A 927,243-nucleotide genomic window follows, 5' to 3' on the forward strand; every position below is an offset into this window, starting at 1 on the left:
AAATAGGTTCATTTTGTACCATCTTTTTAGATTCCACATATAAGTGATATCATGATATTTGTCTTTCTCTGTCTTTACTTAGTATGGTAATCTCTAGGCCCATCCATGTTACTGCAAATGGCATTATTTCATTCTTTTTAACGGCTGAGTAATATTCCATTATATATATGTACCACATCTTTATCCATTCCTCTATCAGTGGACATTTAGGTTGCTTCCATGTCTTGGCTATTGTAAATAGTGCTGTAATGAACATTGGGGTGCACGTATCTTTTTGAATTATGGTTTTCTTTGTATATACGCCCAGGAGTGGGATTGCTGGTTCATATGGTAGTTCTGTTTTTAGTTTGAGGAACCTCCATGCTGTTCTCCATAGTGGTTGTACCAATTTACATCCTCACCAACAGTGTAGGAGGGTTCCCTTTTCTCCACATCCTCTCCAGCATTTACTGTTTGTAGACTTTTGGATGATGGCCATTCTTACTGTTATGAGGTGATACCTCATTGTAGTTTTGATTTGCATTTCTAATAATTAGTGTTGTTGAGCATCTTTCCATGTAGCAGAACATTTTAAATGTAAGAATGTATGACCAATTGGACTGTGATTGGTTGACTATTTTTTTTTTAATTTTATTTTTTTGGCTGTGCCACATGGCATGTGGGATCTTAGTTCCCCTACCAGGGATTGAACCCATGCCCCCTGCATTGGAAGCGTGGAGTACCTGTGGGAAGTCCCAGTGATTGGTTGACTATTAATAACAATTCAGAATTTGATTTAAAAGAATAGTTTTGTTGGATTTCATTGAAACTTAGGAGGTTTAATGTTTGGTGAGTATCAGAATTATATCTTAAATATGTATCTGAACCAAGATACGAGCATTTGTTACCCTTATTCTGACCTTCATTATAGAACAGAAACCATTGGTCTCACATATTATGGAAAGGAAATAAGCCAAAATGAGATTTTTTTATATCAACTTTTTAATGTATTTTTACTTTTTTATTGTGGTAAAATATAAAATTTATCATTTTGTCAGTTTTAAGTGTACAGTTCAATGACATTAACTACCTTAACATTGTTATATTAGAACTTTTAAGGAAACACGTTTTGTGACATGTATTTCTGGTTATAAATTTTTATTGCAAATGTTTTGATCTCTTTTGCTATTATCCAATTATGAAAATTAAGAGAATTCAAGATTTATGGCCAAAATAAATTAACTGACTTGATACCTGACTGATTTTTTCAACATGCTCAGAAATAAATTATTCCTCAGGCGAAGAGAAGCCTACCAACATACAAACAAAAACACCGCTGGTGTATACATTGGACATTTCTCAATCTTATCTAAACTGTCATTGGATTTCTTGGTCCTTTGGGAAAAATTTTTAAATTCAAAGTCTTTTTATAATACAAATATCCACACATTACTACTACTATAAATAATGATTGTACTGCATTAAATCCTGTCAATAAGGCCTTTTCTATTATGAGTTCTATAAATTACTTTGGAAGAAAAATTGCCCTAGGAAGTAGATGCTATATTAAGATGAGCAAAACCCATAATAGCTCTGAGGTTTTACATTTTATGATAGCTTTTTAGTTTTATTTACCTTAGGTTTACATTCACTGTTATGTGTTTTCATATGTCCTCTTTAAGTTCATATCAGTGTAACGAAATGTTAACATTTGCTAGGTGCCTATGGTTTTCAAAGTACTTACGTACATATATTGTATTATTAGAGCCTTTTAGAAACCTTTCAGTTGGGGAGGAGGGGCCATTCTCAGAGTTTTATAGATTAAGATATTTAACTTGCCTGAGGTCATTAGGGGAGATTGATTAGTTCCTGAATTTTCAGGGCCTTTTTCTATTTCCTAACAACACATGAATACCCTTTCCCCCTAGATACAGTCACCTAGGGCTGTAGTGAGGGGCCCACCAATACCTGGTCGTGGGGGCAGGTATGAGACCTAAAGCACAGGCGGTTAGAGGCTCCCTTTTTGCAGCATGAACAATGAGATTGCTAGAGGCTGAGGTTACTCCATCTCAGCAGAGGCATGTCTTGATTTGACTGTTCCTGCTGAGAGCACTGCAGAACTTCCAGCTTCCTCAATCTGAAGTGGCCTTGCTTCCTCTTTTCCAGGTTCTGAAGCCTCCTGGAGACTCTGGGAGTCCCTGATATCCTTTCAATAAATTCCCTTTAGTTTGAGTTTGCTGGAATCTCTTTCTGTTGCTTGCCACCCCAAAACCAACACAAGATCATTCCCAGTGTCAGTGTGGTAGAAATCATTGCTTGGACCCAAATATTCCCTCATGATGTTCCATCAAATATTGGTTCTTTTAAAGCATATTATTAAAGCTAATTAAAACAATTGCTTATCCTTTTAAAAAAAGATTTCCAATTAATTGTTATATTTTTAATATTTAATTCCCATTCCTTTTCCCCCTTTCCATATGCCCTTCTCACCAAAGAAAAGTTTTTAGTCTTTTTAGAAACTTAAATTTTTTTTTTTCTTCAGGCCCTCTGCTGACAGTAACAGAGCATGATAAAGAGAAATGGTTCATCTAGTGCAGGCAACTAATGTGTTTTGAAGTGAAAATTAAAAAAATCTTACCTCAAAGTTGAGGTAAGTCAATGGTTAGATAGAGATGGGTGTGAAATTGTTTGATATTTGGATTTCAAAGTAATCATGTCTCCTCCTAAACTATGAAGTCATTTTCTTAGAGTACTTCTTGTTTACATGTCCATGTGAGATAAAAGAACCCAGCATGCTGTGTTCTTTAATATTTCCATTTTGTTGGCACTTTACTTCTTTTATGCCCTCTCGCATGTGTTTCTAATACCTGTTTCCTGTAGATTCTTTATCCACTAACTTAGATTAGGACATTAATGTCATAGGATTATGAGGTAATACTTTGGAATACCAAGTCATTTATTCAGTCACTATTGAGTGTTTATGGGGTGGGAATTGTGTTAGTGTGGGTAGATATCTTTCAACAAATGGACTATTCACTGAAAGATTTGAACAGGGACTTCACAAAGGAACATATAGAAATGGCTAATAAACACACGAAAAGATGCTCATTATCACTAGTTTATCTGGAAAATGTAAATTAAAACCGCAATGAGATACAACTACACACCAAACAGAATGACTAAATTAAGATTGACAGTACCCAATTTTGGTAAGGACATAAAGCAAGTGAAACTCCCATATTTGTTACTGAGAATATAAACAGATACAGCACTTCAGAAAACAGTTTGACAGTTTCTCATAAAATTAAACATACACTTACCATATTTTGCTGTCTTCCCTACAAAAATATCACCCCCCAAAGACTATCACTTGAATGTTCATAGCAGCTTTATTTGTAAGAGCCTTAAACTGGAAACACCCCCAAATGTCCACTAATAGGTGAATTAATAAACAAATTGTGGTATATCCATATAATAGAATATTTAGCAATAAAAAGAAATGAATTGATATATAAAATTGCATGGTTAAATCCTAAAAATATGTTGAGTGAAAGAAGGAAAGAACAGAAGAGTACATATCGTATGCTCTCACTTATATGAGATTCCAGGAAAAAAAAAATCGATAGCAGAGCAGGGGTTGCCTAGGGATGGGAGTTAAGGTGTTTGGGAAGGGGGCACAAGGAAGCTTGTGGGGGTGGTAGAAATGTTTTGTATCTCACAGTGGTAGTTTCCCAGGTGTATAATTTTGTTAAAACTCATTGACATGTACTTTTAAAATGAGTGCATTTTATTGTATGTAAGTTATACCTCAATAACACTGGCAAAATGTAGGTGGATACTGTCTTTTTGTTTTACAAGCCAATTTGAAATATGACTAATTAAAATGGAAACATCACAAGGCACTTAATTGTTATATTTTTAAAAGTATAGTGCTTTTTTGAGAATTTTAAATCAAAATTCCCATCTATTTACAGTAATACAGGATGGGGAAGTTATCCAAGAAACCAAATATATTTTCCACTATTAAATAATCTTTTATTATGGAACAAGAGTTAGACAAGTCCTCATATCTTTAAGTAGCTTGTGCTACTAGTTTGGGGAAAAAATGTTAAAACAGCAACAGCAAAAAAATTTATGCTAGGTGGTAATAAATTGTCAACCAATCCAAACTCATTTATCAAATATAAAATGATAATTTTAACATACTTAACTCAATATTTTATTATGTTTTATTAAAATGGTAAGAAACCATGTGTTAATTTCTCCCCTGCTTTCTTAAACACCTGCTTTAAGTTATGTGTTGTGAAATCGTCTCCATGGACTTGTATCTTTTAACAGGTGCCAAACAAATCCCAAGCAATACTTTGATTCTGTAGGTAAAATGACTAGGTTCTTTCTTTGTGAAATAAAAGCATATTAAAAACGCGTTTATTGGTATGGTGATACTCAGCCTTCCTGTCAGCTAATAGAAAGTAATACCTTAGCAAAAAAAAAATCATTGGGATATTATAACAGAATTATTAAATGTTTTCCTGAGGCCTCAGGTAATAATAGAAATTCAGTGTTCTACCATCTGTTCTTTTAATGCAATTTCAAAGTAAGTTTTTCAGGAAACAGTCTCCTCACAATTCCTTTAAATTTTTACTTTTCTAACATGATTTCATTTTTAGTGCTTATATTTTTAAAAATCCATTCACTATAAATCTAGAGAGGCTATTATAGGTGAGAACCTCACAAAGAGTCTCTTGGATACCCATTTGGGAGAGGCAGGGTATAGAAAACTCTCCCAGTGAGGCAGCAGTAGAAAGTAGGTGAAGCATTTTGTAAGCTGGAGTCAATCAACTTCCACATTAAGAGTTTAATGGCCATACGTAGCAGTGGAGGTTTATAATTTAAGTCTGTTTGCATTTTTTTTAATAGTTCTGAAACTTGAATGTTTACCTCCTTAAAAGCATATTTTGGTAGCACCCTTAATACTTCTATTTATAATTTAGGAAAAAGTTTTTCTTATTAGGTTGTCTTTAACAGGTCTAGATAAGTAGAAAAATATTTTTTATATGTTTGAAGAATAATAATTAGATAATTATATCATATTGAAACTTAATTATGACTGTATCAGTTTCTTGTGGCTAATATAACAACCACAAAGACAACAGAAATTAATTTTCTTGTAGTTCTGGTGACCAGAAATCTGAAATTAGTATCACTAGCCGAAATCAAGGTGTCAACAGGGCCGTACTTCCTGCAGAGTCTTTAGAGGAGCATCTGTTCCTTGTCTTTTCCAGGTTCTGGTGGCTCTAGGCATTCCTTGGCTTGTGGCCACATCACTCCAATCCTTGCTTCCATGGCCATGTTCTCTTCTGTCTAGGTCAGATTTCTCTCTGACCTAGACAGACTTGTGACTTCATTTAGGGCCCACTCAGATAATCCAGAATCACATCTGCAACGACCCTTTTTTCAAATGAGGTAACATGTACAGATTCCAGAGATTAATTAGGACCTCATATCTTTGAATGTCATTATTCAGACTACTGCAAAGACCTAAAAAATGAAGCTTGCTATGCCGATTATATTGCTCTTTTTCCTGTCATTTCAAAGCACATATGGTCTTTCCTACACATTTAGCAGTTTAAATATATTACTTATTTACCCCAAAAAAGACTATTTCTGTTGTATAACACACTGTCTGTTGTCATTTACAATAATCAGAAGAATCTTAGGTTTTCTCTGCCTTATGAGTTAGTGTCCTGTGTCTCCATTACAGTAGTAAAGATTTTGAGCACAAGACCTATGTGATACTATGCCGTGTATTGTGAACCTGAGAATTTCACTGATAGTATTAATTTAAAATATTCAGTCCTGTTGTTAACCAATGTGTTTATTACATGCTAAATTTTTGATTCAGAAAATGTGATTGCTGTATACAGACCATCTGATAGAGTAGAACTTTTAAAAATATCTGTTCAAGAGAATAACGGCATTTCAGTTTTTTAAAGCTAGTTCACCATATCCCATGTCTATTTTTTTTCATTTTGGGAAAGGAAGTAAAAAGGTAATCAATGAATAAGCTGTTAAGAGTGGCAATATCAACTCTGTTTCACAACATAAAATGATAACAGCCTATTGTTATGATGAAATGATTCTTGTAATAAGGCATTGATGTAGGAAAAAAAATCCATCATATTAAAATTTCATTTCCATGGTTTCACTTAGATGCTGACATCTTCCCTCAAATGGTATAATATTTTTTTTCATTTTAACAATGTCTGTTAGCCTTGTAGGCCACAGAACATGCTGCTTCTGTGTGAGAGGTCAGAGCTACCCTATACATCATAAAGAATGGAGCTACACCAATTGCAGTACAATAGGACAAATTAAATTTTATTTTTACACAGCAAAATTAGAAGGTTATATTTCAGTTTAGCCTTATGAATATTACAAAGCAAAGGGTCATTCTTGGGAAGCCATTTTTAGAATAGTGTCCATCGATGAGGTGTGGTGAAGTACCGAAGAGTGAAAAGTGAGCAGACAGTATACAAGCCAGTGAAGAGTATGCACTATTCATTCATCCATTGAGCAAATATAAAGAGCCCTGTACAAGGTTGAGAGGCTTGTTAAGGGTGTAGTTTGGGGGGCCTGCCCGTATGCATACAAATCACATTGTGACTACTTACTAATTTTATGACCTTGAGAAAATTATTTAATCTCAGCTACCAAAGTCTATTTTCTTCTCATCTATAAAAAAGAAATAGAAATTATCTCATACTTTTAAAAGTTAAGTTAGATGAACTGTAAGAAGCACTTAGGACTGGCACATACTAAATGTTTAACAATATGAATTACTGATTTTCAGGGTCTGAACTAGATATAAACCATATAGGAGATAATAGCCAGTTTGATGAATTTAAGCCATGACCACACTCATACAAATTAATAAGTAGGCCATATTCAATGCATATGACCAACAAAAGTTTTTCCTTCACTGTGGATCAGAGTTTCTTTGCAACTTCCAAACTGGCCCTCAAATTCCTCACATCAAACCTAATCATTTCTCTAAACCTGCAGCCCTAAAGTCTGAGTTCTAAAACTCCAGACCACTTTATTGTCTTTGAGTTCAGTCCTTGATCCCTCAATCAATACCATTATTTCCGTTTTTAAAGAGGACTAAATACCTCGAAACAAAGTCCCCTAATCCAATGGAAACTGTTTGTTATGGTTCATAAAGGTAGTGACACAAATGACGTGACTGTAACAAAAACGGTGGAACAAAACAAACACATTTGGGTTGTGTTGATTTCAGGTCACTCTAAATATCTGGAGAAGTTTCAGCTACAGTTTTTCCATGGACAGAATTTCCATTTTCTTTCTGTCAAAACAAAACTAATTTTTGCTTCCTGTGTATGTGTATTTATGTGTGGTGTGTGTTGTATTTTTTCTCTTGGTAAATTGATGTAAATGGTTTTCTTATTTAGGAAGGCAGGCTCTAGCTAAATGCTGATGTTGGAAATGTTTAAGTTAATTCTCTGATGTTTTCTTCCCTTGGAGTTACCCCTTTCTAATATATCTGAATGTTCTCTTATTCCTTGAGGAAAATTTTGGTCTACTTTTACTTACATTTTTCTTTTCTACAAACTATATCTCTGTAGACAGAGGCCATATTGTGTGCCTTCTTCCATGCTCTACATTCATCTCTTTAATTCAACAAATAGTAAGCACTGCCTATATCCCAGGCATTGTGCTAGGTGCTAGGAATACTACAGTAAACAAAATAGACAAGGTTGGATCTTTTTTTTATAAGGGGAGCTATTTACCAACTTCTTACTGTGTTAAAATAATGACACTGTATTCAGTAATGGAAGGCTTTATTTTTCTTGTTTTCCTCTGTTACCTTTTGAGTATTTATGCACTTAGGTGTGAGGCAATGAAGAATAGGTACAGAGATTTTTTCTTAGCCTTTGGCATCCTTTAAAATATATTTTCGTCTTGAATATGTATTAGTTGTCATCTGCCAACTATTAATTACTGTTCTTTGAAGCATGCCTGGTACAGAGAATAAAGACAAATAGAGTTGATAATTTTGCATAGCACTGTGAAAAAAGGAATCATCAGAAGGAGATGAAATGCATAAAAGGACATTTTTGTTATAAAGCAATTATAATTAGATCTCAGTATGTACAAAGCAAACAAAATTTTTCCAACAGAGCTCTCTGAACTTATGGTGGTTAGAGTGGTTTAAGCTTACTTTTGTCCTCCTCTCATTTTCCAAAAGGAAAAGACACAAATCTATTTGTATAACATTGACAGGCAGGAAAAAAAAATCCATGTTTATGGTTGAAGTTTCAGGATAAGATCTTGTTTACATGGAAAGAAAACCTACCAATTATCTACTACTGTTGAACTACCTCTGGGAATTGGGAGGATGTGAGCAGCTGGTTTGTGTCTCCACCTATTCTAAACCCAACGTCTAATGATTATTTGTGCCCTTTCCTAAATTCCTAGAATTTAGCACAGGAGGAAAGATCCTATTTCTTTTTGACTTTGTATATTCCACTGGGCACAGGACAGGGCCATACATATGGTAAGGAAGTGCTAATTTCTAGTAGACTCAGAATGAAGTTGTTTTTATATGATGGTAGAATCTATGTTGACAGTAAGACAAGGAGTAATTATCACTACATTTGCCAGTCGACAGATATTTACTAGTAATTAGATAAATATACCAAGTGTGGAGGATATGAAGTCAAATGAAAAGAAACCTCCAATTTAGAGGTTCCCACAGTTTAGGTGTGACCCATGCATGTTAATTATAGTACAATACAGGAATACCAACATGTAGATATGTACAAAGTACTGCAAGAGCTGGAAGGGTCACGTACCAATGCTGCCTGGATAAGTTGGAGGGCCTTACAAAGCACAGAGATATTTGGTTTAGGCCTAGAAAGATTTTCTAGGTGTCGAACACGACAAGGGCCGATGAATCTATTTTGTGGGGAGGTGGCAGAAATTGAGGCAGGGTAGTTAGATAGGATGCGTCTTGGGGGTTGTGTGAAAAAGTTCAGAATTCAGTCTCCATACAACGAGGAGCCATTGGAGGTTCTAAGACGACCAGTGGCATCATTTTAAGACACCCATTGGTCAGTTTCGAGAACAGGCTGGAGGAGAGGAAGAGACTGATACAGCTAAAGCCTTCAGAAGGTGATAGCACCAGTCCAGTCAAGAGATGACCAGGATCTACCTGACATAAGGACAAGAAAGGGAGGAGAGATTTAAGATTTCATAAGGTAGCTTTGAAAGAAATTGGTGAGTAATTGAATTGTAGGAAAGGGAGTGATGAAAGATGGGTAAGAGAAAGGCAACTGGAATAATTTCAAAGTCAGAATATTCCCATGTTATGCTACGTTGCTCAAGTGGAATGCATCTGATTAAGGTTGATATTAGCTAAATTTATTTCCTAATGAAAGTCTATTAATGTAACAAACAATCATTGAACACCTGTTTATTTCTTATGTGTTGGACACTCTTTTATCCTTAAAAATCCAATAAGAAAAGCTAGCATTATTGAGCTACTACTTTGTGTTAGGCATGGTGCTGCACACTTAGATGTTTCTATCTAGATATCTTAGATATCAGATGTTTCTATCATTCTCACAGTCACCCTGGGTTGTGTGTATTATGGTCCTAATTTTATATATAAGGATGCTGAAACTCTGATATCTAGTTTTCTGTGTAATTGAACTTATAAGAGGTTTACTAGTTGAACAAAAACTGGACATTTCTGATTCTAAAACTGTTCTTTTCATTAGCTTACTCTGCTTCTCTGTCAGAATTTCATATACCCTGCATTTTCAGGATTTTGAAAGGAGAAATATTCCCAGTTGGTCATTAGGAAGCACCAACTTGCTGACATGCTCTAAATTCCTTTAAGTCTTATTCCTGTGGGTTCCTAATTCTTATTAGGAAAATGCACGTGTCCTTTATCCTATAGGAGTCTGTGGGGTTCCATAAGTCCTACCTCTTTGGATCGCATCTCCCGAAGACTTTGTGGTGATAACTGCTTCATACTTGCCTTACTAGTGGTATAGAGCTATAGGAGTTATACCGCCTGGGTTCAGACCTCTCCTCTGTCATTCATTAGCTATGTAACCTCAGTTCCGTTCTCTCTGCATCCATTTACTCACTTATCAAATGAAGGTTATAGTTTTACTTCACAGGACTGTTGTGAAACTTAAATGAGGTAATGAATGTGAAAGGATTAGTAGAGTAGTACCTGGCAAAAAGCAAACACTAAAAAATGGTAGTCATTATTAACATTTTTTCAACTACCTACGCATGAAGTGCTTTGTAATCTGGTCCATGGTTATCCCTCTAGCCACATTCCTCCCCACTCCCCAAGCACACTCTGTGTTCTAGCTACTCTGAGCCACAAACAGTTTCCTTTGAAACAACCAATTTTTTTGTCACTCTGCTATCTTTGCACGTGGTTCCCTTCCAGGATGGCCAAATCCTATCTCCAAATCCTCCATAGCCTCTTTCTCTAGAACAAGAGTTGGCAAGTTTTTTTTGTTTTTGTTTCTTGCAAAGGGCCAGACAGGGCCTATTTTAGGGTGTGATATGTGGTATCCATAGCAATTACTTAATGCTGCCATTGTACCATGAAAGCAGACATGACAGTAATCGAAGGAATAATTGAGGCTATATTCCAATAAAGCTTTCTCACAAAACAAGTGAGCTGGTTTTACTTGTAGGCATATTTTGCCAACCCCCTTTCTGGAAAGTTCTCTGGAAGCTCCCACTCTGAGGTGGGTGCTCTTCTAGATGAGCCTTTACCCACTCATGCTACCTGTAACCAAGCATTCTTTACCCTCAGGAAATTATTTGTCTCTCTGTCTCTCATAAGACTGAGAAATGTGAGAGCAGGGATTACATCTTGTCTTTTCTGGCTTTTTATACCTTTCCAAGGGCAGAGAAGTCTCATTAATGTTTCTTGTGGAAATGGATGAATCTCATTAACAAGATGCTGTGCACTGACTTTGTGATTCATTTGCTCTTTACAAAATCTGGCCTAACCTGATAAGATTACTGTAAGGTTCAAATTGAGGCCAAATCAGCATGGCTCATACTTTCAGAAGGCGTGGCCTCTGTCTTATAGATAACATGAAATTGGCATATACCACTCCTTTCTGTTTGCTGTAAAGTATTTTCCCTATAAAAGAGTACAACTTTCAGAGGCCATTGAAGTGAAACAATTTAATAAAAACTGTTTGTTCATTTCTTAGTAATGGGGTGATTCAGTTAAGTGCAATTTTAAATTTAATGATGTGGGGAAAAATTTGGAAAGTGAGTGTTGATTGTATGCTTTGGAAGTACCTGTCCTATAAGATTATTGAAGTAGGTAGAAGAAATACCATGGACCTTTGATACATCCATACAAGCCCTTAGGGCATCTTCAACATAGCTGACTGAGTAGGGAGGAGGTTAAAGATAGGGGTTACCAAAATTATCAAAGAATTATCTGGAGAAGATGGCAAACCAGATATCTTAAATTTGATAATTTTCTATCATTTCCAATTTCAGGAGATTGTGTACATTTCTTATTGTTGACTACTGAAGCAGCAAGGTTTTGTGGCATCTTTTCAAATTTTCATTAAGTTATCTTGACACATAAAAATGAATCCAATATCTAAAATAGCTTTGGATTTAAATTTATTTTGGCATATGTAAGCAGCAAAGTGACAGACTATGTAGACTTGCATGCTGATTCTAATTTGTGATAAGCAGTTGATGACAATTTGTTTGAGTGTTCATTTCTCCATTTCAACCTTGCTGGTTAAAAGGTGGCTGAAACAATTCTGGTATGTAGGCTAGCCATAACTTTATTGCTTACATATTGATCATGAAGGGTGTGCCCTTTTAGAACTCTTTCTCCTAGTAACCCATGAGAGTGATCTGAGGAGATAATATTAACTCGAAATTTCGATTTTTGCCTCTTCCTCCTAACGGCTGTTCAGCTGGTTAAGTCATTTACTTGAAATAATTCTTCAGTTATTCAATTGTCTGTGGTCAGATTTGAGTCTAAGCTTTATTTTGACTTAGCCTAAGGAATCTTAGGCTGTGTCAATCTTTTCAAAGACTGTTTTGAAATGACAAACAGGGGCTTTGCCTTCCTCCCCATTATAGCTGTCATCACTCAAGTTCATCTCTTTAGCACTTCAGCCTTACAGCTCATTTCCCATTCTCTGATTACTCTCTAACCACCCTGTGTATTACTTCTGCTTTCAGGATATCATTACCTGTTCCAGAATATTCAATGAATCCTTGCTATGCACATCATCAAGAGCAAACTCTTCAACTCTTTTTTTTTTTTTTTAATTAATTAATTAATTTTTTGTGGTACGCTGGCCTCTCACTGTTGTGGCCTCTCCCGTTGCAGAGCACAGGCTCCGGACGCGCAGGCTCAGCGGCCATGGCTCATGGGCCCAGCCGCTCCGTGGCATGTGGGATCTTCCCGGACCGGGGCATGAACCCGTGTCCCCTGCATCGGCAGGCAGACTCTCAACCACTGTGCCACCAGGGAAGCCCTCAACTCTGCTTTTAAGACTGCTAAAATCTAGCTCCATCCTGTCTGTCCAACCCTCAATTTTCTTTCACCTAACTTAAAGCACTATTTTTATATCTCAGCTATTGGGAAATAATGCTGCAGTGAACATGGAGTGCAGATATCTCTTGTCTAACTCATAGAAGTAGAGGGTAGAATGGTAGTTGCCAGGGCTGGCGGGGAAAAGAGAAAATAAGGTACAAAGTTATACAAGAGGAATGAGTTCTGGAGATCTAGCATACAGCACGGTGAAAATAGTTAACAGTACTGTATTGTATACTGGAAAACACACACACACACACACAATTGTAACTATGTAGAGGTAATAAGTTATTTAGCTTGATTGTGATCTTTGCACAATGTATGCATATATCAAAACATTGTTATATACCTTAAATAATATAGTATTTATACATAGAAGATATAATAAATAAAGTTGTTTTTTAAAAAAAACCCACTATTCCCAACAGATGAATTATTTACTGCCCCTTAGGCCTGCCAAAACCATGTCCCCCATCTGCTTGCCTTTTCTCTGTCTGCTCATATGAATCCTGGGTGCCCTCTGAACCCCTCCAGTTCCCCACATCCCCTAACTACCCCAGCCTACTCTGATATCCTTTTCTCATCTTTATCCTACTCTATGTCCATTTGTTTCAATTAAATGGAACTCTAAGTTCCTTGAAAGCAGAGGTTAGTGGCTATATCATTGATTCTTAATGAATATGTGATCTTTTTTTTTTAATGAAAATTAGAAACCCCTTCTTTGAATTTTTTTTTTTTTTTTTTTTTTTTGCTGTACACGGGCCTCTCACTGCTGTGGCCTCTCCCGTTGCGGAGCACAGGCTCTGGACGCGCAGGCTCAGCTGCCATGGCTCATGGGCCCAGCCGCTCCGCGGCATGTGGGATCCTCCCAGACCGGGGCACGAACCCGTATCCCTGCATTGGCAGGTGGACTCCCAACCACTGCGCCACCAGGTTATAAAGTTTGTCTTTTTCCTTGTTAAGAGCTCTGGCAAATAAAGTATAGGAGTAAAATTAACACCTGTTTTCTAATTATCTGAAGATAACATTGTTCTCACTTTAGATTTCCTTGTATTCTTTATTTGAATACATATAATACATAACATAACTACAATCACTGTGACCATATGAAATCTACAATTTATCTAGTTATTTCCACTTCGACTCTAAGCTCCTTGAAGCAGCGAGTTTGTCTGTTTACTCTCCACTCAGCTCCCAGTGCTTTGAAAATTCTCAGCTGTATGCTGGGTGTTGACAAGGACAATCCCCTCTGCTTATTTCCACATTAAATAGTCTTCGAAGTCCTGATGGTTAATGGCTTCATTATATTCCTGCTTACAATTATACTATATTATTTTAACATCCCCTGTTTTTGTGCATTTAGGTTGTTGCCATATTTTTCCTTATAAAATTGCTGCTATGAAGCTTCTTGAACACAGATGTTTCTGTACATATTTGGGTGTTCTTAAATGGTAAATATTATTGTTTTAGAATTGAGGCAAAGCTTATGGCCAAAATTCTTCTATTTAAAGGCAAATTATGGGTATTGTTAATGCCCTTGATAAATATTATCACTTTTGAGATTGTTCTCTTTCTGTTTAATGAATAAAAGGAGAATTTTAAAGCCTTCATTTCTTATTTATGAAATTGAACAGTTTCCTAACATTTATGGATTATATTATCAGTTGCCTGTTCATGCCATGTGGCCTTTGTTTTATGAGGACGTTCCTCACATTTCTCACTTTACATTTGTGTAGTGATTTACAGACTCAAAGTACAGATGGTCCCTGGCTTACGATGGTTTGACTTACAGTTTTTTGACTTTACTGTAGTGAGAAAGTGATGCGCATTGAGTAGAAACCGTACTTCAGATTTTGGATTTCGATCTTTTTTTCAGGCTAGCAATCTGAGGTACAATGCAGCTTCCAGTTAACCAATGCTATCATGGGGTCAACAACTGATATTTAGAACCATTCAGGGACTTCCCTGGTGGCCCAGTGGTTAAGAATCCACCTGTCAGTGCAGGGACACGGGTTCGATCCCTGGTCCTGGAAGATCCCACATACCACGGAGCAACTAAACCCGTGTGCCACAACTACTGAGCCTGTGCGCCACAACTACTGAAGCCTGCACGCCTAGAGCCCGTGCTCCACAACAAGAGAAGCCACTGCAGTGAGAAGCCTGTGCGCAGCAATGAAGACCCAACGCAGCCAAAAATAAAATAAAGATTCATTACTATAAAAAAAAATTCAGTTTTTCCCTTTCAGTATAGTATTCGCTAGATTACTTTCGATAATCAACAGTTTATTATAAAATGAGCTTTGTGTTGGATGATTTTTGCCCAACTGTAGCCTAATTTAAGTGTTCTGAGTGCCTTTAAGGTAGGCCAGGCTGAGGTGTGATGTTCAGTAGGTAAGTGTATTAAATGCTTTTTTGACTTTATTTTCAATTTATGATGAGTTTATTGGGATGTAACCCCATCTTAAGTCAAAGATCTGTACACATAGCACCTTATTTACTCATTGTAACAACCTTCTTGGAGAATAGGGCCATGTATGAGCCTTATTTTATATACGAAGAGAGACTCAAAAAGCTAAACTGCTTGCTCAGGGTAATGGGCTAACAGATGCAGCTGGGACCAGAACGTGCCTTTTTACTGTTATCCTAAAGCTTTTCCCTCAACAGTACTCTGGCCTAAAGAAAACCTTTTCAAAGGAGAGATCCTTGAACTTGTAAAGAAAAATTAATACTATGTGAGAGTATCAAGTGTAATTAAATGTATCATGAAGCTTATCACGACACAGACCAGTGTTGGTCAACTCAACAGTCTTATGCCAGTGCCTGACACAGGTGATGCACTTCATACCTGGTTGCTGAGTAAATAAATGGGCAGAGTCTATGTTGGATAAACTGGATAAAGTTGCTGGGAGCATGCATGTTTTGATTGAAAATCTAACCTGTTTGGATGGGAGTTTGTCTTAGTAAAGAATCCATTCTATTTATCAGGCAATGTTCAGACCTACATTTGAAAGCAATTTTTGCCAATTTAAAGAATCTGTAATGTGGAGTTGATGAGGTTTGATGGACTCAGTATTCTGGAGTATATCTTATAGGTTCTCCATCTTTTTCAGTCTTTTTCTTTATGATGTAAAAATGAGTTCTAAAAATGCATTGTAATATTAGACTCATGAGTTCAGGTCACTGCATTTCAAATTGCATAATCCTCTTCCACAATTTCATTTCAAACTCCTCTAATTTAGGTGGGCGGATTTTTTTTTAAATTTATTTAATTTTGGCTTGTTGGGTCTTCGTTGCTGTGCGTGGGCTTTAGCTAGTTGCGGCGAGCGGGGGCTATTCTTTCGTTGCAGTGCGCAAGCTTCTCATTGCGGTGGCTTCTCTTGTTGCGGAGCACGGGCTCTAGGTGCGCCGGCTTCAGTAGTTGTGTTGCACGGACTTAGTTGCTCCACTGCATGTGGGATCTTCCTGGACCAGGGCTTGAACCTGTGTCCCCTGCATTGGCAGGTGGATTCTTAACCACTGCGCCACCAGGGAAGGCCCTGGGCAGATGTTTAATGCCAGGGATTTAACTCTTTTGTCATTCCTTGTGCTTCTGAAAAAAGGTATCAGAGAACTATGGGGGACAGAGGGTTTTTTTTTTTTTTTTTTTAGGTTTAATCTAACAAACATTCATTGTGATGTTTTATGTAATAATCAACAGACCTTAGGGTATCAGAAATCAGTTATTAAGGTATGGTTTATAAGATTATTTGATTCAGAAATACTATAGAGTAAAAAGGAGAAGCAAAAATCGAAGAGTGGTTATACCTAAAGGTCTTAAAAAACAGACAGTAGAATAGTATTAGAAAATATATGCCTTATAAACAAAACCTATTATCCCTGGCCAGTACCCTCCAGATAAAGGCTGTACTCTTCTGGCTGTAAAGGAAATAATAGTAGCTTGAAAAGTGGTCCTTCTCTAAATTGAGACACATTTCATCGTTGGACGAGCATGGTTTTATCCTGGTTACCAACTGTACTATTTTATTTAGAAATATCTTATTGTACTACATGAATGTTATTGAATTTTCTACATTGGAGACACAGCTTCTATTTTATTTGTGATATGAAACTATTTTTCCTGCCTAATTAACATAAATTAGATGTGAACATTGGCAAAACAGAGCTTGTGTATGTTTTTATTCAACTGTATATGTTGAATTCTTTTTCTTACAGAAGGATTTTGTTCCAAAGATTGATTTTAATTTCCTAGACATGGTTCTTAAACATCTATCTTCTGAGCTCATACTCCTATGATTGGAATTTCCCAAGTGTAAGGGTATAATAGGATGACTCACATATAAAACTGGCCCTCTGACTTTAAAATATTCTGTCCCATAGCAACAAACCTATTGCTTTAAATGAAAACGAAATCAAAGTTTCTGTAAATTATGATTGTTTTACAGCTGTTTAAGACCAAACTGTATCACTCTCTGGACTCTTAAAAGTGGTTAAATAAAACTGTGCTTTGATGACCATAATCATTACTGATGTATAAACGTGTACCCCAAGAGTATCTTTTTAAACAATAGTTCTTAAAAACAATGTATAAAGTTAAATATAGGAAAAGTATATCTGCTAAACAGTCTGTGATTAATTCTAAATATCATGAGCCAGAGCAGAAAACAATTTGCAAAGTTATTTCTGTTACCAGCCTGCTTGAATCCATTTTATGGCTCTAGGAGTTGTTTTCCACTGGTCATGGAATTAAGACCAAATTACCAAACTCTTCTTCAACGTAATCCTCTTACTTTTGTTAACTTTTCCTATTTTCATTTTTTTTTCCATTTTTGCTTTTCTAGGTGGTCTTCCTGAACATTTTCTTCACTTGATTTTTTTTTTTTTTGGTTCCCACTCTTACCCTTGTTCATTCCCCAAATTCACACCCAGTGGAAATTGTTCCCCCTGCTTTCAGACTGTCAGCTTCTAAAAATTTACATTAATTCTGTAATTCCATTTCTCCCACTAAATCTTTACCAGTTAAAGAAGGGCATTACTTTTCCCTCCAGCTGTGTCTTTTCCAAAGCATGCAATTTCTTCTTTGTTCCCATCTTTTGCTTCAAGGCTCTCTCTCCTTGACCCCCTACTAAAAAACCTTAGGTCAATTTTAATTGGTATGAAGCTTGCCCAGCACATGAACCTAATAAGTTCTTCTGATCATAATGATAAAGAATGAACTAACCTAGAGTTTAAGACCTTAATCAAGATGTCTAATCCAAATGTTGAAGTAAGCTTTCATTAATTTTCTAGCAGCTAGAAAAATCAGAAAGGGAAATAGTTAATGTTTGATCATCTGCTGTGGTACCAGTATTACCTCAGCACAGTACTGCTATTGTCAGTTATACCAAGTTAAGGTTAACAGTTCAGCTCAACATGTGCTTGTTTCTTTAAAAATAACTCTTCCTAGAAAGTCTGAAGTTTTTGCAGTATTTGACCTTTTTCTATATAACGTATTCTGATTTGTTGACATAGAGTTTAGCATTTCCTAGATGATAGTACTCAGAATTTTCCTAGGTGACCACGCACTCAGGACCTCAAGGTTCTGTTTAGGAATGCAAAGCATTTATATATGAAGTTGTTAATCCTTATGTAAAAAACATAAGTACCAAACTGAGTACAAGAGATGGAGATACAGAGAAGGGATGCGAATGAAGTGTTTGGGGGAAGTTTCATAGAGAAGATGGATTTGGACTTGAGCCCCATAGGAGAATAAGAGTGTATGAGAAGAACACAGACAAAGGCTTAGTGTTTCTCAGTAGAAGTGCTGTTGGCATTTTGGCAGTACGGCTCTTCATCATGAGAGACCGCTCTGGTCATTGCAGGATATTTAGCATCCCTGGTCCTTGGGTACTAAATGACAGCAGTATTCCAGTTACAGTGTAATCAAAGCACCCTACACAGGTCCAAAACACTTGCATGGGTGCTGTGCTGCCCTTGGTTGGGAACCACTGTGGAACATGCCATCCTCTTATGGATGGTCCTGATTTTGGCTTTCCCAGGCAGAGTTTATGATGCCAAGTAACAGGAAGTAGAGGTTTATTTATTCACACTGTAACATATTTTAGAAGGTGTAGACTTGAGTATTTTTAAAGGATAGGTTGGATTTTTCTCTTGAAGTTATTTCGAAATGAGTTTTTCAGTCACCCAGGAGAAACCTTTTTTTAGGTTAGAGAAAATCATGTGTGAGATAGGTAGATCATACATAATTTAAAAGACTGGGATGTGTGAGGACAACATAGACACCAATAAAATATAATTTTCTGAAATTGGTGAGTTTTGGGACTAATCATTTTTGGCTGATATATCTACACAGGGAAAATATCTTCACTTTTAATTCTGGAAGCCTGTACTCTCCATGTATCTTTATAAATTATGTACACATGTACAGATTAAGTCTAAAAAGGCTAAAGCAATACATGCTTACTTAAGAAAATTTAGAGAACACCAAACATTGTGGGGAAGAAAAAACTAAAAATTATAACCTCAATAATGAGGGATATTTTCTCAATGTTTTCTATGGTTCATACATACAATGTAGTTTCCTGCTTTTTTCCCACTTAAAGTTCTGATGAAAGTATTTTACATATATATTGAACTCTTCATAAGCATATTTGTCATGCATCAATAGAATATTTAATATGAATGATTGAGTCAGTTGTAGTACATTTTGTCTATTATCAGTTCTATGAAACCTCTCATGTTAAATGAATCCTGGCAAGTAGGTGTCATTGATTTTTTTTTTTCTTTTAGCAATGGTTCTTAATTTCTTGCATCCTACATCTCTTTGAGGGCCTAAGGAAGTCAGTGGATCTCCCCTCAAAAAAAGGCATATATGTATATGCTCAGAAAATTTCTAGACCACCTGAAGACTCTCTGTGGGTCCTTTAAGGAAATATAAATATTGGATTACAAACTCCTATTTTTCAGCATAAACTTTCTCTCAAATGTGGGAAATGTCAGGGGAAGAATGAATGCCACTGTTGAGATGTCTGTCACTTGGTGGTCTCAGTGGAACTTAATGACATGAGTGTGGTGTGCTATTGCCAACTGTTCTGAACCCTGAGGCCATCTAGAGTTCGCTTTTTCCAGGCCATTGTACCAGAACCTGTTTATTGATGGAACTGGCTGTGTAGTGTTGGAAGGGATATGAAGAGTCTCTAAGTTATTAACGTAGGAAGAACTGAAGTCCACATTTCCAAAGAGTCTAGAGATAAGGCTTTTTCTCTGAGCACTGCTTATTTGCTGCAGAATTGGGTAGTATCCAGATTTTTGTTGGTGACTTCCCACTTTTCCTTCAGGTGTTTTTGTTCCTTCTGTTTGACATTGCATCCTTAAGTTAAGCTCTATTGCAACTCTCCCCCCCAAACACCCTTAAGTAGCACTTACCAGCATCTCCTTTTTCATTTCTTGCCCCATCACAATCTCATCTGTTTTATTCTTTTCAACCTAGGCCAAATTCTGGAACACAAGAATGAAAATGGATACTATTTTCTCAATACGTGGAGCATTTCACCCCATATTATGCTATTCAGTATCTATAGAAATACCTAGAAAGTGGTGTTCTCAAACTTAACTCTGTGCTTCCCCTTGGCTGTTTTATTGCCATAGAAACTTTAACAGATTTAAAAGTTAATTCATTTATCTCACTCCCTTGGCTTGAATCTGTCTCTCCTTTTCTTACTGCTACATTATTTCAGTCCCCCCAGGCTCAACTGCCCGGTCATCTTTGACACCTTCATCTCACTGGCCGTTTAGAACTATGGTATCCTAATTCCTCCTAGAAAACAAATCACTTCCTCCTTTTAATTCTGATTACTACTGGCCTAATTCAGGACAATAATTTATGTCCTAGATTGGTTTCCTTTCTGTATTCTATATTCCTACCAAATCATGTTCTACAATATTACTTTGACCACATTACACATGTACTCTAAAACGCTTAATGGCTTTCCCATTTCCTAGAGGGTAAAGTGCTTTCAAGTGAATAATTATTCAACTAACATGTCTTAAATGCCTTTCTCCATGCTATATAGCGTACAAATGTGATATAGATATAGTCACTCAAGAAATTGTTCAGTAGGAAAACCAAGATGTGCATAGTTAACTATAATGCTAGATAGAAGATGCTCTAAATTTTGAGAGGTAGAAAGTTATAGTGAATTTGAGAGGAGAGTGCTGATGTTTCCCTCTGACTGAGAGAAGTAAGGAAGGCTTGTTAAAGCCAGAACTGAAAGAATGAATGGGATATAGATGAGGGAGAAATGGGGCAATATGCTTTGAAAACAGGGAGAATAAGAATAAAGACTGACACTGAGCCAAGGCACATTTGGGGAAATTCAAGTTGTAGTTTAAACTTAGTCTTGGATTGAGGGCCTTCCAGACCTTGGCTCAACCGTCTTTCTGGTTAACTTAACTCCTTTCATGTCCTTAAATGCACTCTTTGTTCTAACGAAATTGGCCTATACTTTATCCTATGACAAATGCCTTGATTTCCCTGTCTTCATGTCTTTGCCTTTGTGTTTCTGTTAGTAGGCTCTTTCCCATTTTCTCCATAACCAAAGTTCAGACTATCAGTTACAGGTCCTGACTCACTTCTGAAGATATGTCTTGTTTAGCAGGTACAATGTTTGTTTTTAAATTAAACTTGAATGCCTGAATGTGGGGCACATATGCTCTCATTCACTGCAGTTCCCCTAAATTCTCTCATCATATTTTTTTAAAAAGGCTTTTCCTTTTAGTTCCCACCCAGGCCCTTGTCAGCATTTGAGTTTGCAATCCCTATGAACTTGTTCAAATCCCACTGATTTTTTTCTTTAATGATTTTCCAAATTACTCTAGCCCATGGAAATGACTTATATCTTTAAATTCTCTTCCTTCTCTGACCTTACTGTTTTATCTCCTTCAGTTGGAAATTAGGTACTGCTTTAAAATGTCTATGGATTTAATGATTAAATTTGCAAAGATGTTTAACTATTATACCCAGTATCTTCAGCACTGGGTATGTAGGAGCTAGAAATGTTTTACAAGTTCTTCATGCCACATGAGTGGCATTCAGCATGAGTGCAACAAATATTAGGTTGAACCATATGAAATTGTTATTTGTGTTGGTCCAAATGGTTGAATATTAACAATTTCAAACAGTTCAACATAAGAAAAATCAAATTTGATTTTTAAATTTGCAAACTTATGAAACTTCCTAAAATGAATTTTTTAATTGTATAGGTTGATTTATTTATCATCCTTCATGTGGAAAAATTCCAGTAACACTTAATAAAGCTTGACCATTATATTCATGAATTAGAATTTTAAAAAGTCATTTTAATCTAAGTATATGCATAATAACCATTATTAACCTATACTTATAATAGGAAAAGTTTTGAGGAAAGGTAATATCATAGGAGAATCACTTTATATATTTTACCTATGTATAAATTTTTTTTCTTCAAGAAATAAAGAGGTAGATAGATGTAGTTGCTTTTGTATTATTGTAGAATCAGTTATCTGAACTTGATTTTGGGTTCTGAACAAGTCACTTCATCTTTTTAACCTCAGTTTTCTACTGTATGAAATAGAAATAATGGTAATAATACCCCTCACAGGTTTGTTGGGAGGATCAAATAAGAGAATATACATCAAGAGGCCAAGGATGGTGCCTAGCGTGTAATAGATGCTCATGTTGGTTTCCTTCCTTTTGATCTTCAGGCAGGGATGGTCTTAGGGAGGATGTTGATGATAAATGAGGGTAATTTGTAGTCATCAAGGCTATGGGGAATGTTTGCTTTTTTATTTATTCATATGTTATTCATTTGGATCTGCCGAATCTCTCTGGCCTTGTGTTCAACACCTTTTACCTCTTCATTATACTGCTGTTCCCTCTGTTCTAGCCAACTCGAGGTTATCTTTTAATCTTTGCTCGAACTATAGTCTTCCCCATACTCAATGAGGACAGTTCTCCCAGGACTCTGCTTTCTCCTTCGTAGCATGTAACCACAACTGCAGTGAAAAGCAATCATGTACTTCAGTGTTTATTATCTCCTCCTTCACTAGATTTAAATCTCCAGTACCGTGACCATGTCAGTTTAATTTACCACCATCACTACAGGGCCAAGCATGGTACCTGGTCCATAGTAGGGTAGCGTTCAGTGTATGTTTGCAGAATCTATGACTGACTGACATCTAATTAGTGAATGTCTAGATCTAAAGTGGTGCATGTACAATCAGGATGGAGGAAGAGTCTGTTAGGTGGTCACCTCAAGGTAATTTGCCAGCTTAAACTGTGTCTAAAAGAGGACTACTGATTCTTATTTATGGAGCTGGTAGAAAGGAGAGTCCTGTCTTTAGCCAAACCAATGATTGTGTTCTGCATTTCAAATGGTCAGAATTTAAAGATATGCAAGTGACTGAAGCTGAAATTTAGACAACTCCTAGAAATATAACTGCTGCTCAGATGACAACAGCCAAGTTCAATTGTTGATTGAGATGAAGAAAGTTATTTAGTTGTTTGTTATGCACATAAACAAGGGAAACTTAATACTCTCGACATAGTACACTCATTCCTTTCTCCAGGACACTCATTCCTTTCTCCCTCTCATTTCCTTTCTTCCTTTAAATAAATGGGCTCCTAATAGTTTTACCTCTTGTTCTCTTCTGTGTGCCAGTGAGATCTATTTATCCATCTCATATGGAGAATGTAGATGAATGTATGTATGTGTGTATACATGTCTATCTGTGTGTGTATACATGTCTATCTGTGTGTGTGTATATATAGTCAATGCTGTCTTGTCTAAAATATTAAGTCTTCTAGATGGGTTGTTTGAATTTTATATAGGGTTGAGATTATCTCTTATTTTTATCACATAACATTTTGTTCTCCTTTTTTGCTCTAAGAAGCTGTTGCTTTGCTATAGTTCTTACAGCACGATAAGACTTTTCAAGTGGCCAAATCTATTCACAGCAGTTCAAGTCCCCAGAATCCTCATTTTGATTTCTCTGAAAAACAGTAGACTGTTGATCCCTGGGCTCTGGACTTCAAATGTGCATTTCCTCAAACTGTTAAGAGTAATCTCTCCTGGGGAGCTGAAGCCACATTAGGGAAATTAAAGACACAAATTCTTTTTTTGTTCTTGAGTTTTAAATGACTTTGCTCTGAAGATAAAGTCTCCCTTGACTGGTATATGTGGAGAATTTAGAGGCTAGTAAAATGTGCCTGTAGACCCTAATATACTGTGTCAGCTATTCTCTAGGCTGAAATAGGTGGATGGGGCAGGAGCATGGATTAATTTCTGCTTCAGCGGCAAATGACTTACATGTTCCTTAAGGGATTTTTCATACTGCCATTGGCTTTCCTACACATATCCCATATTATGAGGCCAAGATAATATACCAAGTGCCATGTATGTACTCTAAGGTTTTATCTCAGAAATTTTGTGGGGAGGGATTTGTGGCAAGCTTTCCTTCTCATTTGTTCAATTTTTATTTTAAGTCTTTCTCATAGCCCAGACTTAATTTGATTCTCTCAGACAGACATAATTAAATAGCCAGACTTTATACTTTTCTTGAAAAAAGATGATGCACTTTGACTTTTTTTATTCCTCTAAATTTTGTATACCTATCTGTGTTTCTGTTACCTCTGCCCCTCTGAATGTATCCTCTTCCTGTATTCTCTATTTTAGGTAGTAGTGTACCACTCTTCCCCTTTATCCCCACCAACCCAGAAATCTCAGTCATTCTTAGTTCCCCTCTTTCCCTTGTAAGTTCCAAGTGGTGGTAGTGCAATCAGCCACCATTTCTTACTGATTTATATGCCTATATATTCTAAGAATTACTTAAAAATAACAGATAATCTGTGAATGTCAGTGTAGTGACGAGTATGTTTTTATTGTAGATAGGGCTAGTCATTTAACTTGAGCATCACAGTTTGGTTGTAAAGTGATTGGGAATGGCAGGGATTGTGGCAAACTGAATAGTAGCCATGCAGAAGTGCAGACTCCGAGTTTTCAGATATTCCAGTATTTTAAGAGAAGCTGGAAATCTGAATCTTTGTGTCAACTCCTGATTTTTAAATGTAAGCTTCTAGTTTAAATAAAGAATATGCCAGGCTAGTTAATAAACTCTGTAAATCCAGTTTATCCTCTGGGTTGCCACCTTTAGATCTATGCATATAGATCATGTTGGGTACTATGTTTCATATACATTCAAATTGGGTTTTTTCCTAAATAGTTATTAAAGAAATAACTTCTTTTTCAGAAAAATTGATTTTTCTAGATTGATATTTTGAGAATACTGCAGAGACAAATGTGGAGATAATATTCTACCTCCTTATATTCTGGAACCATTCTCTGGGACTTCAAGGACAAACTTCCATAATCCAAATTTAGGGCTCTCCGTGTGCTGCTCAAAGTTTTTAGATATTTTCTTTGTCTTTCCTTTTATCAAAGGAAGAGTTTAGTTTCACTCTCGAAATGGAATGGGCGATAACTGTGTCCCCATTATCTCAAGAGATTCAAAATTTTATAATTCCTTGGTTACATTTTGCCAAAGGGGTTAGACTTCAAATTCTATTATATCAACTTTTCTTCTCCATTATTCAAGAGATTTTTATTAACTGGAGAATTAATACCTTTTATAACTGTTGATTCTTCTTAAATGACATTATAAATCTTCTATTTAACAATATTGAGAGCTCCTGAGCAGTTTTAAGGCTCACCTGGGATTGTATTAAAATGAATTCTTGCTCATACTGTGTTCATTGCACAGCATTCAATGACTAAAATTGTTACATTTAGGTACAAGATACCAACAGTGTTTTTTCTTTGTTTTCTTTTTATTTATTTTTTCTTTCTGGCATTACCAGAAAGCCCTAAGACTGCTAAAGCCTAAGAAAATCAGAGCGGAAAATTCAGTGGTATCTATGGGAGAGTCAAGGAATAGAAAGGCTAGTGACTGGCAGTTTCCATGGCAACAACGGAATTTTCGGGCTAAAAAGATGTGTACGCTACACCATCAAATGTGCCAGAGATTGGTCTCCATGACGACAGCACTGTGAATGGGGAAATGTACACTCATGAGATTTTGTTTTAAAAGCCTGTTGGGTTATTTTAGAAGAAAATCCTTGCCAAATCAATATATTTTTCTATTATTATTTCCCTAAAAAATACATAGTCAAAATAAGGAATTCCATTTGTTCCAATATTTGAGAAAGTAACATTCTTGAATATTGGTATTACAAAAGGGGTTACTGACGTACAAATAACTCCTTTGGCAGCATGTCTGAGATAAAGAACCCGAAGAGTACAGATTTTTCGAATGTATTTACTTTTAAATTTCAACATTTATTTCAGAGAGCAGTGCCTCCAAATGTGAAAATAACTACAGTTATTTAACTTGTTTCTGAACATAAATCAACAGCCAGAATGCATGATGTATTAAAGCTTTCCTCCTGTTGTATCAGAGAGACAGGATTTATTACAGCAGTCATAGAATAAAAGAATGCTCAAGACTAATTACTACTCAAGTTCTTATGCTTCGATTTCTAAGAGCTCTTGGCGAATTTTCCTTGTTGCTGCATTTTGTAATCTCTAATGTAAGCACTAGGGAAACAGACCATGCGGTTAGTGTGTTGTGTGCATAATTAAGGACTCATATACATAGTGTTAGTTAAGGATCGATTCAACCATAGAAAAAAACACTGGCTTTCTGCCTAAGGTTTAAAACACTTGGTGAACACATTTTGTTTTCATTTCATGGGCAGATGCTTATGTAACCATTTTTTGAGACCTGCTTGGTAAGATTGATTTGTTTGTATTAGTGAGGAAATGTAAAATTTATGAAACTGTAAACAGGGTTGAGGAAAAAGGGATAGTATTCTCTGGGCTGGTACTAGCTGGAAGCATTTAGGCTAACCAGGACAAGAAGGCAATCCCAGAACTTGGAGAGAGGAGCTGCTGCACTTTTGTAGAGGGACACAGATAACTAACTTGGAGCAGCCTAACAGAGCAGGAGCTGAGAGTAAACACCCCGAACGCATTTTCCACCCTTCTCAATCTCTCATTCGTGTTTCCCATCGGCTGATCCCAACAGAGGTCAGAAGGCAAAAGTAGCAAATAGTCTCTGAAGGTCAATTGCCAACGGCACAGAACAGGGAAAAGAAGGGTGGAAAATGAATCTGGAGGGGCAAATACAAGATATCCAGCACTACCAGAAGTGAGACATTTAAAAGTGTCAAGAATAAAAATTAGCTTGATTTAAAAATATCACAACATACATGTATGTATAGTAGTTTGGGTTAATAGTGTTGTAAATATTGATGTAAAATGTTAGAGAAATCTTTTTATGCTCTGTTTTTTTAAAAAAGCAAAACTGAATAGTAATACAGAATATTGATGAATGTCTTTTTAAAATGAGTTCTATTTCATCATTGTTGATAGTCATTTATCTAGTATCCATATATAATATACAATATTATTTGGGGTTTATACAAAGTAAGCTAAAAAAGTCCCCTTTTTTAAAGATCAGTACTGTAGAACTGAAAAGGATTATCAGACACTATTTTCATGTTTGTTCTCTACTTTGAGACAATATGTAATATCAACTCTCAGTGAATTGATAAATAAAATGCATATGGTCATTTCTGAGTAAAGGTGAAAAAGGAAGTATGAAACATTGCTTTGTCCTTTAAAGAGCTAAAGATTTAATTGAGAAAGAAAAATGTGTATTCGAGAGACTAAAGGACATTAAAAGCAATATGGGATAAACTGCAAAAACTATGGCTTTACAGACATAAAAGTTCCATAACTGTTTTGAGGTGGTTTTTTTTTTAAGATTTTCAAACAAGAAAAATCAGGATATCACTCATTTCAGGGTTCATCTGGTGCTTTTGCTGGGTCTACGCAAGGCAAGCATTTTCTGTTAGTTCTCCCTTATATAGTCTTATGTGTGGATTTTTTTTCCCCCTCTCTTACTGTTTAAATTCAATTCTAAATACCATGGTACTTAGAGTAAAAAGAACAAAAACACAAATTCACATCTTGGTTTTACCATTTTCTTGTAGAGTGGTTTGGATTTTTAACATTAGCGCCTCAGTTTCCTTATCTGTAAAATGTGAACTTAGAAGAAAATAATAAATGGAAAGGTTTTTCACATGCAGCTGTTGCACAGTAAACCCTATAAATGAAGTGGAGCCTGTCCTTTTATTTATCAGTTAAGCACTCAGTCAGGTTTTTATGGAGGGTTAGAGAAGCAACCATTTCAAAAGTTTAATTAACTAAAATTCTCATTGACTTTTCTAGTCCATGACTCATTTCCCCCTAGGTGTGAAGCAAGTAGTTCCTTTCAAGGACTCAGTTTAATAACTGAATCTTTAGATTGGCTCCATGAGTTATACATACTTAGCTTCTTGTAAACTTACACAAGTATTTCGAGTTCCAAGTCTATAGAAACTATGAATTGGTTTTCTTGAATTCACTGACCAGTGTGGTAATTGTGTACATTCATGAACAGTGAGAAAGGTGGACATTTGTTCATGTTCAAACTTGTTAGTGCTTGTGCCTAGTGGCACGGAAACGCAGGTCTGTCTAGACTTTAGACCACAGGACACCACCACTTCTAACACCAGAATGACAGCAATTTATTGAGTGCTTACTCAATGTCAGATACAGCACTGAGTGCTTTACATACATGACTTCACTTAACCTGAATAGGGACCCTGTAACTCCTAGGCTTTTTGATCCTCATTTTATGGATGAATAAACTGGAGTTTTGAGAAATTACTTACACAAGGCTGCGTAGGTAATAAGTGACAGAAGTGGGATTCAAAATAAAGTCAGACACTAAAGCAATGTTCTTAACCAAAACCAGTTTCAAATACTTAATTGTGTTAAAGGGCACACATTTATTTATCCATCTATTCATTTATTCAATCAACCGTGGCATGCGTCACAGAATACTGTGATTGTTTATTTTCTCCTCTCTCCTGTGGGATCTGTCAGCACTGTGAGGTCAGTTCTAAGTAGAGAGGAGGTGCTCAGAAACTGTAGAATCACTCAGCATTTACTGAACCCAGCCTCTTCTCTAGTTGTTGGGGACAAACAGGAAGGATGAGGAACTTAGAATATTTAATAATCCCTCTGTCCAAGAACTAAAGCCATCCCAATATTAGAGAAAACCGTGTTAACATAATGAATTGCGTGGGCTCTGAAATAGACATACCTACTTTCACATTTTAATTTGCTTGTTAGAGTGAATTTGCTTGTTTCTGTGAGCCTCAGTTTCCTTACCTGTAAGTTGTGGTTAATAGCGCCTACATCATTATGTTGTCCTGAGCACTTGTATGCTGACAAATATGAAGCATTCAATAATAATAATACTTCAGTGCCATATATTTTTCAATTCAGCCACAAATATTTTTTCAACTTTGAACTTGGTAGTTGCCTAGAGTCCCACTTAATCACTGAGAGTACTAAATGACACATGGGGCCTTACCCGGCCCCATGAAATGGCCAGGTTCTGACTTGACCATACTTACAGGACTCCGGACTCCTATTTCTTCCTACTCTGTTTTCTTCGGGGATGTACTCACCTGCTCTCTTCTACCTCTGTGGTTTTGATAATATTCATCCTTATGTCTGGGATGATCATCTTCTCTGTTCCCCCATCTGACTGTTACTAGCTCTTTAAGATTTAATTCCAACTTTCATTCTTCTAAGAATTTTTTTCTATGCTCTAGTGTTTATTGATGGCTGAGTGTTCTAGTCTCTACCACATAATGCAACACTATTTTATGCTGTCTGAGGTCATCTGGTATCATTCCATATGCATGAGGCTTAAGGGCAGTGATTATGTCTTACATTTCTTTAGTCATGGTTGGTCCTTACTTCAACCTGGGGACTGACCTGACTCTACTTATCTAAACCTGTGTGTGTAACATCTTTCCAGTGGGTTACAAGATAGTTCCAGCTTTTCATTCTTCAATCTTCTATTCCCTCGTACCTAGGGGCAAGATGCATAATAACTTCTTCCCTTGTAAGTTTTAAGCAGTTCTGAGTTGAGATGTTGAGTGCTTCAGAGTCGTCTTGGCCAAAGATCAGGGGAGTGCATTCTCCCTGTCAGGCCCTAAGTTACTAAGTAGGTTTTATTTATGATGTAGTGAGTGAAAGATTTAGAAATCCAAGAGACAAAACTCAGGAAAAATGGATTTTTTTTTTTTAGTAAAGTCACTTATTTTTTATGTAATAGAATGTTCAATAATAATAACCAGATATTGGCCATACAGTACTGGTTTCTCAGCTCTTTGCTGATGAAGGTTCTTTCCCTGGGAAGAATTGTCTTTCTTAGAAGGGGGTGCTTTAGGGAGGTTGATCCATGGTTCAGCCCTGTGAACTGAAGTTGGTTACTGCTTCTCCAGGGTCAAAATGACCTGCCTCCCTCCTTAGGCAATGAAATGATTGACAAAGATGAAATAAAGTTTGAACTTTTCCATTCTTAATTGTGGTGCTGAGAGTTGGGATTCTTTGTCTTCTAGTTGATAATATTACAAAATCACAAGCATGCATAATTTCTCATAACATAGGACAAGATTTAAAGTGTTTACGTGCTATTTCATATATTCTTCTTCTGCCTTGTATGTATTATCCTTTGGGATTGGAATGGCCAAGGACTTACTGTGTGAAGCACAAAGAACATCAATGACATTTTAGAACCCTGTCTTTTCCTGGAAAGAAGAATTTCCCTAGGCAAATAACCAAGAAGACCACTGCACATTGAGGAAAAATGACAGTCCCTTCTAATTTTGGGAGTGTCAGACACTAACCTTTTAAATCAAGATTTGTACTTCTTGGGCTTCCCTGGTGGCGCAGTGGTTGAGAGTCTGCCTGCTGATGCAGGGGACAGGGGTTCGTGCCCCAGTCCGGGAAAATCCCACATGCCGCGGAGCGGCTGGGCCCATGAGCCATGGCCGCTGAGCCTGCGCGTCCGGAGTCTGTGCTCCGCAACGGGAGAGGCCACAAGAGTGAGAGGCCCGCGTACCGCAAAAAAAAAAAAAAAGATTTGTACTTCTTGAATCTACACATATTAATAAATTGACTATGTTGAAGGATTGTGAAAGCAGTGAAAATTAATGCATTGCTTTTACAAACCTGGGCAATCATTATCTTGTCTTAGAAAAATTGATAATATTTAAAATATTATTCCAAATAATGCTCTTTATATTGGCATAAGACCTGCTTGAATAATGAAGATCTGTTCTGTCATGTCATAAAGATATGATTAAGCATTTATATCATTTATATTCTCATAAATATGCCACTTGATATTTTACATTCATCTAAATTGATACAGCCACTATGGAGAACAGTATGGAGGTTCCTTAAACTAAAAATAGAACTACCATATGACCCAGCAGTCCCACTGCTGGGCATATGCATATGCATATGGCAAAACCATAATTCAAAAAGACATGTACCCCAACGTTCATTGCAGCACTATTTACAATAGCCAGGACATGGAAACAACCTAAATGTCCAATGATAGATGAATGGATCAAGAAGATGTGGTGCATATATACAATGTAATATTATTCAGCCATAATAAGGAACAAAATTGTGTCATTTGTAAAGATGTGGATGGACCTAGAGTCTGTCATACAGAGTGAAGTAAGCCAGAAAGAGAAAACCGAATATCATATATTAACACATATATATGGAATCTAGAAAAATGGTACAGATGAACCTATTTGCCGGGCAGGAATAGGGATGTAGACATAGAGAATGGGCATGTGGACAAGGTGGGGATGTGGAGGGTGGGATGAATCAGGAGATTAGGTTTGACATAAACACTACCATGTGTAAAATAACTAGTGGGAACCTGCAGTATAGCACAGGGAGCTCAGCTTGGTGCTCTGATGACCTAGATGTGTGGGGTGGGAGGGAGGGAGGTCCAAGAGGGAGGGGATATAGGTATACATATAGCTGATTCACTTCATTGTACAGCAGAAACATAATATTGTAAAGCAATTTTACTCCAATAAAAAAAAAAGAAAAGAAAAAATAATGTGCTTAGTGATTAAAAAACAAAACAAAACTCCAACATTTTGAAAAAAATTAAAAAGTCAAAATATTATTTAAGTATTATATGATAAAGAAAGAGAAACATGGTCTTATTTCCATGTCCTTTAAGTCACCCCAAGTAGTTGTAAATTTCTGTGATGCAATACTGTACCTAAAATGGAATTTAAAAAATAAGACAATTATTTTTGCTACTTAAAATTTATGCTCCTTTAATATTAATATCTTCACATTCATATCACATAGCAGTTCGAAGTTTACTATCATTAGACTTTTAAGAACAAAGATATATCTAAATTACACCATTGACTGTTTCAGCGATAGTTGTACACACTGTATATTATTATTCAGTAATATCTAATGCTGTAATAGTATCTAAAGCAAAGATGGACATGCGTAGGTTCTAGCAAAGGGAATTTTTTAACAAACAACTTGTTAAAATTTTACATAGATGGTATTTGAAGATATTCACTCAAAAGGGCATCGTTAAAGTTATAGTCTAATGTTTTGATAATTTGAATAGTGACAACATAGAAACATCGCCCAAAGTTTCCAAAGGGCAGCAAGAGGAAGCATCTCAGCATGAAAATATGAGGGAAGAACTAAGTTGGAGTCTTATATCCTCAGAACCTGGTACAATGTCTACGACTTATTAGGTATTCAGTGTTTGACTGAATAGCATTTCCATTTTGCCCAAATCAAGAAAATTATGGCAAAGGTTTTCAGTGCCTTGGATGGCTCTAACTATAGCATTATTAAATAAGGAATATTACAGATGGTGCAACTATGAACACTTTTGCTAAATAGTTTTTTAAAGTAGTTACACCAATTTACAAAGTGGTTGTATCAGCAGTGTGCCTAAATTCTAATTGTTCCATTTTCTTGCCAGTACTTGGTATTTTCAGTTTTTTTCCACTTTAGCCATTTCAGTCTGTGTATAGTAATACCTTATTATGTTTTAATTTGTATCACCCTGATGCTTAGTGAAACTGTAAGTCCTTTTGACATGTTTATTGACTATTTGCATATTTTTTGAAGTACCTGTTTTAAATCTTTTGTTCCTATTTCTATAAGGTTATCTTTTTTTTTTTTTTTTTTTTGCGGTACGCGGGCCTCTCACTGTTGTGGCCTCTCCCGAGGCGGAGCACAGGCTCTGGACGCGCAGGCTCAGCGGCCATGGCTCACGGGCCCAGCCGCTCTGCGGCATGTGGGATCTTCCCGGACTGGGGCATGAACCCATGTCCCCTGCATCGCCAGGCAGACTCTCAACCACTGTGCCACCAGGGAAGCCCTATCTTTTTATTTTTGATTTGAGTTATTCATATATTCTGGATATGAGTCATTTAGACCTGTGTATGGCAAATATGTTCGCCCACTGTGAAGCTTGCTTTTTATTTTTTGAATAATGTCACTTGACAATCCAAATATCCATTAATAATAGAATGGATAAATATATTGTGGTAATTTCATACAGTTGAATATTATATAGCAATGAAAAAAAAGGGCTGCAGCTACATGGACAACATATTGGGTTGACCAAAAGGTTCATTCGGTTTTTTTCCATAAGATGGCTCTAGTAGCACTTACTTGTCTTTAATTTCATTCGAAATAATTTTGTTAGATTGTATGCGACAGCTGTCATATCAGCGTGCATTTAAAAAAAGACATTGAAATTGGTGAATTTTTGTGTAGCCATTTTAATATTGAAGATGGAAGAAGAAAAGCAACATTTTCAGCATATTATGCTTTATTATTTCAAGAAAGGTAAAAATGCAACTGAAACACAAGAAAAGATCATGCAGTGTATGAAGAAGGTGCTGTGACTGATCGAACAAGTCAAAAGTGGTTTGTGAAGTTTCGTACTGGAGATTTCTCACTGGACAATGTTCCACGGTCGGATAGACCATTTGAAGTTGATAGCCATCAAATTGAGAACAATCAACATTATACCCTGGGAGATAGCTGACATACTCAAAATATCCAAATCAAGTGTTGAAAATCATTTGCACCAGCTTGGTTATGTTAATTGCTTTGATGTTTGGGTTCCATGTAAGTTCAGCGAAAAAACCTTCTTGACCGTATTTTTGCATGCAGTTCTCTACTAAAATGTAATGAAAACGTTCCGTTTTTAAAATTGTGACGGGCGTTGAAAAGTGAATACTGTACAGTAATGTGGAATGGAAGAGATCGTGGGGCAAGCAAAATGAAGCACCACCGCCAAGGCCGGTCTTCATCCAAAGAAGGTGATATTGTGTATGTGGTGGGATTGGAAGGGAGTCCTGTATTATGAGGTCTTTCCAGAAAACCAAATGATTAATTTCAACAAGTACTGCTCCCAATTAGACCAACTAAAAGCAGCACTCAACAAAAAATGTCCAGAATTAGTCAACAGAAAATGCATAATCTTCCATCAGGATAACGCAAGACCGCATGTTTCTTTGACGACCAGGCAAAAACTGTTACAGCTTGGATGGGAAGTTCTGATTCATCCGCCATACTCACCAGACATTGCACCTTTGGATTTCCATTTATTTCAGTCTTTACAAAATTTTCTTAATGGAAAAAATTTCAATTCCCTGGAAGACTGTAAAAGGCACCTGGAACAGTTCTTTGCTCAAAAAGGTAAAAAGTTTTGGGAAGATGGAGTTATGCAGTTGCCTGAAAAATGACAGAAGGTAGTGGAGCAAAAGGGTGAATACGTTGTTCGATAAAGTTCTTGGTGAAATTGAAAAATGTATCTTTTATTTTTACTTAAAAACTGAAGGCACTTTTTGGCCAACCCAGTAGCTGTGTCTCACAAACAAAATGTTGAGTGAAGGAAGCCAGATACAAAATAGTATGTGAATGTTATATAAATGGTCTGATACAATGCAAACAGGCAAAAGTAATCAATGGGAGACTAGTAATGTTCTGTTTTTATATCTAGGTGTTGTTCACATAAATATTGGTCATATTGGTGTGTTTACTTAGTTAAAAATAAACCTTATACTCTAATGATTTGTATACTTTTCTGTATATATGTATGCTTTTCTATATGTATGTTATAGTTCAATAAAAACTTTACATAAAAGAGGTACACACTAACCCCACTTATAGAAGGATAATATATCAAAAATAGAAACTCTTTAACAGATGAAGAGTAATGGGCGTGGTGATTTATTATAGATCTACCTTATGATGAGCTGGTTCTGGTCAGGGTCACATCAAAATTTTGGCTACTGAATACAAGCAATTCAATGGAACCAATATTTCATATTAAGCTTAAACTTGAGATTTGGTCTAAAGAAACTTAGATGAGAACCTCCATATGATTATTTCCTTCTTGTCAAATGATTATCTTTGGATAGTGGTTAATACTCCATCTCTCAGGTTAAAGAATAATTAGAATGTTTTAATGCCCATATATCTCAGGTTTATTATAATAATCTGTTACCAAAATATCTTTGGTTAATAGGAATTTCTAATAAATGGCTATTATATTTAAATATTTTATCAGTACGAGGCAGTATAGCAGGGTGGAAATAAAAAAATGACTTGGCATCTCCAAAAAGTGGTTTGAAACTCATTTCTGTCATGTATCAGTTGTTCGCATTTGTGTAATTTCCTTAATTATTTGAGCCATTTTTCAGTTGTGTAGTACTCAGAGAAACACCTTCATAGCAAATAGTAGATACATGATAATTGGTAGCTATTATGCAATTTTTATAGACTTTTGAATTTAAATTCCATTCTTTGAGAGAATCTTAATTGCAGTGATATAGATGAAGATTACATTTCATAAATAGCATTTAAAATAGAAAACACTTTCAAATTTAACTTAAAGATATATAAATTTTCAATCCATGATTCACTGTGCCTTTGTGAATAGAAACACAGAATTTCAAAATTTTCGGTTTTCTTAGCATGTCATTAAATTCAAATAGCACTGAATGTAAATCATATTACCTATTTTTGATGACTAGAACCTGGATGTATGCATTTAAATATGGAAAAAAGGAGTTATGATTCTAATGATAAAGGTGATAATGATGATGATAAAATAGCAAGCAATTATTAAGCCCTTACTATGTGGCAGGCACTGTTTTATTAATTCTATATGCATTTTCCTATTTAATCCTAACAACTTGGGTAAAATAGAACATTTATATTCCTACTGTACTGACAAGAAATGAGTAAAGTTAAGACATCATTTAAAACATGCTATAAATATAGAACTCTTGGAAAATTGCTTATGTAGCCATTTACTGATAATTATGAAACAGTGTTGTAGATTTTAAATCTTACTCTATTAAGGAGTTTCATGTAAATCACTTGGAGGGGAAAGTTGTTTTCTCGAAGTTGCAAGAGTTGGCCTTAGAATTCTGTTATATTTTGTCTGATCTCCCATAATCCTAAATGAAAATGAAATATAAAAGTTTATTTTTTCCAGATTTCATTTAGTTTAATTCAGATTTTTTACTATAACTCCCACCCACTCACCACTCAGTGTTAGAAATTACTATCTGTGAGTTTGGGGAAAGAGATTGCACTCTTGTCAGGAAGTATCTAGTTATATAATTTTTTAAAGAAATGTTTTATTGCAGTGTAATATATGTGAACAAACAACAAATTATAGGTGTAGAGACTGATTGAATATTCACAAAGAACACATTTGTGTAACCATAACCCCAATCAAGACCATTATCAGCAAGTCAGAAATCCCCCACTAGCCTACTCTAGATGTAGCACTAGTATATCCCCCTAGATGTAGCACTAGTATATTGTCTGTCTTCATTTAGTTTCTCTAAGTTTTGATTTTTTTAAACAAATGTGTCCTTTTATTTATATTTTCAAATATATTGGCATAAAGATCATAATAGCCTCTTATTTTTTAAATATATAGAGTATTATCCCTTTTTAAATTCCTGGTATTAGACTTAGTATTTTCCCTCTTTGTTGATTAGCATTACTAGAAATTTTATTAGATCTTTCAGAAAAACAAAGTTAATTTCTCTTTTTATGTTTATCCTCATTTCATTCATCTGTGTTCTCTGCTTTCATTTTCATTATTTTTTTCCTTTTACCTTTTTAAAGGATTTAATTTGTATTTCTTTTTCTAAGTTAAGATGGATAGTTTATTGATTTTTAGCTATTTTGGTAATATACATATTTTTAAGACTATATCCCCAGTAAGCATGGTTTTTTCTATATCCTACATGTTTTGGTATGTCCTATTTTTATTATTCAGTTTACCACTTTTTAAAATTCTGTTGTGATTTCTTTATTGACCTATTTTTTTGGGTGGGAATTTCTGCTTGTCATACATTTTATTTTCACTTAATATTTTATTCTGAAAAATTGAGTGGATTCAACAGAAGTCCATTATTACAAATTGTCTAGCTTGCTTGTTTTAGTATTTATCTGGTTGTTTTGTTATGGATCATATAGGAAATATTTGATTCTTTTCATGAACCAGAGCCAAAGCATTTTGTTTATTGCCTAAACTTAGGTGTGAAAGAACATTTCAGAACAGTAAATCACTAAAATTATTCGAAGCAATTACATTAAAGCTAGAGACAATTATACAACAAAGGTATTATAAATAATACCACATATTAAGCATTACCTATTTTGATTTGTTGTTTTAGAACCTTAATACTAATATGGAATAATGGAAGATTAAGCTCATTTTAGCCTGATATTGAAATTGGTGGGTATTTGGAGCTCTGCTTAGGGTACTAATGAAATTTAATTTATAAGGGACCAGAAAGAAACTTTATTTCAATGCTATGACATCTAGAAAAACATAGATTAAAATTAATATGTCATCTTTAAAGTGCTATTTAAATTTTACTAATTAAGTGAAACTTTTGGCCCCAAAAGACAGAGTGTTGAAAGTTATATTAAATGCTTTAGAGGAGCAATAATAACAGTAATTGGTGAGTCATGATCTTATATTTCTACATATCAAAGGATAGTTTAACAATTTTTATGAGGCAGTAGCATTTCAATAGTAAGAAAAATCTTAAAGGTAACCTAAAATCTTGACTCAAAATCTAGTATCATATTATATATTTTGACCTAAAGTATACAATGCCTACAATGAAGAATAACATCATTGTTAGGAAGAAAAATCAGAGGATCCCTACAACAGGGTAAAGTGATAAGACTCTAAAAACAGGTATATGGATATTCCTATAACAGCTGCATGTAGTGCATTTTCCAGTTCCTGGTGAGGAATTTGTGAATGTTCCCAAAGCAATACTCTAGGTATATGAGATAATAAAGTATACGGGAATTTTAAAAGTTGCTATTTGAGTAAATGAAAACCCTTTTTATTTTAAAAAATGTGATGTTTATTTGTACTGTATTACCAAACCGAACGTCTTTAGAATTTGATAATTATGCCTTCTTTTCTCTTAGCTTGAAATTATTGGAACTTTTTGTTATACGTTGTTAAAGGGACTTACTGATATGTCTATGCAGGTTGTACTGTAGGCTCAGTGGGTGTTTTTTTTTGCGGGGGAGGAGGAAATTTCTTAAAATTAGAGATTCCATTAAAATAAGAGAAGGCTTCCATGAAATAAAACACTTTAGCTTGTATTTAGCATGTATGAAAGTGGGAGGTGGGACCTTATAATCCTCATACTGTGTTACTTTTTCCAAAGCACTTCTTGGGGTGACCAACTATGATTTTACTTTGTTGTGTTGTAGTGAGTTGGTTTCTTCATGATGAAATGGCTTCGGTTAGTTGAACTTGTGATTCTTAAACCTCTTTTAACTTTAAATTTTCTTCTAGCTTTAAGATCCTAGTAATTAATGGGTAAAAAAAATTTTTGTCTGACCTTATTTCCCTTTTTTAAAGGACAGTGGATTAGTAAATACTACCTGAAGTCTACAAATATGAAATTTTAAAACCTTTATTTACATGAGAATATGGTTATAAATATGGTTATATAGGTTTTTATTCTCTGGCTGCCATTAGATTGTATTCCTGTGACTACTGCAAGCAGGCATTATCTAGATAGCCAATGAACTAGCAAGGTAACCAACCAGCAAATTTAGCTACTGAAATTCTTTTCAAAGAGAAAATGAAAGTGAAAGTGAAAAGAAGAAGAAAAAATAAGTGAGTCAGTTAAATCAACAGTGTGGTTTAAAGTACACAGGGCCACATATGTGTATATTTTGTGGCACCTCTTGCTAAAGATGCATGTCATGTCTGCGATACGCAGTGTAAATACTCATGCTTCCCATTGTAGTAGGTTACAACATTATGTGATTTGATTAATGCTATTAAGCAGGAAACTCCAGGACACACAGAACTTAGGACAATTGAGAGTTGTAGGAATTCCTATGATTTGTGTCTCTAAACTTTATTGGAAAAAGTCATGGCATAGATAATAAAAATATTCATGTATTATTTATGAATTACCCTAGAGTACATATGGGACTCTAGCTAGCTATAATATTTCTTTGCCTTCTTTCCTCTTTTTTCCTTTTTTTCTTTTTAGACTCAACTTATGTACTTTCAGGAGCTCTGTATAGTATAGATGCAAAGGACCCTTCCCCTAGATATACATACACATTTTATTGCAGGTCTATTCATTTATTAATTTAATAAACATTTTCCAGACCACATCACTAAATGTAGGCCTTCTGCTCCACACTGGGCAAACACAATTAAACAAGATAGACGGGGTCCTTGTTGTCAGGGCTTTCCATCTACTGGTTGGGGGCACTGCTTTACTCCTTAGGTATCAAAAAAAAAAATCCAATCATAGAACTTTTTTCCTATAGGCTTTGGGATAAAAATTTCCTTGTTGTCACTGGGGTTCACATGGGAGTTCAGGCCTGGAGTTTGGCCAGGTGACTGAGGATTATTCTAATCCTCAGTTTGTCAGTAAAAGTTTCAAGGTAGCAGTAGCTCCCCTGAGCTAATGGATAAACTCTGTAGCTGTCAAACAAGTAATCAGAAGGTCTAAATCAGCTTCTACAGTTGTACTCACAATCAGAGGGAATAGCGCTGTTGGGAGTCTTCATCACATTTTACCAAAGAAAATTATTTTAAGGTCAGAGTGGCACATCTAAAATCTTGGTTCTCTCTTTAATGGTTGCAGATCCATCCCTGGTTACGGATAGTTCTTTAGTCAGTTAACCTAACACACACGCAGACACCCACACACACACACTCAGAGGAAGATACTATGACAGCAAGTAGAAAGACCAGGTATTTAAGACATTCAAAGTAGGAGAAACATATCTATTAGGAGGATGTTAAAAAAGCAACCTCAGACCATCCTAAGAGTAACTGAACATTTGCCCAGGACCTGGGCAGACACTAATAGCACATATTCCCCAGGAGATGTGACAAATTCCCCATGGGTATTCTGCCAGTAACTTAGCAACATGGAGAAATTGCTAATTCCTCATGTCTGTTCTCATCTGTTTACAGAGCACTTTTTTTTTTTTTTTTTTTTTTTGCCGTATGCGGGCCTCTCACTGTTGTGGCATCTCCCGTTGCGGAGCACAGACTCCGGACACGCAGGCTCAGTGGCCATGGCTCACGGGCCTAGCCGCTCCGCGGCATGTGGGATCTTCCAGGACTGGGACACGGACCCGTGTTCCCTGCATCGGCAGGCAGACTCTCAACCACTGTGCCACCAGGGAAGCCCTACAGAGCACTTTTGCCTTTATCCTTTTATTTAATGGTTTTGGTGAGTTTGTACCTGCACTAGATCTTTTTGGATGAGAAAACAGGCTGGGGGAGAGTAGTGAAACTGTAACTAGAGCTCAGGTCTTCTTTCTCCTCCTATTACTGTTTTTCTGCTACGTGACTGTCTCTGATCAAAACGTCACAAAATGTTATAAACTTTTATTGTGTAAACTATAGACAGCTTATTGAACTTCAGAAAATTTCCATTTCCCTATCTTCCAAATGGAGATGAAAATAAAATCTTCATCATTGAGTTCTCCTGAGGATTAATGGCCTTATCCCCAGCACCTCGAACAGAGGCAAACACTCCAGAGGGGTCAGCTGTTATTATGCAACATGTTCCAAAATGCTTTACTGTGTGTAGTCTCTTTTCATTGTTTATATACATCCTTTTCGAGTTGTGCTCTTAGCTCTTAGGTAAAGCATTGCTAATATCCCCAGATTTTTCAAACTGTTGTTTTAAGGAAGAAAATTTGATTCTGAGATTGCACTGAATGTTTTTCTTATGATCACTTTATTTTGTTTATCCATCTTGTTAGAACAAGACAGTTCTAAAAAAAATCTGCAGGAAATCCCTTATGAATTCTATTCATCATATACAAGCTAATGCCCTCTGTCTGCCTGGCACTTTGAAACAGTCAATTAAATAGGTTCATTCGCCTTGTAAAAATCTTCCACTTCTTTCAGTTGGTAGAATCTCATCTATAAGAAGTCTATTTGAATTTGTAATGATCTTTTAAATTTCAGAATGTGCAGATTCACCACTGCCAAATTATTTCTACTAGAGAGTAATCTAATCTGCATTAGAAAGAAACTTCTTCTCATGACCCACTGCCCTATGGAATAAATTATTCGTAGGAGAATGCTCTCTTGGAGATAATACTTTAAGACAGCACCTGGCCCTGTGCCCTTAAAATACAAAGAGAATTACAGTGACTCTATAAGGTCAAGTCCTAAGCAAGTTGGTCACATAGGTGGGCTCAGGTGTGGACCCCATATTTCCTTCTGTCCTCCCCACACCACCTCAGCCTCTCTTCATGCTTGTTCCACAAGACTCCAGGCTGTCTGCTGAGCTGCTGAGCCTAACATGGTCCTTTCCTTCCTCGGCCAGTGTGTGTCTCAAGCCCCATCCACCTCCCTGCTCTTTTCCCTGGTACCATCACAAAGTGTCATTCCTTTAGGTTCTCTAACTCCATTTCTCCTGTTTTGCAAGGAAACAGTAAGAGGATAAAGCTGTCCATGGTAAGGTGCTTGTGCGTGCTTTTGTACAAGTAATAACACTTGAGTATTTTAATAACATGGGCCTTAATAGAAAAGAAATAAACTTATAGTTTTGTTCTGACACCTACTGTGTTTGAGTGCTTACTAGGTGCTAAGCGTTGACATACTAGTTCCTTTATTTGTAAAAATTTGTATAACGGTTAATCTTTGGAAAGCTCTTTTAACAGCTTTCACCTCACTTTAGTCACATTATAGTTCCAGAGTAACCTCCAAAAGACCTTCCAAAAGATTTTAGATAGCATGGCACCCTTTATCCCCCTTTTCTATTTCATTATGTTTTATATCATTTATCACATTGGTGTTATATCCAATATTGATCATATGTTTGTTAATATTCTGTCACATCAACTAAAATGGTAGTCCGATGAGGGTATGACCTTTGTTTTGTTTGCTACCATTTCCCTGTATTTATAACAATAGGTATTACATGCATATTTGTTGAATGAAGTTGGACATTATCCCTGTTTCCACAGTTGAAAAAAACTGGGCTTTGAAAAATGAGCTCAAAGTCACACACTTAGAAAGTGCATGGAAATGGGTGGGAATCTAGGCTTGTTTGGGCCCAAATCCTTCATGTCTTATTTACATCACGGTGCAACTTTTCCCACCCCCACATACCGAGGAGGGATCCTAACTAAATAAATGGCAGATGCCACTAGCTCTTCAAGAGACAATTCTTTGTTAAGTCACACCGTTCAGAATCCCTAAAATCATAATGCTTAGGTTGTTATCAATTCTACTCGTATAGCTAGCCCAGTTCATGTTTCTATTGGGGGAATTTTAGACTCTAAAGTGATGTCTTGAGTGAAATGAAGTGAAAAGTAACATTACAGGATGAGAGAAATAATATGAAGATCAATATGTCACCTGGACATTGAAAATAGAAAAAATATCCCTATGGCCTCTACATGGGGTCTGGGGTTTCCTTAGTAGGAAAACAAAACTCAAAACCATGCTATTTCTCAAGAAAGAAAAACGGAGCTGGAGGAATCAGGCTCCTGGACTTCAGACTATACTACAAAGCTACAGTAATCAAGACAGTATGGTACTGGCACAAAAACAGAAATATAGACCAATGGAACAGGATAGAAAGCCCAGAGAAATCCACGCACATATGGTCACCTTATCTTTGATAAAGGAGGCAAGAATATACAATGGAGAAAAGACAGCCTCTTCAATAAGTGGTGCTGGGAAAACTGGACAGCTACATGTAAAAGAATGAAATTAGAACACTCCCTAACACCATACACAAAAATAAACTCAAAATGGATTAAAGACCTAAATGTAAGGCTAGACACTATCAAACTCTTAGAGGAAAACATAGGCAGAACATTCTATGACATAAATCACAGCAAGATCCTTTTTGACCCACCTCCTAGAGAAATGGAAATAAAAACAAAAATAAACAAATGGGACCTAATGAAACTTAAAAGCTTTTGCACAGCAAAGGAAACCATAAACAAGATGAAAAGACACCCCTCAGAATGGGAGAAAATATTTGCAAATGAAACAACTACCAAAGGATTAATCTCCAAAATTTACAAGCAGCTCATGCAGCTCAATATCAAAAAAACAAAGAACCCAATTCAAAAATGGGCAGAAGACCTAAATAGACATTTCTCCAAAGAAGATATACAGATTGCCAACAAGCACATGAAAGAATGCTCAACATCACTAATCATTAGAGAAATGCAAATCAAAACTACAATGAGATATCATCTCACACCAGTCAGAATGGCCATCATCAAAAAATCTACAAACAGTAAATGCTGGAGAGGGTGTGGAGAAAAGGGAACCCTCATACACTGTTGGTGGGAATGTAAATTGATACAGCCACTATGGAGAACAGTATGGAGATTCCTTAAAAAACTAAAAATAGAACTACCATATGACCCAGCAATCCCAGTACTGGTCATATATACCCTGAGAAAATCATAATTCAAAAAGAGTCATGTACCACAATGTTCATTGCAGCTCTATTTACAATAGCCAGGACATGGAAGCAACCTAGTTGTCCATCGACAGATGAATGGATAAAGAAGATGTGGCACATATATACAATGGAATATTACTCAGCCATAAAAAGAAACGAAATTGAGTTATTTGTAGTGAGGTGGATGGACCCAGAGTCCGTTATACAGAGTGAAGTAGATCAGAAAGAGAAAAACAAATACCGTGTGCTAACACACATATATATATGGAATCTAAAAAAAAAAGTCATGAAGAACCTAGGGGCAAGATGGGAATAAAGACACAGACCTACTAGAGACTGGACTTGAGGACACGGGGAGGGGGAAGGGTAAGCTGGGACAAAGTGAGAGAGTGGTAGTGTATATATGGACATATAAACACTACCAAACGTAAAACAGATAGCTAGTGGGACGCAGTCGCATAGCACAGGGAGATCAGCTCTGTCCTTTGTGACCAGCTAGAAGGGTGGAATAGGGAGCGTGGGAGGGAGGAGATGCAAGAAGGAAGAGATAGGGGGATATATGTGTATGTATAACTGATTCACTTTGTTACAAAGCAGAAACTAACACACCATTGTAAAGCAATCATACTCCAATAAAAACGTTAAAAAAAAACAAACCATGCTATTATGTGATTTAATGTAAAAAAGCAATTCATTAGGAACCAGTGGTGGGACGTTTTTGGTAGACTCCATTTGCTCATTTATTCCAGGGACCCAGGGTCATGGAATGGAGTGGGAAGAGGGGTCTTTGCCTGTTGTCTGCAGTGACCTCAAGGAGTAATCAGCTCTTCTTCTCTTATACCCCCTATCAGTTAGCTTATTTTCTTCTGTACCTTTTCTTTTTCTTTTCCTTTTCCTTTCTGACCTGGTGTCACTAATACTAGGTCTTTCTTTTTTTGTCAGTAGGTCTACATTGTTAAAATGAGCAGATTCTAATGAGAAATAAGATTGTATCTTATTATTCTATTTCTTTTCTGAAAAATAGATTCTTTTCCCCCAGGCAAATGTCTATGAACATTCATGTGATTATTCAGTTAAAAAGAAGAGGGATGTATTCCTGTGTCTGAGTAGATCTTTAGTGATTCACAGTTCATGGTTTTCTTAATTGTAGCCTTCTCTGTCGTCACTTTTAGTACCCTGGGTCAGTAACTTCAGTCACCCAGGATGGTAAAAGACATTTTATTTAATGAGACCCACACACTACTCTCAAGCTGTAGGTATAAATATTCTTTTATTGTCTCATCCATAGGATCCTTACCACCTTCCCTCTCCTAGGATTTGTGAAGATTTTAAAATCACTTCTTTGTCCCAGTTTAGCTCTGAACCTCACGTTAAGTTCTAATAGGATTTATAATTGTTATAGTCCTTAGGAATAAGCAGTCGGTTCTGCGATAAGCAAACAAATTAGCCAAGCTTCTTCTAATGACTCTCTCCCTTTTGCACGGACACTGCCAAAGGCAGATGTGTTAAGGTAATCTGCCCACCACACACGTTTTACCCTGACCAATTAGTGGCTGAAAATGTTGAGAAAAATATCCCATTTAATTAGGCAAAGATAAATGATGACTGCATGTGTCTCATATCTTTGAGTGCTCAGGTTTCCTTAAGTGATTAAGGAATTAGTTTTCAATATTGTTTTTGGAATTGATGTATTCTAATAGTGGTGAACAGAAATATTAAGGCTGCCCCAGGAATGGACGATGTTCTTTTTGTATATGGGAGCCCAATACTTTATTTTTTCTTGGTCATATTCCATGTGCTCTGCTTCTTATTTATTTATTTTTTGCATAAAGATGTCTTACTATCCTACTACGAGATAGCACTAAATCTTTTTTCCAGTCCTATTATTTTTCCTGGTTGGCATTAACAAATAAACAGCTTTCAGGATTCAAATGAACTTCAGTACCACAAGGTTAGCATATTATTTCATCCATTTATTTCATAAATATTTTTGTACATTATTGTACGTGCTAGGCCTGGGCACACAGTGGGGTCTAAGCCGTGTTCAGGGTCTACTCTCACAGAGAGTAGCAGTTAATTCTGGTGTGATGTATTCTGGTAGTGCATGGGAGCTATGGGAACATGTGTCGGGGTCCTGTTCAGGGATCAGGAAAGAATTCCCAGAGGAGGTATGTTGTAGGCTGAGAAGTGATGGGTGAGAATAAGTTAGCTTAGAAAAAGAGATTGTTACAAAAATACATTTTTACTTTTTATGCTTATGAGCTTCTAGTTCCGACAAGTATATTTTATGAAGATGGCTAGGGACAGAAGAATTGTTTCAAACGAAAAGCAACTCGAGTTGAAAAAATAAAACATAATGAAACCACATGGGGCAGTGTGGTGACATGAAAATGGAATGACATTAAAATGATGGGGGCTTGGGTTCAAATCGCACCTCTGCTGTTTATTAATTGTGTGTCCCTGGACACATTAGTTAACTATGGCAACCCTCAGTTTTCTCTTCTCTACCTAGGGTTTGTTTGGATATAATAATGAGGTATAAAGTATCAGCATACAGTAGCTCTTGTCTACATGGTATCATTTTTGTTACTGATTCAGGACTCAAAGCAATCTATCACATTAAACATTTGCAAATAGGGTGAGCAAACTAGTCAACTGAAAGGCATTTGATTTGAGTGACCATTTTTGCTCTCTTATTCATGACATGGCATGGGCACCTTTTTTTAAGGATAAAATTACCCAAGCCAGGAAAGATGGTGATGATCATTGAAATTTTCTTCAGTTAGTAGTGAATACAAATGAAGTTAGCTTTACAAACACAGTGAATTTTATATGTTCTTATTGGACTTAAGAACCTATGCCAACATTTTGGAGTTGTCATTGCTATGTGGTTTTCTGGAGCACAGCTTTGGAGTTCTGTGTTTTATTCCTTTAATTTAAAAATAGATGAACTTGATGGAATCAAGAGTATTTATTTAACAAGCTCTTAATCTAAATTCTGTGGAGAGCATTTTCATGGCACATTACATTTAAGCAATATGTATGGGCATCTGCATGAGAAGCAGTCACTATAGTGCTGGGGACCAAGATTTCAGAGTTACCCTGACTGTTCTAGTTCTGGCCCTGCTACATATTTACTTGTACAAGTAAATATCACCAACCCTCTCTTTCCCCATCTCTACAGTAATAATTATAATAATAATAATAGCCATCTGATAGTAATTTCTGGGTCAATTAAGATAATGTAAGCATATACTACATGCTTAGCATAGAGCAAGGGCTCAATTAATGGTAACTATAATCTCTCAATTTGGTTTGTAACATAAAAATAAAAAGCACAACCCCAGGTCTATTGGCTGGTGGACTGCTTATATATCTAGTATAGACAGGACTTAAGACAAAATTAGTTATTCCATGATCATACCAGTAAAGGATGGTAGAATGGTGTTATTAACCTGGAAGTGATGGCAGGTATCCTCTTATTTAGCTGAGTGTTTCCCTTGATATAACTTTCCAGTAGTTAATTTAAGTTCTAGCAGAACCCACATGCAGAAATTTTGGCATATGAAAATTTTATCAGAATGATCCCTCAGGAGTAAGTAGTACAGGTAGTAAAATGAATAAAATCAACATTTCTGGTTTCTTAATCATAGTACTGGCAAGGCTTCTTGTTTTCAAAGTATTGTTCTAAAGAAGATTTTGCTTTTTTAGCTTGCTTGTTTTAAATGAAAGAATTGCTCTTTATGATCTTAAGCAATTCCAATGAAATGCCAGTGTGTTTTCCCAAACCCATGCTTACTAAGCTTAATTCCTAAGATGGTTATTATTATTATCTTTATAAATTCTGGCCTAAATTTTATGCAGTTGTTAACTAGAGCCATAATCTGTGTTCCCAAGTCACTCAGCTTTAGTAGATACAGGTACTGTTTAATTTGAAACTTTAGATCTAATTTATTATGTTAAAGAAAATGTGTTTAATTAAGTTTCAAGAATTGTTATCCATTATGTTCAGGAGGTTTATCTGTAGTCATAGAGACAGGCAGTAATATTAAAGAGAGAGGATCATTCTGGATGTTGGTAGTTTGAAACTTTAATTTCAACTCGTATTTTTAGAATGTGTGAGTACAAGGGCTACCCTTGCTGAAATTTGCTTTAAATAGATAAGAGTAAAGTCCTTCAGGGCCAGCCGCAGGGGAAATAGTCAAGTTGACAGTTTTTCTTGGATCCAGTCACAGCTTCCTGTTCTACAACTCTTCTTGCTGTTCTGAAGAAAGCCCTGAAGTGAGCACTTTTGACTTCCTATTCACTGGACCCTGCCCTTCCCAAGGTCAGTATCCTTTGTTCTGGGCTGGCTTAATGGCTACGGGCACACCTCCTCCCAGGGGAACTGGGTTTGTAATTCTTTATTCCTGAACAAGGCAACCTTTAAGAAGCCTTCTCTGAAATGAAAGATGTTCAGGCTGTGAACAGGCCTAGACGGGGGATGGAGGAACCTTGCCTGAAGTTTCTCCAGCCATCCATATATACGTGTGTGGCCTTATCCATGGGCATCATTCATGCGGTGAAGAGCACTAGGGGAGTTTGTCCAAGGCCCCATCCCAATGTGGCTTTAAGTAAGGTGTGATGATCTTGAAGGAAATCGCCTCCTAGCTGAACCTTGGATCTTTTGCCGGCAAAATGAAAAAGCTTCAACTTGAACATCCTGTGATTCTGTAATCTCTTTCATGTCTTTTTGCACACTTGCTTCCATTGGACTGCAGGAAAAAAAAACAATGAAAATGTTTTATTTTTCAAATATATTTGAAACTGATTAGGGAGAAATGACTAGTCTTTCAACTCAACAATAAATCCAGTTTAATTAGTGTCACCTTTTGGGTAGAAGTTGTAGAGTAGTGTAGACTTTGAAAAAAATTGGAAGAATTTCATAAAGAATAATTCATAGTCACTAGAAACAAAGAAAGCCATTTTTACACACCAGAATTTCTCCATTGCTGTGGCAGTGCCATAGGAATAACCACCAATAAGTAAGCAATCTGGTCAAAAGAGTGAGCTTGGGTGCAACACATATGTAAGAGAAAAACTTGCTCTCTTTTCCAGCTAGCTTGCTATACCTGAGCCCCTTGTACGTAAAACTTCTATAGCTACCACTGTCTAATCAACAATTTTGGTATGGTCAACCACAAGGACTGCACATGAACCAGTTCCTGCCATAAGTATTTCCACCTCAGGGAGGTAGTGTTTTTGGATAAATTTTTCCCGTCCCTTTTGTTTCCTCTGTCTCTAACTTGTCCCTTTCATTTTGCTGAAGATCTTTGATTGAGAGTTAAATTTATTATTCTGTGATCTTTCAAAACATCATAGGGACATTTTCATATATTTATCAGTTTTTGGAAATGCAAGGCTCATTTCAAAGTTACATTAGAGTTAAGATTTGTCAATGTCTAATTTTAAAAAAATTATTATGAAAAATTTCTAATATACCCAAAAGAAGATAGTATAATTACTCCTCACATATCTATCCTCTAGCTTCCACAATTTTAAACATGTTGGCAATTTGCTTTCTTCCTGACTATTTTTCTGGAGCATTTTTCTACAAACTCCACTGCTACAGTTAAAAGTGTTGTGATATAAAATGATGTTGTGCTGGGCTCTGGCTATTGAATCTCCTAAATTAGAAATTCTTCTAAATTAGAAAAACTCTGAATGTACAGAAAACTACAACTAGGCTGTGTTGTCTGATTCCAAAGAGATGATGTTATGATGACGCTATGCAATCATACAGTCTCTCAGAGTTGGTATATGAAACTATCCTGTTAGTGAATCATCTACTAGAATGCAAGTTTGTGAGAGCAGCTTTCTTTTTTTTTTTTAAAGTGAGTTCACAGTATTTCGATTGTGGTTTTCAATTTAGATTAAATTTAGAAATTGAATGAGCTTTTGTTACCCTTTTACATCCAACTATAATACCTAATCCAACAATTTATGGGGAAATTCTAATTTATTTTAAAGCTGATTTCAGTGAAATTAAGATACCATTTTGAAATTCATAACATTTTTATTCATTGTTTTAGCTCTTGTGATCTTTGTACCCAGAAATGTTAATAGCAAAACTGTTATATTTATCATACCATTCTATCAGTTCATTGATTACCAAAATGGTAGAGACTTGTCCAAGGTTAAATAATTGTGTGTGGTTGAGTTAGAACTGGACTCCTGATCCCTGACTCTTAGGCCAGGACATTTACCACTATCTCATAGTGCTTTCTAAAATCCAGCGGGAAATTAGAGGTTAAATAACTACCTTGTGGTTACACAGCTAGAAAGTTAAGATTAGGACAAATATGATGATAAGAACAATACTGATGAAAATAACAACCAACAATTATTCTAGCTATGTGTCAGCTACTTTTCCACCAACATTGTTCATTCTTTCTCCTTTATTTAATAAATGTGTATTGAATTCCTACTAAGTGCCAGGTACTGTTCTAGCTGCTGGAATGTAGCAATAAGTAAAGCCCCAAATCCCTGCTCTCAGGCATCTTATCTTGTAGTAGTATTCTATATAGATCATTCTATTTGAATTTATACAGCAACTTTACAGATAGCTACTCTTTATTTTTCCCATTTTATTGTTGGGGAAATTGAGTCACAGAGAGTTGAAGTATCTTAAACTCCAGGTCACACAGGTAGGATGTAACACGCAGAATCTGAATACAGATGGTTTGGTTTCAGAAACCATTATTATAAGCATCATGCCCTATCGTCTCCATATTGAGCTCCAAAGCCTTTATTTGTGATCCCTCTGCTATGCCGCACCTCTAGTTCTGCATTTCTTACTGAAGTTCTTAACTTTTTCTAAAAAGTGAAACATGGATGGCAAACAGATTTTATGTCCCTGTGATTCAACCTGTTTCCAGGGAACTTCTTTTGGAGGCAAGGGGACAGTTGTATCTCCGTACTTGTTCAGTCATTGGTATGTTATGTAAGATCCTCAATTATGATTTTTCTGATGGTAACACAGAGTGCTGGCTTCTTTCAAAATCTGAGCAGCTTTATTCCTTGGGATCAGTCTTTGAGCTGCCCAGCTGAGATGCCCTAAGTCAGTCAATATAAAATTGGATTTAGAGGGAAGGAAAATGGACTTCTTAAAATATCATTACCACATTTTAAGTACTTTTTTTTAATTTCTAAAAGATAGCTCTCCTATGGGAGAAGAAAGTAGGAAATAAGAAGAAATTTAGCATATTTCTAGTACTCACTCATAAAGAATATATCAGAACGCGAGAGACTTAGTAACCAGCCAAAGAAATGAATTAAAGCAGCCAGATATTGACAACATGGAAATTAAGAATTTGCTTTTAACAACAAAAGCATTTTCTTATAGTGTGCCTAGAAAATATGCCAACTGATGAGATGTTTGAACTTAAAAAGTAAAACAAAGGCCTTCAGAATCGAAAGTTAGGTTTGTTTCCCTATTAAAGGCTTCATACAGAGTAAGGGTAGTTTCCCTCCTTAGTGTGAGCTATTAAATATAAGTGTTAAGGACATTAAGTTGGGTCTCCAAGGCCCTAAATTGCAAAGGCTTCTATGGAAGAATCCATGGGTAGAAATAGCCATGAAGAGTTCTGAAGTGGATTAAAACCATTAAGACATCGAAGGCATTTGTGTTGTGACCAAAATCGAGGGTGGTGCCTAATTTAAAATTTTAACATCTTTCATGAGCCATCTTTTTTTTTTTTTTGCGGTACGTGGGCCTCTCACTGTTGTGGCCTCTCCCGCCGTGGAGTACAGGCTCCGGACGCGCAGGCCCAGCTGCCATGACTCACGGGCCCTGCCGCTCCGCAGCATGTGGGATTCTCCCGGACCAGGGCACGAACCCGTGTGCCCTGCATCGGCAGGTGGACTCTCAACCACTGCGCCACCAGGGAATCCCCTCATAAGCCATCTTGACACTCTTGCTTAGGAACCAAGAAATACTCCCTGTGTGCCCCTTCTATTAGCCTGAGTCCTGAAAATAATGAAATTTTCTTCTTAATGTGAAACTCTAGGATGGAAATATGCACTGAAAGAGAAAATTATTAAGAATATACAAGTTAAAATTTTAAATATTGGCATAATAAGAACTATGGGAGGTTAACCATAAAATTTGTCTCCAGCAATTAAATTGACAAGTTAATGCAGTGGGTTTAAAATTATTTATATCTTAGAATAAAAGCATTTACCTAGGTGCATTTCAGAATTTTCTGTCAAGGTTTCAGTGACTTCTGTTCAAGATTTCCTTTCTTCATGGGTGCAGCTATACTTGATCACAGATATAGCTCACAAAACAGGCATGTTTCCCTTTTTCCTTACTAACCATTTCTTGACTCTTCACCAAATGGATTGTTTAAATTCTAACAGATTTATTGCTTCACATTCAAGCACTAAGCCTCCTCTTTCTTCTGCATATTGATTGTTATCCCCTAATTCTCTTTCTTTGGGTAGAATAGGATAATTGATATAATTACTCCTCCCCTAACCCCAGTTCTTAACATTTAGGTAAATGACACCTAGCCTTCGTTTCAAGGCTCAATGAGGCACCATATCATCAAAAGAAATATGACTGTATTCTTAAACAAATGGTCAATAGAGTGATTTAAATTTATTTTGATGTATAAAAGTCATAAATTATTTTTAGAAAAATTTAAAAGGCCTGAGGTATAACTGCTGCTGGCAGAAAGTTTGGGAATTACAGGCTATATCTGTACATTCCTTTAGCAGTAGCATCTGTGTGTTACAAGCCATGATAATTCCCAAAGGTATGCAATTTCCATAAAACATAGCCTATAAATGTTCTTCTTAATGACTTGTGCATTACAGGTCTGCTTGAAGAAGTCTTTGTGACACCAAAGTCACAAATATATTCTCCTACATTTTCTTCTAGTAGTTTTTATGATTTTTTCCCCCTTCCACATTTATATCTTTGGTCTATTTGGATTTAACTTTTGAATTTGGTATGTAGTATTAATCTAATTTTATGTTCTTCTGTATATAGAACTAATTTTCCCAACACTATTTACTAAATAGTTCATTCTTTCCAGATTGACACATTCTAAGTTCCCGTGTAAATGCTTCTGTTTCTGTATTCTATACTATATTTCCTTGTTCTATTTATCTGTTATTGTTCCAGAACTGTGCTCTTGTAAATTCTGTGTATTTGTTATATGACTTCACATATGATAGGGAAAGTCTTCTGCATTTACTCCTCTTTGAAAAATTGTTTTATCTCTATATTAAAAACTTTGTTCTTCCATAAAAAAAAATTCTAGATCTGTCAGTTTTATTTCCTTCCCCTATGATCAGATACTTGGTAAAAGAGAGATGTCACATCCCAGTTTTAAAGCTTCTGCTGACTTCCCCATTCACCTTGCTTTGTTATCTGTTCTTTCTGGTCTTCTGACCACACCCTATTTTCTATTTTCAGTACCTTTACATTTAGGATCTGAAATTTGAAATATCTTGTAATTAGAGGGATTGTCAGTAGATTGTAAAACATTTCTGTTTATGGTCCATTTAATCTGAAGAGAACAGAAAGCTTGAGCAAATAGGGATGCTTGGAGCCCTTCATTTTGGAGTATATTCTAACCCACAATTTCTAGGGTAGACTCCTTTAGTTTATTTTAATCAATTTTTATTGGAATATAGTTGACTTACAATGTTATGTTAGTTTCTACTGTACAGCAAAATGAATCAGCTATATGTATACATATATCCCTTCTTTTTTGGATTTCCTTCCCATTTAGGTCACCACAGAGCATTGAGCAGAGTTCCCTGTGCTATACAGTAGGTTCTCATTAGTTACCTATTTTATACATAGTATCAATAGTGTATATATCTCCTTTAGTTGTTTTGCCTTACTGGTGGTGGGTTGTGTTCATCTACCTGTGCATCTCACTTGGCCCTGCGGGACAGATAATGCACATTTTCTAAAAGATTGTTTTAGGCTTAAGTGTCTGTGCTCTTGAAAGTGATGTAGAGTTAACAGAACCATGTGGGGATTGAGCCTATAACCTTGGCCTCATTAATCCCTACCAATGAGTGAATTGTTTAGATAAAGAAAAGAAGAAAAAGAGAAAACAACAATAACAACAAACACTGTTGGGAATTATAATGTTTAATAACAAATTAAATGGATGTTCTGGTAATTACTGAACTTTCAGACTGTTTTGCCAAAAGTGAGATTTGAGCCCAAATTTATCTAGTTTATTGAAGATAAAATGCCTGCTACCTTCTTGTCAGTAATTAGGTTCTGTTGAGGAAGTATTGTATTCTCTTAAAATACAACAAATATTTTACCTCCACTGTATTCATTTGTTTCGACACTTTTTCCTACTCCCCAAGGCCCTTGTTGCATTAGGATATGGGACAGAAATGTGGAGTGAGTAATCTAGCCCATTTTGATAAACTGAAATTTGTTTGCAACAGAGTATTATCTTTCAAATTGCTTTCCAAATGCTTTTGGAATCACTTTCCTTCATCACAGGTTCATGGGAAAAGCTTTAGAACTGAATAGTTATTTGACTCTGGATCTCTTTATAATGATTAAAAAAATTTTTTTTCTTTCAAAGATAGCATATCACTTGAGTATGAAGCAGTTAAGCCTGCTTTGAGCCTAGTTCCAGTGAACTGAGGGCATGATTTGTATTTCAGAGAAGGTCAGTCAGTTTTGGTGTGTGACATCACAATACAGACAGTGTTCCCAGTTCCAACAAAACAGCTGGCAAGTGCATGCTGTTGTTAGAGACTAGGCCAGAAAATGTTGATGGATGCAAATTCAAGCCAAAGTGAGCGCACAGTAGTGCTGTCTTTGTGAGTGACAGAGTTGTTATGAATGTCAGCACAATAAAACGTGTCTGCTTAGCTTTGCATTTGGAACTCCTGAGCTTGGTTCATTGTCATGTTACACATCTCTCACTGTTTGAGCAAGTGGCACTTGAAGAACGTGAACATGCTTTTTAGGAAATACTACATTTTGGTTTGAAGATAAATGACATGAAATTGTATCTTTACATGTACCATTTGCTTCTTTAGAAATAACAGACTACACAGAAAATATTGGTAATGCAGCAAGAAGTAAAGCTTGTGATGTTTGAAAATGAGTCAAAGAAATCAATTTTAACTGAGTAGTGTGTTCTTTTTTTTTTTTTTTGCGGTACGCGGGCCTCTCGCTGCTGTGGCCTCTCCCGCCGCGGAGCACAGGCTCCTGGGCTTCCCTGGTGGCACGGTGGTTGAGAGTCCGCCTGCCGATGCAGGGGACACGGGTTCGTGCCCCGGTCCGGGGGGATCCCACGTGCCGCGTAGCGGCTGGGCCCGTGGGCCCTGGCCACTGGGCCTGCACGTCCGGAGCCTGTGCTCCGCGGCGGGAGAGGCCACAGCAGTGAGAGGCCCGCGTACCGCAAAAAAACAAACAATTTCCTTCCATAGCAAACCTAGCATTGTGGTAATCCTAAATGCAGTGGTATGCTGGAGGGTGGGCTCTCTGTTCATATACATCCTGTTGTCCCTGTTCACTATTTTGTTTTTCACGGGTGCCATCAACAACATGGTTTGCCAGCTGCTCTGGAAGAATTTTCTTGTCTCCATTTGGTCCAATCATGTGGTTCCTGCCCTTCCACTAGCCTCTCTCCTTGGGGCTCAGGGTTGGGATACGGAAGGAGTAAGAAAGATTAAGAAATAAATATGCATGATAAACAAAGTGGTATAAAGTCTCTGGGTTTTGTGCTATGTCAAAAAGTTACATTGTTCATAAGTAACAATTGAGCATCTCAAGCATCGACTGAGAATCTACTATGTGCTGGACACTGACTCAAGCAGTTCCCATGGATTATCTCATTTAATTCCCATAGCAACCTAATGAAATTGTTATCCCCATTCTATAGCTGTGAAAACTGAGGTCTAGCCAAGTGAAGTAACATGCCCATAAAGGTGGAAAGAACCTGAGATTTGAATTCAAGTACATCTTCCTAATCACTTCTCTATGCTACTATCCTATAGTATAGACACATTAACCTCTGAATTTCCTGGGTCACAGACGTCCCATGAAAAGAGTTCAGTTAAAAGTACATGATCTTCTGGGCCAGTGTAGCTGTTTTCATTGGCTGAATGGGTAGTCACTTACTTGGCATGATTTCATGTGTGGCAGAGAGACCCACTTGCTGGTTATTGCCTGAAATTTCACAATTAGGGGTTTTCTCCAGGAGTGAGAACACATTGATGCCTAATGAGCTACTAACTGGCAGATTTTGTTTTTCCTAAAGTGTGCTTTTTCTAAGTGCCGTAGTTTAGATCATTTGGACTTCAATGTGTTAGCTCTCCATTAAAAATCTTAATTTTTTTTCAGTGTATTCTCTCCTTTCAAAGGCTTATAGTAAGTGTAGCCCATAGGAAAACCAGGATAGCCTGCATTATGCTGTGATAAAAATATCCTAACTATAAGTGGTTTGCAGAGACAAAGGTTTTGTTCAGCTCATGCTGTGTGTCCATGTCCATTGTAGGATTTTAGGGACCCATTGTATGAGGGAATGAGAGATTCTGGAGCGTCTCACATCAGCAGTAAATTGCTTTTCCTGTAAGTAATACATGCACTTCTCCTTACAGCTTATTGAAGAAAAATAGTCACATAGCCCCAAATAGCCATAAAAGGGCCATATTAGTTTCCTACAGCTGCCATAACAATTACTACAAACTAGGTGGTTTAAAGAAAGAGCAGTTTACTCTCACAGATTTCGGCTAGAAGTCTGAAATCCAGGTGTTGGTAGGATTGGTTTCTTCTGAAGGTCTGAGTAAGAATCTGCTCCATGCCTCTCTCCTAGCTTTTGGTGGTCACCAACAATCTTCTTCGCTTGTAGAAACATCACTCTAATCTCTGCCTCTGTCTTCACATGGGATTCTTCCCTGTGTGGGTCCAGAATCTGTGTCTAAATTTCCCTTTTCTTATAAGAACAGTAGTCAGTGGATTAGTGCCCACCTTAATCCAGTATTACTTCTGCAAAGATGCTTTTTCCAAATAGTCACATTCACAGGTACTAGGGATTGGATTTGGACATATCTTTTGGGAGGATAAATTCAACCCTCAACAAGGGCCATGAAGTACAATTAGACCATGAGGTTAGAAAGGAAGAGACATGGAAATATATGGCAAAGGGCACTAGCGATGGCTGCACTGCTCTTTGAAATTTGAAGAGGAGACACTTCTTTTCAGAAATAGCTAGGAGTTTAAGGAAGGTTAGCAGCTCAAAGAACTAAGACTTGACTATGGATGTTAACCATACTGACCTGCTAAGAATGTATGAATAGCAGAGGGATACTATTTGGGAAAAGAACACAAAGATATTATTTATAGTCTCAGTAGTTTGATGCCTCTGCATTTCTACCTATGTCTGCCACCTCATGGAAGGAAGTGAATCAGGGCTTTTGTGAGCATAGGGGCAGAAATAAAAACGACGTCTTTTACCTAACTGGAGCGTTTTGTGTAGGATATGTGTGTTCTCTTGGTGGTGATTATAACAGAAGATAAATTAGAAATAAGTAAGATAAGACATTTTGGTGCCAGGGATGTCTCAAGATTGAGGATTTACTACAAAGAACACAGTTTAATTACAAACAATGACTGTATAAACTAATGATAAAAAAAATTCAGGATTAATTGAAAAGTTGACAAGCTGTATCTTTTGGTTAATTAATACTCAGGTATCTTTTAAAATAAAATTGCTTTGTGATTAAATTCTGCAGTTTAAAAATGAATTATATTTGGATAAATAAGCTGTGGGAAATGCATAGAAATAAATGCCTTTGGGGTTAAGAAGGACGCCCCATCAGAAGCTTGTTTAAAGTATCCATGAGTCAGTTCCATGGGGTTTGGATCATGAGTTTAGTGTAAAGGATGACACTGAATCCATAAATCAAAGTGGTAGCAACATCACAAGAATACTGCGTACCTAACCAGTATGTGGGTGGTTGGGATGCAGGGAATACGCTTAGGATCTGCCAAGTGGCATGATACAGTCATTGAGATGGGGGCATCTGAAAACAACCTTTATCTAGGGCCATCTCTTATTATAGGATGAATCTTCCTGAACCCTCCTCTATGGCCTTCTACAGCTTGACTGTGTATTTCCCGATTGCCAATCTCCCAGTTTTGGGGGCTAGGAATTGGTGGCGATGAGAACTTTCATGCATGAAAATCTCAAATGTCAGCAAAAAATGACACAGTATTTCAGAAGTAGAGAGGGTGAAGCATGTGGAAATAACAGAAGGGCTATAGCTATGGCCTATGGTGAGTGGCCTAGATCTTAAGGAAGTCAGCAGTTAATCAAAATGAGAGGCCAGGAGATGGAGTGGAAAGACTGGGAGAGAGAAGAGCTGGGTTCTAGGCCAAGCTTTGTCACCAATCATTTATGGCTTAGGCAAATCACTCATTTTCTTTAAAATTGAAACAGGTATTTCCTAAATTCCTTTCTAGCTGTGAAGTACTATGATTAAGGGCATTTTCATCTTTCTGTTCATCAATATACGTGGTCAGTGATTCACGGCAAAGAGGCAGTCCTCAACATTGGGGGAAAGCTTTCTTTCCTAAAACTGCCAAATGTTTGTAAAGGAGGGGTATCTCAGGTTTGGTATCAGAACTGCCATACAGCAAACATAGGAAAAAATAATATATTTACTGAGTGTAAAAATAAATACTTATTAACAGACACTGTTCTGTTTTCTCTGCAATTAATCTGCATACAGTCCTAGAAAAGGAAATGGAACTACAGAAGTTGCCCGAAATGACACAGATAGTGATAAGGTGGCCTGACTGTTGAGGCTTTGTACCTTGCTCCTTTATCATAATTCCTGCCATGGATAAATACATAGACATTAGGTCAGGGGAAAAAGCCAGGGTTTCATAATGCCCTTGGACTTCACTTAAATATATGCATTCGCTTATTTACTAAACATTCATCTACTGTGCACTTGCTGAGTGCCAGTCACTGTTCTAGACACTAAAGATATAATTGTGACCAAGAGGAGCCCAGTTCCTGCCGTCACAGTATTTTCAGTGTAGTAGAGGAACACACAGAGTTAGACAGCACTTAGAATACAGTGCAAGAAGTGCTGATATGGGACCAGGTACAGTTAAGAACGTGTGTTTGTGTGTGTGTGTGTGTGTGTGTGTGTGTGTGTGTAGGGAGATCATCCCAGAAGTAACATTCAAGTTGTACATTGAAGGATGCACACCAGTGAAGGGAGAAGAAAGAAGGTAAAGAGAGAAAAGTGTTTGTAGCAGAGAGAACAAGTGAGAAGAATCTAGAGCTAGCCCTTAAACTTTGGACAGGTGCTGACGTAGCAGCTTAAGTTTCACTTGAGATTCTGATTTGGCAGGTGTGGGCCTGGGCATTCATAGTGTGAACAGAGTGGTTTGAATGTCAGGCTGGTTTGTGAACCCTTTTAGGTTTTTGGCTTCAGGAACCCCACATATTCTAAGGTCCTTCCTGGAGGTTCTGAATCATTTTGGAAAAGCGCAGGTAAAGAACCTGGTTGGATGCCAGAGATTACAACCTCCAAGGTAGCTTCCTGCTCTGGGTGGATTTGGGTCGTGTTTGAGACAGACAAAGGCTGGACCTTCTGAGGGCATTCTGGGAGTGGCTTGGACCAGCCAGAGGGCATAAGTTCAAGGAGTTGCTGAAGCAACATGAGAGGACCTTTTTTCTTCTTGTTTGAAAAACTGTATTTGGGGAAGTATTTCATTCTCAAAGACTTGTGGCAGAGTTAAGTCACATGATGAGTGGTGTTCATTTAGGTGCCCTCTCTCACATGCGAACCATGTGGCAAGTGTCTGTTAGTTTTGTTACAACATTTGTAGATATTTTGCTTTAATTTCATAGGCCAAATGCTGTGATAGCTTATCCCATTCTTATCAACAAAAAACCGTAAAGGAATATAAATGGGACCATCAGTTTTGGTTGTCTCAGTGACATCTTTATGCTATTCTTTCTAGGAAAAAGGTTCATTATGTAATCTAGTGAAAAAAATCTCTGAAGTTATACTGTATTTGAGTCACTTTCAAAGTATTCACGGGAGAAGTTCTTAAGTCACTTTTCTTTAAAAAACTTACTGATTTTTTTCTTTCATATTATGGAACTTTTCTAATATATAAAAGGGTAAAAATAATATAATGAACACCTATATGTATCCTATTCACTTTAAAAATCTTCCTGATTTCACTTCCTTCTCCCTTCTTTTTATCACCCAACCCCTCCCATAACACTTCTTACTGAACTTGGTGTTCAGTTTCAGTTGGTGTTCAATTTAAATAACGTTTTAAAATGTCCAAATTACTACATATTTTATAGTTATACCCTTACATAGTAAATGATAACATCTAGGGCATTTAAAAATATTTTTCTATGTAAGTGTATGACCCTAAAAATATATAGTAATTTGGACATTTTAAAACATTTTTAAAATCATAGCTTCCTGTACGTATCTTTCCACAACTTTTTTTTTTAGCCCAACATTACACTTTGAAGATCTATCACTATTGGTGTGTATCACTACTTCATTCATTTTCGTTGCTTTATAGTATTTCACAATCTAAAAAGACAATGATTTATTTATTCTCCTATTGATAGGCATTTAAATTAGAAACAACCTATCAAGTTCATGACTAATTATACCTATAACTTAAATTATTCAATCTTTGCCATTTATAGCTGCCTCCTTCCTCCATGTTTTCAATGATCATCTAATGTATACAGCCATTTTTCAGGAAGATTAAAGAAAAACAGACAACATTGCAATAACTAAATTTGTGTGAATCTAATTACAACTTGAACCTTGTGTGCCTAAGCTTACAATTGGAACTAATGATGACTTTCTAAATGGAGAGGAGCCAGTGAGCCATAATAAAGCTGAAGCTCTGGTCATACTCCCTAACTTAATATTTTCTAGGTCCAGTGAATTTGTTAGAGGCCAGTAAATTGGTAGGTATCTACAGGAAAATATTTTCATATCAGCTTCTTCAGGATTGCCCAGCAGATTCACCTTCATAGAATTATTTATTGTAAGAAATGGTCACCCAGTCAGATCCTGTCACACTCTGGGTCTTTTCAGTCTTGAATTCTAAATTTTAAAAAGCCTGTTTTTAGCCATTCCTAATTCAGAAAATTTTAGAAATATTTGTTTCATGAGCATGGAGATAGCTCCATATGGTGATTAGGCCATATTGATATCTATCATCCTCTCCCCAAAATATCTTCAATATCAGTTATCATTGATGTTTCAAATGGTCTCACCAGAAGACACATCCTTTCTGCTGTATGACTAAAGATAGCACGTGTTAAATTTGAGTGATATAAATGTTTGTTAAATTTGGGTGACATAAATTTTGGCAAATGATTTGTAGGTTAGATGACAGAGGTGGTAACTTCATGCACTTGAAGGAGAAACCCAAGTCAACAAAATAAAATCCCATTTTAAAAATTGCCTTGTTTCTTTTTCTCCCAGTCTGTCGGCAGCCTTTTTCATTCTCTTAATATGGTATTTTTTGCCATGTAAATCATTTTATTTGTATATAGTAGTCAAGGTTATCAATCTATAATTTTATTGAATATAGATTTTTGAGTTATAGTTTGAGAACTTTTCTTACACTTAGGTTACAGAGGAATTCACTCATTTTTCCCCTTCTAATATTGGCAGTTTTATTTTTAAAGTTTAGATCACTTATGTTTGGAGTTTATTCTAGTATGTGGTATGAGGAATTGATTCGGTAGACCCAATGTTACCTTTTTCTACATGGCTATACAATAATCCCAATACTATTTACTTGAGTATGTTTTGCCCCAGTGGTTTGAGATGCAACCTTTATAATATGCTAAATTTCCATAAGTTGTTAGGTCTATTTCAAGGCTTTCTGTTCTGTTTTATTGGTTTGTCTGTTCATGCACCAGTACACACACTGCTTTAATTTTGGAGGCTTTGTAGTATGCCTAAATATCAGGTAGAGCTAGATTTTCCTCAGAGCTCTTTTTTTTCCACTGTTTTCCCAGTTTTTATTGCATATCTATTTTTTCCACTTAAACTGTAGTGTCAACTTGTCTAGCTCCAGGAAAAAAAGATTTTTATTGTGATCAAATTAAGTTTATGAGTTGACTTTGAGAAAACTTACATCCTGATGCTATTAAGACTTTAAAACCAATAAAAGGGATGTTTTCCATTTACACAAGTCTCTGTTTATATGTTTTTTGGGTGTTTTTATAATTTACTTCATAAAGGTTTTGAAGTTAACTGGCTAAGTTCATTTCCGAGTATTTATCTTTATTGTTGCTACTGTGAATTGTTTTCTCTTCCATTTTATCTTCTTAGTTATTATTGGTTGTATAAAGGATATTGATTTTTGCTTGCTAATTTTGTATCTGCTACCTTGTCTAATTCTTTTATAATTTGAGCTAGTCTTAACATTGATTCTCTAGGTGTTTCTTGGTGTAGTGGTATGTTACTTACAAATAAAGATAGTTTTATCTCTTCTTTTCTCTTGTCTAATTGCATTAGTTAATACATCTAGTACAATGTTAAATAGTTTTGGAGATAGTGGGTATTAGAATCCTTGCTCTGTTATTGATCTTAATGGGAATGTTTATGCTGTTTCCTCATCAAGTAAAATGCTGACTCCAAGACTGAGGTAGGGATGGGTGTGTGTGTGTGTGTGTGTGTGTGTGTGTGTGTGTGTGTGTGTGTGTGTGTAAGAAAGTATCCATCCATTCTTCATCAAGGGTTTTATTAGAAATAACTGTTGAATATTTTCAAAGGCTTTTTGGCTACCAATTAAATATTTTATTTCAGACAGTGCTTTTTTTTTTTCAGTTCTAGGATTTCCATTGGTTTCTTTTATAGTTTTCATCTCTCTCCTGAAATCCCCATCTCTTTACTCATAAATTCATCTTTTCTTGGAGTTTAACATTGATCAAATGTTCTTTTTTGTTTTCTAATTCTTGTATGTTAATTCCAAAGTCTGCCTTGTCAGTGGATCTGTTTATATTGACCTTCTTTCTTTTGACGAGGAGTCATATTTTTTTCTCTGATAATATACAGGGCATTACATATGACACACTGAAGAGATTTGGGTTCTGTCATATCCCTCTGAAGAGTGTTGAGGGTTGTTCTCGCAAGCCCTTACATTACTGGCAGATCACCTTTATTTTCTGGAGGCTTGGTTTTAGGTTTTGTTGGAGTGGCCCTATATCAATTTTTCCCTTAATCTAAGGAACGTCTTAGTCATGGAATATGATTTATACTCCTCAGGTAAACTGAGACCTTCAGTGGAATGGCTGAGGTGTTTACTAAGCCCCTCTGACTTAGTATAGTAGTTCTCTCAGTATTCTGTGTTTTTTTTTTTTTTCCCTTGGGCTGTTTGGGGTCTTGCCTTTAATCATGTACAGTGCAGTTAGAAGTCACCCAAACATCTTGAGAGAAAATTTCTTTTTTTTTGAGAAAATTTTATGCAGATTTTGGGACTCTCTACATTTTAGCTCCCTCCTCTCAGGGAGTTTCCTCCTTGATTTATAGTTTTTCTGGCAACCCCAAACTCTGACATTGGACTCTTCACTTCATTAAGATTACCGTTTTCTGCTTGAGTTCTGCCCTTGCTCTGGAAAGAATGGACTGTGTTTGCAGAGGAAAAGCTGTATTCATGTGGATCTCATTCAGTGTCATTTCTTTTTTCAAGGGATGGATTCTGTCCAGTTCCTATCTATTTTTCAGCCACTTTCCAGTACCTCCAAACACGTTAAAAATATTTTACTTAGTTTTTTTATCGTTATCGGCAGGATACAATATAGTCTGATACAATGACTCTGCCATTACTTGAATCCAGAAGTACAGAACCAAGATTAATCCCAGTGGAATTAACTCCACAGTGTGTGCTTGTTCCATTTTACCACACTTCACTATTTTATTGGTACTTCCTAGGTGTGAGAAATGACTTTTATTATTTTCTGGTCATTTTTCAAAGCTAGATTGCCAGAAGTAGTCTTCTTGGAGTGTGGTAATAAGCCAACAGTTTGGCTGTTTTTTTGTTTTGTTTTTTTTTTAATTATTTACTTATCTACATTTTGGCTGTGCCGGGTCTTAGTTGAGGCCTGTGGTCCCTGGTCGGGGAACTAGATCCCGCATGCATGCCACAACTAAGAGTTTGCATGCTGCAACTAAGAAGCCCACATGTTGCAACTAAGAAGTCCGCATGCTGCAACTAAATTTGGCTGTTTTTAATGAATTGATTGGTAGTTGTTGTTTTTTTTTTTTGCAGTACGCGGGCCTCTCACTGTTGTGGCCTCTCCCGTTGCGGAGCACAGGCTCCGGAGGCACAGGCTCAGCGGCCATGGCTCACGGGCCTAGCCGCTCTGCGGCATGTGGGATCTTCCCAGCCCGGGGCACGAACCCGTGTCCCCTGCATCGGCAGGTGGACTCTCAACCACTGTGCCACCAGGGAAGCCCTGATTGGTGGTTTTGAGGAGTAACTACCTTGACTGTTTTCTCCTGTACTGATCAGTCTCACTGAACCCATGGTAATTTGCCTGACTTTGGTAAACCCCTCTCTTGATTTTATGTTGTTTATATGCAGAATCTGAAGTCAAAGAGTACCATATCTTGCCACTTCTAAAAGGGTTAAAGATATTTTGTACTGCAACCCCAAACTAGTTTACGAATGTTGTATTTGTTAGCATCTACTTGATAATAGACCTTTCCAAGATGTTCCTCATGTTTATAAATTTAATGTGAAGACTTGGAAAGTATATGGTATGTCTGTAAGAGAGAAACTCATTTAAAAAATGGTTATTTGCTTGTTCTTTCAAGTAACCCAGTTTATTGGTCCTAGAGCATAATACAGACTAACTTATGATTTCCTTCTCATTATTTCAAATGGAAAAGTGGTGAATTTAATTTTGGCAGTTGTCTTCAGAATTGTTTCATGTCAATGGTGAGGAGATACTTTCATATGCAGCTTCATCAAGTTATAAAGTGTTGGTATGAGTCATATAATGGGAAGATTATAAAAGGTGTGTTCTGGGCTTCCCTGGTGGCGCAGTGGTTGAGAGTCCGCCTGCCGATGCAGGGGACACGGTTTCGTGCCCCGGTCCGGGAGGATCCCACATGCCGCAGAGTGGCTGGGCCCGTGAGCCATGGCCACTGAGCCTGCGCGTTCGGAGCCTGTGCTCCGCAATGGGAGAGGCCACAGCAGTGAGAGGCCCGCGTACAGCGCCCCCGCAAAAAAAGAAAAAGAAATTGATTTGCCAAACTTCTACCCAGGGTTTTAGGGGAGAGTTTAGGTTCAATGAAATCTGTGATAATCTATGCTAAATAGCAAACCTTGCCAAAAAGCAGAGCTAACTACAAGTCCCCAGTGAGCCATGACTGTGACTCATGTCTGCAAACTTATTAATATGCTTTCATGTCACTAAAATTGATTATAGTTGCTGTTATCCATAATCTCCTTCCTAATATCTTATAGTTCATTTCATCCTGTTATGGTGGTTAAAAATTCAGTTGTGATTGCATTTTGTAATATGGGGCAAAATTCAATTATATTATCATCAACAATTGATATTCAGTGACATTTTAAAGAGTTCGATATTGGTATGTATGTATGTATAGTATAAATTAATAAAAGGGTGAACAGTTGGAAAGAAAAAGATGAATAGAAGAAAATGACATAGTAATTAGGGTGTTAGTTGGTGAGGGTTTGAACCCGCTGTCATTCTTGTAGAAATATAAAGGCAGTAATGTTTAAGATAATTAGATTAAAGAAATAAAATGAAGAATAATTTGACTTGGTAAGTGGATGAAAATGGCTATGGTGGAGTAGTGCAATGGGGAGGCAATTTGAGGAGAAAAATGAGTGTTGAATAAGAAATAGAATAGCTAAGAGAAAATACAATTCGAGATAAAGGATTGTAGTTTAAGGATCTGGCCAGGGATGAAATGCATATTTGAGATTCATGCTCATCGAAGTGATAGATGAAATGTTGAAAGTGAGTAAAATGGGATTAACTATCATCCATATGAAAGCAGATGATGCTATGGTAATTCTGTGGCACAAATTTATAGAAACATTCTGTCTTAAAATATTTTAGTATGACTTATATCCCTGAGTACATTTTTATATTAGAAATTGGCCTCTTTTTCCTAGCAGTTAGGAACTCATGTATATTAACCATAGTATAGGTTTTTAAATTTAAAAAGGAAAAAATAATCCCTTGGGTTTACTTTGCTGCTTGCTTATTACCATTCGGTAGAAGCACATGAGCCAAATTTTAAGCAGCTTTAATATTAGAGCTTTGACTGATTTAAGGTCTTATCAATGTGTGTTCACTTTTGGTCATCATCTCTGGCATTTCCCTTGTTAGTGTATCAGAAACTGGAAATTTGTAATCCCCTCTAGCATTCAGATGTGGCTACATATTTATCTATTAAATGAATTGGTTTTCAAGTTTTAAAAGTTAGGAGATTTCACACACATGAATCTGAATTTCCAGCTACTTTGGAAAAATTGGAAAATCTGGTGACACTCTGCATTAGCTGTTTAACGCAACAATGTTTGTTATGTCAGTTTCTGTGGGTCAGGAATCCAGGTGCAGCTTGACTGGCCCCTCTGGCTCAGTGCCTCTCACGAAGCTGTACTCAAGGTGTGTACTCGGATTGCAGCCATTGTTAAGATTCCACTGGGAGGATCATCCAGGCTCACTGCCAAGGTGGTTGGAAGCATTGAGCTCCTCAGGGGATGTAGGTTTAAGGCCTCCGTCGGTTCCTTTTCATGTGGGCATCTCCATAGGGCAGCTCATCACACGGCAGTTTGCTTCGTCAGAACAAAAATGAGAAGAGACAGAGAGAGTACCAGCAGGACTAAAGTCACCATCTTTTGTAACCTAATCTTGGAAATGCCATCCAGACACTTTTTTTTTTTTTTTTTTTTTTTTGCGGTACGCGGGCCTCTCACTGTTGTGGCCTCTCCCGTTGCGGAGCACAGGCTCCAGACGTGCAGGCTCAGCGGCCATGGCTCACGCGCCCAGGCGCCCCGCGGCATGTGGGATCTTCCCGGGCCGGGGCACGAACCCGTGTCCCCTGCATCGGCAGGCGGACTCTCAACCACTGCGCCACCAGGGAAGCCCCATCCAGACACTTTTGCTCTTTTTTTTTTCCCACTGGACACAAGTCACTATGTCCAGCCCACGCTCAAAGGGAGGGCATTACCCAAGGGAATGAATGCTGTCATGAGCTGTTTTAAAAGTCATCCATTGCTTCCTGTTCATGAGTTTTCACAATACAAGCATGTGTTAGAGCTGAGTCGCGACGGACTCCTTATGAGTGGGTCATGAACTCTCTGGTCCAGAGCTGACCTCGTCCAGTCCCCTTAACCTTTTTATGTTCCCTACTGGGATTCTACATGCAGTTGAGTTAGTGACAATGACATTAAACAGGAATCACAATCTTTTTTGTAGAGATGTTTTCCACAGTTCCAAATTCTTCCCTTCTCTGCTCTGTGGAGACAAAATAACCACATGAAGTCAGAATAGTAGATTTGAAAAGGACCAGATTTAATATAGACTAGCTGTTTAAAATATACCACTTAGTTTTTCAGAAGTTCTTTAGGTATTCTCCAAATTTTGAATTAAACTTTATTAATACAGATACTTCAATAATTTAAAAACTGTTTAAGTAAACCTACTAGAGGTATTTAGTAAAAGTTGTCACACTTAGAAACCAGTAAAGCTTCATTTGCACATACATTTTAAAGTATTCTAAATGTGTTATTAATTAGAAGCTTGTGACACTGCACTGATTTTTTTTTAAAAAGTTCTGTGAAATTCTGCATGAATGCTCAGTGGTATGAAGCATTTAGGTAGAATGGTATGAAGCAAGCTCTTCATGAAATTATGCAACTAAAATATATTAATAAATTGATGATGAAGTTGATATAACACTAACTTTAATACTCTGATTTCACATTTTGGGTTTATCAGATCAACGTATCAATGTATTCTCATTGACTTTATAAGTAAATTTTTAAAAACATGAACTTATGTTAATAAAATGCCACTTTTAGCTCAATTACAGTACTGTGTAAGAATTCACTTGAGCAAAGAGTTTCACTCCTAAAAAGCATAAACAAATAACATTCAAAGCTACTGATGTGGAATAATTTTCTTTTAGGTTAAAGAAACTTTAGCAAGAGATATTTCCAGTAAAAGCTGTATTATTCCTAAACAAAATCATAAAATAGCCATTTAGAATAAAAGATATAGTGGAGCGGCATATTTAAAATACAAACTCGGAGGTGCAGCAAGCTTCTGAAGTGTCTTTTTTAATCTCCAAGATTTAATATTCATAGTATAGTTTATACCTTGAAGAGATTATCAGTTACCCAGATGTATTATTATGTTACCTGACTACCATATTCAATTAACCAGAATTTGCTATTCCCTGACCTGTAGAGTTTATTTTATAAACACTTTGTCTACACAGTAACTTATCTAAATACTTATTTTATTTACCATGTTTATTTATTACTATTTTTAGGATATTACTTTAATGATAAACATAAAAAATATGCTTAGATCTCCTGAGATTCCTCTTAGGTATTTATCCCCCCTCCGGGTAGAATTTAGTAGAGAATTGTGGCAGCTATATGTAGTAACAATGTTAGCAAATCAAATGTTAGTTAATAATATTTATTATAAGTCTGTATTCTTCAAGGATATTTATTACTTATGCATCAAAATAAATATGTGGCTAGTTTATCCGAACATTAATGAAAAGTTTATTGTGCTTTTAAACATAGATATTTTAAGAGTTCACAGTATAACTTTTTTTGATACATTTCTGTTGCATAGTATTTGTTTTTATTTCACTCCATTTACCACTCCAATATGGAAATGGCTTTATTGTATTATCTATAGATGTGCCATGTGGTTAAGGAACCTGGTACCCAAAAGAATTTGCCTCATCCCGTCTTTCATGCTAACCCCCCTGACACTCATAAAAAGCCCCTCAGGAGGAGGCCACCACTAGAACTGGGTGTATTAGCAGCCTCCTGGTTGAAACTCTCGAGTTCTATCTGAAATGGCAGATAATTAGTGACAGGCATTTGTACATGGATATGGGAATCCAACTGCCATTTATAATCCTTTGCTACAGTAAAGTATGTTCTAAATGCTAGCTCAGAGTTGAAATTTTAGAAGCCCACCTATTAAAAGTTGAAGACTTGCTGGTACTCTGGTGTTCAAATAGGTGTGTTATTATCTCGTCAATCAATACTTCTAATACAGGCGGGATCCTATTCTCAGATTTCCCTTTTCCAATTTGAATATATTTGTTTTTATAAGAAGTTTTATAAATTCGCCTATTTGGATGGACAGTTGGGATGGTTTTCTTTCTTCTCACACTTCCCCTCCACATCCTTGTATCCACTGCAGCCTTTAGCACATGCCTCAGTGTTAGCTTTCGAGATACCCATCACCTTTGTTCCTGCTTCTATGAGATGGAGAAATCAGAAATGTATTCTGGGCTCTTTCTGTTACACCATATTGAGAATTTCCCAGTATTACAAAAATATTGGCAAGAATAAATTCTAAGATTTCAGGGATGTTGTGATCATTAGTAATATAATACTTGTAAGTGACTGGTATTCAGTAAATAATGCTCATTATCCTTCTATTAGTGCAACTAATTAGTATAAGATTCTGAATTTTGGGAATGCCATTTATGTATGAATTAATACAATGACTATAAAAAACACTTTTCTCTCATTAAAGCAGGTCCCACACTGAACTAAAAACCTTTTGTTAGACTAATTGAGTTACTGTGTGTCCTTAAGTAATTAAACTACATAACATAAAAAAATTCTGCAATTTAGTTTTTCAGAAATCCAGACTACAATTATTGCTCTGATTAGGCAACATTAGTGAGATGTTCCTGTTTGTGGTCTGACAGATGTGAGTTGCCTGCATGAAGGATGCACTAGGACTGTGCATAAAGAATGTATTTTTGGGTGCTATGTTGGGAACTGTGCTACAGCTGCTACCAGGCTATGATTTGTGAGGGGTTAGCTTTCTTCTATTGTCTTTCTAAATATGGGTCTTTTTTTCTCACTATTTTTTCCTGGTGTGCCAGCTTACCTCCAACAACTCCTTCAAATTAAAACTCGGAATATGATGCTTCCAAAAAGTTTTCTATATGTGTATAAAGGTTTATGAATACTTGTGTTTGAGGTATTGGATGATCAGCACATAGTAGGTGCTCAGGAATGCTCGTTTAAAAAATTCAGGACTATAAAACACATTTTTACCTTTTTATATAGGGAGACAGTATCCCCCAAATTCTGGGGTCGTGCATATATCTCTTTTTTTTTTTTTTCCTTGTGGTACGCGGGCATCTCACCGCCGTAGCCTCTCCCGCCGCGGAGCACAGGCTCCGGACGCGCAGGCCCAGTGGCCATGGCCCACGGGCCCAGCCACTCCACGGCATGCGGGATCCTCCCGGACCGGGGCACGAACCCGCGCCCCCTGCATCGGCAGGCGGACTCTCAGTCACTGCGCCACCAGGGAAACCCCGTGCATATATCTCTTTTCCTCAGAATGCAGGAAGAGTATAGATGAAGATCACTCTAGTATTTAGAGATAAGTGGTTTGATGCAAGATATCTAAGGTGTGTATTGATTTGTCTTTAAGGTGGCATATCATTTTGATTACCCATGGCAATGGTTTTCAACTCCTCTTTAATTCTTCCCCTTTTACCCAATTTCAATTTCATTCAGATCTCCACATTATAAAGCATATAAAATAAAGCTTCTGGAGTTGAATCTCCTTGGCCACTTTGAGCCCTTTGCTGTATCCCCAAGGCTCAGCTCAGCTATATGGCTTTGGGAGACTATGTACCCAACTCTTCTTGACCAATTGACATATTGAAGAATCATCAGATAATTAAAACTTTTTTATTCTGACTACTGTATGTTTTAACTCATATTAGATGCTGTACAAAATATAGAAAATAAGACCCAGTCATGTTTCTCCAGATGCTAACTTAAGAGATGAGATAAACATACATGAAATAAGGGTGAAAAATCAAGGCAGTAGAAATTAAGAATAACTTTATCACAGTTCTGGGGGTTCTTGCTGTTGATACTCTTCATGGATGCTGCAAAACCCAAGATAACAAATAGTGGCTAACTTCTATTCAGTAGTGTCAGGTACTTTTCTTACCTTAACCTGTTTTATCCTCATAACAGCTCTGTTGTCACCTCTCTTTTACATATGAGGAAACTGAGGATCAGAGAGGTTAATGCCTTGCCCATATGCACCAGAGCTGAGTTTTAAAACCTGCTGTGTTCAAACTATTGATAGTTACACTTTGCTGGCATTTAGAGTTGTCCATATGTGAGTATGGAAGGTCTTGGCCTCTGGGGCATGGCGATAGGGATGCATTTCTTAGTCTGACAGCGTTCAAGGTAGCGTTAAAATATAAATGAGATCTGTGCTATAATGCAATGCATGAGACATAATAAAAATAACAAATCAGCTGAATAATCTTTTGAATTTTGAAAGCAGCTTTATATACATTATCATAGATATGAATTTTTCATGATAAGCTAATGTTGTAACAGGTATTGCTATGCACATTGGAAAGATGAGGAAGTATACCAAAAGATCTTAAATGACTTGTCCTAGGTTACAGGGCTAGGAATAGATCTAGCAATAGAAATCAGTATCCTGGACTCCTATCCACCAAGGTTTTCTTCAGAATTGGGAGACAGAGTAAAAAATGGATATTTTTGTGGACTGCCTGAATATTTTTACTAATAGCAATTTTCAGTCTGTAACAATGATTCATGTTTGTCAAAGAAGTACTGGGTGGGAATTTAACATTAATTGCTTGGACATGGATATTTGATTCATACCTATTTATCATTTTTTTTTTAGTAATCTTTCAAATTCTTCTGGAATTAAACTTGAACCTCTTAATATTTGATCATATTCTTCCCCAATAGCAATTGTAGAGGAATTCAAAACCTGCTTGCATGAAACCTAATTGCAGTCACCCAGCCAGTAGTAGTTACTGGCAATCTTTAGACTCTTGTGGTCAATCAGTTCTTGAATATTAGTAAATTAGTTAAAAAGATTTTTCCCCTTGGCTCAGAATTTCAGAGACGCTCCATCTCAGTCACATGTTGAGCTCTTGATCATTTGATACCCCATGGCCTGATAGAGGTGAGGAGAAGATCAGGGTGAAATATGAGGTGTCCTAGTTAGACACCCTACTCACAAACCTGACAAGTTGGGCTTCCAGAGAGATAACAAAGATGAAAGAGAAGCCAGAATATAGATAGGGGATTGAGGACCCTTTGGCCTCTTCATTCTGGTCACTTAGGTAGTTTTTACTCAGCAAAGCATATCTTTTCCTTGGCTAATGCATCTGTAGTCATTCCCACTCTTTTTGATATTCAGAGACTCATCATCACTCCCAAATAAATCCACCTCAGTAGTGCTGTAGAGCAGCCAGCACAGCTTCAGACAGGAGGACTGCTCCTTGAAGGGCTGCATTCCCATTGTGCTACTTAATGTTAAATACCACACGTAGCTGACACTCATGAACTGATTCCCCTTACATCCTTTTTGGAAGCAGGGAAGAGATAATGATTAATACATTACAGCATTTTTAAAACATTGGTAGAACCTCTTAGGAAGATGTTAGTAGGTGCAGATTGTTTCCAAAGCAAAGCTAACTTCTGATGGGAATTTAGAGGTTGTTGGAGAGATAAAAGAAGAGTTGAGGGAACCTAGGAACAGTGTGTGTTTTCTTTAAGATACACAGAATTAAAAACCAGGCTACATTATTTAAACCTTTTGAAACACTGATTTATAGCTTTTGGTTTGGAAACCAGTGGGTGACTTGTTCTGCACTCTTCCATTTGGTTATAGTGTTAATATCATATTTCATATTTATCTGGTGAATTTTGTCTCAGAAGCTGTAAGTGTGACTCTTATTGCGGATAAAAATCCTTCTGTATCCCTGGAAGGCCAGTACATCTCTGCTGGAGGCAACATTAGCTGGGGAGGCAGAGTGTATGGTGTGGCTGATCAGTTAGCTTGTTCTAGCATGCTAGGTGCTTAGACATCCCCAGAAGTACCACCATTGGATGGTTGTCCATTGCTCTCCACACTCACCTTTTTTTCAATGATCTTTTGACCCCTGTAACATTTAAACAAAATCCCAACTTTGATATCAAATCTTCGGCATTCCCTTAGTAAAAGCTGAGACCTCCAGCCTCAGTACCACAAGAAAGCAAATGTTGTGGTCCAAGGAAGATGAAGTAGTAACATAACTACAAACAGCAGGTCCTAGTCTCAGTGTAAAATCTTGGATCTGTAACTGAGGAGAGTTTTCCATAGTAGTAGATGCTCTGCCAATAGCACACACAATTGGTCTGGCCATGCAGCCTTATCTAGAGAGGCAGTCCTGATGTCATTATGCCAGGTGAATTCATCATCAGTGTGTTGGGCACCTGGAGTGAGAGAGTTGTAGATAGCTTGTTTTCCTACTGTGTGCCCTCAGGAGGACCAGGACTTGGGAGCCACACCAGGGACACTAGCCCTGTTTCTTGTCTGCTGGGTCAGAGGAGGTCATGAGAGGGGACCCTCATCCATTACCAGGGCTCAGAGTTACTAAGGATGTGAAGATATTTCTGGGTTTGGGAAAGCTCCAGTTGTCTATTTCTCCTGTTGATCTTCCCTGTCACAAAAGAGTGTTCTTGGGCTGCTTTGCCAGCCAATCAGGAACACACCATGACAGCATCAACCATGGTAAAAAATTGCATTAAAACAACAATCATCTCCTTATTTGCCTTTGCTATAACTCATGCTTGAGGAGTTTGAGTTGCATTTTACAGATTCTTGACTCATTCAAACAATACTTAATAGCACACTCATGCTGAGTCAAGTAAGTTGTTGGGTGTTTTGGATACAAAATGAGTGAAATGCATAGTCCCAAGCTCATAGCCAGCTAAAGAAATAATTGCAATGTAAAGAGCACCCGGTAAGCATTACCAACCTGCCAGTCACCTGGGAAAGCTTTAGTTTCCTCATCTAAAATGGAAACGTTGTATAAAATGGTTTCTTGGTTCTTCTCTAGTTGGATGTTCCCTGATTCCTTCTGACCTGTTATCAATAAATGTCATTTTTAGGAATGCAGAATATTTTGTTTGATAGCCTCAGTTTGTTGGTTCAATTACTACATGTGCTCTTGCCCACAGTTACCAAATACTTGAACAACAATATTATGGTAATAAAATACAATGACTATATTTTAACACTTTAAAACCTGAGAAGTAAAGATATTTTCTCACATGGGCAAGTACTATTGAATTGAAGGAAATATATAAGTACCATGCAATATTTATCATATGGCTGGAATCTGATCTTTAGAATGGACTTCTGCTATAGTAGAAATATCTTCTGAAATGATAGTCTTAGATTCTGCCCAAGCTGGCCACAAATGTTTAAAATCCCTAAGTGAATTTGGTTATGGTTAGCAATTAAAAATATAAGCAGAGTGAGAGAGATAAAATCCCCAAGGAAAATCATCAAGTTACCATGCCCATTTTTAATGAAGTATGTGGCAGCATCTGGATCACTGTGTGCATGTATGTGTGCATGCGTGTGTGTGTGTGAGAGAGAGAGAATATGAGAATATGGCTGGCGTCTTTGAGAACAAAGAAGGGAGAAGTTGCAGCTTTGTTGACTTGGTTATTGCCATGACCTTTCTGCCTAAGCGATTCTTTCATTCATTAACAAACTTAATTACCTGTTATGTGAAAGGCAGTTCTTCAAAAATGTGTCTTGTCCTCTCTCACATACGGGCAAAGATGTATTTGAAGTTATGTGATGTTTCTTCAATTCTTAGTTTTATAACTTAAAATTTCTGTGATTCTAGACTTGACATTTGCTCTCTCTGAGCCTTAATTTCCTCACCTATGAAATGGGGGGACACTTTCCTCCCAAGATTTTTGTGAGGACTTAACAAGCATATATGTGGGAAAAAAAGGTCACACATATGCCAGTAGCCTTCAAAGATGACATGTGATAATAAACTGGTGCTCGAAGACACGTCAACACCTTTTCTTACCACATCAGCTCTGTCGATGAAAAATTAATCCGTCGATCTAAGAAAAAAATAGAAAATTTTATTTGAGCCAAATTGAGGATTATAACCCGGTAACAGCCTCTCAGAAAGCTCCAAGAACTATTCTACCCGTTAGAAGTCAAAGCACAGTTATATAAGTTTTTCGAGATGGAGGACTGTGCGTTAAATGACGTGTTATTGACAGTTCACACAATCCAGATCTGCAAGTACAAAGTGGTAGGTCATGTGACCACTTACAAGATCAAGAAGGAACATTATCTTTAAAGGAGTTGTCTTGTTGGTGCTAGGAGAATGTTGCTCTTTATGGTTGAGCAGGTATTTCTGCTGATGGGTAAGTTTGTTTGATGCATACCACAGATATGCGACGCACAATGAAGGGGAGAGAGGAGCCCAAAGGGCAGAGAAAATTTTTTGTTTAAATTTTTCTTGTCTTAGCATAAACTATGAATTTTTATTTCACAGCTCTAAATGTAGACATTGGCTTCTGTTGATATTAGTCCTGTTTCACAGTCATGTGGAAGCCTGTTTTAAAATTTTGTGCTAGGGAAGGTCTGCATTTATGGTTTGGGTTGCAGAAAATTGCATGAGTTTGGATCACATATTCAAGAGACCTGTGTTTTCCAAGACTCTTTTCATTTACATATTTTCCCTAATTATTTTCCGATTATTATTTTCCTAATTATTTATATATATAATAATTCTATTATATTAATAAATAAAACAGCAATAAATCTATATATCTCTATATAGAAATTGAATAGAAAGTTATACCAGTGAGCACATTCTGACACTATTTAAGGCTATCAAAGAAATAGATTCCATAAGGAAGAGCAGATTCACAATTTTGTGCATGACAAAGAGCTGTGGGAATAAAATCCAGAGCATGATGGTTCCAGTTAGGTCTCTGTTTTTTAGTCAAGGCAGTTTGGATTGTGACAGAGCCCACTCTAGCTAGCTTAAGCAAAGGCATTCATTGTCTCTAGTAGTCAATTTCATTGTCATCCAAGATCAGGAAGTAAAGTACAGCCAGACCTCATGGGAATCAGAATTGGAAAGCCAGGTACAAGATTCTTTATCTCTTCTAGGTTGCATGGTTCCTTTCATGTTTTCTCTCTGATATCAGTGTGTCAACTTCATTTTATTTTCTTAACCATTTTCTTTGGCTTGCTCATATTTGATATGGCTTAACAAAGTCATTTTTTCATCCTTCAGACTACAGTGTGGACTTTGATTTTTGATGCCTCATCCAACTGACAACAGTCTCTTTGTATCTTGGTTCAGATTCTCAAGACAATCTCATGGGTTGTTTGGGGTCAAATATCCATGCCTGATCAGTTTAGTAGTTTTTGTTGGGAAGGGTACAGACAGCAAACCATATCTAGTAAAACCCTTACTAGTTTAGTAAACTTGGATAAGATTCAGATAAATTTTGTCATCTGAAAAAATGTGGATAACACTACTTCCTTCAAAGTATAATGTGAGAATCAAAATCAAATATTGATAGGTAAAGTGTAAAGACTTCTGTTTAGGGGTTAATGGATATTGGGTAAGTTGAAGTGTTTGGCAGCTAGTATTCGTGAATCTACAGCTGTTCCCCTTTACATCCACTCCAACTCATTTCAAGGACTTAGGTCCCAATCGTGCTATAAGACATGAAGGCTGATGAAATGGTATCTCTGAAGAATGAATAGAGACCACAGTGTGTTTAAATTACTGGGGTGTGAAAACAGGACAAATTAGCTTGAACTGCAGAGGAGAAAAAATAACTGTGTTCCCAAATGTTGAAGTATATTTAATATACATCCAATCTTGACATTTAGAATGTATCACCTTTTTTTATTATAAAAGGCAAAAAAGAGTTAGAAATATTGCAAAAAATGTGAATGGAGTGGCAGATCTTTCTGTCAGCAAACACACTTTTTTAGATGAACTATTACCTTTAACTTGAACTACTTCTTTTTATCAAGTCAATGTACTTAATTTGTGGTTTGCCTTAAGAAAATTTTTTTTGTTTTTTGGCTTTTTTGGTTTGTTTTTTGTTTACTTTGGAAATGATGGAATCTAGGAAGAATTGCTTAACTGTGCAACTCATCATTTAGAAAATATATCAGAACTTAGAGGTCAGCCAAAAAAAAAAAAATTAACTGGTTGATATGGTGCTTTTACATGAAATCCTGGGCTAAATGTCTATCTAGTGTAGTTTATTTTTTAATCGTCTCCATTGACCTCATAAAATATAAATTGGAAAAAACTAACTGCTTTTTTTTATGGCTTCTTCCTAAAATGTTCATGAGAGAGGACTTGACATTTTCATTGTAACCACCTCACTCACATAGAACATGCTGGCATAGTCTAACTCTGCTGTAACCTGAGGTAATATGACTGGCTGAGATGTCATTTGTAGTGTAATGTATCAGGTTGACTAGCTAGTTATATATGAAGATGCTTAACAAATTTACTGCCATCTTACAAGATATTTCATCCCAACAACTATGACATGATCATCTGATTGTGTGAATCATTTGAATGATTTCTCCAGATGTGAAATATCTGGACAAATTCACAGGCCAACATTCATTTAACATATCAGTGGGTCGCAACCTTAGTGGTTGCATCGTTTGCAAATATTTTCTCCCATTCTGTGGGTTGTCTTTTCGTTTTGTTTATGGTTTCCTTTGCTGTGCAAAAGCTTTTGAGTTTGTATCAGTTTTCTGTTGCTGCCATAACAAACTCCCACTACCTTAGTGGCTTAAAACAATAAAAACTTACTACCTTAGGGTTCTGTAGGTCAGAAGTCTGATGCAGGTTTTGCTGGGCTAAAACCAAGGTGTTAGCAATGCTGTGTTTCCTTCTAGAGGCTCTAGGGGAGTATCCATTTCCTTGCCCTTTTCAGCTTCTAGAGAGCTGCCCTGTATTCCTTGGCTCATGTCCTCCTCCCTCCATCTTCAAAAATAGCAAGACAGATTCTCTCTGTAACCTCTGACTCTTATCTCAGCCAGAAGTGTTCTTTTAAGGAGTCATGTGATTAGGCTTGAGCCCACCTGCATAATTTAGGATAATCTCCCTTTCTCAAGGTCCTCAACCTTAGTTGCATCTGCAGAGTCACCTTTGCAACTAAAAGTAGCATAGTCACAGGTTTCAAGGATCAGGGCATAGACATCTTTGGGAGGCCATTATTCTGCCTCCCATAGGGTGAAATTCTAGAACAGTTAAGGACTAAAACAAGGGCAGGGAGAGATTGAATTAATGGATATGTTTTTGGAGAGTATCTATTGGTGTGGTCTTCAACAGAAGAGTCAACAAACGAAAAAAATTATCAACAGATAGAAAATCAGGCATCAGGATAGCAGTTTGAGTTAGGAGTTGCCACACTTTGCACGTAAAAAGCAATCCTCTTTGTTCAGTCAATATTTAAATAAGCTAATTACACGAATGGGCCTGTTCTGTCATCTGTTTTTTAATCTGGTAGCAGATACAACTCCATCACTTAGGTACTTGAAGTTCTGTAGCAAACATTTATGAGAATGAGTTGACAATTACTAGTGTAAAAGCAAAGCTAGGTTAATACCATTTTTAAACCTAGAGTTTCTTGCTTAGGATGTATTAAAGATAAAGAAGATTAAACATTTAGAAGATGTTTTTTACTTAAATAGATAAAACTGATATGTGAACATCAATAGGAGTGCAAGATTAGTTCTAGCTTTTAAATTAGCAAAACAAAAAAATTCCAGTTTTCACAAAACTCAGTTGATAAGGAAAGGCAGATTATACTTCAGGAATCTTTTAAAAACACTGCTGGATAATCTTTTAAAAACACTTCTTTTTGGGTTAGTTGATTAAATACCTTTAATTCCTTACAGAATCCTTTCAAACTGTATTTTTCTTTTTTAAAATTGATTTTAATAAATGGGCTGGCTAAAATTAGTATTCAATTGAATCTAATAGATAGCTGTAAATATAGCTAGATTTGATGGTCTTAAAATTAATTGTAGTTTGAAATTTAGAGCTCAGGCTATAAAATCAGTGACAGGTGAGTAAAGCAGAGATCCAGACAGAGTGGAAAGATAATTTTGTGTGTCATGGGAAATTCCTCAGCTTTAAATATGTAGAACGTTTAAAAAATGCTCTCTGATCTTTATAAGGAAAAACTGGTTTTACATATAACAAATAGCTGAACTGTGCAGTAGAACTATTTGGTCTGTTTTTTAAAGTTAACTCTATGTAGTTGTAAATCAACACCATATTTACTTGTATAACTCTCTTATTCCACCTCCTGGAGTGGGCTAGACACCTAGAAAGAATCCAGACTTTGCTTGATTTCACTCTTCCTTGAGCCTTGGAGGAGAAATGGGAAAGATTGAGTGAAGTCGAGGCCACTGGAGGCAGGGAAGGGAATGAATGCTTCTTACCACCAACTGTGTACTAGGTACACTGCTTCATGCTTTACATGTATTGCCACAACTTTAGTTATTATCCAAGAAAGAGAAATGAAACTTACAGTGGCCAAGAATTTTGTCAAACATACCCTAGGCAATAAAGCCTGACTTGAACTCACGTACACTTGACTCCAAAGGTTTGTTCTTCTCATTGTCTCTATGCTTCCTTCCTGAACCTTGAGACCCATTTTTCTGATTCCTCTCCTTAAATAGAAGGCACTGTGTACCGAAAAGAAAGGCAGCTCCCTCAAAACCGGTGACACTGACAGGTTTACAGGATTCCCCAAAGTATCCCAGGGCCCCAAATCAGAAAAGCCTTCAAGTCAAGGAGCCATTCTTGTTATAGTTGTGTGAGCCATCTACTCCTTTAACCGAAGGCCTCACTTCCAAGTTATGAATCTTCTCCAGGAACAGATGGACTTTGAAGTCAGCCATGCTCTCTGCATGGTGACAGGGCATGGTTATACTTCAGCTCGGATCGTCCTGTCTTATTGACTCCCATGCAATTTCTCGGAGGACTCCTGCTTCCCTATCTGTTGCTCCCTTCCTTATAATCATCAGGGGTTAACAGGATAGGATGTGGGGCCCAAATCATTTTTCCTTATTTTAAAAGAACTTCAATAATGTGGACTGAAGTTGAAACTAGAGAATAAAAGGAATTATCACACAGGCTACTGAAAGGGGATAAAAACCTCTTACGTGTTGTGGAGTAAGGAAGGCAGGAATATGTGGAAAATATGTTTGATGAAAAGGATGCAGATCTATGTGATCTTTGTATGTGATAAAAAATAATATAATTGTGTTCGTGGTGTATTTATCACAGATATATTTTATCTTTAAGGCCAGTATGGTATCATTTAGAAAATCACCTATGGGGGAACTTAAAATATAGGCAGGCTTTACTGTGAAAAGGTATTGATTACATCATAATGCCTAGCAACAAGAAAATGATTGTACCTCAATGTGATATCCTTAGTCTTTAACACTGATGTTTATAAAGAGTTAATAGTGATACAACAAAAAACCTTTAATATTTTAAAAACAAGATGGAAAGTTGGGGATATGATTTTTCTTAATTATGAAATTGCATAAAATTCTAAACATAACTGCTTAAATGTTAACAGTGTTTGCCTGGGGAATTCTGGTTTATTGCTGTTTTTTTTTTTCTTCTTCATTGTATTTTTTCCAACACTTACAAGCAGAAAAACAAATAAGTTTCCATGATGAGAAAAAAAAAAGCAGAAGATTTTATGAGTATTCTCAAGTGACCAGTGAGGAAACAAAAGATCTTCCTGGCCAGATGAGACTTAATATTACTACAAGTTAATTGATTCAGTGATCCTTCTGTTTAGATTAAAGCTAGTAGAAATCAGATGGTGACTGTACACCTAATTATCATGTTATTTTAACAATAGGAAAAAATAATAAGCAAAGTTGTGCAACAGTTTTTCAACTATAATGAATCAAGAAAAGGCATGTCAAGAATCATATAAGGCACATGTTTTAGACATTAAAATGTTTGTAGAAACAATCATAAGTCAATTATGTAATTTTGAAGTAAAATATGAATAGTATGTAAATGCATTTGCTATGTTCTACTTTTTGTAATTTCCTTTGATATAATATTAGCTCTGTCTAAAGAACCACACAGGTCATGTAGAAATTTGGAAACCAGCTATCAGGTGTCAGTTCATCCTTTTTAAAGCTATTAAAGTACTATATTTAGGGATTAACATCAGTAAGCAATGAGTTAGATTATGTAAATTCATAAATATATTACTTTTTAAATTCTTAGTGTTTTATTTCTTTTAAATAGACTTTGTCAGAGCAGTTTTAGGCTCACAACAAAATTGAACAGGAAGTATGGAGAGTTCCCATATTTCTTTACACCCCTTTCCCCCACATAAATACAACCTCCCTCTCCCCACCATCATCATCCCACACCAGAGTGGTACATTTGTTACAATCGATAAAGCTACATTGACACAACATTATTACCCAGAGTCCATAGTTTACATTAGGGTTCTATCTGGGTGTTATACATATATATAATGATATGTATCTACCATTATTGTATGCAGAGAAGAGTTTCACTGCCCTAAACATCCTCTGTGCTCTGCCTATTCATTGCTCCCTTTCTTTAACCCCTGGCAAACACTGACCTTTTTACTGTCTCCATAGCTTTGCCTTTTACAGAATGTTATATAATTGAAATCATACAGCATGTAGCCTTTTCACATTAATTCTTCCACTTAGTGATGTTCACTTAAGTTTGTTCCATGTCTTTTCATCTTTGATAGCTTGTTTCTTCTTGGCGCTGAATAATATTCCATTGTCTGAATGGAGCACAGTTTTTTTGTTTGTTCACCTACTGAAAGTCATCTTGGTTGCTTCTGAGGTTTGGTAATTTAAAAAAAAGCTGCTATAAATGTGTGCAGGTTTTTGTGTAGATGTAAGTTTTCAAATCTTCTAGGTAAATTCCATGGAGCATGATCACTGGATCATATAGTAAGACTATATTTGGTTTTATAAGAAACCGACAAACTGTCTTCCTAAGTGACTGTATCATCTTGCATTCTCACCGACAGTGAATGAGGGTTCTTGTTGCTCCACATCCTCATCAGCATTTGGTGTTGTCCATGTGTTGGATTTTGGCCATTCTGTTAAGTGCGTTTTAACTTGAAGTTCTTTATTGACATATGACTTGGTGCATCTTTTCAATAAGCTTTTTGTCATCGCTATATCTTCTTTGATGAGGTGTCCAGACCTTTGGCCCATTTTTAATTGGATTGTTTGTTTTCTTATTGTTGACTTTTAAGAGTTTTTTGTGTATTTTGGATAATGGCCTTTGATCAGATATGTCTTTTGCAAATATTTTCTCCCAGTTTGTAGCTTGTCTTCTCATTCTCTTAGCAGTGTCTTTCACATAACAGAAGTTTTTATGAAGCCCAGCTTATCAATTATTTCTTTCATGGGTCGTGCCTTTGATGTTGTATCTAAAAGATCATCGCTGTACTTAAGGTCATCTAGATTCTCTCCTATGTTATTTTCTAGGTGCCTTATGGTTTTGCATTTTACATTTAGTCTATGATTCACATTGAATTAATTTTTGTGTAAGGTATAAGGTCTGTGTCTAGATACATTTTATTGCATGTGGATGTCCAATTGTTCCAGCACCATTTTCTGAAAAGACTATCTTTTCTCCACTGTATTGCCTTTCCTCTTGTCAAAGACCAGTTGACTATATTTATGCAAATTTGACTATATTTATGCAAATTTGACTATATTTATGCATATTTATGGGCTCTCTGTTCTCTTCCACGGGTCAATCTGTCTATTCTTTCACTAATACCACAGTGTCTTGAAGAGATACTACTTTGAAACTAAAAGAAGGTATTAGAGTTTTTTTTTACTTGACTGTGATACATATTTTCTAAAACATAATTGTTCTTAAGAACATGTTTCTCTAATGCTGAAATTAGTTCTCATATCCTAAAGAGCTTAAATTGTGTTGAAAAAATGAATTTACAGAAAAATACACTTTCCTAGTGACAATTTGGTTTCACTGTACATATTTGTATACAAGTTTTAAACTACTCATTTGTGCAAGGATAGACATGAAATAATTATCAGAATGACATTATATTTTCTTTTGTGTGTGTGTGTGTTTTCTTTAAAGTCACTCTCCAAAAAGTATGTAAGGAAAAATAGATGAAGAAAGAAAAAGTATAACATTGTGGTTTCTGTTCACCACAGTTCCAGAGTAATTTTTCTAATAATTTTTAGTAGAAATTTATATTGAAGAATAAAACTCAATTGAGGAACAGATTGAGAAGTTAAATCAATATCAGATTAGAAACTGTTTCAATGATTTATTATAATTTCTTAAAATTTTGAAAATTGTATCTCTTATTTCACCTCTTATTTGACTGGCTCTGTGATAAAGATAAACACATCAAGCTGTTTCAGGTTTTGCCTTCCTTGGTGCCAACATTTTGGTAAAGAAAGTTATTCAAAATATTGTTCTATGCTTGAAATCTCAGAGCATGTCTGTTCAGCTAGAGGTGATACAGCCTGAAAGATTGATTTGTATTAGCCAAAGTCACAAGAGACTGATTTATAAGTCTTAATGCCCACTCATTAATTTACAGTGGGAGCTACATTTAGTACAATAACTGGATCAGTTATACAAGACACTCCCTTTGGGTGAGTAGATGTACTTTAGTGGCCAAACTATAGATAGGAAACTTTCTTGGAGGCTATGAAATTAGACCAATGGGAATTGAATATTAATAGATATTTCTTTCCAGTTAGAGGAGGCTGATAATTTGCCCTTTGCCCCTCTAGGAATTTTTCTATTATAATAAGAGATGTTGCTCAGATCTTTCCTTAAATTTTTTTTTGACCTACCTCTCCTTTCTCTAGATTGTGTAAGGTTACTGAAACATACTGTCATGAAATCATCCTTCATGAAATGTTGGTTTCTATTTCCAAGATTATAGTATTTTTCGCATTTGTTTAATTTTACTATGAGTTAGTTCTGCTGACTCCTGGAGACAGATCTTCCTCTAAAAAATAAACTATCTGAAAATAATGGTATAGTTTGCAATGAATTCCAGCTATTGTATGTTGATTCTTACCTCCATTAATTTCAGAGATTGCCATACTTTGATTTAGGGTTCTGCCTTATTCTTTTGGCTTTTTCTTGTTTCCCTGTAGCATATTGAATGATAGATTATACCTATGATCTGAATTTTAATTTTATATTTTATTTTTATAGTTAAAAATATCAGTAGTATAGCATTTTTACTATCTACCTTAATAATATGTTATACTCTTTCTTTTATGAAAGAAATTCTTTTTAAAGTTTTGTTCTCCATTATAAAGTTCTTTCATAATTTGGTTTATGGGCAGAATGATAGAAATCCTTCATTCAATTTTAAATTCCGTAAATCACCTTCAGAAAGTAAAAAAGTATGCTGAGGGAATTTTTTGCTGTAATATTTGTCAACTCTGCCATGATATTTTCATGATATTTTGATGAAAATGAATGTATATTTTAGTTGCAAATTAACATGTCAGTATAAAGGTTGTAGGAAGAATGTCATTCTAAGAAAATCGAAACAATGAATTAAATATTCAAGTTGTGTTTTCCCCTGAAGTATTATTAAATACAGTGTGTTTGTTATTCCTTTGTACATTATTTCAGAATTACAGAGTTGTAAAAATCAAGAAAATAATGACAGATCCAGCATTTGAAAAATGAAGTTTGGTGGATCTTGCCAAGCATACTTTATTTTTGAGTGATACGTGTTTACAGTGATGCCTGGAATACTTTGTGTCTACTAAGTAATTAAAATGAATTTGTCTTTAACCATTTGTGCTGGGAAATGTCTATTTTGCATTCATTGAAAATGAAAGTATTACATTGGTATCTTTATGGAAAAAATATGAAAAATGTTTATTATTACTTTGAGCCTGTTTGTATTAAGACTGTTCATGAAACAAATAGAAATTTTGCCACGAATATAACACAAAAGTGGAATATTTATTAAACTCACCTCAGAAAGTTTAGATGTCCTAAAATTATAGCTGTAAGGAAATGGGCAATAGCCTAGAGTGTTTGTTGTGAGTCCTTTTGAAAAGGATACATAATCTGAGGAAGCTATGTTATTCAATGCCCATTAAAAAATTAAAAGTGAGTTTCAGATGTTGATGTTTCTATCTCTCACACTAAGTTCTGTTTCATAAGGTGCCTCCTGTGATGCTTTGGAACATGTAGCAGGATCTTCAAATATTGACCAGACAAGAGTGCCAGTCAATCTTATAGTACGATGTCGCTTGATGCTAGAACAAAATAGTCTCTGGTAAACTTGAAAGAGAAATATTTAGGGAAGTATATAATTTAATACCAGTACAAGATCTCAGTTCATTAGAATGGGCTTCATAATCTTATGTTCCTAAAGACTGGGAAAATCGGTCTGAAGCCCATTGGTCTGTATACCTTTTCATTGAAAGTTTACCTTGGTTTTCTGCTTCTGTGGTTTCATGGTCTGTCTTTGAGCTTCAGTTACAGAGCACAGAAGTACTGTTTATGTCAAAGCCCCCCATTACTTTGCTGAAGTGTAAAATAATTTTTATTCTGAGCCAGAACAAGTCCTACCTAATCTCCAACTGGCCTCAGAAAATAAAATGACTAGGTTCTTTAATTTAAGGGTGTTAAGTACTACCTTTAGGAGAGGAATTTTAATGAAATAACTGATCATTAAATAGTTTTGACAACTATACATTCTGACTGAATGTGCTAATAAGACCAGATAAATGTAGTAATCACAAATCAGTGTTTAAATTATATGTCTAAACAACCTTATTAATCTTCCCCTCGGTTCTACTGGATTCATGCTGAGAAAATCTCAAATAATTCTCTATGCTCAGATGGTGACAATGTGTAAAAACAAGTAATCTTTTTTTTTTCTGAGATAAATATTTCTCAGTTATCGTACTTTCATATAGACTAAGTATAAATTATTTTTATTGATTTTGAGAGGCAAGGATGTTAAAGTATATTGAGGCTTACATAAACCTTAAGCATTTAATTATTAAAATATGAGTAAAAGTTTTAGATAAAAACAGTTTTAAATAAATGGTGGTCAGTTTGGGTGACAAATTTAGTTAGATGCACATTTTGTACAATTTACTACAATAATTTCCAAAGAATTAAATTAAAATAAATACATAAATAAGAAAAAATAATAAAATTGAGTGTTAGCTCTTAGTTGAAAAAATAATCTGAATTTAAAAGTTCCAGAAGAAGTTTAAAAGGAAAAAAATTAACAAATTTAATTAAATAACTTTTTAAAAAAGGTAGGCACCCTAAGGAACCAAAATAATTAGGTAACTAAGCACAATACATGAGAAATGTTAAGAGCAAATAGAATTTTTCAAAAGACAATATATTTATATTAGTAATATATAAATATATAATGTATTTATAAAATAAATGTATTATGTAAATATCTAATTTGGTAAGAAAAGTATTTAATCAAGTAGATAAAGGACCAAGTCTAACATAAGATTCATAAAAGAGGGGCTATATTGAAAAATAAACATGAAAACAGAAAGATCAAAGCATTATTATATTAGGAAAAATTAAAAGAACAAAGCTAAAAGAAATTTTTAAAAAAATAAGAAAATGGTTTCTCCTGATGAGGTTGCCATGAAACCACTAGTCCCATGTACTGCTGCAACCAGTCCACATAAAACTAACTTCAACAATTATCAATATTCACTGAAGTGTGCATAGCCTTTGGCCCAGTAATCCCACTCTGGCATCCCAGATTAATCTAAATGATGATAAAGCCAAAATCATTAGACTTAAAGATGCATGAAATGTTTAGCACAGCAACATTTATTCTAGTAAGAATATTGGTAGCAAACTAGTGAACAATAAATGAATTGTTAAATTATGTTTCATTGTAATGTCAAGGGAGTCTTTTATGGACAGTGACAGTGATACAATATAGAGAATATCAAAATATCCTTGAATAGATACTTGAAGTTTTTTTAACTATCTCTATATTTGAAAAAAAATATAGAGAAAACTTAATAGATAGTAGAATAGTGCTTATATATATATCCCACTCTGTTTGCCAGATTGGATTTTGTAATATAAAAAGAATAAACTTTAAATTGAGAGAAAAAGGGAAACTTTCCAAATTGACTATGTCTGTTTATTACTTATAAAAATATGAAACTAAGCAAAAAATGAAAAAAAGTGTTCATATGGATGTTCCTCATTCAATTCAGGTAGGGTTTTCACTGCTGAGTGGTGCCAGTTACAAATGTAGGCCCTGGAGGCCAACAGAAGTCATGGCTGTTGAGTCTAGCAAGAACTTGTAAGAAAGGAGAGATAGATGGTCCAGTCATGTAACTGGAAAGTTAACAGATCTGCATGGATTTCCTGTTCAGTCCAGAATTTAGACTGCAGGATTATGATAAGATCTCAGTAACCAGAATGTTTCTTTCCACCTTCTAAACTATAACGGACCAAATATGTTTATGGTAATAACAAGTAGCAAAGCAAGGCTCCTGTGCATTTTTGCTTAAGAGACTATGCACTTAAAACAATTATGTATATGCATGACAATCAAACATCCTTTTTATTAATGGCAACCATAAAGCCCTACAAGAGGATTAAACTATCAATTTGAAATGCAGAATGGGAATATCTAGTATACATGAGGCACTTTTCTTGGATGTTCTCCTTACAGTTAGAGAAAATTGCAAAGAGACATTCTGATCAGGAATAAGCCATGATTGCATAAAGAAATTTCCAAAAGAAATAATACTGGCATACATAAATAAGGTAAATCCTCGTAATAAGATGATACAGCTGTGAAGAATAGTCACCATGATCTGAAGAAAGAGAGAAAGCAGGACCACACTAGCTCTTTGGAATTTCTAAAACCTAGTCTGAGAGCTCATATTCTATGTCCTCACGTATTCTGTAGAATGAGTCTCAAGCCTGACTGCACATGAGCGTCACCTTAGAGTGCTTAAGAATTCCTGACACCCAGGCCATGACAGAGCAATTAAAATGGAATCTCTGGAGGTGGACCCAGGCATCATTATTTTTAAATATCCACAAGGGATATCAATATGCAGCCAAGGCTGCGAACCAGTGCCTTAATGAAGTGTCAATGGTTTAAGACAGTTATGTTTATTTGCAACCCCTATTTTATGAAATATCTATGGGGTCCTGATAGGTAGTGCAAATGAGTAAAGCTGACCAGGTTTTTTTTTCATAATTGTGTCTTCAGTAGTATTTTTTCAAAGCCAACAATTTGCTTACATATTAAATGTATAGGAATGCTTTGTTCTTCTACCCAGCCCCCTGCCAAAAAAAAAAATGTTTTCCTGTGTTTTTATTAAAATACATTTGGGTCTGTTTTTGGCTTGGGCCTATCTTTGGTTTGGCCAATTTTGATAGAGCTCAGCACAAGAAATATTTCACTTTTTACTTTATTGTATGAAAACCTAGCACTAGGGTGATAATAAAAGACAATCAACATTTGTAGACTATACCATGGCAGCTGCTCTTCAACCTTGGCCTTTGGTTACCATGCAGGAATGTAGATCCAATCATTGCCATATTTTTCGGATATTTCAGAAGACAGAGATTCAGATTTGCGTATGAAGTCACTCAGTATTTATATATTGGCAATTCAGTTTAAAAAAAAGACTCAGTGTACATCAACATTGCAAGCCAAAGAACACATCTGTGAGCTTTTTCTGCTCACAGACTAAATCTGGCCAGCAGGGTGGCAGTTCATATGTTTTGGTCTAAGGCAAATCTATTGAGGCTGCATAAGCAGTTGACCGTATTGCATCATTTCAGAAAGAATCTGTTATTGGCTATAAAATAAGCAGGGTCCGGATTCAGTTACAAAAGATGCCTTGTCTCAAAAATAAGGTCAAGGCGCTAGACTTAAGGCACGTGGTCAGATTTAGACTACTGGCCAAAGAGATTTGATAATGAGTGACTCTATAGTAACATTAAATCAGCTCTTACCAGGGGCAGGCATATTCTATAGACTCTGGCAGGGCTTAGTGGGGAAGATGAGAACTGTAGGAACTAACATCAGTCAGGTCTGAGGCGTTGGAACAGATCTTTGCACTGTTGACTCATCCTGTGGCTTGTTGATATGGAAATCTTGTCTTCCTCTTGTTACCACCATGATCTAAACAGCTCACATAATCTGCCATATGGCCTTTTCACCAAGTTGGTTCTTGGAGAGAATTTGGGGAGAAAAATATGTTCTCCTTTGGCTGGCTAGACAAAGATTGATGTTATATCTGGAGAGCAGTGGTTCTCAAACTTCAGTGCACATCAGAATCATCTGGGATGATTTGTTAAAACACAGATTGCCAGGCCCACCCCCAGAGCTTTTGATCAGTAGGTGTGGAATGGGACCTGAGAATTAGCATTTCAAACAAGTTCCCTGCTGGTGTTGATTGCTGCTGGTCTGGGAACTACATTTTGGATCCTTAGGTCTAGGATCTTTAATTCTCATTTTCCCACTAAACTGTTTTTGTACCTTTGTCTCTGATAGTGGGAAATGATGTTCTTTTGGTGTGTGTGTTAGAGTTCTCCTTTGAATAAAATAAAATACAAATGTTGAATAAATATTATAAAGTATTTTTTCATAGGGCCAGCACTGATCTTCAGGTTCTATTAATTGACAGTTGTAGGAGCCACTTGAGATCCTTATCCTTTAAGTTTTCTGTGGCAATCAATGGAAGCCGTTTCTGCACTTCCAAACTTCCTGGCATGTTGACGGGGATGGTGACTGGGGAACCCCAGAGCCTGTACCTCATATAGTTCAACACTGGTTGAGAGTGTGGTGTCTGTCTTTTCCTTGTCTTTGTGTATCTGGTGTTATCTTCTAAGACAGTTGAATCATGAGGCCCATCCTGGAAGCTGCTTATGATTTCCTTGTTATTATGATGTTACTTACTGGAGCTGCCATTTGTCAGGCATGGACCTAGTAATTGAACTCTCTGGAGGTCAGAATTACTGAGAGAGGGAAAGCATAAGTGTATTCAGTTCAGCCAGATATTTTTTCTGTATTATTTTCTGGGAAGGCTACCATTTGGAACAAATCTTAAAAGAAACAGGCCAGTGATTCTTAGCTGTGGCTGAGACATCAAAAAATCCTAGGCAACTTCGAGGTGAGAGGCTGAATGCTTGGACCCCCAACTCCCACCCCAGACTAATTAAATCTGATGCTCCACGGGTGGAACCTGGTCTTGTTATATTTTCAAATCTCCCTAGGTTAGTGGTTCTCAAATTTTGGCCTGCATCAACATCACCTGCAAAGCCTGTTGGAGATTGCTGGGTCCCACTGTTAGAATTTATGATTGAGTAAGCCTGGGTTGGGGGCCTAAGAATTTACATTTCCAACAGGTTCCCAGGGGATGCTGATGCTACTGGTTTTGGAACCATACTTTGAAGACCACTGCTTTGATGATTACAGTGTACGACTCTAGATAGCATGGCTGCTCTGGGCAGAGGTTGCCTTTTCTCTGAGCTCAGCTGTTAGCTACTTCATTAACCTCGGCTTCCCTAGCAGGCTAAATAATAACTCTCAAATCCACTGTGAACCTTCTTTTTTTTACAGACTGAAGTATTTTTTGGGGGTTGTGCTCTTAGTTACATTGGAGCCCATTAAATTATATGGCAATTTAATTTTGTTAAACAAAAACTATATTTGTATCAAATATGTCACTTTAGTTGCTCCTAGCTGTATCAGTGAGCTTCAAAGAGCTCCATCTTTGCTGATATTTTTCATTATATTTTCCTGTAATTTTATTTACCAGACCCTTAAATTGAAGAAAAATAGCAACCACAGCATAAGCAGGCCTAAAATAAATTAGATCTTTATGGGCAGTTCTCTGCATTATACTCCCCTGGTATGATAAATTCAGTCATCATTTTATGAGGCTCGCCATTCCTGGAAAGGTTATTTTTTACCAAAAATGTCTAAAGAGCATCTTCAAACCCAGTGAACCTTAGGAGTTCCCAAATCTTGGTTCTTGACCTGATCCTGCAGAATTCTGAATGTATTTTAATCATAATTATACCTTTTAAAACAGGTATGTACATTGGCTTTCTCACTGTACCAAATGTTCATGCCTCTCTTGCTAGTGTGATAAGAAGAGCAAGGCCTTCACAGACATATCTGTATTACTATTACTAGCAGAGTAGGTTGGGCAAATTGCTTGGTCACTCCCAGCCTTAGTTTTCTTATCTGTAAAATGGTTAGGAATAATCCCTGTCTCACAAGGATATTGCAAGATCAGATATGAGGAGGCCCAAGTCCCCAGCATAGTGCCTGCTAAAAAGTGCTCTATAAGTGGGAGCTGTTTTTTGTGGTGTTGATGGGGTCTAAGAAGCTCTTGGAATCCTCTGTGTGGGGAGAGGATGCCATGATCAAAACTGGATATTCACCCAAGCCACAGAACCAAATCAAACAAATCATATGTAACTCCATTGTGTCTACACATGAATTCACCACATGTCTACATTACTTTTGTACTTTATTCTAAAGTATTAAAATGTGTCAGTGGAGAACATTGCAGGTCAGAGTCCTGCTCTAAAAAAAATAACTTGTGCAAATATGATTGTTGACCTAGGTTTTAGTACTGTCTTTCATTTTTACATGGTGGCGTGATATGTCTATTAGGCACTATTTTTAATGTGGATTCTTGGCAATAATTCATTTAGGCTTAATTAAAAATGGAACTTGATTTAATTAAAGGATTACCTTCACAATAAAAGCTAGGGCGGATTTCTTTGAGGTTTGTAAATCTTCATTCTAATGATCATATGGCTGATGCCTTGTGAGACTGTGCTTATTTACAGCTTAAACCAGTCCTTGCAATACAGACTTCTCATTTCCGTGAACAAAAAGGGTTTTGGAACTTTACCCTCCATTGAATGAAGTGGGTGCACCAAGCAGGCTACTGTAGTTTTTCAAAGTCAGTGCTAGTTTGGAAGAAATAAAGTCCATGTGAAAAAACAAAACCAAAATCAAAACCACACCTGGAGAACTCTAATTATTCTTATCTTGATATGTTAATTTAACAAGGTTATGATATGATTATATAACTATATAATATCATTATGTAAATGTATAGTTTAGTTTAAGTCCATTAGGCTCAACTTGTTGCATCAATTATGTGTTCAGTTTCTTCAAGTTAGGAATTTTCTATAGTGGTTCCCAAAATGTGTGTGTCTCAGTCTTTACAGGTGTTTTGATGTGTGTGTTTTTGTATAGATCTGTGAGCATTTTGTTTGGTTGTTTTTATAATGCACAAAAACAACCCTTGAATAATCATTGTAGTATAATGACCATAAAGCATAATTTTGCTTTCCTTCAGTATTTCTGTTAAAAACCCATTTAAAATAATATAAAAATCGTTATATTCTACCTTTTCTCTTGGTCTTGATAATAAAAATTTCTGTCTCTTTTTATTTTAATAAGCTAGTGAAACAAGTTAGGCTCTTAGATTTAATTTTGCCCAACTCTAGGTAAGGGTTGAGCTTTCTTCTATAAGGTGACCATTCCTCTCCTCTCTTCCTCAAGAAGCTCATCTCTTCTTCTCACTGCTGAGCTAAAAACTTAATAGTGATATGCCAAAAAACACATGGGATTAAGACCCCTGGATGAGGATAGTCCCCACATCTTTTATATGTATCCACTGGGCTTCTTGCCAACCTTCTACTTCTCTAGAGATTCTTATTGAACATTTCTGCTACTCTCTTCCGCCAGTGTTCAAAAGTTAACCCCTAGGAAAGCACTGTCATCTATTGGGATTTACACTGTAGGATGTACATGTACAGAAACTTGACTTTGTTTTCTGTAATTGAACTCGATTTGATCATGAGCTCCCATTTCTGCTGATGGTGGGGGAAAATAAACTTTTACTTTTTCAAAATAATTTGTTTTCTTCCTTTATACAATTTTGTCTTTAGATAAGGCAGTGGGTCCTGGATTGTTTCCTACCATCCCCTTTCTCTTTCCTTGTTTTGAGAAAGAGGGGAAAGCTTATCGAACCTTATAGTAGTGAGATGGAATGGGTGGAGTGTTCAGGATGTCTTGAGTCTCCTTCTGGCCACTGTGGGTGAGGTAACCAGATTTATTCACCTCTGAGTAGTGGTCAGCACCACTGCTAGTGTCCCTGGAGTCTGTGATAGAATCAGGCCTCAAAGTTCAGCAACTCTGTAAGCGTCTACTTTAACTTCACTGTGGCCACCAGGTATTCTCCTCTCAGGGCCCCAGATAGGAGCCAGGGCACAATCCCTCTCTAACTTCCCCTTCAATCTATCTGTAGTTTATACAATTTCCCCTTGGACCGTCATCTTCACCCCAGCCAGGGTTTCTCAGGGACACAGGCGGTATCTTAATGCTAGACTTCTCATTTTACACTCTCTTCATTCTGCAATACAGCTTGTAAACAGCTTTAAAAATACCTTTTTTTGGTTAAAAAAAAATTTTTTTTTTTCCCCGTATTCTGCAGTTGACCTTATTTATCTCTGTGTTGAATATTCCAGCTTTGACTCATTGGTCCTCTGAATGCATCCTTGCAACAATGCCTGGCTCTTACAAAATAAAAGCTTTTGCTCTCAAAAGTGTCATCTTTAAAATGGACATTAAGAGCCTTTTTTGGAATTCAAAAGTAGAGTATAATTTTATTTTCTCTGCTGGATTCTGCCTTTCTCCTGAACCAACCGATACCTCAGCTTTAGGGAGCACAGACTGAGGGTTAGCAATAATTAAATAAATGAAATTATATCAAATAACATTTCAGAATTATTTGATATTACTACTTCAAATAAGCTTATATGCTGCAGATCTTACATAATGATTTTGTCCAGTATTGTTTCAGAGACTATTTTGGTGGGTTTTGGACTTTCATATCAATTAGATAGCCCTATTTACTCAAATAGTCTGTTGGCTTTTCAATTTGATCATAAAATAGTATGTAATGAGGATGCATAAAATATTTACTAATATTTATTGGCAAATTTCTATGATCCCAGACATATTAAGGAGTATCTGCAATGACCCTTATTCTCACTGTGTGATTTAAACAACTATGGTTTATTTTTTAACTGTGTAGGTTTTTAAAACTACAGTTACATAGAAAGCAATTAAAAAACCTACTATGTAGGAGTTCATTGTGACACTAAATTATATATATAAAACAAAAATAAATGTGTATTTGGAATTTGCTCTATTATTCCAAAGCTATGGCAATTATCTCTAATGGTTCATAGTAAAGAAGGGCAGAAACACACAAGCCCCTAGGGGTAAGGCAGGAATAAAGACGCAGACCTCCTAGAGAATGGACTTGAGGTTATGGGGAGGGGGAAGGGTGAGCTGTGACGGGGCGAGAGAGAGTCATGGACATATACACACTAACAAACGTAGTAAGGTAGATAGCTAGTGGGAAGCAGCCGCATGGCACAGGGATATTGGCTCGGTGCTTTGTGACAGCCTGGAGGGGTGGGATAGGGAGGGTGGGAGGGAGGGAGACGCAAGAGGGAAGAGATATGGGAACATATGTATATGTATAACTGATTCACTTTGTTATAAAGCAGAAACTAACACACCATTGTAAAGCAATTATACCCCAATAAAGATGTTAAAAAAAAAAAAAGAAACACACAAGCCATTTCTTTTTTATAAATTTATTTATTTTATTTATTTATTCTCTGGCTGCGTTGGGTCTTCGTTGCTGTGCACGGGCTTTCTCCAGTTGTGGCGAGCAGGGGCTGCTCTTCCTTGTGGTGCGTGGGCTTCTCACGACAGTGGCTTCTCTTGTTGCGGAGCACGGGTTCCAGACACGCGGGCCTCAGTAGTTGTGGCACACAGGCCTAGCTGCTCTGCGGCATGTGGGATCTTCCTGTACCAGGGCTCGAACCCGTGTCCCCTGCACTGGCAGGTGGATTCTTAACCACTGCATCACCAGGGAAGCCCAAAAATGCATGTTTCACAAGGATACAGTGAAATAATCTCAGCCCACATCCTCTTTCCTTTCCCTCTACCACTTATCCTTATTTACACTCTGATAGTGAATTTTTATGAATGATTTTTAAAAAATCTTCTCTAATATAATAATCCCATTAAAGAGGCTGTTTCACAGATTTTCTGTGGTTTAATATCACCCAGAATTTACTCCTGGAATACTGAAGCCATATCTGAACTATCCCTTTGTCTCCAGTTTTGGCATCTCCATCCTTTCTCCAGCCAGCTGCCAGGGTGATCTTTTTAGAGAGTACATCGGAATCATGTCATTCTCCTGCTTCACATCTTTCCATGGTTCCTCATTGACTATAGCTGTGGTTCCCAAACTGTGTGCTAAGGCACCCCAGGCATGGCAGTTAACTCACATCAGTACCATGGGATATTTTAAATATTTGTGGGAAACAAAGCAATCTATCCCTTAAACACCCTCTGTAATAGCTCGAGGTAGTTCAGTTTCAACATTAGATTGGCTCCATTCCTTTTGATGATGTCATATTTTACAAAGCTGAGTTTTCAGTGGTTGCTGTGATGTAAAACAAGCATTGTGTAAAAAAACAATGTAAAACAAAAAAGGTGGCAGTGTTCAATCTGATTCCAAAATCTGTGAAGATGTGCAGTGCCCAAGCAAGAATGTTCCATTGGTAAGTAATGTGGCTACTTAAGGATGAAATAAAAATGTTAATTTTCTTTTAAATTTATGTGTATTATGTTTTCAAATGGCTACTAAGTTTTAGGACATAACTATTTATTGGGTTTTTTTAGACATAACTACTTAAAGAGAACTGTTATTTATCTCTTTTGGCCTAGAGTCTCAATGAAAAAAAGTACTGACACTAAGAGTGCTGCAAACCAAAAAACTTTTCACATATCTGGTCAAAAATTAAAATTCAAACTCCATGGCAAGGTATGGCAGGCACAGTCCTTCAAAATCATTTTTCTGACCTTAAAATGAAGAAGTAGTACCATTCATGCTTATTACATTTCTAGGTTTCAAATTCCTTATCTATAAGGTTGGGATAATATTAGTACCTAATATATATTAAGAGAGTTGTTGAAATTAAATTAACATGTACTGGCACTTAGCACAGTGCCTGGCACATGGTAAGTATGCAGTGAAGTTTTGGTGATTAAATTAAGCACAATGATATTTGTTCTTAAAATTAACATCATCTCAGTCAAAACAGATACAGACTTAGAATCTGAGAGCCCTAATAGTCTTAAGAGTCCTAGTGTTGGTTAACTTGCTTAAGGTAGTTCAGCTAGTTAGTGGCAATGTGAAAACTTGAAGTCAGATATTTTGAGTCTGTCTCATCAGCCTTTCCTCTACTCTGCAAGCAAAATCAGTGGTTTTCATCCTTCAGAAGGTGTGCATTATGAAGTACCAGTCATGAGTAGAAATAAGTTTTCTAAGTTCAAGGAGGACATTAAGAAATCAAATCCAATAGTATCTTTTTATTTTTTACTTATCTTTGGACAAAGATTTATCTGGTATTACATTTGTGAAAATGGGAAGAATAAAATACTGAGTTGTTTGCCTTACCTAGAAAAGTAGGACAATGTGGGCTATAATTTGAATTGATTCTTATTCCCATATTGCTTTTTGCTTCTGTGTCTTTTTTTCCTTAAAAGGGAGGGTTCTATAAAAATACTCATATTTATTCTGCAGGTGGAAACACCTTGCTTTAGTGATGCAGATACCCTGAAGGTGGCCTGTTTTGAGCTAGAGGGAAGTGTAGAAAGATCGTAGAGGTGACATTGGAAGGTCTTTCCTGTGTTGCTACCTGCAGTTTGGTCTTGGGCCCTGGCCAAGCAGAGATAGGGCATCTGTTTAGGCTTTGAATTCCTAATATTGAGAGAAACAAAACTAAAACAAAAAGGAGTAGATGGTGGTGTCAGGATTAGTGAAGTACCATACTAAGCATTACTGCTGCTGAACAAACTTAAAACTGTGAACCCTGATTTCCTCATCTAAGTAAGAAAAAAATATATGATCAGATTATTTCTAAAGTCCTTTCTTGTTCCATGATAATTTGGAGGATCAAATTTATTGTCCACAGGGCCATAAACTCATATTCTACCCCTGGGGCTTAGAAAGGTCACTTAGCTCAGTGCATGAGTTTCCTGATCTGTTGGATTGATCCAGCTGGGTCTACGGATTATATTTCCTGATATCATGCAAAACAAACAAGCAACAAAACCAAACAAATCCTTTATTCTAGATCAAATAAGTTCAGCATATAATACATCCTATATTCCTCTTAGAGATTCATAATACATATTATTATATTGAAGACTCAAAGTATCCTTCAGTAAAGATAGGTTTATTTTACTCACTGTCTTAAAAGAACTTTTTTGGTGACACAGTTCATTGACATACCATGGACTGACCGCTCTGGACTAGAGTATTTCTAAATCCCAACTGTAAACATTTCGATGCTATGTTTCCAAAAAATAATTCGAGATCAGATGAGTTGGTAGCCAGCTCTGTAAGTCTGCTGAGCTATGCCTTTCACCTTTTATTATATGTGAGGGTCAATTACATTCTAGGTGTGCTAAGTAAACCATGAAATTATTGCAGTCAAGTGGTCCAGAATAAAGATAATGGAACCAGACTGCTTGGATTCAAAATTCAAGCCCTGCCTCTGCCACTTACTCGCCTTGAGAACTGGGACAAGTTAAGAAGCTCAGTGCTTCATTTTCTGTCATCAGTTAAATGGACATGATGATAGTACCTACATTGTAGGGCTCAGACCAGGAGCAGGGGCTGGTACATAATAAGTTTTCAACAAACGTTACTACTACTATGATGATAGTGATGATTGCTAAGGGAACCTGCAGACTTCTCTCCTGGAGATATTGAGAAGGAATGGAAAGAGTTTCATCTCAGGTTCACGCATTGTTAAATTTTTATCTCCTTAAAATTTCTCCTCTCCATAGTGTTTGCCATCTCAATAAATGGCATTAGCCTTCAGTCAGTAGTGCAGGCCCCAAACTTAGGAGGCCAATTAGTAAGTTCTTTGTCCTCTAGCTTCAAAATATCCTTCAAATTATATCTCAAAACCTGTTCTTTTGAGATATTTATTAATATTATCACAGTGCAAGCCACCACCATCTCTTCCCTGGAATCCTGCAATAACCATCTAATGATTTGTGATCCCCCATAGTCCCTTTATCAGTAGCAACTAGAGTGCTTATTTAAAACTTACATCAAATAATTTGCCTAGGGCCCCATTGCATTAGAATAAAATCCAGACATCTAACCATGATCTTCAGAGTCCCTAGCTGCCTCCCTAATCTCATCCCCTTCATTCCCAGTGCTTTGGACATCCTGGCGAAACACAGAAAGTTTGTTCTTACCTTGGTCTTTTGTATTTGATGTTCTTTTTGCCTACAGTATTCATTCCACAGATTTTTATACGCCTGGTTCCTTCTCTCTATTCTGGTCTGAGTCCAGTGTTACCTTCTCAGAAAGACAATCTGCCATCACTGTAGTAGCCCCCAACACACTATCTGAATTTTTAAATTTGTTTATGTGTTTATTTTTCCATCCTTCAACCAGAAAGTAAAGCTGCACGGGGGTAGAGATCTTGCAAGTCTTGTTCATGGGCATTTAGAATAAATTTTATTATTTCCATTTAAGTATATATTTAATGACTGAATGAAGTTTTGTTTGAGGGTCTAATGGTACCCATCTCACAAGCTTGTTTTGAAGGTTAAAAGAGAAACTACACATAAAGCAGCTGAATTCAGTACTTAGCAGATGGAAGCTGCTTAGTATCTGCCCTTAGTATTCCTTAGTATTTTTATGCCACTTCCTCATTTTCCTGTTCTGTACCCCTCAGAGGTACTGAGAAAGAGGCTCAAGAGACTCCCCTTCCCCCTAATATCTGGAGGGTGCAAAGAAGCAGAGTCAGGTCCAGGATGTCTCTCACTATGTCACCAACTTCTATGGTAAAATTTATTCAGCATTTAAGTTTTAAGAGACATTATATATATTTCATACTCCATACAAATAATTCTTTTTAAAGAGGAAGGAAACCACAAGAACAGATTTGAACCTATGATGGAATTAATTCATTATCCTGTAATCATTTAAAATGTTTAAGATATAGCTAATCATCTATATTTTTTCACCTCTTCTACGATCCAACATTTGGATTGATTTCTCATTCTATAGTGTTATACTCAGTCTACTTTAAATCCTAATGTAATTAAAATTTTTTATTTCCAAGCTGAAAGTGCTGACCATAATTATGTATCATTTTCCATACCTAATCCGTATTCTACCCTTCTGAGCTTCATGTTATTTGCATACTGAATTAGCAAGATTCATATTCAGGTACCTATGTTACTGATTAAATTGTACACAATGAAAAGTGTTGAGATATATCATATGTACAAACGTGTGTAACATGAGCATTTATATACATATATATACACATATGTATATATATGTATATATATATAGTTTAAACAATAACAAATAAGCATCTTTATTCACCATGCAGGTTATAAAAATAGAACATGATCAGTACCATTGACATTCCCTGTGTGCCCCCCTCTATTTACAGAATTTGGTAATAATCATTTCTTTGCTTTCCTTTATATCCCTAAACAATATAAGTTTAGTTCTGCCTATTTTTGTTCACTTCATACAAATGGAATCATACTGTATATATTGTTTGGTGACTTGCTTTTTCACTTTATATTATGTGTTTGAAATTCATCCATGTTGATGAATACAACTGTGATTCAGTCAGGCTCACTTTAGTACAGAATTCCATTGTGTGAATAAATCAGAATTTACTTCTCCCCCCATCTTGTTGATTTGAACTGTTTACAGTTATTTGCCATTATGAACAGGGTTGCTGTGGACAATTTCTTATGCTTGTTAGTACATGTGTGCAAGGGTTTTTCTAAGGTTTATACCTAGAATTGGATGACTCTGTCATAGGATATTCTCATATTCAGCTCTCCTGTGTTAATACCAACTTGCTTTCCAAAGTGATTATATCAAGTTACATTTCCCTCCAGTGTACACAAAAATTCACGGGGCTTTCTGTCTTCCTGAACATTGTCAGGAAGACTGTCAGGCTTTCAAGTTTTGCCAGTTTGGCAGGTGTGAAATGGTATCTCCTTGAGACTTTAATTTGCATTTCTTTGCTTACTAAAGTCACTGATCATCTTTACATATATTTATTTGACATTCCCATTTTCTCTTCTAAGAAATGTTTATTTGTGGGTTTTTTTTTTGTATTTGTCTTATTGATTTCTGAGTTCTTTTTACATATTCTAGGTACTACTTTGTCATATGTACAACAAACACCTTTTCCCAATTATTTGGATTGTCATTTCATGATTCCTTTTGATAAACAGAATTTTAAATTTTAATATCGTTGAATTTACCAGTATTTTCCTTTTCTAAAAATTGGCACATACAACATTCTCCATATTGATGTAATAAAGATATTCTCCTACCTTTTCCAAAAACCCTTAATGTTTAACTCTTCACATTAAAGTCCTTGAATAGATTTTTGTATGAATTCCAAGGAAGGAATCTTGTATTTTCATGTGAATTTGTAATTATTCAGGCATAATTTATTGAATACTGTGTACATTTCCCACAGATGTGCATTACCACTTCTATCATATATCAAGTCTCCAATTATGCATGAGTTTGTTTCTGAGCTCTCAATCTCATTTTGTTGGCCTATTTGTCTATCCCTGGGATAATGCTATAGTTTTAAAATTGCTCTAGCTTTATAATAAGTCTTAATAACTGGTAGGGCTAACCTTTTTTATCATTTTCTTGACTCCTACATGAAGATATTTAGAATCATTCTGTCAAGTCCTATAAAATGTCCCATTGGGATTTTTATTTAAATTGCATTGAAAGTGTAGATCAATTTGGGGAAGGGGGTTGATACCTTTACAACATTGGGTATTTCTATCCATAAAAATAGCATCTCTCTCCATTTATTTAACTCTCCCTTAGGGTTTTTCAATAAAGGTTTGTACTTCCTACATAAAGAATTTGCACATCTTTATATGAAAATTTTTTCTAGGTACCTCATCTTTTGGATTTGTAAATGATGTGTTTTCAAATTGTATTTTCTAATTTCTTCTATTAAAAAGCAATGTACTTTTATTAATTTTGATAATTAGGAAATGCTTAAGTTTTCTATACATACAATGATGTTATCCTGAAATAATAGAAGTTTTCTTTCTTAATTTACAAACCATTTGTTTTTTTTTTTTTTTTTTTTTACTTATTCCACTGATTCAAAAATCAAAGGTACTGTTGAATAGAAGTGATAGTGGGCATTTTTTTAATGTAAATTCAAAAGGAATGATTTTGATATTTAACCACTGAATAAGATGTTTGCTCGAATTTTTTTGTAGGTATACTTTTCAAGATAAGAAAGTTCTTTGATTTCTAGTTTTTAAATAATTTATTATGAAGGGATGCTGAATTTTATAGAGTGCTTTTACCCGTTAATCAAGATGAATATGTAGATTTTTTCCCTTTGAACTGTTAATATGAAGTATGTTTCTGATTTCTAATGTTCAACCAACTTTACGTTCTTGAGATAAACACAATCTGGTCATAAAAATTTAGGGTTTTTCTGTGCATTGCTGTGTTTGTCATACTATTTTAAATACTTTTATTATTTATTTAGTTACTGAAGTATAGTTGATTTACAATGATTAAGGTTTACAACAAAGTGATTCAGTTTTATATATATATATATGTTTGTGTGTATATATATATGTGTGTATATATTCTTTTCCATTGTAGATTATTACAAGATATTGAATATGATTCCCTGTGCTATACAGTAGGTCCTTGTTTATCTATTTTATGTAGTAGTGTGTATCTGTTAATCTCAAATTCCCAATTTATCCCTCTTTGCCCTTTCCGCTTTGGTAACCATGTTTTCTATGTCTGTGAGTCTACTTTTGTCTTGTAAATAAGTTCATTTGTATCATCCTTTTTTAGATTCCATATATAAGTGATATCACATGATATTTATCTTTTTCTGTCTGACTTCACTTAGTATGATAATCTCTAGAATACTTTTATTTCTACAATTAGCATTGGTCTGATATTTTTCTTTCCTATCTGCTTGTCTGGTTTCAGTGTCAAAAGTTACTCATAAAATTATTTGGAGATTGTTTCTTTGCTTTCTATTACCTAAAATTAATAAATACGAGATTATTGATTCCTTGAGGATTTGTAGAACTTGCTTTTAAAATGCTCTGGGTATAATGTTTTCTTGAAAAGAAGATTTTTTTTTATAGCTGTCTTTTTTTTTTTAAAGTGTTTTTAGCATTCAAATTTTCTCTCTTCTTGACTCAGGACTAATAATTTGTACAGTTCTAAGACTTTATCCTTTCTACTTTCTTTTCATATTTAATTGTATTTTGTTGTTTATAATGTCCTCTTATCTTTTAAATTGTTTCTTTTAGTCCTAAAATTGTTTATTTGTGCCTTTCTTTCTTAAAAAAATCTGTCTTTTTCTGGAGATTACTCAGTTTTATTAGCCATTAAAAACTAAAAAATTTGACTTCTCTAATCCTTTCTACTGTATCTTTTTTTTCTATTTTCCATTCTTTATTTTCTATTTCTGCTTTTAATTATGTTGTTTTTTTACTGCCAGCTTTAAAAAAATGACTTCCCTTTTTTACAACTTCTTAAATTCCTTAGCCTATTTTAACCATGTATATGTGTACATATATGCATTCTATACTTTTCCTTCTAAGTGTACTTTATAAGTTTTGATACATTGTATTTTTATCATCTTTGAGTTTTAAGGATTTCTTTATTTTCATTATGCTTTATTTTATACATGTGCTATTTAGAAGTGTGTTTCTTTAATTTCTATTTTTCTTTCTCCTCCTTATTCTATTTGCTCTTTTTGTCTTCCACCTCTTTTTATCCCTTCTATTATTTGTTTCTACCTTGTTTATAGTAAGAGAACATGATCTATATGACACTGATCCTCTGAAATATGGTGAGATTTTCTTTGTCCTACATTGTGATCAGTTTTCCTTAAATGCCTCATGTGAACTCGAGAATACATACCCTTCAATTAATGATTGTCCATCAGATCAGGGTTCTAATTATGTTATTCAAGGCTTTACTGTTTTCACCAATTTTGTTAATATTCCTTTATAGTATCAGTTATACTTCATAAGTGAAGTATATCAGAACTTCCCACTATCATGGCAGATTTGTCATTTTCATGTTTCTATATTTTTCCTTTTGTGTTTTTGAGGTTCATAGAAATTTGAAATTGTTACATATTCTTGGTAAGTTAAACAACTTACCAATAGATAGTGACAAACTTTTACCTCTGCTAAGATTTTACCTTAGTCTATTATGATTAGTAATAATAAATTGCATTAGCTTGGTTCAAGTAGTATTTTACTAATATAACTTTTGTTGCCTTTTTTCTTTTAACTTTTTATGTCTTTGTAAACACATATGTAAATTTTATCTTTTTTGAATCATCTGATATTTTTTATTAATTGGAGATTTAGTTCATTTATGTTGAATATTTCAGGTGTATTTGTCTTCATTTCTAACATATTACTTGTGTTTGTATATATTTTTTCACTTGTCTTTTTTTTCCAGAATTATTTTCTCATTCCATTATTCTCTTCCTTGAGTTTAGAATTTATGTATGCTTTGTCTATTCTTTTAGGTCAGTACACTTTAAATGCATATTTATCAGAGTCTAATGTTAATCCATATTTTATTATCCACCCAAATAATAAAAGGATTTTAGAATGATTTAGTTAGTATTTTCTTTCTGACTTGTATAATTGTCCTAGCTTATCTATATTTTGATTCTTTTAACACCAGAAATAAGGCATGCATTTTTTTTCACTAGCTTAATTAATTTATTTTTTAAAGGGATCAGTATTTTGATTCTTCCTTTTTTTTTAAGGCGTGTATTATTATTATTATTATTATATACAGTGTCACACATATGTTTGCAAATTTCCTTTCTTCATCATTTCTTGAATCTTATATATTCCTTTTGAGATCATTTTCTTTTTTCTAACATATAAGCTTTAGAAGGGCCTATAGAGAGAGTTTCTTGATTCTAAACACTGTTTCTATCGATTAGTCTGTAAATCTTTATTCCACCCTCATTACACTGGACGTTGTTGGTTGACTTTTTCTCTCTCAGTATTTTGAAAGTATTATTCCAACTACTGGTTTCCACTATTGCATGTAAAAATCATCATTCAATGTAGATTTTTATTTTAAATCTATTTTCTTTGTTTATGGTATTCTGAAATTTCACTATGACATATTTAAGTATGTATCTCTTGTTTTTTCATGGGATATCTTGAACTTCTTAAATATATAAATCACTATCTTAGAAATACTAAGTTATTATCTCTTCAAATATTTCCTCTGTCCCATTTCGTCTTTCTTCTTTTTTGTGAACTTTGAATAGATCTGTGTTGCTGTTTCTCATTCTATTCTCTAGCCTTTTAGCCTCTTTTATATTTTGCCCCTCAGTGCTACCTTAGAGTAATTTCTTTAGATTTATCTTTTAGTTTCACAAATTTTTTGTCAGCTTTGCTCAACCTCCTGTTAAACTCATTTATTAAGGTTTTGATTTCTATTATAGGTTTTTATCTCTAGGAGTTTTATTGCTTTCTTTTGCAAAACTCTATGGTTAATTGTTTTTTTAAAAAAATAAATTTATTTATTTATTTGGCTGTGTTGGGTCTTTGTTGCTGTGCGTGGGCTTTCTCCAGTTGCAACGAGTTGGGGGCTATTCTTCATTGTGGTGCGCGGGCTTCTCCTTGCAGTGGCTTCTCCCGTTGTGGAGCACAGGCTCTAGGTGCGTGGGCTTCAGTAGTTGTGGCACACGGGCTCTAGAGTGCAGACTCAGTAGTTGTGGCACACAGGCTTAGTTGCTCTGCGGCATGTGGGATCTTCCCTGACCATGGCTTGAACCCGTGTCCCTTGCATTGGCAGGTGGATTCTTAACCACTGCGCTGCAAGGGAAGCCCTCTGTGGTTCATTTTTGAAGGTCTCTTTTTCCTTTGAGATATTCTCAGTGTCATCTTCTATTTGTTGCACTGAAAGCATTTATAGATGCTAAATATTTCTGGGTTTTACAGGACTGCCCCTGCAGTTTGTGTTTTCTGCTGACTATTTGAGTCTACTGCTGCCTTACATGTTTTGTTAACTTTTTTCTTATGAGCTTCCTGTTCCTTGGAACTTCACCTGTGGAAATTCTCTCAGGCCTGGTTTTACAGTGTGTTCCTCTAGAGAGGATTTGAGTTTGCTTTGTGTGTGGTGTTAGAGACACTACTCATCTGTCCCTCTTTAAAGTAAATGTATACATTAGGGATTCTTGAGCGAATCAGGTTGTACAACAGGATGTGGGATTAGAAAGTCTCAGGGAAAAGTTTTTCTCTCGTTCCCACCTATAGTTAAGAGCATGAAGGGATGATACCCACTGTTGCCCTCTGCAGGAGGTTTTATTTTTCTCTCAAACACTTAAGAGATTCCAGCTATGTGTACACTGGTCTTCTGTCTGACCTCCCATCTACTTAGGCCTTAAGCTTTTCCCCTGTATTTTCTGGTCATGCAGTCTTCAAAAAACCAGGCTCTGGGGAGCTATGGTTTGGCTGATACTCCCAGAGTAAACACTGGCTTCAGTGCTATCTTACCTCTCTGAATTCATCCTTTCTTGTCATTTCTCTCCTTCAATGAATTCTCTTCATTTCTCCATCAACTCAGCCCTGCACTGAAATTAATTTTTAAAAATCTATCATTTTTAGTTCTGTATTATAAAGATGTCTGTGTGTGTGTTTAAAACTAGCCTGCCATACTACTGGAAGGTAAATGTGCATAGTTTTCACTAGAGAACTTCTTTTTATATTCAGATGAGCTTTATTTTTATTGTCTGTGTGTTTGTGTCTCTCTGCATATACATGTGTTTAACATATACAAATATATGTTAAACAATTTAAAGCTATGGATAAATAGCATCATAAATTTTTATTTTGCTAATAATCAAACAATTTTAGCTCTACATACAGAAAATAACATATACTATGGATGGCATTATAGATTTAGAAGTTGTTCCTGTGCTAACATGTCTTCTCCTATCCCCAAGGTATCTCTCTTTTTGATTTCATAATTTAGGTAAAATTTCAGGCATTTAGAATGAGGAATGATGGGGGGAAAAACCCTTCATTTTCAGGAAATAGCAAATCTTATAAAGTTTCCATCCAGCCAACAAAGGATAAGCCAATTTAACAAATACTTAGGATTGGACTTGGTCACAGAAAACAGACAGTTAACATAGGCCTTCTATCTGTTAGAAAGTTTAAGTTCAGGGCCATAGGTACCCATCCTTGGCAGTACCTGTAAATAAGCAAATTGGCAGAGGACTTCTCAGCAATGTGACCTTGCCTGCAGAGCTGGCTTCTAGAGTTAAAATGCCAGTTCTTATTATACAGGTGACATTGGATGCCTTTCTTAACCTCTCTAACCACCATTTCCTCATTTATTAAATGAATTTAATGAAAATAATAAATGTGTCTGTCTCATATAGCTGCTGTGAGAAATCAAATAGTTTATTCAGTTGGATATACATTTGTGATTAATGTAAAGTATTAATAGGCCAGTCTAATTTTTCTGAGTCAGTGACAACATGTTCTATGATTCTGAAATTTTAGCCTTTTTATGCACTGAAATCCAGCAACTGAATTTTGAAGGCCTTCCTGCCTATCCCCCAAATTGAGAACCTACACTTGTCATGTTCCCACTTTTCTGAGGTTGATCAGCATTCAAAAACATCTTGTCTATTACCAGGAGCACATGTAGATTTTTGTACCCAGGTTAGTGTTTTTTCTATACTCCACATAAGGTGGAGTTTGTGTGCCAACCCTATAGTGACTTCCAGTTTTAAAATCTGTTTGATATGCAGCCACGAAAGCACAATGGTGCATATTCCAAGATTTCTGAGACTCAGGAAGGAAAAGCAAGTCATCGTCTCTTCCCTGAATGCCTATAATTCTTCCTCTTGACATTTGTACAATGCATCCAGGTATTGTTTTTCTCAGTACTGTATTTCTCAAATTAGGTGGTAAATCTCTAGAGGGTGGGTATCCTGAAATGGTTTTCTTATGTTAATTATTCAATATATATTAAGTTTTTGAGAATAATCATATCCCTAATTCATTCATTTAACAAGTATTCATTAAGCACCTAAAAAAAAAAAAAAGCACCTAAAAGAAAAGTTCTAGGTCCTAGGGTATGCATGTCAGTGAACAAGAGATACAAGGCCCTGTTCTCATGGAATTTACATCTGCTTAAGAGAGACTGGAAAATAAACAAGTAAATTACAATGGATTATAAATAGTGGTAAGTGCTATGCAGTCATTAATGGATGTGGGATGGGAAGGATCACTTTGGCTAAGGTGGAGGGAAGGCCTTGGTAAGAGGTGATATTCGAGCTTTGAGTTAAACAATGAGGAGAAGCCAAGCATGTGAGGATATGAGAGAAGAACAATCAGGCAGGGGAAAGAGGTTGGCATTTTGAAAAACAAGAAGAAGGCCATTGTAGCTGGAACATAACAAACAAGGCACATAGACTGGTACTATATGAAATCTGAGAAGCTGACCAGGGCTGGATCATTTAATACGTGATTTTTACTAACAGTATTCCAGGTGCAATTGAATAGGATTTACCATATTGACTTCTGTTTCATTTTGTTTCTTCTCCCTGTAAACTTGCTGCTATTCCCTTTGCTTAAGCTATCTATGCCAGTGAAAGTCTCTTTTCCTGTCTCAGCCTTCCACACATAACTCAAATGGCCACAAAAGCTAGTTTGATTAGTAAGGGATTAAGGATTAAATGTATTAAGGTCTGGATTCTCTGGGAAGAGATTTTCCCTCTGAAAAGTGAGCTTTGCACATGAAGGGCAGATCACAGCAAGATTCTGGCTTCTTGCAATAAACAGATCACAAATCTGAATAAATTACATGTCCTCCCTTGGCTTAGCTTAATTTGAATTACTATTGTCTAATATGAGTTTCCTGAACTGTTAATCATGATTTATCAACAAGTTGATTGTGAAGCTATTAAACTATCTCTAATCTGATGACACAGCATTTCAGTGGTTACCACACCTTCCTACCCATAGGAAGAGCTTATGAAAGGGGATTCTTAGGAGCTTAGGGGACATCGTTAAACCTTCTCATAACCTTCTCATAGATGCAGGGCCCTTGGTCTTGTGGCTTATGGGTCTCTAGAAGTGTTGACATAGGGCCATTCTTTTCTGACAGTCGCATGGCTTTTTGCATTGGAAGAAATAAGTATTTGAAGGAAAATTGCAAGCAAATATGAATAATTTTGTCTGTGGCATTATCAATCTTCTGCTTTTGTAAAATGGATATGATTACTATTTTGAAATTATGGGCATAATGGTAATTTGCACCTGCAGGGTGACTGTCAAAGGGCGTCTAGTTGGCTTTGCTCCGTGAGACTTGATTTTGAAATTTGGTACAAACCCCAGCTGGGAAGTTAGGCTACAGAAAGCAGCAGGAGCAAGCTAAATGTGCATAGAAACTGGTGGTGTTGGCGCTTGTTCTCAGCAGAGAGAGCCTCGTATGATGTCTGAGCACTTGAGAGATTTGGACCAAACAGCACTGGCATTATTTGATTTTGACTAAGTAGCCCTGGGATGAAATGGCCTTTCATTCAACTTTGTTAAACTTAAGGGCATGCTGGGCCTTGCTTCACTCTGAGTTTGCCAAGGACAGGGTTGGCAGCTGCAGAACAGAGCAAGACATTTCTGCCACATCAATCTCTTGATGGCAGCTGTATGCAGTACGGTCTAATAGGCACCTTTTCAACTCTGAGAGTTAGACTGCTCAGTGTTTCCTTGCTTGTCTGGGTACACAAAAAAAGAATAGAAAGACAAGAGGCACGGAGCCTCTTTTTACATAATGTAGCTGGCGCCCTCTAGTGGGTGATGGTAAGTATGCAGGTAATTTGAACTGCAAGTCTGGAAAAATAGGATTATTTCTAGCCTTCAGATAAATGATGCATACCCAGGCAGGATTGGGTTTGGGTTAGTGGGGCCTAAAGCTTATACAACTTAGGGGCCCCTTTTAGAAGAAAATGCAAAATATCTTGTTTAAGTTTTACAAAAACCGGCAAACATGTAAACACAACTAGGATTCCTCCCTTATCACCTAAACCTCATGAAATTCATGGTAGATCCACCTCTGTATTTACTGGATTCTGTTTTTGCTGATTTTAAATAAAATATAAATTATGGAGAATATATTTTTTTAAATGTTTGGGAATTACAGCTTTTTAGTCTATAAAAGTTTGGACAATATTATAATATAGTTTTTAAGTACAATACAAAATTCAGACTTAATCCTTTCTTTCTTAGAATTAGTTAATCCAGGCTTTATAGCATTTCTCAGAATGACTATTCTTCTATTCCCTAGCTGAGTTCAGAACTATATGTGCTAAGTAATATATAACACATTAGTCTTTAACCTATAAAATCTTACTTGAGTATGGTAAAGTACAAAGTTAGTAAAGGTTAGTAAATAACTTTGCCTTCATTAACCTGAGGGGAGAGTATTTTAGTGAACAGCATATTCAACTTTGCTTATCCATTGGTAACTCTAGAAATAGATGAATCTCATAAGCAGAAATGTTGGAATTTGCAAATTGGCTTGAAGATCCGAAAAGTGGGAGCCAGAACCTGCCAAGTACAATGGAATAAGATTGATTCAGTCTTGAAGTGCAAAAACATTAACGAAAGACATTTCCCACTCAAACTAGGGCCTTAAAAAGTCCATTTTCTGAAACAAAATAAGCAATCCAGTTTTGACTGTTTCCTTGAATTAAAGGGGATATAGATTTGTGGTTTTGTGCTCAATTGCAAGCTCTTTCTTAAAAATTAAAGTGCCAAGTAAAGTTACTAAGTCACAGAGTTTTCTATACTAAAAAGTTCCTAGATAATGATTTATAGATAAATTTCCTTTTTCAAATAGTTGAATTTGTGAATGGGTTTTAAGCATATAATGTGCTTCTTTATCGCCCGAAATATGCAGTCTCACCACTCAAAAGGACCGTAGACTAATAAAACAGTAAAGAGTTTTTTGGAATCAGATTCAGAGAGACAAGAGCCGAAAAAGAACTTGTAAGGCCGTCTCGTCCAGTCTCCTTTTCCATTAGACAGGTCAGGAGTTGTGTTCTTCATGTTTTCTTCACATGTAAGGATGGCTGATTTTAAAGAAAAACTTAAATTGAACTTCTCTGTCTTCATAAACATTGAGGCAAGCTACCTGAAGTATTAAAAACCCTGGACTTTTAACCAGAATCACTAGCTATTTTTATATAGAAATATAAGTTGATTTTATTTTCTCAAAGATAATGTATTCCAATTTAAAATCTAAGGTAATAATGGCTAGCCTTTTTGTTTGGTTTTTAATATATCAGGCACTGGTCTGTGTATTACTATAGTGCTTATGCTTCTCGTGTATTATTTCCCTTTTATCCTTACGACAACCCATTGAGGCTGGTGTACTGCAGATGAGAAAACTAAGGGCCGTAAAGGTTAAAGAAATTGCTTAGGGTAATTTAGCTAGCAAGTGGCAGACCAGGGCTCATACCCAAGCAGTCTGGCTTCCTGATATATTATCTCCCTGTCAGAAGACTTTGAGGAACCCACTGGAGCATGTGACAGATTAATGCATTAAAAAAGAAGGAATACAGATTGGATTATAAAACACAAACTTCGGAAGACAATAACTGTACTCACATAGATGTTGGTGTATTAGAAAGTGCACTCAGCTTGGAATCTTAAACTTCTGAATAGTGGTGGTAGTTAAAAATGGAGTAGACAGCCATAAAAAAAAGATGAAACCTTGCCATCTGTGACAACATGGATGGACCTTGAGGGTATTACGCCAGGGTGAAGTAAGTCAGACGGAGAAAGACAAATACTGTATGATTTCACTCGTATGTGGAATGTAAAAAAACAAACATAACTTCCAAATAAATGAACAAACCAAACAAAAACAAACACATAGATACAGAGAACAGAGTAGTGGTTACCAGAAGGAAAGGGGTGGGGTGGGAGAGGGCAAAATGGGTAAAGGGGATCAGCTGTATGGTGACAAATGAAAACTAAATTTTTGGTGATGAGCACTCTGTAATGTATACAGAAGTAGAGACATAATGTTATGCACATGAAACTTAGATAATGTCATAAACCAGTGATACTTCAATAAAAATTAAATTTTAAAAATATAGGAGTATGAGAAAACCATAATTCAAAAAGAGTCATGTACCAAAATGTTCATTGCAACTCTATTTACAATAGCCAGGACGTGGAAGCAACCTAAGTGTCCATCAACAGATGAATGGATAAAGAAGATGTGGCACATATATACAATGGACTATTACTCAGCCATAAAAAGAAACGAAATTGAGCTATTTGTAATGAGGTGGATAGACCTAGAGTCTGTCATACAGAGTGAAGTAAGTCAGAAAGAGAAAAACAAATACCATATGCTAAAACATATATATGGAATCTAAGGAAAAAAAAAAAAGGTTATGAAGTACCTAGGGGTAAGACGGGAATAAAGACACAGACATACTAGATCATGGACTTGAGGACACAGGGAGGGGGAAGGGTAAGCTGGGACGAAGTGAGAGAGTGGCATGGACATATATACACTACCAAACGTAAAATAGATAGCTAGTGGGAAGCAGCCGCATAGCACAGGGAGATCAGCTCGGTGCTTTGTGACCAACTAGAGGGGTGGGATAGGGAGGGTGGGAGGGAGGGAGACGCAAGAGGGAGGAGATATGGAGATGTATGTATATGTATAGCTGATTTGCTTTGTTATAAAGCAGAAACTAACACACCATTGTAAAGCAATTATACTCCAATAAAGGTGTTAAAAGTCTATATATAGGAGTAGATACAATTTCTAAGACAGGAATTCTTGCTAAAAGTGGAAGGGTCAGAATGTGGAAGCTTAGGGAACACCAGAGAAGAGGAAAGGTGGCCTGAAAGTGACACTACAAAGGAATGGTCAGTGGGTTGGGAGGGCTGCTGTCTGGCAGTGCCCCGGGGGAGGGAACAGACACTCTCAGCAGCTGAGGGCAGATGGCAGTGCTGGCCGTCCAACACACCACACACTGCCTCCTTGAATAAGAACACCTGATGCCTCCTTGAATAAGAACACCTGAAAGTGACCTAAAGGTGTCTGGTCACATCAGCCACATTTAGAGTCTGATTATACCCTATAATCAGACGGAGTCTTAGGCTCAGTCTGAAGTACCTGAGTTACTTCACAGGGGGTGGGGGCAGGGTGTTAGTATTCCTTAGATAAGAACACTGATACAACAGGTTATAAGTTATCCTGTTGGTGAGCCTCAAACAAGAAAGAGCGGGCTGCTACTTTTGATGTTGAATTCCTATACAGATGGTGCTAACAGATGTTTCCAAGCAACAGACTTCTAAAAATCACAACTCTACTTGAGGCTTCAAACACAAATACACACAGACTTTGTAGTGCTTTGGCATACCTCTTGTTTTAAAAATAGTACCACACTCTCAACCCCTTGGGGTGAGCGGAACTCTGTATAATTACCCTTTTCACATTTAGATGTACCTTACTATGGTTGAGAATGTTCATGTACACTTAAACGTGGTTTTCCTGTCTTTTTAATGGCTTTAACGGGATATGAACAATATGATGGCTCATAGATCCAGCAAATTCTAGAATAATATGAAAAGCACACTTCCCCAGCTTAGAAAACTACAATCAAAGAGATGTAGATAACAAAAGTGACAATTAAAAAAGACTTTTTTTAAAACCTCCAGCAGGAGAATTCATGCAATCATTAAATATTTGAGTACATACCAGTTATCTATGTGGGGAGACAGCAATGAAGAAATGCATTCCCCTGGAGCTTTATTCTAGAAAATAAAATAGGTAAATAATGAATAGTATGCTAGGTGGAGGTGAGTGTTTTGGAGATAAGGGGACCCAAGTTTGTTCCTGATCCTTTAAGAGTCTCAGGGTGCTTTTTATTTTTTTAATTTATTTTTATTTTATCTGTGGTTGCATCAGCTTTTTTATTTTATTTATTTATTTATTTATTTATTTATTATTTTTGGCTGTGTTGGGTCTTCGTTTCTGTGCGAGGGCTTTCTTCATTTGCGGTGAGTGGGGCCACTCTTCATTGTGGTGTGCGGGCCTCTCACTGTCGCGGCCTCTCATTGTGGAGCACAGGCTCCAGACGCGCAGGCTCAGTAGTTGTGGCTCACGGGCCCAGTTGCTCCGCGGCATGTGGGATCTTCCCAGACCAGGGCTCGAACCCGTGTTCCCTGCATTGGCAGGCAGACTCTTAACCACTGCGCCACCAGGGAAGCCCCTCAGGGTGCTTTTGTACTCTTTTTAAAGGTCATTCTGGTTCTATCACTGTCCCTGCTGAAGTTTGCCTCTCCTCTGTCCCCTGTGTCCTGAGTTGCTGCTGCCTTCGTGGCTTCGTCTATGGTGTAGGTTAACCTGGTAAGGTTACAACAAGCCAGGATAGGTCTTTATCATATTGATATACCTCTCAATTTCTCTTTTGGGGTCCTGATTTTGTCTGTAGTGGTGCTTCTTCCCCCAGTGTATTCACTGATCATTTCAGCAGATCTATATTGAGAACACATTATATGTCAGGCACTGTGCCAGGTGCTTGGGGGCACAGTGGTAAGACATACATGGTCCTTGCCTGCATGGAGCTTATTGTCTGGATAGGGGGAAGAGAAACAAACAACATAAACATGTAACCACTCAAGTGAATCGGATAAGTTCTATGAAGGAAGCAAAGAGACTTCTGAAATAGAGAATAATAAGACATGGTGGTCAGGGGACTCCTCCTAGAAAGTGTACCATTTATCCTGAGATTGGAAGAAGGAAAGGAATCAGCCTTTTAATTTATGTGTTTGTGTATTTGTGTGAGGGGAAGATGGAGGGTTGCTTTTCAGGCCGTGAGAACACCACGTACAAAGTCCCTTAGCCAAGGGGAGTAAAATCCGGCGCCTTCACGGATCTGCACGAAAGCTTTGGCAGGACTGAGTTGGAATTGGAATACTGAGTGCCCTGAATCTGTCTCTTAAAGCAAACCTGATGGTAAAGCCTTATTTGACTCCATTATTTACTTTTTCCTACACACCCCTCTTTCAGGAACTTGGGGGTTATTTCCATCCATGCTGGGTATTGGTGCATTTGACAAAGTATGAATCAGCACTGCTCCCAGAACCACCTCTCCCTGTCTAGCTTGAGTCCCACCACCTAGACTCTGTTCTCAGAGATTTGTTTTCTGAGCATCGGGGCGACCAATACTTCCAAATGTTCCCACCGCTGTTCTTCCTAGGAAGTCACTGAGTCCCCATCAGTCTCCCGTGTCATACCAGACCTCCTCAGAGGCTTGACGCCCTTCTGAGACACTGGTCACCAACACACATGTTTGGTAAAAAGAGACAATTTTAATTTTTTTCAGTTAGATAAAGTTTTCCTTTTAAGTCTAGATTTTGGTTTTCCTTTAAAAATACTGCATTTTTCTAAAGTTCCAGGTAGACAAATATTTAACTACACTCTGAATTGCCTTGGTAAATCTCAATTAGCCAACATACCTTGGAGCTCTGTTGTGTAACTGTCCATATTTGGGGTTTTCTTTTTTTTTTCCATAGTATATTTTTTACCCAGTGGGTAACACTCCAGCTGTTGATACTTTCACAGGAAGGAGTTACCCTCTTCTGCCTGTGTGAACATTTTGAGCTTAGTAGCTGGGGCAAAGGAAATACTTGTGGTAAAGGACAATCTGTTAAAGAAACTAAGTTACTTCCTTTCATTTCCACTATGGGGTATTCAGCAATTTGGAGAAACTGGAAGAAAATAATACACAGAAATGGTCATCGGGTGTTTTTTGTGCTGAAGCGGGATAAGTTTAGTGAGAAGAAAAATCGAGAAATAAGTGTAATCTTTGCCAATCTGATGTCCAAAAAGTAGCATCTTACTGTTTTAACTTGCATTTCTTTGGTTACTATTGAGATGAACTATCTCTAGGTTTACTTGTTGTGCATAGCTTCTTCTTGTCTCTTAGCCGTTTTTCTTTTGAGGCTTTACTTTTCTTATTGATAAGTAAGATTTCTATATATGTCACATATGGATATGTTAGTATGTAATCATTAACGCTCTTGTCATATATGTTTCCATGTTCTTATTTCTGGTCAGATCTATTTCTTTATATCAAGTTGAACCATATGCTGTTGCTGTTTCTGTACTTCAATCATGGTTAAAAAATAATGTAGAAATTACAAATGGTTCAACCTAAATAGTTTATGACTTAGAGTTTGTACTCACCCCAGATTATATTGTTTCATATGTACTTTTTTTCTCATGCCTAATAACCTATATAATCCTTTAAAAATTGTGTTTTTTTGAAAATAAGTACTTTATTACTCCTTAGTGTATTAAAAACTCTCTCTTCTAACATGGACTGCTTTTATCTGATTTGGTGCCTTTTGCTTTTGTTCTAATACAGTGGTGTTCATACCCTTCCTTAACTCTGTTTAGCTTCAGCTTAGGAGTTGCCCCCTCTGGGAAGCCTCCTCTGACCCCCTTAGCTTGGTTTGGTGCTAATGTTCTGTGCTTTGGTGGGACTATGTATATCCTTCTCCCCTGAAATTTACGACATTTACTGGGATTGTTGATTTCTCCACCTCCAATCTGTGACCACATTTTGTTTACGTCTAAGTCCTAGGATCCAAGATACTGGCTGCCTCATAATAAATTTCCAATTAATGTTCCTTTTACCTGAATTAAACTACTTGAGCATGAGTTTCCCACGGATCAAGGAATAGAGTCGTTATTTTTATAGCTGACGTGATATAAACGCAAGTAGCCTTTTCAGCGCAGCACTGATACACATAATAGGACCATGAGAACAAAATGTGCTGAATTGCATTGTGATCCTGCACTCTTTCTAATTAGATCTCTCTTCCTTTTTCTTTCCTTCTAATTTATTTTCCTTTTTATATTTTCAAAATAACCTCCTTCCTTACATTGCTAGTCTCTGATCTTGTCTCTACATCCTTTTCCTGAAACCCATCTGTTGAGTGCAATGTTTAACTATTTCATGTGCATGTGTATTACACCATGATGAAGTGTTTTCCTATTTGAATATTTTACTCTTCATTTTACTTAAATATAGGCTAGATGTTTGTTGAAAAAAATGTAATTAGAAGAGTCATATCATTATATTCAGGCTGGACTGTAGGCATTTTCTATTTGGGGAGATGCTCTGCATTTTACCTGATCATAAACATATTGTAGGCCATTAACCTCATTCATAGACTTCAGAATTTCCCACTTTGTACTGTTCTTTGCTGACCACATCTTTCTTTTTCAAGCCTGTGTGAAAAAAAAAATCACCAAATCCAGTCATGCTACTTTGATTTATCACACTAACTTTTCCAAAACTTTCCTCTCATAAATGTTGTCTTTTACATCAAGTATAAATAGTTAATCATAAACTCTTTTTATTTATTTTTTTATTTTAATTAATTAATTTTTTCACATCTTTATTGCAGTATAATTGCTTTACAAATAAACTCTTTTTAGAAGGCAAAAATTTTAAAAGTTTGTTATTGAGGAATAATGACTACATATGAAAAGGCACAGGAAAACATGAAGTTTAAATCAATAAAGAAATGCATATCTCTATATACTTTACTCAAAGCAAGAAATTTATTTACCATTTCCATCTTACTCTCATCTTTTATCTGTGCAGGCCTTTGTGGGGAGGGTCATTATCCTGAATACTATTGTGTTAATTATTCCCTTATTTTTCTTGATAACTTTTAGAAAACAACCTTTCTAGGAATTCTGACATATTATATTGTTTAGTTATCTGTTTTTGTAATTTAGGTAATTACAATAAAATCATACCACATGAAGTTTTAGGTGATTTGATTCTATCATTCAACGTTATATTTTTGAAATGTATCTATTTGATGAATGCAACTTACATTCTTTCTTTTTCATGGCAACATAGTATTTCATAGTATGGATATATCACAACTATTTTTCCATTTTCTTTTGAGGAACACATAGGGGTTTTCCAGTTTTATTGCTATTTCAAGCAGCATAATTGTAAATATACGTATTTCCTGGTGCACATGTGTGAGAATTTTTTCCAGGGTAAATACCTAATAATGAATTTTCTGAATCATAGGCTAGGCAACAAGTTCAACTTTCCTACATGATTTTCCAAAGTAGTTTTACCCATTATCATACCTAGTTTCAATGGATGAGAATCCTCTGTGTATATTCATGACGACACTTAGTATTACCCTGCATTTACATTTTTGCCAACCTTGTGGGCATGAATTGTATCTCATTGTGCTTTTAATTTACACTCCCTTGATTACTGAAAAGGTTAATATCTTTCAATACGCTTTGGGGCCATTTGTTTCTTCTATTTTGAATTCATGTTCATTCCTCTTTCCCATTTTTCAATAGTGTTGTTTGACTTTGTCTTATTAATTCATAGAGTTCTTTATATACACTGCATAGTAACCCTTTGATTACGTGTTTTAAGTGTCTTATCCAAATTTATAGCTTGTATATTTATTTACATTATTCTTATATTTATATATTTATATATATTTTATATTAATTAAATTTTGTATTTCTTTTAAAAATATAATTGTATTTACCAATTTTTTCCCTTCATAATTTGCCCATTCTGTGCCTTGTTTAAGGAATAATTTTCTATCTCCTAAGGTAAAGAAAAAATAAATCTTTCCTAAATTGCTTCTAAAATCTTGTCTTTTACATTTAAGTGCTTAATTCATCAGGAATGGATTTATCTGTATGGCCTAGAAGGGGATTTTTTTTCTTCCCACATATGTAGTCAGTTGTCCCAGTACAATTTATTTTAAAAAGTTCATTCTTTCTCCACTGATCTGTATTATAATCTCAGTCATATATTTTGACTGTGCAGTCATCATTGTATTTCCAGGCTCTCTATTTTGGTTGGTTGCTCTATTTGTTAATCCCTGTTCCAATACTTGACTACCTTTATTAATATGGCTTTATAATAAAGTTTAGTATCTGGTAGTCAAGTCCCATGATATTATTCCTCTTCTTCATTAGTGTATTAGCAATTATTGGAACCTTGAAATTCCTTATATATTTTAGAATCAGTTTTTCAAGTGTCACATATAAAACACACACACACACACACACACACACACAGAGTTGAGATTTTGATTGGAATTGAATTTATAGATAAATTTTTGATCAAATAATATTTTTGCAATACTGAGTATTCCAGTCTGTTAATATAATATTTCTACTTTTTAAATTATTCTTTCATGTCTTTCAATAAAATACTATAATTTCACCATAGAGATTTTGCATGTGATTTTTTATGCTACTCTAAGTGGTGACTTATTTTTAAGTTGTCATTTTCTAAATTTTGTTGTCAGTGAATAGAAATTCAAGTTTGTTTGTGTGCACTGATTTTTATATCCAGTAATTTTGCTAAGTGTGTTAAAAGTCAGTAATTTGTTGTTTGAATCTTTTTTTTATTGTCTACAACCATTATCATATCATGGTGAATAAAGATAATTTTGTTTTTCCTTTTCTAATTCTTATGCCTTTATTTTTTCCTTGCCTTACTGCTAAGAACTTAAGAACAAGGGCAAACAAAAATAATTTTGTTTTTCCTTTTCTAATTCTTATGCCTTTATTTTTTCCTTGCCTTACTGCTAAGAACTTAAGAACAAGGGCAAACAGAAGGGGTGATAACATGCATCTTTGCCTTTCTTTGCAAACTCAAGAGATACTTTCAGTATTTCAACATTGAGAATCAGATGGGCTCTCTCTGTCTGCACTAGATCTTAATATTGTGTAGGCCCCTAAGTTGAGATAAATCACTGGAGGCAAAGGAGAGAATGCCAGCTTAAATTTATATTTCTGCCACAAAGCATATTAGGACCTTAAAGTAAAAATTAATTTCTACCAGAGAAAAATAAAATGATGTTATTTCTTGTACATCTAAGTTTGTAGACTAAGGTACATTCCCACTACATAGTGAATAGATTCAAGAAAATGATACTTTTTCCAGTGAGGAAAATACCGTCAGAGCATTTTCCAGCTCTCTCAGTGGACAATTTCTTAAGGAATTCCTTTGCAAAAATTCTCCCTATTAGAGAGCAACACAGTGGGTGACAGATTAACTAGTCATTGCAGCATTTCCTGGAGGAAGGAAGGTGACAGGGTGCTTGCAGTTCCATTTAACTGTCCCAATAAGTATATGAGGGACCTGGTTGCTCTTTAACCAGTACTTTACTAGGTAAGTGTAAGTGATAGAAAAAAAAAAACAGGACAATTGTACTACACAAATGTCTCATTCTAAAAAAAAGAAAAAAAACCCAGAGCCTCTGAAGTCTCACTCAGTAAAACCACTCAGTTCCATCCCAAATAAAAACAGAATACGTGATGCTGGTCCTGACATAAAGAAGGCTTTCTGTGTAGTAGACATTCATCCTCCTGAAATCCACTTGGAGGCTTTAGAAGTCAACCCCAGGCATAGCAAATCTAGGAGCACCTCTGGTTGACACACCCCTGTCTCAGTGAAAGTGCCCTGAGTCACAGGAGCAGCCTGTTGCTTGGGTGAATATGGACAAGGGAGATAGTTTATTCACAGCTCCAGGGAAGGAGAGGATGAACATTATACAGAAACCATTGGTTACAGATGAAGAAATATGTTGGTTGTAGCCATGGGCATATGTTATTCTTACACAATTGCTCAGAGATAAGAGATGGCATATCCAATATTGTCAGGAACTAGAGTTGAGACACACAGGTTAACTCGGGAGAGCATCTCGGGGAACAATGTGTAGGCTATAACTGGGATGTTGGTTGGCCTAGAAAACATGTTTCATCATGGCTAGTGGACGTGCCTCTTGGGCAGAGTAAGCCAGGCTTTGCTCCGGGCACAAACATGAAAAAGATGCAGAAACTTGAAATGTTTTTTTAGAGATTCATCATCTCTCCCAAGAGTTCCAAACCCATTATGGGCACAACATGCTTAATTGGCACTTTAGAGAGTAGATTAATAGTAAACATTGTAAAGTTCCCAGAATTACATAAAGTCTTCCTTTTGATATTGTAAACTTTTAATGTATAACTTTACTGACATCCTAATGACAATGCTAACAGGGAAAAATGCAAGGCATAGTGATACTTTATCAAGTTATCATTTATTGATATCAACTTGGCTTGCCAATGCTATCTCCCTGTTCCTGTGATAAGAGATGAAAGGGAATAGAAGACAGGAAAACAGGATTGGTGGTGAGAAGTCAGATGGCAGGGCCATCCTTCCTTTCTTCTGATAACGTGTTGTCATGTTTGTTGTCAATACCACAATGCAGTGATTGTGGCTTTGCTCTAGTAACCACTGTTGAAGGACTGTATAGATGGAACTGAACATGTCTCTGATGGTGAAGGGGGACATAGAACAAGTCAGATTTGATTTTTCCCTTTTAACTTTAAGATTGTGGTCATGTAAAATTATTGTTAGGGAATTAAACATGCTTCAATATCATTTCTATCTTATAAATTCATGTAAATTTTTTAGATCCTGGCTCTTTGCTTTCCTAGAAATGTACATCTGAGCTCTCTCTACATAGAGCATAATTATGAATAAATACTATGACTCTATAATAGATGATCACATAAAATGATAAAATATATAATATGAAATTTTAAATTTGTGTGATTCCTATTACAAATGGGCTAATTGCACAGCGTTAGACTTGAGGAATAAAGTCTAACCAAGTAGACCAAGCATGTGAGCTTGGTCTGCTGGATACAGGTGCATTTAATCTTTTCATTAGATTATACACTTCTGAGTCTGTTTCATCTTTGTACTTCCCAAGCTCCTTAAGTACTTATTGAATGAATAAATACATGGATGAGTTAGTAAATTAATAAATGAGCTAATACATAAGTACATAAATACATAAATACTTGGTATTTCTCTAGGAAAAGTGGTTAGTACATATTGGCTTATTTGGGCTTTGTGCACTATATTGCCAAATAGACTTTCATTATTTTTATACCCCTTACATCAGTGTACAAGGTTTTGTATTTTTAACTTAAAAATTTTTTGTTATTGTTTAGAATCTAGCTATGTGAAGTTGTAATCACCTTTTAGAAATGTCAGTTTCTTTCTATGCCACTTCTACTTTCTTGATGTCTTCATCACTGAAAATTTAAAAAGAGAGAGAGAGAAAAATCAAACACTTCTCTTCCATACCCAGGCACTGTTTGAATAGGATGCTCTCTCATTCAGTTTACTACCTGCAGGGTTCATTTGCCAAGATTCCTTTGAAGCACAGCTCTTAGCTTTCTAAGTTGTGAATTAAAAGGTATTCCCTCTGTTACCCAAAATTATGTCTCAGATGATCCAGCTGGCAAAACAAGGCTGGGATAAGTGGTACAGGTCTGCTCTTCATAAGACAATGGATGAGAGCCACTAGGGATAGAGAATGAATAGATCTTTATCCTTTTCCTCCTCCCATCACACTTCTGTTCACCCCTTTCTCTCATGTCTTTTGATAGAAGGAGACAACTTCTGTTACTGTTCATCAAGTGGAAAAATGGCTCAGTGTGTTTGGGACTTCGTTTCTAGGGCTCCGGGAGACAATAGTGACACCTCCCATTGAGAGGTGTGTTTGCCTGTTTAGTCATTTTCTGAATCAAACCAGGTCCCTCTGTGAGCCCCTTCTGATTCTTTTATTTTATTTTTGACTTTTGCTTTTGTTTTTTCCACAACCAGACACTCTTCTTCTGCCTCTTAAGTGGAACTTGTATTCCTCACTTATCATGGTCTCTTAGAAGCCCACTCTCCTTTTCCTTGTTGTAAGAATGACCTACATTTCCTTTACCCATGACCATGATAAGCTGGTGCTAAGTTGCATCCATGGTGGAGAAATCCAGAAAATATATTAAGTCAAAAGATAAGAGACCCTTTCCAACTGTGATTCTCTTAATTCAGTAGTTAAGTTTTGGAACTAAAATAGGCTTAATAATTTTGAATATAGGGAAATTCTTTGTCAACTTTGTTCTTAGGTAGGAAAAAGGGAAAAATACTCATACTTTTTTATACTTGTCAACTGGGACTCATTTTATTACTAGCACTTATTGTAAATTATAGGGTTAATATGTTTATTCAGAACTCCAATAGCTCCACTCCCTGCAAAATTTCTCTCTTAACTACATGGAAAATACTCTGCACATCAAATTTATGAGAACTGTATTTTATTTCGTCTTAAAATTTTGATTGGAATTAGACACACTGGATGGTTTGTGTCTTTGTAGGTACACGAATGCCATTATACTTCCCACTGCAGCACGATTGGGAAGTCACACACACAGGAATGCATTGCAAGTATGTGAGGGTGTGAGGGGGTATAATGTTGCTTCATTTTTGAGAGCTCTGATTAAACAGACACGTTCTGTGGCTGTGACTTTGTACAGATGGCAGGACTAAACCAGAGAGGCTGAAAGCGCTTTCTAAAATGAAGCCAAGAAACAGATCTAGTTTTCTCCACTGAAAGTTTGGGGAAAACCACATGAAAGTACATGCTATTTGCATGTGCATGCATGCTGGATGTGTGTAGATCTTTTACCCCTATTTTTGGTCATGGAATTGTATATGCCACACCTACTACCTACTGGTGAAGTTTTAAACCATATACATATTATGTAGAAGTTTAAAAAAGGATGTTTTATTTAACAGAGAAAGTGGCTGGATATAGAGCAGTTTTCCCTGCCTTGGCTCTTTGAAACTGCTTTGGACAACTTGGGTACAAATCTTTTAGAAGGTCTAAAGACAGCCAAAAGATTACCTCTATTACATTTGTTTGAATTGTTTTCCACCTCATCATATTTTTCTTTTTCCTTTTTTCTTTTTTTTTCTGATGATCATCTCTTCTACCTTAGCTCTGGTCCTCTAATATTTTCCCCAGTTGGTTCTTGCTTAAAAAAAACCTTCTTGTCTACATCATGTACATTTCTACTAGATCTCCATATTCTCTGCCCTAAAATCTTCGCTAAATAGTGGCTATCACACAAAATAAAACAAAACAAAAAATTTTACCCTTTCTGCAGTTCAGAATGTGCAGTTTTGCTCGAGGGATAACCGAGCCCCTGGTTCCTCTTCTTGGCTGGGTTCAAATACTTCTCACTCTTGGATGGAATCTGAGCCACCACATAGGTTGGGAGAAGGATTCAACTCACCAACCTCTTATATGCCTTTGGAGAAAAAAGTGAAATCAAATTTTCACAGAGGGCTAAGTTATTCTCTCCACAGGTATCTATGGAGCATCTACTCTAGTTGACCCAATTCTTGGCATAAACATTGGTAAATCGGGCAGATAAAGTTTCTGTCTTCAAGAAGCTTACATTCCAGGACTTCCCTGGTGGTCCAGTGGTTAAGACTCCCGCTTCCAGTGCAGGGGGCGTGGGTTCGATCCCTAGTCGGGGAACTAAGATCCCTCATGCTGCGTGGCGTGCCCCCACCCACCCAAAAAAAAAACCCTAAAAAAAACCCTTACATTCTAGTGATGGGGAGACAAGCACTAAACAAAATAAAAATGAACAAGACAATAAGCTATGGATAAGTGGAAGAAAGAAAATAAAATGGAGTAATTTCATAAAATGTGACAGGGTCTTATAATGTGTAGAGTCTTGGATTATATGTCAGGGGAGACCTATATGAGAAGACATAATAGTTATTATTGCTGTGTAACATATCACCCCACATCTAACAGCTTAAAAACATTTATTGTATCACATGATTTTTGTTAGACAGGAATTCAGTGATGACTAAAATGGGTAGTTCTATCTCAGGGTCTCTTAGGAGATTGCAACCATCTGAAAACTTGACTGGGGCTAGAGAATCTGCTTCCAAGATAGCTCACTCCCACTACTGTTGGCAGGAGGCCTCAGTTCCTTCCCCTGTGGATCCTTCCATAAGAGCACATGAGTGTTCTTGTGACATGTTGACTGATTTTCCCCAAACAAATGATCCAAGAGGGCAAAGCAGAGTAGCGATATATTTCTTAGCCTTGGAAGTCGCATGATACCACTTTCTGTGCTGTTGGTCACACAGTTTAATGCTGGAGGACACTACTATAAAGGTGTGAATACCAGGATGTGAGGATCATTTGTGGGGTGGGGGGACATTTTGGATGCTGGTTACCACAGGAAGGGATAGCTGAACTCAGGCCAGAATAATTAGAAAAAATCTGTTAGACGAATGCTCAGGGGGAGGGCATCCCAGCTGGCAGGAGCAACAGTTCGTATGACACTGAGGCAGAGAATACTTGGTATTTTCAAGGAATAGATACAAGGCTAGATTGAGTAAATGGGAGAGTTGCGTAAGATGAGTCCAAAGAACAAGGGCCAGATTACATAGGACCTTACAGGGGTTTGGAATATATTCTGAATGTGGGGAGAAATTGTTGGCAGGTTTTAAGCAGAGGAATAACCAAATCACATGAGTATGTGTTGAACAAAAGTACACTTTGAAGAACTGAATTGGCCCTGAAAAATTGTAATACTGAAGAGAATGAGTTTGACTAAGACTTTCGACTTTGACTCTTGATGGTCATACTGTGCAAATGCATCAAAGATGTGACGTGTATTTATTCAACTCTGTTGAGTAATAGAACAAAATTGATCCAGAGATTTAAGCATAAAGTGTGAGCGTCTCTGAATTAGCCCAAACTCTCTATTCTGTCATCAAAAGGAGGCTGTACTTTTGACCCCAACCATTTATAGGAACCAAAACCCACAGGGAATTTCAGGCAGGAATATACCTATTGAGGTATTTTATAAATGTTTCAAAGGCCAGGTTGAATTCCTGCTGAAGCAGTTGGGTGTTTTCCCCTTTGTTTGCCAGATAGAATGTCATTCACTCCGATTTCTCCAGTTCTTTTTCTTGCTGTTAAAAAGCAGGAAACTTTTCTAAAAATGTTCTCATTTTTAGAAAATTCACTTCAGACATAAAAGAATAGCTCTTTCTTCTCTTGACACCATGCCCCACCCTCTCAGCTCACTGGCCAGTGATGTCTTGCCCTTTAGAAGGTGATTCTAACCTACAGAGAAAACACAGCATTTTATTTTAAATGAGATTATTCTGCTCCGTTGCTCTGTGCGGGTGCTGAGATTCTGGCCATGGTTCACTGACTTGGAGGAGGGATGTATACAGTTTTTCTTAACTACCTGCCATGCCCCTCAAAACATTTCAACAGTAATAGAATGTATTTTATGCACATGAAAATGTTCATAGTCGGGGCGTCCCTGGCGGTGCAGTGGTTGAGAGTCCGCCTGCCGATGCAGGGGACACGGTTTCGTGCCCTGGTCTGGGAAGATCCCACATGCCGCGGAGCGGCTGGGCCCGTGAGCCATGGCCGCTGAGCCTGCGCGTCCGGAGCCTGTGCTCCACAACGGGAGAGGCCACAGCAGGGAGAGGCCATAGCAGTGAGTGGCCCGCGTACTGCAAAAAAAAAAAAGTTCATAGTCTCTGATTCTGATTATGTACACAAAATTAACCTTTGCTCCAGGTCTAATGGTTTGATGTGACATTCTTATCTCTTCACTGCTTACATTTCCTTCTTTTTACTTAAGAACAGGAACTTTTGACTTGCATATAATGTACCAGCTCCTCAAATACAAATCTACTAAATTTTGCGTGTCTTTATTAAATATTTCTAACAGTTGGAATGTACCTGCATTGTGGAACTGAAAACCCATATCTTGGTTCACTCTCCACCTGTGCCCACACCCTACACCCTATGCTGTTAGTCACCGATAAGTATGCCATGTACCTGGCTGTCTTCACTCCTTGTTCCTGTGGTTTGCTCTGCCTGAAATGTCCTCTAACCTTACTTCTGTCATGAATTTATATTTCTCTTTCAAAGTTCAATACAAATATCACTTCCCCTGAGAAGCCTTCTCTGATCCCTATAAGCAGATCTATCTCCAATTCCCACCATAAACCCACGCTAGGACATTCAGGTCTCTGCAAAGAGCATTTAGTTCTAAGTACCATAATTGCTTAATGACGTAATTCAATTCATAGTCTCTGATGTATCATAGGCTCATAAATATTTATCTTAACCAGTCAGCCCAAAATCATTTTAAGTAATCAATATAAAGTATTTCAGTGTTATCAAGCAAATATGCTTCTGTGTCCTTTGCTCATCAGAATCTTGTAACAGCTTCAAGAAAAGGAACAACTTCAGGGTGACTGATCTCAAGGGATTTTAAATCCACTGAGATGGAAAGTAATTCCTGACTTTTCTTATATACCCTACAAGCTTTGGTAGCAACAGTCAGGAAGATCAGAGGCTCATATTATTTGTGTGATGATTGTTCTCATATCATCATTTATCACCCACTGGGAACATTATCAAACATGATACTCGCAAGTTCATCTTCTGTCATGTCCATTTATTTAGATTATGTGGCTGGAAACAAATGCCGACTCACATCTCTGGGCATTCTAAAAAGTAAGTATAATTAATCACACAGAAAGAGTGAGCCTTGGCATTTAAAGTGGGATACGGGCTGTGGAGTTTTAGGTCCTCTGAGGGGAGGAATGGCAGAGATGATGAATAGAGTCTGAGTGAGGCGTCTCCCTGGGACTTTTGAATTTCTCTGTGCCTGGGGGAGTGACAGGAAGCAGCTGCAGTACAGAGTCCTTAGGGAAATTATCATGTGTTTACTTATCTGTGTATGTGTTTATTCATGAATTCAGCAATCATCTATGGAGCTCTCTCTATGTGAAGTCACTGTGCTGGGTACAGTGATAAATGAGACAGAAGCATATTACCCTCATGTTGCTTCCAGTCTAGAAGGGAAGACAAACATGATTACATGAATAATTTGTCTACTATCCTTTTGATAAATACCATAAAGTAATATTCTGGGTTGTTAGAACATGTAGTAGCGGTTAGGGTCTTAACTTCTTGCGGTACGCAGGCCTCTCACTGCTGTGGCCTCTCCTGTTGCAGAGCACAGGCTCCGGACCCAGCTGCTCTGCGGCATGTGGGATCTTCCCGGACCGGGGTATGAACCTGTGTCCCCTGCATCGGCAGGCAGACTCTCTACCACTGCGCCACCAGGGAAGCCCAGGGTGTTAACCTAGTGGGGGCCCTTAGGAGGCCTTCCTAAGGAGGTGACAGTTAAGTTGAATTTTAAAGGATAAGGTAGTCAGGCAAAGAGAATGGGACATGGGGAGAAGGACAAGTAGGCCAGGATGGGGGAGAGAGATCAAGCTCCAGGTGGGTAGAACCGCCTCTCGGGCACTCTCCGTGGATTAATTTGCCATAAAAGATGGACAGAGTTAGGTTTCTTGCTTTTTTCTAAAGTTTGAGTTATGTGGAAGTAAAATTTACTTTTGACATGACTTTGCTTGGGGAGGGAGAAAGATATGATATTCAAAGGATTCAAATTTTGTTCGTTAATAAAAATACAGAACACACTAAAACAATTTTTGTTTATGCTTCTGTGCTCATTCTGCGATTTATGGAGAGAGTTAGGAAGGGAGAAAAAGAGAGAAAAAAGGAAGGAGAGGACTCCTAGAAGGAATTACTGGAGAGACAAAGGCAGAGAAAGAGAAAATAGCAGGATAAAATACGAATAGAGTGATGCATTGTTTGTATCAGCGATTAAAAAATGATTTTGTCCTTTCTTGCTGGAACATCAAGGTTTAGATCACTATTTTTTCTCATTCCTTCATGATATAAAAGTTACAAGGTTAGTCTGTGTTTACAGCCCTCAACTTTATTTTCACATCTTCAGATAAATTATTCTCCAGGTTTCAGTGCCCAGATCGCATAATTTTGAGAGCAGGACAAAATGGAGGCAGGGCTCTAGATGGGCTTCAGGTCACTAGTCCTGTCAGTGGAATTCAAAGGGGTGAGCTAGGATATGAAAATGTCCAGGAAATAGCAAATATCTTAGGATTCTGTCTTTGGCTGCAGTAGAGTCCCTAGGTTTGAGAGGCCTGATAGGCCTCAAGCACTCACAGTGTTGGCACTATTGAGAGACAACCATTCCCTTTTCTCTAGCCTGAGAGGGGACAAGCACAGCACGTTGGTTGACACTGAATGGTATGATAAGTTACTTATATTCAAAGAGAAATCACGGTGCAACATAAGTTGATAATAACCGCAACAGTTTTGAATTTTAATTGAGTGGGTCACTTGAATTTAGCATATGGGGAAAAAATGGTGAGAGAGGAAGAGAATAGTCACTGGTTAGGAGAGGTGACCATGTAAAGGAAGAACTACAGCAGTAAATAGCCAATTAACTCAGCCAACTGTTGGGCATTAGAAAGAAAAATGTGAATACACAAAAGATGTTGTTTTTTAATACCAAGAGGATTTGTCCTTGATGCTTGAGCACTTGTAATAAACTTATGAATACCCCTAGGCTACATATCATGGAGGAGTGAAATCAGTTAAAGAGCTTTGAGCATCTTTTAAAAACATATGAGGTAGGTGAGGAGGGATTAGAAAATTAGTGAAACTGAAATCAAAGGTGTCTTGAACTCAGTTAACTTGATGTATGTACTCAGGACAATAAAGCAATAGCTATTTAGCACACACATTCACTTACACCTCCCCAAATGTCACTCATTTCAAAGAAGGCTTTTAAAAATCAGTCTTACTAATTTTTAGTTCCATCTCTTATCCAAATGATTCTCTCTTCTAAAGGATGTGAGAGAAAACAAGTTTAATAAGCTGCATGAGGAAGTTAATGTCAGAAAGATAACCCAGGATGATAGTCTGTGTGACTACCATAGGACATCTCGGTATCATTATGCTCAAAGAAAATTTAAAATTACAAAATAATTTTTTATATTTTAAAAAGACATTTTATAAGTAGCATATGAGAATGGCTTTATTAACCTTTTTCTTTGTGTCAGAGAAGTTCTAATTCATGTTTTCCCTTAATTCATATTGAAATAATAAAGATCCCACACTTGGACTTAAGAGAGCCGAGTGGGTGTGAGTGTTGCATATTATAAAAATATCTTTCTTTGCTATCATCCAAATTAAATGTATTTCTTTGTTAAAACACCTTGTGGTAAGGTTTAAACATTCTTTTCTCTAGTATTAATGGAAATGATATGCCCACACACAACCAACATACTTCTAAGAATTTTTTTTTTAATTTGGAATTAAGTGGATTTTCAAAATATACCTTACCATAGAAATCTCTGCTTTGGGACACAAAGGCTAGAAGATGGAACACTTCTATAATGTGGGAAGAAAGGAAGACAGAAATGAAGCTTAAGGAAAGGCAGAGAGGCACGATGGATATGTGTGCAGGTCTGAAGTACACTTGTCTGGATTCTTACTGAGGCTCCATTCAAGGGCAACCTTGAACAAGTCACCCAAACTTTCCTAGCCTCAGTTTCCACATCTGCAAAATGGGCGATAGTGGTTCTCCCCTCATAGGGGTTTTGTAAGGATCAAATAAGTGAATGCAAAGCTCACATAGAGACTGCACATGGTACAGCCTCATTACTGTAAGCCTCATGTATTATTTTCTTCTAAGAGGAGGGCTATTCCTATGCTGATTTGGGGACTTTCCTTTGGATCACTTAATGTGACTGTGGAAACAGCATTCACTTTGTTGTTTCCTGGGGATAGCAGGCAGTAGAGAAGGTAAGGGAGGTCAAGCCCACTTGTAGCAATATGAGTTCTCCTCTCTACCCTCTAGACCGACATACCATCCCACACTGTTTTTCCTTATTCAGCTCTTTACCCTTTTCTTTCTCACTTTTGTTTCCTTTACCTTCTCCTGTTACTTCAGAATCTTAACAGTTGGGTCAAAGGTAACAGCATTAATTGTGTGAGCCAGAACAAGGAGTTAGGGATTAGTTCAAATCTGAACAGGGGGAGAGGGTTGCATGTTTGAGATTTGGGGTGGTTATTCCCTTGGCTGGTTCTGTCACCCTTGTACATATTCATGGGCACAGTATTTCTGGACTCACTGTGATTATGCCAGAATTAACACACAGCTTTACTTATCTCTTCTATGCAGAATAATCTAAGTGCTAAGAGTATTAGAGAAGATAAATAAGACAAGATCACGTAGCCTAAGGAATGTGTCATCACAGGCATACATGTTAACTGACAGTGCCATGGAGATCTGTGATAAGGGCCATGAGAATTATGGCTCAAAGAATTGAAAGATGAAATAGATAGTTGTAGGCCCAGAAGTCATCTTATCTTTTGGGACTTTTTTTTCTCATGCTCTTGGAAGTAAATTTCAAGCAAAATATGCAGTCTTTTGACTGCATCATCTACTGCTCATTTTTAAAGTTTAATTTTATAGAATTAACCCCAAAGAAGAAAAAAATATGCATAGATTTAGTTACTGTAACTTTTATTTTTTATTAAAAAAATTTTTTAAACATCTTTATTGGAGTATAATTGCTTTACATTGTTGTGTTAGTTTCTGCTGTATAACAAAGTGAATCAGCTATATGTATACATATATCCCCATATCCCCTCGCTCTTGCATCTCCCTCCCACCCCCTAAGCGACACCTCTAGGTGGTCACAAAGCACCGACTCATCTCCCTGTGCTATGCAGCTGCTTCCTACTAGCTATCTATTTTACATTTGATAGTGTATATATGTCCATGCCACTCTCTCACTTTGTCCCAGCTTACCCTTCCCCCTCCCCATATCCTCAAGTCCATTCTCTAGGTCTGCGTCTTTATTCCTGTCCTGCCCCTAGGTTCATCAGAACCTTTTTTTTTTTTTTTTTTAGATTCCATATATATGTGTTACCATATGGTATTTGTTTTTCTCTTTCTGACTTACTTCACTCTGTATGACAGACTCTAGGTCCATCCACCTCACTACAAATAACAATTTTGTTTCTTTTTATAGCTGAGTAATATTCCATTGTATATATGTGCCACATCTTCTTTATCCATTCATCTGTCGATGGACACTTAGGTTGCTTCCATATCCTGGCTACTGTAAATAGTGCTGCAATGAACATTTTGGTACATGACTCTTTTTGAATTATGGTTTTCTCAGGGTATATGCCCAGCAGTGGGATTGCTGGGTCATATGGTAGTTCCATTTTTAGTTTTTAAGGAATCTCCATACTGTTCTCCATAGTGGCTGTACCAATTTACATTCCCACCAACAGTGCAAGAGGGTTCCCTTTTCTCCACACCCTCTCCAGCATTTATTGTTTCTAGATTTTTTGATGATGGCCATTCTGACTGGTGTGAGATGATACCTCATTGTAGTTTTGATTTGCATTTCTCTAATGGTTAGTGATGTTGAGCATCCTTTCATGTGTTTATTGGCAATCTGTATATCTTCTTTGGAGAAATGTCTATTTAGGTCTTCTGCCCATTTTTGGAATGGGTTGTTTTTTTGATATTGAGCTGTATGAGCTGCTTGTATATTTTGGAGATTAATCCTTTGTTATGGAGATTAATCCTTTGTTAGTTGCTTCATTTGCAAATACTTTCTCCCATTCTGAGGGTTGTCTTTTCATCTTGTTTATGGTTTCCTTTGCTGTGCTCTTAAGTTTCATTAGGCCCCATTTGTTTACTTTTGTTTTTATTTCCCTTTCTCTAGGAGGTGGGTCAAAAAGGACCTTACTGTGATTTATGTCATAGAGTGTTCTGCCGATGTTTTCCTCTAAGAGTTTTATAGTGTCTGGCCTTACATTTAGGTCTTTAATCCATTTTGAGTTTATTTTTGTGTATGGTGTTAGGGAGTGTTCCAGTTTCATTCTTTTACATGTAGCTGTCCAGTTTTCCCAGCACCACTTATTGAAGAGGCTGTCTTTTCTCCATTGTATACTCTGGTCTCCTTTATCAAAGATAACGTGACCATGTGTGTGTGGCTTTATCTCTGGGCTTTCTATCCTGTTCCATTGATCTATATTTCTGTTTTTGTGCCAGTACCTTGTTGTCTTGATTACTGTAGCTGTGTAGTATAGTCTGAAGTCCGGGAGCCTGATTCCGCCAGCTCCGTTTTTCTTTTTCAAGATTGCTTTGGCTATTCAGGGTCTTTTGTGTTTCCATACAAATGGTACAATTTTTTGTTGTAGTTCTGTGGAAAATGCCATTGGTAGTTTGATAGGGATTGCATTGAATCTGTAGATTGCTTTGGGTAGTATAGTCATTTTCACAATGTTGATTCTTCCAATCCAAGACCATGGTATATCTCTCCATCTATTTGTATCATCTTTAATTTCTTTCATCAGTTTCTTATAGTTTTCTGCCTATAGGTCTTTTGTCTCCTTAGGTAGGTTTATTCCTAGGTATTTTATTCTTTTTGTTGCAGTGGTAAATGGAAATGTTTCCTTAATTTCTCTTCCAGATTTTTCACCATTAGTGTATAGGAATGCAAGAGATTTCTGTGCATTAATTTTGTATCCTGCTACTTAACAAAATTCATTGATTAGCTCTAGTAGTTTTCTGGTAGCATCTTTAGGATTCTGTATGTATAGTGTCATGTCATCTGCAAACAGTGACAGTTTTATTTCTTCTTTTCTGATTTGGATTCCTTTTATTTCTTTTTCAACTCTGATTGCTATGGCTAAAACTTCCAAAACTATGTTGAATAATAGTGGTGAGAGTGGACAACCTTGTCTTGTTCCTGATCTTAGTGGAAATGGTTTCAATGTTGCTCCATTGATAACGATGTTGGCTGTGAGTTTGTCATATATGACCTTTATTATGTTGAGGTAGCTTCCCTCTACGCCTACTTTCTGGAGCGTTTTTATCATAAATGTGTGTTGAATTTTGTCAAAAGCTTTTTCTGCGTCTATTGAGATGATCATATGGTTTTTCTCCTTCAATTTGTTAATATGGTGTATCACATTGATTGATTTGCATATATTGAAGAATCCTTGCATTCCTGGGATAGACCCCACTTAATCATGGTTTATGATCCTTTTAATGTGCTGCTGAATTCTATTTGCTGGTATTTTGTTGTGGATTTTCACATCTCTGTTCATCAGTGATATTGGCCTGTAGTTTTCTTTTTTTGTGACATCTGTGTCTGATTTTGGTATCAGGGTGATGGTGGCCTCATAGAATGATACTGGGAGTGTTCCTCCCTCTGCTATATTTTGGAAGAGTTTGAGAAGGATATGTGTTAGCTCTTCTCTAAATGTTTGATAGAATTAGCCTGTGAAGTCATCTGGTCCTGGGGTTTTGTTTGTTGGAAGATTTTTAATCACAGTTTCAATTTCAGTGCTTGTGATTGGTCTGCTTATATTTTCTGTCTCTTCCTTGTTCAGTCTCAGAAGGCTGTGCTTTTCTAAGAATTTGTCCTTTTCTTCCAGGTTGTCCACTTCATTGGCATAGAGTTGCTTGTAGTAATCTCTCATGATCCTTTGTATTTCTGCAGTGTCAGTTGTTACTTCTCCTTTTTCATTTCTAATTCTAATAGTTGATTTGAACCTTCTCCTTTTATTCTTGATGAGTCTGGCTAATGGGTTATCAATTTTGTTTATCTTCTCAAAGAACCAGCTTTTAGTTTTATTGATTTTTGCTACTGTTTCCTTTCTTTTTCATTTATTTCTGGTCTGATCTTTATGATTTCTTTCCTTCTGCTAACTTTGGTGTTTTTTTGTTCTTTCTGTAATTGCTTTATATGTAAGGTTAGGTTGTTTATTTGAGATTTTTCTTGTTTCTTGAGGTAGGATTGTATTGGTATAAACTTCCCTCTTAGAACTGCTTTTGCTGCCTCCCATAGGTTTTGGGTCATCGTGTATTCATTGTCATTTGTTTCTAGGTATTTTTTGATTTCCTCTTTGATTTCTTCAGTGATCTCTTGGTTATTTATTAGCATATTGTTCAGCCATGTGTTTGTATTTTTTACAGTTTTTTTCCTGTAATTGATACCTAGTCTCATAGCATTGTGGTCAGAAAAGATACTTGATACAACATTAATTTTCTTAAATTTACCAAGCCTTGATTTGTGACCCAAGATACGATATATCCTGGCGAATGTTCCTTGTGCACTTGAGAAGAAAGTGTATTATGCTGTTTTTGGTTGTAATGTCCTATAAATATCAATTAAGTCAATCTTGTTTAATGTGTCATTTAAAGCTTGTGTTTCCTTATTTATTTTCATTTTGGATGATCTGTCCATTGGTGAAAGTGGGGTGTTTAAGTCCCCACTTAAACTATTATTTAACACAATACTATTATTGTGTTACTGTTGATTTCCCCTTTTATGGCTGTTAGCATTTGCCTGTGTATTGAGGTGCTCCTATGTTGGGTGCATAAATTTTTGCAATTGTTATATCTTCTTCTTGGATTGATCCCTTGATCATTATGTAGTGTCCTCCTTTGTCTCTTGTAATAGTCTTTATTTTAAAGTCTATTTTATCTGATATGAGAATTGCTACTCCAGCTTTCTTCTGATTTCCATTTGCATGGAATATCTTTTTACACCCCCTCACTTTCAGTCTGTATGTGTCCCTAGGTCTGAAGTGGGTCTCTTGTAGACAGAATATATAGGGGTCTTCTTTTTGTATCCATTCAGCCAGTCTGTGTCTTTTGGTTGGAGCATTCAATCGATTTACATTTAAGGTAATTATCGATATGTATGTTCCTAGTACCATTTTCTGAATTGTTTTGGGTTTGTTTTTGAAGGTCTTTTTCTTTCTCTTGTGTTTCTTGCCTAGAGAAGTTCCTTTAGCATTTGTTGTAGAGCTGGTTTGGTGGTGCTGAATTCTCTTAACTTTTGCTTGTCTGAAAAGTTTTTAATTTCTCCATCAAATCTGAATGAGACCCTTGCTGGATAATCTTGGTTGTAGGCTTTTCCCTTTCATCACTTTAAATATGTCCTGCCACTCCCTTATGGCTTGCAGAGTGTCTGCTGAAAGAGCAGCTGTTGACCTTATGGGGATTCCCTTGTATGTTATTTGTTGTTTTTCCCTTGCTGCTGTTAATATTTTTTCTTTGTATTTAATTTTTGATAGTTTGATTAATATGTGGCTTGGTGTGTTTCTCCTTGTATTTATCCTTATGGGACTCTGTGCTTCCTGGACTTGATTGACTATTTCCTTTCCCATATTAGGGAAGTTTTCAACTATAATCTCTTCAAATATTTTCTCAGTCCGTTTCTTTTTCTCTTCTTCTTCTGGGACCCCTGTAATTCATATGTTGGTGCCTTTAATGCTATCGAGAGGTCTCTGAGACTGTCCTCAATTCTTTTCATTCTTTTTTCTTTATTGTGCTCTGCAGTAGTTATTTCCACTATTTTATCTTCCCGGTCACTTATCTGTTCTTCTACCTCAGATATTCTGCTATTGATTTCTTCTAGAGAATTTTTAATTTCATTTATTGTGGTGTTCATCACTGTTTGTTTCCTCTTTAATTCTTCTAGGTACTTGTTAAATGTTTCTTGTATTTTCTCCATTCTATTATCAAGATTTTGGATCATCTTTTCTATCATTACTCTGAATTGTTTTTTAGGTAGACTGCCTATTTCCTCTTCATTTGTTTGGTCTGGTGGGTTTTTACCTTGCTCCTTCATCTGCTGTGTATTTCTCTGTCTTCTCATTTTGCTTAACTTACTGTGTTTGGGGTCTCCTTTTCACAGGCTGCAGGTTTGTAGTTCCTATTGGTTTTGGTGTCTGCCCCCAGTGGGTAAGGTTGGTTAAGTGGGTTGTGTAAACTTCCTGGTAGAGGGGACTGGTGCCTGTGTTCTGGTGGATGAGGCTGGATATTGTCTTTCTGGTGGGCAGGACCGAGTCGGGTGGTGTGTTTTGAGGTGTCTGTGGCCTTATTATGATTTTAGGCAGCCTCTCTGCTAATGTGTGGTGTTGTGTTCCTGTCATGCTAGTTGTTTGGCATAAGGTGTCCAGCACTGGAGCTTGCTGGTCGTTGAGTGGAGCTGGGTCTTAGCATTGAGACAGAGATCTCTGGTAGAGGTCTCGCTGATTGATATTACGTGGGTTCAGGAGGTCTCTGGTGGTCCTATGTCCTGAACTTGGCTCTCCCACCTGTGAGGCTCAGGCCTGATACCCAGATGGAGCACCAGGACCCTGTCAGCCACACGGCTGAGAACAAAATGGACAAAAAAGAAGAAGGAAAAATAAAGTAAAATAAAATAAAAAATTAAAAAAAATTATTAAAATAAAAAAGTAATTAAAAAAAGAGAAACCAAACCAATAAACAAATCCACCAATGATAACAGGTGCTAAAAACTAAACTAAGATAAACATATAAGTCAGAAACTAGTCAGTTGCATACAGCAAACCCCAAGTCTACAGTTGCTCCCAAAATCCACCACCTCAGTTTTGGGGTGATTCGTTGTCTATTCAGGTATTCCACAGATGCAGGGTATATCAAGTTGATTGTGGACCTTTAATATACTGCTCCTGAGGCTGCTGGGAGAGATTTCCCTTTCTCTTCTTTGTTCGCACAGCTCCCGTGGTTCAGCTTTGGATTTGGCTCCGCCTCTGCGTGTAGGTCGCCGGAGGGCGTCTGTTCTTCGCTCAGACAGGACGGGGTTAAAGGAGCAGCTGATTGGGGAGCCCTGGTTCACTCAGGCTGGGGGGGAGGGTGGGGTATGGAATGTGGGGCGAGCTTGCAGCGGCAGAGGCCAGCATGACGTTGCACCAGCCTGAGGCGCACCGTGTATTCTCCCGGGGAAGTTGTTCCTGGATCACGGGACCCTGGCAGTGGCGGGCTGCACAGGAGGGTGTGTGTGGATAGTGACCTGTGCTCGCACACAGGATTCTTGGTGGCTGCTTAGCAGGCTTAGCATTTCATGCCCGTCTTTGGGGTCCACGCTGATAGCCGCGGCTTGCGCCTGTCTCTGAAGCTCGTTTAGGCGGTGCTCTGAATCTCCTTGCGCACCCCGAAACCATGGCCTCCTGCCTCTTCAGCAGCTCCACACTTTCTCCCAGACTCCCTCCCGGCTAGCTGTGGCGCAGTAGCCCCCTTCAGGCTGTGTTCACGCCGCCAACCCCAGTCCTCTCCCTGGAGTCCGACCAAAGCGCAAGCCTCAGCTTCCAGCCCCGCCCGCCCCGGCGGGTGAGCAGACAAGCCTCTTGGACTGGTGAGTGCTAGTCGGCACCCGTCCTCTGTGCGGGAATCTCTCTGCTTTGCCCTCTGAACCCCTGTTGCTGCGCTCTCCTCCATGGCTCTGAAGCTTCCCCCCTGCCACCCCCATCTCCGCCAGTGAAGGTGCTTCCTAGTGTGTGGAAACCTTTCCTTCTTCACGGCTCCCTCCCAGAGGTGCAGGTCCTGTCCCTATTCTTTTGTCTCTGTTTGTTCTTTTTTCTTTTGCCCTACCCAGGTACCTGGGGATTTTCTTGCCTTTTGGGAAGTCTGAGGTCTTCTGCCAGCATTCAGTAGGTGTTCTGTAGGAGTTGTTCCACATGTAGGTGTATTTTTGACGTATCTGTGGGGAGGAAGGTGATCTCCATGTCTTACTCCTCTGCCACTTTGAAGGTCCTCCAGCTACTGTAACTTTTTTAAAGTGTTTTTTAATTGTGAACAAACTAAGCCCAGATGTTTGGAAGAAAGTTAACTAAGTTATAATGTCGACTAAGTGAAATAAGATGACCCATTAAAAATGATAATTATAAAAACACATGACATAATGTTAAGTGAAATCAATATTATAGTTTTAGAAAGAAGAGGAAAAAAGACAATGCTAGTCAGTGTGAAATGTAGGATTATAGTGATTTTTAGTTTTTTCCTGTTTTCCTTAAGTCCACTAAAGTTCTTACAAATGTAGTTTTAAAATAAAATTGAGCTCAGGTACCCAACTACAAGTATCACCAGGAAATAAGTTTACAAAGACACCTTGATCCCTAAAATAGTAAGAAGTCTGTAATTTTTAAAAATTGCAGTATATTTTGTTTACAATATTGTGTACAGCATAGTGATTCATTTTTCTTTGCAGATTATATTCCATTATAGGTTATTACAAGATGTTAGATATAATTCTCTGTGCTACACGGTAAATCCTTGTTGCTTATTGTCTATTTTATATATAGTAGTTTGTATCTGTAAATCCCATACTCCTAATTTGTCTCTTCCTCCCCTCACTGTCCCCTTTGGTAACCATAAGTTTGTTTTCTATGACTGTGAATTTCTGTTTTGTATATAGATTAATTTGTATTATTTTTAGATTCCACATACAAGTGATATCATGTAGTATTTGTCTTTCTATATGACTTATTTCACTAAGCCTAATATTCTCTAGGTCCATCCACCTTGCTGCAAATGGCATATTTCTTTTTTATGGCTGAGTAATACTCCATTTTATATACATACACACACACATACACCACATCTTCTTAAGCCAATCGTCTGTTTATGGGCACTTGGGTTGCTTCCATGTTTTGACTATTGTAAATAGTGCTGCTGTAATTTTTTAAGAGGACAACTTTCTGGATGCTGAGACCAGGGAAAATTTCTTTACCCCTTTGATTCTCAGATTTCTCATCTGTAAAATAATCTGTGGATGTTGGGAAGATTAAATATGATGATGCATGTAATGCAATTACCATGGTACCTGGAAGTCAGCAATCACACAAAGATCTTAATGAGTTGGTATATTTAGGAGTATTGATGTAATTAATTAAAATATAAAAACATTACTTCAAGGGATAGAAATTCAAAGTGAAAGTTCTGCAAGGTAAATACCAATTTATCGTTATCATGAAAGTCATTTATTTTTGAATAAGAAAATAAGAAATAAGAGGAAACTTTTTCTCAGTATAAAAAATCCAGATCATGGATAGATACAAAATCTAGATGGATAGATTTCCTACAATAAAAAGAATTCATGGGAACAGTGGGGACACCTGCTTGAAAGGTTAATGCTAGACAAGTACAAATAAGTGATGGCCAGGGGGTCAAGAGCTCAAACTCTTAGCCAGTTTGCCTGGGTTCAAGTCCCAACTTTGCTGCATGAACTTGGACACCCTACCTAACTTCAGTTTCACCATCTATAGAGCAGAATTAATAACAGCACCTACTTGATACTGTTATGGTAGGAATTAAATGAGTCAATACGTGCAAAGATCCGACAGCAGCACTTGGTACATTAATGAGTGCCATGTAATTTACTTAGAAAATGTGATTATGAAGTTTTAAGCCTTATTATAAGTTTGTTTCCATAATTTTAGCCATTCATCCAGTTTTGATTGGATAAGAAACCACTTACGGTATTAATAAAATAAAATATCATTCTTGGAAAATGTAAGCCTTAATGCTTTTAGATGGTGAAAATCTTCAGATGTGTGTTCTCGAGGTGTAAATACTTATTGAATGAGTATAAGCAAGTCATTCCATAGAGCAGTTTAACACATAGTGACCATATTACACTACCCCCAATTTTATGTCTCTTATAAAGAAATACCACTTCATTCTCAGAAGTGAAGCCATAAGACCTCTGGATGAAAATTAGAACAGTTCACTCAGTTGCTAGGATATTAACTGGAATGGAGGAGTATTGACTGTCAAATGATATTATCAGAAGACTCACCAGCACTCTGCTTATCTCAGATTTAAAAATCAGCAAGCATTCAGGTGCAGACTTAGTACAAATGCATTCATTTGTGATTACAGGTTTTATGAAAGTATTTCCCTGAGGATTTCTATAAATAATTTCTCTTGGTGTAAGTCAACTCCATTTAGATAAGTTTGTATATATAAATATGTAAAGAAAATATGTCTCAAATAGCTCAGTCAGACCCATACCTTTGCTATTATGACGAAACATATTTCATATGTAATAATTTAGTCATCACTGTCACATGGTATTATTGACCAGCCATTGAGCCCATGGCATGAAGGTTTTCACCACATCAGCACAAGATCATTATTTGCTCCCAACTTGCTCTTATTTCCCTCTTTTATCAGATGACCCCACCATGTATTAAGTTACCCTGTTTGATAACACAGGGTCCATCTTCTCCTCATCTTCCTTACACAGTACCCACCTCCCATCCAGTCAGTTACCACACTCTCAGAAGTCTCTCCCCTAAATCTTTTGCTATCCTATTAAAGAACTTGTCATCTTCATCTGTACCATTATAGCACTTTCCTACCTGTTTCTTCCTCTAGTGTCTAATAAATTACTTTAGAAGATGACCTTAAAGCAACTCTTCTAAAATGCAAATTTAATTACAGTGCCAGACACTTCCCATATTGCTCTGCCCATATTCATTCTGAAGGATGTTAAAGATGTTACATTTGGGAAATTCTGGGTTAAATCATGTTGAAACATGATTTTTCATCGTAAGACTTATCAGGGCTTTGGGGATTTATACATTATGATATCCAAAGGGTGTTTTAAAAAATTTTTTTATTTTAATTTAATTCAAAAAACATTTTTGGCCTTGCGGCATGTGGGATCTTAATTCCCTGACCAGGTATCAAACCCACGCCTCCTGCAGTGGAAGTGCAGAGTCTTAACCACTGGACCACCAGGGAAGTCCCCAAAATGGTGTTTTAATGTGTAATTTTTCCTAAACTGTACTGACCAAAAACTTTTTGGAGGGGGGCTGGGGTATAGTACAGAGAGGACTGATGTCCTTCGGAATGGACTTTGTGAAATACCATTTTATTTGCCTCTCTAAATCCGCATTAACCTGTAAGATAAAGCACAAATTCCCTAACATAACTTATAAGAACTTCTACGGTCAGCCTCCTGGTATCACCTTAGCTCCATTTACTGCTCTTGCACACACACTTTTTGTTCTGATCCTGTCAAACTATATTTAGACCCAGTGTCCTGTGTATTGTTATGCCTTACGTGCACTGCTCTCTCTCTCTACCTGAAATATTTTCTCTTACCTTGCCTGCTGGATGCACTCCTCTTTATCCTTCAAGATGAGGGATGGGGTACAAATGACACCTACTCTGTAAATGTTCCTGGACAGACCCAAGCAGTCAGTCTCTTTCTCCTCCATACTTGCTGGTACTTATCTCTCTTGTAATTCTAATCAAATTTTATTAAAAATAAAATATTTGTATATAGTCCCCCTTCTGTACCAGACTAGGGGTTCCTTAATGGTCAGTATTCTTTGATCCTGTGTCCTGGCATCTGGTCCATGATTGATGCTGAGTAAGAAAAGGAATGGTGCTTCTGTAGAGGTAAATGGACACCCTGTTGTCAGAGGAGAGACATACAGTGTAATCAAGTTAAGACTCTAATGAAATCACAGAGGCAAGACTGTGTTTGCTGATTAATACATGGCAACTTCAGACATGAAAACATTTTCAGCAGAAACAGCATCTGAATACCAGTGCCTTTGTCTACTAACAACGATGTCCTCAAATCAAATGGTAAGCATTTGTAACATTGAAGGTTACTTCCTACTTTTTTTCTGCTTTCCTGATCACCATATCTCTGAATAAAAGAGAAAAGAACAGAATGGCCTTCAGAGAGGCTGGAATCGTTATTGAATATGTCACATCTCAGATCTTGGAAAGAGATCAAAGGAGAAACAATAAATAGGGTTTCCCCCCTTTTGATTTAACCACTCACTCTTGCTTAGCTATATAGATCATTCATTTTTGAAATCAAGATAATTGTGGCAACAGCTCTCTGTAAGAAGCAAATAGCAGAGTTGGCTTTATCTCAGGACAAAGTATATTCAGAGAGTAAATTTACTCAGAATAATAGCATTAGAGTTTTTACAATTAAAAGGGGCAAATAGAACCCATATTATTACATGGAAGAAAATGATGCTGGAACAGGGTAAAAGACTTGCCCAGGGTCACAAGAACCAAAAATTTACTTTTTCTAAGTTGCAAAGGTATGTTTTTAGTCATGTTTAAAAATACAACTCACATAAGACTAGAGAAATAAAGCAAAGTAGACTTTAAGATCAGCAGGCAAAATCATACTGTCGAGCTTTTGTCTCTTTACCTTTCATTTGTGTAGAGCATACGTCTTTTAAGTAATTTTTACACTAACTGATGTTTTACAGAGATACATGGAGAGGGTATCAAGGAAGGATTTAGGAAGAGACGGGTGGTGTTTGTAAATTGGGGCAGGGTGGGCAAATGCTTGGCCAGCCATTGGGGGTGATGGTGGATCACCATCTTGTAAAAGTTTTGCAAGATGAATCTAAAGCATTCTTCTTAAATTTTCATTCGTTTTCGTTTCCTAGTACAGAAGACCACATATTATTGACTCACCACTTAGCATTTTCTTTAAAGTGAGCATTTAAAATTTTGTTAAAAAACAACAGAAAACTTTACCATTTATGGAAGCAGGTTAACTGAGAGATGAGGCAATGGGAAGACAGACGTGAACAGAGATGGTCACAGTAGTAGCTTCTGGTCGTGTTTGCTTAGAGCAGGCCCAGAGATGGATTGGTGGTAGCTGTAAGGACTTTGACGTAATCCTTTTGTGGACTCAGTTGGCTGGCTAAAGGAAGGGCACAACTCCAGGGCTACCGAAATCAGCCACCAGGGTGTGCCTTTGCTGGGATGAGGGCTATCTATGAAGGAGGGAGGGGCTTTCTTTTGATACTTGGGAAGCTTCAGCCAACCTTATCTGAAGGAGAGGTAGGAGGGATAGTTTATCTTTTCTCCTTGCCCTTACCTCCTCTGCACTTTAGAGGCTGCATGAGATTTGATCTTACCATTGTTAGATCAAATCCAGCAACAGTAAAAATTAAAACCAGATCAACAAAATAGTATTTGTTAATAATTTATTGTGCACATAAGAAGAGTTCATGAACTGGGAGCTTTCAAACCCCAACCTGATGTGAAGCTTACAGAATGGCTTGTAAAGTGAAAATGAGGAAGTTGGTTAACCTTTATAAAGATTGGTTATTACAGTGGGAATTTCTAGAAGGAAGGAGATTGGTTAAAAGTGTTTATCTTATACTTTAAGGAAGATGACTTTAATTTCTTTTATGATTGCCAGAAACATTTACCAGTGTTTACCTAAATTAAATTTTGCTTATGATTTAGTTTTGCTTACATGGCTTAAATGGTTTGTCTGCTCAGGGGATTTTCAAGTTGAGTCTCCACTTTATATTTTACTTTATTTATTTATTTATTTATTTTACATCTTTATTGGAGTATAATTGCTTTACAATGGTGTTAGCTTCCGCTCCACAACAAAGTGAATCAGTCACATATATACATATGTTCCCATATCTCCTCCCTCTTGCGTCTCCCTCCCTCCCACCCTCCCTATCCCACCCTGTATTTTACTTAAGCACCATCCACACATAAAGCTTTACAAACTATCTAAGGGTATACAAGGCCAGAATGCTAAAGTGCTTTTGCGTTCAACCTCTTAAAAATACTGTTTTGATAGATCATAAGACTTTGGGTAAAACCAAAGCAGCTTCTAGGAGGATAAATTTGGTGGCTGCTGTTTCATTTTAATATGTGTGAAAAGTAATTGAAACTTTAACCTAAAGGAGGATGTCTCAATCTTGGCACTAGTGACATTTTGGACCATACAATGCATTGTTGTAGGCGGCTGTTCTGTGCATTGCGTAATGTTTAGCAACATTTCTGTCCTCTACCAACTAGATGACAGTAACACAACCCCTGGCCCGCCCAGTTGTGACAACTAAAAATATCTCCAGATATTGGCAGATGCCCCCTGGAGGCCAAAATTGCCCCAGGTTGAAAATTACTGACCTAAAGCAGAATGTATTGTTTCCTGCTTACTATGAAGTGAAAACTTGCCTTTGAGTCAGGAAACGTTCAATTAGTGCTGAAATCTCTTTTTCTTTATCCATCACACATGTGTTGAACATCTTACAATTAATCAGATCCTGGGGATACAAAAATAAATAAGAAATTGCCCTTCTGGACTTACATTGTGGTAAGGAAGACAGGTATATGAAATAAATCATTACTGTATAGAGTTCGAGTGTAATTTTGTAGAGGTAAGTTGTGGTGCCACGCAAGCTCCAAGAATGCAGAACCAAGTTCGGAGTGAAGAACTCAGGGAACTTCTGTGATGAAAGGCATCTCTGGATAATTTCAGAGCTGTTTCTCCTGTGTTAGATACATTCCCTGGGAGGTGAGGCCCCTCTTAGCCCCATAGATGCAGGAAAGTCATTGATTTTAGTTATAAGAACCTGCTCCCAATAAAATTGCACAATTTTATGCTGGAAGAAGTTGGTCCTGGTGTGCGACTTTCACAGCACTGTTCTGTGTTGATGTGGCGAGTCATTGTGACAGAGGTGGTCGATATCACAGACTTTCATCATTTTGAGAAATGTGAAATAAGCAAAGTCAACATCAGGCAGTGTCATCACTTTAAAGACAATGAACTGAACTCATGTTACATAAATTCCCAAGAAAAACTATTGTTACCCTAAAATACTGTGTTTCCCTTGTTTAAAGAGCTGAGCGGTAGAGTTAATGAAAAATCATGTGTTCTACCTCCATTGACTATAATTAGAATATCTGAAAGAATAATGTTTTTCTTTTAAGTTAGAAAAGCTGACAGAATAAAGAAACTCAAAATAAAGTTAGCTTGTATCTGAGTTTTCCTTTGCGGAGGCGAACGTTCTAATTTTAAAAATTAAATTTCTGTGTTACAGTGAATTAGTATTATATGTAAAATTTTATTTAGTTAAGTATTTATTGTATAGCTACCAAGTATAAAGGACAGTATTGTGGGACTGTAAACAATGAAGAAGACAGTGTTTACTCTCAAGCACTTATCATCTTGTAGGGAAGATGAGCACTAAATAACCAAGCTAAGTCATCAGAAGGTAAGATTAGTGCTGTAATAGGGGAGTTCAGATGAGAAAGTGAAGAATTATAACTGGTGAATGAAGAAAAACGAGCATCAACCCTTTATCTTTCTGATTTCCTGAGCACAATAATATATATCAGGAATATTTGCAGGTCAAAAGTGTCATCCTTGGGCTTCCCTGGTGGCGCAGTGGTTGAGAGTCCGCCTGCTGATGCAGGGGACACGGGTTCGTGCCCCGGTCCGGGAGGATCCCACGTGCCCCGGAGTGGCTGGGCCCGTGAGCCATGGCCAATGAGCCTGCGCGTCTGGAGGCTGTGCTCTGCAACAGGAGAGGCCACAACAGTGAGAGGCCTGCGTACCGCCAAAAAAAAGTGTCATCCTCTAGTATTAGTAAAGCTGGTAGAAAGCTATGATATGGTTTTAGTAGATTGTTCTCAAATTCAGTTTTCTCTTCAAACAAAACAGTAACAGGAAACTTCCTCTAAAAATGCAAGAATACCCTCTCTTGCCTTCCATTCTTCCTTCCAATTATTCTGCCTTTTTCCCTATCTTAGGACCATTTCATATGCACCTTCAGTTCCGTCCCTCTGCTCTTGGCTCCCGCACGGCACTCTGCTGGCTCCTTCTCATGTTTTACATCACAGCTTAAATGTCACTGCCTAGAAAAGGTCCTTATTTACATTTATTCACTTCCTCCATTACACTTCAAAGCATTACGTGAAAGTAGGATCCTTGTCTATTTTGTTCACTAATATATCCTTGAACAAGGCACAAGAAATAGTGTATACTTTGAATGCGTAGACAAATACATCTCTTCAAGTGTTTATCCCTACACTAGATTACATATAAGCTTCTTAAGGGCAGGATAAATGTCTGTTTTGGTCACCGTCGTATAACCATTACCTAGATCAGTGCCCAGTTCAACGAAGATTTTAAAGAAATATTTTTTTAAAGATGGAAATGAATTAATCAAGGTCTAGTTCAGGTAAAAAGCAAAAAAGGAAAACAAGGGCAATAATAATAATAAAAACATATGATCCTACCAATAGCTTGCCAATAGGTATGGGAAGGAAAAGTAAACATTTGATTACTCAATTTTAAAAAAGTATAGCTTCAAGGTTAAATACATGTAATCATCTCAATTTGAATTTATTATGGTAAAATTCCTTAAACATCATTTATTAAAGCAGATGTAATAATTTTAAACATACTCCCTCTCCACCATAGAATTGCGGCTGATAATCCATTATTAATATTCCTTATGAATCTCTCATTACTCTAAGTTAAATAATCAGTGTTGTTAATGGGGTTTACTCTGTTAATGGCAGTGGGGAGTTACCAAGCCTTAAAGTATGGACCACGTGAAAGACCGATATTCACATTGTATAGTTTTATCAGTCTAAAATGATTCTCAATATTGGCCACCAGATGGCAGTGTATGGGAAAACTTTCCCACTTCAAAAAGAATTCTTTCTTCAGCCACTTGATGGCATCTCTTCATTGTTTTCAAGAACTCTTGACCCACTCATCTTGATTCCTTTTGTGTTCCCTGTCTGCACCGCTTTCCTCCTGCAGTTCTTCCCTATCACATGGACTCCCACGTGCAATGCTAGTCATGCATATATCCCTAAAGAGAAGGTCTTTAGGACATTCCTTTGAATGATATTCATTGTGAAAAATTTCCACTCTAATTGTTTAAAATGTACTTTAAAGAAGAATTTTTTTCTTGTATTTTAAAGGCAACAGAAAGCTGCATAGGATTCTTTAAACATTATGAGAAAATTATATATATATATATATACACACACATATATACATATATACACACACACATGCATATTTATAATGGAAAAAATGTGTGTGAGCAAATGATGTTTTTGTTGAAAGGCTTTAGGATTAGCTTGTACAATAGCATCACGTTTTTGAACTATAATATTATGATTCCATATAGGGGCTTTAAGCTCTGCCCTTCATAGGAAAATATAGACTGTTTACACCTCTTTGGCCTATTAAAAATTCCTGATTAAAAAAAAAATTAGGGTGAAATGTAGAACTACATCAGCATTCCAGTGTAATTTAGACTTTGATTTTATAGTGTTTGCAGGCAAATTAACCTTTTAAAGTATGTATATGTGTGTGTGTGTGTGTGTGTGTGTGTGTGTGTGTGTGTGTGTGTGTAGGTATTTTTAAGGGCTGGTAATTTTTCCTCTCAGGATATTTTCTCGTTAACATATTTGACTTGTCAACCAAAATTCTCATAAGGCCATTATATAAAGTGAAGCTTTGGGGTATCATACTTTCAGGGGTCACTCTTTCAAGCATTTTAAAGGTACTCCACAGGAGAGGAGAGGAGGGCATTTGCCCCACCCACTCGAGCTAAGGAAGCCTGCTGGGCTCCCAGGTCTGAGACCAGGGGTGGGGGGCACGCCTGGGCCCCTTCTGTTCCTTGAGCCTAAGCCCCACCCTCCACAGCCCCCAGGGCCTTTTCCAGCCCTGTGGGTCCTGAGCATTGGCCTCACCCACTGTCCAAACCTCGGCCTTGCTTAGGCCCCGCTCTCCACAGCCAAGGCCTTTTTATCCCCCCCCATTTTTTTTCTTCTCCCTCCTCCTCTTTTTTACTATGGTGGTACTGTTGTACCTTCCAGTTGTTGATTCATCTATATTTTTATTTTTAAATTCTTTCTAACATATCTGTTAGTTTCCTAGTCTAATTTTATTTTTTCTTTGTTATTGTCTCTCTCTCTTTTTTTTTTTTTGCGGTACGCAGGCCTCTCACCGTTGTGGCCTCTTCTGCTGTGGAGCACAGGCTCCAGACGTACAGGCTCAGTGGCCATGGCTCACAGGCCCAGCCGCTCCGCGGCATGTGGGATCCTCCCAGACCGGGGCACGAACCCGCGTCCCCTGCATCGGCAGGCGGACTCTCAACCACTGCACCACCAGGGAAGCCCTCTCTTTTTTTTTTTTGCTACCCCACACGGCTTGTGGGATCTTGGTTCTTGAGCCAGGGCTCAGGCCGAAGCTCCTGCAGTGGGAGCTCTGAGTCCAAACCACTGGACTAACAGAGAACCTCATACCCCAGGGAATATCCATCGGAGTGAGGTCTCATGGAGTTCCTCATCTCAGCACGAAGACCCAGCTCTACCCAACAGCCTACAAACTCCGGTGTTGAAAGCCTCAGGCCAAACAGCCAGTAAGACAGGAACACAATCCCACTCATTAAAAAAAAAAAAAAATGAGATGGCAAAAAAAGATGTCACAGATGAAGGAGCATCTGAATGCCTACCTTGTAGGCAAGGTAAAAGCCTACAAGACCAAATAAATGAAGAAAAAATAGGCAATCTACCTGAAAAAGAATTCAGAGTAATGATAGTAAAGATGATCCAGAATCACAGAAATAGAATGGAGGCATGGATTGAGAAAATACAAGAAATGTTTAACAAAGATCTAGAAGAGAACTAAAGAACAAACAAACAGAGATGAATAACACGATAACTGAAGTGAAAAATGCACTGGAAAGAATCAATAACAGAATAACTGAGGCAGAAGAATGAATAAGTGATCTGGAAGACAAGATGGTGGAAATAACTGTCAAGGAGCAGAATAAAGAAAAAGAATGAAAAGAATTGAAGACAATCTCAGACACCTCTGGGACAACACTAAACACACCAACATTTGAATTATAGGGGTCCCAGAAGAAGAAGAGAAAAAGAAAGGGACTGAGAAAATATTTGAAGGGATTATAGTGGAAAACTTCCCTAACATGGGAAAGGAAATAGTCACCAAGTCCAGGAAGCACAGAGAGTCCCATACAGGATAAACCCTAGGAAAAACACACCAAGACACATATTAATCAAACTAATAAAAATTAAATTCAAAGAAAAAATAGTAAAAGCAGCAAGGGAAAAGCAAAAGATAACATGCAAAGGAATTCCCATAAGGTTATCAGCTGATTTTTCAGCAGAAACTTTGCAGGCCAAAAGGGAGTGGCAGGAGATACATAAAGTGATGAAAGAGAAAAATCTACAACCAAGATTACTCTACCCAGCAAGGATCTCATTCAGATTTGATGGAGAAGTCAAAACCTTTTCAGACAAGCAAAAGCTAAGAGAATTCAGCACCACCAACCAGCTTTACAACAAATGCTAAAGAAACTTCTCTAGGCAGGAAACACAAGAGAAGAAAAAGACCCACAAAAACAAACACAAAACAATTAAGAAAATGGTAATAGGAATATACATATTGATAATAACCTTGAATGTAAGTGGATTAAATGCCCCAACCAAAAGACACAGACTGGCTGAATGGATACAAAAACAAGACCCCTATATATGCTGTCTACAAGAGACCCACTTTAGACCTAGGGACACATACAGACTGAAAGTGAGGGGATGGAAAAAGATATTCCATGAAAATGGAAATCAAAAGAAAGCTGGAGTAGCAATACTCGTAACAGATAAAATAGAATTTAAAATAAAGACTGTTACAAGAGATAAGGAGGGACACTACATAATGATCAAAGAATCAATCCAAGAAGAAGATACAACAATTATAAATGTTTATGCACCCAACATAGGAGCACCTCAACACATAAGGCAAATGCTAACAACCATGAAAGGAGAAATCGACAGTAACACAATAATAGTAGGGGACTTTAACACCCCACTTACACCAATGGACAGATCATCCAAGCAGGAAATAAATAAGGAAACACAAGCTTTAAATGACACAATAGACCAGATAGATTTAATTGATATTGATAGAATATTCCAACCAAAAGTGGCAGAATACACTTCTTCTCAAGTGCACAAGCAACATTCTCCAGGATAGATCACATCTTGGATCACAAATCAAGCCTTGGTTAATTTGAGAAAACTGAAATCATGTCAAGTATCTTTTCCGACCACAGTGCTATGAGACTAGATATCAATTACAGGAAAAAAACTGTAAAGAATATAAACAGGTGGAGGCTAAACAATATGCTACTAAAAAACCAAGAGATCACTGAAGAAATCAAAGAAAAAATTAAAAAATACATAGAAACAAATGACAATAAAAGCACAATGACACAAAACCTATGGGATGCAGCAAAAGCAGTTCTAAGAGGGAAGTTTATAGCAATTCAATCTCACCTCAAGAAACAAGAAAAATCTCAAATAAACAATCTAACCCTACACTTAAAAGAACTAGAGAAAGAAGAACAAAGAAAACCCAAAGTCAGTAGAAGGAAAGAAATCATAAAGATCAGAGCAGAAATAAATGAAATAGAAATGAAGAAAGCAATAGCAAAGATCAATAAAATTAAAAGCTGGATCTTTGAGAAGATAAACAAAATTGATAAACCCTTAGCCAGACTCATCAAGAAAACAAGGGAGAGGACACAAATCAATAAAATTAGAAATGAAAAAGGAGAAATCACAACTGACACCACAAAAATACAAAGGATTATAAGAGTCTACTACAAGCAACTATATGCCGATAAAATGGACAACCTCGCTGAAATGGACATATTCTTGTAAAGGTGCAATTTTATAAGACTGAACCAGGAAGAATTAGAAAACATAAACAGACCTATCACAAGCAATGAAATAGAAACTGTAATTAAAAATCTTCCAACAGGGCTTCCCTGGTGGTGCAGTGGTTGAGAGTCCGCCTGCTGATGCAGGGGACACGGGTTTGTGCCCCGGGCTGGGAAGATCCTACATGCCGCGGAGCGGCTGGGCCCGTGAGCCATGGCCGTTGAGCCTGCGCGTCTGGAGCCTGTGCTCCGCAGCGGGAGAGGCCACAACAGTGAGAAGCCTGCGTACCAAAGGAAAAAAAAAAATCTTCCAACAAACAAAAGTCCAGGACCAGATGGCTTCACAGGCGAATTCTATCAAACATTTAGAGAACTAACACCCATCCTTGTCAAACTCTTCCAAAAAAATTGCAGAGGGAGAAACATTCCCAGATTCATTCTACGAAGCCACCATCACCCTGATACCAAAACCAGGAAAAGATATCACATAAGAAGAAAATTATAAACCAATGTCACTGATGAACATAGATGCAAAAATCCTGAACAAAATACTAGCAAACAGAATCCAACAACACATTAAAAGGATTATATACCATGAGCAAGTGGGATTTATACCAGGGATGCGAGGATTCTTCAGTATACGCAAATCAATCAGTGTGATACACCACATTAACAAATTAAGGACTAAAAACCATATGATCATCTCAATAGATGCAGAAAAACTTCAGACAAAATTCAACACCCGTTTATGATAAAAACTCTCCAGAAAATTGGCATAGAGGGAACCTATCTCAACATAATAAAGGCCATATATGACAAATGCAAAGCACGCATCATACTCAATGGTGAAAAACTGAAAGCATTTCCACTAAGATCAGGAACAAGACAAGGATGTCCACTCTTGCCACTCTTACTCAACATAGTTTTGGAAGTCCTAGCCACAGCAGTCAGAGAAGAAAAAGAAATAAAAGGAATAGAAATTGGAAAAGAAGAAATAAAACTTTCACTGTTCGCTGATGACATACTATAAATAGAAAATCCTAAAGATGCCACCAGAAAGCTACTAGAACTAATCAATGAATTTTGTAAGATTGCAGGATACAAAGTTAATGCACAGAAATCTCTGGCATTCCTATACACCAACAATGAAAAATCAGAAAGAGAAATTAAGGAAACACTCCCATATACCACTGCAACAAAAAGAATAAAATACCAAGGAATACACCTGCCTAAGGAGGCGAAAGACTTGTACTCAGAAAACTATAGAACACTGATGAAAGAAATCAAAGATGACATAAACAAATGGAGAAATATACCATGTTCTTGGATTGGAAGAATCAATATTGTGAAGATGACTATACTACCCAAAGCAATCTACAGATTCAATGCAATCCCTATCAAACTACCAATGTCATTCTTCACAGAATTAGAACAAAAATTTTTACAACTTGTATGGAAACACGAAAGACCATGAAAAGCCAATGCAATCTTGAGAAAGAAAAACAGAGTTGGAGGAATCAGGCTTCCTGACTTCAAACTATACTACAAAGCTACAGTAATCGAGACAGGATGGTACTGGCACAAAAACAGAAATATAGATCAATGGTACAGGATAGAATGCCCAGAGATAAACTCACACACATATGGTCACCTAATTTACGATAAAGGAGGCCAGAGTATACAATGGAGGAAAGACAGCCTCTTCATAAGTGGTGCTGGGAAAACTGGACAGCTACGTATAAAAGAATGTTATTAGGACACTACCTAACACCTTTCGCAAAAGTAAACTCCAAATGGATTAAAGACCTAAATGTAAGACCAGACACTATAAAACTCTTAGAGGAAAACATAGGAAAAACACTCTTTGACATAAACCACAGCAAGATCTTTTTAGACCCACCTCCTAGAGTAACGAAAATAAAAACAAAAATAAACAAATGGGACTTAATCAAACTTAAAAGCTTTTGCACAGCAAAGGAAACCATAAAAAAGACAAAAAGACAACCCTCAGAATGGGAGAAAATATTTGCAAGTGAAACAACAGACAAAGGATTAATCTCCAAAATATACAAACAGCTCATGGAGCTCAGTATTAAAAAACAAACAATCCAATTAAAAAATGGGCAGAAGACCTAAATAGACATTTCACCAAGGAGACATACAGATGGCCAAGAGGCACATGAAAAGATGGTCAGCATCAGTGATTATTAGAGAAATGCATATCAAAACTACAATGAGGTATCACCTCACGTCAGTCAGAACGGCCATTATCAAAAAATCTGGAAGTAGTAAATGCTGGAAAGGGTGTGGAGAAAACGGAACCCTCCTGCACTGTTGGGAATGTAAACTGATACAACTGCTATGGAAAACAATATGGAGGTTCCTTAAAAAACTAAAAATAGAACTGCCATATGACCCAGCAATCCCACTACTGGACATATACCCAGAGAAAACCATAGTTCAGAAAGAGACATGTGCCACAATGTTCACTGCAGCACTATTTACAATAGCCAGGACATGGAACCAACCTAGATGTCCATTGACAGATAAATGAATAAAGAAGATGTGGCACATATATACAATGGAATATTGCTCAGCCATTAAAAGAAACGAGGGGCTTCCCTGGTGGTGCAGTGGTTGAAAGTCTGCCTGCCGATGCAGGGGACACGGGTTCATGCCCCGGTCCAGGAAGATTCCACATGCCGTGGAGCGGCTGGGCCCGTGAGCCATGGCTGCTGAGCCTGCGCGTCTGGAGCCTGTGCTCCACAACGGGAGAGGCCACAACAGTGAGAGGCCCACGTACCGCCAAAAAAAAAGAAACGAAATTGAGTTATTTGTAGTGAGGTGGATGGACCTAGAGTCTCATACAAAGTGAAGTAAGTCAGAAAGAGAAAAACAAATACCGTATGTTAACACATATGTATGGAATCTAAAAAAGAAAATGGTACTGATGAACCTAGTTGCTGGTCAGGAGTAAAGATGTAGACATAGAGAATGGACTTGGGGACACGGAGTGGGAGGGAGAAGCTGGGGCGAAGTGAGAGTAGCATCGACATGTATACACTATACCGAATGTAAAATAGCTAGTGGGAAGCAGCAGCATGGCACAGGGAGATCAGCTTGGTTCTTTGTGATGACCTAGAGGGGTGGGATAGGGAGGATGGGAGGGAGGCTCAAGAGGGAGGGGATATGGGGACATGTGTATGCATGTGGCTGATTCACTTCAGCGTACAACAAAAACTAACACCGTATTGTGAAGCAATTTTACTCCAATAAAGATTTATGTTAAAAAAAAAAGATGCTCCAGATAAGTTTAGCTATTAACCAGCAGTTTGCAAATAAATGACCAAGTTTTGCAAATGCTGTTTTTAAGTCAGAGAGTGTATTCCACATGAAACATTATTTACATTGCCTACTGTTTAAAAGCAAATCATAAACATCTTAAAGCTCATTAGAGTTGATCTGCTTTGAAATAAATCTGTTTTCATATTCTTCCCTCATGAAGATTTTATCTGTGTATCCTCAAATGGCTTTTCTTTGTACTTTGTGCTATAAGGCTCTTTTTTTCCACAATTCACAGAACTTGTATTTATGATCTTGAGGGCTCTTTCAAAATGTTGGTGTTTAGGGAAGTTGACAACCCTAGGGAGCTATGTAAGTGCATAACAATAATTGGATGTGCATTATAACACAGACCAGGGCTCTGTTAAAAGTGCCTTGGAGACTTCCCTGGTGGTGCAGTGGTTAGGAATCCGCCTGCCACTGCAGGGGACACAGGTTCGATCACTGGTCCAGGAAGATCCGACATGCCGCAGAGCAACTAAGCTCGTGCACCACAACTACTGAAGCCTATTCACCTAGAGCCAGTGCTCCAGAACAAGAGAAACCACTGCAACCAGAAGCCCGCGCACCACAACTAGAGAAAGCCCGCGCGGAGCAGCGAAGACCCAATGCAGCCAAAAATAAATTTAAAAATAATAATAATAGTAAGTTTTAAAAGTACCTTTGCTGAATGGGAGAATCAATCAGAAAATGAGAGACATTGGTAATTAGCTGAGAATAGGAGCTTTCTCCTATGCCCCGCCCCTTTAAATCAGTTAAGATGGGATTTGCTTCAACTAACAACAAACAAAAATTTAAAGTAACGTGTAAGAAAAATGTGTTATCTCATATAGAAGAGAGGGCTGAGGTGTGATGTTTCCAGGGTTGGTTAACATAGAACCTGACAGATATCCTTTCTGTCTTCCCCTTCTAGCATTCCCAACCTGTCAGCATTGTCTTCTGGCTTGTCCCCTCACGGTTAATAGATGATTGTATCTTTCCAGAAGCCACATTCAAACACCAGAATGTCCAGAGAAAAAAAGATAATGTTTAACCATACCCAGAGGTCCTGCAGGCAACTCCCTCAGGTCTCATTGGCCAGAACTTGTTGTATGTATACTCCTTTCTAAACCAATCCATTCCTGCTATTTCCTCTGCAAAGCAATTTGATTTCCATGATGGCTCAGACTATTTAGTTTACCACTGAGTCACATAGTGGAGGGGAGAATTTTCCAGTGAGAAACAGACAAGAAGGGTGGATGGGCTTAGGGTAGACAACCAATAATTTCTGGTGCCCTACCTTTTTCTCACTTGGTGGAGGTGTGGGAGAGCTTGGAAAAATTCGGTAATCAGATAAGAGGGAGAGTTTGCTTAAAATCTCAGTAGTTGTAATGTTCTTGGCTCGTGGACCCTTTGGGAATGATGATCCATTAGCCTTTGAGATTGTGCTGTCAGCTCAGGAAAAACTGGTCTCCTATTTATTCCCTCAAATATTTCGCTATTATATCAGCTTTAAAATCTTCACTCTAGCTAGTAAAATAGAGTATTTATAAAATGAAGACTTGGGATTCTGGGCCTCCTTGTTTTAAATCCTAGTTCATAAATGTTGGATTTCATATTTCTGCCAGGAATGGTGATTCTAGACCATCAGTAATTATCAGGCAGGAGAAGGGAATCTATCCTGTATTCCACTAGCCAGTTTCCCACAGCAGCTGTTCCCTCACACTGGGCTGATTACCTTGTATCCCTGAGAAAATAAAGGTCAGCTCATAGGTTGATCCTCCCTTTGTCATTTCTGAGTCTCTCCTCCTTCCCTCTCATTTTCAAGTATGGAATACCTCTCCTCCCTTCCTATTTCCTCCGCTAGTGTTTTTGATTCTTTTCTTTCCTGACTCCTTGAGCTCTGTCATTCCAGTCCTTCTCCAGGTCACCTGGGCTGGACACTTTGGACTTTGACCCCCACATGCAATGAGGTGCCAATTTCTATTCTTCTCCTCAGGTATCACTCATTCCTTCCTGCTGCCACTGTTGTCTCGTACTGAAATAATTTTAGGTTCTTGGAGCTCAGATTATGTTCCTTTAATCGAGTTGTGCAGTAGTCTGGCATTTGAAATAGAGTTTCTATTTTGCTATTTTTTATCTTTATTAAGTATTCTGAGAGGTAACCTTTTGGTGAGCTATATTTGCTTTGCAGTACACTAGAATTGCAGGATGCACATAAAACCTGAAGAGGCTGAAATGGTAGCAACTAACTACCAAGTGCAGAGAGAGCACTGATTAAAGTGTCTTACAATTAAATCTTCCTTATATTAGGGTAGATAAATTAGAACTGTGTGAATTTACAGGGGCCAATTTTGAGATGACAAAATAAATCCCATTATTATTTACTCCCTAAAATTAGATTGATAGTATTGTAGGCAAATGTCAGTTAATTTTGTGAAACCAGCTATTTGTCTAAATGGCTATTAAATAGGGCCAATTCAATTCTGGGTGCTTTTCATTAAAGCCATTGTTTACTCTTCTTTTTTTCCTTTTAGTTGAAAATCTCAATCCATTTTATATTATTGCCAAGACTGAAGGGCTTGGGGAAACATCTCATTTTCCAGAACCATATGCTAAAACGTGTAAAGGGGAAGAACCTTAAGTAATTTTATTTAGTTTGTACACAACTCTCTGTTCACTGTTCTACTCGTTTTCATTGATTTCATCCATTCACAAATCCAAAATATGATCAGTCTTATTTGCAGACATGACAAACATGCCTTTTTTCTAATTGTTTCTAAAATATAAATACTTTGAAAATTAAAAAAAAATCATTTAAGTATCTACAAACTCTAGAGAAGAACATAAAACATTCCGGCAAAACCATTTTAGTGTTAGAACTTTTATTGAATTTACTTCTCCACCTATCAGTGGATCAAGTAAAGGGTACATTAGGCAACCAAATAAGGGTCCAAATTATTCAGCAATCCATTTCCCAAACCCTCATTCAAGTCCCATAATTTTAAAAGTTTTAAAACTATTTAAAACCCCAGCCCTACTCTAATCCCTTCCTTCTTAACTGATGATCTTGGATTCTGCTTCACTGAGAAAATACGAGCCATTCTTTATTAACTTCATGAGATGTCCTTACCACTTCTTTTCTGTAAATCTCTTTTCCATTCTTTCCCTCTCTGGGGAAGTTGAGCCCTCCTCTTTTCCAACATAAACTCCAAACCCATGTATTTGATAACATTTATTCCTGTCTCCCGAGCCTTTGGCCACTATCCTTCTAGTTGTCCAGGCTACACACTTCCAAATCATTGTCAGCCCCGATTGGGAGCCCCTTATCAAGTGATTACTCATCCCAGTTTATTCAACTTCTCCATAATTCTATCAAATTCTTTGCATTTCCACCACTACTGCCCTGTGTAAAACCCAGCTCATCTGCACATCCTTGGCACTACTAATTTATTCTTCTTACGAATTCCTTCAGCTATGTTCTCAAAACAATTAAAATTACGTTACTCCTTGCCTCAACAAAATTCATCAGTGCCTCCCTGTGGTCTAAAGATAAAATTCAGATGTCTTCACATTTCATTCATACTCTTGCTTAGTCTGACATAAAACTACTTTTCCAACATCTTCTCCCAGAGTATTCTTCATTCTACCCACCTTGGACTTGCCCACGATGTACCAGTCACTCTGACTGTCCTGCCTCTGCTCATGTTGTTCTAGCAACCCAGGAAGTCCTCCCCACCAACCTGAACTACTGAAGTCCTACTTACCTTTCAAGATCCACTTCAAATGCCATCTGGAGTTTCATAAACTCCTTCTCTTGATCCTTCGTTGAGAATTAACCCAACATTCCCTGTACTCCTAAACTAAATTTCTTATAGTGCTATCAAATCACTTCACTTATCCTGCTTTTTATTGTATCCAATAGTACATTTGTATTTTCCTCCATGAATGACACATCTTTTGAAGATGGTGACTATATCTGATTTATCTTTGTAGCTATTCTCACTTCCCTGCCCCAAGCACTTAGCAGAGTGTTTTGTACAAAGCAAGAACTCAGTAACATTTGCTGGAATGAAATTACCTGTTATTCAAATAGTCTGGCTTACATTTTGATGTGATCTTTATAATTTCATGGCATTTACAATGAAAAGTAAAGCACAGTGTTCAACCTTCTAGTGTTCAATGCACTGGTTTGCCTCAAATGATCTTTGATATGTCTGAATACTGATCGTCTTAGCATTCAAGGCAGCATGACAGGGCTTAGGGTACCTTGAATGATTTACCCCAATATGCATTACAAACATTGTCATTTGCTATGTTAACTGTGATTTGAAATGGTTGTCAGAGTGCTTAAAAGCATGGGTATTGCAATCAGAATGGCTGGATTTGAAATCAAACTGCCACTCACTCTTTTAAGGCTCCAACTTTTGAGTCTTAGTTTTAGTTTTAGACTCGGGTGAGAGGGGTCCCTGCTTTAGAAAGCTCTGCTTTTCCTCTGGCCACACCTTTCTTCACAAGATGAAGAGTTCATGCGACCAAAAGGATGTTCTTACCTGGAGCCTGTATCTCCACTTTTAGAACATGCTTCTGGATTCCTGAGGCCTTTTATGCACATGACCTTGTACCCACTTCCAGGTCCTGCAAAGGCCTCTCTCCTCACCTGTCTTCCCATGGATAGACCACAGGAACAAAGTGTCCGCCAGGGAGAGCTATTTGATGGGGCAGGGACTGAGCTTGGACATGGGAGCTGCGCTGTCCACAGACCCTTGCAGTATGGGACATGGCCTAGGGTGGGAGATAAGGGAGGTAGGCTGGGGAGTGGGGGTCCAGAATGATCTTTTCCCATATCTCTGCATTCTTGTGTGGAATCCGAGGAATTAAAAAATTCAAGCCTGATCTTACGTGTTTTTGATGTTATATTGCCAAGATAAGAGTAGAGAACGTATTTTATTTAACAGTTTATTAGCTTGGTTTATAACTTTTGAGTATTTGGACTCAAAGTGTCTGGGTCCCCATTTGTCTTCCTCCCTAAGCCTTGCATATGTTATAGGCTATAAAACTGAGATAATTAACACTTCTTCCCTTACAGTCTGACACTGCAGATTAATTATGATAATGTAATCACAGCACATTGGTTCTTAGTAAGTGATCAGTAAATACAAGCTCCCATTAATAATAATTTATTCCTCCATTTGTTTGTTCAAAATATTTTTATTGAGTACTTACAATGGATTAATCACAATTTTATGTGAAAACAGACAAGATTCCTGCCCTCATGAAGTTTATATCTTAGAGAGACAGTGAAAACTTGAACAGAAAAATTGCAAGTTATGCCAAAAGCAATAAAAAGATGAGATGATAATCTAGAGAGTGATAGCACAGCACTGGGCATCCAGGAAAGTACTCCATCAGGAGGTGACATTTGAACAATGGAAATGACAGTAGCTGTCAGGAAGCTCCACCCAAAGGCTGGGACGTGAGAATTCCAGGTGGTGGGAACAGCAGGTGCAAAGGCTCTGGGACCCAAATTAGTTCAGTAAGATTGGGGGCATTGAGGGCCAGTGTACAATGAGCTGTGCCTTCCCCTGTACCCCAGCTACACTAGTGTGGTATGATATTGGTAAACAGGGACAAGATTATTCATATTTAACAGGATCAGCAGCTTGCATTTTACTTTGAGCAGATGGACAATTACTGGAGGACTTTCAGCAGAGGTGTGATAAGATCTCATTCATACTTTTTAATTTTGTTTGAATTTAATTTTTTTTTTATACAGCAGGTTCTTATTAGTTATCCATTTTGTACATATTAGTGTATATATGTCAATCCCAATCTCCCAGTTCATCACCACCACCCCTACCCCCACCACTTTCCCCCCTTGGTGTCCATACATTTGTTGTCTACATCTGTGTCTCCATTTCTGCCCTGCAAACCGGTTCATCTGCACCATTTTTCTAGGTTCTACATATATGTGTTAATATATGATATTTGTTGTTCTCTTTCTGACTTACTTCACTGTGTATGACAGTCTCCAGATCCATCCACATCTCTACAAATGACCCAATTTCGTTCCTTTTTATGGCTGAGTAATATTCCATTGTATATATGTACCACATCTTCTTTATCCATTCGTCTGTCGATGGGCATTTATGTTGCTTCCATGACCTGGCTATTGTAAACAGTGCTGCAATGAACATTGGGGTGCTTGTGTCTTTTTGAATTAGGTCTCATTCATACTTTTGAAAGCTCAGTCTGGTTGCAGTATGGAGAATGGATGATAAAAGTGATGAGGGCAATGATGGATAATGAAAGTATTAGAGTAGAGCTAGTAAAATTAGTGGGGAGGCTATTACAGAAGGCCCAGGCAAAGAGTAGTTGTGGTAATGATAACAATGGTCATAGTAATAGAAGTAGAACTAATAATAATTATAAAAAGTAACATCAGCATTAATATCAGTAATAAGAGCAATAAATAACAGCAATGATGATAATATAGAATTATCTTTCTTTGTCAGGTTCTGAATTGAATACTGTAGAATTAAATTTTTAGGTAGCCAACTTAAATTGATTTCTGTTTTTATTGAAGTATAGTTGATTTACAATATTAATTTCAGGTGTACAGCATAGTGATTCAGTGCTTTTACAGTTTACATTCCTTTGAAAGTTATTACAAAAAACATAAAAGTTATTACAAGATAATAACTGTGATTCCCTGTGCTGTACAATATATCCTTGTTGCTTATCTGTTTTATATACAGTAGTTTGTATCTCTTAATTTCATCCCCCTGTCTTGCCCCTGCCCCCCTTCCCTCTCCCCACTGGTAACCACTAGTTTGTTTTCTATATCTGTGAGTCTATTTCTGTTTTCCTATATAAATTCATTTGCAATACTCTTTAGATTCCACATATAAGTGATATCATACAGCATTTGTCTTTCTCTGTTTGACTTACTTCACTAACCATAATATTCTCTAGGTCCATCCATGTTGCTGCAAATGGCAGAATTTCATTCTTTTTTATGGCTGTGTAATATTCCTCTGTGTGTGTGTGTGTGTGTGTGTGTGTGTGTGTGTGTGTGTGTGTACACATCACATCTTCTTTATCCGTTCATCTGTCTGATGGACATTTAGGTTGCTTCCACATCTTGGCTATTGTGAATAGTGCTGCTGTGCACATTGGGGTGCATATATCTTTTCGAATTAGCGTTTTCATTTCTTTTGGATATATACCCAGGAATGGAATTGCGTCAAGATCTAAGTTCCTTCATTGAAATGTTGTTCTGTTAACAAAAGTCAGTCTTAAATGAATAGGTCATTTTCTCTATTTAACCCATTAAGGATCTAGACTTTTCAGAGCAGGGCTATACAGTTATAGAGGGTGTTTGGCTACGGGGAATCATACACTTCCTCAGCTAACTGATCATTTCACAGGGTCAGCCTTTTAGAGCTGAAACTCATCCTGTGGGTCCTGTGGATCATTTGCCAGTGAACAAACTGCCTCTGAGGATTTAGTGACCTAAGCTGGAGATGCCCCGATTTCTTTGTGGCTTCTAGTCTGTATCACAGCCACCCTCTGTACATAGCCCAGTACCTTGTGCTGCTGAAGGACAATGGAAACTTATGCCTGAAATATTGCTTTCCACATCTGTCTGCCACAAAAAAACTATTTAAAGCTGCTGAGAGGCAGTGATTTCCCAAGTTGACACATATGCAAATGTGAGAGATGCTTTTGTCTTAAAGTCTCCTTCCAAAAGCAATGTATATCTGAGTCATCCTGATTCTGTGTGCTCAGTGTTGAAATGAGCATTGCTGCTGGATGTCTGATGAAATGAATGTCCTGAATAAAGTCACATGAGATGGATTTTCGCTTAAGAATATTTTAAATCAACACTAATTTGCACAAAGTCCGTTTCTTAAACCTTTACTTTTAAAATGAGTCTGCATACATAATGTTTATTTCTATAACTTGTTTTTTTCCAGTTGAGTTTAGATTTCATAGCATATCAAATTAGTAAGCTTATGAGGCATTCATACATTGCATAATAGAATTCCAGTATATTCTGTAATGCATTTTTACATGAACCCAGGCTTCAAACCAGAATTATTTTTAAAGTGTTGAACCAATTGAATTTTCTGGCTAGATACAGTTAAGAAAAGGCCACCAGAACTATAGTGAAAAGAGCTATGAGGGTATAAGCAGAAAGAACTCTAGCAGCTTTGCCATCATTACCACTGAAGAGGATTTTAAATTTAAAGGTGTGAAACAAGAGAACTGGTGAGTGTGTGATTGCCTGAGGTTCAAGGTCTGTTTGAAGAACTGTGCATGTAGGTGAAGGAATGTATTCTGCTATTAACTTTAAATCTTACAAAGCAATCATTTTGAGGTATTTTCCTCCATTTGCATTTCTCTTGGAATCTAAGAAACTTAGAGCATTTTAAAAGCTTTTTATATCTTTGGAAATAAAAGAAATAGTTTAACAAAGACACAATGTTCAGAAAAGTTCTAATGATCAACTAATAATATAAAGCAGACTCTACATTGTAGGAAATTTTCAACCCAGAAAATTTGGTATCCTTCTAGGAACCAAAAACGTTCAATTAAAATGTTATTCCTGGCATGACCTAGATACTACTATGAATTCCTTGTAGCAGACCTAATCCTACAATGGGTAGACTACAGACTTCTGTTTTGTTTTATTTTGCTTTTTCTCAAAAATGTTGGTATTCCTCCCTCCCTTTCTCACTCTTGTGTCCTTTCTCTCTCTTTTTTCTTTACTCTATTCCTTCTCCAACTCTACCTTAAATACTAAAAATGTTTTTGTAAAAGCATTAAGCACAAGAAATTGTTTTTTTTCAAATTTGTTTTTGGTTCCAAAAATGAAAAAATACACTTGTTGTTATTGTTGTTGTTTAATTCTGGGTGTTTAATGCAAACATTTAAACTTATATTGACACTTTCAGAAACTATCTATATTAGAGTAAATGTAGACTTAGATAAAAGATGTTAAACTAATGGGTGAAGTCGTATGGTAAAAATAATGCATCCCATTGGCTAAAAGTCATGGCTAGATTTACAATGCATTTATTCGTTCACTCATTCAAGATAACACTTGTTATTGCTTACTCGGTAAATGGGATGCCAGGGATAAAAAGATGACTATGACCTAACAGGAATTTGTAATCTGGCCAATCTCTTTTCCCCTGATGGTTATTTTGAAGAGTATGACAATAACTTAACATTTCCCTAAATGAATCCAAATAATTATTCAGTGTCTATGTAGAAAATTATTTTTAAATTTACAAAATAAATTTCCAAAAAAGAATCTGAAACAGGTGCAAAAGTTGGTATATGTAAGGCTCATCCAGTTCCAATGGGAAAAAAACTTTACATTTATGTAATGAATTTCAAGATGCGCTAAATTATTCCTCTGAGCTATATTTAGATGCTATAAAGTTCTCTTCAGCTAATCCTTGACAAAAGAATGAAACCTTTTAAGCGAATAAATTCTTACATAGCAAATGTGAATAAATTCCACAGGCTGCCCTAATTAATTCCATTTTCTAAATACAATGAAATCCCTCTTCTAACAAAGATCTAAATAGGCAAAGTAATCTTTGAAAACCCCAATCCATGAGGCTGAATCTTGGTGATATTATATAGTTTCAGTGCATAACTTTTATATTTGGCATATTTAAGGACTTGGAGTTGATAAATTGCATGAAAACATATTTTCCTCTTTCCTATTTAACTAAAAAGAAAAAAACAGGCCATCAATAACTTATTCTAAGAAATGCATAGTATATTATCATTCTAAGGAATGAATAAGTATATTATATTTCCTGTTGAATTATATTCTGAGTTTATGTCAAAGGAAACATGCAAATACTTCCTGTAACTAATTCAATCCCTCTTTTGATTCATGACTTTTGATGTAGAAAGGTGATTTTGTTTTAAATTTATGCTACTTTTTAGTGAAGTTTATTTTCTTCAAAATATTTATTTGATGATTTTTGAATGACAAATTCATGGATCAGTGTAGTTATATGTTTTCCTATAGAACATTGAACTATAGTGATTGTAATTTAATATTTCAGTGATTTAGAAGTGCCCTGAAGATGTTTGAATTGCAAGAGCTGTGCACTTTGAAATGTTCATCTGTGAGAAACTTTTCAAAATATACTAATAGTAGTGGTAGTAAACCTATTCTGCCATTCTGGTATGAGAAATGCTATAAATAAAAACGTATTAATATGGTTAAATTTTACTGCATGAAATGTTAAAAATTCCACATTGGATTTGTAGCACGAGATTTGTAAAATTCTGTCATTTTTTCCCTTCTTCAAGGGAAGGAGGTAGGGAAGGCCATCTCAAGAAGAGAAGTGCATTTGACACAATACAACCATATATATTTTAGAATATTCTAATCTGAGATATTTTGTACCACATTGTACAGTTGGTAGGGGGCCATGTCAAAGAGAATATTAATATCTCTTAGAACAAGGGTTGGAAGTTTTTCAAAAGTGTTCTTCAAAAGTAACGTTAATATTTTTGAGGTGTGCTAGGGAAAAAGAGAGCCCAATACCCTTCTACAAGGAAGAGTAGATGACTGTGAGTTGTGATTTAAGTAGCACCAAGAAGATCCGCCTTTCCCTAAGTTTTCTTGACAATCTCACATACTCTCATTGCTTAAAGTTCTACTGATTAGAGGTACATTGAGTTTATGAGTAAACGGCCCTTGAAGAATAAAGATGTGTAATGCCAAATTTTATATTCATGGTACCTTCATTTAATCATAACTCCAGAAAGAGGGCTTCCTTAAACAGTCAGTAGATATTGGAGCATAGGAACTTAAGAACTGAAACCCGAGAAATAAAGGCGCAAAATGGTCAGAATTAACTGAGGACAAAATCAAGGAGGACATCAGAGCCTGGTTTCACTTTGAATGTTTTTCCTGTGGTTGAGCTGATAATTTAATTTACATCATTGTGTAACACTTGGATGGGGAGAGATAGTTGTCATTTTACCTGACTTTAGGGAATGATACATGGAGAAGGAAGCCAGACTGACTTCCTGAAATACTGGGCATCATCTTTGGCAGACATTGTTCATGATCCATGTGAGATGGAATAAAAGTAGGTTTACTGAGGAGAAAATGGTTATATTAATAATTTAATGCTGCTACTGCTTTTATTTTTCATAGAAATGTACTTTGGAAATGCAGAAAATGTGTTACTTTGAAAAACATGTTGAATTTCTGCTAACCCTTTATTGTAATGAGCCATTAGAAATTTGATAGGTATAACCTACATGTCCCAATGGGGAATATGAAGGTGAAAGATCTGCCAATCACTTTTTGGTAGTCTTCTAATCTTTTGCTTGGGAGATTCATCTTTATATTGAAAATGGCATCAAAACCTAAAGAATTAAATCCTATCAGAAGTGCCTAAAGACTTTACAATGGAGTTCATCTTCCAGACCACCTAATAAATAAAAGTATAAAATTTGGGCTTTCTATTGCTACCCATACCTCCTCCCCCAGCCACTTTGTAAGAAATTGAAGCAGGTTTCTGAAACAGTGTACCTGGATGAAGAAATACTACCTAAAATCCCAAGAGGGAAGTATTTTGAAAGGATATGATTTAGACAAATGTCAAAGTCATATTGGACATGCTCTAGAACTATGTTCACACTATCATCACCTCATTCAGAGAAAAGCAAAGAATATTTGATTCATGAATATACTAAGAAGGCTTTAGATAGGTCAAGTTCGTGAATCAGGAAGTGTGAAAACCACACAGCCTAATTGTATCCATTTCTGGTATAGCTCAGAATTAAACTATTTGAACATTTAGCAACTTTTATGTACAGAATTTTTTTTTTTTTGCTCGGAATGTACGAAAAGTTTTGCACAAAAGTTGCTGTAGGGAGAAACACATTGTCATATTGTGAACAATTATTCAGCATTCTAGTTAGGTAATTGCTATAAGACATAAGATATATGATCCTGCCTCTATCCTGAGGGGACTTAATTAATGTTTGTGACTAGGGTGTCATATATGTGGAGAGTTGAAATTATGAAAGTCATCATAGCTAATTGAATGCCACCTGCCTTTGTTTTAACAGAATTAAGAGTGCTGCTTATTTTCCTCCAATTGAACCATCAGTTGAATTGTGTATTGTATGACTACTCTTATGACATGAAGTGAGATAACTTAAACCTCCAGAAAATCTTCTAGGGATGAATTGGGAAACAGCAGTTGAAGAATGAATAGTACCTTTCTTTTGATTCTTATTAAGTGAAATAAGATTATTTGCTTATATACCACTGCTCTTCCTAAACTTTTCCAGTTACTTCTTTTTATTTATATCTGCAAATCTGAAGGTAATTTATTACATAATGATAGGTAATTAGTATAATAATTAAAGGAGAAAGGACTCACCAAGATAGCCATATTCCTTCTTGCGAATTTCAAAGTTGATCAGTGGGGTTTCATTCAGTCTGAATTAAAGGAAAAGACTTTTGAGCTTCACTGCAAAAGAAATCCGAAGCCTAGAATGACATTTAAAAGGGCTAACTGAATATTTGGTTAGGGTCTTGAAAGTTGAGGTTCTTAAAAACTCTGAAAGACCTTCTAATGCTAATAATAACACCTACAGTGTATTACCTGTAATTTAAAACACATGTTCACATGAGTTTAGTTTAATTTGGAAGGTGGCAATTATTTCTGCAATTTCCTAGAATTTGCATAGTGCTTTTCCAAAATTATCAAAGCTGCTTTCCCATGGGATGATGTATAAGATGATGTTTTTGTTTTTATGGCATAAATGATGCCTTTGCAAAGTAAAATAAGACTCTCTCCCATTTTAACATGCCTTTTACTTTTGCATATACTACTTATACCAAGAAAGGAGCAAATGAAGATATCTGCATATAATTAAAGCAGATATGTTGATTGAAATATGAGTATTTGGTATTGAAACTCAACCTGAATTATCAAAGTGTAATTTGGAGACAAATGAGATGTCTGTTGGCTGTAAGTGATTGCAGCTTTTATAAAATGAAAGCATGGAGTCTGATAAAGTTAATATGGATTGATAATGCTCCTTTTGAATTTTTTTAACATCTTTATTGGAGTATAATTGCTTTACAGTGTTGTGTTAGTTTCTGCTGTATAACAAAGTGAATCAGCTATATGCATACGTATATCCCTATATCCCCTCCCTCTTGTGTCTCCCTCCCACCCTCCTTATCCCATCCCTATAGGTCATTGCAAAGCACTGAGCTGATCTCCCTGTGCCATGCAGCTGCTTCCCACTAGTGATCTATTTTACATTTGGTACTGTATATATGTCAGTGTTACTCTCTCACTTCGTCCCAGCTTACACTTCCCCCTCCCCATGTCTTCAAGTCCATTCTCTACGTCTGTGTTTATTTCTGTCCTGCCCCTAGGTTCATCAGAACCTTTTTTTTTTTTTTTAGATTCCATATATATGTGTTAGCATACGGTATTTGTTTTTCTCTTTCTGACTTTCTTCACTCTGTATGACAGACTCTAGGTCCATCCGCCTCACTACAAATAACTCAATTTCGTTTCTTTTTATGGCTGAGTAATATTCCATTGTATATATGTACCACATCTTCTTTATCCATTCATCTGTCGATGGACATTTAGGTTGCTTCCATGCCCTGGCTATTGTCAATAGTGCTGCAGTGAACATTGTGGTACATGTATCTTTTTGAATTATGGTTTTCTCAGGGTATATGCCCAGCAGTGGGATTGCTGGGTCATATGGTAGTTCTATTTTTAGTTTTTTAAGGACCCTCCATACTGTTCTCCATAGTGGCTGTATCAATTTACATTCTCACCAACAGTGCAATAGGGTTCCCTTTTCTCCACACCCTCTCCAGCATTTATTGTTTGTAGATATTTTGATGATGTCCATTCTGACTGGTGTGAGATGTTACCTCATTCTAGTTTTGATTTGCATTTCTCTAATGATTAGTGATGTTGAGCATCCTTTCATGTGTTTGTTGGCAATCTGTATATCTTCTTTGGAGACAAGTCTATTTTGGTCTTCTGCCCAGTTTTTGATTGAGTTGTTTGTTTTTTTTCATATTGAGCTACATGAGTTGCTTGTAAATTTTGGTGATTAATCATTTGGCAGTTGTTTCATTTGCAAATACTTTCTCCCATTCTGAGGGTTGTCTTTTCATCTTGTTTATGGTTTCCTTTGCTGTGCTCTTAAGTTTCATTAGGCCCCATTTGTTTACTTTTGTTTTTATTTCCCTTTCTCTAGGAGGTGGGTCAAAAAGGACCTTACTGTGATTTATGTCATAGAGTGTTCTGCCGATGTTTTCCTCTAAGAGTTTTATAGTGTCTGGCCTTACATTTAGGTCTTTAATCCATTTTGAGTTTATTTTTGTGTATGGTGTTAGGGAGTGTTCCAGTTTCATTCTTTTACATGTAGCTGTCCAGTTTTCCCAGCACCACTTATTGAAGAGGCTGTCTTTTCTCCATTGTATACTCCGGTCTCCTTTATCAAAGATAACGTGACCATGTGTGTGTGGCTTTATCTCTGGGCTTTCTATCCTGTTCCATTGACTTATATTTCTGTTTTTGTGCCAGTACCACACTGTCCTGGTTATTGTAGCTTTATAGTATAGTCTGAAGTCAGGGAGCATGATTCCTCCAGCCCTGTTTTTCTTTCTCAAGATTGCTTTGGCTATTCGGGGTCTTTTGTGTTTCCATACAAATGGTACAATTTTTTGTTCTAGTTCTGTGAAAAATGCCAGTGGTAGTTTGATAGGGATTGCATTGAACCTGTAGTATAGTCATTGGGTAGTATAGTCATTTTCACAATGTTGAGTCTTCCAATCCAAGAACATGGTATATCTCTCGATCTGTTTGTATTATCTTTAATTTCTTTCATCAGTGTCTTATCGTTTTCTGCATACAGGTCTTTTGCCTCCTTAGGTAGGTTTATTCCTAGGTATTTTATTCTTTTTGTTGCAATGGTAAATGGGAGTGTTTCTTTAATTTCTTTCAGATATTTCATAATTAGTGTATAGGAATGCAAGAGATTTCTGTGAATTAAGTTTGTATCCTGCTACTCTACCAAATTCATTGATTAGCTCTAGTAGTTTTCTGGTAGCATCTTTAGGATTCTCTATGTACACTGTCATGTCATCTGCAAGCAGTGACAGCTTTACTTCTTCTTTTCCAATTTGGATTCCTTTTATTTCTTTTTCTTCTCTGATTGCTGTGGCTAAAACTTCCAAAACTATGTTGAATAATAGTGGTGAGAGTGAGCAACCTTGTCTTGTTCCTGATCTTTGAAGAACTGGTTTCAGTTTTTCCCCATTGAGAACGATGTTGGCTGTGGGTTTGACATGCTCCTTTTGAATTTTAAAAGAAGGAAATAAAATTGATTTGATTTGAAAGGATATCCCCTCTTATCTAGGTTTTATAGGTTTACTAGGTTTGTTAATTCAGTTGTCCTATGCTCTTTTAGGTAAGGATTATGTATCCTGTTGGAAAGTAAAGCAGGATGGTAAAATGAAGACTCTGGCTTGCCTTTTCTGGGCTACATATGGCACTTACACATGTAACCCCAGACAGAGCCTGGGGCTGGAGGCAGGCCACTCCTTGATAGAGGCTGAAGACAGACAGCTGATAGAGTCTGCTTATGGAAGCAAGGTGAACCCCATGTTCCCCCAACACAGTGGTGTGATAATGGGGGCTAGAGAGTTAGCACACCAAAGCAGAGGGGCAAAGACACTACAGTGCAGGGAGAAGAGACAAACTTAAGTTGTAGGCCAGGAAGAGAGATGGCACAAGTTAAAGAATAGGTACCTTGACACTGAATCCAATTTATAAATGCATTAGAATATGCATCAGGAAATGGACAGGGTAAGGAAAATGAACAGGCAATCTTCTCATGGTGAGTACATGGGAAGCAGGATGGTAGAGCATTGATAACATGCACATTGGAGTCATATCAGCTTCAGTTTAACCTCTGGTTCCACACTTTACTAATCAATAGTGTGATCTTGGCAGGTTGTTATACTAGTGCAACAAGATACCTAGCACAGGCCAGACTAACATGCAAGAAGTACAAACAATGTTGGTTCTAGTCTTATTCTAGATTGGAAGCTCAGATTGTTTATATTTGCTATATTCTTTTCCTTCTTAGCATCCACTCCACTTGGTATCAACATTTGCTTGAAATCCTGTTCTCTAAGGCTATTTATTTTTAATTTGTAAAATATGGTAGCTTATAACTAACAGACATCTTTTAAGTCTCCAGTGGAACACAGTGCCTTTGGAGTACTTTGAGTTGAGCTCCTTGAAAGGACTACTATAAATGTAACATTTAAATAATACCTGATTTTTAAATCTATTATTCAAATGTAATTGTGTTTATATAATATGTATGTATTAGTTTCCTATCCCTGCTGTTTGACCACCAACTTAATGGCTTAACAAAGCACACATTATTCTCTTGCAGTTCTGGAGGCCAGAGATCCTAAAATAAGTTGGCAGGGTCATGTTCCTTCTGGAGGCTCTAGAGGAGAATCTGTTTCCTTGCCTTTTCTATCTTCTAGCAACTGCCTCAATTTCTTGGCTCACAGATCGACCCTCCATCTTCAAACAGAGATGACAGCACCTTCTAATCTCACTCTCTACCTCTTTCTCTCTCACACTCTCTACCTCTCCGCTTCTATCATCCCATCTCCTTCTCTGACTCTGACCCTCCTGCTTTCCTGTAATAAGAACCCTTGTGATTACATTAGGTCTACTTGAAAAATCCAGGCTCATCCACTCATCTCAAGATCCTTAACTTCATCACACCTGCGAAACTTGTTTTGTCATGTAGAGTAACATATTTACAGGTTCTGGGGATGAAGACATGGGTCCCTTTGGTGGGCCACTATTCAGCCTACTGCAGCCCACTGACTGAAAGCAGTCAGGTGGAAGGAACTCTCGTTCTGTTCCATTCAGGCCTACAGATTTAAATGTTGATCTTTTCCAGAAACACACTGACAGATACAACCAGAATCACGTTTGACCAAATGTCTAGGTGGCCCAGTAGCCCAGTCAAGTTGACACCTAACCATCATAGTTATGAGTATAGTTCCTATTCTATCTTAATATATTTTAATTACCCATTACAATGTATGGATATAGTCTTTACTGTCCTAATCAAAACGCCTCCACACTGGAGAGGTTAAGTAGCTGCCATATTCCGTAGAAGAACACTGCTTTTTACCCTGTGTCACTCTTGGGGAAATTTAGCTAATACTGGTTAAACTGTGGCTCTGAAATCTAGTAAAACTGGAAAGCAATAAATAAATATTTTCTCCTGTTCTGCAACAAATACTTTCCTGTGATATGAGCAGTTTGAAGTTTGCCTTTCAAATGTGGAAGACAACACAGAAGCCAAAACAGAAATATGTGCTTTAGAGACACTAGGCTTGAGAAGTGACAGAACTGCATTTGCAATCCCCCAAATCTTGGAAGCTTGACTGTACCCTTAGGTTGTCTTCAGTTCATGTCCAATTTTGAATCTCACTGCCTGAAAGCCATGCTGATCAGGCCCCTAATTTACTCAGAGTAAGAGCATGAGCAATCTTGACCAAGTCAACTTTTTGAGTGCAAAATTTGGGACAGAAATTGGCTGAGTTGGTCTAGAAGCACCTTTGTATTAAGTTACTTTGCTATAATTGCCTGTCTTAATTATTGGAAATAATACATATGGGTGACTTATGGTCAGGACTCCCCACTGCCCCTCCCAAAACAATCAACCAAAAGAGTAAAGGGTGACTTCAGTTAACAGAATGTTTGCTTTTAGTCAATGGAACTTGATTTCTTTAGCTTTTGGACTCTGATACTTATTAAACTCTAAGCATCCTGGGGAGATCGAAACTATTGTCAGTCACTGAAAACTGGTTCATTATTATATTTTAAGTCATTCATGCAGACAATTTTTTATTCACTATCCATTTATCGACAGTATACTGCTTCAACTAATATATTTCAAGCACAAACTAAGGGCCAAGCACTGTGGTGGGTACCATAATCACATAAGAAGGTGAATGTAACATAGCTTTTTCCTTTCAGAAGCTAATGATCCTTTAAGGATATAACAGATGTAAGAATTATTTCAAACCTAAGTGGTAGGGAAGTGGACATTTTATTAAACTGCAAGCAACTGTGCATACACACTTACTTGTTGCAGCTCTGGGCAGCTTCGTCTTCTGGGGCTATTATGTCCCTTCATCCTTTTCCCTCAGGCATATTCTAACTTTCTTGCTTTTAATCTTGCTGGGTTTTTGTTCCTTGATTTATCTCACAGTGTCTCCCGAGTTATCCATTGCCTGACGGGGTTCGCTGAGGTAATCTGCCTATGGTGAGATCAGTGACGTGGCCAAAGTCTGATCACACAGCCACTTTTATCCTCATGATGCCACTGGCACATGTGGACCTTTAGAATGGAACTGTGCAATATGGCAGCCACACGTGGCTACTGAGTACTGGCAATGTGGCTGGTTCAAAAGAAAGTAAAATCTCTCACTAATAATGTTTAATGCTTTTAAATATGTTGGATTAAATAAAACATTAAAGTCTGTTTTACTTTTTTAATATGGCTAGTAAAATTATGTATGTTTATATAATACCTATATTATATAACATTTAAAATTGAAAACTACACTGTGTTTCTGTTGCCCTGCTCTAGGACAGAGGTCAACCAACTTTTTCAGTAAATGGCCAGATAGCAGTGCTGTGGGAGCACAGAAGGATGTGGTGTGGGCACAGGGCGGTGCCGATAAGTTTGTTAGCTTTCCCTTGAGAGCACTTTTTGATTTTGATGGGTAATCACAGATTTTTGTGTGCAAGCACATATTATCTTATTTACTCTTCAAAACCTGTGAAGTATGTTATTAAGACCATTTTATAAGGAGAGAGTGGCTGAGAAAGGCTAACGCATTGTTCAAAGGAACATAGTTTGTGAGAGGCAGAGCTGGGGTAGGAACTGGGGCTGTCTGAGACCAAAGCTCATATTCTTTTGTTGCTAAGTTGTACTGCTTCCTGTGACGGTCCTAAATGTCTGAAGTTGTGTTGAAATCTCAGAACAGGGCATAAACTAAGAAAATTTCAGTTGGCCCTTGAGTTAGCTAATAAATTAAAGGCTATTGGGAGCAGGTGGTGTGGGATCAGTTTTTCTTCCTTAACTTACCTATTTAGGTCAGTTGGTAAACTGAGTACCAAAAAAAAAAAAATCAGACTTTCTCAAAATTAAAAAGCACTGCATGATAATATTCAGGACAGTGGACAAAGAAGGAAGTAATGATATCTACTATCAATTCTCTTAATATCCCCAGGGCAGGATTTTCTAATCTCGCATAGTGTAGACATGGCCTTGATAATACGGTGGCTGGTGTCAAATGTGAGATTAGTGATTCTTCTTAAACGATGGTTGACCTTTTGTGTTCAGTTTTGGGGTTTTTTTTCCTGTTTTTTTAAAGCAATACTGGAGAAGCTTTCAAACAGGGAACTTCATGTGTATATTTTATTGTACAGTGAACCAGGCAAAAATATATACAATAAGCAATGAATTCTGAAACAATGGAGACCTGATATCACCTTCTTTCTCACTAGTGATAACTGTTAGCCTGATGGTTTTTAACCTTTTGGGGGAGGTGGAGAAAGGAAATACAAAGATTTTAATACAAATCAGTCCTGGACAAATGTAGCTTTGACCACTTACACACAGTTTTATACACAATATCAGGCAGTTTATAGATCCTTGAAGGCCACCCATAGATGGAAATTTAAGACACTCTGATGTGTGTTCATTGTCCCACATCCTCTGTTGGGCAAACTGAGTTGCTTAAATTTACCCAAGATTCCCTGGTTCCCAACTCCCACACTAATGTTGTTCACATATTTCAGAATCTAAGACACAGTTGTTGAGACTGGAAAAACGTATGTGATATCTTTTAGCATATGCTTAAATACTTGTGTCAAGAAGCATGATGGAAAAATAAGTGTGCAAGAGTACGTGATTTTTAGTTATCCTCAGTTAGTAGTAGATGACAACAGTTTCTTTTCTCAATTCGGGACAATTTTATTGGTTTCTTGGATGGCAGCTACTTTTCCCTGTCAGTGATATAAATATTTTAAGAATGACTAGGCTGGCTTAACGTATCCCTTGAAAACTTAAGCTATAGATTTAAATAGCACAGAGTATCATCAAACCCCGCTATAGCTAACTATAAAGAACATCAGAAATATGTACGCAATTTTAGAGATTAGAGAATACACTGATGTGTGCTATTTTGTGTCAAGTTGATGGCACTGTATGCATGCTCTAAATATTTTGGAAGGTGCTTAAATAACGATAATTCAGACCCATGAATTAATTTACTCTCTTACCAACATTTTTTTGACTTGGTTCATTTAAATAAATCCACTGCAAAGAAATAGAAATACAGCCTGTTCTCCCTGGAAAGTTTTGAGTGAAGTCATAACATAGCCAGGAAACCACCAGTCAATGTTTCTCATCCTTTTAGACTCGGTTAAGTTATCACTCACTGTGTAAAAGTTTCCTTGCCTTGGCAAACAGTCACCGTTTTCTGTGCTCCTATAGCACTTTGAACAGATTATGCAGCATGTATTGGAATTATGAGCCTGCCTTTCCCAGTAGATTGCAAACAGTGTTGTCCATCCTTGTATCCCCAACTCTAAGCACAACGCTTGTGTATAGTATGTGCTCAACAAATGTGTGTTTAATGAATGAGAGAATGGGTAAACCTCTATAAGAAGGACCAAAAGCATATCAGGTAGCCAAATGAAACACTGAAATATCTATGCTGGGAATTAAAATTCACTGTTGGTGATATTCCTTGGCAAATTTTATAGATGACGAAGAGCTTTAGCAGTATAACTTAGTGGTTATAAACAGGGACTCAGGAGCTAGATTGGGTGCAAAGCCTGACACTACTGCTTACTAGCTGGGTGACCTTAGGTGAGTTATTTAACTACACTACATTTCAATCTATTTATCTGGAAATGGTTATAAAAGTATATCTACCTTATACATGGTGTTGGTTATGTTACTGTTTGATTAAATGAGTCAATATTTGTAGAGTGCTGACATGTAAGAAGTACTATATGTGTGTTCTTTTTGTCGTTAGTATTAAGTCTATGTATATTTGCAGTGACGAGGAATGAACAGACAATTCACATGCCCTGTTCCACTTCTCAAAATTCCCTGGATAAGTGGGATTATGTGGATGGGGAAAGTTAGAAATGTAAATGAAATGTAAATAACCAAGTATCTCTTCTCTTATTTTGCCTTATATAAAATTTGTTAATAGATGATGAAAATCAGTTAAGCAAAGCCATCCTGTTCTTATTGGAAAAATTTATTTATAAATAATTCCAACAGTCTGTGATCCAAGTGGACTAATTTGTAGTTTGGAAAGGAAATGTTTAGATGGAAACAGTGGTTCCTCCTTTTCCAGGTTCTAGTGGCTCCAGGGTTATAAGTTAGGTGGTAGAGGGGCTGCTGTCAAGTACAGTCCAGCAGAAGAGCCCTGGAGAGGACACTGTGGTCGGGACACACTGCTGCTTAAAGCATTGTTCCTCTGACGCCAAGTGTGCTGGCTTCGTTCCCAAGTGAGCTGTCTGGCTTGGGAAGCAGAATGATCTGGCCCAAAGAACATTGGATTTAGTTAGGAGAGCTAGATTTTAATCTAAACCTCAAAACCATTGCTTTAAACCTTTAGATGTCACAAGTTTTCCATTCATCCTTAGCCTGATATGTTATTAAATGGCATTAATTAATCAATAAATGTGTATTATGCATATTATAAGAATAATAATGTACAAAATACCATGGACATAAATTCTGACTTCAGAGAGGAGTGATGAAGGTGTCTGGGCAGAAGACTGCTCTGCTTAACTCTTTACTTGATCATAGAGGACACATATGAAACATTCGTCAGTTTTCTCTCCCTACCCTTGACACACACATTCTTTAGTGCCTGTAAAAGTATAACAGGATGACTGTTGCGTGGCATGTCTTTGTTAAAAGTATGACCATGAACTCCGTTACACTGTCTAGAGTCCATAGGAGAGACAGTGTTCTAAGAGAGGCCCAAAGAATATGCATGCACAAAGCGGATCTCACAAAGTACGGCTAGGGTGTGCTTATTGAATATTTTCATGAAGTAAATTTTCTTGGGTGTCAGTGAGGAAGTATTTGCTCTTCCCCAAGGGGTAAGGCTAGAAAGCTCATATTCAGTTCAATGCTACAGACAAGTATTGAGCTCCTAGTAAGATAGAGATTCATCATTTCTTTAAAAGAATTTACAGGGAAGAGGATCTAACTAAATTTAAATATTCCATGTATACTGGGTTCAATGCAAACGTGTTCTTTGCTTAGCTCTTCACTTTCCATTCAGCCCTATAGAATAATTAACACATTAGTTACCTTTCCCTGTACACGTGTCTAAAAGGCATTATGGGCCTGTGTACTGGAATGTGAACACAAAGGTCCAAAGCATAATTTCAAGCCTTGTGCCAAAGAAAAGAGCTACACTTATTATTTTATGTAGATTAAAGTATAATAATTGGATTAGCCCTTTTAGGCAATTGCAATATGAAAGTGATTTATAATCTTTGATTCGTTTACCGTAACTCACCAAGAACTAGACAAATATGAGACAAATAAGCATAAATACCTCGGAATCCATTTTAATCTGTTTGACAGGTATCTGTGAGATCAACTCATTCTAAGATGTGCACAAATGAGTAGAAGAATGATTAGTATTGTAAGTTAATTGTTTGTAGTAATTACCTTTTAATAAAATCACATCTGTTATTAAACAACCAAGAATTTTTACAGGTCCCCTTAGCTGAGAGCAAAATTCTGTCAGTAATTTTATGCTTCAGTTACAGTCAAGGTATAAGTTCTCACTTAAAGCAATCAAATTATTAGCTTTCACGATAGATGCCCACTGGACCCTTTTTTGCAGACCTCTGCTGGCTTCAACCTATTAACTTCTGATCCATCCTCAGTATAACATGTGCCTCTACTCTCCCATCCTGTGAGCCCACCAGGGGTAGACATTCCCATATGTTACAAATAACTTTGAGGTGTCCCTGCTACTTAGCGATATTAACTTCCTTTGTTTTGCACTGAAATGCCTATTCATCCTGACATTAAAAATAAAAAAAAGAAAAGCCATGGAAAACTCTATTAAACAGTACATTAGCAAGTGCCTTATGCAATTAAAACCACCAAACAAAAGTCTTCAGTTCTTTCCCAAAGTGGAACTGAGTACTTTAGAGATTCCATTCAATTTTATTTCACACTTAAGTAAACCTGACTCTTAAATTTGCCAATTTCTTTTTCTTTTCTTTTTTTTTTTTTTTTTGCCAATTTCTTAATAGCAGTCTTACTTTGGACTACTATTTGAATGTCGAGAAAAGTTAGTGCATCCATTGGTAGTGGTCCAATAATACATTTAGTTAAGACAAGATCAAAGCAAAAAAAAAAAAATTAACTGATTGCTTCTTGAAGGAATCTCTTAAGCTGAAAAATAAGAGGCGTTAAAAAGTTCTGTAATTCCATGAATCCTAGCATTAAACTCGTGATCCTGGGCAAAAATGAATTGCAAAGCGGAGCCCCCAGTCTAACTTAACTTTGGAGGCTTTCACAGAGGAGGTGACAGAGAATGCCTATTGTAATAATACAAACAGATGCCAGGAAACAATGGTATTTGTCTTCACTGTTGGTTTATTGGCATGCTTGTTTGAAATGACTACTTTTCAATTGTCTCCTCCAATGCAAGCCAAATTCACTGTCTTAAGATACATTAAGAAGTAAGGTTTTTAAAAAAATGTTGCTTTCTAATGAAAATATGAGCTATGTTCAGGGATATTAGTCATTCAGCAGATACTTTATGAACCACAACTTTTTGTCAGGCATCTGTATTAAGCATGAATAAGGCATATTTCCTATCCTCATGGAGCTTACAGTTTTGAAGGTTTCGTGTGTGTGTGTGTGTGTGTGTGTGTGTGTGTGTTGTTGGCAACAGTGGACAGATAAATAACAATAAAATCTGTCATAAACAATGACAGACTTATGACAGTCATGAAGAGGCCAAGCTGTAGAAAAGGAAAGGTTTTTAAAGGTGGAAAGAGGTTGAAAAATAGGAAGTTACTAGCAAGGAATGCATTCTTTCAGAGAAGGTCACCCTCCAAAGGGGAACAGATTATCCTTACTAGTGCTGACTAGGTAATTCCAGGTTGATGGGTTAAATGTTACGTAACGGGAGGGACTGCAGTTAGGTTAGATATTAAGTCTTTGTTTGCTAACGTGGGATTTAGCACAAGTGACTCCATTTGGGGCCTGCTGTCTCCTTTTTCACAAGACTTAAGTTTTCAAAGTAAATACAAATTTGTACCAGGCTCTACTGTGGCAAACAGGTTCCATTGTGTGTTTGTGGTGTCAGAAAAAATGAGGCGTTCTTGACTTCTGGTCAGAATTTAAAAGTTGGAGATCTTTGTAATATCTCTTGAACGCACTCCCACTTCCTAGTAGCCTCAAGAACTGATGTTTCCCATCTGTGTCATATTCCTTTATGTTTATAAGAGTTTATAATTCATGTTTATGTAGTTATTTATTCTGAGCTTAAATGTAATAAAACAAAGAAAGAAATAAAGTGAATATCCAGTTTAGTGGTCGGCAAACTTTTACCTGTAAAGTCTCAGCTAGGAAATATTTTAGGATTTGTGCACCACACAATCTTGGTCATAACTGTTAAACTTTGCCATTGTAGTGCAAAAGCGGCCAGAGACAAAATGTTAACAGATTTACATGGCTGTGCTCCTATAAAACTTTATTGATGGACACTGACATTTAAATTTCATGCAATGTTTGTGTTGTGAAGTATTCTTTGTTTGATGCTTTTCAACCATTTTAGAATGTAAAACTCATTCTTATCTCATGTGCATACAAAACCAGATAGTGAGTGGGATCTGGCCTGTAGGCAGCAGTTTGCCTCCCCACCATGGACAGTTCCCCTCCTCCTCCATCAGCAGGTGTACTTAGCCTCTCCCACAGCTTTTGCCAAGCTCACTATTGTTCTTTGTGCGCCAACAGTACATATTTGGTAGATGTAGGGGAGCAAATAAGATGGGCTCCACTACCAGGTATTGTTTTGCTTGAGATTATTTTGAAAAAGTTTTTTTCTTTTTGTCCAGTCGATTTATATTCATGTTAGAGGAGACAATGTGTTCTTGAGATTGACAGAAAGACAATGTGTTCTTGATTCTCTTGTTCAAGAGTGTCAAATTCTCTTCCTCTCCTCTCTCCCTCTTTCTCCTCTATCTCTGTCCCTAACTCTATCTCTGTTTCTCCAGTTTAAATTCCCTTGATTTGGTTAGATGTTTTAACTCAAAAAAATTACTTTTGGAACTGGCTCCCTTAGACAAGAGTTAAAACTTAAGAAATGAATAAACTTTGCTTATGAAAATATGAATGTTCACTTCCTAATATTGAGAAATTATAAGCTTACTCCTTAAAAACACAAGCAGTTAGTTTTAGCAACCATTATGCAAAATAGAAATGGGGTATCAATTTGCTAATTATTCTTTCCCACTCTAACATCAGCTAGAATTCACTTTCTAGCTATGGCATATGAATAATTAAAAGGATTGAAGTTTCATGATTTACGTTATGTCTGGATGGGCTAAGATATATGCACTTAAATTCTTCACAAGAAAATAGTTTCAGGGACCACTACTAAAAGTCTTGATATTTTCACAACTGGACAGATTTTAGGTTTACTAGGGTTTCCAAGATATGTAATAAAACTTCATAGGAACTTTTAAATCACTGAGGGTTACATTTATGTTTATATTTTCCTGGCCATTTCAGTTTTTACCTTGGAAAATAGGACAATAAAGGGAGAACTGTAGTGCCTAGTTTAGCAGATATCATAAAAATATTTAGAGATGTTATTTTGACCATGAGATGTACTTCTATGATGGTAAGTATTTCTGATGAGATAATTAAAATTTTTTTCATGTTAATTATAGGATTAATAAATTTGATTGACTTCAAAGACCCAAGTAAATTCTTGGTTCTTTCTTGGAAACTGACCTCACAGTCAGTGTTAATGAATGCAAACCAAATTAGGCCTTTATAAAGCAATTTGAACTATTTATTCTTAACACACGCACCACCACCACCAAATGTTTCTATATCTTCTACTTGCAGTAATGTTTTCTATTGACTTTTTTTTTTTTTTTGCTGTATGCGGGCCTCTCACTGCTGTGGCCTCTCCCGTCGTGGCGCACAGGCTCCGGACGCGCAGGCTCAGCGGCCATGGCCCACGGGCCCAGCCGCCCCGCGGCACGTGGGATCCTCCCAGACCGGGGCACGAACCCGCGTCCCCTGCATCAGCAGGCGGACCCTCAACCACTGCACCACCAGGGAAGCCCTCTATTGACTTTTATTCCAGGTTTTAGGTAAAGGATGAAAGTCAAGGTCTAGCATTTCACTCAGTGTTTCCAAAACTTTTTAATACCTAAATTATTGCTATATTTTGTGAATGTTTTATTTAAAATGAAAATTTTAAACTGCAACAGTAAGTTGTGTTCTCACCTTTCCCCTTACCCCAGCAATATCATTTTGTGCGATTATTCAGTGGTCAGTTCCAGCAAAGGTCAATTACTGGTTGGATAGGCATGCTAGATCAAATTAATTAGCTTAAAATACAAATGTGTCTACGCTGTTTTTCTGGAAAAACACCAAAATTCTTTTTTCAGGAGCTCATTCCTTGTCCTTTACAGGGCTAGAAGTGGAAGAACAAAATTGAAATAATTTTGGCCTTTTCTTGTTTTGTTAACTGCCCTCCCTCCTCCTTATCCCTTCTGATATAAGATGCCTTACTCTATTGGTCAAGTGTGGACCTAAGAAAGGGAGGCTTTGGTAATAAGGAAACAATTCCTATCAAAGAATGGATCAGCATAATTTTGGAGCAGTTAAGGAAAAATAAAAATTTAAGCTATATTGGAGAACTGATGAAAATTTAAAGCACTTGACATGCATCAACTCTTTTTGTTCTTTCATAGTGATTTTTTTCAAAAGGGCAATGAAGATCTGTTGAAAGGCATTAAAATAGACCAACGGGTTTTCTGTGACATATTTAAAGATACTTTAAAGTTCATTCTCATTTTGAACAATAACTGATTCAGGGAGTTTCTGTGATTACACTATCTATTACCGTATGGAAATTTTATAGTACCACACTATAAAGTGCCAAATTTCCCACTGAAGAATTAACCAAATGGTATGTAATATTTATTACAAAATATATGTTGAATATTTCACATTTATCTTTTATGCCAAAAATCAATTTAGGGAATAATGACCGATTTGACTTAATTGGGCACACTATTGAAGCATCTCAGTATATTTTTTTCATTTAAAAGAGGTAAGATACATAAGAGATGTATTATTTATTCCAGAAAGTAGGTCTGTAATTGTTAATAGCATGTTAGATGTCTTTATAGTGTCTTAATCCTTTTACTTAAGAAAAAGAAATTTTAGCAGAAATCAGCTGTTTATTCCATAAAATTTCAAGGAAGGAAACTATCATTCCTAATCAGTTTCCAAGTATATAGCATGGATTTAAAGATCAACACTTTATTTTATACTGGTAGCTACTTCTTCAGTCTTCTTGTTTAACTTCTGTACCCATTTCAACTGCTGAAAAGAAGAACATCCCAATAAGACCATCTTTGAGATAGCTTCGGGGTCATGAATTATTCTTTGAGGTAAGTTAGAGAAACCTTTTGGTACCTACATAAACCATTTTTGCCCTACAAGGCTTTTGGCAAACTTGTGTACATTAGTTCCCCCTTATCTGCAGGGGATATGGTCCAGGACCCCCAGCAGATGCCTGAAACTGCACATAGTACCCAACTCTATACAGGTGACTCCTGAACACTGAACTAATAATAAAATAGAACCATTATAACACTATACTGTAATAGAAGTTTGTGAATGTGATCTCTCTCTATCTTTCAGAATATCTTATCGTACAAATTTAATGCGTTTTCCATCTTAACTAAGCACTTAATCACACACTGTGGCTGTAACTTGTAGTTTGAGGTGTGACAGCAAAACTAGCACAAATTTCCTTTCCCTTGAGGTGTGACAGCAAAACTAGCACAGTTTCACAGATAGAAGATTCATTCTGACCCTAGATCTTAGCAACCTCACCATACGATTTTTTTCCTTTCCTTATTAAATCAGGAACTTCCACCTTTTCACTTAAAGGAAGCACTTTACTGCTTCTCTTTGGCATATCCGAATTGCCAGCATCACTACTCTTGCGCTTTGGGGCCATTATTAAGTGAAATAAGGGTGACTTGAACACAGGTACTGTGATGCTGTGACAATGGATCTGATAACCGAGGTGGCTGGAATAGGCTGGACAAAGAGATGATTTCACATCCCAGGCATGATGGAGTGTGACTGCGCAGGATTTCAGCACTGCTACTCAGAACAGTGTGCAACTTAAAGCTTATGAATTGTTTATTTCTGGAATTTTCCACTAAATATTTTTGGATCTCAGTTGACCAGGGATAACTGAAAATGCAGAAAGTGAAACAGTGGGTAAGGGGGGGAACTATTGCATTTATTTTACTTGGTAAGCTTTCTCTTTACCCCAGCTGTCCAGTATCCTTCATCTTAAAACTCCATTTTCCTTTCAAGTTCCTGAAAGAGTGTTCTTAGAATGGAAGCCAGGGCTTCGTTTGCTGTTTCCTTCCGCTGAGGTAACTCTTTCACATTCTTATTTTTACTGAAACCGTAGTGCACAAACACAAGGATTCCTGTCATTTCTCATGGAAACTACCAGGAGATGGTTCAGTTTGTTCATTGCAGTCTTAGGTAAGAGATATTTGTTAATTCACGTGAATGAATCACTTTTAATGCTACATGAAATGTGAATTTGAGAAGGATGAGTAATTACTTCTTGAGCTGATATCGTTCAAACTACATAGTATATAGTTCAAAATGTATCAGCATATTTTTTAAGAAAATGCATAATTAGTAATATACCTTTATTTTGTCCTCAGACAATCCCTACTGTGTTTTAACGTTTCACACAGCATTGCATATAATTTTATTTTAAAAGTGTTTGCCCGACAAACGACATGGGTGCCATTCCATCTTCCTCACCCTCCTGTCCAGCCCTATTCCTCCTCAACCACTGTCTACCCCACTAAGAAAAACCTGGGCAGGACACTCATAAATTCAAGCAAAGTAGAACAAGTTAAATTCATTTTGAACTCAATGAGTAGCTTTGTTTTTAAGCTTTGAGAATAAAGACTAATATGTATTTTCATAGAGGTGATCTTTTTCCTCCTTTTATACTCAAATCTTTGAAATGGTATTAGTAACAATTCTACTGCTATCTGTGGCACCAAATTGCATTTAAGATGATGATAGTTGATGTTAGCTGATACTTTCATAATGCTCTTCACACTGTACCAAGCACTATCCAAAGTACCATAGGTGTATTAATTCCTTTAATCGCACAACAACCCTCAGAGGTAGACACAACTATAATTACTGTTTTACAGATGAGGAAACTGGGACACAGAGAGGTCAAGCAACATGCTCAAGGTCACACAGCTAATATAGTTGATAGCAGAGCTGGGATTTCAAACCAGACAATCTGTCGCCAGGGTTATTCTGCCTTTCTAATATCATTAGCACTCAGTTTTACCCAGCCCCTACTGAGACTTTGAGACGTAATTTTGGCTGAATAAACACATGAGAAGATAAACGCATAGACAGGAATTTGCGTCTGTTGCATTTTGGTACAAAATTAGGAATGGTAGGTTTGGCTGCAGCTTACTGAAACATGTTAAAAGGGAAAGGTGGGGGTAACAATAATACTGAATATGCATTATGAGCCACGATGGTCCAGTAAGGGGGTATTTTTCAGATTTGCAGATAAGGGAGAAGGAAGCCAAGAAAGGTTAATAAATGTGCCCAGAGTGACACTAAAGTGGTGAAGCCAGCATTCTAAACAGCTCTGTCCTGCTCCAAAGCTTTCTGCTTCTCTGGAACTAGACCTTCCTCAGAGAGTATGTATCAGTGTCAACCAGAGAAGCAGAACCAGCTATATATCTATACTGGCTAAACCAAACACTTCTGGGGGCCAACCTGCAGGCCACCAATTTGTAACTTGGCCTTAAATAATTGATACTGTTTTCATACAGTCACTGCAGTGGGCCTACCATAGTATTACTTGCCTATTTGGGGATTTCTCTTTTACAAAAAGAAATGCGTAATTCAATATTTATAATGTCCTTACTTAGAGAACATTTTTCGAATACCTATTATGTATCAGACACTGTTTGAAGCTATTCACATACATTTTCTAATTTAACCCTCACAACACATTTATGAGGTCAGCTATACCATTAGGTTCATCTCACAAATGAGGGTACAAAGGAGGAAAGGACATTGTCAGTGGCATAGTTGGCATTCAGATCTGAGCAGTCTGGCTGCACAGTCTGAGCTCTTAAAAATGATTCTTTGCTAAAGTGTTACAACCAAGAACTAACACATAATCCTACATTGTCCAACTGAGTACCTGGGCCCATCGGTCTTCCCCATGAGGCTTATATGTACCTGCCACGCTATACCTGGAAAGACACTCAGAGCAAGCACAAAGCAAAAGTCAGAAAGTGTTAAAAATAACAGCCTGGGATCTCTATCTGCCTATGAAGTCTGTGCCGGAAAACTCTATAACAAGATCGTTTTAAAATGTTAATAATCGAGTTCTCTTGTGAGATATACACAAGGACCTAACTGTGATCCATCCTGCCTCATAACAAAGTGCTGTGCAGTGTCACGTGTATGCATAAACAATGGTTTAATCCCCTGTTCATATCTTAGTTTTCTTTAGAAATATATAAAAGTCTTATAAGTATTATTAAATAAAATTTAAAGAAGAGGAAAGCTCCCTCTTAATGCATCTGATACTTATTTGGTTTACCAGGAATTTAATTGCCAGCTGTCAATGAGGAAACCAAATATTGGGGATGATTTGGGGTGGAGGTGGGGTGAGGTGACAGCAGCAGGATAGGTCAATATATAGGGAAAAAGGAGGCAATCTGGTGAAATACACATGACATTTGTAAACAGAAAATGTAGACTATAAAACTCCACTTATGATACTAGGGTAAAAATGTAAATATCAAATATGCACATGAACAAGGACCAAAGGATGATAAAGATTTTCAACAATGCAATTGAGGATGTGAGTATGAAGTAATTTTTTTTTTTTTTTTTTTTTGCTTTCTGTTATTTCAATACTATCTGAAATGAAGTATTAAAAAAGAAGGGAAGGGAGGGCTTCCCTGGCGGCGCAGTGGTTGAGAGTCTGCCTGCCGATGCAGGGGACGCGGGTTCGTGGTCCGGTCCGGGAAGATCCCGCATGCCGCGGAGCGGCTGGGCCCGTGAGCCATGGCCACTGAGCCTGTGCGTCCGGAGCCTGTGCTCCGCAACGGGAGAGGCCACAGTAGTGAGAGGCCCGTGTACGGCAAAAAAAAAAAAGAAAAAAAAAGGGAAAGAAAACAATTAAAAAATAAAAATAAAAGAAAGGAAAGAAACATATATTAAAGATCAAGAAATTGGGAAGCCAAATAAATACACCACAAGTAGAGCAAATAAGATACAGAACACTATTTTGTGGGAATTTTTTAAATGCATGTATCTTTTATAGTAGTCTTTAAAGTGACAGTCGGTGCCTATTATAAATTGCTTATTTTTAGTTAACTCAATGAAATAACACATAGGGTGTCAGTGTTTCTATGGGTAATATACATGTCATTGCTCCTAGTGAATTATCTACTTAGAAATTGGTTCAGGGTGATTATTCTTGGTGGTTTTTGTTTGTTGTTTTGGGGGTTTTTTTTTTGATATTGTTGTATATAGTTTGGTAACATTTGATCCCCTTTTCAAGTCTAGCTGAGTTCTCAGAACTAATTGAAATCAAAGTGTTTTCTTTTTTTTCTAAGTAACTTCAGCACACTTCCAACTGTATACTTTTAATATGATCCATATACAACTGGTCCTACTCTAAAAATATTTTCTAATGCATGTATATTAGTTAAGGTAAAGCTTGCTGATGTGGCAGATAAATTTAGTGGTTTAGCACAATAGGAGTTTCTCTCTCACACGTGTCAGAGTTCAGTGAGGGTGTCCCTGGTTGCGTACCTCTTCTCCAAACAGTAATTCAGGGCCCAGGCTCTCTCTGTCTTGTGATTTCACTGTCATCAGTTTGACACCAAGGCTCACCTTGGGGGCCATATTCACTCCAACCAGCCAATCGCCTGAAGGGGTTTTTCATGGACTGACAGGTTTTGGAAGTAGAATGCATTCTTTTGCCCAATTCTGTTAGCTAGAATTCAGCAACAGGGCCACACCTAACAGGAGGTTGGGAAACATGGTGTAGCTGTGTGTTTGTTAAGGAAGAAGAGAAGGATTTAGTGAGCACATAGTCTCTGTCACCACTGATCCTCTTGGTCACCATATCTTTATTTCACTCTTCCTCCCATACATGGAACATTCTCACCCCCTTCCCATGAGAAATCCTGAACTATTAGAGCCAATAATCACTTACTGAAAATTTCAGTGATCTGTAATTGTAAGTTCAATTTTCTAATTTAGCAGAAACAAAGTGAGGGAGAGGGGAACCTGATTCAAGCTACCGGTTACAAAAATCACAAAATTACAACTACCAAGTTACAAAAATTGCAAAAAATATCACCCCTTCAATAAAATGAGACAATTTCAGCATCAACTATACTTGTAAAATATATCTATCTATTCTTTTTCACAGTCTTTTCTATTATAGCTTATTACAAGATATTGAATATAGTTCCCTGTGCTATACAGTAGGTCCTTGTTGGTTATCTTTTTTATATATAGTAATGTGTATCTGTTAATAATGAATTCCTAATTTATCCTCCACCCCTTTCCCCTAAGTTTGTTTTCTATGCCTGAGTCTATTTCTGTTTTGTAAATAAGTTCATTTGTATCATTATTTTAGATTCTGCATATAAGTGATATCATATGGTATTTGTCTTTCTCTGTCTGACTTAACTTCACTTAATATGGTAATCTCCAGATCCATCCATGTTGCTGCAAATAGCATTATTTCATTCTTTTTAATGACTGAGTATTATTCCATCGTATATATGTACCACATCTTCTTTATCTATTCATCTGTCAGTGGACATTTAGGTTGCTTCCATGTCTTGGCTATTATAAACAGCACTGCGATGAACATTGGGGTGCATGTATCCTTTCGAACCATGTTTTTCTCCAGATATATACCCAGGAGTGGGATTGCTGGATCATATGGTAACTCCATTTCTAGTTCTTTAAGGAACCTCCGTACTGTTCTTCATAGTGGCTGTATCAATTTACATTCCCATCAACAGTGGAGGAGGATTCCTTTTTCTTCATACCCTCCCCAGCATTTCTTGTTTGTAGACTTTCTGATGATGGCCATTCTGACTTGTATGAGGTGATACCTCTTTGTAGTTTTGATTTGCATTTCTCTAATAATAAGCAGTATTGAGTGTCTTTTCATGTGCCTATTGGCCATCTGTTATAAATTCTTTTAAAGAAACTTTCATTCATTTACTAGTCTCCTTTAGCCTGGACCTTAAACTGCCAAATTGCTTTCAGAGACAGAAACCTTATGCCTTATTTCAGCCCCATCCCCACCCTGAAGCCTAGATTTGGAAGAAGAGAACATTAAAAATGCTCTAAAAAGGAGAGAATCACCATGATACCCATTGGAATTTCTGTTCAATAATTTGTGCTTTTGCTATATTTACATAAAGATTAAAAAAATAGATTTAAGATAGTGTCTTCCTTTAGCTTAGAAATAAATGTTACCGTATATTAAATACATTTTTCTTAAAAAAATTTTTTTATTCCACTACTGAAAAGTCAGCACAATAAAGTAACAAATCTATCAGAATGTTGCATTCATTTCTATGTGAGGGAATAAAGCAGTCAAAGGCACCTTCTCACCAGCCCTCCAGGTCAGAAAAGGGAAAGGTACTGTGTCTCACAGATACTGTATTACCCTGAGGCCAAGGCTCCCAGCGGCTGAATTCACACTTCAGTTCTCTGATCCTTGATGATGTGGTGGGTTCAGAAATTTGCTATTCAGTTGTTTCTTAAGGAAACAAATACAGATTAAAGTTAAAATAATAGTTTGTCCATAACAAAGGATACAATGTTTACATGTGAAAAAGAAGTGCTCCAAATTGTCAAAACAGCAATACTTACAGTTTTTATCTCATAGTTACAGGCAAGTAGTCCAGCACAGAAAATGCCTGTATCAGTTATCACTGGGGGGCCAGACATTAAGCTAGATGGTGTAAAGAATTCAAAGTTTAAGAATTAATGAGACCATGAGAATAAAAATAAGTGAAACAGAAGGACAACAAATACATAAATGTTACAGGGAATTTGTGTATTAATTATGATTTTCTAGTATAGACCATGAATTAAGGAGAGATTGAGGTGAGCTGCTAAGCATTATGGAAGAATGTGAACTTGAGAAAGGGGTTGAAGGTTGTAGGTAGGTAGATGGGCATTTCCAACATAGTCAAAAAGCAAACAGACAAAACCCACAGGATCTTGTTTTATTTATTCAACAAAAATCTATTGAGTGACTACTATGTACCCTACACCACGCTGTCACTGAGGACAGAGACAAGTGTTGAAGTCAGAAATTACAGGCCTATTCAATACAGCTTTAGGCTTAAGAAGGCTTGGAATAAGTATTCAAACACTGGCAATGTTATTTTTGTTCTGTATGGCCTTAGAAAAGTTACCTTATCATTTTAGGCTTAAGTTTCCTCATCTCTAAATATATATAAAAAAAAGAAAAAGGCTCCCTCGCAGGGCAGTTGTAAGGAATAAATGAGAAGAATAAATGAGAAGATTTATCTCAGCTATTAAACAGTGCAGGGTGTGTATGTAATAAGAGCTCAGTAAATAAGAATTGCTCTTCCCTGGATTGAAGCTTATATTTAGTGGAATAGTAAGCAATGTATCCAGGTGCTTGGTTGAGAGACAATCTGTGAAAGGATTTCAATGCCAGTCTGGGAATTTGGGCATGTTCTATAGGTTGTGGAGAGTCTTGCCCAGGGAATATCATGATCACTGTTGTGTATAACAGGTGGACTAGATCAGAGGGGCAAGGTGACTGGCTGGGTGGCTTTTTTTTCAAGCTTGATGTCCCAGAAAAATGATATTGTGGTCTTCTGTGTTTAGGTAGATGTGGAGACTTCATAAGGAAGTGCATGTTATAAATGTATGGAATATACGACATTACCTGTAGGAGTTTATAAACTGTTGAACATTCCCTTTACCCAGTCCTTCATTATCCTACCCATCCCCTCTTATAGAGAGGTCTCAGATGCCTGGAAGTCTTGAATGTTTTCAGATATTTCATACATTAAATAAAATAATTGGATGTGCAAAGAGGATTGTTGTCTTTGAGCTAATTCCATTAAATCTCTGTGGCAAGAGTTTCTTCAGTTTGATACTCGGATATGTGTGGGAGTACCTTCATTGGTGAGAATATGAAAAGGATGGGCGTTTACTCAACAGATATTAACTGAATGCTTAGTACTTAGATTTTGTGCAAGTTCTTTAGAGGTAAGCTGGACTGAGCTGCTTTGTTCAGCATATTAGATATCACTTGTAGATCCCAAGTCAAACGGGATTTCAGTACCACTGCTGCCTTGTTTATATTGAGCAACTGTGCAAAATGACATGATGTGATTACTGCTCCTGCTTTATGTACTGAACTGTCAACACAGCCAAGCCCATGTACCTTTAATACAAAAGTCAAGGCAAAGGGCAAGGTGTTAGATTTACTCTTTCAAATTCTTACGTCCCTTATGGCCATTGGGGAAATCAATTTGTAACTTAAAGTCTATAAAAATGACACCAAAATCAGTCAAGAGGAGAAAAAAATCCTCTGCTGATTTTGCAAATTCTTTCCTAGTTATTGTGGGCCACGGATGGATTTTTATGTGAATAGTGCATGTGAGTGGAAGCGCTATATATGTCTGTTGATATGTAAACTCTTGGAGATAAAAGATTTAAAAATCCTGGACACCCCAGGAATCCCAGAAATCCTGGACACCAGAGAGAGGCTGTTGCTGATTACCTGATTTTTGGAAGCATCCTTACTGGCATGGTGTTGGCACAGATTGATTTGAAACCACTTCTAGGGGACTTCCCTGGCGGTCCAGTGGTTAAGACTCAGTGCTTCCACTGCAGGGGTCATGGGTTTGATCCCTGGTCAGGGTAAGATCCCACATTCCACGTGACGCAGCCAAAAAAACAACAAAAAAAACCACTTCTAGGTATTACATGCTCAAAGTTTGGGGAAGAGAACAATCAGTCTCTTCCTTTCTTGAATTTGTAAAATAGGTCCTTTTTTTCTTGGTGGACATGTGTGCAAAAAAAGCACAGTAACATAAAAATATAAATTTTATACATTTACTGTATGCTAAGTGCTGTGCCTATTACTTTGTATACATTATTTATATAATTTAACATAAATTTTAAGAGATAAGTATCATTTATTATGTATAGTTTACAGAAGAAAAAAGCAAAGCGTAGGGATGTTGAGTAGCTTGTTCACTGGCACAAAGCTAGTGAGTAGCTACATAGATTCATGTGCAGGTGAGGTAGCATGGTGGCTCCTGGGTCATGACGGAATATACTGGGGTGTCTGCAGACCGTGCTCAGAGGTGGGCTGAGAGCAGTTCTGTAGGTGTTTGAGAGACAGGCACTTTTCCCCTAGCTCCTGGGCTCTCTAAGATCCTGTCTCCGAGCGCACTTCAAAGTCTACAATTAGGAGTTTCTACTATGCAGCGTTATAATAATAAATATCACATGGTAACATCAAAAGTATCATCTAGCAGATTAAACAAGGAGAGAAAATATGAAATTGCTTGTACAGTCTTGTTACAGGGATAGAAACCTATCGAGGGACATGGTTGGCCTATGCATGTCAACTATAGATGGCCCTGCTGTTGTGTCGATAGGATGTTTTAAATTAAGAACTTCTCTTTTCCTGATCAGATTGGAAAAGATGAAGATGTTGATGGTAGCTGGTATGGGCAAGGATGTGGGGGAACGTGCACTCTCACACTGTGCTGCCAGGAGTGTAAACTGGTATAGCTTTAGAGGTTTCTCATTAAAATTAAAATGGTGCAAAACTTTTATTCAGTACTTCCTTTTCTAGAAAGTTATTGTATAGGTATACTTGCATTTGTGTCCAAAGGAAGGTGTATACAGATGTTGATTGCAGTGGTTTATAATAGAAAAAATGGAAGCAAACTAAATGTTCGTTGAGAGAGAAATGTTAAATTATTATAACTATATAATTGAATACTGGTTAACGTAACCATATCTCTGTCTATATATATGTAAAGGTTTGTGTGTATATGGACGTGAGGAGAGATGGTATGTTCAGAGAAGAGGGTATTGTAGAATAACATGTAAAATATATTCCTTTTTGTGGTGTAAAAAGTATGTGCCCTTGTATGATCTTATATTCTTGGAAAATGCCTGAAATAACAAAATTAGGAGTGGTCCGCTTTGGGTAATGGGGAAGCAGGGAGGGGAGCTTTTAAGTTTTGCATAATATTCTTCTGTATCATTTGAGTATTTTAACTTTATGAAGAGGATGTTGCTTTTTTTTTTAATAAAAATGAACATTAGGTTTAAAAAAGTCACTTGATTTTGTTATGATTTTCTCCCTAAGACGATCTGTGTTTCCCACTTGAGTGGTACAATGTGTATATATGCCTGGTTAGGATGACCAAGAGAGCACATCTTTCCTCCTTCTCCTTCCTTCCTTCTTCTAGCCTGTAGGCCTAGAACAATAAGAGGTGAAATAAGAGGTGAGCAAGAATTTGTTGCTGTTGTGACTGGGAATTTCCTGGAGGGAAGAGGAAACTTCATACTGTGTGTTGAAAGGTAGTTCAGTTGGAGCAAACTATGTGGAAACAAAGATTGTGATGCCAGCATATAACCTCTAGCATGTAGATTGACTAATTAGAAATGAGGGAATAATTTAACTTAAATTGAACTAAAGTTTAACTTTATTTGATCTATGAGAAGAGATTTGCCGAGCACAATAGTACTGTTATAAAGATAGCCAAAGGCTTGTTTTATCTGCTCTATAGAACTGTTAACAATTAAGTGAGCTAATTATTGGTATGCAAAAGTACTAGTAATTATAAATCAACCTTATCTTTTAATTAAAACTGGCCCAGAACTGTATGCTGGCATGATAAAGTATTATGCACTATTGCAGATGATTTTTAAGAAGAGTTTTTAACTGATAGGGGAAAACATGTTTATGAGATGTGTTAAAAACCCTGTGGCATTCTCAGATTTGCTCGTAGACGCAGCTGAGGTAGAATGAGATGGTTAGACTTTTGCTAGCTCATCTTCTTATACAAAACATTAGTCAAGCAGCAGTGCATGCGAGAAAGGGTTGAAGATTTTATAGACATTCAAATCTATTATTTTTAAAAGGAGCTAAGTATACCAATTAATAGCAAATTCTGCCCTTAATATATTTCCATTTAGGAATATTACAAATTTTTATAGGATTTTAATAGATCTCATTCCTAATCTTGGTCTGGGCTGACCACATAGTTCCATGATTCGTTTATATATTCTCTCAGTCAGACATAGTTCATCATTGGACATTAATCAGTTGCCTTTCTGAGGGATGATTTGCAAACAAAATACCTTGGAGATAGGAAGTTAAGGTAGGCAAAGAACTTGCCCTCAAAAAACATACAGTCTAAAGACAGAGAGGATATGAATTTAAGGAGAAGTAGAGGCTTGGGTGGCCTTTATAATATAATTACTTAGATTTTTCTAAGTTTGCAGTTAGAAAATAGTTTAAATTCATTGGTTAGTTAATCTCTGCAATGTTGTTAATATAGTAAATAACCTAGGAACTGAAGCATTTAATTAGAATGATTTTCCCATGAATGCGAGATTGTGATGCTTTTCACATGCACGTGCTGTTTTCTCTGCAAAGTTTTCCTGATACTCAGAGTGGTTAGTGATCCCAGGGATGAGTTACCTTATCTCTATGAGCCTCAGTGTCCTAATCTGTAAAATATTTAGACTAATACCTAATGGCATATTAGTCCACACATGTAACACGGAGGATGGAGCCTGGAGCCTGGCACATGATGGATGCTTCAGAGGTACATGTGAATTCTCGTGCATTCCCTCTCTGTGAGTTGTGCAGGGCAGAAGGTTACTCCCCAAGAGCCTTTGTCTGAAGTCTGTCCTAATTAGTGTCTGAGTAAGAGAAGCCAGGTCTATGTCAGTGATTGGGTTTATTCCCCATTGGTCCAAACAGCTTAGCAGGAAGCGTAGAGGGTCTATCTATACTTCTAAAACAAGCTTCTTTGGGTTTTGTGTTGTTGTTGTTGTTTCTGTTTTTTGTTGGTGGTGGTGGCGGTGGTCATTCCACATAAAATATATAGATACTTTTGGAATTTCTACAGGTTAATATCTTTGCTTTAGGTCGGATAGGATTATGCTTTCAGTGGTGAGAAGCAGAGAAGTAAAGGGTAGAAATGAAACAGCTGTGGTGGTTCTAAGTTTTGTACCCAGGGTTGCTCTGAATTGATTTCTTTCATAATGTCTCCTCTTTCCTTACATGTACCAGTTGTACAATGAATTTTTATTACTGTAGTTGTAGCTTCCCCACAGCAAGTTTTCCCAAAAGTTCCCTGTGGTTCGTTCGAGAGCACAGTCTTTGAAAAGTCACTTGGTTTCTCTGAACATTTGTTTACCCATCAGTGTATGTACTTTCATATCTACTTGTTATGAAAGACCAACAAATCTTAAGGCAGTCATCCTGTATCTTGATAACTGCTGTTGTAATCTGTGTGTATGTTTGTGTGTGTGTGTGTGTGTGTTGACAGTCTTTTACTTTCTCCACTTTTTTTTGTGTGTGTGTGTGAGAATGAAACAAACTTCTTCATTAGAAATAGAACCTAAGTGTAGATTCTTCGGGAATGTGCAATGCATGGAATTAATTGGATGAGCATACAAAAGCTGGTGTCAGATCCTTACTTGCACTAGTGATTTTTTTTTAATGGATCAGAGACTGAAGTAAGCATAAGGATAAAGATTGGGTCAGCAAGACAGGAGGGGCTTCCCTGGTGGCGCAGTGGTTGAGAGTCCGCCTGCCGATGCAGGGGACACGGGTTCGTGCCCCGGTCTGGGAGGATCCCACATGCCGCAGAGCGGCTGGGCCCGTGAGCCATGCTCGCTGAGCCTGCGCGTCCCCTGCATCGGCAGGCGGACTATCAACCACTGTGCCACCAGGGAAGCCCTTGCTTACTTTTACTATCCTTAAAGAATCTGGGAGAAGATGAACAGGTGGTGCTGAGAATGAGAAAGCACAGTAAATGCATTGGACTTGACTTTGCAGGGCTGGTGGACTGTGCGGATCTAATTCAGGTGCACATCAATAGGTCCTGGATCCTGAATACTTATTTGATTTTGGGTCACCCAAGTGGTGAGTGATGGATAATCTCATAATATATCCTTCTATTTACTAAATTCTCTATTTACTGCCTTGCCAGGTACATTCTATCTGTAACATCACCAGATAAATAAATGTCTTTTTTTACCCCACTTGAGGAATGCGTAAAATCATTCGATTCCTTGATGGAATGAACTGCTTGTTTTAAAACTTTTCAGTAGTGAGCATTTTTGGTCATATAAGTAAGCCATTATACTATTTTGTGTTTTGTTATGTTTAATTCGATCAAATAAGCTTCAGAGTTGCTAAAAATATCTTTTAGGACAAATTGACTCCTTTATGTTTTTGATAGATATGTATAAATTTAGGACCATTTTCTTCATTGAGGTTTACCTGCCATGTTAAGATAAATTTAAAAAAAGAAATGATCAGATTTACTTGGCCATGTAGAAATATTTAAAGACTCAGAGGAATCCAGATTCCTTTCAAAGCCTTGGAATCCTGGAGAGCTACTCTTCTTCCTGTGACTATCTTTTGAGGAGGGAAATTCAATGAGACCAGAAGTATTTACATCACTATTATGTGTGGCCTGATAGATTAGCAATACTTATCACACAACCCCCCTAATAGTTGTTTTCTTTCCTATTCTCTGCTATGACTTCAACTTAATCATCTCTGAAATCTTAGTACCAAATTATATTTAGGTGTGGAAAGAAAAACAATTGAACGTTTATTTAACACACACTCAAAGTGCCTGTTATATGCTTGTCTGAGTCTGGTAAAATATGGTCCGTATAAAAAAGAAACAAGAAAGCTGAGGATGATAGGCAAAAGAGAGTACAGAGCATGAATCATGTAGATGTTGTGGATTTCATCATTCAATGTGCTTAAAAATGGCCTGTGGGGCTTGTCAAACATGCAGATCTCCATGCCCCCATTGATTCTGGTTCTGTATGAAGTGGCTCAGGAATTTGTACTTTCACAAACACATTGGGTGATTATGATGCAGGTGGTACAGGAGACACTGAGAGGGTAATCTTAAACTGTGCTTTATGTTGACCACTGTGAGATAATCTTTAAATTGTTACCTGGGGCCAGACATTTGAGCAAAAGTTATATCTAAGGATTACTCAGCAGCTAGTTCAGCTATAGCAATCCCACATGAGTGAGTGTGTATGGCAAGATACAAGAATATAGAAGTGAAAAATGACCTCTTATTGCTAAAGGACAATGGTAAGTTTGACATTTCGTTTGTAAGTTTCAGAAAGAAAAACTGATCTGTAGAAATGCAATATTATAGTATTTATCTCATAGGGAGGATTAAACATGATAGCGATTGTAAAATACTTCATATAGTATTTCACATAATGTCTAATACTAAGTTTAATAAACACGATATATTCTTCTTGTTATCATTTAGTTATTATTTAGGCTATGCATTTCCTATTCTCTGTTTTATTTTTAGTAAAGTAAGTTGACCTAAGAGCTTGTTGGTCATCTTGTGGTTTGAAGAGCTAGGTTTTTTCTGCATCAAAAGAAAATAGCAGTTACTGACTCCATTATTCTTTTGAAAAATAACAAAAGTATTTTGATTAAAACAGGAGTTGGAGTAGAAAAAATGCTTACATGCTTTTACTTATAGGGTTCCAAGTTGTAGAGGGATGTGGTAATAGAAGATCAGTTTCCATGCAATTTAAAAGAGAACCTTAGATAGTCTGAATGGTGAATGACTGGGATAATGCCTTTGTTCTCAGGAAGATCACAAGCTCTTTCTTGCTCTATAAAGTAGGAGTATTAAAAAAAAAAGGCATATTACATTAATTTTAATGGAAATGAATCCAATTTCTGAAGCATCTGGGTCCTCAGGTAAGGGCAGTCTTGTCAACCCCCTGTGACTAAATTAGCATGATGGAAGTAAACACTAGAGCCTCTATGAACTGCTTGCTTCTATTCTAGCAGCTTAATTCACAGAGGACTGAAAGGCCAAACCTTTAAAGAGTACTTCTATCCTATAATTAGAAAATCCAATATGCCAGAATTTGGGGGGAGATGAAAGGCCTCTCTAGAAGAACTATTAGTCTTTTATTTACTCTAACTGCCTAATCTTGGGATTTAGACGTTTAGCTGGGGTCAAATCTTATTTTACACAAGAGAGAAATTCCTAGGGATTTATGCTTTCTTCTTTTTGGTAAAAATTTTCAGAATTCGTTAGGCAACAAAGAGAACACGTGGTCTAGGACGTCTGCCACTCACTACTAGTTTTAGTGGGGAGCATATAGCCACTCCGCCCCCTTCCTTTATATCCAATAGGACATGTTTTCAGAAATTAATCTGACCTTAGAATGTCTGTTATGGATTCCCATGTGAGGTATTGCAACTCACATTTCTCACTAAGTGTAGTACTTAACAGAGTGTAAGTTTCTTTCTGTTGATAGAAATGGGGTCAGGTCATGGCCCACACACCTTAGGGAATTATATCCAGGTTAAATTCCTATTCAGATGAACTGAATTTGAAGTACATTGGAAATGATGTCCCTTTCTAAGAAAGATGGATGATAAGGATCTCCCCTTCTGTTGTGTAATGTAAAATCTATTATATTCTACTGAGAGAGAGATGATTTCCAACATGGTAGTTCCAACAAAGCAATCTCCTACAACGACGAACACCAGCATCCCACACACATTAATGCCATATGGTGAGTCCTGCTGCTACGGCCAGGTGAGCCACTAAAATTTACTTCCTATTCTGGGAGGCAGATTTGATTAGGAAGTCTCGTTATGATTTTAGAATTTTGTTTACACAGGATGCTTATGGAAAAAAAATTCCCCAAATGGGAATATATGTTGGTGATGTTTAATTGGTATGACAAGTAAAGCACTTCTGGATCACTACAAATCACAGCTGTCTTCAGCTAAGTCAGCATCCTGCCCCTTCGGAAAAAGTGTAGAGTCTGGTTTCCTTACTGCCTTGCCTCCTTCAGGACAATTTTGTTTTATGGTCTCAGTATTTACTAAGTAGATGCCATTAAAAACTGACTTGTTCAAAATTATCTAAACTGATCAAATTCACCAAAAATTAGCAGATTCTCCATTTTATTTCACATAATATGCATTGGGATTTGGTTCTTAATAAAGCAAAGCAACGTCAAGAACAAAAAACAGGAATATGGGGCACTCTCTTTGCCTGCAACTTTGAATGTGGTGTACATTTTGCTATTTTGCTGGACAAATAAATGTTTGATGTCGAATAACTCCCTTTAGAATCATGAATGGTGATGGCCCCTGCCTTTCCCTTTCCCTCTTGATGATAGGCTCATCCTATCACTTCTTTTAGGCTCAGTCTAACTAGTCCAGTCCAGGCCCTCACTTTGGAACTAACAATGCATGGTTAGCTGGCACACTGCATTTCACATCAAATTGTTCTCTGTTTCAAGTGTGTTCGCTTTTTCTCCTAAACTGGGTTATCAATTCCTTGAAAGCAGGGGAAATGCTGGGATTAAGAACTAAGGAAAATCAAGGTTCAATATTTTCTGGAAGTTCTCCTTTATCTAGTTCATCATTCTAATGTATGAAATTTCTATTAATAAAAGTTTAAACTGTCCTCTTAAAATATTTTTAAACAAAAGTTAATTTTTAGAATCTAGGCTCCACGGCAGCTGCAGTGTCACTGAGGGAATAAAATAGGTTAATTACCTTGACTTCCTAGAAGTAATTCCTTTGAAATAAGAAAGCAGCCTTTGCCTGTCAGGGTTTCAGAGTGAAGGATGAAGGCGTTTTTAACAGCAGCTTGGAATAGCAAGGACCAAGGGATGATGACTCTGATATAGTTATGGATGCTATAATATTTATGTCTTGTATTTATTTGGGAAATATTCTTAGAAACTGAATAAATCTTATAAAATTGCTATTTCCTCTTCATGCATATTTTCATCTTATAATTTGCCTACTCTTAAGTGATTATTTCTTTAAATACTATCTTCTAATACCAGTAACATAATGTCTAAAAAGAAAAGGTGCCTACAGTCTTACAGAGTGAGAGAAATTATATTTTGTTTTTATACTCCTTTTGATTTTATTTATTTCCAGCATTATTGACATATAATTGACACATAACATTATGTAAGCTTAAGGTATACATGTTGATTTGATACATGTAAATGTTGCAAAATGATTACCATCATAGGTTAGTTACCACCTCTACCCCCATCACATAGTTACCATCTCTTTTTCCTCATTTCACTATAAATTGCCTGGGTGTGTAACCTACTCTATACAGAAGCTTTTATATTAAACTACTATGAGAAACATATTATTATGTTTATACTACCTAAAATAAAACATATTGAATTTACATACCCACTTTCTGTAATATTCTCCACTCTGTTTTATTTTAAGCTGTAAATATGTATAACACATGCATAAGAATTCCTCCTTGCAAGTCTTATCAATATAACTGCAATAATACACTGTAAATCATATATTACCCATTGCTACATTTGCCATGTGTAGGTTTATTGCACTCTTTCTACAGTGTGGCTATATGATAAAAATCTTATCTAGAGGAAAATGAATTCCAAAAATTACCAAACTGAATAATTCTTATACTGAGTTTAAGATCATATCTTGGTTTAATATAAAACATTTTCTGTTAGCAAAGGCAGGTTAGTTAGAAGCATTTTTGTTCCAAACTATCCTTTCCATTGTGGTACAAAAATACAATCTCCCGGGGGCTTCCCTGGTGGCGCAGTGGTTGAGAGTCCGCCTGCCGATGCAGAGGACACGGGTTCGTGCCCCGGTCCGCGAAGATCCCGCGTGCTGCGGAGCGGCTGGGACCGTGAGCCATGGCCGCTGAGCCTGCACGTCCGGAGCCTGTGCTCCGCAACGGGAGAGGCCACAACAGTGAGAGGCCCGTGTATAGCAAAAAAAAAAAAAAAAAAAAAAAAAAAAATACAATCTCCCTGTTAGCTTAAGGAACTTAAGGCAACAAAAAATGAAACCTCATAAAAGTCAATTAGGATAACCCTATGTGGTGCTTCCATATGACTAAAAACTAAGCCTTAGTGTGCTAGTCCCAGAGGCAGAGGAGGCAAGAGCTAAATTCTAAAAACCCAGTGACATTTGGGGTCCGGGTTTAGTAACTTTAAGAATATTTATAATATCGTTTGGGTCTTTTTTAAGTTGAGTATTTGTGTGTGGCAATAGCTGGGTCTCCTAATGCATGAATGACACTGAATCCTGTCTATGTGTGTGAAAACTTGGGTGTTCAGTGTGCTGATTGCTTTTCATACCTTCTGGTATTTCTCCTCATGGCTTGGATTTTTAATGCCTCTCTTATCCATGTCCTTTACCTTTTGATGATTTCAATTTCTATGTTAAAAGCCATTTGATTCCTCCATCACCTGGCTTTATGCCTTCTTTGATAGCACAGCTACTTGGCAGCAGCCCAGACACTAAGTACAATGAGTATTGCTTTGCTTCAGAGATCTCTTCTTGGTCCTCTTTCTTTCCCTGTTATACCATCCTCACAGCCTACCACCACTGAGACCAGCCTGCCTGTCACATCTACATCACTGGCTGCCTGCCAGCTCATCACACTCCTCCCTCTCTTTTACCTCTAGTCTTCATTATATTAGAAATTTATTTTTTCTACCCACATTTCCCTTGGTCTGCCTCGTTGTTTCCCAAATGTACTGATAACGCCTGCAACTGTTTCAGCTTATGTTCTCTGCTCTTCTGCTCCTCAACTGCCAGGCTTGATGGGAGAGAAGCATAGAATTGTACAGACCGAGCCTATTACAGGTTCACACAAATGCAGTTTGACTATCATTGCAGCTCTGCAAGACATTTACTTCTCTTCTATGCAATCCTAACCTTACTCTCCCAGAGGCTACTTGTGACCTTTTTTCTTTTCTTTGAATCCCAATCCTGCCTTCCCTCACTTCCAAATTCATGGCTAAGATCATTACAGTCTGGCAGGAGCTGCTCTGCATCTTCCGTCATGTTTACCTCCATCGGTTGCGTCCTTCCTCCCAGTCCTCTTCTCCCTAAACTCCCTGTCCCCATGGTATTTGGCCCACCTGCCATTCTCCTAATGACTGCTTCAAGGCTCTCGGTCTCTCATCCAATCCCAGTAGCCCCAGCTGCTCCTCTTCTACTTTTAAGCAAGATTAGCCCTCAGTATCTGAAAACAAAACAGCCAAATGTGTTTTTCTTGGCCTCGCTCTCTAATCTTAGTGCTCAAACATGGCTTTGTTCCTTCTGTTGAGCTGTTAGAATGGGTGGTCCTCACCTGATGGCTGCATCACCTTCATCAGCAGCATCTCTTAATGTTCTTGGACTCTGACTTCTAAACTTGCTTTATCCAGATTCTGCCCAATAAATAGTCCTGCCCTGTTTTCCTCCTGTTACCTGATAGCTCCTTTTTACCCTTTAGACTTTAAATATAAATATATTTTTAAAAAAGTTTATCCTTGATACTTTTCCCTCCTGGTTCTTTGCTTGGCATTCCCCAGTTCCAACTATCAACTGTATTTTCATGATGCCCCAAGATATGTCTCCACACAAATCTCTCTCTAGAGTTACAACTCTATTTTCAAAGGCCTACTGGACATTCCAACTTAATTTTCCTATGCTTGCTTCCATTTAGCTTGTCTAAAAGTTAATCAGTTATCTTTTTCCAAAGCCTTTCCCCTTTGACATTTTTTTCCAAATGGCTTTTCATTTCCAAATTTATTTTATTTTAATTTTTGAGGGAAGAAATATAATACTGGCAGAATCATACTCTTTTGACTTGGTGCCAAAATAATCATATGCAGACTCAGTTATCACTTCTGTAGATTATGAAATATTTTCCTTCATAGGAAGTACATTGTATTGCAGGTGATTATTGTGATCTGGTTTATCTTGGAGTACAGTGAATGTAGAATGATTTTATTTTTAGCAATTTATAATGTAATGCACTGCCCAGATCATGTCAGTTATTTGCTGATCAAATTCATTGTATTTTTACAAGTAAAAACTCACAAGTAAGAACAGTAATTTCCGGAAATAAATTGGTCTTCCTAGGTAGTACATCTAAAAACAAATTAAAAGGTGACTCATGCTGTCCTCCAGCTGTTTCAATATCATTCTTACCTTGAATGAAGGTAGAAAAAAAACATTTGGACAATTTGTGACATGCTTGTCTCCAAAGCTCGTTTACAGGCAAGTAGTAATCTTTCTCTCCCCTCAGCACTCCATGGAATTTTCCATAAAGAACCCAGACACCTCCATCAGTGCACAGCCATGGACCTACCTTCTCCCAAATGTAGGGAGATACTTGCCAACTACGTTTTAAGGAATAGCATTTTTGCAAACTATAACTTGTTTCTTTCATCACCACCAAATGTAAGATTCTAAGGTAAATATACTGCCTTTCCATATATGTTCCATAGGAGGGGAAAAAGTTTTCCTCTTTTCTCTTAGGGTTCCTGGCTAGATCTGAATATTAAACTGGCAAAGACAGATTAACAGGAGAAAAGCATGCACATTTATTTAATGTAAGTTTTATGTGACATGGGAGCCTTCATAAGGAAATAGAGACCCAAAGAAACAATTAGCCCTGAGTATTTTTATGCTAGGTTTGATGAAGAGTGGTCAGACGTGGAGAGATATGATAGGTCAAAGAGTATGAGGTAAGTATAGTAATCTGGGGAAAAATTAGCAAGACCTGTTTGTTCGGATTCTTCTGGGCATCCTTTGTCTCCAGAGATAAGGATGCTCCTTTCCTGGTATAGAGGAGCATCCTTATCTATACCATCCTCATCTATACCTCTCACATGTGAGGATCTGTAGTCATAACCTGTTTCAGGGGAGAAGTTGTAGGGAAAGGTCAGAGTGACCTTCCTGCTTCTACTGTTTTCTTAAACTCCCTCAGCTTACAGTATTCAACATACTAAGGTGACATATTTTGGGAAAGTATGTACTGAACCCCATCATTTACAGTTTACCTCCTGCATTCTTTGTTTCTCTAGCTGTCCTTATTTTTCTGTAATTAGGAAAACTTACTTATAAGACTCTACCAAGGGGGCTTCCCTGGTGGCGCAGTGGTTGAGAGTCCGCCTGCCAGTGCAGGGGACACGGGTTCATGCCCCGGTCCGGGAAGATCCCACATGCCATGGAGTGGCTGGGCCCGTGAGCCATGGCCGCTGAGCCTGCGCGTCCGGAGCCTGTGCTCCATGGCGGGAGAGGCCACAGCAGTGAGAGGCCTGGGTACCGCAAAAAAAAAAAAAAAAAAAAGACTCTACCAAGGAAAATGGGTGTTTGGAACAGGAAAGTCCTTTTAAACTGTTGCAAAGTGTTTGTATGGAAATTTGAAGAATCTGGGGCAAAGTTAAATTGTGATGCATAAGAAAGTGGTAGCAGTATTAGGGGCAGAAAAGGAAGATCAGGGAAAAATGATAAATATATTGCCCCAGTATATTCCCCCAGTATGGGAAACCCCAGTAGGAGGCTGGGTGAAGGGACTGGAGGAAAAGGAACGTGTGAAATGAGGATTTAGGAAGTGGGCTATAGGGAATAAGACACAATGCCTTTCTCCAGTTATACTATAATATGTTCAGGGAAGTCAACTTTGATCACTAATCCTTTTCAGTATAAGTAGATTCTTTCTGGAAATGCAAAGAGTCCTACACACTGATGGCACTCCTAAAGACTGCATGGTGGTGGTTGCATAGGGTGGTGTTACACAACTCACATAGCAGAAAGCAGTTGTGATGCCATTGTTTTCTATTCATATTCATCATCAACATATATTCAAGGCACGGGTTGATGCTCGAGGCACTATGGAAAATGCAGTTATGAGACAAGGCACTTACAAGTCTAGTTATGAAGAGAGAACAATTATAAAAGCAATTGGGTATCATTGACAAGTGGGTGGTCCAGTCAAAAGGTGTTCAGAGGAGGAAGACATGGTTTGCAGAAAAACCATGTCTACCAGCTGTTCCTTCCTTCCCACATCTATGTGACTTTCTACTTTGTCACGTATTAATATTTTGTAAATACCTTTGCCCTTTAGATACCTCTGTTTTCCATGTATGATGTCCTTGCAAAACTTTACACCATCTTTAGTTTTTGTGTTTCTTATGCTGCACCCTGATTCAATCCGCTTTAGTTCAATGAGAAGAACCTACTTAGCTATTCTGTTTGGGGAGTTCTTTTACGTACATCACATTCAGTAAATCTGGGCTACAATGAGAAAGCTTTGATTGTTCCTCTCTGAGACTTCACAACTAAAGATATGACTTGTTATTTGGTGGCAAATGTCCTTTAAGCATAACAGTGATGAAACTCTTAAGGACTTGTAGTCTGTTTTTTTTTTAACATATTCATCTCACAGGAATGAGGTCATCCCTGTTCCCCTCCATCTCTCTCCCAACAAGTATCTGTGTAGCTAAATTCTTCTGATACTTTTTTTTTTTTTTGCGGTACGCGGGCCTCTCACTGTTGTGGCTTCTCCCCGTTGCGGAGCACAGGCTCTAGATGCACAGGCTGCGGATGCACAGGCTCCAGACTCACAGGCCCAGCGGCCACGGCTCTCGGGCCCAGCCGCTCCACGGCATGTGGGATCCTCCCGGACCGGGGCACGAACCCGTGTCCCCTACATCGGCAGGAGGACTCTCGACCACTGCGCCACCAGGGAAGCCCCTCTTCTGATACTTTTAAGACTTAGTCCAGAAGCAGCTTCCTCAAAAAAGCCTTCTATGATGCCATACTGTTCTCATTTTGATGTTAGAAGCTGCCACGTTATGCAGTTCCAGGGGACGCCATTTACTTCCAGTCTATGTGAGTGCTACCTCCCGGATTTACGCAGCTCACAGCCTGAGCAGCAGTACACAGCAGCCTTGGGTGCTTCTCCCATAGTACCCTATGCCTCAACTATTACATTATTGTTCCTTTCTATTTATGATTCTGTCCCCTAACACACTGTAAGTATTTTAGAGACAGAAACTGTAACTTAATTCTCCACCCATAGTAATTACAGAGTAAAGGTTTATTTTATTAGTGAAAAGGAAAGAAAGAAGTTGAATGGAACCTCTTTGTAAAATTCATACCTTAATGATGTCTCTAAAGACCTATGCTTAACTCACACTGTTGTTACATATCCTGACTCATAGGTGTAGCAGTCCAGACTTTCTCCCCAATTCTGACTCCTGATCCAAAATACCAGGGTTTCCATTTTCTAAGAGCCTTGTACCCTTCTGACCCCATCTATTCCCCGTCCCTTTCTCTGTCTGCTGTAATCTTGTTCATTGGCCATTATCACCTTATTCCCCTGACTCATTAACTTTATGGAACAAGTACTGGAGAATCTTTTGAAAACTCTACCAACTCCAGTTTCTCCTCCAGGTCTTTCCCCCTCTTACTTCTGTTGTGCATCTCTCCCCTCCTCCTCCACACTTGCCACCAAAAGTTAGAAATTCAGCAATAAAGGTTGAAATTAGATTTTTATATCACTATATATTTTTCTTCTCTGCCTTCCTCCCCAATTGGGAGGAAGGCAGAAGAAAAATCCATAGGTTTAGTAATATAAATTAGATATCAAATCTGTTTGTCTAACAGAATAACTGATTAGGGTGCATGCCTCTTAAATAGGTTAAAAATATTTTTTTTATTTTTAGAAATAGGTTTTGGGTGATTTTCCTAATCCACCCTTGATCAGTATGTGTGGCCTCATTCTGCACATCATTTGTCTATTGCATATAAACAACATTCACCTACATACTCTCCCCTTTCAAGTCTGTGTTTCCAATTTTCTCTTACATAGAAGAGATCTGGGGGCTCCTGTTTCCAGCCACTGGTGAACATGAAGAGCAAGCCTTGCAAACTGGGGTCTTTGACCTGCAGATGTGCTTTATTTAGAAAGCATACTACTTGGAAAAATTGTTTTTTATTTAACAAATGAAATTGGAAGATTTCACATAAGAATTCAACTTTACAAGTTTTCTTTAAAACTTGTTTTGAAATCCAACAGATGATCCGCTTTACGACATGGTAAAAATCAGTGGGGCTTAGTAGCAATTACTTCATTTATACAGATATCCACTCCCCATAGACCACAGTCGTCACCACTCTTCATTGTCTCCCTAATGTGGAGATCCAATGCATCTCTGCTCTTCCAGTGTATTCTCTTATTGTGGAGAAATACTTCCTTGTATCCCTGGTTTTGTCAATTATAGGGAAATGAAAAATGACTGGAGAGGGCAGTTTATTTCATGCAAAAAGTGGAAGTAGCTTATGTCCTTGTGCCAGTGACACATATTTTTATATATCAAATGCAAAAAAAAATGTGTTTGTGGAACTTTAACCAGGCATCTTCACTCATTTAAGTTACTTTCTTGTTCTTGTATACATATTCTGTGACCCTTGAAAAATAAAAAGAACGATATTACTAAAATAATGACAACATTCCAGGAAGTAACTCATTGCCAATGGCATAGGAGAATCCATGTAGAAAGAAGGTCAGGGTTAAAGAAAGGTGTTGGAGATGTTGAAGTGGCAAACAACAGTGAAGCAAGGCTCTGACTTAAACTCTTGCAACTCTAGATCCCTGTGTAATACCCACTGCTGTCTCATCCTCTCCACACAAGTGGAATATGGGGCCTGGATTGGGAGAGGACAGATAGCGTAGGACCTGTCTTAATTTACCCTCTGGATACTTAGAAATCCAAGTGAGTGAAAACTAGACCACAGGGAAGACAGCACATAAGTTTTATTTTCAGAATCATTGTAGTCTGTATGCCATTTGGAAGCAGAAGTGTCTTGGTGGCTTCAAAGCCATATAAACAACACCAATAAATAGTATACAGTGATGGGTGGTAGCTGATAATTTGGTTTGCTTTGCCCATTAAAATACCATTTTTGGAAATCTATTTTTGTATTCTCTGTTAGATGATAACAATATTTTTTCTTCTAAATGAGGTATGTCATAGTGCACTTATTTTTAGCTTCAACAAAAACAATTCCATAGCAGTCTGTTTGTCATGGTATTGTGCAGCTGTTGGTGCGATAACCATGTACCTAATAAAAAGTATTGTTTTATTTCCTCCATTCTCCCACATCCTGCCCTCCACTTACCCCTTCTAATTTCTCAATTTTTTCTTCTGCAGAGTGAAGCTAGAATGTTGTTAGAGTTTTAAAAAAATTATGCTGTCATGATTCCCTCCATAATTAGCTTATTGGGAAAGTTTGGGTAAATATCTCATAGCTCAGCAGGGAAAACATTAAAAAAACAAAAACAAAAAACTCTTACTCAACTCAACTTGTGCAAGGGGTGAACTTACTAGGGAGTTTTAATTGAAACCTCAACCATGAGCGTATAGTTCTCAGAATTCTGAAAACTGCTAATTAGGTTCAAAATTAACTTCTGCATGGAGTAGAAGACTATATTGAATTTAGGAATGTATTGTCACTATGTGGAAAAGTGATATCTATAAATAATCCAAAATGAAATGTGTCATGAGAGAAAGAAGTGTGTGTATGTTTTTGTTTTTTGTTTGTTTGTTTGATTTTTTTGGCGGGGGGGCAGGAGATAATTGGTGCTTTCATTAGTTTTATGGACAAAGGAGGTATTATTCTGGTAAGTTCACTCTTGTGTTCTAGAATAAAATATGGGCATAGCAGAGAAAAATAACAATGAATTTTAAATAAAAGATAACATCTTTTTACCATACTCAGTGTTCTTGAGGAAAAACACGTGAGGGAGTTAAGATAAATAAATGAGGAAATCATCCAGGTAGGTCAGACTGAAATGAATACATCTTTTTTCAGAATTATCTGGATATTGTTCTACTGCCTTTTAATCAGTGGCTTTATAACAACCACTGACTAGCCCAAATAATGTCTTTCATTTGACTCAAATTTTTGAAATAATAGCTGTAATAAATAAATTTTATTTTTGCTTTTCTTTTTATTTTAGATTTGTTTTATTCCTTGTGGTGCCAGATATTTGAGAGAGCCTAGTACATATGTATTGGTTGAGAAATATAGTTTGGCATAAGAGCGTAAAATGATGATCTCTCTGATATAAGGGGGAAACTTGAAAAAAAAATCATTGAAACAGCATAAAACATTTAAAGAAAAAATGTGGACCAACTATATTTTAGAGACCAACTGTGATACTTACTTGGTATAATATTGGAATATTCAATGGAGTTCTTGAATCCCTTCTGCAATTTACCTCATTTTTCTCAAACAAGATGATGAGAAGAGATTAAAGTGATGTGGACAGTACCTGGGGTATTTCCATGTTATTCACCATAATTCCTTTAATCAATTTAAATTAATCAGTGTATGATTCCAGTCATTTGTATGAACCTTCAGTCTGTGCAACACATTATTTTACATTGTTGCTGTCTTAAATAGTCAATTTCCAAATATTTTATGCTTGATAGCATGGCTAAATTTACTTTTTTATGATGAAAGATATATTTAAGTTTCACTTTTGCGCCTATACGTTGATGGTCCGTGAGTCCTTTTAATTCTTCTCTTCAAAACACTGTTTTAAAGAATATACAGGGCTTCCCTCGTGGCACAGTGGTTAAGAATCCGCCTGCCAATGCAGGGGACACGGGTTCGAGCCCTGGCCGGGGAAGATCCCACATGCCACGGAGCAACTAAGCCTGTGCGCCACAACTACTGAAGCCTGCACGCTTAGAGCCGGTGCTCTGCAACAAGAGAAGCCAGGACAATGAGAAGCCCGCGCACCACAACGAAGAGTAGTCCCCGCTCGCCGCAACTAGAGAAAACCCGCGCTCAGCAACAAAGACCCAATGCAGCCAAAAATAAATAAATAAATTAAAAAAAAAGAATATACTAACATGGAAACATTATATTTTTATTTCTTTAGCCACAGCTGTCAACCTACTGTGTTTGTTGGATTTCCTGTTTCCTTCCAGTCCATTTTGGCCAGTCACCATCACTTTCTGGTCACTTTGGTTTATTATAATTAGTCTAATCCTGTTTAACTTCCAATATCATATCTGATTTCACTGTTTTCTTCCCTCCCCCCAGCTGCAGATTGTGATCTTGGCTACTTGGACTTTGGAGAGTAGGAGGGTCTGCCTTTTAGATCTTCATTACCTCTTCCTTTTCAAGGTCCAGTCTCTTGAAAGAGGGAGAGAGAGGAATAGTGGAAGCAAAGCTTGTCTGTAACTAAGCTGCTCTGATTCCATCTGTGATCTACTCAGAGAATGGTCTTCGTGTAGATGTTACATTTGGGTGGGGGTGGGGGAGTGAGGGCTTTGTTCATCCTCCTTTTGATGACCTCTATTGCTGACAACTCCTGCAGAGAAAGACAGCTAGTTTCCCTTGAGTGCTTCCAGAAGGCCATGTTCCCAGTTCCTTCTGGTACTTCCTCATCTGTCTCTGCCCTTCCTCTGTCTTCCTTGCTCTTTCATATGGGGCCACAGGAGTCATAGGCTTCTTCTGTCCCCTCTGATGGCCTCTGGGAACTTAGAAGGGGCTGCCCCACCATTTTTCTTCACAAGTGTAATGGACATTAGTCCTTTTAAGACTTGCTGACAATAGACTACTCTGAAGACCTTTCTGCTTTCGGACAACCCTAGCCCAGAAATGGGCACCAGGTTCTATATTTATTATTATCCTACATTTCAGGGGGTGGATATTGACCTCACCTGAGAACTTTCTCACTGTTCTCAACTCCAGCTCAGGAATCAGCCAGCCAGGTTTCCTCACCGACTGCTGTACATGAGTCTCCTCCTCCCCTGACATGCTTGGCTTTAGCAAAAAATTATTCTTGCCTTTCTCTTATGGTTGGGACAGGCATGAGTAACCTCTAACCACAAAGAGTGCATAGCCATTAAGTCTAAGGCTGACCCTCAGGATCGTTCATCTATGCACTTGGGGGAATAGAGGACAGAGAAAAAGTTAGTGAATGGGGGCTCTGGTAGCTGCTTCTGCCTCTCTGAGAAGAGGAACATATCTGGGGGGCTTGTTGTTAGTACAATATTGCGCCCTCCCTGTAATATAAAAGGTCCCTCTCAACATGCTGTTAGGGTGTATGTGTGTGTGTGTGTGTGAGACAGTCTCTCTCTTCCATGAATTTTAAGCTACTTTGAGGCAGAAACCATATATTGCAGCTTTTTCATCCCTTCTAACTACCACTTTAACAATAAAATTGATATCAAAATGGTAATAATAATAGTAAAAAGAGTAAATGGTGCTTACTTTTTAGGTCAGGCACTGTTCTAAAAGATTTATATATATTTATGCATTTAATCCTCACAAACCCTATGAGGCCGGTATTGTTATTGCTGCAATTTAGCTTGTGAAAATAGGTTATGGAGTGGTTAAGTAACTTGCTGAAAGTCACACAGCTGATAAGCGATGAAGCTGGGGTTGGAACCCAGGCAGCCTGGCTCTGAGGTTTATCAATACTGACTGTCCTCGTCACAAGCATATGGCCTTACTGTGAACAGGTGTTGGTAAAGTTAATTAGAAACAGGGATAATTTGCTCAGTCTGATTTAGTATGTGAAGGAACATATTAAATTTTAATTTAAGTGAATTATTTTACTTAAGAGAAAAATCAGATTATTATTTATGCATGCAACTTCATAAATTATTGTTGAACTCAGTGAATATGAAACTTTATAGATTAAATATAAGCAAAAATTAGTCCCGAAAGAATTGAGAACATTAAAACAATTCCTTCTAAAGATGAGTCAGAACAGTTACTTAATGAGTGACTGTCCCTGAATATATTAGATATGTTTGTAAAAGTAAGTTTAAAAAGTTCAAACCATATTGGTTATCTAGTCTCAGATGCTATCTGGTATCTCTTTGTTGGTAAGAAAATAAAAATCAGAGTTCAGAACGATGAAGTCCATTGTTCTCGCCTTGCATCTCCTTAAAATCACTGATGATCTTCTCCCAGATTTAAACAGATGCTTTTCAGACCATATCTCTCATACTCCCCTTCCCTCTCCTCCTCTGTCTCCAGCTCTGCCCCTCGTTCTCCACCCACTCATTTTCCCCTCAGTCTGTCCACTGCACCAGCTCTGAGGTGCACTGAGTCTCTTCTCTGCTCTCTTCCTGCTGTGTGTTCTTTGCCCTCTACCCCTTCTCTGGCCAGCTCCCTGCAGTTCTAACAATGGGTATCTGGGGCAAATTCAACTCTCTTGACAATGCTCTAATGGAGAAAAAGAAAGAAAACTGGTCAGCTAAAACATGGCATAAATTTTTCACAAGCTCTTATCTCTACCCTATCCAATACACATTTCTGTAAACCATTTCAGATTGTTAAAAGAAGCAAGTATTTCCCTTTCTGACTTACTTCACTCTGTATGACAGACTCTAGGTCCATCCACGTCTCTACAAATGACCCAATTTCGTTCCTTTTTTATGGCTGAGTAATATTCCAATGTATATATGTACCATACAAATATCGTATATTCATATATGTGGAATCTAGAAAAATGGTACAGATGAAACTATTTGCAGGGAAAGAATAGAGAACGCAGATGTAGAGAATAGATGTGTGGACGTGGGGAGGGGAGAGGGGAATGAATAGGGAGAATGGGATTGACGTATGTGCACTGCCATGTGTAAAACGGATAGCTGGTGGGAACCTGCTGTATAGCACAGGGAGCTCTGCTTGGTGCTCTGTGGTGACCTAGATGGGTGGGATGGCAGGGTGGGGTGGGAGGGAGGTCCAAGAGGGAGAGGATATATGTATACGTATAGCTGATTCACTTCGTTGTACTGCAGAAACTAACACATTGTAAAGCAACTACACTCCAATTTAAAAAGAAACAAGTAGATTCAGTGAACTTGTTATTTGGTGGATTGACTTTCAGCAATCCAGCCTTAAATGAAGTGGCCATTCAGTCAGCTGGTAAAATGGTGAATTGTCTTTTGAGATATTGGCCCTGAGGCTGCCCTGGTTCCTGCCTTTCTGGTTGTTCAGCTTGTCCTTTGATACCATGACCTATCCCAGCATGCTTTGTGCTTAAGCTGGTTGGCTTCTGTGACTTGATGGAAAGGACCCTGACTGCTTTGAACCTTAGTTCAGCTAGTCTCTGAGCAGGTCTGTTGGGAGTAGCAGAAGCAGAAAACTCTGGGGCCATCTGGCTCTCCTGTTTTCAGAGTTCCTATGATCACTTGTGGTCTGTGCACCTGTCTTGCTCACAGTATAAACCTGGACTTTTTAATATGTATATTATATTGTAGATACACACTGATGGGGTTAGGATTAGGGTTAGAGTTACGGTTATGGTTAGCTTAGTGCTGGATTTTGGATTCTCTGGTGAGATTCCTCTGGTCACAGAGACTCTTGACCTCCATATGGCCAAATCCAGTAGCTACAATTCTGTCATTATACTTCCTGATAATCCTATTGATTTTTGCAATGTTGAACATTCTCTGCTACTTAAAATCTTTTTCTTTGGTTTCCAGAATCCTTCTTTCCAGGATTTGTGGTTTCTCTTTTAATAATAAATAAAAATTTATTTTTTAAATAAACTGTTATTTCTGTCATCTTTACAAATCTATCTTTAGCCACCCACTCCCTTTAATAATGTGTTTCTTCAGGACTCAGGCTCTGACGCTCTAGTTACCTTACCTTACATTCTATTTTTTAAAATTATTTATTTATTTATTTACTTACCCGGCTGCGCTGGGCCTCAGTTGCGGCACGCAGAATCTTTGTTGCCGCTTGCGAGATCTTTGTTGCGGCATGTGAGATCTTTTTGGTTGTAGCATGTGGCATCTTTTTTTTAGTTGCAGCATGTGGGATCTTTAATTGCGGCCTGCGGGCTCTTAGTTGCGGCATGTGGGATCTAGTTCCTTGACCAGGGATCGAACCTCGGCCCTCTGCATTGGAAGTACAGAGTCTTAACCACTGGACCACCAGGGAAGTCCCTACCTTACATTCTTAAACACGCTTATCCATGCCCATGACTTCAACTGATACATCTCTACTTAAAATCCCCAAATTTCTATCTCTTGTTTTGGCCTCTCTACTGGTCTCTAGACACGTAACAACTGTTCACTCATTTCAATTTGGTTATTTCACAAGCACTTCAAACTCATCATCATCCAAATTTTCCTCTTCGACATTGCCCATCTGGTAAATGGCACCACTGTTTACCCACTCCACCCAGCCTTCTCTGTCATCCCATTCAGTCACCAGATCCTACCATTTCCACCTTCTTCACCACATCCTACCATTTCCACCTTCTAAGTCAGCATCAACCACTCTCTCCCTCTTTGCTTCTCCCTCTTCTTTTCCCCCTCTATCTTTCTTTTTCATCACCATTGCTCCTGCCTTAGTGCAGAGCTGCATCTTTTCTCTCCCAAATCATTACAACTGTTTCTGAATAATTATTTTCTTTCCAGTCTTAACCTCCCTTCAATCTGTCCTTCATACTGTGGCCTTGGAGGGAGCTTCTGAGGTGCTGTTCTGATCATATCACTTCCTTGGGTAAACCTTGTCATTGATGTCCATTCCCTTTAGAACAAAGAGTTATCTCATTAGCATGAACATGTAAGCTGGTGACATGTAACATGAAACCTTGTAACCTAGCCTCTGCTTAGCTCTCTAACATTTATTCTTTTGCCTTCTAACATGTATTCATCACTCCAGCAATAGCAAACATGGCATTTCCTAAATGTGCCATGTACCTTAATGTTTCGCACCTGTTTGTAAGACCCATGTGAAGCATCACCTCCCCAAGGAAACCTTCTCTGAACCCTCAGCTTAACATAGATGCTCTTCCTTTGTGTTCCTACAGCCTCGAATACACATATATCTCTGCCTTAATGCTTATCATACCCTTCTGGAATAGTCTATTTACTTTTCTGTCTCTTACACTAAGTCCAAACCTATTTACTTTATCTCCCCCAAACCTAGCTCAGTACATAGGAGGTAATCAATAATTGTTTATTAAATGATTAATATATTAATGAATGGGTGAAATATAATAAGAAAATTAAAACAGAAGAATTTTTCTTATTTAAAAATACAAGTGATTCCTCTGAACAATTTCATTTACGTAATGTTATTTCTATTTTAAAATACTCTTTTGCATGTTTGGAGGGCAGTTGCATTCTTGCTAATTACATATTTCAATTAATATTGTGTAAAGCTAGTTATGCCATGTAAAGTATGCCCATTCTATTGAATAAGAATATAATAAAATACGTGCTGCAAAATATTATAGTCCAAATGATTCAGTCTACATTGTTTTTCTGTCCTTTATTCATTGTTATGACTGTCAATTATTATTATACAGTAGATAAGGAACCTGTAGGTCATGAGAAAGTCAGAAGTATTATATTTTATTATGAACTAATCTTGCTCTAATCCCCAATGCAGCTACTTCCTTCTAATAACATTGTTTTAAAAGATCTTCTGACATCTGCATATACTCAGTAACGTGAATATAGCAAACTTTTAGGTATTTCACTCATCTCTGTGCAGCATATTAAATTACTAAGAATGTCCTTTTGGAATCATTTCCTGGAATATAGTATCTTTCTTAAAGTCTAAGCCTTTTTCCTAAAACAGTCTCCCTTTCCCCTAGAGGCTGAGTAATCAGAGGCTCCCCTATTCACCTTCTCCTTAGCATGGTACCAGATACTCAGCAAGTTCTCAGTGACTGTTTCTTGAGCCTACATCCTTGAAACTCTTCTCCCTTTCAGTTGTACCACATTTAGAGGATTTTCAACCCGCCAAAGCCCCTAATATATTCTCTACAAAGCCAAGGGTTTATTTAAGGGTATAATACAGCAGGGAACAGGAAGTAGAGTGAGTGTTTCTTCATCTCCTTGGAATTGTGGGCCCCTTGAGAATCTGATGTAGTTCTCTCTCAAGGAAAATGCACATACTCATATACTCACAAACGTTAAAAGTTCAGGGGGTCATAGAGCTCTAAAAGGATTTCATTGACTCTCCTGGGTCCATGGAACTCAGATTAGCTCTGAAATCAGGTTTGATTATGGCTGGAGTGAAGGATGTTGTGTTAGGACATGGTAGAAGATGAGGCCAAACCAGAGGTAACCAAGAGATGGAGAAGGACTTGGATTCCATGAAAGCAGTTGTGATTTCTTCCTAAGGAAGCATTAAAACTCATGATAACTAAATCGAAGGATATTTATAAAAGCAAGACTACCAAGCCAGAAAGTAAAATTTCCATTTATTTTATGGGGAAGATAAATATAATTTTGCATAAGCATCACGGGGGAAATAATGAGTTCCTAGTGTTGCCTCTTTGCTCAGTAAAATGCCACTAAGTTGGAAATCTCATATTTCAGCAGACCAAATCTATTTGCACTGAGTTGGCAGTAGTTAAGTACCTTTCTCTACAAAGTATAAGGCTTACTTATATCTAATATTTTGTCTAGTAAAAAAACAAAACCAGAAAGTTATGGCCAGTTCACTCTCATACATATAGTTGAGTGACTATAAAGGGTCAGGCACTATGCTAGGCTCTAAGAGGAATATATAGACAATTTTTAGAAGACTAGAGAGCTTCTTGAACAGCCTGAAAAAGAGATGCACAAATAACTGTGGTGAATGCTGTAACTAAGGTCCAGTTATAATGGGAAAGAAGAAAAGAGGATTTGATCCTCCCTAATGGAATCTGGGAAGACTTCACAGAGGAGGTGGAACTTGAGCAGGCTTTGAAGACAGTTGGATTCTGACAAGTGGAAGTGAAGTACGGAGACCACTGTAGTTAAAATATGTTCAGAGGGAAAACGTGGAAGTTAGGGAGAGCAAGGAGAATGGTGAATAGGCTCCTTGGGTTGGCGCAGAGGTGTCAGGATGCATGGTAAGGAAATGCCCTATGTGGCAGAACATGCTCTGCATTCCACATTCAGCAAACCTTGAGCACTTACTATGTGCAAGTGGAGAGAGAGAAATGATAAGCCATAATTATAATAGGAAAGTTATAAAGGATTTGATAAGTGATAATGTGATTTTTAAAAAAAGAAAAAATAAAGCAGGGTAAGGGGGATTGTAGTGCCTTATAGGACGCAAGTTAACATTTTAAATTGGGTGGTCCAAGCATAATTCATTGAGAAAGTGACCTTTGAGCAAAGCCTGGAAAGGGATTAGGGAGAGAAACATTCAGATATCTTAGGGGAGAATGCTCCAGGAAGAGAGCGATGAGGCCAAAGTGTGCTTGGTTTGTTCAAGGAATGACTTGGACACCAGTGTAACTGGAGCTGAGTGCAGAGGAGAGAAGTAGAAGACACAGTCAGGTAAAGTGGTGTGTGATGCAGGTGGGGATGTGTCCTATAGGGTCTAATCGAAGGTTTAGGACCTTTCTTGCTTCCTCTGCCAATATTTTCCCCAAACACTCTAACAGTTCCACAGTTTTGGAATGTCAAAGAAAACATGGAGGCAGTGTTCCCTGGAAGGGATGTAGTGATTCATCTATTCATAGCACAGTGTATGGAATCAACATAGTCTATTTTATTTCACATTTTTTGACTCAACCATACAGATCTCTGGAAGGGAGATGATTTTGCTAGACTTCAAATAGTAAGGAAGCAGTACTTCTGATTGTTACACGTCCCCCATGATTGACATGGTTCTAAATACTTTCGCTGCAAGCATCTTTGCTGCAAACATTTTCACCACATAACTAATTGGCTGTAAGGCAGTTTTTCCATAAAAGATACAGTAACAAAAAATAAAAGAGGGACATTTAAAAGGATGTAATGAAATATGAGAAATGAATAACAAAATTTAAAAACTTGTGAAATATAAAATATTTGAATACATTTAAAATGTGTTGATTCATGGCAGTTCTGCATAAATAACTGATTTTATTTTGTGGGTTGTACCTAAGCACTTGTCTTCCAAGTATTTTCTCCTAGTATTTTCTGCATTTTTTTTTTCTTGTTGATTCATGTCCTTATCTGGCATCACACGTTTTCTTTTTTGCCAAAATTTTCATTGAGAGGTATCAGTTTCCAAATACTAGGATGTATATTTGTACCTGAGCTTTGTATTGCATTGTGAAAGCCTTCTACACTGTTGTTTGTTCTTGGCATATTGTCACATGTCCGTTGACAGACATTCTAAAGTCCTGTAGGAATCTGCATTCAACTCTGCACCTTGGAGGCCCTGGCCTCTTTCTCCTCCAATGTAGTGTGTTTCAAAATAAGAAACCAACTCTTGAGGCAAATCATCCTCATCTGTCAGGTGGACAAAGCCATCAGTAACGTCGCTAACTGGAAGAAATGCTAATGTATTTCAACCAGTTGAAACCAAACTGTTGAAACAAAAACTGTCAACCAATTGTATCTTTCACGGCAAAATTGCCTTACGGCCAATTAGTTTTGCGGCAAAATGCTTGAGACAAACGTTTACGGCAAAGAAGCTTATGGAAAAAATACCGGGCTCTGAGGCACTCCCATGTTGCCTTCGATGTAACAGGTAGGAGTTATTTTTCATTGGAAAATTTTGACTTCAAAAATATTCAAAGGGGGGCTTCCCTGCGTGGCGCAGTGGTTTGAGAGTCCGCCTGCCGATGCAGGGGACACCGGTTCGTGCGCCGGTCCGGGAAGGTCCCACATGCCGCGGAGCGGCTGGGCCTGTGAGCCATGGCCGCTGAGCCTGCGTGGCCGGAGCCTGTGCTCCGCAACGGGAGAGGCCACAACAGTGAGAGGTCCGCGCACCGCAAAAAAAAAAAAAAAAAAAAAAAAAATATATATATATATATATATATATATATATATATTCAAAGGGAATTTTTAGAAAGAAAGACGGTAGTTATGAAATAAGTTTCTTGGGACTTCCCTGGCGGTCTAGTGGTTAAGACTCCACTTTTCCACTGCAGGGAGCGCAGCTTCCATCCTTGGTTGGGGAACTGAGATCCCGCGTGACAAGCAGCTCAGACAAAAAAAAAGAAAAAAACAAACAAACAATTCTGTTAATAAGTTTCTTAAAAACGAAAGATGGAGAGAAAATATGTTTATAGGTTTTAGGTTCATTAGGATTTTTAAAAAAGCGTATATGTATTTTTTTTGGCCAGATATTGAAGTATGCATGCTTGATATAGGTTTTTTTTTTTTTTTTTTTTTTTCTTTTGCGGTACACGAGCCTCTCACTGTTGCGGCCTCTCCCGTTGCGGAGCACAGGCTCCGGACGCTCAGGCTCAGCGGCCATGGCTCACGGGCCCAGCTGCTCCATGGCATGTGGGATCTTCCCGGACCGGGGCACGAACCTGTGTCCCCTGCACTGGCAGGCGGACTCTCAACCACTGCGCCACCAGGGAAGCCCATGCTTGATATGTTTTATTCAACATAATGACATTTGGGTTTCCTCTTTAATTAACAGAGATGATGTAGTCAAGCCTTATTTCTTCACGTGACTCCATCTACGGCAAGGATGTACAAAAACATAGTTTTTGTGTTAATGGCCCTCTCTGGCCCATTGTGTTCACTACTGTTTGCACTATACTTTATTTCCTATCCTTACAATGACTCTATAAGACAGAGATTTTTAGTCAAATTTTCAAGAGTTACCTGAAGCTTACAGAGGTAAAATAATTCTGCCCAAGTTAACAGTCTATTCGTTGTGGTGCTGTAATATTAGTTCATATTGCTCTGACCCCAAATCCTTTGTAATTTCCACATGATTGAATTGTCATCTTCTTTTTAATTCCCTTTGAACCATATGTAGCTAGAGTCCGGAGAAGGAATAAATTGTTAATAGGGTAGTAGCTACTGGGTGTTTATCTCTGCCCGATATGGTATCCTAATTTAGGTAGTAGGCATTTAAAAGTCCTGGATTCAAATGCTACCTTCCCTCTATGAATGGTATGACTTCGGTCAAGTTACTGTACAGTTTTGAGCTTTCATTTCCTGATCTATAAAGTGAGGATTCATGGCTACCTTGCAGAGTTGTTGGCAGAATTGAATAAGTGCATATTTTGGACTAAGTAAGCTTTCCGTTTTTGCTAGTTGAATGTAAGACCTTTTCTTTGTGTGGTTGGCAGAGCGTATTTTTATATCAAGGATTAATAGTCCAAGCTATGTCACAGCTTTAAGATTGCATGTATTGCTCCCTGTGTAATATTATAATTAGGTTTCAATTAGAAAAGTTCACAACCAGTCTTGCATGGCAAGTTGTGTTAACCTCATTTAACCCAGTCAAATGTTCTGTGGTACCAAATGCAAAATTTTTTTGACAATCTGTCCTCATAGTTTTTGAAATAATTTCATTATTTCAGTTTCAACAATCTGTGTGCTCTTCAGCTTAGGTCTTCTCTTACTAAACTACTTGATTCCTCCTATCCATGAAAGAATAACTAAAAATAGCATATCTTTAACCCAATTCCTTTATTACTTGCTATCTACCCTCAAATATTGTCGCTTAAATATTAGGCCATCACAGATCTATAGTTCTTGTGTCCTGGTCATACTTAAAAACAAGAATGATGTAGCAAAGCATTTGTAAGCTAATAGCTTGGCCAACTTTGATTAGAGTTTTAAGTTTCTGAAAAAATGTATTAATGGAATACATATAGACATATATGTATTCCATTAATACATTTGACTTATAGATTTTGACTTATAGATTTTAATTGATATTATCTTTGTAGTGTAATAAGATTCCTTAGAGGGTGCCCTTGGTTTAATTTTATCTTGCTCTGACTATGAAAGAGGCAAGAGTTGGGTAAATGATACTGTAGGGTACTGTAGGTGACTGTAGAATAGAAAGTAGTAGAACTAACATTTTTTGAAATTAGTAGCTATAGCCTTTAAAACTTTTTGAAGTAAAAGGTAATACTTTTAAAGATGTTTAGATAGCATTATAGACACATTTATGGTAATTTGCTTCTGATATTTTTAAGCTATGATACTTTGCTATTTGTTTAGGCAAAATATTCTTTGCCTTCAGAACTGTAACATTTGTTAGCTAAGCAAACCAAAATGTTCCCTCAGCATTGTGTAGGTGTTATGCTTTTTGTTTATAATGTACTATTATTCATCTTCTATTTATATTTGGAAAATAAACCTGGAGTCTAAGAAAGTGTGTGTCCAATGTGGATTATTGCAGTCAGGGAAGCCCTCACTCATCCATGTGTGTGGGAAGCAGGCAGAAGTCAAACATTTAAATATTTGATCAGATATGCTTTATGGAAATTATACTGGACTTTGACATTCTTGGACGCAATTTTCATGGAAGCCCCTTTGTAACAAGGGTTATGACTTAGAGCACTTTCAAGTGATTTGGCCTTGGAGAATGATTGTCTTGAAGATGCTTATTATGACATCAAGCTGTGATCATTTTTCTTTCCAAAGCAATTTGGAATGCGTTCACAAGTGACATCTAGCATTCTTGCATAAGGGTTTGCAAATTTTTAACAGGGTGAAATTTTCCTGATCCTATATTAAGAATAAGTCTACAAGTCTCTTAAGAATCCTGAAGAATGCTTATTATAGCAAGTTTTCTTAAGTACGGTGATGAGTAATTTAGAAATTTAAGTACATTTTTGTCTTTCTCATAACTTGAAAAGCATTTAATAACATCATATGGGATTATATGGGCAGCAACCTAAGCACAATCAGTTCTTCTCATTTAAATCTATAAAAGAGAGCAAGATATTTGACTTGCTTTAAAAAAAAAAGTAGATTAAAAGACTAGGCTAATCATTTAATTATTAATAATCATAGTTGGTATATACTGATCAGTTACTATGTATCTGGTGCAGTGATAAGCTGATGAACAATGTATATACTGGTGGTATACTTATATTCTGTATAAAGAAACAAAGGCTTAAGAATTTAATGACTTGCCCAAGTCTGATGACAGTATTCAAACCAGGAATGATCTGACTGCAGAATTCAGGACCTCAACCAGCAGACGCCATGGCCTTTCTCAAACTCCCAATGTACCTGAACTAACAAACATCAGCCTAGGGTTGACCACTAGGGAGAAGAATGCCAACACACAGTCTGGTTACTAGATATGGCAGTTTCTAGATTAACTTAGAACAATGGCTTTCAACTCTCATTTTGTATTAAAATTATCTGTGCAATTTTAAAACATCCTGAGATTCTGATTCAATTGGTCTTGGGTGGGACCTGGACACTGGTATTTTTTTTAATTGCCCTATAATTGATGTTAATGTGTAGCCGAGATATAGATGCATTTATTTAGGGCAGACTGTGTCTTGTAAGACAGCAGCGTTCAGTGGAAATACTTCCATTTTGTTTCAAGTTTAATTTTTAATATATTTGAACTATTAATTAAAATAAAATATACAATCAGTTGTATTAACTACAAACCTTAAATCTCAGGATGAGCCAAGCTCATTTTAGCCTCAGGGTCTTTGCAGTTGGCCTGCAATACTTTGAAGCTTTGCCTGGATGGTTTCTTCTCTTTATTAAGGTTTCCACTCTGTTGTTCCTTTAGAGAGACTGTGAGTGTCTCCCAAAATACCTCCCCCGATTTTTTATCTCATTGTTTTTAAAGGTTTTCATTAAAACACTTTAATTTCCTGAAATTGTCTTATTTTCATTTGTTTTTTGTTGGCTTCCTTGCAAAATGTAAACAGAGATCTTGTCTGTCTTGTTTTAACATGTGTCTATCCCTAGCACAAGGAGTAGAGTTTGGCATAGGGTAAGTACTCAATAAATGTCTGTTGAATGAATGAATGAACGGTGAAAATTTAGCATAGATTTTTGATTAGTCCATCTGTTTATAAGCTAAACTGACTCTCCCAACTTTGAACACAAATTCTGTGTACCTTACTTCCTAGATAACTGGAAAAAGAACACACCTGGTACACAGGTAGAGGTATTCTGAATTCAGTTTAAAATAAAGGTGATTTGATAAAGCCTTCATTTGTAGCTGGGATTGTGACTCTTACTTGATGATAAAACCATGTTTCTGGAAAATATTAATTGTGTTTTACAATAAATTGACATCTCTGATACGTAGCAAGTCTAGTTTTTTAGACTATCCAGCGAAAATAAAAGTCTAAGGTAATGCTTTTTGAGTATGTGATTAGTACACTGGATGTAGTTCTGCAAGTCTGTACCATTTTGAAGGGAATCTTGATTTTGAATCCTAGACTGTATCATTCTTTTCTTTGATAACCTTGGCACAATATTCTTTGGATAAAATAAAACTATTGATATTTGGGAAAGTTGAGTTTCTAAAAATGGGAACTTGGATAACAGGGAGTTATTAAAATACCTCATAACTCTTGGCCTTTGTCTGCTTATCCAGGATGGCAGTTCTTAGAAACCGCTGAAGCAAGTTCTTAGAATAATATAAAAGGAAGCTCACTTCTTGATTGACATTGGCTTAGTACTTAATGTGAGAAGGGGAAGTTTTCTTCAGTTAGAATATTTTGAAGGAGGAAGGTCAGTTGGGTTTCATCCCATGCAAGTATCTTTTGACCTGCTGCTGATTATAAAGTTTGTTAGCTTGCAAAGTAGCAATAGACTTAAGAATCTTTAAATGTGAAGACTTACGTACCGTTTAGTTCAATCACTTTATTTTACATCAGGGAAACTGGGGCCGAAATAGGAGAAGTAAATGTGGAACTCTATCTTCCCTCAGTAATTGCAGTGTAGCTACATGCTCTGCCTTTCTAGCAAATGTAGTGAAAGGTTTGCTCTTGTATCTTTTGGTGTTTTATCGAGAAGTGTTTTGCTTTGTACGTATAAAGGCTAAAAATACATGTTTTAAATATATTAATAATTATATATGTATAAATGCAAAATATCACTGGATAAGAGATCTAAGGCATAAGCAATCATTTGAAGTGCCAATTTGAAGCTAAAGTTTTTCTGTGGATCTATCTAAAATAGAATAACATTTACTTGGAGAATTCAAGGAAAATAAGCTCCGAAGTTTTTTTTGTTTTTGTTTTTGCTGTTTAAGACTTGAACTTTGCCATTGTAGCTTCCCTCAGGTTCACTCTCACAGTGCCAAACTAAATTTACTCCTGGTGTTTTTAACATTGGCCTTACAGAAAAATGGCTACATAAACCTCAAATTGTGAAACATTAAAGGAATTTGAAAGAAAATATTTTATTTGACTATGTGCAAGTAAATCAGGTTGCTAAATTACAAGAAAAAATGAAGGTGCTTATTATACTTGTTGGGTCCCATTTTAGCGGTATAGAATTCCAACTCCTATGGGAATGTAGTGAAAAAGCACAGACTTCAGTCAGGTCTAACAGGGTACAAGTCTCACTACTGCTTATGAGCCAGGGCTCTAGGGCAAGTGACAGAATATCCCTGACCCTCCTTTGGCTTAGCTGCAAAATTACCCTGAGATAAAAAGTACAGTGAAGTGAACTAAACAGGGAAGGGTGTGTCCCAAGGCACCAATGTTAAGGGAGTACAAACCTTTTAAAAATTGAAATTTTAATGATGTCATTTAAAATAATGTAACATTTGCATATTGACAGCATATGCACTGAGCTTAGTACCTAATTAGCAAGAAAGAGTAATTAAAACAGGAAGCTACCATGTGACAAGTATTGTTACCGATACCTGCACCTGAGGCACATTACCGAGATGATCTGATGGTTCTACTTTCTGTGGGCTCAGTATTGCCAGTGACCGCCCTGATAATGCCAACTTCACAAGGGCGTTATAAAGATTCCATGAGGTAAAATGCTGCTATGACTGTATAAATGGTAGTCATTGGCCATTGTGACAGGAGCTCTTTCTCAGGTTTCTAAGTTTAGTATTATGTTGACTTTCTTATCAACCTGATATCTCTTTTACTAGACTTTCTGCAGGGTAAGGTCATTGTACTGTTTTATTCTTTGAGTCTACCAAGTAAGTGCCTGATGTGGAATAGGTCCTTTTTGAAGAGTTCAAATGAATGTATACAGTCATCTAAAAGTTACTTAACTGGGGATCTTGTTATCATTTTGAGAGCTCTAATCTCTGTCCTAATAGGACAGATGAGCTAATAAAGGAGAGTTGAGTACCAATTCTACTCCCCAGATGGCCTCACCCTTCTTGGGCAGCAGTAAGGTCAGGAAGAGTCAGTGGTGATCACTCCATTGTGAGGACAGACTATATCTAATTCTGCTGGCTCTCCCCTCTGTATTTCTGTTCATCGGCAATATAATGGGTTGGAATTCATAAAATAAAGTTCTCACTTGTTTATATTACTTTCATTGGACATTAATGATCCAGTTAAATGGAAAATAGAACTTTTGTTTTTTTGGGGTTTTTTTGCGGTACGCGGGCCTCTCACTGTTGTGGCCTCTCCCGTTGCGGAGCACAGGCTCCAGACACACAGGCTCAGCGGCCATGGCTCACGGGCTCAGCTGCTCCGCGGCATGTGGGATCTTCCCGGACCGGGGCACGAACCCGTGTCCCTTGCATCGGCAGGCGGACTCTCAACCACTGCGCCACCAGGGAAGCCCGGAAAATAGAACTTTTTTGAGCGGGGGTGTGTTAAAGGTGTATTTGCTCTCCCATTTAAGTATTTCCTTGAGATTGAAACCTTTTAATAATGGTTTACTCATATAAGTACAATACTGTTATAAAGAAATTTGTTAGGTCGTTAAGTCCTGAGGAGCAAGGTACAAGGCAGTCAACATCCAGCCCCTTTTTTGAGAATACGTAACATATACCCTCTAAAGTAACTTGGTTTTTAGCCGTGGCCTTGACTTGAGAAATAAATCTCCAAGTTACACTGTGCCACCAGGGAAGCCAACAAGCCATAGTTCTTATACCTCTTTTGAAAGGAAAGGCATATATATCACAGAGTGGTTTTTATAATGTACATTTTTCAGTTGTTGATGGCAGATAGTTGAAGCAAAAACCTCAGAACAGTCACACGAGAGTTTAACACATAACGGAAGCATGGTTGTTTTCAACCTTTTTTTTTCCCCACTGGGAGCCCATTCCATATTAGTGTGTATAGAATTACCTTTTACTTTTTAAGGGATAGTAAATTCCTTTTATTTGGATTTATATAATGTAGTCAACCATTCTCCTATGGATGGAAATTTATGCTGTTTCCAAACTTTTGCTGCTATAAACAATGATGCAAAGAATGTCTGTGTCCATGTCATTGAGCGTTTGGGTGAATACTCTGTAGAATAAATACCTAGCAGTAAAATTGCACATTTTATTGCATTTTTTATTTTTGATAAAGACAGCCAAATTGTCTTTCATAGAAGTTGTATTAATTTACACTCTCACCAGGGGTTTGAGAAGATACATAATTCTTCACATCAAGCTTTTAGATCTTTACCAACCTGATGGGTGAAAAATGGTATCTGAACACGTTTAATTTACACAGCTCTTGTTACAAATAAGAGCATTTGAAGTTATTTATATTTCATTTTCTATGAACGCTCTGTGTATTTTCTGTTCTTTTTTTAAATCTTAGATTGTTCTTTTCTGATTTGTTGAAACTCTTTCCATATTGGAAAACCTATGCCTTTGTGATAGGGTTTGCAAATATTATTTTTCCTCATTTGTCTTGAAGCAATCTAGTGATATGTTTTGTCATGAAGAAAATTTAGATTCTTTTTTACCTATTCAATTTATGAATCTTTAATTTGATGACTTCTCATTGCAAACTCTCCCCCCCCAACACACACATAACCTCTCTCTCTCTCTCTCTCTCTCTCTCTGTGTCTCTCTCTCTCTCTCTCCCCCTCCCTCCCTCCCTCCCCACCTCACTCACTCTCTTTCTCTCTCTCATTTGTTTGTAGGGTTTTATCTGGAATTTATTTTGTTATGAGATAGATATCCAACCTTAGTTTTTCCCATATGATTTCCTAGTTGTCTCAATTTCTAATCTAGTTCTCCTACATTCCACTTACATCATAAACTAAAGTCCCACATTTATTTGGTTTTATGTCTAGACTCTGTTCTGTTCCATCTTTCTTTCTTTCATCACAATATTTTAGAAGCAGTAGATTTATAATAAAACTAGTTTTCATTCCACCCCCTCTTCTTCATTAGAATTCTTTTCTAAAAATTTCCTTTTTGTACACACTTATTTTCCACATGAATTAAATAAACAGCTTGGTATAGGTCTAAAATATATGTTGCAGTTGTATTTAAGATTTGTGCATCTATTTTCTTAAGTGTTATTCATTTGTGATTTTAGTGGGAGGCTATTTCGTTGTATTTTAGCATCCATGTTATACTAAATTCATATAAATTAAAAGATTTTCTTCTTTTTTAATGCTTTGGAACTGTCTCAATAGTTTTGGAGGTATCTGTACTTTCAAATTTGATATGGTATCAGAGCTATTTACTCTTTATAGACTTTTTTCTCCTGGGAAAATCTGAGACTTGTGCTTAAAGGTATAAGAGGGGGTAGAGGAATCACTCTTCTGTGTTTCCTCGATTTTATTTTCACCAATTAAGATATTTATATATTCTGCTTATTTAGATTAGTGGTTTTATAAAGGCTTTATTTTTTTAAGAGCAGTTTTAATTTTACAATAAAATCGAGAGGATGGTATAGAAACCCTCTGCTCTCGTACACACATAGCCGCACCTGTTAACAAGATCATTCACCAGAATGGTACATTTTTTCACCAAGGATGAAGCTACATTGATACATCATCGTAGTTCACCTTAGGGTTCTTGGTGCTGTACATTTCAGTGGGTTTGGACAAATGTATAATGACATGTATTCATCATTATAATATTACACAGAGTATTTTCACTGCCCTAAAATCCTCTGGGCTCTACCTATTCATCTCTTACCACTCTAGCTCCATTTTTGTAAAATTATATTTTCCTAGTTAACCATACATTTTATACAGATTTTCAAATTCATTTTCAAATTGCTGAATATAATAGCAGTCTCTTATTCTAATTTCCTCTGTTGGGATTATTTCCCCTTTCACCGTGTGCATGTATATATGTATGTGTGTGTCTACATCTCCCACTTTTCCTTGCTTGTGTTTATTGTTTATTCAGTTGTAGTTTTAAAAAAGACTCATCTTTTGTATTTTAAATTAATTCTACAACATTTCTGTATTCTAATTATTTGGTTTTCATTTCTCTTTACTGTGTTTTTTTTCTTTTTTGTATTGCTTAGTTTCATTTTCCTCTTCTGTTTGAAAATTCTTATGTATTACCTGGATAATTATTATTCAGTAATTTTCTTTTTCATTATTACATAAACATTTTAAGACTAAATTTTTCTCTTAAACCTGACTTTAGCTATTTCTTGCCATTTTTAAGATAAATTTCATTATCTATGTTTGCTAAGTATTGTGTAATTTTTAATTTATTTCCTCTTTAACTCACATGTATCTGTACTAATTATATTTGGGGGAGATTTATTTAGGTTTTCTAAATGGCCTAATACTTGGTTAATTTTTTTGTGGCTATTCTGTTATTACTTTAAAAGAAGTTATTTTGTTTGTTTAAAGATTATAGAAATTTATATCAATTACCTTGTTAATTTTGTCCCTTAGGTATAAGAAGACCTTGTTTATTTCTGTTCTACTTGCTCTTTTGTGAGTGGGGGAAAGGAATTCAAATTCCCTATCACTGATGTGATTCCATCTATATCTCTTTGTTTCCACTAGTCTTTGCTTTATGAATTTTAATGTTATTTGATTCACAGATATCATAGCTGTAAACCTTCAGTTGGTTGAAATCATTATCACCATCATTGAATGCTTTCTTTGTTTTTATTTAATGTTTATGGCCCTGAATTTAATGTGTTTGTTACTAGTTCATAAACCCTTAAACCTCTTTTGTTTACATTTCTTCGAATACCTTTGCTCACCCTTCCATTTTCAACCATCCCTAATCACCTTGTTTTAAGTATATCTCTTGTGTACCTCATATAGCTGTTTTGCTTTCAAGAATATCTGTCTTTCAATAGACAAGGAAATTCTTTTTACAATTATATATAAGACCAATTTGTGTGGCCTGATTCTGTCACTATATTTAGTGCTATATGTGCTCCTTCTATTTCTTTAGACAATTTATTGGCCCTCCTCTGTATGTGGTCTTTAAATTCGTATACTTTCACTTTGTCTCACTTGCCTTCCCTCCTGTCATTCCCTTCACAATTTTGGGTGATTACATTTTAACTAGTCCTGAAATTTAAATTATATCTTTGAATATCTTCTCTTTCTGTTATTTGATTTATCAGCTGTATATGATGCATTTTGAATCTCCAGCTCTAAAAAGAGAGAATATCAGCATACATCTACTACCGTCTCCTTCTTTCTCATTTAAGTTTTGGTAGTTATATTATTTTTACATTTCATATTTCTATTACCATAATGGCCACAGGGTTGCATTTTTTCTTTATCCTAGAATTAGATGGCTTCAGTAGCCTCTGCATTTGCTGTTCTTACTCCATTTTCCTCTTCTTCAGCTGCAATTTAGCTTCTGACTTTCAAGAAATTTCAAACTCCTTCAAGAAAGCTTTCTTGGAACAATGATCTCTGAGTTCTTATATGTTCAGAAGTGTTTTTCTGTGGCCTTTATACTCAAATGATTGCTTAGTTGGGAGTAAAATTCTTGGTTCATGCTTTTCCTAAGATCTTCCCAGGTATCACTGTACTATGTGCTAGTTATATATTCTGCTCCGGAGAATCGTGTGAACAGTTGACAGAAGGACAAGAGAGGAGATTTTTAAAAATCATAAAAATCTAAAATAAATCCCCTCCATAGCAAAGCATTTCAAAACAACATCCAATACACCTCAGTTGTATCTAAAAACATTATTGTAGCATGTCATGTGATAATGATATACATTACCATGTCCCAGGGTGTTAAGAAAAATGTAAATTACTTTCAATGTTATTTATAAAAATTCAGGCAAATGTAAATTTGTTTATAAATATCCCTCTACTGATTAATTATATTAATTAGTATTAATTATATTAGTCTAATATTTTAAACATCTGGTAATTTTAGCTGATTAAAAAGTTTAGTTCTGTGAAATTAATTATATCGTAAGGACTGAAGAAAAATACGGTGCTTCTGCCTATAACAGTTTTTCTCAAATGGGAGTACAACTGTCATATTTACTTGAGAAGATTTTTAAACATTAGACAGTTCCACCACTCCCTGTCATTTCTGTTTGAGAATTGGTAATTTAGTACCAAATGAAATATGGTAGGGAGAAGGAGAGGGAACATTGTTGGACTAAATTTTTTAAGGCAAGCTTCTTGATGAGGTGACTCTGGACCTGTATAGATTTTTGTCAAGGTAGAAGGGAAAGGGAGCATATTTGTAGATCCCTGGAAAATGAAGTGTTGGTCAGAAAGTGCCACATAATCAATACTGCTTGTAAGGGTCCTGTTTATAGTGTTGCCACTTTTTCCGGCTGGTCTAAGATATGAGTTGTGTACCTACCTTTGTCCAGAGGCAGCATTTTCTGTCTCTGAGAACTTGAATCAGCAGGATTGGCAGCAAACGAAGTTATTTTTTCAGTCAGTTATGTGATTAGAGCACTTGAAACAGGCTAAATTCCAAAATGCTATCTTAACCTGATTTCCATTCAGACTGGAGGTTGGTTGAAAAGAATCACTGAGTGATTCTCAATTCAGATCTCTTGAGGGTTTCTGTCAAGTATGGGCCTAGGACTTCAGAGAAGCTCTGGGAAAAAGTTCCATTATGAGGAAAAACAGTTGAATTTGCTTTCCATTAACCAGCCAGCACAATTTTTATTGTTCTGGGTGTGTGTGGGGAGGTCAGGGGGAGTATTTAATGACAGGTGTGTATTTTGTTTTAAAGAAAAATAGTTATCTGAACTCCTGTTTAGTATTTGAACTACTATTTTAGTAGTTTCTGTATGGAATTTCTGTTCTAAAGGTTCCAAGGTCTATTTTTAACACATGAAGATTTTAAAGCAGGAGCAAATTAACCCATGCCTTGCAATACACTGTGAATCTTTACAGTAATTTCTAGGCTTTTCTGTTTCCTAAGGTACAGCTAAAGGTATGTTACATATTTTAATTCTTTATTTTATTCAACAAACATTTGTTGAGCATTGTGAATTGGAGAAACACAGATATATAAAATACCTCCCATATATTCCAAGAATCCATGGAAGCAGTTGTCTACAGAGACCAAATCCATGGGAACTTTGGGAAGTACATGGAACTAAGTGGGGACTCTGTGGCGTGTTTGGTATTTCCTGGACTTAGGGATTCTTAAGCATCCAATATCCATTACCCAAAGTCTTTGGCCTCCCTGTGACCATCATTAATAAGTCAGGCCTGTGGCATGTCCTTCTTGCTGCACCTTTACTTTCTAATCAGTTCTCAATACAAGAAAATTTTAAAATTTTCATTTATTCTAGGTGTAGTTTATGAAATGTTTATAAACTTATGATTTGTAGACAGAGGGATTAGAGACAAATTGCATCTCTGAGCCTTATTAACTGTGTGACATTAGGCTCTTAATCTGATCTGTAAAATGGGAATGATGTGAAGGGTCCTTATGAAGATTAAATGAGGTAACATAGGTAAAGGACTTCGCAAAGTGCCTGACATATAATAATTTGTCAATAATTATGTGTATGTGATATATATTCCTCTCACAATTATTGTTTTCAATAAACTATGAACTCCTTAAAGGCATGAAATAAGTCTACTCAGTTTTTTTATCTGAGAGTTAGGAACAGTGTGTTGCATGAGACAGTAATGAAACAAATGTTTGTTCATTATGAAGGAATATTAATAAATTATGCAAGCCTTCCAGCTGCTGAGATCTTCAAGAGAAAGCATGTGCTTTCAGGGTTCCAAGGACATGGGTGATGCCTCATTTCCTATAATCAGCAGTGTCCTCTAGGGTATATATAAGTCAGGTGCTGAGTTTGAAAGGCCTGGGGTTGATTGTTATTGTATCATTGTGTAGATTGTAAAAGAGAAAAGAAAAAAAATCCATAGGATTATAAAAGAAAAAAAAAATTCATCCATAGATGAATGATGATACATCCACTTCAGTGGAACTATTTAGCATTTAAAAACGGATGGATCAATATATCCTGACACTTAAAGGAGCACTGCAATGTATTGATAAGCAAGTGGAACATGATGCAAACACATACAACCATACATAAAAGGACTCAATTATTTTGAACTATATATAAACTACTTCTGTGTCTATTCATTTACCCACATATCCACTCATCAATCTGTTATTTTTATACCTACATCTATAGAAGAGGCTATATATCTACCTATTCATTAATCCAACTATCCATTTACCCTCTCTCTCTCCATCTTCTCTTTGTAAGCATGAAGAAAAAGGAGTTCTGAGGATACAGACTAAACTGATAAAAATGGATATGGTGGATGTTGGAGTGGGCAAGGGAAACTTTTGCTCTATCTGCAACATTGTAATGTCTTATAAGGAGAATCATTTAATGAATTTCTTGTTTTTAAGCTCTATTGAGTATTAAACAAGAAATCATGGGGTTATCTCCTTGTTGAAAATATTGTATCCTGTGTCAGAAGATGTTTTGCCTATGTTCTCTTCTAGGAGTTTTATGATGTCATGTCTTATATTTAAGTCTTAAAGCCATTTTGAGTTTATTATTGTGTATGGTGTAAGGGTATGATCTAACTTAATTGATTTACATACAGCTGTCCAAATTTCCTAACGCCACTTGCTGAAGAGACTGCCTTTTCCCCATTGTGTATTTTTGCCTCCTTTGTCGAAGATTAATTGACCATAGGTGTATGGGTTTATTTATGGGGTCTCTATTCTGTTCCATTGATCCGTATATCTGGTTTTGTGCCAGTATCATGCTGTTTTGATTACTGTAGCTTTGTAGTATTGTCTGAAGTCTGGGAGGGTTATGCGTCTTGATTTGTTCTTTTTCCTCATGATTTCTTTGGCACTTCTGGGTCTTTTATGGCTCCATATAAATTTTAGGATTATTTGTTTTAGTTCTGTGAAAAATGTCAAATAAATTAATTAGTTAATTTATTTATTTTTGGCTGCATTGGGTCTTCATTGCTGTACGCGGGCTTTCTCCAGTTGTGGCGAGTGGGGGCCACTCTGTTGCAGTGCGCAGGCCTCTTATTGTGGTGGCTTTCTCTTGTTGCGGAGTATAGGCTCTAGGTGTGTGGGCTTCAGCAGTTGTGGCTTGGGGGCTCCAGAGGGCAGGCTCAGTAGTTGTGGTGCACGGGCTTAGTTGCTCTGCGACATGTGGGATCTTCCTGGACCAGGGCTCGAATATGTGTCCCCTGCATTGGCAGGCAGATTCCCAACCACTGCACCACCAGGGAATTCCTGTCATGGGTAATTTGATAGAGATCACATTAAATCTAGCTTGCTTTGGATAGTATGGCCATTCTAACAATATTAAGTCTTCCTCTGTTAGAAAATTTTAATCTGAAATTTAAATTCCGTATTTTTTTAATTAATTTAATTTTGGCTGCATTGAGTCTTTGTTGTTGTACGCAGGCTTTCTCTAGTTGTGGCAAGCGGGGGCTATACTTTATAGTGGTGTGAGGGCTTCTCGTGGCAGTGGCTTCTCTTGTTGCGGAGCATGGGCTCCAGGTGCTTAGGCTTCAGTAGTTGTGTCACGTGGGCTCAGCAGTTGTGGCTCCCAGGCTCTAGAGTGCAGGCTCAGTAGTTGTGGCACACGGCCTTAGTTGCTCCACGCCACGTGGGATCTTCCCGGACCAGGGCTCGAACCCGTGTCCCCTGCATTGGCAGGCGGATTCTCTACCAGTGTGCCACCAGGGAAGCCCTAAGTTCCATATTTTAAGCTATGTTTCTTTCAATGCTTTTTTTGGTATGTTACTCATAATAATATATTAACAGTAGTATACTTTTCCTTTTTGATTACACAAAACTAAAATTAGGATTTTACATGAAAAACTAGACTTTGGAATGCTCGTTCTGTCCATTCTTCATATTATGTCTGTTTTCTTTTCCCAGAAATGCAGTTTTTTCCTGCAGGTCACCTCCAGGCTTCACAGCAGTTTACTAGGGCTCTCAAAGTTGGCTGAGAAAATACAAAATCATGACGTGGTATTTAGTGCTTTCTTAACTTATAGAGTATTCCAGAATCCATTCTCAAAGTCCCATATCTAAAGGAACCTACATCTCTTACTGGAAAAAGGAAAGAGTAGCAGAAGTCCTTGCCTGAATGCCCACATTCAGTCATTTTTCTATTGTTATTCTCCTCTGGAGTATATCACCTCTAGGGAAGTTGCCCTATCAGATTTCCAAATGGAGTTCCATCTGGTATCTAAGATAGCATTTACATTTTCTCATATTTTCATATCCTTTTTGACTTCACAGTAGTCTGAAGGATATGTGACCCTTGACTCTTTGGTCTTCATTATAATTATGATATTAAACAGCTTTTCTAGTTTCTCATTAAGAATGATAATCAAAACTTTTCATAATTTTGATTTGCTGTAAAGATTTTTTGCTGGACTATTAGCTAATGGATGTTTATGGAAACATAATTTTATCTTATTACAGTGTTTTAAATAATTTACATATTCCTGGTAACATAGCTATTTGAAACTCAAAAACGTAAACGTAGGTTGTCATGGATACATACATGAAGAAACTTACTTCATACATTTATTACAAAACTACCTGTTTATTTTTAGTATGTAATGTAGTGTAATCCAAAAAACTGCTGCTGTAATTGAGGTTCATTTTCGTTTTCACTAAGGTTATCTTATTAAGCATATTGCTCCTTGTTTTTCTTTTGATTTTTTTATTTCTCTAAAGACATTATATTGCCAAAGGGCACAGTTTAAACTTTGTGTCAAAATGACTGATCAGCAGTCTAGGTTGACTTTTGCTGCCTTTCGTTTCTCTGGCTGATATGTCAAGTCAGGTCTATATATAACCCTCAGAATAATGCTTATTATAATGTGTCAGACCAACTCACTAGGGAGCTCATAGAAATTTAATTGACCCAGAGGGGAAAAAAAATAAAACCCTAGCTCGCCCTAAAAAAAGTCAGCAAATCTCCCTGTGCTTTGCCTTTTAAGGGTACAATAACAATTACTAAAAACAGACTAGAAGCAAAAAAAACATTGAAACAATTATATTTTGGGGTTTTTTTGTTTGTTTGTTTTGGCCGTGCCATGCGGCATGTTAGTTCCCTGGGATCTTAGTTCCCTGACCAGTATTCGAACCCATGCCCCCTGCGTTGGGAACACAGAATCTTAACCACTTGACCACCAGGGAAGTCCAAAAAACACATTGATACCTAAGAAAGTAGGGGAAAGAGAATGAATGGATGGGTAGGTGGAAACAGTATAGGTCAGGTTGCCCAGGAGCAAAGAGTTAGATAAAAAGAATTGGGAAAGGTTTTTTTAGTTTGTTTGAGTAGACCAAGATTGCGTAAGACTAAAATTAAAATGATCAGATGAAACTTTGTTGAAGTAACTTGCTTGGATAAAACATACTGCTGCTAGGTACACAGAAGTTTAAAAATCATGAACCTTATGAAATTTAGAACTCTTAACTCATTTTTGTACTTTTTTTTCCCCACAGGGTTGGCCATAAAGTAAGGGATATTTTGGTGAAACATAATGGAGAAAATATACATTTTGTTTGATAACTGACAAATATGAAAAGAAGTTTAGAATACATATTTTTAAAAGCCAGCTCTATTAACTAATATAATAGCTAATGGGACAAGGTTCTACCAGTGGAAAAATACAAAACTGCTTTGAAGATTGTGTACTATTTATATAAAGTAACAGAATCTGACAGTGCGTGAAAAATGCATCTTCACATAGGCAGAAGAGACAACTTTAATATAAATTGCAAGGCAAGCTTCTTTTTTATAAATTATCAGTGAAAAATAAATCTGAGAATGTTACCTTTGTTAAAGTTAGTGTGCTCAAATTGGTGTTTTTTGATAATCTGATTTTAATATTAAAAATTAAACATCTGATTTGATCTCAGGTTAAATTATACATATAAAATATGTAGAAAAATGGAAAAGTCTTAAGCAGCACAGAGCCTTAAACATATTAGGTAGACATTGAATATATGCTTGTTGGAGCTGCTACTGCTGGATGAATTTTACAGCGTGGCTCACCAAGTTTTTGGTGTTATGAATTTGATAACAACATTAAAATGTCAGCATAAACTGTTCCACTGTTTCAATGTCTAAATAATTTGAGTTACAGACAGGGATGGGTATTTGGCATAAGCAACTGTAGTAATTTCTGCGTGCTCTGTTTCCTCACAGAAATTAGGTAAGAGACAGCTTGGTGAATGTTAAATTTTTACAAAAGAACCACAGGCTTACCCAATAGCATTGCTCAAATAGATGTAGGTAGACTACTAAGCTAGAGACAGAAAGAACTTAGAGTTTAGTGGAGATAGGCATGCAGTGCAATCATTCCTATAATGATGTATGTGGTACGACAGAGCTCGGGAGTCAAGGGAAGCTGTGCACAGATGATATAACATTTGAGCTAGTTCAGAGGATGATTACAAGTCTGCCAGGTAGATTGGGAGAGGAGCATGGGAAGGAGTGGTGTAGTAGATTCCACCTATGTCCTTTCAACCCGTTTTCAGTGCACTTTGCCTCAGCATAAAATTCCTCACATCTGTATCTCTTTGCTTGATAATGCTGGCTTCTAGAGCCCTGCATGGCAGTATGGAAGTGCTGGTGAATAGAACCCTCCCCCCTCAGTAGCCCCCAACCAGTGACTGACAGGCGTTGGTGTACAAATGCCCTGGCTCCCTCAGCCTTTGGGTAGGATAACTCTGGGAAGCAGGTTCGACATCATACAAAGCATCCCAGTGAAATGAAGCTCCAGGTACTCACTGTGGTAACTTAACATCCTCATTGTCTTTCCCCTAACTGGTTTCAATTCCTTCTTTCCTTCTTTGTTTCCTGGGATAACTACCAAACAAACTGCTTGGGCTCAAATTCTTGTTCCAGGGTTTGTTTTGGAGGGAGTTCAACCTCAAATATTTAAGACATTTCAGAACAAGTGGACACCATGTCCAAAGGCATTTAGAGATGCGCTGTCAAGAAATTTCCCAGCTTAAGCTCTTCTCTTGAGAAATAGGAAACTGGAGGTCTAGAGAGATTGATGCCTGGTCCAGTGTCACAAACATTAAAGAAAGAATTCTACCCTTTGGACTCCAAATTTAGTGTTTTGACACTAGTCAACATATATATATATAACAAAGGTAAAGCTTAATATAGAAATCCTGCAGTGGTAACAAAACACTTTCTGTTCAGTTTTGAAAACATTCAGATATTATATACTGGTGTTTTTGATGATATCCTTCACAGATAAGGACCTTGACTGTATTACAGACCCAGTGAATGGAATTTCAGAAACCATCAAAATACAAGTATAGTAACAGGGTATTAAAGATGTTATTGTGGATGAAGCAGCTTCATTTCATGGGAAATCAAAAGGTCATGCCAACATAATTGGGATTTTGCAGGAGAGCAACTAACAGAATTACAAACATGAGTGAAAATGGTATATAAAAAAATGTAGTCAGCCTATGAAATGTAATAAAAATTTATTGTAAGTGGTAGTAATATTATTAATTCCATTGTTCAAGACCTCACAGATATGCTTCAAACACTGTCATGTTTTATTGCAGATTCAGACAGTCAGATGTTGTCCAAGTAATCTCATTAACTCAGAATATTCCAGGTTTGTGTTTGAAAAGTCCCTTTAACTCAATAAATAATGCATGGAAAAAAAGGATGTCTTGGAACTAAAACATGAGTGAAGAAAGACCTACTTGAAATCATCGGAAAAAGAATAGAATCAGAATCAGAGGTCAAAAGGCAGAGTTATATCCATCCCCAAATTAAAAACTAGGTGTTCACAGTTTGTTACAATCATTTTGAACATGAAAATCCATCTTAAATATGAGTTTTAGTATTTTTTGTGTTTATATTAAGTACTCAAAGTATTTGTAAAATGTGCGACGATATCAGAATCCCAGTCAACTAGATGCTATTTATAAAGATGTCTGAAGCTAAGTGCATTGGTAAATTTTAGTACTTTTAATACAACTAATTAAATTGTAGAAAGTAGCACATTAAGAACCAGAAGCTTAAGAACATGCTAATAGTCTAGCTTTCTTAGGTTTCTGTGGAAATTTTAATTTTACATGTCAAAGTTAAATGTATCATGTTCAGTGTACTTGATTTTGGATCTTGTAAATATAAAAAGGTAAAAATGGGATATATATAATTTTTACATTTAAACATTACTGAACACGTGACAAATGAGTTCGACATCAAGGGTGTAATCTGCATACTTCTGAGCATAGAAACTAATTACATTTGAATATGATATAGTCCAGCTCAAGCACACCCTCTTGAACCCCTGAGATGACCGCAGACAGAGCCAGTTGCTTTATTCCTCTGCTAAAATCATAGCTTGTTTACATTTATTTTATTATGTTTTTCATTGTAATCTGTTTATACAATATGTTAAAATACAGTATTTTCCTGTATAAGTGCATGTATGATTCAACTGTTAGACACAAGTCCTGTTACTCGTATCTCAGGGCCAGGCACATAGTGGAAGGTCAGTAAATGTTTGGGTGGATTGATGGATGGATGAATGAAAGAATGAAAAATATGCTAATTTAGAGCAGTCATTGAGGAACGTTATGTGCCTGTTGGCTTTAAAGGTACCATAACATTAAAATACTTTCAAACATTATTCTAGGGTGGCACAAAAGACCAAACTTGAGTAGATGTCAGGATGCCATACTGAGGAACAAGAGGAGATTAAAAGAGGTAGAATTGGAAAATATTAGGAGGATGAAGAAGAAAAGGGAAGTAACTCTGTTTTCAAATACCATGCAGTTTCCTTTGGAAATGAAAGGTGTTGTAGAGCAGGGATTTAAGACACTGGAGACAAAGTGCCTGGGTTGAAATCATGTCTCTGCCACTTCCTAGCTGTGTGACTTTGGGGAGGTCAGCTTTTCTGTCCTTCAGTCTCTTCATCCATAGTTTGCTTCATAGGGCTGTTTATTCTAATGCATAAAGCTGCAAGTAACAGAAGACTTACTAGCTGCTTAAATACTGAAGGCACTTAATTATATAGTATAAGTAGAAGTCTCAGAGGTAGTAGATTGTAGGTTGGCTCAACAGCTCAGGATATGAAGGCCCTGGATGCCATGTCTGTCTGTCTTTTGACCTCTCACTCATGGCTTCAAGATGATTGTTATAGCTCCAGGCCTCCCCTTCTCAAATGACAGCATCCCAAAGGTAGGGAACAAGTAGAGGGACAGTAAGTGACTTGGCAAAGGGGCTGCAAGAGAACTTGGTGCCTTTCTTGTTTTTCATAAAGGGAAATCTTTCCCCTAACACGCACATCAGTTCTTTCCCTTTTTGACAAGAACTAAAGGTGAGGGAAGCTTAGAAAACAAGTATCTTTTTCTTAGCCTTTCCAGCAGAAGGACAAATAAGAAAGTGGTTAAGAATGGGAACTGACTTGCCAGCCAAGAGTATATGTCACTTTTGTTGTAAGGATTATTACTGCTTAGCACCATGCCTGGCACAGATTTGATGTTGTTATTATTACTATTATTATTGTTATTATTGAATACTTATTTGATACATATTACAGTTATTATTATAACTACTCTGGAATGCATTGAAGAGAATAAATCCAGTATTATTAAAGGTTTTCCAAGGGAATATAGACTCCTTTCTACCACTTACAATTATTTTTATAAATTATTTACAAACTCAGACATTACTATTGTTCTCCTCTTAGTATTATCCCTACCCCTACCCTTTCTTTATCACACCCCTACTCTGATTTGTGTAAATTGCCAACTAAGAGAAGTCATTTTTTCCTGTTTTCAAGACTGAAATGTAAACAGTGGTTTTTCTAACATATCAGTTAAGATGAATGGAAACTTTTGTTTTAATTATTTTTAATATCCTCAGGAATTAAGGTTAAATTTTACCTCAGAGCTTCACAACTAATAAAATTTTCATTGCAGAGAACCTCTTGAGGTAATAACTTGCCACACAGCCATTTCTATGTGGACTGTTTAGCTAATGGGAAAATTCATGTTATATGCTATTCTCATCAATTTAATTTTTGAGGACATCACTTATTTCAGTTACAACATGAATTGTAGTAAGAGAGGACAGCATTTGGGGAAGATTAAATAGCATGTATTCAGGGAATCAAGTAAGAATGCCAAAGAGGTTAACAAAACAAACAAAAATGAAAAATGACCTCTAGAGAAGAGACAGAAAGATGAAAGTAATAAAATCTACATCACAGTTTTTATGCTAGCAAATTAGGAGACCTCTTTCAATGTCCTAATCACTAGTCTTTTATATTAAACAAGTTATATACTAGTATAACTTGCAAAGTCAGAAGCCTTGAACAATAGTATTTTTCATGTTTCTATGTAGAAAAGCAAATAATCACATTTTAAAAATCAATTTTTATATTGGAGCAAGCAGAAACATACATGACTATTTGAAATATATGTCACAGGTATACGGAAGGATCAGAAGCCCAATTAGAGGGAGAGTATCTCCCCAGGGAAACCTGATGTGATTTCCGTTTAATAAATGGTTGAAGTATGAGGAAAATGGCACTAAAACCCAGACCTGTTATTATTTGTATGCTGTATTGTTTCTTTTTTAAAAAGTTTTATTAAGATATAATTTTTATACCATAAAATTCACCCATTTGAAGTATACAGTTCAGTGGTTCATTCTATTATTTTTAAGTGAAGCAAACTGAAAAAAAAAAAGATAAAAGATAAAGAGAGAATGCTTGGAAAATGCTGATTTCCAATTAGAAGTTTATGTAAGTACTAAAAAATCAATTGGAAGACAAATTTTTCGTTTAAAACCCCAGAACAAATTAGAAGTAATATTTATGCATTGCATCATTCTCTGTATCCTGAGTTCAGGCAACCTTAATGTTAGCACAGGATCACCTGCCTGAGAACAGAAAACCACTAGTTTTTCTCCTCAGATGACTGGAAACAAATATAAACTAAGAGAAAGCTGGGAGGAGAAGGAAATAGGAGAGACCTTTGATGTGGAACCAGGTGTGAGAGTTTGAGAAAGGAGGTTTTTGTTGCCATGCTTCATTTTTATTTTTTCTTGATTTCTAATACTTCCTCTTTCCAAAGTTTTGTTGTCTATTTCTAACTGCAAAAGTTCCTTGAACATAGATTTTCAACTGTTTAAATGATGTAAAAAGGTTACTTTCCTAAAAATAATACTTGAAATGTGTCATCCAAGCCTGAAGCTTCCTTTTGGACATTTTGCAGAACTTGAATCTTTTGCATATGAGTCCTTCAGTGACATGTCAAAAGTAAGGAACTGATGAGGATTACAGCTCAAAGTCATGTGCTTCTCCGCGTGGAAAATTAAAGAGAAATAAGATAACCATCTTTTTAAAAAAAGGATTAAAATAATTGGAATTGCTTAGCCATTTTACTAAAGTTTATGTTGACACAGTTGCCAAATATGTATATTGTCTGTAATCCCACTAATGAATCTTCAAAACTCAGTTATCATTTCTTCATGTTACTGTGTTATGCTCAGACAGGCTTGTCTTAAGTATTTACTTAAGTGCTTAAGGTCATCTATTCACTTGATATTTGTTAGACTATTAGATTTTTATTTGATACTCGTTTTTTTTTTTTTTTAACAGAGGAGAAGCTATATCAGATGTAATAGAATTTTGCCTTAGTCTGAAGCTGTGAAAATGGGGGCATTTCATCTTTATTTCTTTGAAGTAATATCTTTGTCTATTTTGTGTGAATTTCAGTAGTTTTTTAAATTAAGTTTTAAGGAAAAGCCACAACATAAAAAATAACTTTTTGCATTATGAAGCACATGCTTGGAACATTATGTTTACCTCCATTCTATAAGAAAATTTTACCTTTGGGTCTAGAAGTTAAAGGAAAATTTGGTATCAACCACTAAAAACTGAAGAACTAATAATTTTCTATAATTGACATGGTTTGCTTTCCTTCCTCTTGTTTTGCCCCACTCTGATCTGTTTTCTACGGATAGTAGAGTCATTTTCTAAAACACAATCCTGATCACAAAACCTTAAAACCTCTCCCACCCCATCCAATTTAATGATACAGTTCAAACATCTTAGTTCAAACTGTCCCCATCCACCCCCAGCCTATTGTTGTGCTATACAACACTTCTTATATTCAGAAAGTACCATGGGGCCTCTTACTTCTTTGCCTTTACCAGAGTGCTATCTTACTCTCATATCTGTGGCTAAATTTGCCAAACTCTTTTGCTTCCAGAAATTTCGTTTCTCTCTGTGCTCCAGACTGAGAGGCCACCCCGAGATGCTCCCTTTAGCATTTTGTGTGTAGCCCTATCTACATCTGGATTAAGGAGCAAACCTGGGAGTACCTACCTGGTCCCTGTTCTGTAATGGGCATTTGATTTCCTTAGACATACATAACACTGAAAATGTCCCAAGGAGGAGGATATTACATTTATTAGAGCTCCTTTTAAGGAGACTAAGGTATGTGGTTGGGAAGATTTGATTGAAAAGTAAGTAGGGTTGAAGAATAAAAATCCCCAGGAAGTAGATTACAATCACAAAGTGGTCCTAGTCCCAAACTACCTTCTCAGGTATATGAGTCTAGTTACCTGTGACACTTTTGCGTTACCAGATGGAGCATCCATATTTGGTGTTAGAGCTGAACAAATCAGGGCAATAGAGGAGAGGCTGGGCCTAGCAATCTTAAATCATTCCCCACATGACACTCACCTTACTCCAAAGTAAGGTTTAAATGATTAGCCCTTCTTGAGCCACTACGTAAAGAATTTATGTCTTGAGTTTGTCTAGGAGGCTGTCTCTGTCCGGTCTTGCCTTTAGTCTGGCACTTACCATGCTATGTGAACTGCTTGTTTTCTCAAGTAATGTGCTTATGTCATCATTGTGTGGACTATATACTAATCGTTTTATATCCTCAGCACCTGGCATAGTTCTGGGCACATAGCAGACATTCAGAGGGTAGTTAGATTAACAAATCTGTCCAGTGAGTTGGTAAATGTTAATTATATCACTTTTAAATGGTGTCTTCATAAATTTGCTAAAATCTTAAATTCAGGGTTAGGCTGCAAGTGTGGCACCAAACAAATTCTAGACCTAGGGATAGATATTTATGTAATTCCTCAGCAAACAATATGTAGTATTTGTATTATGTTAACAGCCCTTAAAATTCTGCTCTATTTTACTGAGAAAAATTAAGACATCTAAAACTTGTGGATGTTTTTCTTTTTTCCTGAAGATAAGCATATGCTGAGGTATATCCGGCCCAGATATTTCATAGCATAAACTCCAGTAGAATAAAATTCTCCAATTATATCTGTGATGCCAGTTGGCTCTGGGTGAGTTTATGAGGCTGTCCTATTACACAGACCCTATAGTAAGTGTTAGGCAGTATTCACTTTTTATTCAAAATGGGTAATGCTGAAAATGATTTATTTGTGGCACAATGAAATAGATGGAAACTATCTAGGAAGGAATTAGTATTAAAATCTAAAATGTTAGCTCTGGAAAAAACTCAGCACAGCATCAACATCACTCTTATTATATTTTAAAATTTATTTTATTGAAGTATGGTTGATTTACAATGTGTTAATTTCTGCTCTATAGCAAAGTGATTCAGTTATACATAAGTATATACATTATTTTCCATATTCTTTTCCATTATGGTTTATCACAGGATATTGAATGTACTCCCCTGTGCTATATAGTAGGACCTTGTTGTTTATACATTCTATATATAATAGTTTGTATCTGCTAATCCCAAACTACCAATCCATCCCTCTACCATCCACCCTCCCCCTTGGCAACCACAAGTCTGTTCTCTATGTCTGTGAGTCTGTTTCTGTTTCACAGATAAGTTCATTTGTGTCATATTTTAGATTCCATATATAAGTGATATTGTATGGTATTTGTCTTTCTCTGTCTGACTTACTTCACTTAGTATGATAATCTCTAGGTCCATCCCTGTAGCTGCAAATGGCATTATTTCATTCTTTTTTATGGCTGAGTAATACTCCATTGTATATATGTACCACATCTTCTTTATCCATTCATGGACATTTAAGTTGCTTCCATGTCTTGGCTGTTGTAAATAGTGCTGCTATGAATATAGTGGTGCGTGTACCTTTTTGAATTATAGTTTTGTCCAGATATGTTCCCAGGAGTGAGATTGCTGAATCATATGGCAACTCTAGTTTCGTTTTTTGGCGGAGCTATCATTCTGTTTTCCATAATGGCTGCACCAATTTACATTCCCACCAACAATGTAGAAGGGTTTGCTTTTCTCCACACCCTCTCCAGCATTTGTTCTTTGTAGATTTTTTTAATGATGGCCATTCTGACTGGTGCTAAGTGGTACCTCATTGTAATTTTTATTTGCATTTCTCTAATGGTTAGCAATGTTGAACATCTTTTCATGACCGTCACTCTTATTTTATACCATTATCCTGGACCCAGAGGAGGGGGGTGCCATCACAAAATTCCCCACTCCTACTTAGTGGTACAGCCTGGAGAAGAATCCAGCTGCCTTGGCTTCCATACTACTCCCATTCTACGTAATCACGTCTCTGTGGCTTCTGCTTCTCGCCCTCCTCTCTAACCCCAATCAGAACTGGAGGTGACAGATGGCAGATTTGTGTTGCAGAGGGAAATAGCTAAAGGGTGACTGAAAATTTGCTGTCCAGTATATGGGAAAGATGCCAACAGAAGATGACCTTACAGATGAATGCTTAAGGAGTCACATAATTCGAAGAGACTAAAAATTGTCATAATTGATAATTCCAGAAATTTTGGATTTAGCTAAGTATGTTTTTATAAGGTTGTGTTACGATGAGTTCCTTTTGTTGACTTTCTTCTTTGTCATTTTGCCTCTTGCCCATCTTTCCTATTGTTAAGGTTTAGTGAGTTTTCAAGTTGGATTTTTCCCCAACTGGTTTGCTACCAGTTGACAGCTCTTAGAAACAGATGTTCTCCATTTTCTGGCTACTAGTCCAGAGAGCTTAGTTTGAGGTATTGACTCTGATCCTCGAAGTCTCTAGTGGCTTAAGTTCTGGCAAACTCAGAAATCCATGTTACATTTATTCAGTAGCCAGGCAATAAGGTACATTCAATTCACTCATTGCTTTTACCAGTCATTTTTGTGGCAGAGATCATAGCCACATTGAATCTGCAGGATTGCATCTATCAGAGACTGGGATGACAGAGATTTCATGGCATTTGGATCCTTTTATTCTATGGAGATAGTGATTGTGGGAGAGAAAAGAAGCCTTAATACTTTGAAAATATGAAGCAATAAACTTCATTTAGAACAGATTGTGGATTATATCATAGAACAGAAGATCCCTTTAGTCACAGTTGCTGTTTAAGGAATTTTATCGCACCATTTGGATGGGCCTCTAATAAAAAGAGTGATATAGGATTGCAGTTTGGTTAAGTATCAGCAAAGAAATGTTACTCCAAATAGTTTAAATATAATGAGAAAGAAAGAATTTGAGACAGGCGTGCATGTGTGTGTGCATGTGCACACACACACAGACTTTTATAAATAGTACGCAAAATAATGAGGTCACAAAGGAAGGTGAATGGACCAGAGATGGTGTTGAGATGCTAACGGACTATGGAACAGCTATAAGAATGTATAAATGAGTATTTATTGGAACCTGGGTCAGGGATGACCTTCCTTTAGCCTCACGTGTATCATGGGAGCTACAAAGGAAATGACTGCTAGATTTGAATGTATAAATGTTAAAAAAATTTTATAAGTTAACAAAAAGAACATAAACAAAATTAAAAGACAAGTGGAGGGACTTCCCTGGCTGTCCAGTGGTTAAGACTACATGCTTCCACTGCAGGGGGGTGCGGGTTTGTACCCTCATCAGGGCACTAAGATCCCACATGCCTCGCAGCACAGCCAAAATATATTTATAAAAAAAAAAAAGTGGAAAACTGTAAAAGTAATAACTCATCTGACGACGGGTCAATACCTTTAGTATAAAAAGAGCTGTTATGGCTTAAGAGGAAAAATAAAACTCTGTTACAAAGAAGAAGCAATTTACTAGAAGAATTACAATTGGCAACAGGAAAAATGGAGCTTTATAAGTTACTCAGTGAGTGCACAATACACTTCTTTTTCTGTGATCGACTTGGTATATTAATGATATACCTGGTTTTGTAAATGATTCAGTAATGACATTTTTATCTATTGCTGAAGGGCATGTAAAATGGTACATTTTTCTGAATAACAATTTGGAAATACCTATCAAGAACCTAAAAAAATATTCATCACTTATGAACCAGTTATCCTTCAACCTAATTGTATCTTAAGGAAATGATCAGAGATGTGCACAAAAATGTATGAGCAAGTTTATATATAGATAGAATTATTTATTACAATGAAAATGGAATCAGGCTGATAACTTGCAGTGAATAAACACAATAGGGCTTCCCTGGTGGCGCAGTGGTTGGGAGTCCGCCTGCCGCCTGCCGATGCAGGGGATACGCGTTCGTGCCCCGGTCCGGGAGGATCCCGCATGCCGCAGAGTGGCTGGGCCCGTGAGCCATGGCCGCTGAGCCTGCGCGTCCGGAGCCATGGCCGCTGAGCCTGCGCGTCCGGAGCGCGCAGGAGAGGCCACAGCAGTGAGAGGCCCGAGTACCGCAAAAAAATAAATAAATTAATTTTAAAAAAAACCACACAATATAATTCTATATACCAATTTAATATTATAATTTCTAAGAATATTTGATAACATGGAGGTCAATTTATGATATCATCATATTAAGTTATATATCAAGTATAATTCCTAAAATACTTGATAAAAATTTTTAAGTCACATCAATAGTTATTTATGGGTAGTGAAATTATAGGCATTTTTAATTTTTGATACTCCTATGAATTAAAAAAATTTTGTATTGAAAAGTTCTTTTTTATAATCAGGGAAAAAATATATTTTCCCCAGCTTTATTACATACAAAAAATTCACTAATTGTATGGTTTGATGAATTGCAGTAATTATATGCAGTTGAGTTAACTGGCATTACATTCAAGATATAGAACATTTTCATCACCCTAAAAAATTCCTCATGTCCTTTTGCAGTCAATTCTATCCTCAAACAATTCCTGGCAGTCTCTGTTCTTTCTGTCACTGTTGTTTGTCCTCTCTAGAATTTCATATATCATTTTGAGATCCATGCTGCTTATATATGCCATTTTTTTGTTCTAAGGATTTTATTTTGAAAGAATATTCAGTATGTGGTTCACTCCAAGAATTAACCCAGGGGTGAAGAGGTGATGGGGCATAATGAAAAGAAGAAATACTGAGGCTGGAGAGTCTGGATAAGTCATCTACATCTTCTGATTCTCAGTTTGCTCATCTCTAAGATGAGGTTAAAAATAACATTTTCCTTACCTATACTTCAGCATCATTATGGATAACAAATTAGAATATGCTTGTTAAACCACTTTGTGAAGCATGTGTATCAGTTTCTGTCTTAATTATTATTGTGAGTATGATGATTATTGCTGATGTGTAGGTCAGTGTACCTATCTCCTTCAAAAGGAGATTTGCCTTTATGTGAAATAGAGGACTGCCTTCGTAAAGGTATATTCTGACATTAAGTTAAGCCCTAATAAATTGATATCATGGGAGATGTTTGAGTATGGACTAGACTGTCACAAGTGGTAAATGATTGAATTCTCTAGCATGAGTTATTTTCAGATTCAGGTCCTGATATCTATACTTTCCCCCTTTCCTCTTTCTCTTTTCCAAATCCCTCTACATTTAGAGCTTGGTCTCTACTAGCAGGTTAGAGTATAAGAATGTACTCCCTTTATTAACTTTTTTGATATCTAATAAGTAATTCTTAGACTTTTCAAGGGAATGGAGTTAAGATTTGGGGAAACAAAAAGCCAGTGAAACCCAATAAATGTGCAACCCAGTTTGCAGATAAGCACCATGAAATAACTTTAAATAACTTGAAAGAAAGGATACAACAAACATGTCTAGGTCATTCATTCATTATTTATTCATTGTACAGTCACCAAATTTTGATTGAGTTTCCATCATGTTCTAGATGTTCTGTAAGACCTGGGATATAGTTGGTAATCGTCCTAATAGAAATTACAATCAAGTAGGAGACGAAGACAAAAAATAAACAAATCATTAAATAGTTACAGATTCTGATAAGAGTAAAAAGAATTCAAACAAAAACTGCAATGGGTGATGGAGTGTAAGGCTAGAGAAATCAAGAAAGGAATCTCCAGGGAGACTACACTTAAGCAAGACCTGAAGCATGAGAAGGAGCTAATCTTGGGAAGAGCTGGAGAAAAGAGCATTAGGAGGAGAAGAAGCAACACTATATGTAAATACCCTGTGAGAAGAAATACAGGAACTAAAAAAAAAAATCAATATGGCTGACACACGATAAATACGGAAAGGTCCATAGTTGAAGACGGAGAGTTAATAAGCAGGATCAGATCAGACTGAGATGAAGACTTTGGGCTCTATCCTAACTCCCTGGGGAGAACTGGATGGTTTTACTCATGGGGGTGCCTTAATCTGTTTTAATCCTGATTGTTTTCATAGAATCAAACTGATCATTCTCTCATCTGATCTGTAACGAACCGTTTAATTGCAAAGAATTTAATTAAGAAGCAAAGAAAACTTACACATATTAAAGACTTACCTACTTATTTTCTTTTTTTTTTAATGGTCACTTGTTTTTATTTATTTAAAAAAGTTTTTTTTAATTTATTTTTGGCTGTGTTGGAACTTCATTGCTGTGTGCAGGCTTTCTCTAGTTGCGGTGAGTGGGGGCTACTCTTCATTGCGGTGCACAGGCTTCTCATTGCAGTGGCTTCTCTTGTTGCAGAGAATGGGCTCTAGGTGCGTGAGCTTCAGTAGTTGCAGCACGTGGGCTCAGTAGTTGTGGCACGCGGGCCCTGGAGTGCACGGGCTTCAGTAGTTGCGGTGCGTGGGCTCAGTAGTTGTGGTTCACAGGCCCTAGGGTGTGTGGGCTTCAGTAGTTGTGGTGCGCAGGCTCAGTAGTTGTGGCTCGCGAGCTCTAGAGCACAGGCTCAGTAGTTTTAACACACGGGCTTAGTTACTCCATGGCGTGTGGAATCTTCCTGGACCAGGGATCGAACCTGTGTCCACTGCATTGGCAGGCAGATTCTTAACCACTACACCACGAGGGAAGTCCCTATTTACCTATTTTCTAAAATAATAATTTAAGATTTTCGCTTTGAGATAATTTCAGGTACTATAGGACATTATAGTTCTTTCCTCTATTATCATCCCTCCACTTCCTTATTGGGGAAGGCTTCCCAGGAACAGCTGGGGGTCCCATGCAGTCAGCCAGATACCCCACGCCAGCACATGTATTGTTTAGGCTCCTGTGGGTGGCTTTGGCTAGATTTAGAATAACAGCAGTCGGAATCTGATTTATTAGCCAATTTAGAAGCTATTGTTAAGTCAGTTTTTTCTTTGCTACCTAATTTTCTAGTTTAACAGCTTCAGGTCAGTAGTAAAGTTTTGGTATTATTTTGTTTTCTCCCCAGATGCTTTTGTACATTTCATACAAGGGTCAAGTAACTTTGAATAATCACCATAATTTTATATGATTACACAGATACCTTTGGTATTTACTTACTATGATAGTTATCAGGCCAAGTGTATTTTTTGTATAATTGAAACTTCTTATTACCCTAGTAAGTATCTAGAATATTGTCTTTCAGTCATGAAGACTGCTGGTTTTATGAGCTATCTAACTAAAGTTTATGAAACTAATTCTATTGCCTTAAAAATAGATTTTATTTTTAATTTATATATTATAAAACATTACACAATATCTCAAGAGTTTATATTTGAATTAAAACCGTGGCTCTGTAACTTACTGTGTGAACTTGAATAAGTATTTAACCTTTCTGTGCCTCCATTTTCTCATCTAGAAAATGCATGTGGGGATAAAAGTAGGATAGTAATGAGAATTAAATGAGTTCATATATGTATATGTATATATATTCAGTATATGGAGAACTTACCCCACGTTTGCAAGAATCATGTGAATCCTTCAGAAAAATTCATTTTTCTGCTTAATAACTACTGTGTCCCGGGCCTTGTGTTAAAAATATTGGCATACCAAAGGAATAAGGAGAAATCATTGTCTCACCAGAGAGACCTAAGCTTCTAGCCCAGGACAGGCTGCCCCAGCCAGATGGAACAGGAGAGTAGGGAAGGAATGTGGATGTTAGCTGTAAGAACATAAGAAACTCAGAGCTGGGAAGATCCCACATGCTGCGGAGCAGCTAAGCCCGTGCACCACAACTACTGAGCCCGCGCTCTAGAGCCCATGAGCCACAACTACTGAGCCTGCGTGCCACAACTACTGAAGCCTTCGTGCCTAGAGCCCGTGCTCCACAACAAGAGAAGCCACCACCATGAGAAGCCCGCACACCGCAATGAAGAGTAGCCCCTGCCTGCCACAACTAGAGAAACCCCATGTGGAGCAACGAAGACCCAACGCAGCCAAAAATAAATAAATAAAAATAAACTAATTAATTAAAAAAACAAAAAAAAGAAACCCAGAGCTATTGGGAGAACCATTGGTCCTCCTGTGCTCTGCAGGATTCTTACGTTAAGGTTAGATGCACAAGTTACTTCTTCTGTTTTCAGATTGTGTCAGTGATCAAATACCACCTTCCTTTTGGAATGCAACCAAAAACTTGTATAGATCTTTTTGTTTTTAATTGTAGTGGTGTAGTGTGAACAGCACAGATTATAGAACCAGATGCACAGATTTTAGAATCAGACCTGGATTCAAGTCCATTTACTACCCATGTGACTGTTGACAAAAATAGTAAATAGTCAGTAATAAGAATAGGAAAGGGTTTTATTTGAGCCAAACTGAGGACTAGCCTGGAAGCCCGCTTCCCAGATTACTCTGAGAAACCGCTCCAGAGAAGCAGGGTTTTCAGTACAATTTTATATCTTGTCAGAACAAAGAACATTAAACATTTCTTCAGGGGTTACATTTCTTCAGGGTTTCAAAAAAAAAGAACAGACCAGCATGTACACAGTGAGTCAGTATGGCCTTGGCACCAGGGAAGGTAGCCTTATCATCAGAGGAGTACCAGCATTGGCATTCTAGGAAGAGGGGCATTTAATCTTTATTTTTAACATGGACATTCTTTATTTCTGGTCAATGTGCCCTTTTCTTTCATTAAAGCAGATGTACAATGTATGTTTGATAGGCCACAAACAGGCTATTTTAGTTAGCATAAAATTCAAATTAACTCACGTATAAGTCAGAGGGAGTTCCCTGTATCTCAATGTGTGAAAATTTCTTGTATTATGACTTACTGCAAGTTTCTTAACTTTTTTGAGCCTTTGGTTTTCTGAGACTACTTCCCCATCTGTAAAATGAAGATAGTAATGCTACAAATCTCATAGGTTTGTTGTGAAAACTAAATGAGCTAGGCACTTAGAAGGATTAACACACTTTAGCATATAATAAGTGCTCAAAGTTGTCAATCATCATCTTAACATTATTATAATTAACTAGTATGTTTATTTTAAAGATGAGGATTCATAAAAGTTGTATAAATTGCCCAGTGACTTAATGTGGATTCAAACCCAGTTCTTCCTGATTTCGAAATCCATGTTTGCATTGATTTTATGGTGCCTCATAAGAAAAGCAAAACAAACAAAACAAAAACTGGACCAGTCCCTTAAACACTAGAATCGTGTAATCCCCACCACTATTGTTAATTAAAATAAAAATGAAAGGCTCATGGTTGTTAAAGATGTGATTTCAGAATAAACATCAACAGTGATACATTTTATGGTAGGCTGACAAAAGTAGATAGCAAGTATGGTTTTCATTAGCTTTCTTTGTTAAAATCCTCTTTTGTGCAGATCTACTGCTTTGAGGATTTTCCAGATCACAGCATGTCTGTTTCCCAGGTGAGCAGACCTTATGGTTCAACACAGTGGTAGCCATTAGTGTCAGAAGCCCAGATGCACAAGGTGGAGTGTGCAGCTCAGGCAGTTTCTCTGCTCTCATGGGTGGGAGTCAGATGGTGTTTGAGAAGGTATATGTGAGGCATGAGCTTGAACTTGTATCATATTTGAGCATCCAGTTAGTCAAAAGATCAGACTTATGCTGCACTGTTAGCAAGGAAATAGTGAGCTTCCCTCCAATTCACATAGTTTATTCAAGCAGTAATTGGAGATTCACTGCTTAAATCCCCCTCCCAAAAGATATTCATTCACAAGTTTTGTACCAAGTTGGCCAGATTTGTGGTTTTCATAATGGAGGATTCTCTAAAATACCTATATTCTCTCTGTATGTGGTGCACTTGAGTGTGTGTGTGTATATGTGTATGTGAGATGTCTAGGCTCAGAATAGAGAATATCTGCAATAATCAGTAGCATTGCAAGTATTAAAAGAATGCAAATATTAAGTGGTTTAGAAATGCACATCTCAAATTCCTATAGTTTTAATAAGCCTCCATGGACTCATTAAAGTTTTTGGAATTGTACAAAAAAGCAATCCCCTTTGTTAATGAAAGTATTAGGGTTTCAAAGCTTGCATGAGGATGTATTTTAGCTCTTGGCCTTTGAATACTTGTTATACGTTTGTGTGTGTGTGTGTGTGTGATTTCTATTTTTGATGAAACAGAAACTGCTTATATACCTTAATGTTTTCCAACTGAAACATTTTATATATTAAAGCTTTGTACTCTGTTAGTGGAATATACGATCTCCTCCCAGCTGCAGAAAGGAAAGCAGTAAGTAAAGGCAGGTGTGTTTTCTTCTGTGTTTTCTGAAGCTTATCCTCTTACTGGAACAAGCAAAGGAGGAAATGAAGGCGTTTTGCTTTGCTTTTCCTAGAGCAGCAGCTTTGGGAAAGACAGTACATTTGACGTCATATTATTAATAATCAATTACTAATATTTTTTGAGCTTTTACCATGTGCTGGTTCCTCTTTTGAAGGTTCTGCATATATTAGCTAATTAACTTCACAATATTCCTTTGACATAGGTAGTAGTATTATCCCCAAGTTACAGATGAAAAAACTAAAGCATGGTAAGGTTAAGAAACTTGCCAAAGCTACATGAAATGGTAAAGCTGGGGTTCAAATCCAGGCCATTGGCTGTATGGCCTGTGCTCTTAAGCACTATGCCAGTGGTTTCAGTGAAAGAGGTAACAATCATCATCATCATTCGTCATAATTACACTTAAATGTGTGTTTACTATATAAGCACTGTGCCAATTGATTTTAATCTTCACAAACATCTTGAGGTGGAAACTGCTGTAGACCCCATTTTACAACATGGAAACTAAGACTCTGGGAGGTTAACCGGCCCAGGGCTACACAGCTGTGAGAGGTAAGACTTGAGTTTGAATTAAATCTGACTGCAAAGCTAGCAAATAAAGACAGGGAGAAGGAAACACAGACTAATCCCTGCCCATTTCTAGATAACATGGCTTCTCATTAGCTGGAGCTTATCAGTACCTCCATTCCAGGGGCAAAAAAGAGGAAATTACATGCATTTCAGGCTTCAGATACAGTGGAGGTCGGTTTGTAACAGAGGTTCTATATGGCACACTTCACTTAGGGAGAGAGGGGGGGAGTCAGTTATTAAACTGTAGGTTGAGTAAACTAATTAATTCATGAAGAAAAATTTTTAAAGAAACTAAATAATTAGTGAGTTTGCCCTCAGAGCTCCCTACAGGACCTTTATGAGAAGTAATTAAAGAGGATTAGACACCATTATACTTAAAGTGCCCTATGACATAATATTGACTATAACCATGAAGAGGGTTTTTACATAATGCTACTCCATCATGTGAAGAAGGATCAAAGGTCCAAGATGTCCAGTATGGAGAAGAGATTTGAGTGGAGCTTGTTGCCTGTCTTTATACTTTGGGAGAACATTCTCTGGAAGAGAAACTTGACTGGGAAGTTCCAGGGAGACACATTTTATCTTAGTTGTAGGAAGAACTTCCTCTCAACTAGAGCTGTCCACCCGTGGAATGGGATGCCTTAGAAACACACCCACTCCCTGCCACTGCATGCAGAGGGGGGGATAGCACTCAAGGAGCCGGGGAGAAGTGGAGTAGACAACTATTCTAATTTTGAGACCTTTTAATTTTATACAGCATAAATGTTTAAGCTACTTAACTGAGTGAGTCATGGGTTTTAATAGATTTTAATGTATGTTAGAATCTATTATCTATAAAAGATACCAAAAGGGGAAGAATAAATGTAGAAAAAAATTAATCTACTTGGAAAACATATTTGAAACTAAATTAAGAACTGTTCTGTATCAATGGAATCTATAAAGAGATTTAATACCTTAGAAAATATTGTTGAAGGATCTAAAATTTCTAAAAATTTTATTTGCGGTTAAAGCGAAGAGAGAGGAAAAGCATGGTTTTTTGATAAAAATGATAAATTGCCAGTGCTCACAACACAAGTGTTTTTCTGATAAAAGTGATGAATTATCAGACACAACAAAGAGGGTGATGATATTGAAATTACAAAATATTAAGGAAAATGAAGTTATCTTGCAAAAGCTTACCCTTGGACTGGTTTCTGCTATTTCACTGGGATGCTTGAGTATCGTCCTTCTGAACTAGGTACACTACATTCACTGTGAGAGCTTCGAAATATCTGTTCATTTAACGTCAGATACCTATGAATTTCCGTGTTTTAACAACATTGTGAAAAATTACACTGGAGCATATTTTAAAAACACATTTTAGGCGGCAGATTTGGAACACTGAACCACCCGTATACTGTGTCATTTCCTTTCTGTTTTCTTAGGTTTCCATGGATCAGCCTCTTGTATATCTAAGAAATATAAGGGAAGACAGTGTGCAAAGTGGAGCAATGCTATGTAGAGGATGCCATGATTTTTTTAGAGAGGGAATGTGGTTTTCAAAAGGAAGGCAGGCAGCCTGTCTGTACTGTGGCTCGTCGTCAGCATTGAGACAGCTCAGATCTTATCATAATTCTTAAATTTAGCATCATTAAGACAGGAAGTAAAACACAAAGATGATCAGTGGGAAGTGGGCTTACATAGCATAGGAGAAAATTAGTTCAAAGGCAGGCTTCAGAGAGCAGAGATTTGATGCGCTGGGCTTGCTATTTTGGGAGATACTGAAAGCTGATGTGGTCATGTCAGGCTTTTAAGTCTGTTGGAATTTATTGTGTAGCTTTGTAAACATCCACATTCATAAAATTGGTAAACAAGCATTTTGGATTTATGAGAGGCAGACGTCTGGGGCTGGGCTTGCTCCCCTCTGCTCTTTCCTCATTAGACTCCTCTCTAAAAGCCAGGAAGACATCATTCCATGTGAAAATATCATTTCTTGAAGCAGGGTGGGATCCTGAAAACTGCTTCAGATGTTGTGATAGCAAACAGTTGTGGCCCAAACTATTCCAACAATGGAAGAAAAACCTTCTCTCATGCACTTTCATTCTTCTTTGATCTTTACTTCTTTTGTGTAGTCTCCAATTCTCTAGAGGTTTTGTGCTCGCTCTTCTAATTGCCATTAGAGAGGGCTGTGAATCCTCCTACTTCTCCATTCCGCAGAGTTCCAAACTATTCTCTTTGACCAAAGTTATTTAGTAAAAATTAAGGGGGCTAGGAGGATCAAAGGCTGTGTGTTTTCAGAATGATGCTGTCCTTTTTTTTTTTTTGCGGTACGCGGGCCTCTCACTGTTGTGGCCTCTCCCGTTGTGGAGCACAGGCTCCGGACGCGCAGGCTCAGCGGCCATGGCTCACGGGCCCAGCCGCTCCATGGCATGTGGGATCCTCCCGGACTGGGGCACGAACCCGTGTCCCCTGCATCGGCAGGCGGACTCTCAACCACTGCTCCACCAGGGAAGCCCCGATGCTGTCCTTTTTGTGGGGTCCCTTAACAGTGAGGAACAGTTGGAGCAGGGGAAAGTTAACTGCAGTGTTTCAGCATTTTAACCAACCACTTAATAGCGTTTAATAGCTTAGGGAGGTTGGTGCCTGGTAGCCTAACCAAAGGCAACATCTTGCAATCTGATGAATACCACTCTGCAGTATAGCATGAGGAAATCCATACTGCTGTCTTAGTTTCCCACTTTTCTCTTTACCCCATTTATTAATCTCATGGTAACTCATAAGGAGCTGTCAGGTTTAATCTGCCTTGCTTGACTTCATTACCTGGTACTAAAAGTGTATACACTTGTGCATGCTTAAGGGAATCATCAGCAGGTTCCCACCTCAGCATCAGTGCTTGCTACCTGGAAGATAAATCATGGTATAGGAGACTCAGTATACGCCAGGCACTGTTCTGAGTGCTTTACTGATCTCTTAGCTGACTTAGTCTTCACAGCCTTAGGTGTGTGGTTCATTTTTATCTCCATTTTACAGATGAGGACTCAAAGGTGCAGAGTAGGCCGGTAAATTACCCAAGGCCAGGGTCAGAATTAGAGTTTGAACCATGCAGCCTGATTCTAGAATTCATGATATTTACTATAGCAACGTCAAACCAAAGAAATAATTTGAAACAAATGCTGAGCATTTTTTCTTCATGGTCTTTTAGCTCAACTCTTATGTAGGGTTAAATCACCAGAAAACTGAAGCAGTAGCTTAAATGCTGTGGCTGCCATAACTATGAAAGAAATAGGAAAGAAGATAAGCTTGTCTTTATAGTCTTGTAGACTGGTTTCAGTCTAAATCCCAGTTTTATTAGTTATGTCATTACTAATTCTTAATTACTCATTACGAATTTCTCAAGACCTCAGTTGCTCAATCTGTGAAATGTGGATATGACAGTAGCATGTACTACATAGAGTTATTGTTGATGTGAACTTACGTAATGCATTTAGAGTGCCTAGCACAATGCTTGACACAGACATGTTAGCTGTTACTGTTTTAAGCTGCCTTTAATCTCTGGTGGAAATAGAATGGTGGCAGATAGTGAACCAACTGTGTGTGAGTGGGGTCTATAAAGTGATATTGGTTAATAGAAGGAAATCAGATGCATGAATTTTATTACACAAGGCAAGTCAATAGTCTGGATTCTACCCATGGACTAGATTTTCTATAAAAAAAATTCTTAGTGTCCTTAGATCTGTAACACAGGACTGTTGTGAGGGAAATACAGTTGTAATGTGGTGTTTCAGGTATATTACACTCCAGGGAGGATCCATGTTGCTCCAAATTCTGAATTACAGCAGCGTCTCCGTGTATCACATCTGCTCTCACATCTCCCGTTTCTGCTTCAGAATGCATAATAGTCATGGAGCTGGGATTTACCATTCTCTTCTAGTTAATTAAAAATTGAAAATCAGTACAGTCATAGGGAGGGACATAAAGAGGAAGAATAAGCTGGAAATGCTCTAAGGATGTGAGGGTTCTCCTGGGCAGCCGTCAGTCAGCTGCACTCACTGACGTCCGATTCCTCGGGATGGGGGCGTTTACGTGGGGCTGGTGACTTCCTCTTCCCACCCACCTCACTGCCTTCAACTGGGAGAGTTCCCCTTTATGCTTTCTCACCACAGGAGCCCTAAAGACTGTTCACACCACCGCAGCAACTCTCTCTTAAAGCTACCCGTAGGAAATGGTGGGGGTGGGTATCCCCAATTCAGGAAACTCCATCTTTTATAGAAAGCATTCCATGTGGCACCTTAAGGGTTAAACTTTTGTTGCAGATAGAGTATCAGGTGGCTTTTCAGGATGGGATAACCCCCAATTTAGAAACTGCCATTTCTAAAAGGTAAGCCAAAGATACATTAGTTTACACTGCTTTCTATGAAAGGAATAACTCACCGCTTCCACTGTGTGTGTTAGTTTGCTTCTCTCTCTGCCGTCTGCCTCCTCTAATCTATATAATGTATATATCAGGGTGAGGACTGTCAGTCACAGTTAATAAAAAACCCAGAACATGACAGAGATCTCTTTTATTGTAGATACATTTTACAATAGCTCTCAATTTATTGTGTCACATAAATCAAAAGTATTTATCTTATCATTCGGAGGCATTCCCTTCTGCTTCTGTGTCCTAGCCCCTCCCCCCTGTGCCAGTTTCCAGTCCCTCAGAGATGCTTTGTACCAGAAAGTGCAAGTTCCCCGTTCTCGCTTTATTGATGTTTCCTTTTGCTCTCCTCCTGGCTCCCCCCCAAACCAAGTGAGCAGAACAAATGGCCAGGGTTTTCCCCCAATGCCTGACCTGCGTTTACTGGGAGGAGAGCAGGAGAGGGAGCGCACATTCTGAGCAGGCTGCTCTGACTCCGACCGCTGGCTGTTCCGTGCAGGCTGTCCCTCTCCTTCAAAACCGTGCATCCCCTCCCCGAAGCAGCAGGCAGTGTGCCTCCATTCAGCCACGTTTGGTATGCATGAGCACGGCTGCAGGGAGAGGGGAGGTGGCTTTCTTAAGAAGGTTCAGTGGCTCAGGCAGCGCCACTTGACTAGTCTCCCAAGTTGCAGGAAGCCTTTGCCCTGATGGAATTCTCAGGTGTGGAGATGACCATGGGATGCCAGGGCTGTGGGGGACCGTTTATTTTCTAGGCACTGCTCAGGTTTGCGGCTTCTGGTTTTCCCGGTGGAATTTGGACGGGGTCATGAATCAAACTGATGCTCCTCGACCCCTAAACTGGACCATCCGGAAGCTGTGCCACGCAGCCTTTCTCCCATCTGTCAGACTTCTTAAGGTACTGTAACTTGCTGCTTTGAATGGCTCTCATTGTGCTTTGCAGGTCTAAATACCCAACTTTGCACTTGGGCTGGGACACACCTTTTGGGGAGTATAGATGCCTTGTAGTACTGGCTCTGCTGCCCATGGCTGGAGAGAGGTTCTAAACGCCCCTCACCCCATGGTGTCAGGGAGGGAGGATGGTCTGAGCCACATTTGAGAATGAGATTGTGGTGGTAGAGAATGGGCTGCCGGAGTGCTCCCCACCCCAAATCCCTAAAATAGAGATAATTAACTTCTTTGGGAGGGTGGGAACAGTGGTGGGAGTGAAATCTCTTACTCCTGTGTGTTTGGCTCCTGGATTCTTTTCCCTCCCTGGGGAAGCCTTTCGACCCAGTTTTCCTTTAAATGGAACCTGGGAGAACAAAGGATTCTCCTTATTAGTTTAAAAGCTCTGTGTCCTTAGGTGGTCTCTCAGATAAAGACAAAGAACAAGCCTCATCAGATTGTGACTTTTTTGGTGACTTTTTGGTTTTTTAAAGGCATGATAATTTTAGTCTCTTAAGTGAAGTCGGTAGTGGAAAATTATTGTTAGATATATACCGAGTGTGTGCCTCTAGCTTTCTCTCTAGCTGAGTTACACAAAAGAATGGTAGTATACCTGAGCTAGGATGCTACCTGGTGTCTGCAGCACTCCTCTTTCTAGAAGCAAATACATTAAAGATACTGAGAAATTCCCCACAACTTCATAATAATTCATCTTCATCATCTGCCTTGTAGGGAAGGAAATACAAGTAAAATTTAAAAGGTGCAGAAAACAAGTATTATTTTCCCTCAGAAAAGAGAATGTGGTAATACTTATTTGGGAAAAGTGCATATCTCTGGATGTTCCTCCCACATCCATGTGGAGTTAAAAAGGCAAGGTGAAGTTCTTAATTCTCTTTTCCATATTAATATGATACTGTGATATAATGACCACTGGACCTTGAGTCCAGTGTCACAATAGAGGATTAATAAGTTAACCCTGAATAAATTACACTTGGAACATTTTTTTTTTCTGAGGCTGTGTTCTAGTTGGGTCAAATTTGATGTGGAAAATTAGTTCTGTACAGCTAAGTGGCTTCTTACAATGGAGTATTATCTTGTCTGAGTTTCCTTTATTCTGTTCAGCACAAACTGAGATTAACTTTCTCAAAGGCTACCCTCACGTACTGTTCAAACACCTATCATATTGTTGTTACGATGGTGGTTTGCTTCCTTTCTAAAAGAGTATTTTGGAGGAAAAGCAGGTTTGAGAGTGGGAAAGAAGTTTCCTTGCATATAAGGGTTTTTGCTGTATTGGAACAACATGCGTGATAGGGCATGAAAAAGAATGAGGCCAGGGAACCAACAAACAAATGTAAATTTTCTTCCAGAATTACTCCTGAATCCAGGATCTGGGGCGAAGAGTGTCTTGTCAAACCTAACTATGACTGAGAAAATTGACTTTAGCAATTCCATGTGCAATAAGAAGCATTTTTCAGTTAAATCATTCATTGGCTTTACCCCAAAGTAATGCTTTTTAACTTACATAATGATTTTTTAAACAGGTGTGTGTATACCACCTTCAATATATTATTCATTAATACTCTCATTTTTTTAATGGAAATGTTATTTATCATTTGCTAGTCACAGAACCAGCAGAGAAGTATCTCTTTGAGGTATATTACTTATTTTTAGAAGAGCTGTCATCTTTTTTAGCTGAGAGTACCATCCATGCTATATACCAGCAGACATTGTCAGTACTACACCAATACCATGGTTGGCATACAGCTCGGTCTTACCATGGTTTATTAACATGGTGCTTTATAACAATTCATTCTAATAAAGTACATTCATGAGTATCCTTCCAATTCTCTCAATATCTGAAAGATAGGATTTGTTTTACCTGAGAACTTTCTTTCCAAATGACATCTGTATTTTTTGAAAGATTATACCTGTCCTAGGAGACTTCAGATATTGAGCACATTTCAAACTAGAAAAAAAAAGTGCTACCAAATTCTTTCAGCAATATTTGGAAAGAAATAAAAGCTGCTTTTGTATATGAGTTATTGTATTATCAACATTCTGGATATGAATGCCATGTAATTTTTTCCCCTCTGGATTGTTGCTGTCATTGTCTTTGCTTTCCTAGTCCCTGTGTATTCTTGCTCTGCTTTTACATTTTGAGTAGAAGGGAAGTTTCTGAGTAATCATTTGCAACTGTTGCCCAGTGTTCTTCCTGGTTTAGTCTATAAATTAAATATTTAATAACCGCAATCCTGCTGTTCTTTCCGTACTTTCTGCTGGTTCTCTGCCTCTCCTCCTCCTCTCTCAGTCTCTTATTCTCTCCCCTACACTACCCCAACCATGGTAGTATAGTGGATGGATTCTCTGGAGTCTGTTGAAATTGGAAGTGAATAAACCCAGTTCTCCTATTCAATAGGTAATGTTTGTTCCTCTTTCAAGCTTTTTCTGGTGTGATATGCCCTTTCCAATGCCCTGACTTGTCAGTAAATGCAGTTTAGGACATGATGGCATGATTAGATTTAACTAAACTCAGGTCGCTCACCATTTCTGACAGACTGGGCTCAAGCCAATTTCCCTCCCTATCCTTTCCTTGAAAATGTGTGTTTCTTTGCTAACTTACTTCAGTACCATGCTAATGTTTAGAAATGGCTTCATAATCCTGTTTCCTGTATTTCCCATTTCCTAATGAAAACGGGATACTAAAGAATTAGAAGGGAAAGGGCAGCATCTGAAGCATGAATTAAACCCAATGAGTGGTGGAATATACTTATTATTCCTTCTGAAAACATCTCATTTGTTGTTTTGTCCATCTCAGAGAAAATTTTGAACATGCCAACCAACTCACATTTTGAATTTGGGATTGCATTCAGAAATATCATTTGAAAATGAATTTTTGAACAGGCACATGACCATGATAGCCAAAAGTCAGAGGCTGTTTTCAAATGGATACATTTCAAATGGGACCCTTTCCAAAATGTTTCTCTTCAGTTGTCATTTGCTTCATTCTTATGTGTTTCAAGATTTCATCTTATTATTAATCTCCAAAAGTCTAATTTATTTCAGTGATAGAATGTTCTTAGCATATTTTATATTCATTGTAAGGTCTGTCTCTGACGTTGTTTTATTTGGGAGATTTTATTTTGGTTACTTCTGTTGAATTTGAATATCAATTTTAGAGCAGAGAGCTTTCTTTGTATTGACGTCTTGGTAGACTTAGTAAAGGGGCTTCTGAAAAGTGGATTGCTTTGGGGAAAAGGAAACTCTGCACTTGTAACAGACTTTGGATACACATGTTTAAGCCAGTTTCTTAATGAAGACCAAATGGTCTGTATCATTTTATGATTTTCAAAGAAAGAGTATGACTTTGCCACTTTGAGTAATGTCAGAAAGAGATTAAATAAATTATACTTTGGACAGTTAGGCCTAAACACTGGGTCCTAATTCCTTCATGTTCCTAATCACCTGTGTGACCTTGGGAAATTACTTAACCTCTCTGTAACTTGGTGTCCTTCTCTTTAAAATGAAGAGTTTAGGTCTTGACTTAGATTCAGTGCTATGATTCCCTGTGGTGAAGGCTGCCATGCTCTGTGGGCATGGAAGAACATAGTCTATTGAGGCTAAAAGTAGTTAATCTGTATTGAACATTAAACTGGAAGAACTAGAACAGTCAGCAGAGTTTAGATCATAAAGGGCCTTGTCTGCTAAGCCAAGGCAGTTGACAATGATCCTGAAAATGAGGGAGGGCCATTAAAGCGGTCTTAGCAGAGAAGCGATTGCTAGATTCAGCTATTAAATAGATTGCTTTGGCTGTAGTGTCTAGAGTGGATGGGAGATGGTAGGATTGGAAGCTGAGAGATTAAATTAGAGGCCTGACGAGTTCATGAGGACCAGGGCTAAGGCAAAAGTAATGAAGGTAAAATAAATAGGGACTTGTTAAATCGATCAGTTGTGGTGGAAGAAAGAATCTAGGATACCTTCAGATATCCTACTTTGCTGTCTCATGGTCCCAGTGGTGGTGTTTCCAGTGTCTGAGAATAAAGGTCCTGAGAAGGAAAGACAGAACTTCTTGATTGGTGGTTCTTTGGTGAGCTAGAAAGGGTATGCCAGTTACTAATTCTAGTGGGACTAAGACAAAAGTAAGGAATGTAACTTCATGTCATCGATGAGTAAGAGCCCCATTGGATGCCTGATAGCAGAACTCTTTGATTAAATAATATACAATCAGAAATATCACTTCTAGTTTTCTTAGATTGTTTTTTTTTGCTCTTATAAAACAATGCATAGTAAATTCCCAATTTTTTGAAATCCAGTCAGAAAGCTCAGAGTTTCATTTCATTTTTTTCCCTCCTTTCCCTCTTTTATGTTATTATGCAAAAGAGGGATAAATGAAGGTGAACTGGGTATGACACAAGAGAAATAATTGAAAGAGCAGTGATCAAGTTAGGCTACCAGATCACAAATTCTGCCCAAGTACCAATGTTTTCTACTCCTGTAATTTCGTGTCATGGTAACCAATATCCATTGTATTGTCCCTGAAGCATAGCAAGATCCTGATGACAAAATAAGTTGGGTCTGTCTTCTACAGTTGATGCCAGGCATTCCAGAAACTGACTTCCCTTTGCTATTCTCAAGCTCTTAGAAAACAATTATGTTGAGATTCATTTCAATTTGTGTGTTAAATTTATTACTTTTAATGTCTTCTTTTCACAGCTAAAATTCTGAATCTTTACATGGCAGGTAGAATAATATTAATACACCAGAGCTTTTCCTTAGCCAGGACAAGGCACTCCTAAACCACATGCTGGTGAGTAGCCATTAAGTTCCCACAAGAAGAGAGAAAACATACACCTATTATATCTAGATATGTTTATGAATGGTGGTAAGTGAGGTCAGGGAACTTGTTATGGACCAATTCCACTAAGCACCTTAAAGATGGGAAGCTTGAAGAATAAATTGCTTTTAGGAAAATGCAGTGTGTGGTTAGGCAAATTTTAAGGGCTACTAATAAAGAAACTTCTGTCTTTCCATCTCAGTATGCCAGCCTCAGATTCCCTTTAAGAAAATAAGAAAAAGAAAAGAAAATGTGCCCAAACTAAAACCCAGGAGAGACAAAATCTGTCTGGTGTGTTTCAAGGGGTGGCTTCAACTCAGACTGCTGAACAGTGACCATGTGATTTGCCTTTTTGTGAAATGTTCCTCGGGCAGCCTGAAGGAAATTCCTGAGGCAACAAGAAACCTGTCTCTCTGGAGAGCTTTGTCTTCTGATGCCCACTATTGTGGAGTAAAGAATGAAAGTGTGTGGTCACTGCAGAATGAGGAAGGGCATAGCTGGGATGTCCAAGCTCAGGACCATCTGGTTCTGGGATGACTTGTGGAGTCACAGTAAAGTGGGACAAGGTCTGTGTCAAGGAAAAGGGTTCTGCCTTCCCTGTAGATGACTTCCTACAGGGGGCAGGTGGGGAGGCGGGCGGGGGAACACTGCCTCTCTAGCAGTGGCTTTACATTCCTCCCCCTCTCTTAGTCTGTTGGTATAATCTCAACTGGCTCCAAGCTCATCTGCGGACAACTAGATCATATCCTTTCTCCATTTCCATTAGCTAACATGAAAAAGAGTTTTAAAGACTGTGGCTCACAAAATGTATTCAGTAAATGTTTATTGAAAAATAAATGAGTGAAGGAACATGTGAATGATACATGATATGCTAAGAATGCTTAGGAATCACTTGGGGAGCTTGTGAGCAAAGCAGATATTCATGTCCACCCCTTGTGGGTGCTGACTCAGTAGGTAGGTTGTGGGCCCAGGAATTTTCATTTTAACAAGCTCTCTTAGTGATTCTGGTATGAACACCCCTTAGAAGGACCGCACACTGAGAAAAACTGCTGTAGATTCAACTGAGCTGGAGGGAAACTCAATTAAATGCCCTCTCTCTTTTGCTGGCATCTGGGCAGAACAGATTATGTGTTAGTTAACAGTGGGAGCAAAGGGTTTTAAGTGAACAGTTCACAGGTTTTCAAAATTTTTAATCATGAAATATTTATCTAGAGAAGTAATTGAGTTCAGCTGCCCCGTCTTGGTTTGTAGATGATATAACATCATAAAGTGAAGGAATGTTTGTCTCTATTCTTTTTCTTTTTCATTTATCTATTTGAGATTTCTCTGTGTATTATTTTCATGATGTTTTTCAGGCACATGACCTACAATTTTAGATTCTTCTATCCTACTGAATTTATATAGAGATATGATTGTGAACCAGAGCTCCCAAAGGTAGTGTCCATCGTCAAGATTCTGGAGCATCCTGCTTATGCCCCCTTTAAACTTCCCAATGATGGTACTTGGAATTGCAGTGGTCTCTCAAGTGCATGTCCCTTAGATTCCAGTAATATGTGATAGTACCAACTGAGCAGTGGTCAGTTCACTTGGGGACCAAGGCCAAAGCAGCCATAACTGATGACTACATTAGTAGAGATAATCCCCCCACCCCTGCCCCCTGTCTGCTCTACCCTACATCCTTATAAAACTAAGGAAGAGGTTCTGGACAGGGAGGGGGAGGAATAGAACATCCAGGGCTTTCATTTGAAAAAGAATGTTCAGGGGCTTCCCTGGTGGCGCAGTGGTTGAGAGTCCGCCTGTCGATGCAGGGGACACGGGTTCGTGCCCCGGTCTGGCAAGATCCCACATGCCGCGGAGCGGCTGGGCCTGTGAGCCATGGCCACTGAGCCTGTGCGTCCGGAGCCTGTGCTCCGCAACGGGAGAGGCCACAGCAGTGAGAGGCCCGCATACCGAAAAAAAAAAAAAAAGAAAAAGAATGTTCAAACTTAAAATTAATTTTGTATTTGAATTTTTAAAATGATGCCCGGTATTAAATATTAAGTGTGGAAAATTGAGCTGAACAAAATTTTCTTGGCTCCTGAGCACTGTGAGAAAGATTCAATAATATAATTGCTAGGGTAAGGTGGGGGCAGGTATAACAAAACCTCTAAGACGGAGATGTTTAATTTTTACATTTGTCTCACATAAAATTTATGTTTAAAGCATTTGGGAATTTTGTTCCAGCCATTGGCTCTTCTCTACTTCCATTTTCAGAGGCACATGCATAGAAGTTTGCAGTTTAGGGATAGCATTGATAACTTTTGCTTCTTTTCCCCCAAATAATTAAAGAATTTCAAAGTTTAATATTTAGAGAGACAGACAGATAGGTGATAGTTAGATGATAGATAGGTGATAGACAAATAGAAAGATAGATAGATAGATGGAAGGAAGGAAGTTAGGAGTGTTTCTCAAAGTATGGTCTAAGACTGCCTGTTGTAAGTCTGACTGAGTCTAACTTTTTCCCTAATCATTCAGCCATTGCTGAAATAAGCAAGCTCCCTCACACCTGCTCCTTTTCCTCTGTTTTCTCCCAATTGCTAGAATCACCCATTCACCAGGTTGCCCAAACTGGAAAACTTGGGCTTATGCCTTTTGCTTTGTTTGCTCTCATCCCTTACATAATCAGCCAATCAGTTCTGCCATGTTTTCTCATAAATATGTCTCTGATCCACCTGCTTCTGTCTATTCCTAGTTCCCAAGACCAGTCTCTCTTTTTCTTGGGCCCAAAATACTACAGCTGTCTACTTCAAATTGATCCTTTCTACAGCCACCAGAATGGTCCACTTAAAATGCAGGTAAGGCCAGGTTACTGCCATGTTTGACATTTCTTGTAGAATAAAATCCTAAGCTCCTTGGATTGGTATATAAGACCCTCTGTGATCTGTCCTCTGCCTACTTCTCTGCCTTCATACTTTGTTTTTCCCTTTCTCATATCATGAAATTCCTTTTAGCTGGGCTTTTTGCACAAGCTATTTCCATTGCCTGGAAAATCTGAACCACATCTTCTCCTATGTGACTCCTGCCCATATTTTAATACTCAACTCAAGTGAGTTGGATGAGTTCAAGAAGAATTTCTTGAATCTCTAAAGCCAGATTAGGCTCTTCTTTTTTTTTTTTGCGGTACACGGGCCTCTCACTGTTGTGGCCTCTCCCGTTGCGGAGCACAGGCTCCGGACGCGCAGGCTCAGCGGCCATGGCCCATGGGCCCAGCCACTCCACGGCATGTGGGATCTTCCCAGACCAGGGCACGAACCCATGTCCCCTGCATCGGCAGGTGGACTCTCAACCACTGCACCACCAGGGAAGCCCTAGGCTCTTCTTTTATTCATAAAAAAATACATAAAAATCAGTGGGTATTTCTGTCTTTGCTTTTAGCATGTTGTAACATTATTAGCTCTTTCACGTCACTCTGAGGAGCTTCTTAAAATTAGCAACCATATCTTAGACAATTTCCCCTGTACCTCATTTAGCAGAGAGCACAGGATAATTAGGGTGCTAGATGAGCAGGTAAATGTTGGAGAGCATGGATAACTGTGCTCTTGATGCAGTGCTCTGAAGTCACTGCTTAGAAAAGCCAAATGGTTTTATAGGGTCTTGGCATTTTTGTCTAATTAAAGGGTACTTTGAGCTTGAGTTGATATACTTCATATGTTCCCCAAATTGGAAGATTAGTTAGGGAATTGAACTAATAATTATTACTCAGTAAAAGTGATGCAGAGTAAAATATGTACTCAAGGAAGAAACTGTAAGTAGGTAGCACCAGATGTCTGCTTTGAAAATATTTACTGAAAGTGAGATGTTGAAATTACTTCATCTATTGCTTATGTTGGAGAAAGGGCATTCCTTAATTTAGTGATCTAAGAGACTTTAATATGTTACTTTCAATAATGTTGGCTGGGTTACACTGTGAATTAGAGAAAGTACTATTAGTAGAAAAACTATACTGTTAAACTCAGGCTATTCTTGCTTTAATCTTTAAATATGCCATTGGCTAATGTCTAGAGATAATTACGTAGACAATTATATTGAAGTATTTTGTCATTTTCATTTAAAGGCAAATGTGGTTTACGATTTGTTTTTCTGTTAGCATTAGGTTATTTAACTGTATCAGATATTATGGATAGAAATATTTTATTATATCAGGTATCACGGATAGCTGGTATAAAATAGAAGTTTTAGTTTATCCCATGTGACACCCAAAAATGTCTACGCACATGGTCAAATCTCCTTTTGGGGGCAAAATCATCCCCAGTTGAGAAGTGCTGCTTTTAAACATTTCCTCTTGAAGATGGAGGATAGGTAATTGATTACACTGGAAACCCAACAGATACATCCTAGTGATGTAAAAGGGATGCTTTAACTTTAGACACACTTCCTTTTTCATTTTATAAAAGACTGAAATTTACATTTACATTTAAATCCCAATTTACATTTGGGAAATTAGCTGGTCAAGTTCTAGTCACTAAACACAGAAAGGCTAAGGGATTATTTTCTCATCTTGTTGTCAGTCATCTCTTGTAAGAAAGTTGAATGTGGCTAGTTGGTCTGAAAGTGTTTGAATTTCCATATATTACTGCTTTATGAATTACAAGCAGAGCATGTGTCAGTTGATTGATGTGTTAAGCAAAATATTTAATTTTTACCATTATTTTATTCTACAGTAACTTCTACTTAGAACTATTTAAGAATAATGCAATATAAAATACATTTCAATGAATAAATGAAGAAAATATTTTACTTCATCAAGATGAATTTTTTGTATAATGTTAGCTTATGTGAGCAAAGATTCTGAGATAAATCTAGTCATTAGCACAAGGAGGCTACATAATTTAAAGATGAGTATAATTAAAGCTAATTTTTAATCATTAAATTGAGCATGATCAAATGGACAGAAATACTGGGTTTTAGCCCTAATTCTGATTAATTAATATCCTAGCTGAGTTACCTAGAGTAAATAGATTTATCTTTAGTTTTCTCCTCTATAGAATGACAGGATTGGGTTAGATAAGGGTTGGCAAACTTTTTCTATAAAAGGCCAGATGGTAAAGTGGCTTTGTGGGTCATATAGTTACCGTGTCTGTCACAACTGTTCAGCTTTGCCATTGTAGTTTGAGAAAGCAGCCACATACAATACATAACAAATGAATGTAGTTGTGTTCCAGTTAGACTTACTTATGAACACTGTGCTATGGTGAGTGTTCATGTGCTGAAAGTCCATATATTGAAATCCTAACCCCAAAGGTGATGGTATAAGTAGGTGGGGCATTCGGGAGGTACTTCAGTCACGAGGGTGGAAACCTTATGAATGGTATTGGTGCCTTGTAAAAGAGGCTCCAGAGAGCTCACTATCTCCTTCCAGCAAAGAGAAGTCTGTGCCCTAGAAGAGGGCCCTACCCTGACCACGGTAGAACCCTGATCTTGAGCTTCCATCCTCCAGAATTGTGAGCAATAAATTTCTGCTGTTTATAACCTGCCCAGTCTGTGGTATTTTGTTATAATGGCCTGAACAGACTAAGACAGATTGAAATTTGAATTTCATATAATTGTCACATGTCATGAAATATTATTCTTACTTTCATTTTTTCAACCAGTTTTAAATGTAAAAACTATTGTTAGTTTATTGGCTATACACAAACAGAGGGCAGGTGGTAATTGGCCTGTGGAGTGCAGTTTGCCAATCATGAGGTGATTGTTAAGGTCCCTTATAGCTCTAATATTTTTAGATTAATTCATAATAATAGAAAGCCATTTCATGCTCCTATTTATTTTAAAATGAGTTTGATATTTGAAAGAGCTGAGAGTAAATCATTTATTATAATAACATTATCTCATGCTCACTGGAGAGCGGTGTGGAGTAGACTTACTATCTCGTGATGTAGCTCACATTTAGTAAATGTTAGTAGGGAATGCTTGTTTTCTATCTCCAGCAATCTGAATGTCTCTGTCCTTCAGAAGATGTCATTATTCACAAACTATTTTGAAAGGTGCAGAGACTACAAGTGAAATGATATTAAAACTTAACATTTAAAAAGTCCTTTTCAGTTTACAGAGTTCTTTGCTTTACATCAAACAAACTGAACTTCATAGCAACCCTGTGACACAAGTATAGAAAACACGGCTATCCCTCTTTCGAGCTGAAGAATTGACCCACCTAGGTTACCCACATCATTGGACTTCGCTGTTCCCGAGCTCAGAATTCCCTCTTTTGCGCGCTCCTTACGTCTGCCCCATCCCCACCACCTTCACTCTCTCTGCATCTGAAACCCAGCTAGATGATAGCGTTACTCATGCATTGATAATACACACAAGCAGAACATTTGGGTACTTGCTACCAAAATAATTAAATGGCATATTCTCAAAATGATCATTGACAAAATAGGAAAACTTCTCCAAATTTTAATTTCCTTAATTATAAATTAAATAAAAATATTGCTTTATGTTCAGAAATTAATATGTTTGGTGTCGGCATACTCTATAGCCAGTATTCAGTTAATATGAGTTCCTCCCTTCCAGCCTAATAAAACAGAAATGGTGCAGTGCAAATGAACAAAATTCAAGATGTCTTTTGTAATAATTTGGGTTTAGGTAATACATACTATTCACGTGCAGCTAATTACACGTTGTAGTTATTGTAGGTTGTATTAGTTAGGGTTCTCCAAAGAAACAGAAGCATCTGTGTGTGTGTGTGTGTGTGTGTGTGTGTGTGTGAATAAAAAGATTTATTTTAAGGAATTGGCTTACATGATTGTGGAAGCTTGGCAAATCCAAAATCTGATGATGGACACTGGCAGGCTGGAGACTCAGGAAGGGCCTGCAGTTTTAGTCCAAAGGCAGTCTTCTTTAGAACCAGGAATCACTGATGTTGCCGATGAATTTCAAAGTCAGTCTTCTGGAGAATTCCATCCTGTTTGGGGGAGGGTCAGCCTTTTGTTCTATTCAGCCCTTCAACCAACTACATGAAGCCCACTCACATTATGGGGGGCAGTCTGCTTTACTCAAATAGCGTTGATTTAAATGTAAGTGTCAGCCAAATACACCCTTACAGAAATACCCACAATAATGTTCAGCCAAATACCAGAGCACGGTGGCCTAGACAAGTTGACACATAAAATTGGCCATTGCATAGATGATTGTTACAGTTAAAGTTATTATTTTAGATGTAACAACATGGGCTTGAACTGTGCAGGTACATTTATATGTGGATTTTTTTTTCAATAAATATATACTGTAGTACTACGTGATCTGAGGTTGATTGAATTCAAAGATGTGGAACTGTGGATATAGACGGCTGGCTTTAAAGTTACATGTGGATTTTCAACTTTGTGGAGAGTCATTGCCCCTAACTCCTGTATTATTGTTCAAGGGTCAACTGTACTTTGCTTGCAAATAACAGAAATCCACTCATGCTAACTTAAATAAAGATTTTCTTCTAAGGCTAATCTCTGGGATATCTAGCAACTGGAATGGAAATACATCCAGACAACACAGGGACCCAAGCTTCACTGTAATGGGGCCCTAGAATCTCTCATTTTGGCTTCTTTTAGCCCATCTATTCTGTATTCCCATTTTTCTTTGTAGACTAGCTTCCTCTATCACTCTGTATTTCTCTCATACTTGCCACAGTGTGTAGGTCTATATGATCTTGCTGTTGCATTCCTTACATCTTACCAATTTGTCTCTCCCATTCTCCTGAGGAATCTCCCTGACTCAGGTTTGGTCAGATATCCATCCTTGCCTACATATCTTTGGTCAAGGAAATTGAATCACCTGATATAAATATGGCCACCTAGACACATTCTTCTAGTAGGTGATGTGGGCAGGGGCAGATTCTCTTAGCAAGGATAATTCACTTAGTATGAATCCCCTACACACACAATAGCTTAATGTTTCTGGAAGCCATCGAGGCCCAAAAGTTACAGCAAGCAATCCAAAACTAAAATTTCATCCTGCAAGTGCAGATAAACAATCTGCACCTTTTCGCTAGTATGTAACAGGAGGAAATGGATTCCAATTATAGAACCTGATTTTATGTGTACTATAAAGACAATATTTCTGAGGAAGGGGCTTAGAGAACCAGGGAAAATAGTAGGCTCTCCTCCATTAGAATCAAGAAGAAATGCTTTTTAGAGTCCACTACAAGATGGCATGATGGGCTCCAATATCCCCTTAAATGCTTCCTTGGGTTCTCTCATTTTTCAGGGTTTCACCACTGCTGAAAGGTCCTATGGAGCTTTTAATGGGGTTTGTCAGCTCTTCTGACTGAATGAAATTGCACCATCCCAAATGTATATCCCTGAGAAAAGCAAAATAGCACATTGTTTAGAAGTAGTAACATGATGGTGAACTAAATACGAGAAAAGTTTTATGTTTTAAAAAAATTAACCATGCTAAAGGAGATTCAGTCTGAGAGATTAGTGTTTTAATCAGAATATTCTTGTTTTCCTCAGTGTTCATTTGAAGGGGAAAAGTTCATAGATATTTAATGCTGTCAAAGTGAGTATTGTTTTGTTTCTAGGTGTACAGCAAGCAATTCACAAATCAAAACAGGAATATAAAATTAGCTTTTCTCCCCATTCATTTATTCATTCTTCACACTCTTATTGATTCTACAATTATCCATTACTATGTGTCAGAAACGTGCAAAGGTATTAGAAATTCAGAGAGGAAGAATACTAGGCTCCCCATCAAAAGGTGATAAAATGAAGTTAGGGAGACAGACAAGCAAATTGGAAGGGATACTGTGGTTTGATAATTGGTGAACATAGATAAGGGGCACCAAATAATAGCCTGGAAGGTACTAGAAAAGGTAACTCCTGAACTGAATATTGAAAGAGATACCTATGGGAAGTTGGGTAGAAAGAATATTCCAGATAGATAGAGTGGCATGTACAAAGGCAAGGCGATCCTGGAGAGTATAGCTCATGGAGAGCACTCCCGTGAGGGAAGCTGAAGTATCAAGTGTAAAGGGATTGTCATGGAGAGAAGTGGGCCAAAAAGAGTGCCATGTAGCTAAGGGACTACTTCTGGTGGTGGGTGTGGGGTGTATTTATATTGCTCTGGCGTGTACAGCTCATACTCATTTGACAGTCTGCCCAGTTTAGGCTGCTCACATTGAAGTGCAAGCTGCCACCTCCTCACCCTCTGCCTCAAAGAAGCTCTGTAGATAGTACCACTGCCCCCAGCTGCGCAGATGCAGAGGCGAACTCAGATTCATTAATCATTAAATGTAGGAATTGTTCAGCAGCTGCAGGATGCTCTATTAAGAGTGTTACACTGTAGGAGAGCTCTTCATTTTTCTTTTCCTTCTTCCTTTTTTTTGTGCCCCGGCAAACTCACTTTGCCTCATCATGGAGAAATGTTTTGTCCTGTTTTATACATTTTAAAATGTCTTCATCCAGAGTGATAATGGCCTTATGAAAATTATAGTAAACAAAAGCTATGACACAGAACATCTTTCTTTTGTTCTGGACAGCTGTAAAATGTTAGGCACAGGGGATAATGAGCTTACTGTGTAGTTGTCAATAATGGCATATCACTGAGTAGAGAGAGTAGGTGTGCCTTCAGATGTGTCCCCATTTAGCAAACAAGTGAACTCTGGACATCAAGATTGTTTAAATCTAAACTGACTACTCTGGGATTTCAGTCATCCTCCATCATCCTGTAAAAGCCTCTACCAGGTGAACTACTCAAGTGAACAGTTAAACATCAGAAGACTTTCTAAAGTTGAGGTAAACTTACATACAGTAAAATTCATGAGTTTTCATTCTAAGCTCAATAATTTTTTGGAAATGTAATCACCTGTGTGAGCACTACCCTTATCAAGTCTTGTTAGTTTACATCACTCTAAAGAATTCTTGGTGCTCTTTCCCAGTTAATACCATTACAACCAGCACTACCCAAGGTAACCACTGTAAAGCTTTTATCACTCTATTATTAGTTTTGCCTGACTTAGAATTTTGAATAAGTGGAATCATACAGTGTGTACTCTTGTGTCTGGTTTCTTCCACTCAACATAGAGATTCATCCATTTTGTTTTGTCTATCATTCTGTGTAATATCACATTGTATGAATACTATAACTGGTTTATCCTTTTTCTTGTTAATGGACATTTGGGTTCTTTCCCACTTTGAGTTCCTATGGATAAAGGTGCTGTAAACATTCTTGTGAACCTATGCACTCATTTGTGTTGGCTATATACTAAGATTGGAGTTGCTATGTTATAGTGTAGGCATATATTTGACCTTAGTAGAAACTGCCAAAGAGTTTTTCAGAATGGCCATACCATTTTGTACTCCCTTTTACACAATATACAAGAGTTTCAGTTGCTGCATATTCTCACCAAAATTAGCATTGTCTTTCTTTTAAAGTTTAGCCATTCTGTTGGGTGTATAGTTGTACCTTACTGTATCATAGTTTTCATCTCCCTGCTGAGTAATGTGATGTTAAATTTCACATGTAAACATATTAAAAAAATAATAACAATAGCAAAAATGTGTGGATAAACCTAGGGAAAGGGGAGGAAAAATAATTTTTATTGAGTTATTATTGTGGCTAGAAACCATGATGCATGATTTGTATCTTGTCATTTAATCTTTAATGAGGTATTATTATCCAGTTTTCAGGCAAGGAATTTATGATTAAGAGACATTAGATAAAGCAGGGATAGTTATAATATTAATTACTTTGCAATGTAGTTGGAAGAAATAAATGAATCATACACATTTATACACATTGTGTTGTATACTGTCAAGTACTGAGAATAGTGCTTGGCATATGAGAAGCACTCAGTATGTTTTTGTTGTTTTGAAACATAGTGCTACAAATTGTAAATAACAACCAATTAGTTTGTGGTTTTTAAGGAAAGTCAGGATGTGGTAGGCTATAGATCTACACATCTGAAGTCAACATGAGGAAGTTTCATACAGTGTTGGCTGTTCTATTAGGGATGTCTCAATATTAGTAGTGATGGTCACCCTTGAAGAGTTGCTGAATGGGTCTGATTATTCTGAGCTATAGTTATTCCACGCAGCTTGGTTTGGATGGAGAGTGTCCACGTTTCAGAAAGAGGGCATAGGATGTCATTCGTTGAGTGATGTGTTCACTGCTTCCACCAAACTTGTCAGGTGCCTCCTACACATGGGTTGTCATACTGAGTGCTGGAAATACAAACTTGTATAGTGATTATAGTTACATTTCATGGAGCTGAAGAGAAGAAAATACTATCTTTCCATACTCTATTTTCCCAGCCCATCACATCTAGTTCCTTAATCAGTTACATTTAGACCATGTCAGGTGCTTTTGAAGACTTAACAGCTTCCAAGACTCTGCAGTTAGAAAGATCTTTGTGTTTGGGGCAGGCTTTTGCTTTTGTTTTTGTTTCTGGTTTTGTTTTGAGGTCCCTGTAAATAAATATCAAAGATTGCAGTGACACAAATGACTATACCAGTATTTCATAATTTTTTATTCAACTTTGACTTCTGAAATCTCACCTTATTTGGAAGCCTTCTCAAATAACCATAATTTGACCTCGGCAGCTTGAAAGACTAGTTTTCATAGGATACTCAGGTGATAAGAGAGGAGATACTCATCAGTTTGCTCTAAGGTTCCTATTTCACTTTTTCTTTTTAGTAATTCTCATTTTGTAATAAAATTTAATAGGGGTATTTACATCGGTTACAATCAAGATTCAATGGAAAAAATAATACAAGTGTTTGAGAAAACTTCAAACAGTGCAGTTCAGCATGTGATTTATTAGGGATAGCTACTTTTAAATGACCAAAGCTGTTATCCTCTTTACTTACTTACATTCCTCTTACGTCAGAGAGGATTTGAGGTAATAATATCTTTACTTAAAACTAAAATCTTCTTTGGCTAGTTTTAAAAATTTTTTAGTTATACCTCAGAATTCTGTTAAAACACAAATATTGGGAGGAGGAGAAATGTCCTAGTTTGTCAGAAGGGGCAAAGCATATGTGCTGTTCTCATAATTTCAAGTCAATTCAGTAAATATTGTTGAGCATTTCCTATATTCCACGCTCTATGCTAAGTGTAAGCAATATGAAGATGAAAATGACATACTCTATACATTCTAGGCTCTGAACAACTTATGGGAGAAATCCACATGAACAATTAACCATAATGCTTTCTAATAAAAAATATAATAGAAAAATGTTCCATGTATTAAAAGAGAACACTGTGCAAAATAACTAATTTTTCCTGAAGAAAAAGGCATCAAAAATGGGTTATATTGGGCTCATATGAATCTTAAAAGTTGATTTCAACATCTTTTAAGGAGGGCAAGGACATTCCGGGTGGAGAAAAGAATATGTGGAAAAGCATCGTGGTGTGAGTGAGCATGGCATGTGTGGTGACTTGAAGTTGATCAGTGATTTGAAGTTGATCAGTGTATCTGAGCAAAGTGGGCTGGAGGGAAAAGGAGGCATTGTAGAAGGAACTAGGGCAGGAAATGAGAAGGTTTTCATGTGCAGTGTTCAGTAGCTTGGATTTTACATCTGAACTTGTTTCTAAAATGTTCTTAGGGGAAAATGTATTCAACAAACATTTACAGAAATCAGCTGTGTGGCAGAGTCTGAACTAGGCACTAGGAATACAGTAATGAATAAAAATTCATTCCCAGTGCTGAGAAATCCCAAGTAGAGCTAGACCGACATAGAAGTAATGTGGTTGACTCAAGGATACGTGGTTCTCTTACCTCATGGGAAGAGAGTTGGGAGCAGAAGGGAAGGTGCTTGTTTTGCTTTACCTTTGAAAGGACACATACCACTCACTACCAAGACAAAAATGTTCAGGTTATGAACCAAAAGCTTAATAAATCAGTAATGTCATTTCTGATTTTGCTTTGGCATGGAGGGGATGCTTGAAATACATTTGAAAAGAAAAATTTATACTAGAACTCCACTTTCACAGATTTTGGCTCAAAACACACACATATCCCCCTAAAAGGAAAGCTGGAGTCTTGATTTAATTGCTGCTTCTGAAAGGCCCAGAGAGAGAGCTGTTGGGCTTCGCAGGCTTTTAACCAGTTTTGTTATCAATAATACAAGAGATGGGTGCTTAAATGTACCTTTCTCACAGGGGAAATGCTGCCACAGGAGCCAGTGACCTAAATTGTCTTTGAACATCAAACTTCCTAAAGTGAAGAGGACACATCTACCCTTTGAATATTAAACTAGTCACTAAACTGGGTCAGAATGCCTGCAGAGAGTGCATTTACAGTCTTCTCTCTCTCATAGAAAGTAATGTCTTAGGCCTTCATTACCGTGAAGAAAATAACTGTATTTCCTATACAAATTGCTTTTGATGGAACAAGTGTTTTACAATATTCATCTTTGACAGTATAGCCCTGCACCAATTTTTAGATTTTCTTAACTGAGTTTGAACTAATTCCTTGGGAATTACTTATCCCTTGCTACCTGTGTTCTCCACTTTTCTCCTCTATATCTGTCTCAGTTACACATACACACACAATTCAGCCCTCCCTTCAGACATTAGAAACAGTCTTAACAATTGTTTGAGACTGCTTCAGCAGTTTTCTTACATCAGCATCCTTGGAAGGAGGGTGTCAGTGAGGACTAAGAAAAGACGCTTGGATTGAGCGATTTGGAGGGTTCAGGGTGACTCAGTCAGAATCTATGGCAGGGTGTTCAAGGGGCAAAATACCCACAACCATCTCAAGAGCAGAGACCATACCTGGTTCATGTTTCATTGCACAACACCTACACTGAAGTCACAGATGCTTGTATGTTTCCTGAATGGATCAGTAAATGAACAAGTGGGAAGTAGAGGCAGTGGGTATACTATTTCAAGAAGATAAGCAGTGGAGGAGAGGAAACATATTGAGTTGGCTTCAGGTGCTTACATGGTCCCAAAAGAAAGGTATATTTAGCTTTTAGATACATGACAGAAACCAAGAAAAGAAAAGATTTAGAATTCAAGCATGATTTAAGAAGAAAAATGAGTCAATATCAGGCCAGGAGTTTTCCTTGGAGCTGAGAAGTCTAACAGTGGACACACAATAAATATTTGTTGAATGAATCAATGGGTGAGTAAAGACACTTCATCTTCTAAGACATAAAAAAGATTGGCTCTAGGTACAAAAATTTTGATGGAGATAAAAGGAAGTTGGAAACTCTTAAAAGATCTAATCATCTAAGATAATTGTAGTAAAGATTTAGGAAATGATCGCTCTATGCCAGGTGTCATGTACTTTCATATATTATTTCATTTAATCCTTACTCATAAGCCTACACTGTGAGTGGGGGTAGTATTTTGGTCATTTGTAGTTAAGGAAACAAAACTTAACCTTATAGTCTAGACGTAGGGAACAGTTGTAGCTGAGCTAGGACTTGAACTTTGGGACTCTGCCTCCAGAGGTCACTGCTTCCTGATGGCAAGGGAATGAGGCTGGAGGCTTGAGTATCCTTTGCTTTTAATTTTCCAGTGGTTTCTTATTTTCTTATGCTTATGTGAATCTTGCTATATGGATTATATATTCATTAAGCATGAAGACTTGAATTTGAATTTCCTTCAAATTCAAGATTTGAATTTCCTTCAGTGGCTAGCAAAATGCTTGGATTATCGTAGTCAGTTGGCTGCTTGTTAACTGATGTGTTAATCAAAGAAGTTAAATCAAAGAAGTTAAAATTTAGGATATGAAACTTAGGAATTGAAAGTCAGAAAGGAATTAATTTTTTTTTTTTTTTTTTTGCGGTACGCGGGCCTCTCACTGTTGGGGCCTCTCCCGTTGCAGAGCACAGGCTCCGGACACGCAGGCTCAGCGGCCATGGCTCACGGGCCCAGCTGCTCCGTGGCATGTGGGATCTTCCCAGACCAGGGCACGAACCCGTGTCCCCTGCATCGGCAGGCGGACTCTCAACCACTGCGCCACCAGGGAAGCCCAGGAATTAATTTTTATAAAACATGATAAAACATAGAAATATACCAGTCCCTTGAAGTGTGGCCAATAAGATCTGAGGCTCTGCTATGTCAGGTAAAATTTCTAAAATAAAGGCACATAAAACTTCTTCCAGTGTTAAAAATAATGGACGAGGCTACAGTGCACTGTCCAGCACATAATAGGCTCAGTATACATCAACAGGGATGCAGGATATCATAGGCATTGCTTGGGTCCAAATCTCATCTCAGTCACTGGAAACTTTGGGTAAATTACTTAATCTCTTTAAACCTCAGTTTCCTCATCTGTAAAGGAAATAGATGATACCTCCTTCCTAGGGTTGTTATTAATATTAAATAAAGTAATGCACATAAAGCACTTACTTAAGGCATTACACATAGTAAATGTTCAATAAATATTAACAATTACTATTTGATGTTGAATGAGGGAAAGGGAGCTTAGAGTCATAAGACAAATATAGCATGGATCTCCTGGAGTCCAAGTTGCATTTTCTATCCTGGCATGTATGTAATGGGTACAGTGGGCTTGCCCCAGGCTTTTTGGGAAAGAACTCATCTAGAGGTACAGTCATACATACGCTTGGATCATTGAAAAGGCCCCACACTAGAGAGGAGGGTTGGTTGTGGTATACAGCATTGTACCTACCCTGTGCATTTCAGGAGACAGGGATTATGAATTAAATATAGTGGGGAGATGGGAGAGTTCTTTTCTATAAAGTGCCTGAGATATTGGAAGCACCAGCTAACATTGCTTTGGCTTCAGTGTCATGGCATGAGGCCTAAGGAGTAGGGAACAGCACTTCCCCCCCTCAGCTGAGCAGCCCAGCCTGGTGCCTGCAGCAGCACCACTCTGACAGCTCTGGGAGAGAAGGAAGTAGGGATGCCCAGGGAGGCATGGGTATCACTTCCTGAATGGTAGGTCTGGAGGTGGTGACACTTGTGAGATGCCATCATCGGTTTCACCTGGCCACTGAAATCTCCAGGGGAGTCCAAGACATCTTTGGATAAGACTTGAGGAGGATTAGAAATCCTTTGGTTGACGTTAGAGACAGAGAACTGAGCTAAATTATATCCATACATTTACAACTTCCAGGCCATTGTGGTCAGGGGAATAGGAATTATGTAGAATTCTAGAGCTGAGAAGAATGTAACCGGTCATCTGGTTCAATTTTATCCTTTAATCTGTGGTCCAGAGAGCCTAAGTAATGTTCCCACGATCACCTGCCATAAGAATCTGTGTAACAAAGTTTGAGTGACAGGGGAGTATTCACCACTGCATATGTCCATTACTTACTAACGTTATGAAAAGTGTGAGTGAGCTAAATATATATGAGAGTGATGGCATTAAACCAGAAAACACCAGTATGAACAGCCAGGCAGCCTGCTTGGTTTGTTTCCCCACATATATCTGCTCCTTTATCTCTCTTTAACGGTTGCTAGCTAATTGATGATGTGAAAACAGACTTCCTTAACTCCTACACACTAAATCAATTAGTGTTGAGGTGCCACTCTGTTCACTGAGAACTGTTGATTTCTACCCCATTGTTTTAGTTGTTGCTTTTATTCTTTTTCATTACTTTTTGGTTTGGGATTGTGTTGGTAGAGTGAGGACATCTGCATGATCCATGGCCCTATTAAAGGGGCTAATAGGAGATAAGTAAACATATTACAGATATTCCAGTGTTGACTACAGAGCGATCATTACACAATGAAACGCTCATGGCCTGAGCACAAATCAAAGAGGCCGTGCTGGTATTGGGTGAATTTTTGCATTTTCTTTTCTTCCTCTTTATAGAAGAATGCTCATGAGAGTCCTGGATGGTTTGAGGAGCTATCTTCTCTGCATCTTTCCCTTCCTGGACTGCTTTAATCATATGCCCCTTCCTTTCCCTTCATCTCTGTCTTCATGCCATCTGTGATACTTGGCAGCTGCTGGTATATCCAGAATACTCCTTGGCCCCAGCATCTGTTGGTTTGAATGAAGCTGGAAGTATTTTATCTATCGGTAATGTCTTTCAAAACCATAAATGGTCATTTTGTCACCTGTTATGTTGGGATAATCATTTCCTTTATATATGGCACCTTTGGGCACTTTGACCTCTGTTTCTTTTCAGGCCCTAAAATGCAGAGGCACACGAGCTTGAATAATGGGAAATTTGATTTTCCTATGGGGTGTATATTTGGTTCTAGGATATTCAGTGGTGGCATTGAGAATAAAGAGAATACAGCGTTAGAAGAGTCAGAAAGTTCTCCGTGGTGTTTTTTAAGCTCAGAAAAGTTTGGAACCAAGAAACTAAAAAGTATATATATATATATATATATATATATATATAAATTTATTTTGTGTCCATAATACTAAGTATAAACAAATACCATACAGACATACAAATTAAACATACCCTCATTTACACCACGTATACATTTGTATATATATGTGGCTGTGTGTACAAAAAGTGTTGGCCAGTTGTATATGTATGTATATCTGAAAGTGTTCATAATATTACTATATGGCAGAATTACAGAAAATATATATTTTCTTGTATATTTTCTGTGCTTTTCAAAGTTTTAACTGAGCTTGGAGGCCTTTTATAAAAAGGAACAACCAAACATTGTAAAGCAAATCCATGCTTGGAGTCTGACAGCACACCATAAAAGCTGCCAGAGTCAGGAAGGACATAGAAATTGCAAATGTTCCCTGGGCTCTGGCCAAATAGGTCACAGGAGTTGGTCCCTACCCCCCATCCCCACTCCCATCTCCTTCTTTGAGGTCCCAGCTGTTTTGAGACAAAACGATGTATGTGATCAGTGAGGTGACTGAGATGGTATAACCAAACAGATTACTCCAGCCTCTCTTCTAGAGACAAAGTCTGATTATGTTTGAATTCTAAATTTGTGTTTCCTCTCAGATAGTTCCAGAGAGTTCACTCACAGAAACTCCAGAAACAAATTAAGTTGACCACCAGCTGTTTTGAAATTTAGCATTTAGTTATGAAGGACTGTTTTTTTTTACAGATAATGATTGTAGCACTCCAGGTAAATAAAATCTGCCACTGCCATTGTGGGTTCCTGTACTCCTTCTCCATTTTCTTTAATTGGGTGTGTGTGCACACAGGGGATGGGGGTTCCAACAATCAGTGGGAGATCCTGCAAGCTTCTCATCTGCTGGGTCCCGTTTTCACTCTTAACCTCTGGAAGAGTTCCATAGAGCGCAGAGGTAATGTAGTATGTAGTCTTTGCTTTTTCACAGGTTTCCTGACTGAGGTTACGCTAATGATTTTCAGTTAGAAATTTGACCATGGATATGACTGTTGTCTTCCTTTAGATCCTAGCAGGGTAGTTACATCAATTTTTAGTAAAGAAAGAGAAAAGCAACTGTATCTAAAAAAGTGCAATAAGAGTTTACCACACTCTGATGTTTTGATTCTGATAGAAGCATAGCATTTATAACATTATTTGGAATTTACATTTTTTTCAAACCACCGATCTATTTTTAGATTGGAGCAAATGAACTTATTTTTGAAACATTAACTTGACTTAAAATCAGATTTGGTTCTCCAGAATCAAGAAAGCTAATCTTGGAAAGTTATCCTGCTTGGATAAATACCTTTTTTAAAACTCTTAACTGGATAAAGCCATGGTGGTCTCCAGAAAAGAAAAACATAGGCCCACTTTAATTTTTATGACTGATCTATCTGAAAATGGAAGAGGAGAATTGTAATTCCTTGAGAAGTTAAATGCTAATGAAAATCTCAGGTGTCCATTCCATATCTCTGGCAGCTATCTAAGTGAGCAGTGGAAATATCCTCTGCTAGAAGTTATATCTTCTAATATAACTATTAGAAGAGAATAAATGTAAATGGAAAATTCTCATTCTCCTGCATTGGGAGAGTTACTTTTGTCTTCTGCTTGTTTTAATTTGTGGTTAAGAACTTAAACAGTCCAAAAGCATAAGTAAAGTGTTCTCCCTTCATGCCCCACATCATACCTCCCTCCAATTCCATGTTCTTTTATGAGAGAAGAAAAAGAAGGGAATCTGGAAAATGGTTCTATCTCTTATATACGATGATGGAGTCAGTTTGACCCCTTCTGTACTCATTTAATAAGCAAATCTTTTGTTAGTGAAAATAGGAGAGTTTTTGTTCACATGAATTTTAACAGCCAAATGTAATCAGAAACTCAGTCCAAGAAGCAAAAAAGGAAAAAGTAATATGTCCTTTGAGCCCTACTCCAGATAAAAGCCAAGGCATTTCCCAGGGCTTGGATTACAGTCCATTTTGTAGATACTCATCTGTAGGGATGATATAGTTCCTCTTTTGAATACGAAGTAGTTGTTTTGGATGGAGTATGCTAAGAGGACTTAGGACCTTACTGGCTGGAGCTGTGTGTACTTCCGAAACTTGAGAGTTTTATGGCTGTCCTTTTCCTGGTCCTCCCTGTAAACCCTGACTATATCCATTGAGATCAATGTTACATTTCTGAGTTGCAAGTATATGTTCTATTCTGAGAATGGATTTTTCTTTTTTTTCTTTTTTTTTGAAGTATAGTTGATTTACAGTGTTGTGTTAATTTCTGGTGTACACCAAAGTGATTCAGTTATATACACACACACACACACACACACACACATATACATTCTTTTTTATATTCTTTTCCATTATGGTTTATCACCAGATACCGAATATAGTTCCCTGTGCTATACAGAAAGACCTTGTTGTTTATCCATTCTACATATAATAGTTTGCATCTACTAACCCCAACCTCCCACTCCATCCCTTCCCCACCTCCCTTCCCCCTTGGAAACAACATGTCTCTTCTCTTTGCCTGTGAGTGTGTTTCTGTTTCATAGATAAGTTCATTTGTGTCATATTTTAGTTTCCACATATAAGTGATATATGGTGTTTGTCTTTCTCTTTCTACCTTCCTTCACTTAGTGTGATAATCTCTAGGTTCATCCATGTTGCTGCAAATGGCATTATTTCATTCCTTTTTATGGCTGAGTAGTATTCCATTGTATATATATATATCACATCTTCTTTATGAGGATGGATTTTTTTTCTTTAACAATATATATAATTAAACCAGAGGCAAAGTTTGATTTTTAGAATGTGCCTTGATGGCAACATCTAATGTATCACAGAACAATTACTGTATGACAGGCATGGTGCTTACTACCTTTCATACATTTATCTCTCTCATTTTCCCAACACACCTGTGACAAAAGATCATTCTTTCTACATACAGCTTAGAGCATTAGATATCATGCTGCTAGGAAATGGTAGGAAATGGTAGCTGAGGTTTGAACCTGGTCTGTGCTGTTAACTACTAACTGATTTCCTCCTATTATATTCCTCTTGCTGTGCTCTTCTGTCTCTTCCATGAAATACTATGGATTCTCTAAAAAGAGTAAAGCATAATACTTAGAAATGGAAGAGAAATAGAGAAGCAGTCAAGCTAATAAAATGAGAGTACACAGGCCTGGAAGAAAATGCAATTTTCCAGTCTTAAATGTTTGTCAGAGATGGTTTATACAACAATAAGAACCTTGTCTTCTTTTTTTTTTTCATTCTTGCATCCCTAGCACCTAGTACAGTGCTTGGCAAATGGAGGCAACCAAATATTTTAAAATAAATTAATGTTTATATTAAATTTATCACAGTGTTTAATGTAAAAGATACATTATAATAACGTTCAAGGAGCCGAGGACATTGATTTTATCAATTCAAATAAATGCTTCTGTATTGGTCTTAAAGATTCCGAAATTTAGAATCAGGGCAGAAAGAAGTAGAAAACTTACTTTGCCCTTGTTATTCTTTTTTTTTGTTTGTTTTTTTGTTTTTGTTTCTTGCGGTACGCGGGCCTCTCACTGTTGTGGCCTACTCCGGTTGCGGAGCACAGGCTCCGGACGCGCAGGCTCGGCGTCCATGGCTCACGGGCCCAGCCGCTCCGCGGCATGTGGGATCTTCCCGGACTGGGGCACAAACCCGTGTCCCCTGCATCGGCAGGCGGACTCTCAACCACTGCGCCACCAGGGAAGCCTCCTTGTTATTCTTAAGTCAGTATTACAGTCTTAAGAAATATACTGACATTATTTGTGGATAACTTCCTAATCAGATCCTGAAATTTCAAATTGAGTCTATTTTATAATTTATAAAATGTTAAAGGAAAGCAGAAAAGTCTATACTTGGTAAGTGAAGAAGTTGGTCTTATGTCCATTAGGGGAACAAATTTGTGACAAATCACATTGAAATTTAAATAAATCCATTATCTCCTCATGTTTATGGTGAAGATAGATAATCAGTGTTATTTTATTTTCTGTAATTTAAAAAGCTTGCTCAAGTTGCTTCACTGAACAACTCCAGAGGGCATCATTCCCAGTGCAGTGAATCTATGTGAATGGTGCTCTGGGCTAAAGGGATGCTGTAGTTTCACAGCCATTGGCAGCCCTGCCATTCCTTCTGTCCATATAGATGATTTAGGCCTAACCTAAATAGATTCCTATTTGCAAAAACGATCAATTTATCCAGGGATTTTTTTCATATTTGTGTGATGTGATAGTTTATTTCAGCATTTATTGAATACCTATGTCAAATTTTAGGCTAGAACCTTGCAGATAAGTAGGACATGATCTCTAAAAGAGATTTACCATCTGTCAGAATGAAAAATACTAAACTGATGTGATAGTATCTTTATCTACAGATAGACGTGATTGTTGGTTAAGTGGTACAGATACAGAGGTATAGATGTATAGAGATATATATAATACATGCTTATGCTTGGATAGCTGCAAATCAAGGTTATTATGATGTTCTAAAATTGGGTCATCCATACAAAATTCTTCATCCCTCAGATACATCCTTGCTGTTCGCAATAGCCCAAACTCCCTGTTCCCAGGGGCTTTCTAGTACTAGAAAATGCTTGGAAACTGGCCTTTTTCTAGGGTTTATATCCTTGATTTTCTTTAGCAGTACATGTAACGAGTGATTTCATTTGTATCAGCTGTGGCTCTTTGTGAGCTGAAAATCACAGAAAATGCAATGCCAACCAGTTTAAAGCACAAAGTAAATTTTTTGGGTCTTGTAACTGAAAATCCAAGGAGCTATTTGGCTTCAAGTAGACAATGTCGCTAGTATTTGGTTTCCGTTGTTCCATCTTTTATTACACTTACTCTGGATTGTTTCCATTCTCTTGTGGCCCAAGATGGCGGCAACAGTTCTGGACTTAATGTGATCATGTTTCAAAGGCTGTGATCAGATCCTATGGCAAATCCAAACCAACCATTGTTGCAAGGGGAGTGTGATGCTCTGACCAGCTTACACCTACATTACACGCTCCAGCCCTGAACTGGGGTGGATTCTCCAGCTGAAGACTAGTGACTGAGACTCAGAGAGAGGGGTGGTTCCTCAGAAGTTTGAGTTTCAATTACCAGAAGTGGGGTGAAAGGAATTCTGGAACAATAGATGTCAATCACACAGGCACAAAGAGAAAATCGACCTTCTTTATCTATCCTTTACCACAATCAAGACAAGTTTTGTAATAAAAGCTGCCAGTATGCTAAAGAATGAGATGTCCTGTCTACAAGGGAATGGCAAGCATAGCATTTTTAAGTTTTGATATTTCAAGGTGTTTCTTATCAAGCTAGAGTCAAAGGTAGGGTCAAGAGCCATGAAGCAAAAATTAATTTAGAAAGTAAAAAGTGACAGTAAATTTTTGTGACTTGTTAAAAGAACGGGGTGAGGGGGTGTTAAAAAATTCCTACTATAGATATAAATCAAGAATTTGAAAGTTTCACTGGAGCTTTTAAAATCATTGCACAGTTAGGTACTGTAATACTAATAGTACCTAACGTGTATTTGGTACTTACTACATGCCTGACATTATGCTAAATACTTTTAATCCTCACTTAATCTTCTCAGGAATCCCATGAAGTAGGTAGGTATCCTCATTTTACAAATGAAGATGCTCAGTCTTGGAGAAGTGCGTATTTTAGAGGAGACCTTCCGAAACATGAAGGCATGGTATAGAAGATGGCCAAGATGGTGATGATTCTGGAAATTGGCAGATGAGAAGGTTCATATCGAGGAAAAAGGACATGATTTGCCTCTGTCTTAGTTGAGGCTGTTATAACAAATTACCATAGACTAGGAGGCCTAAATAACAAATGTTTATTTCTCACAATTCTAAAGGCTAGAGGTTTGAGGTCAGGGTGCCAGCAGAGTTCTGGTGAGGATCCTCTTCCTGGTTCCCAGATGGCTGTCCTTTCTCTGTGTCTTCACATGGTAGAGAGCAGAGAGAGAGGAAGCAAGCTCTCTCATGTCTCTTCATATAAGGGCACTGATCCCATTGTGACGGCTTCACTCTCATGACCTGATAACCTCCCAAACACGCCATCATCTCCAAATACTCTCACGCTGGGTTTAGTGTTTTAACATATGAATTTTGGGGATACACATTCAGTTTGTACCGTCTTGTGAGAACTGGCTCGCAGATATGGAATTATACTTACCCTGCATAGAATGGTTGTTGGATGTTTCAGAAAGACAGTTTGCAGATAAGGTAAGACTTCTTAGCAGTTACCCATTGGCATATTCTGTTACTTCTGTCTACAGTGCTTCTCCATTCTCTTTACATGCCTAAATACAACCGATCCTTGAAAGCTTAAAATGCCATTTATTCCACAAGACCTTGCTTGATTGCCTTTACCACTGCCATCAAAGTGAGGTATCTCCTTCCAGTAACTCCCAGAGCACTAAGACACTTGCCTTAGGACCATGTGCTGTGCTTTATTAATGTAGAGCTCTTATCTCTGACTTGAGCCTTAAGCTCTTTGAGGATGAGTGCTTTGCCAGCCTCATCCATGAACCTTTCTAGAGTGCCCCATCTGGCCTTGCACGCAGCAGATGCTCAGGACACCTCCTGAGATGGCCTGGCTGGTGAGACGGGAGCTCCCGTTCCTAACCATCTTCAATGAGTGCTGAAGACAGTGATTACGGGGATAAATCCCTGCATTCAGTGGGAGGCACATGAAACCGCTTCCAAGACCTCATTTATTCTAATATTCTGTGATATTTATGGCATAATTTTACACTTATTTTTTATTTTTTTTCACATCATTGTTGAAACATGACTTTATGCATCTGACAACAAAAAAAAATCCTAAATGAATTTCTGGCTCTTAAGTATCTAGATGTCTCTAGCTAGACAGAAATATTTTCAGGTCATACCAATATAAAGGAAGATACAGATAACATAGCCATCGTCTGTTACTTTTATCTATCCCTAAGTAGATCTATACCAGTTATATGGAGCTATAAATGCTATATTAAGAAAAGTATGTATTGTATTTATGTATTCTTTTTTAAAATTTATTTATTTTTGCTGTGTTGGGTCTTCATTTCTGTGCGAGGGCTTTCTCTAGTTGTGGCAAGCGGGGGCCACTCTTCATCGCTGTGCGCGGGCCTCTCACTATCACGGCCTCTCTTGTTGCGGAGCACACGCTCCAGACACGCAGGCTCAGTAGTTGTGGCTCACGGGCCTAGTTGCTCCGCAGCATGTGAGATCCTCCCAGACCAGGGCTCGAACCCGTGTCCCCTGCATTAGCAGGCAGATTCTCAAGCACTGCGCCACCTGGGAAGCCCTGTATTTATGTATTCTTGCATGTATGCTGTATCTGTGTATAGCATGTTTAGAGTTATAAAACCCTTCTGCAAAAATCATTTCATTTTATAGTTATATAAAAACTATATATACCTATGAGCAAATGTTTGTATATATAACATATATATATATATAACCATACATATATACATTATATATGTATACATGTATATATACAATGCATATGTATATTATCCACACACATACACACACTTACAGTGATGTATAAACTTGCCTTGATATTTGAGGTTGCCTTTTACCCTGGAAGGCAGCTGAAATAGTGCCGGTATTATTTTTCAGAAAGGATGAACTAGAGAAAGAAGGGAACAGTGTATCAGCAGCTGTCTCCTTCCCCCTCAAGTTTCCATTACACCTTCTTCCCACTTTCTTTCCACCTCTCTACTTACAAATCTTATCATCTGGTCTCAGTGTACTAGTGCAAATAACAAGTTTGAATGGAGTGAGTTCCAAAATCAAGAGAGCATAAAGAATCTTTCAAAGAGAGGAAAATTGTGTGAAGTGGTGTTGTGGATATTTAGTGCCTTGCCAACAACCACATACCAATTATGTTACCTTGGGCTAGGTGAAAATGAGGAAACCTCATTATGCCTTGGAAATTCTGCTGCTTATACCTAGAAGTGTCACTTGGCTTTCTGGTTAGCACAGAAAATTTTGGACTTTCTGAAATTATGTAATGGTAGTTAGCTTGAGTCTAGAACAAGAGGAAAACATTGTTGATATATTTGGAAACATTTCGATAACCATATATATACAGTTTAGTTTGTATAATAAGCTGAATTAGATTATATCTGTATATTATGTTGCCTTCCAAAGATATTTTATATCAGTCTTTAAATTATGATATAATAGATTTTGTGGTATATCAAACCCATTCAGAACTCCATATATTTCTGTTCTTATTTCGTAGAGTGAAGTTCCTCCCTTGCTTTCTAAAGGTCCCACTCAGAATCTGTTTGAACAGCTTCAATCCTGAAATCCATTTTCTCTTTTCAGCTATAACCAAATATTCTATCTTCTGTATAACATGGGTTCATAAATGCTTCTCTCTACCAACACTTGTCTCAAGCTACTTTTCTTCCACAATTGACTATGGAGTCACTGTAACCTGATAGGTATAACTGTATCTCATTGTTGACAGGAGCTTACTGAAGAACATGTTTTGGTCTTATTTTATTTCTAGCAACTAGTCCAATCTCAAGCATAACGGAGACACATAGTAACCTCTTGATTAAAGAATGAATAACAGTATAAGGGTTAAGGCAGATCTACAGCCATAGATGCAATTGCTTTCTGGCAACATTTAAATCCAAAGAACATCATGTCCTAAAGAAAATGGGATATACATGCATATATATACATAATGGAAAAAAAAGATGAAATCTTGCCATTTGTGGCAACTTGGATAGACCTTGAGGGTATTAAGCTAAGTGAAGTAAGTGGAGAAAGACAAATACCATATGATTTCACTCACATGTAGAATATAATAAACATAAATATAATAAACAAATAAAACAAAAAATAAACACATAGATACAGAGAATAGAGTAGTGGTTACCAGCAGGGAGGCAAGGTGGGGGAAAGGTGAAATGGGTAAAGGGAGTCAACCCTATGGTGATGGATGAAAACTAAACCTTCAATGGTGAACATGCTGTAGAGTATACAGAAGTTGAAATATAATATTGTACACATGGAACTTATATAATCTTAGAAACCAATGTTACCTCGACTTAAAAAAAAGGAACAGCATGTGTACAGTTTTTTGAGCTTTTCAAATATTTGAGCTTCCAATACTTATTTGCTTTGTATTTATGCAGTTTGTAATTTTCGAAATACAATTAGTCCATGTACTCACCCTGAAGTCATTTATTAGTTATAAGTGTTTTCCTAGTCTTTATACCCAGTAGAATTGGCCTAAACATGCAACAGCCTATGTTTAAAATCTACTTTGCTGATTAAAAGAAGGAAATGAGCTTGTACTTGCTTGCTTGCTCTCCCCCAAAGCTTATTAATCCATGTACACTTATTTTACTAAAGAGTGTACCTGGTCATGCAGTGAAGTGTAAATATATTGAGTGCCCACCATGTGCTGGATTCTGTGGGAGTACAGAGACAAATAAAATGGACACTTCCCTCCAGGAGTCTAAATGGTATTCACAGAACAGATATAACTGTAAATAATGTTTTTCATAAAGGATCCCTGAGATACATGCTCTCTCAATGTTGTGAACAGAAAGAGGGGTAGAACAAGGAAGGACAAAATTAATTGCCATGGGTGGGATCTGAAAAGGCCTTTCAGAGGAAGGGGCATTTGAATCAAGCTTTGAAGTTCATGATATAAACATTGTACAGTATAAGCAGTCTGAAGGAAACTTCCAAGAGGAAGAAATGTCTTGGTCAAAAGACTGGAAGCAGCAAGGTTAAAAGCTATTCTTTGGCACAGATGGGATATAGGAGTGGAGATGGGGTATCAGATAAGACTGGAAAGTCAGATTTGGGTCAGAAGTTCTTGGTAAGAGGTGAGGATCTTGCTTTAATTTCCCAGGCATCAGGGAGAAAATGAAAGTTTTTAAGGCAAAGAAAAGAAGAGACAAGCTGTGATGTTTAAAAGTTTTCAAGAATCAGAGGCATCAGAGCCAGTGGCCAGAGAATTTATAAGTAGGAGGAAACTTGATAATCTTCATAAGGAAATAAAATGCGCAGAAATTCCTCACCTCTTCTCAAGTAAGTGCTGGTACCAGGGCAAAGCATGTGAGGTGAGTAGGGTATAAATTTATAGGAGGCACTCATTCTTAGGGCCGTGAAAGTACATGAAATTGTACCTCTCTCACCTTAGTCTAGTTCTGACACTGCCTGGAATATTAAATTGGCATTACTGTAAAAGATACTCGTGACATTTCCTGTGAGAACTCGCTTCCTATGAGTTTCAAAGTGGTCTACTTTCAAAGTGGTCTACTGGATTCTTTCCTTGGGCCACCATTTTCAGTTTCTGTAAGGGGAGAGGAAGGCTAATTCACATAGAAAAGTTGCACTGCAATGAGATATTACACTGAACCAGGCCAATTAGAAGAAGAAGGTCTTACCTCCATGAGCCTGAAGCTCCCATTTATCCTGACAGGATATGCATAATGACACCCAGGTCTTTTGATTTTGAACTCTTTAATTTAGATTCTCAGTCTGAGGTAGAGAAAAGGACACCGACTGAATGGTGAGGAGCACTGCACTCTGAGCTGTGAATTTGTGTCAGTGGGTCCATTAGGGTAATCCAGACCTTCTGCCCATTTGTAAGGTTGCTGAGAATTTGTGTCAGTGGCCCATTAGGTTAATCCAGACTTTCTGCCCATTTGTAAGGTTGCTGAGAAGAGGAGGAGAAAATTAGAATGAATCTCTTCTTTTTTAAAACCAAGAAGTAGGTGACACAGAACATTTGCTCATTTGTGGTCAAGATCCCTTCATGTTACTGCTTGTTCATTATCGATTGCCTGTTGTGATGCCTTGTACAATCATAGATTCTTAGAGCAGTTTTCATTTTATAAATATACTGAGTGGTCCATTGTTAAAATTAGTGTACACTGCATATGACTATCCATTCTACAGTCAGTCAGCCTGTTTCTCACCCATGAGAAACAAAGGAGATATTCAGGAAGCATCTAGCACAACATTGGCACATTGTAGGTCCTCAGTCAAATACTGGCTCATTTTCTTCCCCTCTCTCAAAAATCTCCTTCCTCTGTAGAATCACTCTCTCCCCCACAGACTGGGCCCACATCACTCAACTTCAAGATTCCACTGCTAAGATAATTTTTCTAAAGTATTATTTGAATATCCTATGCCCGGCAATTAATTGATTGGTTTATTATATTGTACCCCACCACTTAGAAGGAAAGTTGGTTAAAAAAAATATATATATACACACACACACACACACACACACACACACACACACTCACACATACATATATACACATACACATGCATGCCCTTCAATGTACAAGTCTACTGAGTCCAAAAACAACACATAGTATGTAAAGTCATAGTCGTTAAACACAGGGCTACATTAACTTTTTTTATATACGTTCCCATCCATCAAAAAAAGTGCCGTGTGCAGAGCATTGTGATGTTTACAACGTCAGAATATGTAGCTCTTAAGATTGGCTCACCCAGTAAGATTCAGAGAGATGCAGGATGCAGAATGGGAAAGAGCATGGGCTTTAAATCAGTAAGGCTTGGGTTTAAATCTCCTATCTACCAGCCCTGTGACCTTGAGCAGATGGCTTACTGTTCTGAATATTTGTTTAAGATATTAAATTGCCCCCCTGCAATTCTATAAGTATTAGATGAGATGATATATATAAATCATCCAGTGTAGTTTCTGATCCATGGTTGGCACTCAATAAGTGGTAACAATAAATGACATTGATTACAGTTTTAGGAAATTATTTGTCTCACACAATCACTCAGCCACTTCAATCCATGTATATTCTAAGGGATTTACTTGGAATTCAGACTCATACCTCCTTTATGTGTTCAGTGAATTCTATGAAATGCAGTACCTGTCATATCATCCAAATGAAGGCTGTTCTTTGGAACACATACATAGAGATATTTGAAAGATTTCCCTATTCAGGACAAGCTAGACATCTCCATATGAAATCTCCATGTAAAGAATGTTTTCAGATTGTCTTCTAAGATGTTATCTGTCCTGTTCCTGCCTTTTCAGTTCCTTCCTGCTATCCCCAAATCTCGTACAACAGAAGTAAAATTTAGTACCTTACTGTGTTTTTGTATGACTCTTCTTGCCTTTACTACCACAGAGTCACTCTTCTTGTTAAACACACTCTCAGTGATTACATTATTAACCTTTGACTTCTTTTCCCTGACACAGATCATTTTTAAAAATTTATTTATTTATTTATTTATTTTTGCGGTACGCGGGCCTCTCACTGTTGCGTCCGCTCCCGTTGCGGAGCACAGGCTCCGGACGCGCAGGCTCAGCAGCCGTGGCTCACGGGCCTAGCCGCTCCACGGCATGTGACACAGATCATTTTAATTCCAGTAACGACCTGTTCTTTCTTCCTTGATTTGACAGGGTATCAGGCCATGTAAGATCACGTAATCCACTAAGAATCATAGACCATTAGAGCTGGAAGGCATTTTATAGATTATGTAGTTCACTTTGTTCTTTATATACAGGATAAAAGGGAAGTTCTGAGAAGTTAAGGCACCGTGTGAACTATCATTCAATGTCTGAGATTTATGTCTTGAAACCAAACAAAGATTCTCTTTAGGGCTTCCCTGGTGGCACAGTGGTTGAGAGTCCGCCTGCCGATGCAGGGGATGCGGGTTCGTACCCCGGTCCGGGAAGATCCCACATGCCGTGGAGCGGCTGGGCCCGTGAGCCATGGCCGCTGAGCCTGCGCATCCGGAGCCTGTGCTCTGCAACGGGAGAGGCCACAGCAGTGAGAGGCCCGCGTACTGCAAAAAAAAAAAAAAAAGATTCTCTTTAATTACCTGGAATGAAATTAGAACATGGCTCTAACATACCTTATGGTCATCCTCTCTTTGTTCCTTGTCTTGGTAGGTATTACATGAGAAGACATGATAGAACAGTAAAATTATGCAGCCTTGTTAATAAGGTAACATTCCATCGATGTAAGGAAAATTGGCGTCATTTGAATGGTTTCCTAACTTTTATTTTCGACATCAGCTGTTTGGCAGTCTGTACATATACTATTAGGAGCGAGCACTTATAAATCCAAAGCAACCAAATGATCATCAGTAAACACCAAGGGAATTTCCCTTAGCATATTCGATATATTTTTGTGATCCTTGAGATTGGCGCTGGGATTAGTTGAGAGTATACAACTGTTAACACACAGTTAACTATATTGGTATTTCAGGAACACTGTCTATTACATGTAAAACATTCAAAGCTCGATAGATGCACTGTTGCTGCATTCTTTCCAATACGATTTATTTTAAAACATCTGTTGATGTTGTTACATCTGTGCAGACATAAAGTTCTGCTACGAGAAAAATTAAAAGATTGGTGAGTAGGCAGATGTGGCTGTTATCTTACTCAGAATCATCTGAAATTATAACTCCAATAAGTCAGTGTGGTAGTACAGCTAAAGGAAGAGCCAGAATGTAAGACAGATGTTTACACTTTTATTAGAACTGCTTGATACCAAATCAAGACTCTGAGTTTGGAAAAACCATTGGTAATCATTTCAGAAATAGCTTACAAAGCATGTAGTTAAACTAAGTCTCTTATTTCTAAGTGCTCCTGTGCGTGTGTGTGTGTGTGTGTGTGTGTGTGTGTGTGTTTTCAAATAAAAATGACGTAAGGCATTTTCATCTAGATATTCTACCAAAGATCCTTCTTACCAAAAGTTCTTATGTTAAGCTCACAGTTCTTTCTTAGCAATGGCATACAAATTTTCAGTAAAGGACTTTTGTCTTGGCACCTTACAAATCTTTCCTCGATTATCCTGAGTCCCTCAAAAACTTCCCTTGTTTGAACCCTTATATTTAACACTGGTGAAGCAGTTTTATGTGTTGAGTACTGTTCTAAGCATTTAATCCTTCCAACAGTTGCTAGAGAAGTTATTCTAATTATCCTATGTTTAAAGATGAAAACACTAAAATAAGAGGTCAGCTTGTCCAGAGTCACACAGCCTGTGAAAGATGAGGCAGGAGTGGAATCCAGGCAGTGCCTTCCTAATTACTTCTATAGATTGCCTCACTTGTTCACTATTAATTACCATTCTCTGGGACATTATATCATATCTTTCCAGGTAGTTTGTTAATGCTTTATAGGCACTGTTCCTCTTTATAGTCTTTTTTTTTTTTTTTTTTTTTTTGCGGTACGCGGGCTTCTCACTGTTGTGGCCTCTCCCGTTGCGGAGCACAGGCTCCGGATGCGCAGGCTCAGCGGCCATGGCTCACGGGCCCAGCCGCTCCGCGGCATGTGGGACCTTCCTGGACCGGGGCACGAACCCATGTCCCCTGCATCGGCAGGCAGACTCTCAACCACTGCGCCACCAGGGAAGCCCTATACTCTTAAAGGCAGAGTAGATTTTGTTTGGTAAAGACCAGTTTAGCTTCATGCCCAGAAGGGTAAGAGTAGAGGAAGTGTCCTGGACTTTCTGAGGGCCAAGCTGGAAGGGCCAGTCTTGCCTCCAACCACCTGGCATTTCTTGTCTCTTCCCTCACTTGCTCCTGGTCCTTGGTTTTATCCTTTGCAGGTGCAGGATTGACTCCAGAATGTGTATATACAAGGGGTTTAGCCACCCTGTGAGAGAAGGGACTTTAGGGACTTCCATGCCTACTGTGAAAATACAAGGCCAGTTACATAACTTGCTAGGTCTAGTGCAAAATAAAAATGTATGACCTTTTACTCAAAAATCAGGAAAAAGTTTATTCCTTTCTACTGTGGTCTCTCTCTCAACCTGTCATGGTGGTTTTTATTTGTTATTTAATGTTGTGCTCCCTCAGGCATGGGGAACTCACTAAGCGAATGCACCTAGGGCCCCTGCAGGAGGGAGATGGGGAGAGGGCAGTGACTGAGTGGGGTTGTGGTTGGGGATGACCAAGAGTCCGCTCCAAGGAGGGAGTGGGAGATGAGACCATGGTTGAGCCTAGGCTCTGAAGGCCCAGCACATCCTTCATTGTCTCATCAGACCTTACAGAACACAAATTCAAAATAAAAGTACTAAGAATTTCAAGATGGCAGCTGCAGAGTTAACCCCCAAGGGTAGGCCCCCCTTTAGAGCACTGGTTGCAGACCAGACCCATGAAGCTGGTTCTTTATACCTATTAATTTGGTTTGACTTAGGGGTCAGAGCTGATGAAGAATATGGCTGAAGCCTGTCTAAACTGTCTTTTGCTCCTTCCACTGTTAGGGTGATAGCATCTTTTGAGGTATTGTTGTCTCATCCCAATGACTAGATGGCAAATCTTTGAGATCAAAGCATTTCCTTTGTGTCTTTATGAACTCTCGCAAGGTGACCAGAGGACCACTGCGGGTAATGAGGGCACTATGGAAAGTCCATTTGAGGGTAGACAAGCCTGTGCAACCCAACAGAAAGATGACTTGTACCACTTTATGATGGCAGAGAGTCTTCACGTCCACTGGACTCACTGAGAAACATTGTTGACTACTAAGCAAGCTTTACACTCTCTATTGGGGAAGACTCTCATGCATTTTTAATAAAGAACCATTTACTTTCCAGCTTATCTCCAAATGGTACAGTCCTGAATGTGCAGACTGAATGGGACTTTCGAAATCATCCCTTCCCAGCCAGGCACTTTACCAAAGAGAAAAGTGAGGCCTGGGGAGGTGCCTTGACTTACCTAAGGTCACAGTCCTCCAGAGATACAGTTTTCATTCGGCCTGGTCTTTAACACAGCACACCTTTCCCTCGAAGTCTGACACAAGTTTTTGGAGACAGAAGCCAACCTGAGGGAACAGTTCAGAGTGCTACCCTCTCAATCATTCCTTCACTCCAAACCCCAACTTGTCAGTGTCCACAGATGATAAACTTTTCCTTCCCCAGAGAGCACATTCTTTTTTCCCCTTGTTCATTTTTCAGGTGTTCTATCCAATGTTTTGTTTCAGGGCAGATTATACTCAGAGACTGAGATTGTATTGCCAGTATTTTATTTAACAAAGATTCAGTGTACAAATTATAATTTCACAGGCCAATAGCATACAGGAAAATGTCTCTTAACAAGCCAATAAAGAAGTAACATACTCTAAAACGATGATAATTACACTGTTCTTCTAGGCAAGGGGAGGTGACAGAAATAAGTCCAAATTTAGTTGAGGTGTACCTTTTTATGAGTTAGTACTCTGGGGAGGCAGCTTAGTCAGTCATCAGCTGATGTCCAGCTGCTGGCAAAAACGAAAGTCCCCTGTTGTTGGAGCACGTTGCTAGGGAGTGATGGTGCTGGTTTGGGGGAGATGATCTGCTTCACGGGGCAACTGCACAGCTTTCATCACTGCCAGTAAAAGAGTGGACTTTACCAAGGCAGGAGCTAATGGCCCAAGGTCTTCCCAGAGCTATTAGATCAGCAACAGCAAAGAGCCGCCTTGCCCAGATGGAAGACTCTCAGTTGGTCCTCAGAAACTCTGAGTATTTATAGTCTAAATGTCCCATCACCATACTTGCCTCTGTGTATGTTCTTATTAATAAGCCCCAATGGCACCCCCAGCAGCTGAGCTACTGAGTGCTCGTCAGCAACCACACGTGTGGATGACAACATCCCCACATGCAACTTCACTTTTATATCAAAACAACTTACAAAAACAACTTCATTTTTAGACCAAAACAACTTTACTCTTAAAAACAACTTCATTTTAAAAATGAGTCGAGTTTTTTGTCATAAAAAACAAGTGGATTTGAAATTCTACTGTCGACTGAAAAAAATGCACAACTTAGAAGTTGAGAGTTATGTTTTATTTGGGTACTTTGCTGAGGGCTATAGCCCAGAGAATCAGCCTTTCAGATAGCTCTGAGGGACTGTTCCAAAGAGGTAAGGGGTAAGGGATGAGACAGGATACATAGGCATTTTTTTGGAAAAAAGAACATATAGTTGAACATCAAAAGATAACTGCTAATTTACACACAAAAAAAACCCCCAGACATTTCAAGTTAATGATTTTATTGGTTTTCTGTATATGGGAAGATGCAAGAGTCTGGGCTCATTGAAATTACTACTTTGATTTGCATCTTAACTAGGCCCGGTATCCTGTTCTCTCCATCCTGAATTACCCTCAGGGCACACCATAGTGGGCCGCTGATGACAGGTAACATTGGTTGTTTACCGAAATGGCAGGCAACATTCTTTGTTTACAGTATCAAACCACTACACAACACCCACAAACCCATCACCAACTCTGATGGACACAGTAAAATCTTTCCTCTTCTTTGAGATATTTGGGTTATACAGACAGAGCCCTAGCCAGGCCAGCACAGAGGCTTCTCCTCTCTGCCTCCCCAAGAGTTCAAGGTGGATGAGAAGGTACACTGTTGAGGTCTGATGTGGAAAAACTGGTTTTCATTCTACTCAGCTGGCAGTGAGCACCTTGAGGATTCTGAAGTTGACCCAGGGGCACAGTGGGAAAGTGTACCTTGGCCTTTGGTAGTGCCTTCCCGGTGCCAGGGCAAAAAGGGTGGTAGTTCTGCCACCTATTTGCTTTGTATTAGCTTCTGTGCTTATTCTGGATTTCTTCCTGGATTTATTATGCTATAATTTGATGTGCTATTGGAAAATATTTTAGCTGAAATTCTAGGCTCATTGATGAGCTTTCATAACCGGCTCCTCCATTAGGCCCTGCCAGCAGAAATCCTCTCAGCATATATTTAAAGAAGCAAGATGATTAGGGGAAGAGCCTATTGGTAATCTTAACATTGCAAACTTTTAATTAACAAAATGTTATACCTACATATATGCATGTAAGTCTAAATACTTTAAAACTCTTTTTAGTTATGGTGATTTCTGTTTTTAAAAATTATTAATTGAAGAAGTAATATAGCTTATGGCAAAAATTTTAAAGAGTACAAGAAAGCATGCAATGAAAAATACTGTGACATCTCATCACCAATAATTAATTCCAAATTCTCCATCCCAAGAGGCAATTACTGTTAAGAATTCCTTCTGTATCTTTCTAGAAATTTGCTACATATAAACAAAAGTGTGTGTTTATACACTTGAGAAGATAGTTTACATATTATTCTGCATCTTGCTTTTTTTTCCATGTAAAATTATATCTAGGAGATAGTTACCTATCAGCACAAATAGATCTCATTTTTTAACATCTACATATATTTCCATTTCAAAGATGTATTTTAATTTATGTAGCAAATGATCTAAAGAGGATGCTTTCTAGATATTTGCAATTACAAACAACACTGTAAAAAACCTCATGACTATGTTTTTGCCCACATATGTACATACATGTGTAAGGTGATTTTCTAGAGGTAGAGTTGCTGGCTCGAAAGATACATGCACTTAAAAATTGTGATGTTTCCAAACACTCTAAGAAGTTTGTGTGACTGGTTAGCATTTGAAAAACCGTGATTGAATAGAAAAAGACAGATATAAAACCAAAGTAGATGACTATGAATTGAATTAATATATTCTACTAAAAGCATAAAGGAAATAGTAATTTAAATGGAATCTAAAAACAATAAGTAGTTTAGTTCAGTTTATCAAACACTTGTGCCTGTTGTGTACTGAGCAGTGTCAGGTGGATGAGAAGGAGCTGGAGGTCATGGGGAGGATAGTGGACACAGGTGAGTAAGGCTGCATGCTTGTCTTACCTTGACGGGGTCCCCAGTCCACTAGTGTAGGCAGTTGTGGGTGAAAGCACAGGTGTTAGAGAAGCACAGGTGAGAAGGTTTAAGATACGTGTGGGGTTGGTGGGGAGAGGGCTCATGTTTATAGTACTTTTTTGTACCTCAGATATCTTTCTGCTTCAGCCTATAGCATTTATGTACAATTCAGGAAGAACTCATTTACGGGCTGCTCCCTGTTTAACCGTGGGTTGAATTCCAGAAGTTGGTTTTAAGTCCATCTGGAGCTTAGAGGACCTTTCCTCACAGAAACATTGTCATAAATTGTTTCATTTCCTAAACCATATAAAAGCAATCTCACCCACAGTGTAGCAGAAAAATTGTGCATATGTGGTTAAAGAAGGCAGTAATATTCTGGTAAGATCAGGTAATTAAGCAAAAGACAAAACAAGTCAATTTAAATGAGTAGCTTACCATGAATGCCTGCACTTGAAGACTACTAGGTTTAGTTAGAGGAAGATGAAAAGGTCTGTGGAGATTCTGAAAAGTACTGGCTGTTTCTCTGGAAACTTTCAGGGGTTTTCGGAGCTAGCCAATCCATCCTAATTTCTACTTTTTTGTCCTCTGCTCTCCCTTGGTTTTGTAATTCATGGAATGAATCAGAGGGAAAGGTTTTCCTGAGGTAAAAAAGGAAAGAGTTGGAAGAAAGAGTAGAAAGAAAAATGAATTCAAGTAGGGTGTGTATATCTCCGTGAGAAAGAGGTGTCCTGAAATGGAATTGAGGAGTGTCTGAATACTTGAGTGATGAAGCTTGGAGTCACACAATTCTACAGTCTGCCCAGGAGGTTATGATGTTTGTCCCAAATGCCTTGGCTGGTCTTTGAGAGGGCGGGTGGGCTTGGTAGTGCTTCCTTTAAATCAGTGGTTCTCAAACCTGGAAGTTCTTCACAGTCATTTGGAAATTTTAGAAATGCACATTCCTGGCTCTAATACTGGAGATTTGATAAGAAATTTCTGTTTTCCTGTCCAAGTGCATAATGTGCGTAGGTGATTCTGATATTCAGCCAGGCCTGGGGACCACTACAGGGTCGGACTTCATAGCCTTGGGTGAAAGGGGAGAAAGACTATATGTAACCTGTTGATGGTGTAAAAAACACTTCTTTAAGCCAAGTGATTGTAATGTATGGAATGCTTATTTATATTTCAGAAAAGGGCAGTCTCCTCTTTTTGGAGCAGTGGAAGGTACGAATCCTCTGTTCCTGGGGACAGGATGGTAAACAAGATAGGTCCCTGCTGTCTTTGAGTTCATATTCTGTTTTTTACTCTATTCAGTGATTCTGGTAAGTGATTCTCAATCACACTGCACCTAGTGCCTGGTCCGTTCTTGGCTGTGATCCCCTGGTTCCAGGATGGGACTCAAGCACTGATATCTTTTAAAGGTCTCCAGGCGATTCTCAACAGTGAAAGTATTAAGAACCTTGTCTAAATTTGCATGAGGTTGAAGAGGGAACAGTAACCTGTCTCCAGTGTTTCTCCTCTCCCAACTTAGTTCCCCTCTCCTCCTGGATTTCTGGTGTAAGAAAAGATGCTAGTACTGTCAAAAATTTTTGAGATGAGGAGAGAGAGTGTTTTGTTCATCGTACTAAGAGATGGAGAACTCTAAGAGCAGCAGAGCTATGATCTTCAGTGACTCCCTGAGGATTTTCCCGTGTGTGGAGCTACTGTCCCTTTTCCAGCTGATGGTTGATGCAGGGAACTCCCCACCCAGTCCAAGCATCTGAGAGCAGATAAAAGCTTTTCTCCTCTTCCTAAGAATGGCTGCTTGACCCAGTAGCAAATTAGTCCATTGTTTTTATTGTAAGATTTTGTGATGTGCTAGTGAATGTTTAACAACCGGCTCTGGAAAGAAAACAGAATCCGCAACTGGTAGTGTGTGCTAATTTCATGGTGTAAATACTCTCCCATGGCTGATTTCAAGCTGACAGCAGTTAAACACCTCACTTGCAAGGTTCCTGAAAGCGGAACATGTAGCAATCCTGAGCAGTTAGAAGCCAGCACACCACTAGATGTATCTTTCCTCCACCCCTCTGCATGCCAATCATTTTTTATTTTTGATAGTTTCTTTCACATAAATGTACAGTTGACACTTTATTTTATATAAGTGATATATCAATTATACAATAAAACAAAAACCAAAATGAAGTATTGAGGCTAAAGTTGTGCCAGTGATTTCCATCTCTGCCCTGCGTTTTTTCATTTATAGGGACAACTTATCTTCTTGCTAGTTAATATGACCTCTGAAGACTCTTCATTGACATGAACATCACAATTAAAAATAGTGTAAAATATTTTTGTTCTGAGACATCTTGTTATAAAGCTTATGCCAAAAAAGCTAGTTTTCCTTAAAGCAGAAAAAAATTTTAATATTTGCTTCTTTTCAAAATTTAAATAAATGGCCTAGATATTATTTATGGTTTATTTATGACCCACAAGACACTCATTAGATGGCTTTATGAGGTTGGCTTATAATGTGGAAGTTTTACAGATTTAAAAAAATAAAACAGATGTATTTTTAAATTAAGTCTATCAAGTGGTATGGGAGAGCGAGTGGTTGCCTTTTGAGCATTTATTATCCAAATCTCTAAGGGAATTAAGGTTGCATAGGGGAGCAAAGTTGAACATATCATAGAAATATTCACAAATGAACTGACCACTTATAAAATTAGCCCCCATTCAAACCACCCTCTCCACTTGACATCTTATCTATTTAAACACTGAACAAAATGCAATGCAAACTGGCTTCAAAGTGCATTGGAAATCCTTTAATATGAGGAATTTCTTTGAAGGCAGTGTTGGCTTGTGAATGGCTTGAATCTTGTGCAGAGCCCTAAACAAACGGTGATCTGATTGAGTCATCTGAATCAAGAGGTGAAGTAGAAAAGAAATCTGAAGATGAAGACAGGATAGGTTTTTCAGAAGTGAATTATTCAACATCAAAATATTGAGAGAGACCTCTGCAAAAGTTGATGATAGACATTTTTGCCAAAATGGCTCTCTTAATTATGGTGCTACAAAGTATCGTGTAATTTTGTTAGGAAAGTTAGCTATATTCCCATCCACCAAAAACAAAAAAAAAAAAACCCAGAAAACAAGAACAATTACAGTAGAGCCACTTGTTCTTAGAAACAATAGCCTAATTCACTGTGGACAACAGTACACAGTGGGTGCAATTATAATTTAGTTTTTTGACGTATAACATATGTTATTTTAGTAATTTTTATGAATTTATCAAAATTTGCCAAAATTTTATGTCATTTTTCCTGGGTAAGGTTCCATTCAAACTTCACCCTCATTATTTATAATGAAATGTTTTTTCCTGCTTTAATTAGGGTCATTTCAAGTCAGCCTTTTCCAGGTAATGGTAATCCTTAAATAACCATATAATGATGTACTCCTGAATTCAATCCAGAACTTGCCAGGTCCCTACTTTTTTGGTAATAAGGACAACAATAATAATTATTGAGAATATGCTATGTACTATTCTATGCCTATGTGCTATTCTGAGTACTTCACAAGTGTCATCTCTTTTAATCCTTACAACAACCCTGTGAGGTAGAAACATTTATTAACAGCATTTTAGATATGAAGTAACTGAATTGAGAGGCTGGAAAGTAACTTTCTAAGGAGGGGAAGCAGACACAGGTAATCTGATGCCAGAGCCTGCTGCCAGTGTTTACCAGTGACATAACGGCCAAGAAATATTAAAATGCTTAACGCCTCAAATTCTAATGGTGAAGTGACCAAAAGTCATATTCTTATCTACTTTAAAACATAAGATGAATATTATATTAACAGGAGTTAATAAGTATCAATACCGGGAAATCCTCTCCCTAATAACTGGCTTATTCACATGTTAATCAGAGTTTAAAATGCTGCAAGAAACAGCTGCACAGACTGCTTGCCCCATAAGCAGAAAAATATTGTATAATATTTAGACAGTAACTTAAATAAGAGCTAACTATATATACCTTGCCTGTTCTGGTAGTTACTAAAATAGAATTAATTGCAGGCTATTGAATTATATTGTTAACAGTAATCATGGTGCTGCTAGCCTTTTAGGTGAAGAAAAAAGGCATGTTGTAGTTCTTAAAGTTATTTATTATTATTTAAAAGCTCCAAATTAATAGAATCAAAAGATGTATTCTTTACATAGAAGAAAAATGGTACAGCAAAGAAAGTTTAAATTAGAGTAGATTTGTACGCTGGAAGCGTATTTTTCTCCTTAGGTTAGTGACTTTCCAACTTTTTACAGCTTCTTAGGGAAATGAAATCAAGATAATGATAAATGCCTTTGTGTCACTATAAAATTCAGCACTCCTTTTTCAACATTATCTCAGCAGTATTTAATATATTAAATTTGTGCATCATGGAGTCCCTGCCATATGTAAGCTGCCAGCTTGAAAAGCAAAGCTCTCTGCTTTAATATTACGTGATACAAGAAATAAGATTTTCCAAATAAATTGGTTTATTGTTCATTGACGATTGGTGGAGTGGAATAGGGAAACACATTACATTTTACTTTAAAATAGAATTCAAGAAAATACAAATGGGTATATTAGAACATGGGCATTAGTTGAAGCTGCATCTCTGGCCAGCAAAATTAAAGCAATTAGACAGTGTCAGAGGCTAATTACTGATGAGACCTCTGTATTTTCTCAAGCTTGGAACCGGGAAATTAAATGCAGAGCTGAAGATATAGTAAGATACAGCATGTTTCTTTTTGAAAACTGTAATCTTCCTTTTACCATATAGTGAGAACCATGTCATATATTTGATCTTCCTTTTTGTCTTGATCTACAAGAAGTTCAGAGGCACAAGTTTGGCTCAAATACAGGATCTTGCGTTAAGCCTACATTTTTGACTGTTAAGCCTCACCTTCTCTCCACTCCTTCATTCTCATCCTTATTATTTCGATTTCCCTTTTTAGTCTTCAGTTCATAGTTTTACTTTTTTCTTGTTTCTATGCATTATACTATGTTTTGTTTTAGTTTTTGCAAGTTATTCTGAATCCTTGAAGAGACAGTGTAACTTTATGAGCCCTGGAGTAGGACTGCCTGGGACCAGATCTTGACTCGGCCACTCAAGAGCTGTGCGATCTCAGGCAAACAACTGAATTCATCTGTCATTTGTTTTTCTCATCTGTAGAATTGTGTAATTATGATACCCGACTCCTAGGGTTACTGTAAGGATTAAATGGGTTAATATATGTTCAGTGCTTTAGAAGGGAGTCTGGCACATGGTAACTTTTCAGTAAGTATTAGCTGTTGAAGCGATGGATGGACAGACATGCTCTAGGTGGAAGAGAAATAGGCAAATATAAGATAAAATGCTTTGTAGAAATGATGATAGGTTTAACTACCTGAACTTAAAAGAAAATTAACTGAAGGTGACCCTGAAAACAAAATGTGGCCCTGATACTTACCAACTGTAACAGCAAATAGAGAAATCTCAAACAGTGTAGACATTGTCATCAATGAAGGCATTCCATAAACTACTGGAAACTAGATCTGAAATGTTTGGGTCTCCGAAGTCAGATGGGGATATGTTTTGTGACATTAGTGTCAATTATTTCCTCTCTGAAGTTATGTCTTGTAATTCTGGGCCAAAAATCCTAAGATTACTACATTATTAAGAGATTAATCATACCTAATCAAGAGATCAAATGCCAAAAAAAAAAAATTGGAATCCCACTTTCTATTCTTTCTTCTTGCCTCCTTCATTCTTGCTTTCCTGGTGCTGAGATCTCTGTGATGTCCTTTGAAGGAGTAGAAGAAAGATAAATACACCTGACATTTGTTGATTCCCTCTGCATGAACCAGGTTATCTACTAGAAGCTCTAGCCTGCATCCTCATGCTGCAAGTAGGTATTAATATCCGCGCTTACGTTGCAGGTTCAGAGGACTTAAGTGTATGCCCTCAAATCTTACATTTAGTGCGTGACAGAGTTGGATTCAAACCCTGGTCTGTATGGTGCTAAAGCCCATTCTCTTATGGATACAGCCTATTCTATATATCTAATCACTCTACCACAGAGTCTGTGGATAAAGATATAGCTATAATGCGTTAATTAAGTCTTGCTTAATTAGGAATCAGTTGCAGTGGTTGTACAGTTTGGGTTACAATTCATGTTGTAAATTTTTAAACATTTTTTGAAAAAATATTATGTATTTATTTATTTGGTTGCGCTGGGTCTTAGTTGCAGCAGGTGGGCTCCTTAGTTGCAGCTCCAGGGCTCCTTAGTCGTGGTTCGCCGTCTCCTTAGTTGTGGCACACGGGCTCCTTAGTTGTGGCATGTGAACTCTTAGTTGCGGCATGCATGTGGGATCTAGTTTCCTTACCAGGGATCGAACCTGGGCCCCCTGCATTGGGAGCACAGAGTCTTATCCACTGGGCCACCAGGGAAGTCCCTTGTGTTGTCAATTTTTGAAGAGAGGTTTTCCTGGGTAGTTTAATATCACTTATTTCATTATCATGATTGAGGTTCTGTGGCTACAATCTTCTAACAACCTCTCATCCTTTATTCTTTGTGACCCTACCGATTCTTGATTACTCATTAGCTAAGCTAATTTCTGAAAACACGCTCCTATATGAGGTCAGGCTATGCTTTTGTAACCCAAAGACCCAAAACCATAGTGCGTCAAGCAAAAGAGTTTATTTCTGTCTCATGTAGCAATCCAGGGCTAGCAAGCAGCTCTGCCATCCTCAAAACATTGCTTTGAATGTTGCCTCTTTCCAAGAAAGTGGGAAAGAGGTAGGCCAAGGCAAGGAGATAGCCCAGAAATGGCACGTTACTGCCACTCACATCTTATTGGCTCAGACTAATTAATACAACAAAGCTAGCTACAAAACTAGAGAACCCTCTAACCAAGTGACTGTGGGGACAGATGTTCTATGCTAAAAGAAGGAAAAGAAAATATATTGGGGCACAATCAGTGGTCTCTGACTCATCACCCCCGACTAAAGAACCCCTGAGACTCCTCACTGTCTCTGTTATTGAAGCTGACCTAGATTCTAGTGTCCTCTGTAATGACGCCTCACCTTACCCATTCAGTTTTTTCCCCTGGAGCCTTGCCAACATAGGGCTATGTCAGCTTTAGAGCCGGAAAGAAATCTTTTAAAGCAACAGTTATGGTTTTGACATATGTAAAAGTCTGTATATCACAGGCCCATCAGCTGAGTTGGAAAAATGTCCAGCCCCTCCCCAGGATGAAGAGTGCTGCATGTGAGATGGGGAAAATGAGATTTGTGTTCATATTAACTAGACACGAAGATTTATATTTGTATCATAAAAAGGCAATAACTACACTGCAAAGATAATTTCAGAATTGGATCTCTCTTCTTCTCTCCCTCTCCAAACCTCATTATTAAAAAAAAAAAAAGGTGAATATGTTGTTATTTGCATGGGTATCAGTTGACAGTGCATGTCTGGCAACTCAGAGTTTTGCAAACGTTGTCCTTCTAAAATACCTTGCTGTGGTTTTGTTTTGCTTTGATTTTTTTTTAAAAAAAAGAAAATACATCTGATAAGAAATCTGGCCCCAGAGAGTTTAGAGAACAAAGCTTACAGAAATTGCAATGGATTTGTTCCACAAGCTGGTGCAAAGCTAAAAGCAAAGTGAAGCATATTTCTCTGCTTTCTAACAGTCTTCTCTGTTTCATTCCGAGTACAGAGCTGTATGGCTGAACTTCTTGTAGCACCATGCATCATTCATGACCTGATGGAGTAGACAGAGTGCATAACAATCAGTGCAGAAATCCACTGCATGAATAAGTTGACCAATAGGTTACAGACGTCTCCATTTTGTTTTCTGCTGATCTAGGACATTACCCCCTCCCATTTCAGGAGCAAATTACTGATACATTTTAATCATAACACTTCATCCCGATATGTTTCCTCTTAATTTGGAAGTTGATTTGGGTGATGAGAGTTTTGGCAACTGTTAGAGTGAAATATAATCATTGTATGGGCAACACTCATTAAAATCGAAATTAAACAAAAATGATAACACAGCATATTAAGTTACTAGACTGGTGACTTTAAATCCACTTTTCTTTGCTTAGAATACATTTATGTTAGGGGAAGAGACTAAGAGGCATGCTTTTTTAAAAAAATTAATTTGGGTAAACAGGTCTTCCTGTTCCTAGCTACCTATCTCTCCCCACCATGTGAGGCCCTGTAGTAACCATTCTTATTACTGTCTTTATGCATTTAAATATAAATGCAAATACATGCTCCCCTGCCATTCTTATATAAAAGGTATATATTGGATTGGCTAAAAGGGTCATAAACCCGAACAAACCTTCTGGCCAACCTAATATATACCGTACTATATATACTGTGGTGCACTTTGTTTTTCTTACATAAGACGTCTTAGAGAGCTTTTGATATGAGTACATAGACAGCTTCATCATTCTTTCATAGAGTTGCATCGTTTCTTTTCTGTGGATCTGTCAGAGTTTATTTACCAGTCTGAGGAGCATTGTTTAGTTAAATCCTCAGCTCTAAAGTAGGCATTATTAATCTGGATTTTCAGAGAAAACCAAGGCTCTAGGAGCTTCTACAGTGCTTCCACGGTGATCTCTATCTTCCAGGGTTTGGTAGGTGGATTCATATTACATCACCATGGTGGAAGCAATAGTATCGGTTCTTAAATATTGGCTATTCTTAAGAAAATCTCCTTCCTTCACATGCTCACAAGTACGTTTTCCTATGCCAGAGGTTCTCAACTTCAGAGTACAAGAGAATCATTTGCCGCCTCTGAGAATGCAGACTCCTGGGCGGCACTCTCATAAGTTCTCATGAGCATGTCTGGGGTGAGTTGCTGGAACACAGCTCTCCCAGGTAGCCCAACTCCATCATGGCTATTCACATAGAGTGGAACATAGAGGTTCTGGTCGGCAATACTCATTTGAACATACACTCCAGAGGGTTTGTGGCAGCGATCCCTGAGCCACACTCTAACACACAGCTGTAGATAGTCCCTGGGTGTGTATAGTATTTGTGTACAGCATCATGCTTGGTAGTCAGAAGCATTCCCTGACCCCATTGCCACCTGGTTCCCTGTGGTGCTTTGGGCTGGGCTTTGTTCTCCAGCTCACTTTGCACCCTGGCTGTACAGGCTGCCTTAGGTGCCAGTGGGTGCAGCAAAGCATGAGGCTGAATATCTCTTGTGCCTTTGGGATTGAGAAAGACTTTAGTTCTCTGTAGCAAATTAGCATATAAATAGGTGCTGTTGGAGTCCCAAATCCTGAGTGCACCAGGAATTGAAAATATGTGCAAGGGATTTAATTAGGAAACTCTTAGAATCTCCAATGAGACAGAAAACAGAGAAATCTTCAGTGAGGAAGAACTGCTTCCTGAACTTACCTTTCACTTCTTTCTTGTTTCCACCATAGTCAGGTCAGGAATTATAAGAATGAGACCATTTCTGTAGGACTGACCACGACAGAATGCCAGAGCTTGAAGAACCATGAGAGGTCATGTAACATGAGGATTCTTAACATGGAGCCTCTAGAATGGACCCTTTAACTTCCAGAGGTCAGTAAACCCCACAAAATCATAAAGTACTGTGTCAAAGGAGTTTCTGATCTTCTCAGAATGATAAAGGACCACCCATATAGCCTAGCACCTTCATTTTACCAATGATGAAACAATGATGCAAAGAATTGCAATGACTTTCCAAGGTCACATAAATATTTGTGGCAGGGATGGGGCCAGAATATGGGAATCTTCATATCTGGTGATTGATATCTCCAAGACTTTGAAAACAGCATATGAAGGTGGCTTAGTAAGAGCCCTTGGCAAGGAGCATGCCATTGCCAGGACTTGCAGTCTTTGTAATAGAAAATGCTAATTGACGGCTTACTTTGTGCTAGCCACTGTTCTAAGTACTTTACATATTAGCTCATTTGATTCTCATAATCACTGCATAAAGAACCCTAAGAATGGATGAATTGTAGGAGTTAACTTTTGAGTACAGAGAGGGAAACAAAGACTGGACGTGATGGTGAGATTTAGATGAAAAGGGGGACAGGGACCAGGAAAGACTGGCAGCGGGAAAGCTTTATGATAAGCCACATAGGAAAAGGTGATCAGAAGAATAAATGATGTTCAGCTGTGATTTTCCCCACCTTAAAAAAAAGTAATTCAATATGTTGTTGTTCTTATCATCCCATTTTATTTATGAGGAAAAGAAAGTACAAAGAAATTAATTTATCTGCTAGGATTTAAAGTCCAGCAGTTTGGTTCCACAAACATGTTCATCATTACGCTATGCCATTTCTTTCTTTGAAATGATGATTAATGTCAACTGGGAGAATGAGCACCAAATCATTTACAGATCCACATTTTCATGAGATGTGAGAGAAGGTAATCTTGGCTCTGTTCCCGGGAACTTCTGCACTTCAACAGGAGCCCTAGAATGAAGAAACACCATTGAGACGCTTTCAGTGATAAACGACAAGATGGTTATACACTAAAACGTCCACAGTAGTTATGTCTGAGTTCTCCAGTATGCAATTTTATTTTTGCTTGGTGCTTTTCTGTTTTCCCAGTTTTCTACAAAGTATATCTGCCACTTTGATAGTCAAAAAGAAAATAAATATTATTTAAAAGATACTATACACAGTATAAGAAACCCAGAAGTTCATTGCCCCCTTTTTTGTCTCAAACCATTGGAAGGGATCCTTCTATAGACATTTGCTGTCAGGTTTTGGGCCTCTGGGGTGTATTCTTGTCTATCTTCAGAGTGCTTTTGTACAGTGGGAGTTTCAAGGGCTGACAGAACTGCTCTAATGCTTTCCTGGGTTGAAATATGGCACCATAGCACCAACCCCTAAAAGGAAACAGTTTTCCTTCAAACATTATCCAGAAGACACTTTGAATGGATGAATGGTAGGAGTTAACTTTTGTGTACAGAGAGGTAAACAAAGACTGGACATGATGGTGAGATTAAATGAAAAGGGGGAACAGGGTTCAGGAGAGACTGGCAGGGGGGAAAGCTTTAGGATAAGCCACATAGAAATAGGTGGTCTGAAGAATAAATGATGTTAAGCCCTGATTTCCACACCTTTAAAAAAAAAAGTAATTTAATATGCACCAGCCTTCAGTGCTATTCAGGAATGATCTATCAGTGTGTGTCTGTTATGCCGAAACTCAGAGTGGTTAATTATAGATAGAGCAGCATGAAATATGGCCTGCTCTGCATATAAGGCCATCAGGGACCCTCTCTGTTCCTTGCTGTCACTAAAGAGTGTCAGCACAGCTTAAAGATGGCACCCTATCTGCCAGCACCCCATTTACAAAACATTTTCAGAATAGATTTATGGCTGGGAAGTCTGTGTCATGGAGTTTGTTTCAGTTTCAAGTCTCAAATTAACGGATAATTCCTTGGAAAACCTACACGGAATTCATTTCTTTAAACTGTATCTGTTGGTATGAGCATCAGACCCTACCTTAGTCTTTCAGGAAACTTAACATTTATCTAGTGTCAAGCTGCACCATAAGCAAGGTTGCCAATATTTTAGTAATAAAGTTCACAGAGTCAAGTCTTGCTTAGATATTACTGTCATCAGGATATAAAGTATTTCAGTTCGGTAAGTTTTTTCAGAAGACTGAGTTTCATAACTTTAAGGTGTTAAGGCTATTTTCTCTAACTTTAAACACATGGGAGGAACATTTCTCAAATATGTGATACATTTCTGTCCCTTTTGAAACAAAGCACTGTACTCTGGGTGGCTAGGGGGTCACCACTGTACATGCAATTGATAATTCTCAGAAAGTATTGGTGCATATGTAGCAGTTTCCCCTTGCATGTAAGTCCCAGACTGCCTTCCTGGGTCAGTTTGTGTGTCTACGTTTGAATTTGTGATCTCTTTGCTTACTATCCATCCCACTTCCAGATACCATTTCTTCCTCTTACCCGTGTGCCAGTCACAGACATGTTGTATGAATTTTGATGACTTTCCTTAATCTCCTCGGTTCCAGGATTGCTTTAGGTAGTTGAGGTGATTAGACAAATGTTTTTTAGATAAGTGATATTTTGCTATGAGCAGCAATAGATATTTTAATGTTTTTCCAATAAATTCCCTTAATGATATGCTCTCAAAGTATTTAGAAGAGGTTAGTGGTCCCATTGTTTAGAAAGGTGGAGTGAGTGACGGGAGTCACAGAATTCTGTGTTGGTGATTGCGGCCTAAGACTTAGCCAGTCAGCAGCAGCCCATCAGTAGCATCACTGATGGTCTCCTAAATCTCGCAGGGGTCAGAGCTCTCATTCATTCATTCATTCATTCATCAAAGTGGTAGTTTAAGAAGGATTAAATTTATACTTGCGTATAGAATGATTTCAAAGCTATGGAGACTTAAGAGGGAACGGGGCTTCAAAGACATATAATGTTGAAAGCAATTGAAGCCAGTTAGAAGCAATTTCAATAATTTATCATGAAAAGTCACCCTTACTTGACAATCCTACTTGAACATGTTTTCTTCATCTATTAGCTTTGAGATTCTTCAACAACTATTACCTTTGACAATAAAACTCATTCATATGGTACAGTTCATTATTACAGAGATTTATACAAATGTCACCTGCAAATATCATGTAAGATCTGATATATCAATTGTTTACAAGCCTTACCACCTAAATGTAGTTGAATGTGTTATAAATAAGCTACTCCTGCTAGACATTTCACCTCTAATTCACCTTGCTTAAAATTTGATTTATCATATATTTTTTTCAAGTTATCCCCTCGTCCTAATATGCCTATATATTAATTCCAGTTTTTGAACAACTGCAGTATGCCACGCCCTACCCCAGGTACTTGAGACGCAATCACAGCCTGCAGAAATTTATGGGCTATAAAAGAATAACAATAAGTCAGATTACACTAATAATTATTTTGTTACAATTATAATGAAGGCTATGAATTAGAATTTTAGCACATTATATGAGTGTAGTATTAAAACCAACTTTTTTAAACTTCATTTATGGGACCTCCATATCATGAAGTGTCTCCAGTGCTTATTGACTGTGCTGTCATTTAGCCTCTCATATGCATTTCTTTTTTTCTGTTTCCCATGTTTGCAAACTAATTCGACCTCTTCTTATTTCAGTAGGCATACTCTGCTGCCCTTCCATTCCAGGCCTTCTCCAATTTCTGTTTCAGTGACTTACAACCTCTTTCATACCTCTCTTCAGTTTTGTCTTATACCACACCTCCAGACGAAGCATCCACAAATGCCACATTGAAAGCAGAAGTACTCTGCTCTACAGATACCTTTGGTGGTCTTCCCTCACCAGCAAGATGAATGCCAGCCTTCTTAGACTGCATTCTAGGCTGTCCTCAGCCTGGCTCCAGCTGCCTACCCAGCCTTATTGTCTATTATTCCCTTAAACACAGTCTCCCCTCAGCCACCTAAGTCTACTCATTGTCTCCTGAATGTGCGTCTGTGCACGTTATCAACTCCATCGGAAATGATCTCCCACCTTGGAGCATTCTATACCACCAAACTTCATATTTCAGTGTAGATTCTTCCTGTAAAGATGTTTACATCCTCAGAGGGTCCTTTCCTTTCTGAACTCGTAATAGTAATCTGCATTTCTTACTTAACAACATAGCCTTTCTATTGTTTCATTGTATTGCAATGTGTGATTACACACCTAAGGCTGATGGTTTCTAGATATCAAGGACTATGTCACTTTCAGGACATAGCACATGTTTTACATGAAGTAGGTGCTCAGTAAATATTGATTTCATAAAAGGATTCTAACTGTATTCAGCAAAGGTGAAGGCATTCTGTAGATCTATATCAGTGAGAATCTCCATAGGAATAGCGTGCCAGGCTCCTCAGAGATGTCAAGTTTGAGAGCTTTCTGACTCTTCCAAGTGGAAGTTCATGGGAGGAGAGTAAGTGCTGTGATAGGAATTTATACTTGCTTTGATAATGTGAGTAAGATGGCCGGATTCCAGAGAAAGAAGACCAGTAGTGTTGTTTGGTGGTTTACTTTAGAAAGCAAGATTTGTCTTCCATGCCAGTTCTTATCTCATCAATATTTTATTTGCTGTTTTCCTCTTCTGAGAACGGAAGAGTAAGTATATTGGATTTTCATTTACTCAAAGAAACAAAAGTATTTAGTAAGCAATATCCAGTTTTAAGCATTGCTCTACTGGAGATAGTGAAGTTGGCATATATTTTGTAAAATTTGCCTTTGTGGTTTTCTAGTATGTTTGTATTGATAGTTCTTGAAATTAACAGAATATAAAGTACAAAGAAATGACTAAGTTTCCTAGGTTTTGAATAATAAATTGAAAGTATAAGAGAAAGAGGCCATTCAGACCGTAACGTTGACTGGCTTAATATAAAGATATAAAATGAAAATGACCTTATTACACTCATTGGCACAACATGCATTTTAATAAAGGCAGATAAATTAAAGCTATAGAGCATTATGAAATTGGTTTTCTGAACTCCTGAAGGTAAGATGCCATGTTCCTGGGCAAATGCAGGGCAATGGCACTGGGGATTGCAGGTGGTTGTTTAATATTTATTATTAATATTTGTTGGAAGTTAGTATATGTCTTTAAATTTTCATTACCCAGCTGTGGCTCACTGTAGACATTTCCAGACCTTAGAGTCGTGAAGCAACTGCAGAGGTGAGAGTTGCCCATTCTAACCCACCTTTGTAAGCTGTTCAGTGGTTGGAGGGGAAGCTTTGATTACATGGTCACTATAGGCTTTGGGGTCAGCAAGGTCACAAGCCCTGTATCAGGGGTCCCCAAGACCACCCTCCCCTGCCCCACTAGGTTTGGTGATTCACTAGGGACACTCAAAAGACTTATACAGTCATCCTCATGGCTAGGATGTGTTACAGGGAAAGGACACAAGGCAAAATCAACAACAGGATGAGATGCATGGGGTAAAGTCTAAAGAAAACTAAATACAAGCTTCTGTGCTTTCTCCCAGTAGAGTCATACAGGACATGCTTAATCCCCCCAGCAGTAGTTGTGAAAATGTTTGTGAAATACTGTCTACCATGTAAGCTTATTAGACTCTCAGTGCCCAGGGTTTTTACTGCGGACTAGTCATGTAGGCACCCTCTGCCTAGCACATACCAGAATTCCAGACTCCCAGAAAGAAAGCAGGTGTTCAGCAAAAACCATATTGTTTGTACAGTTTAGACACAGTGAGCCACTCTCATCAGTTCTGGAAAGGGTGGAATCTTCTCAATATCCAGGTGTCCTGTTGCCAGCCAAGGGCCAACCTTGCAAACAGGACTTCTAGGCATAGCAGTCTCAGGTCTGCTGTGCTGTTTGTACATACCACCCAACCTCCATGTGCAACTGCATTGAGGACTATGTGATTGGGATGTCCCAAGCCACCAAGTTATCTCTGTCCTTACGCATTCATTTGTTCATTTAGAAAATTACATATTCTACATGGCCTTGCATGAAGTGGCTTCTGTCCGCCTCTCTAGCTGCATCTGATGCCACTGCTCTCTTTATTAATAAGTCAGGCACCCAGGCTTTCTTTCAGTGCTCCAAGTGGTTTCCTGTTTCAGGGCCTTGCTGTACACTGCACCTGGCTGAGCACTGTACATCCTTCAGCTCTTACCCTGGCAATTACTTATTGAGGGATGTCTTCCCTGACCCTCCAGATGAAATAAGGACCCACTTGTTACTCTCTGAGCACTCTGTCCTCCTTCTCAGCATTGATGACAATTGTAATTAAATACTTATCAATACATTTTTTTAAATAGTAAAGTTTTTTTTTAATTTATTAATTTATTTATTTTTGGCTGCATTGGGTCTTCGTTGCTGCACTGGGGCTTTTGCTAGTTGCAGCGAACAGGGGCTACTCTTCATTGCGGTGCGTGGGCTTCTTATTGCGGTGGCCTCTCTTGTTGAAGAGCACGGGCTGAAGGCTCACGGGCTTCAGTAGTTGTGGCTCACAGGCTCAGTAGTTGTGGCTCATGGGCTGTATAGCGCAGGCTCGGTAGTTGTGGCACATGGGCTTAGTTGGTCCGTGGCATGTGGGATCTTCCCAGACCAGGGCTTGAGCCCATGTCCCCTGCGTTGGCCAGTGGATTCTTAACCACTGTACCACCAGGGAGGTCCATCAATACATTTTAATTTAATATTTACCTTCTCTGTAGATGTATGTATCTGATGGGGCTGGGATCGTATCGGTCTTGTTTGTTGCTGTATTCCTGGATGACTAGTACCTGTGAACGACCAGCGTTTGTTTAATGAAAGAATACAATTCTTTCACTTTTAATGCTCTGAAAAATAAAGCATGGCCCCATCACAGATGAATTCACTACATTGGACTCAAGGCAGATAAACATATAATTAGGGTGCATGTACTAAGGATCGAACAGACAATGACTTGTGCCTCATGCATGAGATTTTGAGTCCTTCTATCACAGGGTAAGGAGAGTGTTTCCACAGAGAGTTGCCCTCTTCACAGTGGCTTCCCAGGGGAGTCTGGGGAGTCAGGTGGGCCTGGGTTTGAAACCTAGCTTTGAAATCTACTTACTGGATGACTTTGGGCCAGTTACTGAGCTTCCAAGAGACTTATTTTTCCTGTCTTTAAAGTGAGGGCACTAAGCCCACCTTAGAAGTTGGGAGGATGACGTTGTGAAATCAGATATCTAAGTGCTGAGCACAGTGTCTGGCACGCAGGGAGGACTCAGTAAATGGTGGCTTTGATCAGGGAACTGTCAAGCTGGATAGGAGCCTCCAGGTCATACTCTCTCCTCTCACCTAACCAAGAAGAATCTTTTTAAATCTCCTGCCACGTATCACAGTCCTTTTAGAAAGCTGGTCCCTGGGAGCTGATCCAGTTCAATTGCTTCAGTTCTTGCGTTTATTGATTGCCCGTCTGCCCACTGTAACTTCTAACCTTAGGATCCAGTTTTGTATTCTGGGGCAACACAGAACACGGCTATCTCTCTTCTGCATTTCGGACCTTCAGATATATAAAGGCAGCTGTCAGATCCCACTTAGACCTTCTTCTTCTAGACTGAATATCTGTAGTGCCTTCAACCTCTCCTCACATACTGTCATTTCCAGACCTTCCTGGTTTCCAGATCGCTTGAAGTCTTGGCTGCCTCCCTCCCCACACATGCTCCGTTTGGGTGGTGTATCAGTCAGGGTTCTTCAGAGAAGCAGAACCAGTATGTATATATTTTAAGGAATTGGCCCATGCAGTTGCCAGCACTGGCAAGTCCAGAATCTGTAGAGAAGGCCCCAGCAGGAAGCTCAGGCAGGAGCTGATGCTGCAGTCTGGAGGCAGAATCTCTTCTTCCTGGGAAACCTCAATTTTTGCTCTGAAGGCCTTCACTTGATTAGATGAGGCCCACCCACCTACATTATCAACGGTGAGCTGCTTAAAGTTAACCACATCTATAAAATACCTTCACAGCGATGCCTAAGTAGTGTCTGATGAAATAACTGGGCACTGTCATCTAACCAAGTTGCCATAAAAGTAACTATCACAGATGATATACTTAAACTATGATGCCAGAACTGAGCATGAAACATTCGCTCTGACTAGAGTCCAACACGGGAGAGTGTTAGCTCCCTGGATCTGAAAACTACTTTTGTGTTAATGTGGTCTAAGATTTTATTAAATTTTTAAAAAATAGCCAGGCCACACAGACTTGTTGGTGCTAAACATATCTGCTACCTTTGCATGCAGGGGGCATGGACCCTGCTGCAGAAGCTCCTGGTCCAGGTAAGAGGGTGCCTGACAACAAAGGAAAACCCCAGATCAGAGGAAGTGGGGGGAGGGAGGGATTCTGTCAAGGAGCCTGGAGGAGGGAAGGAGACAGTGTTCTTTGACACAGTCCTACTTTGTTTCCAGTAGCCTTTAACATACCCTTCATCTCCCAACCAACTCTTCTGTTCACATGTCCCTAACTGCCACCCAGAAGCTAGTAGCATAACACTAGTTAATAGTAACTTACAGTGTTATTTCTCCTATAGGTTATTTATAGCCTAATAGATGACTCTTGAAATTTGAAAAAAAAAGTCATAGCAATGTATTTATTGCAGCAGAGCTTCAGGCTCCAGAGGCAGGCAGGGAGGGAGATATTTTTGGAAACAGGCACAAGATCCATCAGGTGGACCAGCTGCTCTCCATTCCTGACATCTCTTCACTGTCCCTGTCAGGAGGCTGTGAAGGAGGTCAGGAGGCTGACCTCTGCGAGAACTGTGTGCACTCGGTTAGCCTTGCAAGGCCAGCCCTCCTACGTCTAGGCAGCTGTGCTGCCTCTGGCCCCGGGTTGTTTTTCTAATTCCCATATTAATATTAAGAGGGACTGAGCAGCTGACGAATCAGCAGGAGAAAACAGGAGAATAGAGCACATTACTTCAAAAATATTGTAGCCTGCAGTACCCATCAGTCAGAGCTCTGGGTTTGAAGCTACTGCCAGGTGGCTGCAGAACTTGCTTAAAACATGTATATAGTAGCTTCTGGAAAAGCATCAAGGCTTGCACTGGGCTATGCCCTGGGTTATTTTGTTCATAAGTGGTATTAGTTTGTAGTGCAGTATTTCACAGACTATGATACCCATACTATTGGTGACTCACAGATAATTTTAGGTGGTACAAGGATGATCATATTTTATTCTAGACTTGTGTGCTTATTTATTTTAGTATATATTCTTGTGAAATGTGTTGTAAGGTTATATTCATATTCATATATTCATATATTTTAATGCTTATTTTAAAAGTATAGTTGTCTCACTGAGCTATATAAAAGTATAGCTGTTGCATACTGCTTAAGACAACATTAAGGTAAAAATTTGAGGCTATTTAAAGAAAAATGTTCAATAGATAATAGTACAGATAGTATACAGATATGGTAAAAGTTATGATAGTGACATGAGAATGACCACAATTAGAAAACACATGACCAATGAGTAAAGTCTGGGCTTTACTATCCGACCTTTGTTCTGATATCAGTTCTATTATGGCCTCTTTATGGTCTTTTGTGTCTCATCGATAAAATGGAAATGTTAATACTTAACCTTTAGGATAGGTTTGAGGATTAGAGCTAATAATACTAAGTGCCAGGCTCATCATAGGTACTCCATAAATAGAAATTATTGCTTTTAGTATTTTAGATCTGTTAGAAGAAAATGGCACAATTATCAAAAAGATGAGATCAAAGGCTAGAGATCTAGCATAAGACATAAAGACAGAAAACTATTTAAGTTGTGAGACTGCATCAGTGTAGTAGTTCATTTGACTGTGTTTAGAGCACTTCATTATCTGACGCTAGCTTCAGATACAAAAGTAGAACATGAAGACACAATTGGGGAGGCCAGGCTAGACTCAGAAGTAGACTCAGTGGTATAGAAAGTGTCATGAAAGATTTTTCAGTTAAAAGTTCAGAGAGGAAGGACTGACAGCTCTCTGGCCCTTCAGAGGAAAGGGAGAAAGTGACGTGGACCCTCTGGTCCAGCAGAGGAGCCGTGAGAGGGGCATGGAGATCCAGTTCTGCATCAGGGGTCTCATGAGCCCATTACATGGGTGTCTGGAGACAGTAAAATGAAAACAACAGTACAGACTGAATCGTTTATCCTCTTCCTCTATTTTGTTGAAACCTAAAATAGGACACTTTGTCACTAAACTCCCAAGCCTCCAAAGCATTTCCTTGTCACTGTTTTGTCCATCTTAGTCAATGCACTAATAAGCTTTTCCTCACAAGGGAGGTCAGGTTCTGGAGTGTGGATGAACCCAAGGATGCTATATTAGTTTGCTAGGCTTGCTGTAACAAAGTACCACAGACTGGGTGGCTTAAACACAGAAATTTATTTTCTCACTCTTCTGGAGGCTATAATTCTGAGGTCAAGGTGTCAGCAGGGTTAGTTTCTTCTGAGGCCTCTCTCCTTGGCTTGCAAATGTACGTGTTCTCCCTGTGTCTTCACTTTGTGCTTCTCTGTGCCCAAATTTCCTATTCTTGTAAAGACACCAGTCATACTGGATTATCGTCCTCCCTCATGACCTCATTGTACCTGAAGTACCTCTGTAAGGCCCCATCTCCAAATATAGTCACGTTCTGTGATACTGAGGGTTAGGACTTCAACGTGTGAATTTGGGGAGACACAACTCTGCCCATACACATGTTTGCTAACTGCTCCTGGAAGAAAAGAATTCACACAGTATGACCTGCTGACTAGACCACAAGCTTCATCTTCATTTCAATGAAGAGTGTCTAATTATCTGTATCTTTGCAGTGTTTCCTAAAGATTAGAGTTGAATAATCATCCTTCTCTGAAGTTTTAAAATTAATAAAATCAGATATCGTTTCAACACGTTACGAAAAGATTACAATAAGAGGCAGCACACTGTAATTGGTATCTTAATTTCCCTTCACAGCTAATGAGTACTTTGTAAACACTGGAATATAATTTATTCTTCAATTTTTCTAGTCCCAATTCTACTCCCAGACATGTTATTTTAATATATCTTTAAGATGGATATGAATCATGACTCTGCCACTAGCTGCTGGAGTGGCGTTGGGCAATTTTGCCCATCTGGGTCACAGTCTATTGCTGTGTAGAATGGGGATGATAATTACCTGATAGGGAGGCTAAGGGGATAACAGGAGATAATGGTTCTAAAGTGCTTTGTACAATGCCTGGCATATAGCAGGCGCTCAATACATGATAAGTAAAGCTCTAAGGGTTATTTGTATACAGGGTATATAGAAAGGAGGGTGGATTCTTAGCTGTCGGATTAGGAAGAACTAAAAAGGAAGATGTGGTCCCCTTCAACTCATGCTCTCTGTCAAGAACAGAAGCTATTCTGGATTACTACCAAATCATTCATTAAAATCAACATTCATTCACAAGCTCAGAAGGACATGCTCACATTGAACTGTAGTGGCTTCAGCACATGTAATATTATCTTCAAGGAATTGGCATAAAGATCTGAATCCTTATGACTTCTATCTACATTATACATTCCTTTAAGAGAGCAAGCAGCCAGGCTAGAGATTATATAATAGGTGTCAGAGCAGATAGCACAAAGCAGTAAGTGATACCGCCTGGACATGCATGCATTCTGATTCATCTGAAGCTACCTTTTTGGAAAAATGGTCCACTTGGATATAAGAAAGGATGTGTACTGAATGTTGTCCTGCTACTCACAAGCCTGACTTTAAAAATATTTGCTGAAAAGTAGGGAATTGGACCCTTTGTCTTTCCCCTCTTGATTCTGTTGCTCACCCTGAATACTCTACTTTTCTAAGCACTATATTTGAAATCTTGTAGACACCTGTAATTTCCTCCATTTTATTCTCTATTTCCAATGGTGTCTAATTATCCTTAGACTGCTTCCTTGTTATTTTTATATGTCTGTTGTACGGACTTTACCTTAAGTTCTCACTAATTCTTGACAAGATTATTATTTTTATAACTAGTCTCCTTGACTTTATTCTCTTTCCTCTCCAATCCATCCACTTACCCAATTAAGTTTCTTAAAATGTGACTCTCTTCAACCCAGCACTTGAAAAAGTGAATATTTAGTTAGCAGACTGCCTCCAAAATGGTTTAAGCACAACCTAATCTCTGGCTTCAACATAACTAAACAGCACCTTACCTCCTAACTTGTGTTTCAAATGAACTGGAATCTCCAAATCCGTTCTGAACTCACTACTTAAACTACATATGTAGCAAACATTTGTAGATACGAGTGCTTAGTATCTACCACGCATTGTGTGGAGTGATTTATATGTATTTTCAAATCACCACAGTAACTCTATAAGAAATATTTGTAAGATACTGTTATTATCTTTATTTTATAGGCTGGAAGTGGGGCTGAGGAGGTTAAGTGGCTTTCCCCAGGTCACACAACTAGCAGTGATGGAGCTGGGTTTACCTGACTCCAAAGCCTGCCTTCTGCCCCAAATGCTGCTTCTTCATATCTGCCAGTCAGACCTTTAAGGTACATCTGAAGCATCTCCACTAGTTAAAATTGTAAGTTCCTTTATTATAGGGACCGTGGAGATGCCACTATATGTATGTATGTATGTGTGTGTGTGTGTGTATATTTATATATATATATATTTGGTGCTCATAAGATCTAGCATAGTGTTAGCCTCATAACAGATACTCAATACCTGTTTGAGTGGACAGAACAGACGATTTCAGATGAAGCATAAAACAAAAGTAAAAAAGTGGTATGCAGTGCTACTGTAAACATAAACAAAAGCTGAGCTGAATTAAATTTCATTTCAGTGCACAACTACCTCAGTCTGCCTCAAGGGCAGAATAAACAGATTCTGTGAACTTTATGAGTTCATACCTATAAAAGAACATTGCTCATGTGTGGCCTCCTCTGAGAGGGAATAAAGTTTCATATCAGGCATCCTGAATAACTGAAGATGCAGAACTCTGCACATGGAGAAACATCTTGGCCAGTCAACAAAATCAGGCTGCTGCCCTCCTGGGGACCATTTTGTTTGCTTAGCATCCACTCAACTTACTGGGTTGTTTTGGGCAAGACTTCACCTCTTTGACCAAGTTCCTCATCTCTAATGCAGAGGGGCTGGTGGAGATAGTAACAGCTACCGTGACATACTAGCACAGCTAGTATGAGCAGAGCTAGGGTTTAAGCCAACTAACTGAATTTAAAGCCTTAATGCTACTATTTTAAGTCCCTTGCATCTGTAAAATTCAGTGAATCTCCCACATGTTCTCTCTGACTCTGAGTTGGTTGGAGGCTCTTACACTCCCTTGTCTGAGGATCCTTTACTCTGTTTTGTGATGTTTGGTAATGATTTTTGTACTTCTAGCCCATGCGGGACCTGCTGGAGGGATCTCAGCCATTATGCAGCCTTGTCTGGCTCACATCTGCTGAGGGCTGCTGGCTGGGGAGGGTGTGCAGGCAGAGCAGACAGTAGAACAAAGCTTCTTTTGCCAAGTCCGTGTCACTGAGCGGCGATTCGATACTTAAATTAAAATTTTACATATTTCAAATTTCAAATATTTTCAAATTGTCACATAACCTCTCTAAAAGAACTGAAAAATAACACATTTTTCAAAATTGGGTAGTGGAATTGTAGGTGGCATCTGCACCTCTTTTATAATCTTGTTTTCATACACAATCAGCAGGTTGACCCTCATCTTCTGCCACCGTGACCTTGAAAGAAGACCTGAAATTCTCAGGGCCACAAACTGTGTGTGTGTATTTAACAATAAATCTTTTTACTTTTGGGACACTTTCCCTTCACAATCTCTGGAGTGATATAAGAGGTACTTAAATGAATGCGAAAGGAAATGAGTGGACAGCACTGTATATTGTGAGGATAATGAGGCAGGATGAGTTAGCTTGAAAGGCCCAGCATTGCACAGACATCTGCAGAGGTCAGTTGTGGCTCAAGCTTTGAAGAGACTTTTCTTCAGCAGGGATTGGAAATAGATGATCTTGAGGTCCCTTCCAGGTTGTTTAATTGCAAGATTTACTGCTAGACTGGAAGATACTTTCCCTCTTCCCTCTCTGCTCAGTTTTTTTTCTTTTTCATAGCATGGTTCTATAAAAAAGGTACGTTAGTTTTCTCTGTGTTATAAAACTCCAGATGCATCGCTGATGCCAAGAGAGTTACTGAGATGCACTTTGGGTAGGTGTAAATATTGTTTTGTTATTGTATGTTTGTAATAGTGTGATTTTTTGCCATGAAAGTACAGCTTCTGATGGTCATTTCAGTAAAAAAGAGAAATAACTACCTCACATGAACTTATGGGAAGTTCATTTTATCTGGTGAAACTGAGTTTTGCTTTGTGCACTGAAGGAAGCAAATGATGGTACCTTGGCCATTTGCAGCAAACTCTTAGATACCTGGAGTTGTAGGTGTTTTTAGAAGGTTATATGTGTTTTGGCTCAGCTAGTGAGTAGAGGTGGAAACAAGCCTTCAGTATGACCTATAAGGTTAAAATTACTGTAAAATAATTATGATGAGCACTAGTTATTTTCTGCTGTCAATAGGTGGAGTGAAGGTCGTGAAGCATGGAGCATTCGTGGCCTCACTCTGGTGTGCACACCCTGTGTAGACATAACTGATGGAACTGGCAGTCTTTCCTGACTTGGATCAAGACCTCAGAATCCTTTCTCAACACAACAATTCAGGAAGTTGCTATCATCTAATGAGAATGATCTAGCACCTAAAACCCAATTGCTATTCTGAGATTCATCCCTGTGGGCATCCAAGAAATAGATATGGGTTCTAAATACAACATATTTAATTTAGCTTGATTTGCATTAATGAGTATGAATTCTTGATCTGCCATTTACTAGCTGTGTGACCTTGGCCAAGTTTCTTAACTTATCTCATTCCTTTAGTATTAAATGGAGATAATAATATGTACCATGAACATATAAACATGGTTCCTTAACATGAAGCCACGTTGTGCCCTAAATTTTCACTCTCCCCCATGATACAGAACCAACCACTTACTGTCTTTAAACTTTCTCCTTCACCCTGCCTGCTTTTCTTCTCCTTCTGATACAGTTCTTCCAATGCCAGGAATATGTTTGATTAAGAGATATAGTACAGAAGCAGATAAGACATGCCAGACCTGAACACTAATGAGGATGAAATTAAATGATAATGGATTTTCCTCTCCTATCCCCTAGATAATGATGAGACTGAAATGAACACCAAAACTGTGTTCTTCAGTAATCCATGGTGACAGTAAAAAGAAACAGCCAAACAACATATTGGCCTCAATATTCGGAGCACATTTGGAATGCAGAGTAAGACTGAACAATCCTCCATTTCCCTTTCTCTCTTCTTTTGTGTAGTATAGTCTGAGCAGGTATGTGGGTGAGGCAGTGTGCTCCCCCCAGGTGGGGGAGGGACACTAGGCTTGGGACTCAGAATACTTGTGCTCGGGTGTCAGCTCCATAACTGACTACCTGTGTATCTTTGGATACATGGCTTCCCAGCTTCCTGATCTTCATAATGGAGGAGAATGATGTTATCGACCTCACAGCAGTGTTGAAATGAGATAATGAATTTAGTAATGCATTTTGTAAACTGCAAAGCACTTAAACACATTTTAGAGTCTTAGTAGGGATGCTCAAAGACATGCTGAATGAATGCCAATCAGTTAAGCAGTAAAGGCTAAGATCACCATCCTAGTAGATTCTTTATAGTATAATACTTTGTTCAAAGAAAATCTTATTATGGAAAGCCAAGTTTTTGCTGTCTGCCATGGCAGGAGCTTCAGGACTCATCTGAGAAACACTTCCATTTCTGTCAGCAGCATTGTGCCTTATCCCCGTCCTACCGAAAGGTACAAATTGTACTTTTTTCTATTTATTTTTTAATTTATCTGTTACCAAGGTGTATCTGAGACCTACATGAGTCTCACAAAAAATAATTGATGAATCTAATTGATGTGCCTAAATATTAGTTGAGAGCTTGCTGTACAGCAAAGTGAATCAGCTATACATATACATATATCCACTCTTTTTTAGATTCTATTCCCATATAGGTCATTACAGAGTATTGAGTAGAGTCCGTGCTAAACAGTAGGTCCTTATTAGTTATCTGTTTTGTATATATTAGTGTGTATATTTCAATCCCAATCTCCCAGTTTATCCCTCCACCCCCTTTCCCCCTTGGCCATGCTTGTTTTCTACATCTGTGAGTCTATTTCTGTGTTGTAAATAGGTTCATTTGTACCATTTTTTTTGGATTCCACATATAAACGATGTCATATATTTGTCTTTCTCTGTCTGACTTACTTCACTCAGTATGACAATCTCTAGGTCCATCCATGATGCTGCAAATGGCATTATTTCACTCTTTTTATGGCTGAGTAATATTCCATTGTATATGAGCTCTACTCGCTTAACAAATTTTAAGTGTACAATACATTATTGTTGACTCTAGGTACAGTGTTGTACAGAAGATCTGAAGGGAAGTTATTATTAACCCCTGGGTCACAGATAAGGGAACTGAGTCTCAGAGAGTGAGATAATTTTCCCAGACTCACACAGCTGGAAAGTGGGGGAAATGGGATTTTTTAACCTGGGCTGTTGGAACTCTAGAACCTATCCTCTTTTCCATTACACCACAGTGCCACCTCTGCCTTCAAAGAGCGACAGTTCAGCTGGGCAGATACAATCTACCTATAATGACCAGGAAAAGTAGAACTGGCTAAGGGCCAGTCGCTTCAAGGACCCTCTCATTTGGCCACTTCTTCCCTTCCTCCCTCAAACCCAGGTAATACATATGCCTCCTTACTGGCTTGGGCTCCTTGGGGCCACCCTTTCCTTTTTCCTCTCATGAACCAAGTAAAAGTTGGTTAACTTGGTTTCTGCATATAAAATGATGTTTTTAGAAACTAAAACTCACATTTCAGATTGGGACATGACACAGCATCATTTTACAGAGTTTTCTCGTGCCCTGAAAGATGAGTACTTAACTCTGGTTATGACTGAGCATTTTGGCTGACGTGGCTGTCATTGGGTACAAGACAGGAGCTACGTGCCTGGAGGAGGATCGAGTCATTAAGGCAGGTCAGCATAGCCTCGGAGGGAGGGAGCCAAGGTGTGCCTTGTGATAAAAAGGATAAGTGAGATGGAGTCATTGACAACGACTGTGACACAAAAGCAAGAATGGTGCTAAAAGTGTTAGTGCAGCAAAGATGTGGTAAAGAAAGTGAGGGTCTTCAGCCTGCTCTGGGGAAAGACTCATTTATTGTTATTTCCCTGGAAGTAAAAGATCATGTCAAAGCTATTTTATTTTATAAAATGGCATTGAATAATATGGATTTGAAGGAAATGAGTAATTTTCATCTGATTTCATCTCATAATGGCTAGCGTGGGCCAGAATGGAGCCATAGCTCAGGGTCCTGATGAAAAATCATATGTCTCCTTCACATTAGCAGTGAGGGATTTTCAGTCCCTTTCGTTACTTAATGCCCCAAGGAAATCTGTCTTGACATTCCTCTCACAGCAGCATCAAAGTGAGATTTTTGCTGTCTGTGGCCGTCTCAAAAATTGGCCACTGCTTTTCAGTCACCCAGTTTCTGTGCGTGGGTGTGACTGCCTGCAGTTGTCCATCCCTGCCCCAGTGCAAGGCTCAGATTCTAACCCATACCTAAAACACGGTAGATTCATGTCACAGAATTGAATGAGGTGAGGAAGACAAGGCTCTCCCCGCTGGCTGGAGCCATAAAGTACCTGGAGAGGAAACAGAACCCGAAGGGAATTGTCCTGATTTTATGGTAGGTGAGAACCATAGTATTGTTGCTGAAAGCACACTCTGACAAGCATTCCTGCTTGGGGAAGGTTCGGTACTTCATGGATGGCTAGTGAGTAAACTGTCCCCAAAGATATAAAGATCTGAGGCCAGTAGGCCTGCCCCTAAATGGAAGCTGACCTTCTGGGCAGTTGAGGCTAGAGGAATTACTTAGTTCTTTGGCATAAAGTGAGATAGGTAATTCAATAACTAAATGCTCTAAAAAGTTAAAAGATAGTTTTAGCCATTCTTTCATTTAACAAATATACTGAGCACCTATTCTGAGCAGAACACAGTCTAGGCTCTGTTGCGGATGGGGTAATGAAAATACTACTCCTCACATTTCAAAAAAAGTGTCAGTAACATATTAGATTAAATATCTATACTAAAGTTGAATGATGAGATGGCAAGAGTAGAAAATACGAAATCATTTATTCACTCAACAAATACTTACTAAGCACATAACCGTGTTCCAGGCACTCCACAAAGCATTGGTGAATCATTGGTGAATGAAAGTCAGATTCTCTGCCCTTGACACCCTTTTGTTCTGGAGGAATGCAACCAGTAGGCTTCCATTTTGAAAGCAATGATTTTCTCTGGTGATTGAATATCTGTAAACTTGCAGTTGTATAGTTTGTCTGTGGGGCAGATTTAGCCACTGTCAGCTTTCACTGATCATGAAAGAATGAGTTTTTTGCATGTGGTGAACCAGAAGACCAGGTCCTGTCTTCTCCAGATACTCTTCAAGTGAAATAATCAGATGAGCAAGGTGTTGACTTATCCAGAGGATAGCCAGAATTGCAGGAGTTTGGGACAGCCTCCTTTGTATCAGAAGATTTCAGCCCCTACACAAAATCAAGCTACTGATTGAATTCTTTCCAACATTATTTGTGCTGTGCCTAGGTTCTTAATGGTGGATCCTGATTCTGGGGCATTCAGGTAAAGTGTATCATAAGGCTTTCAGGAAAAAAAAAAAAAATTAAAATGTTTTTACCTGATGATCAGTTCAGGCTAGAACATTTGAATGTTTAGAAGAAAACCAACAAAAACTGGAATAATAGAAAAATAATTGAAAGTCCATGAATGATTAAAGATTATACCATATTTATACATCTGTATAATCAGTATATAGTAATTCCTATTAATCTCTAATGATCTTGGTTCTAAATTGCCAGAAGATACCCACATATGAACTTTTATCTTGGGTTAATTTGGGACCCTCTTCATCTATTGGAAAAGCATTTCATTAAATGGATTTTACACACACACACACACACACACACACAGATTTCTTTCCCTACAAGAACAGTTTTGAGGAATTCATTATCCTTAAACACTGCAAATGCAGCTTGCATTTGGCCTTTAAAATATTCCAAGGGGCAGTTCTTAGGGATTACAAGGGTAAGCCTATTTTGGCATGTGTGTGAAAGTCATGTGGTATTTGGTGCTTATTAATTTAAAGTATTATTATAGCCACAGGACCTATAATACTTATAAAGTATTATAAGTAAATGTCATGGCATTTAGGAAAAAAAATGGACCACAACTCTGAAATATCAAAGACCAGATAGAATATTAACTCTATTCCATTCTGATCAGTTTTTTATTCTGTGCCCCCAGGCAAAATATCTGTTCGATATATATGTTGCTCTAGCAACACTTTCAAGTCGTGGTAAACCTATTTTAAATTATGAGTCTGAGAGTTGTATGTGTAGTTAATTTTCTTTTTCCCACCTTGCTTGGATTGCTAAGAAAATCCCTCCAAAAACAAAACAAACAAAAAAACCATGTTTCACAAAGTGGGAATAGGGAAGAGGCGTGGTTGGAGGAGGATAGAGCTGGAAACAGGCAACAAATAACTGATAGTCTGAGAAATCCTCAGGAGAGGGGACTGTGGAGCAGATAACATTATTTGGATGCTTGAAAGAGAAGGGCCCTTTTTGCCATTTTATGGGCCAGCTAATTTATTTTTTCCATTTCTAAGGTACTGAATATTAGAATTGCCAGTTTCTTATTTAAAAGATCACAAAATATCAAATTGCAGAGGGTCAGTCATGTAGTGTTTCCCAACATGAGTTCCTCAGAAATGCTGTTCTTACAAGATGCTCTATGATAGAAGAATGTCTGGTCACATAAGTGTAGGAAATACCACAAGCTGCAGATTCTCCTGGAAAGTCATACATTAGTAAATGAAAGATTTAAGAAGTGGTACAATAAAGAATCCTTTTCATTTTTATGTGTCAGATTTTCTTCAATTATTTGACCATAGAACCCCCAATTTAAATAGCAAGCAGTTACTCATGTTACTCAGAACTAATGTTGCGCAAAGTATGCTAAATTCTATGGGAAGCACCCCTGTCAAGTATTCTTCCCTAAGAGTCCCTTAGCCTGCAGTTAGCACTCTCCACAATTGAAAACAAATCCACATTACTTCCTTAGAGCTCTGCTGGAGGATACTCTAGTCTTTGTTTCTCTAGGTCATAAGACTTCTTGTCTGCTTGCTTTATGCCTTTTCTGTTCCTCCACCTTCCTCTTTGGTTGCTTCTTTTATAAGACCCATCAGTCATCTCATGGGCAAATTTTACACAGAATTTATTCAATTCAAAAATATTTATTAAGCATCTGTAGCGTGACAAATTGTGCACTAGGAACTCAGATACTCAGGTGAGAAAGAAAAACTTAGAGACCAGCTCAGTACCTGTCTTTAAGGAGTTTACAGTCGAGCGAAGAAGAGAAGCCATTGTACACATTATCATAATAACTTACAGATGTGTCACCTGCGATAAGAAGGGTATAAAGAAGGTGAAAATAGAGGAAAGATAATGTCCTAATGGGGGCTACCTAAGAAGGAAACATGGAGGATAACTGAAATGGTATTCTAGGTTGAGTGAAAGCATTAAAAAATAAAATTACAGAAATATTCAAAATAGTGATGAAGCTCAGAGAGTCTTTAATGGAGAGTCTCCCAACTTGGCTAGACTATAACAGGGAGCAGTATGAACTAAGCCTGGAAAGGAAGTTTGGAGTTATATAATGTAGTAGATAATCTCATGTGTCAAGCTAATGAATGAAGATTTTATATGTGAGGTAGTGGCAAGTATTAGAGAATCATTGTATGTCTTTATAATGATACAATCAAAACCTTGAGATTAACTTAGTAGCAATTACTAGAAAAAACTCAGGTGAAAGATGACTAGAGGCTGGGTCTACTGAGAAGTTGATGGAAATGCAAATAATATAAACAGACTCAACAAGACTTGGCAAGTAATCAGTTATGGAGTGACTGAAAAACAAGGATGAGTCTGAGTCTCTGAGCCTTCTTGTCAGAGTCTGGGGAGAGAAATAGGAAAGCTGAAGAGCAGGGGCTTTTGGGGGTGGTAAGGACTGGGTGTTTGGGTTTTGATGTGTTCCTTATAAGAAGCCATGGGGCACAGGGATGGCATTTCTAATCAAGCAATTGGAAAGGTAAACTTGGAGACTCTGTTAAGATTGCATAAAAGACAAAATTTTTAAAGTCCTGTGGCTAAAATGAATGATTGAGATCATAGCGATGCATCAGATTCTCATGGAAGGAAGTATGAAGTGAAAGGAGGCAAGGTTTAACTATGGAAAACTCCAGATAATAGGGAAAAATGTCACTGAAAGAGATAAAGGAATTGTGTGAGGTAAAAAGAGAATTAGTCAGGGTAATACAACCACAGAAAGCAAGGGAGGAGAAAGTCTCAAGCAGTGAAGTGAAATGGTACAGGGATAAAGAAGGATCAGGGCTAGGGTAAGACCCCTAGATTTGGTGAATTAGAGGTCCTTACTGAACTTTGAGAGAGTGGTTCCAAGAGGGCAGTGTTGTGACTATGGTGTGCGTTGGAATCTCTTGAAATGCTGGTTACAGCAGAGATGGCTGTTCAGTTCTCTTCCCTAACCACTCTCTGCCAAAATTTCGATTTTGTAGATCTACGGTGAGCCCGGAAATTTCCACTTCTAACAGATTTCCAGCTGATGCTGGTGCAGATGTGCTAGTCCAGGAACCATACGTCAAGAATCACTGTAATAGAGTGATGGAAGATTGTAACAGATGCAAGAGAATAAGGGAATAAAAGATAATCTAGATGTCTATGTGGCAAATGGAGGCAAGTTCAGAATACTTGCCTATGAAAAGAAGATGGGGAAGGGCAGTAGACTGTGGGCTAAATTTTCCTCCCATAGCACCCAGCACGGTAGCTTATATATATTAGGTTCTCAGGGACTAGCTATACACTGAAGATAACCAATAGCCATTTCTTTCTCCTTGCTCTAGTAGCAAAGACTTCTTAAATGTAGCCTTACGTGTAGTCACCTCTTCTAAACTCCTCCATCTCTTCTTGCCAGAAACTGCCCCCGAATTCCATCTTATGTCCAAAATATACCAGTTGTGTGACAATCACCTCAACTACCAAAGTTGGGGGATAGCTAGGTTTGAGGCTGTCTGCAAAGAGTTTAGCTATTAAAAGATAAGGAGAATATGTCAGATATCACTTTAGCCTTGAAAATGCCGCAGTGTGTGCATCCTTACATTTATGTGCTTAAAAGCTCAAGATCTGTTTTGCAGAGATATCAAATTTTCTGTTTCTCAGAAAACTGCAAGAACTTGGCAGAAAGCCTGTGCTTTGGACCAAATGCAGTCATGCTCGTGTGTAATCCCAAGAAATAAGAATGCAACTTTCGTAGTTTAGAAAAGTCATTTCAAAGTCTGTGTAGTGGTTTCCTTCATGACACGATGATTTTATTACTTATAATTTAAAACACCATGGTGCTTCCTGATGAAATGTTTATGGCCCTTTGATTTTTCCCAACTGCCAGGTATGTAATGCTTACTTAAATTAAATTTTTCATCTCCTATTCAAAACCTTTTAAGGACTCTCCTCTTTGCAAAATTGACTCTTAACCTGGGTAAGAAGAGAATGAAGAGTTACACAAATGTAATCACAGGGTGTCAGAAGGCTGAAGCTTCTATTAATGATTAGAAGTCAGCTTCAGGACATCCAAAGGTCACTTAGTTTGTATGTAAATATTAGCTTAGATAGAGGAAATTGGAGGGATGAAAATTCAATACCACGAGATACTATAAGAAGAAAAGAAACAGTATAAGAGGCTTAGTGTGTCCCTGCCAGTAATCATAGGATATTTATTGAATATCTACTATTTGCTTATCATGTAAAAGAAACTGAAATGTAAGGTACATCGAGTTCTTCAAGTAAATACTATCTTTGGGCAACTAAACAAAATTACATAAAATAGCTACAATTTTTTTTAAGTGGCTGTTGAGTGGCATGGTATACATTATGTGGGGAATGCTGTATAATGCATAACAGAAGAGTAGTGACATAAATTAGCACAGTAGAGGCTGAGTTGATTAATTTCATTTAATGCAATATATCTGAAACATATTTGACCATTATACTCTCCCCCTTTTTTTTCAAATAACAACTTCAACATTCTAAGGTGTATACTTTAGGAAGTGAGAATGGAAAGGACAAAGCCAGACAAATAAAAATTTGTCTTAACTTTTGATCTTCAGTTTTCTGAGCTCTAAAATGGGAACAATAATGCCTATCTCACAGAAGATGCAGGAGTTAAATTAGATTGTGTGTGTGTGTGTGTGTGTGTGTGTGTGTGTGTGTGTGTGTGTGTAGTGGCACACTTAAATACTTTACCCTTGAATACTTCAATGTATTTTCCCCTAACAAGGGCATTCTCTTTCATAACAATAGGACAATGATCTAATTCAGGAAATTAACACAAGTACAACATTATCTAATCCACATACCTTATTCAGATTTTGCCATATTCTTCCTTCTTCCTGGGGAAGTGCCTCAGTCTTCCCTTGTCTTTCCTGACCTTGACACTTTGAAGAGTTTAGGACACTTATTTTGCTGACTCTCTCAATCTTTGATCTTGCCTGATATCTCCTTGTGATTATATGCAGGTTATACATTTTTGTCACAGAAGTGTCATTGTGTCCTTCCCTGTGCATCATATCTGGAGGCACCTGATGCCTGTTTCTCATTGCTGGTGATGTTCATTTTCATCACTAGGTTAAGGCAGTACCTACTAGGTTTCTCCTGTTTGCCTCTGCTTCACTTTGCAATTATGTAAATATCCTGTTACTAATCAAAGTTTATACTACTTGTTTTAGCATCCACTGATGACTCTTTTTAATCAGTTATAACCATGATGGCTGCCAAATGATGGCTTTTTAAAGTCCACGTCAAAAGCAATTTTAAAAAATTATGTAATCAGAGAGATGCTACTCTATGTGAATGCCTCTAGTTTACAGAATGCCACCCTGAAATAATGTTTTTTATACAGCATGAGGAAACATCCCTAACACCCAGCTGTGACTGTTAATGTTGTGGGGATAGCACTGCTGAGAAAGTCTGGGAAGTAATATCAGGCTGATGAACAGCTATGCATTTCAAAGCTTCTGTTATAGAGAAAGCTTTGTCCACTAATGTTTATCTATAAAATATATTGAGAAATATCGTGTGCTTTGAGATAAACTATTTTTATGAAGAATTCTAGCTCTGGCCACCAGGACTTGTTTCTGCTTCAAGACATAAAGAATTTTTTGTCTTTTGCTTTTACTCAAGCAATAAACTTATTTTGTAAATGACTGAAAGCAGATTAGAAGCCTTTAAAGGCTTGTTTGTAACAGCTACAGGCTTTCTCTTTCCTGCATAGGGACTCCTGCTCCCTTTTCCCCTTACTTGAAAATTATAGCAAAAAATTAATGCTCATAGTACCTGTGAGTGTATTGGAAGAGAAAAAAGTTCATCTACTTCTAAATTATTGCCCTTATAATAAAATTATCAAGTATTAGCATTTCAAATATTGTATTTTGAAATGTGATCTTTGTATACCATGAATAAAAAAGTATGACATCTATTGATCACTTATTATGCCCCAGGTACAGGATATACTAATAGTCTATATATTCTCATTTAATCCAAAACCACTCTCTGAGGTGGTATCCCCATTTACAGAAGACAAAACTGAGACAGAGAGTTAAGTGCTCTTCATTTCGTTTCCAGTGTTTGTGAGTCTTACTCATAAATCCTGAGAATTAGAACCTATCTTTGTTCATTTGTGTTAATGAGAATAGTCTTGAGATTGAGTTGACCATACCTGTGGCCCAAAGAGGCTCACTGATATTTTCTACTTTTATGGCCACATGTGGCATTTCCAGACCCAATATGTTTTCTTGAAATAGCACATTCTTTCATTCCTGGCAGTATCTAGCTAGAGACTATAGATTTACATTTTTGTAAATCGTTGATATTATTAAAGAGCATCTATTGATATTATGATTTAAAACTTTTACTTTTAAAATGTTATATACCTTTTTACCCACATATTAAATATTTGTTGAATACTTAATATGCCTGGCACTATGCTGGGCTCTTTACATGTATAACCACCCGGTTCCATACTTCCTGGAGGGTAGTTTTTAATTCTGATTCTGCACATGAGAAAGCTGTAACTTAGAGACAGAAGTATCTGCTCAAGACCAAAACACCAGAAAGTTCGGAGTCAGGATTAAATTCCATGATTGTCTGATTTCAGAGTCCACAATCCATATAGTACCCTGACGACACTGGCTTTCATAAAGGTGCAGGGATGTGTAGGTAAGAAAAAGACCAACGTTGCATGGTTGAGGTGACAGGGTTTTAACATGATGCAAGGCACATTTTCCTCTATTTCTTTTTTTTTTAAGTTTACTTCAAAATTTTTATTCCTGATTTATTAATGCAAAGTTCAAAATTATACAGAAATGAAAATATTTTAGAGGAAATTTTGGGCTGGGAATTGGGCCCATGACATTGAAGACAGTCAGATAATACTCTTCTGCCATTGCCTGATGTGTCAGTTCTGCTGAGATCCTCCAGTGGCCTCTTCTGGCAGCTTTCTGCTGTGGAACATTAGCACAAACCACGTCCTCTGCCTGGAATGTTATATACCCCCATTCTGTGACAGGCTGTCTCCTATCCCTAGGTCTCAGTGTGAATATGACTTCACCAGAAAGCTTCTCCTGACCTGTCCATGTGCCCGACTAGACTATAAGTTCCATGAGGTCAGTGACGCAACTGAAGCCCTAGTCCCTAACCCTATGCCTGGCACATAATAGCTGCTCAGTAAATGTTAAATAGATGGATGGATGGGTGGGTGAAAGAGAAAGAGGGAAATGAAAAAGACAAGGGGAAAGAGGTGGAGAGGAAAGGAAGGAGGGAGGAATATTGTTAAAGAGAAAGAGACAAGAGGGAAGGGGAGAGAGAGAGAGGAAGGCAGAGAGGGGAAGAAAGAGAAAAATTCTCATTCAGGTTATACAATAAGCATGTTGTAATGCAAAAACTTCCTGGACCTAAGGCCAGTAGAGGTGAATTCAGATGCCCCTTTGTTCACTTGTTCCATAGCATTGAATATATTATTTCCCCTCTCTGAACTTCTAATTCCTCATCAGTAAAATAAGGATTTGAACTTGAAGACAGGAGGCATCTCAGATCCCTTCAAACTCTGTCATTCTCCAGAAATGCAATTGTTAGTGGATAAGTATTCTCAAATGCCTGATATGCACTTCTCCACTTCTCCTCCAACTCCCCAAAGACTAAAACAGCCCACGGCCTTGAACAATACAAATCTGTTTGAAAACACTTTATGCTCTGTCACTCCAGCTTTTATCTCACTAAGCTGTCTAAGACTATTGAAAATTCAGTAGGGTCATTAAAATCAGCTCATCGATTTCTTTTCCCTTGTAATCTGTAAGCACTACTATATTTTGACTGAAAAAGACCGAAACAGCATGTAAAAGCATTAGCAGCAAGAATGATAGGCTGCACCATTTATTTGAATGCATGAATGTCGTTTTCTAGGACGACTGATGTTATCCAGGTTTTTCTTGATTAGGATTCTCCTGTGGCATCCATGCTTGATGGAACTGTGTAGGTGGGCAGGAGGGAAGAACAGCAGACTGGCTTGTATTAAACAAGTAGTGGGCTCTGTACATGACTGATTAGATCTGAGGTGATCCATTTCACTGAGAGGCTTCTGCATATGCCTGCCACATCATACCAATGTTCTGCAGGCTGCTAGCTGAGAAATGAGGTAAACCACACAGTCAACTAAGGTGGGAAGACTTGAATAAGCAAGAAGTGCAGTTTTGTAACTTCATAATGGACAAGTTATGCTGAGTCAATGGGCAAGGGCCACTTTTCTGCCTGTGCACACACGCACACGTATGTGTGAGCTTGTCTCACTTGAAGCCATACATTTTATGCACACATATCACGTATATACATACAAATGTTTATGAACACATGAGACTCCACTGAGTTTTAGGAAACACTTGGATTCTACCCAGTAAAGTTAAATCCAGTCAAAACACTGGATTTGTGTTACATATTCAAACTTTAAATGTAGTATTTCCCATGATACCAAAACGTACTCTGAGGTTTAGGGGGTAGCTACTAATTGTTTAAACTAGGCTAGTCTTATATACCTAAGTATCCAAGTGTTGGATTCTCCTCACTATTGTAAGTTGAACATAATCATGATAAGACTTGAACATGGCTGGATGATCAAGATACAGTTAATTCTCAATTAACACCCCTAACAAAAAAATAAATACAGAGTTTATAGCGTACCTTTTCACGTGGGACGCTTTTTAAAGTTTTTCATTATTGCTGATGCTTCTCTTGTTGCTGCTGTCATTGGTCATGAGCTGAGTATAGCAACTCTGTCTCATATTTCTTGGTATCTCAATCATAGCTTTCTGTCATCATCGATGCTTAATAAATGCTTATAGTCATATTGTACTAGATTGTCCTAAATTTAGCATAATTTAAAAATGATCAATCTGTGTTAATTTTGAAATGTGTGTTTTCACTCATATTTGAGTGTCTATTGTCCCTCAACTCCTGTTGAACCACCTAATGACATCCCCAAGGCACAAAGGAGTTGTCAAGTTCCCCATGCTGCCATTCTTATAAGTTGCTTCATAATGGTAGGCAGCTACTTCAAACTAATGCAAACTTAGCCTTCTTTCAAAAATTCTCTTTATCTGGGCGTAGGGCCAAAAACTTCTGTTTCGAAGAGTTCCCCTCAGGCAAAGTAAATTGAGGGAGTTCCCTTGTGCATTCACCTGTTCCTTCAAAAATAGTGTGCCCAAAAAAATAAATAAATAAAATAATGTGCCAACAAATGTGTAGTGAAGCCTTTGTACTGTTAACTTTTTAGTTAATGCCCATCAAATGAAAACTAAGTAATTTAAATGAACTGGAGTCTGTGGAAAAGCCACAAGGCAGTGTAGATAATATACCCACAAATAAGTGAAATTTGGTTGCACTGAGTTTATATGGTCTTAGTAAAAACCATGTCAGGGTGCCTGAGACATAAATGCTTTCTCAAGAAAATTGAAGAGGCATAATTTACAGAGATGTGACCTGGAGGTCCCTGCTTCATGCATCCTAATTAAGTAAAGCAGTCACTGAAATTGCTTTCTGTCATCTGGATAAGAAGCAATTACAGTTACACTTCAGGTTGCTGGTTTGGTTAGGGAATAAGGTATTGTATTTAGCTGACTCCTTCAATCAGCTGAGGGTTAATAAATTAATGTCCATAGTTGTGAAAAGGTAATGTGGCAAAGAGGGAAATCTAACTTCTTAGAAGATGGAGACTTTAAAAATTCAGTCTGAAACCTCTTTCCAGATCATAAAATTAGTGTTAGTGGTTATTTTTGTTTTCTCTCTTACAGAAACTGAAAAAAAAATCCCAAAATTGTTTAAAAAATATTTCCATCACCAGGTTGAGTTTTAACATGGTATGGTATACAATAAATTCAGTTAGAATAGATTTCTGATTTTTTTTTCTTTTTTTTCTGATTTCTTTATAAAACCTCCTGTATACTTACTTATCTCTATTTAATAAATATTATAATCTGTGATCTGCTGCCAACTAGATGATGAGTTCTTCAAGTGTTGATACTGGAGTTTTTTCTTTGAGAAATCCTAATTATAGCAGGCCCGCATAAAGTTTGATGAAGGAGTAAATTTTTATACTATGTTTTATGAATTCGCAAATTTGTGTCTCCTAATGCCTGTTCTTGAAATATGCTAAGTCTCTAAAAGTAGTTTCTGGCTTCTTGTTGTTGTTGTTGTTATTAGAATATTTTCTGGAAAGATTTCAAAGTTCGCATTCATTTGTTTTTCGGTAGTTTCATCTTTCTCTTCCTGATCAGTCGGCACTCTCTGAATTGCTGGTTACTTGATGCATGCAGTTAGCTGAGTGCTTGTTAACCAAGTTTTTACTAATGAAGAAAAGCAAATGAGCTCAACTGCAAAAGCTTTTGGAATAATTCTAATTAACTTCAACAAAAGAGTTGGCCTACTAAAGGAAAGAGTGGGCTGGAATTACCAACAGGTTGAGATTAGTCCACTGTTACCAACTTCCCACTGTAAAAAATGAATAAGCACGAGGAAACTGTTAAGATATTTTGTAGCTGCTGAAACATATATCTGACCATTTTTAAATGCATGGGTGAGCTAGAGGAAGATTTAAAGTTATTTTGACTAATTTTCCAGAAACTAAATTTCCAGAATGTGTGCATGCACACACATACACAGACACACATTGAGTAGTGTGCTGATGTATGTTTAACAATGCAAAGCTCTCTGGAAAAAAATAATGATACAAATACCCTGATTTGTAGCATTGTTGATTTCCAGCATAAATTCTCCCATCATGGCCAATTTCAGCCTCCAAAGGTGATGGCACTGAGCACAGTTAGGAAGAGATGTGCACAATCAGCTCTTACACTGAAGCAAACCAGCTCAAACAAACCACTGCACACTCGGCCCCAGTATACCATTTAACTTCTAATATCTCAGATACTGAATCCTGTGAATCATATATAGAGGTGTGACCCAAAATCCAGTATGAAATATCTAAACTGGAAGAATGAAATACTCGCCTTTCTTTTCCCATGTTTCAGGCAACTAAACAGAACAATGAGGATTGCCACTTCATGGGAATAATAAGCTCATTTTGGTGAAACACATTCACTTGATAAATGATATCTGTCAGCATAAAGCCCTCACCAAACCTTCTATCATTTTGCTGATGACCCAAACTTACTGACCAAGCTGAGTGCTGACTGGATCTCTGCTATTCCAAGCAGAGCTGGGGCATGGCCACCATGAGAACCAGAAAGAGCAGCTTCAGAGTCCTGGCTTTGAAGATATTAAAGTCAGCCTCCCAGTGACCTTGCTCTCAGCCACAACCTGCTTCTTTGAACAGCTCTGTCTGTTTGGCTTCCCAGCAGTTTAGGACCCCTTCTCCTTATTTCCTGTGTTCCTTCTTGCTTCAGAGACTGCAAGCCCCAGCCTGCTTGAGATGGAGATATGGCTCGTGAATGGAGTATCAGACGGGTGCCAAAAGACTCAGATGGAAATAGGATCTGATTGTTTGACTCTGCTTAGAATCAATAATTGGCACTAAGTAAAGCAGGGAGTTTAATCAAGGTAAATGGGACGGTGATAAATAGATAGCTAAATGGAGTCCAGGAAGTAATAGAGTATAATTCCAAAAGAAAGGTTACATTTAATCCAAATAAGTAAAGTGCTTCTGAGAGGGAGGAAGTTAATAGAGGGATACACACTGAGAACCGTTGATGGTATGAATAGCTATGTACTACACAGGAGGAATCTTTATGGAAAAACTGCTATAAAACATTTAAAACACACACACTCATACACATACCCCTTGGTGTTGTGGTAGAAAAAAATAAATGCCACATTTTCAGATGTGAGGTTAATTGGACACAGGTGATTGTTGTTTCAATCTATGGGTCACACTTTTATATCATCCTTATTTAGTTAAAATGTTATTACGTTTATGGAGACTTAGAATGACTATCTTCTTATCCTCCCCCTCATTTCTGCAATCTCTTCTCTTCTTTCTCTTGTCCTATTAGCTTGTTTTACTTCTGCAATATTCAGACTGTATTTCAGTAATATGTTGAAATTAGTGGTGGGTTTATAACCTGATATTTATTTTTAAAAACCTTGGTGTTAGTAAATACATCAAGGATGGGTCCCAGTATCTTACGTCTAGGTTAATATTTAGGAAGTGTCAAATTTCATTGGTTTTCAAATTATGGTTCGTGAAATATATTTTATGAAAGAATCAGTGGCTAAACATAATTCAGAGTAGGATTAGCCCAGTGTCTCCAGCCTTGACCCTGAAGTTAAGATGTTTACGTATGAAAAGGGAGTGTGTAAATGTCTCAGAATCTCAGAAATTGCATGTTTCAAGGCCCTAGTGGACTATAACTTGGCATGGTATTTTGTAATCTGACTAAAAATATCAACAACAGCCACAAAAGTAGTAATAGTGAGTATGCTTTCTTAAAGTATCTACATTGTGCCAGGCATCTGACTTTCTTAAGTATCACTATGTGCTGAGTATATACTAGGTATTTCATATGTATTGCATTCATTCTTTTTTAAAAAAATTTATTTATTTATTTATTTTTGGCTGCATTGGGTCTTCGTTGCTGCCCGCAGGCTTTCTCTGGTTGCGGTGAGTGGGGGCTACTCTTCGCTACTGTAGGTGGGCTTCTCACTGCAGTGGTTTCTTTTGTTGCGGAGCATGGGCTCTAGGCGCGTGGGCTTCAGTAGTTGTGGCACACGGACTTCAGTAGTTGTGGCTCATGGTCTGTAGAGTGCAAGCTCAGTAGTGGTGGCGCACGGGCTTAGTTGCTCCGCAGCATGTGGGATCTTCCCAGACCAGGGCTTCAACCTGTGTCCCCTGCATTGGCAGGCGGATTCTTAACCACTGCGCCACCATTGCATTCATTCTTGAGAAAAACTTGACAAAGGAGTTATCACTATCCTGTTTTTATAAATGAAGAAATTGAAGCTTAGAAAAGTTTAGAGAGAAATATGAGGGAGAACCAATATTCAAACTCAGATCAAGCTGACCGTAATTCTGCTCTCTTACTACTATGGCCATCTGATTTTAAGCTCTGAAAGGGCAGAGACCATGTTGGTTGTGCTCATCTTTCTATCTCTTGCACATAATAATTTGCTTGGCATTCAATCTATATGTGTGAGTTGAAAGAATAAATGAAATCTCTCATTTAAATTCTTGTTAGCTGTCGTATTTTTTTCCATCTGAAAGTGAGAATTATAATGTTAAAAATTTTTGTTAAACTTTTCAGACATTTAATGAAGCCATATGACTTAGTGTGGTTGCAGCATTTTAGTGCTCAGCATGCAGCAGCAGGAGCCCCCAAGTGTAATCTATGAAAGACTACAGAGATGCTGAAATAAATTAAAAATTTTAATGAGTTCAACAATTCAAACTTTAACTCACATAATTTCTATGGTGATCAATAAATACCCTGTGCCTATGTAATTTCTTTTCATATGTTTCATGTCAATATCAGCATAATAAATGCAAGAATTAAAATCTCTAGGAGAAATGGCTTCAGATTCATTCAGTGTTTATAACCCAGATAAAACTACCAAATAGCATTGACTACATCCTGGGCATTGAATTCATGAATTTGCTATTACAACTTAATATACCCTTTATGTCCAAGCTCGCATTGCTGCACAAGATTCCAAAATGAATAATCTTGTCTATGCTAAAATAATGTTTTGTGTTTTTAAAATGCCATTTAGTCCGATTGGTCAAGGAAAACCTGAGTGTCATTTTAGCCATCTAAGCTTCATTAAAATTTATGCTTCTGTCATTAGAAGGAAATTGAATGCATCTTGTCAAAGAAGGCATCTCTTTTACCTCCGAAAACAAAATCATGGCAGATTTTTTTTTTTAACATTTATTTTTTATTATTTTTTTGGCTGTGTCGTGGCTTAGTTGCAGCACACGGGATCTTCGTTGAGGCATGCGGGATCTTTATCATTGCAGTGCGTTGCAGGCTCTTCGGTGGGGTGCGCCGGCTTCTCTCTAGCTGTGGCATGCGGGTTTTCTCTCTCTAGTTGTGGCGTGCAGGCTCCAGGGCACATGGGCTCTGTAATTGTGGTGTGTGGGCTCCAGAGCGCGTGGGCTCTGTAGTTTGGGGCACGTGGGCTCTCTCGTTGAGGCGCACGAGCTCAGTAGTAGTGATGCGTGGGCTCAGTTGCCCTGCGACATGTGGGATCTTAGTTCCCTGACCAGGAATCAAACCCATGTCCCCTGCATTAGAAGGTGGATTCTTTACCATTGGACCACTGGGGAAGTCCCATGGCAGATTGTTTTTAAATAATTCTAATAACTTTCTGTAACTATAAAATATGTTTACTGAACAAACTTTAGAAAATATGATCAAAAATTTAAAAATAATTATACCTCCTTAGCCTTAGGTGACCACAGTGAATGTTCATTAACATTTATTTGTGTTTGCTAAGAGACTTTATACTTTATTTACAGATAGGTGAGTCAGTAGAAAGGGAACATGAATCAGACATTCTTGTCTTTATAGAAAGCTTCAGCATGTAATTTCAGGCTTTTGGACCCCTGAAGTAGCTTCTTTGAGCTAAGAGTTCAGTCTGTATCCTGGTACATGACTCAAATGATAAAAGCAGCCCACCAAAGTAATGTCATAGCCCTAATTCTACTCTAATTTTCCTACTAAATATTCTCTTCTGAATTCCAGTTATCTGTCTGACTATTGTTTATTATCAATATCTATAGTATCTATTGACATTTGAATGCATATCTATGTAAGGATATGGAGTGACCAATGTAGTTTTTTTGCTGAAGTTCTCTCATAACACATCATTATATACCTTAATTCTTAAAGACTTTCTAATTCCTGAAAGACTGTTCCCCAGAATACATGCATGAAAAATCTGTTGATTTTCCTTTTTTTGGTCATAAGCTTAGATTGTCTAAACTGTATTATGGTATTTCTCTTCCTTTATTATATCTTCACATAGTAATTGAATTTGGAATGGATAAATCTTGAACTTTTTATTGATGAATATTTACATCTTTATTTGGTGTCATTTTATATTTTGGTCACCTTTCAGTATGTAGCTTTTACTCCATACTGAATTTTGTATATCTTTGGCTCTAGAAATCTGTGAATACATAGAACATGTTAAAAGTCCCTCATAACTATTAAGCTAATTTCTGATAGCATTTTATTTTTCACTCTCTCTTTATGAGAATATTTTGGTCTTATTATAGGTCAGGAGTTTTTTTTTTTTAATGTTGTGTTTCAGGGGTACAGCAAAGTGAATCTGTTATATATATACATATATCCATTCTTTTTTAGGTTCTTTTCACATATAGACCATTACAGAGTATTGAGTATAGTTCCCTGTGCTATACAATAGGTCCTTATTAGTCATGTATTTTATATGTAGTAGTGTGTATATGTCAATCCCAATCTTCCAATTTATCTCTCTCCCCCAGCTTACCCCCTGGTAACCATAAGTTTATTTTTACATCTGTAACTCTGTCTCTGTTCTATAGATAAGTTCATTAGTAGCCTTTTTTTTTAGATTCCACATGTAAGTGGTATCATATGATATTTGTCTTTCTCTGTCTGACTTCACTCAATATGACCATCTCTAGGTCCATCCATGTTGCTGCAAATGGCATTATTTTGTTCTTTTTATGGCTGAGTAATATTCTATTGTATGTATGTACCACATTTTCTTTATCCATTCCTCTGATGATGGACATTTAGGTTGCTTCCATGTCCTGGCTATTGTAAATAGAGCTGCAGTGAACATTAGGGTGCATGTATCTTTTCAGATTATGGTTTTCTCTGGCTATATGCCCAGGAGTGGGATTGCTGGATCATATGGTAGCTCTATTTTTATTTTTTTAAAGAACCTCCATACCGTTCTCAACAATTTACATTCCCACCAACAGTGTAGGAGGGTTCCATTTTCTGCACACCCTCTCCAGCATTTATTGTTTGTAGATTTTTTGATGATGGCCATTTTATAGGTCAGGAGTTCTTTACCTAGAATCCTCAGACTCCCAAGGGTTCAAGGATTTAATTCATAAGGTCTGTGAACTTGTATAGAAAAACATATACATATTCATATTCACTAACCTCTGACTAAAATTTAGCAGTTTCTTCAATTATAAATGTAGACAACAAACCACAGTACTGTTAGCAATATCTGACTTTGTCACCACTGAAACTGACAGATATTTTCATGTCACTTTATAGTTGCTATAGATATCTTAAAATATCATTACATTCATCACTACTTAGAAATTATGGAAGTTATTAGATCTACTGCTAGATCTTGATATTTAGTATATTAATAAGGGCTTGCATATTTTTATAACAAATATCTGGCTTTAATTTTTCAACAATATTTAGTGTTTTAGTATTTCAATATAATAGGTTTTCTTTGTAAATAGATGTAGTTTATGCACGAAAAACTATTTTGATGATGCGACTGTATCTTTCACCTATTTATTTTACTCTTCCAAACATTAGGATTATATACCAACACACAGCGTAAGTATCTTTCTTGGTACTTAGACTTCAAAAATATCTTCTGATTAGTTTTCATACTTAAAAAATGACTATAGAACTTGGAAGAACTGGATAAGAAAGAAACTTCAAAACAAACAAAAGGGAATGATTAAACGATAGAAGGAGAAGAGTAAACAAGGGTGATCCCAGACGATCTAGAAGAGGAAATTTCTTATATTTCTATTTATACATGATGCTAATTTCATCCAGGTGATGAGCTGCCAGATTAATAAGGATCATTTCAAGAAGGCCTAGTAAGACATGGCAGATGTGCTTTCATAAGGAAAGGTAGTAAATTTGCAGAATATAGTTCTAGAAAGAGGACTTAAATCTGGAAGCCGTGGTTGACTGTTTCCCAAAGTGTAGTAGTGTCTGCAGCCAGAGATGCTTCCCCTTTCCCATTCATCCCCACCCTTGCAAAGCTGGGAAAATTTCCAGAAGGAAAAAAAAAAAATCCTCTGCTGATTATCATTATACACTCTTGCCAGAGGTATATTTCTGGATCCTGTACTTCCACAAAAGAATGAAGAATATGGAGGAAGTTGAGTGAGTGGTAACTAAAATGATCAGCGGATGGATATATCCCTTGATTTGAGGAAGTGAGGACTGAACAAATGCAAGGCCTGTAAAAATTTGAAGATTATAAACAAGATGGAGATGGCTCTGTTAACCAAATTCTTGAACACAGAACTCTTTTTTTTTTTCCGGTACGCGGGCCTCTTACTGTTGTGGCCTCTCCCGTTGCAGAGCACAGGCTCCGGACGTGCAGGCTCAGCGGCCATGGCTCATGGGCCCAGCCGCTCCGCGGCATGTGGGATCTTCCTGGACCGGGGCACGAACCCGTGTCCCCTGCATCTGCAGGCGGACTCTCAAGCACTGTGCCACCAGGGAAGCCCAACACAGAACTCTTAAAAGGGATTTGATTCAAGAATTTGAATAAAAATAAATGACAGAATCACTATATACTGCAAGTAATAAACATATGGAACTGGTAGTCTCCAGTGGTGGTATTCATCAATATAAACAAAAAAGGGGGGCTGAAAACAGTTGAGTGTGTGAATAGTGGCTTTCCAATGGGATTTCATTAAGGGAATGTTAAAATGATAAACCCATATGCTTATTAAACTACTGAAGTTATTGACAGGACAACCACTGCATGTGACAAAATACCCTTCAGTGACATTAACAGGAGCCATACAATTGGACTGTATTCTGGTGTTCCCGCTGTGTGGTTGTTTTTGTTTCTCTGGCTGCATGTTGTGTATGGTATGCCAACAGCGGTGGCTGCTAAGTCAGTGCTTGTCCTTATTGAAGAAATGTGCCAATACCACCAACTTGGTATTTTCCCTGCAAATGATCGTATCCTGGTTCATTAGAAAATATGAGCCTCATATAGTTCATACCCATAAATATTTATTCCTTTTCTGTGCATCATGTATTCTTGCCAGTAAAGCTCAGGCTCTCGTAGAGTGGAATTCTCACAGCTGTCATCCTGTAGACTTCAGGGCTACTTCAGCAGCTCCTTCTGCACTACTCAGAGCAAGTCTATCTGTAGGGGATTTAGAGCCAACAAGTTCAGTCTAGATCATTACTGCCTGCCAATCTTCATCAGTCAAGAGGGTTGCAAAATAAGGAAAAAATTTTACCAGCAGGGCGGGAAAATGATGATTACAGTTTCTCTTTGGGGAATGAGTGTTTCATTACTTGTGATGCATTGTACTTTGTCAGAGAATAAATAGGTTGCTTGGTGCTGAGAAGGTGAAGAAACCGCAGAATTATCTCTAATTTGGGCTGGACTCACAAAACAAAGATATTATTGGAAATCAGTCAGGAAAAGGGGGACAGGTTTGAGGGAGATGTATTGAAGTGGTTTCCCTCTCCAAGTAACATTGTTTATACTTGGATGGGTAAGCAGCCACCTACACAATACTGTGCTTCTCTGGCCTGCTTTCAAACAACTTTAGAGATCAGAGATGCAGAGGTGTCAATTTCCCCAGCTGCTGTGGCATAAGCTCAGTTAGTAGAAGTATCAAAACATGGTCAGTAATAAGAAAGACACAGGAAAATTATAGCTTATGTTGCCCTGTGATCAGGTAATGATACAATCAGCTAAGACTGAATATCAGGTACTCTTCTAAGATTTTTATATACATTAATTTATTTGGCCCTCATAATAGGCTTATAGGATTCATATATTATAAGGAACCTGAGGCATAGAGAGGTTTCAATAACTTGCCCAGGGTCATCCTGCTAATAATTGACAGAGTTGATTTTGGGTCTCAGGCAGTCAAGTTTAGAGCTCACACTAAACAGTTATATTCTACTGTATATTTTGGGTGTATTCTGTTCAAGAAGGCACCACGAAATACTTGCCCTGGATTTTCATCCCTAGTTAAGTAGAAGCTTGTTACCTCCTCCTTAAAATCTCAGTTTCAGTCTTAACCAGTAGTTACTTCTACCTCTCTGATATCCTGTACCCAGTTTGATTTTTCTTTTCCAGAAAATGATAACGGCTCAGTTTTTGATACTCTGCACCTCTGTCCTGTGTGTGTGTTGTGTGTGTGTGTGTGTGCACATATGTTTTTTGTTTTTATTCCAGTTTTATTGAGATATAATTGACATACAGTACTATGTAAAGTTAAGGTGTACAGCATAATGGTTTGACTTACATAACATCGTGAAATTATTACCAAAGTAAGTTCAGTGAACATCATTTCATATAAATGCAAAATTAAAGAAATAGAAAAGAATGTTTTTCTTTTGATGAGAACTCTTAGGATTTGTTCTCTTAACAACTTTTATGTATAGCCTACAGCAATGTGAATCATGTTTATCATGTCCAGTGCTGTACTGGAAGTTTGTACCTTTTGACGGCATTCATCCAGTTCCCCTCCCCTCACCAACACCACAGATCTGATCTCTTTTTCTAGGAATTTGTTTGTTTGTTTTTGAAGTATAATTTTCCTACAACATTGTGTTAGTTCCTGGTGTACAGCATAGTGATGTGGCATTTCTATACACTTCAAAATGATCACCACTATAAGTCTAGTTACCATCTGTCACTCTACAAAGACATTACATAATTATCCACTGTGTTCCCCACACTGTAAAGTTCATACCCATGACTCATTTATTTTTGTAGCTGGAAGTTTGTATCTCTTAATCTCCCTCAGGAAAGAAACCTGTTTCTACCCCCCTCACCCCCCCCCCACCCCTCTGGCAACCACTTGTTTGTTCTCTGTATCTTTGTTTCTGTTTTGTTATGTTTGTTCATTTGTTTTACTTTTTGGATTACACATGTAAGTGAAATCATATGGTATTTGTCTTTCTCTGACTTATTTCACTTAGCATAATGCCCTCTAGGTCCATCCATTACATCTATATTCTTTCTTTGAGTTTATAGCTGAGGTATATTTTTGTGTTCAATAATTAATTAAACATTTTTGTTTTGAGATAAATGTAAATTTACATGCAGTTGTAAGAAATAATACAGAGAGATCCTGTGTATCCTTTATCTGGTTTCCCCCCATAGTAACATCTTGCAAAACCACAGTATAATATCACAACCAGGATATTGACATTATCCAATCCACCAATCTTATTCACATTTCCCAAGTGTTACTTTACTCATTTGTGTGTATGTGTGTGTGTGTGTATACTTAGTTCTGTACAGTTCTGTCACATAGGTCTGTTCATGTGTCTGAACCATAGTCAAGATATGGAAGAGTTCTATCACCACAAGGATCCTTTGTGTTGCCCTTTTTATAACCACGCCATCTTCCTCCTGTACCTCCCCTTCCCTGTTCCTAAACCTTGGCAACCACTATCCTGTTCTCCATTACTTAAATTTTGTCCTTCCAAATGTTTATTATAAATGAAATTACTATATGTAATTTTGGGGGATTGGCTTCTTTCACTTACTGTAATACCTTGGAAACTCTTCCAAGTTGTTGCATGTATCAAAAAACCGTTCCTTTTTATTGCTGAGTAGTATTCCACAGTTGGTTTAACAGTTCACCTGTTGAAGGACATCTGGGTTGTTTCCACTTTGGGCTGTTATGAATAAGGCTGCTTTGAGCATTCACACACAGATCTTTGTGTAAACATAAGTTTTTATTTCTCTAGGATAAATGTCCGAGAATATTACTGGGTTATATGGTAGCTGATGCTTAGTTCTACAAGAAACTGCTAAATTGTTTTCCAGAGTGACTCTATCATTTAATATTCCCAGTAGCAGTAAATGAGTGAGCCAGGTTTCTCCCCATTCTCACCAGCATCTAGTACTGTTACTATTTTTAATTTTTGTGATTCTGATAGGTGTATAATTATAGCTCATTGTGGTTTTAATTTGCATTTTCCTGATGTCTAATTATGTTGAACAACTTTTTATGTGCTTATTTGCCATCTTTATTTCTGCTTCTGTGAAATGTCTGTTCATCTCTTTTGCTAATTTTCTAATTGGGTTTTTTTGTTTTTTTTTTTTTACTGTTGAGTTTTGGCAGATCTTTATGTATTCTAAGTAATAGTCTTTTGCTGGATATGTAGTTTGCAGATACTTTCTTCAATTCTGTAGCTTGTGTTTTTATCATGTAGCAGAGTATTTCAAAGAACAAAATTTAAAAATTTTGATAAGGTCCAAATTATCAATTTTTCCTTTTAGGGATCGTGCTGTTGGTATCAAGACTAAGAATTCTTTACCTAGCCCTAGATCTCAGTGGTTTTTCTCAGTTTTCTTTTCTACAATTTTTATAGTTTTATGTTTTGCAATTTAAGTTTATAATCTATTTTGTGTTAATTTTTATATGAGGTGTGAGTTTAGTTTGAGGTTCACCTATTTATTTATTCATTTTGCCTATGGATTCCAATTGCTCTAGTATCATTTCTTGAAAAAGCTATCTTTTCTGATAAATTGCTTTTGCACCCTTGTCAAAAATCAGTTGGATATATTTGTGGGGGTCTATTTCTGGGTTCTTTATTCAGTTCCATTAATCTGTGTGCACATCCCTTTACAAATACCATATTGTCTTGAGTAATGTAGCCATATAGTAAGACTTGATTTTGGGTAGAGTGATTCCTCCCACTTTAGTCCTTTTCAGATTTGCTTTAACTATTTAATATTTAATTTATGATGTTAATTTATAATGAAAAACAACAGCCCATGCTCCACTTACATTCTTATTCCAACCTCCTGGAGGCAGCATCTGTGAGTAATTGCATTTTAGTTTCTTTTGGTGGTTTACCCTTTATTTCTTAATAGTATATATTGCTACCTCTTGATTTATCAGCTTTTCGATGCTTTGCATTACTTTTTGCTATAATATATAGTGTCTTAGCTCACTTAAATCAATCCCCACTCCCTCTCCCTCCTACCTTTTGCTATTGTTAAGCCACTAGTTTTAGTTTGTTCACTGGTCATTTGTGTACCTTAAAAAGACATACCTGAACCTTCTTCTCTTGACTTCCCTCTTTGTTAGATGACAGTACTGCTCCCCCAACTCTTTCACCTCATGTTGTCTTATACATTATTGAACTTTTCAACATTTTCATTCTGTTTTGTAATGAATGATAATTGTCTTATTTCTTTGTAGTCTAATTTGAAAAGTTGAAAATCAGTAGATATTATTAGCTTTTTAAAACTGTAAATATTTCATCATAAATTTCTTGACTCTGCCAAATAGCCCTATGGACCATTCCCATTATAAATGTTCCTAATACCAAGTTGAATAGACTCTCCCCACCATCGTCAAAATTAAGTCACCTTTTAGATTACTTCACACTTGAATGATGCATTTCTTATTATTCCTTGAGTTGCATATTATCAATCTTTTTGGAATAAATTTTCTTATTGAAGGATATGCATACATAAAAAGCAAAGATTATAACTGTATAGCCTGATATATTTTCACAATAAATAGAACATTAGCAGTACCCCCAAAACCTTGTTTGCACCACCCCAGTCATCACTTGCCCTTCTCCAGTCATTTTCCTGACTTCAAACACTATATGTATTTGTTTTATTTGATTTTGGATTTTATATAAATTGAGAGATACAATATTAATCTTTTGGTCTGGCTTCTTTTACTTAACATTAAGTTTGTGAGAGACATCTTTGTGGTTGCATTCAGCAATAATTCTTTTATTTTTGTTGCTGTAAAGTAGTTTTTGTAGTAAAATACCACAATGTCTTTATTCCAACTGTGATTGGGCATTTTTTTCCAGTTTGGCTATTGTGGATATGCTGCTTTAAATCTTCTTTTCCCTGTCTTTGAGTATATACATACAAACCTGCTGTTGGGCATATGTTAGGAGTATAATTACTGTGTTATAGAATATGAATATTTTCAAGTATAATGAATACTGCTAAACAGTCTTTCTAAGTTTGTAATCTCACTAACATGTATGAGAATTCTATTTGATCAATTTCTTCACTAACAGTTAGGCTTGGCAGTTATTTTAATTTTACCCAGTTTGGTGAGTAGATGTTTTTACCTCATTGTAATTTTAATTTGCATTTTCCTGATGAATAATTGAGGTTGAATAGTTTTTCATATTTTTTGGCTAGTTCTTTAAATATTCTGGTTTTGAATATATTTTTGTTTATTCTATGGCTTTTCACTTTTTTAAAACTGTCTAAATGAGCAAAAAAATTGTAATGTTATCCAGTTAATCTTTTCTGTTTTGGTTAGTGTTTTTTGACCCTTTTAAAACGTATTTGTCTATCCCAAGTTTATAGAAATATTGCATAATATTTTCATCTAGAAGCTTTATTGTTTTACCTTTCATATTTAGACTTACTGAAATTAATTTTTGTGTATGGTGTGAGGTAGGATTCAAAATATATTTTTCCCATATAAATATCCACTAATTTGGTTCCATTTCTTTAAAAGGCCATCCTTTTCCCAAAGTTCTGCAGTGAAATCTTAGTCATAATCAAGTGTCCATAGATGTGTGGGTCTGTTTCTGCCCCTCTATTCTGTTACATTGTTCTATTTACCTATCTTTGTACCAGCACACACTTTAGCTTTTTACTGATTCTTGAAATGTGATTGTTTAAGCCTTCCAGTTTACGATTGTTTTGGCTATTCTTGGCCCTTTGAATTTCCATATAAATTCTAGAATCAGATTATCATTTAAAAAAATTCTCTTGGGATTTTGACATTTATAGATCAATTTGCAGAGATATGACATCTTTACAATATCAATATTCCAACCCATGAATCTAATACATATCCCCCCAATTATTTAATTCTTTAAAAACCTCCTCTCAATATATTTTTTTCAGTTTTCTGGGTTCTTACACTTCTTTTACTTCTTTTGTTAGAATTATTGCTAGGTATTTGAAGATTTTTGATATAAACAGAAACTTTTTAAATTTTCATTTTTAGCTGTTGATGAAATATAGAAATAAATTGATTTTTGTATATTGACCTTTAGCCGATGAACTAAATGATTTCACTTACTAATCCTAAAAATGTATTTTTAGGTTCTTTTCTAGTTACTATATTTCTTTTAGTCACATAGTACAGGGTGTCAGTTTGGGAGGGTGATAAAATTTCTAGAGATGGATGTTGGTAATAGTTGTGGAACAGTGTGAATGTACTTAATGCCACTGAACTGTACACTTAAAAATGGTTAAAAAGGTACATTTTATGTTATGTATATTTTACCACAGTTTATATAAAAGAGATGTTGATGAGATCTGCAGTATACTCACGTTTGGCAATGTCGTCAGAATTTCTTTACCTCCCTCGTGATTTATTATTATTACTCTGAAGCAAGTGTGTAGGGAACTGTCCAAAACCTGCTCCTCAGTGTGACACATGGATATTCCATTCAAAACAAAAATAGACCCAAAACTCTACTGAATTAAACTAAACTACTCTGGTTCATTGGCTTTCTTTTTTGCTTAGCAGATTTTCATAAGGAAAGCTCTGATTTAATTGATAGAAAACACAAAACAAATGTAAAAGACCCCAAATGATAAACTCCAGAGTGGAATGGTAAGGGGACACTCTCATAGTACTCTGAAGTACTCTGAACATAAGAAAACACAAAGAATGAGGAAAATGTCCTTGAACTGCTATGGAATGATTTCCAGGATATACCGTCAAGTGGGAAAAAAAAAGCAAGATTCAAAGGATTCAAAATATTTAAACTAAATCTAGCCTTGAAACTATAGTTAGACAAGTCAGTTTGTGGAAAAATCATTAAAGATAACTAACCCTAGGACTCTTTGAAAATGTCAGTATAATGAATAACCAGAAAAAGAAATATGAAGGTAATAGGCTTATTCTAGATTAAAAGAGGGACTAGATGGTTGAGAGTTCGCCTGCCGGTGCAGGAGACGCGGGTTCGTGCCCCAGTCCGGGAAGATCCCACATGCCGTGGAGCGGGTAGGCCCGTGAGCCATGGCCGCTGAGCCTGTGCGTCCGGAGCCTGTGCTCCGCAATGGGAGAGGCCACAACAGTGAGAGGCCCGCGTACCGCAAAAAAAAAAAAAAAAAAGAGAGACTAGAGAGACTTGACAACCAAATGCTGTTAAGTAATCCTTTAATGAGTCCTGGATCCAACAACAACAATTATTAAAGACATCTTTGGAAAACTTGAATATAGACTATATATTAAATCATACTTTTCCATGTTAAATTTCTTGGTTGAGATATTGGTATTGTGGTTATGTAGGAAAACATTCTTGTTTAGTGATACATGCTGAAGTGTTTGGGGATGAAGTGTAATGATATCTGCAACTTGCATTCAAGTAATTCTAAAGGATATATGTGGAGAACGGATCTAGCTGAAGGTATAGAGGTGCTCATTATACTATTATTTCAACTCAAAATCAGACTTGAAATTTTTCAAGTAAAAAGTTGAGGGACAAAAGGGATGTCGACGATAAAAAATAATTTAAATTAGAGCTATGCCATTTACTTATTTTGTAGTTCATTGGAGTTTGAGCTTACATTTAAGTAATGTTAAATGGTAATAAATTGGTCATCCTAACCAAATAAGCCTTCATGGAATGCCTGTTGTGTCTGAGGTGTGGTAGAGAATAGATATGTATAATGAAAGGAGAAAAGAGTCAAAGCAGAAAAACGATCAACACGATGGATGAAGTTATAGTGAAAACCTCAGTGTAGAATAATTGTGTTGTGTGTCTAAAAAGTTGGTCTTTCATTTTCTCTGAGACCTCTCATTAAAAAGAAATGTAGTCCCTTGTATTAGATGGTTTCCTGGAGACTGAGATTCCTTTTTAAAGTTTGAAAGCTAAAACCACTGGCTCCAGTTTCAGTGAAGAGAAGTATTTCTAGCAACTGATTGATAGCTTACGGCATATAGTACATAAAATGACTTAGTACATGGAGTCAGGGAATGCTTCCTTGAATTGATGTCAGAGGTGAACTTTGAAGAATGATAAGAGTTAACTAGGCAAATGGGATAGGTGAAAGTATTCTAAGCACAGGGAACAGCACGTACAAAGAACAAAAACGAGGGGAATGGTGCATTTGGGAGCTAAGAGAAGGTCAGTATGCCTGGAGCACGGAAACGGAAAAGATGAATGTAGAAACAAGGTTGCAACCCTCCATCTCCCACCCCTTCATTGTTCATTCCTCCATCTCTATTAGCTTGTCAACCACAAGGGGGCTCCCAAGACCCAATACCTGGTCTGTGGCCTGTGTGCCATTCCAAAGGTGTTTCCTTTCTTCCTTGGGGTTGTACAGAACCATCCTGAGCAGCTCCCATCTCTTTCACATATGCCCCTGCCAACTGAGTAGCAAAGGGGAAACAAGCGAATAAGTTTCGAGTTACTACCAACACACAATAGATGCCATGTGTCTCATACTCCCTCTTGGGTTAGAAATCAAAATAGCTGCCTAGACACACGGGGATCAACAATGCAGTCCTCCTTTCATTAGAATGATGTTTTGCTTTGGATTCTACATCAAAAAGGCTAATTTTTCAGGGTTAGGGACTTGCTGTTTTTATAGGAGGACAAAAAAAGAGGAGAGTGTTTGGTTTTATTTTTTACAATGTCTCTATTGTTCCTGGCTTTTTTGTCCTTAATGGACATTGCATGGCACCAAGGCATTTAGAAATAACTCAGTATGCCTGTTCCGAAATCATGTAGATCAGTAAGAATATCATAACTTTTGAAACTAGAACTATGAGGTAGCAGAAATCTTAGGTTTGCTGAGATATATTTAAGCTTAAAGTGACCTTAATGGAAAAAACAAATGTAAAAATCTAAGGGAAAATGACATGTGTGTATATATTTTTTTCTTTATCTCTATGTGTTAGTTATCCTAGGGTTGATAAAATTAATTAAAAGGCACAGTGACTGCTGAATTGGTTATAGACATAACCCCCAGATTGGGATTGCTTTGGGGAAGACTCAAGGGTTCTCATACCACACCACCTACCACAGTCTGGACTCCCAGGTCCTGGCACTGGAGTGGCTCAAAACTGGCTTTGGGTTCCAACAGCACTAATAATCAGAATTCACTCAATCACCCATCCACCAACCACCATTCAAATATGTTCTACACCAATGTTTCATCTATTGGAGTGGAAGGCAATTAGGTAGATCTGAGGAGATTCAGCAGGCCAAATCATTACTTTGCATTCTGCATGTAATTTGTTGAGACCCTTCTAATAAGAAAAGGTATTTTGTTTGTTTTCTAGCTAGAATTATATTTATAGGAACAAAACTTACCAGACTAATATCAGTTTCTGCTATGAAAGTGGCAGGACTGATAAATTGCAATATGATTATAATTTATCTTGATTCTGTGAGGATTTTTATTCTGTTCATACTAATGAAAAGAACTGGAGAAACAGCCCACGTCCCTTTTCAGGGTGTTGTCAATCCTGTGGACTAAATAGCAGGTACGCACTTTATTGTCAGCTTCTCATGAACTGTGTGAGGGGTCTAGGTTAATGAGGTAAAGGGCAAGATCCCGTTCCTTTATGATGGCAGGTGATTATGTGATTTAATCAGCAAACTGTGTTTAATTAGCTCTAAAAGTAATAAAACTAGATAAGTTTGACAGCTGGAAGAGGAAAGTCAAATAAATTAAAAAGCAAAATCTAAGTTTTTCTGGATCCCAACTAGATTGAAATTTTATTTGAGTTTTATATATACACTTTAAAATTTATTTTTCATGTAAGCACCACAGCTCAGGGGATTATTTTTACACCAGGAAAGCCTGGTCATGGATCTGAAAACCAATTTAGCACTTTCTTTATTTTATTTCCAAAACTTAGCAGTACTTTGGAAATGGCTAAAGAAAAAATAATAACTACAATGAGATGGAATTCAACACTTTAACCTCAGTGTTCAGCCAAACAGAATCTTAAGGCTCTAAATTGTAAACTCATTCCATTTGACTTGATTTTAGGGTCACATGGAGCCAAAACTAACTTATGTGCCTTGAATTCACTGCTTTGAACTGAAAAGTAAGCTGTTTGCTTGCTCCCAATGGGAATACGTTATGCTGAAAGATCGCTTCCTGTCTGTCCTAGAGGGGCTTCCCTGCCCTGAAAGGAGCGGTAAGTTGGGCCAGCTGTCTCTGCAGGGGCCGCCTCTGACAGCTTTCTCAGGATGAGGTCAGGAAAGCACCAAGCTGTCGGAAGATATGAAGCCAAAGGCTTGGCACAGCCCCGCCCCTCCCTTGCAGAGGGCTTTAACTTTAAGTGCGGCCCAAATGCTGAAGTCACAGAAAAGGGACACATTTCCCCCAAGTGACTTCTGCTGAACCACACTGTGGATTGTTTCAGATGCTCCTGAAAGTCATTAGGAATGCTGTCCTGCATGGATATTTTAGACCGTCTGTAGGAGGATTGCCCAGAGAGAGTTGCCCCTCTCTCTGGTGTGACATTGGAAGGTGCTGGAGAGTAAAAATAATCCTGGATTAGCATATTAGTCAGATGCAGTATTTATCCATTCTGCAGTTAGGGAACAAAAACTTAAAATGCCACCTTGCCGAAAATAACAGGCAATTAAAGTATGCCGAATCCATGATACTACTTGTGGTAGCCAAGAAGCATTATTGTAGAGGAATAATTATTAATGGGGTTTCCAGTCTTTCATTTCCCCTGATACTACCTACCTAACTCTTTACCCTTTTGCCTTTGAAAAGAAGTGAAGAGTTTTTCTGGTTTCATCCAGGGTAGTATCACCACTTCTGATTATTATTTCTGATCACTGCCCCACTAAATTCTAAGTATGATGCTAAGTTCTGGCATGAACCACTGCCTGAAGGAGTCCAAATGAAGAAGTGTAAACATCCAAAGACTGCCCCATTCACACAGCTGGAAAAATCAATTCAATTGAAAGCACACATCCAATCTACTTCAGGTGTGATCAACAGCATATTACCAGGTCAATGCCTTCATAATTCTTTCTTTCTAGTGAGGCCTTGTGGGAGATAGGCCAGATACTCTGACTCATCTTTACTGAGTGCTTTCATGCCAGCATGCTCCCTTCTCTGAAAGGCAACTGGAATTGAAGGAAAATGGAAAACTCATCTTGAGGTGAAATGGGAAGTGACCAAGGAGCCACAAGGCAGTGACTGTCAATAGGCAGAAATAAGTGGCTTTGCTACAATCATGTCTCGTAAATGTGCCTACCTTCCATCACAGTGCCTTATATCTAGCAAGTATGGAACAAAAAATTCTGGAAAGTATGAAAATAAGGAGTGCACTGTGTACTACTGCAGGGGACAAAGGGGTAGAAAGTAAAAGTGTGAAGAAGATGTGAAGACCATCATTGCAAAATAAATGGAAATGCAGTTCCAGGACTTCTAAAACCACGCTAGTGAAACTGTTTGTGTTGTAATCTGAGTTCTAAGAGTAAATAATGTATCCTATTCGTGGGAGAAGTTGCTAGTGGTGAAAGAACACATACTAGAAAACAACTAAAAAATAGTGATAATGATACAAGTAAAATTCAGTAAAAGTGGTTACATCAGGGTAAGTAAAAAACTGAAACTAAGAAGTAGAATTGAAGCATAATATATGGATTATATAGAGAATAAAATTAAAAACAATTTTTCAGCAACAGCGATAACCTGAAAACAATAGAAACAAGCTTGAAGGCATATGGGAAAGGAATTTCTTTTTGAATTTTATTTATTTTTTTTTATTTTTTTTATACAGCAGGTTCTTATTAGTCATCCATTTTATACACATCAGTGTATACATGTCAATCCCAATCACCCAATTCATCACACCCTGAACCCCACCCCCCGCTGCTTCCCCCCCTTGGTGTCCATATGTTTGTTCTCTACTTCTGTGTCTCAACTTCTGCCCTGCAGACTGGTTCATCAGTACCATTTTTCTACGTTCCACATATATGTGTTAATATACAATATTTGTTTTTCTCTTTCTGACTTATTTCACTCTGTATGACAGTCTCTAGATCCATCCACATCTCAGCATATGACCCAATTTCGTTCCTTTTAATGGCTGAGTAATATTCCATTGTATATATGTACCACATCTTCTTTATCCATTCGTCTGTCCAGGGGCATTTAGGTTGCTTCCATGACCTGGCTATTGTAAATAGTGCTGCAGTGAACATTGGGGTGCATGTGTCTTTTTGAATTATAGTTTTCTCTGGGTATATGCCCAGTAGTGGGATTGCTGGATCATATGGTAATTCTATTTTTAGTTTTTTAAGGAACCTCCATACTGTTCTCCATAGACGCTGTATCAATTTACATTCCCACCAACAGTGCAAGAGGGTTCCCTTTTCTCCACACCCTCTCCAGAATTTGTTGGTTGTAGATTTTCTGATGATGCCCATTCTAACTGGTGTGAGGTGATACCTCATTGGAGTTTTGATTTGCATTTCTCTAATAATTAGTGATGTTGAGCAGCTTTTCATGTGCTTCTTGGCCATCTGTATGTCTTCTTTGGAGAAATGTCTATTTAGGTCTTCTGCCCATTTTTGGATTGGGTTGTTTGTTTTTTTAATATTGAGCTGCATGAGCTGTTTATATATTTTGGAGATTAATCCTTTGTCCACTGATTCGTTTGCAAATATTTTCTCTCATTCTGAGGGTTGTCTTTTCGTCTTGTTTATGGTTTCCTTTGCTGTGTAAAAGCTTTGAAGTTTCATTAGGTCCCATTTGTTTATTTTTGTTTTTATTTCCGTTTCTCTAGGAGGTAGGTCAAAAAAGATCTTGCCGTGATTTATGTCAAAGAGTGTTCTGCCTATGTTTTCCTCTAAGAGTTTTATAGTGTCTGGTCTTACATTTAGGTCTCGAATCCATTTTGAGTTTATTTTTGTGTATGGTGTTAGGGAGTGTTCTAATTTCATTCTTTTACATGTAGCTGTCCAGTTTTCCCAGCACCACTTATTGAAGAGCCTGTCTTTTCTCCATTATATATCCTTGCCTCCTTTGTCATAGATAAGTTGACCATAGGTGCGTGGGTTTATCTCTGGGCTTTTATCCTGTTCCATTGATCTATGTTTCTGTTTTTATGCCAGTACCGTATTGTCTTGACTACTGTAGCTTTGTAGTATAGCCTGAAGTCAGGGAGTCTGATTCCTCCAGCTCCATTTTTTTCCCTCAAGACTGCTTTGGTTATTCGGGATCTTTTGTGTCTCCATACAAATTTTGAGACTTTTTGTTCTAGTTCTGTAAAAAATGCCATTGGTAGGGCATTTGATAGGGATTGATTGAATCTGTAGATTCTTTGGGTAGTATAGTCATTTTCACAATATTGATTCTTCCAATCCAAGAACATGGTATATCTCTCCATCTGTTGGTATCATTGTTAATTTCTTTCATCAGTGTCTTATAGTTTTCTGCATACAGGTCTTTTGTCTCCCTAGGTAGGTTTATTCCTAGGTATTTTATTCTTTTTGTTGCAATGGTAAATGGGAGCGTTTCCTTAATTTCTCTTTCAGATTTTTCATCATTAGTGTATAGGAATGCAAGAGATTTCTGTGCATTAATTTTGTATCTTGCAACTTTACCAAATTCATTGATTAGCTCCAGTAGTTTTCTGGTGGCATCTTTAGGATACTCTATGTATAGTATCATATCATCTGCAAACAGTGACAGTTTTACTTCTTCTTTTCCAATTTGTATTCCTTTTATTTCTTTTTCTTCTCTGATTGCCGTGGCTAGGACTTCCAAAACTATGTTGAATAATAGTGGTGAGAGTGGACATCCTTGTCTTGTTCCTGATCTTAAGAGGAAATGCTTTCAGTTTTTCACCATTGAGAATTATGTTTGCTGTGGGTTTGTCATATATGGCCTTTATTATGTTGAGGTAGGTTCCCTCTATGCCAATTTTCTGGAGAGTTTTTATCATAAATGGGTGTTGAATTTTGTCAAAAACTTTTTCTGCATCTATTGAGATGATCATATGGTTTTTATTCTTCAATTTGTTAATATGGTTTATCACATTGATTGATTTGCGTATATTGAAGAATCCTTGCATCCCTGGGGTAAATCCCACTTGATCATGGTGTCTGATCCTTTTAATGTGTTGTTGGATTCTGTTTGCTAGTATTTTATTGAGGATTTTTGCATCTATATTCATCAGTGATATTGGTCTGTAATTTTCTTTTGTTGTAGTATCTTTGTCTGGTTTTGGTATCAGGGTAATGATGGCCTCATAGAATGAGTTTGGGAGTGTTCCTTCCTCTGCAATTTTTTGGAAGAGTTTGAGAAGGATGGGTGTTAGCTCTTTTCTAAATGTTTGATAGAATTCACCTGTGAAGCCATTTGGTCCTGGACTTTTGTTTGTTGGAAGACTTTTAATCACAGTTTCAACTTCATTACTTGTGATTGGTCTGTTCCTATTTTCTATTTCTTCCTGGTACAGTCTTGGATGTTTATACCTTTCTAAGAATTTGTCCATTTCTTCCAGGTTGTCCATATTATTGGCATAGAGTTGCTTGTAGTAGTCTCTTAGGATGCTTTGTATTTCTGTGGTGTATGTTGTAACTTCTCCTTTTTCATTTCTCATTTTATTGATTTGAGTCCTCTCCCTCTTTTTCTTGATGAGTGTGGCTAATGGTTTATCAATTTTGTTTATCTTCTCAAAGAACCAGCTTTTAGTTTTATTGATCTTTGCTATTGTTTTCTTTGTTTCTATTTCATTTATCTCTGCTCTGATCGTTATTATTTCTTTCCTTCTGCTAACTTTGGGTTTTGTTTGTTTTTCTTTCTCTAGTTCCTTTAGATGTAAGGTTAGATTGTTTATTTGAGATTTTTCTTGTTTCTTGAGATAGGCTTGTATAGCTGTAAACTTTCCTCATAGAACTGCTTTTGCTGCATCCCATAGGTTTTGGATCGTTGTGTTTTCATTGTTATCTGTCTCTAGGTAGTTTTCGATTTCCTCTTTGATTTCTTCAGTTATCTCTTGGTTATTTAGTAACGTACTGTTTAGCCTCCATGTGTTTGTGTTTCTTACGTTTTTTTTTCCCTTAATTCATTTCTAATCACATAGTATTGTCAGAAAAGATGCTTGATATGATTTCAATTTTGTTAACTTTACTGAGGCTTGATTTGTGACACAAGATGTGATCTATCCTGGAGAATGTTCCATGTGCACTTGAGAAGAAAGTGCAATCTGCTGTTTTTGGATGGAATGTCCTATAAATATCAATTAAATCTATCTGGTCTGTTGTTTCATTTAAAGCTTCTGTTGCCTCATTTATTTTCATTTTGGATGATCTGTCCACTGGTGTAAGTGAGGTGTTAATGTCCCCCACTATTATTGTGTTACTGTTGATTTCCCCTTTTATAGCTATTAGCAATTGCTTTATATATTGAGGTGCTCGTATGTTGGGTGCATATATATTTATAATTGTTATATCTTCTTCTTGGAATGATCCCTTGATCATTATGTAGTGTCCTTCCGTGTCTCTTGTAATATTCTTTATTTTACTTTATTTTATTTTATTTTATTTTGCGGTACGCGGGCCTCTCACTGTTGTGGCCTCTCCTGTTGCAGAGCACAGGCTCCGGACACGCAGGCTCAGTGGCCATGGCTCACAGGCCTAGCCACTCCATGGCATGTAGGATCTTCCCGGACCGGGGCACTAACCTGTGTCCCCTGCATTGGCAGGCGGACTCTCAACCACTGTGCCACCAGGGAAGCCCATATTCTTTATTTTAAAGTCTATTTTATCTGATATGAGTATTGCTACTCCAGCTTTCTTTTGATTTCCATTTGCATGGAATATCTTTTTCCATCCCCTCACTTTCAGTCTGTCTGTGTCCCTAGGTCTGAAGTGGGTCTCTTGTAGACAGCATATATATGGGTTTTGTTTTTGTATCCATTCAGCAAGCCTGTGTCTTTTGGTTGGAGCATTTAATCCATTCACGTTTAAGGTAATTATTGATATGTATGTTCTTATGACCATTTTCTTAATTGTTTGGGGTTTGTTTTTGTAGGTCCTTTTCTTTTGTGTTTCTCAGTTAGAGAAGTTCCTTTAGCATTTGTTGTAGAGCTGGTTTGGTGGTGCTGAATTCTCTTAACTTTTTCTTGTCTGTGAAGCTTTCGATTTCTTCATCGAATCTGAATGAGATCCTTGCCGGGTAGAGTAATCTTGGTTGTAGTTTCTTCCCTTTCATCACTTTAAGTATATCATGCCACTCCCTTCTGGCTTGTAGAGTTTCTGCTGAGAAATCAGCTATTAACCTTATGGGAGTTCCCTTGTATGTTATTTGTCGTTTTTCCCTTGCTGCTTTCAATAGTTTTTCTTTGTCTTTAATTTTTGCCAATTTGATTACTCTGTGTCTTGGGGTGTTTTTCCTTGGGTTTATCCTGTATGGGACTCTCTCCGCTTCCTGGACTTGGGTGGCTGTTTCCTTTCCCATGTTAGGGAAGTTCTCGACTACAATCTCTTCACATATTTTCTCTGGTCCTTTCTGTCTCTCTTCTCCTTCTGGGACCCCTATAATGCGAATGTTGAAGTGTTTAATGTTGTCCCAGAGGTCTCTTAGGCTGTCTTCATTTCTTTTCCTTCTTTTTTCTTTATTCTGTTCCACAGCAGTGAATTCCACCATTCTGTCTTCCAGGTCACTTATCCATTCTTCTGCCTCAGTTATTCTGCTATTGATTCCTTCTAGTGTATTTTTCATTTCAGTAATTGTATTGTTCATCTCTGTTTGTTTGTTCTTTAATTCTTCTAGGTCTTTGTTAAACATTTCTTGCATCTTCTCGATCTTTGCCTCCATTCTTTTTCCGACGTCCTGGATCATCTTCACTATCATTATTCTGAATTCTTTTTCTGGAAGGTTGCCTATCTCCACTTCATTTAGTTGTTTTTCTGGGGTTTTATCTTGTTCCCTCATCTGGTACATAGCCCTCTGCCTTTTCATCTTATCTATCTTTCTGAATGTGGTTTCTGTTCCACAGGCTGCAGGATTGTAGTTTTTCTTGCTTCTGCTGTCTGCCCTCTTGTGGATGAGGCTATCTAAGAGGCTTGTGCAAGTTTCCTGATGGGAGGGACTGGTGGTGGGTAGAGCTGAGTAAAATTTTGATCCGCTTGACTGCTGATGGGTGGGGCTGGGTGCCCTCCCTGTTGGTTGTTTGGCCTGAGGCAACCCAACACTGGAGCCTACCTGGCTCTTTGGTGGGGCTAATGGTGGACTCTGGGAGGGCTCACACCAAGAAGTACTTCCCAGAACTTCTGCTGCCAGTGTCCTTCTCCCCATAGTGAGCCACAGCTGCCCCCCGCCTCTGCAGGAGACCCTCCAACACTAGCAGGTAGGTCTGATTCAGTCTCCTCTGGGGTCACTACTCCCTCCCCCGGGTCCTGATGCGCACACTACTTGATGTGTGCCCTCCAAGAGTGGAGTCTCTGTTTCCCCCAGTCCTGTCGAAGTCCTGCATACAAATCCCACTAGCCTTCAAAGTCTGATTCTCTAGGAATTCTTCTTCCCATTGCTCAACCCCCATGTTGGGAAGCCTGATGTGGGGCTCAGAACCTTCACTCCAGTGGGCAGACTTCTATGTTATAAGTGTTCTCTAGTCTGTGAGTCACCCACCCAGCAGTTATGGGATTTGATTTTACTGTGATTTCACCCATCCTACCGTCTCACTGTGGCCTCTCATTTGTCTTTGGATGTGGTTTATCTTTTTTGGTGAGTTTCAGTGTCTTCCTGTCAATGACTGTCCAGCAGCTAGTTGTGATTCTGGTGTTCTCGCAAGAGGGAGTGAGAGCACGTCCTTCTACTCCACCATCTTGGTTGAATTCCTGGGCAAGGTATTTCTTGTTATTATGTGGGCTGTGGGATGTGGGATATTCTATTGTGAGGCTTTGGGAGATCTTGTTGGGTGCTGTGTAAATTGGTATTAGAGCAGTGTTGAGACTTATAAAAGACTCTCAATTCAGAGGAGGTAGACAGAGCATATCAGAAAGGGCACAACAGTTCATCCAAGAAATGCAAAAAAAAAAAAGAAAAGAAAAGAACTAGTAGAAATCCACAGTGCATTATAATTAACATTGATACCCAGGAACCGTGAACACTGAAGATTCTGTCAGATTAACTATACAGTGTGTGTGTTCTGAAGATCATCTGGAACTAGACATCAATGATGTGGCCTTCAAAAGAAGCTAGCCTACCTTCTTAAGGGGAAGGTGAAAATCTACTCTGATTGACTAGGTTCCAAACAGATTGGAAATGATAGTCTGGGAAAGACTGTGCAAGAATCAGATTTTGAAAAGGTGGAAGGAAGCCAAAGAAAGCATTCTGGTTAATGAGTATAAAAATGTGACACGGGGAGAAAAAAAGAAAAGAAAAGGGTATATACATTACTGAAGGTATAAACAGTTTTGAGCTCTGTAATTGGAAAATATGTTGTCCATCTAGTCCTTCTTAAGGTGTAGACAACAAACCATACTCAGTAGAGCATTAAAGACATTAAGGCAGAAGAAACCCTAATATGGCCCACAGGAGAAAAACACAGGAGTCATAAACCCCCGTTAAAGGTATATTTATGACTGATTATAAGTTTACTCTCATTTATGAAAAAAAGGCAAACCTTCCCACAACTCCCGAGATCTAAAAAGTGTTCTTCCCATTTACCTGGTCATGGGTGCCAACTAACATGAGAAGAAATTTAATCCAAATTTCTCGTTACTTTGAGATACTAGGTACTACATGTTAAATCTTTTGGAGGCAGTTTAACTGGATAATTTACCTGACCCAACAGAAGAAAACTTGAGGCTACTGTTAAGGTGAAAAGAAAAGGAAATCCCAAATAAACTATTAAAGCAGATAGTATTCAGTACACTAGGAATGACCCAATGGGCTGACCTAAATGTGAGAAATTAGTGTGATTTAATATTGTGACTTGGCCAGTGATTCATTGTTAGCCTTGCATACAATCTGAGTGCTCTGGCCATGGGATGTACATGTAAGTGGAGGCATATATTTACCATCCCTGTTTGCTCAGTCGTTCATAAGCCAACATAACAAATGCTCCTGGGTATCTTGTTCACTTGGTTGGACTATCAGGATTTGTTTACAGTAGACATAGATGGCCCAAGTTCTTCGGTGTCATTGTGGAGCAGGGAACAAGAGGACAGAATTCCTCTATCAGATTCCCCGTGACTTTCAACAGTATTGGATCTATGCGTTTCACCACCTAGGACTTCACTCTCTAGATAGACTGAGCAAGGTGAGTTTGTGTCTATAGATCAAAGTTCTTAATCCCTTCAAATGGTAGGCAGGGTTCCGTTTCTATGGATATGTGTTTAGTTTTTCTAAGGAGAATGTATCATTGGCCATTCATCTGCCAAAGTTAAGAAGGGCCTTTCATTAATCCAACAATATATTGTAGTACCTTCAATGTATAAGACACTAGATTCTGTGATTACAAAAGTAAATATGACAGTAGTTGCCCTTAAGCAGTTTTCAGTCCACTGGGGTGAACAAGCCCCAGCCAATTTCAAAGATGCGGTAAAGACATGCATAGAGCTAATGGATCCAGAGAATTATAGAGGAAAAAGGGACAAGATTAGAGTTTCTTCCTGAAATTGCATAAAATTATGGCAATTAGGAACCAAAGTTGGGACACCAAGATAGAACAATTAAGTAAATGAGTCCAGCAGTATGCATGTGTGTAAATCAGTGTGCATAGAAGCAGACAGCAGTTGGGTTTTGCAGGGCTTTATTTTGAGCAATTAATTTTTAAGAGCCTGGAATGCTACATTTATTCATCATCTTGCCCACACATCTGGAAAGATGCTAGGAACCTCTGACCTAGCTAATTAAAACAAATGGCTCTTGTGGCATTACGAATGGCTAGGCAAACGACATCACACTGTTTGTTAGCAGATTCTGCCACACTAATGGAAGAAAAATGTCAGAAATCCTAGCAGATGTCTTTCCTAATTGCTACAAGGACACTTGATGGGCAGGGATGACAAATGCTAAAACAAAAGGAGATATAAAGAAAAATGGAAACAGCGTGTTGGGCGTGGAGATTAAGTTGATGAATTTTTTTTAAAAAAGGAATAATCTAACCTGTACACTTTTGCAAAGATAAGAGTTAAAAGCAGTAAGTGATCCATCCCTCTTCCACTTTTCATCTGCCCTGATCTAGAGAAAATTTGCTTGAACTGCTGATTTAAATGTATTTTTTTAGTAGATCCTTTTAGGAAACCCTGATGAAGACAGTTCAAAGAGAGTTAAGTAGATTCCTTAACCTTAGAAAATGACTTTAAAAACTGGTCAGCACCCATGTACTGCACTATAAAGACTCCTAGACCAATTTTCAACCAAACGTAAGACAGAAAAATGTGATGAGGTTACACACAAACACGCATACACATTTACACTCATACAAAGGAGGAAGCAGGAATCGTGGAAACCTACATGCTCTGATTTCTGCAAGAGTCCTCTGTACCTGCCTTGATGGTGGTGGTTGTTCATTAGGAGCATCCACCTGGATCCAGTGAATCACCTGTACAAATACAAAGTGGGTTGGAGAGCACACTCTGCAGAAAACAAGAAAAGGTGTTTTGAAGATGATCATGCTAGACTGGGTCCATATTTCTAATTGATCTTCAGGGATAAATTAACTGTCTCCCATCTTTTTTGTTTCTCATATCCACAGTGGTTGAAGATTTATTAAATAGAATGCACAACGAAAGCAGAGTCAGCAGGAATGTAGCTAATCCACATGTTTCACTGCAGTCTGGGAAAAGAGCAGTGCTTGTATGCCTTGCTGGCAAGCCCTGCATGCTGAGTAAGCTGGTGAGGTTCCCCTGGAGAGTAAGGTGGGCTGGGAGGAGGAAAAGGGGAAACATTGGGTTTCCTGGGCACACATTTACAAAGGCCATGTGAAATTACATAGTTCCTGCCAGAGAGCAGTAGGCAGAGCCAGTTTCTGGAAGCAGCACTTTCCAATTAAAAAAAAATGAATTAAATTAAAAAATTATTCTTAGGGAGCATTAGAGAAGTAAACAGAGAAAGAAGGGATAGAGCCAAAATCAGGTAGTTGTCAAGCACAGGAGTCGTGGCATGGCACAGCGGAATGATCACAAGCTTTGGAGTTGCGTACACCTGGGTAAATTTCTTAGGCACAGTAACGGAATTAGTAACACTGACCAAGGTATTTCATATCAACAGCTAACGCATTGGGGCATTTATTATATGTTAGGCATTGGACTTGTATCCATTATTTTACTTAATTCTCCTTACAGCTTCACTTACTGATGAAATTTGGGAGACATTAAGTATCTTGTCCAAGGTTATGCAGCCAATAAAGAGTGGAGTCAGGATTTTAACTCAGGTCTGTATGACTGTTTGTATACCAGTTACATTCTCTGTGAAATAGAGGAGCTATTACTAATCTTCCAGGGTGACACAGCTAGTAACTGTTGGTTCTCCCCCTCCCTGACTGTAGCCATTTGCTCAGTGCAAAACTCAGAGTACACCTCTGTGGTGTGAACTTTGGGTCACTGATGGTTGGGCCCTTGGAATTTGCACATTTTGCCCCAAAGAGAAGTGATCCTAATCTAAAGAGAATAAACACTGTGCAGGTGCTGGTCAGCATACCCAGCCCTCCTGGAGCACTTTCTCTTTTCTGTCTGGGCTCATGCCACAGATGATTTCATCAAGTCCCTCAGCTTCAAAGACCATTTCTGTGCTGCTGCCTCCCAAACCCACATTCGCAGTTCTGACCTTTCATTAGAATTCCAGACATGACATTTCCACTTGGATGTCTCATAGGTATTTTATACTTGGCATATCCAAAACTGAACTCTTGATTTTTCACCCTTGAGCTGGGTCTTGAATTTACCAGCAGTCAATTAGGGAAAGACTTTTTATCAGAGAGAACAGTGTGCCCAGAGATAAAAGAGAACTGTGATGGTTCAGTGCATCTGGAAACTTGAAACAGTTTGGAACAGATAGAAAGCAGAGTACAAGGATCAACACACAGGCAGTGAGGCAGTGGAAGGAGACATGTAGATCATGGAAGGTCTTCTGTGAACCACAAAGGATTTGGATGCTATTAGGGAGATGGCTTGGTGCCACTGAAGAAGTTTAAGTTAAGGGAGTAACATTATGAAAACGTTAGAAAGATCCTTCCAGAGCAGAGGTTCTTAATACTTGTATGTGTGCCATGGACTGCTTTAACTGTCTGGGAAAGCCTAGAGATCCCTTCTCAGAAGTGTTTTTTTTTGTTTTTTTTTTTTTTGCGGTACGCGGGCCTCTCACTGTTGTGGCCTCTCCCATTGCAGAGCGCAGGCTCCGGATGCGCAGGCTCAGCGGCCATGGCTCATGAGCCCAGCCGCTCCGCGGCATGTGGGATCTTCCCGGACCGGGGCACGAACCCGCGTCCCCTGCATCGACAGGCGGACTCTCAACCACTGCGCCACCAGGGAAGCCCCAGAAGTGTTTTTTAAATAGACCTATAGAATTTCAAAGGAGACCAATTACTTGAAACACAGTGATCAAAATATAAAAAAGAAACAAATCAGTAATACAGCTATATATGTGCTTCTTTATTAAATGCACTAAATAATAAGATCTAGGAGGAGGTCTAATAACTAAGATAATTTTGAATGGTGGTGCACTTACATGCTATTGGGGATATTTGCTGTAACTGTAGTGAGATATGAAAATGTCTGTGGTTTTGTTTGGCGACTAGCTCACATCCACTACAAATAATACTGAAATTTGTTTCATCGTAGAAGGAAATGCTGAATTTCGGTTTGAGATTAGGGAAAAAAAAAGATACTTTATCCAAGCTTATGGACCACTGAATTCTATCCATGGGTCCAGATATAGAGCCCCTATTATAGGTGATACGGAGAATAAACTTGGGGGTGAGAAAGCATAAGGGTGAATGTGAGGCTTGTGATGAGACAGGGAAAGCAGTTAGAAAGATATTACCATAGTTCAGTGAGAGATGAGGAAGCTTGAAGGGAGCAATTCCTTTAAAACAGATGTGGCACAAATTCACTTCCAAAATAGATCATTTAAAGGGTAATTTTTCTATTAGAAATGATACATCACAAGTCCCTTATAAATAGGCTCCCCCTTACCTTATTTAAGATTTAATTTATATTAACTTTGAGATATGTAAGTTTCAGAGACACAGTATTTCTGGAGAGATAAAGTTATACTAGTGCTATTTTCTATTTTTTTTTAACATCTTTATTGGGATGTAATTGCTTTACAGTGTTGTACTATTTTCTGCTGTATAACAAAGTGAATCACCTATATGAATACATATATCCCCATATCACCTCCTTCTTGCATCTCCCTCCCACCTGCCCTATCCCACCCCTCTAGGTGGTCACAAAGCAGCAGGCTGATCTTCCCTGTGCTATGCAGCTGCTTCCCACTAGCTGTTTTACATTTGGTAGTGTATATATGTCAATGCTACTCTCTCACTTTGTCCCAGCTTACCCTTCCCCCTCCCTGTGTCCTCAAGTCCATTCTCTACATCTGTGTCTTTATGCCTACCCTGCCCTAGGTTCATCAGAACCATTTTTTTTTCTTTTAGATTCCATATATATGTGTTAGCATATGGTATTTGTTTTTCTCTTTCTGACTTACTTCACTCTGTATGACAGACTCTGGGTCTATCCACCTCACTACAAATAACTCAATTTTGTTTCTTTTAATGGCTGAATAATATTCCATGGTATATGTGTGCCATATCTTCTTTATCCATTCATCTGTTGATGACACTTAGGTGCTTCCATGTTCTGGCTATTGTAAATAGAGCTGCAACAAACATTGTGGTACATGACTCTTTTTGAATTATGGTTTGCTCAGGGTATATGCCCAGTAGTGGGATTGCTGGATCATATGGTAATTCTATTTTTAGTTTTTAAAGGAACCTCCATACTGTTCTCCATAGTGGCTGTATCAACTTACATTCCCACCAAGAGTGCAAGAAGGTTCCCTTTCCTCCACACCCTCTGCAGCACTTATTTTTGTAGATTTCTTGATGATGGCAATTCTGACTGGTGTGAAGTGATACCCCATTGTGGTTTTGATTTGCATTTCTCTAATGATTAGTGATGTTGAGCATCCTTTCATGTGTTTGTTGGCAGTCTGTATGTCTTCTTTGGAGAAATGTCTATTTAGGTCTTCCATCCATTTTTGGATTGAGTTGTTTGTTTTTTGATATTGAGCTGCATGAGCTGCTTGTATATTTTGGAGATAATCCTTTGTCAGTTGCTTCATTTGCAAATATTTTCTCCCATTCTGAGAGTGGTCTTTTTGTCTTGTTTGTGGTTTCCTTTGCTGTGCAAAAGCTTTTAAGTTTCATTAGGTCCCATTTGTTTATTTTTGTTTTTATTTCTGTTTCTCTAGGAGGTGGGTCAAAAAGGATCTTGCTGTGATTTATGTCAGAGTGTTCTACCTGTGTTTTCCTCTAAGAGTTTTGTAGTATCTGGCCTTACATTTAGGTCTTTAATCCATTTTGAGTTTATTTTTAGATATGGTGTTAGGAAGTGTTCTAATTTCATTCTTTTACTTGTAGCTGTCCAGTTTTCCCAGCACCATTTATTGAAGAGCCTGTCTTTTCTCCATTGTGTTTTCTTGCCTCCTTTATCAAAGATAAGATGATCATATGCGCATGGGTTTATCTGTGGGCCTTCTATCCTGTTCCATTGATTTATATTTCTGTCTTTTTGCCAGTAGCATACTGTCTTGATTACTGTAGCTTTGTCGTATGGTGTGAAGTCAGAGAGTGTGATTTCTCCACCTCTGTTTTTCTTTCTCAAGATTGCTTTGGCTATTTGGGGTCTTTTGTGTTCCCATACAAATTTTGAAATTTTTTGTTCTAGTTCTTTTAAAAATGCTGTTGGTAGTTTGATAGAGATTGCATTGAATCTATAGATTGCTTTGGGTAGTATAGTCATTTTCACAATATTGATTCTTCCAATCCAAGAACATGGTATATCTCTCCATCTGTTTGTATCATCTTTAATTTCTTTCATCAGTGTCTTATAGTTTTCTGCATACAGGTCTTTTGTCTCCCTAGGTAGGTTTATTCCTAGGTATTTTATTCTTTTTGTTGCAGTGGTAAATGGGAGTGTTTCCTTCATTTCTCTTTCAGATTTTTCATCATTAGTGTATAGGAATGCAAGAGATTTCTGTGCATTCATTTTGTGAACAGGATTTTATGTATCCTGTTACTTTACCAAATTCATTGATTAGCTCTAGTAGTTTTCTGGTAGCATCTTTAGGATTCTCTGTGTATAGTATCATGTCATCTGCAAACAGTGACAGTTTTACTTCTTCTTTTCCGATTTGTATTCCTTTTATTTCTTTTTCTTCTATGATTTCTGTGGCTAAAACTTCCAAAACTATGTTGAATACTAGCGGTGAGATTGGGCAACCTTGTCTTGCTCCTGGTCTTAGAGGAAATGGTTTCAGTATTTCACCATTTCACCGACCTCCGAAGCCCGAGCCTCAGCTCCCAGCCCACGCCCATCCCGGTGGGTGAGCAGACAAGCCTCTCAGGCTGGTGACTGCTGGTCGGAACCGATTCTCTGTGCGGGAATCTCTCCGCTTTGCCCTCTGCACCCCTGTTGCTGCGCTCTCCTCCATGGCTCCAAAACTCCCCCCCCCCCCACCCCCGGCTCCACCAGTGAAGGCACTCCCTATTGTGTGGAAACTTTTCCTCCTTCACAGCTCCCTCCCAGATGGGCAGGTCCTGTCCCTATTCTTTTGTCTCTCTTTTTTCTTTTGCCCTACCCAGGTACGTGAGGATTTTCTTGCCTTTTGGGAAGTCTGAGTTTTTCTGCCAGCATTCAGTAGGTGCTCTGTAGGAGTTGTTCCACATGTAGATGTATTTCTGATGTATTTGTGGGGAGGAAGGTGACCTCCATGTCTTATTCCTCCGCCATCTTGAAGGTCCCTGCTAGTTCTGTTTTTCAAAGCTCATTTCTAACATGGTGGGAAGAAAACTGAGTAGTTCTAAATTGTGATTCCAGGAAAAAGATCCCTTCTGTGCGTTTTATGCCTTTGTTTTGTTTTTCAACGTGTGTGTGCACGTACACACACACACACACACACACACACACACACACACACACACACACTGCTTAATATCCTGATTTCCGTGACAGTAACAAAAGCCCAGGACCAAGAGAGGTGAATTGTGCCTTCCTTCATTTCAACACAAGCATTTCAAGCACAGGGTGTTTTGGGCCAAGAACATGTTATAAAGGAACAGGGATCCAGGGAGTCACCTTCAAGACCTATTCATCTCATAACTTGAACTAAAAGCTTCTATCTTGTTATAAACTATTAAAGTATACTATTTGTTTTACGGTGCCTTACTGAATTTTTTAGGCTCTAGGCAGAAGCTTTAAAGTAGGCTTTTGTATCCTTCATTTTTCTTGCCAAGAGCAGTAGTGAAGGAGAGGGAAAGGTCTGGAATCAGTTACTGGTTTTTAGATGTTTCCTTGTTTCACGCCTGTGCATTTTGCCTCTCCAAGCAGAGGCAACATTCTTTGACACGAAGGTCCTGCGTCTTCTGCTGAAGGCTGCACTTTGCATGCAGTAGATTTGTCAGCTAAGAGAAGTAATACATCTCATCTCAAAATAGAGTAAGCATTATAGACACAACTCAAGAGCCAGAATTTCTGAGTTCCAGCTTCTCCACTTATTAGCTATATGATCTTGGGCAAATTATTTAAATATTCTATATATAGTTTCTGCATTGTACAAAAGGCATAATGTTAGAACTTATGCTACCTTTCTAGAAGAGATGTTATGACAGTTAGATTAATACACTTAGAGTGCCCACACAGGATCTGGCATACAATTGCTTAATAAATGTTGTGTATTATTGTCTACATGGGAAATGCACATGTTTCCTACACAAGTAGAAATTCCTATGTACACTTGCTTCAGGTTATAAAAAGGGGAAAAGAGATCATTATTCTCCTATTAGATCTGACCTCATTGAGATTGGAGACATGATTTATTTTTATTTGAAATACTTTAGAAGGTAGAGTTTGGTTGAATGTCTAAGTTCCTGGTCTAAATAATCCAAACCAATTGGGATTTAGTTTGAAGAACATATAAAGCTGCATGTTCTTACTGAAATCCCAAGACTTTAAAAAAAAATCTTGATCTTCTTGATCAGATCAGACGGCCAAAAGTACCAATTCCCTTCCTCCAACCATATAGAAGGACTAAGAAAATGAAAATTCAACAACAGTAACAAGGAAGGAAGCTCTTCACAGTTGTAAACCTTTGGGAATTGCTGTTTCTTCAAGTTAATAGTTCAGTTCCTGTCACTTCTAGATTCTTAGCTAAGCCTGTGGGCAAGATGGGAACGTTATTTCACTGTAGGGCATTTATAACAAACTAAAGGAGATGGAGTGAAAGAGATGTGCATTTATGTAGTCCTTGGTAATATGTCAAAATAGTGAATATGTTGTTTCTCCTTCCATTTGGCCCTTGGAAGATAAGAACTGTCACTTCTTATTTCTGTTACAGATACAAGCATAGGTATATGGTGGAAAAGGCAAGAGGAGGAATTTGTTCTTCAAATAATGTTAACTTTTAAAAACAATCAATAATACAATTCTGTTGTATATATATATTTATTGTCATCTAACAAATTATCACAAATTTAGAGATTTAAAAGAACACTTTATTATCTTGCAGTTCTATAGGTCAGAAGTCTGGCACAGCATGGCTGGCTTCTCTGTTCAGGGTATGGCAAAGATGATATCAGGATGTCGGCCAGCTGCATGCTCCTCTGGAGGCTCCTCTAGGGAAGGATCTCCCCCTTTGCTCCTTTAGGTTGTTTCAGATTTCATTTCCTTGCAGTCGTAGCACTGAGGTTGACAGTTGGGGACTGATCTCAGCAATTACTCTCAGGTCCTTGCCATGTGGCCCCATAGGCAGTTCACAACATGGATGTTGGTCTTCTTCCAGGCCTGCCTAAGTGCATCTCTCTGACTTCCTGTGGGACAGCCAGCAAGAAAAATCTCTCTGTTTTTAAAGGGTTCATGTAGTCAAGTCAGACCCACCAGAATAATCTTTCCATCTTAAGATCAACTGATTTGGGACTTTAATTACATAAGCAAAATTCCTATACAGAAATACCTAGATTTGTGTTTAACTGAATAACTGGTGGCTGGGAATTTGGAGAGGACCATCTTAAAATGTTGCCTATCCAAAAATACATATGCAAGGTATATAATGGACACTTAAGTAGCATGGTGAATACTTAACTAGCATGTACGAGGGTATGGTGGAGAACTGATTTTCTTGGGTTTCTTTTCTGGACCAAGTGCTGTTGGAAACTTTATACTGATTAATGTTTTCATTCTCCTAAAAGCCCAATCATTTTACAGGGGAGACAATGAAGGCTGCGAGACTTTAAAAGTATCCTAAGTCACCCAGCTAGTAAATGGCAAGGCAAGATTTCAAACTTTCGAGTATGTCGATTCAACGTTTGTACATACTAGTGGTTCTCAAACATTAGGATGTATTTGAATCAAGGAGAACTGGTTAAACATGTTAATTTCTAGACTGTCCTCCCAGATCATGGTCTAGGAAATCTGGCTCTATAGCAGTGTTTCCCAGAGATTCCAAAGAATCTCAGTGGCTAACACAAGCTTGCCTACATGAAGAACAGATATTTTAACCCTGAAAAATTTAGAAGAACATACAGAATAAGAGATAATCTCTTAGGTCCTTATTTTTCACCCTTCTCCATAGAATGATAACAAAATTGTCATGAAATTTACTTACTAATCCCAGGTCTGGCATTTGGGAACCACTGTTCTATACCATAGTTGGAGTATTTTTAAATTAGTTATTTACATAACATACAAGTCATTAATTATCCATGAAATAAAATTTTACTGTAGTTTAAAACATAGGAATATTTTAATATAGTGTTAAAAATTTTTAACACTCTGAAGACATTTCAGGAACCAACAGAGAGTTAATCTTTGTTGTTTGGTTGATGTGCAGAAGGACTACTTAATGGAAAGTTCCAGCTGATAGATTACTAGATTAACAATATTTTATTCTGTATGTATGACTATAGCCTCAGGATGATAATATGACAGCAAGAGCCTCTCTGATCTTGTTTTCATACGTTCTTTTCCCAAAGAATTTTCATTGCTTGTAAAACACATAACTAATATATGTGGGTGTTTACCCACATATAACCATATATGTGCGAATATATATTCTGACTTATTAGTGACAGTTATTGTATCACATATACTTGTCTCTGGCTTTCAGGTTTCAAAAATACCAGAATTAGTCATTGGACATAATCTCTATGGCAACAAATTGATCATTTCACATCAGAAATAATATTGGTTCTTAAAATATTGGGGAATATAATAGATTTTAGAGATCTTAGAAAAGGACACAAGAAATGGAAGAATTAAGCGGAATTTTCCAAACAGTGAGTATATTATAATTACCATCTACATCAAATGTAGCACATGAAAGTTGCATCAGAGCCTGTGTTCAGAATTTAGCAGGAAATGCAAAAGTTACGTAAAATCAAAATTACCTTTGAAACCAAATAAAGGGATAGAACAGATCATACTTTCTTCAGTTAAGCACTAGTTCAAGTATTTGGCTTAAGTTTGGGGCCCATTTTGTGTTTTAAAAACACATGTTGGTTTTTGTTTTTTGCTTTTGTTGTTGTTGTGTCATCGTTGTTGTGTTGATTTTGCTGAGTCCATGTGATTACACTGATGGAGTTTAATGGACATATACTATTCTCTTGTAGGACTTTTTAAAGCTTTAAAGCTCTTTGAGTTGGATTTCTATCTGTGACTGACTGAGGGAGTCACAGACATGGTGGTGTTTAAGCTGAATGTAACTAAATTTGAAAAAGTAGGAAAAGGAGGCAGATGAAGGAAGAAGAGATGAGCTGAGAATTTAAAAATAAAAAGGAAGTGTCCACATGTATTCCCTTCACTGTTTTAAATAAGCATCTTTTGGAAACAGCTTTATGGAAGCTAAAATAGTATTTTTCAGCTTTGTTGATAAGGAAACTGAGTGCTTGGGAATTCTTGCTAGGTTTACATTAACAAAGGTTGCAAACCCTTACATTTTTCTTTTTCTCATTAAACTTCCACCTTCACCCATTTCGCCCACTCCTCCCCTCCCCCACCCCACCTCTGTGGGTTTTTTTTTTTAATTCCATACAGTATATACAGTATATATCTTGAGATCATACAGTATATATCTTTCTCTGTATGAGATCATACAGTATATATCATACAGTATATATCTTACAGTATATATCTTTCTCTGTATGACTGTTCAGTGAGATCATACAGTATATATCTTTCTCCGTATGACTGTTTTCTCTTAGCATAATGCCCTCTAGGTCCATCCATGTTGTCACAAATGGCAGGATTTCCTTCTTTTTTATGGCTGAATAAGATTCCATTGTATATATACCACATTTTCTTTACCCATCCATCCTGAAAAAGATTAATGAGATCTGTAATCTGTGCCTGTACTGTTCAGTAAATTAAATGTAAATTAATTAGAATTAAATAAAATTAAAAATCCAGTTCCTCAGTCACACTAGTTGCATTTCACATGCCCAAGAGCCACATGTGGCTAGAGGCTACCATATTGGAAAGATACAGCAGAAATATAGAACATTTCCATCATCCGGAAATCTCTGTTGGAATATACTGACCCATCATTGGATAAATGATGCTCCTAGAAGGTTAACTACAGATAATAAGGGACTGATGTGACCTGTGCTCTTTTGAAGAGTTTTCTAAAACCAGAGATCTGAAGAGGCTCCACTAGATTAAACATCTGTTTTTGCACATTTGCCTGTATTCTATTTGCCTACATTTTTGGGAAATCACAAATGTTAAAGAAAGAGGCAGAGTAATATAGTAGAAGAAAAATAGTGCTGCTTCAAAATCTGGTTAATTCACTTGTGAATGCTGCTACTACAGAGCAGTCACCATACATTTGTAGGTCTCTCTTTCCTCACCTGTGAAATAGGATCATAATATTGACCTCACATGGAAATTGTCTGACTTGATTTATATAGTTCAAGGGGAAAACATCTCAAAGCACCAGATAATTCTGAATCATAACAAACTTCCTCTTGAGATGAATGTGTAGTCAAGTTTTGGGTTTTGGGTATTTATTAAAATATAAGTAATAAAATTATAATATTGCAAATAGAGTATGTTTCTCTTTCCCGCTTAGATTAAAGGTTCCTTGAGTATAGGGATCATATCTGGCCCACTTTTATACCCACCAGAGCCCAATACTGGAAAAAGTCAGTTCTCAGAAAACACTTGACTCGAGCTGAGATTACTAGCAAGTACTTTGGATGGATTTAGAAGCCAAATTTCATTTTTTAAGTAGCATTTTAGTTATAATACTTTTGACCAAAAGTAATAGAATAAATTCCTGACTAAAAACAAATACAGACATTTCATTGCTTATACAAAAAGTTTGGAAATGTGCATCCCCAGGGCTGGTTCAGAGGCTCAGTGCTGTAAGAGCACTGGGTTACCCTCTTTAGAATTCTCTTGACCTCTTCCTCATGGTTCCAAAATGGCTGCAGAAATTCAGTATACATGTCCGGACATCAGGCACACCAAGCAGGAAGGGAGGGAAGGAAAGGTCCTCTCTTCATCCATCTCTCTTTAAGAAAAAATTCTTTCCCAGGCACTCAACAAAAGAGGTCTTAAATTAGTCAGCACTGGATGTTAGGGTTACTGATGACATTTTCAGCTTAAGGAATGTCTGGTACTGGCCCCAACAGCCTCTGCCACAGTAAGCTGTCCCTAAGCCCCATAGATAATAATGCCATAATTAGACCTTCGTGATCTCATTTCATTTTACTTTCTTCTTCTTTTTTCCCATCTGTTCTTTGGCACTCCATGCCATCTGCTGGGTGTTGTTTACATCTGCATCTTAAAGTGTATTTAATCTGAGATAACCCAACAGCAGAAAGCTGGAACCTAGGATACAGGTGCAGGAAGCTCCACATGACCCCAAATAATCTGTAGGTAAATGAGACAGTGGATGACATATTAGCCTCCTATTGTTTCTTCGGCAAATTACCACAAATTTAGTGGCTTAAAACAATACAATATATTCTCTTACAATTCGGGAAGTCAGAACTCGAAAAGGAATCTTAAGCAGCTAAAATCAACATGTCGGCAAGGCTTTTTCCTTCTGGAGGCTCCATGGAATGTTGTTCCCTGCCTCTTCCAGCTTTTAGAGGGGGTTGGCATATTTTGCCCCATGGATTCCTCACTCCATTTTCTGCTTTTCTTGTCACATCACCTTCTGTTCCATTGACCCTTTTGCCTCCCTCTTATAAGAACCCTTGTGTTTATGTTGGCTTACCCAAATAATTCAAAATAATCTCACCATCTTAAGATTCTTAACACTATAAAGTCCCTTTCGCCATGTAAGGTAGTAGATTCCCAGGTTCCAGGGATTAGCACGTGGACATCTTTTTTGGGGGAGGGCAGGGAGAGGAGACATTATTCAGCCTACTACATATAGGCAGTTCAATTGTACACCATCAAAAATATGTGTAAATAGGAAACAAATGTCTGATCAGGAAACACAACTTATCTGAAGTCTTTATTAATTATAAGGCACTAAGTAAATGCTGTTCTTATGGAGTTTTGCATCTCCAAGCAGCAACGTCTTTTCTTTTACAAATAAGGTGACATGACTTACCTGAATTGACTGTTTTGGAATCTGGGGCAGAAAGCGGGTGTCTGAGTCATAATTTATAAGAAGGATCAGGCAAGAAAAATGACCCCTCAAATGCACCAGTACATTAATGCTATTATGCCTGCCAAAGCAGATTATATGTTATATGCACAAGAGCTTTATTTGTAATGTTTTAAGGGAAAGTTGATCCAGGAGGTCAAAACAGGAAAAATAGAAAAGGAAGCTTCTGTTTCACACTGCATCATGTCTCCTTTCTACTCACTCTAAGCGTCATTCTCATTTATTTTTAAGATGTCAGTTTGATACCCAAAAAAAAAAAAAATGGTAGTGTGGGTACCAGTGCCAATAACAGATAAAGTATGATGTCATAAGAGAACAGTTTTCAAAAGGCCACTTTCTGAAGTCTTTTTCTAGTTTCAAAAGGAAATTTCAAAATCAAGGGAGTTTTAAGCATGAGATAAGGTTGTTTTGAGAGATGCCAATAACCACATAACCAGTATTTATCATGCACCTAAGGGCTGCAGAACATTACTGTGCTTTGAAGGAGCAGTTATAAGAATCCTGTGAGGGGGTCTCATGAATCCCTGCTATGCAAGGGGTTGAAGTATGAATGGAGCTATTTGGGAAAATTTTTCTGAGGATTGCCTGGAAATAGACTTTAAATAAAGGAAGGATGTAATACGGAAGAGAGGAAGAACAACCATAATAGCACCTCCTAGGTACTCTGTTAGGCCCTCTACACAAATAGTGGCAAATCCTTACAACCTGCATTGTCCCCATTGTATAGGAAAAATGCTGAGGCTCAGAGGTGACTCCTCGGGGTCATGCAGCTCATCAGCAGCAGGAGCAGGGTACGAATCAAGATCTTACTTTAAAGTCCATGTTCCCTATACTACTCTGCTATGCAGCCTCCAGGGGCTAAAACATTTATGCCTTTAGAGGCGAGGAATCTTTTAGGAAATAAAGTGCTACATTGACAACCCCCTTCTTTTTTTTTTTTTTTGCGGTACACGGGCCTCTCACCATTGTGGCCTCTCCCGCCACGGAGCACAGGCTCCGGACGCGCAGGCTCAGCGGCTATGGCTCACGGGCCCAACCGCTCCGCGGCATGTGGGATCCTGCCGGACCGGGGCGTGAACCCGTGTCCCCTGCATCAGCAGGCGGACCCTCAACCACTGTGCCACCAGGGAAGCCCCTGACAACCCCTTTCTTTTTTAATGTGAAGTAGGGAAGAAGGAATGATCTACGATGTATCTAATGTCAGAATAGACAAAAAACTTCTGTCTTGTTGAGATCATTGTTTACAATGATGTATAGTAAATATAAGGATGGAAGAAACTTTCTATGATAGCAAATAACAAAAAAACTTGATCTGGACAGGGGTTTTTGGAAAGGCTTCCCTGACAATACCATACTTTAGCTAAAGGATGAGTAGGAGTGAACTCAGAAGGAGGGATGGTTCGGATGCATTCCACATAGATGGTGGGGACAGTATGTGCAAAGGTTCTGTGGTGAGAAGGAGCAAAGTTTATTCCAGGAACTGAAATAAGGTAAGCATGGTTGGAGTACGGGGAGCAAGGGAAAATGTAATGGAAAATAAGGCAGAAGAGCTAAGCAGAGGCCATGGAAGACTGTTGTAGGCCATGCTAAAGATTTCTATCTTCATCCCAAAAACAAAGCCAGGAATGGTTTTTAGTTGGGTGGAAGCAGAAAGACAGGTTCACCGTATGATAAGATTAGCAGAAAGACAGGTTCACTGTATGATAAGATTAGCATAGTGCAGAGGAGATATTATGGTAACTGATAGCAGCGAGGATGGAGAAAAGAGAAAGGGTGTCAGTGGTACTGAGGAGATGATGGGAAGACTTTGGTGATAGGTTGGGAAATAAGGAGGTGGATAATAACAACATTAGCTAATGTTTATTAAATACTATGTGCGAGATGTGTTGGTAAATAATTTTTTGTGGATTATCTCATTTTTCACAGTAACTAAACAGTAACATAGTATACTTTTAGCTTCAGGTGACAGAAATGCCAGCTTAACATGTTCTTATGTTGTAGAATGAAAGTCTGCAGGTTGGGCAGTTTTGATGTTGAATTAATTCATCAGCTCTAATGTCATCTGGGACCCAGGTTCATTCTGTGTGTTCATTCTGTCATCTCCGTGCATACCATAGTGCTTTGGGTAGTCCCCCTCACGGTTGCAAGCTGGCTGCAGCAGCTTCAGCCATCACTATTCATACAGCTATGTCCAAAAGGAAAAACTTTCCATCCCTGTCTCCTTCTGTTACCTTCTTTCCTCTTTAGGTAGGCATGTGTTTTAGTTCGGAGGTTATTCTCACACTGTTTCCTTCTGAAAATAAAAACAAATATGTAGATGTATTTATTTCCTCTTTTCTTACAAAGGATAGAATGCTATACACACTCTTCTACCCATAGATTTTTATTGCTTAACAGTATATCCCAAAGATCACTAATGTAAAAAGATCTTCCTCACTCCTTTTTAGAGGTACATGGCACTAAGTTTATGACTGTACAAGAATTTATTCAGTTAATTCCTCATTGATAGACATTTAGATACATTCTAGTCTTTGCTATTACAAGTAGTGTTATATTGAGTGAACTGTTCATACATGTCATTTCATATTTCTTCCTGTGTATCTTCAAAATAGAGTCCCAGAAGATGGATTGCTCTGTTAAAGGGTAAATACACGTGTAATTTCAGCAGTAAACACCAAAATCCCCTCCATAGTGTATGCTGTACCTCTTTGCCTCCCCACTAGCAACATATAAGGCTGTTTGTTTTGTGTTGGCCTGGCCAGTGACGATTATTGTCAGACTTTAGGTTTTTGAAAATCTGATAGATGAAAAGTAGAATCACATTATATTTAATTTTACATCTATCTTGTTAAAAGTATGGCTGAACATCTTTTAGTATGTTTAGGACTATTTGTTCTGTGAGCTGCCTGGTCCTATCATTTACTTGTTTTTCTACTGGGTTGTTGGTCTCTTCTAAATTTTGAGGAAGCTTTTATAGATTACAGATTTAGCTGTTTGTAATTTAATTTGCAAATGTTTTTCCTATTTTGACACACTCTAGGTGGAATTCATCTTGGTGTACAGTGTGAGAAACCCACCCCATTTTATCTTTTTCCATACTTTTACTCAGTTGTCTCAACTTGATAAAAAGTCCATCATTTCACTTCACATCACTGATTTGAGAAGTTGTCTTTAAGTATTCTAAATTATCAAGTGTACTTTGATCTATTTGTGAATTTTCTCTCCTGTTCTATTGGTTTGTATCTGTCTTCATGTACCAGTGCATACTATTTTAATTGTAGAAGCTTATATAATATTTTAATATGTTAGCCACCCCTGTCCCCCTTCCCAACATTGATTTTTTTTAAGTTTTCTTGGAAATTTTGCTTGCTAATTCTTCCAAATTACTTTGTAGCTGACTTACCTGGCTCCAGGAAAAAAATCAAATGGTACTTTTGTCAGAATTTTATTACATACATAAACTGACTTCTGAGAATTGACATCTTTCTGATATTGAGTCTTTCTTTCCAAGAACATGGTATATCTTTCTGTTTGCTCAGGTATACTTTTTTAAAAAAGACTTTATTTTTAAAAATTTTTATTGGAGTATAGTTGATTTACAATGTTGTGTTAGTTTCAGGTGTTCAGCAAAGTGAATCAGTTATACATATACATATATCCACTCTTTTTTAAGATTCTTTTCCCATATAGGCCATTACAGAGTATTGATTTGAGTTCTGTGCTATACAGTAGGTACTTATTAGTTACCTATTTTATATGTAGTAGTGTGTATATGTCAATCCCAATCTCCCAATTTATCCCTCCCCCACCTTATCCCCTCAAAACCATAAGTTTATTTTCTACATCTGTAACGCTATTTCTGTTTTTTTAAATCATCCAGCTGGACACTTTATTTATTTATTTTATTTATTTCTTGGCTGCTTTGGGTTTTTGTTGCTGCATGCGGGCTTTCTCTAGTTGTGGTGAGCAGGGGCTACTCTTTGTTGCAGTTTGCGGGCTTCTCAGGGCTTCTCATTGTGGTGGCTTCTCTTGTTGCAGAGCACAGTAGTTGTGGCACTTGGGCTTAGCAGTTGTGGCTCGTGGGCTCTAGACCACAGGCTCAGTAGTTGTGGCACATGGGCCTAGTTGCTCCGCGGCATGTGGGATCTTCCCAGACCAGGGCTCGAACCCGTGTCCCCTGCAGTGGCAGGCAGATTCTCAACCACTGCGCCACCAGGGAAGCCCCTTATTTCTGTTTTGTAGATAAGTTCATTTGTACCCTTTTTTAAAATTCCACATATAAGCGATATCATATAATATTTTGTCTTTCTTTGACTTACTTTACTCATTATGACAATCTCTAGGTCCATCCATGTTGCTGCAAATGGCATTATTTCACTCTTTAAAAAAGACTTTATTATTTTTTTAGAGCAATTTTAGGTTCACAGCAAAATTGAGAGAAAAGTACAGAGATTTCCCATCTATCTCTTGCCCTCAACTCATGCATAGCCTCCCCCATTATCAACATTCTCTACCAAAGTGGTACATTTGTTACAATTGATGAACCTACATTGACACATTGTAATCACTGAAAGTCATAGTTTACATGACAATTCACTCTTGGTGTTGTACATTCTGTGGCTTTGGTAAAATGACATGAATCCACCATGATAGTATCATGTGGAGTAGTTCACTGCTCTAAAAATCCTCTGTACTCCACCTATTCATCCCTCCACCCCCAGTCCCCAGCAACCACTGATCTTTTTACTGTCTCCATAGTTTTGCCTTTTCCAGGATGTCATATAGTTGGAATCACACAGCATATAGCCTTTTCAGATTGGCTTCTTTCACTTAGTAATATGTATTTAAGATTCCTCCATTCTTTTCATGGCTTGATGGCTCATTTATCACTAAATAATATTCCATCACGTGATGTACCACAGTTCATCTGTTCACCTACTAAAGGTCATCTTGGTTGCTTCCAAGTTTTGACAATTGTGAATAAAGTTGCCATAAACATTTGTGTGCAGGTTTGTGTGTGGACATGTTCTCAACTTCTTTGGGTAAGTACCAAGGAGAATGATCGCTGGATCATATGGTAAGAACATATTTAGTTTTGTGAGAAACTGCCGGATTGTCTTCCTTAGTGGCTTCTATTTTGCATTCTGACCAGCAATGGATGAGAGTTCCTGTTGTTCCACACCATCACCAGTATTTGATGTTATCAGTGTTCTGGATTCTGGCCATACTTTGGGTGTGTTGTGGTATTTCATTGTTGTTTTAATTTGAATTTCCCTGATGATATATCATGTAGAGTATCTTTTCATGTGCTTATTTGTCATCCATATATCTTCTTTGTTGAGGTGTCTTTGGCCCATTTTTTAATCAGGTTGTTTGTTTTCTTATTGTTGAGTTTTAAGAATTCTTTGAATATTTTGTCCTTTATAAGATGTGTCTTTTGCAGATATTTTCTCCCAGTCTGTGACTTGTCTTCTCATTCTTTTGATAGTGTCTTTTTCAGAGCATACCCATATGTTTTATATTTAATTAAGTGTACTTATCAGTTATTTCTTTCATGAACTGTGCCTTTGGTGTTGAATCTAAAAAGCCATCACCATACCCAAGGTTATCTAAGTTTTCTCCTGTGTTATCTTCTAGGCATTTTATAGTTTTGCATTTTACTTTAGGTATTTGATCCATTTAATTTAATTTTGTGGAAGTTGTAAAGTCAGTGTCTAGATTCAATTTTTTTTTTGCATTTGGATGTCCAGTCTTTCTAGCACCATTTGCTGAAAAGATTGTCTTTGCTGTATTGTACTGCCTTTGTTCCTTTGTCAAAGATCAGTTGACAGTGTGTAGGTCTTTCTGAGCTGTCTCTTCTGTTTCATTGATCTATTTGTCTATTCTTTCACCAACACTATACTGTCTTGATTCCTGCCTCTTTGTAGTAAGTCTTGGAGTCCAGCAGTTTCAGTCTACCAGCTTGGTTTTTCTCCTTCAGTACTGTGTTGGCTATTCTGGGACTTCTGCCTCTCCATATAAACTTTAGGATGCACATATTAACTTGCTAAGATTTTTATTGGGATTATATCAAATTTATAAATCAAGTTGGAAAAACTGACATCTTGAAAATACTGAGTCTTCCTCTCCCTGAATATCTCCCCATTTATTTAGTTAATCTTTGGGAGGGTTGGGGGGGAGACGCAAGAGGGAAGAGATAAAGGGATATATGTTTATGTATAGCTGATTCACTTTGTTATACAGCAGAAACTAACACACCATTGTAAAGCAATTATACTCCAATAAAGATGTTAAAAAATAAATTAAAAGATTAAAAAAAAGAAAAGGGGGGAAATGAGAAGTAACACACCCACTGAAATATGGCATATATTATATCCTGTTACACAGGAAAGGTCAGGACTCTCTGATAGAGATCAGTCAGTCATTCTAGTCATCTCTGGTTCTGCCCTAAGGAAGGATCTTTCTTATCTGTTGTCATTCTGAGTGACATCTGAGACATTTATTGGGTAGAATGTCCTTCCTTTGAGCCAATTGTTTTAGCACTATAATTCTTGTAAGTATGAGTTGTAGGGCCCCAAAATCACTGTAGGGTTTGTTACAGATAATTTTTAGCCAAGCACGTTGTAAATTTAGCAGTGTAGTACTCAGAAATAAAAAATTACTAGCTTTCCATTCTGTTTTTTTTCCCCACAGGCAGCTCCATATTGTAAAACCAGCGCCAACAATCTCCTTGTACATAATCCTTAAGAATATCTGTCTTCTGGTCACTGGCGCATTTCCTCTGCTAAACCCAGAGCTTTGATTTTAATGTTAAAATATGGAATAGCATCTTCAGTGATATGGGAACACACCTCCTTTAAGCTTATTTTTGCCATCAGTCTTTTCCCCTTTGTCAAGCAGAGAATGATTAAGATGCCAGGTCCACTGTTTTCTCAAGTGTATATCCTACCTCTCTCTCTCTATTTAATTCAGGTTTGAGAATTCCATTATTCCAACACTGCAAGACTTCAAATTATAGAAGTCTTGGTTAATTTTAATTTCAGGCTATTGGCACAGAGAGCTTCTCTTAGCAAGTTTGACTCTTAAAATACTATACTGAATTCTGCGGGGCTGTAGCTAACACATATGAGTAGGCTGAATTTTCCTTATATTACCATCAGCCTTGTTAGTAAAATTGTCTTCATTACAAGGCAGTAATGCAATAACTAAACCAAGCATTTTGACCTTGAATGACAAAGCTTATCAACTTCCAATCTAGGAACAGCGGAATTCTCAACACCCTCCATCTCCTTTCGTCCTTCAATCAAATTCTCATTTTTAGGGTCTGTTACTTATAATGCACCATTCCTGATTATCATTGGACCAAGAACAAAGCCAGTAGTTAAACGTTTTTAACACTCCAGAAAAGTGTGGGTAATGGCTGTTGAGTAGGCAATAACTGTGTCGATGTCAGATAAGTCTCCCATTCTACTGATTTTTAGGTTAAGTAAATGAAAATTAAAACAAAATTTAAGTACCTTGTCCAGAGTTACAGAGCTCATGTGTGGTAGACCTATGAAATATAAACACAGTATGATTCCAGAGCTCGCATTCTTATTATCATGCTATATTGCCTCCTTAGTTTCTGGTTTACGAGACCGGACTGAGGGAGTTGAGAGACTGAATATACAAATGAACAATGGCTAGACCATATATAAAATAGAACTCTGACCCATAATCTGCAGCAACCAGCCCAGGAAGTGAACCTCCCATTTATATTTTCTCCAACTGGAGGAATCCAAATATATACCTCTAACCAATCACATAGGAGGCCCACTTCTAGTTAGCCCACGTCCAGCTTTCCCATGCCAACAGCTTCTAATCAGGGCATACCTGGAGCCCTTTTTTCTTGACTGTAAAGCATCCCCACTCCTCTCCCTGCCTTTGAGTCTCTGCCAAACACCGGTGATGGTGGCTGACTCCCTTTTTGTGAATAAATAGTCTTTGCTTGCTCTCATTTGAGTCGTCTTTTTGTTTATTTCCACAGAGGTATCTTTCAATGAGAGAGAAAGTGCTGAAATGAAAGAAAATGAATCTTGGATAGGATGTGTTTGATGCTTTTGAAGTATCAAAATACATGTGTTAAGTAGGCACTTAGACTTATTGGTCTGAAGGGCCTAAGCTATGAAGGGTGGATAAAGTTGCCTAGAGAAATATACAAAGTGAGAAGATATGAGGTATTAGAACCGATCCTGGAGGAACTCCCACGTCTAATGGTTGGAAAAAGCAGTATCAGCCTGCAGAAGAGTATGAAAGGATGAGAAGGGAATAGGAGAAAAACAAGGGCCATGAGGTCATGGATGTCAAGGGAAAAGAGCTTTCAGAAGGAGTTGATCGACAGCATCTAATGCTGATGAGAGTTGAGTGGATTTAGCACCATGGAGGTCAGTGTGCTCCTAGCAGAAATGCTACTGTGATAGCCTGGATTCCAGACTGGTGGAGATTGAATAGAAAGAGAGATGAGGAAAGAAAGACCAGAAGTTTAAAGAACTTTCAACAAGTTTGGCTGTGAAGAGGGGGGATGAAAATGTGCTGGGGGCTGAGGTAGAATGTGAGGATCAGAGAGGGTTACTTGAAAATATCTAAGGTTTGCGCGTGTTTAGATGCTGACAAGAAGGATTTGTTTGACAGGTATTGGTTGATTATATGCGAGGGGAAAATGAATAGTCATATGTCAGGTTCCTGATGAGACTGGAGAGAGATTAAAGCTTAGGCAAAGGCAATAAAAAGGAAGAACTCCTTTAATCTAAAAGGAAAGAAGATGAGGGCTGTTGACTAGTTCAGTGGGTTTGTCATTTTCAAGTGAGTTCCTTGGGAAATCTTTGATTTTCTGAAAAATATATAATGATATTGGAAATATTTCAAATAGTCACTGTGGAAATTAGGCGAGGTAGTTTACCAGGGAAATGATGGGAAAATGCTAGGCATAGTTGAAGGCCCATTTGACGTTTATAATCTTGATTTTTTGTCACATCAGTAAATTGATCCAAGAATGTGAGGTTGTACAGTATAACTGACTTGGAGGAAATAATCACCAGAAAGATTCCATGCTGGGCTGAGAGGAAAAAGAGAACATTCATGATGGGTGAGGTGAAATTAGTCTGGAGAGTGTATATAACCCAGAACTGAGGCTTGGTGAGGTTTAGATGGTGAAATAGCCCCAGTCTTCCAAGGTTTCAGGAAGAACAAGAAGCTTTGCAAGGTTTGCTCAAGTCACACCAGTATATCAAGGCACTTTAGCATATGTCCTCTTGTGTTTTATAAATTAGTGATTAGTGTTTTACAAATCTAAGAATACTTTTAGTGCTTTATTGGGTGAAGTCCAATTTGTTTGGAAATAATGTAAAGATAATATTTTCTAAGATTAGGATGTTTCTGTGCTTTTGTATTACTTTTTTGAAATTTATATTACACATCTTAGATGCACGAGCTTCAAATGGAATGGGGAAAGAGATGCTATCATCCTCACATAATAATAATTAGCATGATTTGAGTATTTACAATAAGCCCAACACTGTGCTACATATTTGCCTACATTTCCACACTCCATCCTCCCAACAACCATGTAATTTAGATAGCATTCTTATCTCCATCTTACAATCAAGGAAACTAAGGTTTATAGAGGCTAGGTGACTTGCTGGAGGTCCCCCTACTGGGAAATGATGGAGTCAGGACCAGAACCCAGGACCTTCTCAGGCAAAATGGTGATGTCAGTGAAAGTGATCTTCAGGAAATTCCTGGTTCTCTTCCAGCTTTACTTTCTCAGACCTTGCCTAACAACTCCCACGTCCCCAAGATGACACAGCTTCTATCTCTTTTCCAGGTAAGGCAATAAAACATTCTTTGCTAATGGGTTAATCATGTACTCCCAGACATTGTATTCATTATTTATTAGGAAACTTTCTGGAGACACTGGCCTAAATTAGTGAGATCGCTCTAATGGTGCCTTTGCTCTCCCATTTTCAAGTCATTCTGTGCTGTAAAACTGCAGAAGCGGTAACTACTGTTTTCATTCACTAGGGCCCTAAAATCAAGACTCCTGTCGCTCTGGACCAAATCACATTGTCATCTTTCTCAGTAAAAGTGAGCAGGTCTGTGGGGATGGGAGAGCAGAGAAGTGACTCAGATTGTAGGTTCATCAAAGCTTATGCTAATTAGGAAGCAACTGATTTGATGTGACTCTTGAGCTTCCAGTCACCCAAGGAAAGAGGCATCTTGTGTATGCATGCATGTGTGTGTGCACGCACATATGTATGTATTGAAATTGCTTTAGATTTATTTTTTGTTTTTTAAAATTTCAGCTTTATTGAGGTATGATTGATAAAGTTGTAAGATATTTGAAGTGTACATTGTGATAATTTGATGTGTATGCATTTTAAAAGGATTACCCCTCCACCCATCTAGTTTATTAACACACCTTTTCCATCACCTCATATATTTATCTTTTCTGTTTCTTGTAGGTTTTTTTTTTTTTTTTTTTTTTGCTGAGATAGATTTCTTAAAACAAATGAATATAATGCATTTCCTGAGTCCTAAAACATACGGGAGGATGGAAAAAGGAGAGAAAAGGCCACAGCAGTGTGCCTATCTCTGGTGAAACATCTAGTTCGAAGTTTAGGCAAAAACAGCACAAAGTACCCAAAGATTGAGTTCCCTCATTTAAAAAATAGTTCAGTTGATTTTTAATCACTTCTGCCCACTTTTTTTTAGAGAGAAGCTCAAGGTAAGGCAGTTGAAGGGGGTATGTGTTGGCAGGGGCCAGGATGCTAGCGAACAAATAAATTGGACGTGGGAAGTAAAGGAGATGGAAACAAGATGAGTGCGTGTAGAGGGATGAGTTAATCAGTCAGCTTGATAGAGACTGGAGCAAAAGAAGAACATGAAACAGATGCCTTAGAACCGCCGGGAGTAGCCAACAGAAGTGAGCAGAGGGAGAAAGAAAAATGAACACCTACACATAGCCGACATTGATTAGCTTCCCTCCTCAGGAACATGAAGGAAAACCACCTTAAAACCACTTCAGAAAAGCAAAGGGAAAATACGAAAAGTCTCCCAGACTGCCCCCATCTTTCTTCCTTCTAACACTGATCTCTCTCATGCTACCGCTCCCTCTGGTCTTATTATCCTGTGTTATCACTCAAATCTTTCTTTCTGCCCTCCAAAGATGTCCAGAAATCCCAGTTCCTCCATAAAGCCTTTCCTGGATAAATGAAAAGAGGTCACGCTGACTTCTCCTCCCTCCAGCAGTCTGGCAGAGAACACTGCAAGGCCTGATTTAAGAAGGTTACCCTCAGTGTAAATATTTAATGACAGGTGCCCTCACCACAGCATTAGCTCTTGGCTTAGTGTGCTGTGTGTGCGTGAGCATGTGCACGTGCTATGGACTGAATTGCCTACCCCACCAATTCATATGTTGAAGCCCTAGCCCCCATGTGACTGTATTAGAGATAGCGTCCTTAGGAGATAGTTAAGGTTTAGTGAGGTCATGTGGGTGGGGTCCTAATCTGATAGGATTTTGGCCTTATAAGAAGAGGAGGAGAGACGTCCCATCCTCTGCCCAACCAATGCCGCACCCCTCACTCCCTGCTACCCCGTGAAGACACGGCAAGAAGGAGGCAGCCTGCAAGCCAGGAAGAGAACCCTCACTAGAACCTGAACCCTGCCTGAACCTTGATCTTGGACTCTTTGTCCTTCAGAACTGTGAAAAAAAAATATCTGTTTACACCACCCAGTCTGTTGTATTTTGTCATGGCAGCCCAAGCAGTCTATGGCAGTGTGTGTGGGTAGCGGCAGTTGTGAAGACTGTTAGTTGAATTTAGGTCATCCATTGTTAGAATAAAACTCCCATAAGGCAAGGATTGTCAATTTAACTGTACTTACAATAAGCAAAGTGTTTATGTGACGCCAGTACCTAATAAATACCAGGAAATTTTTGCTGTTTCTTTTAATACAGAAATGACAAATGTCTTCTGCCTATTTTTCTTTATGTATCCGTTTGGCTCCCCCCTCCCCTAAATTTCTGTTTACCTGAAACCAGGGACCCAGATATAGCAATACAGGTATTCTTCGTTATATCACACTTGGCTTTACTGCACTTCAGAGATACTGCCTTTTTTTTTTTTTTTTTTTTTTTTTTTGCAAATTGAAGGTTTGTGGCAGTCCTTGTCGAATAAGTCTCTTGGCACCATTTTTCCAACAGCATTTGCTCACTTTGTGTCTTTGTGTCACGTTTTGGTAAATTCCCGCAATATTTCAGACATTTTCATTATTATTATATTTGTTATGGTGATCTGTGATCAGTAATCTTTAATGTAATTACTATGACTCAGTGAAAGCTCAGATGATGGTTAGTGGTTTTTAGCAATAAAGTATTTTTAATTAAGGTATGTACATTATCTTTTTAGACAGTGCTGTTGTACACTTAGTAGACTACAATATAAAGTATAAACATAACTTTTATATTCGCTAGAAAACTAAAAATCTCATGTGACTTGCTTTATTGCAATGTTCACTTCATTGCTGTGGTCTGGAACCAAACCCGGAATATCTCTAAAGTATGCCTGTACTGGAACCTCTGGATTTTACAGGACAAGGTTGGAGTAAAGTTATCTAATACCCCAGAAAATTGAGAGGCTTTGCCAATTAGATGTAGATATTTCACACTCTATAGCATTTCTATTAAATTAAAGCTGTAGCCAGCTGTATGCATTTTTAGTTGTAGAACTCAACTCAGATAAATTATTTCAAGTAAGGACACTGGCAGTTATCAAGAAGTAGGTATTAGATGGCAGCTTAACTGAAAAAGCGCTTTCCCTACTACCGTAATTATTGTGCTGAAAAACTGCCTAGGAGAAGCCTGAAAGTAATTAGTTGCTGTTAAAAGCAAGTGGAGGGAGGATGCTTCATTCTCCTCCCTGGGCCAGCACACCCACATGGTAATTTACATCAAGGAATCCTTCCCTCTGACTCAGAAAGAGGGTGGTCCCTGTGGGGCTCTCCTCATGTGAGGAATAAATGTGCCCCTGCGCACTCACCCTTTTTAATCATTAGATACTCCAATCTAGCAACATGGACCTCAGAAAAGAGTATTAGCAAGGTTGGCAAAAAAGCACGTTTGCCCTCTATAAGACTTCATTCAGAGACAGCCTGGAATGTAAAATGGCATTGGCCATTGAGCAGGAAGACTAATTCTGGTTCTCTTCCCATTACAAGGGTCGGGAGGAGGGGGACTATTAAGACCTTCCATTTTCTTGCATCTTTTTTTCCTACATGATACATCAGCACCTCAAAAGCCTTTCTTGCACCAGATTCTGTATTACATATATCAATGAGCAATGCTGATTCCTAACTCTTGCAGGGTGCTGGCCAGTTAGGGGGAGAGAAAGAGAGCCCAGGCTCAACATCCTCCCTCCCACCTCCATCCCTACCCGTATCCCCCAACCCCCATGAAAACCAAAAGGGGTCCTAAGGTCAGGAACGAGGACCTGGAACTCTTTCCTCCCCCAGGACCACACATCCTCCTAACTCACATCCCTATGCCCTCTCCTCCCCACAGCACTGCGACCTGGGTGGGATTAAAACCCCTGAGGCCCTGAACCCTGGAACCGTTATAGAACCTCTTCTCATATGTAAATCAAAAATGTAAATAAGTCTAAATGGAATAGCCATACACCTTGTCACCCAAACCTGGACACTTGTGAGAAAGGAGGAGCTATTGACAAATGTCAGGCAGCAGACACAAGCCAGGAATGTCCTGAGCAAATGGGGATGTATGATTACCTCAACTCAAAACCATAAAAGAGGTATAAGAAAGTTCTTTTTCTATGATGACTAATTTGATTTGGAAATATCAAATTCTTACCGCCTAAATTCTTTCTCTAATATAAATATAGTTTGTTTTTTCTTTTTCGAAAGAGTTGATGTTGGGCTGCTTATTGTTAAATCCACTAGTTCTCAAGTGTAGTCTCTGGACCAGTATCATCAGAATCATCTGCAAATGTATAAGAAATACAAATTCTGAGGCCTACCCCAAACCCACTGGGGGTGGGGCCCAGCAGCTTGTATTTTAACGAGCCCTCCAGGTAATTCTGAGCCATGCTGAAGTTTGAGAAACATTGGGATAATCAGTTCAGCTCTGAAGGCAGCTTGGTAAGGAAGTTCATCAGGGATTTGCTTGAAGTGGTTTCCCTTCCAGTGGAAAAGGAAAATGCCTGGATGGACCTAACCAGCATCTGCTGATAACTTATAAGCCTAGTTGTCTATCAAAGTCTTCACCTGTTGACTAGCTTTTGGATTCTGAAGAAGGCTGCAGCTGCACAGGCCATATCTAGGGTTTTGTAAAATGCTTTAGTTCCTTGGAACTGGATCTCAATATAAAGCATGCAGATATATTGTTTGACTTTCATACCATTGTGTTTCCAACACACTTTCAGAAATTTGTTATGTGTGCCAGAGAGGAATATCTGGACTTCCTAGCTGTGTGACATCAGGCAAGCAATTTCTCCATCTTTCATGTATCAGTCAAAGTAGCTTGGGTGATGCTGTGCTAGCTAACAACCCCAAAATCTCAGTGACTTAAGATGACAAAGGCTGATTTCTTGCTCATGCTTTATATTTATCATGGTTTGAAGCGGTGAGAAGGTCCTGCTCATTGGAGTAACTCAAAGACCAAAGTCACCATCCACAAACATTGCTGATCTCCATATAGAGGCAAGAGAGTTCTAGAGTGTCTCACATCGGCAATTAAATGCTCTAACCTGAAAGTGACACATTGCACTTCGGCTCACAGCTTATTGTCAAAAACTAGTTACATGGCACAACCATGGGGGTATCATATATTAAACAAAAGACATAAGAAATGAGTTATGTAATATGTAAGAAAGGGATGAGTGTGATGCAGAAAGAAAACGTGGAGCAGATAAGGAGGATGGGATGTACTGGGTAGAGGAGAAAGGGAGGAAGGTTGTCAATTTAGACAGGGTGGTCGGGGAAGACCTCAGGGAGAAGATGACTTTCCAGCAGAGACTTAAAAGAGATGAAGGAGTCAACCATGCAGATACCAGGGGGAAGAGCATTCTGGGTAAATGAACAGAAGGAACCGCTAATGCCAGTGCAAATGCACATCGGGCATGTTCAGGGCCAGCAAAGAGGCTGCTGGTATGACAGAATGGAGTGGAGAGGGGCTTGGCTGTGTGTGTAGCGGGGTGTAGGAGGTAAGGTCAGAGAGGGAAAGGGGCCTCAGTCTTCCTAAGGACTTGGTTTTACTCTGACTGCAGTGGTGGTGACCTATTATAGGCATTTGGGAAGAGGACTGATGTGATCTGACTTGCATTTTAAACTGATGCTCTGGTTGCCTTGTTGAAAATAGACTGTAGGAGGGCAACGGTAGAAGGAGGGAGACTTATGGGAAGCTACTGTCATAATCTGGGCTCAAGATGATAGTTTGGGCCAGGGAGGTAACAGAGAGGTTGGAAGCAGAGATCAGATTCTAGATACGTTTGGAAGGCAGAGACAAGTGAGATTTCCTGACAGATTGGACATGAGGTGTGAGAGAAAGAGAAGAAGAGTCAGGGACCCGCTTCGAGGTTTTTTGCTCAAGGAATCAGAAAAGTGGAGTAGCCATCAACTGAGGTAGGGAAATCTGAGAGGGGAGCAGGGTTATGGGGGGCAGACCAAGAGTTCTGAGTTAGTGTGAAATGTGAGAGAAAGCCTCTTGCAAAAGGCAGCTTCAACTGAAGTGCTATCAGTAGATGTCAAAAGTAAGAGAAATAGAAAATTCCACATGCTAGCACAGGTTAGCTTCCTTGATTTCACCAATCCAGGCAGATATGAGAGACCTGGGACAATCCTTTTGACAAAAGATGATGATTTTTACTGGTTATCATATGTTTCATAGAGATGCCTCAGAATGCAGTAGGATGACTGGGGTTAAAATTAGAAAGTTAACAATACATCATATTCATCTTTGCATTCACCATGAGTAGAAAATCCATGGTACATAAGCAAATGATAAATATTTGATAAATGGATGAATGAAATTACCATACCCACATCTCCCCAAGTCTGAGCAATGGAAAGGCAAATGGAGAGGTGTAACAGGAGAAAAGGAAAGCCAAGTGAAAGGCATGGGCTTGAAAAAACAGCCATTTGGCCCAAAGGGGACTTGGTATGTTGACCTATCACTGGTTTCAAGAAGTACTACACACCTAATCTTAGCAGTAGTTGTATTAGTTGGAATTCTTTTCTGCTCTAGAAAGGTATTCCTTTAAGATGACTCATCTCAAGATATCCATCAGGGCAATAACATTCAATCTTCCAATTTTCTTTCTTCCTTAGGGAGGAAAAAGTCTCATTTTAACTTGTTTCTCTCTGGCATTTGCGGAAAAGGTATGAGTGTGGCATTTTGGAACAATTATGTTCATTTTCCTGGAATATGGATGGCATCCAACCTCGAGGTTTTATGTTGAGGACACTGGCAGGGCACCCAGTGAGCATGTAGCCAGGAGACAAACTTCCTCATATAAAACAGAGCCGTCTGACACCAAAACAAATGTGTTTCCATTCATGCCATTTATGTTTTATGAAGTTGTTTAAATTATGCTGATGGCAAATTAACACTAAGCTAAATTCCTTACCCCATGATGGGAACTACAGTATTTCCTCGTGGAGGCAGTGTTTCAGGAACTTATGATGCAAGCCATGGCATCGGAAATAACTTGAATCCTGACGATGTCTCTAAAGCATTAAAAGCATCTCTCGTAGATGCATGAAATAAATAGGATTGTTGCTGGAAAAAGAGAAAAAACATAAGTTTTGGGAAGGGAGAAACCTGTAAAGGGATTTTCTGAGCAATTTCAACTGACTGCAAAAGAGTAAAATACACTATATTGACAGACTGTGGAATATGCATGGGGCTGGTTTTTCTTACACTCAGTGGGCTGAATTGCATTTGCTTTGGTCACTAGACATAAATATCCAAGCAGGCAGCTGCCCTGAGAAGCATCCAAGACATTTTTCATTTCACCTGTGCACATTAGTCACATGCATTTGTTAAATATTTTTTGACCAGAAACAGTTTAACTTTCTCCATGTTATAAAATTCAGTTATCCATCCTTTCTGAAGTTATACTCTCAGGTGTAGCTGAGGAGCAGATGGGAAGAAAAAAAAATTTTTTTGACCTTCATAATTAAAGTAATGCTGTGCCTTTCTCTTAAAAAAAAAAATCCTTGGAATTAAAGGAGAATCACATTATGGTGATTCACAAATAAGAATATCATGACTCAGAAGAATCTTTCAGAGACTTGCCCACTGTCCATCTGTGGCTGCACCCAGGTTTCTTCATTCTCAGGCAGGAATTTTTATTATTAATAACTATTATTTACAAAGGACTTACTAGAATCCAGTAGAGTGATGCATTATCTCATTTAATCCTCACAATAATCCAGTGAGGTAAAAACTATTATTTGTACCTTTTTACAGAGAGAAAATTGAAGCATAGAGTGGTTAAGAGACTTACCCAAGGTCACACAGCTACTAAGGTGAGGATCCAAGCGTTAAATGCAGGCAGTCCGGTTCTCAGGTTCTTTGCCCTTAACCAGTGCACAGACTGCCTTTTTAAAGACATAAGCACTTTCAAAGAAATGAGCTTTGATTGATTGATTGATTTTTGGCCATGCCACACAGCATGCAGTATCTTAGTTCCCCTGCCAGAGATTGAACCTGTAACCCCTGCAATGGAAGCGTGGAGCCCTAACCACTGGACCACCAGGGAATTCCCAGGAAATGAGCTTTTAGAAGATGTTCTCAAATTATAGTATACATAAGAATCTCCAGGAACCCTCTGATTCAGAAGGTCTGGGCTGGGGCCCAGAAATCTTTTATGTTCAGGTGCTTGTGGCTGGGCCCGATGCTTTAGAACACCTCAGCTCTCTCTGGATAAGTGGTACCTGAGATGGGCTGGGGTGCTTTTGAAGCTCTTGACTTCAGTGTGTACTTTGCACATTCTGCCTAGTGACCTGGCCTCGTGAGAACGTTCACCTGGGTGTGGATGTCGGCGAATCACGTGGAGAAATCACTAGCTGCGTGACCTCCTAGGCAGGAGAAGTTGAGCTTCCCTGTTTTGTATTTTCTTTCACAGTAGACAAACCCTTCACTTCCTGAGGTTTTAACTCATGACATAATATTCAGTTCACCTTGCTCCTTCTTGACAATGCCTCATGCTGAGTTGTTCTGCACCAGGAGTGAAGAGCGTATCTGTGTTCACCTTCCTCTTATTGTCCAGGAAATTTCACCATGGATAGTCTTCTCTACACTGGAAGCAGACTGATTCTCTCAAAGTGATTGCAATGAAAGTGCATGTTGAATACGGTGAAATGAGAGTCCCCTTGGATTCTAAGGCTGGGAATGGAGATCAGGCTTTAGAGAGCAGGGATGGAAAGAAGGGATACTAAAATAAGTGTCGTAGGCACTGTGCTTGATCATTTGGGTCTATGATCTTCAAGGTACCTGTTATCTACATTCTTACAGATGAGGACTCTTGGCACAGAGAAGTTAGGTAACGTGCCCAAGTTTGTTCAGCTAAAAGATTCTGGCCTATCTGATTCCAGAGAGTGTGTTCCTTCCATGATACCGTGCTGGCCAAGACAACGCAGGTGGCTAGCTGAAGTAAGCTCCTAGGTGATCCTAACATGCAGCTTACATCTTTAACCTTTGAGCTGAACCTGAGAGGTTCTCCAGGCCTAAGGTCTTACGTGGTATTTATCTACTGCAACTAATTAGAGAATCTTCTTTAGAAATTGTGACTATTCAGTGTTAGATAAGTGTACATATAAACACTTATTTTTTTACTGATATGAATCAAAATGCATTCTGGCTTAAGGCCCTGGGTAGTATTATGTATGTGCTCTAAGGCACATAGAGGTGTTCATAACATTGTAGACGTACAAAAGGTTTTTCCCCTAGGTATTTCCTAGAAATGGCTGTGGTGCAAGTAACAAGTTCTTTTTCCTTTAAAGAATCCTTTATTCATCTCTTATCTCTTACTCTTAAAATACATTTTGAAATAGGAGTAACATGATACTATAAGATGGCTCTACTCAGCAGCTCCTTTGCAGAAGTTATCTTTAGCTTCCTGAAGAAATTAATGGTCTTTCTTTCTCATGGAACTGTAATCAATTTTGAATTTTTGTCTTTATGTACATTTATTAACCTTTGTAAATTTCACGTTTCTCCTATTAAAAACAAACACAAAAAACCTTTCTCATTTATATCTGGAAATTATTATATGCATCAGAAAAATTACACATGTGAAAATGTTTCAGGAAATTTATCATGCTGTACAAAGAGAAAGAATTTGCTTTCAAACCATGGTGACTGGATTACATTTTGGGATTAGCCTGCTGGTTTCCCTGGTCGGTAGGCAGTTAATAACCTTTGTAAGTATCATTCCTTTTTACTTATGAAGTGCGTAAGTATACTTCACTTACTATGCGCCAAGCATTTTGTGAATAGGAACTCACCTAACTTATTCAGAATGTTGTCCTTTTAGGCATCAACTACTTTATAAAATTCCCTGTTTGTTAGTGAGGAACTTTATCACAGCTTTGAAATTGACCAGTTCTAGGCTATGCAATTTAAAGAACTTTATCTTAAAATTTGTATTCAGTGAAGTTTTTGTTACAGTTGGTAGTCCTTTTTTCAGTGACTTTAGTCTGAATTTTCGAATTTTTTCCAATGGGAGATAGTTTTGACCCAGTGGTGTGCTGTAAATGTTTAATAACCAGATGGATGATGTTTAACAACCAGGTTGGGGGAAGGGATTAAGACCTTAATTTGTATCATTGGCCAATTCCTATGGTGTAAAACTATGGCTGATTTGGTGCCACGATGTGGAATTGGGAAGAAATGCTAACAAGCAGCTCCCGTGAGTGTGGTCTTTTTATATCTTATCTTAAAGATGCTATAAATTTGAGTTTAGTGAGAATGACCTAAATTCCTAGATAAGGTTTAAAAAAGAAGTGTCTCATGAAATGGAGGATATTAGTTGCCAGACAGTTACTACCTTCTCATGTAGGTATAGTTGATAAGGTTTGAAATCTTATATAAATACAAACCAGTAGGAAGACTACATAAGAATGAGTCACTTTTACTAGAAATTAAATGCTTTCACAAATGAATGAGACCTCCTTGCACTTGGGCTAACTCAGCTTAAATAAGCAAAGTAAGCAGTGTCCTTGTCAGTATGATAAGAAGACTAAGGAAAAAAGATCTCTGCTAGTATTAACCACCCACAACCTGTCATTGATGTGATAAAGTCAGTCCTTTGAATTAAGAAATAATTGTACACAGTTAGATGTAAAGAGGACTAGACTATGATTCAGCAGACTCACATTCCATATATGGAATCTGTCCACATCTTTTTATCTATGTCACTTAAAATCTCATTTAGGCCCCAATTGTTTCATCTTTATATTGGAAATAATAATTATTGAAAGCATAAATACCAAGGTACTTTAAAAACCAAAGGCATTATGGGAATGATGAGGCATCTTATGTAGGGGTTAGATTTTTAAAGTGAGGACGTGAGAAGGCAGATCATATGTAACCTCAGTCCATGCTCCCAGTCCTTTCGATATCATAGCTTCCACAGAAAATAATAATAGTGGTGGGTCATACTGGGCCCCCAGCTGAATAATGCTTACCAGATGAAACCTTACAACTACTATAAGCCAGATACTATCTGGGGTTTCTTGCCCCTTGGGATGTAGAAAAAAATTCTGCACTGATACAAGTCCAAAGCCCTCTTCAAGAATCTAAAAAAAATTCCTAAAGCACTTTTTAAATAACAGCTTTGTTGAGATATTATTCACATACCAAAAAGTTCATCTTTTTTTTTTTTTTTTTCCTTTTTTGGGCCGCACCGTGAGGCATGCAGGATATTAGTTCCCCAACCAAGGATCAATCCCATGCCTACTCCAGTGGAAGCAAGGCATCCTAACCACTGGACCACCAGGGAAGTCCCAGTTCACCTTTTAAAAGTGTACAGTTAAATAGATTTTAGTGTATTCACAGAGTTGTATATCCATCACCACTATTTAAATCCGGAACATTTTCATCATTTCCAAAAGAAACCCTGTACCAGTTAGCAGTCAGTTCCCATTTCCCCTCATCCTACCCCTGACAAACACTAATCTACTTTATGCCTCTGTAGATTTGCCTATTCTGAACATTTTATATAAATGGAATTATATGTGGCTTTTTATGTCTGGCCTTTTTCACTTTACCATAATGTTTTCAAGGTTCATCCATATTGTAGCATGTATCACATCTTCATTCCTTTTTATGGCTGAATAATTCCATTGTATGGTATACCACATCAACTGATGGGCCTTTGGATTGTTTCCATTTTGTATAATGAATAATACTGGTATAAACATCCATTTACACTTTTTTTATGTGAACATATATTTTCAATTCTCTTGGGCATATACCTAGGAAAGGAATTGTTGGGTCATATGGTTAACTCTCTTTAGCATTTTGAGGAACTGCCTCCAAAGCAGCTGGACTATTTTACATTCCCACCAACAATGTATGTGGATTTCAATATCTCCACATCCTCGCCATCAATTGTTATTGTCCACCTTTTTCATTATAGCCATCCTAGTGGCTGTGAAGTGGTATCTTAATGTGGTTTTGATGGGTATTTCTCTAATGACTAATGATGTTGAGCACCTTTTCATGTATTTATTGGTCATTTGTAAATCTTCTTCAGAGAAGTGTCTATCAAGTCCTTTTACCATGTTTCATTGGATTATTTGTCTTTTTATTACCGAGTTGTAAAGTTTCTTTATATATTGTGGATACAAGTTCCTTATCAGATGTATGATTTGAAGATAGTTTCCATCATTCTGTGGGTGTCCTTTCACTGTCTTGATGGTGTGCTTTGCTGCACAAAAGTTTTTAAATTTGATGAAGTCCAAAATTATATATTTTTTCTTTTGTCACCTGTGCTTTAGTTATCTAAATATCTGAGATAGATATCTAAGAAAGCATTGCTTAATCCAGGGTCACAAAGATTGACCTCTGTGTTTTCTTCTAAGAGTTCTTACATTTAGGTCTTAGGTCAGTTTTGAGTTAACTGAGTTAATTTTTCTGTGTGCTGTGGCACTGATGCTTTTATGGTAACTCTACCCTCAGGTTCCTACTTTTGTACATAGTGTCTCTGTTCTCATATTGACACACAGGAAAACCAGGCCCTTCCTTGATTTCTACGCACACGCGCGCGCACACACACACACACACACACACACAGATCCACACACATACACCTAAACTCCTCTTCTATAAAACATCCCCAGGATAGTATACTTCACAAAAATTTTAATAGTCACATCATATATCAGACAAACAACCTAAAATCACATTTTAGACATCTCTAACCTCCAGAGTTTTTTTGGCCAAGGGATATTCACTGTTAATTGTCCCAGTATGATGCAGTTTCTAAGTGGTTTTTTTCTTTGTTCAGTTCCTCTCTCTCTCCCCTGTACTGCTCTCCAGGCTCTTGAGAACCGAAACACAAATGTCTCTCATTTTCTCATGTAGCACAGCTTAACTTCTTCATTTCCTTACTTGAGTTCCTCATGGTTTCTCACTTGCTTTTCTGCAAGAATGTATTCCCCTACCCCCCAAAAAGGTTTCTCCCTAATGGAAATTCTGGTACCATTTTCCATACCATTATTCTAAGCAAGTTTTGGTAAGAGTAATGGATGGAGAGTGGTCCTAGGAGTGAGTAGAGAGCCCACATACCTGAATAGCAAAAAATAAGAATCACCAAATGAATAAAAGAAAGGCACAAAAGGGGAGACCAAGAACACTATGATGACGAGCTTCAACTATTCCAACATGTTGACAACAGTTGAGGTAGCAGAAAGGGTCTTATAGGTCAGCTCAATACAGTGGGGGAGAGATTAGGTTGTGGAGAGATTGGTCAGTGGAAGGGGGAAGGAAACCTACTTTTAAATATACAAAGTTATAGTGTTTTGATTATACGGATCCACAATACTTTGGGGCAGATACGTTTTATAATTAAGTATTTTTCCGATTTTAGAATATATTACAGTAGGTGTGTCATGTATTATATACAATATAATACCCAGGTAGGGTGAGGCAGCATCCCATAAGCAAATACAGCATCAAAAGTATATAACATGAAGGGGGAAGAAAACTCTAAATAGCTTTATATCGATTATTTAGTCTTGTCAAATGCGTTAGGAAAACAACTTTCTGTTTTTGGTTTTTTTTTTATTCTGAATGTCGTATCGTGGAAATATGAGATCTGTAGGTGATAAACCACTTTTCCAGTGTTCTCTTTTGCTGAGACTATTCAGCAAGGCTAGTGATGATGAGGATGAAGATGAGGATGCTTCCCAAGTGCCAACATTCTTTCTAGCCGGTGCATATTTTGTAAGTGATTTGCCAGGCAGATCAGCTTTGCTGCTTAAAAGCATTCACTGTAGCCTCATTTCCTCCCAGCTTTCTTTTTAGCTTCAGTCTTACCGCAGTGAATATAGTTGGAACATAAGATGATGAGCAAATGCTGCTCAGGATAATAATGTGAGCTCAAAAAGGAGAAATAAATCACTACAGAAAGGAGAGTAGCAGGGAAGAAGTAGACTAAAACAGTATAAGGAAATTGCTACCCACCCCTCAAGGGAAAAAAAACCTATCAGCTGTACTAAAGCTGTCTTTGGAAAACCTTGAATGGTAATAAATGAGCACAGGCATATAGAAGGAGTGACCGGCAGCCTTTGTGGACTTAACGGAGGAATTAATCTTAATTTTCCTTTTGCTTAAAGGAATTCTGATGCAGCTTTGATGCATGAAAAATGCTCAGGATTTGGATTCAAGATACTGGGTCTTAACCAGTCTCTTCCTGAATGTGACCCTAACCAGCATCATTTGTTTTCGTTAGTGAAGATTACCATTTTGTAAAAATCACTGTGATCGGGACATTTTACATAAATTAGTCCTAATATTCGTAACAGCTTTTCAATGAAAAAATACAGGTCTTAACATCTCCATATAATGGATGAGGAAATTGAGATCTGGAGAGTTTACCTGACTTAACCCAAGTTACACAGTGAAAGATCTGTTCCACTGGGATTAGACACAGTTCTGTCTGATGCTAGAGCTTATGTTCTTTCTGTTGTTCAGGATGCCTGTTTAACTGAGACTCTGGTTTAGCACGTGAATACTGATTTTACTGTATAGTGTAGAGACCTGCAGACCTAGCTTCAAATTAAGCTTATTATATGCTAGCTATTCAAGCTTGGAATAGTAATAATAGTAGTAGTGGTAATAGTTACCATCACTGTGTATCAAGCACTATTCTAAGAAACTTTATATAGATATAGCTGTAGGTAGATATTTAAGGGGTAAAGATACCAACTTGTTTTCTGTGTAGTTCACATGACATAACGTGGATCAGCATTCTCCACGGTACATTTTAGGAACTACTAGACTCTTGCAATATCCCAAGAGAAGTGGTTTTATGCTAAAACAAATTTGAAAAACCCTGACTATGTTTTTCTTTTATAGGTTCTCAATGTACATCCACATTGTAATGATGCTGAGAACTACTTAAGGTTAAAAAGAAATGGTTGAACCTTGTTTAACTTAGGGGTTTCCCCAATATTTTGACCACAGAACCTCTTTATTCAGAGTTTATCTGTTAACATCCTTAACTTCCATGGGACACAGTGTGAGAGATGCTGATACAAATGAAAGTCTTCTGTATACTGGTATAAAGTGATATGATCACTCAAGTGGGCTTTGCCCACTTGAATATTTTTTAAATAAAAATAAAATTTAGGTTTATGTCTTGCCATCCAAATTCAAGGCGCTCAAATCCTGGTCAAGGTTTCTCTCTTTCACAGAATCTTCCCAAGCCTCCCTCCCCTCTAGCCCATAGGGATCCCTCTGTTCTCTGCCCTGTCTCAGCACTGATTGTCCCCAAGGAACTGGGGCTTCAGAGTCGTCTCTAAGAAACTAGAATTATGCGGAATTAAAATGTTCTGCATTTGATGGAGCTGAATAGGAATAGATTGAAATTTGTGAGAAAGCCACAGTTTTAAAACAAAAGGCAACATTTCCTCATTAGCTGAGAAGAAATTCACAAGGGGAAACTAACTTTCTTGCTTTCTTCTTTGTGATCCAATCCTGAGTACGGAGTTACAGAAATTTTATTTACCAAAAACAGATATTCAGTTTGAGTCTTCTGAACTTGGACATGGATTTACATTTAAATTTCTCATATATCTTTTTTTAAAAATACAACTGCAAAAAGTAATGACTCTTCTCCCTGTGTGAGTCCTTGATTGATTTTAATTTGTAACACTTCCCAGCTATATGGAAATTGGTGAGTCTCTATGCAGAATCACTTTAAAAAAAAAAATGATGAAGTGCAACATTCCTAATTGAAATTTAGCACCTTACTTATTATTGGGGACCCCTTTTATTAAAGTTGTGAAATTAAAGTACAGTGTTTACTCTGTTTAAAATGTCCTAAATATGCTCAGTGCTGCTCTTGCAAGAGAGCCATCCTTTGGCCCTCTGACTAATGCACCAATGGAAATGTAATCTGTGCTAAAAGAAAATGCCCATGACCTGCTTCTACTATGAATTTTAAAAAATAAAGGATAGCTTGAGGGTGTGGCACTGTAGCTGTCCTTGGAGAAGCTGGAGTTAGGTAGGAGAGGGTGAACGAGTGATCAGCCACACTGGGGTGTAGGTACGAAAAGATTGTGTCAGGCACTAGTTTACTGTACTAACTTAAGAACAACCACAAGCTAAATGTGGTGCTCAGTCTGCAGAGAGAAAATTAAATTAGGCAGAGAAATAAAGATTGATGTAAATTTCTGTGGCTTCATATAACAGGAAAGAGAAGAGGTTTGATTTTGAAAATTCTCATGCTTCTCTAAAATAGAACTAGCCACCTAAGCAGAATCACAAAGGGTGATTTATTTGAAATCCTGTGGTTAATCATAATACCATTAGTCAAATTCAAATTATGATTTCTGAAAATTAGTCAAGGATAACAATTACACCTGTGGCTCTGACTTAAACTGGAGTTATTTATAATAATACAGATCAGTTCAGAATATAACTGGAAATTTATCTATGAGTTCCTCAACCACATTATTCCCACTGCACGTACAGAGTCTGGAATGTAGTAACTACACAGTAACTGGAACAGAATACTTGCTCTCCAGATTAGTCATGTGGGTAAATAAAACAGAATGAGAGAGATGGAAGCAGCTTAAGTGCCCATCAATAGATGAATGGATAAAGAAGATGTGCAAATATATACATACACATATATTGGAATATTACTCAGCCATAAAAAAGAATGAAATCTTGCCACTTGCAACAACATAGATGGATCTAGAGGGTACTAAGTGAATAAGTGAAATAAGTCAGAGGAAGACAGTGCAGGATCTCATGTATTATACGTGGAACCTAAAAAACAAAAACAGACAAAGAAAACAAAATGAAAACAGACTCGTACATACAGAGGACAAAGAGGTGATTGCCAGAGAGGAGGAGAGTGAGATTGGGCAAAAGAAGTGAAGGGGATTAAGAAGTACAAACTTCTAGTTAAAAAATAAATAACCCACAGGGATGTATAAGGAATATGGTCAATAATAATGTAAATAACTTCATATGGGGACAGATGGTAATTAGACTCATAATGGTGATCATTTCATAATGTATGTAAATGTCAAATCACTATGTAGTATACCTGAAACAAACATAATATTGTATGTCAACTGTATTTCAATTTAAAAAACAAAAACCAAAAAATAATTAGGAACCACAAGGAAAAAACAATGATAGTGAGATCGTTGCCTTGACTTAAGAAACGCACTTCTGTCATTTACCACAATGCCTCATAGTTTTTAAACTCACTTTATTCTGTCTCCTCTCTGTTAGCTCATTCATTAGTTTAAGCATTCATTCATTCACTCAAAACCTCTTCTTTGAGCCTATTCTTTGTTCCAAGTACTAGGTATACACTCTGCCATCCTAGGGTTTGTGGTCTAGCAGAAGAGCCAAAAAACAAGAAAAAATATATATAAAATCATAATTGGGATAAATAATAAGACTAAAAATAATGATTGTGAATACTTCAGTATGACAGGTCTAGGTGAACAGAAATTTCACCTTCCTTTGAGAAATCACTGTATTATATTGATTGGTACTCACTGATTTGCCAGTAAAGCACTTGTGACATTTAAAACAAAGATTAGAAAGGTCTCTAACCCAAAAAAGACACTGCCAGAGAAAACACATTTTCCAAGGAAAGAATATAAAGTTAACAGGATCTTAAATGTCATAATTGTCCCTCATTAGCTAAAACAACACCAAAAGAATCTTGCTTTAAAACATTTCTTTCTGACCCCAGACAGAAACTTTCTAGACCAAAGCATGGCCTACTATTGATGCAAAAGACTCATATTTTATTCACTCTCTTTAAGGGCAGCAGACCTTGGGGAAGACTGTGGATTTTGGTGCCCACACTGAGAAACAAGTGTGTGAATCTGTACTCTTCCACACGTTTTCCATGTGGACATGGACAGATTATTTAACCACTCAGAACCTCGTTTTTATAAGCCTTTTAGTTGACACACAAAATGTGCAAAATATCAATATACAGCTCAATGAATTATCTCCAAAAGAAATTTGTGTAGCCAGGCAAACCAAGATGTGGGCCATTGCCAGCCCATCAGAATCCCCCCTCAGGCCACCTCCAATCACTTCCCCTCTCTCCTCTCTAAAGTAACCAGTCTTTTAACTTCTTACACTACAATTTAGTGTTGTACTTTCTTTTTTAAAACTTTATGCGTATATAGGATCAAATCATATGTATTGTTTGGTGTCTGGCTTCTTTCACAGAGGCACATTTCTGTATCTGTAAAATGGGGGAAATCATACCTACCTTATACTGTGGTTACGATAATGATATTGGAATTTTGCAGCTTGGAAAGTACATGGCTACCAACTAGTTGGGAGAAAAGGGGAGTGGTTTATCCTCCCTAGTTCCATGTTCACAAGCAGCAAGGTGAACATGCAGAAATGCTAGTGACAAGGATGGGTTGGATTTGGAAGCGTCTGATAGACCTGACCTTGCCTTGAGATCTACAGTTAAAACATGAACCTTTATCTTGGCAGTTAATTCTTCTTTTCCTGATGCCATTTCCTCCTGTGGAGTAGCTGTTCCTTCTCCATTAGTCTCCAAATGAGCTCAATTGGTTTGTGCACCAGAAGCTTGTAGAAGTGACCCAAGCAGGTTTTCAGAGAGAACAATAGTTATAAGTAGTTTTTCCTAAAGACTCATTATGTGCCAGGCCCTCTACTGATCACTTCACATACTTTATCTCATCTAATCCCACCACAGCCGAATGAGGAAGGTATTCCTATTATCCCCATTGTAGAGATGAGGTACTGAAGCCAGAAAGACTTGAAAGTTTACCCAGCCTCTAGGAGATGGAGTTAGGATTTCAACCTAGGCAGTTCATCTCCAGAATGTTGGCTAGCTGCTGATGTGCAGGGCCCTGGTACAAACAGATCCTGTCATTTTTACTGTACTTCTTTGGGAAAAGTTATCACATGTAGATTTCAACTTATTGGAGAGATTTGGTTGAAAAAATAATAAGAAAGTGTTTTACACTCTCCCCTCTAACCTTACTAGGAAATGTCCTCAGTGAACAGAGTTTGGAAGACACAGGCCACATATGCCTCATGAAAAGCCCTAAAATTTAAGGCCTAAATCTGTGTTTATTGTGTTACCCCTGCACTAGAGCGCATGTCATGTTATCTAGGAAAGTGCTTTTGGGGATTTTAGTGCCCTCTCTAGTTCTACTACCATTTCCTTCTTTTTATCTATTTACCTATTTCTTTATTTTCCATTATTGACCAATAATCACAGCCCTATAGAGTCATTCGTGATGCTACTTCAGAAATTTAGAGAGCCCCTGTAAAAAACCACTGCCAGGTTTAATCCTGTGAAGTTGCTGGTAAGACGTTTTGTAATAAATTTCTTATAGCATTATTTAATATGTCAAACCAATACTTATTTCGTATTTTTTTTGTGCACGATACTATTCTAGGGGGGTATAACAAAAAATTATATGACATAAGCCCCATCCTCAGAGTGCTTGAAATTCAGTTGGGGAAGAGGACAAAGGTGTAATCACAGAAAGTTAAATGTTAGTTCAAAGCAGTAGTAGAAATGTTAACAATAGTGCCTATGAGTAACAGGACATTTAAGGTGGTCTCAGAATAATTACCACAGATGTTCAGAGAAAGCAGGAATCACGTGGTCAGAAAAGCAGTGGGATTTTTTTTTTTTTTAACATCTTTACTGGAGTATAATTGCTTTACAATGTTGTGTTAGTTTCTGCTTTTATAACAAAGTGAATCAGCTATACATAAACATATATCCCCATATCTCCTCCCTCTTGCATCTCCCTCCCACCCTCCCTATGCCACCCCTCTAGGTGGTCACAAAGGACCGAGCTGATCTCCCTGTGCTATGTGGCTGCTTCCCACTAGCTATCTATTTTACATTTGGTAGTGTATATATTTCCATGCCACTCTCTCATTTCGTCCCAGTTTACCCTTCCCCCTCTCCGTGTCCTCAAGTCCATTCTGTCCGTCAAGCAGTGGGATTGAAGGTGCTTCTAGAACATGAACAGAATCTGCAGAATGACTGTAAAACACCTTGGCTGATAAACATGGCTTTACTCAAGGATTCGGGAAGACGAGAAGAGAGAGGGTAGAAGATTGAGTGCATTTGTTTCCTATTGCTGCTGTAACAAATGACGGCAAACTTGGTGGCTTCAGATAACACAAATGTATTATGTAAAGTCTGCAGGTCGGAAGTCCAAAATAGGTCTATGGCTAAAATCAGGGTGTCAGCAGAGCTGCATTCCTTCTGTAGACTCTAGGGTAGAATCTGTTTCCTTGGCTTTTCCTTGGCTCCTGGCCCCTTTCTCCATCTTCAGAGCATATTATTCCAACTTATGTTTTCCAGCTTCTGTTTATGTCATCACATCTCCTTCTCTGACTCTGACCCTCCTGCCTTCCTTTTATAAGGGCCCTGTGATTATGTTAGGCCCTCTGGAACTGTCCAGGCTTATCTCTAAGTGTATCATCTCTACACTAACTGAATCACATGTGCAAGGTTTCTTTTGCCGGGTAAGATAACATGATCACAGGATCTGGGGGGTAGAACCCAGACATCTGTGGGTGGGGGGGGGAGGCATTATTCTGTAGATTTCGCTCAGCACCATGCTGAGGAGGTTTTTGAGTGATAGGCTTTGAAGTTTACCTGGTGCAACTTGAAACCATTGAACATTTCAATCTGGGAAGTGACATGAGCAAAGCACAGAGTAAAAGGGAGAGCAGTGGTTAGAAAAGTGGTTAGAGATAAGGAGACCAGTGCAGAGAGTGCTGAGTCAGTCACTGGACAGTGTGCATGTGGTGTGTCATCTTTGCCTGTCTGTATGTCAGTCATGTGTGGGTGTGACAGACCACCCACATGTCTGTCTACACTTGTACTTGTGAACACTGCCTAAGCTTGTTCCAAATGGATATTTGCCTAGCCATGGGAAAGCGGCCACCCGAGGAGACGTGCACCTCTTCCTGCCTCCCAGTATTCCTGTTAGAGCATGGGTGATGTGCAAGGATTTTGGTTTCTAAGTAATTGTCATTATACTTCAAAATATGGGACATTCAGAGAGCTGGGAGTTACCTCTCCAGACAACCATCCAGGTGTTCCAAGGGGGTTTCCCTACTTTAAGAAGATCTTTTAAAAAGTAGTCTGTGATGGGCTATTATACAAGCTGCAGTGATCTCCCAGAGAGACTGTTTCCTGGGGTGGCAGGGACTGTCACATAGTGGCAGCCAGGAGAAGTGATCTGATTAACAGGAAGTCTGAATGGTGTTCAGAGCAGAGCTGAGATGCTATTCATTAACTTGCCTCTCTATTGTTTTCCCTCTCTGTATTGTCCAAAATTTGAAATAAGTTGTCACACACAGTGAGTTTTTGTTCAGACACTGCTTTATTGGAATTAGCTGTAACTATGGCTCTACACGGGTTTGAAATTAGGCAAAAACAAAAAAAAATCCCCAAATCCCAAGCATCAAATGAATTAGCATACTTGCAGCAGCCTGAGAAATTTTTAGAATTCTCACTGACATACAGGCAAAGGCTGGAGTTGCCTCTCTGGCCAAACAAATTCAGATAATTCAGGAGTGAGCAAGCCCAAATGGTTTATTAACTCATTTGGGGGTCCTGTTATCAGTGTAGTTGCTTATCTAGGGTAAAGCAATTAAGATGGGATCAGATAGCTGCACCCAACTGCCTAGTAAGACTTGATAACATGGAATTTTTGGAACAAAAGGGTGTGTTTTCAGCAACGGGAGAGAAAATTATAATGTTGGTATTCAGACTTTGAGGAATTACAACACAATCTGAAAGGGATGGATGTTATGAAGTGAACATGTTCCCCCTTCCCAAGGCTGAATGGTATAGCAGAGTTATTTTGGTGGCTTTTAACCATTATGGTGTTCAATAGCAAAGAAAGATCCTCAGAAATAAGCCCAGAAGTCTCCGAGGGAAAACATAAATATTCAGCATTGCTTTTAAAGACTTCTGTTTTCTTTCTTAATTGCGTTTACCTTTTAAACAACAGCAAACAGAAGCCAGAAACTTGGCAGAGGAATGCTTTTTAAGGAGAATGTATTCCTTGGCTGCTAACTGAATATGCCTCTTTTTTTATTTGGTTCTTTTTCCTTTAAAAAAGAAAAAAGTGATACTTCCCATTTTCTTCATTCAAGAACATCTTGCCCTTCAGTCATCAAGAGTACTCAGACTTCAGAATGGGGTCCCAAGGAGGATAAGTCCAGGGATGTGTTTATTATTATTATTATCATCATTATTGTTATATTGCATGAAATTATAAGACTCAGGGTTTGGAGTATTAGACATATACTAGATTAATAGAAACATATGCATAAACAACTAATGACTATACAACATAATAAGGCATTTGTACTTAAAAACTCAGTATGGGAGTGTTATTATTTTCAAGAGCGATGACCTCTAGTGAATTCATGCACGTGTTTGCCACCTTTAAAGAGTTCCTCACCTCATACAGCAAAACCAAACAAACTACAAAGCAGTAGCAACCTATCCTTTTTGAACCCATTTCCCATGCTTGGGGTATAAGACAGAAGAGGAGGGCTTCCCTGGTGGCGCAGTGGTTGAGAGTCCGCCTGCCGATGCAGGGGACACAGGTTTGTGCCCCGGTTCGGGAGGATCCCACATGCCACGGAGCGGCTGGGCCTGTGAGCCGTGGCCGCTGAGCCTGCACGTCCGGAGCCTGTGCTCCGCAGTGGGAGAGGCAAAAGACAGAAGAGGACCATGGCCTTGGAGTCACTGACATTAGGTGGTAGCCACTGTGGTAATCAGGAGAGACCCCAAGGGGAAGGTGACTCAAGTCGGTGCTCTCCTACCACCTAATGTCCCTTTCTGTGCTTCATTGGGAAGTTGCAGGCTCCATGTCTAGTTAGGTGTCTCATACATGGTATTCCGAATTTTCTGGTTGTTAAACCCTCTTCCCTGTGCACTCAGAGAATATCTCCACGGAAATGGGTTCAGAAAGCAAACCACCATCTTTTTTACGTAACATCCCTTTACAGAGACTAAAGCTTGGCAAGAGTGCTGAAGAACTAGAGGGGAACTTTTATATCGTAGTAGAGGAAAGTCTGTTTCCTAAATGGAAAAAGTTCTGCCTCTTCTTAATATATTTATGTGGACACCATGGACCAGTTGATGTTTGGGGAAGTTGGAGGAAGGGGGAGCAGGGTAGCTGCTAGGTTTGAAGACTTTGGGCCAAGTATTTGAATTATTGTGGGATTTAGAAAAACTGAGAGGAGTATTTATTGATGAACTATGAGCCTCTGCTAAATAATTTAAATATTCATTTCATTTAATCTTAAAACAAAGTATGAGGTTTACAGATATGGAAACTAAGGATTTGCAAGAAATTACCCAAATACATTATTGTTCCACAACCACTGAGTGACAAAGCTGGAGTTTGAATTTGGTCCTGCCAGAGGGCTTTCCACCTCAACAGTGTAAACACCTTGGGTAGTGGTAATACACTCAGGCCTACCTCTGAGATGTGTGTTCAGTTCCAGATGACTGCAACAAAGCAAGTCACATGAATTTTTTGGTTTCCCAGGGCATGTTAAAGTTATGCTTACACTATACTTTATTGTGTGCAATAGTATTATATCTTAAAAAAAAACAATGTATATACCTTAATTAAAAAAATATATTTTATTCCTAAAAAATGCTAACCATCATCTGAGCCTTCAGGAAGTTGTAATCTTTTTCGCTGATAGAAGGGCTTGCCGTGAAGTTGACGGCTCCTCAACAATGAGGGTGTGGTGGTTGCCGAAGGCTGGAGTGACTGTGGAAATTTCTTAAAATAAGACAACAGTGAAGTCTGCCACATTGATGGACCATTCCTTTCGCAAATGATTTCTCTGTAGCCTGAAATACTACAGAGCTTTTTAGCTACAGTAGAACTTCTTTCAAAATTGGGATCGGTCCTCTCAAACCGTGCCACTGTTTTATCAATGAAGTTTATGTACTGTTCTAAATACTTTGTTGTCATTTCAACAATCTTCACAGCATCTTCGCCAGGAGTAGATTCCATCTCAGGAAACCACTTTCTTTGCTCATCCAAGAAGCATCTACTCATCTGTTAAAGTTTTACCATGAGATTGCAGCAATTCAGTCACATCTTTAGGCTCCACTTCTAATTCTAGTTCTCTTGCTACTTCCACCACATCTGCAGTTATTTTCTCCACTGAAGTCTTAAACCCCTCCAAGGCATCCATAAGGGTTGGAATCAAGTTCTTCCAAACTCTTGTTGATGTTGATATTTTGATCTCTTCCATGAATCATAAATGTTCTAGGATGGTAAATCCATCCCAGGAGGTTTCCAATAGACTTTGCCCAGATCCGTCAGAGGGATCACTATCTATGGCAGCTATAGCCTTACAAAAAGTATTTCTTAAATAAAAAGACTTGAAAGTTGAAATGACTCCATGATGTTAGCAGGCATGAAAACAACATTAATCTCACTGTACATCTCTATCAGAGCTCTTGGGTGAGTAGGTGCATTGTCAACAGGCAGGAATATTTTGACAGGAATCTGGTTTTTTTGAGCAGTATATATCAACAGCAAGCTTAAAATGTTCAGCAAACCATGTTGTAAACAGATGTGCTGTCATTCAGGTTTTGTTGTTCCATTTGTAGAGCACAGGCAGAGTAGATTGATCATAATTCTTAAGCGCCCATGAGGATTTTCAGAATGGTAAATGAGCATTGATTTCAACTTAAAGTCACCAGCTACATTACCCTCTAACAAGAGAGTCAGCCTGTCCTTTGAAGCGTTGAAGCCAGGCATTGACTTCTCCTCTTTAGCTATGAAAGTCCTAGATGGCATCTTTTTCCAATAGAAGGTTGTTTCATCTACATTAAAAATCTTGTTTAGTGTAACCACCTTCATTAATGATCTTAGCCAGATCTTCTGGATAACTTTCAGCTTCTACATCAGCACTTGCTGCTTCATGTTGCACTTTTGTGTTGTGGAAATAGTTGCTTTCCTTAAATCTCATGAATCAACCTCTGCCAGCTCCAAACTGTTCTTCTGTAGCTTCCTTACCTCTCTCAGCCTTCATAGAATTGAAGAGGATTAAGGCCTTGCTCTGGATTAGGCTTTGGCTTCAGGGAATGTTGTGGCTGTGGCTGGTTTGCTCTTCTACCCAGATCATCAGAACTTTCTCCATATCAGCAATAAGGCTGTTTCACTTTCTTATCATCTGTGTGTTTACTGGAGTAATACTTATAATTTCCTCCAAGAACTTTTCCTTTGCCTTCACAACTTGGCTAAGTGTTTGGCGCAAGAGACCTAGCTTTCAGCCTCTCAGCTTTTGATCACTAAGCTTAATCATTTCTAGCTTTTGATTTAAAGTGAGAGACATGTGACTCTTCCTTTCACTTGTACACTTAGAGGCCATTGTAGGATTATTAATTGGCCTAATTTCAAAATAGTAGTATCTCAGGAAGTAGAGGCCCAAGGAGTGGGGGATAGATGGGGGAAACAGCCAGTTGGTGGAGCAGTCAGAACACACTCAACATTTATGGATTAAAGTTGCTGTCGTATTTGCGCGGTTTCCACGCCCCAAAACAGTTACAACAGTAACATCAAAGTCACTGATCACAGATCATCGTAACAAATATAATAATAATGAAAAAGTCTGAAATATTGCAAGAATTAACAAATGTGACACGGAGACACAAAGTGAACCAATGCTGTTGGAAAAATGGTGCAGATAAACTTACTCAATGCAGCATTGCCACAAGCCTTCAATTTGTAAAACACACAGTATCTGTGAAGCCAGGTGTTCCTGTACTTCCTAAGTGCTTACTGGTCTAAACAGGCCAGGTGTTCTGCTCTTAAATTGATGTTGTCATTGCAATTATACACAAGTGCAGTTTAAAAATAAAACTTCAAAAGTTAGAAGCATTTTTAATGTAAGAAGTAAACCATTAAAACTTTCATTCATTTAGATATGATATACATATAAATGCATATACATATCAATACATCCCTATCTTTAGTCAATGCTAAGTTCTTAGAGATTTTCAACATCTTTATCTTTGCATTAAAAGCTTGCTACAACTATTCCATTTGCCTTGCTAATATGTTGCTTTTTTTTTGGGTCTCTGTTGCTGCGCACGGGCTTTTCTCTAGTTGTGGGGAATGGGGGCTACTCTTCCTTGCGGTGCGCGGGCTTCTCATTGCTGTGGCTTCTCTTGTTGTGGAGCATGGGCTCCAGGCGCACGGGCTTTAGTAGTTGGAGCATGCGGGCTCAGTAGTTGTGGCTTGTGGCTCTAGAGCACAGGCGCAGTAGTTGTGGCACACGGGCTTAGTTGCTGCTCAGCATGTGGGATCTTCCCAGACCAGGGCTCGAACCCTTGTCCCCTGCATTGGCAGGCGGATTCTTAACCACTGCGCCACCAGGCAAGCCCGCAAATTTATTTTTTCTTATTTTTTTCTATTTACTATCCTTAGGTAGAAATGTTGAATTAATTAGCAAACCTTTCTGAGGTGAAAAATGTGTGTTTCTCTAAGTAGAGTCTTGGCTATATTTACTCATGTGACTAAAAAATAAGATTAAATCCTAAAAGCTGTCCAAATTCTGCATTTATTTATATATTAAGTATATTATGTGCTATGCTCTTCTCAATATTGCCCAATTTCTTTATCTTTTTATTCTGAAAAGCTTATCTTGGAGTAAGCAAATATGTATATCTTTCTGATTCTCAGTTGGATGCCCTTCAAGTAACGCTGCCAAATAGTACAATTAGAACCCTGGGAGTGCCTCTGATATGAAAACTCATTCAGTAGATATTAGACCAGTGAGTAATTGGCATTGGCCACTGAAAGGTTGTCAGAGATAATGATATACTGTCACTCTCACTATTGTTATACTTTTCCAGTATACCAAATATATTAGATGCCAATTAATAATCATGGAGCTGCCCCCCAATGATCTTGCAGTTACCCATTGAGCTTGTTATATTAATTTGAAAAATGAGACTCGAAGAATTGACGAAGACTATTCACAGAAAAGAAACATGGTAACTCAGAATTCACAGGCTTCATTCTATAGGAAATTTTCACCAGTCATGAAAGATATATGCAGAGTCACCATCTTAGTGAGCTAGTAGAGTACTATCAGACACCCTGGAATAGTAGTGGTCAGAAATCATGGATTCTGGTTCTAGCATAATCCCTGATTTTCTGTGTGACCTTAAATAAATCACTTCTCTGGGTTTCAAGTTTCCCACCTGTTAACTAGGAAGATATAATGCCATTCCATTGTAGGTATAAAAGTACCATGAAGATCAAGTGAAATAAAATATATAAATATGAATTTAAAAGTGTTAAGAACAAGAGAGATGTTAACTGCTACTGCTACTATAATTATGTAGCCATGTGGAATAGTGAAGATATCTAAAGACAGGAGTATGAAGTATAAATATAAATAAAGATAATTAGATGAGGTAAGGGAACTAAATAAGCCAAAGAATATTCCTCATTCTTCCTGTAATGTCTTCTGCAGTGCAGAAACAGCCTCCAAAAAAAGACTACTCCCTAACTTTAAAAAAATTTTGATAGCTAAAGGCAGAGGGGTGTTACATAGGAAAAAGAAGAATGTGATTGTCACTTGTTTTCAATCACTCTACTTCAAGCAAAAAAGAATGTAATATAGGGAATTAGAGGCTGATATAACTGTTGGAAGGGCTGCAGAAGCAAAGGTCAGGGGGAGAATGCCGCTGGTTTTCAGGAACTCCAGAAGTGCAGGAAACACAGAGAAGCTGTTGCTGATGATCTTTAATTGCTGGCAATTCCCGAGTGACTTGCCACTGCTCACGTAATAAGCCCCAGGCAAAATCTGCTCTAGGCATCTGTCAGTGTTGCCTGGCTGCTGCTGGAGAATGCAGGCTTCTCCTCTTCTGTGCTCCAGCTTTCCTGCAAGGATTCCCACTGGCATAATTCAAATTGGAACCTAAAGGGTGAGGAATCCCAGGAAGTGTGGGTACCAGGCTTCTCCCCAAGGATGGGAGTGATGTGCAGTTGACAACACAAGCTGACACACTCCTGCTCTTCAAAGCCATTTCCTTAATAACACTTGCATGAAAAGACTAGAGTTAGAAAGCAAGGATCTCAAATGTTAAATCAGAATTATTTGAGAGTGAGAAACTAGACTATTTCTGTACTCTCATATGTTATACTATTGCCACAATTCTAAGTTTCCAACAATTAGGAGTTGCACCATTAATTTAATAAGAGCTTTTCAAAAAAAAAAAGCAACATAAAAAGTACACATCCAATGGAAGACTTGCCCCCTCCCAAGTCACTGTTGTTGATAGTACAGAGATTAGTCTCAGAGATAAGGAAATAGGATGTTACTGTGATATTGAGGGGGGTTCTAGTGGGAGGAAGTTGGAAATCCCTTATCCTTCTCACATCCTTCTACACACTGACAACTGATCCTTTAATCAAATTGGGTCAGGATCAAGGCATTTTCTTCTTCCACTAAAGAGGCCTGGTGGACATGCTCAAAGATGTATCATTGGTTATTGAGCTATAGGGGTAATGGAGAGAATGTCACTGTCCTGGGCAGAGAAGGAAGGGGGACCAGGGAGTGTCACAGTCTCTCCGTACATGGACTTCCTTACATTATGCTAGGGAGAAGTAGCTAGTTGTCTCTTTCTCTCTGGTTTCCTTCTGCTCCCTTCTGACCTTTGTGCCCATGTGACCAGGGTAGAGGTGGCCCATTTCCTCCTGGAAGAAGCCTGGTCTTCTCTGTGTATTTCTTTTTGGGATGCTATTTCTTCAGGGATGTTCCTGATGCCCCAGCCTCAGAAGATCTACCGAAGTTTCTCTAAACTAAATCTACTATAGGCGTTTCAGAAAATGTTTCCTCCATCTTCCTCTTTGAGCTCTTGGACTGGCCCTGGATGAGAGCCTTTGCAGTGGTGTGGCTGAGATTTGGGCTTGGGCCCAGTGGCGCCCTCTACTCTGGCTTGTGGTCTTTTCAGTCCACCTTGTTTAGGCCATAGTGGTTCTACCCAGGGCCTCTTCCACCTCACTGGAGAGTTCTGCATTGGAGTTTAGTGGTTATGTATATATAAATTTCCTTTGGAACCTGGTAAAGAGCGATGGCCAATTTATGACCTAGATTCTTGGACTCTTGGCCAAATTCTGTGGTGATCTCACTTTGCGTTGAATAATGCCATGTTTATTGCCTAGAAAGTAATTTTAAGTATTTTAGCATATAATCAGTGTTGAGCACCTGGCATATGTTGCCTGTTATCAGAAGTAGAAGTCCAAACACTTCTGCATACTGCATTTTGATATTAGAGTTGCCAAGGAAAACACTATGATGTCAAGTACTGGATGGAATAGTGTTTTACTTAATAAAGAAGAGACAGAGCAATACCAGCTTCAGTAGTTTGGCATCCATCACCCATGGTGCCTACATGCACCCCAGTTGTGACACAGAACAGAAACCCCGTCCCCTCCCTGGAAGGGACAGGTAGAGCTGTGGAGCTGACCAGGTGCCATATGACACATACACTTAAGCAGAACAAAGGAGTTCACATTGAGTCTGAAACAGAGAAAGATGCTCTTCTTTCTCAAGTCCAGCACAGGCTTTGAGGATTTTTTAATTTTCAGTGAGAATGTATTCTAGGCCCAAGACCTACCCTGTGCAGCTAACAGGGTTGAAAAAAACTACATATATAGAACTATTTTCCTAACAATCAGGATTTTCAAAAAATGTATTTCCTGATTTCTGAAAAGAGTGTATATGTACTCATAAAAATGCTTGATAATGTCACAGATTTTTCTGGAAATGGTATTGTGTCCTACTTTGATTTTTTTTGAGACCAGAAGAAGATTATTACCTGCAATAATCTTCTCGAGGGCTGATTGGTTCACTCTGAACTAGGTTTCACTTTGGAAGAATATCTATGGACACCCTGCCCCAATCATAAATGCTAACATGACAGCCTTCTCATCAGAGCCTAAGCTGGTTAGGTGACCTTGAGAAGCAAAAGCACTTTGAAATTGGGTGACCAGTGCATGAAACATTGTCAGGCAAACTCCCCACCATGGGAAAAGAAAAGAGAATATTTGGGGGTCTGTCATAGACCTTGTCTTTTATTTGTGCCATAGAAGTTCTGTTGAGCAGCAATGAAGCATGAAACATTTGGGGTCCCAGAGCTATGGACCAGTATTCAATTTTAGCCAATATATCCTTTTAACCAGAAAAGAAGCACCCATTTTTGAGGTTATTTCTGTTATTTGGGTCAGTAGAGAAACCATTTTTTTTAGTACTTGGCATGGTTGCAGGAAAAATGGTTTGAATGCTTTATCATTTCTTTGCTGAGTTTAGTTCAACTTTGTCACTTCTTTGCTTTAAAATTCCTTCAGTGGCTCTCCCTTATTTTCTGGATAAAGTTCAGATTTTTTCACATGACTTGACTAGGACTTTCAGTAACTGGTTCCTCCTTGCCTATCCAGATTCATCTTCCAGTGACCTCCCACAGGCTGCAGCTCCACTACAGCCTGACGAAGCTATTGTCATTTCCTCCGACACTCATGGTCACCTGCTAACCCCTCTGTCTAGCTTCCTATCTCCCCTAATCCCCTCCCTCCCTTCATCTTTCAGATGAATTGCTACTTAACCTTCAGGAGAACAGACTTTAAGTGCCTCCATAAATTGGCCATGTCCTATTCATCTCCAAACTCCTGGTGCCTATCAGAAAATTGGTACATCAGAGGTGCTCAGAAACAATCAGTGTATCTGAAATGAACTTTATAATTGTACATTTTCAAGAGTCTTCTGCTTAGGTAATGTGAACAATTACTAGAAATTGCTCATTTAATTTCCGTGACATCTCACTAGCAAGAATCTCTTCATTACCAAAGTCCCTATTAAGAGCTGTATTATGAATTCCACATATAAAAATGTGTCCTGGGCTTCCCTGGTGGCGCAATGGTTGAGAGTCCGCCTGCCGATGCAGGGGACACGGGTTTGTGCCCCGGTCCGGGAGGATCCCACGTGCCGCGGAGCGGCTAGGCCCGTGAGCCATGGCCGCTGAGCCTGCGCGTCCAGAGCCTGTGCTCCGCAACGGGAGAGGCCACAACAGTGAGAGGCCCGCATACCACAAAAAAATATATATATATGTCCTAACACACCATTTAAGAATTCTACAAATTGTAGTTGTAGGAGTGAGACCATCCCCTGTCTATGGGTTCAGGCTATAAGATGAGCAATAGAACTTTGCTGCTAAAGAAAGGTGTGCTTTCATTAGTGCCACAAGTTCCATCAAATATTAGAATCTTAGTTGAAAGACTGTGAGCAAATCTTTTAAGGAAGCAATCTGGGCTCATTGATGGTTAGGAGATGATGCTTTTCTTTTCAGGGCATTGCATTTGTTTTCTGGAGGTAGAATCAAGGCTTCTTGGGTTGTGGATCCCAGGGAGCCTCCTGACCTTGAGCATTTTGGTCTGCCCTAGAGCAGCCATTTTTAGCACAGAGTCAGCTCATAGGTTTAGGGGAAAGCTTTGTTCAACTGATCAGTAATTCTAGAAGGCTGAAGTGCAGTGAAACAAGTCACAGCTTCTTTGAATGTGTATTAGTTGTTTTGCTTGTTTAAATAGAATTCCATCCTCATTACCAAAACATTTGTCATGTTGAGTGCTATTAGGAAACAGAAAAGAACAAGCAGCCCTTCCAGAAGACATTCCTTTAGCTCTGCAAAATCTGTATATCCCTGGAAGTTACTGCAGAGACTCAAGAACAGACTGTATAATGGAAATATTATCAATGAGCTTCACTGCCCTTGGGTATGTAAGCAACAGTACTCACATTCTGTCCTATTTCTCAAATTCTAGAAGGATCATAATGGTTTAATATGCCTGATTTACAGAGTGTGTTTAGTGAGGAGAAGCTAGTAATGTAATAAAATAAAATAGAATATGTTATATTTTAAAAGATTTAGTTTACCTCTTAATGTTGTACCTATATTTTCTTTGATCTTTTACATACATAATATATATTTCATGCCAAACTCCTTAATCCATAATTTGATTATTTACAGCATAATAGAATGTTGTCAAATGTACTTTTTTTCTTTTTTTTTTGATTACCTTGGTCATATGGTTCACCAATTTAGAGAGTTACTTATATTCAACTGAAAATTACTCAAGAAGTTTATCATCATTATTTGTTGACATTCTCTCTTTCCACCTATTCAAACGTAATTCTTCATTAAGCATCTACTAAGGATGAATCCTGAGATGCAATATCTAGTCATTGTTTCCACAAGCTAAGTTGGTTAAATCATAATATGTTTTGTTTTGTTTTTTTTTGCGGTACGTGGGCCTCTCACTGTTGTGGCCTCTCCCGTTGCGGAGCACAGGCTCCGGATGCGCAGGCTCAGCGGCCATGGCTCACGGGCCCAGCCGCCCCGCGGCATGTGGGATCTTCCCAGACCGGGGCACAAACCCGTGTCCCCTGCATCGGCAGGCGGACTCTCAACCACTGCGCCACCAGGGAAGCCCCAAAATATGTGCTTATAAGAGATCAGGAGAACTTGAAGGCTGAATAATTGAAAAATAAATTAAATAAACCACAAGGTATATGTGCTATGAGAACAAACTTCAGTGCAGTCTGGAGAGGCTGCATAAGATTTAATAGGCCTTTTCAGATTTTTAATTTCAGTCAATTCATGGGTCATGCTGTTGGCTTTCTCCTCCTCTCTTCATCTTCGTTAATTCCATTTGCTTTAGAACGTGTCTGTCTGGTAACTATGGAGGAACCCCCATTCTCAGTGCTTCAACTCAAAGAGTCCTGTTCCCTGAAAAGGATGCCTTTTCCAAAGGATTCCCATGTAATAACAGGTGGTCTCAGTTCTCTTTGTTCTCAACCAGCTTATTTTTCCTTCTGTGATACTGTCAGGAGCCTACAATTAATATATCACCCAAATCCATGAAAATATTGAGGAGGTTTGACCATCAATTTTTGATGGACCAAGTTAAAAATGTTACCACAGCCACTTGAAAAATAACACCACGAGTGTGTGACAATGCTTTATTAAGAGCAAATAGAGAGTTCTTTGAAAGGTTTTTTGAAGCTACAAATCATGTTCTGGTGTGAATTTAAATACATCTGTACTGTGGCATTATTTAAAAAGAAAGCCGTTTTGCTAGTTAAATACTTTCTAAATTGTTTAAATAAGGCAGCTTTAAGAAGGTTTTGATAGAAATTGCAATACCACATAGACTTTGCCATCTCTATTTAAGAAAAAGACAATGACTGCACAGGGAGCATTTCAGATTTTTTTTTTTCCAAATCTTAGTAAACAACATATGAACAACTCATCAGTCAGGCCAAAGTGAATTGCATTAGTATCCTTCCCAACTGCAGTGCCAAGTTAGCCTTTGGGGAGCTTCCACGTGTCACATGGACTCCGTAACAGGAGTCAGTTTGTCCTATAGCTTAGGCACGGGAAAGAAAAGCAGACCTCGCTTGGCCAAGGCAGTGACTCCCATGTCACAAATGAAGATGAGTCCCATTACTAGAAATAAGAGAATGTTGAATTTCTTCTGGAAACCTGCATCATTCTCTTTTTTTTTTTCACTTTTTTTTAAAAAATTGAATTGTCGTTGATTTACAATGTTATGTTAGTTCCAGGTGTATAGCAAAGTGATTCAAAGTGATTCAGTTTTATATATGTATTTATATATTCTTTTTCAGATTCTTTTCCATTATAGGTTTATTACAAGCTATTGAATACAGTTTCCTGTGCTCTACAGTAGGTCCTTGTTGTTTATCTGTTTTGTTTTTTTTTAACATCTTTATTGGGGTATAATTGCTTTACAATGGTGTGTTAGTTTCTGCTTTATAACAAAGTGAATCAGTTATACATATACATATGTTCCCATATCTCTTCCCTCTTGCATCTCCCTCCCTCCCACCCTCCCTATCCCACCCCTCCAGGCGGTCACAAAGCACCAAGCTGATATCCCTGTGCTATGCAGCTGCTTCCCACTAGCTATCTACCTTACGTTTGGTAGTGTATATATGTCCATGCCTCTCTCTCGCTTTGTCACAGCTCACCCTTCCCCCTCCCCATATCCTCAAGTCCGTTCTCCAGTAGGTCTGTGTCTTTATTCCTGTCTTACCCCTAGGTTCTTCATGACATTTTTTTTTTCTTAAATTCCATATATATGTGTTAGCATACGGTATTTGTCTTTCTCTTTCTGACTTACTTCACTCTGTATGACAGACTCTAGGTCTATCCACCTCATTACAAATAGCTCAATTTTGTTTCTTTTTATGGCTGAGTAATATTCCATTGTATATATGTGCCACATCTTCTTTATCCATTCATCCGATGATGGACACTTAGGTTGTTTCCATCTCCGGACTATTGTAAATAGAGCTGCAATGAACATTTTGGTACATGACTCTTTTGAATTATGGTTTTCTCGGGGTATATGCCCAGTAGTGGCATTGCTGGGTCATATGGTAGTTCTATTTGTAGTTTTTTAAGGAACCTCCATACTGTTCTCCATAGTGGCTGTACCAATTCACATTCCCACCAGCAGTGCAAGAGTGTTCCCTTTTCTCCACACCCTCTCCAGCATTTATTGTTTCTAGATTTTTTGATGATGAAACTTCAAAGCTTCTGCACAGCAAAGGAAACCATAAACAAGACCAAAAGACAACCCTCAGAATGGGAGAAAATATTTGCAAATGAAGCAACTGACAAAGGATTAATTTCCAAAATTTACAAGCAGCTCAATAACAAAAAAACAAACAACCCAATCCAAAAATGGGCAGAAGACCTAAATAGACATTTCCCCAAAGAAGATATACAGACTGCCAACAAACACATGAAAGAATGCTCAACATCATTAAGCATTAGGGAAATGCAAATCAAAACTACAATGAGATATCATCTCACACCAGTCAGAATGGCTATCTGTTTTATATATAGTCTTGTGTATCTGTTACTCCCAGACTCCCAGTTTATCCCCCCACCACTTTCCCCTTTGATATCCATAAGTTTGTTTTCTATGTCTGTGAGTCTGTTTTTGTTTTTTATTTATGAACACCCATCGTATCATCTTCATAATATATTTCCTTAAAATCCTTCATTGGCTCCCCTTCATTGTCTTTAGGATTAAGTTCAAACTCCCTGTCATGGTGAAGTCCAAGTCCTTCCAGGATGGCATCTCCCACCCCCAACCTCTGTAGTCTAGCTCACTCCCTCTCCCTGAAGCTGCAGCCATATGAATCTTGTGTGTGTCCACACTCACCACGCTCTCCAAATGTGGCTATATCTTCTTAGAACACTGTGCCACCTTACCTAAACCATTCCATTTGTCCCTACCTATTTATCCAGACTCACCTCATGAGTTACCTCCTCCATGAAGCCTTTCAGACATATTGGACCACTTTTGGCACCTACAGGACTAGAGTAATATAACTATTACTTTTCTGTTTAATTCAACTAGATTGTAAGCTATTTATGGGAAGAAATGTCATCATATTTATCACTGTATTCTCAGTGTTCAGCATCATGTTCAGCACAGCACATTAGAAAAACACTTCTTTTTAAAAACACATTTTGAAAGAACTCCCCCCATCTAGTTAATTAACCTATCCATCACCTCACATATTTATCTTTTTTTTTTTTTTTTTTTTTGGTGAGAACATTTAAGTTCTATTCTCTTGGCAAATTTCAGTCCCCACAGTTTGTTTATTTTATAACTGGAAGTGTGTACCTTTTGACCCCCTCATTTTACCCACCTTCCAAATGCCCCACCCCCATCTCTGGCAACCACAAGTCTGTTCTCTGTATCTACGAGGTTGGTTTTTTGCTGTCATTGTTCTGTTTCTTTTAATTCCACATATAAAAAATAAGATCACACTTCAGTGGAAGATTTTGAAAATAGAAATACAAAAATGTATTTTTATAAAGGTGAATTGAGTTTTTTAGTTGATTTGATTATAGAAGTAATACAGGCTAATTGTAGAAATGTAATGCAAATAATACTGAAAATAAAAAGAAAATAAAAATTATCCAGATATAGCCACCATTAATATTCTCTATTATATTCTCTGTCCTTTTTAATGCAAAGGTATTTTTAGAGAATATATTAGATATGCTATTTGTGTAGTTGTGTAACCTTCATTTTAAACTTCATTATGGCCTACTTTCTCAGTCAATAAATGTAGATGATGATGAAAATAGTCCTTAATGTGAAAAGATACTTTTCTAAGTCTTTTACATATATCAACTCATGTAAATTTCAAAACAGCCCTATTGTAGATTGTCATTATCTTCATTTTATAGGTAACTAAAATACAGAGAAATTATGTAACTTGCCCAAGGTCACATAGCTACTAAGTAGCTGAACCTCAGTTTGAGCCTAGACAGTTTTGCTCTAAATTTATGTCTAGAACCACTGGACAACACTATCATCCATCTTCAATCTTATTTTTATGGATGCACAATTTAAAATTGTAAGCATGAACTTTATTTAACAGTTCCCTTATTGTTGGACATGGAAGCTATTTTTCTAGCATTCAGTATGATAAACAATGCCACAATAAATAGCTTTGTGCAATTTTTTTTTTTTTTTTTGCGGTACACGGGCCTCTCACTGTTGTGGCCTCTCCCGTTGTGGAGCACAGGCTCCGGACGCGCAGGCTCAGCGGCCATGGCTCATGGGCCCAGCCGCTCCGTGGCATGTGGGATCTTCCCAGACTGGGGCACGAACCGGTGTCCCCTGCATCGGCAGGCGGACTCTCAACCACTGTGCCACCAGGGAAGCCCTGTGCAATTGTTTTTGTACAATTACCTATTTATTGCCTTATGATAAATACCCATCTTCAATTTGTTCTTTTCTCTTTGGACACTGTACTCCTGCTACATGTGCTTCTTGTTAATTCTACAGACTCAGAAAGTCCTTCCCTGACTACTGTATCTAACTTAATCCCTACCTCTGTTATTCATTATCATTGCTTGCAGTGCATTTCATTCAAAGCACCAAAGTTCTGATAAAACATACATCTGATGGTCTACATATTTATTACTGCCTCCTTCACCCCCAGTGGCCTATGAGCTCCATGAATCCATAGGTCATGTCTATTTTATAGAACACTGCTTGCCCAGGGTTTGATTCCATGCTCAGCCTATGGTAGATATTTAAATACTAATTGAAGAACAAATAAATTTGAGTATAATTGCTGAGTCAGGTAGATGTCATGAAAATTTAAGCTAAGAGCATTACAGTTTCTTTCCCTAAAACCACAACATAGAGAAAAATTCCAGAATCAGCAAAACAGTAGATCAGTCTGTAGTAAGGATATAATATGATCATACCTTTGAAGCAAAAAAGTCAGCATCTTCCTGCATTAGTTACCACTCGGCAATAGGGCAGATGGTTTAAGTAGTTCAGGGAAATCTGTGTCAAAAGTGGCTCCAGGTCCAATGTCATGTTGTGAATTCACTGGAAGCAGGGATTATCTTTTGGGCTGGCCACTTAGTGTGAGTAGTGGCTGGAATACCAACTGCTGAGAGCAGCAGAAATACTCTTTGCTGCTTGTAAATTCCTAACAGGGTCATGTTTGTTTAATAGTCTCTCAACTACCCAAGCCATGTTTTTGAAGACAGTCTCTTCAATTGTTAATAGATTCATTCATCTTTAACCTGCAACCCAGACCACTGGTCACAGTTTCAATTTTTTATCGACATAACCAAACCAGAAAGCATGTTAAAAAAACCTATTTCAGCTGTCAAAAGCCTCTTTATTTTTCAAGCTTAATGTTTCATTAGAGAAAAAGACAAGGAATGCATACAGTTGGAACTGTTAAAGTATATTTTATTTTCTGCAGTGTTCACATTGGCACAAATGATTCAAAAATGTACCTCTCTAGTGTTTCCCAAGATTAAAAAAAAATTCTTTTAAATAATTTATATTTGAGAAGGATTCTAAAGGAAGAATATTCTTTCAAATCCAGGAGAGGAAAAACTGTGTGTGATTTGAACGTAAGCCAAGAAGGTATATTCATTAGCTGGAACCCTTTTATGACAAAGAAGAACAGTTTAGTGTTCTATCTGAAGGCAAGAAAGGCTTTTGAGGCTGAGAATAAATATGTAGGAGCTGTATCCTGGATAATACTAATACTGTTATTTATTTATTTATTTTTGCGGTACGCGGGCCTCTCCCTGTTGTGGCCTCTCCCATTGCAGAGCACAGGCTCCGGACGCGCAGGCTCAGCGGCCATGGCTCACAGGCCCAGCCGCTCCGTGGCATGTGGGATCTGCCCGGACCGGGGCACGAACTCGTGTCCCCTGCATCGGCAGGCGGACTCTCAACCACTGCGCCACCAGGGAAGCCCTAATACTGTTATTTATAAAATCAAGTTATGTTAAGGAGTTTGGTGGTGTTTCTGTGCATTCTCATAAATATAAAGAAAAGCAGGAACAACTTAAGTGTTTACAAGAGATATATCTTATAATAGTAATTTTTCCCTATTTACTGTCCCTACAAAAGGCTTTGGAGGAAGTATGGGAGACTTAGGTATACCTGTATGTGCTAACAGTAAAAGTAAAACTTAAAACCCAAGCTGCGATCATGCATTCTCCTGCAAAATACTCACAGACATGCTGTACTGTCATTATTCTCACACATACACCCAATCTTCCTGCCCCCCACGCACCCCTGGCTCAGTTTCAAACATAAATGTCATGAAAACACCTTGCAGTCACTAAAAACGATGTCATGGAGCCTCCAGAAGTAGGTCATCCTTCCTTACTGTCTTCCCCTCCCCCCTCCAAACGCTGAGCAGGACTGCAGAGCCAAGATAATTTTCTAATTCCACTTTGAATGGAAACAAAAGGAAGTGCAAGACAGTCTTTTATAAAAGACCCCCTTACTCCCCTCCATTACCAGAGGATAGTTCTCTAAATTACAAAAGAAAAAAAAGTGAATACAGAATAAAAATAGTGAATGCACTTGATTTCTAAATTGGAACTTATAATTCTTTGAAAAACTTTGGAGAGAGGCAGTTATTTGTAAAATGAAGGGTGGGGATAGTTATTTATAAAATAAAAAAGAGAGAGCCCAGGCTTTTGACTTAGAAAAACCTCAGTTTAAATCTTGGTGTTGCTTTATACAAGTTATCCAAATACCCAATAAATAGGTGTTTAATTTCATTAGTCATCAAGGAAATGCAAAGTAAATCCACGATGAGATACCACTCTACCCCTCGAGAATGGCTGCAATGAAGAAGACAAAGTAGACTTTCCATATTCTCATGGGGAGTACTTATTTACAACTAATCTCTGTTTTACGCTATATTCTAAAGCTGACTATATTAATACCTTATGAGCCAGAAATTCCACTTGTAGATATATACCAAATAAAAATGTGTATACATGTTCACCAAAAAGCATTGTTGAAAGGTTTATAGCAGTACTATTAGTAATAGCTTAAATTTAGGAACTACTCAAATGTGGATCAGCAGTAGATTGGATATATTAGTTGCGGTAAATTTACAGATAAAATAACATACAACCATAAGAATAAAGGATTTTTGTCCACATATAACAACAAATACAAAGTTTAGTAGAAGAGGCCAGATACAAAAGGTTATACATTGTGTGATTCCTTTTATATAAATTACAAAAACAAGAAAGACTCTTCTGTGTGTTAGAAGTCAGACAGTCAGTAGTGAAGGGTTTGGGGATATGACTGGAAGGGAGCATGAGCAGAGCATTTGGGTGCTGGTAATCTGTTCCATGGTTTGGATGCTGGTTACATGAGTGTTTTCAGTGTGGGAAAATCTATCAAGCTATACATAAATTTTAATAGCTTTTAGAAATTCTAGTGCCCCCAATAACTAGCTATGCATCCTTGTATATGATTATTACCCACCCTTGTGCCAGTATTCTGAGAGCTTTATAAATAGTGATGCATTTAATCATCACCCTGGAAGATAATTATGATTATTATCACCCCGGTTTTACAGAAGAGGAAACTGATGCATGGAAATGTATGTAACCTGCCAGAGACCCCGTGGCTGGTCCATGTTGGAGCTGGGTTTCTGATTCTGCCTGCCTCTCTACAAATTCAGTGTTCTTACCACTACACTGCTCTGCTTCCGGAGGCACTTAATATCTATGAACTACCATTTTCCCTTTTATAATGTCAGCATAATAATACATCAAAAGTTGCACTAAGGATTAAGTAACATATCATTTGATGTAATATAGTCATTCCTCGGTATTTGCGGGTGACCCCCTGCAGATACCAAAATATATGGATGCCCAAGTCCCTTACGGTTGGCCTCCGCATCTGTGGATTCAACCAACCAAGGATCAAATCCATGATTGGTTGAGTCTGCGGCCACAGAACCCTCTGAAGAGGGCCAAATGTATATGACATTTGTCTAGCTCACAAGGTGTTTAACTAACGTTAACTAAAAGCATGTCTGCTCCACCTTTCTGACCAGAGTTGACCCAAGATCTTCCTAGTTCAGGGTCAACAAAGTTTATTATTCACATACTTCCCTCTCCCTTTTCTGGTCCTATTGGACCCCGTGCCCTCAACACTCTGCTCCATTTCTGTCTTCCTCTGTACCTCTCCAGGCAGTTCTTACTAACTAGGGCTGCCCTGCCTGAATAGTACAGAACCTCCCTCAATTTTAAATTTAATTCAGAATTACCTTGCTCTATATTTTAGGGTTGCTAATGGTTGCCAAGTGATAATAACTCATCTAATTAATATTATTCCACCAAACAAGGAATTTACATTTTAACAATAGTCAGTCACAGCCAAATAAAGGAACCTAATGTTGAAAATTTCAAGCCAGGAGCTATACAGGGAAACATTTTGGGTTGGGTAGTGTTTTGTAGTAATAAGAATAACATTTCTTGGCATTTTACGTTATCCACATTAGTTTATGTGGCCATGATTTCACTGAATCATCACAGCAGTCTAGCTGGATAGGTAGTATTTTGCTCATTGTAAGATGAGAAAGCTGATGTTTAATGTATTTAAATTTATTTATTTGACAAATATATAGAGAGTAACTACCCTGTACCAAATATTGTTCTGGGTCCACAAGATCTTACATTCCTGAGAGAGGAGAGTGATCGTACACAAATAACACACAAGACAAGTATATAAAGATAATTTAAATGGTAAGTTAATGCTATGAAAAAGGAATAAAACAGAATGGTAAGATAGAGACCAGCAAGGCTGGGGCAGGAACTCTATTTTGTCCTGAGAAATTCAAGGCAGAGTCTCCTGGGCCTTCTCACTTTCTTGTAAACAGTGTTTCTCCACTTTGGCTGCACGTTAGAATATACTGCGAGCTTTTAAAAAAGTACCTCTTCACCTGCAGAAAGACTTTTTAATTAGGTGTAATACCTTTTAAAGCAAAAAACGAATGAGGCCCAAAGAATGACAGCACTTGCTTCTGTTGATGCTTTCAATTTAATACAAAACATGAACATGCCTACATTGATTTCTGATCCCTCACCTAGTTTTTATTGAGGCTTTTCTGTTGGTTTTTCCCCCATGAGCAGAGTAATCTGTCTTTATGCAATGGAAGAAGATAAAACCTTCCAAACATAAATGAGCATAAACATTTCCTTGCAAACCACAAAAGATTATTGTTAAAAGTTTAAAGTTCAAGGGCTTAATGTCATCTTCCTGAACATTTTAATCAAGAAATCTTTGAAAAGACTGAAGGGAAATATGAAGTTATAATTTTTCTACTAAGCGTCTGTTAATCTACTGCTGGTATAAGCTGTCCATATGGAGGAATTTGAATTGGTGTCAAAAGACATTATCATCCACCTTTACCCATTAAGGTATGAGGGGTGTTTGTGGAGAAGGAAAAGGGCAAGTCTTTACAGGGAGAATCTAGAATAACCCTTCCTTTATGATCTCATTCCTTGAAGAAAAAAAGAGATAAGAGAAAAAGAGAAGGAGAAAAAGGAAGGAAAGGAATGAGAAAATAAGGAAAGTGAGAGTGTGGAAATGAAGGAGGGATGGGGACTCTGTGGTCTAAAGTGATGGAGCCGACTCAGAAGTCAGAAGACAAAATAAAGGTACATTAGAGAAACACACGCCTTGCTCCAAGGCTGCTTTTCACTTAGGCTTGTGGCTTTCTTTTTGCTTAATGAAGGCAGGATTGTTCAAGCAGGGTGGTCATTCATGATGCTGCTCCATGTTTTCTCTTCTCTGCTTTTCATTCATCCACCTCCAGCCCTCCAACTACTTCCTTTTCTGTACTGCCAACTAGAGCAGAGGCCAGACTGAGCTTTCTTCTGTGGTACTTGTATAACTCTGTGGAGGCAATTTTTTTACAAAAAAAATTACTTTGAAATCATCATCACCATTGTAATTACTCATGCACAATAACATTATTATTCAGTATCAGACATTTTTAGAGACTTTGAGGCCTATACAAAATCTTTTAACCAAATGGTAAGGGGTTTTTTTTTGAGTTTAATAGAATGAAAAAATGGCTTAACTTGGAAGCATAGGTTAGTAACTATGACGTTTGTTTGCCATTAGCTAGGATTTTGGTCATAAGTTAAGAGGATTTGCACACAGTCAATAAAAATAACTCCTAACCCAGTAAAACAAATATTCCCTCAGTCTTTTAGGGAAGGTTAACTCAGGTTATTGAACGGGTGTAAGAAACCAACCATACAGGAACTATGTGTTATGTAATCAAAGCATTTTGTGTCAGAAGTTTTACTGAGTATCATGGGTAAATGCAGTGGCAGTCATACTTTCAATTTCTACATTCATGGTATTTGTGATCTAAGTCTTGAGAAAGTTTTCATGGAGTTAAGCCATGTAAGTTTTGTGTCTAGAAGTTTCTAAATATGTAAAGAAATCCAAATGTGGTAAGAGATTTCTTCTTCAGCCAACATCTGTCAGTCACCTCCTGTGAGCCACCTTGTCTCATCCAACTCATGACCCCTTGATGTGGGCATTATCATCCCTGTTTAACAAATGAGGACACTATGGGTCACATAAGTTAAGTGACTCAGCAAAATTCCCACAGTTAGTAGGCAGTAGAACCCACATAGGGACTCAGATCTTGGACTCCACAAAGACAAAAAACTCCTTTCCATTTTACCACATGATCCTAGTTAAAAAACATTTATAGTGGGCCAGGTACTTGTTACATTAGCTAGTCTTTTATCTCCAAAATCAGTGGTTCTCAAACTTTGGTGACTATGAGGATCACCTGAGAACTTGATGAAACTACAAATGCCCAGGCTTTGTTCTCCTTTAATTAGTTTGACCTCTGTGTTCTTCATTAGCTCCACTGAAATTTGAGAAGCACTGGTCAAAGCCATCCATATTAGAGATGATCTACAGAGGTTAGTACAATAATTTGCCCAAAGGCAATGCTGGAGCCATTGGTGGAGCTCCAGGTGGGAGCCAGGACTCAACCCCAGTCTGATCCCAAATCATTGTTTCTGAAATTGCAGTGGGATGCCAGTGGAGATAGAAGGCAAGGAAGGCATATGCTACCTAGAACCAGTCTTTATTTCTGAAGAAGGTGGAAAAAATGATATCACTGATAAAGAAGAAAATCCCTGCCCAGTGAATTTTCCAACAAGGTTTTGATCTCCAAGAGACAAAGTTGATTTGTAAATAATCTGTGCATTGTGCCAATAGGGTTGTTGAAGGTCGAGATGCTCACCTCTTCTTCCTGAATCTTGCCATCCTTTCCTTTTGCCTCTCCTATTGGACTTCTGTACATTTTTTGGCCTAAATGTGTTTGCCAATCTCTACTTCGCCTGAGACTCTCTAACCTGAATGGTTAATGCATTTGTCTGTGTATGTATGTGTGTGTGTGTGTGTGTACAAACCTACATAACAGCCTGTGTGAGATTCCCAAGTTTAACTCTAAAAAGAATGTCAAGAAATGGTCCTGGGGTAGATTTTTAAGAAGGAAGATTGTCTCTCCTCTTTCAAAAGTCTGTTGCTGGAAACTATCTCAGTTAAAGGTTGGCCAGTTGCTCCTGCTAGTGCCTGCCAAACTGAGCTGCATGATTTATTTGTCTCCCAGATAAAAATCAAATGGCATCCAAAGAGAAGTTGAAAACAGTATGTGGTAAGATTTAAGAGGAAAAAACTTACAGGTTTAGAACAAAATATAAGGGCCTCTACTGATTGTTTTTGGAACCAATAGAGACTGGTTATTTTTTTTTTCACGTAACAGATTTGGGGATAGAAAGTACTTGCTGAATTGTGGAGTCAAGATAAACAGTAATCAGATCTATTTTCCAAAGAGTCCAATGAGTTCTCAGAAGGTGCCTGAGATTCAAGGGAACAAAATCTTATCCAGATGCTCATTTGGTACAATTCACTCCCTCTGGGTCTTTTGCAGTGTAAATAGAAAGCTGACAGTTTGCCACCTTTAATGAAGTGCCCCTTGCCTTGCTGAATCAGCCTGTGCATCAACAAAATCCACCCAGGGCAGATATCACACTGATATTTTGCCCCACCCTACACAATGGTTTTCAAATTCCATTCTTGCCTTCTTATATGCAAGCTGTTAAAAATCGTAAAATATTTATTATTTTAAAGAAGAATCTTAATTAATACTTAAGCTGCAATGATTTCTAAATAGAGAGTTAATTTTGTCCCTCACTAAGACACAGCAATGCTGGTTGTACTCCATTTTTTCAAATACAAACTACTTCTTTCCTCAAGCCCTTGCACACATGCTCCTTCAGCATGAAACACTCCCTTCCCTCCACTCTCCATCTCCGTCCCCAAACTTCTCATTGCTAACTCATCCTTCAGCCTTAGCTCCACGGCCACCTCCTCCGAGAAGCCTTTCCTGGCCACCTTATAAAAACAGGTCTGTCTGTGCCTTGGTCTTCTATTTGCTTCACAGTTGTTTCCTTCACACCATTTATATTGTATACTCTTATATATTTTTGTTTACCGCCTTTGTTATATATGTCTTTGTTTCCCCACCATACCATAAACCCCATAAGGGCAAGGAACACCCCCTGCCTAGCATCACACTTCGCACATAGTTCAAGAAATTTTGAATTGATGTACCACCAAAACTAAGAGATTGAGATTGTGCCACTTTCTTGTCTCCATTCCCTACCGAGTATTCTCTAATCATGCTGTTTTTATATTCCAATGGAATCCTAACAGAGTTTCAAAGAAACTTAGATAATGTAACTTGCTGATGAAAAACACAAGCTTAAATGCCAGCTTTGTCACTTCATAGGTTGGTGAACTTAGGCAAAATATTTTACCTTTTTGTGTCTAGGTTTCCTCTCTATATACTGAAGATAATACTTGTATCTAATTCAGAAGGTTGTAATGAGTCCTACACAAGTTGACACGTTATATGCATTTTAAAATAGTAGCTGGCAGATAAATTCTGGCCAGAATAGTTTCAAAAGCTCCATACAGGGCGGGGTTCCAGCACCTGCAGGAATTCTGAATTGATGATAGGAAGGTTGAAACCACCCAACTGAGAACCTGTGTTGTGTGTTTTAAATACTGAGATATCATCTGGATTCCTCACTTTAGCTTCTTAACTTTAGCTAGAGCAGCTGACTGTAATTATAATGGAGAATCTGCCTCATCAAGCTGAATTCTAAAGGACCCTGCCACCTTCACACTTCAAGGAACAACATCTTATGTCATTAGCAGTATTAATTAATTTTACTTAATAGATGGGTACATTGAGGAGAAGAGACTCCCCAGGGCCATAGAAAGAGTGAATAATAAAGGTGCTTGGAAAAGGTTATAGCAGCTCTGTTTCATAATTCACCACTCAATTCAAATGATTGAGCTGTCCCTCATTTAGATTTCCTGTTCTCTCTCTCAATATAAATTTTAGTTGGATTTATCTTAGGAAATTTCTCTTTCCAATCTTTCTCTTTTTTTTAACATCTTTATTGGAGTATAATTGCTTTACAATGGTGTGTTAGTTTCTGCTTTATAACAAAGTGAATCAGTTATACATATACATATGTTCCCATATCTCTTCCCTCTTGCGTCTCCCTCCCTCCCACCCTCCCTATCCCACCTCTCCAGGTGGTCACAAAGCACCAAGCTGATCTCCCTGTGCTATGCGGCTGCTTCCCACTAGCTATCTACCTTACGTTTGGTAGTGTATATATATCCATGCCACTCTCTCACTTTGTCACAGCTTACCCTTCTCCCTCCCCATATCCTCAAGTCCATTCTCTAGTAGGTCTGTGTCTTTATTCCTGTCTTACCCCTAGGTTCTTCATGACCTTTTTTTTCCTTAAATTCCATATATATGTGTTAGCATACGGTATTTGTCTTTCTCTTTCTGACTTACTTCACTCTGTATGACAGACTCTAGGTCCATCCACCTCATTACAAATAGCTCAATTTTGTTTCTTTTTATGGCTGAGTAATATTCCATTGTATATATGTGCCACATCTTCTTTATCCATTCATCCGATGATGGACACTTAGGTTGTTTCCATCTCCGGACTATTGTAAATAGAGCTGCAATGAACATTTTGGTACATGACTCTTTTGAATTATGGTTTTCTCGGGGTATATGCCCAGTAGTGGCATTGCTGGGTCATATGGTAGTTCTATTTGTAGTTTTTTAAGGAACCTCCATACTGTTCTCCATAGTGGCTGTACCAATTCACATTCCCACCAGCAGTGCAAGAGTGTTCCCTTTTCTCCACACCCTCTCCAGCATTTATTGTTTCTAGATTTTTTGGTGATGGCCATTCTAACTGATGTGAGATGATATCTCATTGTAGTTTTGATTTGCATTTCTCTAATGATTAATGAAATTGAGCATTCTTTCATGTGTTTGTTGGCAGTCTGTATATCTTCTTTGGAGAAATGTCTATTTAGGTCTTCTGCCCATTTTTGGATTGGGCTGTTTGTTTTTTTGTTATTGAGCTGCATGAGCTGCTTATAAATTTTAGAGATTAATCCTTTGTCAGTTGCTTCATGTGCAAATATTTTCTCCCATTCTGAGGGTTGTCTTTTGGTCTTGTTTATGGTTTCCTTTGCTGTGCAAAAGCTTTGAAGTTTCATTAGGTCCCATTTGTTTATTTTTGTTTTTATTTCCATTTCTCTAGGAGGTGGGTCAAAAAGGATCTTGCTGTGATTTATGTCATAGAGTGTTCTGCCTATGTTTTCCTCTGAGAGTTTGATAGTTTCTGGCCTTACATTTAGGTCTTTAATCCATTTTGAGCTTATTTCCAGTCTTTCACTGGCAAAATCAACCCTTGTGGGTGTGTCTGATCACTATAACCCAATTAGGGATTTGTTGATTTATCTTAAGAAACTGTTCCTTGAATCATTAAAGTAAATCTTTCTGCAGCTTTTCAGATCCTGTATTTCTTTAAGCAATTGGGCTGACTAATATTTGCTGTGCTGCTGAAATCAAGTGATAACTCATTAATCTTGCTGAATAATTAACGTATGTGAGAAAAGGTGGGGAAGTACTATCAAGTTCTGAGAGAAGTTTCAGGGACTCTTGGATAATTAGCAAAGCAGGAGGAGGTGGAAACTCTTGCTCACTTTGAAAAGTTCTATCATCAAGACAATCACTTTGGTGAGAATTTTGGTAACAGAACTGTAAAGGAAACAAAGCTCATTTTAGTGTTCTGTGCCACCCTTTCACTCTTCTCTTCCCCTTCTTACTTAGTTGCTTTGAAATAGCCATTATTTGTGATGCCTCCACCTTTCACAGAGGAGAATGGCTCTGAAAAGCAGGTGTACTTTAACCCATTAGTAGTTTAATAAGGTATCTCTTGCATAAGTTATTGCATTACACAAGGTAAACCATAAAGAAACAAATGCCTAATGATGGAATTTCAGCTGCTGAGACACCTTGGTAGAGGGAGAAAGGAGTAGTATTACTGATAATTGGCAACATTTCATGATATGAAGGGGGCTGAAAATGGGCAGCATCACTATTTAAAGAATGTTCAGAGGACAGGTAATCTGCAAAGAATGAGAAAGAATCAGCAGAGAGATAGAAGGAAAAGCATGATTAAATGGAGACATATTTACCAAAGGTAGAGAGAGCACCCAGGAGGACGTTGCGGTTAGCAGGGGCAGATGTGAGGAGGGCTCATAGAAGGTAACTCCCATAAAGCATGCAGGAGTTAGCAACAGAGAGTCATTGGTGCCTTGAGTAGAGCGGGCTCAGGGCTCAGTAAACTGAGAAGGGAACAGAACCTGAGGAAGTGGGGATGACATGGTTACTACATGTTTGAATTGCTGTTTTGGAATCTGTCCAGATCTCTGTATTTTTTGATGCACCCTCACCCATCAATTCAAAACTCACAACAAAAATCACAGAGCACTTTAGTCCCTCTGCCCAGCCCTCCCTTACACCATTATAGTGATGCAGCCCCAGGTCCTCTTCCCCACCCCAGAACATTTAGAAGTCCAGAAAGTGGTCTTCAACTTCTGCTTACTTACTGGACAGAATATACTGAGAAATTATCATAGAAGAGGTTTCTCATAGGAAAGTAGCATATTTGAGAACAAATCCTCAGAAATCAACTAAGAGGTCAAATTTCTGAACTTTATTAAATTGTAAAGGGAGTTCTTTAGAAGCAACCCCCTCCCAAAACATTGATAGCTTTTAGTCTGAGAGTCTAGTTAGGCTCTCAGCTGATTTCTGCAGGACCTGCGAGAGTGACAAGGGCTCACGGATACAATTGCTGGAGCCCTCCTGCCCCAGGAACTTTGAAAGAGGATTTCACAGTCCACCTGGTAAACATTCAAATTTCTGTTTAGAGATGGCCACATTTTCAGTCAGTCACACTTCGAGGCTTCTTTTCTGGTGAAGTTTCTGTACAAAAGAGTCAATGGACTATGCTATGTATTCAGTTTCTTTTAACTCAAGAATGTTGTTAGTGAATTTTTTTAACGGTTTTTTGTTTGGTTGGTTTGATTTCTTTGTTTGCAGGAAAATTTGTAATGTCTCAGTAACTTTGGACATTTCTGTCTGTAATATGTTGCAAAGTTATTTTAGCAAGAATGAAATCAAATATTGTGTTGGCCAAAAGGTTCATTCGGGTTTTTCCATAAGTTGTTATGGAATAACATAATATAAAAAATTACCATGTTTACTGATTCCAGTATAGTTCCTACAATTTAGATCCTCAAAAGATTGATTTTAAAGTCATAAATAAATCTTGTCATTTAGAGATGGCTACGCTGAGGGAGAGGTACCTAACAGATTTGCCCAAAGATGATAGTTTGTGGCCAAGCTGAGAAGAGAAACGAGAGAATAACATGAAACCTAAGTCTGATTCCAAGCTTAGTGCCTGTTTCTATGCCTATCTATCCACTTTTAACTAACCACTTTTAAAACTTTTTCATTTTGAAATGTATAATTATGAAGTTATCTCATCAACTCATGCCATGTGGTGAAGTTTCATCAAAATGTATAATAAAACAAGTTCATTAATTCTTTTAAAACTATTTTCAGCTCATGACATATTTCCTCATTGTGTTAATGTTGAACAAAAGTATGGTAATTGATGCAACAGGCTGATTTGTTTCCGAAGGCTTTTGAGATAGTAGAGATTAAAAACTGGTGATAAGACATGTATCTTTTGTATGGTCTGGGAAGCTAAAGGCTGGAAGATCTTGACATGTGAGTTATGGCACAGAAATCCTACTTAAATTTCCTCTTAGATGCTAAAGCCTGGAGTTAGCTGAGCTGAGTACAAATGAGGTTGATCTTAGTTTACTTCATCTATAAGAACAACTCTCGTCCTGAGCAAAGAGTATAGTCATCCCTCGGTATCCGTGGGGGATGGGTTCCAGAAGCCGATCCCCCACAGATTGGTACCAAAATCTGTGGATGCTCAAGTCTTCTATATAAAACAGCTTATGTAGTACTATGAATACAGTTGGCCCTCTGTGTCTGCTGGTCCTATATCCCCCTGTTCTGCATCCACATATTCAACCTACCCAGTTTGCAGTTGGTTGAATCCGCAGACATGAAACTCTCGGATAATGAGGGTGGACTGTGTATCTCATTGAGTCATAATGAAAATCTGTTTACTGAGTCAACAGAACTCTAAGCATAGGAGGAGACTTGTGTGATACAGAAGTCTCACGAATACTTTTGAGGGGTAAAGGTTGTAGCTTTCAGTTCATCTGAACCATTAGGCAAATCACCCAGCAGCCTAGTAGTGATCACACTATTTCAGTTCTGATTTCCACTCCTCCGCTAACCCATTAGTGGTCTCTGAATATATCAGTTGCTTTCCCGCTGAGGTGTCCCATTTCTACCAGTTCAACATGAATTTCCTTGTCTGATCCCAAAGGATTAATTAAACATTCTGTCAAGAGCTATAGAGTACAGAATTTCATTCTTTGCCAAATTTCACAGAGGATGGACATAATTCTCTCCCTCAATGGAAAATTCTGTGGCTGGAGGTCTTCATACAGATTTTAGTGAATGGGGTTGAGTGAAGTTTTTGTTTTGCTTTGTTTTAGAAGTTCCTAAACATAGAATCAAAGCAAAGCAATACTGTTGTTCACATTTGAAGTTTGGTACAGTTAGGCATTTATTTACTTACCCATTTACTGCATTTATTGAACTTACAGTACATTTATGCCATACAATCAAGTTTTAAACCCTTGGAGGCTGAAGACTGGAAATTATAAAATTACTTCCATGGAGCAGTCACCCCAAGAAAGCTCTCTCTCCTATGTCTTTGCAGCCAAAGTTAATCCTATTGCTAAAGCAATGCCAGGTGTCTTTGGCATTATCAGAAAGCTTTTGAAGGAAGGGAGTGCATAGATGCACAAGTATTTGCAGGTCTTTTGTTCTGTCAATAACTGGACCGCTAATACTCCTTTTCCTAATCTTTGTAGCTTTGAAGCACGCTAGAGGAAATTTGGAAATGGGTTACTGATTTGAATGAGCAGCATACCTAAAGATACTAGGATGTGGAGCGTTTATCATGCTTGGGGGGAAAATCTTTTTCTTTTTAAAAAGTTCACAAATATAAACAAGATAATGTTTAAGTCTCATCCAGAAAACATTTAAGTGTCTACCTACTCTTGGAATCAGACTATTAGATATAATTAGTTTGTCAGAGTTCCTAGTGGCCAGTGACCCAGACAAATATGTAGGACACACATTGGTGAGGGAAAGATGCAAAGTAGGTGCAGCAAAATGGTAATGGATAATATCATGCATTTTCAGTATGCACAGGCCAAAGTTTAGGTATATTTACAGGCAACCTGTAAAGTGTAAACAACTTCCTGTTTAGATGGTATTTTTTTCATATATATATATATATATATATATATATATATGTTAGATAATTGTGCAAGTCAGCCTTGCCATTAAAACTATCCCCAGGATTCATTCTTCACTTCATCTAACATTTATTGAGCACCATGGTACCTAGCCTGGAGTAAGCACTAACGTGGTTCCAAAAATGGATTGAATCCTTTACCCCTGAGATGCTCAAAGTCTGGTGGGGAAGGCAAATCAATTAACAGACTAATTAAATACAACCCAGTAAGTATTAAAATGGGGGTATGTTCAAAATGTCAGTGTTCTATAAGCCTAGAAAAGATATCTGCCTGGAGAATTGGGGAAATCTTCATAGGAAAGAATATTTCCATTGAGTGGGTGGGAGTTAATGAGGTAGATAAGAGATACAGTGGGTGGAAAGGGATGGGATGGGGACTGTGGTGTAGTTGCAAAGTAGGGCATAGGGAAGTGATGGAAGATGAGGTGATGAAGTACATTGGGGTCCAACTATGAAGGATTTTGTAAGGATTTGCATTTCATTTTCCAAGAACTTGATACCTTGGGAAAGGTCTTCTAGACTGCCAGTGTCTCTCCTACAAAATTTATATAAGCCCATGATTACCCAGTTGTTTTCTCTGGTCATTGTATGCCACAATTCATAAAAGCTCAGGTTAAATTTCCCACTAGTTACATGTAAATTACATTTCCCATGTACTTCAGCAGCACGCCTCCTCATTACAGACACACACAGGCAAAAGAAACAAAGATATTTGACATTTATTCTGAGGGAAAGAGGAATTTTATTGTAGTAGTCATTTTACCTACATTATCCTGTTTGATTCTTCCAAGTCTATGGTGGTAGGTATTATTAATACCTCATTTTTAGGATGAAGAAGTTGAGAAAACTGATACTCTTAGAGTAAATAGCCCAAATTCACCATCATAATAACTTTGCAAGTTACACTTAACATATTACAAATGTATTGCAAGTACATTTAATGCATACATCATATATATTTCATGTATTGTTTATTTTAATCTTCACAACCATATGAGATCTTTTTTTTTTTTTTTTTTTTTTTTTTTTTTGCGGTACGCGGGCCTCTTACTGTTGTGGCCTCTCCTGTTGTGGAGCACAGGCTCCAGATGCGCAGGCTCAGCGGCCATGGCTCATGGGCCCAGCCGCTCCGCAGCATGTGGGATCTTCTCAGACCAGGGCGTGAACCCATGTCCCCTGCATCGGCAGGCGGACTCTCAACCACTGCGCCACCAGGGAAGCCCTGAGATCATATTTTATTCCTATTTAGTGATGAGGAAACTGAAGCTAAGAAAGACTAAATAAATTGCTTACGATAGAACTGGGGTTTGAACCCAAGTCTAGCTGATTCCAACACCTATTTTTTTCCCCAATACTGTCACTTATGCTTATAAAGCAAACTTGAAATGCTCTTTGATTTTCCCAGGCATAATCCTAGAATCATCAAATGTTATGTTTTCTTGCCGAATCCTCTCATTATCCTTCCATATTGTAGATTTTTCAACTGTGCCTTCTTTTTTATTCCTGAGTCTACCTGGGACTCAGCACATCTTGATACTGCTTTGTGTATTCCAAGGATTTTGGTACACTTATAAAAAGATTTTGACAAATACATGTTTTGGACAGCCAGGGGAAGTTTTTTTAATATCCAGCATGTTGGTACAGCAGTGGAAGCTGGGGAATGCAGTTTTGTAGCTTCCGTAACTTTAGGAATTAAGTTTAGTAAAAGAGTTTATGTGGGCTTCCCTGGTGGCACAGTGGTTAAGAATCTGCCTGCCATGCAGGGGACATGGGTTCAAGTCCTGGTCCAGGAAGATCCCACATGTGGCAGAGCAACTAAGCCTGTGCGCCACGACTACCAAACCTGCGCTCTAGAGCCCGAGAGCTGCAACTTCTGAGCCTGCGAGCCACAACTACTGAAGCCCGTGCGCCTAGAGCCCGTGCTCTGCAACGGGAAAGCCCACCACAATGAGAGGCCTGTGCACCGCAACAAAGAGTGGCCCCCACTCGCCACAACTAGAGAGAGCCTGTGCACAGCAACAAAGACCCAATGCAGCAAAAAATAAATAAATAAATATTTTTAAAAAGCTTTAAAAAAAAAAAGTTTTATGCATCAAGTAGAATGTTCAATTTTATGGTCGTTATCCTAGAAACTCCCAAATATATGGGATAGACAAACTTCAATGTTTATTACAAAAATTTGATTTAAAAATTTTTTTACAAATCTAAAAAGCATTGGTGAAAATATTAAAAGGTTTGTCATTTGGAGAAAATACACATTTCTTTAGAGAGCTCATTTTTCCATTTCTTTCTGATCATTCTCTATGCTGCAAAAAAAAAACTATAGCACAGAAAACAAAAAGAGTAAAATAGTGATCAGTCCTGCCTTTCACGTCTTTAAATGAAATGTTTTCTTCAAACTTCATTTTATTTTTGTTATTGCTCTTATTGTCATAGCTCTATTTTCTGGGTTCTGTCTCCAATCAGTTTTAGTCATCAAGAGCTCACATTTATGAAGCCATTCTTATTTCTTAATTATGGACTTGTTTTCTTTGTGCATTTTCTTAATGGATTCTGAATACACTGTCTTAAAATTACATAACCTTTGCATTTTTATATTACTTCAGTGCAATCACAAAATAGTTTTTAAAATTTACTCTTACAGTTTTTTCAAATGCATTTCTAATTATTCTTAAATATATAACTTATACATGCATTTAAATGCATTTACTATAATTATCATTACACCAGAAACCCTATTGAGCATAAGTTTCTTCAGAGTCTGAACATTGTCTTCCCAAAGCTGCCTTGCTTATTATTATCCTTATAAAACTCATAAAAGGCAGAAAACAATTCTTTACATTAAAAAAATTACTTTTGGGGCAAAGTGAATATTATGCTTCTTTATCCAATCCAGAGCTTGGAAAATATGGTTATTGGAGCCCCAATATTCAAAGTTATCTACATTTTCTCTGCTTTGACTGTTGCATATGATACATATAAATGTGTGTGTTGTATTTTTCCTGCAGCTAGTTTCCTTTATTCTGCTTTTCCTGCTCCCAACTCCCACATCTCAACCAAACACATTGGCAAGATTTTGTCTTGGTTTTAGTGACTGTTTAAAATGAACAGTTTTCTTGCTTTTGCCAAAGTATTTATGGAAACCACTTTCGATATTTAAGTTAATTGAGTTGAAATCATATTTCATTACAAGAAAACAGCCACACAGTTATGTCACAGGACCTCATCGCTCCTTGATAATCCTGCATTTCATTCCTTAACACCTCCTAATGTAACATTAATAAGAATGTGTGCTGCTCTGCTCTATCCTTAACTTTTTGTTTATTGTGGATTCAAATATTAACACACTGTGGCTTAAATGTTAAGATTTAAATAAATGAAATAAGTCAATCATATACATGTTATTTTTTAATAATCAAAAAACAATTGTAAGAAAAACATAATGATGATAAAGGAAAGTATAAAAATTCACTCAGAGAAACAATTTCCATGGCATTGCTGAATCCTCACATAGGAACTTACATAATCTGCATTAAGTGACAACATGGACAAATTCTTGAACTACAGTTTTGAAAAAGATAATACTAAATAGCTACCATTTTCTGTATGCTTTCAGTGTAAGGCATTATGCTAGGTACTTTACAAATGTGACTATATTTCTATCTATTAATTTGTTCTTTCTCACCCCACCCCTGTCCTGCATTGTCTCCTGTGGATCTCTTCATTTCTCCCACCACCCTTAAACAAATATAGAAAGAGAAACTGTGGAAAACCAAGGATACTGCATCCCAACTCCACCGTTTACTATGTTTAGAATCTGTACTTTCTCTTTTTACGTTGTCTAAGCCTCAGTTGCTGCACAGGTAAAATGAGAATAAAAATATCTACCTCAAAAAATTGTTGTGAAGAGCAAATCATATGTACACCCAGTGGTTGATACTTAAGTTTCCACAATTTCTCTTGTACCAGACAGACTGAAGAGCTGAAATATTGAGGGCTAATTCTAATTGTATACAGGGAAGAAAGGCTAGACCGAGGGGCTGGGGAGGAGGACAGCAAAAGCGCGTCCTAAAGAAAACAAAACACAAAAAATTCTTTAAGCATGTTCAAGCCCTTAGAGAAGCTCTTGGTAAGAAAAGGGTTCTGTGCCAGAAAACCGTGGGAGGAAGCAATTTTTCCCTGACTGTATTAACAATAGACTTTCCAGTTATCAATGCCAGCCATAGCAACTCAGCCAGGACCCAGTGGAACATACGCTTTTGGATAGAACTGTCTTCAAGGGCCATCCAGAACCTGTGATTTTGTAAAACACTATTATCGTATAGCTTAGGCTCCAAAGACATGAAAAAGTATGAGGAAGAATTATATTTAAGAGATGATACAAAAAAGAAGTCAATGCTTGAAGACTCTTGGAACTTATCAGATATCAACTAAGTAAACCAAGAGGCTACTTTCTACCATTTGTGAATATGGCTGGAAAAACCACAAGGATGTAGAATCCTTTCTTTCCTGTACATGTGCTGGGTCTTTCCTGGAATGTGGAGGAAGCCATTGTTGGCTGGTCAACTAGGAATCATAGTAATTTTTATCATATATTGTGCTGTGCCAGAACAGGAACTGAGGGCTTTTCTTAGGGACAGCTTGGTTGCAAGCTACTGAAACACATTCAAGCTAGAATTTTTGATTATTAAAAATTAACATGTATATGATTAATCATCTGTATGGTTAATTGTCAGGGCAACCTCTCAGATACCCAAGAGCAAGGAGCAAAGGTCAGCCAGGTCTCTCATGAGGGTGCATGATCCTCGCTTCATCATCTTGCCACGTACCTGCTTTGTTCTCCCACATCTCTCTGAGATCATGTTTCTCAGAGCCTCCTGTCATCCGTGGCTCAGGTTTGCCTTGTTTCCTTTGGATCCAGCTGCCAGACCCAGTGAAGTAAATAGAGAGGCAACCCCATTTGATAGTCAGTGTCACAGAGTTCCAGTGCTCCATATTGTCGCAACTATATTTGGCATGTGTGTTTTAGATTGAATTTTCAAGAAAGACACTGTAATAGGCCGTACTTAATCCCTAGGTGCATTCTCTTGGTGTCACGTTTCCACATTGCTGTCTCACTTTGGCCAGAGGGTCGAGATCACCTGTATGAAATCCAGCTGTTCCTAGGATCACCCTTTTAGTAAGAATTGAAGAGAGAAAGTGATTTTTTAAAAGGGGTGAGGAGACCCGGTTTATTCAGACAAGTCCGAATATCTCTAATAGAGCTTCAGCCTGCAATCCTGCAGATAGCATTATCTGCAGTTCACAGATGAAGAAACGGAGGCTCCAAGATATTAAAGCTCCTTCCTAATGTCACATACCTAGTAAGTTACAAAAAAAAAAAAAAGGCATTTCATCCCAGTTGTATCTCTCTGACCCCGAAGCTCACGTTCTTCCGATTTTGCCTTAACAGCTAAATATCCAGATGACCCGCAAAAATGGGAGCAATTTGTTTGAAGTCATAAGAACTCAGAAAGAATTAAAGGCTCCAAAATAGTTTCTACACTTCCAAGCAGTGTATTCATTATCTTGGAATTAAGAGATGTCTCAGGAAAGCTCCTCATAAAAAGAAAAATACTGCATTTAAATGCTATTAGAAACTATTAATTAGTGGGAGGTGAGAAAGCTGCTCCCAAGCTAAAAATAGACAAAATAGTGTAAATTAGGGGGGAATGGACGATACCCAAAAGGAGACAAGAGACCCACTTGATTGTGCCTGCTTTTAGGGTTTTGCCCTAAAGCCCTCTGGCTGGCAGGTCCTATCAGGTGCTGTGACATTGCCAGATCTCCCTTTTATGTATAAAATGGGGCACCTCAGACTCTGTGCCCAAGCCTTGGAGAAACACTGAAAGGAAGAATACAGGAGAAAAGTATTCAGAAAGTCCTTGCGAATAGCAGAGATCATTAAACCAACCATTGGAAGCTGGCAGCCCAAGAAAGTGTATAATAAAACATATTTTCTGGGCTTCCCTTGTGGCGCAGTGGTTGAGAGTCCGCTTGCCAATGCAGGGGACACGAGCTCGTGCCCCGGTCCGGGAAGAGCCCACGTGCCGCGGGGCGGCTGGGCCCGTGAGCCATGGCCGCTGAGCCTGCGCGTCCGGAGCCTGTGACCCGCAACGGGAGAGGCCACAGCAGTGAGAGGCCTGCGTACCACAAAAAAACAAACAAACAACATATTTTCTCATCTCCATGAGAAAACCTTGATGTACTTCTCTAAGTTACAAAATTAAAACGGAAGATTTGGATGCCTTTAAGCTTTTCCTAGTTTCATTGAGATTCCTTTACCTTTTCTCATGCTATGAATTTCATTAAATGTTGTCTGTTGGCCTACAGAACTGTCCGACAGTTACTTTGTGGATGGCATTTACCAATATCATTCAGGGAGCATTCAGTAATGTCTTATGTGCAGCTTAATGTATTTTCACCTCTTATGTGCAGAACATAATAGCATGAAAGTACATCTGAATTTCCGTAAAATGTAAGGAGACATTCTTTCTCAAGCTTCCAAATAAGAGAACTTTTCTTTGGCCCCCTCAACATCCCTTGAAAAGAACTAGAGTACAGTAAATTCAGATACAAAGTGATGATGAACAGGAAAATGTTTCAGTTTGTCAGTAATAACTTATAGTATAAAACCCTGATAAGTAAGGCTGAGCCCTTCAACTATGACAGTCGTGGAGAATACTAGAATAAATTTTCATGTTACCTGAAATGTAATTTCCTTAGATGTGGTGCATTTTCAGGTTAGCACTTAACCTTTAAGCTGGAAATTTTCCGATTAAATCCAATGCCTGCAGTAGGGAGAGCTGTCAACACAGGTCTCCTCTGGTTGGAAGATTTTGTTGACATGTTCTTGCAGTGTGGGTATTTGCGATCTCAAATCTGCAAGGATGCTGACAACTTTGAAAATCTAGTCCTTAAAATGCCTTCCCTAAGCACACTTGGGACTGATATTTCCCACCAGTTATAGTGTGTTTAGGAGCAACACAGCATCAGATGGATGTGCAGAAGACTAAATTACGACAAAAATTTCAAAAGCTGCTTAAAAATAATAGGTCATAGAAAAATGGTTCTGGTTGTTAACTTCTATTATTGAAGTCCCAGACCAGGATGTGAGTTGAGTTAAAAAGTGCCCCTATGTTTCTTTGAAGCAGTACTACATGAAGAAAAAGTTGTAGCTTTTTTTCCAGGGTGTTTTAAGATCTAAAACGTAGCTCTGCCTTTGCTGTCTACCTGCCTCTTTTTCAAATGCTGCCTTTTGGGAGAGCCTACCTTTCATTTTCTGGTGAGTCTCTCTATGGAATCACATGTAGTCATGTGATTTTGCAAAAGAATATGGTACATACAGTAGTATCTCTGAATTATATAACCAGAAACCTTTACAAATAAATACAGATAACTTCATGAACAAATACATTAGTTTGGGCTAGACTTGAAATATTTTACAAATGCTTTGTCTCACTTTGGTCTTGGGGACACCTCACTCTGAAGATCACACAAGCCCCCAAACCCACATCTGTAATTTATTTCCATTTCTTGTCAAGTTACAGATTTGAGAAGGAAACCATTATAGGTGATCTCTTGTCAAAATTATTGGTCGGCAGTCTCTATACCAGCAGCCTATGGACCATGTTTGGTCTCCTTGAAAGAAGGATGACTTTTCTGTGTGTATTAATAATAGTTGTTTGAGATATGCTGTTTATAGATTGATTTTTAAAGGTGGGGGGAGCTTTAAGCTTTAAGGTGTTTCATTTTTTTCAAAGTCTTTTTCTTTTCTAGTTATGAGAGGATCATAAAATGCCTAACTGAAACTGATCCCTCACCTAAACTGACGCTGTTTTCAGAGAAATGAGGCTGGCCTTGGTTCCACACTGTAAACAGGAAAGGTGCTGTTCTCCTCCAAATCCTAACTGTGTTGAAGAGAACTTCTAACCTGTATTGACAGTAAGAAATTTATCTCCATTGTGCTGCCTAAAAGGACATATTGTGCTGCTTCTTCTATCTTAACATTAAATTATTTTGGAAAATGAGTCACTGCTAATATCCCAGCCATCCAATCCATATTCTACCAACATTTCTGTGAAGCTATCATAAGAAAAATATAGTCTTATAATGACTCGTAATCTTTTTATAACTACCCTGTTTAAGACCCACCTCTGACTCCCACTGCCTCCCCAAAAACATTTACCTATGTGTCTTTAGGAAAAAGGTCTGGTTTAATACATCATTGCTATGAGGTGGTGAGTCATCGTTTATTTGCCCTCAGTACCCCCGAAAACACATTTCTTTAAACACTGAGCAAAGACTGGTTTTGTATTTGAAGTCTGCTGTCTCATTTTCAGGTTCAGTTTTGGACCTGTGAGCAATTTCAATAATATCAGTGCGCAGAGTAGACTTCATTGAACAGCCTTACGCAGGCCTGCTCAAATCAGTCAAGTTATAAATTTGCTGTGTAGCAAATTTAAATGTTGGAGAGACAGCACCATCTGCTGGAAGGGGGCAGGTAGGGAAACACATGTTAGCCAAGTGTTGGAGAATCTGAAGACCAGAATCCCTGACTGGCTCAAGTGTATGCATATTCATGTTCAAATAATTCATCTTTTGAACTGGCAGTTGTGGTATTTCAATGATAATGACGTTTTATGGTTCAGTGGAAAGAGCACAGAGTGAAAATAGGATTTTGGTTCTGGTTCAGCCTTCTTCATCTTTTTGTTGTTTTTGGTTTTTTGGTGGTTTTGTTTTTGTTTAATCCATGTAACCTTGAGATCACTTCTTTCAAATGAGAGCTCCTTATATGGGTCTTGGGGTGTGTGAGTAGTAGTACCTAAGCTTCCTACCTCACATTAGTCAGCTGTAAGAATAGTTGTTAAAGTGCTTTGTACCCTCTAAGTCACATTAGAGTATAAGATATAAGTGTTAGTGTTAGCATATCAGATTTTAATTCAGCAAGATGCAGTAGAAGCAGAGCAGGCCTGTTGAGTATTCTGATACACTGCTGGAGAGACTCTTAATTGGGAAAGCAATTTGGCAAGAAGAGGAACAGCTTTAAAAACATTCATCTAGTTTGACTCAGTAATTGTGCTTCTAGGAATCCATCCAAAGAAGATCATTAGAGATGTGGAAATAGATTTATGGTCAAGAACATTCGTACTAACATTATTTATGATGTTGAAATACTGGAAATACAAACTGATGAATATCAGTAAGGAGTAAGTCCCATGATAGAATAGTGTGCAGCATTAAACATCCCATTTTGAAGAATAATGGTATGAGGAAATATTTATAATTTAATTATAAGTAAAAAAATATGGGATTTGAATGTGAATGACCAGCGTGATTATAATTTTTGGAAGGAAAAAGAAAAGAAGGGATCAAGAGAGGAAAAAAGATATTGACGGACACTCAGTGAGATGTCAACAGCAGTTATCTCTGTTAACACCGTCAACACTGTTGACATTGTTGACTATATAATTCTTGTTGTGGATTTTGGGAGACTGTCCTCTATGTTGGAGGATATTTAGCAGCATCCCTGACCTCTATCCACTGGATACGATAGTAGAACTTCCCCCAGATGTAACCAAAAATGTCTTCAGACATTGCCAAATGTCCTCTGAGAGCCAAAAATCACCCTTGGTTGAGAACCATTGGTTTAACGGCAAGTAGTAAAAACATTACGAAGTTATTTCTGTGCTTGTACATATACTAAGCCCAGTTTGATCAATAAACTGGTTATAGGAATCAAATGGAGGAAGTAGAGAGTAACTCACTGGCTCTCCAGGATTTTGCCTAAAGGAAGTTCTTGGGAAGTGGATTGGACATCTGGCAAGAAGAACTCATAGGAGATACATATCTATGCACTGATTGAAAACAAAGATTTTCTGACATATGACCTTTAGGAACTTAGGCCTTTTCCCTTTGTACTAGCTACATTACTTTATGGTCGTTTCTTGGCATAAGAGACTGAGTTCTCATCACTGACAGGTGATGATGAGTAACTTTTTTTCTTTGCACTTTCTATATTTTACATATTTTTCTACAATTAACATGAATTAATTTGTTATCAGAAAAAGTAAATGTGTTTTAAGAAACCCTTGGAGCAGACCAGGAAGCAAATGCTTGAATCCTGGCTAGTGTTTTCCTCATGTAATCCTGATGAATTCATCTGCTTTTTGTATCCCTTCCATCATCTTAAAATCGGACAAAACCTGCATAATTGCCATAGTAAATATGAACATGTACTGAAAAGTTTAAAATGCCATGAAAATGAAAACACGTCGTTAACTTAATAACACTTACCTTCAGGTTTTCCTGGCTTCTTTTTCATTAATTAGTTTACTCAAATTGTCAAATTAATAAATCAAGAAATTTTTAGGCTCCAGTTAATTGTTCCTGGATAGGTAACATAGATTATCATAGGCTGAATTGTCTAATCCATTTAGAAAGCCAAAGTCAGAAAGACCAATCACTTTTATTCTTGGTGGACATGATCTTTGCCAAGCAGATCATTTGCACTGTTTCAGCTGAGCTCGTAGAAGGTGAGCTTTTGTGGAATGTGTTTACAGAGTCGATGCTCTTTCCTCAGGCCCCAAATATTACATTCTATATAACATGCTGGTTACCTGCAAAATCTCCCTTTGAAAAATAACCTTTTGGAGATCTAAGCTCAATATGTGGAGAAAAAATGAGCCTGAGACCACCTAGCAGCCCAGCAATAACTGAAATCAAATAAAAATGAGCGGACCGGTTCCCTTTCCAATTTTTCAAAATGAAATTTTCTCAGCAATGCAGTATCAGTGTGTGAGGGTTTAGCCACAAGCTAAGTTCAAGGAGTTGTAATAAATTCTGAAAGCAATGATTTAGTGGAAAAAATGGTAATCAAGGCAAAGTATTACGTATCTTCAAATACAGTAGAACGAATAAATATCTAGAAGACCTGCTGAGATGCAAAAATATAAGGGCTGACTTCCTGCTATTTAAACCCCTTAACAGCTTTATCAAAGTATAATTTACCTAACATTAAATTAATTCATTTTAAGTGGCTGTTCAATAATTTTTAGGAAACGTGCAGAACTGTGCAGTCAGCACACCAATTGAACTTCTTTTTGAGGCCTAATATTGCATTGTCCAAGTCAAACCTTAATAACATGATGCATCACACGTGTGTGTGATTGAGGACAGGATTTGGAGAGATGGTATGTATTCAGAATTGAGTCTCTTTTGCCAAGAACTGACTATAAAGGAATGTAGTTAATGCAAAGGGGAAAGGTTGCTTAGTTTTTAAGAGTTATATGTCAGGAAACATTTTTTCAATCCATGCATAGACATGTATCTTCTATGAGTTCTTATTGCCAGATGGCAAATCCACTTCCTAAGAACTTCATTGAGGCAAGGTCCTGGAGAGCCAGTGAGTTACCCTCCACTTTCTCCATCTGATTCCCATAACCAGCTTATTGATCAAACTGGGCTTGGCAAGGAAGAAGTACAGAAATTATTTTTTTTGCTACTTTCTTTTAAACCAGTGGTGCTCAGCTAAGGATGATCCTGCACCCCATCTTAGGGAACATTTAACAGTGTCTCCAGTCATTATTGGCTATCGCAACAGGGGGGATGCTATTGACATCTAGTAGGTGGAGGTTAGGGATGCTACTAAACATCTCACATTGCACAGGATATTTTCCCCAGCCCCCCATACACACAACAAAGACTTATTCTGCCCAAACCATCACAGTGCCAAGACTGTAAACTCAATTCATGCATCTGCTGGTCCCCACCATGGACAAAGTGTCAGGCAGGATACATATCTTCTCATCAATCATTTTATGGTAATAAAAAGTCCTGTGGTCATTTTCAAGCACTTAAGGATTCACCCTAAGCAAATTATCAAATAATTCCAGTTTCATCTGGTCAAATATCAAAACTTAAAAGCTTATTTGGAGTGAACATTTTTCCCATGTAGTAGCTCAGGCCTGCTGGAAACCTGCAGCAGGAAAGGGGCATGGTTAGAGGATTCTTCCCTCCTATCTTGCCTAGCTTTCTGGTCCCTGAGCTGCTGTTTCTACGCCCGTTACAGTCCAGCCCAGGTGGCCAGGGAATTACGTGACTGGTACAGTTGTAATTTGGCATCAGTGCTCTCTGGTATAATGCTTGGACAATACAGACTTTTTCATTCATGGGATACTTTTGCTGTTTCTTTACAGCATACTCTCCACCCCAACTTACCAAGGTCTTCTCCAACTCCTTTGCTTCAGGCAGTGTCTCTCCTCCTCTGGCTGCCTACTTAAGATTCCCTGCTAGTATCTTGTTCTTCCACTGGTCATCCCTCTCCTGGGGGGTTTCACTCATCAATCCAGATGCTCTTCTGCAAGGAGATCCCTTTTTAAGACACTCTCAGACCAGATCCCATTCATGGGGTCCAGAGTTGGTTCCCAAGTGTATTTGTTATCTACAGCTATGTAACAAATTATCTTGGAACTTAGTTGTTTAAAACAATAGCACTTATTATCTCACAGTTTCTGTGGTTCCAGAATCCAGGTATGACTTTGCTGATTTCTCTGGCTCAGAGTCTCCCACAAAACCACAGTCAAGGTGTTGGCTGGGGCTGCTGTCTCATCTTAAAGCCTTATTGGGAAGGGAACCTCATCCAAGCTCTTTCAAGTAGTTGTTGGCAAGATTCAGTTTCATGCTGACTGTTGCACAAAGGCCACTCTCAGTTCCTTGCCATATGGGTCTTGCCTCATGGCTACTCACAACATGGCAGCTTGCTTCATCAGAGAAAGCAAGAGAGAAGAACCAGAGAGAGAAAGACAGAGCAAGAAGACCTTGGCTCTGCTAGTGTTTGAAACAGTCCCTCTCTGTCCAGCCTTCCTTCCAAGAGACACTTACCAAACTCTCCTAGGGGGCTGCTCATTGACCCACTTGGATCTATCACTTGGCTAAGGAAAAAGCAACCTTCTTTTCCCAGTGGAGAATTGTCAAAGCACCTCAACACCCTCCCCACAAATATTTTGTTTCTTGGACTGTTTAATATTGATCTACGTAGATTGTGAGAGTGGGAGGCCTGGATAATTGCTGACAGTACCAATCTGGAGCTTGCTTCTTTGCAAATGCTGTACTGATGAGCTAGCATTTTGCTATACAACGTGAAGGAAGTTGGCAATTATTTATAATTCAGCATTTAGAGCTCAGCAAAACTGAGGCAGGAAGTACTCACTTTTAATATCCTGTTACCTTTTAATCTAGAGGTAGCATAGAATAGAGAAGCAGATTATAAAATTTTATTTAAGTGCATTGTGGAAAACAGAATTTAAAATGAGAACTGTGATAAAACTGGAAGAGAGAGACTAGAACATCTTGTATAGAAGAGTATAATCATCATTCGTTCAATTAATAATAAAATAGGCAAAAAATGATGAGGACACAGATGTAAGAGAAATGAATCTACTTGTTAATAGAAAATCAGTAGGGAAGGCAATCAAACATTTGGAAGAACTAAGAAAAGGTGATTTGGATCTGTGTTTGATGCCTATTTTTCTCTTACAGCAACACTTCTCTGTCCACAGAGAATAGGAATATTGAACTAAGAGTGTGCAACCTGTATTTGAGGGGTCTGCTAAAAATGAATCCCTAGTATTGGTCTACAGCAAAATTTTCATCAGTTCAGGATGGAATAAGAAGTAAAGAGGTTATAGTAAGCATTTCATGTTTATTCAGTATAAATAAATATACTCTGGCATTTTTTATATTTGGGAATATAAATATTTCCTCTTATTTATGAAACTGTTGAGGGTAGATATCTGATTATTTAGATTGGAGGTTTCATGTTTTTTACCCTTAACCTTCAGAGATTTTTTTTGATGGTGTATTTCATCACTTTTTTTTTTGATATTAACAAATATGTAGTTTTAGGAAAATACAGAGAAGCCAAAATCAGCTGTTTTAGCTCCTTGTTAGAGTTCTGGCCAGAAGTTTGATAGAGGAGACTTAAAATTCCAAAATTATTGACATTTTAAAATGGTCTGTCACTTTCCATTATTTTTTGTTTCTATTCTATTACCACATTTCATTACTTCCATTATTCCTATTTCATTACCACCGCATAAAACTAATAGACTTTTCAAAGCGCTGACCCCACTCACTAAATGGTGAAACAAAATTTTAGTAAGCACCTACTGTGTGCAAGGCACATAGGCATTGTGAGGGCTACAAATAAGAACGGCACAGTTTTTGCCTTCAAGAAGCTTGTAGTCAATGGGGAAGAAAAGCGTTTATCCCAAGTTTATTGATTTCTCACTAACAAGAATTGAATTCTCTTATAACAGGTACTAGGAACAAAGTAATAAAAAAAAACATGCTCCTTACCCTTCTTGAATAATCACCAAATGATGAACATGGGATAATTTATTATCCACAGTAAATATCTTTGTCTATTATTTCAGGTTTTTTTTAACCTTGGACTTGATGTGACAGATTAGAGAAAGCAAACTGTATTCTTGAAGGTCAATTTAGTCAAACCTGGGGAGAGCCTGTTCTGTACTTTTGACCCCATATACACAAAAATATCTGCATTAGTTGATGGACAAATGAACACCAAGTTAGACCTTTACAACTAAATATCAGTCATGGACATACATAAATAAAAGATAAGGTAGAATATAAGTACTATAATAGGGAAATGAACAAAATAGCACAGGAGTGCAGACAGGTGTAAGATTAATTCTGGCTGAGGAAAGTGATGAAAATAATTCTACTTGAGCTAGCCTTCAAGAAGCTAACAAACATACATAATGAGGTTTGGGTGGAGGGTAAGAGACCTTCCAGACCAGGACAGGGTTTGTCCCATGGTGAAGTCACTTGCCGAGGCCGGGCATGTTTCTAGAGCAGGGCTCAGTTTGACTGTGGCACCAGGTTCCTGAAGAAAAGTGACTGGTCAGGCTGGGAGAGCAGATTCCAGCCTGATGATGGAGAGCCTTGGTTGCCATGCTGAGCAGTTCGGACTTATTTCTTAGCAGATGAGTAGCTATTAAGGGATTTTTCACTGAGAGTGTGATAACCTGGTGCTTTAGGAAAGTTACTCTTTTGGAAGGATAGTTTATAGGATGAATTGGAAAAGGGGAAGGCAGTGGAGAGACAGACAGACAGCTCGCTTGAGAAACTATTGTCAGCTCCATTGAGAGACTATTGTAACCACCCAAGAAAGAGGCAGTGAAGGCTCATATTTAATGAATAGCAATGGAAGTGGAAAGGAACAAAGAGACTGAATAAATTGTGGATTGAATCTATAATACAGTTTTTAGGTTTTCTGTAGAAAATGCTACATTAATTTGGGTGGAACAATATAAATCTGCTTCATATGAAAAACATGAGCATCATCTTACTGTACAACAATTATTACATATTTGTCACCATAATTTTTTTTTTTTTTTTTTTGTGGTACACGGGCCTCTCACTGTGTGGCCTCTCCCGTTGCGGAGCACAGGCTCCGGATGCGCAGGCTCAGTGGCCATGGCTCACGGGCGCAGCCGCTCCGCAGCATGTGTCACCATAGTTTTTAACTGGGGACCTAGGAAATTTATTTTTTTAACTCAAAACTGCGCAAATGAATAATCTGTACACCCAAAGCTGACTTTTCTCTCGAAATATTTGATTTTCTCTTTATCGAGTAGGTGCTCCTCTCTGAGCATCCCCCAAATGGCATCATTTTATGTTTGTATAATGCCCAAGCCAATGTGCTCCTTCATTAGCTCAAGATTAAGGGTTTTACTGCACTGATCTGTCTTTAAAATAAAGGGTTTCTATTTTATTCTGGGGATGAGGGATGGATGAAAACATATACAAGAAGGAAGAATCACAGGCTCATCCACATCCAAATCCTAGAACAAAGCAAGTGACAGTCACTTAAATGCTTGAGTAGTGGTGGTCAGTTCCAACCAAATGGAATGAAGATTTCAAAACAAACGCAAGCCCCATTTAACTTGAAACAGAGGTGTTTTTGTAGATGTACCACTTTCTTCAAGACTAGAAATCATTAAAATATATTCTAATGGCATTTCCTTTCTTGAGGGTCTAAATGTTTTGAAAATTACAAAGAAACATGTAAAGTCATTCTTACACACTTTTAAAAGCATAGTCATTATTTAGTTGTAACCGCAGCTTGATCCCTGCCCTTTCATCATCACACTGCACGTGTCTATTCTGCTTCAGCATCTGTCTCTATAGGAAGTTTATTTTGACACCGCTTTTTTCTCATTATACCTCCAGTGACTCTAAGAGATACAGATTATGGTGTTTAGCAGCCATCATTAAAGACTGTGATCTAAGTTATTTTGCCCAGGGAACATGGTGAGAAATCTGTAACTTTATTTCTCTATTCTTTGACCTGGTCTTTCTCATGCGCAATAGAACATGTTGGTGCACTGGGGTCTAGGTGTGGTCGCTGGCCGTCACATAGAGGAAAGCAAGAACTTGTAAGCTCGACATGTTTTATGTTTTTAAGACTGATAAACAAGTCAATATTTTACTCCTGGGAAATTTGGGAGAGACAATTAGATGCTCAGAATACCACAGAGACTTAGGAAATTAGATTTAAACCTAAAAGAGCCTAATTCATCCATGGGTCTAGTAACAGCCTATTGTCTTTATGCTGGTACTACTGGACACCACACATTCTACTCTAGAACAGTTAATACTTTGTTTATTGAAGTATAGTTGATTTACAAAGTGTTAATTTTTGCTGTACAGCAAAGTGATTCAGTTATACATATGTATACATTCTTTTTTAAATATTGTTTTCCATTATGGTTTATCATAGGATATTGAATATAGTTCCCTGTACTATACAGTAGGACCTTGTTGTTTATCCATTCTATATATAATAGGTTACATCTGCTAACCCCAACCTCCCACTTCATCCCTCCCCCAACCTTCTGCCTCTTGGCAACCACAAGCCTGTTCTCTGTCTCCGTGAGTCTGTTTCTGTTTCATAGCTAGGTTCCTTTGTGTCATATGTTAGATTGCACATGTAAGTGATATCATATGGTATTTGTCTTTCCCTGTCTGGCTTACTTTACTTAGTATGATAATTTCTGGTCACATCCATATTGCTGCAAATGGCATTATTTCGTTCTTTTTATGGCTGAATATTCCTTTGTATATATGTACCACATGTTCTTTATCAATTCATCTGTTGACGGACATTTAGGTTGTTTCCATGTCTTGGTCATTGTAAATAGTGCTGCTATGAACATAAGGGTACATGTATCTTTTTGCATTAGAGTTTTATCTGGATATATGCCCAGGAGTGAGATTGCTGAGTCATATGTTAGCTCTATTTTTAGTTTTCTGAGGAGCCTCCATACTGTTTTACATAGTGGCTATACCAACTTGCATTCCCACCAACAGTGTAGGAGGGTTCCCTTTTCTCCACATCCTTTCCAGCATTTATTATTTGTAGAGTTTTTAATGATGGCCATTCTGACTGGTGTGAGGTGGTACCTCATTGTCGTTTTGATTCACATTTCTCTAATAATTAGAGATGTTGAACATCTTTTCATGTGCTTATTGGCCATTTGTATTTCTTGTTTGGATAAATATCTATTTAGGTCTGCTACCCATTTTTCAATTGGGTTGTTTTTTTGTTATTGAGTTGTATGAGCTCTTTGTATATTTTGGAAATTAAGCCCTTGTCGGTTGTATCATTTGCAAATATTTTCTCCCATTCTGTAGGTTGTCTTTTCATTTTGTTTATGGTTTCCTTTGATGTGCAAAAGCTTGTTAGTTTTATTAGGTCCCATTTGTTTATTTTTCTTTTTATTTCTATTGCCTTGGGAGACTGACATAAGAAAACATTTGTACGATTTATGTCAGAGAATGTTTTGCCTACGCTCTGTTCTAGGAATTTTATGGTGTCATGTCTCATGTTTAAGTCTTTAAGCCATTTTGAGTTTATTTTTTTTATATGGTGAGAGTGTGTATTATAATTAAATTGATTTACATGTGGCTGTCCAACTTTCCCAGCACCACTTGCTGAAGAGACTGTCTTTTCCCCATTGTATATTCTTGTCTCTTTGTTGAAGATTAATTGACCATAGGTGTGTGGGTTTATTTCCAGGCTCTCTATTCTGTTCCATTGATCCATATGTCTTTTTTTGTGCCAGTACCATGCTGTTTTGATTACTGTAGCTTTGTAGTATTGTGTGAAGTCTGGGAGAGTTATGCCTCCTGCTTTAGAATAGTTAATACTCAATAAATACTAAGCTATTCATTTTTTTAAATCATTGATTATTAGTTATTTGTGTCTTTTTCTGCTATAGAAAATCATGGAAATTTTAGCAGTGGCTATTTTCCTCTACTCCTTTGAATTTGAATATTGTAAATAAATGTACATGAACTTGATGACCTTTTTTCCTACATAATATCTCCCTCTAACCCACTCTCAATAGTGGTGATGTGAAAAATGTGAAATCCAGGGGTGATCTTCACCAATCCAGGGAAAAGGAGGACACTATACTCTGTACTAGTTCTAGCACTGACTTTTGACCCCCAAAGACTTTTAACCTCAGAGAGTACAGTAAATCATTTCTACGTAAACCAAATAAGACTATTGGGACACCTCTGTGTACAGGTGAAGTTTATAGTTCATACCTCTGAAATATGTCTAAGAAACAGAGGCCTGGAAAACAAAACCAAATACGTGGAAGTGACTCACTCACAAATTTTGAAAAGGGGAAAAAATGGCTGTTTCTACCATTTTGTTTTGGGTTAGACAATTTCACCATTGGGAGGGTAAGCATATGTCTACTCTACATTTATAGGTTGCCCACCCAGATTTTATTTTACAGGATGCCTTCTCATAAGTAGGATACCCATGTATACAAGTGGTTGCCTGGGAAGGGATGGATTATAAAGGAAGAGAAGGAAACTTTGGGGAATGGTTAAGTGTATGTCATCATAATTATGGTAATGGTGTCATGCTTGTATATATATGTCAAAACCCATTTCATATATGTGTAGTTTATTCAATGTCAATTGTATTGCAATTACTTTGTTTTTTTCTGAAGATTTATTTATTTATTTTTTACTTATTTATTTTTGGCTGCTTCTGGTCTTAGCTGCGGTAATGGGATCTTTGTTGAGGCATGTAGGATCTTTCGTTGCAGCACATGTGCTCTTTGTTGTGGTGCGTAGGCTTCTCTCTAGCTGTGGTGTGCTATTGCAATTACTTTGTAAACCTGAAGAATAGATTGAGAGAGAGAGAGGGAGAGAGAAGCAGACAGAAAGAGAGACAGAGAGGCAAACCTAAAATACCTTGCATAATGGGTGACTGCTGCAGAGTTGGTGCCCATTGCATTTCAGCTTGTTTTTCCTTCCCATTATTTATTGTTTTTTCCAGGCTTTCGTTCCAAGTTTGCAATCTCAAACACTTGTTAGGGGGCAATGTCCACATTTGTTTTGGCTTCCCATCAGCTGCTCCTTTCACTGAGCAGTATTTTCTAAATACTTCTGTTGATTTTCAGATAAGCAGCCCAAACATGTTTTTACATTTACTCTGCTGGGCTGCCCTGGTCTGTCCTCACTCTCTTCACCCACTATCTATTCTGTCTGAGAAATTAGACTAAGAAATTCCAATTTGTTTTAGCTGTTTGAGGTTACTTTGCTTTATCAAGCCTGTTGAGGCAACTATTTAGAATTTCGTAGAACACCTCAGAATTGCTGTTTTTGATTCTTTAACAGGTACCAATGTTTTTTCCAAACATAATATTTTACCCATGAAAGAGTTGTTTTGTTTTGTGGTTTTAACTTTGAGAAACTGTTTAACCTCTAGAAAACATTCTTAACTTTTAACCTTTGGGATAAAAAATACTAAGTGAGAATTTAAAAGTTCCTGGAAAACTAAAAATTAATATAATGATTCTCAGGGAAGATTGCATTAATCCTTTTAAATATTTATTTGCTTCCTCTTCCTCTCTTTGACTTTTCCTACCTATATTGTCCATAAAGTTTGTCCTGACGTCAACTTCTGATTGAGACAGTCATGGAGGAATCCACTTTGACTATTATGACTCTATTCTAACTCTTCTCTTTGGTTAGACATCATTCTGTTTCCTCAAGTCCAAGCCAACTCCTTTATTTTTGTATCCCAATCCTCATTCATGGCTACTCAGCCCTTGTCCCTCCAAGCTAGGTCTAGCCATGTCCAGAAGGGATAAAAGGGATGGTGAGGCTGGTGAGGGGTATTCAGGAGATACCTGTTAGTCGTAGGGAAGCAAATGAGGAGATGGGATGATGGGACTTGATGAGGCTTGCTAGGAGGCTGTTGCTGTTCTGCAGGAAGAAGAGATGAAGGTATGAACTAAAACAGTTGCATTGGCAATGGGAACCAAAAGGAGAGGACAGATTCATGACAAATTGAAAAACTAGAATCAGGACTTCCCTGGTGGTGCAGTGGTTAAGAATCTGCCTGCCAGTGCAGGGGACATGGGTTCAAGCCATGGTCCAGGAGGATCCCACATGCTACGGAGCAACGAAGCCTGTGTGCCACAACTACTAAGCCCACCTGCCACAACTACTGAAGCCTGCACACCTAGAGCCCATGCTCCACAACAAGAGAAGCCACTGCAATGAGAAGCCTGCACACCACGGCGAAGAGTAGCCCCGCTTGCTGCAAATAGAGAAAGCCCTTGCGTGGCAATGAAGACCCAACACAGCCAAAAAAAAAAAAAGAAAGAATAAAATTTAAATTAATTAATTAATTAAAACTAGAATCAGTAGGACTAGGTGACTTTTAGATGGTGAGTGGAAAAGTAAACAACAGAGGGGAGACTATTGGCATCCAGGGGAGCCTTAGGGAACACCAGTGTTTCAAAGGTGGTCAGAAAAACAGGACCTTGCAAAAGAAACCAATAAAGAATGGCCAGAAAAACCAAGAGTAACTGATCTAATAAAATGTTCCCCAAAGTATTGCTGCTGGACAGTACTCCTATGATTTGATGTCACATGGGGTTCATTTGTCAAATAAGTTCGCAAATGCTGCAGGATATATTCTTTCCTGGAAGAGTCCCCATCTGAGGAGTCTTCTGGTAAGGAGAATTGTTCAAGTTATATAATCTAGGAATTTCTCAACGTGTTGGGCCGCAGAGCACTTTTCAGACACAGTACATCTCATTAACATTCAATACAACTACTACCATTCCCGAAACACACTTTAGAGGTAGTGTAATAGAAGTCTACATATGAGAACACCAAGGAGGGGGATGTCATCTGTTTCCATTGCTGCAACAAAATCAAGGACAGTTTAGGGCTGAGAGCCATCTATTGCATTTGGCAGTGACTGCAGTGGTTAAGAGCTCAGGCAATACTATTAATTACTTTGTGGAACTTTCTTAAAGATAGAAATAGAAAGTGTATGCAAACTGCTAAGAGCAGCTATTATTTGGTAACTCTTATTCTTAGCTTGGCAATTTTGGTTGCATTTTATGGCAGAATCTTTATTTCTAGAAGTTAAAAAGTGAGTAGAAAGTGATAAAAGTGATAAAGATTCAGCTTCTAAGGTGTATTTTTCCAATTATAATTTTACCAAGTTTTATTCTTTTTATTTTTAGAAATTTTTAAAATTAAAGTATAACAAGTAGAAAAGCACATAAACTAAAAGTATATATCTCAATAAATTGATACAAAGTGAACACACCCAAGTAACTACCAACCAGGTGCAGACAGCACACTAAAAGTTCTATTTTTGCCTCTTCCCAGTCACTATCCATACCCTTTTTCCTGAAGATAACCATATCCTGACTTCGAATACCGTGATTAGTTTTACTTGTCTTCAAACTTTGTATAAATGGAATCATGTATTCTTTTCCATAAGACTTATTTTGTTTAACATTATATTGGTGAGAGTCAACCATACTGCATGTAGTAGTTTATTCTTTTTCATTGCTGTATAGTATTTTGTTGTGCCAGCATGCCACAATTAATTTATCTGTTCTATAATTAATAAAAATTGGAGTTGTTTCCAGTTTAGGGCTGTTATGAGTAATGATACTGTATACATTGATTTATACATACCTTGGTGACCATATGTATGCATTTCTGTTGCTATTAGCCTAGAAATGGAACAGCTGGGTCATAGGGAATACATATATTCAACATTAGTAGAAATTCCAAGTAGTTATATCAATTTACACTCAAAATTGTAGCAATTTATACTCCACCCAGCATACAAGGGTTTCATTCTCATATCATCAACATCACTCTATATTGTCCATCTTTTTACTTTTAGCCATAGGGTGGGAATATACTGGTATTTCATTGTGGTTTTAATTTTCATTTTCCTAAGGACAAATGAGGTTGAATATATTTTAATATTTATTGGCCATTTGGATATCTTCACAGGACCTCATCAAGTCCTTTGCCACCTTTCCTATTAGATTGTATATCGAACCCAATTTATATGCCCTCCACCCAGTTCACTCCTTCTAACCCCAACTTTTTGAGCCCTTAGCTACTTGATCAGTGGACAGCCCAAGCTGCCAATGCTGTTGCTTTTTTTTCTTAACACCACAGACTGCCTAGGGCTTCCCCAGAATAAGGGCTGGGCTTCAGCATGGCCTCCTTCATGCCCACCTTGCCTGGGGCTACAGCAATTCTGGTTCCCAATCCCAACCCTACCAAACTATGGAGGATCTGGCTTCTCCCACCACCTCCCTAGGGATTCCCTAGAAAGGCCAAGCGAATTAATCTGGAAATATAAAAATTTGACAGTGAAAGACATGAGCTAGAAGGAAACCAGCATACAAATTCTTTTCCTTCCCTCCTTTCCATACTCTAGGTATTTATGTCCTCTCTGGAAACTGAGCAATCAGCTAGGTTTTCTTATAAGGCTGTGGGGTAGCCAGGTATTTGCTTTCCCTTTTTCCCTGCCTCTCTTCCCTATTATCCTTTACTCTTGCTGCCCTGGACTTATAACCCCCCAATAAAGCATTATCTTGTTTTTCCCTCAGGGTTGATTTTAGGGAAACTGGATTATTGATTTAAAAGAGTTTATATATGTAAACTTAATTGGTTATGTGTATTACAGATATATTCTTCATTACGTGACTTCTTATAATGGAGTTTTTTGATTAACAGAAGTTCATATTTTCAATGTATTTTAATGAATCATTCTTTCTTGCTTGTGGTTTATGATCTGTGTTCAAAGAAATCTTTGCTTACTCCAAAGATATAAAGGTACTTGACTGTCTTCTCAAAGCTTTATTTCACATTTCACATTTTTATCTACAGTCCAGCTGAGATTGTCATTTGATGATGTGAGATCAGGGTATTTTTTTTTTCCCATATGGATATGTGGTTAACACAGCATCATTTGTCCTTTGTCTACTTCTCTGAGGTGTCATGTTGGTCATATATTAAGTGTCAACATATGTGAGGGTCTGTGTCTGGACCTCTGTTCTATTCCATTGGTCTATTTGTCTATGCTTGAGCCAGTACCACATTGCCTTAATTACTGTAACTTTATAATGAGTGTTCATATATGCTAGTGTGGATACTCCAAATTTGTTCTTCTTCAAGCTTGTTTTGACTATTTGGAGCCCTGGGATTTTAATTGAAATCACATTGAATACAAATCAGCTTGGGGAGACTCAACATTTCCACATGTTTGGATCATCCAGTCCGTGAACATGGAGTATCCCTCCATTTGTTTAGGTCTTTAGTTTCTTTCAGTATTGTTGTGCTTGCTTCTATGGACTTCCCTTTTGTCCTGGACCTTGGCGCCACAAGTCCTTGTTACCTTCACAGCTTTCCAATGTCTTCAAAACTTGATGTATATTTTGTCCAGTTCATATAGTTGTTCTTGGTGGGAGTGTTGCCTGAAGTGAAACTCTCCCTATCTGTATTAAATAATTAAGTATTATTTAATCAGTTGATTCTCATTATCTGTAATTATTTTCTGTAAAGTCACCAGGAACACTGAATTAGCAAATATGGGATCATTGCTCCTAGGGGAAATACAGTGTTAGTTTCCTGTGAGCCTCTGCTCATAACATTTTCATCAACTGATCAATACATAACCTTGATTTATGTGTGTTTCTGTTTAAAGACATCTTATTTAATATATATTGCTTATTCATTAACATTGAATTCACAGCCAAAGCACTATAACTTATATCTGAATGAAGCTTATCTAACACACATTTTCTCTGTAAGGCAAATCACAGCCTTTGCATACTCAAGAACACTAGAAGACACTTAGGAATAATGTTAGGGGAATATTTTAAATAAAGAAATCACAAGCAAAAAGCACAAAAATGTAAAAAATGTGTCTAAATAGACCGTGAAAAGTCTACAGTATGAGAGCTGAAACAGGAAGCCAAGAGTCATCTTGTTCGACCTCAGCTGGGAACACACATGTCAGGCAAGTCAAAGTGTTTGCCCCTCTGCACAGGAATGACTGTGAACACGTGCCATGGGTACTGATTTGGGGTTACAAATAAATTATCATAGGTAGGCTAATTAAAAAATACAGAATCCATGACTAACAAGAATCAAATGTATTTATCTGAGTAAAATTTTATTGTTTTCAAAAGCTCTGCTATAATTAAATATAAATTTCAAAAGTAAATAGTAAATGTATACAGAACTCATACATTTGGGTATGTTTTAGTCCAATTGAGTTCATTATTTATCCCAGAGTTACCCTACCTTTCCTGTCTTGTATCTGAACTTTTTTAAAGCATCATTCTTATCCACTGTAACTGAATATATAAAATCCCCATCTAACCGTTTCTCAACCTGGAGGATTCTTCCCCAAACTTCCAGAAACTCCCCCAAACACTTCTGGCATTTACTTCCCTGAAATTTAACAAAGGGATGGCACTAGCTTCACCTGCCAGAGGTCACCAGCCCTCTTCACCTTTGATTTCCACCCTCTCCTCAGAGCCCAGGCCAAGTGAAGAATCATGCAGCTGGCCCCCTCACAGGCTCATGGCAGAAAATGAAACTATGTGTCATTCCCATTTTAAGATTTTCTTTTCTTTTGTACCTCTTCATCTCTTTTCTGTGATAGATGTAAACTCCAAAATCCCTGGCTACTACCTGGGATTCTTTGTATACAATAGGAAAGAGCTGCTGATTCACAAGACCTTTTTCCCTAAATATTATTACAGAAATAAATATTCAGAAAAAAAGATTCTTTAAGTTATGAAGGAAGAACAAAGTCACAATTGTATTCTGTCTTCCTGTGAGCTGTTATTGTTAGTTTGTTTGTGATGAGAGAAGTCAGAGGATTCTCCAACAAAAAATGATTACTTTATCAGAAGCCAGGTCCAGGAAGTAGAGGATGCTTTGTCTTGGTATTGATCATCCCTTGGGTATATTTATTAATCACAGAGATGACAAATGCTTATTCATTGCATTTTTAATGTCCAGGTATTTATAAAATGTTGTAGCTTCTGTTTATGGCTATAAATCTTGTTGGTCTATTTGCACAGTGGTATATTACTCTTCCTAGTAATTAAATATACTTTATTGAGAGAAAATAGTATAGTTACAGTTAAATAGAGGCCATTCCCTTCAGCTGGTTTTAATGACACTTAGTGAAAATTCCAACACAGGCATTTTGGTACCTTCTGCAAGGTATTAAGAGTTGCTACTGGTCTGTAAACAAAGAGGAGAGGGACTTTTAATTTGTTTCGGAAATGTTGATTTAAACAAAGTTAAACAGCTTGTTTACTGCAGGACTTATGCTCTTTAATATGTCCACGTGTATTGGGCATCTCCAGAAGGAGATTATAGTGTACTGCAATCTTGAACATACTTAACTTCAGAACCATTTTAAGAAACAACTTGTGGGAATAATGCTATGAAAGGCATAAATTTGAAAATACTACTCTAGAATATGACCTACCTTATTTTTGTAGACTTAGAAATTCTAGTGGAGGAAAATGGATAATTAGTGATTGGCAGGAACCATGTCTGTTTGTTATAGATGCTCTGGAGATGGCTTTTCAGGATTATTAGCACCTCCCCAGAATATCCTGAAACCTACCAAAACAATTGAGTTTTTGCTTACCTACTTCATTAAACCACACTGTGAATGAAGCAGATGTTATGAGATTCAGGGATCATTACAAGGAAAGGTTCCCCAGCCATAAGAAAAATTTAAACTCTGGAATATAAGCAAAAATTTTAGAAAAGCTACTTTCAAATTTTGTTAATCTCAAAAAAAGCCAATTGTCAATTAAAAGCTCTCCTCTAAGTCTTCTTTTAAAATGTCTTTAAATTAGCAAAACTTCATTTCAACACCTTTGAAGAGAAGATATTCTATTCGATTACCCTGTGAATATGTGTTTTCAAACTGAGTATGTGAAACCCAATTTAGCCCTTCCTTGAGGGCTGTGTCATTTTGTGACATTTTGTGTTGAAAGGCATTGCTGCTCCAGGCCCATTAATATATGCTGGCCGTTTACCCCATCCCTAGATGGGCCCAGGTTGCTCTGCTTTCTGAGATTACTTCTTATCTGCCTCTGAGTTCCTTCCTTCTTACCACTCTTCCTCCTTCACATTCTTCCCTGGGCTGTTTCTAATCTGCTGGGCTTTTGGAAACCACAATATGTATTACACTTGTTGGTTTAAGTAGTAAATTAGAGAAGGTGGGCCCTTGAGCACCTAATTTGCACTTCGTTGATTAGAAAGAAGTAACTTTTCAGAAAACTTTCTTAGTTTTATTTTTATCAAACATGTATTCAGCCAACAAATATTATTGTGGCTTGGGACTGTGTTTTGGATGGTCAGGTCTGCCAGAAAAGCGAAGAATCTTTATATTTTTATTAATTAATTTCAAAAATAAGCAAAAAAGAAAATATATGATAACTTCAAATCCTACATAATTCTGTATCTCAGAGAAAACATGTTCTCCTTTCTATTCTTGAGTATACACAATGGACTTTTAATTGAACAATATTTAAACAAACTCATTTATCATGTACCTCTTATATATGAAGAACCCTGCTGTTTGCAAGCAATACGACCAAAACTGTGGCAAACTATAATAGATCCTTGCCCTAACTGTCTAGTAGTTTTAGCTAATAAACAATATTCTGTAGGTAGAGTTTACCTTAAATCACTCTTTAGTATTTTATATGCACCATTTTGCTTTTTCATTTTCTTCATGATAAATAAACAACAAAAAAAGTAAATGTCTTTCAGTTCCCTTGTTAAGGAAAAAAGTATGTTGATTCCTCATTGTGATCTCTTTCTTTTTGCCAAATTCCCTTTTTTTTTTAAAATAGTACCCTTTTAATAGGAACACTTTTAACAGAGTACTTTAAGGGAAATTATCTTTTGGGGGAGGTGGATGAAGCCTCCATTCACACTTTACGAGGTCCAGGATGTTAGTGTAGGAGTGCCAACGTGGCATTTCCATATAATGGAGCTAATCCCCACACAAAATGTGTCAGTCATTTCACTGTGTATTAATGCCCCAGCTCTCATTTAAACAACCAGGAAAGCTCAGATCTTTGTTTTAAGTGCAAAACCCTGCTGATGCGCCAACTTTGTTCAGGCCTCCGGCACATTGTCTGTGCTTCATGACCTGGAAAAAGGACCCATTATATCTGAAAATGTTAACGTTTCAACACAGGAAAGGACAGTAAGGTACAAACCAACACGGAGTCATCTTTCCTTTGTACTGGATTTGGTTTCTGAATTCCTTCCTGGGAAAGAGTTCCGGCTGTAATTTTCCCCTGGCCAGCTACGTGGATAACATCTTCACGTTCCCCTCCACTTCGTTTCCTCTTTTACATTTACAGCAGGACACACTATGCTTGTATTACAGCCATCTTATGTGCTTGGGCAACCTCTGCCCAGACTGTAAACTGGAGGCTGGAACAAGGTTATGTCACTCTGCTATTTGTCCATGACACCGTGAGCTCTTTCAAAAGGTTCTGTGACTTATTCTAATAACAGTCAAGCCAACAACTTTCTCTTCCCCTGAAAGATCACTAGTGCAAGTCACAGGTACATATTTATTCACTTGTTCATTCATTCATCTAGAACTCCCAGCCTGGGGCTGAAAATGTCCTCAAAAACTGAATCAACGAGTGAATGGTCTGCGTTTTGCTCATTGTATCTTCTCTGGAAGAAGGAAGAAAGCAGCTGACATGATTCTTATTCAAATAATAGGTGAAAGATTGGAAGAAGAACTGAGCTAACCCTAACTTGTCTCATGCAGATGCAATGAATTTGTGTCTTGTGCAGAATTTGATATCTGTGTCCCTCCCTTATGCTCCCCGAGATTAAAATAAGTGGCCCACAGAGTAACAAAATAGATCTTAACCAGTTCCCATTCAGTTGTCAGCATTTATCGAATATGTACAGTATCAGGTACAAAAGAAATGAGGCATCCCAGATCTTGAGTGCAGTGAGGTCAAGCGTAACCGCAGCTTTGCAGAGTGTGAGGGATGTTGAGATGAAGGGGCATGCCTGAACTGGAGCTGGAGCCATGACCAGCCTTGCAAGAATCTGCTTATTTGCTTCTGGAACTTCTCTCATCCTGCCTTCGCTATGGGTTATTTGCTCACCAGTGGGGTGAATTTGGTTTCTTATTAGCTAGACATATTAGAGAGAAGCAGGCCTTGTAAAGGAGAATTACGTAAAAATTGCTGTGTGTTGCTGGCTAGATATTCAATGTGGACCCTCACATTCTATGTGACTTCTCCCCTAACCACCAAAGAAAAAGAATGTCAGAACAGGGCTTCCCTGATGGCGCAGTGGTTGAGAGTCTACCTGCCAATGCAGGGGACACGGGATCGTGCCCCGGTCCGGGAAGATCCCACATGCCGCGGAGAGGCTGGGCCCGTGAGCCATGGCCGCTGAGCCTGCGCGTCCACAACGAGAGAGGCCACAACAGTGAGAGGCCCACGTACCCCCCCCCCAAAAAAGAATGTCAGAACATAAAGACTGCTTTGTGTGGCTACGGGTGTCTGCCCATGTCATCTTTCCTAATTCTACGACAAGCACAATAAATGACATTTAATAGAAACATAATTATGATGATGAACATCCTCAGCTGGTTTAAAATTTACAAATATATGCTCTCATGAACTTGCTTATAAATTGTTCTCTGGGGTCATTCATTAATTAATAGTAACTTGGAAGTTAATAACTTAGAAACAAAACTCGCCTTCTTTTTGTTCTTCTGTGCCATTAAGTAACATTAAACCTTTGATGCTTCAAATGTTTTAACTTGTCAAAGTCTAATAATTATTCACAGCTCCACATATTGCTGCTCCTCTCCTATTATAAACAACTAATTTTTTAAATTTTTGATGCTTAAATTTTATTTTCAATTTATTTGTTGAATATATTTCTGGATATATAATAAAATTCCTAAGTATGTTCTTTTCACGGTATATTTCAAATTCCATAAAATGTTTTACCACCATGGACACAACATCTACCATGTTGCTAACTGAAGTCAAATTTTTTAACCTACCTTGTTAAGGAAAAATAAAAAAGCTGAATGTTACATCTTGATAATTTTATTCATACAAAGTAAACATGCCTCCTCTTCATATTATTTGATGGTGTTTGGAGCTGCCTCAAGGGGATTTTCTCTCTAAGGACTGACTCTGTAGTATCTGGAAATGCTTATGGGGTCATTAATGAATGTGCCCTTTGAGCTCAATGATCAAGGGTGTTTCCTTTGGTTTTAATTTGTGTTACCATATCCACACTCATAACAATTGTGTAGGTCATTATACTATGCATTTTCGCCTAATTCCTGGTTACATTTTAGGTCTCCACCCTTATTTTTCTTTCTTTTTTCATGCCACTTTCATTTTAGTCTATCCTGTTCCTTGTGGAAGAAGAAGGAAGTATGTAAATAGTACTGAAACAAAGGACAGTTAAGGCAAACCAACCAGTGATTTCTGTTGAACACAAATGGGGGAAAAGTTGTCCTCTGCTCCCTGAGAATATCATAGAAAATAATTTTAAAAGCTCTTTATAAACTTCAAAGACATAAGTATTCATAGAGTCTCTGGCCCAGAAGGGAAACCTCCCTTATGAAAGTAGCGTGGTTGCCTGCCTGTGAGGCCAGACACAGATTCTTCCTCTAGATTGACCCTTCTCACTCATTATCAGGCCTATGACCATGACCACAATTTAGAGCAGAATCAGAATCCCTGTCAGACTGTATAGTAACTTTGACTTGGAGAAAAATGAAAAGAGTGTTTGAATAAAGGTTGATCCAAGTGAACGATCCACTTATAGTGGGAAAAGACTAGAAATTCTTGCTAAAAGATATTTGTGGATACTTCCCCAATTTTTTGCTATAACGTATAGAATGCGCTTTTTGAGGTAAGGTATTTAATTTGCTTCTCTTTTTAATTTTAATAACCTATTTTTATAATGCTTGTGTCCATTTTCTTCTGTTATTCCTTGTTTGTGCCCTTGAATTCCAAATTTCGCTACTCTTTTTTTTCCTTTTACTTTCTTAATCTCTGCAAGAAATCTTTGAACCATGACCCATGCTTGTACCTTGTATCATTTGATTTTCTAGAAATTTATTTCTTGACCTCCAATAAGTTTGATTTTATCTATGTCATTAAAGTTATGATTTCCATATTGGAACTTGATTTTTTCTTTTTTGATGAATTTATTGTTAAGGGTCCTTCCACCCCTGAGATTCTCTGAAATATTTCTTCTGTCCAAGAAAAAAGGATAATGAGAGTTTATTCAGTGCTAGTTTTTATATTCTTTGCAGACATTTTAAAGCAATTTTCATGCTGCAGTAGTATAATTAAAACCAGCCTCTTCAAGTATACATTTATCCAGTGATTGGTTGATTGATCCATTCATTCATATATTCTTCAAACATTAAGTGACTTATCTATATGCGAACAGGATGCTAAGAACTATTTCTACAGTGATAAAGCAAAGAGGGTTCCTAACCCAGAGAAGTTCACAGTCTTGTAGATATAAACACACAATTAAGCAAATGCCATAAAGTGGAATCATTACTATGGTCTAAGCATCTATAGAGGGTGCATTGGGGCACAAAAGAGTGTGTGATCAGTTCTCCCTGAGGTATAGGTAAGGAAAAGCTTCATAGATGAGATAATGATTCAGCTGAGTTTTTTTAAACTTTTTATTTTATATTGGAGTATAGTTGATTAACAATGTTGTGTTAGTTTCAGGTATACAACAAAGTGATTCAGTTACATATATACATGTATCTATTCTTCTACAAATTTTTTTCCCAACTAGGTTGTTAGCAACAAGGACCTACTGTATAGCATAGTTGAGTTTTGCAAGACAGTAGTTTCATAAGGGGGCAGGGGAAGGGACAAAAAGCAGTTTGGCCACAGCAAACAATACAAGAAAAACCAAGGAACATGAACCAATATAAGCAGTTTAGGGTTTTGGAAGTGGTTCTGTGGCTCAAGTGTGAGGTGTGAAGTGGAGACAGAGTAGAAGGTGAGGAAAGAAAGAGATGGAAGAGAGCTCAGATGATAAGAAGTTTGGACACAAATCCATAGGCAGTGAGGATCTGTTGAAGAATCTGATCAGATTGCCTGAGAGACCCTGTTTTAATAAATAAACAGTAACTGTAAGATTACCTCCAGGAATGACAAGTCATCTTTTAAGGCTACAACAAAATGTGGTAACAGGTTTACACTCAGTGATGGTAGTTTGTATTATGCTCTAAAATTAAATCTTTCTTTCCCTCTTTCTTCCGTCTTTCAATTTTGGTTGCCCTATTGCTTTCCGTTCCAGTACCACTGATGTCTCTGTCTTTGCTCTTGTCTTCCCTGCCCTGCTCCTTTCTCTGGAAGCATCAAATTTCAGGTTCTCTGAACACTTTACACAGGCACTGGCCTTGGCTCTGTTCCTTTCTCTGACTGTTTCCTACAGAGGGATAGTGCATTTATTTCTATTGTCCAAGCTGCATATTGGTAACAAACTTGCCAGTTAGGCACACATTTCCCAAAGCCATTTGGACCACCTTCATTCCTAGTAAGTCAGTCCAAATTCTATCAGAAGCTTCTGTTCTCCTCAGGCTGCTTTCAAATCGGTAGAAGTAGAAGAAAAAACAAGTAAATCTTTCAAAAACATTTACTTTTAAACTTATTGGGAGCTGTTGAGTGAGAATTCGTGTTCCTTCAATACCAAAATAAAGACTGTTCTAATGAGTTGCTCAATTTGTAGCACTTGTCAGGGATCTTATTCAAGAGGGGTATCCCCAGAGCTAGAAAAGCTCCAGAAATTGGAGTGGTGCTTTATTTTGTGTTGAATTATCTCTGGTTTAATGACAACTACCTAGACAGCTTCAGCCTTGCTGTAATTGATCAATCTGACTCTCCTTGACCTTCATAAGAGATGCTATTAACGGCCAGTGAGCTGGTGCACAGTAATAAAGAGAATTGTCTTTAGAAGCCATTGTTTAATTTTACAAACCATTAACATACTCTGAGTCTTCCCTTCACTAAATATAATCAGTTCCTTCTCCTATTTGTAGACATTTACCTACAGATTATCTAACTTTTCTAGGAATTTACCTCTGGGAAAATAATTTCCTCTTCAAAACTCAGCCTAGACTTTTTGGAGCTTTTAACCCCAAGACTTGCTGGAGCTTTCTGGAGCAACTGTCCAATATAATCAAAGACCTTCATAAGGAATTGTTAAAAAAAATTCAATGGCTATCAGGTTTGGAACTAGACCCTTTCCCTTGTGCACGTCAGTTTTCTCACCTGTCAAAAAAAATTAGAAGGTCTGCTTAGCTCTAAAATGCTCTTTGGTGTTAGGAAGTTCTTTACACTGCTCTGGCACGTAGAGCACTATTGTAAACTAGAGGAATTGGTTTTAATAAAACATAAATCTCCTGATTTAGGCATTAGTCCCTACAAATCTCATCATTGTTGTTTGTTAGTGGTAATCTTTTAATTAAAATCTGCCTAATTCAATCCAAGAATGAAATACAATGAACATGTTAGGCTTTTATTAATAAATGTTCAAATATCTTACTGCACAATGAACATCAGTAGTGATTAAACAGCTCTGTGGGGGTTTTTTTGTTTTTTATTATTGAAAGTACTCATTGTCTCTATCCATTCACAAATCAATTAGTATTTTTTGTGTAATAATTCGTGTACATTCACTTTTGAGTCCTTTTGTCTTCTAGCATCTGGTTCTTTATTTTCTGTGACTGTCTGTATCTTATAAAAGAAATTGAAGCTATGGCAGCTATCTAATTAGTGTAATCAGTATGTGTAGCTGAAGTAGGAGATTCATCCAGACCCTGGTATATTGTGAAGGGTTTTAGCCTTTGAGTGATCAGTTTAGCTAAATAAATTTGTAAGATTAAATCACCACTTTCCACTAGGCTATAGAACTATCCTGTGTAGCCTACTCCAGCAAGGCATGACAAGCAGATAGAAGTACACATCCCGAAAATTTGCCACTGTGCAGACACCTTATTGCAAAAACATTGTAGTGTGGTAAATTCATTGAAAATGGGGAGTTTTTCCCAAAAGTATAGAGGTTAGCACAAAACAAAAGGTAACACCCTAAACCTTTTTTCTTAACTATATCTTTTTTTCCAGTTTTATTGAGAAATAATCGATTGACATACATCACAGCATAAATTTAAGACATACAGCATAATGGTTTGATTTACATATATTATGAAATGATACCACAATAGGTTCAGCTAACATCCATCTTCTGATAAAGTTACAATAAAAAGAAAAGAAAAGGAAAAAAGGAAAAAACTTTTCTCTGGGACGAGAACTCTTAGAATTCAGGATAAAAACTTTCTTATGTATCATAGAGGTGAGTTAGCTATAGTCATCTTGTTGTATAGTACATCCATAGTATTTAATTGTCTTATAACTGGAAGTTTGTACTTTTGAACCCTAAACCTTTTTATGAAATGCTGCTGTTCTAATCTTTATCTCTTTTTATGGGTATTGACCTTCATCTCATCTTTCTCTCCAAAAGTATTCTTAATTTCTAATTATCTTTCTTGTGACTCATCAATTATAATTGTTTTAGTTTCTTTTTGATCATTTAGGCCACCTGCTGTCTGACCCATTTGACCAGTAATGCATTTTATAAGAGGGGATGTTTTCCCTATGTGATGAAATTTCACCAGAGCCACTCTCCGGATAATCCCCTCATTCTTAATTTAGGGTTATCTAATACTTTTGCTGTCTCTACTCAAATTTGCTATCTCTTCCAGATGTGTTTCTTATAAGATTATCCCTTTTAGTTTCTGGGGCATTTTGAGGGCTAGTCTGTGGTCTGTCTCTTTTTGTAAGGTATAAATATTATTTAACTTTCTAAGTTTCTTCTCTATCTTTAAAATATATCCTCAGTGCAGATTCCCCCAAAATAGCTTGTAGTGTGGTAAATTCATTGAAAATGGTGAGTTTTTCCTAAAAACATAGAGGTTAGCACAATTGAAACATACACAGAAGTATAGAAAGGATTATACTATATTCAATAAGCCCCTGTTTATCCATCACCCAGCTTCAGTCTTACCAATTCATGGCCAGTCTTGCTTCAGTGACTTCACCACCCACTTTCTCCCTTCCTAATATTATTTTGAAACTATCCTAGACATATTTTATCCACAGTGTTTTTAAAATATATATAAAATATATATTAGAATATATATAACACATATGTTATATAAAAATACATATTAGAATATATAGCACATGTCATATGTATGATATATACAACATGTATATAATACATATATAATATTCAGTAGAAAATTGCCTAAAAAATTCAGGGAATTTTCTGTAATCCATTTGTCTATATAAACACTGGGAGTTATCATAAGTCATCTCTAACTGATATGTTTGTAGTATTAGATCATTCTAATTAAAATATCAGATGTGAAGGAGAAGAAAAATTAGAATTCCATCCAGATATTAATTATATAGTTTCATTTCAAGTAGCTTGGGCAGTTAATATGTTCCTCTAGATTTTCAGTGGCACATAAGCTATTTAGTAGATGGAGGGGCCTATTCAGAGTGGGCCAGGTGGTCCTGCCCAGTTGTAGAAAATATTATGGATTTTAAAAAGCTTTTGCAGAGTTAATAAGCATTAAACATAGGAACAGGGCTTCCCTGGTGGCGCAATGGTTGAGAGTCCACCTGCTGATGCAGGGGACACGGGTTCGTGCCCCGGTCTGGGAGGATCCCACATGCCGCGGAGCGGCTGGGCCCGTGAGCCATGGCCGCTGAGCCTGCGCATCCAGAGGCTGTGCTCCGCAGCGGGAGAGGCCACAACGGTGAGAGGCCCGCGTACCGCAAAAAACAAAAACAGAAACAAAAACAAAACATAGGAACACAATTCAAGGTGGTGTACACTTCAGAATTCCATAAAGAAGAAAATGCAGCCCTGGATCTCTGCAAAGCTCAGATCTGCCTGTGTTTGGACTGGCATACAGAATTGTCATAATACTACTAATGTTTATATAGCACCTGACACTTTAATATCTCATCTGATGTTCAGTTCACCTTAGAGCTGGGAACTCTTATCATCTTCCCTGGGCTCAGGAGGAAATAAAGGCTCTGAAAAGATAAGGCTTTCCCCAAGGCCTGGCCCTAGCACCCAGTAGAGGCAGCACTCAAGCCGATGTTGTCTGCGACTCTAAAACTTGTGCTCTTTTTCTCATTTAGGATTCTCATGGGTCCTGTTAAACCAGTGTAGCCCTGAGATGTAGGCTTCTTGAAGATATAGACCCTCAAGAAGGTCTATTGTAGGAAGTAGTATTGACATGATGTTACTAACATTTATGTAGCAAAATGTCAAGTACTCTTATTTAAATGTTAGTAATGTTATCACAATTCTATATGATGGCCCAAACAGATACAGGTCAGGGCCCTGGAGAGGCCTAATACCACATTTTCTATTCTTTACAGAATTCTCAAGTACACCTAACCTTGTATTTTATTCTCATGTTCAACGTTTTCTTGGTCAATACTATATAACCAAGTTCCTGAAATGGTGTGTGGTACATGGTAGATGCACAAGGAACATTTGTTGAATAAATAAATGGATGAAAAGTGATGACAGTATCCCTGGCTCTTGTACCAAACGCACAGACCTTGATTTATAGAGAGATATTCCATGAGTTGCAAACACTGAATATAGCAAACCAAAGTGGTGCAGTCCCAGGAAGCCCAGTTGATGTCCCGTGGTCCCCCTTGCCCAGGTATCCATTCGCCCCATAGCTCAGGGCAAAACTCAGCTGGGTCCTAAGCTTGACTGCTCCTAGCTGACAGTGTCACCGGACAACGCCACTGAAAATGTTCCCTTTTGTTTGTTTGTGTAACAGTTACCAAAGTGTCTTCACATACATGGCGTCTGAGCCTCAAAACAACTCTGGAAGGAAAATCCCGGGCCCTTGCAGCTTACCAAGCTCCTTGGTCTCTAAACTCCTTTCCCATTCTGGTGCTGTGATTCTGAAGAACCACTCTTTCCTCACTTTTAAATTAGAGACCTTTGCTTATCTATCATGAAGTTACTTCCCAACTTTTAAGCTACTGTAAAGCAAAGTAGACTTTTTCTATGGTAATTTTCTGCATATCTTTTTTATTTTGATTTTGGATATTCCTGATTGACGTGTGTGTGTGCACACACGTGTGTGTGTGTATTCTAAAGCTATACATCATAGTTAGATGACTGTTAACGTGCAAACATAGACATGCATCCACTTCATTTGCACATGATACCATACAAGAAAACTTACATCTTGGTAGCTCAACAAGGAGTACATATCAGTGTTGAAATTTGGTGGGATGGCTTATGAACACTTTTTCAGTCTGTCTGCTGTATGTGTTGTCCTCTACCTGTTCAAAACAAGATTCCCAAGTTCTTAGGCAGCCATGACCCAATTTTCCCTCCAATATAGTGCTATTTCCTATATGTGAGATAAAGCCTTACACGCATTATAACTTCTGGTATTTTCCAGTAGAAGAAAAATTGTGCTTACCTTGTCATATTTTTCAGCTTCTTTTAAAATAACTGAGAGGCTTAGAATGCTTTGCATAAGACTTCTTTCATATCCCAGGCCTTTCTGGGAGAAAAAAGAAAGAATCCTTTGATGTAAATCTTTTTTGATGTAATCCTTTTCTAATATTAATCTTATTCACTGTGTGTCAGTCTTTAATTACCATTAGCCCTTTAATCTGACCACATGTGGGATTTGGGGTGGCGCTGGTGGCTTTGCTAGCACAGTAATGTGACTCCAGCTACATGAATTACTTTTCCCTTTTCTGTAAATAAGTTTATAGGGCCCTAACTGTTCCACGTCTAAGAGGTGTACTTTTAATCCCAAAGTTATCAAGGTACAACTGAAAATATCCATAATATACCATAAGCTGCTGGTGGTCACCATGGGGCATCTTGATATTTATGCTGTGCTATTATTATTTGTATTAGTCATATCATTATAACTTATATTTCTCTGGTACCTTACCATTTATAAAAGAGCTTCCTGTACAGGACACATTCATATTCTTTATTAATTTGACCCTAACAAAAACCTTGTGATGCAAACAGGGATCTCTTTTTATGGATGAGAAAATTTGGGCTAGGAAAGTTGACCAAGGTTGCTTGTGACAAAGCCAGCTCTTTGATCCAAGCCGCTGGTATGGTCTAAGTGACTTCACCAAGCAAATATCGACAGTATGGTTATGCAGCCCTTCCAATTTGGAGGACCTATGGGGAGTAGTTTCATTAGCCAATGTGTTACTGCTATCCCAGGCAATATCTGCATCAATATATTGTGATAGCAATCTGGTACAGGAGACTGTCCTTTGGGGAAATAGATCATCAGTGTTGCCTCTTTTTCAGAATAGGTTGTGCAGAGATGGTGCCTTGTGTTTGTTTAAAATGCCATCTCATGTTGCAGCATATTAATAACCTTGTAAGTAGTTGCAGTGGGTGGTATTTTCTCAATTTTATTTATTGACATATATGGTCATGTAATTAAGTGACTTTTCTAGGTATGTGAAGGTAACATCAGAACAAGAAAACTATAGTATTCTTTTTTGTTGTTTGAGTTATTTTCTTTTTTTCAAATTTTATTGAAGTATAGTTGATTTACAATGTGTTAATTTCTGCTGTACAGCAAAGTGATTCAGTTATACATGTATATATTCGTTTTCATATTCTTTTCCATTGTGATTTATCATGGAATATTGAATATAGTTCCCTATGCTATAAAGTAAGACCTTGTTGTTTAGCCATCCTATATATAATAGTTTGCATCTGCTAATTCCAAACTGCCAATCCTTCCCTCCCCCACCCCTCTCCCCCTTGGCAACCACAAATCTGTTCTCTATATCTGTGAGTCTGTTTCTGTTTCATAGATATGTTCATTTGTATTGTATTTTAGATTCCACATATAAGTGATACCATATGGTATTTGTCTTTCTCTTTCTGACTTACTTCGCTTATTATGATAATCTCTAGGTTCACCTGTGTTGCTGTAAATGGCATTATTTCATTATTTTAATGGCTTAGTAATAGTCCATTGTATATATGTACCACATCTTCTTTATTCATTCATCTGTCAGTGGACATTTAGGTTGTTTCCATGTCTTGGCTATTGTAAATAGTGCTGCTGTGAACATAGGGGTGTGTGTATCTTTTTTGAATTATAGTTTTTTTCTGGATATATGCCAGGAGTGGGATTGCTGGATCCAATGGCAACTCTATTTTTAGTTTTTTGAGGAACCTCCATACTGTTTTCCATAGTGGCTGCACAAATTCACATTCCCACTAACAGTGTAGGAGGGTTCCCTTGTCTCCTTTTTCTGTTCCACCACACAATATGGTTGGAATGACAATTACCAGTTTTAACCACTTATATCTTGGTATTGACTAAGAGTTAGAAGAGTCTCTTTAATTGGAAACCCTTGACCTACATGCAGAAATAGATTCCCTAAGTTTAATAGATCCCTTGAATAGATTCCCATCCATGAACATGATAGTTTTTCATAAATGTTTACAGATAGGCTAATTTTTTGTTCCCTTTTTTGAGGCCAAATAGGCCAATGCAAAGCTTGAATCTAAAGAAGAAGGAGCAGTGTATTAATTTGGGATTTTTTTTTTCATTTCAAAAGCATAAAGGATTGAAGTAACCAGAATTGAATTGAACCATAGAATTTCTTTGAAGATAATTATTTAAAAAGTAAAAAGTGGCACAATCTCAGTAATAGCTAAGACTATTCCCCAGAAATTAATCAAATATCAGAAATTGGCTTTATCTTTAATCTCAGAATTCAAGGTCTGACCCCATTAATGTAAAGGAAGAAAAGCAAATTACCCTGTTTCTAGGTATTTCCACCAATTTATAGATGCCTAGCTTAATGTCTGACAATAATAGTGGCTTCTTTCTCTGAAAGTTATTAAGTATTATTAATTAATTTTACTTTTTATAGTGTATACTACCCTATTGGCTAAAAAAGTAAATTCTCTACTCCCATGAAAAATTAATTTCTAAATATAGTCTTTCAAAAGTTTAAGGCACAAGATGTTAAAATAGTGTGGATAATACATTCTGAAAATAAAGAATCCTCTCACATCTTGCTTTTTTTGTCCCTCTTCCTTTATAAATAAATTCCCCCAAAGAAGGATTAAAGTTATCATCTAGATGTCCACTTTATTATGAAACGCTATGAAGGCTAGAAGAAACATGCAGTCCATAACAATTTCTTAGAATCAAGCTTCCATATATAATTAAATGTAACTTCAGAATATGATGAGAGCATGGAACTCAGGGTGACAAAGGCTTATGGTAGGGTGTGACTTTGCTAGCCCTCTGACCTTGGACAAGCCTTTGGAACTCAGCCTGAGTTCTCTTATCTGGGATGTGGGGACAAAAATGCCTGCCTCATGGAATTGTCATTAGCATTGAATGAAATAGTGCCTAAGAGACTGCCTAACACAGGGGCTTGTAATAGATAATACAGGTTTGTTTTAATAACGACCCTAGGGGAGCTGGAAGGATAACTAACAATCCAACCTCCTACTCAAGTTTTGTTGTAGTTGTTCATTTAATTCTTATTACATAATTTTATTACATAGCTTAAAAAATAAAATAGAACTACAAGATCTTTAACCCCAAAACTGAGTCCCTTTCCCACTCCACATTCGTGCTTCCCATTCACTTTCCATTCTTTTAGCGTCTTTTCCTGTTATTTATCTTTGTTTGTAAATAACATGCTTATATGTCTACATTTTTTATTTTTCATAGTAGATATTTTTACCCTGAAAGATAGGATTTAGCTATTTTACTCTCCTTCCCCAACATACACTTCCTCTTCCCCCTTACTCCCAAAAGACCATTGATAAATTTTTTTACAATCCATATTCAGTGTTTTTTATGAATATGCAAACTTTGTTCACTGCCGAGACAAGCAAGATTATTAAACCTCGTTTCCTGAACAGTATTTAAGGTTATCTGTGTTTGTTTGTTTTTGTTGTTTTCATATGCGTGATTTTCTTTGTACTTCTAGCCAGGTTTTCGGGTACCCTCAGCAGCTTTGTAAAATGTCTGGATCCAGTTTTCCCCATCTGTCCTTCTGCCCTAGTCTGGAATGGTTGGTCCTGTGTGTGCTGTGTAGCTGTCTTTTCAACCTGGCCCTTGATTTTTCCATCCTCCTCTCACTTCACTCTGCTCCTATCTCATGTTGGGTTCCCTGTTTCTTTCTTACCATGTTTTCTCATATTTATGGAGCATATTTTCCAGTAGCTTTCTAAGAAAGGGTGCATAGCAGGTTAAATTTTGAGATAGTTTAGATCCTAAAATTCCTTTATTCTATTCTTACACTTGATTAAGAATTACTTTCACTCACAATTTTGAGGTAACTCCCACCACTTTCTAGATTTCAGACTCTTGATCTTATTTATGAAACCCACTTTCCCCTGTCAGGAGGCTTATAGAACCTTCTCTTTTTCTCAGTCTTTGGAAATTCTACAGTGTTATACTATGGTGTAGGTCCATCTTCATTCACAGTGGCTCCTTCAGTTCGGAAATTTATGTTCTGCAATTCTGGAAGCTTTTCTTATATTGATTTTTGATAATTTTCTCCTTTAGTGTTCTCTATTCTCTTTTTTCTGCAAACCTTCACTACTGATTCTCTGATCTTCTTATTTTTTTCTCCTCTTTCCTCTTTGTTCTGTTTACTAAGAAATAACCTTACCTTTATCTTCCAGCACTTCTATTTAGGTTTTTTTTTTTTAAGGTTTTTTATCATATCTTTAGCTTCTAATAATCCCTTGATGTTTTTGAAATGCCCTTTGTTATCATCTCTCTCCTTTCATGCATGGGGCTTCTTTATCTCTCTGAGACTATTGTTTATACCCATTCCCCTTGTTCTCAGCACTGTTTCCTTTGTTGATTTCGATGGTCTTTCGTATTAGAGGCTTTCTTCAAGTCCTGGTAACCCTTGGCTGTTATTATATTTAACACTGAGGCACTAAAATGCAAATTGGAAATTATTTGTACTGAGGTGGGATTTTTTTGACTGATGGCCTTTTCAGTGGGTTCCCAATATTTTGTTGGGAGAGCCCCCCCCAAAATCAAGATCATTAGGTCTCTGTTTGGTGCTCTTTAGTATTTCCAGAGGAAAGTCCTCCAATGTCCTGCCTAAAAGTGGGTACAGAATGGAGTAAGAGTGATCAGGGAGGGTGGTGAGGCTATTCAGCCAGCCTGCCCATGTGTAGCTGAGAGAGGTAAGGAACTTCTGGGATCTCACTGGTCTGTCTGTAGACTTTCACTCAATATTTTTGTTTTCAATCTGGTGCCTCATGCCTTGTTTCAGCTGTGCCCCAGAACCCAATCCTCTGAAGTTCAACTTCTCAAAAGATACACCTCTGGTCTTCTGCCTGGGTGGGACGGGGGCAGTTTCCTGGCTCTGTGGAGTGGAGGAGGAAATTTGGCTCCTTCTTTTAAATATTTTCAACCAATTATCCCTGGGGGCTTGGCCTCACAACCCCACCCACATCCCAGCCTTCAAAAATACCCCAATGTCTCTATTTCTAAGCCTGTTTGAGGTTCAGCAGAGTGAATCAGCTTCTTTGTTGTTGGCTTATGCCACCCTTTCCAGTCCCTTAGCTTGGAAGAGTCCCTCGTCAGCTAAATCAGTTATCACTCATCTACTTTGAAGCTTCCAAAAATGTTGTTGACATCCTTCATGTGTTCCCAGTTCCTTCTCCATGCTCCTGTCCTCATAGGCTATGCCTTTGTTGTTGTTCCTTTACTGTCATTGTAGGAGAATATTTAAGAAGAACCAGGAAAACTGCATATATTCAATCTTCCATGTTTGATCAGTCTCTTCCCATTCCAAAACAGACATCATCACTCCTTAACTTAAGCAAAGGTCAGCGCAAGGGAACCATATCTCCTTCCTCTTCTCATCCTAGGCCCAGGAGTCAAGTCAGTGTCTCTGCTGAGCCAAAGTAGCTAGACAAAAATATTAGTGGATTGTCACAACCTCAGAAGGGGAGGGTAAGGTACATCCAGCCCTTCCAGTTATCACAGAAATTGTTTAAAATGGTATGTAATGTACATTAACAGTGGAGGTAAGACAATAAGCAAAAGTTGAAAGCAAAACATGTATTTGTCAATGGAAAAATAAATTCAAAAATAAAATCTCCTAATCAGAGAGAAATTTTCTGAGCAAAATTTTGGAGAATATATACTATCTGGTTATTTCCAGTTTTATCTTAATTATCCAGAAAATTTTACATCTAAGATTGGATAAACCACACACACACACACACACACACACAAAAGCAAAACGTACTCTCTTAACTCCTATTAGCCCAATAAGAAATTTTTAAAAATGAAAATATTGTTATAAAAATTCAAGTTTTCAGGCAACTACTATGTGCTAAGTGGTTATAATAGTTCATAGTAAAGATTGAAGCTAAGCTTCCTTTAGTGATAGAAAGCCTCATCATTATAGTGATTTGGGGAAAGCCAAATCTTAATAATATGCCTTCTTGGTTCTATGGAGCATGCTACAATCTGTGCCAGATGCAATTAAAGAATGGTTCAAATGGCAATCTGTAGAGCTTTGAAGATATCCGTGGGAAATAGGCTGCTTGGCTGTTCATTACCATTGTAATAGATTAGAAGTGACATTGGTTTAAAAAAAAATAACAACTCATCATTCTGGTCCAGTTGACCAATTAGGGCATTCACACTTCTCATACTGCAGTTGCACAGTTGTTGACATTATTTTTCATCATATAATGGTTATGGGAAAGGAACACGGTACTTTATAGACCTTTACAATATCTGTGCTTCTGCCCAAATGTAAGTCTTCTTGCATATGAGAGTTAAATATGTTGTGTTTATGTACATAGATATAATGGAGGAAACCAGTGTCTGGTGATAAGGAATAAATGGATTGGTAGTTGAAAAACAGATGTTGAAACACACAGAAAACCAGATATCAATAAAATATGAGATTTGTATGAGCTGCCTCACTCACCCACATGTAACGTAAATGAGAAGAATTATAACTACCGAAATGGGAAACTTACAGTTTCCTGCCAGAAGTTTATTCTTGTCATTTCAGATATTCAGGGAAACTCTCTTCTGTAATAATTCATAAAAAGAAGGCATTTATACTGACATGAATATTATAGTATAAAATTATACCTGTTAGATTTGTATCACTGTATATTCTAAAATGCTCTAAAAATGGAAGAGAAAGCATTTTTATGTTTATATTCCTTATATTGATTCCCACTAAGTTTTATTAGCACTTTAGATGAGTAACAGTGTAGACAGTGAATAATTAGCTCTTTGAAGATCTTCCCAACACTTAAATAATCTTCAATTTTCCTTTTGTAACTTCAACATTGAAATTAGGAGGAAGACTGTGTATAGATGTGACACAATTTGGACTTAATAAGACCTGGAACAATGTAAACTAAGTCACCTGAATTCATATCCTCAGACCCCTTTCTTTCTAAGCCCGATCAGTTGAGCATAGGTGATATGAAAGAGCTCCAAATGGCTTAGGAGTTAGGTAGTATATATTGGTAAACTTAGGCAGAATGCAGTTACAGATTTCCATTTAGAAGAATGACTCTCCTTTAAAACTTTGTTTTGGTTTTGTCTTCTCCCAGTTATTAGTGATAAATAAAGACACCTTACAGGTAAAAAGAAAAACTCTCAAAGGACCTCCACCACCACCATCTTCCTCAGTAGTCCTCATTTCACCCTTGAGCTGTTGTCCCCATCTCCTCCTTCTGAGTTCAGGGTAGCTAAGGCGGTCAAAATAGGCACTTTAGATCTGGGCTGAGATTGGGTGTTTAGGATCAACTAGATGTATTTGTTATACAACATAAAGTAAGGACACAGGGCAATGAGGGGAGAATGGAGACAAGCTAATTGTTGTAAATTACTGTGATTGTTAATCCATTAATAGAGTAATTCCTAAAACCTAGAACTTCTTGGGAGTTCCCTTTGTAATAATTCTACCAAAGATGCTAACGTAGCACCTACTGAATCAGTGCTTTTCAAAGGTGATTTGAGGTATAATTTATATCTATTAAAAGCAGGAAAACACTAAAGTGAGCATTGCTACTTGGTTGGTCTGGGACTGGTTTTGTTTAATTTTGGGCTGCTTATGAGTAGTTTGGTTACTTTTTCTTACTGACTTTAACTTTAGTTAAGGGCTTACTGCAAATTAAATATTCTAAAATGTTGATAGATAATATCCTGACTAAAAATGTAATGCTGTAGGTCTATAGCACACACATTTAATTTTGTTTCCATCATTCTTGGTGAGTCAGTTATAACATATAGATTAAAAAACTTTTATTCTCTGTGGTGTGCTTTAAATGTCACTTTTATTCATTTGTGCAGTTATTAAGGGCCAACTTGTGCTTTCCCTATGCTCAGTGCTTATGACTTGGGAAGAAATACGTTCTGGTCTTTCCAATTGAGAGGGGAAGAGATGGGCAAAAAATTGGTTGTGGGACAAATCTGAATAAATAAGCTCTAGATAGAGGAAAAAAAAAAAAACTAGTACACACAAGGAAGGAGTGGAGATAATTAGGAAAATCAAGAAAACTTTGGAGAAGGTGGATTTTGAGCTAAGCTTTGAAGATGTCAGGTTTTCCTGGGAAAGCAAACAAAAAAAGAAAAGGATGCTTAAGGCTTGAGAAAAAGCAGAAGCTAATGTACAGAGTTGTGAATATCAATGGTTCTTGATATTGGGTAAACTAGAATGGCCTAGTTTGGTAGAGAGCAAGGATCATTGAGTAGTTTAGCAGTAGGCACGGCTGGAAACATGTTTTGGAGGCAGATCACATAGGTATTTGAATGCCATGGTAAAACATTTAGACAATAGAAGAAGAGACCTAAGGTTTAAGAGCAGTGGTGTTCAACCACAGTCTGTTTTTCCCCAAAGGGATATTTGGCAATGACTGGAGACAATTTTGGTTGTTACAACCAGGGATGGGGATGTTACTGGTTTCTAGTGAGTACAGCCCATAGATGTTGCTAAACATCCTACAAGGACAGGACAGTACCCACACCCAGCAAAGAATTATTAAGCCCCATGTGTCAACAGTACTGAGGTTAAAGAATTCTGGTTTAAGAAGATATTTCTTATGGCACTGTGAAGGATAGAAGAGGGTGAGGGAGTGGGGAACAGAGAGGCCTGTTAGGAAACCTAGAGTAATGATGTTGGAGTGAGAGAGAGGACTTAACCAAGGCAGTGGCAGTGGGTTTGGCATCTTGCAAATAAACATAAATAGCCGACTTCAAGAAACTCAGATTCCAACCAGTGGCCGAGAGGAAATCTTAGTGTTGCTCAGACAGTAGTTCCCGGAATTAACTGTGGTTATTATTTAAAAATTGGGATGCTGGAGACCCACTATCACCTACAGATGCATAATCTATGAACAAGGGACCATAATGTACATTTTTCACAAACTCCTGGAATAATTTTTAGCAGGAGTTCCACTTCATTGATTCTTAAACTTGTTTTCTAATACATCAGAATGCTATAATTATCTCCAAGATTATCCTAGTTTTTTTCATCACTTAAAGTAGCAAAATACATGTCCCCCAGCTCTGTGAAGCAGGGGCATAAATCAGGCATATTTAGGATATTGCAAAAACAAAGGCATAGCTATGTCCTCTGTATACAGGAACTATTTGGGGTATTTGTATAAAATGCCACATCTCTCCTGTAATAAGGAGCACCTTTGCCGCGTGCCACTTGCACACTCTGCCCCATGCTGGGGCCATCACTAGTTCTGTCCTCACATGCCTGGTCAGCACATTCTCAGATGAATGGTTAATTCAGTTCTGCATGCTTTCACCAGGTCACTGTATCCCAGGGAGAAATCAGACATTTGCCTTGTAGGCTTCTGGGGTATCCTATACTTTTCCACCAAGAACATATGCCAACATGTTATCAGAGTTCTCTGTGGGTGGGAGTCAAGATTAGAGCAGTCAAGATTATTTTCTGTGGGTGCGAGTCAAGATTATTTTCTTCTCTTTGTGTAACTGTTTTCCAAAGGACCCTCAGTGAATTAGCACAACTTTTGTAAGACAGAAAGAATGTACAAAATAAGTTGTAAAAAAGCAAATTAAAGAGTTTGCATGTGGGCATTGTCCCTGCAAGTGATCATTGTAAACCACCCCTAATACAGGAAAACACCCTAGGAAGCTCTTCATTATGAACAACAGCAAAGGATGGAGACTGAAAGGGGATGAATCTCACTGTAAATACATGTCCCTAGATTTCTTAAGATCCCCAAAATATGTTTTTCAATATAACCAAGAAAACAACTACCCAAATGCCGAAAATTATTGGGTTGGCCAAAAGGTTCGTTCGTTTTTTTTCATAAGATGGCTTTAGTAGCACTTAGTTTTCTTTAACTTCATTCGAAGCAATTTTGTTAGGTTGTATGTGACAGCTGTCATATCAGCGTGCATTTAAAAAAAGACATCAAAATTGGTGAATTTTTATGTAACCATTTTAATATTGAAGATGAAAGAAAAACAACATTTTTGGCCTATTCTCTATTATTTCAAGAAAGGCAAAAACGCAGCTGAAACGCAAAAAAAAGATTTGTGCAGTATATGGAGAAGGTGCTGTGACTGATCAAACACGTCAAAAGTGGTTTGCGAAGTTTCGTGCTGGAAATTTCTCGCTGGATGAACCGCCACAGTTGGGTAGATCAGTTGAAGTTGACAGTGATCAAATTAAGACACTAATTGAGCTCAGTCAACGTTATACTACGCGGGAGATAGACGACATACTCAAAATGTCCAAATCAAGCATTGAAAATCATTTGCACCAGCTTGGTTATGTGAATCGCTTTGATGTTTGGGTTCCATATAAGCAAAAAAAAAAACCCTCTTGACTGTATTTCCACATGCAATTCTCTACTTACATGTAATGAAAATGTTCCACTTTTAAAACAAATTGTGACAGGCAATGAGAAGTGGATACTGTACAATAATGTGGAACGGAAGAGATTGTGGGCAAGCGAAATGAAGCACCACCAAACACACCAAAGGCCGGTCTTCATCCAAAGAAGGTGATGTTTTGTATATGGTGGGATTGGAAGGGAGTCCTATATTATGAGCTCCTTCCAGAAAACCAAACAATTAATTTGAACAAGTACTGCTCCCAATTAGACCAACTGAAAGCAGCACTCAACGAAAAATGTCCAGAATTAGTCAATAGAAAACGCATAATCTTCCATCAGGATAACGCAAGACTGCATGTTTCTTTGATGACCAGGCAAAAACTGTTACAGCTTGGCTGAGAAGTTCTGATTCATCCGTTGTATTCACCAGACATTGCACCTTCGGATTTCCATTTATTTCGGTCTTTACAAAATTATCTTAATGGAAAAAATTTCAATTCCCAGGAAGACTGTAAAAGGCACCTGGAACAGTTCTTTGCTCAAAAAGATAAAAAGTTTTGGGAAGACGGAATTATGAAGTTGCCTGAAAAATGGCAGAAGGTAGTGGAACAAAAGGGTGAATACGTTGTTCAATAAAGTTCTTGGTGAAAATGAGAAATGTGTCTTTTATTTTTATTTAAAATACCGAAGGCACATTTTGGCCCACCCATTAAGTTCCTTTAGCTGAATCCCATTAAGGGAAATGTTGGGACATCCAAGACTCTTGGTTGTCAGAGCTAACACTGTAACTGTTTCCAAAAGCAAAATAACAACTAGAATTGTGTCCTTGATACAAGCAGAATGTGTCAGCCTCTCTCTACTTATCCTACAAATCAGCCCCTTTTCAGAGATGAAAATGTTTTAGATGCCAGCTGACTCTGCCTTCCATGTGGAGGGGGTAGTGTGATGGGACTGGATTGCACAGGTATCTGGATCAGAAGAGCTGGCTTTAGTTCTGCCTTTGCTAGTTGCTAGTGGTGTGACCTTGAGCAAGTCATATCTCCCTCTCTGAACGTCAGTTTCTCCCAACATGGAGCTCAGGTAGAGCAAATGAGATACAGCACTTGAGAGCTGGATCTGTGAACTATGAAAAAATAAGGTTTTTTGGTATCTTTTGGCTCATAAGATTTTATTGTTACCTTTCCTAGCTGTTCTAATGAGAATCACTCAAGTCATGTTAGGGAAGAAGAAATTATTGTGAGCCTAGAAATTGACTAGAATTGGAATGGGAAAATCATCAGGAAGCAGGACTACTCTCCCCATCTCTCTGTCTCTCATAGGCTACCTTGTTTCTCTCTCATACACAGCGTTTCTACTTCTAACTGCACAGGCACTGTGGAGTACTCTGATAATGCACATGTTTCCCTCTCTGAATTTCTACTTATACCTAAGTGTTGTTACCTAGTTGGAGCTTTCTCTGCCTCAAGACTTTTCTGCATTAGTTCCCCATGGTTCCTGGCTTCATTTTCTCTGAGTTTCTAAGTTCAGATTTCCAAGAAAAGGACTATGATTGATCAGCTTCCCTTTGGGGTCCTTCATAAGTCAAAGGTAGTGGCCAGCCTATGACTTTTTTGCTGTGATGTCAGGCACCACCACTGGTCTATTCAGTTATGACCATGGTGCGGGGGGGGGGGGTAGGTGAGGATATGGTATCACGATAAAAATGGCTACATATGGACAGGCAGGCACTAACTGAGATCTCTAGGAAGCACACTGGTTTGAGTACTTCTTTATAATCCATGCTTTAGCACTCTTATATATCTATCCTTTTGAGGTTTGTTACTATCATATTAAGTGTTATAGGGGACATATATGTCTAGGGATGTTGTCTTGAGGAATGGGTCCATGGTTTAAACGATACCCAGTCTAAAACAAAATCACCGCTCACTCAAATGAAGGACCAGAATCAGGTTTCATTCTTCTCTGCCCTTTATGATGTTGTGAAGTCATTGGGAACAGTCGCCATGACCTGCAGCCAAACATCCTTGCAAAGTCACTTGCAAGGGAGAACCTTACCAGTAAGTCAAGGTAGACCTCGTATGAAGTGGGAGACATAGGAGTGGGATTAAGTTTAAAACTAATTTTGAGGAAGGTGCTATGTTCCAGAATACTCAAAATGTCTCACTAACTTTGAAGTTCAGGTGTCATTCTGAAAAAATAAAGTAGCTATAAAGCCAATGGAGAAAACAGAAACCAGCAGTGATTCCTAAGGCCTGAGTCTCCACACCTGCAGTCTTGCTAATAATCTGATATCCAGGAATGGAAGAGAAAGAATACCAAGATTATTTCTAGAAACTTATTTCTAACCATTCCAAACAGCTTTGGCATTTCCTGTTAAGAAATGTTATTTATATCACCTTCCCCCAGTGTAGCATTTTTCACTGTCTGGTTTGTGACTCTGTTAGAAATATGGCAGACCTAGGAGTCCCAGAGGAATGAGGCCTCTGTCTCTTCATGTTGTGATGACACCAAACGCATGTAACCAAATCAACTAAAGTGAGGACTGGGTCATGTCAAGACACTAAGTTAATTTATTTAGTCGACTAACAGGCTGAATGCTCTGTGTGTCCAAGAATCTATTGGGTAATAAATCATCATTTTACTCTTTCGTACAATCTCTTTCATATGTTGACTCTTAGTCTTTTGGCTAACACAGCAACTTTATACTCTGGCTAAGACTAACTTCCTAGAACTCGAAAACTTGGTGATAATGTTATTTTTAGAGCATACTTTGGATTATTTAAGATAATTCATTGTTTTTTAGGCAAACAGACTGAGTGCCTCGATATGCCAGATATGGTACTAATTGCTAAGGAATCAGATGAGAGACACGGCCCCCACCCTTGAGGTACTTACTATCTGGACAAGGGGATAGACAGAAAATTTTAGGAAATAGTGGAAAAGTTCTGACTTAAGGTAGAGCACAACTTGCTCTAACGTGAATCTTTCCATTCATGGCTTACATTGCATGTAACTAACCTTAATTTCTAAGTAACATAATTCACAGGTGATGGGTTTTGGTGTCACTTGAGAGAGATGCAGGAAACTCCAAAGGCAGTGCTCTAAAAGAAACTGCAAAAATGCAGAAATGGCCAAAAGCACCAATGTGATGTCGCCTTTTATTAGTCCACAGAGGAGATGTAATTATTCTGCTAAGTCTTTGTTTGCTATTTGAGAGCAACAAATTAAACCCCACTAATCTACCTCGCTGGATAGTACCTACTGAACCTAAGAGGCTTCAATTATCAACAGCTTAATAAACTTACTAATCTGCATTAAATGAAATCCTTTGCAAAATCACATTGAAACAATGCTTAAGTCGTAATCAGCCTGCCTGGTATCTGTAGCCTGCTGTGGCTGAGCCCCAGAATGCACTGTGTAATCAAATTCCATGTTACTTAAATCTTAGAAAATTCCTAATAGTTGGTTGTGTTTGTGTGTGTTGTGTGTGTGTGTTTTGTCACATGAATTCATATAGTGCTTTTTTTAATCCAGAGAAAATTGATATTTAGGTATAAGTCAAGCAAGAATGTAATTTAGAACTGCTTAAATTCAACCACCTATTACCATAAAAAGGAAGCTTAAAAAGAACGTTCTATCCTGCATACAGCAAGCCAGCATTCTGTGTAACAAGTCTTCATATGACACTTAAAGAATCCAAGGTTGTCATCATGTTATCAATCCAGACCACAGTCCCTTACGAGGTAATAAGAGAAGTATTCTTTAGGTTTGCAAAAGGAGAAACGGAGGCAATGGAATGCTTTGTCCCCAGTCATAGAAGGGAACACCAGCAGGCTACCATTTCATTCCTCTTTCTTTTTCTAAGCAGTCCAGGTAAGGGAGGACTGTTAGAACAGAATCACTAATTGAGTGGTTTAGGATTCACATAGATATTCTCCAAGTGATTTGTATTGATGTCTGGCACAGAAGCTCAAGTTGATAGTAACAATGCCATGAGGAACTCATCAGTTAGTTCTTAAATGTTAAATAATGAGCAGTGCAGTACAGATGAGGGTAGGATTTGTGCACCTAAGAACAAGGAAAGGGAGCCATAAAATAAACTGAACAAAGCATTTCAGGATTTTGTCCTCAATTTTATGGACTAATTAATCATGTAAGCCTGTCCAGGGCACACACACGCAAATGCCAACTAAAATCTATCCATTTAGGATTCTGCTGGCACGGTTTTATTTTTTTAAGGTATAAAATGCAGAATTTTCTATCTGGGTAAAACAGAATCTAGCAAGGACTATCATTTAAAAGCTACCTAGGTAGTAAAAGTTCTGATCCTCTCTATTATTTTGAATTATGCTGACTAAAATTATTTTTCAGATCATCTTCATCAGCCTGTAGTTTCTAAGACTTGAAAATTTTTGAGCAGAGGGGAGGTGTAACATGTCTAAATTCAGTGGTAAAATATAACTGATGGGCAATTATACTGTTTAACAAGTGGCTGAATTTAAATAATGACATCTACTGACATTAAGAAAAGACTACATACCCCCAAAATAGCATTTGACAATCCAGAACTTTTCTAAGATTTTTATCCTTAGACTACAGAATATTAATTAGAAGGTCCAAGCATTCAAGAATGATCTATGAACCCATTGTCCTTAAAATGCACTAACAAGCTATAATGCCAACAAAAGGAAAGGTGGAGATGAATTACATTTTTATATATTTCTCCCTTTTCAGTGCTTTCCAGCATGTTTTTGTAATATAGAACTGGTAAAAGTAGAACTTGGTGTGTGCCTACCAGATTCCAACAGAAAAAAAGTGTGTGTGTGTGTTTCTGTGCACAAACACCGTGTGTATGGGCATGTGATCAGTGTAATCAGTCAACTCAGTGGCAATGCTTTAAGTCTGACAGTTATATTTTGCTAATATTTTAAGGTTTGACAGTTCATGTTAAGGTTCTGGTGCAGAACGTGTTAGGAAAATAGAGAACAATGAATATCTAAAAGAATGTTCCACCTGCAGCTGAACGATCTATTTTCTTGGTAACTTTATATTATTTTAACAAAGGTTTATTGAGGTACCAGGCACTTGGGGTTCAAGAAGAAGAGAGATGCAAATCAAAACTACAATGAGATATCATCTCACACCAGTCAGAATGGCCATCATCAAAAAATCTAGAAACAATAAATGCTGGAGAGGGTGTGGAGAAAAGGGAACACTCTTCCACTGTTGGTGGGAATGTAAATTGATACAGCCACTATGGAGAACAGTATGGAGGTTCCTCAAAAAACTACAGATAGAACTACCATATGACCCAGGAATCCCACTACTGGGCATATACCCTGAGAAAACCATAATTCAAAAAGAGTCATGTACCACAATGTTCATTGCAGCTCTGTTTACAATAGCCAGGACATGGAAGCAACCTAAGTGTCCATCAAAAGATGAATGGATAAAGAAGATGTGGCCCATATATACACAATGGAATATTACTCAGCCATAAAAAGAAATGAAATTGAGTTATTTGTACTGAGGTGGATGGACCTAGAGTCTGTCATACAGAGTAAAGTAGGTCAGAAAGAGAAAAACAAATACCGTATGCTAACACATATATATGGAATCTAAGGAAAAAAAAAAAAAGGTCATGAAGAACCTAGGGTTAAGACGGGAATAAAGACACAGACCTACTAGAGAATGGACTTGAGGATATGGGGAGGGAGAAGGGTAAGCTGTGACAAAGTGAGAGTGGCATGGACATATATACACTACCAAATGTAAAATAGATAGCTAGTGGGAAGCAGCTGCATAGCACAGGGAGATCAGCTCGGTGCTTTGTGACCACCTAGAGGGGTGGGAGGGAGGGAGACGCAAGAGGGAAGAGATATGGGAACATGTATATGTATAACTGATTCACTTTGTTATAAAGCAGAAATTAACACCATTGTAAAGCAATTATACTCCAATAAAGATGTTAAAAAGAAAGGAAGGAAGGAAGGAAGAAAGAAAAGAAAGAAAAGAAGGAAGGTAAAAACGTAAATAGATGTGGTCCCTTCCCTACGTGAGCCTGAGGACATAGGCTAGCTGCACATTGTTAATCAGGACAGAAGGTGTTAATGGGCCAGGAAAGAACAAAGTATAGGGAAGCTCAAGGAAGGAAACAAACACTTTCACTGTAGAGTTGGAAACAGAAGAAATAGGAGAAGAAAGAAAAATTTGAGCTGAATCTTAAAAAGTGTAGAGTTATGCGAACAGGTAATTAAATTGAAACCACCTCCCTGAAACTATGGAAATAGGGAAGGACAAAAGTTATGTAACTCAGCGAAATGCAACCAAAATCATTTAAGTGCCTACTGTATGCTAGGAATGCCAGATATGTGCCAGACCCAGCTCAGATACCTGTCCTGTCCAAAGTTGATCCTTCCCACATCTGAGCACCCCGTCAGTCAGTCTCAACTTCTCTCATGTCCCTGAAGCTATTCTCATTCCTACATTCTACTTCCTAGCTGTGTGACATTGAACTAGATGGTTAAACTCTATTATCTGGTGTCCTTACCTGCAAAATGAGCATAATAAAAGCACTTAACTTCACAGGTTTGTTATGAGGATCAGATTAGTTGATGATATATGATAATAATTAGACCAGTGTATGCATACTTCCGGTAAGGGCTATAAACCTGTTTGCTGTTATTGCTGTTATTAAGTGTTATTGTAATCTTTCATTCGTCTGATTGATTTCCCTGCAGAACAGTGCTTTTCCCCTGTGGGTCTTATTAAAATGCAGATGCAGATTCGGTAGGTCTGGGGTGGGGCCTAAGAATCTGCATTTCTGACGGGTTCCCTGATGCTGCTGGTCCATGGACGACTCATCGAGTAGTGCCTTATGGTACACAAACTGATACTGGCCCACGAGCTGTTTGTGAATGATGAGAGAAGAGCAAAATTGAGAGTAAACATCTGGAAACGTTTAGAGCAACTTGCCACTGCCACAAAATCCAAGTGCCTAATCAATTCATGGCATTTTACAAAACTATGAGTTTGTAACAGATCGAAAAAAGTTTTTAAAATGGTCCTTCACCACAAATCATTTGAGAAGCTTTGCTCTAGAACACAGCATAAACTTAAAAACAGATAAGAGGTCTTTGTAAAGTTTTGTACCACCTCATCAACTAAAAGAACTTTGTACAAGGTTGGTGTTCAACAGATATTCTTGAATGCTTGTGAGAATTCATTTTAAAATAAGGGACTACAACTCTGATTGCCCATTTTCAAATTCTCCATGTAATGGCTGGAGTCCGAGCTCCAGGTAGCATCAACTTTAATGAAGTACAGTTAGCAGTTGTACGACTAAGCTTCTGTTTACATCTTATGCTTAATGATTGTTTAAAGACTTCTGTGTTAGAACTGTAAGCACAGGAAGGTGTTTTCTCTACCTGGTTCTCTCCTGTGAAATATTAGATTTGTACATTTGTAGAAATACATGCCCATGTTCATAATAACTGACTTTTAAATAACATTAGGATCTGAAGAGAGACAGAACACATACACACGTATGTTAATGTGAGTCTCATATTTCATCCTTGTTCTTCATCTACTATGGCCTCAGGTAGAGCAGTATTTAACAGTAGTATACATATCAGTATGTCAAAGAAAAAAGTAAAAGGGAAAAGAAATACCTGTTTGAACAAAAGAAATATATTATTATTGTGTGTGTGTGTGTGTGAGTGAAAGTCAAGTATTACAGTATATTTTATGACTTTACCTGTAGTGGCAGTTTTAATGACTGGTTACAGACAGTATTCTAATGAAAGGGATCGCATCCCAGAGTCAGGAATTTCATGTGAGTGTGTGTATTTATGATTTTCCTTTGCAGTTATCTCACCAGCTAGAAACAAGGTGTCATTCACCAGAAGAACTTACTTAGTTTTCTACTAAATATTGGAGAGAGGACCTAAGATCTCTAGCAAACTTAGGGTTTGAAGTTTAAGTTAATAGATGAATCAGGATACTTGGTCTCTGCTCCATGATTTTCCAGTGATTAACATCTTTACTAATGACTTCCAAAATCATTATCTACTTATCTCTCATGTGCCAAACAGGAATCTTAAAATAAACTACATTATCAAATTAAACAAATCTGTGTTACGAAAACTTACATTCGAAATGAGGACATCAGATGATCCACAACCCCCTCCACCCAGGTCATGAATGTTATTTGTATCCCCTCAAAAAGTAGTATTCAAATTAAAGAGTAAATTCTATCATGACATTTTTACTCTTCCATCTCTTTTATGTGGAGAAGTTGCAGATCTGAAAGAAGGCTGGTATAGCTGGAGGTAGTGAGTTGGGATGTGACTGTGCAAGGCCTCTGAGGCCTGCTAAGGAATCTCGATTTTATTCTGGGAGTCACTGAGTGATTTAGAGTAAGGGAGATGGAATGCCACGAGCTAATACATCATTTTAAATGATCATCAGTAAAACTATTCTATATGATACTGCTATGATGGATACATGATATTATGCATTTGGCAAAACCATAGAACTGTACAACACAGAGAGTGAACCCTGATGTAAACTGTGGATTTTAGTTAATGGAAATATATCAGTATCGGGTCGTCATTTGGAATAGATGTAGCACAGCAGTGCAAGGAGTTAAATAATATGGGAAACCATGGGGATAAGTGGAGGGAGGGGATATTTGAGAACTCTTTGTACTTCTGGTCAATTTTTCTTTAAACCTAAAACTTCTCTAAGAAATAAAGTCTATTAATTAAGAAAAAAATGATCACTCTTGTTGCTGGGTGGAGAATGAATTAAAGGGACCAATTAGAAAGCCAGCACAGTCCATTTTTAAAAATAGCTTTACTAATATAGCTTCCATCAGAAGAATTTTGCTATCAGAATATCATTTTGGCATCAAATATCCAAAGAATGGAATTCTTTACATCAGAGTAAGGGTGAGGTGGTAAGAAAACAGGAGGAAAATATCATGTTGCCATCCAATGGAATACAACTTGAAAACTAAATCTATATTTTTGCACTACCTACTAACATTTTTTACACCTACTTCTGAATTTTTGTTCATTTCTATGTGCATCAAATTTAAATTAATATATTTAAAGAAAGCTAATAAATGTATTAGTATCTTCCAGGACCTGAAATCTTTCAGAGAAATTTTTTGTATTAACATACTAAGGTAAGAATAAATCAAAAAGATATAGGCTTTGGTAGGGAGTATGTAAGGAAAGGCATAGACAATATATGGAAGCTAATAACCTTGAACCATTTTAAAACTGTCACATTAGTACAACATAACCAGAGGCTTGAATTTATGTGGATGGCTTTATTTTCTACCTAAAAATCTAGTAATTTGACAGAGAAAGATGACTATCAGACAGAAATACATTTATGCTGCATTACCTTAATACCTAATAATTTTTCATTTCCAGAGAGAGAGAGGAATAGCTTTACAGTTACATCGCTGGACCTATCTGCTTATAACTTACTTCTGATGATAAAAATGGTATTGATTTGGCCTCAGTTTCTCCAGTTAAGTAATTCTTGATTGTTAGGTTAAAAAAAAATTACAAATCATGGGCAGACTCTGCATATTCTGACCAGAATGACCATCAAGATTTGATTTATCATTTGGTTGGGAATCAGGGCAAGAGAACACCAAGTTCTGGTCTTGAAAACTCTCTCGATAGCAGAAATAGAAATGTCAAGTTATTAATTAATTGCAATAATGTCTTAATAATACTTGAAGTCTTATTGAAACAGAATTAGGACTTGACACGTGTGCCAGATTGCTAAACCAGGGGCATTCTTAAGAATGGTTGGGGGCTTCCCTGGTGGCGCAGTGGTTGGGAGTCCGCCTGCCCATTGCAGGGGATACGGGTTTGTGCCCCAGTCCGGGAGGATCCCACATGCCGCAGAGCGGCTGGGCCCGTGAGCCGTGGCCGCTGGGCCTGCGCGTCCGGAGCCTGTGCTCTGCAGCGGGAGAGGCCACAGCAGTGAGAAGCCCGCGTACCGCAAAAAAAAAAAAAAAAAAGAATGGTTGGCGTCTGGGGAGAATTCTTTCAGGGATTACTTATTAATTCAAATCTCCTTATGTGCTTTGTGCTCAGTAAGCACAAAACTGTGTGCTCTGCTACATTTTCATTGTCAAAAGAATAGTGGTTTCATGAATTTGTAAAAATTAAAATACCCTCTTATTTTTTTTATTATTTTTTTAATTTATTAAAAAAATTTTTTTTAATTATTATTATTTTTTTAATTTATTTTGGCTGTGCTGGGTCTTCGTTTCTGTGCGAGGACTTTCTCCAGTTGTGGCAAGTGGGGGCCACTCTTCATCATGGTGCGCGGGCCTCTCACTATCACGGCCTCTCTTGTTGCGGAGCACAGGCTCCAGATGCACAGGCTCAGTAGTTGTGGCTCACGGGCTTAGTTGCTCCGCGGCATGTGGGATCCTCCCAGACCAGGGCTCGAACCCGTGTCCCCTGCATTAGCAGGCAGATTCTCAACCACTGCGCCACCAGGGAAGCCCCTACCCTCTTATTTTAAAAAAAAACAAAAAACAAAACCTCTACATCTGTTTTGTACACATTAATGAGGAGCTAATGACAAAGCTGTCAGGTTCTGATTCCCAGAATCCTCAGCTCTGAGAGCTGGGGTTGACCATGAGATCACCAAGATTAAGTCCTCCCCCAAGTTTACACGACTAGGTGTCAACAAGACGTGGCTAGGATGCATATTTTGGGACCCCCTAATCAGTCATGCTTCCACTAGGCTCTGCCTTTGAATGGATAAAGAAAATCAGGATTTCAGAAATAAAATCCTGCACCAAATTTAAGTCTATACTTTGTGAGGATAAAGAGTTTGAACTGAACTAATCACTCATTGATTAAGATGAGTCTGTTTCTGTACCCAAAATACTTTAAGGTAATTAGGACTGATGATAAAGAAACTAAAAATAATAAAAATGAGAGAGAGAGAGAGAGAGAGACATTGATTTCCTAAGTAGTTAATCCTCATATGAGAACTCTATTACAAATAAAAGTACAGCTACTTATCCATTGTCCCCTTTTTCTTAGCATCTTCATCCTTCCAGGGCAAAAGAGGCAAACAAAATAAAAATCAGCCTCTGAATCTATGATATCATTTGTCACATAAACTCCACGTTTCAACATAACATAGAATGTTCCAATTTCATGACTCAGCACATTTCTTTGGTTCCTGACAAAATCAGAATGATGCGGGAATGAATTGTGAAAGCTAAACAGAATTAAGGACTTAAAGGATGACATTACATTGCCCCAGCTCCACAGTTACTTGACAGAAAAGAAGGTTGTATTTCCCATGTATGCGGCCTCCAGGAATATAAAAAGCCCTCCTGGTGACTTGCTCTATGCTGGCATTGTCACACTGTTGCTGCTTTCTAACAAATGATCCATCATTTTAAACTTTCTAGCTCTTGAATATGTCAAATCTCAGTCTTATAATTTTGTTAGTCATAATTTTGTCTTTCATTTCCTCCTTCTCTGGGTGAAGTTTATCCTATTATTATCTTCTTAAGATGTACACCGGTTTTATAGAGCTGGCTCCAATGTAGGTATGTTTTTTGGTCAATGAAGGCAGTGAAGTCGCTAAAAGTATGTGTGGAGCTTTTAAGTTTTTATGTCACCGTGTATGGAAATAGCTATTATATTCAAACAGATGTCTAATCCTTGATCATAATTAGGATACTTTTGAAATAGAAGCCTATGTCCTCATTTCAATTTTTCAGCAGTCTTTTAGGCTTGATGAAGTGTGTATATCTTTATTAAGATCATAATGATTAAAATGCACCTATCCCACCACAAAGAAGAAAAAGATGACTCAGCATTCCCAAGGTTAGTCATAGAATATAGAGGATGCAGAGTTCTCTGTACCCACTGTACCCTATGGAAGCACAAGGGCTTTGGCTCTATCAGGCTAAGCCAACAGCTGATGTACAACTTAGGAATGAGACTAAACCTCTGTAGACCCCAGTTTTTAATTTGCGTAATGGAATTTTATAATACCTACCTTACAGAGTTATTGTGAGTATTGCATAAAATACTATGTTTGGAAGCATTTGTGAACTGTAGAATACTTTATAAATGTAATATATTATTGCCAAGCAATAATTAACTGATTCATAATGAAGAAACAATTTTCCAGAGAAACATGAAATATATTTTTATATTGTTTACAAATATTCTATGAGGTTAACATTCGTATATATTCATAGTACATCTATATAAAATTCTGCCTGTATTCAAGTGTAATTTACACAGTATGACCTACTGAAAAAAGATGTTTCAGTTATAATTATAAAGCATAGTTTATTGAATTTTTTGCAAATCTAGTGATAAAAATATAATCTAATTTAACTTTATGTTAAGGTGTATATGATTTAAGTTTAGGGGCTATAAGGAGGATTTTAGTACAAATAATTTGTATAATAATTTATATACTAATTATAGTAATTAAAATAATTTAGTATAAATAACCCACAAAGAATTATTCCCCAAAGATGACTAACTAGGAATGAGAAATTGATATTTCTGCAGAAACAATGTTAAAAATAGAAAAGGAGAGTGTTCTAGGCAAGGCTATGAAACTATAGTTACGCCATGATAGACCCAGAGTACTGTGTGTTTGCAGCAGAAATTGGTAGTGGATGATTATAAATCTTGAAATGAAAACAAATAATTATAAAATTATATGATTTTTCTCCTAATGGAAGTGTAAGCAAGGTATGGAAGTGGATCAGTAGTTGTGGTGATTCATTTTGTCTGGCAGTGGCCAGCCGAGCTTGTCAAAGAATACAGTATTTTGTGCAGAGTTAGGAAGAACAAACAGGTGTTTACTAAGTACAGAAGGAGGAACCTAGCATTCCAGGCAAATGGGACAGCATATTCAAAGGTTGAGGAGTATGGCACAGCATGGTGCATTAGGGAAAGAATCAATAATCTAGTGTACTGGAGCATAATGTGTTTAAAGATTTAGAGGGAGATTGAGAGATTTGAACAGATAGTTTCAGAGGCAGATCCTGAAAGGTTTTAAATACTGAACTGATCTGATCTTGTTGGGGTTGGGGAGCCAAAGAAGGGTATTGACCAGGGGGTGTCCTGATTGACTGTTTTAGGAAAACCATGTTGGTGGTATTATGCTCCAGAGGCAGCTGGCTTTGTCATGTTCCTCTGGCATTGTTTTACTTTATAGGTCAAGGGCAATTCTGAATATTAGAGAACACAATACATCTACTTTCATGCATTAGAATAAAAACAAGGAGCCAAAGGGACATTTAAGAGGAATTGGTCCTGTGTTTCCCAAACTTCATTTGCTTACGTGGTACCATCATTATCTACAAATCATTTTTAATCTAATTTATTAAATTTTTTTATGGATTCATTTTTTCATAACTCCACAAAAGAAAATGTATGTCACCAAGCAATAATATTTATTAAATTACAGCTTTAGCCATTGCTTAAATATTATATATTATTATAAATCCAACTGTTAAAAGAAAAATGCATCTGGGTACCACCTTTAGGAAACACAGGTCCATCTGATGTCATCATCTTACAGGTGAGGATTTGATGTACAAGTAAATCAAATGTTGTCCCTAAGTCACCTATGTATGCTGACCACATCCCAAACACAGTTCTAGGTGCTGGGGTGACAGCAGTAACAAAATAAAATCGCTGCCCTCAGGAGCTTACATTCTAGTGGGGGCAATAGACAAAAAATAAATACGTGAACACATGTCATAATGCTAGGTAATGTGAAGAGCTGTGAGGAAAAGAGAGGGAAGTTACAGAGTAGAGAATGATGACACAGGTGTGCCTTCAGATGGGCTGTCTGGGCCTGTCAGTGTTCCTAATGTGCTGATGGAGCAAGTTGTGGGCAATCTGAGGATGGAGCTGTCCAGGTAGAAGGAACAACAGAAGCAAAAGTACCTGAGAACTTGCCTGACATGCTTAAGGAAGAGCCAAGACAAGCTAGTGGTGGTGCCATGGAAACCTGATTTTTAGGACCATCACCCCTTGCCCCTGCTGCCCCATCAGACATACCCCCTTTCTCTACAGCAAGGGCTGACCAGTACACACCAGTTCCAGCCCACTGCCTGTTTTATTGGAATGCAGCAATGCTCATTTGTTTATATCTGGCCTATGAGCGCTTTTGTGCTGCAACAGCAGAGTGAATGTTGTGATGGAGACCATGTGACACACAGAGAGCCTAAAGTATTTACCGTCTGGCACTTTACAGAAAATGTTTACTGACCCCTCCTCTATATCATGCTCTTGTTGTCATTGTTGTTATTAAATGTGGACATCACAGAAAGGAATGCTTTGGACATCTTTATAAAAATGAATACAAATCATCCATGTCAAAGTCTAGTTTCTACTTGTAGAAAATCTGATTTCATTTTTTAAAATTGAGTTGTGTACTAGTGGGAACTTTTTAGTATATTCTATTCAAGTGTGATCTTTTTTTCTTAACGATGAATTGGAAGAGTAAGGTAATCTGGGCTTCCCTGGTGGCGCAGTGGTTGAGAGTCCGCCTGCCGATGCAGGGGACACGGGTTTGTGCCCCGGTCCGGGAAGATCCCACATGCCGCGGAGCGGCTGGGCCCGTGAGCCATGGCCACTGGGCCTGCGCATCCGGAGCCTGTGCTCCGCAACGGGAGAGGCCACAACAGTGAGAGGCCCGCGTACCGCAAAAAAAAAAAAAAAAAAAAAAAAGAATAAGGTAATCTGCCATTACATGAAGATAAGAGTGAAGAATAACCACAGTTTGCATTACACTGTGGTTTCCTCTTGTTAGTATCCAAAGTATATTCTTTCTAAACTACATCTGAAACAAGATGGTGATATATCCTGTCAGGAGTTGGAGTTGCATTGTTGGGTAATGCATAGGAGTTTAAAAGATATGTGTGGACAGTGTGGCCCAGAGCTACAAGTCTCTTTGGAACTAATTACCTTCTTAAATCAAAGAGTCCTGAAGATCATCTGTGACCTCATATGAAAGAGATGCTGTGCTGATTTTACCTCAGGCTTCCTTGTTCACATAGACATAGAATGCTCGTGGTTCTGGTGACAGTATTTTTGTCTTTGGTGTAAAGTTCATAGAAGGTGCCTCATATTCTTTTCCCTATCAAATATTTCTCTCTGGGAAGGAAAAATAAGCAAAAAGAAAAACAGCAACAAAAAATGAGTAAGACTAGCGAGAATAAGGCTAAAAAAAATACATGGGCAATATTTAAAAGACTCAGTATGGATCTGATTGAACTCAAGATTTAAAGTAAATCAGATGAGGAACTGAAGTAATATCTAGTGAAGAAGGAAGATGAGAAAGCTGGGTTTTTCAAATATTTCTTAAACTACTAGGTCAGTATCTCTCAGATGCCTGCCTGTCAGCCAGCCCCCCCACCCCCACCCCGGTCTTCTTCCATCTCCTCCTCCTCTTCTCTGTTCCCTTCCCTGCTCCGCTCGCTCACTCTCTCCTGCCTTTATACCCTAGGAAACTCACCCTGTACATTATAGAACGTCCCTTTCCAAATATTACCCACTGAGCCCTCTCTTTTAACTGAGCTCTTCGTAAGTCACTTCCTGAACTACTCTTTCCTAGTGACTTCCCATTATCATAAGGTCGAGCTTAACAGCTGGAAAAAAAATCTGGAAATCTTCTGACCACATAGAATATAGTTTCATGAGTATAAATGTATGGTTACAGAAGAAAACTTTGGAAAATATAAAAAAGCAAGAGGAAGAAAATAAAAATTAGCTACAGTTTCCAGTTTAGTATATTCCCAGTTATCTCTGTATCTATTTAAAATTTGTAATTGTTCTCTACTTACAATTTTGTCCTGCTTTTCTCACATAACAATGTGAAAATGTGTATTTCTCTTTGTAATTAAATAGTCTTCTGAAACCTGATTGTGGTCATCAAACAGCATGAACCATAGTTTAATTAGCCTCCCATTAATTTTCATTTTTTTCCAGTTTTTCTGAATTATAAATAATGCTGCGGTGAACATCTTTGTGTGCTCACATCTCTGTTGATTCCCTAAGAATAAATGCATAGGAGTGTTACAGCTGCATAGAAGGATGGGTATCCTCATTATTAAGGCCATCACTACGTATTATTCTGCAGCCAACTTCTGAAGACTGTCAAAGGGACTTCTCCATCTCATGTTTAATGCTAACACTCAGTCTGATGATGATTCATTTGCATTTTGCTTATTGTAATGTTTCCTCACTTGAAAGTCACTAAGTAGTTTGTTGCCCCTTGTCTCCGGGGAAATCTTGGTAAGTGAGAGGCCAGAAGATGGGGGAGTTTGAAAGAGATCCATCCTGGAAACAGCAGAGAGGCAGGGAGAAGGCTATGGATCTGATCCAAGCTAGAAATAAGTCATCCAGTTCCCACTGTGACTCTCAGGGAGTGCCCACATAACACATACTAGGTGCTTTGACAGGAGATTGTGGGAAAATGAAGCTCAAAACGACACTGCCCTCAGAGGTTCACAGCCCACAGAGTTGATGATGAACACACCTCTCAGCTCTGACTTCCATCTGCAAGAAAAGTCTTTTGGAGATGAAGTGTTCACATAGTCACTTCTTTAAAAGTATTTTTGCCTTTTGTTGAAAGTTGAGCTCTCTTCTTCCCCAGTTCGTTCACTTATCTAGCTAAGAACTACTATTATCTAAAAAACTTATTCTTGGAAGATATTTGAAAGAGCCCTTTTGTGTTGTGTGAGCCAAAACCTCTAAGTTGCCCTCCACCCGCCCCAGATAAACACATCACAATGCCACTGCTTTCAGCCTGCATCCATGTGCTGTAATAGTCCCAGCTCATCTTTTTTTAATAGGGGAACAGGGGAGTGTAGGTTTCTAGTCACACATTTACAGTAGTGGGGGAGGGGCTGCAGGATAAGAAGTGTGATCAGTTTTATTATTATTATTTATTGACATCTCAGAAGTTGTGGAAGGTTACTGACAGACCCCAACTTTATTCTCCTTGGGCTCACATTCAGGGACCCAGCTATCCTTTTGAAACATTCAGAGTTTTTAGCAGTTTCTCTTTAAAGAAATGCTATCATTCCATCCTTTGGGAAGGAATGAACAATGCCGCTTGTGTGTTCAAACCACTCGGAGCATTAATATACTGTTTCTTTAGAAGGATTTGCTTTCCAAAGTTGAACTTTTCAGAACTCAGAACACCTTATCACACTTTCACAAGCCTTCTCTCTGAAAATGGAAAAAGAAAAGGGGGGAGAGCCTGTCAGGACTTGTGCCAGTTAAATCCGATCTCTCCGGGGATTTGTTTTTCTTCTGGCGTCAGATTAGATGTTCAAATTAAGCAGTGTTTGAGGGCTGCGAGGGAATGTCCATGGGATTCTTAGTGAGGCTAATCCCAAAGCAGCACATTCCAAGGGGCTAATCTGCCCAAATTCATTGCTTACTTGAAACGTCTCTTGGGGGAAGAGCCGGGCAAGTGACTTTTTTTCCAGTGGGCGGTCATAAGAGCATTATTAACGGGATGACCAGCCCCAGACACAGCAAAATGAAAGCAACAAGAGCCGCTCGTGGGACTGCCTTTGCCACCACCCAGAGTCAATGCTCAGGTAAAATGATTTCAGCTCATTTTCTTCTTGTTCAACTTCCCAATACTGGATCTGGGGATCTAGAGGAAGACCCAGGGAATGCCAGGGAGATGTTGAGGGAAAGCAAAAGGTAAAAATGAACACAGGCATTCAGTACCTTGGGGTCTTTGGTGTTTTGTTCTGATTAGGGCAGAGTGTACCTTTTAAACCTGAGAGTCTCAAAATGAGGGATGTAGTAAAGTTTTGCTTTATTTGTTCCTATAAAGTTAGTGGACTCCTTTTTTTCTAATTTTGCAATTACTGGACTGGATTGGTGTCCTGTTAAGTTGCCCTGCTAAAGGGTAGATTGCAGTAGCAGTTTCTGAGACTTTCTGTAGACAGATTTAATACATACTCTGTGTAAGTACTTGTAAATCATTGTTGCGCGGAGAAGGTCTTAATTCTGTAGCTAATGGGGAGTGGGTGGTAAGAAGAGTCAAAGAAGTTTGAGAGACTAATGTTTGTAGCAGAGTCTTTGTGAAAAAGAGTTGAAACCTGGTTAAATGAAACAATATTTTTTTCTTTTTTCAGTTCCAATTATTTTGATGCTTTATTGACTGTATATTTGACTTTCAAAATTCATACGTACTTTATTCTTTGAGAGTTATTATTATACTTTTCTTGAAATGTGAATGTCCTCATTTTTGTTTTGAATAAGATGTCCTTTAATTATTAGCCTTTGAAAAACAGTTCCCTATTACACATCACACATGACTGATAATGCAGAAAGACAAGAAAGAAAATAGCCCTTCACAAACTCAGTCATGGTGATGTGACTGTTCTACCTTTAGAAAAGTGATTTTCTAAGAGCTGATAGAAGCCACCTTTTCTAAGAGTACATGAGCCCTCCAAAGCATGTTTAGAAAGAAGAGATTTCAAGGCATGCTGCTGAAGTTTTGCGTTAGAAGAGAATTAAAGGGTCAGCTAGAAATATGGCATGTCAAAACTGCTTCATTCTTTCTAACAATAAGGTTAGCCATTCTGTGCTAACTTAGCTGGATGTTGCAACCAAGTATAAAGCTTCACACAGAGTAGTTCAAAGCCTTTGAACAAAAGAAAAGGGAATTAGTTTAGGGAACAAGTTAAATCATGATTATACATCAAATATGCCTTCTCCAAGAAAATGATTTTAAAAATCTAATATCCATCCACACTGAAGACTGAATAAAAGCACAATAAAGCAAAGCCCACAATAAATCATAGTAAATTGTGCATGATATTTGGTAGAATTCCTAATTCATGTGCTATACGTGCACTCTTCCTGTTATATGTTATGCTTTTCTTCTCAAAAAGAGAATCCAACTCAATTATGAATGATGGAAAGATTTTTTTACATTTTCCCCCCTCAAATTTTCTATGCTTTTGCAAGAGAAACTGTTAGTTTGCTAATAATAAGAAATAACTGATCCTCAATCCCTTTGCTGACAGTGAGGTAGCTTTTCACCTTTGAGAAGGTAATTAAGTTGCTAAACTGCACATAAGTCAGATTACTTAAAGACTAACAAACAAGTTGGCAATCCATATGCAGTCATTCTTATTACACACCTTCCAGGGCCTTCCAAGTTGAAACCAGGATCCATGAGTGAGAGAAATAATGGAGGTGCCCTTGAAAAGTCTAATCTATTTGTTGCGGCCCCCAGATTCTCAAGTTGGGAGTCCTGTGTGATTACACTTCTTTGGGGTAGCCGTTATAATGATCCCCCCCCCTTCTTTTACGTCTTTCTTATATTCTGATGTCTGCCTAATGTCCCACCTCTATCCTTGACCCCAAGGAGAGAGGAACAGAGAGCAGAGTGTTCATTACTCCACTTGTGGGGACTGGAAGGGGGAAATAAGGAGGGGAAAGGTGCAGGTATGAACTGGTTCCCAGACATGCCTCTAGAAGGCACTCCCAGGCAAGCCCAGATGGCACTGCCCAGATCTAGGGTATTTAATACCAATAACACCTAATTTGGAGAGGCAGTTGAGTAGAGTGGGTAAGAGTGTGAACTCTGGAGTCAGACTGCTCACGTTCAAACTCTGTCTTCTAATCTGCTGCATCTCTGACTCAATTTTTTCATTGGTAAAATGGACATAATAGTAGTACTTCCCTCATGGGCTTCTTGTGTGGCTCCATGGAGATAATACGTATACAGCGCAATTCCAGGTACATGATGAACCCGTAATAAAGGTTAAGCATTGTTATTAACTACTGAGTGCCTACTATGTGCCAGGTGCTTTCTCTGAATCATTTGCTTTGATTAATACAACAACTCTCCAAAGTAGCTGTGGTACCCTCATGTTATAGAAAAAGCTCAGGAAAGTTAAATAACTTTTCTGTATACCTTGTTTGTGGCCAGCCAGGCCTTCTGGGAGCATATCATCTCCAGTGCAAAGTGAAATCAATTTAGGTCAGATCTGCTACAGCAGTTTCATAGTAATATCATCTAACCCTTTATCTGAACTTGTAGTACCAGACCAACCTAGGACTGGTCCCTGTTCTTGAGGTGAAAACTTGGTACCTAAATAATGATAACAACTCTGTGTCAGGCATTATGTTTGTGCCCATTTTATAGATGAGGAAAACCAAGGATCAGAGAAATTATACGACTTTGTCCGAGCTGCAGAATCCCATTCACGACAACATTTTCTAACTGCAAACGTCATTGTCTACACATGATACTGCCATTCCTGCTTTCTCTCAATGAGTATTGATCAGCACTCCCTGAAATTCCCAGATCGTGGGCCACAAAAAAAGGGAAAGTATGCTCTCCCTTTTCTGCTCCCCAAGGTGAAGGAAAAGTTGGTTTCAGATGTCCAGTGAGGAATATTTTTACCATCTATCTGCCAAGAGATGTTATCAAAGAAAGTATTCAGTTTCTAGGAAAAATCACAGCCTATGAATAGTTTAACTTACAGGCTTTTTACGAAGATAAAGACTGGTTATCTATGCTGCTAAGCTCATTTCTGCTGCAAAGATGAACCCACTAGTTTTTCCTATGTATTTGAGAAGAAAAATCTTTAAGAATAGACACTGGGGCTTTTTCCATGCCCAGATGACAAATGACTGCAAATGTTAGTTTTGTGGTGTGAGGGTGCAGAGGGCCACCTGGACCCAGGGATCTCTGTGGCAGGGTGGGTGCTCCTTTTCACTTGGACAATGTTTATACACTCAGAAATTATGCAACCTGATTGTAACCATGACTGAAACAGGATGCAGGTCCTTTGTATCCCTCAAGCATCCCCCACGTTGCTACTTTTAAAATGTGCTTTGTCATGAATATAAGACAACTACTTCCTTCTATGCTACATGCTTGCATAGACTCCACTGTGAGAGAGGAGGCAGGTGCAATATTAAGGGGTTGAGGGCAAACCAGACCTTAGCACAACTTATACAGACATTTGGGTCCCTGGCAGAGTCAATATCAATTACAGCCAACAAGCAGGGGCTTGTAACAGTTAACACTGGTCACTGGGACAGGCCAGGTAAACAGCTTAGTTGCACTTTGGTCCTGTATATTTTAAAAGTAGGAATTTGGTCCTGATGCTGGGTTAGAGAGAAGACGATACCTTGTAGATATAACATTACATGTTACTCTAGCAACTTCTGTCTTAAACACGCGCTTAGAGAAGGTATCTTCTGAGTAGCTTACTGGATTTCGTAGGAGGCTCCTTTACTGTTTCAAATCCTGCTAAAAAAAGGGGTTAAGGGATGAAGGATAGACACTGCTTTGGAACAAAGATGGTACAGTTTGTTGAAACTTCCTTTATCCTTCTGGGAGCCCAATCTCAGTGGCCAGGCTTCTGGGTGGACAGTCCCAACAGTGTTCATTCTAAGAAGCCATGTTTGCTATGCTGAAAGGCATGTCAGTTGCCAAAAAATGTGGTATCTTCCTTCCAAAGGCATTACCTGTGAAATTTTGGACTGTGATGAAGACATTTATCTTCCTATGCTTCCATTTCCTTTCTTCCCCTCCATATTCAAGCATTGCTAATTTGGATTTTAGTAAAAACATGGTGATGGATTAGGGCTCGAATTATGTAATTTCCTCACCGTTTTTCTCTCTTTCTATAAGGAAAATATAATGGAAGTGTTAGCCATGAAAACCATATGCTTCTTTAGATATATTTCTTCCTACCACTGAATACTTGTTAACTAAAGGGTTATAAACATCCTGCTCTGTGGCTTTCATTTTCTCTGTAAATAGCATTATTTTTCTGTTCTTCAAAAGTCACTATGAACTTGTATATAGTTTCATTACTAACATTTTTTATTATGGTCATTTCCTTTAACTCTCATATTATAATGTTAAATAACCTAACCAGCAGATTCTGGTAATAATTGATTTTGTTATATGCAGTGTTTATGTGTGAAGTAACCACAATTTCAATTCAGTTTATGATACACTAGTCTCTTAAGTGATTATGAAATTTTGCTTTCTAGTCAAAAATGCTTAAAGGTTGTGTTCACCTTTCTTCTTCTTTTTTTGTTGTTTTTTTTCAGGCTCAGAAGTCCTGGATAGAAAGAGCGTTTTATAAAAGAGAATGTGTTCACATCATACCCAGCACCAAAGACCCCCATAGGTAATCTTGCTGTCTCTATAATGTAGCAAGAACTTGAAGTAGCAATTATGGGAACAAAAATATGATAGCAGTCACTATCCATTGCAAGAGAACAGATGTTAAAAGATCATTTTTTAATTGTTGCTGGACATCTTTGAAGCAATCTCATATACACACACCATGTAATATGCCATGCCTGCAGTTAATTGTCTGAGAGCCTGTACAAAATAAAAGCTACACCATAGGGAAGGGAATTCATCACTGTCTATAGGAATGGGATATATATATAGATAGATAGATAGATATAGATATAGATATATATAGATATAAAATATATGAATGGGATATATAGATATACACATATACATATATATATATATATTTAGTGTGGTTACTGGTTTTCCCTTTCCAGCATTTCATCAAAATGCTTACTTTTTACCAAAATGTTCTGCTACAGTGAAAAAGAGACTTTTAAAGGAAATACTTCTAGCAGATTACTAATTAGACTGCAGACCTTCAGATTTCTATCCAATCACTGGATAGATTTCTATCCAATATTCTACTTACCTTCCTGAAGATCAACAGTATATAAGGTGGAAAGCATTTGGGATAAAGTAACATATGAATGTCTGGAAATGCCCTTATGAAAAGGCAGTAAAATGGAGTAGTTTAAAATATAGACTCTGGAATCTATAGACCAGCTGTATAACCTTGAACAAATTACCTAACCTTCAAAACTATAATATTTTACTCATAAAATGAATGTCACATTGTTAGTATTTAATAAATGATAGCTCTGTATCAGTATTATTGCTAATAGTCATAACAGTGCTAGTAGTAAAGTATGAAGGACATTTTCATGATATGAGGGGTGAATTTTGTTTTCAAATACCTTGTGAATAATTTTTTCATTGTTTCTTCAACAACACTTCAGCTGCAGATCTTCATTCTCAGAATTGGATATATGACAGAGTGTGTCAATTGGGAAAAGACAAGTTAGGTTGTGACTCACATACGATTGAGAGTCCTTATTTAAATGTACCTGTTAAAATTCTTCCCTCAAAGCTGTTCAGTGTCCTTCGTGCAAGATTTGATAGATGGGAGGAGTGAGAAGTAGAAAAATCTACATGGCATTCGTTCTTTTCGTTCCAATCCTGAACAATGTGGCAGGTGTGAAAGGTGGTAGGTGCAGAAGGATGGGAGGCATGTTACAGCCTATACAGCTAGAGGAAAATGTGGAGGGGCCAGAAAAGAAAAGAAATGTATGTCAAGTAAATCCCGAGTTCACCATTTGCCAGGTATGGCCACATTATGGTTTCCACCTGAAAACTGACTCGCTGGCTTGCTACGGTTTGTAGGTTTCTCCAGCAGGTTGCCTTCAGTGTGTATTACAGTTGTCACTAATACAAGGGGTTCACTTTGACCTCTTATGTTATAGGTGTTGCTGCGGGCGTTTAATAGGCCAGCATGTCGGCCTCACTCCCAGTATCTCAGTTCTTCAGAATGAGAAAAATGAAAGTCGCCTCTCCCGAAATGACATCCAGTCTGAGAAGTGGTCCATCAGCAAGCACACTCAACTCAGCCCCACAGATGCTTTTGGGACCATTGAGTTCCAAGGAGGCGGCCATTCCAACAAAGCCATGGTAACCATTCAGTCACTTCTCAAATTCTATCTCAGGTCCTGCAAAGGAATGGTGAAGAGCTGGAGATTTAGTCTTTGGGCCGAATCCCAGCTTTGCCAGTCCCTGGCTGGGTGACCTGCTCTAACTGCATTGCTCCTGTGCCTCTCTGCTCTTCCTCTGTCAAATGGGGCAAACCTTCCTCTCAGGATTTTTGAAATGATTAGTATGAGATCAGACACAGTGACTCTTGTTTTTAATAATAATAACAAGTAGCTATCTGCAGTTATCCACTGTTCATTATTTTATTTTCTGGGTCTCATCCATTGAGACATGTTTTTCTAACTCCTTTGGTAAAAAATATCTTAACTTTAGGTCTCTGTTTCATTCTGTTCGTAACTAGCATTTCTCTCAATTCAAGGTAGAAATTATCATCCCAGACTATTTCCTTCCCTGTTCTAACAGAGATCTTGTCATCCAAATTGAGTGCTTTTTCTTCAAGCAGCTGCGTTCAATAATGTTCTCAATAGAACAGCTCCATATGAAAAGCATTTTTTTTTTTTTTTTGAAAGGAGACATTAGGAAGTATACAAATTTTACTTCTAAGAGTTGTTGCTTCTAAATTTTTTTTTTATTTTTTTGCGGTACGCAGGCCTCTCACTGCTGTGGCCTCTCCCACTGCGGAGCACAGGCTCCGGACGCGCAGGCTCAGCGGCCATGGCTCACAGGCCCAGCTGCTCCGTGGCATGTGGGATCTTCCCGGACCAGGGCACAAACCTGTGTCCCCTGCATTGGCAGGTGGACTCTCAACCACTGTGCCACCAGGGAAGCCCTGTTGCTTCTAAATTTTAGCTTTCATCATGGACCTCTCCCTACTTGGCTGACAGATTTTGCCAGGAGAAAAGTCTACCATGTGTTTTTGGAAATTCTAGAAATGCTGTATTCCAACAAGCTTGCTTCTAACTTTTGAGAGAGAGAGAGTTAGTTGAGGGTGGAGCAGTTGGAGATGACTGTTCTCAGGCATGCCATGGAGCTTTCTAAGTTTGGAGAGGAAATTTTTCTTAGAGAAGCATACTGCAAAATGCAGGGGAAGTCACTTCACACCAGTTACAGTCTAAAAATGTGCAATAAAACCACCTCTCTTGTCTCTTTCCTCTTCTCTCCCCTTTCCCCCATCCCCCCCTTCCCACTGCAGTATTTTCTTCACCAAGAATAGCTGACCAAGCTATTCTCACAGTTCTTCCCTAAGAAAATTAATTCTGAGCAATATACTGAAAAGGAGGATGCTATGTGCAACCCCCAGAAAGGCCTGGGGAAAACAAAGAAAGGGTTAGGTAGTCTTGACCTGGACAGAACCAAGGGAAATGAAGATTTGGTAACTTCCTCATCCACTTAAGAGTTGGATATGCCCACACAAGATCCTTAAGGGTTCCCAATTCAATACAGTCCCCATTCACAGTATGAGATTGAACCATATGCAGTGTGGATCCTCTGGAACCGTGCATTAATTAAAAGTCACAAAAGTTCTCCCTATAAGAAAAGTGCTGCAGATGAAGAAGTGGTTTAGCGGTCAATAATCATTATAGAGTAGTATACCCAGTGACTTCATAGGGTGCTTAAATGATGCCTGTAAGCATGGTGCCACAAGCCCATTTTAGCCATTATTTCCTTCATTAATATGCAGTGTCTGTCAAATATAGAGCATAAATTTGGTCTTAAGTAGAGCATTCCTCCAAAGTCATCACCTAGGGAGATTCTAATTACCGTGATGCACGAGTGCACAGAACAAATTTTGGGGACTGCTTTCAGACAATTTATAGATCATGAGAGAAAAGCACTCTGTATTTTCTTCAAATGATGTTTTTGATCAGAAGTTAATCCCAAGTACCTAAAATTCAAAAAACTTAGGGCTTTGTCACAAACGGCTTCTGCTAGTTTTTAAAAATCAGGTCTGTTCTCAGAAGATAAAGTTTTCCACCACTAAAAATTCTGAAAGAATGGAGTACTAGTTTGGAAGTGAAGAATGTGGGTTTTGGATGCAGACAGTCTAAGATTATCCCAGAACCATCATATATTTGCTGTGTGACATGAGAAACATCAATTAAATTCTCTGGGCCTCAGTAATTTATTGTTATCTAGGAATAATAATACTACCATTATAAATGTTAAATAGATGGCATATGTAAGTCATCTGACACAGTGCCAGGACACATAATAGATGTAAAATTAATTTTAACTGCTATTTGTACTACTATCATCATTATTGTTTGCTTCAGGCTTTGAAAATTTTTAAAAATATTTTGATTAATACTCTGAAGGACATACATTTGGGTGCATATCTTGGTATATTATTTTAGAAAGTCAAGTCATAATTTTTCAGTTAACCCTTTGAAATAATTCAAGAGGGGCTTCCCTGGTGGCGCAGTGGTTGAGAATCTGCCTGCCAATGCAGGGGACACGGGTTCCAGCCCTGGTCTGGGAAGATCCCACATGCCACGGAGCAACTAGGCCCGTGAGCCACAACTACTGAGCCTGCGCGTCTGGAGCCTGTGCTCCACAACAAGAGAGGCCGCGATAGTGAGAGGCCCACGCACCACGATGAAGAGTGGCCCCCGCTCGCCACAACTAGAGAAAGACCTTGCACAGAAACAAAGACCCAACACAGCCAAAAAAAAATAAATAAATAATAAAAATAAAGGAATTCCTTAAAAAAAATTTAAAAATAATAATAATAATAATTCAAGAAGTTCTGATTTCTTCACCTAGTTCTTAAGCCCCGAATCTGAAGCCACATTGCTTTGTTTATAGTCTGGCCTGTCACTTACTGGTTTAAAATCTGGCCCAGTTTATTTAACTTCCCAGTGCCTTAGTTTACTCATCTGCAAAATGAGGATAGTAATTCCTGCTTTATAGGGCTGTAGCAAGGATTAAGTGAGTCAATATATATTAAGTGCTTAGAAGAGTACCTGGTGTTAAAGCTCAATTAATGTTTGCTATGTTATCACTTCCACTAAGTGTTCACTTACTATAGTTACAGGAGAGGCTTTGCAATCAATTAAAATAAAATGCATAATCTTGAAGTCATATAGAACTGTGTCTAAACACTCACTCTCTCCGCCAGTTAAAAAGTCTTGGTTAGGGCTTCCCCAGTGGCGCAGTGGTTGAGAGTCCGCCTGCCAATGCAGGGGACACGGGTTCGTGCCCTGGTCCAGGAAGATCCCACATGCCACGGAGCAGCTGGGCCTGTAAGCCATGGCTGCTGAGCCTGCGTGTCCGGAGCCTGTGCTCCGCAACGGGAGAGGCCACAACAGTGAGAGACCTGTGTACCGCAAAAAAAAAGTCTTGGCTAAACCAATTAACTTAGCTGAGCCTCAAGATTTCTTATTTATAAAGTGGGCATGTCTTCCTTATGAGATGGTTACAAGGATTAGAGAGAATATAAAATCACCGGTATACAGCTAGTGCTCAATATATTTATGAAAATCATAGTAATGGCACAGTGAAGCAGCTTTGTTTACTTCCTAGGAATCCAAAGATATGTTAACATATTTCCACAGGAGTACCAGGCTGCATACACTGGTGTTAGTGACAGTCACTAATTGGAGGCTACCACTGTGGACACCAGTTCATCAGTGACTGGAGACATGTGGCTTGTAAACCACCACATTATACACTTTGACTTCTGCATTGAGTCAACCTCCTGTATCCACTTATTCTAGCAAAACGGAAAATGAGCTGTTACCTGGTATCCTCTTTACTTTACTCACTGTAGACTTCAAAAATAAGACAGCTACTGTAGGTGTGGTATTTGTGCCTTTTATGATGGACAAAGCCAAGATTCCTTCTCATTATACAATTTTCTTCTACCTGAAATTTTTCCCCTCCTAAAAATTTCTAGTGAATTTGAAATTTTTAAGAACCCTGGAGATTGAATCTCCAAATAAATTTACTAGAACATGTGTCCTTCAAAGTATCAATCAAGATACTTTTGCAACTGTTTTCAGGGTCTGTAGCAAATAATAATGACAGTCGCAATAATAATGGCAACTAAAACTTATTAAACATCTACTATGTGCCCAGCACTGTGCCAAGTACTTATCTGTGTTTGTATATTTCATGTTTATGACACTAGCATTATTATTCCTGCATGACAGAATAACATACTAAGGCACAGAAAAGTTAAGTAATTTTCTCTATGTCACACAGCTACTATATGATATGTGTATATTATAGTATCTAACAGTAGAGGAAAAACTTGAAGGGACAGCTAGATCTTTCACTCTGTTCCAGAAGAGTGAACACATTAGGACATTGAACCTTGACAGCCCTCCCCAGGCCCCACATAGCTCTGTCCAGCCCAGAGCTGTCTGTTGGCAATCAGGTTAGGCAAGGTCAACTACATGATTTGTGGAGCCCAGTATAAAATGAAAATGTAGGCCCTCAGCAGGGGTAGGGAAATCTATGCCCCTTTCCCATGACTGCAGCCCCAACCCGTCAATGGATTGCCATCTCCACACTGGGAGTGCTCAGTATCCAGTGGGGGAGGCTCCCCACAAAGTTGCCCACAACACCACTGCGGCACTGCCAGGCCAAGGCAAGGACATCCTTACCCTGCCCTCCAGTGCTACAGGCCACATGCCCGACCCTGCCCCTGCCCTTGCCCTTGCCTGCACCCAGGTCCCAGCCAGAGATGGAGGGTAATGATGGAACACGGCCCTGTCAGCTGCCCCAGGCAGGGCTGGGGAGGGGAGGCTAGGCTGGCAGGGATACTAAAAGCAGGAGCGGGTATGAATGAAATCCTATTCTGGCGAGGCAGCAGGAGGTAGGACGTGCGACTGTGAATGACGTGTGAGCCGAGGCTCCAGGCCCTCTGCACATGCCCCACTGTCCCATCAGCCTTCACTTACAAAACACGGATTCAAGGGTAAATTTGTCAGGAATTTCAAGACAGCAAGTGCAGAACATTAAACCCTAAACACTGCCCTTCTGAGCAGTGTGACTGGGCTGGTGGCACGACCATGAAGCTGGCACTGAGGCTAGGTCTCGCCTGCCCTAGGTGGTCTCAGAGCAGTCACTTCAAGGGGAAACCTTTGTTTCTGAGTCTTAACCTGCCAAACGAGGACCACTTTTTCTTTTTTATTACAACCCAATATTTAACAAGTGGGAGTCCCCACTGTTCATCTAGGCACAACGAGCATTTTGTCCACTTTGGATACTTGGCCTTGAATTATTCCGATCCTCCTGTCTAGACAAAGGGGTGGAGTTATCCATAGGACAGATGACTTGTTTTACCAGGCAAGACAGTCATTTTGTGCCAACCTGTGCCTTCTTTACCTCTTGTTCTCTCCAACAAACCGACATGCAGTTCATCAAAGGGAAAAATCTGCACCTACTGTCTGTTAAAGAGTGCCAGTCTTTAGATGGGGAAGCCATGGTTAAATATTCACCAAGACTGAAGTGAAACAGGTCAACTAACTTAATATGTCTTTGGTCCCCTTCTCCTGACAAGAATATTTGAAAGTTGAAATGATTTTTAACAAAGTGGTCAAAAAATTCTAGAGGGCAGATTAACTTTGACCTTCATTAATTTTTTAAAAAATAAGATATAACATTAACTTTTGCCCTCAAGACAGCCCAAAATAAAGCACTTAGGTCTTCAAAATGCCAATGTGATCTGGACACAATTTGAGGCAGAATCTGCCATAGTTTGGTAGAAGATACAGATGGAGAAAAGGGACTCATTATTAAAATGTGGTGGGCTATGTGAGAACCATATCTCACATATGTATCTCTGTTACCACATAGACAGTACAGCATGATGTCACAGGACTTTGATCGCCAGCGACCCTTGAGGGATCAATGCAGTGGTTCTCTACTTGGAGGCTCACAGTAACCTGTGGGGCTACTGCCACAGGAGTGGCATGTACATGCCCAGGAGTCATTCCCAGAGAGTCGTCTTCATTGGTCTGATATAGAACCTGGACATCCAAAGTGTTTTATTTATTTATTTTATTTATTTATTTTTGACTGCATTGGGTCTTTGTTGTTGTGTGCAGGTTTTCTCTAGTTGCGATGAACAGGGGCTACTGTTCTTTGCGGTGCACGGGCTTCTCATTGCGGTGGCTTCTCTTGTTGCAGAGCACAGGCTCTAGGTGCACAGGCTTCAGTAGTTGTGGCCTGCGGCCTCAGTAGTTGTAGCTCACAGGCCCTAGAGCACAGGCTCAGTAGTTGTGGTGCACAGACTTAGTTGCTCCGTGGCATGTGGGATCTTCCCAGACCAGGGCTGGAACCCGTGTCCCCTGCATTGGCAGGCAGATACTTAAGCACTGCACCACCAGGGAAGTCCCCAAAGTGTTTTAAAAGTTAGCCCGGTTAATCTACTGTTCAGCCAGGCTTAAAAAATACTGAATAATCCCAATCTCTCTACCTATTTTATAGATGAGGCAACTCGAGCCCAGAGAGGTTAAATTATTTTCTGAGAGTCACCCAATTATTTGACAAAGATAGTTCTCAAACTCAGGATCCTTAGCACTCTCCATCAGTTCTGTTTCTTCTCTGTCATGTATTCCTGGTGCAGCTTATAATAGATGTTTTGAAAGGAAGCTAATTACTATTATGTTTCTAACTCTTTATAAGGGTTTCGAAAACTTTCTAATAGCATTATAAAATCACTAGTATTTGATGAGGTTAATTACACTCAAAAGCTGTGAGCAGGAAGAGCTCTCTGTAAAATTATATCCTAGGTTAATGGAGCAATTTTCTGAGCCCTTCCCAGGACTCTGTGGTATTCTGTCCTCAGTTCTCAGACTTGACAAACCCCAGTGAGATAGCAGTGAAACCAGAGTCTCTCACACTTTACGGAGAAAGAAGTTGTGACACAGAACAGAGACATTCAGAGCTGACAGTGAGTGAAGGATTCTCTTTCCTCTCTCTTCTCTATACCAAGCCACATCTTACCAAAAAATTCATGCCCCCCAAATCCATTCCTGGGCTGTTAAACAACCTGGCAGTTCATGCAGATGCCTTATAAAAACCAGAACATGAGGACCAAGGAAGAAGGTACTAAGACACTAAAGCTCTGGTTTAGGCATTTTCTTACTAGACTGGGTTCCAGGTAACTTTTAAAACTGACTGAGAGAGCAATACCAAAAATGGCCCAACAGCAGACATTGTTGGGTCCTTTCTCAAAGACTCTTCTTTATCTGGGGCTGAGTCTATTAAATTATTTAGAAAAGTAAGCAGTGCTGGACTTAATTAGACAGACTCTTATTTGCTTACTAATCATCTCTTCCAGTTAATGCTGAGCTGACTTATAGACCAGGTAAGTATAACCTAATTAAGGACTTGTATTTAAACTTCTCAAGTCACCCACATAATTCTCTTTGGGTTTTCCCTTGCTGTTTACTCAGCTTATTAGATCAGGTTGAGCCCCTTATTACAGTTTTTGTATAATTTAGAGAATTATCCCTGTGCTTCATTTTCACATTTAGAGCTGTAACTGTTGAGTCAGCTAGGATGTAAGCCTTCTTCTCTGAGCATTACCAGAGAGTGTGTGAGAGGGAGTAGGTAAAACTGAGGAGCTACTCAGGCAGGTGGGGAGGCTGTCAGCTGCATGACGTCTACAACCTTATACTCTTAAAATGCTTTAGGATTAAATCTGATTTTTTAAAAATTATCTTTCTTTGCATTATACAGATTTGATCTGGGAATCACTGACTGACATGCACAAAATACATTAAATAAATCCCAGTTCACAAAACAAAATAGCTCATCACTGGACTATAGCTAACTAAGAAGCTTTATATAGCATGGTATGGTTTTTGAGGGGTTTTGTAATTGCTCTGTTGCTTTCCAGTTGCCACCTTGAAATCTCTAGACCATTATTAGACTGGCAGTACCTTTGGAAAGCCTTTCTGAAGCTGGGAATAAAACTAGAATGTATCAATATCACTTCAACTTCTGATCTCAGTCACAGACCTATAGGGAAGGAAGAACCGACATTCCTCAAGAAACTCATCTTGTTCTAGAAAATTTTATACAAAAGCAATTCTGGCAGAAAATTCATAGAGTACCCCTGCAACTAGGTCATATGCTCAGTGAAGTTTTATATTATTTCTAAACCTTTAGCTTTGGCTTATCAGCATCCATCACCTGGAAGCACCTGTTATCTAACATTGAAGAACCACAAAAACAATATAGAATAAATTACAATGGCATTTTCACTCCCAAAGTTTTGTGGGTCATCAAACTAGGAATCCAATAACAGTGACACCTTACATTTGCATTCCACATATTTTCTTTCTAGGGAACTTTTGCATACATTAAACCACCATAAGCATTAAACATTTGGTGCAAAACCAACGGCTCCATGGACTTGGAAAGCTGATATCAGCAAAATGGTCTCAGCAGTCTGATGCAACATATTCTCCTTGGCCACAACTTTAATTTAAAATACTCATTTAAAATGGGGCTACAGAGAATTAGAAAATGAAATGATGCTTGTCACAGATCTCAACAGAAAGGAAAATGGGACAAATTCCCACTACAGGCTCAGAAGAAAGGCATTGAAAATACTGTTAAAGTAAATTTAGCTATAGTAGTTCCATTACTCAGAAAAAGTACTACTGAAATATACCAATTGGTTATTTCCCCAAATTAAAGATGGCTTCACAGTGAGAGTTAGAAAGATTTGTCATTTACCATTTCCTAGAGTGCAACCAGATTTATTGTTCTGTAAATATCTTCCCTTTTCATTTAAAAAGCTGGGCAAAATGATGTGAGTAAAAATTTAGGGCTGAAAAGGTGACAGAGTAATTATCAGAGACAAATTGCTCCACAGCAAGTCAAGATCAGAATACCAAAGGAAGATTATTATTATTTTAAATTAAACAACCCCAGCCTATTCTAAGTAGTGATGGCTGCTTCTCCACTTTCCAGCCTTCACCCGCCCTGGGTGTTGTAAAGGGAAGGATACTGTCTGGTTTGTGACACCTCTCTACCAGTTTAATGCAGTGAGGCCATAGTAAGGTTGAGTTCTACTTTGACAAGTGAATAGTAACATTTCTAATGATGAGGCAGGTTAGAGTGGCTTTAGAAAAAACTGCAGTGAAATCACCTCCTAAACAAAAATAAATTTAGCAACTGGAAGAAGCAAAAACTCAAGAGTTTTAGCTACCAAAGCCCTCTGCCATTCGAACAAAAGAAAAGCTCTAGTTTGCTCTTATAGTCTCACTTGCAAAATTTCATTTGTAAGTTTGCGGTTTGGAATTCAAAGTACGTGTTTTTGTGAAAATCATGCTTGTATGCATTGGCCTCCAAAGCACCTTAAGAATAGATCAAATAGTACTATTTCAAGTAGAGCTAACTTCTGTTTTATACAGTACATTCTTTAGATGCTCTTCTGAATCTCATTAGCTCATCACACAGGCTTTCTGCTGCCAGGCAGGGGCACTAATGGTCGCAGTGCAGGCATGGGTAACTCATTTGAGCTCAATTTATTTCTAGAAATTAAAAGTAAGGAGCTAAGGGCATGAGGGAGAAGGATAGGATAGGTAGCCAGACAGAGGTAACATTTTCCCTCTGGACAGGTACTTTTTATAACTTGCACCAGTCACTCCTCTGATAGCTCAGAGTTGAGAAACAAAGGGCTGCTTCGAAGGGGACATTAAAGAGCTAATGGCAAGTTATCTGGATCCTGTTGTATGCAGAAGTCATTTATAATGTGAGTGCTTGTAACTCTTATCCAATTTACATATACTGATTTTTCTAACGTTCCAGGCATTTCCCAGAATTTAATCTTTAGTGTTCTGTGTGGTGGTCAGGATCACCCTTATTTTACAAGAGAGGGTCTCAAACTGATCAAATGACTTACAGTGCCAGTACTGTAACTGTTGCTAGAGTGTGATGCCACACGTGATTGGGAAACCTGCAAATAGGAGCACACATCACCACATCAGAGTACTGCCCAGGTAACAAAATTTAATATACACATTAGGAAGATTTCTTGTTATTTGTAAGGTGATCCCTTGGCAATTAATGAGCTCACAAGTGGACAGTCAAAATTGCTTCTCTTGACAACCAGAATAGCTCCTAATTTCAAATCACATTGACCTTTGAGCAGGAATTGATTAATTGCTCTGGGTACAACCATTTATGACCTTGAAGCTGCTGATTCAGCACCTGAGTTAACTGTTATATTACAAGCACTGGGAGAATTACTGAATAACCTGATTCTTATGGGTATAAGAATATAATTTAAAAATTGAAATCTCCAGGTAATCATAAAGTGTCATTTTATCCCTTAGTTTTAATTATCCTCTTATCCCTAAACTGTTTCCTTGAGCTGCTAAACAATAACATACAAAAAGTAACAAATTGATTCATTTAAATGCTTCCTTTTTTTAAAAAATCTTTTATTCTCCAAGGGAAGGAAAAAATAAATCTAAAATAATGGCCGACATTAAAGGAACAGGGACACCCAGTATTTATGTTATTTATCAGTTTCTGGATATCAGGGGTGGGCTGTCATTAATCATGTGTTCCTTTGTATAAGAATTAGTCCTGGTGAAAAAAAATTAGGTAGTTGAAATTGAGTAGCTTATCAGTGGCTGCACTTTCCTACTTCTCATGGCCTGAGTAATTTTCCATTATTTCCTCCATTCTTCTGTTTGATTTTTGTGTAAAATATTGAGTGTTCTTTCTTCCCTCGGGCCCAGTGATAAACGCTAGACACACCACTTAGAATCTTTGGTCTGGGGAAGAGTTGTAATCCTTGCTACTCCTGTGGTCCCTGGGGAGCTAGTTAGAAATGCAAAACCTCAAGTCCCACCTCATACCTACTGAATCAGAACCTGCATTTTTGAGGTCCCCTGGGTGAGTTTTGCATGTTAAAGTTTGAGAAGCACAGCTCAACCTAGAGTTTTCAGTGTAACAGTAGCTTTAATAATGGGTTAGGTGAGTGGTTAATTACTAGATAACTAATTCTGACTCCCAGTCACTCACCTTCCCTGGGTCTCAGTGTCATCTGTAAAGCAGAAGAACTGAAATAGAGTATTTCTAGTTCCCATGATTGCTAAGATATTTCTAAACTCCCTTTTATTTCTAAGATTGTAACTACATCATAGCCAGTACTGAAAGGCTTATCCAAAATCGTAGGTCAGACCAAACATGATCCCTCCACTCAAAGATCTTGCAAATAGGGAGATAAAACTGACACAAACAAGAAACAACAGGAAAAAAATGTATATTAGACTGGGTTTGACTGAGCGTTATATTGAGTCAACATGAGCTTGCATTCCAAGGAGCAGTCAATAAGAGCCTTTGAAAGACAAGAATGATTTATGTAGATGAAAGGGGAGGGACTGGGTTTTCTAGGACTTGGGGAATAACATTAGCCAAATACAGAGAGAAGCGGGGGAACGCCTCTTAAATGAGTAGGGTAAGGCCAAATTGTGGGGACCATGACAGGCAGAATGGGAGTTTATGTATGATGTAACTATTTGAATTGAGAAATAATATGATCAAAAAGGAATTGGGGAAAGAAATCTGCCTGTTGGTGTCTCATTGAGAACACAGGGTTAGAGGAGCCAGTAGGACTGTTGCCACAACCCAAAATGACATCCTAGTAAAGAGCATTCTTATTTATTCTTAAAATAACAACTGAAGCAATAGAAGGAAAGGCCTGGATGAGAGCACCATTTGAGAAATGGATCGTTAGGACTCGCAGACTGCTTGGTTGTAAGTGAAGGAAAAGGAGAAGTGAGAGAGGAGGCATTTATGTTTTTGAGGTCAAGAGCAAGGACCTGGAGTCAGACAGACCTGGGGTGTGAATCCTGTCATCACCACTTAACAGCTGTTGAACTTACTGTTCTTTCCTGTCCCCCGTAAATGTGGATGCCACCAACCTCGTAATTGGGAGGAGTCCATGAAATGATGCATGTAAAGCACACAGTATGTATGTACCTGGAACACAAGGGATTTGATTGTAGGTTTGGGGTTTTTTCTCAGTAGTTAAGAAATTGAGAGTAGAGAGAAATATGGATAGAGAGCCTATGAGCAACATGACCTTACACAGGCCAGACACTGAATACCTCTGTTTGTTCGTCTGTAAGACAGAGAACCAGGGACAAGGTGATCTAAGGTCATTCATTCATTCCCCCACTGGAGCACTTATTAACTGAGTAACAAGTGTTTCGTGATCACCAGCAAGCTTTTCTTCGTTTCCTAGCTAGGAAAAAGATGAAGCTAGTTCAAAAGGAATTTTAACATATTCACTAGATTCGTTGGTCACTTTCCAGTGAACTACTTACATGATCAGTAAATTGGGTTCCTTATTGGTAAGTTGTAACTTTAGAAGCCCCAAAGAGAATTATTTACCAAGTGAGACTTATTCCTAAAAATGCATTAGAATTATTATTACTAATTACCATAAATAATTGAACTCCATAATATGTTATTTTTTTTAATATTATTTATTTATTTATTTAATTTTATTTTGGCTGTGCCAGGTCTTAGTTGCGACGTGTGCAATATCTTCATTGCTAGCATGTGGGATCTTTAGTTGTGGCATGCGGGCTTCTTAGTTGTGGCATGTGAACTCTTAGTTGCAGCATGCATGTGGGATCTAGTTCCCCGACCAGGGATCAAACCCAGGCCCCCTGCATTGGGAGCGTGGAGTCTTACCCACTAGATCACCATAATATGTTATTTAGCTAGGTTACACATACTAAAATTATTACACAATCTCTGTAGTGATTTAGTATGATTGCCATATCTCTTCACATTGAGTTCATTAGTAATGTATGTGTGTCTGTTCCCAGACACTACCTGTGGCTCAGAATCTCACATTATTTACCTGGCTAAATGAAACGTGCAGGTAGGATTGCTCAGTGAGGCATCTTGAAGTTCCAAAAGCCATAATCACACTACTTTTCTTGTTTTTCAAAACATTTTACTGTTCTCATGTAAGCCTTCTCTAATCATTGGGACTACAGCTTTACAGTTCTTCAGAAATTTTAGGAACCACTATCTAGGCTTGCAAGGGGATTTTAGAAGGATGTTTTAATTTTAGAAGGATTTTTATACTTTAGATGTTTTTCTATATTTAGAAGTGTAATTTATATCTCACCTTAGAAGAATATGGATTCTTATTTAGTTGGGGTTTTTTGAAGGAATAAGAAAGTGATACTGAAATAAAGTTACTGAATAATTTGAGAAGCAGTTTCTTAGCATCTTCCACAATGAACATTCTTGGTTTGTATAGTTTGGAAGCCTTGTGAGTCTCAGTTCTAGTTTATTTTACTAAATATCCCTTTCTAGAATTATTCAAAATGGTATAAATTTAATCTAGTAAAGCTACCAAATTTTAACTACTTAAGTAGCATAAGTTCAGTGTAGGGGCACAGAAAACATTTTATTCTTTTATTTTATAGCGTTCATTATATAGATAGCTTTCTTATAAACAGTCACTCAATGAGATAATAAATATAACAATAGATGATTTTAAAAGCTTTTATTTAAGAAACCCTTGTGTTTGCTTCTACCACTGCAGTACCCTTTCTCCAGCCCCAAGGCTGGACAATAAATTGTCATCTCCTGCATAACCTTTTTTATTTATACATCCGAAAGCATATGTTTGTATGATTACATGCAAGTCTATTCTTTTTGTGGTTATGCAACTTCAACATTAATACTTCACAAATTCCAAAAAAAGCACGTTGTTGTTGAAGATTTCTGCTGATATCTGAAAGTTCTTGCCCTCTGCATGAGTTTGTGTACAAAATATGCGGTTTCCCACATTGTAAACTCTAGTTAAATTCTATTGATATAAGTAATATAATTCTTTTTTTTAACATCTTTATTGGAGTATAATTGCTTTACAGTGGTGTGTTAGTTTCTGCTGTATAACAGAGTGAATCAGCTGTATGTATACAGATATCCCCATATCCCCTCCCTCTTGCACCTCCCTCCCACCCTCCCTATCCCACCCCTCTAGGTGGTCACAAAGCACCGAGCTGATCTCCCTGTGCTATGCAACTGCTTCCCACTAGCTATTATATCACTTATTTTATACACTACCAAATGTAAAATAAGTGATATAATTCTTTTGATATAATGTACTTAGCTAAAATTGCCAACCTTTATACTCTTTCCATTCTGGAATTGATTTTTGCTGAGTAGATTAAATCAATATAGAACCAGCTTGTTAGATTCTAACACTTCTTTGGATTTCTAGTATATGTATATGAGAAACTTTAGCTCTTCTGTATTTCTTGATTATGCAGCTTAATTTATCAAGCTACTTTGATATTTTGTATGTTTGTACCTCACATTTCTGCTAAATATATTTAAAATATAGTTTAACAAAAGAATTGACATATAATTTTTAAGGTTTTTGCAACAGTGGGGTCTCCCCGATCCAAAAAATATTACAATAAATTGTCATCTCCTGCATAACCTTTTTTATTTATACATCCAAAAGCATATGTTTGTATGATTACATGCAAGTCTATTCTTTTTGTGGTTATGCAACTTCAACATTAATACTTCACAAATTCCAAAATTAAAACTTTTCTCTCCCACATAATATATAGACTTTAGAATGCTTTGACTCTAATTACTACTCCCTAATTTATATGCTATATTATCCAGTGCTTTAGTTCTATCCCTTTCCACCATATATTAGACACTATTATCATTTTATATTTTACAACCAGTGCTTTTTAAGATTTACCCTGTATGTGCTAATATCTTTGTTTACCATTCTTTCTTGTATCTCAGATCATCCATCTGGGATCATGTAACTTCTGCCTGCTACATATATCTTAAAATTTCCTTCAGCGAAGTCTGCTAGAAGTAAATTCTCAGTTTTGGTAGTCTAAAAATGTCTATAATATGCTCTCATTTTGGAAAGATATTTTTGCTGAATTCTACACTGACAGATAATTTCTCTTTGCAAATTGAAGACACTGTTCTGGCATCCATTGTTGCTGTTGAAAGTAAGCCATCAGTCTAATGACTGTTTCTTTGTAGGTAATCTGTCTTTTATTCTAGCTCCTTTTGAAGGCTTTTCCCCCTACCCTTTGGTGTTCTCTATGAGGTATCTGTGCGTGGGGTTTCTTTTTATTTATCTTGCTTGGGATTCATTGCGCTTCTTGAATCTGAGAATTAGTATTTTTAGTAATTCTGAGAAATTCCCAACCAATATCTCTTCAAGTATTGCCTCTTCCACATTATCTCTTTTATTTCTATCTAGAATTCTGATTACGTCTTCTAAAATTCTCAAATTTTCTTCTATGTTTTCAATTCCTCTATTTTTCTAGGCTGCATCTGGCTTATTTCTCTGGATCTATAGTTAACATGTCTGATCTGTAGTTTCATTTATCCCCTGTATTTTTCATTTAAATTGTTATATTTTAATTTCTAGAAGTTCTCTTTTTTACTCTTTTTCAAATGTGTGTGATCATTTTTTATAATCACTTGTTCTTTACTCATATGTTCAATTTTCTCATTTATGTTTTTTAACATATTAAATGTAGCTATTTCATATTCTCTCTCTGAACATTTCAGTATCTTTGAGGATCTTATTCTGCTATCCGTTGTCTTTTGGTTCTCATTCATGTTGCTTTACTTCCTTTTGTAATTTGTGATTTTATTTTTTTACAATGAGATGCTTATTTTCCCATGGGAATTATTTGAGACCTGGATTGATGATGTATTCCTCCACAGAGAATTTGCATTTACTTCTGAGAGTTATCTGGAGCCATTACCCCACCAGAACCATCTTATATTAAATACTCTGATGTTTCTCAAACCACACTGAGAGTGTGAATGTGGACCAGAACCTGTATGAGGACCCACTTTTGTTTATAAATAACCAGAGGAGAATTTTTTTTTTTCCCATCTGCTGAGAATCAAGGTTGAGGCAGGCAAGTTTCCTTGCTCTATTCTTCTGACCATCAGCCTTATTTATTTTTCTTCCTTACACTTGAGAGTGGAGCCCTTTGAAGTATCCCAGCTTTATGTGGGGTCTCTCCTTAGGCACCTAGGCACCCCCATACTGCATTAAGCTACCAAAGCAGATGCTGATGGTCTTCCAGGATTCAGGAGAAAGCCTCAAGGCCAAAGCTTGCTTTGGTATTTCCTTACCTCCTGAGATTCCAGCTTCTACTTTGTTTAGCTATCTGAATGTTCTCTCTTTTCATGCCAGCTCAGCAATACATTTCAAAAGGCTTTCAGGTGCATTTGCCCAATATTCCAGTTGTTTCCAGCTAGAAATGGAATATTTATATAATTAAAGACCTAAATGAGTATGTGTGTGTGTGTATATATATATATATATATATATATATATATATATATATATAGTTATATAGATGTTTATCATTATATGTATTTATAGCATTTTATTTATATATCCTTATCATAACTTTATTTCCAGTTGCATCTGGTAATACCTTGATATCTGCTATGCACTTCAATTTTTTTCAACTATTCTACAAAAATAATTGGAATGACTTCTGTCACTTTTCTTTGAAAGATAAAACATTTGGTATGCAGTTATTTTTAGATTTAAATAAATATAATCAGCTGTTACCATATTTTAAAATTCTTGTTACATTATGTAGAATTGTAGAATTTTTCAAAACCTCTCAAAATAATAGGGTCACAGAAACAGTCATATCTAGGTCCAGTTGGTATAGGGGGATTATTTATATTGAAAATGTTAGCAACATTTGAACTGTTGCACAAATTTTAAGGTTGGTAAAATATAAATACGATTTCCTTTGAGCAAAGAACCCATCCCAGGGAAAGTTGTGTTTACACTGCATTTTAGAAAGTTAAATAATTTAAAAATTTGTAGTCATTCAGAATTTCAAGAAAATCTTTTAAAATGGTGAATCCCTTTGTCTAGAAGGCTCTTTTGGTAAAGCAATTGATTTGCCCCTTTTAAAAAATCTAGTTTTTATAAGACGTTTTCTTCAAGTAACTATACATATCATTGCAATCAGTAAAGGTAAGCAGCCACAGTCAGCCCTGCACTGCCTCCCTAATCAATGGTCGTCCTTCTTCTAGTACGTACGAGTATCTTTCGATACAAAACCTGATCTCCTCCTACACCTGATGACCAAGGAATGGCAGTTGGAGCTTCCCAAGCTTCTCATCTCAGTTCATGGGGGCCTACAGAACTTTGAACTCCAGCCAAAACTCAAGCAAGTCTTTGGGAAAGGTCTCATCAAAGCAGCCATGACAACTGGAGCATGGATATTCACTGGAGGTGTTAACACAGGTAATTGGAAGTGGGACAGAGAAGGACAACATAAGGCCACGAGAATGTTGTGACTAAGGTCATTTTCTCCTGAGGTTAAATATATTTACATTCCCCCACCTCAGCCCCTACACCTGTGTGTCCACACCTGCTGGTTATTGCTCCTTTCACTGAGTCTCTCTCCTTCCTCTACCTAAATGATAACTGTACTGTCATTTCTCAACCAAGAAGAATTATTTACACTTAAGAAACAGATTGGGATATTTAATACTCGACTCTACAGAATTTATAAACACGACTAATGGAATTTCACAGGATATTTTCAATACCTCAATTTGCCAAATAGGCATCCAGTAATTTTTTAAGGAATAACTTTTGCTCTAAATTGGAGACTCTGTTCTTTAAGTGATTTTAAGTTTGATGCAAATAGCTTTAGAGTTTGCAGAATGCCCTTTCCATCTGGGGTGACAGCAAAGTCTGGAGTAACATGTGTTTATTATTTAAAGTATTTCATTGAATCAACTCTGCACCAACAGAAGACACACCCCACTCTGAACTCCAAGCAGTTTTTTCTACCTGCCAAATGAGTTTCTATATTGTGATCCAGGCAAGCTGTCAAATCAATTCTTACAAACCCACTTAGAGTTAAGTGCTTATCTGCAGAACATTATGAATGTGCAGCAGATAATGGAACGGATGCTGTAAATGTTTTGATGTATTTCCCCAGCCTGAGTCAGAAGTGCCAATTGGAAGAGACAGGTAAGGCTGCAGTAAATTAATTCAGACTTGTTTCAATACTCAAAGTCTGCGCATGTGGACACCTTTGAGGTTAGTGGGACATGCTGAACATCACCCTGGACCAACTAGTTTTAAATAAAATGTATCTCAATGTTGTTTATTCATTTGTTTGTAGTTTAGATGATGTCTGAGTGAGACCTGCACTCAGAAGTCTCCTCCATACCTAGAAGTTGTGAACATTCAGCTCACAACAATATAGGTTCACTTACACAGCGAAATCTGCATATTGGCCATGCCCATCGTTGTCATGTGAAACCCTGACTCAGTCTGTATAGTGACATGATCTTGGAATGACCTGCTCAGCCGGCTCTTTACTGTTTACTTTGTGATGATCAAATATCTACCGAGCAGTTTTATTTCGTGGCTGTTCAGGCTTTAAGCTCCAACTTTCACTCACAGTTTAACAGGCATCATTTGCCTATAATTATTCAGTCTTTTGCTTTCCTGGCATAACCTGCATCTCCTGTGGAGATCAACTCAAAGGTTTCTAAAAGAAATGCTTACCAATCTTCTGTTTGGGGGAACTTGGAACATTGTTTATTGTTTTTCTTCTTTTGTGAAATGCATCCAATATCAAAAGAAGAATTAACAGCGTAAATGTTGTAAACCAAAGAGTTCACCTCTGCCTCTCTCCAGGCATCGAGTTCAATCCAACACTCAAAGTGTGTTCGATTGAACACTCAGCTTGGGTAAAAGGTGAAGGCGGAATTGTGGCAGATGGAGGGAGGGGCTACCATGAAGTTAACCTTCTTGTCCAGGACTGGACCCCAAATGAGTTTTGCATATAAATAGGAAAAAACTTAACACTAATATTCACACCTTTACTCTTGTATTTGGTTTTCTTTATCAGTACTTTCTCTTAGAAGATCCATAGATGAGATAGTAAGTGAAATTGATATGCTTCCCAATGCTCCCAGCACAGCTCAGCATGGATTAGTGGCTATTTACACTACTCTGTTATTTGATTTTTTTTAAAGGAGGCTCTTTCTGTTTGATCTTATGAATATTTCAGAATTGAGTTGTTCACACATGTCTGTTGTCTCCTGTGATTAAATTGCCTGGTGTGTTTTGTGTGCTTAGTTAGTTCAGTGGTGCCCAGTTCCTGAGCCCTCGCTCTGTGCTGGCACCTGAAGAGAGTAAGACGCTGATCTCCAACCTTTCCCTAAATGAGTTTACTCTGAGCAGAGACATCCTCACATGTGATTATGAACCAAAGAAGAATATGTTCAGTGACATATTGAACTATTCAAAATATACCAACTGCAACCCTGTTCAAATGGAGAAGAAATCAAATCCAACTCAGCTTTCATATAGGAGATGGAACTAGGTGTGAGTTTTTCCTTGAAGAATGGGTGGAATTTTCCTTAAAGTATAAATGGAAGCATCTTTTCTTAGAGAATGTATTTTATATCTTCTATAAAAATGATCACTTGAGAGAGAAGTTAAAAGATTAGAAATTATATCTTATTTAAATGGTTTATTAAAAGATAAAAGGTAGTTCCCTACCATCTTGTAAACTGAATTTTCTCACTCTTAACTATGGTGAGGAAAGGCGTGGTGATGGGAAGGCCATTATGACAGAAGAGGAAAATAATTAGAATGATGTCTAAAAAGGTGTATTTATGTATTTTTAACATACATTTTCCACAGAATATGTCAACATTTTCTTTACAAGCAGGGTCTCCACATTATGTGTCCATAAATAAGAAGTTGAAATCAAGATTAATAAAATCTGAACTAAGTAATTACTCTATTTGCTGACCCTAACTCATACACAAACTGTGGTATAGATTTAATATAATATTATTTATGATGCTTTTTATAGGATATTGTCATGGTATTAGTACTTAGTCATAGTAACACATCATTATACTTATAATACAAGAAAAGATTCTCTAAGTTTAAAGTATCGTATTTATTCTTTTTTTTTAAATGAAGTTTTATTATTATTTTGGCCACGCAGCTTGCAGGATCTTAGTTCCCTGACCAGGGATCGAACCCATGGCCCTTGCAGTGGAAGTGCAGAGTCCTAACCACTGGACCACCAGGGAAGTCCCTGTATTTATTCTTTTTATAGATACTGTATACATCTTTTTTTTCATATGAGATAGAATAAGAAATGTATTACTAGAGTTCATATACAAGTCCAGCAAATGTATCTGGCATTAGAGGTGCAAGTTTATGTTCTCTCCTGAACATGTGTAGTTCATGTAGAAATGTGTCAAAACTTTATATTCAGTGCATTTAATCTTAGGAAAAACAGTTACCACAATTTCCTTTAGATCAATGGAAAGTAATTGCTTTAAAAGGCAAGAGTAATACTTCTCTTTTTCCTCTTAGGTGTTATTCGTCATGTTGGAGATGCCTTGAAGGACCATGCATCTAAGTCTCGAGGGAAGATATGTACCATAGGTATCGCCCCTTGGGGAATTGTGGAAAACCAGGAGGACCTGATTGGAAGAGATGTAAGTCCTGGGAGCTCCCTGTATGTGACTTCTCATAGAGGTGATATCAAAAGAGTAAAATAAAATTAGAATTCAAACTATGCATACTGGATTACTCTGTCAGTCCTCACCTCCCAAAATGAAACTGATGTTAGGAATAGTTATGGGAGACTATTTATTTTCCAGAATCTATCTATGTGAACTCCGTGTCAGTTCTTAGGATTAGGAAAGGTCCTAAGTAAGATTTATCAACTACCCTCTTGGTTTGAATCAAGCAATGGTCTTTTATCACCCATCAAATTTTGCAAGTGCTCTTGGCACAGTTATGTTAAGATTAATTAACAGCTTGAATTCATTGACTGATACATAAAATGAGGACTTTCCTCACCCCAGGTCTCCAGCTTCTTTATTTGAGTGCCCTTCACCTAGGACAGGAGGCTACAGAGGGAGATTCTTTCCATTCAAACTTGTGGCTTCCCTGGTTGGCCTTTCTTTTGCTAAATGCTTGGGTGAGGAGTGGCACAGTTGGGATCTTTATTTCCTGCTCTGGAGCTACTCAGAAGCCCTTGACCAAACTCAGCAGGTTGTTAACCTCTCTTTCCTCTTCTGATGTCAGGAGCCACACACTGACCAATCAATCAACAGTTTTGCCAGAGAGAATTTGGTCCTATTTTTTCTGAGTCACTGTCTTATTTCCAGGGTCTCTTTTTCGTTTGTTTAAAACCACAAACAGGTCATTCCCCACCTACCTTCTAGGGTTTTTCTCTCCTACTAACAACCAGACTTTTTCCCCTATGTAATACTTTCCAAAATTCCACTGGTATGAGTTAGACTATGTACACAGATTGCCATGCATTATTTATTTCTTTTGTCCCCAATAATTTTAGCAATTAATTATTTATCAATGCTTCTCTATATCAGATCAATACAATCCTCCATTCCCAATCAGGGCCTGCCATAGAGTAATAAATGTGCTTCGCATTTCTCTCTAAGTAACATGAAGTCTGTCAGAGTCAAAAAAAAAAAAAAAAAATTTTTTTTTTAATCAAAGAGGTTGAGAAGTAACTGGTCCTAAACTGCTTCTTCTATTGTGTTGCAGTATAATGAAACCATCTTATTTCAGTGCAACACAGTATGTGCAATTTTTTAAAATGCAATGCAAAATACTTTGAATTTAAAAATCAAAGATCATGAAATGGAAGCAGTAAATAAACACTCTTTGAATCCTTCAGAACTTTATTTAAGTGACAAATAACTTTATTTTAAGTGATAAGAAATGTCCATATCTATGCTTCCAAATTACATGTAGAAACACGAATTTATCCAGAATATGTAGAATAAGGAATGAGATAGTTTTATCAGTGTAATATTCTCTTAACTAAAATGTACTTGCTGTTTTGTATCATACAAAAATTGAATATCTCAAGCAGCAATTCCCAAAGTGTTATGCTGGCAGAACCGACTGGAAAAGTAATACTAATTTTTTCAAAGTATCTGGGACTAGTCTTTGATGGAACGTATTTGGGTTAATATTTGCCTTAGATTCCAAGTTGGCTTTTAAGTATATATCAGCTGCGAACTAGAACAAATACAGTTCTTAAAGAATTAGAATATGCTAAAATGCCCCCTAATACCAAGAGCATCTAATAGTTCATTTTATTAACAAATGAATTAACTATTTAAAATGTCGTGATGATTCAGAAGTCATTTTTAAATGTTCATAGTTTCAGCATCTCTCTTGTAAACCTGAGTTGTTATTATTCAATTTGTTGGGGGGAAAACCGTTTTGGAACTTTCTCATGCAGATGAACTATGAATAAATGAAGGCTGATTATTTCTTTATTCAAGATAGAGTAACCATATAATTACCTCAGTTGCCTAATCATTTGCAGAGAATGCTGGCCTACTGCCTTTCTGTGTCATTTTGTTTGTCTTCTATTTCTGTATGATTGTGGAAAGACAATACTTATATTGTATTTACTTGCCTTGCTGGGTTGGCTGAATCACCCCTAATTCATTTCCCTCCAATTCTAGCTTTTTTTCTCTGATTTCACCTCCTCATGTGCTCCTCTTTTTCATTCTTCTTTTCTTTCTTCCTGTATTTCTTACCTGTTCTGTGCCAATAGGAACTTACATACGCCTGTGCCAACGGGACTTACTTACATTGTCTGACTTCAAAACTAGACTTGATCCCAGTTCAGGGAGCAGAAAAAGCCACTTATAAGTTCAATAAAATGTGCACATTCATTGTCCCTGCTCACAGGGGTCTAATAAAGGCAAGCCATGGCTCACAAAGATCCAAGTGAACTTGCGGAGAGACCGAGAAGAGGAAGTAAAATTGGCAGGTTGTAGAGAGCACAGGAAAAACAATCGTATTTTCATTTTTTAGTAAGTCTTTGACCAAGATCTGTTGAATTTCAACCACTCTGGCATGCTTTTCCCCCAAAATTGGGAAACCACAATACACATAGGACTTCTCAGGCTCTTATATAATAAGAGTTTGTTTTTCAAGTTGTAAATTATTTGGAGCAAAAGTGCTGTTTTTTGTGAGGTTTTTTTAATTTAATTTTTTTTTTTTAATCTGTGTACTGACCTATTTAGGTGATTCACTTTCCAATCGTAATTTTCTCTTTCCTATAGATTCTTTCCTCTTTTCTATTTATTTATTTATTTATTTAGCTGCACCACGTGGCTTGTGGGATCTCAGTTCTCCGTCCAGGGATTGAACCCAGGTCCTCGGCAGTGAAAGCAAAGAGTCCTAACCACTGGGCTGCCAGGGAATTCCCAAAAGTGCTGTTTTTGGTATACAGGATTTATGACATAGTTTGAGGGACATTTAAATATGTGTTTATTATTCTAATGTATAATTTAAATGATAATTTAAAAGGAATATGATGTTAGGCTGTCATAAAAAGAAGTATTTGAGTGAAATATGTAGTCACTGGTAAAAATCTCCCTAAAATTCATTAAAACAGAAGTGTTGTCTGGTAAGCTTCTTAAGTAGTTACAATAATTTCCATAGCTAGCTTGATTTAATACCTTCTATCCTTTTTCTTCCATTTTATATAAACAAACACACATGTAATAAACATCAAAAAGGAAACCTTATAGGATCAGACATCAGGTAGCAGAGAAAAACAACCAACATACTATTAAAAATCCTGACCACTTCAGAATTCTATCAAAATGCAATCATTTGAAAAAATAGGATTGTTGCATTTTTGGTCAAGTCTATGTCTATATTCCAGAATAAGATTGAAGTGGCACAAAGTAAATGTCAAGGGAAATCCAGGAAATTTACTTGATATAAATTAAAAAATAAGGATAAAAGAAAGGCTCTATATCTTATGCCAGATATTTTATTACAGTAGATTTATATCCAAACCAATAGAAAATATAGATCATTTTATTTCTGTGGGGCTGGCTCTCAGATGAGCACTTTTAGAAGCTGAAAATTCAAGTACTACTACAGTTATTTTATTGATAGGAGTAGTAGACATCACAGTTGCTATTCATTTTAGAATTTGAATATACCTTTGGAATGACACCATAAAGGCAAATACTAGCCCTAAAAATAAAGAAGAAAGATTAATTTGTCCTAGGGTGTGCTTCTAGATATTCTGAAAAATGTACTTCCTTTCAAGTCTGATCTCTTAACTAGGCTTTAAAGGTATAAGGCATGTATCTTTGGATTCTGAGTTCAACTTAGAGCCACACACATAGTAGGTACTCAATAAATATTGAGGAGATGGATTGGCCATGATGAAATTCAGGCTTCAGGGAAAATAAACATTATGGAAAAAATATAATGATAAATTATATCTGGTTCACAACTTTACCACAACTTAATCTCTACTCATATTACAGAACTTGATCATACTATAGTAACTATAGTTGAGGGATTTTTTAACCAAGTATCTGAATATAAAACTATTTTCTTATGTAGCAGCTCAAGTTGGGAGGTGGATGGTGAAGCCTCTACACGTTGGGGATGGAGACAAAGAAATGTGGAATGAGAAGAGGCTCTTCTGTAACCCCTTTGAAAGATGCATGATCCTCCCAACTCAGTGATAGAACTAGCCTTGATTCTTTAAATTTAAATACCTTCAACTCTGTTTAACCAAATCTTTCAATTAATAGATAAAAACAACAGACTTTGGTGAAGAATAATGCTATGAATACTGAGATAGTAACAATCTTTTGCCCTGCCATTAGACCTGAAAACGAATATTGTTCAGCTCTTAAGGTTAACTCCACCTCTGTGGTGTCTCCATATTATTCCTACTGCTCTTCTCTTCTATGGCAACCCGTAACCCTATACTTCCATCAAACTAAGCTCAAGGCTCCCTTCTACCAGACGGCTTCCCTGACTTCACCCACAATATCATATGCCTGATGGTAGTTCTCCCACAACTGTCTTTTTCCCCTACTTAATTAAAAACTCCTCAAAAATAGGGATTAAATTGTTTTCTTTGTTTGATGGTAACCACTAACATAATACTTTGCATGAACATAAGGCCTTGACATGTCACTTAAACTTTATAAGATTTGATTTCTTCATCTCTCAGTTGACTATAAAACATTTGCTCTATTTTATACAACTTCAATGAGCATAATCATAATAGTAATTGTAATTTATTGAGCTCATATTTGAGGAAGCTCTCTGTGATTGTATATATTAGCCTGCTGAGATACGTTTTATTCCATAAAAAAAAAAACTAAGCCAAGATCCACTGTCTCCAAAGCCCATACTCTTAACTAGTATTGGGTTGGACAAAAAGTTCATTCGGGGTTTCCCATAAAATCTTATGGGAAACCCCGAATGAACTTCTTGTCCAACCCAATAGTATGCCAAGTGATATATAAGAAAATATTTAATGATATTATGTTTTTATTGTTAGTTGAGATACTGGCAGGTATCTTATGCCTGTAAATTAAACTCAAAAGTAGACTCAATGAGAGTGACCTGAGCCCTTTTCTTTGTCCCTAAATACTCTCAATCTCGAATGATGATTATGAAAGTGTCACCAGTGTTAAGTCAAGAAAGAAATTCCAGTGAATTGTGATTTTTATATGACTCATTTCAGACTTAGATTCTTGCTTTAGAAAACAATCTGACCAGAATTGTTTCAAGTAATTGAACAGTTTATGAAGCCTTTATGATTTGTCTTTTCCCAAATTTAGATTAACAAAACACATGGCAAATGAAAAATCTAGGCATGATCACAAGAAAAAGCACTTTTCATTTTAGCCTGGGGATGAAAACACAAGGTAGATTTCCAAAGCATCATCTTATGTGGTTATTAAATTATCTTGACGTTCAATATATTCTGTCTTCCCTAAGCTGTAGATATATTCTCAGAATTTTATAACCTTTAAGAGTTGTTACATTTAATTGGCAAGTGTTCTTTTGATGTCATTTTTATATTTTAAGCCAAGAAAAATCAAGTTTAATAATGCAATTGATAATTCTAGTGTCATTTTCAACTCAGTACATTTTTCATTTACTTCAGATGCAAGCCAAATGTGACTTCATACTGTAAGCTCAGAAAACCTCCCAGGAGTCTTATTACATGGAGTTTATTAGACTTCTATGACTAGGTTAGATACGATATATTCAGAGGATGTGAGAGGAGAAGTTGAGACAAGGAGACCCACCCAAGTCTTTACAGTCATGAAGGAGCCAATGCTAGCTAAACCTGGACCACACTCAGGTTCAGGGCTACATTCAGTTGCATGGGTAATACAGTTTCAGTAAACACAGTGTTGAGTTTGGATTTGGACATGTTGATTTCAAAGTTCCTTTGAAATATCTATGTGAAAATGTCCAGCAGGATAGTGAGAAAGATCTGGTTACCCGCTTAGATTCAGAAGATATCTGCATATAGATGATAATTAAAGCCACTGCAGTGGATGGATCACTACATACAGCAGAGTATGTAGAGTGATGAAAAGGAGGGCCTGATAATATCCCGGATCCTGGTGATAGCCAATATTTAACGGTTGAGCAGAGGAAGAGCAGCCTGCGAAGGAGACCAGAGGAAGGGCTAAGAGGGAGGAGCAAAACCAGGGAGTGTTTTAGAAGCCAAGGGAAGACTGTGTTTTAGAAGGACTGAGTGAAGGGCAATGCCAGGTACAACTGAGAGTCTAAGGAAGAGAAGGACTTAGAAGTGTTCATCGACTTGATCAAGACAGACATCATTGGTATCACTGGTCAGAGCTGTTTCAGAAGCATGATGGAGGATCAAGCCATATTTCAATGGGTTGAGGAGGAAAAAAAAGAAGTAGAGATGGCAAGTAGAAACTACCTTTTAGAGGTTTGTCTGGGATGCGGAGAAGGGACATGAGGAGCCAAGGGGAGCCATAATTTGAGGGATTTTTTTCTTCAAGATGGGAGAGACCTGAGTTTGTTTATAAGTTTATGGTAGAAATGGAGTTAGGGTTGGAGAGGAGATAATTAATGAAATAAGTCCTAGAGTGGCCCTGAGGTGATGGGGTCCAGAGCTAAAGGGGAGATTAACCACCTGTACCCTTGTAACCGAAGGAGACGAGGAAAGAATATGTAGGCAGAGAATTGATGGCAGGATTTTGAAGTTTAGCTGGAGGTTTATCATTTATCACTGAAATAATAATAACAACAATGATAATATCAACACAATTGTAGAGTTTAATAAGTATCGGCATCCATCTAAGCACTTTACACAGATAGTCATTTAATCCTCATAATGGCACTCAGAAGTTGCTATTTTTAGTATCACTATCATCCTTCCCATTTTACTGATGGTGAAACTAAACACAATGAGATTAAGTAACTTGCCCAATGTTATATAACTAATAAATTATGTAGCTGGGATGTAAACCTAGGCCATCCAATTCCCCAGATGATATTCTTACCTATTATGCAATATTACTTCTGCATATAAGAGCAACTGTCATTTTTTTGAGTTCATATGTGGATCATTTCTTGCGTTTTATATCTCATTGAATCCTAAAAATGACCCAGTGAGGTAGTTATAATCATTATTAATCTCCATTTACAAATGGAGACACTGAGACCAGAAGGTAAATAACCTGCCTTGGGTCATCCAGCTGGCAAATGTGTAAACACAGGAGTCAGATCATCTGCCAAATGAGGAGAGATAGTGTTTGGGGTCAGACGTATGAGGAACGTGGAGGATGGTAGTCGTAGCCCCAGTGTAGAATAGGAACCAGAACTGATCAGAGCCTAGGGATGGAATGCCAGGCAGCTTAGAGGACCAGAATGGGGCAGAATGGAGGTCATGCAATTATGATGCATCAGTGAATCCAGAGTAGAGGGAAGAGAATATGTTTTGAAGTCTCCAAGAAGATAATAATAATGCAGTATTATATTAGTTATCTATCACCATGTAACAGATTACCCCAAAACTTAACGACTTTAAACATTCATTATATCACCGTTTCTGCGGATCAGGAATTTGTGAGTGGCTTAGCTGGGTAGTTCTGGCTTGGGGTCTCTCGTAAGGTCACAGTCAGGATGTCAGTTGGGGCTGCATCATCTGAAGGATTGAATGGGGTTACAGTACCCTCTTCCAAGATGACTCACTCACATGGCTATTGGGAGGAGTTTTCACCATGTGGATCTCTCCAGGAGGCTGCCTTATTAACATGGCAACTGGCTCCCCCCAGAGTAGGTGATCCAAGAGAGAGTGAAGAGGAACCCTCTTATGACCTAGTTTTGGAAGCCACACACCATCACTTCTGTTTTATTCTGCTTAGAAGTGTGTCACTGAATCCAGCCAGACTAAGGGAAGATTTTCAAAGAATTTCTGAACAAATTTTAAAATCACCCCACTGATACATGGTGATTTCTAAAGCAAGTAACCCCTTTCAGAACTCAAGGCCTTTTCCCACAACCAGTAGGCCCTGTATCTGAATGGTACACAGTTCACCTCTGGACAGGGCAGAGGGAGGCGAGCCTATTCGAGCAGAAAGCCTGAAATGTGGACGGGGCAGCTCTACAGCCCATGAGGTGAAGAACACATTTTCAAAGTGCTGCAAAAAGATGCAGTTGTTTTCCTGTGGATTTGAGTGGGAGTCACGCAGCTAAAGTATCTGGGCATTCTTTAGAGATGGATCCCTGGGTTTGCTGGTTTCTTGTTTGGATTGCTGAGCTGAGAGTCAGCATCTGGGTTTCAATATGACCCTGCTTCATACCTAGACTTGCAGCTGAGCTGCCTGAATAGGAAACAACAAGCCAGTGTTCCCTCTAGCTCAGGCCTTGCTATGATTTTGAGGATACACAGTGCCTTTTTTTTTTTATTTCATTCTCTCATTCCCCTTGTTTCTTTACCTCAGACACAGGTTGTTTCCCACTTCTCTGCAGTATACCCTCATCCCTCCCAGAAACGCATGCCTGATCCGAAGAGTACCTTGCCACTCCTTTTGTGTCGCTCTCTCCAAAGCACAAACCCCATTTTGCTGCCTGCTGGTGCCTTTCCTGACCTCTGTCTACTCTACAGTTCTGGAGAACTCATCTGGAAATAATCTGATCAGCTGTCAGCAGGATTTTAATGCCCGGCTGAGTCACTGACAAAAATGTCCAGCAGCAAAACCAACTATAATATCCTTTATAAATTTAAAATCAGGCTGGGTCCTCTGTCTTTCCTCTAAATGTCTCCTGCCCTGTAAAGGAATTTAAGGTCTACATGCGATTTATAGGAAACAGTGAGGTTAGTGGGGCAGATCTTGTCAAGACGCTTTACTTCTCTGAGCCTCTATAGTTTTGTCTTTAAAATAAGCATGAAATGGATTAATCCATGTAAAAGTGTCTATCACAGTGCCTGGCATACAGTAAGTAGTCAAAGAATGCTAATTTTCTTCCTGCCTAAATTATAATCATGGTGCTATTAGGAGGGAAAGAATGACTCAGTGGACTACACATCCCCTACCCTGGTATTGCCTGGGGCAGGTTGACACACACCTCACCAGGTAATAATGTCTGGGATTGCAGAAGGCCTGTGATTGATGACTCAGAAACCTGATTTAACTCAATTCAATTCTGTTCAGGAAAGAAGTCACAGATACCCAAACTGCCCTTGCGTCGTGGAAAGCACCACAAAATGGAGGAGACCCCAAGATATGAGCGAACTAATTTTTTTGTGGCCAGCACACACAGAAGGTCATTGTTCTGTGCTAACTTGGAAAAGGCAAATGTATTTTTTAATACAGACTGTACAGACTCAATTTTAGAGGTAGAAAGCCTTCCGAATTTATAGTCAAATCCTCTACCTTACAGATGAGAAAAACACCCTCCAAAAAGTTTCTTTTGATTAATATATTTTGAATATTTATTTGAGATAAGATGCAAGATTATATGTCTCCTCAAGCCAGTCCAATACTTATCACATACATTTCCTAGAGAAATTCTGAATTGGTGTGTGAACGAATGAATGAATAAATTTGAAGACTTGCCCAAGTTCACAAAACTAGTTAGGGGAACTAGAACTTGAAGTCCCATCTCCTGACTGCCTACTAAGTACTCCTGGGTGAGACCAGAACATGCATGAAAATAGCTAGGAAAACTCCAGCAGGTGTCCTAGATCAGCTCCCAAATGATCGATTTCAGCCCATCCAAGTAAAATAAACGCAGCACGCTGCACCAACACACAAATGATGTTAAGTTTCTCCGCAGTGTCTCTAGATCGGTTCTCTCCTGGCAATGATAATGGCCCTACAAGTATCTTATATAAAGGCCCTCCACCTCATTAACTTCTTGAACAGTTTCTGTTACATTCCCTCTTTGTTGCAAAGTCAAGGTACACAGAGGCCTTAGAACTAGAGCTTTACCAATCAGCCAATACAAAGCGTGTACAATAGATTAATGAGTGAAATACTAAGTATCTAAAATCCATTTCTAAGCAGATTTCCCTTCTAGCTATAGATACCAATGTAGTTACCAATCATGAAAGATCACTTGATATGTAGTCTTTTCAGACACAATTCAGTCTTTCCCAACCCAGATTCCTCATTTGAGCTACAAAACACGGAAAATTATTTGAATGACTCTCTTCTCAGTTCTCTCAAGGATGGTACATAACATGGACCATCCTATATTCTTAGGAGAGAAGGTGATCCATTACATACAATGAATACTGCAGAGCATTAGGGCTTGATTCTCCCAAGAAACACTGGCTGAGAAACGTGCTAGAGTAATCTGTATACCTACAGATCACAATTGTTCTTGCTATGCAAACATGCACATGCACACACACACAGACACACACACACAGACACACATTTCCAAAAAGTCCTTTTTATGTTTGCTCTTAACAATAAAAGTTTTACATTACCTCTAAAATTTTGTCAGAAGGAAAAATTCATTTGTATTCATGTGATACAAAGGCATTATTTTTTTCTGTTTGAAAAACTTAACAGGAAGATCAGCAAATCTTTTGTAGAAATGCAAATTGTAACTTGAACAAAAATAGACTGCTGGTATGTTTGTTATGAAGAATATTAAGTGTATTTTGTAGACAAGTTAGACCAAAATGCATTCCTCTGAAGTATTTGGGAAGTTATTTCCAACTTTGCAGTTAATCAACAAATATTTCCAGAATATCACCGTCTTAAATGACCTAGGAGGACATGCAAAAAAAACCACTTTGCATATTTTGGCAACTGATAAATTTGTTTTCTTTACTCATATTGATTGATTTAAATCCCTGTGTAAAACAAAAGTGACTGAATTGTCTCCCATCGTTTCATTTTGGTCACTAGTTTGCAACTGGAAAATCAGTTTATAGTTGTTAAGATAAAGCAGGACTTGAGAAGAAATTCACATTTGTAGATTGCCTACTAGGAGCCAGGCATGGTGCCAGGTACTTTGCACATATAATCTCATCTAACCTCCATGAGGTAAGTGGTTTTATCATTTCTCTTTTACAGATTAAAAATGTGAGACTCAGATTCACACAGCCATTGACAGAACTGGGATTCAAAGAGATTTCCATGCCTCAAACGTTCATGATTGTTCCAGGATTCAACATACCTTCCTCCAATGATGACTGGAAAATAATTTAGGACATTTAACTTATTTTTTGGATTTATATCCTCCATTATTCGGCAGAAAAAATCCCTGGCAAAATATAACTACCTTTAACTTACTTTAACATAAGATCCAAAGAAATGGGGAGCAGTAAGATGAAGACATTAAAATTCATGAGTGACACTGTAAACTTGATCCTCTTATCATGATTAATTCAAATGTACCGTATTCCCAAAGAGCTGGTGCACCGTGTTTCACAAGAAACGAAGGTCAAAACTCAGAAGGCTGAAGCATCAATGTCCTTAGAATCCTGTGGTGGGGGAAACAGATATATAGAATATAGTCAGATGATTTAATTGTGTTCTTTTATTCTCAGATTGTGGTGATTAAGTCAGGTTGACCCAGAATCATTTTCATTCCTTTATTTGTTTGAAAACATCACTTTCACTGGTGGTCTTTAATTAAGCTCCCAAGAATTCGAAAACGTGCCCCGTATCTCATCTAGAACAAGTGTCTGGAGTTCTCCATCACAAATAGTTTAACCTCTAGAAAATCCACTGTCCCATGCCCCTCACAGAACTGCTTTGGGGTTCCCTCCTTCTTGGCATGGAGCCTTGGGGAACTGCCGTTAGGAAAGAGAAAACAGTAAACTAAAGCTTTTTCTTTTATCCAAAAGTACAGTGCAGAGGTACTTTAAGAATAGGAGAAAGTCTTTCTGCTAAGCCTTTTTCAACAAAGCATTAATATTTATTAACTTGCACTCTGTTATAGAATGAATGTTTTATGATAAAAAATGCGTAACAGCAAAATGGGAATTTTAACCACAAGCAACCTACTCTTCCCGTGATAAAGAACTCAGGATGGGGTTAGCCAACCACTCTCTCTGTAGTTCAGGGGGTACTCTCATTCACTCATCTAGACAAAGGGGTAATTGAACACTGCTCCATGTGATTACTGGAAACAATAATCACAAATTTATAGGCTTCCTTTATAAATGAGAGCCATCTAGAATAAGCTGTGAATTAATGGTATATTAATGGTATATTAACAAATAGGGACATTTATTAAAAGGTCTGAAAGATATTTCAAAAGCTCAGAATTACCCATTTTAAATTTAGATTAGATCAATTCCCAAACAATTCAGATAAGAGGGGGTTTTTATTTTTCAACTTTTAATAAAAGCATGTCTGTCTCAAGTCTTTTGAATTAATCCATTCACTATTCATTGAGTAGATTCTGTTTGCCAGGCATACAGAAATGTGGGGTTTTGAATCAGCATCAAGGTGTAAAATATGGCTTTTATGAGATCTTTTCTACTGATGCTGTCTTTACTGAATCACTTTGTAATTCCTTTAGCAAACTACTTTGCTAAATTCCTTTAGCAAACTACAGCTTTGCCTGATGGGTTATTATATACTTAAAATGAACAAGTGCATCTCAACTCTATAATTAATGTATACACTGCATAAAGGCACAGAAATAAAAGTCCCTTAGCATTTATTTCTGTCTTGTCAATTTCAGTGATACAGTACAGAAATAACTGTATGGACACCGTGTAACAGTGAGTTGGTTAAATGTTCCTTTTCATAGTCTTGAGTGAAATTTCTGCCTAAATGTTTTAGGAGTAGGTTTCCAACACGTCATCTTGTTTCCACTGTGTCTAAGCAGTTTGGGAAAGGGGAATGAATAAGCATAGATTTTGGAATCAGGCAGACCTGGTTGTGATTTCTGGTTCTGAGCGTGGTAAACTCTTGTAAAACCTACTTAATCTCCATCTCTGTTCCTTCATCTACAAAATAAACATAACAACATCTACTTTGCAGGATTGTTGCAAGGAGTATAGATAATGTATATAAAGCAACTGGCGCACAATAGGTTTTGTTTTTCTTTTCAGATCAAAAGTCTGAAAGACCATACTAAGAATTGTTCTGTTTCAGGTAGTCTGATTCACCATGAAATTAAAATAACACAACAAAAATTTAAGACAGAGATGAACATTGTGAACCTGATTTTTATTTATATCATGATACAGTTATTTTACATTCAGCATTTCCACTTAAGGTGTCTAATAAGACACCTTAAGGTGTCTTAAGGTCTGTTTAAATAACAGACCTTCAGATTGCTGAATGGGCTTGACAAAGAAGATCACCCCTGACCCCATTCTCCACCCTCCACTCCCCATCCTCCACTGTACTCCAGAATCATGGTTGCTCTTCTCTGCCTATTAGATGTATGGACATGAAGGAGAGGAGAAAGAAAGAAACAAAATAGCTAAATTTAAAAATTATTTTTGGTTCATCAGCATATAAACAATCAACTTCAAAATGAAACAGACATTCACTTGCCAGTTTTTGAGTACAGTGAAAGCACAAACTCTCATTTCTGTATGAATCCAGAAAATTAATGGAATACTTACTGTAAATCTTGCTTCTACCCAAAACAGTATTAGGAGGAGGATGTAGACTCTCCTTTCACTGTACCAAAGAATTGATTTCCCTTCTCTCTCTCTCATTCCTGTCTGTCTGGTTCTCCTTTTCATATTTTTCACTCTTTTCTCTGACTTTGCCCCTTTTTTTGAAATTCTGCAGGTTGTCCGGCCATATCAGACCATGTCCAATCCCATGAGCAAGCTCACTGTTCTCAACAGCATGCATTCTCACTTCATTCTGGCCGACAATGGGACCACCGGAAAGTACGGAGCAGAGGTGAAACTTAGGAGACAACTGGAAAAGCATATTTCACTCCAGAAGATAAATACAAGTAAGTCGGCTACTGTTCCCACTCAGCCTTCAAATAGGCTGAAAGTGAGAAAACTTGAGCAGATTTTGAACACAGATCACTTTCTACTGGGCCAATGGTTAGAATTAGAGGAAGTCATCTAGAGGAGGATGATTGGAGGCGCAATAAGTGTTTACACAATTAGTGGACTCAAGCTCATTTATTATGTGTGAAAAATTCAACCCTGTCTGGGGTTTATAAATGCAGATAAGCTTTTCCTTCCAAACTTTTGTCTACATCTTTTACACAATACTCTAAGGAGGAAAAGCACCCTGGAGAAGTTTTTTTCTATTTATTAAGCTATTTTTGGTGGCTAAAGAAAAGAAAAAAAGAAAAAAAAAACAGGTTTTGATCTTAGCATAGATCTGGCTGTGCGAAGGCATTTCCAGGGAACTGACATTGTCTAAACTAAAGCATAATGTGTAACCATGTTGATGAAACTAATTCTGTCTCTTAATTTTATGTATGTATTCATTCACTGTCTCTAGATACCTATATATTTAGATATATGTGTGTATTTATGGGTACCACATAATACTTAGCCCATAGTTACACTGAAATGATACTATTAAGTACTTATGTGTTCTATGCAGTATTTATCGTGTACCCATTTAACTATGAGAAGGTAGCATTGTAAAAACAGCAACGCTCCCCAGCACACTCAGTGGCTTGCATTTAAATGTGGTAGAGGTATGAAAATAATCTACTGACCTTCCTCACAAAATAAAATTCAATTTGTTTTCACAAAGTAACACATGGCTTCGCGGCAGGCTCAAGCTTTCTGGTAATTGTATGTTCCATCAGGGAAACTTGTATTTAATTGATTAAACTTTCAAAGCCTGCAATTCCAAGTAACAAAAGATTCTCTTTGGCTTGATAAGCTTTCAAAAATTCAGTGTAATATGATTCAGCCTGTCCAAATGGCTTTTCTCATCTCCAGTCTTTTCTCTGCATCTGTCCCAAATGGATTTTGCTTGCTCTTGCCACCTTCCTCCCAGAGCTAGGATGTCCAACCTATCAGACCACAGCTTCTCTTTCCTGTACTCTCTTTTCTGGTTCCACGTTTTAGGAGCTACTGCTGTTTAAGCAGTCAAGTTTCATACCTTCATCTTTTTCACAGAGAATTCTGGAATAATAGATTTTGGTGTAGGCCTGAAGTCAACATTGTATTAGAAAACTCTCTTCTAAGAATCTTCAACTATCTTTGGAAAGAGAAAACACAGGATTACCCAAAGGTAAACATCTTTTGGGGAAAAAAGAGTAGAAAAGACTAGAAAATCCATCCAGAAACCAGCAGAGATCCAAAGTAACAAAGCACTATAGCCGATGGGTGGTAGGTTTTGTTAAACTAAAATTGAATTTTATTATAATATTTGACAGGAAGGACAAAACTCATATCATTAATATTATCCATTTAGGTTTTTATAGGCTACAGCATTACTTGTTTTACACCAGCAGGTTAAGAATGAGCCTAAATAGGAGTAACCTGAAAGCTGAAGAAGACGGGAGCAGGGTAGACAAAGAGCAAATGCAGGGTCAAGTTCAGTGCTCAATAGTGAGACCAAATTTGTCCAGACACACAAAGCATGCCATTGTGCCAGATCCTGGTGGCAGCTGGGCCAGGTATTTGTTAGTGTTAGGAGAAGAGCTAGGTGTGCGGTTGTGTAAGTTTAAACACCCAGCTACGATGGTGCCAGCAGGAGTTAAAACCCAGCCAGGGCTCTGTCTGCCAAGCCCTGTGCCTTATAGGTGCCCAAGGAAAGGATACTCTTTTCTAATTAGTCATCCCAGAGGGGACATTGTTTTGTAACCTTTGTGCCTGGGGAAGCACCTGTCTCCAAAGCTCACAGAGTTGCTATGCGTGGGGATTGCCCTGAAGGGGAGGCTCATAGACAGTGGCCGGGCCTCCGTGAGGAGCAGAGCCCGGCAGCATAGAGTCCAGGAGAAGGCCAAGGCTGGTGGTCAGGGCATCAGGGATGCTGGAGGAGCCAGGACCCCAGGCACATGTCTCATGCCACTCGTGTGACACTGGACCCTTGCGAGCACATCAGGGCAGGTAGTGACATGCAAACACATTGCCAAGTGAAATCCCAGTCAAGGGTCTAGGGCGCAAAGTAGGGGATAAACACAGACCCAGGTTCCAAGCTGAAGCACCAGGTCAGAGAAGCTGGCTTGAGACTCCTAAAATGTTCCGAGTCCACAAACAGGATTAGGCCTCGGATCTGGGGTAGAGGCTGAGCCCCTAGGTTGGGTTAAGTGATAGTAGCTGGAACAGGATGGGGGCAGAGAGAGGCAAATAGTCATTGCAATCGTCATAATTTATAAACACAATTTTCCTCTTTGTTTTGGGGACTGTATTTGAGGCTTAATAGGAATTCACAGACTCCCATTCAGTGCAAATAATTAAATAAGAAGAAAAAGGTTAAAGATGCCCAGAGGAGATCCCTGAGGTCACAGGAAGTTACAAGCTCAGGGCCAAGAATTTGCCACAAGCTGTAGTGAATGATGCCATGCCTTAGCTCTTCTACCAGTTCTATCCTTGAACTTAGTAGTGGGAGTGTGACCAACTTGTCCCAGTTTCCCAGGGACTTTCTCAGATTTAGCATTGAAAGTCCCATGTCCCTGGGCCACCTCCATCACAGGCAAATGGAGATTGCAGGTCGCCCTCCAAGTCAGACTCAGGAGTCATTAGTTCTACTTCTCTTTTTACTGCATTCACCCCACAAAGCAGGGAAGGAGCAGCGAGGGCCTCAGAGCTTAAGGAGTGGCCCAGGCTCCGGAAGTAGAGCAGGACCTTGAGATCTCCATTCAGTTAGCAGTAAAGCAAAGTGCCCACTGAGAACCTGGAAGTCTCCAGAATAGGACTGACTGAGAAAAAAGGAGGAAAAGTTGACCTGGTTAAAATAAGAAACAGCAGAACTAAGAACATAGACCTTTAATGTAACTCTCTGTTCTAATCTGAACACTATTTTTTTCTTTATATCATAATTAGTGATAATGTAATTCTTCTTATTAAAATAAAATTTTATTCTATAACAATTCTAAAAATCTCACCTACTTCTTAATTTCCCTCTTCAAAAGTCTAAGAAATCTAAAATACAACAGGGGAACTCAATTTTGGGAAACCCCAGTTTAGCCTCCTGAAATTAGACCCTCCACCAGGATACCACAATAATACTATCACCACCTATTACACTTAGCACGACCCTGGAGGTGTCTGAATACACTCAGCATTTTACTCATTAAAGTGCCATTCCTCTTCATCACTTAGGGATGACATGCATACCATAGGATTCTTTCCACAAGTCTATTTCTTGCATAAATAGCATAATCTTCTGAAGAATATTTTCAAGAGACCTTTAAGCCCTTTCTCATCAACATGACAATTATGAATAATAAAATATTATAAGCACCAGCATCTTAGACTTTTCTCAGCACTCTGGCATCCATTATCTCAACTCTCCCCTCCCTCCACTCATTCTTGCTGTTAACAGTCCTTACTGAAGTGTTGTCATTGGTTACTGAAGGACTTCTTTGCTGTTAAAGGAGAATCCTTTCCGACGTGAGCCACTTAGGAACACTCTTCCATCTGAAATTTTCTAAACTTCAAATTTAACATGCAAAGCCTCAAACAATCCCCATAATGCCTTTAGCAAACAAATATTTCTTGAACTCCTATTATGTACCAGTCATGGTTAAGGTCTAGAAAAGCAGCAGTAGATAATTCATTGAGTTTACGTCAAGAGGGGCAGAGTAGTAAGTAAATAAGTAAATAGGCAAATATATGTAGTAAGAGAGCTGTTAAAAATAAAGCAGAGGAAGGGATATATGTATGTGTCATGGGTACACATGTCTGCATGCATGCACATGTATGTGATGGGAGGATAGTTTAGATTAGATGATTGGGTATGGTGTAATATATGAGCAGAGACCTGAATGAAGTGAGGGAGCCAGCTCTGAAAAGAGCATTCTGGAGGGAGTGAAAGCAGGAACAAAGACCCAGGTATTTGATGAAGAGTACGACCTTTGTAAAGAGTTGAATTTTATTCTGACCGAGTTTTGATCTGGCAAGTTATAGGATCTCCCTTGTGGTTTAAAACATCACTCTGCTGTTCTGTGTAGAGATCCAACTGACGCAGGGGGCAAGATTAAAAGCAGGTAGATGTTTCAGTAGGCTATTGCCGTAATGCAGGTGAGAGATGATAGTGTTTTGAATTAGGGTGACAGCAATAAAAGTAGTAAAAAGCGGTTGGATTCAAATTTATACATATCTGTTTTCTTAACTGATCTTTCTTTTAATGTGATAAAATATATATAGCATAAAATTTATCAGTTTAACCATTTTTAAGTATACCGTTCAGTGCTATGAAGTACGTTTACATTGTTATGTAATCATCACCACTATCCATCCCCAGAACTTTTCATCATTCCAAACTGAAACTCTGTACACATTAAACACTTTTATTCCCTCCCTTCAGCCCCCGTAACCATGATTCAACTTCATGTCTTTATGAATTTGTTCTAGGTACCTCACATAAGTAGAATCATACGATATTGGTCCTAAGATACATTTTGAAGGTAGAACTCAAGAGAACTTGCTACTGAGTTGAGCATTCAGGGGGAGGAATAGACACATCAAGGATGCTGAACAGTCATCCTTACAGACACCAGTATATTCTTCAAAGAATGGGGCTAGTGGGAGCCCCTAAGGAGTAAGTTTTTACAGAAAAGGGAGTTGAGGATTAATCTCTGGGGAGTTGAGACAAAGTCCTTGAGAAGGAGGGAGATGATGAGACTCAGTGCACAAATGAAGAACGTGGCCATAGGTAGAACAGGAAGAGTTTCATCCTGGGTAGCAGGAGGGAAGGCAGAGTTTATGTGCGCAGATGTAGGTGGGATGGAACATTTTCTGCTGGGAAGATCAGGTAGTTCTTTATAGATGCTTTCTATATCTGAAGAAAATAATACAGGAGGTCATTGGCTAAGAGTGTGGAAAGGGAAGAGGTGTAGAAGATTAGGGAGAAAATAGAAAAAACAAGTGTAGAGCCTGGGAGAGTGAGCTGACTAGGGAAATGTAAGACTGCCCACTTGATATTTGTGGTCATAAATTTGCAGTGGCGTGAATCATCAGGGATGTGTGTTTTTTTCCAGGCATGTTCAGCTTGAGTAGTAGAATAGGCAGAGACTCGGGTTGAGAGCCTGTTGGGATTTTGCTAGGCAAGTAGAAAAGAGGAAGAGAGAGGCAAGGGAGTGAGGCTATGTGTACTCTTTATACCTATATCCCAGGAGTATTGTCAGTGTCTGGATGAAAGCAGTGCTTTCCCACCCACATCTGTGCCCATTCACGAGAACATAAAATCATTCATCTAAAAGATCAGAATAAGGTGCAGAGAAGTGATTAAGAGAGTTATCAAAGGTGACCCACACCTTTAGTTAGTATTGCCAAGCATTACATATGTTAAGTTCAAACCATTCAAGTAAACAAAGGTTCATAATAAGCAGTTCCTCATATTTTATTGTTGTTTACATATTCATATAAGTTGAATCAAGTTAGCACAATGCTGGGAACGTAGTAGCTGTTCAATAAACACGTGTTACCTGAAAGACTGAATACCAAGGGACTGCTCCAGAAAGACTGAATACCAAGGGACTGCTCCAGAAAGTAACGTGTAAGTAGCCTGATGAACCTATAAAATCCCAAGCATATTTTCTGCATACATTTTTGCTTTTAAAAAATTTCCAAAAAAATTAGAGAATATTATAATAACCCCCATAACTATCACCCAGACTCTACATTTATCAGCCTATAACCAATCTTGTTTTCTCTATGTATATAACCACCTACATCTTCTTCCGGGTAAGTTTGAAAGAAATCCAAACAGTGTATCATTTCATCTATAACTATTTCAGCACCAAAGCATTTCTTTAACTTGCGTGGGCCACACGCAAGGTAGATTTTTAAAGTATTTCCTTAACTTAGTAGCAACATAATGGAAAATACTGATCCAGGTATCCTTTAACAATTCTTTCAAAAAAATAAAAATTAAGAACTATGTTATCACATGTTAAAATTTATCTAAAATTTTGATAATCATTTTCTCTTGTCCCAAATTCTACACTAAGCTGGCCAAAAAACATTTAAAACAAATATTACCTTGCAGATCTTAAAAAGGAAGATTAGAAAAATCCCCAGCAATTGTGGCTTTCTTGGAAGCGTTTGAAGGGAAGAACATAACTTTTGGGAAAAAAGGAAGGCTTTGCCTCTTGCCAGTGGTATAAGCTGAGAGAAACAGGGAGACCTGGGGGTTCAGATCTTCATGGCTCTGTGACCTTAGGTAAATTACTGTATTTCTCTCAGACTTTGTTTCTGTGTCTGTGAACCAGGGATGATAATGTTTCACAGTGTGGTGATTAAATGAGTCAACCTATGAAAGGATTCTGGCACGTGGCAGTTCAGAAACACTGATTCCCTTCCTGCCTTCTCGGTGGCACAGCGGTCCCCTAGTGGGAAACCATGTTCTGTGTTGATATAGCCTGATGGGCTGCCATAGATTCCAACCTGAGATCCAGACCTTCATTCGAAGCCCATCAGAGTCTAGGATGTCTGTCAGAATATCTTTACCACAAAGCGAACCTGTCTCTGCTTGTTAGGGAAAAGCCATGGATCTCTGGGGTTACAGAAAGGGTCCAAAGAAAAAAATGAGACTCAAAATTATATTCTGAAACATATTATCAAGCCTCTATTAACATTACTTCTTAAAGAGTAGTTCATTTAAAGTCTTGATCATTGCAGCAATAAACAGAAAACTCATGTTTTTTCATTGTTGAAAATATATTCTAAACTGTAGTTGTTCCTCTTGTTTGAGTGAAGAATATAATGGAGAAAATTTCATATTTCTTTAGAGAGTCAAGCTATTCTAGTGTCTTGGAGCAATCATTATGAATGTCAGTTAAGTTTGCAGAGAGAACTCTGTTTGGTGGAGGTGTTAGAATTTGGGCTAAATGTGAATTGGTCCTGAATATATAAGATAAGATTTATATGTCAAGTTTAGATTTGGGCCAATATCAGATTTCCTTCTTATAATTTACCGTTTTGTTTAAAAAGGAGATTGGAGGAAGAGGACAGAAATCTAGTTTGTTTGGGGGGCTCTAATTGATGAAAGTGTTATACTCCGTTGTGTTTGAATTTTATTTTAGGTTTGGCTAAATGCAAAGTTTTATTTGGATTACATATCTTAATTAATTTGTGAACATTAACTTTGTAGGAAATTTCATTATGAGGCTAGAATTTTCCAACTTTGTCATCTTCATACTATAAAGTGAAATCTGTGTCAGACTAAATCTAGTCTAAGAGACTCTGTCCCCATGGTAGTCATTATAGATACACCCATTCTGCAGTACTAATGAATGGGGATGTCTGAGTAGGTTTAGATTTTTGTAACCATTGCTTTTGCCACTGTCAGGGTTTTCTTGAAAGAGAATTTGATGCTCTGCATTTTCTTTGCCCCAGAGTAACAACTGACATTTGAGCATAGCCTCATCTAATGAAGCCACAAAAAATACTTTCTCTAAAGCAGTAGATTAAAATCTGCTTGGCAGTTCTAAGCAAACAAGTAGCGGAAATGATCACAGAATTCATGAAACAATCAAATTTGGTATTTGAGGATATTGCTATTTAGAATTCTCTGGGAAAAAAGAACAGATGTTTTGTTATGCAGTCCTAAGCCAGTATACCAATTTATATATGACTGTGTGCTTACTCACACAAACTAACAAAAAATAATAACGATAATAATGTCACCCAGTAGCACCGAATGTCATCCCTGATAAGTTATGCTTTATGATGGGAGCAGATGTTTCTGATTTCCACTGAGTTGTTTGGTATAGGAGTCCCATGAACAGACTAATCCATAGAGTGAAGTCTCATGGGTTCCAGGACATTTTATTTTAAAAAGATCATCTTTGTGATGTGACACTCATCAATTTACAGCATTTTGTTTCAGTGAAATTTCCATAATCAGAAAAAATACTCATGACTGTATCCTTGTTCCATTACCACCATTTTTTGGTGATAATTCTTAAACATGGCTGTGGTAGTTTTCAACTAAGGTGACACTGCGTCCCGTAGGAGGTATTTTAAAATATCAGAGGGGTTTGGTTGATACAATTTCTGGTGCTCCCAAATGACACACAGAGGAGGAGGGAATGTTAATATTCTACCTTGTGCAGGACGGTTTCATATGCAGAATTGCCTGGACCAAATGCCAATCCATCCCTTAGGAAACACTACCCTGTATGTTTCCTTGAGTTTTGTTTTTCTTTTTTTTTTTCCCCAAGTCTTTCCAATAGCCCACACCTGATGTGGCAGGGCCACACACTTCCAAGATACTCTGTCCTAGTCTAAAGACGTAGAAAAAGCAGCAATCATGAGCCAGCAGTGAAATTTAAAATATTGAACAACCTATGAAGACTTTAGTGTCCTCAATCCACATCATAGGCTGGATGTCAGCCCTGACATGTCCTTCAGATCCTAACATCCCTTGCTGTTGGGAAGTTCTCCCTTATATCCAACTTCATTTGCTCTGAATCAGTTCTCTTCTGGGTGAGGACCAAAGTCATCATCTGTGTTAGAGCTCTCAGCTTATTTGAAAACTGTAAATGGACTTGAATTGACCTTTCTGCCATAATGGCTGTAAGGAAGCTGTTTTTCATTTGAAGAGACACACTGACCTGCTTAACAGGCAGAACTGACTCGAAGTAAATCAGAATTTCCATTTCGGCAGCACCTGCTCTTAGCACCACTGCTTTGTATGTTTCAGGCTCAGTGACTCCAGAAATGTGCTCAATGCTGGGGGCTCTACTGTCAGAGTCCTTGATGTTCAGAGAAATCCTACAGTCCACCGTTATTAGCTGATTTGGGGGTAGAAACAGAAGCCCAGAAATGTGGTTGCTTTACCTGCAGGCCCCTGGAGAGCCTACTAACTAGAATTCATTGCCAAGGGAATATTTTAATAAACCAAGGTTCTAGGAGAATAAAGCGTTTGAAACTGAATACAAAGAGACCTCTAATTTTTAATCTATATATTACTGAGAATTATGTTGAAAATAAGGGAGCAGGACAGTAATATAAATCTTGAGTGAATGAATAAATTCATGATGTAAAATGCCATAAAGCAGTGCTTTTTAAAAATTCACATTTCATTTCTAGTATATGTCTCTCATTTCCCTGGACTGTAATAGACCCCTTATACGTATTAGTATTTTTCTCTTGTTAAATTATGAAGCCAACTTACCCTGGAAATTTGACATAGATTATCTAAAGAATACTACTGACATCCTTACTATTAAATCCTTACTATTTACCAACCTTTCTGACACCAGAACTACAGTTAATGTCATGCATAGTAAGTGCTCAATAAAGAGTTGCTGATTTGGCATGAAACATATTTTAGTGATTTTGACCCAGTCATATTATTATAAGAAATGTGTGAATTTACAATTTCCAAAAAATTCCAAAAATATTTTAGCAACAGCAGCATTATTGAAATAAGCAGGTAGCTTCCTGGGAGGCTATTTTAAAGGATTGTAGTCATTTATATATAAATAAATAATTTGTATCATAAATACTACATAAATTATTTATTTTTATTCTTATTATGACTGTTAAGTAAGTCTCATTTCTTTGTATTTATACCAAATACAGAGAGACGAAGCCTGAGTGTCAACAATAGCACAGAGAGGGAGGCATATGACAAAGGGAAAGTCTAAGGTATGAGTCACATCAGAGTTTCCTTGGAAAGTTTTCCATTTTGGAGTAAGTTGGATAGCCATAGAGTAAGAGGTTAGAGTTGGCATGGAACCATCGGGTCCCTTGCCCACTATTGACATTGCAGACCTAGTGGGACACTTTTCCCACTGAGCCTTGTTACAGCTCAGGACCATTTTGCATTCATTAAGACACAGGTTCTGCTGCTGTAACAATGACTCAAAACAATGGATGCCTCAATGAGACAGGAGTTTATTCCTTATGCATGTGTTATTCTGAACATGAGTCCAGGCCTTTTGTGGTAGCCTCACAATGTTGAGGACTCAGATTTCTTCTTTCTTTTGCTCTGCACATCCCTGTTTTCATGGTCTGCGGGAACTCACTGTCACATCTACATTCTGCTCAGAAGGAATCAGGAAAAAGTCATGACCTGTTCCCTTAAAGGCACAATGAGAAAGTCGTATACAGGATTTTGGCTTACATCCTCTGTGCCAATATTTGGTCACATATTTACACCTAGCAAAAGGGGGATTCAAAAATGTAGTCTTTATCCTGGGCATACAGCTAAAATTCTATCACTATGAAGGAGGAAAATAGATATTAGGGTACAGCCAGCACTTTTTGCCACACCTTTCCAGCATAGCATTACAGATGGTTATTAAGAATTGGCTGGAGTTGGCACATGAGGTAAAACATACCTGCCATTCATAAATAAGGTACACCTACATGTTCTAGTGTGTTCATTGAGTAGCTTTGTCCATAAATGACTCCTGTAGCATATGCTTCATATCATGCCCTTTCACTCTTCACGTGTGTGTTTCTTAGTGATATGTAGCTGAAGAGTCTTCCACTGGTTCTGGAAATTGTAATTTCCCCTTGAAATGGGATTGAGACTAGCTGTCTAAAATTATATACATTACTTTAGACCATCCTGGTTTAGTTAACTTTTTAGGTTAACTCAAACAGATCCTCCTAGCCTCAAAGTAATTGCACAGGCTCTACTATGCATAATTTGTACACATTCCATAATGGATCCATAGCCACATATTTTCTTGCACATCATTTGTAACCTTTAAATGCCTAAATATTAAAAATAAATAGAAGAGATTCAGTTCCGTGTTTCTGTGACATTGTACTTAATATTAATTTTTCAAAGATAAATCCTAGGAAATAATTCTCATGTGACCTACACAGGACTGTACTCTTGGTAACAGGCAGGAGAATGGAGATTGCTCGCCTCTCAAATCCTTCCTGAGGGGGAAAGGTTGTAACTGGGCCTTGGCCCAGTTGGGGAAAAAGGACGAGAAACCCATCTTAGGGAGTAAAAAAGCAGCAGCGCATCCTCCAACTCTGTTGAGGAAACGTTTGAGGAGACCTGGAAAGCAGATGCATTTGTGAGGGATTTAAAGCTGTTTTATACCAGTTATCCAGTTTGACATTCCTACATTTTATAACCCCTAAGTGATAAGTAATAATTTGGCAAGATACAGCTGAAAGGCTCTTGAAACCTTCTGAATGCCTATAAATATATAATTAAGAGTATTTCCTGACACTGACAGTTATAAAAAGGTTAATTAGTAGAACTTCTCTTAACAAATGGTGAGCTGGGTCACCTTGTTTTAGAGACTGAGATACATGTGTATTACTGATCCAACCCTAGTTAGTTTTTCTTTTGATTTTAGCTTGTGTTCCTCAGTAAAACCAAAAAGATAGAGCTAAAAGCAGTTGGGGTTTCTTTTCTATCTTAAGTGAATAAAGCCTACGAGGATCTATTGCCGTACAGATTTAATGAAACCACAGGCCGGCACTTTAAAAATAAACCTTGCCTTTCCTCTCTGGGTATTCTTTGAATAGAACAGTTTCTTGGCCTTGTTTCTGTCTTGCCTATATCTTTTTCCCTCATCTTTTTATAGTACCAAACTCAGAGGTATTGTGACTTTTCCATTCAGACAAACTAAGTTTCTGTAGAAAATAGATTCAATGTTTAGAAACCCCATTAGAAAATAGTATAAATAAATTCAAAGAACAATTGGGAAAGCAAAGAAAATATTTGCAACCATGACAAAGAGCTTATTTACATAATAAGCAAAGGGCATCTACAAATCCTAAAGGAGAATCCTGTAAGAAAATGGGCAAAGTATATCAACAGGAAAATCTTGGGGAAGAAAATACAAATGCTCAACTTCACTCAAAATTAAAGAAATGGGGCTTTCCTGGTGGCGCGGTGGTTGAGAGTCCGCCTGCCAACGCAGGGGACACGGGTTTGTGCCCCGGTCCGGGAAGATCCCACATGACGCGAAGCGGCTAGGCCCGTGAGTCATGGCCACTGAGCCTGCGCATCCGGAGCCTGTGCTCCGCAACGGGAGAGGACACAACAGTGAGAGGCCCGCATACCGCAAAAAAAAAAAAAAAAAAAAATTAAAGAAATGAAAGCTAAGACAACAATGAAATTTTTTTAACCTATCAAATTGACAAAAAACAATTTAAAAATATCTGGTGTCAATAAGTGTGTATGGAAATCTGTACTGGAGGGTGTGCAAATATGGGCAACCTTATCTGGAAGATAATTTGGCTACCCCTATTAAATTTTAAATGCACATACCTTTTGGCCCTGTAATTTTACTTCTAGGGATTTATTTTATGCATATTTATTGCCATATGGTTTATGGTAATAAAAATGGAAATAATTCAAAGATTCACCAATAAGTGACTAATTAAATTATAGACATACACTGTATGTCTTATAGACATACACTGTATGTCTTTCACTGTAGACATACAGTGAAAGACTGTGAAGTTATTATAAATAATGCAATAGCTCTGTTTGGGCTCCTATTGAAAGATACCCAATGGTAGTTTTTATGTCCTTTTCTTAAGTTAAAGCCTATTGTACAACAGTAGAACTGTGTGTTTATGATCACATTTATGTTTTTTAAAATTATGTGTGTGTGTGTGTATATATGCTTACAAAATATCTTAAAGGACACAGATGAACAATTATAGCTTCTAGAGAATGAGACTTTTGAGGTAAGGGAAGTAAGATGAGAACTGACATTTTCCACTAAATACCTTTTAAAAACCTCTCAGTGTTGTTTTTTGACAATGACCAAATATAGCTTTTATAAAAGGAAGGAAGGAAGGGAAGGAGGGAGGGAGAGAGAAAAGGAGGGATGGAGAGAGGGAGAGAGGAGGAAGGATGGATGAAGGAAGAAAACTTTTTGGAAGTAGTCAGCCTATCCATGTTCAGTACTTTCTTCCCACAAGTGTATGTTTATCATTCTTGACCTGTGGGTAAGGAGCCAACACAGCTGTGTTTGACACACCTTGATTTCTCTTGCTCACTGAGTCTGCTGGCAATTCTTTGCTTCATCTAAGACAAAAGGAAAGAGTCAAGTCAGGAGACCTAATGGAAGAGGCTGGTCAAAGACATGCCATGGAGAATAATATTCTCAAATCATATAAAGGATGTGTATAAAACAATAAGACAACATAACAGGTTTGAATCTTATATTTGATAGTGGCTGGAATCAGAGCCAAAATTATCTTCCCTGTTTGGAGTTGGTAAATCACAAAATAGCCTAAATTTATTCCCAATCCTTAGCCATAACCAGGTAGCCTAGTATAATGGGGCTCCTGAAAATGCCCTACTTCTATACCTCTACCATGAGCACAATTCAGTAGAGCTAAATTGTTCATTTTCCTTTTATTAGGCTCTTGGGCACCCCAAAGTCCAGCTCCCCTCTCCCTGGATCCTACTCCCCGTGATGGAGTAGGCTCACACACAGCTCATTCAACAGCCATTTCATGTTGAGTATTGTCTGTGATGCTCACACTGGAAAAAATGGCTCCCACTATATTCTTGACTCCATTGTACTCGTTAGATGCTCTGTATGGAGCCAAAATACATGTTAGAAGTTCGTCAGCTTTTCAAAATATGGCAAGAACGAGAACTCAAAATATCTGTCATCTAAAATAAGTAGTGATCGCTCCCTCTGTTATTTTCCCCTTGATAGTTCTTCTGTTACTCCACCAGTATTTGCTTGTGTGCCTACAATATATAAAGCACTATAGAGGTGGCAAGATAAATAAGACATAATTGTGCACTTGAAGAACTTAGAGTTTTACAAATAAGTTAGCAATAACTAGCTATTGAGTGCTATTCTAAAACTTTACAAGGAATAACTGATTCAATCCTTACAACGACCCTATGAAGTGAGTACCATTATTATTCCCATTGGCCAAAAAGAAAACTGAGGCACAAAGGAGGTCAAGTAATAGCCCCCAAGGTCAGACTGCTAAAAAGTGGCAGACCCAAGAAGTCTGCCTGCGTCCATGCCTCAACTGTTGTGCTCCACGGGCTCTCAGTATGCAAAGGGCTGCATTAAACAGCAACAAGTGTCAAATGCCCTTGAATGATACGAAATACAACAGGAATTCAGACAGAAAGCATTTCTGGATGGAATGTTCATGGGGGCGGTGTAGTCAAGGTATTCTCAGGAAGATTTTGACAGATGGAATGTGGGCAATGGATTGCAAGCCATGTGGGTGAAAGCTTTCAACATTTAGAAAGGTAGTGCATAGCATGTGGTCTAATTACATTTATTTTACTTTCATTAAATTGTTTTTCCTATCTTCATAAGCAAAATTTCAGCTGCAAATATAAATAAGGTCTATATGCGAACTAGGCTTAGTTTGTTTCTTTAGGAAACGCGATCATCAAAATCATAAGGATAAGATATAGATGTTTCATTGTTTCCCTTTTATTGACCCTCCTTAATAGAATGATGTAAAGGTAGAATATAGTGTAATATGATAAATGGAACATTATTGTGTATACATAGATATAGATATATAGATGGGGCAGAAGCAGAGCTATTCATACTCATGGGATTCTATATATCCATAACTATATATTATCATTGGTATTATATATATATATATATATATATATATATATATATATATATATATATATATATATATATTTCACCTAGTTCATTGCCTTCATTTTCCAGATAGGAAAGCCCACTTGGAAAAGGTCAATCAAGTGTCCTACCTAAATTCATACAGTGAATTAACTGGCACAGCTTTTACCTGAACTCACGACTCCAAACTCCTAACTGCTGCTCTTTGCTCAGCATTGTCATTACCTTAGTTTGGGAGGTACTTCTCTTATTCTGTTTAACAAAGCACCAGGGGAACTCAAATAAGAAAAGGTTCTCCAGGCACCTGAGCAAGGAATAAAAGCAGGGCACTTAGGATATCAACGTATTTGATGCAAAATCCTTAGCCCTTTCTTCTCCAGTTTTTCCCCTTGAGACCATTTCTCCACTGCATCTTGAAGGGTAAGCAAGGAAGTATCAAGAGAATTGGAATCACAATCAACAGACACTGGATGTTCAGACATTTCCATTTTTAGCTGTGCAACAAATCGGCAAAAATCTGGTTGATCTGCACTAAAATGTCATTTAACTTTTGTTCATTAGGACTTGGTAACTGTGGGGGGAAAGAAAGAAACTAAAAATACCAGTGTGCTGTTCAGTCTGCAGGAAAGACACAGCTAAGCCAATTTTGTGCTTGGTTCCTTAAACAAGCGCTTTTGTGGTAAATTTCCAGGAGGGTTTGTGTCATCAGCTCTTTGAGGGTTTGCTCGTAATATTTAACAAGCTGTCTAATTGTTGCACAGAGTAGTGGAGTGGCCTGGGGAGGTGTGTGCTCCCAAACTGAATTTATGTTCTCAGGAAGGTGCTAATTAGTAACTTTCTGGAAAATGTACAGTAGTTACTCTTGGCTTGTTACTTTTTTTTTAATTAATGAGATATTTATTAAAATAACACATTTAGGGAAAAAATCAATACAATTGTATGCATCATTACTGAAAACTGTATACCATCATACAAAAAAGGATTTTATTTTGGGAAATCGATTCCTAATTTATGGCCAGTTCCCCCCCACCCCGCCCCCGCTGCGTTGGGTCTTCCTTGCTGCGTGCAGGCTTTCTCTAGTTGTGGCAAGTGGGGGCTACACTTCATTGTGATGCGCGGGCTTCTCACGGGCTCTAGGCACACAGGCTCAGCAGTTATGGCGCATGGGCCTAGCTGCTCCGCGGCATACAGGATCTTCCCTGACCAGGGATCGAACCCGTGTCCCCTGCGTTGGCAGGCAGATTCCCAACCACTGTGCCACCAGGGAAGTCTGGCAAGTTTTACTTTCAGAAATAAAACCACAAAACAACACAATCTAATTCAATCTTAAAGGCTGGCATGCTGAGCAAGGAATGTTCTTATTCTTTGTAGGAGCTCCTTCTTTACACTGTCAGGTACCAGGGCTCTGCCTTTTGGTGTGATTTCAGCCACCGAGTCATCAACAGTAATGTGTTCTAGTCCTTTTTCTTTAATTACCTCTTTACAGTGTGCCTTCAACTGATCCTTCCAGCCACATTCAGTTAATTTAGCTCTCAGCCACTCTTTGAGGCATTCTCTTTCTCCAGTTTCTATCAACTTTTGGTTAATTGCTTCTCTCATCTGCGCATCTTTGTTCATCTTGCTAGCCACCATCACCGCGGGCAAGGGCTGTCCCTTCCCAGTGATGAAATGACCCTTGCGCTGACGACCATTACCTACCACACTCTTCGGCCGCCAGGACCTAGACCCTCCTTGGCTTGTTATTTTGTAAACTATTGATAATCCAGAAGAACCAACCCTTATATTTTGTGCTTCAAGTGATATTGCTTTGTGTTTTCCCCAATGAGTACATTCTTATGAAGAGGCAGCCCTGCCAAGTTATGGGCACTGAGGAAATTACCAAGTGATGTTTTATGAAAAGTGGGGTGAGACCCTACTATGCCTCTCACCAACCAGCTGTCCTCTGCCCAACCAACAACCAACAACTACCACCCCAAGCTGTGGCTGCTCTAGAAGTCTGGCTTGATTCTAGGACACTAGGGCTCGAACCTAACTCAAGGATCTGGGCCCCTCTGGAAATGCTGTTTTAGGGAAGGAGCAAAAAGGGGCAGAGGCAGATTCTCCTGAGGCCTAGATTTGAAATGAGATCCCGCCTGAGTCATCTAGCCTAAAACTAGCTTGTTAGTAAGTTAACAACTCCAGAGACATTACTTACCATTAAATTTCTCTCCCAGTTTGGGATAGAATAGCCAGAATTGGTAGGAAACCTGTTATAATGAAATGTCTTTGACGACTTTTTTTTGGAAGATAGATAGATAGAAAGGTAGGTAGGTAGGTAGATAGATAGATAGATAGACAGATAGAAAGAGGTATATGATAGAGATAATATGTGACAGATAGATATAGATATATATGGTTCTATCTATCTATCTATCTAATTAGTCATTTTCTTGGCCCATGAGAGAAGAGAGGGAAATGTGGGGATCTCTTCAGTAAATAACATGAGCTATGTTGAGTGACACATTGGCAATGGTTTCAATTCCCTTTTAAAAAGAAAAGTTAAGTACATTATCCTCTGAAAAAGTACTTCTTTTAGGTCAGAAGTAGCTAATTACCTGAGAATAAGACATGTATCTCTAGAAATCAGAAAAAAAAATGTTTTTAAAGGGAGGGAGGGAGGAATCCAGTACTTATTCAGCCTTGGAAGACATAATTATTGTTATAATTAGTATAACAAAAACAAACATTTCTTGAGGATTTACTAAGTGCCAAGCATTGTTACAAGCACTTAACATGGATTAATTCATTTAACCCTTTAACCACTACAACAGTTATCTAGGCTGAAACAGAATAATGAAGGCTATGTCCTCCAGCAAAGGGAATGTTGATTTTAAGGACCCGTTCATCTGAGGGAGCAGTGAGACAAGGCATAGCTGGTACAGAGTGCTGTTTGATGCTTTGCGTAGGTCTGAATATGCAGTTGGGTTGCCATCACATGAGTAAATTTATAAATTGGGAGATTGGTCTGCTTTAATAAAATGTGAATCCAACCATTGGGTTGTAGAAATTTCAAAGATTTTATTTTTTGACAGGATGCCTGCCGTTTTTCTCTCTTGATTCCCGCTTGTTTTATTCATTTTGGGGTAGTTGCCAATTAGACCCAATTGGTAAGTATAATTAATGGACAACATGAATTTCCTCTTAAACCCCAACCAAGAAAATTAACCATAGAAATAATGATTTCCTTTACAAATTCCTAACACTGTCCCTCCCTGTGACTGCTGTTTATCTCTTCTAAGACATCCAACTACACCAGAGATTAATTACTCCCTATTATTTTTCATCTTAATAATACCACATAAGACAGAGAAGAGAGAAATGAGCGTTTATTGAGGTCCAAGTATATTCCAGGCACTGTGCTAGCATTTTCATATATACTGTCTCTTTCAATAGTCACAAAAACCCTTCAAAGTAGGAATTATTATCTTCCTTCTTTATAGTAGATGAAATAGCATCTCAGAGTAGTTAAGCCCTTGTTTTATATCCAGTTAGTGGTACAGACAGGTACAAACCTAGGCTGATAAGATTCCAAAACCCTTGCTCTTTTCACCCCACATAAGGAAGCATTATTTCATTCAAAAAGACACTCCGCTAAAATTTTGTTACCTTGGAGGGTTTGGGGGTCATTATTTCATTCAACAACTATTTGAACACAAACTCTGTGTCAGACACGGGTTGAGTATTGGTTCAGCTGGGAATAATCGTCAGCAGAACTTTGGGTGGAGGACAGTGGTTAATGGCAAGATGGTAGAGGAATTCACAGGAACAAGAGGAGGAGGAAGTAGGACAGGGTGGTGGCATGGGCGGTAGGGGTGAAGACAGAGGAGCTCCTGATCGTGTGCCCATGGCTACAGTCTTTCTTCATGTGACTCGTGGACTTCCCTTTGTCATCCTATGCCTGAGAATATATGAAGGAGGCTGGGAAGGCAAAGGGACGTTCAATTGTCATCACTGGCATCTTTTTGATCATTGCACCATCATCCAATGCATTGGGGTAACCATGACATGAAGTTTTCCATCATTGAGCTCATAACTGTTCCATGAGATAAATAACAACTCTGTAAGTTAAAGGTCATAGCAGAGCTTCATCCAGGAAGCCCTGGAAGTAAGAAACAGTGAATTTATATTCTCAGAGACTGACAGCCCTGGATTCAAATCAAGTGACCTGAAAAGGATGTTAAACTTCCTCTGGGCAGGTTACATGCATATCAGGAACATCTCATTGTCTTCCTTGGATGCTGTAACATGTTCAGCCTAATCATTCAGACTTTTTACTACTGGTAGAATCAACCAATCAAGTAGAAGACCATCCAAAATACAAATACCAAATTCATGATCAGTTAACTTTGGACTGTGATAACTTGCCATTTTCCAGATGCTCTCAACTGAATGTGTTGTTTGAAGTTTTTCTGCCTTTTAAAGAATTTTCCCTTCAAAAGATAGGTTGTGTGAAGAAGACAGTTACAGTTTAAACATCTGCCCTCTCTTCATTTTATAAAGTGGCTTGACAGAAGTTGGCTGTGACACTGAACTGTTTGCCATGCTTGTTAATGAAAAGTCACCTTGTCAATCAAGAAAATAACAGAGTCAAAAGAATAATATTGAAGGAGTAGAACAAATTTAATGAAACCTGTTTCTTGGTATTTGCCTGTCTTGTTTATCTGACTTATTTTCCAATTCAAGCTAGGAGCTCTCTCTTTTTTAGGAAGGAACCCCATTCCACATTGGAACTCTCTGTTCAGGGACTGGGACAGTTCCTGTAAACAAATGAGTCTGAAACAGGTAACTGTCCACCATTCTGATAAGACTTAGGTTCTTTTACACGTAGGGAAGAATGCTGAGATCTCCTTTCAGATTAGAAAGATTTGGGTTGCAAATGTTTGACTGGCATTTTGGTCTCGGTTGCTGGTCAGAACTAATAGGTCCTTCTGGTGGCAACTTTCTTGGTGGGACTCAGTCTCTTCCTTGTTTCACTAACTGGAAGACCTTCCATATCTTCTCATTTGTTGTTTTTCTAGCTTTCCTCTCCTTCCTAATGCCTGTGGACCTTATGTCCCACCCATTCCAAGCTACTTGCAGTTTCTCTTAAAGGACATGCCCTGTTCGATGTGTTTTTGTCCCATTTTGACATTTGCTGAAATTCCAACCTGTCCCAACTCTACTTATTGGCAAAAACCTACACTCTTAAGTCTAGCTTGAAAATCTTCTTTTTTCTGAAATACTACCAGAAACCATACACACACACACACACACACACACACACACACACACACACACGTGATCCTCTTAGGCTCAGTTATTCACCACATAACCCTCGTTTCCACAGCACTCTGTATAAACCTGTGTTGTAGCATTGCCTCTTTGGTAGAGCGGTTGTCTGCCTGCACCTCCTCCCTCACCACCTGTAGATTGTGAGCTCCATGTGAGCAGAGCCTGAGTCATACTCACTTTTGTCATCCTGCAAATCTAGCACAGTGCCTGACACATGCAGGTAGGTAGGTGCTCAATAAATTTTTATTGTAAACATCAATACTTGGTTTTCTGGCCTTATTTTTAACTCTCGTTTCCAGCCTGATGTAAAAATGTAATAGAAGAGTTTAGAAACTAAAAGCTATATGAAAGGGGACACATAATAAAACAATAATACATAGATTTAGGGAGGATAAATAAATAGGAACGTGTACAGGTAAAGACCATCATGCATACTTCCAACTGTCATGGGCATAAAAAGGTTTATTCTGGAAATTTGACTGCATTTCTGTTGACTTGTGCTTGTTGTCAAATCATTTCTATCTTGTGGATTTAGAGAGTCTAGGATATACATTTTTGTAGCAGCCAATGCCATCATGGCTTCATTATTTCCATTTACACAGAAAAAGAAATAAGTATTGATTTTTCTGCACTTATCTAAAGTGATAAGTGCCCATGGCTGCTTTTCAGTCTACATTAGGATCAACCATTCAGTAGAAATGCATAGCTAACTTTAGAAAGTTAGACAAACATAAAATAGATGGGAAAACTTGTGCTGACTGAGTGCTTTTCTGCCATAATCAACAATTTTACAGTAGGATATATTTGGAGACGATAAGGTATCTCATTCTCTAGGGGTCTTTTAAAAAAGCAGACTGAGATTTTAATTCACTGGAGATGGGTCAGGCCAGGGCAATTGTCATAGGGCCCTTCAAAGCCGCTTCCCAGGATTTAAAATAATTTGCCCATCCTTTGAAAATACTGTTTGGATCATTTCAAGCCATTTAAACTAGTGGAAGTAAGCCTATATTTCATATAGGCTAGGAAAATGACTAGAAGTAGTGCTCCCAGAATGTCAGTAATAAAGTTGTCATAAGTTTTAACAGAATAAATATCTTTTAACTTGAACCCTCAGCTTAAGATCATTAAGCCCTGAGAAATAGGAGGAAAATAGAGATGTTATGCCCTAATACTGGCCAAATAAGCATGCAGCTTTTTTTTTTTTTTTTTTTTTTTTTGGCATCCATCACTGAAGCAACAAGCACTCTTACCCTTACTGAACAGGCTGTCCCTGTTCTGCAAGGAGGCCAGATTTCACAAGCCTCACAGAGTCCCACATGCCTGCAACCCTGCAGGCAAACACTCAAGTCCTAAATCCCAGGCAGAGGAATCAACAGTTCTTGTTGGCTAACGAGCCTTGACGTCTCTGGGTCCACATGGGGTTCTGTGGGCAATTTCTGGTAGAATGAGGCAGGGTGGAAAAACAGGTGCACCTTTGCTAAAACAGAGGGCTGAGGATTGAAGAGTCAGCTTTCCTGGTCATCAGAAAGATCTGAGCTGAACCCTTCCTCATTAGCAGCATTTCGTCCACCCAAAGGGAGAACACAGGAAGTGCATATTGACTCTGGTTAACATTAGAATTTATTATGAAATCATGGTGGAGTTTGGGGAGAAGTGGAGAGTTCATTACACCCTGTATTTCCATTTTTCTATCCTGTTTTCTTGGTTTGAGTGGAGCAGGGTTTGTTTTGTTCCATTGATTTATTTATTTCCATTATTCAAGTAATAAGAACCGTTGTTATGAGTATGAATTATTGTTCATAAACTTAGGTATGTAGGAAATGTCACATAGTAACAATTTTCCTTAATTCAAATAAATCCAATTCCAAGCCCCCTTTCCATCTAGTTTTGGTAAATTCAATCTTTATCTATTAGGTGTCTCCCACCCTCTCCCTCTCTCTCTCTCTCTCTTTCTCCCTTCCTCCCCCTCCCTCCTTCCCTCTCCCTCCCTGTCGCTGTCATTCTTCTTCTCTCCCTCTTCCTCTCCTCTCTCCTCATATTCCTCTCTCTTCTCCCCTCGTCCTCTCCCCTTCTCTCCCCTCCCCTCCTCCCTCCTTCGCTCCCTCCCTCCCCCCCTCTTCCTCTCTCTCTCTTTCTCTCTCCCCCCCCTTCCTCTCCTCTCCTCCCACCTCTCTCCCTCTTTCCTCTCCTCTTTTCTCTCCCCACCCCACTGTCCTCTCTCTCTCCCTACCCGCCTCTCTCATGCTTATGATGTACCTGGAAAACTGAATAAGAGCCTTTTAACCTCCCTCAGCCAAGGTGACCACTGATAAAAACAACTGCCCAAGCCTGCTTGGTCCCTCCAGGGTGGAAGGCTCTGGTGCTGCCTGGCCGAGTAAAGCCAGCGGTATCTTCACCGCAGCTGGCATCCCCGTGGCCAGGGCTCTGCAGCCCCGACTCAGCACCCCAAAGGCACTTCACAGCAGCCCCCTCAGACCAGATGGCTGTGCTAATCCCACCCTTAAGGAGCTTACATTTGAGTGGAAGGAGACAGAGAACAAACAAGTAAAATACATAGTGTATTGCATAGTGATAAGTGCTGGGGAGAGAGAAAAAGCAAAGAAGGCAGAAAGGCAAGTGCAGGGAAGGGGCTGCAATTTTCAGTAGAGTAGGGGGAGGACTCCCTGAAGAGGGGACATCTGAGTAAAGACTTGGAGGAAATGAGGGAGCAAGTTGTGTGATGTTTTGGAGGAGACCATTTCCAGCAGAGGAAACAACATTAAAAAGGCGCTGAGGTGGGAATGTGGGCAGCATGTTTGAGGAGCATCAGGAGGCCTGTGTGACCACGTGGACGGAAGAGTAGGAGAGGAGTGCGGAGGAGGCCAGAGAGGAAACAAGGGCCAGGGCCAGGCAGGACTGTAAGGCCTCTGACTTTCACATTCACTCTGTGGGAGGTGGGAGCTTGTGGAGTTCTGAGCAAAGGAATGAGTGGTCTTGTATGTTTCAATAGACTCACTGTGCCTGCGGAGTTGAGAGTCATCCAGATTGGGAGCAGGAATGAAAACAGAGTTGCCAGTCAAGAGAAAATGGCACTAATCCAGGCAAAAGCTGATGGTAACTAGACTAGGGGTGGTAGCAGTTGAGGTGAGAAGTAGTCAAATTTGAACCATGATATGAAGGTAGACCAGGCAAGATTTACCATCAAATTGGATATGGGGTATGGTTCCAGATTTTGGAGGCTGATCAGTAGAAGAATGGAGTTTCCATTTTCCAGTCTGGAGAAGACTGTGGGGATGGGGATGGCAGGGATGGGACAATGTCAGGAGCTTAGCTTTGGACATGTCAGATTTGAGAGGCCTCAGAGCACGCGTGGAGACGTCGAGAGGGGCACGGTTATGTGAGACTGAAGTTCGGTGGAGATATTTGGCCTCGAATTATAAACGTGGAAGTTGTCTGTGTGTCGACAGTATATGAAACCATGTGAGTGGATGAGATCACCAAGGTAGTGTGTGAGGAGAGGACAGGACAGGAGAGAACCAAGAACTGAGCTTCGAGACAGTCCTTCTATCAGAGGAGAGACCAGCAAAGGAGATAAAGAAGGAGCAGCTAGTGAAGTGAGAGGGAAACCAGAGGAGAATGCTCTCTGGAAGCCAAGCAAAGAACATATTTCCAAGAGGAAGGAGTGGCCAACTGTGTCAAATGCTGTTGACAGGACAAGTAAGGAGAGACCCGGGAACTGACCATCAGGGATGTTGCGAGTCTTTTCTGCCTGTCCCAGGAGTTGGATAATTTCCTCCCCATCTCATCCGCTTCCACCTCTCCCCATCAAATACACTTGTCTTTCTCCTCCTCCTCTTCAGAGCATCAGCGAGCTTAGTTCTTTAACAAAAACCATCATGAGAGCTTATCTTCAGGCCACCAGCGTAAACCTCCTGTGAGAAAAGACAGCCCAGTGGGCCTTTTGGAAATAAGGAGAAGAAAAAACAAATTTAAAATGAAATATGAATTAACTGATAATCAATGATCCCGCTACACAGGAAGATATTATTGACTTTTAGGCAAAGTACCAAGTAGAGAGTAAATTAAATATACGTAATTTCCAGCAGTGCAGTGAAACCCCTGTTGAATTAGGATGAAGTGGTGGGCCATTGATTTTTAAACGGTTGTAGGTGTTGAATTGCAAGAAGAGTGCATATCTTCCGGTGCGGGCAATAGTCAACCAATCACATGCAGCTAAAACAGGTGTCAGTGCTTGGCTGACACAGGTTTCCAGCTTGGTTGGTTTCTCATTGATCATAGGCATACTTGGGCTCAACATACTAACAGATGTTGCAATATATGAATCATATTTATCACATTAGTTAGACTCAAAGGTTGGCAAATTATGGCCTGTGGGCCAAATCCAGTGCATTATTCGTCTTTGTAAATAAAGCTTTATTGGAATATAGTCGTGTCCACGCTCCATCTTTCATGCACCGTCTCTGGCTGCTTTCATGCTACAGTGGCAGAGTTGAGAACTTGCAGCAGAGATCATCTAGCCTGCAAAGCTGAAGATATTTACTGTCTGGCCTCTTACAGAAAATGTTTGCTGACTCCTAGTCAGACTTCAATAGACTATTAGAAGTATAACAGGGACATTTCAGTCCTACTCCATGGGCTTTCATCTTAATTTATTCCAGGGGGCACATCTTAGATTTCACTTCTTTTCACAGGTGCAAAGTCTCCACTCCCTACAGTTTTATGCTAGGGTGTTGGTTCTCAGAGTGTGGTCCGTGGACCAGCAACAATAGCATCATCCGGGAACTTGTTAGAAATGCACATTCTCAAGTCCCATTCTAGACCTACTGATCAGAAGCTCTGAGGGTGGGGCCCAGCAGTGTGTATTTTAGCTGATCCTCCAGGTGATTCTGGAGGATGCTAGGCTTGAGAGCCATCCCACTAGAGCACACACTGGTAAGAAGAGCTGAGAACTGGAAATGGGCATTTCCACACACCTCTTCTTGTGATAATTTTCAATGCACAAACTAGTTCTTTGCACATTAGAATCAGGATTTTAAGAGCAGTCCTTAGAGTGCCACGCTCTTCTGTGTAACATTAGGATAACCCATTTACGAGAATGATAGTATTAGCACTGAGTATTGATGTCAAATGACTCTTGGTGGCAGCAGTAGGAATAACTCAAGTGGCTGTTTCACACCAACTCAACAGAGCAGGGTAATGAGGTTAACCACCCCCATGCCCCTGGGCCTTGACTGTCTCTGATTCTTCATCATGACACTCCAGTGTGCTTAAGTGATAGAATGTAATGAGACATTTATTTATAAGAGAGAAGTAGAAGGCATTTATATCCAACTCCATCAAGGATATGCTAGAACTTTATGAGAAAAACTTTAAATTGATCTTTTCCCCCTACAGAATTTATGCAGGTGCTGTTGTATTGTTGCTATTTTCCTTTGCTTAATGATCTAATCCTTCCCTGGAGCTTCATGCCTCTGTGTGGCTGGAAGAAGAAATATCTCTGATAACAAACAGCTGTGATTTATTTAGATGGAGCTAGAAACTGGATCTCAAGAATCAGAGAGGGGCAACAAGTGAGTCTTAGCCTTTTTAAGCCAGGAATAGGTGAACAAAGGAACAGTGAACAAACTCAGGCCCCTTTCTAAATATCCAGAATTGGCGTCTATTTTTAAAAATCTGCTAGAAACGAGTTTGAGACCCTAGAGTGATCATATGTACAGATTTGTCCAAAACTAAATAATTCTGGTTTATAGTGATCCTTGTCATCCCAGAGTAATTATTAATGATGACCTCTTCACTTGCAAGAATGTCCTGGTTTTTGTATAATAAATCACTTGGTCACCCTAGTGAGAGACAAGCCAGTGGAGTGCAGAGTGCAGGCTCTGAATTTCCTAATAGGTCTCTGAAACCCTGTTCAGACGTGATTTACTCTCAGTGCCTCAATTTACTTAACTGTAAAATGGGGATGATAATATCTCTATCATAGGGTTGGTGAGCAGATTAAGTGAGCATATGCAACTCGCCTGGCTGAGTGCCCAGCACCTGGTGGGTGCCTCGTAGACGCTACTTCCCCTACAGGAATAAGAAACTGTCTTCAGTCAGTTGGCTGAGTGGATTTCACTACATGAAATCATTCACTGCGACCCAGAAATTCATAAGCCCCCTTGTTTGGGTTCCATTTTTAATAAGCTTTTTTTAAATCTGTGGCAATTGTTGTTTCCTTTTAAGGAGCTGTAAAGACATTAAGAAAAAACTGTCTTTCAGAAGAGGCCATATTTGCGTCTAAAAAATAAGATCACGTTCACAAACTTGAACCAGAGGTTCAAGTTTGTTAGATGCTGCTGCAAAATGAATGCCAGAAACAGAAGTGACTGCACTGTAATTCATGGTGTTGGAGCTTGAGGAAGTCGAGTGAATTATAACTCACTCTTGACAGGCCAAGATGCAAATTGACCAAGAGTTGAACACTGGAGTTAGGCAGATGGAGATCAAAATATCACTTTTATTAATGATGAAGTAGTTGAAGATAATGACTTATTGTGAGGGCCAAATGGGTTTGCCTGCTTACCTCAGCCCTCAGACAGCCAACCAGAGGAGAAATTTGGGTCTACAGAAACAGTTTTACTAATATTACTGACTGGCACTGGTCCACAGAGGAAAATGAAAAAGGATGCTAAATCCTCCTCACTGAGAGACTTTTAGTAGACTCGTCCTATCCAATCAAGAAACATGGACATGAGTCACCACCAACCAGGTTACTCAATTCTATATATAGAGACAAGAGAAGGACAAGGGGCTAGATGTGTCACATTAATGGAGCCCTCCACATGGAAACTTGACACCAGAGGAAAGAAGGTTTCCCATGACATTGTCACCATATTTCTCACTGAGGATTTAGTAACAGTGAAAATTTGATCAGATTGGACACATTATCTTTTGGAAAAGATGCCAGATAATCAAATAAAAATGTATCGCTTTTCCCAACCGCTGGTCAGAAATTGGATTACATACCATTACCAGCTCCCAAATAGTCAGTACCCTTCCGTTGTCTCATACATGATAATGGCAGTCAGTTATTTTAATAACTTTAATAACCTTTGTGATGAATGAAGGTCACTCCTGGCCTACAGCAAGTTAGCTGCTAAAACGTATCCATCACCTCAGAGAGAACAGAATTAGGTTTCTACTTCAGTCATATAGTTCCCTATTTATTTCAACTGGAGGAAATAATAGCTTTCACAGACATCCTTCCAGCAAGGGGAAGGGTGTAAACCTTTGTTCGCGTCTTTCTCCCCAGTGTCCAGGACACGTTGTCACTGCAGCTGGGTCCAATTCTGAGAAATAATAAGGCTTCAATTTAAAAGTACAAGACAGCTGAACTGTAATTGGCTATTCAAGTTCCTAAGAATCTGGACTCTTGCAGACTTAATCCAGATGGACAAGGCAATGTGTGAGCACCCACCCAGGTCACTCAGCGTGTTCTTTTCTTGGTCTCTGACCACCACTAAGCCAGTAGTGAAGGCCTGTAAAAGGATACCAGGGACCACTTAAATGGCTGTCATCTCCACTTTGAGCAGTTTGCATCAGTAGTATTGAGGTATGATACTTAGTCCCCTTATAACAACCCATCTATTCATGTCATTTCAGCTGTGCTAGTCCCAAGGTATAGACCCTAGGCATTGTACCTTTAATTTTACTTCACAAGCATTTATTTGAACTACCTTCTAAGTATGAGGCACTATGGAAACCAGAATGTTGTCTAAGAGGGGTGTGGGTGTTTCTGTCCCAAAGGGTTTACAATGTAGTGGATGAAACTTTCATTAAAGCAAGGCAGAATTTAAAAACTGCCAAAGGATATGTAGAAAAATAAATAAATAATGGGACTACAAAGGAATGAATAATTAATACTGCCTGAGGGAGTTAGGAAGGGCCTCAGGAATTAGTAACATTTGAACTGGACTTTGCAGATTGAGTTAGGGTTTCTGAGGGGCTACAATAAATAGCACCTCTTTTCCTCATCCAAGTTCTAAACACTTTGAGAAATAAAAGAAGTAGTTGATGGAACTCAGAATATCATTTTTAGTTGGGGGACAAGTTAGCAGACATGGCTTTTAGACTGTTGACCAAGTGGGATTATTGACTCCCCAGAATTAGGCAGAATTCCACAGTAAGCCTTCATTCCCCATCCCACCACATACACCCGCAGGGACAGGGCCCTGGAGGATTTGGGAGATGTCAGGCTTCCTGCAGGCAGGAAGATGCCAAGAGAAAGAAGAGTGAGACTGAGTGGGCAAATCCAGTTATTATTCTCAAATCTACCAAGGAGTAAAAGCATAGAAAACCCAAGGATCTGCTTAGGAAAAATTCCTCCTCATGAAACCAAGAGTAGGGAAAGATACTCCTCTCTGAAAATTAGGATGGCTAAAGGGAAATTTAAAAATAGTCCTAGATGGAGGATAAGGAAGATAGTCTGGATGAGACTAGAATCAGAATGAACAGAAAGTTCTGGAGAGAGGGATGAGGCTGTGAATAAAGGTTGGGTCCAGAACATGGGGAGCCTTGTCTGTCATGCAAAATTATTTGGGCTTTTATCTATAAGCAATGGGAACCCACTAAATATTGTTACAGAGAAGACTGTATTTACAGATGATAACTAGCAGTTATGTGATGATTGTTGTAGAGGCAGAGCAATCAGTTAGGAAGCAATCTCAGTAGTCCACAGGAAAACCAGTGAGCACAGAAACTGGGCATTTGGCATCATTCCTGATTTCAGGAGAATTTAAATCAGATCTAAGTGCCCTGGATCTCAGGTCAGTTGATTAAGGGAAAATTGCTTATGTCATAAAACATTTGAAAATTTCTGTAGAAATAATTACATTGTCATATAACCTATGAGCAATCAGGATATACTTGAGGTGATTCAGTATCCTGCCTTCCTTCTGTACCCCAGATTTTAGTGAACTACATGTAGAACACTCTATGATATGCTGGGGATACAAAGATAAACCTACCTACAGAGAAAAGAGATGTCCAAACATGTAAATTAATGAGAGAAAACTTCAAGAGATATGTATGGTACTATGAGAGTTTTTTCCTTGATATCATAGTAGTTGATTGACAAATTTATAAAGTATATTCATTGGCATGGGCTTTTAAGAAAAGTAAATGCTATAAGAACACAGAAGTGAGAATAGTTAATTCTGCCTGGTGGGGGTGAAAGGGAGGGGCCTAAGGAAGACTTTGAGCCTGGGAACTGCAGGATGCATATAAGTTCTCCAGAAAGAGTAAGTCAAAAAGAACATGCCTTAAAGAGGGAATAGAATTTTTCACATTTGGTGCAGGGAGAAGTAATTGCAGTCTCCTTCAAATGACGCAGAGATTTTTTTTAAAATTATTTTGGAAGGGCAAATTAATATACAATTTTGCCATTACCAGCAACATTTCCCTCTCTCTTACCATTTACCTCTCCTACCCAGCCGTGCCCTGCACTGTGGGCTAGGTCTTTCCAAATCATAATTCCCCTGGCTGCTCTGCTGCTTACTAATTTTGCCAAGAAGCCAAAGGATCTTGTACGAGCTGTGGACCTAGATCCTGGCACATTTATAGGGGAGTGTGGGCAAGGAATTATAAAGTAAAATGAGTTAGAATCACTTTGATTACCTTACATTTGAGAAGGCAAGGATGCCTTTTGATGTGGGTTTTGAACAGAGCAGAAACTAAGAAGACTGTAGCTTTGTTTGGGCGAGTTTTCTTGTAGACTTAGATCAATTACATTAAAACATTCAGCCTGCAAACAATGGCCCCAAAGAAAAAAACGCTGGCTCTTTCCTTTTATGAGAGTAATACTTGCCTTACAGCCCATGCCATTGGCCGTTCCCTTTCCTTTGAAACGATTCACGTGGATTGTTGCTTGGATGTCCTAGAAACATATGGACGTTAATAGCAGAACATTTTAATCAGAGCTGTCTGGCCATGAGGGAATAACTGTTTTCCATTGATTAAGTCAAAAGCTAAGTTTGTTTACTAGCATGTAATATACTTGGAGTCAACTTATGAGTTTTGTTATTTGGCATTTACATCTTTGTCCAACCCACAGAATTCAAGAGACTTAAGCTCATTGAAGCACTGAGGAGAGGCCCCTTGGTAGAAGACATCTGGGGAGTGACAAAAAGATCACCTACCCCAAAGCAGAAAGTTTTAGTGTTTTGGATAGGAGATAAAGGAATTTGCCTTCCTAAGCATATTACTGGTCTGCATGAGAGAATATTCAAACTTTGGAAAAGTGTGTATCAAATTATTTATTTGTCAGAGCATACTTTTGGTTTAAATCCATAAAATGCATTTGTCGTCATGAATCATTTATACAGTTAAAATAGAAACCTTTTACAAACCTAATAAATATATATAATAATCTTTATATTTGTTTAACCATATAGTTCTCAGTAAGTGCCAGGCTCTGTTCTAAATACTTGACAAATAACTCATTACTCAAAACAGTGCTATGAATTGTGTGCCAACTCTGTGTATTAGACACTGTGTAGAATTCTAAAATATATTGTTGGTTTATCAAGTCATATCAAGATGTATTTATGCCTTTCTAGGATGTGCATAGTTCCAGCTACCATGTTAGTAGTACAATGTCTAGACATGCTGTCAGAGTTTACAGTAGCAAGGAGGTACAATAGACTAGAGTGACCCATGCTGAGTTAGAAAGTAGGGGTCAACAGGAAGCAGCAGACAAATGAAGGTAGAGGCAGTCATGGAACTGGGAATCAGAGTCAGAGATCAGGACAGGACAGGTTCAGCCTAGTTCCAGCCAGGCAGCCCATGATCTAAAGAAAAGAGTCATCATCTGAGTGAGACAGGTCCAGGCTTCCAGAGTATAGGGCAGAGATGGTCGTGGTGTTGCATGAAGAAGTGCTTCCAGAAAAGTCTACTGAAATCAAGGCAAAACCCCAGTCTTGGGGCCCACATTGCCAGTGGGGGAGCAAGCAAATGTCCCAGGCTGGCTGGCTTATAGAAGAGGGTGCCACTCTCCAGGAGCCAAGGGTATTCAGAGAGGATGGATTGCTCTCTCTGCTCTTGGGCTTAGAGCTCTCTGAAGACCATCTGAATCCCTTCCGCTGTCTGAGTGAATTTCCTTGTTCGACTACATGAGTGAGTCCTCTTCTCTTTGAGAGAAGCAGAGCAGCTCACCATGACTGGTAACCAGGTTTCCCACGTGAGCATCAGTTAAGCTCCAAAATCAAGGCCTGCCTGACACTGTGTAGATGGTAGGCTTACACCCAGTTTAGAACTGAATATTGCCTCTTAAAGCCCTACCTCAGGGCTTCCCTGGTGGTGCAGTGGCCAATGCAGGGGACACGGGTTCGATTCCTGGTCCCAGAAGATCCCACATGCTGCGGAGCAACTAAGCCCATGCACCACAACTACTGAGCCTGCGCTCTAGAGCCCGTGTGCCACAACTACTGAGCCTGTGCGCCTAGAGCCCGTGCTCCACAACAAGTGAAGCCACCACAATGAGAAGCCCGTGCACTGCAACGAAGAGTAGCTCCCGCTCACCTCAACTACAGAAAAGCCCACGCACAACAACAAAGACCCAGTGCAGCCAAAAATAAAATAAATTTAAAAGAAGAAAGGCCCTACCTCAAAAAAAAAAAAAAAAAAATCTCTGCTATCCTCCATTTTTCTCTTACAAAGAGCCCTCAACTACTGTCTTCCTGTGAGGGTCCTCAGGCTGAGAAAAGAGCATCTGAGGACTTTCCATGTTGTTAAGGACAGGCGAAGACTTCCTTGGAGTCAGCAGAGGTGAGGCTGGGGAGGGGAATGTTTGGTGGCAATAAAGAGAAACTCACTCAAAATATATAAAGGAGTATTTTTGATAAAGAGAAATGTGTTTAGAGGAAGGTGTGCAAACTATGGCCCACCCTGTTTTCATATGGCTCATGGGCTAAGAATGTTTTTTTTCATTTTTAAATGTTTGAAAATAAAAGAATAGTTTTGTGACATATGAAAACTACATCAAATTCAAATTTCAGCCTCCATCTGAAAATTCCATTTTTCTCGTTAGTAGACCTGTAGTACAAAAAAAAATGTATTCAGTTGTGTTTTGCAATTTGTCCATAAACATTCTATATAATTTGTTTTCTCTCTTGTTATATAAGTACCTGCATGATGTCCTCTATTTTGCCCATTGTCCTACAAAGCCTAAAATATTTACTATATAGCCCCTTACAGAAAAAACTTTTCTACCTTTGATCTATAGGGGACTCTGTACGAACTACAGCCAAGTGACTGTATCTTGAACTGAAAAGTCACTAATAATCCAGGCAATAAATCCCTCTCTCTCTCCCACTCTCGCTCTCTCTCTCTCTCTCTCTCTCACCCCCAAACACACACACTCTTTCCCTCCCTCTCACTCAGGCCACGTGATCTCTCCTCTGTGATGCACTCAGTTCCCTTCTTTTCTTCCTGCACACAGACTTCTTTGCTTGTTTATTCACCCTGATATGGTCCCATCAGAGCCACCACTAATAGAGGCTTTACTCCCCAAATACTCATGCCCTCCCAGTCCCTCCCAGTTACTCACCTCAGGTTCAAGGTCTCCATTCAAAGTGCAGGAAGGCAAATCTGGCCCACTGCAGGTCTGGAATCTACCTCCATTCCAATCAGCTTTGAAAGATGCCAAGTAAGGCTGCCCTTCTGTGCTGCGGACAGTTCAGTTCTCTGATAGGCGAGTATGGATAGAGAGGACATGATGGGAGTTGCCAGTACACATGCCACAGTGACCTCTTTGGTTGGCTTTCAAGATTTTTACATTCAGTCCACTCATCCACTCCCCCAGTTCTGGCCTTTGGCCTTCAATCGCTACATGGGAAAGCAAAGCAAGAAGGCAGTGTCCAAAATTATAGTCCTCTGGTGGGGGCTGGTACTGAATTCCTAAGAAAATACCTGCAGCATTGATAATGTGAAAAATAGATTGGTTCAACAAGAGAAAAAAATGCATTGGAAACAAACAGAAAAAAAGGGGATTGGCCATATTAATTCAGTAGATTTAACATTCTTAGTCCCCAGGGTAAGAAATGCTATGCACCATCTGTTTTCGGTCTTTTATCATTGTCTCAGAGAGATGTTTCCATGAATTCAAACTCTGTATCTTCAACGTCTTGACAACCTCATATCTTCAGCCAAATTTACTGAGATTTTAACTGCCAAGATAAAATATACATGTATGTTTATTCTGGAATATTGGCACTAGCTTTAAATATGGAAAGATTGTGTATGGATGGGGTCTGTTAAGTTAAATATCGACAAGGGAGTTGCCATAGGGATTAGTGTTGATAGGAAAAGACATTTAAGCAATTTGCATTATCTTTACCCCTGCCTAGTCCTCCAATGGCTTGGAAATTTATGCTTCGGGGAAAGACCCCAGTCCTTTTTCAAGGAATTTCTTCCCCACTAGAGAACCAAAAGTGTCTAAAAGTGAAGCATCTTGTTGCATGTGGTTTCCTTTTGACTGCTTAATAATTTGTGCAGTATTTTATATTTCCAAATGCTTTTCTAATCCATTTAGGGGCAGAATTATAGTGGCAAAAAAAAATGTAGTAAGGATATACATAATTGGTTTGAACTAGGATTGGCATTTACCAATTGAATACATCATCAGGATTTGCTAAAATGAATGGGTTTATTACCCATTTCCAAGTGGGATCAGGCACATTCCAGTAATAGTTCTGTTGTCTTGAATAGATAATGTATTCTATCTCTAAAACATGAAGGCAATATCTAAAACATCTGCTTCCATTGAAGACTGAAGAGACATTCTAGTTAAAATGAGATGGATTTTTTTTTCTTATGTCATTCCTTGATATTTTCTTGGGCTCACTCTGTTCCTTAGTAGCTCAAAGATTTCCAGTCACGTTTCTTTTTGCCAAAATAAAGCATATTAAAATATTGTCTTTCTATACAGTAATATTCTACAGTTGTACCTGAATATTCATGTTCTGGGAATCTTCCTAATTATAAGAAGCACCTTAAACTTAATAAATAAGAATAGTATCGAGTGTTGTCAGTTAAACACAGCTGATTACCAGCTTTATTTAATTTTCATAAATCCATCCCACAATTTGCAGACCATAGAAGAGATTCATTAAGGGGAGCAAGAACCTAATTCTCAAACTTTTGTGAAAAGCCGTGGTATTATGCAAACTTCAGCCACTATTTCTCAAGTAGAGAGTAAACTGGTGCCCATTAAAATGAGGCAAATAGCTTGACTGCTTCTTCTCCCATCACTACAGTAGTTGTTAATGCCCCCCAGGTCTGTATAAAGTTCTTTTTGTAAAATATAAGATCTTAAGGGGTTAGTGAGTTTTTACGGCCCCATTCTAGTCCAAATACAGGAGATGGTGACCAGTATATCTATTGGTCGAGTCAACCATTGAATCAAAGACCAGACTATTCAAATGAGAAATGGGATAAAGGGGACATGTTCAGTGCTTTTTTTTTTTTTGCGGTACGCGGGCCTCTCACTGTTGTGGCCTCTCCCGTTGCGGACCACAGGCTTCGGATGCGCAGGCTCAGGGGCCATGGCGCATGGGCCTAGCCGCTCCGTGGCATGTGGGATCCTCCCGGACCGGGGCACAAACCCGTGTCCCCTGCAACGGCAGGCGGACTCTCAACCACTGCGCCACCAAGGAAGCCCAGTGCTTTTTAATAATATACACATTTTAATAATATAAATTTAAAATTTTGCAACATAAAATATATTGACAAATTCTCACTGTATGCACACTTTGAAAGCATATGCATTCTCCAAACAAACTTCTAAATCATCAAGAATCACATAATCCCAGAACTGGCAAGGCCAGTGTGTTAACTGTGTTCATGTTATTGCTAAACAGCGTTAGCTGGTAAACAGAAATACCTACCCATCACTGACAGACTCATTCTCAAAGTGATTAAGATCTTCAAGAAGTCATCGCTCATGTAATGTTTGAAGCCTCCTTTCTAAATGACCTGTACTGTAACAATCACATGATCTGTGGCTTTGGTCATTAAGATTTAGCTAAATATCAATCTTCTATGCTCCATCTCCATGTAAATATAAACCGTTTTCCAACAGCAAAAAAATTATTCCTTAGGCCCACTGGCATTTTAGATCATATATAATGATGTTGACAGTAAACCGAAGGATTAATTTGGTTTGATCAAAATTCTATTTATCCGGGGCTTCCCTGGTGGCGCAGTGGTTGAGAGTCCGCCTGCCGTTGCAGGCGACATGGGTTCGTGTCCCGGTCCGGGAAGATCCCACATGCTGCGGAGCGGCTAGGCCTGTGAGCCATGGCCGCTAAGCCTGCGCGTCTGGAGCCTGTGCTCTGCAGCGGGAGAGGCCACAACAGTGAGAGACCCATGTACTGCAAAAAAAAAAAAAAAATTCTATTTATCCAAGCATTTCACTACAATACACCAAATATTTTTACAAGTAGCTGAACTGTTCGTAGATTATAGTCTCATGTTGGCAGAAAGAGAGAGAAGAAAAAGGTCTTTCAGAATTTTAAGACATTCTTCTCTCCCTGCCACCTCCTTCTTTACACCACCCAACCCAATCTTTGTTTACGCCAATTTTGACAGTATTTGAATTATTGGAAGCCCAGGCTTAACTGCATAGTGGTCATAACAAAATGGGACAAACGTCTAAGAGGTTATCTTCTGCAAAGAACCATTAACTGGGGTTCAATTTATAATTTGAAAGCCCGAGGTCAACCTGGAATCCTCTAGAATGTAGTTGCTAAGTCCGTTACTCAAGCTCACATTTTTGTAGGCTATAATGCTTCCAGTTCCAAAATTACAAAAACTAAAAAGTGTGGCAAACATCTTGCCTCTTCCTGAGTAAGCAACTCTGCGTTGCTCTAAAATTAAATTCTAATGGAAATCTCTAAGAAGTTTTTGGTTATAGTAGAAAATGAAAAATTATTGCAATCAACTAAGGAATTAGCCTACTTTCCCCAAAACCAAAAGAACAAGTATTGACCAAAAAGATCTCTGAGGGGCCTAGATAAAATGAGAACGTTTTGGTGATAATAGAAGTCATATTTTTTTAAAACTATAAATCTAAACTACTTTTTGCGAATGGTCAGTAGTTTCAGCTGAGCAAGGCTTACACTTGTGAGGCTCTTCAAAGGAATTTATGTTAAATTTTTTTGTGGGCATAAAGAAAATTGTAGTGGTCCTTATGAATCCAGCTGGATCTGCAGTGAATTCCCAAAATGTTTATTTCACTAATAAAGAATATACCATTCTTCTTTTTTTAAATGCTTTTTCTTTACTAATGATGTCATATTTGTAAATCTGTGGTTTTCTCTAGAGATTTTTTTTAATATCCTATGTCTAAAATGTAATTTAGAAAAGAAAATGTCAACAGAAGAGATAAAGAAAAACAAGGAAGCAAGATTTTTATGAATAGGCTTCAGGGATCCATGAACTTTTGAAATGCATAGAAACATTTTTGTGACTGTCCTTATGAGCATTTATTTTTCTGGGAAAAGGATCATTAGCTTTCATCAGATTCACAAAAGTTTTCAAAGATTCTTGTCTCCAAAAAATAGGCTAAGAACCATTGCTTTAGGTCATTACTAATTATTTGATATCATTTTCTTTTCTCAGAAATAAAGGTAATATGTGTGATGGGTGTGTGTGTGTGTGTGTGTGTGTGTGTGTGTGTGTGTGTGTTGACAAAAAGGCTTAATGTTACCATATATCCATATATTGGCATGTTTAATTTACACAAAGCATATTTTTAGGCACGGCCTGATTCTCTACCACCTATAACTAAGAAAATAAAAAATGCTTTTATTTTAGGCTATAAGGGTTTTTCATTGTCTATGGAACAAATTTCCATATATTATCACTAAAGGAAATGGGAGAGAATTTGGAGGCATAGATATATTGGATATATTCAGTTTATGAAAAAATAGGTGGTATTTTGATACTTTACTCCAACCAGTTTTTAGCTCTGGAATATATATCTGAATTAATGTAGTTCTTTTCATCATTTCAGTTAATTACAGCTTCATTCCAAATATAGGAAATCTGACCATCTAAATGCTTCTGTATTTCTAGAGGTTATAACAATTTGATTTATTGATAAATATAACTGACAGCTTATTGCTCTCAAATCTTCCTATGAAAATTGATCCTTTGCACCTGTGTTTCCTCTCAAAGAGAGGAGAGTTTTCCAGCCATCTTGCCTATTGTCTGGTAGACTCTGGATCACTGGAACATTCTAGAAGATCCATTTTATGACTTCTTCCTTCATGAGTGGGTCACAGTTGGCCTGTGAGTAGGAGTAAAGATCCACTGATAGAATCAGTGCTCAAGAATCAGAATTTGGCCAAGGCCTCTCTTAGAAGATCCTAGAAATAGTCTAAATGATATCCTTTGGTATAAAACAGTAGGTATTGCATATTGTTCCTTGACATGAAACAATATGAGAGCATGTGCTAAAGAAAAGCAAAGGGAAAAACTAAATAGCATAGTATTTTGGAAATACCTTATAAAATCACTTTAAACATTTAAGTTTAAACTTTAAACATAAAATACTTTATAAAATAACTTTCAATGTGCCTTGGAAAAAATCTCTTTTCCAAGGCACATTAGAACATAAATCCATATAGGGGTGGGTATTTTTTATGTCAGAAAATTCTCCTCCAAAAGAAGTGTGCTGTATTAACATTTCAAGTTAGCCCTTAATCTTTAACGTGCCTTTCAACAGGAACTTACTTAATCCTCATAAACAATAGCAGTGGGAAAGTGTCTCTTTCATAGACACCCCAACAGAGCTTTAAAGTGGCCTTTTGTCTGAGTCATTAGAGCTTCTGGGTCAAAGGAGAACAGCATGACCTTTTACTTCCCTCTCCTTGGATTTGAAGGAGTAATTCTCAAAAACTCCCCATTCACAGAAAACTCTGATGGGGCTACAGGTCATCCCTCTCTCCCAGTTCCTTCTGGGGAAAAAAAAAATCTTGGCTTCTTGCCTTAATCAACAATTGTTATTTTCTTACATTTTTTAAATGTAGATTTAAAACAGCACTCTTTTTTTGTGTAACTGGCATTTTGGACCATTCTTTACAGATGAAAATCAAACCATGAAAAACACTGACTTATAAGAGATCAGGCCCTAGGAGACTGATGTACTTATACTTCAGAAGTAAAACAGGTCACACAAGTCTAATAAAATCTCTTACTAATGGAGCAAGAAATCAAACACCAAACTGTTATTTCTCATAGGGAAGCAGTTTCTAGATAAAAGATAAAACCATAACAGAAGGGGGAAGAGGAAGGAAGAACTGAGGTGATTAAGGGCTTTTTTCAGTTCATATTTACAGAAGTGATACAGAATCTTGACTCTATTTTTTAAGATAACTGCTTTGTGTACCTTATAAAACCCTTTCATTTTTATGGCACTGCCCAATTTCCTAACTATTCTGAGAAGATAGAGTGAGAAAATACAATGTGGTACCAAACTGAGCAAAAAAACTTATTCAATGAACGATGATACTTGAGATGTCACTTGAAAACTAATTTAATTTCTTTCTCATTATGTCTCTCATGGACATTTGTTTTTAATACTTCTCTTTGTTAGGTTGAACATACGTAAGTGTTGATGTTAGGGCAGTTTTTACTTGAAAACAGCAATGTCTATGGCTCAGCATAAATAGCTGAAATCCCTTAATTCAACTGAATTCAGAAAATGTTTGCCCATCGTGTGCCTGGCACCTTCCTCAGTAGTGAAGGACACAATAATGGCAGAGGGCAGTTGCCATATCTCCTGAGTAATTTATTATAACTATTCTAGTGTTAAGAATCCATAATCAAGCTTATCACCTATGGTCAGAAATAGATAGACCCCTAATTTTGCCACTGGTTGATTCAACAAGTTAAAATATGCCCCCAGCTGATTTTGGTAGTCTTTAATAAAAAGAACCATTTAGGCATTTTCTTAGCACTGTGATGACTTCAGGGAGGTGGCATTTTTTTAACTTCCCATTTTTCATATAGGAAACTGACCCTTGGATCCATATGAGACTTGCTTAAGATCACATTTAGCTTCCAGTCTTTTGGCTGCTGGCCCAGCACTTCTTCTACTAACCAATTCCCTTCCCACCCTCCTCACTCTACGCCTCCCCTGTGAGGTATAGTCATCAGCTCTTTAAAACCCCGGCACCCTGGGAGTTGCGGGGAGAGGGCAGAGTCGAATGGACTCTCTAGTGGGAAAATTCTGCTAAAGGGTTTTCTGTACATTTTCGCTCCGTATGTTAGCCCTTCATATGTTGTTACCCTCCCCCATGCTCAGTAATTTTAGTTTGTGCTTTTTGTTTCTCTTTTTGTTTCTTTGGTTTGCTGGCTTTGTGTTCTTTTCTCTTTTTTTCCTTTTCTTTTCCTTTTTTAATGCAGGAATCGGTCAAGGCGTTCCAGTGGTGGCGCTCATTGTGGAAGGAGGACCCAATGTGATCTCAATTGTCTTGGAATACCTTCGAGATACCCCTCCCGTGCCAGTTGTTGTCTGTGATGGGAGTGGACGGGCATCCGACATCCTGGCATTTGGGCATAAATATTCAGAAGAAGGCGGGTAGGTAATTTTCCAGGCCCCAGAGTTGACCTGTGAGTGCTAAGCTTGTGTTACAAGTTTGGAAGAGAGGGTGTGAGTTGATTGATCATTTGGCCTGGGAGGGAGGTGGGGAAGAGCAGGGAAACATATTCTACATGTCCTGTGAAGTGGGCAATTCCATGACAGCTCTACTAGTCCACACTGATGATACAGAGAACTAGGGGAATGGAGGGGTCATAGGATGTGGTCTCCTTTCTGTTCTCTTCATTTTCCTTCTCTCTTGTCCTCCTCCCACTGAGGAGAAACAGGAATTGGGTTTTAACACATGAAGCACAGCTAACCTGGACCATACAGTACAGGTTAGTAACTCTAGAGAAGCTATAGGATGTTCAGCTTCCAGGCTTGACCTCCAAATACCACCTTCCCCAAGCTGCTATGTGTGTACAAATGCTAAATGTTTACAAAAGCATTTGGTGGCCTGTCCCATCAGATCCCTCTAGACTGGCTTGGAAAGTAGATTCTCTGTAATGGTAACCACTCTGTCCTGTGTAACCTGCTCTTGAGCCCCTCACGCACTTTCCTTGGTCTAGCAACCCCCTGATGCTGCTCTCAACAGTACAAAGTACCCAACCCCATGGAGGACTTCCTTTCGTGGCCCTCCCCCCCAAATCTGAGATCCCCCTCAGTGAATCCTGAAGTGCAGGCACTCCTGCAGATGATTAGATCAAAGTAATTCATCTGAAGGTGTGAATGACTTTAAGGAAGAAAACTCAAGGGAGCAATTGAAGTTTTAAATAAGGAACTTCGTAACCTAACCAGTTCTCCTAACACACGAAAGTAGTGGGAGAAAGAAACCCCAAAGGAGTTGGGGGTCTTTTATTCATTCCTTTCATAAATATACAGTAAGTGTCTACTGGGTGCCAAGCACTAAGATATGAAAAAGAATAACAAGCTATTCCTACCCCAAAGAGTTCATAGCAAGTCTTGTAAGTAGACAAGCATATCATTATAATAATAGTAATAACAGGTGAGCTTGCCTACTCAGGCCACTCCCTCCTCCACCTCTCTCTCACCCAGCCTGACTTAAAATAGACTCGGCATGGCAGCTTAATACCCTCTCTGTCCCCAGTCCTCCTCTTGTCTTTGCCAGCAGCCCAGCACTCTGGGTGAGCCATTAAAACAGCACACTTCCCTGGTTAGTACATGAACTTAGACATGCGAAAGGAAGACGGTTGGAGACATAAGACTCTCAGCTTAACATTGCAAACATTGACAGTGACTTTAGGCCCTGTTAAAGCTTTTGATACTAAAAGAAAAAAAGCTAATTTTTGTACGCACCAAGTTGAAGTTTGCTTACTGGCAAATTCGATGAAGTTACTGTTATCTTCTTCTTTAATAGTGAATATCAGTCACATTTGCCTATGTGTCCGCATGTCTGTTACCAAAAAGAGTTCGAGATCCTCAACTATGCTTTGCTTTTAGCCATAGTTCTCATTGATTTAAATATAGCAATTGGTTCTTTATTCAGAAATAGGTTAGAGAATGTACACTGTTTTTAGCTTTGCTGCTTCTTTTCTTTTTAGTGCTTGCAATTATTTTGCTGTATCCCTAAAAAGTAGATACAAGTTTGCACTCAGAATGCACATTTCGTTTTCAGAAACCTCAGCATTTCAGGTTTCCAGGTCTATATACAATGAAAGTCTGGACCTAGTGCTTGTTTTTTGTCATTCTCTAGGGTTGGGTACCTTGAAAAATATTAAAATCTCTGATAAGTTGCTTTTCCTGATTCTGTTTTAATATAGGAGAAATGTTATACATTTTAGAGCTGGGTAAGACTCTATATATTATTTAACCTAGGGGAGAGATACACAGAGAAATTAAGTGCTTTCCCAAGGCCACACAGCCCATGATCCCAGGCCATTTCTGGTGTATTATAAAAATTCACTGAAATGTGTTTTGTGGTATGTGCCCTAGTGTTTCTCATATAGTACTTCAGTGATACTATCTTTTAAATATATAGGTATACTTAAGCTGCCTTCAGTTTCCTCTTTCTGTTATAATTTAATTTTTTTATTATTCTGTATATTCAAAAAAAGGTAAAATCAATGCATTTCTGGTTGTAAACCAACATCCAAGCTGATCAACTCTACATCATGTAGATTCTTTTCTTTCTTACACCCAGACCATCATACTTCAACTCCAAAATTAAGAGTCAGAAATACCATGCCCTTTCATGCGTGTAACTAGTGTGAAGATAAAGAGTTAAGACATAATTTTATATCTTTGGAATTATTAAAATTAAAACTTCGGTAATTTTCAGAAACATTTAGAAATGGTTGTTAAGAATATAGAAGAGTAAAAAGAGCATTATATTTGCCAGTCTAAATATATATGTATATATTTTAAAGTTATGATTAAAATATGCTCTGCTTCAGGAAAGCAGTTATAAGTTTAACATGGTAAAATGCATTCGGAATGTTTCTGTGTGCCGTCTGAATAACTGCCAGAATTAATCATGTTTATTTACCTTGGTAAGAAATTGTCCACCCACACATGTGCAGCCAATTTTAAAAATCATTAGTGTGCTTTATTATATGCTCCTGAAAAAAATGGCCCACCTGGACTTCATTCATCAATAAGGATTTCTTCTTTGATTTTCAACAAAGTCCAACAGAGTTGAGACATGTTTCACTGCAAATAAATATAAACGCATAACTATATATGTTCATATAAACAAATCTATATAAATAAATGTGTGTGATCGTACATATACTGTTGAACATAGGAAATATACATACCCTGTTTATTAAACATGAATCAGGATTTGACTTATTTTTCAGTTACTTTGGTAATTTAAATATGATTTTTTAAATTTTAAGTTCATTTATAAGTTGTTAAATAGTATAGGCCCAAGCACTATAAATTTTTATATTGAGCTGTAAAGCTTTTCAATTTTATAATCCTAGAGGAGTGAATAGGATTTACACACTTTGTAGTTTAACTTTTTTTTTCCGTTCCAGAGCACAGGCTCCGGAGGCGCAGGCCCAGCAGCCATGGCCCATGGGCCCAGCCGCTCCGTGGCATGCAGGATCCTCCCGGACTGGGGCACTAACCTGCGTCCCCTGCATTGGCAGGCGGACTCCCAACCACTGCGCCACCAGGGAAGCCCTGTAGTTTAACTTTTGTGAACTTGATATTTTGACTTTAAATTCCCTGTTATTAACTATCTTCCAAGGATATGAATTTGAAAGGGAATCGCTCTGGAAGCAAATTATCATTGGAAATACTGATTAACTTTTGTCGATGAGATTACGTGAGGCAGAAAAAGTCAGACTGTATCTCTCCCAATGCAAATGGGTTTGGATAGACTAGGAGACAATTGCAATTAAATTCTTATTTTTATCTTTTCTCCCCACCTCTGTTCTGTGGACTATACTACCAGAAAGAAATGGTCAAATTTTGTTTTTTTCCTTATTGACATATTGGATTTTCTGTTTCCCATCTGTCATAGTTTAGAATGAGTCACAAGTCACTTTCCCTACCTAATTTCATTGCTTTAGAAATATTATCAAATATTATTTCTGAATCACAAATGACTCAACACTGCAGACATAAATAGATTGATGCTATCTAAGTAGCGTTAGATTCAGTTACCTCAGTTTTTTTTTTTTTTTTTTTTTTTGGCCTTATGCGGGCCTCTCACTGTTGTGGCCTCTCCCATTGCGGAGCACAGGCTCTGAACGCGCAGGCTCAGCGGCCATGGCTCACGGGCCTAGCCACTCCGCGGCATGTGGTTTCTTCCCGGACCGGGGCACGAACCCATGTCCCCTGCATCGGCAGGCGGACTCGCAACCACTGCGCCACCAGGGAAGCCCTACCTCAGTTTTTAAATACTAGGATTCCCCTTTTTGCTGTGTTGACTAACCAAGATGACCAGCATTACCCATAGTCAGGAGCACCTTTCCGGCTGTAGGTTTCTGAAGTTGAAGTCAGAGATTACTTTGCTTGATAATTGTCAACCCAAGTCTCAGATTGCAGAGAAATGTGGTCTAGCCCCTCATTTATCAATTAGTGAGCAATGACCCACAGATGAAAAACATCAGCATGAAAAAGGCATCTGAATGAATGTGAGTCCTGAGATGATTACCCCCATTCATCCAAATTGTATTATCAGTGCTTATGTTTATTTTAAGTTTGTCCCAAAAATAATCTTCCGTATTTACCATTTTTAGATACCCTAGGCAAGAAGCAGAACTTGCAGTAACAGAAAGCCTTAAAGTTTTAAGTAGTCATAACACTTGGAAAGTTATTAATGGGGCAAACACCAATGGACTTCACATCCTTATGTGCCAGTGGAATTTGCATCAGGTATTGTGAAGAATAAATGAGCAAAGCCTTGCTCTTGAATACGGGAGATAAATATTGTATTTGAAATAAAAGTCTGATTTGCCTGTTTAAAGGGAGCTTAATAGGGTCCCTACATTTTTGGATTAGCTGAAATAAAGGCATAAATGGAACACAAAGTAGAAATGAAGAAGGAAAATTTTGCTGCATGGCTTCAGATTATATAACTGTATCCTACCAGAGATGTGACAAGTTTGTTTCTCTCCAAATACACATCAAAATGACCAAGGACAGGAGAAAGTCACCAGAAAACCAGTCATTTTAGAATCCCAGATGTTGGGCTTCCTTGGTGACGCAGTGGTTGGGAGTCTGCCTGCCGATGCAGGGGACACGGGTTCGTGCCCCAGTCCAGGAAGATCCACATGCTGCGGAGCGGCTGGGTCCGTGAGCCATGGCCTCTGAGCCTGCGCGTCCGGAGCCTGTGCTCCGCAACGGGAGAGGCCACAGCAATGAGAGGCCCGTGTACCAGAAAAAAAAAAAAAAAATAGAACCCCAGGTGTAGACTGTATTCCCTAGGGCATATCATTCTGTGTGGTGGCCACTCTTTCCTTCTGCTGCTCAAGAGATTTCCAGCTAAAGCTGAAGGATGCCACAGGCCTATCATTTGTCTCTGTAAGATCTGCTGAAAGAAAGTAATTGATCTCGATGGTTTGTATTCCAGCATGATTTAGACATAATGGGAATGTCAAGTGAGAAGGAAGGAAACCAATAGCAGGCATGCCAACTTCAAGTGTCCATTTTATTTTTTGTTAATTTCATCTTGCCTGTCTCTTTTCTAGAATTTTCTATAAAAAGCATGTCAAAACTAGATTCTGTTTTGTGACCTCAGAAGGGAAGTAAGAAAAATTGGAAACATCTTGTACAGGCACAGAATACTGGTGGCTTTATTTATAAAAAAGTGCTGGTTTTGTAAACTGTTTTCCAAGTTAACATTTAACTGTTAGAGGACGGGCAGGACGTGGCACTGTCGAGGACTTTGGAGTTTAAATGGAGATATCCAACACAGGCATGAGTACAGATAGCTAGAAGGTCATGTATGCTATGATAAATGTATAAAGTGTTACCAGAGCACAGAGCACTTGAGTGTGGCATTCCTCATGAGAATCTATTCAGTGGAAACATTTTTGTTAATTATCCCCAAAATGGCAATATAATAACTCTATTGCTTCTCTTCCCCTTTTCCATCAAAAACTATAAAGTGAGGGTCAGTATGAATGATCAAGGAAAAGATAACATACGAACTTCTTTTATGCACGTCAACACAGAAAAAAGAATCAATCTGAGTAGGATTGAAGGAAAGCTAGTAAAGGGACAAACTATATGAGACAGTATGGTGTTTTGTGTGGTGGTGTGTGTGTATAGATAGATATTATTAAACTGAATTTATATATACTCAAATTCAATGTAATGAAATTAATTGATATATTAATTTAATACTATAAAATTTAATTTTATATAATTAAGTATATATACTTGTATATAAATGATAATATGTGTATGTATGTGTGTGTTTAAATTTTAAGTGAAAACTTAAATGTAGGACTGATAACCTCACTTTTCAAATCAATCAATCACCAGGTATTTTTTGAATGCTTGTTTTAGGCCTTTCCTGGAGAGGTATAATCTCATTTGAACTAATATAATAGAAAATAATTTTCAACTAGTTGTTAGTTACTGAATTCTAAAAGGCAGAAAGGGGCAGAGGTTGGAGGAGATGGAGAAAGTTTCATAAAGAGAGTATTACTGCGATTTTTCCCTCTGTGGAATATATAAAGATATAGTTATATGGATACTTATGTCATTGTATCCAAGTTCCACAAGGCTAGAGTAGCTTCATTTATTTAGGAAAGTGCAAAATAAAATAAATATTTTTGCCTTAGAGTTTGCTATTTGGTCCCTCCATGTGTGCCAACATGGGGAGAATGAAGCATTGACTTAAAAAAAAAAAATCTAGATAGTTCATGGAGGAAAGTACCAGTGAAAACTTTTATTGATATAAATTAGCCGATAAGTTCTCTACATTGATTAAATTTACTTTAGAATTGCTCAACTCCAAGTTGGGAAAATGTGGTCTTGAACATAAGGAGCAAACATGAGAAAAACACAGAGCTGGGTAATCCATTACCGTAAAGAAATCCTTTTTAGGGAACCACTGCCCAGAACTTTTAGATACCCCATCAATGCAAGTGAAGACTTCAGAGGTACCAGTTGTGTTCCCCTGAGATTTGCTTAGCTAACTCTCGGCCACTTGTTATATAGAAAACTTTCAAAATAAGCATGTGGTTATCACATTCCAGCATGCCTGAGAATCACCTGGAGAGTGAAAGAAAAAGTCCCCTAAGCATCCCGATTCAGTGTAGCTGGGCTGGGGTGCAGGAAACTGTATTTGAAACCAAAACCCCAGATGCTTCCAATAAGAGTGGTCCATGGACCACACTTCCAGAAACTTTTTAAAAATTTATTTCATTGAAGTATAGTTGACTAACAATGTTGTGTTAATTTCTGCTGTACAGCAAAGTGATTCGGTTATACATATGTATATACATTCTTTTTCATATTCTTCTCCATTATGGCTTATTACAGGATACTGAATATAGTTCCCTGTGCTACACAGTAGGACTTTGTTGTTTATCCATCCTATATATAATAATTTGCATCTGCTAATCCCAAACTCCCACTCCATCCCTCCCCCATCCCCCCCCCCCCCGCCCCCGGCAACAAGTCTGTTCTCAATATCTGTGAGGCTGCAGAAGCTCTTTTAAAGGTTATAAAAATTAGATTTCTCTTTATATTTCTCTGGTGTTTCCAAAAACAGCTTCTTCACTTTCTATGCCTCATGTGCATTCTACTCACACAAGTCATTGCATTGTTACCACAAGCACTTTGTACTCTCTGCCAAACTTTGTCTTTGGAACCCAGTTGACTTGAAAAGTGTATTTAGCATGAATCTCCTCATTTCTTCCTTTATCACAGCTGTTCTTGGTTCCAAACATCTGTCAGACTTGAAAATTCTTCCCTTGAAGAGCAAGCTATAGCTCTTCATACAGCATAAAAATATGCATTTAGACAGGACTGGGAGACTTCTCTGTTAGTATTTTTATTTATATGGATTTCTTAAAGCTATTCAGCTCACCTCCCTATTTCTCTTGAAAATTATTTTCTGAGTAGTTCAAAAGGTATGAACAATTTAAAAAGAGAAAGAAAAGCAGATGAGAAAAGCAATAGTACTTAAAAGTGAAGCAATGCTAGTTGGTTGTGAATGATGGCTCTCAGCTGTTTGAGAAGCCACTGACAGTCGCTGGGGCCACTAACTTCAGCATTAGAAGGTATTACCTCACTTTCCTTTAACTTGACAATTGCAATGGATAACCATTTAAGAGTCCCAATTTCCCACTTGCCTCTAGTATTGATTTTCACTTCTTTAAAGCCCCTGGACCCCTTCTCAAATGAAATCTGTGGTACAAGTGCCATTTATAAAACAGACAAGACACAGGTTTACTCTGTTGAAGCTGGGGTGGAAGGCCTAGACCACTGGTTCTCAACTTTTACCTTGCATCAGAATTACCCAGAGGGCTTCTTAGAGTCTGCATGCCACAACTAAAAAAAGATCCAGCATGCCACAGCGAAGATCCCCGGTGCTGCAACTAAGACCTGGTGCAGCCAAAAAAAAAAAAGATTAAAAAACCATTAGCATTAAAAAAAACTACCCAGAGGGCTTCTTAGAACGAATTGCCCGGCCCCACCACAGATTTTCTAATTCAGTAAGTCTGGTTGGGGCCAGGTGATTTGCATTTCAAAGGAGCACCCAGGAGATACGGGTACTGTTGGCCCAGGGTCCATACTTTGAGAACCTCTGGCTTAGCCTCCTTCTCTCTGCCTGGGTCTCACCCACTAAAGCAGTTCTGAAGCAGCTCTGGAGCTCATCCTCAAAATTCCAGGGGCTTCTTTGTAGAACCCAGTTGAAGACCATTAATCTACAGGTTAAGTCCACATTCCTTTACTTAAACTCAGGACTCTTTGCATTCTGGCCCCAGCGTCCCTCTAAAGCCATCTCAGTGAAACTTCCATTTACCTGAAACCCAGCTGAACTGTCCGCCTGCACTGCTCTCCAAGCACAGCTTGCTGCCATAGGCCTCTCTGCCTTAGCATGAGATGTCCATGTACATTTCTTTACCCACTTAATTTCTAGGAAATTTTTCTTTCTGAAGTCCAATGCATAGTTTCTCTCTCATGAGAGCTTTAAAACCCACAAATACATTTAAAACTTATCTGGATGAGGTGCAGATGATAAATTCTCCTGGTATTTAATCCCTCTACCTTAGAGGAAATGAATTCTGAATCAACCTGGCTGACATTAGAACCTGCAGCTGCTAAAAATACAGTGTATTAACATCTCACCCAGTGATCATTAATAATAGATAATGTTTGGAATGTTCTTAATGGATTTCACTCAGATTCCCCATGCAATTCTCAGATGTTGATTATGAGCCACAGGGTTTATGAAAACTATTTACAGCAGTAACTACCTGCTTATAAAAGCTTCTTCACCCAGAGAAACACTAAAGATGCATTAAAGTAGGACTGCAAGGTTAACTCAAGTTTGTACTTCTGAAAAGTACAAACTAGAAAAGTCTCCATTCAGTTTCAATAAAGCCTGTCCTTTATTGTCCTAATTGCTGGACAACCATCCTAGAGTTAATATACATGTTCATTGTGTTTTCTGGGTTTATTCAATGTAAATGAAGTGTCCGTCCATGAGCAGTGACCCCCTAAAGGTCTTAAGTAAGCAATAAAGAATCGGCTCTTCTAACTCCATGGAAACCACAGTTCAGTGTCTTAGCGACAGGCCTAAAATTTGGAGCTCTTGGACCCTATGATCTTATTGGTTTTCACCATTTGACAGTATATTTGAGATTTATTATCTCTGGTAGAGGGATGACAAGTTTGCATCTTGAGTGTCAACAATAATCAACCAGTAGTGGCTTCCTAGGATGATGTGTTGAGTGATTCTGAGGCCACATCTGGACTCTGGAAAGATTACTGTGATAGATTAGCAATGATGCAAAGAAGGAAATTTATAGTCAAAATACCATGGATGTCTATTCTTATTCTTGAATAAAAACAAAATCTTTTAGCTAGCCTGCGTATATCGCTACCAGGCACGCATCAAGCAGCACATTGAATTATGAAACCAGGGGAAAAATAAGAACCTCATCTGCCTAAAAGATACTTAAGAAATACTCAATTTTTTTATCAACACTGTGAATCACATCAGTCTTTAAGTTATCTGATGATATGAGCCTTTTCACACAAGCATAATGCATAGGATATGAGGGACAAGAAGCTCTTTATTGTGGGATGGTGCTGTTTGGAGCCGGACTGAGGGACAAAGTGCAATTGCCAATGGATAATGTATTAGAAAAAAGAATAACTTTTTCAAAAAGCTAGGAACTAATTCATCACAGAATACATACAAAAATAGAGAAAATTACATTTGCCCCAACATCTCATAGAGTAAGATACAGGGTTAGAAGGAATACTTTGACAAATGACTTTGAAAGAGAAGTGATATTTACCACTCCCTTTTCCTCCACACCCAACCCTCCCCCCAATAGCATACTTGAGGAGTTGAAATTACTATTTTTTAAAGCTTCTACATGCAAGAGCCTGATCTAGACACTTTATTTCATAAATGCTGTGAGGTAGCTATGATAATTATCTCAATTTTATAAATGAGGAAATTGAGTAGAGAAAGGTTAGGAAAGTTCAGTATCGCATAGCTAGAGAGTGGTCTGCCTAAGAAGATTAGGGCTGGAAACTCTGCTTGTAGCAGCTGTACCATGTTGCCTCCTAGGAAAATGGGCCCCAGGAACTGCAGGAGGTTTACTTGCCCCAGAGCTGAGTTACTCCGAGCAACAGAGGAAGCTGCACCCAGCTTCCATCTTCTCCTTCTTGCTTCACATGCTGGTTAACTTCTCCTTTGAATTAAATGTTGGACCAACGTTTAAAGCATGTCAGTTGAAGAGGTGCCAGTGTTTTTGCCTGCCCGAGGAGCCTACACATCTCAGTCCAGCTCTGATTCTGTCTCTCATACAGGGCCTAAAACAACAAAAGTTTGATTATTCCTCTTGCCTGGCTATGTGCAATATTCACTGATGGGATTTCACTTGGAATGAAATCAGAGGATGTGTTTTCCTTACAGTTTTGGCAGCAGAGAAGCTACCTGACCATGTGGCAGTCCCCATATCCTCTGGCAACAATTCAGTTTCTACTCTTGGGCACATTCATAACCAAAGGCAAAGAGAAGAATAGGAATTGGAGAGATGCAGCCAACACTGTTCAGGATTTCTCACCTAATGTCTTGCTAGTCCCTGACTAAGCTTGAGGATTTGGCACCTCTGCCTCAAGAGCAGCGCTATCCAATAGAACTTTCTGTGATGATGGATATGTTCTGTATCTCTGCCGTCCAATCAGATAGGCAGTGAGCTCTTGAATTGTGGCTAGAGTGACTAAGGAATTGAATTTTAAATTTTATTTAATTGTAATAAATTTAAATTTGAATTGCCACGTGTGGCTAATAGCTCGCACAGCTCTGGCATTTCTGTAATGGGATTCTACCACACTAGGAACCCTTGAAAGTCTGACAGATTTCCAGTGTTATTAGAAATTGTTCCCTTCATTTTTAAATTACATTCTTTCATCCAACCAACATTATGTACTCAGTCATTCAATATTTTTGGACACCTACCATGTTCCAGGCACTATTCTAGGTGCGGGCAAAAACACACCTGTGAGCCAAATAGACAAACATTTCTTCTGTTGTGGAGCTTACATTTTAAATTTTAGCACGGTTAGATAGATAATAAGTAATATACATAATAAATAAGCCTGTAGAACATTTTAGAAGGTGATATACTATGGGGAAAAGGAGAAGGGTGAGGGGAATCAAAATAAGGAGGTAGAGGAAAAGCCTCTGTCTACAGCACGTCCGTGAACACTGAGAGAAGGAGTACGTAAGTAATATAACATGTAGTCCATGCATCCGAGGAGTTAAGAGTTTGTTAGGATTTTCTTAGATTAATCTGTCTTTCTTTATGAAATGCCAAATACAAGATGCACGCACAAAGCTTGTCTTATAATAGGTGTTAACTGCCTCTCTTAGCACCACTCTCAACCCTACCTCACCACCTACCTTCTGTTTCCTTTTGTATGTGTATCTAAGCCTTCTGTTTTACTATATCTGGCTCAGGATTGTAGAGTGGGTTTTAAAAAGTAGATAGATATTAGATAGGTAGGTAGGTAGATAGATAATAGGTAGGTAGGTAGGCAGGTAAGTAGAAGGAAAGGAATGGAAGACACATCACTCTATGGTTAGTGGTAGGTGAAATTTGCCAGAGAGCAGACTGTACCATCAAGGTATGTGCATCTTGCCCAATTATAAGCAGCTTCTCTAAGATACGTCTAACTACCTCACATTGCTAGATGGAAACCTCAGGAAAAGCCCAGGTGAACAACTTTTCTAGGCCAGATGCTCAAACAAGATCAGAGGTACTATTTCTAACATGTCTTAGCTAATAAAGGCCATTTGTACCTGGAGTTGATCCACAGTAAAACTTGGGCAAAGTAGTTTGGTCACTTTTCTACATTCCATTCACATCCTCCCCAACTTTCTATCCAACTAGTGCTTCCTGAAAAACATCATCAGTCAATTATAGCTAAGTAGTTTAACATGAAATATCACGTTAGGCCTTCTAATTGTTGAGCAAAATAGTTGTTTGCCTTTTAATTAATTTTAAAAGGAACTTGGGGCATCTGCTAAGTTAAGGGAGTAACTCTGAGAAAGTAGTGGATCCTTGAAATCACATTACTCAGTCTTCTCACATATAAGATATATAACATCCTGTCTCAGGGATAAAACAGAAGAAATCTCTTGTATCCAATCGTTTAAACAAATCACTAACTTTACTACACTGAGCTGAGCCTATGTATTTAGGTTAGTATAATTCATTGTCAAAGGTTATTCCTTCTTATTCTCTTGTTCTCTAAGCCCAGCTCTGATGCTTTCAGCTATGTAATCTTTAACAAGTCAGTTTACCTGTTCAGGCTTCAGATTCTTCATCTGTAAAGTGGTTGTTCTGAAGTTGTATCATTCCTTTATCCTGAACTTCAAATTCCTCAATAGAATTTTTGGATTAGCACTTTTCCTAGAACACACAGACTCTAGAAATATCAAAATATAAGCTTCAGGAGGAGGTCATAGTCAAGTAACAGTTCTGATACTAACAGCAGTTTGACTTCAAGATGACATAAAATTATCTAGAGTAGTGGTTTTAGGGTGTCTTAGCATCACTTGTTTGTTTTTACATGACATTGATGAACATAATACAAGAGCTAATGAACTCTCTTCATTGATACCTTTCTAAGTGGTTTTGAATTATAGCCTTGGATTCCCTGCTAGTGCAGTGGTTAGGAATCCACCTGCCAGTGCAGGGGACACGGGTTCGAGCCCTGGTCCAGGAAGATCCCACATGCTGTGGAGCAACTAAGCCTATGCGCCACAACTACAGAGCCTGAGCTCTAGAAACTGCAAGCCACAAATACTGAGCCCACATGCCACAACTACTGAAACCTGCGTGCCTAGAGTCCATGCTCCACAACAAGAGAAGCCACCACAATGAAAAGCCCACACACCGCAACGAAGAGTAGCCCCCACTTGCCACACCTAGGGAAAGCCCACGTGCAGCAACGAAGACCCGACGCAGCCAAAAAAATAAAATAAGATAAAATTAATTAATTTTAAAAAATTTTAGCCTTTTCCATCCCATTCACAGACCTGCTCCATCCAACTTTTATAGAAATACTGCAGTTTTTCCCTCCTCCATAGAATTGGTCTCCTCCAGCTAATTTGCATATGCAATACCTTGCTTCAGCCCTGAGCTGGGCACATCATTGGGATTCCCTGCAGGTGCGAAAGCCCCTGGGGTATTTAATAATAAGAAAAAACTGCTTATTATTGAACACCTACTACGTACCAAGAACAGTGCTAGGTGCTTTCTATACCTTATCTTTTTCCAAATACATCAACCTACAAAGACATTCTACCCTCTTTCAACAGATAAGGAGATGGAGGCTTAAAGAGATTGAATAACCTGCCTCAGATCCCTCAACTAGTAAATGAAAGAACTGGATTCCAACCAAAGGCACCATATCATAGTGCTTTAATTATAACATTCCATCTTCTATAGAAGATTGCAAAACTGATCTCACCCCTTCTATGTATGACATGGAATTAGTTGAAAAAATGTAGATGTATGTTGAGTTGATCTTTTTAATTTTAGTTTATTTTATTGTAGTATAGTTGCTTTACAATTTGTTTTAATTTCTACTGTACAGCAAAGTGATTTAGTTATACACATATATATATATATAAAATCATTCTTTTTCATATTCTTTTCCATTATAGTTTATCACAGTGAGTTGATTTTTATGTGATATAATTACTTCCATAAAAAACACCAAGATCTTTGTGAAGGAATTATCTTGATATCACTGAAGTCCTTAAAGTCTTTAAATAGTTATTGGGCACTTTTATGGGCAAGACATTGCCCTAAGCATTATGGGGGAGACACAGTGAATATGCATCTCCTCCTGATGAGCTACAAAGCAATTCAAAAGGGGAAAACAGTCTCCAGAAGTAGAACCAAATATAGATTATTGAGTTTGGTGGCCAATTAATTTCTAAATACCCTTTGAGTTTAAAGAAAAACTAGAATATTTCTTAGAGATGGATCTGATTGAATGAAAAACGATCAAGAAAATCAGATTGTTGGGGGGTGAAGGGCAAAACCCTATGCCACTTCTCTCATTCTCCCAAATAGGTTTGAAGTCCATCTCAGCATGAGGAGCAAAGGGGAATGGGGAAGACCACCTGGTTAGCTGCCACAGAGTAGCTAATGAGTAGGCAGCTACACATTCACTCAGTCAATACACAGATATGCTTCTAGAACCAACAATGAACTATGTACTCTTCTAGAGCTTAGGTACAGGAAGTGTGAAGATGCATTCACTCCTTCAAGGAGTTCATAATCTACTGGAGGGAGACATACATGTAAACAAATAATTCCCATACAATATAATAATAGTAGTAATTAATATGTATCCAGTGCTATGGGAACATCAAGAGAGTGGTAATCAGAGACTTTCACACAGGAGGTGGACTTGGAGCTGAATTATGAATGATGAGCCTGAGTGACAGGATCAGATGTAGAGAGCGTTGCAAGCAGCAGGTACAGCAAGTTCAAGGGCATAGAAGCATGCAAGAGTCTGGTGTGTTCGGGCAATAATAGCATTTTATAGAATATGTGTGAGAGAGTTGCAGGGGATGAGCCTAGCTGGGAGAGAGGCCATGTTAAGCCTTAAATGCCATATGCAAGTTGAGGTGTTATCTTGCTAGTGATGGGAAGCTATTGCAGGGTTTTAAGAAGGATATGATAGAATCTTACTTGCCTTGTAAGAGAACCATTCAATCAACACCGTGGGGAATATAGTAGAGGACATAGAGAAGAAACCAATTAGTGATCTGTTAGTACCATTTGCATGAGTCACCTCTGCCTGAATTCTTGGCCCACAAGATTATCAACACAGTAAATAAATACTGTTTTACATTACTAAGGTTGGGGTGTGTTACCTATTAATAAATGACCAGAATATGTTGACACACAATCCTGTGAGTTCCTTGAGGCTAGGACTGAATAGTGTTCATCTCTGTACCTCTAGCATAGTGCCTGGCACATAGTAAACACAATATTGTTTGTTGAATGAATGAGTGAACGAATGTTTAGGTGCTGCCTGCATGGGATGTTTGCAAGGCTCCATTATAATTAAACCTCCAAATCTAAGTATCTCTGTCTCAAATGTAAGAAAGAATGGTGATCTCTGACCTCTCTGAAGTCAGAAAGTTATTTCTCTGACTGCACACCTGGCGAGCCCAGTGGTATAAGGATTGGAGTGTTCTTATACCGCTGGGCTCTCCAGGTATGCAGAGCACTGTTGATGCCAGGGGAGAGCTCTGCATTACACACAGAGGCCCTGGCCACTGGTTGTGCTACTTGACAAGAAGGGCTGGTCAGTGACGCTTTCCTAAGGAGCATTGTAGGACTGAGCTCTAATAATAGCAAACGTTTACATAGGACTTGCTGTGTGTCAGGCACTTTTCTAAGCATTTTGCAAAGATTAATCCATTTAACGTTCACAAGTCTATAAGTACTACTATAATTCCTATTTTACATATACAAAAAATATGACTTGGAAATACTAAGTAATTTGCACAAGATCACACAGCTAGAAGTGACATTTGAACTCCAGACATCCTGGCCCTGGTGACCATGATGCTTTTATTCATGATGCTCTCCTGCCTCTCTGGGAAGAGTCATGCTGCTACTTGTGACCTCAGCCATTTGGGAAGAACTGATAACTTTTACTAAAGAAGAAAGAGAAGGAGAAAGGGAAGAGAAAAAAAGAAAAATACCAGTCTCTGTGACCTTAGACAAGACATGTAAACTTTCTGTGCCCTAATGTTGTATTTAGTACTTTGCTTTGGTTTGAAGCAAATGATAAAATTTCTTTTTTTTAGACCATTAGAGATTCCATGGGAAATGATGTTTTGTAAGTACCAAACAGTGGTATTATTAACAGTCATTTTTATTTATACAAGTAAAATTTTCTCACATTGTATCTGAATAGGTTAAGAGAGAGTGTCTGTGGGGGCATAAGAAGGGCTCCTCTCCTCAAAAGCCATTAGCCTAAGCCTAGCTGTTTGAGTCCCATTGAATTCTGAATGCGTTTTCCAATTTTTTTTAAATCTAGGAACAAAACTCTGATATTGCAGATAAATTCATTTTGAGAAAAATATGTACATGTGGGTTGAATTGCCAGCATTTGAACAGAATATTAGTAGCAAACTGTGGGAAGTTTTGGTTACTCTCAGCACGGGATGAACACTGACCTAGTTCAGATAACTCTGTGACTCATCTGAAAAGCTTCAGATCACAAGTACAGCATTTAAATGGAGACACAAATGCTGTAGTGTAGAGATTTTCCTCACTTCAATGACTACACTTCCTAATCAGAAAGCCTTCTAATTTGAAGTATACCAAAAATAGCATCGGTACATATGGAACCACAAATTAACAGTTTCCATAAATAGGCACCCCTTTGTCAAAGACCCAATTCTAAAACTAAAATTTTACATAATACTATGACCATGTTTTGGTGTCAAGAAATTTTCAGTCACTATTTTAGTGCCATAAAAAGAAATCTAAAATGAGCTTATTTCTATTTTTTGTTCATGATTAAATATAACAGTCAAGATTTTTAAATCATTCCAGTGTGTGCAGAAGAAAATATGCGAAGAGCTAGGAAAGTAATAATTTCAAGAAAGTAGGCCTCCCAGTATCATAAGTATAGTCACAAAATAAGAAAGGTGTGGTGGAGAAGACAGTAAGAATTTGTGCCAAATGGAAATCATCTAGGTCAGCACAGAAAATACTTGTGGAAAATTAGAAGCAAATGTAATCTTCAGTGCACTAAATGCACTTTTTCGCTGTCCTCATTTACCAGTTTCCCCTTATCTTCTCCAAACTTGTCTGATTTCCTTCGGATATTTTCTATGTAACTAAAAGGAAAAGCAATTTCCTACAACAAATACACACAAATGTCTACCTCCAGTGCAGATGAGTAGGAAAGTGAAAGGCATATTTATAGATTACAATCAGGAAAAGCAACACCATGGAAGGAAGGCTGAATTCAGTAAGCCCAACTGAAGCACTGAGATGAGCAAGCTTTGTGACTTTGCACACATCATTTCACCTCTTTGGGCCACAGTCTCCTCTTCTGCAAAATGGAATTAATACCTGCTTTTCTCACAGATTGTTATGAAGAGCAAATAAGATTATCTCTGTGAAGCCCATTGTGTGTCATAAACACTGCTGCACTATGAACACATCAAACCATTATACAGTATCTTTTTAAAAACAATATTATTAAACTCTCTGCAAAGAGTGTGGGACCTAAAACCTGTCATTTCTCTGTCAAAAGGGGGGATTTGTAAGTGTTTGTGAGCTGTGAAAGGCAAAGAAGCATCAAAAATGAAATTGTCCTCTTGATGCAATCAGAAGGACAGAAAAGGAAGTAAACCAGGAATAACAGTTATTTAATATTTAATGAGTATAACCTAATGCTTTGAAAGGACCAAATCACCTTTGTTCCACCTAAATTCATCTCAGCTCCAGCAGTGACAGTTTTCCTACACTCTGGAAAACACCAACCTAGAGAATTCTTGTACTTCTAGAAGTAGAATCCATGGCTTTTGTTGCTAAATGATTTAACCAAAGCCACAATTTCAGTCAGTTGCAAAATTGGACTAAAAAGTATAAGATGTTTAGTGTCTTTCAGCTCTCCGAGCCACTGAAGCCCACAGTCAGCTGAGTTGTACATCATTTCTGAATTGTTACAAAGTGACAGACTGGGTACAAATGACAGACAGATCCCTCAAACCGTTAATGACCTCAGGGAACTGGGATTTCATTACAGATGTTTGGCAATAGAAAACAAATTTTGAGTAGTTGTCAAAATTAAACACCTGCAGATGAGTGATTGGATCTATCAAGTGGCTAATCAGGAGAGTCTTTTCTGTTGTTAATCATGTACAACATTTATGTGCACTTGTTATTGCAAAAACCTCTAGACTGTCAAGTAGACACATGCCCAGGTATGAGTGCTCATGTCTTGACTCTTACAGAAAATTAATTGGCAACACAAATGTAATCATGTTACTCTCCAACTTAAATCCTTCAATGGTTCTCCTTGCCTGGGGGATAAAAATCCAAATCTCTAACACAGTCTTGAAAATTTCCCATGATCTTGCCCTTGCTTACCCCTTCTGCAGCCTCATCTTGTTCCATTCTTTCTTTTGCTCTCTGTTCTTTAGCCATACTGGCCTTCTTTATTTTCTCCAAACTAGTCCTATTCATGCGGTTTTGTTTGCCAAATATGCTCTTACCTAGCCCCCAGCCCCACCCCCATCCCACCCCCTTCAAGTGCTAAATGCTCCTCCATTCTTCAAGTCTCAGATAAAAGAGCACTTCCTCAAAGAAGTCTGCCCCGAACCCCTTAGATTAGATTGTATTCAACTGTCACAAGCTTCTCTGCTTCTTGACCACTGTAAATTATAGTTGAATTGCTGTATCGTGTCTTTCTACTCCACTGGTGTGTAAGCCCATTGAAGGCTGTGAGTGTGTATATCTCATCTATCCCTGTAGCCCTGGCATGCACCACAGTGTCTGGCACTAAATAGACATCACTAAGCAATTGTTGAATTAATGAATGAATGAATGGTTTCAGAGTGGTTCACAACTAAGAGTACAGAGTCCTCCAGAATAATTCAGTAATCTTGAGAGGATTTGGTATCATTTTTCAACTTTATCTGGATCATTCTCTTTTTCTGAATGTATATGTTCATGATATAAATCTTCCTGGGGGGCCAAAAGGGTAACCGAATCCTCCATCAAGGTGAGTGACATTCCAGGATCCTTGGTATAATTCTATCATGGGGAGTGCAGCTGTCTCAAAGTAGGGCCACCATAATATCCAGCCTCGTGGGTCTAGGTGAATCTTCACACAATCCTGCGGCACAGTAGGTCAGTGATATGAAGACATTCTCAAGCCTCTCATCTTGCTTTCTTTTAAGAAACAGATAAAGGAAATTTTATAATTTCCTGCTCAAGTAGCCACAGTGATAAAGAGAGGCAGTGGTATATTGCGAGGTGTAATACAAGGCCGCATGGTGTAGTGGAAAGAGCACCGGCCGAGGAATCAGAAGAACTAGGTTCTGGTTTTGACTGTGCCACTTGTTTTCTGAGTGACCTTAAGCATCTGGCTCTTTCTGGCTAAAATATCCTTCCCTTCTGAATTGGACAGATCTCTTGTCTATCAAATTTCTGTAGGCACCAAATGAGATAATAATTACAGTATACTATTTTATCTAGGAGTTGTTGCTTCATGTGTGAAGACAATTTGTAAACTGTAAAGTACTAGGCAAATTATGGTAATTTTGTCACTAGTCCTTAAGAGAAGTTTTATCTTCCTGATTTTGAATAGTATCTATAAATACAAAGTGAATTTTCTTTCCTGCTATTTGATGGCTGATAGAGATAGACCAGTTCTCAGCAGCCTCGTGGTAAAGGAGTTAAAATTAATTGTGATTCGTCCACATGCAAGAGATAATTGAGCTTTAACTTGATATGATGCACCTTCCTTGTTTTAATTCACTCCTCTATAATACGAAAACTATCTTTAAATAAAGTAGTCAATATAATACCTCTTTATGGGTCAGACTCTTGTTTGCACACAACACAGCAAAAGTTCAACATACGTAGTGAGGACCTGAATTGTGGGCCAGATCAGCTACTACCTTCACAGAATGATTTTAGAGGAAACATAAGTCATATTTCTCCTCACTGATACTCAGAAATCCCTTACTGAGACAAAATTTTTCTTTCCACAGTTAGACATGAAGGTGAAATTTAAATCTCCTTCAAATAAGTAATATATTAATAGTAAATTTTTACCAAGATGCAAAGGATTAATTGAAGGTATTTTTTTGAGAACAGCACTTGAGCAAGAGGGCATTAGACATATGCCATATGAAAGAAAAAAGGGAGAGCCAAAAAAGAACTAAATCCATCTTCTTCCTTTACTCATTTAGGTACTGAGATGTTGGAATGGATTTATTTTTAAACGCACTTTAAAAAAAATTATTACAATCAAAATAACTGCTATAGAAAAAAAATATGGGAAGAAATAACTCCTATCTAAAGTAAATCCTCATAATGCTTTCTCGTGTTCTATATTCGTCAGAAATATGTACTAAATAGGAGCTGAGTTAACCCGCTTTCAACATTTTTTCACTGCAGACTTATAAACGAATCTTTGAGAGACCAGCTATTGGTGACCATCCAGAAGACTTTCACATACACTCGAACCCAAGCTCAGCACCTGTTCATCATCCTCATGGAGTGCATGAAGAAGAAGGAATTGGTAGGTAACATTGTGTCCATGGGTGGCAGAGACCTCCCCACATTCCCTCTGTCTGTTTAACCATTTTCTTGAATCACACACCCACTGTTTCTCCTTTCCGGCCAAGCTCACAACCATCCTCAGCCTCCACTGGCCCCTGTAGCTTCCTCCCTTCAGTAGCTAAGAAACTTTTCTGCCTGGATCTAATGAAGTGTGGGCAGCAGGGTTCTAGCATCATTTGCTACTGAAGCTCACCTGAATGCTCCGATTGCCTCAACCCAATGAGGTGAAGAGAGAACATGGGTTTTCCTCTTGGAAAATGCTTCAGTTGATACTCTGTTAGGTTTGGAGTTTCACTTGACTTGTGAGTCATGAATCACTGATGTGCTTAGTATCAATGATCTTAGTGACACAGGGTCCAGGCTGATCTGTTCATCTGTACAGGTGGAAAATGGAGAAACGTAGCCAAGGAAGGGTGGGAATTTCTGTAATTTCCGAAGTGTCCTTCAATAACTACTGAGACATTTCTTACATCTGGGGAAAATGTCTTAGAAGTGTGTCAGCACAGAGACCTTCTGTTACGGTGCACAGAAATAACCTGAGCTAACACTGAAGGAGTAGGCAGGGTGCCAGATTTTTCCATGTATTAGGTCACGTGATCTTGGTGACTGTCCCAATGTCAGAGGTACAGTTATTATCCTCACCTTAAGAAGCCCAAAGTCACCTGATGAGTAAATCAGGAACTAGACTAAAAACCATTGGTGGGCTTCCCTGGTGACGCAGTGGTTGGGAGTCCGCCTGCCGATGCAGGGGACACGGGTTCATGCCCCAGTCCGGGAGGATCCCACATGCCGTGGAGCGCCTGGGCCCATGAGCCATGGCCGCTGAGCCTGCATGTGCGGAGCCTGTGCTCCGCAACGGGAGAGGCCACAACAGTGAGAGGTCCGCATACCGCAAAAAAAAAAAAAAAAAAAAAAAATCATTGGTATTTCATCTCTGTGGGAAGTATTTTTATTCAGAAATTGAAGCAAATGCAGTGAATCACCCACTCTGGGTCGATTTGAGGTAGGCCTCAGTGAGCGGAGACTATTCTCAAAGGCCATGTGAGCCCACCTGCTGATGGGAGGCGAAGGAACAGTTCAGACCTGAGCAGTAGCCTCACTCAGGCTTTGACGATCTCAAAGTCTGTGTAGGCATCCTGGAGTGATCATCTCCGGAGACGTAGGGGGACACAGCTCCTCCAGAGGGGCACCAGGGCCAGACCCTAAAAGGCTCAACCACAGGCAGGTAGGTGGTGAGGAGAAGAACTAGAGAGAGCTGCCTGCAGGCAGCTCCCCACTAGACTATAGCTCCCTGGGCCTGGGCTGGAACTGTCTTGCTCATGATGGTGTCCCTGTGTATGTGATGGTGGCTGGCACGCACAGGTGCTCACTGAGGCTGCCAGGATGGAGGGAAAGAGGCAGTTTCTGAGTTTAAGGAACTAAATATTTAGAAAAAAAAGATTTGATTCAAATAAACAAGATCCAACTCCAGAAAGCATCACACAGCCTTTGTGAAAAGCCTTTCAGCAGCTTCTAGGTTTGGGAGGAGAGGAGTGAGGTGAGGAGAATGGGGCAACACCTCTAATCCTTGAGTATCCAATCTAAGTAGTCTGGCCGCCCTGCAGAGAGAAGCCCACGTGCAGACTGGGTTCACAGTCATGACCGCTGGTGTCCCAGCAGAGCCTCTGCCAATCCTGAAAGTGCCACTGGCGTCCTCCCATCTCGGAGGCAGTTAGCTCACAGCACTTCAGCCCATGTGCTTCCTGCACTCCCAAGGAGGGCATGGAACTGAGCTTCTGCATGCTTGCAGCAGGGATTTTCTCCTAACTGAGGATTAAGGATTTTCCAATGGTGAGGCCAATGGCTGTGAAAGCTTACCAGAGCCATGCATTTCAGCAGTCCTGCAAGTTTCCCAGAAAGGCGGTGAGGCTCAAAATTCTAGGAACCAGTTAGAAGTCATAAAATCAAATGAGGCTGAATGTACTTTTCTGGGTACTTTACAGGGCTGTTCCCTGGGATTCTTTCTGTCTGATGATTATCTTGTTGCTTAATCATGGCCCCTGCTGTAAGGTCAGCTGCATTTTCATGCGAGATATTTATTCTAAGAAACGTGAGGTATCCCTAGCTCTAGGCTAAGGACATGTGATCTAAACAAGCAGTAAATTGTCCTGATTTCCATCCACATCTGGACAGAAATTAGGATTTTTAAAATCATAAATGTAATTTAAATAATTTCCATTTTTGAAGGACTATGTGTGTGGACAGTACTAGATGCTTTAGAAAGGAGGTGGAAGGAGGTAGGCATTATTTTTCTCAGGGAGGGAAAGAAAGAAACAGGGGAGGGAACTGAGGCTGGGGAGGTGAGGAGATGTGCACACAGCCAGGAAGAGCCACACTAGGTCTGTCCTGCTGCAGAGCCCAGGTACCTTGTCCAGGCCGCCTGGCTTAGCACACACAGCAGCATTGCACAGGGAGCTCCTCTTCACTTTTACATGCTTCAAGTTGCTTTTTTTTTTCTTTTCTTTTCTCAGTTAGGTAGTCTAGAGTTTTTATTCCCCCACTGGAGATTTAATCCATCAAGTATTAGGTACAGAGTTTCTTTGCAACTTTTTTTTTAATTGAAGTACAGTTGATTTCCAGTGTTTCAGGTGTACAGCAAAATGATTCAGTTTTATATATATATATATATATATATATATATATATATAAAGAATTTTCAGATTCTTTTCCATTATACGTTATTACAAGATATTGAATATAGTTCCCTGTGCTATACAGTAGGTCCTTGTTGGTTTATCTATTTTATATATAGTCCTGTATATCTGTTAGTCCCAAATCGCTTATTTATCCCTCCTCCCCTTTCCTCTTTGGTAACCATAAGTTTGTTTTCTATGTCTGTGAGTCTATTTTGTTTTTAAATAAGTTCCTTTGTATCATTTTTTTAAATTCCATGTATAAGTGATAGCATATGACATTGGTCTTTCTCTGTCTGACCTGCTTCACTTAGTATGTTATTCTCTAGGTCTGTCCATGTTGCTGCAAATGGCATTATTTATTTCTTTTTTTATGGCTGAGCAATATTCCCTTGTATGTATGTATATATATATATACCACATCTTCTTTGGTATACTTAGGTTGCTTCCATGTCTTGGCTATTATAACTAATGCTGCTATGAACATTGGGGTGCATGTTTCTTTTTGAATTAGTGTTTTTGTCTTTTCCGGGTATATATGCCCAGGAGTGGGATTGCTGGATCCTATGGTAGTTCTATTTTTAGTTTTTTAAGGAACCTCCATACTGTTCTCCATAGTGGCTGCACCAGTTTACATTTCCACTGATAGTGAAGGAAGGTTCCTCTTCAAGTTTCTTTTGATTTCCTTTACAAATGAAGTGGGATGTCATATCCTGAGGTCAACCTAACCATTCATTGCCAAGTTCAATTTAGGGATTTGGTTCTAGAGCTGATCATACATCTTTCTCATCCCAGCATCCTATTAACTATGTCATAAAGATCTGCACTATAGATGCTTGTGAAACCCAGGCCTCTGGGCTGTGTGACCTTATGGAAAATACGCATTGATGGGCCCTTTGTGTGAGTGCTTTCTACTAACTTCATATTGTTCTTAAAGAAATTCACTTCTCTGCTTACTTCCCAACTTGGGTCAAAACACCTGAAATCCTGTCACCTTCTGAGAAGATAAATCCCCCTAGAAACCAAGCCATGAACTAAATTCCATCATTGTTATTGAGGAAAAAATTTAAAGTAAAGCAATAAAAACTGTCCCCAGCCAGTATAGTAATTTAGGGGCAAATGTAAGGGATCAGTGGCCCTCCACCTCCTTCCTCTCAAGAGGAATCTGGTCATAAAGAACATCAGGACAGGAAAAGTGGGATAGCGTACTCTGAGGCTGATTGCGTGTGTAGAAACCACAGAGCCTTTTAGTTCCAGAGGACAGTGCCACCTCCTGCCTCTTGGAGCTCCTGCAGAAGCCTCCCCCCATCACCACTTCCAACCCACCAGTCCCAGGCTGGGCAGTACCTTTGCTCCTGACACTCCGTAGTGATGGGGTACTGGTCAGACTCAGCAGTGTAAGCCCCATGGTACGTGTGGCCCTAAACAAGTCATGGTGGAGGATGGCACCCGCCTGGCTCCTAGTTCACTACTTCCACTTACACACTGATGGCTCCTCTAATTTGCTACCCTTCTCTCCCAGCCGTTGGACCTGCTAGGGGCCAGTGCTGTTCGTCTGGCCACCACTTCCCAGTCACACCTGAGGATCATGTCTCCACTCAAGACTGATGCTGCTCTAAAATCCAAGACTTTAAATTCCATTCCCACCTCCAAATACAGTCACCCTCCCCTCCCCCCACCACCATCACTTTATTCATATCAAACTTGAATGCCAAGCTTTTCCATAATTTGCTAGTCTGAGATCAAATTCTTGAGATCATCCATGTGGGAGCATAGTTTAGAGTGTGGTTTTCTTTGTCCTGCTCCCAGTTGAGAGTCCAAGCCATCACTCCCAAAGCTGAGTCATTGGTTCTAATTCAGTTAGGTCTTCAGTCATACTGGGCAATCTCTTTATTCATCTCTAGTCAATTCAGAATGTACAAGAATGAAGATAAACTGATTTTTTAAAGACATCAGATGTCAAGAATCTACCAAGGATGTCTACAGGTATAGAGAAGAGGTAGTTTGGGGAGAGTTGGAGGGGACCTGCTACCTACCTTTCTTTGGAAAATGATGGACACGTGCAACCTGAGAAGCTAAATTTAAGGAATAGGTCACTATTATGTCCTAGCAGCTGAAGCTATATAGCATCTCAATATCATCACATTCTCACTTGGGTAGGGCACCTTAAGGCAAGGAAAAGCCAAGGACATAGAAATGTGCTAATGGAACAAACTGAAGCAAAGATATTAGGTCATCAGGTTTGTGTCCTTTTCAGTAACTTCTCTGTAGCATTTGATGCTGTTAACTCCCCTTCCCTCTTTCAACTTACATTCCTGAGGAGTCAGTGATGTTAGACTCTGTAGATTCTGTTTCCTTGCCATTTCTCTTACAGTTCATATATCTTTCTATTGCTAGTTCCCCTTCTTCCTCCCCACACTATAAAAAGATGTTTATCAAAGATCAGTTCTTGGGGCTTCCCTGGTGGCACAGTGGTTGAGAGTCCGCCTGCCAATGCAGGGGACACGGGTTCGTGTTCCGGTCTGGGAAGATCCCACGTGCCGCGGAGCGGCTGGGCCCGTGAACCATGGCCGCTGAGCCTGCGTGTCCGGAGCCTGTGCTCCGCAACGGGAGAGGCCACAACAGTGAGAGGCCCGCGTAACGCAAAAAAAAACAAAGATCAGTTCTTGGCTCTTTCCCCTTTCATTCCTTATTCTGACCTCAGTTATCATTTTGAGACAATTCCCAAATTACACATATTAAGCCTTGTCTTCCTCCAGTCTCCTTCATTTCCAAAGTCCATGCTCTCAGACATTCCCTTTCTTCCTTTCCTATCACTCTTCCCTATTAACGTGGTTTCCCCTAATCCAGTATCCCACCAACAATCCATTTTATACACTGCAGAGGTTGGCAAACTTTTCTGTAAAGAGGCAGATGGTAAGTATGTTAGGTTTTGTGTACTACATGCAGTTCTGTCATATAATTTTTCTGTTTGTTTGCTTATTTGTTTTTAAACAAACCTTTAAAAGATAAAAACCATTCTCAGCTTACTGGCCACAGAAAAACAGGCCATGGACCAAATTTGACCCACAAGCTGTGGTTTGCTGACCCCTGCTATGTAGTAATGCCAGGTACTCTTGCTGGAGCAGAGAACCAATCACATCAATCATTTGAATATGAAGTATAACGTTTTGCTTATAGTTCCAGCCTTACATTCCATCACTTTTTTATGGACCCCTTACACTAACCAAACTAATCTTGCAGTCATTTTTTTATTTCCTACTTCCCTGAATTTGTTCAAGTTTAGAACCCTCTGTTTAGACGTAACCAGTTGCCAAACACATGCAAATACATGCATGTACATGCACACGTGCACACACACACCTAGAAAACACCTCACTCCTTTATTTGCAACTCTCTTGTGGTACTTATCATTTATACCTTAAGTTATTTATGTGTATCTCTAACTTCCCATGTAAACTCTTAAGAGCAGAATCTCTGTCCAATTCGTTATTCTCACTCATCCCTAGCTGTACTTAGTAGCATAGCATATATGTAGCAGATGCTCAATAAATCTTTGTTTAATGGATGAGTGAGTGAATGAATGAATTCAGATGAATATACATTAAGGCAGAAAGATACAGATTCAGTATCCATAAATTGCCCTAAAAATTTCATTTACACAGCAGCATGTCTCCTTAGGGCATCATAGATATGGTTTATGGACATAGATTTGATTCAGGGCCATCTGCTTAAGTTGCTGGACCTATGGGAGGTATCCCAATGCAGTGGTTATAAGGAGCAAGCTGTAGAAGCAGACAAACCTGGATTCCAATTCTGGCTTCAGTGCTTAAGAGACTTAACTTCCATTGAGGCCCAGGGCCCTCAGCTTTAAAAGAGACTGATAATAATACCTGTGTGTTCCAGGATCTGCCACATTTAGAGCTTCTTCCTTACTGGTACAGATTATGCTTTGATTCTTTTTTTTTCTAACCACAATGAGACAAATATCACAATACCAAAAGATTAAAACTGGCACGAGGATTTCACATGCCCTATGTCTATGCCCTACCAAGTCCAAGGCCAAGCAGTACCCAGACATCACTCACGTGGCTTCTTGTCCTCTGCTTGATGGTCCCAGGCTCCAGAGCTGATGAATATCCGCTAGACACTGGGGAAGGCAACAGAGGGGTGTTTTCTGTGCCTTACAGGTGAGTCTTTGGAGGCCCAACTCTGCTACCTTCCAATGCAGGGAGATGTATTACTTTTATGAGGGCATATGTAAAGCATATGCTGATGTCCCATCACAACTCTCTAACCACATTTGGGAAACTGAGAGACAACTCTCTACTTGTCATTTCATAGATTCATAAAAACCAAGCAAGCATGACTTCTAAACAAACAGGTTTCCTCTCCTTTCGCAGATGGGTATCCTATATCTGAGGAAGAACCACAAAGTGCAAGATGTTCCTTGCTTAGAAAAATAGATGTTTGTAAGACTCTTAATACCATAGACAGGAGCAGTTAGCGTACCTTGACGCATTGATACCTTAGCATCGTGTAGGAGATATTCCTGAAGATCCCAGTTACCCCTCCACCACCCTGGGATGCTGGGAGAGTTGAGTGTTTCAGCCTATGCAAAGAATGTTGGCACAGTTTGTGGCTCCTAGGAAATACTCAGTAACCTCAGCTATCATTACAGTTATGTGACAAGTCACTACAGATGCTAATCAGAGTACAAGCACAGATACCTGCTCTTACCCTCGTTTTCTCCCTAGTCCTATCGATAGTTATAATTGTCACTGGGGCACAGTTTGACTTGAGTCACTTGTCATCCATCTTCACGTTCCGTCTTCCTTCCTTGCTCATCACCACGGATAGAGAGGACAGAAAAGAGGAAACATATTTATATGTAAACTCCCATGTGATAGGAGAGGAGTGAGCCTGCGCCTTCCCTGTTTAACACCAACGGCCAAACAAGTGCAGTAGGTCTCGTGTGGTCATGAATGAAATAAAACCTCTTAGAGCTGAAAAAAGGCTTTTTAGGCCAAACGGCTGAAAGTCAAAGTCATGTATCAAGTTTAGAAAACAGTTCTCTCTAACACAGTGTATGGGGAGAAATAGAAATGCTCTTTGAGATCAATGCTGAATTGTACCTAGCTCCTTTTAAGTTCATTTGACTATCATCGTAACAATTTAAATCCAAACGTCTTAAATGAGATGGAAAGAGGATAGAGGAGCAATATTGTTCCATTAAAAATGTTTTCATATTAGTTCTCAAAACACACTGAGTTACTGATTAATTTTTGGAAGTTCTGAAACTCTTTTAGGTGATAGACTATCACTATTCTAGGAATAAGGATGATGAAGGCTTTGGAGTCAGTTTGCCTGGCTTCAAATCCCAGATCTGTCATTTAATACATGCCATTAGCAAGTTATTTAATCTCTTTAGTTTTCTCCTCCAGAAAGTTGAGATAATAATAATATTTATGTTATGGGGTTAATTATAAGGATTAAATGAGTTAACATATGTAAAGCATTCAATAAATACTTTTATTGTAACAATGATGATGATGTCTATATAGCACTTTATTTTTAATGAAGACAATTTTCTTGTCATCTTATTTGATACTACAATCAACCTTGCTAAGGTCAGTATTAGAATCTCCATTTTACAGCGAGAAACCAAGACTCAAAGACTTAAGTGACAGGCCCAACGTCATGTAGCTTAGTCAGTGGCAACCCCAAGACTTGAACCAAGAACATCTTTCTGCAAGTCCTCTGCTCTTTCCACCATATTTCAGCTGATTCCATATTCAAAATATCAGGTATGACCAAGTTAAAATGACTTTAAAGTAGGAGCCAATTTTCTCTTTCATTCCTAGAATAATCTGAACAAATATTTAGTAGATTTTTAGAGTCCTGGAAGGAAAATAAAAGAATACATTGTTGGTTGATATTCCTGGAATGCCCTCTGCCCCTGTAGCCATTATATTCCTACAAGGAAAATGTAAGTACAGTGTCCAAATCACTTGAAATTTCTGCATCAAGGGCAAAGTGAAATTATTCTTTTCCAGCATAATATCTTAATCAGACTAACTAGAAGTCCCAATTAGAGATCAACTCTCCTATGTCTTCTCACAAAATATTCATTGAAATAAAAAAGAAATTTGAAGGAAATGTCATTTACACAATTCCTTGCCAAGACAGCTGATCATAATAACACCTTTCATTTAATGATGTATAATAACACTTTATAATAGACAAAGGTCTGTTGCACTCCTTGTGTCATTTGAGCTGCACAGCAATGGGACAAGAATCATGTCTATTTTTCAGCTAACCAGAAAAATTTAAAAAATTGGGAAAGACCAGAGAAGTATACAGAAAATGGCCATCTGATTTTTAACCCCACTATCCAGGTCTCACATTCTCTCATAACCAATAAAAATGCATAGAACTTTAATGCTCCTGACTTTTTTCAACCATATTCATTAAATATTAGTAGATTAAGGCAAAGGGAAAATATAACAAGCATTAAAATATAAATAATTAAATATAAATAATGCACAAAAATAAACATATTATTGTATTATATTATTCCTTTAGGAGCTGACTTACTAAATGGTTTACATGACAATTGGTTTGAGTTCCAACTCTAGGAAGACTCCATCTCACCTCCAGTCTGCATTTTCCCTCTGCCTCCCTGGTCTAGGGTCTCACCATGTTCACCTAGACCATTGGTGTCTACTTGGTCTCACCACCGCCAAGCTCTCCATTCCAACTGACACTCAACTGCTGAAGGATTCCTTTTACAGAGCATCTCTCATAACATAACCTCCCATCCACTCAGAAGTCCCCATCGCACTCTCTAGTGTTTCCCAAAGTGAAGAATACCTACTGATGATTGCATGAGATCATTTTAGGTAGAATGCAAATTCATATTTTTATTTTAGGAGATATAGTTTTTTGCATATGTATTTGAAATGATTACAATAAAATGCAAAATATAAGTATATATTAAGCCTTTAAAAATATAAGTTTTAAAGGGGGATCAGTTTGAAAAAAAGATCTAATTGTCATGTTGGGATATAGATATGGCCAAAAGATGAAGATTGTACAAGGATGACTGTAGGCTGGAACATACTGGCTTTCAGAATTAAGGTGCAGCTTCTTAACCTAGAATTCAGGATCCTCCGTGATCCAGATCTAGTCCTCCTTTCCAGGCACAGCTACCAGTACTACTACTCTTGTCCCTTATACTCTAGCCTCTCCATACCTAATTTTCTTTGAGGAAAAAGACTGTGCCTTATACATCTTTCTGTATTTTGTGCAAGCTCTTGAATCCTCTCTCAAATGTTAAATGCAGTAGGCTCTACAAGCACCAGGATGGATTCTTCACCCCTACCCTACAGCCTGTTCCCAAATAGGAATTTTTCTGTTGTAAATAGGAATACATGGGCTAGTGTTTTCCCTGAGTTCAATAGGCTAACAATTCTTAGCCTAGTGTTTAAGAACAACTAGAAGTCTCTAGGGAGTTCTGCGAATCCCCTGAAAATATACATAAGATTCTGTGTGTGTGTGTATGCCTTTAATGGAAAGAATGCATTCAATTCTCAGATTCCCCAAGGTACAAATAACCCCAAAGAGTTAAGAACCACTACATTAGAGACCTCTCCATGATAGCAACCAAATTAGAATCATGGGAGCCATAAACATTGTCTCACATTCCTTTTAGTTCCTCAGAGATAATCCCATTTGGATAAATATTTAAACTCTGAGAAATTTTTAAATGTGTGAACCTCCACATTTCTCAATAAGAGTTTGTACACGTAATTTCTTCCATGCAAAACAGTCAATCATGCATCTCAGGAAGTCATCAGCTTATAAATGGGCTGTGATCCAAGGATCTATTTACAACCCAGAATCCATTTTCTCATAAAGCAATGTAAATAATTTAGCAAAATTCTGGTTTGCTATAAAGAGTCTGAGAACAAGAAACCAAGAAATGTAGTAGGAAAGAAGGAAAAGATTGTCATTCCCTTCTTTGGGACATCCCCATCTTGTTCCTCCATTGTGACCCATCTCCCACCTCCTACAATTCCAAGTCCTCCCTGCAGAGCATCTTGTCTGGGAACCTGGAATCCCAGCAGCAGGAGTGATAGTTCTTTGACCTCCATAACATACTTGAGCTTCCAATAGAGGAAACTTATTGAACCAAAGGAATTATTGATTAGGGGACTTTAAGGTACTATAACAAATGAAGGGGGAAATACAGGTGGGAAGGGCAATGAAGAGGTAGGATGTTGAGTCTTTTTTGGAAATCTTCTGATGTCAACTGTCATATTCAAACCATTTCCAAACTCTGCTTCCTACAGCATCTTCATGATGGGTAAAGGCAAGAATAAAAAACATGATGAATATGACAGACACCAGCCCACCCTTTCTCTGTTTTAAATTCATCTTAGTTCTGTAACCCTTCTCCAGTAACAGTTCATTCAACTAAAGATCATAGGACTAAAGTTTGAAAATCACTTCTCCAAAATAGGTGTTTCCCAGCTTATTCCCTTTCTCCACTTCTTTTTTTTTCACAGCTCTTTTGTAAAAATTTTATTGAAATATAGTTGATTTACAATGTGTTAATTTCTGCTGTGCAGCAAAGTGACTCAGTTTATATACTTTTTCATATTCTTTTTCATAATGGTTTATCACAGGATATAGCATATAGTTCCCTGTGCTATACAGTAGGTTCTCGTTGTTTATCCATCTTATGTATACTAATTTGCATCTGCTAACCCCAAACTCCCAATCTTTCCCTTCCCCACCCCACCTCCCCCTTGGCAACCACAAGTCTGTTCTCTATGTCTGTGAGTCTGTATCTGTTTCGTAGATATGTTCATTTGTGTCGTATTTTAGATTCCACATATAAGTGATATCATATGGTATGTGTCTTTTTCTGACTTAACTTCACTCAGTATGACAATCTCTTAAGTCCATCCATGTTGCTTCAAATGGCATTATTTCATTCTTTTTTATGGCTGAATAATATTCTATTGTGTATATATATATATATATATATATATACACCACATCTTCTTTATCCATTAATCTGTTGATGGACACTTAGGTTGCTTCCATGTCTTGGCTATTGTAAATAGTGCTGCTATGAACATAGGGGTGCGTATGTCTTTTCAAACTATAGTTTTGTCCAGCTGTATGCCCAGGAGTGGGATTGCTGGATCAAATGGCAACTCTATTTTTAGTTTTTTGAAGACCCTCCATAATGTTTTCCATAGTGGCTGCACCAATTTACACTCCCACCAACAGTGTAAGACACTTCCTCTACTTCTGATTCCACAATTTTACTCAAACATGTAAGTTTTGGTTTTGACCCACAGTGTTTGCAGGAGGAAGAGGGGAGTGGAGGGTTGCCGGGGGCGGGGGGGGCGGATAAATGGGAAGGAGCTAGAGAGGCTATTTGTATGTGTGAATTATTTGTAAACCAGGTTTCTGAAACCAGATACTTTCTGCTTTCTCTTCCATGCTAATCAATGTGTATAAAATACCTTCTATCATTTGATCTCATTCAGCCACACTTCCTTCTATATTAGTATTTATGCTTCTTATTAGATGTGAGGCTCAGTAAATGAATACATTCATCAAATTCCAAGGTTTCAGGCAGGGCCATTAGCCTGGTGTTGATCACATGTTGCCCAATATATCATTCTCCCAATTCATGATCTGCCTTCCCCAAACCCAAACCTTGACCTGAGAAAATTTTTCCCAATCAGAAGACAAACATACACTGCATAAAGAGCACTCCTACTACTATTATCTCTATCATTTATCTTTGGGTTTTTACTTGACCATCTTCTCCCTTAAAGGGAATTTAAATATTTTACCCACTAATCTCCTCCTTTACATTAAATAATACTTCCTTTCTTTTTCCTTCTCATTTGGCCTTTGTATTTTCTTTATTCTCAGCCCACTTCTACTGTTTGTTGTCAGCACATGGCTATCAACTGTAGGGCCAGTGCTCAGGCCTTGTTCTGGAGCTGGTCTGTCATCTTCATTCCATAGCAATGTGACTAACACTTCCCCCGTCCTTGTGGGCCTTAGCATTGGCCCATGGCAGCCACATTAGTTTCCTTACCCTACTTCTTCTCGTTTTTAATTCATAGAAACACAGACACATAGTTCACAGAAGTGTAGAGGCTCGGGGTGTTAAGAAACCGCTTAATAGTGATTCTCAACCTTGGCTGCACATTAGAATCACCTGGGGAGTTTTACAAACTGCTGATGTCTGGACCCCACCCCTGTGAAATAAATTAAAAGTTGCCTTATGCGAAACTCCTCCTTTTTCAAAGATACCAGCAAATGAAGTATCCTGATACAATGAGAGCAGGCCTGGTGGGGGGCTGGGCAGAGAAAGAGAAAATTATTAAGTAAAACTGGCCCCAAACTGACTTGATTTTAAATGTTGTGATCACATCCTCCTCCATGCGCTCGGCCATGACTAATAACAGTGGTGAGAATGACTGTTGGGGTCTCACACCACATCATGGGCTGTCTGCACATGCCAGCGGCCATTCAGTGATAAAAGACAAGAGGCTCAAGGCGTCGCCGACTGGTGGAGGGAAGGGAAGAAAGGAGTGAAGTGGAAGAGGAGGGAGGAAAGGGAGTAATTCATCCCTAGCTTGCCAGTTGCTTTTTGCAATTTTATCTTCCCTACAGCAGAGGCAAATAATGCCATCCCTATTTTTACAGACAGAAAAGTTGCTTGGAGTGACTAGAGGTCACTCAGCTAGCAAGTGGTCTGATCAGGCTTCCCCCTACCACTCCTACCTTACTGTCGTCACCTGTTCAAAGTCTACTGCTCTGGTTTTGAAGGTCAGGGAACACAGAGCCTCCAGATCTGAGTGAAATAAAGTTCCAGGTGGGAGGAAGGGCAGCCTCCACCCAGGGGGAGGAGCATTACAGCTCTCAGCCCTCTGGGTAGAGGCAGGCTGACTTGGGAGCCAAGAAATGGAGTTTGAGTTTTTCTGGCAGTGGTTGGCCTCCAAGGGGACCTGGGTCAGGGGAAAAACAAATTCCACCAAGCAGGTTCCAGCAGGCGCTACATGAATGCAAAGTCTGGAGTATGAGTCCTTTTGCCAGGCTTCCCCAGGAAATGGGCTGGAGGAATTCTGTTACTGAGCTAATGGGGGGACAGTTTCAGTTGTTGTGGAGAACAGCAGAGCATAGAGTATTAACAAAAACCCACCATCTTCTCATCTAACGACACTAAGAAACAGTCAAATACTAATGATTCAAACATTTGGGCAAACTTGCACTTCCACCAAATGGCATCGTTTTGTTTCCATACTTGTAGAGGACAGAATGATAACCAAAGGGAGAAATCTGTTACAGCACAGCATTTAGGGGCAGGAGGTGGCCAACTCTCAAAATAGATTTTCCGGAGGAATGACTACCAACATTTTCACCCGGTTTTTCTCTCCTTGCTCTAGCACTGGTCTCTCATCTCAGCCACTCTGGTCTTCTTTCAGTACGTCAAACAACCCTGTGTCTTCTTTGGTCTCAAGACATTTGCTTATATCCTTCCTTTTGCCTGAAACCTTTCCCTCCAGTCTTCATGTGGCTGGTGCTTTCTTATTCTTCATTCTCAGCTTGACCATCACCTCCTCCAGGAAGCCTTCCCTGAACACCCTATATAAAGCAGTTCCCCCTTTCATTCCGCTATTTGTTTCCTATTAGCATTTATCACACTTGACAGTTCTCTCATTTGTTTATGTTTGCATGTGTTTTTGTCTATCTGCAACTTTAGCCTCGATGAAGGCATATCCATCTTGCCCAGCAAGTCACACATTTTTAGATATAACGTAGATGCTCCATTTAAATGTTTGCTGAATACATTAGCAAACAACGCCTACGTGTGCCATGTCTCATGCTGTATTTTCTCCCCCCACCCTTTTTTATAACTTTTTAAACTTATTCAGGGTGGGCTCTATTCCAAACCCTATGCTCATATTTCATTTAAGACTCAAAACAATCCTATGTGATAGATATTTCTCCAATTTTACAGATTAAGAAATTAAGGTTTGAGAAATTAGGTTTCTTGCCTAAGGCAGCATCATAATGAAACAGTCCGGATTCAAGCACAGATGTATCTAATTCCAAAGCTTTTGCTCTTTTCACTCTGTGACACTATCTCTAAGGAAAAAAGAGGGATTATTGGGGTGGATGAATAATCTTTCCAAAGAATTGAACAACAGTGCTTCTCATTTATCTTTCTTCCTCTCTTTTTATTTGTTCATTCCTTCCCCCCATGCCCCCATTTCACATTGCCAAAAACATGCACATCCATTGGCAGGAGACACAGGGAAGTAATCTCTGTCCCAGATAGTGCCTTTAGAAACACTGAAGTCAGAAAGCCACTTTGAATGGAAAGCTCCTTTTCCAGTCATGGAAATCTCCTCTTTTAGTACCTATATTTCTAGAGCCTCAATGCAGCAGACCTCAACGCACAATACTCAGCCCCTGCAGCTTCAGAGAGATGCCCTTGGAAGGGCTGAGTGCTCTGGGGAAAGGGTACAGGGCCCAGATAACACCCCCACCAGCATCCCCAAAACTCAGGGCTTGCAAGAACCAACTTGCAAGTTCTACTGTGGACAAAAAAAAACGGATCAGGGTGTTGAAGGAGAGGACCCCAATCCTGACATAGATAAAGTTTGAGATTGCTAGGACTGTCACTAGCCTATGCATAGCTTTAAATGCCCATGTTCCAACTCAGCCTAAGATAAAATGTTTCTCAACAACTCATTTCCTAACCAGACCTCAACCATCTGCCGTCCGTGAGCCATAAGCTCTTTGTCTTCCTCTTTCATTGGTCCTCGGAAGCTCTCCATTTCCACTACAGCTGTTTTATCTCCTTGTGTGGGTTGATTCTGTCACTCTGCCAGCTTAGGAATACTTAGTAGCTTTCTCATCCCCAACAGAATAAACCAGAGAGCTCAGAGAGAATTTCTAACCCTTGTAACATGCCAGTCAGCTCCCAGATGCCCTGTGGGCACAGGCACACGGAGGGGCAGGAAGCAGAGCAGATGCCAGGCACAGCATACATCATATACACATAAACAAGGGCATTTGCAACTGAAGCTCACTGCAGAAAAATCCAAGTGGGAAATGCATCTCTTAAAGCCAAATCATTACACATACCAACAAATTATAAGCACTGAACAGAAGTCCAGAATGTGCTCAGGAACTGCCCATGGCATCCATGGGGTGGACTTCAGCTTGGAACATACATTCACATTTCCCTCAGGGTCTCCTTCAGGGAAAGGCAGTCTGTTGTTACCTGCAATAGATTTTTGCTGAACAGACTACTTGCAGTCATTCATTCCACACACCTTTATTGTATGCTTGCCACATGCCAGGCACTATTCTAGGGGCTAGGGATACAACAGTACCTGTCCTCATTTCAGTCTACATTCCAGTGGGGAAGAAATAGTAAAGAAATTGGTACTGACCCTTTCGAGTCTGGCCCCAACAAAGGTCCTCCTGCCCAATGTCATTTGAGCCAATACAACGAGACCGTGTTCAGTGCAGAAGCAAAGCAAAGTTTTATTCTTTGATCAGAGAATGGAGAGGCGTGAGCTCACGCTCTAGAGTACACGGTCTTTTGACAGGCTGTGGGCGGAACTCCTTTATAGGGATCGTGTCATCTGGGAGGGAGCGGAGTTCTGGTAGGTTGGCGGGGCCGTGCTGTTCCGGCTCCAGATAGCAGTGCCGGGCGCAGCGCCTCTGCACACAGCCCACTGCCGCCATCTTGAATTGCAGTGTCGGGCGCAGCGCCTCTGCACACAGCCCACTGCTGCCATCTTGAATTGCAGTGTCGGGCGCAGCGCCTCTGCACACAGCCTGCCCAGCTGAGGCGTCAGGACAGACGTTCGGCGCTAGGAACTCTGGCCCAAAGGGCCAGGCGCAAGGCCTCTGCCGGCGGCACCCTATGAGCAAGTGACACTAGACTAAGCACAAAGGAAAAAAGGTTAGACTTTATTACCCAGATTCTGTTTTTATTTCCGGGGACTTGTTAATGGGATTTGCTGGTGACAAAATAAATACATGGAAATATATATTATAATAAATGTATGATCTTGTGCATTTAACGCATCAAGTACTATAAGTATTAAAAGTCTGCCACCAGATTTAGCAAGATGGAGTACACTGGTGGCCTTAAGGAGCATGGTTTTGGTGGCGTTGTGGGCAAAAATCCTATGAATAGGGTACATTCAAGAGAGAATGAGGGCTTCCCTGGTGGTGCAGTGGTTGAGAGTCCGCCTGCCAATGCAGGGGACACGGGTTCGTGCCCTGGTCCAGGAAGATCCCACATGCCGCGGAGCCGCTGGGCCCGTGAGCCGTGGCCGCTGAGCCTGCGCGTCCGGAGCCTGTGCTCCGCAACGGGAGAGGCCACAACAGTGAGAGGCCCGCCTACCGCAAAAAAAAAAAAAAAAAAGAGAATGAGACTGAAAGGAATGAGACAGTGAGTAGAAACTGGTATGTGAAATTGAAATAAAGGAAAAGAAAAAGTGGGGAAGAAGCTGGAGGACAATGGAGATCAAGAGATGATATCACAATAACTTGTCCATTAAAAAAATATTCCATGACCTTAAATATTTATCCTATCCAGTACCGGAGACACAGGACAGAGATTTCAGTACTTATCTTCATTCTTTTCTAAACCCAAGAGAAATGGCATCAAAATACTTCTGGCCTGGGGGCCACAGAGGAATCAGAGAAGTCAAATAATAATGATAATGTTAAAAGCTGCCATTTTGAGGGTGCTTTAATGATTAAGCAGTTATATACATGTGTGTATATATATTTCCCTCTCATTTAAATCTGAAAAACACAGTAAGAAGTTGCCATTATTGTCACCTTCCCTCTCTGAAGTTGAGAGAGGTTAAGTAATTTGCCCAAGGCACACAGAGTTACGGAACAGCATTAAGATTTGAATCCAGACTTGTTTGAATAAAAATCTTGTGTTTTTTCTTCTCTCTTCTAATGTGAGAAGAACAGACTTTCAACTCTCCAGCCTAAAAATCTCACCTTAAAATGACCTGATCAGATGGAACACACAATCTGGATGATCTCTAAGTCCCTCTGGCACTGCTTTTCTTTTATTCTATGATTCATTTACAAAGAAAGACTCTTTCATATTTCAGATTCTTTTATTTTTTACAAATTAATTTTACATCTCTCAGTGAACAATCATCTTAAACTTAATTTTTAATGTAGTTTTGATTTTGTTTATTTCTTCCATTGTGAAAGTAATATCTGCTAATTGAAAATATGTTTTTTATAGAAAATTTAGAGACCACTGAAAAATGAAAGGAGGAAAACTATCACCCACAGCCCCACAAGCACCAGTGACTTTTATTGTTTCCTTCTATGTGTTTTCTATGTGTAAATTTTTAGATTTATTTTGTTTCAAATACAGTTGTAATTAAGCATATATTTTTAAAGTAAAAATTTTCATTTAACATTAAAATATTGGCATTTTTTCATACCATTCGTACGTATACATTTTTAGGATTAAATTATTCATTATGTTACAGTGAGATTTCCCCACTGAAAACATTAGGTTGGGTTTTATTGGGAAAAGATATGGATAGTGCACTTAAGTCCCCCAGCCATGCTATTAGAAAAGAATAGGTGTCTGGTTATAAGGATACATGACTCAGTACTACTAGCAGCTTCTTCTACCATGGTTCTCCACTATGATTCTCAAAACTACTTTGAGTAGGGGATCCGCCTTGGCAAGTATAAATTTGGGGGTCATCCTGTTAATCAGTGTTATGACCCTGCTGAGAACACTTGAAAAAACTTTTGATTAAGAAACATGCCAACCCCACCTCTGCTTAACAAAGCCCTTCCTAAGCATTAACATTGCACATGAATGCTGTTTATGATCATGTACTGAATATTCCAGCATTTGAACAGAGGATAATGTAGAGACGACCTTTACTACTGGTCCCTTTTCACTTGTGAAGTTTATATAATACAATTAATTTGAATCCACTTAATGTCCAGACAGTTTATTGGGCAATTTGCAGACTTGGTGAGTGTCATGGATTCTTAGACATTATGGAATATAACCTACTAGAGAACCTTTGTCCCCTAAATAGACAGTCCATGTGAAGGAGCCACAGCATAACAAGAAATGGCGTGACGAAAAGAAATATGAAGACCCAGCTTGTACTTGACATCTGTGGTGAATGCAGCCTTTCACTGATGTACCCCTGCCAGTCCTACCTTGTTTGATTTTGCATTCTCCATGAATGTGGCTATAATGCTGGCCCTGGTAAAAGTTCCATTGTAAGCTTCCTGTTTCCTGGGTATAATACAGCCAGCAAGCTTACTTACATACCAGCTATTGACCAACAAAACAGTGACCTATTATTGAAGAGGTCTTGGGTCACTGTGCAGTATATGCTTTATGTTCAATGAAAGCTGTATCAGGGACAATGTTAGAAGCCAGTTCGAACCGCCAAAGAGAATCCTCTTTCATTCTCTCATATATGCTCTATTTATCTTTTTGTCTTTCTTTTCCTTTTGTTTTTGAAAGGGGTATTTCCAGTAAATCTATGTCTAATTGGAAGTGGTTGATTTTGTAAAATGCCATTGAAATCAAACTACTGATGAATAGCAACTTTTTTTTTCTTCTCTGGACTATTGTTCCCTAGAAAAATTGTACCTTCCTGACCGCTTTGTCTCTCACCAGGATTTTTTAATACTTCTTTTTAATGCATTTGGGTGCAATAAATATAGCCCTTGGATTTTGGTGGAGCCTAAATCCAGGGTAATGTAAGGTAAAAAATCTCTTTTTCAAAAGAGGACATACTCACTAGCTCAAAGCCTAATTGTAAGCAGTTTATAGCCCCCATGACTAGCATTTATTCTGCTTAGGAAGATATTTGAGAAAGAGAGCAACCATTTGGGGGAATGAAGGATTTACAGTAGCAGTTGTTGGAACAACTGGCCATCAGCCTGTCCAAACATTCTCCCAGATTTGTAACATAAAATTACCGTATCAGCACAAGTGAGCCTCCAGGGAGCTAAAACAACCAGTTGACAAGCTGTTCTACTCCCTGTTAAAGCTGAGCTGGGCCTCTCTCCTCCTGGATCCCAAAGCATTCAAAGCTAGGCCAAGTTTTTAAGCCCCCAGGAGAAATTACCTGCTTAATATCATTTCATCATTCTGGCATTATAAAAAAACAAACAGAAGTTATTTGCATGGAGCAAGACAAAACAGTTATTCTTATGCTTCCATTTGCTGCCATGAGCTCTTAATACCTCAGGGTAAATTTTCATTTGTGTTAAATGTTAACCTGATCCACTGATTTAGGATATTGGTCCCTCCATAGAAAATTGAAGGACTTTAACAGAGGTCGCCAAAACAAAGAAATTGTAGGGATCGTCAAGATTAAATCCACCCATCCAGTTTACAGATGAGGAAACTAGGACTTTAAATAATAACAATAATAACAATAAAACAAAAATAATAACAAACAAATAATAGGACTAGGACTTTAAATAATAACTTTAAATAATAAATAATAACTAATAACTAGGACTTTAAGTAATAACAATAAAACAAAAATAATAACAATAATAACAATAATAGCAACAGCATTTACTGAGCACTTACCTTTTCATTGGTCTGGTTTTTTTAGCTCACCTGTAAAGCCAGTTCAGTTTCTCCAAGAATATGCCAAGTTCTTTTCTGACTGCTTTACACGTGTTAATTCACTTTTCCCACAACAACCTATGAAGATGATATTGTTAGTGTTGTTGTTTTGTAAAAGTTAGATGACTTGCTTGAAGCCACAGAGCCAGTTAAGTGGCCTAATATATTATGTGGGTGTATATCATTATATTACATTGTCTATAACGTTATTTATATAACTGTCAAATGTCACAATACAATGATGTTATATAATAATAAATGTTATTATATGTTGAAACTTACAAAAATCCATTTTCCTGAAAGGTTCTATGCATTTTGTTTTTCACTAAAGAGGGTTGTAATAAGTCCATTATGTGCTGGTAAGGAAAACCAGGAAAAAATAATATGCCATATCCCACGTAATATAAGTCTTCTGATTTCACTAGATATTGAATTAAAACACCAGCCTTGCATCTGAAGAAGGTGTTCAGAAAATATCTGTTGACTCAAAATCTGACTTTCTCTCTTGGAGTCATAATAGTGGATAATATGGGTCCGGAAACCATATTTTCAGAACTAAAATCTAGACAGGGTGGCCTTGGATGTGAGCTATAAACTGGGCAGAACATTTGAAATAGGGACAGTTCTGGAAAATTCCATTTGCATAGGGAGTGTGTGTGTTTAATATGTGTACTTGGTGTGAGTGTAAAATGTAGGATGCCATTTTTCAACCTCTTTTGTTTGATGCCGAGTAAAAACATTTGTAAATTTTTAAAACCTGGCTATTTTAGAAACTGTAGGTAAAGCCTAATAAAAATTTGAGTTAGAGAGCAGGAATGTCTAATATTCTCTCACAAGTCAGCATAAGTAAGTCACCAAAGACAAGGAGGATGTCTTCTCCCTGGATTTTATCCCAGTTCCAGAAATGCCTCCTTTCCTTGTCCATATCAGAAGGTATAGGATCAGTCACTGTAAAAAGGTATGTTTAGGGTGCTTGATTTAGAAAGCTGCTAAAATATGCCTTTCCTTTAAGGGACTTTCCAGTTCTCTGCCAGCCTTTGTCACACTGGTCTGGGTGGTTCTGTGATTGCTGAGTGTGCTCAGTGAAGCAGTGCTTGAAAAGCAATTGAAACCTGAAGTTGACTGGGCCCATAACAGCGGCCAGTCTACTCGAAAATACACACTGAACTCCTTGAAATGGAATTTGTCATGCCCAGCAAAGCTGGTGACTGCCTGTCACATCTGGGAATTCTTGGAGGAATTGAACTAGCCTGACAGATAGACTCAAAAAACCAAGCAACCTGGAGAAATGTTCCTGAGCTGCCCCTCCTTTGCAACATCAGGCATGCTGGTGGCTGTGGGCTGTCTTCCTCATTAGTTCCTGGTAGCATGGTGGTCATGTTTCTGGTGGCCTTTTGTAAAAGATGGTGAGATACTTGATAAAATATTGTCTTGAATAACTAAAGGATTTGTCATTCACATTATATTTCTTCTTTTGGAAAAAAAAAATTCTTCCTGTTGCCCAGTTTATTTTAGGGCTGCCACAGTTCTATCAAGTCTTAGACCCTTAGAATTATGGTATCTGTATATGGGGTAAACTTGGCCTTACATGCTTTTTCAGATTGATGACATAATTATGGAGAGCCACTAATGGTGTCATTCCGTCAAACACACTCTACTATATAGTTAAAACTAGGTTTTTCTTTTCTGAAGGGTGAATAAAAATAAAACCTACTTTCTTTTCAAGGGATTAGAATTATCCATTGTACCTGGTATAAACCCACTAATTTCCTTTTTATTCACAATTTCAGGGACCCACTGAGTAGTACATAATTGTGTAATTTTTTCACACATCTAAATTTAGCTTCATTTAGCTGCTAATATGTTATATTGTTTCTTATTTTAAACAACTATGGCCAGAAAAACTCGCAGGTGCACTTTTCTCATCATCTAAGAACTATATTTGCTTTTTTAACTAATAAAATTACTCTTATGATGCTGTTTTTAAGGTTATAAATTTTGAACTGAGCTTCACCTAGCTACAGTTCCTATTCCATAGAAACAAATATCTAGAAAATATGTGTGTGTGTGGTGTGTGTGTGTGTGTGTGTGTGTGTGTGTGTGTGTGTGTGTGTGTCCCTGCACAGTGCCTGGCCCTTTAAAGGCTGCTAGTTAATATTTTTGGAAGGAAAGAAGGAAAGGAGAGAAGGAATGAGGAAGAAAGGAGAAGGGGAGGCTAAAAACATAACTGAAAGAAATGCAGTGTTTACATGAGAGAGGGACTCAACATTTGAATGTTTCTTGAATGTTCCCATGCATCTCGCCATACACAACTTTCAAGCTAAGGGATGTTCTGCTGCAACTGACTGATAAGGAAGAGATTAAAAAGGAGAGAAATATTTCTCACTGATGTCCAGAAATGAATAACGAAGTGACAGACTCAAAGACAGGTGCTGGACAGAAAATAATTACATTCTACTTTGCACCACTGTTACTTCAGTTTAATGCAGTAGCTTTATAATTGCTAGCTAAAAATATATGCCTTTCCATGCCGTTCTATCAAGCCTATTTTTGGGAACTTGACTTTCTTTAGCAGCTTGCTTTATTCCATGTTATTTCTACTTTGGGGCATCTAGGAAATTCTCTATTTAAAAAGCAAAGTCTAAAAGAGCTGATGATAAATGATAAAAATCTGTATGCATAGCTGACAATCAGTAAGTGCTCTTGCCGAAGCAACAGAGAGGAGGTTCAAGACTGAATAGTAATGCTGTCTCTTTCATCAACATCAAATATGGACACTACCTCTGACCTCAGTGCAGCTTCCATTCATTCTCTTTCTGTCCCTCCATAAAATCCAGGGAACTCTGATGAATCGTCCAGCAGAATGAGCGGCGAGGCCTTCAACAGTAGTGTTTGAGCACACCCCATGAGAATTCCAGCTATGTGACTTCGAATAAATTACTTTACCTTTCTAAGCTTCAGGTATCTCTACTGGAAAACAAGAATAATAATACTGAGGGTCATTGGGAAGATTAGTGAGTTGTACATGTACAATGTTTAGAGGAGTGCTTGCACACTACAGCTGCTGTTATTATGATTAAGAGCTTTCTTCTATTCTTACCTTAGGCAGATGTGCTAATGTCACTTAGCAACTGCTCTCCTTAAGAGGCTAGACATGTTCAATTCTTAACTCCCTAGTAGGGATTAGCAGAAATAGTTCAAATGAAATTAATTAGAAAAATTTCCTGCTATAAGTATGACAATGTCTAATTTATCTGAAGATCTCTTATACATAATCCTCAACTATGCAGAACCAGGAAATAAGAAATGAAAAAAGAGAGTTATTTGAATGCTGTCATTAATATCAGACAATCTGCACCAAGTCCCACACAGTCAAAAGCACTAAATGCCACAGAAACCACCATTCTTCGGTTCAGTTTTGGTCTGGTACTCCTGCCCTTTATGCCTCAAGGATGGTTCTGAGAAGAGTTAAACTGTGGAGTGAGGAACCAATAAATAGCAGATACATGAACTCTGAACATGAACGGTCTGAGGTCATTTCGATAGGACGAAGTAGTGCTACCTTCCTGACAGTCAATGAGAACATCACAAAGTCACACCAAAAATAAATGGATTTTCATTTTATTTAATGTTGTCTAAGAAGACAAATGTGTTCCATTTTAGAAACGTTTCCATCCAAGAGAACTAACTTGTTTTCATTTGGTGTCAAGCAATCACCCATACTTAACTAGAAAATTCACCTCTATAGAACAATTCATCATTCTTTAATATCTCCAGATAAGATAGACATCATCATATAACTGTACAATCAGTGTAACAGGAATATGTAAATACTGCAAGCATTTGATGAAAGTGGTAAATGTAAAGCTGAACATTTTTCTGAGGGTTCTTTGTGGGAAAGGCGATGCTGCTTGAAAGGTACATTCTTCCATCCAAGAGAACCACACTCAAATCGTACAGAGTTGTTTTCTGGGGCGGCAGTTAGCATATTTAATATTGCCAAGTCATGTGACTCACAAAACCACTGTGTGTGTGTGTATGTGTGTGCACGTGCACATATCTCCTTATTGTCGTGATAGGATGTAAGTAAAACATGCCTCTAATTTTGCTCTCTAAAGAGAGCAACTTGATGAGAGCTTCTGTTTTCTCAGTCCTGGGTATCTCCACATACATACATATTGCTCTGTGGCAGTTACAACCTGAAAAGCTGTTGACAGCTTCAAGTTTTGCCAAATCCTTCCCTTTTCCTACTCTTCAGAATCTCCCCAGGGCTTTGGTGTAGCTCTAGTCAAAGGCATTTTAACAAAGAGCTCATCTTTTGCTTACAGTGGGAAGATTTCGAGGGCGTGTGGGCAGCAGGGATTCTACTCATTTTGGTTTCACTGCCCGGCAGAGCGCTGTCGAAAATCACCCCCTACCTTGTAGTGTGCTGCCCTGGCCAATACTCAACTTCTGAATCAAAAAGAATAGAAGTTATGGAAAACTCTTCACTTTTCCTGGCTTTTCTGTTTCTCTTAAGAGCAGCCCCATGCGCTCAGCACCAAGGCTGAAAAATTAAGAGTCATCTTTGATTCCTTCCTGTCTCTTGACCCCTGAAAATCAACCCACCTTGTGATCCTTCTTGATGTTCCTCGCACAGAGCCTCTTCTCCATCACACAGCCATATCCTAATCCAGGCCCTTGTTACTTCACCTTAAACCTGCTGCAACAGCCCTGAAGCTGGGCCTCACCTCCAGTTTGTACCCTGAGATTAATTTGCATCCAGCAGTATTTGACTTCAGCAAGATAGCCTAGCAGGCTAAGAGCATAGCCTTTAGAGCTGAGCAGATCTGAGATCTAATCTTGACTCTGCCATTTACCAGCTAAGCGCTGTTGGGTACTAATCTAATCTCACAGAGCCTCACAGCGTTGATGTGAAGATTCACAAGGTAATATATATAAAGTGCTTGGCACAAGGCCTAGTACATAGTGAATTATGTCCAAATTCCTTAACACTGAGGATGGTTCACAACTCGGCCCCAACCTTCCTTCACTAGTTACCTTCCCTTTACAGTGCTCCAGCCAAATGAATATGTAATGCTTTTATTTTTTTTTAAGTATTTCATTTTATTAGCTTTCTCGGAAAGTGCAAACTTAAATAGCCATATGTGTTCTCCTGGGCAACACCAAGTCTCTCTTGTGTCTTATTTTTAGTCTTGGCAAGAAAACTGTCTTTGTCAATTTGCTCAGAACAGGTGATGGATGTAGTATTTATCCTCAAAGAAAGGAGTAGCAAGAAAAACAATAACCTACATTTATACAGTGCTTATACATATTTTATATCATTTGATTCTTTTTTTTAAAGTTAGTATCTTTTTTGGAGTATAATTGCTTTACAATGTTGTGCTAGTTTCTGTTGTATAACAAAGTGAATCAACTGTACATATACATATATCCCCATATCCCCTCCTTCTTGCGTCTCCCTCCCACCATCCCTATCCTACCGCTCTGGGTGGTCACACAGCACTGAGCTGATCTCCCTCTATTATGCAGCTGCTTCCCACTAGCTATGTCAGTGCTACTCTCTCACTTCGTCCCAGCTTACCCTCTCCCCTCCGCGTATCCTCAAGTCCATTTTCTAGGTCTGTGTCGTTATCCTTGTCCTGCCCCTAGGTTCATCAGAACTGTTTTTTCTTTTTTTGATTCCATATATGTGTGTTAGCAAACGGTATTTGTTTTTCTCTTTATGACTTACTTCACTCTGTATGACAGACTCTAGGTCCATCTACCTCACTACAAATAACTCAATTTCGTTTATTTTCATAGCTGAGTAATATTCCATAGTATATATGTGCCACATCTTCTTTATCCATTCATCTGTTCATGGACACTTAGGTTGCTTCCATGTCCTGGCTATTGTAAATAGTGCTGCAGTGAACATTGTGGTACATGACTCTTTGTGAATTATGGTTTTCTCAGGGTATATGCCCAGGAGTGGGATTGCTGGGTCATATGGTAGTTCTATTTTTAATTTTTTAAGGAACCTCCATACTGTTCTCCATAGTGGCTGTATCAATTTACATTCCCACCAACAGTGCAAGAGGGTTCCCTTTTCTCCACACCCTCTCCAGCATTTATTGTTTGTAGATTTTTTGATGATGGCCATTCTGACTGGTGTGAGGTGATACGTCATTAGTTTTGATTTGCATTTCTCTAATGATTAGTGACGTTGAGCATCCTTTCATATGTTTGTTAGCAATCTGTATATCTTCTTTGGAAATACGTCTGTTTAGGTGTTCTGCCCATTTTTAGATTGGGTTGTTTCTTTTTTTGATATTGAGCTGCATGAGCTGCTTCTATATTTTGGAGATTAATCCTTTGTCAGTTGCTTAATTTGCAAATATTTTCTCCCATTCTGAGGGTTGTCTTTTCATCTTGTTTATGTTTTCCCTTGCTGTGCAAAAGCTTTTAGGTTTCATTAGGTCGCAATTGTTTATTTTTGTTTTTATTTCAGTTTCTCTAGGAGGTGGGTCCAAAGGAACGTGCTGTGATTTATGTCAGAGTGTTCTGCCTATGTTTTCCTCTAAGAGTTTGATAGTGTCTGGCCTTACATTTAACTCTTTAATCCATTTTGAGTTTATTTTTGTGTATGGTGTTAGGGAGTTAGGGAGTTCATTCCTTTACATGTAGCTGTCCATTTTTCCCAGCACCACTTATTGAAGAGGCTGTTTTCTCTCCATTGTATATTCTTGCCTCCTTTATCAAAGATAAAGTGGCCATATGTGCATGAGTTTATCTCTGGGCTTTCTCTCCTGTTCCACTGATCTGTATTTCTGTTTTTGTGCCAGTACCATACTGTCTTGATTACTGTAGCTTTGTAGTATAGTCTGAAGTCAGGGAGCCTGATTCTTCCAGCTCCATTTTTCTTTCTCAAGAATACATTGGCGATTCAGGGTCTTTTGTGTTTCCATACAAATTGTGAAACTTTTTGTTCTAGTTCTGTGAAAAATGCCATTGGTAGTTTCACAGGGATTGCACTGAATCTGTAGATTGCTTTGGGTAGTACAGTCATTTTCACAATGTTGATTCTTCCAATCTAAGAACATGGTATATCTCTCCATCTGTTTGTATCATCTTTAATTTCTTTCATCAGTGTCTTATCGTTTTCTGCATACAGGTCTTTTTATGTCTTTAGGTAGGTTTATTCCTAGGTATTTTTTTCTTTTTGTTGGAGTGGTAAATGGGAGTGTTTCCTTAATTTCACTTTCAGATTTTTCATCATTAGTGTATAGGAATGCCAGAGATTTCTGTGCATTAATTTTGTACCCTGCTGCTTTACCAAATTCATTGATTACCTCTAGTAGTTTTCTGGTAGCATCTTTAGGATTCTCTATGTATAGTATCATGTCATCTGCAAACAGTGACAGTTTTACTACTTCTTTTCTGATTTGGATTCCTTTTATTTCTTTTTCTTCTCTGATTGCTCTGGCTAAAACTTCCAAAACTATGTTGAATAAGAGTGGTGAGAGTGGGCAGCCTAGTCTTGTTTCTGATACTAGAGGAAATAGTTTCAGTTTTTCACCATTGAGAACAATGTTGGCTGTGGGTTTGTCATATATGGCCTTTATTACGTTGCGGTAAGTTCCCTCTATGCCTACTTTCTGGAGAGTTTTTATCATAAACTGGTGTTGAATTTTGTTGAAAGCTTTTTCTGCATCTATTGAGGTGATCATATGGTTTTTATCCTTCATTTTGTTAATATGGTGTATCACATTGATTGATTTGCATATATGGAAGAATCCTTGCATTCCTGGAATAAACCCCACTTGATCATGGTGTATGGTCCTTTTAATGTGCTGTTGGATTCTGTTTGCTAGTATTTCGTTGAGAATTTTTGTATCTATGTTCATCAGTGGTATTGGCCTATAGTTTTCTTTTTTTGTGACATCTTTGTCTTGTTTTGGTATCAGGGTGATGGTGGCCTCGTAGAATGAGTTTGGGAGTGTTCCTCCCTCTGCTATATTTTGGAAGACTTTGAGAAGAATAGGTATTAGCTCTTCTCTAAATGTTTGTTGGAATTCACCTGTGAAGCCATCTGGTCCTGGGCTTTTGTTTGTTGGAAGATTTTTAGTCACAGTTTCAATTTCACTGCTTTGTGATTGGTCTGTTTATATTTTCTATTTCTGTTTTGTTTTGGGGTACGTGAGGAGAGGGGTTTCAGAGCACCACGTAAACGAGCTCCAGAGACGGCTGCAAGCCGCAGCTGTCAGCATGGATACCAGAGGCGGGCATGAGACGCTAAGTCTGCTGCTGCAGCCACCAAGAAGCCTGTGTGCAAGCACAGGTCACTATCCACACCTCCCCTCCTGGGACCCTGTGCTGCCTGCCACTGACAGGGTCCCATGATCCAGGGACAACTTCCCCAGGAGAGCACACGGTACGCCTCAGGCTGTTGCAACGTCATGCCAGCCTCTGCCGCCGCAGGCTCTCCAGCAGTCTGTACCATTCCCTCCCCCAAGCCTGAGTGAGCCAGAGCCCCCTAATCAGCTGCTACTTTAACTACATCCTGTCTGGGCAGGGTACAGACACCCTCAGGCAACCTACATGCAGAGGCAGGGCCAAATGCAAAGGTGAACCCCAGGAGCTGTGTGAACAAAGAACAGAAAGGGATATTTCTCCCAACAGCCTCAGGAGCAGTAGATTAAATCTCCGTAATCAACTTGATGTACCCTGCATCTGTGGAATACCTGAGTAGACAACAAATCATCCCAAAATTGAGGCGGTGGACTTTGGAAGCAACGATATATATATTTTTTTCCTTTTTCTCTTTTTATGAGTGTGTATGTATATGCTTCTTTGTGTGATTTTGTTTGTATAGCTTTGCTTTCACCATTAGTCCTAGGGTTCTGTGTGTCCGTATTTTTTTTTTTTTTAAGTATAGTTTTGAGCGCTTTTTATCACTGGTGCATTTGTTTTTTGGTTTGGTTGTTCTTTCTTTTTTTTTCTTTTTTCTTTTAATAATTTCATTTTATTTTATTTTATTTCTTCCTTCCTCCCTCGCTTCCTCCCCCGTCTCTTTCTTTCTTTCTTTCTTCCTTCCTTTCTTTCTTTCTTTTTTTATTTTTTATTTTTTTTACATCTTTATTGGAGTATGATTGCTTTACAATGGTGTGTTAGTTTTTGCTTTATAACAAAGTGAATCAGTTATACATATACATATGTTCCCATATCTCTTCCCTCTTGCATCTCCCTCCCTCCCACCGTCCATATCCCACCCCTCTAGGTGGTCACAAAGCACCAAGCTGATCTCCCTGTGCTATGCAGCTGCTTCCTACTGGCTATCTATTTTACATTTGGTAGTGTATATATGTCCATGCGACTCTCTCACTTTGTCACAGCGTACCCTTCCCCCTCCCCATATCCTCAAGTCCATTCTCTAGTAGGTCTGTGTCTTTATTCCTTTCTTACCCCTAGGTTCTTCATGACATTTTTTTTTTTTAGATTCCATATATATGTGTTAGCATATGGTATTTGTCTTTCTCTTTCTGACTTACTTCACTCTGTATGACAGACTCTAGGTCCATCCATCCCACTACAAATAACTCAATTTCGTTTCTTTTTATGGCTGAGTAATATTCCATTGTATATATGTGCCACATCTTCTTTATCCATTCATCCGATGATGGACACTTACGTTGTTTCCATCTCCTGGCTATTGTAAATAGAGCTGCAATGAACATTTTGGTACATGACTCTTTTTGAATTATGGTTTTCTCAGGGTATATGCCCAGTAGTGGCATTGCTGGGTCATATGGTAGTTCTATTTGTAGTTTTTTAAGGAATCTCCATATTGTTCTCCATAGTGGCTGTACCAATTCACATTCCCACCAGCAGTGCAAGAGTGTTCCCTTTTCTCCACACCCTCTCCAGCATTTATTGTTTCTAGATTTTTGATGATGGCCATTCTGACCAGTGTGAGATGATATCTCATTGTAGTTTTGATTTGCATTTCTCTAATGATTAATGATGTTGAGCATTCTTTCATGTGTTTGTCGGCACTCTGTATATCTTCTTTGGAAAAATGTCTATTTAGGTCTTCTGCCCATTTTTGAATTTGGTTATTTGTTTTTTTGTTATTGAGCTGCATGAGTTGCTTGTAAATTTGGAGATTAATCCTTTGTCAGTTGCTTCATTTGAAAATATTTTTTCCCATTCTGAGGGTTGTCTTTTGGTCTTGTTTATGGTTTCCTTTGCTGTGCAAAACCTTTGAAGTTTCATTAGGTCTCATTTGATTATTTTTGTTTTTATTTCCATTTCTCTAGGAGGTGGGTCAAAAAGGATCTTGCTGTGATTTATGTCGTAGAGTGTTCTGCCTGTATTTTCCTCTAAGAGTTTGATAGTTTCTGGCCTTACATTTAGGTCTTTAATCCATTTTGAGCTTATTTTTTGTGTATGGTGTTAGGGTGTGTTCTAATCTCATACTTTTACATGTACCTGTCCAGTTTTCCCAGCACCACTTATTGAAGAGGCTGTCCTTTCTCCACTGTACATTCCTCCCTCCTTTAACGAAGATAAGGTGACCATATGTGCGTGGGTTTATCTCAGGGCTTTCTATCCTGTTCCATTGATCTATATTTCTGTTTCTGTGCCAGTACCATACTGTCTTGATTACTGTAGCTTTGTAGTATAGTCTGAAGTCAGGGAGCCTGATACATCCAGCTCCGTTTTTCGTTCTCCAGATTGCTTTGGCTATTCGGAGTCTTTTGTGTTTCCATACAAATTGTGAAATTTTTTGTTCCAGTTCTGTGAAAAATGCCAGTGGTAGTTTGATAGGGATTGCATTGAATCTGTAGATTGCTTTGGGTAGTACAGTCATTTTCACAATGTTGATTCTTCCAATCCAAGAACATGGTATATCTCTCCATCTATTTGTATCATCTTTAATTTCTTTTCATCAGTGTCTTATAATTTTCTGCATACATGTCTTTTGTCTCCTTAGGTAGGTTTATTCCTAGATATTTTATTCCTTTTGTTGCAGTGGTAAATGGGAGTGTTTTCTTGATTTCACTTTCAGATTTTTCATCATTAGTGTATAGGAATGCCAGAGATTTCTGTGCATTAATTTTGTATCCTGCTACTTTACCAAATTCATTGATTAGCTCTAGTAGTTTTCTGGTAGCATCTTTAGGATTCTCTATGTATAGTATCATGTCATCTGCAAACAGTGACAGCTTTACTTCTTCTTTTCCAATTTGGATTCCTTTTATTTCTTTTTCTTCTCTGATTGCTGTGGCTAAAACTTCCAAAACTATGTTGAATAAGAGTGGTGAGAGTGGGCAACCTTGTCTTATTCCTGATCTTAGTGGAAATGCTTTCAGTTTTTCACCATTGAGAATGATGTTGGCTGTGGGTTTGTCATATATGGCCTTTATTATGTTAAGGAGAGTTCCCTCTATGCCTGCTTTCTGGAGGGTTTTTATCATAAACTGGTGTTGAATTTTGTTGAAAGCTTTCTCTGCATCTATTGAAATGACCATATGGTTTTTCTCCTTCAATTTGTTAATATGGTGTATCACATTGATTGATTTGCATATATTGAAGAATTCTTGCATTCCTGGAATAAACCCCACTTGATCATGGTGTATGATCCTCTTAATGTGCTGTTGGATTGTGTTTGCTAGTATTTTGTTGAGGATTTTTGCATCTATGTTCATCAGTGATATTGGCCTGTAGTTTTCTTTCTTTGTGGCATCCTTTTCTGCTTTTGGTATCAGGGTGATGGTGGCCTCGTAGAATGAGTTTGGGAGTGTTCCTCCCTCTGCTATATTTTGGAAGAGTTTGAGAAGGATACGTGTTAGCTCTTCTCTAAATGTTTGATAGAATTAGCCTATGAAGCCATCTAGTCCTGAGCTTTTGTTTGTTGGAAGATTTTTAATCACAGGTTTAATTTCAGTGCTTGTGATTGGTCTGTTCATATTTTCTGTTTCTTCCTGATTCAGTCTTGGCAGGTTGTGCATTTCTAAGAATTTGTCCATTTCTTCCAGGTTGTCCATTTTATTGGCATAGAGTTGCTTGTAGTAATCTCTCATGATCTTTTGTATTTCTGCAGTGTCAGTTGTTACTTCTCCTTTTTCATTTCTAATTCTATTGATTTGAGTCTTCTCCCTTTTTTTCTTGATGAGTCTGGCTAATGGTTTATGAATTTTGTTTATCTTCTCAAAGAAACAGCTTTTAGTTTTGTTGATCTTTGCTATCGTTTCCTTCATTTCTTTTTCATTTATTTCTGATCTGATCTTTATGATTTCTTTCCTTCTGCTAACTTTGGTGGTTTTTTGTTCTTCTTTCTGTAATTGCTTTAGGTGCAAGGTTAGGTTGTTTATTTGAGATGTTTCCTGTTTCTTAAGGTAGGGTTGTATTGCTATAAACTTCCCTCTTAGAACTGCTTTTGCTGCATCCCATAGGTTGGGGGTGGTCGTGTCTCCATTGTCATTTGTTTCTAGGTAGTTTTTGATTTCCTCTTTGATTTCTTCAGTGATCACTTCGTTATTAAGTAGTGTATTGTTTAGCCTCCATGTGTTTGTATTTTTTACAGATCTTTTCCTGTAATTGATACCTAGTTTCATAGCGTTGTGGTTGGAAAAGATACTTGATACAATTTCAATTTTCTTAAATTTACCAAAGCTTGATTTGTGACCCAAGATATGATCTATCCTGGAGAAAGTTCCATGAGCACTTGAAAAAAATGTGTATGCTTTTGTTTTTGGATGGAATGTCCTATAAATGTCAATTAAGTCCATCTTGTTTAATGTATCATTTAAAGCTTGTGTTTCCTTATTTATTTTCATTTTGGATGATCTGTCCATTGGTGAAAGTGGGGTGTTAAAGTCCCCTACTCTGAATGTGTTACGGTCGATTTCCCCTTTTATGGCTGTTAGTATTTGCCTTATGTATTGAGGTGCTCCTGTGTTGGGTGCATATATATTTACAATTGTTATATCTTCTTCTTGGATCTGTCCCTTGATCATTATGTAGTGGCCTTCTTTGTCTCTTCTAATAGTCTTTATTTTAAAGTCTATTTTGTCTGATATGAGAATTGCTACTCCACTTTCTTTTGGTTTCCATTTACATGGAATATCTTTTTTCCATCCCCTCACTTTCAGTCTGTATGTGTCTCTAGGTCTGAAGTGGGTCTCTTGTAGACAGCATATATATGGGTCTTGTTTTTGTATCCATTCAGCCAATCTGTGTGTTTTGGTGGGAGCATTTAATCCATTTACATTTAAGGTAATTATTGATATGTATGTCCCTATTCCCGTTTTCTTAATTGTTTTGGGTTTGTTGTTGTAGGTCTTTTCCTTCTCATGTGTTTCTTGCCTAGAGAAGATCCTTTAGCATGTTTTGTAGAGCTGGTTTGGTGGTGCTGAACTCTCTTAGCTTTTGCTTGTCTGTAAAGTTTTTAATTTCTCCATCAAATCTGAATGAGATCCTTGCTGGATAGAGTAATCTTGGTTGTAGGTTTTTCTCCTTCATCACTTTGAATATGTCCTGCTTGTCCCTTCTGGCTTGCAGAGTTTCTGCTGAAAGGTCAGCTGTTAACGTTATGGGGATTCCCTTGTGTGTTATTTGTTGTTTTTCCCTTGCTGCTTTTAATATGTTTTCTTTGTATTTAATTTTTGACAGTTAGATTAATACGTGTCTTGGCATGTTTCTCCTTGTATTTATCCTGTATGGGACTCTCTGTGCTTCCTGGACTTAACTATTTCCTTTCCCATATTAGGGAAGTTTTCAAATATAATTTCTTCAAATATTTTCTCAGTCTCTTTCTTTTTCTCTTCTTCTTCTGGAACCCCTATAATTCGAATGTTGGTGCGTTTAATGTTGTCCCAGAGGTCTGTGACTGTCCTCAGTTCTTTTCATTCTTTTTTCTTTATTCTGCTCTGCAGTAGTTATTTCCACTATTTTATCTTCCAGGTCACTTATCCGTTCTTCTGCCTCAGTTATTCTGCTATTGATCCCTTCTAGAGTATTTTTAATGTCATTTATTGTGTTTTTCATCGTTGCTTGTTTCATCTTTAGTTCTTCTAGGTCCTTGTTAAATGTTTCTTGCATTTTCTCTATTGTATTTCCAAGATTTTGGATCATCTTTACTATCATTATTCTGAATTCTTTTTCAGGTAGACTGCCTGTTTCCTCTTTATTTGTTAGGTCTGGTGGGTTTTTATCTTGCTCCTTCATCTGCTGTGTGTTTTTCTGTCTTCTCATTTTACTTATCTTACTGTGTTTGGGGTCTCCTTTTCACAGGCTGCAGGTTTGTAGTTCCCCTGTTTTTGGTGTCTCTCCCCAGTGGCTAACATTGGTTCACTGGGTCGTGTAGGTTTCCTGGTGGAGGAGACTAGTGCCTGTGTTCTGGTGGATGAGGCTGGATCTTGTCTTTCTGGTGGGCAGATCCACGTCTGGTGTTGTGTTTTGGGGTGTCTGTGGCCTTATTATGATTTTAGGCAGCCTCTCTGCTAATGGGTGGGGTTGTGTTCCTGTCTTGCTGGTTGTTTGGCATAGGGTGTCCAGCACTGTAGCTTGCTGGGCACTGAGCGGAGCTAGGTCTTAGCATTGAAATGGAGTTCTCTGGGAGAGCTTTCGCTAGGACCTAGAAGAACTAAAGAGCAAACAAACAATAATGAACAACACAATAAATGAAATTAAAAGTTCTCTAGAAGGAATCAATAGCAGAATAACTGAGGCAGAAGAACAGATAAGTGACCTGGAAGATAAAATAGTGGAAATAACTACTGCAGAGCAGAATAAAGAAAAAAGAATGAAAAGAATTGAGGACAGTCTCAGAGACCTCAGGGACAACATTAAACACACCAACAGTCAAAGTATAGGGGTCCCAGAAGAAGAAGAGAAAAAGAAAGGGACTGAGAAAATATTTGAAGAAATTATAGTTAAAAACTTCCCTAATATGGGAAAGGAAATAGTTAATCAAGTACAGGAAGCACAGGGAGTCCCATGCAGGATAAATCCAAGGAGAAACACACCAACACACAATAATCAAACTATCAAAAATTAAATACAGGGCATCCCTGGTGGCGCAGTGGTTGAGAATCTGCCTGCTAATGCAGGGGACACAGGTTCGAGCCCTGGTCGGGGAAGATCACACATGCCGCGGAGCAACTAGGCCCGTGAGCCACAAGTACTGAGCCTGCGCGTCTGGAGCCTGTGCTCTGCAACAAGTGAGGCTGCGATAGTGAGAGGCCCACGCACCACGATGAAGAGTGGCCCCTGCTTGCCACAACTAGAGAAAGCCCTCGCACAGAAACGAAGACCCAACACAGCCAAAAATAAATAATTAATTAATTTTAAAAAATTAAATACAAAGAAAAAATATTAAAAGCAGCAAGTGAAGAACAACAAATAACACACAAGGGAATCCCCATAAGGTTAACAGCTGATCTTTCAGCAGAAACTCAGGACATATTTAGATGAAAGGCAAAAACCAACAACCAAGTTTAGTCTACCCAGCAAGGATGTCATTCAGATTCGACAGAGAAATTAAAACCTTAACAGACAAGCAAAAGCTGAGCGAGTTCAGCACCACCAAACCAACTTTACAGCAAATGCTAAAGGAACTTCTCTGGGCAGGAAACACAAGAGAAGGAAAAGACTTACAATAACAAACCCGAAACAATTAAGAAAATTGTAATAGGAACATACATATCAATAATTACGTTAAATGTAAATGGATTAAATGCTCCAACAAAAGACATAGACTGGCTGAGTGGATACAAAAACAAGACCCATATAAATGCTGTCTACAAGAGACCCACTTCAGACCTAGGGACACATACAGACTGAAAGTGAGGGGATGGAGAAAGATATTCCATGCAAATGGAAATCAGAAGAAAGCTGGAGTAGCAATTCTTATATCAGACAAAAGAGACTTTAGAATATAGACTATTACAAGAGACAAAGAAGGACACTACATAATGATCAAGGGATCAATCCAAGAAGAATATATAAAATTGTAAATATATATGCACCCAACATAGGAGCACCTCAATACATAAGGCAGATGCTAACAGCCATAAAAGGGGAAATCGGCAGCAACACAATCATAGTAGGGGACTTTCACACCCCACTTTCACCAGTGGAAACAGTCACAAAGATCAATAAAACTATAAGCTGGTTCTTTGAGAAGATAAACAAAATTGATAAACCATTAGCCAGACTCATCAAGAAAAAAAGGGAGAAGACTGAAATCAATAGAATTAGAAATGAAAAAGGAGGAGTAACAACTGACACTGCAGTAGTACAAAGGATCATGAGAGATTACTACAAACAGCTACATGCCAATAAAATGGAAGAAATGGACACATTCTTAGAAAAGCACGACCTTCCGAGACTGAGCCAGAAAGAAATAGAAAATATAAAGAGACCAGTCACAAGCACTGAAATTAAGACTGTGGTTAAAAATCTTCCAGCAAACAAAAGTCCAGGACCAGATTGCTTCACAGGCAAATTCTATCAAACATGTAGAGAAGAGCTAACACCTGTCCTTCTCTAACTCTTCCAAAATATAGCACAGGGAAGAACACTCCCAAACTCATTCTATGAGGCCACCATCACCCTGATATCAAAACCAAAGATGTTACAGAGAAGGAGAACTACAGGCTGATATCACTGATGAACAGATGCAAAAAATCCTCAACAAATTACTAGCAAACAGAATCCGAGAGTGCATTAAAAGGGCCATACACCATGATCAAGTGGAGTTTATCCCAGGAGTGCAAGGAATGTGATACACCATATTAACAATTTGAAGGAGAAAAACCATATTATCATCTCAATAGATGCAGAAAAAGCTTTCAACAAAATGCAACACCAGTTTATGATAAAAACCCTCCAGAAAGCAGGCATAGAGGAACTTACCGCAACATAATAAAGGCCATATATGACAAACCCACAGCCAACATTGTTCTCAGTGGTGAAAAACTGAAACCATTTCCTCTAGTATCAGAAACAAGACTAGGTTGCCCACTCTCACCACTCTTATTCAACATAGTTTTGGAAGTTTTAGCCAGAGCAATCAGAGAAGAAAAAGAAATAAAAGGAATCCAAATCGGAAAAGAAGTAGTAAAACTGTCACTGTTTGCAGATGACATGATACTATACATAAAGAATCCTAAAGATGCTACCAGAAAACTACTAGAGGTAATCAATGAATTTGGTAAAGCAGCAGGGTACAAAATTAATGCACAGAAATCTCTGGCATTCCTATACACTAATGATGAAAAATCTGAAAGTGAAATTAAGGAAACACTCCCATTTACCACTCCAACAAAAAGAAAAAAATACCTAGGAATAAACCTACCTAAAGACATAAAAAGACCTGTATGCAGAAAACGATAAGACACTGATGAAAGAAATTAAAGATGATACAACAGATGGAGAGATATACCGTGTTCTTGGATTGGAAGAATCAACATTGTGAAAATGACTGTACTACCCAAAGCAATCTACAGATTCAGTGCAATCCCTGTGAAACTACCAATGGCATTTTTCACAGAGCTAGAACAAAAAATTTAACAATTTGTAATGAAACACAAAAGACCCTGAATAGCCAAAGCAATCTTGAGAAAGAAAAACGGAGCTGGATGTATCAGGCTCCCTGACTTCAGACTATACTACAAAGCTACAGTAATCAAGACAGTATGGTACTGGCACAAAACAGAAATACAGAACAATGGAACAGTATAGAAAGCCCACAGATAAACCCACGCACATATGGTCACCTTACTTTTGATAAAGGAGAGAAGAATATACAGCCTCTTCAATAAGTGGTGCTGGGAAAACTGCACAGCTACATGTAAAAGAATGAACTCCCTAACTCGCTAACACCATACACAAAAATAAACTCAAAATGGATGAAAGACCTAAATGTAAGGCCAGACACTATCAAACTCTTAGAGGAAAACATAGGCAGAACACTCTATGACATACATCACAGAAAGATCCTTTTTGACCCACCTCCTAGAGAAATGGAAATAAAAATAAACAATTGCGACCTAATGAAAGTGAAAACCTTTTGCACAGCAGAGGAAACTGTAAACAAGACGAAAAGACAACCCTCAGAATGGGAGAAAATATTTGCAAATTAAGCAACTGACAAAGTATTAATCTCCAAAATTTACAAGCAGCTCATGCAGCTCAATATCAGTAAAACAAACAACCCAGTCCAAAAATGGTCCGAACACCTACATAGTCATTTCTCCAAAGAAGATATACAGATTGCTAACAAACACATGAAAAGCTGCTCAACATCACTTATTATTAGAGAAATGCAAATCAAAACTACAATGAGGTATCACCTCACACCAGTCAGAATGGCCATCATCAAAAAATCTACAAACAATAAATGCTGGAGAGGGTGTGGAGAAAAGGGAACACTCTTGCACTGTTGGTGGGAATGTAAATTGATACAGCCACTATGGAGAACAGTATGAAGGTTCCTTGAAAAACTTAAAATAGAACTACCATATAACCCAGCAGTCCCACTCCTGGGCATATACCCTGAGTAAACCATAATTCAAAAAGAGTCATGTACCACAATGTTCATTGCAGCTTTATTTACAATAGGCAGGACATGGAAGCAACCTAAGTGTCCATGAACAGATGAATGGATAAAGAAGATGTGGCACACATATACAATGGAATATTACTCAGCCATAAAAAGAAACGAAATTAAGTTATTTGTAGTGAGGTGGATGGACCTAGAGTGTGTCATACAGAGTGAAGTAAGTCAGAAAGGGAAAAACAAATACCATATGCTAACACATATATATGGAATGTAAAAAAAAAAAAAAAAACCGTTACGAAGAACCTAGGGGCAGGGCAGGAATAAAGACGCAGATGTAGAGAATGGACCTGAGGACAAGGGGAGGGGAAAGGCTAAGCTGGGATGAAGTGAGAGAGTGGCAGGGACTTATACTACCAAATGTAAAACAGATAGCTAGTGGGAAGCAGCCGCATAGCACAGGGAGATCAGCTCAGTGCTTTGTGACCACTTAGAGTGTTGGGATAGGGAGGGTGGGAGGGAGACGCAAGAGGGAGGAGATATGGGGTATATGTATATGTATAGCTGATTCAGTTTTTTATAAAGCAGAAACTAACACACCATTTTAAAGCAATTATACTGCAATAAATTTGTTTTAAAAAAACTGGTGAAATCCAAATAAACTCTATAGTCTAATTAAAAATAAAAGAAGGTGGTATAGAAACTAGAGTTTCCAATTATAGGAAAAATATATACTTTGAAGTTAAAAGTTATTTCAGTTACCATACAGGATCAAAATAAAGGTAGAAAACAGGAGAGGCCTGGGAGCAGAATCAGGGTAATGAATTAAAGAGCTTCTCTCAGATTAAGTGGGCCAAGAAATTCTATATCTACAAACTTTATCCTACAGGTATACTCAGCCATGTGTGCACAAGGGTATCCCCTGCAGTGGTGTTAATAATGACAGCAGATTGGAAACAACCCACATGTTCATTAATAGAAGTACAGGTATGTAGTGAAACATTAGGCACTAAGCAGATAAGGGTGCACATCTCTTCATGGTTGAATAGAATGGTCTCCAGGATAGATTGTCAAGTGTAAAAGAGCAAAGTATAAACTACTATGTAAAGCTTGCCACCACTTGTTTGAAAGGGAGGCATATGCATTTCTGTCCATATATGTGTAGAGCATCTCTACAGCTAATAATACTGGTTGCCTTTGTCAAGGGGTACTGGAAAACTGAAGACAGAAGTGATATACTTAATTTTCACCATATATCTCTTTCTACTCTTGGGTTTTTTTTTTGCCATGTGTATGTATTATCTATGCAGATATATGATTTTTTAAATTTATTTATTTTTTTTTTTATTTTTGGCTACGTTGAGTGTTCGTAGCTGCACACGGGCTTTCTCTAGTTGCCGCAGCAGGGGCTACTCTTCATTGTGGTGCATGGGCTTCTCATTTCAGTGGCTTCTCTTGTTGGCGGAGCATGGGCTCTAGGCACGTGGGCTTCAGTAGTTGTGGCATGTAGGCTCAGTAGTTGTGGCGCACGGGCTTAGTTGCTCTGCAGCACATAGGATCTTCCCAGACCAGAGATCGAACCCATGTCCCCTGCATTGACAGGCGGATGCTTAAACTGCACCACCAGGCAAGCCCAATATATGATATTTTTAAAGGAAAAGAAAGGGGTAGAAGGGAAATGATAAGAAAATCTAGAAAACATAAAGTAAGATGGAAGAAATAAGACAAAAAAATCAATAATCATATTAAACGTAGCTGAACTCTTTTCTGCCTTTCAGAGAGAGATTTTATTTGAATTTTAGAAAAAACATCTAGCCTTGCTGTTTATAAGATACACACCTAAAACAAAGTGATCACAGAAAAGTGACAAATAACCAGATGGAATAATATACCAGACAAATCCTAATCCTCCATAAGTGTATGTGTGACAATTACAATATTAATATAAAACAAAATATAATACAAAGCAACAGCATTAAATAGGAAGAGGAGATATTATATGCTGATTAAAAGTTCAGTCTACCAAGAACAGATTGTCACAAACCTTTTATACATTTATAAGAAGCTTCAAAACATACAAAGCAAAGAGTGTTTGCTTTCAAGGAATAATTGTGACATGTATAATCAAAATAGGAGATTTTAACGTGCCTCTCAGAAGTAAGAAACAAGTAAATATGTAGAGTATTTGAATCAAAAATTAGTATGTAATCTATATATAATATTGAACTCTGTACCCAACAAATAGAGAATAAACACTTTATTCAAACAAAATAATACATTTACAAAATGTTACATATATATGTACATATAGACTCTAATATTAAAAACAATTTTAAGTAAGAGAAAATAAATTACATATATTTAAAAGTGAATGAAAACTACATAATGCATATGAAAACATGTGAGATACATAATCTTAAATGTATTTGTTAGAAATAAGAAAGAATGAAAATAAATTGACCAAGAAGTCAACTTCTAGGAAAAGAGCAGTTAAGGAAGCAAAAGTAGAAGAAATGAATGAGCAGGGAATAGTAACTTCAAATTTAAATAATAATATTGGTCAATAAAATGAAAACCCTTTTGACCCACCTCCTAGAGTAGAGGAAATAAAAACAAAAATAAACAAATGGGACTTAATGAAACTTAAAAGCTTTTGCACACCAAAGGAAACTATAAACAAGACGAGGGGCTTCCCTGGTGGCGTAGTGGTTAAGAATCTGCCTGCCAATGCAAGGGACATGGGTTCGAGCCCTGGTCCAGGAGAATCCCAAATGCCATGGAGCAACTAATCCCGTGTGCCACAACTACCGAGCCTGTGTTCTAGAGCCTGCGAGCCACAACTACTGAAGCCTGTGTGCCACAACTACTGAGCCCTAGTGCTTAGAGCCCATGCTTTGCAACAAGAGAAGCCACCACAATGAGAAGCCCGCACACTGCAGCGCAGGGAACTCCCCCTTGCTGCAACTAGAGAAAGCCCGCTCAAGCAATGAAGACCCAAGGCAGCCAAAGATAATAAAATAAATTTTTAAAGAAAGAAGAAGAAAACAAGACAAAAAGACAACCCTCAGAATGGGAGAAAATATTTGCAATGGACAAAGAATTAATCTCCAAAATATATAAACAGCTCATACAGCTCAATATTAAAAAAACAACCCAATCAAAAAATGGGCAGAAGACCTAAATAGACATTTCTCCAAAGAAGACATACAGATGGCCAAGAGGCACATGAAAAGCTGCTCAACATCACTAATTATTAGAGAAATGCAAATCAAAACTACAATGAGGTATCACCTCACACTGGTTAGAATGGGCATCATCAGAAAATCTACAAAAAACAGATGCTGGAGAGAGTGGAGGAAAGGGAACCCTCTTGCACTGTTGGTGGGAATGTAAATTGATTCAGCAACTATGGAGAACAGTATGGAGGTTCCTTAAAAAAACTAAAAATAGAATTACCATATGACCCAGCAATTCTACTACTGGGCATATACCCAGAGAAAACTATAATTGAAAAAGACACATGCACCCCAGTGTTCATTGCAGCACTATTTAAAATAGCCAGGTCATAGAAGCAACCTAAATGCCCCTCGACAGATGAATGAATAAACAAGTTGTGGTACATATATACAATGGAATGTTACTCATCTATAAAAAGGAATGAAATTGGGTCATTTGTAGAAACATGGATGGACCTGGAGACTGTCATACAGAGTGAAGTTAAGTCAGAAAGAGAAAAGCAGATATTGTACATTAACGCATATATGTGGAATCTAGAAAAATGGAACAGATGAACCGATTTGCAAGGCAGAAATAGAGACACAGATGTAGAGAGCAAACGTACGGACACCAAGGGGGGAAAGTGGGGGGGGAGGGGGGGAATGAACTGGGAGACTGGGATTGACATGTATACACTAATATGTATAAAATAGATAACTAATAAAGTGCTGTATAAAAAATAAAATACAAATCAAAAAAGAACAGTAGATAAAGTATGTTATGATCATAAAAAGATAAATGAAACCTGATTCTTTGATATGACAATGATTTTGATGAAGTGAAAAAGAGGAATCAAAAAAACTGCCATATAACGCTATACATAAAAGAGATTTTTTAAGTAATAAGAGAATTCTGTGTACAACTGTATACCAATAAATTTGAAAATCTAGATGAAATGTTTGATTACATAGGAGAATATATGAAATTGAATCCAGGAGAAGCAGAAAATCTAAACTGATTAGTAACTGTTGAAAAATTTATAAAGATGATCAGTGATCTATCCTTAAAAATGCTTCATCCTACTAAACCTTCCGGAAGGAGAATTCCTTTGTTACGCTAACCGTTCTAGGGCATAAGTAAATTTTAAAAGATTACCAATTCATACTGAAAAGTTAGTGCAACTCTAATACCAAAACTAGGCAAGAATGGTGACATGTACCAACCTCACTTACATAGTTGAAAAGATGCTAAATAAAATATTAGCAAATAATATTTTGCTAATTGCTGTTAAAGAATAATACATAAAAACCAAGGAATTTTATATCAATCTATCATACTCCAAAACTACTATTTCGATTCACATCCCCACCAAGAATAAGAACACCTGGTTTTCTGAATCTTTGCCAACACCAGGGGTGATAGGAGAAGACGACTCTGGTTTTCTTGTTTGACTTCTCTTTTTTTTCTGAGAAAGACATATAAATTGAGTAATTGATATTTTTAAATTTTTAATTTCAAATTAAAAAGTTTAGAGTAGGGCTTCCCTGGTGGTGCAGTGGTTGAGAGTCCGCCTGCCGATGCAGGGGACATGGGTTCGTGCCCCAATCCGGGAAGATCCCACGTGCCCCGGAGTGGCTGGGCCCGTGAGCCATGGCCGCTGAGCCTGCACGTCCGGAGCCTGTGCTCTGCAACGGGAGAGGCCAGAACAGTGAGAGGCCCGCGTACCGCAAAAAAAAAAGTTTAGAGTAATGGAGACATAATATCTCAGGTCAACTCAAGGGAAAATTATGAAATAAATTTCATCTTTGGATCCTCCAGCCTCCCTTTGGTGCTTCCTCTCCCTCTTTCTAGGATCCTTAGGTACTTCAGTCTAAGCACACCATGGGGATGGGGTGCCATAGACAGGTGGACAGCCATCCCCTCCACACCAGTTTTCCAGAAAATCTGTGAAGCCCCAGAGTACAATGCTATTTCAGGCTCCTGGACAAACAACAGCACACATATCTGCATCTCCACCACGCCCACCCTGAAATCCTTTAGCAGCTCCACACTGTAAACCTTCCTTTCCCCTCCTCAAAGCTGTTCCTAAGAAAACCTGATACTCTTATATTTCAGGGTAAATTTATCTATTTGCTACCTTGGAAGAATTTGCATCTGAAATGGGATCTCTAATTGGGCAGTGAAATTTAGGCATCTGCAGAACAAGTAGGTCAGATGTTTAAGGAATTCCGTTTGATGCCTAATTTCTGAATTCTTCTAAAACAATGAGAGATGTTATCCTGGTAGTCCACAGCTTGCTACCAGCTCAGCACACGGTTAATACCTTTCAAACCCTAGCCAGCCCTGGCTTAAAGAGTTGAAGATTTAGCCAAAATTCCACTTCTGCTCCTTGGTTCTTTCTCCAGTGGACCTGAAGTTTTCTTCCCAATTAAGGCACTTCTGAGTTCAGAACAGAGAAGAACTACCTCTCATCTCTGTTCTTGGTTCCAGTCACAGCTGTTCTTCTAACTTGATGCTGATACTCTGTCTCTGGATAGTGGACTAGAGGATTTCTAAGGCAACTGACAGTTTAACCGTGATTCTAGGTACCTGTTCTCTTCATCATGGTGGCAAAACTTAGAATTATACATTAGCAAATCCTACAAAGTTTACTTCCTATGTGGTTAGAAACAGGGAAGCCCTATTATTTTCCCAGTTTACAGATAAAGAAACGAAGTCTAAAGCAGTTGAGCACAGTAGTAATTCAACCAATGTATATATTCAAATAACCTTTTGGCTTCCTTAAGTAGCTTCCATCTGACTTGGAAAAAAAGTCTTCATTATTGTTAAGCATGATGTGGGGACTTCATATTAATCCAACTTGTATTAACCCTTCACTGCTACATCTGTACTGTCCTCCCCATCATTCATCCCCAGAGAATACTTTTCTTACCAGAATTAAGAGGAAAAAATGTTATTTTATTGTGTGCTTTTTCATTCTTACAACCTGGATACTAAGTCATTCTCAAGAAGGTTTAAGGTTATTGAGAGGATTGAAGGATCTAGAGGCATCACAATATTGAAACCCTTGAATAACTATTGCTGAGGAGAGAGTGTAGTGATGGCTATATTGCACACGTGCATATACACAAAAACACACGGGCACACACACATGCATACATAGTGGGGCCACTTACTGAAGGGCATACTAACTAGCTATTTTTAAACACTTAATTTCTCAACTCATAGTTTAAATTATAGCTTACACATTTTTGCAAATCTGGAAAGTTTTAATTCTAAAACTGAAATGGTAGAAGGCGACATTTTCTTTGGTCTCTGGTTTCAGAGATTGTAACCATAATCAGTGAATTATCTAAGTTGGTTTCTGTTTGGAGGCTACTGAGGCAATTCCCTCTTAATGAGTTGCAGACCCCTCTAATTGAATTCTTGGTATGCATGCTTTTCCTGTGGTTAAGAATCTACCTTATAGATATTAAGATAACCTGTGTTCAAATATGGTCTCATTGATTTAATTTCTCTTGAGAGAAAAAATGCATTGCTAATGGTCACCTTGTCTCAAATTTCAGATTACAGTATTTCGGATGGGATCAGAAGGACACCAGGACATTGATTTAGCCATCCTGACAGCTTTGCTTAAAGGTAAAGAGTTTCTACGTCCAGAGAGTGCAAAAATAATTTAAATGGATTAACACAGTAACCTTATGTCTCCTAAGAGTGGATATAATTCCAAATGATACCATAACACATCCAATTATTGATAACATAAGGGCTTCTGTTATAAGACATTTTTAATGCTATTAAATTCCCCTATAATAGACCTGTTACAGTGTGACTCAATTTCATAAAATTTAAGTGTACTACAGTTCATCCGTGTCCATTCAATCATAAAAATATATGAATTAAAAGGCTAATGTAGGGCTTCCCTGGTGGCACAGTGGTTGAGAGTCTGCCTGCCGATACAGGGGACACGGGTTCGTGCCCCGGTCCGGGAAGATCCCACATGCCGTGGAGCGGCTGGGCCCGTGAGCCATGGCCGCTGAGCCTGCGTGTCCGGAGCCTGTGCTCCGCAACGGGAGAGGCCACAGTGGTGAGAGGCCCGTGTACCGCAAAAAAAAAAAAAAAAAAAAAAATACCACTGGGGAATCTAAGTAAGACATGTAATGAATACAGAACTAACAGAAAACAGTTTGTAAGAAATCAAATGTCCTGTGGACTTATACAATCATTTCAGAGATAATTACCATTTTATTTTATACAGTTCACTTCTTCAGACATAATTAATGCTATCAGTAATTAATAAACTAATTACTTACCTATTCTTAAGCAGAGAAAGAACTCTTTTTAAGGTATGTATTTGTTAATTTGTTCAGACTATAAAGAAGAAAGTTTAAAATAAAAATTCAAATGCCAAAAGAAATAGTCAATATGTTCTAACTTTAGAAAATATTTCTAGTAAGAATGCTATTGATTAGATTAGATCATACAAAACAATGAAAATCACTGTTTTCAGAGTCATTTTCCTTTAAAACTGTATCTTTAAAAAAAACCTCTAAATTTGAAATAAAAATGGGTAAAATCTAATGTTTTTAAACTACTTCTGAATGCATGCCCCTCCAACTCTATTAACTAGAAAATGCAGAATTATTGTCACAAACTAGTACTGATATAAATACACAATTAGTCTTGCTAAATAACTCATTTTTAAATGGCTTAATTAATCCTTGATAAAACAAAAATTTTGACATATATTCTAAAGTAGTTTCTGTCCAATAATTCTCTGCACCAGATACATTTCGTAAGTAACTAACACCCTAGAATGTTTACTGAGAAGCTGTCTTTGCTTAAAATTGGATGATTAATGAATAGGTTTTATGGGAATTTACTGTGGCTCTGCTTTGAAAATTAAAAAATTACTTCTAATTATGTGTTCCATCTTTCCCACCCTTTTTTCTGTGTGTAGGCAGCTTAATACAACACATGCATGATTGCTTTCTTTTTAATATTGTTTTTTTTAACCCAGAACTGTTTAGATAGCTTTATTAAGGCCAAAAAAGACATTCATGTTGACAATTTCATCATTTATATGCAATGCAAAGTTATTAAATATTATGCAATGGAAATAGATGAAATTTTGTCCCAAAGATATCTCCAAAGTCAAAATGTGTGGCATATTTATTTTAGGTTTAAAAGGGCATAGGGGGTAAACTGTGGGAGAACGGTGAAATATTTCAGGTAGAGATGAAATTCACCCAGTATTTTTTACAGTGTAGATTCTTAACAAAAGTATTATTAAGGCCTTCTCTGTATGAGACCACTTTTAATCTTCCTTGTGTCCTTTGACTGTAAATCAAGCTCCCCCAAATGCACTTGTTTCCTGATGGTTCATTTTACCTCTTTAGCCAAATCTTTAACTTAGATGTCACGGAGCAGATTAGCCATGAGCATTAGAACCTTAGCATGGGCCCCCCAGACCTATGTCTGCTACTGGCCTCTTATTATTACTTCATCCCAAAGCCACCCTGAAGCCACAATACCCTCTTTCACCTTGCTACTCCCTTGCATTTTACAAACTTGGAAATTGAGACCAAAGAGTCTAAAAGACATTCAAGATCATCAGGCAAATCAGTGGCAGAGCCAAGCCTTAAACTTCTATTGTTTTGTTTACAAACATGTATGAGTGTTTGGGGCATCCAGGATTTCTTGGCTCTACACTGCCACAGAGATTTCAGGCATTTGCCCCTTTGACTCCACGGGTATCCGAGTGATAACAGATCAGGACATCTACTTCCTTAAAACTCTCAGAACACTTACCACGGCCCTCAGCTGCCAGACGATCTTAGCTGCACGCACAATATCTTAATGATGAAACTAGAATGCCCACAATTTAACCTAATGTAATGGAAGAAAAAGTATAGTCTGACACTTGTTTTATTTTTAAAGATTAGACCTCTGGTGAAATATTGACTTAACCAGGAATTTTTTTAGTTACATGTGATAGAAACACAGTTCAACCTAGTTCAAACAAAAAGAAATAAAATAGTTCACACAGCCAGGAAGTCTGAGGGTGAAGTGAGTTCAGGCAGAGTAGCATGCAGGACTCAAATGGTGTCATCAGGGTCTATACTCCATTTCTTAGACGTTAGTCTGTACACTTGTTATGCAAAACAGCGATCAGTAGTGCCAAGCTCACATCCAATCCACTGAGCAAACCCCAATTCAAAAGAGCCATCTTTCCTCGTACTTACAATGAGAAGTCCCAGGGAGCATTTGGATTTGCTTGCCTTGGTTCAGTGCCCATCCCTGAATTCATCACCGTGGCAAATAAGATGGGAGAATCCCTGTAAGCATGAAATACAAGATGGGATCAGCTTCATCTGAGTCTCAGAGTTATAGATTCCCAACAACACAAAAAAGAGGTTCTGTAGCCAGAAAGTAGAGGAGGAAAGAGTGCTGAGAAGACCAAAAGCAACTAAAAAATATACACATCTCTGCAGTTGTATTAAAAGAAGTACTGAGGGTCAAAGAGTGTCAGATTTACCTCACATGCAAGCACCTCATGCACCTTAGTGGAATAAATTCTTCACTCAGTAGACAAAAATGGAAACTAGGTCAAATGAATACTAATCAGGGTTCAGACATTCTCCCAAGGCATTCTCATGCAGTTCACTTCAGGTAGACCTAAATATGCAATTTATGAATATTATTTACTATATATTGTTATTTATTACTATAATCATTATAACCTTTTCAGTTTTAATTGTCTGTACTTGATTATTTCTGCCAAAAATTTTAAAGGAGATTACATTCTTAACACTTTTTCCCCAAGACCAAAGTCTATCCCTTAGGAAAAAATGATTCTGGGAAGACCAAATTGTCCCAGGCTTTCCCCACTAGACACCATCCACCCCATCCTCCACTACCACCCCAACCCCTCAGAATAGTACTTACCACAGTGAGACCACCAGTAAAGGGCCTTATAATGGTAAGAATTACAGCCATACTCAAAGCATCGCTACTCCCTGATTGAACAAATTGCTTTACTTCATTGAGGCTTGGTTTCCCAATCTGTAAAATTGAGATAATTATCATACCTCACTTACAGTCATTGTAACAATTGTAATTAATAATGCAAGTAAAGCACTTAACAGTACCTGGAAAGTTCTGTTTAATAAATGATGGTTGGACAGATCATGATGATGATGATGCCAAACTAGAAATGAGGACAGGGACCACATCTGTTTTACTCATGACGATATACACATATACACAGTGCCTGGCACACCGTCAGTATTCAGTATGTTATATTTGTTGGATGCGTGAATAAATGATCAACAGGCTTTGGGATAAGTTTTTATATATATATATATATATATATATATATATATATATATATATATATATATATATATATCTCCTAGTTCTTTGCTGGCTGTAGAATTGACCACATTATTTAACCTCCGTATGCCTCAGTTCCCTTAACTGTGAAAAGGGAAATTGTACCTTTCTCATGTGGGTTGGTTTAAAAGGGATGCATGAGATGGTTACAGTGGAAGCTCTTTGAGGGCAGGCACTCTGCCTTCTTCATGGTAAATACTGAACACTTAGTGCGTTGATACTCTTCCCCTTCTAAAACAGGCTTTAAAAATTCCTAGGGGATTAGGATGTCCCCCATGTCCAAAATCCAACAGAATCATAAAATGTTAATTTTGAAAGAACACATAAATTTGAAAAAACAACACCCTTGAGCATACATGTAAATAACCAGAACAGACCACAAAAGAAATTTAATCTTGAAAATGGTTGAGCACATGCTAAGCTGCCTTAAAATAAAGTTAATTTTCTGGCAAGTTTATTTTCTTGCATATCCAAGTAGATCTCAGAGCAATAATAGAGACCATGGTAGATAGCAATTTTGGACATTTCTGTTTGTCTCTAATAGGAGAATGCAATAAAAGAACTTAAATCTCTTAATCTTTTTATTTGTGTAACGTTTTACAATTCACAAAGCATTTTCGCATAAGTTTTATCATCTAACCTTTATAACAACTCTGTGGAATGGTTGCCAGTTTATCTGCAAACTGGGCCTTCTGGGGCATGAAAGTGGGAGGTATAGATAATTATGACAGAACAAGCAGAATGAACCAAGAATGTCCAGGTTAAACTGGGAAGAGTGAGCATCCTGATTACAACACCCAACTTCCAATTAGGAAGTTTCCGGAAGAAAAGTATTATGTCTTCTTTGCCTTCGTATCCCAATACCAGGAAGAATGCTTGACATACACTAAGCATTCAATAAATGTCCACTGATTGAAAGAAGTGAAGTTTAGTCCCAAGCCCATCAGTCACTGGCCAAAGTCATATAAACAACCTAGACATAAACTGGGCCTCCTTACCCCTTGAAAGTTCGTTGAGGTGGACTCCAACCTTTCAACTCAGTGATCCACAGAAATGCAAATTCCACATCCTCCCCAGGATTTCTGCAAATTCCTGGAAGATGTAAGTTCTCTTGGTCACCCCTGCCTTCAGGTTCCTGATTCCACATGTGTTATTTCTGTTTCTCATCACAGAAGGCAAAATGTAAAACTCAGCCTTGCCACAGTTTCAAAACAAAAAGCAAAATTCACTTACACAAAGCTTTTAACAGACATAGTAGACTTTTCTAAAAAAGTAGGGATGGAAGAGAAGTTCTCAATAATGCACAGCAGGCATCTCCAATGTTGACGTCCTTTGGCTGTTTCACACAGGGACTTTCCATGGATCCTTCACCCTTGACTTCCCCAATGTCACGCTGTCTCACAGTCTTCTCCCCCTCTTCTCCCACTGTTCTCTTCTTCATGCTCCCTTCTAAGAGTAAAACAAAGTCCTTCAAACAGAGCATTTCATCCCTGTTCTCTGACATTTTGGCCCTGGCCCTGAAGGGCTCATCTACCCTAAGCAGCTTTGCAGGGTATTTTTACAAACAAAGACAGTCTCCTTCCTAAGCAGAGTTCTGGTGCCAACTCATAGGAGAGAGTGATTTCTTCAGCTCCTTTGATGTAGGTAGTAAGTGAGAGAGTGGGGCTTGGACTTATGTCTCTAATCAGAAGATGAGAGTACGATGTTCTTTGCTCCAGGGCCATAATCACCAGCAGTACAAGTTACAATGTGTAGTAGGCTCAGGTACTTGCAAGAACTGTGAATATCGGCCCCCAGGTCTGCAGCTGTGGCAGGCCATTTGTAGCAGATTTTCAAGATTATGACCGTGTCCGTAATATTGTCTCATTGTAGAACTACAAAGCTGGATAGAACCGTAAAGGTCTAGGATAGGGAGAGGCCTCTGCTGATGTTCAGACAAAGGGGAACTGGGATCCAGGTCTGCAGATGTCCGGGCCTGTTACTCCTTCCCTGCATCGTGCAGCCAGTTCTGGAGGCACATGTCATCATCCTTGGCCTCTTGTTACACAAAAGGTAAACACCTTTCACTCTGCAGCTCCCTCATGCATCAGGATTGGCACGGGAACAAAGCCATGTGCACGTTAAGCTAACTGCAAACCCAAAGCTCCTGAGCAGCTCTCAGCTTGTGAAGACATCATCACTGCCGACTGCCCAGCAGTGCTGTAGAATTATACCTTTTCTTCCTTGACTTGCCTGAGAGCAATGAATCAGCCATTAGTTAAATCACTTATTGAATATTCTGAATTACATAACCATGCAGATTGGTAAGAGCATGATTCCAAAATGAATAGTTTACATTAATAACAAAAGTAATAGTGATAACAATAGTAAAACATGTAACAATAACAACTAATATGGCGCTTACTATAGTACAAGCATTAACTAATTTAATTCTCACACTACTACAGTAGGGCAGGTACTATCAGTATTAGCCATTTTACACTTGAGGAAACTGAGGCACAAGCAGGCTGCCTTGGCCAAGATCACACAGCTAGAAACTGATGGAGTCTGGACATGAACTCAAGTTATTTGAGTCCAGAACACTTGCTCTGCATCCTAAACCTCTATGGCCAGGATCAGATATTAAGGACTACCCCCATTTTTTACATGTTCTGAACAATAAAGGGTGGCTAAACTTTCCTTGATGTATAAAAAAAAATACAGACTCCTAGTTAAATATGGTCCACTGAATACGTGGATCTACTATTATTAGTCTCCACTGAATCCCTCTAAAACAAGAGTAAATGGTATTTATTTATTTATTTATTTTTGCGGTACGCAGGCCTCTTACTGTTGTGGCCTCTCCCATCGCGGAGCACAGGCTCCGGACGCGCAGGCTCAGCGGCCATGGCTCACGGGCCCAGCCGCTCCACGGCATGTGGGACCTTCCCGGACCGGGGCACGAACCCGTGTCCCCTGCATCGGCAGGCGGACTCTCAACCACTGCGCCACCAGGGAAGCCCTGGTTATTTATTAAAAGCATTGGAGCAGAACAATATTTTGTGTTCACCACACTGATTTCTCTTCTTGCACACTGAAGATTAAATATCCTAGCTTTCCTTCGAGAGAGGTCGGGACCATGTGACTGTGCTTCAACCAAAGGGATGTGATCAGAAGTGGTGTAAGCCATTTCTAGACCTGGAAGATGAAAAGTCAATGTAAGAATGGAAAATAACACACCAAAGAAAACTGAATACTAAGCTAATACCAAGCTGACTTACACTTCAAAATGCTCAAAAGGCCCAGAAAAGTGGGGCACACAGAGGCTAAAGAAGTAGCCAGAATGCCATATCCACTCCCCTAGACTCCTGTACACTCCAAAACCCTCTCCAATCAAAAAGCAAAGATTTATTCTCTGAAGAGGGTAAAACATATTCTCTGCACCAGGAGACACCAGGTGCAAGGTGAGGGCTAGGCTATAGAACTGACAATGGGGGTGCTAAATAAATTAATAGATATTGGATGCTGAGACCCCAGCCCTTCGCCCTCCACTTGGTTCCCAGCATGCTGGTGGCTGGGGTCTTCATCCTCCAGTGAGGAGACTGGAAGATCCTTTTTTGTAAAACCACTCCTAACACCCGTTGGCAACTCTGACATATATATAAGCCCTTGATAATTTAGGGACCTCAGTACTAAATTCTGAGAACTACTGTTCTCAGTAGTTACTGAGAATTACTGTTTCACTATACAGTTGGTATTCTGTGTGGTAATTGTTCTCCATCCAGGAGTGTCTACACGGCAATGGCATTATTAACCTGATAAAATTATTAAAATATTATTATTAACCTGGTAAATTTATTGTCAGGAACATGTAAGACACTCAAAATATTTGCACAGTGCTTTAACAAAACAATTTTTTCATGTTATTCTATTTAATCCTCAATCCCTTGAGGGAGATATTGTTGACCTTGTTTAACATGAAGAAACTTGGTCTTGGGAGAATAAGTAACATTTCTAAGCCCCCCAGGTAATATCAGGGATAAACAGCCTAATCACTGGGGCACCTACTATAAGGCATTATCTTAAGTGCTGCGAAGTCTTCAAAGTCTTAAAATATGGTAGAGTACACACCCCAATGTAAAATGTAAACAAAATGCTAAAAAAGTGCAAATGAAAGAGACTGCGGGTTCAGGGGAAGTTTTATTATAGAGGCAGCATTTGAAATGCACCTCGGCAGTTCAGAATACTAAGCCTATTATATTGAATAAACAGCCTAGAGAAATCCAAAATAAATAGTATGCCAATTATTTTTTCAGAGGAATTTAAAATCAAAAAGAAGATATATATTTTTTTCTTTTTCAAATTATTTTCCCATTTAGGTTATCACAGAACATTGAGCAGCGTTCCCTGTGCTATACAGTAGGTCCCTGTTGGCTATCTATTTTAAATATAGCAGTGTGTACATGTCAATGCCAAACTATCATCCGTACCCCCCGCCCTTCCCCTGTGGCAACCACAAGTTTGCTCTCCAAGTCTGTGAGTCTGTAAGAAGAAGATACTTTTTAAAAATCTTATTAAGACTGAAAATCAGAGCCTCCAAATAAACAGGATATAAGAATGTCCAAACAGGGTTTCTTTTGCCTGTACAGGTGTGCAACATTTTATCCAATCAGTACCTTCCTTACAATGTATTTGTAAATTGTATCTTTTGAACTGTATCATACTTTAGACACACTTGTACATTCCTAATTAAGGAAAGACTAAGCCCTTTTGCAAAAGAGAATCCTTTTACAAAAATATCATCTAAGTCACTGTTCTGTAAGTATTCATTTTTACAATATTGTTACCAAAAGTGGGGTCAGGCTGCTTGTCCCTCTGAAGCCGATAAAGAGGCAAGGCTGGTGGAAAGGAAAGTTTGCTTTATTTCAGAGGCCAGCAACTGTGGTGGAGGGTGGAGTCCTGCCCAAAGGCCGACTCCCTGCAACTGACAATCAGGGGGCAAGAGCTTTTATGGCGGAGGGAGGGGGCCACATGCAGAAACAGCACAGTCAGTTCTGCCAGTCCTCTTGAAGTTGGTCATGCTGTGGTCTGATCAGTGTCATCTTGATGTTTTCAGTAAAGTTAGTCTTCAGTTCCCGGTCAGTTTGTTTCCATTTCTTTGAGCCCAGTTCTCAGAATTGTGGCAGCTTATGTCATGGCTACAGTCTGGTCATCATGTAGTTCACTTCTTCCACCTGGTGGGGGTTTCAGTATCTACAAAACAGCTCACAGGATATGGCTCAGAATATTACTTATAGCCCTTGAGGAGGAACTAAAATAAAGGTCCTTGACTTTGCTTAATGACTAAACTTTTTTTTTTAATAAATTTATTTATTTACTTTTGGCTACTTTGGGTCTTTGTTGCTGTGCGTGGGCTTTCTCTAGTTGCGGCGAGCGGTGTCTACTCTTTGTGGCGGTGTGCAGGCTTCTCATTGCGGTGGCTTCTCTGTTGCAGAACATGAGCTCTAGGCGCGTGGGCTTCAGTAGTTGTGGCATGCAGGCTTAGTAGTTGTGGCACATGGGCTTAGTTGCTCCACGGCATGTGGGATCTTCCCAGACCAGGGCTCGAACCCGTGTCCCCTGCATTGGCAGGCGGATTCTTAACCACTGCGCCACCAGGGAAGTCCCTTAATGACTAAACTTTTATTATTTTGTCCTGTTTGACTGTTTTCCTTTGCTTCTGCATTTTCTCACTTCTCTGATTAAATTTATTCTTTGACTAAAGTTTTTCTACAGATGAAAGGCAGGCGGTGGACATGGTGGGGAAAGGACCATAGGGTCCTGCTCCGTTTCAGCATGAGACTTTCAAATGGAGAACTCCTATTTATGACTATCAGGAAGGGGTGGCAGTAGAGGTGGGATAATTGAAATGAATGGAGCTGGTAGGGTAGAGTGGATGGAGCCCAATTTCGGACCAATCTTTTCTGTTCCAAAGGAAATGAAGAACACTGAATTCATTTTGGGTCACTTCAAAAACTGGCATGACTCTTAGGTAGTCTTCTAAGGACTCTATCCAAAATAAGAGACTCAATAATAGAATCCAAAGGAGGACTCAGGAGATTACATATATATTTATTTTATATATATATATATATATATATATATATATTTTTTTTTTTTTTCCCTTTGAGAGTAGAAACTTTGGTTCAACCTTGTTTTCCCCAGGGCCTAAAAGAAAGGCTGATGGAGAATTGGAATTCAATAAAAATCTGTTGAGTAAATGAAAACAGCTGGGGATCCAGCTCTCTTCTCTAAAGTCAGCCCTTAGAGGCAGGGAAATGAAGACATCAAGAATTTCAGCAAGGAGTGGGAGGTGGGGGTAGGTGAAATGGGTGAATGTGGTCAAAAGGTACAAACTTCCAGTTATAAGTAAGTTCTTGGGAGGTAATGTATAGCGTATAGCATGGTGACTTTAGTTAACAATGCTGTATTTTATATCTGAAAGTTGCTAATAGAATAGATCTTAAAAGTTCTCATCACAAGAAAAAAATTTGTAACTATGTGAGGTGATAGATGTTAACAAAATTTATATTGTACACCTAAGACTAGTACAACATTTTATGTCAATTATATCTCAGTAAAACTGGGGGAAGATGTTTTTAATAAATAAATAAAACCTCAAGCCCAAATGGCTTGACTAATAATAATAATAATTAAAGAAGCTGATATGTGAATTTTAAGTAACATTTTACTGTCAATTTTGGACCTAATCATAGGGCATTAGAGAATATTCTGGCTTACTTCATTAATGCAATGTGGGTTATTTTGTGATAAAGGAAGCAAAAACCTGTTTGCCTGCTTCCCTTTTTGTTGTAGGTATGATGTTCTAAATTTCTATGAATCAGAAAAAAGAAAAGTTCAGCTCTTAAAACCAGATTGCCTGAGTTTGAATCTCATCTCTGAACCTCTTAGCCATCTCACCTTGGACAAGTTTCTGTGCCTCAGCTTCCTCATCTGTAAAATGAGGATAATGGCACCTCAGAGCTTGTTGTGAGAATTCAATACATTAACACTTAGAAACAGTGCCTGGCACAAGCTAAGCATGAAAGAAATATTAGTTATTATTATCTTTCTTATTTACTAAAGATAAACCAAGAAAGAAAACTCCATCTCCCCAAAAAGGGCTCTTTCACTCAGCTGTCTGGGTTTTCTCTTACAAGCCAAATCCGAATTTCTTCAGCTAAAGTTAATCCAATTTTTCCTGATTCCTTTTAACTTTCTCCTGGGAGTCTACCTGAAGTTTTTTTTTACCAAGAGGAGATAGTTTTCATTCAAGGCAAGAAAATAGAGCAAAGAATAATTATCCACAGACCTCACATACTTTATATGTGTGTGTTTCAAGCCTTTAATTTGTTTTTTTTCAACATAGCAGCTGCATTCCTAAGAGAGGCTCACAAGGCTAGGTCATGTCTCTACTCTGAGAGATAACTGAAGGTGTATCCTAGCAACCAAGTCACATGGCAGGGCCTTTCAACTACTTTCCTTCCACCTTTGTGGTTTTCATGTAGGTAGAGAATCTGAAGTCTTTAAATGAATGGATGGATGGGTTTTCACTGACTTACTGCATTTAGTTGCAAAACTTACCAGTAAAGTAAATTGTTAGAAATGAATAGAATTCCCGGGAAGAATATTTAATCCAGACAAGATTCTTTAGATAAGACAAGGAAAGGCCCAAAGATCCCAGCAAGAAGAAATGTTCCTTAATTAATATAGGGATGGGCGGCATCATCCTATATATCACAGAATCAATGCACTACTAAGACCTTGCAAGGTCAGTACCTCCTGCCCTCTCCCACCACCACCCAGTCCATCAGCTATCCATGCTTAACTGTCCAGGTCAAATGACTCACCCAACATTTTTATTTGGAAACTCTCCCAAAGAGAGTCCACAGCTCTATTTACAACCCACTGAAGTGTTTAGTGACCCTCAGGGTAATAAAAAACAAAACAAAACATAACTTTCCCTAATAGTGATGCTCAAGTCCCTAAATAAATATTGCCTGCAACATGTACCCGTTGGTGCCATGACATATTTGGGATGCCTTACCTCAGGTGGGCTCTAACTCTGCTCCAAAACTGCTTCATTCTTTAAGCCTCAGCCTCAGACACATTCTCCATGTTCCTTCCTTCTCTTCAAGTCCCCACTTCCTCTCACTCACAGCAGATGGTATCCCCTCTTACTTAACTTACAGTATTTAGGTTCATCTAAGCTCCCTTCTTTTCCTCTCATGAATATGTTTCTTCACTCAGCCTCATTGCTTTTCCTCCTCTCCCTGAAGACCTCTCTTTGCTAAAACCAACTACTCCCTGGCGTCCATTCTCCAGGAACTCAACCATCACGCACTTGCTCTTTCCTCTTACATTTTCAATGCCTCCCTCACCAGTGGCTTTTTCCCTTCTGCTATAAACACGCTCCAGGTACTTGTCATCTAAGAAGACCTGGCTCCTCTCCACCAGGACCCTCAAGGAAGCATCCTACTTTTCTCATTTAACCATCAAACTCTGAAAGGTAGCCTGCCTTTCTACCAGCATTCCTCACCCTCCACTCACTCTAAATTCTTGACTTACTTACTCACTCTGCAAATTCTTACATTCCATATTCTATCCCAGCCAGTTTATTCACACAGCTTTCAGTGACTTGATGATGTCGTCTTTATCCTCATCTTACTGCAACTCTTTTCTATTTTGAGGGAAGGCCTCAATTTAAAGCCTAGTTCTACAGGTTAATCCACCTCTCTGAGCCTCTATTTTCTTTTCTTTTTTTTTAATTTTATAGTTGCTTTATTTAACAAAATTTATGCCAACTTCTCTATCTATATACATATGTGTTTCAAAATCAGAGCAGCAGACACACAAACTGTTAACACAGGACTTATAATAAATCTTAAAACATGTTACACAGTGTTTTGTTTTCTGCTCATACTGACATTGACAGATTCAAAATTATTCCAAAGGCTGAGCAGCATCATGTCTTCATTTTCTCGGGTGGTTTATATGGTATGTCCTAAAGAAAGAGGGATGGAATTTTTGAGGGTTAATACATTGTGTTCAGTTTAGTTCAACCAACAGTTCTTGACCCATAAGAGAGGCTCACAAAGTGTTTTGGACTAGGGATAAAAATTTGAATAAAATAGAATCTGAGTATACTTTAAAAAGCTTTTTTCACTGTCATATCATAAATATAACAAGGTCATCTTGTTTCTGATCCCCCAAAGTAAGAAAATCTATTTTAAAAAATAAATTAAAAATGATTTTAGTAGTAAGTACTATGAATAACATTTAGTGAGTAGAGATCCTTCAAAATCAAGGTAAGAAAGAGTGGACAAATACTCAACACAGTTCTGCCCCTACCTTCTCCAATTTCGTTGGAAATATGTTCATTTCATGACATGAAGCTACATGTTGACAAGATGTTTTCTAAAGTTCTTTATATGGGGAAGATAGCCATTTTCTGCTTTCTCGTTTTTTTTACAACTTCCAGGAGCCCTCTTAATTCCTTAAAAAGTAAGTACTATAGTTCTGAAAATCTCAAAAAGCTTAGCTACATATTCTCTTCACAAAATTTTTGAGCCTCTGTTTTCTGATCTGCAAACTGGGGATAAAGATATTCACTGTACAGATCTTTGTGAGCATTAAATGAGATAATACATATAAAATGCCTGGCATGTAATTGTATATATGATGGTAGTTGTTTTTATTTTTCATTGGTGTCAGAGATACTGAATATTCTGCCTTTCTGACTACTCCTTTGTTTCTTTCATTAAACCCTCTTACTTCTTCACTCTGCCTCTGTCAAACTTTAAAAGTACCATAACTTTAAACAGCACATGTGCATGAATAACCTCCAGACTCACCTCCAACCCTAGCTTCCCTCCCTGCTCCCTAGGTAGTCAAATTCAATCAAATTAATTATCATAAAAATAAATATAAATAAATGAAAATAAATTCTTTGCCCAAAAAGCTAATTTCTACCATTTATGTTCATGTAACAGCCATCCTTTTGGCTATCGAGGTTCAGAGCCTTCATCAAGTTCTTCCTCCCTTTGTTCGAGCAAATCCTTGTTAATTCTGGACATTTTTACCACCATAATTTCCTTTATGTCTATCCCTTCTTTTCCCTCCTTGCTCAGTCAGCATCGTTAGGCCTTCAGGACTTTTGATCTGAATTATTGCAATGGCCTCTTATGGGATCTTCCTGCTTCTTGTTGAACATATTCCTATCCATCTTCTATGCTTCAGTTAGAGGAATACTACTAGTGCAAAGATCTGATCAAAACACTCTTCTACCTACAAAATCCTTCAGGACTTCCAGTATAGACCTGCCAACATAAATTTATCATTATCTTCCTAGAAAGCTTCAAAAATCAATCATGAAAAAGGAAGACAACAGCAAACAAACTCCATTTTTGGTAAACTAGGAAAAATTCCAAAATATTTGTATATGTGGGACATTTGTAGGAGGAAAGGGTGAAAGCTGAGGAGAGAGAAACCAGCAGTGACAGTCCTCAGAAAGCACCAACAAAAATGTAATTCCTAGATGTGAGGAACACCCTAAGGTACAAAGTTCTCTCCTTTGTCAGGAACAGCATGTGCAAGAACAAGAGGGAGTTGGATGGTGGCAGGAGACCCTCCTGTTCCTGACTTAGTACATATAAGTAGAGGAGGTGAGCCACATATGGAATTATTCAGATAAGCCATGTTTGCAGGAGAGAGTTTTCCTTCATGGTATCTGGGAAGAAAACCTTCCAGCTGTGAGTAATAACTGGCCTGGAATGCTACCCTGGGCCCATTATAACCCAACTCACTGAATGATAAATAATAAAAAAGGAATTAGCATAAGATTTATTCTAAGAAAAAAATAACAAAAGAGCAAAATGTATTCACAGAAGACTAATACTCTATAAAAATGTTTCCAGGGAACAGATGAACATTATGAGTAAATACTTTACCATGAACTTTAAAAAACTTAAATCTCAATGAAGCACTTATCTATGAAGAAATACTTCAGAGTTGGAATACCAAAATTCAGGTAAGACTAGGTGAGGCAGCAAGAGGAGATAAAATGTGAATAGCACTCAGGAATAAAGTAAAGGGGGAAAAAATAAAATTATCACAGAATTGCCGAAGAAATGGAAAATGGTACAAGATCAAATACACATTGTGAAAACCCCAGTGCAGGACACAAAGAATAGAAATGAGGAAAATATTTATAGAAGATAGAAAAGAAATCCAACATAAACATACTTGGTGACTCCAAAGAAGACAACCAAAATAACGGATCAGAACAAATATTTTGAAATATAATTACTTAATTTAAAAATATAATTTAAGAATTTTTTTATTCAAAATTTTTAAAACTTTGACCTGGATATTGAAAGGGCCGCGTTATGCTAGGAAAAAAATGGATTCAGAATCCTCAACACCCACACTTAAAATCCTAGTAAAGTTACTGAACATCAAAGAAAAATAAAAGATACTTTGGGCCACCAGGAAAAGTAATCAAGTCTTTTATGAGGTGAAAATCAAGCTGGCCTCAGACCGTCTTACAGTAACATTCAATGCCAGGAGTCCATAGAGGAATAGATTTTATATTGAACCAATGTCATTCAACTACAATGACTACTGAAAAAGCAAAACAAAACAGTTTAAAACAGTCTAGAACCCTGGCAGTATTGTTCCCTTAAGTTCCTCTTAAAAAAAACTATTGGAGAATTCAAGCTACCAACCAAGAGATGCTAGGTTGGTAAAATCACTAATTGTGAGCATTGCTACTAGAATCTAATAGAACTAAGACTAAAAATAAAAATGGGAATTTGAGTAACAGAACAGAATGTAAATGTTACTTTCATTTACATAACAACAAAAAAAATTAACAGGAGGAAAAAGCGTGAAGGTAAAGTTAGTAGGCTTTTTGCCCATTATTATATCTATGCCTTTTGCCTAAGGAACATAATTTAAGACACAATTCAAGTATTAGTAAAAGAAATATAAGCGTATTTGACAGCACAGAGTAAAACACTAAAAATACAATCTTATGTTCTAAAACTGAATGGTGGAGGAAGGGAAAGGGAGAAAGGGTCCATGCACTAATTTTATCATGATTGCAATAGAAAACTAATTAATGCTTGCTGTCTAGAGAAACATAATTAGGAGCCCACCCCAGACCAACTGAATCAGAATCACCATTTAAACAAGATCCCCAGGTAAATCATATGCACATTAAAGTTTGAGAATTGGTACCATAACAAATTACCACAAACTTAGTGGCTTAAAATAACAAAAATGTACTCGTAATTCTGGAGGCCAGAAGTCTAAAATTAAGGTGTTAGCAGGGTTATATTCCTTCTAGAGACTTCAGAGGAGAATCATGTCCTTGCCATTTTCAGCTTCCAGAGGCTGCCTACATTCTGTGACTGTGGCTCTTACCTTGCATCAATCCACCTTGTTGCTTTCATTTTCACATGTCCTACTACTATGATCCCTCTATGTTCCTCTTCTAAGGACTCTTGTGATTACATTGCATAAGGCCCATCAGATAATCCAGGACAATCTCCCCATTTCAAAATCTTAATTACAGCAACAAAATTTTTCTGCCATATAAAGTAACAGCTTCACTGGTTCCCAGGATCAGGACGTTGACATCTTTGAGAGATGGGGGCATCACTCAGCCTACCACAAACTCCATTTGTTCAAGTCTCCCTCATCCTTCCCCATCTCTCAGAAAATTCTACTTCCTCCTTAAAGTTGCTCTGACTTAACTGACAAGAAATGCTCTAGACTTATTTGTATAGCTTTTACAGAACTTACCACTTTGTTCTTTGATACAGAGATTTGTATACTTGTCATATCTCTCCTTTTATTCCATTCCACCTCCATTCTTATTAGATCATAATTTCCTTGAGGGAAGAGTTAGGAGACATGCTTCCATTCCCGTACTCTGCTGACAGTGCACACACTGATTTCATCAAGGACTTCTTAATTGCCAAATCCAGTGCACACTTTTGGGTTCATTTATTCATTCAAAAAATAGTTATTAAACACCTATTATGTGCCAAGCACTGTTTTGGACTCTAAGAATACAACAGTGAATAAAGAAGACTCAGTCCTTGACCTCTTGCAGTTTACATTCTGGTGAAGGTAATAAGTAATAAACTAATAGATGCATAAGCTAGTGCTCAGTAATGAGAAGAGTTGTGAAGAAGGAAGACCAGTCTTTTCACTTGCTCTCTTTGCAGAATTTGCCCTAATGCCCGTCCCCTCTTTCTTGAGAACCTCTCTTTCCATAGTTTAGGACACCATGATCTCCAGTTCTCTTCCTATCTCTCTGTTTGTGTGTGTGTGTGCTTTCTTTCTAAACATTTGCTTTACTTTCATGCTTTTTAAGTATTGGTTTTTCAGTTACCCATCTTCTGCTGTCTTCTTCTTGTCACCTTCATGCTAATGTTTCCCAAATCTGTATCTCCAGGCCTGACCCCTGCCCTGCCGCAGACCTCAATATCTAGTGGCCTCTGGTCATTCCCACCTGGACATACCACAGGCATTTAAGCTCAACATCTTAAAGAATGAAATTTTTCTGCCCCCAAATGCTTGTTTTATCTTGCATTGCCAATCTCAGTTGGGTTCCCAAGCTGGAGACAGGGGATCACATTTGACTTCTCTTTCTCTCTTGCTCCCCACTTTAAATCTTACCCAAGCCTATCAATTTTGCTTTCTAAATATCCCTCCATCAAAGCTGCTTCTTCAGGTTCTCATTATCCCTTTCCTAGAATGCCGCAAAACTTTCCTAACTGCTTCTCCAGTCCACTGCTCTTCCAATCCATCCTTCACACTGCTCTAGTGATTTTCCTAAGTCATAAATCTGACTGCGTTGTTTCTGAGACAGAGTCCTCCAGTGGTTTCTCCATGACTTCAGGATAAAACAAAACTCCTCCACATTATTTATGTCTTTCTATTCTAGCTTCATCTCTCTCTGCTTCTAACTCACACTATACCCCAAGCATTGAATCTTCAATGTCTTCCCATGAATTTTCCAAATTCACTGAGTTATTTAACTCCCCAATCTTTGCATACATGATTCCCTTTGCTAGAACACTTTTCTTCCTCTCATTTGTCTAGTGAACTAATCCCTTAAAACCAGGTGTGGCCATTACTTATGCAGGGAAGATGACCTGCAGAAAGAGGAAATAATAAAACCATATTTTAATGTCTTATACCTACTTGTTTTCATTTCTATGTCAGGACCTTTGCACTTGATGTTTCCTCTTCCCAAAATGTTTTCCCCCCAATTCTTCACATGATGGCTTTTTCTAATCATTTAGGTCTCGGTTCAAGTGTTACTCTCGGGCGGGTCTCCTGTTCACTCATTTTAACAGAGCAGCTCCACCACCCTGATCATTATCAGTACCATCCTTAGACCTGTGCTTTCAAGGGCCTTCTCCATGGCCACCAGGGATCCCGCACCAGCTAGGGCTGTAGTACCATACGGTGGGGAGGGCAGGGACTGAGCTGACACCAGGACCTGCATAGACCCCAGACCCATTTCAATACTTCAGGGCATTTTTGAAACTTCTGTTTCCCATACAGGATCAACCAGATGCCCCAAAGTACTCCCAGACTTGTGCTATGAGGTTATCCAATGGCTCCATGTCCAGCCTTGGTTTCAGGAGGGCAGCCTGGCCAGAAGATCACTCCAGCTGACTGGCACAATACTTTTGTCCTGGGATCATATGAAATGGGTTGCCAGAATGTTGCTGCCACTTTGATTTGGAATGACTCAAATTTTTTATATAGACACAGGTCCCATATATCCTGGGAATGACACTGCTCCTTCATAGCACTTACACGTTCTGAACGTTCTGCTTCTTCATAGCATTTACACACACTGTTTATTAATTCATTTATTCATTTATTTTCTGAGTGCCACTCCTCCACTAGAAGTAAATAGTAAGCTATGTGAAAAGAGTGACCTTAGATATCTTGTTCACCACCAGACATTCAGTGCTAAAACAGTTCCTGGCACCGAAGGTATTCAGTAAATATCTATTGAGCAGATAAATGAATGATTGCATGAAATAGTGTATTTAATTACAGACCTCTCTCCTTCTCTAGAATGTAAGCTCTCAAAAGACAAAGGATTTTGTCTTATTCACCTTGGTCTTCATACTGGCATAGTGCCTGCCGTATGAGAAGGCATGAGGTCAATATCTTTGAATTGATACATAAATAAATAAATGAGTGAATGAATGACCATATAATATCTAGACTCGAGGTTCTTAACCTTGTCTTCACAATTCTAACGTGTAAATGACGTTAAGAACCTCTAGTTCTTAAAAGCTGTTAAGAACCTCTAGTTCTTAAAAGCTGTTAAGAAACTTTTAAAACTGCAGTGCTCAGGACCAGTTAAATCAGAATCTCTGAGGATACATCCCAGGCATGAGTATATTTTAAACTCTCCAGGAAATTTCAGTGTTCAACCACAGTTGAGAATAGGGTGACCAGCCATCCAGGTTTGTGCAGGACTGAGGGGTCTCCCAGGATTCAGAAATTTCAGTGCTAACACTGTGACTATACCAGGCAAACTAGAATGGTTGGTTACCCTAGCTGAGAACCACTGATTCAAACTGTCACCCAGCACCAATCTTGAGTGATATATTTTCAGTTTTTGAAAAGTCAAGACTCATCAGTTTCATGCTTTCATTTGACACTTACCTGATTACATTCAGGCAGCTCACGTTGACCTCAATGACTGCTTTCTGCTATGTGTTCTTGTTCAGATTTGTGTGGCTACTGTTGACTTGGGTGACATACAAATTTGTGGCATACAAATGGCAAGGGAACGATTAAACCATCACAGCAGGTCAGCAAGGACCAATAGGGCAGCTAAGCTTCCTTAGCTGGAAGTTAGCATAAAGTGCTACCTTTCCAAATGCAACTCCATTGAGCCTTCACTTTTCATTCTCCTTCAAAATGTTGACAGTACGTTCTGACACATTCCTATTTATCACTTATGCATGTCAGTTACCCTGGTATGAGCTTGCAGTCCCTGCTGTTATCTGAGGAGACAAGAAATACTTTTCTTAATGGAAAAATCCCTATGTAAACTGAATTAATATTTATCATTCCAATTAATTTAATTCCTAATTAATTTACTACAAGTATGTCATTTATACTGAACCCATCAATATCTGGACATCAGAATAGAAATGCTCTTTGACCCTTTGACCTATGAAGGGAACATAGCACTGCAGCTCTCTAGGGCCTTGTTATTCAAAGGGTGGCCCTAGATCATCAGCCTCAGCATCGCCTGGGAGCTTGTTAGAAATACAGAGACTCAGGTCCCACCCCAGACGTACTTAATCAGAATCTTTGGAGGTGGGGCCCAAGAATCTGTGTTTTAAAAAGCTCTCCAGATTATTCTTACGCATGCTCAAATTTGAGAAGGGGTCATCTAGAGAACACTTGACTTACCTAATTCTTCACATCATTATCTCAAAGCCCAGAGAGAAGAGGTAAGGGTAAGCAGAGGAAAGAAACATGTGGCACAGTGGTCCCCAAACTCTGCTGCACATTGAAAACACCTGGAGATCTTACACACTATCTGCGCCTGGCTTGCCACCCAAGGCACCTTGATACCATTGGTTTGAGGTGCAACCAGGGCACAGGGATATTGTAAAACCTTCCCAGGTGATTCTAATGTACAGCAGAGATTGGGAATCACTGATACAGCAGCCATATCCCCAGCTCCTTGCTTTGGGCTTCCACTGATGAAGAACCCAGAGGAATGGGCAGCATCAGCATTTTCCATCCCTCCTTCCTTCACAAACATCGGAATCAGCAGGGACAAAATGAAGGGAAAACGCACTGAGTCTGAATCTCACCTCTGGCATAATGAATGCTTATTCTGTTTACCCTCTGTTAGTAGCTGTTTGATCTTTAACCTCTCTGGACCTCAGTATCATCTGTCAAATGGAGACAGTAAGACCAAACTCCCAGGATTATTTGGGACATTACATATGATAACATGTGAATGTGCCTAATACTTTGCCATTCGAAAACATCTGATGCAGGAAAGAGTGTCATCTCTTTATCCTGCTCCCCTGGAGGTGGGACATCCAGCAGCATGAAGTCTGACAAATATTTAGGGATGTGTCTTGCTCAGTGCACCAAGGATATTGATGAATTGAAATAACCCTGTTCACGTGTGAGTTCATTTATATAATCCCATTTCAGTCTCACATCTCAGCTGGGTAAACAGGATAACTTTATTATTTTTTTTGGCGGTACGCGGGCCTCTCACTGTTGTGGCCTCTCCCGTTGCAGAGCACAGGCTCCGGACGCGCAGGCTTAGCGGCCATGGCTCACGGGCCCAGCCGCTCTGCGGCATGTGGGATCTTCCCGGACCGGGGCACGAACCCGCGTCCCCTGCATCGGCAGGTGGACTCTCAACCACTGCGCCACCAGGGAAGCCCAACAGGATAACTTTTATTGTCCCCATTTTACAGATGATAAAACAGTGGCTTAGAGAGGTCCAGTGCCACACAGCAGTGAAATGGCAGACTCAGATCCTCTGACTGTAGCCCATTTTTCTCTTCATTCTCAATCTCACATCCCGCTGCTTGGCAGGTTGCATTTATGGACAGGATACATTGATTTAGACCAGCTCTGTCCCAGTAAACCATCTCTGTGATGATGGAACTGTTCTGTACTTGCACTGTCCAATTCAAAGGCCACCAGCCACATGCGACTATTGAGCACTTGAAATGTGGCTACTATGAGTGAGGAATTAAAGTTTTAATTTAATTTTAATTAGTTTAGATTTAAATAGCCACACGTAGACAGTGCAGATCTAGTGACAGAGTCTGGAGAATAATGGGAAACTGAAAAATTGTTCAGTGGTTTCTACTCACAAATCAAAGTAAACCTCAGCCACTTGTTTGCCTTTGTCTTAAAAGATCTTCTTAACTCTTTTTCTTTCAGTGTTAAAGCTGGCTCACTTTCTTGACAAGGGCACCATCACCATGCAATATATAATTCAAATGATGCCTTGAAACCAGTGATTGGCCAGCAGAAACAAAATGTGTTGTAGAGCAGGCTTCTCAAACTTCAACATGTATAGGAATCACCTGGGATCTTGTTGAAATACAGATTCTGATTTAGTAGGTCTGGGGTGGGGCCTGGGATTCTGCCTTTCTAATAAGTGCCCAGGTGATGCTGCCGCTGCTGCCCTGTGAACCACACCTTGACTAGCAAAGCTGTAGAGCAGCAGTTGGGTTAATATTGTCTCCCTTCACTCCTGGGGGCGTTTGGCAATGTCTGGAGATTTTTTTGGTTGTCATGGCTTGGTGGGAGAGGTGCTGTTGGCATCTACTGGGTCCTGAGATGCTGCTAAATATTCTACAATATATAGGACATGATAATTATCCTGCTCAAAATGGCGGTAGGGCCAAGTATGAGAACCCCTGCTGTACAGCCAAGTCTGCTCTCCAGGAAGAGGGGGTGGATGGGAGAGCGATGGAGTGGGTCTTCTTGGTATAATAACTGAGTGCTGTTTTCTCTCTCTCATTCTTCTCTCCTACTTATCTACACACAGGAGCCAATGCCTCGGCCCCAGACCAACTGAGCTTAGCTTTAGCCTGGAACAGAGTCGACATCGCCCGCAGCCAGATCTTTATTTATGGGCAACAGTGGCCGGTAGAGTATATGTTGTCACCCCTGAAAAGCCCACTTGCTTGGGCAAGGGTATTTGTTTAAGGAACCTCTGAGAGCGGCCCAGGAAACCGCTGCTTTTTCTTTAGGGTGGAAATGTTCCTTTGTAGCTGTCCTCATTCTCAGCTTCCTTTCTTATATTTAGGAAAACACTGTCATCTGGTGGAAGATATGACAAAGCACAGCTCCAAATGTTCCAAACATTTCCATCTCTCTGAGTGGCCTTTGATAGCTATGTTTAGCTGCAACTAATGCCATTTCTTTTATATGCCTGAAAAAATATATATAAGACAAAATTGTGTTCATTAAAACTAAGTAAGGAGCAGAGTTAGCAGTTTGTTTCTGGTTGTCCCGGAGGTTTCTGCTGCCATGTGGCGGCACCCCATGCTGGTGTGGGGCTGGGTCGCACCTTAGGATACAGAATTAGCAGGCTTCCACGTGCCGGTGCCATCTGGTCCTGGAGGCTGAGCACAGGTCCTCCCTGAACCCAAGAACAATACAGAGTCAACGAAAGCTTTATATAACTGCTCTTGGTTTGTTTCTGTCAACTGGCTCTACCAAAAATAAAATCTTGGAAAATTGGCCATTAGGTGGTGTATGCTTGTATGCCTAATGGCATACAGGAGGCAGCCAACAGTCTGGGATTTGATTTCTGTGCCTGGAATCACTGCAGGGCAACACCTTCATGTACAGGTCTTTTTTAACCCTTCCTCTGCCCCAGAGAGCTTCTGCCTAGGATTGAAACCCTGGCTTCATTTAGTGCAGATGAATTGCTAGTGTGGAAAGATTTGTCAAGGAATCTGGACACTGGGAAATTTTTGTGAAAGAAGTTAAATAAAACCCTAGTAAACAGGCCAAATGACCTAAATAGTTACTGGGCCTCTGTGTAGAAATGGGCGAGGTGGAGACAAGGAGTATCACTTAACTAAAAAAAAAAAGAGCAGCCTTCTTTCTGGTCTGTTTACTAGGATCCCTCCTCTCAGGTCAGCCAGGAGTCCAATTTAGAGCCTAAGGAAGATGACAGTGAAGACAGTAAAGTACTCACTTTGGCACTTCACTGGTTTTGTAGAAGTTTGGTCAGAGAGTTGGAAGAGGGAAAGCCTTGTAAACCCTTGCACCTTCTCAGAATCTAGAACAAAAAAAGAGATTCAAGGAAGAATTAGCTTTTGGAACTAGAGATCCTTGTGTTCTGTTTGCAAAGACAAGCCCCAAAACATAGGAGAGAGTGTGACTGTCCCAGAAGTGGGTTTGGGAAACTCTTGCTAGCATGTTCTTGGGGGTGCTGAAGGTTTGCCAGATGTCAAAGGCATCCATTTCTAAACTATTCAGGAGAATGCCAGAGAACTACATCCTTAGACCCTGGGTCAGACTAACTCTGACTTGATTTGCAGGTGGGGTCTCTGGAGCAAGCCATGTTGGATGCCCTAGTTCTGGACAGAGTGGATTTTGTGAAATTACTCATAGAGAATGGAGTAAGCATGCACCGTTTTCTCACCATCTCCAGACTAGAGGAATTGTACAATACGGTAGGACCAAGCTAAGGCACATTTTATTTTCTCTACTTTTTGTGTGTGTTTGTTTTACCTTCTCCTGCCCCCCACATGTCTGTGAGTCCCTCCCCTCCCCTTCAAATGCATGGATCATTTTCCACAAATGCTCCCTTAGACCTGTATAGACAACAAACACCAAGTCACCAAGAATCCACTTGTTTTAACTGCTCAGTTGTCAGCATCTAAGAAGCAGAAAGTTACGTGATCACCAAAAGGTAATGTTCTCAGGTTCTTACACAAAAGCATACGGCTCTGGAAATTAGAACACACTTTATTCTGTAAGCCCAGAGGGTGTTTGAGGCAATCAGCAGAGGAGGATTGATTTAACTCCAAGCATCAAAGGAGGCTGATTAACTATCCTGCACCATCTTGTTATCCTCAGAGCTATGAAGTTCATTCATTCCACTATAATAGGATAAAATGTAAAAACCTCTTGTTTGGAGTTACCCAGAAAGATTTTTTTTGTTTTGTTTTATAATGATTTGTTAATTCATTCACTAGGGATACCAAGAAGTAATCAAAAGAAAACCTACTCTTTATGAAGTTGTTGAGAGTATCCAGTGAGTTAAGTACATCAGCTCTGAGCTGATACTCACTAAAATACAATGAAGTTTAAAGAGTAGATATTGTTTTCCCCCATTTTACAGATGAGGAAACTGAGGCCAAGAAGAGAATTGGCTTATTCAAGATAACAGAATTTCTAAGTAAAGAAAGAAGCCAGTACTGAACCAAAGCTTCTTTCTCAGAAACTGTTTTCCCCTCATTTGTCACAGTGCCTCTTTGTCTCACCACCCACAGCACTAATGAGATGGAGCTTGTTGGCCTGTCCCCAGCCAGTGATAGGTATTAGCTGGTGCCACCCTGGCTCTGTAACATTCCCACTGCTGGAAGTAGAAAACAAGTTAGCGGAATGACCCCACGTTTCTGTTTTCTCTGCAGATTTTTCTCAGTTCCGGATACTAAGACTTTCAGTAATAATAGGCCAGAATGGCAGAGTGGTAGACCCAGCCTCTATCCCCGCCCCCCCCACCCCCGACAAAGATCCACAATTAGACAGCTATCCACAGACAAAGACAGCTCTAGGAGAGCTCAGGAGTTCAATTAAGAAACTTCAGCAAAACAGTGGAACAAAAAATATTTGAAAATAACCACACAAAAAGGAGAGGAAGAACAGCTTCATCGTGTCTGTATCACCCTGTCCCCTGAGGCCAGCACAGCTCTGTGCCAAGAGGAAGCTCCTCAGCTAGAAATAGTTCCCCTCACTGGAAAAGAGAGCCAGTGAGCCTTTCAGGGCACTGCACAAAGGACACACTTCGGTTTCACCCCGCCCAGAGACCTGCAAAGCTGAGACGTACTGTGATAGCTAGCAACACAGTATGAGCCAGGCTGAAGGCTGAGTAACCACGGTTCCCAGGGACCTGCTCTGCAGAGGATCCCGGCATTTTTCACCAGTGAAGAAACCAATAGCCAGCACAGCTGCCACAGAGCCCTGCAGATTTCACTGGCTTTTGCTCTACAGATACTTGCGCTCATAGACACCAGTCACACAAGCCCCTCACCACTCCCTCTCCCCTCACCCCTGCTGGCGCCTGGGGTCCACACCAGCAGCCAGCCCAGGCCTCTGTGGCTACACGATTGCAAGAACCCAGCCTAGACCCCCATGGCTGACCTCCACTGCTGTGCACACTCTGAAAGCTAACACCTCTGGCTGTGCACCTGTACACTGCTGGCCTGACACACACTGCCACGCCTGTGGAAATGCAAGACCCTAGAACTGCAAGACCCTGCAGCTACATGAGTACACTCCATCAGCCAAGGCTGCATGTGGACCAATAGCAAGTAAGGAGATTGAATCAGGAATCAAAAACCTCCCAACAAAGAAAAGCCCAGGACCAGATGGCTTCACAGGTGAATTCTACCAAACATTTAAAGAATTAACTCCAATTCTTTTCCAATTCTTCAAAAAAAATTGAAGAGGAGGGAATGTTCCCAAACTTATTTTAGGAGGCCAGAATTACCATAATAGCAAAGCCAGATAAGGACACTGCAAGAAAAGAAAACTACAGGTCAATATTCCTGATGAATATAGATGCAAAAATTCTCAACAAAATACTAGCAAACCAAATTGAAGCACATTAAAAAGATGGTATACCATGATCAAGTGGGAGTCTTCCTAGATGCAAGGATGGTTCAACATATACAAATTAATAAATGTGATACATCACATTAGTAGAATGAAAGACAAAAATCATGATCATCTCAGTGGATGCAGAAAATATATTTGACAAAATTCAACATCCTTTCATGGTAAAAACTCTCAACAAATTGAGTATAAAAGTAACACACCTCAATGTAATAAAGGCCATATATGACAAACCCATAGCTAACATCATACTCAATGGTGACAGATTGAAAGCTTTCCTTCTGAGATCAGGAACAAGAAAATTGTGCCCACTCTTACCACTCCTATTCAACATGGTACTGGAAGTCGTAGCCAGAGAAATTAGGCCAAAATAAAAGGAGAAAAAGCAATAAAAAATTTTTATCCAAATTGAAAAGGAAGAAAGAAAATTGTCTCTGTTTGCTGATAACAGCATCTTGTATACAGAAAATCCTAAAGACTCCACCAAAAAATCTATTAGAACTAATAAATTCAGTAAGTTTCAGTATACAGAAGCAGCATACAAAAATCAATTGCATTTATGTATGCTAACAATGAACTATCTGAAAAAGAAATAAAACAATTCCATTTACAACAGCACCAAAAACAATAAAATACTTAGGAATAAACTTAACCAAAGAAGTGAAAGATCTATATATCAAAAACTATGACATTGATAAAAGAAATTGAAGAAGGCACAAATAAATGGAAAGATATCTCATGTTCGTGAACTGGAAGTGTTAATATTGTTAAAATGTTCATGCTACCCAAAACCATCTATAGATTCAATGCAATTCTGGTGGCATTTTTCACAGAAATAGAAAAAAAATTCCTAAAATTTGCACTGAAACACCAAAGACCCTGAATAGCCAAAGAAATCATGAGAAAGAAGAACAAAGGTGGAGACATCACACTTCTTGATTTCAAACTATATCACAAAGATACAGTAATCGAAATAGTATGGTATCAGCATAAAAACAGACACATAGACCAATGGAACAGAATCAAGAGCCCAGCAATAAACTCATGCATATACAGTTAACTAATAGTAGACAAGGGAACAAAATATAGGAAATAATATGGAGGTTCCTCAAAAAAATTGGGGCCGAGGGGCAGGGGAAATGGGGAGATGTTGGCCAAAGGGTACAAACTTTCAGTTATAAGATGAATATATTTCAGGGATCTAATATACAGCATTGTGACTGTAGTTAACAGTACTATATTGTATACTTGCAAGTTAATATGAGATCAGAGCTTTAATGTTCTCACCATAACAACAGCAAAATGATTATTAAGTGAGGTGAAGGATATGTTAACTAACCTTATTGTGGTAGACATTTCACAATATAGACGAGCATCAAATCATCACATTGTACACCTTAAACTTACACAATGTTACATGTCAATTTTATCTCAATAAAACTGGGGAAAAATAATAATGGGGTTTTCAGTAAAATAAATAAATGAAAACACAGAGTTGAATGACCTTCATATAAATTAGAGAATCAAGGGAGTAGAGTGATTTATTCCAATGATTGGAAAGAAGTAAGTAGGAAAGTTATAGATCAAGAAAGGCCAATAGATTTCATCACTCCAGTCAAGTCTAATCAGCGTTCCCTAGAGTACTCTGTTGAAAAGGATTATGGAACAGTGAATGGCCTCAGTGATAAGAATAGCTAGCATTTTCTAAGCACTATTTTAATAGTTTTATAAACATTTCATCATTTAATCCTCACAACAGCCCTACCAGATAAGTGGTAGTATTATCCTCATTTTATAGATAGTAAGACTGAGTCACAGTTAAGCAGCTTGCCCATGGTCACAGCTGGTAAGCAGCAGGGTCAGGTTTGGAGCTAGGCATTCTGACTCCAGAGTTTGCATGTTTAATCCCTACACAATACTGCATCCCTCAGTGGAAAAAGAGTTCTGATGAGTATGTCCGCCTGAAGGGACCAGTAGTTGAGGCGGTACACAGGGATTGTCTTGAATACTTGAATGTGTTCCAACAGTGCTTAAGGATTTGCCATCACTGTTCAAGATCTTCCAATACGGTCACCAGATTCAGCAAACAAAAATACAGAATTCCCAGTTAGGTTTGAATTTCAGATAAAGAACAAATAATTTTTAGTATGTCTCACATATTGCACAAGACATACTCAGAATTATTCATTGTTATTGGTCAAAATGTACAAAATTCCAAATTTATTTATAAAATAAATGTCATGAGGATGTAATATACAGCACAGTGACTATAGTTAATAATATTGTATTGCATATTTGAAAGTTGCTGAGAGAGTAGATCTTTAAGGTCCTTATCACAAGAAAAAAATCTAAGAACTATGTATGGTGAGAGATATTAAATAGACTTATTGTAATGATCATTTTGCCTCATATACAAATATCGAATCACTATGTTGTACACCTGGAACTAATATATGTCAATTATACCTCAATTTAAAAAAGATGAGGAAACATAAAAGCAAAAGAAGCTGTAAATCAAAAGATTAAGAGATATAGTTACATTTAAAACTTTTAATTTGATACATAAAAAATACATGAATACTAAAAAGAAATACAAAATAGGCCATCAGGGCTTCCCTGGTGGCGCAGTGGTTAAGAATCCACCTTCCAATGCAGGGGACAGGGGTTCGATCCCTGGCCCAGGAAGATCCCATATGCTGCAGAGCAACTAAGCCCGTGCACCACAACTACTGAGCCTGCGCTCTAGAGCCCGCGTGCCACAAGTACTGAAGCCAGTGTGCCTAGAGCCCATGCTCTGCAGCAAAAGAAGCCATGACAGTGAGAAGCCCATGCACCGCAACAAAGAGTAGCCACCACTTGCTGCAACTAGAGAAAGCCTGCACACAGCAACAAAGACCCAACACAGCCAAAAATAAAAACAGATTAAAAAAAAAAAAAAAGGCCATCAATATGACAAATAAAAGTTCAACATTAAGCATTAATAAAATGAATGAAAATTAAAACAAAAAAAGAAGTTATTCATTGGCTGTCTGGAATTCAGATTTAACTAGGCATCCTGTGTTTCATCTGATATTCCTGTTCCTGAAAGACAAGAGAATGGCAAACCACTTCACTTTATTCTTGCCTTAAGCAACGGTAAGGATCTTTTGCACAATGGCAGAGTTGAACAGTTGCGATGAAGACTGTATGGCCCACGAAGTCTAAGATACTAACCATCTAGCTATTTACAGAAAAAGTCTGCCAAACCCTGCTTTAGCCAGTTTCTCATACATTATGGGTAATAAACAAGTTGTGATTGGCAGTGTGCCAAATTGTACTTCTAATGCAGTAAACTGGCCCTTTTGTCTCCCCCTGCTGCACAGCTAGCCTCTTGAATGATGTTTTGGCCCAGCTGTCAACAGAGTTGATGGCCTCCTTTGCAAAGTTTGAATCTAGAACCTCAAATGCTTTTTCTTGAGGAGCCACAATCCAAAAACCTGCCACTGTGTTTGTTTAGAAAAGACAGGTACAACTGAGCAACTAGAACAAGGTTCATCTTAATGAACTTCCCCTCCGCCAGCCAGAACCCTTCCTTCCAGATCCTTGTTGCCTTGCCAATGAGAGCCCCTGACTAGCAAAACCATTTGATTCTTCTTTATTGTTTTCAGAGACATGGGCCCTCAAACACATTGTACCACTTGGTCAGGGATGTCAAAAAGGTAAGAACCCTCGCGACTGCAGGTCGGAGGCCCTGTCTTGACTGCTTCCTGTGATTAGAAAGTGCCTGTTTTGCATGAGCTGCCAGAGTATTCCTGTCCCTGCCAGACCCCCTCATTTCAGGACACAGTGTGCGTGTATGTCTTTTAACTTTGACATCTCTGCTTATGATGCAGCTGCAGTATTATCGCCAGTCTCCATGGTTTTAGATGCTTTCATTGGACATAATGCTTTCGGGTAGTGGAACCCTAGGCTTTCCCCCCATGCCTTGTGGATTTATGCCATTACCTGTATTTTTTCATGTGCTCCTCACTATTTGGGGAACTCGTTTCCATGCTATCCAACTGACCATGAAAGGTATATTTATTTACTAGCTCCTGATACAGTGTATCACCTCCACATCTAGCATGACACAGAGCATATAGTAAGCGTAGCTCAAAAAGTCTCAGAGAAACAGAGACTACAACATATATATACATTCCATTCTGCTAACACTTTATTTTCTCCAATATATTTTTTCACATTCATCATCAAATTTGATGGGGGAAAAAGCCAGTTGGTTTGGATCTAGTAGATTTATGCCCAATTTAAAAATGAGGAGATTGAAACACAAGGAGGTGAGATCTGTACTGAGTGGTTGGTAAGGAGCTAGAATTAGAACTCAAATCCTTTAATAATCATAATCATAAGTAATGGTACCTAGGATTTAGTGATGACTAGGTATGTGACACTAATCCTTCTATGTGTCTTAGCTCATTTCATCTTCACAACAAATATATGAAGTAGAGTTATTATTTTATTTTTTTTTACTATATAGTGTTATTCCCATTTATAGATGAGAAAAATGAGGCAAAGGGAGGTTACATCTCATCTTAACCAAGTGCTTGTTCTGCCCCATAAAATCTCTTTCCGAGGTAGCTTCAGTTCTGAACGCTTGGCAGGGTTCCCAGAAAGTGATGTTTTAACAACAAAGGATAAAATAAATGGTGACGCTTCCCCTACCACATACACATGTACACACGCACACACATACACAGGTATATCCACCTACCAGTTGGTAGCAATTCTTTGCCAAATTCCATAGGACATACTCGGAGAAAGCTACAAAGTGAGGTAAAAAGTAGAGTGCCATTCCTTCATCTCATAGGAAGTCATAGGCTAGAACTACCCTTTAGGTGTCGTGTAGCCGCTTACTAATTTTTCCTTCGAAAGGCCCTGGGGCTGATTATAATGTACCTATTAACCAGCTGGACCTTTGCTAATAATGAGTAAAGAGTACTAAAAAACCTCCTTCTGTAGGCCCTTGGGAACTTTACTCCCACCTCTGCACAACCTTACTGAAAAATTTCTCATCCGTGTGAGTGAGTGAAGCCTGTAGTTCTTTCAAAGCAAGGGAAATAGATGCTATGCCATCTGTATATTTTACCAAGATCACACCTTTGCCTGGTCTGCCTCATTTCAAGCCATAAACATACCTGCCCTCAACAAACCCACTTCTCTTTTCCTCAAGTCTTCCTATTTTGTTTAATTTATCTTGGCGTAAAATTTCCTGGTAACTAAACAGAAGTATCTCAGAAGATTAGATGTACACACCAAGCATGTATTCTTTGCCAAGGTACTTGTTGCTCATGTTCAAAACTCAAAATGTTTTGAGGTTTTCTAAAATAATAAGTAAAATATCCCCCTCACCTTAATCTAGTCTGTGTCACTGAAGGAATTATGAGGCTTTCTGAAGAGACAGCTGTGTGCCTTTGTCCCTTAGTCCCAGCCACTGGGCAGGCCAAGCCTTCATATAAAGTCACTCATCTACCTCCGTCACCAAGCTTCTCAATGTCTTGCCTGATTTTCAAAGAGATTTTTGCAGTTAGATTTTAATGAATATAAATGATTGAAATCCCTCCTAATAGGTTCTCTTCCTCGTAGGACTTTGCTTTGCATATCATTTTCTTTTTTCTGAAGTTCCATTAGCTGCCTCTTACATTTGCTTACATTTAGTGGAAGGCATGTAGAGTATTTTTAAGGTAGGGTTTTCTTTAACTTCTTAGCTAAAGGTATACCTCAAAAATAATATAGACTAACAAGACAGGACAGGATGGTAAGAATTTGGGAGGACTATCAGTTAGGAGCAGTTTTATTTTTCTTTCAAGTGTGATCCAAATACTAGAGCAAGAATATAGTTATATGAGGATTCATCTACTTACTAACTTAGTAGCGGGAAAAAAATAACAAATCATTCAGGATAGTACTGAAATGGCTTAGGAAAAATTTATCCTTTTTCTTGAGAAAAGAGACTGCCAATATGGTTGGGAGAAACAAAAGCCTATGTTTAGTTTCTTCCCTTGGGAAGAAATAGGGGCAGGAAATGCAGACTCCATTCATTTCTATGATAAAGGTGAGTGTCTGACTATTGGAGAGCAAGAAAGAATAACAATGGTAGCCAAAGGAGCTGTAAGTGTCTATGTTTTATGGATGAAAGTAGCTAAAAATGAGGGTTTTTTGTTTGTGTTTTTTTTAAGAAGTGAATGAGAGAGAAATTAATATTGGTAAACATCTTCCTCACAGTTTATGCCAATAAGATATGCAAAATCTACAAATCTAGGTTTAAAATGCTAAGAAAATCTTGGGCAGTTTAAACAGTTTTCAAAATTAAGGAACATAATAATTAGCATGTGCTTTGTGCTTTATGGTTATAGGACTTTATGTACATGTTAATTGATTTAATCTATGACAAAAATTAATCAGTAAGTGATAAGCCCTAGTATGAAACGAATGCTGTTCAAAAATTAGAAACACAGTTCGGGACCTTAAACGTAGTGTTTGATAATATGTCTGTAAAATAAAATGTAAATAACTGATGAACCCAGAGAATTCATTTAGGAATTATCAGACCATCATTAAGTTAACCAGCGTATCTCCAAGTCCAACTATCCTTTGAAACCAACAGAACTGAACGTGGAGAATTACTCCCAAGCTAGTTTCAAAACCTTAAATTATTTATATGAAGGGAGCAATCTAGGAGCAATGAGGTAGAGTTAGTATCAATCAGAAATTTAAAATATCAGCCAACCCAGTTCCCTGAACCTTTCTTGTGCATAAATCCATTGGATGTACCAATGCTCTCATATTAAACCAGAGTGGCCTGAGTCTGTCCGCTATTCCATGAAATCTAACTTGCCATTTTAGTAGCTAACTGTCTGCTCAATTTGTGCCTCTGTATGTTTTAAAGTAGTAGTTTTTCTTTCTTAAATGTACTAATACTTCAGATTGCCTCAATTATCCCTCCCCACCAAAGAAGGGTGATATTTGAGTATTATGTAAGAGTAGTGGTGAAATTATGATAACTTAAAATTCAGTTATATGGGAATCAAGACCCAGAGCTTTGCCGAATTTTAAAGAAAAAGCATTTCGGACACACTTTGGGGAAAAAAAGGACATTTTCATAACTCCATCTGCTGAATTCATGCAAATTTTCAAAATTCTTAATTTTTAAAAGATTGGTTGCCCAGTCTACTGCCATGCCAAACACTGAGGGAATGTCCTCTTTTCCCATGAATTTTCACCAGGTTGGTCTTTTCCCCACTCTCCCTTGGTAAATCTTACAACCAGCTATCATTTTATACCTTGCATACATCAGAAGGAAACAGTATTCTTTGAAGGCTTGTTATGAGTTTCAAAGAAAAAAAAAGTTTCCTAAACAGCTGAAATCTGATAGTGATATCATGAGCTGACATCTGAAAAACAGAGTGCATTTAGAAGAGCAGATCTAATAAGTGAATTTAAGTTATTCTTTTAATTAAAAGACATCCTTAGGCATGGCATGGATTAAAATTTAGCCTCAGAGTAGTATCTCATGGCATGAAAAAAAAGGAGACAATGTTTTCAAGTTGTAAAATTTACTTACCCATGGATCCAAGCCTCTCTATTTTACTCTGTGGATCAAATTATTTGAATCCTGTGGCTTGCTATGTGTTGTTAAGGCATGAAATGGGAAATAAGTGTCCAGATTTTACCAGTTACCAAAGTAATTACCAAAAACGGGGAGCAGGGAATAACAGAAACAGCAGGCAGAATGAATATTACTGCAGTATATTGACTTCCTATTCGAAAAGGAGACAAGCAAAGGAAGACTCCTCCAGAGGCTTTTGGACATTACTTGTGGAATATGAGGAGGCATTTTTCTCTGCTTTTTTTTAAAGGAGGTGGATGTTATGAGCACAAGCCCATCCCTGTCTAACCCTTTACCCTCTCTTTTCTCTAAGCCTCCATCTCTACTAACCAAATTCCAGCAGATTATTAGAAACTGCATCAACTCTGGAAGCTCTGGACAGGGGTCTTTGGCCAGTGACCTGGCAGCATAGAAATAAGAGCAGCCTTCCACGCAGTGATCAAACAACTGGACCTTTAGAAATAGACAGGACCTTAGAAGTAACTATGTCCACATTGCCTGTTTTCAGAGCATGAATTGAAGTACAGAGAGAGAACCCTCATTGCCTTGTATTAGGTGACCATCGCCCCCTTGTAGTCAAACAGAAATCAGGCCAGTTCCTTTCAGGCCATCACTCAAAGCTCAGTAACCCAGAATGGTCACAGAATCTTTTCTCCTACTTCAGACCAGATCATACAAAAATCACTCCAAATAATCAAGCTTTATATAAGAAATTTCTAGGAAAAGAAGATTCTCACACCTTCTTTGGTAGTATGTAAGCCTATCAGCCCTTTATGAATTTGCATAAAATTTTGCAAAACAATGTTGCCAGTGTTTGCAGAACATTTGTAAAAAGTGTTGCCCCTCTAAAATTTTTGTTTATTTTGGATTTTACTATTACCACTTTCCTGACAACCCACGCTTACAGAGACCTCAAAAGCATAAATATTGCCATTCACTATTGGTCTTCAGGCAATATTGGTTCTTGTTCTTAGAATTCAAACTGATGTTCACACATACGTTTCTCAAAAGGAAATATACAGGTGTTAGGCTCACTATTACCCACGTTTTAAATTTGGAAAATTGTTACAAGACTAAAAATAGGCACAAATTCATAGACCCACTATGATTGTTGTTCAGTAGCATCACAATAAACCTTTTGGGGATTTTTCTGAAACCTGGTACTTGAGCAATACAAACCGTAAAGGGCATGGAGTTTAGCCCCTTTTACTGGGAAGAAAACTGAGGCCTTGAGGGAAAGTGGATGATTTGTGAAGGATGGACAGAGTCCAGAGCAACTGACTCGCAGCCAGTACTCTTTCCCCTGCCAGCTTCACAGTGCCAAGGAAAATAGCACCGATCGGGTGAGCCTCCTCTGGAGGTCATCCGTGTAGGAGCCAAAGGCACAGGAGATGAGGCTGACCGAGATGTGCCCAGAGAAGCTCTGGGGCTCTTCTACTCTTTAAATAATAGCCTCGCCTAACCGTCCAGTAAGAGCCAGACAATACAGAAAGCGCAGTCTTGTTAACCTGCCCAAAATAATGGAGAAAAAGTGTTGCACAGGTAATATTTTTAGATTCAGTTTAATGTTTATGGAAAGGACAATACATAAAAAGTTACTACCTTAAAATAAATCTTTCTCTAAGTTCCCTTTTAAAGAAGTCAGACAATTGGTCTTTCTTGATAACCAGAGGATAGCTGGGGCTTTCCCACCCAGGAGTGACTCATAAACTGTAACTAGTTAGTTGTTACTGAGAACATAATACTGAAGAACCCCAAACTGAGGCTTGATCCCAAATACATTGATTAATTTCAGTGTTTTACTTATTCACATTTTTGACCAAAAAAAAAAAAAATTGAATGCCTACCATACACCAGGCATTGGGAATACAAAGATAAATAAAACAATTAAAAATATGAAGTTATAGGTTTGATGGCAGGATACAGTGGGCCACCTGTAATCCTGAATCCCTTTCAAGTGATTGCTGTTGACCATAGGAAAGCTGATAAGGATAACTGAAAACCTACCTTCAGTTAATAAAACTACATAAGCTAATTTCCTAGAGATAATGATATCTTCATACACTATGAATTTCCCAATTCTGCTGTGTAATCCCACCTGAACTTTACTTAGTAGACCTCAGAATCACCTGGACAGCTCATAAAGTGCATAGAGTCTCATACTCGAAGCAGGATAGGGTCCAGACCTTTGCATTGTCACCAAGTTCCTCAGATGGTTCAGATGCCACAAAGTTGGAAAACCACCACTATTATGAGCCACTTCTGTGAAGTGGCAGGAATCTCACACAGAATCCTGGATGGATCCTCCATTAAAGACAAACCTCAAAGTGGACAAAGCCCTCAGGCCCCTCCAAAATGTATCTAAGAATGCAGTGTGCCAGGCTTCCAACACGGTGTGGTACCCCTGCCATTCATGGTATAGAGCACACTTCTGCATCAGGGAACTAAACCAGACAGTGAGACTTGATCATTTGTACCCCTTGGAACTCACTGTGAGCTCAGAATTTCCCACAAACAGAACTAATTCTTCCTTGACCTAACAAAATAAGGATTTTCTCAGACCCTATAGAGTTCCCTTTTGAAGTAGAAACCAGTAATGAGCAGATAATAATAAAAACGCTTGTTTTTGCATCTATATGTACAACATTAAACTTATACCATAGCTCTAGGTCCTTAAGAAGCACTATTCTCTGAAAGAAAATATGAAAAACCTCTTTAATTCTGAGAAAATAAATATTCTGTTGATAAAACTTCTCTTATTTCACCCCTCTTTCTCTTTAAACACAGGGGATGTTCATAAAGGACTTTGTCATGACATCCATCTTCCTGTCCTTTTATTAAAAGGGTGCCAATTTTTTAAAAAGTTTAATAGAAGTTTTGTATAAAAGATATTTGAGCTCTCATCATATTTCACCTGATGCAGTCCCTGGTAATCACAATTGTCTTCTGGAAGGAGTCTTCATTCAGTGAGTGTGAAGAAATAAATGATCAGCAAGAGGACAGCAACAGGCCTGGGTCAGAGGCAGAGCAGCGAGGGGGTCCAGGGAGAGTATCTGGGGGACATAGTTCCTAGTGGCTGGGAGTGGTAGAATTTGCCATATCTAGCCTTGTGTTTCTTTCTGCTACACTGGTGTTTTTTTCTCCCCAGCTGAAGACTTGAATAAATATTTTGATTTTCTGTTATTGCCGACGATTACTGCATCTTCTTATTTAACTTATGTCTTCTTTCCAAGCGAGAATATCCAGGTTTCGGTTGGATCTATTTTAAGGTGAATTGATTAACCAGAATAATAATACATTCATATGTTTCTTTTTTAATTATTATTATTATTTTACTCTAAAATAGTTACAGAACACATGGAATAGAATCCCTAGTAAACCATGCTGTCTTTTGGATGTGTCTGTTTGTTCCATTCTTCCGTGATAGGGGAACCTGCCCCCAGACTACAGAATCAGCCTGATAGACATCGGCCTGGTGATCGAGTACCTGATGGGAGGGGCTTATCGCTGCAACTACACGCGAAAGCGCTTCCGGACGCTCTACCACAATCTCTTTGGCCCCAAGAGGGTGAGGCTGGCAGCAAATCCCATTTCCTGGACTCTGGGGAGGACTAGTGTGCAGTAGATTTGGAGTGCGGCTGCTTTGTCATCTCCAAGGGGGAGATCAGATGACAAGGCAATTGCCCTGCCTCTTCTTCCCTCTGCCGTCAAATCTGTTGAAAAAAGAAAAAAGAAAAAAAGGAATATGCTGGGTGTTACACTTCTTTCTTTTCCTCACTAGATCCAATTCAAACCAGAAACTGGCATTGAAAGTGAACCTTTTTTAGCTTTTCTACATGCTATGAATTGAGATGACATGCTCAACTTCTAAATAAGTCATTTTGTATATTAAAAAAGTAATTTTTCTCATTTAAAAAAAGTGAACCTTGGGCTTCCCTGGTGGTGCAGTGGTTGAGAGTCTGCCTGCCGATGCAGGGGACATGGGTTCGTGCCTCGGTCCGGGAAGATCCCACATGCCGCGGAGCGGCTGGGCCCGTGAGCCATGGCCGCTGAGCCTGTGCGTCCAAAGCCTGTGCTCTGCAACAGGAGAGGCCACAACAGAGAGAGGCCCGCGTACCGCAAAAAAAAAAAAAAAAAAAAAAGGTGAACCTTAATGATCAGAGAATAGTAATTATATTCAAATAATCTTATTATCTACCACATCACTTTTCAAGGTTTTTGCTCTTGGGATCTATTTATAAAAAATTATTGAGGACCCCCCCAAAGATTTTTATCTGTATGAGTTCCATCTTGTTCTATAATTTGCTGAGTTGCCTTCTCTTCCGTCTTGGTCTGTGCCTGTTTTGCACATCCCCAGCATCACCGGTGGTGCTACTGTGTGTGCTTACACTTTCCATGCCATGAGTGCCTTTTGCCGTCAGCACATGCCCCTCTGGTCCCACTCACCCTTGCTCTACTGGACAGCAGCAAAGAGAGATAACCAGCGTGAAGCATCTCAACATATAGTATTTCTGAATAATATCCCAAGTCTCGAGATAATAGAGGTCTTTCAGAGGTTTGGGAAACATCTCATAGTTTGACTGACTGTCTCATTGTTCACTCAAGTGCTTGATGTCATGGAGAAGTCGGCCTAGCGGGATGGTTTTAGGATGATGGAAGAAATCTTGGTCCACAAAAGAGATTATAAACCTGCAGGCTCTACCCTCGGGCAATCTCATTATGCCTCTCCAGTTTCCTAATTTTCTGTAATTTACCAAAATCACTAAATCCCTAATTCTCTTAGAATTTCTATAAAGAGTTTCCCCTGTGGTGTTTTATTTAGTGAAATGAATACATGCTGTGTGGTACAATAGATTTGTTCCATTACCTGTTTAAGATACATTAGGATTCTTTTCTTACCTCTATAAAGAAATCTAACTTTGTGCATAACATTTTTTTTAACAGCCCAAAGCCTTGAAACTGCTGGGAATGGAGGTAAGTGTTTGCTCAAATTATTAGTGTCAATTGTTTATTCTCTTTATTACACATTTCAAAATATATATATATATATAAGGTCATTCCAGTGGTAGAGCTTAGTACATGATTCTAAAATAAGGAGGTGAAATTTTTTCCAGTGTCGAGGGGGCAGGTCACAGTAGCTTTGAAAATTCTATCATGGGGTTATATTAGCATTGCAAACAAAAAAAAAAATCCTATTTGAAATACTGACTTGAAAACCAAGAAAGCATATAAATTCCAGTAAGTGAAATCTATTCATGGAAGTTTACAAATGGCAACAGATCCAAAGACCAGAAATTCTTCACAAATGCATCTAATGAAGTATTCAGAAACTCAAGAAAGATTATCTGTCTCCCATCTTCTGTTCATGTGGTTATTATCGTATATCCAATTGCAAGTATAGGATGTCCTTGTCTTTTCAGTGGAAAGGGTAGTGCTGTCCATCATGAGGTACAAATAACCCTACTTGTAGAGGAAAAGAATGGACAAAAGTTAAAAAAAAAAAGCCCATTTAAAAATACTGTTCTAAAATTAAAGTATAACACTGACATGTTCCCATAGGACTGTGCTTATTCATTTATTATAACTTGTTTTAAAGTTAGGCATTCAGGGGCTTGTGAGTTCTTTTAGAATAGAAGCTAGGAAAAGACAGTTCATTTTTTCTGTATCTATTCCAGAGCTGGGCCAGTAGTAGACATACAAGAACTATTTACTGAATTGAGTGGATTCATTTCTAACTCCATCTCTGTATTTTTTCCCTAAAATTACAGGATGATGTTCCCTTGAGGCGAGGAAGAAAGACAACCAAGAAGCGTGAAGAAGAGGTGGACATTGACTTGGATGACCCTGAGATCAACCACTTCCCTTTCCCTTTTCATGAGCTGATGGTGTGGGCCGTCCTGATGAAGCGGCAGAAGATGGCCCTGTTCTTCTGGCAGCACGGCGAGGAGGCCATGGCCAAGGCCTTGGTGGCCTGTAAGCTCTGCAAAGCCATGGCCCACGAGGCTTCCGAGAACGACATGGTTGATGACATCTCCCAGGAGCTGAACCACAACTCCAGGTTGGACGGCCTAGCAAATGGTGTGGTCAGGGGAGAAGAAGGGAAGGTGGTCCCCAGGTACAGGTTTTTTGAGCTATCCAATACTTCAAGGGGAGACAGAATCAACCCAATGGTGCACACAGAGGGCGGACACAAACAGTTAACATTTACAGTGCACAGTGCTAGATACAGAGGTACATACAGATACATAGATTTCATTTCATCCTCTCAACTGCCTCAAGAGGTAGGTCCCTTATGATGCATACTTTACACCTGAAGAAAATGAGACTCAGAGAATTTAAGTAACCTGTCCAAGATCACACACTTGTGGTTGACAAGGCCCAGCTCTGAACTGAGGTCTGTCACATTTAAGAAGACATACTGCACTCTGAGTTTTGGGTCTGCCTTCCACATCCATATGCCTTGAACTGGGGGCCTTGAGTGCAGGGATTGTGCTTCATTTGACTTACACCCCCAGTTCTAAACATGGTATCTGGCACACAGTAGATGCTTAATGGGTGTTGGCTGAATGAATGAATGAACAGACTAGACCCCATAAGGAACAACTAGACCACTCAGCAACCACCCTTTGTGGCTTGGCCAGTGGGTCCCCACTTTCATCATCTAAGTCTCCAAGATGGCCAAAAGACAGTTCCTCACATTCTCTCATTCAGGGACTTTGGCCAACTGGCCGTGGAGCTCCTGGACCAGTCCTACAAGCAGGATGAGCAGCTGGCCATGAAACTGCTGACGTATGAGCTGAAGAACTGGAGCAACGCCACATGCCTGCAGCTCGCAGTAGCTGCCAAGCACCGTGACTTCATCGCACACACATGCAGCCAGATGTTGCTCACGGACATGTGGATGGGTCGGCTCCGGATGCGCAAGAACTCAGGCCTCAAGGTCAGTGAGTCCAGAAGGCCCTGTTGGCTATGAGGGCCAGAGGGCTGGTGGGAGCTTTCCAAGCCAAATCTGCAGTGGTAGTGGGCATTCTCTTAACTCGGGAGGGTGGTTCTGAGCCCCAACTGTGCATCAGAATCTTCTGTATAATGGGTTGTTTTTTTGAATACAGAGACGAGGCCCTACCCCAAGTTCTGCTAAATCAGAACCTTTAGAGATGGCATGCCTAGACAGTAATATTCTCAGAAGATCCAAGGTGATGGTCACACAGGGGTACCATAGGAGGTATCATTTGCTCTGTCACAAGCCATGCTGCACCAGGAGACACTTACTTAGGCAACCTTTCACCTCCATGTGAGCCTGAACGCCTTGGCCCCTCCTTGGCACCATAAAGAGACATTGGCTCTTATCAGCTGTACTTTAGAAATTTTTTAAATGAAATAAGAATGAGATAGATTTATATGTAAAGATGTTGCTAAATAATCCTGATCTATTTTTCATTGAAGGAAAACAAGTTGCAGACCAACAGGTAGAGCCTGAGTCCATTTCTTTGGTTTTTTTAAAGCATGTACATGTATAGTTCTATTTGTACAACTTCATTTTTTTATTTAAAAAAAATAGAAAGGATACACAGTAAATTGTTTGTAGTGGTTACCCCTGGGGTTAAAAGTATAAGAAATAGGATAATAAGTGGCTTTTGATTTTTTGTTTTCTTCAGTGTTTTACAAGCAAAACATTAAACTGAGAGAATTTTTTAAAAGACCAAAAAAATGGGAAGGGAAGATGGAAAGAATGTTTTAAAATGCTTTATCTGTTTAGAGTCTGTGGCTGTTACAACTGAAGCCAGCCAGGCTTATACTTACCTAGAACTACCTGCTCTAGGTAACTCTGAGGTCAGCCCAAAATAAAAGGGCCACCAGACCAGAGCAGTCTGCTGAGGCCACCCTGATTGAACCAGCAACCCTCCCCAACTCCACCCTTTCTGTGGGCTCTTGGCCCAGAGTCACAGAAGGGTTCCATGAAGTGGGTCATGGGCATTCCATCACTACACTGCAAACAATGCCAAGCCTGGCTCTCAGCTCTGAGGACAGGGTGTCATGTCCCCTGAAGACTGCCAGGCATGCCACCTGAGCGTTCCCAGGCCTGCCAGGCACCCTTAGTCAGGGTCACCACTCTCCCCTTTCCCTTAGCTGCTCTCAAGTCCCTGGGCACTCGAGCACAGACTGTCCCTGCCTCATTACTTGAGAATCATTTTTACTTATCCTTCATGGCCTCTCTTAGCCCCTCACCTTGGTATACTTTCTTCAGGGAGGGTTGTATTCAGAAGCCTTGTACACAGAACCATTTTAGGACTGAGGGAAGAGGTGAGAGAAGATTTAGGAAACAAAAATCAGATGTCAGTATTATCATTCAGAAACTTGGTCCCTGGAAATAGAGAATGAAATTATTGCCCTCTCATGAGAAAAGCCAATGAATTTAGTGTCATCACGTGGAGATTTAAGCATGTGGTTTATAATGAGAGAAATACAGTGCTGAGCCTCCTGGGGCATTTGTGCAGAGGGACTCTCATAGTGATACAGAGCCCACGTGTGTGTGTGGGGTTTCTGTTGGATAGTAGCAAATGCTGGGGGATGCTTTAAAATGAATACAGTTTTCCTACATGGACTTTCTCAAGGTCAACTTAGGACAGTATTTTTTACAGAGATAACCAGGTGACACATAATCAGTTCCACTTGGCATATTAATAAATAAATGCCAGTGGACGTAAGTATGAACTGACTTCACAAAGTGCCATCAAGTGACTCAATGGGAATCTGGATTTTTTCCCATTTTTGCCTTGGGTAGAATCTTTTTCCTCTGTTTCCCTCATGCAAAGTAGGTGTTAATTGGATAAGATGTATTTGGATAAGATGCTTTGTTTCTCCAAGATCAGACTGAGCTACTGTGAGTTAACAGTTAACAGTTCCCAGTCATGTGGGCAGAAGTGACCCTCTTAGCATGGATGTTCTTAGTTATTCAGATATGCAGGTCCCCACTGTGGGCACACCCAACACTCATACACCCTCACATCACACACACACAGACCCCACCCCCCAGGCTCTCTGATTCTAAGCAACCACCCTTATCTGAATCCTTTAAATGTGATTATTATTATTATCATTATTATTACTTTAGGTAATTCTGGGAATTCTACTTCCTCCTTCAATTCTCAGCTTGGAGTTCAAGAACAAAGATGACATGCCCTATATGACTCAGGCCCAGGAAATTCACCTCCAAGAGAAGGAGCAAGAAGAACCGGAGAAGCCCACGAAGGAAAAAGACGAAGAGGACATGGAACTGACAGTAAGAAAAAAACTATTCAGTTATTGTCAGAGGGGAGAACCCCTAATCCACCTCTCCCATGGATATGGCTTAAGATTTAATAACTCTTGAGGTCAGCTTCCCACCAGGTACTTTCATTTAAGTATTGAGACCAGGTTATTACAAAAGTGTCCTCTCGGGGACTTCCCTGGCGGTCCAGTGGTTAAGACTCTGTGCTTCCAATGCAGGGGGCACAGGTTTGATCCCTGGTCGGGGAACTAATAAGGTCCCACATGCCTCATGGTGCAGCCAAGAAAAAATAAGTGTCCTCTCTGTGCACAAATAACATAACTAAAGGGACTGATTCGAATCCTTCAGCCAGGTAAGCGGCACTCAACAACCCAATGAAATTCAGAAGCAAGACACCCTGAATTTTCCAAACAGGCGACACTTTATAAACAACAGGTGATGTGGCAGTCTTAGCACACGAAGAAGGAAAGGGAATCTGATTTGCGAGCAGCTGGCTCCACTGAGCTGGAGCCGTTGTGCTGATCAGAAGCTAAGCCTTTATCTGTCTTCGAGGTCAGGCTCACAAATACAGCACTAATTGAATTTTGGGGTTTGTATGGAAGGCTTTTATTAGCTCTTCCTGGTATAATTATAGAGCATGGATGGTTTGTTCTGTAGGGGGAATGGGGCAGCTGGGCATGGGACAGCTTCCTGCAACCCCTGCTGGAGCAGCATGACTACCACTGGATTGTATCCAAAGTCTAAAAACATCACATGCTATTAAAGGGACAAACAAGGCTTCAGAGCTTTGGAGACGTAAGGCAACAGCTCCACAGGACTTCCTGGATACCCCCCACCCTCCCCACCACCCTGACCAATTACTGTGACGAGCCAGAAGAAGCTGTTTGGGGAAAAAACAAAAATTGGTTTTGCTCAGGTGACAAAAGGCCTTGGCATTATTATCCTAAGTGGGACCACCCTGCGAATTGATTTTCCTCCAGATAAACACTATTTCCTTCAGTAGGTCCTTCCTAAAGATATATTTGCAGGCACATTCCCAGACCCAAGTACAACAGGGGCTATGCATCGGGCCACTCTTTGGATTGATTAATCATTCACTGCTTTTGACTCACTGAGTTCAAGTCCTATGTTTGCTTTCAGTTTCAGGATCCTTATATAAATTAGTGGAGGAGTCTGCTTTCCTCTATGACAGGATCAAATGACTGTCTTGCCTAAAGAACTTACCATAATTTTGGCCTCTGAACCCCTTCAAGGATAGGAAATGATATTTTGATCATTAGCAGAAACATTGGTAGTAGTAATACCAAATCTTCATTGAATGCTTCAGCAGAGGGGTAAAGAGTGTGCGCTCTGGAGCCAGAATCCTGCCCTGTCACCTACTCACTGTGGGACCTTGGGCACAGTTTCTTAACCTCTAACATGGGAATAATGACATTATTATTATTACTAGCTCACAGGTACATGTAAACTATGTAACAAGTGTGCATGTAACTAATGTAGACTGGTGCCTAGCACATGGTAGATGTTTGCTAATATTGCTATAATGGTGCTAAATGCTTAACCATACACTTACTCATGGAATCCTCACAACAAGCCCACAAGGTAGGTACTATTGTTATACCATTTTATAGATGAGGAAGCTGAGGCTCAAGAGAGGTTAAATGGTCCAAGGTTACCCACCTAATTAGTTGCAAAGCCAGGATTAGAACCCAGGCATGCAGACTCCACTGGCCATGCTTTTACCTGATAAAGCTAAGGGATGCAAAGAATTTCTTCCTAGTCTCAAATGTAGGAGCTCAGCTGGTTTGGTCCACCATGTAGTAGAAGGAATCCAGTAGGGACGCATGGGCCTCCTGTGTCAAGTATGACATGGCCTTGACATTGGTGTACATCCTAGGAAGGCTCAAAGAAGGAACCTAGGAAGGTAGCCAGAAGCTAAAGCAGTATCTTTCTGGTGGGTCTGAAGGAAGATAACAAAAGAGGCAGCTGCCTCTCCTGCTCAGTCCAGAGTTTTGAGGATCTGATCTTTCAAGAAGCCACAATAAAAGATGCATCTCTGGACTAAGAGCAGTCTACTTCCCAAATAGCCCCCGCCGTTGTCTACTGAGAACCCAAGTAGAAGACACCACAACAGCGTTACTGCCTGAGCTGATTCTCCACAGGCTGAAACAGCAGGGAGAAGGAAAGGAAGGAAAGGACTTATGGGCTGGCAAAGTCAGGGTTGGACAGCACTTGTTTTTAAGGTGGCACTTTCTTTCACCCTAATGACAAATTCTGTTACTGCTGGACCACTGGTCTCAGCTCACCCCAGACAGGATTGGAGAATACAGCTTGTTGACAACTCCACTCCCTTCATAGCATTGATATTTGAGCTTCTGTGTTAAACCAATATATCCTCTCTTGGAATGGAACATTTTCCCTTGGCCCTTCCAAAATTATACATGGAATATCAGCTTCAGTTTGCTTCACTTTAGTAGCCTTTAATAGCTTAGTTCACCTCAAAGGATCTTTCCCAGACTTGACATCTGTGTCTAGCCAGCAAAGATTCTGAAATCCATATCGTGCAGTCATGTCTGTATTTGACCCTGTTACAATCTGCTTTAAGAAATGTAGGCTAAGGAAATGTTTGACTACTGGGAAAAGAAATCAACAAAATCAGCAAGTTACGCTGCTTAAGCTGGAATTAATGAAATGTCGAAAATGCTTTACTTAAACCATGAAAGACAAGCCTCTTAAAAATGCACTCACTTTGAAATATTTTTGAACAATAAAGGCAAAATAGATTGTTCTGTTTTTCACTTTGTTTTACCTGCCTTGCTAGGTAAGTGTCTTGAATTTTTCCTAATAAAGCCTCAACACATCCACGGACCCAGGGCATTGTTACAACTCTGTTGGGAAAGCCACCGTCCCTAGAGGTTACCCCAAGATGCCATTCTCCAAGATGCCTAAAACCCTCCAAGCTGCCTTTACTCTCATCTAATTGTGTACCCAAATGGTCTTGTATTATTGAGCATATAAATAAGCAGAATAGAAGTAGGATAATTATGTTACATATATTATAAATTATAGAAGAGAAATATGTAACTTCAGAGTTTCCTGAGGTCGATGATCGATATTTATAGAACCCTATTGCTGTCTAGTGTGCTATATCCATCACAAAGATTGACTCAGCTCACTGATCAAAATAAATTCTTAGATGGGCCATAGTATGGAATCTTACCTATTCATTAGTTCAAGGTACTTTTCCAGCCAGAGAGTCCATAAAGGAATGGAAGTTACCCTTTCCCGAAATCCTATGGTTACAGGTAAATCATTTGTTGATTGTTACATATTTGAGTAAAGTGGATATTTGAGGCAATGACAAAAATAGTTGAAACTAATATATCTATATTGTGGGTAAGGTAGTTTGAAACCAGAATTATCTAGTTGTTGTCTCTGTTATCAACTTCAAGGTAAATTATTTTGGTAATTAGATCTGCAACTTTAAACCCATATTCCTATACTTTTTCTTCTCCCAAATTCTTATCTGTCTTCAGTAGTTATAAGGTTTTACCCTGTTCTCACACTTAATAAAAATTTCATTTCCCAAACATTGTAGAACGAACCTTGCTTAGAACAATATGGAAAGAATTAAAGCCAAGAAATTGTGCTGTAATAGGTGCCTAATATCATACTTTTTTTTTCTTGTGAGAGATCCCAACTAGATCATTTCAGTCACGAGTACCCGAGAAGGTCTTAGTTCACTTTAAAGACCAGCTAATCTTTACCGAGCACTTATTACGTTCCAGATGCCGATTGATTTGTAAACCTACCCTCTATCAGGTGCTATTACTACCCTTATTTTACAGTTAAAGAAACTAAGTCTCAGAGAGGTTAAAAGAGTTGCCCAAGGTGCCACAGATTCTAAGTGTCCAGGGTAGGACCCAGTCCCTTTCTGTGTCCGCTTTTTCTCAAGTTCTGCCTTTTTTGTGATGTTTAATTGTTGTTGCCGCTTCTCCTGTCAGAAATGAGGAGGAAATAGTGAATTCTTAAGGAGACCTGTAATAACTTGGGAGATTAGGGCCTTTTCTGGTCAGCCCTGACTTCCAGTCCCATCTGGTTGACTCTGCCACGCAGAGGAAGGCAGTGTGCCCAGGAATCACCAAACTAGCACCAGCAGTAATTCAGGCTTTACAGGGTTTGAAATCAGGGAACCGAGGCATATGCCTAGGAGTTGGGTAGACATTCCTAAGTTCAGGCACTACAGATAACTTAACCTCTTGAATATTCAACACCTTCGGATAAATAAGGTATTACTAGTCCAATTTACCCTTGACTTAAGAGTCGTTAGCATGAGTAGAGAACCCAGACCTGCCTGTTTCATGATACATAAAGGGAGAGAGGGGTTGGGAGGAATGATAGATTCCTGGCCTTTCCAGGTTACGCTCTTTCTGTCTCTCAGAACTCTGGGTATCTTCCAACAGCTCATCTTCCAGAGGTTCCAGGCTGGAAGAGAAGAGAATGGTCAAGAAGTATCCCTAAGGCCTTCCATCCCAGGGAAAGGATACATAGATTCTATGTATAATGCAAATGCACACTTAGGGAAGGCACAATCTCTAAATCTCTGGGGGCCCTGAACAAAGCTGTTAGGTTCTATAAACACACTTTCCCCATCTATAAAATGAGATACATGTTGAAACATGTTCTGCAGAACCCTGCTGTGATGGTATTGGTTCTCTTCCACTGTAGGCAATGTTGGGACGAAACAACGGGGAGTCCTCCAGGAAGAAGGATGAAGAGGAAGTTCAGAGCAGACACCGGTTAATCCCCCTGGGCAGAAAAATCTATGAATTCTACAATGCACCCATTGTGAAGTTCTGGTTCTACACTGTAAGCATCTTTCCTTTTCTCCTTTTATTAAAGGAGAAAAGGCCACAAAGAGTCAATGTCAGTTTCTCACACACCTGGGTGGTTTCTTCTACAAGTCATTATATAAAGACCATACAGGCAGGAATAATGGCTCTGTGACCTTGCTTTTTCCTGTAGCTTTGCAAGATTTGTGGAGTCTGTGAGGCAGCTTCCACAGCTTCTACATTTCTCCTCCTTGCAGAAAAGAAAGGAAATGGTAAAAGTGAGAACTAGCAGAATAGAGGTGAGATGAATATGAGTCTAGTCTAGAAGGGAAGTAGAGGTCCTTCTACAAAACGCTTCCCTTTTCTGGATGGATGAGCAATGGATCAGAGTTGCCCATTTTAGACACCAGCCCTGGGTTTGGGGGGACATTTGGTGGGTAAGGGCTGAGCAGAGTGTTAAAAGGAAAACCACTAAAGATGGGGATCAGAAGTGTGTAATTACTCCCAATCCGGTATGTCATCAAACAACCTTTCTTGCTCTGACACCGTTAAACAACATGCAAACCAAAGCAGCAAAAAACATGCAAAGCAACCTACAATCACAGCAAATACTGTCCAGTAAGCACACCCTGCAAATATTTTCTGCCCACAAGATAAAAGATTATCCCTGAAATAGCCTCCTCATATGGGAGAAATGGCCCGTCTGCCCCTGTTTTTCATGATGTTTTAAGCTTAAGGTGAGCTTTGACCCAGGTCGTCTCTGCTGCTCTCCAGCCAACGGTGGAGCTGTGCCAGATGAAAGATAGTGCATCTGTATTTTTGGCCTTTTTCACAACCAGCTCCACACCAGTCACTTGAGTCAGCAACAGGATAATCTGAGTCTGAGGCTGAGATGACGCAAATGACCAGATGAGGTCCTTTTTGTGTGGTCCTGTATGCTAACACTCAACGCTGGCTTTAAGCCAGCCTTTCCCAGCCTCTGCACGATTGACATGTGGGGCGGAATAATTCTTTGTTGAGGAGGGCTGTCCATGCGCAGCAGCATCCCCGGCCTCTGTCCACTAGATGCCAGTAGCAGTCTCCAGCCCCCAAGTAGGAAACCAAAATGTCTCCAGACATTGCCAAATGTCTCCTTGTGGGGTAAAACTGCCACAAGTTGAAAACCAATACTTTAAAGTTTGGTCTTCAAAGAGGATGGGAAATTATTAAAATACAAATATGATCTTTTTAGTGAAGTAAAAATTTAAAGTTTAAATTTATTAGCATTAAAAAAAATCCTTCCCCCCTCCCCAAAAAAATAACTAAGGCATGCAGAAATCATTTCTATTTATCTATTGCATGCAGATATACACTATTTTTACCTTGCAGAAAACAACAGAGTGGTGGCAAGCATGGACTTTGCAGTCAGACAGCCTAAGTAGAAATCCTGTCTGGGCCTCTTTATTATTGTGTCATCTTAAGCAAGTTACTTTAGCACTACGTTCCCAGTTTTCTTAAGATGGGGATAGTAATAGTACCTACTTTATAAGGTTTGGTAAAGATTAACTGTGTTAAAATATGTAAAGCACTTAGAACAGGGCCTGGAACACGTAAGCACAATATAAATGTAACTTGTTATTCCTAGGCTGGTCCCATTGCAGAGCAAAGGTCAGTGTTTTATTCATCCACCCAGGCAACAATGATAAACTATCATTTATTGAATACCTACCTTTCTCTTATATTAGACTGCTTTAATTGTCTAGGACAGAGCGTGGCAAACTACAGCTAACAGGCCAGACCCAGCCCACTGCCCATTATTGTGGCCCGTGAGCTAAGAATGTTTTTTACATTTTTAAAGAGTTGAAATAAAATCTACTGAAGACTAATTTGTGACACATGAAAATTACATGAAATTCACATGTAATTCATGTGTCCATAAAAAAGTTTTCCTGGAATACAGCCAAACTCATTCATTTACCTATAGTGTGGGTGCTTTTGTGCTACAACTGTTGAGTTGATTACTTGCGATAGAGACCATCTGGACCACAAAGCCTTAAAAATTATCTGGTCCTTTACAGAAAATGTTTACAGACTCCTGATCTAGAGCATGAAAGAAACCAGTAGTAGTATCAAGAATTATCTATCACCTTTACAAATAGAATACTAGCATCTCTTACCCTTCCAAGGCATCTCTTTTTTTCTTTGTCTGAGTTCAGTATTAATTTTACTTCCTTGATTCCTCTAGTCCCCATTTACTCAGCTGAGGCAATTTGTTAGCCCAGAATGTTTTTAAATCACAGATGCCTTGCCAGTGGTTCTGAGCCTTGGCTACGCATTAGAATCACCTGGAGTGCTTAAAAAAAAACAAACCTGAGTTCTATTTAATCGATACGTTTATCTACTTAAAAAGATGCCTGGGTTCTTTTCCTGGAGATTCTGTTGACATTGTTCTGGGGCACAGCCAGGACATCAGGATATTTCAAAGCTCCCAAGTGGTTGTAATGAGTAGCCAGGGATGAGAACCACTGCCCTAGACAAAGGGCTGAGTTTTCAGCCTGGTATTTCCAAAACTTCCATGATGATAAGGGATTGTGTTAGAAATGCAAATTCCTGGCCCTATCACAGACCCACTAAATGAAATCTCCAGGGAGGAGCCCGAGCGGTTGTGTTTAACAAGCTTCCCAGGTGAGTCTTGTGGTCTGGGAAGCTTGGGGCATACTGCTTTTCTTGTACCATATACTGCAGGTTGTAAGGCTGTCCCTTTGAGAAGTGGGGCCCACGTGTCCAGCTCCCTTTTGTATGGCTGACTGGTTACCCTCCACAAACCCATCAGACTGGATGCTCCAGTCATGTCTGATTGTGTTTCCACAATGATTTTCAGAAATCCATATGTATTGACAAAGCCTCAAAGAAGTAAATGGAGATGCGGAGTGTCAATCTTTAAAGTCCCCAGAGATGCTTAACAGTAAAATGCAGCTTTAGATCAAAGGGCCCATTTGCTTTTGGTTGTGTTTTTTTCTGTAAGAGTAGTTCCCAACTTGATTTCCCAAAGTGTCCCCTTCTACACTCCCAAGGTTCTGAAAGGTAGGACACACCTCACTTCCACATAACCTCACTTCCATGTCTTAGCAAGTTTCCAGAGGAGCAGGTTGAGTCCTCTTCTGTTCCAAGAATAAAGGAGGCAGGGATCCAACTGGCTCCCAGACCAGTTTGTGGTGAGGGCCTGTTTCAAGTGCCCAGCTGGAGAGGATGCCAGTTCAAGGTGCAAAGTGGTGCCAGGTCAGAGGGCACCGGGTGTGCTCTGGGCTTCTCCAGCAGGAACAGACTCCTTCCTCTGCTAACACGATGGGCCCCTCCACGCTCTAGTGGCAGTAGGAAAAGGCCTGGGAAGAAGCGGGGATGGCCAGGCCCCACCAGGGATCCCCAGGCAGCTTCAGCAGGCTTTGGTGCTCGCATTTCATACTTTAGGAGTCAGGCACCTTGGTTAATGGTAAATTTATAAAAATATATAAGCAAATAAAATACAAATTCTTATAGGATTCCCACTAACTTAAGAATCACAAGGTTCTGTTTCTTTTCGAAGCTATGGCATTCTACACACAGCTTGTTAAAGCTTACAGAATATATATGTGTGTGTATATGTGAATATATATTCACACACACACACACACACACACATTAAAGCATGTCATGTTAGGGTTATCTGCAGCAAGGCCCCATGAATGTTAGCGAGTTCTAAGATAGGTTTCTTCCAAGGCAGCATCCAGTCCTCTGTTGTACCACTGAAACATGTTTAAAGCCCTATTTTTGGAAGTCCGTATTTTGAGAGTTGTCCCAAAATATTATATTGTAGCTTGTTTATGGAAAGAAAAGCATTGTAGAGTAACTGATTTAAAAAATAGGCAGGAGCTAAAAAGGATGTTCGTGGAGGAGGCATAAGCAATGAGGTCAATTTAAAAAAGAAAAAAGAAGAAGAGAGGTATGAGTAGTTAAGGGGGGTAAAAAAGGAAGGAAGGACTGAGGTAAGAGGAGGCGAGAGGCATAGAAGTTTCTTGAAAAAAGAGGTGTATAATAATATCAGTCACCATTCATTGGGCCTCTATACTGTATCAGGAGGTAGATGCATATTCCCCTCCCCCATCCTTCTGAAAGCTCTACAGGGTCGGTAGCAAACATCTCCATTTCACAGAAGGGAGGCCCAGGCAGGCAAAGTGATTTTACACAAAAAGATACAGCTGGGATGTACTTGAGCCAGGATTTAAATCCAAGTTTCACTGACTTTGCGTCTACATTCCTTCCACCAACACTAGTCCTTCTGCCAAACAAGTACATTAGACCTGTGTTCAGAGGAGAGAGGCAGATTGAAGGGGTTATTTAAGTACTGAAATGAAGAGGTTCTGGAAGAGTTGTGTGTGTGTCACTGGGCCTACCTGTGACAAGAGAAGATAACGCTTTGGAATGTTTTGTAATGAACTGAGTAAAATGACAAAACCTGGGCAGTTAACAAGGCCCACTGGAAGCAGTGGAATTTGGTCCAACAAAGAGAAGGAAGCAACTAGAAAGAGAGAAGGATTTCAGGTCAGAAGGAGGCTAAGAGCATATTTCACCGTTTATCCACTGAAGTCCTTTCCTTGTGTTTTGTAAAATACAGAACTCACAGGGACTAGAGAGTGGATGCCAGTGTATAATGGTAAACAGGAACCATATGAAACGATTTACACTCTAAACACCATCCTACACGCTTTCACATTGAGTAGACTCTTTTCAGGTGAGGTTTTTCACAACATGCTAATGATCCCGAAGAGGGTGGGGTAGGAACTGAGGCATGGTTATAAATGGTGGTCCTTGGGCGGGGCGTATACCAAAGTGAATCTCTCAGGATGGGGAGGAGGTCTGCTGATCCTCCAGCATCTATGCAGCTGCCATCTCACTTTCATACGTGATCTCAATTCAACTCTGATATATGCCCACCCTTCAAGAGATGAAAAGTTATATCTCTGTGTCTATAAATCCATCAGTGTAATAGTGTCTCAGAAAGTACCTTTGACTCATATTAAGGACCTATGTATTCATTTATTTTTTAAATGAGAAGGGGGAGAAAAAGGAAAAGGGAAGAAATAAGAAAAAGAAGAAAAAAAAGGGGGGAGGATAAAAAGGAAAAGGGGGGAGAAAAAAGAAAAGGGGGATAAAGAAGGAAAGGGAGGAAAAAAGAAAAGGGGGGAGAAAAGGAAGAAAAAAGGAAAGGGAGGAAAAAAGGAAAAGGGGAGGGTAAAAAGAAAGGGGGAGGATAAAAAAAGGAAAAGGGAATAAAACAGGAAGAAAAAGAGAAGAAAAGAAAAAGGGATTTAAAAAACAGGAAGAAAAAGAAAAGGGGAGAGAAAAACAAAAGAAGGGGAAAAAGGAAAAAAAGCAGAAGAAAAAAGAAAAAGGGAAGGAAAGAGGTCCGTTAGTAGAGAAAGCAGTGTTTCTCTAGCTCTGCAGGGCCACCCGTTCCCCTGTCTCCCAGCCAGGCTGCATCTTTCTCCACCTTCTAAGCTGCCTCCAGGGCTCCAGAATCATGCTGTATCTCCAAAATTCTCAAGGTCTCAATCCTTTTGCCCACACCATATCCTGTTCTTTGCTACCTAAGCTCCAAAGAGTGCCGATTTCAATAAATTCACTCTTAGCTCCTATTCACAGCCCCTGAGGCCCCTAAAGGCAGCAAGTACCTTACTCGGCCTGAAGCCTTGCCTAGAAAAGGCTTAACTTCTATGCCATTGCCCCTAGGATGAGTTTTTTTCTCCAGAGGCTCCTCAGCCCCTTATGTAAGAACCTCACTAGCCCTCCTATACTCCACTCATCTAGACGTACCTGAGTTGTCCAGTGGCATTCACCAAACCTGAACCCTGAGGAGTTTTCCTGGGACATCCAGCAACTCAGCTAGTTCCATCAGGGCTCAACCTGCAGTGCTAGTGCCTCCTGAGGATTAAACCTTACTCCAAGCCACAGTCGGCCTTACAGACTCATTCTTTCCTATAAATTGCTTGTCTTCTCTTGTTTTGTTCAAAGAAGCAGAAACCAGGAAGGAATATCCCAGCTTGGATAGGGCAGGAAAGTAGTGCCTGGGATAAGAGGTAAAACCTTCCCAGGGTACCGCCAAACCAAGCACATTAAGATAGGAGAAAAAAGAAGACATTAACATAGAAGAGAATTAAAGTGGGGCTCCAAGAAATTCCGGGCTATTATTTATGTCGGTTTGACCAATTTACACGTATAGCATGTGTCTGCCTTTCCTTCTTACAGACATTTAATCTATCTGGCATTCATTAGGCAAAAATTCACTGTGCTGTCCTAGTTCAAGGACCCAAGGCTCATGCATGAGCAAGAGCAGCCCCTGAGAAAAGAGGTTCCATTTTTAGCCAAGAAAATACGAGAAACAGGGAATTGCAAAACAAAATGGTGCATCATGACACACAGGTACGAGCAAAGTACTGGGACGCAGAGACACGCAAGGATCAAAAGGAAGATTGTATATCAAATTATTTCAAAATCACAGTCTTCTAAACTTCTTTTGATCGTTTAGAGCCTAGAAGTTCATTTCGTCGTGAATTCCTAGTCCTGCTTGCTGACCTTGTTGTGTCCTGACTCACAGTGGCCTGGCGCAAGGGCAGGGTTCCCAGGTCTTCGCAGCCAGAGCACTGTATTGTGTTTCCTTACAGCTGGCGTACATCGGATACTTGATGCTCTTCAACTATATCGTGTTAGTGAAGATGGAGCGCTGGCCTTCCACCCAGGAATGGATCGTCATTTCCTATATTTTCACCCTGGGAATAGAAAAGATGAGAGAGGTAACTGCTTTCATAAAAGAGAACAGAGGAGAAAGACAGTGGTTAGTTACATCTGTGGATAGAGGGGATCATGGAACACTCGGGATCCAAGTTAAGCCAGAAACTGTTTCTCTAACACTGCCACAGAAATAAAGGATTTGGCTTCCACAGCTGCTGACAGACCTGGGAGGCTTCAGTGTGTGTTTATAGGTTGTCAGTCCATGCATGTTTGGGATCTAGTCTGTTTTCTGCTAGAGTTATCTCTTACCCCAAGAAACCCTCCAGTTGTCTTCAACACTGTTTACACCTCTCTTTCCTCGTCCTGATAAACATGACTTTAAAATTTTTTCTACTTTAAGAAAGTTTTTTTTAATGTTTAAATTTTCCACTTTTAACTCCCATTGCAACCCCTTACTCTGTGTCTCTTTGGACACAGTCCACCAATACCTATGATTCTGCAAATGCATTTCAGCAGCTCTAGGAGGAACTATGCTTTCATTCATTAATTTATTCCCTGGTTTATTCCTTCTCAACATTTATTATGTCCCTGCTGGGCACCAGCCTCTCTACCAGCCCTAAGTGAATTGAGCATATTTCTTGTCCTTCAGGTTGAGGATGTGGGTCCCTCTCTTCTCCCCCCAACGCCATCGCATAAAAGGAGCCATCAAAATGCCACCCTCCTGTGACTTGAAGTCAAAGCTAGCCTCGGGTCATCAGATTCAGAGCCATTAGAATAAATGTAGTCAAGCAATAATCCACCAGAGGGCTCTGCAACCCTGCCCAACAAGCTCCCAAAGCCCATTCCCAAGCCCACAGGGGAGGCAGGCTTGTAAGTTATAATGATTCCTCTGCATTTCTTACTCCCTGTCAAGTCCACTGCATTCTCGAGAGCTCTGGAACAACCCTACTTGCTGTACTACAGTGAGTAGGAAAATATATTGAGCTCCATAGAAAAAAGGATTCCTACAAACCCACAAATTCACCCTTGCCTTCATTACTAAGGTTAAAAGGGCCTTACTCTCTTAGGGCTTAGCTCTAGAATGTTCTCCTCCAGAGAAAAAGTGGGATCATTTTTTTTTAAAAAAGCAAACATGTATAAATATTTAGAGCCCTTCCTTGGGTTTTTTAACTGCTTTGGGGATATTTAAATTCTAACCAGCATGCCCCTATCCTGAGAGTACCATTTTATAAGGGACTGGATTTTTTTTTTTTTTAAGTGGCTGCCTTTGCCTCATTCCAACTAGTTGTCTACTCTTAGGCTTTCCCATTCATAATGTCTTCCACTTCCTGACCACTGTTGTGCATTTCCCATTTGTAAACTGAAAACAGTAATAAATTCGCTTTGGTCTTTGTGTAGCTCTCTGAGAACTGAGGCCTCAACTGCTGAGGGCTCTGTTGCTGTGCAGCGCCAGCTCACTGCCTTTGTGATTTAAAGCCCAGATGCCTATTCCTTCCCCAGGACAAGCAGAAAAGGGAGAGACTTGAGCAGGGAGACTGGAATCTCTCCAGGGACTAGACTGGAAGAAGACAGGGAGCAGTCTGTACTCCACGGACTGTTCTGGAAGAGGCTGCCAAGCCGGCGGGCTGCCAGGAATCTCCAGGCTGGCTATCCATTTCTCCTGAGGCGGCATATAACAGCGGGGAGAGCAGGCTTTGGAGCCTGGGGTCAGCGGGGGGTCAACCAAGAGTCCTCGTTTCCGAGGAAGCAGTGGGGCGGGAGGCACTGACCACCTAAGTATCTGACCTTCCCTTCGGCCCAATGAGGTTGCGCCCTGGCCCCTCACCCCACGTCCCTGAACCCATTAAGGACATGCTCAGGCGCCGAGCGTCCCGCCTGGTGCCTCCTCACAGCACGCGGGCCCTCCAGACCTCAGACGCAGGAGCCTGAAAACAGAGGAAAGTCTGTAGGCTTCCGCGCCTCCGGGGACATAGGCGGGCGCTGTGGTTTCTCCCGGGGCCCGCCCCTTCCGGCATACGTACTTCTCCGCGCAGTCAGCCAAACAAGCCCGGTCATCACGTGATAGCGCGTAACTGCCCCCGGCTGCGGGTAGGCAGCTTCTCACGTGGGGCCTCCTCCCCGCGACTCGTGAGGGAGGTGGCGCGCTGTGAAGACATCTCCACTGCACAGGTATGGGAACCAAGACCCAGGAGGGATTGAGCAATTTTTCTGCGTCCCACAGCTAGAGAGGAGAGCTGGGTCTTAAACCCGACTGACCCGGCCCTAGGCCCACGGCTCTTTCCACTCCCCGCGAGGTTGCAAACTGAGACGCTCCCCGGATCCTTGGGATCCTAAGAGAGACCTCACCCCAGCCACTCTGCTTTTATCTCTTTTTACGTTGAGATTTCAGAAAAATACTTTAACTATTTAAAATACATATACATATATACTATAAACCTTAGGCGAGTGTGGGCAAAGGGTTAGAGAAACTCTAAGGCATTCCCCACCTCAGCACGTACGCTTGTGCACAGACAGGTTTTTTCCCCTAGTTAAGGTGGAGCCTGGGTGGGAAGCCATCAGGACAATAGCTGCTGCAGGAATTCTTCATGGGTAGGACAGTGGCTCCCAACCTGTGGTCACCAGCATGACCTGGGAGCTTTTAGAAATGTAAATCCTCAAGCCCCACACAGGCATACTGAAGCAGAAACTCCAGGGGTGGGGCCCAGGCAACTGTGTTTTCACCAGCCCTCCAGGTGATTCCGATGCATGCTAAGGGCTAGGGTTTAGAAATGAGGCACTAGAGGATGAAGAATGAGGCTGCCACGTGGCTCCTGGTATCTTGCTCAGCCTTCCAAGCCCCAGTCCTGACTCACTAAAACCTCCCTTCCTTAATGTTTCAGGCCAAGGCAAGCTATTAAAGGCACCGTGAGGATTCAAATAAATAGCTGTAGATTAGACCTGGCCCCAGTCTTTGCACTCCTCTCCTTTGAGAGGTCCTGAGTCGGGAAAGGGGTGTGTCATGGCTTGAAGAGGTGGAAGTCTCAGAGGCAAACACAAGTGATTCGTGAAGGTAGCCCTACTGTATAGCCTCACCAGGTTCCTAACATCCTGTGGTGCAGAATGGGTGTCAACTCCTGCTATCCAACTGTTCATTTCATAGAGTGTGGAGCAGCAAAAAGCCCCTCTAGATTTAAGATAATTCAGAGTACCACCCAGCAGTTAAGATATACAAGGGAGTGGGGAATTGCTATGAGGTGTCTCAGCAACAATCAGTCAACACATATTTCTTGAGTGTCTGTTATGTAGCAGGGCCTGGGAAACAAAGGGTCTGTCCTCAAAGTTTACAGTTATAGATGAGAGGAGAGATGGATGGATGTTGAGAGGGATGCATGGATAGAAGATAGCTAGCTAGCTAGACTGGCATGCGTACGTGTACGCACACGTATACATGCATGCAGAAGATTCCCGTATAGTGATAAAAATCTTCAAAAAATAGAGTAGGATAATGTATTAGTGGCTTGGGCGTGTGGAGACCACTGCAGGGAGGTGGTCAAGGAAGTTCTTCCTAAGAAGGGGAAATTTGAGTGGAGACCTTGAGTATAAGGAGAACCCAGACATGTAAAAATCTGGGAGAAGAAAATGCCCAACAAAAGGAACAAGTGCAAATGTCCTGAGTATGGAATGGATTTGTTATGCTTAAGAGGAAACCACTATGGCCTCAGGGTAGTGAACGGGGAGGATATGGTGGGACATGAAATGAGGCCACTGTAAGGAGTTTGGATCTTTCTGTATTCGTAATGGAAGCCATCAGAAGGCTTAAATATTCAGTTATCACAATTTGCTTTAGTTTTGCTGTTGTTCATATGTCTCTCAAGTCTCTCTCTTTTTTAAATTGAGGTATAATTCACCAGTAAGAAAACGAACAACTCATAAGGGTACAGCTTGATGAGTTTTTACCTACCCATACAACTGTGTAATCACCACCCAGCTCACGGCTTAGGCTTTTAAAGGTCTTTCTGTGTGCTGCTCAGAGAATACATTTAGGCTGGTCAGGCAACAGTGGTGGCAGGGATACCAGTTAGAAGGCTGTTGCAATCATCTGGGCAATGTAATGGGGCTTAGGATAGAGTGGCAACAGTGAAGGTGGTGAGAAGTGGTTGGACTAGGTCGTATTTGGAAATATAGGTAATAGGACATGTTGATGCAGAGGATATGGGTATGAAAGAGGAATGAAGGAGTCCTCCTAAGTTAGTGGCCTGAGTAGCTCAATATGGTGATACCGTTTACTGAGATGAAGGAGGATTTTGGAGATTTGCAGGATATTAGGAATCAATAATTTTATAGCAAAACCCTAATGCGTGTCTTAGAATTGTAAGGCATCCCAAAGGAACAAACTTAATTGCTTATATACAACTGAGCTAAGCTTAGGCCATCCAGATGAGTAGATACAGGTAGACAAAACAAGCTACTGATATCAGCTAACAGACCAAGCACTTTGCAACTGGGCTGAAAATATAGACAGAAATCAAACCTAACCCCACTCTCTTTCCTGACTTTTAGATTTTGATGTCAGAGCCAGGGAAATTGCTACAAAAAGTAAAGGTGTGGCTGCAAGAGTACTGGAATGTCACAGACCTCATAGCCATCCTTCTGTTCTCTGTTGGAATGATCCTTCGTCTCCAAGACCAGCCCTTCAGGAGTGACGGGAGGGTCATCTATTGTGTGAACATCATTTATTGGTACATTCGTCTATTAGACATCTTCGGCGTGAACAAGTATTTGGGCCCATATGTAATGATGATTGGAAAAATGGTAAGCAGGGTCCTCTGATTCCATGTTATAAGTTCTCAGAGAAGGAGTGGTTATCATAGGAAGAGAGAAATAATTCATTTGGGTCTGCTGTCAATGTCTGAGATGGCCCTGGGGGTGTTTTATTTTTTAATTCCTTTTGAGTGTTCAGAAGTTTGATTACATCTATATATTATTAATACATAACTGGAGGATTAACTATCACTTACTCATTCACTTACTGACAAATATTTATAAACATCATCTATTTTGCGCCAGGCACCTGGGTAGGAGTTGGGTATATAAGGACACTCATTTAATAAGGTAGATGATGAGAGAAAGAGAAGTGATTACCATACAGTGTGAGAATGCTGTAACACAGTTGTGTATAAAATACCTCAGGAGCATAGAAAAGAGACGGTTGGTCAGGGAAGCCTTCACACAGAAGTTGCATTTTATATCGGAGAAGGTATGGATCTCCACTGTAAATTTTTAACAGATTCCTTTTTTCTTAATGAAGTTCTGGAAAAACATCTTTCCCTACACAGAGGGGAAAAAAACATAGTTTATTTGAGTTGAGTTAGGTTGAGTTTGAGTTGAACATTAAGTTCTGTCAATATTTTGTGTTTTGTTACATTACTGGAGAATGATATCTGTTGAAAACTAGATTCCAGAATGATGCTCCTACTTATCTTATTCTTTTAAAAAAAGAATCCCAAGTGCCAAGTTAATACGCTTCCCACATATGGCTGTGGACTTGTTCCGGTATTCCTGGACCATACACTAGTTTCCAGACTTTCTCCATAAAGACTGAGCCCTCACGGGACAGCATCGGTGTAACCCTGGGAAATGCACAAGTAAATCAGCCCCCTCTCCAAACTTACTAGAGGAAGAATCAGAGTCTGATGCTCAGTGCTTTTTATCAGTTACCCCACTTTTCTAAGTGTGTCCCCTTACTTAACCTTTACAGGGCATATATGGAAAAGCCAAGTACATCCATTTTACTATGGCAAACAGCTCTTACTGAAAAATCTCATTCCTAATGTCCTCCACTCCACTCCCATTGTATCAGCTCTTGAAACAGTTGAACAGTTGGTCCACAGATATCCTTCATCATTCTCACTCAGGTTTTACTATTTACATCATTACTGCTTACCTTTCAGTCAGCAAATCAATATTTATTATTATTTTTTGTGTGTGTGTATATGTAACTCTACTAAAATGAGTCTTAAATAACAAAAACTCTTCCTACAAAAGCACTGGCAAACTCATACGAAGAGAGGGAGACTTTGAATCTAAAAGGAAAGGGTTATAATACCTTGAGCAATTTATTAACCTCTTTGAGATGCAGTTTACTCATTTCCAAGTAGTAATAATAAATGCATATCTCTTCAGGTTGTGGTGATAGTTAGAAATAACACAGGTTAAGTGGTCAACAGTGTCTGGCTCACAGTAGGTAGTTGATAAATTATATCTGTTACCGTTGTTAAAGTACAATGGAAAAAGGAAAAATCGGTGAGCATACTTACTTGCTCTATTCCTAATCCTTTTGTACAAAAGCTTGGTGTTTATAAAACCAGCATTGTTTAGGGAAAATATTACAAAGCCCACTCTAGAGTGGAAAAACTTGAATTCAATAAGCTTGAGTTACTTACCCAAAGCTGAATCCCAGTTCATTAGGGGGGTTTTTGAGTAGGAAACAAATGTGTATCTTACTGTATAACACTCTTACATCATCTTTGTACTTTAGTAATGAATTTGAGATGGTGGTGAAAATTTCCACATCTAAAAGCAGAGTCTCCACTTAGTCTATAGAAGAGGTTTAGGAGAGAGGATCTGTTGGCTTTCCACACAATTTATGTATAAAAATGTGTAGGTGTATGAATTTTCTGGACAGAGGGGACAGACATCTATGAGATTCTCAAATGTGAAATTCTCAAATATATTCTCAAATGGACCCAATGAAAGTGAAGAACTATAACAGCTGCAAAATTAAGCCAAGTTTTCTCATTCTTGACACTATTGCTATCTTGGACTAGATAATTCTTCGTTGGGGGGCGGGGGACTGTCCTGTGCATCATAGGATGTTTAGCAGCATCCCTGGCCTCTACCCACTGGGTGCCAGTAACGTGTGTGCATGAACGCGCGTGCGCGCACACACACACACACACACAAACACTCACAACAACAAAAACATCTCCAGCTATTGCTGTATGTCCCCTGTGGAGCAAATTGCCCTCTGTAGAGAACCAGTACATTAGGTGAATACATTATCTGATTGGTTGTTTTTCTTAATTGATCATTACCTTATCTTATTTCAATAAATAAAATTGGGAAAGACCCAAACAAGCCAGATATATTAGTTTTAAGAGGTTGAGTCACATTTAAATCCTTGAAATAACTAGTCACACTAATGCAGTAAGATTATTTTCAAATTCATATCTATCTTTTTAATAATGGCATAATTATCCCCAGTTTTGATGAGAATGAAACCTTACCGTGGAGTGAGCAAAAGAGATTGTACTGCAGTTTTTCTACATTCTAACTTATTCTTGACTGATTAGTGAAGTCATTCATAAGTAGAAAATGAGTATATTTGGGGGCTTTGTTTGCTTTCATGGGGCTTTTAAGATAATTAGTTCAGTAATAGAGTCACCGATCCAGAAGGTAGGTAAACTATGCCTATGGAAATTATCAGTGAGCTGGATGGACTGCCAGGATGGAGGCTTAACAAAATATGCCCAGATGTGGTTATACCGAAAGCCCCCAACATTAGAGAGCCCCTGTTAAGTACTAAACAGCCAAGTAACTCACTGTGCCCTGTGGTCTGGGGACTGCAGGCTGCTAAAGTACCTCGACTCATACTGATCAAGTATGATTCCAATTAATCTTCAGATGCAGAATCACTTAATGGAATTCCAACCCCTTTTCTTCATATTCCACTTCTCAATGGGTCTCTAAGCCTAGCACTAAGCTCACTTATATAATGTGGAATAAAAACAACAATAATAGGTTTCATTTACTATGTGCCAAATACCATGTCAGACTTGTCAATCATCATTACAACCCCATGAAATAGGTTTTAGTATCTTCATTTCATAATTGAACAAACAAACTAGGCAAGGAACAAAGGAAGGATTCAGACTCCTATCTATCTGACTCCACAACCTGACCTCCTTTCAATTCTAATAATAAACTTTTACTGCGAACTACCCACATTAAGTGTTTCACACATTATCTCATTTAATCCTTACAAAAATAATATGCATTATTATTATTTTCCCCACTTTACAAATAAACAAGACCAAGCAACGTGCCCAAGATCACCTAGTTGTTTTTACTACCAGAGTCAAGGTGAAAACTCAGGTATTCTGACACCTGAGGACACATACTTAACCGCTACAGTATATACTCTCCTCTATAGAAACCAACCAAAGGATATTTGAAAGAATGAGACACAATCAGCTCTCTTCATATTGAACCAATTGGACAATTTAGCTTTAAAAACAGAGGTAGCCAGGGCTTCCCTGGTGGCGCAGTGGTTGAGAATCCGCCTGCCAATGCAGGGGACACGGGTTTGATCCCTGGTCCAGGAAGATCCCACATGCCGCGGAGCAACTAAGCCCGTGCACAACAACTACTGAGCCCGTGTGCTGCAACTACTGAAGCTCGCACACCTAGAGCCCATGCTCCACGACAAGAGAAGCCACCGCAATGAGAAGCCCACGCATTGCAACGAAGAGTAGCCCCCGCTCACTGCAACTAGAAAAAGCCTGCACACAGCAATGAAGACCCAACACAGCCAAAAATAAATAAATTAAATAAGTAAATTAAAAAATAAGTAAAAAATAAAAATAGAGGTAGCCAGACCCAGTTCTCGCTAATAATGTCCTGTTTCTGCAGTTCACTCCAACAGATACCAGTTTTTGTATGGAAGCTAAGACTCTTTTGAAATGTATAAAGTTGAGTGTTTGGGAACAATGTTTCTTTGGTTGTTTTGACCCTTTGAAAAGATATTACAATCAAGCTGAATGAAAACAGTCCTGAGAAATTAGAAGAGTTGCTGTATTTACTGGCTGAGTTTTCTTGGGTCAGACTAGTTCCTAAGTCTCATAAGTATACACCTTCCTCTCCCCACCCACCTTTTCATCAGTCTAAATAAATATAACATGAAGGACCCATTTGTGTTTTCTCACTAATAGAACTTTTTGTAAATAAATGATGAAAGAATTTTATAAGAGAGAGAGAGGTTGAGAAATAGACCCACATTCCCTATAAAACTGTTTCAGCACAGCTGGCTTGTTTACTTTTAAGAGAGTTCTGAGGCCACTAAGTTGTGAAAAGAATAATTAACCAGCATATATTTTTAAGGACAGTGAACAAATGTAAATGAACATCAAATTTTGAGAGATTCTTATTTAGTTTCAAAGTCAGACAATACTTGAGAGATTTTTAAGTTGCCTTGGAAGTTGATTAATTGGCCTAAAATGTATTGAGCCCCCAGTGTCCTAAGGCATACAGGAAGGCTGTAATGTTTTAATTCCAATAACTGGCACCATGACACGTATTCTTGCAAAATAAAATTTTAAAACTAATTTAAAGCCTTCATTACTATTGATAAAATTATCATCAGTCTTTCTTTGTGGATGGACATTCCTTCAGGAAATTTGGTATCCAAGGGAAGATAGTCTTTTGTATTAGGTGGTTTTATGTAAGGGATAGAAACCAATCTCCAACTAGCTTAAGCCCAGGAGGGGTAGATTGATTTACAGCAGGGCATGATGGAACTGGGCTTGAAAGCTACTGCAGCCAGGCCCCCAACTACCATCACAGCACACTCTTTCTCTCCGGAATAGCTGCTTCATTCACTCTGGTCAGTTTCTCTAGTGGGAGACTCAGCCTCAGACACTCTGAATTCACGTCATTACAGAGAGAGTAAGGGAGCTTCTCTCTCCTGCTTCAGTTAAAAAAAAAAAAAATCTGAAGAAGGAATTCTGGTTGGCATGTCTGTGTCACATGCCTACCTCCTGTCACTGTTGCCAGAGGGCAAGGTACCATGATTAACCCAGCCTGGAAAAGACACCTGCCTTTAGGGCCAAAGTGGGTGGGAACTGTTTCTGAAAGAAGGAGGCAGTGGGTTCTGGCCAGGCAAAATAATAGTTCATCCTCATCTACTTTCGGTGATAAAAGGAAAGTAATTTGGCATGTGAGAAACAGATCCCAGATAACATGTATCATGAAAACAAGCAAAAAAGAAAGGAATAAAGAGGAACAAGAGATAACATTGTACTTGAATGGAGTGGAGAATTTTATAAACATGTCGAGATGAAAATCCAACATTTCAGCAGCAAACACAGGAATGGGCCATTAGGCTACCTGATTCTAATGCCTACAAAAACACCCTCCATAACTGATAGGATGCACTGCAGAAGAAAACACAGAAGAAGTGGTTCTCTGAGAGACTGGTTTGTGATAGAATAGCATGCAATGAGGGGGGGGGCCACAAGAATAAGATGGTATAAGGTAGATATTTGGGTTGTCCTAGCCTTGTTAACAAATGATTATTTTCTTGAGCTTTTCAGCTCTCCATAAGCCTTTCAGAATTTAGGGAATTTACAGCATTGCAATAGTTGTTGAAATAGTTCAACTATCTCAATTCCAGTTTTGCTAAGAAGAAAGAGACCCAGCAAGGGCATTTGCCTTTCCCAGGAGCAGAAAAAAAGTTAGTACTGCATTAATATAAAGACTCAAGCCTCTGTGTTATATGACTCTCATGCCTAGTCTTGACTAGGTCCCACAGAAAACAATGGAAGATGGAAGGGTTCCACTGTGCATGTGCTTTCTTTTTTTAAAAAATGATTTTTAAGTTACTGACAAGCTTGTATAGACATTGGCTTCAATAGACCAAGTGTTCTCTTACCTGAACACAGCTCCCTATGTCAACATCCCTTATCAGCAGTCTCAAAAGTGCACCTCCTTCAAAGGTTTCCTTCAATGTCAGCACCACAGGAATACTCGGTCATTCTGGTTTTCTTTTGTTTCTCCCTCTGCTTTCCCACCCTTCCAGATGATAGACATGATGTACTTTGTCATCATTATGCTGGTGGTGCTGATGAGTTTTGGGGTCGCCAGGCAAGCCATCCTGTTTCCCAACGAGGAGCCATCATGGAAATTGGCCAAGAACATCTTCTACATGCCCTATTGGATGATTTATGGGGAAGTGTTTGCAGACCAGATAGACCGTAAGCAAGTTTATGATTCTCATACACCAAAGTCAGGTATTTAACTTCATTTGGGTCATATCTTTTCCAAGTTTATTTGTTTGTTTTCAATAAATGGCTCAAGATAGAGGACTGATTCCTAGCTTGCTATCTTGGAGGAAAAAAAACAATTACAGAAGGTGAATATACAATTTTAGCAAAGTAGTCCTCGGGTGTTTTTTTCAGGTATGTCCTTTCTGTGACATCTGTTGTGCCAAATTTGATCAAGAATGAACCATTTAAAAAGGTCTAAATTCTTTGGGGATTCAAAATCCTAGGGCCATGTGTTGAATATTTCAATATTAGGAGTATATTATGTCACTACTCCCCACCCTACCCCAGCCCCCAGCCTTTAAAAAATAAATTCCTTGGGTTTGACTTCAGAACAAATAAACAATTCTCAATTTCGCCATCAGAATTCAAGAGGGCAAACATCTGCATGGTGTTTTCCTTGCACTGGAAACTATTCTCCAGCTCCTTTTCCCACTGTCTTAAATTATGTGCTATTGAGACTCAAAAGAAGCTAGTATTCATTGCCTGAAAGTATGGAAAATGCCTTAGGTTATAAAATGAGTTGCTTGCTTGTAAATGCCAGAAAAAAAAATAGTATCTATATCATGAAGTGATTCATTGTGAGGAGCGAGTGCCAGCAGGCCCCCGATGTTTCATGCCCTAATAGATGCTGATTCTCTGTAATAAACACCCTTCTTGTATAGAGTTTGAAGATAGTTGTGTCCTAGGAGTCTGTTCCAGCATTTTATTTGGATCAAATGTCAGGGCACACCAGGCACTGGGAAATTATTTGGGAAGAAAGCATCAGGAAAGAAATATCTTTCAGTGTGGAGGAGTTGAATCCCAGGAGCAACCATTTCTCATTTTCCCTGAGGAGTTTAGCTCTAGAAATAACATCCTTCCAACATTGTTGAATTAACATTTTTCTAACATTTTTTGCTGACAGGCCAGCCATCTGAGCTCTGGACTATGGACATGGATTAGGATTATATAACTAGGTAGTATAGCTTATTAAGAACAGGAACAGAAACTAGTCAGCATCTCCCCCTCCCCACCCCCTCCCCGCCAGTCCCAGGTAGGACTGAGACCAGGAAAGTAAGGACAAAGCACCAAAAAGTGTGAGTCCTACAGGCCTGTGAAGAGCATGTGTACACTGGCCACAGAACACACCAGTCTCTCATTTTCCCTTCCATGACGGGTTTTGAACAAATACTCTTTCCTTCTCACAGTGAGTTATCTGAGGCAAGAAGGTTTTTTGGAACACCTAATTGGAACAAATACTCATTTCATGAGACTTAGCCATCTCACTGAGCAAGAATTTTAACTCCATCTCCCAGTTGGAATATCTTTGACAATGTGCAGCCTTCACCAAGACAGCTTTCCAGGGACTGGGGAAAACTCTTTTGAATTCCTTTTTTCAAATGGTCCCTAAAGGCAAAGCAACACTTAAAAAGCCCACCTATGATCATTCTCCTCAGAGATTAAATGTACTATTTTTCCCCAAGAAATTGCTTTTCCACTTACATTATTTTACTCTTTCTATCTTTCCTTTCTTTCCCCAAATGAAATTAAGCCCCTATGGGTCTTTTGACAGTGCAACATTTTGGGATGGGAGAAGGAGGGAGGTGTAGGTGTACTTTATGAGTGGGATTCTGTCCGTCCGTCTACAAGTGGCCATTTATTGATGTTGTACTGTGAACCCAGCCTAGTGCAACAAACACCACCATCTGGCTGAATCAGAGGTTCTATTATTGTTATTTTAAAAGAAGGGCTGATTGTAGTTTAGAACTTGAAAAAACCCTGGAGATGGAAGTGCAGTGTTCTGTGTGAGTGAAGTATGAATAGAGATTTCCCACATTGTTAATTAGATCTGTGGTGCTCTTTGTGTGTGAGAATAAATTTCTACCCCATATCCCACATATCCCAGTATGTAGCCAACTCAGCCTTGGATGGATGTAACCTTCATGACACCCTTCCCCCCGACCACTTACCTTCCTTTTTGATATTCTGAAATTGGCTGCAATGGTGGCCACTGTTCTAAGCTAAATCAGCCAGTTTTCTGTCTAGAGTGTTAAAGAGTATTTGTCCTTTCTCAAATGGGTATAGGACGCTGCCCCCAAACCTGTCATTACACTTGGCCAAAGTCATTGAACATCCCTGTCCTCTAAATGATTTGGTCTTCATGTCATGGCACTGAGTGGGCCAAAGGGGGATTGGGTGATGGCCCTGCCCAGACGTTCAGAACTGCCCCGGAGACCCAAGTACCGAGCTATTTGAGAAAGGTACAAATCGTTTATGCTGCCCTGCGGTGTCTTGCCTCCTTTCTGTGCCGTGTGCAGGTTGGTTTGTGAAGCATGTGTTCAGGCTGATTGGATCTCATATCCCCCTGGACGCACAGCCCTGCCCAGGGTCCACCAGCCCCATCGTGTGGATGTGCCCAGTGGGGACTTCTCCAAGTGCTGCCCATCCTCGCACACCTTCTCAGAGCAGCTCATTGCTAACGTAACGCACGCGCTCCATGTCTAACTCTTCTTGTTTTTAGCTGCAAAATTGTCAAACCCATTTCATGTTTGCAGAAATAATGTTTCTTAATTAAGATGAGTGTATATGGCTGTATAATGGGGCCCTCGGGGTGGGTTAGTAACATCTGTCTCACACCTCAGAAGGGAGGACAGCTTTAATGCCCTCACTTCTGGGAGGCAGTATTACCCAACTACAGATTTTTAATATACATTCCATTTTTTTCTCGTAGTTAGTCCTAAACCCAGAGACTATCAATAAGGCCAAAAAAGCTAGAATGAGACTTCTAAGGTTACTTTCCAAATGTGCTTAAAGACTAAAAGCAAAAGGAAAAAAGAAAAAAAAAAAGAATGTAAATTTACAAAATGACGTATACTTTGACCTCTAAGCCAAGTTGGGTTAACACAAACGATAGTCCAGCCTTAATCTTAATTATCTGTAGAGGCTAAAACATTTGCGTTGGTGTTGGGAGCAGAAGTGAGTGCAAGAATGTGTTTGGAAACAGCAGATAATGAAACTCAGGAAGGAACAGTGATGATCTGCTCTTCTAGACACTTTGCCTAACACCCTGATTAATGGATGGGAATTGAACCTGCTGTCATTGTCTGATTGGTGGGTTTCTGGTTTTTGTTTTTTTCACATAGCCCAAAATAATCTCAGGTATTTATGTTATATATACTAGCTCTCTAAGACCCAATCTCTGGGCTACCGTGAGGGGACTTGGGCTCCAGGTTGCTAAAAGCATTGCTACCGAATGATGATATCCTTCTGGGCATCTCATTAAATGACCCATGTTGCATGGCTTCTGAGAGCTGGTCAGGATCCCACTGGAGCCTGAGGGGAAAAAAGCCACTTCAGAGTAGAGGAACAGCAGAATAAATTTCCAGCACATTCATGCCAAGGCGGGGGCAAAGCTAAAATTAGATGGATTTTCGCCAGCTGAGAAATCTGGTTCTACGTTTTTGTGTGTGAGGTGCTTGGAAGTTCACCTCTGTTGGCAGAGAAAACGGGGTCTCTAGCTTCCTCGAGCCTCTGAATGAATGAGACATCCCTTTATTTACAGGGCATCTTTGCGTTGCCTGCCATACACACAGATTCCCCAGGCTGTACCAGGGCAGGGGGAAAATGAATCATGCTCTTGAATACATTAAATCAGCATCTAAATTTAGTCCTTTTTTCTGTCTCTCTTGAGTATTTTCACAAGTTTGGTTAGTAATGTGGAAGCAGAATGTCCAAAACTTACTTTCTACCATGACAACTTATTATTTAGCTGTTTCTATTCTCCCTAAATTAACTATCCAACCTACCTAATGCATGGATCACATTTTATTTCCCTTATTGCCTAGGGCCTTTCCGTCTGAAATTAATAGGTTATCTGGAGTAAGAGGGATATTTGTGTTGTTGTTTGGTTTGATTTGGTTTTGCTCATTTGTTTATTTAGTACTGAAGTTTTGCGGTTCAAAAACTCTATAGGCTTGTTGTCTCTGTGATGTTGACTGGATTTAAAGTGTTGTTTTTGTCAGGAAACAAGGAGCATGCATGGGCATGTAAAGCTCAGACATTCTCCTGTATTACTTTTCTGTCTCAAATCATTTGTTGCTCACTTCAGGTGTGGAAATTAGGATAGCTCAAGGCCGGTCTCTAAAATATGCCTACTTATGGTGAAGCTTAGAACAGCAAGAACACAGAAGATGACTGTTGTTATGCATTTCAAGCCATAGACTCCAGTTCTGGAAACTCAGGGCTCTGCATCTGTTTGGTATTCAGGACTGACCTTCTCTAATGGATTCAGAGCACACTATGCCTGACAGCTGTGGCGTGGGGAGTGTTCCCTGACGAAGGAAAGTATTTTGGAAAAGACAAACTCGAGCCTGTGCCAACTTTTGGGAAAGGGGGTATTGTTTTGCTGGGTTTTGTTTTTGCAAATTGCTAAGGACGTAAGCCAATATGAGGCACCACCCCCATTTTCTGTCCCTGAAAGTCAGCTTACGCTCTAGAGAATCCCCACCCAACTTGTTTACTAATGCAACCTGAGGGTTAGCGGGCTTACAAACAGCAGAACTATCTGCAGACAGGCCATTGTGATGATTCATTTCACTGTTGTAACCAACATTTGTTCCACTGTCATCATGCTGATTTTAGCCTTTGCTCACAGGTTAGGCTCCATTTTTAATTTGTTCATTTCTCAGTCAATGAATATTTATTTTGTTCCTACTATGAGCTGAACATCGAGGTACAGAGATGCATGTGACAGAGACATTGTCTTCAAGGAATTTACAGTCCAGGAGAGACAGACTGACGTGGTCCATACATGTGGAGATGGAGCCCCAGAAAGAAAGTAGTCAGTTCTTCCTGGGGTGAAAGGAGGAGCACAGTAGATGAAGCCTTGCAAAGAGTGGGAAGGTTGAGCTGAGCCCTGAAATTTAAGTAGATATTTGCTAGACAGATGGGAGCAGGGGGGGTGTGAAGGAGAAGAATGACATTCCAAACCGAGACTTAGCATGGAAAGTTCCAGGCACAGCAGGTAGTTTAATATGGCTGACTGCAGGGTGAGAGGCAGGAGGCAGGAAGCAGGACAGATGGGTCTGAAGAGACACAGGAGTATAGATCTTAGCGGAGTTATACTCCCTGCTCAGGGTAGTACCATGATATGATATATGTTTTAGTTGGAGCTATCAAGCAAAATGTAAAGGGTCCATAAAAGGGATGGAGGTGGAAGGTGGGAGGACATTAGCTAATGCGGTAGCAGTTGGGATGGAGAAGATAGGCAGCATAAAACTTCAGGAAGGTAAAGTCAGAAGGACCTGGATGGAAGTCATATGGTGCAGAAGGTGGGAGTGCGGGAAGTGGAAGAGGATTTAAGATGGAGGAGATGAAGTTCACTCCAAGGTTTCTGGCTCAGTCTAAACAGTGCTGTCATCTACTGAGATAGAGGAGCAGGAAGGATGAACTGTGGGGGGAAGGGGACTTGTTCACTTGGGCTTGGATGGAGCTTGAAGGTTCCATTGGAATTCCAAAAAAATTATGAAGAAGACTATTTTGTATATAGAACTCTGGAGCTAAGTAGAAAAAGCTGGACTGGAGATACAGATTTGGGGTTCAAGAATATTACCACCAGTCAAAGCCATGGGAGTGGGTGAGCTTCCCAGAGAGCACAAGTAGAGAGAGAAGAGAAGGCCAGAGCAGAACACTGAGAATGGAGGAGTCAGCAGTATCAAATGCAAGAGAAGAGTGCAACTAGGTGAATATTTGAAAGAGTCCATTCAGTTTGACCTTTAGAAAGTCACTGGTGACTTTGGCCAGAGAATTTGCATTTCAGTGGGGAGTGCAAAAATCAATTACAGTGATTTAAGAGTAAATGAGTAGCAAGGCAAAGCATTTACCAAGGAAGAGGGAGGGAGAGAAGTGTTGTATATGTATGGCCTGGGGGTGTCCATGCAGTGAGGCTTGGAAAAGAAGAGTATTGTTTTGTAATCACCCCTCAGGAAAGTCACTGACCCAAACATATCAAAGAATTGCTTAGGGCTGCCTCTTTGCATAGTTAGGTTGTCTGTTTTCTCAGTCAAGACTCAGCAGCCCAGATCAGGAAAGACAAATAGTTGGATTAAGTCAAGATTGAAGATTTGTTGTGCCATTACGGCAGAAAGAAAGGGGCCTAGGGATTTTGAAGAGGCTTGCAAGGGTTCTTAAAGTTATGCATTATAAGGTCTAGGATGGAGGATGAAGAAAATAAAGGTACAATGTTGGTAAGTACCTAGGAGGAAAAAAGAATAATCAAAGGACTAGAATTCTAACCTGAACACCAAGGGCACTGGGGACTAAGGATCCTGAGAGTAGTGATGATAACATGCTGTGGTCAGAGAATGGTAGACGGGCATTCAAAATGGAGAGGTGGAACAATTTAGGATAATGATAAGGTCCAGGAGTGGCTATAAGAATGGGTTCAAGGATATGCTGGAATCAGGGTCCCACATCGTGAAGCTAGGTTCTTCTGTGTTTGTCACTTACAGATATTGAAGTGTCCATGGTAATGACAAGAGAGGGGGTGGACGGGAAGACTGAGCGGGATGATCTGAAACCCAAAGGAGAAGGGCTTTTTGCACAGCAGTGAACAACAGTGGTCTAGAAGAGGCAGAGTGTCAGCGAGAATGCACACGTTACTTATGGGAACCACACTGGCAGATGAGCGGAAATGTGGGATTTCCATTTGAGAAGGTTACAGGGAGGTGGTGTCTTCCTACAAAATGGGTTTAGCTAAGCCAAGAATATGGGGTATTGCTCTTACGATAAGGGTAAGAAAGCAGAGGAGTTTGTGTTCAGTGGTAAGCGTTTTCCAGAAGGCTCTGGGGAAAGGGAGGAAAGGGAGAAATGGGAAAATTCAGTGGGCAGAAAGCACAACATCACATGAGGACAGTAGCATAAGGCAGGATAGTTAACCAGGGGAGTTTGCATTGCAGATATAGAGGATCATAGGTAAGAAAGGTATGGTGGGAATAACTTTTCCTTAGTTTTGAGGCAGCTGGAGACTGGAGCCCTAGTAGCATAAGAGGCCAGATGAGGCTGATGAGATCTAGGTCTCAGAGGCAGACTAGAGTGGCCATTGCTCAGGCTTCCAAGATTGTGTTGGGGACAGATTGCTCTGGTGCCTGAGGAATGGGTGTGGCTCCCAGATCACAGATGGAGAGGCTGCCAGAAAATCAACTTTATTTTTTATTATAATTCTGCTTATTTCTCTTTTGAACACCTACCCCTTATGCTGGGGGAGAATCATGACCTCAGGCTCAGCCCTCTCTACCTTCCCTGAGGTGGGTTAATGTTGGGGGTGGGAGCACGTTATAGTTTTGAGTAATCTGTCCACACAGTTTGCTGCTAAAATGTTCATTATGCCTGTCAGTGTGACCCTCCAAGTGTAGCTGACTTATGAGGTCTCCCCACAGTCCCAAATCCTAGACAGTTGCTCCCTCTGGGGTCCTGCTACCCACAAAAGAACTGCCAGGAAAACCACGCAGCCTGCGCCCACAAAGCACATGCAAGCTGGCGTTCACTCCCAGACACCCTCACACATACACACAGACACACATTTCTTTCCTCTCCCCTCCAGTCTTGCTCCCGCCAGCGTAATTTCATCTATTCCCCAAATTCCTCTCTCTGTTACCCCTTCTACAAATGCTTGAAAGTCCTGAGAGCTGGTACATCCGGACCACAGAAGCAGCCAGAGACTCAAAGGCTGTCTCTGGGTTGTGCCTTGCAACCCCTCCTTCCCTGATACAGAGCCATTACCTGCTTGCAAAACAAGCGGGAAATGTGAATGAGTATTTCATAATGCTATCCCACCACACTGATTTAACCATCTTGTAAGTAAAAACAGGATGCCCCAAATAAAAATAAACTTATTGGCGCCAGGCATGCTAGATGTAATCTCAGTGTTTCAAAGGAAATGTGTAGGCATCATAATAAATCGTCTCATGGTGTTGCTGCAGGGATTTCCTGAAGTCTCAGAATGGTAGTAGGTCTTGCAAGTTCTTCTAGAATAGCCCTGTCCTGTAGAATCTTCTGTGATGCTGGAACTGATCTAGTCCTGCACTTTTAGTCACATGTGGCTAGCAGGCCCTTGAAATGTGGCCGGTGTGAATGAGAAACTGAATTTTTGTTTAATTTTAATTAATTGAAGTTTTAATTTAAAGGGCTGCACATTGCTAATTGCTACCCTATGGGACAGCTCAGTTCTAGTATATAAAAATCCTTCAGCACAGCAGCTCTGTGAGAGCTGGAAACACATCTGCCTTGTTCCCTACTGTAGCCTCAGCATCTCAAACTGTCTGGCACAAAGTAGGTGCTCAGAAAATAGTTGGTGCATGAAATAAACCCCTTGACATAAGGAATAGAAAGAAAGTAAGGTTGTTACCTGCTTTACATAATATAAAAAAAGATTTCAATGATACATATAAAGGAATTTGAAAATTTTCAATTGAGAGGATGAAAAGTTTATTATAAAGGAATTTAAAATTTGGGTTAAGTTAAATGTAGTGATCATGGATTCATACTTCAAACACACACACACAGAGAAAAGTGAACTCAAATGGGATCCTAGAGTTGATAACTTCCTGCAGTTTAGCTGAATTTGTATTCAAGAAGAGAATTACAGCCACATTCAAGAAATATTTATTGAACAAGTCATCATTCTAGACTGTGCAGAGATTGATTGTTGGGTAGCTAGAAGAGAGGAAGGAAGAGAGGGAGAGAAGGGAGGAGGGATGGAGGGAGGGAGGGAGGAAGGAAAGAAGGGAGGGAGGGAGGGTAGGCATTTGGTTGTTGAGGGCAGCTGAGGAAGGAAGAGAGAGCTGTGTGAGCCCAGCAGTGGGGCTGGATGAGACCCAGAGAGCCCTGCCAGCTCCACATTGTGCCACACTGGAGGTGGTTGCCATGCATCCTGTAACTACGGGCCTTTCCACAGGCACAGTGTCCTGACCAAATGCAACGAGGCAGATGGCTGATTTCCACTCAAAGCAGAGCAGAGTACATCCCTTCTGATAACGTGGCAAGATTTTAACTGATCTGTATCAACAACAACCAAAAAATAGACTGACCTCCACACAGGTTAACTATTAACAGACAGGGCCAGCAAGATTACATGTTAATTGTTTTTTCTCAAATGTGACGAGAATCCAAATAAGCCTGCAGCCTCAGTGAGGAGGGGAAGTTAGGTGCTCAGGATCTTTTACAAGATACTGTCCAGTGGAGTGAAGAGCTTCCTGCTGCTAGATTTCAGACTCTGTCTGGCAAGTGACATTTGACTGAATCGCTTGGCCTTCAGCCAGATATTTGGTGTCTAGAGTATCAGGCCTGAGGTTCAAGATGAGGGCATGCTTGGCAGAAGACCCCAATAACTTCAACTCGGGTATAGAATTTTGAGTCCTTGCCATGGTGACACACCCAGTTCAAGTAGATGACATCCACTGATGGGTTAAAACCTGAGGGGCTATTTCTTTCTGTTGTTGGTTTTTTTTGTTTTTTTTTTTTTTTTTGCGGTACGCGGGCCTCTCACTGTTGTGGCCTCTCCCGTTGCAGAGCACAGGCTCCGGACGCGCAGGCTCAGCGGCCATGGCTCACGGGCCCAGCCGCTCCGCGGTATGTGCGATCTTCCCGGACTGGGGCACGAACCCGTGTTCCCTGCATCGGCAGGCGGACTCTCAACCACTGCGCCACCAGGGAAGCCCTGAGGGGCTATTTCTTGACCTGGGTTGTCGTTACATGGGTTTTCATTTTACACTGGGCATATATGTTTTATGGACTCTTCTGTATATATGATATATCTCACAATGTAATATAAAAAGGAATAAAACAGACAGGCTGCTATCACATTTTCTAGATTCTAGTTAGAATGGATTCATTCATTCAGTGACATTTACTGAGCGCTTCTGTGTGCCAGGCACTGTGCGAGGAGCTGGGGATTAAAAAGAAACATACATTATTGCCTTGGCTTTGAAAAATGTTTAATAGGGATGATTGACAAGTAAACAAATCAGTATGATATATATTTCCATAGATGTGATGTATAAGGACTTAACTCAAAGGAAAGAACATACTTTTATTTGAGGGGGGGTGGGGTGAGGGGGACGTGTTGAAGCAGAAAAACAAGAGAAGGCAAAGTACAGCCAGAAAAATTCTCCTGGAGGTAACAGTTAAGCTGGATCATAAAGGGTATTAAGAGTTTCCCAGACAGATCATAAGAGGGCATTCTAGACAGAGGGACCATCATGCACAAAGCTAGAGAGAGGTGACAAGGTATGCCAGGTGTAGGCATGTGGAGACAGCAGAGAAGTGAGACTCCCTCCCTGGACCGGTCAGTTAGGGTTAGTCCCGTTACAAGGTGCTCCCAAGCCTCCTTTACCTACCCTGGGTTAACACATGGCACCATATTGGTTTTTTCTGGTTTCTTATGTGTATCCGCCACTGGACTATATGCATTTTGGGAGGGTGAAGGCCGGGGTTCGTGTCCATCTTTTTTACCATATTTGAGTGAATGAATGGAGAAGAGGTTAGAAAGGTAGATTGTAAAGCCTTTGTATGACAGGCTAAGGAATTTGAATCTTTTCTTATGGGAAATGCACAGCTTACCTTGTATGGAGCTCATTTCTAAGTTAAGGCTGTAGTTTATGGAATTCGCAGGTTGTGAATGCCAGTGGGGATATTGTGGCTGGAAAGTATACAACCATGATGCTCATTTCAGGGAAGCTCGGTGAGCCGTAGAAAAGCCCTTTGTTCCAAAATGTCTTTTAAAAGAGAAATAGCAAGTTTCGAAGAGTCAGAACATCCCCTGAATGGGTTAAACCTACTGACTCTTCTCCCCTTAGTGTGAAGTATTTGAATCTTTCATCTTAACCCCCCAAAAAAGCTGAAATCAGCATTCAGGGAAGGAAAGTTAAAATGGGGGCAGGTAAGGAAGGAAGCAGATGGCTCCAACGGAGGGCGAGGCAGACTTTGAGCACCCAGAGGGCACCATGAGGCGACTGTGTGCCTGGAGGGCAGGGAAAGTGAGGCGGGGTGTGTGGAAGGCTCGGAAAGAGAGCTGGTGGCAGAAACAGCTATGCCTACCTTGCAGTTTTGCCAAGGGCCCTGGCAGATGCCCGGCTTACCTCCAAAAACCATCTTCTCTGCTGTCTGCAATAAATTGCTGATGCCTGAATTTAAATATCAGGACTACTTGAAGTTCTAAAAGCCTCAGGCTCCCCCCAGTTCAGGCTGCAGGTGCTGGAGTTCCCAACTCCTGCTTCTCCAGTTCAGCCAGGTTTCTCCTCACCTACACCCCACCTCTCCCTGCTAGGAGACTAACAGATGCAAAAGAGAGAGAGGAAGACAGAGGAGAGGAGTCACATGCATTCAGGTACCACCCTCTCTCACCTTTTCCTTTAGTTCATCCTTTATTTATCTTCAGGTCCATTAAAAATCTATTTCCCAGGAAACTCAAATGTCTAAAAAAGCCCCGGGAAAGCCAACAGAAGCTGGAATACCTTCAAAGAAGTTTTCTTGTGACCGCAGGATCTCCCACAGTTAGGTCTGCCTCACTGATTCTCAACCGGGGGTAATTTTGCCCCCCAGCCCCACCCCCAGGGGACATTTAGCACTGCTTAGAAGTATTTTTGTTTGCCACAACTCGAAAGATGCTACTGGCATCTAGTGGTAGAGGCCAGGGATGCTACTACACAGGACAACTTCCCAAGCAAAAAAATCTTCCAACCCAAAATGTCAGTAGTGCTGAGGTTGAGAAAACCTGGTCTATTAGAATCCAAAATTCAACTTATTGTTGCTTCTCAAAAAAAAATGGCACAAGGTAGTTGCCGTCAACATCTGCAAAGTCCTAAAGGACAGATCTGAAAAGATCCCAAGTCCTCACAACCTGATGCCAGGAACAGTGTTCTAGGCCCCCATCTGCCATTGCTTACAGTTTCACATCTCTCTCCACTCTGCTCACTCATTTGATCTTCAGACCAAAGACCAAGTTAGGACATCATGCAATTATGGTGTCAGAATGGTCAACATGCCAAGCCTCTTTTAGCAAACACCAGTAGGTCCCATCACCTGTTCTTGGGGACCAGTTTTGGATGGAATAAATCCAGCTACCATTGCAGTGAAGAATGAGGAGAACCCAGAGTTCTTATCATTCAGAATTCACCACGTGTTTTGCTGATCCAGGTAAAATCTAGCAAACTTCAACACTTCCCAAGTTTTTATCTGAGAGATGTCAGTGATTTTTTAATAGGAAAGGATCATCCTGCATGACCAGAGAAAGTGGCTTCAGTGACCTCAGAAGTCCTGTGAAATTGTCCAGTTCAATCAGTCTAGCTCATCATCTGAGATGAAGCAGGAAGGAGAACCACACTCCCCATGATCAGACTCAATAGTTACAGTTACTGACCAACTTAACACCACTGGACCAAACCCAAAACCATTTTTAAACATTGTGCTGGAGCCAGTGACTCTCTCCTGAGTAGACCACAGGATCCAGCTTTACAAAATCACAGTCCTTGAAGCAAAGGAATAGAGTATGTGGCATGCCCTTTTTAATATTCTGAACAAGGGCTTTAGAAGTAAAACGCCACTGTGAACTAAGTGGTTGCAGTACAGTTGCAGGAAAGCCCGTTGCTGACAAGTACTTCAAAGTCACGGATGCCACCTGAGGAACATAGTGTGCAATGACCAGAGGAACTGTGTATGGCGCATGGGTTCTATTATACAGCGAGTAATTGAATATACAGGGTGAGGGACGTCTCCATCAAACAGGTCAGGCACTAAAAGACTAGATTCTTTTCAGTGGATTTAAGATTATACAACCTGTCAGGAGTCTGCATAAGATAACCAAATGTCGAAAATGTCACTGCTTTTTGAAAAATACGCGGCAGTTGCACTTAAGCAGATTGTACTAAATATAAGGATGCCTGAGTGCTTTATTAGCTGTCAGGTGTGTTACAAAGGCTGTGTCATGAGTTTCATGGGTTTCTTCTGGCATTTCTAGGTGAAGAGAAGTCAATTAACATTTGTTGAGATCCTATTACAGTGGCTGGCACCAGACCAGGCACAGGATATACTGCAACCCACTTAATCCTGATTTACTGTTGAGGTACAGAAAGAGCAGAGATTAAATAACTTCCTTACGGCACACAGCCAGGGTTGCAGAGGCGGAATTGGAACCCAGACCTGTCTAACTGCTAAGTCAGTGCCCTCATTTCTACGTTGTAACAGAAGGCTGCTTCCATCTGATTCCACAGGCCTCCTTTCTCCCCTGCACCTTGCTCCAGTGACTGGACCACAGTTATGCATTCATTTACTTAGCAACCACTTATCAAGTACTCTACTTGGCCCTGGAGAGAAAGTGGTACACAGGAGAGACCTCATCTTTCCCTTAGTGGGAGTTATAGTCTATTGGGGGCAGGAGGGTGGTAGACAATTAGTAAACAAATAAGATACTTTGGGATAGTAATAGGTTCCATAAAGAGAATAAAGCCAAGTAGTAGGCTAGGGAGTCATTGGGGCGAGGAATTAGGGTACAATTTTACATAGAATGGTCAGGGGAAGACCTTGAAGTGATAAGGTTGTATTGAAATATGAATGATGAAAACAAGTGTGGCAAGAACTGGAGAAAGAACATTCCAGACAGAGGGAACAGCAAGGACAAAAGCCATGTGGTAAAAATGATCTATTAGTTGTGCTTAACTAGGATCAGAAAGAATGCCAGTGTGACTAGAGTTTAAGGTCTAAAGCAGCTCAGTTTGGTATAACATGCCATATTGGAAATCCTGCGTTCAAATGTGTGGCTTAATTCTAAGTTAGGGACTGGATGTAAGAACAGATCAGCAACTCTGCAGTCATTCAGGAAACAGCACTCCACCATGTGCTGATAGGAGGGTAGGGAATCTTCCAGAAGCTGGTGGCTTCCAGGATCAGGAAGGGAGCTGCCTCCACTGTTGGAGCCATCCTTTGGCCTCACTGAAGGGTTGCTTCGACACTGGGATGGTGATACTTTGGACGCTCTCAGAAGCACCCATCATGGATGAATTAGACACCCACGTGAATAACACATTGTACTTCCCAAGAGGATATTGACCTGTCACTATGAGCATCTCAGCATCCATCATCAGAACTGTGAACATCTTAGTAATGTAAGCAAGAATACAGCACTTGTAAATGAGACGTGTTCACAGATGGGTCAGAAGATTACAGACTGGGAAGAGGCCCTGGGAAGAGGCCCTGAGATACCAGCACTGTGCACTGGGTATAACATACTCAGTGAAAAAAATCTTACAGAAAAGTTTGCTTTGGGGAGTGATCATTAGTCCCATAGCAGTTCACATTTACGCATGAGTGCCTGGTATGCGTGTAGAACTCAGTTAAGAATGGTTTGAGTTACTGTAGCAGGGACAGCCCATGATGGAACCAAGAACCAGGCACTCTGAATCCCAGTTCTGTCACCTCTGATAACTCTGACCTTGAGCAAGTTAGTGAACCTCTCTATGCTTCAGTATTCCTAACAAATTAAGGACAGTAAGGAGGTCTGGCTTGGTAAACCTCCCCCCAGGAACACTGTTAAGAAAAAGAGCAGTCTTTCCCCAATGAGTATAATAAGCCCAAGAAATACAGGAGTTCATGCATATTAATGTTTATGATGAAGCTAAAATCTGCATCAATGTCAAGGTGTGGTGTGTTCAAAGAAAACATTAATGAATAATAACCCTGGTGATGTGCAGATGTGCCAAATTAATGAAAGTGATACCCAAAGGACTGGAAGTTTGGGAAAGAATGAAACAAAATTTGCACTTTATTTATTTATTTACTTATTTATTTTTGGCTGCGTTGGGTCTTTGTTGCTGCTCACGGCTTTCTCTAGTTGAAGCGAGCGGGGGCTACTCTTCGTTGCGGTGCGTGGGCTTCTCATTGCGGTGGCTTCTCTTTGTTGCGGAGCATGAGCTCTAGGTGCACGGGCTTCAGTAGTTGTGGCCTGCGGGCTCTCGAGTGCAGGCTCAGTAGTTGTGGCGCATGGGCTTAATTGCTCCGCGGCATGTGGGATCTTCCTGGACCAGGGCTCGAACCCATGTCCCCTGCATTGGCAGGTGGATTCTTAACCACTGTGCCACCAGGGAAGTCCCAAAATTTGTACTTTAAAAGGCACAATACCAAGGACTAATCAGAGATAAGGTGTTATTGGTAGTAAACAGGGAAAGGATGAAGTGTGGTTGCTTGTAGGGTTGAGTCCTATAAAGCCAAAGTTTGCAAATCTGTTCCCTTCCAGCAGGGAAGCCAGCTCTAAGTAGGTGCAGGAGCCTTGAGTCATCCAAACAACAAGGTGCTTTCCAGCATCCTCTATTCCACTGTGTTCTTGTCAAACAAAGCCCATTGAAACAGTTAAGCCAAAACAATCTGTCTCAAATAATAGTGTGCCTCTCTCTCTTTACAGCAAAATAGAACCAAGGTTCTGTTGTTACTGATCATAATGAAAAACCACGATCTTGTTTGCCCTATTGTGTCTGCCTTCTAGCCAACCCAAAAGTCATTTTGGACAGCTAACACAATTTCTCATCCATTCGTGGATTCAGCAAATGTTTAGAACCTACTCTGTTCCAGGCGTTATGATGGGTGCTGGGGGTACAGTAATGAGTAAAATCTGAGTGGGGGCATCAGATAACAAACGTAGAATCACACAGATACTTAATCATAAGCTCTGTTAAGTGTGTGTTCAAGAAATAGAGGTAATATGAGAACATCAGACACGGAAACTCAGGGAAAGGCTTTCTGAGGAAGTGACTTTTTGAGCTAAGCTATGCAGAATAAGTAGGAGTTTGCCAAGCAACGAGTAGGAGAAGAACCCAGGGAGGGGGAATAGTCTGTGCCAAGGCCCTGAGGTAGGAAGGAGGTCATTCTTGTCAGTAACTGGGAGAAGACCAGCATGGTAGAAGCATAACATTCAAGGGAAAATATAGTTTGAAAAAAAACTGAAGAGCAAATGAAGGTCAAGTTGTCCAGGGCCTTCTAGGCCAGTGTAAGGATATGAGTTTTCTCTTGCATTTAATGGAAAATCTTTGAAGGGTTTGGTACAGGAATTTAGCTATAGTGTAATGATAGTGGTGGTTGTGGTGGTGTATATATGTGTGCATGCTTATGTAAGTGTGTGTTTGTGTATGTGATGTGAATTGCATGATTTGATCAATCAGCATCAATCCAGCGGTTACCATGGGTACTGTTGAGGGCTCAGCAAGCACCAGATCATGCAGAACAGGAGCACAGACCTGAATTTCAGGTTAAGTTTTGCCCTCGTATGCTGGCTACGTGGACCTAAACCCAGCCCCTTGCTGTGGACTGAATTGATTGGACTTAAACTAGTTGAGTGGTGGTCTTGACAGGGCAGCATGGCCTCCATATTTTCTTTTTGTTGTTGTTGTTTTCTTTTGCGGTACGCGGGCCTCTCGCTGTTGTGGCCTCTCCCATTGCAGAGCACAGCCTCCGGACGCGCAGGCTCAGCGGCCATGGCTCACGGGCCCAGCCGCTCCGCGGCATGTGGGATCTTCCCAGACCGGCACGAACCTGTGTCCTCTGCATTGGCAGGCGGACTCTCAACCACTGTGCCACCAGGGAAGCCCTCGAGGAGTGTTTTTGTTTGCCCTCCCTGATTGGGAGGGACCACTGGCATTCAGTAGGTGGAGTCCAGGGAGGGCCCCTGTCCTGCAATATACAGGACACTCCCACAATCAAGCATTGTTCTCTGTCCCACACAGTTTTCCAGAGTTCCTGCAGGCATTCATGTAGGTGAAAAACCTGGTTATGATTATCTGAGCCTAGCTCTGTTTTACATTTAAAGATACAATATTTTTGCATGTTTTTAATAAGCAGTAAATTTTTCCAGGAATGAAACTACCATGAAAATTGATGGCAGTGGTATTTTGTTTGCTTTGGAACTTTCCCAAGGGTTGTTCACCCTTTTAGAAAATCAACTCACCAGTGACAATCCTGCCCATTATACTTGAGTCATCTGTCAGTCTACATTTGTGTCTGTCTCATATGTGGAGATTCTTCATGTAGGTGTAAGCATCTGACCACTTCACTGTGGCTTGTGGAATAGTCAGACCTGAGCATTTATATATTGAAATGTTTATTATTATAACTCACTTGCCTTTTTATTTTCCCTTTATTTTAAAATTAGGATATTATATTGATTTTTCTGGTTTTTCTGATTTTGCATACAGGTAAATTATGCCATCAATAAATTTCATTTCAGAGCAGTAAAGGAGGCAGTAGAAAATACTTATTATAAAAAAGAGGTGTTGGGTCTGATAAGATTGATAACAACTGAACAAGCATGTTTGGTAATTCAAAATACTATGATTTTAAGAATTTTGCTACTTACTATCTTTGAAGAGTCTCTTGGGAACTTTAATATGTCAAGAGTTCTATGTAAAAATTTTACTTTGTTAAATAACCCAGGGAGGTATCAAGGTTGACATCACCAGTGAGAAGTCATGTGGGTGTCATTTACCCTCAGTAGAATATGATGAGACAAACATTTGACCTTTGTGGTATTCTTCCCTAAATTTCATAACCCCAGTCTAATCATGAGGGGAAAGAAATACGACAAACACAAATTGAGTGATATTCTTCAAAACACCTGACCAGTACTCCTCAAAACTTTGTCAAGATCATGAAAAACAAGGAAGACTGAGAAATTGTCACAAACCAGGAGACTAAGGAGACTTGATGACCAGATGCAACGTAGCATCCTGGATGGGGTCCTGGAAGAGAAAAAGGACATTAGTGGAAAACTGATAAAGTATTGACTCAAGTCTGGAGTTTAGTTAACAGTAATATACCAATGTATATAAATTTCTTCATTTCAGCAAATGCACAATAGTTGTGTAAGACCTTAACATTAAAGGAGACTGAATAAAGGGTACACAGGAATTTTCTGTACTACCTTTGCAACTTTTCTATAAACCTAAAATTATTCAAGTTTTTTTTTTTCAGGTTTCTGCTTTATTGACCAAGGTAGATCTAGGGGTCAAAATAAGCAAGGAGCTATATTTTTTTAATCTGCATATAATAAATAAAATTTGCTTTTGGTAGTGGTGATTGTATACAGGTCTGTGGATCTTAATACATGCATAGATTTCTGTAACCAGCACCACAATGAGGATACAGAGTCATTCCATTACCCCCAAAAAACTCCTTTGTATCAGACTCCCCCTGACCCCAATCCCTGACAACTATATTCCAGAATATCACATAAATGGAGTCGTATAGTGTGTACCCTTTTGAGACTGGCTGTTTTCACTCAGCAAAATGCCCTTGAAAGTAAAACCATGGTGTTGCATATCAATAATTTGTATTATTAGTTCATTCCTTTTTATTGCTGAATAGGATTCCATTGTATAGATGTATCACAGTTTGCTTATTCACCTGTTGATGGATATTCTGGTGGCTTCCAGTTTGGGGCAGTTATGAATAGCGCTGCTGTAAACATTCATGTGTAAGTTTTTGTGTGAACATAAATTTTTATTTCTCTGGGATAAATGCCTAGGACCGAGATTTTTGGGTCATGTGGTAATTCTATGTTTAACTTTTTGAGTAACTGCCAAACTGTTTTCCCAGTGATCGTACCATTTTACATTCCCACCAGCAATGTATGAGAGTTCTGATTGTTCTACATCCTTTTTGGTATTGTCACTTTTGTTGTTCTTCTTCCTCTTTGTTTCATTTTTATTTTGGCCATTCTGATAGGCTTGTGGTGATATCTCGTTATAGTCTTAATTTGCATTTTTCTAGTGTCTAGTGATGTTGAGCATCTTTGCATGTGCTTATTTGCCACCCATAGGTCTTCTTTGGTGAAGTGACTGCAAATCTTTTGCCCATTTTAAATTGACTTGTTTGCTCTCTTGTTGTTGAGTTGTAAGAGTTCTTTATATATTCTGGACACAGGTCCTTTGTCAGATCTATCTTTGCAAATATTTTCTCCCAGTCTGTGGGTAGTCTTTCCATTCTCCTACCCATGTCTTTCTTAGAGAAGAGTTCTACATTTTATGAAGTTTAGTTTAACAGTTTTTTTTTCTTTTATGGGTTGTGCTTTTGGTGTCATTTCTAAGAAATCTTTGCCCAATCCAAGGTCACAGAGATTTTCTCCTGTGTTTTCTTCTAAAAGTTTTATGGTTTTACATTTTACATTTAGATCTGTGACCCATTTTGAGTTAATTTTTCATAAGATGTGAGATTTAGGTCAATGTTTATTTCTTTTGGCATGTGGATGTCCATTATTCAAGGTTTTTTTTTAGTCTTTTTTAAAAAACATAGGAAGACATTAGGGGTCCCACGTTTAAAGATCACTTAATTTTTCTAAAGATATAAAATAATCATCACATGAAAAGATACAATTAAAACAGGAGAAATGTCATAACCTTCCTGGACCCTCACACTCCAGGGTCAATATATGAAGAAGACAAAGACAACATGGGAACCACTGTCAGCTGATGTAAAATAACTTGTCCTTAGTGAATAAACAAATGCGAAGAGACATGGCAGAAATGGAATAGAGTGGGGGGGTCGATCACATGAATTGAGACCAAGCTTTGAAGGAGGGAGAGGGGCATTGCAGGCAAGACAGAAAGGCTGATCGACAGAAGCAGGCTATTCTTGGGAAAAGTTTGTGTCAAGCAGTAATGAGATGTGAGGGTAATAAAAATAATAATAGTAAATACTTAAATAGCACTTTCTGTAATCAGGCATTGTCCCACGTGTTTTATGAATGCTTACTCATGTATTCCCCATAACAATCCTATGAGGTAGGGTTATTGCCTCTTTTTAAAATTAATTAATTAATTTATGGCTGCATTGGGTCTTCGTTGCTATGCACGGGCTTTCTCTAGTTGCGGCGAGCGGGGGCTACTCTTCGTTGCAGTGCACGGGCTTCTCATTGCGGTGGCTTCTCTTGTTGCGGAGCATGGGCTCTAGGCATGCGGGCTTCAGTAGTTGTGACATGTGGGGCTTCAGTAGCTGTGGCTTGGAGGCTCTAGAGTGCAGCCTCAGTAGTTGTGGCACATGGGATTAGTTGCTCCGTGGCATGTGGGATCTTTCCAGACCAGGGATTGAACCCATGTCCCCTGCATTGGCAGGCGGATTCTTAACCACTGCGCCACCAGGGAAGCCCATTGCCTCTGTTTTTAATGGGTAAGGAAACTGAGGCACAGAGAATATTATGTTCATGCTAGGTTCAGCCCTGTGAAGCTGCCATTTTTGTAGGTCAAAAATGATCTACTCTCAGAAAGTTCATATGGTCTGACCTAATAAGTAACTTGCCTAAAGTGTATGGCTATTTTGAGAGGCAGAGCTGAACTTTGAACCCTGGCAGCTGGGTCAGGAGTCTAGACTGGAAGACTACCAGCTAGAGGGCCTCTTATAGACATGACCAGCACTTACTGAACGCACACTGTGTACCTGGCACTGTCTAAAGTCTTACATGTATCAACAACTCATTTATCTTTGCATCAATACTCTTGAGGGTAGGTATGATAATCACCCAATAATCTGGAGAGGAGAGTCTTTTCCTGTCAAACCTCGGTACAGCTGCTAGGGGCTTTGCATTGGAAGGACACACAAGAAGGGGACATTGTATTTTCTGGCCAGCTCAAAATGAATGACATTGTTATTCTGATGGAACAGAAAATTGACCTCATAATCTCTTCAAAAATAAGGACGTAAAAGAGAGAATGAATGATAATGGAACAGAAGGAGAGAAACATAATGTGAAGGACTGGAAGATGGACTACAGAAGGTATTTCAGATGTTTCTATGCTGGAGATATTTGGAATCAAGTATTTTATTTGCAAGTGGCTAGCTTCTTCCTACCCTTAAATGATTGGCTGGCCATTCAGTGGACATTTGGTGCTTGGATCTACTCTATCGAACAGTTAGTAGTCATGTCATAATGGCCCGATGTTCAGTCTACTTAATTTACACCCAGATTCTCTTAGGCAGAGAAGAAAAAAATACCCAAATGTTGCTCTTCAGCAAATTAACTTTTTTTTTTTTTTTTGCGGTACACGGGCCTCTCACTGTTGTGGTCTCTCCCGTTGCGGAGCACAGGCTCCGGACGCACAGGCTCAGCGGCCATGGCTCACGGGCCCAGCCGCTCCGCGGCATGTGGGATCTTCCCGGACCGGGCCACGAACCCGTGTCCCCTGCATCGGCAGGCGGACTCTCAACCACTGCGCCACCAGGGAAGCCCCAGCAAGTTAACTTTTTAAAGTATCGTTTAATAATATGACCTACAACTCTACTAAGTTTAACTACCAGATGAATCAAATTAGCAAAAAAAAAAAAACAACAAATCTGAATTACAGAATATTTTAAAATGCAGTTTTATTATTTTTACATGTACAATATCTTAAGTTAGGCTAGCTATGGATTGCCTAGCAAGACGATTCCACACGAATAAAGAGTCTAAGAATCTAAAGTAATTTAAATCTTGAGCACTAAATAATTCAGATCACCAAATCTACAAAAATATGGAAACATCCTTAACTTTATCTCTTTAAATCTCAAAATAGAGTAAATTAAGCCCCATGAACCATTGTTTGTGGGTCAATATTCTGGGTCAGTTCTGCAGAAATATAACGTAGACTAGAGCCAGGCCTAAACAAGGCATAAGTATAAAAAAATTATTAACTAATTCATATGAACATTTAATTAATTAAATGAAAGAGACTGCAAGGACTGTATTATTGGCACCACTCTGCCCTCTTGGCCCTGTGTACCTGCCATAACAGTGGCAATTCTCTTGCATTTTGAAGCACATAAACATGACTGTGAACATCTCTGTTGGTCTCAGATGCTGACACACAGACTTCCACCAGTTAGTAAAGCCAAATCCCTTCATTTGATAGTCCTCGACTCGACATCACTGATTCCTGTTGTAATGTGGGACCAGCTGGAGCAGTGTATATCCATGGCAACCATCAGTATAGCCAATTCCTTCACTCACCTAGTAATATGAAATAATAGTCTATTCTTTATAACACATAGCAAAACAAGATTTGGTTTTGTTCCTTGATTGTACACTATTTTGGTCCTCAACCTCTTCTCAACAGAGATCCTACTGCAAACCCAACACTACTATGTTAAATGAAGCTATCAGTCATGGTGGGTGTAAACAGCTATGCCTAAGCAAACAGCTTATTCTTGGGCCCATCTACACACTCTAGTGAAATGGAGAAATCTCTGTTTCCATGGGTTAAAAACAGACTGTTTACACAGTTAACTGGGATAAATGAGGCCCAAGAAGGGCTTAAATCGAGTCTTCAAGCCTGTGGGATGAAGCGCCTTGCCCAGGGCACTCAAAATGATATTTCCTGGCCTGGAATTATTCATACCCCTTCCAAAGAATATTAGTTTACTCATTTTCAAAGGCACCACTGGACAACAAATAAAATAAAAACTGGGCTTTTAAATTTCTTTCATTATGTTTGTGGTGATAAATATACATTTTCCATTTACCCTGAATGTATTATCCACACAGATGTGGTTCTAAAGTAAGCATGTTGGCCAAAAGTCACTTCTGGTCCAACTTACTCTCAAAAGTCTTTATAACATGGAAAGAGTATTACTTATGGACATCACCACTTGAGAGCCACTGACCCAGACAAAAGAATGAAACACAAGGATAGTCTAAATACAGATGTCTGGACATTCAAACCTTCATGACTCTAATGTAACTTTCAACTCCCTGACCGTGAGAAATAGCACAATGCGGTAGTTAAGATGATGGAATCTTAGGTTTGAATCCAGGCTCTGAGGTCTCTTGCTCTTACTAGCTGTGTGTCATTGGGCAAGTTACTTGCCTATTTGCGCCTCAGTTTACTCACCTATAAAATGGACATAATAGAATCCACCTGTTATGGACTAAATTGTGTCCCCCCAAAATTCTTGTGTTGAATCCCTAACCTGCAATGTGACTGTGATGGGGCCTTTGGAAGGTAATAAGATGAAATCACAAGGGTGGGACCCTTATAAGAAGAGACAGCAGAGAGCTTTCTTCCTCTCTCTCTGCCTTATGAGGACACAGTGAGAAGGTAGCCATCTGAAGCCAAGCTGAGGACTCTCACTGGGGATCACTGAGAGATCAGCTGGCTGTTTGATCTTGGACTTCCTAGCCTCCAGAATTGTGAGAAATGTCTGTTATATAAACCACCCAGTTTATGGTATTTTGTTTTATGGCTGTTTGAGCTAAGACACCACCTTATTTTTTTTCTCATATTTTTGTGAGCTGAAAGTTATAAAGCATGCAGAATAATGCCTAAAATATAGCAAGTGTTTTATTCATTGATTGTCAAATGAAATTTCTAAAAAATAAATGAATGGGCGGGAAATTCTAATGTGTTTCTTGCAGGGTTTCCACCACTTTGTCTTATGATCAGCCTCCATAATCTTAATAATCTTTTAAAAAATGTGTTTGTTATCATGACAAATGAGCTAATATATATGAAGGCATCTGGCATAGAATCTGATACACCCATCTCTAGGGTGTTTGTAACCACAGTTGTTTGCTGTATAATTATAAATGCTTGTTGTACTTGAGTTTGAAACTTGTTTCATCAGATCCATATCAACCCTGTTCTTTGCAAAGTTGTAGTGAAAAACCTGGCCATCTGCCTTATGTCTGTCCAAGTCCACATGTTCTGTTGTGGCCCCAAGGAACAATGATCACACTCAATCCACCGGACATTGGTTTTACGTCGTCTTAAGTAGAATTGCATCTTGCACTGGGACTTGATTGTAGCCAGGTCATACATTAAATGCATGTAGGAGACTGTTCCTTTACATCTTGTTAGCTAACTTAGCAATCAAGCTGGATTTTACCCCATAACTTTCTTTTAGCTTTTCTTCCTTTTCTCTCCACTCTCTCTCCTGCTGTCAACATTGAGCATGCAGCCCAGAGCCTGCATGTTAACCATCCTCTTTTTACTAAATAGTTGTATAAGATACAGAGAAAGAAAGACAGAACATTCACTTACAAACTCCCCAAGTTTGCAACCCACAAGCTGGTCCACCAGAGCCCAGAGAACAGCCTTTGTTTCACAATTAGGCAAGGGATACAGTGGAAAAAGCCCAACTTGTTTCCTTTCTGTGTAGGACCCAGAAACTAGCCAATTTTATACTGCTTTTTGGTTTAGTTTTCAGATTTTCTCACAGGTCTATTGAGACCAACTTGGCCAAAGGAAATGCCACTGCACAGCATTGCTTAGAGTAGACCTGCGTGAGGCATAAGCTTATGAAAATTGGGAAAGACTTTTAAAAAAGGTGTGTGTGTGTGTGTTTGTGTTTGTGTGTGTATGTCGGCTCTCACATGTCACTAGTTTGTACTTTGTGCAGTGACAAAGTGAAGCCATCCAATTTTCAAATACATGAATCAACACGGTCAACTCAGTTGATCATTTGTGGAAAAAAGCAACATCTTTGTATGTGTGAGTTTTGTCCAGGTACAGGAGAAAAATACAGATTTTATATAAACCATCTATTTCACTTTAAAAAGAAGTAACAACCTTCGTATCTTCACGAAGAAAAGAAATGAGAATTTAAATCCACCCTTTCTCTGCATATACTTTGTGGTGGGTAGGCACACTGTTGAATAAAACTGCCTAGAAGTTTTTCAGACTAACTGTTGACTACAGCCTTTGGTTAGGTTTCCTGCCTCGGGGAAAGGTTAGGATACTTAAGGAACAAAGGGGCTTTGCCTGTCCCTAAGCTTATTGTTCTTTGACACACCAGGTACAGCAAATAGTTTGCACTAAGCAGCAACCACTGAGGAGTTTAGCAGCAATGAGAAACGCTGGGTTGTGCTCTGAAGTCATTAGTGAGAACCTTGTTCCCTCTCCCAAGCCTCATACTGTGAGGACTTCTCCTATTTATAAAAGTTGATTTTGCTCAAATTAGATTAGAAATCAGCTTTCCCTCAGCAGGCTGCTTGTTTGGCCGATAAAGGGAGGATAGCTGTTGACGTGGGTAGGATTGAGAGAAAGGGTGAGCCCAGGCACCTGTTCGCATTAGCCTTCCATCCCTTTATGGTAGGTGGACGCAGAGGGAGTCTGAGAGCTACTGTTCATTGCAGATTGTGGAGGGCCAGGATTCAGCTGCCTTCAGTTCACCACCTGGGGACAGAGGGTTGGTCCCTATTTCATTTAAGGGCATCGGGGGTCTATAGGGAAAAACAGAAATAACGAAGAGAGGGCTTACTAAGTAAATCAAAAAACCATCCAGCAGGAGCCAGAATGGATGAAGGGGAATTACTCAGCTTCTTTAATACAGCCAATAAGGATTACAATAAATAGCAATGCCTTATTATCTGACTGGATCCTGGGAGGTCCTTCCATAGGCCCCACATGAAGTTCGACTTCCCTCCACCCCTCAGCACTCTTTTTTCTTCTCTGCTCTCCTCCGCATTAGGGCAGACACAGAACACAGCAGGAGCACTTCTGCCCCAGGGCCTTTGCCTTAGCCCTGCCTGCAGCTTCAAACACCCTTTCCCCAGATTGCTGCTTGGTTAACTCCCTCATCCAAGACTGGAGCCTGTTCCCGTCTCACCTTCTCATGGCTGTTTCCAGGCACCCACACGCCCGCCTGATCCTTTTTGCCCTGCCTTACTTTTCTTTTCTTCTACAGCACTTATCACCTTCTAACACACCACTTAGTTTACTTATTTTTGATGCTGCTGTTTATTTCCTGTCCACCTACCTCTCCCAATGCAGGCTGAAGAAGACCAGGAATCTTTGATGCATCGTTCACTGGTGTATCCCAAACACTTAGAACAGTGTCTGGCACATCGTAGGGGGTTCATAAATACTTGTTGAATGAATGATGAGGGAGTCTGGGCATGTATCATCATCATTATTAACATTATTTCTATTACTACTATATTCTATTAACATTACTGTTATTTTATCCGGCTTAGACATTTTAATTGACGTACTCTGTGACGTGCATAGATGGCAAATGTCAGGTCTAGGACTCAAACTGAGTTCACTAAGATTAGTAGCTTGTGTCTAGTGACTTCAAAGAGTGATTTAATAAGATGGGTCACTTATGGATAGATCCCAAAACAGGAAATGTACAACAAGGAGATTATTTAAAATATTCAAACCACAATTAACAGCGAAGTGCCTTTCCCATCTTGCTCCTTTCTATTCCTCCCATCCTGCTTCTCCACTTAATTGGCATCTGAGTTTCTTATTTTTAACAGATAAATCTTTCAAGATACAAGTGTTTATTTTATTTTCACTGATGTGTGCTAGCGTTGCTCTGGGAAAGAAAAAAGTTGGTAGTCCACACTGTACGAGGGTGTACTGTCACCCAGTCTTTTGTTATAATAATAATAATGTTTATATTCTGCATACAGTTGGACTCCTATTCACAGCATGACAGCAAGTGATGGACCCTGGAATCTGAGCCCGCCCATAGCAGTTGAGGTTTAAGTAGAACACAAACTGACTATGGTCCGGATTCTTTGCTGTTTGAAGAGCAGGAGTTGAAGTGTGAAAAGCTCACATTTTAGCAGTAAACAGAGACAAGTGGGCAGAGGGGCCTTAAAGTAAAAAGAGAGAGGGCGGGGAGAACAGAGCCTGGGGTCTGGAGGGGGCAGTAAAGGGAGCCCAAGAGGGCTGTGTGCCGGGAGGCTGAGCCAGGAGCGTGAGTTCTGAGTACACATGGATTTCCTGCATTATCTGTCACTTACCAGGGGATTTGTAAATAATGTCAGCAGGAGCTTGTGTTTGCTTACAAGCACATTCCTGAATATTAGGGGCCACATTGATTGTTTCCCTTTATGTCCTGTAATCCCGGGGGCACAATCCGATGGGAGCTGGCAGGAGCTGTGGATCATTTCCGTGGAGCTGGTCCAGCCTAGTTTCCCTGATGTACATCCGCACAGAGATATGCATAGCCTGGCTCGCTAGACTGATCCTTCTCAGCGCAAAGAGCCCTGAGGTCAGCTTGCTAGTTTCTTTTCATAAAACACTCCCTCTTGAAGAAGGCCCTGGCTCCTCCCTCTTCATACAGCCAGCAGGACAGCTATATGGGTTTCTGAAAAATTATGCAGTCCCTTTTTAAACAAAAACAAGAAGAGTGTTCCTTAACGTGAGGCGTGGTGGCTCAGGTAGAATGGACCCACAGGGGAAGCCTTTCCCGGTTAAGGCAATGAGAAGGGAATCACGCTCCCTGCACCTGGGATGGAAGGGACACCTGTTTCTGCCCTTGTAGCTCTGGGGAGTGTATTCTTCCAACATGAGGAGTTGGTACAAGAGCGTCACAGTCAGGAGTTACAGTGGAAGTGGACATAGCACAAAATCTAGGAGAGTAAATCATTTATTTGACTTCTTCTCTGAATGTTTTTGTTTTTGGTTTGAAGCAGAAAAAAGCTTATCTAATCCTATTTTTGCTTAGGCAAATATCAAAAGGAATGAGATGAGCCCTCTGTAAAATTGTAAGTTAAATGCTTTTTATTCCCACCTTTCCGACCCTTCCCTGGGTCTCTTTCCCGCCCCCCACCCCCCCGTCCCCGGCCCCCTCCCTAATTGCCATAAGTTCCCAGCCTGCTGGATCTTGGCCTGCTCTGATGAAACTACCAGCCTGAGAAGCTGATTCTCTCTAAGGTGTTAATGGCTGTGCCCTCAACTAGAGAAACATTGCTTGCAAGAAAACAAAACCCACTCAAACTAGATTAAATAAAGAAAGATTGACTGTAAGTGTCTAAGAGGAAACCTCAAAAACATTCAAAGACAGGAAACAAAGCATGACATAAACTGACTGGAAATGAAGCTGGAAGTTGTTTTGGGAAGCCAGAATCTGAAGACATGACCGCTCGTCTGCTCTTCTTTCCACTTCTTTCCAGGCTCAATCAATCAATCATCTCTCTCATTCTCTCTTGCTCTCTAGCTCTCTGTCTGCTTTCCTTCCGTTCCTTCCCCTCTCCTCTCTCAGATGGCTTGCTTTCCTTTTTTTTTTTTTTTTTTTTTTGGCGGTGTTGGATCTTCGTTGCTGCCTGCAGGCTTTCTCTAGTTGCAGCAAGTGGGGGCTACTCTTCGTTGTGGTGCGTGGGCTTCTCCTTGCGGTGGCTTCTCTTGTTGTGGAGCACAGGCTCCAGGCGTGCAGGCTTCAGTAGTTGCAGCATGCGGGCTCAGTAGTTGCGGCACGCAGGCCCTAGAGCAAGCGGGCTTTAGTAGTCGCAGCATGTGGGCTCAGTAGTTTCAGCGCATGGGCTCTAGGACGTGCGAGCTTCAGTAGTTGTGGCACGTGGGCTCAGTAGTTGTGGTTTGCAGGCTCTAGAGTGCAGGCTCAGTAGTTGTGGCGCATGGGCTTAGTTGTTCCATGGCATGTGGGATCTTCCTAGACCAGGGATTGAACCCGTGTCCCCTGCATTGGCAGGCGGGCTCCTAAGCACTGCGCCACCAAGGAAGTCCCTGGCTTTACTTTTAAATGACCTAACTTGGTCTGATTCTATATGATCTTCAATTAAGTACCTGCCATCACCTAACTAAAGTCTCTGCATCTCAGTTTAATTTCTAAAAACCAAGTCTGATTCGCCGTTGGTCATTCAATGGATTTGCTCCTCGCTCCTTGGGTAATGATGGGATTTGATCTGAATTGAGGGGGGAGGATGAAGAAATTAGGAAAGGGTTTGTTAACCTGTGTAAGCTAGGGCTACCTCTTCTAGCTGTGAGCAGGTCAAGGGAAGTGGAGCATGTATATCAGATATCTTTGACACACACCCCAGAAGGCAGTGGCTTAACGCTGTAAGCATTTATTGAGCTCAGGAGCCTGTGGGTTGCCTGGATGGTTCTGCTGTCTTGGCTGGGCTTGGGCATATGCCAGGGAGTCAGCTGGCTGTCAGCTGATCCAAAACAACCTTAGCTCCCACAGCAGAAATGACTGGGAGCAGAGGTTCCCGTGTTTCATCCTCCAGAAGACTAGCTCAAGCATGTTCCTCGTGGTGATGGCTGAAGTGGAAGAGTGGAAACAAAAACACTCAAGGTTTTTTCCAGGGTTCTATATGGGTCACATTTGCTAACATCCCCATTGCCAAAGAAACTCACATGGCTAAACTCAGAACCAAGGGGCAAGGAAATAGATCCTATCTGTTTATTGAAAGAAATGAAACTCTCAACTCACATGGCAAAGGAGGTTGGATACAGAGAGAGCAATTGGAGCTATTAATGCAATCAATCTGCTGCATCATGGCAACAAATTCACTGACACGTACAACAGGCTAGTATAGATACACATCCTTCGCCGGCAAAATTTGTATAGGATCTTACTGATACTAACTCCTGATCCCAAATAATGAACTACCAAGGTTGGAATTTTGAATCCTTCTCAAATAACAGCAAATAAATGACATGTTTGTCTCTAGGTAAAGCTAGAAGTTAAGAATAACTAAAATACAGAACCAAGATAACAGAGGGAATTGGATGTTCTCCCCTTCCCCCCTCCCCCGCCCACAATTCACACACAACATACCTAGGCTTATAACATCCTGCTTCATATATATATAATATATATATATTATATATATATATATGTATTTCTTTTTAGGGGGTGGGGAGCGGCTGCATTGGGTCTTTGTTACCGCGTGCGGGCTTTCTCTAGTTGTGGTGAGCAGGGGCTTCTCTTTGTTGCGATGCCAGGCTTCTCCTTGTGGTGGCTTCTCTCGTTGCAGAGCACGGGCTCTAGGCATGCAGGCTTCCGTAGTTGCACATCCTGCTTTCTGATTCACCAGATTAAAAAACAAAGCTTATTAATTTAATTGTGTTTCCTAAATAGCTGAAAGCTGAGCATGTGTAACCCTAACCCTGTGAAGAGTTAAAGGCTCTGTCATTGGTGAGTTTTTTCCCCCTTGGTGGTGGCTGGGTTCTCTGTTGTGCAGTGGGGGCTAGGTATTTGTTTGCTTTTCTGACAGGAATAAAAAGAATACAGCTTTTATAGGTGCCCTACAGTAAGCTCCTGGGATAGATAATCCAGCCTGGGGCTTATTCTGGTCTTCTGCTCCTCTTCTTAGATTCATAGAGTAATAAAATGTCTGGACTAGATGGGGCTTAGAGATCATCTAGCGTTTCCCAACCTTTAGTTAGTCACATAAACGATTCACTGTTTTGTAACATCTGTCCACTCTTTAATGTTTTTAGTTCAATTGGCTCAATTTTAAAACCTAAATTAATTTATTTTTAAAAATTTACATCATTGGGCTTCCCTGGTGGCTCAGTGGTTGAGAGTCCACCTGCTGATGCAGGGGACATGGGTTCGTGCTCCGGTCCGGGAAGATCCCACATGCCACGGAGCAGCTGGGCCCGTGAGCCATGGCCACTGAGACTGCGCGTCCGGAGCCTCTGCCCCGCAATGGGAGAGGCCACAACAGTGAGAGGCCTGTGTACCGCAAAAAAAAAAAAAAAAAGAAAGAAAAGAAAAATATTTACATCATGGCCGTAAGTTGAAAAATCAGTGTGATTTGATGTAATAGAAAATGAGCATAAAATAAACAGAATGAAAACACCGCATTGTTAGGAAATTCTGTCCAGATGCTTGAGCCTTCAGCCTGCCCAGTCTCTACTAAAAAGGAAGTTTAGCAGATGTGAAGGAAGTGTTAAAGAAATATTATCCTCAAACTGACGCATTCTCTCTGATGGAGTCAGGAAGATGGAAAGAGGCTTGAAAAGGTCATCACTTTCTCACTATCCAATTCAGTGCTACTTAGTGAGCTGTTCCTGTATCCCACAATCATCTTGGACTTCCTGAGTTGTGTGGGCAGTGCACTGTAGGGGATATCAATAGTCCAAGTCCCTCCATTCACAGATGGAGGAACTGAGACCTCTTACTCCTTTCTCATGGTTGCCTTTGTACCATGTCACTACCAACTTGCATCTTGCCCAACACTTAGGGCAGGGGAAGGGAAAAGAAATGAACCACAAAAGAAGTAAAAGAGCTGGTGGGTGGTACTTTTGACTCTACAAAGTTGGAGCTTACCTGGTATTCAATTACCTCTGTTCTTCCTGACCTCCATTTCTAGAGGACATTGACTATAGCCTATTAAAAGAAACAGAAAGAGCCCCTTACTTACATAAAGAAGACTTCTGCCTGGATGTACTGTTATCCAGGACTCTTAGATCAGGAGCTTCTAAATAGATACAGCCATACAAAAGGAGGCATCTCCAGTTCTCTTGCCAAGGAAAGCAGTGTGTCAGGAAAAAGGCCAAAAAGGCAGAGCTATCTGGTTCCTTGGAGTAAGCCATAGGAGCTGTGTAATGGCATTCTAAATCCTCCATGGCAAACTGTATGGATTTTCAAAATGAGGTGGGGAAATCCTCTTTGTCTCCTTAGCTTTTCAGGATGGATTTTTAGTTGAAAATCCTTTGTTTAAAAAAAATAGGATAAATGTAGTCATATGTTTAACTAAGCTCTTTATTCCATTGCCTGTGATTTGGAATAAGCTATTGAGACGTTTCTTCAGCCAGGTGAGGAAGAGATGATCTTCTGGAAATATCCTTCTTCTTCATATTTTTAAAGATGATGCTCATTATATCACATATTGGTGTTTTGTTTTTAATCTCTCATGCTTTTTGGAAACAGTGTGGTATGTGTATTAAGTAAACAAATGTTTCTTTTCCCCATGCCTTATAGGATAAAATCAAAAGGGCAAGTGTCTTAATCTTTGGGATGTGGGTGCCTACAGCTGGTACCTATTATATGAATCAAATTTCTTTCTCCACACTTCGAATTTTAGTGTTCTATACATTTGTACATGATCTGAACAGCTCAGGCTTTATTCGTGTTGATGGAAACAAGAAAAATACAGATGTCTATCAATCTGTCTTTACATTTGTTCATAGTTGAGATTCCTCTCAACCCCATGTTGGCTCTTCCTTCAGAGGCACAGAGAGAAAAGATACTTTACAGTTGAACAGGTTTGTGTGGACATCCTGATTCTTTTCTTACTGTCTCTGAAATAACTGACAGAGATACTAAAATTTTCTGAGCCTCACTTCTTCACCTTTAAATGGGGCAATAAAATCCACCATGTCAAAGTATTATAAAGATTAAAATAAGGTGATATAGGTAAGGCTCATAGCACAGGGCCTTACACTGAAGCTTGCATAGGTAGTCAGTAGCAATATTACATTGGAAAGGCTGTATGAGATAGAGAGGCATACATACAGGCTTTGGGGTCAGAGGGGAGGAGGACCCATTTCTGCTTCATTCATAAGTGCATCTCCAGAGCCAATTCCCACTGGCATGTAGCAGGAACTCATTATTTTTTGGATGGATGAATGAATGGTTCTGGCATATTCCCTTATTAGTTGTGTGATCTTAGATAAGGCATTGCACCCCTCAGTGCATGTTTCTACAACTATGTAGCAAGGATAATACATTTGTTATGGAGTTGCAAGGAAGCTTAAGTGCAATGGCTGATGTGAAGTACACAGCACAGAGACTGCCACACGCTATGCTTTCCACAGTTATTTATTTCAAATCTCTATTGTCCTTCACTTTAGTGGATCCCAAATAACAAACTAGGATTAGCAGTTCCACTAGAAGTATCCATTTTAATTTAGTTTTGTTTTTTTGTTTTTTTTGGCTGTGTTGGGTCTCTGTTGCTGCACGTGGGCTTTCTCTAGTTGCAGCAAGCGGGGGCTACTCTTCATTGCGGTGCGTTGGCTCTAGGCACACGGGCTTCAGTAGTTGTGGCCCACAGGCTCAATTGTTGTGTCTCGTGGGCTCTAGAGTGCAGGCTCAGTGGTTGTGGTGCATGGGCTTAGTTGCCCCACAGCATGTGGGATCTTCCCAGACCAGGGATTGAATCCATGTCCCCTGCATTGGCAGGAGGATTCTTCTCGAGCCTTTTTTTTTTTTTTTTTTTTTTTTCTGTGGTACGCGGGCCTCTCACCGCTGTGGCCCCTCCCGCTACGGAGCACAGGCTCCGGACGCACAGGCCCAGCGACCACGGCTCACGGGCTCAGCCGCTCCGCGGCATGTGGGATCTTCCTGGAGTGGGGCACAAACCCGCGTCCCCCGCATCAGCAGGCAGACTCCCAACCACTGCGCCACCAGGGAATCCCTGGCAGGAGGATTCTTAACCACTGCACCACCAGGGAAGTCCCAGAAGTATCCATTTTAAAAGGTAACTTTTAAAATGGGCAGTGGGCAGTGTCCAGGAGCCCAGGACTTATGTAGGTGGCCCTTCATCAAAAGTGTCAGGGTCTAAGAAAAGCAGGATGTCTAATTTGACCCATTTTTGTTCCTGGGCAACTTCAAGGTAGTATAGGTTGGGCAAAGGCCAGGCCATGCGGGCATAAGGAGGATCCTGAAAAGAGGTATAGAAATTATCTTTCACCGAGACCTCATGTTCTCATTTTTGAAAGAACTAAGAGAAAGTTTCCATCTCTTGTGTTAACTTCAGTTGATTAGTCGTGCTTTGGGGAGTTTTGTCGTAAAAAGGATTCCAAGGCTACAACCTGACAGAAGAGTGTAATGATTGATTACCAAATGTCTGCCATGAGTTTAAGATGGGGTGTTATGTCTGGTGTGCCGTGGAGATTTATGCAACAGCATTCAGAAGGGAGATTTTCTATAGCCTTTACCGAAGCCAGGCATGTTCCTTTGCAAGTTAATTGCAAAAACAAATAATCAAGAATCTATTTTTTCCCCTCTTTCAGATTTTTGCTCTTACAGGAACCATCTCATATTAGCAGGTCATGGTGGCACTTAAGATCTTGAAGTAAATAGGAAAACAACCACTGACCCAGTGAAATTGATCGAATGTAACCCTTACAGAAATGCCTGACATTGCAGGTCAAACGTACAGTATGTGATATTCCTGCCTGCATTCATTTGGCAAATATTTATTGAGCATCTGCTATGTGCCAGGCAGTGTTATAGCTGTTGTTTCTTTAGTGAACAAAACACACAAAAATGCTTTTCCACATGAAGCTTACATTCTAGTGAGGGACTCTGTTGACCCTTATTTTAGTTATTATAAAAATTTATGATAAAAAAAATTTCAGCCATTGGAAGGCTGCTCTCCAGAACATGTACAGAAAAGGGAGGACGTTCTTACTCTGACCTGCGTAACCTGGCTGGATTATAACTGCACAACCTATCATTGTTCTAGAGCCCAGTCATCCATTTCACTTCTACTCGTTAATGCACTTCCAACTTTCTGCCTTGTGATGTGTCATTGTGACCCACGTAGATAAACTGTAGAGAATCTGCATTTCCAAATGTTTGATCCCTTCTCATTTGGCCATAATTGCATAGATGTAGGCTTTACACTCTGTACCCGCACCCCCACACACACCGGGGCTTCTTTGGCCTAATCTATCTATGATCAGCTTCTAGAGCAAGGTTTTCTTCACTTTGGGAGTAGCTGGGAACTTTGGCCAGTTTCCCAAGTGTGTTTACCCTACTGACTTGATAATAAGTGAAATCTGTATCATTAGTTTCTGAGTCAGAGGACAATTGAGCTTTGAGCAGTGTAGACCCCTTAAGTTCTTCTATGTTTGGGGAAGAAAAAGAGCAACAGAGCCTCTGGCTCCTGAAACCCTGAAACTGTGATTCAACCTTGATGTCAGGTCAGATTTCACATTGCCAGTTGCCTCTTCCAATCTCTTCATGCTACTCCAAGGCTCCAGATGTTGCCTCCCAGGAGTGGTATAAACAAAATATCAACATCTTTAATGACCGTGGACAGGGGACAGGGAGGCAAGGGTGACTGTATTAGCCAGGACTCACTGCAAGTGATAGAAACCCAATTCAAATTGACTTAAGGAAAAAAGGAATTTTATGGTTCATATAACTGAAGAATTCTGGTTTTAGGCATGGCTGAATCAGGAATCTGTTTCTCTTCTCTGTGATGTAGTCACTCCTGGGCAGGCTCTCTTTGCTTGGTAGACTTATATCGCATTGTAAAAAGAGCTTCTCTTTAATACAAGTTCTAGCAAAAGGCCCAAGGTTTATGCTCATTGGCTCTGATTGGTCAGGCTAGGATCACATGTCCATCCCTGAACTAATCACTGCAATCAGGAGATAAAATACACTGATTAATTTCCTCAATATGGAACTGCATGCAGCTCATTTCACCCAAACTTCATGGACTGAGAGTAGGGAGGAATAGCTCCACAAAGGGAAACCAGGATGCTCTTAGCAGAGGAAGGGGAAATGTATATACTAGGCAGGTGGAACCACCAAACATCCACCAGAGGCACCCTGCACTGACTGTCATCAACGAAGAGGGAGGTGACAACATGTCACTTGGTATGAGGGTGGTAGTGACTGTACATTTACTTCTTGCAAGAGGGTTGGGAGAAAAACCACTCGTGTCAGGTTCCAGAGCAGGGAAGGAGGAGGCGCAATGGCAGCCACCAGCCCACACGTTCCTAAACATCCACCCGTGGGCCATCTTGGGTTTGTGTGCCCTGGAGTATTTCCCTGGGAATATGAACCCCTAGATACTGGTTGGTACTATAACTTATATAAGTTATAACAGATAACTTATCCCAAAATCTGCTTGTCAGGGCTTTAAGGCACCCAGTTCATCTTCATCAGGGGTAGACATCTGTAAGTTTGAGTCATAGCACTTTCTAGTGCAGATAAATGCTCTGAGCAAGGACACGACTAGGAGCCATTACAAAGCAATGTTTTGCACTAACTGCTGCATATAATGTTCACTGCCTCTTTGCTGATATTACCAAATGAAGGCTGTTTCTTACTGGTTCATTTTTATTTTCATTATCACAAGAGTCATCTAATTCACTTATACTGCACGTGTTGCTGTAGAGTCTAGATGGTAGTCCTCAAGGCTAATCCTGAGTACCAGCCTGCTCAGTGTGACCGAGGCTAGAAGGACGGCAGCAGTTCTGCTGTGCTTCTTCAGAGCCCCCAGCAGAGCTCACGTCACCCGTTAAATGCAATGTTCTATTCCCTTTCTGTGCCCCTACTAAACTGTGAGTTCCTTAGCAACAGGGACTGTCTCTTTAATCCCCAGCATCTCCCGTACCCAGCATATTATAACCACTCAATGAATGTTTGTAGAATAAGTGCTATGCTTAGTGATTGTAAAGTAAAGAGGAATAAGACATAGTCCCTAACCTTGAGACACTTCAAGTCTATTTACAAAATAACAATACCAGTCATGACACCAACTAATGTTAATTAAGTGCTGTATGCTAGATACTGAGCCAAGTGCTTTCCATGCATTCTCATTTAATGATTTTGACAATCTCCCCCCCATATATACTATTACTACCCCATTTTACAGATGAGGAGGCTGAAATTCTTGGAGTAAGCTAATGTCGCATCATTTGAAAATGGTGGCATTGGGATTTGAACCCAGGTCTGCCGGATTATAATGCATGTTCCTAACCACTAAAGTAATACTACTTCTATAAAGGCAGGATGAAAAAAAGGTGGGGGAAGGTGGAATAAATTAATACCCAAAGAATTGGCAGAGAGTTCCCAGAGCCAATCATGATGACATTAAATCAAATCAAATCTTGTATAAAGGTAATGAGTTGGTCCAATTTTCCAACTAGTAGGGGAATAAAGCAGAGATCTAGAGACATGTTAATGACACTATCTGAAGACCCATGGAAATGCGCACCGGCCACTTGAAACTAGCGAGCACCTACTATTCTCCCTGGGTTTTTCTCTAGGCTAGAAGACGGTTTCTTCTCTAGTGGAGGAAGTGTCTGCATCTTCACTAAATACGGGGTCAAAAGCTGGATGAGCTCTGCGCCACACAAGTTTATTTTACGTTCTCCCAGAATGTAAAGAGAAATCTCAGAATGACATCATTAAATGGAAATCAGGGATCACACCTGTAAGAACTGTGTGCGCTTTGTACCCTACCCCAAGCAGTTCTTTCTCCTGCTCTTTGTCGGCTTCCCCATAGAGATCTGAGCAGGAACCAAAGAAAAGGGCAGCACAGGAGTGACAACCCCAAGGGAGGTCAAGTCAGGAGGAAGGGAGTAGGGTGGCCGGGCAAGCTTCATGAGGAGAGAAAAGCAAAGTGAGCCATTCCATGAGGCCTGCAGCCAAGTGGGTGTCAGAGACCCAGGTATCTGGTTGAGCCTGAGAAGCCTTCTTGCCAGACCAAGGGCAGGATTTCTGGGAAGAACCTAAGGAAGGAGCCAGCAACTGCTTAGAGCTAGAACTGTCCATCATGAGTAGGCTTGCAGAGCTGTGGGGAATGTTAGTGCTCAACAACCAAACTGTGTTTAGTGACCTTTATTCACTCAACAGTTTTCATGTGTGGATATGTGTGGATGTGCTGTGTGTATGCACTGAGCCAGGTAACTGGAAACCATGAAGAGATATGTTACCACTGGAAATCTTATGTAGGACACAGAGCCCAGTAAATTGGCAGCAGTGATACAGTGCTGAGAAACCCCCCAAAGGGGCAAGCAAACAGAGTTCTGGGATTATATGGAAGACAAAATTACTAAAGAAAAGATTATTTGTTAAAGAAAAAATTATTCATGACATTTGGTAAAAATGGTAAGGAAGACTTTGTTCAAGGGGGGCTACTGCAGTGGTGTTCTGTAATAGGAGAGAGAGATTGGCCCTACTCTGAGTGAAGAAATAAAAAAAAAAGGAAACTTATAGCCATGAGCTGGGTGTGGGTCAGTGGATGGAAGTTCACTAAGAGGAAACATCAGGAGTAAGGGGGGTTCTGGCTTACCTGACGTAATGGATTCTTACTGAAGACAGACCAGTGTGATCAGACTTCAGATGGAGGATGGTGGAGAATGAGGAAACTGATTAGATATCGATGGTGATTAGAAATTGAGGATGGGGATTCTGGCTAAACGTACTTAGCAGGATTCTTGCTAAAATTGGACAAATGCAGAGACAAGCATGGAAGTCCACAAGTTGAGGCCACAAAAGAGCTCAGAAGAGCCTGCCTGAGTGGAGTTTGGTCAAGCAGAGGATCTTTGTTAATACCTATCCCAGTCCCAGCTGGAAAGGAGCAGAAATTTAGCTGAAAGCTAAGTAAGCACTGAAAAGTGAATAGGATTCATCCAGGTGAAGCGTGGGAGTGGGGGGAGCAAGGTGTCAGGGGGCCTTTGGGAAGGGAAAGAAGAAGCATGGCTCAAAATCAGGAAATAGGGCTTCCCTGGTGGCGCAGTGGTTGAGAGTCCGCCTGCCGATGCAGGGGACACGAGTTGTGCCCCGGTCCGGGAAGATCCCACATGCCACGGAGCGGCTGGGCCCGTGAGCCATGACCACTGAGCCTGCGTGTCCGGAGCCCGTGCTCCGCAACGGGAGAGGCCACAGCAGTGAGAGGCCCGTGTACCGCAAAAAAAAAAAAAAAAAAATTCAGGAAGTAAGAGAGGGCGTGACAGTTCTAGGAACTGCAAGAAACTTGGTCCAGTTTGTGCTCAGAGGGAGAGGTGGGAAGTAGCAAGAGGTGGCACCAGGCTAGCTACCCTCAGAGCTTGGACTTCATCCTGGAGCCAATGTGGGCTCTATCATTGGGTTTTCCTTCCAAAGGAGGAAATGATCAGAACCTCTCACAGGGCTGTCTTGGGTGCATAGTGCCACAGCTGCCAACAACAAAAAAGATGCTGGCTCCTTGAGAACATCTGAGTCCATCAACACCTGATCATCTTACAGGCTGGTCCAAAGGAAGCACTTTGGCCATCTTTTTCTGGCTATAAAAACAGAGTCTTGGTGTCCTGATATTACTAAAACCCTCATAAACTGAGATGTATTTTGGACTTCAGAGCATGTCAAAAATCATATAATGTTTCTAGACTAATTCTAGTTCAGTAGACTCATGTTAGTGGCACCTGAGAATTACCTGGGAAATTTTGAAAGAAATGTTGATGCCGGGGCCACCCTCAAAGATTCTGGTTCAATTGACTGGGGTGGAGCTGGGCATTGGCAGTTTTTAAAGATCCCCACATGGTCCCCTGTGCAGTCAGATGTTTTATTTTTCTCTATTTGCCCATTTATTCAATGCAGTTGGATTTTGTTCCCTGTGCAGTGGAAGCACATTTTTGGAATGGAAATGCTGCAGGAAAAAAAGCAGGTGGCTACAGGCTCCAGGGTCCTGGCCCATCTCCCCTCACTGCCCCTCCCCATGAAATGCCATCCATCAGGAGCACTGAGCAACAGTCCCCCTAAATACTTCCCAAGGTGCTGCCCTGTTTCGTTCCTTCCACACTGAGACAGCAAATCGTTAACTCAGAGTCCCTGGGTTGTTTCTTGAAGCAATTAACAGCTGCCCCGTGTTAATTCCGAGTCAATAGCCCCTCGAGGCTGCTGCTCTTACAGCTGTAGGCTTCTGGCCTCCACAGCACATTTTGAAAGTAACTTGACGGGGCAGTGAGACTCTGCCCCTTCTGCACTCCCTGGGAAAGCCTTCACCAGGCTTCCTTGGGGGGACACTAAGTGCCCCAGGGACTCGGCAAGCCAGCAGGGGGCTCCACCCACCTCTTTCGTGTCAGATGACAACTTGGGAGACTGGCAGAACCAACTCCCCTCTGCAGAGACAGCCCCTAGAGATATTCATGAAGCTTTCGTTTGTTTGTTTTGGCTTTTCTGGAATTCCTTTTTCTGTTTGTTTTGAGATGGCTGTATTTTTCCTTCATGTAAAAACCCCTCCTTCAACTCAGTCTGTGGTTTCTATCACAGAGCCACACGATTTCTGACATCTTGCCTGTGCTGCTTCCTCCAGCTCCCTGTGGACAGAATGAGACTCGAGAGGATGGTAAAATAATCCAACTGCCTCCCTGCAAGACAGGAGCCTGGATCGTGCCGGCCATCATGGCCTGCTACCTCCTAGTGGCAAACATCCTGCTGGTCAACCTCCTCATCGCTGTCTTTAAGTAAGAGGGTCCTTCTTCAGAGCCCTTGGAATGGAGTAGGGAGACTGAGGCAGGAGCGGGGCATGACGCTCCAGAAAGCAGCGGTTTTCCTCACTTGATTCTCTCTGGTCTCTATTTCAGCAATACATTTTTTGAGGTAAAATCAATATCCAACCAAGTGTGGAAGTTTCAGAGGTATCAGCTCATCATGACTTTCCATGAAAGGCCCGTTCTGCCCCCACCTCTGATCATATTCAGCCACATGACCATGATATTCCAGCACCTGTGTTGCCGATGGAGAAAACACGAGAGTGACCCAGATGAAAGGGACTATGGCCTGAGTAAGCTTTGAGTGACAACCCCCCGCAACTACAGAGCAGAAATCCCCACCACGTCTATACCTGGTCGTGCAGGACCACTGGGCACCTGGGTCCTCCTGCTTCCTGCCCATAGCTCCGAAGACTTGGGAGGGATGGGAGGGTATGCATGATGAGAAATGGTGCTGGAAGGGAGACAGGAGAGGCTTAAAGCGAGCACTCTTAGCCTCACACCTTTCTTAGTGAGATAAAACCAGGCTCCAGCAGGGCTGTTTTAACACCTTCATAGGTTCTAAGCTTCTTACTTTACAGACATCCCACCACAAGATATATCAACCATGTTAATATGCTCCCAATGCTGCAGTATATATAATTTAAGCATCCTGACATGAGTTGAGTTGTAGGTGACTAAGTTTGATTTTCCATGGTCATTTTTGGATCTATCATGTTTTTAGGTCTTAAACATTTCCCAAGCCTTAAGGGTTGTGCCTATATGGCTTCATGAGGAAACCAATCCTGCTTTCCATGATTCCAAGGACAAAAAAAAAAAGACCCTCCACCAACCACCTTCTAGCCCAGTGTTTCTGGAAGGAAATTAGATTGACATTGGGGTGGAATAATTCTTCATTATATAGGATTGTTCCACATATTGCAGGAGATTTAGCACATCAGGCCTCCACACATTGAATACTAATAGCTCCTGCAGATTCCTAAATATCCCCTGGGTACCACCCACAGTTAAGAACCATTGGGAATCCAGCCCCCATACAAGCAACCTACCGTGGTTTCTCAAAGTGTGTCAGATAGACCACCTACACTAAATCTACTGAACCAGAGCCTCTAGAATTGTGGCCCAAGAATTACCTCCAGGTGATCACTAGTGCAACTAAAGTTTGAAACCAAAGCCACTTAATAATCAACTGCTTCTCTAAGTCTGAAGCTTTTAACAACTTCTCTGACACAGCAATGCCTGACTTCTTTCGAGACATTAAAATTGGAAAGTTGGAGAGGGGTTAAGAATTCCAAAATTCACTATTTCCATTATGAAACACCCATTTAGGCAAGTAGAAAGCTCAGGGGGAGAAAAGGTTCAGATTTCCACTGGGCTCTTTCTACCACTGAATCAGTTATGAATTTGTTTACCAGCTATAAATAGAAAACCAGACTAACAGTAACACAAATATGTAAGGTTTTACTTTTCTCACACAACAAAAAGTGAAAAGGTAAATAAATAGCCCAGAGCTCAGCAATGACTCACTGAAGTCAAAGACCCCAAGTCAGCTATTCCTTGTCACACTGTCTTGTCTCATGGTAGCGAAATAGCTGCTGCACTTCCAGTCATCACATTCATGTTCAGGGCAGAAAGAAGCATGAAGGGGAAAAAAGGTAGAAAGAAGCAGCCACATACGTACAGTTTATCAGGAAAGCAAAATCTCTTCTCAATACACAACCCTTTCCTGCAGCAGGTTTTTTTTGTTCCTTGAGCCAAACTGGGTCTCATGGCTGTTGCTAGCTTGAACGGACACTGGAAATGTGTATTTGGCTTTCCAGTCTCAGTAGTGGGAAGAGGGAAGAGGGAACTTGGGTTGCAAAGGGCTTTTAGTAAGGTGAATGAACAATGTCTGTCTGCCACACTCCTCAGCCCAGAAGTTGAGTTTTTAAGAAACCTCCATTCTCTGCATAGCTTCCCTTTCCTTTATTTAGCTACATTTTTGTCCTTATGATATATATAGTTCTAACCGGTCTCTGCAGTAAACCAGGTGTACTCAGGTGAGCTTCAGAGACCCATAATGAATCTAACACAGAGAAAGAGGACAGTGACACAAGTTGCCTGACCAGATTTGGATTTAGTTTGAGACTCAGTGAAGAATCTGGGCCCCATTCCCTAACCTTGAGTTAGATTAGGAATGTCATTCGACCCACAAGTCAGGTGCCATCGCTTTTACTTCTCTGCCTCATATCTCTCATTTCTTTTCCACAGAGCTCTTCATAACTGATGATGAGCTCAAGAAAGTACATGATTTTGAAGAGCAGTGCATAGAGGAATATTTCAGAGAAAAGGATGACCGATTCAACTCGTCCAATGATGAGAGGATACGAGTGACTTCAGAAAGGTGTGTTCCCATGGGTACATGCCTCCTGGGGTTGTTTTATACCATGGCATGCCTTATCAATTGATTTTGTTTGCAGGGCCACAAAAAAACAGAGACCCCGTTGTGCTTATTTTTATTGTCCAAGAAATCATCGAGCTTATGAGAGAACAGAATGTTGTCTGAAATGTCTATAGATCAAAGTCCCAGACTTATAGACCCTAGACTTCTCCAGCAGGCAGTAGCAGCCGCCTTCCTGGACACTAGAGATTGTTGAGTCCAGGACAGGGCAAGAGTTGCTGGCTCAGACCAGAAATTGGAAAGTTCTGACCCAGACATAAACCAAGAGAGACCCAGCCCAACTCAAGGCTTTCCATCAAGTTTGTGTTTCATGTAGATCACTGAGCATCTTCTCCAAAGTTGAGGATGGTCCTAGTGCCTGGCTTATATGGGTGCCCAATACTTTCTGAATAAACAATAGCAAGAGACTTGTGAATTAGATAGAATAATGGTTGAGGGTTGTTTTTTTCCAATTGTTTTGTTTTTTCTTCTTATAGAACAAGATAAAAGCAAAGAAATAAAGGCAGATTTTTTACTTACTTACTATATAATTTTAGATCTCATTGGCCAAATAGCTTTGTAGACCAGTAGGGCTGTAAGAAAAAAATCTCAAAATGAAGAGAAGAGAATCCTTTAAGGTTAATAAATCTAAGTTTATGTAAATGAACTTACATTTTCTGATTTTCCCCATTTTGCTGTAGACTAATACAAACTTCATTCCAGCCTGGCGCTCAAAACCCAGCATTTAGGAACTACTCTTCTAAAGAACACCCCAAGTGTTACAAAGCATTAGTGTAACTTTAAATTTTAAGCACTTTCAATATAAAGGTGGCAGAAGCAAATTATAAATAATGGGAAAAGGATGATATACTGATGACTTCAGATGATATATGACTCAGACTTCTAAGATTTGAGTCAGTTGCCTCTAGTTTTCATGAAATGACATTTTGTCTGCTTACCCATGTCATACATTTTCTCTAGTGGCTCTGTAGAAATTACACAAATGGCATTTTTCTGTCCCTGGCCCTTTATTTCTTGAAAGAATGCAGTCTAGATAAGTGAGTATATACACATATGCTATTGAGTGATTGTATCCATACGTACTCAGCCAATATTAATAAAGTTTAAAGCCATGCACAGATTTTATACACATCTGTCATTGCAAAATAGAGCATTTTATGATGATATGGTGTGAAGCAATTTTCCAGCAAACAGAGGAAGGAGCTGCAAATCTAAAGATCTCTCTCATGCTGAGGCCTTGAAAAAGCTATTTATTAATGGACATATAGCCATGTGGTTCCCAGAAAATTGTGCCCTGTGGACACATTGTCCATTGCTCAGACATATTTCCAAAGCATGTGTTTGAAATGCTTTTTGGATTCAGAAAACCACAGACCTGGGAGGAAAGAAAGGTAGGGGAAGGAGTGTTAAGATGCAAGGAAGTCTTTGTCTTTCTTTCTGGGGAACTAGAATGAGAGTTACAGACACCAGGGCATGTAAACTGTGACCTTGTCACCAATTCCTTTTGGATGGAAACATAAAGGAACTATAGCACCTCCAACTGAGGCTCTCACCCCACACCTACAAACGCTTCCAGGAGACTTCTTCCCCAAGGCCCTATTCTTCTGTGGGTGGTTACAGAGCCCCACCCTTCAGAGCATGACCAAGATGAACAATTCCCAGAAATCAGGACAGCGTGCAGGCGCACCCTCCCTGTGTCCCAGGCGTTAGCTGACCTCCTGGAGTAACACTGGCCTAGAGGACCAGGACGCGTTCTCGGCCAAGCCCAGGTGCCAGAGAAGTGAACTTAAGCCCGGGCCTCATTCTGCTTCTGTTGCTTCTGTCTGTGTTTATTTGAGGTTTTGCTTTTGTTGGTGGTGGTGGTAGTTTTGGTTTGTTTTGCATTTGTAATTGTACCCGAAAATAACATCTTTAAACACTAGGATTATACTCAGCACAATAGAAGCACCACGAGATGCATAAGGGAATCAACCAAGGGAAGAGTGGGTCCATGTTACCAATCTCACACATTCTCTAGGCCATGTCCTTTCTAAGTGGAGTGGCATGTGAAATCACCTGTCCTGTTGTACATTAGCTAGCTAGCTAGATGGATAGCTAGATGGATAGAGAGTGATAAATAGATAAATATGTATAAACACACATTTGAATACATATGTTAAATTTACATAAGTTAACTGTGCACATTCTATATAGTATATAAAATGTTTTATAATTTTCTCTTCATATTAGATAACCTCAATACAGAGATTTGAAATCAGAAAAATTAAGAGCTGGTTCTTTGCTCTACTAAAAACTTGGGAAAAGGGTTTTTTCACATAGTGAGCCCCATGCTTCTCCCCCTGCTACTACCTTTAAAATATAATTTATTTATACATGTTCTATTTGCATGAATCTTTTTAGAAATACAAATATACTTCCATAATTGTCTATTTAAATGGATCATTATTAAATCATATTTTTGTCACCAAATGATATGTATAGGGCTCAATACAATATTCAGGAGATCATTAACACCTTGGAGGAACTTGATCCTGAAAAATCCTTGACTTCCCTTTTTTTTTTTTTTTTTTGCGGTACGCGGGCCTCTCACTGTTGTGGCCTCTCCCGTTGCAGAGCACAGGCTCCGGACGCGCAGGCTCAGCGGCCACGGCTCACGGGCCCAGCCGCTCTGCGGCATGTGGGATCTTCCAGGACTGGGGCACGAACCCGTGTCCCCTGCATCGGCAGGCGGACTCTCAACCACTGTGCCACCAGGGAAGCCCGACTTTCCCATTTTTATATAGCAATGACCATGATGTATCTAAAGCAATACAGTTCCAGAATGTAATGAGCTAATTGATTGTAACCAGTGCCCTCACTTATTTGGGACAATATCTAGCTGGTGATAATTATATTAAAATAACCAAATTTCTAAACTATTAAGCAACATTGGTGACTGGCTTCTTTTCTGAGGATTTTTTGACTATTGGCTGAAGATAACCAATCCTTGGAGTTTGTTCCATCAAATTCTGTGCTCATCATCCTTTAACTAGTTCAGTTCTGTTTCAGTACATGCATACTGGATCTTTACTGTATACCAGACAATAAGGCAGGGCCCTGTCCTCAAAAACACAGTCTCATTGAGTTCCAGTGTACACCCAAGGCAGGAACAACCAGAAACATCTAACTCAGTGTTGTAAAACTTTAGAAGGCCTGAAAAATCATCTGGAAGGCTTGTTACTACATAGGTTGCTGGGCATCCGTCCCCACTCCGGGTTTCTGATTCACTGTGTCTAAGGTGGGGCCTGAGAATTTGCATTTCTAACAAGTTCCCAGGTGATGCTGATGCTGGTTCTGGACCACACTTTGGGGGCCACGAATAGAATACAATGGACAAGATAAAAGTTAAAGTAGGAGAGGACGGTGCAAACTTACTCACTGTGGAACATACAAAATTCGGCACCTTCCATTCAGAATAAGTTCGGGAGGTCAGTGAATACAGATTACTTGTACCCAAAGCAGTGTTTCTCCCCCACACCTGACCAACAGCACTTTGACAAGCAGGTACTGAGCAGGGCCTGGGTTGGGGTGGGGATATAAGGACTTCGCTTTGAAAGAATGCATAGTCGTTACACTCAGCCTCTATTTGAGCACCTCCTAGAAAGAGGAGAAACTGCCTTAGATACCAGCCTTATGAATAAATACAGAAAAAAGTTAAATTCATTTCTCTCTGAGAAAGTATTTTACATAGGTGAAGATCACTATCATCTCCCCACTTTGCTTTGTCTTTTCTAAACTAAATATCCCAAGATCTTTTAACCACTTACCATGCATACAGCAGGTCTCCCACTACCCTGCTCACTTTCTCAGTATGCACTTTAAATTGTCAACGTCACCCTTTAAATGTGGTCTCTAAATGGAACTTAATTCTGTGTTTTAGTTAGAGCCTAGATTCAATTCCTTTATTCATTCATTTACTGTTTTTGTCATCTACTATATGCTAGGCTAATAATCATAGAGTGCAATAGAACAAGCAGTTCTTTTCATGTTACAAGAGAAAGAACACAGTATAATGGAAAGATTTTAATACTAATTCTGCAGTAACTAGCTGTGTGACCTTGAACAAGTTACTTAACTCCTCTGAACCTATGTCCCCATCTGTAAAATGAAGTATTAATACCTAACTGTAGAATCTTAAAAGTTATTGAGATAACATATATGAGATATTATACTTTCAGTAACTGGTAGTTGTTGTTTGATCCATACATTTTATTTGCTGTGAGATTGCATTACAATCATAGCAGCCAAGTCACGTCTTTGGTTCAGAGTGAGACTACAGTTAATTAAAACCAGGGCTTTTTCACGTGAGCTAATTCAAATATCCTCAAACCTCTTCTTGTGAAATGTTTGTTTTTAACCTAAAATCAAGACTTAACATTCATCGCTGTGAAATTTTTCTTTAAGTTGTTCCCCCTTTGGCTCATTATTCTCGCATTTTAAGGACAATTTTGGATCCTGATTTTATCATCAGTCTATTAATTTTTCATCCTATTCTTTTTATATCATTGTTTGCTTAATAAGCATACCTACTATGCCTTCAACATAATCCACCAAAATGTCACCAGCACAGATCAGGTGAACCAAGACAGAACTAAGATATTGCATGACTCCAAAAACTACCTCTCTTCATGACATCGGCCCATCGGTTAATCAGCCAGCCAGGTGTCCATATTTCTCTAGTCACTCCAGTGTGTCAACCTCCCTGCCAAAATCACAATGTACTTCGTCAAAAGTATTATACATCTGTGTCTCTCTATTAGTCTAGACTATCAAAAGAGAGACAAGATTAACATTGAGCCCATGTAGTTGTGTGTTAACTAATCCTGTCTCTTTAAAGTACTCAAAAGATACCATCTGCTTAATTACCTACGTCTAAGCCATTCAGTAATGCTGCCTACAATTGATGTCAAACTCCCATAATTCCTAGAATCCAGGAATGTTGAATGTCAGGAAAAAACATTTCCTATCTGCAGTCTCCTGGAATTTCTTTTCTTTTTTTTTTATTAATTTGTTTATTTTGGCTACGTTGGGTCTTCGTTGCTGCCCGCGGGCTTTCTCTAGTTGCTGTGAGCAGGGGTCTACTCTTCGTTGCAGTTTGCAGGTTTCTCATTGCAGTGGCTTCTCTTGTTATGGAGCATGGGCTCTAGGCGCACAGGCTTCAGTAGTTGTAGCACACGGTCTCAGTAGTTGTGGCTTGCGGGCTCTAGAGTGCAGGCTCAGTAGTTGTGGCCCACGGGCTTAGTTTCTCCACGGCATGTGGGATCTTCCCAGACCAGGGCTCGAACCCATGTCCCCTGAATTGGCAGGTGGATTCTTAACCACTGCACCACCAGGGAAGTCCCTGGCATTTCTTTTTACTTCCCTTTGGTTTTTAAGGGTCACGTACATTTTCTGTTGATCAGAGATGGAAGTTCTTTTCTGGTTCCTTTAACTCATTTAAAGCAGAATTTGCAAACTGGTTGCTCATGGGCAGCATCTGCCCACAGAGGGCTGTTGTGTTGAGCTTGCAATGATTGTTAAAATTCACTCCAAATGCCTTTGGACTGCGTGTGCTCTCTGCTGACACAGACTCCTTGACTCTGTTCTCTTACGCCTTGCCTGCTTCACCTACTCACTTGATCTACCCTTCTATAGGCATTTGATTCTCAGACCGCTAACTTAGAGCTTCCAGTTTATCCTCACCATCACCCACCCGCAGGGCCGCACCTGTCAGAAGTTTCAGTTTGAATTTTCTCCTTGACAGTAACAATTGGAGCAACTGGGATATACATTATTCCTTGCTGTCATCTTTTAATCTAACATTATCTTTCCCAAACCAATGGGCTCTATGCCCTTTTTTCACTTCACCTGGATCTAAAACATATTAGACAATGACTATTAATAGCATATACAACTTATAATTTTTCATAACAAAGAGAGAGGAATAACTTAGGATATATGAAATTTATAAATAATCCAAAAAATAATGTAAGCCAAAAAAAATGAACTTCACCCACTTGCCACCATGACCTTTTCTAAAACTGATCTTTGATATCTCCACTGATAGAACCAAGTTTAAACTTTTCTCCCTTTTTTCGGTTCCAGAGTTAGTGAGAAGGATAACTGGCCCAAAGGGAAGGGTAGGTGACCCTAAAGGACTTAAATAATTCACAAATTAGGTATCAGTCTGCGGATAAGCAAGAGTTCGCTTTAGCTGCTCTGCATCGTTGCCTTTGATCTGAAAACCTGTGTCAGTATACCCTCCCCCCCGCCCCCCCCGCAAGAGTCCCCACAATTGGGCTCATGCGTTCTGGGATTGTTTTTGCTCTTCATCCTACACCCATTCTACTGCTGGCACTCCAGGGAATATTTGAAATTTAGAGCAGGCATGGTCTGCCAGTTCTCTTTTTCCTTTTACCATATTTCCTTTAACTACATTTTGAGGTTATCAGAAAAGAAGATGAATTTCTGGAAGGTAATACAATAATCCTTAAGAAATTACATATTGAAGTTGAAATTTTCTGTGCCACCAGAATCTTCTTTTGAATGCCCTTTTCCTTATCACATTGGCTGTTAGAGGCTGGTTGTTTTACTACCTGGTTTTTGTTTGTTTGTTTGTTTCACCAGCCTATTGTGTCCTCTCTAATGGGCTTCTGGCTGTCACTTTCTTGGCCTCCCGGGAACAGGAGCCACCTCACATCTTTCCAGGGTTCTGCTGGGTCCCTATTGTGATTGCCTTGTGAGTTATTCTGAAATAAGCCATGCAAGGTCTGGAGATTTGAAAGAAAGAAAGGAAAATAAAGTGTTCCTTCATACAACATCTTCCTTTCCACAGTTCCTTTTTCTTTTCTTACTTAGTCACTTCCCATATCTATCTCCTTAAGAATTCTTATTGATCCTTAAGTTCTTATAATTCTTATCTCCATTTTATCTCCTGATTTATTTGACCAGAGTCAGCTCCTAGAAACTGCAATCATGACTCGAAACTCTTGGTTTGTTCCTCAGACCTATTTTTATCTGTGATGCGTGCCCATTTGCAAATAACTTTTCAAGAATTCTTTTTTAAAGATTAAGAGAAGTACTCTATTTATGGAACAAGCATATGTAAACTTGACTCTGGGAACGTTTATTCTTTTATAACTCCTACATTAAACCCCTATCAGTTATATCCGTGCTCTAATTGATGATATAATTAGGTGGTTAAACACATCTAGAATTCTGAAAGGAAATGGATCAAACAGTCCTTTTTTTTTTTTCTTTTTTTAAATTCAAATCTTACATTCCAAAGCACCTCAGAGCCCACAGGAGAATTAAGATTTGGTGAAGAATAGCTCCTTGGCCCTGTTCTAGCAGGCTTTCCTCCCCTACTTCCATCCCCTGGAGCCATGCTTCTTTATCTTTGCTCTTGAGGCTCCACTGGGCACCTCCTTGCTTTCCTGGACGACCCTCTTCCTCCTTGTACCTCCCCTCTCTTCCTCCCATCCTCTTGGGCTCTTTAGTTTCTGGGTTCCGTTTATTCCCCACAACCAAGGCCTTAGTCTTCAATTGCCTCTTGGTGCCTTAGCTTGGCCTCTCACCTGCTAGTTTTCTCTGCAGTATTGGATCTTGGGGCTAAAGCGAGGTGGGATGCAGGGAGGGGAGGGTCCCCCCAGTGCAGGGAGATAGCTCACCATGCTCAGACTAATGATGGCATGCATTTATGCTCAGAGAGCATCTTTATCTCTTTCCATACTGACATTGTATACACCAGGCTCCAGGAAAGGGCAGGAGAGGGAGGAAGAAAACTATACTGCCTTTTGTTACTCTGCCAACACTAAAAAGCTAGGTGGACCCAGTACCTAGGGTATGCCAAACAAAACTCCTCATTCTATAGAAATGTACTATCTGTCCTTCTCCTGACTTTAATGAAGAAGTATTTTTGTCCACTTACGCAAAGCTTATTGAATTACAAAAAAAAAAATGAAATTGTAATACTTGAAAACTCCATAGGCTAGATGGTGAAGAAGTGAATTGTAAGTCTGTAAGACACACAAACTTATTATTGTAAGTAATTTGTTTCTCAGGCTATGTTTATACCACAAAACAAAGTGAAACAGAGGAAAGTTGAATTTTCCTACTGAATCATCTGTGTTAGCTGGATGAATAGCATTGTGTTTGCCAGACACAGAATTACTCGATTTATAAGTCTGCTGGAAATACACCTGGACATGATGGCAGAGTGTGCCTGGACCCCGGGAGGCTCTGGATTGGCTGTGGAGCAGCAGGAAGGAGCAAAAGAAAAAAATGTTCCCAAAGCAGGGCTCTCGAGAGCAGTCCAGAACCTTGGACCAGTGAAGGGAAGCTGAGAGGTAAAAGAGCAGAATAGGTAGAGTGAGTTGGGAGGTTGTTGCTAAGAGAGGCAGAAATGGGCCCCAAGGCTGCAGCAGCAGAGGAGGAGGCTTTTAAAAGGCCTCAGGTTCCTCAGCGAGGGGGACCACATGCCTCACATTTCATTCTGGCACTGAAATGTACAGTCTTCTCTGATAGAGGCACTGCTACTGTCAACCCACCATCGCCATCACTACCACCACTACACCAGCTGGAGGGACCCAGCTCTGATGCCCACCGCTCTTCGTAAAGCATGCAGCCATGTTCCTTTTAAGGGTCAGCAGTCAGTGATTAGCTGTGCATATTGGAAGTATTGGAAAAGTATCTTTATGCTCCCCAATAAAGTTGTGAATGGATCTTATTTAGATTCTCTAAAAGATTTGCCTTTGGGCATCTAAAAGTGAAAGTTTGAGCTCAAACCAAAACTTGGCTTTGGTTTGTCCCTTCCAAGTTAATCTGAGCAGGTGAAAATATGGTACAATTTTATTTTAAATGTGTGGTCTCTGTCTTTATAAATAAATGGCCAGGCAACCTATTGGACAGTTGAAATCAAGTTCATCACGGTGATTGACTCAGTGAACCTTTATTGACACCTGGCATGTATTGGGCTGGCAACACAGAAATGGGAACAGGAATATGAGACAGGTCACACACCTAAGAATTTCCAGTGGGGAGGGTCAAGACCTGGAGAAATAACTGTAATATAAAGCATCTGTGATCAGCTACCCAGAGAGACAGAGACAGAGGAGTAGGACTATTTATTTATTGATAGCCACTCCAGAGTAATTTACCATAAATTACTCTATGTAATCTTGGCTGAATTTCTTGATATTTGATTTTCCTTTATTAATGAAAGGATTCGGTTAAATTAGATCAGCTCCAGGTGACCCAGTGACAGTACTATATCAGTTCCTTTGGAGGCACTACATTCTAAAAGGATTGTTTTGAATAACAACAACAACAAAAGATTATTATATAAACGCAAAATAAACATAATCCCAGTCCATAGAATACAAATTTAAATGTACACTGCAGTAAGAATAGCTACATTCTGCAATTCTACTACAAAAGTCTGGGTAAAGTGATCCAAATGTAACATTCTCATTTTGTTGGTGACTGATAAGCCAACACCCTAATACTTATTTAGGTCATTGAACCCTGCCCCAAGCCACAGCGAAGCCAGGAGGGTGGGAAAAGGTGGGGCTTCGGCCCACTTTACTTGAAGAAGAACTACTCAACTTTGGTGTTTATTTATCAGGATTGAGCATTAATTTTCACTGAGGGAAAAGGGGTTTAGTAGCTAAAAACAGCTGGATTCAATAATCTCTAAAGCCTCTTCCAGCTCTAGAAGGTGGAGATTCTGTGATTCTCAGTGACAGGGTCACTGCCATCCTCTCGTCCCCACCCCCTTAGTTTCCCTCCAGTGGGACAGCGAGGGCACCGAGTCTGGGTGCAACTCTGATCCCCTCTGTGCTCTCCAGCCTCCTGCAGAGAAACCAGCCCCAACTGACTCTGGCTCTCTTTTCCGTCCCAGGGTGGAGAACATGTCCATGCGGCTGGAGGAAGTCAACGAGAGGGAACACTGCATGAGGGCCTCGCTCCAGACCGTGGACATCCGGCTGGCGCAGCTCGAGGACCTCATCGGGCGCATGGCTACAGCCCTGGAGCGCCTGACGGGTCTGGAGCGGGCCGAGTCCAACAAAATCCGCTCGCGGACCTCCTCAGACTGCACAGACGCAGCCTACATTGTCCGCCAGAGCAGCTTCAACAGCCAGGAGGGGAACACCTTCAAGCTCCAAGAGAGTATAGATCCTGCAGGTGAGGAGACCTTGTCCCCAACTTCTCCAACCCTAATGCCCCGTGTGCGAAGCCATTCTTTCTATTCAGTCAGTATGAAAGACAAAGGTGGGATAGAAAAGTTGGAGAGTCTTTTTAAAGAAAGGTCCCTGAGCCTACACCGGGCCACTAGTTCCCACTCTGTAGCAAAAGAATCCAAAGTTCCTGCAGCCCCTGCAAACACCTTGGCCATTGTTCCTGATTCCAGGAGACCGTCTTCATGTATAGACATCTATGTCTCTGCCATGGATGAGCTCCACTGTGATATAGACCCTCTGGGCAATTCCATGAACATCCTTGGGCTGGGAGAGCCAAGCTTTTCGGCTCCAGTATCTTCCACAGCTCCTTCAAGTAGTGCCTATGCAACTCTTGCACCCACAGACGGACCTCCAAGCCGGAACACTGATTTCGAGGACATCACCTCCATGGACACTAAATCTTTTTCTTCAGACTATACCCACCACCCGGAATGCCAAAACCTGTGGGACACTGACCCTCCAATGTACCACACCATCGAGCGTTCCAAAAGTAGCCGCTACCTAGCCACCACCCCCTTCTTTCTAGAAGAGGCCCCCATCGTGAAATCTCACAGCTTTATGTTTTCTCCTTTGAGGAGCTATTATGCCAACATTGGGGTGCCTGTGAAAACAGCAGAATACACAAGTATTACAGACTGTATTGACACAAGGTGTGTCAATGCCCCTCAAGTGATTGCTGACAGAGCCACCTTCCCAGGAGATCTCGGAGGAAAAGTGGAGGACTCATCATGCTGCCATCCCGAACGAGAAGCAGAACTGAGTCACCCCAGCTCTGACAGTGAGGAGAATGAGGCCAAGGGCCGGAGAGCCGCCATTGCAATACGCCCCCAGGAGGGTGATAATTCAGACAGAACCCTGTCCAACAACATCACAGTTCCCAAGCTAGAGCGTGCCAGCAGCTACTCAGCAGAGGAGCCAAGTGTGCCATATGCACACACCAGGAAGAGCTTCTCCATCAGTGACAAGCTCGACAGGCAGCGGAACGCAGCAAGCCTGAGAAATCCCTTCCAGAGGAGTAAGTCCTCCAAGCCAGAGGGCCGAGGGGACAGTCTGTCCATGAGGAGACTCTCCAGAACCTCCGCTTTCCACAGCTTTGAAAGCAAACACAACTAAACCTCCCAGTAAGCTTTGCAGGAGGCTCAAGAATCCAGCCCTAAAAGTCTCCCCCAAATTCACCTGTTCCCGTTTCTTGAAACTTATCTGCTTTATTCTTAGCTGAGCAAAACAAATATTGCTTTGGGAGGTGTTAATTCAAAGGTGACTTCTGGGCAGAGATCAAGAAAGCATTTGTTCTGGCCCAGTGCCAAACATGGGATTTAAGTCATGTTCACACTTGATGGGCAGGGAGGGGAAAGAGGGAGAAGAAGGGTTGAGATGAATGTGTATCACTAGTCACTTCAGAAAGCCATGAGTTCTGGGAATGAATGGGGCTTCAAGCACTGTCCGTGCCAGGAGTCATCTTTCCATTTCTGACCGTTATCGAGAGTTTTAGGGTGCAGGGCTAAATTGCAAAAATAAAATAGAACAGCCAGCATACAAATGAGATATTCTAAACTTTCAATTCTGTTTTCTTTTCACATTGGCTCCATCACTGGTGACTGATGAAGAGCATCCTTTTTATTCAGTATAAGCCGGCAGCAAGCAGTTCTACCTAACGTCCCACATCCTTCTCATGCCAACACTTCTGTAATTGATCATTATAAAGAAAAAACAAGGTAACAGTCATAGTTCACCTGTCTCTTATATATTCGTTTCTGGTGCCACAACTTTTATCTTTTTTGAAGAAAATAAAGGGAAAAGAAATGCCTTTTTGTATTGCAATCAAAATGAAAGAAGAATTGATGTTAAAAACAGATGTCAAGTGGTTTATTATAAACAGTGGGCATTCAAGTATAGTCAAGCAAGCTCAGGATGAATGTAATTAAATAATTTTATATTTTTTAATTTATTTTGTATCTCACCTGTCATCAGTGAAGCCACTCACTGAATATGTAATAGTGAACTTAAAAAAATAGTAGGCAGAACTCACCTAAAACTGCCATATGGGATACTGTTATCTTCTCACCATCCATGTCATGTGTGATGCTGCTGTGTGACCTTCATCATTTGTATGAGTCTACCATGTCTTCTGAACGTCTCCAGGATGTAACTGCCAATTTTCCGCACCACTCATCACGCGAGCATTTTGTATATGAATATCTGGTTACATGTAGATATTTTCATACCTAGAGTTTTGCCATTTAATCTGAGCTCAGCGTAAATTTAATTGGAGTTTTTCAAGGGCTGGTATCTTTTTTATGGGATGTTCCAAAGCACTTTTTAAGGAAGTTTCAAAACCATAAATAACCTTAGAATTGACTGGGAGTTTGGTATCAACCCAAGCCATCAGTTGCACACATACCATGAATATTTTTCTTATACACAGAGTTATAAAAAAGATACAGTAGACTAAAATAGAAAACAAATAAACATGTAAAGAGTTCTGTAGTATATGCTGCTTATATACATATATATGCATTTACCCAGGGAGACATGTTAATATATAGTATATAAACAGACATATAGAGCTTTCTTAAAAGGCTTGGACTTTTCTATCACCTTGAGATATAACCAGGATTTTTTAATATCCAAGGAGTTCCATTGAAAGAGTTCATTATGTTAAATTTTGACAGATGTTGAAATTATGAATTTTTTAAATCCCTATGACCTCAGCTTTTCCTTGTACCAAACTAGAACATGACTCACTACCTTCCCTCTGCCCCTTTTTGTGCGGAAGCACTTGCTGTCATGACGTCTCATTTAGTCTGGTTTCTCCTACACAAAGCGATTATGCCAAGTACAATCAGAATAGACAAGCCAGTCTAAGCCAGATAGTATTATGGACTCGAGAATATAGGCATACGTTTCTAGATCCGAATCTGGATTTAAAGTGGGATAAAGAAATCTTCGGATTCCTATTTGGATCACTGATTTCAAAGCGAACAAAGATCTTTAAGGAAAAGGACTTAATGTCTCTGACCCCAAATACTACCTGGCTCTTTTGTTTCTCTGTAGTTATGAACTCCAAATTGTCTCATTATGTGAAATCAAGTAAGTACATGGACAAAATCTCTAGCCTTTAAATATTTAAACAAAACCCAAAACCTTCTGAACAAGCTTTTCAGTTGTAGAGATAATGATGTGGCCACATATAAAGAATTAAAGAATTCCTTCTTCACTCCTTGGATTTAAGTGAATAAGAAATAAGTCACCAGAGTCCCTCATATATAATTGCTCTAGAAACACTTAAATTTTTATTGAACTCCATATTGGCTATTTCCCCCTCAGCGAACACACATTTGAGAATAGATCAGTTGCCCTTAAACTTCCTTGAGTCACGAATCTCTATGAGGATCTAATGAAACCTCTGGGCCCGCTTCCCAGAAAAAAATGTACATACATGCAAAGTTGCAATATACCTTAAAGGGTTCATGCACCCCTGGTTCCATATTGATTGATAATGAGGAGGAGGAACCATGTTTGTTCATAATCAACGCAGTTGTAATAGGCACTTGACATTTCAAGACCATTCCTCGGTGACTCTCGGGAAGGCCAAGTCTCAGCACCAGAGTTTGAACCAAGATTTTGTTATTTTTGTTCCTTAGATTAGCTTTTGCTAGTTTGATGTACTTACATCCTAACACTTTGATGGTTTTACGTATGGAGCACATTTACAAAGCCAGAAGCCTCTCTAAATCTGTAGAGGAATCTAAGAAGGAGGTGAAATCGTTATTCTTTGACCACAGAGCAGGATATCACAGCACCTCCAGGGCCTCATTCTGGACCAGACTGAAAGTAGGGGAAAGAAATTATGAGCATGAGTGTTTCCATTCATCGTGATTTCTGGAGAGAACCGAGCAGAACCTGGGAAACAAAGTATTTAACAGCCCTGACCTTGTGACTACCTGGTCCTTTTGTTGTGCATGAAAATGAAGTTCTTACATCTTTTGTGAAGTGTGTGAAATATATAAGCCAAATTTAAGTGACTTTAAACACAACCTGTGTAACTTTCATGAGCCATTTCTTTCCTGTGCACTTACATGTGTATTATGTTTCCATCCATTTCTTTCCATTTCTGGGTGTTCTGCACACCGATGTGGCATTGATTCTGTGGCCTTGTACAGTCAGCTTGTGTCCAGCTCATTTATTTCACCATGTCCCTGATCGAGGGGACGTTAATTACCTGTCTGTGAATTAAGCAGCCCGTGAGCAGCAAGTTGTTGAGGAATGTAAATAAAGTCATAGAGCGCTCAAGGAAGTAAATAGCTTTGGTTTAATCATGTGCTTCTAAGGTGCCAATTTTTGTATACTACTATATGTCATGATTTGTTCTAAATTACTCAGTCCTTTTGAAAAAGAAAAGAAGTAAGGATGTTTAATGAAAATGACCGTGGAAATTCCTGATTAACCAACATACTTTATACTTATACTTAGAAACCTCCTGCTTAATGGATTTCAGTGAAGCTGGAAAGCTTGAGTGTAATTGCCGTGACTAGTTTGAGTATTTCTCCAGCCAGAAGGTGTATTAGGGGTCAGAATGCAGCACTTTACAGAACTGGATTTTTTTTTAAGTCTAAGCTTCCAGGTCTAGGATATTATATAGCACTTTGAAAGTTCCCCCTTTAAAAAATATATATCAGAATAATCGAATGAGAAAAATGTACTTGCAAGAACACAAAATGTGTTTCTTCTGAATGTTTCAAATGTATTCTAAAAGATGGTTTCTATAGATAATATTATGGTAGATAACTGGATAGCACATTTATTCTAGTTTCTGAGGCTGTACAGTCTAATCTTTCTGAATGTTTAGGCTGTTTAACTTCTGTAATGATGATAAATATTATCCAGTCATCGATCATGCTATATCTATAGGCTATACCATTCAGTGTGTGTGTGGCAATGCTGTATTATAAAACACATGTAAACATATATGTAACCCGTGTTTAACTCAGCATAGTTGTAGCATGTGGTTGTATTAATGAACGTTACAGGACAGCTTTATAATCATTTACAAATCTGTAACATTCAATAAAGAAGCACATGTTGCAAGGATTAATGATGTTCCCAATTCCATGTTATTTAGCATCCTCGTGAAATGGGCACTTTTGTTCCTGATCTGCTTTATGTTTTCCACATTCCCGTAGACCACTGTAAAATATTTGTATAAGCTGATGTGCATCTTCTAACCAGCCCTGTGAGCTGTGGTAGGCAAGTTGTGATTCTGTGAAAGACAAACTGGCATGTTATACAAAAGACTCTATGACAAATGAACTGAAAATAGTATTTTAAGCTCCAGTTGAATTAGGTGTTTGTTTACATCTGCTAACCCAACGTGGAAGCAGTGTACAGTATTTTATAAATATGTTCATGTAGTAACCCTGATATGTTTGTTTCTAGATAAAGTGATGCTAGTGTGTAGGTGGTTATATCCTTGTTCTAGATATTGCATTATAGCTCACTATTCTTTAATAATAGTAATGTGACTTAAATGAAATAATCCCGCTCCAAATCCAGTCTTAATTTTGTGGCAACAAAATGCATGCACTGCTTTATGCATTTCTTTTGACTTTTTAAAAGCACTTAACATTTTACTGTTGCCTGCTGTGACACTTAAACCACTTAGGAACTCACTCAAAATGTCGGGCTTCTTACACTGTTTGGGGATTATGTCCAGTTTTTTTAATTAAAAACAAAAAAGCAACCAAGGATTTTTTATTATTTTTTTAAGCTCTGAACAAATAATATGGACTAAAGTATTAACCACAGGGCCTATAGCTATGCGAGACCTGGATATAGCTAGCCAATACCACTTGGGTTTACCAAGGTCTAGGTGTTGGTGCATCTGTGATATATGAAAGGCATGTTTCTGATTCTTTAGGGCCATTAGGTGCAAATTGCTAAAACAGAGATGAGAGGGAGAAGTCCATTCGCGACAGTGTAGAAATCCACATATCAGTATGAATGAATCCAGTGGACAACATATGACCACGCTCCTACCTTGGGGCTTTTTTCACCTTCTATGTGAGCCTGGCCCAGGGGAGGGTGAGAGATGGGTGACTGGGTGTGTGATTGAGCACTGGGTGACTCTGAAGAGTTTGCCTTGTAAGGAAATCACCATTTCATTGTTAGAAGCCATTCAACATCTGGACAAGAGAGGGACCAATTTGCACAATTTACACATCTTATAAATTATGGCTTCTCAACGAGTAGAGAGAACTTTTCTCTCAGCCTGCACTGGCCTAAGCTTTCGCTTCTTTTTACCTGTCAAACAGTCTCTTTCTCAGATTAGAGTCAACCAAAGGAGGGGTTGGTTCTGATTTAAGGAAAACAAGATTTTTTTTCCTTTTCTTTTGTAATTCGTTTGAGAATGTAGTTGTGTTACCTTTTCTCTGATGAATTCCTTGCACTGATCGCTGATAATGAAATCAACACATGACCGTTTCTACATGTCATCTAAGAGAGGAATTCGGTGGCCAAGTAATCCCGACGGCGGTAAGAGTGAGGTGAATTTTCCCTCCCCTAACTTACCTAGTCTGCTGGCCCCATTAAACCTTCAGGCCATTGCCTATTTACACAGTGTTGTGTGCTGGGAAGTGAAAAGGACATGTGTGGCCAGAAGGCCATAGGCTTTCTGATGAGCATCAATGCCAACCTTGACCCAGGCCTTCCTCTGGAGCAGGCAGGCTGCTGAGAGCTGTGGGACACAGAGGGGTGTTCAGCCTTGTGCCTGGATGCATAGCCTTCTTCACCCCCTTAACTTTCTTCCTTTCTCTTGGCCCAGCACAAGGTGTTTTTTGCCAGACCAGTTGACTCTTGCTTCTATTACCTCAATACCCTCTGGACACCGGCACAGTAAACTGAAACAGTGGTTACAAACATTCAGACTTTGTCCAGCCCTCACCGTCCCACTGACTTTTCATCCTCCGCGCAACTCTACCCCACATGCTCCTAATTTGGCTGGTGTTTGCATCAGCCTCATCAGTTCTTTGCCTGTCTGAATCCCAACCCTCACATCTTCACCCCAGCTTCTCACATGTCATCAGCACCGGCCATCTGCATCTAGATTGTGGGGTTGCAAACTCAAATATGTGGAGGGACTGGATCCAGAACACAAATGTGTCAACTGGGCTGGCGAAAGACAACAGGAAGGAGTTGGGTTTGTAGGGCACGAGAGAACATGTGTCCTGCTGCAAAGACATTCACTTTCAGATGTGCAAACACTGTGGTAGCCAAACAAACGTGTCTGCCAGCAGCTTTCAGTCCCAGAGGCAATAGTTTGGGACCTCTGAATCAGAGCCAACCAGGATCATATTCTTGATTCCAACTTAGTGAGTATATACACAAAACACACTGAGAATGGAGGCGGGAGGGAAAGAAACTCACCCTACTCAGGGTTCTTTCTGTTCTCCCAAATGATATGTGCATGTATATTTGCTAGCTGCATCATTCTGTACCTAAACTCAGGATCTTTGTGAGGGAGATTCAGAAGAAGAGTACTGTAGCATTGTATCGAGGCTTGTCCGCTTCCTGTCACTACAGTGTCTGACCTGAGTTTTTATTGCTGCTCCTGCTGTGCAGAACAGTCCATGCAGTGTACTGTACTCACAGCCGTTTCATAACACAGAAGTTAGACTCTCATTTGTAAACGTTCTAACCATAGTTTATAATGGGGAAAATTATTCAAATATCATTTTTAAATGAACTCCTATAAACAATTTTGCAGTTGGGTTTCTTAAAGACATATACATCTTTTCGTTCTTTGTGTATAGATAGACAGTGGTTTGCATATCTATCGACATTATAAATATATATAAATCCTTAGAGGAATTGTTCTTTTTTAAAGGTCTCTTATTGGATTCACAGTGCACTTTGAGCTTGTTCATTTAGATATATAATTCAAAGCAAAGGTTGGCAGATACTATGGGAGAAACTTTCTGAAATTTCTGTAACAAATGTTTTGCAATAAAAAAAAAAACTCAGTAGTTCAAAACATGACTTGGACTTCCTTGTGCATTTATTTGCCACCATGTGATCTCTACCATTCTCATGCCAAGAATTGTTGGGGTACAGAGAGACAATTGCCTTGGGCTCCATAAATTACTTGTAGAGCAGAGGCTGCAACTGGTGGTCTGTGGGTCATATCTAGCCAGCAGAGAAGGGGTGTTGTTGTCCAGCACAAATATTTTCACTTCAAATAATAGTGGGAAAAGAAATTGCAGAACACATATATGTACAGTCTTTTATTTTAAAAAATATTTGCTGAGCACCTACTCTGTGCCCAGTAGTGTGCCAAGGTGAATAAAGCAGGCAAAGGCCCTGCCCCTGTGGAGTTTTAAATCTAACTGTAATAAAGTGTAATCATATATTGTTTTGTAATTACCATTTCGCCGCCTAAGAAATAGAGCATGAAAAGTAAGAATCTATAGGTTCAGAGGAGTGACAGTGCTCTGTGGCTCAGGGCAAGGAAGGCCCTATGGGGTAGGCTACACCAGAATGTGCCCTGAAAAACAAGGGGAGTTTAACTAGTCGATAGGAGGAGGACATTCCATGTAAGGGGGACATTATTTTTTTTTAATTGAAGCATAGTTACTGTACAATATTGTATAAGCTACAGGTGTACAATATAGTGATTCACAATTTTTAAAGGTAAGGGGAACGTTAATTTGATAAGCACCCAAATGTTACAGTGCTTCACCCTGGTTAGAACCTCTAAGCAGCCCCAGCTTCACGGGCTGCATCTCCAGCGTGGACCCTGATGTTGAGAATGAGGCTTTGTTCCAGTGAGCACCTTTATCTTTACATTTCCCACTGGCTCTGTCTGGTCAATTTTTTGAAAATGGAATGGCTGGCATAGCTTTCTGCACATTTATGTAACACATACAATATTCAATCATGTGCCCTCAGATTTCCTGTAAAATCAGGTCAACCATCATTTGCTGCCAAAATCTCAAATTTAGACCAACATGGGGCTTCCTTGAAGGATGTGTTAATGGAGGTAGAGAAAGACTAAATTCTCTAGAGATAATATATCAACATTTCCTTTTTTACATTACCCAATTTGATTAAAAGCCGGAAGACAGCTTACCATAGAAAGGCCTGGATTACCACACCCTTGTCTGTGGAAAGTTCTCAGTAATTATTTCCTTTTCACCATGGCTGATCCCTGGTCGTTAACTTGGCCTCTGCCCTAACGTACAGCACATTACTTTTTTATAGTATGAACCGTTTCCCAGAAGCCTTGGGCTGTGTCACAGTCATTATCTTACAATATATCATCGGATAGACATGATGACACAATGCAGACACCCTAGAAAGGCCTTCACTCAAATTCATGAACTGTTGCCCCAATATTCTTTACCTCAGGCACTAAACAATTTTTTTTTTTACAGACTGTATTAATCTGCTAGGACTGCCCTAACAGAACAGCACAAACTGGGTGGCTTAAACAACCGAAATGTATTGAATCTAGACCTGGAGGCTGGAAGTCCAAGATCTGGTATTGGCAGAATAGGTTCCTTCTGAGGGCTGTGAGGGAGAATCTGTTCCAGGCCTCTCTCCTGCTTCTGGTGAGTTTCTGGCAATCTTTGGCATATTCCTCGGCTGATAGAAGCATCACCCTGACCTTTACCTTCATCCTCACAGAATGTTCTCCCTGTGGTCTGTATTCAAATATTCCCTTTCTAGAAGGACACCAGTATGGGGCCCATCCCGCCCCAGTATGGCCTTATCTCAACTAATTGTGTCCACAATGACCCTATTCCCTAATAAGGTCAAATTCTGAGGTGCTAGAGGCTAAGATTTCAACGTATAAATTTGGAGGTGGCAAAATTTAACCCGAATTTGTGAATAGGAGTGTGATGGTCACACTATCACACACACCTATCTTTTTTAATATCTTTTAAGGTAAAGAGATCAGAATTCAAGAATCAATTGGAAATATGTTGATCAATAGGAGAAAAATATAGATCAATTGTGCCACCGCATGGAGCCATTAAAAATAATTAAATCTTTGTACATTGACATGAAAAAGTGTCATTGGTATATTGTTAAGTCTTTTTAAAAGGAAATACAAAGCAGCATATAGAGTGTAATCCCAATTTTTATAAAAACTAAACCAAGTGTATAGATATGGATATATTTGTATATAAATAGTAAAAAAGACTGGAAGAATACACCAAAAGGGAGAGAAAGGAGTAAAAGTTTTGCAGTAGAATTTTTTTTTCAAAAATTCAAATACTGTTTAATCTAAAGTGGCCTAAGTGAAGTTGGCTTAAGTATCAATAGACATCAACCAGGGACTTCCCTGGTGGTCCAGTGGTTAAGACTCCACGCTTCCAATGCAGGGGGAGTGGGATCGATCCCTGGTCAGGGAAGTAAGATTCCACATGCCGTGCACTGTGGCCAAAAAAAAAAAAAAAAAATAGACATCAATCAAGAGGGTTTTCTTTGCCTTATTTCTGCTCTAGGCATGGTCACAATAATCACAAGCCCTGTAATGGCAAGTCCTCTCCCCCCAAGAAATGGTGAAGGTGAAAGAAAAGAAAAAGTGGTAGCAATGGTTTAACTACTAATGTCATGAAATTGTAGGCACAAGTACAATCAATGCCTTTCCAGCTGGTACTTTGTTCCTCTGGAAGAACTGAAAATTTTATTAAAAAGGCAAGACTGTCGTGACTAAAAAGATAATTACACATTGCAGTTATTTAATTAGAGCTGCTGAAAAAACGGGATGAGCAGCCCAAGTTTAGCTCATCAACACTAAAAGTGTTCATGTAGAAGCACCGTGGCCACCAGGAAGGCAACGTGTGGATGTTTTTCACATTAGGGCAGGAAATTGGGCTATTGGGCTACGTAATGTACTCTGACACTCTGCACAGAATAGAGGAGAGATGCCCTTAGAAGTAAGAGGTAAGAATGAGTATTTGTAGCCTAGCAGGGCCCAAAGTAATATGCAGGACTGAAAAGATAGGAGGTGAGGGTCAGATATTTCCAGGGCTGGAGTCCCAGGCAAAACAAACGCATAGCCATGAGAACACATAAGACTCACTGGGAGAGCCCTGGGCAGCCAACCTGAAAGGGCAGAGGGTTCACGCTGGAGACTTGTGGGAAAGGATAACAATCCCTAATATTCACTTAATCTTCTCAGTACATCAGTGAATCTGGCATTATTATTCTCCTGTCCCGAATGGGGAAAAGGTGACTCGGCACTTTATACATAAATGCCAGGTTAGAGTTTGGACTTTATTCTGAGATAAAAAAGAAAGTGACTGAAGAATTCTGGGCGAAAATGTGACATGTAAAGATATGGCATCGCCGAGGAAGGAGAGGTACAGTCAGAAGAACTGCAGGAGTCCAGGCAAAAGGAGATAAAACCCCCTGGATAAAAAGACACTTTGAAGAAATTTCACAACTCTTCCTAATTCCAGAAACATTTCATGGATACTCACTGTTTGAAAAACACTTGACCAAGTGCTGGCACATTCTGTTTGAAATGTCAACCTCTAACTTAATTCCCCGGTGAGTAACCAGTCATCCTTTCCAGAGGATTCTTTTTCACTGTGTGCCCAGCTCAGCATCCTTTGAGATGCCTCCCTGCTGGCAGTTGTTTTATACAATGTGGAAGAGCTGTACCCTTTCCCTCAGCCACAGTTTTGGCTACATCTTTGGCGAAAGGTGACATTGACCCAAGAGTGCCAATCAGAGCTTTTTCCTTGGGAACTTGGAATAGAGGTAGGGGTGGGGACAGTCTCTGGCTAGTGAAACCATAACTTACAGACTCAGGAATTGTCTACCATCATGTTCCAACATATGGCTGAGCTGCAGAGGAAGTCAGTCTGAGGAGAAAGACAGAAACAAGGAATACAGAGACAGAAGCAATTATGGAAAACAGAAAAATTCTAGACTCTTCCTGGGACATGACTGTAGTTCACCTTTGGGGTCTAGAAACATCAGTGTCTTTAAATTCCTCGTGTGGTAGGCTAAATAGTGGTCTCTCCAAGATGCTCACGTCCTAATCCCCAGAACCTATGCATATTACCTAATATGGCAAAAGAGGCTTTGCAGATGTGATTAAGTTAAGGATTTTGAGATGGGGAGATGAGGCAGCCTCAGGACCCACCAGGCCCTTCTATCCAGGACCCAGATGCTTGAAGCCTTTCAAAAATTACTTAAATGACATTGCTCTTAGTTATAATTATTCTCCAATAATTCCCCCCCAACACACACACCCCTATCCTTCTCAGTGTTCAATTAAGAAACTTTCTGTCTTATTTGGTAAGCACAGCAGTGCTTCATCAAATACAGTGCTGTCTCTGTTTCAGAAAGAAAACTGAGGGACTTCCCTGGCGGTCCAGTGGTTAGGGCTCTGCCCTTCCACTGCAAGGGGCACAGGTTCAATCCCTGGTCAGGGAACTAAGATCCCACATGCCACGTGGCAGTGCAGCCAAAAAAAGAAAAGGAAAATCAAGCTTTCTTTTGCCTCTTTTGTGTCAATCCTGCCAAGGGACCCACATTTTTTTAAGACAGTGGGTGGAGGGGTCATGTGGGAAAGGAGGTGGGTGGAGGGATGGAATTTGTTGACAGAGATCTTTCTTAATGATAGTTTCTCTCAGAGATCAAATGTAATCCACACAAAAGAACCTAACTGGTCTCCCCTCATGACTCTGACTTCCAGAGACTGCAGGAGCTGCTCCTAAATTATGTTGCCTTCTTAAGGTTTTCGACCAGACTTGTCTCTGCTATTTGGGGTTTCTATGCTGACAGCAAAAGCTCCCTAGTGGCTCTGTTTCATTCAACCAATTTTACCGGGCCATTAGCTCAGTCTGCAGTGGGAGAAAACCAGGTCAGTCCTAAAGTATACAGACATTCCAAAAATTTTAATAACTGCTTCTTTTCCTAATTTGTTCTCTCGGTTTCTCTGTCTGTTATGTGGAGCTTAGAAGTTGGACCAGATCAGTGGCTCTTAAATTTCTTGAATTATAACCACTTATGGGATCTATTGAAAGCTAGGAACCCTTCTTAGGGAAAAAAGCTTAGATTTGGGAGACTGTTTAAAGGGGCTCCTGGAAGCCCTGAAAGCCACCCAGAGTCACCAAGGGAAGACTCTCTGAAACCCAGGTTAAGAACCAAATGTCTCTCCAGCTCTAGAGTTCTGAGACTCCATGGAGCCTGGCAAAGCAGAGAGCACAGGGTCATTTTGAAACATCTGTCTGCAGAAGAAATCAGGCTGACAGCTGGGTGAGCCATCATGCAAGCGTCAGGCGCTCACCCGTCCTCCCCCACAGCTGCTGAACAAATGCACTGAAGTCGATACAGAAAGATCCCGAATTAAGTCAGTCAATCTATTCCCGATGAAGGCAGTGCGAGCCATCTGTGCACTTTCAAGTCTCCGGCAAACCACAGATTCCCCAGCCCTCCAACTGGAAGCTCTGCCTGCAAATGAGGGTTCACCAATGGTCTCCTCAATTACCTCAGTATGTCTTGAGATCAGGCTTCCTGCCTCCACCTCATGAAGAACTGTCTGCTGATGAGAAAGCCACCCCTATCTAAGCACCCAGCCTTTCTCATCGTGACTTTATGGAGTTGACACGTAACTAGATTTCCTCTCTGTCGGGTATTCTAAGTGAACAGGCTTCGTCTGCTATTTTTTTTAAAGCGGTGTGAGCTGCTGTCCCACAAACGTGCAGTACAACTATTGTCATATCTCTTTGAACCCTCACATCTTGTTAGCTGAGACAAGTTACAACTCTTGAGTCTCCCACTCCCTCTTTTTTCCCTCTAACTCTTAACTATGAAAATTTTCAAACATACAGAAACGTTGAAAGTACAGGACAGTGAAGACTTTCATACCCTCTACCTATGTTCAATGATTATTGACCTTTTGCTCTATGTGCTTTCTCTCTGTATATATTATTTTCCAAAACTGTATGAAAGTAAGTTGCAATAATTGAAACACTTTACTTACACACACTTCAAAATTTATGTCCTAAGAATACTGATATTCTCCTCCATAACCACAATGCCATTATCATGCCTAAGAAAATAAGCAATAATCCTTAATGCCATCTAATATCTGGTCCATATTCAAATTTCCCCAATTGTTTCCAAATTACTTCTGTGGCTAATTTTTATTCCCCAAATCATAACATTTGGTTGACATATCTCTTTAGCCTTTTAGCCTAGAGCAAGGCCCCAGCAAACACTAATTTTTCACAACAATGACTTTTCAAAGAGTCCCGGCCAATTGTCTTACAGAACGCCCCACACTCTAAATTTGTATGATTATTTCCTTTTGTCCTGTTCACGCTCCTCTGTCCCCTTTATTTCCTGGAAACTGAAAACTTGGTCTAAAGACTTTATCAGATTCAGGTTAAACATTTATGGCAGGAATACTTCACAAGTATCTTACATACTTTCACACCACACCAGGAAACGCATAATGCCAGGTGTTTCTGCTAGGAATAGTAGTGCTAAGTTTGACCACCAGATCTCTCCAATGTAAAGATATATTTTACCTCCACAATTCGTGAGCAACCTGTGGGGTGATACTTAGCTAACACGTGAATGTGCTGTTCCCCCACCGACCTTTCACCTAATGGTTTTAGTAACCATTGATACAGCCCTTGACTGAATCAATTATTACATAGCGGATTGCAAAATGCACCCTCCCTCCCTCCAGAATTACTCAATCCAAAGGATCAGTCCTACTTTCACATTCAAGTGAGGTGAGAATTAGGTCTGATCAGTCTGCCGCTGCCATGACTTCTTGTTGTCACAGGGTGTCACTGTTGAACACTGGCCCTGCACAGCCTCAAATGTCTGGCCCAGATCAGACCACTTCTCAGATCGCTGCCTACCATATTTATTTAAATAAAGTACTGTAAAATGATGTTTAGTTTTAGTCAGTGCTTATCTTCTCCAAATACTTTTGTGCCAAGCAAGTCGTTCTTTTAAAACACCTGAATAAGGCACTTCTTGTGTTAAAGTCAATAAGTAAAATGGGAGAGAGGCCTGGAGTCATGAATATCTATTTCCTGAGCTTGCTGTGAAGCTAAGGTGAAATGCTTAAATGTTTCCCACTTCCACATCACAAAAGAATGACCACAACACCTCATTGCTTTCTATTTTGACAATATGTAATCCATTTCATCCAACTCACCTGTTGGAAAGCAAATGGCTCCACTAAGCAAGCCAGAGATGATAAATGGGGAGCAGAGTCTTTGCTGGCTGTGGTTCATCCCTGATGTCTCCCAGGAAGTGAGACTCAGGGGGGCAGATATGAGTGAGGAGACCTCCCACGTGGCCACCAGGAAGGAAGCGGCCACCAACATGGCATCTCCGTACCTGCGCAGCTTCAGGATACAGCATTGCCAGATTGCTTCCCCTCTTACTCAGCATCTGAGTCCTCTAATCTCACTCCTCTGAGGCAGCACCCCCTCTCATCAAGAGACACCGAAAAAGACAAACTTTCCATGTGCTGTCTTTCAGTTCTCTATTTGCCCACTTCGATTAAAGAGAAGAGGGCCAGTGTTTACTGAGTGCTGGCTCTGAGCCAGCCAGTTTGACACATGTTCACATTGAACAGCTACCACAGCCCTAGGAGGTGGGCATTATTATCCCCCTTTTAGAGAGATTATATCTCTTGCTCAAGGACACGCAGATATCACATAACAGAGTTGAGAAATAATCCCAGGTCTGTGTGGCTGGTTAGTCTGATAACTCCTGACCCTCCTTCTAAGTATGTCCCTCTTCTGTTCTTTAAGAACATGTGTCAACAGGATGGGCATCAAACACTGTTTTAGTCTCTGGAGACTTTGAGCTGAAAGAGAAACTTACTAAGCTATCCTCTTTCGATGGCTCTTTGCCTCTCTTCTCTGCTATGATGACTTCTGCTCCCTGGGCTAAGCCATTCTGTGCCAGCAGTAGTCTCATTCAAGAGAGCACATCTGAACTCCAGTGAGTTGAGTGACATTATGATAGGAGACAGTGCTAAATCTGCTTTCATTTTTTTATTAAGTAAATGTGTACAAACTTTGCAACTTTATTATTTTATCTTTAATTACTGCTATACATATTATTATCTATTATTCTATAGTAATCCTGGGTTGAAAATCCTGATTTAGTTCAACCAACAGCCAAGCAAATTAAAGCCCCAGTGAAGATAAGTGATTTGCCCAGGTCACACCACTTCTAAGTGGCTTTGCTCCAGCAAGTCTTCTGAACCAGGTCTTGATTCCTGCCACTACATCACAATAACCAACGATCAGTCCCACGCAAGGACAAAGTCTCGTTCCTAGCTCTTCCTGACTCCCCTCTCTGCGCCCGCTCCTTCTCCTGAAGACCTTCATGCTATCTTCTCATTTCTAAGTCTGCATCCTCCATGGACAAAGGCCATCCTTCTCCCCACCCCACTCCCACACCCAGTGCCTTTCTTACTGACCTAATTTGGGTCCTCTCTCTTTTCTTCTTGGTGAAAAAGGAATTCAGCCGACACTCTGATGAAGATGGCTAGGCACCACACCAGCTATGCCACAGAGCAGTGGTTCTCAGATAGTTTGATCTCAGGATGCTTTATGCTCTTCAAAATTACTGAGGACTCCAAAAAGCTCCAAAGTGAAAAAAAACAAAAAAAAAAAAGAAAAGAAAAACAGCATTGTTTTATGTTTGCAAACCTCTTTCATGTCTGGCTTAAGAGAAGGCAACTGGATTCTCAAATCTGCTTCTGCATTTGATTCACTGTGATATCACCTATCATGTAGCCTCTGGAAAACTCCACCATACAATCATGAGAGAATGAGAGTAAAAAAGGCAAATACTGTCTTAATATTACTATGAAAATAGTTCTGGGACTTCCCTGGTGGCGCAGTGGTTAAGAATCCGCCTGCCAATGCAGGGGACACGGGTTCTAGCCCTGGTCCAGGAAGATCCCACATGCTGCAGAGCAACTAAGCCCGTGAGCCACAACTACTGAGTCTGTGCTCTAGAGCCTGCGAGCCACAACTACTGAGCCTGCGTGCCACAACTACTGAAGCCCACGCGCCTAGAGCCCGTGCTCCACAACAAGAGAAGGCACCACAAGGAGAAGCCTGTGCACCACAGCGAAGAGTAGCCCCCGCCCTCCACGACTAGAGAAAGCCCGTGCACAGTAACAAAGACCCAACGCAGCCAAAAAATAAATTAATTAAATAAAAATTTTAAAAAGTATAATTTAAAAAGAGAAAATAGTTCTGATTACACAGATCAACAGAAATAGTCTCTAAGACCCCAGATGTCCCAGGATCATACACTGAAAATCACTGCATGGAGCAATGAACTTGGAGTTAGAGGAGCTCCAATCCTGGTGACCGCTTACTAGCTATGTAACCTTGAGCATGAATTTATGCATAAGAAACAGCCTGGCACATGCAGTAATTTTTTTTAAGCTTTTTAAATGCCTCTCCAAAAGATATTTATATAAGAAGAGATATGCCTGGGGATAGTGCCTGAATACAAAGAATGACTCTAATGATGGGCTGTCGGGCAGGCAAGGAAGCAGAGATAGAAAGTGAAATTTGAAACCTGGTGGTGGTGGTGGATATTCCTTGGATCATCTCTTCCCGACATCCTTAGGTTCACATAATGCATGCGACCACTTTTTGGAAAAAGTCTAGCTATAGTTACATGCCACATCTGGGTCTTTCAATCTGCACTGACTCGTCTGAACCCACCTCCGCCCACAGCATAGAATAGGAAATCTTCTGAGAGATTGCCCTGCAGAAATGAGTCCCTTGGTTGAATGACCTATCTGAGCCTATTGTTGGGCCTCCCTTTCTCCTGACAGAGACCACCTGGGGAGCCCTCACCCTCCCACCACCCCATCCCCATGCCATAGGCATGGACGGAGTCTGGGACGCATTCTAATCTATTTTCTCGCTAGATGAGCAGGAATCCTTAATTTGACTTAGTTCGTTGGGAATTGTTTCTGTGGGTGTTATAAATATTAGAGAGTGGTCTGCATTCTGAATTGTGAAAATTATTTTTGGCGGCCTGGTGCACTCTGCTATTCCTACTCATCTTTCACAGCCACATAGGACCAAGAATGAGCTCTAAGGTCATATTCCTGCCACTGAGGAAGCAGGGTTTCTAGGACCTTCTGATCGTAATTTTAATTGAATCACACTGTCCAACGCCCCCTCCCCAAAACACAAAGACCTAAGGAAGGATGGTGAGGTCCTAGGTGCCCTGTCTTGCACACCCTTTGAGTTTCAATTTGAATTTAGTTTAGAAACACATGACTAAAATGTTAAGAGGGAGGAAAAGGTGTTAGGGGGAAAATACAAATGCCATTGTCTACTGCCCTAAACCAGGCATTACCAATCTGATAATCAGGCAGGTAATGTAAATAAGTGGCACTGTCAGGTGGGGACTGTGGTTAGCAGGAGAGCACATGTTCCACCTAAAGGGGGCAGCACCTCCAGGCAACGGCTCTCCGTTTCACTATACCGTGGACCCCGTGGTATCAAAGCTTTTCTCTTAAATCTCTCTTTTCAATAAATTCTAGAAATCTGGATTTTTTTTTTATGTGAAATCTTCCGAAACAGATGTTTATACATTTTCGAATAATGCATTTTTTTCTTTCAGTTTTATTGAGATATAATTGCCGTACAGCACTGTGTAAGTTTAAGGTGTATGGCATAATGATATGAATTACATACATCATGAAATGATGACCACAGTAAGTTTAGTGAACACCCATCATCTCATATAGATACAAAATTAAAGAAATAGAAAAAAAATATTTTTCCTTGTGATGATTTTTTCCTCTTAGGATTTACACTCAACAACTTTCATATATAACATACGACAGTATTAATTATGTTTATCATATTGTACATTACATTCCTAGTACTTAGTTATCCTATAACTGTAAGTTTGTACCTTTTGACCACCTTCATCCAATTCCCCCTTTCCTCTTTCACCCCCTACCTCTTGTAACCACAAATTTGATCTCTTTTTCTATGAGCTTGTTTCTTTGTTTTTGAAGTATGATTGACCTACAACATTGTGTTAGTTCCTGGTACACAACATAGTGATTTGATATTTCTATATAATATTTCAAAATGATCACCATGATAAGTCTAGTTACCATCTGTCACCATACAAAGGTACTATATACTTACTGACGATATTCCCCACCCTGTACATTTCATCCCCATGACTCATTTATTTTGCAACTGGAAGTTTGTACCTCTTAATCTCCCTCACCTACTTCTCTAATACTTAAATGTTCACAAATTTTTCAATAATACATTTTTTTATATTTTTCAGTAAAATTCAACAAATTATTTTTTCGAAATCAGTTTCAACAAAAAATGTCTGTGGGCTGCCAGTTTGTGTCCTGTAGCTCTGAATCTCATTTCTCATGGTGTAAGACTGTTTCCCCCAACCTAAAACACTGTGGCTCCTGCCTAACATTGCCCAGGGCTCAGTTTTTGTTTCTGTCTTCTACGATGATGAAAATTTGCACTTTACACTGTCATAGAACACATAACACTGTAACTGATATTTCACAATTTCAGGAGCTGATTTGGTGTACTTTTGACAGATCTGACATGTTGATACAAGAATATTCTTCCTTCTGGAAAGTTGCAGAGGTAACCAAGTAATTATGGCCTTGGGGTTCTGTCTTACTTTAGCTACCACTGTTTCCTCCCCCTGGTCCCCCAGGATGCATTGCTGCCCAGCATGGTCAATACTTTTTTCTTGGTACCCATTGGCACAGATGAGTCGAAGTGAAAATATCAATCAATCAATCCTAAATCATCAGGGAAAGCTGAAAGGCAAGGCAGAGCAATAAGCAGAGGAACAGAGAGAAAAACACTATAAAACCACTTCAATTTACAAAGTACAACTCTCTGTTCACTTCTTTCATGGAAAAAAAAGATGTTTATTCATGTTTTAATACTGTTACTATCTATTTATGTAGCCATACATGACATACAGTACTATTTCATAGATTTTAATTTTTCATAACTGATGTTACTGGATTGACTCTATAATGTTTTTTTTTTTAATTTAATATTGTGTTTTTGAAATCTTTGTTGTTATATATTGACCTAATTTGGGTCCTCTCTCTTTTCTTCTTGGTGAGCCTGGCCAGAGGATTGTCAATTTTGTTTACCCTTTCAAAGAACTAGCTCTTGGTTTTATTGATTTTTTCTATTGTTTTCTTAACCTCTATTTTATTTATTTCCTCTCTGATCTTTATTATTTCCTTCCTTTTTCTGACTTTAGGTTTTGCTTGTTGTTCTTTTTCTAATTCTTTTAGGTGGTAGTTTAGGTTGTTTATTTGAGGTTTTTCTTGTTTTTTGAGGAAGGCCTGTATCACTATGAACTTCCCTCTAAGAACTACTTTTGCTGCATCCCATAGATTTTGTATGGTTGTTATTGAACTAATTCATTCATTTTCATTGCTATATAGTTTTCTTTTTTTTATAAGTTTATTTATTTATTTATTTATTTTTGCGGTACGCGGGCCTCTCACTGTTGTGGCCTCTCCCGTTGCGGAGCACAGGCTCCAGACACGCAGTCTCAGCGGCCATGGCTCACAGGCCCAGCCGCTCCGCGGCATGTGGGATCTTCCCGGACCGGGGCACGAACCCGTGTCCCCTGCATCGGCAGGCAGACTCTCAACCACTGCGCCACCAGGGAAGCCCTGCTATATAGTTTTCTATCACTTAAACATATCATGATTTAATTTAGCCATTCTCCTTTTGATGGACATTTAGGATTTTCTTTTTTTTTTTTTGCGGTACGTGGGCCTCTCACTGCTGTGGCCTCTCCCGCCGCGGAGCACAGGCTCCGGACGCGCAGGCTCAGCGGCCACAGCTCACAGGCCCAGACGCTCCGCGGCACACAGGATCCTCCCAGACTAGGGCACGAACCCGCGTTCCCCGCATTGGCAGGCGGGCTCCCAACCACTGCACCACCAGGGAAGCCCAGGGTTTTCTTTTTTTATTCACACTAGTATGAACGATGTTGTACACCTTCAACACTAAGTTTCTCTAGAAAGAGAATTGCTGAGTTATAGCCAGAACACTTTTGTCTGTTCCGGATTTTGTCAAATTGTCTTTCAAAGTGGTTGCAACAATTGACAGTTCCAGCAATTGTGTATGGAAGGTTCTTCTAATAGGGTCTTGTTTTTTCCTTTGTGGTCCTGAAGACTGTTAAGATTTGGTTAGTACATGAATACAGTGAAAAATATGCCCTTTTACGAATGTGGAATATCTCTATATGCTACTCAGGATAATCTTCAAGATAGATTGTTAAATACAAAAAAAAAAAAAACAAGAAGGGGAAAAAGTGTGTATGGTAGACTTCATTTATCTAAGAAGTAGGAGGATATAAGTAGATATATGCACATTGCTTATAATTTTTAATGGAAAAATAAAACAATTTTTTAATGTTACCTATAGACAGAGGAAGAAATAGGTAGAGGGAACAGGAAAAAGGCTAGACTTCCTTGAATATACCTTTGTTTTGTAGATTTAACTTTGGAACTATTTACTATTTTGCATAATTACAACAAAGTTAATATAATACAAAAACAACCTGAGAAGTAAGAAGCAGAATAAAGCAAATAAACCTAACCATATGTCTAGTTGGTGGCAGAACCACATAGAGATGAACTAATCTAAATCATTTCATGATATAGAACTGCAAAAAAAAGAAAGACCCTATTTTAGTCATTAAATTATTGGTTGTGGTGTTGGTATTTTTATTTTTAGACTGAGAGGGGCAAGAATAAAGCAATTTAGCAGTTATATTGTATCATTAGAAATCATAATTTTTAACATGAGAGAAAGGAGATACAGACATAAGGCTGATAAATTAAAACCCTGTAGAACTGAATTTAAATTTGAAATTTCACTTTGAATTTAGAATGTGTCTTTAAAACAGAAATTAAAATTCCCTATCTCTGTCCCTTAAAAAACTTTGAAACAATGACCAGGCCAGTGTTAACGAACTCCTCTGGCACCCCTGACAGTAAAGTCTAAAGATCATTTTCCACTATAAGGAACCAGGCTGACTTAGAGAAATTGCTGATTCTGGTCTGAAGCCAAAAGTGTACAAGATGAACCTAGAACATTTTGTCATACCTGAAAGCAAGGAATTTCCCAAAGATCACTGGGATCATACCAAAGACTCAGGACCAGCCTATTGGTCAAAAATGGGAGAACTTGGCAATCAATAAAGATAAAGATACTAAGAGATTGAAAACACAACAAATATGTTTATATCTATATTTTCATAGTGACTTTTTTTAAAACATCATCATTGATTACTTTTGGAAGATGCTAATGAGCCAACTCATTATCTTGAAAAATAACAAATAGAAGGAAAGAATCAAGCATTTATTCTGCTTTCCAAAGGAGCTGTATGTCAAGGCAACCAAATAGTTGACGTGGGAAAGTTTCTCTTCATAGATGTGTTCCAGCCAGTAAAGAAGGATAAAATTAGACTGCTACCATCTTGCAACCCCAATGAATTGATGCATCCAGGCAATCAATATCAATGGCTCAAACCCTAAGGGAGAGATAACCAAACAGAAATACAAGAACAATTCTGAAGTCTTAGCCAAGAAAAGGAAGAGGAGGAAGAGTGGGGGCCGTGGGGGAGGGGGCAGGAGGAGTATCTACTCAAATGTCTGTGTCTAACTATAAATTTGCACGCACCATGCGCCACAAAGGATAGAGAAATGCATTAAATGGCACCAGGGGAAGATGTGAAACAGGAGTATTGCAGGTTACTAGGTTGCTCTTGGATTGACATCTCTGTCAAACTGCTAAAACTCTTAATGAGTCCTAAGGATTATTGACAATGTGTCCATTTTCAGTGAAGCTGAGCCACCTAACTGCTCACATTGCTCCACCTCTTCTTGACTTCCACAGTCATATCCTCAAAATAAACCCTGAAGTTTCTGATCATGTCTTTCTTTCATAAGGAAGCATTTTACACAAGCATGAGGAAGGACAAAATTCCCTCCCTAGCCCTTATACACAAGTGTGTGTGTGTATATATATATATATATATATATATACTTTCCACCATATTTCCACTGATGCACCCCCTGAATTTGGATAATACTTTGAACCTGTGTTGAATGGGAGACAGAGGAGATTATGTCTAAAGGGGCCTGATTCCTTAAAGATGAAAGATGCTGTGAAATGTCCATTTCTGTCATTTCCAGACCATTAGAAAATATAAATTATAATTCATATATATTCTTTATATAAAAGTATATAAATCCTTTGTATAAAATATATATAAAAATATATACTCTTTATATAAAAATGGAAGCTCAGGGCTTCCCTAGTGGCGCAGTGGTTGAGAGTCCGCCTGCCAATGCAGGGGACACGGGTTCGTGCCTCGGTCCGGGAAGATCCCACATGCCGTGGAGCGGCTGGGCCCGTGAGCCATGGCCGCTGAGCCTGCATGTCCGGAGCCTGTGCTCCGCAACGGGAGAGGCCACAACAGTGAGAGGCCCGCGTACCGCAAAAAAAAAAAAAAAAGGAAGCTCAGAGAGCATCTCCAGAAACTGTGACCATGCCAAGGGCTGTGACTTTTGTACAGGGATGGAATTTCTGATATATTGTGAACACAGCATTAAAGGGATGAAATGATTTCTTAAAAGAAGGACTAAAAAAAGCAGAACAGCTCCCCTGCTTCTCATGGTGTCTCAATGTTTTCCATATTTAGTGAGTAAGAGTCAAAAATATCAAAACTCCTGGGAAATTCTCAGTAAAAGAAGTTATTTTTGCTCAGCATAATTTAGTTCCATTTGTGACTTTATCGTGCAAGGCTCAGGATCCCTTATACTTAGAGGGAGAGAGAGAGAGAGAGAGAGAGAGAGAGAGAAAAAAAGGTTGGAAACAGGATGATCCATGATTGTCAATCAATGGTCCAAAGATTCCTTTTTCATTTGGTCATTTTCTAGCACATGTATATGAAATTAAGAAAATGGGATCAAAAAGAACAAGAACGTGGCCTTAAATAACAATCCTTAGATGAAGAACACTAGGCTGTGATTTCATCAATGATAATAGAGATCTTATATCATCTATGACCAGAGTAAAGGAAGCAAATTTATGATGAACAATACAGTGCAATGAGGAGGATGTTGATTTTAATCGCTCTTAATTTATTCTGCAAGTCAGACACAAGGCAAGGCTTTGGAGAAATGAATGGTTTGTTTTTAAACCAAAACCCTGACATTGTGGAGTACATGAGGACAGAGAACTGGGTTCTGCTTGAGTCATCCTTTAAGAAGACATTCTTCCTTCTTCCCAAACAGCTTCTATAGCTACTATCCTGTAATATTGGCCTATGTCACAATCTTGGACCCGGAGCGAGACTTGCAGTTACTGTGAGTGTAGGATTCCAAGTCTCAGCTAAGAAGGGAATTCAGTGCCATGTAGCTGAAGCAACCAGATTTTTTTTAAGGTATAATACTTGCTCTAGGTGTTTGGCTATGCTATTTTTAGTCCATTAGTAATGGCTGATTTAAAAGTTAGCACATCCAGACTGGAATGAACCTTGGGCATAAAAATTACTCCTAAATGACATATCTGCTTGCTATGGACTAAACTGTCTGCCTATGTTCGTATGTTGAAGCTGTAACCCCCAATGTGACTGTGCTTGGAGATTGGGCTTTTAGGAGGTGATAAGTTTAAAAGAGGTGATAAAGTTAGGGTCCTAATCCAATAGGACTGTGGAGTTATAAGAAGAGGAAAAGGGAAATCTCTCTCTCTCTGTCTCTCCATGCCCACACACTAAGGAAAGGCCACGTGAGAACAGCGAGAATCTGGGCTGTCTGCCAGTCAGGAAGAGGGCCCTTACCAGAAACCAAGTTGGCCAATACCCAGAGTTTGACCTTCTAGTCTCCAGAACTGTGAGAGGTAAATTTCTGTTGTTTAAACCACCCAGTCTATGGTATCTTGTTATGGTAGCCCAAGCAGACTAACACACTGCTACTTTTAAAGTTGCCATGCAGATGCTACAGATAAATCCATCATGTTTGATGATCTTGGGTTTCTAATCTAGTATACAATCATACAATTGGAGAATTTTTTGAGTTTAACAAAATTCTAAAAAGATGTCTAGTCCTGGGATGTATTGTATCATGTCACTGTGTGGTATGTTTGGGGCACTGTGTTGAGGACTCTGGTTAGGGTTGAGCTCAATGGAAAAAGAGAGCTGAGATCAATTGGGGCTGCAACTGCCACCTCTCGGCCCCTGGAGTGTGTCTGGGCGGGGACAGAGGGAAGAGAGGGATGTGTGGATTACACATAACACAGATTTGCCACCGCTGCTCAAGACCAACAGCCCATTTGGAGGCAAAAGACCCAGATCTACTCCTAAACTCTTCCACTAGCTGGTCCGGGCCAGTACCATTAGAAAGCAAAAATAAGTCACCTAAAATATTTGAGCCGGGGTTTATTCATCAGCAGTCAAATGAGAGTAGTCATTAATGGTGCTGCTGCAGCTCTCGGAGAAGCCAGGTGATGAGATCAAATAAGAGAATGTCTATGCAAAGGCTTTGTACACCCAGAACACTATGCAAATATCAGTTTGATTTTTTTTAAAAAAACTAATCATCCCATATAGATGGCTACTTATCTTTCACTCAAGTGTAACTGCTCCTAGCTGCAATCCACACATGGGCTTTCCAATATAATAGGAAAATAAAATCAGGTGGAACCATTTTTAAAGAATGTGGGGTTTTTTTTAAGGGGTGGATATTTTGAAAAGTTTCCATTTATTAATTATATGTATTACTATATCCCTTCTTATCCACAAAGCCTTTGAGTCAGTGTTCATACCATATAAAAGTACATACAGGGGCTTCCCTGGTGGCGCAGTGGTTGAGAGTTTGCCTGCCGATGCAGGGGACACGGGTTCGAGCCCTGGTCTGGGAGGATCCCACATGCCGCGGAGCAACTGGGCCCGTGAGCCACAACTACTGAGCCTGCGCGTCTGGAGCTTGTGCTCCGCAACAAGAGAGGCGGCGACAGTGAGAGGCCCGCGCACCACAATGAAGAGTGGCCCCCGCTCACCGCAATTAGAGGAAGCCCACGCACAGAAACGAAGACCCAACACAGCCAAAAAAAAAAAAAAAAGTACATACAATACATGATTAATAGAAGCAAAGGCAAAGGGCACAAGACTGTCAGACAAGATGGAAAGTTTGAATCTGAGCTTCCTGGCAACCAAGGGAAAATAAAACAACATAGTTATATAATTCTCATTTTCAGAAAGGAGAAAAAAGTTTTACATAGGAATTGTAATGAAAAGAAACTTTCTTCACCGTACAGATAAGCCAGTATTTTTCCATCAAGCCCCTGTTTGCCCGCATAAATGTGGATGCAGCTAACAGTGTCTCTCAGGAGAACTGTAAATATGAAGGAGTCCATGTCCCCAAGAGTGAGGATGTGCTTTGACCCTGGCTAAACATTCATTTCAGGAACGCAGGGCCGTGCCCCTGAGGCCGCACAGAGCCCTGTTGAGAATATGGAACTGAGAATCTAAATCTGTTCCAGCCCCAGTCTCCCCATCTCTTGGCTGGGTGGCCATGGGCAAATACTTTAATCGAGAGAGTCCCGATTCTCTCTCCTCTGAGAAGGGATAATTATACCTACCTTGGAGAATTGTGATAAGGAAAATGCAAAATCTATTTGGCAAATACTTGTAAAGCGCTAATGACACGTTTGTTGTTATTAACCCTTGTGTTTACAGCCCATGAACGTACCTAAAAGCAATGCCCAGCATGTATTGAATGCACGCTAATGCCACATCTTCCCTCGTGGAGATTTAATGTATCCGACAGCATATTGCAGACCTGGGAAGCCCTACAAATAAAATGCTCTGTTTAGCTTGTTTTCATTCAGCATTTCCAGACTTACTGGACTATAGACCCCACTTTCTTTTTGTATGACCCCCTAGTCTATGCTGCATTTGAGGAGAACATTAAACTAATCCACTGGGGGCAATTTTGCATGTTAGGAGACATATGGCACTATCTGAACACATTCCTGGTTATCAGAACAGGGGTGGGTGGGGGAGGAGCTCCTGTCCTCTGATGGGCAGAGGCCAGATATGCTGCTGAACATCTTCCAATGCTCAGAACGAGAATCCCCACCCCGAACAAAGAATTCCCTGACTCAGAATGCCAATAATGCCAAGGTTGAGAAGCCCTAAATTAGCCCCTTCTTTAAAATATTTATATTTCCAACCTGCCTATTCTTACAGGGCTAACAGGCCCAGAAATATACTACCTTCTGTGAGCCATAAAATCTTTCCTTCCCTCCAATCTTATTTAGTCGGCCTGGTTTATATATCTACAGTGCTCCAGGAATTCACGAACAATCCATGGGGCCCTCATGGATTAAATCCTCACCTTGCCGACTCTGATTAAATCTCCTATCAGCGCCGTGCATTCCAGGCCACAGTCATAACTACACCGCTGTATTGGGAGTCAGCACTGTCCCCGCCAACTTTCCTGCTTCTCTCACCGCTGCCCATCCCTGCGTCTTCTCCAAGGCCGTACAGCCGTTCCTTCCTGGAGTGCAGGACCAGATCCACAGCCAGTACTACAGATACAGGGGAGCCTTGCCGTGAGCTGGACGCTTCCCACCAGAGACCACCGGTATGTTTCCCAGGCCACAGTCAAGAGCCAGAGAATGTTACCTCCTCCTCATTGTTTGAGGAGAGCCTTTCTATGTGTAACGCATACAGATAGCAGCTAAACTGTGCCCACAGTGTATAACTCTCCTTTCTGTGATTAAGTTCCCCTTTTCAGCTCCCACTCTGCTCAATGGCAGGACTTTAATCTCAGTAAGTTCAGGATTCCTGGAGATCCGCATTCCTTTAGGGCTCCCAGGATTTCAGGGGAAGGTGTCACCAGGTCCTCCGTGTCATCATCCACCATGCTGGCATCACAGAGGGGTCCCCACCCCCACCGTCTTCTGCCATATTGTTCTGGTCCCCCCTGCTCACTGGTTCCCTGAGCCTCGTCTGTGCTACTCTCAGAAGCACAGGGTCCAGGCTGCAGTTCTCACACTATCCTGGGCTTCAAGAAACTCAGAGGGTTTGTCTGAGGACCTTCATATTCCATACTCTGCTGGGCACTTCCTTGGGCTCAACCTTCATGCCCTGTGCCTCAGTTTCTCAAAACTACCTGGGGTGCCATCATTCCTCCCCCAGACTTGGCCCAAGGCCATACAGGGCACAGAAATTCTTCCCAAAGGCCCACCTCTCCCCATATTTCTTCTCCCCACTCTGACTTCCACGCTTGAAGAGCTTTTCGCTTTTTGCCTGTTTCCATTCTTTTTTCCTACTCATCATATATTCTCTGTGCTCTGAGTCCCCTTATGACACATGCTTTTGAAACTCCAAAACTTAAGCTTTTCTCTTTTTTTTTTCTCAAAGTACCATCTCTGCCAGGAGTTTCAAAAGTCTGTTTAGACTCTTAGCTCTCTCTCTGCCTTTTCAGAGTCATTCATTCACCAAGAGACTAGAAGCAGAATGTCATTAGCCTGAATTCAGGGAAGGACTAGGGGCATAATGAAATGAGCGGGAAAACTGTGGTTAACTCTCAAAATAATACAATTATCCCACAATAGTGAGCCCCTGGCCACTTGTGGGTCCACTTTAGCGGCCTGTCCGTGTCTTTTGTATCCATCTTGACAAGGTTTAAAGTTTCACTCCCTGGAAGAGCTGGGTGTAGGGGTAACAGATTTCATCTCACTTGCTAAGTTCAGTTGATTGGTAGGGGCTGCCTACAGTAGTGTTGAAAAGGTTTTTTGAGGCCTCCGTTGGGCTCACTGGGCAAATGTGGATTAGTCACATCTGCTATCGGGAGGGGAGGAGAAATGTGATCGCATGTGTGCCAAGAACTAGCCATCACCGGCTTACTCTTATCTCATCTAGAACTTCCCTTTTTTGGTACATATAAGTCATGTTGTTAGAGGGCCTGATGGAAAGTCTAGGATAAGAGGGGGTCCCAAATGTAAAGGGTGTTTGGCACCGGCAGGAGCATCCCAGAACCAGCACCCCAAGTGGCACCCCTCAGAACTGGGAGTGGGTTATGACATATTGTCCCTCCTTCTCCTCAGCTCCCAGGCCTGCACTCAGGGAGGGGTGGCAGAATTTATGGGGTCTGTACCCTCTGGAGTTAAGCATGGGATACCTTGATTACACAGACTAATTATTTATACCACAGGATATAAGAACCACTGATGGTTTTTGAGTGGAGGAATAACAAGATACGACAGGGCTTTAGCAAAATGAATCTAGCAGCCACAGAGAGAATGGATTGGAGGGGAGAATTTAGAGGAAGAGAGCTTCTTGGAGAGTTGCCATAGAGGTCTAGGTGAGAAGTCTTTGTGAAGGGGAATAATGTTTAGCATTATTGAAGTGAAGAGATAATGTTTAGACAACAGAGGGCAGTGGGCCTCCCTCACCTGGATGCAAGCCAAGTCATAGGCCTTACAGAAGCCTGGAGTGTGGCGAACTTTCTTGAAACACCTTGTGCCTCTAGCCTCTGCCTTCACTTTTAGGGGAACAAGGGATTTGCAAAAGTCAGAGTGCCTCAACACAGAATGCTGCCAGCCTGGTCTGACGTAGGGAGACCTAGTTGGCTAGTTGGAACCCTAAAAGGAGACAGAGTGCACCCGGCCCCTGCAGGCTGTGGGGCAGCAGGCACCGGGCATGCCCACTTCCAAGTGCCTGCATGACCAAGGGCAATTTCTGGTCTAGGGTGGCTCTAGGCCATCCTGAGAAAGGTCAGACTGCACTGGGATGTGGCCATAGCTCTGGGCTAGGCATTTCTCCAGGGCTGGGAATAATTCCTCCAAGGCACAAGTCAGTCCCTCCCACTGAAACAAACTAAACCAGAAACACAAAAACAAAGCTGGGCACAGCACACAGAGGAGTTTGCCAAGGAGGAATACACTCTGGGCTGGGGCTGCTTTTTGACCTATCCTATTGAGGATAACTGGGGCAGAGGGGCAAGGGTGGGGGGGTAAAGAGAGCCTTGAATGCCAAGACAAGCCTTTGGAATTTCTCCATTCATAATAGTGAGATATGGAAGTTCGAGGAGCGAGAGGAACATTATCAAAATGATGTATAAGAAGATATCAAACTAGGGCCTTTCTTGTTGCAGCAGGATTGGCGCTCGGACCACAGCTGAAAACAACAGCAGTTAAGTAACACATATTGTGAAAAATAAAGGAAAAAGATGGGCCAGATACCACACTCTTCCGCAACTGATTAACTGTGGCTCCACTCTAATCCCCCTCACTTTGAAGAGCTGTATAAGCACTTCCACTGGGGAGGGGCTGGGGGTCAGGAGGGATGCGGACACAGTGGCTTTGCCTCCTCCGTGTAGCAGGGACACGCCTTCTTCCCCGCCCCACCTACCACCGGTGTCTGGGAGGGATTCCCATAGAGACTGAGGCACTTGGAAGACAGGGAGGCAGCCATCCTTTGCCTGCTTAGGCAGCAGGGTGCTGCTCTCCCTCTGAGCCAAGGAAAAGGAAATCTGAGTGACAGCAGGTGGAGAGAGAAGGCAGCTGTGGGGCACCTGCACAGCCACCATTTGGTACCACAGTTCTGCCTGGGCTTCCCGTGGTCACCAGGACACCTCAAAAAGTAGCTGTGCTTAAGACACAGAACGTCACGTAGTGTATGGTTCCATGTATGTGAAATACCCAGAACAGGCAAATTCATAGAGAGCAGATTAGTGGTTACCAAGAACTAGAGGATATGAGAAATAGGGAGTTACTGCTTAATGGGTACAGGGTCTACTTTTGGGGTGATTAAAAGGTTCGGGAACCACGGCAAAAGAAATCATAAGCAAGATGAAAAGACAACACTCATAATGGGAGGAAATATTTGTAAACGAAGCAACTGACAAAGGATTAATCTCCAAAATATACAGGCAGCTCATGCAGCTCAATATCAAAAAAACAACCCAGAAATGGGCAGAAGACCAAAATAGACATTTCTCCAAAGAAGATATACAGATTGCCAACAAACACATGAAAGGATGTTCAACATCACTAGTCATTAGAGACATGCAAATCAAAACTACAGTGAGGTATCACCTCACACTGGTCAGAATGACCATCATCAAAAAATCTACGAATAATAAATGCTGGAGAGGGTGTGGAGAAAAGGGAACCCTCTTGCACTGTTGGTGGGAATGTAAATTGACAGCCACTATGGAGAACAGTATGGAACTAAAAATCTAAAAATAGAACTACCATATGACCCAGCAATCCCACTACTGGGCATATAGCCTGAGAAAACCATAATTCAAAAAGAGTCATGGACCACAATGTTCACTGCACTATATACAATAGCCAAGACATGGAAGCAACCTAAGTGTCCATCAACAGATGAGTGGATAAAGAAGATGTGGCACATATATACAATGGAATATTACTCAGCCATAAAAATAAATGAAATTGAGTTATTTGTAGTGAGGTGGATGGAGCTAGAGTCTGTCATACAGAGTGAAGTAAGTCAGAAAGAGAGAAACAAATACTGTATGCTAACACATATATATGGAATCTAAAAAAAATGGTTCTGAAGAACCCAGGGGCAGGACAGGAATAAAGATGCAGATGTAGAGAATGGACTTGAGGACACAGGGGAGGAGGGAAGGGGAAGCTGGGACGAAGTGAGAGAGTGGCATGGACATATATACACTACCAAATGTGAAATAGATAGCTAGTGGGAGGCAGCTGCATAGCACAGGGAGATCAGCTCGGTGCTTTGTGACCACCTAGAGGGGTGGGATAGGGAAGGTGGGAGGGAGACGCAAGAGGGAGGGGATATGGGGATATATGTATACATATAGCTGATTTGCTTTGTTATACAGCAGAAACTAACACAACATTGTAAAGCAATCATACTCCAATAAAGATGCTTAAAAAAAAGGTTTGGGAACTAGATAGTGGTGATGGTTGCACGACACTATGAATGTACTAAATACCACTCACTTGTATACTTTAAAATAAATTGGTATATTTCATGTTGTATATTTGACCACAATACTTTTCCTTAAAAAACAGTAGCTGGGCTTCAGCCATCTTGTCAGTCACCCAGGGCTGCCTGTGAGGGGAGGAGATCCAGAAGGAAGATGCCATGGAACGTAATCCTTCCAGTAATGTGAGGGGAGGGACAGTGGTCTTCAGCCAGGAGTTTGACCCTCCTTGCCAGAGAAGGAGGCCATGCTGAATCTTCTAGAGAACTCACACGGGTGCCCTGTTGTAATCATCAGTGCTGCTCCCAAATGTGCAAATGTTCAGGGCACTCCTTTTGGGCACGTGGTAAGATTGTACTTCCTGTTCCCATTCTGGTTGGGTGGGGCCACATGACCAGTCCTGGCCAATGAGATGCAAGTAGAAGTCATTCCAGGCCTCCGGATTCAGTCCTGGTGTCAGATCTTCTGCAAGCTCTTGTTCCCGCCGTAGGCTCTGACAGTGTTGGAGGTGAGGGCTGTCCCATGAGCCTGCGTCCGAGTGATCCGGTGAGCAGAGCTTCTCGTGGCCTGCAGTGGACATGTAGCAGGAAAGAGAAGTAAGCCGTTAATGATGTAAGTTACTAAATTTGGGAATGATGTGTTACCACAGCATAACCTAGCCCAACCTGCAAGAATCAGCATGTGAACTCTTGCTCCATAGACAGCCTCCATTAGCCAGAGACACTGGCAGAAAGACCAAACTATCTCAGCAGCTGGTTATGAAAAGAGAGACCCGTACCTTTTCCTCATCCTTCCTCCAGCACCTGCATACAGGAGATGCCTGGTAGAGGCGGCAGGAAGGGAAAGAGTACACCATGCCTTCCCCCTCAGGTCCCTATTCCTGAGGGGAAGAGAAGAGATGAGAATTAAGTCAGAGATGAGATTAAATTTCTAACCAGACTGGACCTAAGTGGTGATAAATTGAAATGACCAGGATACAATGAGAGCTCCCTCAGTGATAGGAGAGGGAAAGTCTGCAGAGCTTGACTGACAGCAGTGACTGGGGCCTCAGGACCAGTCAGGGTCCCAGCAGGAAGCACATGGTACCTTCAAATGGAGGTAATTTAAGAGAGTTTAATAGGACAGGACTATTTACAAGTGGTGGGCAAGTTAAGCCTAGCAGTAGCAGGGAGATGCTAGCATCCCGAGGTCCAAAGGCGAGAAAGTAGGTGTGGCTGTAGAAAGGGCTACCCAGCAGGGGGCTGTGGTCTATGTGAGAGAAATGTAGCCACTGCCGACCCTCTGGCCATCTGGGAGGCAGCCTGGGAGATGAATACCGCAAGCTTATCTTCCTCCTGCCCTTAGAGTCCTTGCCAGTGATTCTTAACTGGCTGAGCCCAGCGGAAGGCTAGAGGACAAGGGAGCCCTTTGCTACCTCCCTAAATGTCTGTCTCCCAGGACTCAGAGCATGATGGAGAAGGAGGAATTGATCAAGAGGGGCAAATGGAAGCTCTCCAGAACGTCTCCATCCCGAGTGAGACTGCTCCATAAATTGTTTCCAGGGGTTTTGGGAATATTATTTTTTAATGGGTGATGTTCCAGATAGGGCAGGATGGAATGGAAATTAGAGGACCACTTAAGAAACAATTAGAGTAGTTCTTGTCAGAGAATGAGTGGAAAGGTAGAAGAAAAGGAGGATAGGGTAGCATCTAGGAGAGGAGAGGATAAAGAGGAAGAAATAACCTAAGCACGAGGGGTTAAAAAGAAGATCAGGGAGGTTTTCTTGGGTACCTGTTTTGAGCGTCCCTGGTGACCAGCCAGGAAGCTCTTCTGGAAGAGTGGCAAGGACGAAGGCTGTATAGTTAGTGTCCTGGCAGGAAACAGATGGACACTCAAAAAAGTTGGACTCTAAAGAATTTCACGAAGGGGCTTTATAAGGTGTAGGCAGGATTAAAGGAGCCAGAAAGAGATAATGAGTCACCCAGAGACTCATGATTGCTGGAAGCTGTTTCCATCCTTGTGCCTGAAGGAGCAGGAGAGGGGGTGGTGACACTGGAGCCGTGGAGGAAACCCTCCCACCAGGAACTGGGGCTGCAGAGGGACACAGCCTCTACCAGAGCCTTCATGAGGCTGCCATGGAGGGTCAGAGGCAGCCCCCACCTCATCCCACAGCCCTCACACCCTCCAGTTTCCTGCCATGCCTCCCATTGGGTGAACCAACCAGAAACCCCAGAGCAGAGGAGCCCAAGAGGGGCAGAGAATGGATCTGTGGAGAGAGGGAGACAAATGGAAAAACCATCTACTTGGAGGAAGGAGGAAGTAAAAGAGGCAAGGAGACAGTGAGAAAATGGCAGATAGCACACCAGGCTATTTTCTGGGTAAAGAAGAAGAGGGATGAGGGAAGAACAGCAGTGTCAAGCAAAGGTGTTTTCTAGGCAAAAGACACCTGAGCATGCTTTAAACTGAGACCCAATTTACCTAAACCACACCACCGATGTCATGGTGACCAGTTACTCCTGGCTCACATCACGTTGGAAAGTTTCTGTAATTTCAGGTGCCCCAAAAGATACCAGGGATGAAGTGAAAGGGGCAACACGGTCACAACAACATTGCAAGCTCATGCTGGCTCTAACTACCCATCTTTCACACAAGAGAAAGATAATCTTTTAGAATAGGAAGACCTTCACTCATAGTAACACAAAGGCATTCCCCGGCTCCCTGGAGGCTGGCTGGATCTAGTTCAAATAATTTCTTTCCGGAGTTGCTGTTACCAGGAGGATTTAGAATAGCAAACAGGGGTGGTCAATCTAGGTGAAGCTGCCTGTGTTTGCATCCCGTCTTCCTGAGCAATTCGGAGAAATCAGCATCTGACTTTCCAGCAACAGACAACTGTGGGCAAAGAATGTGCTGTGCTCATTTTAAAGGCTTAGCTATCCTCTGCAACATCACTCATCAGGACGGTTTAAAAGGAAGGATTCTCTTCCTTGCAGTTGGAGTGGGATGCGATGAGCATCTGAAAAGCCAGCAGAATCTGGATTGCTAGTGGGTAGTTAACTAAAAGAGACAGCACAGACTGCTGCATTCAGCATGAAGTGAAAATGTGCAGAAAAGGGGAAATTGATAAATGGCCTTAGAAGGTTAGGTGAACTTTGCCAGGAAAATGAGGAGTTAGGCTTTCAGAGTTCAACGTCCTCAATGGTTCATCACCAAAGTCAGGTCCACAGGGTACAGTTGTGCAGGTTGTGCACTGCACAGAACAACCCTCCACCCTTGCCTGCCCGCCCTCCTGTCAACGGGGCAGGGACAGTTGAAATCCAGTGTGCTTTCCCCTCACCAAGCCATGCAACCTAGCATGCAGGTGTCTACCGAGGAAGGGGTGGCTTTTTCTCTGCATGAAGATCCTATTCCCCTGCCAAGCCATGTTCCTTGGAAACTGCACCACTCAGAGATGGAGGAAAGGGTCTATTTCTGATTCTCACAGAGATTGTATATATGCTTATAGCAACCCTGGCCAAATTCTTTCTAGTTGCTGATGATGCATTTACTTTCCACGCCTTGCCTGAAAGAGCATTGCATCATAATCAGAGCATGAGTGGGAAAAATTCAGAAAAGATAATAGTAATAACAACGACAATCCCTCATTTGGATTTAGCCCTTAACATTTATTATAAAAGTACTTTCCTATACAGGATCTCATTCAAGCCTCAGGACAACACAGGGATCAAATTGGGTAAAGGTATTCTCTTCCATTTAACAATTGTGGAGACCAGAAAGACTCAGAGAGCCGGGACTGAAATCTCCATTTTTCTGATTTCAAATTCTCCGCTCTTTGCACAATATAAACCAAAAAAAATCTGCACATTTAGAAAAGCTTCTAGGTATTGAGCTGTTCAGCGAGAACCTATTCGCATGTCGTCTGGGTAAACAGAACAGTAATTTCCCCCCAGGGTATCTGCTGCCATTCTCAGTCCACTTTCTTCAATCCAGGGAGAGACTTGTAACTTAGGGCCGGCTCTTCAGGGCACTGCCCTAGTGATTGGTTCAGGAAGGGCATGTGATCCAACCAGAGCCAATGAGAGTCAAGAGTATATTTGCATAGGGGTTGGGCTTAAGATGGCGAAGCGGGAAGGCCTGAGCTCGTCGGGGACCCACCAAATTCGAAGTTTGGAAGGATTTCCTCTGAGAAAAACTTAAAAACTGGCGGAGCGACCCCTTCACATCGGGCAAATGAGAGGAAACTCGCCTGGAAGCAGGTAGGAAACGCTGAAACACAATCTCGCCATAAATCCCACCCCCACCCCCTAGCGCCGCGACCCGCCGCAGGACGGAACTCAAAACCCGGAGCTTCTCCTTGAGGAGCGAAGGGTTCCTACCTCGCACTGGGCACTCCAACTTTTAAGACATTTGCCTCACCTGAGACTGGAGAAAGACCCATCTCTTATCTGTTGGTCCTGAGCAGGCGAGATGGTGTGCCTGGGGGTTTTGGCTGCAGTCTTATCCCCGTGTGGAATGTGGGAATAAATAAAGACAGTGTGAGTGATAGGACAGCCAAAAAGTGACTAGAGGCAGGGTCCTAGTGGCAGCATTTCAGCCTGTAGGTGAGTCACACGCCCAAGATCCTTTTTACTTAAGCCCATGTATTTCTTTTATTATTTAGACAGCTTGAATTGCATTATCTGTCACTTGCAACTAAAATATCTTGCCTAGGTCAGGTAGTTTCTTCCTCTTTTGTCCCTTAGCCATATGCAAATGCGGGCAGTGCCATTCACAGCACTGGGGACCAGCATAAGGTTTCAGTGGCCAAAGACTGAACTACAGAAATTCCCTCAGTGCCATTCTTTGGCCACTCACCACCTCTACTCAGCAGCCTGGAAAAGTTGGAAAAATTCCTTTTGCCCAGATGCCAGCAGAGTATTCTGAGCTACTAGTAATTGTGAGGCAATTGTGTGGTATAATGAACAGACTCACTTAGTAGAGGTTGAGCCGTGCTCTGATTGTGCTTGGACACCTGCATCAGATTGATCCCTGATGGTGAAAAGTTGCCTCTCAATGATACTGGAGGCTCCATGCAGGAGAAGGAGTCTTCTCCCCCAAGCAAAGGACACAATTTCTCTCCTTCAGTCTTACTGGTGCACCATAGGTCATGTACTCCCCTCTGGATTAGTAGTGGTTGCCAGGAGCATGCCATGCATTGATTGGTTTAGACTAACCAGGATCTACCCTGGATCTGGAAATGGTGTCACGTTGGTGATCCCTGAGTCACACTGGGGAAGGATAGATGCCAAAACTGGAATTCTGTTGAAAAGAAAGAAGTAGGGACTGGACGTTGGGTAAGACCAAGAGTGTCATTATAGCCACTACTTGATCATGTGACCCTGGGCGTATCTCTCTAACTCTTTGGGCCTCCGTGTCCTTGTCTGCAAATTGAAGAGGACAGAATGAAGGATATCAACAGTCCCTTTCTACTCGAATGTGCTATGACTCTATTTGACTCCAAACACAAAATAGAAAACCCACATAGTATGGTGTCGAAAGGAAATTTGATGATGGTGGTAATTAATTACTCATGTTCATTCATTTCAAAGTCACTTCACTTTGGGGGAGAGGTGTTGATAGGACACAGGTGTGTCCTACCTTAAGCAAACCCAAAATCAGATCCACAAAACACAAAAACTTAGGTGAGACTACACATGCTATTGATACATTTGCTTTACAAAGGGATTAACCACAGTAAATCCTCTTTCCTGATTTCTGTTTATTTCTAGATATTATGATGATATGATGTCTTAAGCTTGAAGAAATTGCTTTTACAACCTTTTGATATTTCTTTGGTTTTTGTTTGAGGAGTTCTGCTGTTTCTCCACACTCAAGAGGGCTTACAAGCGGTCTTGTGCAATGAGTATGGGAAGGAACTAAGGATACTTTCAAAGAAAATGTGGGAAAACAAGCTTCAGAAGGTGTGATTCAGTTCATTATAAATCAGCTTAACATTTGTATGTTTTAGTAGCTTCTCATATCACTCCTGAACTCTATTAAGGACATTTATATCCAAACAGTGGTTTTCTCCTTTCCCTCTGCATGCTCCAAAGTCATAAGAATGAGGGAGCATCATAGGTATATCAACTGGTCCCACAGGCAAAATTTCATCTCAAAATCTAGCAGCTTCTAAATGCATGAAGACAAATGAGTCTCACTCAAATCTAACTCTCAGCACCTCCTTTTCCCGTGACAAAACTCCAGTCTCCTGTCAGTGACCTCCTACCTTTGACTTTAAATACTCTCTACCTTTTTATTTTTTTGCGGTACGCAGGCCTCTCACTGCCGTGGCCCCTCCCGTTGTGGAGCACAGGCTCCGGACGCGCAGGCTCAGCGGCCATGGCTCATGGGCCCAGCCGCTCCGCGGCATGTGGGATCTTCCCGGACCAGGGCACGAACCTGTGTCCCTTGCATCGGCAGGCAGACTCTCAACCACTGCGCCACCAGGGAAGCCCTCTTTTCTTTTTTAAATTAATTAATTAATTTATTTTTGGTTGCATTGTGTCTTCATTGCTGTGTGCGGGCTTCCTCTAGTTGTGGCGAGCGGGGGCCACTCTTGTTGCGGTGCGTGGCCTTCTCATTGCGGTGGCTTTTCTTGTTGCGGAGCACGGGCTCTAGGAGCGTGGGCTTCAGTAGTTGTGGTTCGCAGGTTCTAGAGCACAGGCTCAGTAGTTGTGGCGCACGGGCTTAGTTGCTCGGCGGCATGTGGGATCTTCCCTGACCAGGAATTGAACCCGTGTCCCCTGCATTGGCAGGCGGATTCTCAACAACTGTGCCACCAGGGAAGCCCCCTCGTGCCTCTCTTGATACTGTTTACCGGACACAAGCAGGGCCATTGTGAGCAGGACCCGTGTTCCTCCATGACACTCCCCTCCTCCCTTTTGCCTCAAGACCCATCCCAGGGACCCTGACCCTGGCCCAGCCAGCCTGGTTCAGAGGTTTGCCAGACTACTGAAAACCACTTAATACAGCAGGTATGATTCCTTCCAGCTCAGAGCTCTTGCCCAGGCCATCTTCCCCACCTAGCATGTCAACTCCTTAAAGCTTAGGAAACTCCCAAAGAACAAACTAATATGTTTTCTAGTGCCTGTGAAAATAGAGAATGCTTCTTCCCCTAGCAAAGCAGCCTATAGATGAGTCAATCCATAAAACGATGGGAATAAAAGTAAGTTGTAGAAATGGAGTGATTTACTAAAAAACAAGAAACCTGATTTTAAACAGATTCCCACCTCTGTACAGTTTCAGAGTTCATAAAATGATGATCTGGTCCTCAAATGTGCTTTTTGGCATTCAATGTTCTTAACACAAAGAGATTCTGCATACAAATATTAATGTGTGTATTCTCCCCCAAAGTTGTGGCAACGTTAAGACCAGATTCACTTGTCATTAATCAGCCAGAGTGGGGTCAGTGTTTCCCTTGAGAAAGGACTCCTGCCTCAGCCCAGGCCTGTGCTCCTGGCTGCCTGGTATCCTGGGCTTCGCCGGCACTTACCTGCCTTTCCCCAGCCCCAGGCAGGTGTGTGAGGTTGCAAATCCCGGTTTACAGAGCACTGCTCCCCGCACCGCCCCTGCTTCATAATCTGATTTAGGCTACACAGCAGTCCTGTGGAACGGGCAAGGTGAAGATGTTCCCCCTCCCATGACAATTCAAAGAAACAAAGTTTTTCCAAATTTCTTTATTATAAAATCATATTCTATGGCATATAGAAAGTAAATTCTAAGCAATGATAACCTGTTTAAACAGACTGGATTTAGCTTTTTTTTTTTTTTCCTGGACCTGGTCAGATCATACAAACTACAGCACATTATAAATACTTGGAAAGTTGTTTGGTTTTTTTTTTTTTTGCTTCTTAAAAATGGAAGTATAGTTGATTTACAGTATTATATTAGTTTCAGGTATACAGCACAGTGTTTAATTTTTTAAGATTATATTCCATTTAAAGTTATTACAAAATAATGGCTATCAATATATCCTTGTTGCTTATTTATTTTATACACAGTAGTTTGTATCTCTTAATCCCATACCCCAATCTTGTCCCTCCCCCATTCCCTCTCTCCGCTGGTAACTGCTAATTTTTCTCTTTACCTGTAAGTCTGTTTCTGTTTTGTTATGTACATTCGTTTGTTTTATTTTTCAGATTCCACATGTAAGTGATAACATAGAGTATTTGTCTTTATCTGACTTATTTTACGAAGCATATAATTTCTAGGTCCATCCACATTGTTGCAAATGGCAGAATTTCATTCTTTTTTATGGCTCAGTAATATTCCTATGTATGTATGTGTGTATGTATGAGACATTTTTATAGTTTGCATATTAACCACTTGTTGGTCATGTCGTTGGCAAATATTTTCTCCCATTCCGTAGGTTGTTTTTTCATTTTGTTGATGGTTTCCTATGCTGTGCAAAAGCTTCTACATTTGATTAGGTCCCATTTGCTTATTATTGCTTTTATTTCTTTTGCCTTGGGATGAGGGAAGGATTTATACAGGAAAAAAGGCAGTGCTCCTCTATACCCATTTAGTCTTGCTAAATCAATAGATTCACTTTGATCTGACCCTCAACCCAACCTAAACTGGAATGGGAATCAGTCTAGGCTAATTAGGGAAACCTTTTTAGTTGTAGATTACAGAATCTTAACAGAAACCGACCTAAACGAGATAATTTATTATGTTAAGGTACAGTAGTGGCTGGATCTAAGCACCTCAGAGATGTCATCCAGAATCAGTCGCTTTCCATCCCTCCACTCTGATTTCCTCCATGTTGGCTTCATCTTCAGACAGGCCCTCTACAAGTGGTGACAGTAATAATTGCCTGAAGTTCCTGGCTCAGGTTCAACCAGCTTAGCATCCTTGGATAGTTCTAGCAAAAACCTGGGGTTAATTTCCAGTGGCCTAGCCAGAGTTACATACCATCTCTGAACCAATAGCTATGACCAGGGAAATGCAGTTCTCTCACTGGCCTGGACTGGCCTCTGTCATATGCCTACTCCTCATTCAAGGTGGGGAGGTCAGCCCTGCTCATCCAACATGGACCAATACTTAAGCAGGTGCCCAAAAGATAATTGGAGTATTTTCCTAGAAGGTGAATGGAAGCTGAGTATCAAAAACAACAACTCTGGACTATACTCTGCTGGCCCTGTTTGTGGATGCTGGAGTTATGACACCTCTTCTGACATTCATTGTCGTTGAATTTCCTGTGTCTGAAACTTAATAGGCAATTCAATAATAAATAGTTTTAAAATGAATAAATGAATGAATCTGGATAACAGTATAAACATGAATCATTTAAATAGTCTACAGTATTTAGTGATGTTCCTAAGTGGATGCTACAAAAGCAAAGATGCAAAGATAAAAGAAGAGATCAGGGGTAGAGGCAAGATCTGAACTGGGTTGTGAAGGATGGATAGGTATAGAGAGGGGGAGGGGTAGAGGTGCATTCCAGGCAGGGGCACAATGGGGGCACAGCCACTGAGATCAGACAAGCGCCGCGCATCCAGGGACAGAGAGACAACTTGCCAGACTGAGCTTTGTGTGGGGAAATAGTGGGTGGGGCCAGGTGCAAGTCTGGAATGACCATCTGCAGAGTAGACACAGGGTGGGGTGAGAAGGGTTAGCATTGAAGGGTAGCACTGAAGGGAGGGAGGAAGCATTCAGTTTGGGACAGGATGAGTTGGCAGTGTCAGCAGGAAGCATGAAGCAGGATGACAGTGCTGCTTTGGAAAGATAAGCCTGGTGGAGATGGGGAGGGTGGAGGGATTGTCAGAGGTAAAGATGGAAGCGGGGAATTAGTCCAGACACTGTCGCCAGGTAAAGGTGATGAAGGTCTGGCCTCTACCCTTTCAGATAGCTGTTTGCAACCCAGCCTCAAAAGTCCATTCATCAACCTGCTCCACCCTTCCTCTTTCTTGCTTGCTACCTTTCCTGCCTCCACTTCCTGAATGCATGTCAGATATTTGATTATATTCAAGAAATTTTTAAACGCATGGAGGCTCCACCGAGAGAAGGAGTAACAAGTGCCGTGAGAAAAGAACAAGCCCTGCCACACGAGGGACTGATGGCGATGACATGGAGGCCCAGGTAGACCAAAGAAGATATAGCTTACTGTCACTCGCTATTCTGCAAGCTGAGTTTGGATCTCAGCTTCACCATTCACTGGCTGGATGATCACGGGCATATCTGGGGCATATCTCCCTTAGCCTCAGTATTTCTCATCTGTAAAATGGAGGTAACAATTGTACTTTCCTCAGAGGCTTATTATGAGAATTGTGTTAACAATGTTATGTAAAGTGCCTGACTCAATAAATGTCATTATTGGGCTTCCTGGTGGCACAGTGGTTAAGAATCTGCCTGCCAACGCAAGGGACATGGGTTCGAGCCCTGGTCTGGGAAGATCCCACATGCCACAGAGCAACTAAGCCTGTGTGCCACAACTACTGAGCCTGCGCTCTAGAGCCCATGAGCCACAACTACTGAGCCCACGTGCCACAACTACGGGAGCCCATGTGCCTAGAGCCCATGCTCTGCAACAAGAGAAGCCCATGCACCACAAGGAAGAATAGCCCCCGCTCGCCACAACTAGAGAAAGTCTGCATGCAGCAACGAAGACCCAACACAGCCAAAAATAAATAAATAAAATAAATAATTTTTTTTTTTTAATATTATTATTAGCAACAGCAGCAGCAGCAGCAGTAGTAATAGTCGTATTTGCATCTGGGAACCAAACAAGCAACACTGCTGGTAGAATTCACCTAGGCTTCCTCCCAAAGTTAAAAATCCTTACAGGAAAGGGAGGCCTTTGGAGATGGAGTTAAGCTTTTCTCCAGGGGTCCTCAGGCTGAGCTGAGACTAGTAAGCTCTGTTCTCTCCTGAAAGATGCCAACCACTAGAGGGAGAGTGGATTTCTAGAAACCACAGCCCCTTAATCCCATGTCTTTCACAGTGCAGTTAGCCATATATTAGCAGTTGTGATATCAACTTACTGGGACCCAACCAGCCTTTTTTTTTTTAATGGAATAGAATAAAATTGAAAATGGCATTAATTGCAGAAGATTCAGGCAGATATTGTTCCATAAAGCCCTTTGTTTTAGTTACATAATTAAGTATGTATGTGTAAAATGTATTTCTTATTGTGGGACATGATCAGCCAACAGTAGCATAAGAAACACTGCCTTAAAGGATATGCAAGAGAAAACTACCTTTTTTCTTTAATTCTCACACAGACACCAAACAAGTAACATCCAGGTGAGTCACTTTTCTGTATTAAAGAAGAATCAGATACACGAGTAGAAGATTAAACGAATGGTGCCCCATATTGTTAAAAACCTGTGTTATAAAGCAGAAACTAAACACACCATTGTAAAGCAGTTATACTCCAATAAAGATGTTTAAAATAAAAGACTAATGGAATTAAAAAAAAAAAAACTTGTGTTATTTCTTGGATTCTTTTCCGCTGGTGTAAGCATCTCTCAAGGTATAATCAGGCCCTCTTTTCCACAGGTCTGTAAGTGACCTGCATAGCTCTTTTTCTAGGTGATAACATCAACTCCCAAGGCTTTCAGTGGTTCCTTTAATGTGGCTGAATCCTGAATTACTTCTTTAGCTTTTAACTCCAGACATGTATTTCCAAATGATGGCTCGAGTTCTCTCCATAAGATGTCCCATATCCCTCAAATTCAACCTATCTGAAGCATAGTGTATCATCTTCCCTTTATTTAAAAAAAAAAGTAAAAAACTCTTCCTGTATTCCTTCTCTTGGCCCCTGTCTTAGTTTTAGTCTGTTCAGGCTGCTATAACAAAATATCACAGGTTGAATAGTTTATAAATAACAGAAATATATTTCTCACAGCTCTGGAGGCTGGAAGTCCAAGGTCATGGTGCCAGCATGATTGGGTGAGGGCCCTCTTCCAAGTCTCAGACTTCTTGTATCCTCATACGATGGAAAGGACTAGGGAGCCCTCTTGGTGGTGGTCACTTTTCTAAGGCACTAATCTCATTCATGAGGGCTCCACCCTCATGACTTAAGACCCCATCTCCTAACACCATCATTTTTGAAAGCTAGTATTTCAACATATGGATCTTGGGGGACACATTCAGACCATAGCAGCCTCTTGCCTCTCAGTAACCCAAATGAGAAAACTCAGTATTGTCAAGTCTTCTTTACTTCCTGTATCATCACCAAGTCCTATCACTTCTACCTCCCCAGTGTTTCATCTGTCCAACCCACTTTTCCCTCCCACTCACACGATTCTAGATGATTTGTGTAGTCTTCTTACTGATCTCCCATGGTTTCTAGTCTCACCTTTCCCATGGATCCTTCCCATGGCCATCAGCTACCTTACAAAAACCCAGGTTGAATCATGTCATTCACTCATATCATCTTGATTCTTAGAAACACGCAATAACTTCCCAAGAACAACAAAATAAAATGCAAATGTGTAAGGATAGGATTTAAGGCCCAAGCAAAGAATGACAGATGGTTTTATCTCAAGTGCCAATCCCAGCTGATTAGTGGTGGCTTTTTGGAGAATTGCGTTGAGAAAGATTCTGAGGCTTCCTACAAACTCAGCAAAAAAGACTAGCTGTGGGCATGAGATGGAAAAGTAGACATCCCCAATCTAGGCTCAATCTATTTTTTTTTTTTTTTGCTTCTTCGTACATACTCTAGCAATAACTGCTCAGCCACAAGAACTACTCATTACTACCCAAATAGTGTACACAATTCTATTAACCACAAAGACCTTCCCTCTTCCTGATTTGTTTCTTTTTAAAAATTAATTAATTTGTTTTTTTATACAGCAGAATCTTATTAGTTATCTATTTTATACATATTATTATGTATATGTCAATCCCAATCTCTCAGTTCCTCCTACCACCACCACCAACCCACGCCCCACTTTCCCCCTTTGGTGTCCATATGTTTGTTCTCTACATCTGTGTCTCTATTTCTGCCTTGAAAACCAATTCATCTGTACCATTTTTCTAGATTCCACATATTTGCATTAATATACGATATTTGTTTTTCTCTTTCTGAATTACTTCACTCTGTATGACAGTCTCTAGGTCCATCCATGTCTCTACAAATGACACAATTTCATTCCTTTTTGCGGCTGAGTAATATTCCATTGTATATATGTACCACATCTTCTTTATCCATTCATCTGTCAGTGGGCATTTGGGTTGCTTCCATGACCTGGCTATTGTAAATAGTGCTGCAGTGAACATTGGGGTGCATGTGTCTTTTTGAATTATGGTTTTCTCTGGGTATATGCCAGTAGTGGGATTGCTGAGTCATATGGTAATTCTGTTTTTAGTTTTTTAAGGAAACTATATGCTGTGCTCCATAGTAGCCGTATCAATTTGCATTCCCACCAACAGTGCAAGAGGTTTCCCTTTTCTCCACACCCTCTCCAGCATTTATTGTTAGATCTTCTGATGATGCCCATTCTAACTGGTGTGAGGTGATACCTCATTGTAGTTTTGCTCTGCATTTCTCTAATAATTAGTGATGTTGAGCAGCTTTTCCTGTGCCTCTTGACCATCTGTATGTCTTCTTTGGAGAAATGTCTATTTAAGTCTTTTGCCCATTTTTGGATTGGGTTGTTTGTTTTTTTAATATTGAGCTGCATGAGCTGTTTATATATTTTGGAGATTAATCCTTTGTCCATTGATTCGTTTGAAAATATTTTCTCCCATTCTGAGGGTTGTCTTTTTATTTTGTTTATAGTTTCCTTTGCTGTGCAAAAGCTTTTAAGTTTGATTAGGTCCCATTTGTTTATTTTTGTTTTTATTTCCATTACTCTAGGAGGTGGGTCAAAAAGATCTCGCTGTGATTTATGTCAAAGAGTGTTCTTCCTATGTTTTCCTCTAAGAGTTTTATAGTGTCCAGTCTTACGTTTAGGTCTTAATCCACTTGGAGTTAATTTTTGTGTATGGTGTTAGGGAGTGTTCTAATTTCATTCTTTTATGTGTAGCTGTCCAGTTTTCCCAGCACCATTTATTGAAGAGACTGTCTTTTCTCCATTGTATATCCTTGCCTCCTTTGTCATAGATTACTTGACCATAGGTGTGTGGGTTTATCTCTGGGCTTTCGATCCTGTTCCATTGATCTATATTTCTTTTTTTGTGCCAGTACCATATTATCTTGATTACTGTAGCTTTGTAGTATAGTCTGAAGTTAGGGAGTCTGATTCCTCCAGCTCCGTTTTTTTCCCTCAAGACTGCTTTGGCTAGTCGGGGTCTTTTGTGTCTCCATACAAATTTTAAGATTCTTTGTTCTAGTTCTATAAAAAATGCCCCTGGTAATTTGATAGGGATTGCATTGAATCTGTAGATTGCTTTGGGTAGTATAGTCATTTTCACAATATTGAGTCTTCCAATCCAAGAACATGGTATATCTCTCCATCTGTTTGTGTCTTCTTTGACTTCTTTCATCAGTGTCTTATAGTTTTCTGAGTACAGGTCTTTTACCTCCTGAGGTAGGTTTATTCCTAGGCATTTTATTCTTTTTGTTGCAGTGGTGAATGGGATTGTTTCCTTAATTTCTCTTTCTGATCTTTGGTTATTAGTGTAGAGGAATGCAAGAGATTTCTGTACATTAATTTTGTATCCTGAAACTTTACCACATTCACTGATTAGCTCTAGTAGTTTTCTGGTGGCATCTTTAGGATTCTCTATATATAGTATCATGTCATCTGCAAACAGTGACAGTTTTACTTTTTCTTTTCCAATTTGTTTTCCTTTTATTTCTTTTTCTTCTCTGATTGCTGTGGCTAGGAGTTCCAAAACTGTGTTGAATAATAGTGGCGACAGTGGACATCCTTATCTTGTTCCTGATCTTAGAGGAAATGCTTTCTGTTTTTCACCATTGAGAATGATGTTTGCTTTGGGTTTGTCGTATATGGCCTTTCTTATGTTGAGGTAGGTTCCCTCTGTGCCCATATTCTGGAGAGTTTTTATCATAAATGGATGTTGAATTTTGTCAAAAGCTTTTCCTGAATCTATTGAGATGATCATATGGTTTTTCTTCTTCAATTTGTTAATATGGTGTATCACATTGATTGATTTGCGTATATTGAAGAATCTTTGCATCCCTGGGATAAATCCCACTTGATCATGGTGTATGATCCTTTTAATGTGTTGTTGGATTCTGTTTGCTAGTATTTTGCTGAGGATTTTTGCATCTATTTTGTCAGTGATGTCAGTCTGTATTTTCTTTTTTTGTAGTACCTTTGTCTGCTTTTGGTATCAGGGTGATGGTGGCCTCCTAGAGTGAGTTTGGGAGTGTTCCTTCCTCTGCAATTTTTTGGAAGAGTTTGAGAAGGATAGGTGTTAGCTCTTCCCTAAATGTTTGATATAATTCACCTGGGAAGCTATCTGGTCCTGGACTTCTGTTTGTTGGAAGATATTTAATCACAGTTTCAATTTCATTACTTGTGATTGGTCTGTTCATATTTTCTATTTCTTCCTGGTTCAGTCCTGGAAGGTTATACCTCTCTAAGAATTTGTCCATTTCTTCCAGGTTGTCCATTTTATTGGCATAGAGTTGCTTGTAGTTGTCTCTTAGGATGCTTTGTATTTCTGTGGTGTCTGTTGTAACTTCTCGTTTTTCACTTCTAAGTTTATTGATCTGAGTTCTCTCCCTCTTTTTCTTTTTTTTTTTTTTGGAATCTCAGTTACCTTCACCACCCAGTGCCTATTTCAGCCTTACTCACCTTTCAGGTCTCAATTTAGACATCACTTCCCATCTCTCCTCTCTCCCTGTCTCCCTGTCTCCCTCTCCCTCCCCCCACCCCATTTCTCCCTCCCCCGTCCCTCTCCTTCTCTCTATATATATGTATATATACATATATACTTAGAGAGAGAGAGAAACAGTATATTCTCATAGTGCCTCATTTGTCTGTAGCTTACCTGATTTTCCCCACTAGATGGTAAACTCCCAAAAGGGAGAAGTCATTCACTCTTGGGGTTTAAAACACAGAGGGGACGTGTTTAACACGTTTTTTATTAGTGGATGCCTTTAGATGGGGCTTGCCTCTCATGTGCCACAGTTCCCCCAGCCCCGCCCCCAACTTCATCTTTTTGTCATAAGAATGCATTATTCGTTGACCTGCCTGACCCCCCAGCCCCCCACCTCCTGCATCCCAGACCAGAGTAGACCCTCAATAAGCATTTATCAGAGGGATGATTTTTTTCTTTTCAGGTTGGGTAAAGCACAGAACAAGATGGGAGTCAGTATTTCTTTAACGACCCCTGCCCCTCACTAGCCATGACCCTCAAGACTGTCTTGACCTGCAGGAGTCCTGATACCAAAAGCTCAGCCTCTCTGTACACCTGTGCCAAACTGAATCTAAGAGACAGAGTTTTGGGCGAAGTAGAAAAGGATAGCTTTTCTGCTTTGCCAGGCAAAGGGGAACACAGGGATCCTGCCTCGAAAAACTGTGTCCCTCCCTCTTTTTCTTGATGAGTCTGGCTAAAGGTTTATCAATTTTGTTTATCTTATCAAAGAACCAGGTTTTAGTTTTATTGATCTTTGCTATTGTTTCCATTTATTTCTGGTCTGATCTTTATGATTTCTTTCCTTCTACTAACTTTGGGTTTTGTTTGTTCTTCTTTCTCTAGTTCCTTTAGATGTTTATTTGAGATTTTTCTTATTTCTTGAGGTAGAATTGTATTGCTATAAACTTCCCTCTTAGAACTGCTTTTGCTGCATCCCACAGGTTTTGGATCGTTGTCTTTTCATTGTCATTTGTCTCTAGGTATTTTTTTTTTAACATCTTTATTGGAGTATAATTGCTTTACAATAGTGTGTTAGTTTCAGCTTTATAACAAAGTGAATCAGCTATACATATACATATATCTCCATATCTCCTCCCTCTTGTGTTTCTCTCCCACCCTCCCTATCCACTGCTCTAAGTGGTCCCAAAGCACCAAGCTGATCTCCCTGTGCTATGTGGCTGCTTCCCACTAGCTATTTGTTTTACATTTGGTAGTGTATATATGTCCATGCCACTCTCTCACTTCGTCCCTGCTTACCCTTCTCCCTTCCCATGTCCTTAAGTCCATTCTGTACGTATGCGTCTTTATTCCTGTCCTGCCCCTAGGTTCTTCAGGACCATTTTTTTTTTTTAGGTTCCATTTATATGTGTTAGCATACAGTAATTTTTTCTCTTTCTGACTTACTTCACTCTGTATGACAGACTCTAGGTATTTTTTGATTTCCTCTTTGATTTCTTCAGTGATCTCTTGGTTATTTAGTAATGTATTGTTTAGCTTCCATGTGTTTGTGTATTTTACATTTTTTTTCCTGTAATTGATTTCTAATCTCATAACGTTGTGGTCAAAAGAAAGATGGTTGATATGATTTCAGTTTTCTTAAATTTACCACAGCTTGATTTGTGACCCAAGATGTGACCTATACTGGAGAATGTTCTGTGTGCACTTGAGAAGAAAGTATTATCTGTTTTCGGACGGAATGTCCTATAAATATCAATTAAATCTATCTGGTCTATTGTGTCATTTAAAGCTTCTGTTTCCTTATTAATTTTCTGTCTGGATGATCTGTCCATTGGTGTAAGTGAGGTGTTAAAGTCCCCAACTATTATTGTGTTACTGTCGATTTCCTCTTTTATAGCTGTTAGCATTTGCCTTATGTAGTGAGGTGCTCCTATGCTGGGTGTATATATATTTATAATTGTTACATCTTTTTCTTGGATTGATCCCTTGATCATTCTGTAGTGACCTTCCTTGTCTCTTGTGACATTCTTTATTTTAAAGTCCATTTTATCTGATAAGAGTATTGCTACTCCAGCTTTCTTTTGATTTCCATTTTCATGAATATCTTTTTCCATCCCCTCACTTTCAGTCTGTATGGGTCCCTAGGTCTGAAGTGGGTCTCTTGTAGACAACATATATATGGGTCTTGTTTTTGTATCCATTCAGCCAGCCTGTGTCTTTTGGTTGGAGCATTTAGTCCATTCACATTTAAGGTAATTATCAATAGGTATGTTCCTATTACCATTTTCTTAATTGTTTTGGGTTTGTTCTTGTAGGTCCTTTTCTTCTCTTGTGTATCCCACTTAGAGAAGTTCCTTTAGCATTTGTCGTAGAGCTGGTTTGGTGGTGCTGAATTCTCTTAGCTTTTGCTTGTCTGTAAAGCTTTTTTTTTTTTTATTTTGTGGTACATGGGCCTCTCACTGTTGTGGCCTCTCCTGCTGCGGAGCACAGGCTCCGGATGCGCAGGCTCAGCAGCCATGGCTCACGGGCCCAGCCACTCCTCGGCATGTGGGATCCTCCCGGACCAGGGTATGAACCCATGTCCCCTGCATCGGCAGACGGACTCTCAACCACTGCGCCACCAGGAAAGCCCTGTAAAGCTTTTGATTTCTCCGCTGAATCTGAATGAGATCCTTGCCAGGTAGAGAAATCTTGGTTCTAAGTTCTTCTCTTTCATCACTTTAAATATATCATGCCACTCCTTTCTGGCTTGTAGAGTTTCTACTGAGAAATCAGCTGTTAACCTTATGCGAGTTCCCTTGTATGTTATTTGTCATTTTTCCCTTGTTGCTTTTAATAATTTTTCTTTGTCTTTAATTTTTGTCAATTTGATTACTGTGTGTCTTGGCATATCTATCCTTGGGTTTATCTTGCCTGGGACTCTCTGTGCTTCCTGGACTTGTGTGGCTATTTCCTTTCCCACGTTAGGGAAGTTTTCAGCTATAATCTCTTCAAATATTTTCTCGGGTCCTTTCTTTCTTCTTCTTCTGGGACCCCTGTAATGTGAATGTTGTTGCGTTTAATTGTTGTCCCAGAGGTCTCTTAGGCTGTCTTCATTTCTTTTCATTCTTTTTCTTTACTTTGTTCTGTGTCAGTGAATTCCACCATTCTGTCTTCAGGGTCACTTATCCGTTCTTCTGCCTCAGTTATTCTGCTATTGATTACTTCTTGTGTATTTTTCATTTCAGTTATTGTATTGTTCATCTCTGTTTGTTTGTTCTTAAATTCTTCTTGGTGTTTGTTCCGTAATTCTTCTAGGTCTTTGTTAAACATTTCTTGCTAAACATTTTTGTTAAACATCTTTGTTAAACATTTCTTCTCGATCTTTGCCTCCATTCTTTTTCCAAGGTCCTGGATCATCTTCACTATCATTATTCTGAATTCTTTTTCTGGAAGGTTGCCTACCTCCACTTCATTTAGTTGTTTTTCTGGGGCTTTATCTTGTTCCTTCATCTGGTACATAGCCCTCTGTCTTTTCATCTTGTCTATCTTTCTGTGAATGTGTTTTTTGTTCCACAGGCTGCAGGATTGTAGTTCTTCTTGCTTCTGCTGTCTGTCCTCTGGTGGATGAGGCTATCTAAGAGGCTTGTGCAAGCTTCCTGATGGGAGGGACTGGTAGTGGGTAGAGCTGGGTGTTGCTCTGGTGGGCAGAGCCCAGTAAAACTTTAATCTGCTTGTCTGCTGATGGGGTGGGGCTGGGTTCCCTCTCTGTTGGTTGTTTGGCCTGAGGTGACCCAGCACTGGAAGCCTACAGGCTCTTTGGTGGGGCTAATGGCAGACTCCTGGAGGGCTTACACCAAGGAGCACTTCCCAGAACTTCTGCTGCCAGTGTCCTTGTCCCTGCGGTGACCACAGCCACCCCCCACCTCTGCAGGAGACCCTTCAACACTAGCATGTAGGTCTGGTTCAGTCTCCTATGGGGCCACTGCTCCTTCATCCTGGGTCCTCATTCACACACTACTTTGTGTGTGCCCTCCAAGAGTGGAGTCTCTGTTACCCCCAGTCCTGTCGAAGTCCTGCAATCAAATCCCACTAGCCTTCAAAGTCTAATTCTCTGGGAATTCCTCCTCCTGTTGCCGGATCCCCAGGTTAGGAAGCCTGACATGGCGCTCAGAACCTTCCCTCCAGTGGGTGGATTTCTGTGGTATAATTGTTCTCCAAGTTTTGCGTTACCCACCCAGCGGTTATGGGATTTGATTTTACTGTGATTGCACCCCTCCTACCGTCTCATTGTGGCTTCTCCTTTGTCTTTGGATGTGGGGTATCTTTTTTGATGTGTTCCAGTGTCTTCCTGTCGATGATTGTTCAGCAGTTAGTTGTGATTCTGGTGCTCTCGCAAGAGGGAGTGAGCACACATCCTACTCTCCCATCTTGAACCGTATCCTATCATCATTTCTTATTTGATAATCCATGATTTCATTCTTTTGCTGTCTAGACTGCACATAACCCAACTTCCACCTATTAGAAGCCTCATCTTGTTCCTGTGATACTCTACATTCACAGTTTATAGCCTTGTCCTTCCATTGGACATAACATCAACTCCTTTGTAGTACATATGTATACAGTATTATGTGTGTGTGTGTGTGTGTGTGTGTGTATTTCTGCCTCTTCCAGTGGACAACAAACTCTCTGAAGGCAGTGAACATATCTTATCCATCTCCCAACCCCTAAGTCCCATCTAATAACTTAAAACATACCAAGTATTCAATGGGAGTTTATAGAATGTATGAACTAATCAACCAAAATTCTGATGGCATGTTGACTTTAAAAAAAAAAGATCACAGGGACCCTCCAGGAACTAGCATCATTTCAGAAGTAAAGACACTCTTGTAGGAATCTCCCAGTTGCCAGCAGTGAGCAGTGAATAAGATCTACAAGACAGCAGCCCCTCAGCTATGACGTAGGAGGTGGAGCTGTGAATGCAAGAGAACGTCTTTGATTGGCATAGCAGTGTAGCACTGGACACTTAGGAATGACTCTGTAAGTACACAAGACAAGCCCCTTTCACCAGCTGAGTTTTACAAGGCATGACTTGACCAGTATCACATGTGCACGCATAAGTAGAAGACTCAGACACGCAGCTCTCACAAAATTGTACTCTTCTGCTTTACCAGTGAGTTTTGGTTAATTATAGCGTAAAGAAAGGAATCTACTGCTATTAAAAAATAGTAAGTTGGAAAACTACTGCTGCCTATCCTATAGAGGTCTCACATTCAGATCCTCCAAGCAGACCCCCTAAACCATTTATCAATGTGCCCCCAAATTTGAGGCTCGGCCCTAAGACCAGGCAAAGATTGTTTTCAAAGAGAAATTTCAGACCACCTTACCAAGCATTGGTTGTGTCTCAAGCTGGTGATTTATGTGGAGGCAAATGACTCAGAACCCTTACTATCAATTCTCTCAGGCCATACAGTAAATTGGGGACCACTGTTTGTAACATCATGATAGCCTGAACACCTGAAAGAAGTCACAGGCATAGGAGGCCTTTCCTTTCCCTACAGGAAAATATCTTTTATTGTTGTTGTCCCTTGAATGCCTAAGAGGAAAAAAAGAAATAAATAAATAAATCTAGGAGAGATGGTGACAGACTTGTTCCTTTCCAAAGTGGAAGCTGGAGTACTGACTCAGAGAAAGGACATCACAGGCATCTTGTTCTTCCGAGAACTGTAATGCTTGGGATTTTTCATTTCGAGCAGTGAAAAGCAAATGATCAGGGCCAAAATCAGAGAGAACACAATGATTTCAACAATTTGAGGGTTATCTTCCCTGTTTTTTCCCCTCTGTGTCTGTATGATTCCTCAAACAAAGTGGGTTGGAAAAGTTCAAGCTCAGTTCACAGAAGAGAACATTCTGTACTCTTCACAACAGGCTGGGCTGCTCTCTGTAAAACAAAATCAACAGCGTGATCTCAGCCACCGCGGTGGCAGGCACTGCGCCGCCAGCCTATGGCCCCAGCGTTTGAATAGACAGGCTGTCAAAGGCACCCTGTGGACAGGACACGCAGAAGGTGCAGCCACACGCGCATGCGCCCCCCGCCCCCCAAACACACACACACACGACTTTCTGTCCAATTGTTATTTCTTCTCTCCAGAGGGTCAGGAAAGTTGTTTGGATATTTCTCTTTGGAGAGTTATTATAGCTGAAACATTTCCAAGGAAACAGCCCCCTGCGTGTGCACTTCTGCTCTGGCATTGATTGGAGCTTTTCAATCTGTTTGGATGTTACTGTAATCAAATGACAGCATTAACACTAAATAACGTGGCTGCTTCCCTATTAAGGGGGAGTGAGGCCATGAAAGGAAAGAGTCAAGCTGGTGTTTGCACCCCTGCCCCACCCCCTCAGCTTTTCAGTTTTCTTTCTGGATCTGCAGCCTTTTCTTCTTTTGTCTAGAATTTAGCATGCAATTCAGTAAATATTTATTGAGTGCATACTTGGTGGCAGGGACTGTCTACAGAATTATACCTGTAGCAAGGTTGTTCTCGTGAAGTGAAAACCTGGCCTTGAAGCCAGTCAGCGGAGGAAGGAAAGAGAAGCTGTATGTGTCAGCAGTGGAAGGTGGGAGGGGAGGAGAGGGGGTTCTCCAGGAGGGCTGAGGGACTGAGGTACTAGAAGGCCCTGAACATGGGTGGGTGTTCTTCAGGATGACGAAACAGACATCTGGAATGGGGCTGCTAACCCAGTGCTCCTTCCATGCTGGATTCAACCTATTTGCTAGAGGAAGAAACAGAGAATGCACAACTGCCCGCAGCAGGGGAGTAGAATCGCTGCCCCACGCCTCCTTTAAAGTCACCCTTTCCTGCAGACGCTGCAGGACCCAGAGATGGGGAACTGGGCAGGGGTAGGGGGGAGAAGCGTAGAGAAATGGCAAGTGGGAATGCAGGGGCTTCCGTGCCTGTGAGGAGTTTGGAATCCTGGCTTACTGTCTCTGTGGTCTCAGATGAGATTCTCAGACTTTGTGTCTGTGAGTCTCCTCCGCTGTGCCCTCCCTCAGGTGTTAACCAGGGAGAGAAATCCCTGTTTCGTAGAACTATTGACTATTGTAGAATTTAAGGAAACAATATATGCCTTTGCTTGGCATAGAGTAGGTATTTAATAAATAGTAACCATTGTTATTATTAATTTAAGTACTGTTCAGAGAAAGCTGTTAACTGGGGTGTCAGTTGAGAACTTCCACCAATGTGTCCTCTCAAATGTTTTCTTGCCCACGTAGTTCACAATTTATTGACTTACTGGGAGTCTGTTGAGCACCTGTACCCAGCACTGTGCTCTGTGTTAGGCACTGCAACAGGCACCGGGCCAAGAAAAGACTTGTCCTCAGGAAGCTTCCTCCCCTGAGCGGAGATGGAGTTTACACAGGGCAGTGGCCGCCCTGGGGTTGATGGATGCTTCCTCACAGCCGACCTTACTTCATGTTCAGGCTCATGTCTTCCATGTCCCAGACCACCTTGGCTGTCACAGCCATCCCACAGAGAAAGCTGCTGGGGGGCAGGGATTGGTCGGGAATAGCCTTGATGTAAGACATTTCTCGAGACTGCTCTTCCAGAATGTAAACACCCTTTCTCACTTCAGGACCAGAGCTCCTGCCAAGGCTTTGAACAACAAGTTACACAAGCACCTTTGGGGTGGTTGGTCATGCCACATCACGGCTTCTACTTGGCGATGCGGGGGAGGGGTGGCCTCAAGGACTCAGTCAGGTGCAGTGCATAAACCTGTACACACAAGGCTCACTGAGCCAGGAGTTCAAGAAAACGCAAGCCCTTGGGCACCACAGCAAGCCCCGGCGTGGGGAAGGAGTCAGTCATGGCAGATCATTTCACAGACTTCCCTGCTGCCATCACTGAAACAATCCCAGGGCTCAGTAGAAGAATCATCTGACATTAGAGCCAGGCCCAGGCCAAGGTGGGGCTTCCCTGGAGCTGCGTACCGTGACGTCTTGAATTCTCTCTCCCCCACAGAGATCACCTCCCTGACTATACCCACCTCACCAAGGGTCCTGTTTAACATTTTCGCAGCAGGCAGCCTGTCCCAAAAACACTTCCCCCCATTGGACCTCCTTTGCCAAGGGCTTCTGCCAACTCCAGCCAGTTGCAGATGGACTTTCTCAAAAGGGCAGAGTGTGCATGGGACAGCAAAAGGAAAACCCTGAGGATCTGAGGTAGACCAAGCTAAATCAATCCAGGGACTTAGGCAAGTAACCAAGATCTCAGAGAGAAGAAATGAAGGGAAGTGGTTCCAGGTTCATACCCACCCACACATACTTGATGGGAGGAGGGCCTAAGAGAGTGACATTAGTTGACCATTTATTATATGCCAGGTGCTTTACACACATTCTCTCATTTAATCCCCATAATAACCCTGTGTGATAGTTAGTGATGTTATCCCAGAGTCAAAGAGCTTAAATAACTGGCCCAAGGTCATGCAGCCAAGTATGTGGTAGAGCTCGCACTTGAACCCAGGTTTGTCCAGCTTGAAAGCCCAGGTTCCCTTCATTATACTAGTCTGCCTCCCTGTGTGCAAGGATCTTTTTAGAACACTGTTGGAAGCATCGTGTACATTGATTTTGGTTTTTCAGAGACGGAAGTCTCCAAGTTCTGACGCCAAGTCCTACTATCCAACCTCTGATATTTTACTTTATCTCAGTGTATGTAATCAGTCAGCAATAATTATTGAACATGCATCGGGCATTGTGCTGTGCGCTCTGGGGGATAGAAAGGTGAGTTATGCATGAGCGCTGCCTTCAAGGAACATAGTCTAGATAGGATAGATTGTGCTGTCTAGATAGGATAGATTGTGCTGTAGTAACACACAATTATTTAATTTTTATTTATGTTATTAATTATTCAAACAACCTCTGAATCTAAATGGCATAACACAGTTTAGTTCTTACACCACATACCCATTGTGAATCAGCTGGGTCCTCTATCAGACTTCCATGACAGTCCACTAGATATCTCAGTCATTGCCAGCCACCAGTGTCGGGGGGAAGACCAGTCACCAGCTCTTACTGCTTCTTCCTCTGAGAGCTTCTTCCCTAAAGGGGCTCATGTCAGTTTTGCTCATATTTCTTTAGCCAAAGCAAATTAAACAGCCCCACATAACTTCAGAGGTTAGATAAGTACAAACCTACCACGAGTCTGGAAATGGAGAAAAACCTGAAAAATCTGGTATAGAGACCTATTAATGACCACATTCTAGGAAGAGGAATGGCCTTAATGCTTCATGCCCCAAATTTCAAACAATGAAAGCCTGAAAGATGAAGTGCCATTGGCACGGATGCATTCAAGCCATGTCCTAAGGACTCAAGAGAGAATTATGCCTGGACCAGAGACCTCAGTGACGTATCCTTAGGAAGTGAAGGCCTGCATTGAACCTTGAAGAGTGAAGGCCTTGGATGGACCCACAGGAGCAGACCAGTTGCATCCACCTTGGCCTTCAGTAGGGTGAGGGTAATGCACCACTAGTCACGCTCATGAACTGCATAGGTAATTCCAGGCCTGGAGAGACCACCGAATGAGTGCCTGAAGGCGAGAATGCGGGTGGGCTTGAGGGGAAAGGGCCCATCACAGCTGGGCAGAGTGCTCAAGTCAGGGAGAAATGGCAGTTGGCCAAAGCATTGCTTTGAGAAGCCATGAAAAAATCTTTAAACAGGAGAAGCCATGATTACAGTGGAACTTTCTGGATTTTAATCTATGGCTATATTCTTTCATTTCACAAATATTTGAAATATTTTGCATAGAAATTGCAAAGGTAGATAAGGCTTGATTCCCACCTGTAAGTCTTTAGTGGAAGAAGAAATGTGTTTGGTTTTTTACCATTGCATTTTAAGAGAATTGATTTCAAAGAGATACTTTGTTTGATGAATAGGATCTAAAATTTCAAGGATGTGCATTTATGAAGCAGAAGGGGCTGAAATGGCTAGTCTGCTAACTGGAATTGGGATGGTGGTGAGGAACCCAGGGGTGGGAGGAGCATGGAAGTGGAGGAGATAGAGGGGATAAGGCAGCTGGCAACGCGAGAAAAGGCTTTGGGAATGACAGATTTTTAATGGGGATATTTATGAAGTTTCACCATATGGTGTTCAATGTAAGCCCTCCACTTTTCTCCCTTGTGAGCATTTCTGTAAAATATACATTACTCAAAAAAATATATATATATACATTACTCAAAATACTTTGGGAGGTGACTTGAGAGGTCACAAGGGGGCAATTGAGTAGCAATGAAGTGTTGATTATGGCCTCAAACCGTGCAGAGTGTGAGCCAGAACTTCTGAAGCGAGCCCAGTCGTGTTTGTGTTAAATAGATACGTGCAGTCACATTTGTACAGGATAAAGTGGCAGTTCTAGCTGTGGGAGAGTTTGTCAAGAAGAGCTTCATAAAGGAGATTCACCTTTAATCTGAGGCCGGGTGTTGAAATATCAGAAAGTGTCCCCGGCCCACCTGGATTAATGAAAAGCGTTCCAGTCCAGTCACAGAGAGCAGCAGGTGCAAAGGTACTGGACAAGAACAGCCTGGTTTATTGGCACTAATCCGAGCAAACATTGATGGGTAGGATTTTGAGGGATAGGGTGAGAGGGGGCAAGTCCAGTAATCTAATCCAGTTGTCAGTGTTTGTGGAAATAAGGACATGTGTTTACCGTCAGAACTATTTCTTCAGCATTTATTGACTCTCAGATACTTTCCAGCTTTTATATTGTTGCAAAACTATTTTGTTTTAATTTGGCAAAAAAAACTGGGGAACTCATGATTTTCTATTTTCTTACCTATTGGTGAGACAGAAGGTGGATCCAGAGATGAACTTTTCTAAGGATATCCTGAGTTGTTTATATTCACTGCTCATGTACAGCATGTCAATATTTACCTGGCGGCTAAGCACCCCCTCCCCATGTGCAGTGCAGAGAAGTGCCAAGATCCTTCAGGTCCTGTGTCCCAGGAGGTGAAGGATTGCCTGAGACAGCAGCACACAGAAGCAGAGAGCTGGTGACTGTTAAAACACACTTCTTGATTTACAGTCACCTGTCAGGTAGGAGAATTTATCCCTGCCGATCAGAGCAGGAAGTACCCTGAGTGTGGGGTGTGAGTGTATGTGTGTGCCTGGGTATATTTTAAGTATCCACATGGGAAATCTCTAAATCAGCAATTATTTCAATAATCTCATACATTCATATGGCACCTTTCTCCATAAATGCTTCCAAAGCAGTTTGCAAATTTTATGTAGCAGGGGAATCATCACTGCTGGAGTAGAAGGAAATAGATGCTTATCGGCTTCCTAATGAGAACTCGGGACTAACTGTACTTTTGTTAAGAAGTACAGAGATCCAAGAATGTGTGTGTTTTTAAATGACATTGTGTTTCTTTAAAATAGTATTCAAATTTCCTCTGAATAATCCATTCAAATTCTACCTAGCCTTCCAGGCCCACCTCTAGATTCAGCTCTGCAGTTGGTGCTAAATTTCGGTCCCCTAGAGCAAAGTACTCTCACCTTGCGCTGGATATGGCTCTTCCCTCAGTACCCAGAAGAACAGAATTGGGCAGGAGACCTTCGTCACTCTTAACGTTGTATGTTATGCTTTTCTGGCCCATTAGGAGGATGAGCAGTATCTGAGAGGCCAGGTAGCATCTGAAAGGAACTTCAGCTCATTCATTCATTCAGTAAATATTCATTGGACCATTATTATGTTCTAGAAACTCTGCTAGGGTGCTGGAGATAAAACTAAGAGCACCAGAGACAGGGCCCCTGACCTGGAGCCAGCAGTTTGGCAGGGGAGGTGGTCATTAGTGAAATAATCACACAGATCATTGTAAACTGAGAATCAAGATAAGTGCTACAAAGGATGGTTCTGAGAGCATAAGCAGGGAACTTCACCGAGACTGGGGAGCCAGGAAGGTTGCCTGAGAAAGTGAAGTTCAAGGCTTCAGCTCAAGGATAAGTAGGAGATAGCTACGAGAGAGAGAGAGAGAGAGAGAGAGAGAGAGAGAGAGAGAGAGAGAGAGAAAGAAAAAGAAGGGGGGGAAGGGAGGAGGGGAGGGAGAGGAAGGGAGGGAGGCAAGGAGGGAGAGCAGGAAAGGAATGTGGATGGTGTGTGTGTATGTGACAGTCTCAGTTTCTTCATTCGTAAAACAGTGGTAGTAAGTTTTACAGTCTAAGTTTGGGGTCCCCAAAAGCAGATCCTGAGATAAGGACTCATGTGAACATGGTTTATTGGGAAGTGTCCCCAGGGGAAACTGCTAGAGAAGCTGAAGAACGGGAACATGAAGGGAAGGAGGCCAAGCAAGGTTGAGACGAAGCAAAATGCCACGGAGGGGAGAACTGGAGACAAGATAGGTGCCACTGGGATCTGGGGCACTTGTCCCCCTGCACTGTTTCGTTACCAGTAAAATCCTAGGCACTTCTGCTCTCCGGGCTGGGAAGCAAGAGTGGCTCCAGTAACTCAAGGACTGTCCCCCAACACAGAGCCAGGGTGCTGGCTGCTGGGAGCATAGCACATGGTGATAAGTGTACAGGAATACGGGGAAAGGCTGTGAAGGGATGCGGGCAGAGCACCGGCAGCCTTTGCCACACAGGATACAGGGACAGGTTAAAGGAAGCAACGCATATAAGGAACAGAGCTTAGTGCCTGACACGTAGTAAGTGCTCAGTAAATACTCTCCTTGTAAGTCTTGTTTATTGACTAGGCATTGATGTGGCCTGGAACAGGCTTACTCTGCCCAGTCATCTCTGCCTGCTTCAATCCTGAAGGAAGCACTACCACCCACCACTCCCCGCCAGGTCTCCCGAGACAAACACGTATATAAATATAGCAGTATATATTTATATTTCCCAGGATTGTCACATTTCGCTGAGCTCATAATAGAACTGAACAAATAGCCCCGTCATCCTCTGTAATACGTCCCATCATTCACTGAGACCGCATCTCTCCCTGTCCTTCTGGACTCCTGAAAATTTACGTGCCTGGCTACTTCTTAACTGAGATGTGTACCAGCCTGATGCAATTCTCAGGGCTGCGTTACCCGGACAAGTTGATAGAATTTTTATACCAGAGGGACTTCCTAGCTCTGCTCATCTTCCTAAGTGGTACACTGAACAATTGTTTGCTACTTCAAAAAGCAGCATTTTAAATAAAAAGGAATGAACTATGGATACACTAACAAGAATGAATCTCAGAACTATTATCCTGGGTGAAAAAAGCAGACGCAAAAGAATGTGTATGGTATGATTTCGTATGTTGGAAATTCTGTAACAGGCAAAATTAATCTGTGGTGACAGAAAGCCGGTCAGCGATTGCCTGGGGCAGGGCCTGGGGCAGGGGCTGGGGCAGCTGCAGAAAGGCGTGAGGAAACTTTTGGGAGTTGAAAATGTCCCATGTCTTGATTACACCAGTGTATACATTTGTCAAAACTCACTGAGTGGTATACTTAAAATGGGTGTGTTTTACTGCATGTAAATTATACCTTAGTAAAGTTTATTCAAAATCAAATAGGCGTTTTATTGCCTGACCAGGGGATCAGAAGTAGATCCAAGACCAGTCTCAGGGACCTCCATGTGGCCAGACATGCAGATGCCTTTGTACTGTTCCCCATCCGCCACCCCCCCCCATTTTTTTCTTTTGGCAAGAAGTTGGTCATTATTATTTGCACCAATGGAGGGGAACAATGGCCCAGAGAATCTAAAAAGGGAATAATCCACAAACCATTTACATCTGGTGGCTCTAGAATGTGTTTTGTTGCCTGTCTGGTATTTGAATAGAGGTGTGCCTGCTTGGCCTCCTGAAAATACAATTCAGGTGAAATAATGAAGTTCCCTATAAAGACCTGAATTGCTGGAAGCTTGGGAAGCACTTCACTTTCCCTGCCTGACCTCCCTTCTCCCTTCTCATTCCAAGCAGGAAATGCAGTGCTTCACCTGGGCCCAAACCTTCCTTCAGACAAGTTCTCTCTCAGTGGGTGCCTCTACCTTGTGAGATTTGGTGCCTCTGTGTTAACATGCAGTGTACCTAGAGGGAGCTGAGGTACTCAAGCCATTGAAGAGCAGGCTTGAAAAAAGTTTTCTTGCAAACCAAGTGGAATCATCTATTTGCATGCAGATAATTGAGAACAGATTCTATAAAAATTGATTTCTTATATTTAGGGTACAGTTTAGCCAGCTCTGGCTCTGCGAACCCTCTGGCACCCCCCCACCCCGTCCCCCGCCCCTCCCAGCCCTGCCACTCCCAAGGCTGGGTTCGCAGCCCCTGCTATTTGCACCGCACCTCCCACCTCCAGCACCCTGGACTTTGTCCTTCATGGCACTCACCACGTGGAGGGCAAATGCCTGTTTACTAATCTGTGTCCTGGACCCGACTGAAAGCTCTTTGAAAGCAGGGTCTGCTGAGGTCACCAGTGTATCCCCAGCTGCTACAACAGTGGCAGGCTCATAGTAGGTGCTTAATAAATAGTTGATGAGTTGTTACGATTCTGAACACATCACAACAGAGTTTATTTAAGGCTTTCAAAATCAACTGCACAGACAGGAAAACTCTGGTGCTTCCAAAAAGAACTCCACCCAGACAGAGCTCCAGCAGGAAATACCAAAAAGTCAGTATCTAGCACAGAAATCACTGTGTGTGTTTCAGGGCAAACTCTTGTGATCTGATCTCTGAGAGGCTGTGGAACAGTCTGGAAAATCCAAAGCTTTAGGAACTCTACATAAGAATTCTCCTCCAGGGCTTCCCTGGTGGCGCAGTGGTTGAGAATCTGCCTGCCAGTGCAGGGGACACTGGTTCAAGCCCTGGTCTGGGAAGATCCCACATGCCGCGGAGCAACTGGGCCCGTGAGCCACAACTACTGAGCCTGCGCGTCTGGAGCCTGTGCTCCGCAACAAGAGAGGCCGCGACAATGAGAGGCCCACGCACCACGATGAAGAGTGACCCCCGCTCGCCGCAACTAGAGAAAGCCCTCGCACAGACACGAAGACCCAGCACAGCCAAAAATTAAAAAAAAAAAAAAAAAAAAAAAAGCTCCTCCAAAGCAAGTGACAGTCCCTAAGTGGGGGTGGAAGGAAGAGAGGAGAGGCTCCCAGGAGAACACCCTGCGACTCTAGAGAAGCCCTGAACTTGGAGCCAGTGGACCAGACTGGGCACCGAGACTCTTAGAACCTCTGTAAATGACAGTAATGACACCTCCCACAGAGTTTCATCTGTAAGTCCTTAAGGATGGTACACATTTTAGCTGCCTGTATTATCAGGAAAAACAACAAAGTACACCCAGGACTTTAAAATCGACAGAACAAGAAGAGGAAGAATGAGGAAATTCTAAATAAAAGTCATAAGTTACTCCTCATTTTTCAAACATTGACTTCCAAGATATAAACCACCCCAGTCCTTTTTTTCTTCCCCATGGCCTCCTGGGTGCTCACCTTGGGCTCATTTCATTCCACATGAGTGAGGAGAGAGCCCGGAGAGCTTAAATTTACTCAGTGCTGCTCCATATTATCCACGTTAGAATGGGGAAAGGAACAGTGAAAATGAGCATTTGAGAGTATCTGAATGCCAACTTTCCATAAATTCACCTTGGTGGGCACCTAGGTCTCAACATACAAAGAGTTAAATTTGTTCATTGATTGATGGTGCCTCTTTCACTAAAATGCTTAGTTAAGAAGCGACTTCATGAACTTACCAGAGTACCGTGGCTTAGACCCATCAGATAACTTACCTTGAATTTAGATAATGAATCATGCCAACATTTGGGGGAAACCAAAAGAATTGCAGAACATCAACAATCAGGTCAACTCCTAGTGAAAGTCCAGCTGGTGCATGTCGTGATATCACCAGTCATCCATTCATTAAATCATTTGTCCAACAAAGGAAAAGATCTTCGAGTCTGGTCTGAATACTGGCTCTGCCTTTTATTAGTGATAGAACCTTCATCAAATTGGGTGTCCCTTCCTTTGTAGATTACAGGTCACAATTCCTACCTTGGAGATTTGCCATGAACATTAAATGAGTAGTTTTAATTAGTAATAATAGCAGCAATAGCTATGGCTCAGAGCATAATATGTGCACCAGGAACCTAGAGCCATTTTGCTTCTCCCACTTTAAGAATGTTCTTTCCAGCCTTAAGGCCTAGACTCCTGTATCTGGGAAACAGTCAGTTTGCCACTGGTAGACAGTAAAAGAAATTTTATACAAAGCAAGCTCTGCAAAATGCTGTGTTTCTAGTAAGACAGTCACAGTTCCATCAGACTAAGCCATCTGAATGTTTTTGGAGAAAGAGAAAGCTTGGATGATTAGGAACTGGAAAACAGAAAGCACAAAGGATCAAGGTAAATACATAAGAAACGCAGTTTAAGCGTCTCAAATCAGATCTTTCTAGCACAGAGCTGTGATGAGCACAAAAGCGTCTCTAAGGTCTTCCCTGGTGGCGCAGTGGTTGAGAGTCCGCCTGCCGATGCGGGGGACGCGGGTTCATGCCCCGGTTCGGGAAGATCCCACATGCCGTGGAGCGGCTGGGCCCGTGAGCCATGGCCGCTGGGCCTGCGCGTCCGGAGCCTGTGCTCCTCAACGGGAGAGGCCACAACAATGAGAGGCCCGCGTACCGCAAAAAAAAAAAAAGTTCTCTAAGTATGTCCCTGCCTAACCACAATTCAAGTGCAATGTTTTGTAAGTAATGTGTGCTGCCAGTACATGCAGTAAATATTCATCATGCTTCTATGGCATAAGCAAGGTGAGAGAACCAAACCTGAATTACATGGGGCCCTCCCCTGAAGGAATCTGACGGTAGATGCTTGTTGACTAAAAAAGGAAGTTTTATATTTCACTTCTAGTTTATCAAATTCCATAGCACTTTACCTGTCCCACTCTTAGGGAGCAGTTTCTCCTGAGCCTATAGCTGACCTCCCTTGCCAGAGATGGCAAGCAGTTGGGATGGGACCATGGCTGGTCCACCACTGTGTCCCTCACAGTATGCAAAAGACTGCCAAACACACACACACAGCATATTTTCTCCTCTCTCTCCCTCCCCCACACTTTCTCTCCCCCGCCCCGCTCCCTCCCGCCACCCCCCCCCCCCCACAGTACTAAGTCTGTTTACAGCTGTCACACCTATAAAGGCCTTTCTTTTGAAGGGTGCAAAACTGACCATCGTTTCTTATATCATTCTTGCGCTGATTGATGAGATGGGCAGTGCATTCAGTTGGAATGTCTGAACCCCTGTCGTTTGCCAATTGTATAACACATAGCTCTCCAGTGAATGAGGACTGTCATATTTCCTATTTCTTTAAACCTCACCACCTTTTCCCTCCAATCATATCTTCCTCTGGCTACCTATAAATCACTGGCTATTTGGAGCTAAAGGAGCCAGTACAGCACAGCCTCCACCATACTTACTATGCAGTGAAATTCAGATAGTGAGGCAGGAGGGTGATGCTCCAGGTCATACAGCCAGTGATGTGGTCAGGAAAAGGACCTGGCTCCTTAACTTCTTGTCTTCCATATACTCCCTTTCCAAGGAAATTAAATCCCAATTTGGGAGAGAGGCTTGATTCAGAGAGCTAACCTGGAGGGCAGCAGAAATATGGAAACAGTCCCTTCCTTACCTTTGTTGACTTTGAATTTTAAAGGCTATTGGGGAAGAGTTGTTCTGTTATATGTAGCAAATGTATGTGTACACACATATTTCTTTTTGCATATGTATGTTCACCTGTAGTGTTAAATCCTAAGATATATGTGTATATATAGCATTATTGTATATTATTATATATAGCATTATTGCATATATATGTCAGATTCAGACATGGCCCGTTCAGCTATTGAGATTGGCTCCAGAAGATTTTTATTTGCATGTAGAACCAAGATGCCTTATTGGAAAAATTTAACCTAATGAAACATGAGTCTCAGAGTATCTGCTTTGTTGAAGAAGAGTCAGTTTGCCTTAAAGAAGGATGCCTAGAGGGCTATTCCTTAGAGTGCTTTTGCCCATTCTTCCTGCTCTGTGTTCCTACAGTTCCCCCCTCTCTTTGATGATGTTATCATATGGTGGATGCTGGGGAAAAAATGTCTGCAGCAGCTGCATCAAAACAGCAAAAGTGGAGTGTTACAGCTCATGTAGGGGAGGGAGTGACAACTATAGGAATGTGCTATAGCAGTCTTGGATGCAGGCACGCAAAGAAAGAAACTGGGATTTGTTCCATGCAAACTGGTTAAAGCCTGAACCAAAGAAACATTGTCTGCTTGTCCCTGGTCCTTTCAACCACATCAGCACCCCTACACCCAAATACTAGACCTCAGCTGTTGTCATTTGAGGGAATCCCTTCCTCACCCAAGTTTGGAACCAATCAAGAAAAAGAGGAGTTAGGGAGATGGAGATGAAAATACCATCTTTATTGCTTGCTATAGGCTGACTGTGTGCCCCCCAAATTCACATGTTGAAACCCTAATCCCCAATGTGATGGTATTTGAAGACGAGGCCTTATGAGGGTGGGATATAAGATGGGATTAATGTCCTTATAAGAAGAGACATGGTAGAGCTTGCTTCCTCTCTCTGCCCTATGCCATGTGAGGACACAGAGAAAGGACAGCCACCTGCAAACCAGGAAGAGGGCCCTCACCAGAACCTGACCATGATCTTGGACCTTCCCAGCCGCCAGAACTGTGAGAAATAAATGTTGATATTTATGTCTATGATAATTGGTTATAGCAGCCGAAACTAAGACATTACTCAGAAAGGCTGGGTGGGAAGATGTGTCTGGGGTGTGCAGTAATAATGAGCTTTCTAATGCTGAATCCCAGAATTAGGCAGACTTAACTCACCCAGTCATAGGCAGCACTGAGTGATTACAAACCCCAACCGAGGCGAAGGCTGCTCTATGTAGACGATGCAGGAGCAGAGCAGAAGGGGGGCTGCCTGCCGACCGGCCAGTCCCAAGGATAGGGAGAAACTGAGCCACAGGACTCAATTCGCTGTCTCAAGCTCATCATTCTCTTACTTCACCTAGCCTCTCCTGGGAGGGATGAATAAAAGGGTATGGAAAGGCCAGGAATGTTGCCGTAATAAAAGGCCGTCCACATGGAAGGAACATCGTGAGTAGGGAGTAAGCATTCCCCAGCATGAGCCAAGACACAAGCCAGGCTTCAGGTGACAGTGGAGGTCCCCAAGAATGGCTCAGAAATGGTGCTCTTCTTCCAGAGTCGTCTTCTGTCCTAACTTTCTAGTTTCACTTTGTTTACAGCCCCTTGGGCCACTCCTCTGGATTTTTTTTTTTTTTTTTTTTTTTTGCGGTACACGGGCCTCTCACTGTTGTGGCCTCTCCCGTTGCGGAGCACAGGCTCCGATGCGCAGGCTCAGCGGCCATGGCTCACGGGCCCAGCCGCTCCGCAGCATGTGGGATCTTCCCGGATCGGGGCACGAACCCGTGTCCCCTGCATTGGCAGGCGGACTCTCAACCACTGCGCCACCAGGGAAGCCCTCCTCTGGATTTTGAGTCATGGCGCTCTTGCATGAGGGAAAGGAGTAACAATGAAACCTGGGGGGGGTTTTTTTGTTTTTGTTTTTCTCTTCAGTGACTTGGCTGGAGTGGCACTTCCCGAGGATAGAGGATGGGCTGGCAGGTCAGATTGGTGGTTGGTAAACAGTGCCTCTGCCTGATAACCTTTTCCCCCTCTTCCCAAAAAGGATGCAGAACATAAGCAAAATTACCCTAAAGTCATAGCCTTGCTTTATTTTACTGCCCAGTGCTAGAAAGGAATCAAACGAGTCGACCTAAGAGCAGACTTTTGGATTTACAAACCTCGTTAGTTCCCAGTAAGATTTACTCATGTGTTCATTCAGCATTTTGGTTGAGCACCTAAAAGGTATGAGGCAGTAGGTACGGGGGACACAGGCACAGTCCAAGCCCTAATGAGATTTATATCAATCCATTAGTCAAATAAGAATTTAGGAGCATTTATTATGCACCCCATTGTGCCAGACATTCAGCAAACCCCTGAGATTTGCCCCCGCCGACCTGCTGAATGCAGCAGTGGAAAGCGCTTACATGAAGTGTCCAAAAGTACGGTTTCCTTTGGGGAGAGATTTCTTCAGATTGCCTGAGAGTGGTGGAGGGTTTAGAAAACCAGAGTAAATGGCTGATTCAGTTAACTAAAATTAAATGTCTCTCGTGGAAGACTGCACAACTTCTGAAGAAGGGCTAGTGAGCATTACTCTTGGGTAGGTAAAACCATTCTAAAAAATAATACGTGGTGGCTTTAAAAACGTTAAAAGGGTTGAGAGTCTGCATCCCACCCTTGACGGAGGTGTGACTGCTGACCTGACCATGGCTCTTAGAGAGATGGATTTGTACATTTTTAGACACCATAGATATCTTTCTGTCTGGGTTTCTTCTGAGCATTGTACATTTGGTAAAATTTTAAAACAACACAGCAGGTAAAAGAATAAAGGCCTTTCTTTCCTTTAGTCTCAGTTTAACTGTGTATGAAGGGCAGAGAGCCAAAAAGTTCATGTCCAGAAACTCAGGTGCTATTTATAGCTTTCTAATAAGCAAAACTTTTGAGGCCAGTTACTCATTCATTCATTTTGTTATTACAAAACCTAACATGAAGATAGGCACATAGTAGGTGTCCAGTGAGGGCTTATTGAATGAATGAATGTCCAGAGATCAAGCCACAGTCTGTCTAGCTTTCCACAAGCACAGAGTGACTTTGGGACTGGCCAGCGGTAACTAGCATGTTTATACCCCACCAGAGACTAGAAGCAGAGAAGTTCTTACATGCTGACCCCTGAAAGGAAAACAGGAAGTAGAGAAATAGGGTGGACTCATTCAGAAAGACTGCTGAACCCAAGAAGTAGAGCACTAGAACACTTGAGAGATGAGGGGACTGGGGGATTTATAGACCCAATCTTACCAGCCATTGCTTGAGCGCTGTTAGGGGACAAGAGCGTGTCTTCTGGGGCCCAGATTCCTGATTCCTCAGAAACTGTGAGATAATAAACGTTTGTGGCTTTCATCCACTAAACTTTGGTGGAATTTGTTACATGACATGGGTAACTGATACAGTTGTGATAGCATTGGAAATCCACTACAAGGTACAAATTATTTTTGAGCCTAAGATATTGTGTTTCTTTAAAATGAGCTTTATTACACAAGCTGCAACTACTCTCCTGACCCACGTTTATATAAGTTCCCCAAAGCATAACATTCTGTTATTTCACATCTCCCCACCCCATCATGAATATTCAGACAAGGTCCCTGACTTCCTGTAAGTAAAAAACCAGCAGCTTCCCAGTGGGAAGTAATCCCTTCCTTTTCTGCCTCCACCAACCCTAGTGTGGAGCAACCACTGATGATGGCTGTGACCGGTGCAGCAGCTGATCACAATCTCACAGAATCGTATCATCAAAGAATCATAAGATTAGGAAGAGCCCCAATGAGATTTCTTTACTCTAAATTTAATAAAGGTAAAAATTGTATGCCCAATTAGAGAGGAAATCCTTAATACCTTTTCCCTCCCCTACCAAAGAAAGCTAACAGGGCCAAGAGCCCACTGAGTTCTTTCACTTTTAACTTTGCATAATGGAAATGTTCAACGTAGAGAAGTAGAGAGAATAATACAGTAAACCCAGAACTCTTGCATCCATCTTTCATCTTCAACAATTATCAACTCAAGGCCAACTGCATTTCATCGCTTGCCTCCCTTCCTTCACCATACACTTAACCCTCACCCTGACCCTTTGGGTTATTTTAAAACAAATTGCAGACATCGTATCATTTCATTTGTATACACTTCAATACATATCTCCAAAAGATGAGAAGTTGAGAACTCTTTTTGTTTAACATAATCATGATACCATTCTCATGCCTAAATTTTTTTTTAAAGAATTCCTTAATGTCATCAAGTATCCAGTCACTGTCTTATTTCCTCCAATTGTCTCATGTTTTGTTTTACACTTGGTTTGTCCAAATGAGGATCCACACAGGGTCTACACACGGCGTTTGGTTGATATGTCTCCTAAATCTGTTCATTCTTCCTCCGTCTGTCACTACTCCCCACCTGCCACACCCTGCACTGGTGGTGCATTTTGAGGCAATCTTTCTAACCTTCGTGAACATTCTATTTTCGGATTTCCACTAGTGACTCATCTCTCCTGATCAACAAATAACAGCACACTGGACCCCCTTCTTTAAGGTGTAACTTTAAGAGGTATGCTTGAACTTGGGTCCATTTTAAACCATCAAAATTTATCAAGGAGAGGTAGTCTGATTACACATCGTACTGGAGGAGATAGAAGTCAATTTCACACTACAGTTGATGTAACACTTTTAAAAAATGCTACTATTGGGAGATACTTCACAAAAGTCAATAAATATTTTGGTCCATTGATGCTGCCCTTGCCATAACTTGTAAATAATATATATGAAATGAGAAAGTATTTCAACAGCAGTACACATCACTTACATCAGGTGGCCTTCCTTCTAAACCTCCTTAAGATTTTTCTTATTTTCTCTGAAGTGGGATAAAACGAATAGCTTCACAGGAAAAATCTCACTGAGGCCTCTTCCCAAGTTTTTCCCAAGTGGAGACGCATCTGTGGAGAGTTGGTGTGAAGTGAAAACACAGGGAGTAACTGATATGTGCGAGTTTATTTGGGACATCATGATGCTATTAACTGCAGGGTTTTGACAGGAATGCTGTGAAATCTCCTCCCAAGCCTGGTGTCGCTTAGGACCCAGGAGGAAACACATTCTCAGGGCCTGTTTACTCTTCAAACCCATCACCCTGGGCTCGCATTTCACCCCTGCACTTAACACCTGACCAGACAGAGCTGGGCACTGCAAACTTGGAGGTGTGAGCCTCATTATGGCTTTTCCTACGGTGCATGCCTGGGATTTGTCCAGCCTTGGAACAGGCAAGAGTTCAAAGCAGATGGCACCTTTTCATGACTTGAGTCAATTAACAAGTCATTCCAAGCCAGCCTGGAAGGCCTGGTTGCCAGAAGGGCCCTGGAGCAACAGCTGGAATAAAACTAATAAAAACAACTACAGAGCAATTTGTGAAAATGTCCAGGCCAGCACAAACACACTGACCCTCGTAAACCTTGACATGAACTTGGAGAGGATGGCCCAGCCTGCCTTCAGGATGGCAGAGGGGGTAGGGGCTGCTTGCCTTCTTGCCAATTCTGGGGTCTTTCCAAATCTTCCTAATGCCTCTTGCTCCACTGCCTGCCCCTCTCCCGATCTGGCTTGCTCCAGTGGACCAAAGATCTGCGCCGTCCACCCTTTCCCTCTAGGTAGACCCTCTCTCCATACAAAACTCCCTCTGCGATGAATGGAAGTGTCAGATGTATCAGTGGTGGCTGGAGCCGGTAATTCTAAGAGCCTGTTAAAAAACAAAACAAAACAAAACAACAGCTCCTCAAGCCTATAAAGACACTCAGGACCTAAATAAGTAAATGTTAGGATTCCAGACTTTTCTTTTCTCCTCCCTCCCTTTAAATGGTTTGGTACTCACCACTGTTTACACAGAAGCAAATGCCTCTCTCAAGATAAATGGACTTTCTGTAAACTCACAGCTGTATCAGCTACAAAAAGTTACAGAGGTGATTAATTGATCAAGACCACAGCTTAGCTTACACAGACACAGGGCAACAGGCAGCCCAGATCACAATTTTGCAACTACTGTAGGTATTGAACCAAATAACTGTCTCAGGACCCCTAAAGTCAGACTAAGGTGAAGAAAAATTAACCTGTGTTGGAAAAGGGAAAATAAGATTTGCTTTTATGTCATATTAATTTGCAAATGTGTGTTTTTTTTAAAGTACTTTCATGAGGAGAGTGGTTCTCTTTGCAGGGGAGGGTGGTAGGTGGCAGGACAAGAGGACATGAAAGGGGCTGCTGGGGTGCTGGCAGTGTTGCCCAGCATGATGACCGCATCAAAATTTGCTTTGTGATCAGTCACAGAGTTTTCATTCCTATTTTGTATGCTTCTTAGTATGTGAGAGTGCTTCACAATTATTTATGTATTTTGTTTTCAAGATTAATAGACAGTCCATATAATGCACAGTCCCTAAAACCAGTTTACAAAAGTTTTTGTTTTTTTTTTTTGCGGTACGTGGGCCTCTCACTGTTGTGGCCTCTCCCGTTGCGGAGCACAGGCTCCGGACGCACAGGCTCAGCGGCCATGGCTCACGGGCCCAGCCGCTCCATGGCATGTGGGATCTTCCCGGACCGGGGCACGAACCCGTGTCCCCTGCATCGGCAGGTGGACTCTCAACCACTGCGCCACCAGGGAAGCCCCAAAAGTTTATTTTTAAGTACTTTCTTCTTATGGGCGCCTCTAAGAACTCCCTGTACCGTAAACTGTGTCCCTCGACTGCCTGCTTCTGAGTTATATGAGATGATTGTTATAAAAGCAGAAAGTGGGATCCCACCCAGCCCAACAGATACAGACTTAGGGGAGGGAAGGAAGGAGGGAGAGAAGTGGTTTCTCCAGAACCCATTATCCAAGCCAGAAAACCAAGAACGAGCCTTTGTGCATCCCTCTCATGCACTGCCCACATCCAGACAGCTACCAGATCCATTCTGTGGCCCAGGACAAAATTGACGCAGCCTCTCTACTGCTGCCTTTCTTCCCTGACCTCCTAATACGTGTTCAATTTCTGTTCTTGCCCTCCACCCTCTCATCCTCTGTACTGCTTCCAGAACAATATTTCTGAAACACAAACATGACTATGATAAGAGACCCCCTTTGCTAAAGTCCCCCTCCACACACACAGCCCAGCTCCTTAGCTGGGTCTACAGCTGTACCTCTCCACCCTCCTCTTTCCCGAGTGTACCTAGGGCCCCCGCACCTCCAACCTGCTCCCTGTACCTTCTTGCCTTTGCTAATTTTGTCTCCCCTGCCTAGAAGGCTGTCCACTCCCTTCTCCAAGCAAAGTCCTACTCAGATGTCACCTTATCTGCCTTCATTTCCTGCTGCCTGAGACCCTGTAAGCTCCTCCCTTGCCATGGCTTCACCACTAGAATGATATGTTGTGTCTGTTCTTATGGAGAACTTCTCTACAAGGTTATAAACACCTAAAGAAAGGGACCTTGCCTTGTTTCTCTTTGAATTCCTGAATCCTGGCACAGTTTGAGATACATAGTAGGTGCTCAACAAATGTTTTCTCCATTGAATTTAATTGACTCTAACAAAAACCCTATAAAACCTAGCACTTGCCTCCTCAGCCTTGGGCTCTCTTACCTAAACTGTTCTCTTTTGGTTCCTTTCCTCTCTTTTGGTTCCTTTCCAGTCAGGGTGAACACTTGATCATTTCTGGCCTACCAAGATGCTTCTCCTAATGCAAGTCTCTCTCTACTAAGCCTCCTCTCATTGGCCAAGCTTGGGCCTGAGCAGCTAACACTGGTGCCAGCAACTATAACCATTACACGCTTTTCCTGCCAAGAGCAGCCATGACCCAGGGGTAAGATGAGCATGGTCACTGGAAAGCATTCAGTCTTTGCCAGTTGATGGAACCTTCTCTGGTCACCTTCTGAATCAGCAAGCAGCAGATAGAATTACCCTCACCTGAGGCAGAGGTGTGTGGCAGGATACTTACCTTCCTCCAGACCAAACCATCTTTTCTTCCAAATGCCTTTGCAGTCTAGGCTTCTGCCTCCCTTCCCTGGAACTTGCCTTCTTGGAGGTTGATTTTCCAGCCTAAGGTGGCAGAAAGCCATCTTAGAATGCTTTGAGTTCTGTGGGCAATTGCACTGACTCAGAGGCTGAGCACAGCTTTCATTCAGCTGCTCGGGGACACCCAGGACTTGAAAACAATGGGACAAGCACTGGGTCCACAAAGCATTATATTAAAAGATTAGGATACTGGGCAACATTTAGAATTAGCATGTTCACGTCGAAAAGGACATTAGGTAAATCTCAAAATGTCGTAGGAGCAACTTATAGATCAACAAGTCCATGGTCTCATTTTACATATAGGAAACTGAGGCACAGAGAGGGGGAATGGCTTGCCCATATCACACAGCCAGTCAACGCTGAGCCTCACTCCATTTGGGCTCTTTTCAGCATCCTTCCATACTTAAGTTGGAGGACTTACTGGCAAAAACAGACTCCAGGGTTTTCCACACCTCTGCCCAGTCCATCTTTTCATCTGCTCAGTTGCTTTTAAATGGGTTGCATTTCTGATCCCCTGCTTATTTATTTACAGTGCACATTGACCCCCAGCAGCTGCAGACCATGTCCCCTCTCCTGTGCACTTGGAGGGCTTCCACTTAAGCCATGGTTTCTAAACCTGCACCAGACTACCTGGAGTGATTTTTTAAATATAGAATTCTGGTCCTCATATTGGTATTTTCCATTTCAGTAGGATGGGCTCATGAATCTGTTTTGTTTGTTTGTTTTTAAACTCCTTCACTAATTCCCTTGTAAGGCAAAATTTCAGGGCCACCCTGACAGCTGCCCTTTCTAGGTCCTTTCCAACCTGGAGGTTCTGTGCTTAAATGTTGTATGGAATACCTTACCTGTGATTTACTGGCAATCTGTCATTCCTAATTTTAAAAAAGAAAGATACAATCAGAAGTATGGGTTCATTGTCCAGACTTCTAGCAAGAAAATGAGCATCCAGAGAGAATGAAAGTCACTCAAGGTCACCAACAGACTGCCTGCCTCCGTAGGAGAGCCCAGCAGTTTTAACTCACTGACCACGAGGTGATGCTGTCCTATAGAATAAGCAGCAAAAAGGAGACCTGTGACACTGGATGACTCAGCCATTGCCCTGCAAGGTGAAAGTCAATTAATGTCTGTGCACCATTTCTTCATCCATGACATGAGAGTGGTAATGCTTGCCTCTATTTCAGGTGACAGAGATGCTTATAAAACACCAAAAGGATAAAAGTGTTAAGGGAAGACAGACTGTCTTTTTAAAATAACTCGCATGCTATTCCCTCTTAAGTGGCTGTGTTGAGTAAAATTTCCATTAGATCCAGCATGGAAATACGAACTATGAGAATACTGACATCTTAAACCACTGTTCATAGAACTTGGGCTGCATGGATGGCCTACTTGTGGCTACTTCAATTTATAATTTATTGAAATCAGCCTAACACCAAGATAAAATTTTATCTGGTCAATTGATTCTTTTAGTCTCCAGTCAAATCCAAAACCCCATTATAGATCTTGCAGTATGGAAGGTGCCTCCAAGGCAAAAGTCATAAACCTTTCAACTGCAAACACTGGACTCAAGGAGCTAGAAGCTAAGAGCTGACTGAAGACCACTGCTTACTGATCCAAAGAAGATTGCTATAATCATTGTAGATCCCTGGGAGAACGTCTGTATTAGCCTTCTACTCCTTCTTTGTCCCAACTCTCACTAATCTAATGAACTGAAGGGAAACACTTAGGCCTGATCAGTAGAATGCCTTGGATAGAACTGAAAGCTTAAGAAAGCCTTGAGGGACTTCCCTGGCGGTCCAGGGGTTAAGACTCCGTGCTTCCGTTGCAGAGGGCATAGGTTCAATCCCTGGTCGGGGAACTGAGATCCCACATGTCACCTGGTGTGGCCAAAATAAAAAAAAAGAGAGAAAAGAAAGAAAGCCTTGAATAAAATTTCACTTAGATATATGGAATTTCAGTGGCTACTGTCTTGGGGGTTTTAAGACTCTACAATGCTGAAGTTGTTTTGCAATTTATTGTGATCTACTTCTGTCCATGTAATGCTCATACTCAGAGATTCCTATGGTTTTCCCATTGGTTTGTGGATAGGAAACTCTCACCAGTCTTCACATACATGTATTGGGAAATTGCAGAGGGAACAAATGGGCAGAAATACAGAGGAAACAGATCCAAAAAAATGGAGCACCAGGACAGACCAGAGAGAGCAAAGTGGACGCACAGTGAAACAATAAGGTCATGTGTGGAAACTAGAGAAGCAAATGCAAAAACAGAGAAGGGAGAAGAAGAAAAGGCAAAGAGGGGAGAATAAGATATCTACCTTTCAAGGAATCCACATGCCAGGTAGATGGTAGATGGAGAAGGAGACAGTTCTCTGTTCCAGATTGTTTTGAGCTGAGGCAGTAGGAATAGAGATGGGACGTGATAGCAGTTTTGTTGGCTGCAAGGAGAGGAAAGTCATGTCAGCCCGTGTGCTGACCATAGCAACACAGCCCTGGGCCAAGGAAGCTACAGGGAGATCACATGAAGGCCTTCTGGACTGGTGTGCAGAGCAGGTCCTCAGGATGTAAAATCAGACCACCTGCCAAGGTTCTCTGCAGCGCCTGCATCTCTGGGAGAAGTCAGGTCTAGGGGAATCACAGGTTGTCCACTTGTCTGAGTCAGCTCGGGCTGCCATAACAAAATACCACTGACTGGGTGGCTTAAAGAACAGACATTTTGGACTTCCCTGGTTGCGCAGTTGTTAAGAATCTGCCTGCCAATGCAGAGAACACAGGTTCGATCCCTGGTCTGGGAAGATCCCACATGCCGCGGAGCAACTGAGCCTGTGCGCCACAACTACTGAGCCTGCGCTCTAGAACCTGCGAACCACAGCTACTGAAGCCCGCGCGCCTAGAGCCCATGCTTCGCAGCAAGAGAAGCCACAACAATGAGAAGCCCATGCACTGCAACAAAGATTAGCCCCTGCTCACTGCAACCAGAGAAAGCCTGCGTGCACCAGCAAAGACCCAACACAGCCAAAAATAAACAAAATTTTAAAAATGGAAAAATAAAAATAAAATCTGTTTAAAAAAAAGAACACACATTTTTTTCCTCACAGTTCTAGAGGCTGGCAAGTCCAAGATCAAGTTGCCCTGCTGGCCAATTTGATTCCTGGTGAGAGCGCTCTTGCTGGTTCACAGATGGCTGCCTTCTCTGTATCCTTAACCTAACAGAGAAATAGATCATCTCTGTTGTTTCTCTTCTTGTAAGGGCACTAATCACATTCGTGAAGGCTCCGCTCTCATGATCTAATTACCCCCCCAAGACTCCTAACTCCAAATACCATCACACTTGAGTATAAGGCTTCAACATATGAATTTTGGGGGGACACAAACATTCAGTCTGTAGCACCACTAGTATTTGTTTTTCTCTAATTATGAAAAATGTCACACCATAGGAAAGTATAATATAAGCCATAGTACCCACCACCCAGACTTAATAAATGTTAATACTTTACTGTATTAGCTTTAAATCTTTATTCTAAATGTTACAGCTACACTTGGAAACTTATCTGGACCCTTCTCTGATCCTGTTTCCTGAGAAGTAACCACAATCAGGAAAATCGTGTTTACCCTTTAAATCTATCTTTTTATTTATTTTTTTTACTACATATATATGCTTCCATAAACAGTAGCTGGCATTGTTTGAGGGTGTTTTTAAATTTTGCATAAAAGATAGTACATAGGATCCTGAAACTTGCTTTTTAAAATTTAAACATTATGCTTTTGAGATTCATTTATATTGCTACTTACAGGTCTAATTTATTCAGTTAGTTGTTGTATGCTATTCCCTTATCTGAATAGCCCTCAATTTTTTAATTCATTTTTCTTTTAATAGACTTGGTTTTCATTTTTTGCTGCTACAACACTGCAATAAAATCCTCGTGAGAGTTTCTCTAGGATATATGCTTGGTGGTAGAGTATATATATCTCCAACTTTCATAGATATTACCAAATTATTCCTGTAACAGTCCTCCCAATTTATGTTCACCAACAGTGTGTGAGGTTTCCTTTTTCTCCACACCCTCACTATAATTGTTGACTTCTAATTTTCGTTGATGGGTATGAGATAATATCTCATTTTAATTTTACTTTGTATTTCTGTGATGACTGGTTAGACTGAGCATCTTCCCCTTCAGGTCAGCATCTTCTATGAATTTCCTGCCTGTATTCTTTTCTTGTTTTCTGTTTTCTTTGGTTAGTAGGTTTTTTCTCAGGTATTTACGGGAGTTCTTTGTGTATTCTGGATGCTAATCCTTTGGGGATTTTTTTTGTTTGTTTTTGGGTTGTTTTTTTTTTTTGCTTATCTTTTGTATATTGTGTGTAATGCAAAAAGTCTTCTCCCAAAATATAATTATATTTTAACTCTGTTTTTTTGGTGTCTTTTATCACTTAGACTAAGTTTCTTCTTTTTCTTAGTATAGTTAAGTTTATTAATTTTTCATTTATGGTTGTAATTTTTGCTTTGTTTAAGAAATTCTTCCTTATCCTAAATGATAGTCTGCTATAATTCTTTTTAAAGTTTTGCTTTTTATATTTAGAGCTTTAGATATTCTAGAATGTATTTTTTTAGTATGATGGAATGTAGAGATATATTTTAATTCTTTCTCATATAAGATATCCAAATGCCACAGCAGCAACGTTGAATAGTTCATTTTCCCTATTGATTTGTAATGCCCCTTTATCATATATTATGTTTTCATGTATGTTTGTGTGTCTTTAAGGTCTCTCGGTTCTGTTCTATTAGTCTTTTTGCCTAGACTTCACCAGTATCATACTGTTTTGATTAAATAGCTGTATAATAAGTCTTGATATCTGCCAGAGCAAGTCTCCCCCCACCCACCTTCTTTAAGTTTTCAAAATTCTCTTAGCTTGTTCTTGGCCTCTTCATCTTCCAAATTAATTTTCAGATCAGCCTGTCAATTTCTATGAAATGCCTCTTTGGGACTGCATTAGTTAAGAGTTGCATTAATTAGGAATTGATCAGAAACACACAACCACTATGAATGATACAGAATAGGGATTTTTTTTAGGGCTGTGTCTTGTGTTGGACCTGAAGTCAACAAGGCCAGTAGTAGGGAAACAAGAAAAAAAGGACGGAGCAGAGACAAGTAGGAAACCACAAGGGCAAACCTGTGTCTCTCTCATTGCCCCCAACCTCCATGATACAGATGATTTTCAGGATAAGCTGGCACCCTTCACCATAGAATTGTCAACAGACTTGGTGCAGCCGCTACCTCATGAGTTGCAACAGGGCCTGGCCCTAGACAGAACTTCAGAGCATAAAAAATTACTACTGCTTTACCTCCACGTTCCAATCTTCACGCAGACTTTTCCTATGGCTCATCCTAACCTAGGACCATTCAGTGAAGGTAAGTCTGGGTAACAAAGTTCCTGCCTAGCTAAATTGACACTGTTCAAAGCTACCTCAGGGATTTTATTTGGAATGGCTTAAAGTTATAGAATAATTTAGACTAATTGGCATCCTTAAAATATTTAGTCATTCCATCCATGAAACCAGTTTATCTCTCCTTTTATTCAGATCTTCCTTTATGTCTCTTGACACATTTAATATATTTCTCCAGAACAGTCTTGCGCATATATTGAACCTTAAGTACCTTACAGTTTTGTTTGATATTTTGAATGGAATCTTTTAGTGTTACATATCTTAGCTGATTACTAATGATTTACAGGATTTGATTTCTGTAAGTCTGTTGAAAGTATACCTGCTACTTATAGAATTTCACCACTAAGTATCATGTTTCTTACAGATTTTTGGAATGTACTTTATATTAATGTAAAAACTTTTCCTTCTATTCCTAATTTAAGTCTTTTATCATGAACATACTTTAAATTTTAACTAATGTTTTCGTTTCATTTATTAGAATAATTATGAACATTTTCTCCTATATTCTGATTGTGATAGCCAGCCTCCAAGATGCCCCCAGTAATCCTCACCTCCTGGTATTCACACCTTTGTGTAATGCCTTCCGTTAGTGTGGGCTGGACCTAGTGATGTACCTCTAATGATAATGTGGCAAATGGGATGATATGTCATTTCTGAAATTAGGTTTAAAGATATTTTTTCTGGTTTTAAGAAACGAAGTAGTCAGTTTTCTGTCTTTTGATGTTCTGTAAAACATTTGTACAGGAGGAATTATCTGTTTCTTAAAGATTTAGTAAAACCTGTTTGTAAAATTATCTGGGTTTAGTGTCATTTAAGTGAAGATTTTTAAAATTCCTAAGCCAATATCTTCAATAGTTACTGATAATTCTTCCTGATTCACTTTTTGGTGCATTATATTTTTCCAGCATATTGTCCATTCCATTTAAGTTTTAAAATACAGTGTCATAACCTAGCTCAGATTCATCACCTGTGAATTTTTAAATCTGTGTCTATAGCTATGATCACAATACTGTTTATTTATACATTTCTCTTTTATCCCTTGATTAATCTTGCCAGTAATTTGACTATTTTATTAAACTCTTCAAAAAGTCAGTTTTGGGTTACTTCCCTGGCGGTCCAGTGGTTAAGACTCCACCTTCCAATGCAGGGGACGTGGGTTCAATCCCTGGTCAGGGAACTAAGATCCTACATGCCATGCAGTGTGGCCAAAAAAAAAAAAAAAAAAATCAGTTTTGGGCTTTGTTGAGACTCTATATTGTTTCTTAGTTTTCTGTTTTAATTTCAGTTTTATAATTACTATTTTCTTGATTCTACTTTCTTTGGATTTACTCTGTTATTTTCTCTTTACCTTCTCAATACAATATTTATTTTGAGCCTTTCTTCACATCTAATTAAGTGTGCTGAATGCCCCACTTCAAGCAAAAACTTTCTTTACTGCTTCTGCCTGATTTGGACCCAGGGCCTGCTGCTTCAGGCCTACTCACTATTTGTCTTTCTGCTCCATTTCTGATCAACAAATGTTTATCTTGCCTTTGAGCATGGCTATGTAGTTTTACTTTCTCATTTTATTTTTATCTATCATCGGTATCATTGGAGCAAAGATGCTGATTGGAGGATGAACTTACAATACAATCTTTACAGAATTCTCCAGCTAATTCTTATACCAAGCCTCAAAACACAAAAGCCTTTGTCTACATGGAAAAATTTAACCCTTATGGAAGGGACAGGGATGTTGTTCCAAATGTTGATTCAAAATCTGTGTTTGGAGGCCTGCAGCTTTCTTTTTGTGAATATTATTTTATTTTTCCCCATCCCATATGCTCTTTTTAAAAAATTTTTTTAAATCAAAGTATAGTTGATTTACAATGTTGTGCTAATTTCTGCTGTATAGCAAAGTGATTCATTTATACATTTACACACATTCTTTTTTTCAGTATTCTTTTCCATTGTGGTTTATCATAGGATATTGAATATAGTTCTCTGTGCTATACAGTAGGACTTTGTTGTTTATCCATCCTATATATAATGGTTTGTATCTGCTAACCCCAGTCCCCCATTGTGTCCCTCCCCCTTGGCAACCACAAGTCTGTTCTCTATGTCTGTGAATCTGTTTCTGTTTTGTAGATAGGTTCGTGTCATATTTTAGATTCCACATATAAGTGATATCATATGGTATTTGTCTTTCTCTTTCTGACTTATTTCACTTAGTATGATAATCTCTAGTTGCATCCATGTTGCTGCAAATGGCATTATTTCATTCCTTTTTATGTCTGAGTAGTATTCCATTGTATATATATACCACATATTCTTTATCCATTCATCTGTTGATGGACATTTAGGTTGTTTCCATGTCTTGGCTATTGTGAATAGTGCTGCTATGAACATAGAAGTGCATGTATCTTTTTGAATTAGAGTTTTGTCTGGATATATGCCCAGGAGTGGGATTGCTGGATCATATGGTAGTTCTATTTTTAGTTTTCTGAGGAACCTCATACTGTTTACCATAGTGGCTGCACCAGTTTACATTCCCACCAACAGTGTAGGAGGGTTCCCTTTTCTCCACATCCTCTCCAACATTTTTTATTTGTAGAGTTTTTAATGATTGGAGGCTCACAACTTTCGGTGTTGTCCCACATATTCTCCCTAAATTTGTGTGTGTGGGGAGTGCATTTGTTTAGCCTTGCCAGTAATTGTGTTCCTGATCAACATCAGAAGTGATAGTGGCCATCACAGGGTTTACCCCAGCTGCCCCACTGCTTAATGATCCCTTTGTTTGGTAGAGAGATCCTCCCTGAGGTTTCCAGTCAAAGAAAGAGTTTACATACTGTTGGTAAGTAAACACATGTTTAAATTATTAAAACGAAACTCCAAAGATCAATTTACCCTTGAACTCATAAGGATATGCACCCTAATTAGGAGTATGTGGTCATGTGGCAGTGATGGCGGTGGGAACTACACATAAAGCCACTGAATAAGTACTATACAACCAGTCTCTCTGGGGGGACAATTTTACCATTACATTTGGGTAAGAAAAAAAAACTTTTATATTTTTATATTAAAATACATATAGATATGTAGCATCAATACAAAGTTCCTCAGTCGTTATAATAAAACACCAGTCTTCAAAGAAATGACAAGAAATTGCTGTTTTTCTTTGTGGCAAGCCCTTAGAATCTCAGTGGTTCACTCTTCTGGCCTATTAGGATATTTTGGTAGAAAAGTTGGAGAAGAATCATCATAAATGAATGAAGTAAAATATAAGGTGGAATGAACCCTCCATTCCTTACTCATTCATTCACCCCAGATTCCTGTTTTCCCAACTTTGTAACCAAGGAGGCCAGGACTTAAGGTAAGAGTCAGTGGTTAGGATGTTGTTTAAAGCCTGAGAGTTTAGTCTTCTTTACTTCAAATATTTCTAGTTAATTCTAAAACAGGCACAAAAACCTGTGTGCATAGCAGTAAGGACACCCCATAGTTAAATATTCTACCCCAAAGTATACCAGCCAACAGTTGTTTCCTTCCTTTCTTTCATTCACACCAAAAAATTATTTTGCCCTGTCCCAGGTCTTTATAGTCTCCCTGTGAGCACCATATTTTCCAAAGTATGAAACACATGATCTGACAATAGAACAAAATATTTGAAATTAGTACTATCCTAGAAAATATTTGATTCATTGGAATTATACTACTGAAAAAGGCCGATGATTGAACAGTATACAGCTTTCCACAAAATGACAAGATGGAAGAATGAAGTCTCAAATGAGATCATCTTGTCACTACACCTAACATGTACTAAATGGTCAATAAATGGTGTCTGGAATTCTCCATGTTCCTCTGGGCATACCTTCACCTCCTCCACCATCGTCTGCTCCCCAGTCTTCTCAGGCTTCTCTCATACAACAAGGGTTCCTACTGACAGAGAGCCTTACAGTTATTCATTTACTGATTCAACTTCCATGTTTTCTTTTACAAATTAACAACTTTTCACCATCCCAGCCTTTGAAAAGTTATACCACTTTATTATTTTTCCTTTTTTAAATGTATTTTTTATACAGCAGGTTCTCATTAGTTATCTATTTTATACATATTAGTGTATATATGTCAATCCCAGTCTCCCAATTCATCCCACCACCACCCCCCGCCATTTTACCCCTTGGTGTCCATACGTTTGTTCTGTATATCTGTGTCTCTATTTCTGCCCTGCAAACCAGTTCATCTGTACCATTTTTCTAGATTCCACATATATGCATTAATATATGATATTTGTTTTTCTCTTTCTGACTGACTTCACTCTGTATGACAATCTCAAGGTCCATCCACGTCTCTACAAATGGCCCAGTTTCGTTCCTTTTTATGGCTATGTAATATTCCATTGTATATATGTACCATATCTTCTTTATCCATTCATCTGTCAGTGGGCATTTAGGTTGCTTCCATGACCTGGCTATTGTAAATAGTGCTGCAGTGAACATTGGAGTGCATGTGTCTTTTTGAATTATGGTTTTCTCTGGGTATATGCCCAGCTGTGGGATTGCTGGGTCATACCACTTTATTTTTGATATAACAACTTTTTCACTCAAAACCTTACTAAATAAATAATGAACAAGAAGTAATATTTCTTCACTGGGGTTTCAAGCAAAAAACCCACTCACCAATTTTCTTGACACAGGTTTATTGTAGGGAATATTATTTGGAACCAATTTAAATTGTGAGCCATGTTTATATAAACTCCAAACATTTTGTTTTGTGTACATGGGCCCAATGAGAGGAATGAAGAGGTCGCAGCATCTATGACTCTTTGACTTGTTGAGTGCATGCACTATTCCCACATATTTCGAAGCACTCTCATGTTTGACTTTTATTTTGCCATAGAGGTATTTTTCTATGCTATAATTTTATTTTTAACCCCGTGTAAGTGCAAAAGTCTCCAAAGTGTTGAAAAATTGAACAAGAAAGAAGATAAAGAAGTACAGTAAGCCTTTAATACATTGTTTTATGTATAAACTGTATTGATTTAGCTTTCAAATTGCTGTTTATTACTTAACTAAATTTATTTTCATTGTTCAACTGATACATTTTTCTTTATCTGTAAAGTTGTTTGGTATCTTGGGATGGGATACAACGCAATTTTTCCCGTTAAAATGAATAGAGATTTTTTTTCATGTAATAGCTTTTCACATAGTAGCAGAATTTTCAGTACAAATTAAAGTCGTTGAGTGAGAGATGGGTATACCCTGTTCAGGGCACCCTATAAGGCATTGGAAATCCAAAGATGAATTGAACAGAGATCCTGCTTCAAACTCATAATCTGATAAAGGACACTGGTGAGTCAACAGACAACTTGGAAAGCAATGAGAGAGTGCTACACTAGAGATTCAAGGAGAAAGTTTAGGTCAGCCAGAGGTAGGAGGATGAACTCTAGGAGGGCATATGAATTTGAGGTAGGAGATAGTTCAGGGCTTTTACTTAGCCCTCTCTCCTTCAGCAAAACAAAAGTACTTGTATCCTGTTCCTTTAGAACTAGGTTGTTAATCTGTAATAAAGTAATTTAAGGTGAGGAGTTAGTGGCTAATAATTAGCCAGCTGTCTACTAGGCTTGTCCACTGGACTGTCCCGCAGACACTGCAAAGTCAGCTCCCCCCAAACCTAATTCTTTATCCTCACCTACAAATCTGCTTTCCACAGTTGTTGAATCCGTTAACCTAGGAGACATCCTTACCCTCTCCTTTGCCCTTCTCCACCAAACCTGATTCCCAAGTCTTGTCAGTTTTTCATCCTAACTGTATCCAGAATCTGCTTACTTCTCTCCATTCCTTTGCCACAGTCCTATTCCACGCTACTTCCATCTGTTCCCTGGACTCTCATTTCCGTTCCTCTAATCTTGGCTCCTTTTGATTCATTCTTTAGACTGCAGGCAGAGTGGTATTTCTAAAATACAAGTCTATGTCTCTTTCCTGGATAGAGACCTGAATGGCTTGCCATTGCCCTTAGGATTAAAGCCATATGGGTATTCACAGCCATTTAAGATCTGACCCATGCCATCCTTCCCAGCCTCACCTCTCTTCACCCCTGCCTTCTCAGGCTACACTACTTTCAGTTCCTTATATGTAGCCTGATCTCTCACTTCAGGACCTTCATACTTGCTATTCCTTCTTCCTAGAACGTTCTTCCACCCAGTTCCCCTCCTTGCTTGCCTAAATCCTACTCAGCTTAGCTCTCAGTCCTTCTCTGATGCTCTGACAAGGTGAAGGACCCCTATTATGTTTTATTTGTAGCACCCTTTAATCCTCTTGTCATAACATTAATTACACTGTATTGCAATTGATTATCCCCCTCTCCCACCCCCGCCACTTCTAGAACATAGGATTGGGAAGACAGTAGTCATGTGTGTTCTGTTCACCATTATATCCCTTGTGCCAATGCTGGCATATATGGAGGCCCAATCTATTGAAAAATGAATGAATGATGAGTGAATGACTTGCTTCCTTTATGAGTAACTGTAAAAACTTACTTACGGGCTCCATGCTCTAGCTCAGGAAATGGATTGTTAAGGAGGACATTTCAGACAACTGTAACAGGTATGGTAGTCCCCCTTATCCAAGGTTTTGCTTTTCATGGTTTCAGTTACCCACGGTAAACTGGGGTCCAAAAATATTAAATGGAAAATTCCAGAAATAAACAATTCATAAGTTTTAAATTCTGTGCCATTCTGAGTAGCGTGATGAAATCTTGTGCTGTCCCGCTCCATCCCACCTGATTCATGAATCATGCCTTTGTCCAGAGTATCCTGCCATCTTGGTTATCATACGTGGTATCTCAGTGCTTGTGTTCAAGTCACCCTTATTTTACTTAATAATGGCCCCAAAGCACAAGAGTAGTGATGCTGGCCATTCAGATATGCCAAAGAGAAGCCAGAAGTGCTTCCTTTAAGTGAAAAGGTGGAAGTTCGTGATTTAATAGTTAAATAAACGATTTTTAAAAATCGTTTGCTGACGTTGCTAAGGTCTATGGTTGAGAACGAATCTTGTATTCGTGATATTGTGAAGAAGGAAAAAGAAATTTGTACTAGTTTTGCTGTTGCACTTCAAACTGCAAAAGTTACGGCCACAGTGCATGATAAGTGCTTAGATAGAAAATGCATTAAATTTGTATAGTGAGATAGGTTGAGAGAGAGAGAGGCCACATTCACATATGTTTTATTAGAGTATATTGTTATCATTTTTCTCTTGATTTGTTAGTTATTGTTAATCTCTTACTGTGCCTAATTTATAAATTAAACTTTATCATAGGTATGTATGTACAGGAAAATACAGTATATATAGTGTCTAGTACTATCCACAGTTTCAGGCATCCACTGGGATCTTAGAATGTATCCCCTACAGACAAGGGGAGACTATAGGGGGCGTATATCTGAAAGTGTCTTATCCCAGAGTGGCCTCTTCTTGGTCCCTAAAGGGCTGGAGCATTGGTTCTGAGCTCCTTGTGAGGTCCCTCTACTTCCTCTCCACATCACCTGCCCACCTCCTTCAGTGACATGGCATGCTCTGGTCATTGCTGTAATGTAACCACCATACCAAAATCACAAGGCCCTTCTCTGACCACCTCCCCCATTCCCATACTGTTGCTGGGTTATTCAGGGCCAATGTGCAGACTGCTGTCTGCATCCAGGAGCATGTCCAGAGGCTCTGCATCTGGAAGTCGGCCTGCTGAGCCTCACAAAACCCCAACTGCTGCTGAGTATCTGACTCACCCTTTTCTCTGCTCCAACAAGACATAGAGAGAAGAGCAATAAAAGGTAAATGTAATGATAGACCAGATATGCAAATACAAAAGCAATTACATAATGAATTTTATCACAGTCAACACATTCCCCAGTCAGATCTGTTTCCTCCTTGAAGGGGTGAGGTAGGAAAATTACATACCAAATCTCAAAGAGGGTTACTAATCTGACTCTCTGAATTGAGAGGCCAGAGAACTAGTTCGACAACTTTTCTGCTTTCGGAACTGTTAGGAACTGCTTAGGGGAAACTTAGGAACTTGCCTATCAGTGCTGTAACTAATTTATGGTTGGTTTCCCAGAAACCTCTTTACAGGACTAAGTTCAAATTGATATAAACTTGTGGAGAGCAATTTGGCAACACGTAGCAGTCCTGGCATTTTCCTCTTTGCTGTCAGCTCCATTTTTGCCCATCTGTGGCTCTGCAGAACCAAATCCATAATTTGCAGGGTCAGTGCAAAACAAAAATGCTAGACTGTTTGTTCAACACAAATTTCAAAAGAGTGACAGCATGGGGCTCTTCTAAGGATGAAGCCCTGTGCTGCTGCACAGATGGAATGGCCATGAAGCTGACCTTGCTTGGCCTTGTGTCTCTGTATCACATGGAGCTGGACTCTGTAAACTATTTTTCCAGACTTCTTTGCCATCTTGCTTCTGATTGGGTTCAGTCAATGGGAGGCATTGGTGGGGTGGGAGGGGCACCTGAAAGGGAGGAAGGAAGAAGGCATTTGTATCCCCCTCTGCTTCTGGCTCCATCTCCAGAAGCAGTGGAGCATCCCTTGGTTCCAGCAGCTGCAGTGGTGGTGACTGTGGTTCCTGCATCCTGCAGTGATTCTAGCAGTAGCATGAGTGGTTTCAACAGTTAAGTACAAGTCTTCATCAGTGTCCGGTGTGAGAGTGTCCTGGGTTCTCACAACACTACCTCCTCCTGTTTGCTCCTGTAATCCTGGTGTTGGTAGTGGCTTCTTGCAGTTACTAATGTAGCGGTTATCTCACCTTCCGCTTTTTGCTTCTTCAGTCCTTCCAACAATAATAATCATTCCTTAAATTAGGTACCCTGATTGAAACAATTACCATAGTTTTTATTTTCCTGATGGGACACTGGTTGAAAAGTAGCTAAATTCTTAAAATTATATCTACTCCTTGACCCAGCTATTCAACCTCTAAGGACTTATACTAAGTATATAATCATGGAGTGGGAAATGATCTAGCCAAAATACTCTTTATTACAGCATTGTCTGTAGTAGCAGAACCCTGGAAGAAGCCAATTCCCAGATATCCAACAATGCATCCATTAATGATAATGAGGTAGGAAAGACAAATATTAATGAAACAAAATGTAACATAAAATCCAGAAATGGACTCAAACATTTATGGAAATTTAGTATATGACTAAAGTGGTATCTCAGGTCAATACATAGCAAGGACATTACAAGGAAAGACCAGTAGGAGGGATACTGATCAATATCCCTCATGAAAATAATATGAAAATCCTTAACAAAGTACTAGCAAATAGAACCAAGCAGTATATGAAAAGATAATAAATTATAACCAACTGTGGTTTATTCCAGAAATGCTGTTGACTTAACATTCAAAAATAAATTAATATAATTCACCACATTAACAGAATAAAGGCCAAAAAAAGCACACGATCACCATAGATGTAGAAAAAGCACTTTTCAAAATTCATGATAAAAACTCAACAAACTAGGAATAGAAGGGTACTTTCTCCATCTGATAAAGTGTATCTACAACCTACAGCTAACATCATACTTAATGGTTATGGTTTCCTAGGCAACTCCATATACTGCAAAGTACTTCAAATTGTCATAAACTTTGTGGAGAGCAGTTTGGCAACACAGAGCCAGCTCGTCCTTTACCTGTTTGCTCTCAGGTAAGATCAAGAACAAGGCAGAAATGCTCACTCCCCCTACTTCAGCCAACATTTTACTAGACTTTTTAGCAAGTACAATGAGGTAAGAGAAAGAAATAAAAGGTATGAAGCTCAAAAAGAGGAAGAAAAACTCTTTATTCAGAGATGACATGATTATATCTTTAAAAAAATAAAATCAAAACAGGATTGGAATAGCTAGATATCATTTGGAAAAATTTTAATCGGGTACATACTTCACAAAGTACACCAGAAAAAAAAACAACAACATTTAAAATTGATCAATGAAATCATAAGGGCTCTAGAGGAAGCCATGGGACAATTATTTTATAATATGAATGGGGAAGGACTTTAAAATTATGAAATAACATCTAGAAGTATAAGAAACTGATAAATATAACAACAATAACAAAAAAAACCACTTCTGCATGGCAAAAACACAATAAGCAAAGATAAAAGGCAAATGACAAATTGGCCAAAAATATTTGTGATTCATACCAAAGACAAAGGGCTAATTAATATCCTAATATAAAAAGACTCTAGAGGGAAGAAGCCTACAGTCCAAAAGAAAATGGACAATAGCTATGGGTTAAAAAAGGAAACATCCAAAGCTCTCAAACATATGAAAAAGTTCTCAACCTCACCTCTGAGAGAATGAAAATTTAAAGACTGAAATATCATTTTTATCAATCAGAATGGCAAAGGTCAAACAGCTTTTTAACCAACTCATTGATGAAGATGTGGAGAAACAGGCACTTTTATACATTGCTAGTTTATACTTTTATACATTGCTGTACGGAGTTTGTACATGTACATAGTACAAACTCTAGGGAGAGCAGTTTGACATCTATCAAAATTACAAATGCATGTACATAGCTTTTAACCCAGAATTACACTCTAAGAAATTTATCCTTCTAGTGTATTGCTCGAAAGTGAAAAAAGGTTATTTAAAGTAGTCTTTTTTGAAATTCCCAAAGACCCAAAGTAACCTAAATGCTGAGCAGCAGGGGACTCGTTAAGGTACATTTGTATTAGAATTCTATGGCAGTCCTTAGATGTGAGGAAACTGTATGTATTGATCTGTAGTGATCGTCAAGATATATTAAGTTTGTAAAGCAAGATGCAGAACACTGCTATGATATAACCATTTGTGTAAAAATGTGGGCAAGATATGTGTATTTCTTGGATATATATAAAATATCGCCGGAGGGATTTTAAAAAAAAAACTTAGTTGCTTCTGGAAAGGGTAACTAGTTAGCTGAAGGACAGGGTTGGGGAAGAGTTTTTTCATTACATATCCCTTTAAACTTTTTAAATTGAACCATGTGAATGCTTACTTATTCAAAAGATAATTCTTTTAAATAATAAGGTAGAAGAATGTAAAATAATGTGGAAAACATTCATAGAATTGTTAGCTGAAATTGTTCAGCTGACTTGTTAGCTGAAGAACAGGTTATACAAAAATATGTATGGCCTGATCTCGCTTTTATTTTTTTTTTAATGTATAGCTGTGCATAAAGAGGACAAAACCAATATATACTGAAATACTAACCACGGTTACCTCTGGGTTTGTGGGGTATGATTAATTTTTATTTCTTTTCTTTGAGTTTATCTGTATTTTTTAACTCTTTTACAACGAAAATACATTCATTGCGTAACAAGAAATAAAAGTTATTAAGAAAGCCCCACAAATGCATGGTTTACCATCTCAGCTGGGCAGCTGTTGCTGTTTAACGATCCTATTACTCATATTGAGTCAATTCATTCTTCCAGCAGACAGAACCTGCCATGTGCCAGGCACGGTGCAAGGAGATATAAGTAAGGTGGCTTATTCTGATGACAGGTGTTCCAAACCCTTGCCACTTTCCCTGTGGCCTCTGTCACATTCCCCATCATCTCCCTTGCACAGATTACCTTGTTTCTACTTCACAAAGAAAACAGGCATGAACTCCCCAGGGCTTTCCTCTTTCCACCTCCAAACTTGTGCATTTCAACCAGGCTCCCAGTCTTCTTTCTGCCTCAAAGGAAGACAGAGCTTTACACTTTCCTTCTGGGCTCTCGAGACACTTTTCCCTCTGTACCTTGTTTGATCGGTGATCTCCTCCTTCATATATTTTAAATTTGTGCCTAACCACTCTCTCCTTCTCGATGAAACGTATTCAGGTATTTGCAATCTAGAAAAAAATGTTCTGATGATCTTTCCTTCCCTCCATATACCCCTACATCTGCTTTTACCCTTAACCTTCCAACTTCTTGCAAAACCACACCATAGGCTCTGATGATATGTGTTTACCTATAGTTCACACCTCAGCTCATTTGAGTTTGATTCATGTGCCTCTAATCTGTTGAAACATTTCTTGCTAAATGTGTCTGTTAGGCTGCAAATAACAGAGCATCCAACTGGCAGTGGCTTAAACACAAACACTATGATTTTCCTCATAAACAGACCCAGAAGTAGGTCACTGCTAGCAGTTCAGCACTTAACCAATGACAGGGCTCTGGGTTGGTCTCAGATATCCTCTTGGCCTTCTTCTCACGGTCATAACAGATCTAAACAGATCTGAATGGCTCAATGAACAGAATTTCTTCTCCTTACACCCAGTTGTCAGAACCGAGTCACATGCCCACCTCCAGAGCAGAGATAAGCCTACGTTTTCTGAGATCAAGGGATCTCTGCCAGAAAGGAGAGGGGAGGGGTAGTTTTTGTTTAGGAAGTGAACTGTGTGACTCACCAAACTGCCCCATCACCTCTTAATTTTTAAATCCAGTCCCCATCCTATTTAATCACGGGTAACAACTCCCTTTCTCTGGACCCTCTTTTCCTCTGTCTCTTTTTTTTTTTTTTAATTAATTTATTTTTATTTTTGGCTGCATTGGGTCTTCGTTGCTGTGCGCGGGCTTTCTCTCTAGTTGAGGCGAGCAGGGTCTACTCTTCGTTGCTTTGTGCGGGCCTCTCACTGCAGTGGCTTCTCTTGTTGCGGAGCATGGGCTCCAGGTGCGCGGACTTCAGTAGTTGTGGCTCGCGGGCTCTAGAGCGCAGGCTCCGTAGTTGTGGCGCAAGGGCTTAGTTACTCAGTGGCACGTGGGGTCTTCCTGGACCAGGGATCAGACCCACGTCCCCTCTACCGGCAGGTGGATTCTCAACCACTGCGCCACCAGGGAAGTCCCCCTCTGGCTCTTGAGGCACACCTTTTCTCCTCTTCTCCACTTCAGCATGTACACCATCATTTTCTCTTTTCCCTTGACATTTGCTCCCTGGACAATCTCATCCACTACCGTAACCCCAGTCTCAACCTAGACGGATAATTGACTTCTCTAAACCCTAAGACTCTTCTGAGATCCAGTCCTATCTTTCCAAATGCCTACTGGCCATCTCTGTCTAAATAGATCATTTGGGCTCTTTGTGTTGCAAACACCATAACAAAACTGGCTTTATAAAATAGAGTACTTATTTGTTCATGTACCATGAAAATACGCAGGTTGTATAAGCTTTAGGGTCAATTTGAGTAATTAACTCACTGGATCAAAGACCCCAGTTCCTTTCCAACTCTCTGATCTGACTTCTGTCTGTCCAGCTCACCCTGTGGCTGGCTTCCCTCATGGCCACTGAATGCATGAAGATCTTCCAGACTCTGCCATCTCCCAAGAAATGGGAGAATTGATATTGGGTGGACACCCAATGGCCCTCAGGCTCATCACACTCAAAGTGTCAAAACTAAGTTAATTACTCCAGTCTCTGCCCCCATGTTCAAATTCACTCCTCCAGTGTTTTCTTTCTATCTCAGTTAATGGCACCAGTCCCCACATTCATAAGCCTGGGGCTTACTGTGGACTCCTCCTAATATTCAGTTGGTTACTAAGCTTGGACGATGCTATTTTGTGACCATCTCTCTTTGTAATCACCTCTCAGTTAGTTTCCTGCCTCCAGGTTCTCTCTGCCTCAGTTGATCCTCCATATTTACCCTACAGTTATCTTTCTCTTTTAGGCCCTTCTTGACAGGTTCATAGTTCCTGCCACTCCCACAGGAAGAATTAGATGACTCTTGGTGCCCCAAACACATTCCGCACCATCTTGCCCTCACATCTATGCCAGGTGTGGGATGCCTTTCTTCCTCTTTTATTTTTTAATCATCCTTCACAACCCAGCTCAAATACAACTGCTACCATGAAGCCTTTACTTATCTACCCCCCAAGGAGGGCTAATTACTGATTCCTTGGAATCCCAGAGGTCTTTGTCTTTGTACAACCTGTTTTGTTTGCACATACCACACTATGTTGTAATTTTTTGGACATATATCTTCTTCCACCATACTGTGAACTCTTTGGGAAGGTATACCATGTAGTCATTAATTTCCTGTACATCAGTATATCTACTTAGAGTTAATATTATACCACTTCACATAAAATTTAAAAATCTTGTAATATAGAGTTTCACTTACCCTCCCCCATCTTTTATGCTATAATTATTATATGTAGTACACATACATTATGGTGAACTTCACAAGACAATGTTATAATTTTTGCCTTAAATAGTTAATATGTATTTTAAAGAAATGTTTTAAGTCTTTCATATTTACCCACGTATTTGCCATTTCTGATTTTCTTTATTCCTTCCTAAAGAGCTGAGTCTCTATCAGAGTTGATTTTCCTTCATCCCAAAGAACTTCCTTTAGCATTTCTTGTAGTGCTGACCTGCTGGTGGCAAATTCTCTTGGTTTTCTTTCATCTGAAATTATCTTTATTTTGCCTTCATTCTTGAAAGATATTTTCACTAGATGTAGAAATCTGGTTTGACTGGAATTTTTTCTTTCAGTACCTCAAAGATGTCATTCATTGTATTCCAGTCTTTATTGCTTCTGATGAGAAGTCAGTGGCATTCAAATCATTATTCCTCTTTATACAATATGACTTTTTTCTGGCAGCTTTTATGATTTCCTCTTTGTGTTTATGTTTCAGGAGCTTGACTATGATGTGCTTAGGTGTGGTTTTCTTTGTATTAATGCTGCTTAGTGTTCACTGACCTTTTTGAATATGTCATTTTACGTCTATTATTTCTTCCAATACATTGCCTGTCCCATTCTCTCTCTCTCTTCTCCTGGGACTCTAATGACACATGTATTAGATATTCTGATATTGACCCACAGATCCATGAGGCTCTTTTTTTCCCCATTTTTTTCTCTCTGTCTTCTGATTGGGTAATTTCTATTGATACCATCAAGTTCACTGGCTCTTGTCATTTCTACCTGCTGTTTTTAAATTCTATAAATTTCCACTTGATTTTTTTGTTTGTTTCAATTTCTCTACTGAGACCTCCTGTCCATTCATTACAAGCATATTTTTCTTTCTGCCCATGAGCATGAGTATAATGGCTGCTTTAAAATTCATATCTGCAATATGCAACATCTGAGTTATCCAGGGGTTGTTGTCCATTGACTGTCTTTTATGATGTGAGTGGGTCATATTTTTCTGTTTCTTGATATGTCAAGTAACTTTGGAATATGCCCTGGATACTGTGGATAACAGGTTGTAAACACTGTGGATTCTGTTATATTCCTCTAAAGAGTATTGATTTTTTTCATTTAAGTGAACAGTTAACTTGGCTGAACTCAAACGGCAAAACTCCATTTCCCCTACAGTGAGTGGCTGCTCAGATTTCAGGTCACTTGTGTCTTTTTACCTGAGGTGCTTGTAGTCTGTCGCATGCATGTATGATTCAGCGATCAGCCAGAGATTTGGGCAGAGTTTATACCTAGAATTTGGGGCTCCTCCTCTCTAGCTCTCTCTTTTCTGGAGTTTCTTCCCTTACTTACCAGCATTTGTGGGTGCCCCAAAACTTATCCCCTGGCTCTTTAAGCCAGTAAGATTGTTGCCTTTCTGTCAGTATTTTAGCTACTGTAAATGATACAATTTGGGACCTACACACAAGCTAAAAGCCATAATAAACAGGAAATTCTCCTCATGTCATTCCCTTCTTCCAAATGTAACTCCCTTCCACTATCTGCCTGCTTTTGTTCACTCTTCAGGAGCCTCAGGTAATTTTATCCAGTTATATTTTATCCAGAGTTATAGTTGGTATCTATTAAGAGGGTTGGTCCAACAAAAAGCATAGTCAGTAATACTGGACATGGGCCCAACAACTATTTCTAGCTCTCTGCCATCTGGGCACATGGAAGGATTATGGTTCTTCTTGTTCCCTTTATGGATGAGATGTGACAAATGAGATGTAATTAGAAACTATGACTTGAATGTTCCAAATAGTGGCTGTTCCAGCAACCTGGGTCCTGAATTAAGAGACTCCAGTCAGTCTTTGTTCAAAATACATGGTGAACAAGAAACAAATCTATTGCACCACGCTGCCTCTGTTCTACAAATATGCTCAGCATCTTCATAAGTAGCCAAAATATTGTAGTGCAAGCTAAATACATGGCCATGTCCTTGCCCATCACCCTCACCCTTTCTTCAGCACGAGCATCTAGAGTAAGGGAAGGAGCCTGTGTGACCCACCTGGCTGCCACACACTCAGGTGACATCTGCATACGTCACAATGTGCTTCGCCACAGCTGAAAGAACTCACTGTTGCCTTACAGCTTCTACATATACAGGGGCACGATAATAGAGTGCTAAAGAGCATGCGCTCTGGATTCAGAGTACTGAGTTAAAATCCTAGCTTCGCCACCGTGTGAGCCTGGATTTGTCACTGATTCTCTCCTAACCTTAATTTCCTCATCTATAAACCAGAAGTACTAAGACCACACAGAGTGTATTTTGGAGTGCCTGGTATATAGCAAGGTTCAAACAGAATTACAGCTGTTTATCCCCTGTTTACATTCAGCAGAATTTACTGAGAGCTTATTATCTGCCAGTCCCTGTTCTAGACACTAAGAATACATCAGTGAACAAACAGCTTGTATTTAGTAGGAGACAGATAATAAACAACAAATATAACAAATAAGCAAAGTATGTAGCATGTGGGAATGATAAGTGCCATGGGAAGACAATGTAGAAAAGGGCAACTGCAGGAGTTGCAAGTACAAGTAGGACAGCCAGGGCAGACCTTGCTTAGAAGGGGACATTGGCGCCAAGGCTTGGAGGAGGTGAGGGAGTGAGGCAGGCAGAGATCTTGGAGAAGAGGGTCCAGGTGGATGGGAGAGCCATTGTGAATGTTTTAAGGCAGGAATGTGGCTGGAAAGTTCCCAGCTGAGCAAGGTGGGCAGGGTGGCTGGAGCAGAATGAGGCAGGGGGTGCAAGAAGGAGAGAAGGTCAGACAGCCACCTTTCAGGTGGATGGTATGGGCCCCGTCCCCATGGTGAGGACTTCGGCAGTCACCCTGAGACAGGAATCACTGGAGTTTTGAGCAGAGGAGAGATGTGACCTGTCGTGTGTTTTTAAAAGAGCTCTCTAGCAGTTGTGTGGAGAAAAGGAACCAGGGCAGGGGTGGACGCAGGAAGCCCAGCCGAAGACCACTGAAGTTATCTATACAAGAGATGAAGGTGATAGCAGTGCTAGATTCTGGCTGTATTTGGAAAATACAGCTAACAAGAGCTCCTGATGGATCTGCTGTGGGGTATAGATTAAAGAGAGGCATCCGAATAACTCCTTAGTTTTTGGCCTGAGCAATCAGAATCACAGGAGTACCTTTATCTAAGATGGGGGGGGTCTTTGAATTGAGCCTTTTGGGGGGGAAATAATCAGTAGTTCAATTTTATTTCTTTTTATTGAAGTATAGTTAACTTACAATGTTGTGTTTCAAGTGTACAGGAAAGTGATTCAGTTATACACATCTATATACTTTTTCAGATTATTTTCCATTATAGGTTATTATAAGCTATTCAGTATATAATTCCCTGTGTTATACTCAGTAGTTCAGTTTTAAAATGTTAAGTTTGATATGCCTGTTAGATCTTCAAGTGGGGGTGAGGAATAGATGGTTAGTCAAGTGTGACATTTGAGACAGGTCTGGACTGAAGATAAAGATTTGGCAGCCACTGGCATATAGAAGGTATTAACGTCTTCAGGGTGGATTAAGTCACCAAGAGAGAATATAGATGTAGAAAAGGGCAAAGGATAGGGCCCTGGGGCACCCCAGTTCTTAGAGAGCCAGGAGAAGAGCTGAAAGAGTCCCTCTAAGGAGACTAAGAAGGAATTAATTAAACTCTTTTCCTTGAAACAATTTCTCTTGGCTTCTAGGATTCCATATTTTCCTGTTTTCCTCTTACTTCGCAGCCCACTCTTCTTAGTCTTCTTTGATGAAGTGAAATAACTGTCCAATAGATTTCATAGGATGGAGGTCATTTGTGACCTTGACAAGAGTGGTCTTGGTGAACTGATGGGGGTGAAAGTCTGATTGCCATGAGATCAAGAGACAATAGGAGGTGTGGGCATACAGGCAACTTTGAGGTGTTTGCAGCCAAGGAAAAATGGCAAATTAGAGTAATATTAGAGGGGAATATGGGGCTAAAGGGACATATGTGTACATATAAAGACAGGAGGGTGTACACCATGTTTTTGTGCTGAAGGGAATTATTTAGGAGAGGACAATTGATGAGCAGGAGATGAGGAGATAATTTCAGGAGCAGTCATTAAATAGTCAAGAGGGGAAGGGATCATGGTGCCAAATGGAAGGGCTTGCCTTAGATAAGAGCAGGGACACTACATACATGAGACAGGAGGGAAGGCAGAGTCGAGCAGAGAGGCAGGTAGGATGGAAGCCATGGGGTGGGAAGATGAGGTAGTTCTTGTAAAATTGCTTTTATTTTTCTCAGTGAAATGAGAAGTAAATTTTTCAGCTCAGAGTGGGGAAGGGGAGAGGTGTTGATATTTGAGGATAGAGGTGCAATGCAGTCGTTTCAGAGTGTGGGAAAGTAAACTGACTAAGGAAATGCAGAAGGGCAGTGTTGAGAGCCCACTTGAGATTTATGGTCATAAATTTAGTGACAACAGTTAACACTGTTATTTTTGTCCAGCGTGTTAAGCTGGACAGAATCAGGGTTTTGCCTGGCAGGTAGTCCCAGGAACAAGGAAGTGAGGAGTGTATGCAAAGGGATGATATAGTGATGACTATGAAATCTAATGTGCGTAGGAGAGATATGAGAATATAAGGGCAATGAAGAACAGTGGGAAAGTAGATTAGAGGTCAAAATGGGGGCAAAGAATTGTTCAAATGGGGTTATTAGAGTAAATAAGCTGGAAGGGAAAGACGTGTTGATCAGGGAACAGGATGCTTGAAATGAACAGTTCAGCGGTGGTGCTGTTATTTGGTGATGCAAAGGTCCAGGGTACCCACATGACAGTAGGGTGGAAGGGGATATGGTTGCAGTTTAGATACTAGGGTTTCAGTTGGGTCATTTATTCTACAAGGATGCTAAATTCACCGAAAATGTCAGCAGGAATGAGGTGGAGGTGCGGAACTCTGCTGTCAGATGCTAGAATCTCCGGGAATGGCAGATGGGGGGGGGGGGTGCACAAGAGAGAGATGTGGCAGAACATAGCAACAAGCAGGGCTTGGTATGGTCTTATGGCAGGTACTTCAGAGCAGCTGGGGGTTTACAGCTGGAGGGCAGAGGGGAGAACTAGTCTAACTTGGGTATTAATTCTCTGGGTGTAGGTGGACCTACTCTTCTGAATTCTACTCTCTAGTATCTCAATAAGCTCCCTTCCCTCCTTTGGCTCTGAGAGGCCAGCCAGGGTGAGGGATTTATTCAGGGTTACAGGGTCAGAAGGAAACCAGGGAACTGTCAGGATTTTCACTCTCTCTTCTCTGCTACCAAAATACCAAGGCAGTGTTTTGGATATTTAAAAGAACATTTAAAATGCCGTCGTTTGTTTCTGCCTCTGTGCAACATTTGTGCTGCGGAAGGACAGGGAACTGGTAACCATGGTAGTGGAGCAGGGCAGTGGTGAAGCGGTGGTTTTTAAATGAGGTGAACTTCAGGCAGGCGGCACCCAGAGCTCAACCCTCATGGCCTCCTCAGAGATCTTTGTTCATTCAGCTTCCTTAGGGAGAGAGCTTGAATTCTTCCCCGCTGGGAAGCAAGCTTTGAAAGGGAAGGTTTTGCCAGATTCCCTATGGGGAGGGTGTGTCCCTGGGAGCAGGTTTCGGGGATCTGCCTGAAACCTTGGTCAGCAGGGAACTTTGGGCACCCTGTCATGAACGGGAGAGCCTGTGATAACAAGTAAGCCAGCTCTGCGGCATCCTGGATGCCGAATTCCTACACACCGTCAGCTCTCTCACTACCTGTCCCTGGACAGGTGGCCACTCATGGCAGTGGCCCAGAGCCCTGGCCCAAAAGGCAGCCCGGCAGGGCCCCCACAGGACGATACCTGGTGCCAAGAGGGGAGAGGAAGAGGGAGGGAGGCCTCTGCCACATTCCTGGATGGGGAGCCCCAAGAGCCTTTCCAGGACAAAAACGTGCCCCAAGTGGACACAGGGCAAGGCAGGGCAGGGCAAACCCAGGCCGCAGCTCGAGTCGCAGCTCGAGTCTCATGACTGCAGTGTTTTGCTGCAGGTTTCCCAGCTGCTCGGGGCGGGAGGCGGCGTGGGGTGGTGGGGGCGAGGACGAGGGAGGGGGAGAGGAGGAGGGAAGTAAACAGAAGACCACAGAGAGCCAGTTCCCTGCGTTCAGAGAACACCAGCCGCCTCCGGTCCCCGGTGGGTGGCTGTATGTGTGGAAATGAAACTGGGAGGGGAAAGGAGAGAGGGAACAAACAGTAAGCAAGCGCTCCTCGGCTGTTACCCACCCACCTCGCCTTTCCTGACCCACCAGCCCACTCCCCCTCTGGGGTGACGGGGTGGGAGGGAGACGGTTCACGAAGCGCCCACCCCCAAGTACTCGTAGCTGGTTCAGCTGTCGGTGAATCAGACACTGTCTAAGCAGCTGTCACCTGCGCTCAGGAGGGGAACAGGGGGCGGCCTGGGGAAGGGGGAGGATGGGTGAGTGGAAGATCCAGTACTGGCCTGGGCGTGGGGTGCCGCCTGGGGCTGGGGAAAAGGGTGTCTCCCTTCCAACACATGCACATTTCTCAACCCAGTCCCCACGACACGGGGGTATCGGGGGTCGGGGGTGGGACGAGGGCCTGGGGACACAACTTAAGTGGGAATTGGAAGCAAAGGAGGGGCTGGGAGGGAGGTTGGAGTGTACTGCGGCGGGAAGCGCTGGGGTGCAGGGCTGGCGGGGGCCGCGGGGCAGGCTGCTGCCGCCGCCTGCCCGCGCGGGGTTATGTGAGGTAACCGCGAGCCGGGAGAAGGAGGGAGGCGGCGGGGGCCGCGGGCCGGGGTGTCTAGCGCTCGTTGGACAAAGAGATGATGAAACGTGAGCGCTATATTTACCAAGGGGGTGGAGACCGAGCGCGGGGGGGGGGGCGGGGGAGGAGGGCGGCGGGTTAAAAAGGACAAACTGTTCCACAACAACTACAGGAAACACAGCCCATCTGACTCACCGGGAGGGCCCGCCGACCCCCTCTCAGGCTTAGCCTGGAGGCCGGCGCGGGGCTGGAGGGCGCGGAGGGTCCCCGGACCGACCCAGCCCGGCGCTACGGCTACAGCTGGGGGATGGGTTGATTTATATAAACAAAGGCAGCTTAGCTCCAAGGGCTACGTGCGTGCGTGTGGCTTTTGTGGGGCAGGGGAGAGCGCGGAAAGGCACGAATGTTTCCTAACCCCGTGGCCCCAGCATCCAGTGGCCCGACCACCGCGGGAAAGGCTTGCCTGCAAACTCCGTGAGCACGATTCCTGCAAAGTCATCTCCTCCCGCACAGCCTGGCTAGCCGGCCCGCCCCACCCCGCCGGCGGCCGGCAGCACACGCCTCCCCCGCTCTCCCCCCTCCCCCGCGCTAGCCCAGCTCGCGGCGCTCAGAGTTGGGGTGCGGTGCGGGCTATGTTTAGAAGCTGATGTCATCCGACACCCTACTCCGCAGTGTTCCCAAGGGGACCGTAGGGCAGGTTTTCCTCTTCCTCGCGGGCGTGGGTGATGGAGAAGGTGCCTCCTCCCCCCAGTCCCCCCCACAGACACCTGTCTTCCCCCAGGGAATTTTTTTTTAATGCAACCCCGCCAGGGTTATGAAACGGGGGTCATACGCACAGAGGGCGCAAACCCTAGGGCTTGGGCCGCGAGGGCCCAACGAGCAGCCTCCGCCCACTCCCACCCCTTCCCGACCGGGTGCAGGGGCTAATTTCAAGGTTAGCTCACGCGGGCGCGGGCGCCCAGAGCTTCTTGCACGAGTTTGGGGCGGGTTCCTCATCCCCTAATCTAGGGCAGTTTGTTCAACTGCAGTAAAGGGAGCTTGATGTTCCAGCAGGGAAGGGATTTCTGAGAACTGGGACTGTCCTCAGATGAACTCGCCTCCTCCGGCTGCTGCTGCGGCGGCCGCCCGCGGAAGACTTTTTAAAAGGGCGACGCCAGGCCGGGGCGCGCGGCCGGCGAGTGGCTGCGCCGCCCGCCAGTCTGCGGCCCCAGCCGAGCGCCCGCCCCCGAGCTCGGGTGATTCACCGTGCGCGCGGCGTGGGGCTCCTCCGAGCGCGCGGGGCTGAGAGCTAAACTTATCCTCCTACATATGCATGAACGGGTGGCCTTTCGGCTCGGCAAAGGAGAGGCCTGGAGTTTTGCGGAAGGCTGCTAAGTGGAGCGAGAGCAAAGTAGGGCGTCGTGCAAGTTTTCGCGCGGGCCGGAGGCCCCCCTCCCTCTCCAGCACCTGCGTGTTAACTGTCGTTATGGCCACGGGCATTACAACAGATAGGGAGGGCTTTACCTGATTGCATTTCAAATTCAGGCACACCGCCATTGTTGGAAGCCCGATCCCTTCAGCCCCTCTTGCCTCCTCCCTTCTCCCCAAACTTGCCACCTTCCCCTAATTACCCAGGTTTCACTAAAATAAACACTGCTTCTCCTCCTGCACCCCCGCCCCCCAGTATGCCCTGTATGACTTGGTGGGATCAATGAAGCCGAAGGACCTGGGTCCTGAAAGAAGTCTGGAGCCAGCCCAGAGTGAGGTCCGACACGTGATCCCCTACCCCCAGCGGGCCATCTGTTCTTCTTCCTTCCAACCGGGAGGCTGGCAGCTCTGCCCAGCACCGTCCACGCCTCCCAGCAGGAAAGAGGGAGAAAAGCCAGCGTTGGAACCCACTACCTACAGAGTGCGATTTTAACCTAAAAGTCCCTGAGCCTTGGGCAAGGGGGAGACTGGGCAACGTGTATTTTAGATTAAGCTCCAGGTGACTAGCTCCCTCCATTTGAATTAAAACCTCCAGGGAAGGGGCCTGGGAATGGTCTGCGTGTGCCTGGAACTATCTCACTAAGAGCTGGGGTGGAAAACTGGCCTAGGAAAAAGGGTGGGATTCTGTGACCCCTCCCCCTCCCCACTCGCTTCCCACAAACTAGTTTGAAGAAAGCAGCAGCATTATAACAAGAAATTAAGGAATAAAGGATTTAAGGGATTTGGGACGAATTTATGTTTGTGTCTGCTAGCCAATTAAATTAAGACACCTTCACTGTCCTAAAGAGCTGCATTTGTAAATGCACAGCAGATGAGGTGGTGTTTAAAGAACCCAAGTCTTGCCTAGAATTTTTTGGTTGGAGGGAGGACCCCTGGAGTATCTGGAGTTTGGAAGGGACTACAGAGATGTATTCATCTAATCCCATTAATTCACAGATAAGGACGTAGCTCCAAGAGGTTGCCTAAGGTCACACAGCCACTCTCAGGCCCAGGAGGCCAGTTCCCTGCCCCTTGCTGGCCTAAACTGAAAATCAGCTCACTGTAGGCACTGTCTCTTAGGAGGGTGATAATGATAATAAAAACTTTAGGATGCACAGAAAATCAGACTTAGATGTTCTTGCTACAAGCCATTGTTCTTGAGAACTGGGAAAATAAAGCCAAGGTTTAGGCAGAAATTAGGGAGGAAAATGCATACTTACAAACTGTAAGCACAGTTCTAGTCTTCGAATGCCCGTGCTCCTCCCAGTTGGTTTGTGTGGATTTGAAATGTGTATTTACAAAGATTAACTTGGGGGAAAACAGACTTCTTATATTTATGTGGCATAATATATACTTTACTATAAATTATTCATTGCAATTTGGAATGATTCACATTGATCTGGGATAATTTGTTTTGCCAGAATTTTAATTGGGACAACCACATGCTGGCAAAACAGCATTAATTGGTTTAAATTATAATATGCACTCTAGTACAGAAAGGAAATCCTATTGTTGAAAACACAAGAAAAAATCCTGATGTAGGAATTATTACTTGTGAGATATCTATATCTATCTATATCTATAGTTGTTTTTAACATATAAGCCTCATTGAGGACAGACTGCCTTTTCATTTCTGTATTCCCCCATGCCTAACTCACTGACAGAAACATAAATATCTGGAGAGTGAATACGTGGAAGAGGAGAAAAAGGAGAAAGCAGTCTACAGTTCTAGAATTGTTGGGTTTAAAAAGATATTCTAAATCAAGTAGTAGTTATGTTTTTAAGTGTGTGAGAGAAATTCATGTAAATGAAATCTGAGTTGTATTTTATTACTTTCTTGTATAGCTCTGAAATGAATCAGTTGGAAGAGTTCAGGGTTTATGTCCATTCCAAACAAAATTAAATTAAAGGGAGTTAAAGAGAAGAGGGCAAGAAGTAAGTCTATATAGAAAAAAACACAAAAACCTATGATGATTGACTTATTCAAGTTCCTGGATTACAATCTTCAAGGAAAGATACAAACTTTCCTTCTTTTCTGGAATAACCCCGTTGTTAACTCTAGGGCTTTCTGCTCTCTGAAGGTGCCCACTGCAATGCCAGTTACAATGCAAATCTGAGAGACTGTATAGGCTGTGCTCATGGGAGTCCTGGAGAGATCTTGCTGGTATTTGTGGTGGACCTTAAAGAGGCAAGCAAATGTGAAATTTCTAACTGATCTTGTATCCTTGGGGACAGAGTTTGTCCCAGAAAAATCATGAAGTAGGCAGACTCCCTTGGGCTTCAGTGAATTCTTTTCTAAAATTAAGGGGATTGGAATACAAGAACTCTAAGATGGCTTCACTTTACATGTACCTACCACCTACCTTAGTAGGATGGTGACGATGATATTCTTAGTTGACCAGCACCCCCTTTCTAAGCTTCCCTTTCCCGTGTAGTCACCTACTGCAGGATCTTTCTGTACCACTTTAAAAGCAAAGTCGAAATAAACTACTGTAGACTTCAAACTAGAAGGGTAAATTTGAGACCCTTCCTTTAGAGACCAAGAACCTGATGTAACTTTCCCAAACCTTAACAAAGGCTAATCGCCAGTGGGGGGTATGGTTAGACCTCACTGGATCTACATCACAGAGAAACAGGTATCCCTCACACCCACTTAGGAAAATAAATGTATTTTTAATCAATTCTGCGGATAGTACACCTCCTGGAAGAGACATTGGCCCTAGATAGATTCTTTTCTCAGCTATCAAGATGGAAAACAACCCCATCATTCCTACAGAGGGAGAGGCGAACATAGTTAATCAGACTCTAAGAGTCATACTAATTGTTAATCAAGTAATGCCACAATATTCAATGGCTAAGGATCTCTGGCTGGTTCCAGTTCTTAAGAATCTGTTAAGCAGAGTTAATATTTCACAAAACCAAAAGAGTTCAGTTGTGAAGCCCGAAGAGCTAGGAATCAGATTTATGTTTTCAATGGAGTTCTGTTACAAGTCACTTTCTTGCGTCTCAGTCTTCATATCTGTTAAGTGAGGGAAGGGATACACGCCCTAACATCCCACAGGAGTCTGTGGAAAGAAAATGAGCTAAGAATGTTGTTTTTAAAGTTTTAAAAGTTATGCAGGGATTTTTGTTTCCATTTATTTTAGGGAGGTTACAATAGCGTCAAAACAAAACAAAAACAGCTTCCTTAGAATAAATTGCACGAGGGAAGGAGAGGAATTGAGGTATCACAAAAGAAAAGATGAAGCGTTTCAAAGTAAGACTAGCCAGACAGAAGAAGGACTATGCTTTAAAACAGAACTTTTGTCAGCTCTGCATTTTTAAGATGAATTAGTCATAGTTAATGTATTGGGTGGAAGAATTATTAAAAATCTGCCCCAAAGTATGCTGCATCCCGAAACGGAAAAACGAATTGATGCTTTCTCATTTGTGTTTATTCTTGAGCAACTTGGCCTGACATATTTAGTTGTTGTTTTTTTAAATTATTGACTCACTTTGCATTTATTTATCACCACTGCCCTCCCATACATATCTCGATTTTCCCATCAGCAACACAAAGTACAAGGATGTGTTCAGTTTCACTACAGCTCTTCGCGTTTACAAGTGTGCAGCGCTGGCCTTCGGAATGCCCTTCTGATTGGCTGAGCCAATGTCAGTGACATCAACCAACTTACTTTTGATTGGAAGACTGGTTGCTGGGACTGTAGCGTTTGCAGGAAGTCACTTAACTGTTTGCGAGCTGGAAAATGAAACTGAAGTTCTCTTTTGTCGTAAGAAGGAACGCAACCGAGTAGGGAAGGTGTATCCCACAGCTCCGCAAGCTGGAACGTGAGCCAAGAGGCCTGGACCGGCTAAGGGATTGAGAGACACTCCCAGAGATGCGCGGCTGCTCCTTTCCAGCCTCCCGGCTGTTACCCTTTTAAATGTCAGCGTTCGAGGCTGTAGAGGTAGCACGAGGCATCGAAACAGAACTGTCGGATTGGCCGCACGCCTCAGTTCTAGACGCACCTCTCCACCGAAAGACTGTTCTGACTGGCAGAGGAAGAAAGTAAACAGAGTTGAATCACCCTCCCCACTGGCCAATTGGAGGGGGTTTGGATTGTGACGTGATGGGATTCTGCGAAATTGTTACTGAGCGAGAGAATGCCGGAACGGTGCGCACCGGCAAGAGCAGGGGCTCAGAAGCCGTCAGTGGACTGGGGGAAAAGTGTCTCTTAGACCTGGCGCTTGGTCCGGCCCTTGCCACCCACGTCCGGGTGGTTGGGTGAATGTCCTAGGGCTTTGGCTGGACTGAAAAGGCGGCCGAGGGCGTGTACCTCTCTTGCAGTTTCCTCTCCCAGCGCCTCGGGGCGTTTTCGGTCGAATAAACTTGCGACGACCGCCACGTGTGGCATCTTTCCAGGGGAGCCGGCTCGGAGCAGACTGCGCGCCCGTCGGGCGGATTGCGCCCGGCTCTGGGCACCGGAGGCGGCGAGAGGCGGCAGCGCGGCGGAGCCCGGGGCCGTGGATGCTGCGTGCGGAGGCGCTGCCGGTTACGTAAAGATGAGGGGCTGAGGTCGCCTCGGCGCTCCTGCGAGTCGGAAGCGCCCCGCGCCCCCGCCCCCTTGGCCGCTGCGCCGCGCCGCGCCGCGCTCGTCGTCCGAGGCCAGGGCACGGCGAGCTGAACCTCCGCAGCCACCGCCAAGTTTGGCCGCGCCTCCGGGGCTGCTGTCGCCCGCACCATGTCCGCGGCCGCCTACATGGACTTCGTGGCTGCCCAGTGTCTGGTTTCCATTTCGAACCGCGCTGCGGTGCCGGAGCATGGGGGCGCTCCGGACGCCGAGCGGCTGCGACTACCTGAGCGCGAGGTGACCAAGGAGCATGGTGACCCGGGGGACACCTGGAAGGATTACTGCACGCTGGTCACCATCGCCAAGAGCTTGTTGGACCTGAACAAGTATCGACCTATCCAGACCCCCTCGGTGTGCAGCGACAGCCTGGAGAGTCCAGATGAGGATATGGGATCCGACAGCGACGTGACCACCGAATCTGGGTCGAGTCCTTCCCACAGCCCGGAGGAGAGACAGGATCCTGGCAGCGCGCCCAGCCCGCTCTCCCTCCTCCACCCTGGAGTGGCTGCGAAGGGGAAACACGCCTCCGAAAAGAGGCACAAGTGCCCCTACAGTGGCTGTGGGAAAGTCTATGGAAAATCCTCCCATCTCAAAGCCCATTACAGAGTGCATACAGGTTAGCGGCGTCTCCCTCTCCCACCCAACTCTCGGGTTAGTTAACCTTTGGCCGGGCAGCCTTCCTGGGCGTTAAAGGACACCACGCTCGGCCGAAAGGGTGCAAATACTTAGGATGAGATGCTGTTTAACTCTTTAAAATGATTGAACCGGTTAGAGACGGAAAGCTCACTCCTTAATCGTCCCCAGCCTCTAGAAGCCACGGAGAGCCTTAACCTGGCGGGCAGAGTGAGTGCCGAGTGCCAGCCGATGTGCGTGGCTTCATGGGGAGTGGTGCCGCCCCTCCCCTGTCCCGCCCCGCCCCCCCCAGGACTCCCGCACCCGGCGACTCTGGGGCCACCCCACTTGGACAGACGCTGGCGGGGGTTGGGGGGCACAGTCAAATGGCGTATCTTTTATTTTACTGTCTTGTGGGATTGCCGCGAAGTGGCCGAAACCTGGAGAAGCGGCGCACATTATATGGAACCTTTTAGGGATGACTAAGGGCTCGGTTAGCTGTATGCTTGCTACTTTTCAGGGCCTGCCAAGGTGGTTTTAAATTTGGCCAAGAGTCCCCAGAGAGGTTTAAAATAACACTGCTTCAGGCAGCAGAGAAGTTTGATCAAGTGATGGTTGGTTAACTTCACAACTAGTTAGCTTTTTTAATGAGATTTCAGAGTGGATTTTTTCCCACGTGATTTAGGTCGCACCCGCCACCCTGAATAGAGCAGTTAGTGAGGAGGTGTGGTTCTTGCCGGAGGTCAAGGCTGATGATAATGAACGTTGGGATGTTCTGGAGGCCCCGTGGAGGGGTCTCTCCCAGGGAGAGCCAAAGGCAGGGCTGATCAGATGCATGTGGCTGGTAAGACATCTGCAGTATAAAATGGGCTTTGGAGACTTATAGGAACCTTGGTCAGCCAATTCTGTTGGTTCTGTTTCACATATTCAGAAAAAGTTGGAAAGCATTCACACTTGACCATGCTGTCTCCCCATCTTTAATAAGGTTCCTTTACAGCTGCTGTTCTGATAAGGAAGCACAGTGCTTGGTCCTCTCATGAACTCCTTTCCCTCTGTCCTATAACACCATGTTTAAGAGGAGGTTGTTGGAGTTACTTGGAAAGTATTGTCGTTTTTTGGTGTAATTGTTGGTACTTTTAAGATGAGGCCCTGGGCCTGTGGTTTCAAAATGATCATTGGCTGGTTTGGTTTGGTTTTGCTTATTTAAAGAGAGGCCACGTAACTGCATCTCATATTTTATTTCCTTTGGAAAGTGCTTCTTGTGGAGGTGGCTGCTGGCACAGGAGTAAAGCTGAATTTCCTCCTCATGGTTAATGCAAAATCAGGTTCTCTTTGCGGTTGTCATCTAGGTTGCCGTAAAACAGCACATTTTAAAGTTTGTGTCTGTAAGGTTGATGTGCCTGGCTTGGGGGATGTGACCTTTAGCGAGGCTCCCAGGGTGAAGTAGGGGTATATTAACCAGAGGGTGTTACTCACCAACAGCTGTTGGGCGGGCCTGGCTGTGTCAGCCATGTTCCCAGAGTTCAGCTCACAGGGACACCCACTGCCACCTTGAGCAAAGGCACTTTCTCCTTCAGGGAGCTGCCCAGTTGTGCAGTTGGGGAGGCCTGCGGAGCTTCTCTGTTAGCTCCCTGAGTCTGTCCAACTCAGAAGAGCATTCTGGGCCGTTCTGCTGAGTGATTTTCTCAGGCATATAGAAATGGCTGCTAATGTGTGCGTGCACGCACGCTGCTCTTTAATTCTCCACGAGGCAAGTGAGCTCAGTTGTTTCAGGAGAACCTTTTACACAGTCCGGAGTGGAAAACGAAGTGAAGTGTTAATCCCATTTTATATGCTACAGTCAGTCTTTTGAAACTAGTGATGTGGTAATTGCAGGTGCCTTATTTATGTTTGGGGGCTCTGTAATGCTAGGACATGGTTGGACAAAAACCTCAGCCTCTGTAAAGACTGTCAGAAGTGTACTCCTGCTAGAGAAGGTGTGTGCAAGGGATACTCTAAATACGAGACTCGTAGGAGGTCTCATGCATTTGGAAGTTTCCCATTCAGCTTCCAGTTAGATTGTCTTTAGGGTGGGGTAGCATCTTGATTGAAAAAATTTTTTTAAATTTTTCTATTTTTTGCTGGTATTAAACCCAGAAGATGGTCAAGAGATAGCAGTTGGAATGTCTGTATTTTGTGAAGACTTTTTAAGAACTAAAATTCCAGCCACACCCCCCCTGCACAATGTGGCCCAACCAGAATCCCTCCTGCTGCTTGCTCCTATCCTCCTAGAGTCTCATACAGATGCCACTTTTATAGAACCAGTGGCTTTATTTATATATTTATTTGTTTTGGCCACGCTGCATGGCATGCGGGATCTTACTTTCCTGACCAGGGATCGAAGCGCAGAGTCTTAACCGCTGGACCACCTGGGAAGTTCCAGAACCAGTGGCTTTAGAAGTTGAGACACTTAAAATTGTGTTTAGTTCAGTGCAGTTATTTCTAGAGTATCCTAAGAGAAAAGACCCCTTTGAGGTGGACTGAGGTGGGTTCTGATTTGTCCTTCTGTTTCCCAGTTGTGAGATGTTAACCTAGTTCAGAGTTTGTAAACTAGAGGTCTGCTGCGGAATTTGCTTTGCAAATTTGTTTGGCTTGACTAGCACAGGGTTTGTAAAGATTTTGTTACTAACATGAAAAAATCAGGATTTCCACACAAATCCAGATTTCTGGCTTCTCTGGAAAAATCGAATGAACTGGCAATACTGCGTCTGAATTCCTGCCCAGCAACAATTGGCTTGAACTGACAGTTCTTTATATGAGGCAGTTTCCCTTATTTTAATCATTTACATGGTCTCTGTTGGCATTTAAGTTTGCAGTCTCTTCTCTATTTGAGCCTCAGTTTCTTAATCCACAAGATAGGGTACCATCTCTGAACTTGGATTCTTGTGCAAAGATAATAGTTTGTGTGTACTGGGCAGAGCTTAAAATCAGGAAACATAGAAGAAACTTATTTTTAAGTAGTACAGTACTTTACATTTTCTAATACTGTGTTCAGTTTGTTTTTCTTCACCCTCTAGATCAGATATCTTCTCAGGTGATGTACCTCTAAAATTTAAGCAGTGGATCCATGGTTAATCTGAGAAAAAGTACAAGGAATATGAACTTTTCTGTCTCCAGACCTTTTGGACACTTTAGAGTGTATTTATTGTTTCTGATTAAGTATTAGACCCATTGGAGTACTTTTCCTGAAAACATACTGAGCTTATTATTTGAAAATGCAACCCACTTTAAGTTTATCTTGGCACACCCCACATCCACATGCCACCCCCCACCTCTGAGCACACACTCCAAATTGGCCTCCACAAACCCACACCCAAACCCACTGACTCCCCAGACCCTCTCCCACGTCCCCTCAGCCTCTCTAGGACCGCGAAAAGAAAAAAGAAAAAAGGATTATCCCAAGTTTCCTAACTTTGTGGTCACCCTGCGCATGCACACAGGCACACCCACACACACATAGACACATGGGGGTATCTTTTGGAGAGGTAAACAACTGCATCCAAATTCCAGCTCAAAAGTCATCAGAACCAGCTGATGTAGAGTCATGCTAGGTTGCCATCGCAGTGATAGAAACCTTAGGCCTTACTTCCATGCCAGGTACAATTTTACTATCTTTTTGGAGGGACTTAAATCAGCTGTCCCCAAATGGTGACAATGGGTTGAGCTTAAGGGCACTGCTTACAGGATTCTGCAAACCAGAAAGCCCTAAATCCCAATCAGCACACCCCAGTTTTGTGGGAAAAATTTTAAAACAATGTACTTTTTTAATAGGGCAGAAGGAAGTTCGTGAAAAACAAGGAAAGACAAGAGCTGCAAAAGCAGCCAGCAGTGGCTGCTTCTGTTTCTCTTCGTCCTGTTTGAACATTTCTCTGGGCTACCTAGAATATCTGGTGGAGGGGACCTGGGTAGCTCCCACCATGGAAGTTATCCTCCAAACAGGAAATAGATTTTCTGGCCCCTCTAGCAACGTCCATCACTGGCTAGCTCTAACTCAGGCGGATTTCCTTCCCTGAGACTAAAGTTTTAAAAGTTTGCTTATACAGGAGCCAGGCCTGCTCTGTGCCTCGTGAACTCTTCTTCCTTAATTGCTACAAAAAGCTTTGGAGTCAACTTTTTGGTTCGGGAGAGTCTAGTACCATCAGAGGTATGAGAAGGACCCACTTCCGTTACCCAGGAGGCAGGGGTTGAGGGACAGGGCAGGGTGTTGAAATGGCCTCTGGGCAGCCCATTAATTCGCCCCTGCCCAGTCTTTCCCACTTGCTCTTCTCTTCCTGAGTAGAAGGGAGGCCCTGTGCCTTGGTCCTGAAGGAAACCACCTCTCTGCCCCCTTCTTCTTTCCATAATGCTCCCCAAAGTGATGTAGAGTGGTATTTCATAGCCTGACATGCTTCATCCAAGATGTATTTACAATTAAGTCTGAGTGGGGCCTGCATAGATCATCGTTTTGCCACCTTTTCTTCCACTTTGTCTCCCCTAAGGAGATTAGCCATTTTTTCCCCTATAATTGTCCTCCCCGTGACATTTTAGTACCACAGACATACTGTAGAGCTGCTTATGTACTGTGCCCCTTTATAAGGCCACAAACCATTGTAATAGCTAAGACTTTTATAACCTGCCAAAGAGACAATCTTTGCCCTGTGGGGGCGATTTCACCCCCATCCCCATCCCCAGTGAGACTGTCTAGACCCAGGCTCACGTAACCTGTCGGGGAAAAAATGAGAGCAAAGGACTGCAAACAGGCTCTAGCTGTGGAGGATGATAGGAGTCTAAGAATTGCAAAGATGTCCTGCAGGGTTTGCTTCTGGGTTTCAGACAAGAGGCTAGAGGCTCCCTTGCTTCCAAGGAAAGATGGCCCACAGCTGCTTGAGCCCCAGCTCACTGCTGTAATCTCACCCTGGGGACTGAGGCCTGTGAGGGGGCCTAACAGCTCGTTATTCCTGGTCCTGGAGGTAGGAAGGACCAGTTGCTCCCTCCTCACTTCCCTCCCCCCCCACCCCATCCTTCATCCTGCACCTAGCTGCCCTAGCAAGACAAAGCGGGGTTGCCTTAGAAGAACTGCTGCTGCTGGCGGGATTACTGTCTCACAACAGAAAATACAAGTGGAGTAGAATTACAGAGTGAAACCATTGTTTCCCGTGATTTTCCTCTCAAATCTGTGAGTGGTGAGAAGAGAGAGGGGAGGAATGCAAGTGGAGCCTGGGTCAGGGAGGGAGGTACCAGAGTCCACAGCGTGCTGTTTTGACGGTAACACCCCATTACCTTCAGACGCAAAGATGTAACCTGAGGGAAATCAGTTCTTGAGACTCTGAACATAAGGGTCAGATATACATTCCTGGCTCAACTGTTGACGCTTATCCTAGGAACTAGTCATTCTGCAATGTCTGTGGGAAATTCCCCGATTTAACTTCCCAGGGAGAAACATCATGTGACATATTGGGAAAGTGGCTGACAATGGTCTTCCTTAAAAAGCTCATTGAGAAAAAAAGTGGGTGGGTGATTTCCCAGTATTCACTCGTTCAGGAGCCCCTAAAGCAACCTGACGTGGTGCCCTGGTTAGAGTCGGATTTCTTGACCATCATTTTGATTTCAGAATGCCTTATGATCGTGAGCATACTTGATTTAAAAAAAAAGAAAAGAAAAGCCAGCTTTGTCAATTTTGTTAGTCTTCCAAAAATTTTTTTCCAGTTACTTTTTAAATATTCTTTCCTCCTCTTGTCTGTTCTCAGGCTTGGAGAAAGAGCTTGCAGCATTCCAGGCCTCTGCTGCTAGAATCCTCCCCCACCTCCGACCCTCCCACCTTTTCCTAATGTTTCTCCAGCAAGCCCCGCCCCCACTGAAGAGCGTAAATTAGTGCCTAGTAATTGGTACAAAGGCAGTTTCTGTTTCTATGCAACACATGCAAAAAGGAGGGGCAAAGGAAGGAGAAAAGCCCACAGACAGTTAAAAAGGGAAAGAAATGGGATCCTCTGCTGTGGTCTTTGAGCAGTCCTGTCTCTTGCTCTGCCCCACTTTTTGTTGGGAAGTTAGTCACAGGCCTAAGCCCAACTCAGAGCATTTGGTGTAAGCAGTTGTTAGTATCAAAAGAATAGAATTTGGATGTTGGAAGTGACCTTGAGAGGTCATCACATCCATCATTTTGTCTGTAAAAAAGTGAATGCTTTTTTTTTTTAACCCTCTCAGATAGATGAGGATTGTTCCATTGAAGCATTGGGGGTGCTCTGGAGGGTTTGGAAGCACACCACCAGGGTTCAAAGTCTGGCTCTCTGCCTTGGCAGGCACGTAACGTTGGGCAGAGCGTAGAAGCTACCAGAGCCTCAGTTTCCTCAGCAGCACAATGAGGACATGGGGTCCTGGGAAGTTGAAGTGCTCCAGGCCGGAGTTTAGCCAAATGGAGATCTTCCTTCACTGTGAATTCTTTGCAGTTCTTAGGTTTGGATTCCTTTCCCCCATGGTCTCCTGAGGATTTTTCAATCTGGTTAACATTTTTTTGTTTTGTTTTAACCTTGGTTTAAAGAGCTGCTTTGCATTAACCAAATTAACGGAGTGAAAGGGCAGAGGGGGAGTCAGTCGGGGGGTGGGGGGGGTGGGGGGGGGAAGCTCTGCCCTTTTATTATGGGAGCGGCCAAGGCCATTGCTTGTGGGATTTCCTACTCCTGCCTTCCTGGAGCCCTCCCGAAACTTTAATACCTTTTTGGTGCTTTAAGGCCAGGAGTAGACATTTGTCTTATCCCAGCCTCAAATGGTCCCCTCAGCAAATAATAGGACTAACGTTAGTTATTATTCATAGAGAATGCCTTTCCCACTAAGGGAGTGAGAGGCATCCATCTTTCATGCGTGGGATTTTCCAAGGCATCCTTTCTATTTGTGATTAAAGCCCATGTTTACAACGGTGCACCCGCAGGCTTCCCTTGTAATCTCAGTTTATCAGCCTTTCGAGTCTTGAGATGAGAATTGAACGTCTGGATCTGAAATCTAAAGGTTCTAGAGCTGCAAGAACCAGTAAGCTCACCATCTAAGCCCAGGACCACTGGGCATGTGAATTTTTTTTTTAACCAAAATTGAAAATGATCGCAAATTTGAACAGCAGAATGGAATTCGGCCCTGATTGAGCCCTTTTTTTGTTTTTTTTTTGAAGTGAGGACTTTATTTAAATAGATTAAAATAAAGAGACGGGAGCTTAAGTCATACAAAACTAATGACAAGGATTTGAAAAGCAGGCAGCAGTATTTTGTATTAAACAAAGTGTGAACGTTTTTCCATGGCGAGTCTCCGTTGTTTTAGAAGTGCCTCCCAGAGGACCTGACTTGAACCGAAGTGGGGCAGTGAGGCAGGCAATAGACAAAAGCACAAAAATCCTGCCTGAGAATTATGGACATTTAATAACTGGAAGGAATCTTACAGATCCTCTTTCATCAGAGAGATGGAGATTTTTACCATCTCTCCCTTCCAGGGAGCCAGCTTTGATGAGACAGAGGCAGTCAGAAAAGCAGAGTAAGACCTGTGAGAAGGAAACCAGGCCACCCTAAGGAACTTGAAGATGAGGGGTCTCCAGAGAGGTCTCTACCTTCAGCAGGGAGGCAGTAGGTAGAGCCAGTAGAACACCGGCTTAGGGGTCCCTCCGACCTGTGTTTGAATCCTGCCTCTGCCACTTTCTAATTATGAGAACTCTCTGAGCCTCAGTTTTCCCATCTGTAAAATGGAGTTCAGTAATTATATATTCATAGAGTTTTTATGAAACTTAATTCAGATGAGGTATTTAATGCATTTAGCACAGTGTTTCCATATACTAAGTATTACAATTAAAAATAATCTACATGTGTTGGCCAGAAGCCCTTGAGGTGCTTAGAATTTTTGTTTACAGTTCCACATTAATCCAGCAGCAGCTCATTCATTTAAATAATACTTGTTGTCGAGTAACTGTTACATGCAAAGAGGTGTGCTAGATGTTGACAGCAGGTACTGTGAATGTTGTGGATAATAATAGTGTTGATAGTAATAATAATTATAAATTATTAATACTAGTAATAATGCTATTGATAGTGATGATAATGAAGCATCCAGCATGTATTACACTCCAAGTTCCAAGCCAAATGGTTTACACACATTGTTACATTTAAACTCCCAGAAGTCCTATGCGATAGGAAGGTACTCTTATTCTCATTTTATAGGAGGAATTGGAGTTAGTTAACTTAGTCCAAGGTTACTCTGAAGTTTTCCTACTATGTTTCTAGGTGCTTGGAGTTGCACCGTGAATGGTTGTTGACGAGGACTCCTTGGGTTTTTGCCAGTAGTAAGAGACCCTGTGTTTTGCATGGCTCTCTTGGATTTGGCCCCGAAGCCACCATTGTCTATACTCTTGGGTTCTAGCTCTGGCTTCTGGTTTGTTTTTATGAAGCTTGGTGAGGAATACCTTCAGAAATCATGGACCTGGCCAAACCTATCCTGTATTTTCCAGTAGCTATCCAGAACCTTCATCCTTCCAACTGAAAAAGATCCCAGTTGTGGGTCCACAGCTGTTTTAATCAAGCCTCTTGGTTGTAAGGAACAGAACCCAAACTTGGACTGGCTTAGTAAAAATGAGAACTTCATAGGTTGCCATTTCCACCGCCTTTGGGGTCACTCTAGTGTTAGGGATCTCTGGATACAGGTGGTCAGTGCCTTCCTCTCTCCCTGGCCCAGCCTTGCTCTCCTCTGCTTTGGCTTCATTCACCCGCAGGCTGTCTCTGAACGGTGGTAAGATAGCTGCCAGCAGTTCGGACTTCCATCCTGCCAATTCAGCAAGCCCTGTGGAAAGACAGTTCCCCTTTTCTAGTGATTCCAGCAAAAGTCCCAGGCTTCAGGCTTCAGAACACAGAATTTTGTGCCTGTCCCTGAACTCAGTCACTGTGGCACAGCTGGGTCACATCCAACCTCTGGGCCTGGGGTGTGGGGTCGCCCGCCTGGAATTACGTAAACTCAGAGTGAGGAAGGAATGGTTTCCAAAAGGAAATTCAGGGTGTGCTGTTTATCACCCCAAAGAGGCAATAGGTGCCAGACAGGCGAAACCAGCAGCTGTTCATTCGATCCACCCATTTAGAACTACAGACAGGATATTCCCAAAGGCAGAGTTTGACAAAATGAGAGACAGATTAGTATGACAACAATTTCTCTCATTTTTCTCCCCTTTGAAGAGAAAGAGCTCTGAACTCTCTCTGGAGTTCAACCTATAAGATAGCTGTATACTAAATAGTCTTTGTAAAAGATAGATTATTTCAACACGTATTTCTTATCGTCAGGATCAGCCCCATAGGCCCTGCTCAGTGGATGTTCTAGAAGCCAGTACCCAAAACCTCACACGGAACGTGTATAGCGGCAACAATGTGATCAGTGGCACCATTCACTTGGTCTTAATTCCAGTCGTCTATTTTAATGCCCAGAGAAATGAATTGTGTTTACGTGAACGTTTGTCACCCTGTGTGCTAATAGAGAGAGGCCTTGTCTTTACAAAGATGAGCTGTTTATATGGTGGTTCCCAATGGGATTCAGAAATCTATTCGGTGTATGTAATGCCCAACAAAAACACCGCAATAAATCGTAAGAGGCAAAAATTAGATCTTAAAAATAACTTAAAAAACATATAAAAATGACTTAAATCCCTATGCTGTCATAATTCTACAGTAGTTTTGTACCATTGCTGTTTTAATGAAAATAAGCAGAATGACAAGCAAACAGCTGCTTTCCCCCGTGGGTGTTGCAATTCATACCCATGGCCAGCCACAGGATGCTTGTCTGCTGAGCATTGCCCACCGAAGCGGGGGTTCCCAGTGTGAAACAGACACAGTCTGCACCTCTGACCTGAGTCATGTTTTCTCAGTGCCCTGCTTGCTCCCAAACTTCAAAGCGCTGTCCAGGAACGCCTGCCCCAGGAGGGCTGAGGGAGTCAGGCAGGGGCTGTTTGGTAAGAGCTGGACAGCTCAACCCTGCCGTTCTTCGTGGTCTTTGGTGACAAACACCAGACTGTATGAATTAGTGGCTCACTCCGTAAAAGCTGGAAAAATGATGTGTTGATGGCGCATGTGGCATGTGTGAGTAGGATCTGTGGTCATCGCAGCCTTACTCTCATGCCAGCAGTGTACAGAGGTTGAGCCCGGAGAGAAACAGCTGGAAACCTGATGCTGGAGCACCGTCACTAGTCACTCTGGGTCACTGCGAGTGCCGTGACCTGAGTGGCAGGTAGAGGAGGCATCCACTAACCAGACAACAGCCTCCTGTGTCTTCCTGGTTTGCTCATTGTCTTTTCTGAGCCAAAGAGAACTGAGTTCTCTTGAGCCCCCCTGCCCTCCCCACCATTTCTGCTGTTGGTGGACAAACTTTATCTTGGCAATTTGGGGTCTCTCAGTCTCTTTTGTGTTAAGTTTTATTCTCTTTTGGGTACATAGTCACAAAATCAGAGTTCTCTCTGTCTCTCCTTTTGCCTTTCTTTCTCCTGGGAGTGATCTACTTGGTGGGCAAGAGCCTCACCTCTTCTTCCGGCAACATGGAAGGGCTGTCCGTGTTGCGTGCCATCCTTTGACCTTGCTGGTCTCCCGCAGGGTGCCCTATACCAGCTTGGGTCCTGGTCCTCAGATGAAACATTAGGAGGGGTGGAAACTTAGGCAAACACTTGAGACCCTTTTCTCAGCGTGGCTACCCAGCTCCTCAGGTGCCCTGGTGTGTGTGGCGACTTCCCTAGAGAGGCTCAGACAGGCTCCAGGCATGCCGTGGGCCAGGCAGCAGTGGTCGGCCTCTGAGACTGCCCAAGACTGTTTCTAATAGGAGAGTCCAGAACGCTTGCACTTCTCAGACCTCTGTATCTGTTCCCTAAACACAGCTCCTCCAGTTTCTCTCCCTATAGCTCAGGTCTTGCTACAAGCTCTGGCAAATTAAGAGAATTTGAGGATTTCAGGGTCTGCTTTACATTTTTAAAGCTCTATTTTGAAACCTCAAGCTTAGCAGCAACTTACTTGTTTTAAACTGTCTCTTCCCTCCCCGAGGCAATGCATCTGGAAAGGAGGGCCTGGGAGTAAGAGGATTAGAAAAACACGGAAAAGGCTGTCTCTACATTTAGTTAAGGCCTGTGTTCTGCTTTCACCTCTAATCTTGTTCAGTGCTCAGAACTGAAGCTAGAATTTGAAAACTGGTTCTAAGGATGTCCTTGGGCGAGTCATTGGCTCTCTGAGTTGGCTTCATCGGAAACAGGATGGGTTTGAATTAAGGTGGTCATAAAAATAACCCAGAATGCAAAGATTCAAAGAATCTACGTTCTCAGCATAGCTTTGCCATCAAACTTACATATCCTGTTCAATGTTTAGTGCCTAGTAGGTTATTTATTTACTATTTCTCTTTTCCACAAAGAACTGGGCAGAGGCAGTACAGGCTGGGGTGGGAGGAAGAATGCAGTCATGGGAATTGGCTAATCTGGGCCTGGACCTAGCTGTGTGGACGTGGGTAGGTCACCTTACGTCTCTGCCATTTCAGAGTTGCTGAGCTGGGGGCCAGGTAATGGAGACATCAAGGCATAATGATATATCTCTTGCTGGGTTGAGAACCTAAAGAGTCAAGACTCTATTGTCTGTTGTCTTCCTTTCTGAGGTCCTGGCACATGTGCCATCTCACAGATCAGTTGAGAATGTGGGAATGTGCAAGCAATATTCGGACAGGCTTGCTTCCAAATAGCTAGGCACCAGCTTCCGGTGAGGAAGTACTGCATGGCAGACGTTACGGACACCCACTTCCCAGTTCAGAACCTCAAGTATGGAGACAGGCTGCTTTCCACAGATAATCACAGGGACCAGGAAGTAAAATCTCACATCCAGACTCTATAATGAGTCCGTTGTATCAACAAATGAAATGTAAAAGGAAACCAAATCACAAGAGGGATTCAGAGAGAGAGGCCAGGAGCAAACCATAATGTGATGGGATGGCATTCAGGCAGGATTCTTCTGAAGCTATCAAGAATTTCTATCTTTTTAGGACATCTACCTGTGTAGGTAGTAGCAACATTTCTGGCGAACAGGAGGCTTTTAATTTCTTGATTTTTGAGTTTGATATTAATTGGAATGATTTATGCAGGGAAATGTAGAATTGGCTGTACCCAGACGATGCAAGTGTATGGGTGCTTCTGCACTTGGGTGTGGAAATGAAAAACAGTAAAGCAAAGCTCACATTTTTGTACCTGCAGGTTAGCATTGCTTTCCCATGGGGAAGGAGGACCGATGATAATGGACAGTGGGGTGTCAATGGCTTCGGGTTGCGGCAACTGTGTGGGCTGGTGCTGCACCAGGAACACTGCGCTGGGCTCTGGGCTTTGTGTATCTGCGCCTCTTTCTCCCCCTGCTTCCTAAGGAGCCTGCTCCTTGGTGGGGCAGCCCTGCCATCGCTGCCTGTGTCACTTGGTATCTGAAGGGAGATTCCTGTCTCTTCTCAAGGGCCGTTTTCCTTTCACATATGGAAGAAGGAGAGGAGGAGGTGGGGGAGGAGTGAGAAAACACACGTAGCTTACTCTGAAAGTTTCTTACTTTCTAACAATTTGAGAAGGAAGCAGAAGGATTCTTTGCCTTTCTTTGGTCTTGGACACTGGAGTCTATTTCTCAATAGAGTGTAAACCACCCACCCCTCGAATGGAATCGGATCTTGATCAACCCATTGGTGGAAAAATTTGAACTCATATGCATCAAAACAGTTGTTACCTTTGTTTTGTGTAAGACTTTTCTGACTTCTCATTATAAAAGAAATTTGTACTTGCTTAAAAAACTCAGAAAACATAGGGGGAAATTACAAAAAGAAGTAGAGGTTATCCCCTCACCTGTAGATAACTATTGTTCATATTTTGCATATATTCTTCCAGGATTTTTCCTCTCCTTAGAAGTTCACACACATATACAGCAGATCATGCACTGCTCTTTTCACTTAGCCATGTATTGCTAGCATCTTCTGTATAGAATAATCTAGTACCTTTTTAACAGACACATATTATTCCACTGCATGGAACACTAAAGTATTAAACCAGTTCTTTATTGTTAGACATTTAGGTTGTCACCAAGCTTTACCTTTTATAAACAATGTTGGTATCCTTGTATATTTTTGTTTTCCTCCCTAATTGTTACCACAAATAATTCCTGGACAAATGTATTGCCAGGTGGTCCTGGAACAATTCTGATTTCCACCCATGCCTATTTCCTCATGCCACCATCAATGATAGGTATATGAACATACTTTTTAACACTTTTACCAGCCTGATGTGTATTTCATTGGTGTCTTGATTGGCATGTTTTGATTACTTATGAGATTGACTATATTTTCATATATTTATTAATTGGATGTTAGTAGTTCTTATTTTATAGATTACTTGTTTGCATCCTTGCCCAATTTTATTAAGTTGGGCTATTCATTTTGATTTGCTAGTGCCCTTTCTGTACCACAGATTTTAACCTTTTGTCATAGGCTGCAATTTCCTTTATTTGTTCACTGTTTTGGTTCTTAAATTTTTTTTTTTTTTTTTTTGCGCTACACGGGCCTCTCACTGTTGTGACGTCTCCCGTTGCGGAGCACAGGCTCCAGACGCGCAGGCTCAGCAGCCATGGCTCATGGGCCCAGCTGCTCCGCGGCACGTGGGGATACTCCCAGACCGGGGCACGAACCCGTGTCCCCTGCATCGGCAGGCGGACTTTCAACCACTGTGCCACCAGGGAAGCTCCCCTGGTTCTTAAATTTTTTTACTTATGTGTGTGTGTGTGTGTGTGTATATGTATCTTACCATGCAGAAGTTTAACATTTTTAAGTATTTTAAAACTATCCTTCAAATAGGGTACTGCCTTTGATTTCATGTTTAGGAAGTCTCTCCCTATTCCGGGATTCTAAAAATATTCACCTGTATTTTCTTTTACCTTTATGGTTTTATTTTTTACATTTACGTGTACAGTAAATGTAAATAATTCCATTTGGAATTTAAGTGTAAGGTATAAGGGTAGGGATCCAGATTTAATTTTTTTTTTTTTACCAGATATCTATGCCATTTATTGAATTAAACATTCTTTTCTTCACTGATTTGAAATGCCCATCCCTGTAGTCTTGGGTTTATCTTCAGACTTGACTCTGCTCCACTGATTTGTCTTTTCCTATGCTGGTATCGCACTATCTTAATTTTTGCAGCTTTAATCATACATTTTAATAACTGGTATTGCAAGTGCTCATTTATTATTGTTCTATTCCAAAATTGTCTTGGCAAGTGGAGGGTATTTATTCTTCCCAATGAACTTTAAAATAATTTTGTCAAGTTCAAGAAAAAAGAATTTCTATGGTGTGTGTTAATTTCATAGATGAATTTGTACAGAATTGCCATATTCAGAACATTGGGGCTTGCCATCAATGGGACATGGGAAATGTCCCATTTATTCATTTCCTTTCATATCGTAGTTTTATGATTTTCTTCATGCAGGTCCTGAACTTTATTGGTGGGCTTATCCTGACTGACTATGCTTAGCATATAAGAAAACCATTGCTCTTTTGTATATTTACACCTATGAATGCATTTTTTTCTTCAATTATTTTATTGAAGTATAGGTGATTTACAGTGCTGTGCCAGTCTCTGCTCTGCATTTTTAACTTTTGTTATCTTAGACTTTCCAAATAGGAAGTTGTATCAGTTGCAAGTAATTCTTATTTTGCCTCCTCCTTCCCACAATTTACTTCTTAATTTGTTATCTAATTGCACTCACTAGCATTTCCTGAACAACGTTAAATAGCTACAGTGATTGGGGCAGGAGTCCATTCCTGCCTTGCCTGACTTCCGTGGGAATGCGGCCTTCATTTTACTGTTGACCCTGCTGGGGAAAGGTCTGAATCTATATTTTCTATCCTGTTAAGGAACTATTTTGTTTTCCTAAAAGCTTTTATTAGGGATGGATGTTGAATTTTATCAGATATTGTTCTGCATTTATGAAGGCAAGATATGAGTGTGGGTGGGGGTGAATTTAACCTATTAAATGACATGTAATATCATTATGATTTTCCAATATCAAATTATCCTTTTATCTCTGGAATCCTAGTTGCTTTTTTGTAATTAAGAAAAACACTATTTTTCCTCAAGAAACAGCCTTGATTTTGTACATCTGTGCGAAGCTATGATTATTAATTGACATTTTTAGAGTTCTATTTTGAAAAGGAGGCCCAATTCCCTTAGATTTGTTTTACTAGATTGGGTTACTTTTCCTCAAAGCAGTGGAAGCTTCAGAGTTGGTATTTTTAACCCTCTTAAACCCAATTAAGTTTAGCCCATTTTGGGCTCTTCTGTGGAGTTGTGGGAGGGGAAGAGAGAGGATCAGAGGGGGGAGGGGGAGGGTCGAGACCCTAGGCCAGGACTGCAATGGCTGTCCATCTGAGCTCTGGGGAGCTTGGACAGGGCTGGATATATCCAGTTAGCAATCCCCGTATTTGTCCTCATTCTCCCTCTATATGGAAAGCTCACCACTGTTCACTTCACGACTTTACCGAGAAGAATAAGCTTCACTTGACATCATCAACTAATCACCGGGTAGGGTGGAGGCTCCTTAAAAGCAATGAGCCATCAAGTTAGCGAGTGCATAGCCAGAAGGCCCCCCCTCCGCTTCTCTTGAACCCATTGGAGACCCAGGAGAGTTCTGGAGGCCTGACCTGTCTCTGCAAAGAAAGCCTTTTACACGTTTGATGCAGTGTTCAGTAGCCGTTTTGATCCAGTATGTTTTATACTCAGAGCTGAGTCTGTCAGTGAGAGGCGCTGAGCTTGTTGCTGAAGGGGAAGGGAAGTGGTATATAAATAATGAGAATGCACAGAAACTTGTGCTGTTACCAGCTCTGCTCCAGTAAAGCAGACTTTATTGTGTCACTGCCTCTGGGTGTGTTTTCCTGTGAAGGCCAGAAATAAAGCACGAGTACATGTCTGTCCTTTTTTATTTTTTTCCCCCAGGAGGATGGTAACTCTCTCATTAATACGAAAGACAAGTTTAAATATTCTTTAACTGATAGTTGCTTTACCATATGATTTGTTCTGTATAAAGAAGGTTAACCATTCTTTTGGGGGCCTTAGCCTTGAGCTGAAAGGAAGGGCCTGGGGCTTCCCTGGTGGCGCAGTGGGTGGGAGTCCGCCTGCCGATGCAGGGGACACGGGTTCATGCCCTGGTCCGGGAAGATCCCACATGCCGCGGAGCGGTTGGGCCCGTGAGCCATGGCCGCTGAGCCTGCGCGTCCGGAGCCTGTGCTCCGCAACGGGAGAGGCCACAGTGGTGAGAGGCCCGCGTACCGCAAAAACAAAAAACAACAAAAAAAAAACACGTATCTTTTTCTAGATACCTTAATATGTGTCTATCATTAACTAACATGTGGAAATGCATCCTATAGTATAGGTTGTATGCAAACTCTCCACTGGGTTAAAGAGGTGGTTGATTTCATAGGGCTGCAAATTGCAAATCCCCAAGAAGAATCCAGGTCCCCTGAACACACACTGCTTGGCTGGCACAGTGTTTCATCAAGTGTCGAATTTGAATGCCTTTATGTGTGGAAAGCACTCCCCAGTTGGCCCCAGATTCCTCTACAATCCATGGTCTAATATACTTGGCATTTCACCCACTTTTCTTATGTGTCTGGCTCCTGAAGACATTTGGAATTACAGATTCTGGTGTACACTAGATAGAAATTCAGGCCTGCAGGTTGAGATCAGGGGTCAGCCAACTTTCTATAAAGGACCAGATAGTAAATATTCTAGGTTTTGTGGTCCGTACGATCTCTTATCACTACTCAACACTGCTGTCGTAGTGAAAAAGCAGCCATAGGTAATACATAAACAATGAGTATGATTGTGTTCCAGTGCAACTCTGTATGCGGACATGAAAACCTGAATTTCATATGACTTTCCCCTGCCACAAAATGTTACTGTTTGGTTTTTTTCAACCATTTGGTAAAAACTAAGTATAGGAATGGTGTTTATTCCAGCAGGTCAGATTTGACCTATGGTCCATAGTTTGCTAACCCCTGATTTAGATCATTGACCAAAAGCCCCTAATGCTTTTCCAAAGGATCTGAGAAAAATCAAAATGATTCTAGAGCTTTTAGACCAGCAACTCACTTCCAAGTAGATCTATTTTTAAACGCTTGGAAACTGTAAGCTTGAATTATACACGTTATATGAATCTAACAAAGGCTACTGTTGGCTCTTATTTGCTCTGGGCTCTGTGGGTGACCCTGTGTCTCTGAAGCACTCAGGGAAAATGATGCTAGGTCAATGACAGCACCTGGATTAGAAGCAATGAGAACAATCACATGCCAACTGTGAGGGGCAGTGAAGAGTGTGTAGCCATAAGCTAGACCGAAAGGGAATCCGATGGGAATGGACCCTGATTACACTTGAAATCTTTGTAAATCATAAGCATATAAATGCTTAATAGATCTCCAGTACATGCAGCTGATTCAGGCTTCATGATGATTTCCCACTGACTATCACTTCCATCTTGTTAAAACAAGGGGTGCCTTATTTCTTTTCCAGTCTTAGCACACAGTAGAGTGGTCTTCTGACCCATTTTTCCCACAATGGACACAGATCCGTTCAAATAAATTAATCTCCCCTCATGACTCGCTTGAAAGAAACATGTGCCGGTGAATAACTAAACCACATTACCACTCCTTCAAGGAAACAACCTCTGATGGGTGTCTGTCCTAACAAGTGTTGAGAAAACACAGAACTTTTCCTTGTCATTGTTTTCCTCCCCACCAAATCCTCAAGCAGTGGAGAGAGGGCTTCAGGAAAGGGACAACAGACAGGGGTTTTTGGTCTGTTGTTTTTTTTTTTTACAACTTATCACGCTATGAATTCTAACTATTCATTATATTTTTTAACATAACATGTTTAAAGAACACTTCTCCCATAGATTCTTCATTTGGGTTAGTGAGGACTTGGCTGCAGTCTGATTCAGAAATAGCCCGGAAATATTCCTGTGGTCTGGGAACTTCTGAGCGGGATTTGGTCACCTGCGCGACCTGGAGTTTGAGCAGACTCAGCGCGCACACGCGCACAGAGCTGAGGCCTTTACTAAATGCTTGACAGCACAAGTAGCACGGAGGTCAGACGGGATGCTGTCCTTGCCCAGCGAAGCTTAACCTTGTTGGGTTATGATAACCTGCATTTTGCCTTTTGCTCAAAAGTTCTGCTGAACTGGGTAAAAATGCTTTTTAATCCAACAGAAGTTGCAGAAGTGTAGTTTTCAACTCCATGTCATTGGATTTTTCAGAGGCTTCAGTCTGAAGCTTCTTTTTTCCTCTCCCTCTCTTTTTGGCCCTCTGAGTATCCTCGTACAGCATCCACCTTGGGTAGGGCTCAGGGCTCACTGGCTTGCTATTGCCTTTTGCTGCTGTGGCTTTGCAGCTTAGAGCTCAGTGAGGAAATACTTATACTTAGACCTGTGTATAGTGAATCTGTTTATACAAATTTGTTTTGCCCACATCAGGTTTCCCATAAGAGCAGGTAGGTTGTACATGGCGTGATGGCTATATCTCTGCTTAGAGAACAGCAAGTAAAACGTTAGTCACGAAGGTGATAGAGGTATTTTGTTGTTATTATCTTTATTTTCACATCTCTGGCACAGGTTAGGAGAAGCTTAGGGAAAAGAATCATTTTTGGATGACTCAGATGCACCACGCTGGGCAGCTCCAGGCCCTTTGAGCCTCTCTCTGGGTCCCAGGAAGGTGGGAACAGGAGTGAGAAAAGATTCACTCCTCACACCTACCTAAGGAGTGTCTGGAGAGTTCTGTGGAAACCAGAGTCTGTGTCCTGAGTCTGTGAAGCAGCTGCTTTGGGCTGTGCTTGGAAAGGTGTGAGGAGTAGGTAGGCAGGTGCTCAGAGCTGGGGGGTGGTGACAGTCACTCACAAGAAGAGCAAGCAAGACTCTGATCTTAAGCAGCTCTTTCTGCCTTTCTGCTTGTGTGTGTCCTGCCCAACAAACATGGACACAGACTCTCCCCTGCCAATGCAGGGGTCAGGAGGCCCCCAGTGCTGGCCTGATCATGTCTGGAGGGCGGGCTTAGCTGCGTTTTAAGTGGGACGAGGAGACAATAGCGTGAATCTGAGGAGAGCAACCGTAATGGGAGGGATGTGGAAACTCTGACAAGTATTAAGCCTCATCTGTAAAATGGGCCACCTCCGTGGGGTGTCCTGTAAGAAGTCAGTGAGATAATGTGTGTGAAACCCTTAGTGCTGTGCCTGCGCTTATGTTATTATTTTAGAATTATGTGAGTTCTTCTTTTATGAGAAATATGGAAGAAACTGGGATTGTTTCAACTAGACCAGAAGAGATTAGAGAATGGCGTGATAGCAGTCTTCAGATAGTTAAGGGATTATTATGTGGCAGAGGGAAAAAACTAATTTTTAGTGTTAAGACAATATAACTTAAGATATGGCCTTCGCAGGAAGGCAGGTTTCACATCAATAAGAGTGTTTATTACAGGGATGCTCAGAAACAAGCAGGCTTCCTTGGCAGGTAAGGGGCTCTGCCACCGGAATTGCTCAGGCAGAGGTTGGGTGGCCAAACACTCAGGAGCTTAAGGGGAGATGCCTGCCTCTGGTGGGAGGTTGGTTGGATTAGATGCCCCAGTTCTCTTCCATCTGTACAATGCCAGGAAGTTTAGCAAAGGGCTAAGGTTTTTGACTCCTCGGAGAGAACTCGTGAAACCAGCAACCGTGTAGACAAAAACTGGAAAATATAGTTTCCAAGGCTCTTGGGGATCCATTGGGTACAAATAGCAAGCTCATTTACCTAGAGAAGATGACTCTCAGCAATTTCTTCACGGTATTACTTTGTTAGGGCTGCCATGACAAAGTACCACAGACTGGGTGGCTTAAACAATAGAAATTTATTTCTCACCGTTTTGGAGGCTGGGAGTCCAAGATTAAGATGTTGGCAGAGTCAATTTCTTCTGAGGCCCGTCTCCCGGGCTCGTAGCTGGCCGTCTTCTCCCAGCATCTTCACACAGCCTTTCCTCTGCAAGTCTGTGACCTAATCTCCTCTTCTTATAAAGACACCAGTCATTAGATTACATGACCTCATGTAACCTTAATCACCTCTTTAAAGACCCTATCTCCAAATACAGCCACATTCTGAGGTACTGGGGGTTAGGACTTCAGCCTATGAATGGGGGGCACACAATTCAGCCCAGAACACAAAGGAGTTATTTCCTGAGTCATGGGGATGGTTGACCAGGACCAGCCTGGAGAATTTCGGTTACACGTTCTTTAACCTGTATCCCTGATTCTCTTCTTTTAGGTGAACGGCCCTTTCCCTGCACGTGGCCAGACTGCCTTAAAAAGTTCTCTCGCTCCGACGAGCTGACCCGCCACTACCGGACCCACACGGGGGAGAAGCAGTTCCGCTGTCCGCTGTGTGAGAAGCGCTTCATGAGGAGCGACCACCTGACCAAGCACGCCCGGCGGCACACGGAGTTCCACCCCAGCATGATCAAGCGATCCAAAAAGGCGCTGGCCAACCCTTTGTGAGGTGCTGCCCACCCGAGCCAGGGAGGGACGGACCCGGAAGGACGAACTACTCCCAGCGAACAGACAGACAGGTGGGAACCATGGCCCAGAAGAGGCGCGCTGCCAGCACAGGAAGTCGCTGTTCTTTGGTCACTAGTCTAATTTTCCTCTCCCTGCGTTGTTTTTAAAAAGCACATTGTAGCCTAAGATCAAAGTCAACACTTGGTCCCCCTTGCAGAGGCAACTCTGAACCGTCTCTGACTGTTGGAGGGAAGATAAATGCTTTTTTTTTTTTTTTCCTCTCCTTAATTTTCTTTTGGGGGTGGGTGGAGGGGTGGCAGGTGTGGGGAGGGGGTTAAAGCCAAGACTGGGGTAGAATTTTAAAGATTCAACACTGGTGTACATATGTCTGACTGGGTGAGTTGACTTGTAGCATCACGCAGTGATTCTGGGCCCTTTCTGCTTGCTGTCTCTCAGAATTGTTTTCTTACCTTTTAATGTAATGACGAGTGTGCTTCAGTTTCTTTAGCAAAACCACTCTCTTGAATCACGTTACCTTTTGAGATACGAAACGCCATAGCACAGCTGTCTTTATGCAAGCAAGAGCACATCTACTCCAGCATGATCTGTCATCTAAAGACTTGAAAACAAAAAAGTTACTTATAGCCAATGGGTAAGCAGTATGAATTTATACTAATCAAGACACACCTTTGAAAGGTTACTGTAAGTACAGAACTTTCAAACCTTGCTTTGTATGAATTGTACTTTTTGAACATAAGCTGCACTTTTATTTTCTAACGCAGAGGATGAATAAGTTAAATACATGCTTTAAGGATAGAAGCAGACATTCTGTTTGGAACCACGTTATAATCTGCTTATTTTACAGTATACACGTTTCCCTATGAAATCATGGCAGAGATGTGAGGGCAGAATATATACAACAGACGCTGAAGGAGAAGGAGGGTAGTATATATATTTTTTAATTTAAAAAAGAACAAACAATTTTAACTCTATTAACTTTTCCAAAATTTCCGGTCCTTTTAATTAACCTCTTCTTATTGTACCATAATGCCACGAAGGGCGAGGGCTTTGACTCTGTTGGGTTTTATTTGAATGGGTGCATAACAGTAACTAGCTCTGGAAACGTTTATTCTTTGGGGAAGAGGTTTGTCGGTTACCGTCCCATGTTCCTACAGAACCGCCACTAACAGGTGCAAGAGTTACGTAAAAGGAAAAGGGAGCTGAAATGTGAAAAGAAAAATAACATACCCCTATAAGTAGTGAGCGCTAAGGGAAGATACCACGATGATTTCAGAGGAGACTGCGCAAAATCATCCCTTTTGGAGAAGGAAGGCACATGGAACATATAGGAATGAAAACACAACACTGTATCTTTTACATCAGTAGCCTCACCACTATAAGATCTCGTATCCAGGGGTCTAAAATGGCCTCAACCACTATATGCATAATATGCCATTTACCTGAAAACTTAATTTTGGCCTTTACGTGGTCAGAAAAATGAACCGAGTTTTCATCATTGAGAAGAAACCTCAAATAGGGGAGTCAGCAGTGATCGTGGGGGAAATGTTTACATATTCTTCTTTTTCATCAGAAACAACGTTTTCTGACAATTTTATCTGATATTTAAAACAGGGAGTTATGGTGCACTCTAGTTTATACGTGTGCTATGAGATGTGTTGTGTAAACCTGGGGTGAATTCATCATTTCACCTGACACATGCTTGTTTCCAGTTCAGAACCAGTGTGGACTCCTGCAGCCGGCATGGGTCACAGCTGACTCCAACTTCCAATACAGTAGCCATCACTAGCACGGTGTTTTTCTTTTGTTTGTTTAACCAGCGTAGTTGTATTAGTAGTTCTGTAAAGAGAACTGCTTTTAACATTAGGGACTGGGAGCAGTCCATGGGATAAAAAGGAAAGTGTTTTCTCACGGGAAAACATGTCAGGAAAAATAAAGAACACTTTCTACCTCTGTTTCAGATTTTTGAAACGCTTATTTTAAACCAAATTTTAATTTCTGTGTCCAAAATAAGTTTTAAGGACATCTGTTCTTCCATATGAAATAGGTTAGGCTGCCTATTTCTTACTGAACTCATGGAATGGTTCTGCTTGTGACCCTCTGCATGCTGCCTTTTAGTGAGTGAGGAGTTTGGCGTTGCCTAGCAACCCACTAACTTGTACAAACTCATCTTTCCCTCACAGAACGAAATGAAGGAAAACCAAGCAAAGTCAGTGAAAGACAATCTTTGTAGTTTCAGGAGTAAATCTACATGTGGCTTTTGTCCAGCACTTAGATGGTTGTAAATGCAGCAACTTGTTTTAAAAAAAAAAATGCACAATTTACTTCCCCAAAAAAGTTGCTACTTGCCTTTTCAAGTCGTTGAAGAACACACATTTGATATTCTCTTCTATGTTATAGTAACATAACGTATAAACTCAAGGCTTTTTATTCCTTGTGATAACTCCTGTTTTAAAATGTCACAAAACAGGAACCAGCATTCTAATTAGATTTACTCTATCAAGATATGGTTCAAATAGGACTACTAGAGTTCGTTGAACACTAAAACTATGAAACAATTACTTTTTATATTAAAAAGACCATGGATTTAACTTAAAAAAATCCAAATGGAGGATAGTAATTTTTGTTTACTTTTTTAACCAAACTGAATTTTTTGAAAGACTGTTGCAGGTGTTTCAAAAGAAAGAAAAATTGTTTTATCTAATACTGTAAGTAGCTGTCATATTCTGGAAAATTTAATAGTTTTAGAGTTAAGATAACTCCTCTCCTTGGTTAGGGAAGAAGAAAGCCCTTCACCACTGTGGAACGATGCCGTGGCTTTAAGGTGTAGCCCTACATCATGCTTCTTTTGAGAATTATATTTGGTATAGTTATAATTACAGAAACTGACTCGTTGTCAGTTTGCAGGTAGATTAAGCACAGTACTCATCACTCTGGATAGATTGAGATGTTCTTTCACAACAGATGAATGATCTGTAACACTGTAAGATACTGATCTTTACAACTGTTTAATCAGTTTTATTTTTGTACAGTATTAGTGACCTAAGTTATTTTGCTGTCCCGTTTTTGTAAATCAAATGAAATTATAAAAGAGGATTCTGACAGTAGGTATTTTGTACATATGTATATATGTTGTCCAAATAAAAATAATAAATGATAAAGATTGAATTGTTCCAGCCATTATGTGTTGTAAAAGGGGCATGTTCTGTCATACTGGGGGTTACTTCTTTAACTTGTGATGAGTGCAAAGATGATTTACCCTATAGGCCTTTCAACACGTGAGATATTTGTGTAGACTTGTGTGTATTTACTATTCACAGACCTCTGAGGAAGTAGGTGGAACGGAGGCCACGTGAAATCACTGTATTATACTGGAGGGGAATATTTATATTTCAGGTAAATCACTTAAAGAGGTTTATAAAGCTCATAACTGTTCTGGTGTGTGCCAGGAACTAGTCAGAGGATATTACTCAGATTGTTCTCTTGAGATATGGTATTGATAAGGACACACAAGTTGAAGTCTCAAAGGCAAAACAATAGACCCATTAAACCAAGTGAAGATGAACACCAAAGTGTGTGTGTGTGTGTGTGTATGTGTGTGTGTGTGTGTAATTTAGTCTAGAGAATCTAAAACCTGTCATTGTAGTATAATCTAGTATAGATGTATACTAGCTAGCTAGTGTTTGTTAAGGTTTTATTGTATGCTAGTCACAGTGCCGAGTGTTTAGGACTTTTTTCTCATTTTATCTTTTCAGCAGCTCTGTACAGCTGCTTACAGAAGATACCATTGTTATCCACATATTTCAGATGAGGAAATTACTAACTTGCTAAAAGATACATCTAGTAAGTGGTATACACCATATTTAAATCTGGATCTGCTGAATCCAACCCTCCATCTGTCTATGCCTGCAGCAGGTTATTTGCATTTGACTCATTTTATTGAGCAACTGTTAGTGCCACACGTTGTCACTGAGGACAGGAAGGTGACAAAAACATACCAGCTCTCTGCATTCAAGGAGTTTATGTGTTAGTGGATGGAAACACATAAGCAAGTAAACAAATTACCCATGTGATTTTGGATGGTGATAAGAATTATGATGGAAATAGACTTGGGTGACTTGAGTGTTGGGGAAAGGCTACTTTAGAATGAGTCTCCCTGAGGGGACTTAAACATTTGAGCTGGGACCTGGGTGACACGGAGGAGCCAGGCCTACAGATGTAGAGGGAGTGAGGAGAGCCAGTACGAGGAGTTCGGCAGGACGGTGATCAGGATTTTGGAGGAACTCAAGGGGTGGCTGGAGTATAAACAAGGAAGATGAGAGGGGATGGGAAGTAGGGGTGGTTGGCACGGGCCATATCACGGGGCCTGGTATTGCAGGTTACAATGTGATGTTTGATTTTGATTCTAAGGGCAGGGCCGGGCAGTGTCATGGAAGTTTGCAAGCAGAAGAAGGTTATGATCAGATATATATTTCGAGAAGCTCTTTCTGAGTGCTGGGTGGAAAATGGATTTTAGAGGGGCAAGAGTGGAAGCAGGGAGACTAGCATTTGTCCGGGCAAGAAATGATGGTTATTTGGACCAGTGGAAGTAGGAAGAAGTGAATAGTTCCAAAAACACCTCTGAGGCAGAATCATTGGACTTGAAGATGTTAGGATGTCAGGGGTGAATGATGAAAAGGTCCCATCATGACCCTCAGGTTATTATGGCCTGAGCAACAGGTTAGTGAAGTTTGATAAGGTGGAGGAAAGGAGAAAGCTGGTGTGAAGGAAAGTCATGGACTCGTCCGGGGACATGTTGAGGTTGATGTGCCCGTCAGACATCACGTGGACATGTTGAGAGAACGATTGTGTATACTAGTTTAGAGCTCAGAAAAGTGGTGTGGAGTGGAGATTTGGAAGTCACAATCATGTCTGATGGTAACTGAAGCCACAGAAATGGGATCACCTGTGGTAGAATAGAGAGAGAGGGTTAGAGTCTAGAACAGAGGGGAGGGGAGATAGAAAGTTAGCTCAAGAAGTAACAAAACTTAGAAAACTGCAGGGTCCTAGGATAAGGGGCAGTTGGGGAGGCAGAGTAATCAATTATGTTGAATGTCACTGGGGTCTGGAGTAAGACTAGTACTGAAATGTGTCCACAGTATTTAGGTATTTGAGGTTATTGGTGACTTATTAGAATAGTGGAATAGTACATTAGAATAGTGGAAATAGACCTCTGGTTGGGTAGGGGGAAGAGTAATCAGGAGGTGGAAAATCATAAATAGGAAGTATAGTCATGTCTTGCACAATTTGTAGAAAATGAAAACAAAACAAAAACAGCCTTGATCAATACACAGCACAAGATAGGAAAAAGAAAGGAGACACAAGAAAACCAAACAAAATAAGGAAATTAGAATCCACGTGTCACCTAAATCTCCTTATTTAAAGTTAGATTTTTCATTTTGGATCAAAATATGAAAGTGTGTGTGTGTGCGCATGTGTGCGTGTGCATATTTCACTAGAGCCTCACCTAAAATGAAATGACAAGGATTAAGGCAGAGGCCAACAAAAAATAATTCAGCAGTAGTCATACTGAAAACAAAAAAGAATAGAAGTTAATGTAAAAAAAACTGGATGGAAGAGGGGATTACTTTATACGGGCACATTCTATGTTGAAGATGTAACGGTGGCTAGTAACATTCCATCAAAATACATAAAAAGAAAAATAAAAAACAAACAAAAAACAGCAGGAGAATTTCATGAAAACTACAGTCTTATCCAAAAAAGAGAGGATTTTGGTAATATGCATATTCTTTTCAAATATTCGTGGAATGTGTACAAAAATATGATATAATAAGACTGTAAGTAACATATTAGAGACTACATTTTCTGACCACCAGGCAATAAAGTGAACAATTCACAATAAAAGGATAATTTTTAAAATACCAGAAATTAAAATATTGTCCTAATTCTTAGATCAAAGAGAAAATACAAATTATAATCAGCATTTAAGTCAATATAAATAGTGAAAACTGTATATCCAAGATATACCCAAAAGCTTTACTTAGAAGAAAAATTCAGAGCCTGATATGTTTTTATTATTATCCATGAACAAATAAAACAATCAATTCAAGAAGCCAGAAATTGAGCAAAATCTGAGAAAAGCATGAGGAGAGAATAAAATTAAAGTGAGATTGACATATAAACCCAAGAGGTGGATCTTTGAAAAGACCAGTAAAAGTTAATTTTGAAAAGCAAAACAAGAAAAATAGAAAATCTAAATAATGCATGATATTATGAATGAAAAGAGAGATTATAGATATAATGATCTAATAATTTTGGACATTTTGATTAAATGGCTTTCCTAGGAGAAGAACAATTTTGATGAATAGCACAGTATAGACCAAAAACTATAAAAGAAGTTGACAAATGTCAGTGAATTTCAGCACCCAGGTAATTTTATAGGCAAAATCTTTCAAATCTTTAGGGAACCAATATTTTCTTTAGAATTTAAACTGTTAAAACATAAAGCATAGAAAATGATGGGAAACGACTCAATTCACTGTAGGAAGCTAGTTTAACCCTGACTTACAAGAATAGTCAAGAATATTTTGTAAAAGAAAAGTGGGAGAATTTGCCCTACCAGGAATTACAGCCTGTTTTAAAGACATAATACTTTAATATATTTTGTAAGAGTGACAGTCCAGATCAATGGGGAAAACAGGAAGTATCCATTGTGTTTAGCCAGTTGATTATCTGAAAAAAATCAAGGTACATCATACTATATACCCAATTAACTCCTATATCGATTAAAGCTTTAAATAAAATGATTAAAGCACTTGAAGAAAATATAGATGAAGATTCATAAATCATGATTTGGGGGAGAACTCAAATATACAAATCTAAAGGTAGAAACCAATAACAGAAAGATTAATAGATTTAACTATTTTATAATGTGAAACTATTATAAATGAAAAATTAGCCTAAACAAAATTAAAAGGTACAGATATGGAAAAATGCACTTCAAAAGGGTTAGTATTGGGATTTCCCTGGTGGCACAGTGGTTAAGAATCTGCCTGCCAATTCAGGGCACATGGGTTTGAGCCCTGGTCCGGGAAGATCCCACATGCCAAGGAGCAACTAAGTCCATTTGCCACAACTACTGAGGCTGCACTCTAGAGTCCACAAACCACAACTACTGAGCCCACATGCCACAACTACTGAGCCCACATGCCACAACTACTGAAGCCCGCATGCTTAGAGCCCGTGCTCCGCAACAAGAGAGGCCACTGCAATGAGAAGCCCGCATACTGCATCGAAGAGTAGCCCCCACTCGCTGCAACTAGAGAAAGCCTATGCGCAGCAACAAAGACCCAACGCAGCCAAAAATAAATAAATAAATATTTTTAAAAAAGGGTTAGTACTTTAATATATATAACTTCTTACAGGTCAATATGAAAAAAACATATTTAGAAAAATCCAGCAAATGGTATGAATTGACACTTTATTTATTGACAAAAAGTCAATAAATATTTTAAAATGTTCACCATGCTTTCAATGAAAAACACAATATAAAAAAAATGAGGTACAGTTATATTTGCCTATGCATTTAGTGAAGATTTAAAAAATAAAGCACCCATTTTGTCAAGAACTGGGGGAGATGGGCATATTGTTAGTGGGAATCCAGATTGGTACATGTTTTCTAGGAAACAGTTGGGCCATAAGAATTTAAAAACTATAAAAATGTTCTTAAGACTTTAAGAAGAGATGTCTGGAAGGGAGGTGGGTATGAGGCATCCATGCTTCTTATATTGTCCCTCTTCCTCTTCCCTCCAGCTAACTCAGGCTCCCATCATCTCTCACCTGTATTCCTTGAATAGCCTCCTAACTAGTCTAGTTTCCTCCATGTTTTCCTCTTTTAACATCATCTTCCACTTTGCAGTGTCAGTGTCCCAAATATAAACTGTCCATGTCCTTCCTTTCACAAGGACCGCCCATATCCCCATCACTTACAGGATTAAGGTCAATCTTCTTAATATGGCTTTCAAGGTTCTCTATGTTCTGATCCCTGCCAAATTTGCTAGGCACACCTTTTTTCCCCACTATTTTGCCGTCCATTCATAATACCCATCTGCTTATAATTTTTACAGATGTGTTACTTCTGTTCATATTATTCTTTAAATTTAAAATTCAGTGCTGTCCTCCCCTTCCTCCATCACTCCCCCAATACTTTGCAGTGAAAGCTGTACCTTCCCCCAGGAAGCTTTCTATGACTTTCTGGGCTGGGTTAGGTACCCCTCCATTTGCTCCCACAAAACACATTTATCTACTTACTCTACATTATGTTTATGAGATTCATTCATGTCATTGTAAGTAGGTGTAGTTTGTTCACTTTCATTTCTGTATTCAACTATAAGAATATTCCACAACTGTTGTTGAATAATTTCTCCAGGTTTTGCTTAATATGAATAGTGCTTCTATTAGCAATCTTGTGCATGTGTTTTGGTGAACATATGTATTCACTTCTGTTGGGTATATATCTAGGGCTGGAACTGCTGAAATCATAGGAGGCTGTCAGCAGAATACTAAAAATAGCCCCCAAGAATCCATGCCCTAATGATAGATTTTCCAGGTGGGCTTTATTGGGAGATATCCAGGTGGGCCTAATATAATCACACCAACTGCTTTAAAAGCAAGAGTTTTCTCCAGTCGGGAGTAGAAGAGCACGTCAGATTTGAAGTGCAAGGTATCCTTGCTGCGTCCTTGGGGGCTTGACGATACAGGGGTCCACATGTAAGGACTGAAAAGTAGTCTCTAGGAGCTGAGGGTGGCCCTCCGCTGATAGCCAGCAAGGAAACAGGACCTCAGTCCTACAAACTCAAGGACCTGGATTTTGCCAACAAATAGGATATGGCTTTCTCCCCAAAGCCTCTAGATGAGGATGCAATCCTCCCAACGCTTTGATTTCAGCCTTATGATACCCTGAGCAGATAACCCAGCCACACTGGGTCGGACTTCTGATCTACAGAACTGTGAGCTAATAATGATTTTGCTTTTAAGTTTGTGGTAATTTGTTATACAGCGGTAGAATACTAATACATAGAGTTCGCATGTATTCATTTTAGTAGATGCTGCCATCAGCCGTGTATGAGTTTCAGTTGCTCTGTAAAATCAGTACATGTTGCTTTTAGCATAGTCACAATATAAAGCACCTAGTAAAAATTTGCCTGATTAAATGTCTAAGTATTAATCATTAGTGAAATGAAAGTGAAATGTAGCATTCACTTTCTCATGTGAAACAATTCTATAAATGATAACATCCATTTCTTAAAAACTATAAGAATGTTCATATCCTTGACCAAGCAATTGCATGTCCAAGGAATTATCATGAAAGTCTGCAAAGATTAAGTTGCAAAAATGTAAATGGTGGTATTGTTTATAATAGTGAAAATTTGAAAACAATCTCAATATTTAGTTCTAATGAATCTTTTTTTTTTAGAAATTTATTTATTTTATTTATTTATTTTTGGCTGTGTTGGGTCTTCATTGCTGCGCTCCGGCTTTCTCTAGTTGCAGCGAGTGGGGGCTACTCTTGATTGCGGTGCGCGGGCTTCTCATTGCGGTGGCTTCTCTTGTTGAGCACGGGCTCTAGGTGCGTGGGCTCGGTAGTTGTGACTCTCGGGCTCTAGAGTGCCGGCTCAGTAGTTGGGGTGTATGGGCTTAGTTGCTCCGCAGCATGTGGGATCTCTCCGGACCAGGGTTTGAACCCGTCTCCCCTGCATTGGTGGGCGGATTCTTAACCACTGCGCCACGAGGGAAGCCCTCAAATGAACTCTTTAAATAACAATGGAATATGGTGCATCCATTACAAATGATATAGAACAGCTTTTCACCAAAGGATATTCTGTAGAACATTAATTTTCCAAATGTTACATTATAGAAGGATCCCATGATTAAATAAGTTAAATAAGGGATACTCTGGGCAAGGTGAACCAGGTTTCTCCAGTGGAGATCTTTGCAAACCTTTGCTCTAATCAAGCAGGCATTGTTAACATCTGAGGCGCTGACAGTGCAGAATTGCACAAACCTGTTTGATTATGATCAGTTTGCTTTGTTTTGGGGGACATTTTGCAAATTAGACTTTGAGAAATGACACAGAGACATGTTCGTGATATATTTGGTGCAAAGTGGTACGAACAGCGTAGTCCCACTTTAAAACATAAAGGAAGAAGGCTAGAAGAATTTAAATTACACAAAAATGTTAAACGTGATTATCTCGATGGGCAATTTTTATATTATCTGTATTTTTCTAAAGTTTCTAGAAAGTAAATATAGATTACAGTTGTAAAAAGCGGCAACATTAAAGCCCTAGCTCTTCAACTGGGGTTAACTTGTTATATGGTCTGGCCTTAATTAAATTAGATTTGTTAATGGTCTGCTTCTGGGCTGCCTCTCTTACCATGGCAGGCCAACCTGGGGGGGGGGGGTCACATCCTCCCGTTGGTTTGGGTTGATTTGGGGTGGCCTCTGGAGCTGCTGTGCTCTCGTCACCCCGGCATCAAAGCCCTTGCTTCTCGAGCTTCATCTCTTCCGAGTGCAACTTTTGTTCTTCCCATCTTCACTATCAACTCAGTTCTTCCCAGGTCACAATACCACATTGAAGGTTTTCTGAAAAGACCAACGCATGTTCAAACCCTACCTGGGAACCAGGTGGAAGCAAGGCTCTTAAATTTTCTGAGTCTCGCTTTCCTCAACTATGAAAAGTGTGCATGTACATGTAATACTATAGTATTAGTAGTACATTAGTACACACAGTGTAGTAGTATTGTTGTGAGCAGTAAATCAGTAAGACTTAAACACAGTACTAGATTTTCAAGAAATATTTGTTCTCTCCATCTCTCACCCCTAGAATTAACATGGCCTTCCATTAATCCTAGGAGTTACCACCTGGTTTCTCTCTCATGGGTGGGTCCCGTTTTCTTACATTAGGCTTTGTTTACAAAAGAATGTGAAGTGGAATGGGCAGGTGGTGTTTGTGTGGCAGTCAGCAAACTATGGCCCCTGGTCAGATCTGATCCACAGCCCGTCTTTATAGAGTCAGCAAGCTAAGAATGGCTGCTACAGTTTTAAATGGTTGAAGAAATCAAAAATTTTATATCAGACACCTGAAAATGATTTAAAATTCAAATGTCAGTGTTCATAAATAAAGTTTTATTGGAACACAACCACTCACTTATTTGCATGTTGTCTATGGCTGCTGTCACACACCTTCAGTGTTGAGGATCAGTGACAGAGACTGTACAGCCTACAAAGCCGTATTTCCCATCTGGCTCTTTGCAGAAAAAGTCTAGGCTCTAGACCCTAGGCTACGCTCTTATCTAGGCTCTAGGCTATTTCTTATTTAAGTATTTCTTAAAGACCAGCTTTAAATATGAGACATGGTGCTCACAGGATTGCATTTTGTAAGTAATCAAAATAAATGTCTCTTGAAGGCTTGAGTTTTGAATTTTCCATTTCCACCCTTTTTCTTTAACTTCAGTGAAGTCTGTGATAGGTTTGAAATGCAAGCCTGGCACAGCTAAGGCTGCATGTTTCTTTCTAGATGCTCTGCCTGTCTGTTAGTTAAGAGCCACCAAGTTAGTGGTCAAGACTAGCTTTTAGGGTTAAGCTTTTAGGTTATATACCTATTTTTAAGTAATTATTTCAGATTTGTTTTTTATCATAGGTTTCAATTGATATTTAATCAGCAGTGCCTTAGAGCACTGCCTTTGTGGTTGGCCTCTCTTGTTATTTAGCTTATAAAAAAGCATCTGAGGAGATGCTGCTTTCAATGGACCCTATGATCTCTTTGTCATGTGAGGATTCCTATGCAGTGAGACCACTGTTACTGTCACGTTTCTCTGTAGGTGAGATGTTCAGATACTAATGGTAAGTATTCTGTTGCATAGTGCAAAGGGCAGTCCCCTAACAGGGACAGTAGGGTGTCTTGGGTAGAGCCTCTGCAGATTTTTTTTCCTCCTTTCTCCTCTGAGAATGGGTATTTTGGTGGAGACTATCTGCAACCTGGCCAGCTCTGGCTGCGTAAATTTTATAAATAGGTACAATGAGCCTAAATAATTGGAGGGTGAGTCCAACATATCGTCCATTCCGTTTATAGTTCTTTCATAAAGTAAAAATCTATTAAATGCAACTAACTAAGCAAAATGTTACACATGTGAGCAGGATTTAAAGGGCCACAGCCCTGTGTTTGAGTGATAATAACAAAGCCAAACCGAATTCGATTTGCTTATTCTGAGAGACCTTTGTGGTGTTCTCAGGCAGAAATACCACACCGCCTGGAGACTCAGAGCAGGCAGGTTTTCTTCTGTGGCCAGCTCTCAACAACCATATTTGACCAGTTTTAGAATACGCTTGCTTTCTGTTAGTCCTAGGAAAAACCTTAAGATCTTGTATCTTCTTCGCATTTTTACTAGCTGCAAACCATCAGTGTTGGCAGAATTTCCCCATTTTCCTAAAGCAACAGGATACCAGCCCTTCCCTACTCCCTTTAGCCCCTTGATTTCCGCGCCTTGTCTCTACTGGGGTCTTTTCCGAGAGGTTCCTGCAGACTTTAGACCCCTGCCGAGGCCAGACTTTTTACTCTTTTGCGTAACAGTTATAAATAGACAGAGATCTCCCAGAGAGGAAGTGCTAAATCGTCTGTAGCTTCTCCAAGCTTTTATTATTTTCTAGGATGCTCTGATTAATTTCATTATGTAGTGTTTATGCCGCCCAAGATTCCAGCTAACTTCCCCCATTTTTAAGGGAGCCACGGATAAATGCATTCTAAACCACTTGTTCTCTATTATCTTTCTGGGTCGAGATCAGCATTGACGTGAAAGGTACTGTTCCTAAGTACCTCTGGTAATGGCTAAAAATGTTTTCTTTTTCTATAGAAATCAAAGTCACTTTTTAAAAGCCTACAATCACTTTCTGTGTTTCTCTGCTGGTCTTAGGTAATCAGCTTTGGGCATCCTAAAAAATGATTTTCTTGTTATCACCACCCATGGAAATCCCAGTTGGCCTCTGAGAAATTTACCTAAACGAGTCATCCTTTATGCGTGTTTCAGTTTTATTTTTATTATCAAGTCTTACCATTTTTTTCTCTTCAGAATCCTATGAAGGAATGTCTCAACATTTAAATATTTACGTTTTGTGTCGTCCAATTTAAATATCTGAGAGTTTACATGTACTCCAAAAGGCATTTCAAAATGAGGCTGCCTGAAGTTTACTTTTGAAACTGGCATTTATTTTTCCCGGTGCTTCTGTGCTCCCCCATCCCCCCAAATACTGTTTGAAATCTTGATAACATATACAGAAACACAATTGAAACAATAAGGTCAACATATTCTGGGGAAATAGACTAGAAAACGTCGCTCATTTGAAAGTCAGAATAAGCTTCTTTTCTTTTCTTGAGATGGGGGAGTGGTGGGTGGGAGGAAGGTGGGGAAAGGGGCTGAGTAAACTATACAGTTTTTCATGAGAAAATGTTGCACTTAAGAGAATTGAAGTAGAAACGTCAAAAGACTCTGCATTTACTCAGATGAGGCAACATTGTTATTAACCATGGAAGGTTGAGTCCATTTTTAAAAACAAAGATTTGGCTGCTCATTCTTCTGGGCTCCTGAGCACAGAGCATCATTAAATTACAGCTTTCTGTTTACTCTTGTCTTTGCCCCGAAGCTCTCAGTAGCTTGACCTTATCTTCATGTAGCATCCGTCCAACCCAGCCCCATCCTTTGAGGGCTTCCATACCTTGTCTCTCCCAGATATTCAGATTGGCCCCAACAATGTTGGGGAAGAAGTGCTTGTCTGCTGCATTTGCTAAGTTGGACTGTATGAGTCTGGGACGGCGAAGGGCCATCTTTCCTGGCTGCATGAAAAAACTGTGAGGGAGAAAAAGAGAACAAACGTACAGAGGATGAAGAGCTCAGAAGCAGAACCTGAGTGAACCCTGAGGATATGTGAAACCTTGGGTACAGCTGAGCCTGTTTCACCCTGTACTTCCCAGTTGTGTGTAAGTGAATTGCCTAATTTGTCTCAGCTAGTTTAAATTTAGCTTCTAATGATATAACTTTGTCAACCTAAATAAAGAGGTAAACTAAGGCAAACTCGAATTACTAGAAATTGAGTCAGGAATAGCAGAGGAACTGCAATTTGGGAAATGCATGCTCCAGCAAGCTACAGGCCAGTCTATTGAGGGTTAGGGTGGGCTGTATTTATGGACAGGGAGTGCAAAGAGGGGGCATCCAGCCAGAGTCCAAGCAGTGAGTTCATTACCCTGAGGAAGGAGAGAGATTCTTTTTCTTTTTCTTTTTCTTTTTTTTTTGCGGTTCGCGGGCCTCTCACTGTTGTGGCCTCTCCCGTTGCGGAGCACAGGCTCCGGATGCACAGGCTCAGCAGCCATGGCTCACGGGCCCATCCGCTCCGTGGCATGTGGAATCTTCCCAGACCGGGGCACGAACCCGTGTCCCCTGCATCGGCAGGCGGACTTTCAACCACTGCACCACCAGGGAAGCCCAGGAGAGAGATTCTTGGCGGGTGTTCATTGGTCAGGAGATCATCTTGGTTCTGTGAATCAGGCATTTATGGGGAATCAATCTCCCAGTTCTTAAGTTTCCTTCTTCGGAGGGCACATTGGTGAGATTCTCCATTTTGCATCTTCCAAGTATATTTCACATTTTTTTAGACTGTGTTACTTAGTTTATCCATTATAAATCAAACAGCATTGCAATGTTACATTGACCAACCGTTCTTTTAGGGTCTGTTTTTTCCAGAATGAGAGGGAGTCTGGGCCCCAGGTGGTAATTTTAATGTATCAGGGATTCCCTCCCAGACTTTTTTGTTCCTCTCAATCTGATATATTTGAGTTATTTTAAATTGTTTATACCTATTCTGCTATGTAAGCAATACTTTCATTGTTTACAATTATTAATCTCTAATTCCTAGTAAATTGTCCAAGAGCAAACTGGTAAACAAACAAAACACTGTCTCCTACAGTCAATTCACAGATAGATAACATCTGTTCATTCCAGGGAGCTTTTTTTTTTTTTTTTTTTTTTTTTTTTTGCTGTACGCAGGCCTCTCTCTCACTGCTGTGGCCTCTCCCGTTGCAGAGCACAGGCTCTGGACGCGCAGGCTCAGCGGCCATGGCTCACGGGCCCAGCCGCTCCGCGGCATGTGGGATCTTCCCGGACCCGGGCACGAACCAGGGGACTCTCAACCACTGCGCCACCAGGGAAGCCCCAGGGAGCTTTTACAAGTTAAAAATTTTTAAGCAACTGCTTTGTTCTAAACTACTTAAAATTTTTTTCAGTCAGGGATGCCACTTTGCCTGTTTGTCAACACGTTCCACATTTTCTATTGGGTATTTCTGTCACGTTTAAGCAGCTTTTCTTCAAAACAGAAAACCCCAAACCTCTAATAGGATGATCAGTTTTTTATGGCATATTCCTGAAAAAGTTTTATAAGCATCAGAGTGTAAAAGCAGCATGTGAGAAGCATTGCATAGTTTGTCATAAATTTAATCTGCTATAAAGAAAAGGTTGGAAAGAACCTAAATATCCATCACACAGCCTCAATTAAAAACATTATGACAAATTTAGAAAATGGAATAAAATTTGCTGTTAAAAAGAATGAGGTAGAACATACGTGTGATATGGGACACTTCTCAGGATAGATGTTGTGAATAGCATTATTCATTCATTCAAAAACTATTTATTGAGTACCTTCTAAATGCCAGAGAGTGTCTGAGCACTGGGGACACAGAATTTAAGATAGACAAGCTCTCTGATTCTCATGTCCACGTTAGTATCACATATTTCTATTTGTGAGGTTTTTTTTAAGCGTATCTATAAGTATATATAAAAGTATAATTTAAAAATATGCTTGTATGTATATGTATACACATGTACGTATACACATACACACATATATGCACACACATATATGTACATATAAAATGTTTGCTTTGCAATCTTCTGGAAGTATACCTAGTAAACTGTTACAGTGATTGCCTCTGGGGAAGGGGAGGGAACTCTGAGGTAAGAGGGAGCCTTCCTTGTCTACTATATATGTACCATATACATATATTACCTTTCCAATTGAAAATAAATGACTTTTAAAGTATAACTTTCCAATAATTATAGGCAGTATTTGTAACCTTCACTCTACATATATAACCATTGTTTGTTAAGGTAGAAGAGTCATTGCTGGTTGAAAAATTGTGAAACCATGACTGGAAATACTCATTTCCCAGTAAATCTGTCTGCTTCTGTGTGGTCATGTCTGGCATTCGGTAATACTTGTGGGAAGTGAATAAAGAGTACAGTACAGAAACTGGAGCAAGAGGCAACCCAAAGTAGAAAAGCATAAACACAGAAGAAAGGGGGAATAATATTAGTAATAAAGAAGTACAAAATAAGGAATGGGTTGGTGAGAATTTTTGGTCTACACTAAGAAAACAAGGGGAAAAAAATCAGGAGATACACTGAGCTCAAAGGAGATTTAAGAGTCAGCATTAGAACAGCAGTGAGGCAGTCGAGCAATTTCTGGGTACCAAATATTATAAGGTAGCAAATTCAGAAGACGATTCATGAGAGGAAGAAGAACCAAGGCTTCCTTCAGTACAAGGTGTTGTGGAGACTCTGCAGGAACAGAATGGACCCTCTGCCCCAAATTTGGTTCAGACATCAAGATTAATGATGCCTCCACCACAGCAAGAGGTATGGAAAGGTTTATTATTCATATAACAAGACTTTCTGGAGAGAGCAGAGGAGGCCCCAAGTTTATTCAAAATGACTTGAGAGCAAGGAGAGGAGAGTGGTGTGGGTTTTATTGTGGTTAGGGGCTGAGGTCAGGGTGAAGCTTTCTGCAGGTGGGTAGGGGCTTGTGAGGTTTGAACCACCTGCTGGCATCGAAAGAGGGGGCACCTGAGCTGTCTTGTCAACTTGCCCAGATGTGGGGCACAGGAGGAAGAGGCTTATAAGCCTCAGAAGTCAAATTTCAACAACTCAGTCAGGCTCTATTGCACAAGGTCCGATGAATTTAGAATAATTTTCCATTATTCCATTTCCATGTGAAAAAGATAGAATGGGAGAGAAAATTCTGAATTTCTACTGCCTATGTTTTAAGATTGGTAAGGAGGGAGTATGGCTCTGGAGAGAAAAAGATACCCAACGGACAAAGACAGCGTGAAAAAGTCATGAGAAGGATGATACAAGACATTTAAAATGCCAGGCAATCTCAAAGATGATTTAAGGAGTCAGTGGATTTGCAGGCAAGATTGCTACAATGTCAGAAAGTGGCTACAGGATTCAAAGTTAAAGATGGGAACTCATGGGACAGGTTTTGTACCAAAAAAAAAATTTAATTTCAGTGTTAAATTTGTTTATATCCATTTTGGCTTGGCAAAATATTTGAGGTGATAAGACCAATATAAAACCAAAGTTAGAAAATATATCTAAAAAAGAACAAGAAGGAAAATATGATCTCTCCAAAAGAAGGATATGGAGGTCAGTCAGATACAGAAATTCAGCAAAAAGGCAGTCAGTAGACCAGGGCTCGGGCTCTGAAACAAGAAAGGGGATGCTCAAGTCTCAGTCCTGCCACTTACCCACTGTGTAACTTTGAGTAAACAAGTGACTTGATTTTTTTTTTAAGCCTTAGATACCTCCTCTGCAAGCTGGAGATGATACCAGGACTTATATAGTGGTTGTAAGGATTAAATAAGATAGTATATATAATCTACTGAGCACAGGGTATGGAGTTCAACAAGTGCTGGTATTAACATATTAATATAAAAAGATCCTGAGAGTACTTGGCAAAAAAAGGGAGGAGTGAGGGTGGCTGTTTTGGAGCGTGCATCATCTCATTTAATCCCCATAACAACCCTGTGAGGCGGATACCATTACTATCTCCACTTTACAGATGCTGAAATAGAAACAGAGGTGTTCTGTCACTAGTCCAAGGTAGGCATTGAAGCCAGCTTCCAAGTACAGGTCTCCATGGCTCCAAAGCCTCCAGGCTGTCCTATACCAAGATGCTTTTCTTTGCTACTCCTTAATGGATATTTTTCAAGTGAGAGAGGAGAGGAAGAACAATGGGTCTTAGAAAGAATAGAAATGTGAAAGTCTATAAATGACTATGAGTCAGAAGAAGGGAACCAGGATGTAAAATACATTTGAGAATTTAAAAAAAAAAAAGGGAAAAATAATGGCCATACGTATATTGTGTTAAAAAATGCAATGTTGGTGGAAATTTTCTTGGCTAGGTGATGGAGGAAATTGTATGTAAATGTGTAAAGTGTTAAGATAGCTTTTATAATTAAAACCTGTGAGAAAGAGATACGAAATTGCTTTGGCAAAATTAAAGGTACTTTACCCATAAAACAGTATTAGAAATGAAGTATTCTTTAAGTGCTTCTTGATAATGTTCTAACTAAGGCAGGTTTTAATGGCTTTAATCTTTTAACTGTTTTTTAAAGTTGAGTTTGGTGCACAGTAAGTGGAAGGAATGCATTTATCCAAACAGCTCCTCATTTCCATGTTCTTGTTTTTTGTTGATTTAGGCGGGGGTGTCTCTCTTAACTTCAAATGACCGTTCCAAGACAGTCTCAAAGGGTGGCATTATTATTTGGGTATACATATAAAATTTATGCCAATAGCAACCAATCCTGGTCCCAGTCATTAAGTTTTTAATATTCCATGCATCTCACAGGTTGCTTCATTCAGTATTGTCACTTTAAATTCGTTAACATTTAGTTTCTGAAGAGCCAGAATGTGTGGAACTGAGCAGCAGAAAGAATGTGATGAGAATATCACAAGAAGAAAACAGTAACTGTATACTACAGTTCCAGAATACTATAATGAACAGTCAAATGGCGAAGTCCAAGCAAGAAAACAAGCGTTGGTGTCCTGTCCTCTTGTTCACCTGCCTTTCATAATTCTCATTGAGACACAAGCCAGCCATCTCTCTATACTCCTCCCTTGTGTTCTCCTTAGACCCAAATCCAACAGAAAACTGTACTCCATGGTAACGCAGCCTCTCTGTAAAGACTTTTCATCCATTTGGAAGCTGTAGCTGAGGCAAGAGGACAGATAATGAACAGAATCTCTCCACCTGAGCACTATGGGTTCCAAAGTCTTCCTACTTATTTCTGTAAAATGAATCCAGGTTTATGCAGAGTAGTTTTTTTTTTTTTTTTTTTTTTTTTTGGTATGCGGGCCTCTCACTGTTGTGGCCTCTCCCGTTGCGGAGCACAGTCTCCGGACGCGCAGGCTCAGCGGCCATAGCTCACAGGCCCAGCCGCTCCGCGGCATGTGGGATCTTCCCGGACCGGGGCACGAACCCGCGTCCCCTGCATCGGCAGGCGGACTCTCAACCACTGCGTCACCAGGGGAGCCCTGCAGAGTAGTTTTATATTTCCACATTAGGTCTATTTCTTCTTCTTTTATATTCTTATCTCCCTCAGAAGACACAATGGTAATCAATTTATCAAGCTGGGCAGTCTACTTCCCTCGTACTCAGTAATGATTTTTAAGACTAGACTTTGGCTATAACTTCTGTCAATTTTAATAATAAGATAGCTATTTTACCAGCAAAACTAGTTTATTCAGGGGCAGTCGGAGGAGTTGGATTCAGAATATGTGAACTATGGTGGACAAGAGGCAAATCCAGAAACAAGGAAGGGGAACTTGCTTTTATAGGAAAAAGGGGAGAGTTGGAGCAGCTGTAATAAAGAATCCCTTGGAGGAAGTTGGGAGTCCCAAGTATGAAGGCTTCCCATTGGTTGGGTTGCTACAGTTTCTGATTGGCTGGACTGTCCCAGGGCAGAGTTTTTTTCTTCCTGCTGAATAGTAATATAGGTAACACTTTCCTGTCGGAGTTGTATCCGTAGGTTTCTTCCTGTTTGGAGTAACTGATGATACATGGCACCCATGACAGCTCCCCCTACAGGCTTGTCCCAACTCCAACTTTAGCTGAGGTTTCTTTAATTCCACAGTTCATAACAAGTTTGGGTTATAATCAGCCGAGAAACTCTTCTCCTCCCTCTATAATGATGACAAATGGGTCATTTTTAATTTCAAAGGAGAGAATTTTTGCTCATTCTATATCAAAACCCTCTTTTGGAGACTCCAAGGAATTAGTATCAACAATAGATAAGGCAAAACAACCAACAAACATAAACAAGTAGGCAAGACTTTGCAAGAATTAACTTTCATGCTATGATTTGCTCTGGAATGAAAGTCTCTTTTTATCCCCCAATCTGTCTGTCAGATTGATTTTTTTTTAAGTTCTCAATATTTTATCAAATCAATGATTTTAATAGCTTTGGTGAGTTAGGATTGACATACAAGAAACTGCATGTATTTAAAGTGCACAATTTATTTTGACATACGTATACCCCTCATGAAAACCATCACAATCAAGATAAACTTACCTATCAGCCTCAAAAGTTTCTCACGCCTGTTTATAATTGCTCCATCCCATTCCTTTCTACTCACCTCTGCCACATACCCAGGCAACCACTGATTGTTTTCTAACACTAGAAATTTGTTTTTATTTCCAAGAATTTTATATAAATGAAATAATACAGTTCTGTTTATTTTGGGGTGGTGACTATGGCCTCATCTGCTCAGCGTAATTATTTTGAGCTTTATCCTTGTAATATTCCATTGCACGGATATACCATAGCTTACTGCTTATCCTTTCATCTATTGATGGGCACTTGGCTATTACAAAGACAGCTTCTATAAACATTTATGTAAAAATCTTTGCATTGACATGTGCTTTCAATTCTCTTGAAATACTTAGGAGTAGAATAACTGTATCATATGGTATGTGTATGTATAACTTTTTAAGAAACTGGCAAATTGTTTTCCAAAGTGGCTATGTCATTCTACTTTCCCAACACTTGTAGGAGAGTTTCAGTTCCTCTGTGTCTTGATTGACCCTTGGTACTATATCTCTTTGATTTTAACCATTTCAGTGAGTGTGTAGTTGTATCCAGTTATGATTTTAATTTGCATTTCCCTAATGACTAATGATGTTGAGAACGTCATAATGTGCTTATTTGCTTGTATATCTTCCTTAGTGAATTTTCTGTTGAAACTTTATGCCTATTTAAAAAATTAGGTTATTTTCTAATTTGGAAGTACTTTATATGGTCTGGATATAAGCCCTTTATCAGATATATGCCCTGAAATTATTTTGTCCAGTCGTGACTTGTCTTTTTTCTTTTTCTTTTTTTGCAAATGTCAGATGGTTTTTAATTTTTTAATTGAAGTACAGTTGATTTACAATGTTAATTTCTGCTGTACAGCAAAGTAATTGTCATATATATGTATATATACACACACATTCTTCTTTATATGATTTCCCATTATGGTTTATCACAGATATTGAATATAGTTCCCTGTGCTATACAGTAGGACCTTGTTGTTTATCCATTCTATATATAATAGTTTACACCTGCTAACCACAAACTCCCACTCCATCCTTCCCCCACCCCGCCCCCCTTGGCAACCACAAGTCTGCTCTCTCTGTCTGTGAATCTGTTTCTGTTTTGTAGATAGGTTCATTTGGGCCATATTTTAGATTCGGGCCATATTTTAGATTCCACATATAAATGATATCATATGGTATTTGTCTTTCTCTTTTTGACTTACTTCACTTAGTATGATAATCTCTAGTTCCATCCATGTTGCTTCAAATGGCATTATTTCATTCTTTTTTATGGCTGAGTAGTATTCTATTGTATGTATGTACCACATCTTCTTTATTCCTTCATCTGTTGATGAGCATTTAGGTTGTTTCCATGTCTTGGCTATTGTGAATAGTGCTGCTATGAGCATAGGGGTACATGTATCTTTTCAAATTATAGTTTTGTCTGGATATATGCCCAGGAGTGGGATTGCTGGATCATATGGTAATTCTATTTTTAGGTTTTTAAGGAACCTCCATACTGTTTTCCATAGTGGCTGTACCAGTTTACATTCCCACCAACAGTGCAAGAGGGTTCCCTTTTCTCAACACCCTCTCCAGCATTTGTTGTTTGTAGACTTTTTGATGATGGCCATTCTGACTGGTGTGAGGTGATACCTCATTGTAGTTTTGGTTTGCATTTCTCTAATAATTAGTGATGTCGAGCATCTTTTCATGTGCCTATTGGCCATCTGTATGTCTTCTTTGGAGAAATGTCTATTTAGGTCTTCTGTCCATTTTTGGATTGGGTTGTTTGCTGTTTTGTTGTCGAGCTGTATGAGCTGTTTGTATATTTTGGAAATTAAATCCTTGTCGGTTGTGTCATTTGCAAATATTTTCTCCCATTCTGTAGATTGTCTTTTTGTTGATGGTTTCCTTTACTGTGCAAAAACTTGTAAGTTTGATTAGGCCACATTTGTTTATTTTTGTTTTTATTTCTATTGCCTTGGGAGATGGACTTAAAAAAAAGTTGGTATGATTGATGTCAGAGAATGTTTTGCCTATGTTCCCTTCTAGGAGTTTATATCATGTCTTATGTTTAAGTCTTTAAGCCATTTTGAGTTTATTTTTGTGTGTGGTGTAAGGGTGTGTCCTAACTTCATTGATTTACTTGCAGCTGTCCGACTTTCCCAACACCACTTGCTGAGGAGACTTTTTCCCATTGTATATTCTTGCCTCCTTTGTCAAAGATTAATTAACCATAGGGGTGTGGGTTTATTTCTGGGCTCTCTATTCTGTTCCATTGGCCAATATGTCTGTTTTTTGTCAGTACCACACTGTTTTCATTACTGTAGCTTTGTAGTATTGTCTGAAGCCTGGGAGGGTTATGCCTCCTGCTTTGTTCTTTCTCCTCAGGATTGCTTTGGCAATTCTGGGTCTTTTATGGTTCCATATAAATTTTAGGATTATTTATTCTATTTGTGTGAAAAATGTCATGGGTAATTTGATAGGGATCATATTAAATCTGTAGATTGCTTTGGGTAGTATGGCCATTTTCACAATATTAACTCTTTCAATCCAAGAGCATGGGATATCTTTCCATTTTTTTGAATCATCTTCAATTTCCTTTATTAATGTTTTATAGTTCTCGCATATAAGTCTTTCATCTCTGTGGTCAGGTTTATTCCTAAGTTTTTGTTTGTTTGTTTTTGGTTAGATTTTAAAAAAGATTGTTTTTTACATTCCCATTCTGATATTTCACTGTTAGTGTAAAGAAATGCAACGAATTTCTGTATGTTAATCTTGTATCCTGCTCCTGTGCTGAATTTATCAGTCCTAGTAGTTTTTGTATGGAGTCTTTACGGTTTTCTATCTATAGTGTCATGTCATCTGCATATAATGATACTTTTACCTCTTCCCTTCCAATCTGGATACTTTTTATTTCTTTTTCTTTTCTGAGTGCCTTGGCTAGGACTTCCAATACTGTGTTGAATAGAAGAGGTGAGAGTGGGCATCCTTGTCTTGTTCTAGGTTTTAACAGGAAGGCTTTCAGCTTTTCACCCCTGAGTATTATATTGGCTGTGGGTTTGTCATAAATGGCTTTTATTATGTTGAGATATGTTCCCTCTATACCCACTTTGGTAAGAGTTTTTATCATGAATGGATGTTGAATTTTGTCAAATGCTTTTTCTGCATCTACTGAGATGATGGTGTGGTTTTTGTCTTTTCTTTTGTTGATGTGGTGTATCACATTGATTTGCATATGTTGAGCCACCCTTGTGACCCTGGGATGAATCCAGCTTGGTCATGGTGTATGATCTATTTTATGTGTTGTTGGATTCAGCTTGTTAATATTTTGCTGAGAATTTTTGCATCTATATTCATCAAAGATATAGGCCTGTAATTTTCTTTTTTCATGGTGTCTTTGGTTTTGGTATCAGCGTGATGGTGACTTCATAGAATGTCTTTGGGAGTGTTCCCACCTCTTCGTTCTTGTGGAAGAGTTTGAGAAGGATGGGTAAAATTTCTTCTTTGTATGTTTGGTAGAATTAACCTGTAAAGCCACTTGGTCCTGGACTTCTGTTTGTAGGGAGATTTTTGTTTTTTAAATTACAGATTCTATTTCACTTCTAGTGATTGGTCTGTTCACATTATCGATTTCTTCTTGATTCAGTTTTGGTGGGCTATATGTTTCTGTATAGAAACTTGTCTAGGTTATGGAATTTATTGGCATGTAATTGTTCATAGTATTCTCTTATGGTATTTTTGTATTTCTGCAGTATTGGTTGAGATTTCTCCTTTTTGTTTCTTAATTTATTTACTTGGATTCTCTCTCTTTTCTTCTTGGTGAGCCTGGGCCAGAGACTTGTCAATTTTGTTTACCCTTTCAAAGGACCAGCTCTTGGTTTTACTAATTTTTTTATATTGTTTTTAATCTCTATTTTATTTGTTTCCTCTCTGATCTTTATTATTTCCTTCTGCTGACTTTTGGTTTTGTTTGTTCTTCTTTTTCTAATTCTTTTATGTGGAGGTTAGGTTGTTTATTTGAGATTTTTCTATTTTTTGAGGAAGGCATGTTATCACTCTGAACTTCCTTCTAAGAACTGCTTTTGCTGCATCCATACTTTTGGAATGGTTGTGGGTTTTTTTTAATTTATTTTTATTTTTTAAATTTATCTTTGGCTGCATCAGGTCTTTGTTGCTGTGCACAGGCTTTCTCTAGTTGCGGCGAGCGTGGGCTACTCTTTATTGTGGTGCATGGGCTTCTCACTGCGGTGGTTTCTCGTTGCAGAGCAGGGGGTCTAGGCACATGGGCTTCAGTAGTTGTGGCATGCGGGCTCAATAGTTGTGGCGCACAGGCTTTGTGGCTCCGCGGCATGTGGAATCTTCCTGGTCCAGGGCTCGAACCTGTGTCCCCTGCACTGGCAGGCAGATTCTTAACCACTGTGCCACCAGGGGAAGTCCCTGGTTGTGTTTTCATTGTCATTTGTCTCAAGGTATTTTTAAATTTCCTCTTTGATTTGATCATTGACCCATTGGTCTTTTTAGTAGCATATTGTTTAGTCTCCATGTAATCGTTTTTTTTCTCATTGCCTTTTCTGTGGTTAATTTCTAGTTTTATGCTGTTGTGGTCAGAAAAGATGCTCGAAATAATTTCTGTAGTCTTAAATTTGTTGAGGTTTGTTTTGTGCTACAGTATGTGGTCAATTCAGGAGAATGTTCCATGTGCACTTGAAAAGAATCTGTATTCTTTTTTTTTTTTTTTTTGATGTATTGTCTTTTTATTTTTTCTTTTACCAGTCCTTTCCATGAGCAAACGTTTTAAACTTTGATGAAGTCTAATTGAAAATTTTGATATTTTATAAATTGTGTTTTGGTCTCATATCTCAGAAATATTTACCTAACCCAAGATCACAAAAGTTTTCCCATTTTCTTCTAGAAGTTTTATGGTTTGGGATCTTATATTTAAGTCTATGATCATTTTGAGTTAATTTTTTATATATTGCAAAATATGGATCAAAGTGGGTTTTTTGTTGTTTTTTTGGTTTATTTGCTTTGTTTTTTTAATAGGACTATTCAGTTGTTCCAGATGAAAGGCTATCATTTCTCCACTAAATTCTCATGACAATTTTCTTGAAAATTAGTTGTTTGTATGTATGTGTGTCTATTTATAGACTCTTTATTCTGTTCCATTGATTTGTCTATTTTTATCTCCATAGCACACTGTCTTGATTACTTTACATTTATAATAATTATTGAAATCTTCTGGTGTTAGCCATCAAACCTTGTTTTTTTTCAAAGTTGCTTTGAGAATTCTCAGTCTTTCAAATTTCTATATGAATTTTAGGATCACCTTGTCAGTTTCTATAAAAATGTCTGCTAGGGTTTTGATTGAGCTTGTGCAGAATCTAGAGATAAATTTGGAAAAATAATAACAATACTGAGTTTCCAACTTCTGAACAATATGTATTTCTCCATTTATTTAGATCTTCTTTAATTTCTCAGCAATGTTTTGTAGTTTTCAGTGTATGTCTTTCACATTTTTTGATAGATTTATTCCTAAGAATTCTGGGTTTTGATGACATTATAAACCATATTTTTAATTTTCAATTTCTGATTCATTTCTAAAATATGGAAATACAACTAGTTCTCTTTATAAAAAATTAATTGAGCTATAACTGACATATAATATGCTAGTTTCAGATGTACAACATAATGATTCCATATTGGTATACATTGTGAAATAATCACTACAATAAATCTAGATTACATCTGTCACCTTACATAGTTAAAAACAATTTTCTTATCTTGTGATAACTTTCAAGATCCACTCTTAGCAACTTTCAAATAATCAATACAGTATTGTTGACTATTCACCATTACTGTACATTATATCCTTATAACTTATTTATTTCATAACTGGAAGTTTGCACCTTTTTGACCCCCTTCATCCATTTCTCTCACTTCCCAACCCCCCTGCTCTGGCAGCCACCAATTTATTCTCTGTATCTGTTAGGTTAGTTGTTTTTTGTGTTTTTGTTTTGTTTGCACTGGATTCCACATAAAAGTGGGATCATATGGTACGAACATCACCCTTTAAATGCTTTCGCAGCAACCCATAAACTTTGCTATGTTGTATTTCCATTTTTGTTTGTCTCAAGAAATTTTTTAAATTTCTTATTTGATTTCTTCTTTTTAAAATAAATTTATTTGTTTATTTTTGGCTGCATTGGAGCTTCATTGCTGCACGTGGGCTTTTTCTGGTTGCAGTGAGTGGGGGCTACTCTTTGTTGCGGTGTGCAGTCTTCTCATTGCAGTGGCTTCTCTTGTTGCGGGCCATGGGCTCTAGGCACGTGGGCTTCAGTAGTTGCAGCATGTGGGCTCAGTAGTTGTGGCTCACAGACTCTAGAGTGCAGGCTCAGTAGTTGTGGTGCACAGGCTTAGTTGCTCCGCGGCATGTGGGATCTTCCTGGACCAGGGATCAAACCCGTGTCCCTTGCATTGGCAGGTGGATTCTTAACCACTGTACCACCAGGGAAGTCCCTTTGATTTCTTCTTGAACAACACATTGGTTGTTCAGTAACATGTTGTTTAATCTCCACATATTTTTGGATTTTCCAGTTTTTTCCATGTAATTGATTTCTAGTTTCATACTACTGTGGTCAGAAAAGATGCTCAATATAGTTTTAGTCCTCTTGTGTTTATCAAGACTTGTTTAGTGGCCTAACACTTAATCTATCCTGGAGAATGTTCCATGTGCACTCGAAGAATGCATATTCTGTTGCTTTGGGGTGGAATGTTCTGTATATTGTATATATCTGTTAAGTTCACCTAGTCTAATATGTTATTTAAGGCCATGCTTTCTTCATTGATTTTCTGCCTAGACGATCTATCCATTGATATAAGTGGGGTATTAAAGCCCCCTACTACTATTGTATTGCTGTCTATTTCTCCTTTTAGCTCTTTAATATTTGCTTTTTACATTTAGGTGCTTCTGTGTTGGATGCATATTTACAAATGTTATGTCCCTAGTTGGATTGACCCTTTTATCATTATGCCCTTCTTTGTCTCTTATTACAGTCCTTGTTTTAAAGTCTATTTTGTCTGATATAAGTATAGCTACCCCAGCTTTTTTTGTTTTTATTTGCATGGAATATCTTTTTCCATAGATTCACTTTCAGTCTCTGTGTGTCGTTACATTGGAAGTGAGTCTCTTATAGGCAGCCTATAGGTGTGACTTTTTTTTTTTTAAATCCATTTAACCACTCTTCTCTTTTGATTGTAGAATTTAGTTCATTTACATTTAAAGTAATTATTTATAGGTAGGGACTTACTGCCATTTGTTCATTGTTTTCCTGGTTGTTTCGTAGTTCCTCTTGTTCCCATCTTCTCTTCCTCTTTCCCTTTGTGGTTTGATACCTTTCTGGTATACTTAAATTCCTTTCTCTTTATCTTTTGTATATCTACTATAAGATTTTGCTTTGTGTTACTATGAGGCTTACATATAATAAGAATCTTATTTAAGTCAATAACAACTTAAGATTGATCTCATTTTTTTTTTTTTTTTGCGGTACGCGGGCCTCTCACTGTTGCGGCCTCTCCTGTTGTGGAGCACGGGCTCCGGACGCGCAGGCTCAGTGGCCATGGCTTACGGGCCCAGCCGCTCCGCGGCATATGGGATCCTCCCGGACCGGGGCACGAACCCATGTCCCCTGCATCGGCAGGCAGACTCTCAACCACTGCGCCACCAGGGAAGCCCAGATTGATCTCATTTTAAAGCTCTACACAATTACTCTATTCCATCCAACTTTCATGGTTTTGATATTACATTTATATCTTTTTATCTTGTGTGTTACTTATTGTTGTAATCATAGTTATTTTTACCACTTTTGTCTTTCAACCTTCATACTAGCTTTAAAAGTGATTAATCCACTACCTTTTCTATGTTTACATTTCCAGTGAGATTTATTCTTTCATATGTTTTCTTGTTTCTAATTAATACCCTTTCTTTTCAGCTTAAAGAAGTCCCATTAATATTTCTTGAAAGACCAGTTTAGTGGTGACAAACTCCTTTAGTTTTTGCCTGCCTGGAAAACTCATCTTTCCTTCACTTCTGATTGATAACTTTGTCAGGTAGCGTATTCTTGGTTGGAAGTTTTTGTTGTTGTAATTTGTTTGTTTTCTTTCAGCACTGTGAACATATAGTGCTTTTCCCTCTGGCTTACAAAATTTCTGCTGAAAAATCTGCTGATAGTCTTATGAGAATTCTCTTGTATGTAACAAGTTGTTTTCGTCTTATTGCTTCTAAGACTCTCTCCTTGTCTTTAACTTTTGACATTTTAAGAAAATGTGTCTTGGTGTGGATCTCTGGGTTCCTCTTATTTGGAACTTGGATCCTGGGCTTCCTGGATCTGGATGCTCTTTCCTTACCCAGTTTAGGGACGTTTTCAGCCATTATTTCTTCAAATAATTTTTCTGCCCCTTTTTGTCTTTTCCTTTTGGGAGCCCTATAATGTTAGCCCATTAATGTTATGAATGTTAGCCCATCTGATGGTTTCTCATAAGTCCCTTAAGCTATCTTCTTTTTTATATTTATTTTTTCCTTTTGCTGCTCTGATTGGGTGAATTTTAGTACCTTGTCAACAAGTTAACTGTTCCTTTTTTCTACTTTGTTTAGTCTCCTTTTGAACCCTGTAGTGTACTTTTCAGGTCAGTTATTCTTCAGCTCTGTAACTTTTGTTTGGTACTTTCTTATATTTTCTATCTCTTTGTTGGATTTCTCACTGTGTTCATTTATTTTACTCCCCTGTTCAGTGAGCATCCTTATAACCATTACTTTGAACACTTTATCAGGTAAATTACATTCTGTTAAGGTTTTCTTTTTTTCCTGAGCTTTTATTCTTTTGTTTGGAACATATTCATCTGTTTCTTCATTTTCTTGACTCCCTGTGTTGATTTCTTGAAGTAGATTAAACAACCACTTCTCTCAGTGTAAAAGGAGTGGCCTTGTGTAGATGAATCTTGTTCAACCCTGCCCTAGCCTCTGGTTGTCTCTCAAACCTTTGTGATTGTCCAAGCAACTATTATACTTTTAAGAGCTCCCAGTAGTTAAAGGTGTGCCAAGACCTGTACTACACATCCCAAAAGGGGAGGCTCTCAGTCAACACTTAAATTCAGACAGATTGGAAGCCAAACCCCGAGACAGCAGATTTTAAAGTTTGCAAATATCTACAGTCCTGTGGGACCACAGGCTGGTCTACAGTCCTGTGGGACCACCAACCACCAGAGCCAGGTGATCTGGAGGTGTCCCCTCGGCAGAAGTCATACAAATCAGGGCTCCAGACAAGAATATAAGCTCTTTTCTGGGACGTACCACTGAGCCTTAGTGAGAAAGAGGGAAAGTGCAAGGATGGCATCCACTGGCCTGTGTTCCCTGAGATCAGCTCCATAGACCCCTAGATGTGTGCCAAACCTGAAGCTGCCCCTCAGGCCAAAGCTCCAGGAGATTCAACTAGGCCTCTTTCACAGAATGACCGTGGGTGTGTTTCAGTCTTCTGTCTGCGCAGTGTCCTGGATTTGGTAGCCTGCCAAGAACTACCTCTCCAATTCTTACAGTCCCTTGGGACCCAGGAACACAAGACCCTCTGGCCACCAGAGCAGAAGCAGTCAAGGTACGTCCCCTGGTTGGTAGCTGCAAAAACCAGAGCACCAGATGTAAAAGCCAGGGCACCTGACACATGTGAGAGCTCCCCTCTGGGAGATGCTGGTGTTCCGGAGGATGGCAGAGCCCCCCCTTCTGAGGTCTGTGGAAAAGATTACAGGCAGCCCTTAGATGTGTGTTTAATTAGAAACTTGCCCCTCAGGCTGCATCTGTGATGTGATGATTAGTTAATAGGCCTCTTTCACAGAGAGATTGAGCTCCTGGGTCTCTTGCTCTTGCTGTGCCCTGGGAATGTTAGCTATTTAAGAACTCTTTTTCTTTGGTTATAGTTCTACGGGCTACCAGAGCCAGATCATGTGGAAGTGTCCCTTGGCAGCAGCTACAAAAATGAGGGTGCCAGACAAGGGTATAAGCTCCTCTCTGGGAGATACTGGTGAGCTGGTGAGGCAGAGGGAGAGCACAAAGATTGTGCCCACCAGCCTCTGTTCCCTGAGACCGCTTCCTTAGGCCATTAGTTGTGTATCAAACCAGAAGCCCATCTCTTAGGCCAAAGCTCCTGGACCAGCAAATAGGCTTCTCTCACAGAATGACTGGGAGGGTGTTTGAGTCTGCTGTGCAGTGCCCTGGGCGTGGTAGCCTACCAAAAACTGTCTCTCTGATTGTTACAGCCCCAGGGGACCTAGAAATGCATGCTCTCCTGGCCTCTAGAGTCAGGCAATCAACGGGCATGCCCTAGACAATGGCTGCAAAACTCAGGGCATCAGACACATGTAAAATCTCCCTTCTGGGAGATACTGGTGCTCGAGATCACAGCAGAATTAAGAGCATGAAGATGATGCCCACTGGCTGTAGTGAGGAAGTAGGGGAGCATAAAAATGAGGCCTATAGGAATAAAAGAGAAAGAAAAAGAGGGCGTCTGTTGGCTAAGCAAGGCGGAGTGACAGCACATAGATGGCCCCCACCAGTCTCTGTTTCTGGAGAGTGTTTCAACAGCTCTTAGATGTGTGTGTAAAAATAGATGCCTGCCCCCCAGGCCAATGCTTTAATACATGAAAACGAACCTCTTTCACTCAAGGTCTAAATGCAATCTGCTGCCTCAGCTGAGCCCTGGGGAGGGAGAGTCTAAGTGTGCAAGCCCTTCTAGAGCCATTTCTCAGATTGCTACAGTTTTGTGGGTCTTGTGGATGTGAGCCTGGTTGGTTTTCAAAGCTAGGTATTTGGGGGTTCATCTCTCAGGTGCAAGTATTAAAAGTTGGAGTGCTTGATGTGCGATTGATACCCTTCAATCCTCAGGGAGAAGCTCTGGGTTTTGAATTCCCTCCTGATTTGGGGTCACTGTATCAACAGTGGTATGTATAGCAAGATTGTGTCCCAGCCATTCCTACCCCCTTTTTTTTAAAATTTTGTTTATTTTATTTTGGGCTACGTTGGGTCTTTGTTGCTGCGCGCAGGCTTTCTCTAGTTGCAGCGAGTGGGAGCTACTCTTCATTGCGGTGCGCGGCCTTCTCATTGCAGTGGCTTCTCTTGTTGCGGAGCACAGGCTCCAGGTGCATGGACTCAGTAGTTGTGGCTCGCAGGCTCTAGAGCGCAGGTTCAGTAGTTGTGGCACATGGGCTTAGTTGCCCTGCAGCATGTGGGATCTTCCTAGACCAGGGCTCGAACCCATGTCCCCTGCATTGGTGGGCAGATTCTTAACCACTGTGCCACCAGGGAAGCCCCCTACCCATTTTAATGTGGTTTTCTTCTCATTTGCCCAGTGTAGTCCATGCTCAGCCAACATTTAAGTTTTTTTCCACAGGAAGTTTATTCATATGTAGCTGTAGACTCGGTGGGTCTGTGAGAGGTGAGTTCAGGATCTTTCTATTTCACCATCTTGAACCGGAAATCGAATTCTTATATAGTGATCTTGTATCCTGTAAATTCACTTAACTCACTTACGGGCTCTAGTAGAGTTTTTATAGATTTCATCAGATTTTCTATATAGGGGAGCATGACATTTGTGAAAAAAAGGCAGTTTTACTTCTTCCCTTTCCAATATAGGTGGTTTTTATTTCTTATCTCTTGACCTTATTGCACTGGCTGGAATCTTTAATGTTGAGGTTTGGCATCTTTGTCTTCTTCCTAATCTTAGGGGAAAATTGATTCAGTTTTTCAGAATT

The 927,243-nt window shown here is 39.3% G+C and overlaps 2 protein-coding genes, 1 long non-coding RNA gene and 1 pseudogene across 9 annotated transcripts; 2 read left to right on the forward strand and 2 right to left on the reverse strand.

The window, feature by feature from the left end:
* The first annotated feature begins 256,526 nt into the window (after positions 1-256,526).
* Positions 256,527-775,912, forward strand: TRPM3 (transient receptor potential cation channel subfamily M member 3). Of its 7 annotated transcripts, XM_067744183.1 has the most exons (28): positions 256,532-256,947; positions 507,609-507,688; positions 509,106-509,310; positions 526,360-526,573; positions 529,691-529,815; positions 543,409-543,580; positions 561,361-561,435; positions 583,049-583,223; positions 603,578-603,701; positions 649,469-649,541; positions 671,905-672,005; positions 673,412-673,546; positions 679,361-679,411; positions 686,589-686,624; positions 686,783-686,923; positions 688,300-688,329; positions 689,124-689,413; positions 690,067-690,295; positions 692,468-692,635; positions 697,352-697,492; positions 704,133-704,261; positions 708,739-708,990; positions 715,034-715,208; positions 755,005-755,155; positions 755,276-755,475; positions 757,433-757,565; positions 767,542-767,825; positions 769,489-775,912. In XM_067744183.1, exons 1-28 carry the CDS (start codon positions 256,771-256,773, stop codon positions 769,509-769,511), a joined length of 4,089 nt encoding a protein of 1,362 aa, XP_067600284.1. In that variant the 5' UTR covers positions 256,532-256,770; the 3' UTR covers positions 769,512-775,912. The 7 variants fall into 7 exon arrangements, with proteins under 7 accessions (XP_067600286.1, XP_067600279.1, XP_067600280.1 ...); XM_067744178.1 differs by having other exon boundaries at positions 256,531-256,947; positions 767,542-775,912; XM_067744184.1 differs by lacking the exon at positions 561,361-561,435.
* Positions 559,567-560,020, reverse strand: LOC137227039 (transcription and mRNA export factor ENY2 pseudogene; annotated as a pseudogene).
* Positions 646,849-652,481, reverse strand: LOC137227778 (uncharacterized). The gene is made up of 3 exons (XR_010944998.1): positions 652,441-652,481; positions 652,148-652,240; positions 646,849-647,587 (listed from the first exon to the last, which is right to left on the reverse strand). It is a non-coding gene; the product is annotated as an uncharacterized lncRNA (long non-coding RNA).
* Positions 775,913-872,625: 96,713 nt separating the features above from the next.
* KLF9 (KLF transcription factor 9) lies at positions 872,626-898,147 on the forward strand. Its single transcript, XM_067744186.1, has 2 exons — positions 872,626-874,398; positions 894,737-898,147. The coding sequence occupies exons 1-2, from the start codon at positions 873,894-873,896 to the stop codon at positions 894,964-894,966; spliced, it is 735 nt and encodes a 244-aa protein (XP_067600287.1). The 5' UTR covers positions 872,626-873,893; the 3' UTR covers positions 894,967-898,147.
* Positions 898,148-927,243: the final 29,096 nt, after the last annotated feature.

This window comes from Pseudorca crassidens, chromosome 7 (genome assembly GCF_039906515.1).
Source record: "Pseudorca crassidens isolate mPseCra1 chromosome 7, mPseCra1.hap1, whole genome shotgun sequence".
Classification (NCBI taxonomy): domain Eukaryota; kingdom Metazoa; phylum Chordata; class Mammalia; order Artiodactyla; family Delphinidae; genus Pseudorca; species Pseudorca crassidens.

Excerpts from the sequence above, each read along its gene's own strand:
- KLF9 (XM_067744186.1), top strand. The coding sequence starts at position 873,894 with ATGTCCGCGGCCGCCTACATGGACTTCGTGGCTGCCCAGTGTCTGGTT. Across the intron at positions 874,399-894,736 it reads CCATTACAGAGTGCATACAG|GTGAACGGCCCTTTCCCTGC; the intron begins GTTAGCGGCGTC and ends CTCTTCTTTTAG.
- TRPM3 (XM_067744178.1), top strand. The coding sequence starts at position 256,771 with ATGCCAGGGCTGTGGGGGACCGTTTATTTTCTAGGCACTGCTCAGGTT. Across the intron at positions 507,689-509,105 it reads AGCACCAAAGACCCCCATAG|GTGTTGCTGCGGGCGTTTAA; the intron begins GTAATCTTGCTG and ends CTTATGTTATAG. Across the intron at positions 679,412-686,588 it reads TGGTCAGGGATGTCAAAAAG|CGAGAATATCCAGGTTTCGG; the intron begins GTAAGAACCCTC and ends CTTCTTTCCAAG.